The sequence below is a fragment of the Antedon mediterranea genome, chromosome 2, assembly GCF_964355755.1.
Source record: "Antedon mediterranea chromosome 2, ecAntMedi1.1, whole genome shotgun sequence".
In the NCBI taxonomy this organism is placed as follows: domain Eukaryota; kingdom Metazoa; phylum Echinodermata; class Crinoidea; order Comatulida; family Antedonidae; genus Antedon; species Antedon mediterranea.
The window spans coordinates 38,404,256-39,547,240 of record NC_092671.1 but is presented as its reverse complement, the minus strand read 5'-3'; the positions used below and the strand labels follow the sequence as shown (position 1 = coordinate 39,547,240).

The following is a 1,142,985-nucleotide window of genomic DNA, read 5'->3' as shown; positions in this document are numbered from 1 at the left end:
CGGGCTGTTACTACTTCCGTTACTCAACCGCCTTTCACCGTCTGTGGTGAAAATAGTCTGATTACAAGTCGTTAAAAAGTTAGTACCACCGTTGATAAGTATGTCTGGACATTGACTCAATAGCATAGGTCCTCTGGAAACATCCGAGCTTTCAGTGTCGTCACTTAATCTACCAATCGATGACGTTTCAACGTCCATACTCACATTTTCATAGTCGCTTTTCAACGAGTCTGACTTGTTTGGTGTTGGTGGTCTGGTGAGTGTTGTCCCGTCAGTAGCATTGTGGCATAACTCGTAAGGTGGCGGTTGACTTTTGTTAGACTTACATATTGGATCTATATCGTTATACTTGTCCTGTTTGTCAACGTCATTCGCAATCTTTTCTTTCTCTTTAGTTTTCTTCTTTATAACTCTTGCGTATGGTGGTTTGGTATATAATGCTGTCTGTATATGTGGTTGTATTTCTTCTTCTTGGCGTGAGGTCTGCTGATACTTTGAGATCTGCTGGTGTGGTGATGTCTGCTGGTGAGTCTGATAATGAGGCAAGTTGGTGTGTTGACTCGAGGTTTGTTGCTGTGAGGTCTTGTGTTGAGGCAAGTTGGTGTGTTGAGCCGATGTCTGATAATGAGGTAAAATTTGCTGGTGGTTTTGTGACGTCTGGTGTTGTGAAGATGTCTTGTGCTGATGTGAGGTCTGGTAAATTGGCGTCTGGTGTTGTGGAAAGTTCATGTGTTGAGTCGAGGAATGTTGCTGTGAGATCTTGTGTTGTGACGTTTTGTGTTGAGCCGATGTATGTTGCTGTGAGGTCTTGTGGTGATGAGGTGAGGTCTGATATTGTGACGGCTTGTGTTGAGCCGATGTATGTTGCTGTGAGGTCTTGTGGTGATGAGGTGAGATCTGATATTGTGACGGCTTGTGTTGAGCCGATGTATGTTGCTGTGAGATCTTGTGTTGAGACAAGTTCGCGTGTTGAGACGATGTCTGTTGCTGTGATGGTTTGTGGTGATGAGGTGAGGTCTGGTATTGTGAAATCTTGTGTTGGGGCAAATTGATATGTTGAGTCGAGGTCTGTTGATGTAAGTTCTTGTGTTGAGGTAAGTTCGTATGTTGATTCGAAATGTGTTGATGTGAGGTCTTCTGTTGAAGCAAATTCAGGTGTTGAGGCGAGGTTTGGTAATGCGGTAAAGTCTGATGCTGATGTGGAATCTGATGGTGTTTCTTTGGTGGTAGTGGCTGTGGCAAGGGAGCTTTCGTTTTGTTGATGAGCTGCTGGGATAGCACGCCATTACACGAGTTCTCTTTCATTTGCCGCAGTTTCCGTTCGATCGAAGACTGAGAAATATTTGGTGATGGGGCTGAAGTTTTTTTCGGTGCCAATGATCTTGTCAGAGTTCTTGAGCTAAAACTGGTATTTTCATAATTTTCTAAAAAAATAAATACAAATTTTAATATAATAAATATGATTGTTAATCTCCGTTAGTTATTAGTTTTCCATAAATAAATCTATCCACTGCTAGATCTATTTGAAATATTAGACCACCTAAAACACACATCGAATCGAACCAGACCAGTTTCCGATCGCGTGACTGGATTAATTTAGCTTAAAGCATTTACCTAAAGATTCACTTAAAATAGATAGTAATTATGTTAGTATATTATATTTAATTTTAAAAAGATGACTTTTAATGGAAAGTAAAATATTCTGACGTCCTGACGTCATGAAACCTGACTTGACCTTCTAGTTAATAAGATTTATTAAGTTATTAATAAAAGCAGAAATGGTTTAGCACTATGCGTGTCTTAGATACAAACGTTGACTTAAATATCTTTTGAAAGATTTAACAATCAAATCATCAGGTACTAATTCTGTCAATTCTAAACAGGTTTGTTAGACCCATCCCACATAGTTCCATGGCTTTCGATTTATCCCATGAAAGCAAACATCCACAAATTTAGAAACTTATCGTTTAATAGGAAGTCTAGGCTGTATCGGCTAGTTTTTATTTTCTAATTAAAGGTGATGTAATTGATCAGGTAGTCTGTGGTTTTGTTTTTAAAATGTGATATCAGGATTTTTGCTGTATCGTACCATCATACGGGAACTTGTTGAATTCCGCTTGCTCTGTGAAGTACGTACAGTGCCACTTCGTCGTCCTGGTGAAGAAAAGAAAAAAATTAATAAATTAAACAAATGTTGATGATTTTTTGTGTGTAAAAGTATTTAAGACTTTGTCTACACTATCAAATTTTATGTGACAAAAAATATGATGTGCCCATATACGATGATGTCATATCACTACAATATTTGACCATATCACTACAATATTTGAGCACATCACACTTTTTTTTTCCAAACTAGTTTGATAGTGTAGACAGAGCTTAACATCACATCAATCCGGTAAAAATTAGCCTACACCTTTTCTCGGAATGTTGCGATTTACACTGACTTTGCTATTGTGTAGGAAGTTTTAATGCGTTTTACACTGTCACAGTAGTAGTAGAGGAAAACTTAGAAGATCTTATTGTATGTTTCAAAGATTGTGTTAATAATTCTTATGTAGGTGCTCACAGGTTTAGCGGTCAGTTAGGTCATTTGTCAATGTCCGATACTCGGAAGTAATCTTGACCTTGTAAATTATGATTATGATTATGCCATATTTGACGTTGCTCTTATTGTTACGTCAATCTATCGGTTGTGAACTTTGTGAAGTTACGTCACTCTATCGGTTGTGAAGTTACGTCACTCGATTGGTTGTAAGTAGTATAAAATGTTTATACGTCACTACCGGTTAGGATTTAATTCAGTACTTCAGAAAATCTAAGGATGTTACGGTACTTAATATTACATACCCAGAACGACTAAGTCGCTTTCGTCTCTTTCGGCAACAGATACATATAATGAGAGACATCAAAGATATAATAACCAGACCAATCAGAGCCACGGTAGCTATTGCGATCTCGTTAATGTGTTTCTTCGGCAATTCTGTGTAAAATAAATGATTATTGTTAAGTAGTATCATTTTCTCGTACTACATGCATTAATATGAATAACGCTGTCTCTATTTTCAAAAGCATTATGAGCACGTTTCGTGGAGAAGTGAGCATTACAAATATTTATTGCGTAGAAATGCTGACTTAAGCTCTGTCTACACTATTAAACTAGTTTGACAAAAAAAGTGTGATGTGTCCAAATATTGTGGTGATGCCCAGATATGGTAATGGTATGACATCATCATGTCCATATATGGACACATCACATTTGTTTGGGATATAAAGTTTGATAGTGTAGACAGAGCTTTATGCAAACTGTTTGTCCAATGTGAAAGATTCATACATTGTAAAAGTGGAACGACTGTGTTCGTTTGTATAGAGTAGGACATTCCACTTAGTTTTTATCGACAATGCTACTGTACGTGTCGGAGTTTCTTTCGGAGATGAGTCGGGGAATTTTATAATTATATAACTTACGTATGTTGCAGAAACCCGTTTCATGGTCACAAGTTTCATTTAATGCACATGCGCATTTAGAAGCACAATTCAATCCATAAGTTCCAAGATCGCAAGGTTTGCGACAGTAGGGTGGTTTCCATCCATTCTTACATTGACAAAGACCTTTGATTGGTTCACAAGTGTACGAATTGGAACATTGGCATTGTAGTTCGCACTCTAACCCTTGTGATTTACCAGTCCCACTGGGGCAATTGCCGGGACAGATACGATCCTCGATTGTTTTGGTGGAACGTTCACAGCACCGACCATTACGTCGGTCGCATACAAGACCTCCATCACAAGAACATTTTGTAGCACAGGTCGGTCCATAATAACCATCCGGGCATTGTTTGCTACAGTCAAGCCCGCCCCATCCGGCAGGGCAAATGCATGTCCCGTTGATAGGGTTACAGCCTGCTCCGTTCCGGCACGGGCAGTCCTCGCGACACTGCATGCCGAATTTGCCGGATTCACATGGAGTCAGGCACTTCTGCCCGGTCCAGCCAGGCTTACAGAAACACTGTCCTTTGGTTGGTGTGCAAAAGTAATTCGAATTCTGAATACATTTACATTTTTTCTCACAATTCGTTCCGTAAGTTCCTTCAACACATTCTGAAAGAGTTAATATGAATGGTTTGATTTTACGTTTAGTAAACCGATTTAAATTTGGCTTTTTTAAATTATTCAACAAGTTGTTTAGCTTTGGCTTTATTATTTGTTTGTCTTACTTTTTGAGCAGCTGTTTCCATCCTTTTGCCATCCATCACAGCAGACCAGCTCCAATTGGAATATTGTTTTAGATGTTATTTCGGGTCTGCAAGAGAATTCACTAGTTTTTAGTAATATCCAACCATTTACTCTGAATGATAACATTCCTAAATGCGTTGACAATCTTAAATTGTTGGGGATTATTATCCAGGATAGTAGGAAATGGGACATGCATGTTGCTGGCATAGTCTCTTAAGCTTGGTTCCCACTAGAGACGCAACGCAAGTGATTTGACCAATCACAAATGATGGATTATTCGAAGGGTGGCTTGTCATTGGTCAACTCGCTTGCGTTGCACGTACGTCCTTGCGTTGCGTCTCTAGTGGGAACCACGCTTAAAGCATCTCGACATTCTGATGTTTATACAGAGGATTAAAACTTCTGATTTTTCCTGTGTGCACTTTTTTTTTCAAATTAATTACCGTACTTAATCTGTTACGTGTCTCAAATGAATATATTTATTACAAGGAAAGTAGACAACCCTATATCTGCTTTAAATTCTAATTAATTTCCTTTAGCATGGTTGTAAAAATAATATTAGATAGTGACCAGAGACATTTGAGTTGTTAATATTTAAAGTTTTTATGAATAAATATGTTGTAGTTTTTATAGAAGTCCCGTTATTATGAAGTGCTGTATCCAATTATCAATACCCGAATATAGAAATAATTAATTGTTCCTATCGAAACCTGTGTTGGGGTTCACTTGTCGTGTCGTATTAGGCCATAATGTTGTTTTAATGACTTCAACCTTCCTAACAGTTACAAGTACAAGTTTAAGTTAACGTTACAGAGAGGAAAGTTCTGTCTACATTATCAAATTGTGACCAAAAAAAGTATGATGTGGCCAAATATAGTAGTGATATGACGTCATCGTGTCCATCACATTTTTTTGTCACATAAAGTTTGATTTAACTCTTTCATGGTTTGATAGTTATAGACAGAGATTTAGAGTTACATTTATGCGTTGAGAAAATATTAACACGCGCGTTCAAATTCTGATAGTGTTGACAGAGCTTAAAAACTCGAACATCAAACCCCACCTCCACAAAATAACGTGAATAATTCATAATATCTATAATGGTAAAGAATATATCATGAAATAAGTAACTGTTATATACACTAATATACAATAATGTCTAGATTACATTTTAAAGATATAACAACATTAAACGTATATGATTATAACGTTGTTTCTTTCAAAAAGCATCCGCCCTCACAAAAACGTTATCTAAGCACACAACGCCGGGATGTGTGGGCATGGCTCAGATTACGCTTCGCATAACTTGTTTGATACTTCTGTCGGTATTTGTCCCGAGTGAATTTACAAAGGAAATTCGTTTCTCATGTTATAGGCCTAGAAGAAAATGTAAATAATAAACCGGTTGTTACATAAATTACGTACAATCAAGTAAATATTTTTTGTGGATTCCAGGTTTGTGTGACCATTCCTTTTTGTTTTGTTTTTTTTTCGTGGAAGACTAAAGCCTACACTATCAAACCTTGTGTGACGACAAGCTCACAACTCCCTGCTCACACAAACTCAGTACTGCTTTCATTAGTAACCATTGGTTTTGTCGTATCACAGTTTTAAGCTCTGTATACACTATCAAACTAGTTTGACAAAAAAAATGTGATGTGCCCATATATAGACATGATAATGTCATATCACTACCATATTAAAGCATATCACTATCCATATTTAGGCACATCACACTTTTTTTGTCAAACTAGTTTGATAGTGTGGACAGAGCCTTAAAAACCGTGATACGAAAAAACCAATGGTTACTAATGAAAGCAGTACTTAGTATTTGTAAGCTTGCATTTTGTAAAATTCACTTAATACAAATTTATACCGGAACAGTTTTCTTTTAGCTTTTCATATTTTATTTATTAGCGTTTTTACAAAATTCTGATAGTCACGCGAACAATGAAGGCTTAACGCAAATAGACTGCTGCTGACCAGAGTGTTTCGTTTCGTCATATCTGCGGTAGCTCAACGATTCGTAACACTTTGACCGATGATTGAAAACTAATAAGCTGTTTTGAATTAAGTGAAATTAAAATATTTAAACTTTCACCCTGAATACTTAAGTCAATCGCGTAGGATTGTTAAATTGAAAGGAGGTCTGTTGCACCAGTTCTAGATTTGATCCAAGTCTATATTTATTGTCTTTTCGCGCCGCGGCTTTAGTCAGCTAAAACCACAGCGGACATAATCAATAAGAAACTTTGTATCAACGCGAAAGCTATTTATTTACACCAGTTCTAGACTTGCCCTAAGTCTGTATTTATTGTCTTTTTTATATTTTCACGCTGCTGCTCTAGCCCGCTACGTCCCATAGGACTACTCAATCAGAAGCTAAATCAAGCAGCAGTTATAGTTCTAAGGACGACAGTTTTGCGAAAATGGAAAGTCCACTATAATTTATAGATTTCCAGCTGCTAGACCCAAAAACGTCTGGGAAAAGAGTCTATTAGGACATGTCGTGCTAAAATTACAAATCCCAAAGCATTTTTGGTATTTATGAGTCCCATTTGACTGTAATACTGACTTTTGACTGTAATTCACTGTCAGATATTCATTGAATTATTATCGAAACAGTCCATTAAAGTTTGTGTTTGTAATAGGATACTTCACACTTGAAATATCTAGGGTGATGAAGTGACCCCCAGACTTGACCTTAGCAATAAAATTAACTAAAGTGACAGAAATTGAGTATTCACTTCTGTAACAAAAAAATATTTTATTCACATATAAAATGAGAAAATAAACCCAAAAACCATTGTCTGACAGACAATTTAAGTATTTGTTGCTTTAAATTACATTTTTTCAGGTAAAATAACTATTAGGGCCTAGGCCTATGTGATTCAAAAACATTTAAAATAAAAAATATTTTTCAATAAGCGAGCAGCGTTTTTTGTAAGAAATATTTCTTGTTTAAATTTCGATTTATGTCTGAAATTACAAGCTCAAGTAGTATACGTATGAAACGCCATATGTGCCAAAATAGTGATCTTTTTTTTCAAACCTCCGTCTGAGACGCAGACTACAAAAAATCATAAGTAATCATCTGCTAAAATCATATTTTAACAGAATTCAAATGAATAAGGCAACAAATGTTTATGGTCGTGGCAGTTACCGGTATTCGAAAGGCGATAGGCCTACAATAGTAAATTCTAAATCAGTGTTGATACCACTGACGAGTTTTAAAGGCTGTTTTCCTGTCGACGTAACGTTACGTAAAAAGAATGTATGTAAAGAATACATTGTTGTTCACCAAGTAATCAATTCAACGGGTACTTATTGGTTGACTGCAATAACTTTTTTTCGTGTCGACATAAAAAAGGAAAAGCTATCCATTACGACGTCAATGCATTTTGTTTTGTGTAAAAGTGAAATAATTGAGGAAATCTAGATAAGACCTTTGCTGAAAGACATTGCAAACTGTTTATTATTATAATTATTATAATATTCACTGATGAAATATTTTCAAATTGATATTGAACAGAAACATGTGTAATCTGTGTTAGATTATTTCTAAAATATTGTGACATTTCGTTCTAGTATTCTTTACTGATTGGTAGGTTTGATGAGAGAGAAATTGATCTTTGCTTGTAGGCTTACTTTTTAGTATCGGTGTTTTCATAGACTTTGGTAGGCATATCGTTCAATTTCATGGGTATTGACAGTATTATGACGTTCCATCATACATTGGGTAACCATGAGTTCGGTTGCTATTTTGTGTTCGATAAATTTGTACACTAATAGTATCATAAGTAATTTGCCCTTTTGGCAAGTTTCATAAGACATTTGGTAACCAGTTGGTATTTGGTGTTCCATATATTGGTACACTAATATAGTATCAACAGTTAGTTGCCCTTTTGGCGTTTCATAAGACATTGTGTAACTAACAGTTTGGTTGCTCTTTTGTGTTCCATACATTTGTACAAAAATAGTATCATAAGTAAGTTGCCCTTTTGGCGTTCAATAAGATATTAGGTAACTAAGAGTGGTTGCTCTCTTGGCGTTCCATGGGACTTGGTAACACCATTACAAAATGTCGTTTTGGCACAAGAAACCCCGTTTAAAAACAATTTTTTTTAATACTGGAGCACAGCAATTATTGAAACAGAATTATCTTGAATTCAATCTAAGCTACACATTATAGGATTATTGAATGAATCAAAATAACTTAACCAGGGAAACTGTGGCGTATTATCAATCGTAACATATATTTTTCAGCCCATAGCAGTAATGGTTTACTTGATTATCTATATTTCCGCCAATTGATTAAACACGATTTAAAACGGAATCCCCCAGGCTTTGACCTCTAAGGCGAGTAAACACAACTGCGTTCGTAAGCCAGCAGTCTGTGTAAAAATAATTAACAACTAAAGTACACGATTAAGAATGTTTTGCTGGTGGTAAGCATGTGTGCTTACTCTTCGTAATGTGGTGTTAGTTAATTTTTCAGATATACAAGAAATTATTAAGCTCTGTCTACACTAACAAACTGTATGTGACAAAAAAAAATGTGATGTGCCAATATATGGAGATGGTGATGTCATATCACTACGATATTTGGATATATCACTACCATGTTTGGGCACATCACACTTTTTTGATAGTATAGACATAGCTTAACTGAACACGAAAAACAAGCTTTCATGAAAACCCTTGCCATACAATATTATCGAGTAATAATAATAAAAGGAGAAAGAGCATGAGTTTAAAAAAATGTTCAGTACTAAAACATAAAACATGAAAAGGAAAGGAGCTTCTCCACACGAATTCTACAAGACCTTTACACATTATTCAAATTCAATGTTCTAAATAAGTAGAATGTCTGTGTCCGTGCCGCCTGGCACCAGAGACAGACGCCTGTAAGGTAGCCTACTTTTGTTCAATCCAACAAGTGAACGTTTTTTGTTTAGCCTACTGCCAACACATTGTTAATGTAACTATAATTTAGGAGAAAACTCTACGAAGCTGTAAAAATGGCTGTGAACCTAACCATCTCATGATGTGGTGATGATGCTGCTAAATTTGAACTAAAAGTAGCATGTTAAATGTGGAATAGAAATAACAGACAGACTGACGCTTTCATAATTAGTCAGGTCACATTCGTAGAAATCTAAAATTGCATTTTAATCAACATAGAGGAAAAGGCTAAATTAAAACATAAGGCTTACCTGGTTTTCGTGCAGTAGACATAGCCTCTCCACTGATGCTTGCATCGTGAGAGGTATGATACGGTACGAGATGTGTACACTGTATAAGAGCGACGGTATCTGTAATAAAAAAACAAATATTAACATATTCATCCATTATTATTATTTTATTATAACGTTTATCTCTCTTTTCATTTCAATGTACAAAGTTTGTGATACATTAATTGTAAATAAGAGCGGCGAAACCCAAAAAGCGAAAAATTGGGAAGGGATGCCTAAAACAAAAAATAAGGTACAATTTTATTTATTTTTTTTAAAGTAAATAAATGAAACCCATTGAAAATATCAATGAAATTTGATTTAATATTATTTAGAATTCAGTGATTGTATGTGGATTGATAATAGATGCTTTTTTAGCTTAAATGAGAAATGTGTTATTGTTAGCGATTCGGTTATGTATTTGGGTAAGTTGGCCATACAAAGTAGCAACCAATTTTTCGTCCATTTATTTATTCATTCAGTTTAGGTCAAAGTTTTGATTACATAAAATAAACATACACAATAAATTCAGAGAAATTGTATTGGGTCGCATCCGAATATTTTTTTGGGTATCGCAACATCAATAAACTTGTTAAACTGAAACAATTACTGCTTTTGTATTTACTTTATTTAATATATTAATTCCTACTTTCGTATTTACTTTATTTTAATATATTAATTTATATTTTAAGTTTTAAATGCGGCAGGATCCACGCCCATGTTAAAATCATTGCTACTGCCAGGCACTGCTAAACCTCTTAAGTTCCTTATCTTGCATCACAGTTAGGCCTACACATACATTTCAGTTTTCACGTCTGAATTTAATTCCAAGTTTATATGCATTTCCCATTTTAATGCTGTCTCATTTAACAGCTTAAATGTGTTCATTAAATGATTTGATTACGTTTAAGGACACTCTCAAGAAACGGAAAGACTGAAACGTGATACGCGATTACTTAGTATTTATTTAGTATGTACTTATTACAAATGGTTTAATAATTAATAATACAACACTAACATGCTTACAAAGCATCGAGAATAAGACCTTTTTTTAAGTTGTTGGCATGATGTTTATTAGGATCATTTTTTGAGCCATCTAGTCGCGATGGTTTCACTTGACAATCTAGGCGAAACTGCTGACGTCATCAGCTCCCGTGTCGCATGCTTATGTCAACTTAGGTTAAGTAACTGAATGAAAGCTGAAGTGACTAGAATGACGTACATTTTACAGGTTTTGAGACAGCTTTTAAATAATGTTGGGTTTTTTTTTGGAATTGGATAATGATCCTAATCAATACAAGCTTATTGACGAATAAACTTTAGAGAAGCTTTTCCTTCCTCACAAACGTCTTCCTTTAAAAAAAATATATAATATTCAACTACCTTTTATTTACAAGTGTTTACGCCTATCAACTACGGTATAGAACTGTAATCTATTACGACATCTTTCACACCTAAATGCCGAACGGAGCCCGATGGAGCAGGCGTGAAAGAAAATGTACATAGATTATTAGTTATCTTTCTTTGAATTAACTTTTTTCCACACATTTCAAACAGAGATTCTTTACAAAAGATTGTATCATTATTTATTTTGTAGAACCTGGAACAACATTTACATATACACAGCAGTATCTTGTCGTGCTTAGGTGTATAAACTATCAATATATTAATTGTTATTAATTTCCTTTATTAATACGGTTCTTAATTGTACACGAGCTACCGGCTATACGTCGTTGATGTGTCACCAAGAACAGCAAACATCGACTCATCATTTTGATGAAACTTCTTTCTGATCAAAAGCGCGCCTCTTTTCAATAGAGATTGCATACAACGCTTCTTCTATACTCTCTGTTTTCTCTGTGTTTTGTTCAGTCCAATTAGGGAAGAGTGAATTCATTCATTCCTGGTCCAATCCGCTTCTTTATAATGTGCTTTCTTTCACCTTTCTAGTCTGGTACCTTGAGTCTTCTGTTTATAACTGTACTATTTATAAGCACACTATTTACTGTAGCCTAACATCTTCCGTACTGTCGTACACCATTTGAATTTGCTTATACTGTAAATAAGTATTTCAACATTTCGTACATTCTCTCTCCTGAGAGAGACAATACCGAAATTACATTTAACACTTAATCGTATACTTTAATACAAACTAGTTGGTATTACTAATACAAATGCTGTTTTTTCTTGCAAGATGAGAGGTACCTGGGGATACTGTCTGAGGTCCCTGGGGATACTGTCTGACAAGAGTGTCAAACATCAGTTCCCCTTTAGGATACGTATACCCTTACCAAATTAAATGACGATTCAATCTTTAATTCGTATAGGATTTAAGTTCAAAAGATAAACTTGTGTGAAGTGAGATATAGTGACAAATTCAAGGTCTATACGATAGTAGCTTATATACAGGAGCTAATTTGGCAGATTTTGGAGCCTTCAATGTTGCCACGATAATTCATATTATTTTAAAGCTGATAATATTGATGTAGGAATTAATCGACGCGCGCGTTCAATTTCTGCTTAAAATCGTACGGCTTTTGTGCGCGCGCGTAATAATTTGTTATTCTTATACTATTGCAATTAATGGATGATAAATGGAAATAAACCAATAATAGCTTAGAACTATAAGACTAACATCTTGTTCTGAATATTTGAAATACTTACAATTATTTTTAAAATCTATGAAAACAATTTCACAACGTTCATGAAATAAGTACTAAAAGGAAAGCAATTAATTGTAGATTCAGTTGTAGAGCAAGTTCGTTAGCAACAGTACTAATTATAGATTAGTGAACAAATTATAAGCCACACTTTTGTTAGTTAACTGCTACAGAGAATTTATGAAAATTGGCGAGAATCCACATCGACTGGTTTGACAGCCAGGGATCTTTGAGATCTTGGCCATTATCTTGCAAATGCTTAATTGACCTTAATTGACCTAACTGCTTCACAAACCAGAGAAAGGAAACTAGAAATGTCATCGAGATAAAGGTGTGAGATTTAGAAAGTTACTTGAGCTAGTTTATAAGCCTGCCAGACTTTTATTAGAAGCTATAATATGGTTTAATTGACCAATAGTTTAAAGTATTTATCACGAATTAGGCAAATATACGTAAAGCGAACATACTGTACAGAGTTAACATTCTTTAAATGATTTCTTTTGGATTTTCAGAAATATAGCCTTGTCTTTAACTTAGCCTAGGCCTATATCAAATGATAAACAAAATAAGACCATAAAAATATTACGAATAAAATCGAACCTATTTTAAAGTTACTTTTTTAGGATAGATTACGGCCTATATTATAATTATGGAGTATCTGGACAATTTTAAAATATAATTGTTTGCAAGGGGAGTACCATACTTTAGGTTGTTGTTTTAATTGTAATGTTTTCAGGAATATTGAAATTAATTAATTGTTTCCCTATATGTGTTAAACTGTCAACTAAGATATGCCGTCAATATTCACCAATACAGTAAATTTAAATAATAAACAGTGTTTATTAAATTAAAACAATTATGTTTATGCTTGGTTCCCACTAGAGACGCAACGCAAGTAAGAACGTAACGCAACGCAATTGATTTTAAGCGTGGTTCCCACTAGCGACGCAACGCAATGACGTAACGCAACGCAAGTGAATTGACCAATCACAAGCGATGGCTTATTCGCTTGTGATTGCTAACTGTCTATAACTTCGCTTTTCATTGGTTAACACGCTTGTGTTGCGTTTACGTCCTTGCGTTACGTTCTAGTGGGAACCAAGCTTTAGTGGGAACCACGCTTTAAGTACGGGAAAGCGCGTCTTGTTGTAAAAGTAAACTGTGTTAAATTGTGATATAGGAGTAAGTGACTACTAATTATAGGCACTATAGTGCCCTGTAAAGAGTAAAAGCAAGAATTAGGAGGAATACGTCACTGCCAATCAGAGGTACACGTAAATAAATGTGCCACACAAAAACGTTCTACTTACGGGCAAACATTCGGTCCATTTGGATCCAAAGAAGAACTCTGACAAGTGCCAATATTAAAATATCCACAACAACTTAGAATCAACAAAAGTCCTTTCAGTGAATCCATCATATGCAATAATGCTATTCATCCGATAATAATGCTATTCATCCAACAATAATGCTATTCATCCGACTATATTTAAAAAAAAATCTATGACTTATAAATATATAGCAATACGCGAATTGACATCATTAGTGCAACTTTTCTCTTAACTGATTTTGAAACAAATTTGACTACTTTTAGGAGGTTTTTACAATTTCCGTTTTTAATATCAAATCAATTGAGGGCGCCATACGGCCATTCATTTATTCACATGAGTACAGTACTTGTTTTACAGTGTTTCTTTTATATTTGCCCAAAAATAAATTATTAACATAAATAAAAACATACTAAATTATGGGAAGGGCTAAACAAATAGTCACAACTATTATATTTTATAGAGATTAAAAAATGTAATAAGGCTTATTTGATCGATCAATGCTACAATTTGGATAGAAAAAATGATACTGAAAATTAAATTAAATATGTTGTGACAGAACTAAGAATTCAAGAATTTCTTATAAGTGAATATTTTTATTATAGATGTATTATTAACTAAACAGTACAGTATAATATCTATAAATATATAAGATTATCAAACACCACAAAAAACCCAAACATGTTTAGTGTGCGTATCGGGAAATGTTTTATTTATGTTTTGTAAGGAAAATATTGTTTATGAGTGAATGAACAAAATATGAGAATAACAAGGAAAGAAATTTAAAATATAGATTATGCAAAAGGAAGTAAGCAGGTAGTTGTTTCAATAAGGAAATAAGCGCGCCTTCGTATTTTTTTAAACGTTAAGAATTCGGACAAAAAATCACCATCGTCGTTATCGGCAATACGAAATGATAATTGTTTGCAATATTTGTAATACAAATACTATAGTCCTTGTCGTATTATCGTCGGGACGGTACTAATGTTTATCGTCGTCGTTATCGGTCAATACGAATTCTGTAATCGCCGTTATCGGAATACGAACGAACATCGCCGTCGTTGTTATCGGCAAATAATGACCGTTCTTAGATCAATTAAAATATCGTCGTCGTTTCATAATCATCGTCGATTTTATCGGTTACCCTTTGACACACACCACCCATAGTATTCATCTTCTGTAATGTTGTCTTAAAGCTCTGTCTACACTATCAAGCGTGTGTGATATGCCCAAATACGGTAGTGATATGACATCACATTTTTTTGTCACATAAAGTTTGATAGTATAGACAGAGCTTTACACAAACACGTGACTCTCGATCTTGGCAAATAATTAATGTTTATTATTGTTTGAATAAGTTTAAAGACTGACTTAAGCTCTGTCTACACAATCAAACGTTATGTGACAAAAACAATGTGATGTGCCCATATATGGACATAATGATGTCATATTTATTTTTTTATTTTCAATCTTTCGACAATCACAAACAAAAAAGTTGAACGGGGCGGGGCACATCACACTTTTTTTTCGAATTAGTTTGATAATAGTGTAGACAGAGCTTTACACACATAACACGACCACCAATCTATTGTGTAATGATACTTTATTCTTCACAAAACAAAATATTAGCAACCATATATCACATGCATAGACATGGTACATAAATAAATATCTCAAATAAAATATAATTTAAATAAAATCAACTTAACACACATAATGCAATTGCTATGGATGGAAAAATAATACTAAAATCATTTGGAATAAATTGACACATAAAAGTAGAACTCGATTTAAATATATCATTAAAATCATTACATTACTAAGATTAGAGTAACACACTAAGATACTAACAAGTTCCTGTTTAGATTAAATATAAACCACATCTTTTATTCTTGGAAAATGCTGTCAGTTAAAAAAAAGGGTGTACTGTACTAACATTAAAAAGTAAAACAATTATTATTTTATACGAATAAATTACAACAAATGTTAATACAAATATTACTATATATTTATGTACTTTTTATACATAAATAATACTGTGTTAACAATAGAGTAGAAGGTGTCTATTGGTACACACCCATTGGTACACGCCTCCATTGGTAAACGCCCCCATTGGTACACGCCCCCATTGGTAAACGCCCCCATTGGTACACGTCCCCATTGGTACACGCCTCACATTGGACACGCCTTTTTGATACACCCCCATTGGTACACGCCTCCATTGATACACCACTTAGAACGCCTCTATTGGTACATCCTTATTGGTACATCCCCATTGGTACACCACTTAGAACGCCTCCATTGGTACACCCCCATTGGTACACCCCTATTTAGGAAACATCTCTTAATGGACACTTTCCTATGGAACAAACAAGGAGGAAGATATACACCCAAGCAAACCCCTTTTCGGGGGACACTTTGAAGGGTTCCGAAAGTGTTCCCTTATAGGTGTCCCTTTAATAGAAGGTGTACCCTTAAAGGTGTCCCCTTAATAGGCTGCTATATTAACTAATATATAAACTAATTCCATTTAAAGTTCACATTTATATTGTAAGACTACCAAAGTATAATAATATTGATAGTTTTTCTGTACATTAATATTTCAACACAGTGATGACTATCATATTAATTTTTAGAACATTTTTTATTTGTAACATTATAATATATTGATTAATTTATAGCATTCTTAGGACATTTCTAACCTTTTAATTCATTACTGCATATTAAATTTAGAAATTTTAATAAGCACCTTTATCATTGCCTTATATCTTGCTAATAAAATTTAGCTAAAAATAATTAATTCTTCAAAAGTAACAAGAACTGTCCAAAACAAGAGTGCGTTTTTGAAAACCACTTAGGATAGTCCAAGAGTATTACAATACATTGTGTTGTTATATAATATATTTTTACTATAGTATTAAATAGTAGTATAGTACAAATACAAAACAAAGATATCACTACTTAACTAACAATATGAAATTTGATTACTACATCCCAAAGAGTGGTACTAACTGTATATTTGCATAAGAGTTAGGTCAAAGGTCAGCACAACAATGGATAAATGTCCAATTACCATATTATTGTATTAATATACGGTTTCATTAAAATATTATTAAGTGAAAATGATTTCATGCCAACAGTCTATAGATGACTAATTCAGTCATGATTCATTAAAAATAATTAGTACATATATATTTATTATTTAGCTGTATATATCTGGTTAATTTGTCTGCTCTAGGCACAATATACTCAATTGTAAATTATCTTATTTAATTTATTGTATTTCAAGCTGATTTTTTGGGTTTAAATATTATACAGTGTCTTCAACAGACACCATGTTTTTAATCAAGCCCTGAACGCTCTCTATTCCTTCATCATTCTGGTTAACTTTCAGAAAATCATCGCTGGCTGGTTTGATAGGATCTGGAGTTTGCATCGCAAGAACTTCCTCAATACGTGCTGATAACTGAAAGCTCATGGCTACCATCTCATAATCAGCGTTTTTGAGGTCATCTACCGTGCGTTTGGTGAACATGCAGGCGCTCTTTATCGTGGACAATTGCAGATCAAGGTTGTTCAACTGTGCAGACAAAACACCGTTCTTTCGTTGAAATTGCGTGTTAAGCTGTTGAAAATAAACAGAAATATTAAAGCAGTGTCTAAGCCTGAATTCGAATTTGTGCATATTATAGTTCCAAAGAAACCAATTTTATATTAAACACACAGTGACGTCAGTCAAGTGTGAATAGGGCTAGGTTACAATAATTACGATGATGATGCTATTCAAATTTGACAAATGTAATATTACAGAACACCCCTGTAAAATAGAATTAGTAAAAAGATTCTTAAATAAAGAGAAAAAACAAATGTGTTACCTTTGTTAAACAAGCATTTTCTTGTTGCTGCAATACCAACCTAATGCTCTCAAATGCATCTTTTATTTGAGACTTGCTGGCAGAGTGTCGTTCTTTGAGACTTTGCAATTGTGCATGGACACCGTTGCAACCGTGCTCTAAGGGCGGGATTCTCAATTCTGCTTCAGAAAGTAAAGAATGAATAGCACGAAGACGGTCCTCGGCTGCGGAACTCAAATTCAATATTATGTGGCCATCTTCGTGTTCAAATCTTATGCATTTTTTGCAAACAATAATGTTGCACGTGCTACAATAGTATTTAAGTTCTTTCTCGGAATGGTATTGACAGTTCCGCCTTTTCTTTGACGAAAATTGCAGCTTCAGTCTAATTACAGCCCTTTGGAATATATTACCGCTTGCGTGGCGATCAATTTTTGGCTCGTTTGTACGAGCTCTAGGTCTTTGCGTTACACCGTACGATTCCGATGCTAGCGCCGTTGAGCTTACTCTCGGCCGATTCGGCTGTTCCGACAGAAAATCTGTTAGATCCCGAACGAAAATATTATTTGGTAAAGCATCAACCCCTCCTTGTTTAGGGACTTGTACCTCTCTTCGACAAACGGGACAAGCAAACTTACGCTTGTCCTGCGCAAGCTTTTGTATACAACCGCAGCAAAATGAATGCATGCACGGTAACAGCTTTGGTGTTTCATTATACGTTTCTAAACAGATTGTACACGTTAGAAAACGTTCACTAAATTCATCTTGATCACCAGCTGAAGCGCCCCCAAATAATCCACTCGCAGATGATGGTGTGGGTACAGATATTCGCCGATTGGATGGAGATACTGAATTTGATGACTGAGGCACATGGGAGGGAGAACGTCTTGGAGGTTGATTAGGTCGGACAGGTCTATTAGTTGGAGGAGTAGGAGTAGGCCTATTCTCTTGACTAGAATTGACATCTTCAAAAGGGTTGTTGTTCCCTACTACTTGCTGCTCTGCACTATCATCCACCACAAAAGGATTTCCCCCACAACTAGCCATCTTCTAACTTGTAATGTACCTATAATATTCTACAAGACAAAGTAAGTAGATATTGAGTGTTAAAACAAAACAAAATATTCAGTAACTAATGGCAAATTTAATTTAACAATAATTTTAAAACATTTTAATTAAATACATTTGAAGGTTTCCACAAAAACTTCATACAGACAGGCATAAATCTAGTACTGTATAAGTAGTACTAGGCCTAGGCTAGGTATGTTACTATGTTGGCTTCCTTTAGGCTTTTAGTTGTTGTTTGTGCTCCGAATAGTAGTAGTTAGTAGGCCTAGGCCGGCCCTAGTGTAGTAGAGTAGAGTGAAGGACTCCTGTGACTGATGAGTGCACTGAGAGTGAGGTTGAGAATGAGGAGGCCTGGCTGGCTGAGTACAGTAGTAGTAGTACATTACAAATAGGGCCAGGCTAGCTAAACACTTACTGTAATGTTGGTTTAGAATTAAATAAATATATAAATCAATGCCCCGAATTACATAATGTTAAAACATGAGAAAGAAAACCAATTCATCTGGTCAGAAACCGAGAGATATTTATTAAAAACAAACATCCTTCTCTGTTTTCTTCAACAACAAAAATCCAGCTGATTAATTTTTATAGAGGGCGGCATTCAAGTATAATTTTTTTAGAGCCTTATTTGAATGCCGCCCACTATAAAAATAATAATATTATAAACCCTGTGAGTAGCACCATGGAACTATTATAGTTCCGATAGTTCCATGGTAGCACTCATGAAAAGTAAGTGGCTAAATGATGGGCCGTACACAAAACCAAAAAAACAATACCAAACAGTCCCCTTTTTAAATCCTTTCCCGATCAATTCCCAAAGTATTCAATTGTTCTAAATTCTTGCCATTTATAAAACACAAATACTTTTTTTTATTTTACACTTAGTATGTTTCGTATTCAAGACTTTTTTATATATTTATAATTGTTTGAGCTTGTCAACAAAACAAATTTCCTTTTGGACCAATAATAGATTCTGTATTCTGTAAAAAAAATCAACCCACTCATAGGCTAATAACACATGCTTGCTTGTCAGACCAGGGAATAGTTTCACTCTAATACTTGTAATAGATCGATTAAAGTTATTAGATCCAACCTAGTTTAAAAACTAATTTAAATTCACTGTGTATTGTTTAGTTTGAATATTTTTCCTTATATTTAATGTGTGTATTTTGTATTTGTTATTTTTATAGTACACCTACCCATCAAGTTTATTCAAATTAAATACCTTTAATAGATCGATTAAATTTATTATATCCAATCATTAAACATCTTTGATCCAAAAATCAATGAATTGAGATTGGTAGTCTTACGATAAATCCATGAAATATAATAATTTATTGAAAAAAATATTGTACCAAAATTTAAAAATAGTAATATTAAAAACTCAAAATAAAAAGATCTCTATACCGCAACAAAACAAAAACATTACATGCTATCTGCGAGTTGTATAAGATTGTTTCGTATTTTCCATGATGTTGTTAGGTATACTTTACAAAATTTGTCAAGACTCAATAGAACATTATTACTGACGGGAAGTGTATCCGTCCCCAGAACATATAACATTTTTTCGTCATTATTACTGGTGCAGAATGTTTCACAAACATCTAACTCGTTATGAAAAATTAAGTCTTGTTTAAGTATATTTAGCTGTTCTTCTCTTACACATTGTAATGTATCACAACTAAATAAAAAGTGAGATATGTCCTCTATATTTCCAGAGTTACATAATGGACAGAGGCCATCATTATCCACGGTTCATTTACTTAATTTAAAATTTAAAGGGAGAGTATTGGAACGGGCTTGAAATTTAAGACGGGCACCATTAAAATTTGTTTTATCAAGTAAAATCTTTTCAAGATCCGGCTTTGATTTTAACTTTGCATAAAAAGATAGCGACGATGAAATAAATTGCTATACTAAATAATTGGTCTACTGCCCTCTAAAATTCCGGTTACGGGAATGATGTCACTTCCGGTATATACGACCGACGACATCGACTACCGGTTTGAACATTACGGTTGTACCCTGTGTTCGCCAATTTAAATTTTTGGAGCTACTGATAAATAAGTTTTATATTTTGAAGGTAAGATACTTTCTACTTTATCTAATGTACTCAGTTATCATCTTATATACCAGATTATATTTTAGGTGATGGAGAATGATATGATCCTGGAAAGATAACCCGCCCAGTCGACGTTGTTCTGATACTGATTTTTATTTTTTATTCGAGGAGTGGGTGACCTGCTGTTCAACAAGATAAGGAAATTCAAATTTGAATTCGGCAAACAGTTTTATTAATCAACGTATTACTGTAATATAAGAAGTAAAGATTTAGATAGGTCCATAAACTATGATCTATAATTTTTATGATGTATAAAAAGTAGTGATGTGCTATCTATGTTTAATGAATTATGTTGATTTGGTTGGACAATACATGATGAAATAGACCGGTCCTTCTTTCCAACCTCATCTTTCTGCCGGGTGCTCCTTTATGAATTGAATCCATTGATCCATGATGAATCTATTTTATTATTATATTCATATCATTACGTTTATTGAAGAAGTATTAATAAAAAATACGCCGTGGTTAGGATTCCGGCACCGGAACTCAACTGCCCACCGTTAGGGAATCCGACACGCTATTGCGCATGCTCATAGCTCTGGGAAGTGAATTATAGCTTGCACCAAAGAACTTATAACACAAGAATCTCCTGTTCGTCCGAAGCGCGTAACAATTTCGAAAGGCATTGTGGGATAGAATAGAGCTATGGGTGGCGCCATTGTGAGCCATGGAGTAGGGCGCCCGCATCAAATTAGAAAGTCAAAATCATAGAGGGGATCTGCTAATACTCTAGAGGGGTAGAGTAATTGACTTCCTAGTTTGGAGGGGGCGCTGCTCCATGCTGTGAAATGGCGTCGCCCAGTTTGACCTTTTAACCCTGTACTTCCGATACTGTGTTTTGAATGCAAATTGAAGAACAGGAGATTCTTGTGTTATAAGTTCTTTGCTTGCACTTATAGAATGCCACACACACCACACCACCGAGAGTCGGAGTGTTATAGGGATTTACTGTAGCCTAGATAGTCGTTGCGCGAGCGAGAGAGCGATGGATGAAACTTGGCCTATGCCATACATGAATTAATAATTAAAATACGACTACGCCACGCGTTAAAATAATTATAATGATATTAATAAGTATCAGTATCTATCTAAGAATCGTAATGCTGTTTTTAGCGTTGCGACCCTGACTTTCCGAACAGTTTTCACATCCACGCGGTGGCTGCCGTCAACAAATCAACTTGTGATTGCATGTTGTTATGTACAGTATAATGCGTTATGAAAAATCATAAAACTAGTCATATAATTATATAATTCATAATGATATGAAGTTTATATATGAATGAAGCAACCACTATTTAATTAAAAAATAAATAGGCCCACTGGTCACGTCTAACTGGTAACCCTAGCCTAGATTAGTGGATACCGTATTAGTAGGCATCTAGACTAGTTTGCCGTGTGTGGCGCAGCTATGAAATGATCCATCGCTGTTGTTGATAGGTGGTATAGAGTCGCCGATTACCTCGCTCTGGGCATGCGCAATAGCGTGTCGGATTCCCTAACGCTGGGCAGTTGAGTTCCGGTGCCGGAATCCTAACCACGGCGTAAAAAATATTATTCAGACCAAACCTATTGACAATTATTTGTTTTTCTACGACTAGGCCTAACTACAGTATGTGACTACATTTAAATATTGTAAATATAATGTAGGCCTACAGAATTTTTTACATTTGTGACACAAATATGTTATTGTAGGATTGTAATTTAATTGTATTACTACTAGAACTAGTAATTGGTCAAATTATGGTTGTTCTCCAGTAGGACTCGAACCCAAGACTTCTAGCTCACTAGCCTGCCATTCACACCGCTACCACATGCGCTAATAGTGTTATAATGATAAAGTAATTTTTCAAAATATTCCATTTTAACTGTGTCAGTGTTATCGTTTTTGGAATGTTCCTTCCTGATTCAGTTTCAGCTTTGTGGCTACATTTGGTAAAATAATTAAATCTAAATGATAGGAAGATCATAATCTCTTTATTCCTGTTCTAGATAGTAACCTTTATGATGGACATGTGGTCTCCTTAGATATACTAAGTAACCCAAGTAATACTGCCCACATAGCTAAATACTTTGTATTTGGTTGTTTTGATGCATTGTGAGGATATTATCGTAGCACGGGTACTACACCTAGTTGATAGTTAAAGATGCTTTTTCAGTTGACATTGGAACTGAAATACAGATATATTGAGTGCATTCAACAATTCAATTGCTCATCCCACACATTAATGCATGACAAAATTTTAGTAAAACGATATAAAATCCATGAAACAAATAACAATTTGACTATTGTTCAATGATTTATACCAAATGCAAAGTAGATAAAATCAATAATGGATGAGACTCCACCTGCTGGAATTTGATAATAAATGATGTCATCATTGTTTTAAAAACTACTACTGGTATTTATTGATAAGTACCTTCTAAATTCTGTGTAAAGTGACATTTTAAATAATGTTGATGTTGAAAATGTTTGTAGTTGGTCACTTTAATTGTAGTAATGTAATATTTTGTTTATTTCTGTGCACTGTTTTGGGTTGACCAACTAGCATAGCCTAGGTGTTTAGCACCCGTTTGGTCTTTCCTTGCCTTTTATATTTCATTTAATCTTATGTATTGTATGGCAGAAAATGAAATAAATAAAATAAATTTTAATTCACCCTAGTGTCTACTGCAAGCAACACCAAAATGTTTACAATGGAGAAAAGTAAATTATTCAGTTAATAATTATTCAAACTAAGTATAAACCTTGGCCTCTAGCTAGCTCCACTCGCACAATAGTTCATACCAGACTTAATAGTTGATGGAGTACTTTGTTTTCTCTATTAGTACGCTGGTGCTATACAAATGACCAGTCATTGTGTTGCAATACATGCTGGAATGGCCGTTGGCTCCTTTTGTTCGATAATATTTGAGATAGGATGTAAAGTTTAATATGAGTCAAGGATTGATACCAAGTACCAGTAAATGCCCAACAACTTCTTTAATCCAAAGCAAATATATTTATGTGCCCAATTAATTATAGCAAATTACAAACAATTAATTGCAAAAGAATCTAATTGACGGTAACAACATACATTTTAAATCCTTTATATTCACCACATTATTTGAGAAATTCCCAAGTAAATCCATAATACTGTACCCAAGATTACCATGTACAGAATTATTTTTCTTTATTAATATCGTGAATATTCATTAGTTATAAATGTTCATACATACTGTACTACTCTCATATGATAGAATACTGTAGTCTAGTACTAGTAGTAGCTAAAATAAATGTTTATGTTTTTATAATTGCTAATACTGTATACAGTTAATCAGAAAAGTAATTTAAAATATTGGAATATAAAATAATTATTTATCTACAGTTTTAGCCTAAAAAGGGTTTTAAAAAATCATTTCATTTGGGCTTAGCCTCCATTAAATGTAAACTATTAATAATTTACTTTTTTTGCTGTTGATAATCAGTGAGTCAATTAAAACTAATGAACATTTTGTTAACCTTGTCAACTGTAAAACAATTATTTAATTTAAAGACCTTTTTCTCAAGTTCATTTTAGTATTATTAAGACACAATAAAATAACAAATGTAGCAATGTGTTTGTCACATCTCATGGTCACCTTAGTCATTCTTTCCACACCCCTTAGTGTTGATAATAGCGTTTCTGTGTTGCATTTCAGTAAATAAGTTTTTAGTTAATACCACAGACAGCATAATATACTACACAATACAGTACTAGCGTTTACAAAGCAAACGACCGACCTTTACAGTATGAAGAAGCTACAGTATTCCAAATTCTCAGTGAAAATTGATATTTTTCAACTCTAGGTTTAAATCGCATTTTCTATGATCCAGTTTTCCATTTGTACACTAGATTTTAGAACATGCTAGACAGATGCATGTTGTGTAAATGAAAGGTCACACATAGGGCAGTACCAACATTTAAATAGTACTGAGTGTAACCGTGGAGGTTACTGTAAAAGATGTGGCGACATTGTATCTGTTACGACGTCATGTCAAAGGTCATTGAAAGTAAAATATCCTTTATCCTTCAGATCCCTTAGAAGAAGGAGAAAACAAAATAACAATTTTGGATATTTCTTTATTACCACTGAAATCTCCTTGTGGTCAGTCAGGTAGAAGTAGTGATTCCTTAAAGTGAGCCCGGAAAGTGAAATTATCACATTTTATTGAATTACTTTAAATTGACGACAACATTATTTGCATGCAGATGATGTGCGATAAACCCAACGCTCTTCTGTTGTAGATAGCAATGCATACAGTCACTTCTGGTTACTGTAAAATAAATTTAAATTAAAAATTACACTATCAAACTAGTATATGTGACCAAAAAAAATGTGACGTGCCCATATGGACATGATGATGTCATATCACTACCATATTTAAGTATATCACTACCATATTTGGGTACATCACACTTTTTGGTCAAACTAGTTTGATAGTGTAGACAGAGCTTTACAGTAACTACAATCAGTAAAGCTGCATATTTATTTATTTTTTCTTTGATGTACAATATTACAGTTTCATTCTGTTAATAATATCCTCATCGTATTACAAGATACATAAATCATACCACATGTGCAATAGTCTGTTAATAAATGGAAACAATATGCAATTAGTTCAGGTCTGTCCTTGAACTTGAACAAATTAACTATATATATAGTGTGCTGAACAGCAAAAATAAAATATTGTATGCTGTACAGCACTTGAGTAAAATGGAAGATCCTCCTCCAGAACAAGTTCAGGAAATACCCAATGGCTGTTACTGGTAATGTAAACAAAAACCAGCTAGGATTAAGATTTTACTTCACAGAGTTTGATTTCACTCTTCCCTTGTTTGATGGAGTACTTGTACTGTAGGTTTTTATCTTGTACAGAGTTTTGACAAAGAATATATAATACCGGTACTGTACTGTAAATAAACAAAGTACAGTATTGTTGTTTATAATGTACTGTAAATAAACAAAGTACAGTATTGTTGTTTATAATGTACTGTACATAAACAAAGTACAGTATTGTTGTTTATAATGTACTGTACATAAACAAAGTACAGTATTGTTGTTTATAATGTACTGTACATAAACAAAGTACAGTATTGTTGTTTATAATGTACTGTAAATAAACAAAGTACAGTATTGTTGTTTATAATGTACTGTACATAAACAAAGTACAGTATTGTTGTTTATAATGTACTGTACATAAACAAAGTACAGTATTGTTGTTTATAATGTACTGTAAATAAACAAAGTACAGTATTGTTGTTTATAATGTACTGTACATAAACAAAGTACAGTATTGTTGTTTATAATGTACTGTACATAAACAAAGTACAGTATTGTTGTTTATAATGTACTGTACATAAACAAAGTACAGTATTGTTGTTTATAATGTACTGTACATAAACAAAGTACAGTATTGTTGTTTATAATGTACTGTACATAAACAAAGTACAGTATTGTTGTTTATAATGTACTGTACATAAACAAAGTACAGTATTGTTGTTTATAATGTACTGTACATAAACAAAGTACAGTATTGTTGTTTATAATGTACTGTACATAAACAAAGTACAGTATTGTTGTTTATAATGTACTGTACATAAACAAAGTACAGTATTGTTGTTTATAATGTACTGTACATAAACAAAGTACAGTATTGTTGTTTATAATGTACTGTACATAAACAAAGTACAGTATTGTTGTTTATAATGTACTGTACATAAACAAAGTACAGTATTGTTGTTTATAATGTACTGTACATAAACAAAGTACAGTATTGTTGTTTATAATGTACTGTACATAAACAAAGTACAGTATTGTTGTTTATAATGTACTGTACATAAACAAAGTACAGTATTGTTGTTTATAATGTACTGTACATAAACAAAGTACAGTATTGTTGTTTATAATGTACTGTACATAAACAAAGTACAGTATTGTTGTTTATAATGTACTGTACATAAACAAAGTACAGTATTGTTGTTTATAATGTACTGTACATAAACAAAGTACAGTATTGTTGTTAATAATGTACTGTACATAAACAAAGTACAGTATTGTTGTTTATAATGTACTGTACATAAACAAAGTACAGTATTGTTGTTTATAATGTACTGTACATAAACAAAGTACAGTATTGTTGTTTATAATGTACTGTACATAAACAAAGTACAGTATTGTTGTTTATAATGTACTGTACATAAACAAAGTACAGTATTGTTGTTTATAATGTACTGTACATAAACAAAGTACAGTATTGTTGTTTATAATGTACTGTACATAAACAAAGTACAGTATTGTTGTTTATAATGTACTGTACATAAACAAAGTACAGTATTGTTGTTTATAATGTACTGTACATAAACAAAGTACAGTATTGTTGTTTATAATGTACTGTACATAAACAAAGTACAGTATTGTTGTTTATAATGTACATAAACAAAGTATTGTTTTCTTTGATACAAATACGGTCATTTCTACACTAATTGTTTTAGTTTCCTATTCACTTTCTGTCGTTGCTCACTAACAACTCAACTAATTGTCTGCTTACTGTTTCATATCACAAGCTTCTGATTAACATCACTTCTACTTGTGTGTGGTCTTTAATTAATGAATAATTGTCAGTTTTCCTGTGTAAATTACTAATCATGTTTTGAAACTCAAGCCTCAATTCATTTTTTTTAGACAAATTTAACTTGTTTAATTTCTTAATTAACACAGCACTGAGCAAAGATCGCCTTTGTGATGTCAAGAACAAAGTGATGTTTCGTCAAAATCTTGAAGATGGTTTCTGGTTGATTCGGTATGAAATGATGATCATGATAAAGATAAACCATTCTTCATGCTAAGTAATATAGATCATGCTTAAGTCTTGGTCCAAAAGGCACTATATATTTTGTCATTTCAGGTGACAATAGTTTCAACTCTTGGACATACAGTAGTTTAAACTGACGAATGTACTCCATTTTTTTGATCATTTTTAATACTCTACAGTATGCTTATAGCTGCTTGCTCTTTCAATTCCAGTAATGTTCTTCTTAGTGTGTCAAGAAATCCATATAAGTTTTTGATATGTTCAGTACATCATGCATTCTAGAATTTTGGACCTTAGAGTAAAAGTACATGGTGCTACAGCACAGGGTACTATTACCTTATTGTTTTTTAGTGGTCTTTTTAGTTCCCTTTTCCATAACTTTTTAATGACATCTTAGTTTAATAGAATAAATTGATTTTGATTGATTAAAACAAAAAAGAATAGATCGTTTTGATCATTCAAGAAAACACCTCAAAACAAAAAAGAATAGATTGTACAAACAATACTACTACATGCTTTGAATTAAGATTTCTGCAAGATATGGCTTTTGCACTGCACTTGTATTTTGTCCATTTTGGCATTTCATAGTTGAACACTACCACCTGATATGGACACTGGACCAGCTTTGAATTCCAGTCTGGTGTCCCACTGTGTCAGTGCATATTTCATAACTGACAAAATGATGTAATGTTAGCAATATTGATAATTGAAAAAGAAATAAATAGTTCTAGTTATTTTTAGTACTAATGATTCTCAAAGAGATTATATTATTGTTTGTTAAATAATAAAAACCTGGACAAGAGTATTAATTGATTAAACTGTTTGTTTCATTTGACAGCAATCGTGCTACAGTAGTGCAGTATGTCAAGTAACAGTCTCTTTACTGCAGCAGCTCAGTGGTTTTTAGTATCGGTCTCAGACCAGTCATTTTGACTTTACTCCCATCATACTGTAGCTCACGTACTGTATATACCATGCTAAACTTACTATGTCTACACTATCAAACTAGTTTGACAATGGACCTATACAGTAGGTCCATGGTTTGACAAAAAAAAAGTGTGATGTGCCCAAATATGGTAGTGATATACCCAAATATGGTAGTGATATACTCAAATATGGTAGTGATATGACATCATCATGTCAATATATGGGCACATCACATTTTTTTTATCACATAAAGTTTGATAGTGTAGACAGAGCTTAAGGATTTATTGAATATGATTTGACAAAACAACATGCCTTCAGGCAGAATGAAACTATATTTGACATATTAGTTGGTTTCCACTAATTATAAACAATTACATTTTAATTAGCAAACTAATTTGTTATTGTCATTGCTTCCTGTTTCATTGTCTTTATCAAATACATGGACATGCAAGCAAAAAAATAAAAATATTTAGTCAAAATTGCAAAAAAGTGAAGGTGGAACATATTTTTTTGTTGTACAGTAATACATGAAAATATAGTGATTCATCATCATTTTTTAATATACAGTATTGATAAATTATCAATATCACATCATCATAAAACAGAGGAAAAATTATAGTTATACTTGAAATCTTTAAAAATAATTTTTAAGTACAGTACAATTACACCTAAAATCTTTTGAGTGCAATATTTGCTAGAAAGGTTTATCATGAGCAGCAGCATACTGTAATAATCCGGTTGCTTCAGATGAATTTTATATCTCAGCTAGCTCAGGTAATGCTTTTTCAGCCAATTACTTTATTTCAAAGCAGGTCAGATGTATTGAGTAGAAAAATGTATTGCATGTTGCATTGACGGTGCATGGTACTTCTTACACCCAGCGGCTCTTTTGTGTCATGACATGCTCCTGATGTACATTGAGTGGTTACAGGTGTTTTTTTGAGATTTTTTTCTTACTTGCCTGTATTCCAAATTATGTTTTGACACTTTATTTTATCAGCTATTTGTACAATTATTTTTTAAAATAAATACAAAATGTAAACTAATCCAAATAGACAGGATACCAAGTTCTCTAACAGACAATACTGTTGTATTTTGTTGATAAATATATTGTCAATGTCATTGTACACTTTATTAATCATTGGTAGACTGGTCACTGATCACCAAACAATTATATTAGGAATTTATCTGTTCATCTTTTTACAATACCGCATTTATTCTAAAGACAGTTTAGTGTTGGATTTAAAATACACTCTTTTATTACTGCATTGTCATTTTAGTTAATACTAATAGCACTTCTGCTGTATAAAAAATGTTGATAAATTATTGACTTTAAATTTTAATAATACTATAGTTTATCAATAGTTTATCAATAAAGAAAGATATTACAGTATACTGACATTTATAGCTGTACATACAATATTGTTCCGTTGTGATAAAATAAATTCTATATTTTTCAAGGATTTTATTATTTTTGTCTCCACCTTCACGTTACAGTATATTGATTTATTTTAGGCCATCACCATGCGATTATCTTAAGCTGGTAATTTTTACATTGGGAGAATTCAGTAAAATTAAATAGGGTACTCGTACTATCATGCAATACTAGTGTACAATCGATCAATAGTAAGGGGGAAGTTGGCAAGGGATTCGCATGTTTTGATTGCCTCAAGTGCAAAATCCCTTGGTGTTATCTATCTATTCGTCTCTATTGATCTTGTCACGCGTTGATGTTGTTGAATATTTAGCATGCCAAGTCGCCAGCCAGCCACACCAACTTGTCCATCTGTGACTATGGCAAGTATTGTTTTAAAGAACTCTACTGGCTCTATTGTCTATAGTTTTACGTAAAAACTAGTGTAGCATTAATTTGGCGAGTTAATCAGTGTAAAAATGTACTTAAACAAGGACATTTTCTGTGGGAACATAAGAATCTTTTAATTTGATGATGTAATTTAACATTTCATTAGGAAACTAATTGTTAGTTTCTCAAATCAAAAAATAAATTAAAAAAATAAACGATCTTCCATCTCAGAAAATTGATGCCAAATGTGGAGTTGGGTTTGCAAATTTTGGCTTGTATAATGTACAGTTAGTAAGCGGTCATTCTCTAACTATAGAACAGCACTACTACTATATTCAGTAAGTGGTCAGGAGCGGATTTAGGCCCCTCTCCCCATCCCTCCCTAAAATTTAACACTAACAGCCATATCTTTTTTTTATAAAATAATTACTATTTTTATGCAACCTGGCGGATCGATTATGAATATTTAGCACCCCTCTCCACCCTTATTCTATAATTCTGGATCCGCTCATAGTGGTTACTTGACACCCCTCCCCACCCTTATTCTATAATGCTGGATCCGCTCCTAGTGGTTACTTGACACCCCTCCCCACCCTTATTCTATAATGCTGGATCCGCTCCTAGTGGTTACTTGACACCCCTCCCCACCCTTATTCTATAATGCTGGATCCGCTCCTAGTGGTTACTTGACACCCCTCCCCACCCTTATTCTATAATGCTGGATCCGCTCCTAGTGGTTACTTGACACCCCTCCCCACCCTTATTCTATAATGCTGGATCCGCTCCTAGTGGTTACTTGACACCCCTCCCCACCCTTATTCTATAATGCTGGATCCGCTCCTAGTGGTTACTTGACACCCCTCCCCACCCTTATTCTATAATGCTGGATCCGCTCCTAGTGGTTACTTGACACCCCTCCCCACCCTTATTCTATAATGCTGGATCCGCTCCTAGTGGTTACTTGACACCCCTCCCCACCCTTATTCTATAATGCTGGATCCGCTCCTAGTGGTTACTTGACACCCCTCCCCACCCTTATTCTATAATGCTGGATCCGCTCCTAGTGGTTACTTGACACCCCTTCCCACCCTTATTCTATAATGCTGGACCCGCTCCTAGTGGTTACTTGACACCCCTCCCCACCCTTATTCTATAATTCTGGATCCGCTCATAGTGGTTACTTGACCGTGGTTACTTGACCATGCCGTAGAGCTCCACACTATGCTTTGTTTAGATTTTATGTGTATTTCATTCTTCAAAATGTTATACCTTAAAATAGATAAAAAGCTAAATTTCCTAGTATTCTATAGATAAATTGAATCACTGTTTATTTCCAATAAACATACGTTAGTCATTTAAACAAGCGCCATCAAGCAAAAGTGTGCGTGTGTAATTTGCAGGAAATAGCCAATGTAGTCCACTGTCACAGCTCAGAGGAAGGAAACAAACTTGAGTGAGTTAGATGACGTTGTTTAATATAAAGCTGTTGTTTTTTTCTTGTCACATGCATTCTACAAGGGCACTCAATAGCTTTCGTTCATTTAGTAGCTTTGAAATATATTTATTAAAGAGACAATTTAGTTTAGTTTAATTCACGTGTTTTATGGTTTTTACCGTAACCATGGGGTACTCAAAATTTTCTGCCATGTTTAAGAAGAATAGGTATGTTTGCTTCTTTTTTTTATTATTTTATTTTCCATACACTACAGATACTTTTATTTGACATCATTATAGACTAATTTTTTAAAGAAAATTACTATTTTTCTTACTCTTTTCGTGACTTGACTAACAAAAGTTTATTTTACTTTGTTTTTATAAAAACCGTAAAACCTCAATGGCTGTATAAAAAAAAAGCGTTAAGTTATTTTTGACTGTATTATATAGTAATATTTTTTTTACTTATTTAATATAGTAGGTTTTTTTTTATTAGTCGATTTGTGATACTTTGTCATAGTACTTTATAGGATATGATTTGTTTGATTATGATGTCATCATGGCCTCCTCATAATGTACTTTATTGTCAAGGGCTTTATTAGTATGCTTTTGGGGTGACATTTGTACTGTCCTATGTTTTACTTTCATAATGTAAATTGACTCACAGTTCATAAACTTTTGAAACTTTCATTGTTTTATTATCTTGAAATTTTTTTGTAAATTTACTTTAAAAGAAAACAACTGACAACAATCTCCTGTTGTAAAGAATTTAACCGAATTCACAATTTAATATAATAATATTTATGGTATATTTATAGTTTTTGATTCTACCATCTTTTTGTGAAAGAGAGGTCGGTAGTATGCTTAGTCTAACCTTTATAATATTAATCTAGTCTGAGTCTAATCTAACTTCTAAGTAACTCTAATATTGATGAAACCCAAAGTTAATTTGGTGTTTCTTCTTTAGTTACACTACAGTAAAATGGGGTGAGGGGGATGGGGGGAAGAAGTGAGTACAGTACTGTATGTTATCTATATATAAATAAAAGTTCTATAAAATTGTAGTATTATTAAGGATTGCAGCATGCCTGCAGTACAACTTGCACATTGCTGTTATTATACAGACTTAGTACAAAAATGTTAGTGTAAAAAAAACAACATTCAAGTACTAGGCCTAGAGTGTTATTCACTAAAGCCGGAAATTTGTCAATGTGAAGTACAATCATACATGTTTGTAGATTTGTTACGTACTGTAGAACTGTAGGAGCGTAATTACATACTTCCTGTAGGTCCGGCGTGGGTCTGCTTATATTGATCGTTAAAGTAATGTACTTGACAGATTATAATTTGAAATGCCTCCATGTTAATTGAGGGCCTACTTAATTGAAGTCTATGTCTTGATTTAAAGTTTTAAGCCATTAACTAATCTAGTGTTAATTGGAATGCTGGAAATTGATTGTGGATGTATTGCCAGCAGAACGCAGGATGAAACCTAGCCGGTATTCACATATTTCCTCATAATATTTCTCATATGATTCCTCAGATTCCTTTTTCTTTTTTTTGACAAACTTAAACGATTAGTTCATATGCTTGTAAACAGGAAACGATGTGTTGATTTATATTTATAAATAACTATTAAATATTAAACCACATAGTGTGTGCTGAAAATTACATAACAGCCACTGATAATAACTGAGCCCTCTGAGAGACCAGTCTTCGACTGAAGAGGATGCCCAGTATAAATTAAATATTTCAATTTAATTCAATTTTTTAAAGATATTCTATAAAAATGAATGTCATGTCTTTTCAAATAAAAAAAAACACTGCAAATGTATGCATTTATAATTTATTAAATCCATATAATTTCTTCTTTAGGTTTATTGAAGGTCGTACTCAAGACCAGGTTAAACGCAATAAACAGCAAAGTGAAGTCGTTGGTCCCGTTACAGCGCCCCAAACTTGCAGTAAAGGAAGCACCGGTGCCGCAAGTAACCCAAGACTTACTCGTCGAGCTTATTCAATGAGCTCTAAAGTTACGCGCCAACTAAGCTTTGGCAAGTCCGGTCTGCCTGTCCCAAAAGCTCGTAATGTAAATGCTAATGAAAAGGACACTATATCGCCAACTGAAAATGGTCTTGCAGAGGAGAACAATGTTCCTTCTCTCCTAAGGCCTAGAAACCGTAATTCTAGCCCTGTTATGTCACCGAAAGACCTTGGGTCTAAAAGTGAATCTGTGCATGAGCGCTTAGCCACTCGCTCTAATAGTGCTTCTCGTAGAAGCTGTAGTGCTTGCAGTATGGACTATAAAGCTAATGGAAATAATACTGCTACAATTGATAAGGATAGCAAAAAAAGCATCAAATCTCCAACTTCGGGAAATATGTCTCGCCTCGCAGGGCAGAAATCAAACTCGCCTAGCCCCTCGCACGAGAAAAGGCTTATAAATGGCCATGCTGACGCGTCTGTGCGACCTAAGGTGAAAAAAAGCCCGACTCTGTCACCATATTCTACAAAGCCTTCCTTGCCACCAAAGCCACGTCGCAAAACTATGGACAATTCTCCGGTAATGAACCGTGAAGACCGATCAAAACAAAAAGAAAATATAAAAAGTGAATCAAACACAAGAATCGTATTAAATGGCGACGTGAAAGGTCGAAGTGGTAGCGGAATTAGTCCGATCTCAAACCGAAGGCACACGTTAGGTGGAAGTAAACCAGCAATAAGTGCTAAACCGTTATTAAGTCCAAACGATCGCAAATTAGAACGACCTTCTAGTCTTTACCAAAGAAGAGGGACACAATCTGGTGATGGCGAAAACAAGAAGGTAGCTAACTCAGAGAGATCTAGGAACCGACTATCTTCATTATCTTCTAAAAGTCCTAGTAGACTAGATTCCAGTCCTAGTAAAACATCATCAGTACGGCCTAAATCATCTTTTTCCCCTGGGTCAAATTTACGGAATTCTGGAAGGTTTACGGATCCTTCTCAAGATCGCACTCAAAGTGCTTCCTCCGGTCATGTACGCTTTAGAAGTGCTGGCCGAACTGGTGGGGAGAAGCGAGATCGAAGTCCGTCGCCAAAGTCAAGACGGAAGGATGTTAAACGAAGTCAGAGTTTAGGTCCGGCCGATCGTAAAGGCAAACGGTCCAGCATACCAGGATTTGTAGCCCGGTGTAGACAAGCATGGGAAGATAACGTCCTAAAACCTTTATCGAAAGAGAAAGGGGCTGAGGAGGTTAAACAGAAAGTTGTCAGTCCGGATAATTTACATCGTTCGGGTACAGGTCGTAGGTCATTAGTTGAAATTAGGAAAGCGATGCTATTTCATAGTGATACAGAGAGTGATACACCCACAAGGACTGCTGTAAAGCGCAAAGATGTCAAATCGAAATCTGCGAACGATGACAGTAAAACAAAGAGTCAAACGAAGAAAGAAAATATACGTGAATCTCGGATAGCACGTCCAGATTTTAGTACAAATAAAACAAACGAGTCTGATGCGTCTGAAAATATACCCGTTTCGACAATTAACAACTCTCAAAATGAAAATTGTGATCCTAAATCTGTAATACATACAGATGTGATAAACTGTGAAACAGAATCACAAAGTAAACCAGTAGTTTTACAAGAAAACCATTCAAATCAGAATGTACCAGCGGTCTTAGAAAGAAAAGTTAGTTTAATCGACGATAAAATAACATTAAACGAAAAAGAAAACATTGCGGTTGCGTCCGAGGGGAACAACAACGAATCCAAAAAATTACAGAAATTGGCGAATGAATTGGTGAACGAACAACTGGACAATAAAGAGAAAGATTGTTTAATAATTAAGCCACCACCAAAGAAAGCTGAACCTGGGCTTACAATTGAGCCAGGTCAGGTCAACACTGCTGCTGCTGTGGTAGAGGAAGTTAAAGATGGACATTACTTCTTGCGTGTTGTTAACAGCCAACAGTCACATATTGAGGATTTATGTCAAGGTGCGGAGAAAAATTTAGAAAAAGAACTCTCTGATGAAGGTAAGTGAATTGATTAATTTTATAAATTTAATTTGATGGTGGTATAAATAAGTACCAAAAGATAATAAAAGATAATTATGATCGATCGATCTTAATGCGCCTAATGCACAAAGCCTCTAAGCCCTTCACATTATCCCAGTCATTTTTTTGGATCAAACACGTCTGGAAACATAATGTTACGGCCATTAATCAGTGCAGTTGTGTTTTGACTGTACTATACCTGTACAGTATAACATGTACACATTTTTAAAATTGTACAGGCAATATTTTCATTTTGGTTGTTTACCCTGCATGCTTGAATATTCTGTTCAAACATTCATCAATCTCTCTCTCCATGATGAATTTGAGACTAGTATATTTACATTGATGATTAGTTAATGCTATACAATGTACATAGCATAAAATTGTGGATAACACCATAGCTATCACTTGAATATGTCCAAAGTACATGCATTCATAATGCGGAACAACAACAAAAATCCACAGTTTGTGTCAACAGTTTGATGTGCATCAACACGACAATAAACAGTATATACTCATCTATTATATTAAATTCAAAATAACAATTATTTTCTTCCTTTTAAGATTGAAACAATAATGGAATAAATAAAACATAACAATATACAAATAACAATTACAATAAATCTGGGAGGAAAAGGAAGAAGGCAGGATCCAAGAAAGATACAGGATCTTTACTCTATTCCTGTACACATAGAAATGATTCACTATAATATCTATGCTATACATAATTCACTATAAATACTCTACAAATTAATTAATTATTCTAGAAAAAGCTAGCACCCTATGAATGATATGAATTTAAAGCAGACACGTACAAAATGCCCTACTCGATCCGCTTCACTTGCACTCCCTATGGTATGAATTTATCTTAATTTCTTACTGCCGATCTAATTAATGTACAGTATAATTTAATTTATACATTTGGTGTTAAAGTGATTTCTTAATTCAGTATTGGAGGCAAGTTCATTTTTGGTAATTTGAAAATTGTTGGTAAAAATATATCATTATCAGTACCATACAATAGTCAGCAGTACAGTATATCAATACACTACTGTAGGTATGCCAATAATAGTAGGGCCTAATCACAATTCTGTCTGCTACTGTATAATTAAATTCTTTGGATTGTTATTAAAATTGATAATTTTGAAATAACAATGCATTGTAACTCCTATGTAAACATTTTGTGTTGAAATCCTTGTCAGAGGTGTCATTTCCCACCCTAAATATACCAGCACCCTGTCACTTGATTGATTCAAAGTGATGACTCATATTTGACCTAGCTTTAAATTGACCACGACCACGACGATAAATCATGAATATTCATGAGACGACCACGTCAACAAAATTAGCTATGTTTTCACTGTTTTGTCCAAAAACATTTGTCATCATCAGTTTTAATTTTATTTATAAAAGATTTTAAAATCTGCTTTATTCCTGAAAGAGATTGTGCAGTAGAAAGAGAAAAACAATTGATGCTTTAATTAAAGGAAGCGATTTTACCATTTGATTACAATGATTTTATCAAATTAAGACATTTTGTTATTTACAAATTGCATTTATCAATAAATAAATTAACATACAGTAGGTGTACTATTAGTATTACTGTATAGCATTCGATGTGAAATTGCAATTTTGCAGTCTTTTTTTAATTGAATTTTTTTTGACAAAGGACAGTCAGACATTTGGCTATAATAAAACAATTTTTACAATTCAGTAAATTATCATTTAGCAAACTGTCCAGATTTTAAAATTATAAAACTGCTCTCGACAATGAGTCATTTGTGATGACTGTACAATCTGCTAATTCTCTAAATTTAGAGGTAAATTTAGTCACAATATATACAGTCTACAGCTTTCCTTAACTTTCTTTAATGAAACTCCTGTGAATGTTGACTACAGCACTCCACTAACAAATTAAACATTTTTACAATAAAATCTTGTATCATTTCTTGTATACTGTACTAGTAGATTGTTATTTTAAATTAGTATTGTTTTATTTTTATTTTATATACAATTGCATACAGCTGTATAGCAGAAGCCGCTTCCGTTTTAAACCAAAGTTTGTTCTGCTTCTTTAAATCCAATTAAAACCTTTGACGTAATTATAGTAAAATCTGTCAAAACGCAATATGTTGATAATGGGCAACACTGTGATTTTAATTAATTAGCAGAAAATTTGTTGCCTCCCCGACAGAATGCATTGTTTCATTTTTTACAAGTTATAATTAAAGTTACAGGTCATGTAGTTTGACCTGTAATTTAGTGTAGGTCAGCATTAATAAAGTGATGTCACACGGTTGCTATGCAATGATGCATAGGAAAAAATATATAATAATATCCTGCAGATTCTTGCCTTCTTTAATTTACCATTAACGCATACAATACATGTGACCTATGTTATTTTTTAGGACCTGGGCATTAGATGTATTCGACTGGTCACTTCGCGTATTCGACTGGTCACTTCGCGTATTCGACTGGTCACTTACAGTACCGTATTCGACCGGTCACTCACATTCACAAACATCTTGCAGTTAATGAGTTATATCTACTGTACTCCCACTGCTTGCATCGCATAAATAAAATCTTCTGATTATCTTCTTGCCGCCCAGTCTAATAATATAGCTTAATTAATAAATCAGACTTATTAAATAGTGCCGGTATCCATTAAATAGTAAAAAAAATCTATTAATATTTATCAATAAATCAGATTTATATAGTAGTGCCAGTATCCATTAAATACTGTGTTTACTTAGAGTGCAATGTACAGTATTGTATGTATAAAAAAAAAATACTGTAGGTACAGAAAGATTTTCTCAATTCGTCTTGAACGTCTCAACATTATTTGTGAAATTGAGCATTCAAAGAACTCATAACATGTCCGTCATTCCGTCATACATATTTAAAGAGATTAAACCCTTGAGTGACTATCACCTAAAATAGAGTTAACATGCACGCTCGCTCGCATCAAACCATTCTGGCTAATAGTATTTTCAAAGAATTCATCCGTAATTAAATTATCTGTGGTTTCATACAGGCCCTCTAGGCTACAATAAGAGTATCATTATTTGTGACAAGTACTGTATACTGTACAGCACATGTGGCAAGAAGAAGCTTGAGTGGTACTAGCTTTCAAAGGACGATCTTGAGTCTATCCATGTGGTGGAGGTATAAAATAACCTTTATGGTCTATCCAGGACCATTTAGTAACATGAATATCTGACAAAAAAGAACATCAGTTTTAAAACTATACCTCAATTTTCTACGAAACCTATACTTTATTAAATCTATAGTGTAGTACTGTAGGCCAATGTATCATTTGCTAAAAATAGCAATTGAAACAAACAGGATTGAAACTAAGGTGGAAGTTAAATCATAAAAAATGAATTTTAGGGCGAAATTCTCTCCTCCCATCCAATTCACACAATTGCACATCCCCATTTATTTGTAGTTTTTGTTATCATGATTAATCATATCATGATACACTAAGTGACCGTAAATGCCCTCTGTTTTCCCCTTTTTCTCTAATTATCAAGTTAAGTGACAATTTCATGAGCCGATGATAGTAATCACGAAATAATTCTATGGGTTGTCATCCGTTGATGCAAATTTTCAAGTTGAAAACACAATATGTGGCTTTTCTTTTGAAGATTACCCCTTTAAATTAACGTTTCTTTCGGTTGCCGACACACATTGTTCACCCTTTTCCAAGTGCGTTAAAGTTATTGCATCAATTTGCTTTGATTACTCGGTCAGGTGCAAGAATTTAACCGTCTGTGCATTTGCCAAGTCGAATGGATCCGGAAATATGGTAGCTTAACTTCTTCAGTAACTTTCAAAACGTCAAACAAAATTGTGAAAATCATAATGCACACTGATGGGCAATATTTGTTGATTTAACTATTCTTTTTGCGATGTTTTTTCTGTAGTTCCTATCCAATACCTTTTTTCTGTATTAAATAATTTACAACGTACTGACTGACTGACTTTGCAAAGCTGAACCCTGCCTGACAATTTTCTGTTGCAAAAATGATTGTTTGTGGTGCTATTAGCCCATGTGACTGTTAAATTACTGTAAAAAATTAGGTCTCTGAACATATTAATAATGTGTATGGTATTCTGGTACAGTAATATAATAGATAATACAGTACTGTACATAACAACTTATTTGATAAAAGCAGCGCGTTGCTTTACTATGAGTATATGACTCATCAGAGTCTGTAGCTGGATACCTTGCACTTGAGACAATGTCATGTTTAGCATGTTGCTACGTGTCACGGATTCCTATGCAGTACATTGCTAAAATACACAATGATGTAGCATTTATTTTCATAATCATAATATTTTACTGATATTTATTCCATGTAAAGTTTATGTTGGAACATTTCTTAAGCTCTATCTACATAACATTATCAAACTTTATGTGACATATGAACATGGTGATGTCATATCACTACCATATTTGGGCATATCACACTTTTTTGTCAAACTAGTTTGATAGTGTAAACAGAGCTTTACAAAGTAACAACAAAATACACTATACTACTACTTAATAATAATGACTTTATCCAAATTCCCTCACTTGCACTGATGAAGGGCTAGTGTTGCCCGAAAGCTCTGCTAACTTTTCTGGCTGTTTTACTTCTCGCTTTGATTTAGCTTTTTGCTTTTTGTATCTCCATTGAGATCCAGCCACTGATGATACCCACAGAATTGTCATTTTTTTCAGTAATTTGCCTTTGGATTAATAAATAAAATGTGATGGGATGTTCTTCCATAATAATAATACTTATGTTTTGGCAATGTTATTTATTGATTTGTTTTTAAAGACCTTATTTACAGATCATCAATAGATCTTCTTTTCCTGTTTAATAATGACCTTTCCTAATTTAATTACCTGACACCTGTTGCGTCGTGTATAAAAAATTGTTTTTACTTCTGAAATACTACAATCAGCAATTTGTGGTTCTTGTGTTTAAAATTGTATCCGTCATAGACGTCCGTTTCAATGTTTAATGCTATGTTTTTAAGTACTTTATATTCACAATTTACAAGTTCCTGTATCCAACAGGTGGTATAGCATTTATTGCTAAAAGAATGTTCATTTGACAAGTTTATATAAAATTTGTTAAAGTTGTAGTTTATTGAATTTTAGAACAAATTCACTAGTTTGACAATTTAAAGTTTGAGACGTTTTTTAACATGATGACAGCAGTAACAACTGAAACGTCAGACACATTCTCAAAATTACTTCCTTTATGTAAACATATGGTGTACTCTGCAAACCTGACTTAAGCTCTGTCTACACTATCAAGCTAGTTTGACAAACAATGTGATGTACAGTACTATACCCAAATATGGTAGTGATGCCCAAATGGTAGTGATATGACATCATCATGTCCATATATGGACACATCACATTTTTTTGTCACATAAAGTTTGATAGTGTAGACAGAGCTTTACTGTTAAATCCCTATTCTTCAATCAAGAACAACTGAAATATGACAGATTCAACAATTTGTTCTATAGGACAAAAAATCTATACCAATGTCTAGTGACTCTCTGCAGAGGTCATGCCAAGGTCTATTTCAGATTTACAGTTTAATATTTAAATTAAAGAGATTATATTCAGTAATTATTCCGAGATTTTTATCAATAATATTATTGCAAAATTTAAATTCAACGTATTATATATTTCTTTAAAATAATACTAAAATATTATCTAGTCATTATTATTGCCCTGGTTGGCCTTGTACTCCGGTTGTTTGTCACATCGCGTAAATCCGTTATTAATTTATAAAAAATTGTCTAAAAAGCTCTTTCTACAGCAAACTAGTTTGATAAAAAGAAAGTGTGATTTGCCAAAATATGGTGGTGATATTCCCAAATATGGTTGTTGTGATATGACATCATCATGTCCATATATGGACACATCACATTTTGTTGTCACATAAAGTTTGATAGTGTAGACAGAGCTAGGCCAGTTTACTGTAGTAGTCATAATTTGTATTAAATATTTATACTTGTGTGTAGATATTTTAAATTTACGATAATCTGGTTTAAAATAAATCATAATGTATCATAAACTGTATTATTTTTAATCTACGGTATTTTCAATGCTGACTTCATGTTTTGGCAAAGGTTAGGCATACTGTATTCAGAACTAACTAATGTATTCATTTATAGTAGTGGATTTAGTTGACCAATTTATTATTTTCAGTTTGTGGTATAATTCGATCGGCCATAGGCAAGGCAAGTCTCTTAACAAACAAGAAGTTCAAACAATTCAGAGGGTTGTGTGAAAAGAATATTGTAAGTATATTATTTTATTTATTTAAGTAAATTCACAATTCATTCGTCCTCTCACTGTGGGGAATATGAAGTTGACACAGTGGTTTAAATAGTGCCAATGCTTTATTTGTTTAATAGGACACAGGCACATTGTCAACTTTTACTTGTATACCCAGGAGTACTACCAGATAGTTCTGAATGGCTACCATTTACTGTATTTTAAATTATTCTACAGTATATTATGTCTATTCTTAAGATACTGTAAATATTGTGCCTCTGCCTATCCTGGTGTTTTGTTTACGGTATATATATCATTTGTTTACGTCTTCAACAATTAGACTTTCTTGAATCTTCAAGGGGGGCGTTCTAAATTTCACAAATTGTAATGCAAAAGATAAGACATCAAATTAAGCTCAGCCGTTCATTTCACTAATTTAAAACCCTGCCCCCACCCCCCTCTATTTCAAAATCCTGGATCCGCCTCTAGCAATGATAAAGTGATGTCATTGCTTATCCATGTCGTGCTAATCAGGTTATGCTGCCCTCATGGGTTTGATATTTGAATCAAAGTTGATTAATGTTGAACTGGAGAATGTCATTATGTTTACTATGCACAGTACAACCCTTTCAATTTTAATTCTTGAAGCAGTGGAATTTATAAATAGTGTATATTCAGAAATATACACTATTTATTTATTTCTGAAGCAGTGGATTTATAAAAAAATTGTTTATATTTCTACATGTTTATCATGTGATTATAAATGTAAACTTAAAATCTAATAATCATATCTATTATTGTTTATAATATTTAAACAATTCTTTAATTTATAAATTAGGATAATTATCGTTAAATCATTTTCAATACATCTTTCTCCGTCTTCTTTATAAATGTATCTTATCTTATGACAAACAGCAGCCTTGCATAATTGATCTCATTGTCATACAAATTGCCTTATTTTGCAATTATAATAAATCCACCCTACTACTACTGTACGATTAACCTTTGGCATTAACCCACTTGACTAGCTTCCACGTCTTAATTTACACAATGCAAGTTTTTTGCATTTTTGTCTTATTTATACAGTAAATTCCCATAGATATTTGTTAATTAAAATGTCAATTTTGTATTAGATTACTGTACATGTACTGTAAATCTACCAAAATAAACACTGTGCTGGTTAGTAAACATCAACATATAGCATCGGAAGCCATCCCCCTTCCCTATAGCCTCCAACCCCCTCCCCCAACCCTACAGCCTCCAACCCCCTCCCCATGTATACGTTTTTCATATACTGTACAAATAGTGCAAAAGTATGGAGAACTACAGTATATTGTGTCAGATTCACTTATTTTTATTTGTTTTAAATATTATATAATCATATTTTTGTTTGCAACATTGCTACATTCCTTGATATAGTACAAATGTTATTGTGACATTTACATTTATGTAGGTACAGTAGATAATACAAACTTGTGAGGAATCCTTTTAAGGGTATTTGGGGAATCAGAATACAGGTCAACCCGTACCCATGCCAACTCGTACCCACCAACTCGTACCCAAATTTTGGCTTACTCGTACCCAAAATTTTGGCTGACCCGTACCCATCATTGGCTGACCCGTACCCATCATTGGCTGGCCCGTACCCAAGTTTAATGCTATTTAAAGTATATTTATATTACATTTAAACCCAGTTTTATTAAATTTTTAGATACCAATCATATGTTCGATATTATAATGGCAAAAACTATTGACCTAAAATGTATAATAATATGTACAGACTCGTACGTAAAAAGCACAGCTTTCATCGTATTTGCGTACGTCGTATTTGGTAAAGTTAATACTTGAGGGCGCTGTTTTATATGGCTCTGTGGAAGATGTCAGTGGTCGGCTGTGCTGCATTCTATTTTTTTTTCATTTATGAGTTATTAATCTATTATTTTCTACGAATAGTAGTACACGGAAATTGAAATACCCACTAGTCTGTGATGATGAAAACTTGAATTATTAAAAGTAAACATAAATATCTTTTATACATAATTTGTATTTTCATTTTATTTTACAGATAATGAAGTAATGTGCTTTTTGAAAATCGTTTTAAAACGAATGGTTTTTGTTGTTTTGTTTTGCAAGTTTTGGAAAATATTAAACTGTTTTAACATTTCGAAAATATTTAATACATTTTTAAATAGTCACTCGTATTTTAAAATCACGAAACTATTTAAGTGGATACCAGCCTCATTGCTGCTATGAGCATTTAGTAGTAGATTAGATTATTGCCGTTTATCTAGTATACAATGACGGATGTGAGAGTAATAATAAAAGGTAACTACTGTACTAACCTCCAATAATTTAACATTTAATTACAAACGACGACATTTGCTGTTATTACCTTTTCATTTTATAATGATTATTACTGTATTATTATGACTAAAAACCGAAATAAATACTACTAAAACTTAAAAAAATCATCTTATCGCTGACAGATACGTAAGAACTCAGACACGTGTAGGTAGGCCTTCAGAACGTTTATATTATTTTAGTAAATAAGACGACATCCGTTGCCATGGAAAAACGATCGTAGTTCATTTCATTTGTCTTATTTGACACATTATAGAATGCGTATTTTTTTTTAAAAAAGGGAATCCCTCGTCAGCAAAAACACGTAGCTGTAAGTTATTGAGGAAATATCTACCAAAAATGTTTAATTACCGTAAACAAACAGATAATTTTACTGAATTATTTAAGAAAAAAAATAAATAGAAAACGATCATACGCCACATTGAACCTTTTGGACACACTACAAATGGACCCGTACAAATGCGTTTTTTTTTTTAATAATAAAGAGGAATCCCCATTCAGCAAAAACATGTAGCTGTTATAGAAGAAAATCTGCCAAAATGTTTAATTGCCTTAGGCTACAGTACGACAGTACGTGTATATGATCATTTCACTGAATTATTAATAAATAAAATATATGGAAAATGATCATACGTCATTACTAAGTCGTCTCTTTGACGCCGGCCCTATAAATGCGTGTTTTTTATAATAAAAGGTTAATCCCGGTCAGAAAAAACACGTAACACGAAATCTACGAGTAATTCGACCCCATAGCCCGGCAGGCTTTTCGCTTAAAACAGGGTGTTGTTAAAATATTTTTTTATTAATTAATGTTCTCTTACGTAAATAAAAAAGACACACAATCAGAATTTTTAACTTTTATACAATCAGAATTTTTAACTTTTATACAATCAGAATTTAACTTTTATACAATCAGAATTTTTAACTTTTATACATTCATAATTTTTAACTTTTATTCAATCAGAATTTTTAACTTTTATACAATCAGAATTTTTAACTTTTACACAATCAGATTGTTCAGATAGCAATTGCATTTTTATAACACTTTTGTTAACATTTTATTATACCTTATTTTTCTATGTATTTTTCTAAATTTGTTAAATGTCGGTTTTATTGTATCGTTCAAGTTGACAGGGGCTGGTCAAGCACATCACAAGATGACAGTTTTACACTTTTGCTTTTCCGCTACTCTCCTGTTATACTTATATGTTTGTTTTTTTGCTATGTAGAAAGATTGAAAATAAAATAAATAAAATAAAATAAACATACGTTTATAAAACTATAATACTAGATTTAAATAAATGTTAACAAATATATGCCTAATTAAACGAAGTCTACAATCAAATCAATGGTCATTTTTATTAGCACACATTTCACCGAGACCTGTATGTAAAATAAAAAAACAATTTAAATATAAAAATATTCATACGGCAAAAGCATACCACTAGTTTTACGCCGATCAAATCATTACAAGTAATTATTCAAATTGGGTACGAGTAGGCCAAATAATGGGTACGAGTAAGCCAAAAATGGGTACGGGTAAGCCAAAAAATGGGTACGAGTAAGCCAAATACTTGGGTACGAGTAAGCCAAATATTTAGGTACGAGTTGGCATGGGTACGGGTTGGTTTGGGTACGGGTTAGCCAAAGTGGGTACGAGTTGACCAATTATTTGGGTACGGGTTAGCCAAGTTGGGTACGAGTTGGCATGGGTACGGGTTGGTTTGGGTACGGGTTGACCAGCACCCGGGGAATCATGCCACTTGGCACTTGGACAAACACGTACAGGAAGCTTCCTTGTGGATTCTTCACAGGAACAATACCCTTGACGGGAAGTGGCCTAAGCAAGCCTAATTTGATGAGCAGCTTACAACGTACATAGATTATCCAATTATTTGTAGTAGAAAAGCAACAATAGCCAATCTGTATCTGAAAATAAATATTGCAAAATAGGTTAAAAATGAAAAATATTATCTAAATGTTGGCTACGTATTTTGTGCTTTACTGATAAAATGCCAATATGCCTTAATTCTATAAAGAAAACGACTATGATGTTATGCCAAATATATTCCAACCTCTTTCCATTTCTTCTAATTTTTTATAAATTATTAAATTAATATCATTAAAGTCCTATGAATCTTCAGGCTTTATTTGACACAAGTACTTAATGAGTCACAAAATAAAGAATAAACGCCTTTTAATTTTTTTTCAACACTACAGGCTAACAATTGTATGAAATCCATATATGAGTAATCATAAATAATTGTATTGCTAATATCATGCAGAGCATTTTTCAATACGGTCAATAATAATTATATACTGTTGTATTGTTGCAAATTAATTCAAATTTCATTATTTAATATATTCAGATTATATTACTGTACTGTGTTGGTTGCTGTATGTAAACATTTTCTACTCTGTATTGTATTCAACATTTGTTGCATTTTGTAGATTGGTTTGTTGTTTACCAGTGTGAACACACTCTATGATGGTTTATTGTCTTCTTCCATATTTGTCTATTTTATTAAAATAAAGTTACTGTTTTAACCCTTTTTTAAACATTTTATCTTTTATAGAACCAAAGCGATGATGAACCATACAAGACCATGCCAATGGACTTGGTAGGATTTTGGGAGATGGTCATGCTACAAGTGGATGATGTTGAAAAGATGTTCCAAGAGGTTGACAGCATAGAGAAAAATGGTTGGGTTGTGCAACAACCTAAAGTTATCGCCCACAAGAAGGTACAGTACATAATTATTTTAAATACATTTACTACAGACATCTTCCTTATTCTGCACAAAGATAAACCAGAAGGCTTCAATTACTTCCTTCAATTGCCATTTTCCTCTTATCAGTTGCCGGCCTATTCATCCTTTCTAAGTCATGTTATTCATTCATTTTCAATCAAGATTAAGCCTACACTAATTCGCCATTAATTATATTGTATAAATTTACATATTCACAAGCTTCTTTAATAACAACAAGTCATGGTCATTGGATGAAGTACTGTGTAGGCTTAAAACTACATTTGTATGAATATGTTAACTAGGCCAGCATGAGAGAGACAAGACACTCGCCTTGTCTGAAATTTTCACCACCCACCCCAATTCCCCAGCAGAGATCCTCATATTTGATATTGATAATTATATTTAAAGCATCTTTGTCTTGTCTGTTTTTAACCTCTCGCTACGGCCTTGTGTTAATGAATAGAACCTCTGATAATAGAATGCTGAGCCCTGGATCAGGTTTCCTTTCATTCTTATTTAAATTATTCATTTTCATTAATATTTTTTTTATTCACAAAAATTAAGACTAAATAGGAGTATTATATTATATTGCATATGGTTACACATTTTTAAAGTAACCAATATTACTATATGAAATAACAAATTATATTTGTTGACATTCTAATAGGTCAAAGCAAAGGTGTCCAAAGGTAGTGATGCCAATAAGACTCAACACAACAGTAAGATGGAACAAGCAAGGAAGGCGAGAGAGGAAGCAAGACGCAAGTTGATAGCAGCGAAACGTGCCGCAGCAAAGAGGAACGCCCTTGCTGCCGTCGCCGCGGAACACCACACAGTTGTCGAAATCTTTACTCCAGAAAAGAAAAAGTAAACGGTTTCATTGTATGTGTTTAGCAGATGTGCTTAAAATGCTGTTGTTAGCTTATGTACATAGTGGAGATGACGGAACATATTGTTTGAATCTCTCAAAATCTTCAGTCATACAACACATGTATAATATTCCTGATTTTAGCCGGCTCCACTAAATAGAAACATGAATGATTTAAAAGTATGCAGCTACAGTAGTAGGATAAACATTAAAGATGTGTTGGCTTTCAACAAATACTTTATAAAGTACATTATGAAGCACATGCATGTTTTGCAAAAAAGAAAAGTTTCTCAAATACTGGCATCGCGGTATATGCTGCTCTCTTTGTCTTGTTAAAGGGTTGGCATGAAATTGGCGTGAATTTTGCATAGGATAAATCCAGGAACATTCAAAATTGGAAATCAGAATGATTGAACCATTGAAATTGTGTACTACAATGTGAATGGATATTGAGAAATGAAGATCTACTGAACAAGCATCATTGAGCAGGTGTACAATGTGAATGGACATTAAGAAATCAGGATCTACTGAACAAGCATCATTAAGAATGTGTACAATGTGAATGGACATTAAGAAATCATGATCTACTGAACAAGCATCATTGAGCATGTGTACAATGTGAATGGACATTAAGAAATCAGGATCTACTGAACAAGCATCATTAAGAATGTGTACAATGTGAATGGACATTAAGAAATCAAGATCTACTGAACAAGCATCATTGAGCATGTGTACAATGTGAATGGACATTAAGAAATCAGGATCTACTGAACAAGCATCATTAAGAATGTGTACAATGTGAATGGACATTAAGAAATCAAGATCTACTGAACAAGCATCATTGAGCATGTGTACAATGTGAATGGACATTAAGAAATCAGGATCTACTGAATAAGCATCATTAAGAATGTGTACAGTGTGAATGGACATTAAGGATGTACTGGCGATTTACCCTGCTGATCAAGCAGCACAGAATGTACAGTTCATTCTTAATGTGTACACATCAGGTTAACAACCAGCTAGGTACTACATCAACATTACATGATATCGCAAAGGAACCTGCAAGTTATGTATTTAAGCGTTATTTTCATTCATTTTTATAGAGAAAAATACATCTTTATAATATTTTTAACAAGCTATAATAAACAGGTGATTATTAAAAATGTCTTCCAGTACTTTTTGTACAAAAAAGTCATTTTTACAAGTTTTTGTATCTGAAAATTAAGGTACTAAGTTGCAAAATATGCAGTAATATCTGATAGTAGTAGCAAGGTGTTAGGAAGTGGAAACAATTTAAAAAATAAGTTCTGTCCAAAGTTGAGCTACAGTACATTTTCCAATGGTTTTTTGGGATATTGTAAACAAGTTAATTTTTCCTTGTTGAATGCTGTTTGAAGCTTATAAAAAGATATAGTGCATAACGGTGCATTCTTAATCAAATAAGCACTGACTAAATACCATACTTTGATTTGCCTGCTTACAGTATCCGTGGAAACATCCTCAGTAACTAATGGAGTATGTATTGTCAACTTGGTTGGATAAAATTTATCTGCAATCAACAGAAAAAACAGTAAAGTAATTGTGTTATGTAGTATGTCCAATAATGTAGATAGTTGATATGTAAAGCATTAAGAATGTTCAATGTTATAAATAAAACAGCTCACATATGTATGTATATTAAGTGTATATATGGTTATTTATTTAACACTACATTCATCATTGGTAAAGCTGAAATTTAGCTTTTACGTTTAAGGGTTAGATGGACATTTTATTTGATGTTATTGTATTGCTAAAGTTGTTTGTCTGATGATTTAAAGTAATAGGTACTTGGAATATATACAAATTACATAATTTTATCATACAATTCTGGTGGAAAATACAAATAAATAAGAATGTCTTCTGAAATTAAAGGGTTGGTTTATATTGTACCATGCTGAAAACAGATGCTAGCAACAGTGTAATCTTCAAATGTTAAGCTCTGTCTACACTATCAAACTTTATGGGGCAAAAAAATGTGATGTGCCTATATATGGACATGATGCACTTTTTTTTGTCAAACTAATTTGATAGTGTAGACAGAGCTTTAGTCAACTGACTAGCAAGTTGCTGTTGCATCGTGTTCATTTGCGGTTATAGGACAGATAAAAATACTGGGTTGTGGGAAAAAAACATGTTATGAATGCACATAGTGAAATCATGTTATTTATAGCAATGAATTAAATAATTAAATCAGTTGAGTAATTAATTGGTTGATTAGTGCGACGTTTGCTATTTCTTGCACGTTGAATGTAAAGACGTAAGGATGCTCATGGTACAGAACTAAAGTAGTTTATTAACCAGTCTCCCTGTAGATGCTGTAATCTTAACTTTCATAGTTCCTCTCACAAATTCGCAATCTTCATAGTGTCACAAGTTAATATACAAACTACGGGATGAGGTATTTAAGTTTGCCATCTTCGGGATAATACGATTTATACAAATCTTGACCGCTTTACTCCATTCTGGTGAAACATTCAACTTATTTCAACATAATGGGGGGGGGGGGTGTTGTAAAGATGAGGAGGGATAAGAGGAGCGGCTTCTATAACCATTTACAAATTTTGGTAAGCAGACGTTCTTGCTTTGCTTTGGTAAATTTAATAATAAATTAAAACATTAAGCATTTATTTTCATATGGCAAAAGTGTAATGAATAATAGCCTGTTGGAGTTTAGGTAAAAAATAACAAATATTAGTTCTGTTTTTTTTTCCTTTGTCATTTAATCAACTCTCTCAAAACTGAATACTATTGTGTTATTTGAAACATTAGGCAAGTATTAAGTCTCTCTTGAGATTCTAAGAGATTTTGCTGTTTTCAGAGAGTATGGTTTGGAATAGTTAACTGTTATACTTCAAAACATTCATCTTAATGATTTAAAATATTAGTATGGATGCATTTTACTTTGTCATCATAACGGTACGTTTTCCTTTACATTATTGTATTTAAAGCCCAGTTATTTAATATTTCTTGTTAAATATAAGACATGACTGTGTTAAACTACTCTGAATCCAAACTAGCATATATTTTGGGAATGCGACCTATAAATGTTCTTGCTGAAGTCGTTGGTTGTAAATTGCATAAACTGCCATATTTATAACTTGCCTTCTTTTAGCTGCTTTAATATTTTGTAAAGATATCAAGGTAGTTTTTCATTAGTTGAAAATTATTTAGAAAGTGGAGGGGGATAGAATTTCCTTACAAAACTTAATTAAACTGATTGTGGCAGTCACTCACTATAAGAAATGTAGTTATAGATTTTTTGTGTGTGTACTTAGGAGACTAGAAGTAGAACAAAGATGTCTCTACAACTTTCTTTCTCTTTTTTTTCATAGTAGTTTTTGATGTCAGCCAAATCATCTGTACATACTAAAATTAATATTTTTCTTTTACGTTAATAGTTATTAGCTATTGTATTTAAGAATTTCTTTTGGTTTTTCTTTTAAGCACTTGTTTTTCTTCTAATGTTGGTTATTACCTTCTGTTGTTTTCTTGGGGCTTGGTCTGCTACAAGAATTGAAATAAAGTGCACATGATTTATAAACTACATATATTGTCGTTTTTAAAAATCGTTTTTGCCCAAAATATTAACTTGTCTGTTTGTTTTGTGTACATTATAGGTTTGCTACTGTGTTACCACCATGACATTTCTTTCCTTTTCAACATATTTTATTGAGGAAAAAAATGGTTTGCCTTAATACGCACTAGTACAGGGATTTTTTCAATATATATATTGAGATTGAGGAATATTATGTGCATCTGCAGTAGTACTAGTAGCCAGTTACGTAAAAAAATAGAAAGGTCGAAATTTTGCCATTTAAAAAGAACCCTTTTCTTTTTCGACATAACTGTGTACAAACACTCTATAAGATGATGATAACGCAATATATGCATATATATAGCAATATTATCACATGCTAATTGAATTTTAGAAAGTGAATATTTTGCCCATTTTTTAAAAAATCCCTGAACTACTGTATAAGTATAGGGATTTTTTTCCAAAAATGACCAAATTTCAACCCTTTTTTTGTTCGACATAACTGGGTACAAACACTCTATAAGATGATCATAACGCAATATATGCACATATATAGCAATATTATCGCATTATAATTGAATTTTACAAAGTGAATATTTTGCCCATTTTTCAAAAATCACTTTTTTAGCTTTTTGGGCTATTTAGGGAATGATACACCTTGTGGTATATTCAGATATTCAAAATTTTAACTAGAAATATGAAATTTAAAAATCAAAATACCACTCAATTACAAGTGTGTTACTATTGTCACCAAAGACTAACTCAACTACAAATGCCATGAAAGACTCACTCAAATGAATAATTTGGTACTGCCCTACGAATAATTGTCATTTATTCAATACTCACTTAAACTTGTTTAGTTATTATTAGAGTATTAATTTTATTTCTGGAATATTTAGAATTAAATACCCCGGAGAGAGACTACACTTACTTACTTACTTACACACTGTAATGATATTATTATTGAATATTCTCCCTCTTAAATTAATACTTAAAACTAAAGTAAAAATACAAGAAACATGAAAAACAATTTTCAATAAAACTGGTTACTATAGCACAATTAACATGCGCAGAACCCATTAGTCGACTCTGCTCATGTTTATTATGCCATAGTAACCATTTATGTCAAAATTGGTTACTATAGTACAATTGACATGCGCAGAACCCATTATTTGCCTCTGCTCATGTTTATTATGCAATAGTAACCATTTATGTCAAAAAATAAAAGGGTTGAAAATCGGCCATTTTTCAAAAATTTCCCTGTACTATAGTACAGGGATTTTTCAAAAAATGGCAAATTTTCGACCTTTTTATTTTTCGATAAAACTGGTTACTATAGCACAATTGACATGCGCAGAACCCATTATTCGACTCTGCGCATGTTTATTATGCTATAGTAACCATTTATGTCAAATATGGTTATGATAGCACAATTGACATGCGCAGAACCCATTATTCGACCTTGCGCATGTTTATTATGCAATAGTAACCATTTATGTCAAAAATAAAAGGGTCGAAAATCGGCCATTTTTCGAAAATTTCCCTGCACTATAGTACAGGGATTTTTTAAAAAATGGCAAATTTTCGACCTTTTTATTTTTCGCTAAAACTGGTTACTATAGCACAATTGACATGCGCAGAACCCATTATTCGCCTCTGCTCATGTTTATTATGCTATAGTAACCATTTATGTAAAAACTGGTTACTATAGCACAATTGACATGCGCAGAACCCATTATTCGACTCTGCGCATGTTTATTATGCAATAGTAACCATTTACGTCCAAAAATAAAAGAGTCGAAAATCGGCCATTTTTCGAAAATTTCCCTGTACTATAGCAAAGGGATTTTTTTTTTTAAAATGGCAAATTTTCGACCTTTTTATTTTTCGATAAGACTGGTTACTATAGCACAATTAACATGCGCAGAACCCATTAGTCGACTCTGCGCATGTTTATTATGCTATAGTAACCATTTATGTCAAAACTGGTTACTATAGCACAATTGACATGCGCAGAACCCATTATTCGTCTCTGCGCATGTTTATTATGCAATAGTAACCATTTATGTCAAAAAATAAAAGGGTTGAAAATCAGCCATTTTTCAAAAATTTCCCTGTACTATAGTACAGGGATTTTTAAAAAAATGGCAAATTTTCGACCTTTTTATTTTTCGATAAAACTGGTTACTATAGCACAATTGACATGCGCAGAACCCATTATTCGACTCTGCGCATGTTTATTATGCAATAGTAACCATTTATGTCAAAAAATAAAAGGGTTGAAAATCGGCCATTTTTAAAAAATTTCCCTGTACTATAGTACAGGGATTTTTCAAAAAATGGCAAATTTTCGACCTTTTTATTTTTCGATAAAACTAGTTACTATAGCACAATTGACATGCGCAGAACCCATTATTCGACTCTGCGCATGTTTATTATGCTATAGTAACCATTTATGTCAAATATGGTTATGATAGCACAATTGACATGTGCAGAACCCATTATTCGTCTCTGCGCATGTTTATTATGAAATAGTAACCATTTATGTCAAAAAATAAAAGGGTCGAAAATCGGCCATTTTTCGAAAATTTCCCTGTACTATAGTACAGGGATTTTTAAAAAAATGGCAAATTTTCGACCTTTTTATTTTTCGATAAAACTGGTTACTATAGCACAATTAACATGCGCAGACCCCATTAGTCGACTCTGCGCATGTTTATTATGCAATAGTAACCATTTATGTCAAAAAATAAAAGGGTCGAAAATCGGCCATTTTTCGAAAATTTCCCTGTACTGTACAGGGATTTTTCAAAAAATGGCAAATTTTCGACCTTTTTATTTTTCGCTAAAACTAGTTACTATAGCACAATTGACATGCGCAGAACCCATTATTCGTCTCTGCGCATGTTTATTATGCAATAGTAACCATTTATGTCAAAAAATAAAAGGGTTGAAAATCGGCCATTTTTCAAAAATTGGAAATTTTCGACCTTTTTATTTTTCGATAAAACTGGTTACTATAGCACAATTGACATGCGCAGAACCCATTATTCGCCTCTGCTCATGTTTATTATGCTAATCAAAATAATATTATCTACACACGTGAAGAGCTAAAACAAGAACACGTTTTGTTTATTATCTCAAAACTTTGCTTTATGCAGTTGAGTCGTTCTTTCATGACGGGGCAGTATAGTACAAAGATTTTTTTCAAAAATGACCAAATTTCGACCCTTTTCTTTTTCGACATAACTGGGTATAAACACACTCTATAAGATGATGATAACGGAATATATGCGCATATATAGCAATATTATCGCATTATAATTTAATTTTAAAAAGTGGATATTTCGCCCATTTTTCGAAAAAATCCCTAAACTATAGTACAGGGATTTTTTTTCCAAAAATAACCAAATTTCAACCCTTTTCTTTTTCGACATAACTGGGTAAAAACACTCTATAAGATGATGATAACGCAATATATGCATATATAGCAATATTATCACATTTTTCAAAAAAATATCTGAATAGTCAATTTTCGACCCTTTAATTTTTAACATAACTGGTCAATATATCATTAACATACGAAAAGTTATGCATAACCAGTTATATAGAAAAATAGAAAGGTCGAAATTTGGATTAACTTTTTACAAATATATATTGAGGTGACCTGCACATAACACATTCGAGACAACCAAACAAAAAATTCTAGCAGGTAATTTTATGCAGTATATTTTTATTCAACGAAAAAAGAACAGATCTATTTATACAATACATTTCAATCAAGGATCAGGTATGAATATAATTTACAATAATACTGCAGCATAAAAGCACCTTTCCTATAAATGTGCAAAACATAATTTGGCTACCAACAATATGGATTGCAAGAGCAATAACACATCGTTGTTAAATTTACAATAAAAACTTAAATATATCAATTCATTTTTCCAATAAAACAACACTAAAAATCGTAATACCAATCATCTGCAAATACTCTATCATAACTGTATTTTATACTTTTAAACATAATGGTACAATTTGAAAAAAAACTATTATATAAAAAACACTGATGTCTATATTTGGCTTTAAGAGTTGCTTGAAGACTTTACTTTTGGAAAACAAGATAAGATGCGTTCCTATTTCAATAAGATAGTTTGGATGATGGCGAAGTTGGGATGATGGCGAAGTTGGGATGATGGCGTAGTTGGGATGATGGCGTAGTTGGGATGATGGCGTAGTTGGGATGATGACGTAGTGTGGATGATTGCGTAGACTTAGTGTCTAACTTCATGGTTCAAACTTTCTCTCAAGAACGTCTGGCCATCTGCAAGTGGCAGAATATTTGTATTGTACATTTGTATTGTACATTTAAAAGAATGACCGAAAATATTTCTTTTTTAATACTACAGTCAACTCTCCCAATACCAGACTCTCTGAAAACCGGAAACATTCCCAAAACCTGTCCAATAGGTCTCAAATTCATTTAAAAAATTTAAAACACATTCTGAATACTAAAATTTTCGGAGAGTCAGACATATTTTTTATTCCAATAGGTCTCAAATTCATTAAAAAAATTTAAAACACATTCTGAATACTAAAATTTTCGGAGAGTCAGACATATTTGGGCAACCCAAAGGTGTCCGGTATTGGGAGAGTTGACCGTTTTAAAATCTTTCCTATACCATAGAATATTTGAAAGTGTTTGCAAAAAATGAAATGATAATTATAATATAATAATTTCATTTGGATCACAATTAATAATCTAGGAGTACTTCTCTTTTTAAAATTCAATACAAAATTAAGTACAGAGCGTTTGCAAAACGTCGTACTTTTTTATTATACTGTATATAAGAAAGAAAATTTACTCGTAAGATATTAAATAATCTCAATTGTTCATTGGCCTCATTTTATGACACTTGAAGAGCAGCAAAAGAGACAATTGAAGTAAAAATTCATAACCTACAAAATGAGATCATTGTCCAATTGACGGAAGTGTGACTCAACCATTTCATCTGTTACTTCTTCAATTGTTTTTGGATTCCATTTTGGGTTATTATCTTTGTCGACAAGTAGAGCTCTTACACCCTCATAGAAATCATGTCCACGCTGAAATAAAAACATATTTCAAATTACAACTTTTTGATCTATTTGATTAATTTCAGTTAAGCTCTGTCTACTCTATCAAACGTTATGAACAAAAAATGTGATGTGCCCATATATGGACATGATGTCATATCACTATCATATTTGGGCATATCACTACCATATTTGGGCATATCACTACCATATTCGGGCACATCACACGTCTTGATAGTGTAGACAGAGCTTTAAACACTTGCCATTTGATTGGTCAATTATGTATTTGTGTTTTGCACGAATAGGTGAGGTGAGTCCCGTGTTCATTCTGAACGTAGGGGAATGAGCTGTTAGGAGCTCATTGTACTAAGCCTCTGCATTATGTGGTAGGGTGGCCAGTTCCTTTCCATGCCACCTTTTTTCTCCCTAGTATTTTAAACTAGGTACTCATTTACAGCTGAGTGAACTGCGAGTTGTCGGGAATGAATGAATGAATGAATGAATACAGTGTTATAAAACAAATAATGAATGTTTTGTATTTTGCATTGTTGAATAGACAACCAGTCCATCTTTCAAAACTACATTCTCTCATTATTCCACGCAAACATTTAGTATTTGTATAATGTAGTGAGCACTTCAAGAAGCTTATCAATATGAGCTATGAGAAACAACTTACTAAACACCCTTCTGCAATTCTGTACTCCATCATCAGGCAGTCTTGTAGACTGAGATCAGCGCCCTCTATGAGTTGTCGCAGCGTCACTTTCATTGATGTTGGAGACTTATGTTTTAAAATCTGTAGTAATAATTTAACATTTAAAATACATTATTATTTAAAACTCTAAAATGAAAGAAAACGTTTTTTCTAAAAATGTGAAAAGGATAAATTTGTTGGAAGGTTGACTGTACAGCAGTATTTCACAGAGCTCCACTGCATCCAATAGAACACGACATTTTTGTTATTTGTATAAAACACTGTCTCTGATTGATTGAAAGCAAGTAAAATATGTTTAGCAACACAAGTGTAAGGATTTTTCCTAATGACAAATAACAACTCCACTCACAAAGACTTGTAATAAGACTTTGTTTATGTATAGCATCCTGTGTATATGTTTGTCTTGTGAACAGGATTGCCACTTTTAAGAAGGATAGTGAATGAATTCGCTTATGGTTATCCTTGACAATTTGCCTAATTATATAAAACAAAAACGTATTTACCTGTAGTTGTTTATCTGCCCATTCTGATCCATCTTTCTCCAGATCTTTAAATATTTGTTCTAATGTATTGCCACCAAACAGCTTGTCTATTCTGTCCAAGTCTGCTTTTAAACTGAATCCTTTTTCTCTGCCAAGTTGACACTATAAAATAATTGAAATAAGGCTAATACTAAAGTAGGTTCTAGAATTCTATCAAAGTCTATAATTTATCATTTTTGTATCATCAAATCGAGACAAATTGCACATCTAGCAGATCAAGACAACTATGGTGTACTGCACACATCTGTGGATGCAATAATTTCAAACAAAATATTTAATATCCTTTTCTGCCAATTGTTTGCTATCTACTTATTTCGTTCATTATCATATATAACACAATGCAAGCATTTGCACATCATATATAACACAATGCAAGCATTTGCACATCATATATAACACAATGCAAGCATTTGCACATCATATATAACACAATGCAAGCATTTGCACATCATATATAACACAATGCAAGCATTTGCACATCATATATAACACAATGCAAGCATTTGCACATCATATATAACACAATGCAAGCATTTGCATATCATATATAACACAATGCAAGCATTTGCATATCATATATAACACAATGCAAGCATTTGCACATCATATATAACACAATGCAAGCATTTGCACATCATATATAACACAATGCAAGAATTTGCACATCATATATAACACAATGCAAGCATTTGCACATCATATATAACACAATGCAAGCATTTGCACATCATATATAACACAATGCAAGCATTTGCACATCATATATAACACAATGCAAGCATTTGCACATCATATATAACACAATGCAAGCATTTGCACATCATATATAAGACAATGCTGCAAGCATTTGCACATCATATATAACACAATGCAAGCATTTGCACATCATATATAACACAATGCAAGCATTTGCACATCATATATAACACAATGCAAGCATTTGCACATCATAAAAGTTTTGTATCACCTTGCAAAAGAATTTGGTATGCTACGTATACACAAGGTTTGTGTAAAATCCAGGGTTTTGCAAAGAGGTATAAAATGGTATTAGACTGCATATGAAAACAGTCTGCTGATTTAAAGGTCAGTATAATGATATAACAATGTACAGATCTGACATGATTAAAAAGGCTTGCCAGTATAAATGTTGTTATCATTTCTCCTATTATATTATCATTATGATACAGGATTTAGATAAAAGGGCTTGATATTTTATACTGTTTACATACATGTTTTATTTATTAGTGACAGGTCAAAGTTCAAAGTACTGATAATATTTATTCATACCTCTTTATGGTATCTGTCTAATACTGATGCTATGTCTTTCTCAACAGGATTATGTAACGCAAGCAATTCTTCTTCTAGTTGTGGTATCTAACAAAAAAAAACAAAGAACATGTTTAATTTAATTCAACTCTTCACTAAAACTATTCAAATTTTGGCCAAATGAAGTGAAATGATCCGCAGCTTAATAGTGGTCTGTATACTGGTCAACAGTAGTGGTCTGAATACTGGTCAGTAGTAGTGGTCTGAATACTGGTCAGTATTAGTGGTCTGAATACTGGTCAGTAGTAGTGGTCTGAATACTGGTCAGTATTAGTGGTCTGAATACTGGTCAGTAGTAGTGGTCTGAATACTGGTCAGTAGTAGTGGTCTGAATACTGGTCAGTAGTAGTGGTCTGAATACTGGTCAGTAGTAGTGGTCTGAATACTGGTCAGTAGTAGTGGTCTGAATACTGGTCAGTAGTAGTCGTCTGAATACTGGTCAGTAGTAGTCGTCTGAATACTGGTCAGTAGTAGTGGTCTGAATACTGGTCAGTAGTAGTCGTCTGAATACTGGTCAGTAGTAGTCGTCTGAATACTGGTCAGTAGTAGTGGTCTGAATACTGGTCAGTAGTAGTGGTCTGAATACTGGTCAGTAGTAGTGGTCTGAATACTGGTCAGTAGTAGTGGTCTGAATACTGGTCAGTATTAGTGGTCTGAATACTGGTCAGTAGTAGTGGTCTGAATACTGGTCAGTATTAGTGGTCTGAATACTGGTCAGTAGTAGTTGTCTGAATACTGGTCAGTAGTAGTCGTCTGAATACTGGTCAGTAGTAGTGGTCTGAATACTGGTCAGTAGTAGTGGTCTGAATACTGGTCAGTAGTAGTGGTCTGAATACTGGTCAGTAGTAGTGGTCTGAATACTGGTCAGTAGTAGTGGTCTGAATACTGGTCAGTAGTAGTGGTCTGAATACTGGTCAGTAGTAGTGGTCTGAATACTGGTCAGTAGTAGTGGTCTGAATACTGGTCAGTAGTAGTCATCTGAATACTGGTCAGTAGTAGTCATCTGAATACTGGTCAGTAGTAGTGGTCTGAATACTGGTCAGTATTAGTGGTCTGAATACTGGTCAGTATTAGTGGTCTGAATACTGGTCAGTATTAGTGGTCTGAATACTGGTCAGTATTAGTGGTCTGAATACTGGTCAGTAGTAGTGGTCTGAATACTGGTCAGTAGTAGTGGTCTGAATACTGGTCAGTAGTAGTGGTCTAAATACTGGTCAGTAGTGGTGGTCTGAATACTGGTCAGTAGTAGTGGTCTGAATACTGGTCAGTAGTAGTGGTCTGAATACTGGTCAGTAGTAGTGGTCTGAATACTGGTCAGTAGTAATGGTCTGGCTAACCTTTTTTACTCGCACAGATTTATAATTTACTTTACAAAGAGTCTTATGATTATGGTAGTTGGATCTGTCAACTTTGAATCTTAATTGAAATAAAAGTGAATTATTATTCAATTTTTCTATATTCCTTGTCTACCACTATCAAACTTTATGTGACAAAAAATGTGATGTGCCCATATATGGACATGATGATGTCATACCACCACCATATTTGGACACATCACACTTTCTTGTCAAACTAGTTTGATAGTGTAGACAGAGCTTTACCTTTTCTGATTCAACAAAGTGTGTTGCGACTCCAGCTTTGTAAACATCTCGTGCTTTTAACCTCATTCCAGTCAGAGAAAGAAAAATGCCTAGCCTCCCACCCAGCCTGGGCATGAAGTATCCACCTCCAACATCTGGAAAGAGACCAATACCTGTCTCTGGCATAGCAAATAACGTGCGTTCGGTCGCCACCCTGAAGCTACCATGTACCGACAGTCCTACACCCTATCATAAAGTCAAATAAAGAAATCATATTAAATCTAAAATAAAATAGACATTATATAGAAGTAAAACAATCAGTGATCTAAGCCTCCGTCTACACTATCAAACTCTATGTGACAAAAAACTGTAATGTGCCCAAAATATTATATGGGCACATCACATTTTGTTTGAGAGTTAGTTGAATAGAAAATTTGATAGTGTAGACAGAACTTAATACAAGCAGTGATCTTAGGCTCTATCTACACTATCATGTGACAAAAAAGTGTGATGTGCCCAAATATGTTAGTGATATGCACTTAATTATATGGTAGTCCAATGACATCAGCATGTCCATATATGGGCACATAACATTTTTTTGTCACATAAAGTTTGAACACAAGACAGCATATAACATATATTCATTTTTGTTAACGTGTTAGTTAAAAGAAAAACAAATTCAATCTATAACTACTTCTAGTTAGTAAACTCTAATTTGTTGACAATAGAATAATGCAAGTTGACATACTCACCCCTCCCATTGTAATACCGTCTATAAGAGCAATGTATGGTATATGTAATGTGCCAATTGCATTGTTTAAGATGTACTCTTCTCTAAAGAAAGAGCCTGCATTAGGCTCTCCTTTACTACCAGCATCTATCACAGCTGCCAGAAAAAAGAAATTTCTTTTAATAATATTAATTATGACACATGCTTGTCTCTGACGACAACAATTTTCTGAAGGTTAAAAGGCTTGAATTATTCTGTGGCCATTTAGCTGCTGTTGTATTGGGTACAAAATCAAAAATGTTTTCAAAATGATTGAACAGTGAACCATAAACAACAAACCTGTCTGGTCAATTAAAAACAGAAAACCTGACAATTGAATATTAATTACATTAACTTAATTGTTTGTTGCAAACCTTTGATATCACCACCAGCACAAAATGCCTTTTCTCCAGCACCTTTAATGATTACCATTGTAGACTTGGGATCCTCTTCCCATTCCTAAAATATAATCATTATCCAGTAGATACGAGTTAAATGTTTAGCACAGGGATACACATGGCCTGGAGTTTGCACACTAACAGTAGCCCAGTTAAACCGGTTCAGTTAAGATAAAGTAGTCCAGTTTGATATCCATATATTTTAAATGTATTAAAACATCGCTTGTGGGTAAAAAATACACAATCACTTTCAACATAATATATAATAGAGCTGCCGCCGGCGGCCTACTTTCAATTAGAGGTTCTGCACAGTATAGGAATATGATGATATAATTAATTATTATATGACATTCATTACCTTCAATTTGGGATACATCTTACGAACCATGGATAGATTGAGGGCGTTAAGTGCCTTTGGTCGGTTGAGGGTGATGATCCCTTTGCTACCTTTTTTCTCCAAGATCACTTCGTCCTCCGACGCCATTGAAGACATTTTAAGTTGGCTGCATATGATACGAGTTCGTCTAGTAGCAGACGACAGAATGTTTAACCTGCGAACAGAAAATTACATTAAAATATTTGTAAACATGAGAAAATGTACATCATCATTTATTGATTGCAGGTTTTATCACCACAGTTTAGTAAGATGTCACCCAACCTACTATTTAACTAGGCCTTCACTACACACAGTACATTTATATTTAGCCTAGATTATGAGGTCTACTGTAGGCGCTAATGATGCACCCACCACACTTTCACAAGCAGGGTTAGGCCTGGCCTAGTTGATACTACTACACTCACTCACTGAACCACCACCACCGCAGGCTTAAAGGCTTTTTTAGGCCTAGCTAGGCTAAAATAAGGCCTAGCTTAGGCCTAGCCTTATTATAGCCTAACTAACTCAGTCAGGCTAGCTAGAGAGAGGTTAAGAAAGTAGGGTGAAATTCGCCCCAAATATTTACCTTGTTAGTTGAATGAACGTCATGTTTAGAAATACATAAGTATTGTATTTTATTATACTTAATAATTGGCTTATTATGGCCTACCTACTAGGCATATTAATAATAGATAGGTAGTAAGCCTTCTGACGTTCAGTTCTCGGCTAGCCGCACACTACACTCTGTGTGTGGCACACGCACCACCACCACCGCAGCATGAGGGTCAGCCATGCAAATCACATCCGAGCATAATTCGACATACCAAAGTGGACTTCAGGTAATGTTCGAAAAACCCAAAACAGTTCGAAGATGCGGCATGGTGTATGTAGACCCTTTTGATGAAAACAAAATCGATGGAACGGTTCGGCTAAGATGAAACAATCTTGTCGCAAACACATCGTTGAAATTCGTAAGAAATGTGATGAAAAAATCCTGTCGTAAAATTGTGAAAAACACTTTCGAAATGCGTAGCCTAAAAAAATGGAAGTGATGAAAAAATCGAATTGTAAAATTATGGAAAACGCATTCGAAGAAATGCGTAAAGAAAAAAACGAATTAATAAAAAAAATCCAGTCGTAGAATTATGGAAAACTCATTCGAAGAAATGATGAAAACAAAATCGAAGTAGTGAAAAAATCCTGTCGTAGAATTAGGAAAAACTCATTCAAAGAAATGATAATGAAAAAATCGAAGTAGTGAAAAAATCCTGTCGTAGAATTAGGAAAAACTCATTCAAAGAAATGATAATGAAAAAATCGAAGTGATGAACAAATCCTGTCGTGAAATTTTAAAAAACTCATTCGAAGAAATGATGAAAACATCGAAGTGATAAACAAATCCTGTCGTAAAATTATAGAAAACTCATTCGAAGAAATGATGTAAAGAAAATCGAAGTGATGAAAAAATCCTGTCGTAAAATTATGGAAAACTCATTTAAAGAAATGATGAAAATAAAATCGAAGTAATGAACAAATCCTGTCGTAATTATGGAAAACTCAATCGAAGAAATGATAATGAAAAATCGAAGTGATGAAAAAATCTCGTCGTCGTAAAATTATAGAAAACTAATTTCGAAGCTAGAAATCATGAAAAGAAAATCGAAGTGATGAAAAAATTAATCCTGTCGTAAATTACAGATCGGTAACAATTCAAAGAAAATGTGTATAGGCCTATCGAAGTATGAAAAACAAATCGTAGAAAAAAAAACCCAAATATCACGTTATCGATGAAAACTTCTTTGTTAAAAAGATGAAGTCAAAATAAAGACTCGTTTAGAGATCGATGAAAACTAAATTTGAAGTGAGAGGTTTTTTTTTTTTATCAAACTTCGGTGTCAATCAATCAAAAGCAGAGCTTGATATTAAACTACAAAAATACGACTACGGCGTATTTCCAAAATGTATAATTTATTGAAGTGACAATTTTTAATAAATTCGCCGTGTTGATTTGTTTGTCCTAATGTATCGGTTACACGACTTTAAATACGTAATAAATGACGATCAAATGACAGGTACAGAATGTGAAATAAAACAGTGCGCTAAAAATATGAAAACGAAAATAAATCCTGCTGTGTTCTAATAAAAACAGCTGGTTGTATGTCCGCTGACTAAAGATTTTATTCTAATTCAAAAAAGTTTGGTGTGGGATTGTTATGTTCTTTAATGACTCGGATGACGCGAAATAGGCTGTTTATCAATACATGAGAAGTTGTGAATACTAATTTGCATAAAATATAATAAAGGGAAAAGTCAGAAAAAGGCCCAGGAATTTACAGTATAAAGTTTATCGAAGCTGGCGACCATCTTACGACATGTTAGTAGCCTAATTATGTGGTGTTAGTTCTTACTATGTTTGATGCTCCAAAGCTACGATGAACAAAAATATATAATATCCCAGAAATAATCCATGTGAGGAAACAACAAATCCAGTAAAATTGCAATAAGACTCATCATCAACAAGATGCGACAACAGGGCCACTCAAAATCAGCTTCCACTTGCTCGGTCACCCTCTTGAATTTTGAATAAATAAATAATAGCCTAAGCTTGTAAATTGCAATCCGGTTGAAATCAATACCTACAAAAAAATAAAAATATTAACAAATTGACAGTCTGAATTCACAAATTATTGACTAAATAATCCATAATAGTCCAGCCAGACTAACATCCAACCTCACCGACTCGCTTACCCAATTCAATCAACACGTACGAGATACGCGGTGTAATTTTATGGTAACAAAGAATAGATATGTGTTTAACCCACATGAGTCTGTAGCCTATTTAGGAGCCAATATTCTAGTATTTTAGCGTTACGACCATAAGAGAATGGAATAGCGTGGCATTAACACCACCTTTAATACCAAAAATGTCGCGCCATCTTTTTAACGTCAGAGAAAAATAAAACAACACCACCATGTGAATGGTTCGAGCTTATGCTGTTACGTAATATTTAGATTAGCATTCTATATAAACAATTTGATTGGCTACTAATATGCGAATTCATCAAATACCACATTTTGTCGCCCAGTTTTTTTACGGAATACTAATTTTAATATAATTATTATTCTATTATTAATCGTTTTATTTATTTTTCATTTTGTTATCACTAATCATAAAATATAGCTAGAATAAAAAACTTGCATTTTACACTTTTGCAAAGATATCGATGAGTCTCAAAGCCAGACACGACGATGTAGAAAAATCGAACATAAGTGAATTCCAATTTGGTATGCTAGACCATGGACTAGACAAGTACCTTTTTTCATTCGTTTGTTCGTAACGTTATCATTTTGTGTTCTATAATTTTATTATAGCTCAACGATGGGGGCGAAGTTTTTTTTTATTAAAAAATGGACTAAATGTAGCATGTCGCCCTCTTATTGTAAGAAATAGCAGCAGTAAGATCAAAGTCAGTAGAGCATAGAGATATTATGAGTAGAGAAAGGGACAAATTAAACGAAATACCTTTATTTGAAAAATCATGGGAAAAATTAATATGTTGCGCTTTGGTCACTTGGAAAAGCGCTATATAAATCCAAATTAAATAAAAAACAGTATTTAAATGTAGGTTCATTAAGTTTGATGGGGAAATAAGTAATTCATCGATCATTTGTCAAAATATTGTTCGTTTTTCAAAACAAGTTCAGGTATACCTCGATGGTTCAGGAATTGCTTGTTTGTCAAAATACGTTCATGTCTCTTTTGTCAAAAACAGTTGTTCATTGACTTACCCAGAGTGTGCCAAACACAAACTAATACATTTCATCTAAAAACACTCATTCATTTCAGAAAGATACTGTAATTTTATTTGACACAGAAACAATAATTACTGTACTGATAAATAGTGCTAAATTTAATTGTTTCATTTTTAATTAATAAACTAAATTGTGTCTTACACAAATATCATTTTGTTAATCACCCCAATTACAACCAATTGCCAATCGTTACAAAAACACTGTGAAATTTGTCTTGTTAAAAGAAGTCCTAAGAGGACAGATATAGATAACTATAATGTTAAATATACTATTAAGAGGAACTAATCTCAATTTATTACAATTTGATTAAATTTATGTTAAGATAAAAAATAGTTTTAAAAAAACCCCAAAAAGGTTTAATTTTAATGGCACTGACTCATATATTCAACTCCCCAAAACAAAACAAAAGAAGTTGAAAATTCAATAATAGCTAATAAGTGAAATACCAGGTTGTCAGATTTATCTTAACATTGTATTAAGTCAATTACTTTGCTTAGGCCTAAGTCAGTTTTCGAAATAATCTAAGCAAATATTGCATTGTGTTTCCTTAAATCTTAGTGCTGTGCTGCTTAAATATCTTCATTTAAATAAAAAAACTGATAACTGAAAATTTAAAACATAAACTTTCTCTGTAAGATCCCTGCAATATTGTATGTAACAATGTAAATATATATTGCTGAATAAATGTGAATTTGAATCCCATTAAAAACATAAATTAATATGCAACCATGTACCCTAAAATGAACCCTTTGACAATAAATAATAATAATATTTATGGATCCTCATAATCATGTAGTTTTCCAGTTTTTTGCGCCTGTGCTGACTTATATTCTTATTATTTATTTTTAATTCCAATATTTGTTTTTCTACTGCTTGGAGTCACTTCAGGACACACTGCCATCATACAACAAACAAACCGTAACAGAACTAAGCATAACATTTTTTGTTTGTTTCAATGATGCAGTGTCTCTTTAATTCTTTAAACTCTTTGTTAAATCAGACTGCCTGTGACGTATGTTATCTGCTATATTTTTCAACCACCACCATTTAAACTTTTTTTAATTTTAATTTTAACTGGTGGCCATGCCTTAAAGTTTGTTTAACAAACTTATTTTGGCCTCCATCCACACACCACCTTATCCTAATTTTGTTATTTCAGTTATCGAATACTATATTATTTAACATGTGATTGTATTTATTTGTGTGTGGAAAACCAATAAAACAAACAAACAAACAATATTTCAGTGTAGCAAAATATGTCGTATACTGTACAGTGCAGTAGTATTCACAGTAGTCCTGTGGTTTACACCTCAGTTCCCTTATAATAATGCGTATGTCGTATACATATATCTCTGATTAGTTTCTGTTCAATATCTTTCTTTTCTTTTTGTTCATCGTCACTAAGTAAAAGTTCTTTTTGTTCTTCTTTTGTCACCACGACAACTCTGTATCGTCTTTCGTGTAAAATGTTTGCAATCACGAGTTGATGACCATATTTGGTAAGAGCGCCAAGCGCTTTGTCCATTAATATAGCTTCGTCCGTTTCTAGTTTGAAAGTAACTACAAAAGCTTGAGGTGACCATTTAGTGACCAGAGCTCTTAGAAACTTGGGCACCTGATGTAAGGCCAGTTCAAGCGGCCCTGTGGATGACTGTATCTTGTGTTTTTGCTGAAAAGATAGGAAAAGAAATGCTGTTTTACTTGTACTCATCTACACGTCTAAAGCTCTGTCCACACTATCAAACTTTATGTGACAACAAAATTTGATATGCCCAAATATGGATGTTATATCACTATTATATTTGGACATATCACTACCATATTTGGGCACATCACACTTTTTTTGTCAAACTAGTTTGATAGTGTATACACAGCTTTAGAAAAGTATATGCATATGCGAAAATCTATCGATAGATAATATTCTTGTTGCTTGTGTTTGCAAACATATGCTCCATAACTTATGTATTGTAGATGGAGAAGTATTCTATATATTTAAGCTTAGAGTTTGCAGATTTTCTTTTTTTCCTTTTCTGTTTGTATATTGATGAAATATTTCCGAAATAAAAGAAATTTATTGATTCAAATATGAGCTTAAAACGAAGATGCCTCATATTTAAACCAATCTAAAAGTCAATCTGGCATACATAATCAGTGTACGCTAGCAACCATGTGATATACATGTGAATATTAAACCAACTGCATAAGCAGCAATATTGCATGCATAGTACACGTGTGTGTCATGATAGTCTTCAACCATCGTACACTTTTTTAGAACTGTCTATTAATAGTATTTTTCCAACAGCCTGTAGGCCCTATGTTAGTTTCTACAGGAAATTAGATAGTACTTTTTTCTAAATTATATTAAAATGTTTTTGCTAGTTAATATTTAATATTTTCCCCTTAAAAAAATAATTTCTAAACAATTTTTTGGTTAAATTAACACTTTAATGTCACACAATATCGGTTTTTTACCTTTTACCAAAAAAGTTATCGGAAATAAATATTTACCTGAAAAAACACAATTTAAAGAAAAGATTGTCAACAGGAATTTAAAAATAGCAACCGTATTCAACAAAACAGTGAATTAGTTCTTTAGAGCAATTTTTTAAATTTGACTTACTGTGTAAAGCTCTGTCTACACTATCAAACTAGTTTGACAAAAAAGCATGGCCCAAATATGGTAGTGACATCATCATGTCTATATATGATTATGCCGGCAATATCAAAGACTACATCGACACATCCAACAACAACAGGTGGCATACTAATGCTAAACAAAAACGGATTAGACGTGGTAACCGTAAAAATATTAACACTAATACTAACTCTAACATTGGCATAAATATTGCATTCAATAATGTTAACAGAATCAAAAACAAATTATATGAAATTAAGAATTTTTTAATTAATTGTAAAATTGACATATTTGGTATTGCCGAAACTTTTCTTAAATCAAATGAGTCTATAAGGATAAATGGTTTTAAATGGTATGGTAAAAATAGAGTAGGAAAAGGGTGAGGGGGTATTGGCCTACTTGTCTCAGATAAAGTAACTGTTTTAGATGATAATCTTTATGATTCGTTTTGTGATGACATTGAGAGATGTTGGATTCGTGTTAAAATTTGTGATAAATTGCTTAATATTGCTGTGGTATATTTTCCAGTAGAGGGGTCTAATCCTGACCTTGCTGATGAACTATATAACCAACTACTCTCTGAAATAATTCAAATTGAAAATGAAGTTGAAAATTGTGACCCACTTATCTTAATTGTAGGCGATTTTAATGGCAGAATAGGTAATAATGTAAGTAATGGTGATCCCATAATTAATTCTAATGGAGAGCGTTTGATAAATTTTAGTATTGACACAGGGCTAAATATTCTAAACTGCTCACAAAAATGTTTTGGAAAGATAACTTGGTTTAGACACCCACACTCAAGCTGCATTGATTATGTGCTTTCCTCGTGTAGTGTCGATAAATTTATACATTAAATGGTCATTGATGAGGAAAGAAACTACCACATGGGTAGTGACCATAATGTGCTACTAGCCTATCTTAAATTTGAATATAATACTAATGTAAAAAATTCGAATGATAATAAACGACAAGTTTGGAATATTAAAAGCGATCAAGACTGGTCTGCTTACAAAAATTCAATTATTGATAAATTTGACAACATTTGGTTTAATAATAACCTTGAGGATATTAGTGATATAAATTATGGTTGGGAAAAATGGAAAGATACTCTTTTTTCAGTTACTAATAATACAATTGGCTTTAAGGATGTTAAAATCAAAAGTAAACAATGGTGGAATAAGACAATAGACACTGCCATTCAAGAACGTAAACGTGCTTGTAAGGAGCATCGTGCATGGTCTAAACATAATAGGACAGATCTTGATAAGGGGGATGCTTTATGGAAGGATTATAAAATGAAAAAAACTCAAGCGAAAAATTTAATAAAAAATAAAATGATGCAATTGAAAGTTGACAAAAGTGTTGCCATAGCGAAAGCAGGTGGTCAGAGTTCTAAAGACTTTTGGAACGAATTAAGGGGTCCTAAGAAGGTAATTGTTCCTTCTAACCTAAAAATTCCCGACTCTACACAAGTTACCTCAGACAAACAGGTTATGGCTAACTTGATTAAAATTTATTGGAGTAACTTGGGTAATCAAACTGGTGTCAATACTTATAATGATATAGTTATCAATAGTCATGTTTCTGATGTTAGGGAAAATTATATAAATTATGTTAATGATGATCCACAAAAAGTACTGGATGATATAAGAATTTCATTTGAAGATGTTAAAAGTTCAATACTTCGTTCTAAAAACAATAAAGCACCTGGTGTTGATGGCATCACTAACGAATTGTTAAAGAACGGAGGTGACTGCCTTATTAGGTCACTTACATATCTTTTTAACTATTTTGTTAAATCAGAGAATATTCCCACCGAGTGTGGAATAAAGGGATCATTATACCTATCCATAAAAAAGGTAGCAAGAACGATTTAAATAACTATAGAGGTATCACATTATCATTATGTGTTGCTAAAATTTTCAATCGTATTATTTGTGATCGTATCTCAGAATTTCTTGAGAGTAATAGTATTCTTACGGAAATCTAGGGAGGCTTTAGGAAAAATCATAGATGTGAGGACCACATATTTACACTTAAAAGCATATTGGCTATGCGAAATGCGGAAAATAAGTTAACATACTTAGCCTTCCTGGATTTCCGTAAGGCTTTTGACACGGTTTGGCGTAATGGCCTTTTGTCAATAGCATGGAATACTGGTATCCGTGGTAAAGTCTGGAAAATTATTGATAAACTTTATACAAATGTCAAATGTAATGTTAAGTTTGGTGATATTGTAACTGATTATTTTGATGTCGATGAAGGGGTTAAGCAAGGCTGCGTATTATCACCGACCTTATTCTGTATTTTTATAAATGAACTCTCCAAAATGTTATATAATGAAAATGTCGGATGTCATACTTTAGGCACAAAAATTAGCTGTCTTTTTTGGGCTGACGACGTTGTCTTGATTGCTAAAGATGAAAATGATCTGGAGAAAATGTTATCTATCGCTGGAATTTTCTCCAAAAAATGGAAACTTAACTTTAATTATGACAAATCAAATGTTGTGGTTGTTGGTAAACGTACTAATAAAACTAAACAATGGCCTCTTGTAAACCACTTCATCAAAGAAGTAGATTGTTACAAATACTTGGGAGTGAATATTTCAAGAAACTTCTCCGAAAGTATACATGTTAATGATGTAGTTATTATATAATTGGATATATCAAGTCCATTATTAATGAGCAAGAAGATTTTAATAGGATTTATTTTGGTAATATCTTGTGGAAAACTATAGCACTACCTTCACTTGTGCAATATCAGCTTATTGTGCCAGTGATTACAAAAAAATCGAAAACATTCAGCTACAAATGGCTAAAACACTACTAAAAGCACCGAGGAACACGCCATCATTGGCTCTGTTGGGTGACTTAGGATGGGATAGCATTGAAAATACCCATAATGAAATAAAAATTAAATATTTTGACAGGCTTATCAACTTAGAAGCCCATCGTTGGCCAAAGCTGCTGTTGCATGCATTATTTACCTTGCATGACAATAATGTTAATACTAGAATTTAATTCGTCACTTTGACGAATTATAGGTGATCATTTTTATCATTTTAATAAAATTAACATTTGTTAAACATGCATGTACGTTAACATACGATCGTTAAAAGTTGATGTACGCCATCCTATGACATGATGCATATACACTTATAGTGCTGAGCTCTACCTATTATGTGTCATACAATATGTACAGTATATACTGTATATCTATATACAGTGTAGCATAGGTGAAATTACGGGACTCATATCGTGTTCTAATTTTTTGGTATGATGGAATTTTCAAAATAAACTCGAAGATGACGATTTCGAAAGATAATGAATTGAACAAATAAATATAAGGATTGGAAGAAAATTTGACACGTAGAAGCGCAATGCGCGGTCTTTGAAATTTGTATAACTTTGACTAAAGAAATTTAAAAACTACTTTTTAACTTCAACTGGCCATATGATAACATCACAACATCCGATAGGCTTAATTTTATATGAATTCATATCTACATTTCATCAGCTTTCATAATAAGTTATAATCTTCAAGGTCACCTTTAATTCTGAAGAGCTATAAGATATTCAAATGTATGGTGTAGCTGAAATTACACGACCTAGGTTATTCAAGTTTTTACGCGTGATGACGTCATCAAAATAAAAATGTTGACAACTCATTAGAAGAATAATTAATTGAGTAAGCACATACTAAAAGTTGTGCGAAAATCGGGCTCAAATAACGGAGATGCGCTCTATTGAATGTGATAACCCACACAAAAAGATAAAAATTCCTAATTTTTAAATTCAAGTGGCCATTTGATGACGTCATACCATTTTGTACGTCTAATGTGTATATACATTTGTATCTACAACTTATTGGCTTCCATAATAAGTTAAAAAAATTGGGGGTCATCTGCCATTCTGAAGAGTTATATTCATTTTAAAAAGTCCTTATTTTTTACCATTTTTAGCACTTTTGTACAATTAGTGTGCGCATTTTGTCATTTTTAACGTGCTCGTATAGCGTTATTTTAAGTCGGAATGGACTCAAAATTGGTGAATGTACTAAGGATTGTGAGTAGAATGTGATTTATACATCAAATTTTATTTTTTTACGCATTTTAAGAAACGTGCGCACAAAAACGCATTTTTGCGCAGTAATTTTTTGAAACGCGCAAATGGCCTAATTCATGCTCTAAATTGATCAAAACCTAATTTTGCGCGTTTTAAATTTTTAATGCGCGATTTCACGTGCATGACCTTGAAATGCGCAACTTTTTATTTGATAATATTTTTACCCTTGACCTGAAGTTTACCTGTAGTGAATTTCATTAATATGTCATAATGAGTTATGGAGATATGATTGATAATGTGATTTCACAAAATGGCGTATAAATGACGTCACGGATGAGTGATCACGCTGGAAAGCTGATTAGGATTAAGTTATATTATTTGAAAGATATTCTGAAATTTTGGTAATCATTGACATTAAAGCCCCATTCCCTACGTTTTTTAGATCTAATTTAAGATCACAAACTATATTTAATGTAAAAATAATACTATATGGTCCTATTGCGATAACTTTTTTCGTCTTTAAACGGTTAAAAATGTGAAAAATAAGTCGATTCTAATAATTATAGCGGCTCGCTATAAATCCCAAAATGCATTGCGCGCGGATTGATATTTTTGTTTTTCACCTGTAATTCGCCCACTTTTCGATCGATCGTGAGGCCAAAACAAATGGAAGACTCCTAACTTTTCAGCGAAAATACCGGGTTTTCCCCAATTTGTATCAACGGAGTCTTGCAAAAATAGAAAGACAATTAATGCAGCAACTATACAACGTCAGGCTAGGTATATAGCTCGCGTACGATGTTCGTACGTTACCGATGTTTACCAGCTAGGCCTACAAAACTAAGCCTAGCTAGGCTAGGCCTAAGACCGTCCACGAGAGGTCGATCGCCGCGAGCTACTTAGGTAGTGCATTGTTTCTCACTTTTTATCATAATTTACCATAAAACGTACATTTAAGACAAGGAATGACATGGTTTAATGTTTTTAAAGTGATATATATGTATTATTTTCCAAAAAACGTCCAAAATTGCAGGGAAGGGGTCTTTAAACTTTTTGAGATAATTGTTACACAAAATAGTGTACAGAAACAATAAAAAGAAAAAAAATAATAATAATAATAATAATAAAGATTTCATACAATAACAATAGGTGATCATTTTTTTCTAAATGATCACCTAATAAAATGGCGATGGTTAAACTCAATTAAAAGTATTCTGAATAATACTGGATTTAATCATGTATTTTCAAATAACATACCTATAGATTCAGCATGGTTTAAATCTTTTAAGTGTGTTAATCGTCAAATGTATGAATTGGATTGGTTTAATAAAAGCTGTACCAAACTATCATTATCACTTTATGTTAAATTTAAGTTAGAAAATTATCTTACTGTTAAAACTGATTTTCATGGTGCTCAATTGAAATTTAAGGCAAGGTCAAATACTCTTCAACTTGAAAGTAGATTAAGTAAATGGGATATGAATAATACTGGTAATTGTATGTTATGTAAGGATGAACCTGAAGATTTATATCATTTTATGTTAAATTGTAAAGTACTACAAGTGCGAATTTCAGAATTTGAATGCTTGGAACAAAACCTTAATGATTCTGGTCTTTCAGATCTATGGAATTCACCGTCTCCAGTTAAATAATTCAGAGGTTATCTTAATGATTATACTTGGTGGTGATTGTTCTGTTCTCATTCCAACAATGTCGATTAATGGTAAACAAAGCCCATGACATTCTTGATAAATTCTGCAAATCATATCTTAAGAAAGCATGGGCCTTTAGACAACGTATAAAGTCTAACATTATCGAATGATTTTTTATATTTTTTATTGTATGTAAGTTGGTTTAGTTATCTTACTTCTTTGTTCTATGTTCTTTTTCTTTTTTTTTTATATCAATTCTGTTTACAGTCATCAAATAATTCACCACAGCTGAAATAATTTAATCTATGCTTTCCTGTTTATTGATGTCCCTAATTTGGGTTCCTATTGTTCCTTATTATTTTTGCTGGTAGACACTGTGTATCAAGAATGTGTATATCTTAACATAGATTCTAAGTACTGTATATTCCTTTGTTCATATACTAATTGATATGCTAATTTAGTGTCCAAGCTTATGTATGTGGGTTGCATTTAATTGGTTTTAGTATTACAGTTTATTTTTAATTTGGTTTTATCGAACTTCCGTTTTATCTGAGTATTATCTGTTTTAATCTAGTCTATCTTTATTTTTATACTCATATATTTTTATATTGTATGTTTAATTGTTTTAAGGATGCACCATTATTATGTGTGCCGCTGTTCAAAAAGCGTTTTCCAAATAAATTATTATTATTATTATTATTATATGGGCAAATCACATTTTTTTGTCACATAAAGTTTGATAGTGTAGACAAGGCTTTAAACAAGGTTTTATACAACTAAAGTATATAAATCTGGGAATTTTATAAATTGTATAAGCTAAGTAACTAATATTAATAAATAAAAGATGTGTTTTTAATGATACATCTGGTTATCATAAGGTAGTGTGAATGACTGGTATTACTAATGAAAGGTGCTTGAGTTTAAACAACAATAGGACAATATTGACAGATCAGGAAATAAGCCTTATGGTGATCTTAAGAGGTAAACCTACGAGAAGAGCGGAGAAAATTGAATTTCCTCTGACAACAGACTGTTGATCATTACTACTCTACTGAGTAATGAGTATAAGCTGGGGTTGGGGCAGAGGACACCTAATCCTCAATTAATTGGGTCATGTCCTCTAAAAACCTACTATAGAATGACCATGGCCTTAAATTGTGTTAAGCTTATACTTATCATTAGCTGACCATTAATTATAAATTAATAGGGTCACTTGCATGTCCAGTATTCTAACTAAGGGTATGTTCAGACTCACAGAGTTACGGTGGAGTTATGTAAGCGGCGTACATATTTTTGTGTCTGAACCATGCCACGGATTAGCGTTAGGAAGCTGTTAATCCGCGCCAGTGGTGTTAATAACTCTAGCGGGAGAGGGTAGATTTCATAACGCTAATCCAGTGATGCATCAGTGATTTTAACCTTAACCAATGAAAATACATGACCACGATTAGCATGATACGACAGCGAAATAGCTATGTCAAATGTATTTTCAGGTTCAGATTTTAAAGAACAGTAAAGTTGGCGTCAGTAATATGATATTTTCATAAATTAAATCAATTAATCAGATAATTGTCCATGTAATAATTACGTTTTAAATTATTTTGAATTAAAATGCAATTCTACAAGTAGTAAGAACAAATCAGTATATTTGAAAGTAAACATTATATAAATAAAAATAAAAAAAACAATGTAAAGGATGTAAACTTTCATGCATTGTCATGAATGTATACATATAGTTCTATCTGCTTTGACCTGATCAGAGTGTTTTAAACGCAAGGCATTGGAATGTTGATCGTTGTCTGAACACCTTGGCTTTTAACGCCACGGATTACCGTACGCCTTGCGTAGATAACTCCACCGTAACTCCGTGAGTCTGAACATACCCTTATATAGGGTAGACCATGGAGTTACTCCATGGGTAGACCATCAATCAAAATATTATTATCAAAGCTAGTTTTACAAAAATGTGTGATATGCCCAAATATGGTATTGATAAGCTTAAATATGGTAGTGATATGACATCATCATGTCCATACATGGGCACATTTTTTTGTCACATTTTTTTAAAATTTCAGGGTCCTTATTCAGTGCATAAAATTGTGAAGAAATCAATGTAAGTCTGGAAGGAATTGGCATTAAAATGTCTCTTTTCTATCAAATTGCGATTTATTGGAAAAAAGAAATCGCAATTTCATGGTAAAAATTGTCAGTTTGACAAATACAAGTACATACAAGAAATAAACAGGATACATTTAAACACATAATTATGAAAATCAAATTAAAAAAAAAAGAATTAGTCTAAATCTGTTTACTCATAAGACTCACAGCCAAATGTTTATCTTTTTCTAAGAACAGTATGATGTATATAAACTCACGAGATAACGTCCTTAACAAGAATATTATTGAGGGGATGTAGACGGCTCAGGATTTGGTCATTGAATCGTGTTAATAACTTAAAACAAGAACATATTGAGAGGATGCCGCCTTAGTCTGTGCATTGCAGGATCTTATAATTGAGGTCAAGCTTAGCATCTAAACCACAAAACGAATTAAATTTAATCATTTTGGGATTTTTTTCAAAAGTAACAGGATAGCAACTTACTACATTTTAATTTGCATTTATTTTTTATTTCATAATCTAATTATTTATTATTCAAAAAAACTTTGAAAAATTAGATAAAAAAATCCCCAAATAATTTGAACGTGACTGCATACAGGTAGTTGAAATTAGCAATCCTACCTACAGTATATTACTATATGCAGCATTGTCTCAGGGGATTTTCGCAAATTTTCCCTCAAATTGTAATGCAAAAGATAGGACATCCAATTAAGCTCAGCCCTTCATTTCACCATTTTAATGCACCTCCCATCCCTATTTCAAAATCCTGGATCAGCCACTGTACTGTTCTATTGAACCATACACTGCTGTACACTAGGCACCCACTGTATCTTTTTAATATCAAAAACTGCTATGACATTTTCACGTTTACAAACACTCTCACATTTATTCCATACATTTATTAATATTCACAAACTAAAAATAAAATATGTTAAACCATATTTCATTTTCTTACCATATGAGTTAGTGGAATGTAGAAATCTGACACCGCAGCTGCAAGGTAGAACATAGCGGATGAACCCAGTACATGCACTGCTTCGCTAGATGCTTTCAACAAGGCAATGTAATCAACAAGACTATGATAGCTAACTTCTAGCAGCCTCCCTGCGTCCTTTGATGTGTGGTAGGCCTGAACAATGGTGGCCAGATCAGGCATCTTAGTCGAATCAACTGAAACATAAAATCAATATTTTCAAATCATTTGTCAGGAGTGCCCACTTATGAAATGATAGCAACCATAATGTTTATTGCAAATAGGTTAATTTCGCGAGGAACGTCATTGCGCAATGCATGATAAGAAGGGTTTCGGAGAAAACGTCACGGCGAGTACGTACAAACAACAAATCATGTACGAACACGTCATGACATTTGCTTCCAAATCCTTCCCACCATGCGTCATGCACGCTATTTGCGATAAACCTTATTTTTGTGAGACAGATAATATTGGTACTATTTTACTTTGTTGCCTATATCAACATTTGTCTTACCTTGTACAGTAGAGCCATTTCTGCATTCTTTACTAATTGTTAACAGATCCAAAACATTTCCTACTTTAAAGTGTCTACTATAGGGTCTCAGAGATCCCTGTCGGTATAAGAATATGACGCCATAGCCTTCTGATAAAAAATATCTGATAAATTTTGTTGAGGAATAATCTTTTGATAATATAAAATCTGATGGTATAAAGTTGTTAACTTTAAAACTATTTAACTTAAAAAATATAACCCCATAGCCTTCTGATAGAATGTATCTAAAGCTCTGTCCACACTATTAAACTTTATGAATGAAAAAAAAAATGTAATGTGCCCATATGGGCATGATGATGTCATATCACTACCGTATTTGGGCACATCAAACTTTTTTTCTTCAAACTAGTTTGATAGTGTGGACAGAGCTTTAAATATGTTGTTGAGAGGAATAATCTTTAAATATGAAGTTGTTAACCTCCTTAGAATAACCTGTAATTTAAAACAAAATTTCTGACAATTGTGGTTGGATAGGATGTCATCATATATCGACCGCAGTCGACCATCTTCATCAATCAGACATCAGCATAGCTAGAAGTTTTGCGGTCCTCCATGACACAAGCAAGTTCAGATATATTTCCTAAGCTGTTATCCTCAAGAAGGACCTTGACGTATGTTTTGTTTTGTGCACCTGATAATCCATGTTTGGGTTCCCGAGCAGAAATCTGCTTGCTGCGTTTTCTGTGTGACGATTAAATTGGCCGGCAGCACCCAATCTGCGGTGTCTTATTTTAAAGATGACTTTTGGAATACGATGTAAGAATGTTGGTTGGAAGAAATTTAAACTGTGATGACTCCACCAAACTTGCTGAGTACAGCAAGTATATCATACAATATATATGGAAATTGTATTATGGTATACTGCCTTATTTATTTATTTACTTATTTATTTATTTACTTATTTATTCACTGCTTTTATGTTTATTATTGCCTTATTTTCTAAGATTGTTTATTACAGTAATGGGCCGAATCGTCTAAGGGCCGAATCGTTCTGGAACCATTTATTACAGTAGCTTATTACAGATCTATGCTCTGCACAGATCTTATGTATCCTCCATTTCCTTGGTTGTAGTAGTTGTAGTATGTGGAAAATGAATTGAATTAAAGTATCTGTGTACTACTAATACAAGGATACTCGGCAGATGCAGCGCCACGGTGCCCACTACTAAAGTTCTCAATATACCGAACAGCTTGACTTTCCAATGGAATTGCTGTTCCTCCAGACTGTTGAGAAATTTAAAATATTTTGACATAATAAACAAAGAACTTGAGTTATTGCTTAGTTAGGTATGGGCCCTAGAGAGAATAAATTAAATAAATTATACCTTATTTTGAGATTGTCAATCATCATTACATTTTTGTAGACTAGATAGAGACGAAGAGTGTAAACATTTTCTTTGCAATAACAATATAATTAGCAAACCATTAATATAATTATATTTTGACATTGACCAGGAGTTTTAAATAAACAGAATTGCTATTCAGTTTAATATAGCCGGACGTGACATTAGACACAACAAATTTTTTTGGCTAGGCCCATCAGGTCTCTCTTGGTAACAACACTATCAGCAACCAGGCCGTTACCCCTCGCCACCCGTTCACCATGTGTACTGCTTGTATTATGTGGCCCCTAATACTAGCCTAGGCCTAGCTTAGAATCGGTAAAACTAACTTACAGTAACTAAAACAATCTTATTCTTTTGTGCATAATGCGTAGAAGCAAATGTTTGGATTTCACTTATATCTTTGGAATATTTATTTGGACAATAGCCATTGTCTTTAAAAAACGATTCTAAATTCATTCCATCGACGTTCGTCTCTGCTGCTGCTCTGCTGATTTTGTTTTTGTTGTTGGTTTCGTCCGGTTGCATTGCATGATGCCGATATCCTTTTTGCGGATATCTCTGCGCATGTTTCGTACCGTTTTTGGAACATTAAAGATGTATTGTCCCCCTCCCCCCACAGAAAAAAAAATTGTTTAATTTTTTTATTTTTTTTTAATAGGATGCCATTTCAATGTCACATAATAGTTATTCACTTTGACCAAAAATTGGACCAAAACTTTTACCTGAAAAAACTGTAAAGGAAAAACATAGTCAAATTGGCTGTCAGCCAATCAATGGGGTTTTGGATAACTGAAACGTTACTTTTTTCTGTTTTTTTTTAAACTTTGTTAAAACTAAAAATTGCCTATTCAAAGTCTGATTTTATTAATCTTCATTTTTTGTGTTTTTGGTGTACAATACCTTTAACTGAAGTACAAGCTACAGTATTTTCTCCCATAAATAGGAGATAATGAGATATGCGTTTAAAGAGAAACGTCACAAGAACAAGTGGTTAAATATATGGAATAGGCCTAGTCATAATCAATATCATCACCATGAATAATTTCTTCATTCAGTATCTTTCATCATCACCGATGAATCAATTATCCTTACAAGTCGGGAACGTAAACAAAATTAAAAACACACATAATATCTCATCTTTTGGTCTTTTTATTGTATAAATTATCATATACAGCAACACCTCGATACGAGATATATAAACACTGAATCAATCACTTTCAGTTAAGAACACTTTTTTTAGAATTAAAACATGCTTTCAGTCACAATCTGAATAACAACTTTTTTATATTATATGTATTTTTTTTATATTATCATCCATGTATTATACTAGCTATAATATTTTTTTTAAACCAAAAAAAGCTATATTTTTAACTATAGTAACTTAAACAACAGCTGAACTAATAATATTATATTAAAACCACGAGGAATTAATAATTACTACATTATTACATTTCCTCTATGAGCGTCAAACAACCACTCCCCCCCCCCCCACCCCCTACTTTTCCCACCCCAATCCCTTCTTCGACTACTTTATCAAAGGTAAAATACTGGACATAATAGGCACACGTAGTACTGTCAAGATTGGCAGCAAAATAGTTCCTGTGTAATAAACTATACTAATATTAATGCGCACGGACGGTTCTTACACACTACGTACCGTACTTTTGAAATACGCATGCTATGCGTTAAACGGATAAAAATGGTGATGCATTTCTATCGCGATAAAACAAAATCTATGGGTACGAAGAAAGAGAAGTTATAGTACGGTACAAGTCAACAACTGGCTCACAATCTTATCTTAAACATCTTTCTATAGTTCAGATAACAGCATGTATAAATCATTACGATATAAACAAAATGCAATAAAATATAGTAGGTCTATTCAGAATTCGCTAATTAAAAATCCCTTCAGATCATTAATTTTAAATTAAAACATAAATAAGTAACCTGAGTTAAGAATAAAATATTTGAGGCTAACACATAGTAATGTCTCAATATGTGTGTCACAAACATCAAACTAAAAAGATATAGCACATTAGGACATACCGGTAAGGCGGCTAAACCATTGTACCATTCAATGAAGTAACAGCAGCAGTATCGACTTGTTCTACGGGTGTATATGGACGTTGTTCATTTGTAAGAGTAGCAGTATCGACTCGTTCTACGGGTGCATATGGGCGTTGTTCGTTTATAGCCGGCCTACATGGACAACACCGTTTGAAAACCGATAACGACTTAGTAATAAGATTATCAATCGGTTGTAACGATCGCATCCATACCGGTAGGAAGTTCCAATTTTGTAGCAGTTTTGGAAGAACAGTTGGACATTTGCTTTGTAGTATATTAATAACGATTATTAGTGTTATTATTACAAGAAACGATATACCAAACCCAGCAAGGTACATAGGGCCGGCAAGGGTTAATCCGAAAACGGCCCCAGGTAGCATGAAAAACATCATCAACAGGTAGAATATGGCGAACCAACGATATTTTGCAGTTGTGTTACCGAGATGCTTGGCTAACTTAATCGGGGTTCTCCTCATAATAGGGACGGGGTACCAGACTAGAATACCACATATATTGAATAGTAGATGACAAAGAGCAATTTGTAATGCACTCTGGAATTTATCACTACCACTGGCCAACGCGGCTAATATACCAGTAGCGGTTGTACCAATATTGGCACCGAGTGTTAGAGGGTACATTCTATCGAGTGATATCAACCCCATACCCACAAGTGGCGTTATAGTTGAAGTAAATACGGAACTGCTTTGCACTAAGAAGGTCATCCCAGCCCCGACGATGATAGCCACGTAACCAGTAAGGAAGGCGAAAGGCTTCGGAAAGTCGGCGTTGATGTTTTTGCGGACGAGTTCGGCCATTTTACCCATCATCATTGACTGAAGAATCTTGACCAAGAGGATCAAACATGTGCATAGAAGAAATAAAGAAAATAGTAGCAAAATGGCGCCGACTGTCGAATCGGAAAGACTCGTGTCAGAGAACAAATGATGACCTACAAAAAAAAGAAGAAATATAACTTAGTTTTACATTCATAAACAGACGATACATCGTATTAAGTTGGGAAAGAAAGGATATATATTGGTCATTATTGTAGAAAATTAGTTCGTAGTCTATTTGAATTTGTCACAATAAGGTTTATCCATTATCCTTATTACAACTTTCTGGGTTTATCGCAAATAGCGTGCGCGCATGGTGGGAAGGGTTTGGGAGCAAACGTCACGATGCGTACGTACGTGATTTGTTGTTTGTACGTACGCATCGTGACGTTACTCCCAAACCATTCTCATCATGCATTGTACAATGACGTTCCTCGCGAAATCTATTTGCGATAACCTTATATCATAACGCAAATACTGTATGCCGTCTTGTGATTGCTAGCTACGGAGGATTGGGTTCAAATTAGGGGACAGGCGTTTTCAGAAACATTCAGAAACTTTTCAAAACATCACTTACACTTTGCCCCATCCACTAAGGTAACATTAACCATGCTAGTAACATTCCTGACGGCCGTGTCCCAGATTGTACCATTTTCAGCAACCGTAACGTTTTCAAGTGACGTCATAACGCTAGGGACTATTACCTCTTTCTTGTCGCATATCGATTTGATCATGCTCTCCGATACAGCATCTTCGTTGCCCTTCGCTAAGTCAGTAATTATATTTTTGTTTACCTGGGTGTAAAAATAAATTTTACTTTAAACCTCCAGTAAGGGGAACACACTTCTATTTATATGGTAACATATGTATAATCAAATAAATACACCCCCTAGACATGAAAAAATATAACACAATTAATATCGAGAAGTGACAGTAACAATCAATCAAAAAGCTTGGTAAATTGTAGATTATGTCAATCAATGAATTATACTATAAATAGAAAAGTGTGTATATAATGCAAGTAGCGGAGCGTTTATTTCAGGGGGCGTTTATTCAAAGCCGGGCGTTTATTCAAAGCCGGGCGTTTATTCAAAGCCGGGCGTTTATTCAAAGCCGGGCGTTTATTCGAATAAATACGGTATTAACAATAACAGTGGTAATAAACACAACCTGCATTAGGCCTAAGTGGTTCCTGTCTCACCTGAATAATCTTTTTAGTAATTGGTTTCGTCAGCACCTTTAACAACTCCACCTCCGCATTTTCATTGACTTGTACATTAAAACTATCGACGATCCAGCTCGAAATATGGAATAGAAAGTGAGTTATTGCCTCTAACGGTAGGAATATTATAACAGCTAACCAGTTGAACATGTCGTGGACGGTAGCACCACCAAACGCACGTCGGAACTCATCACGTTGTTTCGACTGAGCCATCGATACGATAGTGTTGGTGACTGACGTACCGATGTTAGCTCCCATCACGATGTAGATCGCAGGTTGGACACTCAACACTGAAAGAAGAACATACGTTGATTAGACCAATCCAATGATTAGACCAATCCAATGATTAGACCTACACATTGATTAGATCTACACCTTGATTAGACCGACCCATTGATTAGACCAACCCGTTGATTAGACCAACCCGTTGATTAGACCAAGCATTGATTACACCAAACCATTGATTAGAGTTTAGACCAACCCATTGATTAGACCAATCATTGGTTAGACCTACACATTGATTATAACCATTGATTAGACCTATACATTGATTAGACCAAAGCATTGATTATAACTATTGATTACACCTCATATCAATTCTCCATTTCCTTCGATTGTTATTAATATTACAGTAGTGTTTATTTTTAGATCAGAAATGTTTATTAAAATTAATCATCTACGTTCTCTCCCTAATTACAAATGCAAACAGAATAGCACACTGTGTATTATATGTTTATTCACAGGACAATCAAATCGTAATTAGGCCATTGCAGACGTCAATATATTAAGTCTGGCGTATACACGAATGCAGAACAAAAATTAGAAAAGCAATTTGGTTTACACGATACAATTGCGTGGGTTTGTGAACACTTATGTCAACTTACTGGAGGCTGATCATCATCTTTGATTAATGGTTTGAAATGGAGGAGGGATGTGTTATTTGCATGCGACGTTATGAAACAATTTCATATTAATCATAAGCATCAAACTTGCAATACGTCACAACACGATATCAACATGTGAACACTCTAGTTTTATTCATTCGTTATAACACCTGTTGTTCCATAAGGTTTATCGCAAATAGCGTGCCTGACGCATGATGGGAAGGGCTGGGGAGCAAACGTCACGACGCGTACGTACATGATTTGTTGTTTGTACGTACGCGTCGTCGTAACGTTTGCTCCCAAACCCTTCCCATCATGCATTGTGAAGTTCCTCGTGAATTCAAGCTATTTGCGATAAACCGTATTAGCCACTGGTTTATTATGGTAATGAAATTAATAGATTTATGGTTGATAACATCATTAGTAAAACATGTATACTTTTTTTTTAAATACTAAAGCAACATAATTACTTACGTCCAGCAGCTACCATGGTAACGACAACTGACGTTGATGTACTTGAACTTTGAACCAATACAGTCACCAATATTCCGATCATAAGCCCACAAATGGGGTTGTTAAGAAGTTCATTCTCGCTCAGGGCTTTCCCGGCAGTTTTCCCACCTAGGAGTTTGAAGGCATCTCCCATAATGCTTAGCGAACAGATGAACGTATATAGGAGAAATATTACGGCGATTGGCTTGAGGAAATATAGCGACACACGTTTTATTTTTCCGGATCTGTTCAACTCTGGAAAAAAAACACAAACAAATGAATGATTTTTTTGATTTTTAATAGAAATACATACGATAGGATTGTAATTTAAACAACTAGGTACAAATGAACTTTGATTGGTTGGTTTACATTTTGATTTACATACAATATGCAAAAAAAGGAAAAAAACATAGGCATGAACCATGAGAGAAAAAAAGAAGTGGGGATCGCTTTATTGCTGAAAAAAATTCAGCACTTTTTTCAACTATTTCACGTTAGTGGATTCGCCAACTTACGTATATTGAGTTTCTATAGCGATGCCAAACCCTATATTAAATATTTTTTTTTTTATTTTTTTTTTATAATACGGTACTGATGATATGCCAGTTTTTAAAATTTCAGTTTTTTTTTTAATGGACAAAATAAAGATAACATGACTATACTATGACTGTCGACCGAATGAACATAAGGAACGGACAAATTTGGACCCAACTGGTTGACAAGACACGAAAACCAGCTCAAACATCACTATTAAAATAATACGCTTATAAATATTATGGATAAATAACATGATACAGAATGTTTACAATGTTAAATAATGGTAATTTATCTATCATGGTAGTGCAACATAAATTGGAGTTGAATTAATTTCATCTACTAAGAAAACGCTGACGGCGAAACAGGTACGAGATGACGTCATTAAAACGTCTTCAAGTTTTATTCATTTCCGGTGAAAATCTCTTAATTTAACGTATTAAGTTTATCATCGCTTTATAATTTCCACCAATATTGCCATGTTGGTGAATTCAAAATCAACCAAAACATTTTAAAGAAACTACAAATAAGAGTTGAACCATCTTTAATCACCCTCGTTACAACTGCTCTTCGTTCATAACCTTACATCCGTCACAATAGGTATTTGCATGCACGATATTAAACGCCTTAAACACATAACAACATCTTACGTCACAGCTCCTCACTACATCTAATTCGTATACTGATGTACTATATCATGTGCCGAACATGTGAACATAATACGATAATTTATCAAAACATTTAAAAAAATATATAAAAAGGTTAACAAATTTAAATGAATCAATATGGTTTTTTATAGAAGGCACGGATTTGAATTTCTTTAGACTGTTAAATCGTCGAAACATGGTATATTTTTTGTTAATGACTATCGGATCGAATAAAAGGCTTTTTTAACAGAAATAACTTTTTTACAGGTAGGCCTATTCCTAAAAAAGATGTATTTATTCGTAAAAATCATAAATTTACACTATTTAAAGGACTTTAAGGTGGGCATAGACTTCAATACTTTCGAACATTTTAATGAAGCATAAACAGTGTGTGTGTTTTAAAATACTGGAGAAATAGAATCGGTTATTTTTTTTAATTAAATCTGTAGGGCCGAACACTGCCCGTTCATGACTTTCCAGGTAGCGCGCAAAACCCGGATGTCACAATTCACGCTACTTTCTTTTCTAAGAATCCAGGAAAATGCTACGGTTCAAACTAGTGACCTGTCCGCTGACCTGTCCGCTAGTTCACAATCAGTAAAGGGTATTATATACTCGGCTGTTATCGGCACAACACGATTTCTGTTCAAAACAACAGTGTGTGTTTTAAAATGGTAGTTATATGGATACTAGAGGAATCTAGAATTCTTGGGGTTTTATTTAAACAAAATCTGTAGTCGGGCCGTACACTGCCCGTTCATGACTTTCCAGGTAGCCAGCGATGCTATGACGTCATAATACATGCTACTTTCTTTTCTAAGAATCCAGGAAAATGCTACGGTTCAAACTAGTGACCTGTCCGCTAGTTCACAATCTAAATGGTATTGTATACTGCTCGGCTGTTTCGGGACAACACGATTTCTGTCATTATAATCTTATTACGCTGAAAAATGTAATTTCACTATTCCCTGGAAAAACTATGAAATGTTTACTCGACTGTTAAATCATATCCATTTATAATAAAACTGTTCATTCAATTATTGTATTAAATACATTTATCTGGTAGTAATTGTTTGGAATATTAATTCATAGTAATTCATCATTTTAGTAATAATTTTAATTACTACTTTTTGTCTTAAGCTTTATGTGACAAAACAAAAAAGTATGATGTGCCCATATATGGACATGAATGATGATGATGTCATATTACTACCATATTTGGATATATCACTAATATAAACTAGTTTGATAGTGTAGACAGAGCTTTAAAGTTCGTCTCCTTTTAAGTCTTTATTTAATCTAAACAAACATATTTTCTACAAGTTCTTAACATTATTGTTTTTTTTAAATTAATACTTTTAGAAATACTGTAATGTAATATACATAAATCGAAAAAATATGTATGGAAATTACGATTTAAAATAACGGCAAAGGGGTACAGTGAACAGTAAACATAAATTATACGGACTTTAGGTCTAACAATCATTTGTTATATAAATTTTAGTAATGATAATAATTTGTACAGCATTACATTTTTATTTTTACATTTTAAAACTAATCTCACTATGATTATATTGAAAATATTCTTTTTTCCAAACCAATAATTAGTAAAAACTAACCTTGACAGTTTCGCTGTCCTGATCGGACAGCTTCTTCAGAAATAATGATCGTCTGTCCGATCAGGACAGCGAAACTGTCAAGGTTAGTTTTTACTAATTATTGGTTTGGAAAAAAGAATATTTTCAATATAGGCCTACTTATACCTACAAACCAGATGAACATTTTTAATCATCTCACTATGATTAATAATGTTGTTAATTTAATTAGTAATGAATAATTATTTTATATGTACAGCATTGTTATTATTACATTTTAATTAATACTAATTATTCAATGATTACTTACGGTGCCATGGCGTCGTTTTGTTTTTGTATTCCAGTAGCTCCCATGGATCATCGTTTCGCGCGCATTTTTTCGTCACCTGGTCTTGAGGTACCTGTAGATAAAGAAGAGAAACACGGTTACTTAATATGGTTTTATAATCTCTATTGTGAGTGTGTAGTGTTTACTGTTAACATAATATTGTTCTCATCCTTTAACATTAATATTAATATTTTTGTTTTTTAATGTTTACAAAACTTTTATTTCCAGCAGATTATCCTTTTTTTGCATCTATAACTTCTTAAATTTTACTTTCTTCTCTTATGTGGATTCATTCCACTTTTTTTTTTACTTATTTTCTTTAAAAAAAAAAACTATTTCCATATATTATTTTGTTTATACATACATTATCATTTAACCACATTGATTACATAGTTTCCTCTTTTTATACATATTATCTATAACAAATTTTCTTTAACAAAGCTTATTTTTTCTTACATAGTTGTTTTTTTTTTTTTTCATCTACGTGCATATTTATTTCATACAATTATAATACGTTATGTTGAATAAATCCATCCCATGGGTTTGTCCCATTTTATTTTTCTTTGGATTTATCTATGCTAATTACTTACTAACTTTTTACTGTTAACATTATATTTTCCTCATCCTTTAACATTGACTTTTTTGATCTGTAAATGTTTACAAAATTTATTTCCAACAGATTATCCTTTTTTGCATCTACAGTATAACCCATCAAAGTTTCATTTAACTTTTTTTTTCTTATGTGGGTTCATTCAATTTTTTTTTTTTACTTACGGTATTATTTATTTATTATTAATATTAAGACAGGCCTATCCTAAATATACAAATTGAACTTTACACATCTTATACAATTATGTTTTTTGTATGTTTAATATACCGTGTAGGTTTATTCAGGAGGCAACAATTTATAATTTTATAATATATATTTATTTTTACCTCCATGATTTGCATATCTAGCCTAGGGCTAGGCCTACTATAGTACTAACTAGACATATATTATTAGATCTGGACCATCCCATATCTTGTTTTTAGCCCTTTTTGTATTACTTTTTTCTTCAATTCAATAATAGTATACCCTTCCAAAGTTCCTTACCGTAAAAAAAAGTACTCCTAAATTAAATGTCATCTTATGATGACAGATTTAGAAACTACTAATGACGTACTATAGCTACTACATAGCCGATAGCCTCATATATAACACTACTACTAAGGAGGCTAGCCGCTAGGAGGCCTAATAATCATCGGCGGCAGTGACACTGTGTTGACAGGCATTATTTTACGCGCGAATTCAAAATTGGCGCTCAATAATCCTACCTACTATCTCACTAGCCTAGTATAGGCTAGGCTAGACGGCCTACCTAGATTTCTGTGAAGGTCAATTCAAAGAATAATTGATGCAAAAGTAAGATACCTTGATGGGCAAAACCTCCAATATAACTTCATTTGTTTCTGTTGATTGCTGTTGAGATTCCATCCTGCTTTTTTACTGTTTATGTTTTGTCAAAACTATTACATCAATGCTGATCTTTTACACACAGTGAAGGTACGTATACACAACCAAAGTCATGCTTCACTTAACAATATGAATAAACATTATAAATAAAGACGTTTCATTGGATAAGAAAACATAAGTTCTTCCTTTGTGTCCTATAAAGTAGCGCGCAATCTGGAGGGGCGTGGCTAATTTGTTCATTCATAAAATTAATATATTATCACGCCAATTCACATGGTATTCACATGTTGTTTGTACAAAGAAAGGAGCCTTACACGGATGTTGAAACCGCAAGCAATATCAAATTAGGATAAATAGCAAAGAACTTACTTGACCTACCTTGAACAAATTATATAAGAACAATCTGTTTACTACACACATTGTATGAGAAATGTAGAACTACATTTGCGGACCTTTTTTTTAGTATGGTGTAAAAGGACAAGGAAATAGATGACGTCAGAAGGAATAAAAATTACTGATTTGACGTGGCGTCAGGTAGCATAATATAATAACCGATACTCACTTTTATTTAAATAAACAACGAATCCTCAACGTAACGTAACGTATTGTATATGAACCTTCACTTCAATTTTTTTCCTTTCTGTATTTATAATAAAAATAGTCTTGGAGCACTCCAATTACAGTTATATACTTTAAAGCTTGGTTCCCACTAGAACGTAAACGCAACGCAAGCGTTTTAACTAATGACAAGCGACAGTTAGCAATCACAAGCGAATAAGCCATCGCTTGTGATTGGTCAATTCACTTGCGTTGCGTTGCTAGTGGGAACCATGCTTAATATATCCCATATAATGCGTTGAAACCGTATACCACAATCCAATTTCATAGTGATGATTATACGTAAAATTTCCAGTGAAAGAAAAATAAACATCATCCGATATACTTTATAGGACCATAACAACAAAAGCTATCGGTCAAGTCAGTAAAACAATAACAGACACTGCACAAACGTATTAAATTTTTAGATTTTATTATCTAACAGTTTTTTTTTTTTCTGGTCAAACCAAACCAATGTACATAGTACATACTTCAAAACTTTAAATATTACAGTACTGCATTTTCTTACTGGTTCTGTAAAACATAAATACATAACGCTATAGTACCAAATATTATGTACGACTGGAAGGAAGTGCAAGGCAGTAACAGCAAATATACAAAATGTCATTTCTTCGAAAATGAAGAAAATTAAATATATACTATAATTTGTAAATAAATAGGGTTACCGTTATTGGTAATGAGTATGAACTGTTTGGCAGTGAGCTGCAGTATATAAATTAAGCCTACATTTACTACCTCAATAGTACGTGACCAAATATAGTCCCAGGCAGCCTGGGTAAGAAATTTGGTAGAAAGGGGTGGGATTCTGTGTTATTGCTTGATTATACAGTACTCCGATAAAGCATCTTGTTTGAAAATGAAACAGACTTTAGAGGGTGGGATTAATTTAAAATTTAGCATGGGATTATACTTGGTCATATATAATACATAGCAACAATACTGTTGAAAATTAATAATTAAGTAACCTAAAATAAATTATAAAAATCTATAAATATTGTTGTTATACATTAGTTATAGTAATATTTGTTAAATGATAGGTAGATTCACTTTTTGGGTGCTTCTCTTGTTTTTGTGAATTTTTAGAACACTTGTTTCTAAAAACGGACATTAATTTAGTGATAACTCTATCAATAGGTTCTAATGAATGCATGCACAGTGGTAACAAATTCCACGTCTTTAAACAATTTGGTAACCGATTATTGCATTTCTTCTGCATAATATTAATTATTAAAATGATTAAAATAAAAGTAATTATTATTGTTCCTATAATAGCAAACACTACAATACCTGCTAACGATAGTGCAAAGACAAATCCAGGCAGTAAGAAAAACATACAAATGAGATAAACTATAGCAAACCAACGATATACAGCTGTTGTGTTACCTAGGCCCTTGGCTAACTTAACTGGTATCTTACGCATGAAAGGTAGAGGGTACCAGATTAAAATACCAGAGATGTTAAATAATAAATGACACAAGGCGATTTGTAAAGAGCTTTCAAACTTGCCACTGGACGAGGCAAGTGCCGCCAGAATCCCAGTTGCAGTCGTGCCAATATTAGAGCCCAGGGTCAAAGGGTACATCCTCTCAAGCTTAATCACCCCCATCCCAACAAGTGGCGTCATCGCGGACGTGAATACTGAACTGCTCTGCACGATGAACGTCATCACGGCACCGATGATTATTGCTAAGTAACCAGTCAACCATGACAGCTTACCGGGTAGATTTGCGTTCAGGGTTTTCTTGATGACGCGAGCGACGTGTCCTTGTAACATCGAGTTCAGTGTTTTTACGAGAGCGATCAAACAGCCGCACAGAAGAACCAATGAGACGAACAGAAGAATCCCACCAATAGCAGTTTCAGATAGGTTTGTGTTGGAAAAGAGATAATGGCCTAAAAGAAAAATAAACAGTTTTATTATTCATTATGACAACTTACAATGAACTATTTATTACAACTATAACTACAACACACGAGTTGGACAGATAAGCAGATGATCCATCACTTCACGATTGTTCAAATTAAACTCTATGACATGTGGCAATTTTAATTGGTTACCTATTAACAAATTGTATCAAATACTTACATCGTTCAGTTCCAACTTCTTTGTACAATGTTTCGTTTGACTGCGTTCCATTCAAAGTAGAATTTACCACCACCATGGTCTTCTCGCACCAGTTCTTCAACAAGTTAGTATCGGCCGCACTCAGCTCGCCAGTCGAAATCTTATTCAGAACTTTGCTGTCAATCTACAATAAAATAAAACAATTATAGTATAAAGATCTATACATGTTTAAGACTTCCAACCGTATCAGTTTGATACAAGCGATGGGTTATCCAAACTGTCGATTGTCACTGTTCAATTCAGTTGCATTGCACTTACATGAGTCATAGTGGGAACCAAGCTTTAAAAAGTAAAATTAAGCTAGCAGGACCATGTATCGGGATGACTTTATTAAGTAGATTATTAAAGAAAAATTGAAGAAAGCTGGTAAATACCTGGATTATCTTTTTGGTGAAAGGCTTTGTTAAGACCTTCAGTAGCTCAATGTTAGCATCTTCATTGCTCTGAATGTTAAACTTATTTACTATCAAGCTTGTCAGGCGGTATAAGTACCCAGTTAGAGCTTCAATGGGAAGAAGTATGATGACTGCCAGCCAATTGAACATGTCGTGTACGGTAGCACCTCCAAAAGCTCTGCGGAATTCATTACGGTCGCCGGATTGAGCCAGAGAAACGATAGTGTTGGTGACCGACGTTCCAATGTTGGCGCCCATAATTATGAATATTGCAGGTTGTACTTGTAATACTGTAATTGTAGAAAAAATAAGAATATAAATCCTATTGCTAAAATTAAAATTTAATAATTCATTTATAAATAATATAATACTAAATATGTAATCATATTTAACACTTACATTCAGCTGCTACCATGGACACTATGATAGATGTTGATGTGCTGGAACTCTGTACCAACACCGTCACCATTATTCCAAGCATCAGGCCACAAATCGGGTTGCTCAACAGCTCGTTTTGAGCAAGCGCTTCTCCAGCAGACTTTCCTCCAAGCAGACGAAATGCGGTGCTCATCAGGTCAAGGGAACAGATAAACAAGTAAAGAAAAAACACGACAAATATGGGCTTCAGGAACCACAATGACACTCGCTTCACTTTACCACAATTTGTGAGTTCTATTGGACAAAAGAAAATTGTAATTGGTAGAGTATTTGCAAAGCTTAAAAGTTGTTGTTTAATTAATAAAATTAACCTAATAATACCAAATTATGATGTCAGGTCTCATAAGCACTTTTTACATCCCTTGTAATTGTATGTAAAGCGATTACAAGTTTTACTAATCTATTGAACAAGCCCTTGAAATGTATTTAAACTATAAATATAACAATTTACACTAGATAAGAAAGTGTACACCGATATTAAATCGGAAATTAAACATGGCAATATCTATCATTATCATATAGGCCTAGATTATACAGCAAATTGGAAGAATGTAACAAACCAAAATAGAAATGAATGCAACAAATGATGTTTACGGTGTGCGAGGAGGAGGAGGAGGAGGAGGAGGAGGAGGAGGAGGAGGAGGAGGAGGAGGAGGAGGAGGAGGAGGAGGAGGAGGAGGAGGAGGAGGAGGAGGAGGAGGGAGTATGGGGGAGGAGGGGTTATAAATTAATAAATGTCTACATACCATCCCATGGGGTCGCTGTATCTTCAATTTCAACAAGACTCCAGTGATCTACGCTATCTTCTTCCTCTGGACTCGGCAATTGCATGTGTTCGTCTGTATTTTTCAAATTCTAAATAGAAATTTAAAAAGTTATAAAAGGGGAAGTTGCTAGGCTTTAACCGATTCACCACGATAAGCGCTTAAAGCGCTCAAAAGGTTAAAAGTCAAGGTCATTGTAAACAAATTTTCAACAAAAAAAAAGTAAATCGAATTTACATGCGCAGTTTGCTGTGCATGAATCGTAACAACAAATTATACAAAATACTCACAACTTTTTTTTAAAAAATATGCTTCTAAATATATAAAAACAATTGTTGAAGTTAGTTTGAAAATAAAATTCGAAAATATAACCGTTTTTCGAAGCACGCTGTTCGAAACGCGACAGGCGCGTTGAATGAATCTAGGCCTAGACATACAAGGTAAAATCGTCTAAAATCCATCTTTATTTCTAATAATCACTATTTTGAAGCTTGTATACAATAAATGTATAATAAATAAAGATTATGTATCAGTTACAGTGTCTAAATCGTCATATTTCCATGTAAAAATGTGATTTTTCTACCGGAGAAAAGTCGTGAAGATGTCCTCACAAGGGCCGCGCCATATTGTTTACCTTTGATTGTAATATGAACCCTGACATGTCAGATGCATTATGGGCATGAAATATTTGTTCAAACTCTGCGCAAAGGTCAGTTTATTGAAGCATAACTTTTGACAAACATTTTGATACCAAACTTGTTTTAATTTCATAAGTTTTCGACGCATTTTCGTCAAATTTTCTGCAAGCTACACGTCTAAAACAGCGGACTAAGCTCCCGAGGGATGCCGGTGCGCGTGGGAATCGCGAATTCCAAGTTGCTTTCGGGATGTTTTTTTTAACATTCCCGGTGAACAAACAGCGGCGAGGACGCTCTCGGGGCGGCTCCCGATAGGCCTAGGCCCCATATGGTCATCGTCGGATGAGTCAGTCTACTAATTTCTTCATAATTTCGAAACCGGTCATTCATAATGGTCAAGTTTGGTCTTATTTTGAAGAGAAGAAATAGGTTCTGATGAAGAGATGAGTTTTATTATGAAATATTTATTAATTTTTGTGCATTTGGTAGTCAAAGATAAATTACAAATTTTTAATAATTTTCCTAAAATATTTCTAAAATTTGCATAATCCATACTCCGCCAAAATAAGTTGTAACACAAATTTGATAACATATTTGGAAATAAAATGTCCTTTGCATTATTTTTGTTTTTTAATTTTTTTAATGTCTGTGTTTAGAAAAAAAGTTAGGGTTAATTATATGACATATGCTTTTTGGGTCCCAGGGGAGCAAAATAAACTTAGGGGTCAATGGGTTAAAGGCCTATTTGTACAATTATGTAATTATTTGGAGTAAACAAAAAAAATGGTTTAATTACTTACAATGCCAACTAACATTTATTTATTTATTACCATATTTACTGAGGGTAGCCTATCCAGTTCCTAATAGTAATAGAACTGATCATTCAGGGGCCTCGATAAAACAAACATACAGTACAACTTGAACAACACATAAAAATTAAATATTAAATATTCAAATGACATAAAATATATTAAAGGCTTAAAAATTTACAATGATTATATAAAATTCATATAAAAGTTAAAATCGTTGACAGATAAATATATATATACATACGAACAATATTAACTGGAAATAAACATTCATAAATTAATTCAATCAAGGTCCTGTAGGCCTATATATTATTAGGCCTATGCCTAGCTATACACTGAATTAAAAAATCACTCGGCTCATTATAAATTTTATAATGAAATCCACAACGTGGCCATCCATGATGGTGGCACAAAGACAATGTAAAATAACACCGGTTTATCGATTTATTTTAATGACAAATAAATTAAATAACCATAAAATTGACTTTTAAATCCTAGGCCTAACATGTATTGATTTATCGTATATGTAGGCATAAATAATGTTTTGACTTACCATATCGTAAGTTGGGATGAAATGTGCGCCTTCTTGTGCTTTTGGATGAGAATCTGGATCGATATCGACAACAATCATCATCGGCTCTCTTTCATGATCAACATCATTTTGACTCGACGGCAAAGCTTCATATTTTGGAAATTCAACTTTAGTTGCAGATTCACTTAGTAAACTATCAGCACATGCTGAGTTTGAAATTTTACTTGGGTTTGTCTCTTCAGCGAAAACCATCTTGAACAAAAGTCAGCCATCAACTGAGCCGGTTACCGGTATGTCTTAAAAATCCACATGCCATACCCAAGTAAATTGACCAATCAGCAGCGGCGGTTGGTTAAAATGGTGTTCACATGCTCGAAGGTGAAGAGCGCGTGGACATATAGTTATTGGGTCGCCCACTTTATAATATACAGTAAAAATCCATTTTTACAATTATTAAAATAGAATTACCAATATTAAACAAATATAAATATATTTAGTAAACATTTATTCATTGAAAATATTAAGTAGAAAAAATTATTTATAGTTAATATTTGATCCTAATATTGTTATAGTATTTAGATAGGATGAGCTACCCCTGTATTGAACTAAACTTGACTTTATGAATGAATCGTCATTTTACTACGTACATAAAAACAACGTTGATGGCGGTGTAGTAGTAAAAAGCGGGAAAATTGAAATGTTATGTTATTGTTCAGAGTGTTTCTTTTATCAGTAACGATACAATAACATGCATACGTTTTTTTAAATAGAATAGATTTATAACCAACATTCAAAGTATTAATATAATGTTGAATTTTTGAGTTAGCGTTCTACCAATGATATTATCAAAACAAATGTAACGGATGTTCGCCAAGAACGGTAGTTGGCCGGGCCTAAAAAAGGCGCGTATTTTTCTTTGTTTTTTTATCCAGTGATAATCGTGTTTTGTCTCGCTATTATTCGATAGACCATTGTGCTGAATGCGGCTCAATTGTATTTGGTTTGTCAACTATACTACTAAAGTTGTCAGGTATTGTGTGTAGGTTTTGCTTGTGTTTTTCTGCAATCATTATACTATGTTTGAATGACTTAATAAATCGAATCTGAATCTGTGTGTGGAGAAAAGAGAAATTCTATTTATAGTCGGCCTATACGATTTCTTAAATTCTAAATTTTTTTAGAAGCGAGTGCTTTATTAATTAAGTAAGTGTTAAATCGGTTCTACTGGAAAACAAATAACCACTTGTCCACATTTTGATGCCGATTTTCCTCCGAATGAATACCTGTGATTTGGACCCTCTTCTAAAGAGATCAATTCCACAAAGCACACTCTGAACATTACATCTGATTACTTTTATTACCATTCTTTGGTTAACAATATTTAAAATCGAAAAAATATAAAAGTCAATTAAGTACGCGTAAGCATAGAGATATTATAGTTCACTATAATATCTCTATGGTAAGTTTCTATAAAAAATAAGCTGCTATAATACAATGATTCAGACTACAAGTCAACACAACTGAACAGGATTGTTTGATTCTTCCTCAGGCGGCATAGTTATATTTACAGGTTCGGTTTTTTGTTTTGTTTAAATACCTATTAATATTTTCACGCTGCTGCTCTAGCCCGCTACGTCCCATTAGGACTACTCAATCAGAAGCTAAAGCAAGCAGCAGTTATAGTTCTAAGGACAGACAGTTTTGTGAAAATGGAAACTCCACTATAATTTATTGATTCCAGCTGCTACAGTAGACCCAAAAAACGTCTGGGAAAGAGTCTATTAGGACATGTCATGCTAAAATTAAAAATCCCTAAGCATTTCTGGTATATTCACTGTCAGATATTCATTGAATTATTATCGAAACAGTCCATTAAAGTTTGTGTTTGTAATAGGATACTTCACAATTGAAATATCTAGGGTGATGAAGTGACCCCCAGATTTGACCTTAGCAATAAAATTAACTAAAGTGACAGAAATTGAGTATTCACTTCTGTAACAAAAAAATAATATTTATTCACATATAAAAAAAGAAAAGAAACCCAAAAACCATTGTCTGACAGACAATTTAAGTATTTGTTGCTTTAAATTACATTTTTTTCAGGTAAAACAATAAAATGACACATTCAAAAACATTTGAAATAAAAAATATTTTTCAATAAGCGAGCAGCGTTTTTTGTAAGAAATATTTCTTGTTTATCTATAACATTTTAACAAATAGAAACATCTGGTTTGTCCAGCAAAAGTTACTGAAATTAAATACTGTAAACGCCGAGTAGGCCTAATAATAAATCACCGAGACTCGACCTCGGGTTCTATCTCTTCTTAATAAGCAACTCCCTCTACATTTTACATAGACTTTAAGGAACGTTTGTCGCCCTCAGTACTCAGCACATAAGAAACTCAATAAGATTTTTAAGGGTCTATCTTTAGGTATTTGGAATTGGAATAGCCATTTTACCGCATTGAATATTATAGCTTTTTACAATAAAGAGAACAAGATTATCAGAGGAGGGAGCCCTCTACAGCCCAGTTAACATACAGCTAGTTGGATTGCATACAAAAATAATAAATTGTTTTTCTACTTCTTGTAGGTAAATCTGGTTCTGTTCTATTGTCGGCCCATTGTCGGTGAATTTGTAGGCCTAAACATCTATAGTATTACTATTATAATGCATCATTGCTAAATATACGTCCCACTACTTACGATATGTCATAACATTGTTACTGTACAAAAACAGCTGCGCTCGAAATAAACATAACCAACTTTGGACAATTGGTATCTATCATGAAGCTGTAGGTATTTACAATTCATTTATAGCGAAAAAAGTCAATTTAGTTTTTAAAATAAGTTCGTATCTGAATTGACAACGTCATCAATTACATAGTACGCGTTCGTTTCGCCTGTTTGGATGCTTTCTGGTTGGGAAGCGTCAGGTATGCTTTATTGGAGGCGCGATGGTAGCTAGCACGAATCATAGAATGCCTGTAAGACACAGGAGGGTTGGCGATCTTAGAAACATAATCACCCGTCACACATCGGCAGAAATGGCACATTGCAAATAGGCGTGATAGGATCGAATCTAACGGATCCAATGAACGCATAAACAACGGCAGGAACTCCCAATCTCGTAACTTTTCTGGTAAAAACCGTGGACACTTATCCTGCATGATGTTGATGATGACGATAACGGCAGCGAAAATTAACAGCGGTAATCCGATTCCGATGAATGCACCGGTTCCCGCCAGCGACAACAGGAACACAAAACCAGGCAAAATGAAGAACATTAATATGAGATAAAAAATGGCGAACCAGCGGTAATCCGCCGTTGTGTTTCCTAAACACTTTGCCATGTAAATCGGCAGTCTGCGCATGATCGGTATTGGATACCAGAGCAATATTGCAGAAATGTTAAACAGTAAATGACAGAGTGCGATCTGTAACGAGTTACTGAAATTGCCGCCTGTACTGGCTAACGCGGCAAGTAAACCGGTTGCCGTGGTACCAATGTTTGACCCTAAGGTCAATGGATACATCCTCTCCAGTGTTATCACTCCCATACCAACCAGTGGTGTCATGGCGGATGTAAACACAGAACTGCTTTGGACAATGAACGTCATACCAGCACCAACCAAAATTGTGAAGTAGCCCGTTAGAAAAGACAGTCGTCCTGGAAAATCTGCATTCAAGGTGTTTTTGATTACAGACGCCATTTTGCCTTGTAGTACAGAATTTAAGGTTTTGACGAGGATCACCAGGCAAATGCAAAGCATTAACAACGAAACACAGAGAAGAATTGCACCGATAGCTGTTTCTGATAGGCCAGTGTCAGCGAACAAGTATTTACCTAGAATAAAATAGAGTAAAACAGATCAGTCACATGCAAGCAGCGCAAGAAGAATTTGCAAGTGAGTGGCCGAGCGGTTAAGACAGTTAAGTGGAACCGCAATACGGCGTAACCATAACATCGGCAAGTTATCGAGACTCACTCGCTCCATGGTTCTGGTGTTAGAACGAGTCTTCTCGGATAAGGACTATAAACCATAAAGTCCAGTGTACACATCTAGCTCATGTGCACTTAAAAAAAACCAGTGCATCTTTCGAGAAACTGGGCCCTCTGGAAAACTGAAGAGGGGCTACCCAGTATAACGAATAAATAACAACTTCGCTTCCCACCCGAAAACAACATTTTTTTGCAAATATTCTCAACTTTCAAGTCAAGTTGTTGGCAGAAAAGTACTATCTAATAAAATAGAAATATTTATATAGCTGTTAACTGTCGATGACAACTTACATTTTTCAACTCCAACTTTCTCAAACGTTGTTTCAGACCGTGTTATGTTCACTTGGTAGGTCGAGTTCACCAGCTGTCCAAAATAGTTATAGTTGTTCTCCGTAACAGTCGCCAATTTGGTAACGTTTTTTAGTACAGCAACCTCTTCTTTCTTGCACCAGATTTTCAGGAGAGATGAGTTATCAGCCTGCACCTCACCGGTAGAGATTTTACTGATGACTTTGGTATCAACCTGCCAATAGAGAGTTATGTTTAACTGAATGTATTCAATTCCAGTTTCTTTTATTTCGGAAATTTCATCCCTATCCAACAAACGTACAAACAGAAAAAGAAAAAAGAAAATTCGCAAACTCTAAGCTTAAATATATAGGATACTTCTCTATCTACAATACATATTTTAGTTATGAAGCATATATGTTTGGAAACACAAGCAACAAGAATATTACAACTATTCAACATACGTTGCATAAAACCATGGATAGATTTTCGCATTACTCATTAAAGAAGGGACACCATGTTCAATAAACATCATACTGGCACTACTGCTTCTAGAGACATTCAGTATACGGCGTAGTATTACACCAGTATTTTATATCATCATCATTACTATAGTTTGTGTAAAACGTAATTTTTAAAGAATCTTCATAATTTGTATTATCACTATCATGATCAATATCTTCATCAATATCATCAGCTATTATTATTGACTCATTTGATCATTTTTATCACAGCATTACCATACATTTCGTCGTCATTATCTGATATTTTATCATTTGAAAATGAAGAAGAAAATGAAAATATAAACCTGTACTATCTTTTTTGCAAATGGTTTTGTAAGAACTTTCAACAGTTCGATTTTAGCATTTTCGTTGGAGTGTATATTGAAGGACTTGACAATAATACTAGTTAATCTATATAGGTATCCAGTGATGACTTCCAGGGGAAGTAAGATCCCTACAGCCAGCCAGTTGAACATATCGTGCACGGTGGCCCCGCCGAAGGCACGTCGGAACTGATTTCGGTCGCCCGATTGTGCGAGTGATACGATGGTATTGGTCACTGACGTTCCAATATTAGCACCCATAATAATGAAGATTGCTGGCTGCACCTGTAACACTGAACGGAAAACAATATGTAAACAGAATTTGTGTTATTACATTCTTTAACAAAATCTACGGTCGTTTTATCATAATCTACACTAGCAAACGTTACCAAACCTTCAAAGTTTACGACTGTTTGAAGACGATCGTTAAAACTAAAATTCTCTATTGCTAAAGGCTGTCATTTTTGCAGAAGCAATTGGCCTTACTTTTGAAAACTAGTTTTCTACAGTTTGTGGAAGTTTATCTAGCAAACTTTTGCTCAATTTTGCAAACTATAGTTTACTAGAGTAGGCTTATACCACGTTTATTCTTTTCAGTGTGCTCAGTGTGGTGTAGTGTTAACTTGAAGAGACAATGTTGAAGAGAAATAATAAAATATGTTGAAATGTTGAAATTTTCAAAGTGTTGAGAGTGTTAAGATTGAACAATGACGTGAAGGAGTGGAGATTGAGCCAGAATGTTTATTTTGTGTTATCGTATAGTACTTACATCCAGCAGCAACCATAGACACGGTAATAGACGTAGATGTTGATGAGCTCTGTACCAGTACAGTCACCAGAATACCTAACATGAGTCCACATACAGGGTTATTCAGAAGCTCGTTGTGAGACAAGGCTTCACCAGCAGCCTTGCCTCCAAGCAGTCTGAACGCAGAGCTCATAAGATCCAGGGAACAGATAAAGAAGTAAAGCAGGGTGATGATCAAGATCGGCTTAAGGAACCACAGTGTCACTCGTAGCGCTTTGCCTTTTCTATCCAACTCTGAAGAAAAAGAAATATTTAACTCTTTTTCTAAATTTATTGTCTCAAATGTGCTCCATTAAACTCTGTCTACACTATCAAACTTTATGTGACAAAAAAAATGTGCTCATATATGGACACGATGTCATATCTAACACATTTGGGCATATCACTGCCATATTTGACAACATCACACTTGTCTTGTCAAACTAGTTTAGCTTTACAAGCTAGAAATATTATAGTCGTAACATTCATATTTGAAATCAATATTAGTTCCCATGTTTACTGAATATAACGATAAACACTATTTCCCCCTCTAATCAGATTTTCACTGATTCACAAGGGATTGTGGGGAAACGACTAAGAGAAAACACCCCATTATAAATTGGCAACTTATTACTTATATTATCAGCAACTAGTTGAAATGATACATCTGTGTACATGAATAAAAAACTCCGACTCAAAGTCACGTGGTATGCCTACAAATCAATAATGTATGTTTGTATGCCAAAGGCTTATCTCTAACACATGGCATTATTCAACAATTTCTTAAATAATTTCAATATGAGAGATTGTTATATTTCAAATTCAACTCTATTTTTAAATCTTGTTATGTGCAAAAAATCGTGTGACAATATTAAACAGTGTGGAGCAGCGAGAATTAACCTGATATCGGAAATTGAAATTACCGTATTGAGAACTTATTACGACCTATTTTGGTTTCATAGATAGGTTAAAGATCTTTAGCATTCATTTTATACCTGACCATGGCGTGGTTGTATTTTCAATATCTGCAACTGTCCAGGGGTCAATGACTTCTTCCTCCACTGTGGTTAGATGTTCTTTCTCTTTTACTCCATCCTGTATTTTTTCACCACCATTCAGGTTTTCCATCGGGACCACAACATGCCTCGAGTGACCATTTCGCATAGGAACTTTCGTTCCATTTATGACCTGCGAAAGATTGAAAATAGATAGGTTTAACATTTTTTTCTTCGTTTTATGTAAATAATTGCAGGTTTTTGCATCATGATTCATCACTCTTTCTTGAGTTATCTTTAAAGTGTTGCTTGTTTCAATATTTAGGTTTATAAATGTATTGGCTGTAATTGATCTAAAATAAAGCCCAAGCGTAATGTGACTAATGGTTTGGAATAATTGTTCCGTTTGTCTCAGCACAGAGGAAAGACATAAATACATTTGTTTATATTTCTTATTTCTTAAGGACGTCCCCTTAATAATGAGTAAAACCTTGACAATAGCCAGCTTTTCAAAGAAAATAGTACCATAACGATTTCAAGGAGTTATCCGGCATGGTGCGGATAACTAATTAAGATACTGAACGAAGGACAATAATATTAGGCCTACTGTTAATAAATTGTCTACATGGGCATGCAAGTGTTTTCACGATGTTCAATTCGCCAATATTAAAATTGAACAAAAACGGCATGGGATGAAATCAAATAACTCCATGTAAAATAAAACATAACTACAAGTTTTGCCAATCAAAATAAAACTTATTGTTATTACGTTTCTTTTGTCTTGTAGTAATATTACGGAAATACAATTATTTATTGTTAATTGAAAGAAACCGTTTTTTTTTCTGATTAACGGAAATGCAACTTATCCTCTGCAGCAGCAATGGTTGAATATACTTGGCAAACACTACAATCAATTAAGCAAATTAGCCCTATCACCTTTTTCGTAACCGCTAGCAGGAAATACAATTAAAATGGATGATATCAATAAGAACTATCTTTGGCCTAAACTATACATTCAGCCACTGCTTTCATTTTATGCATTTTATTTAACAGATATCAAAATCAAAAATAGTTCTTAATATCTTGTTAATAAGTAACGTACGGCAGATTGCGAAAGACATTCTGCAAAATATTAGAGATTTTATAGATTAACATTAGCTAAATCGAAACCAGATGAAAAGGTTTTCACCACATTAGCTGTACAAAATTTTTGAATAAAAAGTAAAATAAGCATCATTACCGTGGGTAAATACGAATCCACGTGTCATTTTGTCAGACACATTTTGGCATTACATATCACTAGGCCTAATTATAGACAATTTTCATTTACATTTAACTTTGCATCTATAACTTTTTCGATTAAACCAATATAGGCCTCCTATTGACAAAAGTATAGCTTATGATAATTGAATGTTTAACTACTGTGGAGTTTTGCTTCTGGAGCAAAATATCTGACCAAATACTGACGGAAAAACATTACAGAGATAACGTACGGTACGAGCAATGAATTCATGCAGTTTACATCAAAAACATACCGTATTTCTGCCGTAACTTATAAGTGTTGTTCTTTTATGGACTTATTGCACATTTTCTGATCTGAAATTAAATAACAAAAAAAGAATTACCAAATTGAGCTCATCCTCCGATCTTGTTGTTGGCATCTTGTAAGTCCAAAAACGAAGCAATGTAAAGTTTAAAAAAATATGGAAGAAAAATATTACTCTGCCTGCAGAGATGTTACAACAGTCTAAGATGTATCCTGGCCAAACCAGCAATGTCAGGTTCTAAAACAACGCACGGAAACGTTCGTTATAGAGTCACGTGATAACGACGAGCAGTTTGCAGAAGTACTGTAGTGCCAAGAAATGTAGAAAAGTTGAGGTTGGAAAATAAAAAAAGTTAAAATTCATTTAAATTGACCCAGAAAAAATGTAGTTTTGTGATCATCAAGGTTCTTTAACTTGAAGAAATTTCGAACAATATACCTTACTAACATTTATTCATATGTTGATGAAAAAGAAATGTATTTTATTGTTTAGGTTCAGTAACAAAATAGAAGAAGAACATTAATTTCATAAATTATTTGATGTTTCACTTGCATACTGCAACAACACAACATTTGCTAAATAAAAAAAAATATAAACAAAAGTGTAACTTGTTAAAGCCTGTTGTTCTTTGTCTACACCTGCAATGTCTACACTACTGAAGTACAACTCTAGTGACGCAATTATTGCAAGTATTCAGGAATCAGATAATTATGAGGATTAACTTATGTCTAAAAATAACACCTAGGTTATGGATACTGAATGAGTATGCCTCGTGTATACATCCCTTGATTTTCACGGATTCACTGACCATTTTGCAGATTTTGTTTTATAATATTCTCAGGGTTAGGAGATCCTCCCGCGGCTGATGACTCATCGTCTGAGTGCGTTCCAATCCAACATCAGCAGTTTCCTGCCGGAACTTTACAAATTATAGTCTGACTAAGCATCACTTGTGTCACAGCAGAGAATAGAAGTCACGTGCTCGGAGAATTCTTCTCACAACAGTGACACCAAAAGAGCCGTATAATACTGCAGATTATCGTAACCAATACGCGACGAGTTAGATGTGTCCAAATCTTGTTTCCACATGCAGCAACGCATTGACGTACGCACGCATCCTAAAGCGTTGTTCACACTCTAGAGACGAAACACACGGACGAACGCACAACGCAAGCTATGTGACCATGACAAGCCACTGTTTGAATAGTCCATCGCTTGTGATTGGTCAAATCACTCACGTTTGCCTGACGCAAACGCATGAACGTATGTCGCACACCCAACGCAAGGAAGTTGACCAATTACAATTAAGCTACGGAACATTTGAACTTCAGTGTCACTGCTGACGAATGGAAACATATCATCAATGCTTACAAGGGACTAATACGATTCCATCGGGATTGGGTTCATATTTTGGTCAAAAAAACAATTAAAATGCTTGGGATATAACCTTAAATTAGAACAAATGAATGTTTTGTGTTAAAACTTTTTTAACAAGTTTAAATTGTTAGGTCAACAACCCGGTGACTTCTCGCTTAGTTAAAAAAAATCAAAAATTAAGTTTGAAATCACTGCTTGTACCGCGTGCTTTGCCTCCAAACACAGGAAGCTTAATTAACCCATTCTGTGTCTTAATTTTTAGCCGGAACCACGCCCCCAAAATTAAGTATCCGTCACATTAGCATGAGTGTTTCAAAGGCACCGATATTCGTCATTATTATTGTTCTTTTAAATTAGAAGATTACGCAATTTTAGTACAAAGGGAAATCAATGTATACCTTAATTTCCACCATGAGACATATTTACCCAAACATTCAGAATCTACCGACACTCTATTGTAACAAGAAAATAGTTAAAATGAAAGGAATAAAACATGGTAACAACAATATGACGGGAGGAATTCCATAACAGATAAAGAGAGTTGAAATCTGTAGCTATAGCTTGTGTATTGGCTGTCATACCATTTTCCCTCCATGGCCATTTCTTAAGCTCTGTCTACACTATCAAACTTTATGTTACATAAAGATGTGATGTGTCCATATTATGGACATGATGATGTCACTACCATATTTGGGCATGTCACTACCATATTTGGGCACATCACACTTTTTTGTCAAACTAGTTTGATAGTGTAGACAGAGCTTTGTCTACTTTGATGTTTCATGTGTACGAGTTTGTTTAAGGTTTCAACATGCACAAATATGAAGTATAGTGCCATTTGTAATATACGTATTAAACTAATGACCAGTACTAATTAAGTGTGCTTATAACTAATTAAGTGTTCCTTTTCAATTTTGTATATGAACACATCATTTTAGACAGCTCAGACATGTGCATTGTTAATAATAATTATGTACAGCCCTTAATACAATTAACACAAACAATACACTGTATTGTTATCGTGATTCAACCTACTACCATCAAAACAAAGTTGGTATTTAAAATATGATATACTGCAGCGTGACGTAGTATTTTGGATTTTAGACTTGCTGGTACGAAAACCTAATGTTAGCGACAATGATGCTATTATTTGCATGTAAACCGATGGTTATATTTTAAAGTTAAAAACAACGAAGATGTTTACGGTAACTGGATGGTGTTGTCTTAAAGGAAAATCACACTCAACAGAGGCTACACCTTTATTATAGTAAGTATACAGTTGGAAGACCCGTCTCCTGTTTAAAATCTGTTTTCCATCAAATGGACTCGCTAGGACTATTTTTAGTTGATATCAATACCACAGTATCGTTGCGTAAATGTCTGGTATAGGAGGCCTAATATATACTAGTAGGTCTAGTGTTTGTACATTTTCACTTTAATTAAAATCCTATATGTCTATTTAATCAATAATTTGTTTTATCGATAAGATGACTAACTACCCATTGTAAAAATGTACATAGGCCTTCCCATGGATAAGGTAATAACATTGTAACCATAATAATTATGTGTGTGTGTGTTTATTGATGCAGCTTTGCCACATATATCGCCGACTAACAACCTATCGTGTACATAGGCCTTCCCATAGATAAAGTAATAACATCGTAACCAAAATAATATTTGTGTGTTTATTTTGATGCAGCTTTGGTACATATAAACCGGATGAAACGAAAGTGCTACAACAGCCTACCAGTGAATTAGAAAACGAAATCAACATATGGAGTATCCCGGATGATTATACGCACATAGAGGCAGACGATGACAGAGAATTATACGAATTGATACAGCAACACTCTGGTTTGCCGCCAGGTTCACCGGTAAATATACCATATTGATGAAATGTCACGATACAGAGCTTGTCGCGAAGTGGTGACAAAATAAATCATCTATCATGCGTATAAGTAAACGTTACGCACATTAAAGCTCTGTCTACACTATCAAACTAGTTTCACAAAAAAGTGTAAAGTGCCAAAATATGGTAGTAATATGCTCAGATATGGTAGTGCTATGACATCATCATGTTCATATACATATATTTTGTCACATAAAGTTTGATAGTGTAGACTATTGCTTTTAAAATGCCACTTTCAAAGTAATAATTTCTTCGGCTTTGGTTTAAAATCATGCTCGGTATTCTGACGTATTTCTAAATATTCATACTATCACAGCAGCACGACTGTAGTAGGTCTATTGTATTTCCCGCCTACATCCGGGGCTTGACATACTACTGTGTTATGCTTATCTTACAATTTAATATATTATACTAAAGCTCTGTCTACACTACCAAACTAGTTTGACAAAAACGTGTGATGTGCCCGAATATGGTAGTGATATGCCCAAATATGATACCGTAGTGATATGACATTATCGTGTCCATGGGTAAACATCATCACAAGTTTGATAGTGTACACAGAGCTTAAGCCTATTAATAATATTGCTATGTTGGGTACGAACTTAACTATATTATATTATGATAGGGCCTATAAGCCTCAGTTAATGTATTTTAATGTTGCTGGTTGGAAAGCATGCTTGATAATATATAATATTAATACTGAATTACAATTATCTTTTTAGCAATATAGTGACGTAGAAGCAAAAATAAATTCAATTCGTGCCATCAGAAAAGAAACACAAAAACGATGGAAAGCAGTGCTGCAGTTATTAGGTATGTGCAGAGACGGTGACGTCATTGTTATGTAGGTAATTTGGGATAGGGATGAGTTCTACTGTCCTATCTACTAAATAACTACAATCATAGTCTTTTTATTGTTTATAAATATATGTTGTTGTTATATGTAAGTGTTTATAATGCAATACTCATTTTATTTAGATTAAAAAAGATCCTAATAGAAATAAGCTAATAAGCTGTTTGGGCTATCCTGGAAAATCTTTTATAAATGTATTTATTCGTAATGTCATTATTTTTATTTTTATTTTATATATTTAGGCAAATTGCCAAGGATAACCATAAGCAAATTCAATCACTATCCTTCTTAAAGGTGGCAATCCGTTCACGAGACAAACATATACACACAATGCTCTACATAAACAAAGTCTTTATTACAAGTCTTTGGGAGTGGAGTTGTAAATTGTCATTAGAAAAAATCCTGACATATGACAGGACTTGAACCCAGGACCCTTGGATTGGCAGCCAAGCATCATAACCACCAGGCCACAACTCCACTCCAACTCCAACTCTATTAAATTATGTCATCCTTTATATATATTTTATGATGATTTTCCAAATCAAATCAAGTAAAAATATGCAAAAATAAAAATATGCAAAAATAAAAATCATTGGATTAATGTACATATGGTGCTTTAACTAGTATATCTCACATTGTTATGAACAATTATTCACGAGTAACAATATGTAAAATAAGTCCTATTATATTAGTCAAGTGATTATGTTATGTGAATATTCCTTAATTCATCAGGCATTTTGCGTAACTTGAACTTGGCTATTCCATACAATAGGAGGGTACTTTACTGTGAACTTTATCCTTATTACAATAGAACATGTATAAAGAACAAACATAGAAATTAAGAGTGACTTTGTTGTGGAACTACTAACGTTATGAATACCTTATGAACGTTACTAACGTTACTAACGTTATGAATACCTTATGAACGTTACTAACGTTACTAACGTTATGAATACCTTGGTATAGTAATTATATGCGTACAGTTATTTCATCAAACGTTGCAGAATTGACATTCACATTACAAACAATGACGTAATCCATTTGAATTATCATTTTAGCGACATTGTGCATATATCATTCAATGTAATGAATAATACAGGTACAAGGCGTGTTAAGGGATCGTACATATAAATAAACACGGATTTATTTCACTATAATAATTTTAGGCAATAAATACAAGCATAGTTAACGTTAACAACACATTATTACCGTTTACAAATAGACTATCGTTGGCATACTCAATTCCCTACTCTTTGAGTCGGGACTTTATATTGTCTTTTTACTCGACAATATGTGTTTTAATCAGCTATTTTGGAGGAGAGGTGGTAAAATTTATTGTCTTTTTTAATGTCAGTCCAACAAACAGTCGACGTTTCGATTTTTGTCTCTAAGTAATATACGTATGAAACGGCATATGTGCCAAAACATTGTTACTAATATTAGGTCAAAAGTTTTGAGATGCAAAATTTCGTTACGATGCGATCGTTTATTTTGTTTAATGATAACCGTAGTGGCATATACCAATTTTAATGCAATCTATTTAACATTAATGTTAATTTTCTTCTAAACTTATAGGCTTCTCAAAAAGTGTTGAAGATTTGGTATCAGTAACCGGCCTGGCTACATCAGCCATGCGTGAGGGTATATCGCATGAGACATATATACTGTTCCATGAACTCGAAGACGAAACTGCAATATTTACTGAAGGAAATAGCCAACCGGATCGATACCTAATAGTAATGGTAAGTAAAAGCACTGATTGCGAACTTGGCTAATAGTACTGAGTAGTAAAACAATAAAGCTCTGTCTACACTATCAAACAAGTTTGATAAAAAAAAAAGGTGTGATGTGCCCAAATATGGTAGTGATATGCTTAAATATGGTAGTGACATGACATCATCATGTCCATATATGGGCACATCGCATTTTTTTTGTCACACATTAGTTAGTGTAGACAGAGCTTAAGTTTGGTTTACATTGGATGTTTGTCCGGTTATAGAGACGTTTGCCTTCTTTTAATGTGTCCATTTTGTGTTATCAAACTTTTTCGATTGTGATTTGTGATACACAAAAGCAACGATTGACTTTCAAACCAAGAATAATATAGGCTTATATTTCTAAATTTGCGCATACACAGTGCATATCTTTAAAATATAGTTCATTAGCTATGAGACAAAACTTCTAATTGAATGTTACTTTTTACAGAATCGTTTGGTAGATCTTGATATTGGCAAAGACTTTGTAAAAATGGCAAAAAGAAGTTTTCCAAGAAGGCATTTACCGAAGAAGTGATTTCATTACTATATTATATTACAAAAGGCTTTAAAATAACAAACTAAAATTTTCGCTACAAATCTTTAAGTATAGTATAGGCTAGGTACTGTAATTGTAATGTTATTGGATACGTTAGCTTACAATGGAATGCCTTCACTATATTTTTATTAAACATTTTGGAATGTATTCTTTTGTCAGCTGCCATTAACTGTGAGAAAAGTTGTTAAGCTTAGATCCCACTAGAGACCATAACGCAAGGACGTACGCGCAACGCAAGTTGATCAATGACAAGCCACTGTTCGAATAATCCATCGCTTGTAATTGGTCAAATCACTTACGTGCTTGCGTTGCTAGTGGACACCAATCTTTATCTGATAATACTAATGATGTAATGTTAATTATTGCGTAATTTATCAACAAGCCACAATTCAGTCTTCTTGAATCTTTCCACTTTGATATCGTGTCCAATCACCCAGTTATTGTGCACAACCACTGCTTCGTTCCTATATGCAATCCTCGAATCGTTGAAAAATAACTGTCCGTTTGGAAACTCATCAGAATTTAAAACCTTCCGTTTCAATGTACTTGAATACGATTTATAAAGTAATAAAGCATTTAGAATGGTCTGATCATTTTTGTTACTCTTTAAATTCTCTTTCAATGTCTGCTGAGTCCAATCCTTAACAAAATTGTTTACCAGGTTAGATGAGCGAAAGTACACCATTCCTGCGCAGTATGCAACGTGTTTCTTAAAGAACATATCTCGTTGTAGAATAATATCGTAGTCTCCAACGAAATATGGAAAAGGATCTTGTAACCAGACTGTGTCGACGTCACAGAAGAACACGTTTCTATCCTTTTCAAGCTCATCTAAAATGTACCGTGGCCGTCTGTAAACAAGCTTCTTATATTCTGGTGTGTCGTAGACTAATTTGTTCTTGTTGGTAGATTGAGCCAAAGTACCTTTACGAATAAACGTTGTTGAATCGTTATACGGTAGTAACGTATTATATGCTTCTTCATCCTCTGCCACCAGTATTATATTAGGATGTATACCAAGTTTTTTAATTGATTCCAACCAATTTATTGCTATGTCTAAAAATCCAGAGTTTGTTGAAGTTAAAACAACAGTTTTCTTCATGACTTCTTCATATTGTTTGGTCTGCTGTGATGGATTTCGGGGCACATTGCCTGGAAATGTATCATCTTTTGGCCTTAGTTTTACACTATTGTCCACTAAAAACATAAGTTGTATTAAAGTATTTAATAGGTACAATGTCTAATATCTATAATGTAACATGAATGAATGTGAATTTTAAATAATAACAAATAAATAAATCTCTCTTTTATTAACTGATGTTCTAACTGATTTATTAATAATACGGTTCACATAACAAATGTTAATGTCTAAAGCTCTGTCAATACTATCAAACTTTATGTGACAAAAAAATTTTATGTGCCCATGTGGACATGATGATCTCATATCACTTCCATATTTGAGCACATCACATTTTTTGTCACATAAAGTTTGATAGTGTAGACAGAGCTTTACTTTACTACTGAGGCATCCTCAAATTTTGTTTCCTTTTACAGTTTAGGAATTCAATGCTGTACCGTCAATTTTTAATAATAAGATCGACTTTGCTTCTTGAAATGCAAGTTTCAATGTAAATTTTTAAAGAAATATTGTAATACTTACAATCTAAATAAAAGAATACTATTATTGATAAAGTAATAATCCCCAGAATAGTGACGACACGCATCTTAAATCTGTAACAGAAAACAAAAACTTAATAATTTAAACTTGTGATTTTAAAAAGAGCATTTTACTGGTAGGCCTACTGGTCCTTGTAACCGTAATACTAGATCACATATTATGGTGGCTATTGACTGTACCGCTCATGGCCACTGCGTGTTGATGCTCCTGCATTCCACCAGACCACTCGTATATATGCATTTTTATGTTGTTGTGTTTTTTTAGCTGAACCCATCTCTGAGGATCTGCAGTCTGTCCACTTCACTTCTGCGTATTACACGTTGCAGGATGGAATTTATTTTCCTACCATTTCTCTCTGGTTTGGTAGAAATGGAAAGTGATAACAGAAATAGAAAGAAACTTACCGAAAAGATACCATTGTGTAGTTAATTCCAATTTCTAAAAGTAAAAGATGGAAATATGAAACATTGGATGAAGTTTAGAAATGCTCTCAATGAAAGTACAAGTTTACGTATATCGGTTCTTTTCTGTTAGTTGACTTAACTTCAGTGCAGTGTTAGGAATACAGTACAATAGGATATTTAAGCCTTTATTACAACCTTTATATACAATTCTAAAGAAGGCCACTGACGGCATTGTTTGCTAAGGTCTATGGTTTGCTGAACACTACAACACAATGTTAGTACAGCCGAGGAGAAACTAATGTAAATACAATTTGATTTTAAGGTAGTCTAGATTAACTTACCTAACTTCCTCTTCTATATTTTGACTGAAAAGTTATCCTAGGCCTAACTTAATGCATTGCTTTTAAGTTACAATATCAAGGAAATGTAAATTGACAAATATTCCGAATTGTAGGAAAGGACAGTTTTTTGACATGTCTTTCTCTCGGAATTTTAACTAAGACTGTATTTTGGCACACCTACTCACGATTTGCTTGGTGAAGCATGATATAGCGCACTATCTTTGAGTTCATATGCCAACATGTTTAGCTAGTATTGTCTCGTCCTGTGCTTCAATTATGTTTGTATTATGTATTAATTATTTTGTTAAGGTGGCCAAATACTGTACGAGCTTTGCTCTTTTTTGGTCATCCTTCCATTTTTGCTTATATTCATGACACTTGTTTATATTGGAAAATAAAAACTGAAACTGAAACTGAAAAGTAGAAGACACATTACGATTATTTAATCTAAGAAAGTAAAATAAAATATAACAATTAGAAGATGCTTACCTAATAAAATCTAAACAAAAATCAAATGTTGATAAGATAATCAGATAATTAACGGTGTCAATATTTTCTTGATGAACCCAATTTGGGTCTTTTTATATGTCTTGAGGGCGCGCTTTGTCGCGAAGGTGGAAATGCTATTAGGTAAGACTCGTAATCAAAATAATTAGGAGTTCTTTGCACTAATAGTGAAAATACATCGAAATGTGAACGTAACCAAATAGAATGATGTTTTATATCTATATTTCTGCATTAGTTACTATATGAGTATTTACATTGTGTTTACTTTATTTCAAGTAGAGATCTTTATTGATGTGATGATAATCATCCAATATAATGTGAAAACGAACCAAAACTCGGGTGTTTCTTCGTCTCGTATATTACAAATTTCTCTTAACATAATCAGAGTTTCATATTGGCCTACGCGGATTTATCAACACCGTATCGCTCTTTCACAATAACTTTCGATTAAAGTACAAGAAATAGTGGTGTTTTGTTTTCAACACTAACATCAGCAATGTTATAAAGGCACACAGTACATTTTAATACATAACTTCTATAGTGTTAAATTTATCGGTATGTTACACTGGCAATGATGTCACAAAGTGTCCAAATTACCTGATGTAACTAAGGTGAGTATAATAGTAGTGTTCAAAGTTCGTTGTAGCATGTGATATGTTGGCTATCACAAGCTCGTGATAGTGACAATATTTTGAACGACGATACACTTAAAGCGATTACGGTACATTTTGAAAAAAGGAAGTCATCAACAGGTATGTATTTTGAGGGAAAAGTGAAATTACACTCTTCCCTATCCACTGCCGATATATTTTACTACTTAAAAGGTGCCAACATTGTACACATCGACTTATAAAATAGGCCAAATTATTTTATCAACAACTTGTTGAACATTTTGAACAAACAGTGTTCGTGATTTTTAACCTTCGATCCGTAAACATTTACAGTAGGCCTATAGTATAGCTTGTTCGAACGTAAATTCATATAATAACAATGCATAATTATTATAATTTGCTGTTTTTAGTACTGATTCTAATTGATTACTAATTACCGATGAAGGTTAACATAAAGTGTGTTTTATGAAACGGAGGAGTGTCCATATATTAACCATTTAATCACATTAAAAGTTAAAGATAGAAAACTCTGTTGAGCTATTTATAAACTCGAGGAAATTCCAATCTTTATGAATTACCGGTACATACATCTAATTGTGTTGTTTTATTCTGCCTTATAGCATAAACTACTAGCTTTAATGTTTCATATAAACAGATACGGTAGTATAACTTAAATTAATTAATTTCCACCATTATTATGTAGCACTCGTACAAATGGATTTCTGTTGTTGTCCCAGTGACTATCAGCGGTCCGTGACGCCACCATATGAAGGCAGTAAAGAGGAAAGACGTGCCCTAATTTCGTGAGTAAGCCTCCTACAAACATTTTATTTGAAATTGATGTGTATGGTCTGACTAAGCATGTTGCATATGTTTATAATTCTGAAGCAGAGCGGCGTTTAAAGTCGCCATTATGGTGTCGCTCAAACGTTCGCCCATTATGATATCTGCGTCGCTGATACGCCCATACATTTCTGCGTAAAAACTTTTGTTTCTCACTTTTTGATGTTACGCAACGTCGTAGGCGAAACGCAAGAAGTGAGTTGCCAATCACAAGCAACAGTTCTGGTGATCCATCACGTCGTGATTGGTCAAATAATGGCCAACTCAGACAGCGTCGTGCGACGGGGCCCGACGAGTCATCAGGAGAAAGTTAAACATGTTTAATGTTCTCCCGACGACTTAAAAACTACGCCTGACGCTATTTCAAGACGTCTCGTCGGGATTCAACTCAGACAGTACCGACGAGTCAAGACGTTTCGTCAGGCCTCGTCGTACGACGATGTCTAAGTTGGCCTTTACTTGCGTTGCGTCCAAGTGGGAATCATTAAGCTTTAAATAAGTTTCTCTTTCCATTTAGGCCTGTTGCAACTCGTTATTACGATGAAACCATCACTCATACATCTAACGATGACGAGAATCTATGGAGTGAGCCAAATGACGTCACACACATGGAAGCAGACGACGACCGACAATTATATAATTTAATTCAAAGGAGAAAGGATGAAGAACCCGGGTCACAAGCAAGTTCCAATAATTTATCTATTTTTTTGTGTTATATTTTAACTCCTATCTAAATCAATAGCAGATTGATATACTATAGAATAGTGGGCCGGCCCGCGATATTTCTTTTGGTACATAAGTTGGGGACTCATGAAACGTCACAAAATACATAAATATTCATAGTCATAACCATAAGGTGTGGCGTAAGAATTGAGGTAACTACAAATTGCTAAATGCAAACGCTTTCCGTCGATTAGACTATGGACTTAGACATGTCGATGTATGGGGTTCGAATACCATGAGCAACTTCTTTTTACTTTATAGTGAGAGAGATTAAGAGAGATTATTTAGAGATTAGGAAGTAAATAGCGTGCGCGAAGCATGATGGAAAGGGTTTGGGAGCAGGTCACGACGTGTACGTACGTGATGTGTTGTTTGTACGTACGCGTCGTGACGTTTGCTGCCAACCCCCTCCCATCATGCATTGTGCCATGCAATGACGTTCCTCGTGAAATCAAGCTATTTGCGATAAACCTTAAAATTGATATATATTATTTTATTTGTATTATTGTGTTAGTAGGAATGGATGGATGTTGATATTGAGATAAGCAGAATACGATCTCGGAGACTAGCTGTTCAAGAGCGATGGAAGAAAGTCCTAGATCGCTTAGGTAGGCTACGTTTGTCTGCCATTCCCCTTAAATCATCTGGAATAACTAACCCATATAAGGTATAAAAATTAAGCAATTAAAACTAAACTAAATCATTGTTATTATTCATTTTGAAGGTTTCATTGAAGATGCTAAATCACTTCTCGTGGTCACCTCATCGTCTGCGTCAAAGACGTTAGGCTCTGCACAAAAGGCGCGACAACTACACGACAAGTTGGCCACGCAGACGTCAATCTTCTTAGAAGACGTCACGCAACCACAACGGTACACGATCATATTAGTAAGTTTCACCAAATAAATTACCGTAAGACCTATGGTTGTAATATTTAATTCTCGCCTTAAAGATGTATTGTCCCTTTGACTAATTCAACAACAACAATTTTTTTAATATTTCGAAACAAAGTTGGTCATTTTGAAGTATCATAATAGTTATTAACTTTCACCAAAAATTTGTCGAAAAAAAAATTATTTAACCGAAATACAGACGTTTTTTTGTTCGAAAAATAACTTCCAGTCAAAGTTTTTGATCAAAGCATATCTCATAATGCAACGCGCTTGTTTGACTACTCTGTATGCATAATCATAAAACTTCTTCGCGATCTGTGTGAAAACACCTTCTCAACCGCGATGAGTTGTAAACAATCCTAATTAGCATCATGCATAATGAATGCATACTAATGGTTTGAAATCTTTGTTTACTTTCGCTAGTGACAATTTTCCAGACGAAATGTAATCAAATTAATTTACCTGTTAATTACGTAAACTTCTTGTTTTTGGCTCGAATTTTCGACTTAAAGTGAATAACTTTATTACTTTGATATGGCCAATTTAAATTTAGAATATTTTGTTTTTCATTTTTTTGTGTTTCAAGGGACAATACATCTTTAAGCTCTGTCTACACTATCAAACTTTATGTGACAAAAAAATGTGATGCGCCCATGTATGGACTTGATGTCATATCACTATCATATTTGGGCATATCGCTACCATATTTGGACATATCGCTACCATATTTGGGCATATCGCTACCATATTTGGACATATCGCTACCATATTTGGGCATATCGCTACCATATTTGGGCATATCGCTACCATATTTGGGCATATCGCTACCATATTTGGTAGTGTAGACAGGGTTTTACACTATACTACCATAACCGAATTTATGAATAAATTCCAAGTGTTAATGTGTGAATAAAATAATAATTATAACATGCAAACATACAGATGTAACAAGTATTGTTTATTCAACTACAGGATCGTTTACTAGACCTGGATGCCGCAGACAATTTTATACGGATCGCAAAGGATATGTATCCACCAGAAGGAATGACGATGACGTCACAAATGACTCTGGGTTCCTGACAGACTGAAAACATGCCTAATATTTCCCCAGTGAAAATCATCAAGCATCATCAACTTGCAGGAAAACGAATATTTCCGTTCAAGTTTTGTTTTGTCTATGGATCCGTATCAAAAAGGACATGAAATGTACGGACATATATCCTCACCAGAAGGATAAACCAGACTTGTTCAATGCGAGCTGTACTTAGTTTTAAAGATTTTCTAGTTAGGTATTCAGTGGGTTAGCTGCGCATATCTCAAATGTGTGTTCTTTAATTACCGTTACCTATTGAACTGCCTATGTAAGTCCAGTTAAACCAAAGTTGCATATGCCTTAGAACTGCAGGAATTTTATTCATGTAATGAATATTTTTACCAGTTAGACTGCAATAATATATCACGTGGATCGAAGTATACCAGGACGCGATTTTCGTAGATAAGTTGGGTACGCCTTCCTAAATATAACTAAACCTAACCCTCAAAATAATCTCTCTTACTATGAAGTAAAAAGAGGTTGCTCATGGGATTCGAACTCCATACATCGACATGTAAAGTCCATAGTCTAATCCACAGAAGCGTTTACATTAGCGAATTGAAGTTTGCTCAATTCTTAGTCGTATCCATATTCATGTTTATTTTGTGACGTTTCACGAGGGGTCCACAACTTATGTACGAAAACAAATTTCGCTACCGGGACAATGGTCTCTTAAATTGTTGTGTTGTACATGTTTCATTTCGGAAATAAACTGAATCTATTCATCAACAAACGTGTAGTAATTATAATAGTAACAAATCACAAAACTACTAATTATTGAACAATGCAAAACATTTATTATAACAACTTACTAATATAATACAAAAATGTTCATTCATTTTACAAAATGCATTTGAACAGTATATAACAATTTAGACATTTATTACAGCATCAAATACATATCAATAATTTTTATCTAGCCCTTGTTTTATCATTTTGCTTTTTTAAACCTTATCTAATAAAAATAACCACCAATGAACAGTTGATTCAAGAAAATTGAATCAACTCATCCATGAGAAACTGACTTCCAACTACGGTTTAATAATGAAGTACATATATTAAGTGCACTTCATTAAAAGTGCATTTTATTCAAACTGTGTATTTGAAGGTAGATTAGAATATAAATACATTTGATCTTATACATAATATAATCTTATATAATCTTATATAAATACAATATAATATTTCACTATACACTCATTTTTAAATTTGGCGGGAATCGTCTTCGCCTGCTCGCTTTTTTTTAAGATGATAACCGTCTGCTCGTAAAGATCTACACTCTGAGGGCGCTGCACTGCATCCAAATTTACTGCTTGGCTGTCGAGCAGATTCGCTCAGTTTGTTTCCAGGTTTACGAAGAGGAACTGAAAATAAAATAAACAAATTAATAATAAATAAAAAAAAAATTGGTTGTTATAAGACGAAAAGACGTACGCGCAACACACGTTATTTGTCAAATTACGGGACGCGTTGCGTCCTAGATCCTCTGTAAAGCTTAGTTCCCACTAGGACGCACGCAAACGAGTTGACCATTGACAAGCGACAGTCGAAGAAATCCATCGCTTGTGATTGGTCAAATCCCTTACTTTGCCCTACGCATTGTGTTGCGTCTCTAGTGGGAACCAAGCTTAAGAACCAAATATTTAGTATAATATTGTTCACTTACGTGTAACCTTTATTCCAGTTCTTAGACTAGATGATCTTCCGGAAGCTTTCAAACTTCTTGTCGCCGGTGAATTCGTTGTTCTTTTGGCATTGATAGACTGATGAACCTTATTACCCAGAGTTCCCGTTGGAGACACAGACTTCCTCTTTGAATCTCTATGTGGTGGAAGAGAAGAAGAGAATTTGCCTTTTGACGATATCGTTGTTTGTTTTGTTGAAGATTTTATTCCTTTCTTGACGTTAGGTTTTGGGGAAATATTGTTTGTTTTCTGAATGCTCTGATAGGTTCCAAGGGGTGGTCCAGTTTCAACTGATATCTTACTTCCGGTTTGACCATTTTTCGGAGAGTATGTTGCCTTTCCATCGCTAGAGTCACTGGTTTCAAACGCCGAGTCCTTTTGCCCTTCACTACTATTACTTCCTGTGCCGTAAGGCGACAGTCCTGTTTGTCTCTGCTGATCAACAGTTTGCTTAAACCCCCTTGTATAGGGACTGATGACGTCAATCTCATCGCAAGTAGTCCGCACTTGATGCGTTTCCGAAGTATCGCATGAATTTTCAATCTCGGTGCTAATTTCGCATGTATCGTCAGTTTCGTTGGTTTTCGACATACAGTATCGAGCCTCATCCTCTTGTATAGAGTGGAATCCTACTGCCGTATGGGACGAATCACCCTCATCGTCAGAGCCTACGCTAGTGTTGCTTTCGTCAGCAGAACTTCTGTCGACGAGGATTGGTTTGTAATGAAACATCTTTTCATCATCGTAACTCATCCAGACGCTATGAAGATGTTGATCATGAGTAAATGTGGATTCATCAGATATTGCTTGATCGTCTTCGGAAGTTAACACGGTATCGTTTGGGTTCATCCTGCGAATCTTACAACCGTAATTCGAAAATGGCAACATCGGAGATGGAGGCCGATTTTTCGGAAGTGGTCGAATTTTAGGATCGCCGCAACTAACGTACAAAGTGTTTTCAAGAACCGCCTCCATGTCTGGGTTGTAGTTTAAGTAGCTGTAACTGTTGTCCAGTGAGATTGTTTTCATTAACTTCGTAGTCTCTTCAAGCGGAGTAGACGCAACGGCAGCCGTCGCAAAGTCTCTTGCGGTATCATTCGATTGCAACGTCACTTCATTCTGGTTTTCTTTGTTATTGTTGCCCGGATCTTTCTCGCTTTTCTAAAATAAAGCAAGAATGAAATAAGGTTAAAGGTGAACTGGCATATAAATGTATAGTCGATAGTATTATCTATATTAATGCGTGGTCCCACTAGAGTTGCAACACAATGTCGTACCGCAACGAAAGGGATTTGACCAATCACAAGCGATGGATTATTCGAACTGTCGCTTGTCATTGGTCAACATGCTTGCGTGCATCTACGTCCTTACGTTGTTGAGTCGAAGTAGGAACCAAGCTTAAGAGAAAGTGTGTGCGTTTGTTCATTGTACAGATTATCGTTGTGATGTCCATATGGGCACATTACATTTTTTTGTCACATAACGTTTATAGTGTAGACAGAGCTTAACAGTATACAGTGACGTACCTGGGATTCATTCTGATGTTTTACAGTATTTGAAGGCATTAACAACAACGTCGGAAGCATCGATGAAGATCCTTGAGTGCCACACAAGATATGAGCTGGAGTTTGAGGAGTATTGCCAACGAAGTGATTGTTAGGAACTAAGATCAACTGAGGTTGTTGCTGCTGGACAAGCTGCAATTGCTGACCGGGAGCAAACTGAGGATGCTGTAAAATATGGAACTGTTGGTTAGACGAACTGGACTGCTGCAGAAGTTGCAACTGTTGACCAATGTTGTTGTTATTTTGATGTAGATATAGAGTTTGGTACGGAAGCATTTGCTGGCCCGGCATCATCTGCTGGTTCGGTATCATGTGTTGACCCGGAATCATGTGTTGACCCGGAATCATTTGTTGGCCATGTATCATGTGTTGACCTAAAACATAAGTTATTTATATGACCATATAAAGCATGTGACGCATGGTTATTCTAAATATTTTCAGACTTATTTTATAAAGAAAACATGAAATACATTAGGATTTTGTCGAATCAATATCGACGATATAAATCCCTCTAAACAATAATTGTCGATGAAAAACAATCAATAATATGCTAAATTTTATTCATTTATTCCACATTTATTTAGTCCTTAATTACATCATAATTGCAATACAACTGATAACAAGAATCCTGCATAAAAAAGCTGTAGCTTCGTTTTTTTGTAAGACCCTTTTACATAAGAACAATACAAGTAAATAGAACTTAGATAAAACAGTCATTTCCCATAAATAATAAAACTATTAAGATGACAGTTAAATATGCGCATATTAACGCCATAATAGGCCTACAGATTGTATATCTAGCAATAGCATACATTAATATAACCGTTAAACATATAACTATGTTGTCCTACCTTGTAGAAGCTGCAGCTGTGGAAATTGCTGAAAGCCTGGAGTTGTTGGAGCAAGATGCGACATATTTGGCGTTGGTGCAATTTGCAACAATGTTAGCCCTGCTGTCGTACCCGGTAACCCCTGCTGCTGCTGGTGCTGGTGCTGGTGGTGGTCAGGCGGCGGGGCTGTATTAGCTGTTTGTTGATTAGCCATTTTGACTTGTAATTAGTTCTAAGAGTCGAGGCAAAAAAGTGTGATTTCGTCAAAGGTACTGGCTCAACGCGTGCCAAGAGATTACAAGTCTGAATGTAACGTTCTGTAAGAACTACACCTGTGTAACATTCCATCTATTAGTATGCTGCCCTCTTGTATACGCTAATTATCATTCCAGAAAAATCATGAATATTCAATACTTCTGTTTACAAAGCATACTATGCGACACAAAGATGGAAAGTAGCAGACAGCAACTTACAGCGCGCCCTCTATATCGACACACAATTCGGTTTTGTTTCTGTTCTTTCATTCAGTACGTATAAGACGGGAACTGCCTATAGGCCAATTCACACGGTAATAACATTATAGAATCTACGTTATTCCTTATGACCATTTACACATAACGCGGAGTGGACGGGCGGTTTCCGCTCAGGATAGATACAAATTATAATTCTATGTGGGACAAGCTACGTGGTTTTCCGCGTACCGTTACGGCTCGTCATATCAGGGGTGTATGATAAATGGTATAGTCCAGGGAGCTGCGTCCGGGGACGCATGTGAATTTAGGGTATATGTTGAAAAGCATACAGCGGGGAAATGTAAATGTAAATAATATGTGTTTTGTCAGTGTTTTGACCATTCGGCATTGTCACGGGTTCAAACCACTATTACAGTATTACTTTTTTTACACTTAAATACATATTATGATACATAATATTCAATAATAAAAATAATAATATTTAAGATATTAAATTATTAATTTATATTATTATTATTTCATTCAGTACATTGACCTGTTTAAAAAATGATTTAAATTTTAAAAACGTTTGTTTTGTCAAAACCTTTAAAACAAACAATATTACCGACACAAAACAAACTCGACAGAGTTTGATCAAAATCACAAAACAAATGGTGCGGCAGTTAATAATAGTGTTGATTCTTGTACGCATGAGCAGATAAGGGAAGCCGATTATGATTGATCATTCGCCAATGGTGTCAACACATAATTTTGCGGCTTAATTATGCGTCCACCCACCAATTCCATTTTGTATATTGAATTCGTTTACATAAATCTGACCAATCAGAGGGCCGTATTGTTATGTTGGATTATACGTGATATAATAATAGGAACTGTAGCAGATGATTAGTTGAAATAAAGTGATGGTATCATAGAAAGTCATAAAGGCTACGAGGAGGCCAAGTTCACATCACACATGTATTGGTTGGAGGAAATCTTTGTGTAATATACTCAATTGCTGCTAATGCCATTTAACGACGGACACTGAAGTTACATTCTCATTTTAGTGACAAATAATTCAATAAGTTTGGACTCTTTTAAAGCGATTTGACAAATTGATTTGAATATATTATATTAATCTATGAAATATTTAGAAAACTTTATTGTACTACAGAGGAACATGGATAAACCTTCGTTTTCTATCGACTCTTTGCTTTCAAGTAACGCAGCACCAAAGAAACAAACACCGTCACCGGTAAATTCACCAACACGACCGAATGCTACCTCACCAACGATCGGGGCACCGCAACACACTCCTAGTCCACGACAGCAGTCAACCTCACCGCCTAGGCCGTTAATATCAAGCAGTATTATACCTAAGCCTGGACTGTTGAATCTTCCAAGTGCGTCTTCGTCCGTTTTTAGCCAACAGGCATTGATGCCTGCTTTGTACGCCGCCCATCCAGCAGCAGCCTATGGACTCATGAACCCGCACCACCCGATGGCGCTCAATCCCTTCCATGAACACGTAATGAAAACGGCGCATGGCTTTCCAGCTTTCCATATTGATTGGATGCGAGGTGGGATGCTTATCCCAAGACTGGGAGACTTTACAAGTAAGCTGTTTTTACATTAAATTGTCAAAACTATAAACATCATCAAATTAAAGGCCTATAAATTGGTAGGCTACTTGTAATCAATCAGGGTTTTAAGCTCTGTCCACACTATCAAACTTTGTGACAAAGAATGTGATATGCTTAAATATGGTAGTGATATCATGTTCATATTTGGGCACCTCACATATAAAGTTTGACAGAAAGTAGACAGGGCTTTACATTCATAAAATACCGTGTATAGTATGAAAAGCTGCCACTTGCATCTATAAATGATAATAGTACGGTATACTTTCATGTTTACTGTTACTTATAAATTAATGTACCGTATAACGTCCACTGTAATGTCTTATGTTGTTTAAAATGTTGTACTTATCATGTTCATGTTACATGGGCTATTGCCAAACCACTCTTCCCCCCTCCCCCTACCCAAGCGACATGAATGTTCGGAGCTCACGTGTTTAAGCATATAGGGTAGTTCTCTGTGTCGAATATCTGCCTGTATTTTATACTATAACAACCAAAGCGATCTATGCAGTTATCTTAAACACTTATTTATTATTTACGTGTTCTATCCGACGTTTAGTTAGTGATTAATTATTTGCTATATTAAACTAATAATTATAATTGTGTATAACTAGACTAATTGAGGCAACAAATCTAAATGTATATTTGCTTATCTCAGGTGCAAAAACGATTAAAAAGAATAATCTGTTTAATACCACCATATCAATATGTAAAGAGTACAGCAACAAAATCAGAGCACGATAATCATGATAAGAAAACAATTAACCCGTAGTTATATCTTGGACCTGGTCAAGAGGTGCAGGACCCGGGACTGGACGTTTGTTGACCAAACAATTCCATTAGGCTGCTGCTGTATAAGAGAAGGCCCATCATAAAGCTAAATTAATATAACAACAATGATGTTGGTAACATCAGGGGTAGGTCTCTAAATTAAGATAAAAAGCTAAAAAGAAAAAGCATATGATATGATGAATGGCAAGCTTAGAAATTGTTCCCACTAGATCGCAACGCAAGGACGTACATACGCGCAACGCAAGCGAGTTGATCGATCACAAGCGACAGTTCGGATAATCGCGTGTGATTAGTTAAATTGCTTACGTTGCGCTTAAGTCGTGGCGTTAAGCCTAAGATTTGTTCCCATTAGCGACGTAGCGCAAGGACTTAACGCAACGTAAGTGATTTGACCAATCACAAGCGATGGATTATTCGAACAGTGGCTTATCATTGGTCAACTCACTTGCGTTGCGCGTACTTCCTTGCGTTGCGTCTCTAGTAATAACCATGCTTTAAACTTGAACTGCCATCAAACAAACGCCACCCATTACCATCAATCAAATTAATTTTCTAACTAGCTAAACTGAAATCTAATAAATACACTATGAAGCTAATTTGGAAGCAAATTGCTGGCTAAATGGCGTATAATTGCAGCCGATTGTCAATTAATTGTTTTCGAATTGAGTCTTTAATCAAACGTTCCAATCATGATCCAATCAGTGCTTTAATTTGTTCCGTTGGACGCAATTGCAGTAATTTGTTGACTTGCGGATAAACCAACGTCAATCAAATCATTATATACGTTCAATTTATATTACTTTACGTGAATAATCGCCTTTACGTTAAAGTCAAGGAAAGCCTTCTTTGCGTAATTCGTTGAGTGTCACTAAAATAGTGTCTTTTAGATGTTTTCTCTCGCAAACTTTAACCTGTTTTCATTGTATCTTAAGCTCTGTCTACCCTATCAAACTTAACGTGACAAAAATGTGAAGTGCCTATAATATGGACATGGTGATGTTATATCACTGCACTACCATTATAAGCATATTACTACCATATTTGAGCACATCACACTTTTTTTGTCAAACTAGTTTCATAGTGTAGACAGAGCTTTTGTAACACAGTACACACACATTCATATTTACCAGGAGCCACTACTCTGTCAAAACATACCACCTGAATGAATGGCGTTTTAAATAATTGCGCACATAATAGACATTCTCACTAAAACTAAATAGGCCTACTACACTCATTGACTATTGGACTTCAAAAGCGTCCATTGCTATGTTACATTAAAACTACAAACATTGAAATTAATGTTTCATGACAACGTTAAATGTACAGTTGTAATATTAAAAATAAAACTAATAAATCGAGTTGCTTGGAAATACAAACACGTACATTCTGATCGGTAAATTACACCTTACCAAGGAATTATTGACTACGCGGCAACTACCGTATACATTATAAACATCTTGTATGATGGCTCTCGAATACACGGTAATAACCAACCGTTAACGGACTATAAACAAGAAGAAAACTTGGTTTGATCTACGACTCAAGAGTTACAAATCGGTGTAAAATTAGAGATGATTATTAGATTGTTAAGTGGTTAGTAAGCCAGAACCTGGACAACGAATGAGTTATTTAATAATGAAATCATTTCAAGTATTGATATCACTAATCACGCTGATTATGCCAATTAGTCTGGCATGAATGTACACAATGATGCTTAAGTAACATACAATAAAACATAAATGATAATAACGTCATGTCAGTTGAAACTAATCTAAGAAAGCCATATTCAAACATAGTGTTTTATAAAGTATTTACTTTGCTAATTTGAGTTATATTAAACAATACCGCTGTTCGTGCATTTCCAATTATAACTCATCGTCAGTAGGACAATAAGTCCAATACTAAAGTATGCCTGTATAATTATGAAAATAGTATAAGGTTTATCGCAAATAGTACGCGACGCATGTTGGAAAGGGTTTGGGAGCAAACATCACGACGCGTACCTAGCAACAACAAAACACACACGTACGCGTCGTGACGTTTGCTCCCAAACAATTCCCAACATGCACTGCGCAATGACGTTCCTCGCGAAATCAAGCTATTTGCGATAAACCTTAATACCAGATTTATAACTGTCTACACATTACCCCAATGTCCTAAACTAAACACAAAAAGATTTCTTGTGGGGCCCGATATTAATTGATGTTTGTTCTTCGGCATTTCTGCGCGGTTTGCCTTTCAAATTATTATTTTTTTTCTATTTAATTTTGGCGTTCTTTGAATAAATCATGCTCTAATATTATATTCTAATATTATAATACATTTTTGATTCTGTACAAAATATTTCGGAAATCTAATTTTTAATGTACGCTATACATTGAACTACCGTACGTTTATTGTTGGCCTCCTACAAACTAACGCCTCACATTCTGACAAAACAACCGAGTAAAAGGGTTGAGCAATCATTATCATTGTTAATTATATTAAATGAGTTAATTTAGATTGTATAGTGAGCACTTCAATGGTACTCAAAACATGTGTTTTCTCTCAAATTATCGATGTTGTGGCTATCTTGAGCTATGTTTAGCGATCGCGATATTGTTGATATCGCCTGCTGTAAGCTGTGCCGCCACAGAGCGTTGTGTACAGTATACAAACACTTGAGGTAGACACCAATCTACACCAACTACACATTAAAAATCAATGACGATTCTGATTAGTAAAATAATGGGCCATTAAATAACCTCTTTGAGATAGTGTATCTGTAGTGCTAATAGAACACAACTATGCAATGTGAAGTGGATTGACTTGAGCCAAGTCCAAACTGATAGCAGACAACTGTGTCGATTTTGCATAACCCCCCAAAATGCAATGTGTTCAGACAGGGACATTAAAGCTCTGTCTATACTATCAAATATGGCAGTGATATGCCCAAAGTTTGATAGTGTAGACAAGACTTGATGTGAACACTATTTGACAGTTGGGGTGTGGGGGCTTTAAGTCCGTCGTGAGGTGGTTTCCCGAATGAATTATTAGAAACAAAATTGTCCTCATTCATCTACGAGGGAAAGGTTTGGAATAATCAGGTACGGATTGATATGAGTGTTACAAGTTTTGTTCTTTACAAAAACGAAAAAATGGGCCTAACGCCTACCCCATATAGGCCTAAAGCCTACCCCATATGGGCCTAACGCCTACCCCATATGGGCCTATAACGCCTACCCCATATGGGCCTAACGCCTACCACCCCATATGGGCCTAACGCCTACCCCATAGACCTAACGCCTACCCCATATGGGCCTAACACCTACCCCATAGGCCTAACGCCTACCCCATATGGGCCTAACGCCTACCCCATAGGCCTAACGCCTACCCCATAGACCTAACGCCTACCCCATAGGCCTAACGCCTACCCCATAGGCCTAACGCCTACCCCATAGGCCTAACGCCTACCCCATAGGCCTAACGCCTACCCCATATGGGCCTAACGCCTACCCCATAGGCTTAACGCCTACCCCATAGACCTAACGCCTACCCCATATGGGCCTAACGCCTACCCCATAGGCCTAACGCCTACCCCATATGGGCCTAACGCCTACCCCATAGGCCTAACGCCTACCCCATAAGCCTAACGCCTACCCCATAGGCCTAACGCCTACCCCATATGGGCCTAACGCCTACCCCATAGACCTAACGCCTACCCCATAGGCCTAACGCCTACCCCATATGGGCCTAACGCCTACCCCATATGGGCCTAACGCCTACGTGCACTCATGGCAATGGCTTTTGATTGCTGATTGATAGCTATTACATGACCCATTGATAACGATAAACAAGTCAATTAGTTTTTAATGATATTTTCAAACATTCCTGCGAAGTTTAGGAACCAAAACAGTCATTAAACATTCGACGTACCAACATTATCATTCTGATAACTTTATCTGTAAACTTTGCTTTGCAAAATTCAAATACGATGATACATATTGCAAATTGTAACTGCTTAATCTTTGTTTATCTACATTGTACCTGTTAACCTTACTATTTTAAACTTTATTGAGAATTAATAGGCAATATAATGAACTGTATGCCAAAATGAACTGGTAAGTCCCAGTGCATAGTCTACTTCTAGCTCTATACATTTATTAATTCTTATTTAGAAGGCGTCTCAACATCCCAAAGCACTGTACACAATTATAATATACGTACAATATTTTGACAAAAAAAGTGTGATGTGCCCAAATATGGTAGTGATATGACATCATCATGTCCATATATGGTAGTGATATGACATCATCATGCCCAAATACGGTAGTGATATGACATCATCATGTCCATATATGGGCACATGACATGTTATTGTCACATAAAGTTTAATACGGTAATGTAAAGCTTAACGTCCACGCCCACTTACGCCAAATCGGAGAACAATTTATCAAACACTGCTAGAACTAGTAAATGTACAATTAGTTATAACACAAAGTCAGACTAAAATCTTGAATATACTGTACATTCAATGCAAGGTCTGATTCTCAAACTAACCAAGCCACCAGGTCCTTAAGCTCTGTCTACACTATCAAAATTTATGTGATATGCCCATATAGGACATGATGATGTCATACCACTACCATATTTAAGCATATCACTACCATATTTATAAGGCACATCACACATTTTTTGTCAAACTAGTTTGACAGTGTAGACATGGCTTTTACGTTATCTCCAGCTGAAAATTAAATCATCTTATTATCTTGTGGGACAAATTATCCTACAACCGGCTGCCTTCACATTAGAGACCAAATATCCACCGCCAACATTATTTTCATTTTCAATTACGATGACAAATTAACAGAATGAGTTATAATCGAATTCTATTATCTGTAATTACATCTAAATAGCGATCATTCGGGTGTATCATTGACGAATTAAAAGGCCTTGCTGGCTCTTACATTCCCATTACGTTGATGACAGTCACATGACGCTCTATTTAACCTAAATTAACATCGATATAATAATACAAATTTATTGTTTGTGAGAGTCAACTAATAATTGAAGTGTGATGTGCCCAAATATGGTAGTGATATTCTTAAATATGGTAGTTATATGTCCATACATGAGCAGATCACATTTTTTTTCACCTAAAGTATGATAGTGTACACAGAGCTTTATTCTTGCTTATTATATTAAGTGTGGCTCATGTTATAAACTTGTTACCAGGAGATAGATCTATTGACTTGGTTAGGGCAACGTCTCCAAAATTACTAGAATTTGGAATTGTTTGTATGTGAATATTTCATAGCACTAGAAGTTAAGCTCCGGCTACACTATCAAACTTTATGTGACACCAAAAAATATGATGTGCCCATATAATTATGGACATGATGATTTCCTATCACTACCATATTTGGACACATCACACTTTTTTTTGTCAAACTAGTTTGTTAGTGTAAACAGAGCTTTACGTTTGTGGTGATTTATTTTAAATCATCCGTCAGAGGCTTTAATAATCATCCTCTGCATCTATAAATCGATATTATGTAACAGCATACAACTATTATAATGTGACTTTATCACATTATAGGCCTAACACCTTTCTCAAAACTAGAACAAAGCATAAAGAAATGTTCACAGGTTTGTCAACAAGAAATGCAGTCAACTCTTGAATGTTAAAAGTTTAAATATAGTTTAAGTATATTGTTTCGTAGATGAACAGTTTAATCGTGTATTAACTTGTAAACATCATGATGATTGTGCCCAAATATGGTAGTGATATTCAATTCAATTCAATTCAACTTTTATTTCAGACAATTGTCCATATGGTATAATACATTACACACAAAAAATATGAAGGAGAGAGGACCAACACTTTTATCTATTGGTATATAATGCCTCTCTCCATTTGTAGTACATGTTTGAATCCATCAACAAATATTTATATATACAAATTAACATTCTGTTTTCGCTTTTCATTATTCTTGTAAGAAATCGGTAAGTCGAAATCCTTAAATGTTCATAAAATGATGGAATATTGACATCATCATGTCAATATATGGGCACATCACATTTTTTTTGTCACAAAAAGTTGTCCGTATATTATGACCAGTTTAATCGTGTATTAACTATTAACAAACGCATTCTGATACCAAACTACCGTAGCTAATTCAAGTATCCATACTTATTATTTAAAATAATCAATTATAGCTTTTTTTTTTATTTCATCAAAAAACACAGCATGAGCACATCCTGATCAAAATAACGTAAATTAGTCATCGACGCCGTCGAGATGGAAAGAACGCGACGAAATCGATAAAGAACTCAATTTAGAAAATTGTTTTACACATGTTTATCGGTTGTGAGTAAATTACAGTCAGAGCAATTAGCTAATCTAATCAACATATAAACATTAAATTATCTGTTTTACCGTTCTTTGTGAGAGTGAAATGATTCGGGTTTTAGATGCTCATTCACTTATCGCCTGCCTTTTAAAGTTCGGACTACTTTGTAAGAAGAGCGTATTGACACATGTTGGTGATGAGTCGTCGAAGTAAGATCGCGAATGAAGCCCATACCACTTTTATTTAATGGTGGTCCCATACGATAAGCTGATCCCATACAATACGCAGAAGCCCATATCGCTTTTATTTAATGGAGGTCCCATACGATACTCCCCCACCTTATTCGCATCAGGGTCCCACGCTGCAGTAATTTCGTACGAACCCGCTTCTTTATGTCACAAAAGAACACGTTCTCCTTGACTTTTCAGCAATTTACCAATTAATTAAACTCGAAAAAGTGATTACCTATTAAGCCATGCATTTCATATGGAATTGCCGGCAGCGTGTGAGACGGTTAATTCTGCTGACGTACCTAACGACAAATTGACATGGGTTTGGGCTAGCAATCTTCATTAGGCCTACTACTAAACCTGTCAAAGAGCATGTCGTAGATTTACCTCACTCGCTGATGACGTGTGATAATTAGCCGTCATTGACTAATTACTTTCTGTTAATAACGCGCCGAGTAAACAATGCAATCTGTATAATTACTCTAAACAGATTTTCTCTCATATTCATTGAAATATCTAGACTTATAAAATGTTTGATTATGGCGTCATCGTCGTTTCAATTTACACAAGTCTTATTCGGTCGCTTTTATTTTATCAATCTGCTATCTCCTTGCGCCAGATTTTCTGTCTATTTACCGTAACTAGACATGATGATCATTGAGATACGAATATGACGATTTATTTTTGTACTAATTAATTGTTGATAGCAAGCATAAGTAGATATGATAGCTTACCAAGACCAAAGTATTTCTTTTGTTTTAACTCGATTCATCATCGGTCACGTCACAGCTGCGATTTGAGATCGTTCTAGATGAAAATGGGTTAAAAATGATAAATAAATTATAATACACAGTTCTATAACTATAAGAATTGATATCAATTAATTAATTTTTAAAGAAATATTATCGTTCGACTATCAGAACGTTGACAAAATAGTTGTGTACTAATATACCATTACTTTCAAATAACGCACGAGAAGGACTCGGACACCATCTATTCATTCATTCATTTTTAAAAGAAAAAATACCTACTAAAACCGACCCCTATTTTACGAAATTACTTGATTAACACACACTCAATTATATTTGTATATTAATAAATAAAAAAACCTATTAATTGATTATCCAAGCAATTAATCAAAATTATATATTTATTATCTGATTAAATTATTAATGGCATACGATATACCGGTGATAAATTACCATACTTTATTTTTAATTAATTGTGTAACTCTAAGCGGGTTTATTGTCATCCTGGCAAGCGTGCGTTTACAATAATCTGTTTGCAAAATTACAAAGTTTTATTAATAATTTTAGCCGACTAGTAATTCGATATACCCTTAAACAACACTAAACGATTTCAATCATCTTCGTTATTGACATTTAGTCTCATTTTAATTTCTTATAATTCGTCGTAAGTAGAACTTGTATTCTGAAATTCCACAATTGCGATTTAATACCTTTCTTGCGCTAAAATTATTTCCCGTTGTGGAAGTTAATTACCTGGTATTCTTGTTTTCACGCGCATTCTTGGTTTTTCCGGAGTAATATTGCGGCGGTTTCTGATTTATTCCAACGAGTAAAAGAAGCCAACTTCCGCTTTGGTCGTAGATCGTTTATTAAATTTTCAGACGAGGCAATTTAGTCACGTTTGTTTTATTTGCTAATTTTCTCTTTTGGAAACCATTCAACGGACATTTACATAACACTTTGAACAAAAACTCGTTTGTGTTGACGCGTAAATTGAAAAGATCAACCACTTTTAATAGAAATTAAAATACGCAATAGAGCCTAATTAATATCAGTTGGTGTATATAAATTTAGAAGGCTGGACATTTAGAAAGCTATAGATAGACGTAAACGAGAAAATAGAAAATGTATTTAACAAACGCGCTCGACGGTTCATTATACAATTTCATTATCGTTTTAACAAGCTAGCGAGTTTCGCTCTATCTTGGCTTTAACTGATGAAAAAAAAAACAATTACGGACGATTTCGGCATATACTTAAAGTTAGACTACAAAACATTTAATCAAACACAATTTAAAAGCATGCCAAATTATACTGTATATACACATTTTTTCTTTAATTCATCATCATTCATCATCCATTATACTTGCATAGGCATACCCAGCACAAGATTTCCTCATCTTCTCGGGATTATGCCTTCCTCCATAGCCAATTTTCTTAAATTCTCTTTTCTTTTGTATATCCAACAATCATCTATTTATCTATCTAAAAAACTTCAAATTCGTCATTTTTCTGTTTTGATTCATTTTACCTAACGATTTAACTTGTCATTGGTTTAATGACTCTAAATTAAATTGGCATCAACTACTTAATGGTGCTTTGTCCTTAATTTTCACCAAGTGATCGTGTCGTACCGGAAGGGTAAAATAAATTGATGTAATTGGTTTAGATTGGAGCGTAGATTCGTCAAATTGCTATGGGCCATCATTTCTAGTGATCGTATTTGTCGACAAGAAACTAAATTAATATTGCAGTTAAGTGCTGCTGGTTTTGCATTTCATCACCTATTTATTATTACTCAATATTGCTTTTCATGAGAACTTAGTCGAGTTAAATTGACAAACTGCCCGATTAAAGTTTTCATTTTCAGTTCTTTTTAATGTTTTTTTTCATGTTCATTTTCAGTTCATTTTCATGTTCTTTTTTATGTTCATTTTCATTTTCATTTATTTCATGTTCATTTTCATGTTCCTTTCATTTTTGACTGGATCACATTTTACTTGGATCGGATTTTGAGTTAGGGCGACACTACCGGGCATTTAAATAAACACAGATGACATACCGGTAATTTACATTAATTAAAAGCAATTATTAAATATTAATTTATTTTAGTGGATGCTACACTATTGTTAAAAGGTTGCGTTATTGGACAATTAGAGTCATACAAAAACGTTTGTCCCATCAGTTATTGCTGTTATCCTAATGTAATATTCTCTTATAGTTATCAGAAGTAGACACTCATTTATTACTTAACTCATCAGACCATATTTTACTAATTTTAGTTAGGGTATAAAAGAAAAACTGTGCACCACAATTTAAACCATTTCTATTTTTATCTCAAAATTGTTACTGACTTACTGGACCCACGGAACTATCAGAGAAATTACCCGAGCCGCTAAAGTTAACACCTTGTTGATTGATAGATGTTTGCACGGTATACGATAACCCTATATCACACAACATAACGTGTCTTACTGCTTGTAACAGTCAGGTTCAGCACGTGTTCCTTTAAATCTTCAGTCTGTCCTCATTTCTTATAAAAACATCCAAGTGGCAAAATACAATTAGTAAACTTATAAACGCATTATAGCTTTTAGATGGTTGATTAAGTTGTCCTGTTGTCGTGTTTTGTTTGTAAGCAATGCTGAACATCACCGAGGACTTATTAAATCTAACGCCGAGGCGGATCGCGCTGAAGGCGATACTCGTCACCGCGCCAAATCAAGCCAAACTAAAGAATTCTATTTAAATTCAAATCAAAATGCAAATTACTAGAAGCGAAAAAACAGCCTAGAGTGTTCTCTGGTCTGCCCTTATTTTTATTGACTAATAATTCAACAGATTAATTCGCGGTATAAACGATGCTAGACTTTTAATTAATCAAAATCATTACCCAATTGCTAATGGTATTTATTGTTTTTGTTTGAGAGTGCTATGCCATTGCTAAAGTCACCTACATAATAATCTCTTAACACTTTTCTTTGTCCTTGTTTGATTAGACGGTTTGGATATTATTAAGTAATCTGAAATTCGTCGTGTGAAAATGAATTCATAGATTAAATATTATTATTTGAAGTTAATTAGCTGATTTATAATATACATCTCATTTGATTCATTATTGACAGTTGAAGGTGGTATGTTAGGTTATTCAGTTTAGATAGTTTCTAGAATCTGTTTTGGCTTTTTTGTTGAGTGGCACACCTGATCGGCGGCATAAGCTTTTAACTATTTTTGGCTTTTTTGTTGAGTGGCACACCTGATCGGCGGCATAAGCTTTTAGCTATTTATGTATTGTTATGTTTTCATAAATGTGTTTGCCGAAAATAATAATAAAAAAATAAAAAATCTGAATCTGAAACAACGACGACTAAAATAAAACACACTGTATGCCTAAAGTACTTGTATTTACGTTGTGGTCCGAGTCAAGGAATTGCTCATGGAGAAAATACTCCTTCCTCTATAAATACATTAACATAATATCATACTTACGATTTATATGCATTTTGTTTTTAATGATTATTGTTGGAATTTAAACCAATAAATCCAAAGGTTGGCTAATTAATCTTCGTTTATGATGCATTATTAAATAAAGAGCTAAGTTATCTATGCTAAGCTTAGGCCTAAAAGAAACCATCTTGTTAAAATCAAGGGGCGTTAGACAGCCGATTCTCGGCACTGTATCAATTTCCAAAGTATAATAGGAATATTTGGTTATAATATTAATACATACATATACATCACATGTGTTTCACATGTATCAAGTAACCTTACATGATACAGGCACCACATGTGATACAAATTAGATGCTGTATTACTAAATATTCATATGATACTTCGGAAATAGATAGATGTGGAGATACCGCACTGGAAATTGGGTGCTTTACACTATTATAATACAAACATTATAAAGAATTTATACTGCAGTATTATAAACCTCCTTCATTTTATTTCTATTTTGTTCAATTAGGTAATTCTCAACACACGCTTCTTGGAAAGTCTCGTCGCCCCCGGACAGCTTTCACGAGTCAACAACTGCTTGAGTTAGAGAACCAATTCAAGAAAAACAAATATCTATCACGACCAAAAAGATTCGAAGTTGCAACTTCATTGATGCTTACTGAAACCCAGGTATGTTAGTCTGTACTAACTTGTATCAGTTTTCCTAATGAAGATGTTAAAGATGTATTGTCCCCCTGAAAATATAATTTGTTCTTGTTGAATATATGCCATTTTAGTTATTCACTTTGACCAAAAATTGAATTAAAAAAAATGATTTACCTAAAAAAACGGTAATTTAAAGCAAAAAATAATCAATTTAACTAGGTTGATGTCAATGAGTGTTTGATTGAATTTTATTATTTATCTTTTTATAAGTGGAAACATTATTTTTTTAAAGTTTTTCTACGAAAAATTGCGACATGGCCTATTTAAAGTATTATATAACGTTATGGTTATTTAATGTCTTTTTTCGATAAACTATCTAATTTATATTTTTCTTCAGGTTAAAATTTGGTTCCAAAACCGAAGAATGAAATGGAAGCGAAGCAAGAAAATTAAGGACACTCCCGATGGTCACTTGGTCAAGGATGACCACGTAGAAGATGATGTTATGGAAGATAGTTTATCGGAAGGAGATCCAGAACTAGGAGACGAAAACGCTGACAATTACGATCTTGAAAAAGCAAGTTTATGTTTTGAAGTGAAAGGTCTAAGTGCGGAGAAGATGGCAATAGACGCTTACATTGCGGGGAGGTGTCCTACCACGACGGACAGGGACAGGTTGACGTCATTTGAAACGGTTCGATAATATCCGATCACACCCTTTTTTCCTCTACATAGATCTTTCTTCAACCACATTTCAGGATTGGTTCGCGTATGACGAAACAAGGACAGGCAAACGCGCGCGTCTCAAAATGTTTGTTTGTACGCCGCGCCGGTTAGATCATATTTTGATTTCGCTTATCGTGTGTTCTAACATCACAGACAACTCACGAAAGAGACTAGAGACACATGTCGAGAAAATTGACTTGGAATGAGATCTATATTTTGTAATATTAATATTGTGAGTTTTTTAACCACCATTCAAATATACCAAAGTTTGTACGATATTAATGTACCGTAAAGTGTGTATTGATTAAGTGTGGCTGGATTTTTTTGTACAAAAATTGCCATTTTAAGTAAATTTTTAAGAAAAAATAAACATTTTTAATCAATATTTAAAATGATGTTTAAAATGATGCAATAATTAATGTTTTGATAATAAAAAAGCATTCCAAATACTTTTAACAATGGGCCAGCCCAACGCGGAGTTGAGGTTAAAGAAGCGGAGTTGTACGTTAAAACAATAGTAAGATTAATCTCACCTTAAAGATGTATTGTCCCCCAAAATCATAACAAATTTAAATTAATAAAATCAGACTTTTAATATGCCATTTTTCAGTTTTAATAACATGATTCACTTCTGTAGAACAAAAGACAAAATAAACTGTTAATTTTAACAAAAAACTCATTGTCTGACCACAGACAATTTTAAGTATTTTGCTGTAAATTAAATTTTTTAAGGTAAATAATTTTTGTTTGATCCAGTTTTTGCTCCAAGTGAATAACTATTATGTGACATTAAAATGACATATTCAACAAAAAATGTAAAAAAAAAATTATTTTTCAGGGGCCAATATATCTTTAACTATTTATATGAAAGGCATACGTTATGACGTACGTTTTTTGTATGTTCATGTTTGCTGCATACATTGTCGACCAAAGGATCTAATAGTGCCAAAGATATTAAGCTTTATAGGACATTTAATTGTATTTAATAAATAATATAAGATATTAAAATAACTGATTTATGGTGTTTAATTTTAGTGTTATTGGTTGTTGCAAATTGTTATATTGAGTTGCTTATCATAAAGGCCTAGACAATCTCTTAAGCTTGGTTCCCACTAGCGGCGCAACAAAAGGACGTAACGCAACGTAGTTGACAAGCGATGGATTATTCGAAAAGTCGCTTGTCATTGGTGAAACTCGCTTGCGTTGTGCGTACGTCCTTGCGTTGCGTCTCTAAAGCGTGGTTCCCACTAGCGACGCAACACAAGGACGTAACGCAACGCAAGTGAATTGACCAATCACAAGCGATGGCTTATTCGCTTGTGATTGCTAACTGTCTATAACTTCGCTTGTCATTGGTTAAAACGCTTGCGTTGCGTTTACGTCCTTGCGTTACGTTCTAGTGGGAACCAAACTTAATAGGAACCACGCTTTAGTACGTACATAAGCTTTTTTTTTTCTAAATTGACGTATAGCTTTTGAATTTAAAACCAATGTATACGGCCTAAAACAGTAATTATTTTTATTACAAATAAATACGTATAAATTCCACACTTTACGTTTAAAATACAGTGATTAATATGTAATCATTGTTGTGCTTGCCAAAAATGTAAATATTGTGTATATAATGATCCAGTATATAAATTGTGAATGGTGCCAAAGTATGTTGCTGTAATATATTATGATTGTCATTTTAAATAAACCATTATTAAACTGAATTGGTTATTGTGTCTTGTTTTATTATTTTAACGAAAAACAAAAATGTCGGGGGCGGGGTAATTTGTATAACATCTGCAGAAAATGTGAGAAATGAACATGGAATATGAAGCTATTAGAAAATCTCTAGTTTGTTTAAAGGCACTATTGTGTAATATTAAAGACATGCCAGAAAACAATAATCAATCGTACAACATAGTCAATTACCTCTAAGATTGATTAAATTAAACAAAACGTGTTAGTCTGATATCAACACCGTATTGATGCGAATCACGGCCTATTTCCAAAGCCTAATAACTCAATTAATTTGATAAAAATGTAAAAAGCTATTTTCTGTAATTGCTTGTGAAAAGAGAGTAGATACTCGGTGTAGTAGCATAAGAGACTGTCTTGATAACAAGCTAAATCAAATTAAAGTTTGTAAGACTATACCATGTAAATTGGAAATGAGATGAGATTTAATTCGTCGTAAAGGGAGACATAGGGTCGCTATCGGCGTTTCATACTTCGTCGATCTAATTGATACAATTTTGTGAGCACGTCCATCTTATTAATTACAGATAATGAAAGCATACATATTCCACTTAAAAGTTGTTTTAATCTATAATGTAGGTAAATAGTTTAGAGAGGTGTTCAAATGTTAAAAAACGCAAGCATTATAATAAACCTGATAAGACATAGATTCTGAAGAAAACGAAGGGAAGAGAGGGAACAACGAAGATGGTGTGGTCTAATTTAATCTACATTACGTTACGTTTTTTACATTACGTTACGTTTTTTTACATTACGTTACGTTTTTTTACATTACGTTACGCTTTTTACGTTACATTACAAAACGCGTTGACAATATCCAAAACGCGTTTATCAAACTTTTATTAAAAACGAGACTTGTAAATACGGTTCTTATTGACAATTGATTATGATTTAAGAATTGAAAGAAAAACGGTTGGTTCTCTGAACTTAACAATACAAATAACTTAAACAAGGGGCGTTGACATTTCATACGTATGAAATGAGTATTATGAACACGACCGATTCTTCTATTATTGACAATTGATTAAGCAGTAAGCGGATTCTTAACGCTACCACGTTCAATATAAATAAGCACGATTGGTTATTATAAGTTGAAAGAGTTAAATAGTTTGCAAACACGCTACAGTTTCTGCAAACATTGGTCGAAATTAAGTTTACTGATAATGTATGCGTTCAGATACACGGTAATTAATCGTCAATAACCACTAAGTTATTGCTTTAAATATTCAATTATGACAACGAATGCGGAGAGCTGATTTTTGTATTTGTAAATGATCCAAATGCTGTCAGTATCGGATATTGTATTTTCCGCCGTATTATTAAACGTTTAAACGGCAGCCGTGCGAATTTACTAACTTAAAGATATTGTCCCCCTAACAATTTTTTTTTCCAATTTTAATATGCCATTTTAATTTCTCATAATAGTTATTCACTTTGACCAAAAACCAGATCGAAAAAAAAAATTAAATTTAAAGCAAAAAATACTTAAATTTTCTGTCAGACAATGGTTTTTGGTTAAAATTATACGTCTCTTTTGTCATTTTATAAGTGAAGAAATTATTTTTTTATTTACAGAAGTGAATAACTTTATTAAAACTGCAAAATGGCCTATTATTTATATATATATTTAAAGTCCGATTTTTAAAATTTAATCTTCATTTTTCATGTTTTGGGGGACAATAAATCTTTAAAATTAACCATTAGGCCTATTGGTTTACAGAATAAACCATATTTCTATTTTCTAAGATAATATTATTATCTTCGTTAATATTCGCATCATAGGCCTATATTGAATGTATCATTTACAGTTTTAACCCGTTCTATCCATCTCTATCCCAATGTAATGCCATGTAAAGTGACAGTTGATACTTAGAGTGACGAGACGACTAAGTCTTATTTGATTAGTGGTATTAACTTCAAAGAGTCCGGCTGGTGACAACGTACATTTCGATAAGTGGTTATAATGAATTATCTGAATCAAATTATATGTCGTCTGCCTCTTACCGAGTGAATTTAGCCGGGTCTCTAACCCCATTCAATAGCGCGTCGTTCGCGCTTTCAACCCAATGCACGCCCAATCAACCTATTTCTATGAGTTTACATAACACATATGGCGTTAGGTTTAACAAGGAACGAGCCGGGTTAGCCGTGGCTAGGGATATTATCCCCACACTATACCATCGCCTTACCAAGGTAGTGTCTAATAAAATGTGTTACAATTATTTCCTTAAATTATTTCGTTAGGAATTTGACACGTACGATATTTCACTCAATCTATCAACAATATGTTTTTCTTGTTTCTTTATGCGTGGTGGCATTAATGGTATCGTCCAGATAGGACACTGCAAAATAATTTGAATTAATCGAAACAATCCAACATAATAAATAAATTTAACTAAAATACAATTTGTTATGAAGATTTTCTTATTCGTGTTGCTAAGGTAAGAAAAAAACTTATTGTCTCATCATGGGGTCACTAAAGAATATTATTAGTTTAACATGGGTATAAATATAAAAGTGACTTATTTCGATACGTTATTTAATAACAGCCGACTGACGCAGTGTCATGTCTTGCAACACTAAACAGAGGCACTCTAATGTGTCAGCAGACGCCATACAGTATCCCATGGAGAAATAAGTAAGAGAGTTAAGTTAACTTATTTATATCTCCATTAGCATCCCATGTGAGGACGGTTTGGTGTCTAAGACACGATACAGTATGTTTCTTTATAATCGCTAGACAAGATACAATAATAATAATAATAATAATAATAATAATAATAAGATTTTTATAGCGCACATACCACTCCAGAGTGCTCAAGGCGCATTTAAAAATAAAAAAGAAATAAATCATACAAATTACAGTACGGGTATCGGATGAATGAACATGACATTTTTATTACTAAATGTTGAAATATGAAATCATCATTGCCATATTTATAACGTTAAGTGTCGAAATACCAACATCAATGGAATTCCATATTAATTGACAAAGAGCAATTTTTCTCTGTTACAAATTTATCTCGTTTGAAATTAATTTAGACGTTGTTGATTAAATGAAACATCTTTACCAATTTACAACCAGAAAAAAAACCCCACTTGGACTTGTTATCAGTTAATTGGTTTCATCATCACGTGAGCATTTGAAACCTAGATGATTACTGCTCTCTTTTCAAGATTATAAGTAAATGACGATGAACTTTACGTTTAATTGCAATCAACTAAGTTGCTGATATTGTCATCTTATGCTGAGGCAAGTGGCGCTGTTTAGAAATCTTTGATTATTTCAGTTGCCTTTTACCGAAGTCATTTATATTTAGTTATCAAAATTATGAGGGAAATAGTAATAGGTCTAATGATGACAAATAGTAATAACAAAGTAATAGGCCTATTGAAACATTGCATTAATAAAGGTGGTGGTGAACCACAAAATATTTAAAAAAAGTAAAAGGTCTTTTGAAATTGAATGAGTCTTTGAGGCCTACTTTAGCTTTCTTTTAAATTTATATTTATTATTGCTGCTTTGTATAGCTATGGACTGTTTATGTTTTTAAACATTACATTAGCAATATACCATTATAACTGTAAAAATAATAATAATAAAGCTCTGTCGACACTAGGTATATCAATTATTATGTGCCCATATGGACACGATGATCATCACTACCATTTGAGCATATCACTACCATATTTGGGTACATCACGTGTTTTTGTCAAACTAGTTTGATAGTGTAGACAGAGCTCAATAAAATACTAATTGCTGGTGAATTATATAACAACAAATAATTATTGGATTAGAGCCGCACTATATCGCAACAACATATCGCAACAACATATCGCACTATATCGCAACATATCACAATGTATCGCAACATATCGCACTATATCGCAACATAACGCACTATATCGCAACATATCGCACTATATCGCAACATATCACAATGTATCACACTATATCGCACTGTATCGCAACATACCGCACTATATCGCAACATAAAGAAGAAAAACAAAATACTAATTTAAGAGAATTTGACATTAAACAATTAACACGAATTACGAAGTGATAATATATGTTATTATTTCAAATTCGAAAATATCTTGTGTGTGTATTAGTACTAACAGTGCACTATTTGAGATAACATAGATAAGGCTGTGTATAGTGGATGTAGATTTACCTGATACGAATGAGTAATTCGTCACGTTTAAGCCATTCTTATCGACTTTAATTAAGTCGCTTAACAATTAGATTAACCACCAGGTGAGATACGATAAAATATTCTCAAAGCTTCTCCGCGTTCGTTTAAACTATCTTCATTTCACCAACTGCATGTTATATTTTGTTATCTACAAATTGGTTTAAATTAACTAGTCGAGATAATAATGCCAACAAAATCTGGTGATTAAACATGATTACTACTCCATAAATTCAAACACTTGGATAAATAGAACAAGTTCACAAGTTGTTTAAACTGATTAATTCCTTTACATAATAATACGTATGCAATGAAACATACTGCGCCCTAAATTATTATAATACGTATGCAATGAAACATACTGCGCTAAATTATTATAATACGTATGCAATGAAACATACTGCGCTAAATTATTATAATACGTATGCAATGAAACATACTGCGCTAAATTATTATAATACGTATGCAATGAAACATACTGCGCTAAATTATTATAATATGTATGCAATGAAACATACTGCGCTAAATTATTATAATTGAAAGATCGAGAGAAGACTGTATAAATGCATAATAACAAATGAAACATTAAAGATGTATTGTCCTCCTGAAAAAATAATTATTAAAAATGGTTTTTTTAATATGTTATTTTAATGTCACATAATAGTTATCCACTTTGACCAGAAATTAGATCGAAAAAATGTATTTACCTGAAAAAAATGTAATTTAAAGCGAACATAATATAGTCAAATTGGCTGCCATCCAATGGATTTTAAGTTGAATTTAACCATTGATTTTGTCATTTTATAAAGCGAAAACATTCTTTTTGTTACGGTAAAGATTAACTTTATTAAACTATACAATAAGCTTATTAAAGTCACATCTTTATTTTTGTTTTATTTACTACTGTATATATGCCTATCTATGTTTATTTTGAAGAAAAAAAAAAGAAAAATATATATGATTGAAATATTGCCAGTCTTTTGTCTTGTGATCAGGATTCTTGCAACCTTATAGAATCTTCTGAATTGTCGGTTTCTCACATGTCAAATGAAACAACAATTACACTTAGGCCTATTATATCGGTACCTATAAGTTATTGTTTTATTATCAACGCTAAATGAACAATGTGTACTTGCCATACGAAATTCAATTAATGAAATAACTAATTAACTGCGATATTTCGAGTCAAACGCTAATGACGATTTTACTTCATATAGAATTCAATTGCGCTAAATTACAAACACATTCTAGTGTATTTTGCTCGGTCTTTTCCAGTGCCTTTTGTTTACATTAGTAATTCATTTTTCATAAGAAGTATATTAGTGGAGATATTGATAAATAAAATGTAAAGTGTCTTCTCAATCGTTACTCATATTCTCAATTAGAACAAATGGTTTGTAGTCACTAAAGACCCTAACAAAATCTGTTCTATTTCAGTCTACGCAATATAAAAATTGGCCGTAAATGGTAATAATTGATAAGCTAAGTGGCTCTTAGACGAATATCGTTTATTGTACGCGCGCGCCAAACGTTACATTATACAGCCCGACACGAGTGGAAAGAAAACTCGAGTTTATTTGGAATCGATTAATACAAGTAGAGTTTCCTTTCAAAGTTGTTAACGTTCAAGTGTTTCTATTTACTTTTGAATCAAGTCGAAATAACCTCAATTTAAATCTTATATATTTCTTGTTAATCGCTCCTCCTTCGTCATGGTGCAATTGACCGGATGCTGATTTTGAAAACATAATATCTGAAATTATTAGATGTGTTGACTTATGTTATTAGCAGCAAATCGCAATAATAAAAGCATATTGTGAAACAAAAACAATAATGAGTGTTTGTGACCCAAAAAGTTACAACGAAATCTGGAGAAAGAATCGGGGGTATTGTTTGACCCTGTGGTGTATTCGGGCGTGGCTTGTCTAGTCAGAGAGTAACGATAGCAGCGAAGCTCAACGAAAATAAATCCCGATAAAACGCTTAGTTCCCACTAGAAAGCAACGCAACAACGCAAGCGCAACGTTAGTGATTTGACGAATCACAAGCGATATATTATTTCAACTATCGCTTGTCATTTGTCAATTTGCTTCCGTTGCATCTACGTCCTTGCATTGCGTTCCTAGTGAGAACCACACTTAAAGCTATGTCTACACTATCAAACTTTATGTGGCAAAAATGTGTGATGTACATTTATTTTTTTAATGTGCGTGTGATGTGCCCAAATATGGTATTGGTATGCCCACATATGGTAGTGATATGACATCATCATGTCCATATATGGGGACATCACATTGTTGTCATATAAAGTTTGATAGTATAGACAGAGCTTTAGTTATGAATCGGGGTTTGTCATATTTACTATTTCTGTAGTCTGGACAGATATCAAGTACATCGATACAGAAGTCTCCTATCATACCATCCTACAGAAAATCGATTTAACCAACTTGGTAAATAAACGATGAAACGAACATAGAAAAACGATCTATTATTAATAATCTTTAGGGAAAATGTTAAAGAAATAATTTCTAAAATGCATTTCTCTTTATTGAAATATTTGTGAAATTGATCTAAGTGATACGGCAACAATTACCCCGCATCATTAAACTAATCACATTAAAACTATCAGCAAGAGTTTTGTTAACGAAATTTGATTCCAGCGTTCTCAAGAAATTAGTTATTGTTTCCGTCCATCGGGCAATGGTGTCGATAACAAAATGAAATCTACCCAATGAATTACTACACGGCCTACACGAATTGACAGATTGCGAACTAAAGAAAAACTGAGGTAATTCAATAGTTAGGAACAAAAGAGCAGCCTTAACCCCGATCGTACAACACAGCATATGACGACGAAAAACTGTATTGTTTTCGACAATTTCTTTTCATTTACTCACGAATTAATTGAAACGACAGCAGATTTGCATAAGCTGAGGTAAAGTTTCGGTTACATGTAACGAATATAAGTTACTCATAGGCTAATGGGCTACTGTAGGTTGGACTGGACGGGTTGGGGCAGGTGAGGGGCGTCCTGACAATTGATACCCGTGAGTGAGGTAATTAGTTCGATTACTGGATTAGTATCAGAATTTGTTTTTAAATTATTAATTCATTTCTGTTAGATGTAATCACTGAGATTGACTAAGGAATGAAAGAGATGTATTCCTTTCGCGTTGTTCACAACTTTAATATTGGATAATAAGTGACGTTGATGGACGCGTCGACATGACGTAACCGCGCTCTCATCTTTTTCTTCACTAGCATCTATAAAGCTCTGTCTACACTATCAAACTAGTTTGACAAAAAAAGTGTGATGTGCTCAAATATGGTAGTGGTATGCTCAAATATGGTAGTGATATGACATCATCATGTCCATATTTGGGCACATTACATTTTTTTGTCATATAAAGTTTGATAGTGTAGTCAAACAAAAAATAACCATTTAATATTAACCAAAATAAACGGAATCGTTTAATGGTTTATGGTTTGTTCAGGTGGTGGAAAGTTTTAATTATTAAAAGACGTCTTTTACTTTACTTAATATGAATTACCAGAGCTTAGTTTGTGGACACGCATAACGATAATCCATTCAAATATTTATTAGGATAAAATCTACTAATGTTCTTATCTTGTATACACAAAAACCTATTCTAATATACTGTGGGCTATGTTGTGTAATAATTCGGTATTTTGACGAGTTGTTTATAGAAGGCCTAACGTCTATTGTGAAACTTGTGTCCACCAAAATGAGGGTGTAAACAATTATCAGTTTATCATGTAATTTATCCACATCGGCTATATTAGCTAACATTTCATTCATTTCGTCAATTAAAACATGATACCTGTAATACAATACAAATAAACATAAGAAACCCATGACAGTGACAGGATTAAACAAACCTAAACTGATTTTCTGTCCAAATTTTTTCCGCCGTCACGAGTTACATAAATATAATGTTATCGAATGTATGTAGCCCTTTTAAGATTGTATCAGGCTTAAAATATAAGTTGAGGTTTCACGGCGCCCACGTGAACCGAAATTTAATTAATATCCGATCACTTCATTGTTTTGGCGTGTATGATAGACAGTATTGAAATGTTTTTTTGTTTTAATATTTATAACACGAATGAAAGAACGAATTTTCGTTTGTTTCTAAATTATCATTTTTGTCTGTGAAATTATTATTCAGGTGATTTTTTATTTGAACATAATTTTCTTCACACTTTATAATATTGAAGCATATTGTTAGAAGGCCAGCGTTGTTTTTACTTTCATAGGTACATTACGAATGAGTACAGATTGGTGGTGTAACCTCTTAATCTGAAAGTCAATTGACTTAGAGCCGAATAGCGATCGTCAGAGCATAATTACACCATTAAAAGAGCACTTGAAACAACTTGAAAAAGTGCGTACTGGTTAAACAAAGTAGAAAAGTGCGGCTATCGATTACTTTAGTGTCTCCTGTATAAGGTGCATCAACATTTACACATATTCTTGACACGTTTGAAGTGGGGTCGAGGGACAACTTTGCTTTCTAACAAGTAACAATACAGGTGTCATAATTACTGTTAAATTGCAATCATGTTTTACCTGTGGCTTTGATCTACCGCGTATAATCCCCAATTATACACTCTTTTATGACTAAATTACTAATAATTTAAAAGTTTATTTTGCACTTGAGGGTTTTACGCACTCGTAAAGACGGACGATTAGTTTGCAGTTGGCACCAATTACAACTCAACTATCCTGTCAGTCCAGACACAAGTTTCGTTTATAATAGCAACATTACTACTGATATTCTGAATAAACATCACAAAACGTCAGTCCGCATTGTTTTTAAAAAGATATGTATGTATGAATACATTAAAGTTGGCGCCAATTACAACTCAACTATCCTGTCAGTCCAGACACAAGTTTCGTTTATAATAGCAACATTACTACTGTATTCATTCTGAATAAACGTCAATTCGCACTGTTTTTAAACATGTATGTATGAATTAATTAATTAATTAAACCCTGTTAGAATCATTGAAATGGCTGACCATACGACGGTGTGATTTAACATTGACATTGATAATGATTGTATTTGGGGATTCATTTTAGAAATTGTCTTTTAAAACTACTTTATTGTCTCTGTTGAAGTCACAATTTGTGCTTAGGTCAATTACAAATTTTTTTTATTCCTTGTTGTATTTTCATGTAGGCCTATATATATTTTTTTGACTTTGTTTTGTTAATGTAGGCCTACTGTTTTAACAAGTTTTGTTTTGTGGCTTTTTGTTTGTTTGTGTTTTTGTTTGTTTTTTTATTTTATATAAACAGGACCATTATGTAAAACACGTGCTACATCTATACCTGATATATTTATCCTGTATAAATATGTTTTAAATAGATAAAAATAAATCAACATTAAAATGGACAGGATGTAGATCTAAGATTTCATTTAAAAACAAAAACAACCTGTGTATATAACACACATCAAAGAAACATACCGTCGTCAGTTAGCGGGGACAGACCGACAAACTGACTCGAAAAATGTTGGTACTGCACAACATTTCAAATCTCTCAGACGAACAGAAATTCATTAGTCTCATTGGAAGAAACACCTAATGGACATACTGATATATTACCCATTACATGAATATTTAGTCTGACAAAAACATAGGCACAAAGTTCAACAATTGTATTATTGTTTCAATTCTTTGTTCTTTTATCTTTGGGTGTTTAACTACGAATGGCCAGGGGCGAGTTATCGAAACCAGCAATCCCATATTTGAAACATTTTCAAACATATTGGTTATCTAAGGAACAGATGGGAATGTTGACACTGCTGTTATGGAATATGATTATTGAAACTACTGCAAAATGTGTAATGAGTTAATGTGTAAATATAATTGTAAGGGCGTGTGACGCAGTGTGTTGGATGCTGGGTTACCGATCGTAAGGTCGTGGTTCAAATCCAACTCTCGCCGCATTGCTTGTATCCTTAGACACTTCACTTACATTTTAACCTGGTTACCTGGTTATATCAAGACACAACTTTGTGCTGATTACTAGCTGCATTATGGGGGAAAATGTAAAGCGCATTTGAGAATGATTACTCATGGAAAGGGCGCTATAAAAATGTGGTATCATTTTATGATCAGGGAAGAGTTAATAAAAAAATTAAATTTAACTCTTATGATATGATTATGATATACTAAAAAGACATTTTCACGCAAGTAGTTATTTAGGAGAAACTTTGGCGGTTTTTTTATTGAGACTACATTAGAAACCCTATACAGGGAACACTTAATAGAGGTGTCCGCTTAAAGAACCCCACAAACATGAAAAATTATTTAAAAAAAATTAATTAAATCAGAATTTGAATAGGTTATTTTGTAGTTTTAATAAAGTTAATCAAATGATGTTTTCGCTTATAAAATGACAAAATAAATGGTTAAATTCAACCAAAAACCCATTGGCTGGCAGCTACTAGACAGTAAGTGGATGGGTAAAATAGTAACTGGAAAATGTAAATGCATTTAACTTGTTCTGGAAAATAAAGTGTTTATGCATTGTTGCAAGTGGTGCTGCTAGTTTTTGTGTATTTATGAGTGATTTTAACATTTTTTCGTTGATATTTTCTGATATATTTTATTGATACTATATATTATCTCTATGTGCTACTTGGTAAGAGGATTCACAGGCTCTTGTCATAGGGATTTAGTTCCCTTTGTGTTTCATGACACTTACTTTGTAGTTGGTTGTTTTTTTAATGTTTTTTTGGCAATAAAGAATAAGAATAAATATAATAACAATAATAATCTGTAAAATCATGTTTTACTATTAAAAAGTTAATTTATTTTTACACAATTATGCTACATTATTTTATATTGGTTTAAATTGATAAATTAAAAACACATTCTAATCACATTAGTTAAATCTACTTATAAAAGTTATTATATATAAATGTATCAAAGCTATTTCTTTTTTACAAACAAGAACAAATATTTGATTAGCACCAGAAGGTCGTTTTAAAATTGTTATCAAATTCATTCTAATTATTTGTGTAAATAATTAATTCAAATAAGCGGGCTTAGTAGGTCTTAGAGAAAACTATTACGGATTATTGTCAGCCTTGTTTTTGTGTGTGAGCAGGGAATACACTCAGCACAACTCCTTCAGAAAGCACAATCAGTTTTGTATAAACAACATTAAAAAGCAAAAAGCTTATTATAAATTAAGACTTTACGCACCAAGGTAAATTTTTTCTTAACATATACTATTATGTTATTACAGTATTATGTTTAATATTTTTGTCACATTTTTTTCCGTAGAATTTATACAATGCCTTAAATAGCAAGAACACAGACATGTTATGTCCAGAATGGAGAAATAAGTTAACTTATTTCTCCATGGTCCAAGTATTCATAATTTTGAATTGCGAGTACTTTAATGGACATGTTTTAGATTTGACATCGCGGTTCCTACACACTTCTTATGATAAACATTTTTACAGGGTTAAGACATTTGATGGAAGTAATACTTTAAGGGCGTACCCATGCAAGTATTTTCAATAGACGACATTTGGGGCATGCCTCAAATATTGCAATATGATACCAATAGAATGTTTTGGCAAGATTAATATTACCACAAGAGGGCGCTATATAGTATAATTTTAAAAACTAGTAATGATTCAATAACTAATTGTCATAAACTATGATATGCAGTAAGAAAAAAAGCATATCACTTAGATAAATCAGCTAGTGATCTAAGAATGGGTGAGAACATGCAAGGACAATAATGCTAAAAGAACAACCAGCTTTTTACTGGTTGGTTGAAATCAAGATGGGAGGAATCAAGGCTGAGTTCAGAAAATGACCCAGTCAACCTCCACACAGCACAGTATCTTATGAAACAATATAATAATTTATTATCTATTTGCACAATACTAAAACACAATGGAATATTCTTTATTTCATTGTGATAAACCTCATTACTGTTTGTAGGCTATTAGATGGCAGTTGGATGTGATTTAACATAGTACTAGAGTAGTACTATGGCGACAATGTACAGTATAAAAGAATCCAGGACATGGTGTGGGAAGGGGATACATGGGGTACAGAAGAGTACCACATCTGGCAAAACAGCTTCCAAAACAAGCGACCATAAGATCTGCAAAGCATATACGAACATCTCATAAACAGAAGCCTTCAATTCTGCCCTCTATCATTCAGTAAAAACGTGCTTACGATGTGTTATTCGTTTAGCTTTTCTAAATAACTTTACTAGTTCCATTTCCCCATGCCCAATCAGTGCATGCCCTTGAATAGCAGAAACAGAATGGTGCTATTCCACAATACCGACTCACACAGTCTTACACAAACACAATGTCTGTCGGAAAAAGTGAATAAAAACCGAGATATTAACCAAAATTATTGAAAAATAAAACGTGATGGATAATTAAGGCACATTCATTTCAACTTTAAGAGGGTAACTCTAATAACTAAACCTGCAGCTGATGTAGAGGGAAACACATGCACATGCACCAGAAACATTGAAAAACATTTCCACACATTATTATAACTTTATTCCTTGCAATATTATTCTTTATGTCTGTAGAATTTGTTGCATTATTGCAATTGTGAAGTTTTTGTATCGTATCTCATATACCTGATTAACTAATATCCAAAACCTTGGAAGGAACCCTGTTTTTTGCTGTTTTACTTAAATATCATTTTAATTTTTTTTACATTTCTGCTTTTTTTATTTGTATATTCGCCATTTGAAATACAGCCACTGATACCCACAGCATTGACATTTTTCAGTAGTAATTTGCCTTTGGATTTATATATGTAATGTAACTATTTTGTATATTTTTTGTGTGAGATAGCTTCTTCATTTTAAAGTTGAACCAATAAATAAATGGTATAAGTCAAATCTTGCATTGTTCAGGTAGCAGGGAAGGTAAGAAAGAAAACATGGTTTATTTTCCTAAATTTATTATTTGTTTTATATTACGCAATAAAATCATTTCAGTAAACTAAGTTTTCTTTAGCTTGAATTAGTATAAACTTGCAAAGTGAAACAAAAACATTATTATTATTATTATTATTAATTAACTATCAACAGAAACAAATTTTAAAAGGAATGATCAAACAAAACAATTATTGAAACAAGAATAATTTAAATCAACACTTACCTTAGATGGTGTTCTCACTTCTTGGCCCAAATTTCTCTTTTGCAGATCTTTTTACTTTTGTTAGCCTTCTTTGGAGGTGGAGCGGCACCTGCCTGCATGTGCCTGCCATATAAACTGTAAGATACAACAATATAATTGTAATGGTACGAAGTAGGTGAATACTGTCCAGGCGGGCCTTGCGCCTTAAATTGCAGGGGAACAGTGCGGTGGTATTTGAATCATCTTTGTTGTTTTATTTTTTTTATTGTCATTAACGGATTGTCTTTGGTTAGCCTTTTTCCTGTTCAGAGTCTAGAATAATTTTAATAATCAACAAACATTTAAAACGCTCTGATCTTTACAAAATAGCGCTATATAAATGTCACATTATATTATATTATTATATAGGTTTTAATGTTGGTCATCTATCCATTTCATACTGTAGTACAATAAGTATAAAATAATTTTTTAACTTACTATTTGTAGGTGTCTGATCTGATGTATTCAAAAACATGTGATATTCCAACTTGAAATTGATCGTTAATTGGAGGCACCCATGGGTTGTTGTCTGCCCTGAATACAGTCTGACCAGTGTACAGGTCAAGTTTACCTATAGGATAAAAATATCATAAATAATATATAATATTACGAAATAAGAATACGTAGAACAAGAGGACAAAAGGACACTTTGTAATGCTCTATCTACACTATCAAACTGGTTTGATGTGCCCAAATATGGTAGAGATATGGCCAAATATGGTAGTGATATGGCCAAATATGGTAGTGATATGGCCAAATATGGTAGTGATATGACATCATCATGTCCATATATGGACACATCACAGTTTGATAGTGTAGACAGAGCTTTAGGGATGTTCCCATAATATGGTTGTACTATATGAGGGATAGCATTATGTGAATGAGGACTCTAGGCACTATTTCTGGTGACTTTATTTCTTGTGTGTATTTCAATTTAATTTATTTCCACAATACACAATAACATACAGGATAATAAATACAATGAAGTAATCATGTGGAGGAGAGGGTCATATAAGAAATATTCATGTTAATAAATATAAATTCTCAAATAAACAAATAACATTCTTACCAAGCTCTGGCGGTAAAACTGTTAGTCTGTTTCCTTGAATGTGAAGTTCTCGTAAATATGATAGTTCACCAATTTCTTCCGGGAGGGATATAAGATCATTGTCTCGGATTGCAAACTATTTAATACAATAATCAGTATATATATATATATATATATTAGTAATTAATCTAAAATAATAAAATAAATAACAAACTAATTACAGATTGATGAAAATAGTAGTGTTGGCTTCCAATGCCAAGGTCCGGGGTTCAATCCTGACCTAGTGCCAGGGTTGTACAACTCTTTCAACTCCACTCCCTAAGTCTCAAATGAGATTTAGTTTATAAGCATGATAAATTATTAAATAGTTTATCTGTCCTGTAATTGGCGAGTTAATTGCATATACATATAAAAATTAATTTGTAAAAATAATTACATTATATTATTTCAAGAATTTTTACCTGTTTTAAATTTGTCAGCTTGCCAATCCCTTCTGGAATAACCTCAAAATCATTATCACTGATGTATAAAGAGCGTAACGTACCTGTAAAAAGGTAACCAATTTTGAATAACACATGACATTTTATCAAGTTTATAAAGCACTCATCATCAAGCAATTCTGGCACATATAATCACAAATCACAAACATACACAATAATATTAAAACGCCACAGAAGAGCTCTTCCCTGGCGTATTACAGATATGGTTTATTTGATTGGTCTGGTTTTAGCTCCTCAAACTATTCAAATCCCAAATATACTTATTCAAAACAAAAAATGCAATGTTTAAAGAATGAATTTGAGTCACTCACCTAAAAGAAAAAAGTTTTTACTTAAACTGTTTTCACTCAGGTTATTGTACGTTAAATCAAGAACTTCTAGCTTTGGAAAAGCACCAAACCCACGAGGGAGCTGATACAATCGATTCATCCTGAAAAAAACATTGAAAATAAAAAAATTAATAATGCAGTAGTCCATTATGTAAGGAAATGTTTTATGTTAAATGTGTAGTAGTACATTGGAATTAGTCAATGGAAGGAAGGCAAGGCCGTAGCGAGAGTTAAAAGCAGATGAGGCAAGATGCTTAATTATCAATATAAAATATGACGATCTCTGCTGGGGAATTGGGGTGGGTGGTGAAAATTGAAATTCAGACGATATGCTGGCTACGGCCCTGGAAGGAAGTAGATAAATTTGAAGAATTATTTTTTGGGGCATTGGCTTTAACTTTACCCTAGATTGAGTCTTTTCAAATTTTGCATCGAGCTGAAGTTGCTTGGTAACTCTTCGATGTGATTGTTGAATAAGTTTAAGACTTCCAATTTGTGAAGTTCTACGATTGCTGCAGGAACGCCTTGTTAAAAAAAAAGTTGAAAATGTTAACTACAGTATGAATAACAAATGTTATGGATTCTAAAATACAATTACAGTATGTTTTCATCATTTACAGTAATTCTCATTGGCTGATTTTCACACTTCAAGTTCAAGTTCAAATTTATTCACATAATGCAAACATATACAAAATATAAAAGATACAAGTGGTTGGAAATTAAGTAAAAAATAGTTGCATTATGCCTGGAGAATACCATTTAAACCCCAAGGGGCTTTAAGCCTGGATCCACCAGAAAGAATTAAAAAGTTAAAAATAATAATAATAAGCAAAGTGAAGGTACGCTACTGACAGACAGGGACGGACATGTACGACGATACAAACACGACAAGGACGACAGGAAGGACAAACTGTATTTATATGAGTTGCCTAATTAAATTTAATTATAAGTTATTAATATGATCAAAATAATTAATAATTAAACTTTTTTTTCATGATTTTTATTTGTTTGTGGAAATTTTGTTATAGTAGTAGAGTATGGTTTATCGCAAATAGCTTGATTTCACAAGATGGGAAGGGTTTGAGAGCAATTGTCACGACAACAATGTGACGTTTGCTCCCAAATCGTTCCCACCATGCGTTGTGCACGCTATTTGCGATATAGATTGTTTATTCATTGGTAGATTAGCCTATTATTCCTTAGTAAGTGTTGTGATTTTAACCTTTCTTGTTGGATGTTTGTCTGTTTTGTTGCCAACTTACTTTCTATCTTGTTGTGACTCAAAGTTAGTTTTGTCAAATGGTCTGCCAATGAAACTGAAAGAAAAAACAAACAAAATAAAGTAATTAACTTTGATATTTAATTTACAGTATAGACAAGAAGTGAATATTTATTATTATGTAAATGGGTGGTCCATGGAATTTGTAACTCCCTGGTGGAACTATATCATTATCAATGATTATCTAGGCCTAAACAGTATTCTAGGCCTATTTTCAGGCACATTTCAGGCAAGCAAACATAAGAATAAGATAGTCAAGTTAGCAATATCAATAAAAATAGTAACTTACAAAGAGATGGAATGTCCAATATTTTGCTGATACTTTTATCTGACAGGTCCAACTCGGGGCTTTTATGATTCTGTGCTTCATCAACTTGTTTCTTTACAGATTTAGACATATTTATAGAATTGAAAGAAAGAGAAAATTAAAGAAAAATAAACTGACAGCAGACGGTATTTAACAATCCAATGTTTTGGGGAGTGTGTATAGGAAGTACGCGTCACAACGATTTGTGTATGTGTATTCGAAATAAAATAGAATTCATTATTCTGAGTAAAGATATTTTATTACATTATAAATCCGTTTATATAATTTTTTAAAAATTTATAAAAGTATATTTGTAAATTTGACGTTTATTAATGCACACATTATTGTATAAATTGTAAATGCGGAATGATATTACGCCGTCGTCCAGAGTAATTTTACACATTTGAGTAACAAACATGGCGGCGTTTGGAGAGACAAGAAGAAGCGTGAACATTTTCCAAATTGTTCAAATACTTTTATTTAAATACAGTTGTCCCCTGGGTGAGAGTTCTGTTATATAAGTGACACATTTTCAATGTCTCCTCTTGTTGTTTGTCATGTATTGTGGTCCTAATCAGTCGATCAAAAACACGTTTATTTTGTTGATGAATTCTTAGGCCTGCAGAGTCTCACTCACTCAGTCCGAGTAGGCCCAACGGCATTTCAGCTGTCCTTTAGCCTAGTTTGTACGGACATCGTGAGGGTTGGGGATCTAGGCCTAGCTTAACATTGGGAACCAATAATATCGTCTAACACGTTTTATTTTTGTTGTATAGGCCTACATATCTTCACATTCCACCGGATTTGTAATGCAATTAACATTTTAATTTGTCTTTTGAATAAATAATATTTAGGCCTAGGCTAGCCTAGCTAGCTAGCTAGACAGGCCTAGGCTATTTAAAATAAAAACTTTTTAAAATTGATTTTTCTTTTAAAATTTTCGATTATAATGTATATAGGTTGTAGGCCCATACCATACTCGGTACCCTAACTAGCTGTAGGTTTAGCCTAAGCCTAGTTTAGATACTAGTACATGGATGGAGGTAAACTTCAGTCCATATGGTTGGTTATAGACTAGGAGTACTATAAGTTCCTAGTAGTAGTAGTAATTGATGAAGTAAAGTAGCAGTTTGGTTTAATAATTTAACTTTTTTGCATCCTAATTCATCCCCAGGCCAGTAAATTTCCATATTTATTGCTGTTACATTTTACTCTTTAGATTTTGAATATTAATTAAACCTACCTTTCCAAGGCACATCATGATTGTTGGCTAATTCTAATAAATTATTGGAGAAAGTTCTTGTTCAACAGTCCAATCCCAACTGCCTTTTAAAAATTAAGTATCTGTCCAAATGCAGCATACACTCTTAATTAGTTGTCGAGTTGTTTTGATTGGATTCATTACCGAAGGGCATTCCAGGACCCCTGGTGTTAGCCCGTTTAAGAACGATCGTCAGAGAGTGCTCAAGTATTGCAATTCAAACTGTCTGCGAGTGGAATTCTGGGCATTACCCAGCGATCAGTCCGTTTCCACGGTGATGAGCCGTGTTCTTTTATGTCAATATATACCTACCTAGTATTAAGTTACATAGTGTAAATGTTAATATAAAAACCTTTTGTATAGTTTTTCAATAGAATATTACACAGGAAAACAATGCCTAGTACTGTATGTTATTATATTTTTTCTTTTTACAGTGCTATGGACTTCAGTGTGATTGAGTACCAGTGCTCTAGAACCAACTATAATGCTTGCAGGAAAAGAAAATAATTATCTGTAAGTTGATTTAATAACATACTAATATTTTTAACAAAATTATGTATTGTTATAATTATTTACAATTTATATTTTACTTGAAAAAAAAAGAAATTGGTTTTATGCAAATGTCCAATGATGTAAAAAAGAATCTGAGACTAATGTATTGCAGAAGTTTAGATTTCATTCAAGCTCCATCTTCATTTATCATCATTATTAAACATTTCATTTTTCATCATTCATTCTTCATTTCATCCAAATCTTTACTGCTTGTAATATGTCTGTGACCAATGATTATGAGAGCTGAGGACAGTCATGTATTTAAAATTATTTATTAATACTAATTAAAACTATTTATAGTTTCATTAAATTTACCATTTATGCTAATTAAACTTGTTTGCTTGTTTTCATACAGGTTGCTGGCGCTCTTGAGTCGTCCAGGATGAAGCTTGTCCCCGCTTTGGGGTGAAGTGGGTCGACTAAGTACAAATGATATGCTATAGACTTGAGGCTACCAAGTCAATCAAGGTGTTTAGAATTTGTTTGATATTCCCTCCTTATTCATGCCATTATAATAAAGCAGTTAAATATACTTACTGTCCAATGATGTGAACAAGAATCTGAGACTAATGTATTGCAGAAGTTGAGATTTCATTCAAGCTTCATCTTCATTTATCATCATTTATATACATTTCATTTTTCATCTTTCATTCTTCATTTCATCCAAATCTTTACTGCTTGTAATATGTCTGTGACCAATGATTATGAGAGCTGAGGACAGTCATGTATTGCTAATTATAGTTGAATTACATTTAACATTTCTAATAATTAAACTTGATTTGCTGGTTTTCATACAGGTTGAAGGCGCTGTCGTCATCGCGGATGACGCCTGTCCTCGATTAGGGTGAAATAGACGAACTACGTATAATGCGGTAAAGGATACTCCCACCTGATTCATGGCCTGCAATAAGTACGACTGATTTTACGAGAGCAGGACAGCTATGGAACCCAGTGCTTCAATTCAAGAATAAATTTAAAAAAATATATATATACTGGACCGTGATGTTTTCAATATTGATGTACATTAATATAATAATAATATAAAAGATAAATATTTGTGCATTTAATTACTGTCTCAATTAAATATACAAAACCAGTCAATGATGGCCTGATTCTCTGAATAATGAAAAACAAGTAAAGTATTTACACAATCATTTAATAATCGCATTTCAATATTTATTTATTAGACTGTCTGATCATATGGAAATCATGGTTTTATTATGAACGATAAGAAAAATACATATTGTACAGTATAAATACCATTGCTGTAAACACCTCAAAGAGGACAAATATAATAAGATGATGGCATCTCATATCTAACAAGTAAATGCCAGATTTATCCCACAATTCCTTTGTCATTTCATACAACATACATTTGTTAATACAGTATTACATCTGCAAACCATGGTGAAGACTTGTTTTTGAGATGAGCTTCTTTTTCGAGTTTTACACTATAGCGAAATGTTCTTTACACACTTCAATATATGACAACAGATGATGTTTAAAGAAATGATTCCTTTTATCTTTGATATAATAGTTACACAAGTTTCACTGAGTAACTTCAACCAGGGAAGAGTTACTTTTCCCTGCTTCAACTATGATAAAGTATTCTATGACTGTCCTGTAAGCATCTATTTTCACTAAGTGCCTTTACTAAGATGAGAGTTTGCCTATGACTCTCATGTAAGCATCTATATGTTCCTGGTACCATTTCTCTAACATTTTAAATCTCTCATTTGTATCAACAGCCTGCATTGCTGCAGCAAGTTCTTCGGGTTTTAGAACTTTCTTCAGCTTTTCAAGCTCATTTTTCTGTTTCTGAATGTTAGAATAAAAGAGAAACATTTCAAAAAATTAATAATAATTGGTGTAGGCTGCAGGTCACTTCATGTCCTTGAAAACATGGGTTGAACATTCTCCCTAATTGTGAGCAAGATAAAAATCAATAACGATTATATGAGGGCGTGTGGGGCAGTGTGTTGGACGCTGGATTACTAATCGTGGTTCGAATCCAACTCTCGTTGCATTGTTTGTATCCTTAAGCAAGACACTTTACTTACATTTGCCTCTCTCCACCCAGGTGTATACGTGTTTGATCCAAAAAAATGACTGGGGTAATAATGTTCAGCGCTTGGAAAGCTTGCTTATATGCGCTATATAAGAATGAACTATTATATTATTAAGTCAAAAGTCATGCTGTAAAGCGCCTTCGAGCACTATATAAATGTGGTATTATTAAATTTGCAAACAAATTTTTACAATACCTGGAATGGAATATTCAGCCTTTGTTTGACCTCTATCCTATACGCTTTCACAGCCTCGGCATCGCTCATGTCGGTAGCACGTAACCGTAATATTTCATATACTCTACGAACTTGTTTCTGGGGAAAAAAACAAAAATCAATATTTGAATGAAAAGTACTTGTATTGGCAAAATATCAAAATCAGGGAATACTATATTCGGAGAAAGGGCTCCATAGTTGATATTTCGGTCAATGTTAAAACAATACAGAGAGTGTACTATTTGGTATGCTATAGCATACCAAAGGTTATATTTCACCTCATGCCATTATTTGTACCATTACACTCATAAACATTCATTATTTATATAATATCTCATCTGGAAGATGCATGTAAGTCAGATTTCAATATAATAAGCTTTTGTGACGTAACCAATAGCAATTTTCCTGAAAATCAAAAGGCATGTTCTGCAAGTATATACCTATTAACATGAGGGTGTTCTGTTAATCTACTTTACGTGAATGCATTAACAATACCTTGTGAATTTTTGATTTTTCCAGCGCTTCATTTTCCATAGTGTGTGTGAATCCCTTGTGTATCACATCAGCCTGGAATGACGGTAGATTCATACAAACCTTACAATCAACATAGTCTCTCAACCGCACAAAGTTGTCAGATGGATCTTCAACTATACAAAGAAGGAACAACATTTATTTGACGGAAAATATCAGCTACTATACTTTCATATAAAAAATCCATATTGTTGGTAAAGTTACATTATATACAGTATAATCCCTGGTTTAGGAAATCCCCATTAAGGCCAATTTACACAGACGAGCAGTGAGGGAAAACAATTATTTCTTATGACCATTTACACAAAACACGAAGTGGACAGGCAGTCGAAACTGCTCAGGATAGATATATATTCGACGCGGGAAAAGCTTTGTGGTTTTTCGCTTACCGTTACTGCTCGTCTATGTAAATTGAAATTTAAGGGGACACTATACTGTGAAACGAATGAGGAGTATTGAAATAGTTATAAAACTATGGCAAATTCAGGAGATCCTAAAGCTACATTGTCAAACTAGTTTGATTATGTAGACAGAGCTTAAGATAAGAATAAGTAAAACCTTACCTGTGAAATCAAGAACATTTATATCTGAAACAAAGTCCCTGTAAATAGCTTGAAGAATCTCTGCTCCATGTCCTTGTTTTTGATAAGGAGGAAGAATCAGCAATTGACTGAAATAAAATGGTAGTAAAAATTAATCACAAACATGAATGTGTCATTTATCTCTTTACTCAAACTGCATTATGTGCTATCATGATAATTTACCTTATCCTTAGTCTAATCTTGTCGGGGTATGCATAGTATCTGTACAGTGTCATGTATCCGACAAAATTATACCTTGTACTACTGCCCTCAACTTGTTTTTCAAAGCTGTTTAAGATGAATTAAAAAAAAGAATTTTTAATAATTATGACTTTCATGCATCATTATCATAATGAATTCTGCCCTACTATATAAATTGGACAAACAAATGTGTAAAGTTCTGCCTACACTATCAAACTTTGTGACAAAAACAATGTGATGTACCCAAATATGGAAATGATGATGTCATATCACTACCATATTTGGGCATATCACTACCATATTTGGGAACATCACACTGTTTTTGTCAAACTAGTTTGATAGTGTATACAGACTATGAGAAAAGGTTTAAATTAGTATTAGTCAGCATGTGATGGCAAGTGAAAAAACAAGCTGTTATCAATTATTAAAAACAAACACTTGTCTTGCATTTTGTGCGACTGTTGAATAGGTCTATGTGTAAACTATGTGGGCTAGGAAATTCAGGAACATATTTTTTATTATTTTCTTTTCATACGCATCCAACAGCGAGTAACTCACCAATTACAGGATGGATAAACTATTTTAAAAATAATTTATCATGCTTATAAAGTCATGCTTGAGTGGTGAGTTACAACCCTCATGTTAACCACCAAGCTACAGCTCCACTAATATATGGTTAAAAAATAAATGCTTACAATGTGTAATATAACCATTGATCATCATCAGTGTCAATATATGACGCGCCATCAATAAAAAACCATAGAAATGTCTGCATTCGGGAATGATACTCGCGGAAGCTATCCAGCGACATCCTGTCGTGTTTGTAGACTTGAAACTGTGATGTGCTACCCTCACGCTCCCTACTGTACGAGTGAATGAGGTTTCCGCTGGGTTTAAAGGTCGATTCCTTTGCAAGCTCCTTGATAAACTCATCCTTACTTGTGATTGGTTGAATTTCTAATGTGTCTACGATTGCTTTTATAACATTATCGGCCTGACGAATTATGAAAATAAAGTTGTGAAATCATTAGAGCTTGGCTTAGAGTATCTTTCTTTTGCATAGCATATAAAGTGACGTAATTTCCACCTAGTTCAAACCTTTTGGTCGTAGCGCTTCAAAGAAAATTACTTTGGTTAAGCGCGATACAAAAGACATTATCATTATTACTTCTTTAAACAGACATAAAATTTTAAAAAACATTTCTTTTTTTCCAAACTAAATTGGATTATGAATTTCTGTGGCATTGACTAGTAAAATAATCACAGTGCTATGAAAACAAAATAGGTTTGTGATGATATCTGAAAGTGATGCTTCCAATAAAAATGAAATATTTTATTGGACATCTAAATACACTACTAACCTTAACTCCTTCATACTGGTTTGGATTTATTTTCTCACTATAATTATGATTCAGATATACAGCTAGTCGTGTTGAACTGTAGTAAAGTTGAATTCGCAAGTCCTTGTACCCAAAGATGTTTTCTCTACAATTATAAAAACCAAAGTTTATAATGAAAAAAAAAACATATAATTCTAATCATGCGATTTTAGATACTACTAGTACTAGATTGATATTTAAATTTGCCTGTTTTATTTACTTATTTAATTTCTTAAATTAACAAGAATAAAATGACCTATTTTAAACATTTTTTAATTTACTTACGTTTGACCAAACAATTGGTGAGTCATCTCGGGTCTAAATACCTTTTTATTGTTGAAGAAATCATCTTCTGATTTTACTAAAAATAGAAATACTTTATCAATAAAGTACAATTCTAAAACTAAAAATGCAAACTTTAAAAAAAAATGTTTAAAACTAATTGTTTCGCATTACATTACCCAACTTCAATTCCACAACATCATTTCCAACGCAGATAAACTGTTCCAAATCACTTTTTAATGAATTCATATCTGAAAAATCTATGCATAAAAACCATATTAAAAATCTTCTATTAGTATTATAATAGGCCTATAATTAGTACAACTGAGGCAGTATCATAATTTATCTTTAAATAATATTTGAGTGTAAGTAATTAATCAATACAAATATTTTATTTTATATTTTTAGATCTGTCTCCACTACTCTATACTCCTAATTATAGCCGAGGCTAGGCCTATCTATCATTAGTACAGAACTGCCGGGTTCCTACTAAATAAAAAGGCCTAAGATAGCAACACGGTGTAGAGGGCTTATTAGCTCTAGCTGGTAGCTAGTATAAAATTAAAAAGGGTAAGGGAGGGCTAGCCTAGCAAATTCGTATTTAATATTTAAGAAAATTACAGCTACCTAGCTGGGCCTATTTTATTCAGGGTAACTATTTAACTATTCTAGTCCTTTACTAACTATTTTGTTGAATAAATCATTGCATAATATTAAAGGAAAACACTTGGTCCTTCTGCTATGCTGCTGGATTGAGGAGGATTGTTTTGTTGGGATCCAGTCAAGTCGCCCCATCGCAAAGTCGCCCCATACAAAGTCGCCCAATACAAAGTCGCCCCATCGCAAAGTCGCCCCAAAACAAAGTCGCCCCGGCACAGTCGCCCCATTACAAAGTCGCCCCATCGCAAAGTCGCCCCAACGCAAAGTCCCCCCAACGCAAAGTCGCCCCAACGCAAAGTCGCCCCATCGCAAAGTCGCCCACGGTTTTATTTCGGAAGTGCCGCCGCTAGTAGTACGCTGTTTTAATGATTGCGTTGTTACTTTGGTCGCGCTAAATGTCGTATACATTATAATGTTTATCCTATTATATACATAATTTGTGTTTTAATTTTTATTTTACAGGTTTTAATGGAGTGATGTGCTTTTTAAAAATCATTAAAAAATAGTCCCTTGTTTGAAAGTTCTAAAAAGATTTCGAAAAGATTATCCCTGATTTATAGTTTCGAAAATGTTAATTTAATATGATTTTAAAATTAGTTACCAGAGCCACAATTACGAATCTTTCTTCAACCTACTCGTGGATACCAGCTCATTTTTTAGGGATAATATAATAAGTGTATAAATAGTAGGCCTTCGTATATTTACAGTAGCCTAAAACAATAACAGCGTTGTAAGACAATAAATGTTATATAGGCTACTTAGGCCTATTGATCATTTTGCATTTATTGACAAGTTATGTGTCTATAGTTATTTAATTTTAATTATGACTTTTCAAAATGAAGAAATAAAAAAAAGGGGATTTCTTCGCCGATATGATCGTTTTACACATGCAGGTATTTTAGTAAAATTAAAACGCTACATTTTGACCATGGAAAAGCCATCGTACAGTATGATTATCGTGTGCGTGTTTTTTAAAAAGGGGAATCCCCGACGGGCAGCAGAAAGACGTAGCAGCTGTGAGAAGGAAACAGATACCAGCAGGAGCAGCTCCGATTGGTTTCAGAGAATGTTTCAGATTGCGAGTCGCTTTTTATTCAACAGCAGAATGATCATTTTATTGAAGAAATTCTTTTCAACCCTTTTGGTTATAGAACATTCTAATTATCATGCCTAATAAATATCCTCATATCGGGTGTTTATTTAATTTTAATAAACAAGACAGTGAAGAGGCACGGAATAATACGTACACGGACGTACGACGAATACACACATGCACGTCATCATTTACGACATATAGTGGCGATATGATGCAATTTTATAATGGATATAATGATGGGATTGCATTTCAAGGCTTATAATCAATGTTCATTGTAATACTATGTATATAATAGTAAACTGAATGTTTATAAATAAATTGTTTTACCTAATTTGTTGCATATAAAAAATAAAAGACACAGACGTACTAGCCTACGTTCCCTATAAAATATTTCACATTTAAATGTATGTACTGTTAAATGACATTATGCTGAATAATAGGCTTACTATAATCTTAAACTATGTTTACAAATTGTCATTTTTAAGGCACACATCTTTCTCTCATCATAGACCTCAGTGTAAAATAAAAACAAAAATCAATTATTAACATAGGTCTATAATAATAATATTCATCGACCAAAGTAAAAATAATCTATCGTATAACATCATTTTATCGCGACCAAAATTAAACGCCACCGATTTCGAACGCGACTGATATCATCGTAAAACTCCGACGGGGTTTCCCCATCTTCAGATGGTGCGTTGTAGTGCGACAACGGCGGAGTAATTACGGGGGTTTCCCTCTCTGGTGAGAGCTAGCACTTTAGTGCGACCGCGGAGTGATTAGTTGGGGGCTTCCTCTCTGATGATTGGGGAGCGTGCCGATCATGTGACCTGAGACTACATGGCGGGGCTTCCCCTTTTATTCCCGTGTTATTTTGTGTATCATTGCGACATTTTACGCACTTTTAAACTATTTTTTAACGTTTTGGGGCGACTTTGCGATGGGGCGACTTTGTGTTGGGGCGACTTTGCGATGGGGCGACTTTGCGTTGGGGCGACTTTGCGATGGGGCGACTTTGCAATGGGGCGACTGTGTCAGGGCGACTTTGTTTTGGGGCGACTTTGCGATGGGGCGACTGTGTATGGGGCGACTTTGTATGGGGCGACTTTGCGATGGGGCGACTTGACTAGCTTTGTTGTGTGTCGAGGAGGTGTATTCAGAACGTCATTTCGACGATCGAGCATTCTCTACTTCTACGGAGCGCCATTTATGCCTTTATTTACTTCCGAAATAGAAATAGTACTACGGTAACTGGTTCAGTGGACCAAATTTAGCACCAGTGGAGCACAGTGATAAAATAGAAATAAGTCACTAATTTTAATATCTTTTCGTATGTTAATACACTGTGCTAAAGTGGACCCAATTTGGCGTCAGTGGAGCACGGTGATATAAAATAGAAATAAGTCACTGAATTGTAATATCTTTTCGTATTTTAGTAAAATGTACTCAAGTGTACCCAATTTTGCACCAGGCGAGCACAGTGATATAAAATAGAAATAATTCACGGTATTTTAATATCTTTTCGTATGTTAATACACTGTGCTCGAGTGGACCCAACTTGGAGCCAGTGGAGCACAGTGATATAAAATAGAAATAAGTCACTGAATCTTTTCGTATTAAGCATATTTGAATACCTACCGGTATGGTACCATACATGTTCGACAATACAGTGTCACATATCTCTATTTAAAAAAAAAACAATATACAAAAAAAATAAAAATATCCGTCGAGGTTCGAACCCCAGCCGATAGCACTCAAAACTGAGCATTACCCGTTACGCCACCAAGTACATGACTGAAAAGCTGATAATAGTCTATTTATACGTGTACGTGCTGGTTGGTGGAATCATGGATTAAAGAATAGAAGGATATGCATCGACGGTGACATCAAACGATTTTACAACGCGCTTGCCTATACTAAAGCACTGCTGCCAATCAAACAAACACGTTCATTGAACTCCGTGTCTCTAACCGCGGCCCTCTGTAAAACGCTGCGAATCAACTGTTACATTTTTTGAGACCAAAACGTAACCATGTAGAAATCGTATGCGCAGTCTGAATGTTCTATTGACATGTCTGCGTCGATGATTAATTGATAACAAACATATATTGCTGAATAATTCTGTTTTAGTTTCATCACAATCGGACTACGAAAAGTTCACTTTCTTACGACTGGTAATTTTAGGTAGTTGGTAATATTAATAAAATATGCCATTTTTATATTTGAATTATCATTATTTGCCTGCCATCTTCTGTCATTAAAAATTGCGTTAATCTATAGAATATTAAATTATGCATTTGACCATGTATGTTGTTAGCGTGGCCGGTGTTCAGACATACAACAATCGTGTTTTTTAATATATGGCTAAGCAGTGGTTTCTTCATAAATCTCCTTAATTATCGATGTGATTATATTTAAACTGTAGTGCCTGGTGATTGGCTAGTGGTTATGTCATCCACATCACATCCAATCACCGGGCCTAATTGAATGAAAACAGCGATCCCTGATCCGGGATTGGCTGGCTATGTATAGTTGCGATTCGTTACCTAGCGGTCGTTTTGAAAAGTACACGCAGGGCAAACTTGATCACGAACAAACGAAGTAGGCCTACCTATTATTATTATTCACACAAGAAGTAAGACAACGGTGAGTATTTAAGATTAGCCTAGGCCTACCTAGGCAGTATCAATGTCGGCAAATCATAGGGTTTACTAGCCCAGTTTAGCCTAGTTAGTACAAGGCCTGGGCCTAGCTAGGCTAGCATTCTTGCTGATTTTGTAATTTTACAACAAATGAGACAACTAATAGTTATTGTCTCAGATGTAGGGCTACTACAGGTCATAAAATGCTACTTTAATCATCATAAAAAAATCATTAGCGTAGATCAATCGCGGCAGAAACCAACATAGTCAATAGTTGACCATCTACAAACATCATGCCACCAAAGAACGCGCGAAAGAAGCGTAGTAGCCAACAAGGTTAAATGTCGTTGCACATGTGCAGTAAACAATATATTAGGCACGCGACCGTTTCGTTGTTACCATGCGGTTAATTAAACTGTAACATTGTGGGCGGTCCGCGGTCTGTCGGCGAGAGTCAAGGAACCCTTGATCTCACGTCGATGCATATCCTTCTATTCTTTAATCCATGGTGGAATAGAGTTAAGGCTATGTGAGCCACTGTGTTTGGGGTTCACATATCATACGTCCCCCTTTCCTCCACACATCATGAGGCGACAACATCAATGCATCTGGTGATGTGGTGGAAACGACCCCAAAATGCTGTGGCAGGGCCTTAGTGCTGAGGCAGGGAGAGCACATTTACCATCTCTTTTTTTTTGGCTCTCGCAAACTGCTTTGGTGGTTTAAATTTTATGTTTAGCGCCCTCAATTTATTTTAATGTAAAAAAAGGGAATTAAATCTCTTCGTTACGTGTTTAAAAGAGAATTAATTTCGGTGGAATAGAGTTAAAGGTATGCGACCACTGTGTTTGGGGTTCATAGAATTCCACCACACATCTTGAGAAGGCACTAGCAATGCATCTGGTAATGATGTGGTGGAAACGAACCCAAGGCTACTGCAGGGGTGTCACGAAAGCTCAGACCACGAAAGCTCAGACCCCCTAAGACCTAAGATCACGAAAGCTAAGACCCAACACCTAAGATTACAAATATTTATCTTTCGCACCTGCCTTGTATTTTAACTCCCAACATTTATTCTGAATACCACACCTTAGAATTGGCACTTTCATGAAAAAGAATCACATAAAAAGTAACAAATACATTTTTAAATTGATGATTTTACAGACGTTTTTCTCGCACACAAAATGACTAGCCTACAGTACTACAGTAGGCCTACCCCATGTTCAATGTTTTTGTTTCTATGGAACGTCAAAAGAGCAAAAATTATATAGAGGGCTGAAAACTCTGTGGAGTCCATCTACAGTGTGGAGTGGATGGAACAGGGTGTCACGAAAGCTCAGACCACGAAAGCTCAGACCCCCTAAGACCTAAGATCACGAAAGCTAAGACCCAACACCTAAGATTACAAATACTAAGATATACTACAGCTTAAAAACAATACTTGTTTATCCATACATAATTTTAAACACAGTAGGTTTCATTTATTACCATAAATATAATTTAATACTACCGCAAAACATAGATAAACTCACATTATTTTCGCCCGTTGAGTAAATGTATATTTTTTCTTTACAACAAACAAACTTGACGGGTTGTTTGTTGGTATATATTTACTCCATTGTGTTGCTTCAGAGGATGTTTTTCTTACGCACCTGCCTTTCTTGTATTTTGACTCCAAATTTGTTGACTAACTTTATCCTGAACACACACTTTAAAATTAGGACTTATAAGTACTTTCAGAAGGAGAAACACATAATAACAAATAAATAAATCCTTTAAATTGATGATTTTACAGATGTGTTTCTTTGTATACTGTAATGACAATGTAACTCCTCGAGCTCCCCCCATGCTCAATGTTTTTGTTTCTATGGAGCGCCAAAAGAGCAACAATAATAGTACAAGTATAAAAACAGAAAGAAAACGAAACAAAAAAACTTATCATGATTTTTAAATTAAAATTTATTTGCCAGTATTTATTTCTTTGTACTTGCATGATTATACTATTATCATTACAATTTTAATTTTACATTGTTCCATCCACACTGTAGATGGACTCCACAGAGTTTTCAGCCCTCTATATAATTTTTGCTCTTTTTACGTTCCATAGAAACAAAAACATTCCGAACATGGCCCATGGGGTAGGCCTACTGTACTGTAGGCTAGTCATTTTGTGTGCGAGAAAAACGTCTGTAAAATCATCAATTTAAAAATGTATTTGTTACTTTTTATGTGATTCTTTTTCATGAAAGTGCCAATTCTAAGGTGTGGTATTCAGAATAAATGTTGGGAGTTAAAATACAAGGCAGGTGCGAAAGATAAATATTTGTAATCTTAGGTGTTGGGTCTTAGCTTTCGTGATCTTAGGTCTTAGGGGGTCTGAGCTTTCGTGGTCTGAGCTTTCGTGACACCCTGTATCGCTCATCATACTTTGGTATGCCGTTCGTTGTTATGCAAATGAGTTTGTGCAGGTGTAGTGGGAAAGATGGTATTGTTAGTCATTCGCGGTCAACGCGCCCCACTGTTAAATTTTGACTTTGTTAATCAATGGTGCAACATTGGTAGCGAAATGTCCGATAATAGTAGTTGGTGTGTATGGCCGCACCGTCACAGAAACATGTTTTAAACAGATAGTCTCTGATGGTTTTTGTATGGGGTTAATGGAGAGTAAAATAAGATCAAATATAGAACATTTGCAAAGATGCCGATTTCCAGACCAATTTCGAAGCTTAGACTAATTCCGCCGCCGGGCTAGGCCATAGGCATATACTTCAACTTCAACTTCAACTTTATTTTCCAATGTTGTTTTACAATGATAAATAATATTAAATTTTAAAACATAAGGAAGGAGCTAGAAAATAGTGTAAACACTAATCAAGTCCAGCCCCTTTTACATAAATTACTTAACTAAATTTTTACAACGAAGTCGAGTTTTTAAAGTAGAAAACCCCACCTAAAATGTTGAAGTCGCATCTGGATAGTTGAAATTTTAACATTATCATAATTATCATAGGTGACTATGTATAGTAATAAGTATAAGTAAGTGCATTTCTGGGCTCTATTTTCATTGCTCTGCCTCAACCATGGATGGGCTAGTACTGGAGACTTAATATTTAATTTTATATTTCAATGAATAGATGCACTTTCCGAGGACAAGCTCATATATTGTCCTGGTGAGTTTTATATAGTTTGTTTCATTCAAATAATGTAACGCCATTTTTTCGGACGGGGGGAACCTACTGTATACAGCTCTTTTTTTCAAAATTGTCTTTGCTCAGCCCCAAGCATGGTGGGGTACTCAAGATTCTTATACATGTTGTTTGAAAACATAATAGATGTCATTTTCGGGTACCTTGCAGCTCTATTTTAAACAGTTTGGTATGTGCGTGCGTTGTTATGCCATGAGTCTGTGCAGGTGTATTATGGTAAAGATGGTATGTTAGTCATTCGCGGTCAACACGCCACACTGTTAAATTTTGATGCTGTTAATTATTTACATTAGAAGATTGTTCAAATCATGTAAATAAAATATTTTCCGGGCGGGATGTTAGCAGTTCCCCTCGTTTAGTTTGCAAAAGTAATCTCAAAAAGAACTCCATGTGGAAAAGAAACCCACCCAAGAGTACTAAAAATGAAGGAGCACATGGGCTTCTTTTCGAGGTTTTATGGCAGTCTATTTAATGGAAAAATAATGCCATGCAACTTTGTTTCTGATTTAAAAAAAAGTTCCACTTGACATTTACAATCCTCAAAATATCTCTCTTTCAAAATAAAAGAAAAACAATATTCATTATTTTCCATTAAAAAAAAATCCACTGGCGCCAAATTGGGTCCACTTGAGCACAGTGTATTAACATACGAAAAGATTGAAACTTGAGTGACTTTATTTCTATTTTATATCACTGCTCCCCTGGTACCAAATTGTGTCCACTTGAGCACAGTTTTTTATACGAAAAGATATTAAAATTTAGTAACTTTATTTCTATTTTATATCACTGTGCTCCCACTGGGGCCAAATTGGGTCCACTTGAACACATTGTATTAACATACGAAAAGATATTATTATATTATTTTTTTATTAAACCTTATTTTGTGAGGGTGACCCTAAAAACGTTGAGTTTTTTCTTTTGGGATTATACCGCATTTCTTAGTTTGGTGGGTAGCATAGATGAAGCTGTTCTTAAAAGTTTCAGTTTTAGGGAAAGGGACGACAAATTTCCTCCCACTGACACTTCGGGTACATCGATGATTTGGAATTCTGGCAAGACGCAGGGCAAGGTATTCCGGAGCAAGACCATTTGCAGACCTGTAGGCAAGGCAGCTCAGTTGTAGATGTATATGAAATCTTGGACTGAATGAAGATTTAAGGTGTTGTAAATGTTGGTGTTAGGGTTAGGGTGTGAGAAGATGAGCTTTAAGGATAATGCGAAGTGCTCTATTTTGAATGGTCTGTATTCGGTCAATATTCGATCTGATTCCCCAAACACTACATCAATAGTCAATGTGTGGGAGGATTATAGTGTTATAGAGGAGTATGGATATGTGTTTATTTACATGAAAAGAAAAAGATAAATTTGAATCAATGTGAATACCAAGATGTTTCTGTTTGTCAGTTTGTGATATGGGTATATACGAAACGATATTAAAAGTAGTGACTTTTATTTCTATTTTATATCACTGTGCTACCCTGGTGCTAAATTGGGTCCACTTGAGCAGTTACCGTAGTACTATTTCTATTATTGAAGTTAATAAAGGCATAAATGGCGCGCCGTAGAGAAGTAGAGAATGCTCCAGTCGTCAGAATGATGCTCTGAATATACCTCGTGTGTCGCAGTCGTGTCGCGCGTTTTTTAGTTTTTGTAAAAAAAGTTCATTGGCCACAGAGCGCGCCACCACACACCAGATCGAGGCTGTGTGATATACGATTTATATTATAAACATCACCGATACAATTTTAATTTTAAAAAAAACTAATATATGGATAACAGTTAAACGTTAAACTAATATGCTACCCAAATACGATATTTAATATACAAGTCCACGTAAAAATATACATTTTAATAAAATTAAAAAGAATATTTTAGTTTTGACCCTGGTCCTAATATGTCATGCAACTTATTCTACTGACAACCAATGAAAACGTAGTAATCTCATGAGTTATCCTAATATGGGAATAATGTTTCCAAATAAGGAAAGTTCTTCCAGGGGATGCCGGGTTGTTTTTGGTCTTTCGATCGCGACGAGCGAAGTAAAGTGAAGAAGACATTTCGACTCGTCCTTGGTTGTTTTTGTAGCGTATTGTCTGTTAAAATACTCATTTTTTCCAATACTTAGAGTCATTTTTTCTATTAACATTGTGATTGTAAAGAGCAAATATGACGTTGCTAGGTTTCCGGCAAGCATCGTGTTCTCCAGCTGAAAATACGGTAAGTCTGTTTGCTGTTGACCTGATGGGGCCTGCCCTGCTGGGCTGAGGTTGTGATCATCAACGAGAAAAACAGCTACCGTCCCAATAGGCCTAGGCCTAGCTTAAATAATAAATGAATAAAATATATGTTATTGTTCAGAATAAATAGAAAATTTGTTTCTAAGCCTACCTAGGCCTAGCTAGCTAATGTCGAGACAGCCGCATCGGATCAACCAAGATATTTTATTTATTATTTTAAATATTAAATAAACATTTTTAAATTTTATTTAATATTATTATTATTTTTATTATTTTGAATTATTATTTAATATTAATTAATTCTAGTTAGTGGGCCTACTAGACCCCCTAACTAATATGCCACTACTGGGCCTTGTTTGCAGCCTATAATATTAAATTTTTTTAAAGTTCAATATTGTTATTAATATTATTTCACAGGGACTGCATCTAATAAAACGGGCAGATCCAACATTACTGCGGCAAATATTTCACAAGGTAAGACATTTAGAATAACATTACGACTGCAATAAATTGGCGACATCTTTTTAAACAAAAATAAGATTAATTAAAACTTATTTATTCAGCAAAATTCAGTTTAGGTTGAAGTAGGAAAGGAACCAATTTTTTGCACCAAAAGTCAATTTTCCTTTTCTTAGTATGCAAGTATTGAAAGTGAAACGGGTGAAAGATTTATGACACAAGAAGATCTTATCCGTAATTATTTAGGATTGCAGCCTGAAAGAAACTACAACCCCGTCACAATGAAGCTGTTGGCGTCAGTTGTGGACCAGACTAAAGACGGGTACATTTCATTTTATTTTCCTTTCAAGCTTAAATTTTTTTTTTTAAAGACGAAAGGGAAAGTTTCTGACACATTTTAAGTGGCATTATGCAATTTCTTGAAGATTAAATAACTTCAACTTTTATTTATAAACAAAAAAATTACTATAAAATGTCTAATTTCAAATTAATAATCTGTGTGTTGGACTTAATTTAGTTAATTAATTAATATATGTACATTACTATACAGTCAGGGGGGAAATGGCAAAAGGCTTCCTACTTTCTAGGAGTTTTATGGGAAAAGTTCTCAGATAATTTTGTTAATTGACAAACTTAACTCGCTTTGTAACATGACCACAGCCATTTCCCACTAACTGTCTTAATTAAATTGGCAACATTTTATTTGCGCACTAACTGTTTCATTCAGGTGATTCTGAGCTTAGTTATATCATTTCAAAATAATTTTCAACAAATTTCAAAAACCTTCAATGTACCTATTCAATTTCAAATTAATTACTTTTTAGTCATTTCCACAATACAAACGATTGCCATCATTTCATGATTAATAATCTAAATGAAAATGAAAGTTAGCATAAATTTCAATCTCTTTACTTTATTCTCTGACCATTGAAACAGATGTATATTAGATGCTAAATACCTATTTTTGTAATGTTGTCTTTTAATAGGAAGGTATCGTTCATAGAGTTCCAAGCCTTTGAGGCCTTGCTCTGTTCACCAGATGCCTTACACATGGTTGCCTTCCAATTGTTTGATACCAACGGATCTGGATTTGTATCATTTGGTTAGTAAATTCTTTAACGATGTATTGTCCCCTAAAAACATGAAAAATGAAGATTAAGAAAATCAGACTTTAAATACGTTTTAATCAAGTTATTCACTTCTGTAAAAAAAAAAAAAAAAAAAAAAAAAATTAATATTTTACTTAAGCCCCTTTCTCACAGAGCTGTGTGCCTGGAATATACCATTACCATGCCGGTATGGTTTTCTGTGTCGTCTTGGCATCATACCAGCATCATGCCGTCATCGACATGACCTGCTTTAGACCTAGTAATATTCTAGGGATATTCCCCTCAATGCCAGACGGGCATTCTGTGAGAACGTAACACCGCTATATTCCGGGGTTATATTTAATTCCCCGTCGAGGCTTTGACACCTTGCGCGGTCAAGTGTATCACTTTGGCGCCAATTCAATTAACAATAACAATAATAATGTCGAACTGGAGGGATAATGAGATAAGAGAGCTGCTTAAAATAAAATAAGGGGACAAGAAGAAATTTGTAGCATAATCTATAGACATAGGCCATTCATAGCTCTTTGTTTGTTGGTGCCTGACCCTTCGTCGCCTTGCCTTGTAAATTGTACAGCCTTCTAAGGTGTTTTACAGATTGCTGATGACGGCTAATTAATTGCTGTACCTGTATAATATATGCACAATATACTGTACATAGCATGTATTGCATAAATATGCTATAAAGAAAGATAATAATCTGTGACTTATAATTTGCCGCCATATATCGCTAGACAAAAATAATAATAAAGGACGCCCTCAATAATTATTTTGTCAGATACTTTTTATTGGCCGAATATGCCCGACTCCTTTCTCACAGAAAGCCGGTATATACCGGTTATATTTCCGGCACAATAGTCCGATGAGAATGGGTATATGCCGGTAACGATACCGGCACGACGCCAGCATAATACAGGTATATTGCAGGCACATCTGTGAGAAGGGGGCTTAATTAAAAAGACGAAAGAAATGGTTCATTTTAACCAAACCATTGTCTGACAGACAATTTTTTTTTCAGGTAAATATTTTTTTTTTCGATCCAGTTTTTGGTCAAAGCCAATAGCTATTATGTGACAATGGCATATTTGAAAAAAAAATAGAAAAAAAAAATATATCTTTACAAAAACTCATGCATTCAATAAATGAATATTTGTAAAGTAATTTTATTAAGGTCATAATATTAAACTTGTAGACCTTTATAATGGATAAATTATGCCATTACCAGAATATGCACTTAAATTGATTTTAATATTTAAATAATTATCGATGATTTATTTCAGATGAATTTAAGAACGTGTTCAGTCAAATGGAGATCCATCAACGAATACCTTTCAACTTTGACTGTCCATTTGTAACTTATCATTTTGGTTCTAACAGAAAGACTCAACTCTCTTACTCAGAGTTCTCACACTTTTTAGTTGTAAGTACATAATCACACATTTGTAGATATATTCATTCAATAGTCCATTGAATTGGCTTTCATTTGGCTTTTTTATATGGTAAATTGACAAAAAATTTGCTCTTTAACAAAAACTGCTATTTGAAATACATTCTGTAAACCAGATATTTTAGCCCAAAATGTTTGAGGAAGTTCACTGTATCATTTATGTGTCTATTTCGTGCATAGCTTACCTGGATAAACCGACAATAGCCCTCTCTATCTGCAAGGAGAGTATACATTTACAATATGTCTTCATTAATGTGATTGTATTATCAGTGATGCAATTCTTGTAGTGGATCACAATACAAATAATTGAGCCCTCTGGGAAACCAGTCTTTGACTAAAGAGGTCATCCAGTATAAATAATTAATAACAAACAAACAAACAAACAAACATAATGAACATTATTAACCAAAATATAAACAACTGTGTTGATTTGTTTAAAACAAATACAATGAACAATTTTTTCAATTTTATACCACGTTGTATCTGTGCCTAATTTAAAATGTTGCTTGGCCTATTATGCAAACTATTTTATACTAAAAATCTGAATAAATAATAAATCTTTTTAAATAATAAATCTGTTTATTTAATGAATATTGACAGATGCTATATTCCTCCTTATTAATTTTAGTATGGTTTTGCTCTTTATCTCAAAGGTTAATTAACATTTGAAATGAATACTAAAATAGTAATATTACCAGATGGAACTAAATGATATTACATTGATTTTCTACCATGATGAAAGTACCATGCAATTTATCATTAAATGTGTTCCAATTGAATAATAATCTTTTTAGCCTAAATCTCTTTAAAGTTAATGTGTTTGCTCGTTTAATTCTATTGATCTGTTACGCTTCCTTGCCAGAACCTTCAAGAAGTGCACGCAAATCAGGCATTTCAGAAACTTGACACCAAAAAACAGGGTGTCATCAACGCATTAGAATTCCAGAAGGTGATGACTACAATAAGACGCCATATGCTAACGCCATACGTTGAAGAAAATCTGGTTAATGTATGTATTCCATATTTAGAAATCAAGAATAACTTATTTTACAAAATTGTAACTAATTTTAAGTGGAAAAAGCATGCCTTTTCTGCATAAGTCTATTTTGTGCCTAGCTTAACTGTATGAACCGACAATAGCCCTTTCTCCTCGAAGAGCGTAAAGTATAAATTTACATTTAACACCCCTCTCCACAAATGGTATAGTCCATGATGAACTACTGTATGCCCCCAGGTGGGAGCCTCCCCACAAACCATGAATGAGTAAATCACTGGGAATTTAATGATATATTCATGTCCACATAGCAATAATCTTTTGACTCTCAACTTTATATAGTGGAACAATAATTTCAATAATAATTTCTGTTCAAAATTACTATAGAACAATAATTGTTTAAAGATATCTTTTTAGGTTGCTGGTGGAGAAACAAAGCATTTAGTTAGTTATCCATATTTTTTGGCGTTCAATTCAATGTTGAAAGATGTGGAACTTATGAGAAGAATATACAACTCAATAGCCAAGTATGATCCAACTGTAGCAGTAACAAAAGGTACGGGGATATATTGAACAATTTATTTGTAGTCAACTCTAATTCTTATTCTTTATTGCCAAAAAACAAAAAAGCCCATGAAGTAAGTTTGCTAAAGCTCTGTCTACACTATCAAATTAGATTGACAAAAAAAGTGTGATGTGCCCAGATATGGTAGTGATATGCCCAAATATGATAATGATATGCCCAAATATGATAGTGATATGACATCATTATTGTCCACATATGAATGAGTACATATTTTTAATGTTTATATATATATATATTTATATGTATTTTTTTTATAAATGTTGCATTTTTTATACTTTTTTAGAGGAGTTTCTTCATGCCTCTCAAGTATTTCCTCAAGTTTCACCCTTAGAAGTAGAAATATTATTCCATCTTTGTACACAGGATAAATCAACAGGGTATGCTACTTTCACCAGGGACTTTACGAAACAGGACGGAGATTCTGTGTTCGCTAGAGCGTCAAATCATAAAGCCGTTTTATTAGTTACACACCCTTGCGCGAAGACGATCATTATCTCTAGTCAAACTTAAACGTAAAAATGCCAAATTTTTCGACTTCAAAAAGTTAAGATGACAACATTTCATGCTAAGCTCCGCCGACTTTGTTAAAGCTCATGCATAAATTAATCATGAGCACCGTCCTGTGGCTTCTCGTCCTGTTGCGTAAAGTCTCTACTATCAATCATTCTAAGGACTGAAAAAAAAGCAACAGAGCATAAACAAACATATACCTCTAAATAAATCATTGTGATAGCTTGCATGACTACACCAATTTCTAAATTTTGGGTGGAAGCGGAAGCTATCACAATGCTGAATGTTTTGTAGACATATGTAGATTTTTGTTACACTCTATGGCCTTGTAGTTTTAGTGTTGCGGCATGTAATCAAGTTAATATAGTGTCATGTCTATGTGATTCTATTAGAAGGACCATGTCAACTCAATTTAATAAGATACATGGAATGTCTTAAGCTCTGTCTACACTATCAAACTAGTTTGACAAACAAAGTGATGGTAGTGATATGCTTAAATAGGGTAGTGAAATGACATCATCATGTCCATATTTTTTGTCACATATAAAGTTTGATAGTGTAGACAGAGCTTTACACTGTATGAATCTACTTCTTGTAACCGTAATAATAATACCAGCTTTAGACATCCACAACTATATAAGTAAGAATTTCCAGCCTGCATATATGACTCTTTGATGGTATGGTTTTAATGGTATCGTTTGTGTCTAGGCGTATAAGAATGGGAGACATAGACAAGATAGCGCCAGGAGCTGACTTAGTCCGTCAACAAACAGAACAGCCAAAAACAGAAGTAGACAGAACCGTATTGGTACAGGTGGCTGAGTCTGTCTATAGGTTTGCCTTGGGTTCTGTTGCTGGGGGTAAGTATTTGGGTTTTTTTTGTCTCATTAAAATTTATTTAGAAAAATAAACATATTTGGAAAACTTACAACTAAAAGAAAATTGAATAGAGCCAATAACGTTTTTTAATTCTCAAAGTTAAAAATCAATGTCCTTCTCTACAGCAAACATTACAAAGATATTAATAAATATCATTGTATTATATCTGCCTGATAAATTTATCAAATTCAAATGCCCCCTTTGTGCCAGTAATGTGACAACTTTAACAAAATGTCATTGTCACATTGTATTTTAGTTATTTATTTATTGAAAAATATATTTATACAGGATAAAAATAAATACAGGTATAGATATTTCACCTGTTTTACATATGGTCCTGTTTTTTTTTAGGGGAATAGATTAAAAAACGTTCATGAAAAGACATTAAAAAACTTACAAAAACCCTGTATTGTTCCAACAAGCAGACATATATTGTATAGTATTTTATAACTCTGTTATTGAGATTGTTCTCACCTTTTCTTTCATCTGCCAGTCTATAATCTGAGGGTCAAGGAAACAAATTCCTTACAAAAAATGTCCTTTAAAAAAATTGTTAACATAGTTTCAAAGTAAAACAGGTTGTAACCTACGTAATCTATCTTCTTTTGTGATAGACAAATATTTAAAAAAAGTATGGCAATTTTAACCACACTATTTATAAGGAATTTGAAGTTTTGCCCCATGCTGTCTCTCATTATGATTTCGATCCAAGTCGGCCCTAAACCGTCTCGGCCAAAGTCAAGTCGGCCCCAAGTCAAGTCGGCCCCAAGTCAACTCGGCCTCAAGTCAACTCGGCCTCACGTCAACTCGGCCAAAAAATAATCGGTCAACTCGGCCCCGTTAAAGTATGGAATGCAAAAGGTGCAAAGGAAGGGGATTGATAAAATAATATTTCTTCACATTTTTTTACCTATGAATAATTCTGACTTCTAATGAATATTAATATTTAGACAATAATATATTTAGCAAAAAAAATAAGGATTTCACCATCTTTCCTTTATTTACGTTTAATAAAATTAACAAACAATTGATTAATAAGCTTCATACTATTATTAATGATTACAATATGATCAATTGGAAAATAAATAGGAACACATTTTGTAGACCCAATAATGATGATGACGTACGTGGGCGCGTATGTTCGTTCGTGCGTCAAAATTCAATAAACATGTCCGATATGCGAGGACATTTATTAGGTGTAATTAGATTGTTTGGTTGAATCATTGAGGTATTAAATAATGTTAACTCCATGGCTGAATCAAGCGTAGATTTCTTCATTGTATGTATTTGATTAGGCGAAAACATCTGAAACCAATTCGTAGCTGCACATTTGGCAGCTATTTCGATATCTACAACTGCTACGTGTTTTCGCTGACCGGGTGATTCCCCTCTTTTAAAAACGCAAATCATGGACAAAAACGATATGTACGATCATTTTTCTATGGCCAAATGGTGGAACCATGGAGCTATAATAAGCTCCATGGTGGAACGTAGGCCTACGTCTTCGATTTACTGTAATGTGGTACCTGCAGGTGTTTTGTAACACGCGGGTAGGCCTACTTTTTCTATTCATATCGGCAATGAGATCATTTTTTTATATGAGTATTTTTCTTATTTTTTTTTTAAAGAGTGGATAGTAATAATCATAATAATATTAAGCACTTATTGCGTTCCATACTTTATTGTGGCCGAGTTGACCGATTACTTTTTGGCCGAGTTGACGTGAGGCCGAGTTGACTTGAGGCCGAATTGACTTGAGGCCGAGTTGACTTGGGGCCGACTTGACGTGGGGCCGACTTGACTTGGGCCGAGACGGTTTGGGGCCGACTTGACCTGCACCCCTCATTATAGGTGTAAAACTTGCAAAAATAATTAATTTGTGCCATCAGACTTTTCAATAAATAACATTTTATAAATTTTAACTTTTTATTGTATTAACTTAAACATTTTAAAATTCTTAAGAGTTTTTTATTTGATGTAATTTGTACTTTTGATTGTAAGATGATGTAATCCTTTTCTTTCATTTTGTTAATTGCCCCATGAGGGATTAATAAAGATATACTGATACATAAACAGTACTGTACATTGTTTTAAATAGCAGACATAGAAGGTAATTGTGGATGTCCTTGTTAGTCACTTTCAGCAGATACGTAATTATGCTTTGTCTTTTTTGCTTTCAGCTACCGGTGCTACGGCCGTTTACCCAATAGATTTGGTGAAAACAAGGATGCAGAACCAGCGTGGTGGCTCAGTGGTGGGAGAGCTGATGTACAAGAACAGTATTGACTGCTTCACAAAGGTAGTCAGGTTTGAAGGAATATTTGGATTGTACAGAGGTAATTAGTAGTTGCACTCCCAGAAGGCCCAGTTATGATCAGTGGCTGTGTGTGTACACCGGCGTAACGCATTACTCGTCTCGAAGGATGTACTAGGTTCTTTAAAGTGCACATAAGCCAGATGTGTACAGTGGACCTACGGTTTATAGTCCTTATCCTACTTGTTCTACCACCATAACCATGGAGTGAGTGAGCCTCAAACCCTTGATGATGTTATGGCTACGTAATCACGGTTCCACTGTCTTAACTGCTCGGCCACGCACTCACTGTTTTTCCTTCAAGGCTGGGGTTCAAATCTAGTAGTAATAAGATTTTTCTCGTAACCACTAAATTATATTGAAGTTTAAAGAGCAGTGTTTTAATTTATTCTACTGTCTACCATGTTTAATACTACAGGTACTGTATTTTTAAGAATTGTTTCAAATCCTTGTAAATTGTCATATATTTTTTTCTTTTTTCAGGTCTATTGCCACAAATTGTAGGTGTAGCCCCAGAGAAGGCCATAAAGCTAACAATGAACGATTTGGTACGAGATAAAGTGCGCAATAAAGATGGATCACTGCCCCTTTGGGGTGAAATCTTAGCTGGTGGTTGTGTAAGTACATGTTTCATCAATCTTTAACATTTTAATATTGTGTGCCTAAGAATTGTTGCCATGGTAAATCTTATAGATTTTAAAATATAAAAGAAATTAAAATGAATACATCTGATTTTTTTGTTTAAAATGTATATGCAAGATTGTACTGAAATCTACAAAATGTAATAATTTTATTTAATGTTAAATTTTATATGCATCTAACAGCGAGCAAAAACTTGCCAATTACAGGATGGATAAACTATTATATATTTTACCGTCATTATAAACTAAGTCTCATTTGAGGCTAAGGGAGTGGAGTTGAAAGAGTTGCGAGCTACAATCCTGACACTAGGTCAGGATTGAACCTTGACACTAGGTCAGGATTGAACCTTGACACTAGGTCAGGATTGAACCTTGACACTAGGTCAGGATTGAACCTTGGAAATTGGTATTGGAGAGCAAGCATGTTAACCACCAAGCTACAGCTCCAATTGTTACTGCAACCTCTATTATCTATTTCTTTTATCATAGGCTGGAGGCTCTCAAGTTATGTTCACTAACCCGCTAGAAATTGTTAAGATCCGATTGCAAGTAGCAGGTGAGATTGCTGGTGGCCCACGAGTGAGTGCAATCAACGTCATCAAAGATCTTGGCATATTTGGTCTTTACAAGGTAATATTAATTTTTTAATTATTTTCTGGTTGATTATTTAGGGAATTACATTTCTAAAGCTCTGTTTACACTATCAAACTAGTTTGACAAAAAAGTGTGATGTGCCCAAATATGGTAGTGATATGCCCAAATATGGTAGTGTCCAATGACATCATCATGTCAATGGGCACATCACATTGTTTTGTCACATAAAGTTTGATAGTGTAGACAGAGCTTTAGGGAGCCTGTGCTTGTTTATTTAACTCTGTTATATCTTTACTTGCCTTTCCTAGGGAGCTCGTGCTTGTTTTCTGCGTGATATACCTTTCTCTGCATTGTATTTTACCTCATATGCACATTTTAAAAAATACTTTGCTGATGAGAATGGTCACAATAGTCCTTTGTCATTGCTAACGGCAGCTACAATCTCAGGTAAGTTATAACAATCACATTATAATAATATTTGCATATGTTAAAGCTTTATCTACACTATCAAACTATAGTGTGATGTGCCCATATGGTAGTGATATGCCCAAATATGGTAGTCATATGATATCATCATGCCCATATATGGGCACATCACATTTTGTTGTCACATAAAGTTTGATAGTGTGGACAGGGCTTTAGAGATAGCCTTAATAGGAACATTTTCACTGTGTTTAATTCTGTTATTATTATATTATTAATACGAATGAGTGAGTGAGTGGCCGAGCATTTAAGACAGTGGAACCGTACTTACGTAGCCATTACATCGGCATGGGTTCGAGGCTCACTCACTCCATGGTTCTGGTAGTAGAACGAGTCTTCTCGGATAAGGACTATAAACCGTAGGTCCAGTGAACACATCTAGCTCGTGTGCACTTTAAAGAACCTAGTACATCTTTCGAGACAAGTAGGGGGTTACCCCGGTGTACTAGTACATCACAGCCACTGATCACCAACTGGGCCCTCTGGGAGACCAGTCTTTGACTGAAGAGGTTACCCAGTATAAATATATATTTCAATTCAATAATAATACTAATACATTTGTTTTAAAAATAAAGCTATTTTCATTAATATTAAATGTCATGTTACTTCTTTATGCAGGTGCACCAGCAGCTTCTCTTGTAACACCAGCAGATGTGATCAAGACGAGGCTGCAGGTGGTGGCACGTAGTGGCCAGACAACCTATGCCGGTGTCTTTGACTGTGCAAGAAAGATTTGGGCAGAAGAGGGTGGAACTGCATTCTGGAAAGGTGCCGGTGGTAAGTAATCCATGGGATAGTAAATGTATACTTAAGATTTGTTAACTTAATTAAAGCTCTGTCTACACTATCAAACTTTATGTGGCAAAAGAATGTGATGTGCCCATATATGGACATAATGATGTCATATCACTACCATATTTGGGCACATCACACTTTTTGTCAAACTAGTAGGACTAGTTATTGTTAACTATGAAAAAATATCATGTGACGATGTTCTTTTTTGTTGATCCAGTAAATTCAAATAAAAATAAAGACTTTTTTTTCATCTATTGAATCAACAGAAAAGCACGTCACTTGTAAACTATTATTCACTTTTTTTAAAAATTGTGCATTTTGTTTATTTTTGCAGCTCGTGTGTGTCGTTCATCACCTCAGTTTGGTGTGACTTTACTCACGTATGAATTACTGCAAAGATATCTTCCTGTTGACTTTGGTGGAAAGTAAGTACTACTAATTGATATACCTACAATATTGTTGAAATGTTTGAGGATAACCAGTGTGCAAGTGTGGATGATGTACACTATTCATGTCGTACCGCTGCCTTTAAAGTGTGGTTCCCACTAGTGACGCGGCGTAACGCAACCTACGAAAACTAAGAAACTGACCTTCCAATAATTGTTTGCCCCCGTCTGCGTGAAATCAAACCTGCCTATTATGAGTCAACATTAGTGAGTTAGTGACCTGGTGCACTCTGCGAACTTTTGAGTATGTACTGTACTATGTTTTCCAGTGTTCTTTTGCCTTGCGTTGTTGCATGAAATCAAACTGATTTTATTTCCCATAGCAATGTTTGCAGCACTGTTGCGTTGTCGGTTCGCACTTGTGATTATGCAATACAGCACTTTGTGTCGTTGCATTGCGTTCTAGTGGAAACCATGCTTTAATGACGCTTTTTTTAAAAAGAAAATTAGATAGTAAAATAATATTCGTGACAATATCAGACATAGCAAATAAACATTCGTTCTTTCTTTTTCTTTTCAGTCAACCAGAAGGCTCAAAAACATCAAAATCTATGCATCTTGCAGACCTTCCACCTGTTAACCCAGAACATATTGGTGGCTTAAGATTAGCTGTGGCAACATTTACTGGTGTAGAATCCAAATTTGGTCTATTTTTACCAAAATTTAGAAATCCAATCGCAAAAGTAGAAAGTTAGCCAAAAAATAAACCATAGAATTCTAAAATCTGAAATATGTTGCCTTTATACTGTTATAGGAAAAAAGTCTTTTAGTAAAACAACCATTTTAAAAATAGCAATATAGATACTAATGTGGTAGTCTGCTTAATACTCATCCAGCGTTAAAACAGAATGTAAAGCTCTGTCTACACTATCAAACTAGTTTGACAACAATTGTGATTTGCCCAAATATGGTAGTGATATGCTTAAATATGGTAGTGATATGACATCATCATATCCATATGGGCACATCACGTAAAGTTTGATAATGTAGACAGAGCTTAAGTAATAGATTAGTATTCCAACCGTATATTATCAAAGTACTTTCATACAATGTGTGTAAGTAAGCAACCGTTAAATTATTAGAGTAACCTCTTTGAATTGTTGTTACATTCTTAAGTAAATTATTTCAAAGCTAAAATATACTATATAAAGTACCTTAAAATGTTAGTACACTCTGAATATAAAGCTCTGTCAACACTATCAAACTTTAGGTGACAACAAAATGTGATGTGACAACAAAATGTGATGTGCCAATATATGGACATGATGATGTCATATCACTACCATATTTAGGCACATCACACTTTTTTTGTAGACAGAGATTTAGGTAAATTATTTCAAAGCTATTACAATATATGTACTATGTAAACATGGTACCTTAAAATGTTAGTACACCCTGAATATAAACTGTGCCTACACTATGAAAAAATTGTGATGTGCCCATATATGGACATGATGATGTCATATCACTACCATATTTAGGCACATCACACTTTTTTTGTAGACAGAGATTTAAGTAAATTATTTCAAAGCTATTACAATATATGTACTATGTAAACATGGTACCTTAAAATGTTAGTACACCCTGAATATAAACTGTGCCTACACTATGAAAAAATTGTGATGTGCCCATATATGGACATGATGATGTCATATCACTACCATATTTAGGCACATCACACTTTTTTTGTAGACAGAGATTTAAGTAAATTATTTCAAAGCTATTACAATATATGTACTATGTAAACATGGTACCTTAAAATGTTAGTACACCCTGAATATAAACTGTGCCTACACTATGAAAAAAATTGTGATGTGCCCATATATGGACATGATGATGTCATATTACTACCATATTTGGGCATATCACTACTATATTTGGGCATATCAAAATCTAACCATGCAAACAAACTATGAAGCATATAAAAATGTACAACTTTGCTGTTTGCTATTTGTGTGTGTAATAATATACCACCGATATTTGTATTAGGAAATAAATTAAACATTGGCATATTGTCATTGTGTGATGATATCTAGGTGTAATATGGATTGTTTCTATGCTGTGTGTATGCTGCATATAAATATAAATACATTGATATAAATCAAACGGTCATTTGTAGTGGTTTCTGTTTCCGGTCATTCTATTGGATACATTTTACTAATATGCACACAGTTGTATTAAACGACGTGACAAGGGTTGCTTCTGGGGTGCTTTTTTTTAACTTATGCAGCTAACATGTTCTTTTTGTTTTGTTTACTCTACAAATTAATAATTCAATTAAAAATGATTACTTAATGTTTAATCTTCAATATTCTATTTGTGGAAGAGGTATAATAAAATTAATATCTAATCCTAAACAAGGTTTAAACAATTATTGTTTATTCAGCAAGTTTCTTATGGGTCACCAAGCAATCTAAAAAGGTCATAAAAATATTTAAAAGATAATATTGTATTTATGTGATTTCGTCATATTTGATTGAATATAGGGAATTTTTATTGCATATGAAATTTAATTTGCAGTGAAAGATGTTTTTATTAAATTAGAATGAATGTTTCCACAACACAGTGATTATAAATTATTTAAATAAATCACTATTTTGAGAAAAAAATGCGTATTCAATGTTCTTTGATTGTTTTAGTGGTATTTTAAAACTTATTAATTTATTTCTTTATAAAAGTTATCCAAGATCATCAGAGATATATTTTCATCATAGAGGGCGCTAGACATGCAACTTCAAAACAAAAAAAAACAGTCATCGCCGCCACACACAAAAAACCCCACTTTATGATGTGTATCTTATAATGTAGGCCTATTCCTGCTTTATTGTCATTTAATATGTTGAATCATATAATAGTGAGTTGTTTTTATATATTAAATACTATAAAGCCAGCCCAGGCCCCTACTACGTACTAGGTAGGCCTAGTAAGTACAGCTGAGTTACGTAGCCCATCCCCCCACAGACAGTCTGAGTCAGCGATAGCTAGGCCTAGGCCCTTGTTAGGATAGTAGAAAGACTGTTCTACTTGGTTGAAGGAAGTAGGCCTACCCCGGCTGGGCGCTGCCCTCTATCGAGCTGCTAGGCTTGGCTCTTATTCCCTTTCCTCGGCCTCTATTTTAGTTAGCCTAGCTAGGCCTCTAGGCTCTGGTCATATACAAAGCCTACTAAAAAACTAGGCTAGACCTACATTCAGTATCATTTTACATACCTGGCAGGTAATACCATGATGGTCCATGATCATGCATGTGTATAGACTATAGTCGAATAAAATGATTATGATGTTATGGAATTTGCAATGATGCATGGTATTTTTTAATGATAAAACATATTTATTGTATATTTATTAAAATTGCGTAAAGACATTTTTGCGCCATGTAAAATTGAATTTACAAGTTGATAAATGTCTGCTATAAAAAGCTAAATCTCTGCAATGAATATTCATAACAGAATGTAATATGTGCATAAATTCACTATTTCTGCACTGAAAAGCTGCGACAGATATTAGAATATGATAATGGGAAGTAATATGCGTTCTTATTGGTTGTCATGTGATTTCCTTGATAATTGAGTCAGGCCACTTAAGCATTAGCAATGAAACCTGTATTTGTAATCGTGCAGGTTTCACAACATACTGTAGTTTTCATTGTACATGCTTTATGATGATTATTTAGGTAAGACTTGTATTTCATTTTTAAGTTCAATTATAATTCATTTTCTATTTTATTACAGTACACATAACATTGTTGTGTGTTTTGTTATTTTAGTATCTAAAACTTTATTTTGCAAATAAAATGCATAGCAAAACATACAGGTATAAAAAATGCATGAGTATTATAAAAATGTCAGACCAGCTGACATACAAATTTGAATCTGTACATAGAAAGACATACAAATTAGGGGAATGAAATTTAAATGCATTAAATTAGTAATAGTTACTTGTTTAGTATTATTATTTTTAGTATAATTATTTAAAAGATAAATCATGGAGTTTATAGCTCCATAGATAAATTAGTTGCTTTTGGTTTTTTTATTATTCAACTGACCAAATTTTGGCAGTGAATTTAATGATATTGTTAATAACATCAATTACATTATAAACCATTCCTAAATTGCACTAGAAACAAGAAGAAAGAAGAAGAGTAGAAAATATGACTGTATTGTTATATTTAAGTTTTGTCTACAAGTCCTATCAAACTTTATCTGACAAAAAAATGTGTGCCCATACAGTATATGGACATGATGATGTCATATTACTTCCATATTTGGGCACATCATGCACTTTTTTTGTTAAACTAGTTTGATAGTGTAGACAGAGCTTAGGAATAAAGTATCATTCAAACTAATTTGGGCATACTGTACAAGGTGATTATTTTAACAAATTGATTTTTTCACCTTTCAGTTGAGTTTTAGATGTTGGCAGTCACAATGCCACAGGGAGGTCTGGTGTGGCCTTTCCAGTGGTCATCGCTGATGACCAACAAGACATCACCAGTTGCTATGGATCTCACAAGTGGATCATCGGTGGATAATGAGAATGCAACATTGTCCCAACTGCTAGAAGCCGCCTTCCCAGAGGACGAATCAACCACCATGGCACCTCTGAGTGGAATCAGTAACACTGACACATTTATATCTCCTCCAATATTGAATATGGAAATGAACAATGACCTCTTGGATCTTACAAAACCACTAGAATGTCTGCAGCATGGCATCTCTAGTATGAGTCTTGATAGTCTTAATAATGAACACTTTGTTGATGCCGTGGAAGTAGTGCAGACAGAACCAGATGATTCTCCTATAAGTCGATTATCAGGACTTAACTCTTGTCCAGATACTGATGTTGAGAGTGTTGAAGAAAGTAAGAAGGAGATATCAAAAAATGAAGACGTTCTTGATAAGAACTCTGAAGAAAAAAGACAATTGATGTCAGATAGTATGCAAGAGACAACAGAATCTGATTCTGTCAAGGTGTCTGCCGTCTCTCAAAGTCCAGAAAGTTATTCAACGCTGTACAAAGCTTTTAAGATCGCCCAAGAAGAACCAATTGACACAGACGTCGGTAATAAACCTAGAGAATCTATGCTTGACATGTTGAACAGAACCTCACCTAAACTCCAAAGAGTTGCTTTACGGAAAGCAAACATTTCTCCAGATAAACATCAAACTAATGCAACAAATGAAAAAACTATCTTGACTACACTTTCAAAACATTCACCGTTGACAAATTCTTCTATAAAGTTAACTTGGAAAAAGTTTGGAACAGAAAACTATGATTCTGTCACAACTTTTGCTGATATTTTACAAAAAAAGGCCACCCCAAGTCCTAAAAATGAAAACTTTTTTAATATTCAAGAAACAAATGATATTATAGGTACACACTGGACAGAGTTGATGCAGAAGAAGAGTTTTTCTGAAATGGAGAACGGAATTGTTCAACGACGAGTACGAAAAACAAATCATATTTCTAGGCCTAAATCCTTGCCTATTCAACTACGACATATTCGTAGGCCGGCCTCCCGACCCCTTAAGACCCCAGAAGATAAAAAGAGCAAAACATTTGATGATTTCCAGTTTCAGAATAACCTTAACACCCTAGAAGAAGGACATTCAAGTAAGTTATAATCATTTTCAAGGTAAAAATTATTATTAAACAGCTATGTTCATGAAATTAATTTTGCACATTCATTCGATATAATGAGCCAATAGATTATTTCCTATTTTGTCTGCTTTCTTTTTCTTTTTGGCTTTTTGTATATATATTTATATTGTATCTGTGCTGTGTTCGTATGTGTGAGTATATCAAGAATTTTGATACAAATAAATGTTACAATTTTAACTGTATAAATGTTATTATAAACACAGACATGCATCAGAAAAATATAATAATCCTCCATATTTTGTTCAATAATTCTTTTATTTTTCAACAGTTGTAATGAAATTAAAGCCAGCATCAGTTATTGATTTTTACCACATTTCCTGCCAAAATAGAAATCAGTTCAAATGTGTTTGTTCATGAACTGTAAAATAATTTCACTTGGCTTAATGCTATCAGAAATCCCATTCAAAAGTCAATTTTTCTATTGTTGTGTCGATAAATTTGACTTTAATAAAATTCATGTTCATAGAAATGCAACAATGAAAAGATGTCAATGTTTAACTTTTATAGATACATGCATACACTGATCAAGAACATGTGGTCTGATAAAGTACTTACATTTTACAAACACTAATTTGATATGCTAATTATGTCATTTTTAATTTAATATCTTCCTTTTTAGAAGAGCATCATTTATAAATTCATTTCCAACTTTAAATGCAATTCTTTGCTTCGTTATGTCAATTTCCCTTTACCAATCAATCAGCTAACTGCAATATGACTGATACTGAGAAATGAAGCCGTTTTTCTACCGAGCGTGTCATTGCAAAACACTAGAGAAGTGATCAACTGTAAAAATAATAATACTGTTTGGGTGAAAACCGTACTTCATTTATTCACATGGTTTAAAAATCTTGCCATTTTTAATAGAAAATGCTTATATTTTTCAAACTGAATAAAATGGCTTTCTTTAATTTAATACAAATGTTGTTTTAGAATTAACTTTTAAAAACATGAGGTCTAAAATGTTATTGGCCATCTATTATTACTTTAATAAATACCATTGAAAGCTCTGTCCACATTATCAAACTAGTTTGAAAAAAAAAAATAAAAAAAGTGTGATGTACCTAAATATGGTAGTGATACTGTCAATCGCAGCATGGTCTCTGGAATTGTTAATAAGGACAATTTTGTTTGTGATGTAATGCCTTTAATGTTTTATTTTGATTATGGTGATTTAATGTTTTAAACAATTTGATTGTTTACACAAATTGTGAGTACAATTACTGAAACAATAATGCTTACTAATACTAGTCATTTCCTCACACTGTAGACATCTGTGCATTGTTTTAAACAACTCCAATCATTAAATAGAATTTTCATTAATTTGATTACAATACCCTTGACTTAGTTTTAAGTTAAAGTAAGTACATACATTGAGGTTCACAAGTTTCTGTGTTACTTTGTATAGTGGTTACACTAGATTGGATTCAGTATATTCATAAGTACCGTTGTCATAGCATGATTAATGTTTAGGAATTTTAAAAAGATAGTTGAAGTGGTAACTGGTTTGTTACTACACACACCAATCCATTTTTCGCGCCACACCTTTAGACAGTTCTATTTCTTAAATTATTGAGAAACAAACAATGAAGGAAACTATCAGGAAAGTAAAACGACCCGTAGGAAGACCAAGAAATAACTGGATGAACCAAATAAAGAAAGACTTACAAGGACATGTAGACACTAACACAATAACAAACCATCCTGCCATAAACAGAAAAAAATGGAAACAAATTGTGGAAAGCGTAATGTCGGAAGACGGAAAATGTTAACAACAACGTTAAATTATTAAGTAGAATATAATTTAATAAAGCATAATCCAAGGAATAATGTCGCCAGTGTTATTGCTACATATTTCTGATATTGTGTAGCAAAAAATACAATACAAAACTATGTTTCTCGACTAAAAAATCAGTTTGATTAATAGCAATATTGCTAAAGAAAATGTTAAGAGGTTTCACAACATTATGCATTATATAAATTCAGGATATTATTATAATATAATGAAGAAAGAACAATAATTACAACTGTTACGTCAAAAAGTCGAATTGCGTTTTTTTGTAAAAAATATTTATGTACCAATACATTTTTGTTCAGACAGAAGCACATCCCAACGAACAAATATTTTAAATAATATTTACACAACATCCCATTTAGACCTTTGAACCTACTGTAGTGTAAAAAATATTGTTTAAAAATAATAGTTAATAATTAATTATAAACTTTAATATTTATTTAATATTTTACCAATTTCCAAACTGAGTGTACTTAAATTCCAATTTTTATTAAAGCAACAATTATCATGGTTACTGTTTAATACACAAGAATAATTTTTCAAAAAAGGAGCATTATTTTGGTAGGTAATCATCCTTGTATTTAGTGTCAGCAGAGAGCCTCTTCAGAGCTGACAATGTTGATCTTGGTCCATTAAATTCTAGGCATATCAGGACATGTAGTTAAATTACTAAGTACGGTATATTGGGGCCTTCTATTAAATTACTAGGCATATCGGAGCATGTAGTTAAATCGCTGATAAACAACCTTTTCCAAATAGTTAAAGTTAGATGCCTTCCAGGTTTATCAAAGATCAGCTATTTTTACAGCGTACAGTAGTTAGATTTATAGTGTGATTCAGTCCTGCATGTGTATTAGCAATTCAGCCAGTAATAGTGAGCATATATTGATCAGCGTCAGTTGGTTTATGCTAATGCTGTGAGTGCTTAGAATAGAAAATTAATGCATATGGTACAACATATAATAGACTATTTTGGCAGGGCAAATAGTATTATTATAAATGAAACTACTTACTCATGGATATCCAAAACCAGATAAAAATTTTAATCATAAATGCAGTTTACCAAGAAATGATAATAGCTTTGAAAAGGATGTAAAAAATGTCAAGGAAAAAAAAAAGTCCACGATCATGGTTTATTTCATTAGCAACTTTCTATTTAATGTTTTACATAATTCTTCAAAATTATGATTGTCTTGTTTTTCTCAATTTTATGACATTAAATCAACAATTTTAATCTAATAATGAGCAAGATAAAGATCCGAGGTTGGAAATATTATATGATGGGTGAATGAATTCCAAAGACCCAGTATAACCATGCTAAACCATACCAGAGTCATGGCTGACATTATAATGTTTAATTATCTAAATTTTAAGATTAACACGTGTTTAATAAGCACTTGTAAATATTCTAATAGTCATCTTTTTTTTTCCTGATTGGTATTACAAGGCAGTTTTGGATTCAGTTTGTTCCACAGAATAAGATTATATTTTGATATAATCAACATTTTTTTTATTTAGAATTTTTACAAGATGCCATAGAGTAACTTTTCAATTGTTCAAAATATTCTTATTGATATTAAGCCTAACTTTTATTTAAAACACATTTTAGTTTTGAAGATAATTTTTCAGAACGAAAGTATTATTTCTCGTAATTTATGAAATTAAAGTATACTATTTTATTTCTCATCTGTTTTGGAAAATAATCATTTATGGCATTTGAAAACTGACATCAGTATGTATTTTAATGCTGCAATTCCCACATTTTTTATTTTCTATCTAATTCAAAATTTATGCATTAGCAAAAGGACAACATGTAAAGAAATACCGTATATTTTGTGATTTTTAACCAAATGTATAATTTGTGTAAATTTATGTTGATGTTTAGATGTTTTTTCATACAGTAAATAATTGTGTTGAAATGTGTACAGTAGCCATGATGAGACTGTGTTCTTGTTTTCTTATATTTTTTAATTTGCTATTAGTTGTAGTTAGTAGTAATAGTTCATTTTTTGTTGGTTTATATTATTATTGCTAATCATAAATTTCAATTCTTTCTAGACATTTTATAGTTTACTTGCTTTTATCCAAAATGAACTTTTTTTCTCCATCAGATTAATTTCAAATATTATTGGGGAAGGTGCCTTGATTTATTTCATCATTTTTTAAATTTGATCCATCCATTAAACAATAAAGTTTCATTTATACAACTTGTTTTAACACATTTCCATTTGTAGCTTTATCACGGAAAACACAATCGGCGCCAACACCAAAACAAACAAAATGGGAAGTATCTACCCCGATGGACACACGTACATCTCCATCTCCGTCTTCGTCCACTTTGCCATTTTACCTGAAAAGAGATTGTAGGAACGTTTCAGTATTGACCACTAATGTATATCTACAGAATAGCAACATTCCATTAGAGTTACATGACAGGGAAGCACCAGATGGGATCAGTGAGTCGCCAACAATATTGACGTCCAAAAACAAACATTTCATTATCAATGACGACAATTCAGATATTAACGCGAATGTGAACGTTAAAGAAGATATTATTAAGTCACCAATTGATTCCAAAATTGACGAAAATACTGATATTATTGCAGAAAGCGACATTGAAGTTGATTTTGATTCTGATATTTCTGACATTAAGGGTGCAATAGAGCCGATGCCTAACATGAATTACGAGGATTTTAGCCTGGAGTCTGTGTTAAGAGTACCTTTCTGCATGGATGCATCAACACAACAGCAAACATTCACCGAGCTGTATGAATCTTTTTTTGACAGAAATGGAAATTCCCTCGGTAAACATATGCTTAATAAAAACAGTAAAGATGAGATTATTGTAAGGTCGACTTTGGATGATGTGAATGACTTTGGTTTGCAAGATTTGATTAGTCCTGCTAAAACGTGGCCAAATATTTATACATATAACAGAAACATTGACAAATCCGAAAATAGGCAAACAAACTCCTGGAATACCTTTGATTATTTAGATGCAGAGGAGACCTTTCTACCATTAGAACCTCTACCAGATTATGCAGATAGTGAGACTTTTGAACCAGTACAGGTTCTTTCAAGAAGTTCTTCTACGACACTGTCATCTCCATCAGAGTTGAATGCAGAATGTAATGCTGACCATGAAAGCTTTTACCTGTCTCTTCCATCAGGACAAGGAACCCCAACCAAATTATCATACGGCCATTCCAAACGTTTAAATTCAAGAGGTGACACGTCAGAAGACTTATCGGATATTTCGTCATCTGTGTCATCTTTGTCAGAAGGCTGTAAACATTCTTCAAGTGCTTCTAATTCAATAAGGGAAATTCCAGTTGCAACAAAAACCAGCAATTCAATCACAAGTGACATTCAACAAGATTATATTTGCTACAGACCAATGAGAAAGATATCTGAAGCTGGATTTCTTCAACATAATTTACAAGATCCTGTAAAAGACAAAACTTGGTTGAAGAGTTTTACACCGAGTAAATCGATCTCACCAGCTCAGAAATCATCCGTAATCCCTAAATCCGAGACAAGATCAAGTAAAAAAAATCCAAGATTGATTCACGATTTGCTTGAAAAACTGAAAGAGCAAGCACTTGACTTGGAACTGAGACAATTGAAACGAACAACGTCTAAAGTTTCAACATCGGTTCCTGATGTTAAACAAAAGGAAGTAAATGATGTTAACTATCATACAAACAGATCTACAATCTACACGTCTTATAATCATCATCTAGAAGACACTGTTCAGTACATAGAACATCAACCGCTGAAACCTATACATGTCGTAGATGAGGAACATCGTTGGAGAAAAGGTTTGCATTTTTTGTCAAGTCTTTTTTATACAGTTAACTAATATGCATGGTTTTCTTCAGGATTTTTACTGTACATTTTGGTTCTGCATGAATAAGATCATGATAATAATAATAATTGATGGTGGTTTTATTTGGTTTTTGTTTTAACATTCTAAGCATGCTTTCTAATTTTACATTTAGCCATGGTATTTTGTTTGAATGTTATAATGTACTTTAAATCACTGTTGAACATCTGGTCGCCGTATGATATTGCCTGTTAGGTTTGCTACATTCCCAACTGATGTGTTGTCTGTGTTTTATTTTTAATATGAGCAAGGCATGACAGACATTCTAAAACTGTTTGTTGTAGTACACTCGTATAATTATATTTAAAATGTTCATTGTGTCATTTAAATATCTCGAGCTTTCAATTTTTGATGTAATTGTCATTTTTTCTCACATAATTTTCTCACATACACTGTAGGCCTACTAGCATTATGTAGAATAAACAAAAATGGAAATTTATTACCATGAAAAGACTCAATGGATACAATATTAACAGACAATTTTCAATTTATTTATAGATACTATTAATTGTTTACCTTTAATTGATCTATGCGCGCATTGTGTATAGATCATTCTATTGTTTATACATTTATCTATTATTTAATTGTATGCCCGCATCATGTTTTAGGTCTTTCATCTTTAATTAATCCATGCTCTAATATGATAAATCATTCTGTGGGTTTAATCATTCTTTACCTAAAGCCTCCATTCTTCATCACATTTATTACCAACAACAACTGGCCGACAGTTTATTTTTTTTTTAATCCAAATACAATTTAAAATATGACATGTTGTCATTTCTCACCACAATACAGGATGTAACTTTGTGGGTTTTCTGCTTAAACTCATCCTGTGGCTTTGTTAATTATGATGAATTTTAGTTTTTTTAGATTTCAACAAAAAAAATTATCAGGAAAAAAAATATAATTATTATAGTAATTTATATATTGTAATATATATAATTATTTAATTATATAATAATATATATAAACACATTAGGCATAGAACAGTATTAATTCTAAACTGCCTGGTGATATACTGGAATTTAATTAAATAATTTGAAATGATAAGATGGATGAATATGATTTTTTTTTTAAATAATATCTTTAAAAAAAGTGTGAAAACAGAACTTTTATTTTGTAATTCTTACTTATTTCTTTTCTATTTTTTCCATATTTGGATATTTACATACATAATTATCGGTAATTCAAAAACACCAACAAGGTTTGGAATATTTATTATTTCTTTCATTTTGATCACAACCACAATGTTCTGTCTTCAGTTCTAATGTCTGAATTACAATCATTTCAATCAATGCTGATATTTGTTCTGTTCTTATTTGTCGTTCTTGTATGTTATCACCACTGTACACTGGTTAGCGTAGGATGAGCAACGTTTGCGTCATTTTCCTGTTCATTATGAATATTCTCCCTCAGGATTTCAAATACGCTGTTGTGTAATATTATTTTTTGCTAAGAATTAAGGGATCAGGGATGTGCTCGATACAGCTGTCAGTCGTGACATTATAATACTTATGATTAACCTTCATAACATAGTTTTGTTTTCTTCTGCTGCTCTTTAAATATTTAAATAAATATTTAGCATAAAAATTAAGATTTTTTTTATCCCTTCTGGTAATTGTGATTCTCAAGCCAAATTGACCTTTCGGAAATATGTATTTGTTACTTATTTTTGTGGACTGTCATTTATTTTAAATTATAGTAGTGTAGCCATAGTTTCAATCTTTACCTAACATGTTGCTGATCATTCACATATTTCTGTAATAATAATATTCATTTAGGGTCAACAAATTAAATTTCTCTGCACCATTTTGGACACATATAAGGTCAAATATTGTAGTACCCAGTGAGTACCATACAGCCCCTTGATTGGCTAAACATCCAAACCAATTTGGGGGTAACTCGAAATGTCCGATCTGTAGGTAGAGGGTGCTTGTAGAGGCTTTTTAAACCCCAGTAAAATATTACGCCTGCTGGGAATTGACTAATAGTTAATTCTTACATCTGTTGATAATATCAATCGTAGAATACAGACATTTATTACAGTAGTAATGTTAATGCATAGGATGTGAGTAATTCAGGCTGGTTCAGATCTAACTAGGTTAAAATGGGTATTAATGGCTGTATAATATTAATATACAATTGAATATTATTCATGATTACAGATAGACACCGCCTAACTCAAATACGCAAGTATTCTTAGCACTTTGGGCGCTTCAATCTGATACGCTAAGTAAGTTTGTACTGCTTACAGGAGGCGCCTCACTCCAATACGCTAAGTACTCATGCTTACAAGTAGGCACCTCACTCCAATACGCTAAGTACTCATGCTTACAAGTAGGCACCTCATTCTAATATGCTGAAGTACAGTACTTGTACTGTATGTACAGTAGTGCTAACAGATAAAAGCCTCACTCCTATATGCTAAAGGAGCTGTAAGGCTTACAATATAGGCCTATCAGTTCGGTATGCGAGTTGTAGTGTAGAAATGAGCACCGTATTCTTCTCTAAGAAATGTCTTTTTGTGATGAAATAATAGATTGTGTTTTGTATAGTTCTACAATATTACAATATGTTATCTTTTTCCTATATTAAAATTTTTTTTTTCTGGGCCACTCTCTCCCTTCTTATTCTTCTAACTGTACAAATACTGCAGCGTCATATTACAAATATTAAAAACATTAACATGTCTAATTAACATCATCAATGTGCACATTGATTATAATTTTCATTTACATAAGGTCATGATCACCAAAATAATAATTATGATGGTATCTACATCCTGGCATTTTATCAGTAACATCCAAAAACAATTTCCCAAACTCATAATGTTTTGCAAAACCACAACGCCCGTTTTTATTATGATTTTATGATAGGAAAAAAGATACACCAACATTAAACCAAAGGAAATGCTTAATGTTGGGATTTTCTATGTTTAGTGGTTGTTTAATCTTATGCACATACTGTGAACTTTGATACCTTAAGCTCTGTCTACACTATCAAACTAGTTTGACAAAAAAGTGTGATGTGCCTAAATATTGTATTGATATCAAGTCAAGTATCATTTATTATCATTTGTTTTAAGAAAAAACATAGACATCATCATGTCCATATATGGGCACATCACATTTTTTTGTCACATAAAGTTTGATAGTGTAGACAAGTCTTTATACTACATTTATATCTTAATTTGGTTTTAAAATATAATGAATTTAATTATTATTGTTGTTGGCTTGATATTTTATAGGTGTGAATGTTGCCATGTTATACTGCGATGTTATTAAAAATAATCAATTGTGTTAAAGATGCATTGACTCCTTCAATGAAAAAAAAATGAAAATTAATATTTAAAATTGAGAACAAAAATATAAGAATAGAAATAGCAGTATTCACTGGAAGCTATTTCTTGACCAAATTGATTAGATGTGGTTTTTTTTCAAGCTAACTTAATAAGTACTTAATAAGTCAATGCATCTTTAATATTAATCATAATAAATGGATTTGATGTAGTTTGTTGATTGAAAGTATTTCCTTCAATATTTATATATTTTTTTTTTTCATTAGTAATTTGTTTGATCAGCCTGAATGTTTTAAGAACTAATTGCATTCACACATACAGAAATGGATTCTTTTCATAAAGTTGTAACTCTACCTTTTTTTATTATAGTTCAAAAGGATCTACATAAGAAGAAGGAGAGACGGGGATATTATGAGCCAACCTACATGACCCATGGATACCACACGCTACCCGCGGTCCTCAACTGGTACAAGAACCGTCAAGATATATATACTAACCAATCACAAACCAACGTTAAAAAACGATCACCAACCATAAACAGAATGGCAGATTGGAAATCTCCGAAAGGAAAAGAGAAGATAAAGAATATTATAAAAAGAGACGTTGGTAAAGTTGGCACAAGAGAGAAAAATATTGGTAGAAGTGTTGCTGATGACAAAAGAGATATCACTAGAGGGGGTTCAACAAAGAAAAGAGATGATGGCATCACCATGAAAGGTGTTGCAAGAAGTCTGCCATTGGGAGATGCTAGGAATGACGATGGATTTGATGATTGGCAGGATCTTCAGCCACAAGAGCTTCCGCCGCAAGACATTACTGTTTCACCAAGACCCAGAAAACAGCCAATGAACATTGACATGGTGGTTATGAAAGGTAAATGTTTTTCTAAACATCAATTTTAAACAAACTTTATTGTATTCATTTTCAATTCACCTTTATTTACTCATCCTTTATAAATACAGTTTCATAGCATAAATGACGGCAAGGATCCTGCATTGAGAAATTTACACTTCATTGTATTCATTATGTCTATTAAGCTCTGTTTATACTATCAAACTTTATGTGACAACAAAATGTGATATGCCCATAGACATGATGATGTCATATCACTACCATATTTGGGAATATCACTACAATATTTAGGCATATCACACTTTTTTGTCAAACTAGTTTGATAGTGTACACAGAGCTTTGCAACTGCAACTGTATTCAAGATAATCTCACAGTTTTCTCATGTAGCACATTCATCTTCATCACTTTTGTAGGTTTAGTTACAGCTGTTAGCTCTGCTGTGGATCTTATTCTCAATCATTTTTCAAGGACCTCAGAGATGGGACCACAGGATAAGGTAAGGGATATGAGTAATTTACAAGTAATTAATAAATGATACTATAAATTTAACCAGAACAAAAAAAAAACTGTTAACCATCCATTGATAATGCTGAATTAAATAAGATAAAATTAATAGTTAAAGACAAGAAAATATTTGATTGCAGAAAATGTCACCCCAGCCAAGCTACTAACTCTGACCCTCTGGTTCAAACAGTGGCGTAATGGCTATATAAGGCTTTCTGGCTAAACCCGGGAGCCCCAAAGCATAAGCAGTCCAATGCAACTACCCAGTGTTGGAGGGCCTGTTAGAAGTGCTAAACCTGGGGCCTTTGCCCTGTGCGTTATGCCCCTGGGCTCAAGCTTACACTGTATTATATTTCTTGTTCTTCTCTAAGCTTAGTCATATTTCAATAATGAAAGTATTAATTAAAATATTAACATTATATAATATCTAAGGTGTTTATATTACCCAGGTTAGTGTTCACTGACAGTTGAACTTGACAGACAAGGAAACTGGTTGGTTGGATAAAAACTGATGTGACCTTAAATTGACCTTGTTAATTAACATGCATGCTAGATTGGATATAGGGATGTACAGCACAATGATCACACATATTAATAATTATTATTTGATTAGTTCAAGTATGATGTTGATTAATAACAATAAAATGTGTAGGATGTTGTGGTTTTATTTATTCAACTATGTTATGTGTTTAATGAACCTGGCCATTTTTTTAGATGAAATAAGGTTAAAGATGTATTGTCCCCCAAAACATGAAAAATGAAGATTAATTAAATTGTACTTTGAATAGGTTATTTTTGTAGTTTTAATAGAGTAAATCTCTTCCATAGAAAAAAAACCAAAACAGAAATGTTTTCACTTTCAAAAAAACATCAAAAAAATTCACTAAGGCAAATAAAAATCTTTTGCAGCCAAAAAAGCTGGATTGAGAATACATAAAAAATGTCAAAAACAAACAATTTGCCTATGATTCAATTTCCAGGTCCTTGCTAAATTCTCCCTCCATGCATGTTTATTCTCAGTAATCTATTTTTAGGCTGACCTGGCAAAATACTTCAAAGAGTAGTTTGTCATCTATTATACATGGTTTACAGTATCAAGTCCAACTCACCATCAATCAATATTAAGTTTAAGTGACATTACCTAATTGAGGTGCTAAGATAATACAATTACCATTTTAATGTTCTTCCTTGAACCTGATCATGTTCTTTGCAATATTTTGAATGAATAATTTAATTATCAAGTATTTGCTTCATTAATCTATTTTTAACCTGACCTGGGAAAATGATTTTAAGATTTTAGCATCAAGTATGTGTGATTATAAAGTCTAAATTTGCTGTCATTAAAAAATTACTTGATGGGGACTGAGCACGATTAGATTTAAAAAAAGATAAAAACTAGCATTTTATATTGTTCCTTGAACCCCTTTGTTTTTTCTAAATCTAATTCTATCAGAGTTCTTTGTAAAAATTACCTAAAATAGATTTACATCATTTTCTGTTTATAAATAAAAAGCCACAAGTGGTTTTCGCAGGAAAAGAGAATCTCTGTTCAAACCACTGGGTTGCCAAAGACCTCTGTGAAAAAGTGGTCAGGTTGAACCCTGCTCTATCAATCTCATACATACACAAAATAATGTTGTTTTAAAAGAATGCTGATTGATACTGTATCTGTTTCAGACAATCCTAGGGGATACGTTGAGAACTCCAGTGATTGGCCTTCTGGTGTTGGATCATCTCTGTCCTGCCATCGCTAACATCTTAAAGGATGGCATGAAGCCGTACATCAGGAACTACATCATTGGCAGGGCTAAGAATTCTATTTGGCAGGTTGTTGAAGCCACTACTGAACTTGGTAAATTCATTCATATATATAGTCTAGATTCTATTAGTAAAAAGATAAATATTTTGACACACATGGCGTTTCATACGTATATTACTTGGGCTTGTAAAAATTGAAACGCTGGTGGGCTAACAAAAAGGAGACAATAAATACAGACTTGGGGCAAGTCTTATTGACATACTGTATAGTTTTTCATCTATAATGTAGTACTAGTATATTTTTTATGAAAGTGATACATGTTTACCGGAGGATAAGCCTGACACTTTCAACTTTATTTATCAACATATTGTACAGCTGATTACCTATTAATTAGGCCAAATCAAAAGTTGTTTTAGTTTCTCTTCGAAGCTTTGAAATTTACCATACTACTTACTATTAATTATTGTGCCGTATCAAATATGAGGATGATAGTCTAAGTGTCTAGTCACCGTCTACACACCTCAACAATACTTTTTTTTCCTAAATATGGCAATCTTTTTGCGAGGAAAAATTAATAGCTAATAGTAAAGAAGGCTTTAAAATTTGATGTAAAAAAAGATTATCTTGTCTTTTCTATCTGGCCATATGTTGATCCCAATGATGTGACTTTTAAATAGAACAAATGGTTTCTTGATCAACTTTATTCAGAATTGATAATTATAATCATAAAGACAATGCAAATTCTTCCATTTTCTAGGCCCAGGTACCAGATCCTTATATGAACTAGTCTGCCTCATTCAAGAACAGAAGTCTCTGTCAACAGACATGCTCAAGTTTAATGCATTTATATTTGGTCTGCTCAGGTGAGGTATTTCACACACTTTGAACCTTGCACAGGCCTGCCAGCTGTTCTTATTGCCTATAGCAAATTGAATATGTACACATGCATTACACCAATACATATACTATAAATAATCCTATCTAATATCATTATTATATACTGTATCTTATATTCTTTCTGGCTGTTTTACTTTATCATTTTGATTTAGATTTTGTTTTTAATTTATATCTAAATTGAGCATTTTTCAGTGTTTTTTTCGAAGTATACCTTTACACCAAAATACATTTGTATTTACTTTTGAACTATGTTTGCATATTGATACATGAAACCATAACATTCTCAAACCAAACATTAATATAAACACTGATGATTTTATTTCAATTTGGTTTTTATTTTATTTTCAAACATTTATAATTTGTGTATTTATTTATTTTCGTTATTAATCAGTGTCACAACATTATTTCATGGGAGGTAAGTTCTCATTCAAACTAAAATTCACATTCTGCTTGCTACACTTCAATATAAACAGGGTCACAAGCACAATTAATGCAATCACAGAAATACTGAATACACAGCAACCCCTGTCTACACTATCAAACGTTATGTGACAAAAAAATGTGATGTGGCCATATATTGACATGATTATGTCATATCACTACAATATTTAAGCATATCACTACCATATTTAAGCATATCACTACCTAATTTGGGCACATCACACCTTTTTTGTCAAACTAGTAATACTCTATGTAGACTTCTTAGCATACACAACAACTGTCAAAACTATCAGGTCATACTCTATTTAGAGTGACTTCTTAGCATACATAACAAGTACCATGCAATTTTATTCATTTCACGCATCTTCATCAATTTCTAATTATTAATAACCATCACACGGTGTCTGATACATTGAACAAATACAGAAATACTTGATAAACTAACTCGAGTTCAACATTTTGGGTTTTTGGTGAAATTAAAGACATAAAAATAATACATTTTGTGGATAATATTAATGGTTTGGGTGACTTCTACACAAGTACAGTTTCATTTTAGTTGATTAGTAATATTCAGAAATATATATTGTTAGTTAACTCATTTATTATCTTCTCATCTAAAGCTAAATGAAAGTTCTCTTTCCACATAACCTCATCCACTGAACCAACAAAAATACACAAACTTATTAAAACAAATAAAATTGTTATCTTTATTTTTGTATGTTCTGTTTGAATTGGAATATTTGAAAAGTTGTTTCTTTTTTTTATTTTGCAGCACAAAGTGTTTAGAAGTTTGGCTTAACCATATACGGCGGCATCCAGGTACGATGGGAATAGATATACATATAAACCAGAAATTAGAATTTAAAGATGTATTGTCGCCCAAAAACATGAAGAATGAAGATTAATTAAATCAGACTTTGAATAGGTTATTTTGTAGTTTTAATAAAGTTAATCACTTCCGTAGAAAAAAAAGGAGAAAAAAAGTTGTCACTTATAAAATAAATAAATGTTTAAAATCAACCAAAAATCTATTGGCTGGCAGCCAATTTGCTTTAAATTACAATTTTTTCAGGTAGTAACATTTTGTTTAGATATAATTTTTGGTCAAAAAAAATAAAAGTTATTTTTCAGGGGGACAATGCACCTTTAAGCTAAAACTTATACAGTATTTTTCACTGTGGTTTTAGGTACAAAATAGAGATTGTCATTTATTTTCTTTTTAAGTGCATTCACAATATATAACATCTCATTATTATGACTATAATCACTTTAATGTAAATTAATTGATTTCCTGAACATTTTTTATATTAATTAATAGGTAACCTTGAGTAATGAGAAATATGCTTCATTAAGTCATAAATTGTTATTTATATGTATTTATATATGTTATAAATTTTATTTACTTTTAAACTTATAACTGGACCATTTTGGAAAGCAGTACTGCGTTACTGAAAATGCAATCCAGTCAAAATAAAGAATAAATAAATAAATATAATGGTATTTTGTTTTGTGGAACAAAATATAATGTAATAATTATTATTTTCATTATGATAACTTCCTGATATTAATATTTCTGTTTCCAGGCTTTTTTTCTAGACAAATTGTCTTCAAAATGTTTCGGTTTTTTTTTCATTGATTGCACAATAGGCTATTTTACCAATCTAAATACATATGTATTATCAGTATTTTTTTCTTTTATTTATATATAGATATTGTGCGAACTTACTATGAGAAAAATGCGTTTTTATGTCAGTGCTCAACAAGTATGAACCAATTCTTCAATGACTTGATGGTAGCGGTACAACCATTATCGTTACTTCCTTTTAAACTAGCGTTAGACTTTGAATTGAAATACACACAGAGGCAAAGTTACAGAACTAGACAGGAATCGTTCACATCAACAGACTCTCAAGCATTCATGTCTCTTCCCTGGTTAGGCAGACGCAACTCACAAACGAAAACAAACGAAGAGCCTCCTGCTTCGTGGCAGAGTTGGGTTAAACCTTCCAGTATTCTTGGGTCACTTAGGTTATCTAAAGAACAATCCAGTAAAAGTGCTGTTGACCCAACAGAACTGCAAAAACCTGATGCCTCTTGGAGGAGATCAAAAGCACTTTTAAAGACTGCCATTGTCGGTAGAGATAAAGCAAGTTTGAAAAAAAGAAGTGATCAAGTATCGCAAAGTTTAACCCATGCTTCAAGGAAAACTGAAACAGAGGGAGTAACAGCAAAAGATAAAACATTCCAGACACAAGTGAATACTGTAAAGCATGATAGTATACCAAAAACTGAAAGAAACCAAATACAAGAGGGAGTAAGTACACAGGCAGGAAGTAACAGAGGGTGGTCAATAGGTTCGATGACTGGGGCTGTTAGCAAGAAGTTATATGGGGAAGATATGCATAAACAAGATGTAAGGTACCCTGTCGTTGGTGCTGATAAAGACAATTTAGAGGGATTACAAAGAAACAACCAATCAGAATACTCTGCTGATGAGGCTTATGCCTCAACCTCTATGATGAATAATATTGGCACAAAGTGAGTAGTAATAATGCAAGTGTAGTTTAACTACTATTGTTTTAGCCAAAAAAATGTTTGATTCACCTCATTTAAATCAAGTTTTAAGCTCTGTCTACACTATCAAACAAATGTGATGTGAGTGCCCATATATGGACATGATGTCATATCACTATCATATTTAAGCATATCACTACCATATTTGGGCACATCACGCTTTTTTTTGTTTGATAGTGTGGACAGAGCTTTAGTCAACGTTATCATTTGTCCCGTTGTTTGCTGTCTGTATTTACCTGGAGTTTTAACTTGACATGATTTGGTTTCTATAAACGTTTTCTTTACATCCACACAATCTTATTTCTTATTTCTTTATAGTGTCATTAAAGCATTTGATTATATGCTGCTTCCCAAACAAACTCCTAAAGAGTTCCAAATGGTAGATATGAGAAATACCAGACCACAACAAGAGTCAAGGCGGGATGCGATCTCACCAGGTGAAGCAAGGAAAGAATCCATGCTGCCATTTGAACAGACAATGTCCTTGTCAACTGAACCAGAACAACAGTGGACACCAATATCTGATTCTAAACAGTAAGATAGAAATTAGTTTGATATGTTTTGTGAAATAAATGAATTTTTAATGTGGTATTATTAAAATAGATAAAAAGAATGATTTTAAACTGCTATGCCACCTTCTAATTTATGTTAAATTCACACACTTGTAGACATACTTCATAACCAGACACCTTAAGCTCTGTCCACACTATGTGCCCAAATATGGTAGCGATATGACATCATCATGTCCATATAGGGACACATCACATTTTATTGTCACATAAAGTTTGATAGTGTAGACAGAGATTTATACTATACTATACTCAGTAATACAGTACATATGTATTAAAACTGGTTTAGTTTTCTAGAAAAATATTTCTAAATTGTTTTTTTTTTTTCATATAGAACTTCAGTTAAAACAAGGTGCCATAATGTGTCCATGCAACAGGGTTTCTTAAGCTTTTCTAAAGGTGAGGTGCTGCAACTGAAGGAAAGGATTGACAGTGAGCTATTGCTGTGTTGCAGAGGTCAAGAAACAGGGTTAGTCTATCGATCACATGTCAAGGAAACCAAACCAATACTGTAAAAGATTGTAGAACAAATGAATGTGATAAATATTATAATAATATTTTATTTATTATAATGCACTGCGATACAGAGATAAGTCGACATGGAAATGGTTAAATAGGGGCCATGCAAGATTATCTATTCTAATATAGGATTAACTAAGCTACACAATGTGTAAACTTACACTGTCATTTAGGTAAATACAACCATAGGAATACATAACAAGCAATAACCATTACATGTAATATTATTGTCTTCAGAATTTATAGATATAATTGAGAAGAAAAGAATATAGTAATTTACAGAACTATAACATACCAAAATAACTGTTTTCTTTTGTATGATTGTTGTATAAAATATTGATGAAGATTTAGAGAAAATGTTTTTATGAAGTAAGATACTATGGTGCAAGAAAGTGCTTAAAATGTGATGTTTGAAATGCATTCATGCAAGTATAGAGGCATGACATATTTTATTGTCAATTTTTCACACAAAACAAGATGGAGAACAGTAATAATATATATACATTAGATAGTGTGTGTTTTAATGTTAATATTTACTTCATAATATTTAATATTCATTGTAACAGTAAGGTAATGTCTTTAATCTTTACTATACAATTCTAAAGCTCTGTCTACACTATCAAACTTTATGTGACAAAAAAATGTGCCCATATATGGTAATGATAATGTAATATCACTACCATATTTGGGCATATCACACTTTTTTTGGTCAAGCTAATTTGATAGTGTAGACAGAGGTTTATATTTGTCCATAGCATATACGTACGTCTGATTGATTGTTGTCATGTTATTCTAATATCCCTATCAATTAAGTTGGCACCATCTTGTGTTAACATCAATATCAGGCCTTGTCTTTTAAGGCGAGCGAGTGCGAACACTCACTTAACACACTCCTAAACTGCCCTTTAAGGAGTACGATTTACAACACGCCTAATTTGGTATACTTCTACACACCAACATACAAACAGCACACCTACTGTACAGCATTCCTGAATGTATTGGGGAGTCCAATTTGTAGCACACCTATAATTTTCAAAAGACAAGGCCTGCAATATAATCATTTATTATACAATCAAATGACAAGAGGTATTCATAGTTCTATAAAAGTTTCAGAAGAGGTAGCGGCCATTTAGTCTTTCCATACTTCAATAACCATTATATATAAGAATAGTATATTTATGTTTTGAAATATTTTAATGTTTATTTGGATTGTATACTTTCTGATTTTGTTCCTAATGATATAAATTAAAAAATTAATACGAATAATAATTAAATAATACAATTTTTGAAAATTATTAATAAATTACACATTGCTATCATTATAGTATACAGTAGTCCCAGTGACTAAATAATTGGGAACATTTTAAAATTAAATTTGGTAAATAACTTTATACTTTAAATAATTTTTACTTGATAAACAGAGGTGTTATTGATTACAAACTGATAGATATCAAAACAAGGTATAGAACATTCATAAAATGTGTTTTTAAATGTCTAGATGTTTCATCTTCATCCATGTTATTCTTGTGTAAATGTAAAACATACTGAGATGACATCTAAAATATTAATATGTATTACAAACTAATGGAAATTTTTGTTTTAATTTTGTGCATATTTTTATGGAAAATACAATCACAAAATTACCTTTTTGGTAATTTTGAGTATTAATTGCATTATTTTTATTAAGATTTTAAACTTGGTTGGTTTTTTCTTAATCTACTGTATTTCTGTTCTATATATGTTTATTTAGTTATTTATTCTTATTCAACAAGTGTGTGATATTATTATTGTTACAGCATAGTCTGTTTTTTGTCACTATTTGGTGTATGTGCAATATGATATATGGTGAATTTTTAAACTGTGTAATGGAAAATAAAATATTTGAATCTTAAAAGAAGGTGGTGTAAGGTGTTGATTGTTTTCAATATTGTGATAGCTTATGCAAAAGCCACTATCCTCAATCGTAGTGGTAGCAATTAAGATCCAACTAAGTATCCACTTCATAGGGATTTCCCCTGAATAGAGGCGCTCCCTGAATAAGGTTTGGCTGTAGTGTTCCAACATACATTAACTATGTAGATATTGAAATAAAATACTAATGCTCTAAAATTTTAAAGTAAACAGTATGATTTAATTTGCCAAATATGGTTTCAAACAATGTGACATACATATTGATACTGACGTAGTACTGCATTTTGCACAATGTATTAATGTATATCACAACTAATTACATTACCTGTGAAACATATTCATGTTCAGCATCATGCTACACAAACCAGGTTGTAGTACTAATGTACTACTTATTTCATATTTCCATAATAAAATAATCAGATTTTGCACTTGTTAAATTTTATATACAATAGTTTACAAAGTCTGCATAATGTACATGTTACATAATTACATGTACATTAATGTACATGGTTACATATGTACATTAATGTATGTGGTTAAATCATTACATGTACATGGTTACAAATGTACATTAATGTATGTGGTTAAATCATTACATGTACATTAATGGACATGGTTACATATGTACATTAATGTATGTGGTTAAATCATTACATGTACATTAATGGACATGGTTACATATGTACATTAATGTATGTGGTTAAATCATTACATGTACATTAATGGACATGGTTACATATGTACATTAATGTATGTGGTTAAATCATTACATGTACATTAATGGACATGGTTACATATGTACATTAATGTATGTGGTTAAATCATTACATGTACATTAATGTACATGGTTACATATGTACATTAATGTATGTGGTTAAATCATTACATGTATATTAATGTACATGGTTACATCATTATCTTTGGAATAAAACATTGCACTACAATTTATTATCTTGTTCAAATACATTACTAGATAGATTCAGTCTTACTTGTCTAGAACTAGCACATATATATTATAATATAATAACAGAGTAACCACGTCTTTGGATAACAGTATCATCTTCTAATTTAAAATATTATGTATAATAACTTGTTTATCCTAAAGTAAATATTATATATTAAATAATAAGAACCCTACCCAACACTTGGTTGGTCCCAGCCCGTGTCCCTTTATTGGATGTTCTCGTTGGAATACTAATGATATGATTATACTAATAACCTGGTTATAAAACATGTTTGTATTAAATTAAACCCAGTTATACTAATAACCTGGTTATATCAAACCTGTTTATCGTAACAGTAGAACACAACCCCTTCCCCCACCCCTCTTAGTTTCGTCCCAGCCCCTTTATTGTAGGCTCTACTGCATTTGCATAGGAATACTAACAACCTATACTTATACTAATAACCTGGTTATATTCAGGTGTCCCAAGTCTACCGCTACTCGCGGTAGTCTACCGCTTTTAGTACCCATCTACCGCGCTACCGCTATCTCAACGTTTTCTACCGCATTTTGATTTTTTTACCGCATTTTCAAATTTCCCCATATTTTTGACCAAATTGATTTACGGTTACACCCAGGCTCAGCCCAGGTTCAACAATAGTCAATAACCAGACAAAAGTGAGGCAGGATGTTGAAACAATGTCTATTCATGCAGTCTCCGTGGTCTATTATTGTATTTATTATTTGTATGCACTGCCTTTGTTAAACCGTAACAATAATATAACGCCGCGATAAATATAAACATGCACGGTACTACACGCGGGCCGGGACGACATGTAAAAAAAAAAAGCGTGCAACCAACCGTGAATTAATCACGTGGGTAACCGGAATACGTGATTATCAATTTTGGGAGGATCCAAGTTTTAACTAAATAAACGCTTTGATTACACAGTGGTTCAGACACGTTTTTAATAGTTATTACATTTTTAAACACCTTCATAATTAATGGACTCTACCAATGTTGATCCTCTGCATGCAAAGAACAACAGATCGCACATTGCACGAGGTTGTTGAGGCGGTGTTTTATTTGGTTTTTGTAAAGGCATGGATTCGCCAAGCAAGTAGGCCTACGTTTAATAAAAATTTACCTAAGATTGTCGTAAGCTCTTTTGTTAAAACTTGTTATTTATATAGCAATAATCCACCTGTTCCGGCATGCACGCTTGGCCTCTCTAGCCTAGGCCTACTCTTCGATCGATCGATGTCGCTGGTGGGGAATTTCCCAGCGATAAGAAATCGGCGAAATAGCTCATAAAACGGCCTACATTTTAATGTGTAATTACGTATGGATAAAACAATATAAAACTCAATGTTTTTCATCTGAAATAATATGTTAACTCGCGTAATGTAGCATAAGACGGAATAAATAGTTATTTCGATTGTTTTTGGGTTTAAAAATGGTAGCTACCTAGGGCCTAGTAGAAGTAGAAGCCATATAGGCTAGGCCTAGGCCTGTGCCTAAAAAAATGAGTAAATTCTATTGGGCAATATACTATCATGCGTAAATATTGTACATTATGTAATTAAGTTAAATTATTTTATATACTGAATTTTAGTTAAAATACAGTATATATTTTTTAAATTCTTTGTACTAAGGATGTGTCCATAAAAAAATAAGAATGTAAAAATACTGATGGATAAACCTATGTAAAAATTAAGCCAACTTATGTGTAAATATTGTACTAGGCCTATATGTAACATATTTAGTTAATTAACAGACGTAAACGACGCTTGTTGATTTTCGATTCCCCGCGCGTTGACTTTCGACGAATTGAATGTGGTTCACGACAAAATCTCCTGCGAATGGACTTTCCGAAGTTGGGACCTCTGTATATTAAACCTGTTTATCGCCATATACTAACAACCTTGTTATACCATATAAACGTATTATGTATATTATTCTTCTATCAATATAATGAATTTACAGATTGTATAAAGTACGAACCTAAATGTTTTCTGAATTTCAATTTTCTGCGAAAGAATTTTAAAATGAATCTATCAAGTGGTGAAATAAATGTCAATGTGTACAAATTACACATCAATAACGCGCTTAAAATAAACCTATCTCTTCATTATGAAATGCCTATAAATAGTAACAAATACTTAATGCCAGTAATATGCATGTTCACCTTCAAACGAATGTGATTTTCCTGTATTTATATTACTTCTTACATCAGGTGCAGTTTCTGCGAAGGTTTTGTGGAACTGATCTCTTGTGCCGCTTTTGGTAAACGAATCTTGCATTTCCAACAGTTTAGTTTGATCCCGGCGGTAAATTGAGTCTGCAGTCCAATCAAAACGTCTGTCTCTTGCGCCTTCTGGGTTGATATGCCGCCCGTCAACCCGCGTGCTGCGGTACGCATCATAGTCTGAAGGGCCGCTTAATATTGCGTTATGAGTGTTATGGCCATACTCTTTTACATCTAGTGGTTCGTTACCACCACCAGTGGCCACCCGGACAGTACCATTTATTTGAACACTTTTGGCGGGTGACGGTGGTGATCGTCTGCTAGTATAGACAGACGGTAAACTAGCATTTAAATCAGTGAGGTTGATTTCTGCATTTCTAGCAGTCAGTGCAGACTTAATTCTGTCCGGATTATGACTGTGTACGTAGTTCGACTGCGCTACCGGTTTCTGTGCCACTGATTGTTCAAGGCGAGAAATCCCGTTTAATAGTTGGTTACCGGTATATTTTGGCATAACGTAGGATTTATTTCCTGGTGACCCTGCAAATTGGTACTTGTCCCAGTCAAATGGGTGAACCCTGGTTGCGTCATCAGTCTTAGGCAATTCTAAATTACCCTCTTTGGCGTACTGGTCAATAATTGCGTTTGTTTTATGGTAGTCCCACGGCCCAACATAATCGTATTCATACGGATTGTCACCATCGTAGTAATATGGAGGTTTCGTACTGTAGATGTTGTGAAGAGTGTCGTAGTAAACAGGAGGGCGTAAGAGTGGCGTTGTGTAATCCACCTTCCGTTTAAGAAGTCTCAGATCATCGTGATGTTCTTGTAACTCAGCCTGTCGCCATCTAGTATTACCGGTCAACTCCTTCAACTCGCTTGTATGTTTTTCTACTAGTTCTTTCATAGGATCTTTCTGTTTGAATTCTTTATCAGAGAGTGAGAGAGAATTCATTGCTTCATGTTGCTTTAATTCCGTTCCTGGATGTTGAGATGATTGTTGTAACTTCTTCCATTGTGCAAGTTTTGCGGGGTCCTGAAAACTGTCGTGGGTTTCGGATGGTAGGTTGGCATATTCCTTGGCCTAAATAAATAAAATAATATTAATAATTTATCAATAACAAGCCTCTAGGTAGAATTATTATCGCTGCCAAACCATAACTGGTTTCATCACGACCATTGTCATTCTAAAATCACCGTCACTGTTAACACATCTTCTTCAAGCATGTACCATCAACTACATATTTAAATCCAAAGCTCTGTCAACACTATCAAACTAGTTTGACAAAAAAAGTGTGATTTGCCCAGATATGGTAGTGTTATGCCTTAATATAGTATTGATACATCATCATGTCCATATATGGGCACATTACATTTTTTTGTCACATAAAGTTTGATAGTGTAGACCGAGCTCTAATTAATGCAACATCAATAACACTTTTTAATTTACAATCACGTCTTCGTCATTTTATCATAATCTTCTTAAGCTTCGTTCCCACTAGGACGCAGCGTACCTTATCCATTTCGATTTGTGTCTTTGGTGTGAACGGGACATACTTGATTCTGCCATCTTTTATAACACATCTTAACAATTGGTTAGGTCCCACCATCCGGGATATCCTTCCCTCGTACGGACGTGCTGGCGTGAAAGTTGGATAGCTACGTGGACGCTGAAAAAAGAAGAAAGAAAGAATTTATATTTATTGTTTATTATTTAAAATTAGCGACGCAACGCAAGGACGTAACGCAACGCAAGTGAATTGACCAATCACAAGCGATTGCTTATTCGCTTGTGATTGCTAACTGTCTATAACTTCGTTTGTCATTGGTTATTGCGTTGTATCTCTAGTGGGGGAACCACGCTTTAGAAAGAAATTGCCTGAGGTGATCTGAATTATTACGTGATGTTATTGACAACAACGATGATCTGTAAAAGGGAAAATAACAATGATTAGTTGAAATCCTAATTAAAGAAAATAAATTTGTTTAATTGTATTCCATTGATGACCTAGAAATACCAATATTTATTGTTAGTAGTATAGCCTGCTGAACTTAAAACTAGATCACTAAATTAATATTGGTTTAGAATAACACAAATGAGTATCAATGTTAACACAGACTCGAGATAGTCTTGTACTTGAGCTGTTTGTCGATGTTATGTTTCTTTCAAATTAAATTGCTTGAGTCGTAAGAATTCAACCAATTAGGATGGGACTGTAATATGGAAGGTTATAAAGATGATCATTTTGATTGTGATTTCGATTTAGTTATTTCTATATGGTTTTGTCAGTGATGGTCACAGTGAGTATGTATGGCGATATGTTATGTATGACGATACGTTTTGTATGACGATATCGTTCTGTAAGACGATACGTTTTGTATGACGATACGTTATGTATGACGATACGTTCTGTATGACGATATCGTTCTGTACGACGATACGTTTTGTATGACGATATACGTTATGTATGACGATACGTTCTGTATGACGATACGTTCTGTATGACGATACGTTCTGTATGACGATCCGTTCTGTATGACGATACGTTCTGTATGACGATACGTTCTGTATGACGATACGTTCTGTATGACGATACGTTCTGTATGACGTTACGTTCTGTATGACGTTACGTTCTGTATGACAATACGTTCTGAATGACGTTACGTTCTGTATGACGATACGATCTGTATGACGATACGTTTTTTATGACAATACGTATGTATGATACTTATGAATTATAGGTTTACTGAACAGCAATGATAATTACGAAAATTTTTTAATTGAATATCGGAGCAGTTGACAATTTGATCTAGATTTACTTGTCTAGTTGCTGCAAACTTCTCATAAATAGCGCATAGAAATGCTGCTATATTATCATCGTCTGGACGCACGCGTAGAACAGCTCTGTCGTCTGAACGCACAACGCGTAGAAAAGCCGCTATATCATCGTTTTATATGTGCGTATATTAGTAGTATTGATTGATTGTAAAATTGAAGAAAAAAATGTGTGCTATTCTTGCTAAGGCCTTTTCCTCTTCATTTTTTTCCTTCTTAATTTCAGTACAAAAGCGATATTTAATATTATGTCATGGTCGGTAGAAGTAAACAGTCTTTTTTTTCTTCTTTTTATGTTTATTAGTTTCAATTACTTGTTTGATATATAGTAATATATTGTTTGATTTTCTTGTAAGTATGTCTCTCGGTTCTCGACACAACAGTCTGTTGTATTGAAAATCGTTCAAAACCTTTTAATGTCTAAACGATTTGTTTTCATTCATTTACAACGGGATCGCTATACATCTCTACACATAAACACATTAATAGGCCTACTAATTTGAAAATATATTTGATTGCGTCAATCACAAATTTTAACAAGATCCATTTATTCACATCTATTCAATTCAATTAAATTTATTTATTGCTGCAAATGCCATCAAGGGCTAATATCCGCTTAAACACTACATCATACAAACATAATTATACATATTTACATTTAAAATTTAAACACATAACAATTATAGTCATTACTACTGTAGTAGTTATTTTTTTTTAATTAGTGTTATTATGATTATTGTTATTGTTATTATAATAATTACTATATTAGTGTAAACAATTATAGGTTACATCTTAAGGGCAGTTTTAATTTCAAGGACAGAAGAGGAAGACACGTTAAGATGAAAAGATTGAGCGAGTGAGAGTGAATGAGGTAGAGTAGAGTGAGAGTGAGTGAGCTAGAGTAGAGTGAAGAAAACGAGTAGTATCTACAGAATGTATAAACGTCTATATGCCTAGATCTGATTGATTGATATTTCTAAGACGAAATAATCAATTCCTAATAAATAAAAAGGTTTAGAACGTCGAGTAACTATCGGCCCACTCTGTGAATAAAAATAACCTCTATAAAAAATATTGTATGATATTGCATAGTATCGATAGGATATCATATAACATTTGAACATGTATTGACAAACTACACAAACAAACATATTCATGGACGTCTAAAAAAAATGGCATTTTATTACGCATCTTTATAAAAAAAAGTTAATACAAAAATTAGTAAGGATATATTGCGCATAAAAATATGTCTGTCATAATCTTTGACATTCTTAAGGGAAATATATATGGTTTAAAAATAATTACATTTTACAAACTTTTCGTTAAATTGAAATGAATGTAAAAATCAATAACATACACATTGACATAATGTCTTGAAATGTGTGAACTGCCTGCAGTGTGTCTGCAATGTATGAAATGCATGATGTTCTTAATGTTACATGATTTCACTCAAAATAACCTCACGGCAATTGTGTACAACATAAATACAATCATGTAACATGCAACTGACACGGTGCAACTGACGCAATTGAATTGAACGTGAAATTATGTATAAAACATCGTGTTGTTATAGCCATTCGTATCCATTGAAACGTCCGTTTTAGTTTGCGCGCGTGAGCGAGTCTACTCTGAAAATCCCCTCGTCATAAAAAATAACTTAATATCTGTATGTAGGCCTACTAAAATAGGTGTCCCCACAACAAGAATACCTCCTACTCCTTCCCTAACATCCTCTGCATGTTCAATTGTTACATTTGTAATATACGTCTTAAGCTCGTCCACACTATCACACTTTATGTGACAAAAATGTAATGTGCCCATATATGGACATTACTATGTCATATTGCTACCATATTTGGGCACATCACTACCATATTTGGGCACATCACACTAGTTTGATAGTGTAGACATAGCTGTGTAGCTTAAAATCATCAGTATGATTGTGAAATAAGATGTTTGCGATTGAGTGATGATCGCTGGGTACCGGTACGAAGATATGGCAACATAGGCTGAGGAAGAAAAATGTAAAAAAACTGCGTGAATAAAATTACGAAATTAAGGCCTACAAAGTACGGTAATCTAACAATCCTAAAATATGGCGATTTATTAATAATAGCTGTTAATTAAGAGAAGTGATTTTAATAAAAGATTTTCAAATATTCCGGGCTTACGGAGCGGATTTATGAAAAAAAATTTATGAAAATGTTTGGATTGATGAAAATGGTCATCTGTACGACCAGACAGGCCTACTGTAGGCCTACGACCGGACAGGCCTGTATACGACCGGACAGGTCTACTGCACGCCCGGACAGGCCTGTATACGACCGGGTTATACGTTCAAATCAACATAAGATGAATCTTTTGAATAGACTTTTCTGTAAAGGAAAACAAACGCTGAAATAGAACCGTTGACTTCGTTTAACCACCAAACCACCAGGCAGGTAATTCTGATCTGAGAACGACGAAAGAAGATGCTTGTTAGGCGTGTCAGCGCTGTGATTGATGGGAGAACGAAATGACGATGACTCAAAACAACCATCGATTCTCATCGAATGTGTTTAATGTGAACTTAATAAAGCATAAGAGTATTAGGTGAAAGTTGTGTATGTCTTAAGCACGTGTCTTAAGCATGGTTGAAAATGATAGAGACTACACCAAACTACCACGCTAAAATTATTAATAGAGATAATCAATTGTCATATACCATGTAAATACCTCTTGATAAATCCACTTTAAAACGAGTTTTTTAAATAAATGTACTTATTATTGAATTAATGACGTCATTTGCGTGTTTTCCATCTTCAAAATTGACTGTGAGACAGCGTAGGCGGAAAACCGGATTTGAAAAACTGAAAAGGTGTCAATTAAAAGATTTACCTGGCACTTTGAATCAAGGATATACTAAATAAACTAATAAGGAAAGAGACCAGAAATAAATCAATTGATATTGTTGGCGGGAAAGTAAAAAATGAATACCTACCAGACTATGATCTTCAATTCCAGTCTTTCTCTCCGCGTCGACCTTCTCGTCGTAATTATCGAGCGCGAGCGCGTTTGCTGGTCCGTAGCCTGTGTACTGTTTACTGTATGTTGTAACCCATTGCGAACGCTCTACGTTTCGTAACGCGTTCGCAGTTTTAGGGTTGATGGTATAATCTAGTTGTCTCGGGGCATGGTTTGGTAAAACTGCTTTCGGTGGTACTGGGTAAAATTGTTGCTGTCCAGAATGTGGTGTCTTACGTTGCTAAATAAAAAATCAAATAAATACAAATTATGAATAAGTATGTACTTATACGTATGAATAAGTATGTAGTTATTTCAATCGTCCTTTAAGCTTGGTCCCCGGTTGAACGCACTGCAAGTAATTTGACCAATCACGACGCAATCGATCATACGAATCACTTGTGATTGGTCAACTCACTTACATTGCACCTCTACGTCATTGCGTTGCGTCTTCCAAGTTTGAACAATGATTTACGTCAATCAACATATATGGTGTAGGCATACTATTATTTAGGCATAGAATTTAATCTTAATTTGTATTAATACACTTCCTAGGACTAACCTGGAAGAAAGTATCACCAGGCCACGAGAGTGCGCGCTTTAACGAATCAGGCGGTAGGTGCTGAATTTCCCATCGATGTGCTGCCCCTTTGGACTTGGTTCCTATGGTAACTGGATGCGGATTAGATGGGATTTCTTGATGTTTCGGCAATGCTTGTTTCTGAGCGTCACCGGTTTTGTAGTCATCTGGGGTGTTACTGAAACTTGGAAACACTGCGTATCTTGACATGTGAGAGCTGTACGGATGCTCCGCGGGAAACATTCGATCAATTTGAATTGCGCTTTCAAAAAAATAAAAATAAAAACATTAAGTTAATATCTATTTTGCGTTTTGACTGATTAAAATTAGGGCCTACTGCAAAATAGCATATTCTGTTATTAACGATTATGATTTTCCCTGTGAATCCAGATTGTCGATATATATCTTAAAGTCCACGTCCAACCTAGCATTTAGCAACTACTTGTTAACAGTCACCCTGTAGGTCCTGGCATGTATGGAACGCCAACTCAAGCCGAACTTATTTAGTTTTAGAGTGAATAGTTTGATGAAGTTGTTTCAGTTCAGAATTATTGGGCTTACTGTAAATGTATGTAAAGTAAGCCACTTACGTCATGTCGCATTTCTCTGGTCTTGGTAATCTAAAATAAAAAATACAATTAATATTACATGACAGCATAAGACATACATAACTGTATATCTCCGTATAGATCCTAGCTGTGAAGTGTAACGTCAACAACACAGCAGACTACGAATTAAGAGCGTACCGATTATAATCACGATCTACGACATTCCAATGTTTATACAAACCAATGCTTTATGGACAGACAATTAATACAATCGAAATATTTACATCAGGATTACTCTTTCTAATCATTGTTCAGTATTATATACAATCTATTAAAGTAAATACAATTTGCTAGTGAAATAAATCTTAAATAACGAACATAGCGCATATGACAGGTCGACGAATCATCGCCATCCCGGTATGGACTATAGATAATGTTTGAGCCTATATCTCGTGGTATATTTAAAGTTCAAATAAAATCAATCAGAACGTGTAAATATCTGCTTATTCTTGATATTAATATTGATACCAGTCATCGTACGACGTAAAGCCCTGTCTACCTTATCATAGTTTGACAAAACACATCCAGTGATGTGCCCAAATATGGTAGTGATATGCCCAAATACGGTAGTGATATGACATCATCATGTCCATATATGGGCACAGCTTAAAAGTCAGGTTAGCATTCAAACTTACAATTGGTCGTTAAGTCTCACATTGCTCTTCTTAAGACTGGTTAAATTGTAATATTGCTCAATTGGTAACCCTCTGAAAAGATAAACAAGATATCACGATTACTACAAATAAAGATAGGCGATGAAAGTTACGAAAAATGCTGTAAATACCACCAGTGTAAGTATAATTACATTATGTTAATACTACCTGTCCTTAATCTCTGGCATTACTGCAGTAATCCATCGAATATCGGTTACATTATTAGATGAGTTCTTTATACCTGTTTGGATTCGGGGAATCATTTATGAAGTAGGGCGGTGAAGCAAAGGTCACACAAATGTCATTAAATAAAGAGCATAAATTGACATTCAGAAATATAAATAATACGTATCAACGTGACGTAATTAATTTGTAAACCAAGTGCTTATTTTGTTTTAATTAACAGTTTCGACTGAATTGACTGTCAGTTCTAAAAAAAGCCATTAAAACTTAATACCACCGTCTTACGTGTAGTAGATAGGGTGCAGTTTCTTGTACAACTTGTATTTCTCGTCCCGTGGCTGGTAATTTGTCGGAATTTGAGGCAGTAAAGACGTCATTTCTGTAACTCTTAAACTTGAAATTTTCCAATCACGTACAAATTTGAAAAACTGAAGAAAACTGATTTCAATTCATCTCCACCGAGGCAGCAGCCTGCCTACCCACTCGCTATCGCCTGGCAAAGTGTAACCACGTTAACCTATCTACTAAGTTACCATGGTGTAGGTAAATAAAACGTATTGTCTCTCTCCGGTCACGTGATATAAGGGGGGCTTACCTATTGACTGGAAGAGGATTGTTATTGTATGGTCTAATAGAGTTGATACAATGACTCCGTTCGCACTCATTGGGTGACAAAAGAAAAGTTACAAAACTTCACGGACAGAAGATTTATTGCGGGTGTCTGAAAAGGTTACGTTCTATCACTTCCTGGTATAATTCGCCAATTTCAAGTCAATCTAGAATGTGATAAGTTCAACATCCACCACGGAACTTATTACGAAGTCGAGTACCAAAAATATAGTATTATTTTATTTTAACAGCACAGGACGCGTCTTCACTGACGAAGTTTAGGCCAATTAACTATCTATCATTCACAAGTGTGACGTATATATTTTAATTTGGAAAATCGTTTAAACAAGAAACGCCGCAGACTTTTTACAATCATTGTTCTTCTTTTTATTGATATTCTAATAAAATTTTAAGAAATAGTTACAACATTATAGATAGGCCTACGTACTTTGTTAGAAGATTTTCAGGGATAGCTTTGGGATATTTATTACAGATAATCCCGTATAGATATCCACTATATAATATGATAATAATATTAGGCCTACCTTGGATACGGGTCAGTTCCAGAGCCAAAGTGACGGTGTCCTTTTTCAACCAAAGGTGGTGGTTCACTGCGGGGGCGATGTTCATCTGGTAGGTTAATGGGCCCTTCTCCTGCATATTCTCGGTGCATACCCCATGGTACCCTCGGCGTTTTATCAAGATATTCGCGGTAGTGACGATACCTGAAAACAAAAATACAATTTTCCTTTATATTATGTAATTATTATCATGCTCGTCACTTGCAAGTTAAGCAAGTTTAAACTTGGAGGTAAGCAATAAATTATTTATTTTTTACCTCCTTAAATATAAAAAATTGTCTTTTTATATAGGTATTGTAAATTCTTTTATTATTGATTATTTTATTATTGATATATTTGGATATTTCTTAAATAATTTATATAATCTTTTTTTTTACATGTTTTTTTAGTTTTAAACATGTTAAACTTATGTGTTAGAGAAAAGATATTAGTTTAATTGTTGTTTGTTTTTTTGGAGTTTCTAATTGTGTTATTTTATTTATATTTTATTTTTAGTTTTTGTTTTGAGGAGCCTATTCACCACAAGCTTTGCTTTCTTTTAGGCTCCTCCACTTTATATTTATATATTTGTAAAGTGAAATAAATAAATGAAATGAAATGAATGAAAATGTATATTCATTCATTTATTCAATCTCTGGTCAAGAAAGTCCAAATTACGTATAAATAAAAAAAACTGTACTAATTACTACTACTCATCTCGGGATGGCATTTCACCTGGAGAGCATCTTTGACTTATATAAGACGTTGCCTATAATCGTTGAGACTAAAACATTTTCACTTGAATTAAGTCTACACATCAGGCCATACATCGATTTTCTTAAAAATTCATAGTAATTACCGATATTTAAACATCAAATAATTAAAACTATATAATTATCGTGAGGTGGTTTCCCGAATGATCGTAAAATCAAAACGGTACTGGTTATGACCAACTAGCGTTATTATCACCGGCTAGTCATCCATTCATAGAAGTACTAATGTAGTAGCCTACCTGTACGGTGACCATAGAATGTGACCCGAGGCATGACTAACTAAAATAATTTTGAGTTAATAAGAATAAGATATAAGGAAGAAAAGCAAAGAGACTATGAGCGGCTATTCCTGAATATACAATACTAAGTATCGTAGATTTAAATTATAAATTTTAGGCGATCTTGTCAAAGGTCAAGATTAAAATTATTTTTACTAACAAACATTTACTATTTGTATGCCTAGTGTGTAAACATTATTGACATAATTTCATAAACATCTTCATGTCGTACAACTACTCGTAACATTTTTCTCAACTTTCTATCATCTAAAAGTCGTAGTTAGTCATGCCTCGGGTCACATTCGATGGTCACCGTACAGGTAGGCTACTACATTAGTACTTCTATGAATGGATGACTAGCCGGTGACAATAACGCTAGTTGGTCATACCCAGTACCGTTTTGATTTTACGATCATTCGGGAAACCACCTCACGACGGTTATAATTTAACTTATGTATCATTTCCATAGTCTGCAATCATTGGATATGATCGCATGGTGGTTCTATGGTGTAATGGTTAGCACTCTTGATCCGAGTTCAAGTCTCGGTAGAACCTTTATATTTGTTAATTTTTTTAAGATTATTTTTCATTAAAATTAGAAAGTCGATATTGATTTAAAAATGTAGAATTTATAAATACCTATATTTCTTCAAGATATTTCTATAATTAAATTTATAATACACTTCATAAGAGCAAATAATTCACACTTATTACATGTATACATCTGACATTTGAATTAAGACTATAATACAATGAAACTGCAATTGTTTCTTTGTGTGTGCCCACATCTTTACATCTCTTTAGAATAATTAGCAATCACAAGCTTTATAGTGGTTCTATGGTGTAATGGTTAGCACTCTGGACTCTGAATCCAGCAATCCGAGTTCAAGTCTCGGTAGAACCTGATATTTTGATGGTCATGCCTTTTTGAACAAAATAATTTAGCATGATATTATTCTTTTTCAAAAGAATTACTACAAAATAAGTGGGACCAGTGGGACCAGTGGTGAACCAAATTATATTTCGTAACGCGTTTTGTCGAATTCAAATTTTGTCAAGTGTCGGTTCTATGGTGTAATGGTTAGCACTCTGGACTTTGAATCCAGCGATCCGAGTTCAAGTCTCGGTAGAACCTTTATATTCTTGTTAGTTTTTTATCGACTTAACTTAAGTCAATCTTAAACTTTTAATCACGGATATGGTTTGTGGATAGCTATTTTTTCTTGTGTAAAATTAGTAATTGACGTCACGGAACATTGAAGTTACAAACACACAATTATTTTAAAGACTAATAAAGATTCCAACAAATATAGTATTTATAGCCACAATCATGACTATACTACAGAGTTCATTAGTAAACAATCAGGTAGATAACATTGTGTTAACATATTTACAAATGTGTACGTAACAGGTTGATAATACATCATTCTTATCTATATATAAATTTACGTAAGGGCATCTATATAATTACATTAATCTTTTTTCTATTTTTTCTTCTTTGCTTCTTATGTTGTGCCTATTGCTTGTTAGCATGCTGTTTGGTCACCCTCAAACAAAATTAAAACAATTGTGAAATTGCGCTTAAAGCTTGGTTCCCACTAGAACGCAACACAAGGACATAACGCAACGTAAAGTGAGTTGACCAATCACACGCGATGGATTATTCCAACTGTTGCGTGTAATTGGTCAACTCGCTTACGCTGCGTTATGGATTCTATTCTTTAATCCATGGTTGCGTTGACGTCCTTGCGTTGCGTCCTAGTGGAAATCAAGCTTGAGTAACTTGACCAATCACAAGCGATGGCTTATTCGCTTGTGATTGCTAACTGTCTATAACTTCGCTTGTCATTGGTTAAAACGCTTGCGTTGCGTTTACGTCCTTGCGTTACGTTCTAGTGGGAACCAAGCTTAAGGGGTTAAACCCAAAATCCACTGTGACCGCAAGTTTAATTAGTAACATTAAATTTCAATATGAGATTAACAAATTCACTTTGACAATTATGATGTTGTATTTCAATCCCATTTTACGGTCATATTTTTGGCGCAATATACGCCGCCTATACAATCATCGAAATGTACGCTTCAATCCTTAAATGGGCCTTAAGCTTGGTTCCCACTGGCGACGCAACGTAACGCAACCTACGCAACGTAAGAAAATGCCCTTCCAATAATTGTGTTTGCCCGCGCCTGCGTGAAATCTGACCGATTTTTGCAGCATTATTGCGTCGTCGGTTCCCACTTGTGATTACACAATACATCACTTTGTGTCAATACGTTGCTGCGTTGCGTTCTAGTGGGAACCACGCTTTAACATGCAGTGTTAACAAAGTTATAAATACATTTTATAAAGATATCAATAAACAAAATGTCAACTTTATATTGCCACTGACACTGAGAAGGAACGAGTGTTGCTATGTTAGCACTGTGTGAAGCTCATTTGAATATACACCTGTACCGGTATATGCTATAAAGAGAACGTGTAATTCTTGAAGCTCAGTTTGTCGTATTCCACGAGCACAAACTCACCAATTACAGGATGGATAAACTATTTTTATAAAGTCTCATTTTAGGCTTAGGGAGTGAAGTTTAGCTTATAAACTAAGTCTCATTGAGGCTTAGGGAGTGGAGTTGAAAGAGTCGTGAGTTACAACCCTGGCACTAGGTCAGGATTGAACCCTGGACCTTGGGATTGGAAGGCAAGCATGTTAGCTACAGATTTTGATGATGATGATGTTTTTGTACGAATTCTTTTTATTGTAAAACTGTATTCCGAAAAAAAGGTAAGTACATTCAACAAGATTGATTTTATGTTAAAAGCGAAGCAATATTCATTAATTGATTTACTGTGCAAGTTGGATAAATTATTATATATAATACTCGGATATTAAAATTGTAGGCCCTATTATTTAATAGCAGTCATCGGCATATTATAATATAATTATAGCCTTCTATTGTGTTCTAATGAATAATTTCAATACTTTCTGATCTATAAAACTGTAAGTTTAGAACCATGTTTCCATAACAACGTAAATACAAACTCATATAATCTGAGATAACAACATTAAATGTTATACTATAATACCAGTAGCAAAATACAACATGACAATAATAATTGTGGTGTAGGCCTAAAAGCCTCGAGGATATCAAATAACCTCCGACGTGTGCCGGACAATAATATTATCATCCACGAAAATAAAGATTATTATAGGTCGTGCTCAGAACAAAACCTCTTAAAACTTAAGTGTTAAGTCTCTTTCTTTATACCACCTTAGAGGAATGATTGTTTGTAGGCCTACTAATAGATACCGTTGCTATGGTTTTAAAGTAAGGACTAAAGATCATATCGGGGGGAGACCGGAATGTTCTTCCGATGAGCACACTTTACATGACTTTAAACGAATAGGCCTACTGTAGGCCTACCATTATTTCATTTCAGAGAGCATGAGAGACGGTTATTGTGTAGGAAATCAGACAAGAGTCTGTACTGTATCTCTATCTTTCCAAAGTATTATAGGAGCATTTGGTAATACAACATCACATGTGTTTAACATGCATTACAAAAAAATGTTTATACCGGATTACACACTCGAGTAAAAGAAAACCTGTTTTTCATTGTGGTCCTGTTTAAATACAAAATAAATTGTAGATACAATTTTAGTTTAGGCCTAAAACGAAGCGATTGTTGGGGAATCAGTTGGTACAGCTATAGTTATCTAACCTAAAACCTTACATGATACGGGCATCACATGTGATATAAATTAGATACTGTATTAGCAAATATTCGCAATATACTAGCAATAAAACTTGGAAATGGGATGGAAGTGATGTGGAGACGGGGGGATGAGGGTCATTTAGGATGTTCAAGTCTGTAGGCCTACGATATCTTGCAAAACTTCGTACATTACCGTATTAGAGGAATGTACGGCGGCCCGGCCTGCAGTATGCAGTAGTGTATATAGTCGGTTAATTATGCATGGTTATATCGTTTATCAATAGATTTAAGTACGTTTAAAGATGTTATAAACTCGCCACTATGCACGTCGAACATTAATTCATTTGATGACAGTGGTCTTCTTTCAAACAAATGTCAATATTAGTTGAGCACGTGCTTACTCAATGATTTGTTTGTGTTACCAGTCAACTTAAACAACGTGTAAACTGCGACAACAATCAAAATGCGTGTTCTGTCTCGTCGGGGCATAGCATGCGAACACGAGACAAATTGGAGGAGAAAATGACGATATGATCCTGGTCCGCTGGCCTGTGGAATATGGTCTAAGTGAGCCTATATGTATAATATATATAGGCCTATATATATGCACTAAACACAGTGTAAGCCTTTATACAGAAATATTATGAAACACCTGATATACTACTACAGAGGAGAAAATGACGATATGAGCCATCACACTTAACTGAGATATTTCCCTTAAATATTAAGTATTTCACTTAATCAACTCAATAAATATTAAGGTATTTTCCCTAATTTGTATTCACTTTGACATGAGATTTTTTTTAAATTTTAATGGTAGGGCAAAGTGTTTCCCTAATAGCCTAAGTGTGATTGGTGAATACGGCCACTGGTCCGCTGACCTGTGGAATATGGGGGAATATAGTGCAGTGGGTTTATATAAATATGACCATTGCGCACTAAACACGATGTAAAGCTCTGTCTACACTATCAAACTATATGCGACAACAAAAAATATGATGTGCCCAAATATGGTAGTGATATGCCTAAAATATGATAGTGATATGACATCATCATGCCCATATATAGGCACATCAAATTTTTGTCACATAAAGTTTATGTTTTATACAGAGCTTAAGCCTTTATGTGCCGAAATATTATTTGATGAAACACCTGATTGCGTGGGCAAGACATATCTTGTTTGATTAATCTGGAATTATAATATTAAACTGTAAAATATTCCTGTCAGTTACCATTGATTCTTGATTATTATCCATGGTAATAAAGGATTGTTTGTTTAATTGTCAAGATAGTAAAAGTATATTATTTATTTATAACTCGTTTGTTTGTAAACAGTCAAAGGCCGGCCCCACCCAATGGAACAAGCTTCCTATTAATATAAAAGAAATCTATTTTTTTACAATTTAAGAAAGAATTAAAGAAATATCTTTTACATAAATATTAAACATTTCATTTATATACATATATTATTACTGATGCTTCATATTCTCACTTGTTCTTATTATTTTTTGTTACCATGTTAAAGTTTACTTTTAGGTTGGTCCTCATTTATGCTCTGTATTATTTTGTATGGCATTTGTTGAAATAAATAGATTTTGAATTTATAAAAAGGGTTGCTGTAATTAACAAATATGTTGACGATTGTTGTCATAACGTCAGTCGTTTTTTATTGACTTTCAGTAAAATTCGTACGATTATAATTAATAGTGCCAACCATGTTAAATTAAATACCAAATTTAATTTGACTTGAAGAAATAATATAGGTAGGTATGACCTCTGACAACTATGTGTCTGGGTAGGCGTACTAATCTGGTCCGGTCACATAGATAGGCACTGCACTTTATTATCCAATCATTTGTATAAAACAATGATATTATCGCATTCATTGATGAGCATTGGGTTAATGGCAAAATGATTATTGCCTTGTATTAGTCTTAACAAACTTACAGTAAGCAATGAAAACAACATTTCATGATACGTGATTTTGATGACTTGAAGCTCTGTCCACACTATCATAGTTTGACCAAAAAAAATGTGATGTGTCTAAATATGGCACAGATATGTCGCATAAAGTTTGATAGTGTAGAATGGGAGGGGTGCACCAGGCCCAAGTCATCCCCGCGTGTGCAGCGGCAATTTGACCATTTTTATGTTATGCTATGTTTCATATTCTTACCTGTTATTATTAACTGTAGACCTAAAACTAAAGTGGACGTTCATATGTTATATTGGCTCTCAGTGGCTTCCAAAACCTTAAACACTAAAAGATCAACAAATAATGTTTATTTACCTTGTATCAGAAACCGTTGATCTTTGTGGAACTTGAAATGGTGTAAATAATTCACTAGATTTAAAGTTTCTTGACAAGTTATCAACTCCTTGGTGTTCGCGATAAAAGTGGCCCACACCGCCACCCATGCCTCCTACCGGCGTTGACAAGTTGGGGGTTATAACGGATGTCATGTCGTATTAAATCCAGGTACAGTATGTTGAGAATAACTCCACTACAGTAATTCTTATTTTCATATATTTGCCGAGATCATGTCTTCATTGGTATTCCACTGCTTACACCTATGTAACTTATTTACATGTGAGTCCTAATGATTACAAAAATAGTGTAATGAGCGACCTAAACACTGTTGCTATGGGTAACGACGACGCTCTAAGACACTAAATATAAACACAATAGGATTATTCGTTATACAGTATTGATCGGTTGTGTAACAATACCAGCCTATGTGCTTATCTCTTTACTTAGTTTGTCAAGTCAGTCGGAACGACCATTTAGCGCTACTCGACAAAAAGGGATGTCATTTTAACTTTTTTGGAAGATGTGATCCAGACGCGGTTTTCTCGATCGTGTAAACGGTCCAACTTAACATTTTATGTTTAAATGTTTATATATCAGATACAGAAACTAATTGTTCTTTTGAAAAAAAAAATATTATACAGTATATACAAATACTAGAAAATTCGGTGTTGACACTATAAGTAGAACGAGTGGCACTCGACCAAATGGAAGGTGCATCCAAAAGAAATGTAAAAAAAAAATAAACAACAAGATATAGAAAGTAACAATTACAATAAAAAGTCTACGTAGGTCAAAATGTCAAAACAATTCAACTACAGTAACTACAATACCATTGATAACTACAGCAGCAGGAAACCCACTGACACCAAAAAATACAAAATTACAAGAAATAAACAATAATAGAATTGGTAGGAACTATGTCCATCACATTTTTTTTGTCACATAAAGTTCGATAGTGTAGACAGAAACATTTTGTGCGTTGGATAACCATCCTCATAAATAGTGGTATTAAAGTGCCCATCCTACTTTCCCCCACAATTTGCGAATAAAATAACTCTTTTCCTCTTTTTATTTTCATATAGACTGACCAGCAGTTCTCATAATATAATTAATGCGGCTTCAATGAAAAGGACATAATCATATGTATATTTGCAGCGACGATATCGATCGTATTCCGTGAGTAAAGAGGACACCGCTACGGTAATTAACCAAGCCATAATTTGTCATACAACCGAATATTCGATAGATTGATTGTGAAAACATCAATCATGAGAACGGTCTGTGTAGTAGCTTTGTATACGCTACATCAATCATGATCCAGCGTATGTTGTTATATACGTCATGATTACGTCACAGTAGCCGGATACCCAGTTTGTATGTATAGAATTTAAAAAAAAATGTTCATTGAGAAATGATTAAAATGCCAATTAAATCTAAACCCTTAGTTGATTAATTCTAGCGGCTAGTCGTCGTCTGATGGTATGTATAAACGAACAGAATTCGGCCTATTTCGTAGATACCGTATGCATTCTTACCCCGTTGCACTAATTTATCCATTTACTAATGTAAGCCTAATATTGAACATAAAGCGTGGTTCCCACTAAAGCGTAACGTAACGTAACGCAGCGACGTATCGACGCAGAGTGCTGTATTGCGTAATCACAAGTAGCGTGGTTCCCACTAGCGCATACGTAACGCAATCTACGCAACATAAGAAAATGCCCTTCTAATAATTGTGTTTGCCCCCGCCTGCGTGAAATCAAACCTGCGATGTTTGCAGCACTATTGCGTCGTCGGTTCCCACTTGTGATTATGCAATACAGCACTTTGCGTCGATACGTCGCTGTGTTGCGTTCTATAGTGGGAACCACGCTTACGGAAACACAATAGCTGTTTTGCGTCAAATGCGTGAACTCGTTGCACGAACTTTATTCTCTATACAGACAAAATTAGAGACAGGAATCAAAACAACAAAAGATGTTGGTGCAACCTAATATTTATGACGTAAGCATATTTATTACTAATGAAAAACGTTGTATTGATATTATAAAATCAAATTAAAGACAAAATTTGTGGCATAATTACAATTAATTGAGTCGTCTGGTAACGTACTGTCATAGCAAGTGGGTCGTCAGAGTCGCCATCTAAAGCTCTGTCCACACTATCAAACTAGTTTGAACAAAACGTCGTAGTAGGAGTAGGTCCTAGTAGAAGTTGAAGTAGTGTTTTCTAAAGCTCTGTTTACACTATCAAACTTTATGTGACAACAATGTGATGTGCCCATATATGGACATGACTATGTAATATCACTACCATATTTGAACATATCACTAACATATTTGAGCATATCACTCTTTTTTGTCAAACTAGTTTGATAGTGTATAGAGACCGAGCTTTATAGACGTTTTGAATAGTAACGAGCAAGTGATGTCATACGGACAGATTCAAAGAGATAAATTATCATGACGTGAGCGCCCCCAACCATCTCGTAAAAGTAGGCCATCCTGGAATAATAAAAAATATTTGCATGCTTGTATAGAAGAAAACGAATAAGCTTCTACATAGCTTTGCGTGCATTTATTGCCCACTGAGAGTACTTAAGCAATCGCTTTAATCATCTCTCCCTGCTTTAATGATTTTCATTGTTTTCATTCTTCTATTCTGCTCTCTTTCCATCTATTTCCAGGTCGTATAAAGCTAGCTATCAGCCGTTGATTTTAACACAAAAATCTAATCTTTCAATGGCGGATCAATCGCTGAAACGAAAAGAAATTGAATATCTATATTCCTTTGATAACTAAATTATCATTTTATTTGCAATTTTGGATAGATTATTGTGTGTACGTATCGTTGCCTTTTAAGCTTGGTTCCCACTAAAACGTAACGCAAGGACGTAAACGCAACGCAAGCGTTTTAACCAATGACAAGCGAAGTTATAGACAGTTAGCAATCACAAGCGAATAAGCCATCGCTTGTGATTGGTCAATTCACTTGCGTTGCGTTACGTCCTTGTGTTGCGTCGCTAGTGCAGGGAACCACGCTTTACAGGCGTAAAGCCTCGATATAAGTTCACAAACACCTCCTCCTTGCACATTATAATTTTGTTTTCAACATAACCTTTTCTTTAAGCGTGGTTCCCACTAGCGACGCAACACAAGGACGTAACGCAACGCAAGTGAATTGACTAATCACAAGCGATGGCTTAATTCGCTTGTGATTGCTAACTGTCTATAACTTCGCTTGTCATTGGTTAAAACGCTTGCGTTGCGTTTACGTCCTTGCGTTACATTCTAGTGGGAACCAAGCTTTAGTATGAATCGTGTTAAGATGAATATGATAATATAAATACACTACACACTATTCAACTAATAAAGCTCGGTTCCCACTAGCGACGCAACGCAGCGACGTATCGGTGCAAAGTGCTGTATTGCGTAATCACAAGTGGGAACCGACGACGCAATAGTGCTGCAAATATCGTAGGTTTGATTTCACGCAAGCGGGGCAAACACAATTATTAGAAGGGCATTTGCTTACGTTGCGTAGATTGCGTTACGTTGCGTTGCTAGTGGGAACCATGCTTTAAAGATAATCATGTTGAAGTACAGGTACATATTATAGTATCAAAAGCTTTACCTATCAAACTACAACAAAACATCACATTTTTTGGTAGTGTGAACAGAGCTTTAAGATGTATGTTTAAACATCTTCATCTGTTCAGGATGAATAATAAACGAAATCGTCATCACATTTCTTCCGCGGCTGTCAGAAATGTTTGAAACACTGGTTTTTACCGGTGCAGTCTTCCGTTCCGTAAAACTGGATAATTAAAGCGTGGTTCCCACTAGCGACGCAACGTAAGGCAATCTACGCAACGTAAGCAAAATGCTCTTCCAATAATTGTGTTTGTGCCCCGCCTGCGTGAAATCAAACCTGATTGCATCGTCGGTTCCCACTTGCGATTACGCAATATATCACTTCGCGTCGATACGTCGCTGCGTTACGTTGCGTTGCGTTCTAGTGGGAACCACGCTTTAGTGTGAATGTTGCTTTACTTAGAATAACTATTTTAATTTTGTAAATTATTGCAAGAGTATAAAATGGAAAGCGTGTGAAATTGTGTGGGGAAATTATGGGACTTCTGATGAGTACCCATTACTACCTGAATTGATGACGACGGGGAGTCTTGCCAAAGTATTGGTGACGAGAAACGGGAGCAATACGGGTAATTTTGTGTCCTTTTGAAGAAAGGTGAACCATTCCATCCGTTCAATAGGCCTATACATTTCCGGAATACCGGGCCATTGTATGTTTTGATAACTTCCTTGTTTTGCCTCTTTATTGGCTCGTATCTACGTCCGATCTACCTGGTACTTGTACAAACATTTGAAATGAGTTAATCGTTTTGAAGATATTGTCTGATAATGGACGAGTCCAAAACACAGACGGAAATTTGCCTGCGTTAAAAAGTGTCATTCCACGGCCGGTGTTTAATCTAAAACCACCAGGATAATACGCTGCGCGCAATGTTAATCAACTTTTATTGTAAGTATTTGGTTTTTATGTTTTTGTTATGCTTAGGGTAGAATAAAAACAACAATGATGTTTATCATATTGCTAAAATCCAACAGGTAATATTAGAATCCTATACAAAGACGGTAAGCCTCCAGGAGTCTCCTTTGAGTAGGCCTATTGTATTCTCCTTTGGCCTCTTCACTCGTACGTAGGTTATTTATAAACAACGTTAGATCCGTAAACAGATCATCCGCTGTACTATGAACTGAACTATTTTTGTTATTGTTCAATTTCTTATAAATAATTAAGTATGTGTAATATTTACGGGAATATTTACATTAACGTGAGTTACTCCATGGTTAACAATCGGAAGAAGACTAGGAAGTGGGGAATTGCTCCACTTTCTCTACTTACTGGCGATAAGCCTCCCATCAGATCACAGATATATCGGGGTTATCCTTCATCAACTTGATAGTGTTAAATAGTGTTTATTAATGTTTAGACCACCAGAGATCCGATGTCCTTTTGCTAATATTTGACATATTTATTTTAGGCACGGTGCTTTTGTCGTGGCGGCACGTATCAGTGACGTCATGTTACCGTTAGACTGATTCGTACACAAAGGATAAAGTAGAAGTGAAAAGAGATGCCATTAAGATCTATTAAACGATGAAGTGACTCAGTGATGGCCAGTTACTGATAATTCTAAGAACGAATTTAACATTTTCCTCATGGAGGAGATTTTCCAAGTAGGAATTTAATTGAATTTATCCTGTTTCTTTTCAGTGAAGTAGTTCAGCCTAATTGTCTACAATTGGTCGTCATGTGTTTAAAATATTCAGAAACGTGCTATTTCCGGTAATCTAAACTTGTGATCGGGATTTCATATCCGACGATTGAATATAATCAATCTATGACGTCATCTAGATTTTTTGAAAATACTTATTCATACGCGCGTACTAACGAGAAGCGCGTACATATTCGTGTGAATCCAAGGATTACAAAGGTCTCGGTTTTATGTTAGCGTTGAATGCTTTCCCATTAGGCCTGCGATACATGTCTACCGCACGTAGAGTTATTGGATTCCACGGTAATAGTTCTACTACTTTTAATATTAAGCACGATTTCCAAGTACGGGTATAGTTTCCGTATCGTTTTAGCGATATTCTACGACTGCTTAATGCATGTTAATTTATTGTCTGCTCTGTGAACACAATCTCCAGGTTATTTTAACCGATGGAAATTTAGAGTATTCACGCTTTGTGACACACTTAGCACTTGAGAAATATAGTTGAATAGTGTAGTAATCGAATACAAAACGGTTTGGATGTTTTCGTGTGTGCGCATATTATTGCTGAAACACCGATGATGTATCCGTTTTAGCATTGAGTTGTTGTAATCGGGTTGTTAATCATCATTTTTGCATCTTGTTATTTTATTCACTAAACATCACAAATGAAATAAATTTTACTTAGTGTTGTTTTTATACTATTATAAATGGATCAAAGTTTAATGCACTTGTTATTGGAATACTTTTGTCAATATTGTAATTAACGATTTGCTAGAATGGACCGCAGTGCTTCGCTACGTGTTCGGAAAGGCGGGAAAATATTTTCAAAGACGGAACAAGAAATTGAAGAATGGCTTGATTTTCATCAGGATTGGTTCGAGGAGTATTTTATGAGAAAAGGCGGGAGTACCACTTTGGTTCACCGGTGGAATGATGCACGCAAAGCAGAGAGGTTATTTCCTCTGAAGCGAGTAACAGCCGATTTAAACAACGATAAACAGGACGATATTATGCGCTCGGCCGCAAATGCACGACCGCGCTCCGGATCTCGACAATATCTGAGGCAAGATTTTGCTAAAGCCCGATCAAAAACAGTCTTCCATACATGGGCACCATCGACATCCGATACGGAAGATTATCCGGACGATAGCGACCGACCGGTTTCGCCACGCGAGTTGAGCGTCGAAGGACGGAACAGTCGGAAGCACTTTCGGCGGGCGTCAACAGTACCTCCTCCAAGCCCTGGGATGACGTTAAGTGCCCTCTTAGAGCCACAAGTACGTCTACCACATAATAAAAATTACGTTACGCATGAAAGAAAACTCTTTTTACGCTCAACAAACGAGCGCGACTTTTTCCTTGCGATCGTTAAAGATATTTCTCATGATTTAGATCTCAGTAGTTTGTGTGATAACATTGAGACTAATGTGAGCATATTAGTGGACGCTGAAAAGTCAGTGGTGTTATTATTAGAGGGTCCAAAAGGAAAAGAACAACTAGTTCAAAAAAGCCGCTCAGGTGAAATTCAAGGTGGATCGTCGGAAAACGAACGTGGTCCCACGTTTCCCCCAAATGTTGGATATTTTTCTCAAGTAATTGAAACCGGAAAAGCACTTCGTTTACACGGTCAATTAGAGGTAGGAAACTTTGGTTTGTATTAATAATTACCGTAATGGACTCACGAGTAAGTAAATTTTACCTGTTCTTATTAAAACACCAAATATTGATTTTAACACATCGTAGGCTAGACCACCAATGACGACACATATATAGGTCACTGACCTTTGCACTTATTATTAATGGATTAAACTATATTTACAGAGACATCCGTCCAAATTATACCTCCAATTAAAGACCAGTTTATCAGATAGTGCCTGCTATACGATCGATATGACCAAAAACGGCCTTTTAATCATTCATTTTGACCAAAACGAGGTAGCCTAAATTAACGCTTTAGGCGTGAAAATTAACTTTACTTTTCATGTACTTAATTATTTTAATATTTCGAAAAATGCTTACTGTATATACTTCCACGAATTTCATATAAACCACGCCCACTTCTCTAAGCTCGTAATTGTCAACAAAGCAATAATCTGTATTCCGATATCTTTCTAAAAATATTCTCTGATGATGATACCACTAAGAAGAATGAAATTTACTCTTGCTAGGTCTAGTCTATAGCTGGTTATACCAATATAATAAGGTGCTTTTAGCTGTAGTAGTTCGTTATCATTAATATCACGTGAACACAAAGGCTTTGAATGAGATTATAAATGAATTCTAAATTTGTAACAATTTGAAAAGTTTTAAGACGTCGTTTTTTTTAATGATTTCGTATAGGCAATAAATAATTCGGCTTTAAAATGTTAACGTTTAATTAAAGCCCTGTGTCTACACTATCAAACTTTATTTCACCAAAAAAATGGGAAGTGCCCATATATGGACATGATAATGTCATATCACTGCCATATTTGAGCATATCACTACCATATTTGGGCACATCACACTTTTTTGTTGCCAAACTAGTTTGATAGCGTAGACAGAGCTTTCGACATTTATTGAATGACAATCGTACAGTCATGATTATTGACATTTTATTATTAAAGAATTCATTAAATTATACTATTCGGTAATTTAAATCTCAAACGATTCTTAAGCGTAATTATTAAGCCATACTAACAATGCAATGGAATTCCATAACCATGGTATATTACTGTGGTTTCTATCTCCATACAAAGCATTTGATTGGGCTGTACGTTGTACATCAATAATACTTAATTCCCAAGCCCAAAGCAGTGTTAAGTACAAAGCGAGCGCTACCCGAAGCGATATTGAGAGATTTCGTTAACAAATCGAATCGTACGGTAACTTCTGACTCCAGATTCATTAAAATGAGTTTTGAAGAACTTGTAATATTTTTAAGGGGCGAGTGAGGGACTAACCAAGTATACAAAACCCCTTATGTGCGGGTCTGTCCATTAACGGTTCTAGTCATCGGAATTATATATTAAGTTCTCCATTAATCATTTTAATAAACTCTAGACTACTAAGAAGACTATATCAATAAACTTTGAGATATGCAGCCAAACCTTCTGTGGTCTCACTTTTATAACCCAATACGTTACAAAATCATTACAATACATTACAAAAGGACTCCATGCAATACAACTTGAATAATAGAGACTATTATATATGATATATCATTTTACTATAATTATTAGTTGAATGTAGGACTCGGTCTTCAGTTGAAACTTTTAAATGTTAGTCTCCTAGTCCGATCCTTCGCCCACGATTGCGACCAGTATTACTAAGCCTTCTCCAAGCTGATCTCTAAGTTTGACAAGCTCTCCCCTCCTTCAACCTCTATCTACACATTGATCAATACTCCATTTAGAGTTTTTCAATTACACAATCAAGATCAAGGTCAACAAATTACTAAACCAACATTAAAAAAAAAATAGATACAAAATAAAGATGCACCGTAACTTAAAATGTTCATCAACCATGTACGTCTTTGTTTTCTTTTTAAAAATAATTATCTTTCAAAGGTTTTCAAAATAATATCTAAACTTAAGCCTGTTTTCCAGAGAGAGAATATTTTCGAGCGAATCGGGCATTCAGCTCTTTTTCGCTTCACAATATCCAGCACTTATTATTCGTCCGACGAATACATTCACGCACCCACGTTGGAAACGATGTTTAGTCTAGAAGATGATTTTATATACAGCTTTCTCATAAAGAAGATAATATATGCAAATTAAAATCATAAAGAATTACCGATTACACATTGGACTTCATTAACCGCTCAAATCGAACTCACCAATTTCAATCAACCCGTTCGTAATCTAAAATCTTATGACTGACTTACTGAATATTAAAGAAAACATGAAAAATGAAGATTTTAATCAGACTTTAAATAGGCCATTTTGCAGTTTTAATAAAGTTATTCACTTCTGTAAAAAACAATTTTAATGAATGGTTTATTTTAACCAAAAACCATTGTTGGACAGACAATCTACGTATTTTTTGCTTTTAATAACATTTTTTTAGGTAAATCATTTTTTTCGATCCAGTTTTTGGTGAAATTAAAATAGCATATTCAACAAAAAATCTGAAAATTGTTTGGGGGGACAAATATCTTAAAATGACCGATTTTGAAATAATATATAAATTGTTTATAGGCCCAACCGCTCTGGTCTAATTTTATTTTTTTATATGCCCATTGTTCACATCGTTTAGTACTCTCGTATCCATGTGAAAATGATTACCTGCCAGTAAATGTAATATTATTCGACCCTTTGGATGCGGACCGCGTTGAAAAAATACTATGACGCGTTTGTATTTCGTTAGAAACACTATTCTTCGGATTAAGACGCAATCACTCATCAGAACACAAACACCATACTCAATCAAATCAATCAATTTGAACACGGTGCATGTGTGCCAAATATGATTTAAATTTTACTAGGCCTACAGTAGGCCTAAATAACAACTATTTGTGTTAGTGTAGGTGATCATTGTATAATATTGATAATAACGATGTAGAAATTGTAGGAACTGTATGTATAGGCTAGGCTAGGCCTAGCTAGTTAGTAGTAGGCCTAGTACTAGTAGTAGGCACGGCTGATATAATAGTTTTAGGCCGGGCCCAGCCAGGCCCTCTCTCCGGCCCCCTTAGTCTTGTCTCTATCCTATATCCTATATATCTCTATCCTCTATGTCTATATACTATCCAGCTATGTAAGTAGAGTAGAGTGTATTAGAGGGATGTAGGCTATAGGGCCTCAAACCCCTAATCACTGGCACTAACTGGCCTACTAGCTAGGTAGATCATGTGAAAACCCCACTCCTGTAGCCGAGTCACGGAGTGGAATGGTAAAAAATGTTTAATTTTTAGTAGTATAGTTAAAAAAATTAAATTTTATGCCATGGAAAAGTATGAAATTTAAGGTTTGACATTATTGCAGCGACCCAAGATGCCAGCAGAGAGTGGTTCCCTCATTAAATATTAGTCCCGATATTAGTCTTTCTTAATTTTAGAGTTTTTCTTCTTCAGGAGCTTGCGCAACAGGATGAACTGGAGAAACTTGTTGGGACGCCCCGTATCGGTAGCCTACTGTTGTTACCTGTTACAAACAGTGAGAATGATATCTTGGGTGTGGCTGTGGTCGTCAACAAAACAAACGGTACTATGTTTACAAAGGACAATGAAAAGGTAACCATCACACCAATGATAATTCACCAGTCAATCAATGTAAATGCAATGACATAACTTTTTTTTAAACTTTCTTTATGCCCAAATCTGTGATAGTGATATGCCCAAATATGGTAGTAGGAGTGATGTGACATCATCATGTCCATATATGGGCACATTACATTTTGTTGTACAACATAGAGTTTGATAGTGTAGACAGAGCTTTAGTCATATCCAATGACTTATGTTTTTTGTGCTATGTTTATTTGTAATTGAAAAATAACAAATGAATTATTTAATAGTTAATAATATTCTATCATAAAATACTGTCAATGCCTGTTAATTTTGGTATTATTTTGTCGACATCTTTTTCGTCATTTTTAAATATCTTACATTTTATAGTTTGCTATCTTAAAGACTGAATACTCATTTTAAATTCAATATCCTGAAGGAATCATATTACATATTTGATGAATGTTTATATGTGGATTTTTTCCCAAAGCATAAATAATACTATTAAAAGGTAATATAAAAATAAATGAAATACAGAGCTAGCTAGCTATTGCTGTATGAGCACCTTGAGATAAAAAATGCAAATATTTGCATGCAATCAAGAAAAAAATATATATATATAAAAATTATAATAAAAACTTAGTTATATGATCTAAATATTTTCTTATTATTTCACCTTTTTTTAATGTATGTCTGTTGTCGCTTATTAAATCTCAACCATAGGTGAGGGGATTTAAGTGGTGGTGGTCAGTATGTTTCATTTAGGTCAGATGATGTGTTGGTCACATGGTAATGGATTTTGTTTTACCTTAGGTCAGATGATGTTTAGGTCACATGGTAATGGATTTGTTTGACCTTAGGTCAGATGATGTGTAGGTCACATGGTAATGGATTTTGTTTGACCTTAGGTCAGATGATGTGGTGGTCGCATGGTAATGGATTTTGTTTGACCTTAGGTCAGATGATGTGTGGTGGTCATGGTAATGGATTTTGTTTGACCTTAGGTCAGATGATGTGTTGGTCACATGGTAATGGATTATGTTTGACCTTAGGTCAGATGATGTGGTGGTTACATGGTAATGGATTATGTTTGACCTTAGGTCAGATTATATGTGGTGGTCATGGTAATGGATTTTGTTTTACCTTAGGTCAGATGATGTGTGGTGGTCATGGTAATGGATTTTGTTTTACCTTAGGTCAGATGATGTGTGGTGGTCATGGTAATGGATTTTGTTTGCCCTTAGGTCAGATGATGTGTTGGTCACATTGTAGTGGATTATGTTTGACCTTTGGTCAGATGATGTGTTGGTCACATGGTAATGAATTTTGTTTTACCTTAGGTCAGATGATGTGTGGTGGTCATGGTTAATTAATTTTGTTTGCCCTTAGGTCAGATGATGTGGTGGTCACATGGTAGTGGATTATATTTGACCTTAGGTCATCCAACTACTCTAGAGAATTAATATCGGATTTCATTTAATTTAGCTGATTCTTCATCTTTTGTATTTAAATAAAACATTTGAAATTACCGTGTACAATGCAGCAGCAGTTTTGTGTGGGTGTAAGTTATATATTTTTTCCATTAAAAATGTAAACATGCGTAAAAAGGCATCGGTTCAAATACCATTATCTCTTTAGGCAATTTGATAAAATGGATGTAGAGAGATTAACGACAGAGCCTGTTCCATTGACAATGGTATGTTCATATGAATTGCCATTTCATAAATTATACACTTCTTTGAATGTTATTGTTAATGTTTACAGTTAAATTATTTACAAATCCTACTGTCAAAAGCTTGTAATGTGTATATACTGTTTTTGTACTACTTTGGTAATAGACTATACTTGTTCCTACACATGGTATTTGGTCAAATTGAACTTAGAAAGAAAAACGTCGTGGCTTAAGCACTGCCTACACTATCAAACATTATGTGACAAAAAAATGTGATGTGCACATACAGGTATATGGAAATGATGATGTAATATCACTACCATATTTGGTGATATCACTACCATATTTGGACACATCACACTTTTTTTTTCAAACTAGATTGATAGTGTAGACAGAGCTTTACTTTTATTTCACCTTCAATTTGTTTAATTTCGTTCAAAATTCTTATAAAAACAAAAGTGTATTGGGACTTTGAGAATAGCATTCATTATTATACTTTAAAATATTGATTATATTCCATTGAATAAGAGTGTTGACATTTTTTCCTTTGAGTTATTACATTTAATAATTGATTATGGTTCTAGATGTAGCGTCCCAGGAGAGGGTAACCCAAGTGCCATCCTAACATTTTTTTAGGTAAATAATGATGAGTTTACAATGACAGTTTATTATACTATTTTACACACTTAAAGTTCTCTTTTTAATTATAAAATACCTAAAATAATATCTTTGATTGAAATACAAAACCCATGAGAATTGTGAAATTAAAAAATGAGATATTTTGAGATGAGATGATTCTTATCATGTATTAGTACGTGTGCCAAATAATGATTAATTTTTTACATGTTTTTGAATCTTTTTTTTTTTTGTATTATATTTTAAAATGAATGAAGTATAATATTATTTTTCTAGATATTACAAAATCATTTTTAATTGTTGTTAAAATTAAAACTGTACTTTCAAAATTCTACATGAATTTCTTGATTAATATTAATATAAAAAAAACAGCATCTGTCTAACATTAATAAAATCTGTATAAATTTCCTGTCTTTTCATAGATAGTACGTTTAGTACCTTGTATTGTGTAGGACAATTTTATAACTGTACTGTGCTTCTAAAATCTTAATAATATATCATTTCTAAATAGATCGAAAAGGGTGCATCTTTCAATATGTTTTATTCAGATTGAGTAATGCGAAAAAATAAAAAATAACAAAACAAGAAGAATGGAGTAAAAGAATTAAACAAAAAAAGATTTAAATGGTATAGACACATAATTAGACTAATGGACGATACGCCAATTAAACAAACAATGAAGGAAACTAAGAAGAAAGTAAAAAGACCACAAGGAAGACCAAAAGAAAACTGGATAAACCAAATAAAAAAGATTTAAAAGGAAAAAATGTAGACTTTAGCACAATAACAAACCATCCTACCCAAAACAGAAAAATATGGAAAGAAATCGTGGAAAGCGTAATGTCAGAATGACGGAAAACATTTAAAGAGAGAGAGAGAGTATTCAACCCTGCTGCTAGCGTCTCTTGAATTGAATAATGTGGAAGTAATCTATACAGTAATTATAAACATTAATTATTTGTATACTACAGTATTATATACTATAATTACCCTGTAATTAACTAGTATCATTCTATAATATTTATTATAATTGATTCTAAGTAAACTTTAATTACGTAAAGTCAGTACGCTATTGACTTAAATCCCATGGTATACGTGATCAGAAGTGATCGCAATTATAGCGTTAATTAGAGACGTCCCCATTATGGAGTTGGTAGGCTTAACTTACCCTGGGTGTATCTTAAAGTACCCTAGGTGTATCTTAAAGTACCCTGGGTGTATCTTAATGAACCCTGGGTGTATCTTAATGAACCCTGGGTGTATCTTAATAAAGTACTGCGGGTGTATCTTAATAAAGTACCCTGGGTGTATCTTAAAGTACCCTGGGTGTATCTTAATGTACCCTGGGTGTTTCTTAATAAAGTACCCTGGGTGTTTCTTAATAAAGTACTGTGGGTGTATCTTAATGAACCCTGGGTGTATCTTAATGAACCCTGGGTGTATCTTAATTAACCCTGGGTGTATCTTTTGTCTGTTGAATCCTTTGATTATTATTTTTGTTCTATTTTCATTTTATTCTATTAATATTATCTGTAGGTACAGTAATTTTAACTAAATTTTTGGACACCGTTATAGTTTAATTTAGAAGAAAAAAATTCACTGAAAATCCTGAATAATTGCATTTCACTTCAATAGAGTAGGACTTAATTGCCAAGCTAACATTATCTTTTATTCAGAAGTAGAGAAATAAAACTATTGTCATTAATGTTTGCAGTTTTCAGACAGCAATTCTTGATTCTAACCAAAACCAATTATTCGCATCTGATTCTGAAACCCCAATTTATGAATATTTGTTCTTGGTCATGCATATTGAGGAGGTAAAGCAATTTGTTTTGGTTGTTAAAATGCCTAAGTGCCTATAAATTCTAATTTCAAAGGTTTAACCTTAGCATCCAAAACTGTACAGTAAAGGAGCAAAAAAAGTAAATTTTCAATGTAATATATGTTGTCACAAGATGTGGCTGTGATTTCACTCCCTGATAAAATATCACTCTCACAAAATGCCGTTCTGATATTTAAAATGTCATTCTCACAAAATGTTGCTCTGATAAAATGTCATTCTGATCAAATGTAACTCTCACAAAATGTCACTCTGATAAAATGAAATTCTCACAAAATGTCACTCAATGTCACTCACAAGATGTCACTCTTACACAATGTCAACTATTTCACTGACACAAAAAACTCTCACAAAATGTCACTCTCGCGAAAATTCACTCTCACAAAATGTCACTCACAATATGTCACTGATAAAATGTCACTCTCACAAAATGTTATTCTCACAAAATGTCACACTGACATGGTATCACTGGCAAGACATTGATGGATTATAACATGAATATAAAGCAAAGACCAGAATCGCATGTTGAATATCTTGTTTTTAGAAGAATACTTTCCACTTTAAAGCGTGGTTCCCACTAGCGACGCAACGCAAGGACGTAACGCAACACAAGTGAATTGACCAATCACAAGCGATGGCTTATTCGCTTGTGATTGCTAACTGTCTATAACTTCGCTTTTCATTGGTTAAAACGCTTCTTGCGTTGCGTTTACGTCCTTGCGTTACGTTCTAGTGGGAACCAAGCTTAAATAGTAGACCAGTAAAGAATTAGCAGTACATGTCATAATCATCAATAATAGTTTAATACACAATCGGAAAAAATGTTTTATAATCTGTGTCTAGTGCAAAGGAGTTCTTCAACCTTTCCATACACACATTTAGCATTAGTAGTAGTATCAATGTAAAATGTTCTATTACAGTTTAATTATCTTAATAAATTTGTAAATGATATATTATTGTCTGATTCTGTCTTTAAAAGTAAACTACTTTGCTCCTTTAGCCATTCTTTACCAATTACAACCTGTCATCATCTGTAATTAATCTTACTTCTTCATTCCAATTTCTAATTATGCTACTTAAAAATGTTTTCAAGACACTCAAGAATCCTTACCTGGATAATTTCAACCAAACATGTGACCTTTGACATTTAATAACATGTTTTCAGAACACGTACTTGCACGTAATGTATTTCCCTCGACGTGTTTAAACGCCTTTTTCCGTGTGTCTAAATTAGTAAAGCGAGCTGTGTAGAATATCTCAACTAATCGTGTATTCAAGTTAAAATCAGATTTTGTTTCTAGATTTCAATGGCTAGGTTTGCTTTGACAAGATAACATTATTTATTATCCTATTTTGCGGTGATAATTATTGCTTTAATGGTTTTTCTAAACCTTTCATTTATTTGAATATCGTAAACCTTTGCATTTTGCTGGCTTTGTGCCAAATTTAACTTATTATGTTGGATATATAAAAAGTTTCTTATGAATGTTTTCAGTAGTGGTTCTGTAGATGATTAACGCACTTAACCAAGTACGGTACATGCTCGTAGGTTGAAGTCACACATACCGTACCAGAATAATGATAGACTATGTTGTAAACAATTAAGTCATTTCCTCTACTTAGCTCTGTCTACACTATCAAACTTTATGTGACAAAAAAATGTGATGTGTCCATATATGGACATGAGGATGTCATATCACTACCATATTTGGACACATCACATTTTTTTCAAACTAGTTTATAGTGTAGACAGAGCTTAAGTCTCTTTGAGAAGTTGATTAGTATATGGATGGTTAAAGTATTTATAAGAAAGTTTAAAGTCATGTTTAATAATTTTAAATATTTTAATTGATGGCTAATTAAATGTACTGTACTTGCATCAATTTACAGACTATTGGTTACCTACTTAACATATAAGTACTTACTTCACAGCTATTGGTTACCTACTTAACATTTTGCGGAATTGGAATCTCAAATGCACAAGTTTTTGACAATTACAGGAAGGAATTTGACCGCAATCGTGTAAGATACAATCTTCTATTTTTTTCACGATTAAAAAGTAAATCAATTTCTAAAAGTTATTTAAAAAAAAATACATATGAATTTTTTGTTAAACAACACCAAGAATATCATGATCATTTTAGTGATATTTAAATTAATTTTTTTTTTGGAATGTAGCAACTTTAAGTTTTTACTGATTCTTTATTATATTCTGCATAGAAACTGTTGGAGGTGACCCATGACCTCTTCGAGGAACAGACATCTTTGGATAATGTTGTACAGAAGATTATGCAGAGGGCGCAATCCTTATTAAAATGCGAACGATGTTCGGTATTGCTAGTCAACGAGCAAGGACCTGACGTAAGTAGTATTATTATTATTTTGAGGATTAAACAATTCTTTTTTATTGACAGAACAAGTAAGAAACGAAAATAAAAAATTGGTTAATACGCAACTGGAAAGAAAAAAACAACTTCTTGATACATATTTATAATAAACCAAATTAAAATTGTATTGTAAACATATTTCTTTTTTAAAGATATATTTTCCTCCTGAAAAAATAATTTTAAATTAGTTTGATTACCTTATTGTTTATTACTATGATACCTGTTATCATTGGGCCTGTTCGTAGGGGTTGAAAATACCAGCTTATTCCCGATTTCCGTTCGCGTGATCCAATTAACTTTTGCCTCAGGCTACAACAAATTCGAGGCAAAATGTTCACCAAATTTGCAGGTTATTTCAGCGATAATCCAATTATACTCGGCCTTTGAGGATAATAAATCTCCGATAGAGGCAATGTGTCAAATTTTGACAAACGTTCGCTGCCTAGGCCCGTCATTTCTCCTACGAAGCTCTTCCATACACGCTTCGAGAGCGATCGTCAGCTGGTGCTGTCCTTGTTGGTGTAGACCGCTTAGTAGTAGGCCTAGCTGGTCGGTGGTGTTTCCGTCGTGTAACATTGGGCTCAAATTCTTCGTCAATGAGTAAAATAATGGTCATCAGGAGAAGGCATATTTCGGCAGGATTATCGGCGTTAAGAGGCATAAGGTTTGTCGCAAGGATAAGCAGTGTAAAAGGTAGCAAGTAATTGTTATTGTAAAGAAAGATCGCGAGTAAAAAATATACAACACGAAACTAGCGTGCGAAAATGGGGTCGTAGGTTGTAAAGACAACTGACCTTAAAACGTAATTTCCGGTTTGTGATTCGTCGATTAAGCATTTAAGCGGTTAAGTATTTCAAGTACGAACAACGCTCAATTTATAACCCGAGGCATGGGTGAAATTAAGCGCTTATTTCACATAACTTGTAAAAGAAAGAAAGAAAATTTGGTGAAAAGTAATTGGTGGGATTATATGAAAACAAAGGTGATTCTAATACTGATAAATATTGAATTGGCTTACAATGAAGGGTATGGTACAACATACCGTTATAAACATCTTTCAACTCATGAACATTTTATAGATATATAGCGAAAGTAGAAATATTGTGTGTAAAAGAAAGCGTTTGTTGCAATTTTGAATCATCTGTTTTTCTATTTATGTCCAATAAATTAATAATCTAGAACAAAGTGATGACAAGCATTCTTGTTTTTATTATTCAATAATACTTTATTGCACCAGATTCATGACTATTAATTTCTTTTCAATATTGATTTAATAAAAATATTAATCAAATATATACCATATTTTTTTTATTAGAAAGTTTAATTGAACTATCCAATAGTTTAGAACACATAAAAAACTAAAGCTTTAAAGAATGTATTTAGTTTTATTGCATTTTATGGTATTTCAGTCTATTAAAGCACAACTGTTTTCTATAAAATTTATTTTCATAAAAATCTTTTACTGTTGGATGAAATTATGGCAGCCAAAAACAGTTAAAATGCGATTGTAAAAAAAGATTGTAAAAATATAGAAATATGATCTTGTAAGCGAAGGTACTTTAACAAAATATAAATTGAAGTAATAATCATAACCTAAAAATAAACATCAAATTAAGGTAATAAGAAATGAAATTTCTTTTTATGACCTGTGGGCAATGATTTCAGCAAACAACTAATATCTAACACAGCTCATGAGTGCGCTGCTACCATCATCAATGCAATTACTGTAATGAACGCAAAGCATCACAAAACACCATCAACCTTAAGTTCTAAAAACACCGTTCTCATCAAAATAATGAAAATGCCACTCAGGATATTAAACCCAGATTATATTTACGAGATGTGCATCTTACAACCGGTATAAAATCCGCTCTTTTTGTATAATTATTGTTTTTAATGCTTTTGTTTTATCCTTTGACTGCTATTTTTACGCAGAGTAAACTAAAAACAAACTGGTATTTAAATGGTAAAGGTTAATATGTCAGCGTGTCTATCTTATAGTACAACTGGTATTTATGGCTAATTTTCAAATTAAAACAGATTGTGATTATTTTTGCACTTTGCAGACATTTATTATTATACAATACATTAATAATGGTAATGTGAATTGACACATTGTACATCATTCATCAGTGCCACTCAATACTATAAAAAATGTACTACTGTACTTTGCTATATGAAATGTACTACTGTACTGTGCTATATAAAATGTACTACTGTACTGTGCTATATAAAATGTACTACTGTACTGTGCTATATAAAATGTACTACTGTACTGTGCTATATAAAATGTACTACTGTACTGTGCTATATAAAATGTACTACTGTACTGTGCTATATAAAATGTACTACTGTACTGTGCTATATAAAATGTACTACTGTACTGTGCTATATAAAATGTACTACTGTACTGTGCTATATAAAATGTACTACTGTACTGTGCTATATAAAATGTACTACTGTACTGTGCTATATAAAATGTACTACTGTACTGTGCTATATGTATTTATTATTTATGTTTTCTATATATTAATGATTTTTTATATTTTTGTCTATGTTCGATGTTTATTCATATTTTAATAAGATACACTTGTTTTTTGTATTCCTGACTTTTTATATTTATACCGTACTGACGCGGGTGTAAGCCCACCCCCCTTGACCAGAAATCACGTCAAGTTTGGGGGGTGGGCTTATACCCGAGGATCCAAAAATGCAGATCGTCAAAAACAGCACATGTACACTGTGTATTCCACCATGCGAGCGAGCGCCCTCACGTGTACGACGTTGCCTCTAAATACACGAGGTGTAGAGTGTCGGAAAATTAAGCTTATATAGTTTGTGTAATTTATCGTAGAATATCTTATTTTAAACATCAATTGAACAAGAATTTATCAAGCCGAAAAGCAAGTATACAATGTTCGTTAAATAGAAATTTACCAAAGAAATTTAATAAGCTTGTTTATGGCAGCTGATACCAAATAGTGGTTTTCCGTTTTGGCGACTTATAGCGTCGTGTGTGAAGCGATCTTCGACCGCGATGGAGTATAAACAAGACCGGACCGCTAGGCCTCGTATGGCCTAGCGTATATTAGCCTAGCTTGGTTATGATCAAAGGCGTCGCCAAATACAAAATAATGTATTACGACACACACTGTAGATCTTCGAATTATTGGGTGGGCTTATACCCGAGTGCCTCATTTTTCATGAAAATTAGTCAAAAGTCGGGGGTGGGCTTATACCCGAGTATGGGCTTATACCCGCATCAGTACGGTAATTGTTTGAGCTTGTCAATTAAACAAATTTCCTTTTTTTTGGACGTAATAAAACTTTGTATTCTGTACTAAGAATGATACAAATTGTGTTGTTAAACAAACTTTCAGCACATATTCCACATACCTTGAATTTTCGACACATTTCACTAGTATGTATAAACTTTCATTTTTAATGATACAAATTATTAATTTATAATATGTATAATAGTATTTTAATTAATTTACAATATTACATTACAGTTCCTTCGTCTTATTCAGTGTTCTTTCATTTCTATTCATATTTTCTCTGAAAACTAAGAACCCAAACATGTTCTTCCAAACCTTATACAGTGATGATATTAAAACTAGTTAACACATTAAATCAAATTTTAAAATGTAAATCAAAAAACATAATACATTGTTACATACATTTGTTTTTCTGTTCTTTAAATCTGATCTAGAAATGTGCAAAATCAGTTTTTTACAAAAGTTTTAAAAAGCACAATATATACTATTTATTTTTTTGTTTATTTTTTGTTTAAATATTTATCTGTAAAATTTGTTTCATAGTGCAAAACCATTTTTCATTTCTTGATGAAGTTGATAAATTAGGTTAGTTACTTAAGAAGAAATAAATACTTCTAGATCAGGTTGAACAAATACAATTAGCTAGTAGTAATAACATAGTGTAGAAGGCATACACCACAGGGAAAGATCTACAGAATACCAGAAACAGGTATAGTTAGATTCTAGTGTGTTAGTATAGCAGTAGGCCTAACACTAAGAAAACAAATTTATGCATAAATCACTTCACTAATAACAAATGATTTATTCATAAGAAACAAACCAAGATGCATCCCAGCTTTGTTTATATAAACCTAATGAGTATGATGATATTACGTTTTCTAAGAAGTAAACGAAATATTAGTTCTGACTAGTTTAATTTTGCTATAAATAACAAATTACAAATTGCATAAAAGTCAGGTCACAGCAGATACAATGATGATTGTGATACAAAAACTAAAATTGATATAAATTAATATTAAGCAATTAGTTTAAAACAAAACAATAAACATTGCCATCTCATATAGTAGAGTTGACGAATACTAGAATCACTTGATTTAAAGAAACTATTGTCACTTAGATCAAAGCTCTGTCTACACTATCAAACTTTGTGAGACAAAACAATGTGATTGTACCCATATATGGAAATAATGATGTCATATCACTACCATATTTGGAACACAACTTTTTTTGTCAGACTAAGTGAATATACAGTTAATACTGAATAGCATACTGTATAGGATGTTGATTTGGCATATTTCTGAATACTGCTTGACTTTATGCCGTTAGCATTCATCAATGGAAAGCTGGCTGATGATGATGATGATGCAAATTAGGACAAAAGCTCATAACCAAGATATCATCTAGTTAACTAGCACTATGCATTGTCATTACATGCATTTACCTGTCACTTTTTATATTCTATCATATATATATCCTATTTCTTGAACACGGCATTGTATATCAGTTTTCAGTTTAATGCATAGTACTGTATTTCTTGTATTGTTGCTTGGTAATGGATTAAGTCTGCGCAATATGGAAAAGTATTTATTTAAGATTTTGTTTGGCCTGTACCAATTGAGGTATTGAGGTCAAAGTGCAAACAAATAACAATGATTTTTGTGTTCATGCTACTAGCTGATAATAATATAATAATAATATCCTGGATTTATATAGCTATTGTTGTGAAACCTCTAAGCACTAAACATTATTACCCCAGTCGTAAAAAACGTATGGAAACTAACTCCCATAATGCAGCTAGTAATCAGCGCAAAGTTGTGTCTTGATCTAACCAGGTACCCATTTATACACCTGGCTGGAGAGAGGCAAACGTAAGTAAAGTATCTTGCTTAAGGCTACAAGCAATGCGGCGTTGGATTCGAACCACAATCTCACGATCAGTAGTCCAACGTCCAACAAACTGCGCCATACGCCCTCACTTGATAGTCAGGGTTGTTCCATGAATCTACCAACTTTTAAAATTTGGTGTAGTTGCAGAAGTTATTACATTGCAGTTTCAGTTGTGAGCATGAGCAGCTTTCATTTTTATTTTGCTTTGTGATCTTTCTGTTGTTTAATCAGAAAGTGACTACTATAAAGCTCAGTCTACACTATCAAATTGTATGGATGTGAACAAATCTGATGTGCCCATATATGGACATGATGATGTCATATCACTACCATACAGTATGTGGGCATATCACTACCATATTTGGGCTCATCACACTTTTTAGTCAAGCAAGTTTGATAGTGTAGACAGAGCTAATAAGTAAACCTTGGGAATGCTTATAAAAGGTAAGGTAAAGTCGAAACCTAAGCTAATGCTAACGGCCGTGGTTCCCATCTCCATTTCTTTAGCGTTTGACTCCACTTAAGTGTGTATGTTTGTGGGCTACGCCACTCCTCCCGCACAAACGAGTCTGATTTACCTTCCCAGTACTTTTTACATACCGGTACCCATTTGTATCACCTGGGTGGGGAGGAACAATGTGGATAAAGAATCTTGCTCAAGGACTCAACACTGCAGTGACCAAGCCGGGGCTTGAACCGGCAACCTCTTGATTGAAAATCCAATACTCTAACCACTGCGCCACAGTGCTCCACAATGCTTATAAAAACTATATTATAAATGTCTGTTTAAATCAACTAGACACAAATTCTCTTAGTATAGAAAAGGGGAAGCTAATTATTATGGAAATATAAAAGATAGTTGTAAAGAATTGTAGTTGTTTAGCAGCTTAGAATGAGCCATTAACGCAATATACCTTCAGACCTCTGTCTCCTCATCTACAAATTAAACCAGATAAAAATGCGCAAAACAAGATTAATTGCAGTTGCAAATAATTATCATTCGTTTGTAATTAATATTATTTTTTTTCGGTTTGACGTCATGGTATTACAATTGTAGGCTATTTTAAACAAAATCCACAGAAGTATTTTTGTAATAATGGCCATATATTTTGTAGTTTTCTAAGCTCAAAATTAGTTCACACCACAGGGGAGTAGAGTTTATATTCCAGGTACTACCAACGACAACAAGATTCATTCTGATGACAATGTCACAACATAAGACTCTGTCTACACTATCAAACTTTATGTGACAAAAAAAATGTGATGTGCCCATATACTGTATGGACATGATGATGTCATATCACTATAATATTTGGGCATATCACTATAATATTTGGGCATATCAATACCATATTTGGGCACATCACAAAAGTGTTTGCACTCCATACTTCTAATAATACTGCATTGACACTTTTAGTACTCCTGCACATACTAATATTTACTCTCTAAGTTAACATGTGAGAACTACAATTTTGATAGTAATTACGTATTCGTTGATATCCAATCTAATTAAAAAATGTCTGTGTACACTGCATAGAAATTTAATAATTTTCTAAAAAAATCAAAATTAAGAATCAGATTGAATGTATTTTTACATAATTTATTTTATACCAGTATTTGATTTTGAATCTCAATGATGTTGAGTAAGTAGTCAATTAGTTAACATTAGTAAATAATGTTTGTGTCTTTCTTGTCTACCTCAATGTGAAAAGTGTTACAATGTAAGTCACAGGGTATGGTTGGTGGCAGGTAAATGTGAGGGATAACCTGTGTGTTGCATTCTACTGGGCTGAAATATGCACAAGTGTGGATGATGCAAACACATTTTTTTCTTTGCTAGGTGTCACTTCCTATAGTTGTAGGATTTCTGCATATCAGACAAAAGATTTTAAGTCAAAATAATGTTTATTCGAGGAAGGCGTTTATTCAAAGCGAGCTATTTATTGGAATAAATAGATATTTACTCTTTACGGTCTATTCTGTGTACTTTATATTTATTGACTGTATTTATCTTTCAAATCATTCTTAATGTTATCTAATAATGTTGTTGCTTAATTTAGATGGTCTTTATTGAAATGATCGATGATGTCATAATTGAAGTGTGAAGTGTTAAACATGTGAAAACACTACATACATTTACATTAATGTTAATAGCCAATTGCTAGTCGCATAGTGAATGTGAAGGTTGATACTTTAAACTGACAGAAATTGAGAGCTTTGCATGCAATATGTAATGTAGTATTTAGACAGTAATGAAAATTGAAATTGTTTTTTACCTTGATGGCTTCTATTACAAAAGAGTTATATATATATTAAATAATTAAATATCAGCATATATACTGGATTTTATGGCCACTTCTCTTAATCTCGGTCTGCTGCACTAATACTGTATGCACAAATATGGTTATTGATATACCCAAATATGACATCATCATGTCCATATATGGGCACATCACATGTTTTTGTCAAATAAAGTTTGACAGTGTAGACAAAGCTTCTACACTATCAAACTAGTTTGACAAAAAAGTGTGATGTGCCCAAATATGGTAATGATATGCCTAAATATGGTAGTGATATGACATCATTATATCCATATATTGGCACATCACATTTTTTGTCTCACAAAGTTTGATAGTGTGGACACATCTTTGATATGATAATTTTGAGTTATTCCATTTTATTTATCGATATCAAAAATTACAGGATACTGTATACTATAATAAAATATATCTAAACAAAAACATTTTAAACATTTTTAAATATTATTAGCAATAGTTTTTAACAAAACCATTCACTGACTATTACAACAATATAACCAATTATAGGATACCGTATATCTATATCTAAAACAAAAACATGCATACTGTAAACTTCAATTTTTACAATTATTTTTACAATATCAATAGTTTTTAACAAAACCATTCACTGACTATTTATTTCATATGTCTGCTAGTTTGTCTTCAGTTCTCTCTAACCATCGCAGTTAAATCATTTCAACGTTCAGACTGCATTAATAAAAGCAATAAAATTTGAACTAATGCATTGTATAGTAATTTAGGAAAAGCAGTAATATGTTTTCTTATGAGACGATCCACTTTTTAAGTAAAGAAAGGAAATCCTGATAAATCTCAATCAATATTGTAGCAAGCTGAGAACTACAAGTAAATGTAAAACATCTTAAGAAGAGTAGATATTAAAAACATAATGCATGAATGACATGCTGATCATGTGCCATTATCTATACTTAATTATTTCTTAGTGTGTATTCTGTGAATCAGATCATAACACTGTGTTTTAATTATTGATGAATAATTTGTGTTTATGAAACTATAATTATAATAAAATATGTATATACCAAAGAAAGGAAAACAACAAACTGTAAACTGCTTAATATAATGTCTCAACAGAAGAAAACTTGTTTCAGCTTAAAATTAGAACAATTTAATTATATTTTTAAATTCTTCAGTCTATGTCGTGCCTAGCTTACCTGGATAAACCGATAATAGCCCTTTCTCCTCAAAGAGCGAGATATAGCTCGAAAAGTATAAATTTTCATTGAACATCCTCTCCACATATGGTATAGTCCTCAATTTTAACTTATTTTTTTTTTATTTCATTCACAATCACATCCAACAGTGGGAAACCCATCTCTTACACAGAATGAAACATACAAAGAAGTACTGTAGCTCTTTCTACTAGTTTGGACCCATCACACTTTTTTGTCAAACTAGTTTAATAGTGTGGACAGAGCTTTAGGAAAAACGGGCCTCATTATTTAAAACAATATAAAGCATTCTTTTCATGATAAATACAAATGCTATTACACTATATACCTATATCTACTGTATACCTATACAGTATTCTAGACCTATTATTTATGCTACAGTATATTACCTACACTATATACCTATACCTACTGTATACCCATATACAGTATTCTAGACCTATTATTTATGCTAACATATTACCTACAGTAATCATTACATAAGGCTACACACTAATGTTTTGCGAAATGAAGCTGTGAATCGCTTGTTAAAAGGTTACACTTTATAAATTGCATTTAATTATTCCTATAATCTTAATAATATATGTTGTACAGCAGAGAACATTATTGCATATCTAGAGTGTGGCTTATATTGATTTTGCAAATAGTTTCACACAATTTTATCAAATTCAATTAAAACTGTGCAATTTTATGTGAGACCACAATCCTAGGCTTTTCATTAGTTTAATCATTATTTATTAACGTGTATTGAAATAACCAGGGAGTTGATGTCAGGCTTGGGCAGCCGAGAAAAGGGTTGAAACCTGTCTGATACTTTTGGGTGTTTAAGACCAGGTGTTTGATACCATGTGTTTACTTCCAGGTGTTTAATTCCAGGTGTTTAATTCCAGGTGTTTAGTTCCAGATGTTTAATTCTAGGTGTTTAATTCCAGGTGTTTAATTCCAGTTGTTTAATACCAATCTAAACGTGTTCTAAAAGAGTTACCCCCACACCTCCTTAACTCACTAGTACACATTATATATATACAGACGGTCCGAGTTTGAGTCTCGGTTGGGGCGACTTTTTCTAATTCTCACAGATTTCCTCATCTTTATCGTTTCAAATTAATTAATTAAAATTTCAGTATATCACCGGGCGGTTTAGAATTAATGTTCTTTGCCTACTGTGTGTATATATATATATATATATACAATTCTTTTCACCTGATGATGGGCTATGCCCGAAACATGTCGTTAAAATAAATCTATATTGAGGCAGTTTTAACTTATTTGATCTTGATTTTTTTCTATATCCTGCCTATGCAGCTCTTTGATTTATATATATATATATATATATATATATATATAAACACAACAGGCAAAGAACATTAATTCTAAACCGCCCGGTGATATACTGAAATTTAATTAATTAATTTGAAACGATAAAGATGAGGAAATCTGTGAGAATGAGAAAAAGTCGCCCCAACCGAGACTCGAACTCGGACCGCCTGCTTGATATGCAGATGTCCTAACCATTAGACCACTGGGGCTTTCATAGTATTGTTCGAACTCGATTGAATAGCGACTCTTTAACATTCTCGGCGTGGTACGGCGGAACAGCACTAGTCCTCAGTTGTACGCACACGCAACAGAGATCAAATTGATACATAAACAAATCAGGCAAAGAACATTAATGATATACTGAAATTTAATTAATTAATTTGAAACGATAAAGATGAGGAAATCTGTGAGAATGAGAAAAAGTCGTCCCAACCGAGACTCAAACTCGGACCGCCTGCTTGATATGCAGATGTTTATATTATAATCTAATTTTGTTTTTCTTTGCAGAAGGTTACATTTTCTAAAGTATTTGATATGACAAATTCTTTATGCAATGGTCACTCAAATCCAATATGCCACACTGGGGATGCCAAACTGACCAATGGGATTGTAGAACATGTAGCGATGACCGGTGAGAACGTGAACGTTATTGACGCAGAAACCGATACGCGCTTCAACATAGACCATTCGTCTGGATTTCGTACCAAGTCTATCCTCTGTCTGCCAATCAGGGACAATAATACAAAAATTATTGGTAAGAATTAAGAATCATTACTAACATCTATATAATAAGAGAGAGCGTTTGTTCTTTTTGCACACATACACATATCGAAATAACTGTGCTGTAATTGTACTACTGTAGGTAAAAGGGAAAAATTTAAAAAGAAATAAATTATTTTTGACCGACAGAATTAATTTTAAGTCTATTTCGTGCCTAGCTTACATGGATAAACCAACAATAGCCCTTTCTCCTTGAAGAGTGAAATATAACTCGAAAAGTAGAAAGTTTCATTGAACACCCCTCTCCACTAATGGTATAGTCCATGAACTATTCCGGTGGGAGCCTCCCCACAAACCGCCATCATCATTTCTTTTTCGGACATAAGAGTAAACATGAAAAAAAAAAAAAAGCTTAACCACGTTGGGTGCTGGTACCTTTCCTAGTAATTTAAAAATAAATATATTCATTCAATTAACATGACTGTTTAGTTCAAATTCTGTGGTGCTATATTAGCTACTGATTGTTTGTGGTTCAGGTGTAATCAATGCATTGACAATTAAGATAAGATAGTCAGTAGCAAACAATTCATTTAATCGCTGCAGTCATACTTTTTTTTTTAATGATTGTATTATTTTGCACATTACTTCAATTGCTCAGTTAAAGTCTAATTAACTACTGATTCACCCACCTGCCCTCGTCGTCCAATCACCAAATATAAGATTCAATTAGGTAGTTATTTTAATCAATTATTTTCATCATCTGTTTTGGTTTATTTTGTAAATTAAATAGATGAGTTTGTGGTGTGATTCTTTGACGTCATTGCAGTCACACATTCATTTTAGTATTTCTGAGTTATTTTGTAAAGCTCTGTCTACACTATCAAACTTTATGCGACAAACAAATGTGATGTGCCCATATATGGACATGATGATGTCATACTACTACCATATTTGGGCATATCAATATCATATATGGGCATATCACACCTTTTTTGTCAAACTAGTATGATAGTGTAAATAGAGCTTTAGTTTTGGTGAGACCTCCATTAAGGACAGTCATTTTTATATCAATTGCCACGATTTCTAACAGTAACACATGACAAAATTATGTATACATTAAATTTAATCTTATAAAGAGATGAGGACACTGTTGCCTCAAACTTCACTCTTTAAACCCACAATCCTAAGTGGGAACTACTTTTCTATCACCAAATTGTTCAAACAAACTGAAAACATTTAAAGTTTAAAAGATTCAAATTTTCAGGTTTCAGGAAAGTTTTTCACACATAAAATATAAACGGTATGAAAGAAAAATATCTATATATTATGAATAAATTATTTTAAACTTTCTAGGCTGCATGTGGAACAACTTGTTAAATTTAATTTAAGTAAAAATAAACTCAATAATACCACATTTATATAGAACCCTTTTCATGAGTAATCATAGTCAAAGGTGCTTTAGAAGCATTATTACCCCGGACAGTTTTTTGGATCAAAACGTATGGAAACATACTCCCATAATGCAGCTAGTAATCAGCGCAAAGTTGTGTCTTGATCTAATCAGTTTCCCATTTATACACCTGGGTGGAGAGAAGCAAAGTTAAGTAAAGTATCGTGCCTAAGGATACAAGCAATGCGGCGAGAGTTGGATTCGAACCACAACCTCACGATCTGTAATCTAGCGTCCAACAGAGTTGGATTCGAATCACAACCTCACGATCTGTAATCTAGCATCCAACAGAGTTGGATTCGAACCACAACCTCACGATCTGTAATCTAGCATCCAACAGAGTTGGATTCGAACCACAACCTCACGATCTGTAATCTACTTACTTACTGTTGGGATCAGACCTTTCTACTTACCGCGCGAATTTCCACAAATTTTTATTTTTATAGTATATATTCACCCAGGTGCAAATTATACTATCGCGTGTGAACACATTGCTGAGCAGGTCAATGATATTGAATCGCATTCCCCAGACGCTGTAAAAATCATTCTGGGAGATTTTAACCAATGTAACCTGAACACTGTTCTCCCTACGTTTAAACAATTTGTACAGCAACCAACACGAGAAAATGCAATTCTGGATCTGTGTTATTCAAACATCCCCAAGGCTTATAATGCTAAAACATGTGCCCCATTGGGAAACTCTGACCACAACATCGTGATTCTAAGACCACTCTACAAGCCAATCTTAAAAAGACAGAAGCCTGTAGTCAAAGAAAGGCAGATCTGGAGCACTGAGGCAATTGATATGCTAAAGGGTTGTTTTGAATCTACGGACTGGGGTGTTTTCTCAGAATCCGAAAATTCTATCGATGTTGAAGTGAATGCTGTTTGTTCATACATAAACTATTGTGCTGATACCATTATACCTATAAGGAAGACAAAAATGTATCCAAATTGCAAGCCATGGTTTTTACATGAAACGAAATGTCTCATAGTTAAAAAGAAAAAAGAATATGCAGCCGGTAAGAAAGATGAAGCGAAGCGAATTCAGAAGGAGATTGATGCTAGTATATTAAAAGCAAAACAAAAATATAAAGCTAAAATGGAAAAACATTTCAAGGATAAAGACACGCGTTCGGCCTGGAAGGCAATGTATATGCTCACTGACTACAAAGAAAAACCGAAAAAATACGTACCGTAGGTGAATGTGACAAGAAGTTTGTGGACTCCTTAAACAAATTTTTCTGCAGATTTGATGATGGTCAATATGAAACAGACATGTTGGCTACCAGTGAGAAACTTAACAATCTTAAAGATAATGAATATCTATATATAAATTTACGTAAGGGCAAAATTCGGTAAATCGCGCCTTACTTCTAGAATTTTCACTCGATGGTATGTAAAGTTGGTTCGTACTTTCGGTACTGATTTTAACCGCCTGATGTAACCCTGTTTACTAATTAAATTGAGTTAGATAATTAGTTATTGACGATTAAAACGAATTTAGGTTCAACGATTTGCCCCAAATAGGGGTGTTTTCCGATCGTGGTATACACTGTCTAATGGATGTCCATCTTGAAAAATACCCGCCAAAAAAATGCGAGGAGGCTTCGCATTTTTCTATCTCCTCCTACGATAATTGTTTTTAATAGCTGAAAACCGGTTGAACAGCTAGAGTACACCATCATAATGTTGAAGACAGGCCGATTTTCTTTAAAAAATACTATTTTGATAGATTTAATATACGATTATACAAATGTATTGATTTGCGATGAATGGAACATCCCAATCTCTCAGTCTGCCAGAGTTTGGTTTAACACAAGTACTGTAGGTAAATTTATGAGCCCTTGGTTTAACACATACGGTAGGTAAATATATGGGCCCTTTGAGAATAAACTTGCAATACTTTGACAATACTGTAAATACCTATTAACTATTTTTCATTTGAATCGAACATTTCTTACTGTGAATGTTCGTACTGTTAGATGTAATATAAAAATATATACAAATAAACTTTATTACTGAGACTGTGGATAGGCTCTACTGTTAGATATACAAATAAACTTTATACTGACAGTTCCTTCTCAACGTTTGTATTAATTAATAATTACCAAAAATATAAACGTCGTAGTGGTGTATCGTGACATGTACTTTAATATTTCAATCGATTATGACAGTGACAGTTTTAACAAAGTATTAAATCGCAAATGTTTTAGGCCTACTGTATTTAGAGGTATATTATTTATAGGCCTATAAAACATGAACAAAATATTTCGTTACTCAGTGGATAAAGAATATATTTAAAAATTGTTCCTCTTTGTACCTATCCGCTTTCCCATCCCTCAACCCTAATGTTACATAGCGAGGAGGCTTCGCATTTTCCTATCTCCTCCTACGATAATTGCTTTTTATAGCTGAAAACCGGTTGAACAGCTAGAGTACACCATCATAATGTTGAAGACAGGCCGATTTTCTTTAAAAAATACTATTTTGATAGATTGCTAGAGTACACCATCATAATGTTGAAGACAGGCCGATTTTCTTTAAAAAATACTATTTTGATAGATTTAATATACGATTATACAAATGTATTGATTTGCGATGAATGGAACATCCCAATCTCTCAGTCTGCCAGAGTTTGGTTTAACACAAGTACTGTAGGTAAATTTATGAGCCCTTGGTTTAACACATACGGTAGGTAAATATATGGGCCCTTTGAGAATAAACTTGCAATAGGTTCGGAAAATGTTAAAAACCAATTTCTATTATTTGAATCGGTAAACAGTTTCCATTTATTATACATTGATAATGAAACATGAAATATTCCTATTTATGTCCCTCGAGGTTCATTACAATTTATATTTTAGTAGTCCCACGGACTTCATCTTAGCCACTCCCCCGAGTGCTAAGGCCAAATTTATGATACCCTACTTTCTATGTAAGTTTATGTGCTTATAAATTAAGACTCATGTAAACAGCTTGATTACATCATTTTACAGACAAACGAAACTTTTTTAAACCTACTGTTTCAATAACTGAGTATAATACTGTATACGTTTTCATAAGTAAGCGCATATACATTTTCGTGTTTTCATTGACGAGATTGTAATAGTAACTTCAGTAACTATTACAGTACTTATTTATTATACGACACAAGACAATTGTATCTGACAGGTACGTACATTATTCTAAAAAATAAGTCTAGATAGATCCCTTAGGCGTCATAAATCACAGGCCAACAAATCAGTACTCATGACAGAAATTCGACCCAGTTTGGTTCACACAAATGTTTACAGGAATTTCAACACCACAACCGATGATTTTTTAGGTAGACTACAGTTTAATTTTTCACTGAATAGGAGCTTGCATTTCCGATTTCCATTTCGCAGAATGTCTAGGTCTATTTATTTAGTTTGGTTCTTATAATATATAAATACAATCAACTTTATTACTGCGGTTCCATCACCACCACCACATGCCGCCCAATTCCCGTACATACATTTCCATTTCTCCCTAATTTCTTTAATCCACATAAATTAATTGTCCTTTATGGAATCCAGTATTGGTTTTGTTGTCTCTATTTCTGAATACCCCAATTAGGGGGACACTTCCGTTTTTGTTTAGTGTCCCAAAAAAGTCCCCGTCCGTGGATTCTACTGTATTCGAGAACCATCTGTGAGCACCCCTAGATGGTACGCGAGCGAAGCGAGCGTGCCATCTAGTAATAATAATAACAATATTGGTTATGATGATAATACTAATGTTCTTGTTAATGAAGACGAGGTCTTAAGAGAATTTGCACGTGTAAAAGTCAATAAGGCAACTGGACCAGATGGGATTTCAAACAGAATTTTAAAAGTGTGCAATATCCAACTATGTCCAATTTTTACTCATATTTTTAATATTATTTTTAGAAATGGTACTGTTCCACGCATATGGAAAACTTCTATCATAAATCCATTGCCTAAAGTTAATAAACCTAGTGTACCAAAAGATTTTAGACCAATTGCAATTACTTCAAATTTAATGAAATGCTTAGAAAGGTTGATTGTTTCTAGACTTAAGGAAAATATTGGTAATGCAGATAAGAATCAATTTGCATACAAGAATAATAGAGGGGTTGACGATGCTGTTAATTCTTATCTCCATGATACATATCATCACCTTGATTCAAAAAGAAATTATGTACGGTCTATTTTTTTCGATTTCTCCAGTGCTTTTAATACTATTTTACCACATGTTTTAATTGATAGATTATTAAGTTTTAATGTCTCACCTCAGCTTGCCAAAGTTATATATAGTTTTTTGATTAATAGACCGCAGATGGTTAAGTGCAATGGTATCCTATCCAACAAAGAATCTATCAGTGTTGGAGCTCCTCAAGGATGTGTTATCTCTCCAATTTTGTTCTCTTTTTATTCTAGTAGTTTTAATATTTTAAGTAAAGATTGCAATATTGTAAAATACGCCGACGATACTGTAATTAGTGGTTTTCTTTGCGATAGTAAGCATAATGTAAATGAATTTGTTAATGAAGTTGGAAGATTTGTTAATTGGTGTGAAGATATGAACTTAATACTTAATATTACTAAAACCAAAGAGATGATAATAGATTTTCGTAAAACCGCAGTTGAACATAATGTAATAACTATTAAAGAAACCGAGGTTGAAAGAGTAACCCAATACAAATACTTAGGTACTATAATGGACAACAAATTAAAATGGGAGTCAAACTCTCTCATGATTTCCAAGAAGGCATCTCAAAGGCTCTACTTTCTCAGAAAACTCAAGCAAATTAGAGTTGATAACACTATTTTAATTCTATTTTATCAAAGTATTATTCAAAGTATTTTATCTTTTAGCATTGGATGTTTTTATGGTAACTTTACTGAAAATGATAAGAAAAATATTGAGAGACCACGTAAAATTGCACAACGTATTATTAAAGCTGATCTAACGCCTTGTTCATTTATCTATGAAAAGAGTATTCTAAAAAAAGTTAACAATATTATGAAAGACCCCACTCATCCGTTACATTACTGTTATAACTTAAATAGATCAGGCATTAGGCTACGACCTCCGAGAGCAAATCTTTGTAGAACTAGAAAATCCTTCGTTGTAAATAGCATTCATATTTTTAATTCTAATGTAAGACGTTAATGCAATTTTTAATAGTTTTACAATTTTAACAGTATTTTTAACTTTTTATCTTGTATTTTTAATCTGTTATCATACTGCACGTTTTTAAATTGTTGCTATACTGTTGTTTTAATCTACCAAGCAAAGTGAATTTCCATTTTATGGACAAATAAAATTTCTTGAATCTTGAATCTTGAATCTACCGTCCAACAGAGTTGGATTCGAACCACAACCTCACGATCTGTAATCTAGCGTCCAACAGAGTTGGATTCGAACCACAACCTCACGATCTGTAATCTATTGTCCTACACACTCTGCTACACGCACATGCAAATCTGCCCAATATAAACGCTGGGTTCTATTGCCTTTGTGTGTTCACATTCACATTTTATAGTACCTGTATGATTAAAGTTGATAATATAACAAATGGTACCAGTGTGTCATAACAAAATTTATATTTGATATGGAATATAATACATGCAATAAATTATACAGTGATCATAAAGATAAAGTTGTATACATAAAGTAGGTTAGATTGTGTACGATTACAAAGTGCTATTAGCAAACCATGTATCAATTCTGTCTCTGTCGTACAATGCATATATTATTATCTGCGTGGTATTTTTAAATGGACTGTAATATCATTACCATTCATTATACACTTAATAGCAGAAATAAAACAATGCAAAGTATTAGCCTAAACAAAATTGGTGATGGTTGTTGAAGCATTTTATGACCCTTTATTATGAGTGAAAAAATTGTCTCTAGAATAAACTGAACAAATCTCTGCCCACACAGTACAGCTGTATACATTTTCTGTCAATCTTAGAGTTCTGACCATTTTTGGAATAAATTTCATAACCTGTTCCGAATCCTTCCAGATTCACATTTCCCTATAGGATTAAGTTAAAATTAAATTGTGTAAAAATTTGCCAATGCCATACACAATATATGTTAAAATTGAAAAAATTCATCTCCTTCCAACAATATTATTTGAATCTAGATTTTCGTCACTACCTTGAAAAAATGCTGTGAAAACGCATCATGAAACATTTGGCAAGTTCAACAAAATGTTGTCCTTCAGTATAATTTAAAAAACGAAAATTTGGATTCACACAATATATGTTGGCGTAAAGCGTGTTTACATGAGTGTATTGTTATCTCTCATTATTGAGTGTACTTATGATTGTAACCAAGTAGTAATTACAACAATAAGCCGTTCAACTAGTTTATTCAATCTATTTTGCCATTTGCCAATTGATGTACACGACAGTGGTGTTAAAGATGAGTAAGCAAGCACTATACTAAGATACCTCAATCATGCTTTTAAGTACAGTATCTCTTCTTGGTTTTTGGTTATAATAATAGTTTTTTGTCAAGGTGGATAACTATTATGTGACATTTAAATGGCATATAAAAAAAAATGTAAACAATTATTTTTCAGGAAGACAATATATCTTTAAGGAACGATTCTATTAAAACATTTCACACAATATAGTATTTGACGTAGTCACAGGTACCAGAATTAAAATTGAAAAGTTGCGACCTTCCGTTACTGTCAAATAATAACAAATAATTGGATCAATGGTGATAAATGCATTCCAATAATATAAATACAAGCAGAAAATCTGCATTACAAAAACTAAAATGCAGTTTAACTGAATGAATTGCATTTCGTTTTTGCATACAATCCACGAACGGCTTTTAAACGTTTTTAATACGCTAATTGATGTGTATACGAAAATGCATAATGACAACTCATCAACAATCCAAAGGCTGCAACGTGATACTTAGCGTTGCTGACTATCTTTTGTTTAAATCACTTCTGGACATTTAAACGTATCTGCACATATCTACAGTTGTTTCTAGATTTTATAATAAGAAGGTTTAATTCTTTCTTTTATTGAAGATATATTGTCCCCCTAAAAAATATTTTGTTTACTTTAAGTTTTTAATATGCCATTTTAATGTCACATAAAGGGAACAATCTCTGTTCAAGCCACTACAGAGTTGTCAAAAATAGGCTACACTGTGAAAAAGTGGTCATGTTGAAACCTTACCAACCACACTGTTGGCTACGACACTGGTTATGTAATATTAAAGTATTGTAAAGTAAAGTATTAATGCGATTTTGTAGTACCTATAAAATTGTATTCCAAAATACCCTTGATGCATAATTTCTTAATAGTTATTCTTGTACAAGCTTCTTGTCAAGTTGTATCACCATTACTGTATATAACAAGCATTATCAACTTGATGTATTCTCTGCTAAATGTTATGTTAATCATTTTTCACACATTTCAACACAATTGTAAATTAAACTTAAATTGCAAATGATTCAATGCCTGTTTGCTTCGTCTCTTTCTAGGTGTTGCTCAGATTCTGAATCGAACTGATGGCTTTCCATTTGATGAGCACGATGAACGCTTATTTGAGGTATGATGGGAACATAAAAAAGAATGGTTTAGTCATAGTCATAGTATCTTATTTGTCCATTTATAAAATAACAAAAATTTGTTTTGAAAACCGGCATATCATGTATATGCCTGTTTCTGATAGGTTTAGTATAGTTATATATAAACTTTATTTATTCACGAGATTGAGTAAAGCATCCCTCATTCAATCAACATTGATTGTTTTTACAGAAGTTTGAGATATTATAAAATTAATAAAACACCATATATATACGAAAAAGAAGAAAAATTTCAAAAGAAAATTACAGCATAATCCCTTCCATCGGACACCCCCTATATTTAGGGGACATCATACATAATCTATCTATAGTCTCTTTATTTGTCCATTAACAAAATTATCAAATATTGTTTTTGAAAACTGGCATATCATAATGAAACAGTAAAAATTAAAGTTAGTTAATATTTTTTTTTATATAGATTTTTTACATTTACATAAATTTAGTCTTATGTACAGTAGGTAATTATCTCATATGATTTTGATTTTGTTACTGAATAATAGAATAATATTTACCCCATTGGTATACCATTATAAAGCTCTGTCTACACTGACAAAAAAAATTGGATGTGCCCAAGCTCAATGGACATGATGTCATATCACTACCATATTTAAGCATCACTACCATATTTGGCACATTTTTGTCAAGTTTGATAGTGTAGACAGAGCTTTAGAATTCCTAATTTTTTTCTCTAGGCATTCACGTTATTCTGTGGTCTTGGAATCAACAATACGTTGATGTTTAATGAAGTTTCCAAAGCTATGGCAACTCAGAAAGTTGCGCTGGAAGTTCTTTCTTATCACGCCTCGGCATCACAACAAGAAGTTGAGGTACTGAAGGTAAGTTGAAAAGTTTAAAGCTCGTGTCTAATTAGGTGTGTGTCAAAGTTTATCAACTGAAAAAAAACTCTCCAAAACAAGCTCTTTTATACACAAGTTCACAAATTGGTTAGCTTTCCTGGCTAGAGCTCTTTTATACACAAGTTCACAAATTGGTTAGCTTTCCTGGTTACAGCTCTTTTATACACAAGTTCACAAATTGCTTAGCGTTCCTGGTTAGAGCTCTTTTATACACGAGTTCACAAATTGGTGGTTAGAGCTCCATTGTACAATTCCCATGGTCACATGCCTTTCCATTTTGAATTCTGGTGGAGACCGCGAGCATGTTTGAAGCAAGAAAAATGAGGTGTTATGACGGTGCTCATTTACCCCTTCCCCTCACCAGTGAGTGCACTACAGTAAGTGGCCCCTAACATATTGACCCCTCCAAACACTCCCCTCACCAGTACCTGCATGAGTACACTACAGTAAGTGGCCCCTAACATATTGACCCCTCCAAACACTCCCCTCACCAGTACCTGCATGAGTACACTACAGTAAGTGGCCCCTAACATATTGACCCCTCCAAACACTCCCCTCACCAGTACCTGCATGAGTACACTACAGTAAGTGGCCCCTAACATATTGACCCCTCCAAACACTCCCCTCACCTGTACCTTAACCAGTTTACACTACAGTAAGTGGCCCCTAACATATGTATGAACTTTCTGATAAACAAGAGATAATTGTAAAAAATCTACTATAATGTTGCTCTTTATATATATCATTTTTTGCACACAGAATGAATCAAGTGCTTAACATTTGATGTATTTACTGAGACACTGGTCATTATTAGATACCATGAATTATCTCTCAATTCCTCTTTCTTTCCCCAGGGTGTATTTAGTGTCAACTGTAAGGCACATTTTTCTTTCTCAAAACCATTAAAATCGTAGGATTTTAACATACTACTAAGAAACTGTGTATATATCATGATATTATTAAGTTCAAAATGCCCATCTACGCCGTGTAATTCATCGGACGTGATGATTGCTGTACATTACAGGTGTTTATTGAAATGCAAGTTAATTTGCATAAACAATTGATCATTCAAAGCTATATCATTTTTATCACAAAACAAAATTTTAGTTTTTTTCCCTGATTTTGTTTTTTATTCAAGACAGGACCACAATGTAAAACAGGTTGACTTTAAAAATTAAAATAAATTAAAAACTTGTTCATTCAAGTGTTTGATTTTAATCAATCTTTTTAATAGATGACATTGTTGTACACCTTAGGTAACATAGAATATTATATGTGTTGATACCTTAAAGCATCATGTCAAGTAAGATGGTTTTAAGTGAAATAAAAATCTTGAAGATGGCAGGCAAAATTAGACTTTATAAACTGAAAGTTGATGATAATGAATTAGAATTACAAGTGACAACTTTGTTCTGTTCTCTAACATGCTAATTTAAAGTGAAAAAAAATATCTACATTAGCGGAGCAGCATTGCGGATTGTTTGTTACTGCACATGTGCAAATGATTAGGCACACATTTTTCTTTTACAGTTGTATAAATACATCTATTCATTTCATTTATTTTGTCAAGAAATAAAAACATAAAAAAAACAAAGTTCAAAATATCCACATGACGAGTTTACCAAAAAAAATCTAAATAAACCACTGTCAAGTTGCTTAATAAAGTAGAAAATAAAAGTGAAAACATCATTTTTTATTAAAATCTCTAATTTATGTATCATACTGAGGAAGAGCGAAATTACAATTTCCTTCTTCCCTGATCATACCAACAATCATCATCATCATCTTCATCATCATCTTCATCATCATCTTCATCATCATATCAATTGCTCTCCTAACGCCAGTCCATTGTTTTTAACAAGTCATTTTAAACATATTTATTTACATTACAGTTTTTTTTTTCCCCTTCTACTCGGGGGGAAAAAGAAAGAAAAAAGGTTTGGTGTATTAAGTCTGTTTAATTGGCGGATAACCCTTTTCTTTTTTTTTTTTTTCTATGTTCTTCTTTCTTTCCCAGAATTTTGTTGCGCGTGTATCTCTAAATCTTCTCAACATAACATTGTATAACTTTAGCAGAAGATTGACCTCTATCTGAAGATGTCGTAATAAGGTTTTCGGTCACGTCCGAGTTGCGCAGCGTAAGTTACGCGCTATTTTATGAATTTCAATGATTGATCATAGATTAAAAACTAAAAGTCATTTTGTATTGACACTTAGTGAAAATTTAAGTTATATCAAGGGCAAACTTTCTATGGATTAAAAATGGCATGTTTCACAAAAAGTTACGTGCGCACGCGCGTTTAAAATTTCAAAATGCGAAAAATCAATTTCTAATCAACTTTCTACTCGTTTCATGTCATTTTGAGCATTAAAAAAATTCCCAGGCGTGCGCAATTTTTTTACGCGCACGTAGCACAAAATCATCATTTTTTTGCTTGATTGTTGTTTTTCCTGTCTTTTTTAGTAAATTTACCAACTTTCAAACATTTTCGACTTAAAATCACGTCATACGAGCACGTAGAATTGAAAAATTTGCGCGCGTTTTTGATGAAAAAGTTCAAAATTTCGTGAAAATTATGCCTTTTTTTAAACTGTCATAGATTCTAAACTATATGTGGTGAACTTTTTTGAAATCACAGATTCTGGAAGGTGATAAGTTGTAGATATCGAATCATGAATCAATATCGCTAACCGGACATTGTGAGTCATCGTATGGCCACTCAAATATAAAATATAGGATTTTTGTCTCTTTCGTCATAGCGCATCACATTTAATAGAGCGCATCTACTTATCCGTATTCCATTTTCCACCATTTCTTTATATTGTCTAGGTCAATCAATTATCTTTCACATGATTTACCATTTTTAAAATTGTAATGACGTCATCATGGTCAAAAGCGTCATTAACTTTGATCACTTATTTTCACCTATTCTGAACTGTATGTAGTACGTATACAGTATATAGTGTATATATACTTTGACGTGATGCAAAATAGAGAGCGCACTAACAATAGCATAATCGTTTTTCTGTGCGTAATATTCTAACGTATGACGTGCACGTGGCTTTTGGGCTGCGGATAACCTAACTCGTCCGTAGTGACGAGTTCAAATCTAGTAAGTTATTTTGTTTTTATCTGTGTCTATTTTAATTGTTATTTTATATATTTGTTCAGTCATAAGCCAGAATTGGCTGATTTTGTTGTAAACAAGAGTTTGATTAAATAAATAAATAAAAAAATACAAGTCCAACAAGTGAAAAACATATAACTGGCTCATAACAATACATACACACTCCTTTTCCCTTTCTAATCATGAATCATGAGTTGTCACTCACGGACATTCACTCCTTTTCCGGTTCATGTTTCCTGGTTCCAGATATTTCATTGTTTTTATTCCTGGTAAGCCAGAGTACAGTATGCACCGTCTAAATAATATTTAAATTGTAATAAGAAAAAAATGTTGTTGCTTTAATTCTATAATTTCTATGCGATTTATTTTATTTTGTTATTGATTCCAACAATTCACTGCATTAAAAAATGTTTAAATAAAAATGTAATTCATACAAAAATAACACCTTGATATTAAATAGAGATGGACAAAATTGTACATTTTCCAATGAAAATAAGCTGCTTACGCTATCGGCGAAAATCTTCTATAAATATATTTATCTTTATGTCAGTGTAGAATGTTATTACAGTAATTTGAATGAATGAATGAATTCAAATTGTTTTTTTTGGTGAATGATTCAAAATAAACATTTTTCTATTCTATACCACCTTTAATTCATTAAATTGGGGAATTGTTATGACATTTCTAGGCATTAAGTAGTTTGGTGGCAGAATACATCATGTTGCTCTTTAAAATTTAATTTTTAAAATGGAAAAAAAAAGTATAATTGAAAAAATTGACCCAAGATCGATTCTTCTTCAGTACACTTACTGCTGATGTGTGTATACTATGATTTTCTTGAAAATAAAATTTTGATATTAAAATATCATAATAGCCTGTATTAACACACAGAAACATGGTTTAACATCACACTGTATAAAAGTATAATAATGAATAATACAGTAATAACTGTTTCTCATAGTAAAACAATCTGACACATGTTGTAAATTGTATTATTAGATAGTTGGTGAATCTGCTAAGTCTACAAATAGCTCTAGAGTATTAAGCAATCTAACACGGGTTACTTTGATGGTTCTGGTCATCAAAACTGACGTGTTATATTTTATGCGAATCTTCAAAGTAGTATGAAAATTGAGAATAAATTGCACGTTGATGCGAATATCTTAATGCAGCTATTTAGCATTCTATAAACAATTTGATTATGAAACGGAGGAGTAAGGTATTTTTACATGTTTTTGCAACGACCGATGTAAATTCAAAAAGACAAAATCGTAAATCAACCTTGAGGAAACCATGAGGCTCATTTCCGTGTCGGATTTAATGGAATAATGCGGCATGGAAACGAGTATGTTGATATTTGAAAATGTAGCAAATTGTTTGTCCATGCAATCTTCGATGGTATTTTAGCTAATCACAACTTATATGTACAAAAAAGGTCAATGGATTGATTGAGTGTGAACAATATTGATAGAGTAGGCTTGTTAACTGTTTTTTTAAACCTATCAAATATTTTAGTGCACTTCATGACAAAATAAAAATAAACTGATGAAATCAGAATAGAATAAATTACACTAAAAAGTGATGTGCCCAAATATGGTAGTGTTATGACATCATCATGTCCATATATGGACACATCACATTTTGTTGTTTAATAGTGTAGACAGAGATTTACAATCTGTGAATTGTCTTTTGTGACTATATTTTTATGGCAGTGCGATCAATTTAGTGAGATAGATATCATTTGTTGTACCAAACACCAGAATCAGCATTTTTTTTCATGCAATATTTTCTTGAAAATTCATTGCCGTCTCCAGTTTCTTCCTTTATTTTATCGTCGTCAACATGTGGCTCTCCTTTTTAGTCCCTCGTGATTTCAGCTTTGTCATTTAACTTTTACGGTACACTAATTATTCAAGCCTTCATCAGGTGATCTGTAGCTCAGATAAAGTCATGTTAGATTTTGTATGACACAGTTAAACTGGTCTATAGTTTTTATTTGATTATAATTATTATAAGCAAGGGTAGAGTTCACACTGTATTGCCTTTGCCCCATGGTTCTCTCTTAGGAAACTTGACAAATTGTTAATACATACAAATGTTTTCAGGTCAAAACTGATCATTCATCATGTCTTTCTACAACCCCATGTTCAACAAATACCTGTTAATTTTAAAGAATTGTAACAACCATCATTTAGAGAATGTAATTTAAGCAGTAATCTAACATTACTTCAAACTACCACCAAAGGTACAGTACATAGTGTGCACTATACGGTTACTTTTTTTTCTTTAACTACAGCTCTGTTAAGCCTTTACCAAATCCCAATTTAATTTACAATTGTCTTATTAAAGATTAATAAACTCTTTGTGATAAGGTTGCATTAATTATTGAGAATTCTTTAAATGTCAAACAATCAAGAAAACATAGCAAGTTAATTGTTTACTATTCTTTTAACACCTTTTATGCTAAAATGTGAAAGGTAACATTTTTTGTATATACCTTATCCAAAGATAGATTTGAAGATTTTAATTGTCAGGTAGACAAAAAAGAAGTATACAGTTAACACATTTCTTAATTTAAAAGAATATTTATTTAACACAATTTTTCCTTAAAGATATATCGTCCGCCTGAAAAAATCATTTTTGTTTGTTGTAATACGGTATGTCATTTTAATGTCACATATTAGTTATTCACTTTGACCAAAAACTGGATCGATTATTACCTGAATTACCGGAAAAAATGTAATTTAAAGCAAAAAATACTTAAATTGTCTGTCAGACAATGAGTTTTTGGTTAAAATTTACCGTTTATTTTGTCTTTTTATAAGTGAAATGATTGTTTTTTTCCTATAGAAGTGAATAACTTTATTAAAAATGCAATATGGCCTATTAAAAGTTTGATTTTATTAATCTTCATTTTTCATGTTTTTGGGGGACAAATACATCTTTAAATTTTGGAAAACTAATTATAATATTTTTGCACACTTCTATTTAGCCATATTGTTGCATTTACTAAATCATTATGTTTTAGTGTTATGCATCATTTTAAATAAAATGTATATATTGTATTCATTACTGTACAATCATCCTGCAATAGGTAGGTTTGTGTGAAATTGAATCTCCACTAGTAAAGAGGAGAAGCACATAAAAACAAATGTGTTTTAAATGAACCCATTACAGTTGAAATACGATACAAGAATTTGACTAAACAAGTTTACAAATGCAAGAAGTATGTTTATTTCTAATAGCAATGCTTTTCGACAAAACATCAATATTGCTTATGTTTGTTGATTGCCTGAGAGATTCGCTTAATGTTTTGTAAGCTTAAAGGAGACACGCAGGCTAGAGAGAGAGAGAAAGATCGAGTCTTGAAATACAATGATCAACTTGAAATATGAATATTGTCTCCAAGTAGAAAATACAAGAGCAATGTACTGCGATATAATTACTATTGGCCATTTGGATGATGAAAAATTATATGATTGAGAATTTACAACTAGCCAAGCATTCTTGGTGAAATAATGAAGGAGATTTCAACTAGATCCTTTGGCATACTGTTACCCATAATGCAGTTCTACTTCATAATTTACCTTTAATGTGATGATGAGTTTGATTAGGTGTAGTTTTATTTTCTATTTTCTGATGAAGAAGTAAGCAGATAAACCCATCCCCAAACCTATGATGTAAACCCACCCCGAAACCTATGATGGTTTCAGATTCTTAGAGTTTCGATTTAATTCCCATTTTTAGTAGAATATTATACTTCATGTAACCTGGCTGCATACATTTTTTTTTTCTAAAAAAATAATCTTAATAATCCAAGAGAAGGTGTCCAATTTATAGATCACATTATGAATATATAATATATTCATTTGCATGGACAAAATTTCAGGTGTTTTCTGCAAGCCAGTTTTTGGTTGAATTACATAGACTTGGTTTGCATCAACCGTACAGTATAAGGTTTTTTTTAATGTTACAAGAATATTTAGAGGGTTAGGTTAAGTTATATCTTGGTATTATCACCTATATTTCTGTATACCAGTATAGATACGTACATGTGCGACGTTTCGACTACTAATCTTCATCTGGCAATGACTATCTTGAAATCTCTCAGATTTTAAAAGAAATACTTTGGTAAAACACGGCCATATTTTAAGCTATAATTTGAAATAAATTAAATACAAAGTATAAAAGCCTCCTTCATTGATTTTTTTCCCTGAAACCTCAGACCATCAATTCGATTAATTTATTTTACTTAATTGTGAACTTGTTTTTTTTTTTTTTACAGTCAGCAAAGGTTCCTGATAAGCGTTCATTACGTCTTTCAAAGTTTGATTTCGATGACTTTTCATTGAAAGCTGATGAGATGACAAAGGCGTCTCTCAGGATTTTTCTCGATATGGGTTTGATACAAAGATTTAAGATGGACTATGAGGTAGAGTACATGAGCGTTTTGGAATATTATTAGCAATGATAGATTCTTGCACTGTATGTAACATACACAATTAAAAGTACTGTATTATTTATGTACACAAAATATTCTTTTTAACCTTTTCTCTGTAACTATTACTTATTACGTCAACACTTACTTTATCGAGTGCTAACCAATTTGAAAGGTTATATCCTTAGTATGAGTGGAGGTAATGTATGCATTCTGTTAGGCTAAGTGTCAGCAAACACACTATTCCCTGGGCAATGTTCTGGGTATTAACATATTGACATATGACTTGTGTGCTTGTGCTATCATAATGCATGATTCAGAATATATAGATATGAAGATATTGATGATAAAAAATAATAATGATAATTATTATATTGTTGAGTATTAGGTGCCAGTTTCAGCTGGTGGCCAGTGCAATTCTCAATTGCTGTTGCACCAGCTATCTCCAAGAAACTGTGTCTTCAATTTGAACATGAAAGCCCTGAAGGGAGATAATATATATTGAAACTGATTCAGTATATAATGTCAATAATGACTACAATAGTATTATGATGATGAAGATAAGATGAAGTACAATGGCATTTTTTGTCTCATCTAGGTTTTATGTCGTTGGTTGTTAACTGTTAGAAGGAACTACCGACCTGTTGCCTATCACAACTACAGACATGCATTTAATGTGATGCAAGTAATGTACACTGTACTTAAGGTAAGTCTATACTTATACTCTGTACTTCAGGCAAGTCTGTACTTAAGGCAAGTCTGTACTTAAGGCAAGTCTGTACTTAAGGCAATGTCTACCTAAGGCAAGTCTGTTCTTAAGGCAAAGTCTGTACTTAAAGGCAAAGTCTAGCTAAGGCAAGTCTGTACTTAAAGGCAATGTCTACCTAAGGCAAGTCTGTACTTAAGGCAAAGTCTACCTAAGGCAAGTCTGTACTTAAAGGCAATGTCTACCTAAGGCAAGTCTGTACTTAAGGCAAGTCTGTACTTAAAGACAATGTCTACCTAAGGCAAAGTCTGTACTTAAGGCAAGTCTGTACCTAAAGCAGTGTCTGTACTTAAGGCAAGTCTGCACTTAAGGCAAGTCTGTATTTAAGGTAAATCTGTACTTAAGGCATGTCTATACTTGAGGCAAGTCGGTACTTAATGTAATGTACACAGCTGTAAATATTTTATTTTGTTTTTCAAGATATCTACTTTAATTTTATAGTATTTTATAATTTTAATTCTTCTAAATGCTTTGATTTTTAAATTTGTCTTCAGTAATGACACTAATAATAATAATGAATATTTATTTATTTTATAATTTCTATTTATAAGTAATGAATTATTATTTGATATTTACTCATCACAGCATGCTTTAATGCTTAATTATTTCAGAATATTATTTTATGGTAAAAACATAACAAAAATGATGGTAATTCATGATAGCATTTGTTAAATCTTTTCAAGCATGAAACACAAGTTGCAAAAATCATTGAATGATTTAGCGCTCTCTTCGGAATTCATTTCACAATTCCCATCGAGCCAAACTTGTAAAACAAATGCAAAATTATGTCATTTTGAAAATAAAAAAAGTTTAAAACATTCATAAATTGAACATAATGTAAGTTTTTCAAATAGCTTGTAGACATAAATGAAATAATGTTTGTAAATTTTAATAATAATAATAATTATTTTGGCAGAGATTTGTCTACACTATCAAACGTTATGTGACAACAAATGTGATGTGCCCATATGTGGACATAATGTCATATCACTACCATATTTGGACACATCACATTTTGTTGTCACATAAAGTTTGATAGTGTAGACAGAGCTGGATATTATTAGCTTTTTTGTTTAAAGTGCAGTGATCATTTAATTCTCATTATCATCTGTTTACTGTCATTGTGAGTCAATAATATTATTACTGTTTATTTGTATTCAAATTTAATTTGTTGTTTTTAATTATATTTATTTATTATTTATATGACAGACAACAAACCTGGTATTAACAGATTTGGAGCAGTTATCGTTGTTAGTAGCGTGTCTATGTCATGATCTGGACCATAGGGGAACAAACAACGCATTTCAGGAAAAGTAAGTACAGTAAAAATAAACGTAGAGTAAAAGAAGATGTGGGCGGGAGATGGCGGGCATATGCCATTAATGCCAACATTTAAACCAACATCTAATAATAATCTATCAATTATACTAGTTTCAGTTTAAAACTTCTGAGTACAATTCCAAATTCCGGTCACGTTGCTACCCCATGTGTATGGATGGATACAACAATAGAAAAATAGGTTTAACAAAGAAAACGTACAATTGCTTTCTCTTATAATATACACAATGCAACATTTTAATATTTAAAAAATCTATACATAGTTGTTATAATTATTACACATCTATAAAAAAATTTAAAGCAATCATAGAATTTAATTGAACAACAGAAAACAAGCGTACTTGTCAAGTAAAATATAATTAACGAGCGTGTAGAATGTTAGGCGTTTTTTTTGTAATCTTTTTTCTGAACATATTGAATCAAGGATGCAACAGCGCTCATAAAATGTTGTTTGCTTCAACCAAATAATTTGCTGATCAATTAATCTTTATAAAATGAGCATTTATTATTTATTTCTCAACAAAATCAGAGCGAAACTCTAAAGCTCTACAGTGATATAAAGATAAGATAAGATAACTTTTATTGATCCTCAAAAAGGAAATTCATTGCTCGTCATAATAACAAGAAAACACAATAAAAACAAATATAGCATAAAACCAATCATATAAAAACATCAAAAAATCTTCTTGACTTTCTGTTGTACTGGATGATACCAAATACCAAAAGGAATTAATGTATAAGCGGTGAAGATGAGAAAGTTAATATTTGCAAAAAAATTGTACAAAATAAAGTCCTTATATATCAACATCATCTTTTAAAAATGTTGTTCCTTATCAACAAGAGTGTATCCTGCTTGTTCTATGATGCTATTCTGTGTCCCCACCTTTATTTTCAACAATGAATTAAAAATAAAAACATTTCAAACATTAGAGGCAATAGTACAGTAAATTAAGTTGTAGCCACATGCGCTATTAATCTTAATACAAGCATGTCAGATGTGCATGATGTATTACGATTTAAAGCAGTATATGTTACAGCCAAAAGGTACATCTAACCAGGGAGTTAACAACTCCCTGATCTAACCTTGAGGCTATTTTTATATTTCTGCAACCCGACGGATCGTTTTTTATCATTTATGAAATATTTAGCACCCCTCTAATCTATAATGCTGGATCCTGATTGGAATAAAAATGCTACCATTGGGCAAATTTCTGGTTTGCTCAAGTAACATGTTAATCAACTGCTTTATTTGTTTTCAAAACATTTTTGACGTCTTTAACATTCTGTGTCAGAATGTATTTATATCAATCTTGTCAATACGTTTATTTAAAGATTGTAAAATATGATTATTAAGCGGTAGCCTTGTAATGTCGGACTTAAATATTATTGATTTGGAAGCGGAAAAATTAGATAAATATTTGCCAGGAGCGTGAGCATTGAATTAAGTATCGGAAGATATAAATCAATGCTGTATAGAATTGGTTTTCAATAATCCTTTAAAAATGACTTCTTAAAGGAAGAAATTGTTTTAATTTTAAATAGTTGTGTATAAAAAATGTTCGGATCATACTAAAGCTACGTCACTATCAAACTTATGTGATTATTAAAGGTTTATCAAACAAGCTAAATATCTGGCAAAATGATAAAATAATTCTAATTTTTCCAGTATAAAGCTCTGTCTACAATATCAAACTTTATGTGACAAAAAAATGTCCCCATATATGGACATGATGATTTCATATCACTACCATATTTGGTCACATCACTTCCATATTTAGGCATATCGCATTTTTTTGTCACATAAAGTTTGATAGTGTGGACAGAGGTTTAGTGTTCTGCTAAAATGTGTTATTGTTTTCTTTGTTTAAAATTTGAATACACAAAATATTTGTTTTTTTCTTTCTGATAGGAGCCAATCACCATTATCAAAATTGTACGGGTCAAAGGCCACGATGGAATATCACCATTTTAACCATGCTGTTGTAATATTAAGTAGCCAGGTATGTTTAAATGTGGCTGGATGGGAGTCTAAATGCATTAAAGTAGCTGGACGGGAGTCTAAATTAAAGTGACTCTTCTTCAAACTTCATAGTTAAAGGCTAATTGCTATAGTTGCAATTCCACTTTTTTTTTCATACTTTGTGTATAAATTGAGTATTATAGCAAAAATAAAAGATTTAAAAAATTCATAAATGGACAAATTGATAGATTGTTTTTGTTTGAACCATTTCTATTTCAAATAAATGTGAATGAATAAATTTAAAAATGTTTATGTATGCTGCATGTTTAATGCGAAATTTGACTTGCTTTTCTGAATTTTTTCTAACAAACAAGAAATTATTCATGTCGCTGTTGTCAGTGCAAATTAATTACACCATCATTTTTACACGTCAAATTACAATTTTTTAACATATAGTCTTTGTGTGAAGCTGTAACGTTGATTATATTCATTAAAACTGTTCAATCGTGTCAAGTATGCATGCATTTATCTATCATTAAAGATAAATTCTCCCCTGAAAAAAAAAAATTCAAATGTTTTTGTTGAATATGCCGTTTTAATCTCAAATAATATTTGTTCACTTTGACCAAAAATTAGTTTAAAGTTTAGTAAAAATTGTTTACCTGAAAAAAACTGAATTCAAAGCAAAAAAATTGTCATATTGACAGGAAGTCAACTGTTTATTTTGTCTTTTTTATATAGAGTGAACACATTTTAGTAGTGTTTTTTTTTTCTACAGTAGTGGTTTTATTAAACTGCAAAATGGCCAAATCAAAGTATTTTTTCAATAATCTTAATTTTTCATGTTTTTTTGGGGACAATACATCTTTAATGTTTCTCACAAAGCAAATGGAAGATATGTATTTTTGAAATGGATGACTTAAGCTCTGTCTACACTATCAAACTAGTTTGGCAAAAAAGTATGATGTCTCCAAATATAGTACTGATATGCCTAAATATGGTAGTGATATGACATCATTATATATGGAAACATCAAATTTTGTTGTCACATAAAGTTTGATAGTGTAGACAGAGCTTTAAAGACAGCAAAGATGGAATATTAGAATCACTTTTTATTACCTTCATCTGTCACTGAAAGAATGTTTTTGTTTCTTGTAGGGTCATAACATTTTTTCAGGTCTTTCATCGCAGGAATATAGTGAAGTGATGAATATACTTAAACATGCAATTCTTTCTACTGACCTCACAACACATTTTAAGTAAGAATTCAGTTTCCTTCATTACATTTACCTCACCAACCATAATTATATTTAATTGATATTTAACTATAAATGTAACTACTGTTGTACTAATTTCCTAATAATTTTAATACATATATAAATATTTTTAAAATGTGTTTTTTGTTTGTTTTTTTTTTTTAGAGTTCGAGACCAGTTTTTTACATTAGTAGATTCCAAATCAGATTGGATTGTCCCACAGAACCGTGAATTGTTAAGGTAATGTACAAATTTATAATTCATTAAGACGATACCAATATTAACATTTTGTTGGAATAGGGCCAGGAAGCAATTTTTGTTTGTTTTTGCGAATATAAGTAAGGCGTCTCCTTATGTGAAAGGTAGCCGAACTACAGTACTTCCTAAATATAACTTAACCTAACTTTCTAAATAATCTCTGAAGTAAAAAGAAGTTGTTCATGGGATTCAAACCCCATACATCTACATTAAAAGTTCATAGTCTAATCCACTCAACTACATAGTCGGCTCAAAAGAAAACATAATGTTAGCGAATTGTAGTTCTCTCAATTCTTAGTCACACCTAATGGATATAAATAATGAATATTCATGTTTATTTTGTACGAAAAGAAATATTGGAATTTGATTGCTTTTTATCCAGCTTCGTGTACCTGCTTTAATTGTTAAGAAACAAGTGTAAAGCTCTGTCTACACTATCAAACTAGTTTGACAAAAAAAATGTACCCAAAATGGTAGTGATATTCTCAAATATGGTAGTGATATGACATCATCATGTCCATATATGGGCACATTACATATTGATACATTGTTTTTATAGGAGTATGCTGATGACAGCATGTGATGTTGCTGCTAGTACTAAAACCTGGAAAACACAGCAAAAAGTAAGTATTTAATTAGAATAGGTTCAATCAAATTGCATGTAATTTTTATGCAACTCTCCGCATAAGATACACCAATATATTTTTACCAAATTTTGTGTTTAAGAAACTTTTACCTTTATGTTAATTTAAATTTACCAGATCCTGTCCTCGATTTGAAATCCAAACCAGTAATTTCAATGTACAGTATATCATGTAATGGTGCAGACTCTGTAGTATACGCCTGTATTTTTTACTGTACTCGATTATTTTGTATGAGAGATTAAATTTGGCATGGCAATCCGTTTGAACGTCCATCTAGCTGGAAATAATATTACTTGTGACTAGACGACTTTAAATACTCAGCTCGATATTAAATCACTAATTAAAAGATTGTTTCTCGATACTCCGTAAATTATACTCTAAAAATATCTGCTATTCTTACCCACTGCACATGACTTTTTGAACTTAAATAAAATAGTCAATTTCTTATGATTATAATTATATTAGGCTAGTAGTGTTTAGTAAGATTTACCCTTCTCTAATCTTAAATTTTATAGACTAGATTTCAATTTAGACATAAAGGTTGCCGCTTTTGAATTCTCTTGGTTAATTTTACATTTGACTGAATAATTGGAATGCATAGAACACATAACTCATTAAAAAAAGCAAATTAAACGTCTGCGAAGAAACGTTTCTAAAATGCTTTGCCTCGCAACAAAATTTTTGAAAAAAGAGATTACTAAATGCTTGTAAAATTGTGGGGTCGATTGTGTATTACTGACACCACAACATTTTTTATTTTGTTGGCAGATTGCTGAGCTTGTAACCAGTGAGTTTTTTGATCAAGGTGATAAAGAGAGAACGGAATTAAATATTGAACCAGCTGTATGTACAAACTTTCTGTATAATTTCTGGTTTTTTTTCTAATTATTATCATTCTTCATTCTTGTGCATATAACTACATATCTTTTTATTGTCAAAATGTAAAATAATAATAATTACATTGCTAACTTATTTGACAAAAAGACCACAATAAAAAGCTTTCACTTGTCTGGATTTGGCCTTGTAAAGTAATTATTTAACAGACTCTAGATAGTTGTTAACTGAATATAGCATATAAATAAATACAAATAATAATATTACAAATAATTATAATAATTAAAATACATATTGGTTCTTTCGTTCTTCTTCAGTTGGCAATGTGCATTTTTCTGTAGATTGTAATTTTAATAGAAAAAACCAAAATACCTAGTAAATAATGAGGAAAAGTGATGTAAGATCTTGAAGTGAATATGACTTTATCCCTATAGTAATATATAATACAATAATAATCTAATAATGGTTTTCCAGTATAGCTAGGCCTAACGTTTGATGTTTTGTATTTTGTTTTGATTGTAATTTTGTTGGTAAACTTGCATTTTGAGTATCTATGAATAAATGAAAAAACAAAAATTGTTTAATAAAAAAAGTAAAATAATAATAAACATTATTTTTGATGTTGATAAAATGAAAGAAATATATGTGATTGAAATTAGGTGATGCATTATCACTACTGATTATACAATTATTCTTACCAGACAATGTTTGACCGTCGGCAAAAAGACCAGTTGCCAGAGATGCAGATGGGGTTCATTGATGGTGTCTGCTTCCCTCTTTATCAAGCACTATGCAACGTCAGTTCGAAGTTCCAGCCAATGCTGGATGGAGTCATTTCTAATAGGAATAAGTGGGCGGAGTTGGGAAGGCGACGAAAAACTTCAATAACTCGTTGAAATATCTACTACACCCAACGGGCAAAAATGCATATAATCGGCTGGAATTGTACAACTCTGGTGATAATGTCGTGCTAAACTACCTTGGTCCCTGATGCGGAATGGATTTTTAATTTATCCGGAGGTTTGTTTTTAGTTCGTCAGTGGAAAGGTTACTAGATAGCAAAAATGGACATCAAGGATGTGTTAACGAAGAAGTTTGGATGAATTTATATTCAAAGTGAAATGGGAAAATATCCTTTTTACACTAGATGTGAAGCACAAAAGAAGATATTCATAAATTGATACTATTATGTCATAATAAATTATTGCTTAAAATTCTTATGGAGTGGAGTAGAGACAGTCGCAATTAAATCCTAGACCTTGAGATTGGAAAGCAAGCATGTTAACCTTCGCTACCTGCAAAATATTCGTTTAAAAAGGTCTTCTCTTGCTCACCGACTCAAACAAAAGCAAATCTTCCCGAGGCATCAAAGTCTGCAGAAAAAGCAAAAACACAGAAATGCTCATTTTTTATATTGGGTTGTTACTATACATGTGTTAATATCTTAATACATGTACGACGAACATTGATTGATCATTATCAGATAAAATTTTCTAAGTGCCTGGGGAAGGATGTCTGATTTTCCTTATAAAATATTAATGCTACTGTTCGTCACAGTCTGAAAAAATGCCGGTAGCAGTAATTATCATTCATTTTTGGTGAAACACTTACAAAACATATAAGGATGTCTGTATCATGTCATTCAAAACACAGACGTTATCACAGCTTGACTGTATCTAATGAGACGAGACGTCGGAAATGTGTCGTGACGACACAAATGTCGGACGTTTCATTTATCTTTGCCATCAGTCATACAAGTTGTCATCCTTACATTTTAAACTTTTATAGATTTAAATGTATGTTGATGAATACACAAATCAAATTGCTGCTGCTTAGCAAGCGTATAATAATTGCGGTTACTGTTCCGTAATATTTATGTCCACTATATTGAAATAATAATGGGAAGTTTGCAATTTGATTACGTTTGTACTGAACTAAATATGATATATAAAGAAAAATAAAGTTCCAACCATCTGAAGACAACTCAGAGCCCATTCGGACGTAACAATTTACACATGTAATGGTCGCGTGTGGTGTAAATTTCTAGATAAACTAGCTGTTTCAAAAACCCACCTCATGAGGTGGATTTTTCAATTACAGATAGCTCATCAACCACAAGATAAAGAGGATTTGACTTTGCTAGTGAAAAGAGATGAAATATGACCTTGCTGGGTAAATTTTTTAGTTTACATGTGGAAATTTGTCATCGTCTGAACGATCACTGGTTTAGCTCTTTAGTGTATTCCACAGTTACACATGTAAACAGATTTTACTTCCGAACACGGCCTTAGTTTGTCACATGCTACTGTGTAAGAAAAAAAAAACCTGTTTAAACAAGCGAGAAATAAAGACTAACACACTTTTTGTGACCTGTAGTGTGTGGGCAACTTCCATGATGATGGTAACGTTAAGCACAAACTTGTTTACGGTATGTGAACGCTCATTTACATTTCAGTCCGTCATGCCAATTAACTAGAACTTCAGCTGAGTATTGCTTACACTACGCTAATAAGCATCATAGTCAAATAATGTTTTAAATCATTAATAAACACGATTAATTTTAAACGGCTTGGTTCTTGCAGCAAATTATGTTTGACAAACATTTTTAAATTTACCTTCGTGAGCTTTTTGATTGAATAAACTGAAATAAAATCATTTTTAGGTTTCTATATTTTGTGATTGTTGAATACTGTAAATATTTCTACAGTGTACAATTCAGATACATTTATTGAAATTTATTTAATTGCAAATTAAAATGAGCTAAAAATAAAATGTACTAGTATTATTTTAAAGATAATTATTTTAGTGAATAGTGTATGCTATCAATCCTTCATCCATTACATTGGACTATATCAAGTAGATTTAGAGAAGCTAGAGAAATAAGAATAATATCAAGTAAATAGACTATTTTGTTTCTTGCAGTTTATTTCTTCAGATATTAATCAATGTTTTTGTCTCTTGAGAGGATAACATTTGATTGAAACTGCATCACTTGTCTTGCTATTAATTACATCAGCTATTTTTGTATGCATTTAATCGTCATAGAGGGCATTAATCGGCCATTGTTTTTGTCGCTGTGTAATGGTTTATAGTTTGAAATTAACCCAGTCAAACACACAATATATTCAGCATACTTGCTATTAAACTATATTTCATTTTTTGAATCTATAGTTTATGAGTTAATAAATATATAAGGAAATATGTGAATGTTATATCTATACTGTAAGAGAGAGTTGTTACATTTGTTAGTTATACAAGTGTTTGCTATATATTACACACCTCCATGACTCAAAATGACCAATTATAGGGTAGTGAATGCCCAAATATGGTAGTGATATTCCCAAATATGGTAGTTATATGACATCATCATGTCTATATATGGGCACATCATATTGTTTGTCCCATAAAATTTGATAGACAGAGCTTAAGGGAAGTGTTTTTCCTAGGTACTACTGTAAATGTTATAAAATCATACTTAAACCAATCTACTACAACTTGGCAGTTTCAGGTACTGTCGGCCCAATTTCTTTCTTTTTGTACTTTTATTTCAAATTGAAATGATGGGAACAGTATTTTCAAACATCTAGTAAACCAAAATTTTCTATTGCATAAAGATGTTTTCTTTGCCACCAAGTTTCTCCTGATTTTCTATTCTAGACAAAATTTAGTCTTCCAAGTTTTATTTTTCAATTTTTTTCCCACAAATGCTCATGAACAAATAAAATAACCTTTAAAAAGATCAAGCTCGTTCAAATAACTAAAATAAATTGAAATATTTTTATTTGGTCAATTCAAATTTCCAAATAAATTAATAAATAAGAGCTGTGTTCACACACTAGAGTCTTATACCTCCATGTCGTTAACTACGATATAACGCTGTCTATGAGGGCGATAGAGTATTTATATAAATATGAGTATTTCTGCGTTTGAATGCTGAACTGCAAGATTTACTTTATTTAACTCCAATGTAGGAAAGAGCACAGTATTCATTCAAAGTTTATTCAAGATTAGCTCTAAAGCTCCATCTACACTATCAAACTAGTGTGATCTACCCAAATATGGTAGTGATCTACCCAAATATTGTAGTGATATGCCCAAATATAGTAGTGATATGACATCATGTCAAAATATGGGTACATCACATGTTTTGTCGCATAAAGTTTGATAGTGTAGACAGAGCTTTATACTGAATTGTCAATAGTGTAAATACACATGATACATATATTTATTTCCAATGTAAATATTACTAAATCAAATTCCATGATTTAATTACAACTTTCCATTCTTTTGTTGTCTTTTAAACGTCCATTCCATAATTCCACGTACAATTGATGTTTATGTAATAAAAAATGTTTCAATACACAATAATTTAAAATAGCTGTTATTATTTTTTTTATCAGGGATGGATATTATTAAGGACTTAGTATAATAATTAAATAGTGCATATTTTTTTTTATCAGGGATAGATATTATTAAGGACTTAGTATAGTATAATAATTCAATAGTGCATACTAAGCACTATGCACTATTTGTAAATATCATTATTGCATAACATGTAAGGGTAAAAAAACAATTGTTTTTTAATTTTATAGCACTTAACAGTAATGAGCTATAAATAGAATTGTTTAAGGTATCAGGAATATAATAGGAAATAATGCAAGTTAAAACAGTATGGTAGTGCTATGCTTAAATATGGTAGTGATATGACATCATGTCATCTCATTTTTTTGACACACAAAGTTTGATAGTGTAGACCAGGCCTATCAAATGACATAGCCTTGATATAAGACATGTTTTTTTATACTAGAAAGTGTGAAAAGGTATCTCAGATGGTATTACATCCACCTGCAACATATGGTAATCATGTAACTTGGTGTGCCTACATACAGAACATCTTATTTTATGTGGGTGGAGACTCATATTTTAATGCGTTTATTATGCATATTATACATGATTACTAGACTATTATTAAAATTTATTCAAATTAGGCATTTGAAATCAGCACTGCTGACTCTGATGGCATCCCCTGCATCTAGTATCTGCCTCAAACGTGGCTTATGCCTCTCCTCCGGATTAAGCTGGGCACTGGACGAGAAAATCTCACTTGGTCAATGATAGGACCAAAGTACTTGAAACAGTCCTGATTTCATTCATCATTCAGGTGAATGAAAGACTAATTGAGATTGAAAGTCAGCCATAAAAAAATTCAAAATGTGTTTCAGCTGTAAAAATGTAAACATAGTCAATTTAAATATTCATGTGACATATTAGAACAATTTGGTTCTGTTAAAGCCTAGAATTGTGATGAGTTGAATTAAACTTGTTTATATTAACATAATATTAAATTTGTTTTCTTTATGTATGTGAATTTTGCTAATTTTGTACAGTATTAATATTGATTGTGCATGTATCGCAAAAAAATACACTCTCGATTTATCTTTAAATCATTTTAGCCTTCACGGCCTACGGCAAAATTATTTTACAGCTGTTAAAACAGGGAGTTTTAAAATTGAATTTCTAGCATGCACTTGGCACTAGTTTGTACATCGAAGGCAGCAACGGCGTTCCATAGAGAGATTTTTTTTTTTAATTGGTGGGAATTTCCAAAAAAGGAGTGGCGCATATTTATAATCGTAGTTATCGTATTATTATATTTTCAACAAACGATCAGTTAGTAGTGAGCAATTCTAATTTGCAATCAGTAAGTTTTGGTCAATGGAATTGTTAATTTCATACTGTGCCGCTAGAAAGGCCTAGCTAGTAGTAGTACTGTAGTAACATTTATACCATCATGTACCATCACACTCTGACACTGAATGGATGGTTGTTAGGTTGGTACGTGTGGGTGATCCTGGCATCGTCATTTCCTCTAACATCATATTTTCTGACTGGCATCCAATAGAGAGGCTGCTGTATGGCAACACAAATCATTTTTGCACTTTTTTTCATCATCCTGAATCTGATAAATATAGTAACTAATAATTACTAATACGGTAGATTGGCCGTTCAATCCCATCATACTAGTACTTAATTCGCCCAGTGATGTGTAGGATGGTGTGCATGTCACTTTTAACATCATGTTTAATGTTATTTGAATATCTTAATTGTTTATTTTATGAAATTCCTGCCGAATATACCTACCTAGTTATTAATATTAGGTTTTTTCCAAAATCATTGCGCGATCCACAAGGCATGCTGCCAGAGGAATCAATTTAACGTCAACTGTGGTGTGTAACACGTTGCGACGAAGAAAAGTCAACTGATTTTATTTTACGCTGTGGCTAAAGATACGGTACCGTATTCTAACTTCTGTTTACTAAAGGTACGGTAATATTGCATTACGTCTTAATCAGCCAATGGGGTTCTGGTACGTGTGTGACGTCATCGTATAAGGACTTTGGATTTTTTTTCATATCGCGTCTGTTGAGAATTCCGTTGGATGTGTGTGCGCTGATGAGGGTTTTATTTTTATTCCAAATGGCCTTTAGGCCTATATTTTTTACTAAACTTTGTTTATAATGTTGACCATAAACAAAAAGCAAATGCGGACAATAAAGGGGCCCTCAAATACTATGATTTTTAGACAGTAGCCCCAGGGCTGAGTCACAGTAAATCAGCGCACACATGCAGCTGGCCCCAGCCTGGCATCGCTTTCCCTACACAAACAAACTCATATAATGAGGTTATAGTACGTAGTAAGTAGGCCTAGGCCTCTTTTGAAACGGTTTTCTGTATTCTAAATTAAAATCAACATGTTTTGGCTTTTCAATAATAATAACAGACGTAGGCTACATTTAGTTTTTGTCACACACGACGGCGATAATAGCGATAAATGAAGCATAAAGACAATGCGGTTGATCACTGTTTTCGCGATATGAAAAAAATCCAAAGTCCTTATACGATGACGTCACACACGTACCAGCACCCCATTGGCTGGTTATGACGTAATGCAATTTTACCGTACCTTTAGTAAAGAGAAGTTAGAATACGGTACCGTATCTTTAGCCACGGCGTTTATTTTATCATAAAGAGCCCTACAAGACATAGTAATTACGACCCTTTCAATCTAAATGTAGGCCCATATGGCCACTCTCGGGTCGGTTAAAACGCCTTATTTCTCCTTGTATTGTACGGTTTCACCTCATTTATAATTTTTCTTCGTAGACAAACAACAGTGCAATGGCTTTTGGTGGAACTTCACCTAGTAATTCCGAAATGGATGATCTGAAAGAACAATTTTTGTTCTGTAAAGTATGCACGAACCAATATACAATGCAAGAACGAAGACCAAAATTATTACCTTGTACTCACACATATTGTATGAGTTGTATTGCTAGTGTTAATCCACGCCACTGTCCTACGTGCTGTCAAGTATTTGACCTGACAGACGATGATGCAGCAAACCTTCCGGACAACTTAACTATCCAGGAACTGATGAGTTATTTGAAAGTGCCGGAAAAAATAGATGGTGAGTCAACGTGTGAAAAATGCCCACAAGGTCTCAAAACTGCTAGTTTGTGTTATCCATGGAGTAAAGAATACTCCATGTGTTATCACTGCCGACGCCAGATTTGTAAGAAGTGTGAGGAATGCCATTCAACAATGAGGTCTTTTGTGGATCACATTGTAGAATCGTTGAATTCTATCGATTTAAGCGAGGCAAAGGCAAAGAAAACATATTATTGTGAAGTTCACAAAACTAAGAAATTACAAAAATACTGTAAAGATTGTGAAGCAGTGATACGCTGTGTGTGTGCTGTCAATCACCAACATCATAAAGTTGTTGATGTAGATTCTGTAAATGAAGAAAATTACACAAAACTTAATAAGTTAGTTGATGATATTGTGTCGATTCAGAAGAGGGCAATTTTGAAGTCATCTCAAGCCAGCAGAAAAACAGACATGCTGGATAAAAACTATCAAGAATGCATTGATGATATTGACTTATTTTGTACAAATCTTCAATCAAAACTGATTGATACTATAGCACATCATAAGACAAAGCTGAAAGCAGAAGTAGCTTTCAAGTTATCTTCAATTGATCAGTACAAAAGGGAAACTGAAGAGGCAGAGATATTTCTTTCACACATCGGAAGTATTTATGAAACGATACAGCCAATTTTGGATCGTAAGTGTCCTTTTGAGGTGTCACAAGCACTTCATACTCGTAGAACCTCATTACAAGAACTTTTAGATCGATCTAAATCGATGGCAGAAACAGAACTGGGACCGAAGTTGGCATATAGCTTATTGACATTTACACCTCCCATTTTTTATAATTTTTCTGCTTTTATTAACAGTACCTCAATTCAAACATATAACATTGTCCCAGCTAACACTGAGGTAATATGCAATAATGGACTGGTTGGACACCCATGTCGCATCATCATTAGATTGCGAGACAGGAAGAACGAGCCTTGTTCTCATTATTCTAAACACATGGAACTTGAGGCATCTGTGTGCTTCAAAACTGAAAGTACATCCCGTTACATCCCGCACATACCGATACAACAAATTGCAAAGAAGCCAGGAGAGCATGAAGCAAGTTTTGTTCCTCCAGTTGTTGGTACCTACGATGTTGTAGTAAAAGTTATGGGAGAGTCTGTTCCATCACCTTTAATCATGGTATATAAACTAGATGTCCAATGTACCTATGTGAACAATGCGCTTTGTACAGGTGTTACATTGTTTGATGAAAATAACCAAATGGTTTCTGAGGAATTTGGTATTGTTGTTGATTGTATTGATCCCATAGAAGAGTCTATTAAGCCAACGGAAATGCACCATGGAGGTGTATTGAAATTTAAATTTGATGTAAAACATTTAGGTAAGCATTTAATACGAGTCATGTATCATGACATACTTATAGAAAGTAGATGTGTGTTAGTAAAACATGTGGTCATGAAAGCTGAGAAAGGTTTTGAAATTATTGATCTGGCTGTGCTTCCATCAAACGAAATTTTGTTTCTTACCACTTCTGTTGTCGGAATTCGCGAACTAGGTAGGCCTTTGAAATATCGTGCTGAATTGTTACCAAAAAAAAATAAAAGTCTCTGTTGCTATGTAGGTCTACCTGCATCAAATCAACTATCGATAGGGTACTCCATCCAAGGAACTCCAAGATTTGCTGTCAGTTCAATTGAACATAAAGGGTGTGTTTGGTCACTTAACTTCATGAAGCCATCACTCACCTTTTTCACACAACATTCACTTTCTATACTAAAAGAACATACAGTTGATTTGAAAGAACATATCATACCAGAAGCAATAGCTATGACTTCAACTGGAAACATTCTTGTTTGCACTTCGTCAAATATCAAAGTATTTCTTTCGGATGGTTCTCTTCAAAAGACACTTACCCAAGATCAAATAATGAAGCCGTCAAATATGTCAGTTGATTTCAAAGACAATGTCTTTATTTGTGATTCTGCAAGTCATTGTGTTCACATGTTAAATTCTGACTTTGAATTTGTTAAAATATTTGGAAGTGGAATTACGAACACTTAGTATAGCAGTCAGCAATTCAGAACAATTGTATTGGAAGAACACAACATGCTGGTTGTCAACATTGAGGATGGACGGTTGATCGGTAAAATTGCGTTGCCATGTTTACGAATCGGATCAAACAACAAAATAGTTTGCTCAAAAGATGAGCACATATATGTTTCAAATGCGTCTTTTGTAATAAAAATGCACCTCAAATTATCTCTAAATACCGATCACGAAAAATGAATTATATTTGGGCACTGAATGCTTGTTAGTTTACCGTACGAGAGTGATGTGACACTTTGTAAAAATCTGCCTCAAATTATCTCTAAATACCAACGAAAAAAGAATTCTATGTGAATCAATTAAGATTGATAAATCATGACGATTGTTGCTAATAATCTTTGACCATGGATTTGTAAAATTATTTATTTTTAACACTTGATGGTTAGAAATTGAGATTCAGATTATACTACATCAAAAGTATAATCATCATCATGTCTATATTTGGGCACATCACATTTTTTTGTCTAACTAGTTTGATAGTGTAGATAGAGCTTAGAAGAAGAATTATAACTGTACCATTCATGATAAGAGTTTTAGATGACACATATTGATCTGATTTCTGGTGACGTCCTTAAAATTCTTGCTTCCTTCAGTACAGCCAGACAAAATATATCAAAATTAATATTTATTTATTTGAATTTAAATTAAGAGAAAATATATTTTTTAGGTTAATTAATTCTTTAATTAAATGCTAACGTGAGAATAGTTAAAACCATTCCATACATGATCAAAGAGGGTGGGGTTGTGCAATAACTCATTTTAATAAAATACTAATTATGTATTGAATTATATATACTGCATTATGCTTTTAATTACAGTAGTCTTGGATGAATTATTTTTTAATAAAAGTAAATTATTTTGTATATTGTGTTTGCTTTTTTTAAAAGAAAAAAAACTATTATAAAAAAATATATACATTTTAAAATATTATATATACTGTATATATATTCCATACAATATACTGTATGAATACTACAGTAAGATGAACAGTGACATTGTAATTGTAAAAACACAGTTATTATTAAGTACAGGTATTAAGGAAACTCGGAGATACAAGCGCCGGGAGTTCAAAGTGGTTTGCCTATATAATAGGTGATAATGGTAAAACGGTATATTTTTTTGATCCCAGATAAAACAAAGGAACAAATGAATTATTTTTGTATGCCCAATATAGGAATTAGTCATGTGGCTCTTGACATGATTAACATCATTTTTCACAGATTAAATCCATTTTTACCCATTTGGTTTTCCCAGGTTAAATTTACAGTATACGACCCGACACTGCAATATTGATTATTGAATTGACTCTACATAATAATCAGGCCATCAAACCTTTTGTGGCTTTCTGATGAATAAACTCTCTGGGCGACCAATAGAGTGGTAAATTGCTTGATATTTTGTTAATTACGTCACTCGACGAAACCCGCGATGAATTGCTTTTCTTGTTTAGTGGGTTTTTCCAGAATGGGAGTGTCATTTAATTATTGACCAGAGGAATAGTTTGGGCCGGAGTTAATGAGAAGGTATATACAGTATATATATTTTCCGGGGACATTTTATATAGGGAAATTTTACAGTAGGCGGAGTACCCTCTAGTTAATTATATAATATAATACATAGGCCTTTGTACATTGCTGAGGAGTAATTTTAATGCAATCAAACATTATTGTATTTGGTCTATTCTGCGAAGATCGGTATGTGATCGTAGTAGATGAATTTCTTATATTACTTGCCTTATAGATAAGTGTATATCATGGCTACGTATGGAACGTCACTCGGATTGTCCGAAATCTACGATCTTAAAGAAGAATTTTTATTCTGTAAGGTATGTACTGGCCAATATACAATGCAAGAACGACGACCAAAAGAATTACCATGTGGTCACACATATTGCATGAGTTGTATCGCTACTGTTAATCCACGCCACTGTCCTACGTGCCGTCAAGTATTTGACCTGACAGATGATGATGCAGTAAGTCTTCAAGATAACTTAACTATTAAGAAACTGATGAGCTTTTTTAAAGCGCCAGTATCAGAAAGAACAGATGACGGAACAGCAACGTGTGAAGAATGCTCTCGTGGTCTCAAAACTGCCAGTTGGTGCTATCACTGTCGACGGCAGATTTGTAAAAGATGTGAGGAATGCCATTCAACGATGATGTCTTTTGCTGGTCACCTTGTAGAACCATTAAATTCTATCGATTTAAGCGAGGCAAAGAAAACATATTATTGTGAACTTCACAAAACCGAAAAATCGCAAAAATATTGTAAGAATTGCGAAGCAGTTATGTGTTGTGTGTGCACTGTTGCTAATCACCAACATCATAAAGTTGTTGATTTAGATTCTGTAAAGGAAGAAATTCACACCAAGCTTAATAAGTTAGTTGAAGATATTGTGTCGATTCAGGAGAGTGCAATTTTGAAGTCATGTCGAGCCAACAGGAAGTCAGACATGCTGGATAAAAACTATCAAGAATGCATTGATGATATGGACCTATTTTTTACAAACCTCCAATCACAACTGAATGATACTATTGCTCATCATAAGAAAACGCTGAAAGCAGAAGTAGATGCTTTCAAGTTATCTTCAATAGATCAATACAAAAAGGAAACTGAAGAAGCAGAAATATTTCTTTCACACATCGGAAGTACTTTTGAAACGATACAGCCAATTTTGGATCGCCAGTGTCCGGTTGAAGAGTCTCACACATTCCATACTCACAGAAGCTCATTACAAGAACTTTTAGATCGATCTAAATCTTTGACAGGAACAGAAACAGAACCGGGACCAAAGTTGGCGTATAGCTTATTGTCATTCACACATCCTGTTTGTGATCGTTTTACAACTTGTATTGTTAACAACACTTCAATACAAGCATACAACATTGTCCCAGCTCATACTGAGGTAATATGCAAGTATGGATTTGTTGGAACTCTGTGTCGATTCTTCATTAGTTTGCGAGACAGGAAGAATCAGCCTAGCTCTCATCATTCTAAACACATTAAAATAGAAGCATATGTGTGCCTCAAAACTGACAGTACGTCCCGCTTTGATTGCAAAGTACAAAGAATTGAAAATAAGCGTGGAGAACATGCAGCAAGTTTTGTTCCTCCAGTTGTTGGTACCTATAATGTTTTGGTAAAAGTTATGGGAGAGTCTGTTCCTTCACCTTCGATCGTGGTATATCGAGTGGATGTAAACTATACCATTGCATGCAATACTCTTTCTACGAGTGTTGCAGTGCTTGATGAAAATAAGCAAATGGTTTTTGAAAAAAGTGGTATTGCTGTTGAATGTATTGATCCCGTAAACCAATATATTAAGCCAGAGGAAAAGCACTATAAAAATGCATTGTATTCTAAATTCTATCTGAAACATTTTGGTAAACATGTGATACGAGTAGTGTCCCATGACATATTTGTAGAAGGTAGATCTGTGGTTGTGAAACACTTGGTCATGAAAAGTGGCCATGGCTTTGAAATTGTTGATCTGGCTGTGCTTCCATCGAATAATCTTATGTTTCTTACCACTTCTGCCGAAAGCCTTAGGAGATTATCTTCACAGATTCACGACTTTCAATCCAGCATCTGCTATGTTGGTCTATCTGCATCTACAACTCGACTAGCCATTGGTTATTTCAACACCAATGACCTTCTGAAATTTGCTGTCAGCTCGACTGACCATAAAGGATGTGTTTGTTCCAGTTCACTTTCTAGAACCATCACATCACTCACCTTTTTCACACAACATTCACTTTCTATACTAAAAGAACATACAGTTGATTTGAAAGAACATATCATACCAGAAGCAATAGCTATGACTTCAACTGGAAACATTCTTGTTTGCACTTCGTCAAATATCAAAGTATTTCTTTCGGATGGTTCTCTTCAAAAGACACTTACCCAAGATCAAATAAAGAAGCCGTCAAATATGTCAGTTGATTTCAAAGACAATGTCTTTATTTGTGATTCTGCAAGTCATTGTGTTCATATGTTAAATTCTGACTTTGAATTTGTTAAAACATTTGAAAGTGGAATTACAAACCCACTTAGTATAGCAGTCAGCAATTCAGAACATTTAATTGTATTGGAAAAACACAACATACTGGTTGTCAACATTGAGGATGGACAGTTGATCGGTAAAATTACGTTGCCATGTGAACTAAGCGGATCAAACAACAAAATAGTTTGCTCAAAAGATGAGCACATATACGTTTCAAATGCGTCTTTTGTAATAAAAATGCACCTCAAATTATCTCTAAATACCGACGAAAAATGAATTCTAATAGAATCAATTAAGATGAAATCATGAAAATTTGCTCATCATCTTTGAAATTGGATTTATAAAATTATTTATTTATAATATCTGTTATATTAGGCCATGGGAGGTATAAACTATACCTTCACGATTTATAGACCTGAAACAAATAAAGAAGATTGTCTAAATTTTTTAGTTTTTTAACTTTACAATAGGCCTACTTAGTGTTGTATATTCTGCCATACAGCCGCTCCATGATCTCTTTGCTTTTCTTCCTTATATCATATATATTATAACAGAACTGTTAACCATTCAAAAATCTCTCTCAGAATTGTTGACAGTCAAGAAGGGAAAGCGAGAACTAAGATCTAGTCATCAGGTGCTACTGGACATTCCGAGGAGCAAACATAGTTGGCGAGATCGGACTTTCAGTGTTGCTGGACCTAGGCTCTGGAACCACCTACCCTTGAACATTAAACACACATCATTATTGAGTCACTTTAAGTCACTACTCAAACTCACCTTTTCTGATTTTTTCTACAGCGCCATGAGCAATGAATGTTGGAATGGCGCTATATAAATCGAACGATTGATTGATTGATTCCATACATCACAGATCAAAGATCAGAGAGGAAAAGAGTGCAATAACTTACTTAATAAAATACTAATTATGTATTAATTTGTATATATGCCTAATATGCTTGTAACTATTCTTGGATGAATTATTTTTAATAAAAGTAAATAGTTTTGTATTTTGTGTTTGCTTTAAAAAAAATATATATATAAATTTATAAATATTATATTCCAAACAATATACTGTATGAATACTACACAGTAACATGAACATTGATACATTATAAATACAATTTTAGTTTAGTTCACAAAAGTGGTTTTGATAATGAAAAACAGGGTATTCTTTTTAAAACCTAGGCCTAGATGAAACAATTAAAGAACAAATTAATTTTGTAGCTCTTTATGAACGTACGCTAAAAATTACTGATAAAAACCCAATAATTCTATACACGCTTTATTCTTTCTGTTTGGTCTGTTTGCGTTTCATAATTGAGTCGACTTTTTTTTCTTGCAACATTAGGTTTAACCAATGAAAATGGTATATACAATATTTTTTAATCGATCGATCTCCACAAAATAATTAATTTTTACTTTAAATCAACAGGCCTACTGTGTGGTCATACGACTAAAAATAACTCATCTACAAAACCAATTTGGTAACCCCTACCATGTACCATGTAAAATCATGCAGATTCAAATTGAAACACAATCATATAAGATCGTGGCAGACCGCATAATTTCGTAGTTATAATCAGCCATGAAAAAAAACAATGATGTCGTCATGTTTATTTTCTGTCGCAGTCGCAATACACAGGAGGAAGATAAGGATAATTTCACATTCGTCGCACGTAAAATAACTGAAATATAGGTTTGTGGTAGATATTTAATAGTCTAATTATCTTACAAACTTGCTTTATATACTTGGTACAATTATAAAATGTATTTTTTGATAAAATAGACTGTAAATTTGAGTATTTCGGGATGGAAAAACAATCGAGTAAACTTGATTGTGGTGGGTGGCCAAACAAAAATGTCCACAGCCAGCCAGTTGCGTACAAGACAGGCCTCTAGGCCTACTGACACTTGACTTAAGTCAGGGAAATTGGCTAGCTAGTCCTACTGTACAGTACTGTACGTTTAATGTAATACAGTTGGCGTTACTATTATATACAGTGATATGTATACATTTATTTTTAATAGCAATTACGTCTAGGCCTAAAATAGGATATCTTTTTTTAATGAATTGCATTATTTTAGTATAAATTTAAAAAGTGAAGCTCTATTTTTATAAATTTATGAATAAGTTAATATTGTCTGTGTAGTGACCCTTTGTGTTTTGCTTATTATTACCGCTAGAACTTGGTAATAATTTAAAGCCATGGAACGGTCAGCGGAATACTGTACTGAAAAGGATTTGAACCAAACCATGGACTATGCGCAAGTTATATTTCACAATGTCGCTGAGAATTATCCACCAGGTTGGTAACCATGTTTTAATACTGTAGTACAGTCAACTCTCCCAATACCGCACTCTCTGAAAACCAGAAACTCTCCCAATACCAGACTTTTCTTCAGAACTAAAATGTCCCAAATGTCCCAAATGTCTTTTTAACATTAAAAACTCATTTAGAATATTAGACTTTCCGGAAAACCAGACTTATTTGGCCGGCCCAAAGGTGTTCGGTATTGAGATAGTTTACTGTCTGCATTTTAAAAATCAGATAGGCCTAGTCACAGTGGAAAAATCATAATTAATATGAATATTAATATAACTAGATTGAATGGTATTTTGAAACTTGAAAATGTACTAAATAACTTTATTTGAAATAAGATTTTTCTACAAAATAGACAGAATTAAAAAAGAAAACTTCTTTTGTTTATCCAGCTCTTCAATGACCCATGTTTCTTTGTTTGTGTTCTTGCGGTTTTATTCCCTTTTTTTACAGCCTTTACCTTTGTTTTCTTGCCTACAAAACAATCAATTTTTTATCTGAATAATAGTTTAATTTGTAATGAAAATAATTGTATTGTAATCAATGTATTTACAAATAGTGTATACTCAATACAAGTAATATTAATTGATAAATTACCACTCAGCTGTATTGTGAATTTTGTTTCAGATGCTCACATTCAATGTAGCTATACTTTAACTAAGTCTATTGAGCCAAATAAGAATGATTGGGTAGGTCTGTTTAAGATAGGTTGGAGTACTACCAGAGAGAAGATCACCTATGACTGGGCTCCCATGCCAAATGATTGGCAGACAGGCCAAGAGTACAAACTGAACATTCTTTTTAATTGTAAGTACATTATTGACAAAATTACTGTATTTGCATATATTATATTACAGCTTTATGCATAATATATATATTTTAATATCAAAACAACACAAGGTAGCTAAAGTACAGTAAAGTTGAAACTAAAGCTTATTTGCTAATGATTGTGGTGCCCATCTCTATTTCATTTAGACCCCACTGTATTCTGCAGGTTTGTGAATTACCTTCCAAGTATTTTCAATACCGGTACCCATTTTTTACCTCTAGGTGGGAAGGTAAATTAAAAAAAATCTTGCTCAAGGACTGCAGTGACCAAAGCTTGAACCCACTACCTTTGGATTGCGAGTCCAACTTAACCACTACACCACATGGCCCCAAAACAACACAAAGATTACAACAACATGATACAATATATAGATCATAAACCAGTAGCGGTTTTACTCAACTGTAAGGTATATTTACAAGGTCTGTATTGCAATTGAAGAATATAATCTTAATTTAATCTTTATTCTATTGACAGCGTACTATCTACCTAAAGATGATGGCGAATTCTACCAGTTCTGTTACATCGACAGACTAGGCAAGATGAGAGGTGCGAGTACACCTTTCCAGTTCCTTCACCTCACTGATGTTGAGTTCGTTGAGATTGATGATGAGTATGAAGACATGTTGATGATCCAGTCTAAGACCATCATCCAGGAAGAGAAGCTAAAACGCGCCATTGATGAAAAAGAGAAGATGGTAGAGAAGCAGAAAGAGCTGGAGAATGCTAAAGATGAACTGGAAAAACAGCTGGCAGAGACATCGAAGGATCTTACAGAGAGTAATGCTAGTATTGCTGAGCTAACTTCACTTAAACAGGTTAGTTTGACATTTATTAGCTTAATCAAGAATAATTCCTGGCCTCTTTCAAGAAATGCACACACTGTTTTAGTGCCTTATAAAGTATCAATTTATGCTATTGTCATTTTGTGTGGAATTTTTTTGTCTTAAGTAGACTCCACCTTAAATGTTCTCATCTCTCACAGGAATTGTCATTAGAGTTAAACAATCTGGAAAATCAAAGGAGCCTATTGGAGACAAACGTGGGTTTGGCGTCTGACAAAATCAAGAAACTAGAAGAGGAGAATGCACGCTACAAGACGATGCTGGAATCTACAGAAGCTGACTTACAAGAAGTGGTTGCAAACAACAATACATTGAGTTCAATCAGAGATCAACTAACAGCTGAACTTATGGATGTTAAGAAAGAGAAGGACCAATATAAGGTAGGCACAATCATTTTTTTTTTTTTCATACGCATCCAACAGCCAATTACAGGATGGATAAACTACTTAATAATGTATCGTGCTTTTTAAACTAAGTCTCATTTGAGGCTTAGGTAGTGGAGTTGAAAGAGTTGTGAGTTACAACCATGGCACTAGGACAGAATTGAACCCTGGACCTTGGGATTGGAGAGCAAGCATGTTAACCACCAAGATACAGCTCCACTTTTGTTATAAAAAGTCAGGGTCTAAAAATACTGAACTTAACATAACATTTATAGGCTGGGGTCTGATGGTCCCCCCTCTTGAATCCCCCTGACGCAACAGTATCCACAAACAAAAACAAAGCTTAAGCATTTATTTCTAGTGTTTGCATTATTTCTATTTCCTTGTAATATTTCAGGAACAGTTTCTCTCATCTGAACAGGAAGTAAAAGCTCTTGAAGTGCTGCTTCAAGATATGCGTAGGCGTTCAGAAAAATCATGTGAATTAAAACGTGAGCATGAGGACGAGAAGAAAAAGATTGAAAAAGAACTCCTGGTTGCCAGAGCTGATAGAGTATGTTGATTACTTTTATTTCACTTATGCCCTGTTCTCACTTCATAAATTTATACTACTTGTTAACATTTGACTTACAACATATTTTGATCTCCCATTTTATTTCACATTTTGATACACTTATTCTCAAACCCAGCAAAATTGTGGATTAAAGTATTGTTGTTGTATAGTTGGGAGAACTATTATTAGCATAATGTACTGTGATTGGTCAGTTAAATGCAAAAGAGTACTAAGCTGTGTTTACACTATCAAACTTTATGTGACAATGTGCCCATATATGGACATGATGATGTCATATCACTACCATATTTAAGCATATCACTACCATATATGGGCACATCACACCTTTTTTATCAAACTAGTTTGATAGTGTAAACAGAGCTTTACTTCAACCATCAACAAATGAAAGCTGTTAGTGAAGGCAGGTATTGACCTTGAAAATGACCCTGCGTAGTTTTAATCTTTATTTCCTGTCATAATAACAGGATTATATTTGTATTAAATAATTTATCTAATTTATCTATCATAGCATGGAGGTATCCTCCATGATCATAGTGATATCAGTGTTGTGTGTTTTATCACAATTATTATTGTTTTTATGTTTATAATAATATTGTATATCGGAAACCTACAAGCTGACCTGATTAGTCTGGTTTTCCAAACATTATATTATTCCGAATGTGTTTTCAATAGTAACAAATCTTTGTCCTTTTGGACCTTAAAGCTCTGTCTACACTATCAAACAAGTTTGACAAAAAAAAACTATATTACAGTTTATCCATATTGTATCAATAATTTTAGGACTATTTGAGAAGCAATGAAAATCGTTTGGAACAAGTAGAAAGTCAACTAGCAGCTACACAACAGACAAAGTCTATGCTAACAGAAGAGATTAGCACATTGAAAACAGTTCAACACAAATTATCTAAAGATCTGGAGGTAACCAAATGAATATTTAGAATATTATAAATTGTAAATGATATTTACAAGAACGTCCACAGAATATAAAATAGAATTTGTCATACCTTTAAAGACTAAATAAGCAGATAATAATGCTTAACAGTTTTACTTTAAAGCTTGTTTCTCACTTGCGACGCAAAGTACGCAATCTACGCATCGTAAGAAAATGCCCTTCCAATCATTGTGTTTGCCCCCACCTGCGTGAAAACAAACCTGCGATTTTTACAGCAATGGTGTGTCGTCGGTTCCCACTTGCGATTATGCAATGCATCACTTTGCGTCGATACGTCGCTGCGTTGAGTTCTAGTGGGAACCACGCTTAAATTAATATTTATTCTATAGTTCCAACAGGGCTGCAGCTTAGAAACAACAGGGCTGCAGCTTTAGCAACAACAGAGCTGCAGCAGACACTAGTGTTACTCCACAAACTTCCTGACCCTGGGTTACTTATGCCCAAATAAATATTTGAAATGAAAATGAAATGACTAAATATTATAAATAATAAGATTAATAATAGGAATTAAGAACTAATGTGTTTTGCTATTTGATACATTTTGCTAGAATGCATCAATTGAGAAGGACCATGTGAACGACAAACTATTGAAAACAAGAGAACAGTTCAGAAAGAAAGAAGCCACACTGCAACAAAAGATTATTCGACAAGAACACGCTTTTAGGGAGAAAGAGGGCCTCCTACAGGAACAGCTAGAGGTCATGCGGCAGAGTATGAATAAATTAGCCAAGGTAACAAACATTTAACCTTTCTCTTTTATTTCCTTAAAACGTCTCTCATTTTATATTTACTTTTTACATAATTAAATATATAAATGTTCTTACCCTCATTCTTATCTATAAAAAAAAGTTTCAATAAGTTTTATTTTTCTTGCATATTCACATTTTCTCAAATGATTATAGGTCTGTCTACAATATCAAACTAGTTTGACAAGAAAGTGTGATGTACCAAATAAGTAGTGATATGACATCATTATGTCCATATATGGGCACACCACATTTTTTTGTCATAATGTTTGCTAATGTAAACAGAACTTTATACTTATTAAAATTGAATTTCAACAGAGAAAGAAACATTGCATTCTGGTAATAATACTAATATACACTTTCATGACTTGAGATATACACTTTCATGACTTGAGATATACAACATAGAGGGCGCACCAAGATGGCTAGAGTGTTTCTGTTAATCTCCCGAAAAAATATATTGATTTTAATTTATTAGTTTTGTCAGTACATCCATTAATTCATCTTTTTTTTGGAACACCATAATGACATATATCCATAGCAAAAGAGAATGTATCAATTGATTATTAGTATACAAATAATAACTATATTGCACGCCATGTGACCCACAATCGTCCAATCAAATGACAGGAATTTACTTAGGTGTTATATAATAATAGATAATGTATGGATTCTATTTAGGATCATGAAAAACTACAGAAGAATGTGAAAGACACGGTGATAGGAGGGCCGTCTGAAGCATTGAGGGTGGCTCTAGACGATATCACAGCTAAACTAAAGAGGAGACAAATTTTATATGATCAGCTGTTTAAAGAAAAAGTTGAACTAGAGAAGAAATTGGTATGATATATTTTAATCATCTTTATCATAACAATCATCATTATTACTGACCACTCTTCCTTTTTTTTTCCTATATTTATTTATTTATATTTATTGTACAGTATTTTCATTGTAGTATTTTTTTCTATTTTGTTGTCGCTGCTTAAAGTCTATTTCTAGACTTATTTTGACCATCATTCACATTTATAAATAATTAATAATTTATTAAGAATATATATGTATTATTTGGGGAAAACCAATAAACAGCAACAAACATAACATCCAGTTTTGCCTAATATAGTCATTCTCAACATAACATAAATAATATTTTAAAACGTTAATGTACAGTTTTGTGAAAAAACATTATTTTTGTTAGATTGCCATTGAGCAAGAGAAAACGGATTTAGTTCAAGAAAGAAATGACTACAAAACGCGTCTTGGAATGGCAGCAGAGGAGTACAAAACCAAGTTTTTAGAATGTCATCAACTTCAGAGAAAACTGAACAAAGTTGACAAGAGGCAACCGAAGGAGGAGGAGACAGACGAGGCTGTCAGAAGTAAGCTATCTTAAGCTCTGTCTACACTATCAAACTTGTGATATGTTTGAATATGGTAGTGATATGCCCAAATATGGTAGTGATGATATGCCCAAATATGGTAGTGATATCATGTCCAAATGGTGGCGATTGCCAACATGATGGTGGTGATTGCCAATATTATATACGTGAACAGTTCTCTGTATGTGTTGAATGGCAAATGTTTATTTTCTCTTACTTACTTCCTCTTACAATTCCATATTGATATTTCAGAAGAAGCAAGCACAATGCTTCAACAGGCTTGTGAAGGAGCAGTAGACAAAGGCACTCAATCTGGTATACCTGCTGTTGCACTGAAAGACCTCCCAGATAAACAGCAAGACAGAGATAATACATTTGATATTAATGAAGTTAAACAACAACTACACACAATGGAAGAGGAACTCACCAAACGTGATAATAAAATCAAAAAGTACAAAAAATTATATCAGGTGCGTAACCTAAACCAAACCCAATACCGTTTTGATTACGGTTATTCGGGAAAGTACCTCCAAATGCAAAACCAATCACTCAGAATTTGTACTAAATGATACAGCTTGATTATTTTACACTACATTATTTTACACGTTCAACCTTTTGGGATAGTTAACTCTAGTTTTAGAATTACATGTACATAAAAAAATAAATTAACATCGAAACACACTTGCTGATTACAATTACTTACTTACTTTTTACTTGTTTGCATAGCTATCCCCATTGTTGGGGACATTTCGCCGTCATTGACATTATGTTGACATAGCACAACAATGAGAGTTTTAAATTTTGATGAGAAGGTCATGGAACACTAATTAATTAAAAAAAACTGAAAACCTGAGACTGTAACCCTAACGGGTACTCTCCCTCCGGGTCAGGGAGATCCCAAAACTCATCGGTGGGCAGGGGCGCTCATCTCCCTGTTCAGGACTATTCCTGATGATTACCCAGCCTATTAGTCTATAATTTAAATAACCTAGTGCCATCATTTAATTGTTTTTAACAATTTTACGTTGCCTTTAGCGTTTTTACAATCTGCATTTTTAATAGTTTTTTTAACATTATTTTACCATAAGCCTATAAATAGTATTTTAACATTACATTGTGATGTATTTTTCTTTGTAGTTTTATTGTCTTAATTATGCCAAGCAAAACAAATTTCCATCTTAAAGTGAACCAACAACATTTCTTGAATGTTGAATAACAGTTATATAAACCATCTTCTTGAATGCAATTAACCCTGAAAAGCTGTTATCATGAAATGTTTCTTATTTGATTGATTCACAGGAAGAGAAGATAAGAAATGAAGAGCAGTGCTCAATGTTTAGTAACCAGATGAAAGATCTTCACAATCGATTGATGGACGAAACACAAGTAAAAGAGGCAATGAAAAAAGATTTTGACAGGCTTTACCAAGAGAAAGAGGTAAGAACGCTGGAATTATTTTGAATTGGTATTATTTAACCAATAGAACATAATAATAACAATATGAATTATGTGATGTTCATTTGAAGATGACAAAAAAATTGATATTAATAATGTGAGGATAAGAATGATCGTATATTCGGTTTGGATCACAATTATACTCGCCTGAATTTTATTATTAAATTAAATGAGGCAACAAAGAAAAAAATCCATCATTGTGTCTTCTGTTGAAAATTATTACCACCTATCTGATAGCCCCTGTGTCAGGGGTATTACCACCTATATGATAGCCGTTGGAAATTATTACCACCTATCTGATAGCCCCTGTGTCAGGGGTATTACCACCTATATGATAGCCCTGGGTCAGGGGGATTACCACCTATCTGATAGCCACTGTGTCAGGGGGATTACCACCTATCTGATAGCCCCTGTGTCAGGGGTATTACCACCTATCTGATAGCCCCTGTGTCAGGGGTATTATCACCTATCTGATAGCCCCTGTGTCAGGGGTATTATCACCTATCTGATAGCCTCTGTGTCAGGGGGATTACCACCTATCTGATAGCCTCTGTGTCAGAGGGATTACCACCTATTTGATAGCCTCTGTGTTGAGGGGGATTACCACCTATCTGATAGCCCCCTGTTTCAGGGGGATTATCACCTATTTGATAGCCTCTGTGTCAGGGGGATTACCACCTATCTGATAGCCTCTGTGTTAGGGGGATTACCACCTATCTGATAGCCCCCTGTTTCAGGGGGATTATCACCTATTTGATAGCCTCTGTGTCAGGGGGATTATCACCTATCTGATAGCCTCTGTGTCAGGGGGATTACCACCTATCTGTAGTTGGTTTTCTGTACTGTATCTATTTCCGAAGTATCATAGGAATATTTGGTAATATAGCATCACATGTGTTTCACATGTATCTAGTAGTAACCTAACCCTCAACCTAACCTTACATGATACAGGCACCATATTTGATATAAATAAGATGCTGTATTACTAAACATTCCTTTGATACTTCGGAAATAGATAGATGTGGAGATACTGCCCTGGGAATCGGGTGCTATCTGATAGGATAGTAAAATACTGCACTGGGAATCGGGTGCTATCTGATAGGATAGTAAAATACTGCACTGGGAATCGGGTCCTATCTGATAGGATAGTAAATCAATTTACTATTGGTAATCCTTGGTTTTGTGCCTAAAAACATAAAATAAATACATAATAAATAAAAATGTTTTTTTTTTTTTCAGTTTATGATCCAACAACTGAAGGTAGAAGTTGAGGCTTTGAAGGCTGCAAACCAAGCTGCAAACCATTGCAGTAACTCAGCAGCAACACAAGAAGATCCAATAAGAAGAAAACCAAGTATCTACGTGAATCCATACGCTAAAGATACAACGGACCAAGTGTATGACAACCCTTATACCCCACGCCCAAAACACGTTGTTGTCTTTCAACCCAAAAGAGAAGCCAACAAATTAAATGTCAATGGATCCGAGGAAGTATCTCTTTTACCGCCACGGAATCCACCAGTAACGATGAACCTACCAGAACCATTGGAGCCTGTGATGACTCAAGGAGCAAAGATTGCTGCAATGAAAAATGTCATACAGAAAACCACTGTTACTATTGATGAGCTGGATCCTGTGCAAGTTAATCTACCTAATGCAACTCCACCCCCTGCTGCTGCTGCTGTTGCTCCTAACAGCTCTACCCAAGATGATGACAAGTATGATTTTCTTTTTTCTTATTAAATTACAAAAGATTTTAAAAATTACAATTTACCGACTTTTTTATTTGTGAAACATAAAAAAAAAAATTGAATTTGGATATTGTAGGTTTTATAATAATAACACTGTAATAAGATTTATTAAGCGCACATATCCACCCAACTGCTCAAGGCGCCTTTGAAAATCCTAATCTGTAATATTTCACAAACCTTTATATCTGATAGATATGTGACGTCTAGAAAAGACTGATAGACCTTCCTTTCAATTTATTTATTTCAACAATATTTTACGAAAGTGGTCCATCCAGTTGAAGCTGATCATTAAGGACCCTCACAAAAATACAACATGACATACAGACATAAACATATAACAATTAAATTTAAATTAATAGAATTTATAAAAATAATGCACAAAATAATTCTCAAAAGAGAAATATAAAAAAAAAATAAGAATTAATGTTTCATTAAATATTTTTTTAGGGAAGATGTGGCTGTAGAGTTCCATGATGCTCCTGAGTTTCCAGTCGAGACTCAAATAAGATGTCCCGAGTGTCAATTGGTGTTCCCTCCATCGATTCCACACCAATATTTTATCGACCATGTCACGTCGCACTCTGGAAAGCAGTGTCCTATGTGTGAATTTACCTGCACGCCAGAGAACAGTCAGGAAGAATTTGAGGCGCATGTACAACAGCACTTCAGGGATTAACTGAAAGCTTTTATCTAGATTTTATCTATATATTAGATATTATCTAGATTAGCTGAAAGATTTATCTAGATATTATTCCCGTAATAATATAATGTAATAAACCATTGCTTTGTACATAATCAGTTGAACATGCTTTCATTGATTTTAATGATTATTTTTTACTTGTTTCTTTTTATTAACTTTTACGAGGGAAGAGTGAAACCATCTTCCCTGCTTTTACGAGGGAAGAGTGAAACCCTCTCCCCTGCTTTTACGAGGGAAGAGTGAAACCCTCTCCCCTGCTTTTACGAGGGAAGAGTGAAACCCTCTCCCCTGCTTTTACCCATATTTTCCACCTACTTGTCGTGAGGTAACAAACACTATATTTTAGAATCACTTAATTTTACAAACATCTTTTACTATAGTTTTACTACTAATAATAAACATCTTAAAAGATTATGTTTATACTTAAAACATAGGTCCTAACCAAGCGGATGATTTATTTCTTGGCACTGGTGGTTCCGATAATAACCACGCCCTGAATTATGTTAAAAACAAACATAGCTGTACATAAATAAGAAAGTTTTAGTTCATAAAAATAATGTTTTTCTTCATGTTATTACGATTCATGCATAATATTATGTCACTCAATATAAAACATTATTTAAGTTGACTTACTGAGTTGTTGCTTAAAAGACATTGTTATAGAAATATAGTCACAGAAAAATCATAATAAAACTTTAGAGTAAGGATATTAATAAAATTAAAGTATATATATATAATATTAGTGGGTTTTCCCACAAATCTGATTAGAGTTTGTAAATGTTGACACACTGTTTCATTGAATTTAGCATAATATATTAAATTGAATTGTATTATCAATTACATTTTCAATGTTTTACATTTACAGAAATTAATTTAAAAAACAGTACAAAACTAAAAGTACAAAATGTTGCATTTGTTTATTTCAGTTTATCTTTGCACATGCTATTATTAAGTGTGCCGGTTTGTCTGTTGGTCCCATCATGTTTAACATACTAATTATCAATATGATTATGTACATGATTTATAGCTATCAAATTAATTGTAGAAACTTTAAGTTTGAGCAAGTGACATTTCATTTAATTGATTTAAGCTGTCTACACTATCAAACTGTATGTGACAACAAAATGTGATGTGCCCATATATGGACACGATGATGTCATATCACTACAATATTTGACACTTTTTTTTGTCAAACTAGTTTGATAGTGTAGACAGAGCTTAAGCCTTAAAAAAAATTGTATAAATTTGAGTAATCGTCCCTTTTTGCTAAACATTAAAGGTTGAAGCAAATCAGTTAGATATTATCAGTATAAAATACTCAATACAATGGTGGTATATGTTCTAACTGTATTTATAACATGCATTTCCTTCTCAAATCAGATTGTCATATATATATATTCTCAGATTAAACATAAGCTAATAGGCCTTTATGAAAATGTTTTAACTCATGACCTATCTATATACAATAATGCTAAAATTGTTTCAATGTGAAGAAAAGTTGCATGTCAAAATAGAAATCGAAATAAACATAAATTTGATATGAGCAGGACGTGACCTGCGAAACCGGCTTGAATCACGACGTGACCTGCGAAACCGGCTTGAATCACGACGTGACCTGCGAAACCGGCTTGAATCACCTGATTTATAATTGTATTATAATAGCAACAAATGTTAATGTTTAGCCAAATTATTTTGTTCATTTTTAGAAATTTAGACCTAAAAGCTATGTTCAATATTATATTGGGTTGAACGATTTTTCTGATAATAGATTTTTTTTTCTCCATCAATATCATGGATAAGAACAATTATTTTCATGATATTGTGTGAGACATCATTATCATTTATCCATCGGTTGATTTAAACTTTTTACGTGTATAGAAAGATATATAGACAGAGTTTACATGCAGAGAGAGTGTGTTGAAATGGATATTGACGGATTGTATGTGTGGACACACCGTGTTATTTATTGAATGGATGGATTGAATGTTTTTTGAAAGATTTAAATAAATATTAAAAGAAAGCTGTGTTGTTTGTGACTTAGTATTTTCTGTTCTACCTATGTTTTGTTACATATATAAATATGTGATATCACTGTAATTGCTTTCACTATGAATTGAGGTATGTGGCTGGCTAGAGACCATAGGCTGTTTTCAGTATTCTCCCGAGAAGGTAAAAATCATTATAATTCATGAGATTTAAAAAAATTTTATAAAAGGGTTAGGTCCAGTTATAATTAGGAAGTAGGTCATCTATCTTGTAATTATTTATCATTGAAAACAATTTGTATCTTGCATTATTCCTTATTTTGCCTTAACCTAATAGGAAATAAATAATGCGGGCGCTTACTCAACAATTATAATATTCAGAATCACTGTTATCAAGATGATAATTGGATTGCATCGCTACAATAAATAAGGCAACAACAGGACACTGAACTCACATTGCCAAGGCAGGAACTCGTAACAGGCTTTTGATCTTATGTTTGGCTACGAAAAATACCAAAAGTTCCACTTTTAAGCAAGGAAAAATGGCGTTCTTGTTTTCAGATGTCGGCTCAATTTCCATTCCGTCTCTTGCCTATAAACTACAATTCTTAAATAAATGTACCTAGAGTACAACGGCTTGTTCTTAATGTAATATTAGGCCTACATCTTATTTGGGATTCAGTTTTTACCGTCTTATTAATTTTCATTTGCTTATTAAAAATTTGAATGATCTTTACAGTAACAATTTGTCTCACGTGTGTATAGGCCTACCAGGGGAGAGGATATACTAATAATATTTTCTTTTTACATACATTTATTTTGATTAACTTCATTTAACAAAACATTTGTTGAGTTGCACATGGTGCATATATAGAAAGATTATTATCGGTCGTCAGAACGCAATCTGTGTAAAAGTTTGTTTATTATTGCATGTAAAAAGTTGCCGATTTGTGGGACTCAATTTCTACAATCAATGAATTTTATTTCATAAAAATTAAGTACAATCTATGATCATTAATTTGTAAATTAACTTAACTGTTACGCTTCTAAAAAAGATAAACACAAATAACATAACAATTAATATCAACTTCCGTGACAAAAAAAATGAAAATAAAATTGTTAAAAATGATTTTTTTGGAAGGATGACTAAATAAGTTTGAGAGAGAGAGATTTAATACTGAAAGAATGTTACATCATGGTATTCTATCGCTTGAATTTTGTTTAAAAGGGGTGCGGTACAACGTGAAAAGTTTGATAATTGGTAAAATAAATCATTCGACCATTACAATTCTCACGTTTCAACGAATGACCATGACCCCACGGGTCATATTAATCGAATCATGGCGTCGAAAAACGTTTTCATTTTAAACATTGCGGATTGTGGACGACTTTCATCACAGGATTTCAATAAAAGTGGTAAGCTTGGTCTAATCATAAGTACCTGTAGGCCTACTATGAGTTACTAACGTAAGGAAACATGTAACATGCTTGCTTCCGTACGAAACACGTTTACACTCTATACCTGCTAGTAGCTTGCAGTAGAGGCCTACTAAAAAGACTAGTCTAAGTAGATATATAGTGATCCTATTGTCGAATCGACCGCCTATCATAGAATCGGTCGCGGTCGAAAGTTTGTTTGCGATGAATATTAATATTACAAAATGACACCATGGCATACGTATTGATTTGTCGCTTGCCTTTAATTACTGGCACATATGCCTTTGTTAATAATACTATTATTAGTAGAAAAGGGAAAATAATGTAGTAGGCCTCCTAGGCCTAATCTGTGATTTGTAAAAAAAAATAACTTATTGTGGAATTAGTGTAGCCTACTGTAGGCCCGGTATACAAACAAAAATCAAAACAAGAAAGTACCAAGAGAAATGCATCGTCAAAGTTCAGTAATTTTTTTAAGTATTTAGAAGAAGAATTTATGCAAGTCGGGAAACAATAGTCAATACGCATAGGCCTATGTGTTCACCAGGCTAGATGAAAAAAGTTCGTATTTTCTGAGAATCAAGTTATGTTAAAGATGTACCAAACTGTAAATTTCATATTCTTGATTTAGGTTTCGTTCATCCATCTCGTCACCTGGTCTTCCATGAGCAGATCAGACATTCTGGTCTGGTTTTATCATTAGAGAAAGATGCCGACTCTGTTATCAAGTTGAACAGATTCTTTTTACGCCATGGACAATTATCTATAGATGTCAATATCACAACAGACATGGTATCACCATCACAACAATTATGTGGTGTGTTTACTGTTACATATGTCGGTAGAACCTCATTTGTATGCATGTCTCAACTGATTTTGAAAAACCAGCGAAAGTGTTTTAGTACGATGATTGCAAAAGGGGTTTGTGTGAGTCTTGAAACGAGAAGGCCTACTCCATTACCAGACAAACTCGTAAAAATGTATGCACCTCCTGTAGATGCCCTAGGAACCAAACCAAAGATCGAAGAGTTAGAAACTTTGCAATCTAAAGATCAAAAAATCTACGAGAAAACCATGGTTGTTGGTAAAGAAGATGTTGACTTGAACGGACATATCAATGCAGCTGTTTACGTTAAGTTTTGTGTTTTAGTTGCTAAAAACAGCATTAATGATAAAATATTTGGCAACATTACTCACGAGCTGTTAGAATGTAAATTAACAAAGCTTACGTGCGAGTATATTGGTGAAACCCTTGAAGGTGATGACGTCAGTTATACAATGTGCCAAGATTCACAAAATAAATATCTTTTCCACTTTGAAGCAAAGAAAGATGGGGTTCCTGTTTTCAGATGTCGGTTCAAACTACATTATCTAACCTCTAACCTATGATATATTTACTGTAGTCCTAAACTAAAGCTAGGGATCATATCTATGCACGGTATATAATATTTCGTATCTCAACGATTCAGTAAAATAAGATAAACACAATAACTTAACAATTAATATCAACTTCCGTGAAAAAAAAACTGAAAATAAAATTGTAAAAAATGATTTTGGGAAGGATGACTAAATAATTTTTTTTTGCCTAAAACAAGAAATATTTCTTACAAAAAACGCTGCTCGCTTATTGAAGTAACAGTTTTAAAGATATATTTTCCCTCTAGAAAAAATTTTTATTTAAAATTTGTTTTTGAATGTGTCATTTTATTTATCACATAGGCCTAATAGTTATTTTACCTAAAACAATGTAATTTAAAGCCAAAAAATACTTGAATTGATTGAACGAGTTGTACTGTCAGTAAATAAATAAAGTATCTAAATAAAGTTTATATATATATATATATATATTTCTTTTCTCTTTTTATACGTGAATAAATATTATTTTTTTGTTACAGAAGTGAATAACTTTGATATGAAACACAGACTCAATTTCTGTCACTTTAGTTTATTTTATTGCTATTATAAGGACAAGTCTGGCGGTCAATTCATCACGCCTAGATACTTCAAGTGTGAAGTATCATATTACAAACAAAAACTTTATTGGACTGTTTTTATAATAATTCAATGATTACCTGACAGCGAATTAATATCGGTCTAGATTGACAGTCAAATAGGACTCATAAATACCAGAAATGCTTTGGAATTTGTAATTTTAGCATGACGTGCAAAAAAAACCAAAAACGTCAGCCTCTAGTACTATAACTGACTGAAAAAAACAACGTGAAAAAAAAACCCAATTTAGTATGTTACATCACGGCATTCTATACAGTGAGTATGCTAATTTGTTTAGCCACTTGCATTTTGCTTCAACATGAAAAGTGGGGTGGGTGGAGCTTATTTTATTTTGTTGATCATTTTGATAAGTTGATAACTTAAATCATTCGACCATCACAAATCTCACGTCTCAGCGAATGACCATGTCCGTCCTCACATACGGGTTGTATTAATCGAATCATGGCGTCCAAAAACGTTTTCATTTTAAACATTGAGGATTGTGGACGTCTTTCATCGCAGGATTTCAATAAAAGTGGTAAGCTTTGTCTAATCATAGTACCTGTACGCCTATTGTAGGCCTACTCTAAGTTAATAACATAGGAAACATGCATCCGTACGAAACGCGTTACGTTACCACTCTATACTTGCTAGTTAGCTTGCAGTAGTAGAGGTCTACTAAGACTAGTCTAAGTATATTGTCGAACCGGCCGCCTACCATAACATCTGTCGCGGTAGAAATTGTGTTACGATGAATAATATTACGAAATGACACCATGCGTATTGATTTGTCGCATGCCTTCGTATCAATCAGTTGTTCATATAATATAATAATTACCGTAATATACTGTATCTGGGTTAGTGCCAAACACGTATGTAGTGTAATTTCTTTTTTTAAATATTGAAAAAAAAAAAAAGAATCTCAGACAAAAAAAACCAACTGAGTACTGTAATTTGTAAAAAAAATAGGAATTGTGGAAATAAAGTGTATACAAACAAATCAAAACGAGAAAGGCAACCAAGAGAAATGCATCGTCAAAGTTCAGTAATTTTTAAAAGTATTGAATAAAATAGTAAATTCCAAGCTGAACGGAAGAAGTATCAGGAAACAATACGGATGTGGATAACACCTGTGTCCACCAGGCTAGGTTTCCTTACTTCGAACAGTTCATTTTTCTTTCAAGTTATGGTAAAGATGTAGGCCTAACAGTACAGTAAACTGTAAAATTATTTTCATATTCTTGGTTTAGGTTTCGTTCATCCATCTCGTCACCTGGTCTTCCATGAACAGATCAGAAATACTGGTCTCGAGTTATCGTTAGAGGAAGATGCCGACTCTATTGCCAAGTTGAACAGATTCTTTTTACGCCATGGACAATTATCTATAGATGTCAACATCACAACAGACATGGTATCTGAACCAGTATGTGGTGTGTTTACTGTGACACATGTCGGTAGAACCTCAATTTTGTGCAAGTCTGAAGTGATTTTGAAAAACCAGAAAAAGTGTATTAGTACCATGATCCAACAAGGGGTTTGTGTTAATCTTGAAACGAGAAGACCCACCCCATTGCCAGAAAAACTGGTACAAATGTACGAGTCTGTTCTAAGAATCAAACCCAAGATCGAACAGTTAGAAACTTTGCAATCTAAAGATAAAAGAATCTACGAGAAAACAATGGTTGTTGGTAAAGAAGATGTTGACTTGAACGGACATATGAATGCAGCTGTTTACATGCAGTTTTGTGTTTTAGTTGCTAAAAACAGCATTAATGATAAAATATTTGGCAACATTACTCACGAGCTGTTAGAATGTAAATTAACAAAGCTTACGTGCGAGTATATTGGTGAAACTCTCGAAGGTGATGAGATCAGTTATACAATGTGGCAAGATTTTCTAAATAAATATCTTTTCCACTTTGAAGCAAAGAAAGATGGAGTTCCTGTTTTCAGATGTCGGTTCAAACTACATTATCTAACCTCTAACCTATGATATATTCACTGTAGTCCTAAACTAAAGCTTGGGATCATATCTATGCACGGTATATAATATTTCGACGATCCAGTAGCGTTACCCACATATTTGTTATGATAAATTTATTTAACTATTTTTTACAAGTCGTTTAATGCACATATGTAATTATAATATATGTTTTGTTCTTTTGTTTATATTAAATTTAATACAAAGTAGGTTTGTTTGTTTGTCATGTACGTATATTCAGTCACCACGTGTATTGTCAAAGCTAAAACACCAAACAATTAACCATTACCATTATACCATGTCATAATGTACAAGAAGAAAAGTCTTTAAATTATCCTGCACTTTTCGAATTTTATGCCAGAGATTTTCACCTTCCTTTATAAACAAAAATTGCTTGAATAAAGAGAAAATATTAATATATTTTTGGAATTTGCTTTGAAAAATGACTCGCCGATAGACGAGAGGATGAATTCGGGGACTAATGCGGTAGGCGGTTTGACGAAAGCTGGTGAAACGTCACTTTTATATTTAATATTGCTATTCAACAACATCCTGAAAAATGATTGAGCGATTATAACTTTTTATAAATATTAAACCATTATCTTAAAAACACTTAATTGTTGTATTCATTTTCAATAGGTAGGCCTAGTACTCTTGACTATTGAGAACCAGAACAGCCACTACTACGCATGCTCAAAACAAAATGTTTACCATAACAGCAATGCTTCAAAGGGTACAGCTGAAACGAGCTGGCTTAGGTATGTTAACAAGAATGGCATCGACAAACAGCACTAAAGTTGATATCGGCTGTAAAAACCTGAGAAAGGAGGACTTCAATGAAGCAGGTAGGAACCTATAGTTGTGTTGTAATCCGAACTTTCTATACCGTGATCTATACCGTGATCAAACGGATTCAGATCAGTTTCTATGTATACACATTGTACTATAGTGTGAGAGATAATTATATTCTTCTTTCCCCGCCCCTTTTAAGTTGCTTCATTTATATTCATTAAATTCACTTTAAGTGTCTTCTGAGTCCTATCCTTAAAAAATAAGGAATATTTTGACAATAATGAATATCCTACCAGTATTGTTAATATACTGTAGCACACAGAACCTATCCTTGTAATATTATGAGTTTCATTGTATTAAGCAATATAATTTACTCATAAATTGCTCAATTCAAAATAAGAATGGCTGTATTGTAGTGTTGTGGTTGGTTTAATGTTTTGTATACATTTTGTATTTTTTAAATATTTGTATTTCCATATATATATTTTTGTAAATAAACATTTTCAGCCTTCGCGCTGCATGTTTCTGATATGAGAAAAAAAAAACTAATAAGAGTATTTGAACTCATGACCTTGCGATCGCTAGTTATTTATATATTAATATTCAAAATGACAGCCAAAATTATTGTTTTCATATCAGCATGGTTTGTTAAGTTGACCTTACATTATACTTACTTAATGAACACTTTCCGAATTAAGTCGTTCATTATTAAGTTATTTATCTGTAGGTTTTATCCGTCCTTCAAGACATGCACTACTTCACGAAAAAGTTCGTATTTGCGGTTTGCAATCAGCATTGCCAGAGGACTACTATTCGTCTACAAAGAAAGAATCCTACTTTGTGCGTCACCAGCAAGGATTCGTTGACGAGAATGTCACCAGCGCTATGATATCAGAACCTATACACGGTACGTATAGCGTTTCGTATATTGGGACATCGTCGATTGTTTGCCGTAGTAAGCTAATATTAGAAAAACAGTGTATTAGTACATGTATTGCGCAAGTTATATGTGTTAATCTTGAGAGCAGACGACCTTGCCCAATACCAACATTATTCACAGATGCGCATTCATATGCTGCGCATGCGCAAAAGCCTAATTTCCCGGATCTATCTGAAACTCCAAAATCTTCAGATGAGATCTACAGCAAAAAGATAATCGTTGGCAATGACGATGTGGACGTGAACAAACACATGAATGAAGCAGCATATATCAAGTTTTGCATCGACGTTGCCCAATCATATTTTACGAGTAACACTGATAAAATACTCACATATGTTACATCAGATATTTTAAATGGTCAGTTCCGAGGATATATTGCTCAATACTTTAGCGAAACACTGAAAGGAGATGAATTACATTATACAATGTGGCAAGATTTTAAACAAGATTATCTTCTTAATTTCGAGGCAAAGAAACAGGAAAATGTTGTTTTTAGATGTCAACTAGATTTCAATTCAATTCCTAAAACAATTTGAATATTTCCATTATATATAATTATCAACAATAGAACTATTATTTATCGCTATATGTAAACGTCATTAGACTTAGAAAGGATGTCGTGATAAGTTATGTACCTCACTCTGAACGTAGAATGGATATCATTCCTTAATGCTCGGTTCACACTAGAGACGCAACGCAAGAACATAGACTCAACGCAAGTAAGTTGACCAATGACAAGCGACAGTTTGAATATTTTATCGCTTGTGATTGGTCATATCACTTACGTTAATGAAATCAGAAAATAACACGTAGAAGTTTTCATTTAAATATCTAAACACAAGCTGTAAAAGCAGCAGACAAATCAGTAATTTGTTTGATTTTAATACATACGTTAAGAAAAGCTTTTAAACTAAATCTAAGGTATTCTTCAGATGGTTAAAGAAGCTAACCAGTATAATATAACAACTTTACAATGTGGTACTGTATAAACGCGGGTTGAACATAAGTAATAAAGATAATTATAAGTAGTAAATATTTAAGAGTTTGTCCTTTTCACTGACTTAATTAAAAGTTTTAAAAAAATCCTTTACCGTCAGTCAGTCTTCAATCAACCTAAGAACCAACACTGCTCTTCATCTTTCATCATCCGAAATGTTTACCATAACACCAATACTTCAAAGGGTACAGCTGAAACGAGTTGGCATAAATATGTTAACAAGAATGGCATCGACAAACAGTACTAAAGTTGATATTTCCGGTAAAAAACTGAGAAAGGTGGACTTCAATGAAGCAGGTAGGAACGTTTAGTTGTTGTATTTTGTAAACGTATAATTAATGTTTTCTATCCCATGAACGAATAGATTTTTAAAAAATCCTAAACTTGTGTTCATTATCATATCGATTAGTACTAAAATAATTAAATAATACTCTCTTAATTAGACTAACAAATAATATTTATAATTGTATATTGCAGGTTATGTCCGTCCGTCAAGACATGCACAACTTCACGAAGAAGTTCTTAAAAATTCAAATAGAAACTTCTATTTGTCTAGGAAGAAAGAATGCTACTTTGTACGTCACCAGCAAGGATTTGTCGACGATAATATCACCAGCGATATGATATCAGAACCTATATACGGTACGTATAGCGTTACGTATATTGGGACATCTTCAATGTTTTTCCGTAGTAATCTCATATTGGAAAAACAGCAAAAGTGTATTAGTACATCTAATACACAAATTATATGTGTTAATGTTGAAAACAGACGACCGTGCCCAATACCAAAAGAATTGACAGATAGATATCCATATGCTGCACATGCGCAAAAACCTCATTTCACTGCTCTTTCTAAAACTCCAGGATCTTCAGATGAGATCTACAACAACAAAGTAATCGTTGGTGAAGAATATGTGGATGGAGATAAACACACGAATGAATCATCATATATCAAGTTTTGTATCGACGTTGCCCAATCACATTTTACGAGCAACACTGATAAAATACTCACATATGTTACACCAGATATTTTAAATGGTCAGTTACGAGGTTATATTGCTCAATACTTTGACGAAACACTGAAAGGAGATGAATTACATTATACAATGTGGCAAGATTTAAAACAGGATCATCTTCTTAATTTCGAGGCAAAGAAACAGGAAAATGTTGTTTTTAGAGGTCAACTAGATTTCAATTCAAATCCTAAAGCAATTTGAATAATAGGCCTATTGTTTAGTCTCCTCTATTACGATGTTGCTGCATGTAGGCCTATTATCTGAAAAAGTAATGTTTAACTGGGTATGGTTTTCAAAGGTGTTCTCTTGGTTCGCAATGATAAGTTATTTACACAGTTAGGCCGAATAAATATTAATTCGTCTTCTTCGGTCCGAATCACCGGATGTTCAGCGCGCCGCGCCTACCAGGTTACTACTGCGAGTATTGACCAATCACAGCCTCTAGGGGACAGTGTTGTTGATAGCAGGTTATCAAACTTGGCAAAAGATGTTATTATATAAGGTTGATTAGTAACCTAAAGTTGTTGACGATATTGAACTTCCAAAATAACCTAATAATTTCAATTCTCCATATAAAAAGCCTATAGTATGACCAACGCATATATATATTATAAGTTTGTTATCTTTTTGGGTCACGTCTACTATGAAAACACTGATTAAACAACACTTTTTTTTCCTTTTTTATAAACACTTTATTTAAAGCTTAGGTACAGGCATGAATTTAAATATAATATTTGGTTAATTGTACATAAATAAAATATTTGTATATGAATTTCCCTTAATATGGTCAAATACAAAATTTGGCAAAATTCTTCTATAAAAACCAAGAAGACTTTTTTTCAGTAGTTAGGTAGTTAACCTAATGCAATAACATGTCTGGTGACTCCCTAGAAGTTGAAAAAAGATGGTGGATATACGGTGGATAATTTTTGCTATAGCATGAAAATAAAAATCTAAAGTTGAATAAAAATATCAGAAATGTAATATTCAAGTTATATTACCTATATTTAGTCATCTGATAACATTTTTTACCACACCGTTTATTTTTTATAGCTTTTTAAAATTCCTCTCTATTTACAAAATTTGTGTACAAAAGAATAAAGATTTTACTGTGTAATAATGTGGCATTTAAATATTTGGCAGTATGCGCAATTGTTGGACGCTTTCTTTCTATACGCTCCACATCATCTATCATTCATGGTTTTATCTTCTCTCGTCTTGATTATTGCAATTTTCTGTTCTATGCCCTTTCGAATTTTCAAATTAATCGTCTTCAACGAATACAGAACTCGGCTGCTCGTATCATTACGTTAACTAACCGTCGCTTTTTAAAATTGCATTTTATTTGTCAGGAATTTGTATGATTTATTTCTTTTTTATTTTTAAATGCGCCTTGAGCACTCTGGAGTGGTATGTGCGCTATAAAAATCTTATTATTATTATTATTATTATTCACGTTTCACCTGTTCTTCGCTGGCTCCCCATTGACAATCGAATCAAATTTAAAATCTTGCTCCTTACTTTTAAAGCACTTTTTAACCAACCTGCTTACATCCGTCAATAAAATCACCTTTTATGTTCCTGGACGGACTCTTAGATCATCTGATGATTTCTTATTCTCTGTTCCACGCATAGCTAAACCTTTGGTCATAGATCGTTTTCTTTTGCAGCACCCACACTCTGGAATTCACTCCCCCCGCAAATTAAACACTGCTCTTCTGTTGCCTTATTTCAAAAATTGCTCAAAACGACAGTTTTTAAAAGTAAATATAACCCTGAGTTTGATTTAGCTATCCAAGAATCAATATGGGGTTGCCATGAATAGTCACATATAATTATTCCTAGGAGCTTAGTACGGCATACCTGGTTAACAATACATTTATTAATAATTGGACGATTAAATACCGACTTATTTTTCTTACAGCTCACAATTAATTCGCATGTTTTTTTTTAGCATTGAGGGTCATAATGGTTAAGCCGAGTCCATGCAAGGGCCGAGTTACTAGGGGTTTCATCAATATTTAATAGTGGATCTAGAGAAGGGAGGTGGTTAAATTCCGAGGTCAATGAGGTAAAAAATTGATAAATTTTATTGGAAAGCAAGGTATTGTCGCCGTTACACAGCAAATTTGACATTCCTACAAGAAAAGAATTATCTTTGCATCCTAGATTGAGAAACCTTTTGGTGTGCTTCTACCAGGATCGGAAATCGGCGAATTCAAGAGCTTAGCTACATTTTTTTGGTAAAAAGATTTACGTAGGGATTTTGACATCCGGTTAACTTTGTTTCTCAGTGAGCGGAACGTTTACGGTTAAGATTCTTATATTACGGTTAAGATTCTTATATTTGGAAGTAACCCAGGGTTTTTCAATCACATCAAATTATGGCTGCCATATGCCAATATACGTACATTGTCAAGGATTGAACACTGGGCATTATAGTGCATCCGGTTTACTTATTTGGTGCACTAACAGTAATGTAAAAGTGTATAAAATAGAGGAAAATAATTATTCTTACTATTATATATAAAAATGCAATGATAGGAGTGAGATATAAGATGTATTGAAATTTATTCAATGTCAGTTGTATTATAATATTACATTAATCAAGTGAAATGCATTGTAAATAAACATTTTATTGATGAAGAAATAAAGTAGGTCGAACCTACATAAGACAACAAAAAAATATTATGATAAATCAGTAATGGTACAATTTATAATAATAGCATATGACAGTCATAATTTGATGATTAAATATATAAATGCATACATTATATACGTTTTTAATGGCGGCCACCTTGGAATCCAATATGGTTGCCATATGCTATTTTTATAAATTGTACCATTGGACTGATTTATCATAATATTGTAAGATTTATCACACAAATTACGTTCGTACGTGGTTTAAAATAGGAGCTACTATCAGTTTCGAGTAAAAAATGGGGGCCATTTTGAAATCCAAGATGGCAGCCAAAATAGGGTCGGGAAAAATTGGTCCCCACTTGCAATGAATTCTACTAGTCCTAAGGATTCCAAAACTGCCAAGAACTCGAGAATTAAAATCTCACGGAATTACATTAGGTTCCCCACTATTTGATCTTGTCTGGCTGCGACAAAACAGGTACTGTGTGTACATAATTCTCCGCGACGCGCAGTGACGGGCGTGGAACTGATTGTGTCGCAGCCACAGATAAACCCCGTTGATTGCCGGCGCTCGACAGCACCCTGTTGTTAGTTTGCCTTGCTGCGATGAAGGAATACTAGATCAAGACCAATTTATCTGGTTTCTGGTCTGGTTTTAGGGATACGCGCGATTCAACGTAAAAAGTAGGTGAGAAAGTAAACTTTTATGAAAGTATAAACAGAGGGCGACGACAGTAAATACATTGATAACATTGATAAAATCATTCAACAATATATCCAGGCATTTTGACAAAAAAAAGACAGTTTTCAATACAATATAACGGACAACTTTCTTCGCAGGATTTCAATTAAAGTGGTAAGTTTCTTTTGGTATTTTTAATTGTGAAACTATAGGTAATAAACCACACCTAGCCAATTTAAGGTGTGCTGATACCGAGTTCTCACTACTGATAGCCTACTTATAGTTCAGGCAATCTGTGAATTGACCCAAAACAAAATGCAATAGTTTCAAAACTTTTTTTTCTGATTCTGTAGTTATTGGAGTGTTTTATTTTCAAAATCTACTAAAATCGGTTTAGTGGAACTTATATTTTGGAGGTCATTTGAGATCAAATATGTCTAAAATTGGAAATAATCAATATTTAACGATATAAACTAAGATGTATATATTATCTACTATTAGTACTATCATGTTTGGTACCACATGGTAGCTACTTCAATTATCTACCCAATGATATCAAATATATCACATTTACATGTGATTAAAGTATTTTTTGCAGTAAAAACTGTATTTTTAACACTTTTTTTGTGAAACAAAATATAATTTTCTTCTTAGTCAAGGACCTGAATAAGATATGTATGCAATTAATTTAGAAGAGAATATCTCAACTGTTATAGGTTAATTTGAAGAAAATGGCTAAAATCGGGGTCAAATGTTAAAGATGTGTGGTTATAATATATTGACAACCACTTGTCATAGAGATTTGTTTTTGGTGTTCAATTGTTCAGAATATACATATTTACATTTGCTCTAACACAACTTTTAGCCATAAAATGACCGGACATTCTTTTACTGACCTTTGACCCCAAAGAATGTTTTAAAATATAAAAAAATTCTTTAAAATGTAAATGGAAAAACTGTATCGTATCAAATTAAAGCTCATAAAATATGCTATCTACTGAAAAAAACATAGAACATACTAGTATTACTATTGACAAATTATAACACTATATTGAGAAGTCAGAATTTCTAGTGAGGCCTCTGTATTTTTAAAGATTTCTCGAAAATAGACAACACAAAATTGAAAATGTTTAATAAGAAAGCTATTAAAAATGTGCATAATTTAATTACACATAATTTTTTATTAAATTAAATTATTTATAAAATATTAAATAATTAGAGTGTTTGGAAGAACTGTTGTAATGAAGATCTGTGTTTTTTTTATAGAAATCTTGAAAACAGAAAATCTTTTCAAATGTCCCAATATTAATGTGTACGTGTGATTATCGATATTTCTCGAAAATAGAGATCGCAACTAAACTTTTCAATATTGTGTTCTTTAGGAAGGTCTTTGTTTTTTAAAATAAATTTCAAAAACAGATACCAAAAGACATTTCGAAACACAGACCCCACTAAAACTTCTCAATATTGTGTTCTATAGGGTGGTCTCTGTTTTTGAGATTTCATGAAACCTAACTGAGACTTCTCAATCTTATGTTCTAGGGTCCGTCCCAGAGATTTTTGTAACATAAGAGATCACCAATAAACATTTCGATATCATGTTCTTTAGCAAAGGTTTCTGGTTTTAAGAAATCCTGAAACCTTATAGAATAAAACATTGAAATATTTTGTATGGGTATATTAGTAAGATTGTCTCTGTTTTCAAGAAATCTCGAAAACAAAGACCCCCTCTAAAACTGGTCTCTATTTTCGAGAAATCTTTAAAACTACAGAGGCAATACTAGAAATTCTCAATATTGGGTTAAGCTCTGTCTATATTATCAAACTTTATGTGACAAAAAATGTGATGTGCCCAAATATGGTAGTGATATATTTAATTAGGGTAGTGGTGTGACATCATCATGTCCATATATAGGTACATCACATTTTTTCCTCACATAAAGTTTGATAGTGTAGACACAGCTTCAGATACAGATTCGATTTATTAAGTCATTCATACATAGTATAATGATAATTGTTTTCTTGGCAGAAAAACACAAGCAAAACAATACACACATAATATTTACATTTGTTATCAACTTGGAACTAACAACAACAACAACAACTGATCAAGCAATATAAAATACAACAGACCTAATGACCTATCTTTGTGCAGTCTAATAGCGGGGGTCGCTATTGTCAGGCTTCTTGAAGATCCCCACTAAAAATATTTTCAATATTGTATTCATAGTGGGTCTCTGTTGTGTGGTTTTCGAAAACAGAGACTGCCATTAAAAGTCTACAATATTAAGTTTTACGATTTTTTGTTGTTTTGTCGTAAAACACAGTAGGGGTTTTGAGAGACCTTGGAAACCAACCTAACACAATCATTGAAAACTTTTACCGTGAACAGAGATCTCTACTCAAAAATCTTCTCAATATTGTATTCTGTACCGGGTCTCTGTTTTCGGGATTTTGAAAATAGAGACCCCTCCCCAACAAAAATTTCACAATATTATGTTCATGAGGGTGGTGTTTCTGTTTCTGTGAGGCAATACTAGACATTCTCAATATTGCGTTAAGCTCTGCCTATACTATCAAACTTTATGTGACAAAAAAATGTGATGTGCCCAAATATTGTAGTGATATATTTAATTAGGGTAGTGGTGTGACATCATCATGTCCATATTTAGGTACATCACATTTTTTCCTCACATAAAGTTTGATAGTGTAGACACACCTTCAGATACAGATTCGATTTATTAAGTCATTTCATACATAGTATAATGATAATTGTTTTCTTGGCAGAAAAACACAAAGCAAAACAATACACACATAATATTTACATTTGTTATCAACATGGAACTAACAACAACAACAACTGATCAAGCAATATAAAATACAACAGACCTAATGACCTATCTTTGTGCAGTCTAATAGCGGGGGTCGCTATTGTCAGGACTTCTTGAAAACGAAGATCCCCACTAAAAATATTTTCAATATTGTATTCATAGTGGGTCTCTGTTGTGTGGTTTTCGAAAACAGAGACTGCCATTAAAAGTCTACAATATTAAGTTTTACGATTTTTTGTTGTTTTGTCGTAAAACACAGTAGGGGTTTTGAGAGACCTTGGAAACCAACCTAACACAATCATTGAAAACTTTTACCGTGAACAGAGATCTCTACTCAAAAATCTTCTCAATATTGTATTCTGTACCGGGTCTCTGTTTTCGGGATTTTGAAAATAGAGACCCCTCCCCAACAAAAATTTCACAATATTATGTTCATGAGGGTGGTGTTTCTGTTTCTGTGAGGCAATACTAGACATTCTCAATATTGCGTTAAGCTCTGCCTATACTATCAAACTTTATGTGACAAAAAAATGTGATGTGCCCAAATATTGTAGTGATATATTTAATTAGGGTAGTGGTGTGACATCATCATGTCCATATTTAGGTACATCACATTTTTTCCTCACATAAAGTTTGATAGTGTAGACACACCTTCAGATACAGATTCGATTTATTAAGTCATTTCATACATAGTATAATGATAATTGTTTTCTTGGCAGAAAAACACAAAGCAAAACAATACACACATAATATTTACATTTGTTATCAACATGGAACTAACAACAACAACAACTGATCAAGCAATATAAAATACAACAGACCTAATGACCTATCTTTGTGCAGTCTAATAGCGGGGGTCGCTATTGTCAGGACTTCTTGAAAACGAAGATCCCCACTAAAAATATTTTCAATATTGTATTCATAGTGGGTCTCTGTTGTGTGGTTTTCGAAAACAGAGACTGCCATTAAAAGTCTACAATATTAAGTTTTACGATTTTTGTTGTTTTGTCGTAAAACACAGTAGGGGTTTTGAGAGACCTTGAAAACATGGGGACCAACCTAACACAATCATTGAAAACTTTTACTGTGAACAGAGATCTCTACTAAAAATTCTTCTCAATATTGTATGCAGTACCGGGTCTCTGTTTTCGTTTTTTTTTTTTTAATAGAGACCCCTCCCCCACAAAAAGTTTACAATATTATGTTCAAGAGGATGGTGTTTGTTTCTGTGAAGTTATGAAAACAGAGATTCCTACTAACAATTCTCAATATTGTGTTTTAGGTGGAGCCTTTTGTTTTCAATATTACTTTAAAACATTGACCCCACTAAACTGTCAATATTATGTCATTTATACAGTACAGTAGGGGGAGCAGGCTGGTTTCAGCCTAGAACAGTACTGTAGGATAAGTCTCTGTTATCAAGATGTATTGAAAGCAAAGACGCCATTAACATTGTTCTAAGTGTGTTCTAGAGGAAGAGGTCTCGTCTCTGCTTGCAATGAATTGTAAAATCCCTACACAATATTGTGTTCTAGATGGTGGTCTCTGTTTTTTAAATAAATCTTGAATTGAAATGGGGACCTCCAACTACGTGGCCTCACTCAAACTTATCAATATTTAGTTTTATATTAGGTTGGTTTCTTGAAAATACTAGACTGACTCAATACAAATTCTCAATATGTTTGTTCTATAGAGTAGAGACCTCACCAACATTACTCAATATTTATGTTCTATAGGGTGGTCTCGGTTTTCGATAAAACTAGAAATAGATACCTTTATTAAGAATGTTAGTTGCTTCTTACCCCATACAATTCATGAATATGGTGGCCATTTGAAATTTGGTAGCCATTTTGGATTTTTGAGTCTCATGCTAATTTTAAGATACATGCCTAAGGATGACATAACCATCTAAATTGTTTAGAAAGGCTATTTAATAGGCAAAATTAAATGTTAAAAGTCAATTTAACAGCCATTTATAATGTTAGTGGCCATCTTGGATTTGGAAGGTCATCTTGGATTTTGAAGGACATCTTGGATTTGAACTTACATTCTAAATTAAAAGATACATTGTTGCTGAAGATGACATATCCACTTTAAAAAGTTGGGAAAGAACATTTTTTTTTTGGATGCCATCTTGGATTTGTAAAAAAAGAAGCGTGGCTCAAAAGACTATGGTATTTTTGATATAAATTCCGAGTGGAAAATATTATTGAGAAAACTTTGACAGGAAAAAATTGCAGTTTTGTCCTGGGTTGGACCAGTGTAACATTTTACCTCAAATGTTGAGTGTTTCTTTTTAAATTTATGTAATTCCGTACCAAATTGCGTTTCTCTTTTGATATTGTAATGTTAAATGACTATATTATAGGCAAAATATTGGTAAAACTTTGTTATAAAAAATATCTAATTAAATTTCATTTTTACAAACCAAAGATCGAATAGTTAGAAATTATGAAATCTAAAGATCAGAAAATGTACGAGAAAACAATGGTTGTTGGTAAAGAACATGTTGATATGATTGGACATATGAATGCAACTGTTTATGTTAAGTTCTGTAGTTGCTAAAAGTAGCGTTAATGATGCGGCATTTGGCAACACAAACAAAGTTTACGTGCGAGTATATTGGTGAAACTCTCGAAGGTGATGAGATCAGTTATACAATGTTGCAAGATTTTCTAAATAAACATCTTTTCCACTTTGAAGCAAAGAAAGATGGGGTTCATGTTTTCAGATGTCGGTTCAAACTACATTATCTAACCTCTAACCTATGATATATTCACTGTAGTCCTAAACTAAAGCTTGGGATCATATCTATGCACGGTATATAATATTTCGTATCTCAACGAATCAGTAGCGTTACTCACATAATTGTTGTTATAATACATTTACTTAACTATTTTTTACAGAAGTTGTTTGGTGCACAGGTGTAACTATAATATATGTTTTGTTGTTTTGTTCCGCAATAAATTTAATAAAAAAAAGTATGTACGCTGTCATGTACGTATATTCAATCACCTCGTGTATTGTCAAAGCTAAAACACCAACCAATTAACCAATCTATATATCATAATGTACAAGAAGAAAATCTTTAAATCATCCTGCACTTTTCGAATTTTATGCCAGAGATTTTCACCTTCCTTTATACACAAAAATTGTATGAATAAAGAGAACATATTAATATATTTTTGGAATTAATTACTCGATAGGCGGGAGGAAGAAATCGGGTCAAAGGTCAAGCGCCATATAGCCTGCCACGTTTCGATAGGCGGGAGGACGAAATCGGGAACTAATTGGATATGGCCAAAAGCGAGAATATAGTAATTCTTTAGGCGGTCGGTTGAAAAACTGGTGAAACGCCACGTTCTATATATTATATTTAATATTAGGGGCCTACTGTTACAGGGTATGCTATATATTAACAACATCTTGGAAAATGATTGATCGATAAAAACTATGCATAAACCATTATCTATGATTACACATAATTATTGTATTCATTTTCAATAGGTAGTACACTTGACCATTGTGAACCAAAACAGCCACTACTACGCATGCTCAAAACAAAATGTTTAAAATAACAGCAATGCTTCAAAGGGTACAGCTGAAGCGAGTTGGCTTAATAGATATGTTAACAAGAATGGCATCGACAAACAGCACTAAAGTTGATATTGGCGGTAAAAAACTGGGAAAGGAGGACTTCAATGAAGCAGGTAGGAACGTTTCGTTGTTTTCTTTTCCCCGCCCCTTTTTTAAGTTGCTTCATTTATATTCATTAAATTCAGTGTCTTCTGAGTTGTGATTTAAAATATCGTTTAAAAGAGAAGGCATATTTTAATAATAAAGAATACCCTACCCGCATTATGATATTGTTCATATGTATTTTTCATTGTATTAAATAGCAATAGAGTGTATTCATAAATTGCTCAATTCAAAAGCAATGGCTGTATTATTGTCTACTGCTGGTTTGCGTATGGGGTCAAAGACAAACATCATGCTCATTATGCTATAAACAAAGTTTTATTACAATTATTTTGGATGGAGTTGTTCTAACAAGAAAAAACAATGGGAGGATTTGAACCCATGACTTTGCGATCGGTACCGTAGTTATTCATATATTATTATTATTTAGAATGATAGCCAAAATTATTTTTTTCATATGGTTTGTTGAGCTCTGCCTACACTATTAAACTGTATTTGACAAACAAATGTGATCTGCCCATATATACATGATAATGTCATATCTCCACCATATTTGGGCATATCACCCCCATATTTGGGCACATCACACTTTTTTTGTTAAACTAGTTTGGTAGTGTAGAAAGAGCTTTAAGTCAACCTTTAAATTATACTTTTACCTAATGAACACTTTCAGAATTAAGTCGTTCATTATTAAGTTATTTATCTGTAGGTTTTATCCGTCCGTCAAGGCATGCACTACTTCACGAAAAGGTTCGTATTTGCGGTTCGCAATCAGCATTGCCAGAGGACTACTATTCGTCTACGAAGAAAGAATCTTACTTTGTGCGTCACCAGCAAGGATTCGTCGACGAGAATATCACCAGTGATATGATATCAGAACCTATATACGGTACGTATAGCATTACGTATATTGGGACATCTTCGATTGTTTGCCATAGTAAGCTGATATTGGAAAAACAGCAAAAGTGTATTAGTACATGTATTGTGCAAGTTATATGTGTTAATCTTGAGAGCAGACGACCGTGCCCAGTACCAAAATTGTTCACAGATGCGCATTCATATGCTGCGCATGCACAAAAGCCTAATTTCCCGGATCTATCTGAAACTCTAAAATCTTCAGATGAGATCTACAGCAAAAAGGTAATCGTTGGCGATGACGATGTGGACGTGAACAAACACATGAATCAAGCGTCATATTTCAAGTTTTGCATCGACGTTGCCCAATCATATTTTAGGAGTAGGCCTAACACTGATAAAATACTCACATATGTTACACCATATATTTTAAATGGTCAGTTACGAGGTTATATTGCTCAATATTTTGGCGAAACACAGAGAGGAGATGAATTACATTATACAATGTGGCAAGATTTAAAACAAGATCATCTTCTTAATTTCGAGGCAAAGAAACAGAACAATGTTGTTTTTAGAGGTCAACTAGATTTCAATTAAAATCCTGAAACAATTTGAATTATATTTCTATAATTGTGTTGTATGTGAACTATTATATCCTCCTATAGTAAACCTCATCAGACCAGATATATATGTCTTTTGTTTATTTATTTTTTACCTTTTGATGTTTTTACCTCATGTAAATTAGATCTCAATTCGGCATTTTTGCTGCTATTTTTTAGTTTAATATGTTGAATTTGAATAAATACCAATAAGTAAAATACGGCGACCATATTTGTGATAATAATAAAAAGACGAATCACTTTGTCATAACTTTACTGATTATGCGAAGAAGATTAAGAGACGTGATGTTATAACTTCTTACTAGATTTTTCAATCTAGTAATTTGGTCTGGTATTCATAGGTCAGTACACGATGTATTTTTGTGAGTTTGTTTCTCTCAGTCTGAGTGAACTTACTAATATTTTGGATAGATTGTGATTGTAGAGGATGTTCTTGAGAATAGACAATTTTCTGGTTTTTAATTAATTTAGTAATAATTTATTTTATATTTTATTTGATTGTAGTTTTCAAACAAGTCACCACGCATGCACAATTTGGAGTTCCTATAGCGAAAATAAGCTATACCTATCATACACATATTAGTAAGCTTTGCTCTAAACTTACTGACGACTTTTTCTTCTTGCGGACGAGGCCATTCATTCCAAAACTGCACTTCTTATTTACAAAACATTTTATACTCCCACTTATTGGTTTTCCTCATAAATCAAATCTCCGAAGTTGTAGTTCCATTGACTTACTTAAATTCAGAGATGCTATTTTAAATAATGATTTTATCATATACGTTTTGCTAAGCATTGGAACGCTTTATATATTGTTAGTTTTCTCACTGTTTCATGTATTTCAATTGACAGAGGACTCCTTAATATCAGTTCTGTTTAGTCTCTACAGCTCACTATGTCGGTCGGTTGGTCGGTAAACACTAACCCAGATTTGCGCACGCGACTGCAGCCATGTGAAAAAAATGGCCTAGTTTAATGAAGACCTGCACATAGTTAATAAAATAAACTATTTAAACTAAAGATAAGATGTTTATGATTTATAGTACAGTACTATAATTTGTTGTTTAGCCTATTTAGGTAATATCTGTTTAGAGGACTGAGATTTATCATAATGGTGACAATAATGAGCAGATTATACACGTAGGCCAGACGCCACTGCTTGCCAGACGCCACTGCTTGCCAGACAATACTGCTTGCCGGACGGTGACCATATTGGAAGGCGAATCACATTTACTCATTTATACGAACTAATCTAGTGAAAGTGTCTTTTTGTATTTTATTTGATTGTAGTTTTCAAACAACACACATAGTTTGAAAATAAAGCAAAACAAACAAACGATCTATACTTCCAAGTTTATAGACGAAACTCTTTGAACCAACACTGAACTTCATCTTTCATCATCCAAAATTCTTACAATAACAGCAATGCTCCAAAGGGTACAGCTGAAACGAGTTGGCTTAGATATGTTAACAAGAATGGCATCGACAAACAACACTAGAGTTGATATTGGCGGTAAAAACCTGAGAAAGGAGGACTTCAATGAAGCAGGTAGGAACGTTTAGTTGTTGTTCTTTGTCGGTGTCTAATTCTGGAATCCTATCTCATGATCAAATGGATTAAGGGAAGTAGTTCTACTTTAAATACTTTCCGAATATACAAATTATATTTATAATTTCGTATTGCAGGTTATGTCCGTCCGTCAAGACATGCAAAACTTCACGAAGAAGTTCTCAAAAATTCAAATAGAAAGTTCTATTTGTCAAGGAAGAAAGAATCCTACTTTGTGCGTTATCAACAAGGATTTGTCGACGATAATATCACCAGCGATATGATATCAGAACCTATACACGGTACGTATAGCATTACGTATATTGGGACATCTTCGATTGTTTGCCGTAGTGAGCTGATATTGGAAAAACAGCAAAAGTGTATTAGTACATCTAATACACAAATTATATGTGTTAATGTTGAAAGCAGACGACCGTGCCCAATACCAAAGGTGTTGACAGATAGATATTCATATGCTGCACATGCGCAAAAACCTCATTTCACTGCTCTTTCTGGAACTCCAGGATTTTCAGATGAGATCTACAACAACAAAGTAATCGTTGGCAATGAAGATGTGGATAGTGAAAAGCACACGAATGAATCATCATATATCAAGTTTTGTATCGACGTTGCTCAATCATATTTTAGGAGCAGCACTGATAAAAAACTCACATATGTTACACCAGATATTCTAAAGGGTCAGTTACGAGGTTATATTGCTCAATTCTTTGGCGAAACATTGAAAGGAGATGAATTACATTATACAATGTGGCAAGATTTAAAACAGGATCATCTTCTTAATTTTGAGGCAAAGAAACAGGAAAATGTTGTTTTTAGATGTCAACTAGATTTCAATTCAAATCCTAAAGCAATTTGAATAATAGGCCTATTGTTTAGTCTCCTCTATTACGATGTTGCTGCATGTAGGCCTATATCTGAAAAAGTAATGTTTAACTGGGTATGGTTTTCAAAGGTGTTCTCTTGGTTCGCAATGATAAGTTATTTACACAGTTAGGCCGAATAAATATTAATTCGTCTTCTTCGGTCCGAATCACCGGATGTTCAGCGCGCCGCGCCTACCAGGTTACTACTGCGAGTATTGACCAATCACAGCCTCTAGTGGACAGTGTTGTTGATAGCAGGTTATCAAACTTGGCAAAAGATGTTATTATATAAGGTTGATTAGTAACCTAAAGTTGTTGACGATATTCAACTTTCAAAATAATCTAATAATTTCAATTCTCCATATAAAAAGCCTATAGTATGACCAAAGCATATATATTATAAGTTTGTTATCTTTTTGGGTCACGTCTACTATGAAAACACTGATTAAACAACACTTTTTTTTCTTTTTTTATAAACACTTTATTTAAAGCTCAGGTACAGGCATGAATTTAAATATAATATTTGGTTAATTGTACATAAATAAAATATTTGTATATGAATTTCCCTTAATATGGTCAAATACAAAATTTGGCAAAATTCTTCTATAAAAACCAAGAAGACTTTTTTTCAGTAGTTAGGTAGTTAACCTAATGTAATAACATGTCTGGTGACTCCCTAGAAGGTGAAAAAAGATGGTGGATATACGGTGGATAATTTTTGCTATAGCATGAAAATTAAAATCTAAAGTTGAATAAAGATATCAGAAATGTAATATTCAAGTTTAGTCATCTGATAACATTTTTTACCACACCGTTTATTTTTTATAGCTTTTTAAAATTCCTCTCTATTTACAAAATTTGTGTACAAAAGAATAAAGATTTTACTGTGTAATAACTATCCCCCCACTGATAAAAAAAGTGCTTATTTTCAACAAGCTTGTGACGTGTAACATAAATAAAATTCCAAAAATTATGAAACATAGGGGAAACTATAGATCGACAATTATTGCAATGTATGATCAATAGAAATTTTTTGCCCGTACCTAGCCTTTAAGGGACGTTAACAACTTTTTTTAAAATAAATTATCGAATCGAAATTATAAGTTATTAAGTTGTGAAAGCAGACAAACAATCTATTTTTATTTACTTTCGATTATTAAATTATTAATACATAACTTAAGACGATCTAACTAATGATACCACTTTCTTCGTGACTCACACAATAGCATATAGTAAATCAAATAAAGGAGTAAGTTTAAGATTGTTCTGCCTGTAACTATAACTATGTCTGATTCTCCTTTGATTGTTAGCTCCAAAAATTCGAAAAGTATTTCTTTCGGGCAAGTTCTGGTCCAATTACTTCGAACCGGACGAAGAGGCAAAGATGATAAAGAAGACGGATTTTATGCATCGCTTCTTTTTTTCATTTGGTTGTCTTCTTTTGCAGCTGTCGTGATTTTTACAAGCATGACGAAACATCATCATCTATCTTATTCTATTCGGTTAATCTTCACGATAATTTATATAATATTTGTTATTATGGTCTTGTTAAAGTTTCTGAAATCAAAACGAAGATGGATTGAGACCGTGCCTTTCACTATATCGGATTGTCCACAAAGTAACAGCTCCAACAATCAACGCGAAGATGCTTCAGAAATGAATGGGTCATCTGAAACGAAGAACCAGAAGTCGAGTCTCTCTTTGATTGGCATTTACATATTTGGCAGTATTACTCTATTCATGTTTACGATTGATATGGTTGAAGTTGGAACATGCATTCCATTTTTTTTCTACGAATTTAACACAAGAACATACGTAACTGACGACATCTTGTACCTTCTCCTTCGTGGCGTTTATAACATTTTTTTCTGCAGTCAGATTGTATTTTTCGTTTATTTCAAAAACACTAAGTTTACAAGCAGTCCGTGGTTCTGTTATTCTTTCTTGCTATTCGTAAGTGTTAATTTTATTGCTTTACTAGAGGGTTTGGTCTATATTGGTGCTGTTCGACTTGCTGTTACACGACCATGGCAAAATCGTGAGGGTTGGAAGAAGAACACATCAGGAGATTACGATGAAGGATGCTATCACAGCAACCGGTCGTTTGACGAAAGTGTGTATGTCATACAAGACATATGCTACCCGTTTGCTATTGAGTTCTACATTCTGTCGATTGGAATATTTCTTCATCATTGGTTCAGCCTCGTTCCAAGTGAAAGTAAATCCACGACTAATGGTGAACATTATTATAATGACGAACTAGACTCTGGCCGCACTGATCATCATCACCAAGAAAGACATTGCTCATTTCCTATGCTATTTTCTGTCTTCGTTTCCTTGCTTTTGATCACATCTGCTGCTATGCTTCTGCTTCAGAGTACCGAGGTTGCTGTCATTTACATTTATCACACGTTTAGACTGGTGTATCAGGTACTGTTAATCATTCCTGTTATGTTTGGGGTCCGATATTTGTCACATTTTCGGTACGACAGAAAACAAGCCTTGGATGGAAGCGAGAAACTTCTCTTCAGTACCGTCACAGCTACATTTCTTGTCACCACTTTTACGACTATTACATCTGCGACATTATTGCACAAATTTAATTCTACCTCACCGGAAATCAAGATTGTTGATAATGATAACAAAACTGTTTTTAACGCCACAGTAACTGATTCTGCTCTCTGTTTTTCGTACTCCATCGTAAACTATGTTCAGATTATAATGCAGACATGCTTCTTTGTTTCCGCGCGTCGCCGAGTGCCGTCATTGCGTTCATCGGGTGTATCCTACCGTCTTTGTGATTGTTTCTTGTATCTTGCTGTTTGTAACGCGTTTATTTTGGCTACAGATACGTTTATCGCTCTTCATGCTGTTCTTGTGGACTCACCAACAAACGTCTGGTTTTTTGGTGAACTTAACTGGAACATCATCGAAAGTATTCTGTTTCCAGTTGCAGAATTGTATCATTTCCACTCAGTCCTGCTGTGCAGTGAATTATACTTAGCGTTTAGAACTAAATAGATCACTTCTACCAAATGTGTTATGGATAAGTATTGCTATGCCTGCGTTTGTAAAGAAATGATAATTTTCAACTCTATAGAAGTACAATTCTTTCACATTAATACACTTAAGTTGTTATAAGTAGATAAGGTAGCGTTAAGTAACTTCTGATATGTATCATGCATGTGCACTCAAAGATAATCTTTATTTTAATTTTTAATTTTAAATTTCCCAACATGAAGAAATTTACTTCTTATTCCGTGTAGGTGGACAAGCTTGCGAAATGTATATATATATATGTAGCGGAAACTATGATTATAAATAAATTATTTATTGAATAATAAATATTCACCATGTCAAATAAAGGATTTAGTAGAGAGAGTTCATATTTACGGTCATAACATACGAAAATATGTTAAATAATATTAATGTTATACAAGAGAAGTTATTATTATGCTAATTATCTTGCGCGCCTGGTTGATTCGAATAAAAGATTCGAATAAAAGATTCTTGCAAAAGTAGATTCAATTATTAGATATCTGAAACTGCAGTAAGTTTGTGATTAAATCTGTAATTTCGTTTAATTTGATGATGAATGAGTTTCGAATGATAAATTCAAGTTTCAATTACTCCTGGAAATGGCGTGTAAAGTGTACATACGTTTTAATAGTTTTTCCAAAAAAGAAAATGAACTATTTGTCAAGATCACGAGGATAATAATATTTTGAATTGCTTCGTACAACTTTATCATTTATTTTTAAAGAAATGTCTCTAATTTGCATAGAAACCACAGCTCCCCGCAGGTGGCTTGTTTTTAGTTTCTAAATTAGTGGAGTATTTCCTGCAGATCCTTTCAACTATGCCGATTGTGTTTTATTGATCTTCATGACAAATTAATATAAAAACATTTTAGACTATTAATAATAAAATTAACTTGCATATTCTTTCTTGGTTTTATCATTTATGACAAACATTCTTCGTCTTCTTCCCGCGCATGTCACAAATTATCAAACTCCACTTGTGTGTGACCTTTAACCTTGAAGAAGTATCAAAGGATAAGTGAAAGAAGAAACAAAAATGCTAACTCACTTTGAAGCGAATAATTATGTTGTTTATGAAACTTTATTATGAATTATTATATTATTAAAGGCCTAATTATTTATTTAAATTATCATTTAATTTGTGAAAACGAAAGCTATATAATTATGTTATTGCTTTCGATTATAAATAATAAACATAATATAACTCAGACTGAGCTAAATATGTCACTATCCTAACTAATCAGACAGAGGAATATTGTATCACAATCTAAAGATTTAAAGATTAGTTAAAAACTATCTACAACATGTCTGGCAACTCTCCACTGATGATGAACTTACAAAATCACAAAAGTATTTCTTTCGGGCAAGTACTGGTCCAATTACTTCGAACCGGACGAAGAGGAAAAGATGATAAAGAGGACGGATTTTATGCATCTCTTCTCCTTTCCATTTGGTTCGCTTCATTTGCATCAGTTGTGATTTTTACAAGCATAATGTCACCTCGTTCCTTTTGGACTGTAAGATTAATCTTCACGATTATGTTTGTAATATTTGTTATTATAATCCTGTTACAATTCCTGAAATCAAAACAAAGATGGATTGAGATGTCGTATATCGTGCCATTGAATACAGAAGGTGTGAACTGCATCAATGATCAACACGATGCATCAGACATTCTTCATGAATCACTTAAGAAAAGTCACCAGAAGTCAAGTCCTTCTTTGATTGGCATTTACATATTTGGCGGTATGACTTTATTCATGTTTTCAATTGATATGGTTCAAGTTGGTACATGCATTCCATTTTTTGTCAACGAATATGACACAAACAAATACGTAAAAGAAGACACCCTATATCTTGTCTTTCGAGGCGTTTGTAACATTTTTTTCTGCTGTCAGATTGTATTTTTCGTTTATTTCAAAAACATTAAGTTTAAAAGCAGTCCGTGGTTCTGTTATTCTTTCTTGCTATTCGTAAGTGCTAATGTCATTGCTTTACTAGAGGGTTTGGTCTATATCGGTTTAGTACGACTTGCTGTTACACAACCGTGGCAAAATCGTGATGGTTGGAAGAAGAACACGTCAGGAGATTACGATGTAGGATGTTATAACAGCAACCGGTCGTTTGACAAAAGTGTGTATGTCATACAAGACATATGCTACCCGTTTGCTATTGAGTTCTACATTCTCTCCATTGGAATATTTCTTCATCATTGGTTCAGCCTCGTTCCAAGTGAAAATAAATCCGCGACTAATGGTGAACATTATAATAATGACGAACTAGACTCTGGCCGCACTGATCATCATCACCAAGAAAGACATTGCTCATTTCCTATGCTATTTTCTGTCTTCGTTTCCTTGCTTTTGATCACATCTGCTGCTATGCTTATGCTTCAGAGTACCGATGTTGTTGTCATTTACATTTATCACACGTTTAGACTGGTGTATCAGGTACTGTTAATCATTCCTGTTATGTTTGGGGTCCGATATTTGTCACATTTTCGGTACGACAGAAGACAAGCCTTGGATGGAAGCGAAAAACTTCTCTTCAGTACCGTCACAGCTACATTTCTTGTCACCACTTTTACGACTATTACATCTGCGACATTATTGCACCACCTTAATTCTTCGTCACCGGAAATCAGGATTGTTGATAATGATAACAAAACTGTTTTTAACGCCACAGTAACTGATTCTGCTCTCTGTTTTTCGTACTCCATCGTAAACTATGTTCAGATTATAATGCAGACATGCTTCTTTGTTTCCGCGCGTCGCCGAGTGCCGTCATTGCGTTCATCGGTTGTATCCTACCGTCTTTGTGATTGTTTCTTGTATCTTGCTGTTTGTAATGCGTTTATTTTGGCTACAGACACGTTTATCGCTCTTCATGCTGTTCTTGTGGACTCACCAACAAACGTCTGGTTTTTTGGTGAACGTAACTGGAACATCATCGAAAGTGTTCTGTTTCCAGTGGCAGAATTGTATCATTTCCACTCAGTCCTGCTGTGCAGTGAATTATACTTAGCATTTAGAACTAAATAGATCACTAAATCTAGGTTCAATTTATTTAGGACGTAACGTAACGTAAGTGATTTGACCAATCAATGTCATCTACGTCTGTCTTTTGTACCAAATTCAACTCATATTTTTAACTAGCTCAAAGATTGTTAAATCATAATAGCGCATATGCAATATATATTTTAAAGTTTTACAGGTTTTTTAGTCGCGTGGACGCGACTCTATAGTTCACTATGTCGGTCGGTCGGTCGGTCTGTCGGTCTGTCGGTCCGGTATCACTATGCGTTTTATCGCTTTCTGACCTTATCAGTTTAATCTAGCTAGGTCAATTTTTCACAGTATATTCCTTATGGCCAGGAATCAATGTGGTTATGTTTTCACGGTGCGCAATAAAAAATTACGTGGTCTACGCAAGATTTAACGAAATCACGTTTGTAATCATATCTTCACAACCATGAATCACAATTGAATAAAATTTTGTACTCATAAATTTCAGGGCATAAATAATCATATGGCAATACAATTACGTGAGTAGCGCAGGTAACGCATGCGTACGTGCGCTTAAAATTTTCAAAATTAATTTCAGGCAATTTTAAGCGTTTACAAAATTGCCATGAGTGCGCAGATTTTTGCGCACGCGCTCCGCGTTAAATGTTGTTGCGCATTCTTTTTGCCAGATTTCTGTTTTCTTGACTTACTTTTCAACTCGAAATTACGTTATACGAGCACGTGTACATTTTAAAAATATAAATGTTTTTAAACATTTCAACATTTTTAAACATGTTCAGTAATTTTTATTTTTATTTTTTATTTATTTTTTTTTATTCCGGTATATAAAAACATTACAAAAAGCAGAATAAGTCTGAAATTATTGTAGTACATATAATAAAAAGTTACATTACAGAATAAAAAATACAAAACAATTTACAATATGCATAAAAAAATAAATATACTGTACATTAATCATTAAAATTTATCCAATAGAGCAAAAATGCAATGTCATAAAAAAATAGATCATTTCTTCATTCATTTTATCAGTACAAAGTATAATTTAGGTTCACTCGTATTTTAAATATATTTATCAATCGCGGCTGCAAGGATGGAAGATATGCAGGCAAGTTGTTTTGTTCCAGAGCAGGTAATTGGCAACAGACATCCTCAAAGTGCTGATTAATTGATTCAGCGGTTTCCTCTTCATTAAGACCTGGAATGCTAAATTTCGCTCAGTTGGTAGGTAGGTTGGTCGGTCGGTCGGTAAACACTAATGAGCACGCGACTGCAGCCATCTATATGGCCTTGTTTTTTCTTTCGTGGGTTTAGCCCACTTTTATTCATTATTCCATTCCTGACTATGATATACAAAGATTACATATTTTAAACTGTGTTTATAACATGTATGTACGTACAATTATAATATGGTTAAAAGAGATACCTTTTTTAAAACATAACATACTTGGATATCTTTTAAAACCTAAAGCTTTAAGCTTTGAACCTTTTAAGCGTTTTACAGTTGATGGATGTTTTGATTAATGTTTTTAAATTGTAAATTTGTTCTATGTATGATGTAATTGTGAATGTTTTACCCTATTTTTCTGTTCAATACCATTTTTAGGTAAATCTAAAGGGTCTTTGACAAGATCGCCTAAAAAATTTGCCGCAAACTGTGATCGCGTTCTATCGGACGCACACTAAACGCCTCCAGTACGCGATTTTCTGTGATGAGGCAAGTGTTACTCGTGGCAGTTGGCTCAGCCGGAAGCTCTAGTGTGCGCCGCCGGGCTTTAGAAAGAAATGGCCTTTGTAGTATGATAAATAAATAAATAAATTTAACTAAATTATCTTTGGATTATGCATACCTTTATGTCGAGATATATATGTCATCGATCATGTTTATACCTTGATGTATAATGATCTATACGTTTGTATTTTATTGTTTCACCAACTGAAATGTACGACAATATGAAAAGCATTAAGAAAACGTAGGTCTCAATCATCTTCTGGTTAATTGATTGATAAAAGATAAAAGCAAAAAGAGATTGTATAAGCTTTCTGAAACTGTAGTATATGTATCATTAAAACTGTAATTTCTTTTATTTTGATGCTGAACAAGTTTCAATGACATTGTAAATGTGATACTGACGAACACGTTTTAATAGTTTTGTAAAAAAAAAAAATGAATTATTCTCAGGATTACAAGAATAATATATTTATCAATACAACTTTTTGTACTAACTTCTGTTTCATGTTTATGATTTGACCGAGATAAATTGAACCGAATTTGACTGATTAGTTTATATCTGAAATCAGTATTTTTCAAGTCGAGAGTGTTTGGGCAAAACTTTTGCAGGCATTTGAGGGCGGTGTTCTTCTATGGTTAAGTTGTGTGAAAGTACAACTTTTTATTTCGCATTTTTATTTCAATATTAAATTATTATTTCGGCGGCCTACACATTATTTAGGGATCTTGTAACATTATATATAATAAAAACTTCAAAGTATAAGTTGTAAAATGTCTAGTTAGGCAGCAGTACTAACTCTCTAGCTAGCCCTAGCCTAGGCCTAGATTAGAGCTCTGGGCGTACGTAGGCGCGGCCTAGGCTATAGGCCTACTCGTCCTCGCGGTGCGAGACTTACCAACCTAATCTTGGCTCTAGAGTAGAGGCTACAGTAGTACTATATTAGTTAGCGTGCCTAATCTTATGATGAAGGTCGGTGGGCGGAAAACGTTACTTTCCGGTAGTGTTTATGCGAAAATTTAAGATTAATTATCAACTGACTGGAGAGTTGACAGACATATATTATTATTAATTATCCATAATAAAATTAGGTAGGCCTAAAATCTAAATTAAATTCTTTGAAGATTTAATTTTCTTGTTTAATTCAAATTTTTGCAAAATAAAAATAGGTTTTATTATTTCAAGGATCAACAAAAACACAATGACGTCGACAAGAATGAGCATATTGAAGAATTTTAAAGTTAATATTGGTCCTGGAAAACTACTACAGGAGGACTTTAACAAAAGAGGTAGTGAATGTCAACTTTTTCCTTTAAATTATTCATGTAAAATGCATTTCAGAGCCTGGTCAAATAAGCTTTGATTTTTAAGTAAATTGACCTAGATTACAATACAAGGGACTTCAATAATTAATTACACACATAATGTGGCCCCATATATTAGTATGTCAGATACCGTACTCTGTACAGTAAGTATGTGAAAAAAAAATCCCAAGTTGATCTCTAATGGGATTTGAACCCCCTCATTTTAGATTGCCTCTTTGGCCTACCACCAAACTTGATGAGTTTGATGACTTTAAAAGTTCAAGACCAAAATATTGTTCTTTTTTTTTTCAATCTATTTCAGGTTACATTCATCCATCCAGACTGGCTCTTCTTCACCAATATGCCCGTTTAGCTGGACTTCGAGCATCACTGGCAAATCATCATGATGTTTTTTTCAAAAACTCAACCCTTTACATACGACACCAAACTGCACATGTGAATACAAATCTCACGAGTGCTTTATCCTCTCAACCCATCCATGCAGATTTTACAGTAACTTATTTAGGTAGCTCTTCATTGTTATGTAACACGCGTCTTATTTTAGAGAATGAACAACAGTGCTACAGTACATGTACTGCTCAATGCATAGGCGTCGACAAACAAACTCGAAAACCTGCTGCGTTCGATGAAACCGTGAGGAATATTTATGCGTACGCTGTTAATGGGAAACGACCCGTACTTTCACCGTTATTAGAAACTCCACAATCTACAGGACAGGTTATTTATAACAAAAAAATAATAATCAGAGAGGAGCATGTTGATTCGAATGGGCATACCAACAATGCTGCATATATGAAATTATGTGATACTGTTTTTAGCAGTGCAATTACTGATGGAATTCTATGTCAAGAATTTTTAGAGAGTCCACTGAGAGATTATACTATACAGTATCTTGGTGAGAGTGTGAAAGGAGATGAAATATGTTTTGATATGTGGCAAGATTCACAAAACAAATATCTGATTCATTTTGAGGCAAAGAAAAGTGACAGCATCGTTATCAGATCTCAATTTCATTTAGATAATAAATTAATGTCTTCATTGTAATAAATATATTCTTCATTGTTAAAGTTTTAAAAAAATGTACACTTTTTTTTAAACAGTGGAAGCACCATTCCTACAATTACGGTACTAATAAAATTAATATTTTAAGAGAGATTGAACCAAGATGATGTCTGTTTGCATACTTGTTTTTTAATATCATTTCTTATAATACTTGTGATGTATTTTTTAAAGGAAAATGTATGACATTGTATATTTCAGCGCTTAGAGTTTGTTTCTGTCATATTGAAGCGCTTTATAAATTTAATTTATTATTATTTTATTATTTTGATCAGAATTCGACTGACTTCAGTTTGTGTGGAAAAATAAATATACATCACATTCGATCAGTAAAACCTATACATTTATAATATAATTTAAATATATAAATATACATCACATTCAATTAGTGAAGCCTATACATTTATAATATAATTTAAATATATAAATATACATCACATTCAATCAGTAAAGCCTATACATTTATAATATAATTTTCCAATAAATGTACAGTATGTTATAATATGTACTCATAATTTGTTGAAACTTATTGTTAAAAAAAAAGATATTAAAGAAAGTATTGAAATTCATTTGAAGTATAGAATTACTGTTACATCATGCATGAATAATGAATATTCATTAAACCATGCATAACTGTTATGTATTCCCATCGCGTGCTCTTGTTTTCGTTTTCACGCTTTACTGCACATGTTGCTGAAATTCATATATCTTTCGGAACGGTAACGGGTAAGTAAGTACTGCACAAATAATTAGGCCTAGGCCAGAGATAGACAATTGGGTTTGTTATTTAGCTAGAATTATATAATATTTGCATGTTGTTTTAGGTCTAGTATGGATAACCGAGTGTTGAGTTCATTCAGTTTGCTATGGAGGTAAAACATTATTACCTCCATGGTTTTAATGTACTGTACTGTATTATTTGTAGCCTACCAACCATACCAGCACCATTCATCTTCTTGGGCAGAACAGTGACTGACCTAACCCGCAGTGATGCGAGCTGACTAAAGCTGCTGCAGCCTACATAATTTATTTCTCTACTTTTGTATCTAAATCCTTGTGAGTTTGAAATTAATAATAATAATTAATACAGTAATATCTATACATGCATATATTATCTAAATCTACAGCACAGGCTTGTTTTTGTTGCAAATAGGGTCATCAACCTGCATTGGTTATGGCATCACCAGCTTCAGCTCCTGCTAACAAGACATTTGTAATTGATATTGGAACACATACAGCAGAAGAATTTGATGAACATGGTTAGTATTAAAGACCCCTTCCCTGCAATTTTGGACGTTTTTTGGAAAATAATACATATATATCACTTTAAAAACATTAAACCATGTCATTCCTTGTCTTAAATGTACGTTTTATGGTAAATTATGATAAAAAGTGAGAAACAATGCACTACCTAAGTAGCTCGCGGCGATCGACCTCTCGTGGACGGTCTTAGGCCTAGCCTAGCTAGGCTTAGTTTTGTAGGCCTAGCTGTTAAACATCGGTAACGTACGAACATCGTACGCTACCTATATACCTAGCCTGACATTGTATAGTTGCTGCATTAATTGTCTTTCTATTTTTGCCAGACTCCGTTGATACAAATTGGGGAAAACCCGGTATTTTCGCTGAAAAGTTAGGAGTCTTCCATTTGTTTTGGCCTCACGATCGATCGAAAAGTGGGCGAATTACAGGTGAAAAACAAAAATATCAATCCGCGCGCAATGCATTTTGGGATTTATAGCGGGCCGCTATAATTATTAGAATCGACTTATTTTTCACATTTTTAACCGTTTAAAGACGAAAAAAGTTATCGCAATAGGACCATATAGTATTATTTTTACATTAAATATAGTTTGTGATCTTAAATTAAATCTAAAAAACGTAGGGAATGGGGCTTTAAAACATAGTGCAATTCATACACTGTCTAACATGTATCTCTTCTCACCCAAGACATGATATAATAACAACACTCATAAATGTTGATATATATATTTTATTAGTTAGAGAATTGGGTGTAATGTTAGACATTTTAAAACAAAAGATATTTAGCATTACCAGTTTTAATCAGGATTCCAAGGTAAGACTTTCTAGGGAAGCCTGCTATAGCATTATTACCATTTTCGTTTTACTATTTGTTTTATAGGATATATTCTACCATGGAAAATTGCGTTTACTCATCAGTGTATACGAGCTATTGGCTTAAGACTAACGATGAAGGAGCAACACCCTCTGTTTTTCAATAATCACACTCTCTTTGTAAGACATTTGAAAGTGGATGTAGATGACAAATTAAACAGTAAAAGCATTCTATCAGTGCAACCAACACATGGGTTGTTCTCTGTGTTGTATTGCGGCAAGTCTTCAATGCTTTTTGAGTCCAAAATAATGGTGTCAGACGATTGCTTTAGCAAGTGCCATGTTCAGATGGTGTGTGTGAATCGAGCTACACGCAAATCTACACCATTCCCAGATACAATAAAGAATATATACTTCTATGCATCTGCAAACAAACCAGATATCCCACCAATGTTACAATTTAACAATAATTCCTCGGGAGTGAAGAGCTATTGTAAAAAGTTTATCATTTGTGAAGAGGATGTGGATCTTAATAAACATACAAATAACACAGCGTATTTAAAATTTTGTGTTCACTTAGCACGAGAGGCTGTAGCGGCAAAAACCTTTACAGTAATCACCCTGGATGTTGTAAGGTCAAAGTTGAAGGAATTTATTATTCAGTATCTTGGTGAAACATTAGAAGGAGATGAAGTTGTTTTTACAGTTTGGCAGAGTTCACAAAATGAACATTTACTACATTTTGAAGCTAAGTGTGGTGGCAATGTTGTTTGTAGATGCCAACTACATTTTAATTCCAAGCTATGTTCTTCCTTGTGATGTTAAAGATATATATAGAATTTATTATTAAATTGTATAATATATTACATGATATATTGTTTGTTTTATTTGCAAATTAATTACTATCTTTTTAAGGATCAGCATTTTTATAAATGGAATTAATTTTCCAAATTATAGTGAGTATTAAAAATGTTTTCATTGATGGTAAGAATATTTTTGATTTTCTTTCAACGAATGAAATCCTAATTTTACATAAAAAAATATTCTCCCAATTTATGTATAATTTGTATAATGAATATTTTGTATTCGTTGAATGGGGAGAATTAGTTATTATTATTGAACGTTAAATACAGTAGAACAGTGGTACTCTTCAACTCAAAAGAAATACAGTTATAGGCCTATTTTATTCTTTTGCCTGTGTTTGCCGTACACGTTTTCTTCGGTTACGTAATTCGGATGACGTCACATAAGTTTTGCATAATAATAATATAATAATGAAACACAACAGAGGGCGTAATTTAAGCAACGTAATTTGTGTCTTTCCGAAAAGTAGGCTATCAGCTTGTACACGTAAGCATAACATTTCGTTTATTTATTAGATAAATTAGTTATTTTAAGTGTAAATTTCTTCCGATATGAATGTTTAGTAGTCTTGCTATATGTTTTGTTATTATACTAAAGCTAGTAAGGCTTATATTAGTGCAATTAAGTCTTGTTATTGCGTGATTGTGTTTAAGCTTGAAACCGACGCTAGCTCACCGACTGCTGCTGCTGCTGTACGACATGACAATGGACATGGATAGATGACGTGGTTGATGCTAGCTAGGCCTAGAATAGACTGCTGAATTTATTTGATATTACTAGAACTATATTCTTTTTTGGTTGCACCCAGAGCCCATTAGACCTAACTGGTTCGATAGGCAATAGTATTAATTAATATTCTATGGCTTTATAAGTCTCAACATCAAGTAAATCAAGTAATAACTAGGGTAGATGTACCAGACCTCGGCAGGTTACAGGGAAATTCGTTATTTAAGTGTATTTTTTAAAAGCATCACAAAATATTTTTTGGTAAAGTTTTTAGTATTTATATAAGTAGTAAATACAGTGTGAATTATCAAATAAATATTTATAATTAACAAACAATAATAAAAAATGTGTTTTTTATTTATTTACCAAACCTCGGCATGTGTCTGCCAATCCTCGGCATACGCTGCCCAAGCAAGCCCTGGAATTACGCGCGAGCGATTGCGCAATCGATCGTCGATGAAATAGCAGGCCTAGCTAGGCTAGGCCTAGCCATGGCCAGATGTGAAATAAATGAGTCAAAAAACAGCAATATTAAATTTATTTTACCAACAATTATATTTTAAATAAAATTTAATAATAATTTAATTAGTTATTTCCGTTAGGTGCCGAAGTCTTGCACATATCATTAATTATCAACCAAACATCTTAACACCCCTCATAAACCCTATATTTTTTCATTGGTTTGAAAATGGAATATTCTGGAATGTTGATACACTACAGTAGGAGCCTATTTCAATCCCAGACGTGTCCCTTGTGTGTAATTTTTCATGCCCTGGAACTTTAAATGGAACAGTCACGTGTTAGCTCATTGGTCTATTTTGCTGAAATGTCACTTCCGGTTTTCAGGTTTCAGTTTTTATGGCTACTGGCAGACATGTTTCGCTGGTGTCTAGTAAACGATCGGTGGTTTATATTTACCACCTATAAATAAAGTATATTATACGTTAAGATAAACAAAAAATATCAATTATTTAATTAATTATAACTAATACAAATACAACAAACGAGGTTTGGCACATTGCCGAGGTCTGGTACATCTACCCTAGGCCTAATATATTACGCCGTGGTTAGGATTCCGGCACCGGAACTCAACTGCCCAGCGTTAGGGAATCCGACACGCTATTGCGCATGCCCAGAGCGAGGTAATCGGCGACTCATCCATACTATACCAATTCTTTGACAATACAGCGATGGATCATTTCATAGCTGCGCCACACGGCGAACTAGCCTATATGCCTACTAATACGGGATCCACTAATCTAGGCTAGGGCTACCAGTTAGACGTGACTAGTGGGCCTATTTATTTTGTAATTAAAAAGTGGTTGCTTGAACATTCATATATAAACTTCATATCATTATGAATTATATAATTACATGACTAGTTTTATGATTTTTCATAACGCATAATATACTGTACATAACATGCAATCACAAGTTGATTTGTTGACGGCAGCCACCGCGTGGATGTGAAAAAACTGTTCGGGAATTCGGGGTCGCAACGTTAAAAACAGCATTACGATTCTTAGATAGATACTGATTTTTTTTAATATCATTATAATTATTTTAACGCGTGGCGTAGTCGTATTTTAATTATTAAATTCATGTATGGCATAGGCCAAGTTTCATCCATCTCTCGCTCGCGCAACGACTCGACTATCTAGGCTACAGTAAATCCCTATAACACTCCGACTCTCGGTGGTGGTGTGGTGTGTGGCACTAGTATTTGTGCAAGCTATAATTCACTTCCCAGAGCTCTGGGCATGCGCAATATCGTGTCGGATTCCCTAACGGTGGGTAGTTGAGTTCCGGTGCCGGAATCCTAACCACGGCGAATATATTATCCTAGACTAGAGTTTTAAAATAGTTATTATTAAATACAGGTATAATAATAATTGTTAATTTGTTTCATGGTTATACAGTATTTAATTTCTAATATAAACTCATTTTTTTAGATTGTTTCATTATTTATCGCACACTGTAAGTCAACCTTTTTAAAATGGATCAAATTCAACAACTGATTGAACCAGCCAGACAGTTCTCTAAGGATTCACTAAGGTTGCTGAAACGATGCACAAAACCAGATAGAAAAGGTTAATATCATCATTATTATTTTGTATTTGATAACCATACAAAAAATGATATATTAATGCCCTGTCTACACTATCAAACTTTATGTGACAAATGTGATATTCCCATATATAGACATTTTTTTTGTGTCAATCTAGTCTGATAGTGTAGACATAGCTTTAAAATTATTGATAGAGACAATTCATGTGTTAACTTTACAATGTCACTAATGATGTGCTATTTTATTTTGCAGAATTTCAAAAGATTGCTATGGCCACAGCTATTGGCTTTGCCATTATGGGTTTCATTGGTTTCTTTGTCAAGCTTATTCATATTCCAATCAACAATATCATTGTGTAAGTACCGACAACTCTCCCAAAGTATGCACTGGCTCAAAATGTCTGTATTCCTTTTATGACAACAATTCAGTAACTTCTCTAAAGCTCTGTTTGCACTATAAAACTAATTTGACAAAAAAAGTTTGATGTGCACGAATACGGTAGTGATATAACCTCATCATGTCCATATATGGGCACATCACATTTTTTTGTCACATAAAGTTTGATAGTGTAGACAGAGCTTTATTCCCAGTCGTTTGGTTTCCTGTTATGTTTATTAATTGTATATTTTTAAAGTTAATTTTGTGTTTTTGTAAGTACGCCTACAGTTCATGTTTAATGATCCTAAAACATAAACTATAGTTTTTTCTCTAGCTAACATTTCTAAACCACATTATTTTATTTTTCACAGTGGCGCTTGATACATCCAGACAATATACTGCAAATTAACTGTACGAACTACAACAAATAAAATGACAATGGCCCGCTTTTTAGTAACACAACTTGTTTTTGATAAAAATGTAAAATCTAAGAGGATATGGTGACACTACAACTTAGGATGAATTGAAGATTTCTTCAACTGATTTTTCATTTAGAAATTGTACATAACAGCATTGTCAGATTTTGGTTATTTGCAAGACATTTTATAGAATGTTTGCAAATAATCACATTTTCAAATATATTAAATTTGGTAACATGTATTAATAAGAATTAACTAAAATATTTTGAGTGTTATTAAAGAGATATTAAAACTGAACAGGTCATTATTTGTCAGTTTCTTTGCTACAATGAGAGTCTGTGATATGCCCAAATATGGTAGTGATGTGCCCAAATATGGTAGTGATATACCCAAATATGGTAGTGATATACCCAAATATGGTAGTGATGTACCCAAATATGGTAGTGATATACCCAAATATGGTAGTGATCTACCCAAATATGGTAGTGATATACCCAAATATGGTAGTGATGTACCCAAATATGGTAGTGATGATGTTCATGTCCATATATGGGCACACATTTGTTTTTCACATACAGTTTGATAGTGTAGACTTCACATAGGCTTTACACACATGCAACATTTGATTTCGTCATGCAAACCTTCAAACAATAGACAATAAGCCGATTAATAAATATTAAATATAATTTATTACACCATATATAATACATTATCCCAATAAGTTACTTTAATACCCTGCACATTGTCTTAGCATTTTATTATTATTTTATTTAATAATAATAACTTTATTTGAAAACGGAAAACTTGATCACTTAATAATATAGTATTTTTAACCAGGCTGTTTTTAGTATACAAAACTATTTACAAGAAAAAAACACCAAAAAAAATTTGAAGTAAACTAAGTACAGTAACTAAAACAATACAAAAGTTGAAAAGTGTTAAAAAATACAAAGTTATACCCATAACAAACTTAAATTAATAAAAATGAGAATAATTAAATTATTGGCTTAATAATACGATTTGTTTTTTAAATAAAAAAAAACATTTAAATTCTACCGTTCCCATAACATTATTTCATCTTTATTCCCATCGTCCACAATAATGGTTCATCAGTTTATTTCATCTTTATTCCCATCGTCCACAATAATGGTTCATCAGTGTCAACAGTCACACATTTTTGTTCTTCTGTGAAAGTATTCGATGTGCTGATGCAACCTCCGAATTCAAGTTTTTGATTGGTCAGGTTCCATTTTAGACCTGTGGTAGTTACATCTTGGCAAGGTTGACCTACTGGTATTAGACCGCACCATTCGGCCTCATAGCCAGTGTTTACCTCAATGGTATGTTTACCCTGTAAGAGAACGTATTATTTACTGAGGAATTTTGGATTAGGCCCTCTACAAACACACATCAGCCAGAAGTACAGAGCCTTACCAGATTAGCACACCAGAGTTGAATAATGAATATAGTAAATAAAAAGAGATGTCATGATACAAAATTCTGATAGCCTCTTATTTTTGCAGCTGTCTGTTAAATTTTCTATCAAAGTACATTTTCATCTTTACGTGTTATCAATCATCATGTTGATTATCATAGAACTAGTCGGTGTGGTGGCATTATTCACAGCTGGTTTTGGGTTTAGTTTTGATTGGATTTTTTAAATTTCTTTATATTATTATTTTGTTATTTTTATTATTATTTTTATGCTTTTTATTTATTTTTACATCATTATTAAAATTGATGGACATACCGTATTGAGAAGCAGGGCAAGAGATTCCTGTCCTATGAGATATACCGGTGTAGAGGTTATTTGTGCTGCCGTGTACAATGTGTTTATGTTAGATAATGTATGGTCCAAGCGGCCACCTAAAGCACCCAATGCTACTATGTACTCAACCTGCATAGACAAAAACAAAAACCATCTGCTATTCTGTTGAGCTACTAATCATATTTGGTGATTAGCGCCTTGAGAACTTTAGTGGATATGTGCGCTTTATAAATTGTTATATTATTATTATTATGATATTTTATACCGCTGATCAGATGCTAACATACAAATTACTTTTGTCATTGGGCAGTGAAAACAAAAATGGTAAACAAAATGCTTCTAATAGCAATCAAAACTGAAATTCGCTGAGCTAATTTTTTTTTTTGTAGAACAAAATTATCCTCTGATTTGGAGTTAGTCAATGGGGGGGGGGGGGCGCCTGGTGTGTGTGGGGGGTTTTTGCGGGTCCCAAATTACAGGTTTTAACCATTTATTCAATTCTAGCGTGCAAAATCTTCCAGAATATTTACTTCAATTTTTTTTTCTTTAAGGCGATGCAGTACAAGGTTTAAGGCTTTTGTAAAATCTGTTTCATTCTGGTCTTCAGTTTCTACAATTTCACATCCCTACAGAAATAAAGAAAGACATTTTTATTGTTGTTGTTATTACTAGTGTTATATTTAATCAAACATATACATAGATACACATATTTAACTCACCATGTCTTTGTAGTGTTGCAGAACATCTTTATTTATTGAATCAAAATCTCCAGAAACCAAATCTGGAACGAAACTGAACAATAGAATGAGTATTACGAATATGTATAATATATTGGCAGATGATATTGAAAATAATGAAATAAACAATTTATATACTCTTTAAAATGTTGATCCTGAAATAGATAATTTGTAGCTCCATCAACTGATGCTTTGTATACAGCTTGCTTCCAAAGCCTTGGCACTAAATCATTCATTGGTTGGTTCAGCAGAATCAAACCATAGTTTGCGACTACATAAGAAAAAATAGAAATTGTAATTTTACCCAATTAAGTAAAACGCAAGCCACTGTACATAATAAATAACATCTTTCCATTCTTGGAAATAAATTGATTGCTAATCTACTTAATATCGTCCAATACAAAAGGGACAGTCCTAAAAATGTATGTACGCTCTACCTACCATCATCTTTTTCTAAAAAATTTAAAGGCCTAAATATGCTTGCTGCATGCGTTAAACTGGAAGACATTTCACAAAAACTATAGATCTAGATGGAGAGAAAAGTCATTTAAAAACACGAAACACTTGTTTTGCTTTGTGATAAAACACACAAATAATATAAATTTTAACAATAACAACAATCAAAAATGAATTTCAAAACAAACCTCTGCTGTACAATTACATGTGGAATAGCGCCACCTATTTCTCAAGACTGTTTGGCGTATGTCGTATTGTTTGATGATTGGTTGATTTTTTGTCGGGAAAGGTAAAATCACAATAGAGAAAAAAGGAAAGTAGCGATGCCGCGGCGGTGTGGTAGTTGATAAAACGATTAAAATGGAGCTAACTTTAATGCAATTTAAACAGATTTTGATCGCCTTGTTTGCAAGTTTAATCGTTAAACAATCTCAAGCAGATAGTAAGTATCACTCTCTTTCAATTTATTGTATTTGAAATCGGATCTGAGTATATGAAGTAGCCCGTTTCCGTTAGGCCTACCTTGCGATCTAGGCCTATAGGCCCTAGTTAGTCTGTCTAGTCTGAGCCAGGAAGCAGGTGAGAGGTTGCCCTACAGGTGGAATGTCAGGAAATGACTATTGTCAATTGAGAGGAAGTCCCGACTGGCCTAGATTTGTGACAATTGGGGTAGGTCTAGATAGATTAATGTAAATTCCACTAAACTTACAATTACGCCTATAATACTAAGCAAGTAAAACCAAAAACTTTACTCGTATTCATATAAATAAGAAGATCTAAAAAAAAAGAGGTTTGAATTTGATCTGTCATATTGATAACTTTAATCAAATAATTGTTCGAGGCCCGAAGTAGCTATGTAGCTTTTTTTTTATGCACAATTTAAAATTACGCAAGAATTTTCTTGGCCAGATTGAATCAAAAGACTCAAAAGAAAATTTGAAACTGAGCAGTAAAGTATTTCAGTAAAGTAAAGCTCGATAAAACCTTACTTAAGATATAATTATTAATATCCATTGCTACATTGATAAATAATGCAAGTAATATTAATAATAATTAATAATAATATTATTTATTAATAATAAAATGTTATATTATAAATATAAATAAAAAAGATTTATTTTTTTATAAAAAACCTAAATTAATAGACTGCAACATTAGTGATCCTCTCTTTCCTATTAATGTTATTTAAATTTTACTTTTAGTGGTACTGTAAATACATATTTAATTTAATTGAAAGAAATCCATAAAAGAGCACATTAGACTATGCAGCACCAGAGTACAGTTATTGATTTGTAAATTATTATAGCAAATTAAAATGATTATTCTGGATTATAATATTTGTTTTATAATTATTGATCTGTAACAAAGCGCTAAAAAGGCGCTTGATTCCCAGATAATCAATGTGAGTTGTGCTTACTGTGCTGAAACCAGCCAGGTTAAACTTGTGTGGGAGATATCTGTTTCCAATTAATCTAAATATAGCAATAACAGCTATTAGTATTCATTTCATTTGAGCTTGCTACTTACTAATCATTAAGTTTGTTCTTAACACATGGGACCAATAGAGTAACAGTGGGCGTTGGTTTATAATTAATCAACTTTTTTTATTTGCAGAAGAAAAAAAAGTTGGTTAATTTTCCTGGGTTAAACAATCAGTAATCGGCATAAGACATCAATTTTCATTCAATTTCATATCTTAATAATATCCCTGAGAAATTCTTATGAATTTTGCTTGAATAATGAAAGGAGCACTTTTTTATTTTAACCCAATTTTTTAGAATGTTGTTTTTAATATAAGGAATCATCTATAGCATTATAAATTTAGTTCATATATTAATTATTATATTCAAGAACATTTATTAATTTCAATGGCAAAATAAAAATACATAAAATATAATTAAGACATTTTTTTAAAAACTATTTTTGGAGATCCTGTATTAATCTCTGTCTACACTAATCAAACTAGTTTGACAAAATGTGTGATGTTCCCAAATATGGTAGTGATATCATATGGGCAAATATGTGTGATATGATCATGTCTATCACTAAAACGTTCTCCAAACTAATCTATGATTAGCTCTCCCCTCCTCAACCTCTACTCACACATTGAGTGATATTCCAGTTGGAGTTTATCAATTATTCAATCAAGATCAAGTATATGTGCACATTTTATGTCACATACAGTTTGATAGTGTAGACAGAGCTAGAAGAAAACAAGTGTCTTTTCACATGCAGGATCCCAAAAAAAATAATATTCTAGTAAGTCTTAATTTTAGCTGATAAAAGTAAAACCTTATTATTACAAATTTAAACTGTCTTTTTTCCAATGATTGATGATAATCAAACTCGGAGTGAAAGGATGTACTTTCAGTGAATTACATTTCTAGTTAATAGTCCATTTCCATCAAATATTTCTCATTTGAAATGTCAGATTAACATCAAAAACAAATTACTGTACTCCAGTACTGATCTCATATTAATCTAAGATAGGTAACGCATAATATTACCATAATATTCTTTAAGTTTTTTTAGTATTTTAAGAATATTCCGATTATTTGAACATTTTGAAAATTATTGTGATTTACTTCAATGTACACAGTACACAGCTTGACATGACGCACATCATACGCAAGCATTTAATTCTAATACGCACACGCATTTTTAACATTATCATACATTTGCAGTTTGATTACATTAACTGTATGCTTTCTTCGTTTGATTCATGTTTAATTTATCTTATCAAACTTATTTCAAATCTTTTAAATTTGTTATTACTACCTGTAACAACACTAGGGTATAATATTAAAGATGTATTGTCCCTCAAAAACATGAAAAATGAAGATTAATTAAATTAGACTTTGAATATGTTATTTTGTAGTTTTAATCAAGTTAATTACTTCAATAGAAAAAAAAACGAAAAAAAAAAATATGTTTTCACTTATAAAATGACAAAATAAATGTTAAAATTCAACCAAAAATCCATTGGCTGGCAGCCAATTTTACCATTTTTTTGCTTTAAATTACATTTTTTTTCAAGTAAATACATTTTTTTTCGATCCAATTTTTGGTCAAAGTGGATAACTATTATGTTACATTAAAATGAAATGGTCAACAAAAATGTTTTAAAGAACTATTTTTTCAGGAGGGACAATACTGTACATCTTTTAATGCTTCTGTACAGTATGACAGAATATAATATTATTATTATACAGGTGACTGTATCTTGGTTGGTGTACAGTACACCTACAGTACAGTACAAATATATTTTAATTTATTTTGATATATTATTTACTTTATGCCTTTTTAATGTTTTTACAAATGTTATTCTAAATGTTTTTTTATACAATCAATGCAATAGGAGACCTACTAGATAGTGATTAGGTTCGCTTTTTTTCTCTGCCTGGTTTTGTGTGATGTTTTCTTGTTGTTATCTACGTTTACTTGTATTTTTATGGAGACAAAAATGAATGAAATAAAAAATATACAGTGTACTCTAACGACTGTTTTATTGTTGATAAAAAGTTATTTTGTTCTGTATGAAAACATCTATGTATTTCAATAAATGCTGCTTTAATCATGAAATGAAACACAGATATGAAATTGATTTTCAATAATTTAAATGGAAAGATAGCAAAATGGCTGCAATGTGAAGAAAGCATCCATCCGTTACTAACTCTATTTGCCATGTCTGTCTGGTGCAGTGTACAGTACTGTATATTACTCTTACACCATGGGCTATACAGTAGCTCCATGCTCACACCATGCAAAATTAATTAATTCAAGCTTCTTTCAAATAACAAATAAATGTTGTTTTGATACATTTAAGATTTAAAGTAACATACTGTCAACATTTTTACAGTCCAGTACATTTAAATACCATGTGTTTGTTTTTTTCAAATTCAGAAAGGAATAGCTAAGACAGACAGTACAGTACTACTTGTAGACTTATACATTTTCATACAATTAACTGGCATTTTTTGTTAGTTAGTTTAAAAAAACATTATTCCTATTAATCCATTTCTACAATTTCAAATGATTTACTATAGAGACCCACACATCTATAAATTGTCATAAAATTTAACAAAGGCATCGTTTTATTCTTAAAACCAGACTCACTGAAAGTAGACATCAACTAATACACAAGAGAGTAGACCAATCAGTAAGGGCTCTGTTCTACCTTTGAATTATAGTGATGTGGTTTTCACAAGAAAATGGAACAATCACTGTTCAAGCCACGAATGGGTTGTCAAAGAAAGACCCCTCTGTAAAAAACTGGTCAGGTTGAAACCTTATCAACCGTACTGGTGGCTACTGCCCTGATATAGGTACCTGACTGAAGAAGGGGTTATGTACAGTACATCCATTTCAAAGTAGTGTTTCATTAAATAGTACTTTGCATAATATTCACCAGAATGTATTTAAATTCAAAAAAATAATAATTGTGTATGTACGCCAAATTTAATATCTTGTTCTATTCTGTAACTGGCAGGTTCCCTGCTGTTGGATATGAATGAAAATTGATAGAGTATTTTGAAAATAAATAATTTATGCAGTAGTATATCAATCTGTCTAAAGCTCTGTCTAAACTATGACATCATGAACATATTGGCACATCACATTTTTGTTACATAAATGTTGATAAGTGTAGACAGAGCTTTAGTATATTGTACAGAAAAGTATAGTCTAAGAGTATACAGTAAGTAGGTTAATTTTTTAAAATATTTCAATATTTTCTTTTAGCAACTTGCAATGCTCCACTTGGCATGCAAACTGGTGTTATATATCGTGACATGATCACCGCATCATCATCATTGTCATCGTTACGAGGGCCAGAGTATGCACGACTTCACTGGAAAGACGGTAAATGTACTTTCTAACTACTGACATAGTAAAAATTGATTATACATAAAATTTCTTATAGTCAGTTTTATATTGCTCTTTTCATTCAAATGTAAATTTCATTAAAAAAAAACTCTTATGATATAAAGAGTGGATACATCTAGTGACTAAAGCACTGTCTACGCTATCAAATTTTACTGTACGTGACAAAAAAATGTGATTTACTGTACCCATGGACATGATGATGTCATATCACTGCCATATTTAAACATACCACTACCATATTTGGGCACATCACACTTTTTTTGTCAAACTAGTTTTATATTGTAGACAGAGCTTTATATAATCTTTTATGAAGATACCAATTCTATGATCAGATGATTGTACTTGGTACAGTACTGTACTTATTCTTAGTTCACACTTAGGGCCCGTTCGGACGGGACTGAAACTACCGTGTACTTCCAACTGTGAGGTCGCGTGTGGCAATTAACTTACGCCTCTGGCTATAAAAAATTAGAAAACCATCTGGACGAAAAATCCACCAACTTTACTGGTTATTTCAATCCCATTCCAATTACACGCTGCCTCGGGGTATAATTAATCAAGCGTTAACGGGGTCATGTCAAATCGCGACCTCAAATAAGCTTTCTGATTGTTTAACAATTATTGTTTAAAATGTTCTTTTTCGTTAATGCGAATGTATATCTATTGTTTTGTAAAATTATATATAAATAATCAACTCGTTGGTTTTTTTTCCGGTGACCTGAACTTGCGAATCGGTGGCTTATAATGTACATGTAACGGCAGGGAGTTCTGTATTGTGGTAGCCTGGTGTCTGTGAATTACCACATCAACCGTTCGGCTCGCACGATAAGAGGGGTACAGTGCGTGTTAAATGGAATTTTTACAACAATAGTTCGGCTCGCACGATGAATACATGTGGTAATTTTTACAAGAGGGGTACAGTGCGTGTACATTAAATGGAATTTTCACAACAATAGTTCGGCTCGCACGATAAATACACGTGGTGATTTTTACAAGAGGGGTACAGTGCGTGTACATTAAATGGAATTTCCACAACAATAGTTCGGCTCGAACGATAAATACACGTGGTGATTTTTACAAGAGGGGTACAGTGCGTGTACATTAAATGGAATTTCCACAACAATAGTTCGGCTCGCACGATAAATACACGTGGTCAACAAACAACATACGTTAGCAGGATTTTCGATCATTATTTATTTAAAAAGTAAATTGTATTCGATGTATTATAAATATATAGGTCTGGTTGTCGATTGAAAAATAATAATCGAACGATTCGCGCGCGAAACGACATGCAATATCCAGTTGAATTTGTCAACACGCCATGTCAATTGATATGGGTCGACGCACAGAGGGCGCTTTTTGACCTAAGAATTCCGATCTTAATTGGTTTCGTGTCAGCTTACCGGTACTTTGTTTATTCGTACGAACGTCGTATGGGTTTTACCCTAAGGGTAAAAACCAAATAAACGTGTATTTCAATCGCCGTACGAACACGGTCTTAGACACACAAGATAGGCGCAAGTTGACCAATTACAGGCGAGACCTCGAATGATCTATTTTTTCATGATTGGTCAAATTACTTAAGCTTGGCCTACGTCCTTGCATTGCGTCCAAGTGGGACCCAATCTTTAATTAGTATCAGTATATAAGTAGTATAACTATAAGTATCATCTAAAAATTATCATCAAAGTCAGTTAAACAGTTTGAGACTTACAAATTGTATTTATTTTCAAAAATGTGTATGCTTTAATATATAGTTGCAATTATCTAACTATTAGTAACAAATTATGGTAATTGATTTATATCAGTTAGATTAAATAGTGCTATTTGTTAATACAGAACATAAATTTAATAAATGAAATTAATGTAATTATTCATTTGGGATTCAAACTCAATTAATATGCATTCATTTTGTCAATAATCCAAGTTATTGATTAACCTTCCATTATTGTATTATGATTTCATTCATTATTTTGCCATGAGTCACTGTGCCGCCGTTGTTAGTCCCTTTAAGATTTTTCCCACTCTAGTTAGAAAATAATTATATGACGGAGTTGTTCAATAGATTTTTGCACATGGCTCTAAAATTAAATTTGTCTATTAAGAAATAATAAATGTTAAACAATAGAGGCTGTATCCTTTTCTTTTTCAAAGAGCTATCCATAACATCGAAAACTGTAATATGCAATATGCTTTAAAGCTCTGTCTACACTATCAAATTTTATGTGACAACAAAATGTGATGTGCCCATATATGATGATGTCATCACTACCATGTTTGGGCATGATCACTACAATATTTTGTCATGATTTCACACTTTTTTTGTCAGACTAGTTTGATAGTGTAGACAGAGCTTAACAGAAATGCATGTACCCTGTATATATAATAGGCTCAAGCTTTCACTCAATCTCAAAATATAATTTTTATTTATTTATTCATCAGGAGAGGGAGGCTGGACTGCTGGCAGTGATGACAGCAACCAGTACTTGATGGTGGATCTTGGAGAAGTCAGTCGGATCACAGAAGTAGCTACGCAAGGACGGTATGACAGTGAGGAGTGGGTGACAGAGTACAAAATACTGTACAGCAACAGAACTGATGAGTCATCGTTTAAAACATATATACAAAATGGAGTTGAACGGGTAATTTTATTTGTTAACCTTTTTGTTTGTCAGTGTGAACTTGTACACAATGTGCTTTTTTGTAGTAACAACCCTATCTGTCATTCAGCTTTTCATTGATTGTATCTGTCATTTGTTCAATTGTTAAATACAGTCAACTCTCCCAATACCGGACTCCTTTGAGCTGACCAAATATATCTAGTTTTCCAGAAATTCTGGTATTACGGAATGTGTTTCTATAGTAAAAATGAATTTGGGAGTTTTTGGTAATTTAAAAAAGTCAGATATTGGAGAGTTTCCGGTTTTCAAAGAGCGCAGTATTGGGAGAGTCAACTGTATCAATTTTTTTTTGTAACTAAAGTTTTTAGAAATAAGTCTACATCCATCCATTTTATGAAATAATGACGTACAGTACACACTAAATCCTAAATTTAAAAAGACAATTTTCTATAGCTGATCTCTATCTCAACATACCCCCCCCCCCCTCCCCCCACCCTTTCTCCCCATTATAATAAAAAACATTTTATATTAAACTGTAGTAAAATAAATAGCACTTTAGGTACTTTAAACACAAGCACCTTTTTAGGTGCACACTATATTCCGTACCAACTGTTTTGTTACACACAGCACCCTAGTTCCTAATTATTCAAATATTACATAATTTATTCATAGATTTCAACAACAGAAATACAATTTCACAATCACTAATTCAAATGCAACGTCTCAAGGATAGCACTTTGACATTCACTCATTTATCACTTAAATGTTTTCAAATATAATAATCAATATTATTGACTATTTTGAGAATTATTAAAGTGATTAAGCATTGTTTAGTATGTCTGTGTTTTAGATTAATAGTTGTGAATAGTAAAAATGATCTTGTTAGGTGTACAGTACTATGAACTACTGTACCTGGTACGATCAAATCTCTTCACTAAATGGCAGAAAATCCTATTTTAGTGTGATTTTTGGTTTTTGTATTTGTTGTACTGTGTATAAATCAATCATTTCAATACTCGCAAAATAAAATTAGGTAAATAAAATATAACTTTTCAGCTTTGCCTTTAATTGGACTAAGATGAATTTGTTATCACAAATGATACAATAGCTTGGACCTGCCATAAATACAATGTAATAACTGTAAAGCTATTATTTGATAAAACAGATAAAATATCTAGTGTGTGTCTCTCTGACATGATTTTATAATACTCTTCAGACTAAAATTTGTAATGAATTTACATAAACAATGCGGTTTGCTTGCTCAAAAATGTACAGAGTAGCGAACAAACGTGACTAGCAATTAAGATGATGATGATGTTGATGATATTCAAAGTTAAAACTGCGCCAATATACAGATTACCACGATCACATGTCACATTATGTAATATCTTGAACAGTATACATAATGTTTCTAGGTAAAAAGTTTATGGTAATACTAATAGAAACTGATCCTACAGCTTTGTCTACACTATCAAACTTTATGTAAAAAAATGTGATGTGCCCATATATGGACATGCTGATGTCATATCACTACCATATTTAAGCATATCACTACCATATTTGGGCACATCACACCTTTTTTGTCTTGGACTAATGTGATAGTAGTGTGGACAGAGCTTTATACATTAACAAATCATTGGAAAGTGAAAGTGCCAATAAAGTATTACCCTTTGAAACTACAACTACAAGTAACAGTTGAATAGCTTAGGCCTAGTTTCTGATGCCTTGGAGGTAAATGGTCCATTCAGTAAACCAAATGTCATTACAGACTTAGAGGATTGCATTCATTCTCGGCAAAATTAACTGTCAGCTTTTCGTGAAGTCAATTATCTTTCGCAAATTGTCTTAGCAATTTAAATATCGGTTGATGTTTTCAACCTTGAACGTTTATTGAAAATCCATTATATTGTGCTATTAATAACAAGATACAGTATACTGTAGTATGTAATATACATAATACATATCTAAGGCGTACACGTAAGAAAGCACTTGCAGTACTGTACTACTATTAATTTACTCTACAGAGGCAGATCCAGGATGAGTATTAAGCTCTCTCTACTCTATCAAACTCTCCCCTTATGACAGCTAAAACAAAATTATGAAAAATGAATATAAGTAATATGAGTTCTTGTAAAGCACCAAATTCCAATGAATGGATCATTGCTCATGGCGATGTGGACTCTGACGTTATACTTTTTAACTACATGCTTTTCCCCTAAGGTCACGTCATGTCAGTGCAGCCATTTTAAGGCGCTGTCTCATCTATCCACGACACAGTGGCTGTGTGTGAACTAGTTCGGGGGTAACCCCTACAGACACGTCTTGAAAAAAGAAAAGATGTACTAGGTTTTTTAAAGTGAACAGGAACAATGTGTGTACACTGGACCTACGGTTTATAGTCCTTATCCGAGAAAACTTGTTCTACCGCCAGAGCAAGTGAGCCTCGAACCCTTGCTGATGTTGTGGCTGGATTACGGTTCCACTGTCTTAACTGCTTGGCCACTCACTCACTTTTTTATAACTATTTTGACAGACTAAGCGTTCTCTTGGTATATGAAGCTTGTAATGAAAAAGTATTTGACATTTTTGTGAAAGCTTATTAATTAAACAGCATCATTGGAATTTTCATCACCATTTTTATTACCATTCTTGTCAGCATTGTCAATCCCTTTTTTTTCTCCTCTCATTTCTTGAACTTTCAAATAATGATAAACTTGTTTATCTTTATAGAAATTTCATGGTAATTCTGATAGTGACAGCGTGAACAGGAACAAATTAAATCCAGACATTTTTGCTCGATATGTACGACTTAATCCAATATTAAAGAAGAACCGTTTCTCAATGCGTGTTGAATTTTATGGATGTTTAGCTGGTATAGTAACACTTTTTACAATTTTTATTTAATTTTTAATATTTTTTGTTTGTTTTTATGACATAAACAATTTCACTGTGTTAGCTATTTGTAGTGAGAGTAATGTGTTGAATTTTATGGATGTTTAGCTGGTAAAGTAACATATTTAAACATTTTTATTCACATTATTTAAAAATTTTTTGTTTAATGACATAAACAATTTCACTGCTGGTAGCTATTTTTAGAGAAAGTAATATGATCTGTAACTGTCTATTAAGAATGCATTGTGTAGGGAATAGTGTCTTTTTTTAGCAGATTTAATAAATATCAGTATCAAATATAAAGCAAGACATTTTATATTTTTTTCAGTTCTTCCTCTTTTGTGTTGAATTTTTCAATACATCATTCATTTTTTAAAGATGTATTATCCCCCAAAAACATGAAAAATAAAGATTAATAAAATCAGACTTTAATTAGGCTATTTTGCAGTTTAATAAAGTTATTCAATTCTGAAAAAAAACTTATAAAAAGACAAACGAAACCTAACCTAACCTAAAACACAGCCAATTTAAGTATTTGTTGCTTTAAATTACATTTTTTCAGTTAAATAATTTTTTTTTTCGATCCAGTTTTTTGGTCAAAGTGAATAACTATTACATGACATTAAAATGGCATATTCACCAACAAATTTGACAAAAGCTTTTTTTTTTTAGTGGGACAATATATCTTTAAATGAGATTGGAGAATATGTTTATATTGAAGATTGGTTTAATTTCATAGAGTTACTGTATAATCCCAAGCTATAGTATATTGTAATCCCACCACCTAATTTAATATTTATAGATCCAAGTGTTGCATCATTCGATGGATCAAATTATATATCGTACAACGTGGAGAAAGGAAGATATCGTATAGACAAGACCGAATGGCATGTTACGTTTCGCTTCCGAACCACTGAAGCGAACGGTGTGATCATGGCTGGGTATGGCACCCAGAGCGACTACCTCGTCTTCCAGCTTGTCAGAGGACAACTCATGGTTAATCTCAACCTAGGTAGGTTTTATTTATCCCATAGTGCTCAGCCAATTTTTAACATTTTCTATCACAAATGCTGTTTAGTTATTTAAATAATAATAATAAATAGATCATGCTTGCTGGCTCAATAATAAATTGAACATTTTATAAGATATTCATGTATATTTAGCCAACCTCTCTCTATTTCTGTTTAGACCGACCCCATATTCCAGTTTATGGTAACCACCCAGTTTCCAATTCCTATTTTTGCCGACCTCCCCATTCCTGTTTAAATGGTTGTTGTTTATTAATTTCAACAATTAATACATATAATTTTGTCAATAAATCTTTAAATATTTATAAATGTGAATGTGGTGCTAAACACCTATGCTAGTGGGTTAACCTAAAACAGAGCACAAAAATTAAAAAAAATTAAAAAGTTCATTTCACAAATCAATTAAAGCATCTACAAGAAAGCAACAAACACAACAAAACACATTTTCAACATCATATATATATACCAACAAATGTAACACTGTATCTAGTCATCTTAACATCATATATATACACTAACAAATGTAACACTGTATCTAGTCATCTTAACATCATAATACCAACAAATGTAACACTGTATCTAGTCATCTTAACATCATATATATACACCAACAAATGTAACACTGTATCTAGTCATCTTAACATCATATATATACCAACAAATGTAACACTGTATCTAGTCATCTTAACATCATATATATACACTAACAAATGTAACACTGTATCTAGTCATCTTAACATCATATATATACACTAACAAATGTAACACTGTATCTAGTCATCTTAACATCATAATACCAACAAATGTAACACTGTATCTAGTCATCTTAACATCATATATATACCAACAAATGTAACACTGTATCTAGTCATCTTAACATCATATATATACACTAACAAATGTAACACTGTATCTAGTCATCTTAACATCATATATACACTAACAAATGTAACACTGTATCTAGTCATCTTTGGTATTTCATACCTGTCATGCTTACATGTTTTACTATATAAAATGCTTCACATAGGTACATACCACATTCATTTGAATTGCGTCATTATGTCATCTTACAAACATCACACAATATCAGCAGCTCATTATTTCAGGCTCGTTAGTTTCATTATATGATGTCTATAAATAAGACAAGAGAAATGCATGTAAATTGTATTTCACAATATTTATGTATAAATCAACTATTGTCAGGAGAAAACGACTGAATTTATGAATTATTTTGCGCTGATATTCTATTAAAATTTAACTTTATCCTTCACAAAATATATGTAGATATAACTGAAGCAGGTCGTTGCAGTTAGTTTATTGTCAAGAGAAATAAACATTAATTCCAATAAGCTATCAGATAATTATCATTTTCTTTAGTTCTAATAATAATTATTGCTTTTGTAACCTGAACTTCATATAAAGCTCTGTCTACAATATCGAACCAGTTTGACAAAAAAAAGTGTGATGTGCCCAAATATGGTAGTAATATTCCTAAATATGGTAGTGATATGACATCATCATGTCCATAAAATAAAATGATTGGTCTGGAACTGCCTTCCTTTACCGATGTGCACCTAGAACACCTCCAGAAAGATTTCGAACGCATTGAGTCGGATGCCTCTCATCCTCTCCACAAAGTGATCATAGACCAACTTAATCCAAGTGGTAGATTGAGGCTCCTCAGTGTGAAAACAAATCGATTTGCTAAATCCTTTATTCCCTCCGGTATCATCCAGTACAACAGGAAGTCAAGAAGATAATTTTATCTTGTAATTTTTTAGATGTTTTTATATGAATGGTTTTATGCTATATTTGTTTTTATTGTGTTTTCTTGGTTATTATGACGAGCAATGAATTTCCTTGTTGAGGATCAATAAAAGTTATCTTATCTTATCTTATATGGGCACATCACATTTTTTTTTGTCAAACTGGTTCGATAGTGTAGACAGAGCTTTAGAAACAACACCATTACGTTCATCATGCTTAAAATTGTAAACAAAGTCATTCCTGTAACATTTTCATCTTTTAGGAAGTACGACTGACGAAGCGGGTGATACCACTTTATTAATAGGTGGACTACTTGATGATAATCAATGGCATCGCGTAAAGTATTACCGCAAAAGACGGGCCATTCAGGTTGATCTCGACTCCATTCACATCCATGGTCATAGTAATGGAATTTTCTCACGGATTGACCTAGATAGAGAGGTTTGAGTTTTTTTTTATGCAAGTTTTATAAATAACAAATTAAAACAACTAAACAGACATAGATAAACTAGCACTGAAAAAGTAAAATGTATTGCTAGCAACTGTATCTAGTCAAGAGATATAGCTGAAGACCGTAAGCAATGGTATAACCATTATTAAAGGACCCTGTTGACCTTCGTGTCGGACAGGCAATGTTTTTTCATACATGAACTAACAGAATCTGTTCCTATATAATATAACAATATGGATTTACAGTGTTTGGGAAGTTAATAATATTGCCAGCAATTTGTAAAATAAATTGAAAATAAAACTCAATCCTAATTTAGATAACATATAAATATAATCTACTGCTGAATATGAAATGTATTGCTAGCAATTTGTAAAATAAATTAAAATAAAACTCAAAAATCTAAATTTAGATAACATTCGGCGGTACACCAGACTTTTACAGACCTGGGATCTACCGAGAGGATGGCATGCCCGACCTGAACTTTAAGGGCTGTTTACAAAATATGAATTTCAATAGCGAATTTGATGTGATTAGCACAGTTGAAATGGAGCCAGGTAACCCACGTCTTAAAGTGCATAACGGACAGACCTTCTCATGTACCAGCGAGGTCATGGTACCAGCGTCGTTCCCAACTCATGAGTCAAGACTGGTTCTGGACAACGATGACGGCCTCACGTAAGTATATTACAGGATTTTGATAATTGAAATTCTTAATATACATTTTCCTGTTTATATTATTTATCAAAAACATAATGATAATACCAAGGAGTTTGTATTATCAAAAAATAGTTCATTGGCATCATTTTGTGCCTAGCTTACCTGGCTAAACCGAAATTGGCCTGTTCTCCGAGAAGAGAGCTACAACTTGAATATATAACATTTATGAAACACCCCTATCAGATAATGGTACATTCCATCTTTTGGTATTTATTGTTCTTTTTCAGTGTGAGTTTTAAGTTCAGGACATATGAAACAAGAGGAGTGCTGATGTACAATGAGTTGTTTACAGGAGAAGCATTCCAAGTTCTCATTCAAGAGGGTGTTCTCAAGATCCAAATTGGTGATGAAGCCAGCGGTATTCCAATATACAGCGATGGTCAGTTAAATACTCAAAAGCGTTGTTGAAACTAAAGCTCTGTCTACACTATCAAACTAGTTTGATTTATATTCTAGTTTGACAAAAAAAAGGTGTAATGTGCCCAAATATGGTAGTAATATACCCAAATATGATAGTGCTTATGACATCATCATGTCCATATATGGGCACATCACATTTTTTTTTGTCATAAAGTTTGATAGAGGTTTAGGTTACAAATAGTACACGTCCTGGCCCAATCACACCTTGTAACATTCAGTAAATCATTTAGGATGGTGTCACAATACATTGACTAATATTTTATTCTGTATTACCAGATATCAGTATTGATTGTCCCTATTGTTTAAAAATGGCAACCATATTATTCACATTTTATTGCCGTCGTGAACAAATTGTAAGGGAATCAAATTGATCGTGCCAAGCAAAATATACCACCAGAGCATACTGGCCAAGTGAGATAATCCAAGCCACTCCTCAATTACTGTTAGAAGGCTATCTGATGATCAGTTCGAATATAATATTATCTAATGCTTGGTTCCCACTAAAGACGCAAGGACGTAACACAACGTAAGTGAGTTGACCAATCACAAGCGATGGATTGTTCGAACTGTCGCTTGTCATTGGTCAGTATACTGTTATGTCCTAGTGGGAACCAAGGTTAAGACCTGACAGCTTTACAAGTAGAAGATCACAGTTTTAATATTGAACAAGTAAACGTGTATTTGTTTTTAGGTGCTGCTATTAATGATGGATTGTGGCACAGTGTTGAGGTGAAGATGGTAAATGACGATGTTCAATTTATGGTGGATGACTTCCGTAGCAGTACGCAAGTCTCTATAACACCCATGAATAGATATTATTTTGGAAGTGGTAAATATTTTCTATTATTTTTCTATATCATGCCTGAATTTTCATGAATTTTGTAAAAGTTAAGATTACTATAGTATTGTCAAAGCACATTAGATTGAGATTCATTGATGAAATTCTTCTTCTTCCATCTTATAAACAAAAATACCAAAAAACACCATACTAACAAATAGAATAAATAAGAATGTATGTTCAACTAATCAAATCAACTGTTCTTGCAGGCAAAGATGAAAATAGTCTTGGTTTCCTGGGCTGTATGTTGGATCTTATGATTGGTGGGAGCATGATTAACTTCCAAGCGTTGACATCTGTTCAGAATGAAGGGGTAGAGATCAACACATGTGGAATGGTTGACTGGTAAGTCTAAAACAAGTAACAACAAACTTTTAAGCTCAGTCTACACTATCAAACTATGTGTGATGTGCATACATATGAACATGATGATGTCATATCACTACCATATTTGGGCACATCACTACCATATTTGGGCACAAACTAGTTTGATAGTGTAAACAGAGGTTTAGAAGATTGATTATTGGTTAAGGGGACCCCTCTAAAAGATTTACAGGCCTATCCCTGGTAGTATGCAAATGATTACATTTGTTTTTGTCTGTGATTGTTCATCCTGTATGATATAAAAATAATTAAAATCAATTTCTGTTTACAGGTGTAGCCCTAATCCATGTGAGCATGGTGGTGTCTGCCAGGCATCATGGGCTGGATTCAGCTGTAATTGCCCCTCTGGTTATGTTGGGAGTACCTGTCACAGAGGTAAATTTATGGAATTTTATCTTTTTTGTCACTTTACTATAAAACATTCTGGCGTGTTTTCATGATTCAATGAATACAACTTTACAATTTATTGACAAGTTAAATAAGTTGTTTTGTAGTGTAAATTTTATAAATGTATTACAGCTCTTTGGAAGAGATCATGTGGAGAAGTTCAACGTACATCAGGCAGTAGTGGTACCCAGTTGATTGATGTTGACGGCAGTGGGCCTCTTGAACCTTTCTTGGTTACATGCATTTTTGAAGGTATATAGATATCATGACAATTACATTTATACACTTCTATAACTGACATAATAATAGTGAATTTTGCCAACCCTGACCTGTTTTATTTTATTGATTTCCACACATTATTAATAAAATAATTATATTGCAATAAACATTTTACATTTAAGAAAGATGTTTGTCTGGTGGGCAAATAAAGTTCAAAGACCTTAAGGCTTACCCACCAGAAAGATACATAAACATAATCTATGACAATTATTAGATGTACATTAGTATGGTAAAGAGAGTTCTAAAAATAATATATAAAAAAATTGTGTGTATAAACTTTAGCAATCAGCATTACCATTAATAATTCTTACCTTTAGTAAAGATAAGAGGCAATGAGTTTTTTAAAGAGAGATGTTTGTCTGGTGGGCAAATAAGTTCAAAGACCTTAAGGCTTACCCACCAGAAAGATACATAAACATAATCTATGACAATTAAGATGTACATATAGTATGGTAAAGAGAATTCTAATAATAATATATAAATAATTGTGCATATAAACTTTAGCAATCAGCATTACCATTAATAATTCTTACCTTTAGTAAAGATAAGAGGCAATGAGTTTTTAAAATCGTAAGGTGCCGCTTCTCTCATGTTTGTTTGCGTGTGTTTGTCAACTTTGTTTTTTAATGAGTTCAATAATAAGAATTAGAATTACTTTTGTTCATTACTTATACCTGATTACAATTGTTAATTTCTTCAGAAGACATGGTTTGGACAGAGTTGAACCACAATTCGGAAGCTGAGATCCAAGTAATGGGATCAGTGGAAGCCGGCTCGTACAAACGTGAAATAGACTACAACGGCGTGAGCATGGATCAGATACGACAGATGGTGTCCGAGGCTGAAGAGTGCGAACAGTATATTAAGTATCGATGTAAACGAGCAAGGTTGCTTAATTCCCCAAGTAAGTACAAGTGTGGAGTAAAACAATAGGCAGAACTGACATACCAGACTAAATATCCGTCTACACTATCAAACTTCATGTGAAAAAAAATGTGATGTGCCCATATATGGAGATGATGATATCATATCACTACCATATTTGGGCACATCACATTTTTTTTTGGTCAAACTAGTTTGATAGTGTAGACAGAGCTTAAATAAGTCAATACTGACAAACCAAACTTTTTATGACGCACTTGAAACATTCCATTAACAAACACACAAAAATTGCGATACGTCAAATTTATACCAGTAGCTGCATACTGCATATTTTTATCTTTCAAATTCAACAAACATTTATTTTATCAAATGCCATACAAATAATACAGAGCATAAAATGAGGACCAACCTAGAAGTAATCTTGTCTCTTATTTTAATTTGTTTTGTTCACATTTTCTCTCAGATGGACCTCAGTATGGTTGGTGGGTGTCTAGCACTGGAGAGAAGATGGACTATTGGGGAGGTGCTGGCCCAGGCACTAGGAAGGTATAATAAACCCACTGAAATCATTTTAAAATACTTTCTTTCTATAGCTACAATCCAATTGATTATTTTCACGTTGCTGTGTCTGTTATATCACTAACCATTCATTGTACCTTATTTAGATCATTATAAGGTTCTTTCACACACACACACTGTGAGATTGCCTTAGTGTGAAAAGGACTTAAGCAAATTTGAATACATTTTGTTTCAGTGCGCTTGTGGAATTGAAGGAAACTGTGACAACACTGATAAGTGGTGTAATTGTGACATTAATGATGCTAGCGAAAGAGAGGATTCCGGTCTTTTGACTCAGAAACCATTCCTACCTGTTGCACAGCTTAGGTTCGGTGGCTTGGAGGGTGATCAGTCTTTAGCTTTCCACACACTTGATCCTCTGCGTTGTAATGGTGAAAGTAAGAATTCTTTTGTTACTCAAGCTCTATCTACACTATCAAACTTTATGTGACAAAAAAAATGTGATATGCCCCAATATGGACATGATGATGTATTATCACTACCATATTTAAACATATCACTACCATATTTGTGCACATCACACTTTTTTGTCAAACTAGTTTGATAGTGTAAACAGAGCTTTAGATTTGCTACATAATACTCAAATTCAATGGGTAAATGGAAATATTGTATATTAACTAAAATAGTGTAAAGTTCCCTTTATGTCGAGTGTTGTACAGTAGATTTTGTCTAAACAATTTCAGTATATTTTTAAAACAAACTTTGTCTATATTATTTTTAAATATGGCAAATTAATTATTTTTTGGATATAAAATGCCTATGCATCATTTGTGTTTACTTTTGGTTTATGTCTTCTATATGTACTGTATATTATACTAATAATTACAAATTTTATAAATTGTGATGTAATGCTTTGTTTTGCCATTTTTCTTCAGTTCAAAGTGCTGTTTCATTTAGAGATCCACAAGCAAATCTAAAGTTTGAAATTGAACTCACCGTAGAAAGTGGATTTGACGTTTATCTTGAATTCAAGACCACAGTGTATCCCGTCGTCTTACTTCATGCAATTCACAAAGATAAGGTAGATTACTTAAAGTTGGAACTAACTAGCGACAGAGAGATGTTGTTTTCTCTCGACTACGGCGCGGGAATGAACTCCATACGGACCTCCACCGTTGAAGAACTGACGGATAATAAATGGCATCGTGTTTTTATTGAGATGGACCCGTTGGAGATGTTTATGGAAATTGATGGCGCTAATGGTAAAACGCAATCAATGCTGTATGATGATCGTAATGTACACTTTAATCTACATCGTAGTACTTTATTTGTAGGTATGTCAATTTCATTATTTAATCATTCATCGTCTTTTAAAACTAAATAATAATTTGCTTGTTTGTTTATTTATAATAATAAATATTGTTATATCTTCTTACCATATTTAAACATACCACATTTAAATACAACAATTAACAATAATCAAGTTAATCTATAACTATAGTGTATTTATTTGCATTCATTCAACCAAACATGAGGTCGTCTCCAAGTAACCCATAATGCATTGCATTCATCATAGTCTTACTATCCAGACATTTCATTTCACTTTACTAATAACTTTAAAAAATTGGAGCCTAAATAAAAGCACAGCTTGTAGTGAATAAAACATAAATATTACAAAACCTCCGCCTACTGTAAAATTCCCCCACATAAAATTCCCCCTGAATATATTTTTTTTTACATTTTTTTTTATTAGTTCTAAGTGTAAATATGTTAACTGCACACTACAAAGTTGTGGATGACAGTGTGGTGTAATGGTTATGTGTCCAGCCTCTCACAGTTGAGATCGCTGGTTCAAGTCCCACTGAGGGTTTTTTTTTTTTAATTATTTTTTTATTTCTTTTTTTTTTTTTTTTTTTGTGGACCTTGATCTTTGACCCTGACCCTTCAAAATTTAACCACAATTATATGATGTGTCATTGATCATTGTGGCTAAGTTTGGTGAGAATCGGATCAAAACTGTGGTATCTAGGCAGTAAAATAGTTTTTTGTTAGTTGTGACCTTGACCTATGACCTTTCTCCCTCAAATTCGAACTCGTCTGAGCTTTTTGGCCATAGATCATTGTGTCCAAATTTGGTTAGAATCGGATAAAAACTGTGGCCTCCAGGCTGTTCACAGACATACAGGGGTGAAAACATAACCTCCTTGGCGGAGGTAATTAGGAACTCCAAAAACAACAACAGACTTCATATAATATACAATTATCACTTTTTTTGTAGGTTCAACAGCCAGTCAGACCGAAGGCTATGTTGGATGCATGCGTACATTGCGTATGAACGGCAAAACAATGGACATGGTTGTAGCGTCCAGGAATGCGTATTACGTTGTGGAAGGATGCACTGGTCACTGTGATGCCAAACCTTGTATGAATGGTGGTGTGTGTATGGAGATGTATTCTACCTTTGAGTGTGACTGTGATAAGACTGCATATGCTGGAAAAATATGCACTCAAGGTATAGCTAAATAAGCTGTGAAATCTAATGAAAAGAAAAAAAATGTGATGTGCCCAAATATGGTAGTGATATACCTTAATACGGCAGTGCTATGCCTTAATATTGTAGTGATATGCCTTAATATGATAGTGATATACTTTAATATGGTAGTGATATGCCTTAATATGGTGATATGACATATCATATATGGACACATCATATTTTTTTGTCACTGTATATGTTTGTATAGGTTTTTGAACCTCACATTGTTTACTATGCAAACTTAAACTAAAGCTCTGTCTACACACAATAAAAACATTCATCTTTCAGAGGTTGGGGTTGACCTTGCCGATAACTCGGAGGTCAGTTACATGATACCAAGCCAAGAGTCGTTAGATACAGAGAAGGACGTCATCCAGGCTGGCTTCTCAACCACACAGAACACAGAGGGGCGTATCCTTCGTGTTGATTCAAGTACAGGCGAAAGTTACATGGAGATCAAACTCAATTCAGAAGGTATTTTAACTTGCTAATATCTTGAAATCAATGTAAATGTTAACATTCAAATTTTGATTTCTGGATTACCAAAACTTGAGGAATATTAAAAGATGCCATTGTTTTTACTGATGGACCAAATTACCCTGTTACGTGTGATTACAACAAATATATTTAGATTGTGTATTGTACTGATAAACAAGTCATAATCAATCAAAATCAATTTATTCTATAAAACTAAGGATATGTACAAATATGTCCTGAAATAGTTATGTACAGTAAAAGGGAACTCAAAGTAAGCAAGCTTTTAAGCCAAGACCCTTAAAATAACAATAAGGTAATAAGAAGTTATTAATATCAATAGCAAAAAGAGAAAAAACAAATATTTCAGATTCCATTCCTGAATGAAAAGAAAGATTAGAGAACCGGATTTGTCTAATTTAAGAAATACTACTGCATTTAAAAGTCCCTTCATTATATTCTATTTCTAATTCTGATTTATTATCTGATTTCCTTCCCTAGGTGCAATTCAGTTCAGCTTCGTTTCTGGCGTTGATTCATGGGAGATTACGGAAGATGTCGGAAGTTACGCAGATGGTAACCACCACGTAGTCATGGTAACACGAGAAGGCAATGAATTTTCAATGATGGTAAGTATCATTGCAAGAAGCGACCTCTTACAATGCGTTTAAATATAAATACAAAACACAACAAAAATGATGTATTTAAATAGAAACCTCAACTTGAGAACCTGTGTAATTGCGATGTACTTACTTAACTGTTTATTATTATTAATTCTGTATCTGTATTTAAAATGTAATTGTTCTTGTATGTCTTTCTATAATCTAAAACAACAACAAAATGTTTTGTATTCTTATGACTATTCACTGAGTATTATGCATGCATTTCTTTAATCATGGACCATTTGTAAGAACATTATTTTTAATGAAAATGTCATCCATGTAAAATAAGTTTATAAATAAATAAATAAATAAAATAAAAGTATTAAGGAAGAAGAGAAGTGGTATTAGGTCACTTGATCAGAATTATTAAGTCCGAGAAAATTGTCAGTAAAAGAAAACATGGATCCAAGACCCATACATTATGTTTATTATATTTATTTTCATATATTGTATTGCAGATTGATGAAACGTCACCACAGATGCAGACCTTCACACTCACAGACACCACATTCAGAAGTCCATCTATGATCTCTATTGGCAGCCCAGGTTAGTTCACTCATTTATTTGTTTGTTTATATATTTAGGCAAATTGCCAAGGATAACCATAAGCGAATTCATTCACTATCCTTCTTAAAGTTGGTAATCCTGTTCACAAGACAAACACATACACAAGATGCTCTACATAATAAACAAAGTCTTATTACATGACAAGTCATAATTTTCTATTTTCAATATTTGTTTTCTTGTTGCCGTTATGGTTGAATTCACATTTTTCCTTACAGATGGAATTGATAAATTCATAGGCTGCATCTCTAGGGTTCGTTTCAACAACTTCTATCCTCTGAAGATGTTCGACCCCGGTAACCAACCACCTGAAATAACCATGCGAGGTGTGGTGGTTGAGTCAAGTTGCGGAGTTGAAGGAGCAACACTGCCCCCAACTACTAGATTACCATACCCTGATGTTACTTACCAGATGTACAGTACACAAGAACCAGCTCAGCCTTCAGTAGCTGCAATCAAAACAACTGGAGATAAAGCATCTATAGCATGTAAGTTATTCTGTGATTTATTCAAGTATAGTCCCATGCTTGATTCAAGTATAGTCCCATGCTTGATTCAAGTATAGTCCCATGCTTGATTCAAGTATAGTCCCATGCTTGATTCAAGTATAGTCCCATGCTTGATTCAAGTATAGTCCCATGCTTGATTCAAGTATAGTCCCATGCTTGATTCAAGTATAGTCCATGCTTGATTCAAGTATAGTCCCATGCTTGATTCAAGTATAGTCCCATGCTTGATTCAAGTATAGTCCCATGCTTGATTCAAGTATAGTCCCATGCTTGATTCAAGTATAGTCCCATGCTTGATTCAAGTATAGTCCCATGCTTGATTCAAGTATAGTCCCATGCTTGATTCAAGTATAGTCCTATTCTCAACCCAGATATTTCTAGAGCCTATGTTAAACAAAACTGTCTTGAGATTTATATTCATGTTTTAAACATCTACTTCATTTTCTATATATTTGTACTAAACCTAAGCGCTCTCTACACTATATGGTAGTGATATGTGATCATCATGTCCATATATGGACACATCATATTTTTTTGTCACATAAAGTTTGATAGTGTAGACAGAGCTTTAGAGAAGTACTGTATATGTTTGTATAGGTTTTTGAACCTAACTACATGAAATAGGGTAATTCAAGAACATCACATTGTTTACTGTGAAAACTTATCTACATTATCAAACTTTGTGTGACAAAAAAATGTGATGTGCCCATATATGGACATGATGATGTCATATCACTGCCCTATATGAGCATATTTAAGCATATCACGCTTTTTTTTGTCAAACTAGTTTGATAGTGTAGACAGAGCTTTAGTTATGATTTAAAACTATTATGTAATATTATTACATTATATTATAATTAATTATATTTTTTTTTGTATTTTAGTTGTTATATTAGTATTATTCATCGCGCTGTTTGTAATGCTTTTTATCATTGGTCGTTACATGAACCGACACGGTGGAGAATATCACACGAATGAAGATAAAGGGGTAGCAGAAGCCGAGGACGCCGACGCTGCTGTGAGGGCGTCTGACCCAAACCACCAATCAGATCGCAAGGAATGGTACTTATAGAATTGGTAATACAGGGAATACTTAGGGAAAAAAATAGGGACAAGCTTTACGCTCTGTTTACACTATTAAACTAGTTTGACAAAAAAGTGTGATGTTCCAAAATATGGTAGTTATATGAAATCAACATGTCCATATATGGGAACATCACATTTTGTTGCCACATAAAGTTGGATAGTGTAGACAGAGCTTTATGCTTGGTAACAATAACAATATCATGGAGGAGAAGGCCAGTCATCAGGAACCATATTTCAGATACCCATAAAAAGTTTAATATTTTTTAATAATATGAGCACACTCATAGATAATTGTATATTTTTTTAAACTTTTTCTCATATGGGTTAGCGTTCCAACATCTGTATGCCTCAATACGCAATAAACTTGCTTATTAACAAATCTTACTTAAAATTTTAGCAATTTACTAATTTCTATTATTTATCTTATTTACAATATTTTATATCTATATTTTCATTCTTCCAAAAGACAATTATTTATATTGTATGTTCTAGTAAATACATGAATCTTTAAAATGTGGTTATTGATATACAGTGTTGGAATACAGTGTTGGAATACAGTGTTGCTTATAAGTTTTTATAGCTGTTTTATTCAGATGGACCAAACTATATACAAACATGTTTTCAATGTATTTGTAGTCTAGTAATCTATACTAAAGAGTGCTGAATTAGAAAAGAAAAATATGAAATTCCAGTTTAAAACAAAAATTAATTACACCATTATATAATTTTAATAAGAAATAAAACAAGAAAATTACATTAAAACATCTTAAGATTTGTTTACACATCAAACTTCTGAAATAAATTTTGCCAAAAGACTATTTTCTGCGCAAAATCGGCTTGACAGAAAATTCATAAAAATATAAAGTAAATATAGATTTTTAAGAATGTTTTTGTAAAAAAAAAAATTATGATAGACCTTTAAATGAGAATTTTACATTTTGACAATATTTTAAACAAAAAAAAGGATGACATTTGTCATTTAATCAAGAGGCTTTTATGATATTTGATTTGTAAAGATGTAAAATATTAAGAATGTATGTATTTGTACACATTTGCACTGAAATTTAAAAATGTAGATATTTGTTAGCAACCTTAAATAGTGGTTGAGTATCATCTATGCTGTACAGGTAGTAATAGCTTACTTCATTTTATATCACATTCTCAAGTCGCTTTCACACTGAGAATTTCTCTGCTGAAACATTATTAGCTAAATGAAAGTGAATTTTGGTTCTTTATTCTAGTGTTATTTTCTTTGTGTATATTATTGAGAACAAATTTTCCAAGAAAAGAAATTGGTGCAGAAATGACAATAACTGATTTGAACAATAAGATAAACTGATTATTATTTATTACAAAATGCAGTACTAAATAAAGAGACCACATTTTGTATACATTACCCAAACGGTTTTGTGGGCCTTTAACATTTCTGCTTTTTAAATAATAATTACCTATGTAGAATGTCTCTTAGTCTTAGTTTAAATGTAGTGAAAGAAATATAAAATCATTGCAATTTATTTATGAATGAGATTTTATTGACTTGGATTTTGTACATTTTTATGTCGCACTAATAACTTATTTGTATTTGCAATATGAACTTTGACCTTGATAATTACATGCAAATAATGTATTTCTATGCCTTGTGTAGTAGTTTCCTTCTGTAGTCTCGTACGTAAGCATGCTTAATATTTTTAACGGTATATTTTTTGTTTTCTACAATATTTATAATAAGATTGACAATATTGTTTGTAAAGTATAGTACTGTATAAGTATGCACAATTGTTTGTGATAGATATTCCATAATGGTTGCTTAAGCTCTGTCTACACTATCAAACTTTATGTTACAAATGTGATGTGCCCATATATGGACATGATGATGTCATATCACTAACATTATTATTTGGGCACACCACACTTTATTTGTCAAACTAGTTTGATAGTTTAGACAAACTAGCTTGAATGTACTTGGTTGCTTTTGATGATTGATGATCATGAAGTGACTCTGTGTTGAAACCTGTGTGTTAATTAGGTCAACGATTTCAATTTTACATTCTTATTCTTCAAGTAAAGATCATATTCATAGTCTATTTCGTTTATACAATTTGTATTTAATCCAGCAGCCGTCCCGACTATACCATTTATTGACGGGGTGGTTGTCTGTCGTTAACATTCACACTGTAAAGTATATTAGTGCAATTGAGTGGACACCTTAACTTGCTTTTGATTCCATAACAGTATTGTAAGATTAACCTGCTTTAAATGAATTTTTATATAATAATGGTGACTTGGGGAGTTTTGTATAGAAATGTAGATGAATAACTTGGGGAGTCTTGTACTGTATATGAATGTAGACTAAACTGTACATATACATCTTTTATTCTGCAACATGTTGATTGTTGCTATGAATATATATTTTCTTAATGTTGAGTGGTAGACTAGAATGCAGTTGTTGTAGCACATCCAGGGAGTTGTTCTTTTTAACATTAAACTTGATTTTTAATATATTGTCCTTATTGTCATTATTTCTAAATAAACAGCATCATACTTTATTTTGTACATCGATAGTCTCAGCCATCATTTTCAAAATGGAAATTTAGACCAAAGTGTGGTTCTATGATGAGTTCAGTTTCAACCCAGCAGTTGGTACAATAAACAATGTCACATCGTTAATAAAGTATCACCTTTTCTTGAAAACCAATAAGCATGGCCTGTTAGTACAGACGTACGTATATGATAGGTATACAATATTTGAGGAAAAAATTCCTATGATAATTTAAACTTGAAAATTGTAGACATTCGTTTGTGAACAAACAAGTATACAAAGTACTACACTAAGATATTGTCCTCCTGAAGAAATAATTTTTTTTGAAATTTTTTGTTGACTTGGCCATTTTATTCATATAATAGTTTAATAAAAACTTTGCCCAAAAATTGGATTGAAAACAAGTTTATGTTAACCGGATATAACTAATTGAAAAGAGGAAAATTGGTTTTTGGTAAATTAGCTGTATAAAATCATATAGTCTAATGTTCATGGTTTCAGGCTAAACAAGAAATATTTCTTACAAAAAACGCCGCGTAACTTTTTGACTGGACAGTTGTAAGAACAGTCTTCATTAATCTAATATAATAGGTCGGCCAATCAAAACGCAAGTGAACAATTGGGACTTTACTTGTGATTTATGTCATTGGCCTGTCAGCACAGTTGTTTCTTTCTAGAATTAAACGCACACACTTGTATTGGGAATAATGTATGTTTATGTGGTTATTACTATCGCATTTAGGTATTGATAATAATAATAATATGGCTTTTGAATATATAATTACTGTCTGTAGAATATCATTTATACATTTTTGGTTCGCGATGAAAAGTTATATGAATGGATTTGTAATAGGTATTTATAATAATAGTATATGGGTTGTATTATTGCTAAGCTATCACCAAATCGCGTTATAACATTATTTCTCAGGGTTTTTTGCACCATTGATCAATACCAAACGCGTATCGGTATTATAGTTTTTAATGAATCATTACATTAATAAAAATACCCAATTAAATCAATCGCGTCAGTCCAATTCCGACTTCAAAAAAAGTGTGATGTGCCCAAATATGGTAGTGATATGCCCGATTATCGTAGTGATATGACATCGTCATGTCTAAATAATATGGGCACATCATATTTAGTTTGATAGTATAGACAGAGCTTAAGGATTATATTTAAAAAATGTTTTCTTACATTTTGAACGGAAGTATTTATTTGTTTATAAGCCCAATTTTCCAGTCTTAATTTTACATTTTGAAAAAAAGTATTTATTTGTTTATAAGCCCAATTTTCCAGTCTTAATTTTACATTTTGAAAAAAAAAGTATTTTATTTGTTGATAAGCCCAATTGTGCAGTCTTATTTTACATTTTGAACGAAAGTATTTATTTGTTGATAAGCCCAATTTTGCAGTCTTATTTTACATTTTAAACGAAAGTATTTATTTGTTGATAAGCCGAATTTTCCAGTTTAATAACAATGACCCCTTCCAAAGTGCTTATACCATATACATTTTACATGATATTGACCGTGGGTTCTTTACGCCTCTGATGCATTTGTTTTTATTGTACCTTTTTAATAAATTTTTATATGTTTAGGCCTAATCACACCCAATTTAATGAAACGGTCAGATTCCGATTTCAATTGAACGAAAGTAGTACTGTATTTATTATTCATTGATAAGCCAAGGGTCCCATGGCGTTAGCCGATATCTTGAGCATTTGACTCTTGTGTCAACCTGTAACACAAATCATTCTTCAAAATCTAAAGAAAGAACCTCACACGTCTTTTTTGTGAGTGATACACTATGGATATGCCCAAGGAAATAATATGTGGACATTACAAACAATCATAGGCCTACAGTAACAAACATAACATGGCTAATAAGCATAACATTCAGACTTGCTTGTTTTCTAGTGGATTTTTATTTACTTTAGCATGTAGAATAAAACTAGTAACAGTGGCTATATTAATAATTATACTGATTATCCTTGATGTTATCGCGTCTAATAATAAAATATTTTGTTGTTGATAAGCCCAATTTTTCAGCCTTGATTTTACATTTTGAACGAAAGTATTTATTTGTTGATAAGCCCAATTTTGCAGTCTTAATAATGACCCTTCCACAGTGCATTTTACATGATATTGACCGAGGGTTTTTACGCCTCTACAGCCACTGATCAATACCATAATTAATGTACTTTTTTAAATGAATATTGAAATGTTTCAACATACCCAATTAAAAAAAACGGTCCGTTTTCGAGTTCAATCTTTTGATTAGAAAGGTTGGAGTTTCATTTTGAACGAAAGTATTTATTTGATTGATAAGCCAAATTTCTAGTCCTAATGATTTGAGATTCAACGGGTTTTGCTTTCAATTGTATAATAATATAATTATATATATATATATATATATATATATATATATATATATATATATATATATATATATATATATATATATATATATATATATATATATATATATATAAATATAATATTAAGTACAATTATGAATTCACCAACACTTTCAGGCCCGGGGCCGAGTTTGTGTAGACCAGACTTCCATGCACAGCCACATGTTAAGGAATATGAATCTCTTTATGATTTTAATATGGTTCGAAATGATATTACACAACAACGATTAAACAGCAACTGTGCAAGAGTCCAACCATAGAGATATTATAGTGAACTATAATATCTCTATGGTCCAACTAATAAAATCGGAATGATCAATTAATTGAACATTTACAGCATAAGGCCCATACACTAGGACGATAACGATCGACGATAAATAGACAAATGTGCATTTTTAATACATAAACCAAAAGAAATATAAACAATTCCTTTGATGAAAATTATATTTTCACACGTCCAATCAAATGACGTCATGATTAGTAAGACCAATAATATCGTGACAATACAGCGATTTTATTGTTTTTATTTATCATGACGTCATTTGATTGGAATTTGAAAAACATTATTTTTATCAAAGACAGCATAAATGATTATCCTATAGGTCTAGAACGAAAACCTTTCTAATTTCTTTTGGTTTATGTAAAAAAAATGCATGCTATATATTTATCGTCCGTCGTTATCGTCATAGTGTAATTGGGCCTTTATACAAAAAAAATAAATTGATTACGAAGTTACATGTCATTTTCACCTATCACCAAAAAACTAACCTTTTCAAAACTAATTAATTGTTACGAAGCCAATTTATATTATATGTTTCATTAAAACTGAACTTTACGGTAAATGAAGAGTAAGTATCAGTTAATATGAATAATATAACTAGTAGGTCTATGAACTTGCGTCCAGACACAGAACTGTGACATTTACTATCATAAATGTTGAAACCACTTATAAAACCTTTTTTTTAAAGAAAATATAATTGTGTTAGGAGAAAGCTAATAAACAAATAGATAATGTACAAACCTTTTTCTGGATTAATTAATGGAGCAGGCGTTCCTAATAATCTGCTGCTGCTACCTAGACTGATTGTTCACCTTCTGACGATAATTGATTGGACCCCCCACGGCATCTGATAACCAACAAAAAAATTTACGAGGACTGTTTCAATGATTTAATATCTGACGGCGTATTATTATAACATTGGCCTAGATTGACAGTCAAAGAAAGTCATTGTAAATATACCTCCCTTTATGTTGACAGAGCCAAAATAAAGTTTTGACCATTATCGAATGATTATTTGACAGTGACTTATTATAATACCGGCCTGGTTGACAGCAAAAACGAAGTTATTATTTATTGATCAAGATTTTACAGATTTCCGTCTACATCTCAATAATACTGTATTATCAGCAAAGGCTTTCATATAGACTCTCTTCTCCCAGACGTTTTTTGGATCCAGCAGCTACCTATAAATTATATTCGAGTTTCCAAATTCACAAAACTGTCAGCCTTAGATACTAAAGCTACCGCTATGAAACAGCTTATTAATGAATGTGTCCTCCTGGGACATAGCTGGCTAGAGCCGCGGCGCGAAAAAAGTGAATCTTTTTTTTTTTCGAATTTATTTTCATGTTTTGGGGGACAACACAATATTTATAAGTTAGTGAATAAATAGATTATTATTAGCTGAATATCATGATGATGTATGCCATCATCGAATCATGGAGGTATGAAAAAATTACTAATTGTATATAATACTGTCCAATCCAATCGTGTATGTAGATTCATTGTCCAAATAATATCTGTCACGTCAACATCATACACACACCACCACCCATCCTCGGGACATCACATGACCATGTCAGTACGCGAACCATATTATTGATGATGTTTATCTCGCGTCGAATTCAAAACATCCGATTTATGCTGTTTTCCTTCTACTAACCTTAAAAAATTACGTAAATATTATATCCGAAATTGTTTATTTACATTCATAAGTTAGTTAAACCATCAATTGTATCCATTAGGTGTAATTCATTAGTCCTAGGCCCATTTTAGTTTACACTTGGTCTGATGATGGATAATAATGCAGGCCCGCATCAGCCCACTAACACTAGCTAGGCTAGATCCAGGCCAAACCTGCCAAACCGGGCCTAAAGAATAGAGACCCAGCTGGGCTGATTCGAGGGATTTAACCAGGGAGGTGAAAAAATAATCACCTCCCTGATTTCACAGTGTAGGCAGCTTAGTGTTTGTGCTTAGCCTTATATAGTATTAGTAGGCTGCTTTTGATAGAATGATCCGAATATTCTGCAAAAACTAGGCCTCCTAGGGCATAGGCTATAGGCCTAGAGCCTTCTTTCTAGAGAGAGGTTAGTTAGTCTGTAGGATAATTAATATTTATAATATATATATGCATTTTTTTGTTTTCCTTCATCAATCAATCTCTCCATCATCATGATTTGTAAAGTGATGGTAAAAAATATTATTATGATGTTTAATGATTATTAGTTAATTATAATGTTCTTCTAATTATGATTTAAAGCTAGATGCGCTACATCAATACATTTTTAAAATTTATGTATATCGTTAATCATCTAATATTAAAATATGGGTAGGTGGGCATTTATTTATCATTTATGAAAGCATGGGTTGGCCATTTTTTCAGCATTAATTAATAATTTCAATATAAAATTTAATGACAAAAAGAGAGATCGACGTTTCGGTACCATCATAGAACCATTTTCAAGATCAAGTGAATACAAAACAATAATAATTATGTGCACTAAGCACCAAAGTTGGTGACAGGAAATGCTAATTTGGGGCTAATTAAGTAATTAGCTCCTCCTACTGAGTTAGATAAACAATTTAGCTTTGATGGAATCCGATTGTTTATTGAGTGTAGGTTTTATCTCTTTGATCCACAACATCTCCTTAATTAGGCAATCAAACTTATTGTTGCATTTAGATAAGACTCTAAAGTATTCTGAGATATCACCAGTTATGCCATGTTGTTTTAGGTGATCGCCTATAATACTTTTGTTATGTTCATTAATGCGTTTGTAAAGGTGTCATTAATAATTTATATTGAATCAGTGATAATGATATTGTTTGCATTAAAAGATGCTGGCTGGTAGAAGGTGTGTAGCAATCCACAAGTTGGTTTGTTAATAACGCTCTTTCTTAATTGATATAGGCCTGCAGAACAGAATGTGATTAGTGAAGAAAGTTTGATTGTCTCCTTTTTCCAAACTTGTTTCTAAAGAAGTAAAACAAAATGGCCGCACAGGACCACCAAGCACCAAAAGTAGTGCAGGATTTACAAAGTATGGAATCTAGTTTATAATTATTTAATTTGCACATTTAATAGAATTTTTATTTACTACTGAATAAAGTTTTTTCTTAAGCTAGTTTGACAAAAAAGTGCCCAAATACGATAGTGATATGACATCATCATGTCCATATTATAGGCACATTTTTTTGTGTCACATAAAGTTTGATAGTGTAGACAGAGCTTAAGTTTGATAGTATAGACAGAGCTTAAGTTTGGTAGTGTAGACAGAGCTTAAGTTTGATAGTGTAGACAGAGCTTAAGTTTGATAGTGTAGACAGAGCTTAAGTTTGATAGTGTAGACAGAGCTTAAGTTTGATAGTGTAGACAGAGCTTAAGTTTGATAGTGTAGACAGAGCTTAAGTTTGATAGTGTAGACAGAGCTTAAGTTTGATAGTGTGGACAGAGCTTAAGTTTGATAGTGTAGACAGAGCTTAAGTTTGATAGTGTGGACAGAGCTTAAGTTTGATAGTGTGGACAGAGCTTAAGTTTGATAGTGTAGACAGAGCTTAAGTTTGATAGTGTGGACAGAGCTTAAGTTTGATAGTGTGGACAGAGCTTAAGTTTGATAGTGTGGACAGAGCTTAAGTTTGATAGTGTGGACAGAGCTTAAGTTTGATAGTGTGGACAGAGCTTAAGTTTGATAGTGTGGACAGAGCTTAAGTTTGATAGTGTGGACAGAGCTTAAGTTTGATAGTGTGGACAAAGCTTTAGCTTATTATTAGCTTATATTTATAACTTTTGTTGCTTAAATATTGAAAATATTAAATTTAAGACCAGTGTTATAATTTAACTAAATTTGATTAATTTATTTAATAAATCAGCAACATTATTTTTAGTTATAATGATAATTTAATATACTGAATATTTTTTTGTTGTTATCTTAAAAATACAATAAAATGAATATTATATACTATAAATTCACAGGTTGTGTTAAAGAGTTAAAGAATGAGTTTGATGAAAATAGATATCCAATTACGGATGACTCGGTCACGCTACAAAAGTTTTGTTCACGTTTGGAGTATCTTATGCAGGGCGAATTTAAAAGTGAGTTTTAATTTAATAACAGTTTAAAATATTGGTTTGTGTACTTCTCCAGTTGAAAGTCCAAAGACTGCTACAGGATTTGAACCTAACACCAGCTGTTTTAATTTAACTATAACATAGTATATTTAATATTGTCCTTGAATTAGTTAGGAATAACAAAAAGCTGATAATTTGCAGTAAATTGTCATAGCGCCCTCTATTGACAAACTACTCCTATTGAATATTCATAAGTAGATAAAATTAAGTTTTCATTAAAATAATAGTAATATAAAATATTGATTTAGGATAAGATAACGTTGGTTAGTTAAGATTTTCATTGAATTTAAAATAATAATGATATTAAATAACCAATTATATGAGACAATAAGAATATGTTGTTGGTATGTTTTATGACACCAATGTGCAGAGAATGGTTCGGCAGTACATATTACACTTTCTTCAGGTTGTTAGGCATCTTTGCGCAGAGGCGATATCATAGCCAATGAGGTTTATCCGAGGCGTGATTATTGCTAGTTGAAAACTTATCCCAATACCCCGCACAGAAGATGTGAAATACCGTCCCTGTGCAATTTTTGATGGTCTCCACGGAGCCCATAATAAACTATGATAAAAGCAGAATTATTAATTACTAATATATTACTTTATGTTAATTATCTCATTGTTGTGTTGTGGTTTTGTGAAATATTAAAGATATACTGTCTCCCTGAAAAATTAATTTTTACAATTATTTTGTATAAATAGTTATTCACTTTGACCATGTCTTCACATTTTTTTTTATTGTGAGGATATTATTTGCGTTTAGTTTATTGATGATTACTTATTATTTTTCAGTTCGATATTCGTTAATGGGATCCAAAAAAGAATACTGGGATTATTATGTTGAATGTCTAAGCAAGACGAAAGGCTTGAATGATGGCATCAAGTTTGTTAAAGCAATGTCAGAGGTACTATCTACAATTTCCATTAAGATAACTATATGCAGGCTGTAGCCACCAGTATGGTCCGTAAGGTTTCAACCACTTTTTCACTGAGGGCCTATCTTTGACAACTCATTGGCTTGAACAAAGATTGTTAACATTTCTTGCAAAAACCACACCACTTTTTTGTGGCTACATCAATGGTAGGCTTTTGTTTATACAGGCTGCTATTTTGATATTTTAACTTTCTCCATTTCTGTAACAGGTTCGGACATCTCTTGGGAGAGGGCGTGCTTTTATTCGTTACTGCCTGGTACATCAACGACTAGCTGACACACTTCAACAATGTTTATCCAAGAGAAAAGTTACAAGGTATAATATTTAAAGATCTATATCATAAACCTCCATTATCTACTGTACTATGCGCTATATAAGAACAGACTATTATTATTATTATTATATAGTGAAGCTGTAGATAGGTGGTTAACATGCTTGGCTTCCAATCGCAAAGTCCAGGGTTCAATCCTAACCTAGTGCCAGGGTTGTAATTCACGACTCTTTCAACTCCACTCACTAAGCCTGAGACTTAGTTTATAAGCACGATAAATTATTAAATAGTTTATCCATTCTGTAAATGGCGAGTTACTCACTGTTGGATGTGTATGAAATTAAGAAATAAAATAAACAATATATGTATATATAATAATTATATTGAGTAAATTTAAGTTTTTTTAAATTAATTTTAAGTACTTTTTTTATATTTCTAGTGATTGGTACTCACCGAAATCACTTCTCATGAATCCAAAACTGTCATCATTGTTGATAAATGACTTTTATGATCTGAATGAGGTACAATTTGATTTGTCACCAACGGGAAATGACCTTGATGCTGCGTGGCCGACATTTGCCAGAAAGACTTTCAGCCACGGCTCTCAGATGTGGCAACTACCCAGTAGGACCACTAGCATGAACAGTCTCAGCTCTCAGGTTTGTTTTCTCAATCGAAATTAACCTAAATATAAATATATGAGAGATATTAATATTAGAGAAAATAATAATGTTTATGTGGCGGTATTCACCATTCACACTAAGGGAAACACTTCTAAATGAATACAATTGAAGGGGAATATTTATTGAGTTAAGTGAAATACTTAATATTTAAGGGTAATATCTCACTTAAGTGTGATTGGTGAATACAGAATACTGGGCTTTTGAATTTAGTTTAAATTTATTCTGGATTTCTTGGTGGCCTGTTTTGACTGTACTGATATATTCATGCTCATAGGTTTGCAACATTGCATCAAACGGATAGTAGTTTAATTATATTATTATATTTAACCAGAATATGAAGGTACCTAAAATACACATGATAGAGTACATGACCATTTTGTTTTTATTTTGTTTAGGCTACAAGTGAGATCATGAGCACCAGTGTCCCAGAGGACTCTTCTAAGGCAGATTATTATTCCCAACTTCATAAAGATTTTCAAGAATGTGAGGAAATAAACAGACAGCTTCGCCAACAAATCCTATCCATGGAAACTGAAAATGAAGATTTGCATAAACTCGCTTTGGAAACTGAAGAGAGGTTGAGCAGGTTTCAAGAAGACGCTGAACGATTTAAACAAGATACGTTGTACAAGCTAGAAAAATCAGAAATGGAATGTCAGAAAAAAGGTGAACAAATGAATCAAATTAATTTAGAATTTCAGACAAGATTAAAAGAAGCAGAACAGATTAAAACAGATTTATGTGACAGGATCGAATGTTTAAACAAACAGCATGAAAGTCGTGAGAAATATTTTTCTAAAAGTGAAGTTGAATTTCAGTCACAAATTGCAGAACAGGACGTGCTTATTGGTAGTCTGAGATTACAGGTGACCAGCCTGACACAAGATCAGGAATCTTTGAATACGTTGGTATCGAAAAAGAATGAAAACATCACAGATTTAGAATCAAAACTTGCAAATTTTGAAGTGAAAAATATTGGACTTTTATCAAAAATGGAAGGAATGGTTGAGGAAAAGAATGTGACGGTATCCAGCCATTTTGATTCTGCAACTAAGGTGCATGAACTTTTATCAAGAGTTAATGATGTAGAAACAGAAAATTTAAATTTAAAAGGCACAAAAGAAGAACTTTCTCGTAAAGTAGAACTTCTTGAACAAAGGTTATCAGAAGAATCTGCTTCTGTATCAAATCTAAAGGCAAAAAACAGTGATTTAGAATACAATTGTCGAAGACAAATAGAAAAGGTTGAAATCCTGGAAAACTCTAAAAAAGAATTGGAAATGAAACTTGAGGAAACAAAAAGTTCCCTGTCTATGAAGGAGACAACCATGTGTTCCTTGTCTGAAGATTTGAAAAATGTTAAACAGGAAAAGAAGACACTTTCGACTGAGAGATGTGAATTAAAAGCGTCAAAAGAGGATCTTGCCAGCAAAGTAATTCAAACAGAAATCCAAGTTAAAGAATTAAAAGAACAACTTCTAAATTTAAAAACAATTTTCAGTCAGATTGATTCAAATGTAGAGGATGGGATGTCAGAGGATGATAATAGGGATAGAGTAGATGGTAGAGAAGAACCAAAAGATATTGAAGAACGATTGCAGAACATTGTCTTAGAAAAGAAGACACTTAAAGACAACCTACAAGCAAGTAATAATGCTATCCTTGTTGAAAAATCGCAATGTTCTCACTTGGAAAAACTTCTAAAAAACAAAACTGAAGAAGTTGGACGCCTGTTAGACCAAGTTCAAGAATTTAACAAGAAGGTTGATTCTCAGGAAAGTGCAATTTCAAACTTGCAAAGTACAGTTGAAGTTCAGAAGAAAGAGTTGTGTCTTCAAGAAGAGGAACTGACAAAGTTACAAACAGAAAATATCATTCTTAGAAATGACTGCGATAATCTTGTTAAAAAAGAGGAAACTCTTTCATGCCATCTTCAAGAGAAGGATAAAGAGCTGCTGGATCAGACTGAATCTGAGACAAAAACTCAAAATGAACTAAAAGCCATTGCAGAAATGTTGAGTACAATTGAAGCAGAAAAACAAGAATTGGTGCAGACTTTAACTAATAGAGAACAATCAATTTCTAATCTTAAAGATCAAGTTCAAACCCTAATTCAAAAGAAAGATGAATTGGAAAAAAACTTAGAAGCGATGGAGAAGTCTCTGGAGAAGGAATCGGCAACTACGAGAGAAATCCAAGAGACATTAGAAGAAGTCATTCAAGTTCAAGAAGACACCGCAGGAAATCAAGACAAGTTTGAAATATGCAAAGAGACGTTACAAAAAGAACATGAAGATAAATTGGCCTTTCTTCGAGAACAGTTTGATATGTTACAAGCCCAGTTTATTTCCATCAGTGAAGAAAAAGAAAAAATGGATGGAGACATGATGGCATTAGAAAAGGAGAAAACTACTTTTGAGTCCGAACTAAAAGAGTTGAAAGAAAATTCAGAAAAAGAAATTAATGAATTAGCGGAGAAAACAGAAATGTTGGTAAAAGAGCGAAATGAAATAAAAGATAAAAATGATACATTAAATGCAGAAATATTGGAGCTTACACAACTTTTAGAAACAGCAAAAACTGAAAATAAAGAAGCATTGTTGAAGTGGAGTGATTCTGCTGTTGCAGACAGTAAAACTATCGACGAAAAAGCTGTCGAAATTAAAGGCTTGCATGATAGTCTTGAATTCTTTAGTCAAGAGAATGCAAACACAAAAACATCACTTGAAAGTGTTAGTAACGAACTTGCAGATAAAACATCTGAATGTACAAGTTTGAAAAGTGAACTAGAAAGTCTGACAGAGCAGCTAAGTGCCATCAGGTTCCAAGCCAGCACTGATGTCATGAAATTCGAAGACACCCTGAAGGTAAATGACACTTTTGATTATTTAGATTTGTATGCACTGAATTACCTAAGCTCTGTCCACACTATCAAACTTTACGTGACAAAAAAATGTGTGGTTTTTATAACATTAGGAACACAAAGAACAAGAAGAAATCATCATTAGATTGAAAGTAAAGGAACAAGAACAAGAAAAAGTTGTTATCAACCTTGAGACTGATCTAGAAACTGTTCGGAGACAGCTTGAAGAAGGACGTCTACAACAAGCAGAAGAGGTATAATAATCGGTAGATAATCACATAAAATAGTTGGCTCTACCTTTCTTTTTCTCCCCATTAACCATTAGTACCCACAATGCAATTGTCCTCTTTGCAAATTCACACTGTTATACATCAACAGTACCAGAGGCGGATTTAGGGGGGCCGGGCCGGCCCCGGTCCCCCCTTTTGTAATATATATATTATGCACCCATTTACATTTACATTACACACGATTTTACAGGAAAAGGGGGTACAAATCAACATTAAAAATCGTTGAAATCTTCAATTTTTTGTAAAAGTTAAACCTAGTTCAACGATAAGATCGGTAAAACTGACTGACCAATCAAATAGTTCATAAATTACGTCATCATTGTTTGTGAAAAAAACGTACGCGCTGACAATTCTTGATTTTTTTAAACGCGACAATGTTTTTTGTAGGCCCTATTCTTTTAAAGTCTGATATTTCAAAATAACAAGTGTAAGTAAAACTAAATTTTAATATAAAAACAATTTTTATTTAATGTTTGTCTTTAGTGTAAAGACTAGATTAAAATATCAGCAAAAACATGTCCTAGGCTGGCTGGGTTGAAGCATCAAAACCCATAACTTTTTCAATTTTCACACGGGCCCGGCTGCATGTGACCGATCTTGGTATTGCAAAACTTTACGTCCATGTGTCCCAGCAACGATCGCGTAAAAAATGTGTCAACATTCGCGACGGGAAAACAGGCTTTAGGCACAACAAAAAACCAATAAAACCCACTATATTCCAATAATTATATGACAAAAATCGACTGGCCAAAACGCCTCAGATGCTATCTCCGGACGTCTAGAAAAAAAATTTCCAGGGGAGCATGCCAGACCCCCCTAGACGATTATTTTCCCATATCGGCCCCTCTTTATCAAAATCCTAGATTCGCCCCTGAGTACCCACAATACAATTGTCCTCTTCTCTGCACATTCACACTGTTATACATCACCAGTACCCATAATGCAATTGTCCTCTTCTCTGCACAATCACACAATTTTCTTCTAATTTCTAAAATATTTCTTGACAATGACAGCTTACTGTTGCAAACCACAAGTTAGTGTGTTGTAAAGAAGAACTAGAGGTGACGGTTACCAAGTCTCAAGAGGTATGTTATGTAAACATTTCATTCTGTCATGCTATTTAGAATCATATACTGTGACTCCAGACTAGGGAAATCTGGAAGTGCATATGGACTTCTCCTAAATTGTTTTTGACAGAACATAAATTTTAATTGACAAATAAAATCTACTAACGTTAACTTTGTTTCTCCATAAACATAGTTAAGCCGATTACTGGAGCAAGAGAAATCTACTGCAGCAAACCTGCGGGTAAGTATCATATTATGGTTTTAATTGTATTTGTACATTTATTATCAAATATAAATGTTTTATAAGATGTATGAACTGTATACTTGTACTGTATAATAATATTTCGCAACTTTACAGCATGATTTTGAAGTTCTTCGTGATGACAAAACAGACAGGGAGGTGAAATTGGAAACAAACATAACGCAGCTCACCACTGATAATAGAGATTTGAAGAAAAGACTTATCAAGCTACTAAGGTCTCATATCTTTTATTATAACATTTATTTAAATATACCTACACCATAAAACCCAGTAATACAGTACATTCAACTTTCCCAATACCGTACTCTCTAAAAAAAACTGGAAACTCTTCCAATACCAGACTTTTCTTGAAGTCCAATCTGTCCCCAATTAATTTTTACCATTAAAAACACATTCTGAATACAAGACTTTCTAGAAAATCAGACATATTTGGCCAGTCCAAAGCTGTCTGGTATTGGGAGAGTTATCTGTAATAATTTCTCAGTTACTTTACTTGAGTAAACAAGCTTAAAGTTAGTGGCCAACTCTACAATTTTCAAGTTCAAATAAGTGAGCTGGCTTGGAATATTTTTATTCATTCATATGAAAATCCTTGTTTTGAAGTGATTTTGTAACAACATTTTTTTTTGTATTAGAGAAAAGGATACACTGTGGCAGAGAACAGAGAAACTAGATTACATGTTGAAACAAAAAGCATCTGAACGTTGGTTAGAAGACAAGGATGTAAGTTACTTAAGCTCTGTCTACACTATCAAACTTTATGTGACAAAATGTGATGTGCCCAAATATGGACATGATGATGTCATATCACTACCATATTTGAGCATATCACTACCATATTTGAGCACATCACACTTTTTTGTCACATAAAGTTTGATAGTGTAGTGACAGAGCTGTAAAAAAGTAATGCATGTGTTAATTCTGTAATAATCTGCCACTAGATGGGCTTACACATGAGCCAGCATGTTAATGAATATTCATTATGTTTTGCAGGTTCTTAATTGTATGCAATGTGATGCAGAGTTTGGTCTGACAGTACGGCGCCATCATTGCAGACTTTGTGGACGCATCTTTTGCAGCAAGTGCTCTAATCATTTTGTGATGTCATCTTCTAGCAAGTAAGGTTATATTATGAATCCATTGGCATTTTGTTTAGTTTTATATTTTGTTTCTGTAATATTTATTCTGCCAAAAATACAAATCAACTCATCAAATCAAAATAATAATGGAGCGAAATATCTACTATGTGCCCATATATGGACATGATGATGTCATATCACTACCATATTTTGGCATATCACTACCATATTTGGGCACATCACACTTTTTTGTCAAACTAGTTTGACAGTGTAGACAAAGCTTCCAAATGTATGTTTACTACTAGTAACAGAAATACAAAATTATTCCCAATATAATATTTGTTATATTTTTTTTATAGTAAAAAGGTTCGAGTTTGCGAGCTGTGTTTTATAAAGCATGAGCATAACAAAGAGACTGATGGGCCTAGGTCAAATAGCATATCCCTATTGGTCCAGAGCGACGACGATGACGATGGTGAAGACAATACAAAGACTTATAGTGAACAAGAAGTTTATCAAGATAATTTAGCCAGGTCTAACTATTCACCTCAGAACCAAGAACAGTCACCGACTGAGAGTGAGATTGGGGGCAGTCTTCTCACAAGGTGTGTGGCCAATACATACTGTACCCAACTATGTAATGGGACCTTTCAATTTCTTTTATTTTATTTATTTCATGGATTACTTTATTCTTATGTGAAGCACATAGAGGCTTTATGAATTATGCTCTTAAAAGTCAAAATTATTATTATTGCATCAGAAACAAAAGGAAAAAACAAATAAAGTGTAATGGAAACTTTATTAATTAATTATTAATTAATTAATTATTAATTATTATTATTAATTATTATATAAACTGGTTGAAAGTTGTGTATTGATAGAGGCATATCCAAGATTTGTTTAAGGGTGGTGGTACTTTGACATATAATATTAATAGTCTGTCAAAAATAGATTTATTTATTTTCAGTTGTCAAAAGGAGAGTGTGTGCTTCTAGGTCAACCATCACCCTTGATAATTATTTTTGAAATAATAATAATAAAAATATATATTTATACTGGGTAACCTCTTCAAAGACTGGTCTCCCAGAGGGCCCAGTTGGTGATCAGTGGCTGTGATGTACTAATACACCGGGGTAACCCCCTACTCGTCTTGAAAGATGTACTAGGTTCTTTAAAGTGCACACGAGCTAGATGTGTACACTGGACATACGGTTTATGGTCCTTATCCGAGAAGACTCTTTCTACCAACAGAACCATGAAGTGAATGAGCCTCGAACCCCTGCCAATGTTATGACTACGTAATTACGGTTCTTCTGTCTTAACCACTCGGCCACTCACTCACTAGAAATAATAATCAATATCTTCCAATTTTTATTTACAGTGATCAACACATTCAGAATGTTCCCAATTCACCATTGCTACAGAGGTCCCCAGCAGGCACTCCTACCAAGGCAGAAGGAGATGAGTTCTCAATCATAAGTGAGGATGAAATCAGCGTGATTAGAGTTATTGAGGATGATGACGAAACACAGACAAGAACAGTTAACGAAGAAAGGTAACTGCAGTAGAGCACCTACTATACAGTAGTTTGGGTTCCAGACGGAGTTTTTACTTAATATTAGTGAAAAGATAAATAAATTCATATGTATACTACTTGAGCAGACAAAAATTGAAACGTTAACTGGTGGACTAACATAAAAAAGACCATAAATACAGACTTGGGTCAAGTCTATAGATCACCTATTAAGGGGACACTATCCTGTGAAATGAATCAACGGCAATAATAATAATAATAATAATAAGATTTATAGCGCATACATATCCACAAAGTGCTCAAGGCGCTAGTGAAAGCCATGAGAAATGCAGCCATGAAACTAAAAACAACAACAAAATTTTGCAAAACGGAAAAAAAAAGGAGACCAATCGAACAGCTATTATAGGACACCCTATAAGGAGACGCTTTGTACAGTAGGTGTCCAAATTTGCCAAAGTTCTACTAAAATTCAACCAATTTGCATAAGAAGCAGATAAATAAGAAAAACCAGTATAATAATTAATATTTTTTTTCGTCAATTACAGGAAAGATAAACTATTTAGAATAATTTATCATGCTTATAAACTAAGTCTCATTTAAGGCTTAGGATTGGAGTTAAAAGAGTTGTGCGTTACAACGCTAATGTTGACTTTCTGTCTTACAGTTTGGTTATGTGGGATACAAAAACAGTAGCAAATATTGAGGAAAACTCTGATGAGTTCATTGAACTTGACATTGATGCCGGAGTTGGTCACGGAATCCCCATCATGGTGGACGAACCTGGAGTAAGCATTTTGTGGGAGTTTAAATCAAGTCCGAAGGTAAACAACTGATTATAATGCTTTTCAGTTAAAATAAAAATAATATCATACCAGCAATGGGAAATTTATTAAGGGTTTTTCACACCTAGGCTATGAGTGCTTACTTACTAAACGCAGGGGCCCCTGAGCAGTGTCCTGAGGAAAAAACAGGCATTTAAATATGTCGAAAACGCCCAAGGCCTACAGCAGTTCCTCACAAGGGGCCTTAGCCCTCTGTGTTACGCCACTGGGCGATAATATCACCCAGCTCGATTCACCGGACCAAAACCGTGCTGGAACAGGTGTGAAAGACACTTTAAGGTGTTGAAGTGCAGTATATGGAGAGCCATCTCGATAGTGCTTTGCACTCATGGCAATCCTCAGGGTGCTGCACCGCTGTCTTGTTGTTTTGTATTTTTGTGCCTGAAAATTGAATAAAATAAATAAAAATAAATAAAATAAGATATCGTGAGTCAACCTTTATCTCACTACCAAATTAGACAGAATCTGGTCCAATAATATACGACTACTGCTGAATTGAATGGTCTAGTTGAATTTTCACATTTGTTGTTTTTCAGAGTGTCGCTTTTGCTGTGCTGTTTCAAGGCATGTCAGAGGGTGCTGCTATAGAGGAGCTGATTCCACTATGTCGGTGCAATTCTCATCGTGAAGCTATTCAGGGTGAATTGACCACCAAACAGGCTGGAACGTACACTCTGGTCTTTGACAACTCCTTCTCACGGTTAGTAAAGTAATTGTATACAAGAAATAACTATAGACAACAATGTATACTGTATATGCATCTTTACTATGTCTTTCCTATAGACAAATATCATATCATTTATTGCACCAAATTTCAAAATACAGTGGAAAGTAAGAAATAACAAGGCCAACAGCCATAAGTCGCGTGCTAAAACGCATAGTGATACCGGACCAACAGACAGACCGACCGACCGACATAATGAACTATAGAGTCGCGTCCACGCGACTAAAAACAGTACAAAAGTAAATCAATGATGCAGGATCACCTGAAAGTTATAAATAAAAATAAACCATCGAGAGGCTCTCTACATCGAAATACTTACATAAAATGAATAACACACATAAAAAACATGAATTCCTATAATGTTGAGATAAAAAAGTAACATTCTGCAATCGCATTTATATAATACTATATACAAATACATAGCCTACTGTCTTGTAACCTATTCACAGTGGTTAAGTATTTTTATGTATGGTATAAAGTATCTTTATACAAATCTATCATACGTCCCATGCCGTGTTCCTTCCCTTTACCAGCTAACCCGTCATATATAAAGCTATAGCGGGTCGGCCAACCTCAATTTTCACTAGTGACAACTAACCTTGGTATCAAAGTAAAGAGCTGCGATTTACGAGAGCCAGTTGCAATAAATCACAGCTTGTGGTCCGACAGTGCAAGATAAACAGATACAGTGTATATAGCAAACAAAATAAAATAAATGTTTCCGTAAAGAAAAAAATAAAAGTATTCATACAGTTGTATTCATTATAAAAAAATATTGTTTTTACATGTTCGAATCGTGAAAATCGGTTAAGTTTACGTGGAGCTAGAAGAAAGTTAAAATACATTTCAATCATGTCAATGAGCGTAGTGATAGTAATTCCTCGATGATGCATGCACTAGGCCTACATAAGACGTAATGCTGTTTTAGTATATCTATTTGTAACACTTAAATCACGTTATTTTGCAGTAAATATTGTTATATTATAATGTCAATATTATGATTATATTAATTATTGAGAAAAAACGATTTAATTTATTTTGATGTAATAAAATTTCCGAACTATTTTTCTTGTGCGTAATTAAGTGACCGAGTCGCGCGGCTGCTAAGAAAAAATACAATTTGTGGTCGCTGCACAGTACACGTGGTCGAGAGCATGTAGATGGTTTACTTGATTGAATGGCGTATTAATTTTATATATAACAGGGCTCGAAATTCACGCTAGCAAACTAGCATTTTGCTAGTAGATTCTTGATAATTGGTAGTTGAAAATGTCAAAACTAGCAAATGTTTGCTAGTGTAAGTTTAGCTTAGCCGCCGATCGCTATGTCGACAACGGCTAAATAGTAATAGGAACCAATTTGGTAAAATCAATTGTTTCATTTACGCGCCAGCCAATTTACGCCAAGAAACGCGAATAGCACCGTGAATCATGTGGCAGCATAGATGTTAACGATGTGCATTATAAACAGCAAGCTTTTTCCCAACATATTAAATCATGTGCATTTAGTAGGTCGCTGAGAATTACATCATCAGTCATGTGATTACAGAATACGCAATTATCAATTTAGGGATTTAACAAAATCAATATTTTGCCTACACAGTGGTCGAAGCGCGTGTTTAATATGTTCGTAAATAGTAAACAACCCCATACTTAATGGACTCTACCAATTTTGTTTACGATGATCTTCCGCTCGAGAAGATAGTCTCTCCTCGGCACACCACGAGGTCCTGTGCGATTGGTTTCTTATGCCTATTTGTTTTACCTGTGGAATAATTACACACACTTTTCGCATCACAACTTTAATTACTGATTTACACAGCCTAGCAATGGGCAAAGGATTCATCAAGGAAGAATACGTTGAATAAAAAATCACTTAAGAAATGCCCTAAGCTGTTTTCAAACTAATAATCTAAGACTAATAATTGAGACCAACATCATGCTTCTCTCGCGGTAGGATAGATGAGTCGATCGAGAGACGGCGGACCATGGATGGCCGATGAGTGAGGCGGGCGTAGCTTGGACGGATTAGTTAGGGTCTAGCCTCAGCCTACACTACAATTTTGCTCGGTGGCAATTAAATTTATAATTTTAATTACGTCTGGATATAAACAATATAAAACACAGTTTTGTTATCGGCAATAAAATTTTATACATACAATTTTGTTCTGCTTAAAATTATAAAAGTTTGACGTTTCGACATAAAAAAAGTGGGCCGAAACGTCTCGGGACGAATCGTCCATAGGCCGAAACGCCCCTGATTTGGCTAGCATGAAAGCTAAAAAAAATGGATAGTACAATGTTTCAATTGGGTAGAAAATTGCAATTGGTAGAAAAATGTTTTAATTAGGAGTTGAAATACCTATAAATGACAATAACATATTCAATATTTTATTCACTTTTTCAAGACAATATTTTATCTCTGCCAAGGAGGTGTATGTAGTCCCATAAGATATTTACTTTGACCAAAAATTGGATAAAAAAAAAACAATTTATAGAAAAAAAAAATCAAATTGACTGAAAGTCAATGGTTTTTGATTGAATTTACCTTTTTATTAAAGAGAAAACATTTTTTGCATCTGCAAAATTGCGTATTTAAAAAATAAATAAAATATTCATTTTTCATGTTTTTGGGTGACAATACTGTACATATATATATATTATAATAAAGCACATATTATTATAGTAGAAAAAGAAATCCTATAATACAAACATAACACCAGAGCTAATGAATTTAGAAAGTAGTTCCAGCTTACTTGGTAGAGAGCACTAGCTGACCTTGCTTAAGCAATAAACTTCCTAATCTAAACAAGCTATTATCGTAATCCAATTAAAATGCAATTAACAGTCCTAGACCTTAATCCCTAAAATGATGGTCAGAAATCAGCAAAATTGGTAAAGGGAAGGAACACCTCATGCTCACCTTGAATATTGTTCCGCAATTTTCAATTCAATTTCTCCATGTCAGGCCCGTCGAATCGACACTGTTCAACGGAAGTTTGTTCGATTCCTGTCTTATAACTGTGTTAATTTTGCCTTTTCCATTGATTCTGTCAGCAATCGTCGAACGATATCTGATATGGTTTTTTTATATAATATTTTAAATTCTAAATATGACTGTTCATTAATTTCACTATTTAGTTTAAATGTTCCTGGTCGTACACGAAATAGACATTTATTGCATATTCCTTTTAGCCGTGTCGACTGTACTAAGAGGGGACTTTTTCATAGACTACCTTATACATTTAATAATCTAAATAGCAATCATATCGATATTTTTAATGATAGACTTGGTTATTTTAAGAGGACGATTATGTGTTCACTTCTTGAACAGCCTGCATAACCTGTTTTAATTGAAATTGTTTATGGCATGCCAATCTATGTTTTATATATATATATATATATTTTATCTGTATTTTATTGTTAACCGTTTTTTATGTTGTATTGTTTTATGTTTCAAACCTGTTAGTGGCGGTATTTATCGCTGTTGGTTTTGATTGAATAAAATAAAAAAATAAAAATAAAATAAAAATATGTATTGTTCTTATTTCATTTTTAAAAGTGACTTGGTTTATAGTGTGTTTATTCCTTTCTTCACAGATTTACAGGCAAGATTGTCAAGTATCGTTTGCAAGTTAAAACAAATGAAGCAACATACTAAACCTCACTCACTACAGGGCTGTAGCCAGCATGACTGCGCCTCGTCTTCAATTTCCAATTTTCATCACCCACCCTAATTAAATTCCTCAGCACACTGATCTGGCATCAATAATTTTATATTAATAATTATATTTAAAGCATCTTTGCCTCGTCAATTTTTACCTCTCTGTGGCCTTGCACTAGTCCAACACAACACATTTTTATTCAGTTGTCCAGTATTGATACCTAATGATTGTGTAACACTATGCGGCTTAAAATGCTTGCTTTTAAATCTCAGAATTTATACTTTATATTCATCCAATGCAGTGCACTGATTGGGTGTTCAACATCACATGACTTTATAAACAGACAGTAAATAAGTGACCATGTTTTAATTCAATAAACAAATCTGAATTAAGTTTTCTGATTTTCACATTTTTTCGGGGGTAGGCCGGTAGATAGTAAAATGGTTAAAAATCATTCAGTTAGTGCTGTATTTTTTTGTTCATAGCAAAATGAGGCTTATGGTTGGTTCCCACTAGAGACGCAACATAAGGGATTTAACCAATCACAAGCGATGGAATTATTAGACTATCGCTTGTGATTGGTCGACAGGTTTGCATTGCTTCTACGTCCTTGCTTTGCATCCTGAGAACCAAGCCCAAGAATGCAGAACAAAAGATTAAAATAGTTCTTTGATTAGAAACGGTAGCTCAAGTTATGTATTACCGTGTTGGTTCATTAAAGATGTATTGTCCCTTGAAACACAAAAAAGGAAAAAAAAAATATTCTAAATTTAAATTGGCCATACCAAAGTAATATTAAAGTTATTCACTTTAAGTCGAAAATTCGAGCCAAAAACAACAGTTTACGTAATTAACAGGTAAATTAATTAGATTACATTTCATCTGAGAAATCGTCGCAAGCGAAAGTAAACAAAGATTTCAAACCATGAGTATGCATTATGCATGATGCTAATTAGGATTGTTTACAACTCATCACGGTTGAGAAGGTGTTTTCACACAGATCGCGAGGAAGTTTTATGATTATGCAAACAGAGTAGCCAAACAAGTGCATTGCATTATGGGATATGTTTTGATTGAAAACTTTGACTGGAAGTCAAAGTTATTTTTTGAACAAAAAAACATCTGTATTTCGGTTAAATTATTTTTTTTTTTACTAATTTTATGTGAAAGTTAATAACTATTATGATACTTCAAAATGACCCACTTTTTTTCGAAATAAAAAAAAAAAAATTTTTTGGGAATTAGTCAAAGGGACAATACATCTTTAACGGTAGCTCAAGTTATGTATTACCGTGTTGGTTCATTAAGCAGGTTGATTGCCATTGATTATTGCCTTTCACTCTCAGGACTCAGGTTCTTCCAGTATAGTTTTAATTTTTAATGAATTTGGTATCCTAGCTATTATCTTTAAAAGGATTAAATAAATGACATTTTTTGTTTTCTAGTTTGTTCAACTTTCTGTAGGCCTGCAGTACTACTGTAAATATTAATGCAAAATTATTAAAATCTTACTTGGCATTTTGAAATGTTAACTATAGGCCAACAAGTTGTGCTATTCACGATTGAGCCCAGATTGTGTTCAGAAAATTGTAAAGTACTGTAATGAGTTTTTGTTGTATCATAATTTTGTAATGCTTCATGCATTCTCTTTATTCAAATTTAGCATTATTAAATTTAATATAATCAGGACATAAAATAAAAAGTTCTCAAATACTGTTTGTGTATTTACTTATTTCAATAAATAAATCAAAGAAATAAAAACTATTATATTTAGATTATTTAGAAATATTGTATATGCAGGTATATGTATATACTAAATTATTAAATACGGTAATTAAATCTGAAATATTTAAATATAAAGCTCGCCTCAGCAGCATTCATTTTTATTTATTCAAATTTAGCATTATTAAAATTAATATTAATCAGGACATAAAATAAAAAGTTCTCAAATACTGTTTGTGTATTTACTTATTTCAATAAATAAATCAAAGAAATGAAAACTATTATATTTAGGTTATGTAGAAATATTGTATATGTATATACCTAATTATTAAATACGGTAATTAAATCTGAAATATTTAAATATAAAGCTCGCCTCAGCAATTCATTTGTATTTATTGTTTCGGACCTCTACATTTTGTAACCGAGCTTTTTATAAGTTCTTTGGTTGAGTCACCAATTTTGGACCGCCGGTGTTTGATGCATTCCGTGTTTTAACATCGGCTTCAATGTTTCTTTGTTCAGTTTTTGTTGTCTAGGCCTGGAGAGGCCTATTTTTGGTCAGATTTTACACATTTATAAATTTTTTTTGAAGAGTTAAGCACTTTAAAACATGCATAGACGATCAGGTAATGTATTAGCTAATTTCTTGTTGATATTAAAGATTTTACATGAGTATAAAATGTGTATTCCTGGGATCTATTTTGGCCATCCTTCTCGCGCTTCAGACAAGGAATTACCGGCCTCACAGAAGGCACGGCTACGGCCGGCTAATGAGCCGTGCCTTCTGTTATTGATCGTTTGCATCTAGGCCTAGCTCGATAAGATTGTGCCTAGCCTAGCTATGATTTAATTAAGCCCAAAATTTAACAGTTGAATTAGATTTAAATTTCTTTTTCCTTTAATTTCTTGGAAGTCAATATTAATTAATGGATTAAAAAAAATGATATAATTAATGATATGATACTGATAGATAGGACAGTACAGTAGCTTGCCTATGCCTAGATTGATTTAATTTAAATAAATTAAAAGAGAATGATTATTGTTCTTCAAAAATTTAGTTATTTTAAATTAGTAAATTTTGTTTTGTTTTTAATTTTCAGTTGGGAGACAGGGAGGTCATGGCTCTCCTGGTTTGATTGGAACTCATCCAGCTGGTTCCCGATCAAAGGTATTTTAAATTTAAAACATCCATATAATTATGATATATCGTATATTTTATTATATTGCTATATTTATTATTATTATTATTAGTCCTTATTATGCTAATTGTTTCTATTCTTTTAAAAGGGATATGACAGTCGAATGCCAAAACAACCCAAACCGCCAGAGAAACCCCTTATGCCCTACATGCGATATAGTCGTAGTGTCTGGGATAAGGTAAAACAAGAAAACCCTGAGATGAAGCTCTGGGAGATTGGCAAAGTTATTGGACACATGTGGCGAGAACTATCTGAGGACGCAAAACAAGTTTATGTTGATGAATATGAAAGTGAAAAGGTTAACAAACATCATCATAAAATTAAATGTTATTTGTTTTTATCACAAAGGCTATAGTTCAGTATCAATGGGATGATTTATAAAATATATATTAAAATTTAATTTTTAAACAAACTTACAGCATAAAATTCAACATTTATATTTTTTACCAGCATATGAAATTTCATTCCCATATATTAATTATTATAGATTTTTATAATTTCAGGCTGATTATAACTTAGCAATAAAGGCTTATCATAACTCATCCGCCTACCAGGCTTGGGTCGTTGCCAAAACTAAAGGTAATAAAACACAATTTTTAATTGAAAAGTTACTAAAGAAAATATAGTTCTTCATAATTGTATACAGTACTATTTAAGTTTTTGTGCGGTATACAATTCAGTATACCGTAAATTCTATGAAATATAATGTACAGTACTAAAAAATATATATTTTGTGTCTTATTTTTAATTTTGTCTGCAGCTCAACATCAATCTGATGACCCAGTGCAGCAAAGACCTGAAGCAAGGATGAGTATACAGCCCGCTGAAGACGACGATGGTACTTGGCTTTTACTACTGCATCACATTTATCATCATTTGATTTATTTCGTCAACTAAAAACATGTTGATACAATACAAATAAACAGAACAAAACCCATTACAGTGACAGGATTAACAAACCTGACAGTGACAGGATTAACAAACCTGACAGTGACAGGATTAACAAACCTGACAGTGACAGGATTAACAAACCTGACAGTGACAGGATTAACAAACCTGACAGTGACAGGATTAACAAACCTGACAGTGACAGGATTAACAAACCTGACAGTGAAAGGATTAACAAACCTGACAGTGACAGGATTAAACAAACTGACAGTGACAGGATTAACAAACCTGACAGTGACAGGATTAAACAAACTGACAGTGACAGGATTAACAAACCTGACAGTGACAGGATTAACAAACCTGACAGTGACAGGATTAACAAACCTGACAGTGACAGGATTAACAAACCTGACAGTGACAGGATTAACAAACCTGACAGTGACAGGATTAACAAACCTGACAGTGACAGGATTAACAAACCTGACAGTGACAGGATTAACAAACCTGACAGTGACAGGATTAACAAACCTGACAGTGACAGGATTAAACAAACTGACAGTGACAGGATTAAACAAACTGACAGTGACAGGATTAACAAACCTGACAGTGACAGGATTAACAAACCTGACAGTGACAGGATTAAACAAACTGACAGTGACAGGATTAACAAACCTGACAGTGACAGGATTAACAAACCTGACAGTGACAGGATTAACAAACCTGACAGTGACAGGATTAAACAAACTGACAGTGACAGGATTAACAAACCTGACAGTGACAGGATTAACAAACCTGACAGTGACAGGATTAACAAACCTGACAGTGACAGGATTAACAAACCTGACAGTGACAGGATTAAACAAACCTGACAGTGACAGGATTAAACAAACTGACAGTGACAGGATTAAACAAACTGACAGTGACAGGATTAACAAACCTGACAGTGACAGGATTAACAAACTGACAGTGACAGGATTAACAAACCTGACAGTGACAGGATTAACAAACCTGACAGTGACAGGATTAAACAAACTGACAGTGACAGGATTAACAAACCTGACAGTGACAGGATTAACAAACCTGACAGTGACAGGATTAAACAAACTGACAGTGACAGGATTAACAAACCTGACAGTGACAGGATTAACAAACCTGACAGTGACAGGATTAACAAACCTGACAGTGACAGGATTAAACAAACTGACAGTGACAGGATTAACAAACCTGACAGTGACAGGATTAACAAACCTGACAGTGACAGGATTAACAAACCTGACAGTGACAGGATTAAACAACCTGACAGTGACAGGATTAACAAACCTGACAGTGACAGGATTAAACAAACTGACAGTGACAGGATTAACAAACCTGACAGTGACAGGATTAACAAACCTGACAGTGACAGGATTAAACAAACTGACAGTGACAGGATTAACAAACCTGACAGTGACAGGATTAACAAACCTGACAGTGACAGGATTAACAAACCTGACAGTGACAGGATTAAACAAACTGACAGTGACAGGATTAACAAACCTGACAGTGACAGGATTAACAAACCTGACAGTGACAGGATTAACAAACCTGACAGTGACAGGATTAAACAAACTGACAGTGACAGGATTAACAAACCTGACAGTGACAGGATTAACAAACCTGACAGTGACAGGATTAAACAAACTGACAGTGACAGGATTAACAAACCTGACAGTGACAGGATTAACAAACCTGACAGTGACAGGATTAACAAACCTGACAGTGACAGGATTAACAAACCTGACAGTGACAGGATTAACAAACCTGACAGTGACTGGATTAACAAACCTGACAGTGACAGGATTAACAAACCTGACAGTGACAGGATTAACAAACCTGACAGTGACAGGATTAACAAACCTGACAGTGACAGGATTAAACAAACTGACAGTGACAGGATTAACAAACCTGACAGTGACAGGATTAACAAACCTGACAGTGACAGGATTAAACAAACTGACAGTGACAGGATTAACAAACCTGACAGTGACAGGATTAACAAACCTGACAGTGACAGGATTAACAAACCTGACAGTGACAGGATTAAACAAACTGACAGTGACAGGATTAACAAACCTGACAGTGACAGGATTAACAAACCTGACAGTGACAGGATTAACAAACCTGACAGTGACAGGATTAAACAAACCTGACAGTGACAGGATTAAACAAACTGACAGTGACAGGATTAAACAAACTGACAGTGACAGGATTAACAAACCTGACAGTGACAGGATTAACAAACTGACAGTGACAGGATTAACAAACCTGACAGTGACAGGATTAACAAACCTGACAGTGACAGGATTAACAAACCTGACAGTGACAGGATTAACAAACCTGACAGTGACAGGATTAACAAACCTGACAGTGACAGGATTAACAAACCTGACAGTGACAGGATTAACAAACCTGACAGTGACAGGATTAAACAAACTGACAGTGACAGGATTAAACAAACTGACAGTGACAGGATTAAACAAACTGACAGTGACAGGATTAACAAACCTGACAGTGACAGGATTAACAAACCTGACAGTGACAGGATTAACAAACCTGACAGTGACAGGATTAACAAACCTGACAGTGACAGGATTAACAAACCTGACAGTGACAGGATTAACAAACCTGACAGTGACAGGATTAACAAACCTGACAGTGACAGGATTAACAAACCTGACAGTGACAGGATTAACAAACCTGACAGTGACAGGATTAACAAACCTGACAGTGACAGGATTAACAAACCTGACAGTGACAGGATTAACAAACCTGACAGTGACAGGATTAACAAACCTGACAGTGACAGGATTAACAAACCTGACAGTGACAGGATTAACAAACCTGACAGTGACAGGATTAAACAAACCTGACAGTGACAGGATTAACAAACCTGACAGTGACAGGATTAACAAACCTGACAGTGACAGGATTAACAAACCTGACAGTGACAGGATTAAACAAACCTGACAGTGACAGGATTAACAAACCTGACAGTGACAGGATTAACAAACCTGACAGTGACAGGATTAACAAACCTGACAGTGACAGGATTAACAAACCTGACAGTGACAGGATTAACAAACCTGACAGTGACAGGATTAACAAACCTGACAGTGACAGGATTAACAAACCTGACAGTGACAGGATTAACAAACCTGACAGTGACAGGATTAACAAACCTGACAGTGACAGGATTAACAAACCTGACAGTGACAGGATTAACAAACCTGACAGTGACAGGATTAACAAACCTGACAGTGACAGGATTAACAAACCTGACAGTGACAGGATTAACAAACCTGACAGTGACAGGATTAAAAACCTGACAGTGACAGGATTAACAAACCTGACAGTGACAGGATTAACAAACCTGACAGTGACAGGATTAAAAACCTGACAGTGACAGGATTAACAAACCTGACAGTGACAGGATTAACAAACCTGACAGTGACAGGATTAAAAACCTGACAGTGACAGGATTAACAAACCTGACAGTGACAGGATTAAAAACCTGACAGTGACAGGATTAACAAACCTGACAGTGACAGGATTAACAAACCTGACAGTGACAGGATTAACAAACCTGACAGTGACAGGATTAACAAACCTGACAGTGACAGGATTAAACAAACCTGACAGTGACAGGATTAACAAACCTGACAGTGACAGGATTAACAAACCTGACAGTGACAGGATTAAACAAACTGACAGTGACAGGATTAAACAAACGCAAAATGAAAGATTTGTTGGAATTCGGCGCTATACAAAAACTTGTATATTAAAAACATTGCATTTTAAAATTTCATTTTCCTATCTTAGATCAAGACGATGGTTTTTCTGTGAAACATGTAGCAACAGCACGTTATCAACGCAACCATCGACTCATTGGCGAAATATTCAGTGACATAGCTGTTCCCGATCCTAGGTCAGTGATCACAGAGAACAGGATGGATATTCTTAAAAAACAAGTCAAGTCTCTCATACTTCATCAGGTAATTGTCAAGATATTAAGGGTTAAGCTCTGTCTACACTATCAAACTTTATGCGACAAAAAAATGTGATGTGCCCATATATAGACATGATGATGTCATATATGTGGCATATCACTACCATATTTAGGGACAAACTAGTTTGATAGTGAACAGAGCTTAAGAGTGTTTTGCTTTTGAGATTACGATTTCTTGACAAATTTAATTTCCGCTGTGACCATATTTGGTCATAATACAGTATACAATATTGTTTAATAAGTTTAGTAATATCAGAGTATCAGAATTTTGCTCATCTTTTGTGTAAGTAATATTTGCTCATAATTTCTCATTCTATTTTTGATTTGTTTAGAAAAAACTTGAAGGCGAACTCCAGCAAATAGAAGAAAAGTTCCAAGAAAAGAAACGCAAATTTAAAGAGAATAGCGGTGAATGGCATGAATCAATAAAAAAGGTAAAAATGTCTTCAATTGATAAATTTTGCCATTTTCCCCTAATTGTTGATGTTTTATTAGGAATTACAAACCTTACAATACTAGTGTTTATTTTCTACATTAAAGCAATATTACTATGCTTTCAGTTGTGTGCAGAGAAGGTTGACATTAAGTGGGATGAAATTTATGCTGAAATGCCACCAACAATCTTTCCACTTATGAATCCGCGACCTGTAGTGACACAGCCAACTCCACAACTCCCTCCAGAGCCATCAACTTCTCAACCAACCACCAATAACGATCAGAGCACGTCAGAAGGAGCAGACACCACTAAAATTGTTGGCATGAGGACAGAGGAGGAGACAGGAGAACTTGAACGTGATCGTGATCTGGTATCAGAATCCACGGTTGAGAGTTCTGTCGAAGCTTCTAAAAACTCACCAGAAGCATCAAAAGAGACAGAGAAGAATGGAGATCAAGAACCGATGGAAGAGGGTTCGGAAATAACGCCTTCTAAAGTGGAGACTCCTCCACCAGCTTTGTGTTCTGAAATGGCAGACACAAAAGATCCACAAACGGGTAAGTAACCTTCACATGCTCCGCTCAGTCAACAACAGACTCTCTATAGTATTCATATCTAGATAAATCTATATTTACTAAATCTAGTTTGTTTTGGACACGAAAGCCAACTTTTGAACCAATTTTATTTTATTTTATTCAGTCAAAACCAACAGCGATAAATACCGCCACTAACAGGTTTGAAACATAAAACAATACAACATCAAAAACGTATAACAATAATATTAACAATATATATATATATAACATATATCGGCATGCCATAAACAATTTCGATTTAAAATTTATATTAATCAAACAGGTTATGCAGGCTGTTCAAGAAGTGAACACATAATCGTCCTCTTAAAATAACCAAGTCTATCATTAAAAATATCAATATGATTAAGCTCTTCTTAAGCTCTGTCTACACTATCAAACTTTATGTGACAAAAACATGTGATGTGCCCATATATGGACATGATGATGTCATATCACTACCATATTTTGGCATATCACCACCAACCCTAACCCTAACCCTAATATCACCACCAAATTTGGGCACATCATACTTTTTTGTCACATAAAGTTTGATAGTGTAGCCAGACCTTTAACAGAACAAACTACACATCCCATGTAATACTGATTTGTAGTTAAATAATTGTTTCTTTTTGTTTAGATTTGGAAAATGATGACAAACCACCTGTTCTGAGTCCTTCTGGAGAATTACCTTGCCAAGATGAAGATGGTATGAATGATGACACAACTAAACAAACCAGCTCAAGGGAAGAAGAACAGGAAAAGGATGATAAGAGCAGTAAGGAAGATTCTGAAAAGAGAGTTGGTGATGAGACAAAAGAAGATGAAGATGAGACTGTGAAAAAAACTGATGCTTATTGAGGAAAAAGATAAGATAGCTAAATCACAATCTGCCATTGGTGCCATGTCTATGACATATTCCCCTCCCTCCCAAAACACATGACACGCCTATCATGCAGCCATGTCACTAAAGCGTGGTTCCCACTAGCGACGCAACGCAAGGACGTAACGCAACGCAAGTGAATTGACCAATCACAAGTGATGGCTTATTCGCTTGTGATTGCTAACTGTCTATAACTTTGCTTGTCATTGGTTAAAACGCTTGCGTTGCGTTTACGTCCTTGCGTTACGTTCTAGTGGGAACCACGCTTTACATAACACGCCTATAATGCAGCCATATGTCACTTACATGACACACCTATCATGCAGCCATATGTCACTTACATGACACACCTATCATGCAACCATATGTCATGTGACACACCTATCATGCAGCTATGTCACTTACATGACATGCGTATCATACAGCCATATGTCACTTACATGACACGCCTATCATGCAGCTACATGACATGCCTATCATACAGCCATATGTCAATTGTTAAGTCACTATGTCTTTGTGTGATCCTTTTAACTGATAATAAGCAAAAATAAAACCGATGTGAATTTACACACTTCAAATTGTAAAAGCAAATATTAATTGCATTAAATAATTCTGCGAAAAAATGTTTATGTATGTTGTTTTGTATAATAATATTTGTACATTTTATGTAAGATTTGATGTAGATGTTCACTATCCAGTAACTCGCCAGTAACAGAATGGATAAACTATTTAATAATTTATAGTAATACTTTAAAGTCTCATTTGAGGCTTATGAAGTGAAGTTGAAAGAGTCGTGAGTTTATTTACAACCCTGGCACTAGGTCAGGATTGAACTCTGGACCTTGAGATAGGAAGCATGTTAACCACCAAGCTACATATCTACTAGATCTACAATTAATTTACAAATTATCTAGATATTCTCTTTTAAATGGAAGGAAGGAAGGATTTATGAAAGATAAGGATATCCTAGTTTTAATTTTATTTGCCTTTTATATTAAAGGTTTAGCATAACACGTGTCCTATTTGTACTTTTTTTGTACAGCAAATGGAAATCACTATATATAATGGTAAAAGTTTATTGAGTAATAAAGGTCAAATAATGAAAATTATCTTTATTTTAAAAGTTGGTCTGTCGCACTATTTTATAGAACATTCTACTAACCACATAATAATTTTGTAAGGCAATACCAAATATGGTGTGATGAAGAAATCAGGATTTCCTTACATTAAGGATTACCTCTGAACTAATTAATAGAGAAAACCCCGGTTATCAACTGGCACACCCTTGGAAACATGGTATAAATTGATGAGAATACTGTTGCTTGCATTAGTTGATTGTTCACTCAACGGGTAACTAGCATCACGCCGTAACTTGCATCATACCAGGTAACTTGCATCACACCAGGTAACTTGCATCACACCAGGTAACGTGCATCAAACTAGGTAACTTGCATCAAACCAGGTAACGTGCATCAAACCAGGTAACTTGCATCACTCCGTAACTTGCATCGGACCAGGTAACTTGCATCACAGCAGGTAACTTGCATCACTCTAGGTAACGGGCTAGTCACATCAGTAAATTGTCTCACCCAGTATTAGCTGTCTAACTATGTATTATCGGTGAGTACCTCATTATATTGTTTAATGGTCTGGGCTCCAGACGGAGTTTTGTCTTAATATTAGTAAAAAGATAAATATTTTTGCACATATGGCGTTTCATACGTGTATTACTTGAGTTTGGATAACAGTTAAGTACTATCAGAAATAAAACGACGACGTGTGGAATAACATAAAAAAGACAATAAATACAGACTTAGAGCAAGTCTAATAGTCTATTACCTTATCACCTGTAATCATAATTAATATTAAACAATAAAGTCTTTGTAAATTGCAACATTTAATCTCTGTCTACACTATAATGTGGTGACTCCATAGAAAATGAAAAAAAGGTGGGCATAAGGTTGATAATGTTTGCTATAGCACGAATAATCTGAAGTTGAATAAAAACATCAGAAACGTAAAGTTATACACTTATTATATTTAGTCATTATTTTTTTGTATTTACAACCTTTGTGTACAAAAGAATAAGGATTTTACTGTGTAATTTGTACCACCTCCAAATTATAGATCGATCATTTAAATTGGAATCAATGATCAATATAAATGTTTTTCCTAATTAACAGGGTAGGCCTTACGTTTTTTCGCGCCGTGGCTTTAGCCAGCTATGTCCCAAAAGGACATACTCATTCAGAAGCTATATTAGAGCGGTAGCTATAGTCCTAGAGGCTGAAGTTTTTGATAATTTGTAAACTAGGACGGGTCAAGCTCAAATTACAAACCCAAAGCCCGTCTGGGAGAAGAAAAAACATTTGCTGATAAATAAAATATTACTGTATATAGAAATATTTATTGTTTATATTTTTTTTTATAGAAACATGATATTGTTGTTTTGTATCGTTGCTGCTTTGGCCACAATGGGAGTTTCTGGAAACTCGACATGCCAATGCGATTTATTTTGGGTCCCGTTTCAACAAAGTTGTTACCGGGGCTTTGGACACCTAGTCACATGGTCGCAAGCCCGGGCCGAGTGTAAACGACATAGGGCTCATCTAGTCTCAATCGGCAGTGCATTCGAAAATTGGTTCGTGTACGAACTCTGGAAGTCCAGTACGGGTAACAAGATTGCAGCTACAGGCATCACATTTTGGACAGGACTTAACGACATAGATCAAGAGGGTATTTACAAATGGGCGGATTCAAGTGAATCTGTTGTTTGGTACAGGAATTGGAAACTGAATCAACCTGATAATTCAAGAAATGAGGACTGTGTGCATCTGGAGCCAACTTCCGGCCGATGGAATGATTTGAACTGTGGTGCACATGCGTACTACATGTGCGAAATGCGACAGTAATCAAGTCACTTTGGTTCCCACTGGAGACGTGACGCAAGGACGTAAGCGCAACGTAATGGTTGGTTCCCACTAGAACGTAACGCAAGGACGTAAACGCAATGCAAGCGAATTGACCAATCACAAGCGATTGCTTATTCGCTTGTGATTGCTAACTGTCTCTTCGCTTGTCATTGGTTAAAACGCTTGCCTTACGTTCTAGTGGGAACCAAGCTTAAGTGAGTTGACCAATCACAAGCGATGAATTATTCGAACTTTCGCTTGTCATTGGTCAACACACTTGCGCTGCGTCATAGTGGGAACCAAGCGTAAGTGCTTAAAATTAATAAATAATAATTTACCACCTACTTGTTTCGTGATCATCATCATCATCATCATGAACTATCATAATTTGTATGCTAGATTGAATGATGCAATCGAGTAGTCTTGATTTATATTACATTCACGAAATAAATGTAGTTATGATATGCACATATTGTTTTACTTATAGGTCTATTAATAAAATAATAATAATAACACAAAATGTATGGCCACAATTTAGTAGTTGACTTGACTCAATAATTTGTTGAGTTTTCAAATTTAAAGATGTATTGTCCCCTAAAAACATGAAAAATGAAGATTAATTAAATCAGAATTTGAATATGTTATTTTGTAGTTTTAATAAAAAGTAATCACTTCCATAGAACAAAATAAATAAATATTTAAATTCAACCAAAAAAATCCATTGGCTGGCAGCCAATTTAACCATTTTTTGCTTTAAATTATATTTTTTTCAGGTAGGCCTAAATACAGTTTTTAGTGGATAACTATTATGTTACATTAAAATGGAATATTCAACAATTGTTTTAAGAATTATTTTTTCAGGGGAACAATACATCTTTAAAGACAAGGCCATTATAAGATAAAGTATTGATATTTTCTTTGTTTATATAAAAATCAATGAAATAAAAAACCTTCCAGTCTTAATGTCTTCTTTATATGGTTTTTGTTTTTAGCTGAGTTTCTTGAAAGATATTAATATCATTATTACAATACATGACCTTCGAACTATTGCTATCGCCGCTTTGTCGTCCGTGAACTAGTGGGGTATCCAGGTGCCCACCTGGTGTGTCCAGACAACCACCGGATGGAGTGCCGACCACATAATTGATATACAATGTTTAAAACCGATAAACCGGAATTATTATAATATCTTTTGTGTTTCATCATACCACCTTAAAGTGCAGACAAGATGGTCACATGTTACGAGCGTCGATATTGCTCAAGTCCTCTGCGTCTGACTACCTACAGACAGGAATCATTGAAAAGTGTCCGGAAAAGAATAAATTAATGGTGTGGAATATCAATTTATTTTAAGCCCTAAAATTGTTTTCATAGGCCTACCATTTAAATTGCGTACTTGTTTCCGGAGCTCATCATTTGCTGGTCAACATCAACGGCGCAAAGTTTATAGGGTGGTAGGCCTACATGGAAAGTTTCCAGAAAAAGTGCAGACAAATATGATCGTCACATGTTACGAGCATGATTGGTCAATATTTGGGGTCCTAGATGAGTCTGACCTACACAGGATTCATTAAAAAGTGTCAGGGAAAGAATAAATTGATGTGGAAAATCCATTTATTTCAAGCCCTATAAAATTGGCTTCTTACTATACCCTTGAAATAGAAAATTGTATTTTGTTTTTAATTCTAGGAGACCTAACTGGAAAGTTGCAATCAATAAGCTGTTGAGTAGGCCTTCCAATTTTGTCATTATGTGTAGTTTGCTCAACCTGTATGCTTTTATTTTATATAGCAAAATTATGTACATACGCCTTGTGTTTTTTCTCTTCTAGTAGTAGGCCTAAAATAAAAGGTACAATTAATGATTTCCGAATTTTGCCCGGGTGTAATGGTGCTCAAATAGAGCAAAAAAGGGTCATCAGCCTGTATACTGCAGTTTTATTTATAGCAAATGTACACTTCTCGTCCATGTATCTCTAATTTTAAATTGTTTCCGCGACAAACGTGGCAATCTCCCGACGGAACGGAAGCCATTGGTCCAATCTTTATCTTCCACATGGAACGTACGACCCTGGTCAGGAGGAGATAAAAGACCTGTACAATAGGCCCATGGTCGTACGATCGATCATGAAAAAAATGTTTACGAAATATCAACGAACATGTGGTAAAATACTTATATATTCTGTATAAATGATCAGGTTCATGCTGCACTGCTACCAGTCTTACAGTTGATCAGTGCTGCTGCTACCAGTCTTAACAGTCGACCGAAACTAAACACTAAACCAACCGTAAGTACAATAATATTGGTATTCACAATTCTGCTATTTTACACCTCCGCTCGCAAACAAAACTGTAGTAGTAATGCGTATGCGTTGTTGGTCCGATCGACTACTTTAAAACTTGTATCCATTTTGCACACCGCACTAACTTTTTAACAATTAGAGCCGTGTGCAAAATAAATTGTCGCATCAGCAGTTCGTTGGTCAGAATTTGTTATTGCACCCCGCTCTAACCTTTAAACATTAGAGCCGTGTGCAAAACAAATTGTCGCGCGCGTGTTGGTGGTCAGAATTTTGTATTGCACTCATCTCTCTCTCTCTAACCTTTAAAAATTAGAGCGGGGTGCAAAACAAAATTGTGGAGCCAATAGCGTCAAACTTGGTCATTTTTCACCCAGCTAATATTTAAAAATTAGACAGGTGCAAATCAAATTGTGGGGCTGGTGCGTTGGCCCCTGACTTCTTTTTAGGCACTTTGTAATTTTATCGTCGACATGCGTATTTGCCACGCCGTGACGATGCATTTTCTAGTTTTATAACATTTTAACTTGTTTTCACTTTTTTGGCGCGTTAACCACTACTTGTATTCATTTTATTCTCAAATGATCAATACAGTGATTTTATATTCTTTCTAATATTCCATATTCTGATTGTTTTTCCCAGTTCATACGATTTGATCAAAACAATTCGATCAGTGGCCTCCTCCTAGTATAATGTTAGTAGCATTCTATACTTTATGTATATACTTTATGTAATAACTAAATAAAAGCATGGAATATTGGCTCTTTTTTAAGGGCCTTTTCACTTTTTTTTATTATCTACACACGAGCATCTATAAAGCTGCTAACTTTCAGTAGAGTCCGAACTTGGTGCCCAACTTTTTTATTTTTTTGTCTTACATGAGTTCGTCCCACTTTTATTTCCAAACAGTGGGCCTAAATTTCTTTTAACACTGTTATGTTGTGCATCTGTTTACATTTTTTTATTGATATTATAGGTTATATTTTATTTTTTAATAATAGTTCATTAACACATATATTTTCTTATTAATTAATATGTAAAAATAATTAAATATATTTTACCTACATGTTTTACTTATAGAAGATTGCCCACATAACTAAAGTAGAATAAAAATAGGGACAGCGACCTTTCAAATTATTTTTTTTTAAATGGTAATATAAACCTATACATTTTTTGTCTTTAGAAACATGAAATTGATTTTGAGTGTTATCGCTGCTTTAGCCGCAATTGAAGCTGTTTCGGCAGAGTCGGGTCACCCGGCATGCCACCCACCATGCCTACCACATTGGGTTCCATTTCAAGAAAGTTGTTATCGTGCCTTCGGAACCAAAAAAACCTATCATGAGGCCGAACACGCTTGCCACGAATTTTTCAATCATCATGACGTTGGTCATCTCGTCTCCATCCGAAGTGAAGCCGAAGACTTATTCGTATACGAACTTTGGAAGTCGACTACTGGTAATATGGTTGCAATCTATGACGTCACTTTCTGGCTTGGTCTTACGGATAGTGACGTTGAGGGCAATTGGACGTGGAAGGATTCCGGCGATGTTGCGACATATACCAATTGGAAAACAGGTCAACCTGATAATTCCGGCGGCGAGGACTGTGCGCATCAAAGCAGTGGTGATCCAGACAGCGGAACCTGGAATGACTGGGGATGCGAACAACAGATTTACTACGTGTGCGAGTTGCCGCAAGAAAAGTAGTGCCGCCGCCGACAAAAGCCGAATAAGAATGTTGAGACCCGAATAACACTTTTAATTGACATTATCATTCTACTTTAAACTTAAATTAGATTGATAAAGCAATTTAAACAGTTCATAGGCTAACTTTTTTTTACATTAAATTCTGTTTTAGCGTTTTAAACACGCAAAAAAAGTAACGAGTAGTGCCGGCCGCCGCCGACAAAAGCCGAATAAGAATGTTGAGAACCGAAAATAACATTTTTAATTGACATTATCATTCTACTGCACTGTGAAACTTAAATTAGATCGATAAAACAATTCATATTCTAACTTGTTTTACATTAAAATCTGTTTTAGTGTTTAAAACGCGTAACTATTTAAATTGATTCTGTACTGTAATTAAGTCTGTACCGTACTATTAATCGGGAATCAATCATATGTTGTTTTTAGTTGATTAATTTTAGAAAATAAAACACACACACATATTAATTTGTTCGATGTTTGTTCTTACAATTGTTGATACGACTATAATGCATATATGTTATATAATAATGTTGATGACAATTGACGATATACGACTGAGGAAATTTATGATAACTAGAATTGACAGCTTAACCAATCAATGGTGATGATATATGACATGTGATGCATACACTGCTGAAGCACTGCGCACCGAGCTGCCAAAGTCTTCTCACAATGAACACAAAATGAGTGTTTTGCTATCTCAAGTTCTTTCTTGCTTACACGAGACTAATTGTATGTGAGTATCTAAGGCCATGTTTCCATAGCCAAAATGAATCGATGATTTACCGATAATTTTGTTTATGTCTGCGGAAACACGGCCAAAGAGTTAGTTATAAAATCATGCAAAGAAGAAACTAATAATAACAGAATTACTGACTCTGATCTTTATTATTGTAATATAATGTTGGGTTGTTGAGGTACTAAAGAAGGACTCTGACTCGCTTGACTGTCGTAACACATATATTATTTATTCAGTATAATACTTCAGTACAATATACAACTATAAGTATAGATAAGGAACGGACATTCAATGATGCTGTCGGTGAGGTGTGAAGTGTGTAGGTCTGCTGTGAGGTGTGTGCTCCGTGAGGTGGCTGTAAGGTGTGTGCTCCGTGAGGTGGCTGTAAGGTGTGTCTGGGCCCTTCTGAAACTTGGGAGTATATTGGCTCAGTTCATTTGCATAATGTCACTACGTAATATTAGAGGGTAACGATTGGTCCTAAGTTGATCCAGGGGTGTTTAAGTGGGAGTGATTAACGGTATAATAAGGTATTTCTGTGATGGATGACACTGTCAAATCTGTACTTAAATAGTGTCGATCACTCCTGGTTTAACGATGGGAAAGTCACAAAATTAAGCTAAGTGTTTTCTTTAGGGATTCTATTATAAACTAAATGGTCATTAAAACATCTGGACAAACTCTCCTTTGGACTTTCTGGGTCAAGTTTGTGAACCTATTTAAATTCCGATACAAAGGTCAATTTCTTAAATATAAAAGTATATCTTTATATCACATCCCTCTATTTCCCTTTTTTTTTTTTCTAATCTATTTAACATATAAAAATGGTTATAATAGTGGCATGCAAAATTAAAGTTATATAAAAGAAAAAAACATTATTATACATATAAGCAAAAATTGAGTTAGCCAAAACCATTGACTCTGAAGTGTAACCTTATCACTTTCACTCTCTCTCTCTCTTCTCTCTCTTAAAAAAATGAAATTAAAAATGAATTTGGTATAAAAATTCCGGAATTTATATAAAATTTGAAACAAAAAATGTATATAAAAAAACAAAAGTGTTCTTCAAGATCGACATAATTGTGGGTCCGTTGCTTTGGATGCATGCTACACTCGGATTACCGAAATATAAACATCACAACGGTTGGGTTTCCCTAAAAAACATCGGTCAAGAAGTCGACTCTCGTTAATTATTTGAAATAGAAAAAAAATTTATAAAGGATAAATTGAAATCAATCATATAATAATCGATAATAATGGGATGTAGTCCACAGTGTGCCGTCGTCCAACATGTAGGTAGCAGTGTAAGGCATCTCATTCAAATATACCATACCGCAATTCAAGCATTGGTATTTCTTGTTTATTTGTTGGCAATTTTTGTGAAACAATGTTCCGCAGCATTTGTTGATTGTACAGTCAGTATGAAAGTTTTTAATTTCGGGGTTACATTGACAAATTTGGCAGGGGGTATCTTGGTATTTATTTTCCAGGTACTGCATGTTACGAATGTGCGAATATAGTTTTTTCTTATATTTAGTTACAACATATCCAAATGGTGAGTGTTCGCTAGGTTTTAATTCGTCTTGGGGTATGATGCCTGTTTGTTGTCGGACTCTTGAAAAAAATGTTGTGCATTGTGGGGCTTTGATGTCTTTTGTAATTGCTAAGAGCAGGAGGGTCATAGAATAAATATGTTGTCTGTGAAATTCATGTGTGTTTGGTATACAAGTGGCGATGCCGTCTAGATTAATGGAAAGGTCGATTGTGGAAAAGTCAAGTAGGGCTGGTTCACTCTTATGCTTCCAAATGTTGTCTATAATGGGGGAGGACATTTTGTCGAAACAACATAAATAACTGCCAATGTGTAAAAGGGTATTTAATTTGAGGTTTGTCAGTTGGTCTGCTGGACGGATGTCGCAAAGGAATAATAAAACTCTTTTCAAGGAATCTAAAGTAAATGGCATCGTTTTGGTAATATGGAGAATTACGTTTTGTTCGCTTTGGTAAAGGATTATCTTCTTTATAAGGGCACATTCTGTGGACAGGGGCGTCATTTGAATTTTGTGTTTTAAGCATAACTGTGTAACGTCAAGCTTTTCGGATTCCATTTTAGGGGGAAATTTGGAATTGACTAAAATTACGATAAATAAAATTAAAATGTATTTAAAAGAAACAATATTAAACTAAATAAACAATATAAAACTCAAACAATAAAATTTTAAGTTCAACTATTATAACAATCTCACAAAAGTAAATTAACTTATAATTCGACAGTAAATACTGTATATTTGATACGCTCGTGCGACTTATTTATAGTCTGCCCATCCGGTTGTTTATATATATAGCTCGTAATTGGCTCTACTCCTCCCTCGAGCGTTAATCAAACGTCAATTGGTCAAATTTAAAGAACTTAGAGAATATGTACAATGAATATATATCAAATAGCGCGACAACTTATCGCGTTCTAATGGCCTTCAAATATAAATCAATCAAATCAAAACGTAAAATTCAAGAAACTGTGGCTGATTAGCCTAAAATCAAATATCAAACTTAATCACTTAAAACTTTAAAAGAAACAAATGTGTTTGTCCCGTTGACACAAACTTATCCACAATATATCGTTATCGTCACAACTTTATCGATTTAAGCATTTATATTTACAGGTAATTACGATTTCAATCGGTCGGCAAATTCGACTTTTGTACTCAATGTTAAAAAAATTACAATTAAAAGTACTAAGAAAATCTCCTGTTATTGTATATCAATTAATTAATGCTTGAGATTAACGACTCAAAGGTTAAACAAAATATTTGTTACAAAATGATTGTCGTTCTTTTCAATATCTCAATATATCGATCATCAAAATTCAAAATTAATCATTATCAAACTCGTTACAAAATCAATACTTAAACATAAATTCAATTCTCTTTTAACTGAAATCACATCATTACTAAACAAATCTCATCAAATACGTAGACTATGCTATCAATGATTTAGCAAATGTCGTAATTTAAAAATAATTTTGCAAAAAATTAAATCAGTAACTTGTTGCATTATACAAACGTTTTATGAATCGTTTTGGCGATCCACTTATCAGTATCTGTTTATCATTAATGATCTCTTTAATTAATTTATCTGTATCGTTATATCTGTCAATATTCCACCAAAATTTGCGATCATTAGATTCTTGTTTTGTTTTATCGGTGTTGCGTTTGGCTGAAGTCGGTTTAGAATATGAAACTAAAACTTGGAAATGTCCTGCTTTAAATCTACCTCGGTTTAATGTCATACTTGAATCATTAGGTGCTGTCATAATTAAATTAGTTTGTTCCTTAATTTGTTCTTCTTTCATTTGGAATGGGGCTGCTAATCCCATGTTATTCTCTACACAGTCAATGTAAGGTTGCAAGTTAAGGGGTTCTATCTTAGTTGGATGTGTAAGGGTATCTGATTGCAATTGGGCTGGTGTCCTATCATGTTCGTCTACAAATTCAACATTGCTTTCGTCATTTACTACATTAATGGTGTTTTGGATTTTCTCGTTATTATCATCGGTTGGTTCATTCAACAATTGTTTAAGTTTTTGTAGATGTGTAAAATTTTTGCGTTCTTTAGGCGATCTCATAAAACAGGGTTTCAGTCTGTTATAATTGAATACGTCGCGAAGTATTTCTCCTTTAATCGTCGCTAGGATGTAGTGTGTTCTGTCTAGTACTTCATGAATTACTAATGGTCCGACCCATTCTGCGGCGATTTTCTTTGAATTTGCTGTTAGTGATGATGATGTTGGCTTGTATAAATATACGAGTTGTCCTACTGAGTAAATTGGACTTTTTTCTAATCGTTGGGAAATCTTTGAGTTTTGGACGTTTTGTTGTGTTCGCTGTAATTGTAGCATTGTCTGTGAAATGTTTTGAAATTTCTTCTTGAGATGTTCAAAGTATTCTTCATAGGAATGAGACAATCCTGAAATAGGGTTAAATGCTAATGAGGTCAAACTTGGAGGTTGGCGGCCAAAAACTAATTCGTAAGGGGAGTGGTTTCCTAGATGTGGGGATGAGAAAGAATTATAAGCATAACATGTTGTTGATACAAATCTAACCCAATCTGTTCCGAATTGGTTAAGGTTGACCTTTAACAGGTCCGATACGGTGCGGATATGACGTTCAACTTGTAAACTACCGTGATTGTGGACGCTGATGATTTTCCTATCAATATTAAGGGTGTTACATAATAGTGTTAATAATTTTCCTGTAAGGGAGGTTGCTGCATCTGAAATAAGACGAGATGGGGGTCCAAAAATACTGATGACCTTTTGAATTAGTGCTTCACAAATTGTTTCGGCATCAATGGATTTCAAAGGTACACAAATCAAAAATCTAGTTATCTCATCACATACTACCATTATATGTTTAAAACCTGAAGGTGATGTTGGCATACTCTTAAAATCTAGACTGAGTGTATGAAAGGGACGGTAAGTTGCTGGTACTCGATCGTGTAAAGGACGTAATTTATCGGTTTTGGGACGAAATTGTTGACATCTAAGACACGCTTGGGTATAATTGTTTACTTTCTCGAACATAAGAGGCATGTAAAATAATTTCCTAATAGTAAGGTAAGTACGCATCGTACCTTGGTGGCTACTTAACAAATTGTCGTGATACTGAGAAATAACAGTCTCTGCTAAGTTTTCAGGAACAGCTAATTGCAATACAAATTCTCCACCTTTATCTTGGAAAAATAAACGGAATAGTAAACCGTTGCACAATATGTACTGCTCTGACTTATTCTGAACTGCACGAGCTGCTTTCTTATCAGCTGGAAGGATATCATGAGCTAAATAATCGTAAACTGGCTTAAAAAATGGTGAAGTTTCTTGTTCAACACGTAATTGTTTAACGTCTACTGGGAGGTTATAATCTCTAATTATCTTTCTTTGAATAACATCCATTAATCTATCTAAGTCTTGTTGTTTTGGGATGTGTGCTGACTTAAATTCAGTTATGTTTGGTACTAGTGGTTTGGGCGATGTATATAATTCAACTGGTACGTTTCGATGTGTAGTATCTTTGCTTAGCTTATTTTTGTCTACTAGTCGTTCCTCTGGAGGTTGTCGAATGTTTTTATTACGTATTGGGGGTGGCGTTACGATAGGTGGCGTTATGATAGGCGGTGATCGATGTGCGTTTGTTTGTTGTCTCGTGATTATCTGTGGTGTAGCGGTAGGTTGAGGTGTAGGTCGCGTGTTTGTTGTCACTGGGTTTTGATTAATGACGGGCGTTTGTACTGGTTTGGGTTTATGTAGGTCAGGTATATTTATTCCCATTTGCTTGGCGTATGACCTTGTTACTGGTCTGCTAGTAGATGTGTTTGTAATCGGGTTAAGAGATTCAGTCTCTGTAATATTAAATGCAATGGGTACAACTTGATCAATTTCGGAATCATCATCACGAGGGGCTCGGGAGAGAAAATCTGCTAAAACTAATTCAGTTCCTTTCTTATAACCAATTTGGAAAATGTATCCGGACAATCGTAATATTAGTTTCTGTAAACGGGGTGTACATGGCTGATCTTTTGAATTCCAAATTTGTACAATTGCTGAGTGGTCTACGAATGCATCAAATTCGCAACCCTTTAGTAAGTGTCGAAATGCTGAAACGTTAATGTAAAGTCCAAATAACTCTAATTCTGTGACGCTATATCGTTGACAGGCTTGTGGTAAGATTTTGGAATAATAACCTATTATGTGTTCTTTACCGTTTACTGTTTGTGTTAAATATGAACCTGTCGCGGTTCTTGAAGTGTCGCTATATAGCGTAAATCTACCTTCTTTTCTAGGCATTTGAAGAGTTGGTGGTTTAACCATTAATTGTTTAATTTCGTCAAATGCTTTCTGGTGGTCAGTAGACCAAACAAATTTTCGGCGTTTGCTTGCGAGTGTGTGTAACGGACGTAAAATTGATTGTATTTGAGGGAAAAAATGGGATACATAATTTACTGCACCAATAAATCGTTTAGTTTCTTTATGGGTTCGTGGGACTGGCAAATTTCGGATAGCTGCACACCTGTCGCCTAATGGTGTGATACATGCGTGTCCTGAAGAATTAATCAGGATGGTGTGTCCCATATATTGCACTTTATTCTTGAATAACTTACATTTCTTTGGACAAATTCTAAAACCATTTAATTGTAGGGCTTGTAAAACGGAAACAAGGTGCTGCTTATGAGCAAATTTGTCTTGGCTAAATAAAATAATATCATCATGATGGGCGATACAGAATTCTCTAGAATTTGGGATTTCATTTAAAATTTCGTCAATCTTTGCTTGAAATATACCTGGTGAAACGTTTAATCCTTGTGCTAATCTCTTATAATAATAATGTTTTCCACCATGATATGAAGCTATACCTGTGTATTGTTGGGCATGTTCGGCTAATGGTACACAGTGGAACGCTGATTTCAAATCAATTACGCTAAGAATCTGTGCATTAGCGTTACCTATTGTTTTCAGAGTTTCGGCTAATAATGGGAATGGGTGATTAATACGTTTTATCCTGGAATTTAGATAGCGAAAGTCTGTGACAACTCTTTTATCTTTTGAATTTTTCTTTGAAACAAGAAGGACAGGGGAAGTATACGATTGGTGTCCTGCTGCTAAGATTCCTAATTTGACTAATTTGTTTAATTCGGCCTCAATAACATGTTTGTCTTTGTCTGTCGCGAAGTATGGTCGAATAAAAAATGGTTCATCGTTAGAGAGGTGTATGTCAGCTTTGAAGTTTGGGCAGCTAGATAGTTCACCATAAAGTGAAAATGCGTTTCTGTTTTGTTGTAAGGTTTTATACAAATCTTCTTTTTCTCTATGTGTTAAAACGCTGTCTGTTAAATCAACTTGTTTTCTAATTATTTCTTCCTCGGTTAAAGATAGCAATGGGTCTGTACGTTCTAAATGTGGGTACTTGTTTGCGTTGTCATTGGTCAACTTTATTCTATCAATTGGTAGGTCGTTAGTAACTGTTACAAGGTTGGTTAAGTGAAGGCTCGCGATAGGTTGATGTGTATTTAGAGATACGTTTCTGTTTGTGTTGTTAGTGATATCAATGTTGGTTTCTCCTCTATGTAATTTTACTAACATATCTGATGGACAAAGTTTTGAAATAGGGGTGGTTGCATGTAGAACAACATCAGAATTGCGTACAAAGGCGGGAACCCTTCCTTTTAATTTAACTGTTTTAGTATCATTGGGTTTAAGAAAAATCTTGTGTACTGGACGAAAGCTAAAAATCTTTGGTCTAATGCGAAATGTGTTTTCCTTAAAATTTAAAGTACCGTCGAGTTCAGACAATGTTTCGGTTCCAAGTATCAGGTCAATACCTGTCAAATTTTTAACGATTAATGCTGAAATTTTAAATTTGTGTCCTTGGATAAATAATTCGAATTGCACTAAGTGGTTGGCATATAAGAAGTCACCGTTACCTAATCGAAATTTAGTTGTGTTCACTTTAACTGGCTTTAAACGCGATAAATAAAGTGAGGAATTAACGTACGATTGTGAGATTATAGTTCTAGTTGAACCACTGTCAAATAAAGTTAAAACATTTCTACCATCTGGTAAATTTCCTTTAACGTAATTTCTGTCGTTAAGTAACAAATCAATATTATCTGAATTCCCTAAGTATTTTGCCTTAAAATTGTCGTATTTAGTATGGGGGGCCAGATTATAGGCGGCATCTAGTCCCCTTTTTAAAAATCCTGCTGGTGGCTAGGGTAGTAATTGTTTGACTGTTGGTATGGGTATGGCGGGGGATAGTTTCCGTAAGAGCGGTTTTGTTGTCGGCAGTGCCTTGCTATGTGGCCTGGTTTCCCGCAGTAATAACAGGTTGGGGGAGGTTGTCTATATCTTGGGGTCGGTGGGGTCTGGAATTGGGGTTTGTATGGGCTTGGGCTTCGGTTTCGTCTTGGGATATAATTTCGGGTGGGGGAACGTGAGCGTCGAGTATCATCATTAAGGGATCGTTTTGTTGTGGCCATGTCTAACTTGAGAGAATTTATCTCATGTTGGAGCGATTCGAGACTATTAGGCCTAGGCCTATCTGTTTCCTTATTGATATTGAATGAAACTTCCCGTGTGGCATCATCTACGGAAAGGTCAAGGTAATTTTGTGTGCTATTTACAATATTTTCAATAGTGGCATCGATTGGGGTGGACATGGCTACAGCTGCTCTACATTTTGGTGGAAGGGTCGAAATAAATTTATTCTTTATCTGCTGGTCAGCGTATCCAATTCTGTCTGCGGCTTGTTTGATTTTGGTTAAATGCTTTTCGGCGTTGTCGCCAGTGGTGTATGTAATTGAATCGTATTCTCTTATGTGCGCATAGATTGATTTGTTTTTACTAAACCTGTTGATGAATTGGGTTTTTAAGGATTCTAGTGAATCGAACTGCTTTCCCTCAATCCAGAGTCTAGCTTGGCCCTGAAGGCTACGTTTAAAAATACTTATTACATTAATTAATTGGGCATTGTTTACAGGGTTTTCTAACGTGTGGGCCTCAAGGTAGTCGGTAAACGATAAGTAGTGTGCACTACATTGGTCGTGATCGGTTATGGAACCGTCATATCTTTTGGGAAGGAAATCGGTTTGTCTTAGGTGGGGCACGGGGTGAGGATTGACGGGCTCATTTAAAATTACTTCGTTATCAACAATGTCGACCATACTTTATAATATTAATTATTAATCAAATATCAAAAACAATTTAGTGTATATGTAAACTCTCACTTTTCAATCAAGGTTACAAATCAAAAATCAAAATGGCTTTGACTTACCCCAAATGCTTCGGATCCAATTAAAAATGAATTAAAGGAATGCAAAAGTGTTCAAAAATGTTTAAATGTTCAAACAACGAATTCAAAAAAAAATGCGAAAGGTGTTCATCAATGTTCAAAAAAGTAAATGTTAAAAAAACGATCGAAAAAAAAACGGCGTGAAGTTGAAAGTCTCTAAACGAAACAGTTCTTGTCCGCTTGCTTCTGTTTTGATTCTTCTTGGGTCTTCCTCGATTATCTTCTTTGTCTTTATCCAATGGTTATAATTTCATAAAATTTCTGCTTGTCTCGATTTCATTCAAATATATAATTTCAGCTTGTCTTTTGTGTCTTCCTCGATTATCTTCTTTGTCTTCATCCAATGGTAATAATTTAATAAAATTTCTGCTTGTCTCGATCTCATTCAAATATAATTTCAGCTTGTCTTTTGAGTCAAAGTAAATTTCTCTCCTTTCAAACAAATGTGGTTATTTTTGTCTTTGTCTTCGTCTTCGTGTCTTGTTAAGTGTTTATTTCTTGTTTTCTCACTCCGTTCCTTATGAAATTTGGGTCTTCCACCATGTAATATATTGTTGCGGTTGTTGAGGTACTAATGAAAGACTCTGACTCGCTTGACTGTCGTAACACATATATTATTTATTCAGTATAATACTTCAGTACAATATACAACTATAAGTATAGATAAGGAACGGACATTCAATGATGCTGTCGGTGAGGTGTGAAGTGTGTAGGTCTGCTGTGAGGTGTGTGCTCCGTGAGGTGGCTGTAAGGTGTGTGCTCCGTGAGGTGGCTGTAAGGTGTGTCTGGGCCCTTCTGAAACTTGGGAGTATATTGGCTCAGTTCATTTGCATAATGTCACTACGTAATATTAGAGGGTAACGATTGGTCCTAAGTTGATCCAGGGGTGTTTAAGTGGGAGTGATTAACGGTATAATAAGGTATTTCTGTGATGGATGACACTGTCAAATCTGTACTTAAATAGTGTCGATCACTCCTGGTTTAACGATGGGAAAGTCACAAAATTAAGCTAAGTGTTTTCTTTAGGGATTCTATTATAAACTAAATGGTCATTAAAACATCTGGACAAACTCTCCTTTGGACTTTCTGGGTCAAGTTTGTGAACCTATTTAAATTCCGATACAAAGGTCAATTTCTTAAATATAAAAGTATATCTTTATATCACATTATTATGCCCACACAACATTACAAAGTTTTTAATATATAGAGGGCGCAAACTATTTAAAAATAAAAACTTGTTGGCGGTAAAAAGAGTTGTCTAGCTTGGCAGGTCAACAGCTAGTGAGTATGAGAAAGGTTTGACCGTCTTCTTGTTTAAATTAATCGGTTTTTAAAACCATTCCTTATATTTATATATGTTTGACATTGTTTTTAATATCGTACTCTACCTTTATTAGAGTATATGCTACTATTCTATCTAGAGGCCTACTAGGCCTAGGCCCTATACTATAGGCTATGCCTACTAGCTAGTAGGCAGTAGTGGTGTAGAGTGTAGGCCTACATATACATAGCTAGGCTAGGCTACTACTACTAGCCTAGCCTTTGTTGGTAGAGGAGAAAAGGGAATACCGGAGAAGGAGGTGCATAGGCCCAATTCTTTCTCACTGGCAGTAGGCCTAGCGTAACCGTAAGGGGTATGAGAGTAGAATTAAACCGGATTCGTGGCTAGCTAGCTAGCCTAGGAATAGGCCTAGCTAGGCCTATATGGCCTAGCCTAGTAATAATAGTAATACTAATAGCATGGAGGTATAATACCTCCATGCTAACAGTAGGTAGGTAGCCTAGGCTTTACACTCATTACAAAACCTTTTTATTTAGGCCTAGTTCATCATACTTTATAATTTTATGGATTTTTTGTCCTATCTTGTCACTTGTGGATCTGACGGAATTACTCCAAGCAATTCCCAATTAATGAACCACACACAATCACATTGAAACCAAGTGAATCATGTCGGGGTTCGCATTAGAAGTGTCTTGATTGAACCCTTCAAGTACAAGATTACTCATTTATATCATAGTTTTGATTATTTTCTAGAGTGTGATTGTCTGACAACTGGTATTTCATACAATCGGTCCTAACATAAAGAAATGATGATCGGTCCCAAACTAATACTAATAAAATAATAGTAAAAAAGTGTAAGACAACCAGGCCCAATCATTCATGGTCCAGTGGAACCGTAATCACGTAGCCATAACATCGGCAGGGAGGGGTTCGAGGCTCACTCACTCCATGGTTCTGGTGATAGAACGAGTCTTCTCGGATAAGGACTATAAACTGTAGGTCCAGTATACACATCTAGCTCGTGTGCACTTTAAAGAACCTAGTACATCTTTCGAGACGAGTAGGGGGTTACCCCGGTGTATTAGTATATCACAGCCACTGATCACCAACTGGGCCCTCTGGGAGATCAGTCTTTGACTGAAGAGGTTACCCAGTATAAAGATAAAACAAACAAACAAACCTGATTGTCTGTTCCTTAAAATTGATATCTATAAGCAGATGCTTAAAGTAATTATTACTTATTATCACCTTTCACACATTTTCCTCTTTGTATCTTTTTTTTTATTTCTAAAGTATAAATATCTGTTCTATTTTGTACAATGTGTGAAAAATAAATTAAATGAAATGAATCCCCTAGTCTACTTTCGATTTTAATGCCATGATTATGAATACATTGCTTTAAGGTGAATATACAAGCCAATCAAATTCATTCAAGTCCTACAGAATTTAATTCTGTGATAAAAGTAAATAAATCCTACATAGATTGCATTGTTTTAATAAGAATCTTTTTTTTTATAAATTGTAGGTAAATTTAATGATGCTGAATTGTTAAAATCGAAATGAGTATTCGATGTGTCAAATTGAACAAGGTTTCTGACAACCTTATGCAAGCCTCAAAGGTAAGAATATTTGTCACCATGTAGCCTACCAATTATTAATTTCATTTACTCTTTAGCAGAATGTTTCATGTACAACCAAGGCAATCTAACAACAGAACACTGAGCTCACCTTGCCAAGATAGGAACTTGTAACAGTCCTTTGATTTTATGTCTGGCTGCGATAAATACCATCCGTACTACATTCTCAGCAGCGTGCAGTGTCTTTTAAGGGGTGTGGAATTGATCTCCGGAGCTCAGCATTCTGCTGGATTGTTGCCTTGATAAAACCTTTTCAAAATTAACATTTTTTGTTTTGCCAACATTTTTGCTGTTCACATAAATTTGTGTATACTTTACTAATCTATGTACCATCATATATTTTTATTTTCAGGAAGTTGAAGGTGCCAAACTTTCAATTGAGTGGATTACTGAAGACAAAGCCACTCAGCTTGCTGAAAAAGACAACTGTATGTACATCTGTGATCCTTTTGAAGGTGCTGCTTTTGAACATATCCAGTCCCTTGGCTGCAGGTACAATATTCATCATCATGTAGTCTTATTAATATCCTGGATTTAAAGTGCCTATTATTACCCCAATCATTTTTTAATCAAAATAATAACATACTCCCATAATGCAGCTAATAATCAGCGCAGAGTTGTGTCTTGACCTTACCAGGTACCCATTGTACACCTGGGTGGGACGAGGGCAAATAAGTGTCTTGCCTACGGATACAAGCAATGTGACCAGCGTTGGATTCGAACCCAAGAACTCGCAGTCAATAGTCCAACGTTTTGTAATACAGTATGTTGAACATCCTTGGAAAAGACACTTTACTTTTGTTTGCCTCTCTCCAGCCAGTAGACAAATGGGTACCTGGCAGGGTCAAACACAACTGCGCTGATTACTACAACAATGTGAGCTGATGTTTTTAATCATTTATTATTACTAATCATAAAATTACATTCCAGTAGGAGCAGAATTTATTGGTTTTTTTTAAAAAGTTTTTGTTTTGTTTTGTTAGAATCATAGGACCACAATGTGTTCTCAGTTGTTTGTCACTCAAGATTCCGATTCCAAAAACAAAACATCCGATATACTCCATGGCAATGAAAGATATACAAGTGTGCTGTTCAAACATTGAAAGGAAAGCCAGGGTAAGCATTGCTGTGATATAGGTTATTAAATATTATAAGTTTACTGTATTCTAAATAAGCTAAATTGTAATCTTGTTGCGCTTGTCATTTTAATGATATTTTGTATTGAAGCTTCTTTTTTTTCGAGCATATATTCCGTTCTATGGCCACCACCAGGTAGGCTTACTTCATTAAAGCTTCTATGAATGGATGTACTGGTTGGGAGCAGAAAAACTAGTAGACCATACCCAGTACCGTTTTGATTACGATCAATCGGGAAATTACCTCACGACTTTATTGCATTGAATGGTTTTCTTGAAGTTGAAAATGTATATGCAGTTATTCATTTCTTTATGTGTGAAAGAGTCTGTGTCTACTTAATTCAAAATTTTAGAAAATATCCATTTCAATGGCCGCATTATAATATAGTACTTTAAAAGAGAAAAAAAATACCACCTCACCCCTGATATTGGCTGAAGCTTTTTTTTTAAATTTTTTTATTTCACCTTATTTATAGAGGGTGACCCTAAACAGCGTATGCATGATAAGTGTCTGTGTGTGACAGTAGCTGTGTGTGTATACTAGTAAACCGGGGTAACCCCCTGCTCGTCTCGAAAGATGTAATAGATAAATATATTTTGTTCTAATGCCTACATTGTTATTGTCTACAGGAACAGATTCACACAAAGGTTCAGTGGATGGGAGGTCATGTGACCAAGACTTTTAATGAGTTAGTTACGCATCTGGTGGTTGGCGAAGTAGGCTCCAAGAAATACCATGTAATTATATCTAATTGTTTTCAACTAGACTGTTTATGACTCTACCCATTGTTTCACTAAGTTCAAAGTTAAACTCCAGGTTTTAAATTTCTATTTTATTAATTTTGTTTATCACTAACAATAATTTTACTTTAATTCTACTGTAAAAAGACTAGAAAAGATTAAAAAAATTAAAACTGCAATTCCACTTCTGTTTGTGTATTTTTACTTCCAGTTTTTGTTTTCTAATATTACTGTTTTTCTACCTAATGTAATTTCTACTACTTTGGCAGGTGTGACTCCTTTAAAACAACAAGTTTACAAAAATGTAACTCCAGTTAAAAAAAATCACCTTGTGATTGAAACAAACAAAAAGTAATTTATTTTCGTTTTATAATTTTATTCACAGGTTGCAGCAAGCCTTAATAAAGCAATAGTGTTGCCAGAATGGGTGAATGCCGTATATGAAGCTTGCCAGCAACGGTAAGCATTTATTTATTTATTTGCATTTATTTAATCTAAAACAAAACAAACTATATTATATTAATAGTTAAGGCATTCTACCATAATAATAAAAACATTTATAACGTTGGCTGACGTCCCATCGGAAACGATTGAGTTTGCTGTTGGAGTCTTCTGGGTCTAGCATGTGTGATGTATGTCTTATTGTTTGTATTATCCAAAATAAATTGAATTGAATCGTACAATAAAATTGGCCATAGACACAGTACAATGGTAAAAATGATGTATTTAACTTTATTTGTAGCCATGTAGAGGCATCAGACCCAATGTTTGACTGTTACAAGTGTCCAGTGTTCAAAGGCTGTGTCATATGTGTTACAGGGCTAGAATCGGCAGACAGGAAAGATGTAAAAAGATTAACTGAGAAAAATGGTGAGAATATTTAAAATAATATATAACGAGTGTACACTAGAGTACAGTTTTGTTCCTCCCACTGATGCCAGTCGAATCCAAGAGGCAGTCTTCTCTAGCATCTAAATATATGCTGGGTCCGACTGTTGAAGGGCTTCCTTGACTGGGTTCGCTTCTTAGCTTGACTAGGATCGCACTGAAGAAGATTGCTTAATTTATTCCAGGGGTCACGATAGTATGGTTAGAATCCTTCCTTTGGGAGTATTTATAATTTAACATGCAAACAATGCAAAGGTCAAAATCTGCACCTGATCATAATATATATAACAGGGAATGTGTGAAATTCAGAAAAAAGTTAAACAAATTTGAATTGACATTTATTTATGGTCATAACATGTTAATGTTTATGATGTACCAATTTATTTTCGATTTTTTATTTTCAGGGGGACGATACATGGGTGAACTTAAATTCAATGAATGTACTCATCTTATAGTCAATACACCAAAAGGTTTGTATATTAATATTATGACCGGTTGGATTAGATTTGAAACCTAGGGTAGATAGTAGATCATGTAACTATCATGCTATCAACAGAACTATAATCTTGTGAACAAAAGTTTTCTGGAAAATTCATTGAATAGAAAGATTTCAGCACTTGTGCCTTTCTTGTTGATACTGTTCTTGTTTTGGTGTTTGTATAAACTTAATTGAATATAATTTTATATTTGTTTTCAAGGACAAAAATATGATTTTGCTCAACGATGGAAAATACATTGTATATCATTAAAGGTACTGATGTATGAAAGAAAACAAATTATTTTATGAATTGCATTCTATAGTATTTGTATGAGTCTTTCTATTTCTAGGCTTAAGCCACTCTCTAGGCCTTAAGTCACTCTCTAGGCCTTAAGTGACTCTCTAGGCATTAAGTGACTCTCTAGGCATTAAGCCACTCTAGGCATTAAGTCACTCTCTAGGCATTAAGTGACTCTCTAAGCCTTAAGTCACTCTCTAGGCATTAAGTCATTCTCTAGGCATTAAGTCACTCTCTAGGCATAAAGTGACTCCTTAGGCCTTAAGTGACTCTCAAGGCCTTAAGTCACTCTCTAGGCATTAAGTGACTCTCTATGCTTAAGCCACTCTCTAGGCATTAAGTGACTCTCTATGCTTAAGCCACTCTCTAGGCATTAAGTGACTCTCTAGGCATTACCCCACTCTCTAGGCATTAAGCCACTCTCTAGGCATTAAGCCACTCTCTAGGCATTAAGCGACTCTCTAGGCATTAAGTGACTCTCTAGGCATTAAGTGACTCTCTAGGCATTAAGTGACTCTCTAGGCCTTAAGCCACTCTCTAGGCCTTAAGTGACTCTCTAGACCTAAGTGACTCTATGCCTTAAGTCACTCTCTATGCCTAAGCCATTCTCTGGGCCTAAGCCATTGTCTAGGCCTTAAGTCACTCTCTAGGCCTCACTCTCTAGGCCTACGCCATTCTCTGGGCCTAAGCCACTCTCTGGGCCTAAGCCACTCTCTTTCTAAATATTATTAGTCGAATAGAGCTACTGCTTAAAATATTAGAAATTATCTTTTATGTATTTTTTATATTTTTATAATATATTAACTGATACTTATTAAAATAACTATCTTTTTTTTTTATTTTAAGTGGTTTAAAGATAGTGTAGAAATGGGAGCATGCCAGGATGAAAATCTTTACATTGTTGAAGTTGAATCCAATCAAGATGAAAGGACATCGACCCCTAATGGCACTACAACCAAAAGACTTAGCAGTAAGTGACATCACTTTAATTTATAATATATAAAACTAACAAGAAATGAAAACACCAAAATAAATTTTTAAATATATATAATGTTATACTGGTTTACAATCAATGGACTACATATCAAAGAACTTATAACACAAGAATCTCCTGTTCTTCAATTTGCATTCAAAACACAGTATCGGAAGTACAGGGTTAAAAGGTCAAACTGGGCGACGCCATTTCACAGCATGGAGCAGCGCCCCCTCCAAACTAGGAAGTCAATTACTCTACCCCAACTAGAGTATTAGCAGATCCCCTCTATGATTTTGACTTTCTAATTTGATGCGGGCGCCCTACTCCTCAGTCAATTACTCTATCCCCCCTAGAGCATTAGCAGATCCCCTCTATGATTTTGACTTTCTAATTTGATGCGGGCGCCCTACTCCATGGCTCACAATGGCGCCACCCATAACTCTATTCTATCCCACAATGCCTTTCGAAATTGTTACGCGCTTCGGACGAACAGGAGATTCTTGTGTTATAAGTTCTTTGCTACATATCAATATACTAATCAAAACCAGAGGAAAATGTTTTCACTAGATATAATGTTTATGTACAGTGTGTGAAAAATGTAAAGGTATGGAAGTGCAGAAGTTGCACAACGGTAGAAAGAACTTTGAATTGCATATGAAACATTCCTGTTTATCGTATCATGACGATTACAACTACTAATACCCTATATGAAAGGAAACTGTATCTCATCTGCTACGCCCCTAAATCCTCTAGACAACTATAACTAGAACAGTATGTAAAAAATGTTTAGACAAAGGTATGGACCTGCAGAAGTTTCGTGTTTCGGTAGAAAGAGACTTGAATTGCATCTGAAAAGTCATGGCTGTGTCTTGGATGTCCTTGATGTTTTAGTCTCATTTCCTCATCTTTTGAATGGGATGCTTAATCTGGTGTACATTAATCCCAGTTCTCAAATGGTAGGTCTGATCATGGTAGGTGCTGCATATCTGCTGTGATCTTGTGGAGGACCTGACTCAAATTTCTTGCATTTTAATTTCTCCTTCACTCATGGATAACAATATTTTCAAGAGTCAGCATGATTGTTTGTTTGTTTGTTTATGTAGCAGTCAGAATGTGTGCTATGCTTGTATGTTTCCACTAAGTATTGCACATTTTCTGGCCTCTGCATAACAAACCAATTCCATCATTTTGTAGCTGATCAGTGATCTTTCCCTAGGTGACATATCTAGCAGACTCATTATGCAATTCAGATTTTATCATTTACTTTGCAAATTAATAATGGTAATAGAGCTTAAATTTTGTGATTTATCCAACATTAAAATTCCACTCTTGACAGATTAAAAAATGCAATGCATAGCTAGACACGTATTACAAAAAGATCACTGAATTGAACACTATCTTTTAACATTCTTACGGCTGTCATTATTTGGCTTTCTCATCTGGAGTAACCCGCAGCATGTGTTTCCTCTTTATTTATTTATTATTTTATCATTGTTGAAACAAAATGTAACTTGTTTATTGCAGGTGTAGCAGATGTCAGTTCAATATCTTATGTAGATGTATCTAAAGTAGATGAAACTGTCAACTCAACTATGAACGTAACTACAGCCTTTAATGAGGTCAAAGTTCAAGATCCCTTGAACAGCCTGGATCTTTACAAACCACCAGATGAAGAATTTCTGGATTCTTGCAAAGTTTGTTTTGTTTTTTTGATTTTCTTCTTTCTTTTTCTTTTGCGTTATTAACCATGGCAGGTCTGAAGCTTTATTTATACTTTTAAGTTTGACACAAAAAAGTGTGATGTGCCTAAATATGATAGTAATATGCAAAATCTAGAATCTGCCAAACCTGCGTTGAAGAAATTGAATAAGGAAGCACATCCAATTGTCACAACATGCGCAAAAGGGATTTTGATGCAATTTGTTTCTAAAGCTCTGTCTACACTATGAAACTTTATGTGACAAAGAAATGTGATGTGCCCATATATGGACATGATGATGTTATATCACTACCATAATTTAAATCATTGTTTAAAGAACATTTATTATCATTTTACATTTAAATCATTGTTTAAAGAACATTTATTATCATTTTACAAATAATTTTAAAAATTATACTTGTTGCAGGATTTAGCTTTTTTATTATTTATGTTTTAGTTTTTTAGGCTAGTTAGGGACATAGGGGGACACAACTAATCAAGCTCTTTTGAGTTTTTATGTGTTTCCTTTTCATCTTTTTTATGTTCTCATATATTGTTGTTGTATATTTTCATGATAGTGAATTTGAAAATTATTTAAGCATATCACTACCACTTTGGGCACATCACACTTTTTTGTCAAACTAGTTTGATAGTGTAGACAGAGCTTAATCACAATTTTAAAACAAATATTATCCCAGACAGTCCTATCTGATTATTCTGAGTGGCTCTTGTAAATTTGCTTCAAGTTTAAAGGTATCATTTAGTTTTTAAGTGGGTTTTTTAGTTGGTATATTTGATATCATTACTCCGTCAATAGATATACCTTAGTGGATTCACTGGAAGTCGGTTGGAGAAGGTTCGCAAGATAATTAACACTGGTGGCGGTACACGATTCAGTCACTTTACAGAAAACGTTACGCATGTGGTAGTTGAAACAGGAACAGAGGACCATATAGAGTTGATCACATCATCGGATTATAAGTAAGTACAAATAGGTTCCTCAACAGTTTTATATCCAGTAGCCATTAGGGTACTAAATGTATGACTTTGGTTTCATGTTACAACATACATAGGGCCCGTTCGGACGGGACTGAAACTACCGTGTACTTCCAACTGTGAGGTCGCGTGTGGCAATTAACTTGCGCCTCTGGCTATAAAAAATTAGAAAACCATCTGGACGAAAAATCCACCAACTTTACTGGTTATTTCAATCCCATTCCAATTACACGCTGCCTCTGGGTATAATTAATCAAGCGTTAACGGGGTCATGTCAAATCGCGACCTCAAATAAGCTTTCTGATTGTTTAACAATTATTGTTTAAAATGTTCTTTTTTGTTAATGCGAATGTATATCTATTGTTTTGTAAAATTATATATAAATAATTAACTCGTTGGTTTTTTTCCGGTGACCTGAACTTGCGAATCGGTGGCTTATAATGTACATGTAACGGCAGGGAGTTCTGTATTGTGGTAGCCTGGTGTCTGTGAATTACCACATCAACCGTTCGGCTCGCACGATAAGAGGGGGAATTTTTACAACAATAGTTCGGCTCGCACGATGAATGCACGTGGTGATTTTTACAAGAGGGGTACAGTGCATGTACATTAAATGGAATTTTCACAACAATAGTTCGGCTCGCACGATAAATACATGTGGTGATTTTTACAAGAAGGGTACAGTGCGTGTACATTAAATGGAATTTCCACACCAATAGTTCGGCTCGCACGATAAATACACGTGGTGATTTTTACAAGAGGGGTACAGTGCGTGTACATTAAATGGAATTTCCACAACAATAGTTCGGCTCGCACGATAAATACACGTGGTCAACAAACAACATACGTTAGCAGGATTTTCGATCATTATTTATTTAAAAAGCAAATTGTATTCGATATATTATAAATATATAGGTCTGGTTGTCGATTGAAAAATAATAATTGAACGATTGGGTCGACGCACAGAGGGCGCTTTTTGACCTAAGAATTCCGATCTTAATTGGTTTCGTGTCAGCTTACCGGTACTTTGTTTATTCGTACGAACGTCGTATGGGTTTTACCCCAAGGGTAAAAACCAAATAAACGTGTATTTCAATCGCCGTACGAACACGGTCATCCATACATAGTTAATATTTCATCATGTTTGTAGTACACACACTTATAATGGTTATCTGTAGGCTATTAACTTAGCAGAATAACTGAAATAATAGACCATCAATAATATAATCAATATAATCAATAATAGACCATCAATCGATCGATCAATCAATATAAGGCAAGTAAGTGGCTAAACGGTTAAGACAGTGGAGCCGTAAATACGTAGCCATAACATCGGCAAGGCTATAAACCGTAGGTCCCGCGTACTTTAAAGAACCTAGTACATCTTTCGATGGAAGAACAGTCTTTGACTGAAGAAGCTACCCAGTATAAAGAATAAATAATATAATAAGATTGTATTTTTGTAATTATAATTGTACTTTTCACTGGTTTTTTTTGTACTGTATGTTGTCTCGAAGCAACAGCATTTTCTATGTATACCATGATGATATAATAATAATAATAAAATAATAATAATATTTCCAATGATGAATGCCAAACTATCAAAACTAATTATTCAGAATCGCCAATTAATATTTTAATAATGTATTAGGCCTGAAGTAGTGACTGTTGAATGGCTAGTGGAATGTTTTAAGCAGACAGCCATGGTATCAGAACAACCATACATCTGCCTAGATGTACCAACAACCTGTTTTGAAAACTTAAAGATACCGGTTGAAACGTAAGTAAATATCGTTTGATTTTGTTTTTGAATATAAAGTGTTTTGTACTATACGATCATATAATAAAAGTCCAATTTAGGCGAGATAACATTCAAATTCAAATACTGAATTACATCACTACTTTTTAGGTACGATCTACATATTTGGGGGTCAATTTAAGGTCAACATGGATTTTACAAATACCATGTTTTACTTACATCTTTCGTTTAAGAACCGTACAAAAAATCTATGTTCGACTGTATTAAGTAAGGCCTATGTTGAATTTTTTTATGATGATTTGTCTATTATTATTCTATACATGTTTTTATATGGCGCCCTACAAAGTACAGAGCGCCTAACTGATTGTCTCTGCACTATCCGAAATTGAACTATTATTAGTTGCCTCAAAAATGGAAATATTTCAATATTATCAACTGCGGTATTATCAAGGTACGGGGAAAAAAATAAATAAAAACATGCCACCAACATAATTTATAAAATAAAAAAATATATGAAAAAAAAACAGCATAATTTTGTGAAAACGTGAAAGAATGCATTTTTTTTTTTTGCATTGATTGTTAATTTTGTTTTAGTGTAAAGGATAAAAAGAAGCCAGCAAAGAAGGTTAGCAGTGTTAGCATAGAGGACCAAGAAGATGATGTCATGCTTCAGTACCTCGACAAATCAACTAGAGGTGGACTAAAATCATATCTACATATTTAATTATACATATAATTATCATACTATTTATATTTATATATATGAAATTAATATTTGTTACTCAGTTTTGTTGTTTACGTGATATAAATGAAATTAAAGCAATGAGCCTGAATGAATGAAATTGTGGTTTCCATTTTTAAAGAACATATGGGAACCAAAAGATAAAAGAGTAAGGAAGGATGGAGAGAGAGTTACTCTTTTGGCGATAACATAAATGGCTGATGGTATTGTTAACAAGACTACTAAAACCACTTTTTTTTCTAAAAAAGTATTTTTATAAGCTAAAGCTCTGTCTATACTATTAAACTTTGTGACAAAAAAATGTGATGTGCCCATATATGGACATGATGATGTTATACCACTAGCATATCACTACCATATTTGGGCACTTCACACTTTTTTTGTCAAACTAATTTGATAGTGTAGACAGAGCTTAAAAGTGAAATATTTTCTATAAACCAAGGTTTTGTCTGTACAGATTATGCAGGTAATAAGAAAAGTGAAGAAGAAGAGGAAGATGATGATGATGATGCTACACAAATTCAGCAAGATATTGGTAATTATTTTAAATCATTGTTAATTTTATAAATGTTTTAAATATATTTAAAATTGTTACTATGTAATGTTTTTAATATTAAAATTAGGAAGTTGCAATGTTTTCTGTTTGTATTTGGGGACCCCATTCAGTTAATATTGTTCAAATAAAATGAAACCTATCAAACTATTTTTATTCGCATATACTGTATATGTTGTGCTTATAAACCTAAACTAAGTCTCAAGAAGTGGAGTTACTTCCACTACATGAGAATTGAACCCAGGATCTTTGGATTGGAAGCACATTAATCACCAAGCTACAACACCATATTTCACCAGATACAGTGCATAAAATGTTTATAAATACTTCAATTCAAATGTTTTTTTAGAAGTAGATGTTCCAGATGAAGAGTTAGAAAATGGAATCTTCACAGGAAAGAAATTTACAATTCTTGAATTTCTTGAAGATGAAGAAGAAGAGATTACCAACATGATAAATGCAGAAGGAGGTGTTTACATTAAATTTGATTTCAAATTAGCTATTAAGCTCTGTCCACACTATCAAACTTTATGTGACAACAAAATGTTATGTGCCCATATATGGACATGATGATGTCATATCACTACCATATTTGGGCATATCACTACCATATTTGGGCATATCACTACCATATTTGGGCATATCACTACCATATTTGGGCATATCACTACCATATTTGGGCATATCACTACCATATTTGGGCATATCACTACCATATTTGGGCATATCACTACCATATTTGGGCATATCACTACCATATTTGGGCATATCACTACCATATTTGGGCATATCACTACCATATTTGGGCATATCACTACCATATTTGGGCATATCACTACCATATTTGGGCATATCACTACCATATTTGGGCATATCACTACCATATTTGGGCATATCACTACCATATTTGGGCACATCACTACCATATTTGGGCACATCACTACCATATTTGGGCACATCACTACCATATTTGGGCACATCACTACCATATTTGGGCACATCACTACCATATTTGGGCACATCACTACCATATTTGGGCACATCACTACCATATTTGGGCACATCACTACCATATTTGGGCACATCACTACCATATTTGGGCACATCACTACCATATTTGGGCACATCACTACCATATTTGGGCACATCACTACCATATTTGGGCACATCACTACCATATTTGGGCACATCACTACCATATTTGGGCACATCACTACCATATTTGGGCATATAGTGTTCCTTTTATTGCGACAATGTCCGAAAGGGGTTCTACTGTGCAGCTGTATTAATATATTAATAACATTTATTTAAATCCAAAATTAAGAATTGTTTGTAATTGGTTCTTGTGGACCTTGTTGATGTTTTTTTTGTCTTGTTTTTTTATGTATTCCAGTCTGTAAATGACGGGATCCCCCTGATCGCTAATTGAAATAAATAAAAAATAAATAAAAAATCCTTTTAAAGGTAATTATCGAGTAAAACAATCAAAATCACCCCTGGACATTGTGTAAAATATATCATCATATTTTATTATTTTAGGCATTGTGATATCGACAAGTGATAATTCTAAAGCTGATTACCAGATAGTGCCGAATGTAGTTACTAAGGCCGTTTCTAACATTTGCAATGTGGCCACCAATTGCTGGTTGCAGAAATGTATGGAGTTTCAAGAGGTTTATCAGGTTTCAAGTCATCCGCTCTATCTACCAATTCTGCTTGACCTCAATAAAAAACCTTTGAAAGATTGTGTTTTAACTGTCAGGTACTCAATTCTATATATATTCTATATATGTATTAGTTCATTCTTATATAGCGCATTCTGTATAAGCAAGCTCTCAATGCGCTGCACATTATTACCCCGGTCATTTTTTTGATCAAACGCGTATGGAAGCATACTCCCATAATGCAGCAAGTAATCAGAGCAAAGTTGTGTCTTAATCTAAGCGATACCTATTTTATACACCTGGGTGAAGAGAGGCAAATGTAAGTAAATTGTCTTGCCTAAGCAATGCGGCGAGAGTTGGATTTGAACCAAACTGCGCCACGTGCCCTCATCTACTGGTTTTACAGAGTGTAAACTACCACTTTTCCCCTTTATGTAACATACAAATTTTCTATTTTATTATTACTTTTTGATAAATTAAATTACTTGCTTTAAATGTTTTTTAACAATTTTATAAAATAAAATCTAAAGTTAGCTGTATCTTCATTTATGGGCCAAAATATTAAATGGCACGCTCTCTGTCACTCTGTATTTTTCCAAGAATTTTGCTCAGTTTTTTATTGAGGACATAATTTATTTTACTACTGTGTCAATGGTAATATTGAATATAGAGTCAAGCATTGTTTGAATGACAATACTGAATTAGTTTTTTCATCTTTTTTGATGACATAATTTATTTTACTACCATGTTTATGTTGCGTGATGTTTGGAATATCAATACTGAATTAGTTTTTCCTTTTATCAGTCAGTACATTGGTGTTGAGCGAGACTGCTTGTTACATATAGCTACTTTGTTGGGAGCCACCTGCCAAGAGTACTTAAGCCGTAAGGCTAAGAATAACGTAAAAGCTAACACTCATCTGTTACTAAAAGATCCTGAAGGAACGAAGTATGACGCCGCAAAGAAATGGAAAATTCCTGCAGTTGGTATTGGGTAAGAATATTTATTTTTTATTATTTAATATTACTGATAAGTGAAAATGATTGCGATAGACAATTAGGCAGTCATATAGTAGAGAAAAAGATATGTATGTAATACAGGTGGCCTATCATATTTACATAAATTATGTTTTCACTGCATAATTGTTACAGGTGGATTCTTGAGTGTGCTCAGCAATGTCGACATGCAGATGAAGATAATTATTTAATTGATAATCAAGAATGCACTGGTACAGTACAGTCAACAAATGGCATTAATCAACCTGATGGTAAAAGGGTTACACCTCAACAGAATCTGCAAGAAATGGAGGTTAGGATGAAGGAGGTTGTAGAACAGAATGTGGATGTTGAAGAAAAAGAAGAAATGATACACGTAGAAGAAAAGAAGCAGGAATTGTCAGAAGACGTAGTGGAAAAAAAAAATTGGCAAGTTCAAGAAATGGCAGAAGATGTAGTGGAAAATGAAAAGGAGGAAGTTCTAGAAATGGCAGAAGATGTAGCGGAAAATGAAAAGGAGGAAGTTCTAGAAATGGCAGAAGACGTAGAGGAAAATGAAAATCAGCACGTTCAAGAAATGGCAGAAGTGGAAAAAGAGAATCAGGATATTGAAGAAGAGATGGTTACAGAAGAGGAGAAAGAGGATGATGATGATGAGGTGGTGATACAAAATTTAAATAACGTCACAGACTTTCACGAAGAAAATGTGACTAAAGAACGTTTTGAAAAGTCAGATGAGCCAATAGAAACATGTGAAAGACTTCCTAACAAATCCACTACAACTGAAAGTGATGATCTAAAGACACCAAAGGCAGTGAACCGAAGGCATTCTGAGCTCCAAAGGACTGCTAGTACATCTTCTCCAAATAGAGAGAGTCCTTCTGTCTTCCTTGCTCCTGGATATCGCCCTAAGTTTATCATAAGTGAGGAACTTAAGAACTTCTTGAAAACCCCTCCAAATGAAAGAAAAAAATCAAGGAAAAGCAATATGGTAAGTTTGTATGTTGTTGTTAATTAGTTACAAATGAAAATTATTTGAAGAAAACAAATTTAAATACTACTCATAGTCATGATATCTTTATTTGTCCATTTAAAAATTGACAGAAATTTGTTTTGAAAACTGGCATATCATATATATATATAAATTAAACAAAAAAAAATCACGGAAAAATTGCTTCAACACAGATAAGCACTACAACAACACAAACATCTAATAAAAAATGGCTAAAAAACTTTCTTATTATAATAATAATTTAAAATTGCACATTTATGAAAAAAATTAATTTTTTGTTGTTGTCCCTAACCAACGTACTCGCGTAGTACACGATAACCAGAGATGGTGTACGTTACGGATACAGATAATTAAAGTTTATATATTAACAGGAGTACAGTCTGATGTAGAAAACTATTTTTGTTTAGACAGATGTTAATATATTAATCTTTGTTTTAGTCCATAGATGATTTTTTGAAGGGGCAGTTGCAAATTGCCCTGAAAAACTCTGTCATCGACCAACGTTCAGATGATGTATTTGAAGAGGTAATCTATATTTTTTTATTTGAGTTTGTTTATTATTTATTTATGTACTGGGTGACCTCTTTAGTGACCTCTTTAATCAAAGACTGGTCTCCCAGAGATCCCAATTATGATCAGTGGCTGTGATGTACTAGTACACCAAGGTAACCCCCTACTCGTCTTGAAAGATGTACTAGGTTCTTTAAAGTGCACATGAGCTAGATGTGTACATAGGACCTACGGTTTATAGTCCTTATCAGAGAAGACTTCTATTCTATTCTACTACTGATTTTTGTGTTTATTTTAACCCATAACCATAATGTTACAGTCACAGAATGATGATTTTTTTGTCTTGTGTGAGTTCTTCTCACGTTTATTTAAATTCTCATTGATGAATATATTATATACATATAAGTACATTTTTGACAATTAAAAGTAAGTGTTTAAAGTAGTTAAAATACAGGTATATTTACATAGTAAGATGCCAGAATTCAGTATTAACCATATATTTTCTCATTTAAAATTTTAGCTACGATATTAATTAAAATTTTGAAATGAAAAATGGCGGTAAAATACATTTTCTTGTTAAACTATCTTATTTGTGTTCTTATTAGTGTTCGAGTTCACAGAATGATGATGGCGTGTTAAAAGGTGTCATCATCTGTGTGAGCATGAAATTGAGTAAAAAGTTTACAGAGTACAACCGGATAGCTACAGAACTTGGAGCTGATTTTAGATGGACGTACGATGATGGATGCACGCATTTTATATATCAGGTATATAGTGCCTTGTATATGAAATCTTATTGTCTATTCCTTTGACAAATGATTCATTCCATGTTTTTTGGGTTTTTTTCCATTTTTTTACTGTTCACTCACATATTCATTTGTTGCATCCTCGCACCACTTGACAAACATTTACCCACTTTCTTTTATTTACCAAAAGATAAGTTTTAATATTTACAGGAGTTATTGTAAACATAAATAAAACATAATATATCGTGGAAAGGGATAAAATTGGTTCAAAATGTTAAACTTATTTAAAATATTTTTTTTCTAATTGTGCAATATAAACACATTAGGCACAGAACATTAATTCTAAACCACCCAGTGACATACTGAAATTTAATTAATTAATTTGAAACGATAAAATGAGGAAATCTGTGAGAATGAAAAAAAGTCGCCTCAGCCGAGATTCGAACCCAGATATGCAGATGTCCTAAACATTAGACCACTTCATTTCATGGTATAAAGTCGTACAATCAGTAGTTTTGTAAATACAAAAATAAGTAGCTTCTTCAAAATTGTTATGGAATATTTATTTTTTTTTTTAAATTAACATTTGGAAAAGAGCTGAAGAGGAAACCAGCATAGGTCAATGGCGGAACACAGAAGTGTGAATATGTTAACTTCAATTAGTTTATTTGTTAATTTTATAATTTTAATTTGTTCATTTAATTATTGTTTTTGAAGTGACTCTAATGTTTTTATTTTAGGGGAAAGCAAAAGACAGCAGTAAGGAACTAAAAATAGCAAGACAACAACAGAAGTACATTGTGTCACCCCATTGGCTCTTTGCTGTAGGCTAAGTTCTTTCTTATCAAACATTTGATTTGATTCCACCATCTTGCTGTTAAGTCTTTGTTTTATTTAAGATACAGACATCATTAAATGGATTCTGATTTATTCGCAGAAAGCGTCTCATGTCTCATTTATTTTGTCAGAATAGAACAAATATATATTTACTTAGTCAGGGATATACCTAAACTTATATGACTAGATTTCTCCATAACTTCCTATCTGCCATGGGACAAATACAGAACAGAACCAAAAAAGGAAAAAACAAGTTCCAAATCCAAAAGACTGGTTAACCCAGAAGCGAAATGAACCACTATCAAGTGGCTAACCAAAATGGAAATTAAAAAGAGTTATACAATTAGAATTAAAATACATTAAAATTCTTAATAAAACAAATTTAAAATCATTGAAATAGTTAAAATTTGAATATATGTCTTATATTTTGTTTTGTCTTTTTCTTTGTAGAAATTGAATAAATAAAAAAATTAATAAAACACTAAAAGTCTAGGAATATAAAGGCAAATTTATATTTGATGACTTGCATATACATATTTAATATGTTTATGAACATTTTATACAACATTTCATGCTGTTTGTAAATATAGTCTGTATCTTTGCAGTGTCAAGAGGAAAGAGTTAATGTTGATGTGTCCTTGTATCCTCACACTTACAACCCAAAGTTGAGCCTTGTAAGAACACTACTAATAGTTTACTGTTCAAATAATTAACGCTAATCACCAAATATTGTTAATTTTTTTTAATTTTTAAAAGCAATGTTTTACAAATTTTAAAGTGTACATATATTATTTAGCATAATACAGTATTGTACATGTATTCTGGAAATAAAAAAAAAAGTTAACACCTGTATAAAATACCATTGTACAGTCGGGTGTGTCAAATTATATTTAATTGTGCTATAGATAAGAAAGTGGGTGGTCAGAATCTTGAATGCTGTATTACGATTGAATAAAAGCCCACATAAAAAAATTAATCCTTTCAATTGGCACACCAATTATTATTCTGCCTCTAAAAATTGTTTACCCCAAAATAACTATTTACTTTGACATTTTCTATACACACCCTCTATATTTCTTAAGTACAACTTTTGTAAAGACCTTATGTATGACTCACTTTATGCCAGCAACTTAAACCACTAACATTTGAGATCTTGTTCTGCAGACGGTGTCAAAAACACCAGTGCGTTCTAATAGACGTTCAACACGTAAAACGATTCTGTCGTCCACTTCTACTACACCTGCTGTCAAAAAAGCAACAAAAGAAAAAGGAATAGATTTAGCACCCCCTGCTTCTAAAATGAAACAATCCGATTCAAAATCAACCAAAGACCAGGCAATAGAGTTAGCACCCCCTGCTTCTAAAATGGAACAATCCGTATCAGCATCAAAATCAACTGTGATGAGAGATACGATAACTGATGAAGAATTGCTGATGATTGATGCAATGGAGCAACAAGGAGAAGAAAAAGGAGTAGAAGAAAAGATCGGCGAATTAAAAGAAGAAAATAAAATGGAAAAGGAAGGATCATTAGAGGAGAGGGAGGACTTCCAGAAGCAGATCGAACAACTGATGACATCAACAATGTAAGTATGTCTGTGCAGATGTCAAGGTCAAATCCTGACAGAATCCTTGACAAAAATGTAACTTGACAAAAAAATGTAACTTAACAAAAAATGTAATGCGAAAAAAAAATGTAACTTGACAAAAAATGTAACTTCACAAAAATGTAACTTCACAAAAAATGTAACTTGACAACAAATGTAACTTGACAACAAATTTAATTGACAAGAAATTTAATTGACAAAAATGTAACTTGACAACAAATGTAACTTGACAATAAATGTAACTTGACAATAAATGTAACTTGACAAGAAATTTAATTGACAAAAAATGTAACTTGACAAAAAATGTAATTTGACAAACAATGTAACTTGGCAAACAATGTAACTTGACAAGAAATTTAATTGACAACAAATGTAACTTGACAAACAATATAACTTGACAAACAATGAAACTTGACAAAAAATGTAACTTGACAAACAATGTAACTTGACAAACAATGTAACTTGGCAAACAATGTAACTTGACAAGAAATTTAATTGACAACAAATGTAACTTGACAAACAATATAACTTGACAAACAATGAAACTTGACAAAAAATGTAACTTGACAAACAATGTAACTTGACAAACAATGTAACTTGACAAACAATGTAACTTGACAATAAATGTAACTTGACAAATTATACCGAGATTAAACACTGTTTTATTAAATTTTGAAGTAAGTTAAGTATTTTATTTTATAAAATGTGGGTAGTGATTTATTTGAGTTTTGTGAATGTTGTAGGTCAAACAAGGGTGGTAGTAAGCGCCGTAGTAGGAGGTTAAACACCACGTCATCAACTGGAAATGATTCTGATTCGGGATTAAACAACAGTGGATCGACCCGCCGACCTAGGTCAAAGATGATGACGACCATAACGGAGAAGAACGAATCCAAGTCGCTCAAAGGTAGACAATAATAATGTTCAATTTATTTATTGCAAAATGGAGGGTGCCCTCTAAGCAATCAAAAACAAACAGAAATTGTAAAAAACGAAAAGAGCAAAAAATTAATGTTGAAAGTGCAAATTAGAAAAGTGGGATTTGAGGAGTTTAAATGTGGCGAGTGATTCAGTTTTTGTGATTGAGTTTGGAAGGGTATTCCAAAGAACAACAGCTGACCAGGAAATGGTGTGCGTGTGTTGACCATCATATTTTGTTTAAGGCTGTGTAGGTATAGGCCTGAGTAAACACTCTGATGATGAATATTCTGCCATTCTAGCTAAGTTAGCCAAGTAATATAAAGTAATTTCTTCTTAAAAGATGTGTTTTAAAGTTTGTTTCTTGCTACACTGAATGCTTGACTGATTTTGTTTGTAGGGCATTCATCTGAAATTCCAATCGAAGCGTCTCAGAATATTCAAATCACCTGGGATGATCCGACTGGCCGTGAAGTGCGTAAAGAAATAATGGAACAACTCCAACGGTCAAGCAGTCCAACACGACCACAAAAGTCATCAGATGAGAGTGAAACCTCGGAGAATGTAAGTGTATTAGCACACACATGTCTCATTAACATACAAGTGTCTCCTTGCTTCCTTTTCCCACATTTTCTTTCCTCTTACTCTATTTAAAGCTCTGTCTACACTATCAAACTAGTTTGACCAAAAAAAGTGCGATGTGCCCAAATATGGTAGTGATATGCCCAAATAGGGTAGTAAATATGACATCATGTCCATATATGGGCACATCACTTTTTTTGTCACATAAAGTTTGATAGTGTAGACAGAGCTTAAGTCTTGTTGTCCTATGTGTGTTGTCGTTACACTGGTTATTCTTAAATGAACTTATTTTTTTGCGTTTTAGAACTCGAATACTACAGTGAGAGAATTAATGAAAGCTCAAGAGATGTTATCAAATGAAATGGACAATGAGGATAAGATGTTAGAAGAAGAAGCTTTAAGAGCACCACCAATCAGATTGCCCCATGCACAGCCACCTGTGGCCCCAGCACCACTATCAGAAGAACAAAAGAAACAAGTTTTGGTAAGTAATTGCCAATTAATAGAATAGAAAGAGATTCTAAAGCTCTATTATCAAACAAATGTGATGTGCCCATATATGCACATGATGATGTCATATTTCTACCATATTTTTGTATATCACTACCATATTTGGGCACATCACACTTTTTTCATTCATTCATCTTTTATTTCGGAAAAAAAAAATTAATTCTCCATAGCTCAAGAACAAAGGAAACAAAAATATATATATATAAATAAATATTTAAAAAAACCTACGCCAGATAGTCACGTGGTTACAACAATAGCTTCATTCATCTACCATGTAGATTGGATGTCAAACTAGGTTGATAGTGCTTATAGAGGGTGCTATTAAAGCCAGTCCTGGCAGGAAATTTGTTGAGGAAACACTTTTATTTTACAAACTAATGCTTAGTAGATAAATAATTATACATTTTTTTTCGATATAAAAAATAATTGGGAGAAATTACCCCTAAGCAGAAGGCAGGAGAATGACTCAAAATATTGGAAATCTCACGCGATTATCGGCAGGCTTGGGAGGTCAGCTGTATTATAATCATCATCATTATGATTTTAATTAAAGCAATACAGTACTGTATTTGATGATTTGTAACATTTATAATTCTTTTTCTTGAATTAAGCAGAAAGAAAAATCACCTCCGGTATTCATGATGTCGTCGCTAAGACCGCAGGAGAAGTTAGATTATGCTGCCCTCATTGAACAACTTGGTGGAATTGTAAAAGATGCAACATATTTTGACAAATCAACTACTCACCTTATAGTAGGCCAGCCATCTCGCAATGAGAAGTATCTGTCTGCACTGTCAACTGGCAGATGGATCCTTCACAAGTCGTACCTTGAAGCTTGTCGGGATGCTCAGCACTTTGTTGAGGTAATTTTGTTTTATTAATACAAATTTCACCTTCTGTTGAGTGAAGCAAAATTCACAAGTAGGTTACACATAATGAACAATTTAAAAGTTATTTAAATGTTATTGGAACCCTGTATATGTTTACACTGGTGTACTAATCCAAATAGCCTACCTGAGAAAAATGGGCTGCCAAACAGTACCAACGCTTAAGCTCTGTCTACACTACCAAATTTTTTGTGACAAAAATGTTATATACCCATATATATACACGGAGATATCATATTTGGGTATATCACATTTTTTTAATGAACTAGTTTGATAGTGTAGACAGAGCTTTATGATTAACGTGAATAAATACAATTTTATGGAACACACTAAGTTTTAGAGGGAAAATTACTTTTTGTATATTAATACATTTATTTAATAGGAAGATATTCATGAATGGGGTTCGCCATTGAACTCGTCAAGTTTACGTGATAAAAAGATTGCAAAGTTGGCCCTACCAGCATCAAGATGGAGGAAAACAATACAGGAGGATATAGATAAGGTAGGCCTAAAGAAACCCACACTGATGAGAGGCCTGTTTTTGTTCCGAGATGTTCCGAGTTCTTACTGCGTGTATTACCCTAGTATTAAATTGACCAATCATAGTAATCACATATCGCATAACTACGCTCTCTCATGGTTTGAATATGCGTGTATGAAAACGTTTAATAAATCAGGAGATCAAATCTGGTTACAAGTTGTACCAATTTATGCAGATGTGAAAAGGGTATATTAAGATACCAACTCGTTTTCTTCTTGTTATAATTGACAGGATGGTTATTCGGACGGTGCGTTTGGTAGTTGGCGTGTACTACTGTGCGTCAACAAAAGTAAAGAGGGAGGATTTAAACGACTACTTGAAACAGGTGGCGCTAAGATACTTGCAGCGTGCCCTCCGTTTAAGAGTAATCACTACGTTGATGCCACTCATGCCTTTATCACCACAGACCATGCCTCACAGGTATGTATACAATAATCAAGGCTATAGTTCAATAATAATAATAATAGTTTCTGCTGACCAGAGATGACATTTTTTTATTTTATAGTTTATTATGTTTAGATTCAACCTGTTAGTGGCGGTTTCAATGGTTGTTACTTTGGATATTGATTTTATTTTATGATAGTTTAAATGTATTTAAGGGTAAAATTGTTAAATCTCTATAATGTTCCAATCTTTGTTTATGTTTTTGTTGCTTATTTGAATACATTTTATACTTTATTATGTTTAGATTCAACCTGTTAGTGGCGGTTTCATCGCTGTTGGTTGACAACTGAATAAAATAAAATAAATTAATTAATTAAAAATCTCAACATAAGGCTTAAATATTAAAATATCATAATAATGATAATTTATTTAGCACACATAATCCACTGAAAGTGCTCAAGCCGCTAGCTAGCAGAGTTAGTATTCGATTTATTTTGTTTATCCATTAATATCATATGCCTTATAATAAACAGCATTTTCTATGAAAATTAATCTTTTTGTAGGCATTTTTGAGCAGCAATTGGTTACATCACATCATTATGCCTTCTATTCATTGGGTAGAGTATGTATGTGATCTAAAATAAAAAGTGAATTCATGAATTTCTAACTATTTTTATTTTGTTTTTAGGTGGACATCAAAGTACTTGTTGATCACAATATCATGTGTCTGAAGGCTGAGTACATTGCTGAATTTCTAATGCAGCATCCCGAACCAAATCCTTGCAATTATTTATGCAAAGGAGCAATTGAAATTATGAAAAGGTGAGGAGAACAACTATGACATCACATAAGCTACAAACAAAAACATATTCATTTCTCTAAAGATCAGTTTACACTGTCAAACTTATTTGTGCATATCACTACCATATTTGGGCACATCACACTTTTTTTGGGAAAATTAGTTTGATAGTGTAGACAGAGCTTCAATCAATTAACTTTAATCTAATAATAATAATAATTTTTGTAGAAATGACTTGGAATTCAGAAAGAGAAAAACAGACGAAGCAAGAGATTCCCCAAGCAAAAAAACCAGGCTAAACTAACATGTGTGATTGTTGATGATTTGTCACTGGTACAGCGGAGAGGAGTTCCTGTATATAGGCTGTATATTTGCAAATAACTTTCATTATTGTAATTTGAAAAAATATATTTATAAATTAATTATTTGTAATAAAATATCAAATGTGGGTCAAGAAAATCTATAGCCTATAACTTTAGTATTCCATTGTATAATGTAATTTGTTTTACAATTTTTTTTTCTGACCAGCGACGCAATTTCACACTATCGTATTAACATGGTACAGTGATATGTGTGCATGGTACATTGTTGAATTTAAAGTATATAGAACATTCCTTGGGTTGGTGTCGAAAGACATACAGAATAAATTAATTTCTTCACGCACAATAAACAAACAAAAGAGATGAACTAGAACAAAGTAGTTGTTAATTTAAATAAATAAATTTGAAAAAAATAAAATGAAATGTAAATAGACTGAAAAGATATAAAATCTTTAAATAAAAATAGAGATTTGTAGTGCGCCCTCACCATGTGTTTTTATTTCGCACCGTATACCACATGACAAAACAAGAAGATGAATTTTCCATCTAACTAGCTAGGCCTAGTTGGCAGTTTCTACTCTACCGACATAAAATGTATGGATTAGAGATTCCATGATATTTTGTAATAAGTGATGAGTTTAAGCTGTACGACATAGCATGCCTTCTGAAATGGTTGAATCAAAACAGCCTAGGCCTACTACTTCGGGGTCTCGCGAAGACAACGGTGGCCGTGTCGGACAACCCGCCGCGCCGGCTGCTGCTAGTGCAGCTGATGATGCAATGATCCCAAACAAGTGCAAAGCTAGGCCTGCGCCATTAAAACCATGGCAGCAAATGATATCGTCTTGTTCAGGTGCTATATTGACAAGTTTAACAAGTAAGTTTTCTGATCAGTGTAGCCTGTAGGTCTATCTAGCTAGGGTAGGCATTTATTAATATTTATGGAGAGTAAATACATTTTTGAATACTAGGGGGGCCTAGGCTACTATAAAAAAGTAAATAAATGGGTTTTTTTTTGTTTTCATTTAATAGAAGCAAGTCAAGTATTTTTATCTCTTCGTAGTTTTCTATGTCATTTTATATGATGTTGTTGTTTTCAAATAAATAAATTTAACGAATCTTTTTGACGTTTAATGTACCATGAATTTAGTCTAAATATTAGGTGATACAGTACAAGAAGATTTAAACTCAAAAGATTTGGGTTTATTTTGTAGCCTAGGTGAAATGGTCACAGTGCATTTCGGCCGCCAATCATTTCGGCCGCCGGTTATGGAACGCCCAAATTCATGAAACTCCAAAAAGGACAAAATATGGCACGATCATTTCGGCCGCCAGGTATGGCGCGCCAAATTGAAATAGCCAGAAATAACTCATTAACTGTACAGTATTACAGTGAAAAAAAATAACTTTATCAAGTCTATGGAACGCCACAGAGAACTATGGTCATTTAAACTAGAGATCAGTTGTGCAATGGGCTAAATACATTTGTTTTTTTGTGCTTTGTAAAAATGTGTTTCTTTTAATATGAATCAAGTCAAGTGTTTTTGACTGGCACATAAAAAAAACTTCAGCATCACCTCCTTCTTATTAAAAAAATATCATTAATATTCACTGTAGTGATGGCAATGTGCACGCTATAATATCGCTGCTGTTTCTGGAATTGAAGACCGCCGATTCGGCTTAATAATACAGTATTTAGTAAAATATTAACATTTTAACACACATGGCGTGTCATACATATTCAAGAATAATTACAATTCTGGCGGCCGAAATTAACAATACATATTTTGTCCTTTTTGGCGTTTCATGAATTTGGCAATTCCATAACCGGCGGCCGAAATGACTGGCGGCCGAAATGATCAGACACCGGTGAAATTACAGAACCAACACACGATCATCAAAATAAACTGGTGTTTTTATGTTAACAAGTTTTTTCGAAATGCTCAAAATGGTTTAAAAATATGGAGGAAAATTATTTGAGCAAAAACATAAATTTTAAACCAGAATCATGCAAGAAGACTAAACGAAATAATGTATTTTAATTTGTGTAAATAATCATTCTATTTTCAGTGACTCCAATGGATGTAGTGAAGATCAGACTACAAGCCCAGCAAAAACCAATGATTAATGGTGCGTCAACTTAAAGATATATTTTCCCCCTGAAAAATAATTTAATTTTAATGTCACATAATAGTTATTCACTTTTACCGAAAACTGGATTGGGAAAAAAATTATTTACCTGAAAAAAATGTAATTTAAAGCAAAAAATACTTAAATTGTTCAGTACTCCAGTTTTTGGTTAAAATTAACAGTTTATTTTGTTATTTTATAAGTGAAATGATTTTTCTACACATGGCCAAAATGGCCAATTAATAGTCTGATTTTATTAATCTTCATTTTTCATGTTTTTGGGGGGACAATAACAATTCTAGCCATTTATGGAAATGGTTTTGCTCATTATTAAAGGGAATGACTATACTGTACTGTAATTTATTTATGCTTTAATATAAAACAAATGTACTTTTCTCAGGTCAGTGTTTTTTGTACTGCAATGGATTAATGGACCATCTCTGTACGTGTATTAATGGTAACTCTGGTGTGCGTCCATGGTACAAGTTACCGGGCCAATATAATGGTACTATGGTAAGTGTGTGCTTTAAACATGGTGCTCATCCATGGTACAAGCTACCAGGCTAGTAGTATAAATGGTACTAAGTGTGTATTTTAACCTAGTGTTTGCCCATGGTATGTTTACCAAACCAGTAAAAATGGTAGTATGGTAATTGTGTGTTTTAACCGTGGTTTTCACCCATAGTACAAGTTACCAGGCCATGTACTACAGTATATTGTGAGCTCATTTGTGTGGCTGGATATATAAAAGAACAACCATAAGAAGTGTTATTGTTGTTGAATAAATAATACCGTGTTATCTTTTATTATTAGGATGCATTCCTGGGAATTGCCAGGAATGAAGGAATAACTGCATTATGGAGTGGCTTACCGCCAACATTGTAAGTGATTTAAAATTGAGAGACTCAAATTGAAAGATGTACGAAGTAACAAACAATTGGTATTTAGTTGATACTGTTATTAAGCTCTGTCTACACTATCAAACTAGTTTGACAAAAAAAAGTGTGATGTGCCCAAATAAGGTTGTGATATGCCCAAATATGGTAGTGATATGACATCATGTCCATATATGGGCACATCACATTTTTCTGTCACATAAAGTTTGATAGTGTAGACAGAGATTTAGAAACCTTCTTAGAAATATTCTGTATTAATTATATATAATCATTTTGTTGTGATTAGGTTAATGGCAGTTCCGCAGACTGTCATGTACTACACAGCGTATGATCAACTTAAGTACTGGATGGGCTTCCACGACGCTGATAGTAATAGTTTGTTTATACCAATGGTTGCAGGTGGAACTGCTAGAAGTAAGTAAAGACTTAAGTAAATTTGATTAATAATGATTCCATATTTGCTTCATAAAATACATTTGCAGTGCACTGATGAATAGCTAGTGTTACCAGAAAGCTCTGCAATTTTTTCTGTCTGTTTTACTTTATTGTTTTTATTTAGCTTTTTGCTTATTTTATTTTGTATCTCCATTGAGATCCAGCCACTGATACCCACAGCATTGTCATTTTGTATCTCCATTGAGATCCAGCCACTGATACCCACAGAATTGTCATTTTGTATCTCCATTGAGATCCAGCCACTGATACCCACAGAATTGTCATTTTGTATCTCCATTGAGATCCAGCCACTGATACCCACAGAATTGTCATTTTGTATCTCCATTGAGATCCAGCCACTGATACCCACAGCATTGTCATTTTGTATCTCCATTGAGAGATCAAGCCACTGATACGCACAGCATTGTTATTTTTTCAGTGCTTATTTTATTTTGTATCCATTGAGATCCAGCCACTGATACCCACAGCATTGTCATTTTTTCAGTGCTTATTTTATTTTGTACAGTATCTCCATTGAGATCCAGCCACTGATACCCACATCATTGTCATTTTTTCATTGCTTATTTTATTTTGTATCTCCATTGAGATCCAGCCACTGATACCAACAGAATTGTCATTTTTAAGTGCTTATTTTATATTGTATCTCCATTGAGATAAAGTCACTAATTTTTTCAGTAATTTGTCTTTGGATTTATAAATTCATTTAGTAATAATTATCATGCACCCAGCATAAAACACTGTAAAATACTTCCTATACCAGCGTAATAAATTAATGATTTTTTTATTCAATTTCAGTCGGCGTGGTCTCAATTATAAGTCCCCTTGAATTAATCAGAACTAAGATGCAGTCGCGAGTTCTAAGCTACAGTCAGTTGAAAGACTGCGTCAAGATGGCGGTAAAAGATGAGGGTATAGGCTCCTTGTGGAGAGGTCTACCACCAACTTTACTTAGGGATGTTCCATTTTCAAGTAAGGGGTGTTATTATTTAGGAAATTAAAAGTTGAGAAACATGTTTATTAAATAGTCAAATGGCATAATTGTTCCTACTTTCTAGGAGTTTTATCAGATAATCTATATTGTTTGACCACTCTTGTTTGACCACTCTTGTTTGACCACTCTTGTAACATGACCACAGTGCTGATTTTGCCATTTTGCCACTGTAAAGGTTTATAAAACAAGCTAAATATCTTGAAAAAGTATAAAATAATGCTGTCTACTTTTTCCAGTATTGTGAGGTCATAATAGTATTCAAATCTTTGCGTGTCTTTTTAAGTTCACCTTTTAAATTTGATTTAGTCTTTTATTCAGAATAGTATTTTCAAAATATATGCATATATTTTACAATTTTATTTAGCCTTTTACTTATTTATTTTCTAGTCTATTAATGATATTTGAAAGAAACTAGAATTTAATTCGTCACCTTGACGAATTATAGGGGATCATTGTGATAAAGATAATTTTATTGACATTTATTAAAAAAAAAAAAACATTTAAATTTATGTAAGATTTTTCTTGTCTAGTGATGTTATGGGTTTCTTACGAATATTTCCGGACACAATTATGTCATCTTTATCATATACCTGATCCAACGTTTGTTGTAAGCTTTACTGCTGGTGCAATTTCAGGCACGGTAAGTTACTTGTATCATTATTTGTTGTGTCAAATTTATCCTGTAAAGATGAGGTTGAAATCCTGCCTATCCTATAACAAATTAGGTTGTTATTGCCAATATGATTATGAGATCATTGTGATTATGAGATCATTGTGATTATGAGATCATTGTGCTTATGAGATCATTGTGCTTATGAGATCATTGTGATTATGAGATCACTGTGATTATGAAATTATTGTGATTATGAGATAATTGTGATTATGAGATCATTGTGATTATGAAGTCATTGTGATTATGAAATCATTGTGATTATGAAATCATTGTGATTATGAAATCATTGTGATTATGAAATCATTGTGATTATTAGATCATTGTGATAGCAAATCATTGTGATTATGAGTACATTATGATTATGAGATAATTTTGCAAAAATAAAACTGTTTCTATAAATTTTTGTTATACTTTTTTAATGCTTTTTTGTGGTCATTGCTAGATTGCTGGTGTACTTACGTTACCATTTGATGTTATAAAAACCCACAGACAAATTGAAATAGGTGAAAAAGAGGCGAAAGGTAATCAACTAACTCTATGAAACTTTGTCTTCACTTTTTGCAATGAATCACTGTGGATCATATAGTGTTGAAACGTAAACCTACTTAGAGAATTGTAAAGCTCTGTCTACACTTTAAACTTTATGTGACAAAAAATGTGATGTGCCCATATATGGACATGATCAGCATATCACTACCATATTTGGGCACATCAAACTTTTTTTCAAACTAGTTTGATAGTGTAGACAAAGCATAAGAGAAATAGATTTGTATGGTTGTTATATTATCCAAATTTGTCAATGAGTGGAATTGTACTGAGAGGGTTTTATACTAATCAACCTGGAGTGTAGGAAGATAGTTTAGTTATACACAGTATAAATCTCTGTCTACACTATCAAACTTTTAAGTGACAAAAAATGTAATGAACCCAAATATAAAAGTAATGTGTCCAAATATGGTACTGATATGACATCATTACCATATATGGGGAGACAAGATAAACTTGGAAACAGAGCAAAATACATTGTTTAATATTTCTTTTGTTATAAAAAGATATTTGGGACAAACATTTAAACATTCCTCTTAAACAAAGGTACAGCACTGAAATTTTTATTTTTTATTTTATAGGCTCTGGTTTTAAACTAACAAGTACCAAAGATATTGCACTTCGCATCTATCAAGAACGCGGCATTTCAGGCCTGTTTGCAGGTGAGCCTCCGAGCATCATTTCCTCACAACATCATTTTTGTCATTAAAAACTAGTTTGTGGTATATCTTTATTGGTTTTACGGTATTTCAAAAATTCAATATAGTCATACTGTATTCATTTTTATTTATCATGCAGAAATTACTTGAAAATTAGTCATTTTTCTGTTGTTTTTTTTTTGCATTTTAGGCATAACACCCCGAATACTGAAGGTGATGCCAGCTTGTGCTATAATGCTTGGAAGCTATGAATTTGGAAAATCATTTTTTAGGAAATATAACGCTGAAAGGACTATAAAAATAGATTGATTTATAATTTTAATTGTTTGATGTCAGAATGTAAATAGTAAATATTTAGTGAAATTATTTACTGAATCTATACATGATTTTTAATAGTGAAATGGTATAATTATTATAAATAGTTTATTGTAGATGGAATCATTTGCATCATGGGATTAGTCAACAATCGACATTAAGAAGGAGTTGCAATTCAAAATGTCATTTATTTACTTCAATAAAGAAGATAAACAAGATGAAGGGAAATAAAAATGAAAGGTAACAGTTGAAGAAGGCATGTTCAAAATTGACAAGAATATATAATTAGCCCTTCCAGATTTGTCTGACATTTTTTATTTTAAATTAAAGAAGAGGGAGATTTGATTTTAATTATTTAGGGATTTTTAGAGACCGGTTTCAATTTAAAACTGTTTATCAATTGAAATTACAATCATACAGGAAGTCTGATAATTATGTTAATACAATTGATTCTAGATAGAAATTGATTAAAGTATGATTAGAGTGAAAGGATTATCCAATAGGGATTACCCAATAGGGATTATCCAATTTTTTTGTGGATTGAAATATTTCAACAAATTCCAAAACAATACATAAGCTGAAATATTTATTAAAGTATCTTATTTAATTTTGTTTCTAATTTTGATATGTACATTTATTTTAATTAACATTTTACGAAAATTAACTAAGGATGATTTTTGTCTGTAAAATACATTAAAAACCTAAAACCAATTAAAATCAAACATTTGATTATGATTTGTCAGTGAAATTAGTATTATTTTATAATTTGAAGATGGTCATAGTGATTATGAAGATATTTATATAATGTAAGTTCATGGTAAGTTTTAATGAAAAGCACAATCATGACATTGACGAATTGCAGCCCTTTTGAATTTAGATCAAATTTAATGTTGAGTAACATAACCTGTTTGAGCCAAAATAATTTAAAATACAGTATTTTACTCTGTGTACAATCATAACTTTTCTGTTCACATATGTTTTATCTGTACTTGTGTGCTGCCACTAATTGGGTTCATTTGCGTATGTTCATCCAGGTGTGCTGGCTGCCCTGGCCTTTTTACTTCTTTTTTTTTGTTCAGTGTAAGCTATTCTGAGTAGCAAAGGAAAGCAGCTTTTTGTGTGTAGACACAGGTTTGGTAAGCTATACGTTGTGTTATAACTTTACTGCTATTAATGTAAGCATTGTGTTGTGTAACTTTCTTCTGTATTGCATAACCAATCAGAACGCTGTATTCATTTGTTGGTGTTTGTGCAATGAAGCATGACTGGTTCTCTTTTTTTTTATGAAGTTTGTTATTTGTATAGTTAGTTATACGTACACTATTGAGTGATATGTGCCACCGAAGCAAAATTTAATAAATACTTTTTTAAAAAAGAAGGTATTTGGAAGGTATTTGGAGAGAAGAACTTTTGGATTTTGAAATTGCAAAAAAGCAATGTGTAAGTAACTTCTTTTTCTCTATAATAACAGGAATCAAAATAATGTGCACATTTTATGTCCATGTGCTGGATGAATTAGATTTTGTTGTAGCAGATAACTTTTTTATCTAAGGTCCGGTAAATTTGTGCTCAATTTTTCCATTAGGCCTAGTCTTCAAAGTAAGGTATAGACCTCTTAGACAGGCATAGATGTCTTAAGCTCTGTCTACACTATCAAACATTATGTTACAAAAAAATGTGAATTTGTGTATTTGATATGAAGTACTATACATAACATTCAATTCTTTTAATGTGAAAACAATTCTGTTGCAGCTTGCTGCCCAGGACCTGGATACCGAACACCCCTGGATGCCATGAAAGGCCCCAGGGAAGAGTTGCTGTATATCCCCTGCATTTACAGAAACACTGAAATAGGTAGACCTGATTATTTGGCCACGGTGGATATTGATCCAAGATCATCTACATATTGCAAGGTAAGCACATTCAGCTTAATTTTGAAATAGTTCAATTTTTAATAAATTGAATTCATTTCTACGGACATTAAAAGCAATCAATCACAGATTTGAATCTCACTTTTTGTGTGTTCTCAATAAGAATCTAGTAAGGTAATCAACAGGCTACACAGCCATCCCCAACTAAAAAGTAAGCTAAACTGATTATAGATTATTTTCCAATACCAACATTCTTTTAATTTGTTTTCTTATTTCATCATCATCTTTGTATACTGTGCAGAATCTCATTTGAGTATAGTTTAACATGGTTGAATTGAATTGACCCAGAGGGCCCAGTTATGATCAGTGGCTGTGATGTAATAGTACACCGGGTAAACCCCTACTCGTCTCGAAAGATGTACTAGATTCTTTAAAGTAAACATTAGCTAGATGTGTACAGTGGACCTATGGTTTATAGTCCTTATCCGAGAAGACTCGTTCTACCATCAGAACCATCGAGCGAACGAGCCTTGAACCCTTGCCAATCTTATGACTACGTAATTACGGTTCCACTGTCTTAACCGCTCGGCCATCACCAAATTTCTACTGTTAAAATAATGAGCATGACTTTAATATAAAATATTGTAGGTAATTAGCCGTCTGCCAATGCCTTACTTAAATGATGAACTCCACCACACTGGTTGGAACGCCTGCAGTAGTTGCTGGAACGATGCAAGTAAAAAACGTTCAAAGCTGATCATGCCTTGTCTCCACTCTTCAAGAATATATGTCGTTGACGTCTCTACAAATCCTCGAAAACCTATCATGCATAAGGTAAGTGGTTTATAAACATTAAAAACACTCTTAAATTCTTAAAAATAAGGCATCAGACGTCCAGTTATAATATAAATGTTACTATGTTGTATAATCTAAAGCTCTTTCTACACTATTAAACTAGTTTTGATGTGCCCAAATATGTTAGAGATATTCTCAAATATGAGTGATATGACATGTCCATATATGGGCACATCACATTCTTTGTCACATAAAGTTTGGTAGTGTAGACACAGCTTTAGATTTTTTTTTCATAAAGAAATAAGTTTGTGTAGTTGTATTATACTTTATTACTAAGCTTTGAACATTCTTAACTCAAGGTAGTAGAATCGGAAGAAGTAAAAACAACTGGCTTAGCGTTACCTCACACATCGCATTGTCTTGCTAACGGTGTGGTTATGATTAGTGCCTTGGGTAAAGGACAAGATTCTATGGAAGGAAAAGGTATGTATATGAAAACCACAAATTATTAAAAGATGTGTACAAATGATTATTCCACTACTTTTACCTGTTTACTGTCAATCTTCAGATAAAATTATGTTCAAGTATAATTTCAACGATATTTTAATAATAAAGGTAAAGAGCTGTTAGGAGCTCATTGTACTAAGCCTCGGCATTATGTGGTAGGGTGGCCAGTTCCTTTCCACGCTGCCCTTTTTTCTCCCTAGTATTTTCAACCAGGTACTCATTTACAGCTGAGTGGACTGGGAGTTGTCGGGAATTGAACACGGGTCTATCTGTATGACAGTCAAGTGTCCTAACCACTCGGCTATCCAACTCCTAACAATGTATATACAGTATTAAAAAAAAGGTTTTATTGAAGTTTATGTTTAAACTGTATATTGAAAGATTCTTTAAAACAGCTAGTAATAAAAAATAATTTGTGGATGGGGAAACGATGATCCTTATTTTTTGTTAATGAAAGATATAATACATTAAAATACATTAGTATGTTTAGTAGGGCTAAAGTAGATTTACACACAAATTCTAGACTGTGTTTGTTCAACTTATTCATTTGCTAAGCCTAGCATAATGAATAATCAGAACAAATAAATCTTCACAGCTACTTTAGGATGGTCATTAATTTAAAAGTAATAGTGTTATTATACAGTTATCCCTGGATAGGAAGGGTTAATACTATTAAGCCTAGAATAACAATGGATAAATTGCAAGGTTAGAACAACAATTATTTTGCTACTTTACGATGGTCACCGATTATTTTCAAAATAAGAAAAAAGTGCTTCCTAACTGACAGTAAAAGTAAGATTAAATGAAAGTTGTAGATTGATTTACATTACTATTATTTGCGACAAATGACCTCTAAACCCCAATATTCCAGACAGTGGAATATACTTAATACTATAATAGTATTATACTCCTTGGATACAGTGATTACTAAGCCTTGCATAATCGAAACAACTAACTGTTGCCACAGCTACTTTCGGCACCTCTGTTTAAACGTCGACTTAAAACTTATCGTTTTAATTAATAATACTTAGTATTGTTATGCATAACAATGGATAATTTGCAAGGTTAGAAGATGGTCACTGATTTTTTTTTAAATAAGAAAAAAGTTCTTTCTAACTGACAGTAAAAGTAAGATTAATGAAAGTTGTAGATTTACATATTATTATGTCTATTATTTGCGACAAATGACCTCTAAACCCCAATATTCCAGACAGTGAAATATACTTAATACTATAATAGTATTATACTCCTTGGATACAGTGATTACTAAGCCTAGCATAATAGGAACAACTAACTGTTCACACAGCTACTTTCGGCACCTCTATTTAAACGTCAAGTTTAAACTTTTCTTTTTATTTATTTTTTTTTTTTTTAAATTTTATTCAGTTGTCAACCAACAGCGATGAAACCGCCACTAACAGGTTGAATCTAAACATAATATATATAAAATGTATTCATATAAACAACACAAACATAAACAAAGATAACAACATTAAAGAGATTTAACCATTTTACCCTTAAATACATTTAAACTATCATAAAATAAATCAATATCCAAACAAGTAACAAGTAACCTATTAAATGTGTTAGGTAACCGCTGAAAGATGCCTCGTTTTGTGCATTCAACATGACCACAAGGAACGTGAAGCAAACACTTGCTGCGAGTACGAATTGGTATATTCAATATTCATATTTTAATTTATAATACTATAGTATTGTTAGGCACTCTGTTCTTTTTAGGGTGCCATATAAAAACTTTTATAGAATAGGATGGTGGCCAAATTTAAAAACAGAAAAGTACAGTGAGTCGGTGTAAATAAAGGTTAAATACAGTTCTATTTGGTTTGTTATGGATGATGACGCTGTAGCCCCTATGTATCCTATGCTTATGGTCGAGTTAATGACACAATTAAAGGATGAATAAAAACATTCTAAACTAGTAACAACTGTATTTGAGAGTGCGGTTGACAGAGAGAGCGAGCGAGCATATGCGGGTGATATACCATAATTGAACAGCAATCATACAACACTAGGTAACATTTAACAGTGTCACATACTGTCACAGTGTCACATACTGTAACAGTGTCACATACTGTAACAGTGTCACATACTGTAACAGTGTCACATACTGTCACAGTGTCACATACTGTCACAGTGTCACATACTGTCACAGTGTCACATACTGTGATTGATGCTATCAGGACCATACATCAGTCCAACTTAAATTCCTGTCTATATTTGATATTTATTTTTCAGGTGGTTTCATCCTCCTTGATGGAGAAGATTTCCATGTTAAAGGCAAGTGGGAGGCTGATGGGCATAACCCTCCTTTTGGTTATGACTTTTGGTACCAACCGTTCCACAATGTGATGATAAGCACAGAATGGGGTGCTCCAAAGGCTTTTCTAAAAGGATTCAACCCTGACGACTACACCAACGGTAAATGGGTTTGTTGTATTTTTTAAGTGAACCTGTGAAGAAAAAATGTTGATTTATTAAACAAACTTTTGCTAATTTTAGATTTGTATTAATATATACTTTTACTGATTTTAGGTTTATATGGAAAAAGCCTTCATGTTTGGGATTGGGACAAGCATACCATAAAACAAACAATTGACATGGGCGATGAGGGCGCTGTTCCTCTAGAGATTCGCTTTCTTCACAACCCTATCGCAGCAGAAGGTTTTGTGGGATGTGCTTTGAGCAGTAATATTATGAGATTTTACATGAAAGAAGTGAGTTCATTAAATCCTCTGCTCATGCAATACTGTGTCTTATTTACTACATTTAATATTTGTCCTAAGTGTCCACGAAAATGAAATGATTTATGGTTACTCTCAATTAAAGTACAAAAGCAGTCTACTATAACTTGCAAAAGGCCATCATCACTACAAAAATGTCTAAAGCTCTGTCTATAATATCAAACCAGTTTGATAAAAAAAAAAATTGTGATGTGCTTAAATATGGTAGTTATATGCTTAAATATGGTAGTTGATATGACATCATCATGTCCATATACGAGAACATCAAATTTTTTGTCACATAAAGTTTGAAAGTGTAGACAGAACATAAAGAAGACGTAATATTGCTATAATCTTGAACCACTTAAAATCTAAAGAATATTATTGTCTAAAGTTCTGTCTACAATATCAAACCAGTTTGATAAAAATAGTTGTGATGTGCTTAAATATGGTAGTTATATGCTTATGTTTTCACATTACAGAATGGTACATGGGCTCACGAGAAGGTTATTGACGTAGCGAATAAAGAAGTTGAGGGCTGGGCTCTTCCTTCAATGCCAGGTATTTTGTTTTCTCATTTAATATCTGTTTTAAATGTCTGTTCTAAAGCAGAATACTAGTTTTTCTTGTATTCATAGATTATATTATTAATATATTGTGGCTTGGTGGTTATGATGCTTGGCTACCACTCCAAGGGTCCTGGGTTCAAGTCCCGTCACATGTCAGGATTTTTTCTAAGGGCAAAATTACAACTCCACTCCGAAGAAATTTGTAATAAGACTTTGTTTATGTAAAGCATCTTGTGTATATGTTTGTCTTGTGAACCTCTGAGGGTTCTTCTGAGAGTTCACAAGAACAAGAGGTTCTTGTGAACCTCTGAGTGTCCCTAATGACAGCAATTGCTGGATGGATCACCCTCATTAAAGATGGTAAAAAAAAAAACAACAAAAAAACCATCTTGTTTGTTTAAATATATGTTTGTTTTAACAGTTTTGGATAGATAATAAAAATGCCTAATACTCGCCCTAACACAATCATACATAATTATCAACATTTGTGTCCTACTAAAGCGTGGTTCCCACTGGCGACGCAACACAAGGACGTAACGCAACGCAAGTGAATTGACCAATCACAAGCGATGGCTTATTCGCTTGTCATTGCTAACTGTCTATAACTTCGCTTGTCATTGGTTAAAAAGCTTGCGTTGCGTTTACTTCCTTGCGTTACGTTCTAGTGGTAACCAAGCTTAATTGTGTTAATATAATATTCATTGCATGAACTTTTTGCATTGTAGTGAGTAAATAAAATTATAATGTAATTAGATTCAATTTTATAACCATGTTGTTTTTTACAACAGGTCTTATTACTGACATTCTAATCTCATTGGATGATAAGTTTCTGTACTTTAGTAACTGGCTACATGGAGATATTCGACAATATGATGTCACTGATACAAGTAACCCTAAACTTGTAGGACAGGTAAGTTTATCATTTAGAGGGCAGCAAACATGTTTAAGCATCCAAAACTTGTCAGACTTTTATTTTATTAGAGGGCGACATTACATATGCATTACCAGAGCCATATATATAAAGAGTTACGACATTGAAAATTAGAAGCCATTTTTGTGTCAAAGAATTCGCACGCTGAGGGCGCGCGCGTCTCTTTTGTATAGCGTTTTCCTATAGTTCATGCACTATTTTTAGATTTTGTTGTCTATAAAATAACGCTTAGATTCCGTTTTTATTTTAGTAATTAATTTTATTAATGGTATTGATTTGTTAAAATATATATATTTTTTATAATAACAAAAAAATAAATGCTAGGGCCTACATGGAAGTTAGGATACATCAAAGAATGAACCAATACAAAAAACATACACATTCACCTCTCTTTTTATGCAGTATATGGCTTTCTGTGTGTTTTTTACACGAACTGCGCCGCCAACGTTATTACCATTCAGAGACTCGTTCATCATTTCATTTGTAATAATTTGCCTTTATTATGTAAATATTGTTCATACCCTTTTCAGTATATTAACAAATATATCCACGACACTTTATTATTTTATTTAGTCATCAAAGCATGCATTATGAATTGAAAATATTACATAATTGTTATTAATAGGACGTAGTTATGGGATTTTTTGTTCCAAAATCAATCAATCGAACGTTATAATGTACTAGCACACGCGAGCGCAATATTCTTTGGCGCAAGTACTTCTGTACGCTGTGCACATCGATATTTCATCGTAAAATGTGCAATTACATTTTTTTTAATATAAGAAAAAATTGAAAGTATTTTTTTGCTCCTATACTTTACATGCATTAATGGAGACAAGTTTGACACATTTTGATCTGCATATCACGTGACTATAATTCAATGTCGTAACTCTTTATATATATGGCTCTGGTATTACATTACAAAACCATATACTGTATTATAAGCAGAAGGTAGATCTGTATTAAGCACACAAAATGTGATACTTTTAGATTTTCCTTGGTGGGTCTGTTTGCAAGAATGGACCTGTGAAAGTTATTAAAGATGTGGAGCTTGACGAACAACCAGAGCCGTTTTACTTTAATGGAAAACGCATCCATGGTGGACCTCAGATGATTCAGCTAAGTCTGGATGGTAAACGCCTTTTTGTGACAACCTCCCTCTACAGTCAATGGGATGTACAATTCTACCCAGACATGGTCAGGTAAGTGTGCAGAATTAATATCTAATAGTAATACTGATTAATATAAAAGTTCTTTACAGGATCATATATATTTGCTATATAAAGTCAAGTTTGGCTTCAACACTTAATTTCGAACAGTTACAAGACACATTCGAACTATGATAACTGGTTAACTGGAAGTTGAAAAGACACATTCAAACCATGTTAACTGGTTAATTGGAAGTTGACAAGACACATTCGAACTATGATAACTGGTTAACTGGAAGTTGAAAAGACACATCCAAACCATGTTAACTTGTTAACTGGAAGTTGATCAGACACATTCAAACCATGTTAACTGGTTAACTGGAAGTTGACAAGACACATCCAAACCATGTTAACTTGTTGACTGGAAGTTGACAAGACACATTCAAACCATTTAACTGGTTAACTGGAAGTTGGCAGGACACATTCAAACCATTTAACTGGTTAACTGGAAGTTGAAAAGACCATGCATTTGTATTTGAATGTATGCAAATACAGTCTTATTTTCCATTTTGAATATATTGTTTGTCATTTTCAACAGAGAGGGGTCTGTGATGCTGCAAATTGATGTGGACACTGACCAAGGAGGCCTGACCCTCAACAGGAATGTATTGATTGATTTTGGCAATGAACCAGGTGGACCAGCACTTGCCCACGAGATCCGATACCCTGGGGGTGACTGCAGCTCTGATATCTATGTTCACAACACATCTAGTAATTTGTAGATTTAAAATAAAATGATTTCCTATATATAGGACCAGAATGGTATTAAATTATTTTAAATACATATTTATAGCCTCAACCAGCTGTCTATTTTAAAAAATGTTATATTAATTACTCCTCCTAATATTCAGTAATGCATCTAAATTTGTCCAGTATCATACGAAAATACCATGATACAGGGTCACATGTGTTTCACATGTATCCCCTAGTAACATGTACACCATAACTTAACCCTTAACCTAACCTTACATGATACAGGCACCATGTTGTAGGAATTTGTTTGTGATTCTGTGCAAATATTGTCAAATGTTTATAGCACGGAGAATCAGGTGAATAATGTGGATTATTAAATAATAACATTGGTGGTAGAATAATTAATAAATGAGAATAAATAAAATGAGAAATATATTTTTTAGTGATTAATTTATTATTTTTATTTATTTAATTTGTCTCAAATATATACGGTATATATATAATATTTATTTATAAATCAAATATTTATTTACCAGTGTATAAAAGTAACTTTAACTAAGATTTTAATAAGAATGATAAAAATAATAATAAAAACCTACCAATTAAATTACAAAAACATTTTATTATGATTTTTCAGTGTACTATTATTTTACTTTTGTTCTGTTTGTTGCTGTTCAGTATTAATAATTTGTCAAAAATCAAGATGCTCTAGAAAAGTTCTCAAACAAGTGATGTACCCGTAATTGAAGAAAATGTGTCAATCCCAAATGAAGTTTTATTAGTTTTGTTTTGACCAGTAATATACAAAATTTCCCAAATTTTTCCATGACAGATTTCTCTGAAATGCATCTGTTTGAGTGATTGTATTTAAAGATATTCCATTGCCCCTGAAAACAATAATTTGTAACCAATTATTGGTTGAATTGACATTCACTTATTAGTTATTCACTTTGACCAAAATTGAGAATTGAGAAACGTGGCAAATAAACTTGATTCATGAAACAATTACTGTATTTGTTATTTGGAAAGTGATCAAAATTTATTAAAATTTACTTTATGATTTCTTTTAGATAGATTCAATGACCAATCAGCGCGCTTGAATCGAATTTGTTGATGACGTATGTGGTAGGAGGAGTAATTCTCACACCGCCGCGTGGGTACATACAGTGGGTGTGATCATGCGTGTCGATGGTTAAAACTACTGCAAACAATCTCCGTTTTTGTTCGCAAGGGAAGAGAGGAGAGAAAACTTCTTGAACTTTTTCGCTTAATTTTATTGGATTTTGTATTTGAAAAAAACTGCAATGTGTAAGTCTACTGCTTGTATTATTTATAGCAAGGGGTTACTCCATGTTTATAGGTATAATTATTTTGTTCTGAGTGTGTTTAGCATGTGGTGTCTCTCGTGCATAGGCCTCTAGCCTACATACATATGGCTGGTTTTTACCAGGGTCCTGTAATTGGAACCGAACCAACATCCAATCTTTCGATTTCTCAAAGGTGGCGACCTACTGTAGGAAAAGTGCGACCTAGGCATCGCCTGCGACGAGTAAAAAGGTCCACATTTTATAGGGCCTAAAATAAATTTGTAGAGTATTAAATTTATACTCTTTTGTGTTTTTATACTATGATTTTATATCAGAATAAAGAAATAAAAATAATAAATAAACTCTAGCCTAAAGGCCTAGTAGTAGACCAGTCTTGTTGTTTTTATGTAAATAAAATAATTACATTTATATTATTAATTATAAAGAAATCATAATAGTCATTCAGTAATTTTGTACCAACCAGTAGTATATAGTGAACAAATACCAAGAACCGTCGATATAGAATTTCATTAAATTAAAGAATAACTTATTTCATTTTGTTTATTATTGTTTACCATTTTTATGTCTCAACATTTTTAAACGTAGAAGAAATTTGCCGTATTTATATGCCTGGTAAACTTAATTTTTAATTAACCAACTTGCTTGTCAGTGTATTCAATATGAAAAACGAACTCAGACTAGGAAGCCACTCCGAGAGTGCATACCTCCGCCTACTGTAACATTCTCCAACATAAGATTTCTCCTGAAAAAAAAATATATATATTTTTGTGTGTCTTAATGCTGTTTCTGATTTAAGCTAATTTCACTACAAGCATGTGTATGCGAGTTTGGTGAAATAGTTATGTAACTCGCATAAAAAAATATGCACATTAAATCAAATTATGTTCTGAAATTACAAATTATAACTCTAGTCTCTTGTACAAAAATGAAGTTTTTTTAGACAAGTAGTTGTCGAGAAAATGCAATTTTAGTTTGATTGTCACACGTAAAGAGTAAGACTGCTTGCCGGCTTTTTGGAAAATTCTGTCCTATCTTTTAACACTAGCAGGTCTGAAAAGTATACTAAAAAGTGGTCCAGAATTGGGACCATGGTCCCAAATGGTCCCAAAATTTAATAGAATGGTCCTTGACCACATATCTATCTGTACATTCATTTTGGTAAAGATCTTGTAATTACTTTGAGTAATCCTGCTAACAAACAAACAGACAGACAAACGAAACACAGGCGATCGATTACATATACGTCCTTGGCGGAGGTAAATAAGATACTTAGTATATTCACTGTAGATAATATTTTTGTATTTAGCTGTGTTGTAACCTTTTTTCTAAATATTAAGTGTATTCTTTTTCGCAACAAGAAGACAAATTTCATACTGTACTATTTTTGTTTGTATGACAATAAAAGATCTGTATCTGCTTTAAAAGCCAAAACATGTATGGGCCTATATACCATACTATTTTTATTTGCATAGTTTAGGGAAAAATTTAATTTTAAAACAATAAATGTTGTTTTTACATACATTCAATTGGTGTAATATCATTATTCATACTATTTGTTAATGTGAATTTAAATGTGGAGCAAATTCTGTTGTAGCTTGCTGCCCAGGACCTGGATACCGAACACCCCTGGATGCCATGAAAGGCCCCAGGGAAGAGTTGCTGTATATCCCCTGCATTTACAGAAACACTGAAATAGGTAGACCTGATTATTTGGCCACGGTGGATATTGATCCAAGATCGTCTACATATTGCAAGGTAAGCATATTCAGCTTAATGTTTAAAGAGATATTGTCCCTTGAAAAAATAATTGGGAACAAAATTTTTGTTGAATATGCCATTTTAATGTAACGTAATAGTTATACACTTTGACCAAACATTGGATCGAAATAAAATGTATTTACCTGAAAAAACTGTAATTTAAAGCAAAAATGGTAAAATTGGCTGGCAGCCAATGGGTTTTTGGTTGAATCTAACCATTTATTTTTTCGTGTTTTTTTTTGGAAGTGATTAACTTTATTAAAACTACAATTTAGCATATTCAAAGTCTGATTTAATTAATCTTCATTTTTCATGTTTTTGGGGGACAATACATCTTTAATTAGAAGTTAAGTTTGAATCGGAAACCAATACTACTGTATGTTATGTTATTAATTATTTCAACAGTTTATGATTGCTTGTCCTGTTTCTACTTCTCCAACCCCAAAAATCAAGCACTATGATGATACTTTGTCTATACATTATAATAATAGGTGGTTTATATTACATGTAGATTATTTATTGAGTTTAAATTTAATATTTGTAGGTAATTAGCCGTCTGCCAATGCCTTACTTAAATGATGAACTCCACCATACTGGTTGGAATGCCTGCAGTAGTTGCTGGAACGATGCAAGTAAAAAACGTTCAAAGCTGATCATGCCTAGTCTCTACTCCTCCAGAATATATGTCATTGATGTTGCCACAAATCCACGGAGACCCATCATACATACGGTAAGTGGTTTATAGGGGTCTCCATTTTTTAACTAACCAAGAGGACCAGTAAAAATGTATCCACGTCTTTTACTGGCCACTAACTTTTGACCGTTCATAAAAATACTCTAAAACTCCAAATAATGGCACATGAGACCAAAAACTTGTTTGAAAATTATGGGTTTTTGTTTTTTTTGTGGTATGATCTTCGAAAATGAAATTCTTTCAAAAATGCATGATTTTTATCACTTATAATATTTGAGTTTGTGTAAAATTAACAGTTTTACAAAGCTGATGGGAGTGATTTATTGAAGAATTACCATAAGTTATATTGAGTTCCAGGAACAGGACCTGAACATTGAAATAATCGTCTCTGATGGTCTTCTCTCGTTTATATTATATTGTAAATTGCTTTTATATTTTCCTTTTTTATATTAAATATTATAAAGGCATATTTTTACCAAAGAAAAATTAAATTAGTATTATCAAATTTAACAAATTAGTATTCAAATCAAACCTTTTATCTGAATCATAAATTTATTTGCAAATTTACTCAGAAATTTAATGTAACTCTGCAGCCTGAGTACGTGTATACAATTGAAATAGTGCCCAGAATCACAACACAGCCTCCTGAGCCTAAACTCTGTTTTCTGTGAGAATGATATCGATCTCCCAGTGTGAATGACATGATTGTTAACCCCATGGTTCAGGGTGGAATAAAGTACAGAGGGTTTGGTACTACCAGCAGTAGTAGTTGTAGCAGCAGCAGTAATAGTTGTAGCAGCAGCAGTAGTTGTATCATTAGTAGTTGTATCATTAGTAGTTGTAGCAGTAGTAGTACTAGTAGTTGTAGCAGTAGCAGCAGTTGTAGTAGTTGTAGCAGCAGCAGTAGTTGTAGCAGCAGTAGCAGTTGTAGCAGCAGTAGCAACAGCAGTAGTTACAGCAGTAGTTGTAGCAGCAGCAGTAGCTGTAGCAGCAACAGTAGCTGTAGCAGCAGCAGTAGTTGTAACAGCAGCAGTAGTTGTAGCAGCAGCAGTAGCTGTAGCAGCAACAGTAGCTGTAGCAGCAGCAGTAGTTGTAACAGCAGCAGTAGTTGTAGCAGTCGTAGCAGTTGCGGTAGTTGTAGCATTTGCAGTAGTTGTAGCAGTTGCAGTAGTTAGAGCAGTTGCAGTAGTAGTAACAGTTGTAGCAGCAGCAGTAGTAGTTGTAGCAGTAGTTGTAGTTTATTTAGTAGTACTAGTAGTAGTACTGTAATTTTTTTAATTTTTTGTTTGTTTTTTTTTTGTTCGTCTGTACTTTATTTACTATATATTTAATTTAAGCTAAAGATCTGTCTACACTATCAAACTAGTTTGACAAAAAAAGTGTGATGTGCCCAAACATGGTAGTGATATGCCCATATATGATAGTGATATGACATCATCATGTCCATATTATGGGCATATCACATAAAGTTTAGTAGTGTAGACAGGGCTTTGGAAAGCTTCAATTTGATCATGCTTAACTTTCAGATAGTTGAACCAGAAGAAGTAAGAACAAAAAGTGGTTTAGCCATACCCCATACATCACATTGTCTTGCTAATGGCGAGGTTATGATTAGTGCCATGGGTAAAGGAGAAGATCCTATGGAAGGAAAAGGTATGCTTATTTAAAGACATCTTCACTACGTTTTTTAGATCTATTTTAAGATCACAAACTATATTTAATGTAAAAATAATACTATATGGTCCTATTGCGATAACTTTTTTTGTCTTTAAAGATGTATTGTCCCCTGAAAAACAATTTTTTATTTTTTTTTTGTTGAATATGCCATTTTAATGTCACATAATAGTTATTAACTTCGTCAAAAAATTGGATCGAAAAAAAAAATTATTTACCTGAAAAAATTGGAATTTAAAGCAAAAAATGGTCAAATTGGCTGCCAGCCAATGGATTTTTGGTTGAATTTAACCATTTATTATGTTATTTTTTTTCCGTTTTTTTTTTCTTTGGAAGTGATTAACTTAATATGGAAACTACAAAATAACCTATTCAAAGTCTGATTTAATTAATCTTCATTTTTCATGTTTTTGGGGGACAATACATCTTTAAATGGTTAAAAATGTGAAAAATAAGTCGATTCTAATAATTATAGCGGCCCGCTATAAATCCCAAAATGCATTGCACGCGGATTGATATTTCTGTTTTTCTTCTGTAATTCACCCACTTTTCGATCGATCGTGAGGCCAAAATAAATGGAAGACTCCTAACTTTTCAGCGAAAATACCAGGTTTTCCCCAATTTGTATTAACCGAGTCTGGAAAAAATAGAAAGACAATTAATGCAGCAACTATACAACGTCAGGCTAGGTATATAGCTAGCGTACGATGTTTACCAGCTAGGCCTACAAAACTAAGCCTAGCTAGGCTAGGCCTAAAGACTGTCCACGAGAGGTCAGTCGCCGCGAGCTACTTGGGAAGTGCATTGTTTCTCACTTTTTATCATAATTTACCATAAAACGTACATTTAAGACAAGGAATGACCTGGTTTAATGTTTTTAAAGTAATATATATGGATTATTTTTACAAAACATCACAAATTGTAGGGAAGGTGTCTTTAATAATTATTCAATGTGAATATTTGACTGACAGAACAAAGGGAGGGGTCAAACAATTACTAGAAGTACCCCAAATAAGTAAGTCAGGTTTCTTTAACCTTTCCTCACACCAGTATTAAAAGTCAATTGAACCTAAGTATTTGTTTAAACATACGTTTATTTTTTTTCCAAATAAAAATCATTTTTATTTTAAATTATTTGAAAACAAATACTTGGTGGACACCAACTCTTGTCAAAATGCTAGATACACCACTGACGTAGCATTTTTAAAAAATTGGTTTAATCGGGTTTAATTGGTTTTTTCTTTACAAAATTTTGAAAACTCTGAGTATAAAGAAATTAATTAATTGTTAAATAAATAAGTAGTAGATTTATGTGTACTATTAATTATTGTTTATGGAAGTGTTCCGTACAATAGGAATATAGCTTAATAGGGATATAGCTTAATAGGGATATAGTTAAATAGGGATATACCTTAATCCCTTAATATGGTGAGTACTAAGCCAACCAGCATAATAATGGATAAGTATTTAAGTCCAGTGATAATATATATAATTTGCTTAACATCCTGTAAAAAAAAAGAAAATATAGATAAATAATAAAGACAATACTAAATTTAATGGTTTGTAAGCACAGTGTTAAAACCTTCAGAAACCCTTTTAACTAAAAAAACAAAACCTATCTTGAAGGCTAGTTTGAAGTCCAGTTTTGAAGTCTGGTAGAATTGAGAACCTACAGTTTTATATTAAATTGAATATTTGATCAGTTACACCATTCAGAATGTACTGAGTCATGCTGACTGGTTTGTTCTGGCTGATACAAGTTGAAAGGGCAATCAGAGATCATTTCATGTGATGTGAAATTTAGAAATGTGACATATTTTTATGGAGTTGAGGTGCATGTTGGGTCACTCATCACAAATTTTCAATACCTTTATTCTAAAGCTTTCCACCATTTTCACCTACTGTAGCAGCCATCCTAGTGCAGGGTACCTACCATATTGGGATTTCAAAATGCTAAAGATCATGACATGATATGGTAGATATGATGATATGAAACTAAAATGCACAAGTGATATAGCCAAGAACAATACAATAATAATTTGTGCTGGGATGACTAAAAACCCGACCTCAACCTGTCAGGGAAAATTTTTTAAATTTTGTTTATTGCTAATCAAACTGATTTTTGAGTCGAGAAACATAGTTTTGTATTGTATTTTTTGCTACACAATTTTAGAAATGTGTAGCATTAGCAATAAGGTTTTTTTTGTATTGGCTGTTTGCTATGCTACACTGGCGAAATTATTCCCTGCCTGGGAGTCGCACTTCACTTGTAAAAACTAATGGATGTTATAATAAATGTACAGTAAATACACATTTATAATACTAGAGGGTTCGCTCGCGCACCCTCTGGTGGGTGTACCCGAATGGTCCTCGAAAACATAACCAACGCCTCTGGAAATCGAACTTGACAGCAATCGGTAATATCTAAAACAAATTAATTGCAGTAGGCCTAATTCACGATACGTTGAACCACTAAAAATAAAATTTTTGTATTTAATATTGAATGTCGCCACCAACGGCCATTTTGCCGGAAGTGACGGACTCGGAAGGCAGTTGAACAACAGAGCGCAAGTGTGAAAATAACCCTGTGAGATCCACAAATTTCGATAGGTAACACTAAATTTTGTCGTTGTAAAAGACAAAAATGGAACAATAGCGTCGAACTGAAAACTAATGTTATCAAATCTACGTTTCGCGGTACATCTAAGATAGATAAGGTAGGTATCGAAGGCGGAGATTTATACCGAAGTTTTTCCATTGTGCTCGCCTATGTCAGAATTAACCATAATTTATATAGATAAACGAAAGAGAGAAAACAAGAATAACTGAACCGGTAATACTTTATTTGTCAAATTACATGTTATCATCGGTGCAGAATATTTCCTAAATCTGCGTCTCTTATTGTATTGCATCAAAAATAAGTACAAAGATATGTCCTCATGCTTCCCACAGACCATCAGTATTAATATTATCCTTGATGCATTTTTAAAAAGGTTTAGTATTGGAGCGAACATTTTAATGGTAAATACGCTATAACCTAAGGGCAATGTTAACCCAGCCTTATGTCCTGAGAATGATGCAATGCAAAGTTCATTTGAACTTTATTATAATCAATATATTGAACTAGATAAATCGGTCAAAAGTTCAATGATAACTGAACTAGTTTCTAAATTAGTAGTTTAAAAAAGAAAAACTATATACCAGGTGAGCTCCCAGTTTCTGATTAGAACTTACTGGTTCAAATCCTTACACTTTTCAAACAAAAGGTGAAACAGTTGGTATAAAGCCGATTTTCCACTAGACAAATTTGTTTGCGCAAATCCAACGTTTTGAAGAGAGAAAATTGCCTCTCTACATAAGTGAATAGGAAATAGGAAAAATTAAAAATGTATGACAATTTGAACAGATGCATCTACTGGACTAGACATAATGAGATTCAAGGCCAGAGGAACATACTGTACTTCCAACCGCCTAGTTATTCATGTCATGTTGAGTTTATTTATTTTTCAGGTGGTTTTATCATTCTTGATGGAGAGGATTTCCATGTCAAAGGCAAGTGGGAGGCTGACGGCCATAACCCTCCTTTTGGTTATGACTTTTGGTACCAGCCTTTCCACAATGTGATGATAAGCACAGAATGGGGTGCTCCAAAGGCTTTTCTAAATGGATTCAACCCTGACGACTACACCAACGGTAAGTTTTTTGTCATATTTTTTAATGGAATCTGTATAGAAAAAAAATTGATTGAAACTTTTGCTAATTTTAGATTTGTATAATGAATACACTTTACTTGTTTTAGGTTTGTATGGAAAAAGCCTTCACGTTTGGGATTGGGACAAGCATACCATACAACAAACAATTAACATGGGCGATGAGGGCGCTGTTCCTCTAGAGATTCGCTTTCTTCACAACCCTATCGCAAAGGAAGGTTTTGTGGGATGTGCTTTGAGCAGTAATGTAATGAGATTTTACATGAAAGACGTGAGTTCATTTTTAATACAGTAATAATAGGGAGGTTTCGCAATCTTACGAATACGATAACGAAAACGGACACGTCACACATTTGTGAAACTTTTGAGCTGATCTCCATTTCATATTCGTAAAGCGTATTCGTGTTGACGAATATCACCAGTCATATTCGTAACTACAAAACGAGTATAGTTTTTGATCTATTTTGCACATTTTGCATTTGAATCAGGAATGATTCATGATTATAATATAATTATACTTTTATTGAAAGTAATTTACTAAAATGCCAGGTAAATTTTGATAAATAGCAATTTTTAAAGGCTTCACTCGCTTTGATGTTACGCTAGGCCAAGGCAGCCAAGCAACACGTACCTGCGCTTCCCTCACATTTACCGCAGTCATATTTTGGGAGGCGCCCTCAATATTTCGTTGCCATGCGAAACAGATTTTTACTGGCTTACGAAAAACGAATACGTGTGCGTGACGTATCCGTTTTCGTTATCGTATTCGTAAGATTGCGAAACCTCCCTAATAGTCTAGAATTTATCAGATTTCAAGTTAATTTGGATTTTGTGTAGAGGCTGGATGGGTAAATATAGGCCCTACTACTCCTCTTTTTTTCAACAAATATAATGGCATTGTTGAGGTTCAGTGCTCGTGCATTTGCTGAGTATAGGAAATCATTTTTTTTCAATTGTCTGTAGCACTTTGCCCTATGGTTTAACCTATTGTAAATATAGCTCTCTGGCCTTGAATACAGGTTGATATTGTATTGTATTGTATACACAATCGTTGAAAGTTGATATGATAAGTGGTGCATGATAAAAATGCTCACATTCAATTGTGTATGATTGAAATTGCTATTGTTTTTATCTCAACTAAAATGGAGTTAAAACAAAACTGTTTGAACTATAAGGGTGTTTAATTTTTACTTCTTAACTGTTTGTATTTCTTTTCTTTTTAATTCATTGTATATTGCATAAGTGACGTACGACTACGACAGCGATCGAGTCGGTGGTTGACTAGTTTTATTTTGTATCTGTTTTTATTAATTTGTATCTGTTGAATGTCTATCTGTATATAGAACGCACCGTGTATTGGTCTAGTTTCAATAAATTATTATTATAGAGAAATTATTGTATAAACACTCGCTATGTTTTTACATTACAGAATGGTACATGGGCTCACGAGAAGGTTATTGACGTAGCGAATAAAGAAGTTGAGGGCTGGGCTCTTCCTTCAATGCCAGGTATTTTCGTTTTCTCTTTTTAGATATTTGTTTTAAATTTCTGTTTTTAAATGATTTTTGTTTTTCGGTCATCTTTATATCCTATTAAAGATGTATTGTCCCACAAAAACATGAAAAAAAGAAGTTTAATTGAATCAGATTTTGAATAGATTATTTTGTAGTTTTATTAAAGTTAATCACTTCCATAGAAAGAAAACAAAAACAAAAATGTTTCACTTGCAGCCAATTCAACCTTTTTTGCTGTAAATTACAGTTTTTTTCAGGTAAATAAATTTTGTTTAGATCCAATTATTAGTCAAAGTCTAAAACTAAATTAATGCATATCACCAGAAAGCGTAACTTTGTTAAGCCGTTGTACTTTCTTAATGGTGAGACAATTGCGGTGGTGGATAGCCATAAACATTTAGGAGTACTACATATCGATTCTAAACTGAATTGGAATGTTCATATCGATAATCTAATATCTAAAGCTATTCGAATGTTAGGCTTTATTTTTTCTGTAGCCGGAAATTTTTCTCCAGACGCGATTTCGTGTCTGTACAAAACTTTGGTGCTACCTATTCTAGAGTATGGTTTGCCGGCGTGGGGCCCCAGAAATGGAGGACACGTAGAACGCCTCGAACAGGTTCAGCGACGGGCCTCTAGACGTATTCTGGGACCCCACTGAGGACATATATCATACGACGAACGTTTAATAACTTTGGGTTGGTTCTCCTTACGTGATAGACGTTTAATGATTTTAATTTCCTTTATATTTCGTTGTTTTTATAATGTAACTTTTTGTAGTACTGTAAATAATAATATCCATATCAATCAACGCCATCCTGAATTACTCACATTTGTCCACCCTTTTGCACGTACCGATACTTTAAAATATTCGTCTATCAACAATTTTCCTGTTATATGGTCATCACTACCCTCCATAATCAAAGATAAAGCAGTTACTCTTCCTTTGAAAAATTTCCTGTCGAAATCGAAAAAATATCTGCTTGATAAACGCTAACTTTATTTTAATTGTATAGGTGTATTTTAAATTGTGTAATACAGTAATACAAATTAATTAAATTTGTTATATATTCTGTATATTTTATATTCATTTTTAACTTGTATTAAGTTGTATGTTACAGGGGTTGCGGACACAATGTGTTATGGCGCTCTGTTGCTGTCGCAACCCCTCATTTGATAATGCCATGGGTATGCAAGGAAATCTAACAGCATGACACTGAGCGACATGTACCAACTGTACTGTACCATGTACATATTGTCCCCAACGTGCTGTGTCTGTTAAAGGACATGAACTGATCGTGTTGCAGCCACAGATAAACCCTTTGATCTCCGGAGCTCAACATCCTGTTGTTAGATTGTTGTTAGATTGTTGTTAGATTGTTGTTAGATTGTTGTTAGATTGTTGTTAGATTGTTGTTAGATTGTATAACAACTGTACAGACTGTCTCTTTTTATTTGTTACATTAAATTGTATGTAAATTATGAAATATTGTGAAAATAAAGATTATAGATTCAATTCTTGATCTCAATAACCATCAGTAACCATGTTGTTTTTTTTACGAAAGGTCTTATCACTGATATTCTACTCTCATTGGATGATCGGTTTCTGTACTTTAGTAACTGGCTACATGGAGATATTCGACAATATGATGTCACAGATACAAAAAACCCTAAACTTGTAGGACAGGTAAGTTTATCATTTAGAGGGCAGCAAACATATTCAAGCATCCAAAACTTGTCAGACTTTTATTTTATTAGAGGGCGACATTACATATGCATTACAAAACCATATACTGTATTATAAGCAGAAGGTAGATCTGTATTAAAAACACAAAATGTGATACTTTTAGATTTTCCTTGGTGGGTCTGTTTGCAAGAATGGACCTGTGAAAGTTATTAAAGATGTGGAGCTTGACGAACAACCAGAGCCGTTTTACTTTAATGGAAAACGCATCCATGGTGGACCTCAGATGATTCAGCTAAGTCTGGATGGTAAACGCCTTTTTGTGACAACCTCCCTCTACAGTCAATGGGATGTACAATTCTACCCAGACATGGTCAAGTAAGTGTTATACAGCATTAATTATTATATAATACTGATTGATATAAATCAATATAATCGTAAATCAAATAATGATTTAAACTCTGTCTACACTATCAAAATTTATGTGACAAAAAATGTGCTCATATTTAGACGATGTCAGATCACTACCATATTTGTGCATATCACTACCTTACGTTTCAATATGATGTTTGTCATTTTCAACAGAGAGGGGTCTGTGATGCTGCAAATTGATGTGGACACTGAACAAGGAGGCCTGACCCTCAACAAGGATGTGCTCATTGATTTTGGCAATGAACCAGGCGGACCAGTACTTGCCCACGAGATCCGATACCCTGGGGGTGACTGCAGCTCTGATATCTACGTTCACAACACACCTAGTAATTTGTAGAATTTCTTTGTGGAAATATTAAATACATATTTGTAGCCTTCATCAAGTATTATAATTGCTTAAAAAAACACAACTAATTATGAAAAATTGCAAAATATTAATAATCAGTGTGGAATGTGATAATTGAGATAAAAAATAAAGAAAAATGGGTGAAATAGGAAAGTATGAGGACAGATAAGTATATTGTTAATAATTACCATATTAGGATAAAAAGTACACAAAATCAATTTGGGAATAATGTATGAATAAAATTAATTATAGATTATAAATTTTTAATTTATATTTTTTTCATACCACAATAAAAAAAAGTAAACACTAGTTGGGGTTAGGGGTGAAGGAGGTTAATAGTGAGTTATTATCGAACATTCTGTTTTTGTGACCAAAACGGAGGACAGTAGGCATTGCCAATGTCCTATAAAAAATAGTTTTTTAAACATAACTTTAAAGACAAAAATGCTGCACACTTTGACATGCTAGTCCTTGACACATGTCAATCTATTTTTTAATGATATCGATTATCAGTTATTGATTATCTTCTAGGACAAAATACGTCCAGATTTGTGTAAAAACAGTACTGTGGTTTTGATATATTACTAGAATTTTTAACATACATTTGTTATATATCCAGTCTATTGGATTTTAATGCTAGTTGTTTTCAAACATAATATACCTTGTCTAGTTATTTTAATGATACCCACGAGGTATTAAAACAATTTCAGCTGAGAATAATAAAATAGTATAATTTTTTTTTTATTATGTTTTTTTTTACTATGAATCTTATTTTACTGTGATAACATTGGACATTAATAGCAAAATAATATCTTCTTGAAATTAAATTGATGATCAATTTAATTTTACAAATAATGAAAACTGCTGAGTCCAATACTTTTATAGCAATACAATAAGTAGATTTATACATTTATTTTGTTTAATTATAGAAAACTTGAATACTCAGATTTTAAAGTTGATTTTTATATAAAAAAAAATCATGGATTATTATTGTAGTGTTATTTTTGAAGTCAATAAAAATACTTGATTAGAAGAAAAATAGATCCATTTTTAAAGTTTTATTTTTACAAGCAGGGTTGATGTGGTTGTTGTTGGATTTTATCAAACTGTCCGAATTGAGGAATGCAATGAGAAGAATGATTCAAATGAATCATTAGGAATTATTAGACAATCTCAAAGTAATACTGTACTGTAATGGGCTACACATAATAATTATACCAACTTAAATATTAGTTTTAGTAGTAGAGTTTTGTTGCAACGACGGACCCATCATATCCATATAAGATGATGCTTCAGAATTCAGCACGGTAAAGGGTATAGCCAGGAGGGGTTTTTATGGTTAGCGCGAATCCCCTCCCCTTTACAGCGAACCTCCTTAATCAACTGCGAACCCCCATCTCCGACATGCCCAATATACCCTCATCTCATCTCTGAAAACCCTCCAAATACGACAGTACCAAAGTTTATTCGAAAATTGAAAAATTGATCAAGATTAACAGATAGATATTGTTTGAACTGACACGAATAAAAATAAAAATATTTAATACAATTTTTTGTTTTGAAGACAAAGAATTATGGTACAGTTGTAGTGTATACTAGCTAGTTATATTTTTGTGCTTTGGTTCATATTCAGTTTAAATATAGCGCGAATCCGGAAGTGTTGTTTTCTTTGACGAAATGGGGAGGAGTCTGCATTAATTACACCGACGCGGGGGAAATTCTTAAAATCTCGGCTTTTGATTGGATTTGACTTGTTATAGCAGCTTAGTGACGTCATCAATTGAAGTCGATTTGTCTTCGTAAAAGGACGGATGAAGAGAGCCCATAAAACCATCAACAATCTTCAAAAATCGAATACATCTTTGCAAAATGTAAGATTATTTTAATTAAAATAAAATCTAATTTATTAGTAATTTAAATTTCAATATGAATTCACTTTTTTTTTTTTTTATTTCATAATTTTTGTATTTTTGTTGACGTACGGTTTTACGATTTCGAAATCAACGTTCAAGGATAAACAAACCACAATACAGGCTAGGCCTATACCTTATACCATAGAGTAATATCTCTATGCTTATACTTTGATAAAAAAAAAAAGCAAACACGTACATTGTGTACAGACATAGTAAAATTCTTGTTTTATATGTTAAAACTATAAAACGCAAATGGACACCATGAGCTAAGCCCAGGCCTACAAAAGTACCATTCATGCTTCTCACAGCTCTGTACGTTTTTGTGATGCGTGTCAAATCTCTTTATATAGTAGTAGCCGTGAAGTAGTGCATATGAGTTGGTATAAATCATAGTTTTTATCCTCAATAGCCTCTCTCAAGATTTTAGAGGATGATTTATATTTAATAAAATGTCATTATAGTCTTAAATTTATTTAAATTTTTGGGATATCATAACTACTTACGTCAATTGAGTGGGGTTTTGAGATCATACACAACCAGAGCAGCAGCAGCACTCTGTGTGTAGGCTAGGCATACAGACAGTGTAGAGTAATGCCTATCCAACACACACACGATTTGTCGTTGCGGCATACCACTTGAAACAAACGTTAAATAAATTGATAAAATAGTTGAAATTATACATGACAATTTGAATAGGTAAAATCGGTTGATTTTTTTGTTTTACTCATTGACTTATAAATTAAAAGGTTGTTGTAAAGTGGCTGCTCTGGTCGTTTTTGTAATTGGTTATCCGCTCTTGGCGGATAACCTCTTGTTATTGTCAGGATCTTTTTTTTTTTGGTTATCCGCAACTTAGAAGTTGCGGATAACCCTTGTGATTGTAAATATCTTTTTTTTCATCTTCTTTGTTATTAGTTATCCGCTTAGTAGCGGATAACTCCTTGTAATCGTCCTGTTTCATCAAATTTTTTTTCTGTATTATACTTCTTTCTTTCTGTCATTTTTGTGCGTCGCGTTTCTCTAAAACGTGTAGACAGAACATATCGTAACTTTGTCAACATATCGACATTTACGTGAACTTGTGCACCTCCTATTTTTGAATGACGTCAGAGTTGCGCAACGTGACTTACGTGCGATTTTATGAATTTCAATGATTGATCATAGACTAAAAACCAAACATAATTTTGTTTTGAAACTTTGTGAAAATTTAAGTCATATCAAGCGCAAACTTTCTATGGATTAAAAATAGCATGTTTCACAAAAAGTTACGCGCGCACGCGCGTTTAAAATTTTAACGTGCGAAATATAAACTTCTAATCAACTTTCTATGCGTTTCATGTCATTTTGAGCATGTCAAAAATTCCCACTCGCGCGAACATTTTTACGCACGCGGTGCACACGTAGCGTTAAAAACATATTTTTTTCGCGTGATTTATGTTTTTTCAGCCTTTTCTAGTAATGTTACCAAATTTTAAACAATTTCGACTTAAAATTACGGCATACGAGCACGTCGAATTAGATAATTTGCACGCGTATTTGGTGAAAAAGTTCAAAAATTCGTCAAAATTATGCCTATTTTTAAACAGTCATAGATTCTAAACTACATGGAGAACTTTTTTTTAATTACATATTCTGGAAGTTGATGAGTTGTAGATATCGGATCATGCATTAATATGGCTAACCGGACATTGTGACGTCATCGTATGGCCACGCGAATATAAAATATAGGATTTTTGTCTCTTTCGTCATAGCTCATCACATTTAATAGAGCGCATCTCCACTTATTCGTTGTCCATTTTCATTCCGATTTTAATATATTCTAGATCTATCAACTATCTTTTGCATGAATTAAAAATTTTAAAATTTTTTTAACGTCATTATGCCTAAAAATTTAAATTACGTTGGTCATTAATTTCATCTTTACAGTAAATTTTAATCTGTTATGCCTCGTAAGAATAAAATGTGATAATCACAATTAAAACGTTTTCAGGAAGCTATTGTATTGTAGATACAAAATCATGTGTAAATTGTGCCAATTGAATGTTGTGACGTCATCATATGGCCAGTTAAATAAAAAAAGTCGTATTTTCATCTTTTGCATTATATTTCATTACATTTAAAAGAGCACGCATCAATATTTCACGTATTCAAATTTCTTCTACACATTAATACGTTGTTGCTGAGATAATTTCATTCAGAAATTTCTACTTTTACATTTCATTTTGAAACCGTCAAGATGTTAAAAATTACAATAAAATACGGGTCCCGTAATTTCACCTATTTTACACTGTTTGTGATATGTATACAGATTGTACTGTGTATACTATATGACACAAAATAACAGAATTCAGAAATAACAACATATCATATTCTTCAGTTCAGGTCATAATGCCTTAATATTTTTCTGTGTGCAATATTCTAACGTATGACGTGCACGTGGCGTTTGTCGAGCGGATAACTAACTCGTCAAAGTGACGAGTTTCATGTCTAGTTCTTCTTTCTTTCCCGGATTTTTGTGCGTCGCATATCTCTCATCCTTGTCAACATAAGATTGTATAACTTTGTCAAAAGATTGACCTGCAGCTGTAGATGTGCAAGAAACTTCGTTATATGACGTTAGAGTTGCGCAGCGTAAGTTACGCGCGATTTTATGAATTTCAATGTTTCGTCATAGATTATAAACCAAAAGTCGTTTTGTATTGACACTCGGTGAAAATTTAAGTCATATCAAGGGCAAACTTTCGATTGATTAAAAATGACATGTTTCACAAGAAGTTACGCGCGCACGCGCATTTAAAATTTAAAAATGCGCAAAATTAATTTCTAATCAACTTTCTGCGCTGATCATGACATTTTTAGCATGTCAAAAATTCCCACGCGCGCGAAAAAAATTACGCGTAAGGTGCGCACGGAGCATGAAAATCATGTGTTTTTTTCTTGAATTATGATTTTACAGCCTTTCTTAGTCATTTAAAAAAAGATTTACATCATTTCAAATTAAAATGACGTCATACGAACACGTTGATTTAGACAATTTGCGTGCCTTTTAGTTGCAAAAGTGACAAAATATTGTCAAAATTATGCCTACTTTGAATCTATTATAGCTCCTCAGGATCAACCGTTACCCCCAATTTTTTTAATTTAATATGTAAGCAGATATGTTGTAGATATGAATTCATGCAGAATCTTTACCCCTCGGATGTTATGACGTCATCGTATGGCCACACGAATGTAAAATATTGGATTTTTGACTGTTTCGCTATTGCTCATTACATTAAATAGAGCGCATATCGCTTATACGTATTCCATTTCCTAAGATATTTTAATACTGTCTAGGTCAACAACTATCTTTCGCATGAGTTAAAAATATTTTAATTTTTATGACGTCATCATGTCTAAAAATGTAAATAACGTGGGTCACCTATTTTCATCTTTACAGTAAATTTCAATCTGTTATAGCTCGTCAGAATAAAAAGTGATCATCATGATTAAAACGTTTTCTGGAAGCTATTGGATTGTAGATACAGATTCATGTGAATATTTTGCCAATCAGATGTTGTGACGTCATCATATGGCCAGTTGAATTTAAAAAGTCATATTTTCATCTCTTGCGTCAAAGTTCATTGCGTTTAAACGAGAGCGCATCTCACTTTTACGTTCCCAAAATTCTTCAAATTTGTTTTAATGTAATTATTTAGATAATTATCTTCTAAAGTGGTTATCTTTATATGTCAATTTGATGATGTCATCGTGTTAATAATTGGATTTAAAAGATGGGTCTCGTAATTCCGTCTATGCTACACTGTATATAACATATATACAGTTTATTCTGTAAAATACTGTAATATGGTGTATGCTACATAATAGGTACAATTCAGCACTGTAAACATTTTTATTTCATGTCAAAGGATTGCATAATAATTGTCGAGGTTCATATAGTTTAAAGTACGTGCATGTTGCGTATGCGCGGATAACCCGAACTCGTCAAAGTGACGAGTTCAAATCTAGTTTTTCTATGTTATTCTTCTTTCTTTCCCAAAATTTTGTGTCACGTGTATCTCAAATTCTGATCAACATTACATCGTATAACTTTGTCAGAAGATTAACCTCTATGTGTAGAAGTGCAGGACAGCTCGTTTTTTTACTTTAGAGTCGCGCAGCGTAAGCTACGCGCGATTTTATGAATTTCGCGTATTTAACATAGACTAAAAAGCAAAAGTCATTTTGTAATGACACTTGGTGAACATTTAAGTCATATCAAGGGCAAACTTTCTATGGATTAAAAATGGCATGTTTGACATAAAGTTACGCGCGCACGCGCGTTTAAAATTTCAAATTGCGAAAAATTCATTTCTAATCAACTTTCTACGCGTTTCAGGTCATTTTGAGCATTTCAAAAATTCCCAGGCGTGCGCATATTTTTTACGCGCGCGTGCGCACGTAGTGCAAAAACGTCTTTTTTTTGCTTGATTTTTGTTTTTTCAGCCTTTTCTAGTACATTTACCAATTTTCAATCAATTTCGACTTAAAATCACGTCATACGAGCACGTAGAATTGAACAATTTGCGCGCGTTTTTGATGAAAAAGTTCAAAAATTTGTGAAAATTATGCCTTTTTTTAAAAAGTCATAGATTCTAAACTCCGAGGTGAAAATATTTAAAATTTCAGATTCTGGAAGTAGATGAGTTGTTTTTCTCGAATCATGCATTGATATGGCTAACCAGACATTGTGACGTCATCGTATGGCCACCCGAATATAAAATATAGGATTTTTTTCTCTTTCGTCATAGCTCGTCAATTTAATAGAGCGCATCTCTACTTATCCTTATTCCATTTCACTCAATTTTTTTATATTGTCTAGATCAATCAATTACCTTTCGCATGATCCACCATTTTAAAAATTGTGATGACGTCATCATGTTCAAATGCGTCAATAACTTTGGTCTCTTATTTTCACCTATTCTGCACTGTATGTAGTACGTATACAGTATATAGTGTTATACCGTATATACTTAGACGCGACGCAACATAGAGAGCGCACTAACATTTTTCAATGCCATAATCGTTTTATTTTTTTGCGCGCACTATTCTAACGTATGACGTGCACGTGGCTTTTGCGCTGCGGATAACCTAACTCGTCCGTAGTGACGAGTTCAAATCTAGTGTTAAAATTGGTGTTTAGCGGGCTTCCTGGTTTTTGGTCGATTTTGTTTATAGGTTGATACCATTTTTCGTCGGGGGAACTATTTTCTATTAGTATATATATTCTATAAATATCATACATATAAATTATGAAATAAAATATTACGTCTTGTAAAATAAGCCGAAGGTATTTTTTAGATATTATTTAAATATATTTGCCTACGTTTTTAGAATGTTGGTACACAAAAATCTTAACTTACGTTTTTTAATACCCTATTGACGAAGTGGTTCATGTAACTGAATGGGTTAGTCGGCCATGTTTGAAAATATACCTCAGCTCGGTCTTGTTGTTCTTTGCACGAAGCAGCAAAGTTTACTTAATTGTCGTTTTTTATGCTAAACAGAACTGGTTTTTACACGTACTAAAACGGTATGTACTAGGGACAAAATGGGTGGGTTTTAGTAGCAATTGTAATTCTAGTTAGCTCTAAAAACGGTTTTGAAATCACGATGTGGTGTTTGAAAAACAACAGCCCCGTTTATTGTACACACACAACAGGCAACAGCAGCAGGGCATGTCTTCGGTTGTTTTAGTGGACGAAGATTGATATTGAACAATTTAGTTTGTTTAGGAAATAGAGTTGTCAATTTAATAAATTGCAGAAATCTTGCGTTCCCAAATGATTTTAGAATAGAGTGTGTTTGCTTCCATATAAAATGATCATAAATAAATGTCCGAAAATAATGGAAGAAGCCGAAAATGTATTGTTGTTTGCAGACTGTGCAACAACAGATACGATCGCCATAATTTATGCACTTTGAAAACGTGTGTAGGCTAGCTTACGTCCCAAACTCTGCATATTTCGCCCATATTTCTAGGTTAAACTAGACCTAGCCTAGGTTACTCTGTTATTTCCATCATTGATATTTGATTCTTGTTTTGAAATATCTATACTCTTTTTCTTTAATGAAGGAAGAAAAATATTTTCAATCAAGAAAAAAAAATTGATTGACCTTGTTGAGTAGGCTAGTAAAGTAAAAAATACAGTATGTTAATTCTCAATAATTTTACTATTAGGTAGTAGGCCTAGTAGGATATATTTTATAAAAATAGGCCTAATCATTGTAATTGCTGCATTTAGACAAGTTCGCCTGTTTAGTTTGTATTTTCATTAATTTGTGTAGATAATAATTAATATAGGCTGATTTTTTTTTTATTAATTGGGTCATTCCATGCCAAATCAACAAATCTGAACAAAATTTGGGCAGGTCACCTCTTAGATTTTACTGATTTTTTTTCCTAAGGTACCTCTATCTATATAATGAACATATGCAAAAAAATTAGCCCTCAATTCCAAGTGGTTTCGGAAATATGGCCGTTTTAAATGTGGGCGTCTCGCCCCATTTTTCGTTCAAAAATTGCGGAGTTTAATATTTTGTGTTTTTGGAGGCTTATATTTCCGCAACGGACAAATATATTAAGCTGAAAATTTCTACCTATGGATAATTCCCACTCAATAAACAGAATCTGGTGTCAAAAAAAAGTTATCTCTACTACTTTGGAAGATACAGCAGTCCGAAAACCTATTTTCGTTAAGCAAAATTAGCTTTTTTCGATTTTCGGCAGCCCTGTATACCCACAATAGCATTCATAGAGTGTTCAAACTTTTTAATTCTGTTATATAAGTACATATACATTTACTTTAAAACAATAATATAGTATTTTAAAGCTGAAATAACAAAATAACTAGTACCCAAAGTATGGTCCGGGGGAAAAAACCATGAAAATAGCCCATTTTCTCGTTGACCTTTGACCCCGTAGATGGATCTTAACAAACTTCAAAATTGCGTTAATTATTAAATACATACCAGATCTATATCTGATTCAAATTTGAAATTTGCAACTCCACTGCTTCATGGTTATCTAAATTTTATAAATAGTGCTACTTTTTCATTTTTATATACTTTTTTTATACTATAGCCATTTTTCGTACTTTTAGAGTTCTCTAAACTGATAATTAGAACTATTAACATTTTGAAATTAATCAGTCTTAGCTAACTTTTTGTGCTGATTCCAAAAATTTAAATAGATTTATCATTTCTTGTTTTATTCCTATTGATACTGGAGCCTAAAAATGATCGAAAATGAAATTTATAGGATTTCTTTGTTTATTGAAACCACTAACTACATGTCACTGGGTGATATCCTTCAACCATGGACATACCCATGTCTGCCAAAAACATCAAAATGTGAAGCTTCTTATTGCAGCTCTTCCTAATAAACAAGAATACAAAGACATGCTCGCAAGAATGGTATGCGACATAAGTAATCGGGACTGCATGATGCGGTCTTGTACCAACTGTCTGGTAAAGCAGCCCTCATGAGCTATTTGTCGATGTCGCAAGTGTGCTCAGACTACGAAGTTGACATGGAGGATTCTGTTAATTACAAGCAATGGATGCACACAGACAGAACACAACTTACAACTGTCAATTCAAGAACTCCTTCAGACACTATGCGATGCTTTAGATAAACTTTGTCAACACTATTTTGTAACAAAAGCCCAGGCTGCCTCCTACTTGCGAAACCTTAGAGCAGTTAGCAGCATGCAGGAGATGAAGTCATCGTACTGTTAGACTTTGCAGAAAACTATTCTATTGGGACAATAGCCAGGCGACACTCCACCCATTTGCTATATACTATAAGGAGAATGAAGATCTCAAGTGCATTAGTGTCTGTGTTATTTCAGACTGCCTTAAACATGCAACATCAACAGTTCATGCATTTATTAAATGTGTTGGCATCTTATTTAAAAGAAATCTTACCACATACAACTAAATTAATTTACTATAGTGATGGTGCAGCAAGCCAGTATAAAAATTACAAAAACCTCACAAACCTATGTCATCACCAATCTGATCATGCATTTTAATGCCCAGTGGCATTTTTTTGCCACTAGTCATGGAAAAAGCCCATGTGATGGTATCTGCGGTACAGTGAAGAGGCTTGTTGCACGAGCAAGTTTACAGGCAACAGAAGGAAACCAAATCCTCACGGCTCTTCTTTGACTGGGTCTCTAAAAATATTGCTGGCATCAAATTCTTCTTTGTAAGTGATAAGGATGTACAGAAAAATACAGAAGCTTACAAACTAGAGGAACGCTATTTATCATCAAAAACTATTATGGGTACTCGCTCTCCCATCATAGCTTTATTCCGGTATATCTGCAGGAAAGCTTGAAATGCGCAGATTGTCTGAAGATGACTTTTTTTTTACAGCACTGTGTGTTTAGTTAGGTAGTGAAGAAGAAAACATTTCAATTCCGAATGATGACTGGTAAATATATTGCTTGTATGTATGAAAGGAGTGGTACATTGGAACTATAGATGAACGTTCAGATGAAAACAGTGATGTACATGTTAAGTTCATGAAAAAATCAATACGCACAGGCAATCTTAACTGGCCACCAGATAATCCAGCTAACCAATGTTATGTGCCGCCGTTTCAGGATATTATCTGTGGTATTAATACTCCAGAGATACAAGGTCGGCAGTAATAATTATGGGAAGCGGACCACAAACGTATTATAGCACTGTTACCAAATTTTAAATAGCTGAACACTATTATTATACATACATATATCAAAATTGGCATGTGCATGGTTGAAATACAAAGTAATACCATCCAGTTTACATGTAAGTTGTGTTTCCAATATGTACAAAGAAATCCTATAAATGTCATTTTCGATCATTTTTAGGCTACAGTATCAATAGGAATAAAACAAGATATGGTAAATCTGTTTACATTTTTGGAATCAGCACAAAAAGTTAGCTAAAATTGATTAATTTTAAAATGTTAATAGTTCTAATTATCAATTTAGAGAACTCAAAAAGTACGAAAAACGGCTATAGTATAAAAAAAGTATATAAAAATGAAAAAGTAGCACTGTTTATAAAATTTAGATAACCATAAAGCAGTGGAGTTGCAAATTTCAAATTTGAATCGGATATAGATCTGATATGTATTTAATAATTAACGCAATTTTGAAGTATGTCAAGATTCATCTACGGGGTCAAAGGTCAACGAGAAAATTGGCTATTTTCATGGTTTTTTCCCCCGGACCATACTTTGGGTACTAGTTATTTTGTTATTTCAGCTTTAAAATATTATATTATGCTTTTAGAGTAAATGTATGTACTTATATAACAGAATTAAAAAGTTTGAACACTCTATGAATGCTATTGTGGGTATACAGGGCTGCCGAAAATCGAAAAAAGCTAATTTTGCTTAACGAAAATGGGTTTTCGGACTGCTGTATCTTCCAAAGTAGTAGAGATCAAATTTTTTTTTCACGAGATTCTGTTTATTGAGTGGGAATTATCCATGGGTAGTAATTTTCAGCTTAATATATTTGTCCGTTGTGGAAATATAAACCTCCAAAAACACAAAATATTAAACTCCGCGATTTTGGAACAAAAAATGGGGCGAGACGACCAAATTTAAAACGGCCATATTTCCGAAACCGCTTGGAATTGAGGGCTAATTTTTTGCATGTGTTCATTATATAGATAGAGATACCTTAGGAAAAAAAATCAGCAAAATCTAAGAGATTACCTGCCAACTGATTTGTTGATTTGGCATGGAATGACCCAATTATGCATTTTGTATCAAAACTTTTTTCTCAAAAAGGGAAACATTCTAATTTATTATTGATGCCCTTTCAGGGAATAATTTTGCCAGTGTAGCATAGCAAAAAGCTATACAAAACAACCTTATTGCTACACATTTCTAAAATTGTGTAGCAAAAAATACAATTCAAAACTATGTTTCTCGACTCAAAAATCAGTTTGATTAGCAATATTGCTAAACAAAATTTTAAAATGAAATTTTTCCCTGCCTTTCCATCCCCTATAACTTGAGAATATTGACTGACATTGCAAATTGGTTTAAATGCGGTAAAAAGTCAGGAAAACATTGAATTTTTTCAGGAACTTAATAATTAGGAGAGGGTAGGAAGTTGTCATTACTGTACATGGCGCTTACAGTAGGTGAAGAATGCATAACTAATAACATAGTGTTCTCTTAAATCATTTTTCAATTGAAGTTTAACGTTATATTAGTCCATATACTGGGGTATAGCGTTATATTACCACAACATGATTTAAAACAAAAATATACATCACTTTAGTTACTACAGTACAGATATTATTGTTGATGTGTTTTGCTTCACTGTCTATGAATTATGTTTCATGTACTGTAAGTAGTTTTGGCAAGCTGCCAATTGAATCAGCAGTTCGCCTTTTGTGATCCAAAATGGTTCAAAAGCTAGCGGCTTTAGAAAGTCTAATGCAATTTTCAGTTTATGAATTTAAATAGGAGAAGCAAGCAATTTTTCCAACATTTAACCATCATTATTTAAGACCAAGATTTAATATTAGTTTTATGTCCATGTTTAAATCGTGTTTATAAATATGAAGTAGAATTGTTTTTTTTATTGGCCTAAAAGATACTGTAATTCCTTGCATTTCATCAGTATAGTAAATACAAATTGAAATTAAACCATTGAACATAAAAATTCAGACAAAGAAAATGGAGTAATAACAATAACACAGCAACATGTTAAATTGTCTGTTTAAAGGAATAAATCATGTCAGTCAATTAAAGAAGATAGAAATAGCATTACACTGGTATCTAATTTATTGGTATTTTAAATGTCGATGTGCATACTATATTGTATTGTAGGTAATTGGTTTTATATGCATTGCATTGCATATTAGGATTTACAAACTTGAACTCTGAAATATCTACTGTACTTATTACAGAACATTTGTACTGTTTTTTGGTATTAATCAAACCTATACAATGAATATGTATTGCAACACTAAAAAAAAACATTTATTGTAATCAAAGTACCATTACTACAATCAACTAGAATTTTTTTTTAAATAATACAATTTTATGATCATATGGTTATTCAAATGCTTGGATTAAAATTAATCCAATTCCAACTGTTTGTTTCTTGAGCAGAATTTATTTATTTATTTATTTATAAAATATATGTTTTTTTTTTATACAGTAGCTACGAAGATTGATTCTCGGCTCCAGAATCAGCCACCTGTTTCGTAGATGACACTATGAAACGTGGCCTTGACGGACAAGAAGGGGTTTTCCAGCAGAGACGCGGACCGGAAAACTTCCCACCTCGAGTATTAGGAGGAACACCACAGAATTTTGATCAGATACCAGGGGAAACAATGGCTGGAGTGCAGTATCAGTATCCGTAAGTATTGTCTAGTTTAGTACAATGTGTTTTAGTATTTTTTCAAGAATATTGTAGATTCCTGGATTTAATTCTACTAAATTTGTCCAAATTTTGGAGGTGGGACTATACTCAAGATACAGTACTCTATTTGTGTATATGATGCTCTTGTGAATGGAGTCATCTGAAGCTCTGCCTACACTACCAAACTTTTATGTGAAACAAAAAATGTGATGTGCCCATATATGGACATGATGATGTCATATCACTACCATATTTAAGTACATCACACTTTTTCGGTCAAATTTGTTTATGGTGTAGACAGAGCTTTATACTAGCAATTGCTGTCAATGTACATAGATAAAATCATAAAATGGCCTAGGCGTAAATTAAACTTCTTTAGGCTTCCTTCCACATTTACAATGTTACTATCAAACTTGTTAAATATAATTATTATGGTTTTTTTTATATGTGTTGAGAATATTGAATAAACGAATAAAAATGACTATCTAGTATACGATTTTGAAAATTAAAAAGTTGCATTTTTTTAACATTTTAGTGTAAATTAATGAAATGTTTGTTTTGTGGCACATTTGATGTGCATATTCTCTTGATTTTCTTTCCAACAGACAACAGCCTGGACACCATGGTTCAATCCATCATCAGCCCCACGTTGCACCACCCCATCCTCACCAACAATCAGCTGTTCACTCTTCTCCTGCTCAGGTAAGCATACCAATTTGTTTGTCGGTATGATAATAATAATATCCAGGATTTATATAGCGCCTGATGTGAAACCTCTAAATGATGAACATTATTACCCCGGTCATTTTCTTTGATCAAACACGTATGGAAACATACTCCCATAATGCAGCTAATTATCAGTACAAAGTTGTGTCTTGATCTAACCAGTACCCATTTTGTACACCTGGGTGGAGAGAGGCAAACGTAAGTAAAGTATCTTGTCTAAGGATACAAGCAATGCGGCGAGAGTTGGATTCGAACCTCGATCTTATGATCAGTAGTTGAATGTCCAACACACTACGCCACACGCCCTTACAGTGAAGTCAAATATATTCTCCAGATATGTATTCTCCATTGAATTCTCCAAACAGTTGAAGCCAGTCTGTTGCATAATGTTGAAGGGATGCCCTTGTAATGGAGATGTAGGCAGGGTAGAAAGAAATTATTTTTACAGTTCTTGCCAAGTACATGCTGAACTGTAAACAAGGACATGTTGTTAAGCTCTGTCTACACTATCAAACTAGTTTAACAAAGAAAAGTGCGGTGCCCAAATATGGTAGTGATATGCCCAAATATGGTAGTGATATGCCCAAATATGGTAGTGATATACCTAAATATGGTAGTGATATGCCCAAATATGGTAGTGAAATATGGACATTATCATGTCCATATATGGGCACATCACATTTTTGTCACAAAGTTTGATAATATAGACAGAGCTTAAGTCAGTTAGATTTAGACTTTTCAGCTAATAATTCCATGGTAGTGTAGCTTAATCCATATTCACACAGTACTACAGTATTTGTAATCTTTGCAAAGTAAGCTACAATAGCCAACAACATTTGGCTGGTAAATAGTCATCAACCATCTTTTTATGTTCTTTCTATAAAAAAACAGGAATTCTTTTAAAAACAAGTTATATACCACATGATTCAACTGGACCAATTCTGTACTTGAGTATTTAAGTACACCGTATATTTAGCTAATTGAGATACTTGGAGTTTTCCCAATTTTACTATATTTGGGAATGATTTGATGTGATTAGTTTCAATAATTCTGATTTTTATTGCTCACACCAATCATCACTGGTTCTAGTTAATTCAGAGTAAATATAGCATATTTGAAATAAATGATATATTTTTTGTCTCTTTTTACAATATACACCATTTGTATTTTGACTAAACAATGCCAATTGGATGAGAAAAAAACTGAATGTTTAGCCATTTTGGTGACAGGAAATTTCACTTAGCATTAAGCCTAGGGTGGTAGCTATTAGCATTGTCTGGTAATTTTCATAATTTTATGAAAATATGAAGAACATTACATGTTATGTTGTTATCATAAATAAATATAAATGTGTCCCTTGGGATTTAGCCATGTGTATTATGATAACATCAACATACACTGTGAATTTTTAGCATTGTGTGTTAGTATGGGCACCTCCAATAAATGTTGACATCTGCAGTGATAAATTGATAACAAATTATTTTATGAACAGAACTTGGAACAATCATTTGTATATGAGATCTTGCAAACTGTTTTGCTTTCATCAAACTGCAGAAAACTCATGGCTGTATTCAGCTATCACAATGAGAACATCCCCTTAAATAACAAGTATTTCACTTTAGTATAAATTATATTCAATAACGTAACCATAGAAAGCCTGTTTACACTATCAAACTTTATGTGAGAAAAAAAAAATTGATGTGCCAATATATGGACATGATGATGTCATATCACTACCATATTCAAGCATATTACCACCATATTTGGGCACACCACACTTTTTTGTCAATCTATTTTGATAGTGTAGACAGAGCTTTAAAGTTGTATTCACTTAAGAATTTTAATATTTAAAAATACGGCAACAGATTCAATTCAGTTTTTTAGAAATTACAACAAGCAAATGTTGGCTAGTTTTGAAATTACCGATAGGAAACTAGCAATTAACACAAAAAAAAACTACTAGCAAATTGTTAGATTTTTCTAGGGTGAATTTTGAAGTAATAACTATTAAATCAGTATCATTTATAAATTGAATTGCAATCTTGACAGGCAAATCTGGGCCATGTGCAGGGCCAGCAGCAATTTCAGCGACTAAAAGTAGAAGACGCCCTATCTTACTTGGACCAAGTTAAACTTCAATTTGGAAACCAACCGCAAGTGTACAATGATTTCTTAGATATTATGAAAGAATTCAAGTCACAAAGGTAAGATAAATGCAGTCAATTATCCTGTGTTCATTCATGCCAGGGCTCGCAGAATCGCTTGCCCGACGTCCCGCGGCAACCAAATAAATACGTCGGGCAACTAAAATTTAACATGTCATGTCCCGACGGGCAACCTCTTAAAATCACCGAAAATGTCCACGATGTTTTACAGGGGTTGTGAAAAACTGTAACAATGAAAATAATAGTCGCGCACGAACGAATTATCTTGACGTCGAGACCAGTGTAGTGTTTGTTAAGTAAATGTATGGATCGGAATTCGGTGGTATGGAACGTTATCTCCAGGAGCCAAAACACGTGTTTCTATGCAGTCGGGCGTATCAAGTCGTTGCGTATAGAGTTTCCAGGTCTGTCATATAGCACGCGGTCTCTTGCGGCATCCATTGATCGCGAAATAGGAAGCGTTGAACTCTCGGCTCTTATTTGAAGTTATTATACCAGGGAGTTTCTAATTAACAACTCCCTAGTTATACTATAAACCAAATAAAATAGGGGCTAGTATGTTTTTGGTTTTTGTTTTTCTCAATTATCGACATCATTTTACGGTGGTAATAAAATCTGAATCTACTACTTAGTATTAATTATGTGGCCTACAGCCTGATAGTAGATTAGGCCTATGTTTAATTACATTCATGTTATGTATTTTGTGTGTAATAAATAATTTGCTGAATTACTGTAATTATTGTTCAAATGTACAATACAGTATATTATTAAATTATAATAGATACGTCATTTTAATTGTCTGTGCCAAATAGGCGGCGGCCGATGTTTTTAACACAGGCAAGTAGGCCTACCATTTTTTTAATAAATATTACAGAATATAAATTTAATAGGCCTAATAATTTATTTAATAAATACATTGAATACTTAAATAGTTACAGTATATTTTTTATTATCAACATTGAAAATAATACACTTCTTCGGGTATCGCCGAGAGTTGAACTTTCAAAAACTCCAACTTGGGGGAGCACGTGGTTTTCACCACAATTCGGCACAGTTCCCTTGTGTTGTTTTCAATCACCAACTTGTGCGAGCAGATGGTTGTTTTTATCCAACCTGTGCGAGCTTCTACTGAAACAACAAGTAAACCTCCACAATTCAAGCCCGCACTCTCCACACACCGTACCCATGTGCTCCTACTACGTACGGCAGCTGCTGTGAGGTTTTTTGCTATACGCATGCGTATTGTTACACGTCACGTAGACGGACGTCAGTTGATGTTTGTTTGTTTTTTTCTTCTCTATGATTTCAACTAGCTCATCACCTTCATAAGTACTTTGTTTAAACTTTTTAGGCCTAGGCCTACATTTCTATAGGCAATATTTTAGATATATCTATTAAATAATTGTAAGATAATTAGTGCCATGTCTAGGCCACTACATTTTAAATATCGCAAAATAGCTTGATTTCGGAATTTCATTGCACAATAGAAGCAAAACGTTTTTGCTCCCAAAGTAAACCCACGTGAATACGCCTTTTTCATTCACGAAACGGAACACATCTTCGATCGATGACAAACAATGCCGTGCAACGAAGCGTAACCAACAGAAATAACATAGCGTTTTCAAGGGATTTCAGGACACCATGTTAATTAAACAATCGCAACTCTTGTACGGAGGATCGTATGAGAAAATAAATTACTGTAAAATGTTCTTAAAAGATTGGCCTACATCACTGTGTAATTGAAAAAATTTGAAAAATTGTTTTCACTACTTTAAAATCCATCGAAAAAAACACCACAGTGTATTAAGCATAGGCGTTTTTCACCGACGTTTTTTTCGCGGTGCAGTCGCGGTATAAAACGTTAAAATTAAGTTAAAATAGTGGGCAAGTAAAAAAATGATGAGGGCAACCAAAATCTAAAACCTACTTGCCCGATGGGCAACCAAATATTTTAGGATTCTGCGAGCCCTGCATGCATGTCATTCTAGCATCAATTATCTTGCAGATGTCTTGCTCTGTCTCCACTATCAAACTTTTGTGACAACAAAATGTGATGTGCCCATATATGAACATGATTGTGTCATTTCACTACCCTATTTTGGCATACCACTACCATATTTGGACAGAGCTTTAGTTTGTTTTTTTAGATGTATATTTTAGGTGACAAAATAATAATATTAGTAGCACATATTCTAAATTTTATTGATTGGATTTTTGTTGTATCTGTAGATTTGAAAGAACAATGTGTTCGAGTTTAAAATGTCAGTCACAGAAATATGCTTTAAATTTTGTATTGTATACACAAATTTAACAAACAAATTTGTTTTAAAGCATGCTTCGTTCACAGTTATCACCCCGACTTTTACCTAAAGCTCTGTCTACACTATCAAACTAGTTTTACCAAAAAGTGTTAGGTGCCCAAATATGGTAGTGAAATGACATCATTATGTCCATATATGGGCACATCACATTTTGTTGTCACATAAAGTTTGATAGTGTAGACAAAGCTTTAAATCATTTTTTTACCCTTAGCATCGACACTCCTGGAGTTATCAACCGAGTGTCAAACCTCTTCAAGGGCCATCCTGACCTGATCGTTGGCTTTAATACTTTCCTTCCGCCTGGATACAAGATAGAAGTCCAAGTTAACGATCCAACGCAGATCAGTGTTACGCATCCTGGATTGCACGGGGCACCACCAACTACGCAGTCCATCTCAACTGGGTTGCCGCCTTTACCAACTGGTCCGTCTGGTGGACAGCAACTTCCTGCTGCTGCTCCTCCTGCACCGCAACAAGCTGATAAGGTAAAGTATAATAGTAATTTTAACTTATGAGTTTGTTTGTTTTGGTTGACATGCTTGCCTTCCAATCTCAAGGTTCAGGGTTCAATACTGGCCTAGTGCCAACCTCGTTCAACTCCACTCCCTGAGCCTAAAATGAGACTTAGTTCAAGCACAATAATATATAAAATAGTTAATCCATCCAGTAATACATATATATAAAACATATGACAATTTTTTTTAAATCCACTACAAAAAATATAAAAATTTCGGTTTTTTAAAGATGTATTGTTTTCTAACATTTTGTTTGTTTCCTTTCCAGCAGCCTTCAACACAACAGCCAGTGCAGTCATCACTACCCTCGTCAGGAGGAGGAGCTAGGCCTAGAGTTTATCAACAAGGCAACACGCCCACCACCATTGCAGGTCCGCCAATCCCTGCAGGCCATCCAGTACCTCCATCCTCCAACCAACCACCAACATCACAACACCAGTCCCAACCACAGCCACCATCCCAACAGCAGCAGCAGCAACAACCACCACCACCTCCTCAGCAATCACAGGGTCAAGGCAATCAGGCCAACCAACCAGTGGAATTCAACCATGCTATCAATTATGTTAATAAGATAAAGGTAATTCATTTATTTGATTAGAATTTTCTCATCATATTTGGTTTATACTGGTACAAAAACTGTTCTGTTCAAAAGAGAACATGTACGTACAACAATTACTTGATCATTGAGAAATATACGCGTCATCATGAAAATGTAATTGTTAATGAAACGGTAAGATCTATATGGAGACTGGATTTTCCAGTAGTAGAGAGAGCCTTCGTTGTGTGCATGTGGGGATATTGAGACTTGTTTTCCGCTCCATACCTCAACAAAGTTTTAATGGTTTCTAGACTGTCCAAGCACAGTGGGACAGCCAGTCGACAAATCGTGTCAAATTTCGACTCGGAGAGGGCGCCCTACTTTTCTAATTTAGTTCAAAATTGCTAAATTTTAGGGTGTTGGAAAAACACAATATTTGTAAATTTAGCTGATTATCGGAAAAATATTGTTAGTGAAATAAATTCATAAATGGTTTTAATATACTGTCATGTAAAATTAAATGTATTTGAACAAAACGATAATCTGTAATTTAACGGCAAAATCAACCAATGTCTTTTTTTCGAAATTGTACCCTAGAAAATCATTAAAATAAAATATTTAGAAAAATTGAACAGTCCTGAATTTAAAATCCCTGTTAGAAAAATTAATAATCTACAGAATACGATATTAAGATACAAAATTCGGTGGTTGGGATGCAGCTCCGACTATTCAAACTAAAGGTACCACTATTTGTTCCTTCGAAAACTAGCGAAACCGCCATTTTGTAAACACATCGTCATCGTGTTTATGAATTTATTTATATCGAACGATATACGCGATGTTTATAATTGTCCGCGTATAAGAATTCATATAAATAAATACATTCCAATACAACGTATATTATTACTTGTTTATTTATCACAGTATACATTTTAGTTGAGGAATATTTATCATAACTATTATAATAGCTTTTATACGAGTCCGAGGCCTACCCCTATTAGCGACCGATTGTTCCAGGGGCGGAAAGTCACTTAGTGACGTTGTGATCGGGCGCGTCGGGCCTAGCTAATATTAATAATATGACCTGAAATAAGCGGCTAACAAGAACTGGTATATACTTGCTTACAATGGTTTTGTTATTGATGAACAAACAAGCAATTAGATTGAATAACAAATTATTTATTTATTCATTTTTTTTGGGTAAAAACATGTACAAACTAGTGTAGTACTGTATAATATAAATTATAATAATATAATAGTAATATTAAACTAATACAGTATTATAAAATATAAAATAGGCCTAACATACAATAAATATTCAATTTTTAAGGTCTACCACATGACAATAACATAATTTACAGAGTATAGTAGTAGGTTTGCATTCAACATAAATATTTGTACTGTATTGTAATTCATCTAAATCCTCTGCAACATACATTTATATTTGTAATTCAACATTTTGTTTTAAATAATTAAATTATAGTTTGGGTATGACAATGTCGGTAGGTACCGGTGTCATCTTTTTATCCACTTCACTCTCAGTTTGAAGTCACAAAGACAAAGAACTCTGCGTCATCAACGATTCCTGAAAGTGTCAGAAAAAATAATAAATATTATTTTTAAAAAATGTTAATGTCTGGTTGTATATATAATTATAATATTATACGATGACATAAAAGTAAGGCAAATGGAAGCTGTATTTTATTATTATTAATTAAATTACAGTATTTACTATTATTATTTATATAATCTAGGCCTACTAGTACTAGTAGCCTGCTAGACTAGGCATCTATTGAGCCTAATAAATCAAATAATAAATGAAAAATAAAATAATAATATTAATACTGATTGAAAAAAAGTATTTTTTTTGCGGGGATCAGATCACCAGGCTAGGCCGGCCAGGACCAATGATACTCGTAATCAGTACAACTTAACGACTATCAGATCAGCATCAACACAGTACAACACACGTCTCGCTATCGCCTATACTGACACACGTGTCTCGCGTTGCCGAAACCACGCTCACAGCTAGAAAATGTACCTACCTTTCGAGGCCTGAGAATACACCAACAAATTTTGAACAGGATAGAAATATATCATACTCGATTAAACTAATATTATTCTTGATAAAACAATTGATTATAATTGTTTTAATTTGTTGGGATGCACCTCCGACTATTCAGAAAATGGACAACAAAACAGTAGTCAAATCGTACCACATTTATAAATTTCACGAGTCCCGACTTCAGTCGCCGAATGTATGGTATTAGCTTCGGTTTCTTTGAAGGAAACCGATTGGTTATTCAATAATACTTATTAGGAAATGCTTTTACCATAATAGGTAATGTTGGGCGGTTCTTAAATATTCATGAGAGCTTAAAATAAAACAGCACTTATTTGCTAGGCGACGAAAAATCGTGGTTTCAGTTTTCAACGATAGGTGGCGCTTCAAAATCGTCAATGCGGAAGTAAGTCGATTTTACACGATTTAACGGTCAAAACGCGAAGTGGCTTTCCCACTGAGCAATGTCGCTAATCAAAAGTTCTGTCTACACTGTCAAGCTAGTGTGATGTACTCAAATATGGTAGAGATATACATTTTTTGTTTCATACTGTAGACAGAACTTAACATAAGCTTGTGTTTGTATATCACAGAACCGATTTCAAGGGCAGCCAGAAATTTACAAGGCGTTCTTGGAGATCCTTCATACATACCAGAAGGAGCAGCGTGCTGTCAAAGAGTCACAGGGTGTGTATCAACCAACATTGACAGAATCACAAGTCTTTGAACAAGTTGCTAAGCTGTTCCAGAATCAAGAGGATTTGTTGCAGGAATTTGGACAGTTCTTACCAGACGCCAATGGTAGCGGAGGCACTGTAAGTTAAAGCTGAAGCCTTCCTATCCCAAGGTCCGGGGTTCTATCCTGACCCGTGCCAAGGTTGTAACTCGCAACTCTTTCAACTCCAATGAGACTTTTATAAGCCCAATAAATTATAAAATAGTGTATCCATCTTGTAATTGACGAGTTTGTGCTCGCTGTTGGATGAAAAAAACAAATTTAAAAAAAACATTCTCAATACTCTATTCCTTTCGAAAACTCATGGTGTACCACAAACCTCCTATTTGTTGACAATTGTTTACTTATTCACAAATTTTTGAAATAATTTTTTTTAGGATTTTAGTTCATTCTCTAAAGATGTAATACATGCTCGCTGTGCACCTGTTATAAATGACCACACATCAATCGTAAAAAAACCCTTGAGTCAGACGTCGAAGAAAAGCCACTTGAAAAGACCGGCAATCTCATCTGCCCCATCGTCTACAAAGAAAATCAAGATCAGCTCTGTTAAGGACATCTCATTGGCTGAAGCAGGCAAGCATGGCAGTCTTAGCGAGTTTGCTTTCTTTGATAAGGTAAGCTGTTATTCTTCTCTTAAGCTCTGTCTACACTATCAAACTAGTTTGACAAAAAAAATGTGATATTCTTAAATATGGTAGCGATATGCCCAAATATAGTAATGATCTGAGATTATCATGTCCATATATGGGCACATCACATTTTTTTGTCACATAAAGTTTGATAGTGTAGACAGAGCTTTATCCACGGTTATGGAAGAAAAAAATAAGAATAATAAATGTTGCCAGTATGTTGTTAAGGAAGAAAAGAGGATGTTTTTGTTTTTCAGTTTAGGTGGATTTAAAAATTTTGTTTGGATATACGTGTGTAAAAGAATAAAATAAAAATCCACAATCTCTATTATACTATAATGTCCAATTTTGTCTTCACTTAGGTCAGAAAGGCATTACGAAATCAAGAGGTTTACGAGAACTTTTTACGCTGTTTAGTCTTGTTTAACCAGGAGGTTGTATCCAGACCTGAGTTGGTCCAACTTGCTACACCATTTCTGGGGTAAGTCATCTATAAACAGACTGCCAATTTTTAAATTAATATGTTTTTTGTTTTTATGCATTTAGGCAAATTGCCAAGGATAACCATAAGCGAATTCATTCACTATCCTTCTTAAAAGTGGCAATCCTGTTCACAAGACAAACATATTTACAATATGCTCCACATAAACAAAGTCGTATTACAAGTCTTTGGGAGTGGAGTTATAATTTGTCATAAAAAATCCTGACAGGACTTGAACCCAGGACCCTTGGATTGGTAGCCAAGCATCATAACCACCAAGCCACACTCCATAATGAATAAAAGACTGAAAACAACCAAAATAAAAGATTTGTTAACATTTATTTATTTTAACAGTAAATTCCCTGAGCTGTTTAGATGGTTCAAAGAGTTTCTTGGATACAAAGAATCAGACAAAGTAGATCACATGGCACCAAAAGAACGGTCTCAAGGCGAGTTAGCAACCGAAATAAGTAAGTAGTTTTATCGTTGGTTTGTACACTCATTGTATATATAGAAACTTTATTTATTCACGAGACTGATGTACAGTACAAGTCGTTCAATCAACATTGATTGTTTTTACACAAGTTTGTAATATTACAAAATTAATAAAACGCCATATAAATACGAAAAAACATTTTGAAAAGAAAATTGCAGCAGAATCCCTTCTTTCAGACACCCCCTATTTAGGGGACACCATACCGTTTTAATAAACAACAATTTACATTTTAATTTACTTATTTACATTTTTTGATAGATTTCACACACTGCAAGCGATGCGGGCATAGTTACCGTGCGTTGCCCAAGACGTACCAACAACCACGTTGTACGGGAAGATCTAAACTTTGCGATGAAGTGCTAAATGACACGTGGGTGTCGTTTCCGTCTTGGTCCGAAGATTCAACTTTTGTGAATTCTCGGAAAACCCAATATGAAGAACATATTTATCGCTGTGAAGATGAGAGATATGAGGTAAGATATGGGCTCTTGTTTTTTGCTGGAATACTCTCACATGAGAGGTTGTCCATGACAAGGGATGCCCATTGCAAGGCATTAGTGACTAAGCTGTAATATGTGTGTAACCAATTTGTTTGTATTTTTTAATCTATGAATAATAAGTAAAATAACACTGATTAATTGGTCAGATGTTTGTCCTACTCTGATGTAATTTGTATTTCATACTAAGTACATTGAGAATACTTGTGAAAAAATATGCAGGTATTCCTTGGGTTGGACTTGAACTGACGACCTCCAGATCACTTGCCTGCCTGCCATTGATACCTCTAGACTGGCGAGCTTGCCCCAATGCCTAGGGTTAGATTCGAATTCAAGTAAGCACCGAGTACTGTAATTGTTTGTAACTATTGTGGAGTAGATAACATCTGACCAATTACCCTGACACATAGCTACTTCACAGTAGTTCCAAACAATTATAACACACTGGTTGTTTGTTATTAGGTATTGCTTAATGAATATCAAGTTATATTGTGCCCGTTTTGAAGTTACTAAACGGTATAATACTCCTATTGGTTCGTTTTTACAGCTTGATATTGTGATTGAAGTCAATATGGCTACGATACGAGTGCTTGAGAACGTTAACAAGAAATTACAACGAATGTCGTCCGAGGAACAATCCAAATTTCGAATGGACAATGCCTTAGGAGGCACATCAGAAACCATTCACAGGAAGGCCATTCAAAGGTATGCAGTATGACAAACTTGCTTCCTCTATAACTGTCTAGAGCTTTGTCTATACTATCAAACTTAATGTGACAAAAAATGGGATGTGCCTATATATGGACATGATGTCATACCACTACCATATGTGGGCATATTACTACCATATTTGGGCGTGATAGTGTGATTGTTCAGTTATTTTACTTTAATTTCACTTATTTTGATAGAATTTATGGAGATAAATCTCATGATATCATTGAGGGGTTAAAGAAAAACCCAGCTGTAGCGGTGCCGCTTGTCCTTCGTCGTCTCAAATCAAAAGACGAGGAGTGGAAAGATGCGCAACGAAGTTTCAACAAAATCTGGCGTGAACAGAATGAAAAATATTACCTCAAATCCTTGGATCATCAAGGCATCAATTTTAAACAAAACGACACAAGGAGTCTTCGCTCAAAGAGCTTACTGAATGAAATAGAAAGTATATTTGATGAGGTATGTTTTATACGTAATTATTTGTAACTACTGTGGAGTAGCTTTGCTCCCACCTGAGAATTACTTACACATTTTTTCACAAGTATTCTTCTCAATGTACTTAGTATGAAGTATGTTTTAATACAAATAATTTTGGTTAAAAACATTTAATGTTTTTTCTGTGTTTTTTTAATTAACCATTTTATAATGAGATCCGATTTAGTTTCAAGTGAATGTATATTTCTAATATCGTACATAATGGTTGACATTTGTATTATTTATATCCCTTTGGAAAACTAAATCTGATCTCAATGGTCACATGATTCTTTGCTAGCATGCTAAAGCTCTGTCTACACTCAAACTTTGTATGACAAAAAAATGTGATGGGCCCATTATACGAATAGAAATATGACATCATATTGCTACCATATTTGTGCACATCACACGTTTTTTGTCAAACTAGTTTGATAGTGTAGACATAACTTGACATTTTGGCCAAGCACAAAGATGGGTGTTTGTGAGAGTTTACAGTATTTGTGTTATTGTTACAGAGGCAGGAATCATCTGTAGAGGGCGGCAAAGATAATAATCACCCACACTTAATGTTAAAGCTGTACGACGTCCACATTATGGAAGATGTTGCAGCTCTTATTATTCATCATGTTAAAAGACAAACCAGTAAGTGTTACTTAAATCCAGTCATTCTTACTTACATATCAAAGATGTATTGTCCCTCTGAAAAAAATAACTTTTTTCACAATTTTTGGTTGGATATAATATAAAGGGCCAACTGAGACACATTTACTTCTAGGCTGGTCCTCATTTTAATGCTCTGTATTTTTATGGCATTTATATACAAAATAATAAATATTATTATACCTATATAGGTTACCTTTCACACATACTATGTTTTATTAATTTATATCGAACATGTTTGATATAACATATATCATATAATTATTTTATGTATTTTTAATATATGTGTGGAGTATATATATTGAATAAACAAATTAAATTTGTTATTCAAGTCTACGAATTGATATTTACAAAATGTTTTTTTCCATTTCTAGGTATTCAAAAGGAAGATAAACAACGTATCAAACAGTTGTTGAATCACTTTCTGCCAGATTTTGTGTTCCGAGAAAGAGGAGAGTTATCGGATGATGAGAATGAAGATGATGACGACGAGGATGAAGATGATGAGGGTAAGGATTATTTAAGAAATAGATTACCGTTTATTATATCCTTAATCACTCAGTAATCAGTAAAATGTATTTATCTCAGTAATTTTAAAATTAATTAATTAATTTTTAAAATCTTTAGGCACATGTGGCCAAGGATTACCAATAGTAAATTAATCACTGTCATATCAGATTTTGTGAACCAATTCATGGTAACTCCCAAATTGTCTGAAATAATGAGCTGGGTTCTTTAAAGTGCACACAGGTTATAACACATACGGTTTTAAGTCCTTATCCGAGAAGACTTGTCCTACCACCAGAACTAGGAGTAAGCCTCAAACCCATGCTGATATTGTTGGCTCTTTAGGTAAAGTAAATAACACCCCTGCCTTAACCGCTCAACCAATTGACAAATTCATTTGCTCAAATATTAACATCACACACATTAAAATCACTACCGTATTTTTCCAACATATTGGTGAAGGCATCTTTATTGCTTATTTTTTTAATCGGTTCGTAATCAGTAAAATGTTTTGTGGTTTTTTTTTTAAAGATATGGAAACTGATGATCCGTTAGAAAGATCATCAAAGAAAGAAAAAGCAGCAGATTTAAAAAAGAGCAGGAGAAGTCTATTATCTAATGGGCCAATCAACGGAGAGCAATGGCAAGCGGTATGTATTTGTAGTACCTTATATGTTGATATCATGTTTAAGGTACACCTTGTGTATTTAGTTCTGAAAAAACTGTTGAGTTTCAATATATATATATATACTCTTTAGTGGAACCTACCTTAAATTAGTACCACTACATCTGGAGATAATGGCTGGGTCCTGCAGTCTGATTGGAATCTATCCTGGTTTCCTGAGAGCCCATTTCATCATTGTACATACTATTTTATTGTGATTTGATGAATAAATGTATTTGTAAAGTGTGCTAGCCAACATTTAGGGAATCTAATGATTAGAATGTAATGCTAAAGCAAGTCTTATTCTTGTGCTTGTGGTGTTGTTAAAACATGATAAAAGCCTGCATGCCTGAGACAAGACCTTGACAGACAAGAATCAAACATGCGACAGCTCCTCTCTTAATTTACAATTTGTTGTTGCAATGTATTTTAATTTTATTAAAAAGGGTTCCCATGAATATCAGTTAACCCACTGGGTTATCCTCTTTAAACATAGTTTTAAAAAAGGAAATTAAATATATTTTAACTAACTGAACTTATTTCTTATTTGTAGAATGATGTATACCACTTATTCTTTGTCAACAACAATTGGTATTTATTCTTCCGATTACACAATATATTGTGTGAAAGGTTAAATAAAATGTACAAACGAGCTCGTATTATTGCTGAGACTGAGGGAGGCATACACAGGAAAGTCAGTAGAGAATCAACAGCATTTGCTCTTGGACTGAAACAACCATGTAAGATTAATTTTTTAAATATTTTATAGGATTTAATTTTCATTTTATTTTATATTATACTCCCCTTGGAGTATGATAATTATAATATGACATTTATCAAGTATAGGTACTGTATTAAGCTTCGTATACACTATCAAACTAGTTTGACAAAAAAAGTGTGATGTGCCCAAATATGGTAGTGATATGACATCATCATGTCCATATATGGACATTTTTGTCACATAAAGTTTTATAGTGTAGACAGAGCTTATGAGAAAAATCTGTTGGCATGCCACTTAATCATAAATTCAACTAATCATATACTTAATTTCTTCAACTACATCAGCTAGCATATGTAAACAAAATAACAATTTAAATATAAATAATTAAGAGGCAACACCCAGAAAGTAATAAAATTTGGAGTAATAACACTGACGGGTAGCCAGTTAAGAAATTGTAATCATCATTAAACAAACAGAAACAAAACAAGACAAACAAACATGTAAAGCAAGACAACGACAAATTAATAATAATAAAATACTATGGAAGCACAGAAAACCCAGAATAAACATGTTGTTTTATTATTATTAGTTATTTATGGAGTAGAATTTGTTTAAGTTTAAAAGAAAATGTATTTTTTGAAGGTGCCAATTTAATTTCGTCGGGGAGATCATTAAATAATTTGGTGCCACTATAACGGATATTATGTTGCATTAATGTTAATTTGGTAAGGAGAGGGTGGAGATTACAGGAGGATCTAGTTTTATGGGTATGAATGCTATTATTTTTTATAAAGCTGCAAGAAAGTTTGGTTGGAAGTAGACAGTTGACATGTTCATGAAATAGTTGTTTACAATTAGTAGTTTTTAATATGTTTCCATCATTTAAATCAGGACATTTGAAAACATTTCATTCTTGACTGATGATAGTATCCTTATGCACATGTTATATTTTTTTTGTAGTGGAAGTGGAACCTGAGGAATATTACCACACTTTACTTGAAATGGTTCGTAACCTTTTAGATGGTAACATGGAAAGTACACAGTTTGAAGATCAGCTTAGAGAAATGTTTGGCATTCATGCTTACGTAACGTTTACCTTGGATAAGGTCGTACAGAACCTTGTAAGACAGGTAAGCTCACTCAATATTCCATAGAAATAATATGAAATTATGATGTGCCCAAATATGGTAGTGATATGCTTAAATATGGTAGTGATATGACATCATCATGTCCATATATATGCACATCACATTTTTTAGTCACATAAAGTTTGATAGTGTAGACAGAGCTTTCCATGGTTTAATATAATATTTTCTTTTGTCTTTCAGCTTCAACACATTGTTGATGAGAACTGTTTACCAATCACAGAGTTGTATATTGATGAAGTAAAGACGGGTGGAGCAGGTGGCACTTGCGCATCCGCAGCGATGAGGGCAGGCTTGGAAAACGCATATCAAAAGAAAGCAGAACAGGTCATGTCTGACGAAAACTGTTTTAAACTTATTTATGTAAGTATTATGAATAGTTGTAACGGTTTATTAATAAACTTGTAACGGTTTATTAATAAATTTAGTTACAATGTCATAAATAAATCATCATTTCTTATCATTGTTGTTTGTATTGTTTTTTTGTTTTTTTCTTGTTTTTTTTATGTATTCCAGTCTGTAAATGGCGAGCTCCCAGTTGTTGATTGTGAATTCAAATAAAATTTAAAATAAAAATAACGTTTTTTATTAACAGAGTAAAGCTGATGATAAAATTACCATTGAATTGCTGGACACAGAAGAGGATCACAGTGAGGATCCAGTGGAGGTAGAAAAGTGGTCTGATTATGTCGAAAAATATGTGAACACCGAAACGACGTCCACAGAACTTCGGGAACAACTTGCCAAGAAGCCGGTCTTTCTTCCTCGGTATAAAATTTATACGTATTTATAAATACAATGTAAAAAATAACTTGATACGAAATTTGCTAAAATTATTAGTCTATTTCGTGCCTAGCTTACCTGGATAAACCAACTTTAGCCTCTCTCTCAGAAGAGAGGAATACATTGCAAAATGAAGAACATTAATATTAATGTGTTGAATTACAGAAACATCCGGCAGACAAGACAAACTGACGAGAATCTGCTAAAATCTGAAGACATCAGGTTAGCGCCGGAGAAACCACCACCACCTCCCATCAATGCCGACGGCGATGAGGCTCTTAAAGGAGTTGACATTATGAACAACATGGAGTGTCAATTTAACATTAATTCATATAAAATTGTGTATGTTGTGAATTCTGAAGACTACATGTACAGGAGAACAGCATTAAAGAAGGCCAAAGAGGTACGATTTTAATATTTTATTTTAAAGCTCTGTCTACACTATTTAGTTTGACAAAAAAAGTGTGATGTGCCCAAATATGGTATGTTTTGACATCATCATGTCTATATATGGGCACATCACATTTTTTTGTCACATAAAGTTTGATAGTGCAGACAGAGCTTAAAGATTAAAAGAATATAAACTAAACTTAAGTCATGACAGGTAAAATTTAAGTTTGTGTGTGGATTTAAATTGAGGATGAAGTTTATTGTTTTCTATCACAGTCCCACCAAGAAGTCAGCATAAAGCTTCACACGAAGTTCCGCAAATGGTTTAACAGCTGGGAAAGAAAAAACGTAAGCCGAGACCAAGAGAAGCAGGTAGAACGTTGGTTTATGGGCGACATCGACGATTTGGTACCGTGTCAAACGAAAAGCCGTAGAGTTGATACGGATGAGCACAAATACCGAAGGTTTACCGTTATTTACCCCAAAGAGGACTTGACAAGTTCAAAGTCATGAAATTAAATGTGAACTTTGCTCCTACTTTCTACAAATCAATTTGTGTTTTGTCCCAAATTTTGAGATAAATTTGTAAATAGTGTATGTACATTGGTTGTAGAGACGATGTTCGTTTGGGCGATTGTTTACTGCATTTGATTCGGGATATTCCGTCGTTGCATAGTATATGTATACACCTGAGTGATCGCCGGGCGGGTGTGTAAACGGCGGGACATTCTGGGACCAGCACACAGGTGTTATCCTGATGATGTTTTTAATGACAGACCATGTTTCTTTAAGTGTGATAAAGTAATTTGTATTTAACGAGACAATGTAGTGTTATGTAGATGAGACTAAGTATTATTCTTTTGCAGTCTTCTCATTCTAAATTATCTCTATTTTTCATCAATACTCCATTTATTTTATTTTAATGATGAGCAATCACAATATAGCATTATTGAGTGTTACAATAATTTATAGTTACATATCTTTTTTAATTTTTTTGTTAATTTGTGTTCTAAATTTAGGAAAAAAGCAAAAGGAATTTTGCACACAGATATGCTCTCTTTTTTTAAAAGCCTTTTAACTTATTTTGCAATGGAACCCTATTTGATAAAGTGTGATTACATTATCAGGAGGATTGGTGAATGATGAATTTTCATATTTTATTGAAATACACGTTCAAAGTAACCCACACAGGAGAGGGAAACATTAAGCCTTATTTAAAAGGCTAGTAAAGCAATAATGATGTAAAGCATAATAAGATTTTTCAAAATAATATACAGACAAACAAGGGAGAGATATTTTGATTATACATTTCGATTGATAATGTTTAAAAATGTGCTAATAGGTAATCAAGTTTATTACTGATCTTGTTCACCTAAATCTCTGTCTACACTAGTTTGACGAAAAAAAGTGCGATGTGCCCAAATATGGTAGTAATATGATGTCATCGCATCCATATATGTGCACATCACATTTTTCTGTCACATAAAGTTTGATAGTGTAGACAGAGATTTACATTCGTTCCAGGCTACATTTCCACAAAACCCCTTTATTCTGGTTTTTCCCCCATGAGACTATTTCAAACAAGTACTTGAGGTGTGTAATGAACATTTTCAGGGCTCTTACTTAGACTCTAATTGTCAAGCAGCTAATATTTGTCATATAAAGATGGAATAACGTTAGTTTGCAGTTGAGTAACTGTTGAAGGTTCATGACGACATGCAGTTGGCATCAATATTGATATTTATATATTTTTTGTATGGAAAGTTGGAAAAATGTTACAATAAGGGCTATTAATAATATATTCATAAAAATTATGAAGTTTTATATTGTTTTTTTCTTTTTTAATTATTTATTGTAAGAATTTTGTGTATTTTAAAAAAACGATGATTATTTGATAAAATCAATTGTTACAGGAACATATAATGTTGATCTGTCGCCCACTGCCAAAAAATATTGTAGTAGTAACACGTTTTACTTGAAATAATCAATTTGGTTCTTGTATATTTGTATTTAAAACTCTTCTCAGAATTCTTTACAGAGAATTGAGCATCATTTCTTGGCGATATCTTTTATATGCATCTGCAAACATTCCACCACAATATCAATACATTCAATTTTCTCCAAAAAATCAATAAAAAGCCTAAATTGGGAAATTGAGATGTCTGTTAGCTGGATGCTACCACACGTTGGCGGTAAATGTCAGCAACTATTGTGTTTGGTGGTAGTCTACATATATTCTTTATTGAAAACTCTGATTAAATTTGTACAGTTCAGTTGTGAATTATGAACTCCATTAAATTCCTTTTTCAGGTAATCCAGTTGTTTCTGTGTATTTTTTACCACTTGTATGAAGAACTTAAATTCCCTTTTTTGTGTAATCGCGTTATAAATAATCTTTCATGTTACAACTCAACAACTGTTAATTTGGTGCTACTGCGGTTTCGCACCTAAAAATGGGCATAAGACTATCACCACCACGCACTGAGTGAGTGATTCTATTGTGTAATCTAATTGGGTGAAAAGCAAATGTACAAAAAAAAAGCAATTGTTTGTGTTTTTAGTCATTTATCTTGTTCACCAACAAACTACGATACAAATACATGACTTTGTTACCCAAGGCACTTTTATAACAAAATATGTTAAATACAAATATACAAACTTTGTACACATCGACTGAAATTCTAGGTGAGTAGTGCACACACTAGTTAGCATACTACAATTAATATTCCCTTTCTGTTAGTACTGTTACTAAATTTAAAAACATTTTTTTTTATTTTTTATATATATAAACAGGCAAAGCGCCTGGTAATATACTGAAATTTAATTAATTTGCAACGATAAAGATGAGGAAATCTGTGAGAATGAGAAAAAGTCGGCCTAACTGAGATTCAAACATACGTATAATGTAAATATATAAAATATAATAATAGTGTTAATATACAGTATATAAAAAATTAAAACAAAATAAGTTTGATAAAAAAAATATAATATATATATGCCACTATAAAACTAAACAAATTAAAATCATTTTTACAATAATTAGCATATTTTCATTTAAATTCCCAACACTAACTTTACCGGCTAACAACTATTAGTTTACACAATTTCAATATGTATATTTTGTTGTATTAATTATTTTTCATGTAATATTGCAGATAATTGGTTGGTGCATAATAAAACACATGTACATTGAAAAGTGAATAAGTAAATCTTTAGTTATTTTATTACCTGTATTAGATAATTAGAGATTGTATGAGAACATTTGTATTAGTTAAATGAGGAGGTTTTTTGGCAAACATTCCACATGAAAAACAATTTGTTTTCTTCCGGTCGGTGTTTTTTGTTTTTTGTCTAAAAGAATTTCTAAAAGTTTGTTTTATAATTCTACTTTCTTTGCCTTGGCTTTCTTGGCTTTATTTGTTTTTGTTGATAACTCTTCATCATCTGGATTTATAAGGTTCTCATTCCGATCTTTAGTTTTCTTTATTTTATTTTCTTCAGACTTCTTTTCTTTTTTGTCTTTTTTCTTCTTTGCACTTTTATCTTCATCTTTTTTCTTTCCATCTTTCCCATCACTCTTTTTCTTATCTTTCTTTTTCTTGTCCTTCTTCTTATCTTTTTTCTTCTCTGCTTTCTTATTTGTCTTTCCTTCATATTTATCTGAACCTCTTCCAAAATATTCTTGTTGATCGATTGATACGGAGTAACATCTTTCTTGCTCAATAAGAAAGTTTTTGATGTCAAAGGCTGTACTGCCATCCGTTACCATAAATATTGCTCTTTCATCAGACACCATATACCTGTGTAAAACATTACAGAATAATTAATGGTAAATAAGCTGTATGTAAAACAAACAAAAAAGAGATAGGACCTAAGAAAATTATTGATGATGATGTACTGTAATTTATGTACTTGCCTTTGCAACTGAAAGTTAGCCTGGAAAAGTTGGTTTTGCCAGAGTTGTGTGATTTCCTCGGCTTCTTGTTTTTCTGGTTTACCAGAGACCGTAACAAACACCATGAGTGTCTTGCCCTTCTTTGTCATTTTAACCATGTTTTCTGGATTGGATGTATCAAGTTTGGAAAAATCCACCTTGGGCGGTTCCCTCAAGTGTTCTGGGAGATCATCCTCATCTGTATCTTCTTCTCCTTCCTAAAATTGATAAACATTAAAAATTGATAAAAAATGAATACATTTTTTTTAAATTTCATTTACAATATTATATTGGCTAATTAATATTATTTATATTGTTCAGGCTAAGTATATTTATGTTGCATAATTGTTAGGTCTGCATTTATAACTAGGGCCTAGCTAGCTATATAATATTATAATATAATAAATATGAGCTAGGCCTAGCTTAATTGATTTCCTAAGGATACGTGTCACTAAAATAGTGGCTCTCTGCCCTGATCGTAACTCAATGATGAGAGACCGAGGCTACCTACCTCCCATTCATCGAAAAGTCTTTCAATGTCTGCATCATTAAAATCGCGAATATCCTTTTTCTTTTTGGCTGGCTTACTTTCTTTATCGTTATTGGGATTTTCTTCAGCAGCAAATATGCCTGCTATTAGGCAAATAGCTAGCAAAACAGTGAAATAAAGTGCAAAGTTCCTCATCGCGATTGCTCTCCGCGCCGCGATCTACAAAAAACTACGATGTGTTGTCGATCAAGGATTTGATGAGTCTAGAAACTAACCAACCGGAACTCGCCACACGGTAATTAGTCACAGTGATTGGTTGATTTGCTAAGAATGAACCAATAGCCTTGGAATTATGAGCGCCCTCTATTCGCTGAAAATAGATGGAGAGAGAAAACAAGAGGGGAGAGATCCTAGCGCACATGTGAAAAAGAAATACGGCGTACATTGTGTCTGGAAATTGATCGATGGTGTGGTGGGCGTTCGCTAAAATAACGGACTTTGACTCCGTACTGAAAGACGCTGTCAGCTATTGTAACTGATAAATATATTGAGATTTAAAAGCTCTATCAAATAGCAGTGGTGAGTAGTTTTTATCTTTGCTCGTTTGGCCTGCCAAAGTGACCACACCCAACTGGGTGTACAGTTCATTCATCAACAAGGTTGGTTGCGAGTCCATTGTTAACGTGCTCGGTGTAGTAGCAGTCAGCTAACCATACAGGAAGATTCGGTACGTACCGACCGGATAGGCCTAAATTAAGTAACACTGACGAGGTGCTATCTTCCGTTTTGTGTCATATTTGTTGTTTAATAGATTTATGAATTTGTAAAGGTGATGTATTTTTTAATTTCGCTTTTTATCTTTTTTAAAAATGTGAATCATACACAGTAATAGTATGTTATTGTTGGTATATTTCGAGTTGAATTTTGGTGGTGCTTGTTTTTTTTTGGAAGCCACAATCCAGGGTGTATACAGTAATAACATTTTAATTGTTATTAAGAAAAAGAAATTTATAATTTTTACTTTCGCTATTCTTGTTTTATTTACTTACATCAACATGCTTTTTTATAGTCATAGTAATTTATTGTGAACATACATTTATAAATGCAATAAAAATTCATATAAATAAAATAAATATTTAATTTATCGTTTCAGATATTTTTTATTCATTCATTATTCTAAAGTAGTTTGTTAACTGCAAATAATGTCAACCAGGTGTCACATTATGACTTATGATTTTAATGTTTCTATTTCAGTCTTTTCGTTGTAACCATGTAGAAGACAATGAGATTACTCTACTCACTTGTAAATTTAATTATCAGACAATCATTTGAACAAATTCAATTTTCTAACTCATTACATTGACTCATGCCAGAAGATTTTTTATGCAACGAGGCATCATCATTGCTGGGCGTGTATTCCACCTGACCAGATTGAGAATGTATTGTACAGGCCACGTCGCGAATAGGACATGTAGCAGTAGCACCCAGTCCGATACGGATGTCCAAGAGGTATGGCCTCAAATGAGTTGTATAGTCCGGCGTTGCTGAGTGTTGACTGCGAGTTATGTGCAACCCGTATGCAAGCGGTCACTGACCTGTTATTACTTACTAGCGATCTGAGACCTGTTAACTCCGAGAGTTTGTCGGTGTTCGGTGAATCTTACTCAAAGTGTCGTGAGATTATCATTGCAAGGAGTATGGGTTTGACAGTTTTCACTCGTGATATTATGAACCAACTGCGTAGCAATCGGTTAAAAGATGTTTCAGACACTTTAAAAGATTTGACGGATGTAGTGATCAGAATCGTTGAATGTTCAAGTCACGCTGCTTACTTGGCAGCCATCACGGAACTCGGGTCGGTACCAGCGTTACCTGGTATCATAGACAAATATAAAGTGACTCGGGCCAAAGTGGACATTGAATTGGCCAGTAATCGTTTTCACCTCACACCACTTTCGGAACTATCGCCTCAAGTGCTAGTGAATATATCTGAGGAATTAATAAAGAATTTGGAAACGTTGACCCACGCTTGTAAACTTGCTAGTGACGCCAGTGAGGACCAATTTCACAAGGAACAATTCAGATTGTCACTTAAAAACGTGACAGCATGTACGAGCTCGTTATTGTCGTGCATTCGAAGATACAAGAGCACCCTCGACGAACAGAGTAGAGCACGTTGTATATCTTTTTCCAAACCTCTTGTGCAATCATGCATATCGTTAGTAGATTATGCCACCGAAGCCGAACACATTGGTTTACCAGCGGAATTGCCCGACAGCAGTAGAAGGATACAGACGGCCATTTTAGGAGGGTGTATGAGTATTGCGAGTTCGTGCGTAAGGCTTTGCGAAAGCGTACAGATGGCGTTGTACGATATTAAAAATCCAGAGTCAATGAAACGCTTATCGGTGTGCTGCACAGCTATTTTGGACGGTTCGCAACTGTTGTCTCAAGCTTTACGTGATAAGGCGTCTGTAAGAACGCTATCCTCAACGCCAAGCTCCAGTCCACGATCTCAATCTACGGAGACTTTATGACATAAGATGTCATCGGTGAGTATAGCATCTGGCTCGTCTGAAACGAACGACGCGTTAGCCAGTACGATCTAGACACGTTTTGCAAGCTATCTTACCGAAGAATTTACGACATGTACATTTATATCAAGTTCAGAGTGCTATACGTTTTCCCATAACTGATGCAAATGGTTGTAATTAGCTATTGAAATTTAGGTGTAAATTTACCCAGTAATAACTATGTTATATTATTAGAAATATTTATATTTTCACAAAAGTAGTTTTAGTGGATAATTGAACAAAACAATTTATATTAATGAAAAAACATGTTTAATGGGAAACACAAACCAGATTGTATTGTTTATTTTTATTTAATTTGTTAGAGATTCTATCAAAATTGTGATTTTTTACTAAACAATTATTACTGCAGTAGAATAACTTGGCATGTTCCCTTTTGCTTTACAATTTAATGTTTATTATAAACCACATTCATAAAAATTGATTTTTTTTTTCTTTTGGATTTTTTCCAGGATTCAGTAGGAAACAGACAATTTTTAATTATTTTAGAAGATTTCTTTCCAACATTCCCAATTGCTTAGTAACTGAATGGTTTCCCTCTAAATGAATAATATTGTTTGAATTTATGAGTAATTCCTCAAATTGTTGATATTTAATCTAGTAAGATTATAATCTTTTGTCAATTGTAATTAAAGTATTATCAGTAGAGACACTATAACTAAACTAACAAAGCTTTAAGTGTAGATACACCCGCCGCTGCCACAAAAATAAGAAATATGATTTGTCTTCAACCATAACTCTTAAGCTTAATACTTCTGTTTTTTTACATGACACATTTAAGTTTGTTTACACAGTATGATGTATATATACTTAATGTCCATAATATCACTGGTAAAGATCAGCGCAAACAATTATTGCAATCAATCAAATTACTGTACCAATGTATATGATAATATACATGATATAAAGCCTAATTAAAAAAAATTACCTTTCTCTTTTGTTATATAAAATATTTTAACCATAAGCGAATTAATTCACTATCCTTCTTAAAGGTGGCAATCCTGTTCACAAGACAAACATATACACAAGATGCTCTACATAAATAAAGTCTTATTAAAAGTCTTAGTTTATTGAGACGTTTTATATTTTAAAGATGTATTGTCCCTTTGTCAAATTGTCCCTTTGTCAAATTCCCCCCCAAAAAAATCATTTTGAAGTATCATAATAGTTATTAATTTTCACCAAAAATGAGTTTAAAAAAAATCATATAACTGAAATACAGACGTTTTTTGGTTTAAAAAATAACTTTGACTTCCAATCATAAAACTTCCTCGCGATCTGTGTGAGAACACCTTCTCAAAGCGTGACGAGTTGTAAACAATCCTAATTAGCATCATGAATAATGTATACTCATGGTTTGAAATCTTTGTTTACTTTCGCTCGTGACGATTATCCAGATGAAATGTAATCAAATTAATTTAACTGTTACGTAAAATTGTTGTTTTTGGCTCAAATTTTCGACTTAAAGTGAATAACTTTAATATTACTTTGATATGGCCAATTTAAATTTAGAATATTTTGACCATTTTTTTGTGTTTCAAGGGACAATACATCTTTAATTACTAGGAAACTTATATATCATTTTTACTTCTGTAGGCAATTGATCATAACCCATCATATTTAATGATAGAAAATTGTTTTTGGAATGTTTATTTATTTTGTATTCTATATTTTGAAAATGTTTAGGACCTACAGTACGGAACAGTAAATAATAATAAACCCATTATAGATGCTCACCAACGATCAGAATAAAAAAAACACAATCAAACTACTGTATTGATAATAGTGAAATATGGTGCTTTATAAAACCACCCCCCCCCCCCTTTTTTTTTTCTGCACCCCATCACCTTTATCACTGTATATTATAGATAAAAGTGAGAATTTGCCACCAATAATATATATCTAATAATCTTTGCAATTTAATATAATTATACTAAAATGTATAATGTGGTACAAATGTATGGTGCTAGACCTAGAGAACGTGTTTCCGAGTTCAAATCATGAAATTTAAATGTCACAGGACAATCACATCCAATCATTACATAGAAATTATTAATATTTTTATCTTACACCATCAAATTTATTTTATTTTGGGGTGATTGTAAGTTCAGAATAAGGAATTTACGGTCACTATTTATGAAAGAAATTTTGGATGAGTAATGGTTAAAAAATTGGACATTCACAAATATTTGGTGGATGGATTAAAGTAATCCTAAATACCATAAGCTATCGTATTATAGAATTATGTATGGTTTTAAGGATTAAAAATATAACATAGGGACTATAATATATTCAACCTTTGACCTTATATCCCAACATGCTTTGTGTAATAAGCTCCACCCACCAGTTATCACAGTTTCTCAAATAATGTTAAATTCAGCCAATTTTTTGTTAATCAAATCTCACAATTTATGCAAATGATGTTGTGTGCACAGTTTGTCTACAGAATGTGTTGGGAAGTCACGATTATTATTGTTTACCAGAATTTGTTTATTTTTATGGTTATTTAGATCAAAATATTCAATGTTTGTATTTAAATCATGTAGTTATAGGATTTTACTTGTTCTAGCTTCCACTGTTGTCATAGTTACAATGGAGTTTATTGTATAATAATTGTGTATACAGATTGATCATATTTGATATCAACCAAACGAACAAATAAACATTTTTATCAATAAAATATAGTGTTTTTGTTTACTTATTGAGTCACTGTACTCAGCCCTTAATAATCATAATGTATGTGATTTCATATATTACATTCAGGAAGAATCAGTTTTGTAGATACAGTAGACCATAGAGTCAACTCTCTCAGAAAAGTCTGGTATTGGGAGAGTTTCAGATTTTCAGAGAGTCCGGTATTGGGAGAGTTGACTATCAAAGCAGGCCGGTTTTCAGATGTATTTTAAAACCTTCCCAGGACCATTCCCAGTCATTTTGATACTTCTTGTACATACAGTAGATATATGTTTAGAATGGACAGATGTTTGTATATTTTTTTCTGTACAACATTTAATGGAAAAAACTCTTTCTTAAGCTCTGTCTACACTATAAAACTCTATGTGACAACAAAATGTGATGTGCACATATCCCATAGACATAGACATCGCTTTATTCAACCATAAATTTGGAAATTACAGTGTTCTTAGCTTTCTCTCTCAATAAATATAAAAAACAGAAACCATATTTGGGCAAATAAATAACATAATTTTGTCACATAAAGTTTGATAGTGTGGACAGAGCTTTATACAGATTTAAATTGTTTTTTTCTGGAAGCTCTGGAATAAAACAAATGTTGAAAGTTTGTGAAGTTGACATTGGCAGCACTGTCAACCTTATTTCACTAATAAATATGAATAACGCAAATTGCTATTATTCACTTGTGGATGATAAATGCGGACACGCCTTTGTTAATGAATTGTGAATTAATTCACCGGGTATTATAATGCAAACAAACTGAATTAATTAAAGTCATAAATATTCTGTTCCAAATGTCAAACTATTTACATCATTTCATATTTTTGTATTTAATAATTTACTACTGTACTATAGATGTTTTATCTAAACCTGTCAATTCTGTCCAGATATTATATATACAGGGCAGTGTACATTGTCCCTTACTACTGTATATAAATTAAGAAGCTCTCAAAATTAAAATAATTTCTAGAATCCTCGTCAAAACCCATAGTAAACACCATCAACGTACAGTAAAAGTGAGTTGGCTTATGAGTGAGTGAGTGACTTGGTATTATAAAGTGAGTTGGCTTATGAGTGAGTGAGTGACTTGGTATTAAAAAATTTTAACCAATTTATCTGTTTTTCTGTAAAACTATAGTACCAATTTGTGGTCAATTTTAAAGGCTTTTTAATAAATAAAAATTGGTAAAACCTGGTTACCATATAAATGCAACCTTACCTTTCTTGAAGCATCAAACAAATATATACTCATGCGGTATGAAAATATCTATTTTATACCGTATTTATTTTGAGCAGTTGCAGCAGGAACAGGCCCATGGTTTGAAAGTATAGGTAATGCAATAGTTCTATTAATATGATTAGAAAAAATAAGTACTGGTCTATATTTGGAGGTTTACCCTGTGGAACAAGTTAGACTGTATATTATTACCATGTATTATCACCCCCCCCCCCCCCCCCATGATATATAATGTTAATTATTAAATATAGGGTGTTGCCTCTACATTTGTGACAATACTGTAGGTTGATCTATCACCGCCATGTAAACAAACAATAGTATCTGAGTGTAATAATCATTTTGGTGCCTGCCACTTGAAACCAGTTTCTGCAATAATGGCCGACAATCGTTTTATTGAGTCGTATAACAATCAATATTGACTTTCTAATTTTTAAAATGATTGTATAACAATCTGAATGCAATGCATTTAAAGCTCTGTCTACACTATCAAACTTTATGTGACAAAAAAATGTGATGTGCACATGGACATGATGATATCATACCACTACCATATTTTGGCATATCACTACCATATTTGGGCACATCCCACTTTTTGTCAAACTAGTTTGATAGTATAGACAGAGCTTAGATACTGGGAAAGTGTTTTCAGTATAATTTCATTTAATAAGTTTAATTTTCAATATTAGCAATTATGTAGTAGATTTGTCAGGCATACAAGTTATTTTATGACTTGTGACTGAGTATTTTAATCATCAAAATTTCTATCTATAATATTAAAACTCAAAATAAAGTACATAAAAAAGAATTTATTAGTATTTAATACTTTAAAATCCAAGGGTAATTGAATATGTAGAAGTGCAATCTCAATGAAAATATGAATATAATATGCAGAAAGCTAAAATAAAAATGTAAAATGTAGAGTCTATTGTTGAAAACTATTGCTCTTCATGTCATAGAAAAGCAAATATTTTGATTAAGTTTCTGCAAAAATTACGTCATTTGCAGGAAAAACATTTAACATTTTTGGTTGTTCACCTTTTTTTAAGTATTGCCTCAAGATTTCACTAAGAAATAATAAATTGAGTAATTTACACAAGGGAGAACAATTTAAACAATCTCTCAAAGACAACTGCCAAATCTAAGGAACTGGTTTCAAATTTCTCATTTTTGTTTGTCGTCATTTGTTTCATCGCGTCTGTTGTATTGATTAGTGTGAAATTCAACTCTATGCTTACACAGTTTAAGAATATTTTGGCAACTGTGTACAATAATAAATTATAAATGAAAATGCTTCCTTAAATTTATTTAAATATGATTTTAAAAATTACTTTGTTTAGGTACGACATTAGGCATTAACAACATGTACAATGTTTTCTTTCGCTACACCACTTTTTTAAATGCATACTTAAATTTGTGAATTAAAAAAATTACTTTGTTTAGGTACAACATTATACATAGATAACATTTAAATGGTGGAATTAAATGTTTTTTTTACTAAACTATTTTTAGTATAAATAAATAGCCACAAAATTGTTTAACGCAAGACTTTCTACTCACATGTGTTTGACAAAAAAGTGTGATATGCCTAAATATGGTAGTGATGTGCCCAAATATGGTAGTGATATGACATCATCATGTCCATATATGGGCACATCTCATTTTTTGTCGCATAAAGCTTGATAGTGTGAACAGAGCTTAAGTAAGCACCAACCAACAGTGCCACTAAGCTTACATACACTAAATCGCATCCAAGTGTTATTTTAATATTACCTTAATAAGGAGGATACTCAGTCTATTAGATTATTTCATGCACTATTCATAATAATCAATAACAATATACGTGATGTGATTGTGACATTTACATACTCATGTTTTGAATGTTAAATAGACTTAAGCACATTGGTACAAATTAAGCGTTTCTGACTTACACACTTATTGAAACAAAAAAGTTACATTTACAATATTATTTTTTGTTTGTTTACCATTTTGAAGCCTGTAACAATATCCAATGTTAACAACTTTATTAAATGATAGAAAGGTAGAAATTGTCAACTATGTCAGAAAACTGAAAATATAATTTTCTCCACCCTTCTAAAATTCTTAAATTGTATTATTTTATATATTAATACCGTATGTCTGTTATTTTTTAGTTTCTATAAATAATAAATATCATTTTCTTAATAAATCATTATATAAATGTGTATGGTGGTCACAATAAGTCTAGAAATGTACTTAAAGCAGAGACCACCATTAACAGAATAGAAAAAAAATGAATGTATAAGTAAAACAAGTTGTAAATCCAAATGTTTGAAGTTACACACCCTGGTTCTTCACCACTAAAATCAATCTGGTTTCATTATAATATTTTAAACGTACAATTTTTATGTGATTAGAATGTGACCTGAATAAACAGAATTAATAAACAGAGTTGTAAACATCAAATGAACCCTGGACTTGATAGCTTGACATTTCAGCTAACCACACCCTTTTGTTCAACACAGCCAGCTTGTAAATAATACAGTACTTTTGTTTTATGGTAGTATAATAATAATAATAATAATTTATTGGAAACTTCACAGTGGCATACTTTGATGATAAAGGTGCATCCAATTAATAAATAAAAATAACTAAAACAAACAAAACAAATGCAAACAATTAAAATAAAAGGCATACACAAATAAATTATTAAATAAAATATTAACTATGAATCAAAATAAATGAAATAATATTAATTATTAAAGCCACCTTCTTGACAACATTATTATTTCATTTTTAATACAATTTATGTTAATTTATTTATTCTATGATGATCAGACTAACCTGATGTAAAAATGTTATGATGACGTCATTAGCATATTAATTAAATTAAATCATCCACCAGAGTACTGGAGGTCTAACCTATTTTACATCTATTGCAAACCCAATTAAAAGCTTGGTTCCCATTCGGACGCAACGCAAGAACGTAAGCGCAACGCAAACGAGTTGTCCATTGACAAGCGACTGTTCGAATAATCCATTGCTTGTGATTGGTCAAATCACTCTAGCTTGGTTCCCACTAAAGACGCAACGAAAGGACGTAAACGCGACGTAAGTGATTTGACCAATCACAGGCCATGGATTATTCGAACAGTGGGCTTGTCATTGGTCAACTCGCTTGCGTTGCGTTACGTCTTGCGTTGCGTTACGTCTTGCGTTGCGTTACGTTCTTGCGATGTGCCCCTAATGGGAACCAATACAGGGCCGTAGCCAGGATCTGTCAAGGAGGGGTTCGGACACTAAATATTTGGGTCAATGAGGGAACAAGGAGATTGCGTGCAATCCGAGGTCCAGGGGTGTGGTTGGAATATGGTTTAGGTGTGGTTGGAGTATGGTTCGGGTGTGGTTGGAGTATGACTGTGGTATGGTTGGAGTATTGTTGGGGTGTAGTTGAGGTGTGGTCGGGGAATCGTGGGGTATGGTTGGGGTATCGTGGGAGTATGATCGGGGTATGGTAGGAGTATCGTGGGGGTGTGGTTGGGGTGTGGTACGTATAGTTGTCGTGTGGTGTGGAGTATGATTGGGCGTGTAGTGTGGTTATCATCCCCATCCATTTCATTGTAAAATTTAAATTTGTATTATTTGTGAATGCTCTGTGTATTACTATATTTTATTATTACTTTTTGTTTTAAATGTTTGTTTGTTCATTTACAGGTCTAATTGCTTTTGATTAATCATGTGACAAAAAGGATGTTTTTTTTCTTATGAATTATATGTTATCCTCTGCTAAAAAGAAAGTAATATTATTCTTTCTTTTCTGAATTGAAGATGTGCGACGCATCGTACCGGTACATTGTCATCCTCGAGATGAGACACTCTTTCAAGAGTCTTCTAACAGTCGCTGTACACGATTATGTTAGGTACTTTATTATGACAACGTCACAATTTGCTTTCGTCACACATTGACGTTTATTGAGAGTTTTCGCATTAGTCATCCTATAGAAATACCTGTATGTTTGTCATTAGTATGGATACGTTACTGTCCAATATTGCCTGCAGCCAGGTTTACTGTGTGAGAATTTGTTATAATGACGACAGTACAAATTATGAATTTGTTATTAAAATATTAATAATGCTTACAAAATGTCAGTTGATCGTCCGAAATTAAATATTCAGTAATTTGTAAAATGTTGTTTAAATACCGTATTGTACGCGCAAATATGGAATACTACACCCGTATGTAAATAAACACAATTCAATGGTAATTTTCTTGATTTTATTAATTACATATTTTAAGCGACAGAAGTGTTTCTGTTTTAAATTTGTCACGTTTTACCATCGTATTGAGTGTCAATGATGTACAGTGCTTTAATTTAATATAAAATACATTACATTGTAATAATGTATTAGGCCTACTCCATCCTTATTGCTTCGACATCCATTTCATAAAATCCTGTGTAACCATTGAAATTAGCTGTGTAGAAACTAAAGCTCTGTCTACATTATTTTTCAAATTTTATGTGACAAACAAAAGTGATGTGCCCATATATGGACATGATGATGTCATATCACTACCATATTTAAGCATATCACTACCATATTTGGGCACATCACACAAACTAGTTTGATAGTGTAGACATAGCTTAAATCATGTACAATGATCAAATTCGTTTGAAAATGTTCTGTACCTGTACATCTGTTAATCGTATACGGTGTTGGCTCTCTGTGCAATAATAATTTGCTTCATTTAACATGCTATAAATTGATAATGACAGTGTTGCCATATGATGACAGTGTTGCCATATGATGTGATGTACGTTGTGCTCTAGAGTGTAACGTAATTATCTACTTGAGTGTTAACATATTCAAGTGTTGATTAATGACAACCTCAAGTAATTAAGTACGAGCTAAAATTATACAGAAATGGTAGAGCTACTATCTGTTATAAAGCTGGTAATAATTATTAATGAAACCAAAAAACATTCCAATGAGAGGGCTTTATTTAAGCTGAAGGTTTCACGTTTTCTACACATTTTCAATGTTGTCAGAGAGCTTTTTACACGCTCTGGATAACCTATCGGAGTTAAATTACGGTCTATCGAAACACAAAGTGTCTGATCACACGAGCACTACGTTGGATGCAACTCCGATACGATTCGTAAAGCTTGGTTGCAACGCAACGCAAATCACAAGCGCAACGCAAATCACAAGCGCAACGCAAGGACGTAAACGCAACGCAAGCGTGTTGACCAATGACAAGCGACAGTTCGAATTATCCATCAATTGTGATTGATCAACTTACTTAAGTTGCGTTACGTCATTGTGTTGCGTCTCTAGTGAGAACCAAGCATTATGACGCAACGAGAGAACGTAAACGTAACGCAAGCGTGTTGACCAATGACGAGCAACAGTTCGAATAATCTATCGCTTGTGATTGGTCAACTCACTTACGTTTGCGTTACGTCCTTGTGTTGCGTCTCTAGTGAGAACCAAGCTTCACGTTTAACGGATCCAGCGTGTGAACACAGTTTGATGGTGATTTTGTGTTCGCACTAGGCGTATCTCATCAATTCACTTTTGTCGTCGTCCAACCCCTAGGAGGCGTTGTCGATCTAATTGAGGAAATAAGCTGTAATCCCATTGAACATGCTATTCATTTCCACTCACTATTAATTGAATTAAATAAACCAATCAAAACAATAATGTTGAATGTTCAATTCCTGACCTAATTTGATTTTGTTTGTAATGTAATTTATTTTAAAAGGATGAATATACTTTGTGACTAAAGCAAATTTACAATACATTATAATTTGATTAAAATATTATTGATACATACACATATTGGTCACATAAAATCCACATTGACAAATAATACAACTATTTTATTATATATAGTCCTACTTTTTTCTACAACTATATGTATGTTATAATGTTATGTTCTTATAACATTGCCTTTTGCAATATTTGATGTATTTGTCTTTGTTGTTTTATTGTCTTAATTATGCCAAGAAAAACAAATTTCCATTTTAAAGTGGATCAATACAATTGCTTGAATCTTGTATACGACCGAAACTATTTCTAGCTAGCTTATACCGTATTTTTATTTATTTTTTTGGAAAAAAAATGTTTCAGAGAATGAATGAATCGTTATTTTGGAGAATCCGAATTTAAAAATTCCCAAACCTGGCCGAATTAAAAAATTCCCAAACCTGGCCTGCGTACGACTACGCGTAATTTGAACGGGGCAAATTGTTAATTTACTGGTGGTAGTCTGCCGTGACAGATTGCAGCTGTTTCCCGCCTAAATAACAGCCACGCCCATACTTAATTACCCTTCTGACATACACGTCACCAGGGACGTAACGTCCACGCTGTTTCCTATGAATAATACAATACTTTATTACTTGACATTATTTTTTGGTTAAGAATTGTAATCAGTCATTTTATTTGTTAGAAGTGTTGGTGTGGTGGTGGGGCGCGAACTTGTATGAGGATGCGTTGTTACCGATGTTTTATTACGAGATTCTCGTTTTAAAATTATAAATCATACTCAAACGTTATGATATTAATGATTCCGAATGATTTAAAGCTCTGTCTACACTATCAAACAAACTAAAAAAGTGTGATGTGCCCAAATATGGTAGCGATAAGCCCAAATATAGTAGTGATGTGACATCATGTCCATTGGGCACATCACATTTTTTTGTCACATAAAGTTTGATAGTGTAGACAGAGCTTAATATTGATTAGGCTAAATTGTATCACTTCAGTCAAAACCTCTCATCATGTAAATAAACTCCAACCAGTTCAATCTAAATTGTCAACTCTTGAATGTTGCTGGTCATCACAGCTCCGATTTAGTGGTGTCATGGTGGTACATGAAATTGAATAACTAAAACTAAATTTGCACACACGCCCAATGTTGATTATGGGTGTGGGTGCACGGTTGTCGCGCGCTCACTTGTGCGATTAACGCAGCGCAGATGTAAAATCAGAATGGCAATTTGGTTGTTATTTTCAGGTATTACACAGATATTAAATTATGAAAACGTAGCAGAATATTCAGAAGAAGGCCTGGACTGTGCTGCTGTCAAAACCACTGAAGCGTGTAATTTAAATTGCGTCGTTTTTACTGTCTGAATGCGATGAGTCATACATGTAGTCAACGCAGGCGCGCCTAGAGATGATAACATTGGGAAAATATCATTCCAACAAAATACGGGTATGCGGCCACCATCATTTGTAGTTTATGTCAAAAAATAAAAGGATAGAAATTATTTTAATTGGTAATTTGTTCAAAATTTCCCTTCAAAAAATTGCAAAAAATATCGAATTTTAAAAACTATGTTGAGGTAACATGATATATTATATTCTTTGGTACATAAAAGATAGTGTAGCCTACTACACACTATCTTTGGTTACATGCGCAGAACACATTATTTGATTGCGCATGTCACATGAAGTGTCGCATGAATAAATCCCTGTACAAATATGACCAATTTTCGACCCTTTTATTTTCCGACATAACTGGTTTCTATGGTACTATAAGATGATAATAACGGAATATATGATCATATAAATCAAATCGGCCAATTTCTCTGTACTATAGTACAGGGATTTTTTCAAAAAAATGGCCAATTTTCAACCTTTTTATTTTTCGATAAAAGTGGTTACTATAGCACAATTAAAATGCGCAGAACCCATTAGTCGACTCTGCGCATGTCTATTATGCTATAGTAACCATTTATGTCAAAGTGGTTACTATAGCACAATTGACATGCGCAGAACCCATTATTCGACTCTGCGCATGTTAATTGTGCTATAGTAACCACTTTTATCGCAAAAATAAAAAGGTCGAACATTTTTTGAAAACATCTCTGTACTAATAGTACAGGAGAATTGCGCATGTTTATTAAGCTATAACCATTTATGTCAAAAAATAAAAGGGTCGAAAATCGGCATTTTTCGAAAAATGGCCAATTTTCGACCTTTTTATTTTTCGATAAAACTGGTTACTATTGCACAATTGACATGCGCAGAACCCATTATTCGCCTCTGCGTATGTAAATTGTGCTATAGTAACCATTTATGTCAAAAATGGTTACTATAGCACAATTGACATGCGCAGAACCTATTATTCGACTCCGCGCATGTTTATTTGCTATAGTAACTATTTATGTCAAAACTGGTTACTATAGCACAATTGACATGCGCAGAACTCATTATTCGTTTCTGCGCATGTTTATTATGCAATAGTAACCATTTATGTCAAAAAATAAAAGGGTCGAAAATCAGCCATTTTTCGAAAATTTCTCTGTACTATAGTACAGGGATTTTTTCAAAAAAATTGGCAATTTTCGACCTTTTTATTTTTCGATAAAACTGGTTACTATAGCACAATTGACATGCGCAGAACTCATTATTCGACTCTGCGCATGTTTATTAAGCTATAGTAAGCATTTATGTCAAAAAATAAAAGAGTCGAAAATCGGCCATTTTTCGAAAATTTCCCTGTACTATAAGTACAGGGATTTTTTCAAAAAAATTGCCAATTTTCGACCTTTTTATTTTTCGATAAAACTGGTTACTATAGCACAATTAACATGCGCACAACCCATTCGTTTCTGCACATGTTTATTATGCAATAGTAACCATTTATGTCAAAACTGGTTACTATAGCACAATTGAAATGTGCAGAACCCATTATTCGTATTAGTAACCATTTATGTCAAAAGTAACCACTTTTGACATAAATGGTTACTATAGCATAATAAACAGTGATTGGGTTCGCTTTTGACAATCCTGTCTTTTTGTTTCATTATATATTTTTATGTATTCTGTTGAGCTGATATTGAATAAATCAATAAACATGCGCAGATTCGAATAATGGATTCTGCGCAAGTCAATTGTGCTATAGTAACCATTTATGTTGTTGTTGTTTCATAATTTCTTTATTTTAATAATCAATAAAAAGTAAAACCCTTTGTTATTTGGCAACAAAACAATTTTCTTTTATATACTTAGATTTCTATAACAGTTGAAATTTAAAAAAAACAATATTAAATTTCTATATTGCAGAATATATTATTTTATATTTTTATGAACCAAATACTAAACAGTTACTGTTATCAGTAATCTATTACATAACCTAATAATTTCATGACCTAAATAAAAATATAACAATTTTAAAGATTTAAAATTATATGGTTTAATATGAATACAGTTACATATTTAAATTGTTGCTTAACTAAAATTATAAAATTGCACAAATTGGAAGAATTTATTGCCAATCTTGTCTTATTGTAACAAATTTATTTTGAATATTAAAAAAGTAAAGTTTTAGTTTTTTAACATAATTCAAATAGTTTAATTTTACCAATAACATAACTTCATATTTAAAAATGTTTTAAGATCGAATAGGATAATAACAAACCTTTGAATTTCAACATATTTAAATGTTTTTAATTTACCAATAAAAAAAAAATAGTGGGTTAAACTGCTAATATCCACAAGATATTTTATACAATATAATTCATTTATTTTATATCTATATAATTTAATTTCTGTGTGTTGGTGTCACTAATATTGATATTTTAACTGTCATTGGCTCGGTTAACAACAGCTAAACAACGTTCATTTGGGTATAAGTTAACTGCAACATGTGACAGCAACGTGTTCGTATCTCGTAACGTGTGCGTAGGATCTTGAAGAAACTTCCTCGCAAAGAGGGCGGTGTCTCTGATGTTAAAATAAGCCTTATTATCTATTGTAGTTTCCAGAGTTTTGAATGTTTGTAATGCCAGAGCGCTAGGCCTAGAACCTTTAGGCCCAGTTGGTGATGAAAGCTTTGTGCCGGGCAGGATGGCTCCAGGTGAGTTGGGTTCTAATCTTAGGCCTGTGTCACCAGGTATTTGAACGGCTACGTACGCTGCAAGAACACGTGCTGCTAATCGGAATCTGAAAATGAATGCAAATAAATATAAAGCTCTGTCTACACTATTAAACTTTATGTGACAAACAAAATTTGATGTGCCCATATATGGACATGATGATGTCATATAACTACCATATTTGGGCATATTACTACCGTATTTGGGCACATCACATTTTTTTGTCAAAATAATTTGATAGTGTAGACAGAGCTTCATACAAGTAACTAATATTGTTATTTATGTGATTTGAATATAATAAGTATTATTAAATATTAAAGTAAATTTACAGTATTAATAGATTAGTAGTAATAGATAAAGATGATAGTGCTTTATTCTCTTTCCCCTGTCATCAAGCCCAAATAAATGTTGTAAGTAAATTCACTGACTTTATTGATAAATCCGATCGTTTTCCGAGACCAATTGCACCGAGAATTCCTCCAGATTTCTTGTCCTCTCCCAGAACAGCAATAGCGGGGATAAAGTTGTTGAGTGTGCGTACAATAAGTTCTTGTTTTGCTCCAAATTCCACCTGACGTAGACACAGTTCAATGATCTTGTTCCACCACAGCAGCAGCTTTACCTCGTTTTCTCGTCTGTAAGGAGATACATTATATATTATAAATCTAAAGGCAAATTACTGAAAAAATGACAATGCTGTGGGTATCAGTGGCTGGATCTCAATTGAGATACAAAAAAAAAAGCACTGAAAAAATGACAATGCTGTGGGTATCAGTGGCTGGATCTCAATTGAGATACAAAAAAAAAAAACACTGAAAAAATGACAATGCTGTGGGTATCAGTGGCTGGATCTCAATTGAGATACAAAAAAAAAGCACTGAAAAAATGACAATGCTGTGGGTATCAGTGGCTGGATCTCAATTGAGATACAAAAAAAAAAAACACTGAAAAAATGACAATGCTGTGGGTATCAGTGGCTGGATCTCAATTGAGATACAAAAAAAAAAGCACTGAAAAAATGACAATGCTGTGGGTATCAGTGGCTGGATCTCAATTGAGATACAAAAAAAAAAGCACTGAAAAAATGACAATGCTGTGGGTATCAGTGGCTGGATATAAATGGAGATACAAAATAAAATAAGCACTGAAAAAATGACAATGCTGTGGGTATCAGTGGCTGGATCTCAATGGAGATACAAAATAACAATGCTATGGGTATCAGTGGCTGGATCTCAATGGAGATACAAAATGACAATGCTGTGGGTATCAGTGGCTGGATCTCAATTGAGATACAAAAAAAAAAAGCACTGAAAAAATGACAATGCTGTGGGTATCAGTGGCTGGATCTCAATTGAGATACAAAAAAAAAACACTGAAAAAATGACAATGCTGTGGGTATCAGTGGCTGGATCTCAATGGAGATACAAAAAAAAAAAAAAACACTGAAAAAATGACAATGCTGTGGGTATCAGTGGCTGGATCTCAATGGAGATACAAAATGACAATGCTGTGGGTATCAGTGGCTGGATCTCAATTGAGATACAAAAAAAAAAATCACTGAAAAAATGACAATGCTGTGGGTATCAGTGGCTGGATCTCAATTGAGATACAAAAAAAAAAAACACTGAAAAAATGACAATGCTGTGATTATCAGTGGCTGGATCTCAATTGAGATACAAAAAAAAAAGCACTGAAAAAATGACAATGCTGTGGGTATCAGTGGCTGGATCTCAATTGAGATACAAAAAAAAAAGCACTGAAAAAATGACAATGCTGTGGGTATCAGTGGCTGGATATAAATGGAGATACAAAATAAAATAAGCACTGAAAAAATGACAAGCTGTGGGTATCAGTGGCTGGATCTCAATGGAGATACAAAATAACAATGCTGTGGGTATCAGTGGCTGGATCTCAATGGAGATACAAAATGACAATGCTGTGGGTATCAGTGGCTGGATCTCAATGGAGATACAAAATGACAATGCTGTGGGTATCAGTGGCTGGATCTCAATTGAGATACAAAAAAAAAGCGATAAGCTAAATCAAAACAATAAGTAAACAGCCAGAAAAGTTAGCAGAGCTTTCGGGCAACACTAGCCCTTCATCAGTGCAAGTGAAGGAATTTGGATAACGTCATAGTATAAGAGGTGGCAAGTGCTGCCTGGGTGGACAGGAATAAAAGAAATACAACAAAAGAGACAGGGTGGAGTCATTATATATATTATATTATTATATTTACTATATTTTTATTTTATTTACAATACTATATATTTGCATTGAGATCCAGCCACTGAAACTGATAGTATTTTCCAGTAATTTGCCTTTGGATTAATATATACATACAGTAATACCAACTTGAGTATGGTCTATGTTGTGGAATAGTGTGTACACTTTTAAAAAAGCAAGGGGCTAGTGATCGCTAAATTTTGCAAATTGTAATGCAAATTAATAATAATAATTAATAATTTCAGTTTGGCACCTAAAATTTGCCAATATTAGGCCCTCCATTTCAAAATCCTGGATCTGCCGCAGGTGATAACCCTTTTTATGCTCTGCCATACAGTGTATATGTCGTGGAAAGATCCTTAGGGACGGACCATTATCAAACATGCAACATTTAGTTATCTAATAATGAACATGGCTTAGAGCTTGTTCTTTTAAAAGAAGAATATTCAAGAACATGGACGTAGAGTGTGGCTTATAGTGGCTGCACTGACATGACGTGACTCTTAGGGGAGAAGCATATCAATGAAAAGTATAACATCCGAGTCCACAGCACATAGAGACCATATGTATTATGCGCCATACAGATTTAATTAAGATTATTATTATTAAAAACGGGGTGAAATTTAAAATGTAAAATATCTTTTTGTAACCTTGGTTTACAATGCATATTCCAGTTGATGAATGTTGTAAGTAACGCAAGCTCCTCTTCTAAGCTCTTACACTTTGGTAGGTTTTGCAGGATATACGCATACATAATAAGGTAACAGCTATTCATTTCACATTCCACAAGAAACTCTTGAGGAGATAGTTCTGGCACTTCCAACACTCCAAGCACTGGCCCCCAGCCAAACTTATTTTCTACACTCAAATCAGCTAAGAAATAATATCATGTATTTAATAATAATTATTTAACTATTAATTATATTTAATATTAATAATTAATCTATTATAAAGTGATAATGTTTTTTTTTATTTCACACGCGTGTAACTCCTCAATTACAGGATGGATAAACTGTTTAATCATTTACCGTGCTTATAAATTAAGTCTAATTTAGGCTTAGAAAGTGAAGAACACTGGCACTAGGTCAGAATTGAACCCAGGAAGATGTACTACAGTACTAGGTTATTTAAAGTGCACATAAGCTAAGATGTGTACACTGAACCTACGCATTGGTGTGTGTAGACTTCAGAGTTTTTGTAGGCGAAGTATGTCTAGTAGTCCCAATTGATTTAAAGGCTCCACACAATATACACAACATTTGTTATGCCAAAAAGCTATAGAAAACATGTTTATTTTAAACAATAACTTGAAAGGCTTTACCTGCTTTGAAATGAGTGTATATGCAGACCTCAATGAGCAGCGCCATCTCCTTAATTGACGCTAATGCCCGACAAGCAGCGGTTATGAACGGTAACACCATGCTACTGGACGTCACTGCAATCCACTTCAAAATACTTTCTTGAGCCACGGTCAAGAGTCCACCAATGGGATTGCAGTTATTAAGAAGACTTAGTACTGTGGTGATCAACGATACTAATTCAACATTCTGGTCCATGGTCAGTCCACCTTGAAATGAACAAAGATAACAATTTAAGTTGATGGGTGGCAAGTATGCTTCATTTCTATTCTAAATGTGAACTCCAAATTTTGTAATTTGTTGTTTTTTTATACCGGTCACTCATGTGGTGTGGTCGCTGGTATGATAATTTATTTGACAATAATGCAAATAAAATTGACGCCCGAATTAGTCAATGTTAAATATTAGATATATTTATTCTGGTCCTCAAGCGTAATTGAAAACTAAGGAAATTTGGATTAGGCCCTCTGGACCCACGACAGCCAACAGTGCAGCGCCTACAGATTAGCACACCGGGAGATGATCCCCTATTCTTTTGAAATAGTGTACCAAGTTCTTTAATGTACACTATATTATGTACACAGGACCAACAGCTTTACATCCCATCCGAAGTATGTATGCTACATTAATTATTAAATGACTAAAGCAACCCACCTGCAGTGCCAACAATCTCAATATCATTGAGAAGATTGTGGATGATGCTCTCAAACATATCCTGGTTCACATCTTTCATGTGTGACACCTTACACAGCAGACTAATCAAAAGGTTCACATAGGAGTGGCGTTTCAATGATCCCTCTGGCCAGTCTGCTGACTCGGAATTGAAACCAGCAATTGCACGTAGTAAGCTGTATAAAGAAAGAAATTAATATTCATATTGTAACAAGATTTTTAATTAAATTGATAATTGTTAAGCTCTGTCTACACTGTCAAACTTTATGTGACAAAAATGACGATATCATATCGCTACCTTTTTTCGGCATATCACTACCATATTTGGGTACATCACACTTTGTTTGTCAAACTAGTTTGATAGTGAAGACAGACATTAAGACAGAACACACTATATTTTTCACACGGTTCTTTAAAAAAAGACAGATCAGCTATATTACATATAATTAACAAAAAAGTAGTAGTAGTGTGTTACGAATGAGTAAGCAGAGTATAAAGCTCTGTCCACACTATCAAACAAGTGTGATGTGCCCAAATATGGTAGTGATATACTCAAATATAGTAGTGATATGAAATCACCATGTTCATATATGGGCACATAAGATTTTTTTGTCACATGAAGTTTGATAGTGTAAACAGAGCTTTAGGTTTACAGCAAAGTGCATTGAATTGAATCACAAACTGTGAAATAAGAATGACTTTTTAAGCAGGTACAGTAGCAGGTAATAGCTAGTGACAAACAATATATACAATTTATATCAAAATAAAAAAATTACTTTATGTTATTAAAACCTACATGCAGAAAAAAAAATATTAGCATTATATACAAAGCAGATAAAGTACAATAAACACTATAAAGAAGTTTAAGATTGCAAAGACATTTATTAGAAAGTGATTGTTAAAAACGAAGGATGGCAGCGACGGACAAGGTTGCACAAACAGCCTACCTCAAACCATACTGAACACGTGAATTCCTGATGATGATGCAATAAATTAATGAAAGAAATTTATAGAATTAAAAGTTTAATATACTGTAGGTTTTTCGTTTGTTTGGCTATTCAAAATGAAGTTTTTTTGTCATTGTGAAAAAAAAGGTTTTGGGTGAGATTATTTTATGACTGAGGATAAGGGCTTGCTTGAGTTGCACAATAAAGGCATTATACCTTTTGGCTTCCTAGACTAATTTTCAGATATTAGGTTTGAGAATAAAGCAAATGTATAGGCTGTATCTATTGGTTATAAAGACCAATTTACAGAGATAGCGATAACGGTAGTAAAAATATAGAATCTGGTTATATAAGTCTTCTTAATTGTTAAAGCTTATTGTTTGGAAGAACTCTGAATAACTTACTCTGTAATGTTGTTGTTGACGTATCCCCTGGCGCACAGAATGTCCCGAGGGTCCGAGTTTTCTATCTGCCACTGAGTGGCCGCTTCAAAGGATTGTGCGTCCAACCAATGCCAATCCAACGATTGAGCACTTGCAATGAAGGCTGGTACTTTACTGAGCTGAAAATAATATTTTGAATCATGTTAGAATGGAAACCCCTTTAAACAAATGGATCAGTCCAAGCAAAACATCTTCCACACATAACCATTTTAAAACTCTATCTACACTATAAAACTTTATGTGACAAAAATGTGTTGTGCCAAAATATGGCAGTGATATGACATCATCATGTCCCTATATAGACACATCACATATTTTGTTTCCATATTGGATGCATCAGTCGAGGCTAAGCATCTTCCACTCATATTTTAAATATATTCTAAAATTAAGCCTATATTTTATCATTGTTTACATAAGCTTGGATACCTACCGGCTTTGTCATGATATTTTTATTTGATGCTAACATAATCAGGATAGATAAAAAGTTTGAAGAGAATCGAGTGACGGTGGTCGGATGTTCTGTTTGGGTATAGTACTGAAGTATTGCTGGCCAATTCATCATAGGTAGGATGTTGCTAAGAAACACAAAGCAACCAGGTGGATTGGACTCATACATCTAAATGGATGAAAGGACGTACATATTAGATACAGGTGTACATTATAATCAACATACAGGTGCACATTATAATCAACATACAGGTGCACATTATAATCAACATACAGGTGCACATTATCAACATACAGGTGCACATTATAATCAACATACAGGTGCACATTATAATCAACATACAGGTGCACGTTATAATCAACATACAGGTGGACGTTATAATCAACATACAGGTGGACGTTATAATAAACATACAGGTGGACGTTATAATCAACATACAGGTACACATTATAATCAACATACAGGTGCACATTATAATCAACATACAGGTGCACATTATAATCAACATACAGGTGCACATTATAATCAACATACAGGTGCACATTATAATCAACATACAGGTGGAGGTTATAATCAACATACAGGTGTACATTATCAACACACAGGTGTACATTATAATCAACACACAGGTGTACATTATAATCAACACACAGGTGTACATTATCAGCATACAGGTGTACATTATAATCAACACACAGGTGGACATTATAATCAACATACAGGTGCACATTATCAACATACAGGTGTACATTATCAACACACAGGTGTACATTATAATCAACACACAGGTGTACATTATCAGCATACAGGTGTACATTATAATCAACACACAGGTGGACATTATAATCAACACACAGGTGGACATTATAATCAACACACAGGTGGACATTATAATCAACATACAGGTGGACGTTATAATCAACATACAGGTGCACATTATCAACATACAGGTGCACATTATCAACATACAGGTGCACATTATAATCAACATACAGGTGCACATTATAATCAACATACAGGTGCACATTATAATCAACATACAGGTGCACATTATAATCAACATACAGGTGCACATTATAATCAACATACAGGTGCACATTATAATCCACATACAGGTGGACGTTATAATCAACATACAGGTGCACATTATCAACATACAGGTGTACATTATAATCAACACACAGGTGCACATAATAATCCACACACAGGTGTACGTTATAATCAACACACAGGTGTACATTATAATCAACACACAGGTGTACATTATCAGCATACAGGTGCACATTATCAGCATACAGGTGTACATTATCAACATACAGGTGTACATTATCAACATACAGGTGTACATTATAATCAACATACAGGTGTACATTATCAACACACAGGTGTACATTATAATCAACACACAGGTGTACATTATAATCAACATACAGGTGCACATTATAATCAACATACAGGTGCACATTATCAACATACAGGTGTACATTATAATCAACACACAGGTGTACGTTATAATCAACACACAGGTGTACGTTATAATCAACACACAGGTGTACGTTATCAACACACAGGTGTACATTATCAACACACAGGTGTACATTATAATCAACATACAGGTGTACATTATCAGCATACAGGTGCACATTATCAACATACAGGTGCACATTATCAACATACAGGTGCCCCAAAAAACCAAACTTTTTAATAATAACTTTTTAATCAGATTTTTTAATTAACTCATTAACATTAATATTCTTAAAATGTTTAAGTTACCTTTAACATGAGGTCCATACAATGAATATCTGGATGATATTGATGCCATGGTAATGCCTGAAATCGTCGGTTGTAAATTTGAAGAGCGTCCTCTGTGACATCCTTCTTTGCTAGCGAGTTTGCGTAATAAAACAACAAAAGAGACATTGCATCTTTGCCAGAGGCTGCCAGATACGCTAGAAGGTTAAAAATTTATTTATATATTTAACATGTTGAAAAGAAATACATATAGCATACAATAATAATAATAATAATCTGTTGATAATCATATTTATGATTGTAATTAGCATAATTCCACTGCATAATTTCTCTTTTATCTTTTAACAATAACTTACGTTGAAACTGTATTGTCAAACTCCTAACCGCCTCAGCAAATATAGCCACTAGAATAGCTCCTAATGGCCAGTCTACCTCAACCCACGCAGGCAGAAAAATTGTTTTTGATGGGCTGAAATAAATAAAAACTTTAAATAATAATAAATAAAGTAAGTGAACTAAGTATAAACGGATGTGTGACAAGAGACATGACATCTTTAGATCACAATGTAGTCATAAATAATCCTTACTCAGATGGAGACGGTACTGGAACCGTGTCGATCCATGGAGCAAAAAGTCCACATATTACCATCCACTGACTTTGGATGCCTGGAAAGAAAATAAAAACCGATTGTTATCTATCTGTGTGAACGGATAATTATAATAATCACAAGCGTTGTAGTGGAGCTGTAGCTTGTAGGTTAATGTGCTTGCTTTCCAATCCCAAGGTCCGGCCTTCTTTCAACTCTATTCTTTAAGCCTAAACAATTTATAAGCACGTTAAATTATAAAATAATTTATCCATCCTGTAATTGGCGAGTTTGTTTGATAATTCAAATGAAAACAATACGACTCTATTACCTTGTTCAAGATTTTGTTGAAGTTCAACTATTCTAGCAGATTCATGCACAATGTACACTGTGATAAGAAACCTGAATAGGTTTGCTAACGGTTGGATGTACACTTTCCACTGTGAGTAGAGTCCAAACTTAGCTAGGTCTGGGTTAGTGTTCCTTAACTTGCTGAAAAATGTACTCAACCATGCTATTGTTTCTTGTACCTGAAGTTAACAAAATAATAAAGGGATTGCATTCAGCTCCCAACAAAATGATGTGTCCAAATATGGTAATTATATGACCAAATATAGTAGCGATGTGCCCAAATATGGTAGTGATATGACCATATATGGGTACCACACTTTTTTTTTTGTTACATAATGTTTGATAGTGTAGACAGAGCTTTAGATACCAGAAATAGACACAGGTCAATCTACTATACTTCACAATATTTTCTGGTTTGATGGAAAATGAGATGACAAATATAATAAACATAGCCTTAATTCATCTATCAATCAAAATGTACACATAAAAAAATCATAACATATTAACTAGATTATAGGTTATACATTGATTCAAATAAAAATAATATTTATTTATTGATTTTGTCAGATTATTATATTAATTATTTATAATATGAAAGATACGATCTTGGTAACGCAAATACAATAGCATATCAAGCCATTATACACTTGAACAAAACAACCCAATCAAAGATCCCTCCGCGTTTATGTCATAAACAACGAAAGAATAAATAAAGATTCTGACAAAATCAATAAGGTTATATTGCATGATAATGCATATAACCTAATAAAAGAATATCAAATAGCAGTAATAGTGCACTTACATGAACTAATGTAAGGGAGGATGAGGTTTGCATGACAACCTGAGTGAAGTCAACGTTGCTAAGGGATTCATCAAGGTGACTCACAGGGCATCCAATGGTGTTTAAAAAGTCATACCAAATATTAGGATGCAACGTTTCTGCTTGGCTACCTAAAAAAACAGATTTATTTGAATGTTTACTTCATTCTTTCATTATCAGTTAGTATTTTTTGTGCTAGTGTGACAGTGGTCACATGGTTACAATTAGAAATTGAATACTTTGCTGACATCAGATAAAAACCATACATTTCAGACAAAATAATAAATAAATAAAACAGTATACAATCATTGACTGGACATGATCAATGATTGACTGGACATGGTCAATGATTGACTGGACATGGTCAATCATTGACTGGACATGATCAATGATTGACTGGACATGGTCAATCATTGACTGGACATGGTCAATCATTGACTGGACATGGTCAATCATTGACTGGACATGATCAATCATTGACTGGACATGGTCAATCATTGGCTGGACATGGTCAACCATTGACTGGACATGGTCAATCATTGACTGGACATGGTCAATCATTGACTGGACATGGTCAATCATTGACTGGGCATGGTCAACCATTTACTGGGTTGAGGGGCATGGTTCAAATATGGAGAACACCTTTATGCTGATACATACTAGTATACCCTGTAGTCAGGAGATCAAAGACATTTGTAACTAATAAATAATAAAAAATAAGTTAAACCACATGTCGAAGTAACAAAGCAATTATTCTCAGTCATATCAATTAAAATTCATAAAATTACCTTTGAGTAGTAATTGTAAAACACTGTTAAAATTTTCGGGAAATTGGTGAGTTAACAAGACTTGAAGATGTGAGCGATACATCTCAAACTGAGTCAGTAGTTTGGAGTCGATCTCTTGTTTACACAGACTCAAAGCTTCACCGATGATCTCAATGAGATGGTGACACTTGTTGCGGTCAGGAGAACATTTTCTCAACCACATATTAATGTCAAACTAAAAGAAACAATGAAAAATGTTATTATTTTTTATGCATATGGTTTTTAGCATTGGCTCTTAATGATTGATTTGTACAATAAACACCTTTGGCTTGGCCTATATGTCTGGTTTTCTGGAAAGTCTGGTATTTGAAATGTGTTTTTAATGGTACAAATGAATTTGGGACTTGATGCAGGAATACATATGAACTTTTTATTATTTACTTAATCTTTAAAATGTTAAAATGTTAAAATGTTTCCCCGAAACATTTTTTCGTCATTGAATTGTGCATTGAAATTATATAGTAAACGTCTTTTAATACATATTTATGATACATTAAATTCAAATTATATTCTACATTATAAAAAAACAATTTTTATGAGAGGCACCTCTTCACTTTACTAAGGTAAGAATTACTATGCAGGTTGTTTTACTGTACCTTTGTTAGCAGCATAACTGCAAGGTCCTGACTACCATTGATAGTTACACTGACAACCTTAGAATACATGGATACAAACTCCTCAGCACAAGCACTAGGCCTAAAGTTAGGGGATAGAAGGTTAGCGAGGGCTAGGTTACTGATGATGAGGTCCAGCAGAGGCACAGCTTGGTCTGGGGTGTTGCGTATAAATTCCTAAAGGAAACAAGGTTATATTGTTAATGGTTTAAACTAAACATGTTAGATGAAGAGTATTACACTAGTAATGTTTTTGTGTTTTATATATAGTCTTTACAGGACAAATATTTTCTTTTATAATTCCAATTTCATATTACACATCTAGGCAATGGAATACATTCTTTTCGTAACATTTTAAATATTTTATTTTCTTTTTTTATTTCAACCATCGTTCAAGCTGTAACCCATCCAGTTTAGCCCAGTAAGTTAACTAATATTCAGGGATCCTCTTTAAATTGAATTATATATAAATTAATAATTCATATGAATTCAGGAGAATTACAATAAGAAATTTGCTGACCTGTCCCAATATTTCTATACAAGATGAGAAGAACTGTCGTGTAGGAGGGTAGTGGCGAACATCTTCAGTCGTGCGATTAGCAAAATAGTAGAACAAATCAATGCCGGTCTTCTTGCTTTTCTCATAATCCTCTCCTTCTGCTGTACGGTTGAAGTTTATCAAATCACTAAAAAGTAATAATGATCAAATTACTAGGGCCGTGTTTCCGCAGCCAAACAAAATTATCGGTAAATTACTGTATTTATCCAATAATTATTTGATTATAATGAGATAATTATCAGTAAATTTAAAAAGTGGAATCGGTTAAATGCTATTTTTTTGTTAAATGCTCATTTTATTTGTTATTTCATTGTTTGTTAAGTAAATTTAAAATTTCTCAGAAGTGTCAATAAAATTAGAAAGTATTGAACACAGGAAAGATCACTGCCTGGTTACTAAAGCTTGTTTCCCACTTGAGACAGAACGCAAAATAAGTGATTTGACCAATCACAAGCGATGGAATATTCAAATAATCGCTTGTGATTGGTCAACATGCTTGTGTTGCATCTCTAGTAGAAACCAAGCATTAAAAACAATAACATACGTGATTGTGTTTTCAACAAATACCGCTGCTGTTACGATATCATCCGCCGGCGGTGTCTGTGATTCTTCTAATAAACGCTGGAATTCATTTCGGTTTTCTTCCAACTTGCTGAATACAGTGTTGTTTACTTTTTTCTCTTGGTACTGTAAGCATCAAATAAATGTATTATCTAACAATAACTCTAAATTTATCTGGTGTACTTTGAGTAATTGGACATTAATACAATGTGAGCTATCTAAATCGGTCTAAATATTGTACTATTGATATACATGGACATTAATTTTATTTAAAAAAAGACAAAATTTTTAACAGTTTTACACCTTTTCCTAAAATTAAATTTTTTTTTCTGAAAATTCTGTATTGATATAAATGCAAACTTACTGTTACAGTGATGACTGCTGGGCCATCACAACGATGTGCTGGATTAAAGGCACTAGAACATGGAATGCGTAGTCGTTTCTAACAAAAAAAAAGAAGTAAAACTACATACAAGATATCTGTAATATTCAAAGAACCCTTAGACAATAAGAGAAGTACACAGCGAGGTATTAGAAGTCGAACATGGATAAAAATGTGTGACAGAAAGTCACGCCGGTGTTTAGTGTAACAGACTAAATCTCTGTCTACACTATCAAACTAGTTGGACAAATATGGTATTGGTATGGTAGTGATATGCCCAAATATGGTAGTGATATGACATCATCATGTCCATATATGGGCACATCACAGTTTTTTGTCGCATAAAGTAGACAGAGCTTAAAGTATAATGATGTTTAAAAAAAAATGCACTAACCTCAGTAGTTTCGTTGTATTGTAGTTTTGGAGACAGCTCTGCATAAGTACAATCTAAACTAACATGAATAGTTTCTCTTTTGGTAAAGCAGCTGAAAAAAATATATTAAAATTCTGAATAAATACTTAAATTGCTCTAAAACACTGTAGAGTAGAACACATACTAAGGGATAATTTTTAAAACATACAGTGTATTACCTTGTTTCATGGGAAAGTGTCCTCTTAATAAGTCACAAAGAAGTCATTATTTCTGAAGAAGCTGTCCGAACAGGACAGCGAAACTGTCAAGGTTAGCTTACTAATTATTAGTTTGAAAAAAAGAACATTTCCAAATAAAGTGTACTACACTAGTTTCATTATCTTAGCCTCTAAAGCACCGTCTACTACACTATCAAACTTTATGTGATAACAAATGTGATGTGCTTATATATGGACATGATGATGTCATATCACTACCATATTTGACCATATCACTGCCATATTTGGGCACATCACACTTTTTTTTGTCAAACTAGTTTGATAGTGTAGACAGAGCTTTATAGTTAAAACCCCATTATCTTGATTAACTTACCTTGCATATTCTACTAGTAATACAAAATGTTGATGTAAACTCGCTACGAGTTCATTTTCTGACGTTAACATTTCACGTTTTACTTCTGGGACTGGCGCTTCTGCTGACGTCACTTCTGGTGGGCCCTGAGATTTGTCGTAACTTTCAAGGTGGTTCAAGATCCTATTGGTAGCTGAAGGTAGACAAAATTAATTTTTTTTCTTCTTTTATTTGTTTTTTTCATTATGTATTTATTTATTATTTTTCTTGTTGTCTATTCTATATTCTAGCTGATGTTCATCAACAAAATAACATTTTTTTCTTTTTATTCTTTTATTTTTTTTATTTATGTATGTATTTTTTTGTCTCTTGAAAAACTTATAATTATATACATTTTGAGTAAGTTTCTCCAGAATAAGTGCATTTTAAACACTCATTTTTTATTTCATTGAAATGCATGCCTTCATACTCTTAAGAGCATATAATTGGACAAATAATGTCTATTTTATCTTGTTTGATTTTATCTTATATACAGACATAGTACTACAGGCTACACACTGACATTTTGTCAATTGAAAAATTGTAAAATTTGAAACTAATACCTTTTGAAAAAAAAAAACAAACTAACCCGTTTCATTGTGGTTGTTGATTGATGCATTGCCAATATCAGGCACGTCAGAACTGGACAGCTTCAGCCAGAACTTGACCTGATCAAGGATTTCAAAGTCAATTCGACCTGTATCTACGTATTCTAACCATGGCTGCTGATCGTTTGTGAATAAAAGTCTTAAATGATCAGCATTGTATTGTTCTGGTAGAGATGGAAGGTACATCTGTGGGTCATGTAATAATGGCTCTTCTATCCATAAAGCAAAGGTCTGGTAAAGGCTGTAAAGAAAGACAGAAAGCAGTCAATAATATAATAATTTATTTGGAAGCTACACTTTTGAAACAGTGGCGCTCTTCTTGAATGAAGGGGCGTCCAGAGAAAGTAAAATAAAAGTTAGAGAAAAAAATGTATCTGTATTATGGTAGTTATCTACAGCAATATGTTATTGAATCATTCATTCAGTCGTTTATTTCGAAATTTCTCTGGTCCATGGAAAGTAAAATTACGTATAAATTATTTAAAAACAAACATGACTGTATATGCATGTTTTAACTTGTAACTTGACAATTTTGAAAAGCAGTATTACGTTACTGAAAATGCAATCTAGTAAAAAAAACGAATAAAATAAATAAATAACATCAAACTGCTTATTCATCTCTTAAACATTCTCCACCTTAAACATTCTCCACCTTAAACATTCTCCACCTTAAACATTCTCCACCTTAAACATTCTCCACCTTAAACATTCTCCACCTTAAACATTCTCCACCTTAAACATTCTCCACCTTAAACATTCTCCACTTTACAGTATATTTCACAATTTGTATGGAACAAACAACAAATAAATAAATAAATTTTCTTGTAGAGTAATCTGGGATCTCTATCATACAAACCTTGTGGGTTTCTTGACACCCCATTTCATCATTTTCTTAAAACATTGTACATAGTAAATAATATCTTATTATTGTGATTTATGAATAAATGTATTTTTATTTGCCTATTCTTGCCATTCTCCAGTATTTTACATTTATAAACTTTATTCCAACTTACGTGACAAGTTTTTTATGAAACTGCGCTTCTGACTTGTACTCTTCTGTCAGCTCTGGTGGGGTCCCACTCCCGTCTTCGTCACCGTTACGATTTGACATACTCATGCGATTACTCAGGTTATGGTGGTAGTCTGCAGTGGCTGTTAGATGTTTCTTTAATCGTTTAAGCAATGACACATTCATGAGACTGGCAAAAAATTGCTGTCCAATGCTACCACGGGCTGGAAGCCTAGATACGAATTGAAATGTAATTATTAATTGCCCGACTTAAAGTTTAATGAACTTACTGTGACCTCTATCCACCCATATTATATACACTGTATACAATATAACTAAAACTGTTATTTGAAAAGTGGAAAATAAACGAAACGAAAATAACAAAATTAATTATATATATTATATTAAATCCAAAGGCAAAATACTGAAAAAAATGACAATGCTGTGGGTATCAGTGGCTGGATCTCAATGGAGATACAAAAATAAAAGCGAAAAGCTAAATCAAAACGATAAAGTAAACAGCCAGAAAAGTTAGCAGAGCTTTCGGGCAACACTAGCGCTTCATCAGTGCAAGTGCAATTATATTAATATATTAATTTATAGATAAAATTAATTCCACAGCATTAAGAATAAAGAAAAAGTTTCACAATACTATAATTTATTTATTGTCATTTTATCAACAAGGTAAAAATGAAATTTGGTTGGTTGCTTTACTAAGAGAATCTAAAGAGATCTTATGAACTTGCTATCACAAACCACTACCCACAAAAAGTATCAAAGAAGTATTTGTATAATAAGTTCCATTACATAAATTGAAGTTGAATGGAAGTTCTGACAACTAAGGTATAAATTGTGTCCAGTAACTGAAACCACAACATTCCTAACTTCTTGTTTCTATTGAAACTCAATCCAACGATCCATACTTACCCAGGCTGCGCTTCTAGCCTCATTAGGTACAAGCCAAAGAATCGTTGCCACATGATTGGTAGTAATGGGTGGTTCATGTCCATGTCAAGTACCTGTGAAGCCCATCTGTAAATTGGTAACCGCTGAATGGCTGGGGAGAAGCCTACCTTCAACTTATTAGCACCTTTCTGTAAACATTTTAAATTTAACAAAATTATTAATAATTCAAAATTATAGAAAATCAAATAAATATTAATTTATTAAGTTCTTTCTACACTTTTAAATTATATGTGACAAAAAAATGTGATGTGTCCATATATGGACATGCTGATGTCATAACACTACCATATTTGGGTATATCACTACCATATTTGGGCACATCACACTTTGTTTGTCACATATTTTTGTTGTTGACAGAGCTTTAGAAGTAGTAGTTGTTTTAAATAACTGTATAGTTATGGTAGACGGAGAATTAGGAGAAGATAGTTGAATTCTATAAATTGACTAAAAACAAGTTTAATCCAACTAAATTGATACCTTAAGAGCAGCTTCTGGGTTTGATTTAGAATTGTCATTAAGCTCTTTATAAACAAACTGATGCAGTTGAAGATCTTCCAAGTATCTACGTTCTGCCAACAAGATTGCGTAAGTTAGCCACACGTACTGACTGCTCTGAGCGTACAGGAATGTTGGCTGAGGGACGCTTGTTGTCACGTAACTTAACACCGATGAAAATAAACCTTGATTCTTGGAATTAATCAACGATGACTAGAAATTATGAAAACAAAACAGTATTATTTTTATATATTATTTCATTTATATTATTAATATTATTATTATTTAGCCACTAGCCTTAATGTGTATGTGGCTATTTGGGCTATCAGGAGACTTTTATTATAAAATAAAATTTAAAATTATTATTGTTAATCAAAAACAGCATTGCACTGAATTAAGATTCTGGCTTCAGTGTAAATTGATGTACAAATTTTAAAACAATTTATAGCCTACATAACTCACAGGCACATGTATCCATATGTATAAATGTAATCAAAAGAGTCAATTTAATATAGATTATAAAGCTCTGTCTACACTGTAAAACTAGTTCGCCCAAATATGGTAGTGATATACCCAAACACGGTGGTGATATGACATCATCATGTCCATATATGGGCACATCACATTATTTTGTCACATGAAATTTGATAGTGTAGACAGAGCTTTAAAATCTATCATAAATTTGCTTTTTAAATGTTTTTATTACATAATATAACAGCAGGCAAACAAACCTTGTAAAGGGCAAAGATGAGATCCACTGCCACCTTGATGCCATCTTTAATCCTGAAAGCAACTTGAAGCAGAGCATTCATAACATACTGCGTGTCCAAGTCCTCGTGCCAATCCTTGTTATGTGTCAACACATTCAACCAAAAAGCAACTATCACATCCGGTTGCTGCTCTGACGTTTGGAAATCTTGGAGAAGTTTCTTCAAAGAAATTAATTCAATATTTTTATTCTTAATACTATTATAATAATTATTATATATATAATACTTTTTTATACTAATATTCATCTGAATCTTCATTAATAAACTTAACTTAATGTTGGTAAGTAACAAATAAATTAAACAAAGCTCTTACAATGATCATACTGGAAAAACATTTGGTAGTCTCTCCTGGAAACGAAGTGTGAAAGAACCTCTGAGTGATTCTAGCATTGTTGGCGTCTGCGTGCAAGATGGACTGAATGATTTGAAGAAACCTGACAACAAAACACAAAATGTGAATAAGAAAATTACGAAGTCATTGTACTCGAGGACATATATATGATTTACGATCCTCGCAGCGGTAGTCATGTGATGCAGTTTCAACCAATTGTGTTCACATATTTGCATAGGCTATGTAATAAAATTGATTAACATCCATTGCAACAGTGACAATATATTTTTATTTATTTATTTTATTAAACCTTATTTAGTGAGGGTGACCCTAAACAGCATATGCTGACAATCAAGGGGCTCTCAAATATAGCTGAAGGATGTTAAACAACTGGTTCAATGGCATAACAGAAAAAAGTGGCAATGCCAGATAATCTCGATAATATAGTCCATCAAATATACATTAAAGTGTGGTTCCCACTAGAAAGCAACGTAGTGACGTATCGAAGCAAGGTGCTGTATTGCGTAATCACAAGTGGGAACCGACGAAGCAACAGTGCTGCAAACATCGCAGGTTGATTTCACGCAGGCGGGGGAAAACAAGATTTTTTACGTTGCTTCGCTAGTGGGAACCAAGCTTTAATATGCTAAAAAAAAGAAAAAGTTAGGTGAAATTCTTACTTATCATTAGTAACTAAGAACCTCTGCTTATTCTCCTTAAGGAATGTCTTCACCACCATTTCCAGCAGTGGAATACACATCTTTTGGTCACTGGCATCTATTAACACTTGCATGTACTTAAGACCATGCGTTATGAACTCCTCAACACTAAAGAAATAATCAAACTGTATGTAAGTCACATGGACACAGACTGGATGGATGATGGTTATGACGCTTGGCTACCAATCCAAGGGTCCTGGGTTCAAGTCCTCTCATGTCAGGATTTTTTCTAATGACAATTTACAACTCCACTTCCAAAGATATGTAATAAGACGTTGTTTATGTAGAGCATCTTGTGTATATGTTTGTCTTGTGAAGAGGATTGCCACCTTTAAGAAGGATAGTGAATGAATTCGCTTATGGTTATCCTTGGCAATTTGCCAAAATATATTAACAAAACAAAAAGAACAAGCAATTCAATTTAACGATAAATGTATTATCCTAAAACGAAAAAACTTTATTTTACAAACTATCATTCGAAAAAATTATAAAACAATAAATATTCACATCCAAAACAATATATACCGTAAAAAGGATGAAATTAATATTCATATAACTTACACATGACCTATCTTTGTCATCGCTATAGCAACATAACAAGCTATTGGTGTGTTATTCTTTACTCCCTTTTGAATGGCGTACAAAGCTGGATCCAAATGGATATCTGGATAATCTCCAAATCCGTCACGAGGACCGGTGTCACTTGCCGATGGCAGCAAAGCTTGTCGTGGTTGATTGTTAACGTGAAGGTGAAGCTTCATGAGAACTTCCCACGCCCACACGTCAAATGATTGCTCCGTCGTTAACATGGAACGAATATTGGAAGCTAGCTGCGATACCTTGACAACAAAGTATTAATTTTAAATGGTTATTGTCAGAAAATATTGTAAAAAATGTTTTTTTATTAATTTCAAATATTTATTAATTTATCAAATGTTCTGTATATTTTTTAAAAATTTATATTGTGTGAAACAATAAACTAAACACAAAATAATAATTATTATAATAACAATATTCAATACAAAAATGATAGGAATTTCATAGCTATTTATTTACCTTCAATATACCTCCCGCTATAAGACCGTCAGTTGCTGTCGTAGCAATGTGTTTACAGTGTGCATCAATAATAAGGATGGCAACATCGCGATGCAACTTGATGTTCAAAGCAAGAGCATTTTTCTAAAAAATTTAATTATTTTAGAGTTATTCAGGTGACAGTGTTACAAGGACACATGAAATTCTATGATATTTTTATAGAAATTTATTCAGTTATTAAGCTTTGTCATATCACTACTATATTTGGGCTTAACTACCACAATTGAGGCACATCACACTATTTTTTGTCAAACTAGTTTGATAGTGTACACAGATCTCTAACCTTGTGAATTATTCCTTTATTAATAAGATTATCCTGACATATAAATTATAAACATTGTAAAGCTTTGTCAACATTATAAAACTAGTTTGATAGTGTAGACAGAGCTCAAGATTATCATAATATAGGCCTATATTATTTAGTTTACCTGATCATTGTAACCCCAATTTAAATGATTCAAAATCAAGCGTGCCAATTGGTTTTCCACACTGCTTGGTGCAAAGTCAACCAACCAATGACGAACCAGCACCATGTCATCTGATGTTGGTTGCCATAGATGCAAGGGAAGCTCTCTAAACAGGTACATGGACATCTGAAAAAAAATATAGATATGTAAAAACAAATCAAAGGTTAAAGGTTAAAACTAAAGTGTTAAGGATGCATATCTATATTATATTATTATAATTACTGTATTTTTTTATCCATCACTACTAATTTGACAAAGAAAGAACCCAACTTTTTTAAACATTTTATTATTTATTTATTTTATTTATTTTTATATTTTCCTAACTTTATTAAACCCAACTTTTGATAAAAATATATCTAAATAAAAAGACTGTACTAGTTTGTATCTATTGATTTAAGATTAATTAAATAATGAACTTATTCCACATAATACAAGCAATACTAAAACCACAAAGTACAAACTTATTTGTTGATATACTTTAAATGAACTAATGATTTCATCCATAATAATTATTTTTTACATAGCCCAAGACAACAATCCACTAAAGTTGTTAGAATTTTAGCTTTGTTTTAAAAAAGTAAAAGATGATGACAATATTGATGACAATGATGTTGGTAATGTCACTTTGTTATGACAATGACAATAAAACATGACAATTGTGAATGTGCTGATAAAGATCAAATGCCAACATTCCAAAAGCTGCTCTCGTTCCAACAAAATGAGACAAAAATGCTAAAAATAAATTAACTTGTAGATGAAATATTATTAAAAATATTAGAACACCCAATAAATCTAAAAATGGCTTCATCTGACATCCAAAAATTGTAAAATGATATTTCTATTGCTTGAAAAAGTGGATCTAATGGTGAAAAATATGTATTGAACAAATGTTTGAAATAGCACCAAAAACCAAAAAAAAAGAAAAAAGTTCACTTATTAAACAATACATGGTAGTCAATTCCTAGTTAATAAAATTCATGCTAAGATACCCATATATTTAAACCTTCAAATAATTTGAATGACTTTAAGTTGTGTGAATAATTTTTAAATGTCTCCTATATGCTTTTTGTTACATATGTGCTATCTGAAAACGTGCTTGAAAACTACCTTAAACAAGTTAAAACCACCCTGATTTTTAAAAACTTCATCTGTTAGCGGTGACTGTAATAAAAAATGTTTCTAAATTCAATATGACATCACAAAAGAGATAAATTACTGTACTACCATAGATTCTATACCCAGAGGAATTGACAGAATTTTAACAATTAGTAGGTTATTGTAAAGAACAAAGAGGAAATATTTTTAGGTGTGGACACACAGTACAAGAATGTTAGGGTAAAACCACAAATACAAAATACTGTAGTTACACATTACATTAAGTTCTTTCTACACTATCAAACTTTATGTGACAAAAAAATATGATGTACCCATTTAATGGACATAATGATATATCATATTACTACCATATTTGGGTATATCACTACCATATTTGGGTATATCACTACCATATTTGAGCACATCACACTTTTTTTGTCAAACTAGTTTGATAGTGTAGACAGAGTTTAATACAAAAAAAACCAACAAGAAAAAAAAATGTAAAAGTACAGAGTACTCTACCTTCAGGTCTAGTCTAACATTAAATACCTTCATGTGGAAAAAACAATAAAACACAATTATCACAAATGGTACTCTGCTAGCAGGGTCCAAGAAAAAAATTGCTCTTAAAACGATGTTTATATATCAAACAATTTGAAATTAAATTTTGGATTTTGAATGAAATTATTTATTATTACTATTACTAAATTTTCTGGCTGTTATACTTCATTGTTTTGATTAAGCTTTTTGCTTATTTTATTTTGTATCTCAATTGAGATCCAGCCATTGATACCCACATCATTGTCATTTTTCAGTAATTTGCCTTTGGATTTAAAAACAATTTATTAGAAATATATTTACATTTTTTTAATAGAGCAATTTTTTTCTTGCGTAAAACATGGAAATGTTAGAAGCATGCTTGTGATAGTTACCGTGCCAATCGCCGGGAAAACGTCTTTTACCTGACACAACAATGAAGACATAATAAATGGATGAGTGGTTGCCAGGCTAGACAGTAATTCTCGTCCAATTTTACAGCAAAATGTCTTGGTATGATCCCTAACATATGAAAGCTGAAAAGAGATAGACAATTTTGCTTTATCCTAATATTGAATTCGAAAACAAGGCAATCCAACAACATGATGCTGAGCTCCGGAGATCAAAGGGTTTATCTGTGGCTGTGACACGATCAGTTCCACATCAAGTACAGACACCGTTCGCCGCAGAGAATGTGTACATAGTGCAGTACTGTTGGTATTTGTCGCAGCCAGACATAAGATCAAAGGACTGTTATGAGTTCCCATCTTGGCAAGACAAGCTTAGTGTACTGTTGTTAGATTGCCTTGATTATAACTAGAAAGAATCTGCTCTTACATATTCATATTCTGTAATAAAACCTTTGAAAAACTCTGTCTACACTATCAAACTAGTGTGTTGTGACCAAATATGGTAGTGATATGACATCATCACATGTCCATATATGGGAACATCACATCACATAAAGTTTGATAGTGTAGACAGAGCTTTACAAAATAAAAATATAAATAAAAACCTCAAAGATCTCAGTGGTAATGAAGTTAATAAACACAACGTCTGAAGCTGGTCGACTGCGTGCCATACTGTTAAACGTGGACAAGAGGTAGATCAGCTCCTGCATAGACATCTCAGCCAGTTTGTCATCAAATGCGCCACGATTACCAGGGTCTACAAAAGACAAGCAGAGAGCGTGCATATAAAAAATATTAATTGATGCCTATCTGTGTTTAGTGGAGAACATTATTATCATGTGAAAATTCTCACGCCTGAAGATGTTCAAAGCATATTGATCGAAACGTCGAGAAAAACTAATATACGTGGTGTACCGCAAACTTTATATCAACAGCCTAAAGCTTTTCAACACACAATTACTTTCTTCATTCATCAAAAGAATAATTCAGTCATTTTACAAGTGCTGTATTTGGATTTTTTATCACAGCACTGTATATATAAGTTCTGTCTACAATATCAAACTAGTTTGACAAAAAAAAGTATGATGTGCCCAAATATGGTAATAATATGACATCATCATGTCCATATATGAGCACATCACATTTTTTTGTCACATAAGTGTGATAGTGAAGACATGTTGTTGTGAGGGCACAGCTGTACAAGTTTATGTTGATCTCACCAGAGAGTCTCCACTTGTAGGCATCAATACCTGCTCCATGTAGAACCGCTTGCTCACTGTTTAGACCTGTGCCACTGTTATGCAGTAACCATAGTAACTTCCACATCATTAGTATTGATATGCTGTTATATGGCATTTCAGCCATAAACTGCCAAGTTCCCAGTCTGAAATAATAACATACAGTGTTACTATTATTTTATAATGAATGCTGCCATGCTTTTTTTTGTTGCACACTTTTTGCACTCCCATGCATGATAGTGAAAATATAAAGAGCGCACACATGACTCATTTCAGCATGTCTGATTGGCTACATCCTTGATCCCATGTTACAATCTATAGTATTCAAAGTAAAACTGTCCCAAATGTACCTTTTAGCTGATAAAATACTTGATGTGGCTCGGTAATAAAACTGATCAAGTTCTAACTGCAAACGCTTCAAAGAGAACTGCTCATCAATTGAAACGAGAGAAGGAATTGTGTCCTCCGTATCACCGCAAGACAGCCGCCAATCACGGTAGTTCAACCAATGATCCGAAACGTATTGTACAGTATGTCTACAATAAAAGGAATTAAATTAATTAAAAAGTTATTTTCTTAGATGATACTACAAAAAGATGTTAATCTTTTTTTACAGCAATTCTCACAAAATACAAAACAGTTGTTCATTGCTCTGCTAATTTTTTAGGGATATAGGTTGCATATTTCATACATTTTTGGCCTGGATGGCCTTCCATAGTCATAATTAAAACACATACCTGATCATTCGGCCAATTCTTTTCACAAACTGCCTATACCTTGATTTGTTGAATGTGGCCAGACCCTTCTTCAATATGTTAATAGTACACGTAGCAAATGATATCAACTTCATTATGTGTTGGCTGCTAACACGCTCTATGGCATACTCATCTGACAGAAATAGAAACAGACAATGAAGGCAGGTAACATTAAAGTCGTTTAAATATTTAAATGAAGGTTTATGAGGAGACTAGCCACCAAATTGAGGCTGTATGTGGTTGTATTGGAAGTTACTCTCTAGTTATGTATATAACCTTTGGTTATAATATAAAATCTAAGTCTAGTTACATGTAAAACAGCCTTATTGTTTCATATAGTACTCTCAATGTCAGTATGGTTGTTTTATGTTTTTTTTAAATTAGTAGTAGAAGTATTTTTATTAGTATTTTTACTGGGCGACCTCTTCAGTCAAAGATTGGTCTCCTAGAGGGCCCAGTTATGATCAGTGGCAGTGTGTAACCCCCTACCTGTCTCGAAAGATGTAATAGGTTCTTTAAAGTGCACATGAGCTAGATTTGTACACTGGACCTATGGTTTATAGACCTATCCGAGAAGACTCGTTCCAACAGAACCATGAAGTGAGTGAGCATCAAACCCTTGCCGATGTTATGCCTATGTAATTATGGTTCCATTGTCTTAACCGCTCGGCCACTCCCTCAGGAATATTTTATCGTTGGCTGAACTTTGAGACAAAGTATGTTTGCGACTATTCTGAATAATTTACCTGTGTTATCCATGACAAGAACATGCCTAAAACATTTGTCAAATGGAAACTGAGCAAGTAAACCAACCAAGTCATTCTCATTCAGCAACAACCAGTGACTATCAGCATCTTCATCCTAAATTAAAACAACAACGACATGATTCATTTGGATATGTGATGAAGGTAACTTTGTGTGCCATAGAGAGTTGTGACAAAAAATGTGATGTGCCCATATATGGACATGCTGATGTCATAGCAATACCATATTTGGGCGTATCACTACCATAATTGGGCACATCATACTTTTTTGTTAAACTAGTTATAGTGTAGACAGGGCTTAAAGCAAGGACGGACAATTTTTTAATTAAAAAGTAGAAATTATCTCCTGTGCTTTATTCGAATGCAAACAATTAAAACATTATTAGGGGGTCAGATTTTGTAGGGTTTCATTGTTGCTGGTGGTATGATTAAAACTGTTTTGTAATTCATTCATTCATTCTTTAATTTCAGATAAATATCTATAGAGAGAGAACATACTATAATACATAACATAAATAAATATATTCTGAGAAGTATCAGACTAAAAAAATTAAATTAATAAATGATTCTACACCATCTATGGTACAATGGTAATACAGTCAACTCTCTCTTTGGGCTGGCCTAATATGTCTGGTTTTACAACAAGTCTAGTATTCAGAATGTGATTCTAATGGTAAAACTGAATTTGGAATATTTTGAACGTCAAGAAAAGTCTGGTTTTGGGAGAGTTTCCGGTTCCGGTTCAGGGAGTCTTATATTGGGAAAGTTGACTGTACAGTATATGTGTTGGTATAAATGTTTGTGTAGGATCAAACATCATTGTTTATTGTTCCATTTACTCACCTCTTCACCGTCTTCATCTAGAATGGTCCAGGCAAATGGATTGGTTTCATTTGCTTTGCTTGTATCTGGCGTAAATACAACTTTCAACCGTGATAAAAACTCTTCACGATGTCTGCACAGAAAAACAAATTTATAAAGCATTATAGAATTACATAGAGGTCAATTTTTTTTTAAATATAATTAATATCCAATCTGCAGACAGTACTTATTCAATCTTATTAGATCTCATCAGTGCAGCTCAGGTTTTGAAATGAAATGTAACGCAGAACTGGCACAATATATAAGCTGAGCCAGTTATATTGGACATGGTACACTGATTATGAACATAATAATATACATATATATAACATTATAACATTATTAGGGAGGGCCAGTAAAATAATGCTTTTCTACATAAAAGTATGTTATTGTTTCTTGTACCATTATATATATGATATTAAATAATAATAATGATTTTTTTAAATAATAAAAAATATACTTACTTAACAGGTGTCATGAGATAGTCTAACATATCTACAAAATGATCAAGTATGGGGCTACCCCATGTTGCACCTCTTTCACTAATGTATCCCTGGGGTGGTGGATGCACTTGTAGGAAACTGGTTGCCCACTGGTCAAGTCCAGCTGGACATCGTAGAAGATGATTTAATATGAACAGATGGTCAGGTATGCTAGCAAGTCGTAGCAATATTGCAACCTACCAACACAAATGGAAAGTTGATCATCAACTATTTTACTTATCAAATTAATTTAACAAAATATAAAGCTCTGTCTACACTATCAAACTAGTTTGACAAAAAGGTATGATGTGCCCAAATATGGTAGTGATATTCTCCAAATATGGTAGTGATATGACATCATCATGTCCATATATGGGCACATCACATTTTTTTTGTCACATAAAGTTTATAGTGTAGACAGAGCTTTATACAGTACAGTATATGTTTTTTTGGAGGTCCAAACTTTACTTATCTTTAATACATGCAATTTGTATATTGAATGTGGTGTGAACTAATAAACTACCAGATATAATACACTGTTATGTTGAGTATTAAAAGCTCTGTCGACACTATCAAACTGTATGTGACAAAAAAAATGTGATGTGGCCATATAGACATGATGTCATATCACTACCATATTTGGGCATATCACTACCATATTTGGGCACATCAAACTAGTTTAAGGAATGTAAATGTAGACTCACTAGTCTCTTTAGCCAGCCTCTGGTTACGTCAATGAACACCTTGTCCTGAGTAGGTCGTCGTTGGAATGAAAATAAAACGGATATACATTGACGAAGTTGCTCAATCTGTCGTTGATCTTCCGAACTCATTTGACCAATCAGGTGAGCTTTCAAAAACAACAATAACATAATTTTTTTTTTAATGTTGACAATTGCATTACAATGACGATGATGACATTGATGATATACGATGAGGCAATGTGATGATACTAAAAGATGTTGATACTAAAAGATGTGAGCTGATTATTACTTGATAATTATTACGTCGACGTTTTTAAAGTAAATTTAACAATATTCAACCAACTACAGTATTACCTGCCTTTAATATTTTATTTATTTATTATTTGAATCTGGTGGCCATGACTTAAAGTTTGTTTTCAAACTTATTTTGGCCTCCTTCTGCACACTTTTTTTTTATTTGGCCTCCTTCTCCACCTTTTTTTCTCACTAGTGTAACTGTTTTTTTTTCATTGTAAATGTGTGTGTGTGTGTGCAGAGAAACAATAACAAACAAACCAACCTGTAACAGGAGAGTATTTAGTAACACTCTGTAACGTTGGATTCTTTTTAATCAACAAATACAAATAAGACTCAATCTGCAGCTGAGATAGTTGAGAGGTGTACAGGCACAGCGAGAGTGTGTCGTGAGCGAATGAACGTATCAGTTTCAACGTCCTCTCTACCTCGCGCAGCTTGGCAGGATTAAATTCTACCGTGGAATACGAGAATGTTTCGGAAACTTTAAATCTATCTGCACATTTACCCTGTAATTTAAAAGTTAAACATTATTATTATTATTAAGTAATTGGTGTATTGGGAGATAGAAAGTGGGTTAATGGGTAAGAGGTTTAACAAGATGTGTGTAGAGCATGATTTTTTAAATATTTATTTCACCTTATTTATAGAGGGTGACCCTAAACAGTTTATGCTGACAATCAAGGGGCCCTCTTGATGAGTTATGTTAAGTGTCTGTGTGTGAAAGTGGCTGTGTGTATACTAGTACACTGAGGTAACCCCCTACTCATCTCGAAAGATGTACTATACTAGGTTCTTTAAAGTGCACACGAGCTAGATTTGTACACTGGACCTATGGTTTATCGTTCTCGTTCTACCACCAGAACCATGGAGCGAGTGAGGCTCGCACCCTTGCCGATGTTAATATTGAAAGGTATTACCTTGTCTTTTATTTATAGATAATTTACCTGTGCAGTAATGTGTTTTTCTTCCGTTATCCACATTTCAGCAACAAACTTCTTGTAGTCCTTTCTGACACTTTCAATATCCGCAACAACAGCAAGAAGGTTTGTTCTTGATTTGAAGAAGTTTAACAACAATTCATATAGTTCATGACTAGATACGTTAGTTTGCTATGAAAGACAAGAAGTTTAATAACAATTCATATAGTTCATGACTAGATACGTTAGTTTGCTATGGAAGACAAGAAGTTTAATAACAATTCATATAGTTCATGACTACGGTCTTTCGCCAATGAGCTATGCGATTATAAGATCATGTTCGGAATATGAGCACTGTTTCTATAATTTAACAACAAGTTTAATAACAATTCATATAGTTCATGACTACGGTCTTTCGCCAATGAGCTATGCGATTATATAAGATCATGTTCGGAATATGAGCACTGCTTCTATAATTTGACAGTATGATGAGTTATATGACTAAAGGGCCTTTCACACCTGTTCCGGCACGGTTCCGGTCCGGCGAATCGAACGCCAATGTTTCGTTTTCACAACGCTCCACGCGGCCAAGCACCAATTGATATGCGCGTAGCCGCATAAAAACAAAACATTGACGTTTGATTGGATTTGCCGTCGCCGGACCGGAACCGTACCGGAGAAGGTGTGAAAGACCCTTTAATAAATTAGTTTGCTATTGAGGACAATAATAATCATATTTAATAATAATATTTATATTACTTTAAATACTACTGTAATCATTATCAGATGTATACAAATTCCTGTGTGCTGTACAGTAATTGTAAAATAAACAATAAAATACAACAAGGATCTAAAAGTCTAAAACAAAAATGTGTCACTGTCTAAAATAAACTTGTTTTGTAATAATTTACCAATATTTCACAATATCACTATCAAATAGTAACCATATGGGCTTTAAATAGTGTTTATATATGTTAAAAACAATGGTTATTGCCTTTATGTATTTAAGTGTTTTAAACACTCATCTTTTCAACAAATATTTTCACCCTCGATTTAACCATATAAATTCAGTTGTGATCTATTTATTTTATGGCCTGTCACCCTCATTTTTAATTGCTCTTTTTTATTTTACTTATTTCATGCATTACTTTTATTGTTATGTGAAGCATATGGAGGCTATTGGGATTATGCGCTTAAAAGTCCAAATTTATTATTATGCATGTATATAGTGTAAAGCTAAATGTTTATGTAGGGTTTATTTACATCTTTGTGAAAACAATCAGAAGATTAAAATTGTTTGAACTTTGTATTTTGTCAGTGTGAAAGGAAATTTAACCTTTGAATTCCTATATAATTGTTGAAAATGCTGGTACTGCAAGATCCTTACATGGTCATATGATTTCAATAAAATTGTCATTATTAATCTCTTTAAGCAAAAACAAAGAACATGACAACATACAATACATTGACATAAAAGAAATTATTACAAAATGTACAATTGAGCACTCTTGAGTGGTATGTGCGCTATAAAAATCCTGTTATTATTATTATTAATTACAAATTTAAAGAATTTCAATAAATGGTGTTTTCCACAGTTTATCACTTCTCTTATGGCTGTTTTCATTTAGCAATTTTTGTTTATTTATTTGTTTTTTTATATATTTTCAATATGTATTGCTTTTAAGGTAGATAGTATAATAAACACAATAGGTGATATTGATTAGGGCAGCGTCAAAATTGAAACTTTCACAAATAAATTTGTAGTAAATTCAGCAATTATTTACCTCCGTCAAGGAGGTATGTGTAATCGGTAGCGCGTGTTCGTTTGTTGGTTTGTTAGCAGGATTACTCAAAAAGTAATTACAAGATCTTTACCAAAATGAATATACAGATAGATATGTGGTCAAGGACCATTCCATTTAATTTTGGGACCATTGTCCCAATTCTGGACCACTTTTTAGTATACTTTTCAGACCTGCTAGTGTTAAAAGATAGGACAGAATTTTTCAAAAGCCGGCGAGCAGTCTTAAAGTAACAAGTATACTGAAATTGCATTTTCTCGAGAACTACTTGTCCAAAAAACTTCATTTTTGTACAAGAGGCAAGAGTTATAATTTGTGATTTGTAATTTTAAAACATAATTTGATTTAATGTGCACGTATTTTGATGCCAGTAGTTTAAAAAACCTATTTTCTTTTCAAATTCAATCGTTTGATTTTCACGTTGCTGTTCTATTGTTAATGTTAGTCAACTGAAGCTATTGTTAATGGAAAGGCTTGTTACATAACCATTATACCAAACTCGCATGCACATGCTTGCAGTGAAATTATTATTATTAATATTATTAAAAAATCACAAACAGCATTAAGACACACACAAATATATATATATATTTTTTTTTACGGGAGAAATAGAATTTTACAGTAGGTGGAGGTATGCACTCTCGGAGTGGCTTTCTAGTTCTTTTTGTTTTGGGACCACCAGGACTTACAGCCTTAAGCTTGGTTCCCACTAGAACGTAACGCAAGGACGTAAACGCAACGCAAGCGTTTTAACCAATGACAAGCGAAGTTATAGACAGTTGGCAATCAAAACCGAATAAGCCATCGCTTGTGATTGGTAAATTCACTTGCGTTGCGTTACGTCCTTGCGTTGCGTCGCTAGTGGGAACCACGCTTTACTATTTAAAACACTTATACAGTAAATGAATGGTTATTCACAGACATGACAAACAAAAAATCTTTACCTTAACAAAACTGTCAACATAGACATCGTGATGCTGCAGCATGGGGTTAAAATAATACTTTGTTAGTTCGTCATCAGTGAATGGCATCATGGTTAGGCTCCGTTGCCTCACCAGAGCAGGATACAACCGGCTGGATGCCCTCACTTCGTCATTCCTTTCTTGCGCAATAACTCTAATCTGCTCGGATGTTCTAACACTTTCAACTGTAGGATTTGAGACTGTTGCAGGAGGATCCATTACAACTGGATCTGTAACTTCTGGTAAAGGATCCAAGATCTCTTCAACTGGATGTGAGATTTCAACTGAAGGTTCTCTGATGACTTCTACTGGATGTTCAACATCCTCACTATTTCTAATGTCTAAACAATTAGTAGTACTCAGTACAGTATTATTATCAGTCTCTGGGGTAACCTCTTTCTCAAAGCTAACTGGTGGAGCAGAGGGCACCAGCTCATCCAGTACTACAAGATCAGTCTCTATTGATACAGGAGGAGCTGTGGCAGTTGTTTCAGGTACATTTTCTACGCTATCTACTTTTAATGTTTCTGATGGGATAGCAACATTTTCTTTCAATTTGTCTGGTTCAATCATTTCGTTTTCATTCTCCGCAATCTCTTTATCTCTTTTATGATCTAGTTCCTCTTTACCGATATCTTTATTTGAATGTGTAGCTCCTTCAGGTATTTGGCTAGTTCCTTCATTTGATTGTGTAACCCCCTCAGGTGTTTGGCTAGTCCCTTCTTGTAATTCTTCTAAGTTGTCAGCTTCTTCTGAAAGATTCTCTTGTTTATCTTCCTCCTCGACATCTTTAACAACTTCTTTTTTCTAAAAAAAGAAGGCAAAAGAGAATTTAAACACTTTGTTTCTTCCAACAATTTTCACTAGATCAATTATAATAATATTCAGAATTTTATCGCAACATACATTATATATTATTAAAAATATAAGAATTAATTTATTATTTTTTGTATACAAACAAGTAGATTGGATAGCAATTATGCATTGGTCCTACTGAGCATGTCCAAACCAAAGGACACGCATTCAGTAAGTGCTTTAGGGTGACAAGACAAATCACCCTGAAATCAGTTGCATTGAAATCGGTCCAAAATAAAATGTGAACACACTGAAAATATTTCAACAACCGCTATCATCATTAACCATTTTAAATCCGGATTTTAGGCTATAGCACACCAAAATCTGGGCATGTACAGAAGGCCAAGGGAAGGCTGCATTTCCTCAAAGACACATTCCACAAAATATATACCCTTAATAGTCCTACTAGATAGGCCTATCTATAGCTAGCCTAGCTAGGCCATATGAAATGTCAATTATTTATTAATTATAATTCATTGATTTCACACCTTATACAAGATATCAACTAGCTTAGGCGGCTTAGGCTAGGCTAGTCGTACACCCAGCAATACAAATATATATTAATCAATGCATGTGACCTAGGCTCTAGGTCTAGGCTGTCATCAGTGGTGTTACACAATATGTTGAGGGAAAATCCCAAAAGCAGCAGCCGATCACCACGGAACAGTCAGCTGACCTCTCATCCTTCGGAAAGTAGGCCTAGGCCTAGATACACCGATGATGCTTATTTTGTTGCTTATGCTTATTTCTTAAAATAACAAACAATAAATAAGAAAATAGCTAATTCACCATATCTAACATAAAGACTAATTTTTAGCAAAAATACCTTTTTTTTAGTTTTTCGTCGGGGCCTTACTGCCTCTGCCATGATAATTGCGATGAAAACTTGTTTGTTTTTGCAATCTATTCTACACTCTCTTGTTGAGGGCGTAAAACATCTCAATTTTTAACTTTAATTTGTATGCTTATTGTTTCGTTAAATAAAAAACGAAAATGTCGGAACTAATTTACAAAAGTTATATTTGTATGATTTATATTGAAGATTATTTTTATTTTTCAAATTACACTAAGTTTTCAAAAAACATTTAGTTTATTAAATAAATCAACAAGTTAAATACCGGTAACATTAGTAAATTTGATAGTACGAATAGACAAACCATGGAGGTAGGCCTATAATTTTACCTCCATGGACAAACCACATGATTTAAGGCAGGTAAATTAATATAATAGATAAATATGTACCTCAATTAATAAATTACAATAATTGCAATAAAATAATCAACAATTTATTTAGTAAATAAAGAACAACTTCCTGATTTCACAATACAAAACAAATTTCATATGCCCATCAGGGCCTACCCATACTACGTCAGTATACTATTTTTTCTACAGTGACTACATTGCAGAACTTCTCTTTTGTTGTCAGATAATAGCATGTTAACGGTTCAGTAGTTTTATTGCAATTTAAATAAATTCACGTGTGCAACATTTAAAATCATGGGTGTATATTAAGTTCCGGCCGATGATGAATGCAATAATAATCACGTGAATATTACCAATATAAATTACGTAAAATAACAACAACATAAATTTTGATCACACACATTTATTAATATTGATTTAGAGACACAGTTAAGCTCTGTCTACACTATCAAACTAGTTTGACAAAAAATGTGTGATATGCCCAAATATGGTAGTGATTATATGCCCAAATATGGTAGTGATTATGACATCATCGTGTCCATAAAATGGCCACATCACATTTTTTTTTGTCACATAAAGTTTGATAGTGTAGGCGGAGCTTTAGAAAAGTAAACAATTATAGGCCTACTCACAAAACTATAACATACAATACACACAATATAGTATAAGCGTATACTTTTATATTTTACATAAATATGATTAGGTTAAGAAATGAATTTGCAAATTAATTATGACCTATATGTTAAGAAAATGAATGTGTTGAGAAAGAATACGTTAAGAGAAAAATGAATACGCATGAACATGTAATGAATATGCTAAGATATCAAGATTATGAAATGTCATTATGAAATGAATATATTTTAGTAATAAAAGAAAAAAAATAAGCTACTTTTGTCTTTGTACGTATTTGTTCAATATGAAACTCAACGCCAATTAATAAAGGTAACTATAGCCTACAGTAATCTATTTAAATAGGTACTTCAATTTAATAATGAACATAGGCCTACTGTTATTTTATTTATGATACGATTCATTTCCAAAAAAAAAAAAGTCCCTTCACTTGATGGATAAACCATGGAGTTAAATTAATTAAACCTATGTGTATACCTCCATGGATAAACTTGTTTCTATAACTAAAATTATAGTCCTGATAACAGGCCTGGTCAAAATACTAGTTCAATCAATATTTCATATATGTCAGATTAGATTTAATGAATGAAAAATTAATAATAATTTGCTTGCATATTTGATATAGCAATTATTCACTACTGTAAATAAAACATTTTGTTTGACAAATCCAGTAAAGAATTTACTCACATTCTTAGCTTTCGCCATCTTGGCTGATGGCTTGATCACAATTGATCCGGTCCACTGCGACTTCCTGGAAATCTGTTGTAATTGTTTCTAGGTGAATGCTAAAAGCTAAAGAATGCGAGTAAATTCTTTACTGGATTTGTCAAATAAAATGATTTATTTAGTATCTAGGAAAATCCTACAAAATGCACTTATTCACGGATATTCACTACTCTGTATTCGATTTTAGTCATCGGACTCAAACTCCTTTACGCGCGTGCGATATCCTAACTTTATGTGACAAAAAAATGTGACGTGCTCATATATGGACATGACGATGTCATATCACTACCATATTTTGAGCACATGACTACCATATTTAGGCAATCAGGTTTTTTTTGTTCTTTAAACTAGTTTGATAGTGTAGACAGAGCTTTAGGCCTGTCTGACAATCATTTGCTACCATTATCCTAAATGCAATAATGCAATGTATACGTCATACTCGGTTTGTGCAAAAACTGATAGGCCTAGTACATGTTTTTTTATCTGCCTAATTATGGATTTTATCCATGGCCTAATCAAGTCTGTTGACATTTTACCCAATCAACATTCCAGTATAGGGCTACAGCAAATGTTTCACTGAAGGGGGTGCTGCATATGTCCAACGCCGTTGGCCTTTCTTATTATCAAGACTCATCTTCTTATCACGTCTCTTCACTGATGAAATGTTTGTGTTCTTTTTTGCAATATGACTTGTTATCATCTTAATACAGGCATTGTGTCCAAGTTTAATAAGATATTGTTTCAGTTCTTTCAAAGCATCAGATTGCTCCTTTCTACACTTAATTTCCCAATCGTCTAGCAGCAGAATTGTCGGACTACTACTTTTTTGACAATTTTTTGGAGCTCCAATCCATTCAATGAATTTTGCTGACATTCCCATCAACTCTGCAAGGCCTCGATAGTCACAACATCTGGGTTTAGATTCTCCTTTCCACTGTACTACTGTCAGCACGTCAAGTAGAATTGAAAGTTCCCGACGCATTTCTATAGTTAGAATTGGTCGGCTCAGGGGTGAACGTGTGAATTCTTTGAGTTCTTGAGACTCATCATACAATTCATCTTCATTCTATAAATATACAAAATTGTTAAATTCATTTAAAATTCTTATTTAATTTGCAATACAATGTTATTGTTTAACATGTTGTATAGTGTATTATACATTTTTCAAAAACATATTATTTTTTTAATGCGCCTTGAGCACTCTGGAGTGGTATGTGCGCTATAAAAATCTTATTATTATTATTATTATAATAAATAGTCGATGAACCGCAAATCGAACATTCTTAAAGCGGCTGGTAATAATCCTGTTTAATATTAATTGTATAGGTGACCCTGTTATAATTACTAGGAATTTATGGATTACGGATATACGGAGATACTAGATTGGGTAGTAGAAATCAGTCATACTATTAGTATTATACTGACCTCTGAGAATAATTGCAACTTCTTTGTAACTTTCACCCCTGCCATATGAACATTCTTGTCACTAACATTAATTTGACACTTCAGAAATGCCTCGACGTTATTTGAAAGTTCCAAAACAAATTGGCGGTGAATATGTTCAACATCTGCCACGACGTCACCGACACAGAAACTTTTAAAATACAATATTTTTAAAACATTATGTATTCATTGCTTTTCTCACAAAACACGACTTGTTATCGTGAAGAGGTGGGCCTATATCTTACTTGAATTAGAATTCTACATTTAAAGTGTGACAGTTAATACATTGTACACAATAGGAATTTACAATCAAAAACAATAACAATAGGCCTAAATGTATATTATTACATAATCAGATGGGTCCGCTTGACAACCTTCACAATCTTTGATTCTTAAAGTAACCTCGTCTTCTTGTGTTCGAAATGAACCAATTTTAACGGGATTCTCAATTTGTTTAGATCTGATTTCAATTTTGCTCAAATCCTAAAATATAATGGAGAAATAGAAAGGGCCTGTTGTTAGTACGGATCCAGCATCCTTCTTCCCGTTATACTTCAGAATTCTACCAATCTATAATATAAATCGATTTATATTATATTATCTTTCTATATTATATGGTTTATTTACCTTTAAAGCAGAATGTGTACTGCAGTATACCCTCAGCGAAAAGTAACGTTGGGTTTGCTGTTCCAAAAAAGTAGAAACAAAGATAGTTTTTCTTTTATCGGCGGTCTCTGCCTGAATAGCCTTAGCCTGTAGAGCGTTAGCTTGTATTCCTACTTTGATTCCGGTGAAATGATTCAAATGCAACATTATGTTACCATCGTCTTTAAAGAAGAAACCATCGTTTGGGGTGTCTAGAGACCTCCATTCCAACGGTTTGCCAAGTTTCTGAACACTGAGTTTTACTGAGCTGCTTTCATCATCTTGTGATTTTGGATTTGGGAATCTTAACAAAACTGAGTTATTAGATTGCAGACCAGGAGGGCCGCAAATGATAACATCATATTTAACCAAGTTATGATGGACTGAGTCTGCATACATAAATACATAACCTTCGGCGACGTCTGGCATTGCTCCTGGAGGAATATAAAGTTGAATGTCTCCATTTCTCAGTTCTAGATGACCACCTTCTTTACCAATAAGTCCAATTGTAAACTTTCCATCTCCCCTTAAATCTGAAAATGATTGTTCGCTTAAAGACACACATGGCCGGCTGCCCCGTTTCCATTTCATGTAGATTTCCTCACAACGTTTAGATATCATATTTTCTTGATACTCTACACCTTCACAATTAAATTGTTATTCATCACAATATCTGCTAAATAGTCGTTCTTCGTCACATGTCTCCTGCTGTGCAGCTGGGCCTACTTCTCCGTTCGAGTTCGAGGTGGTATTGCTGGAAACCTGTGAACTTGCCGAAACAGACATCTTAAATAGTGCTTACGATTCGAGTTGTCTGAATCTTTGAAGTGAACTATATATTGCAATCTAAGCAATCTCCTTCAGTGCGATCCTAGTCAAGCAAAGAAGCTAACCCAGTCAAGGAAGCCCTTTAACAGTCGGACCCAGCATATATTTGGATGCTAGAGAAGACTGCCTCTTGGATGCGACTGGCATCAGTTGGAGGAACGAAACTGTACTGTTGCAGCTTATGTTTAACTTCACTGGGAAAACACAGCGTATGACTTAGCTTTTCTGATGCTACAGTAGCTTATGACGTTTTCCACGGTTGTATGATTCTCTTTCCAAAAACAACAATACTTCTTTTGAATTCATGAAGACCATTCACATAATAGAACCACCAAAATAACTTGATATTACCTTATTTAGTGAAAAATATTATAGAGGACTATTTTTAGTGACTTTTGACTGTTTGGAAAGTACATTTATGGAGCTATAAATAATTGTATAGTCCAATGGTACACAATGACAATGTCAACAAAATGGATAAAATCGGTCCGGGCAGTAGGACTGTTTTGGCCGCAAAAATATGGTCCGGTCAAAAATTAGTCATAATGTATACTAAAAAAGCCATGATTAGCTGATTAGCCAGCATAGTCAATATTGACTATGATCTTCAGGCTGTAATCTGACTGAACACCAAGTCATGTATATATTTTAGGTAAAATACATTTATTTATATTTTCCGACAAGATAACTAATTGTAATGATCACAGAAACACCATGATAATACTATTAGAGACAAATACCTAACTTAAAGCTCTACACCATGCACTATCAAACTAGTTTGACAAAAAAGTGTGATGTGACTAAATATGAGTGAGTGATGTGACATCATCATGTCCATATATGGCCAAATCACGTTTTTTGTCACATAAAGTTTGATAATTTACATTAGAAAGAGCTTAATAAAAGCTACTAGGCATATATTTATATTTTGTTTAACGAGGCCTGATCGGCCTTGTGAAAGTAGTCCAATCATTTCAATCAATTAGTAGTTGCTTATAATTGTTTTATCTTAATTGAGACTCCAACCACTGATACCCACAGCATTTTTTCTGTAATTCGCATTTGGATTTATAAACAAATATATATACATAAAAAATAAAGAGGTAAAATACAATTACAAGAATAATATCCATGTTCGATTGTAGTCACAACTGGAAAAACTTTCGCCTGTGTACGGTAAAATCATTAATGTTTGCTATCATCGGTTTTAGCTCCCATGGACAAGATATTATTTCTGGAGCAAAATTTGCATATAGTCTAGTAATGTTTTTGTTTTACATTAAGCCTTACCACAACTCAACTTTCCAGTAGTAGTAGGCCTACAGCAAAAGCTTCACTGAAGATGGTGCTGAATATGTCCAACGACGTTTGTCTCTCTTCTCAGGACTAATCTTCTCACGCATCTTCACTGATGGCATGTACGTTTTCTTTTCCACAATATGACTTGTTATCTCAATGCAGGCACTGTGTCCAAGTTGAATAAGATATTTTTTTAATTCTTCCAAAGCATCAGATTTCACCATTTGCTTCTTCCTACACTTGATTTCCCAATTGTTTAGCAGCAGAATTGTTGGACTACTACTTTTTTGACAATTCTTTGGAGCTCCAATCCAGTCTATGAATTTTGTTGACATTCCCATCAACTCTGCAAGGCCTCGATAGTCACAACATCTGGCATTAGATTCTCCTTTCCACTGTACTATTCTCGGCATGTCAAGTTGCATCGAAAGTTCCCGACGCATTTTTGTTGTTAGAATTGGTCGACTCAGAGGTGAACGTGTGAATTCAGCTTCTTGATACTCTTCGTGACATTCGTCTATTTTATCCTAAGTATATTAAGCACAAATTGAATAAAATTTGATTCTTATATTTAATTTACATTCAGTTTGTGATTGTGTATGATATAGATGAAATCAGGATGATAAGACTACAATAAACATTGATCGTTGTTATCTAAGATCGTGTAGTTTTTAAAACTTTATGAAACCAATGGAGGTTTATACTTCCATGGTGAAACACTTTACGCTTGACATTATGTAGATTTTTTCTTTAAAAAGGACTATTATATTTATGTAGCGCGCATTACCAGTAGGCCTACATGTTGTATTATGTATTAATTATTATTAAAATGGCATAATTATGGACCTAAAATAAGTTTAAAAGCAAACTAAACAGGTTGATATTTCAAACTGACCTTTAAGTACAGTCTGTTATTTACAGCAGTCTGTGCTTTATTAGATTCAACTTTGACTCGTGCCATATGAACAGCCTTGTCACCAACATTAACTTGAAACTTCAGAAAAGCTAAGTTACTTTTACTTGAACATTCCAGCACAAATTGACGGTGGATATGATCATTAAAAGACACGACGTCACTGACACAGATGCTCTTAAAGTGTAAAGACATACGGTATTTAAAGACATGGGTTTTCTTATTTATTTCTGAGTCCCATGAAACAAAACAGACCTCAACCATACACACAGATAGAGAAGAAAATGTTAAACTATATTGAAAATCCTCGCTATAAAATAATAAGTTTAATCCATTGATCAAAAACAATTGTTTTTAACTCTGTTAGAATTATAGAAGTTTGTATGCTCATGGATAAAATGAAATACAGACACACGAGATTAAATGTTCATAGGATACGGTAGGGTTTGAAGTATTAAAGCGGTAGGGTTGCTAGTATTCCCAATTTCACGATGAATTGAAAATGAATCTATAATTGATAAAACCCAACGCTCTGAATGCATACAGCAATTGTTTCAACTGATGTTGAAAGTAGACCTACATAATAAATTAAAGGGAGAATTTATTGGCCTAGATTTCACTTTAGCATTAAGAGTTTATCCTGCTAAAAAAAAATATGTCAAAAAGTCCAACAGTAATAATAATTACATAGTCAGGTGGTTCCACTTTACAGTCTAAACAATTCATGATTGTAATTGTAATTTCGTCTTGTTTTCGAAAAGAACCCATTTTAACTGGCTTCCCAATTTGTTTTGAACCTAATTCATCTTTGTTCACATCCTGAAAATAACAAAGGCACAATTTAAACTTGCATTTTTTAAAACTTTTTACATTACACTGTTTGCTTATTATATGCCTAGTAAACTGATAGGATTGTCTTGCTGTACGCTATATTTACCTCCAAAGCATAGTAGGTACTACAGTGTACTCTAAATGAAAAGTAGCGTTCTTCTTCATGTTCCAAAAAAGCAGAAAGAAAGATAAGGTTTCCTTGATCTGGGGCCGTTGTTGGAATTTGCTCAGCTTGTACTCCTACGTCAACTTTGATTCCAGTGAAATGGTTCAAATGCAACAATATGTTACCATCTTCCAAAAAGAAGGAACCATCGGTTGTGGTATCAAGAGACCTCCACTCCAAAGGTTTGCCAAGTTCCTGGACACTGAGTTTCACTGAGCGTCTTTCAGGCAACGCATCATCCTGTGATTTTGGGTTTGGAAATCTTAGTAAAACTGAGTTATTAAATTTTAGACCAGGAGGACCACAAATAATAACATCATATTTAACCAAGTTATGATGGACTGAGTCTGCATATATAAATACATAACCTTCGGCGACGTCTGGCATTGCTCCTGGCGGAATATAAAGCTGAATGTCTCCATTTCTTAGCTTCAGGTGACCACCTTCTTTGCCAATAAATCCAATTGTAAACTTTCCATCTCTACTAATCTCCGAAAACGATTGGTCAAGCAGCCGATTTCTCATTTTGGGTCTCCACTTTTTGTACATTTTCTCACATCTATTGGAAATGATATTTTCTTGATATTCTGCATTGTTGCACTTAACATATCTATTCGAGTTTCTTATAAACCTTCGTTCTTTTGATACCCCATGTGTTTCCATATTGTGTTGATAACTATGCTGCTACGGTAATTTGAAATTCAAATCATTAGAAACCTGCGATGTTGAATCGGAAACATACAGTTTGATGTGTTGTATCTCTGCATGTTTTGACACAAACAGCATTTATACCACTTATTATTAGTTCATATTTTGCCTTGGGAAAATACATATTTAGTATAAATAGCATTATGTGTAAACCCAATACCCAACAATAACCCAAATATTTATTCAAACTACGTACCGAATATTATCATAACAATGGTACTGTATACCGCCCATCATGTGATTGGACTTTATACTACCAACTTTCTTCATTCCTATTGTTCGTTCCTTTCCCCAGTGCTCACGTAGGCCATCAAGAATAATAAGAATGGTTTAGGTCCAATGATTGATTAAAATACATGAGTTTTTATTTTGATTATGGAATAAAAATGTCGATGAATTGAATTGAAATTGAACCTTTTCTACATTTAAATTCACTGTACTTTTTTTTCGTTGTACACTCATGTTTGTAACTATAGGCTAATAAGGTATATAGGCCTAATGGTTGATTCAATAAAAATGAATCAAAATACATTACTTGCATGTTTAGTTATATTCCTAAATCTTGAGACATTTGAAGCTGCACCATGAGAAAAACCATTATCTTATTGAGTATTATAAGGTGAATACTTCAAGTGGTTAATAGTAACGGGATACAAATATTATATTTAAAAAAAAAAAAGACCTGTATATCAAGTAATCCTTGCCGAAAGAATAGAGTAAATCAAATAAACAGAAAATCAATATTTTAATTTTACTTGGACATCGCTTGGCATTCATTCATTCATTCATCTTTTTTTATTTCGGAATATCACGGTGACATAACATATCCATAGCAAAAGAAAGAAAAACAAATCTTAATCTAAGAGCTCATAGCAAAAAACAAAAATATATAAATATATAAAGTCAATGCAACAAGGCAATCCATTGTATGTGCATTCTTGACACATTAAGAAAGTGGCGATTGATGGCCATGATCAAGGAATTACCACTTGCGCGCGTTCACACGATTATTAAAACTAAAAACAGATTTTCTAATGAATTCATCAAAGGATGGGACGTCATTTAAGACAAACATCATGCTTGCACTACACTTTCTAGGCTGCTTCAGCAACAAACGTAATGCATTGTTATAAAATACTATCAGTGATCTCAGAGTGCTCTTATTATACCTACCCCATAATGTTGAACAGTACATGCTGACACAGTAACTCTTAAATAGATAACATTTAGTCGTAGTAGAACATTTTCCAAACTTTCTATTTAGGCATTGTCTTAAATAAATGTGGTTGTCCACTATTTGAAAACTGAGGATGTGTGTGGTCGTATTTTAACAATCACACCATTTCCTTTAATACGGTGTATATTAAGTGTTTCACCTACGTCATTATAATTTATACAAGCTGCATCTGAGAGACCTATCAAAATAACCGTACAAACTCACAGTAAGGAACCAATAAATGGTTCAACTGAAATTTAATTAAATTGTTAGTAAATTAGATTTCATACAATAATGACAAAATGTTCCAGACATATATATTCTGAGTACATTCTTCGATTTTCGATTCGATCCTCTTGTTCAATCGTAAAGAATTCCGCCGAGATCTAGACAGTAATTATTACTAATATAATTATTTACAGAAAATGTAGTGCCAAATAAATACGAAATCTACACAGTTATTAACAATAGTATAATTGATAGAAATAAGAATTAAGAGTATTAAGGATAGTTTATTAAATAAATCAGTCAAGGTTAAAAATATACTAGGCCTACCGGTAACATGAGTAAAGTATAGGGTATTTTAGAATTAAGTTTGGTGGTAAATATTTAGCCCTTAGCTCCACATGCAGCAATAGGCATAATACAATTACAATGGTAATGCAATAATAATAACAATAATATTACAGGATTTTTATAGCGCACATACCACTCAAGAGTGCTCAAGGCGCATGCAATGGCAATCAACAATTTCATAATACACTTCAAGAACGTGGCATTAAATCAATTCACGTGTGCAAAACCATGTGAATATTTAGATCCAATAAATGAAGTAAAATAAATCACATGATGTAAAATCCTGAATGTTGCCAATAGACGTATAGATCTGAATGACGTACAATTGTGATTAATACTGCAGTGTTTTATTGACACAGTTAGAATAGAAAATTGTCATAAAACTAATAATAAAAGAACGGTAACTTATACTAATATTGTCTTACCTAGTCAATAAAAAGCTAGATACTACTGTACTCATTGTGGTATTAAATCATTTATTATACAATATTTTATTTAATAAGTAAACATGATTACTACATTTGACTGTGAGTTAATTTTGTTTTAATTGCTACTTTATTAAACAAATTCAGTTCATAGATAAACTTTTATTTGTAAGGCAATGTTGTTAGACTGTCTTGACTTGTATGGCATACCCTGTTTGGAGCAAAAACGTTTTTTAGCTGCCTATTTAAATATGTTTAAATTTGAGCAAATCACCATTCCAGTGGACCTACAGCACTGCCGACCACCGACGTTGGGGTGGATTATTATCAGCAACAATCTCCTTGCGTCTTTTCGATGGCCGAAAGTTATACTTATTTCCTGGAATGTTACCTTCTATTATCTCAATACAGAAATGTTGTCCAAGTTTAATAAGATATTGTTTTAGTTCATTCAAAGCATCAGATGTCACCAATTGCCTCTTGCTACACTCGATTTCCCACTTGTTTAGCAACAGAATTGTCGGACTACTACTTTTTAGACAATTTTTTGGAGCTCTAATCCAGTCTATGAATTCTTTTGACATTCCCATCAACTCTGCAAGGCCTCGATAGTCACAATACCTGGCATTAGATTCTCCTTTCCACTGTACTATTCTCGGCATGTCAAGTTGCATTGACAGTTCCCGACGCATCTTTGTTGTTAGAATTGGTCGACTCAGGGGTGAAGGTGTGAATTCTGATTCTTGATACTCATCGTGAAATTCTTCGACTTCATCCTAAAGATATTAAACAATCAAAATATTTAATTCTTACCGAATTTGCTTTCAGTTTTGTATTTTAGTATGATGATTTGGATACAACGGTATTACGAATACAATCAAAATTGTAACTCAAATATTTATTATTTTCTTATATAAATATATATATATTTATTACTACTTTTTTTCTCTCTCTTATTTGGCCTAAACACCACTTTTATTCACATTAATATCATCTTACATGTAATCACATAAAATAATATTATTTATTATTTATTTTTGTTATTTTATTTTATTTTAAATTTTTTTTATTCATTTCGGCAAAAACATAAAATAATAATGTTAATTTCAAATGTCATTACAATTTGATAAACTTCATCATTAACTTTTTTTTAATCTTGTAAATTCACTTTGTATTCCGTATTACCTCCTTTTTTCATTAATCTTCTTATATTTTTCTATAATACACTTACAAAAGAAGTTTACAAAGCTAATACAAAGACGTTTGGTCTAAATAACCTTTTGTTTCCAAACATCGTTATAAAATATTTAATTTCCTTATACATGATCATTAATTACTACTCATTTTTAAAAAATTTGAGAATTTAAAAATCATTTTATGAAACACAATTCTTTTATGTTTAGTCATTGTCTAACGTTTTTCCCCGATGTAATGACTTGTTCTTTGCAAGTTTGAAAATTGAAAAAGGATTATTTTAATAAATGTTCTCTTTTAGTTAATAAATGCATAATTATGAACTGCGAATACGTCGATAAGAGCAAATAAACTATCAGAGAACAAGGTGATAATCTGTCCAATGTAGGCCATATACGGTAATTGTTAAAATAGGTTGATGGTTCGTATATAAACATTGGCAAGACGATGTAGATCACGGACACAATCTACTTCAAACTGACCTGTAAGTACAACTTGTTAACAGCCGTTGGTGCTTTATCAGGTTCAACTTTCACTCGTGCCATATGAACAGTCTTGCCACCAACATTAACTTGAAACTTCAGGAAAGCTAAGTTACTTGAACATTCCAGCACAAATTGACGGTGGATATGATTATCAACATCTGACACGACCTCACTGACACAGATGCTCTTAAAATTTAATAGAGTACGGTTAATTATTTTATTTAGTTTAAGTTCCAAGAAACAGACAAAAACGTAACCACACCCATAACAAATAGAGAAGAAACCATTATAAACGAAACCTATATTACGAAAAAAAAATCATAGCTCATGTTTCTTAACACAAAATAAAATATTAAGTCAGATTTATTCAACTGAATACTATGTTATACTACTAATTGTTGCTAAAATAAATAGGAAATGTATACCATGGATAAAATAAAAAATATAGAGATGAGAGATTCTATATTGGAAAGATTTTAGTGCAAACAATTTTGGAGTAGTCCTATGCAGTATTATAATGAAATTCCAAACACAATGATCGGCGGGAAAGACCTATATTAATATTAACCAACGTTGTGAATGTACCCATATAATGAATAAAATGCTAATCAAAGTGGAAGTTCATGTCCAAAAACATAATCTTTTAATAAGTATACAAATGTATAATTACATAGTCAGATGGTTCCACTTTACAGTCTACACAATTCATGATTGTAATGGTAATTTCATCTTGTTTTCGAAAAGAACCCATTTTAACTGGCTTCCCAATTTGTTTTGAACCTAATTCATCTTTGTTCACATCCTGAAAATAACAACATTGTAGATTAATAGAAAGTTACTGTTTATGCAATTGTTATATTATATGCTATAATACTGTTTTGTATAGTTATTATCGTTTTGCTGTTACGCCATATTTACCTCCAAAGCAGAATAGGTACTACAGTGTACTCTAAATGAAAAGTAGCGTCCATCTTCATGTTCCAAAAAAGTAGAAAGGAAGATAAGGTTTCCTTGATCTGGGGCCGTTGTTGGGATTTGCTCAGCTTGTACTCCTACGTCAACTTTGATTCCAGTGAAATGGTTCAAATGCAACAATATGTTACCATCTTCCAAAAAGAAGGAACCATCGGTTGTCGTGTCAAGAGACCGCCATTCCAAAGGTTTGCCAAGTTCCTGGACACTGAGTTTCACTGAGGGTCTTTCAGGCAACGCATCATCTTGTGATTTTGGGTTTGGAAATCTTAGTAAAACTGAGTTATTAAATTGCAGACCAGGAGGGCCGCAAATGATAACATCATATTTAACCAAGTTATAATGGACTGAGTCTGCATACATAAATACATAACCTTCGGCGACGTCTGCCATTGCTCCTGGCGGAATATAAAGCTGAATGTCTCCATTTCTTAGCTTCAGATGACCACCTTCTTTACCAATGTATCCAATTGTAAACTTTCCATCTCTACTTAAATCTGAAAACGATTTACCGCTTGAAGACATGCGTTTCCATTTTGTGTAGATTTTCTCACAATTTTTAGCTATCATATTCTCTTGATACTTTATACCCTCATACTTGAGTCGTTTTTCATCACAATATCTACTAAATAGTCGTTCTTCTGTACATGTTTTCTGTTGTGCAGCTACTTCTTCATTCAATGTATTTTTGGAAACTTGCGACGCGGTTGTCGAAACAAACATATTGCTTATGATCTGAGTTTAAATCCCTGTAAATGTCGTTATATTGAAACTTAATTTTAACTTCACTGAGAAAACACAGAATATGATGCTGTTTCCTTTCCAAAACAACAATAATTCTGTGAACTAACAACAATGAAGACAAACATAATAGAGCCACCGAGGTGAAAAGAACAAGTATTACTTTATTTGAACAGCAATGACCACTTATTATTTTTAGTTGATTTTTTACTTTTTGGAAAGTACAATATTGTGCTATAAATAATTGTATAGTTTAATGCTACTATAGATAGCATTATTTGTATCAATGTTTACTTATGATTCACTCAACCATTAGTATGAGCATGGAGGAAATAACACTTATTGCCTCTATGGTATAACAATGGTGTTACAGTAGGCCCATGTTATTAAACTTTACTCTCATCGAGTTTCTCCTGTTTTTTTTTTCTCTTTTGTGGTGTTCACCACTACTCGTACTCAAAGGACACTATATCAATATATCTTCCTATTCATTGCTATTCTGATTCCAAAGCGGCCCCCCCCCCCCCCACACTTTACCTCCTTTCTCTCCTGTTTACTGATCTTTCCTTTTGTACTGCAGAATACTACAACAGACATCAATGCAACAATCGAAAGGGGGAAAGATTGGACGCTGAGAGCAAAGTTTAATAACGTATGCCTACTATAACACCATTTGTTATACAAACAATACTAACTAAAGATTATTAGTAGCATTTAACTATTTATAACTCCAACTCCAAGCAATTTAACAACAGGATGCTGAATATCATAAAAATATCTAATAAGGAATGTTACGAGTTCTTCCATTGTCCTGTTGTGGTTAGATTGCCTTGGTTGAAAGCACAAAAACATGTTCACGCTTCAGTTAGTTATTAGTTCGGTCGCAGATAAAATCACACGATCACAAATTATGTAATATTACGAATGAGTAAAGCACATTAGTGGGAAAGTAAAACATCTTCGTAAACTTAATGTCAAATATCGTATTATGTTTATTGTCTTTTTATGCTACAAAACGTGCGCCAGTTAAAGATACTAATTATCGGTCTATCCTAGCTCTACAGTATTGTACAATATTTACATTCACTGTACATTCTTTTTTTAAATTTATATTTTACGTGTTAAGTCGAATTGAAAATGTTTTATAAAACGGTTGATTCAATCAAAATTACATTTAGCCTACATTCAAAGTAGGCCTATATTCCAATGTTCCTGGTGGTTCAAACTATTTTATTATTATAACAACCTACTAATCAACAAACTCCCCAATTATTAGGTCTAATTAATACCTATGCAACCATAGATATTCGACATAGTAATCGGTTGATATCTTTTTGACTTATCAAAAAAAATGTGATAAGTGAGCAAATGCAATTTCCAGTTTATTTGGACAATAAAAGTTATCTGTATCTGTATCTGTAAACAAATCAGCAATTATTAATATTAATTCACAGTAGGATAAGTATTTGAACACAATTGAGATATGCCTATACTTATACAAAACATCAATGTATCCTAGCATATAAGGAACAGTTAGTGCTTAATGTTTAAAGAATTTTTTTTTAAAGTATGGCAATTTCTATGAATTTCATAGATAATATAGTACTAATCTAAAATGATTGTATGGCCTACAATTTTATATTTGCTAGAGGCCTATAGAGAATCTACAAAACAAAACTCTACAGGAAATCTTACAGAGGTTAGACATTCGGATTGTCACAGAATTTTAAAGAACATCTTTGTAAGGGTTCACGCACATACTGGGTGGTGCAGAATAGACCCTAGGGCGATGTTTGAACTGTCTCATTCTTGCAATTTTGCCCCTTTGGGCAATTTCAATACAGGCGTTTTTCCCAAGTTTAATTAGCAGTATTTCCAGCTCTTTTAAAGCATTCGGTACCAATAATTGCCTCTTGCTACACTCGATTTCCCACGTGTTTAGCAGCAGAATTGTCGGACTACTACTTGTTCGACAATTTTTAGGAGCTTCAAGCCAATTTATATATCTTGCGGACATTCCCATTAATTCTGCCAAGCCTCGATAGTCACAAGGCCTCGGTTTAGGCTCTCCTTTTCTCTGAACTATTGTTAAAACATCAAGTTCCATTGACAGTTCCCTACGCATTTCAGGTGATAGAATGTGTGTTTTCAGCGGTGAACATGTAAATTCGGGTTCCTGGTAAATACGGTGATCAGGTACTTCAATCTATTGTAAACATAATACACGTACGAATACTAAAATATAATGTTTAATTGCTATTTGTATCAGAGTCAACAACATTTACTTGCTTGTATCATGGAGGTATATTGTTGTATGTTGTTGTGGTAGGCCACTCGTGGAGGTATAAACTAATTTATAACACCATGAGTCACTCGACTATTGAATGGTAAGAATAATAATAAGGGCCTACTCTGTGCCATTGCTACAAGTCACACACCAGGCTCATTCAATATCCTAAATATTTGAGCTGCTAGCTTGGTAGTTTGCTTGCCTTCCAATCCCAAGGCCCAGGATTCAGTCCGGACCTAGTGCCAGGGTTGTAACGGACACTTTAAACTCAACTCCATAAGACTCAAACGAGACTAAGTTTATAAGCACGATAAATGAGTTTATCCGTCCTGTAGGGCCTAATTGCCGATTTACTCGCTGTTGGATGCGTATGAAATTTTTAAAAAGGAAGAAAAAAATTGAATAATAACTGGTATAATTTTATGATAATTAAAAGCGAAACAAGAATATAATAAATATAAAACGATAATAATTATTTAGGCATGTACCGTATCGAAATATCATCGAAATAAATCTCCGAAACCAATAAAATAAAAATAGGTCTTACATTTAAGATATGGCGAGTAAGCATATTTATAGTGTAATTAAATACATAACGTACCTTATAAAACGTTTTACTGGGTGTGTTATGTGCCTTAGTGAAAGCTAGTTTAACTCGTTCAATATGAATAGTCTTGCTACCAACATCAACTTGGAACTTAAGGCAAGCTGTAGTACTTAAACTTTCCAACACAAATTGGCGATGGATATATCCCAAATCAGACAAGACGTCATCGACACAGATGCTCTTAAAAAAGAACATAAATGATTATAAAAATGTTTGGTTATCTTTGCAGTTGTCTTTATAGTTTTCAATGTACAGAAAAAACAAATAAATGAAATGTGTAGGTCTATCACCCATAGACTATCTATCTACTGATATACGCGGTACTTAGGGACAAAAAGTCACAAATCTACCACGATCTCCATAAACTTAGGAAAAGTAGGACTATCTAATAGTTATATAACAAAAATGTGTAATTACATAGTGAGTTGGTTCCGCTAGGCAGCCCACACAACCAAACATTTGTAAAGTGACCTCGTCTTGTGGTTGAAACAACCCCATTTTAACTGGGTTTCCCATTTTTCGAGATCCACGTTCGGATTCTTCTGTATTCACAAGCTGAAATAATTTTATAAGATTTATACATTTGTTAATTAAATTTAAACTTTAAATTTTGAAAATAGAGCAAAGATTGAGTTGTCTGTTTCCTCAAACATTACTTTAGCCTAAATGAGGACTATTTTATGGATGCAGAAGTTGGATGGCCTGTAGATAGCATAAAGTATTATTTACCTTTAAAGCACAATATGTACTGCAGAATACTCGAAACAAAAAGTAGTGTTGGTCTTGCTGTTCTAAAAACGCGGTAACGTAGACGGCTTTGCATTTTTCTTCCACTGTCTGCTGAATTGCGGGTACTACAGCATTAACTTTGATTCCGGTAAAGTGGTTCATATGCAGCATTATTTTGCCATCTTCCAAAAAGAAATAACCATCGGTTGTCGTGTCAAGCGACCTCCACTCCAAAGGTTTGCCAAGTTCCTGAACACTGAGTTTCACTAAGCTTCTTTCATCATCTTGTGATTTTGGGTTTGGGAATCTTAACAAAACTGAGTTATTAAATTGCAGACCAGGAGGGCCGCAAATGATAACATCATATTTAACCAAGTTATGATGGACTGAGTCTGCATACATAAATACATATTCTTCGTCAACGTCTGACAATGATCCTGGCGGAATATAAAGCTGAATGTCTCCATTTCTTATCTCAAGATGACCACCTTCTTTACCAATGAGTCCAATGGTAAACTTACCATCTGTACTTATTTCTGAAAGCGGGTCGTTCGAAGATACAAGGGGTCGACTGCTTCGTTTCCACTTAGTGTACATTTTCTCACACCTTTTAGATATCATATTTTCTTGATGTTCCACACAACTAATCGGTTTATGATCGGAGCTGCTAAATAGTCGACGTTCTTTAGATACAACATCGTCTAGGCCTATACATTCGGCACATGTCTCTTGTTGTGCAGCTGGTAGTGGTACTGCATTCGTTGCATTCTGTGAATCTTGCGATGAGGTTGTCGAAACAGACATCTTTATTCTTCTTTACTGATCTGGGTTGTGTCCGAAACAAGATCACATTTCATTACGTGAGAGCTATAAAGCCTACTATTATATAAGTAGTCTTTAATTTTAACTTTTTGGAAAACACAGATACCATCCAGGGCATGAACAAGGTAATCTTCTTATATCCGGTAGTTGGGTACTTATGACGTCTTCCCAGGGAAGTGTTCATAATGTTTTTCATTTTATGTAAAAGTAAATTGTTGCCAGAAATTTATTTCCTTTTTAAAACAATAACTCTTTTGTTGTTGCTTAGTCATGGTACACAAGTAATGCACTTTGAAATACCAATTTGCCCTTTTAAAATGTTCAATCAGGGAGTTGATAATAATGCTACTCCCTGGTTCAATAACATACTTTGTTTTTCTTAGAGCAAAGTTTCGATTTTTAATCATCGTACATGCATGTAATAAAGGTTAAAGGAAATTATTTCATTTTATTTTAAGTTTATGTTATCCGGTAGATGACTATTATGACCTCTTTTTTTAGGGCAGTGTTCCACCATCTACTTTCTTTTACATATAGCCAATATGTATTTCTTCTTTATATTATTAACAAATCTTCAAATGCTCATGAAGTGAACAAAATGAAAAAGTATATTTCAAAATTGAAAAAAATAAATAAATAAAAAATTTTTGACCATTATTTTATATTGTTTATTTAGATTATATTTATTTTAATTTAATTTCAATTGTTACATGTTTATGTCATATTGTATATTTGTGAGGGTCCCTAATGATCAGCTTCGGCTGGATGGACCAGGGAGGTATAAAAACAATTATTTGTATACCTCCCTGGATGTACAACCCTCGTAAAACATTGTAGAAATAAAAAAATTGTAAAAACATACACACTTTGAATTGTGTTCTTTTTTTACCTCTTCAAATCACATAATTGATACTAAAATCCAACATATACACAACACATGATATCATAAATATATTTGCTTGAAATGTTTTAATTCATTGGTTAACATTCCAACATAGAATTCATTACATTGTTCACATTTAAATTACATCATCAAACAATCATAATGTGACTATGAAATCGATTGAAATAGTTGTCTTGATGTAGAGTGTTTAAAAAACTGCTTTCTTTCGAGTTTAAGGTATATAATTCACTGCCATGTAAAATATAACCTGCCTCAAACTGTTTATCTGTTGAGTTTAAGGTATATAATTCACTGCCATGTAAAATATAACCTGCCGCAAACTGTTTATCTGTTGAGTTTAAGGTATATAATTCACTGCCATGTAAAATATAACCTGCCTCAAACTGTTTATCTGTTGAGTTTAAGGTATATAATGCACTGCCATGTAAAATATAACCTGCCTCAAACTGTTTATCTGTTGAGTTTAAGGTATATAATGCACTGCCATGTAAAATATAACCTGCCTCAAACTGTTTATCTGTTGAGTTTAAGGTATATAATGCACTGCCATGTAAAATATAGCCTGCCTCAAACTGTTTATCTGTTGAGTTTAAGGTATATAATGCACTGCCATGTAAAATATAACCTGCCGCAAACTGTTTATCTGTTGAGTTTAAGGTATATAATTCACTGCCATGTAAAATATAACTTGCCTCAAACTGTTTATCTGTTGAGTTTAAGGTATATAATGCACTGCCATGTAAAATATAACCTGCCGCAAACTGTTTATCTGTTGAGTTTAAGGTATATAATTCACTGCCATGTAAAATATAACTTGCCTCAAACTGTTTATCTGTTGAGTTTAAGGTATATAATGCACTGCCATGTAAAATATAACCTGCCTCAAACTGTTTATCTGTTGAGTTTAAGGTATATAATGCACTGCCATGTAAAATATAACCTGCCGCAAACTGTTTATCTGTTGAGTTTAAGGTATATAATGCACTGCCATGTAAAATATAACCTGCCGCAAACTGTTTATCTGTTGAGTTTAAGGTATATAATGCACTGCCATGTAAAATATAACCTGCCGCAAACTGTTTATCTGTTGAGTTTAAGGTATATAATGCACTGCCATGTAAAATATAACCTGCCTCAAACTGTTTATCTGTTGAGTTTAAGGTATATAATGCACTGCCATGTTAAATATAACCTGCTGCTAATAGATATATGGCCACGAAATACAAAAAGTCCTGCAACATTTACAAGAAGTACAATGTTTAGTTTTTGTACAACTTGTTCATATAGTACGTCATGCCATTACCAATATTAGTCTTTCTTTTTGAGGCAAGTATAAGCATTACCGAACCACCACCTCATTCAATGGTCGTGTTCCCTCAGTCTAATGCATCATACCCTTGCTGCGATGGAATTTGTATATGAAGAGGTGTTTTGGATTTAGTTTTTTTTCGTTGGGTTAATTTCGATGACTTTTTACGTTTCTTTGAACCACCACCGTCATTTGAATCTGTGGAGAAATTATTAAAACAAAACTACAAGCTGCAACAAATTCACTGTCAACAGAATATAAATATTACACTGATTAATATATGGATAATCAGTAAGCACTCATAGCATTAGGCTGTGGATGCACCATTCAGGGATTTGAGCATCCCTGCCCCTGATGAGCTCCGGGATCCCCTGACCTGAGGGGAAAGTACCTGTCAGGGTCCCCAGTTCACCAGTACAATTTAAATATTTTGATAAGTAACGTAGCTCTTATTCTCAATAATTAAAATGAAATAAAGTGTATAGCACGGTATAAATGTGAATCTCGAGTTCACCAGCAGTGAAGTCAACTGATACTAAGTATCCATCAATGATGGCCATTTGTTGTCAGAAGACGACGGCTACAAGAACAGTAACAGTAAATACTATAATCCACTATTTTGAAATCATCAGACTTACGTATTGTAGAAGTTGAGTCCGCGGGAGAAGGGTTTGTGGAGCCAGTGGGGGCAGCCTCATACTGTAATCTACTCAACGTATCCCGTAGTGCTTGTCCGTCACCATCTTCATAACTATCTATGTCAACTTGTATTTCATCCCCTTCTCCTGTTCCTCTGCAAAACAATTTTTAATAGCTTTTAACTTCAATACAGATCATTAAATAGCAGTTACTTGATAATAAAGTGTTGTGCCAGAATTTTTGTTATGAGAAAATCCTAGCGTGACAAAGGCAGGATTTGAACCAAAGACATTGGTAAGCAAGCAAGATAAAGACTACAACGTAATAATATTCATTTATTCAACTTTGTCTACAAAGGTAGCTCTAACAGCTGACGTGAAGAGCCCCTCTTAAAAACAATACAAAAATATACAAACAACATTCAAACATAAAGATGAATAAAGAAGATTATAAACAGTTTTAAATCTCAAACAGATTTAAAAAAAGTTAAAATTCATACATGTACAATAAATTAGAAAAATGTTAAAATTCTAGTTTTTTAATTTTGCATTTTCACGCTGCTGCTCTAGCCCGCTACGTCACACGAGATGACTCATTCATTAGATGAAATCAAGCAGCTTTATAGTACTACACTTTGACATTTTTGTTAAAATGGAAACTCCACTATAATTTATTGGTACCACCTGTTGAATCCAAAAACGGCTGAGAAAAGAGTCTAACGACAAATCCCAAAGCATTCTGGTATTTATGAGTCCCATGATATAATTCGCTGTCAGATAATCATTGAATTATTATCAAAACAGTCCATTGAAGTTTTTGTTTGTAATAGGATACTTGAAGTATCTAGGCGTGATGAAGTGACCCCCAGACTTGACCTTAGCAATAACAATAAGCGAGCAGCGTTTTTTGTAAGAAATATTCTTGTTTAAATATGCAATTGTAATTAATAATCTTTCTGGAAATATAATTAAGACCTTTATTCAACACTAATTTAAAATAACTGTACCAAACCACACATCTGAAGACAATCAAAGTATATTGATCGAAACGTCGAGAAACTCAACAGTTCTTTTCAGAACTAAATATACGTGATGTACTGCAAACTTTATATCAACATGCATCAAACCAAATAATAATTAAATTAAATCTTTAGAACGTATAATGACAGTTTTTACATTGAACTATAAATACTTTTCAATACAAAACAAATTAATAAATTTACTAATGTGAACATACCCTTCAAATCTTGTTCTAGCATCAGTATCGGGGGTCAATAACTGTTTGCGAACCCCCCTCCTCTGTTCATCTGTATGCTGGGGACATCTTAGTGACCTGTGTGGAAAGAAGGAAGATTTGATCTAAATGTTACCGTACAAATAAAAATTCTATAAATGGATGGACCACCATCGTTAAATATTGTTGAAATAAACAAATATTTAATTTTATATAATTCCACTTACAGATCTTCTATTCTTTTTTAAATGTTGCAATATTGTTTGTAACTTTTATAGTATTCTCAATGAATTTTAATATCTTATTTTGCCAAAGAAGACAATTTTCTAAATTATACATTTTTTACGAAATATGGTAAATCTTTGTCTAAAATTGCTGTTAACCACCCACTCATCGTTGTGCATATTATATATTTTATATGTATGTATTTGTATGTTTTATCAAGGCCCTTACTGAACATGAAAGGAAAACAAGGAGATAAAATTACAATTGAAACGGGAATTCATACATTTATACAAAAACTGAAGATTGAACATAGAACGACGAGAGACAAGCGAAGGAAGAGAGACAGACAAAGGAGGACAGTGACAAGTAGAATACACAAAACGAACAAAACGATCTTGGACTCTTTGAAGACGGGTACTATGAACAGACGAAAACGAATTAGACACAACACTACAGTATTCAAGATGGGGACGGACAAGAGAAACATATAAATTAATATATGTATATACAGTATAATATTAATCCAAAGGCAAATTACTGAAAAAAATGACAATGCTGTGGGTATCAGTGGCTGGATCTCAATGGAGATACAAAAAAAAAAGGCGAAAAGCTAAATCAAAACGATAAAGTAAATAGCCAGAAAAGTTAGCAGAGCTTTCGGGCAACACTAGCCCTTCATCAGTGCAAGTGAGGGAATTTGGATAAAGTCATAGCAGTATAATATTATGTATATTTCTTACTTTGTGCACATTTTTTTTGTGTGTTCTGAGATGACTCCGCACGTAGACATGAGTAACTGCTTACGCTCCTCAAGAGTCATTGTTTCTAGCCGGTAAGAATTTGACCCCTTGTATGCTATGACACCAGCAGCATCTATACCACTAGACATCTCATTATTATGCCCTGTAATTAAGATTCAGATTTATTTGATCCTTGCGTAAATTCATGTCAGGCACAATCGCTCACATAACATTTATGATAACATACAAATTTTATATAAGTAAAATAAATATAAATATAAAACAAGTAAAGAGTTGTAATAATGATACACTATACGAATAAATAAATATTGTTAAATATAATACAATTGTTGGTATTTTAATGTGTATTATTTCAGTGATGATTGGTTGATGTGTGTAAAGATCTGTCTACCCTGTCAAACGAGTTTGACAAAAAAATTGAATGTGCCCAAATATGGTATTAATATACCCAAATATGGTAGTGATATGACACCATTATGCCCATATATGGGCACGTCACATATTTTTGTCAAATAAAGTTTGATAGTGTAGACAGAGGTTTAGGGTTAATCAGGACTGTAGACATATGTTTAAATTAATATTTGAAATGAAAAAACTGTAGTGTGAATTTATAAAGCAAATTTTGTCATCTATGTGTTTTCAAGTGAAAAGAAAATAATAAATAAAGCGTTTCAATGTAAAAGAAATTTCAAGTCTAAAGCTCTGTCTAATATTTTGACAAAAAAAGTGTGATGTGCCCAAATATGGTAGTAATATGCCCAAATATGGTAGTGATATGACATCATCATGTCCATATATGCAATACACAAATGTTGACACAAGAATCTTACTGCTCATTCATTATACTCACCATTTCTACTATTTTTTGAAAACTTAGATTTTAGACGTGGAGAATTATTGCTTAGCTTTTCCCGTTTCTTTTTTGTATCTGTTAAAAAAAATAAACAACCTTTAGTTTACTGTTGAATAGTTGATAGGAAAAGCCAATGAAAAGAATTCTAATAACCAGGTGGTGTGTAAACTATTATTTTATTAGTTTGTTATGTTAACATTTTTACAATAATGCGTTTACTGTGTAATTGTGGTGTGGACGGAAGGTTAATAAACATAGGCAGATTCAACGTAAAAGATAGGACATTAAGTTAAGTTCAGCACATCATTTTACAATAAGGTTTATCGCAAATAGCTTGACTCCTTGCGAGGAACGTCATTGCACAATGCATGATGGGAAGAGTTTGGGCGCAAACATCACAACGCGTACATACAAACAAAAAATCACGTACGTACGCAGTGTGACGCTTGCTTCCAAATCCTTTCCACCATGCTTAGCGCACGCTATTTGCTATAAACCTTATTGTTAGGCCCTGAGCCCCGATTTCAAAATCCTGGATCAAGTGCTGACATAATATGTAAGGGTGAGTAGCCCTGGGAAGGTTTAGTTGTAAACACTTACTACGTCTGTCTGGATTGTATGATAGATCAGTTGATTCATCATCTTCATTATCACTTTCAACTTTATTTGCAATTCTAGAAAATAATTCATAAAATATAATAAGTAAAAAGGGTAAGAAATTACAATGATTATTGCTTTCATTACAAATCATTTCCACATGAAACATCTGTGTCAAACAATGTTATGGTGGTTTAATGCAAACAGCAACTGAATCTAGTGTTTAGTTAGCAAAGATTTAGCATACATGCTAATTAAGAAAATAAAAAACCAATGCTTTGCTGGTCATGTGAACAGAAGCTTTTGCAAAATTTAATGTTATAATACAGACAATACACTGCATGCATAATATAACACAGAGTCAATATTGCATAGGTTACTAACTATTCAGTGAGAATTAGCATACAGTATATGTTGCCCTGGTTATGCAAATTAGTCTTATGATTATGAAGCAATCAACTGACAATATACTTATAGCTTCTTGCTAAAGTTTGGCGCCCACTAGGAGGCAGCGCAAGGAAATAGATGCAATGCAAGCGAGTTGACCAATGACAAGCGGCAGTACGAATAATTCATCGCTTGTGATTGATCAAATCCCTTACTTTGCGTGACGTCGATGTGTTGTGTCTCTACTGGGAACTATATAATAATTGAAATAAAAGTTGAGATATTTAAATTACCTTCTACTAGCTATACGACTACTGTTTCTGCCCATTCCAAGACATTTTTCTAGATGTGGTGCAAATCTTGACGCAGCTAAGTTACGGTCACAGTTAGGACAAACACATTCCAACTGTTTCTTTTGTGGAGGGTTTCCAAATACATCCAAACCCTCTTGTTGTACTATTTCTGATAATGAAAAATAAGCAATGGCTAAACAAATTTAAAAAACAATTATTTTAAAAAATCCTTGTGCCGCTTGTTTTAGTAGTTTTTTTCTGGCGATAGTGTGGAATTTCTGTGAAATTGCTAAGATTTGAATATGAGTTTGACAAAATATGGTAGTGATATGACATCATTTTTCACCATATATGGGCAAATCACATTTTTTCGACACATAAGTTTGATAGTGTAGACAGAGCTTAAAAAGAAGGGACACTATTATTAAAGACCTCAGGGACACTATTATTGACATTAACAATTTATTATTGACACACATATTATAGATTCTGTCATACTTACCATAATCTTTCTGCGAGCTGCAAAAATTAATTAAAATAAAAATAATTATTATCATAGGTTTGATGTACAAGGCTATAAAAAAGTTTAGTTCTGAATTATATTGTATATGTGCATTATTATTCCCCTTTGTTTGAAGTTTGAAGACCGCGTGACACCTAGTCGTTGAATAAACCCGGACAGATTTGATTAATTATAGTAAGATTAAGGACAGAACATGATAAGCTAGGTCACAATACTTAATATTTAAACGTAAAAAGGTTAATAATAAAAAAGATAAAAGATTTCTTACTCCTCATCAACCTCGTCTAAGAAGAATGTTCCTATTTTGCATGATCGGTGAATTTCAAAACACAAGCCAAGTGTTACCTCATCAAGCACTTCATTGAACACATCTTCAGTGTATGGCTGTAAAAACGACAAATAACAAACATTAGTCTATATAGTAGGTGACAATTCAAACACTTTTATTAAAGAAGTCTGTGTAGACTTAAGCTCTATTTACACTATCAAACGAGTTTGACACGAAAGTGTGATGTGCCCATATATGGTGGTCATCATGTCTATATATTTTTTGTAATGGTTGAAATATTTTCCATTAAAGGGTACAGTGGCCCAGCCAAACACCATGATGGTCCAATGGTGAGTGAGATATATTTTCTATTTCTATTCAAAGATATATTTATGTTCAAACGGAAATGTTTAAAAAGAGCAAAGAAGAATTTGATATGGACAGTTAAGCTCTGTCCACACTATCAAACTTGGTGTGATGTGCCTATATATGGAAATGATGATGTCATGTCATGGGCACATCACATTTTTTTTGTCAAACTAGTTTGATCATAGTGTAGACAGAGCTTTAGTCGAAAAAGTTGAAAATTTAATAAATGAATGGAAGGCAGAATCCATATTTAATCTTGATTTTTGTTCCAGTAATGCCTACAAAAAAAAACAGAACGGTATTGAATTGATTATGTTTTATTTTTACAAAATGTTTATGTCGACCAGTATTCTTACAAGGAATGGGTTTTCTATGCTTTCACTACCATCGACGGAAACAGCAGTGAGCAGGCCTTCCATCAGAGACTGGGTTGAGAAGCACGCTGAAGTTACTAGTAACCCTTCCAGCTCTACTTTAATTATTTAGCAAATCCCACTAAAAATAGATCTTGTCATCACATCGTACGCATGTTGAAATCTATGAAAGAAAAAATACAAAGCAACTGAAATCATTTATGCAAATTTAAATAATTAATCATAGGAGCTGAGAAGATTAAATAAGTTTTTAATTCTAAATCTTTGAATCATCTAGTTTCAATCTAAAAGCATACACTGTACTCATGACTAATTTCCTTCAAAATTAAAATATGTAAATTATAATGAACAATGAATAAACAAAAACATTTATTAATGATTTTTTTGCTGAAATGAGAAATCTTATCAAGATTAAGAAGAGGTGTCATTTTACAGATTGTAGGCCACAAAGTTCTATTTTTTATGTAATGTCTAGACTAGGTGTGTCAAATAGGAACCTACTTCAAGGGGGCCAAGGCTACACACAGTCATCATATACCTGCATTTGCCACAACCTTTTATTATACAAATTTAGATCGGATCGTCGGCAACAAGAAAGGAAAAGTCCTTCTATGAACATGTACGTGAAATATATTTTTTAATTGTATATTATAAAGTCGCCTAATTTGTTTAATTACTAACCAACCTTATAAATCTATACTTTTTTGTTACAAATGTCTGTTTTCTTGATAATTCTTACGTTGTCCCATACAATAAAGTACTAAGATAATTATTTTAAACACCAGATCCATACAAACCACAATCAAAACATTGGTAATTCCTGCATAATGTCAAAGGCTATGAGTAGGCTCTGTCATAAACTTTAAATAAATAAATTGCGATCACACTCGATATTGAATATTCTCGGCCATTCATATATTACAAATTCCTGATCGAGGATCGGTATCCAATATACAATCGCATGCGCAGATCACTCATTCCACCGTCCATGAAAATAAACATCGGCGTAAACATGATGATTTAAGTTGATTTAAAACCTACGTTTGGTTAAAAACTATGCCTTCTGAAAGGGTTAGTTCATTTCATACATTATATTGTTACTCACAAGTGTTTAATATTAATAATGATGGACTTTAGCTAGCTAGGCCGGACGTAGTTTAGAGTAAGCCAGGCTGGCTCTAGCTAGGGCTAGGCTACTACTACTACTAGCCTAACTAAAGGCCTAGTAGTAGTAGTAGTATAATATTAGTAAAGTAGGCCTGCCTGCCACACGGACGGGCTGGAGAGAGCAGAGAGGAGGCCAGGCCATCAGGAACGGTTACCCCTAGCAGATGACAGAGTAACTAGGGTTGGGCCTAGCTAGGCTAGTACAAATGTTTGATTACTAGGCTAATAGTAATAATAATATACATATTATCCTAGCCTATATAATAATTTTGAATTTGCTACATTTTATTATGTTAAAACTGAATAATAATTAATATTTGTAATAATATTAAATATGTAATTAATAATCATAATAATAATATATTGATGTGTTTCAGGTACTAAACAGAAAATCAAAGATTTTGATTGTTTGAATTTCCTTACGCTACAAACAAAACTGATATATAATAGTTTTTCAAATTTGTATTCATATTGTATATATTATTTACTATATAGCATTAAACAAAATTCTATTCTTTCAGCGTAAAAAACTGGTAGATACATGGGGAGAAGATGAGTTAAAGAATTCTATGAAAGAGACCAGAAAAGAAAGATCTAAAGAGTCGAGAAGTAAACAAGATGGTGAAAGAGATGACCATGACAGGCGAAAAAGAAGAGACGAAAAGGGTGGAAGTAGAGGAAAAGACAGACATGAGACGACAAGAGATAATGAGAATAGAAGAGAGCACAGTGGAAAGGAAAGAGTAAGCGATAAATAATAAATACAGTAATTCCCATCTGGATCTGGATGAATACTGACAAAGGACCACATGGGTATATGCGCCAGGGGGCTGGTCTCTCGGTGTGCAAACATCATACTTAACTGAATTTGTTTTATAATTTTTTATTTTTTTAAAATTTATTAACTTCACAAAACTGACCAAACAATGACAAAAAAACAAACAAACCAACATCCATACATTAATATACATAAATCGATTGCTGCATTAAATTGAAGCCCATGACTTGGCAGTACATGCTATCAAGTGGTGCAATAGTGATTGTACAATCATCTAAGTTTGTCCAAAGTGTTGATTTAAAGGTTTGTAGTGATGATGCTTGTTTAATGCATTCTGGAAGTACATTCCATGCTCTTACAGTACGCGGAAAAAAAGAATATTTGTATTTGTCTATTGAATATCTCGCATTTGACAAGTTAAAATTATTGGAGTTTCGTAACACTCTTGTATGAATATTACTTGTGTATGGTGGTAGTATTATGGCTGTTTTTCCATGCCATGTTTTGTATAGAAGAGATTGTCCCATGCTGTGTTTATTCATATTTCCCGAGAAATAAAGTTTACTGTTACTGTGTACATGATAGCATATTTTTAAATACAATATTCTATGATTTTTTAGGATATTAAAGACCGAAGAAAACCTAAAGATGACGATGATGAAGAACGAAGACGACGGAATGAAAGGAGAAAGGAAGAAGAACGAACAAAATCAGGAAATCCTTCTGATGATAGGAAGAAAAAAGAAGATAAAGAAAGATCAAAACATGCAGATAATGAGGATGAAGTAGGGACTTCGGACAGGAAAAAAGAAAGAAGGCATCGTGATGAAGTATGTGATTTTGCTTGCCAGACTTTGTCCCATGGGCCTGACCTACAGTAGTCTGGTTAAATTCACAGTGGGGTAAAATGGCCTTATTGTGTCTAATTAAATTTTATGGAATCAGGGCTATCATCTAACTGTCATGAACAGCAGATATTTAAATTATCCAATAAAAATGTTTATTTAAATAAACGTACTATAATTTATTTACAGACTGAGGAAGAAAGAAGAAAGCGAAAAGAAAAAGAGCGTGAAAAGAGGCATAGAGATAGGGTAAGTAATGCTTAGGCTGTTTAAATGTCAGATGGATTATGTTTACTGTACTTGTGTACTTTAATATCAGATTTTAAATATTATGCTTTAAAATTATGTGATTGTTCTAAGTGAAATCGCTGAAAGCCATACTAAACATGGTGATGGAGATTATTCCCTGCTGAGGCTCAGAACATTGTTAATGATATTTCTGAAGTACATTGCTGGGACAGAGGTTTATAGAGCTATTATTGCAATGTTTTTGTTGTTATTTTTGTGCTTATGCTTGTGAATATGTCATATGTATACACAGGAAGCTGTAGAAAATGGTAGCAGTGATAAAGGTAAAAGAAGATCTGAGAGACGGAATAAAAATCATGAGGAGGGCAGTAGCAGGGATCGAGAAGAAAGAAAGCGAGATGAAAGAAAACGTAAAGATGAACAAGAAAAACATGAAAACACTGATGAAAAGCATAGAAGGCTTAAAGAGAATGAGGATGATAGAGAACCTAGTAAAAATAAAGAAGACAAAGACAAAAATAAAGATAGGAGAAGATATGAGAGGAAGGAGAAAGACATCGGTGAGAACGGTAGTAGAGAACGAGATGAAAGAAAACGAGATGAAAAACATAGACGGAGAGAACATGAAGATGATAAAGAACGTAAGAAAAATAAAGAAGAAAGAGAACATTCGGATACAAATAGGAAAAGAAAAGAGGTAAACATCTGGGAATTGAGTGACAACATCTTTAACAAAATCTAAAACATTTTATCGATATATATATATATATATATATATATATTTATAGTGTACACATAAAACATAATTATTTACACATGTTTACCTGTGACCAGTGTTTACATATTCTTTTTCGCAGTTGATGTAGTTCTGAATGGATTAAAATTATACCAAAATAAATGAGAAATCCACTTTAAAAAAAATATATAATTTATTTTTTTATTATCAAATTTGAAACAGAATATTGAATGTAAGGAAGTTAGCAGAATAGGCGAGAATTCCGATGACCATGAGATCTTTGGACAAACATTCATCATTCAGCAATCCCCCGTAAAATTTGCTTTATTTTGTTTGATTTCTGTTTGTTTTTCTTAAGCAAAATCATGAAATAATTAGCTTTGCTTCTATGTACATGTATATAACTAAAAATATTGTTTTTCTTATGTCAATATGCTATTGTTGTTCATGAGAAAAATATTCTATTTATGCCAGCTATATTTTTTGATACAGACAATTAAATTGTCCTGTTTTTCCAAAGTTTACCTTCTCCTCTTTTTACCTTACATTCTCCAATTTTCACATCATCAAATCATCTTAATTTATCAAATTTGGAACTTGCCAATAAACAGTTTTCTTTATTTTTCCTCAATTATAATACTAATGCAATAAGGTGATTGGGTGCTATTTAAAAGGTTTGTTTGATAGATAACCGAGTTACGCTCACTTGGGAGGTGATCTTTTATAAACTCACATTCATTTGTTGAGGTGATTGGGTGTCTTTTAAAGGTACTTGGTAACTCTCCACTTATTTGTTGAGGTGATTGAGTGATGTCAAAGTTGTTTTATAAACTCACATTCATTTGTTGAGGTGATTGGGTGTCTTTTAAAGGTACTTGGTAACTCTCCACTTATTTGTTGAGGTGATTGAGTGATGTCAAAGTTGTTTCACTCTCCATTGTTGAATTAATTTATTTTCACTTTTTGCGTAACTAGGATGATATCAAAGTTGAGAAAGAAACTGAAAAGAAAACTGAAAATTCAAAAGCAACAAATAATCATGTAGATAAAGATAATTATGAGGATGATGATTTTGAGGTAATTTTAATTGTTTTCATAGATTAATTTTAAATTATAGGATGACACATCTTGCTATAATTTCTTTTATCAAATTATGATTTATCATATTTGTTGTCATTTTTCAGGATTATGATGATGATGATTTTGAAGATGAGGATAATGATGATTCTGAAAAAACTACAGCTACAGTAAGTAATTTAAATAAGCCAACACAGACCACCTAAGTTCTTAATATATTATATGGGCACAACCCCTTTTTTTCTCACAAAAGTTTGATAGTGTAGACAGGACTTAAGACTTAAGAGTATCTATTTTGTTTTCAAGTACTGAGAGGTGGTGCTCAAATATTTTTAGCTTTTTGATAATATATTTGTTATTTATTCTTTCAGAGCTCTGAGTATGATGATCTACGTAGAGCAATAGCTGAAGAAAATGAAGCATCACTTAGAAGGAGCCTGGTAAGTTATAAATTGCAGTAAAATAATATAGTAAGCTTTTAAATGTATGATGATCAGGACTGTAAAGAGCTCTTGTAGATGATTTCAGCCGACATAAAGCTCTGTCTACACTATCAAATTTTATGTGACAAAAAAATGTTATGTGCCCATATATGGACACGATGATGTTATATCACTACCATATTTGGGCACTAAACACTTTTCTTGTCAAACTAGTTTGATAGTGTAGACAGACAGTGTATATTATTCAAAGAGCTAGATGCTATTTATCGATTTTTAGATCTTAAATTAATTTTACATAATGAAATTATTTCTTTTAGGAGCCATCGGTATCATCATCACCATCATGTAAGTTAAGTTTGAAATAAGTTGTTGCTTAATAATCTCTTGGTTGTCAAGTTGTGTTTTGTTGATGGTACTAACAACACAAAATTCACAATTTTAAATAATTTTTATTAAATTCACTTTTTAAAGCACGACCTACAACATCTAGATCATCTGGTCGTACATTTGTTAATTTTGTTGCTGCAAAACAACGTCAGATTAGCGATAAAGTTTCTCAGAAAACTCGTAAACGTGGTCAGGAGCTTATGGCTTTGCTTGACCTAGATGCAGTTGGCTTTGATGTACTGGACATGGCACCGGTCAATGAGTATGATCTTTATATTAGAAGCTTTGGACAGTCCAATACAAAACAGGTAAGTGCTGGGTAGTCCAATAAGATAATATGTTGTTGTCAGTGTCAGAGAAAGTAGTGCAACTTTATGTTAAATTGAAATAGAAATTTAATTCATAATTCATATACAGATATTAAGATAATGGTTTTGTTTTATAATTTGTTAATTAATTATTTTCTTTACATTTTCTAAAACTAAATTCTTGTGTTGCAACTAGTATTAAACTGTTAAATAAAAGTTCAAAATAAATTTTTTTCAAAGGCCATATTATGAATTATGTAAAGGTTGAATATGGATCTTATAGATTTAAGATGTGTGATTTCCCCACACAGGATGAATAAAGAATTGGAATTGAATTATGTAACACTCTGAAATATATTTAAATATTTGTTATACTATTTTTTTAGGCTTATGCACAATGTAACGAAGATAATTTAGAACGTGAAATCCAGACTGATGACATTGAAATGGAAACAAAATGGACGCAGCATCCTGCCAATGATTCAAAGGGCTGTGGCGGTAAAATAAGCAACTTTGTTTTGTTGAATATGATTGACTTTAAACTAAAAAATTGGAAGTCTTATTTCTAGATTATTAACCTCTATCATGTCTACACCATCAAACTAGTTTGACAAAAAAGTGTCATATGCCCAAATATTGTAGTGATGTGCCATCATCATGTCCATATATGGGCACATCACATTTTTATGTCACATAAAGTTTGCTAGTGTAGACAGAGCTTTAGATGATAAATTTGTTAATGTGTGAAATCTTGTTTTAATCTTTTTGTTGTCAATCAAACATGTATGAAAAATATATTTTAGGAGAGACGTTAAATGAAGATGAGAGGTCGATATTTAAAGGAGAAGATTCCATGCGCCTCGCACACTTCTTAGAGAAAGCATCACGTGTAGTGTGTACACTCTTGGAGGAGGAAGAAGCAGCCAATCACCTTAGTAGCCTGCAGTCAAGTAACTTCTGCTTCAGTCAGGGATTCACTCATTTAAATATGCAACATCCTTTTCTTGAAGGTATGGGTAGGTTAAAGGTTATCTTGGGAGCATAGAACAAATCCATAAATTACTCACTTCTTTTCTTTTATTTACCCACAAATATAAACATTGTAACATATATAAAAGATAATATATGAAGGGAAGTGCTAAAAAATAGTTAAATAAATCAACTTCTGATGAATGAACAGAATTCATACTTACAGTTCCATTTACACTATGAAGTGTTAATGATCGAGAAATAGACCTCAGCTCAATTGTGTGGTATCCAAATCCATAGCATCTCGCCTGCAGAAGAAGAAAAAATTACATTTTGAAAGGGTTTCTGGTTGTGTCTTCTATGGGGTCGTCCCACTTTTGTTTCATTTTGCTGTACACATTTTTACATATCAATATATAGTTCTCTATATAAACATCACAGGCACAGAATATGTATATTCCCTTGTATTATTAAAATTAAAAACATTGTCCATCTTTGCTTGTCACATGCAAGTTTTTAAAGTGCTTTTGTAATTTTCTTATCGTTTTTGTGTAATTGTTTAGGTCGTGATGTGTTACAAGTGCAGTTTCATCCAGTACAAACCAGTCTATTGCTGACAGCTCATACTTTACCTAGACTTGTAAGTAAAACTTAAAATGAGAGCAATAGTACAACAATATACAATAAAATAATAATAATAATAAATCAAAATGATGACAATAATATTTATATAAACACGCTCTATTCTTTGTTACAATCAATTTCCTCATGTGATTTTAATCATTTTTAACCCTCTGTGAAACCTCTGTTTAATTTTGAAGGAGGAGGATAACAAATTAAAAAAGGTACACTGTTGAATTTAATTAATATATACTGCATATATTGTAATAGTGTAATATTATCCAAAGTGTTATAAATACTGTAAATTGATGCTCATAAAACCCATTTTAACATTGTGTATGTCTAGTGCTTGCTGCTTTATAGTATATTAATAATATTGAATTTCAATTGTTGTTTTTTTTCAGTTATATTTGATGTTTTATTGATATTCTAATCAATATTGTCTTTAACCTTGTGCTTATTATATAGACTTGCTAAACAGGCTACCTTTAAAGCAGTAATCTTTTAATTTTACATTTTTCGCTCTTAAAATTGTATTTTTGCTGTGTTTTAATTATTATTGTTTATTAGCATTACTATATAACAATATAGTGAAATCATCAATTTTTTAAATTTTTTTTTTGTAGTCAAATTTAAAACATAACCTTAATGGAGCTGGTCTTATATGTTTATGGAATCTGAATATACCAAATAAACCCCAAAGGTATGAGATCATTTTGGTTTTTATTTTGTAACATTCTTATATTTAAATCATAGTTACTATTGACTACGATTATAGATCTAATGAAAATCAAGTATTGTATATATATTATATCCTATTTTCAGAGTGCTTTCATGTCAATCATCAATTACTTGCTGCTGTTTTAGCCCGACTAAAACGTCTTCTGTGTTTGCTGGAACAGTGAGTCAATTTGTATTATTTGTATATAACTAAAAACTCTCCAAGAGACCAGGTTTTTCTTGAGATCCAAAAGAAATGCCAGCCTTTCTAGAAAAGCAGATTATTAAGCCAGTCTAAAGCTCTGTCTACACTATCAAACTAGTTTGACAACAATTATGTGATGTGCCCAAGTATAGTAGTGATATGACCAAATATGGTAGTGATAATGACATCATCATATCCGTATATGGGCATATCACATAAAGTTTGATAGTGTAGACAGAGCTTAAGGGTGTTTGGTTGTAAGAGTCTTTAATCTTCTTGATATGCAAAACTTTGTCAATGTCAATGATTTAGTAGGCTTTCAAAGAAAAAAACATGTATTTTCTTCAGGTTGATGGCTCAGTAGTTGCATGGGATTTGAGGGAACCTTCCACAATGCACTCAACATTCCATCTTAGTACAAAAGCAAGTATTGTTGATATTCAGCCACCAACATACAGCACAGATGGAATATCTAATGAAGATAATCATCATAGTACAGTAGTCTCAATCCAGCCAGTAGTCTCCATAACAGACAGCGTTCAGTCTACTAAGGATGAAGGTGTAGCATTCCAGCTAGCCTCCATGGAACAGAGGGGACAAGTTGTTTTCTGGGTGAATAAACTGTACATTTATACTACAGTTGAAACCCCTATTAAGGGGGCACTTTTAGGACAAATAGTCCACTTAATAATATGTGCAGTAGTGTTAAGCTCAATTCTACACTATCAAACTAGTTTGATGTGCCCAAATATGCTATTGATGAGCCCAAATATTGTAGTGATATGCCCAAATATGGTAGTGATATGACATCATCATGTTCATATTATGGGCACATCACATTTTTTTGTAATATAAAGTTTGATAGTGTAGACAGAGCTTTTAAAGATTATTTGAATTGAATTTTAAACATATTATATTCCCCTCGTTTATTTCACAGGAAAGTCCCAAAGTAGAACAAATAAACGATTCTGAATTAGTACATGTTCTACATTTGATTTTTTGTAGGTTGTGATTGAGGTAGACAAAGTGGACATTGCAGGATCTCAATCTGATCTAGGTCGGTTTGTGAAATTCACTTATTGAATTAGAATTCTAGAATTATAATTTTTGTATGCGTTTCATTTTTCTGATAAAAATAATACAGTACATATCAAATCAAAATAACATTTATTTCCAAATAATGGTGGCGTCACCAAGAAAGCAAACGCTTGTGTCAGGGACGCCCTAACAAAACGGACAAAAGAAACAAAAAATATATAAAAATCACAGAAATGAAAATAACATATTATATCTCTGTTTCTTAGGCCTAGTTCCAGGAGGTAAAATCAAATTAATGAAGAGCTCATCTATATGTCTCAAAGACCCACGCAGGTAAGATAATTTATTTTATCTGACATTAAATAGCTACTGCATGTCAATCAAATAAAATAAAAATTTAAAAAAACTGCCTTTTTTTTAACCTTTAGAGATGTGAGCCATCTTTCTGTACGTCATTTACATTTCTCTCAAACAGACGCTAATCATTTTTATGTTGCCACCGATGCAGTGAGTTACTTATCATTTTGTATTATTTATATTGTCATATTATTATAAATGTTCGAATATATAAATTTATTTTAATTGTATCAATACAAAAAGCTTTTTGTAATAAGATAAATAGATTTAGAGGGCCTCTTCAAGTCAGCTGTACTGTTGGCGTGTTTTTTTTTTCCAGGACGAACGTGGGCAGAAATCATGAATAATTCATTACCTTAATTATTTTCTATTATAAAGAATTGCGAGATAGCTGATCTACTCCCTAAATATACTAAACCTAACCCTCTAAATAATCTCTCTCAACTATAAAAAAAAAACATGTTCATGAAAGACCTCGAACCGAGAGCTCCAGTGTAATAGGTTAAAGCCTTTACCACTAGACTAAACATTTCGGTTGGCAAACGCTGTTTACACTAATTATTTAATCTCTCTGCATGCTTATATAGCGCCCTCTATAATGTTCCCTATTATGTCATAATTATTCATGAATTATTCATGATTTCTGCCCACGTTCGTCCTGGAAAAAAAAATTACGCGTACTGTTGTAGTACAGCTGTTAGAGCTACCCTTTTGTAAAACAAAGTTGACTAAATAAATAGAATACCGTATTGTATAAGTCATATTTTGGAATCGCATAATATCGTTAAACTTAATGTGTTTTCTCTCTTCATTTTTACAGGGATACATTATGCACTGTACACGCAATGGCACAGCTGATATGCCCAGGTTATACCATACACAAATAGGTAATTTATACATATAATTTACTTTAAATGATGTGACAATACGATTCTCATGGTTATTCTCATACAATAAAACAAACATTTTTAATGATGCTAATTCTATTTGTCTAAAGCAGATAAAACCCAACTGAAACTAGAGAAACTTTAAGAAACATTTTGTCATCTTTGATTTTATTCACTGAAAAATGGATCTTCTTATTTCAGATTTTCCAGTAGATATCCTGGCAGTGGATTTTCATCCGTTTGGTTTACCCTTTTTCCTGGTAAGTTATAATTTTAAATATTCAATGAAAGATATTATATGAGAATTGGATATTTTGTTGTGTTGTCCCTTTTCTTTTTTACTAGTAATAGTAAATGTTAATGTTGTTTTAAGGTTGGGTGTAGAGATGGATGCATTCGTCTACATCACACTAAATCTGGTAAGTGTACAATGCATTGTCTAAAGCTCTGTCTACACTATCAAATTTGACGTGACAAAATGTGAAGATGTCATAGTACTACCTGTAGTTGGGAATATCACTACCATATTTGGGCATATCACACTCTTTTTGTCAAACTAGTTTGATAGTGTAGACAGAGCTTGCTGAATAGCTTTTATTTATGTATATTTTTCATGATTGAATCATAAAAATATGCTTTTCACTTAGTATTTCAGAATTACAGTATAGATCATATAATCTCATCCCTTAATCCACAGTAACAATAGTTGTCCTATGAAAGTAGGCATAAATCATTGTTTTGTTTATTTTACAGAGTTCCCTGTAGTCACATGGTCAAATTCAACCAATGGGATGGACCTGGTGTCTTTAGCATGGTCTCGTAGTCGACCAGCTGTTTTCTTCTCTGTTGACGTCACAGCAAAAATGTTTATATGGGATTTATTAAAGAGTGACAGCAACCCTATACGAACTGAACAGTTTAATAATAAAAGGTGATAATATTATTTAAGTAATAAAGGCCAATTTACACAGACAAACGAAAACCGCGAAGCTTGTCCCACTTAGAATGAATTATTTAAGTTGGAATCACCATTATTTGTTGTTGTTGTGATTATAGGTTAAAATGTTTATCATTGTCAAATGATCACAGCGCCACCAGGAGGGCAAGGTCTGAGAGAGAACCTGAGCTGGTAAGTTACATTCTTACGAATTTAAAAGTAAATAAATGTACGTTAATGTTTATAATACAAGAATACTTTAAAACTCTGTCTATACTATCAAACTTGACAAAAAAAGTGTGATGTGCCCAAATATGGTGGGGATATGCTTAAATATGGTAGTGATCTGACATCATCGTGTCCATATATGGGCACAACACATTTTTTTGTAACATAAAGTTTGATAGTGTAGACAGAGCTTAACATTTTGAATGTTCTTCTCAGGCTGTATCAAATGAAAAAGGAACCGTAGAAATTCATCGGCTAAATGAACAGTTTTCACGGGCAGAACAGGATGAGCTAACTCAGTGTAAGGAATTCCTGCAAGCATTGATGTGAATGTGAATTTTAAACTGAAACTCACATGTGCCATAACCCCAAGCCATGTGGACACAAATTAAATGATTCACCTTCTAGAACTTAAAATGAAGGAATCATTAGATTGTTTCCGCATACAGTGCCTTCTAGCTTAGAACTAAACAAGGAAACATATTAAAGCTCTGTCCACACTATCAAACTTTATGTTACCAAAAAATGTGATGGGCATGATGATGTCATATCACTACCATATTCACATCACACTTTTTTTGTCAAACTAGTGTGATAGTGTAGACAGATCTTAAGAAAAAGTGAGGTGCATAGTTTGTGTTAACGAATATGGCTAGCAGTGAACAATAAAATATTAGTAATAATATTAATAATAAATGTTATATAATCTATCATAAATCAGCTCATGTTGATTATTGGTACACCCTCTTGAAATGTTGTGAATTAAATACATTTTATTGCTTACATTCATCTGGTAGGTCTATGGCATCCCAAGTCCCATTCATTATTCTAGCTAGGCCCCCTGATACAGATCAATTTGAGATAGGCCTAGCTTTATAAACATACCTCCTGCTCCCTGTTTGCCAGAAATTGACTGCCTGGTTGTGGCCTTTGGTTCTTTGTTTTTGTGGTTTGGTCATTTCACATTCCAAAAACAAGTATTTTATACCAGTAATGACTTAAAAATTATCATTGTATGAACTGTCATACTCCATGATCTTGCAACACAGTTTTGAAAAATGCATGTGCTCTGATTGGTTGAATCTTTAGAAATTCAATAGACATGATAGGACATTAGTTTAATCATTACATTTGGTATTTCTGTCAAACAAATATTTGTTTTATTTCTGTCTTTAAGAGTTTCAGTATCAAAGTAGGGCCTAGCCACCCACTGATTTAAAAACTGAGTAGAATATGCCTCATATACTGAAATGAAATGTGTAGTTGTTAGTAATAATAGCGTTGGGGTATAAGGGATAACAACTTGCCTTTAGCTTCAACTCTATCAATTATGACTAACAATAAATGGAGATTGTTATATAATGTTTGAGATATATTTATCACCTTGAAATGTTTAAATGTTGTAATAGATATATTATTTATTTTGTATATTTCAACTTGGCAGCTTATTGCAATACAAAACACACAAATGACCCACGCTGTTTTGATATAAAACAGTTTTATTTTAACTGTAAAAAATTTTTTTTTAGTATTTTATTATTCCGTCCAAAACAGATGTACGAAATATTAGAATAATATATGGAATATATGTAAAATTTATTGTTTTATTCTATGCAAAAGCATATTGTAAGAAGTCCTCTTATAATTCAGGTACCGTATACAATTTTGCGATAGAAATCTGATTGTGTGGGTTGTAGATCCATGTATATGTTGGTGGTGATATGTACCTTTCCAGTTGAATACAGACACAATATGGAGTCCTATTTGTTTATTGACATCCAGACACATTATAAGTCCTATTTGTTTATTGACATCCAGACACATTATAAGTCCTATTTGTTTATTGAAAATAGTATTTATTTTGTATAAACATGGAGAACATTGCAAATGTAATACAGATATGTATATATTATGGAAACTCGGTTTGTATAACTAATATTTTGAATGAAATTAATGAATAAAGTAGAAAGATAAAATATTTAGTATTTGTAATCTTCATTCATTTTAACATATTTGAAGAAATAATGTTTTTCTCATCAAGAGACAAGATATGACAAGCCAGTATTTTTAATGCCCAAATAAGGAGCCTGTATTTAGTCATCCTCCTGCAGTACTTTGCTCTCTTACACCACTTATTCCAATTTAAATTCTCATTTCCCAACTCTCCCAATACTGGAATCTGGACCTCAAGAAAAGTCTGGTTTTGGGAGAGCGTCTGGTTGTCAACGGTTCTAAATTCATTTTTACCATTAAACACACATCCTGAATACAGTACCTGACATTTTTGGAAAACCAGGCATATTAGGCCAGCACTAAGATGTTCGATATTGGGAGAGTTGTACAGTAACAGTTACATTATGCCAGCCCAAAGGTGTCCGGTATTTGGTGAGTTGACTGTATATATATTTAGATCTTATCAGCAGTAAAGGATGAATTGTTCACAGAGTGTTCATGTCTAATAAGCCAATGAAATGCAGAGCCATTCTGTTTAATGTGGTCGTTTCTGGGTGAAAAAAGAAAAATTAAAATGCAGTTCCAAAGGTTTTTTTTAAAAACCATATTCAATGAGGGTGATCCATACAGCTATTGCTGATCATTAGGGACCCTCAGATGTTCACAAGACAAACATACACAAGATGCTCTACATAAACAAAGTCTTATTACAAGTCTTTGGGAGTTGAGTAGTAATTTGGTCCTTAGAAAAAATCCAGACATGTGACGGGACTTCAACCCTGGACCATTGGAGTGGTAGCCAAGCATCATAACCACCAAGCCACAACTCCACTCCGTTGTGGAAGAACCACGTCAACAACTGTAAATAAAGCACATCATTGATTCCAGGTCTTGAAATTGTCTTAACCTCTGTCTAAATATGACATGCCTAAATATGGCAGTGATATACCCAAATATGGTAGTGATATGCCCATATATGGTAGTGATATGACCTCATCATGTCCATATATGGGAACATCACATTGTTTTTATCGCATAAAGTTTGATAGTGTAGACAGAACTTCAGACTGAAGGGAGTACTGAATATAAATACAGAAATGAACCATGTCGTAAAAGCAAATGTACAAATTGTCAATATATCAAGTTTTATTGTTACACGCTACACATTCTGAGCAGCAACTTCTCAGTCTTTAAATAATCCATAAAAAAAGAAAAGTTTTCTAATTTCTTAGCAATATCTTAATACAGTAGTAGTTCACCATTGAATAAGAATCATTTTCAACAAAATAATGATTATAATTTACTTTGATAAAAACGTGTTTGGAACATTAATTTCTTTCATATCAAAGCTTTCACTGAAAAATACAAAACTATATTTAAATTATGAAGAAACTGAATACAATAAATTGCAAAAAAAATTATTAATCTATTCGTTTAGGTCGACGACAAAAGTAGTATATATTCCTGAAATGTTACTCAAACTTTAAAATTTTAAACCCATTGTACAGTTTTAATTTCACTGTACTCAAAACCTTCATATCTGATCTGGCAGTTATTAATAAAACTAAATATGAAAATAAACAATATTTAACAGTAAATTTATCTAAAAATTTTCCATTTTTTCTTAAGGCATTGATTGTAGTGTATATTAACTATTACTAAAGAATAAAAGCTTGAACGAATACTCATGTATGTCCAAGACTTCAAAATGAATGGCAATATAATATTATATATCTATGTATTTATACAAAGTAGAAAGTAATTTGTTTGAAATCATGTTGCAATCAAGCCGAGGTTCTTGTGTTTATATCAATCTGTTTTCTACTACACTATAAACGACTCATGCACAACAGTTAATGTTTGATACTGTACAGAACGTTTTTTCTTACAAGTAAATTTAAACCGAGCTTACTAGGTTAGTTTTAACTTAACCTAGTAAGTTAGCCTTAGCTTAGTTAACCTAGTAAGTTAGCCTTAGCTTAGTTAACCTAGTTAGTCTTGGCTTAGTTAACCTACTAAGTTAGCCTTAGCTTAGTTAACATACTAACTTTGCCTTAGCTTACTAAGTTAGCCTTAGCTTAGTTAACCTACTAAGTTAGCCTTAGCTTAGTTAACCTACTAACTTAGCCTTAGCTTAGTTAGCCTACTAACTTAGCCTTAACTTAAATAAACCATAGAGAAATATGTAAAGACTATTTCTCTATACCATTTATTAAGCTGGTTTACAGTACTAGCTTAATAAATCGGTTTAATTCACTTATATTAACCAACTTACAAATTATCTTGGCAAATACAAAATGCAAGAATGCTACCACAGCTGGTATTATCTCTAATTATGCACAATGATAAACTAATAAATCAATTACTGTATTTTTCATAAATTTTTTGTTTTATTAATTTTTTTTATATTCTTCTACCAATTTTGAAATACAGCATATATAGCCAAAAACATAGGTAAATGTTTAATTAAAATTACTTTACGTTATAAACACGTCACCAAAATCATATTAAATTGGTAATTTTAAAAGAACTATACAAATTTATTTTTTTCCATAATTAAATTGAATACACCAGGAAAACATTCTTTTTTTTTTACAATTTGTAAAGAGAAAGTAAAATTAAAAATTCTCTTTTTTTTCCATTTTCTTTTGTACATTAATCTGTACGTAACTTTCTTTATATCAAGCCATGATAATTTTGTCGGTAAAAGTTTTCTATAGATAAACTGTCAACTGTATCAATACACTTTTATAATTGCAATAGAGTCTTCTGGAATGGTTGTATACCCAAATGCAGCCACTGCCGCAACTTCTATTCTGTAACATCAATTAAAATTGTACACATTACTTGCAGGCGAGTCGCCATTGCTGTTACTTAAGGAATGCTTACTTTTCTTTTTTGGATCTGCTGGAGGCATCGGTAAACTGAGCAGTGAATTATGATGACTGCTGTTTGTAGCTCGTCGCTTTGCCGGTGATGCTGGAGGATCCACGGCGGAGCTCTCCAGAGGACTGTGAGATCTCTTATGGGACTTGTGTTTATGATGTCGCGAACTCTTATCCTTTTTCCGTTCCTTCTCATGTTTACCATCACGATCATGTTTTGATGAATGGATCTTTTTGAGGTCAATTTTCATGCTAAGAGGTGAGCTACCTGCAGATGGTGAAGCCTGTTTGTCAAAAGAGTTGCCAAATTTAATCTTTAGTTTAATTCCTCCAGATGTTGTTAGTACGCTGGTTGGCTGTTCATCGTGTACAGACGGTCCAGCCTCGGTGCCATTAGAATGTTCTTTACTTTCCGAGTGGTGGACTTCCTTGCTGCGACTTGACGACCTATCTTTACTTCGGTGTCGATCCCTATCTTTATCTTTCTTTTTCTTTTCACTAGAATGCTTGTGTTTTGAATGCCGCCTATGTTCTGAAGATCTGCGTTCATGATCTCGTTCTTTTGGTTCCGAGGTCTTCAGCGTAACCAGTTCTTCATTTCTAACACGTAAAAGAGCAGGATTCTCAATTTCTGTGTGATGTATAAGAGAGTCGTCACCAACTAATTCTCCATCTTCTGAAGGTTCTTTCGGTTGTGACGAAGCCTGCAGAGCAACAGACGCTAACAATTCAGCTGGATGAAGATCAAAATCTAGCTGGTTCGTTGGTGACGCTAATTCTTTTTTAACAGGTTTTGATTTCTTAACAGGAATATCATCCAATATTTCGGCAGGATGGACATCTTTAGGAATCGATTTTTGTTTACTTTGTTTTACTGGGCTTGCATGTTGTTTATTACTTTGCTTTACTGGACTTGTTTCTTTTCTTTTCACTCTTGTTTCAGATTTTTTAACAGCTTTGTCCTTTGTTAAATATGAAGTGTCTACTGTTGGCGTCAAAGCAACCAGTTGCTGTTCTAGTATATTAGAAGAATCATTCATACCAACAGGATTTGTAACTTCACTACTTGGAAAATCAAATAAACTTCCAGGAAGCAAACCAGTAGAGAAGTCATCCAGTTGTGACATGTCCTGCTTCATATTCATGAAGTCTGACCCATCTAGGATCTCTGCAGGGTGTATGATGTCTGACCAAGGTTCCACTGGATTACTGGTAGACATTGGTTGAGGTACTTGTTGATGAACTGCTTGATGTTGCGTCACCTTTTGCGGTAAAGCCGATTCGGTTTTATGTTGCCGAGATGGTTGCTGCACATGTTGGACAAAAGCTTGAGTCTTCTGTTGCTGAATTGAATGCGTTGTAGTTGTTGAATCTAATTTTGACATATCCGTTGTTGCTAGCATTTGTTCAGGTAGTACTTTTTGAGTGGTACGCTGCGTCGCATGTTGAGATGAATGGTGAGGCACACTTAAGTGTTCAGCGTCGAAATTAGATGGCTGAGATTGAGTTTGCATCATGTTCTTGATGCGCTTCTTCGGAGGTGCAACTGGTTCGCTTTTTCCTTTTTGAAGGACTGGTTTTGAGTAATTAAAATCTAATTTAACAGCAGTTTCTTTCTTGACCTCTTTTGTTTTTGTGGTTGTTGGATTTGGAGTAGTTTTGGACTGTTCCCTGTTTAGTTCTTTTCCAATGGACGACTCCGTGCGAGTTAATATACTGCTGATGCCGATACTGGAGAGATCCAATGTACTGGTTTCGGCCATTTTAATTGGCCTGGAAGAAACACGTTTCTTTGCTTTGTTTGGACTTTGAAGAACTCCTTTTCGATTTTTGACAGGGCTGGCATGATGCTCAGACTTCAATTTCATAGACTCATGGTTGACTTCTTTTTTAACTTTGACTGGACTAGACTTCATGGTTGGAACAGAGTGTTCAGGCTTCAATAACATAGATTCTTGTTGAAAATCTCTCCTCACTTTGACTGCCTTTTCAGCTTGTAAAGGATCCATATTCATCTTTACCGATTCTTTTTTTATTCTAGGCGAATCAGGTTTTGATATTACATGCTCAGACTTGACAGGAACATGCTCAGACTTGACAGGAACATGCTCAGACTTGACAGGAACATGCTCAGACTTAACATGAGTGTGTTCAGACTTCACATGGACTTGTTCCGGATGAACCTTAACTTCAGGTTTCCCCTTGGATGTTTTTGCTTCCGTTAAGTGCTCTGCAGACTTTTTCCTACGGTCTTTGGAAACTATTGGTTGAGTTGCCGATTCTTTTTTACTTATTCCTTGCATCGACTCTTGAATTAGCGACTGGTGGTTAGGAACTCTTTCCTGCTTAAACCACTCTCGTGAATCTTTTGCTATGGCAGCCTTATAATCCAATTGCGCTGTTGGTACAGGACTTGGTTTTTGTGAGCTTTGTATATATGGACTAGAACACTCCTCTTTTAGCGCTCCAAGTATGTCCATTTCAACTAGGCTTTCTGGTTTCATAAGTATATAATCTTGTTTTGTTTTATCTTGTATAGACAATGTTTCTCTCTGCTCAAAATCTGGCAATTTTTGGTCTACTGGTTTTTCATGTAAATGTTTATGTTTAGGTATGGCCACTTTTCCATCAGGATGTCTATGGTCAGTTCTGTGCCGCTGGTCAGAATGCGACCGGGGCTCTTCTACTGGCCTTTGATGTCTGTGATTCTCATTTGGTCTCTTCTCTTGGTGATGGTGACGATTACGAATATCTTTTTTATGATCTGGTGGTCTGACATCTTTACTGCTTGGTTTAACACTATGCGTTTTGTCGCTATGAGGTGGGGCATGCGGATTTTGCACATGATGGGAACGAGGTCGGTCATGCGTTCGACGTGCATCCCCATGTCCTTGGGACCTATCAATTACTTTTTCAGGGTTGTCAGTATGCAAACTAGACCATTTATGATCTCCATGTTTCACTTGATCAGTAATTGCCTTGTTACTGCTACTGTGACCCTGCATCTCATGCGACCTACTTTCACCATGTTTAGCTGCATTTTGCATTTGACTATTACTTTCTTTATGTTTTTCCTGTTCCATTAATCGTTTGTGATTTAAATGCTTTTGCTCTTCAAGTTTTTGAGCTTCTCTTATTCTTGATCTTTCTTTTTCCTTTTCACGTTTCACTTCTTTTTCTTTCATCATCTTGTATTCGTTCAGATTTAGGGTCGACTTTGAAGGAGCCACAGGAGGCATGTTCTTTCCATCTGTGTGATCACTCATACCCAGCATCAAAGCATCTGTTTGTAAAGAGCTTCCAGGATCGACATCAAATATTGAAGTACTACTGCTACTGGTTGATGCATTTTCATTTACTTTTGATTTTGAATCTGTTTCAGCTTGCGCCTGTTAAACAATAAAACCAATTTTAAAAATGTAAACATTAATAGCGAGTACATTCAATACAAAATAGTTTACAGTTAAGTGGAAAGATATGGTGTTGGAAGCATCAGAATTGATTCGAGATTAAAGAGAGATAATAAAAATATATACAGCGCACATATCCACTAAGTGCTGAATGCCATAGACACTATGGTGTTGAAACTTAGATGAGCCCAACTTTTTGACAGAGATAAATAAATAAATTACCTTTAATGTCAGCTTCCGTTTTAACCTATTTGGACTATTTTCTATAATTTTTATAAATTCCCTAGTTATATCTGTAAAAAAAAAAGAGAGAAGATTACAATATACACAATGCAATTATTTTTATAACGAATCAATAAAGTAGGGTGACCAAATATTAATAATTGGAAATTAACACGCCATGCACTTATCTGCATATAATACACCTGGCTACAAACAGTACAACCTCTATTTGAGGAAAGTGATTAATTAGGGGGTTCTACAATAATAACCATGAGGGGTAGGCGACTGTAGAGTAACAGCGATTTTTTTTGCTTAAGCTGACCCTGCCAAGCATTTTTTTATCTCTTTAAAAATACATATTATATATATTCATATTGTATTGATGTTATGCTAGTCGAATAAATAAACGTAACATTAAATTGCATATTGTTTATGAACCGTGTTATGCAGCCCACGAAATTCAGAAAAAAGAAGGTCGGCAAAAAATTGCCGACCTTAAATTCGCCAAGGTCGGCAGTCTCGGCAGTTCTAAAAATAGAAAATTCACCCCAAGGCCTAAACCTCTTGCTAACCTAAAGGCCTAGCTAGGCCTAGCCTCCCTAGCTATATGTTATGCAAAAAGAACTAGCAAAATTAACTAAAATATAAAAACCTAACACTAAAATCTACAAGATAAATTCTATTTGATAATTAATTGCTGAACATCATGGTTCTGGAGCTAGCCGTACACAGAGCATAGTTGCTTGCTTGGCATAACAGGGTATTCCCCTACACAGGTCTGTCGCGCACCGCGCTGTGCCCAGCCAGCTTGGTTGATAGGAGAAAGCATGCAGCTCACACACAAAATGATGTAATGGTTGAGTGAATTCAGGGATCATCTTAATTCCATGGTTTGTTAACTAAACACAACATGGTGGTGAATATGCCTGTTAAAATTTAAATGATACGATCCCTTAAAGTACCATGTTGTTGCTAGGAGGCTTGAAAGGAGGGATCTAGCCTAGTTTCTAGGTCGGCAATCTCTTGCCGTCCTCTGACAATTTAAGGTCGGCAATAAGGTCGGCAATTGCCGATTGCCGACGTGAAATTCGTGGGCTGGTTATGGTAAATGAAATAATTGCAGGAACTACAAAAGATGAGAAATTTACCATCTAAAACTGATACTGTTATATTTCTATCCACATACTCCCAGAAATTTTTACCATCACTTGACTTGGGTATCTGAAATAAAAAAAAAATTTTGGTTAAGAGAATTGAAATCAGGGATAACAATTGGCTCTATACAGGTCATTTGTCCTTTAAAATAGGCCTAGAATTTTGCTAGTAAAAAGAGTATTACTTAGGGCAGAGACTAGGTCACAAGGCGAGGATTGAACTATGACACAACAAAGGTAAAGCTCAACTTTGTTCCTTACATTAGAACATTTTGATAAAAGATAGTTACCTGCATCTTGGACCATTTTGCAGACAAATGTATACAAGCACATGCTACAGCAGTTGGTTTATAACGAAGGCAAAACGTCGTCAGATGAAGACTAGATTACAAACAATTATAAATAATATTTTTATTAGTGTTAGTAATATATTGCAGGAACTTATAATATATCTCTATATCTTAAAACTAGGAGTTGGTATGTTTATAGATATGATAACACAACATCCTATATATAAACATAGCAAACTTATTTACTTGTGGCAAGAATTAAAAAAAAAAAACTTTGTTTACAAAATTTAAAATTATGTTATCGTTTGTAGTATACCTTGTTAAGCATTGAATTTTTCTAATAATTTTAAAATAATGTATAGAACATTCAGGCTTTAAACTTCCTGAATATGTGTATCTTTCTGTACAGGGTATACTTCAAACCTAAAATTAAATTTAAATGTTAGGAACTCTATTCACTAAGAATCATAATTGCATAATAATACAAAAAATCTTAAAGCTTCATCTCTGGATATTTCTCCAACAATTTCATCAAGGTTTTTATTACAAAAACTGGATTTTAGATAAATTCTGCAGTTATTCTAATAAAAATAAAGAAGATAATAAATTAGTTTGGTGGCTTTCTTGCCTTAGCCTATTTTAATAGATTATCGAACCATTTGTGTGTTTTTTTTTCTTACCCGTACAGCTCATGACCGTTAAGGTCACCACCTCTGTGATCTCTGTTACGAGTCTAACCTTTGACCTCTATGTCTAGTCCTCATATTTAATACTGACATTGACTAGCTGTAACTTTTTGTTGCATCATCATTAGTTAACCAAAGGTGTTATTAGTGTCTAATAGTGCCATCAGTAAACATCAGGAACATTTTCAAACATGATAGTCCATGGTTATTGTCTTTTGCCAAGTTTTTGATATTAACCCCCAACGGTCCATTTAACGATGTGCACAAAAAATTACAACCAGTTTAAATATGTAGTCAGTTGGTAGGGAAACTGTAAACCATGGCAAAATGTACTTTGTCCAAAATATGAAACTTATTGTATTATTAAAGAAAATTATAAATTAGTAATATTTGCTACCAAAATTGGATCAGCAAATAATGCCATGGCTTTGAGTTTTCCAATTGAGAGACAAGACAAAAGGGCAGCCAACCTGTTGGTCGCCATGAAGTACGAGGTCTGGGATAGATCCTTGCTGGCTGGAAGTGGTCACACAGACAAGCCGACAGAGAAGAGGCAGCAACGAGTAAGTCAGCCAATCAGGTTTCAACGTCACCAAAGGAAGTGAAGTAAAAGTAACTTATTAGCAAATTAGCCTCAAGGAGAATAAACAACACTCAACACAATTGTGACTGCTACAAAGTCCGTAAATTGTCATGCATGTAACATCCTTATACAAACAGTAGAAAGCCTCAATTCTTAATGCAATTTGTGCATAAAGTTAATTTTCATAAAAATTTTAACTAGGTTTCATTGCTGTATGTAACATTTTATGAACGTAATCCAAATCAAAACATCAGATTATCTACAGCTTTATTTTTTATTTTGATATTGACCGGTACAAATTGTATGATTGAAAATTTCTACTGTAGACAAATTCTAAACATATCAATATTTAATAACAAACAATCGTAAAAGGACAATATATCCTTATAAAATATTCAAATAAATGTATGCTTGTTTTGCATGATTGGTTTTCCAACAGATTGAAAGATATCTTTATGTATTTTATTATAAAAAGGGTAATATTGGAAATGAGTGTATGAAATGTATTTTTTTTGGGGACAATGTTTAATTTTTTGCTAATTAACCAATTAATTAGCCACTTACCTCGTATTAATTGAGTACACTTAACAACATGGGTATGAGGATGGTCAACAGCAATTTCAAAACCTAACAAAAGATAACCAGCATGTCAATACCGAATCTTCTGATTGGTCAGAAAGAATTACATTCAATAGGAAACAAATAACAGCAATTTCAACCTAACAAACATGTTAGTACTGAATCTTCTGATTGGTCAGAAACAAAGGAGAAAGAATTACATTCAATAGGAAACAAATACAGCAATTTCAACCTAACAAACATGTTAGTACCAAATCTTCTGATTGGTCAGAAACAAAGGAGAAAGAATTACATTCAATAGGGAACAAATATAGCACTTTCAACCTAACAAAAATGTTAGTACCGAATCTTCTGATTGGTCAGAAACAAAGGAGAAAGAATTTACATTCAATAGGGAACAAATACAGCAATTTCAACCTAACAAACATGTTAGTACTGAATCTTCTGATTGGTCAGAAACAAAGGAGAAAGAATTTACATTCAATAGGGAACAAATACAGCAATTTCAACCTAACAAACATGTTAGTACTGAATCTTCTGATTGGTCAGAAACAAAGGAGAAAGAATTTACATTCAATTAGGGAACTAATACAGCAATTTCAACCTAACAAACATGTTAGTACTGAATCTTCTGATTGGTCAGAAACAAAGGAGAAAGAATTACATTCAATAGGGAACAAATACAGCAATTTCAAAACCTAACAAAAATGTTAGTACCGAATCTTCTGATTGGTCAGAAACAAAGGAGAAAGAATTTACATTCAATAGGGAACAAATACAGCAATTTCAAAACCTAACAAAAATGTTAGTACCGAATCTTCTGATTTGTCGGAAACAAAGGTACATACAATAAGGAAAAAATACAGCAATTAATCCATTAATTTGTCAGTAAAATATGAAAACAATGCATAGTCAATAGGCAAGCAGCTTTTATAGTAATTGAGTGACAATTATAAATGTCACACTTACCTAATGTCTGTAGTATAATGCTTTCGTTTATTACAAGTTCTTGGGCTAACTGCGAATACAGCTGTAAATAGATATAATATGGTTAAAAGCTTCAGATATTTAAATTTCAAACATTTTAAGATAACTATATTGTAAATTATATCTCCTTGTTGAAATCTGGTACCGCAGTGTTGTAAGATATTTAAGTAGTGCATGTTTTTTTATTCATGTCTGTTTTCTTAATCATGGTACGATATTCAATATTAATAGGATGGTTTTATTTTTTTATAGCTATTTTATCCTATTTTTATATATTTGTAGTGCAATTCATTTCAGTCCTTGACTGTTGTTTTGTAATTGGATGTATTTTTATTATACCGAATAAATAAAATAAATTATTTAAATTAAGTTTTCTAACATAAGCTACATTGTGCAAAATAGAACGTACCTCAGTTTTGGGGTTTAGTTGTTGCTGTGATTCACGATTTAAACAAGCATACGCAAATCTAACTACGTGTTCTAATTTGCGGGGTTGTTCTTCTACTTTTGCTCCTAAAAATAAACAGGCTGGCGCGATTACCTAAAAATAAAAACATTCGAATATTAGTAATCAGGACTATGTCCGTTAGCTATTGTGGTTTATTAATATTAGTTTCCACAAATAATACATATTATTTTCTTAATAAATCATTAAATATATATAAATGTGGATGGTGGTCACAATAAGTCTAGAAGTGTTATAAAGTTAATTACTATGATAGGAAGACCAGATCAATTATACTACTGCACTGCAAAAAGTAATTATCTATACAGTAGTCAATAAAAAAAAAATCAGACTTACATTGCGATGGAACTTTGTGAAGGAATGGACCATGTAGAACCTGTGCATGTATACTATAGCAGTATTGATACATAGTTGGTTACTGTTATTCAACATTAAGGAAAATGGAAAATACTTTCATTGATATAATGGTAAGACTAGGCCAAATACATGGATTTTTTTAAATCGTATAATATAAATAACATATTTGCCACCATGATTCAAACATTAACTGACATGACAAACAAAATAATTAAATTTAAATGATGTATTATGTTATTAAATTATTATTTATGTCTATTTTATATTTAATTTATGATTCTAAATAGTTGTTGTTTGTTTGTTTTATCTTTATAAATTATATTTATTTCAATTTAATTTTTATTGTTACATGTTTATGTCTTGTCATGCATGATGTATTTTTGTGGGGGTCCCTAATGATCAGCTTCGGCTGGATGAACCACTCTCGTAAAATATTGTTGAAATAAATATATCACCATATTTACATTTACTGTCAATCTCATTCTCCGTAATTATTTCTTGAAAAATTTGAGGGCCAAATTTAGGGTAGATGACTGGAACCACTGTATTGTATAATATTAATAAATAATAATAAAATAAATTTCCCATCCATTATCCAAATATTTAATATTATTTGACATGACAAACAAAATAATTAAATTTAAATGATTTCAATGTATTAACTATTATGTTAACATATTATTATTCATGTATATTTAATAAATCAATCAATTTAACTATAATTACTGTACGCAAGCTTTAAAATATAAAAAGTCTTGCTATTACAGACAGTACTGACACTGCAGTGTAGGTATATTCAAAGTATGACTCATCAACTTTCTAGGAAAACTGCTGCATGACCTCTCTCTGATGAACTTTGTGATAATGATATGAATTTCATGTTTATTATGCAATTAACTTCATTTAAAAAGACAGTATCTACAAAAATATAAAGTACATAATATTATAAAATATGATAACAGTACACTGTGACCTACTTATTAGAAAGTTAAGATAGCTAGGCCCACCACGATCACTTCATTTGCGACATTTGGCGGCTAACGATCCATCACACGCATGCTACTTGAACCCCATTCAATCATCATTCAAAATACGGTAAATTTTGCGATTAAAAATATATAATATTATACAAAATATATAAATGATTATATTTTAAAAACTGTAGACCCTACATTACTTATTTTTATAAGAAAAACAACCTGATTTAATGAGTAAAAATGACTATAAAATAAAAATTCCCCGTCAACATGGCGGAGAAAAAAAGACGCCATCCGAATCATGAAAAAGATACACTGTAAGACGTTGTCCCATATCTTGAATAAGGTTGGCAGCTTGTTGACGGTAGGACAACTCTTTTTCCTGGTCCACTCCATACTTGCGGGATGGAGAATTTTCGATTTGTTCCCGAGAATAATACCAATTTTCTGTGAAATTCTCGGACCGTACCGCCATGAGACCAGGAACGACGAACAGACAAGCTGTATACGCATGCTCCTTTCAATTTTACAAATAGGGTCATAGGTTACTGATAGCTTTTCTTGAAATATCAGCTTCTGCATGACGCAATTGGATAGCTTGCAATGCTTGATTGCACAACAAAAGCTATCTTTGTTGTTCCTGAACCAGAAAGGTCGGCGCCTAACCATCCTGAAATCTTGTAACAAAATCCGCCAAGTAGAGCAATAAATTTCTCCGTTCTCGATAAAAATCCGTAAGTATTTGCAAATCAATTTTGTAGGTAAACATTGTATCAATTTGTTGAGGCCGAGTTAGCAACATAAATATCAACAAAATCTGAAGATTAATGTCCGAAAACTCTGTATTTTTCTAGAGAACTGTTAAGTTCCTTCCTCGACTGGTTTCTTTCGTCGAGTGATTCGTTGCTGGCAGAGGGCACGTTTTTACTTCTTTCGTTCATGAAATGTGCGGGCGGGCTGCTATATTTTCTTTCATTAATAATGTAAACTGCAAGCCATGAAACATTAATGACGAATTTAAACATGATCAAATCCTAGTTTTATATACATACTAAATTATATACTAAAAATCTAAGGTTAAATTTATGTGGTCTTTGATCTGAAAGGACTGCTGTATTTGTGTGTTGGAGTCTCGTGGTTGAACCTGTGTGTGACCGCCAGCAGTACGTGTGAAAAAAAGCTTTTTATTGTGTAGTCGAGCCTAGCTTTGGTGTGACCTAGAATACAGTCAGCTAGAGAGAGGTCTAGGCGTGACTACTATTATTATAGGTTATGAGTAGACCTAAAGTTTAATTACTACCATATACCTATTTTGTGTAATTTAATTGTATGAACAAACAAATGTAATTTGTTGCCTCTATCACTCGGCAGCTGTTCTAATTTCATTGCATCACCATGATCCTTCAGATAGGATGTTAAGCCATTGATCATGTTTCATGGGCATACGCATGATAACTCATTATGACCAATGAATATGAATAATTAACGCTACTCTCTTTATCAACTACTGTAATACTATTGTATTTTATTTCAAGAAATATGTTTACATTTTTTCAGATTAAAATGAAAGGGCGATCCAATGCTAGCAGTCGACGAACATTGCGTTCTGAAAGTTTGTTTTGCAGCTACTCGCATCGTATATGTATGCAGAATCGACTTGACGGCTACGAGTACTGTATTCGACACATTCTTGAAGATAAGAATGCACCGTTTAAACAATGCAATTATATATCTACAAAGAATGGGAAACGCTGTCCTCATCCTGCACCTAAATCAGACAAAAAAGATGGGTATGAATTGTTTGTGTGTCAACACCTTATTACAAGTACCACATACATACCTACTTAGCACTAAAGCTCTATCTACACTATCAAACTTTATGTGACAAACAAATGTGATGTGCTCATATATGGACTTGATGATGTCATATCACTACCATATTTGGGCATATTATCACTACCATATTTAGGCACATCACACTTTTTTGTCAAACTAGTTTGATAGTGTAGATGATCTTAACATTGGCTTTCTCTCATCTTTCTGTTGGATGAACTGTTCATACTTTTTGAAGTCAATTTAAAAGTTTCAAAACTCTAGTAACTTGACTAAGTTAGGTGTAATAAGCTTTTCTAAGTAAATAATTTACTAATATTTAAACAATAAATTTGTAATCATTTTCAATGCAAATGCTATGTTTTCCTCCTTCCAGATTTTGTGTTGAACATTCAAGGAAAACCGCCATGCTTCGGCATAAAAATATTTTAAAGAGACGTCCGAGTAATCGCACAGAGACAATCCTTGCCGATCTTGATCCGTACAGAGCCAGCTCCTCTAAACAGCTTCCTGACAGTCTGCCATCAGAAGCTGCTAAAGTATTAGGTATTGAATTCAATTCACTTTATTCCAATCTTTTTACGTTTATTTAAATTAAATTCAAGTCAAACAATGTTCTAGATTTGGAATGAAGCTGCAGCTTGGTGGTTAACATGCTTGCCTTCCAATCCCAAGATCCAGGGTTTAATTCTGACCTAGTACCAGGGTTGTAACTCACAACTCTTTCAACTCCATTCGCTAAGCCTCAAATGAGACTTAGTTTTAAGCACGATAAATTATAAAATAGTCTATCCATCATGTAATTGGCGAGTTACTTGCTGTTGGATGCGTATGAAATAAAACAAAAAGAGAAGATCACCCACAAAGTAGATAATAAATCAACAGATGGCACCAAACAATGCTGAATTTAAAGAAAACAATATTTAACAATTTGCATCTTTTGGTAGAATATGGTAGTGACAGCAGCAGTGATGTGGAACCACTTCTTGTGGACCAATCATGGAGAGGAGACAATGAAAGTGATGCTGAAAGTGTGGACAGTGAGCAAGAGGATTTGCTCAAGTAAGTCATCATTAAGCTCTGATTACACTATCAAACTTTAGGTCACAAAAAAATGTGTCCAATGTGCCCATGGACATGATGATGTCATATCACTACCATATTTAAGTATATCACTATCATATTTGGGCACATCATATACTTTTTTTGTCAAACTAGTTTGATAGTGTAGACAGAGCTTTAGTCATTACAATTCCAAACCAATGTTTCAAATAGATATTATTACTATTTATTTACTACCAGTCATACATGATGACCCTTGACCCTTAAAAGTAATGACCCATCATCTGCCAGATAAATTAAATAAGCCACCTTACCAACACAGAATGTGTCCATTCTGACCATTGCCGTAAATGACAGAACCTTCTGTAATAATGGCTCCGGGCGCCGTATAGTGTCTGACACAACATATGTGCATAATTTCTATGTATATTTTATATGCAAATGACAATAAATGGAATTTTCAGTATCACACATTCAGGTAAATTTGTTATTGTTTACTAAACATCATTTTTACACTTGTAAATGACAACAATGTTTGAGCTTGATAATGTTATGAATGGTTTGATATTTGTTGCAGGCATGCAGGAGTGTACACAGCCGAAGAGGTTGCCTTGACAACAAAGGAGAAACTAATTCGACTGCAGTCACTTTATATAAACCAGTTCAAACGACTCCAGCACGTAATGCGAGAAAAACGCCGCAAGTACTTAGCTGAACGCAGCATTGAGGAGCAGACGATTGGTAAATTCTTAATTTTTAAATATTTAAACTGCAATTGTATTGTGTTTGTGATATGCTATGTATTGTATTATGGTATTTGTAATACAGAAAAGAGAATTATTTTATTATAAGTCAAAGTTATAAACATTTCAAAGAGCGCGCATTGCGCTTCTACGTGCCAAATTCTCTTCCAATTCTTATATTTATTTGCTCAATTCATTATCTTTCGAAATTGTCAACTTTGAGTTTATTTTGATAATTCCAACATACCAAAAAATTAGAAAATGATGCGTGTCCCGTAATTTCACCTATGCTACACTGTATGGTATGGCATATAATATGCACAACTCAGCACTATAAGCATATAATAGGATGGCATACATCAACATTTTCCGATCGTATGTTAACGTACGTACATGTTTAAAAAAAGTTTATTTTGGTAAAATGATAAAAATGATCACCTATAATTTGTCAAAGTGACGAATTAAATTCTAGTTATATAGTAATGTAGTGTTCTGGTTCCTTGACCTTTTAGGTTTGAATATTGGTAAGGTCACTGATCCTAGGGAGAAGAAAAAGTTAAAGAAACTTCAAGCTATGAAGCGGTACCGCAAGCGCAGAGGATGCGAAGCCTTGCTTGCGGACAAATCTAAAAAGAGACGAATACAGGTGACAGCGATGCGAGAAGGCGTTAAACCCGAACAACCGCTGATGGTATGTAAATACGAAGCTGACGGAAAGAACTGTTGTAACAACCGCTTACCAGCTATCGCGTATTGTCAACAACGTATCCTTTTGTCTATAAATAGAAACCACAGTAATGCCTTGTCTAAACTATCAAACTTTATGTGACAAAAAAACCATAATGTGACCATAATAAATGGATGTGATGATGTCATATCACTACCATATTTGGGCATATCACTACCATATTTGAGCATATCACACTTTTTTTGTCAACTAGTTTGATAGTGTAGACAGAGCTTTATAGTTAAAACCCCATTATCTTGATTAACTTACCTTGCATATTCTACTAGTAATACAAAATGTGAAACCAGTTTGATAGTGTAGACAGAGCTTAACAATGCTGAAATAATGTCTAAACAATCAAGACGAAAAAGTAAACATAAAAGTTGTCTCTAATTAAGATTAAACCACTGGTCTAGATTTGGACTCTTCCAATACATGTAGAAATCTCTCATGTTCTCATCTTTACCTTTTATAGACTTAATTACGTTTTATAAATTAAAGTGTGTCAGTAAGTTAGAAATATTATTGTAATGTCTAAACAATTTGAATAAAGCAACTTTCTCTAGAAATCTTTCTTTAACAAGTATAATTAGATATTCTGGAAGACCGTCACCAAGTGCTTTATGGGAAATGCGAGGGGGATGATGGGAGCTGTGATAGGCCAGTCTTGCTAGCGTCTGGTGAGATTGCATGTATCTTCCATGCATTAATGCCTGTAATGCATAGTCAGGGTAACCTGCCTGTCATCGCTAAATACGATAGAGTAAGTGAAATTATAAAATATCAGTACCAAAGCAGTATGTGATTGCCACATAGTATAAAGTCTACACTATCAAACTTTATGTGAAAATGTGCCCATACATGGACATGATGATGTCATATCACTACCATATTTGGGCATATCACTACCATATTTGGGCACATCACACTTTTTTTGTCAAACAATTGTTCGATGTAAAATTTCTAAATAATATAAATATGTACACCGTTTGTTTTCAAATTCAGGCTAAGCAGAAATTTGTCATGGACGATCATGATTACGGACAGAAGTCAGCCCAGCCTGAAGCAGCAAGCAGTAAGTCAGAACAGCCACCTTCTGAGGGCAAGACAAGTAAAAAGCCTCACACTATTAGTAAATTAAAAGAATATGATGATGAGGAGACTGAAACGGATGAAGAACAGAGAGACGTAAGCTAACATTAATTATATTTTTGTAGAGTTGAGAAAGTTTGTGGATAAATGAGTTTATATACAAGTTATCCAATTAGAATTTACCTATTTAGGGCTAATCTGTGTGAGTCTATTGTGGAAACTGAGGTGTAATGAGTGATTTCCATCTACATGCTATTTAATAATAATAATACGTCGATCTTATATAGCTCTTTGATGCACAAAGCCTCTAATCACTTCACCTTATTACCCCGGTTATGTTTTGGATCAAACACGTCTGGAAACATACTTCCATTACGTTGCAGCCAATCAGCACAGTTGTGTTTGGACCTATACCCTCAATAAAAACACACACAGCCACTGATCATAACTGGGCTTTGACTGAAGAGTTTACCCAGTATAAATAAATAACAAATTAAAATGTGATATGATAAAATCTTTTAAATTCACATTGATAATAGAATATTAAATTGTCCGCGTTTTGTTTTCTCCTAACAGCAAAAATTTGAAGAGATGTGGAAACAGCAGGAGGCTATTAGCGTATACTTCCATAATTTTGCAGCTAGTAGTAATCAGTGCAGTTGTATTTTAACCCTCAATAAAATGACATTGATAATAGAAATTTTTGTTTCTCCTAAATAACAGCAAAAATTTGAAGAGATGTGGAAACGGCAGGAGGCAATGAGTGTAGATGATTCTGATTCAACTGACTCAAGTGATGAGGTGTCGTCTTCATCTATGCCGTCCATCAAAGTGCTTCCACCGGTCAAGAAGTACATTTGTAAATGTGGCCAAAACCAGGACAATCCCGAAAGCTGCTCCTACAAGAAAGGCAAATACACAAGTCGATGTAAATGCTATCATGCTCAGGAGCCGTGCGCTCATTGGTGCAAGTGCAAAGGTTGCGTTAATCCGTACGGAAGCAGTAAACGAAAATCAAAGAAAAAGAAGAAAAGTTCCGAGAGGAATAAGAGTCGAGATAAGAGCGAGATCAAGTCTGTTAAAGAAGAAATAACAAGTTAAATAATTAAGTTTAGTTTTTAAAAATTAGACAAATATTTTGTACACTTATTAAGCTACAGTATTACTGATGTAGAATAAACAGTTTGTGTTATTTTTATATTGTGTCATATATTGTTGTTTGTGTCGATTACTATACTGTACTGATTTTGAAGAGTTCAGTCGCACAAAGTATGTATGACTCCAGTACATTCATGACACCCAAAACTTCCTTTCTGGAATCGAGTGCTATAGCTCTGTCTACACTATCAAACTAGTTTGACAAATATGGTGGTGCTATTCGCAAATATGGTAGTGATATGACATCATCATGTCCATGTATGGGCACATCACATAAAGTGGATAGTGGAGACAGAGCTCTAGATACCAGATATAGGAACAGGTATTCTACTATACTTCGCAAAACATAAGTGCATGTTAAAGAACTTGGTACACTATTCAAAAAGAGTAGATCGTCTCCCAGTATGCTGATTTGAGTAGGTGCTGTTTGCCGTATAGGTCTATAGAGGGCCTATCCAAATTTAATTTCCAGTTACTTCTTCTGTTGTCGTTCTACTCATAACTGAGTACTCGTGACCATAATTTCCAGTTAAGCTTGAGGACAATAAAAAATACCTTTTATAGCTTAAAATAATAATTCAATTTTCCTCAGTTTCCAGTTGAGCTCAAGAATGATAATACCTTTATAGCTTACAATAAGAAAATGTTATTGCTCAGTACCTGGCTGGTCTAAAGCTCTGTCTACACTATCAAACTTTACTGTATATGATAAAAAATGTAATGTGTCCATATATGGACATGATGATGTCATATCACTACCATATTTGGAATTTCACTACCATATTTGGGTACATCACACTTTTTTGTCAAACTAGTTCGACAGTGTAAACAGAGCTTAACTGTATAATTGCCTGAATAAAATGTATTCCTTTCATAAACTTTCACCTTTCAGCAAGCTGGATCCAACAATACATCAATAAAATCAGACACTTATTTTTGCATGCATGCAAAGAAAATTTTAATTTTTTATTCAATATTGTCAAATAAACTATGAAAATATAGATTGGCACTGAGCAAAGGCTACATTTCATTCTCTTCATAAACTAAGTACTGTAAAATAAACTTTTGTGACTACAATTTGTCACTATAATTTAAATTGTTAATTTTTCCTGGTATTTCTGCAAACACAAGAATGAAACAAAAATGAATTGTTTTAATTATAGTAGCTGTTGTATTTAAACAATATGAAATAGATTATGGGTTATTTATGACTACATCAAACGGATGTATTTTTGGTTTTTAAATTTTTAAATATTTCAAATTTAAATAATCTTGCATTTGATATTTTATTTTCATTTCACCTTATTTATAGAGGGTGAGCCTAAACAGCGTATACGGACAATCAAGGGGTTCTCTTAATGAGCTATGATAAGTGTCTGTGTGTGTACTAGTACACCGGGGTGACCCCCTACACGTCTCGAAAGATGTACTAGGTTCTTTAAAGTGCACATAAGCCAGATGTGTACACTGGACCTATAGTTTATAGTCCTTATCCAAGAAGAATTAAAACAAATATGGCACAGAAATATACCTCATGGACTTAACTAATTTAAGTACTATTTCTGCCCCCCCCCCCCCCCCCCCTAAAAAACACCCATGTTGACACAACAGCCAATATCTATGCTAATGAGTGCTCACTAATCATTAAGATCATAATTGCAGAGTAATTAACATCAACATGTAAAAGTGTACACAGCATTGTTAGCACATCAATGTTCATGTAACCACATATAAGCATAGAGATATTAAGTTCATTACAATATCTCTATGACATAGATACAAATGATAATCTATTATTATGTATAACATTTATAACACAATATATTCATTTAATAGACTAATTGAAATGTTATAATATAAGAACTGCTAATTATTATATACTTATATTAATATACTAATGATACATTAAAATATTTTTTAATATTGTAAGACAACTGCCAATTGTCAATATTTTGTTGAAAGACTTGACTAGTAAACTTGACCTTCTACTCCTGTTGCTCAGCTGCTAGATCTTGGAATGAAAATGGCTTAAATGGATGGCCCTCACCCTTGTAAAACTTACTCTGGAATTCAACCCTATAAAAAAAGAGAAAGAAAAATTATTTAAACATGAAATTATTCTTAAATTACTTTGTATCATATCAAGCGGACGCATCCAAAATAATTTTAATCATCACATCATTGGCTGTTATTCGAGGTCGCAACTCAGCCATTTCGACAGAGCTGTGATAGGGGTTAACAGTGATGTAGCAACCAGAAATAAAGGGAACAATCTGGGTTGTCAAAGGCCTCTGAAAAAGTGGTCAGGTTGAAACCTTATTGGTAGCTACATCCCTGGGTAATCACCCACTCTTTCAGAATGTGCAGAGTTCTTTTAAGTCTACCATCACAATTATGGTATGGTTGAGGAGTTTGATTCGATTTATTTCGATGGTAACAGGGATAGCCCTTTAAATTGCAAAGGGGAACTTAAATCCTGAGAATCCTGTGCCTTGAACCTATGTTACGGCTATGGTTTGTGGTGGTCTGCCTAATTCTCAGAATTGGCCTCCTCAGATCAAAGGCAAGCAAAACTTACCAATGCAAACGTAAAGTATGCAGGAAGGCAGATAGTGCCTCCATCATCAGTAAAATAGCTACAGTCATAATAGCCCAGAATGCAAACACACCAAATATCATAACACTGCCAAACAACGTGTTCTGCCCCAGACCCTGTTGCATTACCATGGTCCACAGCACCTCAGAAAGCTCTAAAATACAAATAAAAAAACAGTGTTAGTAGGTTATTTTTTATAGTTTTCTTTATTCGATGTGTTGATAGGGCTGTAGCCACCAATACGGTTAGTAAGGTTTCAACCTGACCACTTTTTCAAGAGGCCTTTGACAACCAAATGGCTTAAGTACAGATTGTTCCCTTTTCTTTTGAATACAGGACCACTTTATTTCTTGTGTACATCACTGGTTGAGAGCCATGATGTGCTCTGTACTGCAAGACTCTGGGATAACCTTAAAAACTTACCAGCATGAGCTAGGCTGAGAGCCCATAGACGTAGGTAGGATGCAGTGTGAGAGATGCAGCCTAGACAGTATTCTAGTTTACTGGATACTGAACTTACCAGCATGAGCTAGGCTGAGAGCCCATAGACGTAGGTAGGATGCAGTGTGGGAGATGCAGCCTTGACAGTATTCTACTTTACTGGATACTGAACTTACCAACATGAGCAAGGCTGAGAGCCCATAGACGTAGATAGGATGCAGTGTGGGAGATGCCTAGACAGTATTCTACTTTACTGGATACTGAATTTACCAGCATGAGCAAGGCTGAGAGCCCATAGACGTAGATAGGATGCAGTGTGGGAGATGCAGCCCAGACAGAATGCACTGGGTATTAGAACCCTTCAAACACTTACCAGCATGAGCAAGGCTGAGAGCCCATAGACGTAGATAGGATGCAGTGTGAGAGATGCAGCCTAGACAGTACTCAATGGTGTGAATTCCTTGATAGATCAAAGCTTCTCCAAATTCAAACTGAAAATAATAAATGTGGAAAACAAACTTTAAACTTTGTTTTTCTATTCTACTTCTACAAGACGGTACTATCGTGATCCATGGATTAAAATCTCTACTATCTTAGATTTAGGAATCAGGCAAGCCAAAGCCATTACACAAGTGGAAAAAATCTCAATGAACTCCTCAGTAGGCTATGTATTGCTGAATAGGTGCTCAACTCCAGATTTACAACATAGCAGAGGAGGTACTTAATAATTAAAGTAGTTAAAGATGTATTGTTGCCCTGAAAAAATATTTTTTTAAATTTTTTTGTTGAAATGTGCCATTTTATTGTCACATAATAATTATTCACTTTGACCAAAAGTTGGATCGAAAAAAAAATGTATTTATCTGAAAAAAATATCATTTAAACCAAAATAAAATTTGGCTGCCAGCCATTGGGTTTTGGTTGAACTTAACCATTTATTTTGTCATTTTATAAGTGAAAACATTTTTGTTTTCGTTTTTTTTCTATGGAAGCGATTAACTTTATTAAAACTACAAAATAATCCATTCCAAGTCTGATTTAATTAATTTTTATTTTTCATGTTTTCAGGGGGGACAATACATCTTCAAATAGTATATTGAAACAAAAACTTTACGCTTTCTTCAGCTTTCAAAGATCCATTTAAAACATCTCCCAACTCCTCATGATTAGCCTGTAACGCATCATCATTAATTATAACTTCTGCATCTTCATCACGTCCCCGACACTAAAAATCACATTTATTATCAGTATTATTATATATATAAAACAGTTATTGTATATGACAAAGTATAGTATGCATTGGGTACAAAATTTGGCGACAATTATGAGGTAGGATTCTAACCGTAAATTTGACCAAACTCTTGTGTCTAAATTTAGATTAAGGGGTGGGACTATTAATAAAGCATGGGATTATACTCGGTCATGTAACAAATACTGTACATGACTGATATATATATATATACTGTAGTATATGCCTTGAGCACTTTGTGGATATATGCGCATTTTAAAATATTATCATCTTATCTTATGAATTGGGTATGGAATTTTTGGACAATTAGGTAGTGACATTATAACAGTAATTTTTACCACTCTTATTACTTTATATTTAGATTAGGGGGTGGGACTATTACTCAGGCATGGGATTATACTTGGTTATATACAGTATTGATGGCACTTTATTTTGGTACTTGATTTATTGTTGTGATTTATTTTTATAAGCTTTTTGCCAATGTATGAAAGTTTATGCATTGTGTGTTACATCAATTGTAATCAAATGTATTTGCATGATATAGAAATTGCACTGCATTATGAATGTTGCGATGTTTTTCTCATGTTTTTACAATGATTGCATGATTTCAACTTTGACATGATAGAGTATATCTTTCTATAGGTTGTGTATGACCAGGGAAGAGTGAAATTATTAATTCCCTGGTATGACAATTAAAAGTTTATATGAGATTGTAATTGTAATACACCCTGTTTTGACATACAAAATAGTCTATAAGCTGTATACTGTGTGGTGTATAACACTTACAATTGTCTTAAATGAGAATTAATTTTTGAATTCTGGGTGTAATAGATGTGGAGGAACTACTACTATAATATACTAGGGGCCCCCCCCCCCCCCACTATGGTGTGATGAGATGAGTAAAATTGATAAAAGTGAGTGCTGACGAGCGATATAAAGGAATAAGAACAACAAAATTAAATATTCTTTCTGTACCTGTTCTATGTACTAAACTTATCTAAGAAGAAATAAGAATTTACAAAAAAAGATAACAAAAAATTAAAATAGAAGAAAAATGTTGCATTAAATTAATTTTTTTTTAATAACAAAATTAAAACATTTAAAGAAAACTAAAATGGAACAAAAATGTTGAATTAAATGAAAAAAGGATAACAAAATTTAAACATAGAACCAAAATGTTGCATTAAACAAATGTTTAATAACAAAAACAAAAGAATTGAATAAGAAATGAAACTCAAATATTATTACATTATTTAATATTAGGCATTCCAGATTTTATTTAATCAATAAGTTTTGGTTTTTTTTTATATAGATTATAAGAACATTGTATATTATATTTACATGGTGCCTAATATTACAATAACAAAATATTACAAATGGTATAATAAAAATTGTTTTATTATACCATTTCTTGTTTACTTACATGAGTGTGCGTTGAATACAAACATGAGATGTTTAAAATTTGAGAAACTTGTCAAATATTGTAACCATAACCTCACACCCAAAATTGAGTTATTTTTTCAAATCACTAGTAAATGTCTGCTAAAAGTGTTTTGATCAAGAATAATTTATTTCATTTTATTTGATAAAAACAGAAAATATAATGATCAGTGGACCAATGTATTTACTATTTTTAGTCAAAATTTTAAACCGTTAAAAAAGGATAAAATTAATAACAATAAACGATGATAATCATAAAAACACAAGTAAAGTTGTTAATACTTGTAGCATTATGCTAATTAATATTAGTACTTTAATAACATGCATCTAGTAAAAGGTGTTTTAATTGGATTGAAATTGCATAGTGAACTGCTCTACACAAAAAACACAATTTCTATTTTTTTCTTCTAATTTCTTGATAGCTAAAGCACAGCTTATTTGCTATTAAAAGCAGGTAATTTCATAACCCAAGCTTAAAATTTAATCTTGGTTACAAATTGACAAGCTTCTCACAAGCGTCCTGACGAAATTCGTCAGGAGCTTTTGTTGGTGCGTTGTTTGTTTTTTTTTTCTACTGGTGATGAAAGGTTAGATGCAGGAAACGAAAAAAGCAGCAGCCGCAAAGGCAAAACTTACGCTGATACTCACAGTAGATAAGCGTTGCCTCATCCGGCCACGATGGGCAATAAATTGCGAGACTGGTCTTGCAAGTAACATCCATGGGATACATAATACGGCAATAACAACCAGGGCTACTTGTACTTCATACTAAATTATGTTGCAGAATTGTGTTAAATATGATATACATATGAAGTGTAGAAAAAACCCAGTTTAACATACAACAGTTTTAGTAATAACAGTACAACAAAAAAAGTAATAATACCGTATATGACCAGAGTATAGTCCCAGGGGCCTGGGTATGGTATTTTGGGAAAAATTGGGCTTAAGTTTGTACTTAGATTGTACATATCAATGAATTTCAAGGCTTGTGTCTAAATTTAGCCCCAAATTATGGGTGGGATTATACTCTGTTATGGGATTAAACTCGATTATGGGATTACACTCGGTTATGGGATTACACTCGGTTATGGGATTAAACTTGGTTATGGGATTACACTCGGTTATAGGATTAAACTTGGTTATGGGATTACACTCAGTTATGGGATTAAACACGGTTATGGGATTACACTCGATTATGGGATTACACTCTGTTATTAGATTAAACTCGGTTATGGGATTAGACTTGGTTATGGGATTACACTTGATTATAGGATTAGACTCGGTTATGGGATTAAACTTGGTTATGGGATTACACTCGATTATGGGATTACACTCGGTTATGGGATTAGACTCGGTTATGGGATTCAACTCGGATATGGGATTACACTCGGTTATGGGATTAAATTAAATTTATTGGATTATACTTGGTCATATACAGTAATGAAATGTTAAAAAATCATCAGTTTGTTTTTTTTTTTTTTTTTAATGGGTTAATTTTCTTTAGTCGACACATTGAGCCGCCAGTGCTATGCAAATAGTAGTTAAACTAAAGTAAACCAAAGCTGATATTTATTGGAAGATGTGTACAGAATTTTCTGACTGTAAAACAAATACAAAATATTCAATAAATATTCAATTAAATATTAATAACATCAATAACAGTAACAATAGTAACATAAACCAAACAATTAACTTAATTGCAAAAATAAATAATAAACTCTTTACCTGGTTTGAGTACATCATGAGGTCTTCATCATTTGTCAGTAAAAACATATTGATAATGGTAATTATAAGGCTAGGCGCCTCCATTGAATTTTCAGCAGAATATTTGAACCATTTTATGACAATTAGGACAACCATGTAGCCAAAGATGAACAGCAGGAAAATGATTTGTGGGATGAAATCAAACAACAGGCTGGAATACTTCCTAAAATGTCTGAAAAAGAAAATAATTTGATGAGATAAGTACTGTAGGGGGGGGGGGGGGTCGGTGTGCCTATGATTCAGAATATCAACCCTATAGTTTCATTTATACAGTAGTATCATTATCATATCATTATCATATCATTGCCAAATCACTCGCCAAATTCAACTCCTCAAATCCCACCTTTTTAATTTTCACTTTCATCATTACTTATTTTTGTGCTTCTTTCATTTTCTGTTGTTTGTTCAGCGCTTAGAGGCGCCTTTCATTTTGCGCTATATAAATTGAACATTATTATTATTATTAGGCATTACGCATTTAAGCGCCTTGAGCACTATGTGGATATGTGCGCTTTATAAATCTTATTATCTTATCTTATCATGGCAGTACTTACACATAATTGAAGACACTCAAGATTACGCCAAACACCATCTGAGATATACCCACTATAATGGACATTTTCATCTTGTAAGAATTCAGCCAACTTATCTTGTTTCCAGATACTTGCCAAATCTAATAATAATAATCCTGTACATTTAGTATGTGTGAGCATCCATCAACAATTAATAACTAAATATGCACTTTTTAGACCCACGGCAGCTACAAAATATAGCACCTACCATGAACACCATAGAGAGAGATGATACCCCTCTTTTGAAAAAAATGTATTGAAATTGTCTACAAATTCATTTTGTGTTTTTGTTTTTTTTTTGTGAAGAACACAATGAGAGTACAGCATCTAGCCCACAGTAACAAAAAAGACATAGGAGGGTTATGAACTTTGACATTCTCATGAATCCCTAAATAATTTAATTCTTTGAAACATAAAAATGTGGCACTGGGGAGAGATAATTGCGGCCATTGACAACTATCGCTAAAGATTACAAAACAAGTATAAGTAAAAGACTAAAGCCCTGTCCACACTATCAAACTTTACGTGACAACAAATGTAATGTGCCCAAACATGGTTATGACATCATCATGCCCATATGGACATTTTTTTTGTCACATAAAATTTGATAGTGTAGATAGAGCTAAACTCACAGGGTCCATTCCAAACGGGTATGGAACGCCGTTAGTAGTGTTACATGGATCCAGAAAGTAGGAAGCATCAGCTTTTATCAAATCCTCATCTGAAAAATCCATACCGGACACATTCCAACTGGAATCAAAAAATTTGAGTGATTTGGAAAACACATCATTGTATATAAGGCCAGTGTAGATGGAAAACATGCCCATTAGAAAAATGATATAGCGCCCTCCGAGAATGATGCCAAACACCTAGAAAAATAATACAAACATTATCATCAATATACGCATGCTGAGGATAACACATAACTTAAGCTCTGTCCACACTATCAAACTTTATGTGACAAAAAAATGTAATGTGCCCATATATGTACATGATGATGTCATATCACTAACGTATTTAAACATATCACTACCATATTTTGGCACATCACACTTTTTTTTTATCAAACTAGTTTGATAGTGCAGACAGAGCTTTAGATCAGACCAGATTAATCAACAATTATTTTATAAATATTTTTAATATGTCAATTTATAAAGAATATATTACCTCATCGTTACCATAAGCTTGAATAAGCTTGCGTTCCTTGACCACCAAGAAAAGACCAAACAACGCCATGATTAGCCCATGTCCAGCATCGCCAAACATCACAGCAAAAAGAAATGGAAAAGTAATAATTGCGTACGGAGCTAGAAAAAAAGTCATATAATTAAATATTATATTGCAAAAAACATAGTATTCTTTTCCATGATTTAACAAGCACGAATGTGCAATACTCGGGGTACAGCGAAAGAAGCTGTATACAGACGTATACAGTTAGAAAGTAAAGAAAATAGGTTTCGCCAGGGCTCGAACCGGGACCTTCTGCGTGTTAAGCAGACTTGACAACCACTACACTACGAAACCTCTTACATTAAAAATGTGGGTTACAGAAAGTTTTTTAATCCATTTAAATTACAAATAAATGGTAATAAGCACAAAGCAAAATAAACATGTGTAAAAGTGATAATTACCGATTACACAAAATAAGTATTTTAAAAAATAATAAAAATAAGATATACTCTGTATAATTATCATATTGCGTACACAGTACTTTTCACCATAAATAAAAAAAAAAAAGGTTTCGTCCGGGCTCGAACCAGGTACCTTCTGCGTGTTAAGCAAACGTGATAACCACTACGCCAAGAATCCGCATATAACCATATAACTACATAACGCTGTGGTGTGTGTCACACATTGTGGCTTCTTAATTAAACAAATTAATTAACAAAAAATTAAAAATCCGGCTCTATAGCTTTGAGGACATGTCCCTGTAGTATGTTCATGCCAAATCCCAGCTCAATACTATAACGAATAAGGGAGGAGTAGTACTTTAAAAATCGCACTTTTTACTCAATAGTGTCCAGATGGAGGAAGAGAAGGAGAAAATGAGTAAGTACTAGACTCGGGTACCCCGAGTAAAAAGATTAGGTTAGATTTGTACTATACAGTCCACTATCCCAAAATCAGACTTTCTGAAAACCAGAAACTCTCCCAAAAGGTCCCAAATTCATTTTTACCATTAAAAACCAGACATATTTGGCCAGCCCAAAGGTGTCCGGTATTGGGAGAGTTCTACAGTACCAGTTATATTTGGCCCAAAGGTATTCGGTATTGATTTTAAAAGGGTTTGCTGACCTGGGTTGACCTCTCTATAACTAGCCACACCGTAGGCATCAATGATGTCTTGGAAAACGGCTGTAAACTTGTTTGTCTTGTTGCATGTAGGTGGCTGAAGTGGTGACTGTACACGATTCAGAATAGATGGAACACTTGCTCCACTACTCTCCTATACATTGGAATATTCATAAATCCATTTTAAGCTCTGTCTACACTATCAAACTTTGTGACCGTGAAAAAAATGTGATATGCCCATATATGGACATTGTATCATACCAATATCGCATCACTATTTGGGCACTTCACTTTTTTTGTAAGTTTGATAGTGTACACAAAGCTTAAGAATGTAGAAAGATATTATTGAGAATTTATACCTCGTGCTTTTATTCTAAGTCAATTTAATTGAACTTTATTTGTTCAATTTAAATACAAAAAAAAATGGAGATAAACAATGAACTTTGACAATTGGAAAAGGCAAAGACAAAGTGAACAGTTATAGTAAACAGAAAGCATTCTAACTGCAATTTAGTTTACATACTGTAGTTAGCTAACACCTCAGAGTTTATTCTAGACTCAACCTAGATACTGGGGAATATGTTGGTCTAATATTTAGAATTCTTCAAGATATGTTGTAAATTATACAACTGTATGACCACACATACCACATTTTGGCTAGTAGTGGAATGCATTATCAAAAAGAGCACTATTTGTATTTTATTTATTTCAAACTGACCGTTCCATGTCTCAATGCTCGCTGAATGGTCTCCAAATCATCGACAGGACACCAGCATTCGGCAATCAAACACTTCTGGGTTACATCCAAGTTGAACAGGTTAAGAGTGTGATATATGGCTTTCATTTTGTTAACTTTGATGAACCAAACTTGTAGAGTGGTGGCGGTCTCCACCAGCAGGCGCTGACGATGGTCATATGTCTTATTCAAAACCTATATTATAAGAATTGAATCATTCATTTATTTATTTATATTGCTCTGCTTATTATCAAGCATTTTTGTCTAACACGAAAAGATTATTATCAGATATAAATCTAATCAAACAATTTAACTATTCTGTAAAACAGAACTTTGTCATGTAAATAACTTTACATGACAAAGTTGAGATTCATATAGACTACATTATTTTTGATATAAACAATTTATAATATTTACACTACACTTCTACAAGCTTGCTATAGCAGTCCATTATACTATCATAAAACCTCGATGGGCTTCTTTTTTAGTACTCTTGGGTGGGCTCATTTTCTAGAGTTTAAACTATGTCTAAACTCTTAATTGTTTGTGAAAAGAACCTACCATTTGCAGGTCCTGGATTCGTGTACGAATGCCTGTTGTCAATTCCTGCCTTTCGTTGGCATCTTCAGGGCACGGATACAACGAAGCTCGGAAGCCTTCGCATATCTTGCGTGCTCTAATACCAAGCTGTTCTCCTTGGAAGAACAAAACAAAGACGCACTTGTATACGTCATCACCCTGAAAAAGAAATTGCATCGTTATAAACAGAAATGATAATCGATCATTCAAATAAAAATTTCAGACAATCGTTTTTGCTACATCACTTTCTGTATATAATTCTTTACGCTAAAGCATTAATACGTACGTGTATGACATTTCGACTTGTTGTCAACAATCTTCATCTGGAAATGACTTAATGGTTGCTAGGAGTAGCTTTGCTAGTTGTGGAGAAGCGCCTTCTATTAGTAACATTGGTTTCGTATTTGCCAGATGATGTTTTTTGACAACACATCAAAATGTCGCACACGTACATATTTAGTAATGGTTTAGCGTAACAATTATATACAGATAGTTAATAGTCAACTTTTATTTACAGTTACTGGATCTTGTAATGGACGCTCAATTTCGTTGCAACGAAGAAAGATGTTGCCTCGGGAAACTCTCCACAACATTTGCTCAAACGCCGGCAGTCTGTCTCGGTTAAGTACTCCAGACAAACACCTAGAAACGAAAAAAAATAAAAAGGTAAAGCTCTGTCTATACTATCAAATGTTATGTGACCAAAAAAATGTGATGTGCCCATATATGGACATGATGTCAGTGTAGAAAGAGCTTTAGGAATGAGGTGGTTCTATTGCTTTTTCATTTCTAAAGCTGTTTACACTATCAAACTAGTTTCACAAAAAAGTGTGATGTGCCCAAATATGGTAGTGATATGGCATCATCCTGTCGATATATGGGCACATCACATTTTTTTGTCACATAAAGTTTGATAGTGTAGACAAGGCTTAATAATATACTATGGAGTTATATTGACCTTATATTGACCTTATGCTCAGTGCTGATAGACTATGTATGACATAACACCATCGGTTCACTTAATACAATCAAGCACTGTGAAAACAAGTTACTTCTATATGATCCAATATTTAACAATCAAGCACTGGTTTACAGTTCACAAAAATGTCTAGAAATACAGCATGAGACTGATGACTTACCCCAAGGATTGGATGCCAACAGACTGTTGTTGAGGTAACGGGTTACCCTCGGCAAAAGGCGCATAGTGTTCACCCTGAAACAGAATATGTAAACAAAATGTAGCTGATATTGAGGCTGCTTATTCCATGTAAAATTAACATTAATGTTATTTGACAAAATAAAGAATATGGTACGGTTATTAATATTAGTTTATGTGGCATTATAATTAAACTGGTCTTGCTGTGAAAGCCAACATTATATACTAATTGTATCATCTTATTAATGTAGATATACTATACTCTATAATATATACAATTTTAAATTGACTATGAACTATGAATACACCATAGGCTAAACTAAGTTTAACTCTAGCAGAGGGAGTAAGTTTGTCATATTTAACCAACCTAGACCAACACAATATTAAATATTACATTGTTTGATAAATAATAAAAGCATATTAATATGTAGGACAATTTATTATTTATCTTTCCTTACACCTAAATGTCATTCTGATATTAGTATACATCAACCTAACAAAGCTATAGTATGACATTTATTATAAAAACTGTCTTTCTAAATCCCTAAAACAAATCTGTTCTACTTTGGGACTTTCCTTTGAAATAAACGAGGGGCAATATAAGTTTAAAATTCAATTCAAATAATCTTTAAAAGCTCTGTCTACACTATCAAACTTTATGTGACAAAAAAATGTGATGTGCACATATATGGACACGATGATGTCATAGCACTACCATATTTGGGCACATCACTAGCATATTTGGGCACAGCACACTTTTTTGTCAAACTAGTTTGATAGTGTAGCTTTAGGCTCTTCAGTATGACACAGCAAAATATTATCATTGACCTTCAGCCAACAATTATCAATAATAACCTACAATATGGAAAAATGTTTGTGTGTTGTGCAGAATGCTCATTTGTTCCTCCAGTTCAAGATAGTTCTGCTTCAGCGCCTCTTGATTCGAATTCACCTCACGTAGCTCACTTTCAAGCTTGTCCAATTTTGCCTTAAAAATACAAATATGATACAAAATATAAATATGCTTTTAGTGATTCAGTTTTTTGCAACAAAATAATTTTTTTTTTAAATGATTAAATATAGCTCATGGCAAACAAATCTCAATAAAAATCTCATTTTGTCTACACTATCAAACTAGTTTGACAAAAAAATGTGTTCAAATATGCTAGTGATAATCACAAATATGACAGTGATATGATATCATCATGTCCATATATGGGCAAATCACATAATCACATTTGATAAAGTTTGATAGTGTAGATTTGGCTTAAGATCTTGAAATCAATATCACGTAAATGATGTATTTACCTCCAGATCGACAAGTTCGCGTGGAGCGGGTGCTTTCACGTGCTCAGACACATCGTGGATCTTGATATTACTACTTGTCACCTCTTTTTCAATGTAACCTGCAATTGACACACAAAAATTAAAAGTTTCTATCAAAAAACATTTTTTATCTATTAAGCTCTGTCTACACTATTAAACTAATTTGATAAAAAAAGTGTGATGTTCTTATGTATGGTAGTGATATACTCAAATATGGTAGTGGGATGACATCATCATATGGGCACATCACATTTTTTTGTTTTTTTAGTGTAGACAGAGCTTTAATTATAAGGTGTTCTGAAACACATTATTGTGTGGGTTAACACATTATTGTGTTGGTTAACACATTATTGTGTGGGTTAGGCATGTGTTTGTCAGAGTGCATTTTTAGTATAAACAATAAACAAGTATAAACATTTAGTGAGCTGTGGGTGACAACTTTTATGCACATATGAACTTGGAAATCTAACTCTTGACTCACGCAGTTTTCTTTCCATTTCATCGCATCGTCTCACTTCATTTACAAATTTCCGCTGAAAAGCATTAACATCCGGGTTCAAATCTCTAAACTGCACCAATCCAAGTTCTCCCAGCTCCGCGACACATGCATAAGCTGCCTCTGATTGGAGGAACAGCTGTGCAAGGGTCATCTCCTCACTCCTGAACAACGACCCCATCTTCTTTATTTCAATGTTTTATGTCCTCTTCTTTTGTAACTGAAAAATCAAATGACGGCTAGATTGAAATGTTAAGTCTCGTCCTTATTTATTACAAGGAATATATTTAATATCAATTATTAGGAAAATTGGAGATTAGGTTTAATCCCGCCCTCTATAATACCACCCAGAGTAGGCCTACAGAAGTTCCAATTACAGTTTTGATAAACTAGCCTAGATAGAGGTACATTTCATTGAATATACCTCAAATAAAAATGACAATCATGCATGTTATACATGTATTTAAATAATTGATAGAAGAATAAGATAACTTTGGTGGTTACACACAAAACGGAATGAGAATGAACTTAATTAACAAACAAATCAAATTAAAAAGTTTTACATCTACCTTTTCGCCTTTGCATGAAATATGCAACCCCGGAAGCAAAGTCTTACTGTTCAATCATGTGATCATACAGTATAGGTAATTGATCACCAATCACATGATAAATAATATTGGCGTAGCGCCCTCTATATCTCACGTCGTAATTGGTAATTGACGGACCTTCCTGATGTGGCAGAATCAGCAGGAGGAAAACAGTTGAGGTAATTTTATCGTTTTTTGTGAATATAAAGAGGTTTATTGTCTTAGGTAACAATGATGAATTTTATAAATATATGAAGTAATTGTCAGAAATGTTTGAGTCTATTTTGATAGGTCGTTTGGTCGTTTCAATGATGAGAATATGTCTAGGCCCAGCCCCAGGCCTGGCCCTATCTATTATGGATGTACTTTTATGTTTGGCTGTCTTATTTTTATACTGTCCGTGTCTGTGTGTGTGAAGTACTTTCACTGTGTGTGAGAGTGGTCAATTCTTAATAATAGGGACTATCCCTATAAGCTAGGCATAGCCTAGGTAGTGAGGTGTATACCAAGCTTTTCAGTTTAGGATGAAATCAGGAATTTGCGTTTTATTTTGTTTGGTTGCGATACATTCAACTTAAAGTTACTGTATTTTGTATGGCGTGCTGTAGTTTGAGTTAAGAATAGAAAATTAAAAAAAACATCCATCTAGATGGGAAAAATTATGATAACAGCATCCCAACCGTTGTTTCTAAATTGTACTGTAAACGCAATGAAGACAATGTGGCGCTCCTTACAGAATACTGAAAATTACTTTGATCGCGACTGAGTTAAAGTACGACCGATTTTATCTGCCATCGTCTGTTCTCTGCTGGACAGAATTTTATAATTCTCATTAGAAATGCATTAAATAAATCTTAAACTAGGCCAATGTAGTAGTAATAGTATGTAGTAGAGTACGCAACCAAGACACAATTGATAAAGAAGACTGATTGGAACATGCCATACTGTACATGGAACAGCAAAGAATAAACGATGGTAATTTTGACATTAGTGGCGTGCCATGAAATTGGGTGTTCCCTACCCAGAAACAAAAATGATCAGAGTCTTTTAACTTATTGTTTTTTCCAACAGAAAACAAGTCTATTATAAATCAGTCAGGATGGGGTCGTTGTTCAGAAGTGAGGAGATGACCCTTGCACAGCTGTTCCTCCAATCAGAGGCAGCTTATGCATGTGTCGCAGAGCTTGGAGAGCTTGGATTGGTGCAGTTTAGAGATGTAAGTAAATACAAAAAGACACATTTTAATTTAAAATTGTATTTCCTATAAGTATAATTTATTTGTAATTTATCTCTGTGCTGTTTCTATTATTCTATGTATCCCAAATATTTAAGTCTTGGAAAAATGTTTGAATTTATATTACTAACTTTACAATTTGAATCTGAGCGTAAAACTATATAATTTATTAAACATTAATATTTTAAGTATTTTTGATTTGATTATTCTTCTAGCTTAATCCAGATGTAAATGCGTTCCAAAGGAAATTTGTGAATGAGGTTAGACGATGCGACGAGATGGAAAGAAAACTACGTATGTCAAACTAAAATTGTTATTTTTATTCTACAAATTCTTTCCAAAGATTGTGTCTTCGATCGAAAAGTGGGTGAATAACAGAAGAAAAACAAAAATATCAATCCGTGCGCAATGCGACCATATAATATTGTAGTTTGTGACCTTAAATTAGATCTAAAAAAGGTAGGGGTCTTTAAAGCTCTGTCTACACTATCAAACTTTATGTGAAAAAAAATGTGATGTGCCCATATATGGACATGATGATCACAACCATATTTAAGCATTTCACACTTTTTTGTTAAACTAGTTTGATAGTGTAGAAAGAGCTTTAGCCCTTGTCAACACCCCACACGCCTCCTCATAAATATGTAGTAAAAAGTACTGTAACCTATTGCACTGCTTTAGAGAATACAGTACTACTATAGTATATAATGTTGACAAATTTAATCTAGTCTTATCTGCATTTGCTAGCCTTCCTTTTATATCAGTATCATTCAAGTATTCATCTTATCTGTAACCAGGTCATACCAGCAAACTCAGTTGTAATTTTTGCTGGTGTCTGTATGAATAACATTGGTTTATCAGACCAAAGTTCATATTGTATACAGTATGCAGATATAACTAAAGTATATATAATAAAAATATAAATAATTTATTTAAATCACACTTTTAAGGTTTGAATTTCAATGCAATTGATTTACCAAGTAAAGGTATGCTGGTTTTATCAATGTGTATTAATTATAATCTTGAAATATATCCTTGCTGTCTAATATCCCACGCATTTAAAGTCAAAATCAATACTATGCTTTGCATAATATTAATGTGGGCTTATTCCATTCTTTCATAGGGGTGGCAATAATGAGGATTATTTAATTGAAATGAATCAGAAATAAATCAATGTGGTTACAACCGAAAGCAAATTACAATTAATAGTGTATAGTATATATCTCCCAAGACTAATACAATTTTGTTACAATACATATTAGTAATAAGCCTTGTATGATAATTCAAACATAGAGATATAGGGAAGTTCATAATATTAATATCCATGGTTTAAATAAATGAAGTCAAAGTTAGAAGTTCTCTGTTGGATTCCCCGGGAATGTGTATTTTATGTATGTTTTATTGTTCATGTAAAAAATGAAGAATGAATTGAATTGAAATAAATAATAAGTTCTTTTTTAACGTTTTTGTAATGTAAAAGATGTTAACATTACATATTATTTATAAATTTAAATATAATATCATCTTTTCAGGTTTCCTTGAAAAGGAAATCCAGCGTGCTGGTATACCAATAGTCATTCCCCCCTCTGTTCCAGACTCGCCAATCCCAAGAGAAATGATCGATTTAGAGGTAAGCCATAAAAATGTCGTTTAAACAATTATGTAACAACATTGATAATGATAATTATGATATTTCATGGTAGTTTTTTATAGCATGTAATTTGACTTACAAAAGATGTAGCTCACACAGCTTACAGATAGATAATTAAATAAGTCGTGGACTTTATAATACAATTAAAATTTCCAATCTGAACTTGAGATGCGACAAATACTAATTAGTAATTCTTACATAATAGTATTTGCACTCCATAAACAGTATAGTACTGTTGAATTAAAAATAAGGTTGAATGTAAAGCCTTTATGTGACAAAAATGTGATGTGCCCATATATGGACATGATGATGTCATATCACTACCACATTTGGGCATATCACTACCATATTTGGGCACATTACACTTTTTTGTCAAACTAGTTTGATATTGTAGACAGAGCTTTTAGAAAATTCATTACATCATTAATGTTATTTTGTAGGCATGCTTTGAGAAACTTGAGAATGAAATGAAAGAAGTGAACACGAATCAAGAAGCACTCAAGCGTAACTTCCTTGAGCTTACTGAATTGAAGCATATATTGCGCAAGACTCAGCATTTCTTTGATGAGGTGCGTGAACATTATTTATATCTAATTGTGCTATTTATTTTATAAAAGAAAACTTCATCAAAATATTTTTTTTAAATTTCATTTTTTGTTAGTAATTAAAATTATTTACAGGAATGAATGCAAAGATAAAACATCTCTAATTAGTCCATGTAGGTGTTATTTTATACTTACATTAGAAACCCCTCAATTTTGAGACACACCCTTTATTCCGGCAACACATCTATTAAAGGGACAGTTTCTTGTGAAACAAACAATGTGCTAAATGTATTCTAATGTCGACCCTTAATCAGCCAACATCACTACACCTATTCAGGGGACACTCCTATTAGGGACACTTTTTGGGTCCTGTTTGTATCCCCCAAATAGATGTTAACAACATTATCTAATACATAGCTCATAAATTTTGGATTTGTTTTTAGAGCAACTTAGATCAATTAATGTTTGATATTGTAACTGCTCATAGCTTCATGGTAGTATTTTTAAATGATTACGTTTTTAGTTTATTTCGTTCCTTTTCTTTAGATTTATTTTATTTGGTATCTTTTTTAACCATTTTAAATTGTTATTGGTTTTTTAGAAGTTTCTAAAGGTTTTTTTTAAAAAAGAATAATATTTTTGTTTGTTGAATTTTGATGGGGTTTTCTTTAATTATTGTAATCCATTGGACATGTGATATTTAAAAATTGAGGGCAAGATTTACGCCACATTTTTTGGAGTTTTATTTAAATTATATCCTTGGTAATAAACATCTTACATAAATTTTGGATTATAATAGATTTTAAAACCTTTTTGTTTTTTCACATATCCTTATTAGTTAATAAATCCCTTCGTTCCTTTTCCAATCCTTGCGTTTGATTTTAGTAATACTGTAGTTAGTTTTATTTTACTTCCGTCCCGAAGTTTGCATTTTAAGTTTTTTAAATAGTAAGCTTTTTTTCTCCAAACCTTCCGCTAACATTGTTGTTTAGTTATTATTTTATCAATCTATCGATATTTATTTAGAGTTTTTAATCGACCTTCGACCCAAATTTCACGTTTGAAAACACCATTTTCCTTCTGCCACCCACATTTCCCCTAACTTGTGTCCTTTGCTGCAATGCTTGTTGTACACTGTTGTTCCATACTGTACATGATTTTGTTGCTGTGTACTTAGTAGATTTCTTTCAAAAGGCACTACCTGTAGTTATTCCATCTCATACTCATGCAGTCATATGTTTTGTTAAAGATGTATTGTCCTCCAAAATCATGAAAAAATGAAGATTAATAAACTTTGAGTAGTCCATTTTGCAGCTTTGATTCAGATTAATCACTTTCTGGGGAAAAATGCACAAAATTATGTTTTCACTTATAAACTTATAAAAAGACAAAATAAATGGTTACATTTAACCAAAAACCAATGGCTGGCAGCCGATCTGACTATTTTTTGCTTTAAATTTAGTTTTTTAAGGTAAATATTTTTTTTTTCATACAATTTTTTATAAAAGTGAATAACTATTATGTAACATTAAAATTACATATTCAAAAAAAAAAAATTGTTACAAATAATTTTTTCGCGGGAAAACACATCTTTAATAACATTCCCAACAAACAATATGAAACAAATATTGAATGCTAAATGCTTCTAAGATTAAGAAGACTAAATCAAGTACCACTATTTTAGTGACAATGACTGGTAGTACTTAATGTTTTAAACCTACTAAACACCGCAATGAACAAGACTACATACTCTAAACATAATTCATCATGTTTGTTATAAATGATATCTGACATCTCACATAAATTACAACTGCTTGAAGGCCATTTGTTTTGTATGCAGCATATATATGAATTAATTTGACACTTACAGTAATGTACATTTATAGATGACAAATAAGAAAACTGAGAAGTATACAGTGCAAATTATTTGTAATAAATAATTTAAGTAGCTAAAATGATTACACAGTAACCTATCATTTGGAAATAAATTTATTTTTGAATTACAAAATCTACCTATGGTTTCATGCAATGTATGTTGAATAGTGGTAACATCCTTGTTGCTTGTGTTTGCAAACATGCTCCATAACTCCAAAATGTATTGTAGATGGAGAAGCATTCTTTATACTTAAGTTTTTAATTTTTCTTTTTCTGTTTATAAGTTTATTAATATGGAGGATACTTCCGAAATAAAAAGAAATTGAAATTTAATTTAATTTAATTGAAAAGCAATAACTTCCACCACCATGCTAACAATATTTAGAAATTTATTGTTGTTATAATAATTATAATTATGACTATGCAATATTTAGAAATTAGTTGTATAATTATCAAAAAATACAATAGTGTATTTTAATTAGTCTTAGGCAGTACAAATATTTTGCCTGTTATTACGCATGTTGCTGTTTATGTTATTTTTATCAACCAGTTATATTTATGTATTTATTTATTTATCACACTTTAATTATTGTTATGAAAATATAATATAATAATTTGCTTACTCTACTAATTTTAATGTTAATTTTGAGTATTAATGTGTTTGTATACAAATCTATTTTTTGTCTAAAATTTATAATATTTGTGATTGTACACACATTATTTCAAAAAGTGATAACATTTGAAGACTTCCTCGTTTTCCTTCTTTAGTCGTCCTTCTCAGCCCTTCTGTCCGTTCATGTAAGTGAGCATTTTTCAAAGTGATCGCATTTTAAAATGATTGTCACTTTGTATATTTAAAATTTATAAAAATCTCTAAAAAAAAAAAAGCAGATCATTTGCATGAAATCTATGTTTTACTTTATTTTTTAAAAGTCATGCTTTTTAGTTTATAATTTATATTTTCATATTAAATTCACTGTAATGATGAAGTTATTTATTAACATGAAATAATTGAAAAAAAGATTAAAACCGAAGAAAGAACTTATCACTTTCTCAGATTTATAGAACTAAATAAACCAATTTAATTTTGATTAAAAAAAATCTACTTTTTAGCAGATAGGAAACACATTGCTTACTACATTCTACTTTGCTTGTTATATAATCTATTCCCTGTATATTGTAGCACTATGTTGCTCATATTTGACTAATACTGTAGCCTCTTCTTTATCATACTTAATATTATAATTTATTTTCATAGATCTACATTATATTATTATTATACCATATTTACATGTAGATATATTTTTTAAATACATTTTTAACTAAATCATACATTGTTATGTAACTTTTGCAGTTTCAACCAACTTTCTATTGTTTAAAATTTTAATTGTTTATTGTTTTTTTTATACTTATTTTACATTTCTTTTAAACATATTTTAATGACAACAGTTTGATAAAGAATATAAAGAAAGATGTTTATGCCACTGAAAAATGCTACCATGCATTTTCTTCACTCAAATGAAATCAATCAATCAATAAATTAATAAATCAACAAATCATTCAATCATCAATCAATCAATAAAATCAATCATTCAAATCAATTAATCAATCAATCAATTATTCAATACAGAATATCCATCTTGAATCCATCCATGAATTTATATCATTTCATTTCTCCATAATGTTGTCAAATGTTAATTCTTCATAATTTATGTCTTCACTCCAGTGTGCTGTAATTACACTGTAGTATTTCCTTATTAGTGTACAGTAACCCATTATTATGATCATTAAACCAATGTAGCTCATCTAAATGTCTGTACTTTTATTGTAATATAATCCCACAATTCCTTACATATTGTCACATGATCATGCTAAACAGTGACGGCATATTGGCAAGAGAACACAATGTTTTAAAATTAATGTTGAGTCCGTTGTAACATGCAGAACATTAAAACTTACGCTACTGTTCTGTATAAAAACATAATCATAATTATTAAGCTCTGTCTACACTATCAAACTTTATGTGACAACAAAATGGGGTGTGCCCATATATGGACATGATGTCATCACTATGATACTTGGGCACATCACACTTTTTTTGTCAAACTAGTTTGATAGTGTAGACAGAGCTCTAAACAAATACAAATTTGGTTAAAATGAACACTAAACAAGTTCCATGCCAGAATGTTGTCACTGCATGTAAATATCGTAATTTGTAGTAGCTTTTGCATCTGCTTTTGTCACAGTAGTATGAAATAGTGTTGTGTTTTTATCTCTTTTTTTGCGCCCTATTTGTTTCGTGCATGCATGGTGGTGGTATGCACTCCTGTTGTTGTGGATCATTTGTTGTTCGTATGTACGATTCAACTTACTAGGCTGAATTGCATCACCAGCAGATGCATGACGCAGACCGGGAAGAAGAGAACCACAAGCTGCTGGGAGATGACGGGCCTAGGCAGGGTGTTCCAATGAGGCTTGGGTAAGAACTTAACAACAGATACGTAATACAATAATGATATTAGATAAATCATGAATGATTCCACCGAACTTTCGAGTTAAAATAACGATAGTGAGACATTTAATGAATAGGCAGACCTAATTACTTCCTCATTTACATACAACCTGTCCTATTGGTATATACGTACTCTAGGCATTGTTTTCTGTTCTGATGATGATGATAAGTTTCTCGAAACATGTCACATTTTAAGGCAGTTTGCCTTAAATGTTTCACTATCGTTATTTTAACTCAATAATGATATTCTTTTTTGAATGATAAACTCCATGCTTGTGCTGCCATTAGTTTGCTGGCTGTATCTTTGAAATCATGATTAGTATGTGTCTCCAAATTTCGCAGAGCAAGTGTCATGGTTGACACTAGGAGTAATGGCTTAATGGTTTTAAATTTGTATAGCACAAAATGCAAATAGTTGTAGCTGTATAACACAAGTGTAAAAAAAGTTTTAAATTGTTAAATAAACCAGGAAAAAGCCAAATAAACCGAACAAATTGATCAAGACAACCAATGTCCATTTTAAAATAAAGATTTTATTATTATATTATTATTATTACATGCGCTGCAAAAGATGGAGTTCTTAAAGAATTATTTGAAACCTTTTAAGCAATGCAAATACACAATAATGCAGATAATAAATACAAAATTATATTTTTATTTGTAGCTTCCTGGCAGGTGTAATCAACCGTGAGCGCATACCAGCCTTTGAGCAGATGTTGTGGAGAGTATGTCACGGTAACGTGTTCCTCCGACAGGCAGTAATAGACGCTCCATTAGAAGATCCAACTACGGTAAGTAGACACATGTTTTTAAATTCTGTAAACACAGTTGTTTTAAACAACATGAAATGTCGTGACTTCAGATAAAAATTAATATTTCACATTTCAATAAATATTTTTCTTCCTTTTTTTTTAGGGAGATCAAGTGCACAAATCTGTGTTCATTATTTTCTTCCAAGGTGAACAGCTCAAGAGCAGAGTCAAGAAAATCTGTGAAGGGTAATTATTGCCTTTTTGGATACGCTCCTATTCAGTAGAACCCCTTCTACTTTTATATACGGCCACCGTGGTTGTCAGACCACCGTGTCCCGTGTACATAGTGCACATTAAAGAACTTGGTACACTATTTGCAAAGAGTAGGGGATCGTCTCCCGGTGTGTTGATCTGGTAGGCGCTGCACTGCTGGCTGCTGTTGGTCCGTGGAGGGCCTAATCCGAATTTCTTCAGATTCCAGTTTAGCTTGAGGACAAATATTAATACCGTTACCGTTAATAGGGTTTTTTACAATACTAAACTGAGGTCAGGTTGTTGCTCATATAACATTTTGCGACTCATTAAAACCATTATATTTACACTATCACTGAATTTTCTGCATTAGATTCCGAGCAAGTCTGTACCCATGTCCAGAGATGCAAAGTGAACGCAGAGAGATGGCAATGGGTGTTATGACAAGGATCGAAGATCTTAACACAGTAAGCTATTCAAAATTGTCTTTTAGTAGGACCTCTCTTTTGGGACACCCCTATTAAGGAGACACTTTCCTGTGAATGTGCAATATATGTTTTAACAGCCAACCCCTATGCAGGGGATACACTTATTGAGAAGACACTTTTTTTTATTCCATACAAATCCAACAGCCAGTAACTCGTCAACTACAGGATGGATGAACTATTTAATAATTTATCATGATTATAAACTAAGTCTCATTTGAGGCTTAGAGAGTGGAGTTGAAAGAGTCATGTATTACAACCCTGGTACTAGGTCAGGATTGAACCCTGGACCTCGGGATTGGAAGGCAAACTAGTTAACCACCAAGCTACAGCTCCACTAAAAACTTTGTTGGATCCTAAATGTTTACTGTATAATTATTTAATATAGTAGCTCCAGTCAGAGTTCTATGAAGTGTAGTGCTTGGTACATTTTATGATCATATATTTCTTAAAGTTGAAACTACAATCAAATCAACATTTTCTTTTGTAGGTATTGGGACAAACCGAGGAGCATCGCCAACGAGTACTCCACTCCGCAGCCAGTAACATCCGGCTGTGGTTCATTAAAGTACGCAAACTTAAAGCGGTCTACCACACCCTTAACTTGTTCAATCTCGATGTTACTCAGAAGTGTCTGATTGGCGAGTGCTGGTGTCCCGTGGCAGATCTAGAACACATACAAGCTGCTCTAAGACGTGGAACTGTAAGTGTTGTGTTATTTTCAGTTTTGTTATCCATTTTTGGAATATAAAACATTATACGTAGTAGCTCTAAAGCGTGGTTATAGTACCAATGTATTGACGCAAGGTGGGAACCTACGACGCAACAGTGCTGCAAACATCGCAGGTTTGATTTCACGCAAGCGGAGGCAAACACAATTATTGAAAGGACATTTTCTTACATTCATAGGTTATGTTTCGTCGCTAGTGGGAACCGCAAAATAGAATTTTAATTAGATTGGCACCATGTTCTCCACTTTTCCTTACGTAGATTTTCAAATTGTTTTTTTTAGGAGAAAAGTGGTTCCAGTGTTCCATCGATTCTAAATAAAATGACCTCTAATGAGCAACCACCCACCTACAACAACACTAACAAGTTCACCGCTGTATTCCAGAGTATAGTAGATGCATACGGTGTTGCAAGTTACAGAGAAGTTAATCCAGGTAATTGCAGGAGTTTGATTTGATATTCTATCTAGCAAAGATAAATCTATCTGATAAATATATCTGGAGATGGCTTTAACAGCCTAAAGTCTTGTCTACACTATCAAAAGAAATGTGATATGCCCATATATGGACACACGCACACTTTTTTTGTCAAACTAGTTTGATAGTGTAGACAGAGTTTAACACTGAGATGCACAGAGCACATTCAAATGAAGGTGGGGAGATGTACTGTACACTCCGGTTTAATGTGTCTTTAAGAGAACAACATGTTAAAACCAATAGGCAACCCTGTATTGATTAAACCTCACATAAAAGAGAACCACGGTCCCTGCAGGGACCATTTTTTTTGTACATTTACTTTGTGATCTGTTTTTTTCTAAATTGTGAAACTTTTAAACATGTGTGTAAAATGAAATGAATATCACATTTCTAATTTGTGCATTTTTAATTGCCGGTAATACTTTTGTATAATTATGATTTAAATTCATCTTTATCCTCAGCTCCATATGCCATCATCACATTCCCGTTCCTTTTTGGTGTCATGTTTGGTGACCTGGGTCACGGCTTTATCATGTTTCTGATTGGCTTGTATCTTGTGTTGAATGAACGAAAACTACAGGAAGCATTCGGAAATGATGAGGTAACATTTGTAATTACTCACAATACCCCTTGGTTTAAATCCTATTAAATGCTAAAAAACCCTTGGTTTGTGGGTGGTTACCTTGGATCTGCCTATGGCTGAGTCTGAGAATATTTGACTGTTGAATGTCTCACCCAGATTGGTGTGTTGGGCCTATGGTGTGTCTCTCTGTTTAATTAAAGATTTTCATACTTTTAAGACTTAAGAAAACAATTGTAATATACTGTATAATTGTATTTTTATAGATTTTTAATTTTTAGCGTGTCCTATCGTTTTGGACATTTTATATACCGTATTAAAAATTTAAACTAAATCTCGCTAGAAATGAAAAATTAAAGATATTCAGTACTACTGTACTAGTAAGATTCTACTAAACACACATTGGTTTTTAATATTCTTAATTATTCTTTGACAGGTTTTTGGTATTTTTCTTGGTGGCCGTTACATCATCTTATTGATGGGTGCTTTTGCTATGTATTGTGGATTCATCTATAATGATATATTTTCAAAAGCTATAAATATATTTGGTTCCAAGTGGAATGTGTCGGCCATGTTTGATGAAACCGTTAAAGGAGAAGGCATGTATCAGTTGAATCCGAACGTTTCAGCCGAACCTTATCCCTTGGGATTAGATCCAGTAAGTATATTGGACACTTTTAAAGCTCTGTCTGCACTATCAAACTTTATTATGACAAAAAAAAGTGATATTAATGGAGATGATGATGTCATATCACTACCATCTTTGAGCATATCACTACCATATTTGAGCAAATCATACTTTTTTTTTTTTAAACTAGTTTGATGATGTAGACAGAGATTTATATATATTCCAAATTAATATACTGATTAACTGCATTATCCTAAAGAAGGCCTGTAGAGAAACAGAACGTACATAAAAACTTAAAATAATCTTCTCAGATAAGGACTATAAACCGTACAAAAACTGTACACATCTGGCTCTTGTGCACTTTAAAGAACCTAGTACATCATTCGAGACAAGTAGTGTGTTACCCCAGTGTACTAGTACACACACAGGCACTGATCATAATTGGGCCCTCTGGGAGACCAGTCTTTGACTGAAGAGGTCGCCCAGTATAAATAAAATATTTCAATAAAAAAGAAGCTCACAAACAACAATTTACTCACAAATCAAATATCATTTGTGAGTCTCTGTTTGAATGGGTCCACCTTTGTTTTTATATTAAATATCAATGGTGATTAAAACTTATGTTATGTTCAATGTTATATCTTGTTTGTTAGATTTGGCAAGTATCTAATAATAAGATCACCTTCCTCAACTCGTACAAGATGAAGATGTCTGTGATAGTTGGTGTTACACAAATGGTATTTGGTGTCATACTAGGTATATTCAACCATGTGTAAGTATACAAACACTTGTATTCATAAAGCTTGGTTCCCACTAGGACGCAACTCAAGGATTCATAAAGCTTGGTTCCCACTAGGACGCAACGCAAGGATGTAAATGCAAAGTAAGCGTGTTGTCCAATGACAAACAAGAGTTTGAATAATCCATCGCTTGTGATTGGTCAACTCACAAGCATTGTTGAAGTACTTACTGATTCCTTGGGCTCATATCTAACCCTAGCTATCAGCGCAAGCCAGTCTATTGATCTGAATGTACTGAGCATTCAATACAATTCTTTTAAGTAAAGCAAATTATCTAACTTACATCACTCCCTGAAACAATTGTCATATTCGATTTGTAAATTACCGTTGAGTACAGTTTTCCGTTGCGTACTTATTTATCCAAGTATTTTAAGCGTTGAGATTGTTCTTAACGAAAAAGCTTGCTTTGTTAATGTTTTCTATACAAATGATTTTCTGTTGAGCACAATTTGTTTACAATTTACCATTTGATAACAAAAAGTAAAACAAATCTTTATGATGACTACAAAAGTTCCCAATCGAATGACAAATGCTACTTAAGCAGTTAAAGTGAACATTCATTATGCTACATAACGAAAAATAAACTGTTTAATATTATAAAACATGTTTTATTTCTCTTTATCTCTTATAGTTACTTCAGAAAGTTCATCAACATTTGGTGTGAATTCATCCCACAGTTTATTTTCCTCACATTTATCTTTGGTTACATGTGTTTTCTCATTATCTTCAAATGGTTTAAATATGATGGTGATTCCTCTGCACAGGCTCCCAGCTTAATCATTACCATGATTAACATGTTCCTACTGACAGATGGAGACATGATGTACAGTGGACAGGTAAGGCGCTGTTATTAAAAACTGTTTATGAGTAAAGCTCTGTTTACACTATCAAACTAGTTTGACAAGAAAAAAGTGTGATGTGCCCAAATATGGTAGTGATATACTTAAATATTGTAGTGATATACTTAAATATTGTAGTGATGTGACATCATCATGTCCATATATGGGCACCACACATTTTTAGTCACATAAAGTTTGATAGTGTAGACAGAGCTTAAGTATAATCCCATACCATACATGATAATAATTTATATTTGAACCAAGAAAGCATATTAAAACTTATACCTCAATATTTATTATTATACAAAACAAATTAGTTGTTATTGTGTATCATAATAATAAATTTTGCATAAAATTTAAATTTAATGTAAAACTGAAAAACCTATAATATATTATTTTAAGCAATTTATTGTAAAAAAAATTTGATATTTATAAGAATTCATTTAAATTTGCCAAATTTTCTTATTTCACCCTGTGCACAACTTGTTTTTAAAATTGTGTTTACAAGATGTAATTTCCGGTGTTTCTATTTGGTATATGCAATATTATATTATCTACAGTAAAACAAAATGGTGACATATTGATTAACTATTGTATCGTTTTGGTTTAAATTATTATATATTTTTACAGGTTAGTCTTCAAAGCAATTATAATTATTTTCACCAATATATTATTTGACAAGTAATATATAATATTTTGTCTACAGTTCATCATAGTAGTTCTTGGTACTTAATTCGGTCATTTGGTACTTAATTCAGTCATTTGGTACCTAATGCGGTCATTTGGTACCTAATGCGGTCATTTGGTACCTAATGCGGTCATTTGGTACCTAATGCGGTCATTTGGTACCTAATGCGGTCATTTGGTACCTAATGCGGTCATTTGGTACCTAATGCGGTCATTTGGTACCTAATGCGGTCATTTGGTACCTAATGCAGTCATTTGGTACCTAATGCGGTCATTTGGTACCTAATGCGGTCATTCCTTTGCAGCTGAAACTAAGCTAACCGCAGGTGAAGCGTCAGAGCCAAAATGTGCAAAAAGAGTTTTCACAATTTCAAAGAGATTAACATTTAATTATTAATCTTTTTTCCTGAACAGTTTGGTCTTCAAATATTCATTCTTCTCGTAGCAGTTTTAGCGGTGCCCTGGATGTTGCTAGCTAAACCATTTATATCATATCGGGAACATCACTCACCTCACGGGAAGGTACATTTCATCACATTTATCATTTAAATTGTGGTTTGTTTACTTGAGACCGATTCTTGCTACTTAAGTTAATATGATGCTTAAGTAGTGGCACAGTATTGTGCAAGATTTGAAGCCACGAATTCGAAATAAGAGAGCATTTAGTGTAAACAATGGGGTGTATGGTTTGTTATGATTTTTAAGTTCTGTAGTGACACAGTCTTGGTACCGTGGAAGACTTGAACCCAGGAGGTAGAATGGCAGAATTTAGTTGAATTAATGGGTAGGCTACTGGTAGTAGACTTAAGTTAATAGATAGTATTATCTAGAGAAAGCATGCATATAATAAAGAATAAGGGAGGCTGTATACTCGGGTCAGAGGTCATTCTTGTACAGGTACAGTATTATGCATGCTTGCACCTTCTTTGGTAATTGGAATCACTTCATCTAACACTTCCTTGCACTACTATATGTTGCATGGTATATTGTGAAGCTAAAAAAAATGCACTCCTCACACTGAATGTTGTGAATTTATCTACACACTACATTTCACTTTTCTATTTTTTGCATTGGGTATTGTGAAATAATCAAACTTTTTCTTTGCATATTTGTTGTAGGTTTTTGATACAACTAATTGGCTGCTATCTTTAGCAGGTTTACTTTTAATTAAAATTTCTTCTTTTGCTAATTTATATTTAGAACGACACAACAACAAAATGAGATGACAAACCAAACAAACAAACAGCTAATATTACTAATAACACTAATCATTTTTGTATTTTAAATTGCCTTTTGTTTCTTCTTTGTGTAGTGAACTAGCAGTATAATTTGCTGATCTTTTTATGTGTATGTTTCTCTTCAAAATCTTGTGTCTAAAGCTCTGTCTACACTATCAAACTATAGTTTGCCAAAAAAAATGTGATGTGCCTAAATATGGTAGAGATATGCTAAATATGGTAGTGATACGACATCATCATGTCCATATATGGGCACGTCACATTTTTTTAAAGTGTAGGCATAGCTTTACTGTAGTATAGCTATACTTGTTTGCTTTAATAATATTAGTGCATGGTGTTCTAACGCTTTGTTCTAACCCTGTTGTCACATTAGTATTACGTTCAAGTCGGCTTGGTTGTCATAGCCGTTCTCGCCGTCCCCTGGCTGTTAGTAGCTAAACCTGGCGTCGAGTATTGGCGTTACAAACACCCTGTAAAGGTGAGGAATAGTTTACATTGATAAAAATTAAAGAAATATATTAACAAATGAAGAAAGACGTATAGCTGATGGATTGCGTAAGTTAGTAGATATAAATTTTGCGGTACACCACGTATATTAGTTCTGAATAGAATTGTTGAGTTTCTCAACATTTCGATCAATATGCTTTGATCGTCCTCAAGAGTGAAAATGCAGAAAGTCCAGGTCCAACTTGGAATATTAGTGGGAAAGGGTGGGACTGGTGTGAAAGCCAGAAACAATAGCAAGTAGATTTATGTTTGTATGTGAACAGGATTGCTACCTGGACAGGTGAATAAATTAACTTATATAGCTATTCTTGGCACTGCGCCTAAATATATATATATTTAAAACGTTGTAAATGTATTGATGTACTGTACTGACTCGTGGAAAGGTTTCATTAGATTTCAATTAAACTTATAATGATAATTAATTTTGTGGTAAAAAAACTTTAGTTACCAACCAAATTTTATATTTGTCTATGTTGTGACCATCAAAACAAGTTATCTCATCTGTCTATACTATCAAACTAGACGAAAAAGGGTGATGTGCCCAAATATGGTAGTGATATGACATCATATATGGGCACATCACATTGTTTTGTCACATAAAGTTTGATAGTGTAGACAGAGCTTTAAGTGTCCCTGGCAATAAGTTTTGAATAAAAATGCAAGTGAGTATTGCGACTTCAAAATTAACTAGCCTTATAAAGTATTGCACTTCAATTATATATTTTTTTTTGTTTGATGCTGAGCATTGTGCCTTTGCGTGGGTAAGTACAGACTATCACCTATATGTAAAATATAGAAATTAAATTAATAAATTACTTCATTTTACCGTAGACATCAAGATACCAGGGTGCAAGAATGACAAAGTCGCAGCAACTCGGCGATGACAGTGCCGAGATAATCCACCACGATGAACTGGATGAATCGCAGTCAACCAGCTCGGATGAATCTGAACAGGAAGAGTTTGAACTTGGCGAGGTTTTGATCTACCAAGGAATCCACACCATTGAATACTGTCTAGGCTGCATCTCCCACACTGCATCCTACCTACGTCTATGGGCTCTCAGCCTTGCTCATGCTGGTAGGTTTTTCAAGTACATTACCTAGCTAGGTTGTATCTCTCACACAGCAGCCTATCTACATCTATGGCCCATGCTGATGAGTTATTAGCCTAGCCCATACCATTGAATACGTTATGGCTGTATCGTTTACACATCCTACAGTACCTCCAGTATTCCTACATATCGGGGATCTCAGTTTTGCCACTGCTGAAAATGTTTGACCACATAAATAAATATTTTGTGATGGTAAAAAGTAGAGCTTCCATTTTTTTTAGGTAGAGGTTTCGAATCACAGATCATAACCCGATTGCTATATTTTTGTTTCACAGAATTGTCAGAGGTACTGTGGACGATGGTGTTGGCGTTGGGCTTTGGAATGGAAGGGTTCATAGGAGCTATTGCCACTTACCTGCTGTTTGCATTCTGGGCAGTGCTTACCATTGGTATTCTACTATTTATGGAAGGCTTGTCTGCCTTCTTGCATACTCTTCGTCTTCATTGGTAAGTCTTTACATTATCTTATTTCTTTGGAATAAAATGTGAATATCGGCTTTAGTATAATCTTTAATTGTTTTTTATAATCTTAAATAATCCTTGATAATCTTTTATAATCTGTATACTTCCAATATTAAACTACAATCCCAACTAAAAGGGTCATGACATCATCACATAACTGCACAACTTTAGTCGAGAACATTATTTTCATTTATTTCCATTATACATACAAATAATAATAATAATAGTACATATAATATATAAATTGTGTTCTAGACCAGTGTTGTAAAACAGTGGCCTGAGGTCCCTGGATTAGGAACCCCAAGCCCCCCCCCCCCCCCCCACCCCAATCCCCAATGCTGGAGGCGCCTGGGGCGTTTTTAGCCTTTTTCTACATGTTTTAATGCCTTTTTTCCCTCTGGGCACTGCTCATGGGCCCCCATAAGCTGCGGGCCCCTGGGTTTAGCCAGTGAGTGCTTAAAGCCGTTATGCCACTGCTCTAGACACAAATAAAACACAATATATGAATGAATATTTTTCTTTTAGGGTTGAGTTCCAGAGCAAATTCTACAAAGGAGAAGGCCATCCATTCCGTCCTTTCTCTTTTGAACCAATACTCAACACTGATGACGACGTCTAGCAATCAAGGAGTGTCCATCCACCTACTGTGAAGATATAATGATCCAACCTAGCATTCTATTATGTATAAACAACTTACGATGTATCAACTCAACCATGGAGTAATAGTTAGTAATCTATGACTCAACTATCTATCAAATTATGGAGTAATAGTTATTACTTCATGATTAAGTTTAAAGCTGTTAGTGTAGTACAGTCACCTTGTTATTTATAATTAAAGTATTATTTTAAGGTAATTAATTGGTAAGTTTATTGATTAATTGAATAATGATCAATTGTTATGACTCATTTAATATTGGTTACCAAACGTAAAGCATCTGAAATTACGTACAAAACTCTTACCAAAGTTAAAAGATACTCCTCTGACTGGAATCAATAGTAGTAATTGAATAACAGTAGACTTATACATTGCAAGATATATGATAATATAAAATAAAGTCTGAATAAAGTTAGTTAAGCCATTGTGGTAAATATTTAAAACTTGTTTTGTTCATTTCAGGAAAATCAAAATAACGAGTCATGATGTTTTACCTCACTTTATTTAGAATTTGTTTTCATATTTGAAATTAATTTTGTGGTTTTCGCAAGATATAATATATATATAGTGGTTTTATCTTCAGTAAAATGTTTTAAATGAAATGGTGCAAATTTATGGATAATTATTTATATATGTGATGTGATCTAATGTGAGGTTTTGTCAAAGTGAAGTATGTGTATCAGAAGTTGGGTGTTAATTATAAGAAAAATAAATGTAATTTATTTATTGTTTCGTGATATTAAATTATTATTAATTTATCATCGTTTTGATTAAATATAATTTATGTTTTTTAAGTATTTAACTTATGTAGTTAATACTTAATAAGAGTTTTTTTGTTTAAACTCATGTTTAATTAATTAACAAAAAATGAAATATGTATGTTCAGTTTAAATATTAATTACTATAATTCAAAACAAAGTTATTTTATTGAAATCCATGGATTACCACATATTGTTTATTTAGAGGCTAAAATTGAGTAAACAAATTCAGAAAAATGTAAAACTAAGATCAGATACAATGTCTCTAATTTAATGTTTATTAACTTTCGTAAGTTGTATCAAAGATAATAAAAGGAGAAGATACAACAGTTCCGTTGGCGGCGTAAACCACATCCTGGTTACTATTTGCCTACTATCTATAAAATGCAAACGATGATTATTTATCAAAATGATTATCAAAATATTAATAATATCAAAATTAGTAGAGCACAGACGCGAGAACACATCAGATCATCACGATCCATCCAAACGTGGAATTAGACGGGAACCATATCTAGAGCCCGCCGTTGTTCGGCTGCTGGATTCTTACGCGTCCATGAAAGCATGTCTGTGTTTCCTATCCTTCTATATATAACAGCGCGTACTGTTGATTCTTTACCTATACTACTAAAGAACAACTTACATGATACTGTATTAACATAGAAGCATAGTAGGTGTCAGTAATGAGTAAAATGTACTGTATGTGAATTGGTGTACAATATATAATATAGATATTATATATAATTAAAAGCAATACTTCTGATATAAAATATATTACATAATCAGTAAAGTAAGAGGGCACTATATAATAGTTTAAATGGGGGTTTGTTTTGATTTAGGGAGAAAGGGGATAGTAATATATGGTATCGTAAGGGAGGTTAAAGTTTAGAGGCATGATCTGAATTTGGCATGTTTTTCTATAACTGCATTTAATCTAACTTTGGTTGGGTTAATATTGGATGAATAACACGGGATAATTAGTTAGGTACAGTGTTATGTCTAAATGCAACGGTTAAATAAAAGTTATGTGATTTTAAACTGGTTTCTGAAAGTGTCTAGACGTTTAAGAGGCTCATACCATGGTACTAAGGAACTACCCTATCATATAACTAATAAGACACAAACATTTCAGGACACAAATATTTCAGGACACAAATATTTCAGTACACAAATATTTCAGTACACAAACATTTCAGTACATAAACATTTCAGTAGCAATGCCTTTTAAAGTTCTACTTTCAAAACATTGTATGTATCATTACTACTATTGTTTGTACGTTTGTGTTTAACTACTCCAAGTGTGTCGTATTCCTCGTCGCTTTCATTAAATTCTTCAACTTTTAATAACTTTCCATAATCGCCGCCGCTGTCTTCATCTGCAGTTGGACACATTTCTCTGTTAAGTTTGCTATAGTCATTTGGCGTTGATGGCGATTTTTGTTGTTGTAATGGTATTGGTATTGCGTACGACGTATCGCCAACTGTTTCGTAACATTCAGATAGCTCCTCATAATTCCCTGGTGTGCCACTCTCCAGATGAGGAAACGGGGTTGTAATGTCGTACTGTGTGGATGTGGTTTTATCATCAGCTAAGTCTGTACTCGTTTTAGGATTAAATCGGTCAACCTGTGGCTGCTGGTTTCCTCGGAGCATGTCATATTCTCCATCATCCTCAATACCATTGATCGCTTTTACTCTGTTGTCATTTTCGTAAGTATGTTGCGGTCGGTTACCAATGTCAACTTCGTAGTAGAGATTACCACCTGGTTGTTCTAGAGTATGGTACGTCGGTAAGGGTGATGGTGTAGCCGTATTGTCGGTACTTTGTGCAGATAAACCAATATCTAGAAATGGAATTAAAGAAGAATTTATTTATTAAGTTTAGAATACAATGGTAACTATCTAAGCAATTATGATTTTTCCGACATCAAGGTTGAGTCAGGGCCGTAGCCAGCATGAGGCTCGCATCGTCTGAAATTTTTAATTTTCACCACCGTCCCCAATTAACCAGCACAGATCGTCTTATTTTATAATAATAATTATATCTTAAAGCATCTTTGCCTCGTCTGTTTTTAACCTCTCACTACGGCCTTGCGAGTGAAAGTTTCCAACCATGACGATGTCATCAAGAGAGCTTTGAGGAACCAGATGGATACGATAAAGATTACTTTGACGACTACCTGGAGATTCTGATATCTCTGCTGCTGCTTCGCCGACGACAGATTTCGACGTACGTCCTTGTCTTCTCTTCCATAGCACCACCATGACACAGACCATGATAAGACATAAGAAGACTGCGGATACGCTGACGCCAATCGCTACTCCTTTGCTGGAGTCCTGGACGCTGGAATTGGCGTCTTTTAGTTCATCTACAAAGATTAACAATATTGAATATTAAAAAAGGAACTGTGGAAGAAACTGACTGTATCTCGTTTTTGTTGTTGAGAATGGTAACAGTATGAAATAACATGTTATGTGAAAATTGATGATGATGATGATGATGATGATGATGAGAAAACGATGCCAATGATGGCACAACTACCTCCTTCACAAGCACCAGTAACTGCGTCACAATCTTGACCGACGCTACAGAGGCAACCAGTTGAGCAGTTCTTGCCAAAAAATCCAGGTGGACAAACAGTTTGACACCTGTAAATTAAAAATAGAGATATAGTTGTGATACATTAATTAACAGTTTGTTGTAAGGAATACTTGGCAACAATAATAATCCAATTTGCATTAAGTATTATGCTTAATAAAAATAATAGAATCGAAATCAAAGTTACTTACTTATCACCATAAAATCCAGGTGGGCAATCACAGGTGCCAGTGACAGGATCGCACGAAGCAGAGTTAGAACAGTTACATGGTTGATCGCATTGATTACCATAGAAACCCGTAGTACACGTCATATTGCAGGTCGTACCAGACCATCCAGTTTCACATATACATTCACCGTCTATGTTGCTACACATACCGTTAACACAGTCACACGTCTGATTACAGTGTTGTCCGTAGGCACCTTCATCGCACGGCATATTACAATGCTCTCCTTGCCACCCGGGCATACACTCACATTTGGTGTCTCCATTACAGCGTTGGTAGGTGTTGCAGTGCATACACTGTGCCTTATTACCACACGACCCATCCACAGAGTTGCATACATCTTCTTCTTCACTGTCACATTCACAATCTTCCTCGCAATTGTAACCATGATGCCCTGATTCACACACTTTATAATGACAACATAATTAATTAAAAAAACATTATTTTGGTCCTTATTCAATTCAATTCAATTCAATTTTTTTAAATTTCTGAAATATCATCCATATTAATAAACAGAAAAAGACAACTCTAAACTTAAGTATATAGAATGCTTCTCCATCTCCATTCATTTAGGAGTTATGTAGCATATAATTATGTTTGCAAACACAAGCAACAATGATTTTACCACTATTCAACATACGTTGCATGAATCCATAGGTAGATTTTCGATCGCATGTACTCATCAGACGCATGATTAAATTAAAGTCAACTAGAAATCCCCAGGTAGGGAGAGGAGGGGGATGTGGTACACAAGTTGGCGCAGCTCGCAAGTCAATCGGTTGCAGCGTTATCAAGAAACGCCCACTTTTTTAGAAAAAAAACCGCTTCATATAAAACCCAGTATTCAGCCGTCTGAGCCTTAACATATTTTACTTGTTAACAAATTACCGTATCTTCTCCTTCAGTCTACATTTAAATGTATTTTAATATTATGGTCTATGACTGGAAGAGAACCTACCTTGCGTACAGTCTTTCCCTGTCCATCCACTACAGCATCCAATATACCTAAAATTAAAATATTATTTTCTCAAATACCGTATAATAACACGCGGTTTATGTTGCCAACTGAAAGACCGTTTTAATTATTTTTTTTTTTGTCTTCTGTGGGTTTTCCACTTTTATTTCATCATCATTGGCTCTTTTATCCAGTATGATAATTGAATTAAATAAATTATTAAATATTATTATTAATTATAATACACTCATTGTTTCTCACATCATTTTGTAGTGATCATGATATATTACATTCGCTATGTTAAAATATACAAATAATCTTACCAATAATCAACATCACAGCTATAATATCTTGTCAAAAAGTTCCAACATCTATCATAGCGGGTTACAACAGGAAAACTTAAAATAAGAAAAAAAAGTATCCAATTATCATCGGAATTGTGGGCCTATGGCATTGTGATTTCAAGTGTTGGCAGTCTAGCCCTTCCTGATCTGCTAATAATAATATCTGAGTGTAATGAGTGGGTTGAGTCTTGTATAATTGAGTTTATTTTAAATATAAAGTGGTACTTAATCGAGGGTATACTTTCAAATCTATGTGTCATACGACGATCTTAATCACCGTAATCCGTTTGCGATGGTTTTTGGTTGACAGTGAGGTACGATCATTAATTTGTATAAAGGAATTTCGGTGAGTCATTAATTTGTATACTCGCCTTTCAATGGGTGATACTGTGGTCATTATAAAGGTATACCCGGGGGTATACCACCTAAAATAATTAGTATTAAGAACTAAAACTGAATGATCTGACAACTTAAGAAAATCGAAAAACTTGGCTGACATGTGGCCTAATACAACCTTTTAAGAGATTAGAAATAATTCATTCATTCAATCTTTTATTTCGTAATCTCTGGTCCATAGATAAATTACATATAAATGAATTAAAAATAAACCGTAGACAAATAACTAATACTCATCTCAGGATAGCATTCCACCTAGAGAGCATTTTTGACTTATACAAGACTTGCCTATAATCGTTGAGACTAAAACATTTTCACTTGAATTGAGTCTGCATATCAGGTCATATAACGATTTTCTTAACAATTCTACATTGCGTTGACATCATTACCCCTATACCCTCCTTTATAAATAATATCATACACCCCTTTGGGGGTAGTATAGGCTTACTTAAAGTTGATGTCATTGATAGAACTATTCGATGTGTCAATATTAGACTCTTCCTGGACACATTCTTACACAGTATTGACAGTTGATCTGATCCTAAGGCCTCTGTCTCATTGACTTACCTACATAAGTGCTGTTCTTCTTCTTTGGACAAGACGACTGAATTTTTACATAAAAGTAAAATTGTCGTCACAATTAAACCAAACAAGTAAGTATCCATATTAATATGAAACTCGCCGAAAGGTAAAAAACACAATGTTCGTCTTTCCGGGTTTCGACACCTATTTCAATGCTGGGAAACGATTGCAGTTTCCGTTTTTGGCTATCACGTCACGCTGGGCAACTTTACAAATTTATAAGAACAATAATGAAACCTGAATAATCCGATCCGAATGAATGAAAAAAAATGGCAAAAAAAGTCTGAATACCAGGTATTAGCTAAATCACTGCACAGCAACGAAACAAAAGTGTATTATTATCGAAGTAATACCAAGGTGCTTTAAAAACAGTCCTGGCCTAGTCATCATTCAGATGAATGTGTAAGACTAAAATGACAGACGTCGTATGCATTATATTATGACGCACAGGCCAAACAAAAATACCAGGATTCGTGACAAATAATAACAAAGATTGCTATATTATTACGTAAATACCACAGAATTAGCCACTAAAGTAGGTACTAAATACATTATTATTCAGAGTATATGTGGTCAAATATGATAAATTCTGTTTGAAGTTTCGTAGCATGCCATCCCATATCGAGCCCAATGCTCAATTATGAATACAATTGTTATCGCGTGGGACTGTTCCACTTTGAATGGGTAGATAAAAACGATGTGGGATTGATTGAACTTACGTATATTCATTCATTCATTCATTCAAGGGTTTTATTAAATAAAACGAAAATTTACATTGTAGACAAAGGCTAAATTGTGTAAAATTTCCCAAAATATTTATTTATTTATTTAATTTTATTCCTTTCAGTAAAGACAATACAACCATAGGCTAACATAAAACGTGACAGTTTTATTTTGCACATATAAAAAAGTTATCACATTAAAAGAACATCTTATATTAAAATGGAATTAGATAAAGTACATAATATGAAAATGAGAAAAACATTGAAAAATCAAAGAAATTGTTACGAGTCATGGCCTAATAAAATATCTATATTAAAACTTATGTATTATTTGTTTATTATTTCACATTGGTTGATGACGGCAACTTTGGACTGTATAATGGTGAAAACGTCTGTTTTTGTTGGAAAATTGTGAGATTATCCTGTATTTACTCGTTTTACGTACTGTATTTTATTTTCTCGGTATGTAGGTATAACAAATGTTTGTTTTATAATGTGGTACACAAAACAATGGCAAATAATAAAACAACAATTTTCACCAAAAAAATAAAACTTCTTCTGGTGGTATATGGAGGTGAGCCCTCTATCAAACAAAGCACGCTGGTATTTTTATCCATCTCGCGCGGCGCGGCGGCGGTAGCATCATCATCCCGAAACAACACAACTGGCTGTATTTTGTGCATGCTTCTCCCTAGGAGCTTGAGCCTTGATTCACGAACAAAAGCTAGTATTATTAGCTGTATTTATACAAACAAGTTGTTGTATTCCATCTTTTAATCATGATGGAGGCTGGTAGGTTGTATTTTAGTGTAATTATATCAATTATTTCAAAATGTTTGTAATGTAGGCGGAGATCCATGTAGGCCTAGGCCTAGGCCTAGGCCTACTACTAGGCCTACTAAGCCTAATAAGGCCTTGCCTAGCTAGCCAGCCATATTTCATGTCAATGAGAAATTACCCTTCGGGGGGAGGAGGAGGCCTAGCTAGGTTAGTTTGTTAGCTAGGCCTAGACCGTCTGGTACTGTAGTTATGGTTGTTTTATGAACAGCAGAGCGGTAGTCTGTATGGAACTCCGTCTGTATGTAGACACACAAGTCTTTGGTTGTTTTATTGTGATGGTTGATCTGGCTGGGCAGCCATTTCATGAATGATGCATCATGCATTATGAATGGACCGGATGGATGATGGATGGAGGTAAAAATATCATGATTTTCTGTTGGTCCCAAGTAAGTACACTTCCTGCTGCAGGTATACATCCAGACGATTTTCTTAACATTGAAATAACCAAGTGCACCCACAAACAAGCAATCTTTTATCTTAACGAAGCTTACCAGATGTGAAATTGCGTAGGTAGAACTGTATGGAAATCTAAATCAAATTTCTTTACCCTGTAGCACCCCCATAATACTGTTAATAATCAGTATAGGTGGTTTTCATAGAACATTTAATTTATTTTATATTTTAAATTACTCTACCAGAGTTGAATACATTATAGGGCCCGTTCGTACGGGTTGAAATTTACCAGTTATTCCCGCTGTGAAGTCGCGTGCGGTAATTAAATTTTGCCTTTAGCTATTTAACAAACGAGGTAAAAAGTCCACCAAATTTAGAGGTAAATTCAGCCTACGGGCGTATAATAAATCTCCGATCAGCCTACGGCGTGTAATTAATCTCCGATAACAACGTTCGTGTTTGAGGCGGTGTTGTCCTTGTTGGTTTGCAGGGCTAGAACGTCGATCGTCAATATTTTGGTCTAAATCGTTGTTCAGGGTAGGCTCAAAATCATCGTCAAGTAACATAAAAATGGTCGTAAGGAGTAGGCATATCTTGGCAGGATTTTCAGCTTCAAAGTCAGGGAATAATTTCGCCAGTGTAGCATAGCAAAAAGCTATACAAAACAACCTTATTGCTACACATTTATAAAATTGTGTAGCAAAAAAGACAATACAAAACTATGTTTCTCGACTAAAAAATCAGTTTGATAAGCAATAATTGCTAAACAAAATTTTAAAATGAAATTGTTCCCTGAAAGTGCATTAAAGGTGGTCGTAAGAAAACAAGTTGTAGTTGGTAAAAATATTTAATAACAGTGAACGCCTTTTTCACAAAACAGAAGACATCTTCGATCGATGACAAACAAATTATGCCGTGCAACGAAGCGTAACCAACAGAAATAACATAGCGTTTTCACAGGATTTCAGGACACCATGTTAATTAAAAAATCGTAACTCTTGAACGGAGGATCGTATGAGAAAACAAATTACTGTGAAATGTTCTTAAAAGATTGGCCTACATCACTGTGTAATTGAAAAAAATTAGACATTTTTTTGTCACTACTTAAAATCCATCGAAAAACACCACAGTGTATAAGCATAGGCGTTTGTCACCGGCGTTTTTTCGCGGCAAAGTCGCAGGGCATATGCTTTACACCGTGGTGTTTTTTTCATGGCCATGAATCGTTCAAGCATGGGCATAAAACTGGTTATAATCGGTAAATAATCTGTACGTACGAACGGTGTCTGATGCATGCCTTGGGGCTAGGTTGAAAATAAACGCTTATTTTTTTATACGTACGAACACAACCATAGAGTTCAACAACCTTGCATTTATCTCTACATAGCAAGGTCGTTTAGGCAGTTACCAACTTTTTCCAGTAAAAGTAATAATAAGTATTAACTAGAATTTAATTCGTCACTTTGACGAATTATAGGTGATCATTTTTATCATTTTAATGAAATTAACATTTTTTAAACATGCATGTACGTTAACATACGATCGTAAAAAGTTGATGTACGCCATCCTATGACATGATGCATACGCTTATAGTGCCTATCATATGCCATATACAATATGTACAGTATATACTGTATATCTATATACAGTGTAGCGTAGGTGAAATTACGGGACCCACATCGTGTTCTAAATTGTTGGTATGATAGAATTATCAAAATAAACTCGAAGATGACAATTACGAAAGATAATGAATTGAGCAAATAAATATAAGGATTGGAAGAGAATTTGACACGTAGAAGCGCAATGCGCGCTCTTTGAAATTTGTATAACTTCAACTAAAGAAATTTAAAAACTACTTTTTAACTTCAACTGGCCATAAGATAACGTCACAACATCCGATAGGCTTAATTTTTATATGAATTCATATCTACATTTAATCAGCTTTCATAATAAGTTATAATCTTCAAGGTCACCTTTAATTCTGAAGAGCTGTAAGATATTCAAATGTATGGTGTAGCTGAAAATACACGACCTAGGTTATTCAAGTTTTTACGCATGATGACGTCATCAAAATGAAAATGTTGACAACTCATGAGAAAGATAATTAATTGAGCAAGCACATACTAAAAGTTGAGCAAAAATTTGGTTCAAATAACGGAGATGCGCTCTATTGAATGTGATAACCCACACAAAAAGATAAAAATTACTAATTTTTAAATTCAAGTGGCCATTTGATGACGTCATACCATTTTGTACGTCTAATGTGTATATACATTTATATCTGCAACTCATTGGCTTCCATATTAAGTTAAAAAAATTGGGGGTCATCTTCCATTCTGAAGAGTTATATTCATTTTAAAAGGGCCCTACTTTTTACCATTTTTAGCACTTTTGTTCAATTAATGTGCGCATTTTGTCATGTTTAACTTGCTCGTATACCGTTATTTTAAGTCGGACTGGACTCAAAATCGGAGAATGTACTAAGGATTGTGTGCAGAATGTGATGTACACATCAAATTTTATTTTCTACGCTTTTTAAGGATTGCGTGCGCAAAAACGTATTTTTGCGCAGTAATTTTTTGAAACACGCAAATGGCCTAATTCATGCTCTAAATTGATCAAAACTTAATTTTGACCTTTTTAAAATCTTTACGCGCGATTTCACGTGCATGACCTTGAGACGCGCGAGTTTTTATTTGCTAATATTTTTTACCTTGACCTGAAATTTACGTGTAGTGAATTTCATAAATATTTGATAATCAATTATGGACATATGATTGATAATGTGATTTCACAAAATCGCGTATACGTAACGTCACGGTTGAGTGATCCCGCTGAAAAGCTTATTATGGCTAAGTTAAAGTATTTGAAAGACATTGTGAAATTTGTGTGATCATTGTTATTCAAGTTTTTGAGATAATTGCTAAACAAAAAGTGTACAGAAAGAAGAATAATAACAATAACTAGACATGAAACTCGTCACTTTGACGAGTTAGTTATCCGCACCACGACAAACGCCACGTGCACGTCATACGTTGGAATGTTGCACACAGATAAAGATTATGGCATTATGAAAAGAACTGAAGAATATGATATGCTGTTAGTGCTGAATTCTGTCAATTTTGTGTCATATAGTATATACATGCAAACACTACAGTATAATCTGTATACATATTATATACAGTGTAGAATAGGTGAAATTACGGGATCCGCCATTTATTGCAATTTTTAACATGGCGACGGTATCAAAATGAAACACTTAGATAGCAATTTCAGAAGGAAATTATCTTAGGAACAACATATTAACGTGTAGAAGAAATTTGAATACGTAAAATATAGATGCGCACCCTTTTAAATGTGATGAACTATTACGCAAAATATGAAAATACAACTTTTTTTATTCAACTGGCCATATGATGACGTCACAACATCTGATTGGCAAAAAGTTCACATGATTTTGTATCTACAATACAATAGCTTCCTGAAAACGTTTTAATCGTGATTATCACATTTTATTCTTACGAGCTAAAACAGATTAAAATTTACTGTAAAGATGAAATTAATGACCAACGTAATTTAAATTTTTAGGCATGATGACGTTAAAAAAATAGAAAAAAATTTAATTCATGCAAAAGATAGTTGATTGACCAAGATTATATTAAAATCGGGGTGAAAATGGACAACGAATAAGTGGAGATGTGCTCTATTAAATGTGATGAGCAATAACGAAAGAGACAAAAATCCTATATTTTACATTCGTGTGGCCATACGATGACGTCACAATTTCCGGTTAGCCATATTAATGCATGATCCGATATCTACAACTCATCAACTTCCAGAATATGTAATTAAAAAAAAGTTCTCCACGTAGTTTAGAATCTATGACTGTTTAAAAATAGGCATAATTTTGACAAATTTTTGAACTTTTTCATCAAAAACGCACGTAAAGTATCCAATTCAACGTGCCCGTATGACGTAATTGTAAGTCGAAATTGTTTTAAAATTTGTAAAATTACTATAAAAGGCTGGAAAAACATAATTCAATAAAAAAAAAATACTTTTAGCGCTACGTGCGCACCACGCGCATAAAATTGTTCGCGCGCGTGGGAAATTTTGACATGGTCAAAATGTCATGATCAGCGTAGAAAGTTGATTAAAAATTAATTTTGCGCATTTTGAATTTTAAATGCGCGTGCGCGCGTAACTTTGTGTAAAACACGCAATTTTTTTCCACAAAAAGTTAGCGCATGATATAAATTAAAGTTTTGCTAAGTTTCAATTTAAATTGTTATATGGTTTTAAATCTATGTTAAATACGCGAAATTCATAAAATCGTGCGTAAGTCACGTTGCGCATTTCTGACGTCATTCACAATAGGAGGTGCACAACTTCACGTGAATGCCCATATGTTGACAAAGTTATTAAATGTTATGTTTACACGTTTTTGAGATACGCGAGATACAAAAATAGAGGAGAAATGCGCGTGCGCGCGTAACGTCTTGTAAAACATGGCATTTTTAATCCACAAAAAGTTTGCCCTTGATATGACTTAAATTTTCACAAAGTGTCAAAACAAATTTATGCTTGGTTTTTAGTCTATGATCAATCATAAAAAATCATAAAATCGCACGTAAGTCACGTTGCGCAACTCTGACGTCATTCAAAAATAGGAGGTGCACAACTTCATGTAAATGCCCATATGTTGACAAAGTTATGAAATGTTATGTTTACAAGTTTTTGAGATACGTGAGGCACAAAAATGAGGGAGAAAGAAATAAGAAAAACTAGACATGAAACTCGTCACTTTGACGAGTTAGTTATCCGCACCACGACAAACGCCACGTGCACGTCATACGTTGGAATATTGCACACAGATAAAGATTATGGCATTATGACAAGAACTGAAGAATATGATATGCTGTTAGTGCTGAATTCTGTCAATTTTGTGTCATATAGTATATACATGCAAACAGTATAATCTGTATACATATTACATACAGTGTAGAATAGGTGAAATTACGGGACCCGCCATTTATTCCAATTTTTAACATGGCGACGGTATCAAAATGAAACACTTAGATAGCAATTTCAGAAGGAAATTATCTTAGGAACAACATATTAACGTGTAGAAGAAATTTGAATACGTAAAATATAGATGCGCACCCTTTTAAATGTGATGAACTATTACGCAAAATATAAAAATACAACTTTTTTTATTCAACTGGCCATATGATGACGTCACAACATCCGATTGGCAAAATGTTTACATGAATTCGTATCTACAATCCAATTGCTTCCAGAAAACGTTTTAATCGTGATTATCACATTTTATTCTTACGAGCTATTACAGAATAAAATTTACTGTAAAGATGAAATTAATGACCCACGTAATTAAAATTTTTAGGCATGATGACGTCATAAAAATTAAAATATTTTTATCTCATGCTAAAGAAAGTTGATTGACCTACACAATGTATAAATGTAGGAGAAAAAGGAAAACAGATAAGCGTGATGCGCTCCATTGAATGTGATGAGCAATAACGAAAGAGACAAAAATCCTATATTTTACATTCGTGTGGCCATACGATGACGTCACAATGTTTTTTTAGCCTTATCGATGCATGATCCGATATCTACAACTCATCAACTTCTAGATTTTGTAATAAAAATAAACGGTTCACGGTTTACTTTAGAAACTATGACTGTTTAAAAAAAGACAAAATTTTGACGATTTTTTAAGCTTTTTCATAAAAAACGCGCATGAAATGTTTAATTCAACGTGTTCGTGTGGCGTTATTTAAATTGGAAAAGGTCTAAATTGTTTTCAAAATTACTAGGAAAGACTTGAAAAATATAATTCAAGAAAAAAAAAATGTTTTTAACGCTACGTGCGCACCGCGTGCGTAAAAAATTGCGCGCCCGTGGGAATTTTTGACATGCTCAAAATGACAAGAAACGCATAAAAAGTTGATTAGAAATTAATTTTGCGCATTTTGAAATTTTAAATGCGCGTGCGTGCGTAACTTCTTGTGAAACATGCCATTTCTAATCCGTAGAAAGTTTGCCCCTGATATGACTTAAATTTTGTCAAAGTGTCAATACTAAATGACTTTTGGTTTTTAATCTATGATCAATCATTGAAATTCATAAAATTGCGCGTAAGTCACGTTGCGCAACTATGACGTCATTCAAAAATAGGAGGTGCACAACTTCACGTAAATGCCCATATGTTGTCAAAGTTATGAAATGTTATGTTTACACATTTTAGAGAAACGCGATCCACAAAAAGGAAGGATGGAAAGAAGAATAATACAGAAAAAAAATGTTGATCTCATACAATAACAAGGAGTTATCCGCTTGGTATACCAAGCGGATAACTAAAAAAAAAAAAAAAAAAAAAAAGTAACAGGACGATTACAAGGAGTTATCCGCTACTAAGCGGATAACTAATAATAAAGATTTTGTACAATAACAATAGGTGATCATTTTATTCTAAATGATCACCTAATTAGCCCACAGTACACTAGTCTACATGTAGGAATGTGGTCACTCCCTATCCATATGATAAGGACATTATTATAATTCTTAATTCCTATTGGTCAAAGTATGTGACTGGTGAAACTCTTAATATCACTGGTATCTAAAGTTAAAACACACAGTAACATTCATCCTTACCTGATACACATCATTTCTAGCTTGTTGCAATCTTATCTATTGTTCATCGATTTGAATCTAATATGTTATTCACTTGGAAATAAATTATATAGCTTTTTTACATTATATTAGTAGTTGTTAATTATATACCGTTGTGTCTACAACAATTACTAAAACCCTTTTTTTCATCTACCTTAAAATCTATTTTTTAAGTATCCAATTTTAGTATTTCAACATTCACAATTCACCCACAACTTATCATTAATGCTAAAGTTATCTTAAATAGTGTACAATAGTATTGTACACATTGAATGTAACATCAACGCTGTAGCAAAAGGTTTAAAACAGACGAGGCAAAGATGCTTTGAATTAAAATATGACGATATCTGCTGGGGATTTGAGGTACAGTAGGTAGTGAAAATTGAAAGTTTCAGACAACCCTGAACATATTGCGCAATAGAAAATCATTTTCAATGTAAAAAATATTAATGTGAAATTATTAATTTCTCATGTGGTCTTCCTGTCTGTCTGAACAATCAATGAAAATCACTATTGGTTTTTAGCAAACACACTGTTTAAAAAGTTGTGGTATAGTAAAACCGTAGATTTCAGTTCTTGTTTGCAGCATGCTCATTTTAGGTTTACTTTTATAGGACACAAAGTAAAGGTCAGTAGATCTTCTACAAATTTGTTTTGTATTGTTATAGAGTTAACCTGTACAAACATAAATGTTAATTGTTGTCTGATTTTCAAATAATATTTTAATAATATTCTCTTTTGAAGACTTGCTATAGTAATTGGTTGATTTGTTAGGGTAGTTAATAATATACCACATTTATATACTGTAGCGCTCTTTTCACGAATAAACATTCTCAAAGGCGCTTTTAAAATACAGTAAGACAAACAATGCATCAAAACAGGTAGTTATACGCCCAAATATGGTAGTGATCATCATGTCCATATATGGGCACATGATCGCATTTTTTTTTATCAAATAAATTTTTTCATTAAAAAATTTGAAAACAATTTTTAGGGGGACAATCCTTAAAGATGTATCTTGATTTCCCTTTTTAAAAAAATATTTCGAAAAGAAGTGGGTAATTTTGAAGTATCATAATAGTTATTAACTTTCACCAAAATTTTGTAGAAAAAAACATAATTTAACCGAAATACAGACGTTTTTTGTTAAAAAAATAACTTTGTCAGTCAAAGTTTTCAGTCAAAACATATCTCATAATTCAACGCGCTTGTTTGGCTACTCTGTATACATAATCATAAAACTTCCTTGCGAACTGTGTGAAAACACCTCAACCGTGACTAGTTGTAAACAATCCTAATTAGCATAACGTATACTCGTGGTTTGAAATCTTTGTTTAGTTTTACTCGTGACTATTTTTCAAACGAAATGTAATCAAATTAATGTACCTGTTAATAAATTACGTAAACTTGTTGTTTTCTGCTCGACTTAAAGTGAATAACTTTAATATTACTTTGATATGGCCAAATATTTTTTTTTTTCATTTTTTGTAAATTATTGTAATTTGAAGTAAACCACAACAAATTAATGTTTCATTTGCTAAACCACAGTTTACTATCCAAAGTTTGTGAATTATAAGTAGCTACAGTATAGTACATTAAGTAAAATACTAATCTTATAATTATCAAGAGTCTAATCTGTTTTGTTGTTCCTTTGTGGTATTACTGTATATATCAAATGAAAACCTATTTGTGGACAGAAGACAGCCAGTGTCTCTATCCCCAAAGAGTTGATCTGTTTACTCATGACTTTACTCTAGTGGTTCATGTTTATTGAAACAGAGAGTAAAACTTGTTGAGATCAATTAATTCAAACAGCACCGAAGTGAGTACACTTCTGTACATTCCTCAAACTCTCAGCTTGGTTACCATAGCAGCAGGCAGTAGCCTAAGGTGATATGTTCACCCTTGTCCTGAAGTAGAAGCACACACACAAAAGATGTGTCATGTGATTATACTGTAGGATCAGCATAATGTTTATATTTGTTATCTATTCTTTATACTGGGTAGCCTCTTCAGTCAGAGACTGTTTTCCAAGAGGGCCCACTGTATACATAAGTTTGTGGCAGTGGCTGTGTGTGAACTAGTACATCAGGGTAACCCACTACCTGCTCGAAAGATGTACTACGGTAGCTCTTTCGAGTGCACATGAGCTAGATGTGTACACTGGATCTACGGTTTACTAGAACCATGGAGCGAGTGAGCCTTGAACCCTTGATGATGTTATGGCTACGTTTTTACGGTTCCACTGTCTTAACCACTCGGCCACTCATTCATACAGAATATTATTGTTTTGTAATTTTCATAATTTTGTAATTTACTTGTATTTTAAATAATACAGTAAGTAAATAAATTGGTGTATTCATTTTAATTTATTTTAAAGCAAATAGTTTTAAGATATTTTTATTTAAAAAATTCGTACTCTAGCCATAAGTGAATAATTTAAAAGTAAATAACGTTCAATTTTGTTTTTGTTTATAGGCAATATTAATGAAGACGTATTTGACATGAAAGAAAATGTGAACACAATGTTGGACACCATGTTAGACACCATGTTGCAGAACGAAGATTTTGGAGGCGACGTGAGCGAGGATTATCAAAAGGGGATAAAACGGAAGTTTGAAGGAGATGCCGACACGACGGATGATTCTACAGACGTAAATACCCCGAGACGACGAAGAAACAAAAAACGACCAAAAAAGATGAAACAGCCAGCCCTACCGAAAAACGCTCTTATGGAGTTGCACGAGATTAAGCCAGGTTTGAAATTCTCATTGGTCGCGCAAAAAGGCCCAATACACGCCCCGACATTTTGTATGTCTGTTACCGTTAACGAACAATCATTTGAGGGAGAAGGCACAACCAAGAAAAAGGCAAAACTGAATGCAGCTGAAAATGCGTTGCGTTCGTTTATCCAGTTTCCAAATCCAAACGAAGCTCATTTAGCGATGGGCCAGCGTATTTACAGTTGCGATTTCACATCAGATTGTGTGGACCCCTTTAACCCGCCTCCAAATGTTGAAACAAGTTCCGCAGTGGTTTCAACGAATCCCCCGGAGAACAATGGAAATTCTAAACTCACGCAACCTACACCGCCTGATCAACCAAGTGGAAAGAACCCAATTATGATTCTGAATGAGATGCGGCCCGGACTAGATTACGAGTTTATCTCCGAGTCGGGTGAAAGTCACGCAAAGAATTTTGTAATTAGTGTCAAGTTAGATGGTAAAACGTTTACGGGATCCGGTAGAAACAAAAAACAAGCGAAGGCGCGAGCCGCTCAGTTAGCCTTAGCTGAGATATTTGACGTGCAGCCGATGCATCCACCTGGTTTACAGCCAATACAGAGTGAAGACCCTTACATGGTTCCTGCTATGACGCTGGCGGATCACGTGCACACGCTCGTTCTTCAGAAATTTGGCGAGTTAACCGACAATTTTTCTTCGCAGTATGCAAAGCGTAAAGTCTTGGCCGGTATTGTGATGACGGTGGGAGACGACCTTTCAAAATCGCAAATTTTGTGTATCACAACTGGAACGAAATGCGTGAGCGGTGAATACATGTCTGAAAAGGGTTTAGCCGTTAACGATTGCCATGCAGAGATCGTAGCGCGCCGTTCGTTGTTGCGTTTCTTTTATTCACAACTTGAATTGCACAAAGACAGAGAAACCATTGAGCAATCCGTTTTTGAAAACTTAGGTAACGGATTCCAACTACGCGAAGGCCATCGCTTTCATCTGTACATTAGCACGTCTCCTTGCGGAGATGCTCGTATTTTTTCACCGCATGAAGCCACGGGTGAGGCGGATTTGAGTGATAAACACCCAAATCGCAAAGCACGAGGACAGCTTCGAACCAAGATTGAGTCTGGTGAAGGAACGATTCCTGTTAAGTCGGCATCAACTATTCAGACGTGGGATGGCGTACTCAGAGGTGAAAGGTTACTCACGATGTCATGTAGCGACAAACTAGCTAGGTAAGAAAAATATTTCAAATATTATTTTTATTATTTATCTGAGAAATCTGATTATTTATTTATTATAATAAGTAAGGAATCTATCATTACAGTTCATTACATTTCTCAAAAGGAACTTCTTTGAATTATAATTTCAAGCAAACACAATATTATATAATAATAATTCAATAAATAAAATGCATAACAAATCTACTGTAGATCCTATTACTGTATATCCTATATCGAAATCCAATCAATAATGCGCATACTGTACAATTAAATGTCATTCGTAATTTTGTAAATATTATATTCCTTTATCTGCATTTATTAATGTCAACATGCTAAAGGTCAATTTGTTGTTTTTAAGATGCTAAAGGTCAAAGTTCATTACATACAATTTTACAGTTTATCCAGATTCGGAACCAATATTTTTGTCCGGCCAGTAAATCTAATTCTTTTTACAAAATGCATTCTGATGATTAAACGACGGAATGTTTTATAAACTCTAATGTATCCCGGACATTTGGTTGACATTTAAAGAAATGATAATAATGGAATGTGTGTCTGCCTAGTCTTGTATATCTGAGCTAATGTCTTCCGCAATGTTTAATATTTCTTTGTATGCAGTATATTTTGGATGTACACATCCTACTTTATTTATATTATTATACAGAACTGTAGTCCTAAGAGGCCTGGGTGTTTCATTTAAAGACCCCTTCCCTGCAATTTTGGACGTTTTTTGGAAAATAATACATATTACTTTAAAAACATTAAACCATGTCATTCCTTGTCTTAAATTTACGTTTTATGGTAAATTATGATAAAAAGTGAGAAACAATGCACTACCTAAGTAGCTCGCGGCGATCGACCTCTCGTGGACGGTCTTAGGCCTAGCCTAGCTAGGCTTAGTTTTGTAGGCCTAGCTGGTAAACATCGGTAACGTACGAACATCATACGCTAGCTATATACCTAGCCTGACGTTGTATAGTTACTGCATTAATTGTCTTTCTATTTTTGCCAGACTCCGTTGATACAAATTGGGGAAAACCCGGTATTTTCGCTGAAAAGTTAGGAGTCTTCCATTTGTTTTGGCCTCACGATCGATCGAAAAGTGGGCGAATTACAGGTGAAAAACAAAAATATCAATCCGCGCGCAATGCATTTTGGGATTTATAGCGGGCCTCTATAATTATTAGAATCGACTTATTTTTCACATTTTTAACCGTTTAAAGACGAAAAAAGTTATCGCAATAGGACCATATAGTATTATTTTTACATTAAATATAGTTTGTGATCTTAATTTAGATCTAAAAAACGTAGGGAAGGGGGGCTTTAAGGGGTTTAATAAATTTTTGAAATTTACCAAATTGAACTGTCTCAATGTAGCCTGGGATTGTATTCGAGCATGGGACTATACATAAGCTTGGTCTACACTATCAAACTTTATGTGACAAAAATTGTGGTGTGCCCAAATATGGACATGTCATATCACTTTTTTTTGTCAAACTAGTTTGATAGTGCACACAGCTTTACTACTGTATAATAGGGTGCATACAATACGTTCCTATTTTTCATAATTTACTGTCTTGTTTGACTAACTAATTGTTGTCGTCATTGTTCTGTTATTATTACAAAGCTATTTATATCACAATTTATTATTCTCTAGTTTTATAACAACCGTTAATTTCCACCGATGATTTGCTCTAGAAAGCGTAGACCCTCTTCCACCTGCCAAATGAATGTGTAATTATACTATTTATTACATCCTATATCATTGAACATGCTCCACAACACTTTGAAATGTAAAAGTTATTAGAGAAAATGTAACTAAACACATTAACTGTTGAAAGAGGTTTAATGTTGTCTGTGTACACGCTTTATTACCACTCTGACATTCAAATTCCAAAGAGGTTTATTTCCAAAACATCAGCTAAGTCTGAGTTTAAAATTTGCTTAATGGTTGTGAAATGTGCAAAAACAAGTGAAAGATGGTCGAGGGAACGTGAGAATACGCCCTCGTCGTTTTGGACAATGACTTGCGGTTAACACCAGTTGAGTTTCTGCCGTGTAACACGCCTATCCGAGTACAAACTAAAAACTGGTGGCAGGCATAAACGAAACCAATGACTAGACTATTGGCAATACATTACAATATATTCTATTGTTTAACAGACAAAATCACTTTCAGAAGCCTATGTTTACTGATGTCAATAACCTATAGGGTTATTAATAGCAGGAAAACAATTGCATTTTAACATTTTTTTATTTCATACTGTACTCATCCAACAGAGAGTAACTCGCCAAAGGATAAACTATTTTTATAATTTATCTGTTTATCATACTTAATCACTGTAAAAACTAAGTCTCATTTGAGGCTTAAGGAGTGGAGTTGAAAGAGTTGTGAGTTACAGCCCTGGCACTAGGTCAGGATTGAACTTAAATAAAATACTGCTGGTATTATAACTACCCTGGTGTTAAGCTTGTGTTACTCCCAAATTGGTATTACTATACAGTGTGAGCTGAATATGTTAGTACAGTACTTCACTCAGTTCACTCAATAGTATTATGATTTATGTTACAATATCTGTGGCTTACACTCTCTGTGTTTTTTTTTCTGCATCATCAGTTTATAATTCATCATGTCTAATTTGCATAAATTCTATACTGTACTGTGGAGTATTTAAATACTGATCATGAATTAAAATTTTCTGTAATCATAATGTTATATATTATTTTGTTATTTCGAAATGTTTCCCTTAGTAAGTTGGTATACAAAACTGTACATATTAAAGACTTGCACTGAGGAAGGATTATTGTAATATTACCTGAAAGCTCTGCAATTTATTTTTAGCTGTTACTTTGTTTTGATTTAGCTTTTTGCTTATTTTATATGTACTGTGTCTCCATTGAGATCCAGCCATTGATATCCACAGAATTGTCAATTTTCAGGGCTTATTTTATTTTGTATCTCCATTCAGATCCAGCCATTGATATCCACAGAATTGTCATTTTTTCAGTGCATATTTTATTTTGTATCTCCATTGAGATCTAGCCACTGATACCCACAGCATTGTCATTTTTTTTTCAATGCTTATTTGATTTCAATCTATATTGAAATCCAGCCGCTGATACCCACAGCATTATCAATCCCCCTCCCCAGTAATTTTCCCTTTGTTTTTGGATATAATAAAAATCAAATTACAAATATTATATTATTGTTTTGTTAGATGGAATATACTGGGTGTACAAGGAGCTCTGTTATCACACTTCGTTAAGCCTATCTACCTAAGCAGTATCATATTAGGGTCACTGTACCATGCTGAGCATTTGCTGAGGGCTGTCCACACACGTATGAAGAATTCAGAAAATCTGCCAGGCCAGTACAAGTTAAACAAACCGATGCTAAGCGGAATCAGCAATGCAGAGTCTCGGCAGCCTGGGAAGGCGCCAAATTTTAGTATCAACTGGACGAGCGGGGACAGCGGAATCGAGGTAATCAACACGATGACCGGGAAAGATGAGAACGAACAGTATTCTAGATTATCGAAGTACGCTTTGTACTATTCGTTCAAACGATTGTACCGTTTACTCCCGAGTTACGTTGACCACCAGCAAGAGGTCAAGATGTATTGCGACGCAAAAGCCCAGGCTACCGAGTACCAAGAGACGAAGAGGCAACTAGTGAAAGGATTTGAAGAAGCTGGTTTAGGACTCTGGATCAAAAAGCCTATTGAACAGGATATGTTTGACCTTTGAACTATTTTGATATGGATGAGCGCTTTCATATTCCTTATACCACGCTACACTGTTTTTATCAAGATATGTGGAATTTTAAACTGAAAATTATGACTTTTATTTTAATATTTTAAGTTTAATACTTTCCTATTTCATGTACAAATGCATCATTTTATCGAGTTGGTTGTAAAAAAGTGACTCTGACTAAAATTATTCTGTGTTTTTTCAATTTCAATTTTTGAAATATTGAATAAATTGATTTATACTATTGATCCAAAGCTTTAAATTGTATAAATTCATTTATGCATCTGGAAATTTCTTGAATATTCTGGTTAAAATTAAAAGGTTTTTGATAATTTACTGAAAATAATGTACGTTTTACAAAATTCAACAAGCATATTGTGACCAAACACTGCAGTTGCTTATTTAACGTCGATAGTAATTTCATCTCATTATAGCTGTAGACTGTATAGTGTGTATTTAGGCATGTTATGTCAACCAACACATGGTTGTGGTTCATCCACAGTATAGGGCTTTTGTACTCATGTGGAAATGGCAAAGAAACCTGCAAAATTAGCACTATTTGCACACTACACTACAGTAGCAGGGCTGCTCTCAATTGAGGTCTTAGCAAGTTGTTTTTGCAATAGAAACGGTTATCTATTTCCAACAATTGAATTTGAATTGAAATTGAAATGGTTATCAATTTCAAACAAAAGTACAATTGTACTTTTGGTTACCCGCAGGTGCTGATAGTACTTTTGTTCTGTTTTATTGAATGATGCCGTACCTTGTTTATGATTTTTGTATGTTACCTGGAAATTGAATAAAATAAAATAAAATAAAAAAAATAAACTTTATTTACACAATAATTTTTTAATGAGATCTTCATCAAACAAAGCTATACTGTAATACTCAAATGATTCTTTCTGCAATTGTTTGTACAATGTAGTGTCTGTTGATCGTCGTTCCTCATCAAACTAAACAAAATTAAGAGTGTTTTATAATAGTGTACTTTGCACCAGTATATAGTCTCATGGAAGAATCCATTTAGTTCCTCAACTATTTATAATAACATTTTTTTTCAGTATTCATCCAGTACAAAATAAGTTAATTCAACCAAAGCAATCTAATAAAAGGATGCTGAGCTCCAGAGATCAAAGGGTTTATCTGTGGCTGCGACATTTCCATGGCCTTTAACAGACACTGCGCATCGCGGAGAATATGTACATAGTACAGTACTGTTGTGGTATTCGTTGCAGCCAGACATAAGATCAAAGTTCCTATCTTGGAAAGTGAGCTCAGCGTTCTGTTGTTAGATTGTCTTGACTCAACGTTGTTGATTCTAATTAAGTTAATTACTGTGACTTTATCTTTTGGTTTAGCTACATATATTTTCAGATGATTATCAAAACATCATTTTCCAAAAGAATTTTTATACCCACTATGTGTTTATCATTGATAAACCTATTGTATCCTCTACATATTATTTAAAAATGTGAGATAGTGTAGAGCTCCAAATCTATTGATTGTAGAATCCGTTAGTATTTGTGTTTGTATTAGTTTTGCACCTATGTAGGACCAAATAAGTGCATGTGAATTTTTTTAATCTATTCATGAATTTCATTAATTTTAGATTTGTAATGAATTTAATAGTTTTTAATTTGTATGTATGATTAAATGTGTGTAACTATTCAATTGTTAATTTTACGTCATCGTGTGATTACGTTGTCGTGTGATTACGTTGTCGTGTGATTACGTTGTCGTGTGATTACGTTGTCATGTGATTACAGTACGTCGTCATGTGATTAGTCATGTGTTTACATCGTCATGCGATTACATCGTCGTGTAATTATCCTTTTTGGATATGATACTATAGAGTACATGTTTTACTGCTGTTTTCTTGATGTAGCTCTTTATTCTTGTATACTACAATTTTGATATAATACAGTGATATACTGTTATGTTTGGTCCGACACCATCTATTATTGAAAAAGGGGGACAAAATTAACACTTACTATCGGAAACAACATAATTTTACACTATATTTCTTGTTGAATTCCTGTTAAATCACCTTTTTTTGTAGTACTGTAAATGCAACTGAAGTGAGTTACCATGTTGAAACCCATTAATTCACCATGGCTATGTAAATTACCACAGTTGTACTGTATAGCGGATGATGCCACATTAAGGTGGGGAGAGGGGGTATCCTAACCCCATGTATAATGTAGTTTTTTCCTAATGCTTGTTGCTCTATTGTATAACATACAAGGTTGCACTTGTGATCTTGTTAGTAGCCCATGTATGTTCAATTATGCTTTTGTCAATTGCAATAAAAACTATGAAGGTTTAGTCATTGCTTTATTTTGTTGTCAAAACACTAATATTCAGTTATGTTTTTCTTAAAAAATCGATACGAGCTAAAATGCTGTGGCCGTATTCACCATTCAAGCTTAGCCTAAAGGCCAATTTACACAGACAAGCGGTAACGGTAATAAAAATATAGAATCTATATTATTCCTTATGACCATTTACACGCAGCGTTAAGCGGACGGGCGGTTATATAGATAGACAAGCTACATGGTTTTCCACTTACATTTACCGCTCCTATTTGTAAATTGGCCCTTAGAGAAATAATTACCGTTATAATATCTCCTGGCTAAATTAATCTAAAGGAAGTGCTTATATACTTATTGTGAAATAATATTGAAGAGAAATATCTCACTTAAATGTGATTGACCCGTGATTGGTGAATATGGCTACTGAAATATATCCTTAGAATTTTTCAAAATATGCTGCTGAATGATGAAAGTAATTGTAGAATGTTTAAAACTGACGATGACGTAGTATTTGTCATATCACACAACAGACACTTCAAACAATAAGGACTAAAATAGACATTAACCTTTTAAAGTATTAATAATCATCTTGGTATTTTGTCAATGCTAATACCCACAGCATTAAATTCTTTAATTAGACACCTGTTATGAGAGATAAAATAATAAATAAATGTTATAAAAAAAAGATGTAAGCATAATACTACAATGATGGTTGTGTGATTGGTGAATAAGGCCTAGAAGATCCTAGTAGAGTCTAGACTACAGTCATACTGAATAGTGTAAAGCTTTATTTGTCCATTATCATATAAAACTAGAAAGCCACTCCGAGAGTGCATACCTCCGCCTAATGTAAAATAATGCTGTTTGTGATTTAGGCTAATTTCACTGCAAGCATGTGTATGCGAGTTTGGTGTAATGGTTATGTAACAAGCCTTTCAATTAACAATAGCTTCAGTTGACTAACAATAGAACAGCAACACGAAAATCAAACGAGTGAATTTGAAAAGAAATAGGTTTTTAAAACTCGCATCAAAAAACGTCCACATTAAATCAAATTATGTTTTAAAATCACAAATTATAACTCTTGCCTCTTGTACAAAAATGAAGTTTTTTGGACAAGTAGTTCTCGAGAAAATGCAATTTCAGTTTACTTGTTACTTTAAGACTGCTCGCCGGCTTTTGAAAAATTCTGTCCTATCTTTTAACACTAGCAGGTCTGAACAGTATACTCAAAATATGGTCCAGAATTGGGACCATGATCCCAAATGGTCCCTAAATTTAATGGTCCTTGACCACATATCTGTATATTTATTTTAGTAAAGATCTTGTAATTACTTTTTGAGTAATCCTGCAAACAAACAAACACATACATATACCTCCTTGGCGGAGGTAAACAACAGCCGAAATTCTTCTTAAAGATTGGCAAATATATTAGTACAATTAAAAACAGATATATATAAAATATAAGAAAAAAAAATTGAAAAATAAAATACACACACATTATTGCTCAAATCTTAAGTTTAAAAAGTATACACAATTTGGAAGTTAAAATACGATAAAATGCTTAAAAAGTTGTAGTTTAAAAGGTTTTATTTACATATTTTACAGTTTTTATCGATGGTGATGTGAGTTAATGATATGGATGGCATTTGCAACAAAGGCATATCATGTTCTGTTTGTCTTAGTTATTGGAGGAATTAACCCTTAACTATAATGACATTACTGTTAATAAACTCGAACCTACTCTTTGGAGTGAATGCTCCACAACACATTGCTTTGCTGTGTCACCTAGTAAATTAATGTTACTAAATATAGACAGAGGGCTATGTAAAAACGTCTCGTCATACTGGCTATCTGTTAATAGGTACCGTAATACTAAATGATTCGGAACATGAATTTTAGAAGAAATAATTGTTTAGTGTGCATAATCAATGATATATCCGAGCTTAAAACATATAAGTACGGACTGAAATTGGTGTTGTGAGCATGCTCTATTGGTCAAAGACCTTTAGGGTGTTTTGATACCGTTGGTTTAGGATGAGCTGTGTTATCACACAGTCAACTTCAATATTTAATGCCTTCAGTGCTGTGCTTCGCTTTATGATTTATTTCTAGCCGATAATTTCTTCACAGTTTTTTTAATGTATTGACATTTTTTTTGGATAATATAATTCAAATTTGTAATAATTATATTGGTAATTTAAATAGACATAAAAAATATAAATTTTAGAATTTAGAAATAATAGGAGGCAACTGTGATGTTGATAATAAATCCATAAAATAGGTCAGGGGTCATCAAGGGCATACAATTCAAGATCATAACCAGATCAAATGGCAAAAGAATGGAGTTTATGGTATGCAATTAATTGATTTCCAGCTATGATATAAATCTAATAATTAACTACCATATTAATGTTGGTGATTGGAATAATAACGATATCGGTTTGTACTCAATACTGTAGTGGGTGGGGAGGGGGGGGGGGGGGCGGTTGGAACAAAATTCCATCAGTCAAAGATTATGTTATATAATTATAATTGTGTGCAGAGTAAATGGAAGATGGACGGTATATGACACTGACAGAGAACAAGATGTGTATACTGTAGAAGTATCTATTCCTGTATCTCATATGTATTTTAATCAAAGAACTCGAAGATCCCAATTATTGGGAAAGCAAAATAAATTATTATTATTTATTAGAGACATTTCACTGATAATAATTGTTAGTACTGTATATTATTAGTTTTAATATTTTGTTTATCTATTTCGTATAGAGGGCAGCACACTCGTTTTCTAGTGTTTCAGAAAAACAATTATCACAAAAAAAAGTTAATGAGGTTTAGAATCGTTGAGGGAGCCATCTTTATCTAGAAAAACAAGGTTATGGTTGTTTTTTTGTGATATGACACACGACGATTTCATCTTCATCAAATCTATTTATTTATGATGGATGATGATGGAACAAGATCGTGATAAGTTGATTTAGGAACAGCACCTTTTCATATTCTTTTGTTTGATATAAATATTATATTCTAATCGTATTGCGTTTTGCGGCAGGCAAGTATCATTTTCTGCGGTTGTAACCCTTTTAAAGCTAGGCTAGGCTGCAGGCATATAGAGGGTGACCGCATAGAGACCTCCCTCTCATCAGTTCTAGGCACTAGCTAGGCTAGGCCTCCTAGTAAATCACAACATTTCAGTGTAGATAGGGCAGAAATGGAAATGTAGTTTTTTGCTAGACCACTATTGTTTTGGGGAAGTCTGTCAACTAAGTGTAAATCTATCTTTAATATTTATTAAGAATTATTAGACGTTATTATTAATTCCAGTGAGAGAAATTTGTTTTTTTATTTTTAAACAACCACAATGACAAAACAGATTCAGGCCTAGGTCTATATACTAATTTTTAGTCATTCAGACTTTCATTTTATTTAATAAACTTTAATTTCAACAGATTCGAAATGCCTACTGAAGGGAGCATGAAAAAGGCTAGCAAACAGCGGCTTTCAATCCGGCGTTCACACAGCTCCAGAGACGGAGGACTTCGACATCGTGTCTATGAAAATGACAGCATTCTACCAATTGAAATTCGCTCAAGACTTCAGAAGTTGTTCGAGCAAATCGAGCATGAATTTGAGGGGGTTTATGCAGAAAATTTAGCATGTAAGTTGTTGAAGAAAGGAATATTTGTCTGGTTGACTCTAAAAGATGTCCTTGTTGACTTGTTGGGCTCGTATTGAAATATATATTTATACTGGGTAACCTCTTCAGTCAAAGACTGGTCTCACAGGGGTCCCAGTTGTTGATCAGTGGCTGTGATGTACTAGTACACCGAGGTAACCCCCTACTCGTCTCGAAAGATGTACTAGGTTCTTTAAAGTGCACACAAGCTAGATGTGTACACTGGACCTACGGTTTATAGTCCTTATCCGAGAAGACTCGTTCTACCACCAGAACCATGGAGTGAGTGAGCCTCGAACCCCTGCCGATGTTATGGCTACGTAATTACGGTTCCACTGTCTTAACCGCTCGGCCTCTCACTCACTCTTCACTGTATTTAGAGGGTGGTATTAATTAAATGCGTTTGTTAAAGAGAGTCCTACTCTAAAGCTTTGTCTACACTATCAAACTAGTTGAGATGTGCCCAAATAATGGTAGTGATATGCTTAAATATGGCAGTGGTATGACATCATCATGTCCATATATGGGCACATCACATTTTCACCACCACCATGGGTCAGGAGGGTTATTGTTATTTCATTTACTGCATCAAATATGACACTAAGTAAGTTTTAAAAATGTACTGTTCTGAATTTTTTTTTTTTTCCTAATATTTAATTATTAATCTAATTTTAAAGAGATACATCGGCTATTTTCTTGTTCCCATTACTTTGATGTTGCCCAGTTCATTCTCTAGTTTTGTTTCCTCAAATAATTCTTATGTGTTGGATTGAGAATTCACTCCCCCCACAAATTAAACACTGCTCTTCTGTTGCCTTATTTAAAAAATTGCTCAAAACTCATTTTTTCGACCACTAACATGCCCAGCGCCTTTGATTTTGTGCCTCGGTCTTTGAATTGACGCTTTATAAATTTTGATATAATAATAATAATAATAATAATAATACAGCATTAACAGGCTCAATTATTTCTCAGTGATGAGTTTCCTTACTGTATCTTTGCACAATACTGTAATTTAAAATAAACATCTTCACCCTTTTCTGTTTAGATACTGACATAGTATAATATAAATTTTAAAAAAATAATATTGGCAACTAATCCTCATTATTTATGAGTGCTTTAAATAATTCTCTAAAACACATTACGCCATAAGTTATTCTTGATAAGGTGCCTATCTATGCAGTTTTGCAAAATGGTTTTTGATTATTAATGACAAATTATCGGTCTCCAATATTCTTCCAAGTGATGATGCACTCAATAATCACTCCATTATGGTTATTGATTTATTTGTTTTTAGTCGGATGATTTTTTAGAAACATTTTTAAATCCTGAAAAATATGATTGTGATTTTTACAATATGGTCATAATTGCAAATAAGCAGTGAACCTTAGCGTGGTAATATTTGTGTATAAGTAGAGTGAGTTAATGGCAAAATTCTAAAATAAAAATACATGTTTTGATGTATCAGTAATGTTAAATAAGCACATGCTCAGAATGTATGCACAACATATACCTCAATAATACAATATCAAGGGTAACTTCAAATTATAATAATATTCGTTCTTATATAGTGTTTTTTGCTTCTAAGTGCGTCACATTATTACCCGGTCTCGATATTTCTTTTTGTACATAAGTTGGGCACACCTTGTGTAAAACATAGCCGAACTACTTCCTAAATATAACTAAACCGCACCCCAGTCATTTTTTGGATTAAACACGTATGGAAAGATACTACAACTAGTTAATCAGTGCAAAGTTGTGTCTTGATCTACCCATTTTCAAGAACACATCGTAATATCAAATATAAGCACATGCTCAAATCGTAAGCACATACAGTACATCTAAAATGTAAAGTAGACATCCTAATGTTATAATACAGATATATGATGTGTACATACTAATGTTTTATTTCAATGTGCAAAGTCTAAAGCTTTGTTTACAGTACACTATCAAACTAGTTTGACAAAAAAAGTGTGATGTGTCCAAATAGTAGTAGTAGTGATATCCCCAAATATGGTAGTGATATGACATCATCATGTCCATATACGGGCACATCACATTGTTTTGTCACATAAAGTTTGATACTGTAGACAGAGCTTTACAGACATTAGTTTATTAATTGTTTTATAAGAAGATTTTTTTTTAAACGATTTTGTTTGTTTTGTTACAGTGCAAGATAAAGTTGAAGCATTGACTGAGAAACTAGAGGCTGCTCAGCTTGGACGTACAGACGGTGTCAGTACTGACGTGGATGGTAACACTAAGGTTAAGTCCAAAGGTACTGTAACTTGTTTGTTTTACAGCCCCATTCTGTATACAGTACCTTTTATTAAGCAAGATCTAGAAGCATAAGTATTTTCCTGTATGATTGATAAATCATATTTGTTACCAGTGGAGTTACAGAAGAAATATCAAACACTTTAACCAAAATCCATATACAGTATATATATTTTTAATTATTAAATCCAAAAGGAAAATTACTGAAAAAAATGATTAAAGATATATTGTCCCCCTGAAAAATAATTTTTTTTAAACTTTTTGTTGAATAAGTCATTTTAATGTCACATAATAGTTATTCACTTTGACCAAAAAGTGGATGGAAAAGAAATTTACCTAAAAAAATGTAAATTTAATTTTAAAGCAAAAAATAATGGTTTTTGGTTAATATTAACCGTTTGTCTTTTTATAAACTGTGAAATAATTATTTGTGGGGTTTTTTTTTTACAGAAGTGAATAACTTTATTAAAACTGCTGATTTATTAATCTTCATTTTTCATGTTTTTGGGGGACAATATTTTTAAATAATTATTTATATTTTATAATTAATTTGATTTGATTGTTTAAATATTAATAGTATGCAAACAGCATACTGGTCCCAGTATCTGAAACATCATAAACTCACATGATGTTAAGTTATTGTTATCTCTCTAAAGTTTACAGAAACAAATTGCATACACAATGGCCAACTATGTAAACATTTCAATAGTCTGTACTAACAATTAAACTTGTTTTTATTATAATCGTGTCTCCTAAATATTATATTTAATACATTTTGATTGATTGTAGCAATAGTGGATCACTGACTGACCTAGCTCATATATTTCATTCTCTAATCGATTTCTTGTGTAGGACAATTTCTACATGTTTATAATAAAAATTGTTTGTGTACATAATATATTTATTAATATTACATTATAACGCTGTATTGATTTTCATGATATTAATTTTGATAGCACTAACATGCAATCTGTTGCGTAGTGTATTCTATTACAACATGTTAAATTATAAATTACATATTGAATGTTTAGGTTCTGATTAAATTTTGTTATTGAAATCAATGGTAAATGCCAAATTATATTAAAATTTAATGATTTATTCTAGACTGTTAAATTAAATCTTTGATTGATACACTTTAAGTAGGTGTTGTCATTCATGCAGTAACATTATTAAATATTAGCCTGTAGTGTTGGCAGGTCTGATTGATAGATTAATAATTTAGGTCCAAAGTTAAATGTTGTTATTCAAATGTTTGTGTGTTGTGTTCAACAATGTTCTTATTTTATATTTTTCAGCATCCAATCAGATTAGTCAATTAATTCGTCCTAAATCGAGGGTTGCGTCTGGAAAGGTAACTAAACTTGTAAATCACCTGTTATGCTACTGACCTAGATATCACCATAGAAACCAGATTAAAAATCACTAGATTAAACCATTTCTAATTCTTTTTTTGTTGTTGTTTATTAATAGTAACAGTATGTATGAATTTAGGATTAAACTTGTTATGAAATTGTTGAAATAATATGTGAGTTTTGGAATAAATTTTGATAAATATATTCTTGTTTGTAGAATGTATTTAGCTTCAAAGGTCCAAGTAGTACGTCATTAGGTCAACTTGTAAGGTCATACAAAGGTCACCAAGATGGGGTATGGGAGGTGAGCGTGTCAAAGGGGGAGAATCCAGTTCTTGGAACAGCCTCGGCCGGTAGGTAGTTTAGGTTTCTTCTTTTTTTTATATTTCATTAAATTGTTTGAATATAAACATCTATAGAATAAAACACATTAATTTGTTCATTTTATTACAGACGTGTAAACAGAATAGAAAACATTATTTTTAATTTAAATTACCTCATCCATATCAATTTAATATTCTTGCAGTGTATTGCAGTTATAAATTGAACAAATATACGAATGAAATATATAATGAAAACTGACTTACTGACAATACAATTATTATCTTTGGTGTCTTTACACTTTTTTTGTATAATAATTTTAAAACTACATATATATATAGTACTGTATAAAAAATGTCTATATTAATATTTCCTATTAGATCGGTCAGCTCGCCTGTGGAGTATAGAAACGGGAACATGTTTGTTGCAATATGTTGGCCATAGTGGATCTGTAAATTCAATACGGTTTCATCCTAAAGAACCACTTGTCCTAACAGGTACGTAGGTGGTCAATATAGATATCATTAGTGGTCAGCTGTGTCCAGTGTTTGACCAACAACAGTATCACTGCTCAGACCTAATTTAGAAGTTAATTAATTAATCTGGGGTTAATCTTTTTCTTAAGAAGTAGTTTGTAAGTATAACAGATGACATATTGTCCCAGAAGCACCAAAAATGAATAGTACATGAGAAGCATACCAAGTTTTGGAGATATACTGTAGAGTGCTATCTCTACTACATTATGCTAAATATTGCATTTTAGTTATTGGCTGTGCTTCTTCTGTTGTTTAAAATATTAATTCATTCATCAGTGGAAAATTTAATTATACTTTATTTTAATTTATATTCATTTGCATATAAAATAAACAAATCAATTATGTTTGCTCTGAGCATGGACCTATAAATTATTTATAGGTCCATGCTCTGAGATACAAAAACAGATACAAACAAAAACAAAAAAACAAGTATAAATTCAGCACATGCTGATCTCCTTTTGTTTATAGCTTCTGGTGATAGCACAGCTCATGTATGGAAGTCTACAGTTAGCCTACCTGTTGCATCTCAAATATCAGAAGGAAATGTAAATATACCCAAGTAATCATTTTTTCTATGAACTAGGTGTTCTAGTTCTCTCATGTTACCTTTATTTATTATGTTCATTTCATTGCTATGTATTAATAATAATATAATATCTTGGATTTATATAGCGCCTAGTGTTATGAAACCTCTAAGCGCTGAACATTATTACCCCAGTCATTTTTTGGGATCAAACACATATGGAAACATACTCCCATAATGCAGCTAGTAATCTAAGTAAGACAAAGTTGTGTCTTGATCTAACCAGGTTCCCATTTATACACCTGGCTGGAGAGAGGCAAACGTAAGTAAAGTGTCTTGCCTAAGGGATACAAGCAATGGAGAGAGAGTTGGATTCAAACCCTCGAATTTCACGATCGGTAGTCGAACGTCCAACACACTGCGCCACATGCCCTTACAAAAATTTAAAAAGTATTTCTATTGCCATTGTTCTGTATACAATGTATTTATTAGTATGGGACAAACCCTTGATTAGCAAAAGCAATTTTTCTTTTCTCCAATCTGCCATTGGTGAATAAAGAATAATAATAACACATTTGTTTACAGAGGTCAAATCCATCGAGTGGAGATGACCTGGATGGGTCAGATAAAGAAGACCAAGATGGTATGTTATTATTCCGCAACAACTTATGATTTTGATGGACTTTATTTATATTCAATTGGTTTTCTTCTGGTCATGTTATAATAATTATTTAGAATGTGAGGTGGGTGGGGTGGTATTTTATTCTTTGTTTTATTGTTTTTGTATTGTTGTTTGTTTTAAATCATTTTGTAATTTTACTGTGATTTTGGGCTGGGCCCTCTGAGTTATTTTTACTAAAGAGGATACCCAATATAAAGAATTAAAAAAATGCACAGCAGTTTTATACTGTACCTTTAATTGATGCTTGCCTCTTTCTTATTACTACTGCAGTAAGTAGGTATATATAGGTACTGTACTACAGTACCTGAAGATGAAGATCGAGGCATTTCACATGAACCAGGCTGTAATATTAAATGTTTCGTTTTCCCGTCTCCATTTGACCGCTGTTGGAAGTAAATAATGTGAATAATTTCATATTTTAGGTGACAGTGAGAACATCATATATGTAAAGACAGCGCAGTGTGTCATCGGAGAGCACACTGGGGTTGTCATTGCAGCGGACTGGATAGCGGGAGGCAAACAGATCGTAACTGCATCATGGGATAGGTCAGCTAATATTTATGATGTTGAAAAATCAACCACAATACAATCACTAACAGGTAAATGTTAAAATCGTTTGAACCTCAAGAAAAGTTAAATTTTTTGAGTTATTATTTGTTATTTTTTATTGTTTATTTATACTGGGTGGCCTCCTCAGTTATGATCAGTGGCTGTGATGTATTTGTACACCGGAGTAACTCCCTACTTGTCTCGAAAGATCTACTAGGTTCTTAAAAGTGCACATGAGCTGGACCTATCAGAGAAGACTCGTTCTACCACAAGAACCATGAAGCGAGTGAGCCTCGAACCCTCTCCGATGTTTTGGCTATGTAATTACGTTTCCACTGTCTTAACCGCTCGACCACTTGCAAGTTTCCAGTTTTTTTATTTACAGATTTGTTATTAAATGATTGTTTTCAGGCCATGATCAAGACCTCACTCATTGTTCAACTCATCCAAGTCAGAGACTGGTCGTTACCTCGTCAACGGACACAACATTCCGATTGTGGGACTTTAGAGATCGCAGCATTCACTCTGTCAACGTGTTCCAAGGCCATACAGAGTGGGTTTTATTTGAATTTATTAATAAATTTACTTTTGCCATAAATTCAGTCATTAATTGAAATAGTTCAATATGGAATATGGTAGTGATATGATATCATCATGTCCATATATAGGCATATCACATTTTTTTGTCACATAAAGTTTGATATTACAGACAGAGCTTAAGACATTCCATTGCTTTGATAATTAAAACTTTTAGACCTATTAAGCATATTGCTAAAAATAATAAAATGCTTGTTTCTGTTCAGCGCTGTTACTTCAGCATCGTTTGCTCCAAATGATAAAGTAGTAAGTGGATCAGATGATAGATCTGTAAAAGTGTGGGATTTGAAAAATATGAGGACACCAATTGCCATGATAAGAACAGACTCTGCTGTCAATAAGTAAGTACTCACCATAGAGGTATAATTAAAATTCTAGAGAGGTATTGTATTGTACATTGGAGTTCACTCTCTAGCCAATTTTATAACGTCTTTGCTTGTCAATAAGTAAGTACTCATAGAGATGATAATTAAAAATTCTAGAGAGATAAATTGCTTTTTATGCTGTGATTGTGCATTGGAGTTCACTCTCTAGCCAATTAATATAACCTCTTTGCTTCTAACTCAGATCTTCTACATTAAGTATCAAAGTACAAAGTGTGTGTACAAATTGTATTTATTTTTTATTTCACGTTTTTTCTTAGATTATCAATTTCACCTACGAGTCATGTGATAGCAATTCCCCATGACAACCGACACATCCGATTGTACGATTTAAACGGCGTAAGGATTGGACGATTACCAAGAAGTAATAGACAGGTACAAGTATAATATCGCATTATGGCGTGCATAACCTTAGAGGTTAATGTTGTTCCCATACAGAGTTCAATCATATTCAAACTATAAAAGCACATTCTAGAGAATTACCTTCCATAAATAAAGTTTAAAGATATATTGTCCCCCTGAAAATAGATTATTTAAAAATATTTTTGTTGATTATGCCATTTTAATGTCGTGGAATAATTATTCACTTTGACCAAAAATTGAATCGAAAAAAAAAAATATTTACCCAAGAAACTGTAATTTAAAGCAAAAAAAAGTCAAATTATCTGTCAGACAATGGTCTTTGGTTAACAATAAAGATATATTGTCCCCCCTCAATTTTTTTTTTTTTTAATATGCCATTATAATGTCATATAATAGTTATTCACTTTTATTTGACCAAAAACTGGATTGAGAAAATACATCTTTAAACATTTTGTTTGTCTTTTTATAAGTGAAATAATTAATTTTTAATTTTTTTTCTTACAGAAGTGAATAATTTCATTAACACTGCAAAATGGCCTATTCAGAGTCTGATATAAATATTTATTTTTCATAACAATACATCTTTAAGATGATTACCCTCTATAATAAATTTGTTAATATATATTGTATGCTTTTGTCCACTGTAGGGTCATCACCGTATGGTGTCTTGTACAGCTTGGAATGAGGAAACATCTAACATAAACCTGTTTACATGTGGATTTGATAGACAAGTGTTAGGCTGGCATTTTAACCTACCAACGGACAAGTAGATTAAAATTATCCTATAAATAAAAACTATTCCTAATTTGGGTGCATTTTCTTTGTAATTTAGTTTTAGGGACGTTTATCTGTGTATTCTATGCGTTTCTTTCCAAAAATATACATTTATTTCTTCCTAGGCTTTGTAACCAATAAATTTAAACAAATGGTTTTGTATCAGCGGCACATGAATAATGCTAAAATGTTAAATGTTTTTGAGTGCTGTGTTTACTTTGAAACGGATTGCTACAATAAATATAACTTTGGCGATATTTGACCTCAATATTTGACCTCAATATTTGACCTTAATGTCTGACCTCAATCATGTTTATGGGCAGCACACTAAAAATTGTTTACAATGTAATTTAATGATGAATGTTTGTCTTTTAAAATGGTTTACTGATGTGACAATGGATTGATTTGTTTTCATATCATATTTTGTAATTCCAGCAATTTGATACCTAATGTACATAAATGATATAAAATTTAATTGAATGTTCTCTCCTTTGTATTTATGCACAATACCAGATACATGGTCCAGTCTGTCAAAGACACTGCTCTCCTTTTGGCCCTGGGTACAACATAATATTAATTACCGAGTAGTACAGTAGTACATACATAATTAATATTTTATTACAAATTACTGATTTTGTTTTATAGATTAGTAAAATTTTTATTTTTAATTATTTACATACAGTAATTACGTCTTATTTTATTAATAGTATGTTCAGACATATATTATTATATATGTCTCTGAGATGTTTTATAATTCTTGCCACAATATATTATTAAATATATTACTATTAAGATCTGTAGTGTCTACACTATCCAACTAGTTTGACAAAAAAAGTGTGATGTGCCCAAATATGGTAGTGATTCTTAAATATGGTAGTGATATGACATCATGTCCATGTATGGGCACATCATATTTTGTTGTCGCATAAAGTTTGATATTATACACAAGGCTTTAGAATAACTAATAAGTATAATCCAAATTATTAATTTAATTTTTTTTTTGAGGAGGGGGATATTTGTTATGCAAAGTACAATATGATAAAGGTTACTTTTTAATTTTTCTTCCTATAAATTGTTTCGATAATGTTTTTGATACCATTGTAGATTACAGTATTTTACAATTTTCATTTTTTATCCATTTTTGTTATTAATTATTAAAGATATATTGTCCTCCTAAAAACATTTTTTTTTTAATATGCCATTTTAATTTTACATAATAGTTATTCACTTTGACCAAAAAATAGATAAAAAAAAACAAATTATTATAACTGAATAAAATGTAATATAAAGAAAAAAATTCTGGTTTTTGGTTGAAATTACACGTTTATTTTGTCTGTTTATAAGTGAAATAATTATTTTTGGGTTTTTTTTATTACAGAAGTGAATAACTGTATTAAAACTGCAAAATGGCCTATTTAAAGTCTGATTTTATTAATCTTCATTTTTCATGGTTTTGGGGGACAATACATCTTTAATATTAAAATGTGCAAAAGGTGCAGATATTTAAAATGAATACTTTTATAATATATTTTGTTTCAAATATTTGGTTCAAATTAAAATGTTAAATCTTTGAATAAAGTGCAATGACCTATAATTATGGTTATTTTTAGACCTGAGTTTAAAAAATTGCAATTGTTTCCTTTGTGTTTTTTTTTCATATCAATCAATCAATTTTCCAAAATCAAATTAAAAACATACAAATATTTGCTTGCAAGCGCACAACACATGACACAAAGTTCAACCAACTGCTTTAAAGTTTGTAAATCTATACACTGAAATTGGGGTAGTTTAAGGAAGCTATCACAATTCGAGTGGCATGATGCAATACATGCTGACATTAATATTACTTTGTTTCTCACGGTGCAAAATTGCCATCAACTTAATTACTTCTTGGTGAAATAATTTTATTTTTTTTTCAATTGAAATTTGATATTCATTTATAATCTCAATGTAATTCCAACCCACAATAAACAACCTACAATATAGAAAATAAAATACTAAAATTCTACTAGGCCTTAACTATCAGTGTAAAATATCTTTTATCTTTTATGTTTGATGGTGAATAACAATATGAAAATTCAAAGCTTATAAACTGATAATTCCTACAAAAATAACTGTTTCTCAGTAATTTTCAACATGGGCACACTGGAAAAATAACTGGATTAAATAAACATCACGTTCAATGGCAAAAAAAGTTGTTTTTTAAATTTTTCTTTTACATCAAGCATGAAAAATACATAGACCACTACGTTTATTTATAAGACGGTTTATTATATTATGTATTTATAAAAGATTTTGGTAGAAAAAAAAATAGTGAAACGCATGCAAATGAGATATCACTGAGAGGAAACGAAGAAAACAATTGGATAATCTATCTGTCAATGCCAAACGTAAGTTTGTATACACTAGTAGTATAATCACATGGCTTCGGTTAGAGGTCTTTAAACCAATATCCAATGGGATCCATTCACACATATAAGACCCTCTTTACAATTGGCCGATTGAAAATTACAAGTATCTAAAGAATGCTTCTATTGGCTGAATACAAATACAGGGATCGTACTGTCAAATAAACACTGTACAAAACCAAAACAACATAATTTATCACTCAATAACTAATTAATAAAATACAATATTAAAAATATAATTTTAGAGTATGTCATAATATAGAATAATACTTCAGTTATGAAAGACTAACATGTATATGGTACGGGTATACAGTGTAAAACAATGTGCAAAGGTACCGCTGACTTCGTCGGTGTTCTCGTCCAAACAAGTTCGAACGATTCAAGTATGGCTTAGCGATTTTAAATGATGTATTTTGAAGAGTCTGTGCTGCCAAATTCATTTTCCATTATAGCATACCAAGGAAAATATATCTAAAAACACATTTACTGTAACGAAAAGCATATTTAATGCGTATAAATAATAATAATTTGATGTAAACTATATGGTACTCTCCCTCTCATATGCTTTCAAAATGGCACGCCTTCCCGCGTTGTAAAACCAGCTGCTTTGGGCAATGTCGAGTTTGCTCGCTCATGCCTTCGAACTACTTTATTTCGACTGTACTGAATATAGTTTAATGTATGATGAAAGAGAAATTAGCTAGGAACAGCACTAACATCATATTATTTAGACGATTTAATGAAAAACAATTAGGTCGATTAGTCATTTTGTTATTCCTAAAGCCTAAACACACCGTGGTAGGGCGGCTTCAGCGCGCTGCCGATAAAGGCCATGCGGTTGTCACACACCGCTAGAGAAAACGGGGCGTAGGAACAGCAATAACCTTTTATCACGCAAAACGGCAGCCATCTTTGATATGGATTTCATGGGATCATTTCCCTTTCGAATTTTGCGTTAATATTTGAGAATTCAAATAATCATAATACGGTAGGTGATTCTGGCATAGGTTAATGGATTTATATTTTTGGAAAATGTAATTACTTTGTAGAAAAATATACTTTACGAATGTTTTCAGGTTTGAATATTTTTGTAAATTGTTTGTTTTTTAAATTCTCTTTTATGGGTAATTTATTAAATCTTATAAAACACATTATGTATATTTTGTTTGATAGATGATTCAAGAAACTATATTTGTTGATATTTAGATTAGTAGGTATTAAAAAAACATAAAATAAGACAAAATCATCAGGCCTTCTTTCACGATCGACTCAAAATCGAAGCAACATAATTCGTGAGGCCCGCCCTCCTCGACGCGGTCTTTGACCGCGGGAGTTAGATTTTTGATCGTCGTGTGTTGTTTTGTAGGATACTGTAGGGCCTAAAAGGGTGTGTTTTAATAAAACTGAATTCAAACTTCTTAGTACACAATTTCTTATAGGACTGACAAATTTAGTTCTTTAAATAACCAGGATTATTTTGTGACAATACATTATGTTAGATACATTTATCTCGCAATTTGGCAGATACAATTTGTTGTTAAGCAACATGCAGCAGAAGCTTTTTTGGATAAAAAAATAATACAGAGTAATAGAAAAACTGGTTAACTTTCATTAAATACCTAATACAAATATTAATAAAATATAATATGTTATATAATTACATAATTATACTGTAGCTTCAGTGGTAGTTACTAGGTAGCATATATTTCTATTTTATGCCTACATTTTATAAATAAACTGCAGAGTATGCATTTTGCATCTTTTTAATTAAAAATCAGTTTTTATGAAATAATTTATGTTTTCATCAATTCTTGAATTTGTTAGGTTTTTGTTGAACCAAAACAAAGAAATTTAAATACCCTTAAATTTGAGTGCTCACCCAAGGTCTAGGCCTAGTGAAAACCTTAACCTAACTACTGTATTAGAACATTTGGAGCGTTTCCAGTCGATATTACACCAAGAAATTTTTAAAAATATGCATAAAATAATTATTTTTACTTGATCCAATGGCCCTTGAGATGAATTCATAAAATAGATATGGGAATCTGATTTAAATTAACATTTTGAAACAAGATTAATGATACGTCCTGTTTGGAATTCTGTAAATTCTGGTACTGTAAATGAATTATCATTATTAAATGCTAAATCGGGCCTTTTTTTAGACGTGGAAGTGCGATCACTTACCTGTACACATCTAAAACGCACCTGTGGTGTGCCATTTACGGGCCACTTAAATTTGGCAATTTTCTTCTACACACCAAGATACAGTACTTTAAACCTAATAAAAGCACCAAGGATATGAGAAGTGCAATTTGTAGAATTTCTGGTAAATTATGCACTTGTCAATTGTATGACCCACTATACATTATAGAGGTGCGTCATACCTTATGAATACCATGAAGCACTGACCGTGCGTAAAAAATGTGACTTAGCTTTAGGTGACCATGACACACCATTGTTCATTGATATGACGTACCATCTAGGTTTGTTGATGCACCCCTGCATCAGTAATTATTTGTAAATGACACACCCATGACGCACCTCTCCCAGGGGTTGTTTAGTGGGTCATACAATTGAAAAGTGCATTAGCTTTGATATTAACTTGTGTTTTTTACTGATAATTAGAAAAATTTGTTTGTTCTTCTTTAGCTAATGGTGGTGCTCCTTTAGAGAGTAATGTATGAGGGAAAGCACATACACTATTCCGACGTTGACAACAAGCCACTCTGCTCATACAGTAACAAATTATGTAAACAAAGACGATTAAAGGGCTTTGCCTTTTGCATACGCCATGTGTTAGAAGACAAGTCTGCGCCATTCAAGCAATGTGAATTTGTCGCCAAATACAACAATTTACGATGCACTAATCCTATACCAGAAGACCAAGAAAGAAAGTGAGTTATTGCCTTAATGCTTTATTTTATACCTTTTATATGTTTGGTGTATGGCTACATATGAATCCCATCCTAAAGCTCTGTCTACACTATCAAACTAGTTTGACAAAAAAAGTGTGATGTGCCCAAATATGATGGTGATATGCCCAACTATGGTAGTGATATGACATCATCATGTCCATATCACATCATGTCACATAAAGTTTGATGGTGTAGACAGAGATTTAAAGTGGAAATGTGGGTTGGACCTCCCTTTTGTACTGCAGGTAAATATGGTGACGAATGACAGACGAAATACACTGCCATTTTCAGTGTATAAAGTGTCACTGATTTTACAAATATGTGAAAAAAACATGCATTTGTGAACCATCTGTATGTACACTCCTATTCATTGTACTGTACAATGAATAAGGGATGGAGTAAACATACGGTATTTGTATGCTCATAGAGAGGTTGGTATCTTTTTTGTGATGATGTCAAAAAATGAAATGTCCTACTACAGTACCTGTAATGTGTGTTTGTTTGTGATTGTTCCATACAATGATTAGAGAATGAGATTACATGCATTCATGTTTGTGATGTTGTTACAAATGAAATAACGTATTATTGTAATCAGCAATCATTGATTTGATTTTGATTTGGTTTTATTTAATTTCTGCAGATACTGCAACAGTCACATGCAAGTTTTGGGACTTGTACCAAAACGAATAAAACAAAAGAAAAATACAGAATCAAATAGTAAACATGGAGACAATAAGGATACAAAAGATGAATTACCCTCTTTTCTCAACAACTCAGTTGCCAGCAACATTGGCGACATGGACCTTATTGAAAGCATCATTAACCAACAAAAGATGCAGGAGGAAAAAATTAACAATTTCTCATCGCCAGAAGCGGCTTCTCACGTTAACTCAATCGTAGCGCATCTTCTTTCGCTTCCTCCAAAGAAAATAATTGACCATCATGTTGATAATCATGCTGGCAGTAGCTCGGACACTCAGAGCAAACCAAAGTCAAAATCGAAAATTAGTAAATCGCTTGGACAAAGCAAAACTCGGGACAATTTTTATGATAAACTGGAACAGAATAAAGTCCGTCTGCATTTACAAAGGCAAAAACAGATTTTAGAGCGAGCGAAAAAATTAAAACAACCACCAAAATGTTTACCTTTCTCGGCAGTTCAGCTTGAAACTTTACCCCCATTTAGAACGTTTCAGGAAAATTCAAATTCTAACACAAGAACTAACGTTAGCAGCAGTTGCTCTACAGCAGATGGTAAAGCGCTTAATTCTAATACTAATAGTAAACCATTCCATATTCCACCTCCCTATCTGCCACCCAATGTGCCAATATTACAAGCAAGACCAAAACGACCAAGGCAGGTTTTTATTGAGAAAACGGACATTGAAGAAGTTGATAAATTAAAGGATTTATACCGAGCGGAAGAGCATCGGAATCTAGATCTATTTCCATTAGGTAAGATGAGTTCGTATACCAGAATAGAATCTGATGTCTGAGTAGGAAACATAGCTTTTTTTTTTCTAACTATAAATCATTTTATAAATGGTATAGATTAAAACTGAGTTTACATTTTAAGCTACACTATCAAACTTTATGGGACGAAAAAATGTGATCTGCCCATATATGGACATGATGATGTCATATCACTACCATATTTGGGCACATCGCACACTAGTTTGATAGTGTTAAACCAGGGAAAAACAGAGCTTTACACACTGTTAATGTGATATTAATATTATTTATTAAACAGTTTAATTTCTACTACAGTGAACAATAGGATATCCCATGCATGTTTTATGTGTGAACTTCCTGACTTTGTAAAGGAGCTACTTTCTATTGTTGTAGTTAATTAGTTTTGCATGTTTGAAACTACTTGTACAGACTCTGTCTATACTATCAAATGACAAAAGAAGTGTGATGTGCCCTAATAGAGTAGTGATATGACTTCATCATGTCCATATATGGGCACATCACATTTTATTTACATAAAGTTTGATAGTGTAGACAAGGTTATAGTTTTTAAAGTTATTATATCCATTGGAATATGTAGAATAATAATATCATAATTAAACACTTCCCAATACATAATCAAATCAAATCTTTATTTGTTCCATATATAAAAATGTGTACATGGAAAACTTGTTTTCCTCAACAGAAATATGGTAAAACAAAACATTCACAATTACATCATGCATTTGATAAAATTACAATTGTTTTTAAAATTATTTGTATCATCTTTGAATTGTATTTCTTTTGTACAGTTTTCTCCAATAACACTTAATTTTAAATTGTTTAGGTTTAGAAGACTCTGAAGATGAAGATAGTGATAAGGAAAGTAACCAAGTTCCTGTTTGTCATAGGACATCTTTCTCACCATCTGATGAAGAAACAAAAAAGTATGTAGCATCTAAGTCGTCTTATTATTTATATTTACTCTGATATCATATTATAATAATAGAATTCCAAATGACTGGCTTGTATTGACTCAAACTTCCTGTACAGTAAGTGTGATAATACTGGAGCAGAAAGGACAGTAGACCTTTGGTTGGTGGTAATTTTAGTATAAATAGTAATAATATATTACACACTATATATGTGCTTTATGATTGTGACCTTGAGTATTGTGTTATATACTGTATGCGAAGATGCTGTAATTAAATAGGAAAACAAATTGGAGATACAGTAGCAGATTGAATGTTTTGTACAGTATTTCATTTAGATACTGTACAACTCAGTTTGCCAATGTTTTGTTTATGTAATTTAAAAAAAATACTGATTGCCAAGAATTTATCTAACTCGCAAAAACAAGTTCCATAATAGGAAGCATCCTCTATTACACATAAATGAACAACACATTGAAAGAAAGGCTAAAACTACATAAATATTTTTATTTCTTTCTGTACCGCCATGGTTTCACAGTCACAATTATGATATATTTATCTATTTTAAACATTAACTAGTCATTTATGTACAGTACTATATAGTAGTAACACCATGTAGGTTGAACTTTTTTAATATACTCTCTAATTTATTGCATGTAACTCTTCTGTAACTGTTTTCCCTTTCAGAAGTAGCACTAAAATATCGCTTTTTGTGATTATTTAAATTTTTTTTTGTAACACACTCTAATTGATTGCATTTACCTCTTAATTTCCCTTTCAGAAGTAGCACTGAAATATCTCGTAGTGATTATTTAAAACAACTTAAATCTCATGTTCGTAAGAACTGTCTGTTAGCGTTGAGGTCAGAGTCGTCAAAGCGTGAACAAGCGTCGGAGCGTGCATCATGCTTAGCTCTATCAGAAGCCACCAGGCAACACGTAGCATCAACGACAAAGTTGCTTCTAGAAATTAAAAACCAATTACCCAGACGGTATGTTTTTAAAAATATTTGTAATGTAAGATCCTTGTTATTATTGGAACAAAAAGCTTAAAAAATATTAGATGAAGATGTACAATATTTAAAGCTCTATCTACACTATCAAACTTTATGTGACAACAAAATGTGTTGTGCCTATATATGGACATGATCACACTACCATATTTATTTATTTTATTTATATTTAGGCTTTGAATAAAGTATCTATGAATGATACAAATCTTTTAGCCTCACCTGATAGGGATATTAATTTAGTAATATTAACAATTACAATTTAAAAATATATTTATCAATAGAATACACCCCTACAATTCATTAATGAGTTAAGACATCATATTCCCAGGGAGATGTAAAATAAATAAATATTTTACATCTCCCTGATATTCCCAGTTCACTATACACTATACATGTTTAACTGTTTGTATATATATTTAATAATGAGTAAGTGTGGTTTTTTTTTTAAACAGAGAAAAGCATCGGAAAGTTTGTCACGCCCCTGATTGTTGTTTTAAAGATGAAGATGGCAAAGAGTGTGGAGCAAAAAGCATGCCTTTTGCAACACATTGTTTCAACCGTATCCTTTTTCTATTGTTTTTTATTATTTGATATATTGCAGACAAACAAATAGAATTTAACATTACATACATTGATGTATAGTAAACAAACCCTAAAGGCCAATTTACACAGACGAGTGGTAACGGTCTGAGTCACCATGTAGCTTGAACCACATAGTATCTGTATCTATCCTGAGCAGAAACCACCTGTCCGCTCCGTGTTGTGTGTAAATGGTCATAAGAAATAACACAGATTCTATATTTATTACTGCTCATCTGTGTGTAGATTGGCCGTAATTCTAATGCACTACTTGTGGATAGTAACTCGCTCTGAATTGAATGTAATGATCTATGTTAGTGACCTTATACTGCTATATCAAGATATTATAGAAAATGATCATCAACAGATTTTTTACCAATGTACAGGAATTCAGTCTGACTATACACAGTGTGCAAATACTGCCTTTATCATTGACAATGATAGAGTTCTCTGTGATTTTCATGCTAGTGTTTTGGTAAGAAGAATTACCACTTGAATTATCTAATGATTATTGTTAATGTGGAGTACTGTATTAGTGGAGAGCTGTAGCTTGGTGGTTAACATGCTTGCGTTCCAATCCCAAGGTTCAATCCTAACATAGTGCCAGGGTTGTATGTAACTCACAATTCTTTCAACTCCACTACCTAAGCCTCATATGAGACTTAATTGCACGAAAAAATTATAAAATAGTTTATCAATCCTGTAATTGATGGGTTACTCTCTGTTGGATGCCTACGAAATAAAACGAAAATAAAATGCTGAATAAGAGTTTATTATAGTGTTAAAACACATTTCCCCTATGTTTATTTTAAGGGAAATTATCCCTCAATATGATTGTCCTAAAGGAGGGAATCTACTTTATATTGTTTATTGTACACATCTAGCTCGTGTGCACTTTAAAGAACCTAGTACATCTTTCGAGACGAGTAGGGGGTTACCCCGATGTATTAGTACATCACAGCCACTGATCACCAACTGGGCCCTCTGGGAGACCAGTCTTTGACTGAAGAGGTTACCCAGTATAAATATATATTTCAATTCAATCAATCAACGTTTTATTGAACTTTTATGAAATTATCATCTTTTTAGAAATGCCAATCTAAACCACGTAGACCAAGAAAGAAGACAAAGCCTTCTGCCTTAACAAGACCTTTTAAGAAGAAGAAAAAGAAGCAACAGAAAGCAGCCCGTCCACAGAAACCTGTACCTCCATTAGGTTGGTGGCATAGCATTTAAACCCTTTTCACATCTGTGTAAATTGATTTGATTTAATCTCCCGATGTATTACATGCTTTCGAACTCTTGGGATAAAGTGTTGTCATTGCATAGTTAGGGTCGCTATTTAATTTTTAGTGTATTGTGATTGAGCAGTTAAATTGTAGGGCAACACACGTGCACAATACAAAAACAGGCCTCTCTGTGTTTCTCCTGAGATTTCACAGGGGACACCCCCCCCCCCCTGCTAAATCAAGGTCAAGGTTATGTGAGTGTGTCATAGTTTTGAGTGATTTGACTGTATATTAGTAGGACTGTAGTTCTGAGCTTGTTTCAAAATGGCATCATTTTTGTGCCTCATGAAGCATAATACTTTTTCTAATATTTTCTTGAATTTTCCTTTCAATAGAACCTTTAGGTTTTGAGATGCTATCATCTTTAAACCTTGGTATAGACACATCTCAACTAAGCCCAGCACCTGATGGTATCGATGGTATAGATGCGAGTGATATCTCTTTTAATCTTGATGCGCATGCTGGCTTACCGATCGATACGTCTGACCTTCAGATAGATGGAGATGACAAGGATGACGTGTTGGAAAACAACGATATTGCCAATTTGTTACCTCTTCAGGCGGATGATCTGACTGATATATTTGGAGTTAAAATGTTTGGAGGTTTGTAGATCTACTATATTATTTTAAAAGACATTTTTAATGACAAGTAGACTAGTAGTTAAGGCAGGTCGCTCCCTAGACCAAAATTCAAGGCTCTCGTCAACCCAGTCTTCTCCGATGAGGACTTAAAACTGGAAATCCTGTGTACATGTCTGTCTCATGTGCACTTCAAAGAACCCAGTGTATTCTTCAGAACAGTAGGGGGATAACCTGGTGTACTGGTCTATCTGCCCATGTCATTCATCCTGGTAACTTCTGGCTGCCGTGGGTGTGTAGAGGGCTAATCCGAGTTTCTTTAACCTGCTTGATGGTAATGAGTTGGTTGACAAGCTAGCTTATAAAATTATTTTTTTTTTTCTCAGGTAAAAATGGTGATTTTTTGCCAACCACAGAAGAACAAGAAGAACTGGAGCGTGCTCTTCTTCAAGCCTCCAACGACGTGAGCAATGCTAAAGCTTCACTTGATCAGTTCTCATTTGCTATGATGTCGGATCAGGATAGTAACTCAAGTCAAGAGGAATCAATGAATCAAGGTGACCCAAATGAACTACCTAGTGACCTACAGGCTGCTGCCACGAGATTAATGGAGGATACGTTGCGACAAAACTCCCTCAACGGACTCAATACTATGCAAATTGGAAACTCTTTTCCTACGAATTCTTTCAGCCCAAATACGCAAAGCACATTAGCTACAACGCAAGGGACGTTTAATGCAGGAATGATGACTGTGCCGCGGCCAATGATATCACCTGCAACACCAGGCAAAGATGGCTTGGTTGATACTTCATTACTAACCAATGGATTGAATCAAGCTAACGCCACAATGTTGAACTTACAACGACAATTTAGCGCTGACCAAACAATGTCACCCCATACGTCTGTACAACCCCACCAGCTTATTAATCAACATACTGCACAATTTGCAAATCAAATTTTGCAAGGTAGACCTCTAAATCAAGCACAGACTGGGCTTCTCCCAGGTCAGCAACAAATACCTGCCTCACAAATGGCTGCTACAGCCAACCAGCTATTAATGCAGAATTTTCGAATGCCATGGAATACAACGAACGCTGCATTAGTGCAACCTGCTTCAACGTTGCCCTTTATGATTCAACCTCGCGCCACTATGCACACGACGTTACCGGGCTTCTCGCCATCATTCCCGTCTAAGGTTACCTTACCGTTGTTGCGTGATATTCACGAACGCTTGTTTACACCGGCAGCTGTGCCCCAGAACACAGACCAGCCTCATGCAAACTATGTTAATCCGACCGCAATTCAAAATTCAACGCCTATGGTGGCGCTTTCTAGTCCGAGTACAGTTCCTCATGTCCGAACTCAAGAAAGTGGATCTTGACGTGGTATTTAGGTGTTTAATTCATGAGTTTATCTATTAAATCCAAATTTAAATGAATTATATTGTGGCATGTGATGCCATTTTAAATCGGTCGATCAGAATTACTCTACAACTTTATTACAGCACTTTTGACAATAGGTTATTTAAATTTTCTCTAGTATACCAGACAAATAGAGGGCGCTAGATTATTTTTGCATTATCAAAGTAGGTTTATGAACAGTAGAGGGTGCTATTTTGTTTTTCAAATATTTGTCTTTTAGAGATAATCAATGTCATTCAGTCTTACAAGAAATATTTGTTTTTGTTCTGACTTTTTGTTTACTTTTTATTGGCACACGTTCATCTGTAATCTTTATACTAGTTGTGGGTTGGTTTCAGTCATTTTTTGAATTGTAAATCTCTGAATAAATTTCAAACACATGCATTTAACAATAGAAATAGCTTACAATTGATAATGTTACTAGATGTGAAACGAACCTTAACTACAAACAGTTAAATCTGAATTTTACCAATTACTGTACAACACTAAACCTCACACTCTTTGCCTCAAGAATATATCTATTCCCCAAACCTATTAGATGTAGACTTAATTCTTTCCCCTCACGTAAAGTCTACAATAGACCTACCTGCAGCAGTGTGTATTTTCAATTTCATTCTGCTAAATTCTTGCCAGTATTTTAATCTATTTTTGAAATCGCACTTTAAAAATCTTTTATTTTTAAGTAAATAAAAAAAAAAATATGTTATATTATAAATAAAATACCTTGCAAAAATTATTGAGTATTAGTTTGAAGATAAATTTCTGGCAAACGTTTTTTATAGAAAATTTGATAATTTTACATTAGTAGTCCTATTGATTATTATTAATTTAAAGTATATTCATGAAACTTGTATATTTATTATTATTACCACATTTTTCACTGATAAATGATACCGATTGTCCAACTTGTAGAAAAACCATAGTGCCTAGGTAACGTGTTGCTTCTCTTTAAGTCACTTCTTTTATTCTTAATCTGATACTTTTGGTAATTTCCAAAATTAAAATTGTATACATTTCATGTGTTAACTAATAAATTTAATTTCGATTTTCTATTTCATATCAATATTAAACTTATCTCAAAATTTCAAAAGTAATTGGCTGTAGCAAGTTTGAAAATATACATACAAGATTATATAAAATTGGTGCATGCATTGTGGCTATACTGCACATGTTCAAACAAATATTTCCCAGAATGCATAGTTCTTAACATTTTGATTATCCCAAAAGTCATATTTATATTTCCTGATATTTAATTTTTCAATATTCGTAAATAAATAAAACCAATATAGGCCCATTTTTATTGTTATTACTCAAATAAAGAAATATGAAATTTATAATAGTTACCTTTTTCTAAGCAAACCAACATATCAATATAATAGACTAATAATTCATTTTGTAATCAAACTAAATATCATTATTTTTATAAGGTAAGATTTATGTTAACAATTTTGTTAACAGTTGTAAAAGCATACTATACAACTGTTTATTATTCTGTACATTTTTATAATTGTGTACATATGAAAAACAAAACTCAGGCACTTGAAAAGAAGAAATAGCTTAAAGCGTACTTTTTATTCATACACCTCGTAACAAGAAGATGGATGGATGAATTATTTTAATAATAATGATATTAAAATTACTTTACATAATTATTGTACTATTAAAACTGTATTACTCATCGTGTCCAATTTTTTCACTTTTTTTCTTGATTGATCAAGGTATAAGCTGGGTCAAAGGTTGGGTCAAAGGTTACCTTTGTTTGTAAAAATTAAATACTATTTTTGTACATACATGGCTGTCACTAAGGCTAGTGCAATTGTATATGTATATACATACACTGTACATTATGTTTTAATATTTGATAGAATTGTTAGCATCAAACACATTGACAAGTCGTTTATTTTTCATATAATTTATTGATAATTAGAATTAATTATACTATTATTGGTAATCTGCTATGAAATATTATTTGTAATAATATCGAAAAGAAAAATAACTTGTTTTTGTTTTTTATAATCATCATACGTAATATTCAACTATAAGTTAGGATGATTAGGGCAGGGAGATATCTTTGTTGAAAAGTACAATCTGTATATGATATCATACATACCAACCAAAAAACCAAAATGATACCTCCCCATCCTGGTTTTTATTTTGTTGTACTTTGTGAAAGGGCTTCAATTAATGTTCATTATGGAGAAATGATTTGTTATTTCAATATTAGAAGCATTATAGCTTGCTTTTTGTATCATTAACAGCTGCAGAATGGACTGTTTAAATTTAAGGAGTCTCTAAAATGTAGGAGGGGGTTCAAAACTAACATGGCCTTAGATACCACTCTTAAAACAAGCTTTCTGCCATGCGCCATAGTTAGAGCAAAAGCAGTCTTTTATTGGAAAATATGTTTCTGTTCATGAACTTTATTGTTGATAATGAGCAAATTTAGTAAAGAAAGTCAATGGACTAAAAAATGAATATGATATGATATAAATCTTATTGAATATTTAAGGCACATAATATTTCAAATTGTATATTGTCCTGGGCGGGAGTGGGGACACGAAGAGAGAAGTGATACGAACTTTGTCCACACAAGGTAACCTACCGTGCACTTGACAGCAATACTTTGCCCTCTATTAGGCCCACATATACATCTCATCTTTGTAATCAAGATTTAGCAGCTTATTGTTTCTTTTTGGGTGTAAATTATGTTTATTTTGTTGTAACATGCCTTCTCTGTTTATTTTAGTTTATATGTTTATTGGGAAAATCCAAAGTTGTTTGGAATTTCCCAATGGTTTTTGTAAAAGATTTAGAATGTTCTAATGCAATTGAATCTGAAACCATGGTGTCTACATTTATTGCATAAAATAATTTTGTACTTTATTAGCCCTATATAGTATATTGCTTATTCCTGAAAACGCTTGTAAACACGAGTGTGAATTTCTGGAATATATCTTGTATAAGCGCAGCTTTTATGGGGAATAAATGGTGTTTTTTGAGAAACATGATAATAAAGAAATTTAACAGTGTTTCACTGAAACAATACATACTTGTACAGTAGTACTGTTTTATGTTTCATGTTTATTGGTTTTATCTATTTTATTCAAGATGTATTTTCCCCCAAAAACACGAAAATCACTTTCATAGAAAAAAAAAAATTTTTAAATAAAGTTTTCACTTATAAAAAGACAAAATAAACTGTTAAATTCAACCAAAAACCTATTGGCTAGCAACCAATTTTTTTTTTTTTAATTTACAGTTTTTTCAGGTAAATAATTTTTTTAGATATAATTTTTGGTCAAACTATTATGTGATATTAAATGGAATAATTCAGCAAAATTAAAAAAAAAAATGTTCAGGGGGAAAATATATCTTTAAATACTTATAATTTAATTATAGATGGCGTCTTATGCCCTAGTGAAGCTCGAGCGTAAATTAAAAAACACCGGTGGCCGTGATATGGAACGTCAGGTGACACGCAAATTCACAAGGACAAGGTTAGTTAGGCCTAGCTAGGAAAGGCTACTTTATGTGTGGCTGTAGTATTTTATTGATGTTCCAAAACTTGAAAATGTGAGTTTAATGATTGTTTTGTTATTATATTATATCAATCAATTAGTTAGCACCAGCACAGACGCTATTCTTTTATTTTAGACCTCCTTAATAATTAAGATTCATTATGATTAGGCTGGACTTGATTGAGTCAGAGTGTCAGAAATATCTATCGATGAGTGGGGTTGTTTGGTGTTAAATGTTGGGCCTAGCATTTAGTAACTGTACTGAGACGTGATACTTCTATACTAGCCTATAAAAGGTGGCCTAGACTAGAGGCAGGCAGGTTGGTATTTTAAGGCCCTTACTCCTCTGTATGCGAACAATTTTATACAAGAAAACAAAACAAACAAGCTAACAACAACAAGAAACTTTTTTAATTAGGTTACTACTCTAGTACTAACTAGGCCCTAGTCTAGGCCTATTTATCTTTTGTAAAATTACAAAAGAGAAATGTCGGTTGATAGCAATTTTGACTAAAAAGATACATTGCAATAAATATGGTTTTATTGAAGTTGAAATGTCTGTACATGTAGCGATTCATTTAGCTTTTTGTTTCAAAAAGATTGATTTTTATAATTTTTTTCATTTCAGATTTAGTTTTATTTATGGATGATTTGATTACTTAAAAATCTGACAAGTGACTTCCTGGAATCATCATCGTCGCACAATGACTAACAATTTACCTCACCCTCTTTCAGGTACAGTAAAATTAAAAATAATTAAAATATATTTCTACATACATTGTCAATACTTTCTTTCTTTGTACATTAGACAAACAAATTTATATTTAAGCCATTATACTAAATGCACTATACGACCCCTGTCTGATGTGCGCCATTCGTCTGATGTGCGCCATTCGTCTGATGTGCGCCATTCGTCTGATGTGCGCCATTCGTCTGATGTGCGCCATTCGTCTGATGTGCGCCATTCGTCTGATGTGCGCCATTCGTCTGATGTGCGCCATTCGTCTGATGTGCGCCATTCGTCTGATGTGCGCCATTCGTCTGATGTGCGCCATTCGTCTGATGTGCGCCATTTGTCTGATGTGCGCCATTTGTCTGATGTGCGCCATTTGTCTGATGTGCGCCATTTGTCTGATGTGCGCCATTTGTCTGATGTGCACCGGACCATGCTCATGATTATGATGGGTGGTAAAGTGACGGACATTGACAAACCATTGTTTATTGATGTGACGTACCATCTACTATAAGTTTTTTCACGCACCAATGTAATAATTATTTGTGACGCATCCATGATACACCTCTCCCGGGGGTTATACAATTGAAAAGTGCATAATAAAACCATTTTTATAATTTATTTTCTGATTTGTTAAAATGTTTTGATATTTAGTCTTCAAGTTCATGTTTAAATGGTCTGGTCAAGATTAAAATATTCACATTTCAGAGTTTTAATGGTGAAAAATTGTGGAAACTGTAACTTTTTTTTCTGACTGGAATTAATAAAAATATGTGTAGTATGATAAAAACGTAAAGTGATTAGAATAATATTTAAGATGGTTTCTGTATAGTTTTGGAATTCTCATTCACTATACAAATATAAAAATCTTGTAAATTGCGTGCAGATTTCATGTCTTAAGAAGAAACAATCAAGATGACAGAAAATATACCACGCACAATTTTGACATGTACTGTATATTGTACTATACAACAACAACTTAAGTAGTAGACTTTTTAACAGGTACAGTATAAGAAAAATTCATAATTTAGGATATTTGACAGAAAATATAGCTCACACAATATTAACATTTATAAAACATAACACATTGTTTAAAAACGTGTTTAGTAAAGTTGTTACTGTAGAAGAAGCCTTTTTAACATGTACAGTATACTGTAAACATTCATAGTCTATTTCGTGCCTAGCTTACCTGGATAAACCGAAAAAAAGAATTGATGATGGTAGTTTGTGGTGAGGCTCTCACTTGAGGGCATAGTTCATGGACTATACCATTTGTGGAGAGGGGTGTTCAATGAAAATTTCTACTTTTCGAGGTATATCTTACTCTTCGAGGAGAAAGGCTATTGTCGGTTTATCCAGGTAAGCTAGCACTCACAGACTACCAACACCACTGTTGGTTTGTGTAACTTAGAACATTTGACAGAAAATATAGCTCGCACAATATTGACATTTAACATCAATAAATAAAATAGTTTAAAGTAGTTAGAAGCCTTTTTAACATACAGTAGTAAGTCTGTGAACATTCATAATTTAGAACATTAAACATGAACTACATTTCGTAGAATTTTCCATAAATGAGCACACTTCTGGTTGTTGCGTGAATTTCTAATAGCGAAATAATAAATTATCATTAGTAATTTAACACTTAATTATCCGTTCGTGGATTTGTAGTTACTCAACTGAATCACATATGGTCTGTAAATTGACAATTCATAAGCACAAATGTCGAATGTGTAATTATTTTAAAATGTCACAGGTCGATGATGTATTTCAGAAATGTGGAAATTAGGCTTCATTCTGATTCAGCTAAGAAATAACTAAAGCTCTGTTTACACTAATCAAAATTTATGTGAAAGGTTTGATGTGCCCAAATATGATAGTGATGCTTAATGGTAGTGATATGCCATCATCATGTCTATATATGGGCACATCACATTCTTTTTGTCACATAAAGTTTGATAGTGTAGACAGAGCTTTAAGTTTTCTTGAATTTTTGTGTAATGTATTAAATCTAGTGAATTGAGTTTGTGGCTGAAACCAAGATGGCTACAGCTATCAGTACAGATGAACAGGGTAATACTTTTGAAGAAATTATGAAAGTGCTTGAAACATATGGAAATGGTAGAAATGGTGAGGCATACCATCAAATTGACAATGTCGCATTTCAGCAATAGAGTAGTATTCCATTCCACCCATTGTTTTTCATTTGGTAATGTTAATTTTGTATGCTTTTTGTAAACATTAAGAATGTTATCAGAGAGTTTGGCAATGCTATCAGCCCTTTTGATTAAAGTAAAGAACTCAATTCGCTGCATTAATGGATTAAGCTACAGTATTTAATTTTGTTTACACATCACTGTACATTATACAATATTTGAAGGTATCAAAGTAGTACTTTTTTGTTTTTAATATTACTAGTATAACTGATATTGCCAGTTAATTGATGTGGATTAAGCTTGAAAATTGCAAAATGCAAATCCATAAATAGAAAATAAAACATATTTAATAATTAAAAATATGTATTATATTTCTCCATGACCGAAAAATGAAAACCTTTACAGTCCATCAAGTTAGTGAAAAACTAGTCTGATTGTTATGACCTAGATTATTCAAATGTAGGTCACAGCTACTTAGAATAGTAGGAGAGAATGTGTTTTGAAGAACGAATACAGTAGCAAGCACTTATGGTTATTTTGTTGATTAACTTCCACACAGGTATTATTCAATTATATTCATTAAATATTCAAATTTATTGATTTACTTTAGATTAGAAATAATAATAATAATTGTATAATCTTTGCCTGGAGAAATCAATAGCCATTGGGACTTAAATAAAGCAAAATCCATACACAACACATGGGAGTTCCTTTTGGTCTTTTTTCCCATAATTAGTTGTGATGATGTCATTTAATTACATTCTAATCAATATATTCATAATTAATAAATGTTGAAGTGTAGAGGTGGTGTTATGAGAATCTCATCACCTGATGGTTTTTAGTCAGACTCCTGCTAAATGCTTCAGGAAATTTTCACTTGTTACCAACTAGTAATTGCGTAAAACCAATGTTTGTCTTTTGCTATAAAAAGATGTGAAACTCAGCGTGTGGCTAATCTAGCTCAGCTTTGATGTAAAGTCAGTACTCGTAAATTCACTTCAGTTTTTTTGTTATTTCTTTGCTAAAGTCATTACGATCGCAAATTGTGTTGTTCTAAAAGCAGTTCAGCTTTACAAAATTGATCTTCATTTGAAGGTGTAAAAGCATTGTTCCAGCAATTGTAAATTCATCGTTGCTAGTTGCAGACAGTAATTGCACTGGATCATATTGCGTATTTGCAGGAGAATATTGGAATTTTAGTTCATCTTGTCTCTACTATATTATTATTAATTATTATTATTATTATCGTCATTATCATCATCATTATCATCATCAGCATTATTATTGTTATTATCATCAGGTCAGAAGTTTTTATTATTATAGTATCATCATCATCATCAAAGTACTAACTTGCTAAGGGCTTTTATTAGACGTTAGATAAAACTATTTATAAAATAATTATATAAAAATAAACCATACTGTACAATCAATTGGAATTATAATAATATATTTATTTGCTACAACTGTATGTATTATCGTCTCTTTATTTTTTTATAAAACTTTTTCTAGTATCTTTTCTACTTAAGTGCAGCTATTAAAATTTGTACTGTATTTCAGCAGCATTGTTTTTATGAGTATAGCTGGCAGCAGCCGTGTATTTTCTATAATGAATTCGCTTCTTAATTTATTTTTATCTTAAAGTATGTTACGCTCTTTAGAATATCTTGCTAACTGTAAATTTCATTACCTTGTGAATCTGCCCCATTTATTCAGCTCCAATTTATCCGCTTAATTTCAGTATTTTTCCTGAAAGCAGATTGTCTTTTGTTGCGATAGTCTTGCTATTATGTACAGTAGCTGAGGGATATTTCTGTGTCTTTCCAGTTTGGACTTAAATAAAAAAATTTTTATTTGTTCTTGGTTCAATTTAAGCTGTATTACTATTTATCAAAGAAGAAACTTAATCGTAGTACCTTGCTGAGTTTTTACTTGTACGATATGCTGTAATTACATTCATGTCAGCATCCTGATATATATCATATCATCATTTCATCTTCTTATTTCATTTGATATGAGTAACGCACTTCTATATTGAATCACTTTGATGCTGATATCAATATTGTAAGGACATCATTGTTGCTGCAGGAGTCAAATTTGAGTGGATAATTGTTTTATTATCTTGTTTTTGTAATGTTTGATAATCACCTGCTCACAAATTGAAATCTTTTTTTGTTTTCGCTTACTTCAAGGAACTGTACAAATGCTCGAATCAAATTATACGCTTTATTTTAATATCATTAGTGGACACTAGTTTTGATTCAAAGCGAGTTTCTTTTATTCACAGAATCTAGATTACTAAAATTAAACTATCAGGGGATTTTATTTGGAACTTTGCTAATTTTGTAATATCTTTATGCATTTTTGTATAGGTCAGTGAATACTGTACCTCAGGATTTTTTGGGACGACACACAATAGAAATAACCGCTATTTGGAGTGAATATAACTGGAATTAAAGAGCTATTTTTTATGAAGTGTAAACTAAAATACTTTTTAATGGCCCCTATTCAATCATAGCCTTTGAACCGGGTATCATTGTGTTTGCTAACAGTATGTTGGATATATAATCATTATAAAGACGGTTACTTTATATTTTGTGTTGATTAGAATACTGTACTTTAGTTGTGAAATCAGAAATAACATTAGAATTGTAAAGTTAATCTAAATGAACTGAAAGGTGCAAACAACTCTCTTCTACTGTGTCAATATCACCGTTGTACATCCACATAATTCTGTGACATGTAACAATATCCGACTTGACTCATCTTAAATTCTCACGTTGATAGAGTTTTTTCTATCAGTCCATAATGTTTATCAGTAGCTTACAGGCCGGCTTTAATGATGTGCGTACAATATTTCAACAAGGTAAAATAGAATGATTTTTTTTATATTTATAGTATATCTTTTGTTAAAATGAATATATATATATAATAGTATTTTTAGCGCATAAATACTCAACCAGTACAATACCGTATGCTACAGTAGTATTTAGTATACTTCTTTGGAAAAATCCAAAAAACATTTATTCATTGTATTAAACGCTCTGTCTACACCATCAAACTTCATGTGACAAAAAAAATGTGATGATTGTGCCCATATATGGACATGATGACGTCATATCACTACCATATTTGGCCATATCACTAGCATATTTGGGCACACAATATTTTTTTTGTCAAACTATTTTGATAGTGTAGACAGAGCTTTAAAACTAGAGTAGATTCATATGCTTTTCTCTGTCAATTAGTTGTTTATGCTTTTGCTGCACAATTTACGTAATGATAGCCTCTGCCTTGGTGGTCATATTCATAATTTCAATTGTGTAATTAATATTTTTGCATAATATGCACACTATACACTGTCTAACGGCATGGATTAAATTGATCCACTGAATAAAGACAATTTTTTACCACACACACAGATTTTCTTGATATGTTTTTTTAATTGTTATAACTAATAGTGATTATACAGTACATTATCATTGTATCATTTACTAATAACATCATCATTTTCATATTTAAAAGTAGAACAAATAATTATATAGATCTTTCTATATAGTGCTTATAGATAAATATTTCTATACTTAACAGTCTATATATATATATAGATATGCCCAAATATGGTAGTGATATGCCCAAATATGGTAGTGATATGCCCAAATATGGTAGTGATATGACATCATCGTATCCATATATTTTTTTGTCACATAAAATTTGATAGTGTAGACAGAGATTAAAGGTGTTCTCATGTTGAATCTTTCAGATCGTCTTGTGAGGGAGTATAGTCAACAAGATGCCTTGGTGGTAGAAGATGCAGTTGCCAATGGCAACGCTGATCCAGAAATAAGAAGTAGAAGTACTTCAACGTCTTACAAGTGAGTAAAGAATTACTTGAAAAAGTAATAAAAATAATGATAATTCAGTCTTATAATATATAGCCCATTATGCAAAAAAGCCAGAAAACTATTAGAGAAGAATGAGTTAAAAAGGTAAGTTTTCAAAGCAGTCTTGAAGAAGCCTGACAGATGGAGATGGGAATGTCTTCTCAATATGTACTTAAAGTACAAATTATGTCGGAGTAAGGCAAACATCTGATTAAAGTAATTTAAGTTACATTTATTTCAGTTGATGTAATTTGTGGTTTAATGCATAGAGGTCAAAGGTAAATACACTGTACAGTATAAATTAATTGCTATACAATACTAGTATTGTCTTGAAATATTTAATTTATATTTAGTGACCTCTTCAGTTAAAGACTGGTCTCTCCACAATTACCTCTGACTTGGTTCTGAGGTAAGAGCGAACAACTTGCTTCAGCATTTACCTGGCGCCATTGGCGGTCCAAATGCTATTATAAGCAGGCTATAAGGGTGGGTGTGTGAGAGAGTGGCTAGGACGACGTTGTGATCAATGGCTGTGATGTACTAATAATAATACACCGGGGTAACCCCCTACTCATCTCAAAAGATATACTAGGTTCTTTAAAGTGCACATGAGCTATGTGTGCACTGGACCTACGATTTATAGTCCTTATCCGAGAAGACTTGTTCTACCACCAGAACCATGGAGCTTGTGAGCCTCGAACCCTTGCCGATGTTATAGCTACGTAATTACGGTTGCACTGTCTTAACCGCTCGGCCATTCACTTGCTAAATATTAGTTTAATATAGTACTTTTAAAATTCTAATAATTGTATTTTTTAAATTAAAACTGTCATTCCTTCGAAGGGTTTGATAAGTAAATAAGTGATTTTTAAGATAATGTGCTCACATAAGCTCTCAATAACTTAGAAATTCATTGGATAGAAAAAGAGATGATGGATAGGAGTCATATTATATAGATGTATCATATAGATGGTAATAAATATGCTAACTTGGATAGCTGAAGGATGGGATGCTAAATTGATGAGAGTACAATTGCTACAATTCAAAGAAATACATTAACTTAAGTACCATTTGCAATATTTACAAAATTCTTCCATAATTTATCTACGGCTTCTTGAATTATTTCCATTTTTGATGAAATGAGAAATTAAAACGTTTTAAATTCCTCGTTTGCGATAAATGACACATTCTAACCTATGTTAATTTTTTTTTATGTAAGATATTTTTTTCAATGCTATATCTTATTCTTACTACTTTGCACTTTTATTCATAATTAAAATAATTTATCCATACTGACTTTTGGACATTATTTTTTATTAAAAATCAAAAAAAGAAATTAAAAATATTTATTAGAAAATGTAAGTCAATTTTTATTCTTTGTATAAACTACAACCATTTCACAAATGTCTTGATATTTTCTAAATACATTACATTTGACAATAAAGAGAAAAGTTGTTTTTAAAAGTAACATTTAAATGAATATTTATGTACAGTGAGTCTATTTTGGCCTTCCTGTGTTTTCTTGATATTTTCTTCCACTCTACAGTACAGACAGTTTTAATTTATTACATTACAAATTGTAAAATTCTGACTTATTTTTTGAAGATTTGTTTTAATAGAGGTTGTAATTGTATAATATAGTGTAAATTGTAAACATTAAAATCCAATTTCTTACAATATATTGACTGCTATTAGAAAAAAGATTTGCTAAAAAATTTTGTTTGCAAATCATTTTTATACCGTAATGTCAAATATTTTTACAAACCAGATACAAAATGTGTTCTTACAAATTGCATAGATCATAATGTTGACAATTAAATCGATCTGCGCCGTCAATTCTCGTAATCCCACATGTATATGCTGTGAAAAAATGTGATGACTATCACGTAATATGGACACGTTTCTGCAATCTGTTTTAACGGGTGTGATGCATGCTAATTTGTTTTGTCTCGGGGTAATCTTATGTGTCGTTATGCCATAACTTTTATACATAACGTGTGTTTCTTAGAATTTTTCCATTACCATTCATTGATTGAAGATATTTGTTGCATACTGTTACATGTTTTGTTATTCGTACTAAAATCAGTATTTCGCATGTTAACTGAATAATACAGTCAACTCTCCCAATACCGGACACCTTTGGGCTCACCATATGTCTGGTTAAGTTCTGTCTGATATTCGGAATGTGTTTTTAATGCTAAAAATAAATTGAGAACCAATCAAGGGTTTATTTATTTCAATTGTTTGTGTAAAAAAAAAACCTTGGGAAAAGTCTAGTATTAAGAGAGTTTCTGCTTTTTCGGTATTGGGAGAGTCAAATATATGGTTTCTTAAATTTCAACACGCATCAAACAGATTATTTTTTCACAACTGAATATGTCATGTGATTTTTATTTCCATAGCAATCATCTATGATGATATAGACTTCATCAGCAAAAAATTAAGTCCCAGAATGTATTGTATGAGAACTTTATATAAATTTAACTCCTGTGATTTGATGTTACTTTCGTTCTATAGATCCGTTATATGTAGTGTTTGGACGTATTGCCTCTCCTGTTGGGCTGGTAATGTTACCGGAGGGAATAAAGGACGCCTTGAAACTTTCATCCGTCGGGCTGGTAAAATGATTGGTCTGGAACTGCCTTCCTTTACCGATGTGCACCTAGAACACCTCCAGAAAGATTTCGAACGCATTGAGTCGGATGCCTCTCATCCTCTCCACAAAGTGATCATAGACCAACTTAATCCAAGTGGTAGATTGAGGCTCCTCAGTGTGAAAACAAATCGATTTGCTAAATCCTTTATTCCCTCCGGTATCATCCAGTACAACAGGAAGTCAAGAAGATAATTTTATATTGTAATTTTTTAGATGTTTTTATATGAATGGTTTTATGCTATATTTGTTTTTATAGTGTTTTCTTTGTTATTATGACGAGCAATGAATTTCCTTTTTGAGGATCAATAAAAGTTATCTTATCTTATCTTATCTTATCTTATTTTTACCAACATTATTTTGAAAACTTAGTCAAGGAATATTTAATAATTCATAAATTTTCAAAAAACTCTATTAATATTACCTTCTTGATATCTTTCAGAGAAGAGTGGCAGTGGTTATTTGAACGTGATGATTATTTAAGGGTGATACGATGCGAGGGAGTCCGGGGGCGATTGAGAAGCAGTCGGTTTAGAAGTGTATGTTGGAAGGTAAGTGTTTGTATTGAAAGTGCTAGTCAATATTAATCACCAATTAGCCTATTAAGGTGGTATCCCCTGAATAGGGATGGGCTGCAGTGTTAAAACATAATAGGATATTCGGAAATAGCACATTTGTCCATTAACCAGGATTATTCAAACAAGACAATCAATTTTAATCCTATGTAGTTATTTATTTCAACTTTATTTATAAACGGTAACCTATCCAGCTGGACAAATTAATGCCGGTTGATATTCAGGAGCCCTCTTAAATTCCAATAAATACATACAGTAGAAATGATAAATAACGTGATGATAAAATACATTATTACGAATAAATATAGGTTATAAAAATATAATATACACTTTAGATTATGATATGTGTAGTGTATTTATTTATTTTTGTTGGCAATGACAAACTATCTTTAAAAGTGTTTATTTAAACAATATGAAACTTTCACATTGAAAACACTTTCAAGGTGACAAGTACATTCACGGCAAAAAAAAATATATACATATAAAAATAAAAAAGTCTTTTTAATACTGATTTTATTAGCATGGAAGTACTAGCAAAGCCAGTGCATTGATGAGTGCAGATATTGTAGTGTACTTATGACTTATTTAAGAATAGCTTCTAGGCATGTGTGTTCTCCACAATAACTAGATAGAAACGATGCGATGTATTTAGTTCTTATTGTCAATGATAATTTCATACTGATAATGTCAAACTGTATCACTAACAACCAGATTACATAGTTAAAATGATCAATGTTTTATGCTGTAGCTTCCAGCTAGATATGTACAAATATCATTGCATGTGTTGTAGTCTAGCATTGAACTTTAATGAATACAGATGTCCTATCCACAGCAAGTTGCGTGATCTATCAATTTCCGTTCATATAATTTCTATAATAATAATAATAATATGCTTTATTTAAACTTGAAAACTTGGCTCAACTAGCAGTTGTTTTTCTGCAAGGCCGTGTATAAAAACAAAAAGTTCACAAACAAAAATCTTAACTACAATAGATTATACTGAAATATAAATACTAATAAACAATCTTAACTACTGTTTTGATGTTCATTTATGCTTAAAAATAACTACTGAATAGATTAAAAATAAAACTGGCAGAGATATAATGTTTCCATTAAAATACACATTATAACTTTACAAAGTTGTCATAATTTGTTTTTTAAATCAGAATGGAAAGTATGATAGAACAACATTTGAATGGTGAAACATAAAAATGCTTTCACACACAATCTGAAGATATAATCTTATTTGAACTTAGAGCCAAGTGAAATTAGAAACCTTGGCCCAAAATTAATTGATTGTCTTAGTAAAATATAAGTTTCATTCTCAGTTTTGTATTTGTTTTATTTATACTACAAGGTACTGTATAGAAAGTCAGTATTGTTTTCAAATGTCTGACAATGAGTTTGAAAACATTGCAACTAAAGCTCTGTCTACACATCAAATTTTATGTGACAAATGTGATGTGCCCATATATGGACATGATGAAGTCATATCACTACCATATTTGGGCACATCACAGTTTCTTTGTCAAACTAACTAGTATAGACAGAGCTTTATACTACTCCAAATCTAGTTTATACTAACTATCATAACATTTCTTCTAGACTTATCTTGAATGTCTCCCTAATGACAAGTCGCAATGGTTAGCAACGGTACGCAAATGGCGTGCAAAATATGAAGAGTTACGAGAGAAGCATATTACAAACCCACGCAACAAGGACAAGTTTAGCGTCTCGCCGGATCCAGTTTTACATCATCCATTATCACAAGAAAAAGATGTGAGTATCTCTTAAGCTCTGTGTACACTATCAAACTGTGTCCACTGTGTCCACTTTGCCCAAATATGATAGTTGTATTCCCAAATATGGTAGTGATAATAGTGATATTACATCATTATGTCCATATATGGGCACATCAAATTTTTTTGTCACATCAAGATTGATAGTGTAGACAAGGCTTTATTCATTTACAAATAAACTTTATTTAATTAATTTTTGGAATTAGCAGAGTTATATAATTTACATTTGTTGGCTGTAGAGACGTCAAACCACAAATACATCAAAATGACAAATATGCTTGTATTTGTAAACGTTTATATTTTTTTAAATTATGTAAATTTGTTTGTATTTTTGTGAGTGCCCTAATGATCAGCTTTGGCTGATTGTACCACCCCCGTAAAATATTGTTGGGAAAGAAAAGAAAAATGTAAATATTGTTATTGCTTAGCCTGACTCATAATCTTAAAATTGTTTTTATTATTAGTAATCTTACTTGTTTCATTTGCAGAGCCTTTGGAATAAATACTTTGAAGATACGGAACTACGTCAAATGATAAAACAAGATGTGACGAGGACATTTCCCGAAATTCAGTTCTTTCAATCGGAAGATGTGCGCACCATGATGATCGACATGCTATTCTGCTACGCAAGGGAACATCAGAGCATTTCATATAAACAGGTGACTTATTATATTTATTATTTGTTGTCAGGTGTTTTCCCAATTGATCGTACAATCAAAACGGTAGTATAACGAAAGCTCTGTGTATACTATCAAACTAGTTTGACAAAAAAAAAGTGTGATGTGCCCAAATATGGTAGTGATATGCTTAAATATGGTAGTGATATGCTCAAATATTATAGTGATACATGCCCAAATATGATAGTGATATGCCATATATGGTAGTGATATGCTTAAATATGGTAGTGATATGACATCATCATGTCCATATATGAGCAAATCACATTTTTTTTTCACATAAAGTTTGATAGTGTATACAGAGCTGTAGGTACAAATGATATTGATTTTTTTTATTGTAAAATGATTCTATTTCTTTTTTTAACAGGGCATGCATGAACTATTAGCTCCAATGATATTTGTGCTGCATTGTGACCACCAAGCCTTTATACATGCTCAAGAAATTGAATCACAACTGTAAGTGAACTTTGAACTCTGACTTTTATATGTTAAATAGGCTCATCATCAGTATAGTATTCCTGGAATAATATTAATTTCATCTATCATTCATTTGTACATTTGTTGTAACATACATCTGATATTATTGTTATCATATGAAATCTTACTATCTATCTATGATACCTACTTAAAGCTCTGTCTACATTATCAAACTAGTTTTACAAAAAAAGTGTGATGGGCCCAAATATGGTGGTGGTATGACATCATCATGTCCATTCATCACATTTTTTTTCACCAAGTTTGATAGTGTAGACAGAGCTTTAACAAAATGAATTAATAATTTGTCATTGTAATCAAGTTAAAGATGTTATCATTGATCAATGTGTAATTAATTTGTTTACAGAGTGTCTGGCTATTCCAAAAGGTTCGCTTAACATCTATTTTGTTTTATTTGTATCACTGATTTTATTGTTTTGGTTTTATTTCATAATTCATAAAAGGCATGAGCTATATCCATGGATTCTATAGATTAGATACTATTCATTATTTTGGGGGTTGCAAAATGTTATGGCGTTTTTTATTTGCACATATTGGTCATTTGTTCATCGTCCAGTAGAATCTCCCCAATTGTTTCCAGGAATCGATTAATGAAACACAACCAATTGTCACAAAAAAACACAATATAACTAGGTCATATGTCATCACAAATTTAAATTTTCCTTCAAACATGTGTGGTGTAAATTATAATTTCAAACCAAAGAATTGATTGAAATATATATTTATGCTGGGTAACCTCTTCAGTCAAAGACTGGTCTCCCAGAGGGCCCAGTTGGTGATCAGTGGCTGTGATGTACTAGTACACCGGGGTAACCCCCTACTCGTCTCGAAAGATGTACTAGGTTCTTTAAAGTGCACACGAGCTAGATGTGTACACTGGTGGACCTACGGTTTATAGTCCTTATCCGAGAATACTTGTTCTACCACCAGAACCATGGAGTGAATGAGCCTCGAACCCCTGCCGATGTTATGGCTACGTAATTACGGTTCCACTGTCTTAACCGCTCAGCCACTCACTCACAACCTTTCTGTCATTAAACATACATGTGTTTATATATTCCTTTCCTTAATACATATTACAGTAGAAACACTATTGGGACCCCAAAAAGATGTCCCTTAAGAGGGGTGTCCCTGATTAAGGGTTTCAACTGAGTAGGACTTGTCCGTAGAGTTAAGCTCTGTCTACACTATCTAATTAGTTTGACAAATAGGTGTAATGTGCCCAAATTTGGTAGTGATATGACATCATCATGTCAATGGACACATCACATTTCTTCTTCACATAAAGTTTTTTAGTGTAGACAGAGCTTTAATAAATATATTGCCCTCATTTTGTTCACAGGAAAGTATTCCCTGAGTCCCTAGGGTTCGACCATAGTCTTAATTATCTACTATTAAATAAAATACTAGGTAATAATTCTGTTGAAAGTTTACAATATGCATGATATTAATATAGCTCATGCCTTACATTTTCTATCGATTTTTTACATTTATTTACTACAAATATTTCTTATTTTTCAACTACTAACCCTATTTGTCTGATTACTTTTCTATCTAAAATCTCACAACATCCATTTTATAATTTGATAGTAATTTTCAGTGTGGGTTGTTATAAAGAATATTTTGTGTGACATGTATGTTTGTAGTGTTGTTTACTAGAGGGTGTTAAATCTATAAAACTGTACAAGTTCAGTTCACAAAATATACTAAAATTTACGATTGGTGTGTACTTCTTTGTAGCAGAAATAGGTCCTCCTATAAACTATAATAGATAGGTATAAGGTATAAGGTATAAGAGTATTATAAATTGTAGTTCAAAATATAGCTCAGTTTGATGTGTGATGTAATCATTTATGTAAAGCTACACTATCAAACTTTATGTGACAAAATGTGATGTTCCTATATATGGACAGGATGATGTCATATAACTACCATATTTGGTGATATCACTACCATATTTGGGTACATCACACTTTTTTTTTTATCAAACTAGTGTGATAGTGTAGACAGAGCTAAACAGAAATTTGTTTAAATAGAAATACTGGTAGGTATAGTGTATTAGTGTATAGTGAGCATTTCTCATTCTGTTGTTCCAATTAGATGACATAATATGAAAATGTTTTACAGAGAATGTACAGTATGTTTGTTAGGACAAGTGACAGACATTGACAATCCGCTGGCAAAATAATACTAATCATCAATTAACAAATTATACAATAAACAAGATTTATATTTTTTTTAATGAAATTGTTAACCATTGATTGATTTTACATTTTTCAAATTCTGTTATTTCTTTGCATAACTCACTAATATTTACACAAATAAAATTTTATAATATAAATAAAAAATATGTGATATTATTGTTGTTAGATAACCAGTTTTTTTTTTCTTATAGTGATTACGTCACTGAAGTATTAGATCCAACTTACTTAGAACATGATGCATAGTAAGTAATTAATGATCAGCATTGGTCAGCAGAATAATGATCGACACTGGTCAGCAGAACAATGATCGACATTGGTCAGCAGAATAATGATTGACATTGGTCAGCAGCATAATATTGCCATTGGTCAGCAGAATAATGATTGCCATTGGTCTGCAGAATAATGATTGACATTGGTCAGCAGAATAATATTGGCATTGGTCAGCAGAATAATGATTAGCATTGGTCAGCAGAATAATATTGCCATTGGTCAGCAGAATAATATTGCCATTGGTCAGCAGAATGTTTAATTATTGATTATTAAAAGAAAAGACGAGAAAAAAAATGTTTAAAAAATGTATAAAATATACTTTTTTATTTCAGTTGTATGTTTACACAATTAATGGAAACAATGGAGCCATGTTATCGCCATGGACGAGAAGATTATAGAAAATTTCTAGCTAGGGACAAGTTTGACAAGCCACTTTTCAAAACACCTGAAGAGTATGCACCGTCAACCCCTATTGTTCTACGTTTAACAAGAATACAGGAAGTGATCCTTAAGGGCCAAGATGTACAGTTGTATCAACATCTAAATCGACTTGATATTAAACCTCAGATATATGGCATGTAAGTAAAATAATATAATATAAAATAAAGCACTGCACTTGCACTGATGAAGGGCTAGTGTTGCCCGAAAGCTCTGCTAACTTTTCTGGCTGTTTTACTTCTCGCTTTGATTTAGCTTTTTGCTTTTATTTTGTATCTCCATTGAGATCCAGCCACTGATACCCACAGCATTGTCATTTTTTCAGTGCTTATTTTATTTTGTATCTCCATTGAGATCCAGCCACTGATACCCACAGCATTGTCATTTTTTCAGTAATTTGCATTTAGATTTAATAATATAAAATAAAGTATATAATTTATATATAAAAATCAATTGTGTTGTGTAGGACTGTGTAAATTATATATAAATCATACTGTCAAATTATTGAAACAGTGCTCATATTTGGAACATGATCTATATTTATATTAGCTTTTTGATGATATAGTGTACAAAAAACTTCAAAAAATGTACTGTATATATTGGAAAAAATTTAGTGGAAGCAGTAAATTTCATTTAATGAAGCTTTTCATAATACCAGATATATACATATTTAAACAATATATATAACTTGCTTACTTGATACTTCATAGCTGGACCCTTTATAGCTTGACCTTTCATAGCTTGACCCTTCATAGCTTGACCCTTCATAGCTTGACCCTTCATAGCTTGACCCTTCATAGCTCGACCCTTCATAGCTCGACCCTTCATAGCTCGACCCTTCGTAGCTCGACCCTTCGTAGCTGGACCCTTCGTAGCTGGACCCTTCGTAGCTTGGCCCTTCGTAGCTTGGCCCTTCGTAGCTTGGCCCTTCGTAGCTTGACCCTTCATAGCTTGACCCTTCGTAGCTCGACCCTTCGTAGCTCGACCCTTCGTAGCTCGACCCTTCGTAGCTCGACCCTTCGTAGCTCGGCCCTTCGTAGCTCGGCCCTTCGTAGCTTGGCCCTTTGTAGCTTGGACCTTTGTAGCTTGGCCCTTCGTAGCTTGGCCCTTCGTAGCTTGACCCTTCGTAGATTGACCCTACATAGCTTGACCGTTCATAGCTTTACCCATCATAGCTTGACCGCTCATAGCTTGGTCCTTCATAGCTTGATCCTACATAGCTTGACCCTTCATAGCTTGGCCCTTCATAGCTCGGCCTTTCATAGCTTGGCCCTTCATAGCTCGGCCCTTCATAGCTGCCTATGATTTAAGACCTAAACATTTCTTTCCAACAAAGAAATTAACTTTTTTGAACTTCTTGGAATATATTAACATATTTATTTATTTTATTTGGTAGACGGTGGGTACGGTTACTCTTTGGACGTGAGGTTATACTTCAAGACCTGTTAGTATTATGGGATGCCATTTTTAGTGATAGTGCAACATTAGATTTAGTTGATTATATATTTGTAGCTATGTTGGTGCTCGTACGAGAATTATGTGAGTATTCAATTTTAATTTTAATTTTTTCAATTTTAACCTTTTTTTTTTTCAGAATTAATGACATGAATAATAAGGTGTAATACAGTAAATGTGATTTCATTTTTTTTTGTGATAAATAAAATTTGTAGAAAATAGTAAAAAGGTCAATCAATGTGTCATCATTCGTCTGGACATAGAAACCATCAATCCTACTCATCTACACATGCGCACAATGAACTAGCATGATGTCTGTCATTGCAAAACGAAAGCTCCCAAATATCTTGTTCACAAACAGTATGTGTTCTTTCATGAGTTTTGTTCATTCATATTTATTTTGTATTTTTTATAGTAATTTCCAGTGATTATGCTAAATGTATGACGTTATTAATGAGGTTTCCACCAATCGGAGACGTACATTTTCTGATCAACAAAGCATTACATCTTCGCGATCCATCAGTGAGTTTTAAATTATTTTTATTTATTTTTCAATTTATTCTTTCTTACATTCCTTGTTATTGATTGACTATCATCATTTTCAGAAATATGCAAGGCCAGCCAACTACCAGTTTCAAATGCTTTCAAATCTTCAAACTTCAAGTCGTGCAGGGAACCAGAATTCAAGACAGATTCAAAATATCAAAAATAAGACAACAGCTGTTGTGACGTCAGGTTTTAATAGTTTAAAACGTATAACAGCTAAAGGCAGGGTGGGCGAGAAGAAAGTACCGAAGTCCACCAGTGACCCATCAGACATCTCTGAAGGTAAACATATTACACTTACTAAAAAGTAGAGTATTATTGTGGGAGAGGTGTGGGGGTCAGGGAGTGGTTTGGGGTCACGGAAGAGCGTGGGGGTCAGGGATGGGTGTGGGTTGTCAGGGTGGGTTGTGGTGACAGAGAGGGTTGTGGGGACCATGGAGGGTTGTTAGGGCCAGGGAGGGTTGGTGGGGCCAGGGAAGGTTGTAGGGGCCAGGGAGGGTTGTGGGGTCCAGGGAAGGTGTGTGGTTGGCACAGATTGCATTATTCAAGATCCTTATTGAAACCAAGGAGTTGCTAAATTATTTTAACACCCTGTTTAAACTTTCTCATATAGCAATTGTTTTTTTAAAATTGTTTTTATCTACACTAATTCAGGCACCACCTCACCTCACCCACTCGGTGGAGCATCTGATGGCATATCGGTCACTGTCAGACCGCTGCCCTCTGCTAAAACTGCATCTTCAAAAGGAGGAGCAGTTGTTAGCCGTGCTCCGACGCAAATGAGCACACTCACTCCTGACGGAACACCAGTTGATGAGAGCCCTGCACCTGTGGCTAAGTCCACACCACCATTGAAAACTAAGAACAAGAAGAACAACTCTCAGGATGTGAGTATGTTATGTAATACAATGTAGTTGCCAAACATCTTGTATTGGATATAATGACCATACTCTAAGCTCTATCAATCTACACTATCACATTTAATGTGCCTATATATGGACATGATGATGTTTGGGCATATCAATACCATATTTAAGCACATTTGTTTTTTTGACAAACTAGTTTGATAATGTAGGCAGGGCTTTAAAGGCATCTGTATAAACACATTAGAATACTATGACCCAGATCTTCATTTTCAGGCTTTTTTATGTCCTCAATCTTTATCTGTTTTATGAAGAAAAATAACGATTGATTAATTAAACAATATTATTTCATTTGAACTTTGACCTACAGGATTATAATCAACTGGAGCAGGAAGTACGACACCTTCAAGGACGATTAAATGACATGCAGGCGCTACGTAGATATTGCGCAACCAAGATGGAGGCTCACTTAAGTAAGTTTTTAACGAGTAATAATCATTTCTTTATTAGCAAATCAATTTTTTTTTATCTGACAAGAATGTTCTTGTGTAGAACTCGAATACAATGCAAATTTTTTTCTTTTATTTTCAAGTATTTATCGTGTATTTTATAAATGTTTTCAATTAACATTTGCCATTCTTATTTTCCATGTTGATCTTATCTATGATTATTGGTAATATTTATCATTTGTAGTGCAAATGCAAGAGGAACTACTTAAACATGACAAAGATGGCACAGAAGATGACCTGTTGTTGTCAATTGCTGGTCTTAAACAGGTAGGTAATATTTACATTGTTATATTTTTCAAATTTGGGTACAAATTTCACATTCGAATGTGCTTGATACTAGCACAATTCAAACTTTTTGAGTATTACATTTCTTCTATTTACAGGTTAAAGACATTTTAAATGGTACCCTGAAATTTTCACAAGGCCTCGCAGATGATGACGATAGGGAAATAAGCATAAATGAAAATCATTACGGAGGACCAACACCCAGAACGAATTCCGTGCGACATGAGGACGAATCTCGCGAAACATCGATAGAAAATAGCACCACCACAAGCGAGAACGATCTAGTTGCTTACGCGTCATCGAATACGGACGATCAGATGAGTTTTAATTCCAATCAAAATTCAAATTCGTGTTTTGATGACAATGGATTGGTTAGAGACGATAATGACGGTCAACCAGTAGATGTGGATGAATTTAGTGATGAAGGAGGTGTAGAAATTGTCGGAGGTATTTTATCATTTGAAGATGATATTGCTTCCATTAGAGATGATATACATACTGTTGACAGAACTAATGATTGGAACTGATCAGTTGTATCAATACAGTTGTTGTTTTTATTGTTGCTCTATTCAATTTGTGTATTGAGGATGAAGTGTACATCTGTTTTTCTTGAGGCTCTCCTTAACCAGTGTCATTGTCTGAAAAAAGAAGCCATCAACCTTCAGAAAAAATTGCACTGTCCGAACAATCAATGATTATGTTCTTCTTGAGGCTCTTAGTTACCAGTGTTTGAAAAAAGAAGTCCATCGATCTTGAGCAAAATAGTTCAGTGTCCGATCAAACAATGATTCTTGATTAACAGAAACAGTCTCACCAGTTCTAGAAAGAAATACAAATATTGTTCTCGGTTTAAGACATAAGCTTATAATCTTACTACATTATTTGTGTAAGATTGTAAGCCATGTTTATAAATTAATTAAATACCTTATGGTATAAATATATATATATATATTTTATTGTTTTAATTGTTTTGAATTGTTGTAAGTATAATCCAGATTTTAAGTATGTTGTTTGAGCACATAGAATGCAAATATGTTTATAAAATTATATTAATGTTTAAGTGTAATACATGATTATTTTTAATTCTATTGATAATTCAAGATTGTAGAAGAATGTCCTGCAAAATGCTTATTCTGAATATCTAAGTAAAGTAAATTCATGTCTGTATCTAGTTTAAATACAGCATATTTATAACATTAGAGTGTATATTATAGATATTGATAATACGTGATAAATTCTACTAAAGAATACCCACCAACTAGATTACCATAAGTTACTTGCTTGCCATTGGCCTTTTTGTAAACTTTAAAAATCCAGTAACTAACTTGACATAGAAAACATTATTTTTTAACCCATCATATTCCCCACCGTTACTTATGCCATTGTACAGTACTGTGTCTTGTCAAGATATAGTAACAATAATACTAGTAAAGTATTCAACTTTATTTTCTATTGTGTACCACAAGCTTAGCTTTACTAGTGTTTATACGCCATGCAAACTTTTAAACAATATTCAATACTGTAATGTCATGGTTCAGTAGGTTTGTTTGTTGGTTCGTATTAATATTCTATTGGTCTAAGCGTGGCCCTATAATAAAACACTGGCGTTAAGACATTGTAATCATAATCCTTATGGCACGGGTTTGAGGCTCACCCGCTCCATGGTTCTGGTGGTAGAACAAGTCTTTTCAGATTAGAACTATAAACCGTAGGTCCAGTATACACGGAATGCTGTGTACTTTACAGAACCTATTACATCTTTCGAGATAAGTAGGGGGTTACTGTCGTGGACAGAAGGAGTAGTGCTGTAGTTAACAGTACTGACATATGAGGATACCCTTAAGCTCTGTCTACACTATCAAACTTTATGTGATGTGCCCATATATGGACATGTCATATCACTACCATATTTGGGCACATCACACTATTTTTGTCAAAATAGTTTGATAGTGTAGACAGAGCTTTAGGGGAGAAGCATATTGTTGAAAAAGTGTAACCTAAGCCATAAGCGCTATTGTTGTTTTCTCCGTTCGTCCTCCATCCATTTTGTTCCTCGTTTTCAATATATTTTATTTTAAATGGAAATACCTTGTGTGCCTGCAGTTGGCGAGTTACTTACATTATGGTTAGGTCAGTGATTGTGAAGGTTTAATTTTCCTTCTTTAATTTATTATTTTGTTATTTTAACCATTTTTTTATATTGGTTTGAATTAAAAGGCTTTTTTAAAATCTTGTGTGTAAAGCTCTGTCTACACGATAAACCTTTATGTGACACTGTCAAACTAGTTTGACAAAAAATGTGATGTGCCCCTATATGGACATGATGATGTCATACAACTACAATATTTGTGAATATCACTACCATATTTGGTGTCATCACACCTTTTTTTGTCAAACTAGTTTGATAGTGTAGACAGAGCTTGAAAGCAAAATAGTCACACACATCTTGAAATATTTTCATTTGGATCATAATATTATAGAAGATCATCATTATCTTCTGTAAGTATCACACCCATAGTTTAAGTTAGGCATTGTTAGACATCAATTTCACTAAATTGATTAAAAGTTTAGTTTGTGTTTGTCTTTTACCTCAATATAAAATTAATTGTAATCTGAAAAACTGCATTTAAAAGGATGTTATTGAATGCTACATGAAGCAATATTTGTTTATATTTATTTAGTAAATGTACTAAATTGTTATATACCTGTATGTATTAAGACTATTTTAAAAACACGAATATACAAAATTGATTTTATTTTAGAAACAAATAAAATATATTATGTATATATAGTATGAATAAATATTAGGTGGAAATTCAATTGTAAAATGCTGATTTAAATTATGATAAATCATTGGTATTACCTTTAATTGAAATAACGTCAAAGTCACTAAATAGTTTTTCATTTTTTTAACTCCGCCTTCTTTTCTAACATTTGACCAATCAGAGAGGCCCAAAATTCTAACCAATCAAATGACACCGTAGGTCTAACTATTTTAACCAATCAGAGTAATGGTACCACGTGAAACGGTCGGACTGCCACAGCTAGCTGGCCTACTAACGAGCTGGCCTTCAAACCTCTCCTCATACAAACCTACCTAGGCTAGGCCTAGCATAGAACAAATTTACAACAAATGGCAAAACATAGCATTGACCCTGTTATTATCAATACTAGCCTAGCTGACTGTGATATCTTTAGGTGTTTACAAAAACAGTATAAAGTGAGACGTAAGTAAATAGAATGAATAGGCTAGGCTAGGTCTACTATACTAGAATAACTCTAATGATGTACTAGGCCTAGGCCTAGCCTCTAGCCTACCTAGGGCTAGGCCTACTTCTAGAGAGTTTAGGCCCTACTGTATGTAGCCTAGCGGATAAAATGAGTCCCTACTTATGATCTTTTATAGGCTAGCCTAGGCCTAAACACTACCTAGTACAACTAACTAGCCATATTGGAATGATGATGAAAGGCATTTATTGACCATTTGTATCTGTTAGGCCTTAGTTTAGGACATGGTTAGAGAGGAGGAGGCTTTCCCTTGCTTGGGCTGCCTATGCTATATGTCTGGTTAATTGGTGTTTTTAATGGTAAGAAATAATAGAGAGTTGATTGTGTTGGTAAATTATTTTACCAACATTGAATTTCTTATTTGAAGTTTCAGAAAGTACACCCAAGGATACTTGCATCTTTCCACTTTCAACTGTCACATTTTTACTTATAAGAGCTGATGATGCCAGCACTATCACTCAACAGCCTAATTCAGGTCAACAGGTTGACCTTTTACTTCAGATGATTGGCAGGTGAGATTTTGTTTAGCGGAGAAAATAAATGTGTGCAATCTGCAATCAAGAGCAATAACACCTTTTACACAAATGAAAATTAGTTAAACATAAAGACCCATTCAGGTTTAGTTAATTACTGGTGTAAGTTGGTGACATGACCTTTGACCTACTGATATCATGGCTGTGGCCTTTGACAACCCAGTGGCTTGAACAGAGCCGGAACACTGGAGACTGGAGATCAACAGAGGAAGGGCAGGGAAAAGCTTGTTGGGTGTGGGTATATATTACATAGGCTAATTTGCCTCTTGTGACCCACAGTCAGAATTATGCCTTGTAGCCCAGAATGGTATTAAAGTCCTTATTTGATCAATACTTTTGCTTCAAAAACTTTCACAGATGTTGCATTTGCTCAATCATATGGCAATGCGTTGAAGAGATAAGAGCTGGAACTAATATTTGTTTTGTTTTTGTTAACAGGCTGAAGCAATTACAAAGTGGTCATCAGAACTGCTACTTAATTCTGTCATCTGCTCTGCATGAACAGAGGGAATTGTCTATCATGTTTGCCTTACAAAACAGGTAAGTTTAAAGGTATAGTAATGTGCACAACCACTAATTACCCCTGTAATATAAAAAAAATCCACTTATGCGATAATATTGCAATATATGTGCATATATAATATAATAATAATAATATTGCGTTATCGTCATCTTATAGAGTGTTTGCAACTATTTATTTCGAAAAATAAAATGGTCGAAATTTGGTCATTTTTGGAAAAAATCCCTGTACTATAGTACAGGGATTTTGTTCGAAAATGGCCAAAATATCTACTTTTTAAAATAGTGTTATTATGCAATAATATTGCTATATATGCGCATATATTGCGTTATAATCATCTTATAGACGTATAGTAACCATTTTTGTCGAAAAATAAAAAGGTTGAAATTTGGCCATTTTCCAAAAAAATCCCTTACTAATAGTACAGGGATTTTTTCAAAAAATTGGCAAAATAAGCACTTTTTAAAATAGTGTTATTATGCAATAATATTGCTATATATGCGCATATATTGCGTTATAATCATCTTATAGACGTATAGTAACCATTTATGTCGAAAAATAAAAAGGTCGAAATTTGGCCATTTTCCGAAAAAAAATCCCTTGCTATATAGTACAGGAATTTTTTTTTTAAATGGCCAAAATATCCACTTTTTAAAATGCAATTATCATGTGATAATATTGCAATATATGCGCATATATTGCGTTATCATCATCTTATAGAGTGTTTGTAACCAGTTATTTATAACATATCATATGCACATATATTGCATTTCGCGATTTCTTGAAAAATATTTGAACTTTGTCTTTCCAGTGTTTTTGCTAGTAAGATGAAGATACTACCCTCACATAGTGATAGTGAAACAGCTAAAATAATGGCCATGATTGCAAAGGTTAGTTAGCATACAGCCAGGTTTAGTAAGTATTACTTTATTAGTACACCTCTCTTCAACAAGAAAGAGTGTAACTTAAAATGTTATTAAAAAGGCAAACAATGGCATTCTTGCAGGCCAAAGGAAAGCATGCATCAGGAATTTTTAAACAGAGGTTAGATACGCTTGCTACGAGACACGTAGATGATGCAATGATATTGAGAAGCCTCTCGGCCATTGGTCTCACGGATCATCATATCCTTTTTTAGCGCCTAGTTATACGTACAGCAATCGTATTTTTTCTTCTATGTACAACTGATGTACGTATATTCCATACATAATAAAGAGCCGGCAGATTGAGCGGAACATAAAACATTAAAATAGTATAGAGTAAACACATATTATGTATTTGTTCTTAACTGTCTGCTCACAGTGCTTTGTTCTACAGCAAGGTTGCGGTAGTCTTTTAAACATTGTGAATGCTACAAAACAACAACTGCTGGATCATACAAGTCTAGCATCAGAAACAGCCGAGAAAATTGTAAATTTCTTTAGTGCAGAAACATAATTGTTATTGTTGTATGTACTGTATTCTCATTGGAAAAAAACCCCAAGGAATACAATAATCAAACATTTCATCAACTTAACTCACTTTATTACTGTTAAATCATTCAATATGATTGTTTAGGGCAATTGGCACAATAGTTAGGTAAGTTGAATAAAGTATGCAATAGTTCTTCTGTAATACATTTTACATTCTCTCCTGCACACAAACATTTTGTTTTATTTGATGTTCAAAAATCCAATTCTATAATTAAGTTGTTGAAATATTTCATTTAATAAATCATCTATTATTCTGGAAAACACTTTTTCGATCACTGCAGTAACATTCCATCACTGCAGTAACATTTCCTCTGCTTTTTTTAATAAACATCGGCTTACTTCTAATATAAAGTTCTATTCAAATGGATTAGTTTCAAGAACTCTACCAAAAGAAGAAAAACTTGGAGCCAAGCTTTGAAGGAGGTAGGTTATCTGGTATCTCAATTTCAGGGGTGGGTTCTGGTTTTGGCCGTAACGTACGGACAGGCAGTGGACGATCGGTCTTGTGAACTGTTACCTATAAAACAGCGTAAATATAAATTAGAATTAGTCAACTCGTACAGATTAACCATTTCACATAACCCGTATATTCATGCGAATGTTTACTGAAGTGAAAACATTTACAAATGTAGCACAAACTAACCGTGTTTATTTCCCCAAGCTTAGGTCGAATCCAGCCAAGTTCATCTAATACACATTTATCAAACTCAGCTTGCTTTTGACGACATCTGAAAGAAACAGCAAATGACATTATTATTAGTAAATGATCAAATATTGTATTAATAAAGAAGAAAATATTATTATTAATAAATTATATATACATTATAATTAAGCCTATAATAATCTTGAAAAAAAGATATAGGCCTAGATATTCAAGCAGCAAAATTAAAGTTCAACATACTTGTAAAGTTTTTGTTGTCTGTAGTCAAGACACGTCCAGTATTCTGTGAACGAATCATTGCAATGTTTCCTTAACTGTTGGAAGAAGTCAAAAGCGCACACTGTCACATCCTTGCCTTCATTCAAGCATTTGCGGGGATCCATTTCTTCTGCTTTACATAATTTGAACTCCTGAAACAAAAATTGTAAAAACATGGAGGATGCATTGTGTGATTTTTCTATCGGCATGCCATGCATGGTCTATTTATTATTATTATTATATTTATTATACTTTATTTATAGATGATATAAACTAAAATAATTATAAATTTATCAATTTACCTATTCTAGGCTATAAAATAAACCTAGGCCTATATAAAGGCCTAGCCTAGTAGACAGGCTATTATAAATAAACAATAAAATAATGGACTAACTCAGGGGAGGGCCTTACTTGGGCCTGTCACACCAAAATCAGTCCGGGGGACCATTTATGGCTGCCAAAACCTGTCCGGCGGCCAAAATTGGTCCGACCTGGATAAAATCTGTCCGGGCAGTAGGACTGTTTTTGGCCGCCAAATATGGTCCGGTCTTACAAATATATGGTGCGCAAAATGAGTCATAATGTATATTAAAAAAAGGCCATGATTAGTCATTATATTGAAAACTACGGGGTTTTATTTGTTATTTTATTATTATAAATTAAGCCTGTTTTTTTTATTATCATTATTAGTAGTAACTCATCAATAATTAGTACTAATTGTTAGGCTTCTTGTATACAATATGTATCTCTGCCTGTTTTTAATCCATTTTGTTCTTTTTTAACATCTTCGTTTCCCCATGATGTTAAAAACAATTTAATTTATTAATTATTTATGGTTAATCAATCAATATATCAATTCAATACAATTATTATAAAACAATTATCCAATATTGATTAGGCTGAAGAAGGAAAAAGGCCTCAATCATAAATAAAATCTAGCTGGCAATATCAGCGTCTCATACCCGTTCGTGTGAGTGTGTGGCAGGCCGAAATATGAGTGAACACCTAAGTCATGTTTTTAGATAAAATACATTTATTTTATACTATAGTATTTATCCGACAAGATAACTTACTAATATATATCATGGGATATTTTTCTAGCCATAAACAACAGCATCATAGGCCTAGTAATTCAATTAAAATCGACAGAAGAAAAGCCCGGCCGATTTTGGCAGTGGCGGACTGCTTTTGGCCACAATTTTAGAGCCAAAACTGGTCCGGCCGGACCGATTTTGGCCCCGGACCATATTTATCGTGACAGGCCTACTGGCCTCTACCTAACCTGATCTAGCTAGAGGGTTACTAGCCTCTTATTTTTCAGACTTGTAGGTCTAACCCTCACAGCCTAGGCTGCTCTACCTACTAGCCAAGCCTAGGCCGGATTCAGGCCGGTCGAGTCACACCACCACGGCACGGTGAGTTTGAGTGAGCCCTAGCCTACCTTATTTTGTTTGTCACAATAGCGAGCATAATGGTGAGCTCCTGCTTTTAAAGCGGACGACGTTAATGGCACAACTGGAACATCTAAATCTTCATCACTTGGTAAATGAATAATATTTGGGGTAGACATTATAAACGCTAAACTAATGCAATTTTTTAAGAACAATTTTTTAGGCCAGTTTTTCGATCGACAGACCAAAAAAGCGCCCTCTAAAAAATTCCCAGGATTGCTTGAGGGCGCTCAACAAAACGAGATTGTCAACAAAAACGTAGACAAAACATGGAAGTGGAGGAAGAAGTTACAAGGTTGAGATGTGTTGCAAAATTTCTTCTTGAGGAGAATGTAGAAAGCCCGGTAGTTTTAAAAGACTGTGCCAAAAACTGGCCCTGCTCAAAATGGGGATTACATAAGTTTTGCGAGTCTTTAAAAGAAAAGTTGATCAAAATTAGAATAGGGTACAAAGATAAAGGTACTAAAACTGAGAGTGACACTATATCTATCTATAATTTATATTCACAATCACAGGGGACCCAATTAAGGGAGTTTCACTTTTATTTGATTTAAAAAACTAAAAAGGTATCTCTCCACCAAATAACAGAGATAGCAGTTAAGGCAAATGGGTGCACTAACAGTATCAACACATAACGAATTTGCAGATATTTGGTATGACTCGAGTCTGGTTCTCTCAAATTTTTTAAAGTCGGTGTACTCGTTGAACATGTTGCGCATTTCCTGTTTAATTTTAACCAATTTATGTTCTTGTTCTTCTTACAGCACAATGGGAAGGTGAATGCGTATATGAAATGGCAACCATGACAAACTTGATGGAATGGTGCGAATCGACTGAAAGTGCTGCATCAGCACCATCGTCCTCTCAAAACCAAACAAACAAAACATCGCGGGATGACAATCCACTGATGAAATACAACCCAGAGATCTACTGGTGTTATGCTGATTATAAGTATATGGCTGAGATGTTTTCAGAAAACCAAGATATTTTGAAAGTAAAACTAAATAATAGTTAAATAATCTAAAAATAATTGAACTATAAAGGCCTAGTACTAATATGCTTGTTGATTGTAAATGGTATAGACAATTGTAAATCATTGGTATTGTACCTAATTCTCAAAATTTGTTCCAAATAAAAAGTGTTTACTTTTTAAATATTCTACTTTACAGGAGGTTTGTTGGTCAACTCTTGGATTTGAGGGTCGTGATGGTTATGATAGCACCCTCTGGATCGGTAGTGAGGGCGCCAACACACCATGTCATTACGATTCGTATGGTTGCAACTTGGTGCTGCAAGTAGTTGGAAAGTGCGTTAACAAAATTGCCGTCTACGAATCACAATTCCTTAAATCTTCATGTAATCAATCAATCTCTTTATTCATCTCATCAAAACAATGCACATAACAAAAAGGAGTACAACAAATAACACTAGTCAGTTTTCTGTAATACCACATATTTACATAATACAGGTGTACATTGTACATTTTTTCAATTTTTTTTATCTAGAAAGAAATGGTATCTGTTCTCACCGGATCAAACCGAGTTCCTATACCCAACACGGATACCGTATGAAGAATCAAGTGTTTTTAGCGAAGTCAACATCATGAACCCTGACCTTGTGAAACACTCGTTATTCCAGTCAGCGACACCGTATATCGTGACGCTTCAGCCGGGTGACATCCTGGTTGTCCCGCACCATTGGTGGCATTACGTAGAGTCCTTAGAAACGAGTGTTAGTGTCAACTGCTGGATGAACTTAGTAAGTAACAATATTTGGTTTATTATTTTCACTATTAATCACTTTTGTAAATTGTGTTTCTGAATATTTTTTTTAAAGCCTGTTGACGATGAATGTCGTTTACAAGAAGCCATCACGAGGGCAGTGTTTAGCAGGTTTTATGAAAAAAATGATCAAGAAAGTGGAGACTGGCTTAATCCCACAGAGGTAGTAAAATATAACGTCGTAAATATTGTAATTGTAAATATGTTTTGATTAAAAAGACATGTTTTGAGTGTTTTTGTTTTGTGTATATATAATGGGCAAAAAATATGCAACAAATGCCAATGTTCTTAATTTACATTTCACTATAGATGAAAACTGAATACCATGTCTTCCAGCATGATTCAAAATGGCTGTTTATAGCACATGCAAATTCTGTTTTTATATTTAGTTTGCATTCAATTTTATAATACGTTTGTTTATTTGTTATATATTTATACAAATTGCCAAGGATAACCATAAACGAATTCATTCACTATCCTTCTTAAAGGTGGCAATCCTGTTCACAAGACAAACATATACACAAGATGCTGTACATAAACAAAGTCTTATTACAAGTCTATGGAAGTGGAGTTGTAAATCGTCATTAGAAAAAATCCTGACATGACAGGACTTGAACCCATGAATTGGCAGCCAAGCATCATAACCACCAAGCCACAACTCCATTCCACTTCAATAATACAATTTGTTTTTCCATTGTCTAGAGTATTGTTTCAATGGATGTCAACTTGGAATACATAAACGAAATAATGAACAATATTAAGAAGACAAAGGTAAAAAGGATATTACATGAAGATTCTGAAAATACAGATGTTGGCTACTCTCAAAGATGTCATGCAATGGACAACCCTGCTGTTGGACGGTCATTAGAAGATGACCAATCTGCAAAATGCCATCGTAAAAGAAAACTGATCCATAGTGATGAAGGCGATGTTTCGGAGGTAAAGACAAAAAGATATACTGCCTCCAGTAATAAACATTGTATGAATTTTTTCAGAGAGATCGGCGTAATTGCAGAAATTGTGCCACGTCAAATGTCCAAAGACATCAAGCAGGAAGTAATGGACATTGCTGGACATAATAACGAACAGAATGTCGATGTAAAGACGATTTTACAATGCGTGACACATCCAAAGATTATTAGTGAAATATCCAAGTTATTATTAAATAAGCTATAAGAAATATGAATTAAGATTAATTATTTTAACAAAAAATAAAAGAACATAACTTAAAAAAACTTTTTTGCATGTTCTTTATTTTCGATATCGGTGTTCACCCAAATAAATCAAATGTAATATAGGTGTTTAGTACTAGTAGTAGATTTTGTTTACTTTTGATAATAAAATTATTTACACATACTGGACCAACTTATTAAGTACTTTCTTCAATTTCAATCAAATGACAAAAAAAATATCCCAAATATGGAATTATCCCTGAATACAAAAATACACCGAAGACGTCCTAGCCATGCAAATATAGTTTTTGTATAAATATTCTTTAAAAAAATAATTTACATTTATTAAACTTAAAAGGCGTCTGTTTTAGCTAACAAATTGTTGGCTCTCTACCAGACATTTGCATTGCACAGTAAAATAGATTTAATTTAATACACTGTATTTATAAAACATTTATCTTTTATGTAAAGTAGAAAAAACATTTGAACCAAGTAAGTGGAATTAAATATACCCAATTCATATAAATTTAAATTAACCTTAAAATTTTCTTTTTTAAATACCGTATTTATTCGATAAATGCTCTGGGGCGATTATTGTTCAGGAAGTTTTAGGGAGCTGTTTATTTTGTATAATTAAATAAATACCCCTATATATGAAAAAAATATAACACAATTGATATCGAGGAGTGATGAAACACAGTACAAATTGTATCAAAATACTTGGTAAATTGTAGATCATGTCAATCAATGAATTCTACTACAAATAGAAGTGTGTAACACAATATTGTACATACATGCATGTCAGCCTAGCCTAGCCGGTGAGGCAAATAATCAAGGAAATGCATAAATGGGGTGTTTACTCCAAATAATGTTCTTAAGATGTTTAAATCGAGCGAGGCATTTATCCTAAGTGGGGCGTTTATTCAAATAAATACGGTAATAAAATTATAATAGAAATTATATTAATTTAAAGATAGCACTTCAAAGTTACCACATTCTAATTGAGGCAATTGAACTTGATGTCCAAGTATTGTTAACATATCTTTGTTATTTTATGTAATTATTTTTGTTGAATACATGTTCTTGTATTTTTATACCTGGCGGCAGTGATGAATAATAATGAATAAAATATTAATTGAACATGATTCATTAATTAATTAGTCTACCTCGTTTATTTTTAGAATCTACAAACAAACTTTTTTCTATATTTTCAAAGTTTTGATTATTTTGCTTGGTTTTATATATAATATATATAACATATTTGGTATATTGATTATTATTTTGGCTTTTAAATTTTGTTAAAACAAATGAATGCTCAATACTTAATAGTTAGCATGTTTGTGTGCGTGTAGAATTTGATCTGAATATTTCACCATTAAGCTCTGTCAACACTATCAAACTTTATGTGACAAAAAAATGTGATGTGCCCATATATAGACATGATGAAGTCATATCACTACCATATTTGGGCATATCACTACCATATTTGGGCACATCACACTTTTTTTGTCAAACTAGATAGTGTAGACAGAGCTTTAGTCTTGTTTTAAAGATGTGTATTGTATTGCATACAGTTTGACGTCAGTATTCTGAGAATGTTTTAAAGTTGAATTACAAGGGAGGAACCACATTTTGCTCACTGTGAACGACTGTATCTTCCGTAGCTTCGCTCGTGTACGATAAACGCTGCTCCGTCCATTGTTGGTAGGTCAAGCTTGGTGTCTTGCCAATAAGCAGTGTCAATTTATTCTGACAAAAGAAATATTTTTGATAATACAAGCACACATATACAGTAGAAACATTATTAAGATGGATGGAGGAAACAAATTGATAAATATTGTGATAGTCATGAACTCACCTGAAGAATAAAGGCAGCCTTTAGTCCTACAGCCTACAGTGTAAACAATAAACAAACAACAAAACAATTAAAGATAATAAATTGGTATGGTGTAAAATTTATATTATTATATACTTTTATTTAAAAAAAAACAATAAACATTACAACTTGTGGCCAATGGCCATATTGCGTGTAACCCTAAATACATGCTTTTGAAAATATTTAAAAAACACCAAAATATAAAATACATAAGAAGATGAAAAATGTAAAAAATACAATGGGATCAGGCATTAAGGGCCTTTCACACCTGCTCCGGCACGGTTCCGGCCCGGCGAATCGAACGCCAATGTTTCGTTTTCACGACGCTCCACGCGGCCAAGCACCAATCGATATGCGCGTAGCCGCGTAAAAACGAAACATTGACGTTCGATTAGATTTGCCGTCGCCGGACCGGAACCGTGCCGGAGCAGGTGTGAAAGGCCCTTTAAGCAGGTGGATGAAATAGGGGACTGGGCGGTTGCTAAAGTGGGCAGTTCTGGATGGTAATTGTGATATTTGGTTCCTATTTTTTGGTTCCTATTTTTTGGTTCCTAATAATTCTAGTTTGTTTAACAAAGAAATGTGGTGAACTGACCAAGTAGCCAACAAATCCCAGGTAGATGATGCTGATGACAGCCACAATGAAGTACACCCACCACGCTTGATGGTTCAACACCTGTAAAATAACAAATAGTGAAAATATCAGAAAATAGCATCAAAGAGTAGCAGTCTAATCTCTGGACACCTTGGGTTGGTCTAATGTCTGGTATCCTGAATGTGTGTAGTGATATGCTTAAATAAATATGGTAGTGATATGACATCATCATGTCCATATATGGGCACATCACATTTTGTTGTTACATAAAGTTTGATAGTGTAGACAGAGCTTAAGGATAACTAATGAATTTGGTACCTGTTGGAACTCCAGAAAACTCTGGATTTGAGAGAGTCTATTCATTTTATTTATTCATCGTAGGTGTATAATTAGGTAGAGTACTACATTTATTATTTTATTTTTCATTTATTTATTTGGTATATCAATAATAAAAAAAATGGAAAATAATGAAAAGAAATAACTTACAGAGAAGGCAAGGTAAAAGTTGATCACCATTATGACAACTGCTAAAACCCAAACCAATATTTTGATAAACCTAAAAATTAATTCAATTAAATAAGCTTTTTCCACACATATTAATCTTAATAGAATTTCAGTACAAACATTTAATGAACAAATGGTATCTGTTTGTCCTGGCAATGATATTCCCTAACAATGCACGTCCCCTGTTAATCCTGTCATGGTCTATTCGTCTATTTATTTACAGTATTTATATATAATGTATATATATTATATTATATTAGTTCAGTTCGAAACGGTGCATTTTGCAAAGCACGCTCGTTGAGCTTGTAGACTCTTTGTGTTCATAATCAGTGTACCATGTCCCGCATACCTGGCTCAGCCTATATATTGTGCCAGTTCTGCGGTACATTTCATTTTGAAACCTGAGCTGCACTGACGAGATCTAATAAGATCGAAACAGTACTGTCTGTAGATTGGATATATATATATATATATATATACTTTTTTTACGGGATCTTAATTAATGTAACTAGTTTTTAGTGAGTCTCCTATTACAAGCCCCTTTGGGGTTTCCTGGAGGTCCCTTTCATCTTAAAAAATATGTTTTACTCCTTGTTTTTTTTTTCGTTTTATGAGATGAATAAAAAGAACTTATTAATGTCATCAAAATACTTACAAACTGTTCTTGTAATTTCCCATAATCCTCTCACTGTTGGTGAAATGCAGGATGGGAAGTAATGCAAACGGCAGCTGTATACTCTGCAGAACGTTCAAACCGCTGTCCAAGACGTCCAACTCACTCTGAGCACTGACCGCCACAATGATGGTCGGCACCATAGCGATTGACCGGGTCAGCAAAACTCTCTTCCATTTGGGCCATTTGATATTTAAAAATCCCTGTACATTATAAATATGTTGTGGTGATTACAAAAATAGGAAAAATGAATGGTTTTTGGAAACCTTGCTTTTGTCATATACACACACACACAATTGTGAAAGTTATAAAAAGTTTATACGATTATTATTATTATTATTATTTTAATTTATGTATGATATATGTAAAACCAGAATCCTTGAGTAAAAATTAAAGACCATAAAACAAACAATTATTTCCTTAATCCAAAATAATCTAAAAGACATATTTTGTATAAATAATTATTCATATTTCTTTTTAATTTGTTATACGCTTCAGTATCTTTTCAAAACCTACCTCCATAACAAACTGGCCTGCATAAGTACCCTGAAATAAATAATTGTGTAACTGAATTATCGAAAATCTTCAATTTAAAATTGAATGGGGCAATTATTGGTCTCACTGGTCTAAATAAATCCTTTGTACCTGACTATAAATTCATTCATTCATAACATTTATTTACAAACTCTGACAAAAAAGGATAAAAAAGGAAATTTTGTGATATGTTGTGGTATAGTTTGAAAGTAAACAAAATGATTTACCAGTTATATATATAATATATTGTAATCATACTATGGTGTGACATGGCCTTTACCGACAATAATATTATCACTTACTGTCATTGTTGAACTTTGACCTGAGGCTAGCAAACCGATACCCCAAATGATGGACAGACCACGTCCATATTTTTCCCTGATCCATGGGCCCTGAGATTAAAGAAGCATTTAACTGTTAGTTAGATAATGTGCCCCATAATGTAGGATTGCTAACCATACTTTAATGCTAGGTAATCAAAAGCTTTATGCCCAGATAAATGTTTTGCCTTTAGAATTAATTCTCCTAAAATACAAAATTATTGTTTTTGCATTCCATACCTATTTTCACAAAGCCAGAAAATACTAACACTAATACATTAACAGTAATATACCATTTTTTTTTAATGCAACACCAAAACCAACATAATTATTATTTATTTCATACACATCTAACAGCGAGTAACTCGCAAATTACAGGATGGATAAACTACTTAATAATTTAAATTTAAATAAATTCTCATGTGAGGCTTTGGGAGTGGAGTTAAAAGAGTTGTGAGTTACAACCCTGGCTCTAGGTCAGGATTGAACCCTGGACCTTGGGATTGGATGGCAAGCACATTCTAAAATAGGCACGCAATTACGAATTAAACTAAAATTCATCAAATAATCGAATACGAGAATACTTACAGCATTTGCCAAGCTTGGGTCTTCTTTCAGATAAAATGCTTCAGCGAACACTGCCACGACAAACAAGTTGATAAGGAAAGAAATAAACAACGCTATCGCCGACTCAATCGCATAGTACATGTTTCCCTCTTCAACTTCTTGTTTCTGCTTTCTGTTGATTTTTCGTGACTAAAAAAAAAAAAACTTTTAATAGAATATCCACTTAATAAACAAGTAGAGTATCGGCTAACAGACATTGCTAAAATGAATTTGTGAAAATAACAAATATTTTAATTAAAAACTTTAAACAATATTTTTTGTTTTTTTTTTACTTACCAGTACTAAAGCCGAATGAAGATAAATGTTATGCGGCATAATGACAGCGCCCACTATACCAACAGCTTGTTGTATTGCCGCTGAACTACAGTCTGAACAGTACGGGAAAAACAAACCCTTCATGATTTCACCTTGGTCTGGTTCAATTTTAATGTACTAGTATTAAAAAGGAGAAAAACAACAACTAGTTAGTAAAGAAGCAGTTGATTGACCTGGTTCAATTTTATTTCATTTATTCGTCTCCAAACAATACAATACACAAACATAATAAATAACAGCCAAAAATGAGACAGGACACCCCAAAAATGAACTAAATGTGGGAACCCCTTAATGTACTTAGAAAAAAGTTTTGTGACACGTTTTTTCTTCTTTTAGAATCCACTATTAATGGTATGTATTACATTGTTATTTACCTCCGCCAAGGAGGTATATGTAATCGGTAGCGTGTGTTTGTTTGTTAGCAGGATTACTCAAAAAGTAATTACAAAATCTTTACCAAAATGAATAGACAGATAATGGACCATTCCATTAAATTTTGGGACCACAGTCCCAATTTTGGACCACTTTTTAGTATACTTTTTTAGACCTGCTAGTGTTAAAAGATAGGACAGAATTTTCAAAAGCCGGCGAGCAGTAACGAGTAAACTGAAATTGCATTTTCTCGAGAACTACTTGTCAAAAAAACTTCATTTTTTAACAAGAGGCAAGAGTTATAATTTGTGATTTGTAATTTTAAAACATAATTTGATTTAATGTGCACGTTTTTTGATGAGAGTAGTTTAAAAAACCTATTTCTTTTCAAATTCACTCGTTTGATTTTCGCGTTGCTGTTCTATTGTTAGTCAACTGAAGCTATTGTTAATTGAAAGGCTTGTTATATAACCATTACACCAAACTCGCATACACATGCTTGTAATGAAATTAGCCTAAATCACAAACAGACACACACAAATATATATATATATTTTTTTACCGGAGAAATCTTATGTAGGAGAATTTTACAGTAGGCGGAGGTATGCACTCTCGGAGTGGCTTTCTAGTTTTTCTATGCAGCCATTAATAGAAATAAATGTTACTAAATAAATGAAAGAAAGGGTATAAAATATAACAATAGTAATAAGTTATGGTTACGTTTCTGGTCTGAAAATAATATTACTTGTTATTCTAAAACTTTAGTAGTCTACCTCATTCAAACCAACAATAATATAAGGCAATGGCAAGAATTAAACCATTATGATATCACTGTACTATGTTCACACTTACCAAATACATAAAGCACACTCCCATTGTGGTTATCAACGAACCAAAGAACGATTCTAGAACTCGAAGTCCTAAAAATAAAACACAATTAATTAATTATTTGAACTTTTTATGAGTGCTAACATCAGTAAAAAGCATGGTAAACCAAAAACATAATTGTGCTAAATGTTTGTAATTTTATAAGGCTAAAGATTTGTTATTGTTTTTGCTAGATTTTACACCAAACCAGGGCTTTAAAATAACATTTTCTTAAGCTCTGTCTACACTATCAAACTAGTGTGACAAAAAAAAAAGGTGTAATATGGTATTGATATCTCCAAATATGGTAGTGATATGAGATCATCATGTCCATATATGGGCACATCACTTTTTTATGACATACAGTTTGATAGTGTAGACAGAGCTTATAGTAAGAATGTCCACTAGTCTTACCTCCTACATTCTCTAAAAACAAGAAAGTAAAAGTATCAAGTCCTGTAATAATACAACCAGCATAGATTGGTATGCTAGAAAAAAAAATACAAAAATATTTATTAAAATAATTATTTTTTTGGTTAGGCATTTCACACACAATTCATCCTCATATTCCTGAAAAGTATTAAGTTTAAATTAATTATTACCTCCGAACGCCAACAAAGGTCACTTTTTACGGTTTGTATACAAATAATATTGTAAAAAAAATCATCAACATGTTAAATACTCACTGCCCATTGCTAAGTAAATTGATTGCTATCGCAGAACCAATCACCTCCTGGATGTCAGAGCCTATGATTGCAATTTCCATCATTACCCACAATGCATATCGGGGTCCTTTCGGATATTCCTTACTGCAGACTTGAGCAAGGTCTTGACCTTTGATGAACAGGTATTAAAACATGATTAGAAAAAAAAATTACATTTATAAACCGTAATCCTCTGGTATAATCCCTCACCCTAGAACACAAAAATTGAGTGGTGGGACTGTACCTGGGGAAACCCTGGTTCGGGAAAAAAATGATTGGTAGGAATTTCATCTGAACTGGCTAGTGAGGCCTACATCCAGATCAAATATCAATACTGGGACTATACCCAGGGATATGCCTATTTGTGAAATCAGACATAAAGTAGGGGGTGGGATTAGACCAGAGGATATACGGTATATATATATAATATGGACAAATTAAGAATAAAATAAAATGTTTGTCTGTATTTTTCATACAGTAAGAACATGGGAATAAATTGATTTGAGTTAATGAAATTGTAAAATATCAAAATAAAGTTTAGTTCATAAAATGGAAAATAAATTTAAAATTAATTGAATTTACCTGTAACACACCCTAGTCTAGCAGATAGTAGTTGCAGCACAAGACCCATTACAGTTGACCACATTAACACCCATAGTAACTAACATAAGATAAAATACACATTTTGTTGAACATGATAAAAATATTAGCTGCAGTCCAGAATCACCTTGATACAACTATCACACTTAGAAGAGAGAGAAGAATATGTAACTGTAAAATACTGATAAAACCCCTTCTTTGGGACACCCTTAATGAGGGGACACTTTCCAATGGCACAAAGGAGAGACAATATTATGTTTTACAGCCAACTCCTATTCGGGGGACACCCTTAATGAGGGGACACTTTCCAATGGCACAAAGGAGAGACAATATTATGTTTTACAGCCAACCCCTATTCGGGGGACACCATTAATGAGGGGACACTTTCCAATGGCACAAAGGAGAGACAATATTATGTTTTACAGCCAACCCCTATTCGGGGGACACCCTTAATGAGGGGACACTTTCCAATGGCACAAAGGAGAGACAATATTATGTTTTACAGCCAACCCCTATTCAGGGGACACCCCTATTAAGAGGAAGCTTTGTTGGGTTTCTGTTTATAGGTTTAAAAAAAATATTATTTGGTATACTGGAGAGTACAATAAGGTTGAGATGATTATTGCAATATCAAAATAAGGTTGAATGAATTAGGATCATATTTAAGCTGCTCATTTGCCTTTACCTTGTATTCTGCAATGGCACCAGACTGCAGATCAGACTCAATGTTACCAGGATCTAAGTACGCTATACTCATAAGAAAACCTGGCCCTGTAAACGCCCATAATTTACGAAAACTGAATTTTTTCTGGAAAAAATAAAATAATTTGTTTACTTTTGCATAAATAAAACCATTGGTAAAATGTTATAATATAAATATATTTCTTAACACTGAAGTAAAACATTGAAAAGGCCCATGAGAAGGTCTTACATTTCCTTGTGGTACACTGACTGTAGCTTTAGTTGTAAGGTCTTCCTTTTCTTCCTCCTGTACATTTCCTGAAGCTGTTAAAACATCGTTGTTGTCATGGAAACTGTCAACTCCCTTGGTTCGGTCTGAACGGGGTATGAGCAATTCTTTGTCCTCTTCTATAAACACCATGTCGAACTAAAGAAAGTTTAAAGAAACAATTAAAAAAAACAATTGGTGGTTGTTTTTGTATTTTTTAATTATTATAAATTGCTATGTATTTTTGAACATGTATTTTTCAGTCCTTGTTGAAATTGCGTCATGCTGGATCAACAAAGAATTTGAAAATTGTACCGCCATCATTGATCAATCAGAAGAATAACCATCCCATGCTGCAATTAATGAATCTTAAATCCTCCACTTACCTATCTATTTAACAATGTAGGCCTAGTGTGCAGTAGAGTAGCACTAGGCCTAGCCTAACAAAAGATTATAATCTAGTCATGGAGTAAAGAATATTATTCTTATTCTTTACTCCATGAATCTAGTCTAGTAGTAGTACTACGGCGACTAGGGCATAATAGGCCTATATTATGCTCTCTCTAGGCCTAATAATAATACTAAATAGCCTATATAGTATCTATCGCTAGGCCATAGATAGCCCTACTAGCTAGCTAGGCCTCTACACTAGAGGCCTACTACCTACTAGGCTAGGGCCTACTACTAGGCCTAGGCTAGTAGCCTACTACTTCTAGCCTAGCTAGAGGTAGGCTAGTACTAGGGCCTATATAGTAGTTTAGTACTCAGATTAGTAGTACTAGGCTAGTATAGACTACTGCTAGGCCTAGCCTACATCGAACACTTTAGTTTACGATCTAAAATATCTAGTATCTAGTAAGTACGCTTATCATGTATAGCTACAAATTCTCTTAACTTATAAGTTATTACGGATATTATTACCTAGGCCTAATTAATTTGTTTTGGCCCTTTTTGACACAATTATCGACACCGACTGGAAACCTAATGACAACATCCACGCACATGCCACACGCGACGATCATGTGAGAATTGATAACAATAGAGAGAGGGCGTTTACCAACCAAATTATCTTTGAAAAATTCGCAATGTCATTCTCCGCACCGCTGATGTCAACAGTGCAGTTTATTTAGAACAATAACAACAAACTGAAATAAATGTTGATTAAACATACAGGTAATTGTATACTAGATTAAAGACTACTATTGGGCTAAAAATGAAAAAGAATAAGAAACAAAAGAGAGCATTTTGAAACGTATTCACACCAATAATTTAAGCTGAACCATAAAAAAGAACAAATGATAATTGACAGAAAAAGAGATAGAAACAATTTTTCCTACAGTCCTACACAATGGCAGTTCTTCCTAACGTAGCATCCGATTGCAGTTGTATTTAAATTAGAATTCGAACCTACACTAAATCGTTTTAGGTTTAGAGAGAGGGAGAGAGCATGTAAAGTAAGATGAAAAAAGTAGGGAAACATCATGTATGTAATAAATTGGTCTCACACAAAAACAAAATGCATATGTCAACTGAAATCAGTAAATGGTGGCCTGGTGTACTAAAAAACGAAGGTTAGCGAGACTATAGTAAGTAGGTGGCTAAAAGTTTTGTTTGCGCCCTCTAGCAAGCAAGCAAGTTGCGCTTGGGATTATTCCATTTCTATGGTAGGTAAACGTTACCTCAGTGACAACGAAAAAAAGTAACAACCTATTCGGCGTCATCAACCGTGTAAAGAAGCAAAAAGAGAGTTAAATATATACGCATTGCAGTGTAGCTCTGTTGTTTAGCTCTGTCTACACTACACTACACAAATAACACTTTACACAAATCAATAATCATAACAACAGCTCCAAAAGATTGCACCTTTATGTTTGTGTAAAAGTCTCATTTGCTCCAAGCATACAATATTAAACGTCGCTATCATTCCTAATTATGTAATGTCTATTACGTTAGTATCATAAAGAGATTTTTTATTAAGTCACGGTATTTTTTTGGTAAGTACTGTCAATACTTCATTTTGATATAGAGCATTCATTTGAAATGTGTGCCTGTGTGGTTCGCGCGCACTTACTGATGACTGTACACGTGTTGTTACGTGATAATAATAAGTAATTTGACGAACCAGACACGATGGATTATTTGAACTGTCGCTTGTCATTGGTCAGCTCGCTTGCGTTGCGCTTACGTCCTTGCGTTACGTCCTAGTGAGAACCAATCTTAACATCCATGCGTTGTGCTTAAACTTCCTTCCTTGCGTTACGCCCTAGTGGGAACCAAGCTTAAATATTGGTATTTTACATATTGTAGGCTTATTTTATTTTGCTAACATTACAGACTCTAAAGCACTGTATACACTATCAAACCTTATGTGAAAAAAAAATGTGATGTACCCATGGACATGATGATGTCATATCACTACCATATTTGGGCACATCACTACCATATTTGGGCACATCACTACCATATTTGGGCACATCACACCTAGTTTGATAGTGTAGACAGAGCTTTAGAAGAACTTGCCATAATTGTGAACGAGTTTCATGAAAATGTTTTCATGTGATAGCAGCATTGCGGTGTGAAGATAGGAATTTCTAAGGTTAGTCGATCTCATCTTTGGATCATAATTTAACGCATTTGTTTTTTCAGACACGATCTTTGCAATGGACTCCTTGGCGTGACATTTGACTGAAAGCCCTAAAATTCAAAATGAGAAAAATAATTCGATACTCGAAATACCTTATTGTTTTGGTTATATTCAAATTATTAATAGAAACAATGCTGGTACTAAACGAGAAACAAGAACAGAAATTCGACAGAAGTAGAAATTTGAATAAAATATCCGACGTGTTTGAAAGCAATTTTAACAGTTTAGAACTGCCTGGTGATTTCACGTTCCAGATTCATAAAGAAGTTGTGAGGGATTTGGAACAAAATGAAGTAAATGGCATTAATGTATCAAACATTAACACCACGCGAAGCAATAATGTAGACGTAAACACCACTAAAACGATCACAAAAAATAAAGCGATCACAGACAATAAAGCGATCTCGGAAAATAAAACGATCACAGAGAATAAAGCGATCACAAAAAATAAAGCGATCACAAAAAATAAAGCGAGCACAAAAAATAAAGCGATCACAGACAATAAAGCGATCTCGGAAAATAAAACGATCACAGAGAATAAAGCGATCACAGACAATAAAGCAATCTCAGAAAATAAAGAAATTAAAAAAAGTAAAACGATCACAGAAAACAAAAAAACTTTACCTGAAAATTTTGATGACATAGTTCGATTAATGGAACGTTTCAAAGAAAACACGGTGAGAGTTAGACGCGGCAGAAATGACCGGAACTAGTACATAATAAGACGTCAGGTCAATGGGTCAAAAATTACAAAAACAATCCCATTATACTCAGACAAGCCAGTTAATAATTACAATGTATCTTATATTATAGCAAACAAAAATGCTTGTAATGGCGATAAAGTATTTATTTTAACAATGGTCTTAGTTCAACATAAAGAGACAAAATGGCGGCGTATTCTTCGTGAATATTGGGGACAAGATACAGTCGTGAATGGTAAACGAATTCAGCATATCTTTCTCCTGGGAAAAATAAGAAATGAAACTCGTCAAAAGGAAACTGATAAAGAATCGCAAATATTTGGGGATATTGTGCAAGGAAAATTTGAAGATTCGTATCTCAATCTAACTTTAAAAACTTTGTTTGGATTTCAGTGGATCCGAGATTTCTGTCAAAATACAACATTTGTGTTGAAGATCGACAGCGATATACTCGTCAACTACCGTTCGTTGGTACCTCATCTCGTTGAATCTCCGACCACTTCGTTCGTCGAAGGTCGTAAAATAGTTTCTACGCTACCATTTCGACACAACACTAGTAAGTGGTACACACCGGAAGAATTGTTCCCCGAGCCAAGCTACGCGCCGTATGTTATTGGATCGTCATACCTAATGTCGTCTGACGTCAGCACAAACATTTTAAAAACAGCGCCATTTGTTCGTTTTATGCCCTGGGAAGATGTTTATATAGGACTAATACTGAATAGATTAACTCGACATATAAAAATAAAACACAGTAACAGTTATATATATAAGTTAACAGAAAAAAGTGAAATGTCAATTTGTAAAGTTCGAAAGCATTTTACATTTCTTGTAAAACGTGATATTAGTAAGGACCATCTGAAGACTATTATCAGTACGTGGAAGATGGAAAAGGATGTATGCGGTCCATCTTAATAACTTACGTTAGTCACCTTTAAGGCATATGCCTACGCCAGTGGCGTAACGGCTATGAGCGCTCACTGGCTAAACCCAGGGGCCCCTGAGCTCATGGGGCCCCTGAACAGTGCCCAGAGGAAAATTGGCATTAAAATATGTCGAAAAAGGCTAAAATAGCCCGAGGCCTCCGCGTTGGGAGGGCCACTACGGTTCCTAAACCAGAGGCCTCGGGTATCTACGTTACGCTACTGGCCTACGCCTGGACACAATCACAATATGTTTTGTCTATCTGACAAAAAATACATGCAAATTCTCAGAAGAACTTTCCACTTGTATGCAACGCAAAGAGGGTTGACCAATCACAAGCGACAGTTCGCGAATGAGCCATCGCGTCGTGATTGGTCCAAATAATTCGTTCTTGCGTTTGCATTAAAGTGGGAACTTAACCCTAATTCGGTTGTTTACATGCCTTCTATATTTACTAGATTTTATGATTAGACTGTTCCACATTATTTAGTAATATCAGCAATACATCACTGAGTTGTTGTTGAAAATGTTGTCATATGCCTAACTCTGTATACATTTAGTGGCTGGCATATGGTCTACGATTGTTCTATGTAAATTCTATCTAAATATGTCAACAACGAAAAAGAAAACACACTCAATGTTTCACTGGTCAACATGGTTCTACCAGAGCACACTGGTCCGGAAGCGATTTTTTTTTTCGTACATAAGTTGGGGACGCCATGTGAAAGATAGCCGAACTACTTCCTAAATATAACTAAATCTAAGCCTCTAAATAATCTCTCCTCACTATAAAGTAAAAGAAGTAGCTCATGTGATTCGAATCCCATACATCGACATGTAAACTCCATAGTCGTATCCACTCGACTACACAGACGGCTCGACAGAAATCGTTTGCATTAGCGAATTGTAGTTAGCTCAATTCTTACGTCAGACCTTATGGATATATGACTAATGAATATTCATGTTTATTTTCTGACGTTTCACGAGGGGTCCCCAACTTATGTACGAAAAGAAATATCGCGGTCCGGAAACCCTAGCACGTAGCATTGATATTCTATAGATTTTAGTGACATGATCAACTATAATAACATATCCGTATACAAAGAGATTTCACCTAAAATTGTTTTTGTAAAATATTTCTCTTAACTAAATTAATTTCGATCAATAAATATGGTCATATGTGATTAACGTGACAATTGTTTCAACGGCTATTAATTAGGATCAATAGCTTTAAGGTCATGTCCAACTAACGTGGCAATACATTTCAATAGGTATTTATTATTGAAGTAATTGTTTATTTGGTACCAGTACTGCAGAAAATAGGTTGACTTTATACTTGAGATGTAAACTCGAAGGTTAAGAAGAACGTTACCATGAGGTATGAGATTTAAGTATTGTAATGTAGTTCACTTAGATTTGATGTGTTAACGGCGGCCGGACAATTAGCTTATCGTTCTTTTTATTTAAATGTGTCCGTTCCGATCCAGAGCAATAGTGGGAACAACGCGTAACTGAACATTTGCGTTTTATATTGTGTTATCTGCGTTCAATAACGTGCGTTCCTTCTATTCCGGCATTTATTCATTATATATTTTCTCCTTAATGTTTTATAAGGAGTTTTGTTAATGTTCTCTTTAATGTATCTTTTCAATTGTAAATCTCATACCCGAAGAGGGTCATAAATCATAAATAAAATGGAAAAAGAATATCGGTTGTTATAGAGTTATTTTAAAGCCTTGTCTACACTATCGAACTTTATGTGATAAAAAGTGTGATGTGCCCATATATAGACATTATGATGTCACATCACTACCATATTTTAGCATATCACTACCATATTTGGGTACGTCACACTTTTCAAACTAGTTTGATAGTGTAGAGTTTTACACATTAATTATAAGGAGGTATATTTTCTTGTTTTACAGATGTCACTGAATTTTAAAAGATAGATAATTATTTAAACGCAAATCTAAAATGAGAAAGTTGTTTCGACACTCGAAATACATCGTTTTACTAGTAATATTAACATTCACTATAACAGAATTACTGAGACTGAACGAGAAATATTTATATAAAAAGAAAGTTGACTGGACTGGTAGAAAATTACCTAACATGGATAATTCTAACAGTTCAGAACTTGCAGCTTCTAATGGTTCCACGTTTAAAATGCATAAAGAAGTTGTCAGGGAAGTAGGACTACAATTAGAACGAAACGAACTTGAACATGTTAACATAGTAGAGAACACCAACAACAATCGAAGCAGTCTACATTTCAATAATAAACAAATCACAGAAAATGACACATTTGAAGTATTTGACAATTTACTGCAAGAAGTGGAACATTTCAAAGAAAGCGGTGTTAGAATTAAAAGGAGCAAAAACCATGTTTACATAATACGGCGCGTTGGTAAAGGAGTCAAAATTACCAAGACAATCCCAATATACTCAGACAAGCCAGTTAATAATTACAACGTATCTTATATTATAGCAAACAAAAATGCTTGTAATGGCGATAAAGTATTTATTTTAACAATGGTCTTAGTTCAACATAAAGAGACAAAATGGCGGCGTATTCTTCGCGAATATTGGGGGCAAGAAAAAGTTGTGAATGGTAAACGAATTCAGCATATTTTTCTTCTGGGAAAAATACGAAATGAAACTCGTCAACAAGAAACTGAAAAAGAATCGCAGATATTTGGAGATATTGTGCAAGGAAATTTTGAAGATTCGTATCTCAATCTAACTTTAAAAACTTTGTTCGGATTTCAGTGGATCCGAGATTTCTGTCAAAATACAACATTTGTGTTGAAGATCGACAGTGATATACTTGTCAACTACCGTTCGTTGGTACCTCATCTCGTTGAATCTCCGACCGCTTCGTTCGTCGAAGGGCATCACACGTCTGCGCAACCAGTACGGAACAAGTATAGACGTTGGTATACGCCTGAAGAATTGTACCCGGAGTCAACATACGCGCCGTACGCTGCAGGACCGTCATACCTCATGTCGTCTGACGTCAGCACAAACATTTTACAGACAGCGCCATTTGTTCGTTTTATGCCATGGGAAGACGTTTACGTGGGGTTAATACTATATAAGTTAAAGATAGAAATAAAACACAGTAACAGCTATATGTACAGTATAGAGAATATAGGTGTAATGAGTCGTATATGTCAAATACGAAAGCATTTTACATTTCTCGTAGAACGTAGAATTAGTGACGCAAGGATAAAATCTATTGTTAGTGCGTGGCGCATGAAAGAGAACTTCTGTAGTTACTTAGGCCTACACTAACATTATGTGTATTCAACATCATGCTGATCCATGTAAATCATATAGACTGTGCCTAATACATTAATACCATAGTTCTTCTCTTCCAACACACATTAGTTTACGGGACTTAATGCATTTTACTGTATATTATTAAAATACTTTTTTTTTTAAAGTCTTTCTTATCATAGTAATTTTATATTGATGGTGATAACTGTCGTATTCCGATTGAGAGTTTTACAGTTGAGTATAGTTTTTCCGTTTAGTATACCGTACTCACGGTATTTAACGGAGTATTTTGAGCGTTGAGATTGTTCTATCGAAAAAGCTTGCGTTGTTAACGTTTTCTATTCGAATAATTTACAAAAAGTGCTCAACAAATCTTTATGTTGATAACGAAAGTTCCTAAAATAGAATAAGACATACGAGTTGTCACATGCTAATTCAGTTTCAAGGTCATTACAATTCTATTAGCTTCGGTACTAATATAATTGCGCCCTCTAAATTGATAATGGCTTTTACTCTTAAGAAAAAAACCATCTATTTTGACTTTTATATTAAGAATATTATACTTGAAAGAGTCTCTGTTCACAAAGACCTTGGTATTTTTTTAGATAGTTCATTAACCTTCTGTAAACATATTGATTTTATAGTCTCTAAATGCAATAGACTTTTGGGTTTTCTTTGGAGACATTGCAGACATATTAACGATAAAAAGGCATTAGTTATTTTATACAAATCTTTAGTTAGGTCGAATCTTGAATTCTGCAGTGTTATTTTTAACTCTATTTCTCTTGCCCAGTCTTCTAGATTACAAAGTGTACAGAACAAGTTTTGTCGATTTTATGTGCGTAAATTTGGTTCTATTAGCAAAGACGTTCTTATTAATTTAGCGGGTAGGCGTAAGTTATTTGATTTAATTTTTCTTTTTAAGGCTGTGAACTCAATTTTCCATGGTAATTTTGAAGTGTACTTTCCTATTTCTGTTCCACAATATCAATTGCGTAATCCTGCTTTATTTTCTATATCAAGAGGGAGGGTAAATATTACTAAAAATGGTTTTGATAATCGTTTGCCTAAGTTATACCACTCACTATGTAAAATTGATGGATCTGTTGATATTTTTTTTGATTCCCTTGCTTGTTTCCGTCACAAGGTTTTGTCTAATGTCAGTAATATTTAAATGTTGTCTTGTTATCTATTGATTTTTGCTTGTATATAATATGTTATATTTTACGACTTTCAACCCTGTTAATGGTGACGTTTGGTCACTGTAGGGTGATGATGAAATAAAAAAAAATATAAAAAAAAATAAAACCTTTACGTTACTACGTTTGCGCTTGGGATTATTCCATTTTTATTTTAGGTAGATGAAAATTTATAGGGAGGGAAATTCACTGAAATAAAATAAAAATTATCAGATAAATAATTAAAGGAAATTAGCATTATATTTATAAAATAAACACTACTTACTAACTGCATCTATTGTATCTATCTATTTCGGAAATAAAAGACTTTTAGGAACACACAAATGAAAGTGATCACATAAATGGAAAAGTCCAAAATTAAATAAAACCAAAACATACATATACAGATTGTATGTGCATTTTTGTGCCTACTTTCATTAACTTTTAGTTTAAGTTTATTTGTATTATAAAAACTAAATGAAATCAATAAAGGGATTTGCCTATCATGACTTGTGAACAAGGATTGTTGTGTTAATCAATATGGCGTCAATGATAATAGAAATGTTATTACTAAAGGGCTAAGATAATAAAAACAAGGACATCTGGGGAAAATGGCAATATGATTGTTCAACAATTGCAATTTTAAAATAATTTTATAAATATATAATCTTCCCACTAGTCGACAGCTAAAGCTTGGTTCCCACTAGTTGACAGCTAAAGCTTGGTTCCCACTAATCGACAAAGCGAAAACAGTTAAAGCTCGGTTCCCACTAATCGACAAAGCGAAAACAGCTAAAGCTTGGTTCCCACTAGTCTAAGCTAAATGTTGGTTCCCACTTGTCTATAGCTAAACCCTGCTTCCCACTAGTCGATAGTTATAAAGCTTGGTTCCCACTAGTCGACGGGTAAAGCTTGGTTTCCACTAGTCGACTGCTAAAGCTTGGTTCCCACTAGTCGACTGCTAAAGCTTGGTTCCCACTAGTCGACTGATAAAGCTTGGTTCCCACTAGTCGACTGCTAAAGCTTGGTTCCCACTAGTCGACTGCTAAAGCTTGGTTTCCACTAGTCGACTGCTAAAGCTTGGTTCCCACTAGTCGACTGCTAAAGCTTGGTTCCCACTAGTCGACTGCTAAAGCTTGGTTCCCACTAGTCGACTGATAAAGCTTGGTTCCCACTAATCGACAGCTAAAAATCTTGGCTCCTTACTAGTCAACGCAGCGAAAAAAATAACAATTTGAGAAAATAAATTACGTTTAGCCTATGTGTACGTTTAAGTTACAATTTTCTGCATTATTTTTTTCCCCCCAAAAATGGAGTATTCAAACACTGGGTTACAATCCATGCGCAGTCATGTGGAAAAACAATTGATCGATTTTGTGCAATAATAACAAAAATACTATAGAATTGAGATTTAGAAAAGAGTATTACACCTATAATTGTTTTGTAACGTGTCCGCCATACTCAATAGAGTAGCCTAATCAATAAGTTGTATGCTAGTTATGCTAGTAATGGAGTGGCGAGTTTCATAGGACGGTTTTAGTTCGCTGAGAAATGATAGTTAAGTTATGACTCGATTTTGTAAGTTGTTTTTTTTTTAATTATTAGTAATCATAAACGCGTTTTAATTATTTCATATAGATTATATATTTGTTGTCAAGTGAATAGATAATTAAACCAAACATTGGTTGAGTGGGAGGAGGCCTATCAATGTCAGTTAGCGGCATAAACAATTGCTTAGATTTACTTTATCATATGATATATAGTTAATCTCAAACATCACAAAAGTTGCACTGATTTCATATAGATCATGGATTTGTTGTGAAATGAATAGATGATTGAACAAAAAACATCCTTAATGATTACTGACATTGATAGGCCTATGAGCGAGAAGGGGCGTATAGCGGCATAAACTGCTTTTTCACACACATACATTTTCTGATGAACAACATTGATTGTAAACTACTTCATAGATCGACCATTACACCATTCATGTTATTATATAAAGCTCTGTCTACACTAGTTTGACAAACAAAAAGTTTGACGCGCTCAAATATGGTAGTGATATGCCTGAATATGGTAGTGATATGACATCATCATGTCCATAATAATATATGGGCACATCACATTTTCTGTCCCATAAAGTTTGATAGTGTAGACAAGGCTTAAGGCCTACGTGATATGATCAATCAAGCCATGGATTAAAGAATAGAAGGATATGCATCGACGGTGACATCAAACGATTTTACAACGCGCTTGCCTATACTAAAGCACTGCTGCCAATCAAACAAACACGTTCATTGAACTCCGTGTCTCTAACCGCGGCCCTCTGTAAAACGCTGCGAATCAACTGTTACATTTTTTGAGACCAAAACGTAACCATGTAGAAATCGTATGCGCAGTCTGAATGTTCTATTGACATGTCTGCGTCGATGATTAATTGATAACAAACATATATTGCTGAATAATTCTGTTTTAGTTTCATCACAATCGGACTACGAAAAGTTCACTTTCTTACGACTGGTAATTTTAAGTAGTTGGTAATATTAATAAAATATGCAATTTTTATATTTGAATTATCATTATTTGCCTGCCATCTTCTGTCATTAAAAATTGCGTTAATCTATAGAATATTAAATTATGCATTTGACCATGTATGTTGTTAGCGTGGCCGGTGTTCAGACATACACCAATCGTGTTTTTTAATATATGGCTAAGCAGTGGTTTCTTCATAAATCTCCTTAATTATCGATGTGATTATATTTAAACTGTAGTGCCTGGTGATTGGCTAGTGGTTATGTCATCCACATCACCGGGCCTAATTGAATGAAAACAGCGATCCCTGATCCGGGATTGGCTGGCTATGTATAGTTGCGATTCGTTACCTAGCGGTCGTTTTGAAAAGTACACGCAGGGCAAACTTGATCACGAACAAACGAAGTAGGCCTACCTATTATTATTCACACAAGAAGTAAGACAACGGTGAGTATTTAAGATTAGCCTAGGCCTACCTAGGCAGTATCAATGTCGGCAAATCATAGGGTTTACTAGCCCAGTTTAGCCTAGTTAGTACAAGGCCTAGCTAGGCTAGCATTCTTGTAATTTTACAACAAATGAGACAACTAATAGTTATTGTCTCAGATGTAGGGCTACTACAGGTCATAAAATGCTACTTTAATCATCATAAAAAAATCATTAGCGTAGATCAATCACGGCAGAAACCAACATAGTCAATAGTTGACCATCTACAAACATCATGCAACCAAAGAACGCGCGAAAGAAGCGTAGCCAACAAGGTTAAATGTCGTTGCACATGTGCAGTAAACAATATATTAGGCACGCGACCGTTTCGTTGTTACCATGCGGTTAATTAAACTGTAACATTGTGGGCGGTCCGCAGTCTGTCGGCGAGAGTCAAGGAACCCTTGATCTCACGTCGATGCATATCCTTCTATTCTTTAATCCATGATCAAGCATAACATTTGGTGATCGTACTACTCGACTCTCGCGGTTTAGTTGTTCTATAGTTTGTCAAGAGAGACCACCCCATCAAACCTCCTCTTCTCTTCTCTTATGTAAATCATACTAATCGTGTTTATTTTTCTTTATACAGGTTCAGTATTCTGATTCTTTAACCATCATTATGAAAAGAAAACTGTTGAGAAATTTAAAGTTTATTATTTTGTTAATCATATTGACGATATGTATAACCTTCGTAAAACGATTACAAGAACCCAAAACAGAAAGACGTAATTTCTACCGTAGAAACGGCAAAATTGACACTTTGACATTTGGCACATGGCAACCTGAATCTGTATCTGTGGCCACAGGTGCACATCGAATCCAACAAGATAATGTTGAAGACGTAGATAGAATGCTTAAACAATGGAAACCTCACTTTGACAGATTTGAAGAAATTGAAAACCGTCAAAATGGCGTCGATTTAACTAACAAAAAAGAAAACGAAGTTCACGAAAATGAAGATCCTATTTTTATCATTAAAGCAGGTCAGGTAAAATACAACCAAACGGCAGAGGACGCTGCAGAACGTATCGAACGATTACTAAAAGAAACTGCTAAAGGTTTAAAGGAAGATTCAATTGTAAAAATCAGATCAAATGAACCAGGTGTGGCACGTGATGTATACGTCATAAGACGAAAAGATAACAAAATAAAAATAACTAAGACAAAACCGATGTATACATCTCATGAAGTCAATGATTTTAACATATCTTATATAATACCTAATAAATATGCCTGTGATGGCGATCGCAAAGTTTTTATTTTAACGATGATTTTTAACCAACATACAGAAGAAAGGTACCGACGAATTGTTCGACAATATTGGGGGAAAGCAAATGTTGTTAAAAATAAACGTATTCAACATATCTTTCTACTCGGAAAAACAGAAAATAAAGTTCTGCAACGCCGCACTCAGAGGGAATCGGAGAAATTTGGAGATATCGTGCAAGGAAACTTCCTAGATACATATAAGAATCTAACTCTCAAGACTTTACTAGGTTTCCAATGGGTTCGAGACTTTTGTCCAGAAGCAACGTTCGTGCTCAAAGTCGATAGCGATATCATTGTCAACTACCTTTCGCTGGTTCCTCACTTAGTTGCGTCTCCAACGACCGGCTTCGTAGAGGGCCATGTTCAGTCATCTTTGCAACCAAGTAGAAAAAAATATTCCAAGTGGTTTATTTCAGAAGAAGATTACCCAGAAGCAACGTTTGCTCCTTATGTTGTCGGTCCGTCATATCTTATGTCCACTGACGTCACAACTAAGGTTTTATACACGTCACCATTTGTACGTTTCCTACCGTGGGAAGATGCTTACGTGGGACTTATATTAAAAAAACTGAACATTACCAATGTTCACAGTAAAGGGTATATCGTAAAATTACAAGGAGAAAATATATGGCATAAGATTTGTGAAATTCAAAAATATTTTACATTTTATGTTGGACGTGAGCTCGACGAGAATAGGGTGAAATTTATAGTTGATGGGTGGCACCAAGAAATAAATTTCTGTAAAGGAAAATAATAGCATTAGTGTTATAGTAACACCCGAGTTCTAGTGTTGTGTATCTCAGTGTATGACAATATTTGTATAGTAGTTGGTATCATTACATTGTAGCCAGCGATGAAAATAAAATTTTGCATATATATAGGTGGCAGCACAAGATTATGTTAGATTATGCTAGGCACAATTGCACATAAACAATTTATCAGAGGGCGGTGCATGTATATGTTTTATATACCACAAAAGTGGGAAGCAAAAAAAAAAAAAGGTTGGGGCGGGGGGGGGGGGGACGACTCAGGTTTTCGGCCAAATTATGCTAGCTTGGGTAACTAGATTGAGCAAAAATTATGCTAGATTTTTTAGAAAATGTGCTAGAAAAAATGCTAGATCGTGGTAAATAAGCTGCAGAATTGGGTTTTTCAAATGATGCCAGATTATGCTAGATTTTCTAAAATGCTAGATGCTAGATGGGTCAATCAGTAGGCTTAATAATATAAAGTATCTCATCACTCTGATGCCTGTAGATTAGGGTTAGGTGTAGTTATGGACTATAATACTTGCAATACTTGCAATTTGACAAATTTAGACACAGTACCGGTACCGGGAATCGGCAGGGATAGCAGATAGTTTAGTTCAATAGATATGAGAAAATCTCTATTTCTACAGAAGACGAACGATAGTTTCCCAGTAATCCTACATTTTGACTTTAAAATAAATAGTTTTCACATGAACGAGTTTAAAATACTGGTTTATTGCAGACATTTTCGTATTAATTCTGATTAAAATAAAGTAATGAAGTTTATTTCTTTTCGTAACGTTATCGCAACTCAGTTTTGCAAAGTATGAAAATCAAATTTGACGCCGGGCCTGAAGACATTAAGTTTGTTAAGAGCCATAAATGATTTATATTTATTTAAATCCTGACATTGTTTGTCATTCACATTTTTCAAATATTCTTAAATAACTTATTTATTTATTTATGTATAATTATCAATCATCGATACTAGACGTATTTATTCGACAAAGTAGGTAAAAAAACATTATTTAATCCAAAACACTTCAATCACATTCTAGTTGCTAGTACTCTAAAATCATTCAATCATAAATGTGTACCAATATTTATTTTAAATTTCAGTTCAATAAAATATGAAATATAAAACACTAAAACAATGCTGCTGAATTCATTGGTTAAGATGGTTTCTACTTGGACGCAACACGCAACGTCGTACGCGCAACTCAGGCGATTGACCAATCACAAGCGTCAGTGGATGAGCCATCCATGGTCAAATTACTGTACTAGAGTTGCGCTTATGTCATTGTGTTGCGTCCAAGTGGAAAGCGAAGTTTAGCGGTATATAGTTTGCAGTGACGGAGTAGGTCAAAAGAAACCGTGTAAACGCAGATGAACTGAAGTCTTTAGTTCGTATGGACTATGCGAATACGTTATTGTGACGACCACAAACGGTCCTGTTTGTCACTAAATAAGAGGTAATTTATCATCAACATATTATCTCATAAGCGATGCTGTTGTTGGTTTGTGCGTTTCGTTGCGGTATATCATTTAATATGCAAATACGTATGCAATAACGTATGTTAGGCTAAATGCCACTGGTAAATTAAAAAACAGGTTGTATATAAATATAATTAAGATTCAAATTTGAAATTAAATTTGTCGTTGATAAAGAATAAACAATAACGATTGATTATTAAATTAAAAAGACACAATACAGTACAACTATGCAGCCAATAGTCTCGTAGAACCAGATTGTTAAGAAAAGGCACCATTATGCCAATTTTATAAGTAAATTACCGTTATACGTAAAGTTTTTTTCCCACAAGGAAACGCAACGCAACAAACGCAAGTGAGTTGACCAATAACACGCGACAGCTCACGTCATGAATGGCTTGCATTGCGCGCGCTTGCATCCTAGTGGGAACCAAGCTTAAACAACATAATAATTATAATATCTAATAACAATCTACGATCAATACGTATTTGGTACAAAAATGCATTTCCAAACTAAAAATGGAGTTTCATTTTGTACTTATTTAGAACATTTTCCTAGTAGACCTAGAACAAGTACAAATATACGCTACCATTATATAGAAGAATACTATTATTTTAGATACATATTTTAGTATATTGCATCGTTTTGTTATTGAAATAAATATCGTATTTAATATTTTAACGAACAATTAGGACCACAACTATAGAAATACATAAATTACTGAAACGTAGAATGCGCACCATAATGTTACTGAAATCTATCTACGCACGCTCACAACACCATTGTATGTTTTACAAATGGTGGCAAATGTTGACAACACCAGTGTAGTTGTTTCCGTTTGCCTGAGCCGTTGACCCCATTCGACCTTTGCTGACGAACTTCTTTTTATTTTTAATCTTCTTTGGACTTAAGCTTAAGCCTAAGTGTTTAATTTCACCGCATTTTCCTTCTGCGAGGTTTTTGAAGTCATCTCCCATGATATCTGACATTTCTGAGAAATCAGAATCAATATCAGAATCATCTGACATGCAAAGACCTCTTGAAAACTCTATTGTTGGCATGATTGGTTGTTGCTTCTCTGTCGTCGTGGAATCTATCACAATTTTGATGTCACTAGTTCCAGAAGTGATGTATTCTATACTCTTCTCCATCAAGAGTTCGCGTGCTGTGGTTCGTATGAACTGCCAATCTTTAACGATGTCAGATTCTTCGGTATATTGTGACGTAACGGTAAATCTAATTACATATCGACCTTTGACCGAAGCAGGGACGGCGTATAACTTGCCAGAGTTGTTGAGCCTGCGCAGAAGTTCTGCCGTCAATTCACAAGACTCCTATGGGTTTAGTCAAAGAACTTATAACACAAGAATCTCCTGTTCGTCCGAAGCGCGTAACAATTTCGAAAGGCATTGTGGGATAGAATAGAGCTAATGGGTGGCGCCATTGTGAGCCATGGAGTAGGGCGCCCGCATCAAATTAGAAAGTCAAAATCATAGAGGGGATCTGCTAATACTCTAGGGGGTAGAGTAATTGACTTCCTAGTTTGGAGGGGAGCTGCTCCATGCTGTGAAATGGCGTCGCCCAGTTTGACCTTTTAACCCTGTACTTCCGATACTTTGTTTTGAATGCAAATTGAATAACAGGAGATTCTTGTGTTATAAGTTCTTTGGTTTAGTAGTGTTAGTTTAGTTGTGGGTTATTTTATTATTGGGTGTAAACATCGACTTCTAGATATTAGAAGGAGAGCTTCAATTCGATCTGGACCTAGAAACGACTCAGTTAACTGTTAGAGAAATTGAGTGAGGGCGCACATATACAACTTCCCCATATAGTGAATCAACAAGACCGAACTTTTTCGTAAATGGCCGGAAATCGGAAAAGCTTTTTAATGGCTTAACCACATTCAGATATTTAGCTCGAAATAATTATCATCATTATCAAGTTTATTTTCGAATTATGTAAATGCTGTTGTAGCCGTTGAATAACCTACCTTTAATCGAATGACAACTAGCCCCAACACTCTCTTAGCAGCCAAAACAAAGTTGCAATCTTGTCTTACAAGATCTTCAAAGAATTTGGCAAGTTTTACACCCTATCATAAAAACAAAATAAGTTAGAATATGAGAATTTAATTCAGATTAGGTAAATGTACGTTATATCTATATAATTTCTAAACATTTTCAAATTGTTTTCATCATTTTCTGTTTTTCCCCTTATTAATATCATTTATAATTTAACCTTTAGTATCACACCATTTATACTTTGTGTTAAATCACAAATCTCTTTACACCAAAAAAAACCCCAAAAAACAAGAAAGTACGGTAAAGATTGGTGGCGGCAAACCACAAAGTCTGACGACAAACTATGTAACAGTTGAAAAGTGTTTACCTTTCGAATATGTTCCTGTAGGCCTTCAATTCCAAACGAACGCATCACAAACCATAACTTTATGGACCTGAACCGTCGACTAAGTGGAATCTGCCAATGCTGTCAATGTTTTCAAAATTTGTTTAAAAAGATATTAAATAGACCATTGTAATAATACTTATTAGACCATCATGATAATTAACCGTTTACTGTTTTATTGTTTAATTTTTTGCAAAAGTGAATAACTTTATTAAACCTGTTATACAAAATGCCCAATTCCAATTTTGATTTTATTCAAATTTTTATGTTGTTGAAGTCTTTAATGGAAATTGACTAAAATGTTGGTACTATGCAACTTTCGAATTCGCGAAATTAATTGTTAATAAAATGAGTTACCATGTAGTCGACTGAGTCGCCCTCATTGTCGTGTTGCAGGTATAGTGGGTTTACACAGAAGGTATTGTGGAGAAGTCTGCTGTCACTAACCCTGTAAACAAACAAACAAATATAACTTTCCAATGAATTCATAGATGTCTGGAGTTCGATATGATTTAAAAAAATGATCGTATTTGTAACTTATACGTATCAACGGTGACATCAAACCAATGCACTTCTGCTGCCAATCAAACAAACACGCTCTTTGAATACCATGTCTCTAACTAACCGCGGCCCTCTATAGAACGCTGCGAATTAACTGTTACATTTTTTGATCAGGATCAACAACAAAACGTATAAATCGTATGCGCAGTTTGTTTGTTTTATTGACATGTCTGCGTCGAGGATTATATTACTGAACATTTATAGTTTAATTTCATCGAAAGCGGACTAGGTAAAGTTCACTTTCTCACGACCGTAATTTTAAGTAGTTAGTAATATTAATAAAATATGCAATTTTTTAATTTGAATTATTACATTGTTCATGAAACCTCCGGAAATTAAAAATCCGCGACATGGAACCTTTGATCTTAAACTGATGGATATCCGTATATTTATTAATACATTATCTTATCTATATTCTTTGCTTGAATCTCTTCCGGAAGAGAACGTATTATTATTCTACAGCTGGAGAACAACTTGCACTGGGCGACGATAAAATAGAACAATGTGCACTGGGCGACGATAAATAGAACAATGTGCACTGGGCGACAAAAAATTAGAACAGTGTGCACTGGGCGGCAATAAAATCGAACAGTGTGCACAAGGCACGATGCACTGGGCGACGATAAAATAAGCTAATTTAATAACGACAAAATATTGGTGACTTTCAATTTACTAGAATGAGTCTAAAGTGTTTGTTGCAATATTATGTAGTGTATCATTAGTCTACACTTAGCAAGGAATCTAAAATTGTTCCCTCAATCTACAGTAATTGCCTTGTCGTTAAATGTACAATATGTATTTTATGTATAATTCAATAACTGTATTTAGCTGTTAACGATCCATAACTACTAATGGAGTATTGTTTACCTGCTGTCAGACAGCTAACGCATTGGAACAATTTTGAAACTTAACTTAAATGTACTTCTATGTAAAGCTGTTAAACTAAGTTGACTTTGAAACACAATGACAGATTGATCTTAAGCTCTGTATACACTATCAAACATTATGTGATGTTTCCACATATGAACATGATGATGTCATATCACTACATTATTTGGTAGGTACGTACATCACACTTTTTTGTAAAACTAGTTTGATAGTGTAGACTTTATATAATAATCAAAACCTAACAATACTGTTATATTTCACTGCACTTTATTGTCTGCTAAATTAAAGGTGTCCTATAAAAGGTTAAACTCTCTCGTTTCCTTTGAAATGTCCAGGCACGTTTTTTTACCATATTATCGGTAAATTAGGACAGGTTTATGGAAAATTCCATTATGTCCATATGTTATATAAATACTACTTCCGTTTTGGTATCTTTTGCTATCTATTTATCATTTATAGGCCTATATAAGGATTAAGGGTGGTTTGTCCTCTTTCCTGTTTTCATTCAATCCAGTGGGCCAATATTAACATATTTCCATAAATTTTAAGCTGTTTACTTCGCACTCTAATTTCATATTCATCAATCATTACAAGATATACTATTATATAATGTTACTCTTTATTATTATCTGTCTGATTTGAATATTACATTATCCGACATTAAACAAATATTTTGATTTTGGCGGTTTGTTTATTATTAGTATATATTTATAAATCAATAAAAATATGTAAAGTTTATTATGATGTAGTCAGGGTCTGAGTGCATATGTAATCTTCTGTGTCGGTGTATTTCCGATAAATCATAATTTTTAAAGAGACGTATGTTAATTTTAAGATAATGTTGTAATATGCAGCTGCAACTTGTTAAATATATTCATTAAAATATAATTTGGTGGAAAGGTCTACATCTGCACTGAGGGCAAAAGTAAACTGCAGATGAACCGTAAAGTACGACGAGTCACTTATTCAATAGAAACATTAATGCTTAAAGCTCTGTCTACACTATCAAACTAGTTTGACAAAAAGTAGATAGAGCTTAAAGCTTGGTTCCCACTAGAACGTAACGCAAGGTCGTAAACGCAACGCAAGCGTTTTAACCAATGACAAGCGAATTTATAGACAGTTAGCAATCACAAGCGAATAAGCCATCGCTTGTGATTGGTCAATTCACTTGTGTTGCGTTACGTCCTTGTGTTGCGTCGCTAGTGGGAACCACGCTTTAGTTTTATTTTCCATGTTAATAAATTCCACTGTGAACATTATTTATTGTTATTCTTTTTTTCTTTTCTCTATACCGCGAAGATAATAAATATTTCTCCAGAAGAATGTTGTAGCAAAAACAACCAAACATCGAGAAATTCTTTAATTTATTTCCTTTTGGCAAAATGTGGTGTACCGCAACTCTACCTTTACTAGTCTTTATTCGACATTTAAATAACATTTTTATCATTCATTCCTCAAAAGAGCAATTTAGATAGGCTGTTTGTCCTTCCATTTATATAAATAACATCATTCTATTTTTCTAGAAGAAGTTGTTTCTGAGCACAACACCCTTAAAAGAAGAAGTAACTTTTAAAACTATGCGTTATACTTAAAAGATGTTTATGATGTTCATACATCATCACAGTGTGGAAGCGATTTAAAATTTAATTAAAACATTACTAAAACTATGAAGCTATGTAGTCCTGTTTGTTTCATGTAGTTACATGCTGTAGAAGATTTGCATTTTGAAAAGAAGTAATACACTGTAAAAAAAAACAACCTTGTCACCCAAACCGGTTGGAGATTATTTATAAAAACGTATATTTACCACATTGCAGTGCAGTCAAAATTCACCATCATCCATTTACTAGGATTAAAAGCGAAGCTCTGCGCATGCTCAACACCCTTCATAAGGTGTTGGTACTCAGGGCAGATGAACGCCGTGCCAGCATACGCAGCATCTGTGTGAAGCCAAATATCTTCATCTGAACCTGCAACAGATTGAAACATTAATAATGCGTCGTTTTAAGTTCTGTCTACACTATCAAACTTTATGTGACAAAAATTGTGATGTTCCCATATATGGCACATGATGAGGTCATATCACTACCATATTTGGGTATATTACTACCACATTTGGGCACATTTTGTTGTCAAACTGGTTTGATAGTGTGTAGACAGAGTTTTAGATACGTGATTTTCAAAATGTTTATGTTCAACGTTTTGCCAGTCTTTCTTATGCAAAAGAAACCATTAGTTGTGCTTACAAATGAGCTATGCATTCTCTATACAAATAGAAGAATCGATTAGGCAACTTTGTCGTCCACTTTCAGACCAACTGTAACAGAACAGAATGTAGCAGTGCAATAGGTGAGCAAAGTGGTCAATTGATTTAAATGAGTATAAGAATAATACAGAAATCGTCTGCTTGTTACTTACATATTTTTCCCATCTCCTCCAGATTGTCGAAAGCACATGCACCAGTAGTACCAAGAGTAGCACAGATCTAATGGATTTGAAAAAAAATGACGTAAAAATGGTATATTTTACAAAAACAGGTCTGATGTGCCCAAATATGGTTTAGTGGCATGCCAAAATATGATAGTGATATGATATAATCATGGCCATATATGGGTACATCACATTTGTGTGTCACATAAAGTTTGATAGTGTAGAGAGAGCTTTAGATGATAGCCTACGTCATTGCAAACAAATTCTTTTAAAAGTGTTATACTTACAAAGAAAGGAATGAGTCCTTTGCTGCGGTCCTCGTCTATTGCTTTTTGTAATGTCGGACCGCGCAGACTCAGATTGTCGTCGGTTTCTAGGCTCCGTAGCTTCACCATCGTCAACAGGGCGTCCTTTTCCATCGATGAATGGGCCTGAAGTGCGTAATACGTGTATCTAGCTGTTATAACGCATTATGACGCCAAAATATTAGCTTTCTAACGCCTATTCTGCTGATAATTAGTAGCTTCAGATATCCCCCCACCCCTAAACAACTTTTTTCTTGAATGTGTCATTTTAATGTCACATACTAATAGTTATTCACTTTGACCAAAAACTGGATTTAAACAATTATTTTACCCGGAAAAATGTAATTGAAAGCAAAAAATACTTAAAATTGTCTGTCAGACAAAACTTTTTCTTTGTTTTAAATCGTAATTTGTCGCGCTTTTAATACATTAAATAATTATTATTTTAAAAGTAGCCTCGGGATAAAATACTAAAGTCAAGTATAATGTAAAAAAAATCCTGTGCAATACTTTTAAATTCACTATACCTGATCAGAGCAGTAAGCAACAAGCCGGGAACAGATCACCGCCTCTTCCATATCTTCGAATTCTGGTATTAGCTGACGTGCCTTTTTAATAGCACTTGCTCGAGCTGCTAACATTGCGACGAAAGTAGATTCGCTCAATGTTCCCTAAAATTATAAACAAATGTTTTCTGAAGTGCCAATATTGTTTAACTTTTCAAGTTTTATTGTAATGTATGTTATCTTAACAAATGAAGAAATGAAGAATTAAATTATATTAATGAAATGTATGAACTTACGAAAAGGAGGAAAGAATGATAAAAGGAGAAGGAAAAATTTAAATTAAATTTAAAAGAAAAATAGGGAGCAAAACCAGGATACTAATATGTCAGTTGGCTCACTCTGTATAAGGTTTTAGCTCTATTCACTTTTGACAAAGAATGTTGTTTCCAACAGTAGAAAAATTAAGTCAGATGTGATCGAGACGAGTTAGTTACCTGTATAACACCTCCTCCGAAAGAACCCGATGTCTTGTGAAGAAAATGAGCTGGTAGTCCAATAAGTTCTCCTAATGTGTACAATATTATATTTTCACTTAATTTCATTCGAATGTCAAATGCAGATAAAATTAACAGAATTATAAATTTAGTTTTTAAAAATGTACAATAAATAATGGAATAAAATGACGATAATAATGAAGAATTTGAAAATTATGCTTAAAATTAGGTTATTTAACTTCTTTATTTCTCAATAAATACTTTGTAGTGATGTAAAAACTCTAAAATCAAATGTAAATAACTTAACGATTCACACATTTGGTAATAAAGTGCTCAGATAAAGACTTTATCATTTATTTTATTATTTATTATTATTATTTAAAGATGTATTGTTGTATTTGAATAGGTTATTGTGCAGTTATTCACTTCTGTAGAAAAAAAAAATCATTTCACTTATAAAAAGAAAAATAAACTAAAAACTCATTCTCTGACAGACAATTTAAGTATTTTTTCCTTTAAATTACATTTTTTTAGGTACAGTAAATAGTTTCTGGTCAAAGTGAATAACTATTATATGACATTAAAATGACATATTCAACAACAATACGGTATATATCTTTAAAATAAGTCAGTGATTTTACATGAAGTATGTATCAATCACACACAAGGTAGAACACAGCATTAGCAAAGTATATAATATTCGTATGACTCACCTAACCAGTCCATAACATTCATTTCAAGTTCGGTGCATGCTGGGCTAGAAGCCTAAATTGGATAATCATCGAAAGCAAAGCATGCAGTTAATTGTAAGTGGAGATTGATGTCAAACTATAAAACTCAATTACTTAATGAAAGAAATACTGATCTATTTTAAAATGCTCTTAAGTTTGAAATTGAAGTATTTGCAATCTTTACATTGACAGTTTGTGTTTTAACTGCTGCCTTTCGTAATTTAATATCATGATCAAACACAGTCAGAGAAATTTGTTTAAATTCACATGACAAAATGTCAACTGCAGGTTAAGATCTTCAATCAGTGATAACAAATATATTGCCGTAGTTCTTCTATACTAAAAGCATGATTATGTTTAACAATATTATGGTATAACTTAAAATGTGTGTCTAAATTTGGTGTTACTCTCCAAAGACATTTGGTATTAATTTACGTTGAAATCCCGGTAGCATCTTATACGAAACTTATACTGCGAGATACGGTAACGTATTTGACGTAATAACGCTTTAAAGCTTGGTTCCCAATAGGACGCAACACAAGGACGTAGACGCAACGCAAACAAGTTGACAAATAAATCCATCACTTGTGATTGGTCAAACCCCTGACGTTACGTCGTTGTTACATCTCTAGTGGGAACCAAATTAGTGACGTAATAACGCTGTAACAGATACCGTACGCACGTGCTGGATGGCCACCCAAATAAAGCAATCTTATGTGACGTAATAACGGTGTAAGAGTAACGCACGTGCTGTTTTTTATACGTCATATTGGTTGTATCATCCGGATGGCCAACTAAATACATCAAATTAATTGTCTCTTACCCAGGTGAATCCTAAGCAATTGATAGCATCAGAAAGCATGTCTCCAAGAAGGGACGGAAAGGAATTCAAGGCCGGGAAGTAGGCGTGCATATGAGGACTTTGCCAGTGTACCACCTGTGGACATAATAGGCCTAGGTTAATATTTTAAATACTACCATGATAAAATTCAATTACATCATCTTTTTCGTCCAACTTTTATTGGAATACCATAAGCACCAACGGTGTATTTGATGCGAGTGTTGCACTTATATGTTTTTGTATGAAAAGTACCCGGATGTACATAATTGTACTGTATACACAAGTTCTCATTAAATGCTATAATACATTTACTATATATCTAAATGAAACTTCTGCATTTAACAGAATGTCTAGTTGAAGAAATTTCTTAAGAATAATGTCAGCGAAATATTTATTGAACAAATAATTTATTTTTGAGACAGGTAACTAATAATAAATTAGCTTGACTACTTTATAACTGTTTTAAAATATGTTTTCATCGTCCAAAAAAATTATTTAGATATTAAAATTTAGACATTCAGATTGATTTAATTTGTAGACAAAAAACATTGACGTCACAAATTCACGTATAGATTCTTCGTTGCTATAGCATACGGACTAAAACTCGGTCAAGTAAATGGGTAGTACTTACTACCTAGCATTAGTCTCACAGACATACAATACAATATTGATACTTAAGTACTTGTCCTTTAATAATAAAAAATGTACACCTACCCCTGGCATAATGACCCGTTCGATATCTTGAAATATTTCTTCCCAATTTTCCCCTTTCTGTGGCGGTTTATCGGCGATAATTTTCCTCATGTAGCCAGGCGCTACGTTTGGTATGACTTTACGTTGTCGGATGGTAGTTAGATATTCGTAAATATAATCCACCATCTCTTTGCCTTAAAATTATACAAAATTAATTTATTACAATAAACAGATATATTGTTGAAAGGTTTGAATGGCGAAATCAAATGTTGATATAAAGTTTGCGGTACACCACGTATATAAATAAACATATAATAAACAGATATGACATTAAACGTATTTGTTTGTGTTTGGTAATTTCATTTTTCATACTGTTTACTTATTGATATCATTACCTGTTTACACGGACCAATAAGAATTGATCAGGCTCACAGAAATCATTTTAAGAAATTTAGAATAGTAAATATAATCCACCATCTCTTTGCCTTACAATTATACAAAATACATTTACTACAATAAACAATAAAGCAATACATCAGTCACTTTCATACTGTTTACTTTAATTGATATCTTTAGGCCTACCTATTTACACGGACCAATCAGAACCTTTGATTGGGTTCCTAGAAATTATGTTAAGAAATTAAGGGTGAAATATATAAGTACCGTCTTACTGTGAAATTTCTTTGATTTTTCAATGTCTTTCTCATTTTCATATTATGTACTTTATATCCAATTCCATTTTAATATAAGATGTCCATTTTATGTGATAACTTTTTTTTTATATGTGCAAAAATTTTTACACAATTTAGCATTTTGCTACAATGTAAATTTTAGCTTTATTGAATAAAAAACTTGGAATTGAATTGAAATGCAAAGACCACATGATAATAAATGATTAATTAATCTTTTGATGTGAACAAATGAAAACATGTTTTGAATGTTTGACTCGTCACCCAAGTCCCAGTCCTTTTACGAGGAGCAACTCACAAAGTGGAAAGCCAAATATTTGATTTTGCAATGAACGCCCCCGTGAACGGATGAAGAATGAATGCATCTATCTTTTAACACATAGGCCTAATTCTATCAAATAACAACTAGTTGATGAATAACACCACTGTGACTTTGATGTCCATGTACCGCGAGATATTGTTCTAGGCGCCTTTCTCACATAACGCCGTTTGAAAAACCTTTGAAATCAATAAAAAGGAAATGAAGATGGCCGCCACAAAGGTAGTAATAGTTGACAAATGTCGGGGCATAAATATGTATATTGATTAATTTTAAGTGTTAACAAACTGTCTAACAACAATCTTGTAATGATAACACTGGTACTAACATACGGCCATTTGGTAATGGACGATCAATACCATCCTCAGTTTAAACTTAAATATTACAAACGCTCATAAACTTAAACAATATAAATGTAGTGTTTAGTTCAATAGATTATGACAAATAACTAAATTTACATTATAATAGAAATATATTTTGCGTTAGCTAATTCAATGTAAATAAATTTGATTATTCGATATATTTTATTCATAGTTTACCATTAAAAATACATACACATACAAATTGCTTGTACAATTCGTAGTCGTATAGTATAATTGTCGTTGTGATGGGAAAGGAAAGAAAGGGCTATTGACTAACAATATTGAAAGGAAAATTCGAAAACGGTGGCAGTGGTTAGCGTATTTGTCTGGGGTTTAATTGTAATCCTTCATAAAACATCCAATTCTCTGTTAATATTGCTTGCTTATTGCTTGTCATCAAACAACTTGCTTTGAATTTTTTAACCCTCAACAAACTTAACGTGAAATTGAATATTTCCTTGTGGTCAATATCAACCAATAGTTACGATTATCTCGTTAGTGACATCACGAAAACAAAAACAGCCGATGATTGGGTATAAAGACCAATCGGAGTGTGAGCCTGCACCACAGTTCGAGTACTGCTACAAATTTAAAATTGGCACGGTAGGCCTAAAAAGGATTATTACCAGTAGCCCAGTCCAAGTATACCTATACTGCATCAAATCAAAATCGCTGTTTTTCTGAGCATACAATTGAAGAGAAAAAAATACACCCAGGATGGTAAAGCATCTACATATAAATTATGTTTAATTCTGACATAGAATAAAAAAGCTTTTGGACAAATCTCCGCTTTGGATACCTACCTCATCTATCTCAGATGTACCGCGAAACGTAGATTTAATAACATTAGTTCCCACTATACGATACTGTTCTATATTTTTATCTTAGGAAGATATTATAAAGGGTTTTAAAGCATACGCTATAATGTATGTAAAATGAAAAGAATGAACTCTGACACGCAGGTTCATTAAAAGTGATCCACGATTTTCCAAAAGCCTAATGGTATATTTAGCGTATAATTAAAGTTCGATAAACTACACCAAAGTGAAGATTAAAAACAGCCCAATGATCATTATCAGATAGATGAAATCATCAACTGGTACACAGGATTGCTAGCAGTTTCTATACATGGTAATTACATATTAATGTAATGTTCACAAACGTACCACGTATTAATACTACACGTGTAGTGTACATTTGGAACTTTTCTTGTCTCTTGGCTATACCCAAGTCTCAAGTTCAACGCAATCATATCGGCTGGCAAAACTCGATTATAGCAAATCAGTGTTGGTCGATTCACTAACATACATATTAATATTACAGGAAAATCTATTTTTAGACGCCTTGTTCATAAAAAAACATTTTTCATTGGAAAAAAATTGATAAAATATTGAACCTTGGGCCTTGACATTTTGCTATGATGAATTGACATACTGTAATACATCGCTCCAATTCTTATGCATTATTCGATATTAATTTTATATTATAGTATTTTTATTAAATGTAATAAACAATTACTATTGTTTTGTCCTTTGTGGAAAAAAGTCAAGTTCCTATAAGCAGCTGTACATTGGTATTTAAAGGTTATTCATTTAGCTGTAAACACAATTGAATATAAAGGCAGTTTTAATTTATATTATATGATACATATTATTATGATCATAGTTTAAGTTAAATACTGTTATTAATTAATACATTAGTTAGGTAAAGATCTGTCATAAATGGTGTTGTTTACTTTGTACAGAGGCAAGAACAACATCAACTAAATGTCAAAATATATTATTAATTGTATAATTTTCTGTAAGTATCTTATATTTTTGGGTTTAAACTTACACATAAACAATCCGTACTTATTCCATACCTAACTTTCAAGACGATATTCCTTTTTTTTTTGCCAACTTTTAATGTTATATCATAGTAAAAATATTCAACATGAGGAAGGTTTGACAAGAAAAACATCAATCAACCAGGACACATTGTTTGTTTTCAATATGGTAAGCTTTAAATCACGTAAAGTTATATAGTAGATAGTACATCCATACACAAAACAAAAAGAGAAAACAAAATTTGCACCAGAAAATTAGCAATAGCATCTTCCACAAAACCAACCTAACATATTATCTTGCGCGAAACTACGAAAAACTCAAAAAGTGGGTTACTATTATTTTACTATTACGATCTACATATTGCGAAAATCGTTCTTGGTACCATTGTAAAGCTAAAATGTTTAATTATTTATTTATTTTAGTCTAAGTTACATATGAATCAGATCACACACATAGTTTCAATCAGCTTAATAAAAACATCGAATTGGGCTACAAAACGCTGGCGGTGGCAGTTTCTAACTGGAAAAACCTCTGGCAGTCAAAGTGTTAAAACATCAATTTGCACCAACGCTGATGCAAGTCGGATTGTGGAAGTACATTAAATATATAATAACAAAGATCCTTACTGAGTTATTAAGTTAATAATATTTAAAACAGTGATTAAATAAAATATAAAAACAAGCTCTCTGGCTGTCTACGTACGTGTGGACAATGTATACAGGATTTACAGGTGGGTCCTAGACAAACATTATGACCTGTGTAGGCCTATCTCTATTCACAGAAAAGCAAACAAGTTGGTGCTAACTAAACGAACACTTGAAAAACAACCTTGCCATGATCTAATATAACATAAAATATCAGGCTTTAGATGTACTTTTGACCTATCTTATATACTACTCTGTTTTTATTACGTTGGTCTATAATTAGAAGTATACCTCGTTCTCTATATTCCTCAGCGTCCATCCGGTTTTTTTGTGTTTCTTTTTCTCCCTTCTATCTTCTGACTCCGAAGCAGACGACAATAATCACACACAACCCTCAAGTGTTTCAGCACAAAAAGGAATACACGTTCCAGTTTTTATATTGATAAATAATATATAACTATTGTCGTAGATGGCGCTTTTAAAATTTAAATATTCATGAATATTCATAGTAAATTAAGTATATTTAATTCCAAATTAAAAATTACAAATAAGTCTACATACAGAAACTACATAATAGCCCGATTTATTTAACAAGGCCATATGCATGGCTGCAGTCGCGTGCTCAAGTTAGTGTTTACCGACCAACCGACCGACATAGTGAGCTGTAGAGTCGCGCTCCAATCGACTAAAAACGGGAGCTTTTCAAAAATGCATATGCCTTATAAATGCCTTTCTGTATGCCTTTAAATGCCTTAAAATTGAGGTTGTACTTTGGCCAGGTAGGCCTAAATATCTATCATCGATCTTGTGATATTTACAAGTACTAATGTTTTTTTATGTTAAAGATAGGACTAGGTGCTTTAAGTATGAACAAACTTTGATATTTTTTATACTAACCTTGGCCGTACAGATAGCGGATTGTACATTATCTTTTAAGTGTAATTAGTCTGAATTGTATCTTAAAGTATCCTGATATCAAAACTGCCCGGATATTGTTAGTTCACTCATAGGACAAATGTATTGCATAACGTATATTTGTGTTGCATAACGTATATTTGATTTCATAACGTATATTAGTTTTGCATAACTTATACTTGTGTTTCATAACGTATACTTGTGTTTCATAACGTATACTTGTTTTGCATAACGTATACTTGTGTTTCATAACGTATACTTGTTTTGCATAACGTATACTTGTGTTTCATAACGTATACTTGTGTTTCATAACGTATACTTGTGTTTCATAACGTATACTTGTGTTTCATAACGTATATTAGTTTTGCATAAAAATAAAAATACAATTAGGCCTAATGATGTTCCTGTCGATCAACACAAAGTAAAACATGATTCCAAAAGAAATGAACTAAAGGTTGTTGTATTACAGCCGTGTCTTCTTATATATCAAATTTGTCAAAAGTGTCGACACATTTTCAACTTAAAAATAGGATATTGCTCCCCAAAACAAAAGTTCAATAGGCCATTTTGTAGTTTTAATCAAGTTATTCACTTCCGTAGTAAAAAAAAAAGCTAGATAGGCCTATATATCAGAAATAAAAATAAAACTTGGTTACTTGATAGTACTTTATTACTCGACAAATTTGTTTTATGCTAACTGGACTAGCACACTTATCAGGTGACATAACTGGCACAGCTCTACAGGCGGGTCACATGACATGAATGGACAAGATATCTAAGATTTTGAAAAACATACCGTTGTGTACCTAAATCATTAGGCCCCTACTACCAGAACAATTTTATTGAAAACAAACACACAAAAACAATCAATATTTAACCTTGAAATTAATAAGTAGGAACAGATAATCATAATAAGCTTGACGGTCCACGTTAGTTATAAAATATAAGTTTACTTTAAAACTGTCGGAATCCTCCATCCGTCATTGATAGCTAGTAAACTGACAGCTATTGCCTTAAGTTGAATGAGTACCTGTATTGAATTTCAAACGAATGGTTCGACCGACAGCCAGACTTACATGTTTAAATTCAATATTCACCAATGTAACTAATTGTTGTATCTATATAATACATCTTTGTACAATGACGTCATTAATACGAATAGTTAGCGACAACGTTTAGTGCTTATAATTACTAATCAATAGTACTCTATAAATAAGCAATTTGCTACACCTTATCCAACTTACCATGTTCTTTTGATATGATTGTATATTCCTATTCGGTCGTCCACAATTCCGATACAAATTATACTGTATTTGCAAAGAAACATTATTGCAATGCATGTAGGGTAAAATATCGAAATGGCCTAGAAAGTTATCGGGTTAAGGAAATGTAAACAACCGTCACACATATAAAACCATGCTGCCCGTGACATAACAATAAAACAAATAGCGGAAAGCGTTATGTCGATGATGATTATAATGATGAACTGATGATGATGATGATAAGGATGAGGATGAATGATGATGATGAATGATGATGATAATGGTGATAGATGAAAATGATGATGATGAATGATGATGACGATGATGATGATGATAGATGATAATGATGTTGATGATAACGAATGATGATGAATGATGATGATGATGATGATAAATGATGATGATGATGATGATGATGTATGATGATGGATGATGATATATGATGATAATGATGTTGATGATGATGAATGATGATGTTGATGATGAATGATAATAATGATGTTGATGATGAATGATGATAATGATGTTGATGATGATAAATAATGATGAGGATGATAAATGATGATGATAGATGATGATGAGTGATGATAGATGATGATGATGATGAATGATGATGATGATGAATGATGATGATGATGAATGATGATGATGATAAATGATGATGATAAATGATGATGATAATGATGATGATAATGATGATGATGATAATGATGATGATAATGATGATGATCGTGATTATGATGGATGATGATAACGATGATGATGATGATGATGAACTGATGGTGATGTTGATGACGATGATGACGATGAACTGATGATGATGTTGATGATGATGAGAAATGATAATGATGTTGATGATGATGTGAAATGATAATGATAAATGATGATAATAAATGATGATGATGATAAATGATGATAATGCATGATGATGATGATTAAACATAGATGATGATTAATGATGATGATGATACATTGATTATGATGAATGATGATGATAATACATAGATGTGGTGATATATAGATGTGTTGATACTGTAGAAAGCGGTAGTTTTGGGCCGCGATGGGTAAGGCCATGGTGGGTGTGGCCGTAGACGTGACCGTGGTGGACGTGGAGTGGTCGTAGACGGTGTACGTTTGTGAGTGGTTTGCGAGGGATTGGAAATCATTTTATATGTGAAATACTTTACAGACATCGTTCTAAAAATAGTTGCACCAATGACGTCGTATTACACTATTACACGTCGTAAAGGTGACATATTCATAATACAATTTACAATAATTCGCCTCCTGTTTGGAAACCATTTAATACATTTCATTTGATGACGATTACATGTTTATTTTGAGCTAATCTTCACGCCGGTACTTTACATAGCGTATTACAGGTGATCGATTGACGAATAGTTCGGTGTCCTAGACGTACAAGTACCACCTGTGGAAGCTGTGTTACACGGAAATAAACTTGCTAAATAATACATCTGAATCGGAAGCTGTACTAACCGACAAAGTAAAAATCAGGAATTATTGATTCCAAGTACAAATAGAGATTTTGAAAATTTGACGTTAGAATCTTGTTTCCCAATCAAATCGTTTTTTTGTCGAGATCAATCTCCAAGAAGCTGATAATGACGTCATAATTGGAATGTTACGTTAAACACAACTGTTGTTTAACTATGAATAGACTGCTATTATTATTGGTTTAGTTTACATCACACTTGAGTCTTAAATAACCATAGATCAATTATGTGAATACATACACTCTACTTTAAAGAGTTCTTTTTGTGACCTGAATGTTGGATTACGCTAGGCCTACTTACAGATGCGTAACAGCCATGAAATCTACAGGCTTACATTGCACCTGTGCTATATTACAATTCTGCCTAAAATAGCTATTCTATATTAAAGAAGCTTTTCCCTACTGCAGGATATTATCAAAAACGGTGTTTTAGTTTCTTTGATAGAAAATGATTGAATGATAGAAACCAAACAAGGCTATCCTTATTATAATTTACTTACTTAATATCAAGACGGTGTTTGCAGACTCTTTTTAATTGTGGTATTTGTTTGGTCTAAATTTCTAGACTCTACCACTTTGTATAATTGTCCAGTCGTCAACTATGTTACGATAACTTATGAGTTTTAAATTGTCAACAAAAAGTGAAAATTAAATTATTTTTAATTGTCGAAATTTTAATTGAAGATTCTCGTTTCATATTTAGTACGGTAGCGGATTGATTCTTATAGCTTCATTATACTTAACACTATCTTATTATGATTTTAGAACACGCTTACTCTTTTGTTAGTGCTTGGTAGCTATTCCCTTTTTGATGCGATTGTTTTTTTCTAACAAAAATAATTTCAAATGTGATACATTCCTAACGAAAGCCTATTAAAGGTTGAGATATCATTATTGTTTTATAAACACTATTTTATAATGACCCCATGATGGAGTCGAAACGTCATTCTTTTTTAAGCGTTATTTTCCTATTAGGCCTGTACAAAAAACGTACCTTCATTTATAAATAATATATATACTTTTATTTCAAATTTTAAACAAAGGCTTACAGACATTGAACGACAGAAATTCTACGAAGATACTAGGCTACACTCTAAGCTCCAATATTACAAGCACGTTAAATATAAGTTTGGAATTGAAGAATATCTAACAAAAGTAACAAATTACAAACATAGACAAATTATGACTAAGATACGACTAGGAATTTTAGAATTAGAAATTGAAAAAGGAAGATGGAATTGTATAAATAGAAATGAAAGATTATGCAAATTATGTGCTTTACAATCAATTGAAGATGAATATCATTTCACTTTAGTTTGTCCATTTTATTCAGATATTAGAACTAAATATATGTTTTCCTTTTATACAAACAACCCAACTAAATTAAAATATATTTATCTTATGTCTGCCACAAATACTGATCTTATTGTTAAACTTGGAAAATATTTATTCTTTTCATTTAAACGTAGAAAAGAATTTCTAAACGCACTCAACTGATATTTATTTAATATTGTATTACATTGTATATTATTTGGGCCAAAGGCCATATATAATAAATGTTTCTTGGATCTCCAAGAAAGAATAAACATTGTTAGTGAGCTATAGGCCTAATAGTGAGCCGTAAAATTATACATATAATAGTAGGCCTATGTTACAGACAGTAAGCAAATACCAAACAATATGCCTAAGTGTTCCACATACAGTACTAACTTCGTATTTACTTTGACACCTTGAGCCATAATGGACTTACTTATTCGTCGACTAGCCTGTCATTGGCACTGTTTGCACTGACGGTGTATGGCTTGGCATTCTTTTTCTTCTGCTTCAACCTACTCGTCCACCTTCATTCAACATTTGCACATACCACGCGTTTCTTAACAATATAGACAAATAAGGTTTCAATTTTTCGTTTCAAACCTTTCGTTAACAATTTATGCTTCAAGCAAATTTTAAGCAAATATAATGTATAAAAATTGTGTGTATATAAGAAACGAAATTGTTTAATTTGACAATGGGCTTCATAAATAAAAAGAAAAAATAAACCAGTCGATAAACTGAGTGTTTATTCTCCATTTATTGCTAAAAACGGATGTATAATATTGCACAACAATAATTAGCCCTAACGATGTTCATTTTAATTAAACGAGCTCCGTCTTATATTATCACTCAAATCGAACTTTCAATAAATGAAATACATATTTTCATAATAATGAAATAGATTTTCAACGTTTATATACATTTATTTCCATGGATATTTTGTCAATTTGATCACAAATGATAACAATACTAGATAGATAGAATATATACTTTTCTAAATTCTTAAATATTGTATAAATGTTTCTAGGTTCCTCAAACCTATTGTATTATTTATATACTTATTATTTTCACGACGACAGCATGACGACAGGACTATAATACGTAAGTATGTACACTAAGTATCTATCTGATAAAGGGTTATTTATAACCATGGAATGTTGGTATACTGATTTGTATTGTATAATATTAGTAACAGGATAGTATAGATCTAACAAATTAAAGTATTTTTGTCTTCTTCGTACTTTGATAAATAAATTGTATATCTGTATTATTATTATTATTATGTTATGTGAACGAATAAACAAAGGACAGTAGTAGTAACAGTAGCAGTGAACATAAAGCTCTGTCTACACTATTAAACTTTATGTGACAAAAACAATGTGCCCATATATGGACATGATGATGTCATACCACTACCATATTTAAGCATATCACTACCATATTTGGGCACGTCACACCTTTTTTGTCAAACTAGTTGATAGTGTAGACAGAGCTTAAACAAATTAGTAAGAATTTATTTGTGTAGTGTAGTATGTGTACTAAGTGTTAGACCTAAGTAGTCACGTGGTAAATTCATTCACGATAAAAATAAGTGCATTTTGTTTGCCTACGTTCTATAATTTACCATGACCTATGACCCTGTCTAATGTTATTAGTGTATATCCTACAAAAATATTGATTATTATACAAGTTGTGTAGAGTAATATATATATATTATTATTATATACAATTATACAGTGTTGTTTAATTAGTAACTAATTCTATTACAATTTCATTATAATAGTTACTAATACATTTTAAAAAATTTCTTTTCATATTGTTTTTATATGTGGATCAAAGGTTGCCTACTAATTATTGTTTTCTTTTCATATTTTTTATTCAAAGTGCTAATTGCAATTGCCTAAGCGTGGTTCCCACTAGAACGCAACGCAGCGACGTATTGACGCAAAGTGATGTATTGCGTAATCACAAGTGGGACCGACGACGCAAAAATCGGTTTGATTTCACGCAGGCAGGGGAAAATGCAATTATTGGAAGGGCATTTTCTTACGTTGCGTAAGTTGCGTTACGTTGCGTCGCTAGTGAGAACCAAGCTCACAAAGACAAGCCACTTTGGCTTCTGTGTATCTTAACCCATAAACTTTGTAAAATATTGAATATTGAATAAATGTTGTTGTATAGTTATAGCTTTAAGCGTGGTTGCCACTAGCAACGCAAAATAACGCAACCTACGCAAGGTAAGAAAATGCCCTTCCGATAATTGCGTTTGCCCCCACTTGCGTGAAATCAAATCCGCGATGTTTGCAGCACTGTGCGTCGTCGGTTCCCACTTGTGATTATGCAATACATCACGTTGCGTCAATACGTCGCTGCGTTGCGTTCTAGTAGGAACCACGGTTTAAACGCAATTATCGGAAGGGAATTTTCTTACGTTGCGTAGGTTGCGTTATTTTGCGTCGCTAGTGGGAACCAAGCTTTACATACGACCTTACGACGACAGGATTCTCTTTTCAGACACAAGAGTACAACTTGATCACAATCAATTGTATTTCACTAAAACGTTATAGCGTTTTTATTATGTTATGTTATGTACAATTGTATGAATAAAGGCAATTACGTAAGCGCGCCGCAAATAAATTGACCAATCACGACACAATGGATCATCAGAATAGTTGTTTGTGATTAGTTACTCACTTGCGTTGGGCATACGTCATTGAGTGGGAACAACCAAGCTTTTAAAAATAGTTTCCTTAACAAAACCAAATAAGATCGATTAATATAATTCAACTCATAATTATGATATTTGTTGCATATTTTACAAATCTTTTCCCAATCGTTCAATCTCTTCGATCAGGAAATCAATGTCAGATTTGGTAGTAGCTGGGTTTGAAGTGATCATTCTGAAGAAGTTGACCTTTTCTCTGAGAGGCTGGTAACCCACCATGGTCGTGCCGTGTTCCATCATCCTGGCTTTGATAGCAGGGGCAACCTGTCAAAAGTAAAATAATTATATCATATCGTTCAGGTAGATTGTTAAAATGCCGAAATACTGATTGTTTTTTTGTATTGTAAACAAAAGACTAAGCGGATAATATTGACTAGATTCCGTAGGAGAGATTATAAACTTCTTTCTAGGCAGGACTCGGCATACCTTTATATTCAAACACAGTCATGGATATTGCGTCTCACTCTTCAGGCAGTAACGTACCGTAGTAGCCTACATTGATCTCTACTCAAGACGGAGGATCGAAGGGGTAACAGGTGAGATAATTTGGCTCAAAAGATACCAAATTACTCATTTTTGTAAATATATAAAGTGAATATTGTTAACCATTTGACGTCGTCGTATTATTGTTGTTTAATACACTGACATACGCCGACAACAATTTACCAAGGACACTTTGTGTAATTCATAATTATCTACCCACTTGAAATATAATGATTCTTCTAACAGGAAGCTTTGATTGAATTTAATTCTCGTAACATTATCGATCTTTAAATGGATAAAAATAGTAATAAAGCATGCGGCAATACCATGCGTGTTTTCTTTATATAATTTCGGTTCTTTAAGAAAATGCTTACGTTATGTAACCGTAATCAAGTTTAAGCTTGATTTTCATTTAGACGCAACACAAGGAAGTAAACACAACAAGTTTTGACCAATCACGGCACGTTAGATCATCATCTCTCGCGTCATGATTGGTCAAATCAATTCCGTTGCGCTTGTTCATTGCGTTGCGTCCAAGTTGGAATCATTGCTTTATACCTTGTGTAGTCTTAGTTGGTTTTCCCTCGTGTCTGGAAGTCCCCTCAGACTTGGAGGAACGTACCAAAAGCATACGTTACAGTATTCAGGCTGTTTAAAAATAAATTATAAAATATGTTTTTATAGAAAAAAGGAATAGTAATCAAACAATACAGGCACACCTCTCAAGATGTTTGTGATTCTATGTTTAGACTTTCTGCGGAAAAAATAATTAATTCATCATTATAAATTTTATTTTTGGCAGGATAAAAACAGATTTTGCAATCAAAATTCAAGAAGTCGTCATTCATTTTACCGACGACTCCAAATTGGATGATGGTCGAAGCGGCCGCCAACCAAAGCGGCTGCTATAGTTCAATAACGGTGATCTGTATGGAACGCCGTGTGCGCTTTGATTGTCATTGTTTTGTAATCTTTGATTGTCATTGTTTCGACAGGTTTTCTTTACCTCCTCGGACGTAAATAACAATCTACATTATTATGTAATTTATTCTATTTTTTTTACAGATTGAATGTAATACGTTCTTTTAAACGAAATGGCGAATCGATGATTACTTACTTTAACTGTTCTAAATGATATATATGTTTAATAAAGTCAATAAAATACATTGTGGTGTTTGTATTGTATATTAATATAATATATAATAAGCCAAGTATTAAGAATTATATATATTTTTTCAATAAAGTATATCAAAATATATAAATATATATTTGTTATTGTATATTAAATATGTATTGTCCCCCTGAAAAATAATTTTTTTTACATTTTTGTTGTTGAATATTCCATTTTAATGTCACATAATAGTTATTGACTTCAACCAAAAATTAGATCGAAACAAAAATGATTTACCTGAAAAAACTTGAATTTTAAAAAAATTGTCAAATTGGCTGCCAGCCAATGAATTTTTGGTTGAAACCATTTATCATGTTATTTTATAAGTGAAAACATTATTTTTTTCCATTTTTTTTCTACGGAAGTGATTAACTTTATTAAAACTACAAAATAACCTATTCAAGGTCTGATTTAAATAATCTTAATTTTTCATGTTTTTGGTGGACAATACATCTTTAATTATTTAGTAAAGTGACTAGTAGTGTTCCAATGATAATTTAATTACAATAACATGATGACAGCAATCATTTATTTAATATCCTACATTATTTTATACCTTCATATATATAAATATTGATCAATTTAAAATGAGTTTTAAATACTAAATTAAGATGAGAGTGTATGTATGGTACGGTAATTAATTACGCGAATTTCTGCTAATAACTCGACTGGCGGCCAGCAATAATGCTGCTGTATTAGGTGCGCGTCCCAAGTTGCTTTATTGAAAACACAAACAATTAAATGTATTACAATGGAATACCACTTAAATGTATAACACACCATATTACTAATAAAAAAAAAAAAGATTCGATAGTACAGTACGGTATGTAAATACGTTTTTACGTATGAAAAAGACATTGCAAAACACCAAGGTATTTCCAACTTAACTACCTTCAAATCTCATACAGTATTAAAAAACATTTTGAACGCAATATTTTATATTTAGAATAATTTAGATAACTGTAATGGTCTTGATAACGTGCACTTTTTCTCATTACTTGTTTGCTTTCTCTTTTAATTTTTCTGTTTTACTGGGTTTTATTTTAATGTATATATATATATATATTTTTTATAAATGTTGTATTTTCTCTTGTTTGTTATGTGCAATTTGGACCCCATTGGAAATGGGCTGGTTTTTCCGGCCTAATGGGTGTTCCTGATGCTCGTTATTTTGTCTTTTGTCTGTTTGTTATTTTAATGTTGAGCATCAAATAAATTCAATCAATCAATCAGTATATTAGGTAATAGAAACCATTGATTAAAGTATGATTTTTCATAGTTTTATTATTGTCGGCAATGTGGGTTTTCCGTGTGCCGACTATAGGCTATGTGATACACCATCCACATAGCCAGTCGGCAAATTGGGAGTCGGCAAACTGGAGTCGGCAAACTGGAGTCGGCAAACTGGAGTCGGCAAACTGGAGTCGGCAAACTGGAGTCGGCAAACTGGTCAGATACCAAATATTCGGCAATACCGTACGTAAATTATTATTGCAATACTGTATAAAGATTCGATAGTATGTAAATGAGATAAAGATTCGGCAATACCGTGCGTAAATTATTAATGCAATACTGTTTAAAGATTCGATAGTATCTAAATGAGATATAAAGATTCGGCAATACCGTACGTAAATTATTAATGCAATACTGTAGGCCTATAAAGATTCGATAGTATGTAAATGAGATATAAAGATTCGGCAATACCGTGCGTAAATTATTAATACAATACTGTAGGCCTATAAAGATTCGATAGTATGTAAATGAGATATAAAGATTCGGCAATACCGTGCGTAAATTATTAATGCAATACTGTAGGCCTATAAAGATTCGATAGTATGTAAATGAGATATAAAGATTCGGCAATACCGTGCGTAAATTATTAATGCAATACTGTAGGCCTATAAAGATTCGATAGTATCTAAATGAGATATAAAGATTCGGCAATACCGTACGTAAATTATTAATGCAATACTGTAGGCCTATAAAGATTCGATAGTATGTAAATGAGATATAAAGATTCGGCAATACCGTGCGTAAATTATTAATGCAATACTGTATAAAGATTCGATAGTATGTAAATGAGATATAAAGATTCGGGAATACTGTACGTAAATTATTAATGCAATACTGTATAAAGATTCGATAGTCTGTGAATGAGATATAAAGATTCGTCAATACCTAGTCTGAGCTCCAGACGGAGTTTTTACTTTAATATTAGTAAAAATATAAATATTTTTGCACATATGGCGTTTCATATGTGTATTACTTGAGTTTGGATATTTTCAGACAAAAATCGAAATAAAAACAAATAAAAAAAAAAGACAATGAATACAGTTTGACAAAAAAAGTGTGATGTGTCCAAATATGGCAGCAATATTCCCAAGGTAGTGATATGACATCATATGTCCATATATGGGCACATCACATTTTTTTGTCACACGCATTTTGATAGTGTAGACAGAGCTTTATTTTTTGCCAAATTCTCGAATTCGAGATAACTACTACAAAGCCAAAGTATGAATGAATGAAATCAAAAGGAGGAGGCGAAGTGTGAAAAGACGGATATAGGCTGAACCTGATGCTTCATTAGGCGACAAGAAAAAACACCTGTAAATGCGTCAATAAACGGAAATACTGACGTACAAGAAATCTAGATATCACTTTCAAAAAGTCTTCCGATACATTTCAACTATAAACTGATCCACAAGAACTTACGGTTTCTTGAAAGGTTTTCATATGTTGGGATGGGCGAACATTATTTCATTTTCAAGAAAACGAACCTAGCTTTAGTGTTTATATTTTGGAGATTTTTTTTATATAATCGGGGTTTTAAGAGAAATTAGTTCTCCATCCTTAAAACACATGTTTTTTTACATGGATAAAAAGAATAGAAAAGAATATTTATCATTAATAAAATAAAAATCTTCCTGGTAAACCATTCTTTGTCAACTATCAAAATGTAACAGACAGTTTAGAAGCCTATAGGCCTATATTCATGAGTTTTAAGAAACTGCGAACTTCTTCTTCTTCTTAAAAGTCATTATTTTGTAGATTTCTTTTATATCGGATTTTTAAGAGAAATGAGTTCTCCATCTATCTCCATGAACCGCATAGGCCTACAATTTACCCGTATGTTTACAGAAAATACGCATATGCCTAAATATAAATTTAACATAGCTAATCGGATTCTCTTCTTTCAAATTGTCTTTTCCAGGTTTGCAGCTGTTCTATTGTTAAGAAACTCATAAATTGTAATTAAATAATATTCAATGAAAGAAAGGAAAGATACGAGAAGTAAAATATTAAATTATGCGGCGTCAAAGTCCATGATTATTAAACATGATTCTATTGTTTACTTCAAACTGGTAAAGAATAATTCATACTGCGTGTCACCTATAATATCCAATAGCAAAGTAAAAACTAAACAGCGCACTCAAAATATTACTGAATGTTAACTTCTGAATTAGCTTCAAAACTATAGATTTACAACAATGTTTTGGCGGTCAAGTTAATATTATTATTCAAATGATTGTAAATCTAAACTCACCTTGTTGAACACCATTTGGAAACCAGGCCTTTCTAACAACTTGTCTTGCAAATATCTATCGAAAAAAAAACACGATAATAAACATAAAAAAGTCAAAGGAATATTAATCTTGATTCATTGTCACTATTTGTGAAAATGGTTATAATCGGTTCCTGTTTTTTAGCATAATATAATCATGGAGTTTTTTAGGTATACATAGAAGGTATTCATTAGAACTTATAGCATCAAAACAGTGAGAGTATGAGTATGAAGAGATGGATATCCGATGAGATGGATATCGGATGAGATGGATATCGGATGAGATGGATAACGAATGAGATAGATATCGGATATTATAAATAATTTTGCACTTGTGAATCTTAACATGATGGTAACACATGCCAGCTATACTAATATAGTCCATTGTGTACCGGTACCGTAGTATCGGCCTCAGAAACTTATTTTGGCAAGTTTATACAAACTTATCTTTTATTGATCCTTATTTTTAGACAATAACTATTAATTATTTGTTAAATAAATTTTGTTAAATGTAAATAATTGTTGCTACATACTGAGACAAGTCCATAAGTTTGTTGATTTGAGCTTCTAGACCTCTAGTTCCCTGCAAGAAAAAAAATTGAGGGCGTTTTAGTACTTTCTGTGAAACTCAAACATCATTTTCACGATTCATGCATTCATTCATCAGTGGAAAATTACTTCCATTTATTGTCATTTGCATATAAAATATATATAGAAATTATGTTTGCTCTGAGATATACAAAAACAGATAAATGAAAAACTAACAAAAACTATTACAAAGTGTCACATCACTCTCGTATCTACAATTAAAGCTTGGTTCCCACAAGAACGTAACGCAAGGACGTAAACGCAACGCAAGCGTTTTAACCAATGACAAGCAAAGTTATAGACAGTTAGCAATCAAAAGCGAAAGAGCCATCGCTTGTGATTGGTCAATTCACTTGCGTTGCGTTCTTGCGTTGCGTCGCTAGTAGGAACCAAGCTTTAAAGGAGTATTTGATATGAAGAACCTTACCTTGGCTCTCCACATAAGCCACAATTTAAACACGTCAAGATGTCGTCCGCATTGAATCGCTTTATCGCCTGTATCGTACTCCAAGTCGTAGTGCTTATCTTGTTGGAAAAGATAGTTCGCCTTCATTGAGTTTGTTTCCATCAAAATACCCTAAAACAAAAAAGGAAAGAAAAAATGTAAGAAATATAAAGACCAGCTGCATTATGTGACCAACCCATGTGTGACCAACCCATGTGTGACCATGTGTGACCATGTGTGACCAACCCATGTGTGACCATGTGTGACCATGTGTGACCAACCCATGTGTGACCAACCCATGTGTGACCATGTGTGACCAACCCATGTGTGACCAACCCATGTGTGACCATGTGTGACCAACCCATGTGTGACCATGTGTGACCATGTGTGACTAACCCATGTGTGACCAACCCATGTGTGACCATGTGTGACCAACCCATGTGTGACCATGTGTGACCAACCCATGTGTGACCATGTGTGACCATGTGTGACCAACCCATGTGTGACCATGTGTGACCATGTGTGACCAACCCATGTGTGACCATGTGTGACCAACCCATGTGTGACCATGTGTGACCAACCCATGTGTGACCATGTGTGACAATGTGTGACCAACCCATGTGTGACCATGTGTGACCATGTGTGACCAACCCATGTGTGACCATGTGTGACCAACCCATGTGTGACCAACCCATGTGTGACCATGTGTGACCAACCCATGTGTGACCATGTGTGACCAACCCATGTGTGACCATGTGTGACCAACCCATGTGTGACCATGTGTGACCAACCCATGTGTGACCATGTGTGACCAACCCATGTGTGACCATGTGTGACCAACCCATGTGTGACCATGTGTGACCAACCCATGTGTGACCATGTGTGACCATGTGTGACCATGTGTGACCAACCCATGTGTGACCATGTGTGACCAACCCATGTGTGACTACACTCAAATAAGGTTCTGCACACAATATAGGAAGAAGATGATGACAAAAGTATATATACATTTTTTTTAACTTTACTTTTAAATAAAAAGTTTGACAACAGTTTAGAAAACAAATTCCGGCGCGGCAGCATTAAGAAGGAATTAAAATTAACAAGATTTATTTCTTCGAACCGAAACCCTTTTCATCGTTTTCTATTTAAACATTGACAAACTTACATCCTCCTTGAGAAGAATCGCAGAACACTGCAACGTCACACCCATTATCTTGTGCGGGTTCCATGTCACCGAATCTGCCCTGTAAGTATCAAAAAATGTTCACATTATTTTTAAAAAATCGTTGTTTTGATCGTACGTAAGGCAAACAGTTCCTTCTTTATTTTAAACTGCATCTTAAGACGCATGCGTACTACGAAAGTGTTCGTTTGGAAAAAAGTTTTAGAAATAACTTGCCTTTCAATTCCATCCAGCAAGTGTCTATGTCGACGTGAAAGTAAGACGCCGCCTCCCCAAGCAGCCTGCATTAAAAAAAATAGAATGTTAAGCTCTGTTTACACTATCAAACAAAAGCAGACCACCGGACGATGAATGTTCAAATAATATATATAAACTTACATCAACATGCAACCATATATTGTATTTTTCACAAACATCAGCAATGGACTGAATAGGGTCAAATGACCCCCTTACGGTTGTCCCGCCAGTGGCATTGACTAAAAATGGAACATCACCCTGCAAAAGAAGCCAAGAAATACACAATATTAAACATTAAACTGTAAAATATATAACCAATTTCCATCTCTGGTAGGTGTAAGTTAACAACGTTTTTTACTAGCTACTAACTAAAGTTAGCTAACTAACAATTTAGCAAACGTTATCTCTGTATTTGAGCATTCTGCATTATATAATAAGTAAAGCGTGGTTCCCACTAGCGACGTAACACAAGGACGTAACGCAACGCAAGTGAATTGACCAATCACAAGCGATGGCTTATTCGCTTGTGATTGCTAACTGTCTATAACTTCGCTTGTCATTGGTTAAAACGCTTGTTTACGTTCTAGTGGGAACCAAGCTTTATGTTTTCAATTGAAAATTCAAATTCAATGAATAAAAGCGATCGTGTAACTTACACGGGCCGATGCCTGTTGAATTTTGTCATCAAGATCTGATACTAGCATTTTTCCTCTGAAAAAGAATCATAACTTGTGATATACTTTTATATATACTTATTATATACTTTTTGCATTACAACGCAAGGGCATACGGCCGGGCGATTAGGTAACGTTTAGTAGACACATGACTCTTAATGCTGCCAAAGTAATGGGCGGAAACTAAGATCTGACTTAGACGGAGGAATATTGCATATTTCGATACAGTATATATAAAATACAGCACAAGTACGCCCTCTTTCAATACAAAAAGTAAACGTCTTCAACCCGTGATTCCTATCTTTTCTAAAGCTTGTTGTTCTATACTAAGGGTGGCCGTTTCATTCCGATTCCATTTCCGAAACTTCCATTCACTATTGATTTAAGGCATACTTGTAATTAATGTCAAACCGTGATTCCTATCTTGTATAAGGCTTTTTGTTCTATGGTGGCCGTTTCGTTTCATTCCGATTCCGAAACTTCCACTCATTTCATTGAACTCGATTCTGGATGGAATGCATTACCATACAATTACTGTACCGACGTACCTTTCATCTGTATTCACTGCTATCACGTTGTCAGCTCCAATCCCACAAATGACGGCAGCCTTCATGAACGAGAAATGACTCTGAAATGTGACAAAAGATATACACTTTGAATTCAACATTAAATAATAGGAAAGAACTCGTTTCTGTCAACTCGCCGGACCTCGTCGTACGATGCTGTCTTATTTAGCCTTAAGAATCAATATAACAACCAAAAGAAAAAAAATCAGTACGGTAATGAATTGGTAGCTGTTTAATGAATTCCATCAATGAACTATTTGAACTCCGTTAGCAAAAAAGTTTCTACAAAATTATGACTCCGGTTTATCCTCTAAAATATATACAAATATTTAGCTTTATAAACATGAATACATTATTTTATCTTTTACATAGTTTAAAGCACTGTCTATGATTAGATTAATGACTCACGTCTACAGAAGTGATATGGTAGTTATAATGACATCATCATGTTTGTTGTTGATTTTACAGTAAAAAAACCTTGTATTAGTCAGTTTTACCTTTTTGGGCATAATTATTCAATGTTATTTTTTTTTTCTTATAATATATTTTTGTCAATATTTTAGAGTTATTGTATGTATTAAAGAAAGATTGAAAAAAAAATAATAAAATATTTTAGAATTATTACTTTTCTTGTCATGTCGACAACTAGTGGTCAATGCTTAAAGTAATTTTTACTTTTTTTTATCTCCTTTCACACCGGTCTTATTTTTTCTTATAGTTCATATCTGTTCTTTTTATTCAATGTGTGGAAAATAAATAAATGAAACAACAACAATGTCCATATATGGGCACATTTGTTTGTCACATACAGTTTGATAGTGTAGACAGGGTTTAAGGCTGGTTAGATTATGTTAGATTAATGACTTACGTCTACAGAAGTGATATGGTAGTGATATGACATCATCATGTCCATATATGGGCACATCACATTTGTTTGTCACATAACGTGTAAACAGAGGTTAATGCTTGTTAGATATAAAATTATATATATTATATAAGATTAATGACTTACGTCTACAGAAGTAAAGATGACAAGTTGCGGCATGCCTTTTAGTCCCATTCGTTTGCACTGTGGCAACCGATGTTGTCTAGCTGCTAGAACAGCATACAGATTAGAGATTGCGCCTCCTGTATAACAAGAATATATAAATTATAAGTGAGTGAATCTACAAAAGAAAAAAAAAGTGTTTCCCTGACTCTAGCGTGGTTTGCACTAGAGAGACACAACGCGAGAACGTAGACGCAACGCAACGCAACGCAAACGAGTGGACCAAGCGACAGTTTGAATATTTCATCGCTTGTGATTGGTCAAATCACTTACGTTGCGTCTCAGTGGGAACCAAGCTTACATGATGGCATCTCAACGTTATCTGTGTATGTATAGTCAGTTACCTGGCCCACAAGCTCACTCCGTCTTAAACAGATCAGAGCTTATGACTACCGAGTTTCACAAATAAAAATAGTAACTTTTAGTTACCTGGACAGAATATTCCTTCTCCATCTTTGTAACCGATAAATTCGCGCATTTTCTTCAACGTAGCTTTTTCAATCAAGGTGAAAACTGGAGCGATTTCATATGTAAACCTTTGAAACAAAAAAATATCAGTTTATAGTTTCAGTATGGTTTCGAAAAATATTTAACTATAAAGGTAAAATTATATTGATTAAAATGTAAATTAAAATGACGTACATATTTGTGTTAACAGCTGCGGTGACCCATTCGCCTGCAGTTGAAATGACGTCACAACCCTGAGATAATTGGTTGAAAAATCTTGGATGTCCTGTATGAAGATAGTACTTGTATTTATTTATTTTACAACATCTTTATACAGAATTACACAATCAGGTAAAAGAAAACCTGTTTTGCATTGTGGTCCTGTCTTAATACAAACAACCAGGGGGAAAAATGTTTAATTTTGTGAGGAAAAAAATGAGATCGATTATAATTTTTTTTTAAATTCTGATTCGGGTACTTCGCTCTGGTATTATTTGAAATAAAATTATTGTGATACAAAGTTTAAAGCGAAAATCAACGATACAGGCCCTCTTGTGGCTACCATGGGCATTTCTTTTAAATTTAGCAATTTTTCTGTAATTTAGAGATCAAAGTTTAACAAATACGCCCATTCAATGTTTCTTTTTCTAAAGTTCGGGTGTGCCTTATTTTTCTAATACACTGTACTACCATCAACTGTCGTACCTGTCTCTGATTCGTGATGCGTTTTATAAAAGATCGCATGATTGTACAAGATGGGTAATTGGCTGTTGAAAAAAATCTAGAGACAGCAGCAGACAAGCATGAGATTCAATACAATCTTATTCACTTGAATTAGAATAACACACAATTGTGAAAACATTTTGTTAAGTGTTATTAGATTGACATCGACTGATTTCACACTGTTAATCGATACAGGACAAACTGTACACAGTCGAGGTATCCGCCTTACATTGTTTGTATAACACGTTTAAGTCACCGCTTACCCTTAAAACGTTATCCGTTTTTCCATTACAAACAATTTCTCCTAAGGCAATTGCTACTTTAAGTAATTTATTTGTATATATTCGTAATAAAAATGGTTAATTTCTCTCCATTTAGAAACATTCCCTGAGGTATACAGGTCATTTTAGTCACTACAATCACTTTCTTAATGATTGTCATTATAATTGTTCTTGCTAATTTAAGTTTACAGTTATATTCAAAAGAGAATGTGTATGAAAACAATTTCAGGAGATTGTAAGATTAGGAGGCCGAACAATCAATTTAAAGATGTACTGTCCCCCCAAAAACAAATTAATAAAATTAGACTTTAAATAGACCATTTTTTCAGTTTTAATAAAGTTATTCACTTCTAAAAACAAAAAGTCAACAAAATGTATTATTTCCCTTACAAGACAAAATAAACAGTTAATTTTAATCAAAAACCATAGTCTGACAGACAATTTAAGTATTTTTTTGCTTTAAATTACATTAGGCCTATTCTTTTCAGATAAATAATTTTTTTTTCGATCCAGTTTTTCGTCAAAGTGAATAACTATTAGGTAACATTAAAATGGCATATTCAACAAAAATATATAAAAAAAAAAATTTATCTTTGAATTCTAACCGGTTATGACGCAATATCGTAGCGTGTTTTTTATGTCCAGAAGAATTTGATCCAGGTTTTCTGCCTTATCTGGCAGATCAAGATGAAGTTTTTCTTTTAGTTCTGACGGCTGCATGAAGTCAATAACTTTGTTCTTTCGTTCAAACGATCCTTGGATGTATTCGACCAGTTGCTCTGTGACTTCTTTCAGGAACTTTCCTGTCAGTTCTCCAGATTCTTTAGCTGGTAAAAGATCTAAAAACAAATCGATATAGTTTATTTATAATAGAATCTTATTAAGATATTATACTAGTTACACAAGTTAGCAATTGAAGTAGGCCTATTTCACCTCAAAATAAAATGTCTTTCAAATTAAAAACAGATGAAACTTTCCACAAGTATATTATTTCTTTTCCACTTTCTTTTAACAATCTCATAACACACGTCAAGTTGACATTAATATTATTTAATTTAATTTAAGTGTTAATATGAAATAACGAAATGAAAGTAATGCAGACAGCAACGTTTATGACTTGCTATAGTTTTTCAGATACCACCTATTAACAGTAGCAGAATCGGGTGCAGTAATTATAAAGAGTATTTAACGAACGTTTAATATACGGTGGAGACATTGCAGCAGGATGATGGAAAAAAGATCTATCTTCTTAAGTAGAGTATAATAACCGACTAAGCTCAGACAGTCAACAGCGGTTAATAAGAGTACATTGATGACATTAATAGGCAAAGATATATTGAATTAGCCCGAACATGAATGTAACATATCTGTTAAGTCAACAGTTGTTCTAAAGTGTGAAGCGACACAGGAAAGTCAAACTCTGTTATTCATACGGTCTCATTATAATAGTCATCAAGCATTGAACGAATATTGGTACTAATAAATAATAAGATAAATGCCCCTACATATGTTTGTGACGACCACGGAACCATCTAAAGAAACTAAACATTCATACGGTAATAAATTTATCATGCATTAAATCATTTTCAATACCGTATTACCAATATTGGTTTACTGATAATAATTCATAATGATAAAGGCCTATACATATGTTTTTAACTACCACGGTACCTTCAAAAGAAATTAAACATTCATACGGTAATAATTTGATCATGCATTAAATCATTTTCAATACCGTATTACCAATATTGGTTTACTGATAATAATTCATAATGATAAAGGCCTATACATATGTCTGTAACTACCACTACTTCCAAAGAAAAAACTAAACATTCATACGGTGATAAATTTATCATGCATTAAATCATTTCATTACCAATATTGGTGTACTAATAATAATTCATAATGAATGGGCGCGCCTATACAGCTGATGTTTGTAACACTTTCCACAGAAACTAAAGATTCTTACGGTGATATAAATATTCATTATTTATTTAATCACTTTTAACCGTATTACCAATATTGGTATATTATTTTTTATGTTCATACATATGTTTTTTTATTTTTATTCAGCCGATTCTCGATGCTGTATCTATTTCCGAAATATCATAACAATATTTGGTAAAAAGTCTTTCACATGTATCTAGTATTCTACATGATACAGGCACCACATGTGATATGAATGAGATGCTGTATTACCAAATATTCCTATGATAGTATATGTGAAGATACAGCATTGAGAATGGTGTGTTTTATTTGAGTTAAAACCCTGTAAAATGAAATTCAAACAATTGAATGGTATGGTTATTCGAGAATTCCATAGATATAGACAGATTCTTTGTTGACAACTGGGGATAACAGTGTCCAACATGGCACACAAATAGTAGGCGATACAAGCATAAAAATAGCAATAACAAACTTAGATAATATTTTCACAAACTTTAAGAACTTCGAAAACAAATTTTGACCGTAATAAAGGTTCCATAGAAAGTAAAAACATAATTGGCAATGGCAATGTATATTACTTAAAGGTCAGGTGCGGGCAAAAAATGTCTATTGATCATAAATTCCAATAATTATCGATCTATAGTTTCCCCTATGTTTCATAATTGTTGGGATTTTATTTGTGTTACACGAGCTTGTTAAAAATAAGCACTTTCTTATCAGTGGGGGATAGTTCAAATTACACAGTAAAATCTCTATTCTTTTATACACAAATTTTGTAAATAGAGAGGCATTTTAAAAAGCTATGAAAAATAAACGGTGTGGTAAAAAATGTTATCAGATGACTAAATATAGGTAATATAACTTGAATATTACATTTCTGATATTTTTATTCAACTTCAGATTTTCATTTTCATGCTATAGCAAAATTTATCCACCATATATCCACCACCTTTTTTCACTGTCTGGGGAGTCACCAGACATGTTATTACATTAGGTTAACTACCTAACTACTGAAAAAAATCTTCCTGGTTTTTATGGAAGAATTTTTCCAAATTTTGTATTTGACCATATTAAGGGAAATTCATGTTTTTTCGTCTTGATTTCTGTTACAAATATTTGATTTATGTACAATTAACCAAATATTATATTTAAAATTCATGCCTGTACCTGAGCTTTAAGTTAAGCGTATGCGTGCAGTAAATGGGTATTCACATAATGCGTGAAGCTCGGTCTGCACTTTGCCGCATTCACAAAGATTGGGGTGGAGTGCGAGACCACCGACCGGTTTCTATATTAAGGTTATGCGATATAAGTCGTAACGTATGCTATTTTGTGCAGTCATTTGAAACTACAACATAGCAAGTGCAACGTTCGTTTGTAGATTATACCCGTGTCATCCGGGGATATGGTTGCCATAAAATATTAATCATGTCGAGGACGATACCCCCGTGGTTTACCTAGGGAAATAATGCTAATAATATCTAATAAACTAGTTTATATCATTAGATATTTCTGTAATTTTATTTCGAAAATATAAATCAATATTTATATTGCAATGCTTTTTAGATTAGTTTTAAAAATTATCAATATACTAATAATGTAATAATAATGTAGGAACCTAACGATTGTAGCTGAACGATAGTTTGGAGTATAACATTATATGATTTTATACAATTTATTGGGTTGATGAAATAAAAATGATGAGCAAAAGATAACAATTATTCACAGGCCTACTACTGATGTAACTTGTAAACGACCATGGAATAATTTCCGTAAGTTTCGTAACATTGTTTGTAGTTTAGTTTAATGTTATTATATATGTTTTGTGTTTGTCTGTGTTCCTCCTGTAAGTGGTGAACCATGAGTTCACTGTTGGTTGGAAAATGAATAAATAAATAAATAACGTTCAAAAGAAATAAACAAATTAAGACAAGTAAAGATTAATTTGAGGTAAATCTTTATTTGTAATAATATACTTGATAGGATTAAATTAATTATTAAGTCCGATAAAGGTTTCCACAAATGTTTATATTTTATTATTTTAAAGAGTGCCCCTGTACAGTATCAGCTGGCCAGGGGATTCAGTTGGAATGGGTACCTTCTTCATAGTATAAAGTTGCAATGAAATAAATAAATAAAGATAGCAAGGCCTACGAACAAGTTCTGTAAAACAATGTTATTAAACAATGTTCGCCAAGAACACTTTGAGTGACTTTTGAAGTACATTTAAGAGAGAACCAGAAATGATGTACAATGTTGAAGAGCTTCTTCTGTCTAATATAATGCATGTTGTACATAGTTTAAACACGGAGTAAATTGAATTATTTTACGAAGATACATATCAGGTGTGCAACAAACATGCCCTTTGTTTATTAAAAGTATTCCTATTATAAAATGTAATAGAATTAGTAGAAAATTGTAATAACAACAAAAGTTGTGTCTTGTTCTAACCGGTACCCTATACATCTGAAGAGAGGCAAATGTAAGTAAAGTGTCTTGCCTAGGATACAAGCAATGTGGCGAGAGTAGGATTCGAACCACGATCTCACGATCAGTAATCCAACGACCAGCACTCTGGGCCACACGCACTCACAACTCCGTAATTTACGTTAATTAAAAGCTTAATTAGACTTCATCTTCTTTCTACATACAAAATCTAAAAATAGTATTTTTCTTGTGTATTTCTACACAAGTTTAGCTTGAATTGAAACATTTTCTATTGATACCACTTGAACAAACCTTAATACAGTTTGAGGTTAACCGTTATGGTCACTTTCTGATTGAAGTGTACCAGTACAATGGTCAAGGATTACTTTGCCAGGATCCGATGGTCAATATTGTAAGGTAACTTACGGATATGTTGTCTCTAATAATTGGACCGTAACAATTATCATTGAGAATTTTAAAATGACAATTATTAGATCACAGATTAGTTTATTGATTCAAGACATTTTAATTGCAATTCTGCTTCAAAACGACGATTAAAAGTACATTAAACAAAAATACAATAAGCAATTAAAAAAAAATCATTCATTTTCCAGCACAGTGAAAATAAAACACAATGGTGGAATATATTCATATTTCACAGTAGCTATAGCCTGCAAACTAATAGTAATAATGTATAGAGTGAAGTTTGGAGTGGAGAATTGTGCGCTGTTTTCTAATCGAATTTGGGATTTTAAAAGAAACTCTTAAAAATAAATGAAAAAGCTAACCTCATGCATTTTTTAATCGAATTTGGCATTGTAAAATAAACTCTTTAAAAAAATGAAAAAGCTAACCTCGTGCATAGAGCTCAAAATAGTCAGGTTGGAGCTCTTCTTGTGGAGGCTGAGTAATCAACGCGTCATCCACGGACATAGTCCGCCTCAGTCGTTCATTATCACGTTCTCGCAAATCTTTTTTCGAGCCGTTTAATCCAAGCGAACCGATTCGTTCCGTAACTCCCGCCATTCGGTTAGAATCTGAAATAACTTCTGCACTCATGAGCCTACGTCGAGACATATTTAACGTCGGTTTTTAGTAACAGTACAGTCGTAAAAAAACAAAATCACGTCAATAAATATATAAATTGAAAAGTTCAGATATATTTCCCGCTGAGTTAATTCGCGCACGGCAGACGATTCTTCCTAACTGAATGGTAGATACGTTGGTGAGAAGTAAATAATAACTTCAACTATCTGAGTAATTGCAATCACACGCCTGTGCTCATTCAAGTAGAAAGCTTCTTCTTATACTATCTATCAGATCTTCGATCGAACCTGATGTTCGTGAAATCGTAGACCACAGATGGGAGTCAAAATAATTCACTGTAGATAGATTTGATATCTGTGAGTTTGCATCATTTATTTATGTAATCGAAGTGAATATTGACAAGGATCTAAAAAATTAATTAAACGTCCTCGTGTAATTACTCTGGTTACGTAAATGGCCGTTAAATTTGAATTACAAGAACCAATCAATTCAAGTACAACTAATGTTAGTTAAGTTCAACACTCAAATACCACATTTTAATTATATTCATTAAATCAATTCTGGGGATAAGGTTGTTATCGTCCCAAATAGCATGCGCGACGCATGGTGGGAGGGGTTTGGGCGCAAACGTCACGACGCGTACGTACAAACAACAAATCACGTCATCATCATGAATTCAACAGAATTAGTTTACTATTATCATTGGCCTTACGCCATGTAAGGAAATGGTTAGCCGCGCATGCTCGATTTATTTATTCGTTTGATCTTATTTGGATAAATAACATATTTATAGGCCTACAGGATTTCACAATCGAGTAAAAATATACCTGGTTTAGCTTGTGGTCCTGTCTGAGATATAAAATTGCAATACGTTTAGTTTATAAAAAGAAATGGTATTGATATTAATCATTATGATAAATAGAAAAATCATTACTATACAAATTTATTCGGCAATTATTTTCGTATTAGAAAAACATAAATTATGTCTCCACTTATATAGGCCTACACAATCAGCCTATTTAAAATATACGCTTTTTAAAATAATTTTACTCATGTGTTGTGCTTTCATACTTTTATAACTATTTTAAATAATCTAAAGTATAGCAAATCATACGATTATGTATATTTTTTGATTTTTTATATTTCTGACGTCACGGAAAGTCTGTGCGTCGTTCGCTCCGATGCCCCAGCATCATAACCGCGTGGCAGCAGCGACGACGAATATTGAAATAAAATATTTGCTAGATTGAAATTGTTAATTGAACGGTGCTTTAATTCCCACACATACCATTATATAACATGTCTATAGTGTCTCGTAATTTTTCAATTCATTTTTTCTCAATCCTTCTTGAATACAAACGATGTAGATTGATCTGTGATTGGCTAGCAAGATCAAGTGTGATCCACAGTATCAACTTGAAGAGAATTGATTTAAGAAATGTGTGAAATATTTGAAATATGTCAGTTTAGGAGTGAAAATCTGAGTATTTTCATCGAGTACTTTATGATATCTGTAATAGGTCTTACACTTAAATTGTTTGTTCTTGAATATCATATAACAGGTTCGGATATAGTGGGGGATCGTGACGTCACCAAGAACATTTTGTCAAGTCTCCGATTCATGAAGTGTAAAGGAAAATCTAAAGCTATGTCTACAATATCAAACCACAAAGTTTGGTAGTGATATTCCCAAATATGGTAGTGCTATATGGTGTGACATCATCGTGTCCATATATGGGCACATCACTTTTTTTTTGTCACATAAAGTGTGATAGTGAGATGAGCTTAAAACTGTTAGGTTAAATTATAGGTTTACGCGCGCTCGCAATCTGTATTTGGGAAATCTTTCGCGTCCCCCTGACATGTTCGCTTTCGTCATCATTACAATTTTATTCTCGGAAAAAAAATTGTGTAAATTGAAGTTAGGTCTAATAAAATGAATATATAGAACCAATTTTCATACCATTTTACGGACTAAACAGATTTTATTTAAATTTTGGAAAATATGGGTAATAAATAGTAAACCAATCAATGATAACGAGTTTCTTATTATCTGTCTGTTTCCAGCAATCATATAAAATTATCCCACTGCGCTCATAATGATAGATCGCTTACGTATCTAGGTTTTATAAGTACCGTTGATTGGTTGAAAGGCTACTATGTACCTTTATTTATTTTGTAGGTTTGAAATAAAGATTAAATATGTTTCATTGAAAAGATTATTAAAGTTTTACGTTTTATTTGATAGCGATATTTAATATTGGTCGAAAATAACGTTAGTGTACCACGTAAAGAGTGTGCATCAGAGTTGAGCAACGGAAGTGTGTGACGAGTGTGTGACAAGTGTATGACGAGTGTGTGACAAGTGTATGACGAGTGTGTGACAAGTGTATGACGAGTGTGTGACAAGTGTATGACGAGTGTGTGACAAGTGTATAACGAGTGTGTGACAAGTGTATAACGAGTGTGTGACAAGTGTATAACGAGTGTGTGACAAGTGTATGACGAGTGTGTGACAAGTGTATGACGAGTGTGTGACAAGTGTATGACGAGTGTGACGAATGTAACGAGTGTGACCCAATATGCGTTTGGGTATGTTTATATGCAGATACTTGTACAACTTATAAAGACCGGTGTGTGCACACCGAACAATTTACGCGCGAAGCTTCACGCGACTCTCTTTCGTTTGAACGCCGCCTGACGCGCGCGTGTCGCTTCTCGTGTGACGTGTTTATTCAGAGCGCACCATGCCAACCTTTAGTTTATCCTTTGCGTTCAACAGGATGACCGAGATCTGTCGAGTAAAACGTGAATGCCCGACTGCCACTTTACCAAACTACATCAGGTTGTTGATTAGTAGTTTTTGATGGTATCTATTGTTTCATAAAATAATCAATACGTAAGAAGTGACGAAATGCTGGCATACCATTCTCATTCGCTTCATCCTATATCGACGTTCTGTCTACGTTAATTTGGCGCCGCCGTTTATCATGTAACGTTCTAATCGTAATTGATGCGAATGCTCATCGATCGATTTCCTAGTTTAATCAGCGTTTTTCAATCAAAGTTGTTGCATGCTTCGTCATGCCCCGCTTCAGCTGGTCCAAGTTAACATCCAACACTTGATATTTTGAAAGGTAAAGATTTCGGACTTGTAAACATGCGTGCGAATGGATACTGGGTGTACTACGTAATCGAAGAAACTGCGCGCAGACCTAAATGTAGGTCTGAGTAATAATTGACGAATATTTAATAATTTCTCTAAATTTGATAAGGGGAGATTTCGATTATTAGTGTTATTATGACCAGGGAACTAGATACGTCATGGTAAATTAATTGCGCATGCGTAGACATTTTGGACGTGCTCTTCCTCACGAGTCGATTGAAAAAAAGAATACTTATTGTAATTGTACTATTGGTGAATAAATGAACTTGATTACTCGACGACAGTTTTTACGGATTTTGTTCGGCGAAGAAACGTCACAATATGCATAGTCGTACTCCGTAGCAAATTGAGATGCTCAATGCTAATTAATACGGTACAACAAAAAACCTTGCGCACGCACAATTACAGGTTTGTGAAGAACCTTCGTGTGCCAATGACAAATGGATTTGGCTTAGTATAAAACTCTATAATAACAATTCAATGGTATGAACTGAGATTTCGCGAAGGCTGAGGTCCGCCGCCAATGACAATGTCGGCAGTATCTCCCTGAAGCGAGTCGACCAATGACAAGCCACTGTTCGAATAATCCATCGCTTGTGATTGGTCAAATCAATTACGTTGCGTCACGTCCTTGTGTTGCGTCGCTTGTGGGAACCAAGCTTACTTACGTATTCTAGCGGGAGTTTAAAATTCATTGAACTTATTCCACAATGTTACTGTACATATTTATAAACATAATGAGATGTGCTGGATATTCCCAATGATTTTATTATAAACTATTTTATAAATGGCCGTTGAATAACCCACACGAGATCCACAAAAAAAGAAAGTAACAAAAACTACACTAAAAACTAACAGATATTAGAAGGGCATGGAGAAATAATATCTTAATCCCAAAATACAGTGTTTTCAATCAATGTTATTCATTATGCACTGTTTAAGCATGCATGCAAAAAAACAGTTTTCATAGTTTTCCACAATTGGTATTTATCAGTCGCAACCAAATTACGGTAATAAAATTAAATCTAGTAAGTCTCCTGATGATCTTGTGTTAATAGAATTAAAACTGGACAATTGCAAGACACATGGTGTGCTATATACACAAATTTATTTAACTTATTACATCATCCCATGGATGAATACTTCTGCACTCATACAATAGCTAATATCTAGTCTTCACTTATTGGTTCTGTAGGTAATTTTTCACTATTAGCTTTTGTCCCGTCTTTGCTATCTGGCTCGGCCTCTTCAACAATTCTTGACAGCGGACCAGTACGATCAATATTGACATCTGCAGTCTCAGCCGCGACACTTTCAGGATTTTCCTCCGTGACAGGTTTCGATTCACTGGTCTCTGTGGTGCCAAACACTTGAGGTTCACCAGTATTCACTGGTGATGGTGCTGGAGTGTTGGTATGTGAAGGTGGAAATATGACTTCTTTCTCGGAAATTAGTTCTTTTGCGATACTCTCTAGAGTCCGTTTGTCGTCATCGTTGATATCAAGATCTTGGACAACTTCGTAACTGCCTTTGTGGAACTTGACAGGAAGAGAGAATATGATGTCAGACGGAAGATCATACCAACCTAGAGGAGAAAAATGAAAATAAGGAGAAAAATGAAAATAAGAAGAAAAATGAAAATAAGGATCATGAAACAATCACACAAATCAAGAATGGATCTTAAGCTCTGTCTACACTATCCAACTTTATGTAACAAAAAAAGTGTGATGTGCCCAAATATAGTAGTTACATGACATCATCATGTCCATATATGGGCACATCACATAAAGTTTGATAGTGTAGACAGAGCTTAAGATTGCCTAACATCAAGGACAGATGTAATAATAAATAAATTTGTGTATATACAGTAGCACAGCATGTGTCTTGCAATTGTCCAGTTTTAATTCTATTAACACACTATCATCAGGGGCCCGTTCGGACGGGACTGAAACTACCGTGTACTTCCAACTGTGAGGTCGCGTGTGGCAATTAACTTACGCCTCTGGCTATAAAAAATTAAAAAACCATCTGGACGAAAAATCCACCAACTTTACTGGTTATTTCAATCCCATTCCAATTACACGCTGCCTCGGGGTATAATTAATCAAGCGTTAACGGGGTCATGTCAAATCGCGACCTCAAATAAGCTTTCTGATTGTTTAACAATTATTGTTTAAAATGTTCTTTTTCGTTAATGCGAATGTATATCTATTGTTTTGTAAAATTATATATAAATAATCAACTCGTTGGTTTTTTTCCGGTGACCTGAACTTGCGAATCGGTGGCTTATAATGTACATGTAACGGCAGGGAGTTCTGTATTGTGGTAGCCTGGTGTCTGTGAATTACCACATCAACCGTTCGGCTCGCACGATTTAAAGAGGGGTACAGTGCGTGTTAAATGGAATTTTTACAACAATAGTTCGGCTCGCACGATGAATACACATGGTGATTTTTACAAGAGGGGTACAGTGCGTGTACATTAAAGGGAATTTTCACAACAATAGTTCGGCTCGCACGATAAATACACGTGGTCAACAAACAACATACGTTAGCAGGATTTTCGATCATTATTTATTTAAAAAGTAAATTGTATTCGATGTACAGTATTATAAATATATAGGTCTGGTTGTCGATTGAAAAATAATAATTGAACAATTCGCGCGCGAAACGACATGCAATATCCAGTTGAATTTGTCAACACGCCATGTCAATTGATATGGGTCGACGCACAGAGGGCGCTTTTTGACCTAAGAATTCCGATCTTAATTGGTTTCGTGTCAGCTTACCGGTACTTTGTTTATTCGTACGAACGTCGTATGGGTTTTACCCCAAGGGTAAAAACCAAATAAACGTATATTTCAATCGCCGTACGAACACGGTCTTACTAGATTTAATAAAGCCTTGTCTACACTATCAAACTGTATGTGACAAAAAAATATGATGTGCCCATATATGGACATGATGATGTCATATCACTACCATATTTGGGTACATCACTACCATATTTGGGCACATCACACTTTTTTGTCACATGAAGTTTGATAATGTAGACAGAGCATTACTGATATAATTTGTCTGCGCTTGTTTGCACAATTACATAACAAAAATAAAATACCTTCTGAAAAGACACCTAACGATAACATTGTTCCATTCTCCGAACCATTCCACCAATCTCTCAAGACACCAATAACTGCAGAAGCTGCTGAAAGCATGGCACAATGTCCAATAGTCTTTGTAAGAGTACTTTCATGGTTTTTTATGCTGTCAAAGAATTCAGTAGACAGCCATTTGTCATCATGAACCATTTCTTTGACAGGTCTTGAGTACCAATCAGGTCCTACTATCGCTCCGTCATACTGATGTACAGATGCTTTATTGACGTCAGTCAGACTGGTTCCACTAATATTTCCCCAGGTAATTAAGTCTACAACGAATGCCGAGTTGACATTTAGCTTCCTTGCAATCGCTGCCTTGGCTCTGTTCTCAAGTAACCGCGCCATAGCCACAATGTTTTGTCGAGCCACTGCTGGCGCTGTGGTTCCGAGCATGTAGGCATTGAAATTTAAAGGACCATCACCAGCAATTAACACCTTGACATCATTGGCAGCGATAGCGTTCAGGGTCCTGCCATATTCTCTGAACAGATTACCATTTAATTTTAACCAATCTTCACGAGATTCTTCTGGTTTAAGGGAAGAGCCATCTAAGAAGACAACAGCACTGACACCGTCAAACGCTTCCTTGACGTCACTTGTGATGGTGAGTTTTCTCAAAAGTGTACAAGCCAGATCTTGTGCCTCCATTTCAAGACCTTTAATTGCACCACTGTCTTTGTCATCTACCAATAAAGTCAAATTTATTTCTGTGGTTGTCCCAAAGACATCACCTCTTGCGATTTCATACACCATGTAGTAAGCCATGGGTTTAGAAGCATTCGTGATACAAACTTTCAATGGATTACTAAGGCTCTTTAGATATTCATCCTCCTGAATGGTCGTAATCTTTGTACACAGATTTTCTTCACTAACTTTATTCATATCTAAGCTTTTCATGTCTGATTTAATGCCGTAGTAACCGTGAGCATATTCTTGGAATTCATTACAACCACCTATCAGAACTCCCTTGCCGCCTCGGTCAATAAGCTCTCTCCAAACAATAGGAGACTTTTTATGGCACCAACCATTCTTGCTGCATGTGGTATTTAACCATTCCTTAAAAACAAAAAAGAAGACATTTATTAAATAATTAGGCCTAATAATAGTAATGATGATACCAAACAAAACACAGATGCCATGCAAATTGTTTCATTATTAATATAATGTTAAAGTAAAAACAGATATGATTAATCAAAAATAAAAAAACACCAAGTAAATATAAGTCTACTTATCATAATATACAAAAAGTATTAAAGTAAGAATAGATAAATTAAATAAAAAATAAGAATGGTCTTTGTTTTACTAACCTCCCATTCTCCAGATGTTTTCACGATCTTATGTATCTTAAAGTCAGCTAGATTTGTTTGGAGATTATCTGCCAATAATTCAGTCTTGGCATAATACGGACAATCCGCATGACCTAAAAAATAATCAGTTTCCATTTATTGATTGTATTATTTTTTACATTCTCTTTACAATTTCGAGTGTTGTAATTTGTTTGTATACAATTCAATTCTTCATAGCCTAGGCATATTATCGTTTACATATTAGGTAGGCTAGGCATAGGCCTACATCCAGGTTAAAGTAGGCTCCTAGGCTTATTAATTTCCTAGCTGCTGCTCGGCCTCAGTCTGGGCCTACCTACTCTAGGCTAGGCCTCCAAGCCTAGCCTATCTTTATATCATATATCTGCGGGCTTTATAAACAGATTGTGAAATTTAAATTAAAGAAGAGTAAATAAAGGCACAAACCTGCAATTACAAACTTAGCCATTATGGCCAATTAAAGCATTGTTCATTTAGTTGTTTTATCTACAATAAAACTATAAATCTTGTTCATTTCTCTGTACGTGTTTGTGTGAAACACAACCAATCAATCAATTAAAAAATCACACTGTGATCCAATCCTCACACACTTTATTTGTGTACATCGGTTTCCTATAGCAACCGCGATGTATGTTTTTAAAGTTCACATAAAATTAATTTTAAAAATGTTGTAACAACCATTATTTTCGTAATAAAAAAATTCAACACTATAAAATTATTTTAAATGTATGATTACAAGTATTTTAATTCAAATCCTGAATTAGGAATTATTAATTATAAGCATGGTTTACAAAGGTTAAAGGTTATAAAATGAAAGTACACATTTTCATCTTGGTGGCGCGCATGCGCATCATCCGCCTCTCTCAAAATGTACATGTGTGATTCGTTTTTTGTCGTCTGCGCTTGATAAAAAGTTAGATAAAAACAAATTTATAAGATGGAAGGTCAACATATTGCTCTTAATAGTGAAATGCAAAAGGAGTTCGAAGAAAAAGTGAAGCAGTTAAAACCAAGGGTATATCATTTTCAGTGTTTTAATTGGTTTTTAAAATCTTTTTAGTTAGGCCTAGCTAGGCCTAGCCTAGCTAGGCCCGGCGGCGGGCAGGTTAGACTTTCAAGTTCTATCCATCCGGTATGTTTCGGCCCGGGATGTTTCGCTCCAAGACGCTTCGGCCCAGAACGATTCGTTTTTTTATTAAATGCCTTAATAATTTTTTTGTAAGGTACATTTTGACCCTTACTAGGAGGTCTAGCCTACTGTAATGACTAAATTTTTTAAAAGGGATTTGAACAACAATTATGATTTTAATTAATTCAATATTATTATTAAATGAATGAAAAAATGATTGATTTTGAATTTACTACAAAAAAAAGTGAGGCCTGGGAGGGCACATTGAACAAAGTTTCTCATTTTTAGAGTTTAACAGTTTATAAATTAATTTTCAGTAATACTGAGTTTTTATTTTAAAGTTTCTAGTAGGCCCATACCTATAATAAATACTATTTATAAAAACTAAAATATATTTCTTACTTTCTTTCGATACTATCGTCACCATTCTTCGTATCATCACCATATTTTTTGTTGTTAGAGCACGAATATTGAACCAGGTGTTTTGTACGTTGGACACATTCCTCATGGATTTTTCGAGCCACAAATGCGCCACTTCTTTTCACAATTTGGCACAGTTACAAGATTGAAACTCAGTAGGTCAACAAAGGTTAGTATCAGTTGTTGTTAAACCAGTCATGATTCCCAAATTAACGCACTTGACCTTAATAATAGTGCATTGATTTACGATAATTCAAAGGGTCTTACAGGCTCCATATTTTGTTCTTTTTAATGACTTTCTGAACATAACTATATTTTGTTTTTACTATTTCATTAGAGTGGACGCTCTAAAGGCTATGGATTTGTAGAGTTTGAGTTTGACGAGGTAGCAAAGATTGCAGCTGAAACCATGAACAACTACCTCACTTACAACAAACTATTAAAATGTGAGTACTTGTATGTACAATATTTAAATTGAAAACAATTATTTTCAACTTATGTAGCATTGGTTTGTGGTACAGGACAAAAAAAACCATAATATTATTTTTCTATTACAGGTCATGTCATCGCAAAAGAAAAGATACACCCAGACATGTTTAAAGGCTGTGACCGGCGCTTCTTCAATCCTTCTGTTATAAAAAGAAAAGCAATTTCAAAACACAACAGTGCCCTCACTGCTGATGGAAGCAGAGTACTTAAGCTGCTGACAAAAAGAGCAAAGCAAAGTAAACGAAGACAGAAGAAAATAGCGAAAGCTGGAATAGATTATGAATTTGATGGTTGTGTAAGTAACAAGTTTAGGCAGGGGGTTTACCCATTCAGCCCCTGTTATTGTGGACAGATGAACTGGCACTGTTTGGTGGCAGCACTCGACGCAAACAGACTTTTAGGGGAAAAGAAAGTTAAGTGTCGTCCACACCTGTGCGCGATTCAGCCCAGTAGGCTGTATGTCACAGGTTGTTACCCCATTTACGTCTTAAATAGTTTGTGAAATTGGTAAAATAACTAAAGAACCAAAACAGTGTTGTATGTAACCACAGCCATCTTTAAAACAAATGCACATTTTTTTTTTAACATTACACAATAATATCTTACTTACATTTTTATAGATGCTCTAAATTTCTTGTTTTTTATCTACAGAGTGAGCAATGGGAAAAGCTGAAGAATTCCGGGTTACTTTCTATTGAAAAGAGTAAAGAAACAAATAAAACACCAAAAACGAGGCAATCAAAAAGTGGAGAAACTATGAAAGAATTTCTAGCATCCGCTCCAGTAACCCCAGACGATGAAATCAGTTTCAAAACGACGGACCTACCTGATGATGACGCAAAAGACGAGTGTATTGCAACGAAGGGGAGCGGGAAAAACAAGAAATCTGTGAAAAAGGGATCATCAAAAGTATTACAAAAAGTTCAAGCAAAATTGATGAAGAAAAAAAATAAAAAATAAAGAGGACTATAAATGAAATAAAGTTGGTTTTGTGAAGAACAAGAGCTTCTGTAAACTAAACAGTATCTAGCTGTTGGACAGAATGTTTGATCAATTCTTATATTCAATACCATTAATATTACATTTTTAATTTACAGTGTATATTGCATAAAATAAATTAGAAAAATGCATGAATTCAGATTTGAGTTTTTTAAATTATGAAGCCATTGAACCTGACAGAGGGCAGCAGATTGTTTTGCAGACTGTACATGAAAATTAAAAAAAATTAAATTTTAAATCATTCGTACCTCCCGGTTTCTTATGGAAAATAATAATTCCCTCTATTTGTAAGCTAAGCTACACGGCAAATAAGTGTCCATTGTTTACGTACCTGCATGTGCCTTGACAATTTTTGGAAACAACTTTAGCTTTTATGATAAAAAGTCAACTTTTCTGATGGTATCTGATTTGGCCTACTGATAAAAGTGGGCCTATAAAACTTCTCCACGTTTCTTATTTGTATATATAACACATAATACCGCTTTTACAATTCAATTTTGTTGTTTTAATGTCTTTAGAAGGTACCTTCTATTGCTGGTTAGATTTTAAGAAAAAGAAATCCTGCCAGAAATTCATGCACATTCCTTGATTAAATGCTACAATATTAGTACAATGAATTTGTTGCTTAAACACTAACTACACAAATACTATAGAGGGTGGAAACACTTGATTATTTACATTTCAACATTTAGGCTGCAAGTTTTAGTCTAAAAAATCAGTTTCATTTTTAGAAACCCGCATAAAAAGCACATACAGTAGTACATGAAGATTGTTTTTACCAGTGGAATAAGGTGCATACATATTATACCAATATTTAACAGTGCCTTAATTACTAGCAGTCTGACAAAAAAAGGTGACCCGTCTTCGAACCAAGTTTAAAGACTCCAGAAAGTATTTTTAGAATGCTAAACCACAATTCTTTAGCAATTTTAAAATCCAATAATTAATGACAGTACCTACTACAAATATTTAGCCCCAAGAAGTTTTAATATTGTGAGTGTGTAAATGGAGATGCAAGTGTGTTTAGCACCATCATTTAAGCTGTCTACACTATCAAACTAGTTTGATCAACTGACCGACATAGTGAGCTGTAGATTCGCATTGCACGCGACAAAAAAGTGCGATGTTCCCAAATATGGTAGTGGTATGACATCATTTCCATATATATGCACATCAAATTTTTTGTTCACATAAAGTTTGATAGTGTGGACAGGGCTTTATATTTCAGCAATTTAATAGTTAAAAGGTAAACAAATTTAGAAATCAAAATCAACTTTTATAATGCTGATATGTGTACCTCTATCTTCCAATTTTTATATATTCAAAATATTAATAAAATAAAATAAGGTACCCATCTTATCGTCTACTTACATCTGTAAGCATTTTATAAAATACTGATTCACTAAACTTGTAAAAAATAGGGAATAATTAAAAGTACACCTCTCATTCCAAACACACTCTCTTAAAAATATATAATACAACATTTACATAATTTTATCGTTTGAGAAGAAACAATACTTAAACAATCATTTCATGATGTATAAACATAGAATTTACAATTTGTAGCAATTCTTGGCACTGTATCTACATTAGTAGCCAGTATCATAGGAAAATTCTAGATACAGTGTCATACATATATCATACATGTATCACATAGGCCTAACTTTAAAATAATGGTCAAGCTAAAACATTACATATTGTTATATGGAAAGTAGTTGAGGCAGAACCTTTTCACAATTTTAGTTACAGTGGAATGACTCAACCACTACCAGTTGTAGCTTAGCCATCTCTATGTTCAAAGTCAATATACAGCATATATACATACATCGTAATCATGAATTATTATAATTGATAATATTGTAATTAATTGTGTAAATGAGCTGTTTTTGTACACTCGCATTTTGCACCCAAGTGTGTTTATTATCTTTGTGGTGGTAAGGGCGATGTTTAAAATCCTTTTAAGTATAATAATATATCTAAACAAATACTGTTAATTGTAAAAGTTGCAATTCCACGTTTACAATAAATGGGTTGTTAATAAATAATATATATTATGTGTTTAAAAAACCCTGATTTTAATTATCGTTACCTGTATTTCATTATGATACAATCAAGGTTTAAGTCAATTAAAGGGGATGTACCTCTGATTCAAATCATTTCTAACATAAAAAAATCAAAACATCAGAATTGGGATAGGAGTAATCAAATTCAAAAAAATGTATTTAAAATTAAATTACTGTACTAACTAGGGTATTTACTTCCAATTCCATCAATCATTTTACATCCATGATCTATGTCTTATTCAGAAATAATTTATACATTAAACAACATAATTTAATTTATATATTGTAGCATCACGGTCATCCTCAAATTTAATTCATTCGCAATTTTTACTTGAAAATGTAAAATTCAAGATTTATTTTCTTTCTCAAGGAACATGAATTATTCACATTCCAAAAATAGACAAAATCAAAATAATGAATGATTTTTATATATAAAAACGGATATAAAAAAACATTGTAAACTAATCAAACGCATTATGTTATTATACACAAGGATCAAAGACCTAATTTAAATACAATAACAATGGTATTTCCAATTTCCTAATCTGTTTCAGTCTGCACTTTTCAAACTGCTCGAACTCAATGTTTCATCAATTTCCTGCGATACAACAAATGGAACAGATGGAAGTGTCCACGCCCATAAACATAATGCAACATTTTAACATTTAATTTAGAAGGTCTATTGTAATTTTATAGGCAAGAAATGCACATTATTCTAAGTATACAGGCCATTTTAACGACTGACCACCAAGGAACAAGATTATTTGATATATTGTCGGTCGTTGTCTGGACCTAGAAACCATAAACCATGTCATTGTAGGAAGCGAGGAAGTATGTCCCATAATGAATTGAAATGACCTAGTTAGGTCGTCGCAGGTCATCATCGTTGCATGGTCACTTGTTGTTTTTAATTTTTGTAGAATAGTCTGCCGACTCACAAATCCTTTCAATGTCATCAGCTTACGCTCGATTCCCACTAGAACATATCTGTCGCTTGTGATTGGTTAACTCACTTGCGTTTCACCTATGTCGCTGCAACACGTTGCAAGCTCTATGGTATTGTATTCATAGCTAAATCGCCTTAACAACCAAGTTCATTTAATTTTCAACAAGTTTTTTTTCCAGCATACACATTTCCAAAAGCATTCAAATGTGATCACATACACTGAATAATCAGGTTTACAACAGGCTACACCATTCATTTTATTTACAAACAGGACACTTTATATTTTCCAATGTTACTTATTAGAGGATCACAAGCCCTACTGTCATTGGTCAGTAGTGGTTCGCTACTCTCCGATGATTCTGATTGGCCACCACTTGCCTCTCCGAGGCGATTGTAAGGTACTTTGCTAACTCCGCCGCTCGTATTACTGCTTTGCGAGTGCAACTTATCTTGTTGGTCAATCTGACAAAATTGTCCGTTTGGCACACGACTTGACGGATGCATTTCATGCGAGTTGTACAGAAGCGGTGGCATCATTTTTTGATTAGCGTTCTCAGACTCCATGTCGTGCACCGCCATTTTACTTTGCTTTATGCGGAATGGTGTAGCCTTACGCTTACCGTTGTCATGACGAGCAGCATAACACCGCAGAGCTCTGTCCAAATCGAGCGAATATCGCTGCTCATCTTTATTGGCTAATTGCGCATCTGAATACGAGAGGATACGATCTTCGTGGCTCAAAGCTGTTCCATTCTCGTTGTCCGCTTGCAAATTGCCATTACTGTCGTGCTCTCCGGTAATAGGACTGACCGACGGTAGTGACCCGGTATTTGGACAACGAGTTAAGCTGTTGCCATTGGTAGCAACTCTGACTGGATGACAGCGTCCATTTGTCATGTCTAGTTTTGCGATTCCTGTTTGAATTTTGGTTGTTGGACCTGATCCTGGTACATAAACCGCTACTAGCTTTTTCTTTGTGCCATTTTGAACTTGCGGAACTACGGGTAAATACGAAGGGCGCGGTTTGGGGCTTCCATGAATAATTTCCTCGGGTTCATCAGTGCTATTATCCATTGAAACAGGACTGTTTCTGAACGATCTTGAAGGAGTATTTGATGCAGAGTTCATACCATTGGCAACAGAAGCACCTTCATTGGTGTGCTCATGGGGTCTTGCTTGGGCGCACTGTTGCTGCTCTCTGTGTTTGTTTGTATCAGACTTACCAGACTGGCTCAAGGGCCTAGCTTGATTAATCGTCATATTTTCTGGAAGAATATTACCAGTTCGGTAAAATTGCTGTCGCGGTCTGTTACTGCAGTTGTATCCCGTATTGTCGTACATATCTGATGTCTGCGCTGTATTTACATCTGAATGACTTGGAGAGATACTTTCGCTGTAGCTGAACATTTCGGCAAGCGCCTCGTTTCCTCCGACCCGAGGCGCGTATTTCAAATCAGTTGTAAACCTTTCAATGCTTTCATCGGAATGATGAAGATTTTTTGGATCGGGTTGGGAAAAAGTAAAATCCATGAGATTAATGTCCGAATGAGTGGATATCGTCGTGCTGCAGGTTTCCGGCGAGAAAGCTTGACGCTCATTTTTCTCTAGAGGTACAGATCGTGAACCAGATGATACGTCAGCTTCCTCGGACACTGACTGCGTTACACCTGGCACACGACTGGAAGGCATTTCTCTACGTACAATTTGTCCATTTGGCCGGATCTTTACAGCGGAATCCGTACTGTCCATAGAAGATTGTGAACCACCATTCCTGACAATGTCAGTCTGTGTTGGGTTGACTGTTGAGTGAACCACTTTATTTTTATCCCACATCACCATAAGCTCAATTATACGCTCTTCAATACAAAGAGCTGTCAGCCTCGCCTCCGCATCATGATCCCAACTATCATCCATTATTTCTTTCAGTGAACGTAGTGCCTGAAAATAGATAATATTTATAAATTCAATAATCATCCAAAAAACTAGTTTAAGCTTTAAGCTTTATTAAACAGCCTTATAAAGATATAATAATTCATGGTTTATGTACCTACTAATGGTATACCTGCCAACTTTTTCAGTTGCCCAATGCATGAGACATTAAATAAAAAAAATTATACATAGTGCCCCCTATTTTATTATAACTTAAAACAATCGCGACATACGCCCTATATGTTTAATTTGTCGACGTATTGAGTAGGCTTTCCTGTACTACATCAACCATAAAATAGAAATAAACATAGGGCTAATTATGCTCAAATTAATTAAATAATGTGCAGTCCAAAGCCATTTCCTCCAAAATAAGCAAGTTAATTTCAAAATAATGTTTTTTCTGAATATTTTTAATGGATGCTTGAGAAATAGCCACGTATGAGCGAGGCATAAAAAAACGGCCCTCATGCACAGAATCACGCATTATGTGTGAAATTTGGGAGGTATATAATGGTGTATACAGAGTTAATTACTAGCACTAATACACCTATGAATATTCAATTTTATATATGTAGGCCCTACAGTGACAAACCACAAAAAGGAAGTACATATCTTTCATATTGATTATTCATAATATAATATTGTTATTATGGGAACCATGGGTGATCTTATACCCCTTTCTTATACACTCCTACTGTAGCAAAACTTTAGGGTTTACACACATTAAAGCGTCAGCTCCATCCAGTTTTACACGTGGTAAAGTGAAAACATACTATGTCCAAGCAAAACCTATTTCATTTTGAAAAAATAAAATAATTCCGATGAGAATTATGGATAATTTACTACAAATATAGAACATAGCAGCAATTTGTGTGCATTTAACATTTGTTCCGAAAATTCTACTTTGATTGAAACTTTAAATATTGAAATTGATGAATAGTCTTGCGTCATTAAGTGAGAAAGATTGATTGTACTAGTCACACATAGACGTTAAACACAAGATGGATTATTAACAATTCATTCTGGTGTAACTTATTATTCAAGACACTTCTCAATCGTCAAGAAAATGGATGAATGAGATGTTATAATATCTACAATTTCACGATTTATTTTTCTTAAACCTATCAACACAATCAGCCACCACTGTAAGTTTAAAATTCCTCATGACTGTACTTAACATAAATTAATATTAATGTTAAATTAGGATATCAATAATATTTTAAAGATACTTTGATATATATCTGATACAAAGGGCACTGATCCTAAAGCCTGTTTAGCCCCGCCTAAATCTGCTCCTGACACCATTGATGAATTGTTTAAAATATATACTAATGTATATACACCTAATGACATGAATGTTAATGTTAATGTTAATGATCTATTCTTAATGAACTAGTGGATAGTACCAGCTAAATGGAACATTGCGCCATTCAATTCAATTTAGATGTGCTTAATTTAAAGGTGTTCTTAGTGAGCCGCTGTGATGCCTAAAGCCATCTCTTCATATGTACGACTTCACTTTAATAATAATCAATATCGCATTCTTAGATTTCTTCCTATCGTTGTCTTAAATGTTAATATATTGTATAAAAACACCTGCTAGAAATTTATAAGAAAAATTAAATAAAAATTGCATTTGTAATAAAAATGTAGGCGGGAGTAAAAACAAGGAAATTATGGTTAATAGTGCACTGCATACTAAAGTTATATGCCCAAATATGGTTGTGATATGCCCAAATATGTGGTGATATGCCCAAATATGTGGTGATATGCCCACATATTGTGGTGATATGACATCATCATGTCTATATATGGGCACATCACACATTTTTTGTCACAGACAGGGCTTACAGTAAGTGGGCATTATTTTAAATAAATCTACTCTAGCAAAGTAGAACCACATTTAAGGGACACCTTTTGGATCCAGCAAAGTTCCCCCTTAAAAGGGTATCCCTGAATAGGGGTGTCCTACTGTAACTAGTTCAATCATAAATTAACTGAATTATCTATTTGTTAGTAGTGCTTTGCTACTTATTTCAAATTTTTAAAAATGTCTAAAAAACAATAAATCATAAAGTGATATCAGTTCTACAATACTGAAGGTGTATTCACAATAAAGACATGATAGTACAGTAATAATAGGAAACATGAACACTAGCTTCGCAACTGTTTAGATAACTATTGATCGCTAAGTGGGTAGAGCTGTGCATTAACGCAGTCAATAAATACATTTGGATGAAGGTAATCAGTAGGATAGATATATATAGATACAGAAAACAGTGAAAATAATCAAACCTGATTGTTTTCCTTCCAGGCATCTGGAAACTTGGGTCGAGTCTTATTGACCGACACTAGTAATTGCATATCCTCGTAGCTAGGTCGCTGACCAACCTCGGCTTCATAAGGTAACATGTATGGAGGCACACCAGCTAGAAAAGATACATAAAAAATAAATTCACAATATGCAATTAATGTAAGTTCATTATAGTTAGTTTGTAATGTTAATCAAAAAAATGCTAAATTACATTAATTTAATTGAAATATTGTATTATATTGGGCGATCTCTTCAGTCAAAGACTGGTCTCCCAGAAGCCCAGTTACAGTATAATCAGTGGCTGTGATGTATTAGTATGTACCGGGGTAACCCCCTACAGTTCTTGTCTCGAAAGATGTACTAGGTTCCTTAAAGTGAACATGAGCTAGATGTTACACTGGACCTACGATTTATATTCCTTATCTGAGAAGACTCGTTCTACCACCAGAACCATGGAGCGTAATATTTTACACAAATCCACCAAACGAACTAGTCTAAACCTTACACTATAAACGCATTGGAAATACGTCCCAAAGCACTGGAAATATGCCCAAGGCTATGGCAACACACAGTGACAACCCAACATATTGGCAACACACCTCAACATCTTGGCAGCATGCTCGCTCAAACATACCTCAATACATTGATAACCATAATACATTAGCAACATACATAATGTATAAAACAGAAGCGGCATTTGTTACATATTGAAATAACATAGCTTAAGTTACTAATATCAATCTAGTGCTTAGACTTGTCGTTTAAATTTCTTTTTATAGATTGTCTAGGTTTTATGTAATGTGTGGCCATCGGCCTTGTGCAGACATGCTTAACATTACACATTTTGTATATAGAAAAATGCTATGTATAATCTGGATGAATACTGACGAAGGACCACATGGGTATATGCGCCAGGGGGTGCGTCTCTCGGTGTGCAAACATCATAATGTTCTATAGAATGTCATAAATAATCTATGTCTACACTATCAAACTTTATGTGGCAAAAATGCGATGTGTCCAGGGCATGATGATGTCATATCACTACCATATTTAACCCTATTTTTGTCATAACTAGTTTGATAATGTAGACCGCTCTTTAGAAGATTGTTTTAATCATAACTTTAAATATGTTTGCTTTTATGTTCAATCATACAAAGTTCTTGCGCTTTGTCGGCCCAGCAGCCAACCTGCCTCCTATTGTTTCCCCGACATCTAGGAGAGCAAGACAGGACTTGCACTTCCTGTATAAATGTCTTACTTCTAAGTTTGATTGTGATCTTGTTTCGTTGTTTTATTTTAATGTTCCTGTTCGTAATCTTCGTAGTAAACCCTTTCTTCATGTTAAATTTTCTCGTGTCAATGTTTGTAAAAATGGTATTTTCTGTAGACTCTCGTCATTGTACAATTCTTGTATTTTAAAAAATAATTCTTTAGATATTTTTAACTGTAATTTTTCTCAATTTAAATGTATTATTAATGAAATTATTTAAATTTTCTTTTTCATTTGTATATATTTATATTGGCTCATATTTTATAGTTTAGCTTTTATTTTCAACCTGTTATTGGTGTTTTACACTGTTGGTTTGATATAAAGAATAAAAAAAATAAAATAAAATAAGTCTATAGTATGTTAAAGTTTAGTGTTTGTTAATCTGTATATATAAAGTATATAAGTTTATAACACTAACAGCATTATTTCCTAGATATTCAGAACACAAAAGGTTGGAAGTAGGCTTCCAAGTTGGCAGGAACTCTTTATGTAGGTATATAATAGATGTAGGTATATAATAGGTGTAGGAAACCGAAATACCCTGTATAAACAGGAGGTCACCTAGATTTAACCTGTGTTTTCCAGGATAGCAACAGAACACTACATTGGGCTCAGTCTATTATACTACAGTATATTTACAGTAGTATCATTGTCTTACATTTTACCATGTTTAACTACTGTATGTGCCTGTATAGCAATGGAAACACTGTATCAGGTATTCTACTGAAATCCATACAAAGCCTAAAGCTATTTCTACACTATCAAACTTTGTGACAAATGTGATGTGCCCATATATGGACATGGTGATGTCATATAAACACCATATTTGGGCATATCACTAACATATTTTGGCACATCACGCTTTTTTGTCAAACAAGTTTGATAGTGCAGACAAAGCTTAAAGCTATCAAACTTTATGTGACAAAAAATGTGATGTACCCGTATATAGACATGATGAGATGTCATAACCACCATATTTGAGCATATCACTACCATATTTGGGCACATCACGCTTTTTTGTCAAACTAGTTTGATAGTGTACACAAAGCTTAGAGCTATCAACGTTTATGTGACAAAACAATTGTATGTGCACATATATGGACATGATAATGTCATATAACCACCATATTTGAGCATATAACCACCATATTTGGCCATATAACTACCATATTTGGGCACATCACACTTTTTTTTGTCAAACTAGTTTGATAGTGTAGAGACAGAGCTTTACAGGGTTTGTTACAAGGCAATTGATGCTTTCCAATCATATTCTACATGGCCTGTTCTAAGGTGTGTACTTTTAAAATGTTATTTTAGACATCTATTGTTGTACAGTATGTCAATGTTGATGTATAACAAAAAAACAAGGGATATTTATTATTATTTTTGAGTTCAAAATACAACAGTAGGTAGCAAGACTGGATTAAATAGGAGATAAAATCTAGTTTTTAAAGCAAATTTCTAGTAATATTAATCTATAGAGTGGAAATAGCTCAAGCAGTTAAAATACTACTAGCTTATAGTTTATTATGGACATATTATTTAACCTAATTTAAATCGTTTACTTGTCCATGAAAACACTGGTACACATGGACTGTATATAAATATATATGTACTGTATATATAAACATCACAGGCACAGAACATGAATTCTAAACTGCTGTGATATACTGACATTTAATTAATTTGAAACAATAAAGATGAGGAATCTGTGAGAATGAGAAAAAGTCACCACAACCGAGATTGGACCCGGAACCCTCTACTTGATATGCAGATATTTTAACCATTAGACCACTTGGGCTTTCATGGTATTGTTCAATCGATTGGATAGCCTCTCTTTTAACACTCTCGGCGTGTATATGTATATGTATATGTACTATATATATATATTTAAACTGTTGAGGAATGTTATTGAAGAGTCCACTTGACAAAATATAAAGTATATGCAATCAGAAATACCATATGGTTTAAATGCAACTATAATAAAGGTCAAACTTGAATGATGTCTAATCTATGGATTAAATGTATTCCATTAATGTTCACAATGTATGTAAAAGAAAACCATAGTTGAAACACGATTACTATGTTTGATTATTGGACACATTCTTTTTAATGGCTGCTATACATCTAATGATAATGTTTAGCTCTGTGACAGCAGGGCATAAACACTGTTGGAGCGTTAGACAAATGCAATTTAAAGCTCTGTCTACACTATCAAACTTTGTGTGACAAAAAAATGTGATGTGCCCTTATATGGACATGATGATGTCATATCAGTACCATATTTGGGCACACTTTATTTTATCAAACTATTTTGATAGTGTAGACAGAGCTTTAGGCAGGATAAGATATTGATGTTTTATGTTGAAATCCATTCTAATGTTTCACAAATAGTTCATAATTCTGATATAACCTTTTTTTTAATCAATTATTGAAGACTAGTGTTGGTGTTGTAACCATTTTGAACACTGTCATTGGTGTTGTAACCATTTTGAACACTTTCATTGGTGTTGTAACCATTTTGAACACTGTCATTGGTGTTGTAACCATTTTGAACACTTTCATTGGTGTTGTAAGCATTTGAACATTGTCATTGGTTGTAAGCATTTTGAACACTGCCATTGCTGTTGTACTCATTTTGAACACTGTCATTGCTGTTGTACGCATTTTGAACATTGTCATTGGTGTTGTAAGCATTTGAACACAGTCACTGGTGTTGTAAGCATTTTGAACACTGGCATTGGGGTTGTAAGCATTTTGAACATTGTCATTGGTTGTAAGCATTTTGAACACTGCCATTGCTGTTGTACTCATTTTGAACACTGTCATTGCTGTTGTACGCATTTTGAACATTGTCATTGGTGTTGTAAGCATTTGAACACAGTCACTGGTGTTGTAAGCATTTTGAACACTGGCATTGGGGTTGTAAGCATTTTGAACACTGTCATTGGTGTTGTAAGCATTTTGAACACTGGCATTGGTGTTGTACGCATTTTGAACACTGTCATTGGTGTTGTACGCATTTTGAACACTGGCATTGGGGTTGTAAGCATTTTGAACATTGTCACTGGTGTTGTAAGCATTTTGAACACTGGCATTGGTGTTGTAAGCATTTTGAACACAGTCACTGGTGTTGTAAGCTTTTTGAACACTGTCATTGGTGTTGTAAGCTTTTTGAACACTGTCATTGGTGTTGTACGCATTTTGAACACTGTCATTGGGGTTGTACGCATTTTGAACACTGGCATTGGGGTTGTAAGCATTTTGAACATTTTCACTGGTGTTGTAAGCATTTTGAACACTGGCATTGGTGTTGTAAGCATTTTGAACAAAGTCACTGGTGTTGTAAGCATTTTTAACACTGTCACTGGTGTTGTAAGCATTTTGAACACTGTCACTGGTGTTGTAAGCATTTTGAATACTGGCATTGGTGTTGTAAGCATTTTGAACACAGTCATTGGTGTTGTAAGCATTTTGAACACAGTCATTGGTGTTGTAAGCATTTTGAACACTGTCATTGGTGTTTTAAGCTTTTTGAACACTATCAATGATATGTTCCTTAATGATTATCTTTTGTTTAAGGAACCTCCTCACAAAATTCAGTTTAAAATAAAAACAACTAAAACCTATTATGACCTACTTATAAAACTGCCTTGTTGTGTAAAATTAAATCACAAGATCTTTGTTGTTGCTGGAATAATGCCAACTTAATAATGCTATTTGGCTTGATCGTCTTAACAAAACCTAAAGCGTGACAAGACCAAAAGTCAAGTTTGACATTAAAATAATGAGTTGAGTTTGATATCTAGGCCTATTACATCCTCCTCATTGGCAACAGTATTAACAAATATGTTTAGCCATCAGCACATCCTGCCAAAGTATTTAATTACATATGCTGTTACAATATAATTTACAGGAAAGTTTTTGCTGATTATAGCAGCACCCAGCGACTACAGTATACCAGGGAAAAGAGAATTTCACTCTTCACTGAGTATACCAATTTAAACAATAACAAATGCTTTATGATTAAAATCAAGAGATGTTTACATTTAAAGTTAACTAATTGAACACCCATTATCATTCAAATTTAAAGTAATAATTCAACAAAAAAAGGCAGCATTTCAACAGATATGATAGTTACGTTCTTTTCGTAGTTAATTATAAAATGTGTTTTGGATTGTATTTGCACAAAGTCACAATAATATTAAAACCAATTATAATTGCACAATAATAAAAACAATACCACGTTTTGTAGGACAGAAGAGCTAGTCACACTATGTTTTTTTCACTTTTTTACTATTTTATTGCTCTCTTAATATTTAATGATCTGAATGTTTTAAAAAATAAAACTCACCGGGAAACAGATCGGAGCATCTGTTTGATATTTCCCATATGACAAGCCCTAAAGCATAAATGTCAACCTGTTTCAGTGCCGATTCACAATCGCGTAAATTGACAGCGCCCTCTAGAGCCTCTGGTGACATATAACGAACAGTGCCAACCTAATACACAGATTGTTAAAAAATAAATCAGTGAAATAAAAAAGATTTGAAAAGACCTTTTAAAATTATTTTTAAATGTCAAATATGAACAACTACTACAGTAAATCAGTATTATGAGATTTATAGAAAGTTTTTGATTGAAGGTATGATAGTTCATAAATAATGTATTGTAAATTTATTTATTAACCGTTTTTTTGTGATTACACAAACCAAAAGTGGTGTTAGTAGTCTATAAGTGCTAGCTTACCTGGATAAACCGACATTGGCCTATTTTCTCCGAGAAGAGAGCTACAACTCGAATATATACACATTTTTTGAAAAACCCCTGTCAGATAATGGTACATTCCATGAACCCTGCCCTCAAGTGGGAACATCCCAACACACCACCATAGTCAATACCAATTACCTTCTATTTAATATTTTATTAATAATATAATATTCATTCATAACAGGACCGTACCAAATTATTATTCTTCTTCACGACGAGTCATACATTTTATAAGCATTTATTTGATACCTTTGCCACACATCTGACACTTTGTATTGACAGTGTTGATTAAAAGGTTCTATATGATGTCAATAAATGCTTTACTCAGAGTGTGTAGATTCGCAGTACAATCAATACATTTTTTTTAAATGCTTAAAAACAGTCATTATCATCTTTAACCTTTTATAAGTAGAGCTGCATCCATTTTAAAGCTCTGTCTACACTATCAAACTAGTTTGACAAAACAAGTGTGATGTGTTAAAATATGGTAGTGATATGCCCAAATATGATAGTGCTATGACATCATCATGTCCATATATGGGCACATCACATTTTTATGTCACATAAACTTTGATAGTGTTGAACAGAGCTTTACTCTTACTAACTGTATACAAATACTTAATAAACCAGATATAAAATGACAGTTTGTGATGAACTTACATCAGTAAGAGAGCTGGTGTCATCATCCTCACCCACTAGCCTGGAGCCCGACACCTTCATTGCAAAGCCTAGGTCACCTATCACACATGCCCCATTAGGCCGAACAAGAATGTTACGAGAGTTAATATCACGGTGAACAATCGCAGGTTTCACTACATCTAAACACGTAGAAGTTTGAGAAAACAAATATTACTATGTGAGTAATGCAGTGGCTAAATGTAACGTAGGAGCCTTAAGTGGCCCTCCAACGGGCGTTGTTAGTTTTTCTACATATTTGAATGCATCTTGGAGCCCCCATATGCCCCGGGTTAAGTCAGAAAGCGCTCATAGCCATTATGCCAATGGAGATCTGTAACAACCAGACAGACTGCCAATGGCAAATTTACAAACAAAATTACCAAAAAATTACTTTTTATTTACATTTTATAAATTAAAAAACAAAATGCAAACCTCCATTTTTTATTTCTTGATGGATATATGCAATTCCTGCAGCAGTTGTTTGTGCAAGTCTACACATTCCAAACCAGTCAAAGACATTGTCTTTAAGGTACCCCATCAAAGATCCTCCTGATATGTATTCCACTATCAATAAGTACTCCATCCAGCCATCTTCACCTAACCTCTCGGCTGTACCGTAAAATTTCAAAACATTTGCATGATCCAGTGTACCTATGCTGTAGATCTCGCGCTCATTTAAGAAGCAGTTTCTCGACGAACCGGCAAATAGTTTTACAGCGACCTCTTGTTCGCTGAGTGTGCCGCGGTAACAGTTGCAATACCGTCCCTGACCGACTAAATTAAAAAGTTTCATTTGATCAAGATCAAACGTTGGTTCTAAATTCCCAGATTCTATCGATGGCAGCTCCGACAGACTTTCTTTGTACGCCATTAAACGGAGACGACAAATAAGGAAGATTGATACCATGACGATGCTGAGGCAGAATATTGGCAGTATTGCCATGATTATTGTCCTTTTATTGTTTGTCTTACTAGGAACAGGTGGTTCTGCAATTGAAACAAAAAAATAATAATTTAAGTATTACGAAGTGCTTTACGCCATCAAGCTAAGTAAGTCAGATTTATTTTCCTACTCTTAAGGGTCTCCTTCACACTTGTTCCGGCATGGTTCCGGTCCAGCGGCAAATCAAATCGAACATCAATATTTTGTTTTCACGATGCTCCACGTGGCTATGCGCCAATCGGTATGCACGTAGTCGCGTGGAAACAAAACATTGACGTCCAATTTGATTTAGCGGCGTCGGACCGGAACCGTGCCGGAACAGGTGTGAAAGATCAACTCATTACTGTTGTTAGAGTAAGACAAAACCTGGTATATTACTGGTTTTATTTAATTCAAAATCCAATGAAATAAACTTCATGAATCCAGTTGCTTCAAGTATTTAAGTTTTTAACTAATTTTAATTTTTACTTAGTTTTAGGTTAACTTTATGTTGTACTGATTTTTGTTACAAAAAAAAAATCTACTAACTATATAAACTATATAGTTTCAAGTTCTTGAGGATGTTTAAAATGGAAAGCACATTATATATTACATGTCATGTATTGTCAAGTGATAGTAAGTTTAATCTTAAACAGGTACTACTTAACATAGTATTAGTAAGTGGTAAAAAGAAGAACTAGTGTCCATCAATAAGACTCAGCCCAAAGAGAGTGTAAGTCTCATTTGAAGCTTGGAGAGTGGAATAAAAACATTTGTTCGTTAAAACCCTTGGAAGACAGACATGATAAACACCAATGACACTTATCTGGCAATGTACATATTAATTAATCAACACCAATTATCACATCGCTTAAGATTAGTGTTAACTTGTTTAATCATAATTATTTTATCCCATTTAAAATTCTGTAAAGAGCACTTTAGTTCATGTAAATGGTGTTTTTTAAGATCATCCCTTTGAGGCTGTCAAACTCTCTAGAGGAAATAATTTTAAATGACATTTTAGCAATCCACCTAAGCATATCCCTACTTGAAAACTGTCCAACTGAGGTAGGAATAGTAATTATTACTTATTAATAAATAATACAGTCGATTGCAACATCAATGCTGGTTAAGTTTGTTCATAGCGTGTTCTTTCTGGTTTTCTCATACTACTGTACTACAGCAACTTGCATAGAAAATCAGTAGTATTATATAGCTACAGTAATTTCTAAAGCTCTGTTTACACTATCAAACTTGTTTGACAAAAAAAGTGTGATGTCCCTAAATCATGGTAGTGATATGACGTCATCATGTCCATATATAGGCACATCACATTTTTTGTCAAATAAAGTTTGATAGTGTAGACAGAGCTTAAGGGAGGCTATGTGAAACTAAAGTTTGTCTGTCTTTATACTGTAAATACCCATAGCAAACAATAAGACTCCTATTAGAGAAATCAAATTCCTTGTAATTTACTTTTACATGCAGAAATGAGAATAGGCGAGTCTTTCAGGGAACAAAAGTAACTTTAAGGCATTACTGTTATTTTTATATTTTAGTTTAAAATGTACTATTGTACCCAGGGCCCCAAGGGAGACCAGTCTTTTTGACTGATTGGGCCACCCTGGTTAAATATTGTTAATAAATAAATAAATAACAGTTTAAGTGTAGACGATAATGAACATTACTGTATGTGTTTGTATTTTTTTTTAAACAGAAATAAAAGATATTACATTTAAAAAAGAGATGTTACATTTATACAAAGGTGAAAACCTTAAATTCTATAACACAGTGTGAATGCCTTTTTACAAGAAACCATTAACATTAGCAAAATGGTTTTTTTTTTACTGGCTTTTATAGGACGATAGAATATCTCCTCTTACATGCATTACGACTGGTCATACAGTACTTTAAGCAGTTTGTATTAGAGATTTAAATCATAAATTGATCAGTAATTGGTCGATTACATATTTCTGATTAAATTTCACATATTTTAAATATCAAACTACAGTAGATAACATTTTACAAAGATTATTATAATTTGAAATTCATGAGAATGATGACTCACTATTTCATATGGAATAAATATTTTGTAACTGGTTTTTATTTTTTCTTAATCTGACATCTGTACAAAATTCACATTCTGAAAACACATACCGGTACTAACCAGGAATACGCGATTATTAAAAAGAAATTATTGATTTATTACTCGGGGGCGGTATAGTAAGCGGGTAGTCGAGCTACTGTACAGGCACATGTTCTCTCTTTGAAAGCTGTAAAATGGAATTACACATATTAACTACTTTTTTTTTATCTTTTATATTGAATACTGAAAAGCTTTATTTGTCCGTTATCATAATAAAATAACAACAGAATTTCTTCTTAAAGATTAGCTATTATTAGTCTGATAAAAAACAGATAAATAGAAATTATAAACAAAAATTAATACACACAAATTATTGCACAAAAATCTAAAAATGTAGTTACAATTTGTAAGTTAAAATATTAATATTAATGTTACAGTGAGTATGTTGTTGGCACTTCCCTTTTGAAAAATCCTGGATCTAGCCGTGATATTCTACAATTTTTTAGTATCAACAGATTTCAGCTTATAACAAAAGAGTAGTGAAGCTGTAGCTTTGTAGTTAACATGCTTGCCTTCCAATCCCAAGGTCCGGGGTTCAATCCTGACCTAGTGCCAGGGTTGTAACTATTTCAACTCCACTCCTTAAGCCTCAAATGAGACTTGGTTTATAACCATGATAAATTATAAAATATTTTTTCCATTCAGTAATTGGCGAGTTTGTGTTCGCTGTTAGATGCGTACAGTATAAAATTAAAAAAAAGAGACAGTAGGCCTACCTGGGACACCGGGGACAAAAGGAGGATGCAGCGTAGGGACGTAGACATCAGACACATTTGCATTACACATGCTAGTGGTACAACAACAGTAATGTACAGTCTTGTTGCCCTCTTTTAGCTGTGCAGGGGCATCTACAGCCCTGCAACCTTCTTCACAGGATATTGCCCACTGTTCGTTAAAACATCCTACAAGAAAATTATTTTTAAAATGTGAAAAATAGTGATACTTTTCTACTTCTTTTCTGGACATTGGATGATTTATAAAATAAAATAATTACATATCGTTTTGTCATCGGCCACCTTGCTCTTGCCACCTAGCCTGTCCCCTAGCCACATAACCTCATGCAAAAGTCATGTGGCCATATATGGACATGATGATGTCATATCACTACCATATTTAGGCATATCACTACCATATTTAGGCATATCACTACCATTTTTAGGCAGTACAGTACATCACACTTCTTTTGTCAAACTAGTTGATAGTGTAGACAGAGCTTAAACATCTAGATTCAGGTGGGAGACAACTCCTAATTCTAATATCCCTATTTCTATCTTTTCAAGAGTTACAGTAGGTCCTGGTTCATCACTCAGCATCACCTGTCACACTCTTCACTGCCACCATTGCTCCTTGCTGTCACTTATGACAAACCAAATCTTAACAACTGACATACAGTACATTGTCCAGTTGTAGAAAATGAACATAGACCACACCTGTTAGTACAGTATTAAACTATGTCTTTAAAATTTATAAATCTGATATTATTCAAATTTGAAGAATTGGTATTTTAGACATATTTCCTTGTGGAATATTGTAAATCTAATAACTGTACCGGTATATCTTTGGGGATAATCCCACTTCTGGTCAGTCTAATCCCACCCCCTACTTTATGTCTGGTTTCACAAACAGGCAAACCAGGTATAGTCTTAGTATTGACCGTTGGCGTGGATGTAGGCCCTAGCCAATTCAGATGAGTTTTTAAAGGTACAAGAAATGCTTACCAATCATTTTTTTTCCATAAACAGGGTTTCCCCGGGTATAGTCCAGCCCCCAAAGTCGACCCAGTTTCGTATTCTAGTGGGGTTGGATTATACCAGAGGATACTGTATATGGTAAATGTGAGTAACTATTATGTGACATTAAAATTGACATTTTGACAATTGTTTTTTACAGGTGAAAAGTACCAATCTGACTAAATTGCTAAAAATAAAAATAAGAATTCAATATGCATTTAACTCAATTGCAAAAAGTACACTACACTCCACGTAAACCTGCATTAATTGTTTATTGAGAACAATGCAGTTAAGCATAAAGTGTGTTCTTATCAAAGATTATTGTATGAAATTATATGATCAATTTTTAATGTTATCCAGCAACATGCGATAGAAAAGCCAATGTTTGAGAGTTAACTTTGATGACATCAATAACCAGTAGTTTAATAAATAGTTAATCTCCCAGTGGGTTTGCTATGATTTACTGTAAGACAACGTTATGTCGCTCGCTACAATTTATGTACCATGTCTGAAAAATGTTTATTATAATTCATAATTACAACTATTAATATTATGAATAATTTCCCTCAATCTTTTCCTTTTTTTATATCTACTCTATGTTTCAAGAATAATATTTTAGAAAAATTGTTATCACTATTTTTATTCTTTTTATTATTCATTTTTATTTATTTTTTATTATGTAGGCCTCTGTATAATAATAAATACTATTTGAAGCAACCTTAAAAAAACAAAAAAATTAGCCTATTGAGCACGATTATTTAAAAAAAGAATACACTGAGTCTTGAATGAAGAATAACTATTGAAAAAAATATCAACATTTACATTGAACTCACTTAAATAGTTATACAACGATGGTAAGCGTGTCTGAAACCCCTTTTTCAAGACATTTACTCTGTTAAATGGAACATAAAATGTGGATTTATGATTTGAATCATAAAATTGAAATGAAAATAATGATGCTACTAATTAATGATGTTAATTAACCAATCAATTAGTATTTCCTGTCACCCATTGGTATTTGTTGTCTTGTGTAATTTGATCACTTGATCTTGAAAAATTGTTCCATGATGGTTTCGAAACGTCGATTTTCTTGTTTTTTGTCATTAAATTGTATTGTAAAGATGCTACTAATGTATAGTATCCTACTATAGTACATTTCTATTATACTCCTCCTTATGGTAATTATATTAGTAACATACTGTTAAGTCAATAACCTGATGTAGTACTGCGTTAACCTGATTGATATTTATCAACCAAAAACATAGTGTTGTTGGCCTTTAATACATTATACAGGGATTTGCCACAAAGCCTCAAAGAAAATTAATTTGTACTCAATAAGAAAAAAGGGTATGTCTGTTTCCTGCTATTTCTAGCAATGCACATCGCTAAAACTACAACATATTTCTCATTAAAGCTTTGTCTACGCTATCAAACTAGTTTGACAAAAAAAAAAGTGTGATGTGCCTAAATATGGTAGTGATATGCCCAAATATTGTAGTGATATGACATCATCATGTCCATATATGGGCACAACACATTTTTTTTTTCACATAAAGTTTGATAATGTAGACAGAGCTTTAAGTATGCACATTTTAATAATCAAATGTTCGTATAAAATCAATATAAAAAATTCATTTTTTCTTTCAATCTGTAATATTTACATATTTTAATCTTTTTTTATGTTCTGTACTTATAATTCCTAATAAAATACTTTAATATTTAAAGTATAGATTTTGCGTTAACTGTCCATTCTTTATAAATCAGTAATCGAGAATAATTTGTGAATTACTCTACAAAATGTCAGCATGGCGTAGAGGTATTTTAGTTCTTTTTTCAATATGTCAGATTTAGTTAATTACATCCAAGACAATGTTTCAAAAAAATGTAAGGTGCCTATATATGGACATGATGATGTCATCACTACTAGCTACCATATTTGAGCATATCACTACCATATTTGAGTGTATCACTACCATATTTGGGCACATCACACTAGTTTGATAGTGTAGACAAGGCTTAAGACAAGGAATGGAAAAATAAATTAGATACAAATAAAAAGCATGGTACATAAAAATGGATAAATTGTTTATAATATTTGAATCAACTTAACATTATAATTGATTTGTCTATTACTTTCCTAGCTTATGTTGATTGACAATCAACATACAGTACAGTAGGTATATCAGGGCCGTAGCCAGCATGAGGCAGATTTCTATTTTCACCACCCACCCAAATTCCTCAGCACAGATCATCATATTTTATATTAATATTTATATTTGCCTTGTCTGTTTTTAACATCGCTACGGGACTTGTTTACGGTAGAACACCTTGAAAAATATTAATAAAAACTTCAAGTGCCCCTCCAAGATAGTGGTATTGTCATAATACTAAATTAATATGTGGAATTTGTGTGGATTAATGGAATATTAATTAAACAAATATCTATTGCAATTTGTTATAAAATAAATTATGAATTTGTCTGTATTATCATTAATTTATATTTAAAATCAAATATATAATTAAATTTGTCCAAATATTGTATTTTATACAGAATATTGTTAAAATGTTAATTTACAATTAGATTGTTTGAAATACTGAACTAATCTAGCTTAAATACTTAGCGTACTCGCATCAATCATTCCCACAATTCTTTGGTGCTGCGGACATTTAAATCAGGTCTAATGCTCATTAGTATATCATCACTCATTTTGAATTCAATAAAAGCTGACAGTTGGGTTAAAGTGTGTTACTTTGTCGTGTTGAGTTTATTGTCAAGTAGCTTGAGGCAGTTCATTACATATTAACATATTAATGAGCTGCAAATCTACTTCCCACTCACTTCCATGTTAAACATAAAATGCTATTTTATGTTTTAATCATTTAAATATTCAGAAATACAGTTGGTTTGAATTCCTCGTGTAACATCAAAACAGTTACGCATATTTTTATTTTTCTTGAATCAAATGCTGCCTTGCTGGTTTATGTTATAATAATTTTAATATTCAGAAATATATGTGGTTTGAATTCCTTGTGTAACATCAATATATATATATGCATATTTTAATTTTTCTTGAATCAATTGAAATACTACAGAATATTGCTAAACCTCACAAACCCCACTGTTTTTTTGTTTGTCACATAAAGTTTGATGGTGTAGACAGAGCTTTAGTCATATCTAAACTAAAATATTGTGACAGAGACTTAAGCATCCTAGTTAAGCCAAGGTAGACAACTAGATTAGAATTTTCTATATTACATATGTATCCACAAATTGGATGTTGTTTTTAACTGACCGATCGAGCGTATTGAGAATTATCAGAGAGTTCACAACATGACTGGTTATTTCTAAATGACAAAGTTCATGTGAAAATATGTTAGTTTGAAAACAGGAGTTTTCACACATATTATACTAACAGCTAATACATTTAATACTTTGAGTCATTAAATTTATCTTAGATGAGGAGGATCTTAACATTAGCAATAATGCTGAATTACAATAAAACATGTCAAATAGAATTATGTTCTTAATTTTCATGTAGTTCGTTCACTTGCTTTTTCCAGAAACCACTTCTCTCTTTAAACTAAACTGCTGTTTGAGTTAACTAACTGCTGTTTGAGTGAACTAACTGCTGTTTGAGTGAACTAACTGCTGTTTGAGTTAACTAATTGCTGTTTGAGTTAACTAACTGCTGTTTGAGTTAACTAACTGCATGTTGCTATTTTCGGGTAGAAATTTCAATGATAATGTACAGTACTAAATAGACTTCATTCAGTTACAGTTATGTAGTCACAAGAGATAAAGTGGTCTGGTTTTTGAAAGAGGAAAAGGGAAAAATCTCTGTTCAAGCCACTTGGTTGTCAAAGGCCTCTGTGAAAAAGTGGTCAGGTTGAAACCTTACCAACCGTACTGGTGGCTAAGGCCTTGGTTAATCCATAACAAAATGATGTTGATTATAATTATTTACATACATGAAAATAAAAACTGAAGACCTTATCTAGGTATCGTATTATACACTGTGCAGGGGTCCCAAGTCTACCGCTACTCGCGGTAGTCTACCGCTTTTAGTACCCATCTACCGCGCTACCGCTATCTCGACGTTTTCTACCGCATTTTGATTTTTTTACCGCATTTTCAAATTTCCCCATATTTTTGGCCAAATTGATTTACGGTTACACCCAGGCTCAGCCCAGGTCAACAATAGTCAATAAATAACCAGACAAAAGTGAGGCAGGATGTTGAAACAATGTCTATTCATGCAGTCTCCGTGGTCTATTATTGTATTTTTATTTGTATGCACAGTGCCTTTGTTAAACCGTAACAATAATATTATAAACATGCACGGTAGCACGGTACTACACGCCGGACGTAGAAAAAAAAAAGAAGCGTGCAACCAACCGTGAATCAATCACGTGGTCACCGGAATACGCGATTATCAATTTTGGGAGGATCCAAGTTTTAACTAAATAAACGCTTTGATTACACAGTGGTTGAGACACGTTTTTAATAGTTATTACATTTTTAAACACCCTCATAATTAATGGACTCTACCAATGTTGATCCGCTGCAAAAAGAACAACAGATCGCACATCGCACGAGGTTGTTGAGGCGGTGTTTTATTTGGTTTTACTGTACGATCCGATAATACGAACATGTTAAAATGATTTAAAAGGCATGGATTCGCCAAGGAAGTAGGCCTAGGTTTAATAACAATACCTGTCGTAAGCTCTTTTGTTCAAACTTGTTATTTATATAGCAATAATCCACCCGTTCCGGCATACACGCTAGGTCTATTCCTCGGACCTCGATCGATGTGGATGGTGAGGAATTTCCTAGCGATAAGAAATCGGCGAAATACCTCAAAAACGGCCTACATTTTAATGTTATATCTTTAATGCCAGTGTAATTAGTATGGATAAAACAATATAAAACTCAATGTTTTTCATCTGAAATAATATGTTAACTCGCGTAATGTAGCATAAGATGGATTCGGAATAGTTATTTCTTTTTATTATAATAATTAATATTATTTTTTTTTTTGGGGTTTTAAAATGGTAGCTAGCTAGGGCCTAGTAGAAGCCCTAGGCTAGGCCTGTGCCTAAAAAAAAAAGAGTAAATTCTATTGGGCAATACTATCATGTGTTTATTGTACATTATGTAATTAAGTTAAATTATTTTATATACTGAATTTTAGTTAAAATACAGTATATATTTTTAAAATTCTTTGTACTGAGGATGTGTCCATAAAAAAAAATAAAATGTAAAAATACTGATGGATAAACCTATGTAAAAATTAAGCCAACTTATGTGTAAATATTGTATATACTGAATATTATGCAACATATTTAGTTAATTAATTAAGAGACGTAAACGACACGCGTGTGGATTTTCGATTCCCCGCGCGTTGACTTTCGACGCCCCGACAAATTGAATGTGGTTCACGACAAAATCTCCTGCGAATGGACTTTCCCAAGTTGGGACCTCTGCAGTCACTGTATGTGAAATGCGTTGTATAATGGTCAACATGAACAACTTTAAAGGGTCAATTGAACTTAATATTTAATCGTATATTCAGTAAATTTAATCAGCAAACTGATTTAATTGTTTTACTAAATAAACTTACTGTATTTACATTTATTAAGTAGCTGCTTCAACTGAATTTAACCTGACTGACACTACAACCATAGAGCAAGGTCTACTGTTATGAGGGTTATAGAGTTGTTCTAGGTGTTAATTGGAATTTGAACGTTTCGTTTCGTGTTGAGTGAGTAGCATAAGAATGTAGACGCTTGCATTCAGAGTACTGTAGCTATATTAGTCACAGATACAGTATATATAAACCTTTTCTACACTATTAAATGCGATGTGTCCATATATGGGCATGATGATGTCATACCACTACCATATTTGGGCATATCACAACAATTTTTCGTCAAACTAGTACAGTAATTTAGACAGAGAGACACTTTTGCAATGCAAAAAATGACTGCAAATTAGTTCAAAGTGTGCGGGTATATTGTACTATAACTGCTAATGTTTTCTATAATATTATCTAAACATCGATGAAATTAATTCAAAGCGACAATAATTATTCCGGAAAAAATGTGAATAAATTGAAACAAGCATACTGTACGCTAGAAGCTGCTGCAGTGCAGTTAAATTTGCTATTAATTAAGGCTGATGGGATAGATTTTACCCGGTGGACTCGGTACTGTAATTACACCAAGATCCTGAACCACTAGGAAGTATAGACATGCATACAGGATTAAGCATTAATATATACTATTCCCGCCAAACGTAATGAGCTTGTGGACAGCTCACTTATCCCATAATTTGACTTCGCCGTGCATATATTACAGTACTACTAATAATATACTTTCTTTGAATACAGATTATATGTTTATACAGTAAATTATTTTTAGAACTTTTGTAGTGTTATACTTTAGAATACAGGATTGTATTTTAAGAAAATAGAATATTGTTTTTTGAGAAAACAATGGTTATATGAATTAAGTAGATTTTCTAGAAAAGAAGGCAATTCAATTTAAGAGATGTTTTCTTATGTACCGCATACTCACAACATGCGGTACATGTTTTTGTCCTGTTTCCGGTTCCCGTGTTGTCCTGTTTTTTTTTTTCATTTTCTATGGGCTGCCTTATACAAGCTTTGCTTTTAGGAATGTTGCCCCTCTTATTTTAATAATTTTTACTGTTAATTTTTATTTTCTATGAAAGACAAGAGAAATAAATGTTACTTTGATTGATTGATTGATTGATTGAACATTGTATTGTTTGTGATACTGCAGTTCTTGCACTCACAACATGGTATTGTTTGTGATACTGCAGTTGCACTCACAACATGGTATTGTTTGTGATACTGCAGTTCTTGCACTCACAACATTGTATTGTTTGTGATACTGCAGTTCTTGCACTCACAACATTGTATTGTTTGTGATACTGCAGTTCTTGCACTCACAACATTGTATTGTTTGTGATACTGTAGTTGCATTGGTCAAGATCATAATGTAAAAAGTATGCAGTGTCAAAAAACAATAGAAACAACATCCCCTCCCCCTCCCAAATACAGATACAGAACCCTGCAAGAACCGAGGTTTCTATTTCCACGTTCAAAGTTCAAAGTTGAAATAATTAAGCGGAAAAAATGAATTCCATTGATGTATTCTCATCATTAGATACAGTAATGGAAAAGGAAGATTTTCAATCATACTGTAATTTGTATATTCTTTGGGAATTGAAATTTTTTATAGCATATTGAGATTTATTGAGAAATAGAAATTTATACAAAATATCGATTCGTTTCAGATCATGTTAAGACTTGGAATCATTTGACCTTAATTTGTGTCATGCCTGGCGCTACTTCAAATTTTTTCTAGTTTATCACAAATGATAGCAAAAACCAAGTTAGTACTTAAATTAAGCAGTTAAAGATAATGTTTCCAAACAGGAATATAGGCCCATTTAATAAGGGATATCTGTGGGTCATGGTAGAATGAGTTAGGGTTATACAAACAACATTTATTTTTCTTATTTTGAGTTATTTATTCATAATTCTGATATGACAGCTCCTCTGGCACAGTACTATATGAGGAACTAGATATAATATTAGTAATGTGTACAGTTCTTATTTTATGTTACCATTTTAAGTTATTGTAATTAATGTATGCAGTTTTTATTTCATTAACTGTTTCTAAGTAAATGTTGTTGATACAACGACGATGTACTGTACAAAATATGTACTGTACTATAATTATGAAATCTGTCAAGTGAAATGTAGTTAACACAAACATCCAGGATATTGAACGATATTAAATTACTGTACATGCATCATCTGTCTGTTTTTCCCATTTATGAATAAAACATTCAAGAAAAACATTATTCAGTTATTGTATCATTACAGTATTTGTTACAGTACTGTATATTGCTGTCCATCCTAAAGCTTTGTCTACACTATCAAACTTTATGTGACAAACAAATATTATGTGCCCATATGGACATGATGCTGTTATACTGCATCACTACCATATTTGGGCATATCACTACCATATATGGGGACATCACAATATAGTATAGACAGACTTAATGTATGACTGTATGTTAGTATCCATGAAAAAAGGTTAGAATTCTTGGCAGAAACATGAGGTCAGAATAGGGTCAGCTCCAAAACAGATAAATCATAAGGGGCACATAAAAGGTATAAAACCCAGGGTTGCAGCTTGGTATAAGCCATCATCTTCTACGAAATGCAATGGTTTTTGCATGCTAATGTAGAGTATAAATTGTCTATAAACTGTGGATATGTTTACTGCACATGTTATCTATCACAGTTGAATTATGGTCTATCAGTGATTACATAATTGTGGTTTAGCTAATGTTCTGCATTGCACTTATGTATATCAAAATGTAAACCAAATTTTATTTGCACCTTGTTGTTCAAATGACAAATAATATCATATCGTTCAAAAATACAGAAGTTTTTAAACAACTGATATATTATAAAAGCAATATCTAATAATATTCAATCAGACTCAGAGATAACTGCAATTGTTTTGCTATTAATATTATTATCTATTACGCTATTCATCTTAGATAGATATTATTTTATTCTTTATATAGTATTTTTATATTTATACTGTTCATAATGCTTTATACATAGCATATTTTCTTATATATTATCTTATCCATTGTATATTGTATGTTTTTAACTGTTATTTTAATTGCAATTTGAACTTTGGAAGGCAAATTTCATTTACTTTGTATTTGACAATAAATTTTAACTTGAACTTCAATTACGTTCGTTATTATTAACCTTACAATTGATGTTTCCTTTTTTTGAGTTTTTTGATTATATTGTTTTTAAATTTATAAGAGGGTTGACTTTATTAAACCAACAAAAATTTGAATCCTTTGGATCGTTATTTATTTGGTGTTGGAAAAACTTTTTGTTTGATGTTTTTATCCAGGTGTTTATTTTAATTTCTATATTTGTTTAAAATAAATAAAATTAATAAATAAATAAATACTAAACATAAGAATGATAGTATGAATTTACATTTATATAATTTTATGTCAATAACATTTATATAGCTATATTCGCATCATGTTTACACAATAATGATTATCATAAATTCTCTTTGTAGACATCATCATTCAATTCAATTCCCAGCAGCTGGTGCCTCATACAATGTGGTTCCAATAAACTCTGATCAGCAGTACTATAGGGGTCATGTTTAATATGTACAGTACTATAGGGCTTTCACAATTTACATAAAAATACTAACTTAAGGTTTATAGTCAGCCTATAACACTTAGCATTCAACAATGGAATATTGAATAAAAAGACTTCAAGTAGCCTGCTTGTACATGTTACATACATGTATTAAACAGTATAATGACTGTGGAAACAAACAAAATACTTTCTCTATGAAAGTGACTTACAGTAATTGTTGTACAGTCAACTCTCCCAATACCGGACACCCTTGGGCGGGCATATATTTTCCGGTTTTTCGAAAGTCCGGTTTCCTGAAAACATATTTTTAAAGTCATCACGTTGTCACCGAATGCTGCCCGGTACGGTCTCCTAGCGTAGGGAAGGCCTAGGCTAGGCTATGATTGTGTCAATCTAGTTTTAATTAAATAAATACTGATAGGCCTAGGCCTACTTTATTAATATTAAGCTACAGTAATTCAATTTACCTTTTTTAAAAGTTACATTATTTACTGTACCAATAAAACATGTTACAATAGTAAATTATTGTTTCTCAATGTGTTTTTAACGGCAAAAAGGCCTACGTACGTACGTACGGTGAACATAATTTCGGTCTGTTTATTGTTTTTCGTGAGCTAGCTAGCAGCAGCAGCATGGGTGAAGGGCTTTGATTGATGCGCATGTGCAGAGGTGTCATAATAAAATAAAAACGCCCACACCTAGACCACATGTTTTTTAAGCTCCTTTATTTTGACGTAATTTGATAGCAATGATGAAAATTGATTAGGTAAACGAGCCAAGCAATAATGACACAATAATTAATTGGTAACATTTCAAAGTTTATTAACACTAGTTAAGTCAAGTTCATTCCGTTTACGTTTTGCCATAATGATTTCCAAATTTATAATGATGCACATTTTTAGTCCCGTTTTTAGTGAAACATTTAAAGTCCTATTGCAATTGTGAATTTAACAATAATTTAAACAAAACAAAGACACAGGAATGTAAATTTAACTTTATTAAAAAACAATTCATATGCTAAAAAACAGGGAGTTGTTAACAACTCCCTGCTAAATACAATAGAGACATAGCGCTTCGATGTGAAAACCCACCGCAGTTCGATACGCAACAAAGCAATTGCCGCCTCGTGGTGGGTTAACAATGAACTGACCTGTCAATCACAGTGTAGTGCTCCATGGCAACATTATTTGATCGTACCGCGAAACGTCGCGCACTTCATGCATGGTGAGGGTATGGTTAAAAAGCTTTTGTACATTGTGAATGTAGTGAATCCGAGTCAGCGACGACGATGTTGCGTTGTTTTCGTAAATATTTGGAGTTTTTTAACCGTCAGTCCGGTTTTCAGACGCTAATTTTCGTGTTTTGTACTTCATAAATTGTCCGGATTCCGGAATTGGGTATTCCGGTGTTCATAATAAATTACAGTACATTTAGAATAGGGACAAATTGGGCCCTCCAAAAAAGTCCGGTTTTTCGTGAATTCCGGTTTTGGGAGAGTCCGGTATTGGGAGAGTTGACTGTATATATAAAAATGTGAATCTATTTTCATTTTTTTGTTTTCAGGGGCAGATCCAGCATTATAAATATTTCATAAATTATAAAAACGATCCGTTGGGTTGCAGAAAACTAAAAATAGTAATTATTTTATTTTAAAACGACATGGCTGTTAAATTTTAGGGGTGAGAGGGAGCTAAAGCCTGGTTATCCCCTGCCGAAGTCCGTTTTTTTTTAGTGGCACGCCTAATTGGCAACATAAGCTGTTGGCTTCATTTGCCACTCCTTGGTGTAATTCTTTCTTGTATGCATGTTTGTACAAATGACATTTATGTGTTTGCCGAAATTAATAGATTAATAAAAAAACAATAAAAATGATGGCGCTTTAGCATGGCTAGTGAATTTACTAACGATCTGCTAAAAATAAAAACAAAATAAAACTAATTAAAACATCATATCATGATGCTTTACATTATGTTGTACGTTAATTTTGAAACTAGTCAATCTCTCCATGTTTTAGTTCTAGTTTCAATGAACTTTCTATTAAACTAATATTACTGATTGATAGGTTGTGTTGATTGACTATCTTCTTTGAAAGTGGGTGGGGTCATCGGTCAATTTCTTGTTTGTACTGTGAGGAAATAACTGGATGAATAAATTACCATTTTCTTTTTTAAATGTTAAATAATATTCTTAAAATAAAGGTTAAGTTGGAGAGCAAAGTTCAATTAAACATTTAGGACATTATGTTTAATAAATTGATTATGAGTAGCATTTTTTTTCACTATAGTATAACCACAGTTATGAGTGCATATACCATAGAAATCATGTTTCATGAGTGGACGCAGAAAACCTGACTAAATGGTAACATTAATATTTTCTTTTTTTGGCTGTTGATTGTTCAGCACTTAGAGGCATTCTGCACGACATTAAATTGGACATTTAATTATTTTATTAAAATGTTTTAAAGATGCATTGTCCACCAAAAACTTGAAAATTAAGATTAATAAAATCAAACTTTAAATAGGTCATTTTGCAGTTTTAATATATTTATTACATGACATTAAAATGGCATATTCTACAAAAAAAATTGAAAAAAAAACATTTTTTTGTGGACAATATATCTTTTAAGAAAAAAGTAGCATGTTCTTATTACCTTGAAACATCATTTCAATTTGCACAACGCCATCTATAGTTTCATTATGCCACACCGCAGCGCAAGTCTCCTCTTCATTGGTGCATATCACTGTCTTATTGTCAGCTTGTATCAGCCCAGTATCCATATCGTCTATCTCAATATAATCGGCGTGATTCTTGTAAAATGTGCAATATTTCTCTGCTGCTGATGTTTCTATATTTGCTGTTAATGAAATATTGTTTATTTTAGAAATCTAGAATTTAATTTTATGTTGTAAGTTTCCATTTATTATAGAAATTCTCATAAAAATATCTGGTAACAATCAGACAACATCAATAAAAAAAGATAACTTTCTAAACTATGAAGTTTGTTGATGAAATAATATTTATTTTAGAAATTTAGATTTTATTACGTAACTATATACTAAGTTTCGATATTATTTATTATAGAAATTCAACAAAAACAATAAAACATTGATAACAATGAGAAAAAAATCAGGAAAACTCTTTACAGTATAAAGTTTGTTTATAAAGTTTATCCTATTGTAGTTTTACAAGAAGGAATTATGATAAGGACTGTGTGTGGATTTATTATTTCTTTGTAGTTAATTTTACAGAATTTTTACTCTATAAATCAAATTTTGTATCATTTTGAAAAAAGCTTTCCTTTCTGGTTACAAATGAAATATTGAAAGAATCTTTTCCTCTTCACACATTGATAGACACTGATATATTGGCGTGTTTTTTTGTACATTCTGAGTATGTGCATTTAGTATGTTTTTAAGGTGGTCTTTACCCATAATAATTGGCAATAGAATCCACATCAGAAGATGCAATTTTATTTGACCTGCCATGTTGTATAAATCCCACTGATTGTCTTTCAAGTTATCGCTTCTTTCTCAGATTTCTAAAAGTAATAACAATTGGCATAATTAGAGATAGTGAAGAATGGTACAAAGTACAAAATGACATTATATAATTATTAGTAAACAGCCAACAAGTTAAATATATTCAATTCGTGAGGAAAGGGCAGTTTATCCAGGTACCGTAAGCAGGCACGAAATAGACTCATCTTTATTCACTGGTTCCAGACATCTTTCTAATTATCACTGTCATGCACACTTAAAATGTAATCATTTTCGAACAAAAAACTATAAAATTATGATACAATTTCAACATTTGATCATCGCAAGCATGCATCCCATGAACAATTAGTTAAATTCAAAATGGTAGCATAAAATGGCAATGACCATGTTAAAATAAAGTACTTTGAAAAAAAATTATTTTTAAAAAACGCCCTCATACCCATCCTCCTGTCAGTGAAGTGTTTGTATTTTTTTGCCGAAAAAATGGATTTACAAACATTTGTATTGTCAGATAAGCTCATACTTAAACTAAATCAAATTAATTGAATCCCATCAATATGACATGTTCTAATATTAATACTATTTACGTTAGCCCTCGGCCCGTAAGTGACCAATTTGCTAGGCTCACAGCAGCAAACCTAAGTCACTCGCTCTATTCAGTCTTAGATCTTCTAACAAAAACATATCTAGGCCTCAGACTCAGTGGTGGAGGCACCACACAAAAATACAATACAGAATACCTTCATAATTATTTGTTTATATCATAGATGCTATTACAACTCACCTCATTATATAAACCTATTATATTCAATGTATCCCGTACATTAATTTGCCAGCCACTATTCGAATAAAAATCAAAATATACCATTAACAAAACTCACTGAGTACGTACTCAATAGTTGAGCTAGGCCAGACGAGCATACTGAAATTAAAGGTGCCAGACAGCCACACACTACCGTTTGCTTGCGCGGATCTCTTTTAATTATTAACACATATTCACAATAAATATCGATTTTATCACCACACTAAAATACCAAATAGCAAAGTAAATAATTTATGAAATATATTATAACTATTAATTCTGTAATATTTATAATCGTGTTATATTTATATCAATTTATTTGTATACAAAATTCATCCACGTTGTAATACGGTTCCTGTAATAGACTGTCTGTCGACCCAGACATGAAGTACGCCACCAATGTTTAAACAATCAAACTTTGTGGAATCAAGGCATTAGCTTCTTGCCTTCTTAACGGAATTAATTAAATTGTCATAAACCGGAGAATTAAATACCAATTAATTATCAATGACAATAAAACACAAAGCCTATTCCATGCATATTCATTATGTTTGCAGTGTAACTATAAAATGCAGCAAATACTGGCATTTTTAATTGAATAAAGTAAAAAGAGACAAAACAAGAATACTTTCATTTTTTCTAATATTAATTAGGCAATACTTTTTTGCCCTAATTATTAAGACACATTTGTACCGCATAAAAGTTTTTAACAAAAGGTATAATGGTTTATTTACCTTTTATAACTTGTGGACAAAAGGGTAGCTCTACCCAGATTAAAAGTATAGAGGCATACGTGTCTGTCTTGGCAGTGTGTGGGGAGGGAATGAGTTTAGCTTGATAAAAACACATATATTTATAACATAGGGTTAAATGATTATAGCTAAATTTGAAAACATAAACATTTAATTAAATATCTTCTGTTTATTTCAATTTTTATTCATCAATATAGTATACATTAATGCATTAAAACATTACATTATGTTGTCAGACATTCAAACTAAAGAAATAAAATGTGCTAATCATCATTTGATTAATTATTTCATGGACAAATTTATTAAAAAATGATTTATTACATCATTTTCTTTTTTTTATACATTAACAAATTTGCATTATATGTGCTTTATTATAAAATGAAATCACGGAAACGCCTGCATTTATAACATTCTGATTAAAATACGTTTTTAAAAACAGACTATCATCTTAAGCCTCTTTTAGTTTCTTCTTGCTGAACGTCATTGACAGAAGCCAGTAAACAATGGAGCCAGCATGAACCCCATTCCGTATGGAAGGGGAGATGGATGCCAATTCATGATCACTACCCTCCGTAAGGAAGACCATATCTAGCCACAGCAACAGAAGACATCTTGGAATCTCTATCAATGGAACAAACCATCTGCAAAAAAACAGTCATTTATTCAGGTCAAAGTGAATAACTCTTATGTGACATTAAAATGGCATATTCAACAACAAAATTTACAAAAATTAATTTTTTAGGGGGACCATATGTCTTTAAGATGGTACTTTCATTTATGGATTTTAATAATAATAATAACATTATGTTTTTAACCTAACCTTAGACTTAAGAAATAAGACAGTAAGAATTTGACTTTTATATTATCGTGACCTGTGACCTAATTCTTCATTATTAAATAATAAATTTTTCTTTTTGACGGTAATACTTTCACTTACTTGTTGTCACAAATGCTACCAATGCAAGTAAATGCATAGATGATGTAAATAATGCAGACAAGGCTGGTTAGGTAATCCATTTGCTAAATAATAGAGAAAATCTTTTTAATTTTATTTTCTACAAATGTACAAATAGCATTAAAACAAAATGTTTTTTTATTTGTTAAGCTAAATTTAGAGTCAGGTGCCTGGAAATTGAGGTACCCCATTATGTAGTTTCTAACCCAGCTCTTTGATAACTTATTTGTTTACCTTGCCCATGGAGCTATCCCTTGCCCTACTTTCATGTTGTGATTTTATCTATGATCATGTTTACACCAAAAAAAAACCAAATAAATCACTCTGACATGCTTATACCACAAAGTACATTAAAACTATTTGTGGTATTAACAACCATCTTGTAAGCTTTCACCATTTATAGTCAAATTGTTTATTTTAGTTACCTGATGGTTGTCCATGAATAGTTGGAACAAAACATGATTGACCAAGTAGTGTAACAGCACGTACAACTGAGTAGGAATCGACATTGATGGGTTGTACACATCCACTGGCGCACTCACCTGAATAAAACATACAGTAATAAAAGCATATGCTACCTGCCATGCGCACAAAGCACAGTACAAAGTGGAAATGGGCTGCCTTATACAAGCTTCGCTTTTTTGGAATGTTGCCCCTCTTATTTTAATCATATTTACTGTTAATTTTATCTACTATGAAATTAGAGAAATAAATGTTACATTGATTGATCGATTGAAAAAGGAAGAATTGTTTTGAAAAATCTATTTAATAAAATCTTTACAAATAAATTATTTGTCTTCTTCTTTAATCCTTCACAAAAATGAATGAATGTGAGCCTGGTTCTCCTACCTTTGGAATATCTTCTGGGTTGCCCAGTCGAGGAGTGCCAGGCATCCAACCAGGTCCATTAAAGATTACAGATAACTTGTTTTTAAATCCAGAAGTAGTCCAAACAGTCTTCATAATGTGGTGTAAATGACAAACCTATGAGTATTAAAACCATTAAAAGTTATATAATGTATTCCAATGTTAAGAACATCAGTTGTCTGTTGGATGCAAATACAAATCGTTTACATGATTGAAAAGAGGTCCGAGAAGAGAGCACTTGAATACAAGGGTAAAAATTGGAGATTAGTACATTGGTCACGGTTGGAAATATATAGCTTTTAAAAAGCTTATTTCCAGGTCCTTTTTCTTTTAAAAAGTCAATCATTTTGGTGGCTTTCAATAATATTTTTACCTGAATCCAAACAGGGTTCCAAGAATTTATTGGATGTGTTAGTCCATAAACCACCTTCTCCTCTTCAGCCTGGAATGTTCCTAATCAAAAAGAAAAAAAAAAAAATCTTTTTTCTTACATTTTTACGAATTTGTATCACCAAATTCTATTTTTGACCAGAAATAATTGTTAAGGTGAATTTCTTTTTATAAAAATTATTTTGTACGCATCCAACAGCGAGTAACTCGCCAATTACAGGCTGGAGAAACTATTTATAATTTATCCTGCTTATAAAATCTAATTTGAGGCTTAGGAGTTGAAAGAGTTGTGAGTTACAACCCTGGCACTAGGATTGAACCCTGGACCTTGGGATTGGAAGGCAAGCACATTAACCACCAAGCTACAGTTCCACTATTTATAGTAGTTTTTTAACCAGACATCAATCAAGTAGAATGAACATTGTGAAATAAGTTGTTGGGATGAGAATGTGTTTATGAGCAGTTTTTAATAATTGTAAAAAGAGTAATAACCTTGTATACTTACCAAACATTCTGTCCCAGATAATGAATGTACCAGCATAGTTCTTGTCAATGCAATAAGGATTACGACCTACAAGATTTGTTTTTATAAAACTCTATTACAAATTATTAAGTGCATTTATTCATTAGGTAAAAGAAATAGAACCCATCCTTGGATCATCCCTTTTTAAAATTTATATTAAGGATACCATAAGCGAATTCATTCACTATCCTTCTTAAAGGTGGCAATCCTGTTGACAAGACAAACATATACTACATAAACAAAGTCTTATTACAAGTCTTTGAGAGTGGAGTTGTGATTTGTCATTAGAAAAAATCCTGACATTTGACAGGACTTGAACCCAGGACCCTTGGATTGGTAGCCAACTATCATAACCACCAAGCCACAACTCCACTTTATTAAGGGAAAACTTTTCTGTGAAATGATTGAGAACAAAATATGCTCTATTCAAGAGACAACACTATTAACGTGTATAACCAGAGGGGAAAGGAAAAAAACACAAGATGAAGAATTTATAGATTAAAATATGCTGTTGTATCAGCAATATGTTTAAGAATAAACATTTAAACTTGACTTAACTTACCATGATGTACTCTGTGATGACTTGGTGTGTTAAGAATGTACTCAAGAGGTCCAAGAGATGTCACTATCTACAAATCACAAAAAAGAATCAAAATAATTATATTCCATTTATGGTTATTTTAGTAATAATCAAAATATACTTTTTTGTTTTCTGTGTTTTTATTTATTATTTTTTATTTTCAACAAAGGGGAGCCCCACAAAAATACAATATGACGAGACATAAACATGTAACAATAAAAATGAAATTAAAATAAATAAAGCACAAAAAATAAAAAAATTTTAAAAAATGTAAGTTTTCATGTTGATTTGCAACTGTTACTCCATCCAGTCAGTGTACACCAATCAAAGTTGATATTGTTCAATTTCATTATTCATTTTGGTATATTTCATTGGCTTTTTGACACTCGAACCTACTGTATTAACATTTGTTTTGGTTAGTGGAGACACTGTTGGGTCTCGAAGTTAATGATACTTTACATGGCCTAAGGTAAAAAAGACATTAATGAAGAAAACATACCTCAGTGTGAATCCAGAATTGGTAAAGTAGATTGAACTGGCCGTGTACAAGCATAACAGGTAAAGGAATCGCAAGTGCCATGGGGAGGTAGAAAACCTGGAAATAACAATTTCCATATCGTACTTAAAAGGTAAATTATCGAAAAAGCAAAGGAAAATTTCTTTAATAAGGTAATTATTCTGATTTACAGGATTCAATGCTGCATTCAATTTAATTTAGGCATATAAGTCAATTAAAAGTGAACTTGACTGTGTAAAGCTCTGTCTCTATCAAACTACAAAAAGTGTGATGTGCCCAAATATGGTAGTGATATGCCAAAATATGGTAGTGATATGACATCATCATGTCCATATATGGGCACATCACATTTTTTTTGTCACATAATGTTTGATAGTGTTGACATAAATTCAAGAAAGCAAAAGAGTTGAGAAGTACAAAAACATCCAATCTTACCCATGACGTATAGTGTTGATATATGGACTGCCTGAGGGCGGTAGATAGGTTGTACTCTTCTGAGCTATGGTGCACTTGATGAGCTGACCATAAGATATTTACCTCTATCAGAAAACAAATACAAGTTGTAATTGATTGTCATTAAATGATTTCAGCAGATATTATAAACTATTTCTTACATGGACAACATATTATCTACCTGAAAGAGTTATTGATTAGGACCACGGATGTATATTATATACCTCCATGGTTAGGAAAGTCAGGCAAAAAAATATTTCTATAAATTTTTTTATTTGTTCCTTTCAGTGAAACATAAAAAGAGAGCACTGAGGAGAGACAAGAGCTGTCAATGACAACTATCACCAAAAAGGCGTGTCTCTCCAACAAGGGCATGTCTCTCCAACAAGGGTGTGTTTCTCCAACAAGGGCGTGTCTCTCCAACAAAGAGAGATGATAGATTGCACAATCCAAAAATGCGACTTACCATGAGCAGCACGATGAAACCAGTAATAGCCACAATCAAACGTTACCATACAAAGAAACCAGGTCCAAGCGCTGTTCCAAGGTAGTTCTACAATCCGGCAATTCTCATAAACCCAACTGTAAGCAAACACTTCTAACCCTCTGAAAAGACCCCTAAAACATACAAAATAAAATGTCATTTAAGTATTAGTACACATATATATATTTGTTAATGATTTTTCAACTTTGACACTACACAATTTTTCAATTTGTTATATCTTATGTATATTTATTGTTTTACTTGTATATGTTTGAAGTGCAGTATGGAGCTAGTGAGAGATAGTGCTTAGCACTCATGGCAATCCCCAGGGTTCTGCATGTCATGTATTAAATGTTGTTGTTTGTGCCTGATAATTGAATAAAATAAATAAATTTAAAAAAGTTCTTTTTTCATTACTTGATAGTATTAAGTTCTCTATTAATAATTGATTGATTGATAATTGATTAAATATATTTAAAATATCATCATCGCTCTCAGTTTCAGAAGAGGCCCTCTACAGAGGTAAGTAAATAGAAGAAAAAAATATGACATAAGATTTTCATAATTATTATTAAGTAAAAAAATAAACAACTAATTACTTAATCATTGTCATGAGAAGTCCTGCTGAAGTTGAGCTGATTGCGTCGTTTATACGGAGCCATTTTTTGTCTCGAATTCCAATAATAATCGCCTCCAACAAAATTGTAATGACAAAGTAGGGCACTGCCTAGAGGTCAACAAATTTAAATATACAATAACAACAAAATAGAGAGAATCATCATAAAGGATAAAGTACAGGACAAAAGAAAAGTTTTTGTAAAGGGGCTACTACTACTAAGTCTATTTCTATTGTTTTAAATTGCCGAGGCTTACCAGCAAACACCTCCCTCCCTCATCAGTTTTGAGCTGGTGATAGGGTGATAATAATAATTTTGTTATGGGGCCTTAGAATAGAAAGTGCACTATATTATATTATGATATGATATTTTAAAACTTTAAAAAACCAAATAAAATGATGTTAAGTTCATAATAATTGCAATTTGTGAGATTTTTGGAATCACATATAGTGACAACAAGTAGTACCTCTACTAGATAGTCAGGAACCTCTTCAGCTGTTTCAAAAGATGACTCATTCGGAGATATTAGATAAGCAAATCTCCGCAACTGAGTCACTGGGTCAACCTGGAAAACTTCCTTCATTATTATGCTTTAAAAAAAAAAACAATTTGTCAAAGTAAAAAAAACACAATATTTAAAAAAATGTATATATTCTTTTGCATAATTTTTCAACTTTATTATAATTTATGTACAAAATCATGTTGTTAAACAGATGGATCTCTATGTGGCCTTTCATTTGCAAATTTGTAATAATCAATAATAAAATGCTGGTACAGTGTATGTATAATTCATAATTATTATTTTAGTATTCTGGTATATCATTTATGTTAAAAAATAATGCAGCTCAACTGAAACCGGTTTACAAAAATGTAATACATTTAAAATATAAAAACATTAAAACATGCATCCTTTCTTTCATTCATCCAATAGCAATCACCTCTACTAGTTACTACTACTACTACTACTACTAGTTACTGTACTAGCCTATCCACCATGCAAAATGATTGAATGTTATGAATAATATTAATATATGAAGATGAATGATGATGCTGGTTTTCCAGTTACAACAGTGACACTCACTCACTGAACTGCAGTTTCACTTTCACTTCAGAGATGTCAACATTACTACAGTAATAATAAAAAACAACAATGTTCTGTAATACTTAATTAAAAGGCCTCTTCTTCCGAATCTTAGAATTTAATGGAGATTGAGTGACACCATCCAGTACCTCCCCTCTTGCTGTTTACTTTTGTTGATGTTTTGTTGCGCAATGATGCGTCACAAAAAGGTCATGAAGGGCAAAGGTATCAATGTCACTGCGCATGTCTATTTTTTACCCTTCCATTTTGTAAATTCATGTGCATGTTGCGCACAGTCACCGTACTACCGGTGATTTTCAATCAGTAAATTTTAGTTGATTAAATTACACTGAGGCTAATTTGTAAAGAGAATTATTTTTTTGCTTCTCAAAATCATTAACAACAATATATTTCATGACTTTTACTGAAGATATGGCGTCTAAAATTGTAAAAGAAGAGGAGATGATGGACACATCAAACGGCGATGTTGTTCCCGACGACCCGAAGAAAGACAGTGAAGAATCAGAGAAAGAAAAGAAGCAGAAACAGGCACTTGAGAAAGATGCTGTAACTTTAGAAGGTACACTGCAGTATTAGAAATCTATTTCATATTATCATATAAACGTACATTTATATACATCAAAATATTTACGGCAAAAGTAAAGTAACCACGCCTAGCACCCTAGCTAGGCCTAGATTGTACTGCTGTGTACTGTTGAAAAGATCCGAGTTAAGAAGAAAGTTATCCTTTTTTTTTTACCTTATGACTTTTTGTTGGCTGTATTACTATTATACTATACTATTCTATTGTTTTAATTTTCACACCCTCTCCCTAGAAACAGCATCAAACAGTATGATAATAATTACATAAAGATGTGGATTAGTCCCCTTCCTACTACTCTAGCTAGGCCCTACGTACTCATTTCCATCTAATTTATAAAGTTGTTTGTCATTAAGAATAAATTTTAAAATTTAAATTTGAAAAAGGAAATGAAATATATACATTTGAATGAATTTTTTTTTTACAGATTTCAAAGAACATGTTAAGCAAATTGAAAAGGCTGTTTCAACAAAAGAGAAAAACTATCTTACTCGTGTTTTACGAGCTTTGACCTCAACGCGAAGAAAACTAAATCACCGTGTTCTACGCAAGTTTATCGTCGCCTTTTTCCCAGCTGTTTCCCCCACAAAAGATTTGTTACTAGAATATTTAGATGAGGTGCGTCAATATGATAAGAATTTTTTTTAAATGACCACAATGATTTCCACTAAAATGAAAGAAATTATTATGAGTTAAATTCTTATATTTTAAACATCACCTATACCAGTGGCAATCTACACTATCTGCATGTATTGGTGTATGTATTCTGTCCATTGTTTATGTATTGTCAGAGCTAGAAAACTAGCCAACAAAATCTAACTAACAAAATGTGCAATTCAACTAGCAATTAAAAAAAGATTATAATTTTCAACTAGAAGTTATGAAAAATCCAAGCTAATTCCAAGTCCTGGTTATGTTTACCTCATTCCTTTTCTAAGGATATCATTTTCATGAAAATATCTACTTAATGTTTTGTTGTTTGTTTTCTTAGCCAATGGAACCAGACACAAGCTCAGTATTCAAACTACGCTCGGCAAAAACTGCGAATGGGCCTGCAACGCCAGAGATTGATGTTTATATACACCTGTTAGTCCTTATCCACCTTCTTGATACCAAAAGGAATACTGACGTAAGATTGTTTACCTTTTTTTAAATGTTTTGATGTATTTCACTTAATTGTATTTTATTTATACTAGGCGACCTCTTCAGTCAAGGCCCAGTTATGATCCGTGGCTGTGATGTACTAGTACACCAGGGTAACCCCACAAAAGATGTACTAGGTTCTTTAAAGTGATATAGTAGATATGTACACTGGACCTACTGTACGGTTTATAGTCCTTATCCAAGAAGACTTGTTCTACCACCAGAACAATGGAGCGACTGAGCCTTGAATTCTTACCGATGTTATGGCTAGATTACGGTTCCACTGTCTTAACCGCTCAGCCACACTCATTTGAAAGAGAAAACAGTCATAGATATTTTGACAATAATATTTGTTTGTCGTTTAGGCTGTTAAGTGCTCGGACCAGATGATGTTAAAACTAGATACCTTTAATCGTAGAACTTTAGATCAGTTATCGGCAAAAGCTTACTATTTTCATGGTAGAGCTTATGAACTTACTGGCCAGGAAGTCAGTATTAGAAGGTAAATGATGAAACCTATTTTGAAGCTTGGTTCCCACTAGGGACGCAACACAAGTGAGTTGACCAATCACACGAATAATATATCGCTTTTGATTGGTCAAATCACTTTGCATCCTAGTGGGAACCAAGCTTTAGTAGACAAACGTTTATGTGACAACATAATTTGTAGAATTTACATCCCTTTATGTAAATGAAATCAACTAATTTAAAGCCCTGTCTACACTATTAAACTTTATGGGGTAAAAAAATGTGATGTGCCCATATATGGACATGATGTCATATCACTACCATATCTGGGCACATCAAACTTTTTTGTCAAACTAGTTTGATAGTGTAGACAGATTTATGAATTCTGTTTTCTAGTTTTTTGCATGCCAAATTACGCACAGCAACCTTACGACACAACGACGAAGGTCAAGCTACAATTCTAAACCTTCTACTGAGGAACTACCTCTTGCATAACCTGTATGATCAAGCTGATAAACTCGTGGCCAAGTCATCTTTTCCGGAGTCTGCCTCCAACAATGAATGGGCTAGATTTCTCTACTACATGGGTTAGTAAATGCGCAATTAAAACTGCTGTATGTACAGGGTGCTTGCTTAAGTAATAATCTAAGTGTGCAAAGATTGCCATGCTGTGATGTAGTTTCATTGACCATCATGTTTATTTTTCTGTTACTAAATAATACTTGTCTATTTTGTGCCTAGCTTACCTGGATGAACTGACAATAGCCTATTCTCTACAGAGTGAGGGCTTAGATATGAAAGTTTTAAAAAAAAATCCTAGAACATATTAGGCAACGATGTTATTTTTAGATTTATTGCATTATTATGAATAAAGTGATTTGTGCTATGGTTTTATTACATTATGGCTAGATTTTTCGGTGGATAAAACATTTGTACCATAAATTGCTGGATATTAGGATATTACTTGGCTGGACAGTACAGTATTAATTTGGTTTAAAAAATTAATCATTAAAAATGGGTATTTAAAAAAAAGAATACATTTTAATTTATTGTCTTCTATTCTACTTTAACTACACTACACATGTTTATATATGGAGAAAATTGCTTTATTCAATACATACTTTTCTGAGAATTATTGTCCAGCCTCATTTAATTTGTTTGTTTTTTGATTTATATTCATTGCAATATTTTTGTGTTTTTTTAGGAAGAATAAAAGCTATACAATTGGAGTATTCAGAATCAAATAAAAATCTACTACAAGCTGTAAGAAAAGCGCCACAGCACTCTGCAGTAGGATTCAAACAAGCAGTATGTATTATAGTCACTTTACCTGTTTTATATATATATACTAATGAATACAATGTGTAATGCATGGCATGCAATAGTATGCACCATTGAACGGTTGTTCAATAGTACTTTTTTTTTGTGTACGAGAAAAAAAACTTTTCGCGTTTGGAAGATATTTTTTTATACTATTGCTTTTGAAAAACAACAGCGCCTCCTATTTTGTACTTCCACCTCGAAGATTCAGTGTGATGACTTTAATAGTTTCGTAATGGTATTGCTGCCTTTCTAGCCAAGCTAGTCCTCCTTCAGGTTAAATCTATTTATATTAATAATTGTTTATATTTTCTTCAGGTACATAAATTAGCCATCACGGTGCAGTTACTTATTGGGGAATTACCCGATAGAGCATTGTTTAGACAGAAACCATACAGAAAAGCACTCTTTCCCTACCTCCAATTAACTCAAGGTAAGGACACATTTTTGCTTCTAGGCTGGCTAATGTAACACACCTGAGTATATACATGCCATTGATTTTGTTCAACTCATTTAGCTTGTATTTGTATGGCGTGTGACGTAATGCAAACCTCTTTGATTATTGATCTTGAGATCGTGGTTTGTATCCAACTCTCGCCGCATTGCTTGTATCCTTAGGCAAGACACTTCACTTACACCCAGGTGTATGAAATGGGTACCCGGTTTGCGCTGATTGCTAGCTGCATTATTATGGGAGTACGTTTCCAGTGTTTGATCCATAAAATGACTGGGGTAATAATGTGCAACGCATTGAGAGCTTGCTTATATGCGCTATATAAGAATGAACTATGTAAATATATATTTTTATACTATAAATTCTGAAAATTAATTTGTATGTTTATTTTGTAAAAGCTGTTAGGACGGGTAACCTGTCTCTGTTCAACCAGACACTAGAGACGTTCAGTAGTAAATTCCAATCGGAGGGAACGTACACGTTGATCATCCGGTTACATCACAATGTGATCAAGACGGGAGTGCGTATGATCAGCTTATCGTATTCACGTATATCGTTAGTAGACGTGGCAAAGAAGTTGGAATTGGACAGTCCAGAAGATGCCGAGTTTATTGTCGCTAAGGTAATCATTCAGTTCTTGATGCTAATAGTGATTGGTCACATTTAAGCTCTGTCTATACTATCAAACTTTATGTGACAAAAAAAAATGTGATGTGCCAATATATGGACATGATGATGTCATATCACTACCATATTTGGGCACATCACATTTTTATAATATTCATCAACATTTTGATGATTAGACCCTCTATAGATCCATGACAACCATGTTGAGTATTTATTTGGAATTGTTTTTAAGTTGATCATACTATCAGAATTTTATTGTAATGTAATATACAATGCAATCCAATGTCAAAAAGGTGTTGCAGGCACTTGGCAAAACCGTATAAGCTCTGTCTGCACCATCAAACTATTTTGACCAAAAAAAAGTGTGATATGCCCAAATATGGTAGTAATATGCCCAAATATGGTAGTAATATGACATCATGTCCATATATGGGCACATGACACTTTTGTTGTCAAACTAGTTTTATAGTGTAGACAGTGCTTTAGTTTTAGACCTATCAATCACTGATTCTGTTGCATCTTAAAATGATTATTAATAATTAAGTGGCTTTGACTTTATTTATTTTCAGGCTATCCGAGATGGTGTTATAGAAGCAAGTATAGACCATGAGAAAGGCTATGTAAAGTCCAAGGAAAAGGTTGATGTCTACTCTACCAGGGAGCCTACAGCAGCCTTCCATCAACGTATCACATTCTGTTTAGACATTCATAATCAATCTATCAAGGTAACATATGTAGAATTATATAACACCTAAATAAATTCCTGTCGTTTGATTGGACGATTGTGGGTCAAATGGTGGCAATAGTATGCACTATTGAACGGTCAAATATTTTCTTTATAACATCTAAATAAATTCCTGTCATTTGATTGGACGATTGTAGGTCACATGGCATGCAATAGTACGCACTATTGAACGCTCATATGTTTTATATAACACAAAAATAAATTCCTGTCGTTGGATTGGACGATTGTGGGTCACATGGCATGCAATAGTAGTACTATTGAACATTCGTATAATGTTATATATTAATGATGTTGAAGTGAGCATTATACAAATTTGTTTTACCAATCCATTTCTGTATTTGATATGCGTGTCTGCTGACTAGGACATCCATGCAAATTGGTTTAGTGCGCCGTTAGAGCATGTGTTACTGTCCGGTAGAAATTTAATATTTAATTGAATAAATTGTAAAATACATCATCTAACCTTTTAAATGAATATTAAAAATGTACAGTAAAACACCTATTAAGGGTACACCTTACGGATCCAACAAAGTGTCACTGATTAGGGGTGTAATTTTTAGTTGGAAATAATCTCCATAATGTTTCTTCATAGGCAATGCGGTTCCCACCAAAATCTTACAACAAGGATTTGGAATCTGCTGAGGTAAGTAGTGTAGTATTATTCGTTTTTTTTAAAATAGATGAAAGCAATCATTTAAATTAACATATGTTTTTTAATTACTTTTAACATTAGAATTAATTATGTAACATAAATTATTGTTTCACTTTATCATGTGAAAATACAAAAATAAATTTTTGTATTATTAAATTACAACTACAAACAAAATTATTTATCTTTCCCTGACAGGAAAGAAAGGAGCGTGAACAACAAGACTTGGAACTGGCCAAAGAAATGGCAGAAGATGATGAAGACTTTCCATGAAAATATTGCACCAAACGTCAAGCTCTGTCTACACTATCAAACTTTATATGACAAAAAAAATGTGATGTGCCCATATATGGATATGATGATGTCATATCACTACCATATTTGGGCATATCACTACCATATTTGGGCACATCACACTTTTTTTTATCAAACTAGTTTGATAGAGTAGACAGAGCTTTATACTATCAATTCATATAGTGAAATTACTAGTTTAATAATAATAATAACATAAAATAAAAACCACATACTGTTTATGGTTTTTACTTTCTGTTGCTTATCGCTACAAAGCTGTTTCAATTCTGTGGATTTTTCTTCAGTTTTTGTTGATTTTTCTTCAGTTTTTACACAAATTATTTAGGCTATTGATGCATGTATATATACAGAATTTGAGAGAATGTGAGGGTTTTTCAAATAAAAAAATGTTTAATACGATTTAATTATATTGATTGGGGATGTATATGAACAACAATGATTAGTATACCCCTTTTGCATCGCTGAGTAAATCACTGATGTTTACACTCAACTGCGTTGGTGGGGTGTGTGCCCTCTATGTGTGATATCTGGAGTTAGGTGTTGTGAAAGGGGTATCTGTCTTCTGAGATGATAATGATATTGTTGATGAAAATTGTGTTACTTGGTACTTGATAAATGTTGATGAGCCGTGTAGATTATATTGTTGATAATGTTTTGTTGTCTTAAGCTCTGTCTACACTATCAAACATGTGACAACAAATGTGATGTGCCCATATATGGACATAATGATGTCATATCACTACCATATTTGGGCTTTTTTTGTCAAAGTAGTTTGATCGTGTAGACAGAGCTTTATGTTGGATGACAATGATAAAATGTTGATTTTTTTAACTATATTACATTCTTGAAATGAGACCCTCCTCTCTATACTGAAGGTGTGCATTTTTTATATTGTGTTGTCCTTGTGTGCTGAATGACGGTGTGTTAGTGAGAAGGAGTGACTGCTTATTATTAGACAACAATATTCTATTTAAGAACAGTGTAGCTTGTTGGCTCTCCGAAATTGCACACAAAGCTATGTTAAACATTTCGAAATTTCCTTGGCAATAAAACATGTTATGAATATTAAAAGCTCCCCAGGGTATTAGTAATGCACATTTGTAATTTGTACCCCTTTCACATTGCTTAGGGGAACAACATTACAAACAAATTGTGTTGACTGCGTGTACACCTTTTCTAGGCAATGTGTGAAAGGGGTATAAAGCTCTGTTTACACTATCAAACTACTTTGAAAAAAAAAGTACGATGTGCCTAATATGGTAGTGATATGACATCATCGTCTCCATATGGCCACATCACTTTTTTTTTGTCGCATAAAGTTTGATTATGTAGACAGAGCTTAAGTGTGTATTATCCAGGGCTGTTTCTCAGGGTAGTGTTCTTTACCCACTAGTTTAAAGATTCTTATTCCAATCCCACTGAAGTGTTTTTAATCCTGTATTTTAAGGTAGAACATTTTGCCAAGGGAACAAGTAATGATTTACTCGTGCTATTCTAAAAGATTGGATGGAATTTCAGGTTCTAAAAACATTTTCATGTTTTTTAATATTTTACTGCCAAGCTTCTTCTCAACCTGAATAAATATTAATGTAGGCCTAATATTGAGTTTTTTTCCCCTCAATTTTTAAACTCTCAATAAAACAAGTGAGCACAAGTTTAATATAGTATGTGTGGTGGGAGACTAAATGTAGAGCCACATGTGTTGTCCGATTTGTACAGAGCCTAAATTGAATTAAACATTCTAGAAAGATAAAGTAATAAAGTTGGTTCTTGTCACATGTTTGTCACATGTTTTTTGTGAATTGTTTCATTCTTGTACAGTATTGCCTTTAGTTAAATAAATTCAATAATAATATTATAATATTATGGAAATAATTCTCTGGGCAGTAAAATTAAAAGACCGCGCCTCCGGCTAATATTCAATTGAGTATTCGTGTGGTTTCTGCAGAGTTTCTGCAAGGCAATCTATTTGGTTTCAGTTTCACTGGTTTTTCAGGGACATTTTTTCTTTTCTCCCTGGATCCCTTTCTCTCAGATTAGTTCTATGTTTATACTCCCTTTCCTTCTCGACTGTTCCTGCTCTATCGAGTAGTTTATAATAGAAAACTCCACTCAAAAATAAATGGAGATTATGACGATAAAATCCGCAACCGATTCTCGTACGTGCGGTATCACGAAAGCGACGTTGTTAAAGATTGTACAGTATCGTGTCGGCTGACAGGAAACATGCCGTAACAGCATTTACCTCTTAAATAATAACTAACCCTCTAGAATATCTTGATATAGTATCCTATGAAATAAAAGGTTTCTGTTAGAAGATGCGATTCATACTGCATGATCTTTTCGCTAGACGTGATACCGCTCGCGTGTTACGGGTAAAAATCGAGTTAGTGTGATGTGCCTGACATGCTTAAATATGACTTCATCATGTCCATGTACGTATGGGACACATCACATTTGTTACGTCACATAAAGTTTGATAAAGTGTAGACAAAGCTTTATACAGCAGCTTAATTATTAATAAATATGCATATTTGCTTTATTCTGGGAAAACTAGTTTTAAATATTAATTAACAAGTATTTGGTGACTGTTCCGGTCCATTTCAATATTATCTATCTCTGATAATCATTTCAACGAAACGAAATATGTTGGCCTTATGCAAGCGATACCGAAATTGAATTTTATGAAAATATATAGCGTTAGTTTTGAGTCATTTGTAGAGTTTAAAGTACATTATAAACTACGTGATGTTGTTAGTGAAATAATACAAAATAAACACCGAAAGCTAAAGCAAATAACATTATCTGCTTGGATACTGTGTTTTACGGCGATGGTACAGTCCTGTTCAGACTAACGGTGACATTAGCACACTTTGCGTATTTGTCTGATCTCTGGAGGAACGCACGCACTGTAAACATGAGTTGCGTACCCTGCGCACGGTGTAAGAAGCTGGTATATCCTGTTGAGAAATTAGGAGCTTTGGACAAGGTGAGTGGGTCAGCCTTGGTGCTATGAAGTTGACCAAAAAAAAAAGAAACATTTTTGGGAAATCTTCACAACTGACAGTTAAAAGAAGAAAGATTACGTTTGAGCAAATCATATTCGTGTCTTTGCTAGTTCTTAACTTAACTCTTTAATTTGAGTGTATGGAGTCGATCGTTAAAGTGAGTGTAGGTTTTGATGCTAGGTTTTAGTCCACTGGCTAAACAAATGCTTATTGTATAATAATAATAATTTATTTGGAGATTACACTTTTACAACAGTGGCACTCGACCAAATGGAAGGTGCATCCAAAAGAAATATACGCCAAAAAAAAACATGATATAGAAAAAAACAATTACAATAAAAAGTCGACGTAGGTCAACATGTCAAAACAATTCAACTACAGTAACTACAATACCATTGATAATTAACACTACAGCAGCAGGAAACCCACTGACACCTAAAAATACTAAATTACAAGAAATAAACATATATAGAATAGGTAGGAACATATATTAAGGTCTATTTTTTTTTCATTGATGCAAAATTAGCCTCCAAACACAATTCATGATTTTACGGTTTGTTTTACACTTTATTTTTCATACTCTGTAGGCCTACGTGAATATGTATATTAAGGGAGACTTTAATGACGAATATTTTAAAGTTCGTCTATTTAGTAGGGCCTGCCGACAACACTGTATGTACTCAACTTATTTTTTTTTTTTCTTTCGATAAAAAACCCGTGTTTAATCATATTATCTGTTATGGACAATAATTTCAACAGTTATAGCGATATGTCTTTTCCTAGAAGATTTTTTTCAGGCCGTCTTTTATTTTTACAGAACAGGACATAACCTACTTTATATTATTATATAATTATACTACAGTACCGGTACCTTAATTTAAATATATATATATATAAATTTTACATTGATCATAGAGATATTATAGTGATAATATCTCTATGCATTGATATTTTAATAACAGATTTCTGGTGAATTTTACGTTCAGTTTGTCGCCCTCTCAGTGAAGTTAGTTGGTATTTTTGTTTGCATCTTTTATGCGTTGTGTGTACGTGTGTCAATCTCCGTCGGAGGTTGCGAGTTGTGTGTGAAAATTAAAACAAGTTTGGACTAAATTTCATAAGATAACGCTAGTTATTTATCTGTTGAGTTTTACATTCAAAGTTCATCAATACAAATAAAATCATTATGAGTGGTAAACCATGTGCAAGATGCACTCGTATTGTTTACTCGATGGAACAGCTCAAATGCCTGGATCAGGTACGTAAGCGTGATCGACATCTCTCGGATTCCTCAATTCAGGCCTCCTCTCGATTGTTGGATGTGGTATTGGTAGGTAGGTGGGCGGTGTAGATGAAGGAATTGCGGCGGCTGTTCTGGATAGATGATGAGGAAAGATTAACCAAGGCTATGATATGAATATAGGGGATGATACATGATATATTTTCATAAGACTATTAAACAATTATGTATGATTAGTTAATTATTAATTGTTCATTTGAATCACCAGTCGAACACAAAACACTACAGAGTTTATAAAATATAAACTAAAACTGGCCCTAATTAATTAATCATTCATCCTAATTAATAATAATATTGTTAAAAATGAATGTTGGACCCATTTTCTTTATTTTTTTATGTTTTCGGCATCTCTGTGATAAATTGTGCAAGGATTTCTTAACTCCAACTACTTGCGCGCTATTGGCCTAGGCCTATACTTTTACTTCCAAAAATTGAAGTCTACTTTTTATCAGCCAGTGGAGTGCAGAGTGAATTTACGACGGGGATTCTGCCTTTAAAATAACAGTAAACTCAAACACTGACAGTAGACTTTTCTTGCAATTTAAAGTTCTTTTTAAAATTGCGTAACAAATTGCAAAAAAAATAAACAGAAAATCTGTTTCTCTGGTCGGTATTTAAATGAGACAAGATAAAATAAAATGCATTTTTGTGATTCTCTTTCTTCAGATCTGGCACAAGGGATGTTTTAGCTGTGAAATTTGTAACACAAAACTGACAATGAAAAATTATAAAGGATATAGCAAAAAGCCATATTGCAACGCGTAAGTCTTTTTATGTATTCATTCACTGTATTCAGGTATCATTATATGTTGTAGATATTCAAAGATTGTATACTTGACCTAGGATAGGTCATTTAATGTATGTTATTACATTTCAGCTCTGTCTACACTATCAAACTTTATGTGACATACAAATGTGATGTGCCCATATATGGACATGATGATGTCATATCACTACCACCATATTAGGACATAGTCACACTAGTTTGATAGTGTAAACTAAATCTCTGTCTACACTATAAAACTATTTCAACAAAAAAGTGTTATGTGCCCAAATTTGATAGTGATATGCTAAAATATGGTAGTGATATGACATCATCATGTCCATATATAGGCACATCACATTTTTTTTTGTCACATAAAGTTTGATATAATTATAGATAGTTTTAATTGATTCTTTTAAAAAACATTCAGTAATAACTAATAAATTGGACCATTTATTTTTAACACTTGACTAAGTTCAGGCAAGTACGTGCATATTAAAATGTATTTGATATGCCCTATTAATATCCATCAGGATTCGTATAGCGTTAATTATTATGATCAAATTACCCGTTTGAATTCTATGTATGTTGGGTGTAAGATCCAATGTATCTGTGATCCGCTGTAAAAAATACTGATTTATTTGAATTTTAACCTATTCTTAAATTTGTACCGGTTCCCTTTCTACCTTTAGCTTTAAATTTATATTGTTTTTATCCCATAAATTATGTATTGAGATGTTATGTATCCTTGTCATACAATTTTATAACTTGTCTGTTCATTTTATACCATGTAAAATTCAATCTCTGTTTACTTATTACAATAAAGATTATTTGAATCCTGTATAAACGGTGCTAACTAACTATACGCAAAGTTTGAGATTTAAATGATTACACAGTAGTTTTTGAAATGCATATATCTACATTTCTAATTCTAGTTGACTGTTATTCAATGGATTAATTTGACAGCTAGTGACGTTGATGTATGCACCTATCACTAATTGTAATCCTTCGCATATGTTTGATAGCATCCGTTGATGATACTTGTATTTACAGTATTAAATAAATATATAAGAATGCTTTTGTTAATATAAAAAATACTAATACTAATTTTAATGTATCAATTTCTTGAAACTTAATTGTAAAGCTCAGTCTACACTATCAAACTTTATGTGACAACAAATGTGATGTGCCCATGGACATGATGATGTCATATCACTCTACCATATTTGGGCACATCACTACCATATTTGTGCCAACACCTTTTTTGTCAAACTAGTTTGATAGTGCAGACAGAGCTTAAGACTATTTGATTATGAAATTTCTATTTTGTAGAATAAAGTAAAATACACTTAATTTAAACACATCAGTTCAAAGATTGAACTTTGTCCTATTGCCAATCAATTGTTTTATTTCACAGTCATTATCCAACCACTAAGTTCACTCAAGTAGCTGATACTCCAGAAAACAGAAGAGTGAAAGCAAATACTAAAACAATCAGTAATGTGAGTTTAATTGTCTTTATTTACAATTAAAGATCATCTCTGATTTATAAAGTTGTAAGTGAAACCATTCAATGAATTCAATCAGCCTATAATAAGAAATTTATCCTTTAGCTCTGTCTACACTATCAAACTTCATGACAGAATGTGATGTGCCCATATTTCAACTCTATGACGTCAAATCACTACCATATTTGGGCACATCACATTTTTTTGTCACGTAAAGTTTGATAGTGTGGACAGAGCTTTAAACTTTTATTTTAAAAAGAACTATAGAATGAGAGGTGAGAAAATGTTCTTGCCATTCGGTAAAAATCAATAACAACTTCTCCCCTCCAATAAAAAACTACCCAATTCTCAATTCTATGTTTTAGAGGTTTGATCTTGTAAGTCCACCCCTCTCTAAAGACATTTATCTTTAAACTATGATTAAAAATTAAATTATAAAAAAAAAACTGTATCGTTGGTTCTTAATTAGAATTACTTGAACAATGAATTCATTTACTTGAAAAATTAATTTGATTTGATTTGATTATATTTGTGTTACTAATTCACAATACACAAACATATAATTCCCAATAATTGAACTACATTTATTACAGTAACTGAGGTAATCATTTTGATTATTAACAGGTTCAATATCACAAAGATTTGGAGGAACAAAAGGGTAAAAAGATATCAGTGGAAAGTGACCCATTAACAGACAAAGCTATGAAAAATACAAAGATACAGAGTAACTTGGTTTACCATGGTCATGCTGAAACGAGGGAGATTGAAAATGCTCACAGGCCTCAAGAGAAGCCGAAAAACCAACAAAAAGGTAAACATACATTTTTTGTTATTTATTATAGTCCTATAAATTATTAAGCTCAAATGTTCTTGATAGTTAACAAAATTATTTATTACTCTAAATTTATACCTTTTAATTTTTTTTGTTCATTCAATGCTATTTAAACAAGGAAAAAAACTTCCCTATAATTATTATTAATATTACAATATTGTAAGTATTGTTATTTTTTATAATTTATTTTATATAAGAAGAAAAAAAGAAAAGAAATTAATTTGTATTTGAATAAAGTGGATGTTACTAAATTGTTTTAGATAATCAATGCCTGATCCATTGATGGGACAGATCCTAACCTGGCGTCAATTAAGACACCAAATTAAGTTATTAAAATTAATCATTTTTATTATAAGTACAGTATAGCATTGTTATTACTATTATTCTTTTTTTGTAAACAATTAAATTTTAATATATTTTTTTTTAAATTTTATGTTTAACTATTAGACGTTATTAAAATTAACAAAGGTAATGAATAGCTCCTGTGTATTATTTGTTAATAATAATATAGGTTAAACAATAATTTATATTGAACTTGATACAGTATGATATTATGCTAGAGGCAATAACGTATTTAATTAAGTATTAGTGGATAGATTATTAAGTGTATCACAGTAGTGTCAATACTTGTCATCTCTAAATCCAAGTTATGATGGAAAACACACCCCTTGCAGCTCAGCCAATCACAGCTCAGTACTGTGTTTGCCAGTATCATTGCCATATAAGGTAGTTGACCTCCAAGTAAGTGATGAATGACATTATTAGGCTGTAATGAAATTCAATAAAACGCTTTGAAATTGCAAGATGATCTTTAGTGAGAGAAAAGAAAGCTAATTTAGATTTATTATATCATTTATTACCTACAAATTTAAATTATTATTTTCACTTTTTAGTATGCCATCTTTTAAAAGAGATATTTATCTTTATTTAGTATAATGATGAAATAGTAATTTTTTTTTTTTGTAAAATTTAGTCATCTGTATTAATCAATTTATATAACAATCTGTTGTAATTTGTTATATCCTAAATTGTAGGGACACCTGCATTTAAATATAAAAAAATAATAAAGAAAATATTAATTAATTTTTGTTGTCATTTTGTTTGAACATAATTTAAATTTATATGTGCTGTTCTAACAATATTATTCATTATTTTCATTTTATTTCTTTGTCCATCTGTTCCGGTTTCAAATTATGGTAAGAAATTTGTTAAAAATAATTGATGAATAAATGTACTTGTTTATATATAATTATTAATCTGAGCATGAGTGTATTAAATCCTATGTTTGTGGAGTATAGCATGTTTCACCTTTGACTCTGACTCTCCTTCCCTCCCTTCCTCTTTGTTTCTCCAACTATTACTAATGGTTTCTGTACTAGTTGCAAACTTGTGTGGATTTTGCTATACTATTATATAATATTGTACTAACATTATATCACTGATTATATACTAAATTTATATATTAAAGATGTATTGTCCCCCAAAATCATTGGGGATTTTTAAAATCGGACTTTGAATAGGCCATTTTGCAGTTTTAATGAAGTTGTTCACCTTCATAAGAAAAAAAAACGTGGGAAAAAAATTATTTCACCTCTAAAAAGACAAATTAACAGTTAAATTACCCAAAAACTCATTGTCTTCCAGACAATTTGACCATTTTTTTCTTTAAATTACATTTTTCTCAGGTAAATACATTTTTACTGTGAGTTTGAACACAATATATTATAACAACACTAGGTGGTGTTGGATAAATAATAGAATTAAAATATATTATGTTTACAAAAAGTTATTTTTGGTTTCCAGAAAGAGAGTTTAGTTTTCAGGCTATTCTTCCAAAGTCTTTGTCCATACAGCTGGAAATAGCATCAATAAAAATAGCTGGCTGTCGACAGGAAATGCTATAACATTAAAGTTGTAAAGATCAACCAAGTAACTGCCAAGCACATTACATATTCATGTTGTATCATCATATGTTTAAATAGCTACTTATCCTAGTATGATAACTCAGCTGTGCCAAGATTGGAAGGCTGTCAGAGGGGGTGATTGTAATATGACACTGCTGGGTGGGGAGGTGCAGTATGTAAGCTCATGGGTTCAGATATCGAAAATGGGTCCTAGAGGTTTTGATTTTCACTCACAGAACTCACTCTTTGTCACATTTGGCTGTAAAACTAAAGACAAATTTACACAGATGAGCGGTGATGGTAATAAAAATATAGAATCTATGTTATTCATTATGACCATTTACACACAATGCCGAGCGGAAAGGCGGTTTCCGCACAGGATAGATACAGATTCTATGTTGGACAATCTACGCAGTTTTCCGCGTACCGTTACCGCTCTTCTGTGTAAATTGGCCTTAAAACTTGCTTCAATAAATTGAAACATTTTTTGTAATTGTGCACATTTTCGAAGTACTATACTTGGTCTATACCGGTATCTCCTTTTTATTTTTAGTTTTGAATTTTAAAGATATCAGCCTGAAATTTGTATCAAAATGGAGACCTTTTAATGTTAGCACTACTAATCGGCAATAGATGGTGAAAAGGCGGAGGTGTTGACTGATTTCAGTTTACTTACATCTCATTTAACGCATGATGTATCATCAATTTCTAGACGTTAGTAGCTCACAACAATCATAATTACAGTTGTCTAAACACCAGTACTTCCACTTATGAGTCATTTCGATTGATTTGCGATTCATGCCGTCTACGCTCGGTCCATAGCTTCTATGGTTTCTATCATTTTTTTGTTATTTGTTTTTTCCAAAACTTATAATGTCCCTTGTTTGTTTCAGTAGTGTCCTGTTTTTGGGGTATTTAGAAACTCGGACTGGGCATGCTCAAACTCTAAAGCACGTCTGGGAGAACAGAATCTATGAGACAGTAATCTGGCTGTCAACGTAGGCATTTATCATTGAATAATGGTCAAATCCTTCCTCTATGCTAAATAGTTTTGGCGAATGGTGTGTATTAGAGAAGCTTCCCTGTACGGCGAAGGTTCTGAGGAATTAGAAATGTTGTTTTTATACCATTAATAAAAAAAGCATCACTTAATGAACAAAGAACAATAATTAAAACTGTTTTTTGTAAGAAATATTTCTTATAAAGAATGTATTGGTATACAGTTTGGCCTCAGCTGTGCAATATGTTGTTATTGTTACTAAAGTCAGCATAGAACACAATTGGTTTTCCACTTGCAGATTATGATGTTAAATATAACTTTATTATTTCCTACCCAATTTCACAATGATATCCATTTCCTGATGTGTAGAAAGTTTTTGCAACTTGTTATCTTTTGCTTTTCCTCTGAAAACAAATATCGTGATAACTGTATATAATGAAAGCCCTTTGGAATATTGGGGAAGGGATCAAAAGTGTGCTGCGAAAAAGTGGTGACCTCCCCGATAATTATTTGACTTTTATTAAGATTTTTGTTTAATTTTAAGGACCAAATATTTTCCTATTTTTTTAGATATTTTACTTTTCCTTTTGAATTGCTGTAGTTCAATGTACTGTACTAGTCTAGGTTCTAAATAACGATTCTGGTAAAAAGATATACATTTTGGCACACATGGCATGTCATACATATACTTGAGTAGCTGGCATTCTACTGATTTGCACTATACTAGTCTAGGTTCTAAATAACGATTCTGGTAAAAAGATATACATTTTGGCACACATGGCATGTCATACATATACTTGAGTAGCTGGCATTCTACTGATTTGCACTATCTAGTCTAGGTTTTAATTAACGATTTTGGTAAAAAGATTTACATTTTGGCACACATGGCATGTCATACATATACTTGAGTAGCTGGTATTCTACTGATTTGCACTACACTAGTCTAGGTTCTAAATAATGATTCAGTAAACAGATAAACTTAAATTTTGGCACACAAGGCATGTCATACGTATACTTAGCAGTTGGCATCTACTGAGGAACAAACATTAAAGGAATACATTATTACAACATAAGACAATAACCAGAGACTTGGTCAAGTCTTTGTACTATGCATACTAGCAGTATGAAAATGATATCACCAAAATGACACTAATTTATTGCTTTATTGGTCTTAATTTTATTAATTTTTTTAATTCATCATTTCCCATTATCCTTCAGAACAAAATAAATATGTTGAATGATAAATGTCTAAAGCTCTGTCTACACTATCAAACTAGTTTGACAAAAAAATGTGTGATGTGCCCAAATATGGTAGTGATATTACATCATCATGTCCATAGTGCACATCACATTTTTGTATCACATAAAATTTGATAGTGTAGACAATGCTCTAGTCTTTGATTAAAAAACAAGAAATGAGAGTGTCATATATTGGCAGCTATTTCTGTATTTGCATGATACATGTGATTTGCAATGCCAAGGGTTGATTTTAACCGATTGCTCCATTTATTATGCATGACTATCTAGTATTCTGTGTAAATTGTGTATTTTAATCATTTTGTGCGTTTATTCTGTAGTTATAGCTACTCTGCATGCAGTCTTAATACACAACTTTCTTTAAGGTTTTATCCATTACTAGGTCAAAGTTCAGTTACGTTATTTAAATATGGTATATTCATTTGTGTAGTGGTTTGTTTTGTATAGTAACTTTACAATAGTGCAATTTACTTGTTTTATTAAAACGTCTACATTAATCCCTCTCACCAGGAAAACTACCAAATATGTTAATACTGTATTTATCTATACTAAATCTAGGTTATGTGTTTATATTTAAAGAATTTCAAAATTTATTTTATGGCTGTTTGTGCATCTTTGCTGGAGGTTCCTTCATTTGACATTTATGACTTTCATAATGTCACAAATTGTACATTTTTTATTAGAAACCTAATCTGGCCTCTGTAACACTTCTGATACACTGTGTCTGATTTTTCAATGATAACCTTCCTAAAAACTGATTTGTGTGCATAGTGCATGAACACTAACAGTTTCATCATATTTCTTCCTGTGTACCAGCATCATAGGTGAGTGTTGTGATACTGGCCAAATTGTAGATATCAAATACTCTACTAAGAATTTGCTCAATGTCCAAATTCATGTTTATTTTACCAGAATAACAATGGGAAATTCTAGTGAAGAGATTAGTATTAGTAGACCGGCTCATTTTCTCCCAATATTATATCTTTTAAATTTTGTATTAATCTCCCTACTACTATTTCATTATTGAGATGGCTGTTGGAAATATGTTGTGTATTATTTATTCATTGTTTTATCTTTCATAACAGTTCATCTTAAAACTCTACCTCTCGAACAACCTGATTCCTCTACTATTACACCCACGCCTGTGATTTCTGATGAACCAACACCTGTGATTTCTGATGAACCAACACCTGTGATTTCTGATGAACCAACACCTGTGATTTCTGTCGAACAAACACCTGTGATTTCTGATGAACCAACACCTGTGATTTCTGATGAACCAACACCTGTGATCTCTGATGAACCAACAACTGTGATTTCTGATGAACCAACAACTGTGATTTCTGATGAACCAACAACTGTGATTTCTGATGAACCAACACCTGTGATTTCTGATGAATCAACAACTGTGATTTCTGATGAACCAACACCTGTGATTTCTGATGAACCAACAACTGTGATTTCTGATGAACCAACAACTGTGATTTCTGATGAACCAACACCTGTGATTTCTGATGAACCGACACCTGTTATTTCTGTTGAATCTCGCACTGATACAAATCCTGCTGAACCAGCTGAGTATAATCCAATGCGAGACCTCCAAGAAGGTTAGTCAGAAAACATTTTAATTTTGAATTCCTTTTTTAAAAATTCAAATTCTAAAATATATATATCATTTACCGTACAAATCATTCATTTACATTATTGTTTAATTTTTTTTAACAATTAATATTTTGTGTATTTTTATATAATTTTATTACAGTTTTTTAAATATTAAAATGAAATGGGATATGAAGTATAACTCTTATTTTATTCAAAATTTGTTTCAATATTGTCAACAAGTTTATTTTGGGTAGCATTAAAGCATTTATGTTTTCTTTGGTTTTTTTTTTTAATCTTGATTGTTTTCTTGGCACCTAGCAATTGGCAATGAATGGGGTAAGTGTAAAGGATTGAAGAGCCAGTTGCTAGAATGACCTGATGAATATTCATAACCTATTTAGAATAGATTTTAGCCAAAACATCCATTTCAGCATCACATGGCTTTTGATCACATGATAAAAATAAACACAGAAAGGGTTTGTGGGTATTCAAATGCATTTGGAGTTTTAAATTTTAAAGAAACCTTTCAGTTGCCCTATTTAAAAAATGATATGCATGTGTCTATTTTAGTGAAACCAGTTCAATACTTAGTGTATGCTATGTGCACCACCAGAAGCAAGCTGGGTACCACTCGCCAGATGATAAAAGCTTATGATATTATCATTGCTAATATTATTGACCAAAAATAAAGTATTTAATGGAGATTAAGATATCAAATTTTAAATTTCCTATATCAAAAGCTATGTGTTTGTATCGGTGATAAAGATATAGATTGCAATGTCGGCATGGAGTGATCATTTTCATGACAATTGCATGAATTGATATTGAAATGAATGGCAACCACTCTTCCCTAAGACTACTATCTCCAACAGCTATGTAGTGGACTTTGTCAGAATTTAATTATAAGCGTGTTTTAGTATGTAAGTCGTCGAAACAATATTAATATTGGTTTTAAACTTTCTTTTAATACGCTACCAGACTACTAGTACAGTATGTTTATATTAACTTGATAAATAATGTTTTAATCAAATTAATTTCATGTTGTTGTAATAAATACTAAATAACATACTGTAAATATAATTGTATAATAGAGTGTGGAATTTAAAATTGAGTATTGTTATGTTTGAGAGTTTGTAAATTATTTGTCCTTAAAACTAATATAGGTCATTTAGATTATAGTTAGCTATTTAAGGTAGCTTATTTTTAAGTGTTTATGTATTTATATCTTGGTCAGTATTTGCCCTATTGACCCAGATTTGGCAACCTCTATATCTCACTCACACAAGTAATATTTATGAATTATGATACTACAACCTTTAAACTCCTTCATTTAACCCCCATAACAATTCTGAATAGATTGATTTTTGACAGTCAAAGTGGGGCTAGGTGTGAATGAATTGTTGCTTATTTTTTAATTTTTTGGGGGAAAATATTTAAAGTGGTTGACAGAAAAAAGAATGTATAACATTGTCTTAGTACTGTAGTGTATAACATTGTCTTAGTACTGTAGTGTATAACATTGTCTTAGTACTGTAGTGTTATTGTTTGAGAAATTTATGAGAAATATTGTTTAATAACATTACATTACATTCATTATAGAAATCATATCATTAAAAACATGTTTTTATGTTAACATACATGTTTGTTTGTTTACATACATGTTTGTTTGTATGTTTACATACATGTTTGTTTGTTTACATACATGTTTGTTTGTATGTTAACATACTTGTTTGTTTACATACATGTTTGTTTGTATGTTTACATACATGTTTGTTTGTTTGTATGTTAACATACATGTTTGTTTACATACATGTTTGTTTGTTTACAAACATGTTTGTTTACAAACATGTTTGTTTGTTTTGTTTGTTTGTTTACAAACATGTTTGTTTGTTTACAAACATGTTTGTTTGTTTACAAACATGTTTGTTTGTTTACAAACATGTTTGTTTGTTTGTTTACAAACATGTTTGTTTGTTTGTTTGTTAACATACATGTTTGTTTACATACGTGTTTGTTTGTTTACAAACATGTTTGTTTCTTTGTTAACATACTTGTTTGTTTACATACATGTTTGTTTGTTAACATACATGTTTGTTTCTTTACATACATGTTTGTTTGTTTACATACTTGTTTGTTGACATACATGTTTGTTTGTTTGTTTGTTTACATACATGTTTGTTTACATACATGTTTGTTTGTTTGTTTACATACATACATGTTTGTTTGTTTACATACATGTTTGTTTGTTTGTTAACATACCTGTTTGTTTACATACATGTTTGTTTACATACATGTTTGTTTGTTTGTTAACATACTTGTTTGTTTACATACGTGTTTGTTTGTTTACAAACATGTTTGTTTGTTAACATGCTTGTTTGTTTACATACATGTTTGTTTGTTTACATACTTGTTTGTTGACATACATGTTTGTTTGTTTGTTTACAAACATGTTTGTTTGTTTGTTTACATACATGTTTGTTTGTTTGTTTACATACTTGTTTGTTTACATACATGTTTGTTTCTTTGTTTACATAATTGTTTGTTTACATACATGTTTGTTTGTTTGTTTACATACTTGTTTGTTTGCATGCATGTTTGTTTGTTTACAAACATGTTTGTTTGTTTGTTTGTTTACATACTTGTTTGTTTACATACATGTTTGTTTGTTTACATACATGTTTATTTCTTTGTTGACATACTTGTTTGTTAACATACTTGTTTGTTGACATACTTGTTTGTTGACATACTTGTTTGTTGACATACTTGTTTGTTTACATACTTGTTTGTTGACATACTTGTTCTATTAAATCTGTTTATTATGTTAGTTGAATGTATACACCATCCGTAGGTATTATAATAATAAGAAATAGTTTAATAATTTTATTGGTTTTCTTTTGATGTTTACATAATACATATTATTTTTTCTGTAGATACATTATTAATTTCTGTTTTATTTTTTTTCATTAAAATAATTCATTGTTCTATTATGTTTTATCCCAGTGGTATCTTTTGTAAATAATATTTACTTTATTATCAAATTTGATATTTCAACTAATTTTTTAAATAAAAGCATGGGTGAATATCAATTTAGTTTTTTTTGTGTACCGGTATGTGTTTTGAATTGCAATAACTATGTCCAAAATTAGATTTGTTGAAAAAATGATATGGTTGGTCTATAGACTCTGCTGATACAGGCTGTATTGAGAATGTGGAATGGTTGCTGTCTAGACTCTGCCAATACAGGCTGTATTGAGAATGTGGAATGGTTGCTGTCTAGACTCTGGCAATACAGGCTGTATTGAGAATGTGGAATGGTTGCTGTCTAGACTCTGCCAATACAGGCTGTATTGAGAATGTGGAATGGTTGCTCTCTAGACTCTGCCAATACAGGCTGTATTGATAATGTTGGAATGGTTAGCTTCTCGAATGGTTGACTTTATGGAGTGTTCCAAGATATTCTTTAATGTGGAATGATTTGATTTTTTTTTAAAAAGCATGTCCCATTTTGTTGTCGTCCTATTAATAGTTTCGTTTGTCTGATGTATTAACTAAAATATATTTAATTTTTTTTATTGAACACAGTATTTTGATTTAATTAAAATAACAAAATATTTGTTCAATTAATTTTAAGTCTAATTTAATTAACTAACACATATTAAAGATAGAAAATCACATTTTAACAAATTTATTTTGTGTAATTCTTTTGTTAATCCAATTTTTAGATCGAATTGAATTTGTATTTTTTTTAAAAGGATTGTTATATATTCTGTTTATAGCACACCAACCTGCAGTAGTATATCCACAGGCTGGAGGTCATGCTCCTGTACAGGTAAGAATACAATCTGCCAACATTTCCCTCCCTCAATGGGCATCCCTCAATGGGCCTGTAGGTGACCTACCCACCAGCGAAGCCAAATCCTAGGGGTAGAGTTAGTTAATTATTTATTTATACTGGGTAACCTCTTCAGTCAAAGACTGGTCTCCCAGAGGGCCCAATTATGATCAGTGGCTGTGATGTAATAGTACACCGGCGTAACCCCCTACTAATCTCAAAAGATGTACTAGGTTCTTTAAAGTGCACATAAGCCAGATGTGTACACTGGACCTACGGTTTTTAGTCCCTATCCGAGAAGACTCGTTCTACCACCAGAACTAGGAGCGAGTGAGACTTGAACCCTTGTCAATTTTATCTACGTAATTATGGTTCCACTTTCTTAACCGCTCGGCCACTCACTATAAATAAATAATTGAGCGTGAACAAACCTCATGGGTATAACTCAATTTTATACAGATAATAAACCATGTTTGTAAAGTGAGAAAAACTTTTTGTGAAATTTTTTTTTTTTTTATTTTATTCAATCGAAACCAACAGCGATAATTACCGCCACTAACAGGTTTGATACAAACAAAGCCAGGACTATTTAAAGCACCTTGATTGGTCCTAACATTGATCAAGAGCCCACCTTGACCAGAGGAAAGGCATAAGCCAATACGTCTGAGGCAGATACTAGATCCAGGGGCTGCTATAAGAGTCAGCAGTGCTGATTTCAAATGCCTAATGGAACCCCAGCTCCATATACAGCACCCGGTATTCCCAGATGGTCTCCCATCCAAGCTCTAACCAGGCTCAACGTTGCTTAACTTTGGTGATCTGACGAGAACCGGTGTTTCAACGTGGTAAAGCCGTATTAACCATTTGCAATCTCATCAACCATTTACAACACTATTTATAGGCTACAACTTTTTTCTCCACATTTTGTTATTTTTGCAGGGAAGTACGAGGTACGTTGCGCTTTACGACTACGCTGCTGCAGACCATGATGAAGTATCATTTTCCGAGGGCGATTTCATCATCAACCCCGAGATCATAGACGATGGATGGATGACGGGAACGGTCGAGAGTACAGGTCGAACAGGAATGCTGCCCTCAAACTATGTTGAGAAAGTTTAGATAGCCTTAGTAATCCAGCGATTTTTGTGCAGAGCGTAAATTTAGATGATTTTTTTAAAAATAGGTCTGTGTTACGGGAAAAGAATTAAAACTAAAACATCATGTTACTCTGAGGTACTATCTATACTCAAATTGTAAATAACATAAAATTTTAATTCCTTTTCTCTTTGATTTTATCAAATTATAAAATAATACATACTTCATAGTTTTTTGTTTAAATTATGATGTTTATATACATTGCATTTTGATATTACTGTAATTGTTTAGTATATTTAGCTCATATGATGTTTAGAATGTGTTAGCTTCCAAGTCTTGTAGCTAGCTATTCAACATACTAAACTTTGTAGTTAACTGGATAATAGTAGAGAGGTTTCGCAATCTTACGAATACGATAACGAAAACGGATACGTCACGCACACGTATTCGTTTTCGTAAGCCATAAAAAAATCTGTTTCGCATGGCAACAAAATATTGAGGCGCGTCGAAAATATGACTGCGGTAAATTTGAGCGAAGCGCGGGTACGTGTTGCTTGGTGCTTGGCTGCCTAGGCCTAGCGTAACATCAAAGCGAGTGAGGACTTTAAAAACTGCTATTTATCAAAATTGACTTGCATTTTAGTAAATTACTTTAGTAAATTACTTTCAATAAATCTATAATTATATTATAATCATGAATCATTCATGATTCAAATGCAAAATGTGCAAAATAGATCAAAAACTATACTCGTTTTGTAGTTACGAATATGACTGGTGATATTCGTCAACACAAAAACGCTTTACGAATATGAAATGGGGATCACCTCAAAAGTTTCACAAATGTATGACGTATCCGTTTTCGTTATCGTATTCGTAAGGTTGCAAAACCTCCCTATTGTCCTGATCTGTGGCGGCCATATTGCATAACTTATTTTATTGTTTTTGTATTAAGTGAAAACTTGCCTAAAATTGAAAGCAACTCATTTAGTAATTGCCAATGAATCCAAAACAAATTAAGGCAGCATGATCTACATAGCAACCATATAGCTAACATTGAATTGTATTTTCATTTTAAATATAAAGGTATCTTTATTAAAACAATCAGAGACGTCCAGAAATTGCTAAGTTTTCTTAAAAACAAAATAGTTAAAGAATTGATTTAAAAAGTATCAAAGGCATGACAAATTGTCATTGCTTTGGATTTTATATTTTCCTTTAAATTAAAATATTTTTTTTAATGACTTGTATACAGGTTATTCCTGTAATGTAAAGACGTTTGTAGTACCCTTACTAAACAAGTGTGCCTAATTATAAAAAGTTTATTCTGAAATATTAATATAGTAAATAATTATAATATATGGACATTGATATATATCTTTGATATAAAACACCTGTCCTTGATTAATGTGGAAAACTGATTCTTTAGTGTGAAATATTTCATTTGGTATTTAACTTTCCCAGCTCACCCATTTAACCCCCACCCCTCTAAACCCTGTTGATAAATATACATGGGATACTAGGGTTCAAAATTGAGACCACTGTCTAAACACTCCCTCCCCCTCCCCCCGCCAAACCCCACCAAACCCTGTTGATAAATATACATAGGGATACTAGGGTTCAAAATTGAGACCACTGTCTAAACACTCCCTCCCCCTCCCCCCGCCAAACCCCACCAAACCCTGTTGATAAATATACATAGGGATACTAGGGTTCAAAATTGAGGTCGTTCGCTAATTAAACAAGTGCGTGGCAGACTGCGTGGGTTAGTTGAATTACCGAGTCACTCAAATGTAACTTAAATTTAACGCATGAAAGTATTATTTTTAACCAATTTCTTAAATTGGTTTTCTATTATATAATATTGTAGTGATATTTGCAAACAAAATTGCCTATAAATTTTGTCAAAATGTTTTCTATGCAAATTACATTATTTAATTTTAAATATTTCCAAATTCAGGTACCCGAGAATTGTGTGCTATTAACATATTTACTAAAAGTATGTACAGGTAGTAATCCTTGCAAATTTTTTTTTTTTAAGCCATTTATTTTTTGTGAAGCGCCCTCTATTTATGAGTTACAACGCACCACACTCTTAGTACAGAGTTGTAAGTACCCCGTGGTCCCTGCATTATTACTATATTTAATAGACACAAACTACCATAGTATCAAATCGGAACCTCTGTAACTAATTTTAAGTTCATACAAATTGAAAAATTAAATTCCAATAGGTAAAAATAACATTACAAAAATATTTCCTGAAAAAAAAAATTAAAGTTTTCAAAATCAAAAACCGTCCTTAAGATAGCCTATATATATATATTAGTATTAATAAAATAAACATATTTTACATTCTTATGTAATTGGTGCTGTAAAGTAATTTATGCAGAAATATCTTAAAAGCTGATAAATGATGATGTAACATTAACTCCATATTGCAAGGGGCTATTCCTGTGTTCGCATAGAAACAAATAAAACCACCCATCTTCTAATAGAAATTCTGGGTCACCCTCTTGTGTTAGAAAACTCTGGTCACACTCATATTGTAATGCCATGTAACGCAATGAACTGGCCAATAGGAGAGGCTTGTTATTTACTGTGTGCTAAAACTAGGGAAGAGGGTGATCTTCCCTGGCGGCTAAAACCATACATTATATTTTTGAAACAAACTTCAAAAGTATTCCAATACTTGTAAATTGCATAATTACGGTACTATTTTTGTGAATTTGGTAAGAATTTATTAATAAAAGAAGCAATTCACTCTTTAATAATATTCAAATATTTGGATTCGTTTACAAAAGTAATATTGCATGTTAGGTATGAAATAATAATTTTAAAATGTACATTAAAACATTTTTTAGGTAAAGTGCACCCTCTATAGTTAAAATATGTGCCCTTTCCATATGAGTTTGTTTACAACATTTTGACTTTGTTGACCCAAATAGCTGGTGACCTCTCAAGGTCAAAGGGTATTGATTGACCTTTGCTTTTAATGTCATTTATATTATTCCTGTAAAATGATTGTGTTAGTTTCATTCCAACAAGCTTTAAATTTAATTATGTAGCACATTGATATTCTATTAAAGTTGAATTGGTCAAGAAATTGTTAAAGTGTCATATTTAATTTAGATGTACAAAGATGGTCCTTCAGATGGGATGTAAAGCTGTTATTCTCATGTAAATACAATGCGCATGTACACTATTTAAAGAGAGTAGAGGATCATCTCCCGGTGTGATGATCATGGTAGAACTTGTCGCTATCATACAGTACTGTATGTCTGTAAAGAGCATGAGCTGAATTTCCTTAACTGTTGACTAATAAAATCATGATTTTTATGATGAATGTTAGTCTGGGTTCCAGACAGAGTTTTGTCCTAATATTAGTAAAAAGATAAATATTTTGGCACATATGGCGTTTCATACGTATACTACTTGATTTTGGATTTTTTTCAGACAAAAATCGCGGTCAAAATGAAAACAAATAAATTTTAAAAATACAGACTTGGGGCAAGTCTAGATGAATGTATATACCAATACACATATAAAAGAAATATACAACATATTTAGTCAATTGCACAAAAAGTCTGGGTTTTGTGCAGTTTTATTGAATGTTACAGATACATTCAAAAAAGTAAAAAAATCATGCATAAAGCTTGGACATTCCAGTGAATTGACCAATCACGATTGACAGTTCAAATGTTCCATTGTGTCATGATTGGTCAAATTACTTGGGAAGTTTAATCCAAGTGGAAACGAAGCTTAAATCAAATAATGTAAAGTTATTGCATTAAATCACATCCATTTGCTGTAACTGTTTTTGTCTTTTCGCGAGTTAAAATGTTTGAAAATAAATATAAACTGTATATAAAATGCACTTCGGTATCTATGGATATAATACACAATGAATATTTAAAAACACATAGTTGCAATAATTCATATATACCGTACATACTTAAGTAAAGCCGATTTTCCACTAGGCGAATTTGTTCGCGCGAATCGAAAGCGTCATGCTATGCGCATGCGAGTTTCCGTCTGGTATACTTCCTTCTGCGATGAATTCTAGTTCCTCTGATTTTTCGCTGCAGCGAAATTTACTAGTTTGAATTGTTTCTCCCTTGTGCTAACCGAAATATTGCACAACCAATCAGAGCTCAGGAAATGAGCTACGACACTTTCATCATGAGCACTCATGCGAATCGAAAAGCTCAGCAGCCACGCGAGGAACATGAACCATGCAGCTATTGTAGTGGAAAGAGAATAGGGGATTTTTATGGATTTGCGCGAACAAATACGCCTAGTGGAAAAATCGGGGTAAAAGGATGACCATCCTTTAAATATATGTATGATCAGTATTTGTAAACTCATACTAAAAGGACTATTTTTTTTTACGTCTTTGGCAACATTATTTTATCGGGTATAAATTTACCAAAAAAATTAGCATTTTTAAAAACTCACAATTTTATCATGATTTCTTTAGGGCTTGGTGTGTAAAGGCCGATTTACACAGATGAGCGGTAACAGTAATAGAAGTATTGAATCTATGTTATTTGTTATGACCATTTACACACAACGTGGAGCGGACGGGCGGATTCCTCTCAGGATACAGATTCTACTTACAGATTCTACTTGGGACAAGCTAAAAGGTTTTCTGCTTACTGTTACCACTCGACTGTGTAAATTGGCTTTAAGGATAACAAGTCAAGTTGCTTTACTGTACCCTTTCACATAGCTTATCAAAAATTGGGACTTTACACACACTGGGGTACACACTATGCAAACCACAGGCTATGCAATGGTACAGTATACGATGGTTTTGAGAGAGGAATATAAAGCTCTGTCCACACTATCAAACTAGTTTCACAAAAAAAGTGTGATGTGCCCAAATATGTTAGTGATATGATGTCATTGTATCCATATATGAGCACATCACATTTTTCATCACATAAAGTTTGAGAGTGTAGACAGAGCATTATATAATGTTCTTAAATTAAGATCTCCAAGAAGCTAAGACAGCCAAGAAGAACAAGACACTAACACCAAGCAGAGACAGGGTGGAAGTAGCAGTAAAGAGGTGTCTATATTCTAACCTGACATACCATACTAAACCTAAGAGGACCGCAAACATTGGAATCATAATTTGACCTATATCTAGTTCGGAGTTATTGACAATGGGTGCAGCATTTGTCGTTGTACGCGCCTCTAGAATTTGGCAGTGTATAACACAGTTATTGTTGATGTTAAGTTGAGAGAGAGTCCTTTGGTCTTCCTGTAATATGTGGCCATTTAATATCAGACGTAATGTTAATCCTTGACTAATCTCTTCAACAAATGCATCTCTGTAAAGAAAAGAAAATTATCATTTAAAGCTCTGTCTACACTATCAAACTTTATGTGTGACAAAAAAATGTGATGTACCCATATATGGACATGATTATGTCATATCACTACAATATTTGAGCATATCACTACCATATTTGGGCCCATCACACTTTTTTTTGTCAAACTAGTTTGATAGTGTGGACAGAGCTTTAGAGCAAAATCAGTGAAGCACTCAACAAAAGCTGCAAGTAATACTAAATAGAAAGAAAGTTTTTACCTTTTGAATTGTGATAGTGTGACATTCGGATTAACATTAACAGTTCGTTCACTTTCATTTAAAAATTTCAATCTAATACGAATCTCTTCAACGACGTCATTATCAATTGATATATTATTAGGTTCTGATAAAGTTAAATCTATGTGTTCAGATGGTATATCCTTCTCCTGTTTAATTTCAGATTGATTACTAGCTGAATCAGCCTTGTTACATTCTTCAGTTTTATTTGAATCGTTTGTGTCTTTTTCACAACTGCTGTCCATACTTGGCAGTACCTCGTCATTGTCATTACTTTCTAATGTTTCTTCAGAGTTTTGATTATTAATACGGTTTGTGTCCTGCGGAATATCAGGCAATGATGTCATATCAGGGTCATTTAAGACATCAGATTCTGTGACCTCTTCACTAGGGGCAATATTTTCAACCTCATGGTCGATGTCTGTAGCATTGTCTGTAGCATTGTCTGTTGCATTGTTGTCAATTTCATTATAAACTTCTTCTGGCAGTTCATCCTCTTGAATGAGGTCTTGATCAAGATACTCATTTCGTGTGAAGGTCAACGAGGTTGTAGGACGTTCCGATACCAATGTTGAGATCCATGCTATGGTCATCGTGATGACCAGAAGGAGGATGGACATGACTATTGTCACCTCGTCGCCAATTCCTTCTATGAGAGGCATCTTTAATTCCTGTGTAATGGAAAACAAACAGTAACGTTGCGTTTAATATAATGATATGGCGCGTTATGAAGTAGACTTACTTACACGTCTGTATGTAATGTACATTGTCATTGGGTTTAATTATTGGCCACTTTCATTAAATTTCATGCCTGCATGTTCAGAGTTTGTATGCCAAAAATATTTAATAAATTTGTTCAAAAAAATGGCTGGGGGAAAACATCCTAATTTAACAGTTATTAACTAATCACATTTATTAATGTTATTAATAATAATTAATATTATAATTAGATTTAGAAGTGAAAAGGACCAGCAATATACAGTATATTCACTAAGTCTCCAAGCTAGTCAGTCCAGTTGACAGGCTAAACTGCTTAGAGAAGAATCTGTAGAGGATGCGGGATGTTGACAGCTGGTGGTACGAGAGAGTGGGTAGACCATTTTGTGTTGTGGAGAAGTTAACGCTGGCCAATATTGAAAAATGTTTCTGGAGGAGGAAAATGAGAGAATGAATGGAGAGTTAAAACAATTGCATCAATTTTATTCATTATTTTCGAAAATAAATACTTACCCAAGGCAGGATTTCATAGAAAAATAATGTATTTTAATTATCTTTTACCAGTACATTTGTTGGAAGGTAAGCTGAAATAACCTGATTCATTTGATTTCTAAAAAGTTATGTTAGCAGACGACCCGGAAGTGTAAAAAACATAAATTGTATTCTTCGATTTAGGTTTATTATAACAGCGAATAGAGAACATAGCACTCAATTTTGGCAATTTAAATAATATTTTAGCATTTCAATTAAATTAAACATTTTTATTGTAGAATAATTAAATTGTTTAGTTATTTTTATTAATGTGTGTTTTAATTCATATTATAATTATATTCACGTGATATATTGTGATCGTTGGTGGGGTGGTGACGAAAAAAAATACATTTGCACTAGCCTAGGCCTCCTAAAAACACAAATAATGGCGCATTCATCACAAAAAGGACGTTTACTTGCCGTAATTGGAGATGAAGTAAGCGTTATATATTGTACCACATATTTCCTAATGTTATATCAGTACTAGATGCTTTGGATTTTTATTATTGACTAGAAACCTAGGCCCACGACGACGACGTACCCGTAACTTTTCTCCACGCCAGCAGAAAGGAGAGGGTGCCAGCAGGTCTCTCGTACCTGGGCCCTGCAGTTTGTTCGCTAGGCCTAGACTAACATGCAGTTTTGTTTTTTTAAATAAAAAACTAAATGTATATTAAATATTAATTATAAACGTTGAAATAAAGGCTAAAATATGTTTTTAATGATATTATTAATATTATTTAGATAATTTTTTTATATTTTAAAATATTATTAAATATTACTAAATATTTAATACTGGGAACTTAGTAAGTTAGTTTCTTTTTCAATAATTTGATGATGTACTATTTTTTTCAAATGTATTTAGTTAATTTGATATTTAATTAAATTTATCAAAATAAATATTTACTTTCAGGACACCTGCACTGGTTTTCTACTTGGTGGAATTGGTGAAATGAACAAAAGCAGACAACCAAATTTCAAAGTCATTGAAAAGGGTACGTGAATGTCTTTTTTTATTATTGATTGTTTGTTTGAAGTTGAATAATAATTATAATAATAATAATAAATTTCAATTACTTTCAGATACAAGTGTAAGTGAAATTGAAGACTGTTTCAAGACGTTTCTTGCCCGTCAGGACATAGCAATTATCTTAATAAATCAGAATTTTGCTGAGCTAATACGACATGCAATTGACAACCACACAGAACCAATTCCAGCAGTACTTGAGATACCTTCTAAAGATAGTCCATATGATCCAAGTAAAGACTCCATTTTAAGAAGGGCTAAGGTAAATTATATTTTAAAGTAATGTATTATCTCCCAAAAAACATGAAAAATAAAGATTAATTAAATCAGGCTTTGAATAGGTTATTTTGTAGTTTAAATCAAGTTAATCACATCCGTTAAAAAAAAAAATGAACTGTTTTCTGTTATAAAATGACAAAATAAATGGTTTCATTCAACCAAAAAACAATTGGCTGGCAGCCAATTTGACTATTTTTTGCTTTAATTTACATTTTTGCAGGTAAATACAGTTTTTTTTTTTTTCTATCCACTTTTTAACTATTATGTGATATTGAAATGGCATATTCATCCAAAAAGAATTTGAAGAATTATTTTTTCAGGGGGACAATACATCTTTAAATCTTGCGTTTTGTTTTGCCACTTTTTGCCCTTAATAATCCATACAAAAGATAAGTTTCAAAACAATATTCATAACCTTTAAATTGTTTTTTTTTTGTAGGGTATGTTTAGTAGCGATGATTTCAGGTAATCTTACAGAATGTAAGGTTGCTGTATCAACAATCAACAGTGGATGTGACACCTATCACCCAATATGTTCGATTATGAGAATGTATAGGCCTACTTAGTGGTGTTAATTATTGTGTTCTTTAAAGCTCTGTCTACACTATCAAACTAGTTTGACAAAAAAGTGTGATGTGCCCAAATATGGTAGTTATATGCCCAAACACGGAAGTGATAGGACATCATGATGTCCATATATGGGCACATTACTTAAAGTTTGATAGTGTAGACAGAGCTTAAGGGTACAAATGTGATAGAAGGTTAATATAATATATATTTATATTGTTATACTGTAATTGTTTATTAAAATTATTAAGAAATTGAATATTTATGTTATCATGGGTAACTATTATTATGGGGAAAATTATTTTTTTGAAACACCGTTTCAATGAATTTATTGAAGATGACGTCTGTTTTTATTTGTTGGTAACAAAATACTGTTTGTTTGGATGGCTGGTGCAAATTATGTTAGTAGTAAGAAGTAGTATTAATATTACATATTTATGTGTAATAAATTGTTAAACTATATGCCCATTATATAGGGCTTATGGAATGCTATAAAGCTCTGTCTACACTATCAAACTTTATGTAATATGCCCATATATGGACATCATGATGTCATATCACTACCATATTTGGGCACATCACACTTTTTTTATTTAATAATGTAGACGGAGTTTTTAGAATATTAGAAGCTTTGGAACCTTGTACACCAAATATTAGGTTATCATCCTAAAATGTATTTTTACTGAACCTATTGGATATTTAGAAATAAATATACTCCAAAATGATGTATAATAATGTTTATATGTTATGTGATTGTTCCACGAGTCCATATATTGTTTATAGAAAAAGGATCGTCAAAATCGCTACTGCATTTCTCACATTTAATCAACATATTCAATCTTGTTTCATTATAAAATACAATACAACTTGTTAAAGCATAATATCACCGATAATAATGGTATCCCAGCATAAATTATCTTGATTGACTTAATTTAATTGTCTCTAGTAAACGTTAAACGTGCAAGTTCTCTCCTATTTATTGTTAATTATTAACATAGTTTCAGTTCAGTTCAGTGAACTTATTTCAACAAACGTACTTTGCACTGATTGGCCCTTAAATCGATTACTAAGTACTTTGCACTGATTGGATCTTAAATCAATTACTAATAACATTGCACTGGTTTTGAAATTGATTATTAAAGTGATCCCAAACTGTTATACATAACACTTAGCAGTGGTTTATTGGCTTGCATAACATAACCTGTAGTTTAAATTGCACTAAATTATAAAATGCACTAATTCTGTTTATTGGCTAATTTGTTCTTCTTGTGCTCCTGGTACGGCACATGCGTACCACAAATCCTGTCCCACCAGGTAAACGTCGGTGCGTAGTTACCATGGAAATTCATGTGATGGAAATCATGATACTCGGCTCCTATTGGACAACAAACAAATCATGGTTAAATACAGTAGATAACAATTCGTTGGCTGAAAAAAAATGAACATTTTTTTTATATTTTGAAGTACCTCCATAAAATGGCAACAAATGAAGAGGGTTCCATTTAAAGTTATAGCCACTGTGAACGTCGATGGTTTCCAATAGACGAACTCCGACCCACGTCCAGAGTAAGATGAGATGAGTACAGAACAGTAGCGGTCCGATGAAAAAGCCAAATCCAAGAACTTTAAAGGGAAAAAATATCAAATTTCTTATATCAATTCATTCACAAGGCACAACGGGGACACATACCTCTTTCTCTCTCTTTTATTTCGACAAAAAACGTCTGGGTCTACTACAAAGACAATGAAGCTCTAGGCCTCACAAGCCAGGAGTCCCAGCTTAAAATTTACAGAGAGAAACACATTAATTGTTTGTATAGAGTACAAGTTAAAATTTATAAAACAAATAAAAAACTATACATAATAATAATATAAATATCAAACAAATCCCCATAATACATGATGCTGAGAATAAAAAAGACATGACTTAAATGTCTTTCCCTCACGCTGCTCTGATTTCAATACCTACCTACAGTCTCAACAGGATGGGCATATTCAGCAACCATTCCAAACGGAGCCTACAAAATAAACAATTACAGAAAACATTAATTGGTGTAATGGTATATCTTCATTGTGTTACGGACAAAGTTTTCAGTCACGTATCAACTGTAGACCTACTGCGTTAGCCCAATGATAGCCTCTTTCTTTTGTTGAAATTAGTCTTTGAATCATAAAACTTACCTGGAAATTGTGATGAACTTTGTGTACGTGTTTGTAAACGGATTTGTGATGGAGCGCACGATGTAAGAAGTAATGCCAAGTATCTTCCAGGATCAGACATGCATACAACTGGAGAAGCAGAGAGTACCTAAAAAGAGAATTAATTATAGGCCGAACGGAAGTTGAAATAATTTTGTTCCGTCCCTCATAAAGCATAATAAAAGAACTTTCGTCTATTGATTGTTAAACTATACATAAGAATGCTTGAGGCAAAAGTTCCACGAAAGTTATTCTGACGTTTGAGAGAAATTATTTAAAAACAATAACACTTAAAGATATATTGTCCCCCTAAAAATTTTTTTTTTTACAATTTTTTTTTAATATGCCATTTTAATGTCACCTAATAGTTATTCACTTTGACCAAAAACTAGAGAAAAAAAAATAAATGCCTGAATAAAATGTAATTTAAGACAAAAAATATTTAAATTATCTGTCAGAGAACGTTTTTTTAACCGTTCCTTTTGTCTTTATATAAGTGAAATGATTTTGATTTTATTGTGGGACATATATCTTTTAAAGCAGTTTTGAAGGATCATAACTCTTTATTTAATTGTTTATTTTACATGCACATGCGGCATAATAAAGTATTTAACTATTTTATATGCTGATTGGAAAAAATAAAAATAAAAAATAGAAAAATTATATAATAACTATACCATGTTGGCATTGACTGGTAATCGTATCCGATGTCAAACACCATGGTGTATATATGAATAGCAAAAATGAGGGGTGCTTGAATGACAAAATGGTTGAACATTAGAAGTTTGAAACACCTCCATTGTGAATCAAACCCTTCTGGTCTCTGGGTAGAAAGAAATAGAAAATATGCAAATCAAACATGAAAATGACAATAGTAGTAAATGATACTTTTGACTTTATCCGATTTGATGAGCAAACCCCTCTACACAATCAAACTTTGTGTGACAAAAAAATGTGCCCATTAATGGACATGATCACTACTATATTTAGGCATATCACTACCATGGGCACATATCACACTTTTGTTTTCAAATAATTAAGTTTGGATAGCGTAGACAGAGCTAGAAGGTTTTGTACGCAGGGTCGCGCCTTTCGTAAAAACCAGAGACATTATAATTACCACCTAGCTTGCAGCGCAGTCACCAACATCATAATAAACATGTTAAACATTGAACCAATCAGTACCATATTGGGGCATATCACTACCATAATTGGGCACATCACACTAACTTTTATTGTCAAAAGTGTAGACAGAGCTAGGTTTTGTACGAGGATCGCGCCTTTTGTAAGAACCAGACACATTATAATTACCACCTTGCAGCGCAATCACCGACATCATAATAAACATGTTAAACATTGAACCAATCACCCAGCAAACACATAACGTTATGACAACATTCGCGAACGTTATAGTTTGGTTTTCGATAATAACGTTACAAAAGTACATTGTCACAACGTCATTAAAACGTTACATAATGTGAATAAAATTACGTTATTACAAAAACGTTTTCACAACGTTTTATTTACGTAATTGAGAAACGTTTGATTATTGTTGTATAGTAACGTAACATATTCACGTTTTAATAACGTTTACATGTGACAATTATATTACGTTCAGACCTAACGTTTGAAAAATACGTTATAAAAACGTAAAATACAAACTATAAAATAACGTTAACTTAAGATGTAATAATAATGTTATAAAAACGTATTATAATAACGTAGTTTTTATGTTATTCATTAACGTAACATTTTTACGTCTTGATAACGTACCAATATAACATTTAAACAACGTTCAAGAGAAACGTTCAGAAATACGTTATACGAACGTAAAATACAAACTATAAACTAACGTTAATTTAAGATGTAATAATAATGTTATAAAAACGTATTATAATAACGTAGTTTATATGTTATTCATTAACGTAACATTTTTACGTCTTGATAACGTATCAATATAACATTTATACAACGTTCTAGACAAACGTTCAGAAATACGTTATACGAACGTAAAATACAAACTATAAACTAACGTTAATTTAAGATGTAATAATAAAGTTATAAAAACGTATTATAATAACGTAGTTTATATGTTATTCATTAACGTAACATTTTTACGTCTTGATAACGTACCAATATAACACAGTACTCGCTTACCTGTGATAGCATGTTGCAAGGATAAGCTACTAACTGCATGAGACCTGTATACCTACCTGGATAGTGAACGTATCGGTTGCATTAAATATAGGTACACTTTTGTTATTTATTCTAACTAAACATCTACAATGGCCAACGTGGAAAACAAAGAGCCAAATATTTCTAATTTAAATATTAGCGCCGCTGAACCGAACACCTGGCTGTCGACTCTCATCAAGTCAATCATGGGCTGCAAAACCATTGCTGATATTAAATCTACATTATGCGACGCAGTCACCAAGATTGTCTCCTTGGAAAAAGACATTACCATCCTCAATCTTGAAATCACCGGTTTACAAAAAGAACTGAGGAATTTGCACGCCGATATGCAGGAAAATTCTGATTTCATGGATGTTAAGCTGAAGGATATTGCCGAGGATACGCAGCAATCCACTACGGAATGCATAGAAGAGATACGCGACAAAATCGACAACCTAGAAGGACGTCAACGCCGTAACAATCTGAGGTTTACTGGCATACCCGAACAAGCGGAGGATAGTGAAGGTACTGTTAATTTCCTTTCCTCATTTATTTCCAATACCACCGGCATCAAAATCGCTAATGATGATATACAACGAGCCCATCGAGTTGGACCACGTAATACCACCAGGGATAAACCGAGACCACTTGTTGCATACTTTCTCAGATATTCCACCAAAGAAAGAGTACGCAAGGCAGCTCCAAAAGTGAGACCTAAATTTAAAGATAATAACATCTACGTAAATAATGATTTTACCAGCAGAGTGATAAGTAGAAGAAAGGCATTATACTCATCGATGAAATACCTGCATTCCAACAAAGTAAAGGCCTGGCTCCACCTTGACAAATTGCGTTACATAGATGCAAATGGTTATGTTCGCACATTCATCGACATGGATCATCTTGCCAAATACTACCCGAACCTCAAGGAAGCACATGCCCCCGTAGCTACTGAGTAATTCTAGTCGTCGCAATAATTTAACTTTACTTTGACTCTACTTACCGTCAACCGAAATATTACCTATAATATATTTTTATTTCAAGAATTGTTTATTTTGCTTCTCATTAATTATGTATTAATGTATACAGTCTCATGCATGCTTATTGCTGTATTTCTTTTTTAGATAACGCTATACGCAGCTATTGTTAATGAATGTTAATTATCTTCACTTACTTCCTTTTTATGACTTTAATGTGAACTCTGAACTTACTAACAACAATGATATTTCTAACATAACCTTTAATCCAGTTAATTACAATGAAAATGACAAATATGATGAATCTTTTGATCAACTAATTAATAATCTCAATTCACAGTCAGTTACCCTAGATGAATGCAGCTTTTATGATTATTCACAATTTAATTCTAAGTTTAATACATCCTTTAATACTAAACTATCTCTCCTGCATCTTAATATTAGAAGTATTACGCATAAAGTTAATGATCTCGAATGCCTTTTGAATTCAATTAATAACAAATTTTCCATAATCGGTATCAGTGAAACATGGCTTAATGAAAACTCCCCTATTCCTTTCATTAATAACTACTCCTTCTTTGCAAGCAATAGAAGCAATAATCAAATTGGCGGAGGAGTTGCATTTTTTATACGTAATGATATTAGCATTACAATTCGAAATGACTTAAAATTACCAGACGACTTTTCCGAATCACTTTTTGTTGAGATTGAAAATTCAAAGACAAAAAATGATATTATAGGCATTATTTACAGAGCCCCCTGTGGAGGGCTAGATTCTTTTACTAAATCCGTCGATAATGTATTAACCCAAATTAACAATGAAAACAAAAATTGTCATCTCATGGGAGACTTCAATATTGATTTATTAAAATTCCATAACCATAAATTAACAAACACCTACCTAAATACCTTAATTTCCCATTCTTTTTTTCCAACTATTTCAAAACCAACTAGGATTACCTCAACTTCGGCCACCTTGATTGATCATTTTTATTCCAAACAATCTAACTATAAAATAGTTGCTGGTGTTTTACTTAATGATATCTCCGACCACCTTCCTATATTTCAGTTCATTGATCAAGAAATTAATGATCAAAACCTTGATGATAATAGCGCCAACTATTCATTTCGTATAAACGACCTAAATGCCTTATCGATTGATTTAGAAGGTGAAGACTGGTCTATGATATTTGATTGTGACCCAAGATTGAGTTTTGATATATTTATTGAAAAATTTACAAATATCCACTCCAGACACTTGGTTAAAAGTAGTATAAAATCAAATAAAACGTTTAAACAACCATGGATGTCATCTGCTCTCTTAAAATGTAGTTCTCGGAAACATAAACTTTATAACAAATATATGCACACACGTAGTAATAATGACAAATTAAACTATACAAAATATAATAATATTTTCACTAATCTTTGTCGCACTGCTAAAAAGAATTATTATACTTCCCAGTTTGATAGATATAAAGGTAATCTGAAGAACACATGGCTTGTAATAAATTCTGTTTTAAATAAAGGTAATAATAATAACAAGCACCCGAATCTAATTAAAGACGGTGATAATATTTACAAAACTCAAAAAGAGATATGTGAATCGTTTAACAACTATTTTTCTACAATTGGTCCTAATCTTATTAATAGTATGCCAACTAATATAACTGATCCATTATCTTATCTTCATTCTGCGTTTGCCAACTCATTTTATATTAGCCCAGTTTCAATTGATGATGTTAACCTAACTATATACAATCTAAATTCTAATAAAGGGTCTGGATCTGACGGTATTACTGCTCGTGTCTTAAAATCTATATCTCCCTTAATCATCCACCAACTTACCCATTGTATAAATTCATCTTTTTTATCTGGCACTTTTCCAACACACTTAAAACTAGCTAAAGTTGTGCCCATTTTCAAGAAAGGTGAACGAAGTCAATTATCTAATTACCGGCCAATATCACTACTTTCAGTGTTTTCCAAAATTATTGAAAAACTCATGTATTCTAAACTTTCTGATTATCTCACAAAATTTGATATACTTAATAAACGCCAATATGGTTTTCGAAAAAATCACTCTACATCCCATGCCGTTTTAGATCTTATTAATAATATTACAAATTCATTTGAATCAAAAGAAAATTTATTAAGTTTATTTATTGATCTTTCAAAGGCCTTCGATGTTATTAATCACGATAATTTAATTAAAAAACTTGAGTGCTATGGAATTAGAGGTATTTCATTGAATTGGTTTAATAGTTATTTGAAAGATAGAAAACAATATGTTGCATTAGGATCTTGTACATCGTCGACGATGGATATTACTTGCGGAGTGCCACAGGGATCTGTGCTTGGGCCATTGCTCTTCCTTATTTATGTTAATGATCTGGCTAATGTCAGTAACAAATTGCAAGTAATATCCTTCGCCGACGACACCACCTTATTTTACTCTAATTCCAATATTGATTTATTATTTACTACATTCAATGATGAATTAACAAAATTTTGTGACTGGTTTATTTCAAACAAATTACTTATTAATACTCTTAAAACAAATTATTTAATTTTTCACAATTCTCAACGTAAACTAAAAGTTGATGACCTAAATATACTTCTTGGCGGAATTCAAATTGAACGCAAAACTGAAACACTTTTTTTAGGTGTATATATTCATGAAAACCTCAAATGGACCAGTCATCAAAATTACGTTTCGAAAAAAATATCAAGATCTATTAGTATTATTAACAGACTTAAGCACTTCTTCCCTCTAAATATTTTAATTTCTCTTTATAACACACTTGTACTTCCTTATTTCCAGTATTGTAACATTATTTGGGCTGCAGATTACTCTTCTAATATTGCTAGATTAACTAAATTACAAAAACGTGCAGCTAGAATTATTACTTTTTCACCATATAGAACCTCATCTGAACCCCTTTTTAAACGTCTTGGTATATTAAAATTAACGGATATCCACAATGTTCAAGTTGCCAGTTTTATGTTTAATTATTTTAAAAACCAACTTCCTATTTCTATGATTGATATGCTCTGTAAACGTACCAAATTTCACAATTACAATTTAAGAACTTCTCATTTAAACATTCCTTTTGCTAGACTTACAAAAACTAAATTTTTTATAACTATATCAGGTCCTAATTTGTGGAATCATATCCCACCAAATATCAAAACGTCAATATCATTATTTACTTTCCGAAAAAAGTTAAAGAATCATTATATATCTAAATATTATACTGCTTAGTTAATATGCTTATTATCATTATTTATACTCATATACTATTTATGTCTTACACAAAATATTAGTTGTTGTTTATTATTGCAATCTTTAATCTATACTATATATAATGTATATATAGTATATACTATATATATACTGGAATTATAATTTATGTATACATATTTTTTTTTCATTTACCAATATCGGTAGTTATTTCATTTATAATTATCATGAAACTATTGAAATATAATTTAAATAATTTTTATAAAGAAGATGTTAGTTATGTTATTATACTGTAATTTTTTATCCTAAATTATATAATTATATATTCTAGGTTATTTTTATTTTTTTAGTAATGTGTTTTGTTATGGGTCCCTACGAGACAAGTTTTTAACTTCTAGAAGGGATCCATGATAATAATGACTACCAATTACTGCTTTATCTATGTTCACTTTAATATCTTTTTTCTATTTTGTATATATTCATTCATTATTATCTAAATAAATATTATCTGAATCTGAATCTGAATTTATACAACGTTCAAGACAAACGTTCAGAAATACGTTATACGAACGTAAAATACAAACTATAAACTAACGTTAGTTTAAGATGTAATAATAATGTTATAAAAACGTATTATAATAACGTAGTTTATATGTTATTCATTAACGTAACATGTTTACGTCTTGATAACGTACCAATATAACATTTATACAACGTTCAAGACAAACGTTCAGAAATACGTTATACGAACGTAAAATACAAACTATAAACTAACGTTAATTTAAGATGTAATAATAATGTTATAAAAACGTATTATAATAACGTAGTTTATATGTTATTCATTAACGTAACATTTTTTCGTTTTGATAACGTATCAATATAACATTTATACAACGTTCTAGACAAACGTTCAGAAATACGTTATACGAACGTAAAATACAAACTATAAACTAACGTTAATTTAAGATGTAATAATAATGTTATAAAAACGTATTATAATAACGTAGTTTATATGTTATTCATTAACGTAACATTTTTACGTCTTGATAACGTACCAACATAATATTTATACAACGTTCAAGACAAACATTCAGAAATACGTTATACGAACGTAAAATACAAACTATAAACTAACGTTAACTTAAGATGTAATAATAATGTTATAAAAACGTATTATAATAACGTAGTTTATATGTTATTCATTAACGTAACATGTTTACGACTTGATAACGTATCAATATAACATTTATACAACGTTCAAGACAAACGTTCAGAAATACGTTATACGAACGTAAAAAACAAACTATAAACTAACGTTAATTTAAGATGTAACAATAATGTTATAAAAACGTTTTTTAATAACTTAGTTTTAATGTTATTTATTAACGTAACGTATAACACTTATACAACGTTTAAGACAAACTTTGTGAAATACGTTGTACAAATGTAAAATGCAAACTATAACATAACGTTAATTTAAGATGTAATAATAATGTTATAAAAACGTATTATAATAACGTATATTTTATGTTACTTATTAACATAACATGTTAAAGTCTTGATTAACTCCAAATATAACATTTATACAACGTTCAAAGCAAACGTTCGGCAAACACGTTGTAAAAACGTAAAGTACAAACTATAAAATAACGTTATTTTAAGATGTAATAATAATGTTATAAAAACGTATTATAATAACGTAGTTTTTATGTTATTTATTAACGTAACATATTGTGTTTTGATTATTATTTAGATTAGTATTTTTTATATTAAATAATGTTTTTGAACACATTTACGGCCGGCATCTTGTTGGTTCCCCCTCCTGTTGGAATCACTTTTTAGTCTGGAGTACGCCCTCTCTGGATAATTTAACGGGTTTGTCGATCGCGCCCTCAATTTAAGAGTTATTTTGAACAACAATCTTAATAACAATTACTTAAATTATACGCTATTAAAAGCGCAAACAAATGACTATTTTTATAAATGTCTCCTTCAATCTGTGCGCGCGTCTTACAAAAAACAAACTTACATTAAATTAGGTTTTTTTACTATATTTAGGCCTATTTATATTTTTATAGAATAATTTGTGTTTATAAACTATGTATTTTATTTCCGAACAAAAATTTATTTAAATATAGGCCTAGGCCTACTAATACTACTAGCCTGTTAGGCCCCAGCCCCTCCCCCCCCCCCCCCCCCACACCCTAAAAATCCCGTTCCCATAAAAGAAAGAAGAATAAAACAGATCTGTCATGCCTACCCTAGTAGGCCTCTTATTATCAAAATTACATGATTGTATTGCAACCACGTCTTTAGAAAAAAAACAATTTGTATCCAAATCTAATTTGATACGAAAACATCCTTCCACATTCCAAAAAAACTAGCTCCTACTACTAGCTATTCTATACAGTACAATTTCTACAATACAACATCAATCAAATTTCCCCACGCAAAAGAGGCCTACACTTTTTGAGACTCGTCAACTTATTGTTTAAGAATGGAGATATTTTTTGCTCCGTCGATAAATATTTTCCCGTCGAAGTAATTCTTAGTTCATTACTAGGTAGTATAAGTAGGTATAGGCCTAGGCTTTGATAAATCATTTAATACAAATAAAAAAGTAGAACCACCAGAAATTTTTTCCGCTATAGTAGGCCTAAATGGCATGGTCTAACTTAACCTTCTACCTACTAGGGAACGTAGGTTGGCCGAGGCACTCTCTACTTGACTTGCTAGGCCCCCCACACTACAAGTCCTAGGCCTACCCGTTAGGCCAATTTCTATCGCGGAGTGGTGATAAGGATACGCAGCTAAAGTGAATTTCCTCCGCTACACTGAACCACGAGCTAAGCCTACATATTTACCGAGACTCGTCAATTTATTTTTTATGGCATCAATGCTACACATTTTGCCCATTGGTAATATATTTTATTGTACTAAAAGTACTTATTAATTTAATTAATTATGTCTATACTTTATTTATTTAGATATTTAGTTTTCGTTTCTTGTTGAATAAACTACAAATAAATAAAAGCTATTGTATTTCTAAAGGTTCCTTTAGCAAAATGGAATTACCTTTCCTATAGTATAAGAATACAAAAATATTTATGATCTCGCTATCTAAACGATGTAGCCTGTGGGGTTAAAGAATACTCGAGCGGAAGAATAGAACACACAATAACCATATCTATTACCAGTAAAACAGCGTCCTCTCATATTATTTCGCGTAGGTTTCAATTAACGGGAAAAAAAGTCAAATAATATCTAATTAATGACTAATAATTACATTACATTTAATATTTAATAGCATAAGTGTGTTCCACTCATAAAAGAGTATTTAATTCCAAAATGTTAATACAATATATCGGAAAGTTAGATATTTATTAGTAATAGATATTTAGTATTATTTGGATAAAATAAAACTGTAAAAACATAATTAAAAAACCATCGCGGAAAAATACTTAACCAATTTCAATTTTGTTCAAATTTGGTACAATGATTTTATATGTATTTATTTATCTTTAGTATAAAAATTGGGCACTTTACTAGAATTTTAGATGATTTGGACATTTTTATTTTTTCAAAATATGATGCCTATGGTTCTAAAATACATTTACAACATTTTTTTACTAAAAGTGCGCCTAAGTTAATTTTTAAAAAAACTTGACACTAGTATTTTTCTTTTACATTATAACATTTGTGTAGTACATATAAATAATACAAATAAAAAAAAGTAGGCGCACCTATGATATTTTCTTGGGTTTGACAGTAATTTTCATTGGTGAAACGTTGGCTGCTAGTTAAATTTTCTTAATCAAAAGATCAATTATTGTTCATTTTGGTATATTAGTGGAGAGTGAGATCAAAGCAGTCGTGAATTAAAATTTCCATAATTTCATATTATTACATTCGTCATTTACATCGCATTATAAATAGTATTTTATAGTGGATTTGGAATAGCTAACATCATGTGTGTAGTTTAAACCATGGAGGTATAAACTAACTACACTATATCAGGAGATAATGCAAAGATTAAAGGAATTAATTGTAAGTCCCCCATGCATTTGGCAATTCGCATTAATGAATACAACAACAGGAAACAACATATCATTGCATATTTACTTTAAAATCTTATCTAAATGTCTAATAAAGGAAATAATATTGATCAAAGTATTTAACTACACTCAACAAACAATCGAATTCTATAAAGCAAAATTGTTTATCTAAATTAGGATGAATACAATTACATAAGTAGTCATCAGTGTAGCTCATTTCCTTTAATAACAAACGTTGGTTCTTAGAACAGTGTATTTTTCACTTTTTCATTAAATTGTGTATTCAAAATAAGTATACACTCATTAAAGAGCGTTATTAAACACAAACGATTGTATTGTATTTAAAAATTTGAAAGTTAACATTTAAAAAGTATAATACACGGCCGATGTACATAATATTTAATCCGAGTTCTACACTGTAACTTGTGCAGATATCCTATTACAAGAGGGTATGTCGTTAATTACCATGGTAACTTATATAAATCAACCTTCTAGAATGGAATTTAAAGTATAGGTCAACATTAACCGTTGGCAAACAGATCTTAAATTAAAAACCATTTAAAGACAAAACAGTATTGACCGATATATATGTTTGTTTTTGTTCTTTCTGATTACAATTTTATTACCAACTATCATACTTTTCTGCTTAACTGTGTTTTTATATTATTATATAGCTACATTTATTCATTCATATTTTGTATTTCACCTAATATGTTATCACATTTATTTCCGCCCTTTAGATACAATCTTTAATTTCAAAATATAATCCTGTGTTCTTATTTTGTTGTGTTTTGTATAATGTAATTAATGTGTAATTAAACTATCCCCTGCTATTACTTCATCAATAACGATTGCACGGGACCATATTAATTATTAGTATAAAGACGGGAAAGGCACAAGAATTACAGTTTTTTATGGCCGTTTGACTACAAAATAGACGGCTGAGAGACCCATATTTCTAAATAAAACTCACTTCACTTTCCAAATCCTGAGTTTGAGAATGCAAATTGAAAAAAAGGAAGATTAGGCCTATTGAGGGGGCCTATTGGTAAATTGAAAGCATGAAATGTTCCTTAAATTAAATCCTCCGAATTAATTTGTATGGCGTAATTATGCTTAGTTTATTTCTAAATTCTGAAGAATACGTTCTTATTGAACATAATATGGTGCAGCTTGCTAGACTCCCAACTTGTACCGATCATATTACAAGAAGGTAGTCATTAATTTCCATGGTAACTGGTCTTAAATGTATAGAATAAGGTCAACTCCATCAATTCATTAATATAAAGAAACAGAATCGTACGTCCAGTTATGATAGTTAATGATTACAGTTTATATTATACAGTTTCATTATTTATTCGGTCTATTTCAGTATATACATATACAAATTTGGGAGACCAGTCAACCTAAGTGAACCTAATCACTGTAGCTGAGCCGGTTATTTTAAAAACTATTGTATCTTTAGAAACTAAAGTTTCACATATAAAATATACTAACAAATGGTAGGATAGTCTAGTCATAGTATTTAAACTTTTTAAGCGCAATAATGCTGAATAGGGCTTACAATGTAATCAACATGAAATATTACTTAATAATAATATGTTTAAACGTTTGCAGAATTATTCTGTTGAATTAATTATTAGTATAGTACTAGTAGGTATATTATTAATTAGGTGAATCTAGTACTTATTTGTGACTTTTATGAATAATATAACCAATGATCTCAGGGAATCGGTTAACCATGAAGGAAATAATATTGATCAAAGTATTTAAATCTACTCTCAACAAACAATCGAATTCTATAAAGCAACATTATTTATCTAAATTAGGATGAATACAATTACATAAGTAGTCATCAGTGTAGCTCATTTCCTTTAACAAACGTTGGTTCTTAGAACAGTGTATTTTTCACTTTTTCATTAAATTGTGTATTCAAAATAAGTATACACTCATTAAAGAGCGTTATTAAACACAAACGATTGTATTGTATTTAAAAATTTGAAAGTTAACATTTAAAAAGTATAATACACGGCCGATGTACATAATATTTAATCCGAGTTCTACACTGTAACTTGTGCAGATATCCTATTACAAGAGGGTATGTCGTTAATTACCATGGTAACTTATATAAATCAACCTCCTAGAATGGAATTTAAAGTATAGGTCAACATTAACCGCTTGGCAAACAGATCTTAAATTTAAAACCATTTAAAGACAAAACAGTATTGACCGATATTATGTTTGTTTTTGTTCTTTCTGATTACAATTTTATTACCAACTATCATACTTTTCTGCTTAACTGTGTTTTTATATTATTATATAGCTACATTTATTCATTCATATTTTGTATTTCACCTAATATGTTATCACATTTATTTCCGCCCTTTAGATACAATCTTTAATTTCAAAATGTAATCCTGTGTTCTTATTTTGTTGTGTTTTGTATAATGTAATTAATGTGTAATTAAACTACCCCCTGCTATTACTTCATCAATAACGATTCACGGGACCATATTTATTAGTATAAAGACGGGAAAGGCATAAGAATTACAGTTTTTATGGCCGTTTGACTACAAAATAGCTGGCTGAGAGACCCATATTTTAAAATAAAACTCACTTCACTTTCCAAATCCTGAGTTTGAGAATGCAAATTGAAAAAAAGGAAGACAGGAAAGCTGACAACGAATAAGTTGTCAATGTATTTTAAGCAAATGAGTGGGCCTATTGGTAAATTGAAAGCATGAAATGTCCCTTAAATTAAATCCTCCGAATTAATTTGTATGGTGTAATTATGCTTAATTTATTTCTAAATTCTGAAGAATACGTTCTTATTGAACATAATGGTGCGGCTTGCTAGACTCCCAACTTGTACCGATCATATTACAAGAAGGTATTCGTTAATTTCCATGGTAACTGGTCTTAAATGTATAGGTCAACTCCATCAATTCATTATATAAAGAAACAGAATCGTACGTCCAGTTATGATAGTTAATTATTACAGTTTATATTATACAGTTTCATTATTTCGTCGTCGGCATCACGAAGTGACACTAACCTAAAAATCTGGAATTTTTGAAAAAAATTTTTCTTCCATATTTTGATTATGTATATCGAACTCTATGTTTTCACAAAATTTACACATTCAAATATCATTAATTAACTAATTACATTAATTAGACAATATCAAAAAACACCATCATATGGAATTTGCGTTTTTACGAAGTGACACTATTTATTAAATACCCGTATGTGCTGCTTGCGAGCGCCACACTGGTAATGAATTTTGCGCGTTTGTTTACTGTTTGGGCCTAGCCTACAGCCTAGCTAGGAGGATCTGGACGCACACTCCACAACATTGCATTTCATTAAGAAAGACGGTAAGTTAATTAGTTTATTTAAAGAATTTTAGTCTGCTCATGTATTCCTCATGTCGAGGCCTATTATATATTTATTTTATAATTAATATAAAACAGTAATTTGACACACTTTAGCCTACTACTAGCTAGGCATAGTAGGTAGGCCTAGCCTAGACCTATACTTTACTGTGACGTTTAGGCAAAGCTAGCTTGCCCAGATCTACCTAGGTTAGCATCTGGCCTGGCGTACATTATTCGGTTAGTAGGCCTAGTTAGTTAGGTCCTCTAAGCCTAGCCTAGGCCTAACAAACTAGAGTATGCGTATGCCCAGGGAATAGTAGTAGTAGTAGTAGTACTACTACTTGGCTAGAGTAGACTCTTTAATATAATAGCTAGGCTAAACTACTCTGCTTGATTTTTAACAATAAGAATTAAATCACTGTTATTTTTAAAATGTGTTTTTTTTTTCAGAACAGTTTCAAGAAAATAAGATAAGGGGGAACAACCGAAATTCGATCAACAAGCAATCTATCTACATCAATTTAAGGGAGAAGGTATCAAGTTCAAGGTTTAAAAATGGGGGAGGTGTATGTAGGCAGCCTGTAGCAAGTGTTTATGTATATGAGCATTTTAGATGATGTGTACATCACAGAACAATGGATTGAATAAATTAAAAAGCATACTGGTAATAGAAAAAAAATAATGTAACGACATTGATTAAGTATTTAATGATTTATAACAATAGAGAATAATTTTTGATATAAATTAATACTGGCTGAAATACCAATTGTATTACTGAATTATTAATCGTTCAATGTTGAAAAAATAAATAATATTTAATAATATGGAAAAAAAATATGAATATGTACATTATGCTTACTGTACATTCCAGATAGGCCTATTTATATGTCTATGTAATTTGATGTTTTTATTAAAAGTGTTAAAGTAGGTCAAACTATGTTTTTAGATTTATTTGATGTGGTTGTTTCATTTATAAATAACCTAACCCTTTCTGCACTATCAAACTAGTTTGACAAAAAAAGTTTGATGTGCCCAAATATGGAGTGATATTATGCCATTGTGTCCATATAAGCACATCAAATTAATGTTGGTCACATTAAGTTTGATTTTATTTATTTCAACAATATTTTACTAGGGTGGTCCTTCCAGTCGAAGGTGATCATTAGATAGAGAGAACCTCACAAAAATGCAATTTGATAAGACAATAACATACAAAAATTTAATAAAAATAAATAGAATTTATGAAAACTAACAAACTAAAATAATGGAAAAATGAATAGAATCAAAAGGGAAATCAATGAAAACAATACATTAAATGGCCATCTCCGAGGAGATGGCCATGTAATAAATAAGGAAGAGATGGTTCTTGAGCAAAAATTTGATGGAAATGGAAGATGAAGCAAGTCGGATAGTGCAGGCAGGGCTTAAAGGAGACATGCATGTTTGTAATGTATATATAATAGTGTTCACTTATCAAGGACCATACTTAATTGTTATGATGTAGGATCATTGCATTGGAAAGCTATGAATTACACAGTAGTGTCACTTCCAACGCACTAGAAATACGCGGTGAAATCGAATTTGCGGTTTCACGAAGTGACACTAACTGCGTTAGTGTCACTTCGTAAGCGTAAACTACGTAGGGAAATGAATTTTTCGGTTTCACGAAGTGACACTAAAGTTTAACTTTAATTTACTTGGTAATTAATTAATATGATTAAAATTAAATTAAAGTAACGGGTAGCTGGATTGTCTAACTTTGTATGTATGTAAATTAAAAATCTTAGTGACATTTTTTTGAGGACGAAATCGTGTGTTTTGTGAAGCTCGTTTCTTCAATCGCGTTTTTCTCGAAACGCTGTTTTTATCAATTACGCGGTTAGTGTCACTTCGTGGTGTCGACGACGATTTATTCGGTCTATTTCAGTATATACATATACAAATTTGGGAGACCAGGGTCAACCTAAGTGAACCTAATCACTGTAGCTGAGCCGGTTATTTTAAAAACTATTGTATCTTCAGAAACTAAAGTTTCACATATAAAATATACTAAAGTAACAAAGATGGTAGGATAGTCTAGTCATAGTATTTAAACTTAAGCGCAATAATGCTGAATAGGGCTTACAATGTCATCAACATGAAATATTACTTAATAATAATATGTTTAAATGTTTGCAGAATTATTCTGTTGAATTAATTAGTAGTATAGTAGGTATAAATATTATTAATTTTATCTAAATTAGGATGAATACAATTACATAATTAGTCATCAGTGTAGCTCATTTCCTTTAACAAACGTTGGTTCTTAGAACAGTGTATTTTTCATCTTGAAAATAGTTCCATTGATAATTCCGTAAGATAATTCAGAAATGTTGATCTCACTTTTTCATTAAATTGTGTATTCAAAATAAATAAAATTATAAAACAAAACATAGTCATTGTCATACACTCATTAAACACAAACGATTACAAATTTGAATGTTAACATTTAAAAAGTACACGGCCGATGCGGTGTACATTATAATATTTAACCCGAGTTCTACTCTGCAACTTGTACTATCCTATTACAAGAGGGTACGTCGTTAATTACCATGGTAACTTAATGGAAGTTAATTTATAGGTCAACATTAACGCATTGGCAAACAGATCTTAGAATACAATTTAAAAACTTTAAAGACAAAACAGTATTGACCGATATATATGTTTGTTTTTGTTCCTTCTGATTACATTTTTATTACCAACTATCATAATTCTCTGCTTAACTGTGTTTTTATTTAATATACAGCTATACATTTATTCATTCATATTTTGTATTTCACCTTATAATTTGACTTGTATGACACATATGTCACATATCAAATTTATTTCCGTTCTTTAGATAAAAAGTTTGCAAATGTAACGAGGTTGAAATGAATATCACTTTGTTTGAGTATGTCCAAACTACAAAGAAATTAGTCACTGCTTTTTGAAAAATGAGAAAAGTTTATATTTTTACTAATGAATAACAAAAATAAAAAAGTATCAATAACCTGGTATAATTTGCCCTTTTCGCATATAAAAAGAAAACTAACTATTATGCTTTTACTGCTACTTACATTTAATTTTATGTAGGCCTATTATCTTATATTATGGTACTTGGGCCAGTGGCCTACTGTTGAATAATGCATAGTTAACCTGTTGATCAGCTTATTGCTAATGTCGGTAACTTGATCATACATTACAAGAATGTAAGGTCGTTAATTTCCAGAAAGCCAACAATTACAGAATAAAGTATAAGGTCAACGTTATTAACTTGTACAAGTAAATCTAAAGATAAAAGCTCTTTATGGGATGTTCTATCCAATAAATAAGTAAATTTAAATTTACGAATAAAAAGAAATTCAATTATTAGGCTCTAGGAATGGTGATAAATATCTATATGTAGCGATATTCTAAAAGCAGTATTGTTTGTTATCTTATTGTATTTAAGTTCATATTTACTTAGTAGCTTGTATATCCTCAATGATAGTTTGATTTTACACATTCCACACTCTGAATTAATTAAGATTGTACCTCCTTTATCTAGGTTTCCATAACAACTGGTCAATTTTGTGGGTTTTGTGGTGGGGAATAAGAAAGTTTTATAGCCTGTGTTATCATGGAATACTGTGAAATTGGATATATGAGTCAGATCTCTGTGTAGTTAGTATTGAGTTTTAAAAGTAAGCAGTTGTGTTATAATTAAAAAAAGCATTTTCTATTTTATTGGAATTCTGTGTTTCATCGATTTTGTAGCTAAAATTGAGAACCTGGGTTTAAGTTATTATTGTTATTATTTTGTGAAGAGCTACATATAGAGTATAGACTAAAGTTTCACATAATATAAAATCTACTAATAAAGGGTTATGATAATCATAAATGAAGCGCAATAATGCTAAATAGGGAATGCTAAAATAGGGCTAAATAGTCTACAATAATACTGGGTTGATCAAACCATGGATCTATAAAGTATAGGTTCAAACTATAGAAGTCTAGTCAATTTGTTTTAGAGCTACAAACATTATTTGTTCAAAATAAATAATTGTATTCGTGGAGGTGAAACGTCGCCATTGAAAAAGCTTGCTTGAGTCATCGGCACTGCGCCTTCTTAAATAATTTATCAGGGTATCAACCAATCACAGACGGAGCTCAGAATAATAAATTCGACACGGCGCGGGATTTAAATTCTAAATACATACGTGTCACTTGCATTCTGCTGCGGAAAAAGAGAAGCTCGTTCAAAAAATCAAGTAAACTATCCTAATTATTATCAACAACAACTTCTATCAAGCCAATATATTTGCGGTGAGTTATTGTTTCATTAATCGTTATATATTGAGGCTTTTTAATTTTTGGTTAATCGACGATGCTTTGTATCTTTTCCTACAGAAAACAATGCAATGTAGGTTGCTTATCATGTAATTACTAGCATAGAGATATTATAGTGTATAATAGATAATAGATATTATAATATCTCTATGTTACTAGATATTAAAAAATCCGTGAATATTTATTTAACATAACATGGTTTATTTATTTATTGTTTGGAATACATTATCAATAAATAATACAATTTTGCGATGTTACATTTATACTACCTTTTTAGAAAACCAAATCTAATTAGGCTTACTACTAGGCCTAGCCTAGACCTGGTTATAAACTGTTACAGTTTTACAGTGATCACATTTGACGTTTAATTACCGTACTTATTAAACTATTTAGTATTTACAAAGGATGGGCCTATAGACTAGGTTTCGTTTATTATTATTATCATTACTTACTAATGTTATAAAGTTGTAAATTAACTAATAGTTATAAATGGTCATGATGATGGAGTGAGATCCATTAAATATAACATGCATATGTTTTTTTGCTAAATGAATAGTACAGTAGTTTCTAAACCATGTAAATTGTTCACTGTTAGCACGACCTTAATGACTAGCTTTGACCAGAGCCATATATATATAAAGAGTTACGACATTGAAAATAAGAAGCCATTTTTGTGTCAAAGAATTCGCACGCTGAGGGCGCGCCCGTCTATTTTGTATCAAGAGCCATATATATCACAGAAATAGAAAGGTATAAATATCTTGGTGTAATAATATCACGTTCATATACAGATTCTGACAATATCAATGAAGTAATCAAAAAGGGAAATAGGATAATAGCCTATATTACCTCTATTATAAACAATCAGAATGATTTCAATAGGGTATACTATGGTGATCTTTTATGGAGAACGATAGGATTACCAACAATTAATTACGCCTCTGCAATATGGTTATGTAACTCTAAAGGTTCACTAAATAAGTTAGAAAATTTACAATACCAAATGGCTAGAATTATTTTGAAGGCACCAAGAAACGTCGCGAAAGCGGCATTGATTGGTGACCTAGGATGGGAGACACTCTACACCATCCAAAATAAATCTAGGATGTCCTATTTTAACAGAATTAAAAATATGGATGACCAAAGGTGGCAAAAACTACTATGTAGATCTATAATGGATGTAGAAGATAAGGTGAAATGGAAGTGGATTAACCATATCAAAGATTTATTATGTAAATTTGATTTAGGAAATAAGTTTAATTTAAATCCGGAAAGTCAATGGTTCAAGAGTTTTACACATGCCAACTCTCTAGAAAATATCAAGGAATGGTTAGAAGGTGCAAAAACAAAGTCAACCCTCTCCGAATATTTGAAATATAAACATGAACCTAAAGCAGAGACATACATGTTTGATATGGTGAATTTTGATTCCATTAGTTTAAAGTTTAAAGCGAGGTCTAACTCTCTTGATTTAGAAGGTAGAAAAAATACATGGTCAGAAAATGAGACTGGTTTTTGCAAGCTATGCAACAATCAGTTAATTGAAACTACAGACCATTTTCTACTTGAATGTTCAAACCTTAAAAATGTAAGAGAAACACATTTTAACTTACTAAAAATGGATTTATTGTATTGTGGTTATGATACATTCTGGGAGAATTTTAGAAGTGGTACAATCGAATACCAACATCATATTTTACTTGATGACCTTTATTTAGAATTTCCATTTGAGAGAATCGGTGAAATTGTAGACTATCACTGTAAACAATACTTAACTGCTGCATGGAGACATAGAAAGACTACACTTAATATATAATATATAAATATTTACCGCCCACCATATTATCTACTAACATTATTTTACCATTTATCTAATTCAATAATATATTATATTTTTATATATATTTTTTTTTTTTTTTTTTTTTTTTTTTTTTTTCAAAATTATATAATGTAACCTAAATCTAAATAAAATAAATAAATAATACAGTACTAAAAATAAGACTAAATAGTATAATAAAAATTGTATCACATTTAATTAAATTACAAATAACTATTAATATTAAATATAATAAGAACAAATAATCATATAAAAGTGGCATTTATTTTAATAATAACAGTATAATAAATCAATTAGCAATTATATATATATATATATATATATATATATTTTTTTTTTTTTTTTTTTTTTTTTTTTTTTTTAGTAATAATAATGATAATATATTCGCTTAAAACTTGAAAATATTAATAATACTGATAATAAATAGATAATAACATTAACTCCATCATATAGGTTAAGTATTGTTCGATATGTAAGATTACCTTGTTTTTACTAATTTCATTTTACTTGTATAATTCGCTTCTTAGTTAAGACTTAAATGTTATTTTTTGATACTTTTCTTTTTGTTTTTACATTGCCTTGTAAATGAACGCACCGTCTTATAAACGTGTGCCGCTGATACAAAAGCGTTCGTTCAATAAATTTATCTTATCTTATCTAGAGCATTTTCCTGTAGTTCATGCATTATTTTTAGATTTTTTTGTCTATGAAATAACGCTTATATTCCGTTTTTATTTTAGTAATTAATTTTATTAATGGTATTAACGGAGACAAGTTTGACATAAAATTGATCTACATATCACGTGACTACAGTATAATCCAATGTCGTAACTCTTTATATATCAGGCTTTGGCTAGATTAATTCGGCACCCGATAAATTCATCATTAAAAACATTCTTGAAATATGAAATAACTCAAGACCTTTACTAATTTGAAAAGGTGACTATGACTATCAACATTTTTTGTACAGATTTTAGAAGACTGCATAGCCTAAAATAACTCAATCAAAACCAAATCATCATCAACTTCTATTTTATAGACACATTTTCGGTGAGTTATTTTTATTTATCATTCACAAAATTGCACTTGTTTGTTGTTTTAAATATGCTACAGTACTAACTTAACATGCTGACAATTTACTGTTTTTTTTGTGCTAAAACATTATGTCATTTTTATGTTATATGATTTATTCAGTTTAAAATGAGTCCGGCTCCCTTTTGTAGATGAATATTTAAAAATAAAAAAGTCGCTTACTTGCCAACTCTTCCATGCATTTCCTTAATTAAACAATCAAATGTATTTCTCCATTTAAAAAAGATTTCAATATATTTAATTTAAATATTCATTTAAACATTTCAGTTAAAAGTATTTTTACAACAATTTAATATTTTGTTTTCTCTTTTTACCCCCAAAATAAGTAGTTAACAGTAGAAATTTAATTTTTTTTTTACATGGATATACCCAGTGGGTCGTACAGTACATGATTCAATCACTTTTATATTAGTTCAGTGGGGTTTGCTATGTTTTTTGGGAGGTTTGCGGGGTTTAGCAAAACCCATACTGTCATGTTTTCTCTTTCTCATCTTGGGAATACTTTTGGAAAAAATGGAACCAAAAAGTAATTAAGTTAAGCGTTTAAAAGAAAATCAATTTAAACAAAGACTTATGTTAAATTAATAATGTGTTATTTTTAATTTAATTATAGAGATAGTGAAAGTGATGACAGCATGGCTCAAGAGTCGGTATCAATACATAGTAAGTCATAGTTGCTCTAATTTAAACATTGAGTTACCTTCATTATTACAGTACTTGCGAAATAATGTTGTCAAGTATACAGTAGTAGTTGCTAATATTTATACTTTGTTTTTTGGCAAGTTATAGACCAGGGGGCTAACAGGTATATTCTCACAGACTATGCCTATTGAAATATTTCTTTTTATTATCGTAGCAAATGACAAGATAGAAGAAATAACAGAAACATCGGTCGCTTCTCTGTAGGACTCTATGATTGGTAATATACCCCTTTTTTAAGTAGCCGTTAACAATTTGTATTTGAAGTTCAATTTTTCTTTTCTTTTATTCAATTTTTTTCACACACAAGTTATGTGAAACAATGATAACAGGTATCATAGTAATAAACAATAAGGTAATCAAACTAATTTGAAAAAAATATATAGGGATACTTGTACTTTAAAAAAAAACAAAGAAGTGTGAAAGGAGGTCAAATAAGACAAATAATACTAGACGCTTAAAACCAAATGTGCTCATGCACATTAGTACTTATGTGTTCGGCGCGCGCATAATGTAAAAGTACTGAACTTTCTAAATTATAAGTCGTTTATTTACTAACAACAATTTATGTCATAATGGCATTAATGTTTACTGCTAATACAGAATTTTAAAGTTTTAAATGTGTACATTGTGACTAATAACTCTCATTCAAATTGTTCATCTTTAGAATCGTGTATGCGAGCTCACCCACAAAAAATTGAAGCAATGTGAGATAGAGATTGCTGAAACACTGAAGCACGCTCCCAACTGACCAGGTGGCTCAAGATACAAGGTAAGAATAAATTTAATTTGATTTATCATTTATTTATTTTTTACCATGGCGAAATAACTTATTCCTCCATGCTTTTACGTATCACTCATATTGTAATGATGAAGTTTACTATAGTCCGCATCAGTTTAAAGACTAAATAGTTTACAAACTAAAAGATACTAGTCATTATTGTTCAGTTTCACCAAGTGGTATATAAAGCAATAAAACACATTCGTACAATCGCCCTCAAACGAATAATTAATGTAAAGTTACGGGATACAAATGTTGGAATAAAGTAAATTACAACTAACGTCTGGTACAATACTGATAGGGCTTGGTATTTAGACCCAACAACACTATCCAATTACAACTAACGTCTGGTACTATACTGATAGGGCTTGGTATTTAGACCCAACAACACTATCCAATACGAAATAAACATAACAACTACATACTGTAATGTAAATTTAATAGGGAATGTGCAACCACATAAAAAACACCAAATAGTCAATAGCCAAAATCATTTATAATTTAAACGTGGGGAAAATTCGATTAGAATGACAATAATAAAATTTTGTAAACAAGTAACACTTAACATTTTTTTTAAAGACTTGCTGCTAAGAGATAATTTTATTTACCTAGTTTTACAATTTGTTATCTTTTCAGGAACGGAATGTGCCAGACAGCAGAGAGGAGGACGACTTATAGGCAAATTTGCTCATTCTCGTTTAAGAACAATGTTTCTCATTATCGATCTCCGTATCATCGAGAACGGGTAATTACTGCTGGTTCTCGTTCCTGATCAAAAATAGCGAAAGCTCTCTAATAATAATCAAGTTCCTACCTCTTAAGCTATTTGCAATACATTATGTCTTTTTTAATCAGATAATAGAATAAATCAAAAACAATATTTCATTTTAAATTGCTTGTTTTTATATGTCTTATACAGTACTAACTACATGTTTTAACAAATAACGAGCTATGTAACGCGTATATCTGCAGAACACTATATATAATATGTGGTAACGTTAGCCAAATCGTTGTATATAACTAAGTACAGTATTACATTTTCAGGACGTCAAATATGGACGTTATAAATACGTCGTCAGTGGTAAAAAGTTTACGATGTAACATTATCAAACTACGATTTGAAAATGTATCTGGTACGTTATAATGAACGTTACTAGTTCGTATGTGCGAAAGTCATAATTACGCCTTACATACGTTATTTAAAAACATTGAGAACGTTAAAAACACGTAGCAAATACGTCATTTACAAACGTAGAAGGCACGTTCCTAACACGTTAATTGTGAACATTTTTAGGACGTTATAAAAACGCGTTGCATACGTTATGTATGAATGTTATTTTGGACGTTAAAAACATGTTGCAAACACGTCATTTACAAACATTACATAAAACGTTAAAAAAACGTTTAGGACACGTTTTTTATCAACGTTATTGCAGAAGTTGTATATACGTTTTGAATACGTTATTTATGAACATTATTGATGACGTTCAAAAGACGTTATAAACACGTTATTTTGAATGTTATTTTGGACGTTATAAAGTCGTATAAAAAGGTCGACATTTTCTCGTTCGTGCAACGTTATTGTAGAAGTTATAAATACGTATTTAACACGTTATTTCTGAACATTATTGAGGACGTTCAAAAAACGTTATAAACACGTTATTTTGAACGTTATTTTGGACGTTAAAAAGTCGTATAAAAAGGTCGACATTTTCTCGTTCGTGCAACGTTATTGTAGAAGTTATAAATACGTATTTAACACGTTATTTATGAACATTATTGAGGACGTTCAAAAAACGTTATAAACACGTTATTTTGAACGTTATTTTGGACGTTAAAAAGTCGTATAAAAAGGTCGACATTTTTGCGTTCGTACAACGTTATTAGAAAACGTTTTTATAACCAAAAAATAACGTAATTATAACGTTACCAAAACGTAAAATTGTTTGCTGGGCAGTACCATATTGGGGCATATCACTACCATAATTGGGCACATCACACTTTTATTGTCAAAAGTGTAGACAGAGCTAGGTTTTGTACGAGGATCGCGCCTTTTGTAAAAACCAGACACATTATAATTACCACCTTGCAGCGCAGTCACCAACATCATAATAAACATGTTAAACATTGAACCAATCAGATAACTTGTGGTTTGGGACCCTGATGGGCACGTGCGCCGCCATGATAACACAGTATATTCCTAACATAAATAAATACTACCTTTTGTATCTTGTACTTCTGCATATATGGTATGAATTGGAATACGAATCCAGGAAGGCATATTAACAGATACAGCATCTATTAAATAGAATAACAAATGTAGTTATTAAAATGACACGACGTTGCTAAGTAATGAATTAAATTCTGGGATCACCTAAAAAATACCACTTTAATTGACACCTCTACCAAAACGATGAGCACCGTATCACCACCACAGGGAGGTATACAGTATATTCGTGAATATTGATAATATGTATAAAATTAATACATGTATATGCAATACTGCTTCTGATACCTCATGGAGGATAAGAGATCCTGGTCCTGCAATCTGCCAGGTCGTGTATCTATCCGTCATCGTCGTCCATGCCTGCTCGAACCCCAACATCTTTAACAATTTCCCTCCTCCGTTTGCTGCTGATCCACTGTCGCTTTTATCATAAACCACCAGTACTGTTATTTATTTTGTTGCCTAATATATTATACAATATCAACCTTTGTCCTTTGATATTTTATGGCACGACTTGCGGTCAACCAATCAACGTTGAATAATCGTGTGTACTATTTACCTTTCAGTATAATATTGACATCATCATTCGGTACCCTGGTTAATCGAACGCCGTGAAAAAGCGCCGATGCAGTCAGTTTCCCCATAATATCTTTATGGTTTCCCCATTAATTTTTGATTGATTCATTCTCCATACAGATATATTATTTATATTTAAATTCTGGTTTCACTCAAAAGTAAAGATATGGCCTCCCATTCCTATATATAGTTTTTTGGCGAAAAAAAAGAACCAGGAGAATAATAGCTTTATTATTGATTGAAAGGCCTTTTTTAAAAAACACAAATGTATTATGTTTAATATCATATACTGTATAAATTAAATCGTATTTATTAAAATTATTGAAAAATTGAATATTTATGTTACCTAGCTTGGGTAACTATTATTATGGGGAAAACTATATTTTTTAAATACCGCTTCAATTAATTTTTGAAGATGATGGAATTTATTTGTTGGTAACAAAATATTATTTGTTTGGATGGCTGGTGCAAATTATGATGTTAGTAGTAAGAAGTAGTATTAATATTATATATTTATGTGTAATAAATTGTTAAACTATATGCCCATTATATAGGGCTTATGGAATGCTATAAAGCTCTGTCTACACTATCAAACTTTATGTGACAACAAAATGTGATGTGCTCATATATGAACATGATGGTGTCATATCATATCACTACCATATGTGGGCACATCACTACCATATTTGGGCACATCACACTTTTTTTATTTGATAGTGTAGACAGAGCTTTAGAATATTAGAAGCTATCATCCTAAAATGTATTATTATTATTATTTATTCAGGCAAAAGATACATTTTACAAAATATAATAATCAACAAATTAAACAAACACAACGCAAGAAGAAAATATAAAATCATAGTCACTAGCTGCCAGGAAAGCAGGAAAGCACAAAAGCAGTCTAAGCCACTGTCGCCAATTAGGTGTATATTGTTCCAGAGCCTATTGGATATTGAGGAATAAATACACTTTGTATCCAAAATGATGTATAATAATGTTTATATGTTATGTGATTGTTCCACGAGTATTGTTTATAGAAAAAGGATCGTCAAAATCGCTACTGTATTTCTCACATTTAATCAACATATTCAATCTTGTTTCATTATAAAATACAACACAACTTTTTAAAACATAATATATACTAGGGAGTTGTAATATAAATAATGTATCATCCAGCAGAGATTATCTCTTGATCGACTTAATTTAATTGTCTCTAGTAAACGTTACGTTTGCACTGATTGGCCCTTAAATCGATTACTAAGTACTTTGCACTGATTGGATTTTAAATTGATTACTAATAACATTGCACTGATTTTGAAATTGATTATTAAAGTGATCCCAAATTGTTATACATAAAACTTAGCAGTGGTTTATTGGCTTGCATAACATAACCTGTAGTTTAAATTGCACTAAATTATATAATGCACTAATTCTGTTTATTGGCTAATTTGTTCTTCTTGTGCTCCTGGTACGGCACATGCGTACCACAAATCCTGTCCCACCAGGTAAACGTCGGTGCGTAGTTACCATGGAAATTCATGTGATGGAAATCATGATACTCGGCTCCTATTGGACAACAAACAAATCATGGTTAAATATAGTAGATAACAATTAGTTGGCCGAAATAAAATGAATCGTGTACTGAACAATTTTTCTATATTTTAAATTACCTCCATAAAATGGCAGCAAATGAAGAGGATTCCATTTCAAATTATAGCCACTGTGAACGTCGATGACTTCCAATAGACGAACTCCGACCCACGTCCAGAGTAAGATGAGATGAGTACAGAACAGTAGCGGTCCGATGAAAAAGCCAACTCCAAGAACTTTAAAGGCAAACAAAAATTCAAATGTTTTAAATCAATTCATTCACAAGGCACACCGGGAACACACCTCTTTCTTTTTTATCTAGGCAAAAAACATCTGGGCTTCTAAAGAGACATTGAAGTCCCAGCTTAAAATTTACGGAATTACACACAGTACACAGTGGCGCACAGGCCTGAGGCCCATGGTTTAGGAAGCCTAAAATGGTCGTCCGTCCAACGCTGGAGGCTTCGGGTGTTTTAGCCTTTTCCAACATATTTTAATGCCTGTTTTTTCCTATGGGCATTGCTCAGGGGCCCCCATAAGCTCCGGGACGGTTCAGCCAGTGAGTGCTCATAGCCGTTACGCCACTGACAGTACAAGTTAAAATTTCTAAAAACGCTACATAATAATAAAAATATAAATCGTGGTAAATTTAACGCAGATCATGAAAGCGAAAGTGCTCAATACAAAATGTAGAGCCAAATATAAATAAATGATAAAGACGCTAGTAAATTACCAACTGAACATTTTATTGCACTACAGGCTGTTTCATGAGTATGAACTCAATCTTCAGGTGCTTATAATAATAATAAAAATATACATACAAAACAACCAAGTTTGACCAATCACTTGCCTCATGATGTGTGGTGGAAAGGGGGACGTTTGAATCTGTGAATCCAAAACACAGAAGCTCGCATAGCTTTAACTCTTTTCCACCGACCGGCATGGGGTTTGAACCCACGACGCTCTACCAACTGAGCTATCCGGGTGTTTATTCACATGAGTCATACATATGAAAACAATGATTTGAAAATCCCCATAATATACATGTTAAGAATAAAGAAGATATGACTGAAATGGACATCACGTCTCTCTTTCCCTCGCGCTGCTTTGATTTCAATAACCTACCTACAGTCTCAACGGGATGGACACATTCAGCAACCATTCCAAACGGAGCCTACAAAATAAACAAGAAATATTTCTTACAAAAACGCCGCTCGACATTTTAAAATTAATCATTGTTCTTTTGATTAATTTATGATTAATTATTAAAAAGATGTCCTCTAATCGCAAAGATACATACAAATCACAGATAGTTCTTTAATTATGAATCACATGCCCATTTTTGCACAAGTTAATTCATTTCAAATAATATTATTATTTTAGACGATGATGTATTTAAGTGTAAAGATGACGATTTTGAAAGGCTATGGGTTAAAGTTAAATTCAATGATTGTGGTACTTTATTTATATCTGTTGTTTATTTCCCAGTAGATGGGGCTGATACTGATAAGTCTAATGAATTATATAACCAGCTTTTATCAGAAGTTATTCAACTAGAAAACAAAGACAGTGACTCATCCATTATAATAATGGGCGATTTCAATGGTCACATTGGTCATAATATACCTAATGGTGACCCTGATGTTAATAACAATGGAAAAGGTTTACTAAATTTCAGAGATGATTCAAATATGACAATCTTGAATTGTACTATATTTTGTGAGGGTACAATAACTTGGTGTAGGGGTTATCAGAAAAGTACGATCGATTACATGTTGTGTTCAAGAAATATTATTAGTTATGTTGCTAAATTTATTATAGATGAAGATAGAAAACTTGGCACAGGAAGTGACCATAATAAATTATTATTAGAACTAGAACCCAATATGAGCCAATCTAAAATTAGAAAAAATGAAACAAAAAACCATATATGGAACATAAAAAGCTTACAGGACTACTCAAATTATCAGCAAAATCTCCAAGAAGCTTTTGCAAATTGGGACATAGAAAAATTTAATGACGTAGATATTCTGTGGGATTCTTGGAAGAAAATTGTAATAGACGCAGCAAAGAAAGGCATAGGAACTAAACAAATAAACAAAAAACAAAAACATTGGTTTGATAATGAAATAAAATCCGCAATTTTGGAGAGAAGAAAAGCTGCAAGAGAACATAGATACAGTACTAAAACTGGTTCGAATAAAAACCACAATGAAACATTATGGCAAACGTACCAGGAAAAAAGAATCTACGTAAAAAATTTGATTGCTAGGAAAATTATAGAGAGTAGAGTTAATAAATCTGTTGAAATTGCAAATAAAGGGGGGCCTTCCTGCAGGGACTTCTGGAATATCTTAAAAAGTGCTGATGGAAAACACAAATCAGGTATCACTTGTATTAAATCTTTAGATTCAGGGGAAATTATTACAGACAAAAAAGAAATTTTGGACAATGCTAAAAAATACTGGGAAAATCTTGGTGAGCCTAACACAGATAAAGATTGCTTTTCCTATCTAATAAACAGAGAAGTTAATGAATTGTACAATAGATCTTACAATACTCATGACAATAACAATGATAATCAAAACCTGTTAACAGATATAATAATGGATCTACAGATAATACGGGAAGCATTGTTGGCTGCAAAAAATAATAAAGCACCAGGAGTTGACAATATTACGAACGAACTTCTTAAAAATGGTGGTAATGCAATTGTAATGTCTCTAATGCAGTTATTTAACAAATTGATTCAAATTGAAAAGATCCCAAGTGAATGGAACTTGAGTATAATTGTTCCAATCTTTAAAAAAGGGGACAAAGCAGATTTAAACAACTATAGAGGTATTTCACTAACTTCATGTATATCAAAAATATTTAACAGAGTTATTTCTATGCATATCTCTAGTTTCATTGAAAAAGAAGATCTGCTCTCGGAAGTCCAGGGAGGCTTTAGATCACAACATAGATGTGAAGATCATATTTTTACCCTTAAAAGTATTCTAACATGTCGAACAAAAGAAGGGAAAAATACATATCTAGCCTTCCTGGACTTCCGAAAAGCTTTTGACAGTGTGTGGCGGGAAGGCCTATTAAAATCAGCGTGGGATGTCTGAATAAGGGGAAAGGTTTGGCGAATCATTAAGTGTTTGTATAGTAATGTCAAAGCAAAGGTTAGAATGGGGAATGATCTTACAGATCAATTTAATGTAAATAAGGGTGTAAAACAGAGATGCGTTTTATCCCCAATATTATTTTGTATCTTCATAAATGAATTTGTTAAAATGCTCCGTAGTAATGATTTAGGAGTTAGAATGAATGGTTCATGGATGGGTGGCCTCTTTTGGGCCGATGATGTTGTTTTGCTAGCTAATAATGAATTTGAAATGTTAAAAATGCTGGATATTGCAGGGAAATATGCAAAGGAGTGGAAGTTAAGCTTCAATTATGACAAATCTAATGTAATGGTTACTGGGAAACGTGTCAATCGTGATAAAAAATAGAAAATTGGAGATGAATTTATAACTGAGGTAAACAATTATAAATATCTAGGTGTAATAATTTGTGCAAATCAAAAAGAGCATGGTCACTACCAACATGTTATACAAAAAGGAAATCGTTTAATCGCATATATTAAAGGTATAATAGGAAATCTTGATGATTTCAATAGGGTCTATTTCGGGAATATCCTATGGAAAACAATTGCACTTCCCTCGATTAACTATGCATGTGGTGTATGGCACTGTAATTCAAAAAGCGATATTTACAATTTAGAAAAATTACAGCTACAAATGGCCAATTCCTGCCAAATAATTCCTGGTGATTTAGGATGGAGTCCATTATCAAAAACACATGAAATTACTAAAGTCAAATACCTCAAACGTGTTATAAATATGAATGTAAATAGATGGCCTAATATTTCACTCCATTGCATGTTTCAACTCAACAGTGATTTTGATTCATTAAAATACAACTTTTTAGCTTTATGTAAAGAAACTTTAGATAAATGCCAAGACTTAAATATGTTTGAACAAGTTTTTGATACTGAAAATTATACTTTTAATTCATTCTCTGTTAAAACCATAGATGACCATGTTGCAGATGCATACACTTTGGATTGGTTAAATAATATAAACCAAAAGTCATCCCTTGAAGATTACTCCAAACTAAAAGAAAGTCCTAGCCTTGAGAGTTATCTTCTTGATAAAACCAATTTCACAGGTGCAAGCTTAAAATTTAAATTAAGATCCAACACTTTACCTCTAGATGGACGAACCTGTAAATGGTCTAAAGAAATATCTGGCCACTGCACTATATGTCTGAGTGGTGAAATAGAAAATGTACAACATTTTTTATTTAATTGCCAAGCTTTTAATGCTATAAGGGAGATCCAATTAGTGAAGCTAAATAATGACCTTGAAAATTTGGATGAGTCTGGAACATGGGAACATTTTATAAATGCTGATGTTAATGAAAAAACTACTATAGTTTTAGGGGGAGATATTAACTTGGATCCTAGTAAAGCTGTCTTGACAGCATTTGACAAATACTGTAAGAATTTTCTTAAAGTTGCCTGGAAAAAAAGATCCGAGTTAAAAAAGAGCTAATTTGCATTGTTGCTTTATAATTTTGTTTATTAATTTTCACTGTATTGTATTTAATGTTGCAGAGAAAGACTGGTGTACATCTCTGTAAATCTTTTTTTTAAATTACTATTTGTGTTTACTGTATTCGTTGATCTTAAAGTTTATTTTCATACTTTAATTTGTTAATTAACTATTGTATAATTCATTTCCTTTTCTTTTTCTTTAAACTTATGAACGCACCGTCATAAAACGTGTGCCGCTGTTCTAAAAGCGTCTGTTCAAATAAAGTTATTATTAATTGTATACACAGCATTTGAAAGAAGACATGTGTAGGCCTACCTTTTCAACAATGTATTATTTGCCAACAAATATTAATCTACTAATTCAAAAATGGCATTTAAAAATTATGGTCAATTTTGAACTTTAATGTGCTGTAGCCTGTTTGTCTGTGACCTCAACCTTAACTGTAGGCATGCAACCCAAAATCGTTCAACCGTGAGCCCTCATAGACTTTTTTCCCAGACGTTTTTTGGGTCCAGCAGCTGGGACCTACAGATTATAGTCGAGTATGCATTTTAGCAAAAAGTCAGTCTCTAGTACTATAACTGCTGCTTGCTTTCAGCTTATAAAAAATTACAGAATACATTAATTGGTGTAATGGTATATCCCCATTGTGTTACAGACAAAGTTCTCAGTCACGTATCAATTGTATCGCTATGTTCTTTCGAACTACGTTAGCCCAATGTGATGGCCATATACTTTTGCTGATGAAACAATTATTAAAATTTTCTTTGAATTATAAAACTTACCTTGTAATTGTGATGAACTTTGTGTACGTATTTGTAAACAGATTTGTGATGGAGCGCACGATGTAAGAAATAGTGCCATGTATCTTCCAGGATAAGACAAGCATACAACTGGAGAAGCAGAGAGTACCTAAAAAAAGAATTAATTATACGGTGAAGCTGAAAATATTTGGTCCCCCCTCATTAACCATATTATAAGAATTCTAGAGCCAAAATAAATAAATATTGATTTAAAAACGATAGCACTTACCTTATCAGACTGTAAACTTTTTATTTAATCTTTTTAATAATTTTTTTTCGAAATTTAAAGCAAAAAATATTAAAATTGTTTGTCAAACAATAGTTTTTGGTTAAAATTACCCGTTCCTTTTGCCTATTAATAAGCGAAGATTACTTTTTTTTAAACAGATGTGAATAACTGCAAAATGGCCTATTTTAAAGTCTGAAATTTTTAATCTTCATTTTTCATTTTTGAGGGACCATGCATCTTTTAAAGGAGTTTTGAAGGATCATAACTTTTTATTTAATTGTTTATTTTACATGCACATGCAGCATAATATAGTATTTAACTATTATGCTGATTGGAAAAAATAAAAATAAAAAATAGAAAAATTATATAACTATACCATGTTGGCATTGACTGGTAATCGTATCCGATGTCAAACGCTCTGGTGTATATGTGAGTAGCAAAAATGAGGGGTGCTTGAATGAAAAAATGGTTGAACATTAGAAGTTTGAAACACCTCCATTGTGAATCAAACCCTTCTGGTATCTGGGGAAAAAGAAACAGAAAGTATGCAAACAAAACATGAAAATGACAATAGATAGAAATGATACTTTTGACTTTATCCGATTTGATGAGCAACCATTTCTACACTATCAAACTTTCTGTGACAAAAAAAATGTGATGTGCCCATGGACATGATAATGTCATATCACTAACATATTTTGGTATATCACAACCATGGGCACATCACACTTTTGTTTTCAAACAATTAAGTTTGGATAATGTAGACAGAGCTAGGTTTTGTACGAGGATCGCGCCTTTTGTAAAAAAAACAGACACATTATAATTACCACCTTGCAGTGCAGTCACCGACATCATAATAAACTGTTAAGCATTGAACCAATCAGTACCATATTTGGGCATATCACTACCATAATTGGGCACATTACACTTTTATTGTCAAAAGTGTAGACAGAGCTAGGTTTTGTACGAGGATCACGCCTTTTGTAAAAACCAGAGACATTATAATTACCACCTTGCAGCGCAGTCACCGACATCGTAATAAACATGTTAAACATTGAACCAATCAGATAGCTTGTGGTTTGGGACCCTGATGGGCACGTGCGCCGCCATGATAACACAGTATATTCCTAACATAAATAAATACTACCTTTTGTATCTTGTACTTCTGCATATATGGTATAAATTGGAATACGAATCCAGGAAGGCATATTAACAGATACAGCATCTATTAAATAGAATAACAAATGTAGTTATTAAAATGACACGACGTTGCTAAGAAAATCATTAAATAATTAATGAATTAAATTCTGGGATCACCTAAAAAAATACCGCTTGACACCTCCAAACGATGAGCACGTACCGTATCACCACCACAGCACGGGAGGTATACAGTATATTCGTGAATATTAATATGTATAAAATTAATATAGGCCTATGCAATAACTGCTGCTGATACCTCATGGAGGATAAGAGATCCTGGTCCTGCAATCTGCCAGGTCGTGTACCTGTCCGTCATCGTCGTCCATGCCTGCTCGAACCCCAACATCTTTCAATTCCCCTCCTCCGTTGCTGCAACCAAGTGTCGCTTTTATGCCACTAGTTATGCTACTGTTATTTATTGTGTTGCCTAATATATTATACAATATCATATCAACCACCTTTGTCCTTTGATATAAATTTATGGCACGACTTGCGATCAACCAATCAACGTTGAATAATCATGTGTTCTATTTACCTATCATTATTATAATGTTGACATCATCATTCGGTACCCTGGTTAATTGAACGCCGTGAAAAGGCGCCCTGTCATGATATGCAGTCAGTTACTCCATTAAATAAAGCGTGGTTCCTACTCTCTAGCGACACAACACAAGCCTAGGACGTAACGCAACGCAAGTGAATTGACCAATCACAAGCGATGGCTTATTCGCTTGTAATTGCTAACTGTCTATAGTATAACTTCGCTTGTCATTGGTTAAAACGCTTGCGATGCGTTTTTACGTCCTTGCGTTACGTTCTAGTGGGAACCAAGCTTTATGGTTTCCCCGTGACCCCATTATACATTTTTGATTATTTTCATTCTCAATAGAGATATTTATTTTCATATTCTGGTTTCACACTCAAAAGTGACATGCGAGCCGATTCTTATTAGGCCTATATAAATGTAGGCCTAATCATGAATAAATCAAGAAGTCGTATTATTTTATCCTCTGTTATACCATGGAGTAACTGATTTCTCCATGGTTATACTATCTTTGGTTATATGTGTGAACATGCTCCATGGTCTGAATTTAGCCAAAAGTGACGTCACAGCACCGAAAAGAAATGACGTAATAAAAATAGCGCGTCTTGAATATTTGCAATTAGAATTCGATGCTCATTTGTTTTAGTTCGACCATTCGGTAATTCATTCGGAAAAAATCGGGTCACATGTGTCTTTTGTATATTTAAAAAGCGTGCGTTTTGCATAATCGGCGTCAGTCTTTCTCTCTTTCTCCAGTCTTTGTCGTTCAAGTTGCTGTATATTAGAAAATACATACATCCATAATCATGCCAAAAGACGTAAGTATTCTTATAAAAATTGTAACTGAAATGTTAAATTTGATTCTATATGTATTAAAGTTTTTGGTAGTATTGTTTTTATCATATGGTTGATTATTAAAAACAATGAATTATTACAATTGTTTGGGACCGGTAAATTCCGTTTTAACACACATGTGTGTACTGTGTCTTTTGTGTCTGTAGTAAACGCGGCCTGAATAAAGTACAGTCCGGTTTGTAGTAAAGTAATGGGCGGTGAGGATAGGCCTAGGTGTAGTAATAGTATTCATGTAGTAGTTCTACTACTAAATTTATGTGAAAGAGTTTGTTCATTTTCAGGCCCACTCAATCTGCGCCCAATCTGCTTCTTAAATTTAATTAAATTAGCCTAAAACTTTTTTTACATATAAAATTTAAATATTTGTAATAATATAATATATATTATTACTGGTAGGCCTAGTATTATTAAGTTAATATTAATAAAGCTAAATAAGTATGTAACTAACTGGATCCTCTGTGTATATTGCGTCAATGCTTAAATTACTTTTTTTTTAAACCAGGAAATAGAAGAAAATGAACAACTCCGAAAGATATTTATCGGAGGGCTTGATTATGACACTAGCGATGAGACCTTACGGGAGTATTTTAGCTCCTACGGCGAGTTAACAGATTGTGTCGTAATCCGGCACACGGATACCAAACGATCTCGCGGATTTGGTTTTGCTACCTTCAAAAAAGGTAGCATGGTGGACAAGTGCATTGAGGATTTTCAAACAACAGGTCACTCAATAGATAACAGGGATGTTGAAGTCAAAAGAGCCGTGTCAAGAGAGGTAATTTTTTTTAATATAAATCTCGCACACCATTCGTTTATAATCAATCCATAAACCTATTCTCATTGTCCTGATGTACTAAATTTTGATACTCAAATGTGTTTGCGAATCTATAATTTATAAGAATATATATTTATGATGTAGAATAGTTAATGCATAGAACTGGAAAATATCACATTTCAAGTTTATTGTTTCACACAATACAATACAATACAATAGAACAGTAACATAAATTAATAAAAACAATTGTGTGAGGAGGACGCATTAAGCCAAGGCTTTAAGTTTGGTCCTCCAAATTTAATAGTCTTTGTTAACTTTAACAATTATAACTTTGTTTACAGGAATGTAGCGTAGACCCAAGGAAAAAAAGGCCATGCAAGAAGATCTTCCTTGGCGGTATGCATCAAGAAATTACAGAAGACAAATTAAAGGAATATTTCGAGACAAATTACGGGACCGTCGAGTCAGTGGACATTCCACTTGAGCAGAAATCTGGAAAGAAACGTGGGTTCGCTTTCTTGACATTTGAGCAAGACCAGGTTGTTGACAAAATCTGTAGTAAGTTGTTGTGATACATTTCAGAAGAGTACTAGTTTAAGACTTGTAATTGATAAAATATAGCAGAATTTATTATAAGATTATATTTAAAAATCCTATTTATTTTTTTCAGTTAAGAAATTTCACACAGTTTGCGACAAACGATTAGAGGCAAAGAAAGCCATCCCCAGAGACGAAATGGATAAAAGAGGAGGTGGTGGTGGAGGAGGAGGAGGAGATTATGGAGGTCGTGGTGGCGGTGGAAGAGGTGGTGGTGGTGGTGGCGGCGGAGGAGGAGGAGGAGGAGGTACATTTAAAGCTAACTATTTATAAATAAACTTAATTATTCTCGGTTTTTTAAATTGGTGCACTCTTCTCACCTTTAGCTTAGTCTTGACAAATCTTATTGAGTATTTTGGCGGTTTTTCTCCTACTGTTCTTGGTTCTCACTGCCATGTCAAGAGTGGCAATTGGCAATCCTCCGCGAACTTGGCAGATAAGGGTGGTTATAACCTGTGCTGTAAAACTGGTGTGTGCGTGTTTAACTGAGTGTGTATTGAGTAGGCAAACTACCTTTCTTTTAGGAGCAGTTGCACCCACCTATCTTGATCTCCTTGAGGAAGGTAACCATAAAGGAAATGTTGTTTTAAAATAATTTAATACTTTATTCATCTTTCAAGAATCTTGCATTTCATCTACTAAATAGTCTGTTTAATAAATATTTTTATTTTGTTACCTTTTTAGACTCGCTCTTACCCCATCTTGTTTTATTTGATAAAAAAAAAAGCATAGGTCAAAGATCTATTGATGTTGTAATATATTGCTGTTTTAATAAATTCTGTCTACACTATCAAACTTTATTTGATGTCCCCAAATACGAGTGATATGCCTAAATATGGTAGTGATATTCCTAAATATGGTAGTGATATGACATTGTGTATTATACACATTATTTTGTCACATAAAGTTTGATAGTGTAGACAGAACTTAATTAGCTTTTCGGAATAGCATTTGTCACTCATTGTGAGTTATTGTCATTCTAAATACCACCCTCTAATTTCACTTGCTGAAAAAATACAATACTCTTTATCTAATATGGTTCTTTGTTGTATTGCTATAGAACTAACATAGCAAGACAATGCTTTTATCTTTCTTTGTTGTTTAAGTCATCAAAAAGCAACACTTTTTTTTGTTAGGGTTTCCAGGAAAGTTTCGGCATCGAGGTATAAATATACCTCCATGGTTTCTTCAGCATATTAACTTATGTTCAATTTTACAGTGTAAAATTGCCGTTTAAAATAATTACTGTTTGTTTTTGAAAAATTTCATCTGGTTTCAAATTAATATTTTATTAATACATTTATTAACTTTTTGGTAAACCAATTGTCAAGTACTTACTTGCTACATTTTGGCTATTTTCAGTAGCCCCGAGCATTCAGAGGGCGACGCCAGCAGAAAGGTGAAAGGTGATTGACAATCGGTTTACAATATAAAGTTTATAAAATATTATCATTGTTTATTTTCATTATTGTTTTTGTAAGTCTGTAAACACATGCATTTGAATATAAACTAGTAGATAGCTTTTTACATGAACAAGTCCTTTAGTTTTTTAATTATATATTTTTTAAATTTTTTGTAGATGGCTATGGATACAATGGGTTCAATCAAGGAAACTTCGGAAATGGGTTTAACCAAGGTGGTGGAAGTTAGTTTTTTTTTATAATTTTTTTAGAACTTATTAGGAAAAAGTTTAGAGCATTGTACTACAATAAGAGCCATGTTGCATATGGTTACAAAAGACCTAGATTTTAATTACTGATAGTAGTTCATGCTAGAGCTTTTTACCTTTTAGATATTTGGGCTTGCCATTCTCATGTCCTCTTCATCACAAAAACTCTAATATTTCTCTTTAGATTGGGGAGGTCGTGGTAATATGGGAGGTGGGAATTTCGGTGGAAACTTTGGAGGCGGCGGGGGAAACTTCGGAGGTGGGAATTTTGGCGGTGGCGGCAACTTTGGAAATAACGGAAACTTCGGCAACTATGGTAATTATGGTGGTGGATACGGTAATTTCAACCAGGGAGGTGGTAATTTTGGTGGCAACTTCAACCAAGGTATGTTACAAACAAGCTTATTTTATTTGTAATGAGTATACTATTACAATGTTCTCTCATGTGTGTGATAATGCAACTCTTTTGTGAAATAATTTATAAACTGTTTACTCTTCAGGAAATGCAGGTATGTCTGGTGGGAACTTTGGCGGAGGTGGTGGAGGCAACTTCAGTAATTTTGGTCAAAATTACCAGGGATCTCAATCAGGATTCGGACCAATGAAAGGTGGTCAACAGTATATGAATAGGGGTGGTACACCATACAATACCGGTAAGTAACCCTGGGTCACTATTTACCAGCGAGTAAGTGGTTAAGACGGTGGAACCATAACATCGGCAAGGGTTTGAGGCTCACTCGTTCCATGGTTCTGGTGGTAGAACGAGTCTTTTAAGATAGGTTCAGTGTACACTTCTAGCTCATGTGCACTTTAAAAAGTACATCTATCGAGACAAGTTGGGGTGATCCTGGTGTACTACACACAGCCACTGATCATAACTGGGCCCTCTGGGAGAATAGTTTTTTACTGAAGAGGTTGACCAGTATAAATAACAAATTCAAAAACTGAAATTGTGTAGGACTGTTTCAATTTACAAAGTAATTAATATATTACAATGATTCTTAAAAAGGAAATTTCTTTTTTTTTTTCTTTAGCAGGTGGATATGGAAACAATACTGGTGGGGCAATGGCTGTTACGGGAGGTGGAGGAGGATATGGTAGTGGTGGAGCTGGAGGAAATTACGGAGCTGGTGGTGGACAGCAAGGGTATGGTGGGCAGACTGCAGGATATGGTGGTGGCCAAGGAGGCGGCGGATATGGAGGAAACATGGCTGGCGGAAACATGGCTGGCGGAAACATGGCAGGAAATATGGCTGGAAACATGGGAAGTGGTTTTGGTGGTGCTGGAGGCGCCGCAGCTGGAGGTACCGGACAAGTTAGTGGAGGAGGAGGTGGTGGTGGAGGAGGAGGTGCCATGGGTGGAGGAGGACGAAGATATTGAGATGTCGAAGTAAGTAATTCTCTCTAGTTTTATAAATAATGTACCCAAATCAAGATTTTAGGAGAATTTACTATTTATGCAGTTTGTAGTTTTAGCATAAAGCAAAGGAAACTAGTTTCTATTTTGATATTGTTAGTTAATCTAAAGTTTACATGATAATTTATGATTTAATTTCATCAGTCTGAACAGAGAAATAAGCAGTTGTTAATAGCTTGTAATGTATTTTATGTTTTGCTCTGGTTTCACCATCTTATCACAGGTTTTTAGCAAGTCAGATTCTTCTACAAGACAAGGATATTTTTAAAAAGCAGTCAGGAAATATTTCAGGATGATAGAATGGATTAAAAAACACTAGTAGTTCAGCTGGCCAAAAGAACTTTTTAGACAGAACCTTGGATTTTCAACATGCTTAGCAAGAACACTACTTATTTAGCTACTACTACTAGTCTTAGTTGCAAATATATGGACTACTACTACCGTGTCAAAATAGAATAAACATAAGGTAGAACTAGTCAGTGAGTTACACAATATTTCTTCAATGGTTCCACTAGAAATATCTAGTAGAGGGAGAGACATACACAAGAACTAGAAATATCTAGTAGAGGGAGAATTGAATTTTTATTTTCTTAATTTTAGTTTAGTATCTAAAATGAATTTTGTTTTGTGATAAAATATCATGATTCAGAACATAATTTAAATGTTTCTATTTGTACATATAACGAGGATAAACAAATCATGCCATTTTTTTTAAATGTTTGGTGCATACATGTTGATAAATGTTTGTCTTAGAAATTAGAACATTTAATGATTTTAATCATTGTTTATGATTAGTTGTAAAAAGCTTTCTGTAACCAGTTCAGAATAAATAGGACAGATAGGAAACCTAGTCAGGTGTTTTGTTTTATTATTAGCAGGTCTATTATTAGGGGAGAGGTGGGAGGTCTATTTTTAGGGTTGGGCTGGGGTTTTATATAACATGATCATGATTACGATTACCTAAAATAAATTTTATCTGCCTCTTGATTAGTGTGGTGTGACCTTTCCAATTAATTGTATATTTATCCGCTATATTTTGGTATCTATTAAATTGATTAAACCTGTACTTTTGTACTAATACGTTTTCCTTTCTTTTTAACTTGTATATTGAAGACTAAACAATATTATATTTGGTCTAATTGCTAATTAGAAGTGTTTCATATTTTGTTCAGTTACATGTAATAATTGGGCCTTCACTAGAAGCATTAAGCTTTTTTCATGAGGAGCCAAAAGTATAATACACTATTGTAATTTTATTTCTATACATAAAATTGGATTTTAAGCAGTATGCGAATGCAGCGTAAAGTTTATTAGTTGCATTGGACTTGGACTTTTTTCTTGAAATTGACTTGTTATAGACTAGAATATGTTTTAATGCTTATATGCTTATTTAGTGTTCAGTGTTATTTTTTTAGTTTTACTCTATAGTAAGAAATTCTAAAATTAAAATTGCGTGTTCACAAGATTTGAATATAGAAGAGTTCCAGTTTGATAAAGTATAGTACAAAGAAAGACATTGATAGACAGGTTACTAGTTGGCAAGAAGACACAAGATTTAGAAATGCAGACTAGAGCCTCTTTGTAGCAACTAGCTCAGTGGATGCCGTACGCAACAGATACTAAATTGTGTAGAAAATATGATGAATTTAGTGACAGTTGAAATAGACATTGTTAGCATCATCAGCTAGATGTTAGCCTAGAAGGTTAGCTACTCCACAGGCTGATCAGCAGTACTACAGGTAGTGTTAGAAAGAGGAAGGTAACTGCCACACAGTTTTTAGCATTTAACTTGTGATACAACTCAAGCTTTATATCCATATTTAGCATTTTACTGATGAGGTTCAATTTTAGCCGTTGGTAATCTTAACCCTTTAAATACACCCCCCCCCCCCCCCCCAAAAAAAAACGACTAAATAGTGAATTTTCACTAGTGCAGAATATATTAGTACAGTAGTTCAAATTTATGTTAATAAAAATTGTCAAATTTTTCAGCTGAAAAAAATACTGAGCGAGTACACTAGTTACAAATTGAAATGTCTAAATAGGAAGACTTACATCGAAGCTCCAAATTTCATGTTTCTTTAAATTCATAATTTTAGTATTTACTTTATACTGTACCGTCAAATTTAAAATGTCTAAGTCTACAAAGATTCCTGGTGCAAATTAGTTGAAAACATTTGGTACAGAAAATGGTTCGAATAGAATTTGTAAGCTACTGTATATTGTGCAATGCAAAAAAGGTTCACAAAATTACCCATTTTGGTTTTAAAAAAATGTTCATTGCAAAGCGTGTATTGTTGTAATGTGATTGTGTTGTCTTTATAACAAAATCTATGCATTTATAAAAACGCATTCTAATTAATTTTTTATTACATTTCAGAACAAAACATGGTGCTTCTTGGATTACTACTGTAAAGTTACTCAACAGTAAATGTTAAACGGTGATGCAGCTGATACAATCCTTATTACGACGATAGTGCAATAATTAAATCTAACAACTTCCATCAAACAGTACTAAATAGTAAATCTTAACCTTGTAATATAACTACAGAAACTGTTTATATTTTTTAAAATATGTTTTTTAATAAACTATGAAAATATTATCTTTTCTCATGCGTTTTCTGTTTTTACGTTGACACTTGTGACGTCATCGCGTAACGCGTTTAATCGTACAACAAACAACTGACCAATCAGAAGCCACATTCGGCGCCATTGATATTAACACTTGTAAGTAAAGGGACAACGATTAATGTTTTAAATGCTGTATATATAAACTCTCCATAAACCTTGTTGATATAAAACCTCATTTCATTCAAAAGTTTACAAATAAACATGTTTTTATAGTTATTTTAATGTGGTCTGTATCATCAACACTGAAAATAATGTCGGCCAAACAGAATAGCCTTCGCTCTCATTCGGGCTTCAAAGTCCCTACGACGGCACATCCGCTTGACCTGACCCTAGATTCTGCAATCAGTTGATGAAAGAGGCCGTTCATTCGATAATTAATATAGGCCTAATTAACCACATGACTTAAGCCGTGAACTTTGGTCAAAGTAGGCTTGAAGTGGAAAAACATTAGTAGCTGCCGCTACAGATTTATGGCAGTTTAACAACTTCTCTGTGGACACAGTGCGCGTATTTAAACCTCGTGACCTCAGTAATGCACATTACCAGAAGTGTAATTAAAGATAAGCCTTAAAGTATACGACCATTTGGTATCATTATTTATAATGAGTTAGATAAACGATTATACACAATGGGCTGATAACAATCTTTATGGATGTATCCAATAATATTCATACTTCAAACCTCCAAAAAATAACGCACTATTAATTGTCTATTAAAGCGAGACAACAAGGGTACAAAATAAAATGAGCTCGATTTTTAGCGATCAGCAGCTCTATAGAAGAGCTAAAAACTTTGGTATCGAAGAATCAAAAGTTCTTATAAATATCTGGGGAGCTGCAGAAATTCAAAACCAATTTCTTAGGTCAACTCGTCACAATAAAATATGGAGTGACATTGGTTATAGAATGGTAAGCCGAGGATACAACCGACCAGACATCGAGTTAAAAAGACGTGTGTTAAATCTCAAAGCACATTACTTTAAATACAAAAAGGAGTTCCTGTCTACTGGTGCAACGCCAAATTGGACGTACTGGACAAAGATGCACGACATTTTTTCGCGACCAGACACATGTGCGTTTTCCGTCAATGACGCGTCCCATGATAGTTTCTACAACGGATTTGCTTTATACATAGACGAAGAACAAAAGTTTCCCATTCCGCTTATTAAAAAGAAAAAAACATCGGAAAACACTGAACAGTAAGTATGCGTACTTTTTTCTTTCAGGTGGTACAAGGACTTTATATAAACTATTGATTATCTATTTTTAATTAAACGTTACTACTTCACTTCAGTCCCGGCTTCAGTCTAGCACCAACTCTTCCTCCTCCTCCCATCCCAAACTTAGCCCACACTCTCCCCCCCCCCCCCCGTACCAGCTGTCTACACTACACTATCAGCTTTATGTTACAACAAAAGGTGATGTGCCCATATATGGACATGATGATGTCATATCGCCACCATATTTAAGCATATCAACTGCCATATTTGGGCACGTCACACTTTTTTGTCAAACTAGTTTGAAAGTGTAACAAGAGTCGAGATAATGTGTAGAGAGAAAAGTACAAGTGTACGTGTGAATATTTTTTCGCCGGGTGGTGGCGCTATAAATGTTTTCTTGAGCAGCTAGCTCTGAGTGGTGAGGAGCTGTTGCTGCATGCATGAATGGGATGAAAGAATCTGACGTTCTTGAAACATTTTTATTTGTATCCTTGTTACCTTTTTTTTTGACATTTTTACTAAAGGGTTTTACAATAATAATCTAGGACTAGGAATTGTGTGTAAGCTCGTCTAGATAGGAATGATAATACTGTATTGTATTTAACTTAAATAGCTTGTTTAACTAGCCAAGGCTAGGCCTTGCCCTTTTTGTTTTTTAAACTTTCAATGAAATAGTACGGCGAGGAAAATAACCTCTGCTAGTGGTGCGAAGTCGGTTGGTCCTCTCTCTAGTTTGGTGTATATTTATATTCAACCTATATCATTTCCACTATTTTCTTAACATAACATCAGTTCTGCTACACAACTTAATGTAGACAGACAATAGGAGTCATTTTAATACCTTTCATCATGGCTGAGCAAGAAGAAATGACATCAAGCCTAGAATTGGAAAATACAAAAGCAACGGAAGAGCATGAAAAACAAAGAAGGAAGATATTCCACAGAGATGAAGTACAAACTCTGATAAGAATATGGGGATTGGATGAATTCCAAGAAAAATTTGAGTCAACATTTTGCCATCATAGTATCTGGGAAGGAATAGCAGAAAAAATGAAAGCATTGGGGTATAAGAACCGGACAGGAGCGGATTACAAAAGCAAAATGGCAAATGTTAAGACAGCTTACTTTAAACATAAGAAAGCGTTAAAGAGCGATGATGCACCGATGACGGATAGAAATGCTCGTGATTATTTCCCCGAGGTTGAAGCGGTATTGGAATCTCATCCGTCAACTCGAAATGCAAATGTTTTGGACTCGATGTCAAGTTTTTGTTCTCATCAAGATTTGGAAGATGAGAGTTTACTGGATGCTGCTGAAATCATCTTTAAAAGGTCCTTTGATGATGTTGTTTATCGCAAATTTGATGTCCTAAAATCTTTATTTTGGGTGACAAGGAACTTAAGTGGGATACTTACAGACTTTCCGATTTATTCCTGATAAGAAGTTGTCCGCTTTTCCAACTATTTCTCCTGATTTCTCATGATTTCATATCCCCGAAACCTCGACTAAGAAATACTGGAATGGTGTCCGGCGGGGGATAGTTTATTACCATTAGTTAAGGTCCTATGTAAAGCACCTAGAGGGGTCAGTGATCTATTAGGCGCTATATAAATACTGTTTATTATTATTATTATGATTGCTTTAAATCTATACAAAAAAAAAGCTCCTTTAACTAAAGGCAAAAAAATATGTTTTTGACGCAATTAAGTGACAATGTCACAATCATAAATGATAAAAATGATACGTCTGGTTGCATTAAAATAAAAGTAGTCATTATTTTATTTTTTAAAAACCTGTCTTAAATTTTGTGGGTGGGGGCCACTAAAGCCTGTTTATCCCCCGCTTAAATCCATATAAAGTGACTGACATGCCAAATCATTTCCTGAAAACCGTATCCTAACAAATACAGTATAGAGTATCGCGATGCTGACGTCACGACGGTAGGTGGCGCTGCCAACCAAAAATGTGTTCAACCTGACTCCAAGGTCAGCAATAGTTTAGAATAGTCATTTTAAAACTTAGTAATTTTCAATAAAAACAAACTAAAATTTCAAAAGATCACTAAATATTTGTTTTTTAATAAATCTATTTATTCAGATACATAATTTGATAGAAATACAAATCTTTACAGTTTATCAACATAGTAGCGTTGAACACATTTTTTGGTTGGCTAGCAACCATGCAGCGCCCTCTATCGTTGTGATGTCACACCGTGATACTCTATACAGTAGACTTTACCAAAAGTGAATTTCCACCTATTTGTATTAAACTCCTTAGCTTAGGTTATGATTTAAAAGTTTGAGAAGTTCATTTGTTGTACTTTCTGGATGCCAAACCTAATAATAAAATAGATTTATATTTTTATTTTCAGTGGACTTGAGAATGGTAGTCCAACCAACAACCAACTAAGTCCAACACCTGAAGACACTTGCAACAGTAATGGTGTTGAAACTAATATTGACGACGTCACCACTAACGAATACTTGCCCGCAGCAGAAGTCCAACAACAGAAACCACTGCCAGATGTTCAAGAAGTCAATAAGAGGAAGTCGTGTAACCCAAGAAAACGAAAATTGGCGGAAAGTAACGAAGCTAATAAGCAAAAAGAAAAACTCACCGATCTATTTGAGACTATGGTTGATCTTGAAAGACAAAGTGTTGCATTAGAAAAACAACGCATAGATTCTGAACGACAATTCTTCCACGGAATGCTGACAATGATGTCGCAGATTATTGGTCACATGACCCAACAGAACTCTGTAGGCCTACTCTGATCATTTTTCATGACACTGTATATTTTTTCTCCCAATAGAACAACAATAATTTTGCATGAACTGAGTTTATATAACACTTTAGGTAGCATATCATTGCGATAATAATAGCCATGTAAATAAAACATTACTCGGATGCAATTAATACTGTATAAAATTTATATAATATGCTCAAAATACTGTAATAATACATGTAATTTAAGTAATAATACGAATGGTTTTACCCAAGTGACGACTAAGCTACAATCTACTGTAGGGTTGTACCAGGGAGGGGAGGTATACAACCTTCCTGGTTACTTGTACATAGCAATGCATTTTTAATTTTTGTGTAGCATCGTGCTAACTAAAACATTACTTCATTTTTCAAATTGAAGCATGCTTTAATCAATCATATTTTCAAACTCAATCAAATAAAGTTTTATTAATGAATTAACAAACTCAGTCTTTCTTTATTGAAGTGTTTATTGTGTTGTAACAGTCACTGAACATTAATGTTTAATGCGGTCATCAAATCGATGCAACATTCCAGATATTTAAGTATTTTACTGATAAATATTTGCACCATAATCGTGTGGAAAAGTGCTTTTCACAACTCTATAAAACAATGTGCTATTGCATCCAATTCATCCATTGCCGACAAATGTTTGTATGCTGTGAGGAGCAACTTATATTACCACCAACAATAATTAATCAGAGATCATTCCAGAGAGGGCGCTCATAAGAAAATAAATAACCCAGAATAGCTGCAGCTCACAACATCAGAACACGTACAGTACTTTAAATTGTTGTTTTGAGAATCCCTGCTTACTCAACCAAAGTAAGAGATGTGATTTCTTCTTGAAATAAATAATCATCGATTCTGCTGTGAGCAAGAGATATATTTGTGTATGATCATGTCTAACCTTGTCGTAATGCCTTAGTTAGGCCAATTGTATTACGTATTATAGCCTAGCTACTCAAACCTGGCTAAGCATGGAGGTATCTATTTTTATACCTCCATAGGCTAAGTAAGGCGGCTGCCAGAGACTGGCACACAGACAGAGGTCTCCTTGAAGAACAAACTTCATTATTCATTCAGAGCATACAAATATTTGTGGTGTGAGAGGTCAATATTTCCGTGTGACCTTATTAGTTAAACTACCTTAAAAACTATGATCATATTATACTGTACTATATTTTTTTTTAATACAGTAAAAATAGGATGTATGAACTTTAAATCTTTCCCTGGACACCAGTTGTTAAAAAATAATAATGAATATAAACATCTCTCCCCTATTTATTATTTACATATTATTATATAATTTATTTTTAGGTTTTATTCTGTTTGAGGAAAGGATTTATTTGTAGGTAAATATGTCCCTTCCATATTTTCTCGAAAATGGAGAGGCAGGTCCTGATGACGAAGTACTGAACTCTGACCTGCCAGACCCAGAGGACGAGGATTCTGAGGAACGGGCTGCAGAAATGCGAGCTGCAAATGCAGCCGTCAATAAGATCATTCATCGGAGCAAGGGAAAGAAAAAGCGTGGGCCGTATGTTATTTATAATCCAGAAATTAGAGCTCGTATCGGGCAGCACGCTACAGACCACGGCATCACAAGCGCCTGCAGGAAATTTAGTTCTGAACTTGGAAAGAAAATGAATGAAAGTACAGTGAGAGCTTTTAAAGAAGCGTACCAAAAGCAATTAGCTGTTTGCAAAGACGGAGATACAATTACAAACTTACCGATTGGTAACCGAGGAAGACCCCCTCTCCTTGGTAGCGAGCTTGATCAACGTATTCAAGACTATATACGAAGACTTCAGACAAACGGAGTACCCATCACCCGAAGAATTGTTCTTGGAGCAGCCCGTGGAATGGTAGAACAACACGATTCTTCTGTCATGCGGGAAAATGGAGGAAATATTGATTTAACAGAAAAATGGGCGCAGTCATTTATGGCAAGAATGAGCATCACACCAAGAAAGAGTAAAAAGAGAAAGTTAGAAGGGCAAGTACTGTTTTTTAATCAGTGCATCAATATTTTTGAAAATAATTGGAACTGGATATTCATCTTTTTAAACTTAAAATGCTTTTATTCAAAGATTATCCATGCTTTACTATCAATATTTTTTTTGACAGTTTGTCAATTTTTAGATCTAAAGTTCTTTATTAAAGCTATTTAATTTTGCCATTTCTTGTATGTTTCCTATTGTTTTTATGTATATATTTATATCTAAATATTTTGAAGGCATCCTATAATAGTTGAAATAAAATAAAATAAATATAAAAAAGATTTTTGTTTCTCTTTTTTAGATCAACTGATACACCTCAATTGCAAAGTGAGTTTGCCCCACCCTCTCAACAACCAAATTCAAATGCGAGAAGCCAAAATCATCAACAACAACCAACAACTGCACCAGGTCCAGAAATACGGAAAGAAAATGACAATAATAACATTGAAATAATAAAGGATTCGTTAAAAAAAATAGTAGAAAATCAAATGCAAGCGTTGGAAATAGACTGTAAGCGGATGGAGATTGACAGGCGGCGGGCCGAGAACGAACACCAGTTTTTTCAAAACATGCTTGGGATGATGGCGCAGGTTGTAGGACAAATGTGCCAACAACAGCCAACGTTTTAAAAACAAATTATAGCTTTCATTTGGAAACAATCAAATGTATTTTAATATTTTATTTTTTTTTTTTATATGAGGGCCCCTTGATTATCAGTTTAGGATCACATTCTATAAATATTAGGTTAAATAAATGAATGAATTGATTGGCAAACCCATCTTTTTCTAACACATGTAGTCTCATATGAGGCTTAGATAGGTGCTGAATTTTCCCACCATCATAAAAATCTTGGGACTGGATATGAACCAATGAACTCTGTAATTGGTAAGCAAGCATGTCAACCATCAATCAGCAGTGATGTAGCCACGAGAAATAAAGTGGTCCGGTTTTCGCAAGAAAAGGGAACAATCTCTATTCAAGCCGCTGGGTTGTCAAACGCCTCTGTGAAAAAATGGTCAGGTTGAAACCTTACCAACCAACGGCCGTGATCGGTATTATTAATTTAAGCATCTTTGATTTATTTTTATATTATTACATGATATTCAATTCAATGCAACTATGATTTTCTCTGTTGTAAATCCATTTAAAAACATGATTTTTTATTTATTGTCAAAATAATAATTATTTATTTTGAATATTCTGTCAAAGTTTTCAAAATTTATCTATATTTATAGATATAGTAGTATGTCGAGAATAATAACAATTATTAAATTTCAACAAAAGATTCATGAGAATCTATTTAGAATTTTAAATATCAATATTTAATTTTACATATAATTAAATGATCTGCGCGCAACCAGCCATTAAAATAACATTCGCATGTGTAAATATAGAATTATTAATTTCATCATGTGAGCACTGTAACTGAAAATTATTCAGTGATTTTGGTTTAAATTGTATAAATTATACATTTTCATGACCTACCCACCTAACACCCCATCTTCTACCTACTTCCACACCCTTACCCACAGATCCTACCTACCTAGACCCATGTCCCCTGCTTAACGCATTGAGTCGGATGCCTCTCATCCTCTCCACAAAGTAATCATAGACCAACTTAATCCAAGTGGTAGATTGAGGCTCCTCAGTGTGAAAACAAATCGATATGCCAAATCCTTTATTCCCTCCGGTATCATCCAGTACAACAGGAAGTCAAGAAGATAATATTATTTTGTATTTTTTAGATGTTTTTATATGAATGGTTTTATGCTATATTTGTATTGTGTCTTTGTTATTATGACGAGCAATGAATTTCCTTTTTGAGGATCAATAAAAGTTATCTTATCTTATCTTATCTTAGAGAAGTCACGTTTCCAAACTTAATCCAAGTCAAAATATTAATTGTAAAAGGGTTTTATTTATTATTTTATCATTGTTGATACTGTATAGTTTGTACAAAATAAAATTAAACACAATATTTCCGTAACTTTTTTTTATTTACATTGAATAAACAAGAAATACTGTACTTGTTTGTACAATAAGCGTGTAAATACATAAGCTTGATAAATATTATTTTTGTAATGGGTCGTTACATTTGTTTGCATAATGCATCACAATTGCAGCATTTTAGGCCAAATAAACAAAAAATAAGTTTCATGTCTGAAATGTTAAAAATGTATTGTCCCCCAAAAACATTAAAATCAAAGATTAATAAAATTGGACTTGGAGTTTGGAGTATATTTTGCTTTAAATTAAATTTTTTTCAGGGAAATTATTATTTTTTTTTTTTGATCCAGTTTTTGGTCGAAGTGATTAACTATTATGTTACATTAAAATGGCATATTCAAGAACAATAAAGAAAAAATTTTTTTTAGAGGGACAATATATCTTTAACCATCATTCATTTTGGTACCTTGCTTAATGATGATTAAAAACATGCAATTCTGATGGCACTGAAATTAAATGTTTTAAACATATTTTACAAAATATGTCTGTTCAACCATGGACCTTTAAATTTTATTTAATATAAATAAAATCTAATTTATAGGTCCATTAATTGGCCTGATAGCATATGTTGATTAATATGGAAGGAATATTGACACAGGAAGTGTCGCACCTTTGCTACTTTAAGCTATGTCTACACTATCAAACTAGTTTGACAAAAAAAGTGTGATGTACCCAAATATGGTAGTGATATGCTTAAATATGGTAGTGATATGACATCATGTCCATATATGGGCACATCACATTTTTTGTAACATAAAGTTTGATAGTGTAGACAGGGCTTTAGGATTACAGTTTCCAAATAACTATAATATAGCATATCACTTTGACAACATTTTTAGTGCACAATTATATAAAAACTGATTATCAAAACTGAAAATAATTTTTTTTAACAATCATTTATAAAAATTGTTAAATAAAAACTGATTATTAAAAGTGAAAACAAATCATTTTTTTTAGAACAGATTAATTTTTTCCTGGGATTAACAGTTTATGGCTGGTTCATTTCCATCTCTATGTTCATGTCTACTATTCCTAGAGTCTGCAAGTTGTAGGCAACTTCATTCCGTTTCACCAACGCATCCGTTGAACAATCGTCCGCAAACGGAACCCCAATTGGCTGTTGAGGTGCTGCTGCATCGGCTAGTCTCACTTCGTTCATCCAACTGTCAAGAAATCCGTCGCCATGTTCCTCACATATGTTATGCAAAATACAACAGGTTATGAAGATGTTTGCCGCTCTGTCAAGTTTCTTGTTGCATTTGTTTAAAAGGAACCCCCAACGTCCTTTAAGTTTCTCCATTGCTGTCTGTGAGAAATCAAGTACAGAATGCAGTCTTTTATTATACAGTCTCTGAACCTCGTTTAAGCTACCATCATCCACAAATGGTGTTAAAAGCCAATTTTGTAATGGCATATCGACATCCGCCACCAAATGTACATCCTGACTTTCTGGTACAATCTTTCCATCGGTAGCGAGTTGATTTAAACTGCTTTCTTTGAATATACCCAAATTGTCCAACTTGCCCGGGAAACCGCTTTTAACGTAAGTAAATCGATTTTGATGATCGGTCACACACATCAAGATCATGGAATACCAGCCATTTTCGTTCAAGTAGTCCGTCGGTAGACTTGAACCTAATGGCGTAAAAAGAGGTATGTGGATAAAGTTAAGTGCACCGATGCAATCTGGAAACCCGACGGCAGAGTTGAATCCTTTTCCAATGTCGCTCATTGATTCTTCTGAGGGAAATCTGATCAATGGCAGAAGACGTTTGCAGACTGCTTTAGTGAAGTCATACAATGTACCACCAATAGTGCTCTTCCCCATGGAGAACAAATCAGCAATGTTCCTGTAGGTGCACGCTTTTGACTTCCCCAACATGTATAAACTTACAGCAACACGCTTCTCCACGCTGATTGCTTGCCGCATGTTCGTGTGAGCTTTGGTGAGATCGCTTTGAAGATGGTCGCAAATGAGTTTAAAAGTTTTCCGACTGACATGAAAGTGCTCGAGGAATTCCAAATCTGTGAATTGCGGAACATCATTCTCAAACCAGTGATTTTCTTTTGTTAAAGTCCAAGCTCTTGGCTTAGGATTTATGCCATCAATACTTTCTGGAGTAACTTGTTTTTTCTTTGTTGCTCTTTTCTTATACTTTCTCTTACTCGACTCCTGTGGTGATGATGTTTCTGCCTCTTCGACTTCCTCATCAGTTGGTGGTGGTGGGTACATTTTTTCAATCATAGTTTTCAACTGGCAAGCAACTCTTCTTCTTCTTCGTCTGAGAAGTAACAGCCTAGCATCTATTTGTCTTTGTTGCATCTGCCATTGAGTAACAAATTCCATAATTGCAAGAGAAATATTTAAAGTTTCAAGTTGACTTGCCATTGTAAATTGTTTACTTTAAAAGCCGGTTGTTTTTTTATGCAATACTGTGACGATCACAAACTCGAGCGTAAAACTTGCAACACACTGTTCATTTGGCCAGGCTTGTGCGATAGCTGATTACCGCATTCACACGACGCAGCAGGAACAGTCTATTGTGTGTACACGGTCATCAAGCTAGGCCGCTTTTACACTGAGCGAATTTGAGCAATTTTTTACACCAGTTTGAAAACATTCACCGATGGTTCTTGCAAAAGTGTTATTATAATTACAGAAGTAACTTCATTGTTTTCAACAAAGTTATTGCATTTTCAAATGGAAGACACGGCAAAAACTCAACAAAATGTTTCAAACAAAGTCCAACAATTCCAAAATCCTGTTCAAACTGAGGTTTGTTGACAGGCTGCATGAACACACAGGCAGACGATATCTCGTTTTTACACGCTATGAAGCGTGTTAAACAGATCACGTTACTTCTATGTCCTTCTCAGTAGTCGTTCACACAGACACACGAAGGTCGTTTCTACGGTAACGAAATCGCTTGTGAGCATGTTTCACCCAATAGCAAATTTATGTCTAGACGGATTTATAGAGATATTATATGAAATTATAAAATGTATTAAAAAAATTATGTATATGAACTTTATTTAGTTCGCATTAGAATATTATAGCCATTGCCGCCCATCATTATAAATGGAAACCTTAATTTGTACATGTGGACCTTTCGAGCAAAGATGAGTTTGTTTGCATGTTACTAATTATTAAATTTGGTAATAAATCATCAAAGTTATGATGCGCGCGTCCACCACACTCATGCGCCGTTGAAATGCAGTGTGAAACCGGGTCTACAAAATGGCACGTGTTGTAAATTCATTTCTCACATAAATATACACATTGTGACGTGACATTAAAATCGTTAAAACAATTTTCAGTATTAGGTTGTCCTCATTAGTTAGCAGGATCGGAAACAAAAAAAAACAACATAATTTTGGCTATACACATTCATAAAATTGTATAGCGACTAATTCAAATTGAGGCTATTACACTTTATCTCTATTACTTGATTCGTATAATAGTATAAATGAATGTGAAATGAATAAACGTAGAAAAAGAGAAAATTTCCGACTATGTTTCCCCCATTATTCAGACTTCATATATCGATATAATTATATAATAATTATATCGATATTATATTTTTTCTAATCAAACTTTTCAAATGATAATCAAATTTTACGTCACTGCTATTGAAATCATAGAGATATTCTATGATTAGATTTAAATGTCAGTCCGTCCGATGTATCGGACGTGATATGATTGACTCGAATGATTTTGCATCAACATCGACTTGAACAGCCATATGATCAGAGACTTCTTCGGCTAAAAATGATGGACTTAAACTCCCTCAGAGATTTTTTTAGCATATTATTTGTATGTAAAGCATTAAATATGAACAATGAATACTTAAATGAACTGATTAATATTAACCATTGAATATTATTCAACTTCTGTTTCCAATAATAGTCAATGTAAACAATTAATTTTTATTTTTATCATTACTGTAAATAATCATTGTATATATTTTATAATTTATATTTATATTGGTCTTGTTTTTTTTGTTTGTAAAAATCTACTGTAATATTATACCTTATTGTGGTTACCATTATAACAAATGTACGATTGATTGAATAAAGTTCACATATAAAAAAAAAAACCATCGTCATCAGGAAATATTAACATTTATCGGACTGATAGTGCACTGCATTGCTTACCTGTACGGTTTTGTAGACTTTGGGATGCATTACCCATGGATTTAAGAATGCTTTTATCTTATCAAAATGGAGTACATTTAAAAGTAACCTAAGGGAACATTACTTACCCGTTGATAAAGTTAATAAACAATTGGGATAAACAATTGGGATGAAATATTACAGTACTTTGTACTCAATTTAGTATTAACATTTAAAACATATTTTAATGTAAATTAAAAAATAATTTTATTTTATAGTTGTTTATTTATAATTTAATTTAGCATATACATATATAAACTATAGGCTTAATATAATTTCATTTATTTTTTTTTTTTAAGATATTAACTTTATCATTATCTATTATTACTATTATTTGTATTAGTCACTGGTTGGAGGAGGTACACACCTAATTGGTGACAGTGGCTTAGGCTGCTTTTGTGCTTTCCTGACAGCTAGTGACTTATATTTCTTTTGCGTTGTGTTTGTTTAATTTGTTGATTTGTATTATATTTTGTAAAATGTATCTTTTGCCTGAATAAATAATAATAATATCGTTCGCGACTTTCCGTGTCTCTTTTCTTCTTTTCTCTTATTTTTAACCCCTATGGAATAATGGACGATTCCGGATGTAGAGCTGATAATAAAAGAGATAGGGGATGTAAAGTTGTTGTGTAATAAATCTCATCACACCACCGTGAGCTACTTTTTGGTTTATTTTAAGACAATAATAAGTTAAGACAAGAGAGGTAAGTGGAATCCATCCGGGGTTAGGCCTAGTTAAGCGTAAAAGGTAGAATTAGAATAAAAGTAGTTAGTACCACCTACCTAGCTAGCTAGCTAGATAGGCCTAGCTAGTATAGACTCACTGGATGGCCTAGGCTAGGCCTCTAAAGCAATATATCAGGCCGGTTGGTGATTCCTAGCCTAGCCTAGTTATAAGCATGGTTCCCACTAGCGACGCAACACAAGGACGTAACGCAACGCAAGTGAATTGACCAATCACAAGCGATGGCTTATTCGCTTGTGATTGCTAACTGTCTATAACTTCGCTTGTCATTGGTTAAAACGCTTGCATTGCGTTTACGTCCTTGCGTTACGTTCTAGTGGGAACCAAGCTTTAGGAGCTGAGATGGGCCCCCTCTCTATAGCTAAGAAAGCCTAGCCGGCCTAGCCTAGCCATAGTCAATATTGGTCGAAGCGGCCGCCAACCAAAACGGCCGCCTGTTTAATATCGTCATTTGTATGGAACGCCATGTGCGCTTTAATCTTTGATTGTCATTGTCAACACCATGGCCTATGGCGAGTTGAGTTACAGCTGTATGTATGGTCAAACCAATAAATAAAGCTAAATCATGTACTATCGAATCTTTATGATTCTATAATAATTATTAAGTTTGCCTGCCGATAAATCAATGTATATTTTATTTGTATTTTAATATTAACTAACTAAATATATTTACATACTATCGAATCATTAATAATTTACGTTTGCATCATAATCTACAGTACTATTGAACCTTTATATCTCTTTTAAAAAAAAAATACATTGGCAGTGAAGGGAAAAAATAATGTTGAACTGACCCGACGTTTCTTGAGCACTCTCCTATCGAATCTTTATACAGTATTGCATTAATAATTTACGTACGGTATTGCCGAATCCTTATATCTCTTTTACATACTATCGAATCTTCATACAGTATTGCAATAATAATTTACGTACGGTTTTGCCGAATCTTTATATCTCATTTACATACTATCGAATCTTCATACAGTATTGCATTAATAATTTACGTACGGTATTGCCGAATATTTATATCTCATTTACTACTATCGAATCTTTATACAGTATTGCATTAATAATTTACGTACGGCATTGCCGAATCCTTATATCTCATTTACATACTATCAAATCTTTATACAGTATTGCATTAACAATTTACGTATGGTATTGCCGAATATTAATATCCCATTTACATACTATCGAATCTTTATACAGTATTGCACTATTTACGTACGTAATATTTTTATCTCATTTACATACGATCGAATCTTCATACAGTATTGCAATAATAATTTAAGTACGGTATTGCCGAATATTTATATCTCATTTTACATACGATCGAATCTTTATACAGTATGGCATTAATAATTTACGTACGGTATTGCCGAATATTTATATTTCATTTACACTGTACTATCGAATCTTGGTTTTTATTATTAGTAATAGGGTGTGTTATATTCCATTGTAATACATTGTTTGTGTTTTCAATAAAGCAACGTGAGACGAAAACGTGACCTTTTACAGCACTGTTCCTGGCCGGCCGCCAGTCGAGTTATTAGCAGAAATTCGCGTAATTAATTACCGTACCGTACAAACACTTGCATCTTATTTTATTATTTAAAACTCATTTTAAATTGATCAATATTTTTATATCTGAAGGTATAAAACAATTTAGGATATTATATTAAATAATTAAATTGATGTCATCATGTTATTGTAATTAAATTATGATTGCGAACACGTACTACAGTAGTTACTTTACTAATTAATTAATATACAATAACAAATATATATATTTTGATACTTTATTGAAAAAATATATACACTATTCTTAATAATTGGCTTATTATATATTATATTAATATACAATACAAACACCACAGTGTATTTTAATATTGACTTCATTAAACATATATTGTATATCATTTAGAACAGTTAAAGTAAGTAATCATCAATTCGCCATTTCGTTTAAAAGAACGTATCACATTCAATCTGTAAAAAAAGAGAATATATTACATAATAATGTAGATTGTTATTTACGTCTGAGAAAAAGAAAACCTGTCGAAACAATGACAATCAAAGATTACAAAACAACGACAATCAAAGCGCACACGGCGTTCCATACAAATTACCGTTATTGAACAAGCGGCCGTAATCCATATTGACTATGGCCTAGCCTATCTATCATACCATGGCTAGATTAGATCATGGATTAAGGAATTAATCCATGATTAGATGTTATCCTCTCCCTGCCCCAATCAACGTCATGATATACACATGAAAAAAGGACAACAAAAAAATAAAGTGGAATCTCTTTTTTTATATAGAATGATTGAATAGGCATTTTAGTAGCAGTTGATTGGTTCAAAGATTGACAGGATGGATTCAATCTACCTTGTTGCTCTGGCAATTATTCTGTACATTTTAATGAAGATTTTAAATCTGAACACAAGGGCTGTACCTCCAACAGTAAAGTTCAAAGAAACAAAGTTCAACTGTGAAGTAAAGAAAGCATGTCCGATATTAAATGAAATGTAAGTAGTTAACACTTTTATAATTGATAAAATGTAGGCCAAGTAACAATCACAGTGGCATAACGCACAGGATTAGAGGCCTTCCTTCCAATGCTGAGTAGTTACATTGGACTGCTCATGCTCTGGGGCCCCGAGCTTAAGGGACCCCTGGGTTTAGCCAGTGAGCACTCATAGCTGTTACACCACTGAAAATCATAAATGTAAGCAATTATTGTAACATATTGTAGCTCGTGTGCTCAATGCTTATCACCAGTTCCTCTGAGAGTAACTATTTCTAAACTTAGTTTAATTTCCATAACTTTTCCACAGATATCAACCAACTTTACTATGGGGGAAAAGTGGGCATTTACAGACGTTTATATACGCCAAACATGGTCGTTTTAAAAAGCATTCTATAAAAAAAAGAACCAGAAGCAGAACCAGAAAGATTGTTGTTTTACCTGATAAGACGACATTTACTTTTGATATTTTTGAGCCAGAAAAAACTCATTCAAGTAACGGTAAGCAAGGGTGGTTTATTCTTTTTTAAATGTTTTTGTAAATTTACTTAAAATGAGTTTGTGTTGAGCAGGTAGTGAAAAGTACTGACAAATGTGGTTATGTAATATAATAATACAATCATTTTTTTGTTATCTTTTCAGATGATTATACAATTTGCATAGCACCTGGTATTGCTAACACAAGTGATAATTCCTACATAGAAACTTTTGCATGGTATGGTCAACAAAATGGCTACCGAATGGTAGTGCTCAACCATCTAGGTGTGCTAAAGTCACACAAACTTACAACTCCAAGGATCTTTACTTATGGCAAGTTGATAATGCTACAGACCTCCCAAAGATGCTGTGGCCATATTCACTATTCACACTTAGGCTAATTCACCATTTAAAACCCTTAAAATTAAAAAAATCTCCTATCTAAGTGAATACAATTTAAAGGAAATACTTAAATATTTATTGAGTTAAGTAAAATACTTAATATGATACTTAAGTGTGATTGGTGATATTCTCATTTTAGGCAAATTGCCAAGGATAACCACAAGTGAAATTCATTCACTATCCTTCTCAAAGGTGGCAATCCCATTCACAAGACAAACATATACACAAGATGCTCTACATAAACAAAGACTTTTTTTTTTTTAATTTTTTATTTATTTTTTATTCTATCATATGGCCTATCCTATTCTATGATATGGCCACTGGTGCTAGAATTATTTTAATAGCACCCTCTAAGTATGGATATATTTTGTAAAAATGATAGCCCTCTATGTGTTGCTCCCAATATTTCATTTTTTCCAAGAGTCTCTGATGCTATATGAGGTAGATAATCCACCGCATTTGTGAGAAAGTCTGCATATACAATCTGTTTTTCCATTTTGTTGCTGTGACCCTTTGTTCTATATACAAATCCCACTCACTTTGTAAAGCTCTGTCTACACTATCAAACTCTATGTGACAACAAAATGTGATGTGCCCATATATGGACATGATGATGTCATATCACTACCATATTTTGGCACATCACACTTTTTTTGTCAAACTAGTTTTTGATAGTGTAGACAGAGCTTAAGATACATTTTCAGTTAGCTTATTAATAAGTGCATTATAATACTGCTTAATATTGGTTTTTTTTCCAGGTGGTACTGAGGAATATGCAGGAATGGTTGACTATGTTTTGAAGAACTTTGCGTCATCTAAACTGATAGCTGTTGGCTTCAGCATGGGAGCTAACATCGTTGTCAAGTATCTAGGTGAAAAACCTCAGCGCCAGAAACACTTTGAGTGTGCCTTATCTATATGCCAAGGATATGACATTACATTGTAAGTTTTTATTAATTTTGTAATATTGAAATCATAATTTGATCTTTAAAATCTAACATCAAGAGATAATTTGTGTAACCTCAATTTGTCTAAAAAATATACAAGTAATGAATGTTTATGAGTGTAATGGTACAAATAATGGCATGAGGTGAATGATGAAAGGTTATATTTCATAACATTCAAGTTTCACTGCGAAAGTACAAAATAGGTGGTGCTGTTGTATTTCTAAAGCAATAGTATTAAAAAAAATGTTGCGAAAAGATTTTTTTTTCGTACACGAAAAAATATACTATTGAATGCCTGTTCAATTGTGCGTACTATTGCACACCATCTGACCCACAATCGTCCAATCAAATTACAGGAATTTGTTTAGATGTTATATAATAAAAACTATTTACTGAATATTTCAGGGCAAAGGATGTTCTGCACGAGTGGGACGGATTCCGTCGTTTATACTGCTTCATGATGGCAGAAAACCTAAAGAAATACATCCGCCGCAACAGCCATATGTTATTTGGCGAGGGCGCTACAGCTTTCAGGAAGAAAAATGGTTGTGCCGATGTTTCGTATGATGTAGAAGAAATTTTTAAGTCTACCAGCTTAGTACATATAGATGAGCATTTAAACAGGTAAGCTAATGTACTCTCCACTGGTGTAAAACACTGTGAAAAAAGGATACTATTCACTCTATGGTTAAAAACAAGGATTTTGTAATGCAAGCTTATGCAAAAATGTGGGGTTTATTTTTCGTGTGGGTGGGGGCGGGGGGAAGTTGTTCCGGGATAAAAAACAGTAGGTGCAATGTCATAATGAATTCTATATTTTAATTTTCATATAGTTTTTTGGGACACTGCAAACTATAATGAATTTGTTTTACTTTTTTTTAGAAAAATGCTTGGATTTGATAATTTGGATGATTTCTATTCTTGGTGTAGTTCTAGTAATCACATTCACAAGGTAATTTTATGTACTTACTTTCAAGTTTTGAGAAGGTCAATAAGGTCAATATTAAGTAACAGTTACCACACCCCCCCCCCCCCCCCCCTCTTTTAGTGGGTCCCTAGGTGTCTGCTGTAGTATTTTTCAAAGGTTCTCTAGTCAAATAGATAGTAGCCCTAATATATTGAAATATACAGTTGTGTGTAATTCCATCTATTTATTGGGTTTGAAATATATTTTGATTGTCATAGCGCCCTCGCTTTTTTTATCATGGCTGTAAAAAAGTTTTAAAATTTATCTGTTTATATAATATTATTTGATAATTAGATTAGATTTATTTATGCCTTATTTTATAATAATTTGTTTTTAAAGGTGACTATACCAATGTTGATGCTAAATTCTGAAGATGATGCCATTATTCCACCAAAGTACAACACAACGCCTGATTCCTACATAAAAACAGCAGACAAGGCGATGTACGTAACAACCAAACATGGCGGCCATCTTGGTTTCTACGAAGGTGGTTACATAAAACCCAACACTGTCACTTGGATGGAGAGAGTCAGCTTTCAATATATTAACGCAGTTTTAGATACAAACAGTAACATGCAGTAATAAGGGAAGTAGATTCTTATATGCTTTTACAACTGTTTGAATTCCTGAGCAGCTTTTTTTTATCCAAAATAACACAATGAAGAAGGGGAAAGTATGGCTACAGATCAAAAGTAACAACTAACTTTAAAGATGTATTGTCCCCCAAAAACATGAAAAATGAAGATTAATTAAATCAGACTTTGAATAGGTTATTTTGTAGTAAATCTCTTCCATAGAAAAACAAATTATAAAATGACAAAATAAATGATTAAATTCAACCAAAAACCCTTGGCTGGCATTAAAATGGCATATTAAAAAAAAATATTGTAGGAATTATTTTTTTCAGGGAGACAATACATCTTTATGGCAATTAATGTACCACTTTGTATGGTATTATTTAATAAAGGGTGAAATAATTAATTTTTTTGATATCCAATCAAACAAATTAATACAGAATTTTGAATACACTATCACAACTATACTAATAAGTCACATTACTGTACCAATTATTTTGGTTATTTGTATTATTGTATTTCAACATTGTTTCTTTTGTAATGTATTTATATTCAATCAAGCAGACTCTAGAACGTAACGCAAGGACGTTAACGCAACGCAAGCGTTTTAACCAATGACAAGCGAATAAGCCATCGCTTGTGATTGGTCAATTCACTTGCGTTGCGTTACGTCCTTGCGTCGCTAGTGGGAACCACGCTTTATATAGCTCATTGTTTTTACTCAGATAACCTAACTAGTCTAGTTATTATTGGTACTTATGTATTTGGTGACATTTATAACAAAATGAGGATGTATTAATTTATTGTATTATTTATGTATGGCTAAATGATGGTTTTCTTCCAATGTGTGTGTTGTCTTTTCTCCAGTCATGCTATTGTTGTTATTTATCACTCATTCCCTAACACACTCCTTCCATCATCATATAGATGTTGTTTTTGCTTTGTCTATTACAATGAGATTGAAAGAATTTAAAACCTAAATCATTATACCAGTTGATTAACAATGTGCAATTTATTCTTTTTATATATATATAATTTGTAGAGCAATAATAGGTCATAGTTCAAGCAGCATGTAGCGTAAGCTTTCATTATGGTGCAATGTAAGGGAATTGCTAGATTTTACCAATAAGAACACTTTCTGATGATGTGGTGCGTTTTGTTATCGCAAGGTGAACACATTTCTTCATTGTAGAAATGTCAAGCTACATCATAGCGATGTAAACGCATTTTAAGGTTTGACCAATTAAAACACATTCCTGATTGTAGCATGCCACAATAGTAATTTAAATTTTAACATACTACCTCATCATAGGTTTCTGAATCCATATACTAGTGTGTGAACATAATCATAGCAATGTGAATAGATTTGACGAGTGTGAACATGCTTCCTCACAATATCAATTTGAACACACTTCACTATAGATTTGACCAGTGTGAACATGATTCCTCACAATATCAATGTGAACACTCTTCACTATAGATTTGACCAGTGTGAACATGATTCCTCACAATATCAATGTGAACACTCTTCACTATAGATTTGACGAGTGTGAACATGATTCCTCACAATATCAATGTGAACACACTTCACTATAGATTTGACGAGTGTGAACATGATTCCTCACAATATCAATGTGAACACACTTCACTATAGATTTGACGAGTGTGAACATGATTCCGCACAATATCAATGTTAACACACTTCACTATAGATTTTACCAGTGTGAACATGCTTCTTCACAATAGCAATGTGAACACACTTCACTATAGATTTGACCAGTGTGAACATGCTTCCTCACAATATCAATGTGAACACACTTCACTATAGATTTGACCAGTGTGAACATGCTTCCTCACAATAGCAATGTGAACACACTTCACTATAGATTGGACCTGGTCCAGTGTGAACATGCTTCCTTACAATAGCAATGTAAACACACTTTACTATAGATGGAAGTTCCATTCCAGATTTTACCAGTGTGAACATGCTTTTGCATCATACCAATACTATCATGCTTCCGAATTTTACCCGAGTGCTTCTTATATGTGAATGCACTTCATAATTTGTTTAATTTACAATTTCCTATTTATCATGTACATACGAATGTATCAATAGGAAATTCATATTGTGCCTTATTTACATCAGTAAAGTGATTGGCCAGTGATTTACGCGTGGTTCCCACTAGGGGCGCAACGCGAGGACGCACGCTCAACGCAAGCGAGTTGACCAATGACAAGCCACTATTCGAATAATCCATCGCTTGTGATTGGTCAAATCACTTACGTTGCGTTACGTCGCTAGTGGGAACTAAGCTTTACGTTTTGTTCGTTAAAATGCTTGTAAAGCCTTGAGCACCTACAGATTAATTGTAATTAATTAATTACTATGCAATATATATATTATATATATTTAATAATATTATTAGTTTTATATATTTGTAACATATTTATGATATGTTTGCAAACATTTATATTTAGTTGTTTGGTTTGTAAAATGGAAAGTGACATTTTGTTGAATTAAACTTTCTGCTATCATGCACCTAAAGTTGGTGAATAGGATATATAATAGTGTTATTAAAATCATAAATGCCGAATAAAAATCACTGTTTTAAAAGCATTATCTTTTGCTTAGTGTCTGTTTAACACAATAGCTTGTACGAAAGCGTCTAAGTGACTTCCACTTCGTGACTTTTCAGGATAATTTATCTCGAAATGTCGACATGTATTAGGAAGTCAACTTGGCAAGATAAACTATCTCGTCATGTCGACATGCAATTTTTGTGAAGTCAAATTGGTAAGATAATGTAACTCGCCATGACGACATATAATGGTCACTATGTCGATATAATATTCATATACAAGTGGATTACAAATTGAACGCATCGCGTGTGTTAAACCATGGACAGACTAATAACATTGTGATTGACTATTGTAGGTTTAATGATAATGATCGATATATAGGTCTGTATTTGTGCACAAATGAATCGAGGTGACCAATACCACGGGGTTATTCGTCTGTCACTATATTGACACTCTGTCACGTCAGATACACCCAAGGCACTGTCACTATATTGACACTCTGTCACGTCAGATACACCCAAGGCACTGTCGCTATATTGACACTCTTGTCACGTCAGATACACCCAAGGCATTATGTAATAAAACTGTTTTCCACTTTCGAATCTAAACGATTATTTACTTTGTTTTTCGCAAACACGAAGAAGACAAACTTGAGGTGATAATGTTACTATTATTAGTGTTTTGACTGTTCGTGAACTATCTTCAATGTTTAATGTGTCTACAACATTGATGTTCTGTACTCAGTCATACATGCTATAACCAAGACAATGCTTAGTTTGCCTAGGTTTAACAATCAAGTTATAATCCATTTTCAAATTTACATTTACTGTGTTTATTCGCTACTGTTGTTAAATTACAACCAACCCGTCAATTCGCTTCATATCAATATTTTGGTTTTTCGGTAGCCGGCTTTCTTTAGGCAATAATTCTCGTGAAGTTTGACATTTAATCGATTTTTTGATTGTATTTAATGTAATTATCAAACACGTTCGTATAATAATGTTTGAGCATTTAGACATTTATTTTAGTTGAAACTGTTCCTTTATGTCATACAAAGTGGATTTTATTTTAAACTTTTGTAGAAAATCGGGTTGAGAAACATTTAACAGACTTCAATTATAAATTTTAAAGGAAATTTATAAAAAGTTCGAGATAAAAGTTACATCATCTATGATTTGACGATATGAATACGTTCAGAAAGAGCTTTCTGACGTCATTGGGAGAAGAGATGGAGGTCGCAACCCCCGGTGGTAGTGCACTGTCCAAAAAGACGTCCCTTGCCAGCACAGAATATTTGTATAAATATGTTCGGTCCTATCGCATGGAACCTCTCAGAAAATTCCGTCCGATTGAAGTACAGCATCACGTTGAAGGTATTATCAAAGATTACCTGAAAGATGAAGTTTACGACCCTGACAGATGTAAACAACTTTGTAAGGACTTATCAGCGAAGATTATGGAACGACTGAAATTGATGACAATGCCACGTTACAAGTTCGTAGTTGTTGTGAATATTGGTAGCACCGTTCAGAAAGCAGGGGTTAGGATTGGCAGTCGATGTCTTTGGGATGAAAACACTGACAACTTTATTAATCTTGAGTTTTGTAATGGCTCGCTCTTTGCTGCTGTCGAGATTTATGGCCTTTACTTTGAATGATGCGGGTTTTTTTTGTAATTAAATTTTGTATTTTTGTGTGCTGTTAAGATTGAGCCTAACTGTTGGATGTTGTGTATTTAAATTCTTGTGACGACGAAGGCTTCAACTGCACTTTTTACGAATCGCTGTTTAGAACGTATCTGGGAAGAAACGTTTTCAAAGCTGTGTCACTATCAAACTTTATGTGACCACAATTATGATTCGCCTATATAATGGACATGATGATGTCATATCACTACCATATTTGGGCATAACACTACCATATTTTGGCACATCACACTTTATTTGTCAAACTGATAGTGTAGACAGAGCTGAATAGACAATATTGAACAATATTGAGTGTGTAAATTGAACAATATAAACCATATTTTTATTTTATTTATCGTTTTTTTCCGATTGTTTATATAGTTTCCTTCAAGTTATGAAATTAAGATATAAGACTGCAACTTTTGATCTAAAACATTCCAATTGCTGCTCTGATAAGTTATCAACAATTATTGTTTTCTTTGTGATTATTAAACTCTGTTTTCCAGTTAGCAAAATCATCTTCTTTCCATATGTTGTAGTTTTCACTCCAGTCTTCTTGCAGATTGTTAAGATCATCTAACAAACATTAAAATAGAAAAATATGTTATGGTTTAACTTTTTTATACTGTGAAATTAGTAGCCCTAAAGCTCTGTCTACACTATCAAAATTTATGTGAAAAAAAATGTGATGTGCCCATATATGGACATGATGATGTCATATATCACTACCATATTTGGGCTCATCACACCTTTTTATGTAAAACTAGTTGTATGGTGTAGATAGAGCTTAACCCTATATATCTAACTATTGTCAACGTATTGTTTATCTACAAATGTAATGCAATGTGCTTTACATACCGACATACGTGTTTAGTTTGGTGACACCATTTCGCCAAAAGCTACAGCTTTCAGCTCTTAGTGCTCGTTTATTTTCCATCTTTGTTGTCAATTCTTTATATTCCAAGTTTGGTATAGTAAATAGTGGCCATTCGGGGTACTTTCCATTTGATAAATCATTTGGATCACTATAGAAAGAAATCAGATGATACATCAGTCAAAGGGAAACGTTTCAGATGTTGTATAGCATTGTAATTTATTTGGTAGGGAAACTGTTTGCATATCGTCGTATTGTTTCTAAAATTAGGATATACATAAGGTAGATATTACCGTAGCTTACCCATATTTGGCGAAGTTTGTCCAATAACGCATAAACTGAACTGACATTTCTATTTCCTCATCTGTCTGTTGATAACGTCGATCATGTGCAGGATTAAAATTCCAACCAAACACATACTGAAGCTCTTCACAATGTGTGGCACCAAGCCACTTCGGACCTCTTTTCTTATTTATCGTAAATACGGACATAGACGGTATATGTGTCATTTCGTATTGGAACACTCGATCTCCCCGCTGCGCATGCGCTCTAGAGACTTCTATCGCCGGACACGCGAAATCCTGATCGGTCGTCATCTGAACAAAATCGTCCAGGTGGCTGGCTGTAGGATCGTCTGCAGTTGTCCAGTCCAGATACTGATATTCAATGGCATCCAAAATCTGTGCACTATTGTACTCACGAACGTACTTTGGTAACATGGTTTGAAAATCCTCGAGGGGCATTTCAGGAGGATTTGTCCTTAGAACATAGTCTGGGTATTCACTGAGAACAAAAGCTGTTCCTTCGTCATGGTTAGTTCCTATCAGTATATCTGTAGGCTGGTATTCTACGTTTTTAATTAAATCTTCTGGAGATTTTGGAAGAAAATAATCATCCACCATTGGTCGGAATTGAACGAACTGTAGCATCAACTGAAACAAGAACAAAGAGGGTGGAAATGAGAGGATAAATGCTTGCTCTTGTTGGCTTTAGGAAGGTCTTCCCAAAACTATGGAGAAGAAGCTATAACTGACAGTGATCGTCACGTCTTTATTGATGTTTAATTCGACTGGATTAAAGCAGAAGAATCCTGAAGTTTAAAATATGAATGTCATGGCATAGGATGTTAATTTAATGTCATCATAATTAAATGTCATTTGCTGTTAAATTTTCGTCTGCACCAGAAGGAGAGTACTCACATAGTGACTTCGTCACTTTTCTACAATCCGCCAGACCGGTGTCAGTTTTTTCCCTTTTTGCAGTGTTTGTATTTTTGATTGTATTATATGTCTTCTGGAAAATAAATGAATTGAATTATTTATAGATGTGACATCTATCTCAGACATTTTACCTGTAGCTGAACTGCTGTGATTGCAGTAGTAGACTTTTGTTGAAGGCATGTTATGAATTCAGCAGAGTTCTCTTGTGTGCAGTTGAGAAGGTTTCCAACTCTCCTTCCAGTAGATACAGCGTTGTCTTGATCCAACTCCACGGCCCAAGCACACAAAGCTGTCCCACTCTACACAAACAATGAACAAACTCGATTATTTTAAACTTAAGAAACTATAAATATCTTCAAAAGAAGCAACATTTTCGATTTTTTTAAGTTACTCACTTACTTCCATTATAGCTCGTTGAAACAATCCACGACTTAAAGGAGACAGAATATGCAAATGAACACTTGCTCCTCCCGCACTTTGGCCGAATAGTGTTATATTGTTTGGGTCACCATTGAATGCTGTAGGTATACACATATGTGTTATTATTTCAGCAGTTTAATTGTACATATTCCACAGGTCGGTTAAGGTAGACTTTTCCAACTTTTCTCGTCATGAAGTTCAATATCCTTACCTGCAATGTTATTTTGAATCCATTTTAATGCGAGAACTTGATCAAGCATCCCATAGTTTCCTGGTGCTTCATCATCACCTAAAAATATATTGCATATTATATATTTTTTTATTTCTATTAATAGGCCTAAGTATTGAAGATTATATTTACGTTCATTGAAAAGTCATTTATTTTGAAAACGTCGCGTTGCATCACATTAGTCAATAGAAATGTGTAGAAAACAGTAGGCCTATAATTAAATTTACGCAATTAGGCCTAAAGGGTCTTCAATGAAATGGTATGAAGCACACACAAATTACTGAAAAATGGTTCATTTCGGAAGTTTTCTAACCAGGTACCAACAATGTTCAGTAGGCCTACCAGTAGTTAAGAAACCATAGACTCCTAAACGGTAGTTGACTGTAACTACAATGACGCCACCAACGGCTACTAATGCTCTGGGGTCGTATTCTGGTTCAGATCCACCTCCCACAAGAAAAGCCCCACCATAGATCCAAACCATTACTGCTGTTCCAGGCTATAAATAGTAACATAACATAAGACATAATAATTAGGCCCTTCTCCTAAGTGTTAATAGTTTTAACAATGAATGTAACGTTTGGTTAATTCTAGCATTACGCATATTCTCTTTAAGAACTTAACGATGTCATAATTACAATCTAAAATAATGTATTAGTTTGGTAAGTAACACATAGTCTTTAGTTTTATATGATAATTGACGCTTGCAACTTAAAATTTCCTGTAATGACGTCAACATTTTCCAATATTGTAAAACAAATATTTGTGCTGCTCTTTAATGGTTTACTGTACTTTGCTACTGATTGATGATATCAATTGAAAACACCTCAGCTGAGATCAGTTATCATAATTAGGTGACCTTTACAACTATTATCCATTTTGATGAATATAATATTATGTCCTACACAACACTACAATGGTGGAGTAACATACTAATTGTTTCTTCTTCATCATATCAGAGAATGAGACTATTCGAAAGTTGATTTCTTTCTAAAATAGTACCTCAGATGGAAAGCAGATGCAGGGCTTAAAATTAACCTATAATGCTTTATCAATTTTTGTATTGTTTTTGTCGAAAATAGTTTGAGAAACACCACCCCTTGTATCCGCCTACGTACGCTTTCATTACATACAGATGGGTTCAGTTTGGCTTCTTAGCACAAACGAAAGAAGATGTCTTTCTCGCATAACGTAAAAGCCTTATAAAGTATCACTTGAGTTTTCTTAAGTGCTTAGAGCGTCTATATCCCGATACTTGGAATAACCTTTTTAAAAAATTACAATTCCACAGCACTGTAATGTAGGCTATTTGTTTGAGTTTCACCAAGTTAAGTGTAAAAGAACACATAAAGAAGGTTTTGCTTGTATCATTTGTTAATGATTAAACTCAACTTGTTAATATTTCATCTCCATAGCAACATTAACGTCGGACAGAAGCAGCAACCTGCAAAAAAAACCTCTCACTGATCTTCCAAACAGATCTACGGTATAGATCTATTCAGAAGATGAGTGATGGTAAACCTAAATTGCAATCTGTCTTTTGTATAGGCCTACTTGTTTCAGTATTTCTTACCATTTTATAGCAACAAGTTAAGAACAATGAATGAAACATATGTTGTTTGTGAATTTGCAGTGTTTTTCTACGTTATACAGAACATTACTACTTTATTTATTCTTGTTGGAAACGTTGCTGTTGTATACGCCGTATATTCAACAACTGAACTTCAAAAGCCCTGTTACCTATTCCTTGCCAGTTTATCATTAGTTGATATTTTGACAGCGTTTGCTGGTATGTTTGTTTCTTATGTTTGGGCGTCGACTGGTCAACTGTTTGATTTTGATTCAGACATTGGATTTTTAACATACAAAACAATGTTTGTACCATTTGCAATGACTATGATCCATCACGTTAATTTAGCAGTTGAGCGGTATATAGCAGTTTTCTACCCGTTTTATTATACCAGTAAAGTTAATAATAGATCTGTTAAATGGTTCCTTATTTGGTCGTGGATTGTATCAATTATATCTTTTTCTGTAATATCATACGTTCCATGGTATTCATCATCGAATGGTTTACTTCTCATTACAGTAAGTTTGGTCATTCTCTACACTATCGTCATCAGCTTTCATGTTCGGATTTGTATTGAAGCTAGAAAATCAGCGCGTCGAATTGCGTCAGTTGAAGAAGTGTCATGCAAAGCAACCCGTGTAACATCTATTATTCTGATAACGTTTAGTATTTGTGTTCTACCTTTAATATTTTACTATGGCACACATGTGGGAACACCTTATAATAATATTCGTTGTAAGATTTTGTATTACGTAACGACAGATCTATTTTACGCGAATGCAGCAACGAACCCAGTTATTTACGGAATATCGCAAGCAAGTTTCCGTAAAGCATTTAAACGGATTGCTTTAAAGATTATCCGAAAAAATGAAATGCAATGAAATCGAATTCCATTTCTACCTCGCCGACAATACAGACTTTTTGCAAAGTTTAAAATGGTTTGTTAAATATGCTTACCAGTGCTGTTTCGGGAACAAATATATTCAAGTATAAACAATCTTCAGAAGTGTCCGCCGACACAATATTAGGATTAGCTTGTTCGCAAACATCTCTGTTGTAAGTAGCGTTCCATACTTCTGGACTCCATGGATGCCGTTCCACAGGCCTCTTGAAACGGAGCTCTCCGACAGGGGGCTCAGCAAATGGCACTCCACGATACACGTCTATACTTTCACTCTTGTTAATATATGTATTCTCTTCGAATATTATACTAGTGCCAGTGATCCTTCCTGAGTTTGTAGTGACAGTTTTTGACGTCACTGTTGTTAGAATTGTCGAAATGAGAATCAAAACACTCCATTTAACATTCATTGTAATTACTTTGTATTTGATTTTGTTTTTCAGTTTATGTATGTTATCGATCACATACAACAGAAATTTGTACAATGATCCTGATGATAATGTTTTTACAGTTCTACCCAATGACATTTACTAAAACTATCTGAACAGATAGTTAATGACTATCTAGTTCAGATAGCATTATATACATCTATTTATATTTTGTAGACTTTAAGTATCACGTTTCTACAATTAGTACCGTTATAACTACGTCACATAATCTAATAATAGTCGATATACCACTCACAATTCATCGTGTTACTTTAGAGTTTCCTACTAGTTTGGCTTTACTCAACTTTCTGAATTTTGTAAAATCTCATTGTCAGTTCTTAATTTACATAAACAAACATTATTGCGTTCCTCTAAATTCATGGCTGAAATAATTTTTAAAATCTTGGTCAGAGTAATATTTAAATGATCGATAGCATATTTGATATGATCGATCATCATAATATGACAGCAAAAAAGTAATAAAGATATAGATGCTCATCATCGATCGATACTCATCCCTCACATTCGGTTCATTCGCGTCACTTTTAATCATCTTTAAGTAATTATGTAAGATGTATTAATGAAAAGATATTAAAGAAAAAATCCCACTGTTGTATCATATTTCACACTATACTTATTAGTTTTAATGCTGGTCTGTCACCTAATAAAGCCACAGCTTCAGAGTTACCGACATCAGATCAGAAACTACAACTTGTCTTCAATACTTGATTTGACATAAAGCTGCTAACTGCGTGACACGGTGTGTGAACGAAATACAAACGTTTGTCAAGAGTTACCTAAAAACTGCAAAAGCAGTGGCCAAAGAAAATTGACCAATCGAAAGTGGATGTTGGTACTGACTTTTCCAAACGAAATTGTGGCGAATACTGGTGAAACTTGTTCTTCTCTAGTGGAAACTTGTTCTTGTTGTCTGGTGAAAACTTGATATTCTCTGGTAAAAACTTGTTCTTCTTTGGTGAAACTTGTTCTTTTCTGGTGCAGAACTGGTAAAACCTTGATATTCTCCGGTGAAAACTTTTTCTTTTCTGGTGAAAACTTGTTCTTCTCTGGTGAGGACTTGTTCTTTTCTGGTAGGACTGACCGCTTAAATACAGAGAAATGAGCAACGAAACACATATTCTTTGTGAATTTTCCGTATTTTTCTACGTGATACAGAATACTATTACAGTATTTACTTTAATAGGAAATGTAGCTGTTGTATATGCCGTATATTCAACAACTGAACTTCAGAAGCCATGTTACCTTTTCCTTGCCAGTTTATCATTAGTTGATATTTCGACAGCTTTTACTGCAATATGGGTGTCGTATGTTTGGGTGACAACTGGTCAGATATTTGATTTGAATTCACGAAGTGGAACGTTAACATACTATACTGTTTTGATTCCGTATTCATTTACTATGTTTCATCACATTGCATTGGCTAGTGAAAGGTACTTTGCTATATTCTATCCATTTCACTACGCAAGAAAAGTTGATAGGAACTTTGTTAGAATGTCATTCGTTTGTTTTTGGACGGTGTCAATTGTAATTTCTTGTACACTTATGTACATTTCTTTATATGCATATGCAAGTGATTATTTGTTGGTTATTACAATTGTTATAATAACCATATATACAATAGTGATCATCTGCCATGTTCGTATATGTCTTGAAGCTAGAAGATCAGAACGTCGAATTGCGTCAGTTGCAGGGGTCAAAGGTCACAACAGTAAAGCTACGCGGATGACTGCTATAATTCTTGTGTCCTTTTCAATTTGCATTTTACCAGTAGGAATATTCTATTCTTTACATCTTAAAACTTACAAAGAACATCGTTGTACAACTATGTATTACTTAACGACACTTTTGTTTTATTTGAACTCAGCAACAAACCCAGTTATTTACGGAATAATACATTCAACTTTTCGTAAAGCCTTTAAACGATTGGCGTACAAGATAATCAAAAAATAAAGTAACAGAAACGAAGAAGTTAAAAAGACGGCAGCAAAAATGTGGCTTATTGATGATGATTTATACAGGCCCTATAAGTGAGAAAAAACTTCCGTTGATCTGAATTACAGACAGTACCGTACTGATTACAGGCCTATAACGGACACAGACGCAATACCCAGACGCTCAAGTAGATCTTGGCCCCTCCACTGAACATGTTTTTGTGTAGAAAAATTAAACTAAAGATTGATATATTACACTCTTCTTAATATGTATTCTTTTCGAATATTATACTTAAATACTAGTCCCAGTGATTCTTCCTGAGTTTGTGATAACAGGTTTTGACGTCACTGTTGTTAGAATTGTAGAAATGAGAATCAAAACACACAATTGACATTCATTGTTTTTCAGTTTATGTATGTTATCACATTTAACAGCAATTTGTACAATGACCCTAATAATAATAGTTTTACCCAATAACAATACTAATATACTATCTGAACAGATAGCTAATGACTACCGTATTTGTTCAGATAGAATTATACCCCATCTATTTTTATTTTAGGGCTTGACTTATATCGAGTTTACCTTCATAGACGTTTATATACTTTCGAGTTTCCCACTAGTTTTGCCTGTTGTAAAATCTAATTTAAATTATTATTAAATCACTTGTGTTCCTCTTGAACTCATAGCTGAACTAATTAAAGATCTTCTTCAGAGTAACATACTGTCGATCATTTAAAAACAAACAAAAGTAATAAAGCACTCCATGTGCTCATCGATGGATTCATTCTTCCGAGTCACATTCGGTTCAATCGTGTCAGGTGTTACTACCTCTAAGTAGTTATGAGACGTTTTAATCAAATGAAATTAAAGAAACAGTCCCACTGTTTTCATACTATCATTATATAGATTTAATGCTTGTTTGTCAGCTAATCGTTTGCAGAGTTTACCGACCGACAAATCAGACACTACAACATGTACTATTTGATTTGATAAACAAAGGCTGCTCATTTTGAATCAGAGGTGGAAGACATACATAAAACGTTTTTCGAGAGTTACCGACGAAACTGCAAAAGTGATGGTCAACGTGACCAATAGAAACTGAATGTTGAAACTGTTTTTTCTGGTGAAAACTTGTTCTCCTCTGGTGAAAACTTGCTCTTCTCTGGTGAAAACTTGTTCTTCTCTGGTAGGACTGACTGCTTATAATACAGAAAATGAGTAACGAAACACATGTTCTTTGTGAATTTTCCGTATTTTTCTACGTGATACAGAATACTATTACAGTATTTACTTTAATAGGAAATGTAGCTGTTGTATATGCCGTATATTCAACAACTGAACTTCAGAAGCCATGTTACCTTTTCCTTACGAGTTTGTCATTAGTTGATATTTCGACAGCTGTTACTGCAATATGGGTGTCGTATGTTTGGGTGACAACTGGTCAGATATTTGATTTAGATTCAAGAATTGGAATGTTAACATACCGTACTGTTTTTATACAAAATTCATTTACTCTGTATCATCATATTGCATTGGCTAGTGAAAGGTACTTTGCTATATTCTATCCATTTCACTACGCTAGAAAAATGGATAGTAATTTTGTTAGAATCTCATTAATTTGTTTTTGGACAGTGTCAATTGTAATTTCTTGTACACTTATGTACATTTCTTTGTATGCATATGAAAGTGAAAGGTTGTTGGCTACTACAATTGGTATATTAACCATTTACACAATACTGCTCATCTGCCATGTTCGTATATTTCTTGAAGCTAGAAGATCAGAACGTCGAATTGCGTCAGTTCGAGCGGTCAAAAGTCACAACAGTAAAGCTACGCGGATGACTGCTATAATTCTTGTGTCCTTTACAATTTGCATTTTACCAGTAGGAATATTCTATGCTTTACATGTTAAAACTTACAAAGAACATCGTTGTACAACTATGTATTACTTAACGATACTTTTGTTTTATTTGAATGCAGCAACGAACCCAGTTATTTACGGAATAATACATTCAACTTTTCGCAAAGCCTTTAAAAGATTAGCGTTCAAGATCATCCAAAAATAAATTACATGAACAGAAACGAAGAAGTCAAAAAGACGGAAGTAATAATCTTTCATTCGGAATCTCTGGTTTACTGAAAGTAACATATGTATAAATTAACAGAAATATACTGTACTGCCTAATTACTACAAGACAACGCAATCTCATCTCAGGATAGCATTTCACCTAAATGTGATGACGATTTCTTATTTCTTTCTGAAATGCCGCAGAAAAGCACAACAACTTCTCCTCTGTAAATGTTTTGTGTTGAAAAATAAAACTAAACTGAATGATAGTACCAAAATATCAATCTTCGATTAATATTAACAGTGCCCATTATTTCGCTTGCTACTTTCAAACTCTGTCTGCCAATCAGCTATGTCTTCATATTTCCATTGGTTGTATGATTCAATCCAATCCTTTTGCAGTTTATCAATTTCCGCTAATAATGAAAACAAAAAGAACTGTTAGAAGTATTATAATTGTGTTGGTATATGTTTTGGGAAAGACACTAGTTTTCAACATTCCGTCATAAACCTTCCACATCCCGTCACCAAAATACTACATTTACGTCTCCAACCTACGGTACTACATCCCGTTACAAACCTATGGCATCCCGTCACAACCCTTCCGCATCCCGTCACCAACCTACCGCATCCCGTCACCAACTTACTACATCCCATCACGAACCTATTACATCCCATCACCAACCTACATCTCGTCACCAACCTTCCACCCCGTCACGTCCAACCTACCGCAACCCGTCATCAACCTTCCACATCCCCTAAACAACCTCCTACACCCCCCCCCCCCCCCCACCAAATTGCTGTGTATATAATCTACCGAAATAAGTGTCCAGTCGTGGGGAATTATTCCTCCAAAAGCTGCAATCAGTTGCTCTCATGGCCCGATTATTGTCCATTTCAAGAGCCAGTTGCTTGTATTTTAAGTTAGGAATTGTAAATAAAGGCCATTCGGGGTACGCTGAAGTTGCATTCGCTAAACCATTCGGGTCTCTGAAAAAAAACAAGACTGTATAGCTCAAACTCAAATAAGACTTATTATTGTTTATATAGAGCATCTTGTGTATATATTTGTAATGATCAGTAATTGCTGGATGGATCACCCTCATTAAATATTGTAACAAAAAAAATGACAATTTTGAAAATGATGGTCGAGTAAATATAAATATTTGAATCTTACCCATATTTAGCAAAGTTTGTCCAATAACGCATGAACTGAACTGACATTTCTATTTCCTCATCTGTCTGATGGTAACGTCGTTCAAGTGCTGGATTAAAATTCCAACCAAACACATATTGAAGTTCCTCACAATGTGTGGCACCAAGCCACTTCGGACCTCTTCTTTTATTTATAGTATAGACTGACATAGACGGTATATGTGTCATTTCGTATAGAAATACCCGATCTCCCCGCTGCGCATGCGCTCTAGCGACTTCTATCGCCGGACACGCGAAATCTTGATCAGTCGTCATCTGAACAAAGCCTTCCAGTTGACTGACTGTAGGATCGTCTGCGGTTGTCCAGTCCAGATACTGATATTCAACTGCATTTAATACATACGGGTCATTGTAATTATAAACATAATCTGGAAAGGTAGATCGAAAAACGTCCAGGGGCATTTCAGGAGGGTCATTCCTAGTGACGTAATCAATGTTTTCTTTGAGAGCCCATAGTGAACCGTCGTCATGGTTTGAACCTATGAGGATGTCAGTCGACTGGTATTCCGTCTTGGCAATTAGAGTTGCTGGAGCACCAGGTAGAAAGAAGTTATCCACTACTGGTACGAATGGAAACGTGTTTGAGATACCTAAAACCAACTAAAAATTGTATTTATTATTAGCCTATTATATACTCATGTAAACTTATATTAATTTTAAATAAATAAATAATTTTACACCATGTTTTCATGACTTTACCTGGCGTTGTGCAGCAGTGATTTCTCTGGTTGGTCTTGACTGAAGACATTCTACAAAGTCAGCAGATGTTTTATTTGTACAGTTTACGGCTCTACCAACATATCTTCCATTAGCAACACTCTTACTTTTATCCAACTCGACAGACCAACCAGCTATTGCTGTACCACTCTGTGTAAATGCAATATAAAAAAATAAGCATTTGTATTTAATATAGCCGGCAACTTATATCTGCAGGCATATGCGCATGCGTAATTATATTCTTAAAGTTTGTGTTTCGTAATGAGGGCAGACAACTAAATTGAACTACTGACCAATCAGAAACATCGTTATAATTCGGCGCGTGAATTGATTACTCGATGAGTTTGATACAACCATCGAATCATCCACGGTGGCGGCGGCGATTACAACGCAATAAAATGGAAATGTCAAAACTCAAACTGTACGTATAAGCATCAATACATTAGTTTTCTGTTATGTTACGATAGTTTAAACTGTTTAGTTTCAGTTTAAGTTAATGTTTTCATCAATCTAAACTCAGGCTAAGTAAAGTAGCTAGCCTACATCTACGGTATAGGCCTAGGCTTATACGCTAGGATCAGCCTCAGTGGCTTGAATATTCCGCATAAGCTCTCGCGCTTAGAATATAGGCCTAACCCTAGGCCCACATCACATCATTCTTTCGTCAGCCTTTGAAGAGGCCTAGCCTACCATTCTGTCATCAATTCGGACTATCAGTGTTATTTGGATAGTTGAAGTTTTACATTACCTTGTAATGATAATATGCATTATAATATACACGATAGGCCTAAATTATATTCTACGTCATTTTGTATATTAAGTCTATAGGCCTATGGCTATATGACAGTTAATGTGAGTTTTCTCGATTGTTTTCTGTTGATAGTAAAACCAAATAACATACGTATTTGTCTACATACTTGCATAAGACCTCGTTTAAACAACCCTTTACTCAAGGGTGACAAAATATGAAAATGGACACTCGCTGCTCCCGCACTTTGACCAAAAATTGTTATACGGTCTGGGTCACCATTGAATTCTGTAAAATAAGTGTGTTGTAAATACAGAGAGCCCCTACTTTGGGACGACCCCTATTCAGAGGACATTTAAAGGGAGACTTTCCCATGTCAAATTGGCTGCCAGCCAATGTATTTTTAATTGAATTTAACCATTTATTTTGTCCTTTTACAAGTGAATACATTATTTGTTTTCGTTTTTTTCCTATGGAAGTGATTAAGTCTATTAAAACACAAAATAACATATTCAAAGTCTGATTTTATTAATCTTCATTTTTGTTTTGGGGGAATAATACATCTTTAAATGGTAAACGATTGAATAAACGTATTACCTGCAATGTTATCTTGAATCCATTTCAACGCCATAACTTGATCAAGCATCCCATAATTCCCAGGTGCTACATCGTCATCTTATAAATGAGAATACAAATTGTCATCTCTCTTGGAAATTATATAATTATGTATTTTACAATTAAATTGTTATTTAAAAAAAGAATTTTGTTTATAATTATACCAGTTGTTAGAAAACCATAGATTCCCAAACGGTAGTTCACTGTAACTACGATGACGTCACCAACGGCTACTAACGCTTTGGGGTCGTATTCTGGTTCCGATCCACCTCCTAACACAAAAGCTCCACCATAAAACCACACCATTACTGCAGTTCCTCCAACCTGAAAAATCGAATCAGCAATTTTATAGATATAAGGTGAATGTGCCTTCTGCCACATACGACTAATGTAAAGTTAGCACATCTCGTGTGATGTTTCTAAACTCCTGTCTACACTATCAAATTTTATATGACAAACAAAAATGTGATGTGCACATATGGACTTGATGATGTCATAACACTGCCATATTTAAGCATATCACTATCATATTTAGGAACATATCATGCATTTTTTTCAAACTAGTTTGAAAGTGTGGACAACATAGCAGCAACCGATTGGATTAAAGAAAAACTTAGTATGGTGCTGAAATTTCTAATATTTTGATGACCACCTCGGACTCGGTGTTACAATCATTTATTTTTTACCATGCATACAACAAACGTTGACATACTTACAGGAACAGTCTCAAGATATGGAACGAATATATTTAAATATAAACAATCTTCTGTTGTGTCCGCTGATACAATATTAGGATTCGTTTGTTCGCAAACGTTTCTGTTGTATGTAGCGTCCCATACTTGTGGTTGCCATGGCTGTTTTTCGACAGGCCTCTTGAATCTGAGTTCTTCTAGAGGTGGTTCGGCAAATGGAATCCCTCGGTACACATCAATACTTACATTCTTATTAATGTATTTACTTTCCTCAAACAGTATATTTGTTCCGTTGACATAACCTAAATTTGTTAAGATCGTTTTTGACGTTACTAAAGTAAGAAAACTGGCAACAATAGTGAAAACAGTCCAATAATTCATATTTTTGGATATCTTTTGTGAAGTAGCTTGAATAAAAGATCAGACCATACGCTCTCTCTCTAAGCTTCTGAATGATAATAATCAGAGAGTGCTTACAATTTAGCTTACCTAGTACCGATAACATTAATTTGTCTACAAGTCTGAAGAGTACCATGCACTAATGACGACTGGGTTATCATTTAATTTTGGGTCGTGCAATTAACCATTGTACCCATTTGAGGTCATGCCAGATTATGGTATAAGTAGTCCCAATGTAGATGGGTGTTATATACTTTATATACTATTTTTATAGGCTTTATATAGATATTTTCTAGAATATTAATTAGCCAGATATTTTATGTAGGGCCTACGTTTGAAGAAATAACAATAGGCATACATTCATATTTTGCTTTATAAAATTTGTACCCATACTAGAAACACGTCTACACTTCTTTTCAATTCATATTCGCTTCAAAGACATTATCTGAAGCTCTGTCTACACTAGTTTGATAAAAAAAAAAGTGTGATGTGCCCAAATATGGTAGTGATATGACATCATCATGTCCATATATGGGCATATCATAGTATCTTAAACTATTTTTTTACTATTCTGTTTATTCAGATTTAACAAATACAGATAGGCTAGCAGTATGTTGTACCGTATATTGTTTAATATTTTGTAAGAGACAAATACCTGCTCATTTTGTACATAAAATATATTTATTTGTGTATACTGTATTACAACCAAACTATTGCGTTAGTACATTTATTCTCTACTGATTAAACGGTGGAAAACAAAGTTTAGAAATCTAAATTTTATATTAGATTTTTTAATAGCAAACGCCAATGTTTGCGCGTACAGAAATTGATCGTTTCATGGTTTAGTACATTCATTCTGGTTTTTGTAATCATTAAAGTTTGTTGTCCATTCAGGCATGTCGTCATACTTCCAGGAATAGTAACTGTTCCGCCAATCTTTTTCTAAGTCAGACAATTTACCTTAAAAAAACAATTTTTAAAAATCAAATTGATGATGCTATAATACAAAACAGTGAAATATATGTGGATTGTTATCTAGTATCTGCCTCAGACGTATTGACCCATGGTTTTCCTCTTAAGAAGGTGGGCACTGGACGAGAGAAGACCTTGATCAATGTTAGGACCAAACAAAGTGCTTTAACCGTCCTGGCTTGGTTTCATCTATCATTTAGATGAATGAAATTAAGTGATTTACGGCCATCATACCTGTAAAAGCAGACAATCTTGGTACATAGTTTCTCCAAAAGCTGCAACCGTCTGCTCGAAGAGCCCGCCCATTTTCCATTTCTATTGAAAGTTCTTTGTATTCTAATTCTGGGACGGTAAACTTTGGCCAACTAGGATACGTTGATGTTAAATTTGAAACTCCATTTGGATCGCTGAAAAAGAAATAGTATGTTAACACTTGGAACTTGATACAAGTTGAAATGTGCATTTCATATCCAACGGTATTTTTACGCATTTTTAAAAACATTTGATTAAATTGTGATATTGAGATTATTGCTCTTCTTATACCGTCCTTTGAGAAATGGATATAAAATAATTGTTAAAATGTATATATTTACCCATAATTTGCAAAGTTTGCCCAATACTTCATAAATTGAACCGACATTGTCTTTTCTTCGTCGTTCTGTATGTTTCCATATCGGGATTTAAATGCGTCATTAAAACCCCATCCAAACATGTATTGCAAATCCTCCCCGTGTGTCGCACCCAACCATTTGGGACCTAGTCTTCTACTCAGGGTATACACAGATTTAGAAGGTACATGAGTCATTTCATATCGATAAACATTGTCTCCTTTCAAGACATGCGCTCTTGCGACATCACTAGCAGGACAGGCAAACGTCTGATCGGTTGTCATCTCAACAAATGACTGGAAGTGATCAGCAGATGCGTCATCCACTTTAGTCCAGTCTAAGTACTGTTGCTCAATTGCGTCAGTGGTATGTGGGTCTTTATACCAGTACACATACTCAGGAAAGACTTCTTGAAATTCTGGTAGCAACATTTCTGGTGCTTCAGGTAGTGGTACGTATAACGGGTATGCTCGCATTGCCCACAGTGTACCTTCATCTTTGTTGTTACCAATCAAAATGTTTGCTGATTTAAAGTTACCATGTTCGACAAGTGTTGCGGGTTTGTCTGTGAGGAAGTCGCCATCGACGATTGGTACGAAAGGAATGACGTTTATGGCTTGAGTAATGATCTGCGGATCAACGTTGCATTATTATTACCGTATTATTTTTTCTTGATAACGTAACAGAATAATAATCAAATATGAATAAGAATATCATTAAAGTTGCACTTCTAACTGGTCTTTCACACTTGTTGCGGCACAGTTCTGGTCCGGCGAATCAAACGTCAATGTTTCGTTTTTCCGCGCGGCTACGCGTATATCGATTATAGAGCGTCGTGAAAACGATTTGATTTGCCGGCGCCGGACCGGAACCGTGTCGGAACAGGTGTGAAAGACCCTTTAGTTGTCTGAAAACTTTCATTTCAATTGAAGTTTGAATACTTTCTAAGTTAAGTCACTCTACCTGTCTTTGGACTTCTAATAACTCAGCAGTTGTCTTAGTTCGTAGACAGGTTAGCAATTCTTTTGAAGATTGATATGAACAATTTAAGTTGCGGCCAACACTCATTGCATCTTCGATTGCTTTCTCAGTGTCCAGTTCAACTGCCCATCCACAGAGTCCAGACCCACTCTGATAAAGAAAACCAATACTTTAACGCTTTGTTAGTTCTTTCTTTTATTTTGGCAAAATATTAAACTTACAACAAACAGTTAGGATGACGAAGAAAAAAACACAAAGATTTTGTTTGGAATATATTGAGCCAACTTCGAATAAGAGTATACGAGAGCATACAAAGCTGATTATAGTTTTCAGGCTGGGATGTTTAAAATTAAGTGTACTTAGGTTTTCATATTTACATTTTACTAAACAAAAGAATACATTGATTTAGTTCATTGACATTATCCATGTCATACGTTTCAAGAGACACGTGACATTATGAAACAGACACATACTTGCATTATGCCTTGTGAAAATAGGTTGCGGCTGAGTGGCGATAGCAAGTGGAGATGCACGCTGGCTGCACCAGCACTTTCACCAAATATGGTAACTTTTGAACTATCACCGCCGAATGCTGTTAATAAAAAGAAAGTTAACTTATAAATCAAGTTCAACGTAAACATTTATTTTCTTTCTTTCAATAATTTCTTTCTATTATAATAATATAAATTAATTCATAATAATTAATAATAAATAAACACCCCTTGTTCAATAGCTAGCTGTACTTCCTCAAAAAGTTTCTTTGGTTCATTTTCGATTGTCAAAGAAAGTTGACAAATTACTAATTGGATTGAATACTATAATTGGTGGATATCTTGAACAAGGTTGCGTGTATTAAACTGCTACATCTATCCTGTACTGATGTACTGATGGAAGTGAAGCCTGGTCAATAACAACTGACCTCAGAAAAAGATTGGAAAGCTGTGACATGTGGTTTCTAAGGAGAATGTTGAGAATTATATGGACAGATAGAGTTAGTAATGAAGATGTGTTGATCGGAGCTGGAGTGTTCAGGAAACTACTGAAGGATATTAGAATTAGACAGATGAGATTCATGGGACATGTGTTGAGGAAGGGAGGTCTGGAGAACTTGGCATTAACTGGACAGATAGAAGGAAGAAGGAGCAGGGAAAGAACAAGAGTCACTTGACCGGGCCAGCATAGCTGAATGGATTCGGAATAGAGGTGAGAATGCCAAAGAAGTGGAGTTGCTGAACATGGCAATAGAAAGAGAATTGTGGCACAACATGATCGCAAAATTCTCATGATACGGCACTTCGAGAGAGAGGGGAGGAGAGAGAGAGAGAGAGAGAGAGAGAGAGAGAGAGAGAGAGAGAGAGACTATAATTGGATTTCTTTCTTTTTACACTTGTTTTTTAGACTATTTGTATTTTGCGCTATACAAATTTAAAACCATTAACAATTAAGTTTAAACAATATTGTGGACCTACCTTTGATATTTTTATTAATCCATTCTAATGCCAGCACTTGATCTAACATCCCATAGTTTCCCTTGCCTTCATCATCACCACCTATGAAACAATATATAGTGTTTAATCATACAATCCTAAGGTATCTTAATTTTAAGAAGTTTCCACCAGGTACTTGTTATCCGATCCTTTAATTATTTTCCACTATGCCTATCTGAAATTTCATTTCAATGCGTTTCTGTTTTGTTGTTAAATTGACATGAGTAAAAACGATTAAATATAGATATATTGTTAAAGATTACCAGTAGTAAGGAACCCGAAAACTCCCAATCGATAATTGACATTTACAATAATGACATCTCCTACAACTGCCAACACCATTGGGTCGAATTCTGATTGGGAGGCGGTGCCGAGGATGTAAGCACCTCCGTGAAACCACACCATTACTGGACGTAATCCAGTCTGAAAAAAAAGAAACATGGTCGAGAAATAACAAAGAAATTATTCAATTTTTTTTTCTTTCTATTGTCTTTGAGGTTTTTTTTCTACAGTATATTGATGTTAACAGAGAGCCGAGTCTCACGTTTTATATTTATTTTTGTGGCAATAACATCTATCCATGTCAGTGTAATAAGAAGATTCTGCGTACACCAATTTTTGCCGATAAAAGAATAAAGCTATGCCGACACTATCAAACTTTATGTGACAAAAAATGTGATGTGTCAATATATAGACATGATGATGTCATATCATTATACCATATTTGGAGATATCACTACCATATTTGGGAACATCACACTTTTTTTGTCAAACTAATTCGATAGTTTTCAAGTAAGTTACGTAAGATAGACACAATAACCTATATAGACCTTACTGGTGTGAAGGAACTTTTGATAGCAATGTTTAAATACGAACACTTTTGATAATACAACAGATTAGACAATCACATGAGTGTTATTCTATCATTATGTGTAAATATTCATATCAATAGTATTGTTTTATTGACAGTTTCTTTATTATCAATGTTTACACACATGGACAGTCAACTTTATTTGTCAAAATTCATGTGCCAATCTGAACAACACCCACCAAAGTGTTCAAGGTTTCTTGATACACCCCTTTCTGTCGTGATGATCCTGCCATGGACGAATTAAAAATAATTTATCCATGATCGTAAGCTCTGTCTACACTATCAAACTAGTTTGACAACAATTGTGATATGTCCAAATATGGTAGTGATATTTTTTAATGTATTTCATCCAACAGCGAAAAATCGCCAATTATAGAATGCCTTAAAAATATTTATATATAAATATATATACTAAATAATATATACACTTGCACTGATGAATGGCTAGTGTTGCCGGAAAGCTCTGCTAACTTTTCTGGCTGTTTACTTTATCGTTTTGATTTAGCTTTTCGCTTTTTTTGTATCTCCATTGAGATCCAGCCACTGATACCCACAGCATTGTCATTTTTTTCAGTAATTTGCCTTTGGATTTATATAAAATATATACGTTAACACACAGAAAAATACAACATGAAACATACAAAAAGGTAAAATTAAATAGATTTAAAAACTTTAGATTTAAAAATTGACAAACTTCTTAAATAAGGTAGTGATCATCATGTCACATAAAGTTTGATATGTAGACAGAACTTACGAATATTTCAATCCTGTTAGTTTAATTTAAAGAAACAATTTTGCGATTTCCTAATACACTATATTCTTTTTAAATTAATCAAATGAGGCAAAAATCAATTTCCAACTTTCGAAAGTAAGGGATGCCAATTTTTAACGTATAAATGTATTGATTCATTCTTTTATTTCGGAATCGCTGGTCCATAGTAAAATTACATATAAATGAATTGAAAATAAACAAGACTGCACTAATTACTACTACTCATCTCAGGATGACATTCCACCTGGAGAGCATCTTTGATTAAAAGACATTTCCTATAATCATTGAGACTAAACATTTTCACTAGGATTATTTACCGTTTCATTTGCAACAGGAACAAATATATTCAAGTATAGACAGTCCTCATCTTTTTCAACAGTCTGGATGTTGGGATTTGACTGGGGACAAGCGTTTCTAAACACTGTTCCATTCCATACGTTTGGTTTCCAAGACAATCTTGCTTCAGGTGGAGAGAACCGTCTTTCACCCGTCGGAGGTGCAGCGTATGGAACGCCTCTGTAAACATCTACTTCTCTCTCTAAGTTGAGCTCATTATCATCTTTAAAGAGTAATCTAGTTCCAATTATGTCACCTTCTTCTACCGTGACGGTAGCGCATACTGCATGAAGGCCACAAAAAGCCAAAAGTCCAGCAAATACTCCAGTTATCCACATTTTCTTTTACAACAACAACAACTTTTGCACTCCGACTTTAAATGCGCACAGTAGTGGTTTAATTTAGAAATCGCTGATATATGGGTTATTTATTGGTATGGACTTTGACTGATAAAACGGTAAGATCACAGAGTTATCAAAGTATTATGTTAATGATTTGGTATAAAGATTACCTTAAGATAACAACCGTTTCATTTTGTTTGCTTAAAATACACTTACGCAGCAGGCCTGTACTTACTAATTCAATTCAACTTTATTTCAGACAAACTGTCCATATGAAACACATAAAGTTTACAAAAACAACACATTATTATGGCTATACTGATACTAGTTAACACACGTAAAAGTATACATGAGATTAAATATACAAAAGTTCTGTCCATTTTCTATGCAACTTTGAATCTTTTAGAATACGAGAAAAAATACATGTAATTAAAGTATTACAGCTTTTTTCAATTTTTGTTTTGAAACAAAAAATTGATTTCCGAATGTACTCATAGAAGGAGGGAACATGGTTATCAACAAACATAGCACTAGCACTACAGCTCCTTGAGCGTCTTAAAATCTTTCTAAGTGCGTTATTATAACAGACCTGTAATGACTTTATAGTTTTTACATTAAAATCGCACCATAATGGATTATGCTGGTGATTATATATATTATTATTTCTTTCTTTGTCCAATTAACACAGCAAACATTGTTACATTCAATCAAATATCTATACTGACATGGGTAAAAAGGAACAAGATGTATTGTCCCCCAAAAACATGAAAAATAAAGATTAATAATCAGACTTTAAATAGGCCATTTTGCAGTTTTAATAAAGTTAGTCACTTCTGTAAAAAAAAAAAAAAAATTAGTTCACTTATAAAAAGACAAAAAGAAACTTTAATTTTAACCAAAAACCTTTGTCAGACAATTTAAATATTTTTTCAGGTAAATAATTTTTTTTTTCGATCCAGTTTTTGGTCAAAGTAAATTATTATTATTATTACTATTATGTGATATTAAAATGGTATATTAAAAAAAAATTGAAAAAAAAAATTGTTTAGGAAGACACAATGCCTTTAACCAATGATATGAATTACAGACAGCTTACTATATATAAGATTTAAGACGAATAGAATATTTATATGTTGTTGTTTGGTTACTTATGTTGAACACACTAAATCAAGCATTAGTATTTATATGCGTGTCATGTTTGGGGTAAAGGCCCAACTGAGACAAGTTTAATCCTAGGTTGGTCCTCATTTTATGCTCTGTATTGTTTGTATAGCATTTGATGAAATAAATATTTTTAAATTTGTTTAATTGTGTTACTAAATTAAAATAACTTACAAAACGTCACTGGATCGTATATCAGTACTTTATTTTCTTTGTCCGTCGTATTTGTATCATAACTTCTGTGTTTCTTAAACTTAGTCGCATTCATTTATAAAGCAGTAAAAATGAATATATATTTTTTGCATAAATAAACAGATTGAAATATATTCATAAGCAGTGCATAAATAGAAATTCATAATCCAAACATTTTATAAAAAAAATATTGGTCATTGTAATTACATGATTACATAACATCCAAAATAGTATTGGGCTTAAATTACCCATAAGCCAGAATAGCAAATCTAAAGCTCTGTCCACACTATCAAACTTTATGTGACAAAAAAAGTATGACGTGCCAGTATATGGACATGATGTCATAGCACTACCATATTTGTGCATATCACTTCCATATTTGGGCACATCACATTTATTTGTCACATAAAGTTTGATAGTGTAGACAGAGCTTTAATCCATTTATTTCATAAAAAAATATTGTTCATTGAAATTAAACTGACATCCAAAATAGTATTGGTCTTAAATTACCCATAAGCAGTGCATAAATAATCCATTCACTTCATAAAAAAATATTGGTCTTTGAAATTAGATTTGACATTGTCTCATAAATTGGCATTATATTCATCATTACATCATCATCATAAATAGTATTGGTCTTAAATTACCTTCAATTTCAAGGGCTAACAATTATTGTCGTAATAACCCGGGTCATAGAAAGAGTGTGTCTAAGTAAAAGCTTACATTTTATACTGAAATTCAGATACACTGTATCAGCAAAATTGAATGAGTAACTACAACAGAAGATTGCAAAACTTACAAAATAAGATACTTACAAGAATACAAGTTCAAAATTAAATTTCTGTATATGATATTGCACAGTGTACCACTATACTAATTCATTATTTCATTACTGATTATAATAATAGTTGTTATATTACAAATTTCACCAAGATGTATTACTTAAAAAAACAGATTTAATTAAACATTTGGAAGCATTCAGTTCATAATAAACAGAAATATTAAAAGATCATCAGAAAAAGTATACATATTTATATATAAATCAATCAAGATGCAATGTTAATAAATATAATAAATAGTATTCATACATTGTAATTACTAATATGGGCATAGAATTATTCCATACACGAAAATGGGTATACATTTTCAGAGAAGAAATAAAATTGGCTATTTAATTGATGTCCCATAGATTAATCTTTAAACATTATTAGTAATGTGAATTGTTTTTATACTTAACTCCACTCCAATATATATACCCTATTGAAGTAATATATAAAATAAAAATATAAAATATTTGAATGCTTATCACTAACTACTTGTTTTCAATTTGTTTTCTCAAAAAGAGCAAAAGCCTCAGTGTTGCTTATTCGATAGATAATGAGTAAAATCTGTGTCTACACTATCAAACTAATTTGACAAAAATAAAGTGTGACGTTCCAAATATGGTAGTGATATGGCCAAATATGGTAGTGATATACCCAAATATGGTAGAAATATGATTCATTGTGTCCATATTGTGGACACATCACTTTCACATTTCACATTTCTTTGTCACATTAACTTTGATAGTGTAGTGATAGGAAGTCATAGAAAAACATACATAATTTTAACTAAATTTAACAATTAACAAATATTTATTCTTTTCTTAATACTTATTAATAATTTAGTCTGTTTAACCAAATTCAGTGGTTTTCTATAATTTATTTAGATTATTGAATTGATAAAAATAGTAAATATTTTGTTGTAATAATCGTGTACAGTTTATAGGTCAGAGATTATGATGTATATTATGTTTAAAATCATTCATATTGGCAATATTAAGAATACCCTTATTTCCCTATTTCAAGTAAAACTTACAATATTAGTTGGTGCATATTAAAAAACCCTTAGTTTCTCAATATACCACAAATATTTATAGCTTGAAAAATTAATTTGTAAAGTTGTTTTTGTGTTATTTCAAAGCTCAGAATATGTAAATCGGTTGTACTCATCGTATACACTGCTATGGTACCAACGTTTTTGGAAATATTCCCATATCTACATAATCTTTCACAATCTGAAAACAAGAATCAAAATAGATATTTGATACACAACATAAATTAAAGCCTATTTGACAAATTCAGTTATATTCAGTGTTATTGCTTATAGTCACGCAGCATTACAATAGAGGGGTATAACAATATTTCCATTTGCTCAATGGCCCCCCCTGATTTCGTGTACGTCGGCACATCATCGCGTTCATCGGAAAATTAAGGTGCCGGGGAAAAAAATAAACTATTTTTCCGACAATAATTGAACTGTAAACATAATTCTTTTGAGTGTTTGTTTATTTACATATCATATCATTGATCCCTTCAGATCAACTATTTTTTATTTTCATTACATCTAACGAAACACGTAAAAAATGTGGTAAAAATATCGTACTACCTAGCACGTACGTACGGCCGTACGCGGTAGATTGTTTACTCAAAAGTCTTTGACCTTACCCTATTCAACCTTGTTTTTGCAGTTGAGCCTCTCATGACCTGGGATTTGTATGTCTTCCTACGCTAAGATTAAATAGTTCCACATGCCATGTGCTTTTTTGTCTAAGATATATTTATTATAAGTGCCAAAAACCCGTTTTTTTTTTCTCAATATGAGCCTTTATTATTCAAAATTTTTAAAGAAAAAGCACACATACCATAAAAAATATCCATGTATTTCATTTTTGGAACAGAATATTCCGTGAGGCTCAACCATTTTGTGATATAACGTCAATCAAAGCTGAGCTTTCTCGCGATTGGCATTGCTCACGGTTGAATGATTTTGGATTCTAGCTGATTTGATTGGTGGATGCGAATCACCCGCAGCGGAATGTTTTCTCTCGCGCGTGTACCATGATCGTTACTACACAAAGTTAGAGCAATGAATTTGCCCGAATTTCGTTAAGTAAACAACTTTATATATTTTATAAGCATTTAATAACATGTTTTATTGATATTTCCAATGGTGATATATAAAATAAATTACTAAAAAACGTAATTATATGTAATTATTTTAACCAAAAATGGCGTAGTTAATAGGATTGTCGACTAAGGCCGCAAATTGTTTTACTTCTTTCGTGGCTAAAAACGATCATTTTCGGCGATGTTTTAGACCCTATATTTCGAAAACTACAAGTCAGATTTTCCTAATTCTTTCTTTATTGTAATATGAATACAACATACTAACAGATAATGTTGGTTTGGTTTTTTTTTGCATCGTTATCCATATAAGACAATATGACTATGCAATCCTAGAACATATATTGATCAGGTGTATGTAGGCCTACAGATAATGACACCAATTTTGTCGGCAAATTGGCAATTCCCGGCCCCCCAACTTCAAAATCCTGGATACGCCACTGGCTGTGTCTACACTATCAAACTAGTTTGATAAAACAAGTGTAATGATCCCAAATATGGTAGTGATATGCCCAAATATGGTAGTGATATGACATCATCATGCCCATATATGGGCACATCACATTCACATTTTAGCTTATCAACCCAAAATCCTAGGTTACCCACAGCTAACTTAAGACTCATTAAGTTGCTTTATTCATGTCAATATTCACATCACCCAAATTCAACTCTTCACTCAAATCAATACATATGCCCCTATCAGTGGCATAATGCAGAGGCCCTAGGCCCCTTGTTTAGAGAGGGTAAGTGGCCCTCTGCTGGAGGCTTTTGGAGTTTTTAGCCTTTTTTTTTACATATTTTAATGCCTTTTTATTCCTCCAGACCCTGCTCAGGGGGCCCCTGGGTTAGCCAGTTATGCCACTGATCTCTATTTTCTTGCAAACTTAATATTCATATATTTATCATTATAAAGTATTATCATAAATAGCATTGTAAAATGTATATTAAAATTTGTGAATAAATATGTAATATTATTACCTCTCTTAATGTTTCAATTGTCAAGTTAGGGTGTTTATATTGAAATCCAAGTCCTTCTATTTTACTGCTATCCACATATAAATGTTTGTTGTAGAGCAATTCCTGCATTATAAAACATAATTTACTTTATCATACCACAACCACCATAATAAAGTCAAATAGCTGAGCGGTTAAGGCAGGGGCACCATTTACTGTACCTAAAAGCCAACAATATCGGCATGGCTTCAAGGCCGACTCGCTCCTACTTCTGGTGGTGGAACAAGTCTTCTCGGATAAGGACTATAAACCATAGGTCCAGTGTACACAGTCATAACCTGTGTTCACTTTAAAGAACCAAGGTTATCATTTGAAACGAGTAGGGGTTACCCCAGTGAACTGGTTCACAAAATAGACTCTGTATCAGGGTCTAATAGGACAGTGAGAAAATTTACTATTGGTAATCCTTGCCCATTTGTGCCTCAAGACATAAAATAAAATAAAAACAAATTCAATATGCTAGTAATAATAACATCTTTGTTCAATAGTATTATGAATATAAAATAAAAAAAAAAATTAAAACTAACTCTACCTGATCTAAGTACGGACTCAGTGGTGTGTTCTCAATTCCGTTTTCTTTACAAGCATCAGACCACGGTGCTAAATGTTTGTCATTAGAATCTTCAACAATGTCAGTCATATTCATCTGGCAAAAAAAACAAAATCTTTCAAACTCTTAAGCTCTGTTTACACCATCAAACTAATTTGACCAAAAAGTGTGATGTGCTCAAATGGTAGTGATATGCATCATCATGTTCATATATTAGCAATTTTTTTTATCACATAAAGTTTGATAGTATAGACATGGCTTTATATTTTGCTATTTAAATCATCATATGTATTTAACTTTTAAGCATTAAGCATGTAAATCTGACAGGAAATAAACTTTAAATCATGTACCTGTATGGTAAAAAAAAACTCACCCTTGCAAAATTTGACATTACGGTTCCAAAGTAGTCATGTTGAATTCCAAAAAGGCGACAGACCAAATCTGTAATCGTTCCCTGAGCTTTTTGATAAAAAAATAAAACATTTTAGTTAAAAACAAGCAAAGAATCATGGTTAGAAAATAATGAAACATTTTTAAATATCATTATCAAATAAGTTACAAAGCAAGCCTTTACAAACATGTATAAAGCTTTGTCTACATTAACAAACTAGTTTAACAAAAAAGTGTGATGACGTGCCCAAATATGATAGTGATATGACATCATCATGTCCATATATGGGCACATCACATTTTTTATCACATAAAGTTTGATAGTGTAGACAGAGCTTAAGACTCACTTGTGTCTGACTTATCCACCATGTTATACACTTGACCAATCTCTCCGTTCTCAACAAGATGCCAGAGACCACGGCAGACATCTTCAACATACACTGTGTTCATTTTTAAATCTTTGCTCCAGAGTAGCTTCATCTTTTCTTGCAGCTGTTTGTATACCGCACCGATTATCAATCTTGGAGTCAATCCTATCTTATCCGCAATCCCATACACAATAGCCGGTCTTACTATTATGCAGTTTAACCTAAACAATTAAAATCAGAATTATAATCCTGTTGGTGCATGCAGTACCGACTGCTTACTTGGGCTCAAATCTAACTCCTAGCCATCAGCGCTGGCTCGGACATCTAGAGGTATGAATGATAGGCCAGCAATCTGTAGGTCCTGGGTTCGAGCCCCACACAAGAGTTATTCTCAATGTACTTAGTATAAAGTACCAATTACGTCAGAAAAAATGCAAAACATCTGACCAATAATAATTACTGTAGGCCTATCATTAGAGGAAATGTTAGAAAATGAGATTTCAATACCGATAGTCTTGAAAAATTCTCCACGTTGAGTTAAGTATTGGCTGTAATTCTATTTATATGTATTTACATTTACTTGCTGACTGTTTTTATTAAGTTAAATTTTTTTTTTTTAGTTTTTATTAAATTTATTTTTGTAACTGTATTGTTTATGTTAGAACGCACCATTTTATAAACGTGTGCCGCTGATCCAACAGCGTTGTTTTATTAGTTTTGAGAGTGCAGGTACAGTACATCAAATTAATCTATGCTGCATGCGTTATCAATAACTAGGGCTACTCCAAATCCAACATGCCATGTTGAGGGTTAAAGATCACAATTACAATCCGAAACCATGCTTTTTAATAAATATAGGGTGTGTTGTCTTATTATGTATTGGCCATGGGATCAATTGAAACTTGGTAAACTACTTAAGTGCTACTACAATCACATTCCAATATTGAGCATGTATTAAACTAATCTATTTATATATTTTAAAAAACATTTACTATCACAATTCACAAATGAAATGTTGTAATACCGTGTTTGTGTTTCACATATATTGCCTATTGTCATAGACCATAACCTTCTTGAAGCTCTGTCCACACTATCAAACTAGTCAAAAAGTGTGATGTGCCCAAATATGGTAGTGATATGCCCAAATATAGTAGTGATATGACATCATTCATGTCCATATATGGGCACATCACATTTCGTTGTCACATAAAGTTTGATAGTGTAGACAGAGCATTACATGATACAGGAGCTGTGTTACCGAATATTTCTACTGTACTACTTAATTGGAGATACATACTCAGGTAAATTTAATCAATCTCCAATATTATCATTTTCATGTAGGATGCTTTACATAATTTTAACAATGGAAATTTGTATGTATTTTTATGATGGTTTTCCTAATAAATCCAAATCATATCATTATGTTCTTAAAATGTGAATGTACAGTACCCTTTTATTTTGCGTAGTTCCTCTTCCACCATCAGCTTGTACCTAGACACACCGGTCCAAGGTGCTGTCTTGGAATCCTCATTGCTGGCTTTCTATCAATAAAAATCAACAAAATAAATCGCTTTATTAAGGTCTATCTACACTATAAAACTAGTGTCCTAAATATGGTACTGATATGCCCAAATATGGTAGTGATGTGACATCATCATGTCCATATATGGGCACATCACATTTTTTTGTCACATAAAATTTGATAGTGTAGACATAGCTTTATAATAATAATAATAATCAAATCATACAGTTTTAATATAAATAGATTTATTTTTTTATTTGTAGCTTATTGCTTATTAAGGGCAAAATAGAAAGTACTAGCGTCAAGGCAATTTCCTCAATACTAGCAACTATTAGTTTCTAAATTCCTTTATGTCCAGAATTTTAACAATAAGAAGCTTTCGCTTTGCGACAACTAAAGGTCTGTCTACATTATCAAACTTTATGTAACAAGAAAATGTGTCCATATATAGACATGATGATGTCATAATACTACCATATTTAGGCAAATCACAACCATATTTGGGCACATCACACTTTTTTGTCAAACAATTTTGATAGTGTACACAGAGCTTTAGGAACTAGAAAAAAGTTACGTCATATGATAATTAATTGTGCACAGGGTTAAGAGGTAATTCCTTGAAACACTTTTGCCATATTTTAGGTCAGATATGCATACGTTCTTCACATCAAATTTCCCTAAACCGCTTTCCAATATTTTAAGACATTCCAAGCTTCCTTCAAAGTATTTTATTAATTTTTAATTAATAAGTCATAAGTTGTTACATACAGTCAACTCTCTCAATTTTGGTCTTTCTGAAAACCGGAAACTCTACCAATACCAGACTTTTCTTGAGGTCCAAAAGGTCCCCAATTCATTTTTACCATTAAAAACACATTTAGAGTATCAGACTTTACAGAAAAGCAGACATATTTGGCCAAAGCTGTCCGGTATTGGTAGAATTGACTGTACTGTAAAATCCATCACAATTGTTTCTCTACAATATTTCTGAAAACAGGTCTGACAAAAAAAGTTCAAATGCCATCATTAAAGAAAAGTGAAAAGAAGCTTATGTTAATTATTATGGTGAATAAAGCCTTTCAACATTTTGTATACTACATTTCGGAAACACACCGAACGTTCTACAAAGTAGCTTATATCAACTCTTGAAAAAATCTGTAAAAGCAGCAGCTGGTAACTTATAAAAATAGTAGTATTCTACTTTGTCTACATCAATTCAATTCAATTCAATAATACATTTATTTAAGATGGTCACAATATATAACAAACAATATTACAATAAACAATCATAAACAATTAATATAAGACCATCTTAGGGATCAAAATTAGAAGTAGAACTTGTCTCACATTGACCCCTAAAATAATAATAATAATTCAAACAAAAATAAGAACGGTACCGTATAAATATACAAATACAACGCATACAATTAAATAAATTATACAGTGCGCAACATATTTAGTAGGTTTGGTAACAAGATAAATAAAGGATTTTTATATGCTTTCTAAATGAATTTACAGTATATAAATGATTGATGGCAGTTGAATCTAGATTATTCCAATACGTTGGTCCTAAATAAATACATCCATAGCTTTATTTCTAATCTTAGCAATGTATTCCATGAACTCTGTAATTGTGAACCCATTCATTTGGGTTTGGTCTCCTTTACTCTACCAACTATAGACGAATTATATATACATTATTTCCTTATCTTTTCATCACACACACACCTTTAATAATTGAACAATGACTACTTGTAATTTCAACTTTGTATGCATGCATTTTAGTGTAATGATATCAGTCAATTTTGTTTTTAAGGCCTTCTACACAAGTTTCCTTTCATTAAACTTTAAAGCCTTATCTACACTATAGTATATCAAACTTTATGTGTCAAATAATGTGATGTGTCTATATATGGACATGATGATGTCATATCACTACCATATTTGGGCATATCACTACCATATTTGGGCACATCACACTTTTTTTGGTCAAACTAAAGTAGTTTGATAGTGTAGACAGAGCTTAATATATTGTTACCCAATTTGGTATCCACCCTAAGCTCTAACCATACACATTCATTTATGAATTTATTTACTAACTATTTACAGTATTTTTATTTATTAATATTTTATCTATAATAATATTATTTAACTTTACTGAAAATGATTAATTTGCACCGTAAATAGTTGACTATTATTAACATAACCTGGATTATAGAACAGTTAGAGCGTAATACCAACCAGCAGTTATATTAATTAATAAGCGAAGCCTTCTCATTGGTTAATTCTACAGGTAATATTCATAGAACTATATTTGATTCAATTATTCAATATGTCCTTGACCGTATTACTGTACATATAGAATTATGAAACCAGTGAAATATGATCCAGAACAGATATTATCACTTTGGTACTAGAAATTATCTTGTGAAATGCTCTTAATTTAGTATCATACATTGTAACGAATTCTTAAAGTACTAATATATTTTAAGCAGGAAGAGTGGAATTACACCTGATTTTTTCTACACTATCAAACTAGTTTGACAAAAAAAGTGTGATGTGCCCAAATATGGTAGTGATATGCCCACATATGGTAGTGATATGACATCTTTATGTCCATATATGGGCACATCACATTTTTTTGTCACATAAAGTTTGATAGTGTAGACATAGCTTTAGGTTTACTAACTCCACAGTATAAAAAAAGTTAAACATTAGTTATATATTTTTCTATTTTAATGTTTTAGATGATCTTTTTTTGTCACATAAAGTTTGATAGTGTAGACAGAGCGTAAGTTTAGTTTAGTATACTTACTTTTCATGGAACTAGAGGTCATGAATACAAGTTATATAAAAACAAGTTTAGGCTTAATTCCAGGAAGTTTTCCTTCAGTTGTAGAGTTGTGGACTCGTGGAATAGCTTACCATCTAATGTTGTAAAAGCTCCAAATTTAAATCTATTCAAGTCACTCCTCAATGATCATTGGAAGTCCCTTGACTGCAAGTTTACTTTTTCACATTTATAAACACTTTGGAAAATTATGTGTACACCCGGAGCCCTAAGCACCTATATTTTGGTCATAAGAAGACAGGAAGGGTCATATAAGCTATATTTAGCTTTCTAACCGACCCATACCATCAAGCAAGTATCAAGCAAGTAAGACTTGCTATAAAGAGTGATGCAATAAAACGTAAATCATAATCACCTTATCACTGTTGTACACCTGTGCTGTGGACACCTCTATGTACATTTTAATAGCTCTTTTTGCTGCTTCTTTGGCACAGTTCAAACTTAAATTCTTAATGCCTTCTTCATAAATCTATGATGAAGATAAGTTTCTTTTTAAACGTCTCTTATTTATATTTCAACAGTACTTTGTTATATAATTATTATATTTAAATTATTAAAGGTACTGTAAATCGATCAATCAATTATTATTATAGTTAAATTATTAAAACTAATGTAAATCGATCAATCAATTATTATAGTTAAATTATTAAAACTAATGTAAATCAATCAATCAATTATTATATTTAAATTATTAAAACTAATGTAAATCAATCAATCAATTATTATAGTTAAATTATTAAAACTAATGTAAATCGATCAATCAATTATTATATTTAAATTATTAAAACTAATTTAAATCAATCAATCAATTATTATAGTTAAATTATTAAAACTAATGTAAATCGATCAATCAATTATTATATTTAAATTATTAAAACTAATGTAAATCAATCAATCAATTATTATAGTTAAATTATTAAAACTAATGTAAATCAATCAATCAATTATTATATTTAAATTATTAAAACTAATGTAAATCAATCAATCAATTATTATAGTTAAATTATTAAAACTAATGTAAATCGATCAATCAATTATTATATTTAAATTATTAAAACTAATTTAAATCAATCAATCAATTATTATATTTAAATTATTAAAACTAATGTAAATCGATCAATCAATTATTATATTTAAATTATTAAAACTAATGTAAATCGATCAATCAATTATTATATTTAAATTATTAAAACTAATGTAAATCGATCAATCAATTATTATATTTAAATTATTAAAACTAATTTAAATCGATCAATCAATTATTATAGTTAAATTATTAAAACTAATGTAAATCGATCAATCAATTATTATAGTTAAATTATTAAAACTAATGTAAATCGATCAATCAATTATTATATTTAAATTATTAAAACTAATGTAAATCGATCAATCAATTATTATATTTAAATTATTAAAACTAATGTAAATCAATCAATCAAAACATTTATTGTATTTATAAATGTTATTTACCTCATCTGTCTGCCCATATTTGGTTTCAGCTGCTAAATTAATGACGACATCGAATTCAGTACCGTCACCTATTTCAAATGCTTTAGTTGTGGATGCTAAGTTTAAGAGAATTCATGAAGAAGAATTATCATTTTTATCCATATACCTATCATCAAATTTAGACAAACCCCATCTCCTCTCTCCAGAAGTATTTTAATCTCAATTCCCTACATTCAAATCACCCTAATTAAAAAATGCTGTGCCAATTAAGGGTATGTTCAGATCCATGAGTTATGCTTTTGTTTGGCAAGCAATGTCATATTAAAATTAGCATCGTAACAGCAAAGTGTTCAGATTTGCTTAACTGACGCTTTCGTTAGAAAGTGAAGTGTAACCGATTTGAGTGAACATCTGGTATGCAGGAGTAAATTTGGTTGGAGGTCAAAATCGTTGATGCATGACTTTCGTATCATAAGCGGCTTCACAAATTTTGTACCTTGAGCTGTCGTAACGAATGAAATATCAGTGTTGTACGAGGTGGCTTCCACTAATCTTTTCCTGGTTAAGACATGAAATAGTACGCCGCGTACGGTACAAAAGCATAACTCTGTAGGTCTGAATAAGCCCTAAGACAAATCAATTGTTACATTTCTGTTGTCATTGTAAAATATATACAGTAACACAATCAAATATTTACCTGTACTGATCAAGTTACAGGAAACAAACTCAACTTTGGCAAAAACTTCCTGGAAAAGAAACAAACAATAACAATGAAAAACAGAACTTTCTAAAAATATAATTGGGTTCATTTGTTTGATATTTTATGTTTAGAATTCAAGCAGGCAGTGGGCCAAACAAAATGACAATGTCTGACTTCTACAAACTAAAATGTGTTTTTTATATCATAAAAATAAGTGTACTTCCCTGTACGAGCTCCTTAATTAGATAAAACACTGATAAACACATCAATGTGAGCTAATTTCAAAGTACACTAATTTCTCGTAGTAATTATAAAATCATGTTACACATGAATAGACTAAAAATATTTTAAATCTGATTATGAATTGAAGCTAACATTATGTTGTCTATTAGGCATTAGCAAATTATGTTCCATATGTTGAACGTAATGCAAACAAAATACTTTTTACAATATGATGACAAAATGTACAATATGCATAGCTTATGCTCTGTCTACAAACTAATGTGTCAGAAAAATGTGATTTGCCAATATGTGGACATGATGATGTTAATAACAATATGTGGACACCCCATTACAATGTTTGGGAACATCACAGTTTTTTTTATCAAACTAGTTTGATAGTGTAAACAGAGCTTAAGTTAATTATAATGTGTATCCAAATAATAGATATACTCATCATAAATCCATTCAAAATAGTCTTATCTTAATTTATCAAATATTGTGAACATTAATTAAATGTACTTTTTTCACTCTCACCTTTAATGTTTTTGTTTTATTAGATTATCATTTATTTTAGATAGTAACGCCCGTATTCTTAAACCGGACTTTAGTCGTAGTTCGAAGTTCGACTTGGAAAAGTCGTAGTTCGAGCTATTACTTCAAATTCGATTCAAAAACGAAGTAGTCGAAGTTTGCAGTTCGACTTAATGAAGTCGAGCTTTTAGTCGAGTTGCACACGTCTGGGTAACAAAGGCTATACATTGGCCAATGACAAGAGAGTATTTGAGGAGCAGACGAAATTTTGCGCATTGATATCACTTTCCATTTCTTACAACACTTTTTACGCATCAGGACTATATACATGAAAAATAATTTTAATCGTTAATTATTAGAACAATATCAGTATTAATTTAACAGTGAAGTATATTTGATTAACAACAAATAAAATCTTAAAAATATATTTAGGAACCATGGCGGTACGGTAACTTTTATATTTTCTAGGACCCCAACAAAGTATGATCGCCACGAACCACGCACTTCATAGCGTGACAAGAAAGCGCTAGGCCCCCTAAATATTCCATCGCGTGGTGAATTGCCGCATCTCCCATTGTCGCTATGGCGTGACGTAGCTCAAGTCGGACTTGCGCGAAGAAAATAATGTAATTTGTATACAGTTGTAAATAAAGATGATTTTCATTATTATAATTTATACCAATGTATATTTAATTAAGCTAATATAAATATAGATATTTCATTCTTCAATATCTGGCCAATATAACAACTCAATGACTGTTACGTTTTTTATAAACATCGTTTAAAAACCATTTAGTCGACCATTTAGTCTGCCCCCTCCAGGACTAAAAAAATCGATCAAAATCCGTCTCGATTTAGTCGAGGTTGGCCTGATTTAGTCGGTGATTTAGTTGAAGTTCGGTTTATGAATTAAAATGACGTCATTTTTTTAGTTTTAGCTCGAACTACGACTAAAGTCCGGTTTAAGAATACGGGCGTTAGTATCAGTGTAGATAAAAATCTCTCATTGGAAACTATTTATAGCTAATAACTATTATACAAATAGTTATGTGGTTTTATACACAAATAGTTGAAAACGATAAAAATGAATTCAAGCATTTAAGTGTCAACTTATTAATAAACAAGAAATATTTCTTACAAAAAACGCCTCTCAACTTTTTGACGGAACAGTTTCAATTATTGTTCTTTCTTCAGAAATAATGATTTATAATCATTTTTTTTTGTTTAACAATCAGTAGTAAACATTTTGTGTAACGTAAATATAATCTTAATCTGACTGTACAGAAAAAAAAAATATAATCATAAACTAAATTATTAGTACTTTTACATATTCCAGGTTAGCTCCATAAAAGGTAAAAAAATAAACAGGCTTGGTCATCTTGGTTTATTACTTTAGTAATACAAATCTATATTTTATTTCTGTACAAATAAGATTGATTAATGATTTAAATGAGGTAAACACATTTTAATAACGTGACACATAAGATGGTAAGAAATGTCAATTCTAATATTAACAAATGATTTATTAAATCAACATAGGGAACATTACCAAGAATTTTGCATATTATGAGCTTACCTCGGCAAAACAATTCAACCATGAAATCAACAATACCAATACAGTACTGTATATTATGATTTCTGCAAATTTACTCATAATGGAAATCAGTCAACCATGCATATTAACAATACATATTGGCAGTAGGATTTTAATACAATTTTGGCTGATTTAATTACCTTATGGAAATCGTTCAACCATGCAATCTGCGGCGGCACCTTATCAGCAACACGCACCTAAAGTATAACAACAACAAAATTAAATCAACTAGATTTGATTAAATTGAATGAAACTATATTTATTGTCTTCTAAATATAATTATAAGACATTTTCTGAGAAACAAAATTCCATCAATTCTGCTGGTTGTTTTGTCTCCAGCATTAAAACCTAATATTTCAAAACATAATAAAGTTTGCATTATGTAGTAAATATGACAATTATATCTTTAACAAGTTCTCATATATCTTATTTAAGTATCGTTTTTTTTAGATTTTCATTTTCACTTTCTATAGGATATTAATATCTTATCTCCGCTGGGCGGTTTAGTGTTCTGCCCTTTCCTTTAAATTACTTTTGTATCATTAGGTATAAAAGTGCAGTGTTAACAACATTTTTTAAACAACTTAATTCAAATTTGACTTCATAAAATAAATAAAAATGTTAAACAACCAGTCGGCCCAGGCCCCCTCTAAATTTCACAAATTGTAATGCAAAAGAAAAGACATCGAATTAAGTTCAGCACTTCATTTCACTCTTTAGGTCCTGGGGCCCCCCCCCCCCCCCCTATTTCAAAATCCTGGATCCGTCACTGACAACTGAAGAGTAATTATTATAATAATTTAAAAAAAAATTAGTTATACTGGTATTTGTCACTGGACACCGATTAGATACAGAACATGAAATATTTTGCATTTCTTTTTAAAATCAAAATAGAGAGTTCTCAATTCTTTTGATTTCACCGACTTACCTCAGCAAGATCATTTGATGTAAGATAATGAACCAAATGTCTGCCAATGAACCCGCAACCTGGATGGACGAAGAAAAAGAAACATGATTGAATGTGAAGCTTGAATATGATTGGTCTTTTGGGAAAGATAAGTATTTAGAATCTTACTTAAAGTCTAAAGGTTAGAAAGTGTAAACTTGAAATTCAAAAGCTCAGGGGATAGGAAATAGTTGAACAAAGACTTAATAAAAGCTTTAAAGGAAATGATATGAAGAAAAGAAAGTTTTGATGTCGTCAGAATAAGCATCGAAAATTGGATAATAACTGATCTGAGATGCAAAAAAAGTGCAATTATAATTATTATAAACCGGGAAAATTATAACAAAGGTCACTATTATAGTAGGCATACCTGGAATAAATGAGAAAGAATATATTTAGTTTCGAATCAAAGTCAGGAGAGTTTGACTGCAACACAGTTCAAAATTCATATTCCATTTAATTTAAGTAAAATAAAAACATTGTTTTGAATATTTTAATAAATAATTAACAATAACACAGACAGCACTGAACACTGCGAGCCATCTGTCTTGAAAAGCACGTACAGTTAACGACATAGCACTTGGTTTACTGTGTATGCGTACAGTGTAACGACAACTTATGTTTTTATACAGTGATTATACTTACAATACAATTTAAATACAGAGAGTTTTTTAATGTATTATCGCTCAAACTAAAGTATACTACATACTTTCAGTATCAATCATTTTATCAACCTGTAAACGTTTAATTTATTGGTTAATCATAGTTAATTCATAAACAAAATAGATAGTTAACACATAATAATACAATAAATAAATAATGAGGTATAAAATAAAAATTAATTGAGACAAAGATATTTTAGCTCTATCTATTTTATGGTGAATACTGGTAACTCAAGCCTTTTGTTCCCATCATCAGCAAGTTAGTTGATCATCACACACACAGGTCCCGAGTCAGTGACAGTGTCACTGATAACTCAGGAATGTACAAGAATCGGTGCATGGGCCTACATTCTCTTTGATTTGAAAAGAAAATACACTAACTATGAAAATAAAGTTCACTTCTTTACCTCCAAGTATTAAAACTTTCATGGTACCACAACTGCTTATTGACAATGCCTAACAAGTTCTTCTACACACACACTGCTGCAGTTTATTCGGCTACTCGGCTTGCCTCCTTTTTTTCAATGTTTTGAAATACTGCCCTCAATACACGGAGGTATAATTATGGGTCCAGAAATGGCCCTAGAACATGTTCTACTAAAGTAGCAGTTTGGATATGTTTGGCGCCCCCAGTTAGTCAACCTAGTAGAAACTCTCTCATGCGTGGAGAAAGTTTTATTTCATCAACAAACCGTGTTTGCACGTCTAAAAAGTCTTGGCCTAGCGCAATATTTGAGTAATTATCGATGAATTAACTTTGTTTTCTTGTAAAGGAAAGTTGCAGGATGATATAATAGCTGTATTTGATATTAAAACTATATGGTAAGCACATTTTAATCAATTATTTAACGTGAGTGTAGTGAGAGATAGTGTACCATGCACCATCCGTGCACACCACCACTGGCACTATCCATCCATCATCATCATGTGCACACCATTCTTTCCACTCTTCTAGGCTAAACTACTACTTACCTAATCTATTATTACTCTAGTTTAGCCTCTGTTGGCCCCATAGGTATTTCTGGTAGTAGGGTGTATGGTGTGAGTTTTATGGGTTTTATTTATATTATTTTATTGCTTTTACTAAATCTAATGACGTCATTTGATTGGACGTGTGAAAATATCTTATATAGTTTAGGAAATTATAGTTTATAATTTTTTTTTTCTAATTTATGTAAGAAAAATATATTTTAATTATCTATTTAATATCATCAATCATTATCGTCCTATTGTAATATTATGGGCCTTTATTACAAGTATACTAGCTACTAGCTAGATGTAAATGTGACATAAAATAAATAAAACATTTGAATAACAGACATATTATAACTAGAAGGGCACTGAGAGAGTGCAAACCTTAATTTAATGACAGATGTGTTACCATATAATACAGCTTTAAAACAATCCTTTAAAATATTACGAAAATCGAGCAATAATTTTGAGTAGAAAGCAAACAACACAGGCAATTGGTCACATAACCTTTCGTCATCCTGGCGGAGGTAACCATGTTATGGTAACACCGTTTAGTTTACTTACTGAGTACTGCTACTTAAGCATAGTTTATGTCTTTATTTCTATTGTGAATCTAGATTAAATAATTCTATCCCTCTTCATGTTCAAAGGATTTCGATCCAAGTCGGCCCTAAACCGTCTGGGCCAAAGTCAAGTCGGCCCCAAGTCAACTCGGCCTCAAGTCAACTCGGCCTCAAGTCAACTCGGCCTCACGTCAACTCGGCCAAAAAATAATCGGTCAACTCGGCCCCTTTAAAGTATGGAACGCAAAAAGTGCAAATGAAGGGGATTGATAGAATAATATTTCTTCACCATTTTTTAACTATGAATAATTCTGACTTTTAATGAATATTAATATTTAGACAATAATATATAGCAAAAAACATATGAATGATTTCACCAACTTTCCTTTATTTACGTTTAATAAAATTTCAAATTGCACAATTGAAAACAATTCGTAGCTGCGCCTCCCCCTGCGCGTTTGGCAGCTTTTTCGATATCTACATACAACTGCTGTGTTTTCGCTGACCAGGGGATTCCCCTTTTTTAAAAACGCAAATCAAGGACAAAAACGTTGTACAATCATTTTTTCTATGGCCAAATGGTGGAACGTAGGTCTCCGTCTTCGATTTACTAAAATGCAGTACCTGCACGTGTTTTTGTAACACGCGGGTACATTTTTTTATATGATATTATTTAATTATATTATATTTTTTATTTCTTCATTTTTTTTTAAAGAGTGGATAGTAATTAAATCATAATAATATTAAGTACTTTTTGCGTTCCATACTTTATTGTGGCCGAGTTGACTTGAGGCCGAGTTGACTTGGGGCCGACTTGACGTGGGGCCGACTTGACTTTGGCCGAGACGGTTTGGGGCCGACTTGACCTAGTCTAGACATTTATGTCCTGTCAAGATCCTAAACATTGCTATTAAATCCTCTTTATTTAAGCAGCTTCAATGATATGATTATTCTCAATTGGTGATAAGTATGAACCTCATTACACTAATGAGCCCTAATTCTTTGTGCAATTAAGGCTTTAAATTGATAATGGTTTTGTATAGTATTTGATCTGATTTGCTAAGCTCTTAATTTGAAGTTACTTAAAATGTGTAAGTAACTGCTAACTGAATAAGAATTGAAAGATGTATAGTCCCCCAAAAACATGAAAAATGAAGATTAATAAAAACATTTTATTAAATAGGTCATTTTGCAGTTTTAATAAAGTTAATCCCTTCCGTAAAAAAAAAATGTTTTCTCATATAAAATGACAAACTAAATGGTTAAATTCAACCAAAAACCGATTGGCTGGCAGCTAATTTGACTATTTTTTGTTTTTTGTTGAATTACAGTTTCTTCAGGTAAATAAATTTTTGTTCGATTCAATTTTTGTTCAAAATGTTAATGAATAAATATAATGTGACATTAAAATGGCATATTCAGCCAACAAAATTTAACAAATCATTTTTTTCAGGGGGACAATCAATAAACAATTATTGAAACCACAAAACACAATAGAATGACAGACACCGGGTAATTTAATCGATATAATAAAAAAAAAACAGAAGGGAGCATATTAATTATTGGTAGTTAAGTAAATGCTAATGATCAGCCCATACTGTACCTGGTTGTCATTCATGTTAGGTTTTCTTCTTCCATACCCACAAGTTATTCATTATTTTACCAAGTTATGTTGCTACTGTTACAACTTACACATTTAACCTTGATTGGTTTATCATGCCAATTACCAGAAGCAAAGACTGTTTGAAATAAAACACACCATTATTATCCCATATTAACTTAATGCATAGGAGATTTCTAGTACTAATTGTGATTGTATCATTTTGTGCCCACATTCATTTATCATTAATGACTAACAGAATGTACAGTAAAGTGATTTTAAAAATGTCTAACTGAATGTAAAGTGATTAAAAAAAATGTGTTTTTTCACTTATAATTTATATGATTAAAAAAGTTAAAAAAGAAATATTTTGTTAGTACAGTAGTAATAGTTAGTTGAAAATAGTAATTTCATATTATTTATTAAACTGTGACAGTTCAGTTCAGCAAAAGATAGGGACAACAAATTAAGATCAGCCCTTCATTTCACCACTTTTAGGCCCTGGGCCCTCATCCTTCCTCTATCTCAAAATCCTGGATCCACCACTGCAGTTCATCTTTTTCTTAATTTTTAAAAATAATTGAATTTTGTATGTGGTATTGTTAAACAAAATAAAAAACAACCTTTCAATTTAGTTTTATTATAAATTAAAAGATAAGAATCTATTTACTTTTATATTTATAAAATTGTCATTATGTCAACAATGATATTATAAGGTACAAACATTTAAGCTCTGTCTACACTATCAAACTTTATGTGACAAAAAAATGTGATGTGCCAATATATGGACATGAACCATATTTGGGCATATCACTACCATATTTGGGAACATCACACTTTTTGTCAAACTAGTTTGATAGTGTAGACAGACCAGAGCTTTATACTGTAGTTGTTTAATGGTTTGTCCACTCTGTTTCTTAATCATTTATGAGTGCCATGACACATTATTTGCAAAAGAACTGTGAATGTAGCTGTGATTTAGAAACTTGATATTTTATAAAATTCACTTCCTGCTGTTACAGATGGAATAGGAGCTAGTGAATTTTGGTTTGCACATCCCAAACTGCCTGAGGGAAACAATCATTAAAGCTATTGCCCCATCAACAGGGTAGTAGCTAGCCACTGGTAATAGAATACTGCTAACCAAGGTTGACAACTGCTTTTGGTTTAGGTAGCCAGTTAGCGGCTCAGCTTATTCAGGACACAGGATAATAAAGACCATTGCTGGGAATGCATCCTATACCTAAACAATCAGTTTAACATTTGGATTTTAATGTTTGATATTTATTTGTTTTGAAGGAATTAGATAAACATAACAGTAAGTATTTCATTTTCAATTGCTTCATCACGACTTTGTTAGTATACAATACAACCATACCAAATCCTGTTTTTACTTGGGGTACCCGAGTCTAGCACTCTCTCATCTTCTCCTCCATCCGACACTATTGAGTAAAAAGTGCGATTTATAAAGTACTACTCCTCCCTTATTCGTTGTAGTATTGAGCTGGAATTTGGCATGAATATACTACAGGGACATATCACGTCTCCAAGATGGTACCGTATAGCCGTATTTGGTAGCGATTAGTATGTGATTGTGACGTTACATCCGGTCTTATGACGTCATTACAGCTTCGTTTGCTGCTGTACCCCGAGTATCGCACATTCGTGCTTGTTTTGTTACTGTGTATCTACAATTCAAATTGATATGTTTACAAATATTTATAGTGTATGAGAAATTTGTTTACTACATTTTTTCAGCACTGTACAGGGAATAATTTCGTCAGTGTAGCATTGCAAAAAGCTATACAAAACAACCTTTTTGCTACAAATTTCTAAATTTGTGTAGCAAAAAATACAATAAAAAACTATGTTTCTCGACTAAAAAATAAGTTTGATTTGCAATATTGCTAAACAAAATTTTAAAGTGAAATTTTCCCCTGCTGTATTATTATTTATTTATTTAATGTGTGAACTGTAATGATATAATCATTGATATATTTTAGTAGTAATTATATTATATAATTCTTAGTTGTGATAAAATTAAAAATATGTATTGACAGCAATTAATTATATTATATTATTAACCTGACGTGGGAATAGGCAAATCCCAAAACAGATTTTGCAATCTCTTAAGCTCTGTCTACACTATCAAACTAGTTTAACAAAAAAAGTGTGATATGCCCAAATATGGTAGTGATATGACATATATCACATTTTTTGTCACATAAAGTTTGATAATGTAGAGAGAGCTTTACACAAATGAATTGTTAAGTAAAGTATTATAATTCAAAGTTGAACTTTGTCCTACATTGTTGAATTAATTACTCGATTATTTTTTTATCATTCTCCAGTTCTGTAATTAGATCATACAGTTTTGATAATTTAATTAAAATAAAATTGATATAGTGTGCATAAGGATGGGTTATATAATCTAGTAGTTAGTACTGTGAGTATTCCAGCTACTGTAAATTACACACTGTTTCTGCTGCCAATCCCAAATATACCGTATAAATATACCGTATATTAAATATACCGTATATGAAATTTGTGCACCGTTTCCGCTGCACATACTTCGTGGTTAGGCTGTAAAAAAGTTGGCTTTCATTACCCAAAATGCATTTCGTGAGACGGAAGTATGGATTGACCTAGAGTCTCGTGTAGTGAGGTTACATGACAAAAACAAAACAATGATGGTTTCTCAAAACGTCGTAGCATTGCTGTCTATTTTAAATCTAATGAGCAGAAGTGGCAACGAATTTACACCGCACAAACAATCTAGAAATGTAGAATGGGCATTGACTAGATTTATGCAAAGAAGACGACGGCGTTTGCCGATAACTTTGGCGTTATTAAGTCTACCACAAATTCTGCTTTTATTTTGTTTGAGATACTTTTGTAAATCTCGGTATCTTTTCTGTTACCATGCAGTCTCCCCCCAACCTTCGCTTCTCCCCACAATTGAATTTCAAAAATAGTTATTTCTTCAGTCCACAGTGATATTTTGATCTGTTGCTTGCTTATACACGTGTGTGTCAATGCAGCAGAAAACCAAACAAACGCGTTACGCTCTGTTAGTTTTTGACCTCGTGTCATGGGCCGGGTCACATATACGGTATATTTTGAGTGCAGCAGAAACGGGGTACGAAATATACGGTATATTTTGGAATATACCGTATAATATCCACAAACGATGGGGATATTTATGCGGTATATATACCCCATATATATATACGGTATATTTTTTATGAGACCCATTTCTGCTGCCAAAAAATATACCGTATATAAAATATACCGTATATATACGGTATATTTTTGGCAGCAGCCACTGATATACAGGTTAATTTGTTTTTCTTAAAATGTGTACAAAAGTGATTCCAGTCTTCCAGTTATTCCAAAATGTGTATTTTACATTGTAACTCCATCAGTCATGCCTTAATAGCCAAACCATATGGACTTTTGTTAAACAGCTGTGGCTGTGCCTTCAAACTTAATGAAAATTGTTCTTGTAAACTTTACTACATAAATCAAAATATTTGCACAATTGCCATCTTGTAAGTCTATGCTTTAATAATTAAAGACATACAGTACTACCATTTATAGGATATCATGTTTTTATCATTGTAGTTCATATTGAATACCATGACATAATTATTAAATATTTGATTTATTATTAATATATTACTGTATATACAAAGATAATTCATTCATTCATTCTTTCTGATAAATATCCATAGAAACAGAACAACATTTTTTCTGAGAAGTACCAAACTAAGAAAATAAAATGAATACATTATGTGCTCAAATATTTTTTTCATATTTCTATAAATATATTTTTGTGAATATAATGGAATCACCTGATATTGTCAAGAAGCAAATTATATCTGTGCATTGTGCTTTTCTCCAGAGGGGAGCTGATGATGTCATGATTGAAATGTAACCGAACACTCCTTAACTTTGTTTCTAAATACAACATCACAGAGTTTAATAAGGATGCCGACATGGCGCACCTACACAGATAATTACACTCCGGTATCACTTTGACATTTTATTACTGACCTTCGACCTCGACAGCAGCGCAATGTAGATCGTTTTTCGTTATAATTGAATAAGTTAGACATTTTGTCTGCTACATACTGGTACAGGTATTACAAGTAAAAAGTTGTGGTTTGTCTGAAACTTATTTTGAACATGTTTTGTTCATACACTGCTGTTGGCAGATTTATAGTGGATTGAATTAATAATACAGGTTAAAGTTTAAATACAATAGATGTATTTGATTTATTAGAAAGAACCCCTATTTAGGGACACCTTCGGGACCCCCATGAATATGAGTTGGCAGTATGGTATATATATATATTTTCACTTGTTCATTTCATATTCATATTCATATTCATTTATTATCCAGAAAAAATAAAACAAAAATAATACAAAAAGCATAAATTACATAGAACAACAACAAGCAGAGAAAAAGCGCAGAACACTATCCTGGCTATCATTTCACTGTATCCCCATAATAAAATGTCCCCTGAATAGGGGTTCTGCACTAAACTGACATGATATTTTAATAATAATATTAGTTCAAGCGTTATTACAGTTCACGTAGGATTTTATAAAAAAAATAAACTTAACTATTTTTTTAAAACTGAAAACTAAAAAATAAAAATGTAGGTTTTTGTACTTTTTTTTAAATCACTAGAAAATAAATTTGTACAGTATGTCTGGTTATATTATAATATATCAGTTATCGTCTTATGAATTGTATTATGAATGGATAGAATGGAATGGATAATGGATAGTAATTCACATACAACAACCATCAACAAACCCAATTTTTCCTCAGGAGTGTCAAAAGCGGAAGTGAATATAAATATTGAGTAGAGTAGTAGTAAACAAATTATGAATGGATGAAGCATTTATTTCCAATGTTATTGGTGATTGTTGATGATTGTCCATAAATTCACATACAACCACCATCAACAAACCCAACAATTTTTCTCAGGAGTGTAAAAAGCGGAAGTGAATATAAATATTGAATACTAACAAGAGTGTGTCATTGCCCCATGCTATGAATCTGCTCCCACCAACCTGTTTTGGTATGATTGATGACCACTCTTGACTGCTGCTACTCTGGAGACAAATAAAACATTGCATTTGTATGGAACGCAATGCAGGACAAAATACAAATTAAAATATTTTCTAACAATTAAGATACTTTTAAAATGAATAATGAAAGTTATAAAAAGTAATTAAAATGCCTATACAGTACAACATACTGTATTTGTTTTCGTAAAAAAAACAAAGAAATGTCGGTTGTCAGCAAATCCAATTAAAAAGATACATAAATATGTCAAAAAAGACAACAGTTACATTTCAAAATCTAAAAAGTTAAAATCGTATTATTACACTTTCAGAATAGTAGTCTTACAGCTTTAAACTATTGTTTGTTGAATGTTGTTTTGTTGTAAAATTGTACATTTTTTCTTAAAAACCATGGAGAAATATATTCTTAAATCAACTCTATGTTTGTACACTCTCGTGGCAGCTATGTTTTATTCGGAGGAGGAATGGGATTGTCAGAATAATCCCTGTATTGCGTTCTCCTAGTTTGCCATTTCTCATTCCTGCCATAAAGTGCATTTTAACAACCAAACACATCTTACAAATTACATTGTGTACATATTCACAAACAGGTTTGTGAATTGAATTTTATTAAAAATATTCACCTTTAGTGTCACATTTTGATATTCATTGTGTGACACCTGGGATATTAACTCAGCCAACTTTTAACAACCTACTTGCATTATAACACAAATTTATGTGTGCACTTATTGTACATTTTATTACTCTACCTTATTTGAACTAGACTTGCCCCAAGTCTGTATTTATTGTCTTTTTTATGTTATTCCACCAGTGGGATAATTTTGTCTGGAAAAGTGTCACACTCACACAGCATCCTTTTAAACTTTTTAAAGTGGGCCCTCTAGAGTATGCTTTACTTTTTCATCACATTCCTATCCTATATTACCGTTCTCTCTACACACAAATTTGTAAGAACACTTGAAACAAATCGGCGCAAAACAAAAATTCAAAAAATATAATAAATAAATATAAGAACAAACATTTTGTTTAATAAATTAGAAACTTTAGGTCAATTTTATTAGGTCCAATTTGAGGCTACTGAAACTGGTAACTCTAAAGCTCTGTCTACACTATCAAACTGACAAAAAATGTGTGATGTGCCCAAATATGGCAGCAATATACCCAAATATGGTAGTGATATGACATATATGGACACATCACATTTTTTGTTACATAAAGTTTGATAGTGTAGACAGAGCTTAACCCAAAATACTGAACTAAAGTAACTAGATTTTTGCTGTTAATATAAATGCTCACCAGTCGTAACAGTGTAGGCCTGTTTTATTATGCCAATCACATGTTCTTATTTTACTCACAGCAGCCAGAACATTATCCTGATTTACATTAACTTTAATTGGGCAAATAGCTTTCACTTGGCTAATAAATATTTTCCAATAGTGCAGAAGAACTTCTGCTTTATATAGGTAATTTTCAAGGATTTTCTAATCTGAAACAGTCTTAAAAGAAACTTAAAACAGGTTCTATAGAAAATAAAATGGTTTAACAGTTTAATATTTCCAATTGATAATCAATTCAAACTGCTGTACTATACTTTTTGTGTATTTAATGTTTTATCTGCTACAGTGTACTGTATTAACAAAGATTGTCTGATTTAATATTGAATTAGACCAATAGAAGATGAATTTAATGAAACAAACTTTTCTTCTTTTTTTTGTTAACACAGCATCAACATTTATAGGAAATAAAAACTCCATACTGTATAAAACATTTTTATAACCCTAATTACTGTAGTGATTCAAAATCTGAGGTGTGGATAAACATGAAATATTTCTTACAAAAAACGCAGCGATAACTACTGTCTACATGCATCTCAATATTTATTTATCAGCAAATGTTTTCATAGATTGTTTTCATAGATTCTCCTTTCCCAGACATGTTTTGGGGTGTGTGCATGCCCAGTCCGAGTTTCCAAAACCCATTTTTTCAGCCATATTAAGTATAAGCTCCTGCGTGATACAGTTTCCTAATGCCTTCGTTCTCTTGAACGCTCTAAAGGAGCGGCACGACTGTACTGTTACTATTAGTAGTTATTTAATGAAGGTAATAATAAATTGAATGGAACATGTATGTAGCTAATAATATTTCTACTTTTCAAAAATGGAAGCAAGTTGCTTATATTTTAGTATAGTTGAAAACAACATGTTTTTTTTATTGCAGCCTGATTGTCAGAATGGCTTAGCTTACTAACTCATCATGACTTCACATTCCCCAATCAAGCTAGAGACTGAATGCCGAGAGAAGCAGCTCTTCTGTGGCTCCAAGATCACCGAGTTGCCACCACGTACCACAGGTAAGCATCTGTGAATTTAAGTTTTATTTTAGAAACCCAGAAACGTTATAACAATTATATTTAGAAACTTTTGGCGCAACAGAAAATCTGTACAAGTCTTTGTACAAGATACAAGTCAACTTTATTGTAAAATCTTTGATATTATACAAAGTAAATTCTCTTATTCACCTTAGTAAGGAGTTTGTTAGATTTGCTTTCCCAGTTTAGTTCATTATCATCAATCCCAAATACTTGTGTCTATCTACAGTATCTTTGTGCTAAAAAATGTACTTCTTTCATTTGATAGTAAACATTAACTAACTTTTTCGTTGAAAACTCAACTCTCAAATACTCAGTTAAATAAATGCTCATGAAAAACATAACGATTATTAAGTCCCAATTGTCTCTTCTGTTCTCATTACTGTATGTACTGTAGCCCTACTTTTCTTTTACTTTATTCTTTTGGTTTTTTTTTTCTTTTTTTTTATTCATTTTTTATTTATTTGTTGACTAATTGAAATATTTATTTATATATATCTTTTTTAATTCTTTTTTTTTTCTGGTGGAACTAGCCTTAAGCCATTGGAAGTTTTTCCAGCATAAGTGCATTCTACTTTAAAAAAATAAAATGAAATCAATTATATATTTTGTTTCCTTTATATCATTAGTTTTTGATGGGCTTGTTTGCTATTGTAACTGAGTGTTAAAATAAATTAGTTTTGTGTGCCAAAGATTATTATTAGATCTCTGGTTTAAGTATGCACACATACCAAAAGATTAACTTGTCTGCTGAGATTAGATTTCCAGATGTACTGTATAGAACAATGTATTGTGGCATTTAATGTTTTTGTCTAGCCAACATTTATCCACAGAATCTTTTTATGTTCAACCTCCAATCATGAAGGAACGATCTAAATTATTACTCCACGCTCTATTTGCTACCTTTAAATTATAATCTATTAGATTAGTGCTAATTGGTTTTCAAATATAAACAATGATTACATAATGATCATTGATTTGGAAGCTACATTTTAAAACAGTGGCACACTTCTTGAATAAAGGTGCATCCAGTAAGTAAAATAAAAGTTAAAAGGAAAAAAAAATGATTTTTAACAATAGGTCTATTTAGTAAACCTAAACAATTATATACAAAATATAACAAATAACAAAAGTAATACAATATTTTAAAAAACAGAAAGAAATAAGCATTTTCGTTGTTGCTTTAGGCTATGTTTCTGCTGCAAAATAAATACCATACTTTATATAGTATTTTCAAATTTATACTGTATTTTCTGTAACCATTTCTGCTGCCAATAAAAATAACGGTTTTTTTTTTACCTGCTAGACCTGACCTGTTAAAAACAATTGTGCAAGCAAAACAATAGCAATAGGTTAAAAAAATGTGAAAAAGTAATTAACTTCAATAAACAAATACTGTACATATAAACAGTCAGCTATTCTAACACAGTATTAGCAAAACTCAAATTATTACTAAGTTTATAGAGAGTACTTGATTCCAATCAAATTGTTTACAGAATGTTGTTGTCTTTTCTATTTTATTAAATGCACAGGACTTGTGGGTTCTTCGTTTGTGTTCTTGCGACCCACATGCTGAACATTTTTTGCCATCAGAATTTATAGTCACATTCGATAACCTCCCATCTTCTGGAATAGCAGATCCACTATCTTTCATCATCTCCATAGGTGTGGTTGACTTTTTGTCTCTTATTCCAGGCTTTTCTTGCCTCTTGCTCCTCCACTCTTGCAACCTTCAGAGCAATCCTTCTCTGCTTGTACTCATTCGATTTCTTCCTCTTTACATTGTAATCTCTTTCTTGATTTGATTTGAGGAATTTTTCTGCTATCCCATCAAAAATTGGAAGGTTTAATCGCTTATATAAATCAAGGATCCAGTGGTATGCCATACCTTTGGTCTTGTTTAAATAGGTCATGCAGCTTTGTATCAGTCCAAGATTGGTTGACACTATGTAGTGCAGCCTATTTAATGAGAGATGTTTTCCACGAAATCGGATCAAAACATTGTGACTGGTTTCAACGAGATTTGAATTTCCTCACCCCATTTCTGTATGTATAAAGCCTGGTTTCCATTAAAATCGCTACAGCTCTGTCGTGTAGCGATTTTATGGAAACCAGGCTTTACATGTGCAGCATCTTTTGCTCTTACGCTGCACTCAATCTCATAACCTAGTGCATGTAATGGGGAGGTAAGAGACTTGGATTTGCCTTTGTATGGCGTGCCCTCACATTCAACATCATCTCCCTTACATTTGCCACATGAACATGTTTTTTCTGGGTGGAATGAGCACTTTCCACCTTCCCAGACATGTTCGCCACGTGCATGATGCTGCCCAAGATCATTCAATGTTTGGCCATATTTACGGGGATTGTTCCCAGCCTGTATGGCAGCACACCGGTGATTAATTCTGGCTTGCCGGATGAATACATCGCCAATGCATCCGCATGTTTTATGATTTTCGTTTGCATAAACACAAGTGACTGTGTCAACTGCTGGAAAGCTCTGCCGATGTTTGGCTTTAAATTGTTTACTAAACAACTTCTTTTTCTGAAGTTCTTTTAGTTGATTGAAGTGCGCTCTACCAACATGACCTAAGCACTTCATTCGGTCAGAATTTGGAAAATGTTGTTCTATCACTGACATTGATGATGAATCGGCATCTTGCCAGTGTACGGCAATGTTCATTCCCTCCTCTTTTGCTTGTTTAAAAACAAATTCTGCACCATACCCCTCTGCCCCATACCCCTCTGCCCCTTTTGATGTGCCTTCATAAAGAGGCTCTTTCACAATGGTGTCTTTGCCTTTCTGGCACATGTGGGCAACATATAGTAAAGAATTATCCATGTAATTTCGTACAGTGTACGTAGAATTCTTACTATATGCGCCCCTTGTTTGCCACACTCCATCACTTGTTGTGACCGTTCTTTTCCATGATCCTAATTGATCATCTGGAAGTGCCACTAATAAAATTTCCTATGTCACTTGTCAATAACAGTGCTAGTTTATTGTGCGGAAGAATTTCTTTGACTTCAACTTTATTTTTGCGGAAGAATTTCTTTGACTTCAACTTTATTTTGCGGTAGAGTTTCGACAAGTTCAACTTCATTGCCAATAATTTCTGCCTGATTTTGATCTTCAACAATCGTCATATTCTGTTGAATATCCTGTCTATCACCATCATGTTGTTTAAGCTCGTGTTCTCGCAGACATTTTTTGGCTTCAGGTCCGCCATCGAAATGTTCACTACTTGTACTTGCTGGCTGATCGTCTTCATGTGGTGTAGAGTTGCGATTTAATCTTCTGGAGGCTTGTGCTAATTTAAAAGAATATAGTTGAACAAAATCTAAAGGCAATATGATATCATGGAGAGTACCGTATAATAACTGAAAAGGAAAGTTTTTATATAATTATTATAAAATCATTACAAATAATGGACCAGTCCAAGCTATTACAAATAATGGACCAGTCCAAGCTATTCTGAATTGACCAATCATGTGTTACTTTGAATTGTTGTAGCAACTTGAGTTTGGTGATGTAGTCTGTAGATAACAGTCAGAACAAGTAGATGAGCTTGATATGCTGCCTAATGGCCTGTTTCTGCTGAGCAGAAATAATCGATTATTTTTGGGCAGCAGAAACGGTGCAAAATGAAATAACCAATTAAAAACACTCAATGCATTGCATGTTTTAACCGATTATTTCTTGTTTTAAATGATTATTGCGGAGCAGTTTTGAGCTGCAACACAAATATTGATTGTTGACCACACTTTGACCTCTAGAGTATGGCAACCCTCTTTCACAAAGCATGCTGTTTATTTGCGCGATCGACGACAATCAGCAAAACAATGATGTGAACTGATGAGATAATAAAAATCAAATATTAAACATTTGATTTTTATTATTTTGTGGGGGAGAATTATATTGAGGGATTCCAGGATTCTGCGTTTTAATTAGGTACGGTAATAATATTAATTGTAACCTAAAGATGACTTTATTCTTCAGAAAGGCAGAAAGATGTATATACTTTTAAATATTATACTAACACAATTTTTTTTTTAAATGTTAATTTTTTTTTTTTTAAATAAAAATCAATTAATTGTTTTTGTATAAATTTAAAATTATTCTTAACATGTTGCATACCATATGAAAGTGCATGAAAATTTTCTTTTGCGTTGTGTTTGTTTAAATTTGTTGATTCGTATTATATTTTGTAAAATGTATCTTTTGCCTGAATAAATATAACATAAATCAGCTCAATAGGCCTATGTTCAGGTGTTTTATGAGCAAAAGAAAGCCATCATAAAAATGGAATTGAAGAGAGTCTTGTGTGCATATGAGCAAAAGAAAGCCAACTTGGAATTGAAGAGAGTCTTGTGTGCATATGAGCAAAAGAAAGCCATCTTAACAATGGAATTGAAGAGAGTCTTGTGTGCATATTTAGCATAAATTAAGAGAAGGGATTATACTTGGGAATGAAATTTTAGCCAAAAGGTATGAAAAACAAATAAAAATTGGTTTAATTTACTACTTGATGGATATTACCTCAGGTCAGACCAAACTATAATTCATGGCAAAAAATATTTGTCCAAAATTTTACAATGGACTGAAGTAGAAATAGACTAATTAAAGTTTATTCTGACCTGCATTATCAAGGATGTTGGAATGTGGTTGAATTTTATGGAGATCAGTAGGCCTAAAACATCAAAACAAAATTGACATGTTTGTCTTAACTAGTGACCACAGCCACTCCCATATTTACAGTAAATACTGTAAAGGTAAGACTTCACTTTATTTTAGGTGTACTTTCACTGTATAAATATAGGCCTACAGACACGTCACTAGAATAAGGTTTTACAGAATGACAAGAAAGAAAAAAAAATTATAAAAAAATAATCTTACAATTTTAAAGATGTATTGTCCCCAAATTCATGAAAAATAAAGATTTATAAAATCCGATTTTTTTGTATTTATTAATGAATTTATTCACTTATATAGGAAAAAATGTGATTTCACTTATAATAAGACAACATAAACAGTTAAAATTTAACCAAAAAGTAATTGTCTGACAGACAATTTTACTATTTTTTGCTTTCAATTACAGTTTTCTCAGGTAAATGATTTTTGTAACCCAATTTTTGGTCAAAGTAAATATACTGTTATGTGACATTAAAATATACAAATTATTTTTTCAGTGGACAATATATCTTTAAGAACTTTATTTTATACTTAACTTTTAAAATGATTTATATCATATTAATTGGCAACATACTAATCATTCTTTAAATACAATTATTGATGACAGATTATACATCTTGCTGTGTGGTCTCAAAGTGTAATACTGTAGTGCATTTCATCCATTTTGTATTTGATTAGATACCAAGAAAATAGGCCATCTTTTACTAATACACTCACCCATGGGAGCATTGGACTAGTCTATTATCCAACTGGTGCAATTAGTTTAAGATTTCTGAAAGTAAATTTTAAAAAAAATGTAACTTACATACCTAACTAATTTATAAATTTGGAATTTGTATATTTCAATTCTAAACTAATAACAAATCCAAAAGATTTGGTTATTATTTGTGCTATACTTAATTTTTTTAAAGTTTGTGAATCCCCATTAGAAAATAAAATGCGATGGTTATTCAGCATGCAATTTATCCCTAGACTCTACCATTTCACTCCAGAGGGAGGATTTCAATTAAGATATTTTAAAGCAAAAAAGAATTTCAAAAATGAATGATGAAAAACTAGATATTGATGATAATGGTGAATTTGTAAATTGTTATTTTTGATAATTAATAAAAGAATTAATGAGCAAATGAAGGGATGAAAAGTTGTTGAGAGTGTGTTATTTGTAGGCCCTACTTGACTGGAAGATGGAAAGACATCATTTGAGGGCTGTAGGGTAAAAGTCAGAGAGCCTGGTTGAGTGATGATGAAGGTGATTGCCTTCTAAATTACCAAATGAAGTTGAAATAAAACATCATTGTGTGGCTTTTTAAAACAAAGCAAAGTTTATTGCAGGAAGACTTGTAAATTGTAGGTGAAGTAAAGGTGATTTTGTAACTAAAAAGGTGAACTAACTAGAAGAAGAAAGTGAAACATTTGGAGTTTGTTCAAAAAGGATGTTATTGTACACTTTTGTTGGAATTTAATATATCTGTTGTCACTTGCTTTCTTCCTGTTGTTGTCTGTGGAATGTATACTTGGTGGTGATATTAATAATTATAATATTTATTATTTCTGTGACTTAATACTATAGTATATTGCGGTAAGTCAATACATTAGTAAATTTGTTTTCAATTTAATAATTGTATAAATTGAAACTACTGTATGTAGTAGCTAACTTCACAGCAGAATTATTTTCATAGAATTATAATGCATTGTCATAACATACTTACATGCTGGACTAAAAAAAAGATTTGGATCTGTATATCAACGCCAGTCTATCATTCATGTACTGTTTGTTTTGATTGGTATGAAGGTTTTATTATTCATTTCAACAACACAGGGCTCACACTATTCCATGGTCAAGTTACAGATGTTTGAAGATACATAAAGCTCTTTTTAATTTATAAATGTTTTATCTAAAAATGTCATGTACAGTAAATTTAACTTCTGATATGGAGTGTTAGTTTGCTTCTCACATCACCATAATTTTTTAATTTTTTTTATTTATTCGACTTCTCACTAACTCAGTTAGTAAACACCTCTAAAACGGTCCAGTCCCAATTTGCACAGTGGCTGTGTGTGACAGTGGCTGTGTTTGTGTGGACTAGTACACCGGGGTAGCCCCCTACTCGTCTCGAAAGATGTACTAGGTTCTTTAAAGTGCGCATGAGCTATGTGTACACTGGACCTACGGTTTATAGTCCTTATCCGAGAAGACTCGTTCTACCTCCAGAACCATGGAGTGAGTGAGCCTCGAACCCTTGCCGATGTTATGGCTACGTAATTACGGTTGCACTGTCTTAACCGCTCGGCCACTCATTCACATAAGCAACAAGCATAACGCCTATATATTAACATATTCTACTTCTTATTCTTAATTTACTCTAAAAGATAAAGTACCTATAAGACATTTCAATATTTTGGGTTGTCATTGGAATGAAAATGTTATTTTGCTCTAGCAGATCAAACTTTAATGTTACTTTACTCTAGCAGACCAAACTTAAAATGTTACTGTACTCTTGCAGACCAAACTTAAAATGTTACTGTGCTCTATCAGACCAAACTTAAAATGTTACTGTGCTCTATCAGACCAAACTTAAAATGTTACTGTGCTCTATCAGATCAAACTTGAATGTTACTGTGCTCTATCAGACCAAACTTAAAATGTTACTGTGCTCTATCAGACCAAACTTAAAATGTTACTGTGCTCTATCAGATCAAACTTAAAATGTTACTGTGCTCTATTGGACCAAACTTAAAATGTTACTGTGCTCTATCAGACCAAACTTAAAATGTTACTGTGCTCTATCAGATCAAACTTAAAATGTTACTGTGCTCTATCAGATCAAACTTAAAATGTTACTGTGCTCTATCAGACCAAACTCTCTATCAGACCAAACTTAAAATGTTAACTGTGCTCTAGCTAGTAGCAGACCAAACTTAAAATGTTACTGTGCTACTAAACTCAAAATGGAACCTAGCAGCGTTTTGCTAAACATATCATCTTCTAAAGACTTGAATGTTTATTATTGTTCAAGCTAGATCACTTGAATAGCCATTTCTCATAGTTGAACCCTAGCAGCTTGTTTATTTCAATCTGTCACAAGCAAAGCATATCAGTTTGGTTTATCTCTTTCTTCATTCTAAATAGCCATTTGAGTTGTTTTTTTGTAGCTATACTGTAGATACTACAGTATTCTAATTAAACAGAATATTACTTGCGTATCATTTTGTAAGTATTCTCAATGTACTTACTATAAAGTACAAATTACGTCAGAGTAGGGCAAAACATCTGTCAAATTACACAAACTGGCGCAAAGCTACTCCACAGTAGTTACAAACAATTACAATCCAAAATAATATACCGTATATTTCGGTGTATAAGTCGCACTTTTGACACGCAAATTTGACCTCCAAATTAAGGGTGCGTCTTATACACCGAACATAAATGCCTCACCACACAGATTGTACATAGGCCTAGGCTATCGTCACCTCGTTTGCTAGGCCTGAGTAGGCTAGGCCTAGCTACAGTAACTAACTAACGTAACGGCAACCTGCTTCTGCCTAGGCCTAGTTTTCAAGTCATTTTAGCATGATGTTATACTAAATATGATGAAAAGATTTGTTCATTATGGCGCTCCGATAAAATTTCATTTGTAAACGTTTACGTCGTACGATTGGAATAGTATTTATTTATACAGTAGTTATACGCACGATCGCCGTACCCCAAGCGCAAGCCCTTCTTTTGGTGGCACATGGTGTGCGGTATTCGACTAGTATATTCTCCAGGTGATTATAGCATGGACCTAGCGTACACACTTCTCGGATACATAGATACTAATCGAATACGATTGTCTGTGAAAACGTGCGCCCTCTCGAAATGATCGAGCGAGGCTAGCCCACACACGTGCGTGTTACACACACGGTCATGCACTCGATGTTGCGGCGAAACTCATGAATAACAAGTGAGAAAGAACTTGTTGAGGCTGGGCGCGGCCGAGCCTAGGTAAGAAAAAACCTAAATAAAGGACGCCGTTGTAGATATAACAAAATATATTATCACAATAATATTGATTACAAACATTGTTTTGATGAAATATAAGGTGCGTCTTATACATCGACGATATAAAAAATACCGATATTTTACTCTCAGTTGGGGGTGCGTCTTATACACAGGTGCGACTTATACACCGAAATATACGGTAGTTTATTAAACCAAAAACAGTTACACTAATTTAAAAAATATATTTGGTCTATTCTTTTAAACAGAGGACAAAGTTTTAACCTGTACACGAAATTTACAAAATGATGTAGAACATTTTTAAAAATATCAAATTCATTTAAATTTAAATGATCTTGCTACAAATGATAATTGTCCATAAAAAAAATGCTTTATTTAGTTTTAAATGGGCAAATGGTAAATATCTGTTTTGTTGTATCCTTTAATCGTTATAGGTCCATCCTTTAAAGTTTAACTGTATTATCAGTTTGATTGCATCATTCAATCTATTGCTTCCTCCAATAGTAGATAATAGGAGCTAATATGGGAATGAATTGCTTGGTGATTGTTACCTATTGATGTACTGTACAGCCAATTATATCAGACACCTTTCTGCTAGCCCAATAATATGTTTTACCAGAAATTGTTTTATTCCAAATCATCAATATTAGTATAAATAGAATTTGGAACAGGTTTTCAGAGTCCGATATTTGGAAAATTTGAAATATCACATTTGTTCTAATATCGCATGTAGTAACTAATATGTTCTTTATTGTCCTAAAAAAATATAAAAAATTTTTGTTGAATATGCAATTTTAATGTCACATCGGGGAAAAAATATATTTATCTGAAAAAAATGTAATTTAAGGCAAAAAATACTTAAATTGTCTGTCAGACAATGGGTTTTGGTTAAAATTAACCGTTTAAGTTGTCTTTTACAGGTGAAATAATTATTTTTGTTTGGTTATTTTCTAAAAACGTGAATAACTTTTAATAAAACTGCAAAATGGCCTATTAAACGTCTGATTTTTATTTTAAAATCTTCATTTTTCATATTTTTGGGGACAATGCATCTTAAACATAGTGTATCCTTATTCAATCTGAAATCTTCCATTTAATTAGCCTTTCGTAAAAACTTTTATTTGTGACTAAAGATAATATAGTTTCATGTCCAGGATTTTCTTTTTCTTGATGAATGTCTTTACTTTCATCTACTTTGTTTTTACTAATTCTATTGTTTGTATTTTGGTTTAAATAATAAAAGTTGTTTTTCACCAGGATATTTAGGTCTTTGACCTCTAAACAACACCCATGCATTTCACTTTAATATTGGTGATGAGTGTACCATGAAAAACATAAATCTCAAGTCTACCAAACCACTAAAAGGTGTCCTTGCTAAGTTTACACTTATCTGTAAACCATGCATCAAGGGTCATTGAACTTAAAGTTAATTTATATTATTTACGACTAATTAATTAAAGCAAATTAATTAAGAACATTTTTCTATTGAAGTGACAAATCTAAATTGTACAATATAAAATATATTTTATTAGATTTACATTAATTACAATACAATAAGTATATTAACTAATGTAGAAATTCAAAATGTTATTCCACAGTTTCCACAAAATGTACTTTTCTATCCAATGTGATAACAATCTTTTTGATATAGTTTTTTTAACATTTTATTATTTTTGAAATAATAAGATATACTAATGTATTTTGTATTATTATTATTTGGCTATATCTGTTACAGAAATAATGTATTTAGTTAGAAATATTGGTAATAATTTTATAGATATAAAAAAACTAATTTCTCCATGCTTTTGCAGAGCTAACAGAATTACCAAGTCCAACAACCAAGCTGCCTGTAGAGGACTCCGCACCATCATCCTCTGACGATGTAGCCTCAGCTGCTGTACCCAGAGGAACCAGAGAGAAGACATCGCAGCGACAGTGCCATAGTAGTAGGTCTCCACCTCCCCTTCACTCGTCGTCAAGACCTAATAGAGATTCAAGTCCTGTGCGGTATCATCCTCATATTACTCACTATGGACAGCCAACGTACATCCTTGACACTCGCAATGGATTGACTATGGACCGCCGCTATGGTCTGTATATATCAATGCTTTTGAAATTGGTTTATTAATGTGTCGTTAATTATTCGTTAATGTCGGTAATAATAACTATTGTGTTCACACATGTTAAACAAGTTAAACCAGAAAATGAAGAACAAGTTTAAATGCAAAATTGACTTAAATATAGAGAAAAGGGTGTAAACACAGCAATTGTTTAGATTTTAATTTACTCCTTTACTTGAAATGAAAATTCATTTCATTTATTCCACATTTATTTAGTCATCAATTACATCATAATTTCAATACAACTGATAACAAGGATCCTGCAGAAAAAAGCCGTAGCTTCGTTTTTTTGTAGGACACTTTTACATAAGAACAATATAACTTATAAGTAAATAGAACATTTCACGTCACTTTCAACATATTACTGTGAAATGTTACAACTGTATTATTCAGTTATAGTGGGTTTCTATTAAGTATTATAAATGCTAAATAAATTCTTCTTAGAAAGAGTGAAGCTAAAATTGATCAATTCTAAAATAAAAATCTTTGAGTGCAGGCAACTTTTTCTGAATGTATGTAGTATATTAAGCTACTAGTTCTACACTGTCAAACTTTATGAAACAAAAACAAAATGTTATATGTCCATATATGGACATGATGATGTCATATCACTACCATATTAGGCCATATCACTACCATATTAAGGCACATCACAATTTTTTTCACTAGTTTGATAGTGTAGACAGAGCTTTAGATTGGTATGTGAGGGTTATGTTGTTTATGATGATGGATTAAACTTAAACTGTGATTGGACCAACTTAACAACATCAACCTGGAAATTGTCAAACATAAGAATTTAATGCACAACACAACTTGAAAGAATAGAAAGTATTTATCGTCATTATAGCCAGTATAAACTAGAACAAAGGCAACCATCCTTCCTCATAGGGGATTAGTAATTGCTTAGGATTTAAAGGGATTAAGGGAGATTTAAATATGCGGATATACATGCATCTCAGAGAATGAGAATAGTTTTTGTATACTTTGATAAGAAGAAGACAGAAATGAATTGAGAGTTTGTTCTCATTCATTGTTTTTGGATTTTGCAACTTTTGCTTTGTTTACACTTACACAAACTTTATGTGATGTGCCTATATACAGTATATGGACATGATGTTATATCACTACCATTTAAGCACATCACTACCATATTTGGGCACATCACACTTTTTTGTAACATAAAGTTTGATAGTGTAGACAAAGCTTTAGTTTAGTTTATTCAAATACTTTTATGGCTTTGATTTTTTTTAATATTGTGAATTATTTTTAGTGCTGTCAGAATTTTGTGGGTTAACAACTTAATTCAATTTAAAAGATTTCTTCATATGGTTGACAAAAGTCAGCTATGCATCCTGAGTTTATTAGGTAAGTTGCAGGAAAGAGAAGAGAATCTTTTTTTATTTACAAGTTTATCAATATATTTTGTCTTTTTCGTGTGTTATAGGTGTTCCTGCAGCTGCTATAGAAGGACACTACGCTTATCATCCCCCAATACCAGTGGATTCAAGGACCCACGAAGGAAGGTACCATTTGGAGCCTCATATGCACCATCCCATACCAGGGTAAGAACATCATTACAGTTGACTTGATTTCCATCGTACTAACATTATCTTCCCAACCTACTCCAGGCGGTTTTCAAGTTTAAAACCTGCCCGGTACATTTTCAGTCAATTTGATGACCCATTATGTATGCATTCAATTGCAATGTGTACAACAATAACAAACTTTCATGCATAATGTATTTGAGGTGTTGCGTAGCGCTAGTAGCATCATCTCTTGTAAAAATAGGTTTTGTAACAGCTTTTATCCAGCTGCCATTCTGGCACTCAATGCTTGTCAGTATACTGTACAAGAGTGATGTGACACTTTGTAATTATTTTTTGTTTTTATCTGTTTTTGTATATCTCAGAGGAAACATAATTTCTATGTATATTTTATATGCAAATGACAATAAATGGAATATTTTTCCACTGATGAATGAATGAATAAATGCATGAAACCCAAATACTGAAGATCATATTGATCAGTGTTTAAAAACTTTTGCAGAGTAGATGGTAAATTGTTGTGACACAAAAACCACAAAAATTCCTTTTTAGTGAGGTGTACCACTGTGAGTTATCTTTTTCAAGAAATCAAGTAGGGTCCGATTTCAATTAGAAGGCAGTGGGTTAAAGGTCATTTTGTTTTTGTTTTTTCCATGTGTAGTGTGATAATATTAATGAAAGAAATTCTCAAACTCAAAAGCCTGGTCAGATTTATATAAATGCTGATGCTTTCAGCTTTTTTTAATCTGAGTAATACAGTCAACTCTCACAATATCGGACTCTCTGAATTTTCCCAAATTTCTTTTTATTTACCATTAAGATTAAAAAACATATTTCACACAAGACACTTTTCAGAACCCCAGACATGGTTAGCCCAAGTGTGTCTTGGGTATTAGCAGAGTTTATTTTTATTTTATTTATTTTTATTTATTTTATTTCAACCACATCCAACAACGAAAAATCGCCAATTACAGTATAGTCGTTATCTCGGGACCGTTCTATGGCCACCACCAGGTAGGCTTACTTCATTAAGGCTTCTATGAATGGATGTACTGGTTGGGAGCAGGAACGCTAGTAGACCAAACCCAGTACCGTTTTGATTACGATCAATCGGGAAATTACCTCATGACATTAAAACTCTTTAGATATATATATGTATATAGAATCATATTTTAAATTTTCATTTTACAAGAAATAGTTGCAAATCACTTTCCCTGGAAAAATGTAGAACAGAGTGCTATACGCATTCAATTAAATGGAAAGGTGCTGATCTTTTTAACACATTAATTGAAGAAACTAAATCATCAAGTAATTTAATTGTTTTCAAAAGTAACTTTAAGGCATTACTGTAGTTTAGTTCTATTGTCTTACTGTTATTTTTATATTTTAGTTTAAAATGTACTATTGCAGGGAAAAATTTCATCTTAAAATTTCGTTTAGCAATATTGCTAATAAAACTGATGTTTGAGTCGAGAAACATAGTTTTCTATAGTATATTTTGCTACACAATTGTAGAATTGTGTAGCAAGAAGGTTGTTTTGTATAGCTTTTTGCTATGCTACACTGGCGAAATTATTCCCTGTTGTACCCAGGGTCTCAAGGGAGACCAGTCCTTTTGACTGATTGGGCCACCCTGGTTAAATATTGTTAATAAATAAAATAAATTAATTAATTAAAAGCACATAAAAATTTAAATCGATTTAAGAATTTTAGACTTTAATTTGGACAGATATAGTATACAAATAATGAATGTTTATGAGTGTAATGGTACAAATAATGGCACGAGGTGAATGATGAAAGGTTATATTTCAACGAGGCGATGAGCCGAGTTGAAATATAACCTTTCATCATTCACCAAGTGCCATTATTTGTACCATTACACGAATACAAAACATTCATTATTTGTTTTATATAACATCTAAATAAATTCTAGTTATTTGAATCAAATAAAAGGTAGCCCTAGCCAAAGTTTACTACATTTCATTCACACACATTGATTAAAAACAGTAACATTTCGTTTTAAATAATTTTATATTAAATGTTATATTTATATGGATTTCGTAAACACACCTACTTTTGTGTTAATTATGTCAACAAACGACCAAACAATCCTAGGCCTAGCAAGGCTAAAACGCCTAGGCTAGGCCTAGCCTAATACTAGCATGGCCTAGGCTAGACCTAGTAGCCTAGTACTAGCTTGGCTGAAAGGCAAAACTTCGACAGACAATTGGAACTTATCTAAGCTAATTATGGTTTTTCCAACAATTCCACGTCCTGTAGGGATGTCCCCATTAATTAATCAAAATTCTAAAAACGATCTAAAGCTAATTTAAATGCCTTTTTGAATGAAATTAGTACATAATGTCCAAATCGTACACAAATATCTGCTGCTGTTGCATATCTCGCGGTGGTGTTTACAAATGAAACTCAGACCAGACGACAGGTGGCGCTGTTGTATTTCACAGTACATAGCCATATCATAGGATAATTTGTGTACTAGATTTTTTTTCATCCGCGAGACGTTTTTTTTTTCGTACACAAAAATGTTTCAAAAAGTACTATTTAACGATCGTTGAATAGTGCGTACTATTGCACGCCATGTGACCCACATTCGTCCAATCAAATGACAGGAATTTATTTAGGTGTTATATAATAGTAGATATATACTTATTTCTTGAAATAAAAACATATTAAACATGTTAATAATGTATATTTTGATCATTGATATCAAGTTGTTTGCTTGTTTTTGTACATCTTTCCATAAAAAGAGATGATATACCATTTTGCTTTAATACTGACATAAATTTAAAATAAAATTTTGAATTTGTTATGTTTATTGAAATGAGTTATTCAATTAAATCATTTGGTTAGGCAGAGGTTATCATATATTTTTCCATGTATTCTGTGCCTTATTTGCAGCTGTGATATTAAATTCAACAAATGAAACAAGGATCTCTGTAACTAACTAACACTTCACCTTTTCCTAAGGTAAAACTATCAGCACTCCATGTGCTCCTCAACATCAAAAACCAGCCGCTTTAATTCCTAGCATTTATAAGATATTATCTGGCTCAGAAGCCTAAAGTTATTTTGATATTAAAAATTACCACAAAATGCTACTGAGTGTTGTATGCAAATTAGAGGGTGAAACCATGGTAACCGCACTCAATACTTAGGAGAACTTGTTACCCAAAAGAATGTCATGTAATTCAAGACATCTTGCCTCTTAATCTTTTGACCAATCAGAATGCTTGCCACGAATGGATGCCCTGCTAACCTGTTCAGGGATCCTCCACAAAAAGTTGTTTTGGGACTAAATTTGTTTAGATTTGGTAGCCATTTTTTTTTTAAAGAATTTTATACTTTTTCGATACTATTTGCCATTGTATTGTATTTTTGTCTTTATATTACTACAAGTCAACATTAGATAAGATAGATATGGTAGTCTGTCGTATTTAAAATTCTACCTTTTTTTTTGAAAGTATTTTAAAATATATCTTTTATTTATTTATTTTTTAAAAATCTTTACAATACTTATACACTGTAATAGCAACTTAATATAATGCAAAATGTGCCCATCAAATGTTATGTTTGGCATAAAAGTTCCTAAAATGTTCTTATAAAGTGTTTTCTTAGTAAACAAAACTAGCAGTTATCAAAATGTATTCTTTTATACATGACTTTACACAACGCAAAATGCAATATGTGTCCATCAAATTTTATGTTGAGCACAAAAGTTCATAATCAAATATGAAAAATGTTTTTTAGTTTCCATTTCCATTGTTTTTGTATAGTTTTTGCGTAATTTTGTTGTTCAGATTTTGTAATTGTGTGGAAGCACCATCTACACATGTGTGCCTCGATCCAAATAAATATTATTATAACTATTCACAAATAGGGTTTTATATTCATGAGTTACTCACTTACGTGAGTGAACTTAGTGGACTTACACCTAATTAACACACTATCAATTCCATGAAATTCAATGTGCATGAAATTATATAGAGATATGATATCAGCTAGATGGCATATCAGGTTATCAGAAAGACTGGTTTTACACATTTGTTAAGTTAAAACTCAGTAGGAACCCAACTTTAAGAAAGGATATACAGTACATTGTACTGAAAAATAAATTCTAATGAAATTGTTCTATATACCAGGCATAAGGTACTTTTAAAACTTAAAATGTTCCACTGTCTATCCTGTATTTAAATAGTGACTATAAAAAAGATCCGAGATCAGACCAGCTTTTACTTTAGTTGATGAAGAGATAATGTTAGAAATAGAGTTATCATTGTTAGTACTGTACTAATAAATATATAAATAATAATAATAGTTCATTCTTTTATAAGCGTGTTCTCAGTGCGCTGAACAATATTACCTTGTTCATTTTTGTCACATATGAAAACATACAATGCAGCTAATAATCAATAATTGTGTCTTGATCTAACCATGGAGGAAAAAATAATTTTATTTTTTTTTTTTATTTTTTCCTCCATGATCTCACCCAGTGATTTTATACACCTAGGTGGAGAGAAGCAAATGTAAGTGTCTTGCCTAAGGATACCAGCAAATAAATACATATACTATAGCCTATTGCAAAATTGCAAAATCAAAATAATGTTAACAATAGAGTTATATTAATTAAATAAGTTTGTGGTATTTTTAGATCTGAAAAGAACTGTTAGGTTCTTGACGTTCCGATCAATATTCTTTGACCGTCCTCAGGAGTGAGTTAGTTATATTGTTAGTAATATTAATAATATTAATGCATAAATTAAAGCCTAAAATATCGTAAAAATAAAAATTAGATTTCCTACAAATTTGTCAACAATGTTTAGAGTTCAATAGGTGTAGATTAATATACTGTAGTTAATTTTGCTCTTTCATCATATTGACCCTGCTGAACAATGCCACTTATTGACCTCATCAAGTTTCTCCAGATGTTTACCCAGAAATTCTTCAATGACCTTTTTACACCTCATAACATTTTCATATGATTTACACTGTGGTTCCCATTAAACAATATCGCCCCTTGTTTCTCTATTAAGTTCAGTAATTGCAATATTGGAGCTGAAACTATTTATATACTGATTACAAATCATGTTATCAATTTAAAATTATAAATCATTTTATCAATTTAAAATTACAAAATATGTTACAAATTTGCTTTGAAAATGTTAAAGAGTGTTTAACATCTATACAGTATTATAGTTTTGTTGCATAAAAAGATAGATATAAGCTATTTAGCTTGTTAACCGACCCATTAACATCAAGCAAGTATCTATCAATCAAATTATAAATCATTTTATCAATTTAAAATTACAAATATGTTACAAATTTGGTATGAAAATGTATGTTTGAATATTGTTACATTAATAACTATTTCTTTTTTACTTTGTAGACATACACACGGAACAAGTCCGGTACTTTCAGATATATCGTTTATAAGACTTCCACCTCACAGGAGTGGTAGTTCCCATCCGGAGTCTCCAATCTATCCATATTATCCATACATGGATAGCCCAACGATCTCAGTACTATCCCATGCCAGGGGACTAAGTCCTGCTGCAGGGCCACACCATGGTAAGCAGCAAATTATGTTTATTGTATAATCATGGACCTAGTCCATTGTATATAATGTATTAGTATTCTTATGAAACGCCATATGTGCCAAATTATTTATCTTTTTACTAATATTAAGTCAAAACTGTGTCTGGAACCCACACTAAAGTCTTATACCTTATCATTTTTTTTAATATAGGGCATCCAGGTTACTTGCCCCACATGGTTGCTTTCCCGCCTCATGGATCTGAGATTACTGGTCCACCAAGCACTGCAGGAAGCATTGAACATCCATCACTTGAATTTTCATCAGTTGAAGGTGCGTTGTTTTATTTTTACTTAGACCTGCTTCTATTCTTAAGCTCTCTCTATACTATCAAACTGTATGTGAAATAATAATAATAATAAAAATGATGTGCCCATATATGGACATGATGATGTCATATCACTACTATATTTGGGCATATCACTACCATATTTGAGCACATCACACTTTTTTTACAAAAGTGTATGGAAAAATGATCATGTTTAAGATATATATTTAGTTTGGATTTTAATGCATTCACCATTCTTCATTAATGATAAATTGTGAATAAATTATCTTTGTTTAGGTTCAAGATTTTCAAGTCCGAAACCATCGGCTCGACTCAGCAGAAAGCGACAACTATCAGTCTCGCCATTCTCTGAAACAATTGATATTAACGCTATGATACGTACATCGCCTAACTCTCTTGTTGCATACATTAACAACTCTCGCAGCTCGTCGGCAAGCGGTTCATACGGTCATCTATCAGCTGGTACAATTAGCCCTATGAACTGGCACCATCCGGTCACTCCTATAGCGCATCTACAACAACTCCAACAACAGCTGATGCGACATCGAAACGGTAACCCGTACTTACCAGCTACGAGTCCGGCTCAGCATATTTCAAGCCATGGTTATCCGCATCCAGGCATGACGGCGTTGTTTGCACATGGTCATAATCATTCTGCTAGCCTACACGAGCAGGCATGCAAGGCTGCGCATCACCACCAACATCACTCTCACCATGACAGATACTCGGCTGCAGAGGTTAGTCTTTATCTGTAACCTTCAATGATATACAGTGAATATGAGGAAATATGTTAGAATGAAAAAAGCCATCCCAACTGAGATTCGATCCCAGAATCTTCTGCTTGTTATGCAGACATCCTACCATTAGACCACTAGGGCTTTCATGGTATGTTTCAAATTTGATGGAATAGTGATTCTTCAACATCCTCTATGTGGTACAGGGGAACAACAATAGTCCTCAATTGCATGCATACAATATTTGCTATTTATAGTTGGATTGTATTTCATTAATTTTCATTTATTTCACAGGTAAATCTAAGTGAAACAAACAACAACGTAGTAAGTAGTACAGTTGACCCGGATGCCAAACGTATCCGCATAAAAGAAGAACCTTTTAAATCACCAGCGAGTATCGTGTCTTCCACGTCCGCGGAGAAGATGGCGATATCGATAAAAGAAGAAGATTTGAAACAAGAAGATGAAGTACCACCTGTGACAGACTGTGAATGGCTAGAATGCACCATGAACTGTAATACATTAGATGAACTCGTACATGTAAGTAGTAAGCAGTCATTAACAAAATCAATTTGAAAACTTTTTTTTTAAATGTCAAAATATGTTTAAGCATACTTAGTAAAGTTTGTAGATCACTGTATATTGATTGAAACGTCAGAACTATATGTACATTTGGAGTATCACAAACCATGAGTCCAATTTACATAGACAGTGAGCGATAGCAGTAAACAAGTCACAAGTTAATTTATTTGATCCAGAAAAAAAAAATCATAACATTATTAGCAAACAATGCAATAGGCTGCATGATTGAAAGCCACCAAATAATTAAAAGCCTGTCCCACGTAGAATCTGTATCTATCTTGAGCGGTAACAAGCCGTCAGCTCCATGTTTTGTGTAGATGGTCACAGGAATAACATAAATACCGCTTGTCTGTGTAAATTGGCCTTTATATCAGCATATTGATTTTGCCATGAAAACCTTAAAACAATTAAATTGGTTTTTTTTTTCTTTCTTTTTTTTTCTCCTTTTTTAATTATCTGCCACCTTTATTATTCTCATTTCCATTATATTCATATAAAACATTTTCTTTTTATTGTATTTTTTTTATCAATATGGTTCCTTAACATAATTAATGTCATTGAAAGACTGTATATAAATAATAATTTATAAAAAATATATATATATATATTTCAGATAATTAAAGACTTTATATAAATTACTTGTCTTTCTTTCCAACAGCATATAAATAATGATCATATTCATAATGAAAAGAAGGAATTCATTTGCCATTGGCGTGATTGTATACGAGAGGAGAAGCCTTTTAAAGCACAGTACATGTTGGTGGTACACATGAGGAGACATACAGGAGAAAAACCACACAAGTGCACTGTAAGTTGTTCAATTTCTCTAAAATCATTTCCACCATTGAGCTACAGTTCACCTCACAAGTCCCCAGTGGTATTTTTAGTTGATCTCCAGCTGAAATGTGCAATTTCATCAGATTGTTTTGCTGTTGATGTTAGAAAAAGTAACTGCACCATCTATAACTCATGTACTCCACCGCATTGTGGCCAATATCAGAGCTCTGACCTACCTCACTCACTCACTCACTGTCCTATTTAGCTCAGTCAAAGTCAATCTTTCACATATTGTACCCATACAACTCATAAACATTCATTATACATATCATGGGGGAAAATCTGATAACTTAACCACACAAACTCCTAGAAAGTAGGAAGCCTTTTGCCATTTTTCATGGGATCATTTACATTATGTACAGTATAGAAATTGTACCAACTCCTGAAAATAGAATTGAAAAAAATATGTTGTGTACAATATCAGAATATCTAACTGATAAGTAGTAGTAGTATAAATTGATATATGTTACTACTGTTAGATTGCTTGTTCAACCTTATAATTGCCTAAATGGCCATTGGATATATTGGTTATAATTGTGGAATACAGTCACGCTGTATTTGGAATACATGCTGTTGCCATAGTTATTTATGTGATTCGATCTAAGAAAATAGCAAATAGGGACATTAAGATAAGAACAGTAGACCCCCTGGATTATTAATCTTGATCTCAAATTTGATTAGTCAGTAAAATGTGACATTTATGAACATGAAATATTGACCCTTATATTTATTGAAATGACTTTTAGACTTTTACATTCCTAAGAATCCTTTGCACATCTTTTTTTAATTTCATACACATCCAACAACGAGCATAAACTTGCCAAATACAGGATGGATAAACTATTTTATAATTTATCGTGCTTATAAACTAAAGCTCTTTCTACACTATAAACTAGTAATATGCCCAAATATGGTAGTAATATGCCCAAATATGGTAGTGATATACCCAAATATGGTACTGATATGACATCATGTCCATATATATGGGCACATCGCATTTTGTTGTCACATAAAGTTTGATAGTGTAGACAGAACTTAAGTCTTATTTGAGGATTAGGGAGTGGAGTTGAAAGAATCGTGAGTTACAACCCTGGCACTAGGTTAGGATTGAACCCTGGACCTTGGGATTAGAAGGCAAGCACCAAGCTACAGCTCCACTTCATCTAACCATTGTAAAATGTTGGCAATAAAAAAAACCTGTAACTAAATCCAACGTACAATGTAATATACTGTTTTCAGGTAATATTACAGGCACTGTATTTCTTCATTTGGTGGTTGTATAATGTGTGAATTATGCAATCAAATTTTAAATTGAATAACACTCAATAAATTTGCTTACTTTTTCTTAGATTATTCTTAGATGAATATTCATAATTCTTTAATATTTATAGTTATTTTTACAGAATGTTTTTATCCGAATCTGTATGTAGTTTGTATACAATATTCACATGATGTGACAATAAATGACAATATCTTGATTGAAGTGACAATACTTTAATGTGGATCTTTGACTTTAAAAGAAACTTCGACATTTTGACAACTAATTCATATATTTACTTTCAGTTTGAAGGATGCAACAAAGCATATTCCAGGTTAGAGAATCTCAAGACTCATTTGAGATCTCACACAGGAGAACGTCCGTACGTCTGCGAATTCCAAGGGTGTACAAAAGCTTTTTCAAATGCGTCAGACAGAGCTAAACATCAAAACAGAACACATTCCAATGCAGTGAGTCAAATGTTATATTGTGTTTATTTTATTTTTTTTCAATTAACAAATCTATTTTGATGGAGCAGAGCCAATTGCAATTATAGGTGTCACATGAAATGTGTTGGATGAATCTAAAGCTACACCATCAAACTTTATACCTCTCACAGTCTAGTCTTAAATTTGTTTTATTTGTTCCCACACAGAACACATGAATTATGAAAGCTGACAAAAAAATGTGATGTACCCATATATAGACATGATGATGTCATATCACTACCATATTTGGGCACATCACACTTTTTTTGTCAAACTAGTTTGATAGTGTACACAGAGCTTTAAACCGTTTTTGTTTTCATTCTGTTGTAAATATAGTACTTAGTATCTAATTTATGTCCGTCATCATGTCCATATATGGGCACTTTACATTTTTTTGTCACATAACGTTTGATAGTGTAGACAGAGCTTTAGAACAAAGTTAGGGTATTAGTTTCACACTTTGTCTTCTCAAATTCATCAAACTCATTAGAGTATCGAGACGATGTTCAGTTTCTTAGCAATAATCAATCAGATTTCCATGGCAATGCCTGTACACAGAGCTTTAATATCATTGCTAAAATAATTATAACAGTTCATCAACATTATCCTGTTTTAGACTGATAATTATTTTTTATTCACCACCTGAATATCTGAAAATATAACTATTTTGTTTGTGCAAAGGAAAGTTTTTTAAATTAAATTAAAAATAGTTTTGCTGATTATATGAACTATTTCTGTCATCACTTCTCTAATAAGAACATTCAGCTGGTGTGTGTACTAACAGCAATTAATCATAGCTAGCTAATGATAGATGGCTGCCACCAATTAACCAACTCAACATGTATCAGTTTTCTATTTAAGACTCTGTTATCATTTTATTACATTGAGTCATCTTCATTAAAATGTTTTGTTTTTAAAAGTTTGATTTACTAATACCTGTAACTTATTTACTTCCTTGTGTACGTACCTTTTTTTTTTATTGGTTAAACCTTGTTTCCATAGGCAGTTTATCGGTTAATAATTGGTTAATATTTGGCTGTGGAAACACTTCCTTATTGTCTATTTTCTGGCCTCTTTCTGTGCCATAAGTTAATAAGTTCCAAGTTGTCATAATTTATGTGTTTTGTGTGGGAACAAATATAAACAAATATAAGACTAGACTGTGAGGGAGGTATAAACAAAACGAAACATTAAAACAATGGTTGTTTTTAAGTGACGATTGTGAGGGAACAAAAAAAGAAAAAAAACATTTAAATTCTGGGTTTTTTAAGATTATAACTAAAAAAAAGTGTAAACAAATTAAACAAAAAACGTAAATCATAATGTCCTTTCTGTAAAATAATTGATATATTATTATTACTTGTCATTTATGTTATTTACCCTTCCATGAGTTTAGAGTTAAAAAAAAAAAAAACACTTTTTTTTAATGAACTATTATTTTGTTATTCCTAGAAACCTTATGTATGTAAAATTCCTGGTTGCACTAAAAGATACACCGACCCAAGCTCTTTACGCAAACACGTAAAAACCGTCCACGGTCCAGATGCTCACGTCACAAAGAAGCACCGTAGCGACAAGAAAGACCCAACATGCGACAAAGGCAACGACGGTAACAACAACTTTGGAAATGAAAAAAGCATCGTGAACGGTGGAAGTATTGGAAAGGATGTAGATAGTGGAAGAAGACGAGAAAGTTCAGATACGATTGATAGAAGTCCGCAGGGACACGATACAGCCACCCATGATATTAAACCATTGAGCGTAGAAAGTAATGACTCTCAAAATGTAAGTATAGTTTTCAAAAGTAACACACAAGTTCATAAATAGATATCTATATGTACTTATTTCCAGGGATTTCATAAATAATAAATATATTCTCTCCCTAAAAAATGTTTTTGTTGTTGTTGAATATGCTGTTTTAATAGTTATTTACTTTGACCTAAAATTGGATCGATAACAAAAATGGTTTACCTTTTAAAAAAAAGCTATAATTTTAAGCAAAAATTAGTCAAATTGACTGCCAGCAAATGGGTTTTTGGTTGAATTTAACCGTTCATTTTGTCTTTTTATAAATGAAAACATTATTTTGGGGGTTTTTTTCTACGGAAGTGATTAACTTAATTAAAACTACAAAATGACTTATTGAAATGTATATGATTTTATTAATTTCATTTTTCATGTTTTTGAGGGATATTACATAAATGATTATTTTTGTTATTATATATTCATTATTTTTCTCTCAGTATGGATGGTCAAATACAGAGATACAAGGGGTTATCCCAGAAGGAGGCTCTTCCCCTCACAATGACAGCGGCGTTGAGATGACGATGATGACAGAGGATGACAAGATTCAAGACAACCACATCTCATCAAACATGGATGCCATCAGTGGTCCTTCTGGTCGAGGAGGAACGTCAACGGCTCACACCGTGAGGATTGGGAACGGCGTATCAATCAAGAGTGGACGCAAGAAGGTCAAGTCCACTACCACAAGCAGTAGGATGGCTAGGGTCAAGAAGACTGTACCAACGTTGCCAACACTGCCTACCATTGTAACAGCTCGTATGTATTTTTGTTTAATATACAGTATACATCAAATGGTATCAGAATTCAAATGGAATAATGATTTTGCCAAATATCATCTATATTATAATAGCCAAAATTTGTTCCTCTATCTCTTCCTAAACCGCAAGTCCGATACTATACGATACGCCGTTCGAGCTGGGGCACCTTTTAATTCCCCTTTATCCGTTAAGCTATATTAGAACGGAAAATTGTCTTTTTGTTTTGCTGTGTTGTGTAAAATTAATTTTTTATTTTTGTAGGTTCTCCAAAACCTCATGATCGAAATATTGAACGGATACAATTTGAAGAAGGTTGTGATAGTAGCCAAACATTTGTCAGTACAGCTGACATCGCCAGCCGCCGTGGTAGTAACATCAGTAATGGCAGCTCTTACTTCAGCAGTAGTCGGCGCTCTTCTGAAGCCTCTCCGTTCCCGATCAGTCAGTTCTCAAGCCGTAGATCGAGTGAAGCAAGTACGTACATGTCCTCAAGAAGGACGTCCGGTGCGTCGATGATGTCTAACCGCATGAGTGTGCTCGGTTCTCCGTATGACCCCATCTCCGTTGGATCTTCGCGTAGATCCAGTGGAACTAGCATGATGAGTGGTCCGACCGGACTACCAGGACTTTCGGTCCAACAACAGCGTAGGTTACAAGCTAAATATGATCATGTCATGAAAATGCAAGATCAGTGGAGCGAAGACCGGTATAGTCCGTCCCCTATGCCGATGTCAGCACGTCGATGCGAGAGTGCTGGTGTATGCGGGCCTCCACACACACCGTTGCCTCATGAAGTTCCAAATACTGGTATCCGTCGGGCAAGTGATCCAGTTAACGGTGGTCGAAGAAATGCGCTTCCAATCCCGCCGAACATGCGATCTATGATGGGTAATAAATTAGGCGTGCAGGGCATAAGAAACATGTGCTTTACATCACCACCACCAAATTGCATCCCGGAAAACGTTGCGATGGAAACTGAAGAGATGATATCCGAGGAGACAATCCCATCTTATATAAACAATTCCAATCAAAATTCAATGAACTATGGTAGTATGAATGAGGTCAGAGGTCATGATGAGAGCAGGGTCCCTCAGTACAATCAAATGGTGATGACGCAACAACAAAGTTACATGCAATATAGACAAGAATCTCAGATGTTAGATAACACTGGAATGAGTAGTTTGAACAATGAAATGAACGTGCCACAACAGAACTACAACATTCAGATGAGGTCAAATCCAGTTGCTATGGAGATGTCACCAGATTGTAACCAGGTCACGAGCACCGTCGATATCGGTCCTCAGCAAAATAACCTGAGTAGAAACTGCAATGACCTGATGGTGGAAGGTCTTGCGTCACTGAGCACTGACGGCATGGACCATGTGGAGCAGCTTGTGCCAGAGAATGAATACAATCCAGTTGAGAAGTTGTTATCAGAGGTTGCACCAATACAGCAGCAGCAGACGTACGTCAGACCAAGAGCTATGCAAGGATCAAACATGAATACCAACATGAACATGCCACCTCCATTGCACCCAGCACCAGTTAGCCTAGCAAGACAAATGAATATGCAAACTCATATGTCAAATATGAATATACAACAAGGAGATATGAATATGCAACAAGCTGAATTAGATATGCAAAGAGGAGAATTGAATATGCATAATGGCGGTATGAATATGCAACAGCCAGGTATGACCAACTCAGGTATGTCTACTCCAAACAGAATGATGACCCCATCATCAAACATGGTGGTAAATGATATGTCTTCCATGTTGTCGACTTTGGCAGAAGAGAATAAATACCTCAATTTGATGTCATAGTTGATGTTGTACACCAGTATGCAATCTATTGATCACTCATGGCTGCAAATGTTGTGATAGCTACTGAAACTACACCAATCTCCAAATCATTAATCAATATATTTTCAAGCGTTAGTACAGTGTTTATTGAAGAACATAAATTGTTTTTGTCTTTTTTGTCCATTGTACACAATTTTCCAATACTTTTATATATTCATGACTGCAGACCAGTCTATATTATGATAACTACTGAAACTACACCAATCTCCAAATGAATATATTTTCAAGTGTTAGTACAGTTTATTGAAAAACTTGCTTGTTTTTGTCTGTTCCGTCCAGTGTCCACTATTTGCCAATATTTTTATATATTAATGTATATGCCATTGTCATGAGGTAAGTTTTGTCAGGTTAGGAATTATTAGGAGTCATCCAGGGACTGATCCAGTATTACAGACTAGGAGGGGGGGGGGGAGGGTCCTAAATATTTCATAAATTATAAAAAATGATCTGTAGGGTTGCAGAAAAATAAGTTTTTATTTTTTAAAAAGATGGGTGTTAAATTTTAGTGGGGGGCTAAAGCCTATTTAGCCTCCCCGTCTAAATCCGCGTTTACTATGTTGGGCTTTAATTATAATTAATAACTAATAAATATATTTTACATATTGTACTCCAGACCACATAGTGGAATTCGATAAACTTGCTAATAGAACCGTGGTCTCTAATTGAAGGGTGGTCAGTGTTTGTCAGTATACTTGCATTGTTGTGCTATTCAATTCCAATAATATATTATGTTTATTTTATTTAAAAAGTAAAGTATTTCTGTAACGGTGCTTAATTTTATAAAGTACAGTATTTCTGTAAATGGTGCTTTATTTTAAAACGGTGCTAAGTTGTAGTTAAGATCTTCTTTTGTTTAATTCTTGATACATTTTCCTGAGGAGGTTAGGAGTTTAGTTTAAGATTAAAATACCTTGAAAATCTTGTGCTAAAATATTATGTAACATAGCCAAACAACTCAGAATTTGTCTATGATCTATTCATCGATAATGTACAGTATTTTATTATAAAATTAATTACTTTTTGTTCAAAGTATTTTATCATCATGAAGTATGATGTTTTAATTTTAAAATGAAAATCTGAGGCAAAGTAATGTGTTTCATGTATAGTTATAAAATTTAATTATTTATGCAAAAATATTACCAAATATGGGAATATGCCTGCCCTTCATTATTCCGTCCAGAAATTTACTTCTTTTCTTAGAAAGCTATGCATATTGTATTTTACCAACAGTATTTTTGCTAGTAAATCACACATTTGTGTGGTATTTGTAAATAAAACTTGTTAGCCTTTTTCAATTGCTAAATTTTACCGTATAGTATTTTATATAATTATTATATTGTTAGATAGTACAGTAGTTAATAGAATGTAACTTTAGTTAAATGCAGACTGAACATCAATTGTGCTATATGAATTTTATTATTTTTAATTTTATATTTTTATTTCTACAGAGTACACCTGCTAATTGGTGCTTTGTGTGCTAATTTTTGTTTTAGCTATTTTATTTCAAAAGTACTTAAAATATCTTACTTTTTAATCTGACGCCGTAAACAATGAAGCGTTGTTAAAGCGATTTTAGCTCTTACAATTACAATTTGTAGAAAGACATCACTGATACCTTGAGAGTGAATAAATCATGTACAGATCTGTAACTATTTCTTGAATTCTTCCTTTTTCAATTCTTCCCTTCTTTCAGTAATTTACTGTAACACTTTATATACATCAATCAGTACTTTTCCACACCAAAGTCAGTAGCATTTGTAAAGCTCTGTCTACACTATCAAATATTATGCGACAAAAAAATATATGGACATGATAGTACCATATTTGGGCACATCACACTTTTTTTTGTCAAACTAGTTTGATAGTGTAGACAGAGCTTTACAACAGCATGTGTATGGGAAATGTCTTGTATGCTCACTCTTTCAACTTTCATCAATGTTTCCTTGGCAGCTCTTTAAAGCTCTGTCTACACTATCAAACTACTGTAGTTTGATAAACAAAATGTGATGTGCCCAAATATGGTAGTGATATATCATCATGTCCATATATGGGTACATCACATTTTTTGTCACATAAAGTTTGATAGTGTAGACAGAGCTTAAGTCAATTCCACTTAATATCTGCATTTTCTGAAGCATTTTATCATCTTATTTTAAACTCCCAAGCTTTGATGATCTATCTCATAATACTGTACACAAGAGAACAAATACACTTCGATGGTTTGTCGTGTACCATTTATTTACTCTTTCGTTTATCTGTTCACAATATACTTTACAAACATAAAACACACTTTATGACATAACATATTCTTGATCTTAATAACAGCTTTTTAAGTCGGTCCCACTTAATATCTGAATCCTGAACCATTCCATCTTATTTTAAACTCCCAAGCCTTTTTGATTGTCTATTTACAACCATTGTTTCACAAATATACTTTATCAATTTTATTCTTTTGCCTGGTTTTTACCATTTACAGTATTGACTCTTTTATCTGTTCACAATATATTTTACAAACATAAATACACACACACTTATAATAACATTTCTTTTTAAAATAATTTATTACTATCATTCCAAATCTTGTAAATTAATAGTGCTTTGAGTAAAGTCCGAAACTCGCGAACCAGCATTTAGAAAAGATTTCCGATCATCTTGTGATTGAGTAAGATTTGACATAGAAAGCTGGTCAGGTGATATAGCTGTAAGCTGATTGGCTAGACTTGAGTTGCTATGCGATACTGCTGAAAGTTGATTGGCTAGGCTTGTAGGTGATACAGTAGTGGTTGGAAGTTGGAAGGAAACATCACTTTCTACTGGAGGATCATCCTACATAGCAAGAAAGGCATGTTTAAAATAGTTAAGTTATACAGATATTATAATATGTATGCCACATATCTATTGAATGTTCTTTCAGAGTTTTATCTACTAGGAAACACAAATGTATGACTGACCTGTAAGAGCTGTGTTTGCACATACGGCGTTCCTGTTGATGGGTCACGCAGGGTCAAACCTGTAGTTGACACTGAACTCATGGGAAACATAGACGATGAAAATGATACTTTTACTGAAAATAGAACATCATTATATTATTATTTAATTTGATGATAAAGCATGTGTGTGCATGTGTCTTTCATTTATTTAGGCACATAGTCAAGAATGAACAAATACTGTCTCCTAACAGGTGACAATCCAATTCACAGGCCAACAATCACAAGATGTATTTGAATAAGCTGATTGGGTTCAGATTTCAGGTTAGTGTACATTTTGAAACAATTCCGGATAGGTGAATCAATGTAATCAACATAGGGAAGCGGCCCGAGAAACGCGCTGAATCTGAATTCACTCGACTCGACAGGCTGTCCTGCGTCTGTTCATCTATCACAAACAGGCACGATGCATCACATTGCCGACCCTCGGACAGACGTGAACAATTCCAGATAGGTGAATCAATGTAATCAACATAGGAGGGAAGCGGCCTGAGAAGCGCGCTGCATCTGAATTCACCTGGCTCGACAGGCTGTCCTGCAGCTGCCGGTCCGCATCTGTCACAAATATGCATTTCCAATGTGAAAAATTCAGGACAAAATACTAACCTGTATCTGATGTAACAAGTTCTACTTGGCCATCAAATTCTTTTCTAATTTCTTTAGGCAATGCAATAAAATCCGTCCTTGCCGACCCACTCTGGTTCTCTTGAATGATCTTTGACTTGTGTCGACCAGCAACAACATCCTCCGTCAGCTCAGCCACTTCCGGTACGCCAAGGTTGCTCTCCAGATGAGATGTAAAGTTGGTAGCCATTGAGGGCTCCGTTGCCTGAGTTAGTACACTGACAGGTAAGGCTGGTAATAACAACTGTTTGTCTATTTCTCCCGCATTGTTGATTAGTTCTGTTATATCGACTGTGCCTTGGGATAGCGATGTCACATGGGATAAATCAACCGATGACTGAGGCAATATTATTGGCCCTGTTTGTACCCGAGGACTTGCCAATACTGTATGATCAAACAAAATTCAAATATTAATAACAATATTTATTATAGAATAAATAATGACCGTACATGACTATGAGTATAATCCAATCTCCACTTAAGAAAAACTCGGACATAAGACTATTAAGATCCATTGTTAATTAATTTTGAGCAGGATCCTAATTGTAACCCCATGGGACTATATACTCGGTCATACTGTATATGGTATTTAGTTTTAAATGTCAAATTTATTGAATATACTAGTATTGGGATATTTGTTAAATCAAATCAATTCAAATCCATTTATTGCAACAAAGTAATTTACAATTCAAAAATAAATAAGATAAAACACGAGTAAAAATTACAATATAAAATTACATTAAATATGAAACAACTTGTACGATAAAATGTTATAAAACTATATATATATATATATATATAAAAGGAATAAAAAATGTATTCATTTGATACGTGTACAATCAATAATAATCAATATTATTGAATATAACTAATATTCCCAATATTTAAATTTATCATTGAAAACATTATTACCAACAGATTTGTATATAAGATTTACCTGAATCTATCTGTCCCTGATCCCTTCCTTTATCCAACTTGACAAATATCATTTCATTATCAACTAGAAATTCAGAAAATATAAAAATGTAAGAATACACAAGACGACATTATTTGGACAAAAGCCAACCTGCTGTATATCTGTGATTTCTCCCCCTATAAGTAGCTAACATTAAAAAGGAATTAAACAAAGCTCTGTCTACACTATCAAGCTTTATGTAACAAAAAAATGTGCTGTGCTCATATATGGACATGATGATGGCATATCACTACCATATTTCAGAATATCACTACCATATTTCAGAATATCACTACCATATTTGGGCACATCACACATTTTTTGTCAAACTAGTTTGATAGTGTGGAAAGAACTAAAGACTTACATGCCACTGGTGCACCATGGGTTTTGATCACATGGTTCTTAACGCCCATCCTCGACGAAAACATCTTTTCGCAATTGTCCCAAGAACAACAGAATGTGTACTTCTCTTTGATTGGTTTACCCATTTTGTGGCGTTTCACGTGCATGTAGTGAGAGCTTCTCGCTGAAAAACTTGCATTGCAGCCTAAAAGTTGAAACTTAATTAGAGACTACTCAGTTTTCCTGTTAAGATCACTCATTTTTTGGATTATTGATTTATACTGGGTAACTTCTTCAGTCAAAGACTGGTCTCCCAGAGGGCCTAGTTATGATCAGTGGCTGCGATGCACTAGTACACCAGGGTAACCCCTACTAGTCTCAAAAGATGTACTTGGTTCTTGAAAGTGAACATGAGCTAGATGTGTACATTGGACCTACTATTTATAGTCCTTATCAGAGAAGACTTCCACCAGAATCATGGAGCGAGTGAGCCTTGAACCTTTGATGATGTTATGGCTATGTAATTACGGTTCCATTGCTTAACCGCTGTCTTTCTTATAAACTGATTAAGAAGTCATTGAAAAAAAAGAATATTTACCTTCAACAGAGCATTTGTAAGGCTTTTCACCAGAATGTGACACCAAGTGACCTTTGAGGTGTTCCAGTCGAGTGAACATCTTGTTACATCCTTCTTGGTTACACATGTACTTGCGCTCTCCTGTGTGCCGTACTAAATGTCTCTTAAGTTTCTGGATACATGTAAATGCCCACTGACAACCCTGTCAAAAATAATATTAATATAACGCATATAAATAAAAGCAATTATGTACTTTGCGTTTCACCTTAGTATAGACAGTTTGTGATAATCAAGTATTTTGTATTCCTTTACTGGCTTTCAACCGCTAGAAGAATATGTCTACAAGCAACAATTCAACTGGATCGGACATGTAATTAGAAAAGAAAATGAAGATCCTACAAAAATTCTTACTTTTCACACAACACAAAGTAAACAAAGAGGCCGGAAGATACCATCAGTACAACAAAGTCAACTTACTAGATGCAACTTCATTGAAGCCTGCTTCAACAGAAATTTATAATTCCCAGCAATGTTTCAACTGTATATATGAACTGTTTTATAAGTTGTTTTGTGACTGTGCAATTTTGTAGTAGTCACTCTCATACTGTACATTTAAAAGTAACACATCCAAATGCCAACTTTAAGTCAATGACTACCAGATGTCTCTGTGAGACGGTTATTTGAACCAGTACCAGTACTACCAGTTAGCTTTGTCTACACTATGTGACAAAAAAAATGTGATATAACTTACATCAAATGTACATTTGTAGGGTCTTTCACCAGTGTGTGACATCATGTGAAGCCTAAGTCTACAGCTCTTTTCATACACCTTTCCACATCCCTCAACAAGGCAAGGAAATGAATGATCATCTCGTTCATGTATGCGTTGATGAGAGCCTAAAGCACTGGTTGTTGTAAACGTTTTATCACAGCCTGGGTGTGTGCACCTTAAAATTTAAAAAAAAAACAATATTTAATATCGAACATTTATAAAGCGCTCTTTTTTTTCTCTCTCTTTTGTGGCATAAACACAACTTTTATACACATTAATATCATCTTTCCTGTCATAATATGACCATAATTTTTCTATTTACCAGAGATTTAACAGCACAATATGAAAAGAATAACTATTGAAATAGGTGAGTTTTGAGGATAACTTTGAATTGAAAAAGAGATCATCGGATCATCGAGCACATTATTTTACATTAATAAATGGGTTTTAAAGTTGTGGGAAGGTTTGTTTCATAATGGGACATTTGTTTTTAACATTTTTGTAATCAAATTAAATAAAAGAAAAAATGAAGAAATAAATAAAGTATTTTATCAACATATTATAGTATCAAATTAAAATACAGTGAATAGACATTAATTACACTATAACGAAAACAAATGAACTTGATGCCACTTACTGTAATTGTTGATCTAAGAAGTGTTTTCGTTGATGGATTTTAAGCTTAGCTTTAGAACTGAATACTTCTTCACATCCCTCCACGTCACATACTTCTATGTTTTGCCTAAAGTGCGTGTTCATGTGTATCTTGAGGTTGTATATAGTGGTAAATGGTTTTGCACAATTCTCCACAGTACACTACATAAAGTAAAATAAACAAGATTAATTGAATTTATTGTTTATTAAAACTCTAATTTGTAATCTTTTTTACTTATTTGACCTCCTTTCACACTTCTTTGTTTTTTCTAAAGTACAAGTATCTATAAATTTTTACTCGGGGTACCAGAGTCTAGGACTTACTCATTTTCTCCTCCATCTCCATCTGGACACTATTGAGTAAAAAGTGTGATTTATAAAGTACTACTCCCTTATTCGTGGGATTTGGCATGAATATACTACAGGGACATGTCCACAAAGCTATAGAGCCGGATTTTTAAATTTCAAACCGACCGGATGCAGCCATTTTGAGTCTCGAAGATTGTACCGTATAGCCATATTTGGTAGCAAGGTTATTGATGTGTATGTGCTGTTACATCCGGTCTTATGACGTCATTACAGCTTCTTTTGCTGTACCCCGAGTATCGCACATTCGTGTTGGTTTTTTTATTAGTTTGATTACCTTATTGTTTATTACTATGATACCTGTTATCATTGTTTCACATAACTTGTATTATTTTTCAAGTGTGAAAAATTTAATCAAAGAAAGAAAAAAAATCTATTGTGCACGAACTAGGCCAGTAAATGAGAACTCGGCGGAGGTAGTAATACTAATAGATAATAACTTACGACAAATGGTTTATTGCCGTTATGTCCCAGCTTGTGTCGTTTTAATTTATATAACGTTTGAAATGACCAGCCACAATCTTCTACATCGCACTAAGAAAAAAATAAAAAAATAAAATTACATTATAATGAATGCGATTAAAACGCTGTCTACACTATCAAACTTTATGTGACAACAAAGTGTGATGTACCCATATATGAACATGATGATGTTATATTATCACTACGATATTTGGGCACACATTTTGATAGTGTAGACAGAGCTTTAGAACAAAACTAGTTAGAGATTTGCAAGAGTATGTATTATTTACCTTGAAAGGCCTATCCGTCTTGTGTGATAACATATGCACTTTTAGCCTGGCTTTGTTTGGTAACAATTCTCCACATTCTACACACTTCTGCTCCGGTTCATCTTCCTAAAATATAACAAGAAATATTTCTTACAAAAAACGCTGCTCGCTTATTGAAAAATATTTTTTATTTCAAATGTTTTTGAATGTGTCATTTTATTGTCACATACTAGATAGTTATTTTACCTGAAAAAAAGTAATTTAAAGCAACAAATACTTAAATTGTCTGTCAGACAATGGTTTTTGGGTTTCTTTTCATTTTTTATATTTGAATAAATATTACTTTTTTGTTACAGAAGTGAATACTCAATTTCTGTCACTTTAGTTAATTTTATTGCTAAGGTCAAATCTGGGGGTCACTTCATCACCCTAGATATTTCAATTGTGAAGTATCCTATTACAAACACAAACTTTAATGGACTGTTTCGATAATAATTCAATGAATATCTGACACTGACAGTGAATATAGGGATTTGTAATTTTAGCATGACATGTCCTAATAGACTCTTTCCCAGCCGTTTTTTGGGTCTACTGTAGCAGCTGGAATCAATAAATCATAGTGGAATTTCCATTTTCACAAAACTGTCTGTCCTTAGAACTATAACTGCTGCTTGCTTTAGCTTCTGATTGAGTAGTCCTAATGGGACGTAGCGGGCTAGAGCAGCAGCGTGAAAAAAAACTATTGGTTTAAAAACAACAAAGTTTATGAAAAGGAAAACGGTTGTTTAAAAAACAACTTCCATGTACATTAAATATTAAAAGTGAGTGTGGTATTTAGTTAGCAATGATGTATTTCCAAGTTTTTATATCTTGCCTTGATTTTCTTTTTCTTCTTCTTGGTTTCTTTTTTTAATTTGACATTTGGTTGCTCAACAGGTGCACTAACACTGCTAGTAGTGGCATTACCTGTAAACAAGATCAAAAGGATTATTAAATTAATGTGTGTCTGCAAATAATAACAGCAATACTAATAATTACAATAAAAATAAACACAGAAAAACCGAATGGTATGTCAGTACCTGTGCCATCAAGGACAAATGCTTGGTTTCCATCACTGAGTTGTATAACATCAAGAACTGACAACATTGGCACATTTTCTCCATCAGTGTCCAGCTGCGTACTGGTTTCCATTGGCTCTTGATCGTTTTTCCCTTCTTCTATGTGCGTCAACAATTTATTAGCTTCTAACGGTGTACTGGCATCGACAGAATCCGCCATTTCTAACTGAAGATCACCAACGGTTGCTGGAGAGGTCGGATCCATGGCGACCTGAAACCTCTGAACTGCGCCAGTTTTCTCTTGACTGGTAAAAAAATAAATCAGAGGTTGATTCTGTCCATTACCAACGAGTGAAGCAAGCGAAACTGGTGAAATACTACTGAGGTTTAGTTGCAGTACATTAGAATTGATTGTTGTCGCACCGGTCGATGTATCAATGGCAGAACCATTTAATGATTCAACAGCGACTGCCAGCTGATTTGCATCAATTAGAACCTGATCAATATTCGCCGTGCTGACATCCGTTCCAGTCGAGGATTTTCCATCGACCTCATCATATTCTTTTCCACCGGCGTCACCGGGATCAATGTTTACAAGCCCATTTACTAGTTCTCCAGTATCGGTTAAAATGGGAGCCAGCCCAGTCCCACCATCTTGTGTCAATCCTAAATTTGTCATATCTAGGTCAAAACTGTTTGCTCGGATTGCGTTGTTGGCATTTAATGTTTTGTTTACATTTGGGAGTTTGAAATTTGCCGCCGCCGCATCCTCCACAGAAACAATACAACTGCCTCCAGGCATCGCAGAATGCACTTCCGGGTTTTCTTTCATCTCAACCGGCTTATTTATTATTAATTTCGCGTGAGTTTGCTCACCAGTTAACGTAAATGTATTATCATCTCCGGCTGATAATATTCCTGAGTCTTGACTATTTAGCATATCAGCAATATCTAAGGTGGATTGACCCGTTGCTTCGCACAGAATGATGCTTGTTGGTTCAGCAACAGCCACAATTGAATCATCCGTTGTTGTCGGAGGAAGTAAAAATGTTTCTTCGTTAGCCCTTTGATCGAATGCACCCGCTCCGCCATCTTGAATTCGAAATTGAGATCTATCACTATCTTCAAATGACACATTCTCAATCCAGCTGCTGTTTTTTGATTGTTTTCTTGTGGTTTTTGGTGTTATAATGCCTCCTAAATTCAATGGTGAACTTCCCACATCAGAAGCCTCTTCTGCTTCTGTTGTTATGGGCCCCTGAGTTTCCGAAAGGAGGGGCCCGTCCATACCTTTTCAATGGGTCTTTCAAAGAATATTTTTCAGGGCTAGGTTAACACGTGATATAGATAGAGGGCGATATACTAATTTATACTGAATACACAGCATTTCAAAATTAATACTACAGTATATCATGGAGAACTCCATGAGTATATCAATCTAAATTTATTTGGAAAGCAGCGGCTACATATTTCACTTACACAAACCAACAAAAAAGCGTGTTAAAAATTTGAAAAATTAATAAATAAAAAGTTTCGTTTGATGGATTGTATTTGCTTATTTTATTGCCAGCCACATACCCAGTACAGACGTACGTTCAGGCATTGGGAAATACTATATATATATATACTGTATATATATAAAATAAAAAAACAACAAATACGATTTTATAGATTATTATCAAAAAGGATTTAAGTTTGAGGAGAGAATTACGATTTCGATAAATTAAAATAATAAAAAGTGTAAAATAAATAAAAAACAATAATTTATATTATTTAAAAATGATATAGTGGGTTTCACTAACAAGCTTGACAAGATTGAGTAGAGTTCTGAACTAAGGAAATTTTGAAGGGAATTCCCCTTTTGAGATGAAAATGAGCGTATTTCTCTCTAGCGCGCGTCGATGTTACGCGCTCGATACTAACACGTGTGACAGTGAAACAATACACAAGAGACAGATGGAATACATTATGAACAGTGTTCAATTTTAAAGGACCACCTTTCCCGGTTTATTTTTTCCGGTTGCATCAGCAACAACTGTTGTTTTAGTTTCTTTAAAATGATATTTTCGCAATAATGTTAACATAAAACTATCCTATTATAATTTAATAATGTAAAGAGTTTACATTATCAACTTCGACAAAACAATTGTTTCATACATTATAATTGACAAAAGTGCAATCAACAAGTTCTTTGCTACAATTTATTTATTTAGTTTATATAGTAAAGGAATATCGCGTTCGTTTCAATGAGTTTAAGAGTGGGGAGTTGGGTCGAATAAATAATTCCAGAACCTCGATCCCCGCATAGTATTGTTTTCAGAAACAAGACATTGCGAGGGGGCCGAGGTTTTTTTGAGTCGCTGGCTAAAAAACAGTATTATACGTCTAAAAATGTGTGTTTGTTTACGTTGAGGAAAAAGTGTATTTTTATGATGTTATATACCATCATCATCATCATCCGTTACGCTATTCGCCTTGGGTAGACATTGCGTACGCTAATCGTTTCCATGACTCTCTTTCGGTGGTCTGAGGGTCTGTCATTAACTTTGCTATCGATGTATTTGAGTTCTTTGTTTATGTTTCCTATCCAGGTAGTTTTTGGTCTGCCAACTGGTCTTTTAACTTTTCTAATTATATACCATGCTACAGTATTATTATAGGAGTTAAAAAAAAATAATCAGCTTTTGATTTTGGAAATGATTTCCAGCTTCTTGTGTGTGAACAATAAAATTTAAAACTCGTTTTGCTATGAAATCTTGTTTAATTCACATTTTGAAATACAAACATCATGAAATTTAAAAAAAATACACTATTGATTGTCTGCTGCAGTATCCGGGATAGTTCTGCTGTTTCGCCGTCGATTCCTGCGTACCCATTGCCAGATCCGTCGAAGCCACGGAACACGAATTCGCCAACGGCGGCGGTGAGGTTGGGTAGGAATACCTTCCTGTTGATTACTGCCTACTGTTGCGTTATCACCATCGATGGCTGGCGTCATGGTCTCGTCACCATGTGCCATTACATCTCCTTGGTGTTGGTTCGTTGCTCCATCACCAGCACTATGATCCATTACTCTATTCCTATCTTCGTTCCCAACTAACTGTCGTCTAGTCAGTAACGCCTGTGATTCCTCATTTTGGCGGGAATGTCCTACTTCTTGAACATCGTCTATACTATTAGCACGATTAAATTTACGTTGTCTGATTTCAACTATGTGTTCGCATAGCTGTGCAAATTCTTCCTCCGCTTCGCGTTTCATTTTCATCCTCATTTCTTTTCTCCGAAAATATCTCTCTCTAAAATCGTCATCTGGGAAAATCTGTAAATTCTTCGCATTTTCATCACGTTTTCTTGATTTCAAACTCATTTCGTATGCGTGTGCACACCTCAGACGTCTGTTTTCATAATATTGTATTTTTTCATCTATCGTTCCTCCGGGGAAAGCATCAGCCGGTGGTTCTTGTATGTTTGTAACTCGTCTATCGGCTAAGTCGACGTAATCGGACATCAGATCAGTAAACCGTTGAATCTCAGAACGGGCACTTGCTAGCAAGTTTCTGTTTGTTCCAACATCACAATCATTTGTTGAATTTACTGGGACTTGTTTAGATCTTCTAAACGATAGCGGTAATTCGAGAGAGCGCTCTCGGTTGTCCGGTTCATGTCTACGGTGCGTCCCAGACTTATGCACAGGACCTTAATAAAAAAAAAGATGAATTGTTGTACAGTATAGGCCAAATCAATTTAATAATCAATGAAATTACAGTATTATATAATACAAATATTACATAAATAAACTATCTTACCATTTGGCATATCCATTTATTAATTCTCTTAGATTTCTAGCAGATGTGGTCAGTATGTTTTAGCGTTTCGATTGAATGTTTATTATTGCCGTTTCCATAGTACAGTTTGACCCGCATTCACTAGTAAAACGCGCGCGTACCAACACAAATCGGAAACGATGTGCACGCGAACCCAAAATGCGCAGACGGAAAGTGACACCGATGAAATACATCTTGCTGAAATTGCAAAGGACCTAAGCAAATCATTCGCTATCTTATGTACGAATAATACCACTACATTTTTTGTTTTTGGACAGCCAGGCAAGTAAAATAATGTGAAGAACCTTACTAATTAATTAAGTATGATCTCAGGTACTAATTAATATTCAAAAAATGTTCATGTACGCAGACTTTGCTGAGGGCGCTTGTCATAAAGGAAAGGAAGCACCAGTTCGTATTTTAAAACAACAGAACAACACCTGGTTGCTGGTAGTGTCACTGTCACGGTTATAAATCCTTTCACAGCGGAAAAGGAAGTCAAAAAGGTGATTATTATCGTGTAGTATCTGTTAATTTTGTATAGAAAGTAAATACAGTAAGTATGGTGTATTTGGGGTTTGTTAAATTGTTTTTAAATGATGGACAGGTAACGTTACGTAATAATAATCTAGGCTAAGAAATGAACGGAGTTGTAGGCCTACTAAAAACATTGGACCATGCAACAACCGCCGGTCTATAAATCATTGACGGTAGATGTTTAGTTAGCCTCCGTAATCCCAATCGGACTAGGCTTCTAAAATAGATGATTAGGAAGCCTAGATTACTGTCTAATCATCTCTTCTTCCATACCGTACCGCTGTGGTGCTACCTACTGAATATGCCAGCAGAGTGTTAAATGGGTTTTTCATGTTTACTTATGAATTAAAGATGATTTGTAGAGGGATACGGTAATAAATAAGGCTAAATACTTTTTAGCAAGCAGCATAGCATTCCACACAAAATACTAAAAGTTGATTTTATCATGAAAAAAATAATATACAACTGATTTCAAATGTGACTGGTATCATCGTAAACACTTGTTTTCAACTAAGCGCCACAGTCCAGTGGTGTCAATCACGTTGGTGTGCCAAATATAGTAGATTGACACCTGGTATTGATTATTGATTAGGATTGATTATAATAATAATTAAACCATCGAACAACAAACTTGTGTAGGCTTACTACTACTACTAAAATTTTAATCATAATTTTTAAATTTTTAGTTTACACTAGTAGCTGCTAATTAAATTATTGAACATAAAATATTAAAATTTAGCTAAACCATCCTGACTGATCATAAATTATCAATATTAATTAATTTGTGGTGACTTGGATACAGTAGTCCAGTATTCTTCCAGCCAGCCAGATATATTGGCTTAAATAAGCTAATCTACAATGTAATAATTGTTTTACAACTTCCTTATATAGTGTTACAAGACTCTAAAGCTCCAATAAAACAGTTTATATGGATATAATAGTTAGCTTACAGTAGTAGTAGCTGACTCATTGTGAGCCATACTTTGTGACAATGCTTAACACAATTGTTAGAAACCACAAGTAGTCAAGCATGTACAAATAGTATTGTGGTGATAAATTATCATAGGGCCTGTTTCTTTTGTTTTTTTCTCTTTTGTGGCACAAACACCACTTTTATTCACATTCATGTTATCTCATATTACATAAAATCGTATTATTTAATTTGTAAATGTCGTTACAGTTCATAAGTAACATTTTTACATATATGAATTCTGTATTACTCCTTTTTTCATTAATTTTCTTATATTTTGTTATACACTTGACAGGATCATCATTATCATCTATCCCGTTTTAAAATAGTTCACACATTTTCATTTGTTTGTTTTCATTTTACAACCCGGATTATACAATATATTTATATACATGATAAAAAAAAAACAATAATAGCTCAGTACCACCAGTAACCCGTATCACTGTAATTCTTTTTCGGTTGATCGTATCAAATTAGAAATTATATTATCATAATCTTATTTCTTAAAGCTACCCATTTTTCTATACTTGTTTCTTTATTGTTATATGTTTCACATTCAATATTATATAACATATTGCTTTTAAATGAATTCCATAAAGATTTACCCACTGGCTTATTAAGGGCCTGTTTCTGCTGCATAGAAAATAACCGGTTAAAATCGGTGTGAATAAATTAAAATCAGTGTGAATAAATTAACTCCATTTTCTTGGCAGCAGAAACAGGACACATTTGTGGTAACCGGTTAAAAGGCAGCGCAAAATAACCGGTTAAAAACACCAATTTAAATCGGTGTTAGAACGCCGTTTAACCGGTTATCGCTGAGCAATTCTTAGCTGCAACACGAAATAACGGTTATTTGATTGACAGTTGTGACCCCGGGTCAGATACCGTCGCATACGATGTGTGTTTTCCTCGTGGTTTTGACAGTCGAACGAAGAAGTGAACATGTATGTGGATGAATGAAATCACAAGATATGTTATTCAGTTGTGGGGGGAGAGAAAGTACGGGGAAGGATGGCAGGGAATAGAAAAGAATCACAGATAATAAATAAGAGCATTTTTGCGAAAGTAAAAGAGGAGTTTGGGGTGGAGTTCCGGGGACTACCCAAGCTAAGCAATTTGAGGCGTTAGTACACGCTCGCGAAGGGTATGGATGGTCCCCTATATAAACACCAAAACGGAAACAAAAGGAACTCAGAATGTTGCAAATACCTACCAAATGATAGTAGATAATGGTTAATTAATTATGAAAACCCAAATTTTATAGCAAAAATCATCCGAATTTATGTTATAAACGATGAATTTAGCAACAAAAACTTAATCCAAACGAGCGTATTTATGGCATGCCCTTAGTGCCTTTAATAGGAGAACAATGAACATTCTTACTTTGATCGTTTTACATAATATAATTCTTTAGAAAAACATCACATCGACCGAAAACAAAGGTAATCAGAGCCTTTGATAATATATTAAATATGATTTTATTAAGCATAGAAATGTGTTATTATTTATGTTAGTACATAAATATACGAAATAATGTTCAATACTCATTATTTTATTAAAGGCACTATATGCGTGCGATATTCTATGACTTGGATACTCTCGTTTGATTTAAGTTTTTGTGGCTAAACTCATCGTTTTTAACATAAATTCGGACGATTTTTGCTATAAAAGTTGGGTTTTCATAATTAATTAACAATTATCTACTCTCGTTTGGTAAGTATTGCAACATTCTGAGTCTCGTTTTTGTTTCCGTTTGGTGTTTTGTAGGACCGCGCTCGCGAAAGACAACAGTCGTTCACGTGGGAAGGGCCGTATGTCATCGCCTTTGTTGAGGATAAAAATTATCCTAGTTTAGGCGATCGGGCGCTGCACGGCCCTCCCTATCATGTTATTGAAGGCGCCATGAGAATTAATTTTATTAGCGATGTAAGTAGGCTTTACAAAAAACAAAACTTGTAGACCTGGAGACAACATTTTATTTTTTTTACATGTTTGAGTGAGATGTTCGGCGATATAATACACACGTGTGTACTCACGACGTCGATGTAAACAAACAGCCAACTTCTACTTCCGTCTGAGTGTATTGCATTTTGGGTAATGATGACGTTTTGCTCGACAACCACCCATAGATTTAACCGGTTATTTCGGAGCACAAATTGAGCAGAAACGCGGTCTTGTTATTGTTATCTATTTTTAATCTATTTTAAAATAACCGGTTAAATTGCGTTATGCAGCAGAAACAGACCCTTAGTGCAGATAACATTTTTATTCTATAAATAGTAAATGCTGCAAAAGTGTAAATATAATCTATTAGCTTATCTCCCGTTCCTAGTATTAATTGTTTAAATGATATATTATTGTGATTTTTTAAACTTACAAAGATACTAAGCATTTTCCTCCAATATTTCTGAATAAATCTACAACTAAAAAACAAATGATTTTCATTTTCAATTTCTCCACATTTGTCACACGTTTGTGTTTCCTTAACTTTCCACTGATACAGCCGTTTGTTGGTAGGCAGTATTCTATGTAACATCTTATAATTGAATTGTGCTAGTTTCTTATCTTCCATTTTACATACTTTCCGTAACCAAGAAGTTTTCCAATCAATGTTGTTATCATTGAAGTACTCTTCCCATTTTAGTTGTGACATTGGAGTAATGAAATATTCTTTCACAAACCATGAGTATATGAGTTTGGTAGTATTAATCTCATACTTGGTCCCAACTAATTCATCATTATCATCACAATTGAAAATATCTACCTCCTTAATAATACGTTTCCATTGAATTGGTATTGCCTTAATAATGCACAAATACTCATTTAACCAGTTTGTTTTACATTGTAGTTTCACCAGTATTTCGTTTGATGTTAAAAAAGTGTTCTTATTAACAATGTCTTTAATACTGATAATGCCACTGTCAATCCAATGCTTGTAGAAAAGCGATTTTTTTTTTAGTTTAACGTAGTGGTTTCCCCACAGTTGCTCATTCATTATATCGTTATAAGTTTCAGGTTTTTTTTTAGAGATTCTGTTATAATTTATGTAGGCTTTTATCATATTTTTGTAAAACAGTGGAATTTTATCAGAATTAACATCAATAATGTTATAACATGACATATTAAGTAAAACATTAACATCACATATTTTTTTAATATAATACATTGGAATATTTTTCCATTTAGCACCATCATCATTCATAATTCTTTTTAGCCAGCCACACATGAGTGCGTTAACATGAAGAGTAAAATCAGGCATTTTAATGCCTCCCATCTCAACATCACCAATTAGAGTTTTTCTTTTTATCTTTTCCCTTTTATTGTTCCAAATAAAATTATATATTAGGGCCTGTTTCTTCTGCATAAAAAATAACTGGTTAAAATCGGTGTGAATAAATTAATTCCATCTTCTTGGCAGCAGAAACAGGACAAATTTGTGGTAACCGGTTAAAAGGCAGCGCAAAATAACCGGTTAAAAACACCAATTTAAATCGGTGTTAGAACTCCGTTTAACCGGTTATCGCTGAGCAATTCTTAGCTGCAACACGAAATAACGGTTATATGATTGACAGTTGTGACCCCGGGTCAGATACCGTTGCATACGATGTGTGTTTTCCTCGTGGTTTTGACAGTCGAACGAAGAAGTGAACATGTATGTGGATGAATGAAATCACAAGATATGTTATTCAGTTGTGGGGGGAGAGAAAGTACGGGGAAGGATGGCAGGCAATAGAAAAGAATCAGATAATAAATAAGAGCATTTTTGTGAAAGTAAAAGAGGAATTTGGGGTGGAGTTCCGGGGACTACCCAAGCTAAGCAATTTGAGGCGTTAGTACACGCTCGCGAAGGGTATGGATGGTCCTATATAAACACCAAAACGGAAACAAAAGGGACTCAGAATGTTGCAAATACCTACCAAACAAGAGTAGATAATGGTTAATTAATTATGAAAACCCAAATTTTGTAGCAAAAATCATCCGAATTTATGTTATAAACGATGAATTTAGCAACAAAAACTTAATCCAAACGAGCGTATTTTTATGGCACGCCCTTAGTGCCTTTAATAGGAGAACAATGAACAATCTTACTTTGATCGTTTTACATATAATTTTTTTAGAAAAACATCACATCGACCGAAAACAAAGGTTATCAGAGCTTTTGATAATATATTAAATATGATTTTATTAAGCATATAAATGTGTTATTATTTATTGTTAGTACATAAATATACGAAACAATGTTTAATACTCATTATTCTATTAAAGGCACTATGACGTGCGTGCGATATTCTATGACTTGGATACTCTCGTTTGATTTAAGTTTTTGTGGCTAAACTCTTCGTTTTTAACATAAATTCGGACGATTTTTGCTATAAAAGTTGGGTTTTCATAATTAATTAACAATTATCTACTCTCGTTTGGTAAGTATTGCAACATTCTGAGTCTCGTTTTTGTTTCCGTTTGGTGTTTTGTAGGACCGCGCTCGCGAAAGACAACAGTCGTTCACGTAGGGGAAGGGCCGTGTGTCATCGCCTTTGTTGAGGAATTAGGCTAGGCCTAGATAAAAATTATCCTAGGCGATCGGGCGCTGCACGACCCTCCCCATTTTATTGAAGGCGCCATAAGAATTAATTTTATTAACGATGGTAAGTAGGCTTTACAAAAAACAAAACTTGTAGACCTGGAGACAACATTTTATTATTTTAACATGTTTGAGATGTTCGGCGATATACACACGTGTGTATTGACGACGTCGATGACACAAACAGCCAACGTACTACTTCCGTCTGAGTGTATTGCATTTTGGGTAATGATGACGTTTTGCTCGACGACCACCCATAGATTTAACCGGTTATTTCGGAGCACAAATTGAGCAGAAACGCGGTCTTGTTATTGTTATCTATTTTTAATCTATTTTAAAATAACCGGTTAAATTGCGTTATGCAGCAGAAACAGACCCATATTTAGGCATTTCCTTGATTACACCATTATTACTAGGAAGACCTATTATATTTGTTAAGTCCATGTTATTACCCCCAAGTCCTATTTAGTTAAATTTTAGTTTAATATGTGTGTGTATCCATAGTGACGTGTAATATGTTACATGTACAGTAAAAATCAGTTTAAAATAAAACAATGTTTAAAAAACTATTAAAAAATATAAAACAAGTAGAGTGAGATAAGTATTGTATAAACAATAAATATATCTTACAAAAAACACTGCTCGACTTTTTGACGTAACAGTTTAATTATTGTTCTATGATACTATAAGCAACTTGACTTTATCAAAATGGGAGTACTGTAGACAATGATATTACTTACAATGACATACAAATTGTATTGCTTGTTCTGCTGAGTTAATCAGTCCCCATTTGGTTTATTATTTTCCTATTCAATGACAAGAACATGGTTAATGTATACTCATATTGTATGCAGAGTTGATTTACATCTTTTATTTGAATAACCCATTAAATTATTTATTAACAACTTAATGACAAATAAAGTAGAATGACTTGTTAGCTTAGTGTTACTTTATCTGTTCTTATCAGCTGTAATCTCTTATAATAGTAGTAAATCAAATATGATTGGTGATAAATATTTGTGTACTGATATCCATAATAAACAAGTGAAACTTCCTAGCACTGTAGCAGGGAGTTGTTATTATTACCTCCGCCAAGGAGGTTATGTTTTCACCCCTGTATGTTTATTATTATTAACATTATTATAATAACAACTCCCTGTTCCTAGTATAGTGTAGGCTCTCATTCTTCACCCTTATCCACCCTATAATCTCCTATCCACACCTACACCTACAGTATTATCCCCTACCCACACCTACAGTATAATCCCCTATCCACACCTACACCTACAGTATTATCCCCTATCCACCCCTACAGTATCATCCGCTATTCAGCCCTACATAATTAAATCATAATTCCCTATCCACCCCAATAATCCCTATCTGCCCCTACTGTCAGTATAATCCCCTATCATCCCATATCCACCACTACCATCCCCTATCCATCCCTATAATCCTCTATCTGCCCATATAATCTCCTATCCAACTCATTCATCCCCTATCCACCTGCATCATTTTGATCCACCCCTACAATCCCCTATCTACAGTACCCCTATAATCTCCTATCCACACCTATAATAATATCCTATCCACCATAATCCCTTATCTTCCCCTATAATCCCATATCCACCCCTATCATCCCCTATCCACCATTATCATCCCCTATCCATCCCCACTATGTCATCTCCTATTATACCCTATCATCCCATATACATAATCTGTTATAATTTGATTACTGTATTACAGTATATTGGTAATGTTTTACTGTATTTTTTATTGAGTTTTTTTTTTACATTCCAGTCGTTAATTTCCAAACATTTGTTGAGTTGCCAAAAAGAGGTTGCATAGGTTGCAATACTGTAACAGTACTTTAAGTGTTTAGTAGATCAGGAAATTTATAATGCCATTGTGTTTATACAATAACATCCAGATGGTTCTCACCGAAACAAGCCATCAAATGAAAGAAAAAACAGTATGTTAACCTACATACTGTAAAGTTAACTTAAATAAATCATTTAGTTACCAATCTGAGAGATTTGAAATGTGTGACAGACTACACCATTCTACCTCATTTGGGTGGGTGGGTGGGTGGGTGGGGGGAGGTGTTCGGACACAAAGTATCTGAGCCCTTCGTAATTTTTTCCTGTTCTTACAGATTTGTAGTGTTTATTTTAACAAATACTGTACTCGCATAACTGTTTATACTTTTAAAGTATACCATTTAATTTTAATGCATTTTCCTCTCAAATGGTGATAAAAAATGATCATGCATATAAATGCGTGACAAATACAGTGTGTGGTAACCCATGTGTTTGTTCAAAATGCGTGTTTCTTTAAAAATTACTTTAAAATGCGGGACGATGCGAGAGTGTTGGTAACTATTATAAATAAATAAAGCTTGGTTCCCACTAGACTCACCACAGGGATGCAAATTGTGCTAAGTGGAAAACAAGCTTTAAAATGCTATCGTGCAAAATTAAATGCTGTACTAAATTATTTTTATCTGTTTGTTTTTGTAGGTTTATATGCCAAGTCTTCATAAATGGTAAATGACATTTATAAAATATTGAAGTGAATTACGTTAGCAATGAATAGCAGATGGGGGAGCAGTAAAAACTCACACGGTAAGGTCGAAGGTCATAGGTCATTTTAACTTGATTAAAATATGTATACATATTATTGTCAATGTCATTACACACTTTTGACCTCAACATAACATTTGAAGATTTAAAGCAGTACTGTGTAGGTTCTATATACTGTACCTTGATACAGAAACCATCTTTAAGCTCTGTCTACACTATAATACTTTATGTGACTGTACAAAAAAATGTGAAGTGCCCATACAGTATACACCATATTTGGTCATATCACTAGTACCATATTTGGTCATATCACACTGTTTTTGTCTTGAAAACTAGTTTTCATAATGTAGACAGAGCTTTACTTTACTGCTACTGTACTGTAATTTTCGTGAAAGCTTCTTATTTTCACAATTTAACCCCATTTATTTAAACTAAACCTAAATACAATGCAAATTTATCTACAGTACACAGTAAGTGTTTGTATGAGAATCTTATATTATACTGTATACACACCAAAGAGGCCATAAAGGAAACACTGGTCTCAACATCGTTAGGGTCAAAGGTTGTTGTAGTGAGAGCCACATTAACTTCCTCTAGTACAAGCATTACTTTCGAAGATTTAGGAATTTTTATGAAATGTTAATAAACTTGGAAATGTTCAAGCCAAATAACAAATTTATATTTTACTATTAGTCTTAATTGAAAAAAATAAAATTAGGGTATATATGGTGATATAGTAAATAGTGCCTAATATTACTATCAGTATTAATATATATCTTGTTTAGTAGGTGTATATAATTATTGGTCCAACATTATAGTATACCAAAGGTAAGTATCATATCCAGGGTTTTATTTAACCTTGGCCATAAAAATCACCATTAAATCGCCACTTATAAAGTATCATGTTACAAGTGATACTTTGACCCTAACCCTGTGACAGCCTCCAACCAGAGTGAACCAAATCAACCGTGGCTTAACTGAATGTGATTTTAATGCTTGAAGGATCAGCTGATATAGGCCTCCTTCTAAGCCACTAAAGTCCATTCTATCGCAAAACATTATAAGAGTCAACATCATATAACTTGGTATAACACTGTTCATATACAGTTTTACCACAGCTCGTCACCGTCATTTCCAAAAAAAAACTCCCTTTAATTCTGTGTTATTATGGAGAGACTAACTAACGAAAGCAGCGATGAAGAAATGGATGAGCCCTATATTAATACTGCTGCTTTTGGTATCCAAAATATTGATATCGGTAAAGTACCGGAAAAGCATAATGAATCGCAAAAGAAGAAAGATAAAGCGGAGGAGTCAACAGAGTCAGGTGGTAGCATATTAGAGAATGTCATTGGTCGGTTTAAATCATTAGAAGAAGGTAAAATGGTTTGTGATATGACATGTGTTTTATAAATGCTACAGTACAATTGTTCTTCCAATTCAAAAATGCATTTTATTTTTTGTTGCAGGGAGCAAAACATGGCCCCATGCTGCAGATGCCCTATTAAAGGGACATGTTGTCTACAATGTTAAGGTAAGTACTGTATATTAATCCTTGGTAAACACATGAGACGCATAAGAAAGTAAGCGCAAAACAGTAAGCGCAAAAAAAATCACAATCAATGGATCATCCGAACTGTCGCTATAAACTAGCTTGTGTTGCATCTACGTCCTTGCGTTGCATCTCTCGTATAGGAACAAAGCTTACAATTTTGTAGCTGGAAATATACTAATGCTTGGTTCCCACGTTAGACGCAAGAATGTAAGCGCGTAAGCGCAAGATTTGGAAAATCACAACCACAATCATCCAAAATGTCGCTTGTTTGTAATTGGTTTATTTTTATTTATTTATTTTATTTTAACTATATTTAATGAGGGTGGTCCATCCAGCATTTGCTGATCATTTGGGAGCCTCAGATAAAGGTAAACTTGCTTAAAACTCAAAACTACGTCCTTAAGTTGCATCTGTTGTGGAACCCAAGCTTACAATTTTGAAAATTTAAAATTTGACAGTTGAAAATATACTACTGTACACTTTATTGTATGATGTATACTAGTGACCTTGTTCATCCTATGAAATTAGTAAATGTATTATGATAGTTTGTTTAATCACAATATGTTTCTATTTAGAATTCATTTTAGTTTCAATTATTTATATTTTCTTGTAAAACCTACTGTAGGGCTCAGGTTTCTGCTGACAAAATTTAAAAAAAACAAACTATTGTACTGTTTATGATATTAAAAAAAAACATTTGAATGTTTTTGCAGATTTATTTAAGTAAATAAATAAAGTGATTTTCAATGCTGTTTCTAAGTATTTTTCAATCTGTTAGTACACCAATCTTTGGCAATATCCCATTTCTGGTAGTTAATTCTCCTTTGAGGAGGTTGAAAATAAAATTTAAAACTTCTTGGATTGACCTTCCTCAAGAGGTCGTAACTCACAGTTCAAAACATTGTTATGAGAAAAACAATAGTCTTATTGGTTGAACTTCAAATCTCTTATGAATGTTGCCATAGTGATGACGGATTTAGCAAGACAGAGGAAAGAACTAGATGTGTTCGTGTTGTTATTGTTCTATCCTCTTGTGAATCTTAAAGCATAAGTTTGACCATGGTCACATTAATGATTGTACTGTACACTTAATTTTACCCTCCTGTTGATGTTGATTTCTTTTGCTGTTGGTTGAGTTTGGAAATAAAATAAAATTAAAATAACATTTATACATTTTATTTCACTGATCTTGTTTATAGACAGACATTTTAATAGAAACTCATTTTGATTGGCAAACACATTTAAAGCCACAAATAAAGAAGCTTTACTATATAGTCAAATGTACAGTATGTTTACAAACTTTGTTTAAACAGGGAGTTTAAATATTCTAATATGTGCAGTATTAAACAAGAAATATTTCTTACAAAAAACACCGCTCATCTCACAAATAAACTACTGTCTACCAGATGCATTTAAATATTTATCAGCAAATGTTTTCATAGATTCTCTTTTCCCAGACGTACTTTGGGTGTGCACATGCCCAGTCTGAGTTTCCAAATACCCATTTTTTTCAGCCGTAGTAAACTATAAGCTACAGAATGGTAACTGTTTCCTAATGCTTCCGTTTTCTTGAATATAACTGCATAAAGGAGCAACGTAAAAAATCCAATTAAAAATATTTTTGGCTTACACAGTACATATACAAATTAATATTTAATGTTATTTTCAGTTTTAGTTTTATCTTGAGATTAAAAAAACATTTGTTTGCACTATCTACTGTAGAGAATAGATTTCTGAAATAATGACACAAACAGATGTTTAATTTAATCTGATATAAATGACATTTGGTATTTACTGTACTGTAATCCAAATAATAATCTATTTTGTTGTACTGTATATATTAAAGCCATGTCTATTTCGTGCCTAGCTTACCTGGATAAACCGACAATAGCCCTTTCTCATCAAAAAGCGAGATATAATATAACTCCAAAAGTATAAATTGTCATTAAAGCCAAATCTTGTGATTATTTTTAATGTTTGTATAAGGAAAAGTACATATTTTTCATCTGTTTATATCTTCAATAAACAAAGATCACATATAATTTGTCAAAATGAATGAAATGTATTAAAAAATCTAATTTTTTCTATAGTAAATTTATATCCGAAACAAAATTATTAAGTAAATCAAAGACTGAATTTATTTTTATTGTCCATTGCTTTTATAATCCTATGATCTCTTCAATGTTTATAAGCTATTAAGTATTAGCACTATATCTACTGTCTACACTATCAAACTAGTTTGACAACAAAAAGTGTGATTGTGCAAATATGGTAGTGATATACCCAAATATGGTAGTGGTATGACATCATCATGTCCACACTGTAGGCACATCACATTTTTTTGTCACATAAAGTTTGATAGTGTAGAAAGACCTTAAGTATTTTAGTCTCCTGGCGACCATATTGTTAACTTAAATTTGTATGTTTTAGCTTTTAGGAAATACAGAAGTTGACAGAGCTAAAGGGGCTGATCTGGTTAAAGAATCTGTTAAGAAATTAAAGGTATGTATCTCTTTCACATTCAACGTTTGGTAGGGCCATATTCACCAGTATGATTGGCAAGGTATCAACCTCATCACTGTTTGACAAAGGCCTTTGACAACCCTGTGGCCCGCATATGAGATTGCTCCCTCTTGTTGCGAGAACTGCTCCACAATAATTCTTGTAGCTACAGCACTGTCTATGCAAAAGTAATTACAAGTTGGATCACAATTATGATTCAAGCAAAACTAAAAACTGTTAATGACAATAAGAATTAAATTCCCAATTTGTATTTATTTGGCTTTAAGTTTAAAAGTGTCAATTTATTTATAAATTTGAACTTTCTATCAGTGTCTGCATTGCATTCACTTTCTATTGACCTCTTGACCTCTATATTGACCTCATAAATATTCCGATAACCTCATGTCAACCAGTTTTACTCAAACATGAAATTTATTCATAGGGTTCTGATAAGACATTATTTAAACCTGTCTCAGTGTTTAGAAATGTGAGATAAACATGAATTGAATTTATAGATATAACAGGTGTTACAACATATTAGAATGCTTAGTTGTAATGTTGGAATGTGAAGGTCATTATGCTGCCCTTTATAAATTCATTATTTATACCTCATACTTAGGGTATTTTCAGACTTACGGAATTACGGTTGAGTTATGTAAGCGACGTACATATTTTTGTGTCTGAACCATGCCGCGGATTAGCGTTACGGAGTTGTAACTCCGCTCCACCGTAACTCCGTGAGTCTGAACATACCCTTACCCTTGTAGAAATGGTACCTATCAGTCTGCTTTTCATGCCACTAATTTTGTTAATAAAATGTAAGCCATTTAGATTTCTGATATATTCCAAGATGTGGTTTTAATGTTCTATAAATTGATCAATTTCCACCATATCAAATTCCTTTTAAACCCTATCATAATTTAAAATATATTTAAAAGATATTTTTATCTTTTCTTTATATTTTTTAGTTCTTTTGATATAAATTCTCCAAGGTGTGGTTTAGTTTCTCCTCAATAAAACTAACAATTGATCAATTTCCACCATATCAAATTCCTTTTAAACCCTATCATAATTTAAAATATATTTAAAAGATATTTTTATCTTTTCTTTATATTTTTTAGTTCTTTTGATATAAATTCTCCAAGGTGTGGTTTAGTTTCTCCTCAATAAAACTAACAATTGATCAATTTCCACCATATCAAATTCCTTTTAAACCCTATCATAATTTAAAATATATTTAAAAGATATTTTTATCTTTTCTTTATATTTTTTAGTTCTTTTGATATAAATTCTCCAAGGTGTGGTTTAGTTTCTCCTCAATAAAACTAACAATTGATCAATTTCCACCATTATATCAAATCCTTCTAAAACCATAATTTAAAATGATATTTTTATCTTTTCTTTATATTTTTTAGTTCTTCTGATATATCAATTTTCCCAAGGTGATATGTTCTCTTCAATAAAACTCATAATTGATCAATTTATATCATCAAATCCTTTTAAAACCATAATTCAAAAAATGATATTTGTATCTTTTAAAAAATATTTTTTAGTTCAATCGTCATTTGAAACGATCGGAGGGTGTAAAACCGCGCAAAGTTGAGCTCACCATCTCTGCTAATGGAGTTGCCCTTCAAGATAGGGCTAGTCATGTAAGTGTTCAGTCAACAATTTAGTGCTCTTCAAGATTGGGCTAGCCATGTAATTGTCCGTTCAAGCGTCACTATTTAGTGCCCTTCAAGATTGGGGTGGTCATGTAAGTGTCCATTCAAGCGTAACAATTTATAGTGTCCTTCAAGATTGGGCTAGTCCTGTAAGTGTTCATTGAAGCGTAAATGGGTGTTGCATTTGTGTTCATTGATGCGTAGAAGGCAAACCCACATAGTGTACTACTGTAAGGTTAAAAGTTTTAAATGGCCAAATACAAAATTTGACTATAAAATTCTGTTATAAAAGCCAGGCATAATTTTTTTTCAGTAATTAGGTAGTTTAATCAATGTAATGCCATACCTTTTGACTCCCTAGAAAGTAAAAGAAAGTTCCAAAAAAAATTTGTGGGTATGCAGTGGATAATTTTAAATAAAAATCTGAAGTTGAATAAAAACACCAGAAACGTAACATTCAAGTTTTATTACTATATTTAGTCATCTGATAATTGTTATCCTATCGGTTTTTTTTCCTATTTTTTATATATTTAGAACATTTGTGTACAAAAGAATAGAATATTTGTAATCTTAGGTCTTGGGTCTTAGCTTTCGTGATCTTAGGTCTTAGGGGGTCTTAGCTTTCGTGGTCTTAGGTTTCGTGACACCCGGTTTTACTGTGTAATTTGAACTATCCCCCCCCCCCCCCCCTGATAAGAAAGTGTATGAAATAGAAATGTATGATCAATAGCAATTGTTTGCCCACACCTGGCTTTCATCTGACAATTGTTGTATCAGCATTAATTCCATCAAATTATTTTATTACTTTGAACTACTGAACCAATAGAAGAATACCTCACTGCTTATACACAGTTTGAAAACCATTTAATGTTATTAAATTAATATAATGTAACCACTGTGTAAAGTATAACGTTCCATTTAAATTGTTTTTGTAGGAGAAGCTTTACACATTTCCACTACATAGGATATCGTACTGCGCAGACGACAAGTCAGACAAACGAATATGCGCATTTATAGCGAAAGAAGTGGGAACAGACAAACACATTTGTTTTGTTCTTGATAGTGAAAAGTGTGTAAGTTACAAATCTATGTCGAAGATGCTTAGTAGGGTAATCTCAAGCCCTGTCTACACTATCAAACCAGTGTTATGTGCCCAAATATGGTAGTGATATGCCCACATGTGGTAGTGGTGTATGATATAATCATGTCCATATATGGGCACTCATCACATAAAGTTTGATAGTGTGGACAGGAAAAAAAACACATTCCAAATACCATACTTTCCGGGAAAACTAAACATATTAGGCCAGCCCAAAGGTGTCCAGTATTGGGAAAGTTGACTATATTATTAACATACTGTATTTGTTTTGTAGGCTGAAGAAATTACTTTGACTGTGGGTCAAGCTTTTGATCTTGCCTATAAGAAATTCCTGGATACCTCAACAAAAGAGACTGATATGAAAAAACAGATTACCAACTTGCAAAGAAAGGTACGTGTTGAGCTTGAACTTTTGTTTCATCAAATCAATATTAAAAGAGAAATGGTAACAGCAAAATTAACATTTCTGTTCAAACAGCTTTTTCAAAAGATTGATGATTTGTAACTAAACAGACCTCTAGAGGACCACTATGAATATATAGTGATACTGAATACATACTAATATTTATAGAGGGTGACCCTAAACAGCAATCAAGGGGCCCCTCACATAAACATAAAACAAACATATATGAAAAACAAACAAAAACAAACAAAGACTTACTCAAAAATATAGTATACAACTATACTGTCGTAGAAATCTTTCTTTCGGTCCCAAATATTTTTTAAGAACAGACTTCAAATAATTTAGTGAAACCACGTTTTTCTCAGTTTGGAGGGTAGCATATTTAGATTGGTGCTCTGTAAATTAAACGGTTCCTGAGAGTTTCTGTTCTAGGAAAAGGGATGAAAAATACATAATGGTGTTTCTTGGTTAATGTTATGTAACATAAAACAAACATATGAAAAACAAAAAACAAAGACGTATACAAAAATATAGTATAGAACTATACTATCATAGCAATTTTTCATTTGGTCCCAAATAATTTAGTGACACCACGTTTTTCTCAGTTTGGAGGGAAGCACATTTAGATAGGTTGGTGCTCTGTAAATAAAACTGAAAGTTTCTGTTCTAGGAAAAGGGATAACAAATACATAATGGTGTTTCTTGGTTAATGTTTTAGTAATGATATTTGAGAGATTATTTTTTTCTATCAGTGTTCACTCCATAATGTATATATAAATATGAATTTGTTTTATGCTCCAGATCCAGGAATTAGAAATAGAAAATTCAAAGCTAAAGTTGAGGATAACGGAACTGGAAGGTTTACCTGGTCTACCGCCCTCATACCATGAATCAAATGCACAAGTTTCAGAACCGGTTAGTTTTACCATATTACCTCCATGATCCTGATACACATTGCCATTTTGATTTATTATTAAATTTTACTATTACTAATAATTTGTTTATTTGAATTGAATAATTTACAATAGTTTTAGTATAATTTACCTTATTTGTGTTTAATAGAAAGTGTTTTTTTACTAGGCCACATCTGGTGATCTGTTTGTGATGGACCCCTTCAACCCATCAGGAAATGTCAATGGTACCTCTGTGACGAATGGACAGGCACCAAGTTTATTTGAAGCCCAGCCTAGCATTGGTAATGGCCACAGTGTTGATCACGGTGCTATTACGAATAATTCCAACAATGGTATTCCAGGTAATAATTGAAACTTTAGTTACCAGTTTAAAGAAATATTTTGACTACGGTAACTATTAATTATTAATGAATCATTATTTTATCTTCATCATATCATCCATCATTGTTAATTTTCAAGATTCAAGAAATGTTAATTGTTTGTATAAATAAAACATACAGAAATTCATGATACTCGGCAATTCAAGTTATATCTTATTATTATCATCATCAACATCATCTTTATCATCATCACCATCATTATCATCATCATTATTATCATCTATATCACCATCATATTTATCATCATCATCATCATCATCTTTTTAATTATCATCATCTTTATCATCATCATAATGAACATCATTATCATAATCATCATCATATCACCATCATCATTATCATCGTCATCATCCCTCATCTTTTTTATCATCACTAGTATAATCATCTTTATCATCATCATCTTTATCATCATCATTAATCATCATCATCTTTATTATCTTCATCATCATCTTCATCATCATCTCTATCATCTTTACCTTCATTATCATCATCTTTGTCATCATCTTTATCATTATCCTTCATCATCATCTTTATCCATCATCTTTTTTATCAACAATACCACATTAACAAGACTAGCTCAACAACATCATTTTGTTTTGCATCATTTTAATCTTTTTATGTATATTATGTTTGTTTATCTTCATTGTCTTCCACCTTTTGATGTATTCCCATCCGTCATGTTCTTGTTATCTCCTTCATCTATAGTTTTACCAGCTCCACCTGATAAAAAAACTCGAACTCGTTCTCAAGTTCGGTCTCCCACTCTTACCTGTTGAGTATAACCTGTTTATTGTTGCTTCATTTATCTAATCTCATTACAATCAACTAAGCATTAACCAACACATGAAAGAGAGAATATTGAAGAGCTATTATAACATTATCATAGTAAATAGTTAAGCTCTAACTAGTTTGATAAAAAAAAAGTGTGATATGCCCAAATATGGTAGGGATATTCCCAAATATGGTAGTAATATGACATCATCGTGTCAATATGGGCACATCACATTTTTTGTCACATAAAGTTTGATAGTGTGGACAGGGCTTTATATTTGTATACGCTGTAAATCATGATATGAATATAGCATTTTACTATGATAAACATTTTTCATTTTGAACTGTATGGCACAATAGGAAAAATGTTTTTTCCATTTTTTGTGTATCAATGGATAATCTTCCAATATAATTAAGCTTGAGGACAAATATGAATACCTTTACCTTTAATTTGGCTTGTGTACATGTACTTATTTTATTTCTGTACTTATCGGTAGACTTATACCCACTAAAGTACAGTTTATTTTTTTGCAGTATACAAATTGGGAAACTCCTTATTAAGAACTGGTCACTGTTGATAAATTACCTTATAATAAATATGATCATAAACATATTTTGATCTTTAATGACATAGCACATGCAACTTCCATGTGCTTTACATTATAAATGAAAATTAATCGTCAAAATAGATGATGCCATACAGAAAAATATGAGTGTGATTTGGTGACGTATGCATATATTTTGTATGAAATAACATTTTGTCACATGCATGTGATTTAATATAGAAGTTTACAATAACATAATTGTTTGTGTACAGTACTTATTTTTAACATTAAACATCTTAATCATGTGTATACTGTAGGAATGAATAATAGATTATTAACCAATTATTATTATTTAAAACTAACTAAAGAAATATAGTAATTTATCCTAAAAAGCTCATGAGAGGTGTATAAAAGTATTTAATAAAGCTGTATCATGGAGCTATAAAAATAACAGCTCCATGGTTTAATATACTGTTTTTTTTATATAACCATATAATCATAAATTGGTGGTGAACTTTAACTTGTATTGGTGATCAATAATTTATTGATCAAATAGCTTCAACTGGTTTTGAGTACTAAACAGTAATATGTATGAATATTAAATTCTTGAAAAATAATTTGTGTTTATGAGAACTTTACCTCAGGTGAAAAGATTTACTTAAACATTCATAATGAATGTGGTATGCTGTGTGATAGTTTGCTAAACACTTTTATATCCACTGTTGGTACACATTTTTCTACAGCAAGCTCGCACCCACTTCTTCCTATGAAAATGTGTGTTATTGACAATAAAAAGTTGTTTTTAATTTTAAGGCCGTTTCGAGAGGTTAAAACAGACAGGGCGAAGATGCTTTAAATATAATTATTAATATAAAATTTGACGATCTGTGCTGGGGAATTGGGGTGGATGGTGAAAATTGAATATTTTAGATGAGGCAAGCGCCTCGTCTGCCTCATGCTGGCTGCGGCCCTGAATTTTATTCCTGAAATATAACATTTTATCATTTTTCATTTCAGCAATTCCGCCTCCACTTGCAACCAGAAGACCTAGGCCACAAGGACGCCCTCAAGCAGGTAAGCTATAATGTTGTCTGCTGCTTGTTGCTTTTATTTGTGATATTTGGAAGTACATTTATAGATGAAAATTATTATTGAGAAAAATTGTTATCATAAAGCTTGCATTCCAACCCATTTATGGTACATGATTTGATAGGCCTATCCGATTGGTCTGTTTTGAGGAGATCTAGCTCCTCGGACTGTTTGTATATGAGCAGCGTGAATAGATCTTTTGGAAGCAGTTTGAGGAGCATGTAAGCAACCAGTCAAACACACCTAAAATGTTTGTTTTAAATGATGCTATTAACGTGTATATCTTCTCTTAATTAAGGTTCAATGTTTCGATCTTAGCATCATCTTCTTTCAGCGTGTCATAATTTGAATTTTAAGCTCGTTCTACACTATCAAACTAGTTTAACAAAAAAAAAGTGTGAGGTGCTGAAATAGGGTGGTGATATTCCCAAATATGGTAGTGATGTGCCCAAATATGGTAGTGATATAACCTCATCATGTCCATATATGGGCACATCAATTTTGTTGTCGATTAAAGTTTGATAGTGCAGAAAGAGCTTTACTTTAAACCCATCAATGTATCTGTTAGTTATTGCATGTGTATCTTGTAGTGTAGACTGCATTACCTCTTTTTAACCTGGTGAACTATATTTTGTATACTAATGTCTGTTTTAATTGCATAGCATATATGTTGTGTTGCTTTTGTACTCTTTTCCTAGGGCTAGGCCTTGTACCCCCTCCTGGAAAACCAAGCTCACCCAACCCTTTTCAAGCACCTACCAAGCCTACCATTCTAGATCTCTCTGCAGGAGGTGATTGTTCAATATTTTCTACTTTTTTTGTGTCTGCTGCCCTCTATTATTGTTTTTGTATTGTCTTTAAAGATATATTGTCCCCCCTCAAAAAAAATGTTTTTCAATTTTTTTTTTGAATTTGCCATTTTATTGTCACATATTAGTTATCCACCTTGACCAAAAATTGGATCGGGAAAAAAAACATTGATTTACCTGAAAAAAACTGTAATTTAAAGCAAAAAAATCAAATTGGCTGGCAGTCAATGGGATTTTGATTGAATTTAACCATTTATTTTGTCATTTTATAAGTGACTACGAAAGTGATTAACTTTATTTAAAACCTTTTCAAAGTCTGATTTATTCTTCATGTTTTTGGGGGACAATACATCTTTAAAGTTATGATGGGTAAAGGTGAACTAGACAAGATTATTTATTTCTCTCGTCCATTGAATGAAATGAAACTTGACAAGTAACAACCTAGTATGGAAGAAAAGAAAGCATCAATATTTTTAAGTTTTTCATAACATTACATTTAAAAATAATGAATTTCTAGTATCAGTGTGCAGTTTAGAATATTTGTTTTCCTGTCAAATTTATATTTAAGTTGTCACTGTTTCCATAATTTGACAATGACAGTATTATTTATATATAATTTACACAATGCTACGCAACACAATTGATTTACTTATACACAATATTATTGTAAGTAGTTTACATGCTGACTTAAATATGCATTACTTTTGGCTATAGGTGGCGCTGCTCCAGTTTACCCGACTGCTGCATTTAATCCTTTTGAAGTGCTGTCCCCAGGCACCGGTTTTGATAGTCCAGCGGACCAGCAAATGAGGGAGATGCAGGTAAATATTATTTTTAAAATTTAAAAATGGATAAATATTATTACATCATGTATCAATTGTTACTTATGAATATTTAAAAAAAACCTCTTATAACTTAAAATATGTCTACTGCCCTCAAGTAGAGTTGTAACAATATTTTTGTAGATCTTTCATATAATATAATAGTTCAATCATTTTATTTTTTTATTACGGCTTAAAATTTCCAAAATTTTCTATCTACGATCTATAAGGTGTTTATTAAATTTTCACTCTCTAATATTATTTTCACTCCTATAATATTATTTATTTTCACTTAACACTTTCTCACAGCTCAATCAGACTGACCTTTTGGGGTCAATAGAACTTCCTGATTAAATTAAGGTAACTGTACAGTCACCTGTATTGTTGATGTGTCATGACTTCTTCACAAACCTTCGTGAATTGCACCTGTGCTGCTTTTAGTGTCATGGCTTCTTCACAGACCTGTGTGGAACACCACTTGTTGTGTTTTCAGTGTGGTGTAGCTTCTTCACAGACCTACATGAATAGCACCTACAATCTATTTATGTTCGCTATTCACAGACCTGTGTAGACGCACTGTGATTCGTTGATTGAGCATGTTTATGTATCATGGCTTTTTCGCATAACAAATTAAAAAATTAAAAATGTTTACGTCGGATTTGTTCAGTCATAGCCTCCTCACAGAAACCTTTTTATGTTTGGTTCCCGTTCACACAGCAGTTTAGTGTTACCTGTGTTGTATTGGTTGAATCTAAAGCTCTGTCCACACTATCAAATTAGTTTTACAAAAAAAAGTGTAATGTACCCAAATATGGTAGTGATATGACATCATCATGTCCATATATGAGCACATCACATCTTTATGTCACATAAAGTTTGATAGTGTGGACAGAGCTTTAGTTGTTTGTGTTATTTCTACAGTAGAAAACTGTATAAAGTTAGTTTTGTCTGTTTCGTGTAATATGCATGGTTTCATGCAAGAAAGACAAAAACAGAATCGTTTTGAGTTTCCTTAGGTTTTGTTCGCTTGTGTTTTATTTCAATTGTATCTAAACTCTAAAAAAAAAAAAACCAAACTAACTACAAGATGGTTTTCAAATTGTTAAATTCTCATAGTAACAATTATGAGAACCTACAATTTATAAAATATTGTTACTTATTTTATACCTGATATTAAGTTTTCAGCATTGAAAATATGATCCGGCATTTCCATATATAGCAGACAATTTCAGATTAATTCATTTTTTATCAATTTCCTTATCCGACTGTTTCCAATTCCCTTTCCTTGCTTCAGACACTAGTGCATGTTCTATTTTATTCCCTTGTTTCATTTAAATGTTATTCCCGGATATTCAATTCCTAATTCCATTTTTTAGATTCTTATTTATCCAGTTTTAACACACTATTTAATTTACCCTACCATTCCCTGATTCCACTGCTATTTATACTAGCTTTTGCCTTAAAGCTCTGTCTACACTATTAAACTAGTTTGACAAAAAAGTGTGTGATATGCCAAAATATGGTAGTGATATGCCCAAATATGGTAGTAATATGACATCATCATGTCCATACAGTTTATGAGCATATCACATTTTGTTTTCACATAAAGTTTGATAGTGTAGACAGAGCTATAAATCTCCAACATTTAATTTATTTCCTAAACTTTGCTCATTCCAACATCCATTAATCCTATGAAAAAGTATCAGTCTCTTTCTACCAATCCCTTGGTAGTTAACAAGATGCTATTGTTTACTATTGATAGCTTACCAAGGAACCAGTTGTAGGAGATAATGTCCTAATTTGGAAATCTTGTTTTCTATTGTTATTGTAAATAATTATTGACTCAAGCTACCCCTACCTCCTAATTTATTTTGTTTGACATTAGATTAAGTTCAACACTGTATTTCACAATTTTTATACCCTGGGCCCATTATTTCAAACTTCTGGATCCGCCACTGTGGTGGTATCAATGTGAAAAATTGTTAATTTGCATGCATGTGTGAGAAAATCTTGCCAGCTTAGGGACAACCACTCTTCTGAGAATAATAATCTAACGTAGGTAGTATGTTTAGTGTTTACTAATAAACTGTAAATTGATCATTTTGTCATATTTTTCAGGAGGGTTTTGCAACTGGATTGACACTGAGTAACGATGATTTCTCATTAGCTGACCTTGACCCCCTTAACAAGTAGACTCCAACTCCAGAAACAAGTAGATTCCAACTCCAGAAACAAGTAGACTCCAACTCCAGCAACAAGTAGAATCCTCACCCCAGTAACAAGTAGACACCTTACCCAAGCAACAAGTTTACTCCAACTCCAGCAACAAGTAGACTCCGACCCAGCAACAAGTAGACTCGTCACCCCAGCAATCTACACATGAAGGTGATTCAGTTATTCCTGTTGATGTTATTGTTCACGTTTTTTGAATTTTAATTCATTTCCTTAACACTACCACCATGAAATGGGTCATCATGCGTTTTAACTTAACTTATTGCGCAATCAATCAATCACGGGGCGTTGGATTTCAAAGAACAATGACTGCGATAACCAGAATATTTTACCGTAAGACATTTCCTCAACGAGGTCCGGATAAACATTGCTAATTTTATTTCAAGTTTTATTAATTTTTCAACTGTTATTACTAATCCATCACGTCATTTGTTAGTACTAATATAATATTTCAGTTTTTAAACTTTTTTTATGTACAAATCACATAAAATATGCAAAAAGGACTTCTTAAATATGGATCGCGTTACAAAGAAATCATGCCTTTGAAATTAAAGTTGAACGCAGAAAATTGGATATCACCGTTTTACTATGCACTTGACTTTTTATAATTATTATTACGGTGAAACCATTGACAAGCCAAAGATGTTACGATTTGTGGGATCAAGAAATATATTTAAATAATAATGGGAGGCTATAACAAGGAGAAATGGTATGGAAGATGGAGTAAGCATACCATCTACACCCACAACCAAATTTGGAGCACAGAGGACATTTCTATTGGGAGACACTTATATTGGTTCTTAAAGTTTGCCATTACTTGTTTGTTGATTTGATTTATAGAGGGCGTACTGTACTATAGTTGACAACATTTCTGTTTGACTTCCTTTACCTTCTTCTTTCCGTTATCCATGCACATGCATGATTTTATTTATTTTTTTATAGTTAGAAATAGTTATGTGAGATTATGTAACATGTGGTGCTCGCTGTAGAATATAAAAAGCTCTATAAATAATTATGTATTTCCTCTTCCTTTTAAATTAGTATTTCAAATGAAATTTCAATTGAATTTAGTCGTATATAAGTTGTTTTGTATTTGGATGTTACTGCACATTCAACCATATATCTGCCTTCTCTTCTTACCTATCCCATTTACTGGTCCATTTTCAACCACCCTTTTCTTTATGGTTTTAAACATCTTTTTTGGTAGCAAGTTTAGATGTTCGCTCTGTTACTTTGTAGACATTTTTCTAGTATTTTGGACAAGAAGGATAATGCATATTTATATCTTTCTAATTTAGGGTTCATGAATTTTATACTATACATTTCATATATTGTAGGAGTCTTGTGAAATTTTGGAATTAATGATCGAATTATTTATAACAAAAAATATATAAATGTATATAATTTTGATCATTAAAAATAGTAAATTTCTTTTAATCTGAGAATCTTTGTATCTCTAATTGAAGTACCCCATTTGTACAACTTACAGTATCATCTATCTAGACACACTGGGATAATGTACTATATATTTAGTGTACAGTAAACAAAATGCATTTAAATTTACTATTTATGATAACAGCAAAAACTAAGATAAAATGTGCCTTTATTTTGTAGTAATATTACTAACATATTATGAGTAATCTGTGACTGGTTAACCACGGCTAATAAACTATACTAAACTATAGAGGGTGTATGTTAAACAATGTATTTATTATACTACACACATAAATGTATACCTTTATCTAATTGACTTTCAATTATATCAATTTTAAAATATTAGATTTTATAAATATATACACACACGGTTTTATTTTTAGAAATATCAGAAAGATAATTTTCCAAATACTCAATACATTCAATAGGATAACATTACCAATTTTGTTTGATTTTTGACCTTTTTATTATAACTAGTATAATTATTCCACATATTTGGTTAAATGTTATGTTGTATATAAAAGTTAATATCAATAATAATTCTAAAAATACTTATTAAAGATGAAGTAAAATTTAACTGCAAAAATATTGTGCAGCAATTCCATTTCTGCTTACAGGTAAACAAACCTCAAAAATAGTTAAAAAAAAGTAAAATCAGAAAATACACACTGATGCTATTTTAATAATGAAATACAGATGGGTTTGAAATGAAGCGGATGTCTAACATTTTAATTTCTATTTTAAGTTTCTAAGCCTAGACAGAATAAAAGCCTTGCATTAAGTGTACTTATATCAAATGCTTACTACATATAAAGTTCTTACATTCACATTTTAAACTGTAAATTTAATAATTATGATTTATCAATTCTATTATTATTAACTGAAAAATTTTAATTATTTTTATTTTGGTAGAGTTTTCTTATTTTTTATACTAATTTATTATTATTTTTCATTTCACAAAGTATATATTTTCTTCACTAGATTTCAATACTTTTCAAAAAACTTTTGTATTACGGTACATATTAAACTGAATTTATTTCAGTAAATATGGTTGATTTTGAAAAAAATAACTATGGTTGGTTGGCAGAATAAAAATTCCTGACAAAATGGATGTTTATAAGTGTTCAACATATTCTGGATTTCGGACAATATACTGTATGTGATTGATAAATGTAGCAGAGTTTTCTTTGGCCACCAGATTGGATCCGGCTGTAATAAATATTAGTAACATTCCTTTTTTGTCCAAAATAATAACAATATAAATGTTCTTTTTCAAGTAGGTTATACCATAAATATAGTTATTCTATAAAATAACAAATTTAAAAAAACAATGTTAGAAGGTATAATAGTGTATTACTTGTGAAATACTGTATTTATTATAAATGATATAATTTTTTTAGGATTAATGTGAATTTACTTAATAGATTTCTTTCTATATACAACTAACAGCTGAATTCTTTCAAATAATGTAAAAATAAAAGGCCTGTTATTTAATAAAATTATCTATCTGTGAAATTCAAATATAATTTAGTTTTGTTGTTTGTTGTGTTGAATACATTAAGTCCAAGTGTCTATGTTAAAATCCCTCTTATCACTCAAAACTGGCAATAATATATTTAAATAGAGGCAGATTCATGTTTAGTATCATGATACATTCTGCCATACAGTGTTACATGCCATAAGGCTAACATAACATTCAGGTGTCACATGTGATATGTATGTGACCCAGTGTTACAGAATTTGTCTGTGATACAGTAATACCAAGTTGATAATAGAGATACAGAGCAAGAAAGACTGTCAACCAGTCTGTCTCTCAACTCCTACAACTTAAAAAAACCTACATTTTTTTATTTCTTTAAGGGCTTATAAGTTATATTGTAGAATGCATAAATAAATTCTGTAGTTTTGTATCCATAAATATATTATTATTTTTTAAAAGAAATGCATTAATCTGCATTATTTTGCTATAAGAAAACCAGCTTTTGATCTTTGACCTTAAGTTCTAGATGTCTGTGATTAGTTGGAAGGAAACATGTGACATATTTAAGACACACCCCTTCACACATGGCTAATATCAACAGTAAACACACATGATAGATTAATGCTCAAAATCCATTAACTGCATCACATTAACGTCGTTATCAATTATTAAAGGTAAAAAGAGAAGAAAGCTAAATGACGAGTGCTGAATTCAAAAAGGCACTAAAATATTTGTTATTAGGTAAAAACTTACCAATTACCTAAATTGAATAATAAACAAGAAATATTTCTTACAAAAAACGCTGCTCGCTTATTGAAAAATATTTTTTATTTCAAATATTTTTGAATGTGTCATTTTATTGTCACATAATAGTTATTTTACCTGAAAAAAATGTCATTTAAAGCAACAAATACTTAAATTGTCTGTCAGACAATGGTTTTTGGGTTTATTTTCTCTTTTTTATACTGAATAAATATAATTTTTTTGTTACAGAAGTGAATACTCAATTTCTATCACTTTAGTTAATTTTATTGCTAAGGTAAAGTCTGGGAGTCACTTCATCACCCTAGATATTTCAAGTGTGAAGTATCCTATTACAAACACAAATTTAATGGACTGTTTCGATAATAATTCAATGAATATCTGACAGTAAGTCAAAAGTCATAAATACCAGAAATGCTTTGGGATTTGTAATTTTAGCATGACATGTCCTAATTCTTTACTCCATGTCCTAATAGACTCTTTTCCCAGACGTTTTTTGGGTCTACAGTAGGAGCTGGAAATCTATAAATTATAGTGGAGTTTCCATTTTCGCAAAACTGTCGCCCTTAGAACTATAACTGCTGTAGCCGTAGCGGGCTAGAGCAGCAGCGTGAAAAAATTAATTGATATATATATTGTCCCCCTGAAAAAAAACATTTTTTTTAATTGTTTTGTTGAATATGGCCTTTAAGTGTCACATAATAGCTATTTACTTTGACAAAAAATGTTTACCAGAAAAAACTGTAATTTAACACAAAAAAATAGATTGACTGGAAGTCAATGGGGTTTTTTGATTGAAATTTAGTGAAAACATTATTAATTTTTTTCTATGGAAGTGATTAACTTTATTGAAACTGAAAGTCTTTTTTTATTAACCTTCATCAAAATACATCTTTAATTAATATTGAAATTTATGGTATTCGTTTAGATTTTTTGGTGTGCAACTAAAGCGGCAAAAATATTTTTAGAAGTGTAAGTAGAGGATGAAATGAATAAGCTTCCAAACAATTTGTTTTGCCTTAAGCCTTGTGTCCGTTCCTGCTTAATATTGCTTAAGAAGACAAGGAGGGGGTTGTCTATAGAGCGTCCAGTAGGAAGGACGATTGATCTTTAACGCTCCAAGATATCACTTGACCTTGATTCCGTGCTGGTACACAAGGTCAATGATTCATTCGTTCGCCATATTAAAGATGCAAGCATTTAGTGGACAGGAAATCAGATGTAGTCTGCGTGTTACACAGAAGTGATAGAGTAGCTATCTAGAAATTGAAACTGACTAAGCAAAACCTGCTTAAGATAGTTAAATAATAAAAAAAAAAGAATTAAATTTGTATTAAATGCAATGTGATACTGAAAGTTTGACAAAAATATCTCCTACCTAAAAACTCTGTCTACACTATCAAACTAATTTGACAAAAAAAAGGTGTGATGTTCCCAAATATGGTAGTGATATGTCAAAATATGGTAGTAATATGACATCATGATGTCCATATATGGGTACATAAAGTTTGATAGTGTAGACAGAGCTTAAAGTAAGCCTCTCAATCGCCTCTTTATAGCTGAATATAAAAAGTAAATATATTTTTCGTAATGCGAACTCCATAGATTTGATGTATTAAATTGGGAAAATTAGTTGAAACTGATACAAACAGTGTTATATTATGTAACCTATAAATTTAGGGGCCTCCCAGGTCCTTGTTTTCTGTGTTCCTGTGCTCAGGTCCCTGTTCTTGGATGTCTATGTGGCTTGGTGGTTATGATGCTTGGCTACCACTCCAAGGGTCCTGGGTTCAAGTCCCGTCACATGTCAGGATTTTTTCCAAGGACCAAATTACTCCACTCCCAAAGACTTGTAATAAGACTTAGAGCATCTTGTGTATATGTTTGTCTTGTGAACCTCTGAGGGTCCCCAATGATCAGCAATAGCTGGATGGATCACTAAATCAAATCATTAAATATGATTTAAAAAAAAAAAAAAAAAACTTTCTTTAAAGATGTATTTTTCCCCAAAAACATGAAAAATTGAAATTAAGAATAACTAAATCAGACTTTTGAATTTTACTATTTTTTGCGTTAAGTTTTTTCAGGTAAATACATTTTTTTCCGATCCAATTTCAAAGTCAAAGTGGATAATTATTATGTGACATTAAATTGGCATATTCAACAAAACTTGTTGAATTATTTATTTATTATTATTATTATTATTATTTTTTTTTTTTTTTTTCTTAAGCTGCTCTCCCTGATTCCAAGGAATATTAGTCTTATTTTTTGGGTCAATATATATTAGCACGCTTTATCGTCGTTAGACATAGCGCATTCTACTATTTTGTGCCATTTATTCCTATCGTGAAATAATGTAATATAAATATTTAAAATTACTTATTGCAATATTACTGCTAAAGCCCAGTTTCCTGATAGACTAGTTAACTTTGTAACACATAACCATTTATGATTCATACGTGTGTAGCTATTAAAAGGGCAACTTGTAACATATGATGGAAATAGATAAAGATAGTTATATTATTTGTTTTATTAGAAACCATATAAGGTCATTCAGGTGATACTTGACATGACCTAAGGTCATACAAAATTGACAGAATAATATTATGAGTGACATTTTGTTACTAAGGTTAATTATGCTAATGATTGTTTAAATTAAAAATAAAGTGCAGAATCCTCCTTGGGTGTTGCATTTAATCTTTACTCCAGTTAAGCTTCCTCATCTTATCAAATTTGCTCCGAATAAACTATATATCTTGTTGATTTAAATTCCATGTGGTATTGAATGAAAATGGTTTGCAATCAAATTTAAATGCAGTGCTCCTATTTGCAATGATCCAATATAGTTTGTACAGGACGCCCTCTATGTTGAGCTATTTTACAACACCAATAATACATCGGATTATCTACTATGGCAATTTGGAAAACAAATTTTCATTTTATTTCTGTTCATTCAATTTTAGGAACAGACACAAATTTTTTAAAAAAAGAGAAGGTACAGGAAACAATATTTCCTGAATGAACTGAGGATAACCCAAAAAACTTATTTTCATTGGAGTCCCCAAATATAAAAGGAAACATAACTAAGGTAGAAGTTGTGTGTTATGTTTCAATCAATCAATACAATTAGAGTAATAATACATTATAATGTTTGATATAAAGTTACATCTGTTAAATTCAATCAATTCAACATTTTTTACAACAGTTTAATTTCTATCCCTTTCATACAACTTTTTCACGCATATTTTGAGGCTTATAATCCTTTCAGTTGCAAATGCCAGACACTATCCACCTCCAAAGTTTCGGTTCTAGATATTTATGTCGATAAGATAAATTAACCAACTAAGTTGGAGACATTCCATCGCCTCCCACACATGCCTCTTAGTCAATATGTCCCTGGGAGCTACTTTCTTCATTCCCCCTCCCAGATTTGGTTCACATTGACGTCAAATTCATTGGAAAATATCCAGAAGAAGATTTATTTAAAGATAGTTAGTATTCCCCACACAGTCTTCCAGACAGTATACCCTTTGGCCCCTTCCTCACTTTCTATAGTTATTGAAGATAAGATTCTACTAACTGGCTTTTGATATTAATATCTGTTTTGTTCAGTGTAATCAAACTTTATGTGATGTCATGTGCCCATATATGAACATGATGTGCCCATATATGGACATGATGTGCCCATATATGGACATGATGTGCCCATATATGGACATGATGGTGTCATATCACTACCATATTTAAGAGTATCACTACCATATTTAGTCACATCACACTTCTTTTGTAGACAGAGCTTAAGTAAATTGTACACGTTTTTATCTCAAATGTTTTTGTTCCTTTTAGGTTTGCCTTTCTGTTGTATCTCCTAGGTTCGCCCCTAAGATTTCCATCCCAGGTTCTACTCTCTGATGTGCCATCCAGGTCCCCCTCCCAGGTGTCACTGACTCCCAGGTTTACGTCCCAGATTTCCTTCCCAGGGTCCTCTCCCAGGTGTCACTGTCTCCCAGGTTTACGTCCCAGATGTCCGTCCCAGGTTCCTCTTCTCCGCTGTTTTGTATGATAAGATACCAATCTGTTTAGACTGTGCCAGAAATGATTACTCAAGACACAGTTTTTCCTCTATTGAGTATTTACAACATTGTTGTGTTGATCATTATCGCTTATTTGTACTTAAGTGCTTATATTAATCATCATCGTTTAATCCTGGTGTATTTAAAATTCTTTTTTTTTCTTCAAATGTATGCACTGTTTCATAATGAATGTGAATCTCAAATATTGCCCTGAAATATATGTTAAATGTGGGAATAACTTGCGACTTGCAGCCTACTGGGCTGAATTGTACAGATGTGGACAACACATTATGACAACTTTCTTCTTCCCTAGAGGGCCGCTGTTTGGCTGCCACCAAACTGAGCCCGTTCGTCTTTCCACAATGTCAGTGGCTGAATAGACCAGTACACTTGGGTAACCCCCTACTGTTCCAAAAACTGGGTACTGGGTTCTTTAAAGTACACACAAGCCAGATGTGTACACTGGACGTCCAGTTTTAAGTCCCTAAGTCCAAGAAGACCACCAGAACAATGGTCGAGGAGTGTCTTGATACTGATAGAGCAGGAACCTTTATTTCATTCTTGTTTTTATTTAACCATATTTTCCAGGTAACATGATTAACTCGCATCATAGAGAAGGCCTTTTTCAAAGGTCTAATTCATAGCACCATCGGTAGCATAGCAATACACCTTCGGTAGCATAGCAACTAGATAGTTGCCATCTTATTCTATTTTCTCACTAAATAAATCAAATTATTATAAATTTAATGTATTTTTCAAGACAGTGATGATGCATTTTTAAAGATTTAGGAAAAGCTTTGAATGTATCTTCTTTCAGATTGTTGCTGTTGTCTGGCACGCTGATACTTCTTCAACTTCTTTCCCACTGGGAGATGGTATAATAAATTTGATTAATCATTTTTCAAATCCAGTATGTTTTTTCTGATTCCAAGTAAACAATCGTCTGAATTCAGATTCTATTACTGTTGCAAATAGTGTTGTATTCATTATTAAATAATAGTTTTCTGTTCTATAATAGTTTTATTTTAGCAATAAACTTCTTTTAATGTTGTCAAAAATCGAGTTCAAACGGTGGTAAAATATTGTGAAATCAAAGACTTTAGAAAAGATTTACAACAAAATGTAATGTAAAAATGGTAGTTTAACATGCAACGTTGATGTATGTGTTGGCGTGCATTTAAGATTTACGACAAGGTTTAGGGTCAATTGTAAGGTCAAAAGATGTTGTAAATTATATTTAAACAAGCAACAACAGTTTGATCATTTGTTGAAGGATAAATCCAGTAAAATTTTTTTTTATTTTGAAAATCCATAAACCATACAACAAATTAGTTACAGCTGATAACTTCACAAAGTTTAAAGGATCGCCTTCAGACATAATGAAGGAGGTATAATTAAATTAGAAAATAAAAGTGTAATTAACAATTAAACAATCCTCTGCATTTAATAAAGGTTGTCATATTTTAAAACACCCCCACATTTAATTGGCATTTTGTTTGTCTTTTTATTTAGCCAAATGTGTAGGCTTAGCCCTTGAGGGAGTTGGCAAATGACACCGGTATGTCCTGTCTGCAACATCACCTGTGTTACTGCTGCGGAGGAAGTAGCACTCCCAACTGTTTATACTTCAAATGGATATTCTTATAACAAGCCAAAGTAGTACAGGTTGTAAATGTTTTTTTTAATTTTTTATTTTATTTGCAAACCCAACCAACAGCAAAGGAAATTTGCCAATAACTGAAGGGTATACACAAAATGGATACAAAAACAAAAACAAATGGCAAAGTAGTATACATTATAATAACAGGGAGTTGTAAAACAACTCCCTGATAATAAGGCAGCATTTGAACATTATAATAAACTTAACACTTTGCCATTATCTTAACTAAAAGAGAATTATATAAATTTTATAATTTTATAGTCTACAAAACAATTCATTTTGACAGACATTCACCGTCCTAAAGAGAACATAGGGCAAGTGTTTATTTAATGTTACTGTAGCTTGGTAACTTTCTTGCTTAGCCTACCAAACACATGGTTGTGGGTTCACATCCAGTCATAGTCCCAAGACAACACTTAGTTTTGAAAAGTATTGGTTTAGGATATCCTAGATATAAATTTTGGATGTGGTTAAAATCAGAACACAAAAATAGATTACAAAAATAGATGAAATATTAATCATTTTAATATTATTGATCTTTAATTGAAGTAAAATTTTAACAAGATAATTTCTTTAATTTAAAAAATACTATAGTTCTAGAAATAAGTTGTGGAATCTAGTTGAGATCTATTGTAAGTGATTAATACTATTTGATGGTTTTATTTAAACTCTTACGTACTTGACTCCTTCTTTAATAGTCCCATGAATATAACAAATAAAAAATATGACTGCATAATAATGAAATACTAGACAAATATTAGGATATGGATTGTTGACGAATAAAATCCAACACTAAAAACAGGAAATACAAGTTTAGAGAGAAGTGCATGTTTAAATTTGATGTTAAATACTTTTTGCTGAATATATTCTACAAGTAGAAACTAGGAAGTAAGGAAAGTGAAGCATGTAAGAAAGTTTCAGTCAGCACGTAGCGTACACCGTGTTTGAAATCAGCTGAGAAATACATTTTCATACATAAAATGATTTGTTGTTTGTTCTTTATGATAGTTAAATTACAAAATTTAAAAAAACAAATGCCAATTTGACTCCTTAGTTCAGTGTAAATTAAGTTACATTTCTAATTTTTCCAGCTGTGCTTTACTGAAATAAATTTCACCTATTTCACCCTCCTTCCTATATTACATACCCAGCCAAACAATTTTATCGGTTCTGTCTTCACAGATATTACATACCCAACCAAACATTTTATGTTTTGTATACTCTTTTTCCCCTCTTCAAAAAAATACTTTATAAGAAGTAAACACTTGCCCTTAGTTCCAAACCTGACGCCACTGATTATTTAAATGTACTTTATGATAAATACTCGTCCTCCAGTGTTTGTTGGAACCCCTAGCCAAACATTTCATGATTGTCTACTCTTTCTTTCCCTCTTTTTTAAAACATACTTATAAGAGTAAACACTTCTCTGTCGCAAAGCCTTCTTGCGCCACTGTTCTTTCTAAAAATGTGTTTTGAACACCTCCTCTCCGTTCCCCCATTTTTTTTTATTCCAGTCATCCTGCACTTCCCCCTCCAAGCCTCATGGCGCCGATATTCTTAACTTATGTTTAAGAAAATCCGATAGTGTCTGTGATTCTAAATTAAGTTTAGGCTATTAATGACTCAATGAGAAACATTAACACTCTTTTTTATTATCTTAAAAAAACAAGTCTACTAATATAATATTGTGACATTAAATTGAATTAAACCTGACATTACATTTCAGGTAGTCTGTTCACATTTATGGCCTACTGAGCATCTATCTGCACATTCAGTTACTAATACATCAATATACTGGCCTAATAGTGTATCTTATCTCAGTAGTAGTTGTTGTAAGTAATTCGTCTGATATTCATGTGATTCTGCATCTAATTAAGTTCTGTTTAATATTGCTTTTAAAATGTTATAGTAATTCTGTAATTCATGGCAAATGTCCAGGATGAATCGTAAAGTTCATTCCAGGAATGTAAATCAGCTGAGAACATGTTGATTTTATCTTGTTTTGCTGAGTTGCACTTTTAATACTTTTTTGTTATGTAATCCGTTTTTTATTATGAAATCTTGTCTAGTCTGATTATAATTGTGTTAAAGAAATTCAATAGGGATTAGTTAAAATATCATATATATTGGCATTGAAATTTCTTTTTAGTATTTTTGAATTGATATTGAATGGATCCTAGCTAACTATGTTACCAGTTTAAGAGTGTTTATTATTCAAAGTTCTTATTAATCGTATCACATTTAATTACTTTAGTAATTGTTTCAATATCTTGCAATCTCGTGTAATCTACACTGCTGATCATGTTTTGTTTCCATGCCCTGTGAATGTGCATTTTTTCATTTTATTATTTATTAATTTTTTAAATGTATTACTGTATATGTAATTCTGTAAAAAGTGCCCCACTATGCAATCCTTTATCTTTGGGTGAGTCTCCCTGACTTTGATTTTGCCATTTAAAAAAAGGAAAAAAAAACACAGACAAGAGCAAAAAGTAAATATTAGTGTTGTATTTATTTGTCAGTCAAACTAAGTTGTGTTACAAATTGATTGTATTTATAAGTTTTCCTAATCTAATTCCTGTATTTTGTATATTTTACAGGAAAACATGTGAAGAAGTTGCAGTGTCCCTATAGCAGGTTTTAAAAAATCATATCTTCCTTCACATTCTTGCATTTATTTATGATAGTTTCATCAATTAATAGACATTTTTTTCAACAGAACTCAACTAATTCATTGCTGTGCCATCAATGGTGAATCAATCAGTACCTAAAATACAGTTATACAATAGGGTGATTATGAGCATGTGAATTTGATGTTTCTGGTTTTATTATTTATTTATATTAGCTAAAACTTTAAAGCCTCATTCGCACTGGACTTAATCCGGTCAAACTAACAGAGAGTCAAACGATTTGACCGGAAGTGCGAACAGCCCAGGAAGTCTCACTCCGTAAAACTTACCGTCGCGGCTGGCCAATCCTCCGGAGTGAGATTGTCTCAGGAAGACTGAAAGAGTGAGAGTTACCGGCCTAGAAAGTCCAGCTTGATCACAATTGGGTATCCTTTATCGCTCTTCAAAGTCTTCAATATTTTATGAAAAGGTAATAATGTTTGATTCTTCACATATGAAAGATTTTGTATTCTAAGAAATTGTTCTAAAGAAAGCAAGACATGAAATACATCCTTTTCAATTTAGTTGAATTTTCTGTGTAAAGCTTTGTCTACACTATCAAACTAGTTTGACAAAAAAGTGTGATGTGCCCAAATATGGTAGTGTTCTGCTTAAATATGGTAGTGATATGACATCATCATGTCCATGTTTGGGCACATCACATTTTTTGTCAAACTAGTTTGATAGTGTAGACATAGCTTAACAGTTGTTTTACTCTCTACCTTCTACAGATTGTTGGCAATCCACAAAAAACAAGAAGACAACAAGAGAATGTCATTTTAAAATCTGTAGAAGATTCTTACGACCACATGGGGAATCTTTTGACAGACATTGTTCAAGTAGATTTATTTTGTTTTTTCCAAAATGTAAGTTATTGGACATTTTTGGCAAAGTAGCCTGGCTTGTTTAGCCAAATCTTGTTTGTTAGGAATCAAGATAAAGGAGGCCAGTAGAAATATAGGAGGGACCATTTAGTACGTGTAGTAAAAGTAGTAGTAAAACAATGCCGAAATCAAAATTGCCACATAAATGTATTTGCGAATCTGCTTTAACAAAAACCCTGATGAACTATTTTTTGCTGTAAATATTGAAATTATATTTACTGTATAAGGTCAAGTAAAACAATAATTAAATAGTTAAAATTAGGAAGCCCTACAAAAATGATTTATGTAGCATAATACATATACTAAATGTAAGAAAATCTCTTTTTCTAAATTCAAACTACCAGAAGACACTGGGTAAGTCTCTCCCCCAATTTTTAATAATAATAATACTGTAGTTCATTCGTATATAGTGCATAATTATAACCAAGCTCTCAATGCGCTGCACATTATTACCACGGTCATTTTTTGAAGCATACACGTATGGAAACATACTCCCATAATGGAGTAATCAGCGCAAAGTTGTGTCTTGATCTAACCGGTACCCATTTATACACCTGGGTGGAGAGAGGCACATGTAAGTAAAGTGCCTTGCCTAAGGATACAAGTAATGCGGCGAGAGTTAGATTTGAACCACAATCAGTTATCCAACGTCCACACACTGCCCCACAGGCCCTTACTAACATTATCAAGAACACATAACCTAACATTCATATATTTTTTTTTTAATATAGTGGTTAGTTTAAGCTTGATTATCATAAAATTTTATCTAGAATTCACGGTACATTGGGGGATAAGAAATGACTGAACAGAATTGTACCTGTCAAAGGCACTCTGTCGGGGGAGGATGATTCACAAATAGAAATAGCAGTTTTATCGCTGCCTCCCAGGGTCCCTCTTAATCAGCACGTTCTTTACCACATCTTGTTTTGAGATGTCAATCATGGCAATGTGGTTTTACATCCTTAGTAATTATTTTCTTTCCAAAGTTTAGTGTGATGTTTAAGGTTTTGATTCGTTTTTCCAGGGCAGTGGTTTTTAAAAACTTTTAAAAAGGAAGAGCACTGGTTGTGGTTTACATGTTTGCTTTCCTGTCAAAGGCTGTGGTTCAAATCTTGGTTGAGTACTAGATGATAAATATTGTATATATATCCAAACTTCAGAAGTTTATTTAAAAACACAAACAAATATTTTAAAACTTCCTTGTCCAAATAGTGTAAGTTAAAATTGTCTATAAAGGATATATTTTATTTTATGCTCTATCTACACTATCAAACTAGTTTGACAAAAAAAGTGTGATGTGCCCAAATATGGTAGTGATATGCTTAAATATGGTAGTGATATTACATCATCATTTCTATATATGGGCACATTACATTTCTTGTCACATAAAGTTTGATAGTATAGACAGAGCTTTACAATTGTATATGTCTTATAAATGTAATTTTGTATTTTTGGTAATGATTTTTTTTTTCTTTTCAATCAGTATGTGATATTGACCAAAAGTTCTATCAATTTCCCTAGTTGAAAATAACTTGTAATTTACTTTCATTTTATGCAACATTCTGTGACTAATTTTCTTAATTGATCATAAATTAATAATGCACACATTTTTAATTTTTTAAAAAGCCCAGAATATCAGCTCAACTTTTAATCTGAGGAAATAGGCTGGTTTTTGTAGAGTCGGCAATAAAGACCGATCACTCATCATGTATAATTACTGGTAAGCTATGTATGATTGCGATGCTGGAGTCAAGAGGTGTTAAGCTCTGTCTACACTATCAAATTTTATGTGATACAAAAATGTGATGTGGACATGATGATGTCATATCGCTACAATATTTTGGCATATTACTACCTTATTTGGGCATATCACACTTTTTTTGTCAAACTAGTTTGATAGTGTAGACAGAGCTTTAGAGAGGGACTTGTACTTGGGGATGATGAGGGATTTGAATTATGTAAAAAGTCTCCAAGTGTAATTTTTTCAAGTTGACATTCATTTCTGTTGTATTAATCCTTATTTAAAACTTCATAAAAATGCACACTTTATAAATAATAATATGTTACCAATATTATAAAAAAATTACCTAAAATCAATGTGTAAAATATGAAAAATTGAAGTCTATAGTCTTAATTCACATGAGGGCGTGTGGCGCAGGGTGTTAGACGTTGGACTACTGATTGTGATGCCGAGGTTCGAGTCCAACGCTCGCCGCATTGCTTGTATCCTTAGACAAGATACTTTATTTACGTTTGCCTCTCTCCACCCAGGTGTATAAATGGGTACCCGGTTAGATCAAGACACAACTTTGCGCTGATTACTAGCTGCACTATGGGAGTATGTTTCCATACGTGTTTGATCCAAAAAATATAAGAATGAACTATTATTATTAATTCATAATATTAATCCTTTTTTTCTTTTTTCACCTTTTAGTGTTATTTTAAAAATGATTCATAAATAAATAAAAATTGTTAGATAATAATTTACTTATATATACTTAATTTGCAATTAATTTATAAATGGAAATTATGAAGTTTGTGAGAATGAAATTTATTATATTACAGTAGTATATTATTATACTCTTATTTTATCTCTGCCTGTTAGTGGAGGTTTTTATCTCTGTTGGTTTGAATAGAATACAATAATAGAAAACAATTGGATAAAATAAAAAATAAAATAAAAATATTTATTATATTAGTATATTATATTGAAAAAATTATTTAAAAAATTGAACTTCCAAATTTATATTTTTGACTTGACCTTTCATAATAATTAACTGAGATGTATACTACTACTATCAGTAATATCAGGCTATTATTCACAATGTGTAAAGTAAAGGGCCACCTCCCAAATGAATTACACATTCGTTTATTTATATTAAAATCAAACCTAAATATAAATGGAAAAAAATCTAGTAAAAAAAAAGCCAAAGTGTGTTTAAAAAACATCCACCACTCGGTTGAACATAACTTTAGTTAAAGTTTTAGTTTCTTTATCGTAATTACTTAATTAACGTTTACATAATGCATAACAAAATTCTTGTTCAAATGTTTTTGAAACCCCAAGACTCATGTTTTATTTCTGTAACAATTATTATATACATTCATTACAATATATATTAAATTCAGTAGAACTTCTCCCTATTAAAAAAATAAAGCGATAATATGGATAAAGCAAAATAGATACATAACTTAAATAAAATGATGCGGGCAAAAATTTCTATTGATCATACATTCCAATAATTATCGATCTATAGTTTCGCCTATGTTTCATAATTTTTGGGATTTTATTTGTGTTACACGAGCTTGTTGAAAATAAGCACTTTCTTATCAGTGGGGGGATAGTTCAAATTACACAGTAAAATCTCTATTCTTTTGTTCACAAATTTTGTAAATAGAGAGGCATTTTAAAAAGCTATGAAAAATAAACGGTGTGGTAAAAAATGTTATCAGATGACTAAATATAGGTAATATAAATTGAATTTTACATTTCTGGTATTTTTATTCAACTTAAGATTTTTATTTTCATGCTATAGCAAAAATTATCCACCGTATATCCACCATCTTTTTTCACCTTCTAGGGAGTCACCAGACATGCTATTACATTAGGTTGAACTACCTAACTACTGAAAAAAAGTCTTCCTGGTTTTTTTTTGTCAAATTTTGCATTTGACCATATTAAGGGAAATTCATGTTTTTTCGTCTTGATTTCTGTTACAAATACTTGATTTAGGTACAATTAACCAGATATTATATTTAAAATTCATGCCTCTACCTGAGCTTTAAGTTATGTGTTATAAGAGTTAATAATGAAAAGAATAAAAAAAATTAAGGAAAAAAATAGCATGTACGAATGATTAAAATCAAATTCAGTGTTAATTAATTATTTTTAAAAAACAATGTAGGCCTATGTAAACACATTTAAACATAATGTCTATAGATAAATTTAAAATATGTAAAGAGTTGTACTACATAACATGTTAAAGCTTGGTTCCCACAAGAACGTAACGCAAGGACGTAAACGCAACGCAAGCGTTTTAACCAATGACAAGCAAAGTTATAGACAGTTAGCAATCACAAGCGAATAAGCCATCTCTTGTGATTGGTCAATTCACTTGCGTTGCGTTACATCCTTATGTTGCGTCGCTAGTGGGAACCACGCTTTAGAGAAACATACTGTGGAAACAAAAGTGGGACAAACCCACTCTGGACAAAAAAAGAACTCCTCATTTTGGAAGCCAACTATGATATGTTACAAGTAGAACTTGTTCTATAGAATTGTAGAATTGCTCTCAGTATTTTAAAAGAATACAATCAATGTCTTAATCATTAATGATCAAATTAACTGATTAAATCTTAATCAAATGTTTGTTCAAGTAATTTATTTCTTGCAATGTTTTTTCCTGTGTCTTTGCAATTGAGTAGTCTGTCGTTTTCTGTGCTGTCTCACTAAACTGCAGGTGCAGAATCCTGCAGGAATAGAGGACACATTGTTTTAATTATGTTAAAATTGTTGTGACATTTTGCTGTCATAGATTATGGTACGCTGTGTGTGAAGAGGAAGTTTCACTCGAAGGTGAAGTACCCCCTCTATTTCGAAATATAATTCAATATCTGAGCATTTCAAGATCAGGTACAGGGATGAATTTTAAATATAATATCTGGTTAAATTTTCATTAACAAATATAACAGAAATCATGACAACAAAAAGACATGAATTTGATGATCATTATAAACTTGAAGGAAATTTAAAATTTTATTTTTAGTGAATGGAAGTTTATTTAAAGTCTATTGTTGTTTTATGTACCCCCTAAAAATATATTACCGTATATATAAAAATATATGATATAAATGCACAATTATGTTATTCTTTTGGAACAAACTGTATGATATTATATTCATCTGTCATAGCCCAAATAATCGTCAAATTTTTTCCCTTAAATATGGCATAAATAATACATGGTTTGTAGTCACTAAAAAACTTTATTACTGCTTTTTTAAAATAAATGTAGCTCCCAAATAAGAAAAAATAATCAAAATAATAACTTTGTATAAAACAAAACTATATGAAAACTAATATTTTGTAATTTTGCTTTTAGGTATTTTGGAGAATCAAGGCCTCTTTAAAAATGTCATTTTGCAAAAATGTTTATGCTGTCAACTCTTCAAAAACTCAAAATAAGGTAACAAAGTTCCTGAAATGACTACTTTGGATACATTCATTTATGCTATAATATGTGAGGGCATGTGGTGCTGTGTGTTGGACGTTGGTCGTGGTTCAAATCCAACTCTCGCCTCATTGCTTGTATCCTTTGTCAAGACACTTTACTTACATTTGCCTCTCTCTACTCAGGTGTATAAAATTGATACCGGGTTTGATTAAAACACAACTTTGTGCTGATTACTAGCTTTATTATTATTATAAGAGTATGTTTCCAGTGTTTGATCCAAAAAATGACCGGGTTAATAATATGCAGCGTATTGAGAGCTTGCTTCATTCGCTATATAACAACGAACTATTATAATAAACTGCTATATTGAGTGACCATATATTTGTTTTGAACGCTTCACAGCACCTGCTTTAAACAAGATAACATTTGGATCCCCAAAAATAAGATGTTTTTGTGGAACCAAAACAACCCACACATCTTGCATCATAATAAATAGTTTCTATTTAATGAGAGCCTTTCACCTAGCATCTGTGTCATTTTCAAATTCTTCTGTTTCTCATGATTTGCATACCAAAATAGATTTTCTCCTTATGAATAAGAACACCCTTACGCAGACCATGATTTAAAATTGTAATTTCAAGTGTAAAATTTATGATTTAATTTAGCACCTGTTCAAACTTGCAGTCATCCAAAAATCGCTTACGATCTTTTAATGTGCAAAGTTAATATTTGCATCTAATGTGATTGCATAGATTACTGTAAACTGTACTGTTACTAAAAAAAAACCCATTTTAATGTTACATTGACCATGGTTCCTAGGGCGACGATCGGACATGACAGGATGTTCCCAATTTGTGGATATTCAAATCAAATTTCCTTTAATAATGTTGTACAACATGAAAAAATTATGTGTTTGAAACATGTAGAGTAAAAGACTAATATTAAAACTGAAAATTTAAAAGAAAAATGCTTTAGAAAATAAATTTCTTCTTGCCACCTTCCCTGATAATAATATAATAATAATTTTCTTTCTTTAAACACTATGATTTTTTCAATCACTTAACACCTTACTCTCCGCCCCCTCCCCCAACTCACCGCAAAAAGCCATGCTCAAAGATCGCACTTTCCCATGTTAAATTGCACTCCTCTACATTGTAGTTTATGATATTTATAATTATTGTTATATTTGACATGATACAAAGAAAAAATATTTTTAAAAAAATTGAATGATGGAAAATGGCTCCTTAATGTACTTATAATAGATAACAATTAACAATAGTTCGATGAGAAAATCATTTTAACTACAGTTATCACCTCATACTCTATTAATATTTCTGTAGACTTAAGTCTGACCCAGTTTAGGTAACCCTGTATTAACTTATGAAGAATACAGGAAGATGCTGTGAAATATCATCAGCTCAAATACCTAATTTTGCCCTTTTAATTTACCTTCATGATTCCACTCTTTTATAACCATTTCCTGAGTTGTCTGTATGTTGTTCTTTTCAATGGGAAAGTAATATTGTAGATATCATTTTTTTTTAGGTGGAGGTTTGATCAGAGTAATTTCTGTAGGAGGTGAATGGGATAGCCAGGACCACACCATTAAAGAACTTTTTTTTGTACACAAATGCTTTTTTAAGATGTGTGTAAAAAACATCTTATTTTGGTGCCTATTTATGTTTTTTAATCAATTTCTTTTGCAAAAAGATATCATAGGACAACATCTAAGAAATCATGATATCAGTCCTACTAATACAGTCAATTATTTCAAAGTATTGTGCAATCTAAATTTGATTGCTTAATTAATTAAATACTTTGGATAAAAGAGTTGAGACCGTCTCTTAACAAACAAAATGACTCAATCAAAATTGTTTAATAATTAACGAGAGGAGGAGCTTATCTTATTCAGCTTTTCAACTTTTTTTCTAATTGTTTAAATTTCCTGTCACCTTTTGGTGCTTTGTATTTTGTTTGGTTGTTAATTTTACTCATTTCTTCTTGAGAATGGTTCCATAACGTCAATATTTTTTTTAATTAAATTTTATTTAAAAAGAAATATTGGGATTGTTGCAATTTACCGTTAACCTAACCTTGTTAATTTTTTTTAATATTTCTAAATCATAATTGAGAAAACACAATAGGGTAGTCTTTTGTTTGAATTTCCTTATTAATGCCATGATAAGGCACCTTCTTTGTCTTACTGCCGATTAGGTATGCTCACTCGTCACTGTGACTTAGCACCTTCTAAATGATGTTATTCTATTTTTGATACTTTGAAAATGAATGCAACAAACCTGAATTAAATGCTTATTTTGAGATATAAATTCATTTTTTCTTGTTTTCATGATAAACCATTGATAGTTCAATAAATATTTATTTCTGAGAGAAATCACTAGAAATTTCCTTGCTGGATTACATAATAATTATGTAATATACCAACAAATTTATGGAGATTATTGTTTCTTGGTTTTAGTGATAATAAAAAGTTTATCATAAAATATAACAGCCCCTGTATCAGGGGGATTACCACCTATCTGATAGGACAGTGATTAATTCACTATTGGTAATTCAATTCAATTCATTTATTTTCCAGAAGACATATAACACAATCAGATATAATCCTTGGCCACATTGCCTAAAGACATAAAATAAAAATAAATAAAATAAATATGCTTACTTTACTGTTTAAATTCTGTTACAGAAAACATTTATTGAAGTAGATTACATAATTAAACACAGTATATAAATTATAACTCATTCAAATTACCATTAATTTATACATTTGGCAGATAGGTAAATAACACATTTCATAATGTTTATTTTTAATATGTTGAAATGTTCTAAAGCCTAGTAATACAGGCAGCACTTCAGACAAGCACTAGAGACCAGTTGTCAGGCCATACAAGATGGCATTTAAAGAGGTTATGAATCTAATAAAATCCCCTTGACAAATGTCTACTGAGCCCCTTAGGGAACACTCCAGGCCAAGTTGTATGTGCTAAATGCTATTACAGGTAGCCTATATTTCAGCAGTGTACAAACTACATTTGTAACTATAACATCCACACATTTTACGGCACTTTTTTTGGATTCATACCAACTTTTATCGATGTCTAGAAAATGCACTTTCAAGTCATGTTGTGGATTTCATAGAAATATGATTAACTATATAAAGAGTACATTAATGAGTTGCGCTTGCTTTCCTCTTCATGAACATGCAAATATGGTCAATTCTAAGGTTAGAAAGTTACAGAAACTATACACAGAGTTTTATTAGACAGTAATACAGGTTTCTTTTACCTTTGGAAGTAGCCATTTTGTTTTGGCCATTTTCAACTTGATGGTCACAATCATAACAATGTGTTATATACACACTATAATTTTTCAGCTCTTGGAAAAAGCAAATAATTAATCATTAACCCTAAATTGTAGGACACAATTTTAACTTGAAATAATTTCAGCACGTAATGTTGGAATTATTCAAATATTTTTAGCATTATATATTATTAAAAATATAATGGACTTTCTTGAAAAACATGATTTCATTAATGTCACCTCGTGCTCCAACATCAATAAATGACATTCTGGGGCCATAATAAAGATGAATAGTTTTTATGTTACCTCCACATTACTGGTAAAGCTATAAATGTTGTCACATAGTCAACCTACATATTGGGACATGATAGTATTTTTGCTTTTTTTGTTGTTATATTGATCCTCAACTGAGGCAATTTGGATTAGGTTCTCTAAGATGGACCAGATGGACTAACTTTGGACTTACACTCATTTCATTTAAATATGTATGCTCAGAGAATACTTTGGAATGGATTGATTCTGATCCCTGCCATATATATTAACTATGGTATGGTATGATTTCCACAAGCGCCTTGAGCACTTTGTGGATATGTGCGCTCTATAAATCTTATTATTATTATGGTCATAACTTTTGAATATAAATGTTAACAAGTTTTTTTGCCACCGCAGTGAAATGTCGGTCTGTTGTGCACCTATGCAAATGGCAGTCTTAACCTGTTCAGATGGAGAAAACCATCAATCAATCAAAAAGAGTTATTATGCTCTCTTGTTATACCCAGGTGTAAGTTTTATTTCATGCGAACCATTCCCATGTTACGATAACATTTGAAATAAATCTAGAGTAAAAAATAAGAGGAAACAGGCTAAACCACTGAAAAACCGAATTTTCTCACATACTGTATGTTTGATATATTAGTGACATAAAAATTAAATTTAGTATTGCCCCTTTGAAGGTCACATGTCGCCTGGGATTGGGGTTAGGTGGATTCATGTACAGCGTGTAAATTAACTGTATAAGTGAATAAAATAAAATATATCTCAACCTTAGTCTAGTTTCACCTTGTTCATATTCTTCTGATTTCATGATCAGAGGTGTAGACTGGTTGCTGTCTGGATGGGGAAGCGGCAATTTGAGAACTTTTTGAAAACTAGAGCTGCGGGTCTTTATAAGGACATTTTTGTTTGTGTTTGCTGATCTTAACTATTATTTGTACATTCTGTTATATTTTTTGTTGGATCTTCCTCCTTTTCTTATTCATTTTTGTTAAATAAACTGTTGACACTCTTTGGCGCTCAAGAATGTTCGCACCTGTAGTTTATTTATTATTCTTTTTTGTTAATGTTTTGTTAACTGAAAGAAAAGAATACATTATGATAGGTAATTAATATTGTTATTGAAGTCATTTGCTAAATTTAGTATGTTCCCATCAGTATAAGACACCTGACGATTATCAAAGCATTGCGCAATACCATCATACATGCTTTGAATTATTAATTTCAATACGAAACGTGCAGATTATATTATAAAGCAGAAATTAAACATATTATTTATTAATATAATTGACCATGTTATACTGCTTAAATTTTTACTTTATCCCCATTTATAAAGATTATAAACTACTAAACAAAGAGTAAAGTTAACTATATTTTATTAACAGTATTCTTTTATTTCTTATTTATTATTATTATTTATTTATTTCTTGTAAATTATACTAAAAATAACTGCCGCAACAAGAGGTTTCTAAAATAGAAGTTTTAAGAACTTTAGAAAAAGTTTTATAAATGTCTATACACTTGAGGGCAGTGTTTCATTGTCAAGTCAACAACAGTTGATGTTATCAGTGACATTTTCAATTTGCTGACCATTGAATGTATGATTATACTTTACTGCAGTATTTATATTGGAGAATGGAGATATTGTTATCAGATGTTGTAGCCTGTAGAGAAATGTGTGTATTTAACAAATGTTGTATACAAAGGTTAAAATCAGGTCCAGATTTTAGTCCAGTCCAGTGATACTTTCAACTCAAATAAAGAGCCTTATTAAGCTAAGTACCAGCTGTTCTCGTTAAAAGATTAAAGTCACCCCTGGACTGGACAAAGATTAGCATGCATTTGTCATCTAAACTGGTAAATGATTTAAAGTTTCTATTCTTAAAATATGATTGGATAAGCATGGTGGAAAAAGTTTTAAAGTAATTGTTTTTTAAGTGTGATCATTTGTGTAAAACCTTCATCAAAAGATAATCAGGGTGTTTAAACAGAAGCAATATAATAATTAATGATCTTTAGATAGGTTGTTTTCCACAAAAAGGACAAAATCGCTAGACTAACCTACCTAGGCCTTTATTACTGCTGGTCTCTTAGGACAAAAGGACATTTCATGCAATAATTAGGTTCTGACTACGGATCTCTACCAAAGATAAATAGCGTATAACATATGACAAACAACATAAATGTTCCCAAAACGAGGCCCAAAACTTAAGATTACAAAATAAAGATCAGTGTTTCATGTGACCAATGGCTTAACGCAGGTGGCAAAGGCCCCTGGTTTAGCACTCCTAAGGGCCCTCCAACACTGGGTAGTTACATTGAGACTGCTCATGCTCTGGGACCCCTAAAGCTCTGGGACCCCTGGGTTTAGCCAGTGAGTGTTCATAGCCGTTAAATCACTGCTTGTGACTAGAATAAACAAAGCCACATCCTAATTGGTCAATTTAATCATTTTAATTATTTATATCTTGAAACAAATGTTTGTGGTAACACGGCTCAGCGATTATCTTTATTTTCAACACTTGAAAAGTAATACTAGTCTGTTTTACGGTAATCCTCACTATTTTCCGCTTATTAGTAGATTGTTTGAAGTTACTGTGGCTGAATAAACAATCAATTTTGATAGGTTAAAAGGAAGTATACATGGTGCATTGTGCAATTATCCTTAATTACTTTTATTGAATTTTATTTTGTATAAAAATAACCACTTTTTTCTTTGCCGCTGATATCCTTAGATAAACATGCTGTTTTGTCACAAAATAGCCTTTGTTTCACCCGAAAAAAGATTATTATTACAGAAGAAGATCATATTTTTATATATCTCTCATAGACATGTTAATCCCTTTAACTGTGTGTAAAAACTCCTTAACTGAAATCCACAAAACAGATAATGTGAATCATTTTTTGAGTATACAAGTGGTGATAGATTAAAGTTAAAGTTTTAAGAATTGATCCTATTTACTGTAATTATAGAACACAAATACAACTCAAATTTAGATGCATATGTTTTAATAATAATAATAACAATAATAATTTTAAATTTCATCTTGCCAAGAGCAAGTAATAGGCATGAGCCCAAACAGAAAACTGCTCTTACTCCAAAAAAAAAAATATATCCGTAGAGGTTCGAACCCACTCTAGAGAAAGCCGAGAGCACTCAAGCATTACCTGTTAAGCCACAAAGTAGTACATAGTCGTAGTTTTTGCCTTTGCCAACCTAACCCCCTTCCCATTATTTATTTTCCTGTCATTGTCATGTTTTTATTTTCATATAAAAACGGCTTTGCTCTTTTGGTTGTTGTTGTTGTTAACTATTTAAATCAAATAATCTTGTGAAATTTTGAAAATAAATTGAAATCTGAAATCTTTAGTTGAGCAGACCCATCAGTTTTTTTAACCGTTTGAGAACGACATTTTAACCAGTTATTTGACAATTTTCCTCATGTTCTATGTACTGCCAAGAAAATGAGAATAAATTATTCCCACTAACTAGTTACTTCCTCACAGCAGAAACAAGACCAACTATAGAAGTTAATAGTAGAATGAAGCGAGGTTAAACAACAGGTTTAACAACAGATGTAAACAAGTAAAAATAAGGTTAATCATACTGCTTTATTCACTCTTAACAGTATAATAGTTTTTCTGTAACTCCCTGTTTCTTTCCAAACTTTATATTTGTAAGATAAGATAAGATAAATCTTTATTATTGTCATGATAACAACCAGGTGAACATGAAATTGGTTGTCCTTAGATGCTTAAAAACACCTACAATATATAAAACATTAAAAATCAATACAATACATTAAAACTATATACAGTAGTAAACAAGCTATCTTTGAAATGTTGAGTTGGAAACATGAATAGAGTTGTGGACAAATTATTTCCTACATAGACTGGTATTGCACATTAAAGGACGAATTCTACCTGATTTTTAATTACAACATATTTATCATTCAATGGGTGTGAGTTATCTCCCATTATTTTCTTAACTTGGCTAGTAACCGCGCCTGTAAACTGCGTCTACAAGTTTTAAATCTGGCAAATTATTAAGAAAGAGATACAATTTGTGATGTACTGTGATCCATGGATAAACTAATTGTTTAGTGTTAACCTTATGGCCTTTTATCCACTGTGTTGTGATCTTTAATAATCTCACTGTTAGTGGGCGATGACAATTTCTTTCCCTGGTGATTTTTACAATCAAATTGTATCCAGTGACCCTATTACTTTTGACCAATCAGAAACCTTAGAATAGAAACTAATTTGCATAGCTAGGGACTTCATGCTTGTGTCAGTCTGTGATTGGTTGGAATTCTGCTGAGGCCAGCAATAATTGGTAATTGAGGAACATCTGGTTTTTACAATCATGGTCAATGAATTTTAGTAAAACTTTTTTTGGAAGGCCAGACAAATTAATTATTTATGATAAAAATACTACTGTTACAAATATGTTTGAATTCATAGATAGAAAGAATATCCTTTTTTTTAGAGGAGATTCTAAATTTTTAATCAAATTTGTTTTAAGTTTCATACAGACTTGCATACAGAAGGTTTATAACCTCAGCCTTTTGGAGTTAGGTAGGAATTTTGTAGGTGGTCCCTAGGAGACACCCTATGAATTTAGACATTGAAATCAAGGCTGACTGATTAAGTTAAAGCCTCATTTAAGTCTCATCCTAAAAACATATTCTCATAACATATACCTTTAATGTTATTTTCTTTCAGCCCCATTAGATAATTTCCTGAACTTTATTCACAACATCTTTTGCTTTTAGTAACTGCTATTAACTTCCTGTCTGTTGAAGCCAGGGCCATGTGTTTTCCGTGCTTGTTACATTTTATTCATTTGGAGGTTGAACATGAATAAAATTAATAATAAAAAAACAGAAATAAATGCCTTATACTTTAATGGTTTTTGTTCTTTTTCTTATGCCTCTTTTGGAATTGTTTACCCAATCTCTACCTATCTGGCAACTTTTCAATTCAATTTCTTTTTTAAGGCAGCTTGAAAAACTCTCCTTTTCAACTCATTCTTCTTGATTTTTTTGGCATTTTTATTTTGTTTTAAGCACATTGAGGCTTTTGAATAATGTGCTATACATGCCTAAATTATTATTATTATTTTTACATTACTACAGTATAGATCTTTTTAATGTTCATTTGCTGTTTAGAAAGAACAAGAGATGTAGTGTCTGTCCTAAGTGGTCTTCAGAGAACTATATTTATTAATATTAAAAGTTGTTTTCAAATACCTTGGCACCAAGCAATGAGCAATATGTAATGTGTAACGTCTAATAATTAAGTAATCGTCTTATTATTAGGAAGTTACGTCATTGCAGTGCTTACAAGATGCGAATCTACACAATACTCTAGTGGTCGTTGATATAATTATATAAGTTTCCGAACTTCATTGAGAAAATCGTTGTTTAATACAATACTTGATTGTCCTTTTGTGTCGATGTTTGGAATGATTCCAGGCCGTAATTACAGAACATTGGAAATACATGTTCTCATTATGGTTTATATGATCACCTGCTGGCATTTCAGTCTATCAACCAGCTTAGGACAATTGTTTGAATTCCAGAGGGAGGTTATAAGGCTGTACCAACAGGTCTATCATCATTCCACTGATTGATCTTTCTCTATTTCATTTATATTCTTTATTAGTTCACAGACAGAAGTCATGAATTATTTTACTTACAGGAAAGAAACCAAAATCACAGTTGATTTAGAAAAACGAATCCTGAGACAAAAACAAATTAAATCTTTTTTTTTCACATAATTTCCTAATTATTAGTGATATATTTTGTAGTGAAGCTGTGGCTTGGTGTTTTCATCTAGTTTTTATATTAACTATCTGTATATAATTCTTTATGTTAAACTATTCATGAATATGTATGTGTGCAACGTTTCGACTTGTTTTCAACAAATCTGCAACTGGAAATAATTAGATGTTTGTGGTTGCTAAGAGTACTGTAGCTTGTTGTAGAGCAGCACCCTCCTATTCGTAACCTTAGTCTGCGATTTGCTGAAGTTCTTCAGTTTTTGGTGGCTAAAAATTCCGATCCCATGGTCCACGGTTCAATTCTAACCTAGTGCCAAAGTTTAAACTGATTCTACTTCACTTCACTTTCAAAGCCTTGAGCGAGAAATTGCTTATAAGCACGATATCATTATCCATGCTGTAATTGGTGACTTATTTGCTGTTATTGGATGTGTATGAAATGTGTGGTTTTTGTTCGATTCTAACAATTTATTGTTAAAACAGAAGACGTGACAATTCTTGTCTGCATCAGAATGTGTCTATACTACTTCTCTCAATCACTATGGGCCTGTTTCTGCTACAACGGCTCAAAATACGGTATAAAAATATGGTATTTTTTATACCGTATTTTTTAGTACCCCGTTTCTGCTAACAATACTTCTTGGGTGGTCGTGTTAAATTTCATCTTTTTTACCCAAATTGCCAATCATTTATTTTGTCGATAATTAAAAGTCGTAATAAAGGAAGTTTAAGTTCAAAGCCCTAGTGATAGAGATGTTATGAGAGCACAGAAAACATCGTAATGGGGACAAGTAATTCGTTGCCTCCCCGAGTTGTTGTCTTTTGCAATGTTGTACGTCTGCTTTCGCAGGCTCTTCAGCTTTGAGTTTACTTGCTTTGGAGACAAGTCTATTCCGTACTCCTGCTTTACTTTTTTAGAAATGTCTTTATAAATGTGGTTGTCCCTTTCATTACCTTTTAGTTTGCCGGACATTTTAGCTTCCCCACCCCCTCCTTCTCAACCCCCTCCTTCCCCACCCCTGCTTCCCCACACAGATTTAAATAGTAAATACAGTGACATCTTCGCTCCACATTTTCGCCGAATATATCTATACACGTGTGTAAACAGCTGACAGCGACAAAAAATAAAAACACGATGTTGACCTCATGTCGCAGGTAAAAAACATACAGTATTTTTTATTGGCAGCAGAAAAAAGTAAAAAAATACGGTATAAAATTTGTAAATGCCTATTTTATCCACAAATTTTGTGGGGAAAATACGGTATTTTTTTATGACCGCAGTTTCTGCTGCAAAAAAAATATGGTATATATACGGTATTCAAAAAATACCGTATAAAATACGGTATTTTCTTGGCAGCAGAAACAGGGCCTATGTCGGGGTGTGACCTTCCTATCACTGAGTGCCCCCTTTCCTGATCTACCATATACTTGTCACTTTTTACAGTGACAGCTCATTGATTTAATTTCTTGATTTGTATAAATTCTAAGTACTTTCCTTTCATCAAATGATTGTAAATAATGATATATAACTTTCACCTGTTTTGTGTTTTCATTCATTGCTGGTAGTATGTCAAATAAGATGACATTCAGAGGCTCAGTTGTGGTACAGGAGAAAACCTTTTGGTGGATGACACCTGTAAATAATGTTCTTTAATTCATGTGCTTGTTATGTTAGAAAACATTCTTTAGTTTGATAGAAAGCATTGTACGCAGTTGTAGAAAGAAGCAGCTTTCGACAAAACTACTGCTCTAGGCCTTTTAACTTTATGAATAAATAAAGCTCAGAGTTGAATCAAAGTTAAAAACGTAGATAGATCAAAAACAAAGATAGATAAAAAACAACAGATTTTTAACTCATAGAATAGAATATATTTCATTATGGCAGAACCGTTAAATAAATAAAACCGTTTTAATAACACAGTACACCTTCGAAATTGAAATTGAAATATGAAACTGAATATGAATTGGCCGTAGTTAAAATATATATATTATTAATCATCCGTTTCACAGTAAAATATCTTCTTAGTAGGAGTGTCCCTTGAATGGGGATATCCCATGAATAGGAGTGTCCCGAAGGAAGATTTCCACTGAGTAGTAGTAATGATTTATATTACAAGAGTTTGTACAATTTATTTAGTAGAAAACAAATAAGCTAAAAACTACTTCTGTCAGATTACGATGTATGAATCCACTGCTGGATATGTCTCCATTGAAAGCTTTGTTCGATTGGGTCAGTTAAGTTTTTGAGTTGTCACGCTGAGTTTCGGTGTAACCTTACATTATATTTAGTTGATGCAGATTGCTAAGAGGCAAATTCATGGAGTAACGCAGCTTTACACAAGCCACACTTACTGAATTATTAATCGCTTTGAAATTATATCACAAAAAATAACTCTTATGAAGCCAAGTATAAAACTGAATTCAAGTAACTAGAGGCAAAGCCATGAATCAATGTTTTGATCTTTATTTGTTCATTCCTGATGACGATCAAATATAGATCGAAACATTGATTCATGGCTTGCCTCCCGTTATTTGAATTCAGTTTTATACTCGGCTTCATAAGAATTATAAGTACATTTTTTGTGATATAATTTCAAAGCTGTTAATTCCGTAAGTGTGGCTTGTGGAAAGCTGCGTATTCCATGAAATTGCCAGTTTTGTACTATGAAGTATAATAAAACATGCAACATATATTATATTTATTTAATTTTGAATATTCATGAACTACAAAATTTAATATACAGTTCAATTTATGTGAGAAATTAATGACCTTGGGAGTGTTAACCGCAAACTGTTTCTAGGGATTTGGAACAAGGGAAGCAAGAGAAGAGGTTCTGTCAAAATTAGTAATTTTCGGATGTCATTTTCCTTACAAATCCTTGGCCTTTCAATGTTATTAAGCCTTAATGAACTAGTACAATTTGTTAAAGAAGACCTACTTTATTTATTTATTTTATTCAGTTCACAACGAACAGCGATGAAACCGCCAATAACAGGTTGAATCTAAACATAATAAACTATAATAATAAATTAAAATAAGCAACAATAACATAAACAAAGATTGGAACATTACAGAGATTTAACAATTTTACCCTTAAATACATTTAAACTATCATAAAATAAATCAATCAATACTTAATATGTACCCTGCATATTATTCTTCTCAATTCATCATCAAAATTTTCTTGTTCATATTTTGTTACTTCAGACATTCACATATTTCCACGTGAGTGAATCTAAAGTTTTGTCAAGAAAAAATATTGTTGTACTAATATAAAAGAAGAAGTGATGTAAGCAATTAAATTATAATAAACAAAATATTATTATCTAGACATTGTAATGTGCATGTTGAGTTACATTCTCTCAAGTGAAAACATGTTTAACATTTGATATTAGTAGTTGGTCATTAGAGGTCAACGGAAATTAATGTAATTTACAGCCTCACATTATTCTATCCTGTTATGTACAACATGACATTACTGGTAAATGTGATAATACACGAGGAAAAAAAACAATCAATTTGAAATTACATGGATTAAATTTACATTATGTCATGTTTGATGAGAGTTTCTTGTTTGATATTTTCCGGAAATGTTGAATTTACCAATAGTCATATTACTATTGATAAATATATTGATGCATACAGTAGAAACACCCCTATTCAGAGAACACCTCTATTAAAGGGACATCCATATTTATTAAGGGGACAACACTATTCTCAGAACATCCCTATTAAAGGGACACCCCAATTAAGAGGACATCCCTATTCACAGAATACCCCTATTAAAGCATGGGCACTACTATTCAGAGAACCCCTCTATTAAAGGGACATCCCTATTTATTAAGGGGACAACACTATTCTCAGAAAATCCCTATTAAAGGGACACCCCAATTAAGAGGACATCCCTATTCACAGAATACCCCTATTAAAGCATGGGCACTACTATTCAGAGAACCCCTCTATTAAAAGGGACACCCCTATTATTTAAGAGGACATCCCTATTCACAGAATACCCCTATTAAAGCATGGGCACTACTATTCAGAGAACCCCTCTATTAAAGGGACATCCCTATTTATTAAGGGGACAACACTATTCTCAGAACATCCCTATTAAAGGGACACCCCAATTGAGAGGACATCCCTATTCACAGAATATCCCTATTAAAGCTTGGGCACTACTATTCAGAGAACCCCTCTATTAAAAGGGACACCCCTATTATTTAAGAGGACATCCCTATTCACAGAATACCCCTATTAAAGCATGGGCACTACTATTCAGAGAACCCCTCTATTAAAGGGACATCCCTATTATTTAAGAGGACATCCCTATTCACAGAATACCCCTATTAAAGCATGGGCACTACTATTCAGAGAACCCCTCTATTAAAAGGGACACCCCCTATTATTTAAGAGGACATCCCTATTCACAGAATACCCCTATTAAAGCATGGGCACTACTATTCAGAGAACCCCTCTATTAAAAGGGACACCCCCTATTATTTAAGAGGGCATCCCTATTCACAGAATACCCCTATTATAGCATGGGCACTACTATTCAGAGAACCCCTCTATTAAAGGGACACCCCTATTAAGAGGACACCTCTATTCACAAAACACCCCATGACTATTTTTTGAAATTTATTTTTTGAAATTGATTTAAAACATTTATACAGGATAAAACATAACAGATATTAGATGTAGCACCTATTTTACATAATAATGGTCCTGTTTTTAGTAAATAAAAGTTTTAAAATATGGATAAAAACCCAATAAAACTTGCTAGATAATAAAATGATAAATTAAAATATTAAAAACAGTAATACTGCAAGGCATGAAACCAACATTGTTTGTATTTGTCCTTAGACATTTAATTGACATGTGTTTTAATGTTTATACCCACATTAATGTACTGTAGTTCCATTTATAAATTAATGTGGTTTCATTACAAGATTTCTTTGTTCTTTTACTTCCAACCTTGTACTTTCTTTAAATTGAAATTAAATTAGGATATCAACAAGGGTGAAAAACAAAAACTGACCATCAATCAGGTCAATCATCCCAACCAATCATTACAATTGTCCTTGTACAAGATAGATCGCCTATTGTACAAAGGTTTTATTCTGTTCTGTAAAGTGAGTTGACCAATCGCAAGCGACAGTACGTATGAGCTATCGTGTCGTGATTGGTTAAATTACTTAAGATGCGCTTATTTCCTTGCTTTGTGTCTAAGTGGGAACCATTTTTTAAACATTAATATTAATTTCGGTTCAGTGCGCATGTAGTCATATTTCTTTACTATCCCATTGATAAAGTTTGAAACAATATACCTGTACAGTATATAGTTTCTGTTTTATTTTGTTAACTGCTTTCACTGCATAGTGTTGTAGTATTGGAAAGAATAATTTAAAACTGCAGGATATTTTATGAAGAATATTGTAGATTTAATGTTCATTGGGTTTCTGATTTCTCAATCATTTTTCTAAGTCAAATATTTATTTATTCATCATCATACTGTTTTTTAAATAAATATTTGACTTAGAAAAATGATTCAGAAATCAGAAACCCAATGAACATTAAATCTACCAACATTTTTAATATTAAAAATTAATCATTTTTATGCATTTGTCAACATTACAGGATGTTATAAATATGTGCTGTCTCACTGGTAGAATATTTTTTTTTTTTTAATTTAATTTCTTTTTGATCTGGCATATGTCTGGTATTCTTTCATTAACGTTATATCCGACAACACTTAACATCAATTAGCAAACTTAACTATTTTATGTCTCATTATCATGACTTTAACTAATTAAAGACTTTATCTTCTTCTTTCACATTCTTTTCCTCTCAGGCATGTTGGCATTTTGAAGTGATACCCTTCACTTTATAATATCACCATTAAACTGTCATAAATTAAATAAAAACTTAAATGAGACCTGGAGAAAATATTTGACCAATGAAATTCTCTCTATTATTAGATCAAGTTAACTTGTGTTGTCAAGGTTGATGGTCACTTTTACTTTTGTTGCTATGGTAGTTGACCTTCCACAATGTCTGTTCATTTAAGTAGATAATGTGTTGATAATTCTTACAGGAAGTCAAGTATTTTGTAGAGGTAGTAAAGCATATAGAAGTACTGTAGTACACAAAGTTCTAATATCAACCCCCCTGCTTGAACCTTTCCTGCTAACCTATCAATAAACGATTATTTATTCATTATTATTATTCTTGAAAGGCAAAGGCAAACTACTGAAAAAATGACAATGCTGTGTGTATCAATGGCTGGATCTCAATGGAGAAAAAAAAGCAAAAAGCTAAATCAAAATGATAAAGTAAAACAGCCAGAACAATTAGCAGAGCTTTCACTCGCCCTAATAATCCCAAGTGCAAGTGATTATTTTTTATCGTGTATATAAAAAATAATGATCCATAATTAAAAGATGATCTGAACTGTGTTCATACTGTGTAACATACCATGTACAATATCAAACTAGTTTGACAAAAAAGTATGATGTGCCCAAATATGGTAGTGATATGCTTAAATATGGTAGTGATATGCTTAAATATGGTTGTGATATGACATCATCATGTCCATATATGAGCGTATCACAATTTTTTTGTCGCATAAAGTTTGATAGTGTAAACAGAGCTTTAAAGTTTGTTTCAAATGTTGTTTTTTAAAACCACATCCACCAGACAGAATTTTGTAATGTAAATATATTTTGTCATATATGTGTTCACAAACGTAGTAGGGTTTTCATATTTGTTAGTATGTTTGTACACGATAGATGCAACCAACCGATTTTGAAAATTATTTGAGTAGGCTCTAGATTTCAACAGCCTTACTCAGTTGCCTTCATATTTGTTTTAATCTATCTTGTCACGGGAGGCATACAGACCCATTACCGTGGCTTCCTCTCTCTTGATGTGTGGATGCTGCAGTCAGGCTTTTTAATTTCCTTTTCTATATGTTATCAATATGTTTGGTGGCTTGTGTCTATCCTGTCTTCAGACAGACAACTGTTAAAAAAAAAAAATTAAATTTGTTTTTGAGATTCCCTTTGTTACTATACAACGTCAGGCTAGGTATATAGCTAGCGTATGATGTTCGTACGTTACCGATGTTTACCAGCTAGGCCTACAAAACTAAGCCTAGCTAGGCTAGGTCCAAGACCGTCCACGAGAGGTCGATTGCCGCGAGCTACTTAGGTAGTGCATTGTTTCTCACTTTTTATCATAATTTACCATAAAACATACATTTAAGACAAGGAATGACATGGTTTAATGTTTTTAAAGTGATATATATGTATTATTTTCCAAAAAACGTCCAAAATTGCAGGGAAGAGGTCTTTAAACCGTATTCTATACTGAGCAAATAACAGTTGGTCTATATATTTATCACCCTAATTTACACTTTAGCCTATCATATTTAGGCTTCTGCACCCTTAAGGTCATGTGCATGAAAGGTATGCATCGCCCTCTTGACCCTATGTTTCGCTTTCGGTGTGACTGTCTACCTCGTTATTAATGTTGTGTATTATTTACTGTCAAGCTATAATATGCTCTCAAATTTCTGTAGGCTGTTCTTGATAATTGGCTCTTTCAGAGCAATTATGTTGGATAGATGGTGAACCCTAAGATAGCTAAAACTTTAGAAAAATAAAAATGCGTAGGCCTATGTCTAATTCAGTTTAAATGCTGAATAAACAGTGCTACCTCGGTGTGACTACAATCGAAGATTATAGATATCAGCTATCATTACTAATTTATGTTAGCTTTCTAAAGCTCAGTCTGTCTACACTATCAAACTAGTTTGACAAAAAAAGTGTGATATGTCCAAATATGGTAGTGATATAATCAAATTTATGATAGTGATATGGGCACATCACATTTTTTTTCACATAAAGTTTGTTAGTGTAGTGTTTACAGTCATAGCAGTACCACTACCATGATAGAATGCGTTTATTTATACGAAAAGAAAGTGGTAAATTTGTATTCGCGCAAAATACATCTTTTGAATTCATTGTGCATTCTAATTCACCTGTTGCTGGTGGAGTAAAAACATATTTGCACTTTCTTCCTAAAGATTTTATTCAAAAGCACAACTTTGCTAAAGTTTGTAGTTATCTCGGCTGTTGCACAATTCTGCTAGTATTATGCACTGGTTTGAGAGAATAGATTACATCAGTTACAGTCATAAAACAAACTAATACATTGTATTTAGTATTAATTACATTAAATTACAACAATCTTCTTCATTCATAGATATTGTAAACATCTGAATTGATTGAAACTTCTTGTTAATGATGAAAAGAACATTTGTGTTTCACAAAATAGTTCTTAACCTCAGGAAATTAAGCAACTATCAGTTTTGTCGGGCTTCTCACATGCCAATTTGTCTTTATCAATAGAAACACAGATAACATGTATATCCCAAATACTCACACAATTAAATTATTTGATGTTTAGATTTTGATGTTTTGTTTTGTCAATTCTCGGAAAGAAATGTGAAAGTATCGAAATTTCTTGAGGATCGGGAAGCGGATCCGTCACAGGATTGGCTAAAGACGTTTTAAACTGTATGTGCAGAGATCCCCGGAGGGAACATTGAGCATGTGCAAACAGAATATGAGCCTGAGCCCAAGGGAAACCTTAAGCATATGCAGAAAAAAGGTTCCCTCGGGAAAAAGTGTCAGACATTTATATTGTAAGGTTCCAAAACTTAAATTGACGAGGAGTTTCACCTCTTGTGTTATGTGCATTTATATTGTGGGCTAGTGTATCCCATTACAAAAAGTATTTCATAGACCTATCAATAATATAATAAATAAGAGTGTGTATAACCACTAAACCAAGCTTCATTCAAAGTTCACCGTGAGAATATGAATATTACATGGTTACTGTTCTGCATCTAAATTCACAGTAGGAGCAGAACAGAATGTTAACATAAACTATATAGTGCTATTTCTCAAGATAGCTGTCAGACACAGGCTGTGCTCTCCACACTCATTCACGGGTGAACAAATGTTATACATACCAATGCCAGCAGTAGGCTTTAATGTGCTTCTTGGCCTTCAATATTTATCAAATTAAATCTACAAATTGTACAGCCATTCATAGATGAACTTATTAATTGTCACAAATATTTCATGGAGTGAGCTTTGATTTATATAGCAACTAATTTCATTACTACTTTTTGGCTGGTTTTCGTTGTTATTTGTCATTTTTACCAACAACAGTATTGTCACCCTGGCCTAGAGTAGTAGTACTGTAAGTGGTATGACTCCTGATTCTGTGTAATAATTGTCATTTTTACCAACAACAGTATTGTCACCCTGGCCTAGAGTAGTAGTACTGTAAGTGGTATGACTCCTGATTCTGTGTAATAATTGTCATTTTTACCAACAACAGTATTGTCGCCCTGGCCTAGAGTAGTAGTACTGTAAGTGGTATGACTCCTGATTCTGTGTAATAATTGTCATTTTTACCAACAACAGTATTGTCGCCCTGGCCTAGAGTAGTAGTACTGTAAGTGGTATGACTCCTGATTCTGTGTAATAATTGTCATTTTTACCAACAACAGTATTGTCACCCTGGCCTAGAGTAGTAGTACTGTAAGTGGTATGACTCCTGATTCTGTGTAATAATTGTCATTTTTACCAACAACAGTATTGTCACCCTGGCCTAGAGTAGTAGTACTGTAAGTGGTATGACTCCTGATTCTGTGTAATAATTGTCATTTTTACCAACAACAGTATTGTCACCCTGGCCTAGAGTAGTAGTACTGTAAGTGGTATGACTCCTGATTCTGTGTAATAATTGTCATTTTTACCAACAACAGTATTGTCGCCCTGGCCTAGAGTAGTAGTACTGTAAGTGGTATGACTCCTGATTCTGTGTAATAATTGTCATTTTTACCAACAACAGTATTGTCGCCCTGGCCTAGAGTAGTAGTACTGTAAGTGGTATGACTCCTGATTCTGTGTAATAATTGTCATTTTTACCAACAACAGTATTGTCACCCTGGCCTAGAGTAGTAGTACTGTAAGTGGTATGACTCCTGATTCTGTGTAATAATTGTCATTTTTACCAACAACAGTATTGTCACCCTGGCCTAGAGTAGTAGTACTGTAAGTGGTATGACTCCTGATTCTGTGTAATAATTGTCATTTTTACCAACAACAGTATTGTCACCCTGGCCTAGAGTAGTAGTACTGTAAGTGGTATGACTCCTGATTCTGTGTAATAATTGTCATTTTTACCAACAACAGTATTGTCACCCTGGCCTAGAGTAGTAGTACTGTAAGTGGTATGACTCCTGATTCTGTGTAATAATTGTCATTTTTACCAACAACAGTATTGTCACCCTGGCCTAGAGTAGTAGTACTGTAAGTGGTATGACTCCTGATTCTGTGTAATAATTGTCATTTTTACCAACAACAGTATTGTCACCCTGGCCTAGAGTAGTAGTACTGTAAGTGGTATGACTCCTGATTCTGTGTAATAATTGTCATTTTTACCAACAACAGTATTGTCACCCTGGCCTAGAGTAGTAGTACTGTAAGTGGTATGACTCCTGATTCTGTGTAATAATTGTCATTTTTACCAACAACAGTATTGTCACCCTGGCCTAGAGTAGTAGTACTGTAAGTGGTATGACTCCTGATTCTGTGTAATAATTGTCATTTTTACCAACAACAGTATTGTCACCCTGGCCTAGAGTAGTAGTACTGTAAGTGGTATGACTCCTGATTCTGTGTAATAATTGTCATTTTTACCAACAACAGTATTGTCACCCTGGCCTAGAGTAGTAGTACTGTAAGTGGTATGACTCCTGATTCTGTGTAATAATTGTCATTTTTACCCAACAGTATTGTCGCCCTGACCTTGAGTAGTAGTATTAGTAGTAGTAGTAGTGGTATGGCTCCAATATAAAATTTAAACTAATAATCTAATCTTTTCGTGATTTATTTTGGACTCACTTAAATGTGAGTCAATGAACTGATTTATATCTGGCCATCCTGGCTAATTTGAGGCAGATAACTGGCTCCTACACCCACACATTAGATCACTTCTAGTTACACTTTCTATTGCTGCTAAATTGGGTGTTAAAAAATATCTACACATTCATTCATGGATTTTATAATACTACATATACATTCATCTGTATTTAATATGCTATTAATCATGTTGAATTAGAAATTATATGTATTCTAAAATGTTAAAAGAATGGAGTGAGGAATTAATTTTTATACTTAAAGTAAGATATATGAACTGATTCTGGTGATCTCTTTAGATTCATTGGTTAAACACTTTTTTAATATCCATTGTATATTGTATGTAAATCAAAATGTCAACCAACCAACCATATTGTTGTTAAAATGACAATAATAATATTGTATCGTATCGTGACCATGACCTCATTTATCCAGTGAATACGATATTAAATGTATTTTGCCCATGACTACCATGTAATGGTGAAAAGTTAGATTTTGGCTCCTCCCTTAAAGTTAAACCCACCAATGATATTACAGTACTTGCCACACCCGTTGGATATACCAATGAACTTGTTTTTTTTTTTCATGTTAAAATCAATTTAATTCAATTTTTCGCAAGAACGATGATTACGTTAACACCCCAATCCATTCACCAAATTATTTTCCGGTATTGGCGAAAAAAAGTACACATTACATGAAACATACCTGACTTAACACAAAAACTGTATATTAGTATAACAGACTACTAAATGTTATATGTGTCCTTGTTGGCATGGGTACATGGATGTTATTTTAACAACATCAACAGACAACAGGTGATATATGAGAAAGCTGTCTTGCTGTAAAGTAGACCTTGGAAGTATCAATGTAAACAGACGTTTATATATTAAAGTCAAGACACAATGTTTTTAACTTCATCATTTTCTTATAACAATGTATTATATTGTAATTATTTTCTTCAGATCAGATTTTGACTTTAAAAAAAGGATGAAAACAGCACAATTGAAAAAACCAGCCTCAAAGAAACAACAACCTTGTAAGTATAAGAAAAGTAAGAAAAGAAAAAAAGAAGATATTTTAATTTTTACTTGTGTGCAAATGCGACTCTACAACTCACTATGTCAGGTGGTCTGTTGGTCGGTCAGTTGGTTGGTCGGTAAAGACTAACTCAAATTTGTGCACGCGACTGCAGCCATGTATATACAGTAGCCTTGTTTTTTAAATGTTTGAAACAATTTCAGCTTTACTGTTGTCTAGAATAAAAGATGTTGTCATGTTTTAAATCTATGACATCATCAAAGTAAATTGTTATATAAACAAAGTTTACGCTCTAGAAAAGTTTACAATAGTTAGTTTAAAGGTGAACATTCATCATTTTTATGATATTTAGAAAAAGTAATAATATATATATTGATGATAGTTCATGGACAGAGCAGATTTAAAGTCCTTTTGAGTTTAAATTATTGTCTGTCTAAAGTCAAAGTTGTGGTTACAATTTGACGTGAATTGATATCCAATATTAGAGTTGTCTGATCATCAGGAAAACCACATTTAACACTTTCACATGCCATTGTTTTCTTAACTGTTGTTTTGAATATATAATAGTAACAAATATAACAACAAATATGTTACAAAGCACTTGCTGTATTAATGAAATTAATTAAAAATATTTAAATTATGAATAAAAGCTGATACTAAGAAGCAATAAATGAACCAAAATAAAGCTTGGTTCCCACTAGAACGTAACGCAAGGACGTAAACGCAACGCAAGCGTGTTAACCAATGACAAGTGAAGTTATAGACAGTTAGCAATCACAAGCGAATAAGCCATCGCTTGTGATTGGTCAATTCACTTGCGTTGCATTACGTCCTTGCGTTGCGTCGCCAGTGGGAACCACGCTTCAGGGACATAATTATATACAAACAATTATTAAAACCATCACGAGGAGAGAGAGACGCCAAAACAATGAAAAACCCTATACACATTTCTATGGTTAAAAAAAAGAAAAACATTACAAGTCCCACATTGCATATATAACCATGTTTAAATTCTTTAAGTGGAACAAAAGCTAATAATAAACAATAAATGAAACAAAATAAGGGGAAAATTTTTCACAAAAAACATATGTATTGATTATTGATGACCTTTCTAGCGCCCCTGGATATATCCATTGGTCAAAAATATCTTTTTATTGATGATCCAGCTGTTTTAAAAGCCATAACTGGAGGGGCTAAAATTAAGTAGTTGGACAATAATTATAATTCAGGTCATCCTATTGGTGGTGTTAATAAAAATCTGAATCAACATTTCCTCATAGCTGTTTAATTACAAGGTTTTGCACAAATATGATTGTATTATCTTCTTATTGTCAGCAGACAACCCTTTTTTGTCCTCCCTTAAGTCGCCAATTGCTTTATCCAACCTTGTTCAGTTAAAGCCACTACCTGGTTTAACCATTCCACATAGGAAGTGTTATCAAATAAGGCACTAAATGGTGCTTATAGTGCCATATTTTAACTCGTTGGGACGGGTTCAAATTGAGTTCTAACCTTGATGATCGCTGTCTGCTAATTCAGCCATGTTAAAGTTTGCGTGTGAGAGTTTAATCTTATTTTTCTTTTTTACAGATTAGACTAAAACATCAAAACGTATTAGGACTATTCAAGTTTAAAAAACATTTATTTATTCAACAATGGCATTATACAGTATAATATAATTATAGGTGTGTACATAAATGAAAACATAGTAATAAGCCATCATTTGGGGTCTTCTCTAGAAGAAAACAAGTTTCTTGTCTCGAGAAAGACCCCAGAAACAATACACATACATTTAAACTAATACAATTTACTACATAAAATAATAAATAAAAACAAAAACGATGAAATAAAAATAGATACTTTCAGTGTACTACAATCATAATAATATTAAAATTAGTATTAAGAAATAAGATATTTTTTAAAATTTTTACGAAAAGTATAAAGAGATTTAAAATGCTTTAGTTTATCATCAAGATCATTCCAGATTCGCGGTCCTGAAACAGAAATAAAATATTCGGAAATTTTCAGTCTAAAAGGAGGTACATCAAGATGCTGAAATTTATTGTCGATACGTAAATAGTACTTGTGTGATTTTGTATGATGACTTAATAGATTAGACATTGTCACAGGGAGTTTGGTATTAAAGAATTGAAAAATAAAGGAAGCAATTTGTGTTGTAATAAATAGATCATGTAGACTAAGAATATTGAGTTTTTTAAGTAAAGGTTGGGAAGGGGCGAGATAGTGAGAGAAAGTAATAATACGGGCAGCACGTTTAATTTGTTTATTAAGTTTTTCTAAATTTGATGGGTAGTCGGCTGCCCAAATAATGTTGCAATAAAGAAGATGAGGTTGTATAAGGGTGTTATATAACAAGAGTAAGATATGTTGTGGAAAAAAGTGTCTTAATTTACAAAGGATGCCAATTACTTTAAATATCTTTTTAGATACATACGCTTGATGACTGGTATTGCCCTGTAACAACACAATGTTCTATGGAATTACTGCGTTTTACAATCTTTGAATTATATCTGATTTGTAACTTAATTTAGTGAAGTACAATGAAGTCTTTATGTTTTCCACAGAAGGCAATCAATTCAATTTTGTGCGTAAAAACATGACATTTAATTGAATAATAATCTTTTTTTTTTGTCTTGTTGAATAATAATCTTTAAAATTAAATGAAACTTTATGCAATATTGACATATTTTATACTTTTATTTCCCTCCGGTTGTCTTCCTAACAATGTGTTGCCATGGAATTATAAACGTAACAATAAAAACATAATCATTCTACCATTTAATGTAATTTAAAACTGATTTACGACTCTTTTTTCCAATGCCAAAAATAATCATCATTATCATCTAGTCTGTGTAACCATGGACGAGTCATAATGGTGTGTACCACGCCCAGTACCTTTGCCCATACAGTATATGAACATGATGATGTCACTACCATACTTGGGCATATCACTACCATATTTGGGCATATCACACTTCTTTGTCACTTAAAGTTTGTGTAGACAGAGCTTAACACGCCCAATACCTTGCCCATATTATTGACATCATGATGTTATTGTTATATCACTACCACCATACTTGTGTATATCACTACCATATTTGGGCACATCACTACCATATTTGAGCAAATCACTACCATGTTTTGGCACATCACACATTTTTGTCATAAAGTTTGAAAGTGTAGTACCTTTGCGAGGGAACTGTGTCAAAGTATTTTACTGTATTCATAGGAAATAATACTTGTGGAGCATTCTAATGGAAAGTGCTGTAAAACTAATTGCGACGTTGTATTGGACGGCGGTTGATTGGCTCAGGATGCCCAAATAATGGTTCAAGACTTTAGATAAGATACATTGAAGAGGCATTGAACTTTACTTAATTGTCTGTGAAAAGTTAATCCAACTTTTTTTATCTATATATTGACCTGAAACAATTTTCAGATTTCTAAAAATAAAATTGAATTTGTAGTAAGTTTAATTAAAATATTAAAATGGTTTTCTTCATCAATATCATCAATGAGAGCACATTGTCTTGTAGTAATTAGTCAGTACAGTTACATTTTTTTCATTAATTTATATGTAATTTTACTGTCTATGGACCAGAGGTTCTGAAATAAAACATTGAATGAATGAACATCTTTATCAATAATTCTCCTCACTATAAAGCATTAACGTATCACTATGGTCCTGTTTCTGCTGCAAAAAACTAACCCCAATTTCTGGGCAGCAGGGACAAGACAACTTGTTCTAACCAATTACTACTGTGCAACTTTGAAATAAGCAAAATAATGGTTATTTGATTGACAGCTGTAGTATCTTGGATGATTGACCGCCTGATTGCATTGCATTTTTGGTAATGTTAACATTTTTTGTTGACAACCAACACAAATGTAATTGTTATTTTAGAGCAGAAATACAGGTCAGCCTAAAAAATGAAATTTAAAAAAATATACAACATAAACAGGCTCTATATGTCACTCTTTTACCAAATACAAAGAGATTTATGGTAATAAATGTGAAATTAAACCAAAAATATTATTAATATGACAGGTAGCCTCTGTGGGAGGAGTTCAAGGCAAAACAGTCAAAGACAAGAAAGTTACTAAACAAAAGTTGAGAGGTGAAAGGTTACCTAGCCTTGGCCATATTCTGGTTTTGCAACCAGATGTTTTTTCTATTTTAACATCTGTTTGTTTCAGTCCCTATCTAGTGCATTGATTCTGGTCTAGCCTTCCTGTTCCCATACATCCAGGTCATATATGTTCCATTATTATTATTTACGGTACTCCAAATTATCATCATTTCAACTGTTTAAGACTTTTTATTTACTCATTCAGAAGATCAAGTGGATCAATAAAGGATAAAAACACAGAAAAGTACAAAAAGCAACTTATTGCCACTGTGGTCCCTAAATGAAACACCTTAAATAATTAACTACAGAATTGTAAAAAAAACATATAAAAAATGTAAAACAATTATGCAACAAGAATTGATACTTAATAAATAAAGCATCAACATTATCGATTTCATATTCCTTTGTACCATTTATAATGAATTTATTTTAATTCCTTATGTCATACCTTTCATAATAATTTTATAATAAAATGAATGGAGATACAATTTAACAAAAGGCACGAGCTGCGAAACAAAATGTTTTAATCCTTATACAATATTTTATTTTCTTTTTCATATTCTATCGTAATATAATATATCTATTTATACATTTTGGTAATCAATTTAATTTTCATTTCTAAAATTAAACCATATGTGAAACAGCATCTGAGGTGGTCTCTCGTAAATGTGACATTTTTAACGTAAATTTGACCTTTTTGGAAGAGTGGAACTATTGATTTACTGTATTGATTTAATTACGCAAAACTTGAGATGGAATGTCATTTATTCTACGCAATCCGTGTCGTCATTTTTCAATATAGATCAGACACACAACTAACAAAAATATATGTTTATTAATTAGATTGCTTTCCTAAAAAGATTAAAGAAAAATTGGTGTCAAGGTACCTAAAGAATCATCATAATAAATACGTTCAGAAATGTAACAATTTATTTACCGCAAACCTAACCTAACCTTTGAAAAAATCATTAAAATAAAGTAGGGAAATGATAATGTAGACTAAAAAGATTAAAGACAAATTGGTGTCAAGTACTTTGAGCATCTTCATAATAAATACGTTTTACAATTTTACAATGTATGTTTCACAAACCTAACTTTACTAACATTTATTCGCCATGTAAACCTTTTGAAAAAATCATAAAAATAAAATAGAGAAATGATAATGTAGACTAAAAAGATTAAAAACAAATTGGTGTCAAGTACTTTGAGCATCTTCATAATAAATACGTTTTACAATTTTACAATGTATGTTTCACAAACCTAACTTTACTAACATTTATTTGCCATGTAAACCTTTGAAAAAATCTTTAAAATAAAGTAGGGAAATGATAATGTAGACTAAAAAGATTAAAGACAAATTGGTGTCAAGTACTTTGAGCATCTTCATAATAAATACGTTTTACAATTTTACAATGTATGTTTCACAAACCTAACTTTACTAACATTTATTCGCCATGTAAACCTTTTGAAAAAATCATAAAAATAAAATAGGGAAATGATAATGTAGACTAAAAATATTAAAAACAAATTGGTGTCAAGTACTTTGAGCATCTTTATAATAAATACGTTTTACAATTTAACAATGTATAATTTTGTAATGTAGTTTAACTAGTGTTTATTGGCCATGTAAACCTTTTGAAAAAATCATTAACATAAAGTAGGGGAATGATAAATAGACCTAGATATAAAATATGTTGTTTCAATCTAAGATCATCTCAAGGTTTTTCCTTCTGTGACTTTTGCTACCTAAAGAAAATGAAGGAAAGAGGGTAGAAGCATTATTACTTTATTCCAAGAACGTTCTATTTAGATTATACTTCACATAAATGTAAAACAATAACATTAATCCTCATGAGAGCAGCTTTTTAATGCGAGGAAAGAAAAATAATTGGTAATATAACAATGTCACACATAAGTTGATTTGTCATTAGTGACATTATTATAGTACCACCTGAGGGTTGTTTGGCGATTGTTTATGACACCCTAGGGCCTAAAATTATCCCAAAAGATGCAATTATTGAAACAAATAATGTACTATCATGTAATAAATCAAAGTAGCTTTGTAAAGGACATATTAGGTCTTTCATTCATGTGATATGTTTCGGATGTTACTCATAATGTTCAATCACACTATTAAATAAGGTATCAACTATATTCTCTTCATTCCGTGACAATAAAAGATTACATGAAAACATTTTTTCTCATTGACACATCATATAGTACAAATATTATTTAAAATTTATGCAAAGATTTATACAGAGATATGTCTAATTTTTATTTTTATATAAATTAGATCGATAAAGGATGAATTGACTTTTACAGATTTTATATGATTACAATTTTAGTTTTGCTAATATGATCCTATCTATGGGAAAGAAATTTGATGTCTCTTTTGATTGGCTAGTATTAAATTATTTTTATATTATGACAATTGTCCATTTGACCTCGGTTATACTTTTTAACACTTGAGCCTAGGGGGAAATGTACTGGCTATATCAAAAAGTACAAGAAATACATTCCCTTATATAAAAAAAAAGAATTCACAACAATTGTATAAATTATATCAAATAACTTTTTTTTCATAGAAGAAATGATTTCTGTTTATTTTAATTCTGTCTGAATGTTGATGGTAATCTCATAAAACACCTGTGAATTATATATTGTCAAATTATCATAAAATATATGTCTGATTTTCAGCCTATGGGGACATTTTGAAAACACAATGTTCAACCAGGAAGCTTCACAAACAGTAAAATCTCAGTTTTATATTTTATCGATCAGAAACATATGAACATTAATTTCCTTAAATAGTTATTATTTGTCAATCGTAATTTTGGGGCTTCAACCAGTTTGTTTTGAAAAAAATAGGTATACTCAAGTGCAGCTCAACTTAGGAGTAAAGACTTATGAGTAAGAACTGATGACTCAGTTGCTGTTACGATAGTGCAGAGAATTATAGTTTATTTATTCAATTTAAAAAATGAAAGTAAAAATAAATTAACATATGTTAGTTGACCAAAAAGGTGTAATTACATAGGGTTATTTGTTAAATCCACTTAGAATCAAATTCTAATTTTTTTATTCACATATTTATAAATATATTCCACATATAGTCTTGCAACTTTCCGCAAGTTGTACCACACGTGATCCCTACATCGCCACACATTGAATGCGATGCGATGCGATGCGATGCGATGCATTGTAGGACCAAAGTGTATGAAACAAGCAGGACAATAAAGGATAGTTGATGATTTTGTAACAACTCATTCAAATCAAACCTCACCAAAAAATATCTATAAAAAAATGTATAAATGTTTTTATTTTAAAAGCTATGCATTGAAATTATTTTTTTCTTGTTTTTCTGAAGATTTTTGTACAAAAACAAAATGTTCACCTTTTCAATTAAGTGTGTCATTATAACAAGCATAATATGTGCCATTTCACAGATGCAAAATGTATACAATTTTTCTGTCAATAATTTGATTTAAAACCTAAGGTTTCAAATTAATTCTTTTTTCTTTTTTTTTTTTCAAATTGTTGGTTGTACAAAAAAAAATCATATTATTATTATTGAGAAAAAGTAAAAGTCTATTAAAAGGACATGCAGTTTTTGTTATCAATCATTGGTTGCTATAATCAGGAAGTAGGACTTAATTGTGATTGGTCAATTGTTTTGCTAAAAGCCAGGAAGTTGAACTTAATTGTGATTGGTCAATTGTTTTTGCTACCCTGGTAAAATACATGCAGGCTGAATGGAATATCCCGGTACCAAGTATACCAGTAGTTGCAATTTTATATTTATTCTGTTTTAATTGAATAACATCATTAATATCTTTATTTTAGAATGTTTCCAATTCTGTTTTTCTTCTTATGAGATGCTCTTTCCACTGCCTAAACTTAGGACTAGCTTCTATTATTGGTTGGTGGTGACACTGAATTCTGGGATATTAATTTGACCTTACCTTGGTTGATTTCCTTGCTTCAATCATAACCTTCATTAAATTATATTAAATATTTTCCTGTATTCTTTTTTGATTTTATATTTTCTACTATCTATCTGTCTGCAGTCAGTTGTCTGTACTTTTTTTTAACCATATTTAATGAGGGTGATCCATCCAGCTATTGCTGATCATTAGAGACCCTCAGAGGTTCACAAGACAAACATATACACAAGATGCTCTACATAAACAAAGTCTTATTACAAGTCTTTGGGAGTGGAGTAATTTGGTCCTTAGAAAAAATCCTGACATGTGACGGGACTTGAACCCAGGACCCTTAGAGTGGTAGCCAAGCATCATAACCACCAAGCCACAACTCCACTCTTTATTAGTTGTTAACTGTCTGCCTTACTAGCAATTATGTTCTTGCCCCTTTTGAACGTATAAATCCAGGATATGCATAAAATTTATGGTAGGAAGTATTTTGATTTAGTTGTCTACAACCCCAACCACAAATGGCAAAATATGCAGAATTACTAAAACAAAAAGTACCATGCAAATAGGATGTAGCACATTGTTTTAAGCCCTGATACTCCTCCCCCCCCCCCTCGTATTTAAAAATCCACCACTTATAAATTTAAAGAAATTGGCATTTTAATAATAAAAACAAAATGTCTATCACCTTAGACTGAAAAGCAATGTCTAAAACACATTTTTGCTGTCTTTTAACAGGAATTGAAAATTTTCAGCTTTATCAATTTTTCAAATGTTGTTTTCAATATGGTTGCAGATTTAAAACAATAGGATTGAGGGATAATTTTCATCCAGATGTTGGAGAAATAAATGACTTATTATGTAAGGATCAGCTGATGTAGGTTCTTTAGTGGCTTAGGCAAACCAATCCCAAGGGATTCTGCTAATCCTTTGACTTTATCCCGTTGATCAGCATACTTCAGTGTCAAGGCTAACGTACCTAATCCTACATCGATAAAATAATGATTTGCTCTTTGTAGACTCATCCAAATATCTTTCCTGAATGATCGATCGAAAACTCTTGAGGTCTTTTGCTGACTCTAGAGGTTTTTCTCAATCCTTGTTGCTACTATCCTGACAGATGCTTTTGCATATAACAATGTTTTTCTAGATATAAATAGATAATGTAGACCTATATTTCTTTTAAACAATGAGGACATATATTCAATATTAATCCTTGCCTAAATTGTAATAACATACTACACATATTGTTTTGAGACAATTTGTAGTACCATTTTGCTAAAGTTTAACTACCACAACGAAAGAAATACTGTACAAGTCGTAGAGAGATATGATCAGCTCTTCTACTGTTGGTTGTCATGTTTACTATAATTAAGTTATTTACTTATTTACATTTTTTAAAACAATTTTTATTTTAATGGTATTCCTCAAACTGGATTTCTAAATTCTAGTTTACTCTTTTTTCCACAAACTTATCTTTGCCTTCTTTCTTCTGCACTTTTTCTTGTACTTTTTTTGGGTTAACTTTTCTAGTTTTATTTTTATCTAATATTCACTGAAAAATGTTGTTAAATTGTGTTGTAAAACAATAACAACAAAACAATATGGTGAAGATAGATGACAAGGATTGGTTCAAATGTATTTTTATGTTTTTATATTATTTTTGATTGATAAATTGAACTAAACTTCCATGAAAGCTTGTACTGTCAGGAAATTTCTTAGACGGTTAGTCGAGACGAAACTTTAGATTTTTGCAACATCATCAAAACTTATACTAAACACATCTGGGAATAACATTCCAATTACATTCACACTTGAACTTTATTAGAATCATAAATTATGTGATACAACCTTTATATTCTGTCAATTTTTTTAGTTCATAGATTTGGTCACATTTAATTTATTTTTTTTCTTAAAAAAATTTGTTAGGTTTCAGAAAGAATTTGTTTGTGAACAGCTCTTGATTTAGTGTGAAAATTATAATACAATTTTCTATAAATATGTTTTTTAAGCTCTGTCTACACTATCAAAATAGTTTGACAAAAAATGTTTTATGTGCCTAAATATGGTAGTGAAATGACATCATCATGTCCATATATGGGCACATCACATGTTTTTGTCGCATAAAGTTTGATAGTGTAGACAGAGCTTTAGAAATATTTGTTATATACAGTTTTATAATTTTGACATGTAGGATAAGAATTATGTTGACATCAGATGTCAGACTTAAGACTGGACTTAAGCTACAGGTGGCGTCTTTAAATGTGCTTATTGAAAGATTTAAAGCCCGGTTACAGTTAATGGAGTCTAGTTACCTCAATTTAGTAGCTGTATTTATATCAACAGGTACTTTCAACAAATCAACAAATGTGTTTGCTCTTTTATTTTTCTGAAAAAGATACAGGAGTGTAATTGCATGTTTAGTTTCTGGATTAGGAGACTCCTTTTCTAGTTGTTCTGACAAAACACAAAATGAATTACGTTTTAAGTTCCTCTCCCATGTAATTTATAATAAATATACTGTATCCTTTTAAATGTAAAAAGATTAAATAATAATAAAAGTTGTTTCATGGTTAAATTGTTTAAGGTTTTTATCTAGGTAAGCTGTTCCAGGTCTTGCAAACTATTTACCAAACACCCTCTTGTGGATTCCTTCATATCAAGGCACTTCATTCCTACTAATTCCCTATGCTTATATTGATAATGTGATAAACCCATGCCAATAGTTTGATAATATGCAAGATATGTTAAATGTTGATATTATCGAAGAATCATAATTTCCAAGCAAATGTTACTCCTTTCCCAATGTTGGTCCAAGATTGCTTGACAGGGTTCAGGTTGTTTTTCACTGACGTTGGCAGGTTTCTTTAAGTGAGAGCTCTATTTGTCATATCCATAGAGCAAAAACAATTTTCATTCTGCTTTTTTTGATCCCAAATGCTTTCTATAGTCCTACTTTTCAGAGAAATGCTTATTGCTAAGTTGAAAAAATTGTATGCAAATTATCTACTTTCAACATTGCTTTAAAAAAATGTATTTTTTACTCATCTTCCCAATCATAATGTATTCTCCCATTCTGATACAAATGTCTCTGATATCCTAACCACACGACTCAAATAAAACATATTTAAGTAGTTAGTCTCGATTTCTTGGTTCTTTCAGTTTGGAAAAAACATTTTTTATACCCTATTATTGTAGTTTTTGTTATTTCTTTATTGTCCTCTTGTTTTTAGATCTAGGCCCGTTTAAGTAGTTTGGTAAGTCTGTAGAAACAAGACCACACAGCACTTTTCCCATGATTTCTTGGTTCTTTCAATTTTGGAAAAAAGTGTATCATACCATATTATATTTTATTTCCTTGTTGTTCTCTTGTTTTTGCCAAAGATTAATTGTATGTACATACATTGCGTGAATGTATGGATTTGAGTGAATAAGTGTAATTTTGGGCTAAAATGTCAGATAACATGCAGAGAGTCTGTAATATTATTTTAAAACCAAACTGTTAGTATACTTGTCAATCGTTAAATTCATGAATTGTATCTGACAGTTTTAACATAAACTGAATCTAAACATAGTATCTGTTAACTAATATTAATAATAGACTTGAGCAAAGTTCCATACATTCCAAAACAATACAAATTATTATTGGATTTATAGTAATACATTTTATATAAAAAGGCTGTGTCCACCAAAAGCATTATTTAATAATAAAGGTAATTTTGTAGAAAATCTTCTTGAATGAATGAATAACCTTTCAGCACTTTCAATCATAGGTAATCATTATCATGTAAACACATTAAACAGACAACAACAAATAAATTTACTTCAAAGATAAATTAATTATAATTTTTTAATTTATGTTTGATATATATTTTTTTATATTACAATATTAAAAACTATTTGTAAAACATGTTCATTGATTTATTATGCTCAATAATTTGTTTTGGTAGAAATGGACTTCAACACAAAAGCAATAAAACTTGAAAACTTGATTGATGATCTCACCTTTCTTTCTGTGGGTCAGTGCTGGCCTGGATGGTGGACACATTTTGTTAGGCTCTTGTTGGTGCCAATGGGCCTGTTTCTGCTGCATCAAAAATAACCGGTTAAAATCGGTGTGAATAAATCAAAATCGGTGTGAATAAATTAACTCCATTTTCTTGGCAGCAGAAACAGGACAAATTTGTGGTAACCGGTTAAAAGGCAGCGCAAAATAACCGGTTAAAAACACCAATTTAAATCGGTGTTAGAATGCCGTTTAACCGGTTATCGCTGAGCAATTCTTAGCTGCAACACGAAATAACGGTTATTTGATTGACAGTTGTGACCCCGGGTCAGATACCATCGCATACGATGTGTGTTTTCCTCGTGGTTTTGACAGTCGAACGAAGAAGTGAACATGTATGTGGATGAATGAAATCACAAGATATGTTATTCAGTTGTGGGGGGAGAGAAAGTACGGGGAAGGATGGCAGGCAATAGAAAAGAATCACAGATAATAAATAAGAGCATTTTTGCGAAAGTAAAAGAGGAGTTTGGGGTGGAGTTCCGGGGACTACCCAAGCTAAGCAATTTGAGGCGTTAGTACACGCTCGCGAACGAAGGGTATGGATGGTCCTATATAAACACCAAAACTGAAACAAAAAAGGGACTCAGAATGTTGCAAATACCTACCAAACGATAGTAGATAATGGTTAATTAATTATGAAAACCCAAATTTTATAGCAAAAATCATCCGAATTTATGTTATAAACGATGAATTTAGCAACAAAAACTTAATCCAAACGAGCGTATTTATGGCACGCCCTTAGTGCCTTTAATAGGAGAACAATGAACATTCTTACTTTGATCGTTTTACATAATATAATTTTTTAGAAAAACATCACATCGACCGAAAACAAAGGTAATCAGAGCCTTTGATAATATATTAAATATGATTTTATTAAGCATAGAAATGTGTTATTATTTATGTTAGTACATAAATATACGAAATAATGTTCAATACTCATTACTTTATTAAAGGCACTATGTGCGTGCGATATTCTATGACTTGGATACTCTCGTTTTATTTAAGTTTTTGTGGCTAAACTCATCGTTTTTAACATAAATTCGGACGATTTTTGCTATAAAAGTTGGGTTTTCATAATTAATTAACAATTGTCTACTCTCGTTTGGTAAGTATTGCAACAATCTGAGTCTCGTTTTTGTTTCCGTTTGGTGTTTTGTAGGACCGCGCTCGCGAAAGAAAACAGTCGTTCACGTGTTGAGGATAAAAATTATCCTAGGCGATCGGGCGCTGCACGACCCTCCCCATCATGTTATTGAAGGCGCCATGAGAATTAATTTTATTAGCGATGTAAGTAGGCTTTACAAAAAACAAAACTTGTAGACCTGAGTGTATTGCATTTTGGGTAATAATGACGTTTTGCTCGACGACCACCCATAGATTTAACCGGTTATTTCGGAGCACAAATTGTCTTGTTATTGTTATCTATTTTTAATCTATTTAAAAATAACCGGTTAAATTGCGTTATGCAGCAGAAACAGACCCAATGTAACACTATTATCTCTTCTTTCTTTCAGTTTTACCAAAGATTTATGCAATTCTGGTTGTTGTGGTTTAAATTCCTTTAATGAGGAAATGACTTTTAGAAGTCTCATTCTGGCTTTTTACTCAATAAGTTTTACTTATTATTTCTCTTAAAAGGGAAAAATTCTTATCCTCACTGTAGTGAAACAAACAAATATATAACACTGTAGATACTTTAAATATATACAGGCAATACATCTTTATATTACATAGCCTATGTAAATACGCGAACGTGATTGGTTGAAACTGCATCACATGACTACCGCTGCGAGGATCGTAAATCGTATATATCCTCGAGAACGATGATATTGACTGTGTAATTTTCGCGTAATTATCGTGTCTCCTGTCATTAAACATATAGATTCTCGAGTACGATGATATTGACTGTGTAATTTTCGTGTACCAACACTCGCGTTGCCGATAAATAAACAAAAGTCATCTACTCGATCTTGAACTCGGGTGGAATTGTCACTCCATCGCAAGACAACGCTCCAACCGCTGCGCCATGTAGCTTGCTTGAAGAAATTAATCATCTAAACTATTTAAACTATGCATACATAGCGCCCTCATTTGTTATTAGTCCACCCTAAATGTGATGAAACACCGTTTGTGATTGGTCAATACTCACGGTAGTAACTTAGCAACTAGTACGCGCTGAACATCCGGTGATTCGGCTCCTCGAAGATCGAGAAGAAGACGAATTGTTTATTCGGCCTAGGCCTACCTGATTATAATATTATTATTTTTAATAGGCTTATTGATGGAAATTCTTCTGTTAATTTCAACGACCTAGGCCTAAGTGAATATTTTATTTCCAAGGAATCATTAATTAGTAATTATCTGTATATTATTCTTCGCAAGGTAAGGTGTCTAGGCAGGCTTGTTTAAATACAATACAAATACTATAGGAAGGAGGCCTAGGCCTAGGCTAGCTTCACCCAACCCAGCAGACTTGTTGTTGGCTATATAATATAACAGATATTGCCTTTTATATCGGTTAAATATAAGATTTGACATCCCCGAGGGAATGATATTAAGTTCGAGGGAATATATATTTCCCGAAGCGCCAGCTGAGGGAAATATATATTCCCTCGAACTTAATATCATTCCCTCGGGGATGTCAAATCTTATATTTAACCTCTAAGCAGTCAATATCTGTATAATATTTAACCTCTAAGCAGTCAATATCTGTATAATATTTAAGGTAGTAAAGGTTCGGTTGTTGTACCAGCAGCTGGGGTTGGTAAATTTGAGCCTTGTGTTTAACGTACTCAATCAACAACTTCTAAAAACCAACAGAAGGGATATGACACACTGATGGTATGCACTAAAAATAAATAGAATTTAGAAAGTTTGAGGTAGAATATATTAAACAACTTAAGCTTATGATTTCTGCTGCAAAGAAAAAGCTGGTTCGACATGTAATGTCCCATATTTTCAGCAGAATCAGGACCATCCAGTTAAACACCAACACCAAAGCAATAGTTGCTTTAAGTAAGTTAGGTTTAAAAAGACTTTTAACCCAATGCGCATGATATACCATTTTTTTGGGAACAGACGTCCATAGAAATTGTTGGTTAGCAAAACAAGCAAACACTGAAAAGTAAAAGTAATTAGTAGTAACTGTACAGAAATATATGATGGGCCAAACTGTCATTTAATCATTAAAAAGATATCTTAGTTTTTAATAGAGATATCTTAGTTTTTAATAGAGATATCTTAGTTTTGGATAGAGATATCTTAGTTTTAAATAGAGATATCTTAGTTTTGGATAGAGATATCTTAGTTTTAAATAGAGATATCTTAGTTTTGAATAGAGATATCTTAGTTTTGGATAGAGATATCTTAGTTTTAAATAGAGATATCTTAGTTTTAAATAGAGATATCTTAGTTTTGAATAGAGATATCTTAGTTTAATGACAGTTTGGCCCACCATAGAAATACTCTTTAACTTGGTGGCACTGGTCATGGGTACTTTTGTCCATTTTCCACTCTTTTTATTTTTCAGTTCTGCTAGTTTTACCAATGCTTTTACCAAGATGTAACAGTATGGTTTAAGTTTTAACCAGACCATGGTAACTTCTACCGGGCAGGCAGTGGTCGCTTAAACTAAGCTTTTTCTGAAAGAACTGCACCAGTGTTCGTTTAATGAAATTAAAATGTCTGATGCGATCAATCGGCGATGAAAACTAAAGCCATAGAATCGCGCTGTGTATATAACACCTTTCATTGAATGTGACAATAATATAATAAATATTTCTTATCGCCTGATTCAGTATACATATTGTGTATTGGGAGCAGCCCTTACTTTTGAACTATGATGTGACACAACCTTAAAAGTGCATTCTTGTGTGGTGTCTCGACAAATGCTGATTAACATGCTATATATCTTTTTTTGTAATTCTCCCTTGAGAAGAGTGTTCTGTATGTCTCAGTTAAATTGGGTCTGGTAAACTTTGTACTTGGCAGTTGATATATTTAACAAATGTGAATTTGCTAAATATTAAGATACTTGACAATTATCTTTGATATGGGTTCAATTTGTTCAAATACACAGTCTTGTTTTTTTTTTAATGTTGGCAGAGTTTCCATATTTCACTAATTTGACAACAACTGCTGTACTACCATGCATTCCTTCTCATCTTTTACATAGCATGCAGTTCCAAAGAGAATGTGGGCCCCTGTTAAATTAGGAAAAAAAAATTGCAAATGATAGATCATCAGCACTTCATTTTACAATTTTTAGGCCCTATACTCTCCCTATTTCAAAATCCTAGATTTGCCAAACATATTTATTCTCCCTTTTACAACATAATAGTATGTTTACTTGTGTGTAGATGTAGTTTAGAGAATGTGGGCCACAACTGAATTGGAAAAAAAAACAATCCAAATGATAGATCATCAGCACTTCATTTTACAATTTTTCCTTCCCTATTTCAAAATCCTAGATCCACCAAACTTATGTAATTTTCCCTTTTATTATTACAACATATGAGTTTGTTCACTTGTACGTAGATGTAGTTCCAAGGAGAATATGAGCACATATTACATTTGGAAAAAATATAGGTCATCAGCACTTCATTTTACAATTTTTAGGCTCTATACTCTCCCTATTTCAAAATCCTAGATTCACCAAACTTAGTTATTCTCCCTTTTACAACATATGAGTATATTCACTTGTGTGTAGACATTTGACTCAGGGCCGTAGCCAGGATCTGTCAAGGGGGGGTTCGGACACTAAATATTTGGGTCAACCTCCCCCAGCCTGATGCGAAGCGAATTTTGTTAAATGACACGCCTAGATGGCCGGAAAAGACACTCTCGTGCAGCATGCTTAACCAATGAGCAAAAAGATCGTACTTTTTTCCTCCTCCTCAAACACGTCGATAATTTAAATGACGATAACTATTTGTTGCCGTATGTTAGATGCGCGTGCTCTGTGCGGAACCGCCGATTGTTTGATCATTTACTCCGTATTTTGTTTTGCGTTCAAGTTCAATGCGAACGTATATCTAGGAGCAGCCCCGAAAAAAGCACACTGGGTGAAGGCAAATGCTATTTGCTAGCTCTATCTATAATATTTATTTACAGCAATTTGTTGAGGAATATAAATATGTAAATAGGTGATATTGATACATTTTAGTACGTATCGGCTGGTGGTCTAGAAAAAAATAATCGGATGCCATAATGTGAACTACAGTACTTGATACCATAGATATTATAGTGTAAAATATTAATATTCACTATAATCCTCTATGATACATTATACTTCATAGTCACACATAAATACTGATGTACGTCGGAAGGCTATATACTTTATGCATGCTGCCTGACTGCCAGTGATCTAAACAATTATAGGTACGCAGTTGTCTGGCGGTGTCCTTTGTACGAATCGTTCGTGCGCCAGCTCGCTATGAGACGCGTCAATATCATGTTACATGCAGGGACCAAACATTTATTTTTCAGGTTAAAATCGGCAATTCATTTGGAGCTTTTAGAAATTTACAGACACGTATCACTAGTTGACGCTCATACAGAGAAGAAGGTTCACGAACAAGTTTACGAATTTTTCAATTTACAAACAACTTTTTGTACTGTGGGGCACGTATTTGGAGGATTTTTGGAGATGAGGGTGAGGTATTGGGCATGTCGGGGATGGGGGTTCGCAGTTGGTTAAGGGGGGTTCGCTGTAAAGGGGGGTTCGCCCGAACCATAAAAACCCCCCCTGGCTACGGGCCTGTGACTGATACATAGGTTTATTATGTTATGATGGAAAACACAAATATATTGGATTAGATCGTAGGTGTGTTTTCTTACAAAACTGAAAAATTAAATCCAAAACAATTGTGATAATTTTAAAATAATTAAGATTAATTTAAATCAATTATTGTCACTCACAAAGAATTATAAAATACAAAAAACAGCATAAGCTATAATTATCATTATTTGTTCATGTTTTATGATTTCCTCTAACTTATAAATTTATAATTATTTAATTTTTTTACAGACTTGTTGGGAGCATGATGAATGTTGTCCAGTCTGACAAATTATTAACTTTACATGTTTTAGTTTGCATAATTCACATTTTAGACAATTTTTATGATGTTTTCTAACAAGGTAATTGTAAACAGAAAAACAACAACCTAAAATATGAGCTTTAAAACATTTAACATTATTTCATGATTTTCTTTGTGATTTTTTTTTTTATTCAAATGGTGTTACGATGGACAATTACTTGTCTCTGTAAGATCCATGCAATATTGTGACAATGTAAATATATATACTGCTGAATAAATCTGAATATTCATTCATTCATACATTAATTTAAATTAAAGATCATACTTTCTGTTGAAGTTTTGTATTTTTTAGGTTGTTGAATTTTGACTTCACAAAAGTTTTATTTATTTTTTTTATTTTACTTTCATTTTTAAATTTTATCTTGACAAGTCACTCCCCATTTAATAGTTCTGTCATTTTTAAATTTCATAGATAAATTTGTATTTATTCAAAAGGTTCATAATTGATAATGTTGACAGCATTGTTTCACCAGTCATAATAGTGTAAGACAGTCCACTCTCCAGTTAGCTTTAGGACTTTAGTTATGTTTTACTATCTTGTATGGTACTCACGTTATAACATAGAGGTCGCAGGTTCAACTCTTTCCATAAACATATTTTAATGCAAATAACACAATGTTAGAATTTCCAATAATGTGCTATGTTTGACCCAACTATCCATAGTAGCAGCTGTTTGCCACAGGAGCCTTAGGAAAGTTGTATGTAGCAACTAGTCCACGGCGCTTGTACTTTTTTTTTTATAAAGTGAATTATCAATATAAATCTTATATTGTTCCATTTTTATTGACCCTTTTTGATAATTGTCTTGTCATTATTTCTTTAAAATGATGATTTTAGAAAAATTTAAAGACAGTTTTATACGCAAATAACATTTTGGGTTTATTAAATTGTTTTGTACTTTCTACAATTTGCATTGAATTTCATTAAAAAACGACAAAATAATAACTTTACTCCCATTGAATATGAATAACACGTTTATACCACAAAAAGTGCAATAACTATCATTAATTGTAATGGTATATTTGATTACAACTAAATTTTTAAATTATTTCTGTGGGTGGACAGTTTATGGTTTGCAGGCATGATTTGATGATCAGCATTTAGGCATGATTAATCGGATTCCCGATTAATCTTGTTCATTTCATGGCTAGTATACTCACTCCATCATCCAAAAAATCAGCAGGATATGAGTAAAGCTGTTAGTGAGATAGTGAGGGTCGTCGCGTTTATTTTGAGTATGAAACTGTTGCCTCTGATGTTTTTTTAAAATTTTTTATTTGTTTTATTTTATTTTTTATATTAACCATCTTTAAGATGTGTCTACAGACAAAAAAAAGTTTGATTTGTCCAAATATGGTAGTGATATGCCCAAATATAGTAGTGATATGACATCATTGTGTTCATATATGGGCACATCACATCTTTAAAGGGGAAAATGCTTCTGGTTTAGCCCAGTGGTCTGATATTCAGGGATCCCTTTTTTCAATCTTCCAATAAAAAAAAATAATATTTTAATAATAATTAGTCCAATTTACCAACTTATTCTGCTGAATTTGTGGAAAAATAAACTGTACCATGATAAAAATATACATTCTACGGTGGCTGATTTCTGCCAAAAAAAAAATTATTTTATAATAATATGAAGGGCGTTATAATGCCGTATCAGGGCGTTATAACGGCCGTAATTACGGCGTTATAACAATACGGATTATACAATCCGTTCACACATACATGCGCATGCGTAGTACATCAACAAACCCAGAGCCACAAAGAGTTGCGACTTTGAATGGATTGAATCAATTTGTTTAAAGGATTTTGTTAAAATAATAATATTATTTTGATGATTTTAAACAAAAAAATTAACTTTAATCCATTTAATTTAAATGCATTTTACATTTTGTTGTTTAAAATCATCTTCGCAGTAACATTATGATTGCGTTATCTTAACAAAAACCTTAAAGACCCCTTCCCTGCAATTTTGGACTTTTTTTGGAAAATAATACATATATATCACTTTAAAAACATTAAACCATGTCATTCCTTGTCTTAAATGTACGTTTTATGGTAAATTATGATAAAAAGTGAGAAACAATGCACTACCTAAGTAGCTCGCGGCGATCGACCTCTCATGGACGGTCTTAGGCCTAGCCTAGCTAGGCTTAGTTTTGTAGGCCTAGCTGGTAAACATCGGTAACGTACGAACATCGTACGCGAGCTATATACCTAGCCTGACGTTGTATAGTTGCTGCATTAATTGTCTTTCTATTTTTGCCAGACTCCGTTGATACAAATTGGGGAAAACTCGGTATTTTCGCTGAAAAGTTAGGAGTCTTCCATTTGTTTTGGCCTCACGATCGATCGAAAAGTGGGCGAATTACAGGTGAAAAACAAAAATATCAATCCGCGCGCAATGCATTTTGGGATTTATAGCGGGCCGCTATAATTATTAGAATCGACTTATTTTTCACATTTTTAACCGTTTAAAGACGAAAAAAGTTATCGCAATAGGACCATATAGTATTATTTTTACATTAAATATAGTTTGTGATTTTAAATTAGATCTAAAAAACGTAGGGAATGGGGCTTTAATTATAACGCCCATATTATTATACAAATTTTATTTCTTTGGCGGAAATCAGCCACCGTAACATTCACTGTATTATTCAAAAACTAAATGTGAATCTAAATCTAAGTTTTCTAATAACAACTGTTCTTAAAGCGCTATTAAACCAATATGAAAATTTAAAATAATATTTACTGTAAATACTATCTGAATCAACAGTCTTTTTAGAAAATATGGAAAACAACAACAGTTTTTAAACAAATCCATTTATTTTAACGATGACAGTTTATGAGAAACTATTAAATTAAAAAATGAATTTTAGCACTTGAGACATTGTGGTTTGGATCCTACTTCATTGTGGTTTGGACTCTCTTCCTCTTGCCCTCGCATTAACCAAATTGACAGTTTGGCACACTGGCAGGTGATGCCTCCAGTTACTTTATCCAAATCTTCCATTAAATATATATTAATTTTTTTGTTTAGTTAATGTTTAAGTTAAGCGAGTGAGTGGCTGAGGGGTTAAGACAGTGGAACCGTAATTACGTAATAATATCGACAAGGGTTCGAGGCTCACTTGCTCCATTGTTCTGATGGTAGAACAAGTCTTCTCAGATAAGGACTATAAACTGTAGGTCCAGTGTACATATCTAGCTCATGTGCACTTTAAAAAACCTAGTACATATTTTAAAACGAGTAGAGAATTACTAGTACATCACAGCCACTGATCATAACTGGGCCCTCTGAGAAACCAGTTTTTGATTTAAGAGGTCACCCAGTATAAATGAATAAATTAAAAAAATTGTTTAAACTATATTTACAGGGTTATTTTTTAGTTTTTGTTTGCTGACAGTTTAGGTCTGTTTCTGTTAAATATTTATACAAAGACAAGGAAATGAAAGAGTTTGAAAAAAAAGGGGGATAATGGGTTGTTGACCCTCCATGACTAAGTGCTAATTGGCTTTACATAATTATTATAGGCCTATTTTAAATAAATAATTATATAAAGTCATTTGAAATTGTTGAGAACTGATTGCTGAAAATTATTCCTCTGTGTCATTTTCAATTTGTTTTGGGGTTATTTCGTGAAAATCCATGTACTTTTTGTGTGTAAAGTAGTCATAGTTTGTTTAAGTTTGTTGTGAATATATTGGTTACTACGAATCCATGTCGAAGGTTACACTTGTGTCAGAAGAATTTGTAAACTGCACGTTTTTACTTGGAAACAATATAATTTGGGCATCTTCCAAAAGTTTCATTAGCTCCAGTAGTGAACATACTGTACACCCACACTCATTAAAGTGAATGGCTACAATGCTAGTGTAACAAAATAGTTAATTTATGTTTTATTTTGTTTTACTGTACTTTGAACACCCACCATATACATACCAAAGAGACTGTACTAGAAAATAATAAAATATAACCATTAATTTATCTAAACCGTAGGTGTAACAAACAAAAATATTTTATTTACCTGAAGCCAACTGATAGTTGGCAAAACGTCAGTTAAATAAAGTAGTTTTTATTTATCGTTGAGATATAATTTATAACTTTTATTCGAAAATGAAAAGCGTGACCTAAATAGAATAGTCAAGACCGCATCGCGTATAATTGTATCTGCACAACTGCCTTTGGAGAACATATTTTCGGATCGTCTTCTGAAAAAGGCAGTGGCTATCAAAGATGATCAATTTCATCCGGCCTCTAGTATGTTCCAGTTGATGCGCAGCGGTCGGCGATTTCGTTCTATTAAGGCCAATAAGGCACGATTTACAAATAGTTTCTTTCCAGCAGCTATTAGAGCCTTAAACATAATGTAGACACTTTTTTGTAATGTTTTTGTTTTTGAGTTCGTGTTGTGTCCGTTGGATATTGTGCTCCGCCAACAGAGCAAACAGAATTTCTATGTTTTTTTCTTAAAACAAATGATAATAAATAAATGATACTTGACTTGACTTGACTTGTATTACCAACTGAATGAATCTTTTCAAGGATAGAAAATAACATTTGTCTATACTCTATACCCTGCTTTGTGTTTTTCTTCATTTTTTTCTTTTTGAATGACAAATATTGATATACTCATCAGTATTTAATTGAACATTATTTAAACAAAAAAAAAGACTGTTATATTTAAACATTCTAAATTTAACAATAAATATTCATCTATGCAACAAAATGCAATAGTTTTGGATAAATATTAACAACAGCTTGCTAACTCATTCAAGCAGTTTAAAATCTATAGTACATTTTATTAAATTGTATTTTGATCTTTCATTCACAATTAAAGACATCCTACTCGTTTGAAGAGTTGCCAAAATATTAAATTAGTATTGTCATTGTCTGCCAAGAACATTCTATTTATCTCCCACACTCTTCTCGCGAATTTTTTTAGAGGCGTGAGTTACGTTCTTATCTAATCTTACTGTTACATATAGTTTAATGAATATTGTTTAGGTCTATGATGTCATTTTATCTGCCCTTGAAATCTCTCTTTGTCAATTGCTAAGTTGATAAATGACATTCAAACATTAAATGTTTTCTTCAATGCCAATGATTGTATTTAATTCAAGTTTGTATGAATCATACAGAAATGTGTGATTTTAGAGTCTCCTGGCTTCTATAAAATTGTAAATCAAAGTCTTTGTGAATCAAATAATTTTTGGAATAAACAAGCCATTTTTTCCTGAAGTGCCTTTTTCAATGTAAAAGACCAGAAGCAGAAATAATTATAAATAAGTCTAACTAGCCTAGCTTATGGCGATTTTTACCCCTTTTGTGAAAAAAAAAACCCTATACAAATCCTGGCTGCAGACAAACAAACAGCATAGTATTACAGGGCCGTAACCACCAGTATGGTTGGTAAGGTTTCAACTTCACCACTTTTTTTTACAGAGGCCTTTGACAACCCAGTGGCTTGAACAGAGATTGTTCCCTTTTCTTGCGAAAACCAGACCACTTTATTTCTCATGGCTACATCGCTGATTAATTTAGTTTGCATGCTAACTTTGGATCATGAAATGAAAGAGCTACAAATAAGGAAACATGTTAAAAATGTTTGATATTCATGTATTGGGAGAAACTTCCTCAACTATAACATCCGTACCAATCCATTCCTTATAGATTCAAGGACCATATAATATCTATTAAATTATATGAACTTTAATAACGTATAACAGTCAAAGCTTTATATGCAATTTACTGATTTTATGTATATTTTTAGTTTTTTATAATTACCATTCAACCGTGACAGTCCATGCAAATTAGTGTATACCCTTCATCATAGTTAGCATGCACCCTGTTTAATAGTACAGAACTGTCATTGAACCATACAGGTACGGTAGGCCTATATAGGACAAATTTAGACACAAACTTTCATTGAACCGTACAGGAAGAATGGGCACAATTTCCTTCCCAACCTACACAACTCAAAAACCACTGTACTGAAAACAAAATTTACCATTAGGTAGGTAAAAACAACATTAAACCTGACAAAATAATGTTACACGCTAATTCATACACCCACACATTAAACTCACAATAACATAACTAGGAAAACCTTATAAAAAGTGGTTGTAAAGTTACCACAATCAAAAATCGTACTGGTGATCGCAACCAAAAGCACTGTCTACACTATCAAACATTATGCGACAACAAAATGTGCCCATATATGGACATGATGATGTCATATCCCTACCATATTTAAGCATATCACTAACATATTTAGGCACATCACACTTTTTTTGTCAAACTAGTTTAATAGTGTAGACAGAGCTTAAGTACACTAAATAACATAATTTATTTATAATTTGTTTGTCATTTTCTTTATATTTGATTGCTCTCACAAATTTATGCCAAATCATCTTTATTATTAAAGTGAAATTGAAATTCCAAATGTCCAACAGCTTTATCCAAAGATTATTGCCAGCTTCATAGGGGACAAGAGAAAGTAGATGACAAATTGTTCACAAATCAAATAATTTACTTCTTATAATAAGCAATATTGAGAAATTAATCAATCAAATGTGTCAACTTTTTTCAAATGTTAATTAAAAAGGAGAAAAAAGGAATTTTTGTGCACTCCAATTGTTTTTAGGTTAAGTTCATGCAGGAATTGTACTTTTTTCATAAAAATTATTGAAACCAAACCCCACACCTTAAATCTATAGATCAATGAGTCACAGGAATGAAATCTTTTTTTTTAATAGTACATCATTCATTCAGAACCTGATGACTCTCTACGTTTTACTCAAATCCGCCCTCACCACTTCCTTGAAAATCATTTTATGTATCCTATAGTTCTGTTAAAATTTTTTTTATTAGTTTAGAAGATGGAAGAGTACATAGTATAATATCATGGGTGTTCTACACCTGCCATGACCTCAATGACCTCTATGCATCACTAATCACAAAGATATGGATGAATAACATCAATTATTCTTACTACCCTGGGGCTGCATAAACTTATAACCAATCACAATCCAGTAAATTGCCAAGCCTGATGACCTGATGTTTAAATGAATTACCAGTGTTTTTAAGCTCTGTGATGGTAGGCCTAGGCTCTGTCTACATTATCAAACTTTATGTGACAAAAAAATGTGGTGTGCCCATATATGGACATGATGATGTCATATCACTACCATATTTGAGCATATCACTACATATTTGGGCACATCACAATTTGTTGTCACATACACTTTGATAGTGTAGACAAAGTGTAAGACCTAAAGATTAAGAATCTTTCAGTGTTATAACTGGCATAACATGAAAACAAGTAATTAGAGGGTCATTACACAGTTCGTTTCAGTTATATTTAGCAAATAAAACCCCAGACACGCCCCAACAAAGGTTGAGTGTCCCTTTAATGACCAATAGTGACGCCCACTCAAAGACCTTGATTGTCCACCTCTAGGTTGTTATCCTAGCGACCCCAGAGATCTGATATACAAAACGCTTTTTCTCCTTGAACCCTTGAAAATTTAGTACTTTAATATCGCAGAAGGAAAATATGAAAGGATATAACTTGATTACCAATTGCTGTAAATGGGTACAAACAAGCAACCAAAAATTTTGATTTTTTGAAGTAGAATTTTTCATCATAGTTTGTCTTTTTCATCATCATGGTTGTCATAGAAACATTAAAATTGATAGTAAATATTGTGATGACATTCTTACCATAGTGAAGTTAAGGAGAAAACCGGACATAAAAATAGTTTTGATGTATCTGAAAAACAGATTATACAGACTGACTGTACATGATGGGAAAAATATTGAATTATTTGATTTCAGAATTCACATGTTATTTTGGTAATAAAGGAACCATCTTGGAAAGAAAAAAAGTGAGACTGTCTGTTGTATATGTACATGTACTTTGTGAGCTGTTCTTCCTTTGTTGAGACGTCTAAAATCCAGATGCACTTTTCTATAGTTATAACATTTGAACTTTTAATGCAATCAGGTTTTATAAACTGCCAAGTATTTCATATTTTCTATTTGTATTGTAGATGTACTATTCAAATAACATGCAATTAGTATTATTTCACCCTCGAATCTATCTGGAATAAGTTACTCCAAACTGAAAGTTTCTTTGATCAATTATCTAATTAAAATATAACTTCCAGTACATTAAAAATACAATTGACAGCTGGTGGTGTTGTCGTTTAGGTGCCAGGCAGCTCTTGCTGAAATGATCCAACGTGTATATATAACATAATATTCTCTGGCAAAATGATAGGCAATATTTAAAATTAATTTTGACATTTGAAAAAGAACAGAAGTTTGTTATTCATATAGAAGAAGAAGATTGTATAAAACTTAATTATTTAATTTCTTTTAACATCTAACATAATATCTTATTATTTAATCTTTAATTATTAAATACTAATAGATAGATTAAATATTATTGAAGCTGTTAATTTAAAAAGTTGAAACTTAAATTGTTGAAAAACAAATCAAAATGACTGCAACCATGATTAAACAAATTGATGATGATTTTACTTCAACCGTAATTATTCTAGAGGATAAAAATAATTTGTTTGCAAACCAGTTCTTCACATTTTGGAAACTGTATCAAGATCCTTAAAAATTGTACTATACACCAGTAAAACTGATTTGTATGTGGTAATAAGTTACCTAATTTCTCTAGGTTGTAGACTGTGATTCAGGTTTAAGATGTTTTTAAAAAATGATAACCAATTTCGTACAGATGATGGGTTTTATTACTGGAACCAAAATATCAAAACTCCCGCTGTTCTGTTACGTAGTAAAAAGAAATAATAACTGTCCTAGAGGCTTTCGACAAGTCACGGTACTAACCTTACAATCCTGATTTGAATATGAACATGTTCTTTAGTTTCTCTTTCCCATGATTGAAACCATAATATAAATAAAAACAGTAAAAATAAATCCAAAACAAAACAAAAGAGAAACAGAGTTTCTTATGTTGTTGAAATATAGGATATATAAACCAGATATCCAATGGTTATTTCCTTGTGAATCTGGTAACAACTATAATTCCCATTTTCATCATCTTTTCTATCAATAAACATTGGAAAATTTGTCAATTTCTTTCAGAAATATTTTTTTAAAGGGATGAAGAGTGTACACAGGGACAGGCTCACACATCCCCCCTCCCCAGACTATAAATATAATAAGCTAGTGCTCTTCTGTTCAAGATCTACCCCTCGATACACCTCTGGTAATATTTTTGTTTTTGTAGAAAGTTATGCATAAATTTCATACTAAGAATTGTTTTTTTAAATGCCAACCCAAAATATGATAAAGGATGAGACATTTTTTATTAGGCCTTAAATGACCATACTCTCCAAAGAACTTCTTGAAATGACCATGTAATTTGACCATTGAAAGTGGACGTTGCCTTGAACATGTTTTCTACAGTACAGGAATCTTCAGTAAATTGGATATTAAATTAGTGAAGGAAAAACAAGATTACTGGTGTAATTTATGTGATTGACAGGCTGAAGTGACATTGTTATTGCCTGTGCTGAAAGGGCCTTGTGCGAAGCCATATCTGCCTTTAATTTTATTTTCTGACTCATAATTTAAAAGGCTGAAACTTCTTTAATATTCCCAAAAGTCCCACAACTTCCTGGCCACTAACTGCAGGTAGTGCTCTGTCTTCTAGACCTACACACAAAATCAATGGTACATCTATCCAATTTGAATCCTATGAATATACCATTCCTTCTATTGTCTTCAGAAAATGTTTACAGGAACTTTGATGATTGAGTGGTCAACAATGGTCAGTGTCTGGCAATTTATTATTATGGTGCAACCATTACTCTCATGACAGATAGGTATAAATCAGCATTAATAATGAATGGAAAACTCAAGTTGCTCGGTTGGTTCGAATCCGATATTTTTGAGACAATTTATCCAGAAATTCAATCCATTTTATCCAGAAATACAATCCAATTTATCCAATGATTTATTGTGAAATTTGTTTGGTTGATATAAGGAAAAGAGTACATTGTGTTTGTAGGGAGCTCAGATGTCCTAGCCAATCCTCCTGTCAACTGAAACCTGTTGTATATGATTCAGGTGTCATTAAACAGGCAGGAAACTGAGGCAGTGGTGGATCAAACGTTTCACACAGGAGGTGTAGGCCTAAAAGAAAAAGTCTGAATATTAATGCATCATCATCATAATCAGTTCCGTCTCTCGTCTCGCAACGGTTTCCATTATTCTATGCCACCGTTATGGGCAGGATGGTTTATGTTGTGTCTATGTTAATGTTCAATTTCCTTTTTGGCTTTTTGTGATCCATGTTGATTTTGTCTTCCTCTTGGTCTTCTTACTTTTTCTGTTAAGTTTGTTTTGTTCGATTTTTTGCAAGAAATAATTAACACTCATATTAATAATAATAATGTATTTAATATTAAATTTTACACTTTGAATTGAAGGAATTATGTATAAAATTAATAATAATTTTTTGTTATTATACAATAGAACACTTATAAGAACGGAACAAAGTAATCAAGAACAAAGTATTACAAGTGTACCCTCCCCTGAGTAGATATTGACCTTAGTTAATAAGCGTCGCTGGTCATTCATCAAGAGTGTCCTCTTAATGGGAGCGTACCCTTCCCTGAGTAGATATTGACCTTAGTTAATAAGCGTCGCTGGTCATTCATCAAGAGTGTCCTCTTAATGGGAGCGTACCCTTCCCTGAGTAGATATTGACCTTAGTTAATAAGCGTCCCTGGTCATTCATCAAGAGTGTCCTCTTAATGGGAGCGTACCCTTCCCTGAGTAGATATTGACCTTAGTTAATAAGCGTCGCTGGTCATTCATCAAGAGTGTCCTCTTAATGGGAGCGTACCCTTCCCTGAGTAGATATTGACCTTAGTTAATAAGCGTCCCTGGTCATTCATCAAGAGTGTCCTCTTAATGGGAGCGTACCCTCCCCTGAGTAGATATTGACCTTAGTTAATAAGCGTCGCTGGTCATTCATCAAGAGTGTCCTCTTAATGGGAGCGTACCCTTCCCTGAGTAGATATTGACCTTAGTTAATAAGCGTCGCTGGTCATTCATCAAGTGTGTCCTCTTAATGGGAGCGTACCCTTCCCTGAGTAGATATTGACCTTAGTTAATAAGCGTCGCTGGTCATTCATCAAGAGTGTCCTCTTAATGGGAGCGTACCCTTCCCTGAGTAGATATTGACCTTAGTTAATAAGCGTCCCTGGTCATTCATCAAGAGTGTCCTCTTAATGGGAGCGTACCCTCCCCTGAGTAGATATTGACCTTAGTTAATAAGCGTCGCTGGTCATTCATCAAGAGTGTCCTCTTAATGGGAGCGTACCCTCCCCTGAGTAGATATTGACCTTAGTTAATAAGCGTCGCTGGTCATTCATCAAGAGTGTCCTCTTAATGGGAGCGTACCCTTCCCTGAATTTGGCATTGACTTTACTTAATAAGTGTCCCTCATTGTTCATCAGGAGTGTACCCTCCCTTGAACAGACGTTAACCTTAGATAATAAGTGTCTCTTGTCGTTCATCAGGAGTGTTTCCTTGATAGGAGTGTCTCCTCCCATGAGTAGTTAATAAGTGTCCATTGTCGTTTATCAGCAGTGTCCCCTTGGTAAGAGTGTCCCCTTAATAGGAGTGTACCCTCCCCTGAATAGGCATTGACCGTAGTTAAATAAGTGTCCCTCATCGTTCATCAGGAGGATCTACGTCAGTATTTTGATTTAGACATACTTACTTTGATCATAAATAATTGAAAAAGTTAGGCATTAAAATATCCCTCAACATGGCATTGCCTGACTTCAATTGTACACAACAGACAAGACACTCATGCCAAGGAATCACGGATGCGGTTTGCGCCGTGTTATCTCTCAGTATCCTTCGGTGAAGTGTCCCATGCGATCGACGATGATGAACCGAATCACTTTACAAGGACAAAGCTTTAATAGACTTATCCAATTTATAATTTACAAAAAAAACACTTCGTATGAATGTGCTGAAAAAAATGATTTCAGATCTGCAAGGTCATACGTGAAATAACGGTTATAAATCCATCATTTAGATTTTTAGATTTTTTGAATTTTTGAAATACTCAATTGTGATACAGACAAGCCACTTGTATTGATGCATATTGGCAAAAACATGGCTTCTTTCATTCAAAAGATTACTTTACAGAACAAACATTAATCTTGATTACTGTATATTATCATGTTTTTCTTGGCAAAAATGTAACAATTAGTTTCACAAAAAAATTTTAAATAAAGTGATGTTGTGACAGGTTTGTTTTATTTATTATTTTTTAAAGTTTTGATTTCTGAATGAGCATTATGAATACCAAGTTTATGCTTTGTAGAACATTTTACCAAAGTAGGCCTACTTTAGTAGAGGATCTAAGATTTTGAAAAATAACTGGGGGTTGGAAAGGGCCTAAACTTGTGAAATTACATTCCGAACTTGTCTCATCTATTGCATTGTAATTTCTTTTGATGCTCCATGTTACCACAGTGCACATTTGCCTAGAGATATTAGCTAAAACATGTAAGTACATTCCAGTCATCCCCAAATATGGTTTGCCTGTCATTTTTAACCCACCTTACACCTGGCACCTGTTGTTTAACCTACAGGTATGTATGTCTGTATTATGTTAAACAACTTCTCCCAAATGTTTTATATGAATCAACAGTATTCTGTCTCAGTCTGTATATATAATATAAAATATTAGTAGACTTGTTCAATACATCATTTTTTTTTTAGCTAAACATTTTTCATTTTCTAGAAACTGAAATTGTATACATTCTGTTTTAAATCAAATTATTATTTATTTATTTGTTTTTTTATTAACTTATCCCAATAAACAATAAGCAGTTAACATAAAAGTTACGACAATTTTTGTTAATAATTTAAGATTTTGTTTAACTATTAACTTTGTTATAGTTTCATTAAATGCTTTACGATTTTGATTCTCACTCACATTTTGGTGGTATTATACATGATAACTTATAAAATATTGAAACAAAAAATTATTTGAAAGAATCATTCTGAAAATTATTACACATTTTGAGAGGTTTATTCACAATATTAAACTGATATCTGATGATATCAATATCATATTTATCGCTTGAAATATATTACTAGACAGGAATACACATTTACCCCAGTGATCTTTAGGCTACTTGGTCAATGTGACCCTAGGATACGAATGCACCTTATTACAATTTAGCTGCATCAGCGCCAGTTATTCACGCTATGATTAGAGAAATGAGAAGACATTTGTGGTTGTAAGATATTAGTCGGTTTTGATTTTTATTATATCGTCACATTTTTACTATATTTAGAATACTGGAGGTGGAGGATTATGACAATTAATTTTCTTGTAACTTTCACTTTTACTAATATTTTACACACAAAAAAAGAAACAATTTAAAAACACTATCTTAAATTAATTTACTTGTAATTATAATATTTTACATTATAATAGTACTGTATATTCAACAGTTTATTGTAACAAGTTAAAACAACTTAATAACTTTCACTTTTACTAATATTACACACAAAAAAAAAACAATTTTAGAAATCCACTCAAACTTCAATTAATTTACTTGTAATTAATTATAATATTTTATTATAATAGGCTATTCAATAGTTTATAGAAACAGGTTAATATAACTTAATAAAAACTGGCTACCTGTTTTTTCAAAAAGTACAGACAATGTACGAAAAAAAACCAGAGAAGCGGTATTAGGTAATCCGAAGATTAGCTATCTAGGTTACAAAAGTAAGTGGATTAAGCTACCAATTGACTCAACAAGCTTCTAAATCTTACATAAGTTATGGTCACTACTGGTCTGACCAGTATCTAGGTTAAGACATTCTGATTTAGTTAAGTGTGTCAAATACCTTATCAAGTAGGCCCTACTTACAAAGTTACAGATAACTAATACAGTAATGCTTACTGTAAGTACTTTAGGAAAAAAAACAATCAACACTTTTGTATAATTTTAGGCGCTAAAAAAGTTTTAGAAACTTTGCAGGTGGGTTGTGTGGTCCATATATTGTGATGGGCCATGGGTTTAGCCAGTAAGTGCTCATAGCCGGTATGCCACTGCTTTTCTTTAGTACGGAGTTGATCATGTATACTGAGACAATAAACATAGGATTCTCTACAATTCATGCACAAATTTAAACACTTATTCGTTGGCGTTTTTCTTTTTCGGCTAACTTGATTTTTACTCCATGCTTGATTGCAATAAATAATGATAGTGTTATGACATCATCAGGTCCATATATGGACACATAACATTTTGTTTGTCACATAAAGTGTGATAGTGTAGACAGAGCATTAGTTCATACAAATCCAGTAGCTATGACAAATTCCCAGGGCATGACATCCACTGATGACAGCTCAGATCTTTATGTTTTGTATTTGCGTGCAAATAGCTAGGAAATATTTGTATAGCCATAAGACACTGATTAATTGGACATTTGTCATGCTACAGACCTGACATTATTTACAGAAGAATTGTGTAACAAATAGAAATGACACTGAGATGCTACATCTTTTAAAATTGGAGAGACATGCGCTATGTGATAGTTTTCTTTCAGTCACTGAAAGCAATAAATGAAATATGATGACGCCACAAGTGAATTTACTCTTTATATTAATTTACAGAGCATAAAGAAACTGTAAACCTTCAACATACTTAAAATTAATTAATTGAATTTAGATTAAAAAATCTCTGAGGTTGAAAAAAAGCTGCTGAAACTATAAAGATTTAAACTCGGTACCTTCTGCGTGATGTTCAGAGATCCTAACCATTAGACTACTAAGGCTTTCTTGGTCACGGTCCTCGGCGTTGTACAGCGGAACAGCGCTGGATCTCAATTGTATGCACGTACAACAGAGATCAAATTGATATATTGTATAATATATTCTTTCAGTACCAGATTACTGTTCTGTTATATAATAATAATAATAATAATAATAATAATAATAATGATAATAATAATAATAAATAGCAAAGTAAAAGTGTAGTAGCGTTTTAGATCATGTAATATATATTATATTAATGAATATAATTGTTTTATCTGCTTAGTAACACTTTAAAAGCAATATGTTGGAAAGAGATAACATAAGAAATAACAGTTAAAGTTTAACATGGCTTTAGAGTAAGCCACAATAGGAAAAACATGATTAACACTCTTAGAATATATTTAATACATCTTGAATATGAAACTATAATATAAAATTGATAGTTTTGCTACTATTTACCAATTTTGAAATATAATTTATATATCTTTCGTGAATTGCGTTTACATTTTATTTAAAACATGTGCAAGAAAATGATATAAAACAAAATTTGTAATTGAGCTTTTTACTATCTAAAAGAAAGAATAAAGAACATGACAAGTTTCAATCTGCTGAGCCAAGAACTACAATATACAAAGTAAACAAACAAGTAACAATTAATGTATTGACATTTGGGAATATGTACTATGTAACAAAATCACAGTAAACAGACTGAAATTAGACACAGTCTTCCTAAAAGCATATACCTGTATCCATATCCATGACATAAGCATCACTCCCATCCCCTAAGATATATATCCACATAACATAAGTCTCTCCCTCCAGAAAGTATATATCTACATGACATACAGTAAGCATCCCCCTTCCCTGAAGGTATATATCCACATGACATAACCCTCCTCCTCCCTGAAAGCATATATCAACTTTTAATATAAGCATCCCCCTCCCCGAAAGTATATATCCACATGACATAAGCATCCCCTCCCTGAAAGTATATATCCACATGACATAAGCATCCCCTCCCCGAAAGTATATATCCACATGACATAAGCATCCCCTCCCTGAAAGTATATATCCACATGACATAAGCATCCCCTCCCCGAAAGTATATATCCACATGACATAAGCATCCCCTCCCTGAAAGTATATATCCACATGACATAAGCATCCCCTCCCTGAAAGTATATATCCACATGACATAAGCATCCCCCTCCCTGAAGATATATATCCACATGACATAAGCATCCCCCTCCCTGAAAGTATATATCCACATGACATAAGCATCCCCTCCCTGAAAGTATATATCCACATGACATAAGCATCTCCCTCCCTGAAAGTATATATCCACATGACATAAGCATCCCCTCCCTGAAAGTATATATCCACATGACATAAGCATCCCCCTCCCTGAAGATATATATCCACATGACATAAGCATCCCCCTCCCTGAAAGTATATATCCACATGACATAAGCATCCCCTCCCTGAAAGTATATATCCACATGACATAAGCATCCCCCTCCCTGAAGATATATATCCACATGACATAAGCATCCCCCTCCCTGAAAGTATATATCCACATGACTAAGCCCCCCCCCCCCTCCCTGAGGATATATATCCACATGACATATGCATCCCCCTCCCTAAAGTGCAATGTAAAGGTTTAGCACCTCATTTTACAATTTTTAGGCCCTGATCTCCGAGATCTCCTGGATCTGCCGCTGATGTAAGTCTATTTTTTAATTTTCTCAGATAGCCTTTTGCACCTCATTCCCTGCTTCTCTGACAAACCTCTTTTTAATTTCAGTTTTCTATAAAAAAGCAGCATAATAAAATGCGAAACAGAAAAGGCATGACCGCAATTTAACCCGGTGATAAAGTTTTTAGTCATAAAACATGTTTTTAGGTCATGTTATCATTTTGACATCCTGTTCCAAATGAGTCTAACTTGTTTTACATACTACTAGCATTTTTAAACAATTTAACTATATAGCTATATTTACACGCCCTTTTCTGTATCGGAGTTAAATTGCGGTCTATCGGAGTTAAATTGCAGTCTATTGGAGTTAAATTGCAGTTTAATTGCAGTTTAATGTGTTCTACATTTAAAAATCTGATACAGTAATATTTCGAAAGAAAGCACGAAAAGCTTGTCTAAAAGTACATCTTGAAATTCTAACTTAAAGATATATCAGAGTTATATCAGAGTTAAGCAAGGACACAGAGTATATATTAATTAAGAGAGTTCACTAATTCCTGATTCAAATTAAAACGGAGTCCACTGTAGTGTATGTAATATTGTAGCAACCACACCCACTTAAGTCACTGTAAAAGTTTGGGTGTATTCTCGTAAAATCGAGTCTTATTTCCCTCCTCAACAATATGACTTTTTACTTCCCAAGTTTCTGTTCTTGTAGAAAATTGTTGTCAACTAATCAGAAACCCAGCAGTGAACCAGCAATTTATTTCATGGTCAAACTAATTTTCTCCAGGTCAGTCTTGTAGATTAGGAAGGTCAGCAAGAGTTGATGTCCCTTGAAAAAAACAACCAAGCAGATTTTTTTTTCTCTTATCTTAGAATCTGACTAATTTCATAAATTACCTAAATTATTTTAAATAATTTTTATAATTGAAGAAAATACTGTATATAGACAGAAAAATGTTTATTTTATTACTTTCAGATATATGCCTTGTTTATTATAGATTTCATCTAACTCATGTTTGTTATTCAAACATATATTTATAGTTTTACTTTGTTTTAACACACTTTATTCAACAATAGAAAAGTATCACAATAAAATGGCATGCCAGAAATGAATACATATTTATATTATTAGATAGAATATTTATTTAATTTAAATCATTTATTTTATCTCTCACTTGGAGAAGAGAGCATTGTAATATTATGTATGCGATTTTCGAAGTGCAAAATGTATAAATTTAGCATAACTCTATTGCTTCCCTGTACCTCTTATCATTATTTCAATGATAAATTTAAACAATTCTTTTCCTTTGGTTGACCTCCCTGAGTATTTCCTGACTTAGCTTTTGTGACAAATTTGGGTGAAGGATCGATATTTACTATCCTAATTCAAAATACTTCTCTTTTTTACACTTTTCATTTTATAAGTATTTATATTTCTAAATCCTTATATCCTTGCCCTGACGCCCTGACCTGGGGTAGAGTTTTTTTCTGACCTGCAGGAAACACCTTAATTTTGTTCATATTGAAACTTTAAATATTTTTTTGCAACTTTATTTCCTAAGTTTGCAGGATAAAGAGACATGATATTTTTGATTGTGTTTATTTTTTTCATTAAATAAAACACATTTAGATCTATCACACCAAATTCAGTCTAGACCAAAAAAAGGTCCTAAAGTGTGTTTTAGACAGAAAAGAACCAATTTTTGGCAGTGGCGGATTATTTTTGACCCCCATTTTAGAGCCACACGTTTAAAAAAAGCAGAAACAAACGCGGAAAGAAAAAACACATCAGCAGTGATGTGTTGTATGACGTAAAACAAGCAATCATTAATATTAAATGTGTTGTGAATGCATGGATGTGTTTGTAATCACTATTAATATTTAGTCCTATAATCTCTATTAAATAAACAAAGTTTACCTAATTTAAATCAAGGATTAAATGTCTCATGAATCACCTTATTACTTTTACTACAAAGCTATCATACCTCCATGAAAAGTTTTAACTTATTTTTGTCTTCGATTTTTAATATCTTATCATCCGCATTTATATAGTTTTCTATAATATATGTGTATAATAATATTATTATACTTTTATTTTACAATTAATACCTAAATATTGAGATTTCATTTTAGCATTATTTTATGAGGATGGTCCATTAAGCCACTGCTCATGACCAATCTATCAATTTACTTAGACGAGTGGTAACGTTAAGCAGAAAACTGTGTAGCTTTTCCCACATAGAATCTGTGTCTATCCTCAATAGAAACCGCCTGTTGCTCCACGTTTTATGTAAATGGTCATAAGGAATAACATAGCTTCTATATTTGTATTACTGTTACCGCTGTACCGTCTGCAAATTGGCAATAGGGACCCTCAGAACAATACACAGTATGCCAGCTAATGACATTGTTGAAATATAGCAACAGTTGACAGTTAAACAGTTGGCAGTTAAACAGTTGCAGTTAAACAGTTGACAGTTGACAGTTAAACAGTTGACAGTTAAAGACCCCTTCCCTGCAATTTTGGACGTTTTTTGGAAAATAATACATATATATCACTTTAAAAACATTAAACCATGTCATTCCTTGTCTTAAATGTACGTTTTATAGTAAATTATGATAAAAAGTGAGAAACAATGCACTACCTAAGTAGCTCGCGGCGATCAACCTCTCGTGGACGGTCTTAGGCCTAGCCTAGCTAGGCTTAGTTTTGTAGGCCTAGCTGGTAAACATCGATAACGTACGAACATCGTATGCTAGCTATATACCTAGCCTGACGTTGTATAGTTGCTGCATTAATTGTCTTTCTATTTTTGCCAGACTCCGTTGATACAATTTGTGGAAAACCCGGTATTTTCGCTGAAAAGTTAGGAGTCTTCCATTTGTTTTGGCTTCACGATCGATCGAAAAGTGGGCGAATTACAGGTGAAAAACAAAAATATCAATCCGCGCGCAATGCATTTTGGGATTTATAGCGGGCCGCTATAATTATTTGAATCGATTTATTTTTCACATTTTTAACCGTTTAAAGACGAAAAAAGTTATCGCAATAGGACCATATAGTATTATTTTTACATTAATTATAGTTTGTGATCTTAAATTAGATCTAAAAAACGTAGGGAATGGGGCTTTAAACAACAATAAAATATTACATTTTTTATACTGTATATAATTTATAATGAATAATATAAATATTTAAAAATAATTAATAATAAAAAAGATGGGAGAAATCTTATTTAACATACTTTGTAACATTTTCACTTTATAAATGAGTATCTTTCGTCTTTTAATTTCTTATTTACAAAGTTTAGACATTTTTTTATAGAAATTTTATTTACATACTTTGTAACATTTTTACTTTATAACTAGAGTATCTTTTGTGTTTTTAATTTTCTTATTTACAAATTTAATAAATCCTTCATCAGATTCATTGAAACAAAACGTTGAAGAAAAACAATAATCTTAGAATAATAAAGACGTAATTCTTTGTATATGACATTAAACAATAAAAATAATAATTTGAATTAAACATTATAATGCCGTTTATTTATTTCTCTCAGGTAAAATGTGCAATGAGTCCTGTGGCATACGGCGCTGTCTCCACTACATCCTATAATAACATTTTAATTGATCGTAAGTAATGTTGTTATTGCCTTATAGATTATGTCTAATAAATCTTTAATTGATTTCTATTTGAGAGTGAAGATTGATTTCTCCCCAATTCTCAGCAGGGAAAAATTCTTAAAGTTACGCAAATTTTTTTTTTACGAAACCCAGTTACATTTTTCATCAAGCCATGTTCTTTATTTTTGTTTTATGTTGTTTCTATATCACACTCAAATGTTTTTTTTTTCAAGAAGTTCTCATTTTGTTTTGTCAATTCAGTGTTCGAGTGTACTCAATTAAGTACAGAGTATTCTTAATCTGCCTGGTCATTTAAAAAAGTAAAACAAAAACTTTCCGTATATAAATTGACCTGAATGTTAAATGTGTTTTTTAAAGTAAAATTCTCTATCATCTACTAAAACGCTTTTTAAGACCGAGTCATCATTTAGTTCTGTCTATCAATGTCTGTTTAAAGGAACTCGTTGCTGTACACTGATAGCAGCAAGTGCTATTCCAATTGGGACCTATATTCAATTTAAATACTTGCGTATAATTAACTTGAGACTCGACATTCTGTCGTGTTCTGTTAAATTTCATGCCTTTCAATATTCTTCATCTGTCTATATTTATTGCTATATAACTACTAATAATCGTGAGTATTATATTGTAATTCAATAATATTGTATTTAATCAAGAACATTCAGCATATTATGCTACCTGTCTTTTAGAAGATGATTGGGTATTTGCAATCAAAGACAGTATAAGCTTGTTTAACAAGTGAACATCCTTGCTGCTGCACAATGTAAATGTATTTATGAAGTTAGATTTATAGGAAGAAATTTCAATATCCAATCATCATCATCATCATCATCATTCTTTTATTTGTTTTATCTTTCCCGATTCCTTCTTCTTTTCCCCTTTCTTAATTTTTTTCTATATCCCTTCTTTATCTGATTCTTATCTGTTTTCCTTCACCCTGTCCTTTTTCTTCATTCATTCCTTCTCTTCCTTCTTGTTTTTCTGCCGTCTTCCTCTTTATCCTAAGCCTCAATGTTCGTCTCCTTTTCCTCTTCCTTCTCCCACTTTCTCACTATTCTACTTAAAACGAATATCATCATCGTCTCTACGTTACAAAATCTATATCGTGTAATATTCTGAATGAATTTCTATTAAGTGATTCTATACTAATTTTCACTATGCATTTTACATAATAAAAATCAAATTCTGAAATGTTTCTAGAAGTCTAGTGTTTGTATACTCCATTTTTCCCCATTTTCTGAAGAATTTAGTGTAATACTATATGGTGGTATTATTTCAGTTTTGATCGTATGCCCTTTATATTAACTGAAACCAAATGTTAACTGCATAAATGTCAAATAAATAAATAAAAAATAACATTAATATCAATTTTATT

At 33.0% G+C, this 1,142,985-nt stretch overlaps 84 protein-coding genes, 3 long non-coding RNA genes, 3 other non-coding genes and 2 pseudogenes across 137 annotated transcripts; 53 read left to right on the top strand and 39 right to left on the bottom strand.

The window, feature by feature from the left end:
* Positions 1-15,091: 15,091 nt before the first annotated feature.
* On the bottom strand, positions 15,092-18,939 carry LOC140041088 (tripartite motif-containing protein 2-like). Of its 2 annotated transcripts, none has more exons than XM_072087475.1 (3): positions 18,796-18,939; positions 17,334-18,388; positions 15,092-17,083 (listed from the first exon to the last, which is right to left on the bottom strand). In XM_072087475.1, exons 2-3 carry the CDS (start codon positions 18,357-18,359, stop codon positions 16,769-16,771), a joined length of 1,341 nt encoding a protein of 446 aa, XP_071943576.1. In that variant the 5' UTR covers positions 18,360-18,388; positions 18,796-18,939; the 3' UTR covers positions 15,092-16,768. The 2 variants fall into 2 exon arrangements, with proteins under 2 accessions (XP_071943576.1, XP_071943577.1); XM_072087476.1 differs by having other exon boundaries at positions 18,848-18,939.
* A 1,435-nt stretch (positions 18,940-20,374) lies between these two features.
* On the top strand, positions 20,375-48,738 carry LOC140041086 (uncharacterized). Of its 2 annotated transcripts, none has more exons than XM_072087473.1 (5): positions 20,375-20,463; positions 33,375-35,518; positions 41,757-41,848; positions 46,763-46,930; positions 47,604-48,738. In XM_072087473.1, the coding sequence occupies exons 2-5, from the start codon at positions 33,520-33,522 to the stop codon at positions 47,805-47,807; spliced, it is 2,463 nt and encodes an 820-aa protein (XP_071943574.1). In that variant the 5' UTR covers positions 20,375-20,463; positions 33,375-33,519; the 3' UTR covers positions 47,808-48,738. The 2 variants fall into 2 exon arrangements, with proteins under 2 accessions (XP_071943574.1, XP_071943573.1); XM_072087472.1 differs by lacking the exon at positions 20,375-20,463 and adding an exon at positions 31,454-31,727.
* Positions 48,739-55,091: 6,353 nt separating this feature from the next.
* LOC140039916 (3-hydroxyisobutyryl-CoA hydrolase, mitochondrial-like) lies at positions 55,092-62,931 on the bottom strand. The gene is made up of 10 exons (XM_072085509.1): positions 62,744-62,931; positions 62,140-62,332; positions 61,758-61,842; positions 61,367-61,500; positions 60,636-60,860; positions 58,996-59,082; positions 57,670-57,810; positions 57,128-57,247; positions 56,339-56,481; positions 55,092-55,699 (listed from the first exon to the last, which is right to left on the bottom strand). The coding sequence occupies exons 1-10, from the start codon at positions 62,764-62,766 to the stop codon at positions 55,663-55,665; spliced, it is 1,188 nt and encodes a 395-aa protein (XP_071941610.1). The 5' UTR covers positions 62,767-62,931; the 3' UTR covers positions 55,092-55,662.
* A 3,102-nt stretch (positions 62,932-66,033) lies between these two features.
* LOC140041085 (phosphopantothenate--cysteine ligase-like) lies at positions 66,034-79,795 on the bottom strand. Its single transcript, XM_072087471.1, has 5 exons — positions 79,649-79,795; positions 79,108-79,196; positions 77,934-78,076; positions 77,402-77,616; positions 66,034-67,639 (listed from the first exon to the last, which is right to left on the bottom strand). Exons 1-5 carry the CDS (start codon positions 79,772-79,774, stop codon positions 67,274-67,276), a joined length of 939 nt encoding a protein of 312 aa, XP_071943572.1. The 5' UTR covers positions 79,775-79,795; the 3' UTR covers positions 66,034-67,273.
* Positions 79,796-80,842: 1,047 nt separating this feature from the next.
* On the bottom strand, positions 80,843-89,421 carry LOC140039915 (sodium-dependent phosphate transport protein 2B-like). Its single transcript, XM_072085508.1, has 6 exons — positions 89,332-89,421; positions 87,903-87,993; positions 84,799-85,071; positions 83,420-83,730; positions 82,796-83,012; positions 80,843-82,334 (listed from the first exon to the last, which is right to left on the bottom strand). The coding sequence occupies exons 1-6, from the start codon at positions 89,392-89,394 to the stop codon at positions 81,376-81,378; spliced, it is 1,914 nt and encodes a 637-aa protein (XP_071941609.1). The 5' UTR covers positions 89,395-89,421; the 3' UTR covers positions 80,843-81,375.
* A 1,044-nt stretch (positions 89,422-90,465) lies between these two features.
* On the bottom strand, positions 90,466-95,978 carry LOC140039914 (sodium-dependent phosphate transport protein 2B-like). The gene is made up of 6 exons (XM_072085507.1): positions 95,714-95,978; positions 93,696-93,804; positions 92,911-93,183; positions 92,491-92,801; positions 92,078-92,240; positions 90,466-91,884 (listed from the first exon to the last, which is right to left on the bottom strand). The coding sequence occupies exons 1-6, from the start codon at positions 95,942-95,944 to the stop codon at positions 90,992-90,994; spliced, it is 1,980 nt and encodes a 659-aa protein (XP_071941608.1). The 5' UTR covers positions 95,945-95,978; the 3' UTR covers positions 90,466-90,991.
* Positions 95,979-97,050: 1,072 nt separating this feature from the next.
* Positions 97,051-104,349, bottom strand: LOC140041084 (sodium-dependent phosphate transport protein 2B-like). Its single transcript, XM_072087469.1, has 6 exons — positions 104,217-104,349; positions 102,592-102,784; positions 101,579-101,851; positions 100,792-101,102; positions 99,987-100,218; positions 97,051-99,539 (listed from the first exon to the last, which is right to left on the bottom strand). Exons 1-6 carry the CDS (start codon positions 104,250-104,252, stop codon positions 98,572-98,574), a joined length of 2,013 nt encoding a protein of 670 aa, XP_071943570.1. The 5' UTR covers positions 104,253-104,349; the 3' UTR covers positions 97,051-98,571.
* A 2,287-nt stretch (positions 104,350-106,636) lies between these two features.
* Positions 106,637-110,613, top strand: LOC140041083 (melanoregulin-like). Its single transcript, XM_072087468.1, has 5 exons — positions 106,637-106,782; positions 107,215-107,389; positions 108,147-108,237; positions 109,853-110,019; positions 110,483-110,613. Exons 1-5 carry the CDS (start codon positions 106,712-106,714, stop codon positions 110,567-110,569), a joined length of 591 nt encoding a protein of 196 aa, XP_071943569.1. The 5' UTR covers positions 106,637-106,711; the 3' UTR covers positions 110,570-110,613.
* Positions 110,614-110,945: 332 nt separating this feature from the next.
* LOC140041080 (uncharacterized) lies at positions 110,946-131,960 on the bottom strand. 2 transcript variants are annotated; one of them, XM_072087466.1, is made up of 4 exons: positions 131,944-131,960; positions 112,673-112,706; positions 112,251-112,321; positions 110,946-111,787 (listed from the first exon to the last, which is right to left on the bottom strand). In XM_072087466.1, exons 2-4 carry the CDS (start codon positions 112,684-112,686, stop codon positions 110,946-110,948), a joined length of 927 nt encoding a protein of 308 aa, XP_071943567.1. In that variant the 5' UTR covers positions 112,687-112,706; positions 131,944-131,960. The 2 variants fall into 2 exon arrangements, with proteins under 2 accessions (XP_071943567.1, XP_071943566.1); XM_072087465.1 differs by lacking the exon at positions 131,944-131,960 and adding an exon at positions 113,014-113,438.
* On the top strand, positions 114,147-118,384 carry LOC140041082 (melanoregulin-like). The gene is made up of 6 exons (XM_072087467.1): positions 114,147-114,272; positions 114,835-114,934; positions 115,492-115,654; positions 116,215-116,305; positions 116,422-116,585; positions 117,563-118,384. The coding sequence occupies exons 2-6, from the start codon at positions 114,846-114,848 to the stop codon at positions 117,668-117,670; spliced, it is 615 nt and encodes a 204-aa protein (XP_071943568.1). The 5' UTR covers positions 114,147-114,272; positions 114,835-114,845; the 3' UTR covers positions 117,671-118,384.
* LOC140039913 (uncharacterized) lies at positions 118,574-122,243 on the bottom strand. The gene is made up of 4 exons (XM_072085506.1): positions 121,785-122,243; positions 120,895-121,307; positions 119,350-120,529; positions 118,574-119,047 (listed from the first exon to the last, which is right to left on the bottom strand). The coding sequence occupies exons 1-4, from the start codon at positions 121,975-121,977 to the stop codon at positions 118,887-118,889; spliced, it is 1,947 nt and encodes a 648-aa protein (XP_071941607.1). The 5' UTR covers positions 121,978-122,243; the 3' UTR covers positions 118,574-118,886.
* LOC140041079 (uncharacterized) lies at positions 122,923-138,551 on the top strand. The gene is made up of 3 exons (XM_072087464.1): positions 122,923-123,831; positions 135,926-136,086; positions 136,460-138,551. Exons 1-3 carry the CDS (start codon positions 123,357-123,359, stop codon positions 136,763-136,765), a joined length of 942 nt encoding a protein of 313 aa, XP_071943565.1. The 5' UTR covers positions 122,923-123,356; the 3' UTR covers positions 136,766-138,551.
* Positions 138,552-149,518: 10,967 nt separating this feature from the next.
* On the bottom strand, positions 149,519-155,575 carry LOC140039912 (ras suppressor protein 1-like). Its single transcript, XM_072085504.1, has 9 exons — positions 155,376-155,575; positions 155,070-155,123; positions 154,211-154,331; positions 153,790-153,908; positions 153,440-153,522; positions 153,000-153,114; positions 152,369-152,501; positions 151,913-152,026; positions 149,519-151,104 (listed from the first exon to the last, which is right to left on the bottom strand). Exons 1-8 carry the CDS (start codon positions 155,482-155,484, stop codon positions 151,927-151,929), a joined length of 834 nt encoding a protein of 277 aa, XP_071941605.1. The 5' UTR covers positions 155,485-155,575; the 3' UTR covers positions 149,519-151,104; positions 151,913-151,926.
* Positions 155,576-155,799: 224 nt separating this feature from the next.
* Positions 155,800-158,290, top strand: LOC140041078 (uncharacterized). The gene is made up of 4 exons (XR_011842812.1): positions 155,800-155,894; positions 157,089-157,167; positions 157,562-157,674; positions 158,004-158,290. It is a non-coding gene; the product is annotated as an uncharacterized lncRNA (long non-coding RNA).
* Positions 158,291-158,370: 80 nt separating this feature from the next.
* On the bottom strand, positions 158,371-163,274 carry LOC140041077 (histone acetyltransferase type B catalytic subunit-like). Of its 4 annotated transcripts, none has more exons than XM_072087460.1 (10): positions 163,147-163,274; positions 162,642-162,722; positions 162,466-162,541; positions 162,163-162,286; positions 161,497-161,795; positions 160,784-160,888; positions 160,583-160,689; positions 159,984-160,135; positions 159,471-159,587; positions 158,371-159,024 (listed from the first exon to the last, which is right to left on the bottom strand). In XM_072087460.1, exons 2-10 carry the CDS (start codon positions 162,709-162,711, stop codon positions 158,860-158,862), a joined length of 1,215 nt encoding a protein of 404 aa, XP_071943561.1. In that variant the 5' UTR covers positions 162,712-162,722; positions 163,147-163,274; the 3' UTR covers positions 158,371-158,859. The 4 variants fall into 4 exon arrangements, with proteins under 4 accessions (XP_071943561.1, XP_071943563.1, XP_071943564.1 ...); XM_072087462.1 differs by having other exon boundaries at positions 162,637-162,722; positions 163,147-163,176; XM_072087463.1 differs by lacking the exon at positions 162,642-162,722 and having other exon boundaries at positions 163,147-163,204.
* Positions 163,275-171,972: 8,698 nt separating this feature from the next.
* LOC140041076 (electrogenic aspartate/glutamate antiporter SLC25A12, mitochondrial-like) lies at positions 171,973-186,081 on the top strand. Its single transcript, XM_072087458.1, has 16 exons — positions 171,973-172,286; positions 172,724-172,780; positions 172,942-173,087; positions 173,752-173,867; positions 175,155-175,294; positions 176,184-176,330; positions 176,733-176,871; positions 177,185-177,278; positions 178,120-178,271; positions 180,471-180,626; positions 181,088-181,221; positions 181,735-181,875; positions 182,148-182,286; positions 182,941-183,099; positions 183,452-183,542; positions 184,084-186,081. Exons 1-16 carry the CDS (start codon positions 172,236-172,238, stop codon positions 184,256-184,258), a joined length of 2,037 nt encoding a protein of 678 aa, XP_071943559.1. The 5' UTR covers positions 171,973-172,235; the 3' UTR covers positions 184,259-186,081.
* A 259-nt stretch (positions 186,082-186,340) lies between these two features.
* Positions 186,341-208,434, top strand: LOC140041075 (uncharacterized). The gene is made up of 11 exons (XM_072087457.1): positions 186,341-186,417; positions 187,962-189,173; positions 193,251-194,837; positions 198,570-199,073; positions 199,466-199,548; positions 201,234-201,408; positions 202,073-202,178; positions 203,426-203,472; positions 204,363-205,191; positions 205,546-205,761; positions 206,131-208,434. Exons 2-11 carry the CDS (start codon positions 187,973-187,975, stop codon positions 206,309-206,311), a joined length of 4,929 nt encoding a protein of 1,642 aa, XP_071943558.1. The 5' UTR covers positions 186,341-186,417; positions 187,962-187,972; the 3' UTR covers positions 206,312-208,434.
* Positions 208,435-211,239: 2,805 nt separating this feature from the next.
* On the bottom strand, positions 211,240-227,822 carry LOC140041074 (uncharacterized). Its single transcript, XM_072087456.1, has 8 exons — positions 227,504-227,822; positions 220,436-220,615; positions 219,081-219,152; positions 218,428-218,457; positions 217,820-218,099; positions 217,235-217,498; positions 212,933-213,088; positions 211,240-212,502 (listed from the first exon to the last, which is right to left on the bottom strand). Exons 1-8 carry the CDS (start codon positions 227,674-227,676, stop codon positions 211,333-211,335), a joined length of 2,325 nt encoding a protein of 774 aa, XP_071943557.1. The 5' UTR covers positions 227,677-227,822; the 3' UTR covers positions 211,240-211,332.
* On the top strand, positions 222,334-222,405 carry Trnaq-cug (transfer RNA glutamine (anticodon CUG)). The gene has a single exon. It is a non-coding gene; the product is annotated as a tRNA-Gln (tRNA).
* Positions 222,565-222,636, top strand: Trnaq-uug (transfer RNA glutamine (anticodon UUG)). The gene has a single exon. It is a non-coding gene; the product is annotated as a tRNA-Gln (tRNA).
* Positions 227,823-232,004: 4,182 nt separating the features above from the next.
* LOC140041072 (dual 3',5'-cyclic-AMP and -GMP phosphodiesterase 11A-like) lies at positions 232,005-280,969 on the top strand. Its single transcript, XM_072087455.1, has 17 exons — positions 232,005-232,066; positions 232,590-234,463; positions 237,883-238,041; positions 244,113-244,202; positions 244,401-244,541; positions 255,065-255,311; positions 264,235-264,302; positions 265,032-265,175; positions 272,610-272,756; positions 273,361-273,468; positions 274,738-274,841; positions 276,776-276,866; positions 277,985-278,085; positions 278,248-278,322; positions 278,900-278,963; positions 279,753-279,827; positions 280,520-280,969. Exons 2-17 carry the CDS (start codon positions 233,603-233,605, stop codon positions 280,712-280,714), a joined length of 2,670 nt encoding a protein of 889 aa, XP_071943556.1. The 5' UTR covers positions 232,005-232,066; positions 232,590-233,602; the 3' UTR covers positions 280,715-280,969.
* Positions 280,970-286,837: 5,868 nt separating this feature from the next.
* On the top strand, positions 286,838-290,193 carry LOC140039911 (uncharacterized). Its single transcript, XM_072085503.1, has one exon. It carries the CDS (start codon positions 286,998-287,000, stop codon positions 289,323-289,325), a length of 2,328 nt encoding a protein of 775 aa, XP_071941604.1. The 5' UTR covers positions 286,838-286,997; the 3' UTR covers positions 289,326-290,193.
* A 4,808-nt stretch (positions 290,194-295,001) lies between these two features.
* On the top strand, positions 295,002-307,350 carry LOC140041064 (tax1-binding protein 1 homolog). Its single transcript, XM_072087444.1, has 14 exons — positions 295,002-295,069; positions 295,558-295,679; positions 296,322-296,501; positions 296,998-297,338; positions 297,506-297,745; positions 298,146-298,301; positions 299,103-299,240; positions 299,823-300,005; positions 300,702-300,860; positions 301,216-301,396; positions 301,649-301,866; positions 302,696-302,833; positions 304,091-304,569; positions 305,050-307,350. Exons 2-14 carry the CDS (start codon positions 295,580-295,582, stop codon positions 305,276-305,278), a joined length of 2,742 nt encoding a protein of 913 aa, XP_071943545.1. The 5' UTR covers positions 295,002-295,069; positions 295,558-295,579; the 3' UTR covers positions 305,279-307,350.
* Positions 307,351-313,375: 6,025 nt separating this feature from the next.
* Positions 313,376-316,794, top strand: LOC140041066 (uncharacterized). Of its 3 annotated transcripts, XM_072087446.1 has the most exons (4): positions 313,376-313,542; positions 314,217-314,396; positions 315,531-315,723; positions 315,904-316,794. In XM_072087446.1, exons 3-4 carry the CDS (start codon positions 315,582-315,584, stop codon positions 316,641-316,643), a joined length of 882 nt encoding a protein of 293 aa, XP_071943547.1. In that variant the 5' UTR covers positions 313,376-313,542; positions 314,217-314,396; positions 315,531-315,581; the 3' UTR covers positions 316,644-316,794. The 3 variants fall into 3 exon arrangements, 2 of the variants coding, with proteins under 2 accessions (XP_071943547.1, XP_071943546.1); XR_011842809.1 differs by having other exon boundaries at positions 314,217-315,723; positions 315,904-315,990; XM_072087445.1 differs by having other exon boundaries at positions 314,217-315,723.
* Positions 316,795-326,152: 9,358 nt separating this feature from the next.
* LOC140041067 (uncharacterized) lies at positions 326,153-327,830 on the top strand. 2 transcript variants are annotated; one of them, XM_072087447.1, is made up of 2 exons: positions 326,153-326,308; positions 327,007-327,830. In XM_072087447.1, exons 1-2 carry the CDS (start codon positions 326,164-326,166, stop codon positions 327,747-327,749), a joined length of 888 nt encoding a protein of 295 aa, XP_071943548.1. In that variant the 5' UTR covers positions 326,153-326,163; the 3' UTR covers positions 327,750-327,830. The 2 variants fall into 2 exon arrangements, 1 of the variants encoding a protein (XP_071943548.1); XR_011842810.1 differs by lacking the exon at positions 326,153-326,308 and adding an exon at positions 326,637-326,693 and having other exon boundaries at positions 327,007-327,100.
* Positions 327,831-338,584: 10,754 nt separating this feature from the next.
* Positions 338,585-340,821, top strand: LOC140041069 (uncharacterized). 2 transcript variants are annotated; one of them, XM_072087453.1, is made up of 3 exons: positions 338,625-338,652; positions 339,185-339,288; positions 339,626-340,821. In XM_072087453.1, the coding sequence occupies exons 2-3, from the start codon at positions 339,201-339,203 to the stop codon at positions 340,366-340,368; spliced, it is 831 nt and encodes a 276-aa protein (XP_071943554.1). In that variant the 5' UTR covers positions 338,625-338,652; positions 339,185-339,200; the 3' UTR covers positions 340,369-340,821. The 2 variants fall into 2 exon arrangements, with proteins under 2 accessions (XP_071943553.1, XP_071943554.1); XM_072087452.1 differs by having other exon boundaries at positions 338,585-339,288.
* A 336-nt stretch (positions 340,822-341,157) lies between these two features.
* LOC140041068 (uncharacterized) lies at positions 341,158-343,325 on the top strand. 3 transcript variants are annotated; one of them, XM_072087450.1, is made up of 3 exons: positions 341,158-341,161; positions 341,537-341,642; positions 342,527-343,325. In XM_072087450.1, the coding sequence occupies exons 2-3, from the start codon at positions 341,558-341,560 to the stop codon at positions 343,276-343,278; spliced, it is 837 nt and encodes a 278-aa protein (XP_071943551.1). In that variant the 5' UTR covers positions 341,158-341,161; positions 341,537-341,557; the 3' UTR covers positions 343,279-343,325. The 3 variants fall into 3 exon arrangements, with proteins under 3 accessions (XP_071943551.1, XP_071943552.1, XP_071943550.1); XM_072087451.1 differs by lacking the exon at positions 341,158-341,161 and adding an exon at positions 341,216-341,439; XM_072087449.1 differs by lacking the exon at positions 341,158-341,161 and adding an exon at positions 341,216-341,439 and having other exon boundaries at positions 341,516-341,642.
* A 2,774-nt stretch (positions 343,326-346,099) lies between these two features.
* LOC140041071 (uncharacterized) lies at positions 346,100-347,008 on the top strand. Its single transcript, XR_011842811.1, has 3 exons — positions 346,100-346,139; positions 346,370-346,472; positions 346,867-347,008. It is a non-coding gene; the product is annotated as an uncharacterized lncRNA (long non-coding RNA).
* Positions 347,009-347,854: 846 nt separating this feature from the next.
* LOC140041070 (thiamine pyrophosphokinase 1-like) lies at positions 347,855-350,098 on the bottom strand. Its single transcript, XM_072087454.1, has 7 exons — positions 350,064-350,098; positions 349,861-349,945; positions 349,558-349,690; positions 349,402-349,474; positions 349,213-349,308; positions 348,665-348,811; positions 347,855-348,265 (listed from the first exon to the last, which is right to left on the bottom strand). Exons 2-7 carry the CDS (start codon positions 349,925-349,927, stop codon positions 348,029-348,031), a joined length of 753 nt encoding a protein of 250 aa, XP_071943555.1. The 5' UTR covers positions 349,928-349,945; positions 350,064-350,098; the 3' UTR covers positions 347,855-348,028.
* A 90-nt stretch (positions 350,099-350,188) lies between these two features.
* Positions 350,189-376,271, top strand: LOC140041063 (neurexin-4-like). The gene is made up of 22 exons (XM_072087443.1): positions 350,189-350,317; positions 354,616-354,735; positions 357,202-357,401; positions 360,111-360,252; positions 361,075-361,284; positions 363,330-363,508; positions 363,928-364,193; positions 364,463-364,614; positions 365,347-365,484; positions 365,703-365,838; positions 366,149-366,252; positions 366,397-366,516; positions 367,244-367,447; positions 367,889-367,971; positions 368,180-368,381; positions 368,880-369,278; positions 370,223-370,456; positions 370,766-370,951; positions 371,453-371,580; positions 372,072-372,159; positions 372,396-372,665; positions 373,571-376,271. The coding sequence occupies exons 1-22, from the start codon at positions 350,236-350,238 to the stop codon at positions 373,756-373,758; spliced, it is 3,831 nt and encodes a 1,276-aa protein (XP_071943544.1). The 5' UTR covers positions 350,189-350,235; the 3' UTR covers positions 373,759-376,271.
* Positions 376,272-380,596: 4,325 nt separating this feature from the next.
* LOC140041062 (FYVE and coiled-coil domain-containing protein 1-like) lies at positions 380,597-399,280 on the top strand. The gene is made up of 18 exons (XM_072087442.1): positions 380,597-380,684; positions 381,923-382,052; positions 382,985-383,104; positions 383,936-384,048; positions 384,287-384,393; positions 384,789-385,008; positions 385,428-387,899; positions 388,009-388,149; positions 389,199-389,270; positions 389,446-389,493; positions 389,611-389,729; positions 390,150-390,237; positions 390,508-390,632; positions 390,953-391,198; positions 391,975-392,148; positions 392,792-392,948; positions 393,506-393,669; positions 397,293-399,280. Exons 2-18 carry the CDS (start codon positions 382,004-382,006, stop codon positions 397,351-397,353), a joined length of 4,476 nt encoding a protein of 1,491 aa, XP_071943543.1. The 5' UTR covers positions 380,597-380,684; positions 381,923-382,003; the 3' UTR covers positions 397,354-399,280.
* On the top strand, positions 383,557-383,695 carry LOC140041271 (U4 spliceosomal RNA). Its single transcript, XR_011842879.1, has one exon. It is a non-coding gene; the product is annotated as a U4 spliceosomal RNA (small nuclear RNA).
* A 275-nt stretch (positions 399,281-399,555) lies between the features above and the next one.
* Positions 399,556-408,191, top strand: LOC140041061 (uncharacterized). Of its 2 annotated transcripts, XR_011842808.1 has the most exons (10): positions 399,556-399,705; positions 400,180-400,247; positions 400,367-400,576; positions 400,782-400,857; positions 401,039-401,116; positions 405,025-405,197; positions 405,544-405,645; positions 405,772-406,204; positions 406,860-407,167; positions 407,369-408,191. XR_011842808.1 is itself a non-coding variant. In XM_072087441.1 (9 exons), exons 1-9 carry the CDS (start codon positions 399,690-399,692, stop codon positions 407,078-407,080), a joined length of 1,377 nt encoding a protein of 458 aa, XP_071943542.1. In that variant the 5' UTR covers positions 399,556-399,689; the 3' UTR covers positions 407,081-408,191. The 2 variants fall into 2 exon arrangements, 1 of the variants encoding a protein (XP_071943542.1); XM_072087441.1 differs by having other exon boundaries at positions 406,860-408,191.
* A 1,385-nt stretch (positions 408,192-409,576) lies between these two features.
* LOC140039457 (alpha-N-acetylgalactosamine-specific lectin-like) lies at positions 409,577-410,014 on the top strand. The gene has a single exon (XM_072085060.1). It carries the CDS (start codon positions 409,577-409,579, stop codon positions 410,012-410,014), a length of 438 nt encoding a protein of 145 aa, XP_071941161.1.
* A 3,486-nt stretch (positions 410,015-413,500) lies between these two features.
* On the top strand, positions 413,501-414,022 carry LOC140039456 (alpha-N-acetylgalactosamine-specific lectin-like). The gene has a single exon (XM_072085059.1). The coding sequence runs from the start codon at positions 413,501-413,503 to the stop codon at positions 414,020-414,022; it is 522 nt and encodes a 173-aa protein (XP_071941160.1).
* A 10,854-nt stretch (positions 414,023-424,876) lies between these two features.
* Positions 424,877-449,563, top strand: LOC140041059 (DNA topoisomerase 2-binding protein 1-like). Of its 3 annotated transcripts, none has more exons than XM_072087438.1 (32): positions 424,877-424,888; positions 426,415-426,508; positions 426,879-427,018; positions 427,510-427,642; positions 428,293-428,400; positions 428,789-428,862; positions 429,146-429,273; positions 429,696-429,761; positions 429,990-430,042; positions 430,914-431,037; positions 432,568-432,737; positions 433,560-433,723; positions 435,390-435,518; positions 436,092-436,192; positions 436,697-436,774; positions 437,142-437,261; positions 438,332-438,554; positions 439,261-439,449; positions 439,608-440,442; positions 440,902-440,988; positions 441,579-441,740; positions 442,460-442,543; positions 443,162-443,230; positions 443,721-444,142; positions 444,907-445,070; positions 445,482-445,645; positions 445,968-446,147; positions 446,785-447,036; positions 447,443-447,562; positions 447,833-448,021; positions 448,674-448,807; positions 449,013-449,563. In XM_072087438.1, exons 2-32 carry the CDS (start codon positions 426,449-426,451, stop codon positions 449,086-449,088), a joined length of 4,998 nt encoding a protein of 1,665 aa, XP_071943539.1. In that variant the 5' UTR covers positions 424,877-424,888; positions 426,415-426,448; the 3' UTR covers positions 449,089-449,563. The 3 variants fall into 3 exon arrangements, with proteins under 3 accessions (XP_071943539.1, XP_071943540.1, XP_071943537.1); XM_072087439.1 differs by having other exon boundaries at positions 424,883-424,903; positions 446,788-447,036; XM_072087436.1 differs by having other exon boundaries at positions 424,883-424,903.
* Positions 449,564-449,616: 53 nt separating this feature from the next.
* On the top strand, positions 449,617-457,170 carry LOC140041060 (mitochondrial glutathione transporter SLC25A40-like). Its single transcript, XM_072087440.1, has 10 exons — positions 449,617-449,981; positions 451,175-451,234; positions 451,635-451,747; positions 452,048-452,115; positions 452,417-452,544; positions 453,382-453,555; positions 454,108-454,217; positions 454,693-454,771; positions 455,378-455,458; positions 455,646-457,170. The coding sequence occupies exons 1-10, from the start codon at positions 449,762-449,764 to the stop codon at positions 455,762-455,764; spliced, it is 1,152 nt and encodes a 383-aa protein (XP_071943541.1). The 5' UTR covers positions 449,617-449,761; the 3' UTR covers positions 455,765-457,170.
* A 330-nt stretch (positions 457,171-457,500) lies between these two features.
* LOC140039455 (methanethiol oxidase-like) lies at positions 457,501-465,569 on the top strand (the record flags this gene model as incomplete). Its single annotated transcript, XM_072085057.1, has 9 exons — positions 457,501-457,683; positions 458,290-458,475; positions 458,796-458,919; positions 461,200-461,382; positions 461,497-461,678; positions 462,167-462,245; positions 463,042-463,163; positions 464,175-464,386; positions 464,931-465,569. Coding segments are annotated over 9 exons (1,455 nt in total), but the record flags the coding sequence as incomplete, so codon positions are not given.
* A 695-nt stretch (positions 465,570-466,264) lies between these two features.
* LOC140041058 (methanethiol oxidase-like) lies at positions 466,265-479,166 on the top strand. The gene is made up of 10 exons (XM_072087435.1): positions 466,265-466,393; positions 468,008-468,168; positions 468,716-468,901; positions 470,392-470,518; positions 474,050-474,232; positions 474,339-474,520; positions 475,679-475,757; positions 477,329-477,450; positions 477,614-477,825; positions 478,033-479,166. Exons 1-10 carry the CDS (start codon positions 466,390-466,392, stop codon positions 478,214-478,216), a joined length of 1,440 nt encoding a protein of 479 aa, XP_071943536.1. The 5' UTR covers positions 466,265-466,389; the 3' UTR covers positions 478,217-479,166.
* A 762-nt stretch (positions 479,167-479,928) lies between these two features.
* Positions 479,929-511,105, top strand: LOC140041054 (paired amphipathic helix protein Sin3a-like). Of its 3 annotated transcripts, none has more exons than XM_072087430.1 (22): positions 479,929-480,096; positions 491,358-491,561; positions 492,170-492,266; positions 494,340-494,494; positions 496,988-497,261; positions 497,560-497,868; positions 500,485-500,706; positions 501,005-501,244; positions 501,622-501,740; positions 502,095-502,210; positions 502,495-502,709; positions 503,281-503,438; positions 503,642-503,906; positions 504,437-504,563; positions 504,956-505,090; positions 505,620-505,738; positions 506,306-506,492; positions 507,434-507,603; positions 507,802-507,981; positions 508,214-508,386; positions 508,567-508,804; positions 509,068-511,105. In XM_072087430.1, the coding sequence occupies exons 2-22, from the start codon at positions 491,416-491,418 to the stop codon at positions 509,302-509,304; spliced, it is 3,882 nt and encodes a 1,293-aa protein (XP_071943531.1). In that variant the 5' UTR covers positions 479,929-480,096; positions 491,358-491,415; the 3' UTR covers positions 509,305-511,105. The 3 variants fall into 3 exon arrangements, with proteins under 3 accessions (XP_071943531.1, XP_071943532.1, XP_071943530.1); XM_072087431.1 differs by lacking the exon at positions 479,929-480,096 and adding an exon at positions 485,412-485,710 and having other exon boundaries at positions 497,563-497,868; XM_072087429.1 differs by lacking the exon at positions 479,929-480,096 and adding an exon at positions 485,412-485,710.
* Positions 511,106-511,531: 426 nt separating this feature from the next.
* Positions 511,532-513,437, bottom strand: LOC140041057 (LDLR chaperone boca-like). Its single transcript, XM_072087434.1, has 3 exons — positions 513,237-513,437; positions 512,708-512,943; positions 511,532-512,591 (listed from the first exon to the last, which is right to left on the bottom strand). Exons 1-3 carry the CDS (start codon positions 513,408-513,410, stop codon positions 512,168-512,170), a joined length of 834 nt encoding a protein of 277 aa, XP_071943535.1. The 5' UTR covers positions 513,411-513,437; the 3' UTR covers positions 511,532-512,167.
* A 2-nt stretch (positions 513,438-513,439) lies between these two features.
* Positions 513,440-516,184, top strand: LOC140041055 (talin rod domain-containing protein 1-like). Of its 2 annotated transcripts, none has more exons than XM_072087432.1 (2): positions 513,440-513,794; positions 514,470-516,184. In XM_072087432.1, exon 2 carries the CDS (start codon positions 514,727-514,729, stop codon positions 515,750-515,752), a length of 1,026 nt encoding a protein of 341 aa, XP_071943533.1. In that variant the 5' UTR covers positions 513,440-513,794; positions 514,470-514,726; the 3' UTR covers positions 515,753-516,184. The 2 variants fall into 2 exon arrangements, with proteins under 2 accessions (XP_071943533.1, XP_071943534.1); XM_072087433.1 differs by lacking the exon at positions 513,440-513,794 and adding an exon at positions 513,811-513,942.
* A 12,532-nt stretch (positions 516,185-528,716) lies between these two features.
* Positions 528,717-562,153, bottom strand: LOC140041053 (ectopic P granules protein 5 homolog). 4 transcript variants are annotated; one of them, XM_072087425.1, is made up of 44 exons: positions 562,098-562,153; positions 560,399-561,223; positions 557,680-557,844; positions 556,998-557,241; positions 556,439-556,584; positions 555,717-555,931; positions 555,235-555,346; positions 554,374-554,488; positions 553,610-553,760; positions 553,223-553,408; positions 552,855-553,018; positions 552,240-552,391; positions 551,620-551,760; positions 550,700-550,753; positions 549,554-549,718; positions 549,087-549,209; positions 548,592-548,869; positions 547,992-548,138; positions 547,294-547,414; positions 546,942-547,139; positions 546,193-546,423; positions 545,677-545,843; positions 544,754-544,981; positions 543,722-543,981; positions 543,115-543,286; positions 542,545-542,635; positions 542,133-542,210; positions 541,752-541,894; positions 541,169-541,334; positions 540,631-540,825; positions 539,996-540,209; positions 539,190-539,338; positions 538,368-538,566; positions 538,037-538,115; positions 537,806-537,918; positions 537,471-537,646; positions 535,680-535,865; positions 535,211-535,368; positions 534,807-534,833; positions 533,842-534,035; positions 533,151-533,396; positions 532,480-532,702; positions 530,032-530,238; positions 528,717-529,670 (listed from the first exon to the last, which is right to left on the bottom strand). In XM_072087425.1, the coding sequence occupies exons 1-44, from the start codon at positions 562,137-562,139 to the stop codon at positions 529,307-529,309; spliced, it is 8,010 nt and encodes a 2,669-aa protein (XP_071943526.1). In that variant the 5' UTR covers positions 562,140-562,153; the 3' UTR covers positions 528,717-529,306. The 4 variants fall into 4 exon arrangements, with proteins under 4 accessions (XP_071943526.1, XP_071943527.1, XP_071943528.1 ...); XM_072087426.1 differs by lacking the exon at positions 534,807-534,833; XM_072087427.1 differs by lacking the exon at positions 550,700-550,753 and having other exon boundaries at positions 528,718-529,670.
* A 207-nt stretch (positions 562,154-562,360) lies between these two features.
* On the bottom strand, positions 562,361-570,712 carry LOC140041052 (uncharacterized). 2 transcript variants are annotated; one of them, XR_011842807.1, is made up of 7 exons: positions 569,896-570,712; positions 569,646-569,777; positions 568,941-569,135; positions 568,037-568,572; positions 565,901-567,097; positions 565,256-565,424; positions 562,361-564,896 (listed from the first exon to the last, which is right to left on the bottom strand). XR_011842807.1 is itself a non-coding variant. In XM_072087423.1 (4 exons), exons 1-4 carry the CDS (start codon positions 570,616-570,618, stop codon positions 568,066-568,068), a joined length of 1,557 nt encoding a protein of 518 aa, XP_071943524.1. In that variant the 5' UTR covers positions 570,619-570,712; the 3' UTR covers positions 567,139-568,065. The 2 variants fall into 2 exon arrangements, 1 of the variants encoding a protein (XP_071943524.1); XM_072087423.1 differs by lacking the exons at positions 562,361-564,896; positions 565,256-565,424; positions 565,901-567,097 and having other exon boundaries at positions 567,139-568,572.
* A 677-nt stretch (positions 570,713-571,389) lies between these two features.
* LOC140039910 (uncharacterized) lies at positions 571,390-576,354 on the bottom strand. Its single transcript, XM_072085502.1, has 4 exons — positions 575,478-576,354; positions 575,230-575,361; positions 574,557-574,745; positions 571,390-573,656 (listed from the first exon to the last, which is right to left on the bottom strand). Exons 1-4 carry the CDS (start codon positions 576,252-576,254, stop codon positions 573,168-573,170), a joined length of 1,587 nt encoding a protein of 528 aa, XP_071941603.1. The 5' UTR covers positions 576,255-576,354; the 3' UTR covers positions 571,390-573,167.
* Positions 576,355-576,509: 155 nt separating this feature from the next.
* LOC140041050 (uncharacterized) lies at positions 576,510-580,857 on the bottom strand. The gene is made up of 4 exons (XM_072087421.1): positions 579,899-580,857; positions 579,587-579,724; positions 579,164-579,349; positions 576,510-578,478 (listed from the first exon to the last, which is right to left on the bottom strand). The coding sequence occupies exons 1-4, from the start codon at positions 580,700-580,702 to the stop codon at positions 577,999-578,001; spliced, it is 1,608 nt and encodes a 535-aa protein (XP_071943522.1). The 5' UTR covers positions 580,703-580,857; the 3' UTR covers positions 576,510-577,998.
* Positions 580,858-582,790: 1,933 nt separating this feature from the next.
* LOC140041051 (ataxin-7-like protein 3) lies at positions 582,791-590,253 on the bottom strand. The gene is made up of 11 exons (XM_072087422.1): positions 590,141-590,253; positions 589,438-589,618; positions 588,713-588,828; positions 588,424-588,440; positions 587,922-588,090; positions 587,245-587,318; positions 586,642-586,719; positions 585,771-585,933; positions 584,809-584,904; positions 583,572-583,726; positions 582,791-583,131 (listed from the first exon to the last, which is right to left on the bottom strand). The coding sequence occupies exons 2-11, from the start codon at positions 589,498-589,500 to the stop codon at positions 583,001-583,003; spliced, it is 1,062 nt and encodes a 353-aa protein (XP_071943523.1). The 5' UTR covers positions 589,501-589,618; positions 590,141-590,253; the 3' UTR covers positions 582,791-583,000.
* A 175-nt stretch (positions 590,254-590,428) lies between these two features.
* Positions 590,429-603,351, top strand: LOC140041048 (cytoplasmic dynein 2 intermediate chain 1-like). Of its 3 annotated transcripts, XM_072087418.1 has the most exons (27): positions 590,429-590,526; positions 591,144-591,365; positions 592,021-592,230; positions 592,435-592,494; positions 592,787-593,191; positions 593,453-593,542; positions 594,206-594,307; positions 594,415-594,477; positions 594,679-594,747; positions 595,068-595,095; positions 595,222-595,445; positions 595,832-595,943; positions 596,249-596,455; positions 596,978-597,054; positions 597,236-597,259; positions 597,662-597,738; positions 597,861-597,936; positions 598,309-598,572; positions 598,966-599,017; positions 599,265-599,331; positions 599,427-599,505; positions 600,176-600,242; positions 600,444-600,502; positions 600,616-600,661; positions 600,996-601,173; positions 601,299-601,371; positions 601,624-603,351. In XM_072087418.1, exons 1-27 carry the CDS (start codon positions 590,512-590,514, stop codon positions 601,735-601,737), a joined length of 3,060 nt encoding a protein of 1,019 aa, XP_071943519.1. In that variant the 5' UTR covers positions 590,429-590,511; the 3' UTR covers positions 601,738-603,351. The 3 variants fall into 3 exon arrangements, with proteins under 3 accessions (XP_071943519.1, XP_071943521.1, XP_071943520.1); XM_072087420.1 differs by lacking the exon at positions 593,453-593,542; XM_072087419.1 differs by lacking the exon at positions 597,236-597,259.
* Positions 603,352-604,482: 1,131 nt separating this feature from the next.
* LOC140041046 (uncharacterized) lies at positions 604,483-616,527 on the bottom strand. The gene is made up of 10 exons (XM_072087416.1): positions 616,271-616,527; positions 614,959-615,040; positions 614,566-614,697; positions 614,139-614,199; positions 613,155-613,217; positions 612,478-612,523; positions 611,322-611,412; positions 611,026-611,098; positions 609,878-609,948; positions 604,483-609,634 (listed from the first exon to the last, which is right to left on the bottom strand). The coding sequence occupies exons 1-10, from the start codon at positions 616,429-616,431 to the stop codon at positions 606,185-606,187; spliced, it is 4,230 nt and encodes a 1,409-aa protein (XP_071943517.1). The 5' UTR covers positions 616,432-616,527; the 3' UTR covers positions 604,483-606,184.
* Positions 616,528-616,579: 52 nt separating this feature from the next.
* Positions 616,580-622,586, top strand: LOC140041047 (KAT8 regulatory NSL complex subunit 2-like). The gene is made up of 9 exons (XM_072087417.1): positions 616,580-616,690; positions 617,514-617,746; positions 618,166-618,335; positions 618,737-618,851; positions 619,429-619,592; positions 620,107-620,358; positions 620,915-621,084; positions 621,327-621,509; positions 622,137-622,586. The coding sequence occupies exons 2-9, from the start codon at positions 617,520-617,522 to the stop codon at positions 622,512-622,514; spliced, it is 1,659 nt and encodes a 552-aa protein (XP_071943518.1). The 5' UTR covers positions 616,580-616,690; positions 617,514-617,519; the 3' UTR covers positions 622,515-622,586.
* A 1,555-nt stretch (positions 622,587-624,141) lies between these two features.
* Positions 624,142-637,838, bottom strand: LOC140041045 (V-type proton ATPase 116 kDa subunit a 1-like). Of its 2 annotated transcripts, none has more exons than XM_072087414.1 (18): positions 637,788-637,838; positions 637,204-637,438; positions 636,705-636,802; positions 636,256-636,384; positions 635,380-635,453; positions 634,756-634,882; positions 634,223-634,399; positions 633,644-633,856; positions 632,929-633,079; positions 631,801-631,940; positions 631,266-631,502; positions 630,616-630,734; positions 630,023-630,233; positions 628,934-629,065; positions 626,723-626,833; positions 625,982-626,099; positions 625,150-625,321; positions 624,142-624,647 (listed from the first exon to the last, which is right to left on the bottom strand). In XM_072087414.1, exons 2-18 carry the CDS (start codon positions 637,397-637,399, stop codon positions 624,557-624,559), a joined length of 2,496 nt encoding a protein of 831 aa, XP_071943515.1. In that variant the 5' UTR covers positions 637,400-637,438; positions 637,788-637,838; the 3' UTR covers positions 624,142-624,556. The 2 variants fall into 2 exon arrangements, with proteins under 2 accessions (XP_071943515.1, XP_071943516.1); XM_072087415.1 differs by having other exon boundaries at positions 628,946-629,065.
* Positions 637,839-637,919: 81 nt separating this feature from the next.
* LOC140041044 (V-type proton ATPase 116 kDa subunit a 1-like) lies at positions 637,920-657,620 on the top strand. 4 transcript variants are annotated; one of them, XM_072087409.1, is made up of 20 exons: positions 637,920-637,984; positions 638,877-639,021; positions 639,255-639,333; positions 640,572-640,669; positions 641,131-641,259; positions 643,879-643,908; positions 645,486-645,589; positions 646,287-646,413; positions 646,538-646,620; positions 647,000-647,093; positions 647,602-647,814; positions 648,124-648,274; positions 648,778-648,917; positions 649,333-649,554; positions 650,178-650,296; positions 650,956-651,160; positions 652,265-652,372; positions 654,427-654,673; positions 654,983-655,154; positions 655,695-657,620. In XM_072087409.1, exons 2-20 carry the CDS (start codon positions 638,905-638,907, stop codon positions 655,786-655,788), a joined length of 2,532 nt encoding a protein of 843 aa, XP_071943510.1. In that variant the 5' UTR covers positions 637,920-637,984; positions 638,877-638,904; the 3' UTR covers positions 655,789-657,620. The 4 variants fall into 4 exon arrangements, with proteins under 4 accessions (XP_071943510.1, XP_071943512.1, XP_071943511.1 ...); XM_072087411.1 differs by lacking the exon at positions 643,879-643,908 and having other exon boundaries at positions 637,921-637,984; positions 645,507-645,589; XM_072087410.1 differs by lacking the exon at positions 643,879-643,908 and having other exon boundaries at positions 637,921-637,984.
* On the bottom strand, positions 656,847-661,881 carry LOC140039454 (uncharacterized). Its single transcript, XM_072085056.1, has 7 exons — positions 661,671-661,881; positions 660,687-660,761; positions 660,367-660,413; positions 659,373-659,814; positions 659,125-659,231; positions 658,763-658,951; positions 656,847-658,426 (listed from the first exon to the last, which is right to left on the bottom strand). The coding sequence occupies exons 1-7, from the start codon at positions 661,766-661,768 to the stop codon at positions 657,807-657,809; spliced, it is 1,578 nt and encodes a 525-aa protein (XP_071941157.1). The 5' UTR covers positions 661,769-661,881; the 3' UTR covers positions 656,847-657,806.
* Positions 661,882-663,055: 1,174 nt separating this feature from the next.
* Positions 663,056-680,372, top strand: LOC140041043 (double-stranded RNA-specific editase 1-like). The gene is made up of 3 exons (XM_072087408.1): positions 663,056-663,199; positions 672,812-674,306; positions 677,513-680,372. The coding sequence occupies exons 1-3, from the start codon at positions 663,187-663,189 to the stop codon at positions 678,039-678,041; spliced, it is 2,037 nt and encodes a 678-aa protein (XP_071943509.1). The 5' UTR covers positions 663,056-663,186; the 3' UTR covers positions 678,042-680,372.
* Positions 680,373-683,240: 2,868 nt separating this feature from the next.
* Positions 683,241-693,978, top strand: LOC140039909 (WD repeat-containing protein 37-like). The gene is made up of 13 exons (XM_072085501.1): positions 683,241-683,414; positions 683,812-684,020; positions 686,209-686,316; positions 687,611-687,666; positions 687,885-688,020; positions 688,369-688,485; positions 688,993-689,069; positions 689,633-689,690; positions 690,152-690,328; positions 690,690-690,831; positions 691,082-691,216; positions 691,519-691,633; positions 692,269-693,978. The coding sequence occupies exons 2-13, from the start codon at positions 683,819-683,821 to the stop codon at positions 692,389-692,391; spliced, it is 1,446 nt and encodes a 481-aa protein (XP_071941602.1). The 5' UTR covers positions 683,241-683,414; positions 683,812-683,818; the 3' UTR covers positions 692,392-693,978.
* Positions 693,979-695,681: 1,703 nt separating this feature from the next.
* On the top strand, positions 695,682-708,018 carry LOC140041041 (INO80 complex subunit D-like). Its single transcript, XM_072087406.1, has 10 exons — positions 695,682-695,791; positions 697,453-697,697; positions 698,359-699,173; positions 700,015-700,114; positions 700,881-701,090; positions 701,564-701,670; positions 702,032-702,165; positions 702,780-702,906; positions 703,315-703,581; positions 703,944-708,018. The coding sequence occupies exons 2-10, from the start codon at positions 697,480-697,482 to the stop codon at positions 704,936-704,938; spliced, it is 2,973 nt and encodes a 990-aa protein (XP_071943507.1). The 5' UTR covers positions 695,682-695,791; positions 697,453-697,479; the 3' UTR covers positions 704,939-708,018.
* A 451-nt stretch (positions 708,019-708,469) lies between these two features.
* On the top strand, positions 708,470-730,510 carry LOC140041040 (TBC1 domain family member 5-like). 2 transcript variants are annotated; one of them, XM_072087405.1, is made up of 17 exons: positions 708,470-708,551; positions 709,125-709,231; positions 715,146-715,257; positions 718,362-718,470; positions 720,100-720,273; positions 720,782-720,952; positions 721,338-721,426; positions 721,812-721,832; positions 723,861-723,911; positions 724,272-724,517; positions 725,774-725,916; positions 726,248-726,354; positions 726,438-726,660; positions 727,033-727,265; positions 727,612-727,714; positions 727,935-728,017; positions 728,134-730,510. In XM_072087405.1, exons 2-17 carry the CDS (start codon positions 709,201-709,203, stop codon positions 728,560-728,562), a joined length of 2,325 nt encoding a protein of 774 aa, XP_071943506.1. In that variant the 5' UTR covers positions 708,470-708,551; positions 709,125-709,200; the 3' UTR covers positions 728,563-730,510. The 2 variants fall into 2 exon arrangements, with proteins under 2 accessions (XP_071943506.1, XP_071943505.1); XM_072087404.1 differs by lacking the exons at positions 708,470-708,551; positions 709,125-709,231 and adding an exon at positions 714,165-714,248.
* Positions 730,511-731,061: 551 nt separating this feature from the next.
* LOC140041038 (protein SPO16 homolog) lies at positions 731,062-734,169 on the top strand. The gene is made up of 6 exons (XM_072087402.1): positions 731,062-731,262; positions 731,691-731,835; positions 732,295-732,396; positions 733,188-733,266; positions 733,383-733,501; positions 733,678-734,169. The coding sequence occupies exons 1-6, from the start codon at positions 731,169-731,171 to the stop codon at positions 733,811-733,813; spliced, it is 675 nt and encodes a 224-aa protein (XP_071943503.1). The 5' UTR covers positions 731,062-731,168; the 3' UTR covers positions 733,814-734,169.
* Positions 733,852-736,407, bottom strand: LOC140041039 (NADH dehydrogenase [ubiquinone] 1 alpha subcomplex subunit 8-like). The gene is made up of 4 exons (XM_072087403.1): positions 736,209-736,407; positions 734,750-734,919; positions 734,492-734,576; positions 733,852-734,365 (listed from the first exon to the last, which is right to left on the bottom strand). The coding sequence occupies exons 1-4, from the start codon at positions 736,335-736,337 to the stop codon at positions 734,231-734,233; spliced, it is 519 nt and encodes a 172-aa protein (XP_071943504.1). The 5' UTR covers positions 736,338-736,407; the 3' UTR covers positions 733,852-734,230.
* Positions 736,408-736,452: 45 nt separating this feature from the next.
* On the top strand, positions 736,453-739,250 carry LOC140041037 (HSPB1-associated protein 1-like). Of its 3 annotated transcripts, none has more exons than XM_072087399.1 (6): positions 736,453-736,677; positions 736,983-737,212; positions 737,388-737,524; positions 737,724-737,976; positions 738,055-738,162; positions 738,702-739,250. In XM_072087399.1, the coding sequence occupies exons 1-6, from the start codon at positions 736,488-736,490 to the stop codon at positions 739,173-739,175; spliced, it is 1,392 nt and encodes a 463-aa protein (XP_071943500.1). In that variant the 5' UTR covers positions 736,453-736,487; the 3' UTR covers positions 739,176-739,250. The 3 variants fall into 3 exon arrangements, with proteins under 3 accessions (XP_071943500.1, XP_071943502.1, XP_071943501.1); XM_072087401.1 differs by having other exon boundaries at positions 738,488-738,727; XM_072087400.1 differs by having other exon boundaries at positions 736,499-736,562.
* A 1,009-nt stretch (positions 739,251-740,259) lies between these two features.
* On the bottom strand, positions 740,260-749,128 carry LOC140041036 (uncharacterized). Its single transcript, XM_072087397.1, has 16 exons — positions 749,029-749,128; positions 748,090-748,266; positions 747,844-747,966; positions 747,141-747,219; positions 746,541-746,688; positions 746,269-746,342; positions 745,840-745,907; positions 744,577-744,732; positions 744,262-744,429; positions 743,656-743,745; positions 743,336-743,365; positions 742,802-743,022; positions 742,129-742,198; positions 741,643-741,723; positions 741,030-741,062; positions 740,260-740,920 (listed from the first exon to the last, which is right to left on the bottom strand). Exons 2-16 carry the CDS (start codon positions 748,258-748,260, stop codon positions 740,783-740,785), a joined length of 1,650 nt encoding a protein of 549 aa, XP_071943498.1. The 5' UTR covers positions 748,261-748,266; positions 749,029-749,128; the 3' UTR covers positions 740,260-740,782.
* Positions 749,129-750,882: 1,754 nt separating this feature from the next.
* LOC140039453 (beta-1,3-galactosyltransferase 5-like) lies at positions 750,883-752,482 on the top strand. The gene is made up of 2 exons (XM_072085055.1): positions 750,883-751,342; positions 751,565-752,482. The coding sequence occupies exons 1-2, from the start codon at positions 750,883-750,885 to the stop codon at positions 752,365-752,367; spliced, it is 1,263 nt and encodes a 420-aa protein (XP_071941156.1). The 3' UTR covers positions 752,368-752,482.
* A 2,006-nt stretch (positions 752,483-754,488) lies between these two features.
* On the top strand, positions 754,489-755,670 carry LOC140039452 (beta-1,3-galactosyltransferase 1-like). Its single transcript, XM_072085054.1, has one exon. It carries the CDS (start codon positions 754,489-754,491, stop codon positions 755,668-755,670), a length of 1,182 nt encoding a protein of 393 aa, XP_071941155.1.
* A 2,668-nt stretch (positions 755,671-758,338) lies between these two features.
* LOC140039908 (beta-1,3-galactosyltransferase 1-like) lies at positions 758,339-762,104 on the top strand. The gene is made up of 2 exons (XM_072085500.1): positions 758,339-758,411; positions 760,444-762,104. Exon 2 carries the CDS (start codon positions 760,474-760,476, stop codon positions 761,875-761,877), a length of 1,404 nt encoding a protein of 467 aa, XP_071941601.1. The 5' UTR covers positions 758,339-758,411; positions 760,444-760,473; the 3' UTR covers positions 761,878-762,104.
* Positions 762,105-762,814: 710 nt separating this feature from the next.
* On the bottom strand, positions 762,815-777,461 carry LOC140039907 (aromatic-L-amino-acid decarboxylase-like). The gene is made up of 13 exons (XM_072085499.1): positions 777,354-777,461; positions 773,244-773,416; positions 772,512-772,625; positions 771,671-771,722; positions 770,958-771,028; positions 770,485-770,628; positions 769,940-770,083; positions 769,641-769,707; positions 769,030-769,192; positions 766,128-766,218; positions 765,753-765,851; positions 765,355-765,456; positions 762,815-764,698 (listed from the first exon to the last, which is right to left on the bottom strand). The coding sequence occupies exons 1-13, from the start codon at positions 777,379-777,381 to the stop codon at positions 764,156-764,158; spliced, it is 1,791 nt and encodes a 596-aa protein (XP_071941600.1). The 5' UTR covers positions 777,382-777,461; the 3' UTR covers positions 762,815-764,155.
* Positions 777,462-784,324: 6,863 nt separating this feature from the next.
* On the bottom strand, positions 784,325-801,804 carry LOC140039906 (glutamate decarboxylase 1-like). The gene is made up of 15 exons (XM_072085498.1): positions 801,434-801,804; positions 796,811-797,044; positions 795,397-795,487; positions 795,184-795,290; positions 794,719-794,834; positions 793,689-793,768; positions 793,123-793,177; positions 792,608-792,724; positions 792,446-792,510; positions 792,212-792,290; positions 791,029-791,178; positions 790,547-790,596; positions 789,996-790,050; positions 785,836-785,925; positions 784,325-785,058 (listed from the first exon to the last, which is right to left on the bottom strand). Exons 1-15 carry the CDS (start codon positions 801,654-801,656, stop codon positions 784,885-784,887), a joined length of 1,686 nt encoding a protein of 561 aa, XP_071941599.1. The 5' UTR covers positions 801,657-801,804; the 3' UTR covers positions 784,325-784,884.
* A 3,767-nt stretch (positions 801,805-805,571) lies between these two features.
* On the bottom strand, positions 805,572-809,855 carry LOC140039905 (putative malate dehydrogenase 1B). The gene is made up of 4 exons (XM_072085496.1): positions 809,701-809,855; positions 809,257-809,369; positions 807,910-809,005; positions 805,572-806,377 (listed from the first exon to the last, which is right to left on the bottom strand). Exons 1-4 carry the CDS (start codon positions 809,720-809,722, stop codon positions 805,962-805,964), a joined length of 1,647 nt encoding a protein of 548 aa, XP_071941597.1. The 5' UTR covers positions 809,723-809,855; the 3' UTR covers positions 805,572-805,961.
* A 286-nt stretch (positions 809,856-810,141) lies between these two features.
* LOC140041035 (MKI67 FHA domain-interacting nucleolar phosphoprotein-like) lies at positions 810,142-812,900 on the top strand. The gene is made up of 5 exons (XM_072087396.1): positions 810,142-810,289; positions 810,864-810,992; positions 811,161-811,269; positions 811,381-811,607; positions 811,964-812,900. Exons 1-5 carry the CDS (start codon positions 810,212-810,214, stop codon positions 812,270-812,272), a joined length of 852 nt encoding a protein of 283 aa, XP_071943497.1. The 5' UTR covers positions 810,142-810,211; the 3' UTR covers positions 812,273-812,900.
* On the bottom strand, positions 812,806-844,724 carry LOC140041034 (uncharacterized). Its single transcript, XM_072087395.1, has 9 exons — positions 844,606-844,724; positions 843,752-843,862; positions 842,975-843,178; positions 830,066-830,251; positions 826,714-827,268; positions 826,264-826,421; positions 825,188-825,335; positions 819,545-819,678; positions 812,806-817,258 (listed from the first exon to the last, which is right to left on the bottom strand). The coding sequence occupies exons 2-9, from the start codon at positions 843,807-843,809 to the stop codon at positions 815,582-815,584; spliced, it is 3,120 nt and encodes a 1,039-aa protein (XP_071943496.1). The 5' UTR covers positions 843,810-843,862; positions 844,606-844,724; the 3' UTR covers positions 812,806-815,581.
* Positions 844,725-845,295: 571 nt separating this feature from the next.
* On the bottom strand, positions 845,296-852,019 carry LOC140039904 (alkylglycerol monooxygenase-like). Of its 3 annotated transcripts, none has more exons than XM_072085493.1 (13): positions 851,926-852,019; positions 851,228-851,351; positions 850,744-850,871; positions 850,127-850,278; positions 849,643-849,746; positions 849,190-849,285; positions 848,673-848,739; positions 848,093-848,158; positions 847,571-847,650; positions 847,180-847,314; positions 846,756-846,872; positions 846,313-846,395; positions 845,296-846,016 (listed from the first exon to the last, which is right to left on the bottom strand). In XM_072085493.1, exons 2-13 carry the CDS (start codon positions 851,342-851,344, stop codon positions 845,824-845,826), a joined length of 1,338 nt encoding a protein of 445 aa, XP_071941594.1. In that variant the 5' UTR covers positions 851,345-851,351; positions 851,926-852,019; the 3' UTR covers positions 845,296-845,823. The 3 variants fall into 3 exon arrangements, with proteins under 3 accessions (XP_071941594.1, XP_071941595.1, XP_071941596.1); XM_072085494.1 differs by having other exon boundaries at positions 851,847-852,009; XM_072085495.1 differs by lacking the exon at positions 851,926-852,019 and adding an exon at positions 851,843-851,907.
* Positions 852,020-852,126: 107 nt separating this feature from the next.
* LOC140041032 (26S proteasome non-ATPase regulatory subunit 3-like) lies at positions 852,127-859,937 on the top strand. The gene is made up of 11 exons (XM_072087394.1): positions 852,127-852,422; positions 852,871-853,061; positions 853,435-853,572; positions 853,952-854,088; positions 854,451-854,641; positions 855,259-855,362; positions 855,693-855,807; positions 856,227-856,450; positions 857,025-857,180; positions 857,793-857,843; positions 858,048-859,937. The coding sequence occupies exons 1-11, from the start codon at positions 852,257-852,259 to the stop codon at positions 858,120-858,122; spliced, it is 1,548 nt and encodes a 515-aa protein (XP_071943495.1). The 5' UTR covers positions 852,127-852,256; the 3' UTR covers positions 858,123-859,937.
* Positions 859,938-861,018: 1,081 nt separating this feature from the next.
* Positions 861,019-879,362, top strand: LOC140041030 (LIM and SH3 domain protein 1-like). Of its 3 annotated transcripts, none has more exons than XM_072087391.1 (8): positions 861,019-861,150; positions 863,136-863,230; positions 864,650-864,734; positions 865,365-865,551; positions 870,819-871,340; positions 871,654-871,671; positions 875,112-875,164; positions 876,107-879,362. In XM_072087391.1, the coding sequence occupies exons 1-8, from the start codon at positions 861,079-861,081 to the stop codon at positions 876,284-876,286; spliced, it is 1,212 nt and encodes a 403-aa protein (XP_071943492.1). In that variant the 5' UTR covers positions 861,019-861,078; the 3' UTR covers positions 876,287-879,362. The 3 variants fall into 3 exon arrangements, with proteins under 3 accessions (XP_071943492.1, XP_071943491.1, XP_071943493.1); XM_072087390.1 differs by lacking the exon at positions 861,019-861,150 and adding an exon at positions 862,221-862,427; XM_072087392.1 differs by lacking the exons at positions 861,019-861,150; positions 871,654-871,671 and adding an exon at positions 862,221-862,427.
* On the bottom strand, positions 875,909-876,026 carry LOC140041915 (5S ribosomal RNA; annotated as a pseudogene).
* Positions 879,363-879,811: 449 nt separating the features above from the next.
* On the bottom strand, positions 879,812-883,213 carry LOC140041031 (uncharacterized). The gene is made up of 3 exons (XM_072087393.1): positions 883,104-883,213; positions 881,856-882,544; positions 879,812-881,595 (listed from the first exon to the last, which is right to left on the bottom strand). Exons 2-3 carry the CDS (start codon positions 882,533-882,535, stop codon positions 881,247-881,249), a joined length of 1,029 nt encoding a protein of 342 aa, XP_071943494.1. The 5' UTR covers positions 882,536-882,544; positions 883,104-883,213; the 3' UTR covers positions 879,812-881,246.
* A 233-nt stretch (positions 883,214-883,446) lies between these two features.
* Positions 883,447-885,729, top strand: LOC140041028 (V-type proton ATPase subunit F-like). The gene is made up of 4 exons (XM_072087389.1): positions 883,447-883,557; positions 884,035-884,116; positions 884,205-884,410; positions 884,867-885,729. Exons 1-4 carry the CDS (start codon positions 883,507-883,509, stop codon positions 884,894-884,896), a joined length of 369 nt encoding a protein of 122 aa, XP_071943490.1. The 5' UTR covers positions 883,447-883,506; the 3' UTR covers positions 884,897-885,729.
* Positions 885,730-885,846: 117 nt separating this feature from the next.
* On the bottom strand, positions 885,847-912,471 carry LOC140041027 (methylsterol monooxygenase 1-like). Its single transcript, XM_072087388.1, has 7 exons — positions 912,293-912,471; positions 911,998-912,075; positions 887,871-888,016; positions 887,176-887,302; positions 886,964-887,012; positions 886,462-886,617; positions 885,847-886,369 (listed from the first exon to the last, which is right to left on the bottom strand). Exons 1-7 carry the CDS (start codon positions 912,380-912,382, stop codon positions 886,230-886,232), a joined length of 786 nt encoding a protein of 261 aa, XP_071943489.1. The 5' UTR covers positions 912,383-912,471; the 3' UTR covers positions 885,847-886,229.
* On the top strand, positions 904,181-911,604 carry LOC140041029 (uncharacterized). 2 transcript variants are annotated; one of them, XR_011842806.1, is made up of 6 exons: positions 904,181-905,344; positions 908,176-908,255; positions 908,911-908,960; positions 909,154-909,216; positions 909,664-909,768; positions 910,414-911,604. It is a non-coding gene; the product is annotated as an uncharacterized lncRNA (long non-coding RNA). The 2 variants fall into 2 exon arrangements; XR_011842805.1 differs by lacking the exon at positions 904,181-905,344 and having other exon boundaries at positions 907,912-908,255.
* A 1,007-nt stretch (positions 912,472-913,478) lies between the features above and the next one.
* On the bottom strand, positions 913,479-921,687 carry LOC140041022 (methylsterol monooxygenase 1-like). Of its 2 annotated transcripts, none has more exons than XM_072087384.1 (7): positions 921,545-921,687; positions 920,957-921,034; positions 920,186-920,331; positions 919,563-919,689; positions 915,296-915,344; positions 914,251-914,406; positions 913,479-914,146 (listed from the first exon to the last, which is right to left on the bottom strand). In XM_072087384.1, exons 2-7 carry the CDS (start codon positions 921,032-921,034, stop codon positions 914,007-914,009), a joined length of 696 nt encoding a protein of 231 aa, XP_071943485.1. In that variant the 5' UTR covers positions 921,545-921,687; the 3' UTR covers positions 913,479-914,006. The 2 variants fall into 2 exon arrangements, with proteins under 2 accessions (XP_071943485.1, XP_071943484.1); XM_072087383.1 differs by lacking the exon at positions 921,545-921,687 and adding an exon at positions 921,266-921,537 and having other exon boundaries at positions 913,480-914,146.
* Positions 921,688-922,127: 440 nt separating this feature from the next.
* LOC140039451 (uncharacterized) lies at positions 922,128-927,712 on the top strand. Its single transcript, XM_072085053.1, has 10 exons — positions 922,128-922,371; positions 922,911-923,183; positions 923,525-923,741; positions 923,854-924,027; positions 924,125-924,343; positions 925,360-925,425; positions 925,634-925,834; positions 925,950-926,102; positions 926,484-926,839; positions 927,090-927,712. Exons 1-9 carry the CDS (start codon positions 922,360-922,362, stop codon positions 926,828-926,830), a joined length of 1,662 nt encoding a protein of 553 aa, XP_071941154.1. The 5' UTR covers positions 922,128-922,359; the 3' UTR covers positions 926,831-926,839; positions 927,090-927,712.
* Positions 927,713-931,125: 3,413 nt separating this feature from the next.
* Positions 931,126-933,917, top strand: LOC140041020 (uncharacterized). Its single transcript, XM_072087381.1, has 3 exons — positions 931,126-931,201; positions 931,509-932,047; positions 933,088-933,917. Exons 2-3 carry the CDS (start codon positions 931,566-931,568, stop codon positions 933,488-933,490), a joined length of 885 nt encoding a protein of 294 aa, XP_071943482.1. The 5' UTR covers positions 931,126-931,201; positions 931,509-931,565; the 3' UTR covers positions 933,491-933,917.
* Positions 933,918-934,055: 138 nt separating this feature from the next.
* On the top strand, positions 934,056-937,441 carry LOC140041017 (uncharacterized). Of its 4 annotated transcripts, none has more exons than XM_072087375.1 (3): positions 934,056-934,372; positions 934,800-935,478; positions 935,784-937,441. In XM_072087375.1, exons 2-3 carry the CDS (start codon positions 934,841-934,843, stop codon positions 936,109-936,111), a joined length of 966 nt encoding a protein of 321 aa, XP_071943476.1. In that variant the 5' UTR covers positions 934,056-934,372; positions 934,800-934,840; the 3' UTR covers positions 936,112-937,441. The 4 variants fall into 4 exon arrangements, with proteins under 4 accessions (XP_071943476.1, XP_071943475.1, XP_071943478.1 ...); XM_072087374.1 differs by having other exon boundaries at positions 934,057-934,304; positions 935,784-937,440; XM_072087377.1 differs by lacking the exon at positions 934,056-934,372 and adding an exon at positions 934,518-934,530.
* Positions 937,395-940,267, bottom strand: LOC140041011 (uncharacterized). Its single transcript, XM_072087365.1, has one exon. It carries the CDS (start codon positions 939,876-939,878, stop codon positions 938,478-938,480), a length of 1,401 nt encoding a protein of 466 aa, XP_071943466.1. The 5' UTR covers positions 939,879-940,267; the 3' UTR covers positions 937,395-938,477.
* Positions 940,268-942,282: 2,015 nt separating this feature from the next.
* LOC140041014 (monoacylglycerol lipase ABHD2-like) lies at positions 942,283-950,922 on the top strand. The gene is made up of 8 exons (XM_072087372.1): positions 942,283-942,369; positions 944,732-944,938; positions 945,248-945,438; positions 945,580-945,747; positions 946,575-946,758; positions 947,169-947,387; positions 947,646-947,715; positions 948,070-950,922. The coding sequence occupies exons 2-8, from the start codon at positions 944,784-944,786 to the stop codon at positions 948,310-948,312; spliced, it is 1,230 nt and encodes a 409-aa protein (XP_071943473.1). The 5' UTR covers positions 942,283-942,369; positions 944,732-944,783; the 3' UTR covers positions 948,313-950,922.
* Positions 950,923-952,068: 1,146 nt separating this feature from the next.
* Positions 952,069-952,542, top strand: LOC140039450 (dynein light chain Tctex-type 5 pseudogene; annotated as a pseudogene).
* Positions 952,543-953,029: 487 nt separating this feature from the next.
* LOC140039449 (cholinesterase-like) lies at positions 953,030-958,194 on the bottom strand. Its single transcript, XM_072085052.1, has 8 exons — positions 957,840-958,194; positions 955,655-955,811; positions 955,295-955,372; positions 955,063-955,181; positions 954,795-954,962; positions 953,747-954,375; positions 953,428-953,594; positions 953,030-953,145 (listed from the first exon to the last, which is right to left on the bottom strand). Exons 1-8 carry the CDS (start codon positions 958,191-958,193, stop codon positions 953,030-953,032), a joined length of 1,788 nt encoding a protein of 595 aa, XP_071941153.1. The 5' UTR covers position 958,194.
* Positions 958,195-961,246: 3,052 nt separating this feature from the next.
* LOC140039448 (acetylcholinesterase-like) lies at positions 961,247-965,836 on the bottom strand. Its single transcript, XM_072085050.1, has 9 exons — positions 965,695-965,836; positions 965,513-965,590; positions 965,085-965,203; positions 964,150-964,317; positions 963,413-964,050; positions 963,053-963,270; positions 962,562-962,651; positions 962,239-962,303; positions 961,247-961,363 (listed from the first exon to the last, which is right to left on the bottom strand). Exons 1-9 carry the CDS (start codon positions 965,834-965,836, stop codon positions 961,247-961,249), a joined length of 1,635 nt encoding a protein of 544 aa, XP_071941151.1.
* A 1,620-nt stretch (positions 965,837-967,456) lies between these two features.
* Positions 967,457-971,074, bottom strand: LOC140039447 (cholinesterase-like). Its single transcript, XM_072085049.1, has 7 exons — positions 970,933-971,074; positions 970,652-970,732; positions 969,656-969,774; positions 969,165-969,332; positions 968,187-968,830; positions 967,828-968,000; positions 967,457-967,581 (listed from the first exon to the last, which is right to left on the bottom strand). The coding sequence occupies exons 1-7, from the start codon at positions 971,072-971,074 to the stop codon at positions 967,457-967,459; spliced, it is 1,452 nt and encodes a 483-aa protein (XP_071941150.1).
* A 3,260-nt stretch (positions 971,075-974,334) lies between these two features.
* Positions 974,335-990,645, bottom strand: LOC140041016 (GDP-D-glycero-alpha-D-manno-heptose dehydrogenase-like). The gene is made up of 12 exons (XM_072087373.1): positions 990,494-990,645; positions 989,407-989,465; positions 988,619-988,675; positions 986,129-986,177; positions 985,453-985,547; positions 984,338-984,451; positions 981,059-981,150; positions 979,589-979,830; positions 979,225-979,310; positions 978,834-978,947; positions 978,266-978,367; positions 974,335-976,398 (listed from the first exon to the last, which is right to left on the bottom strand). The coding sequence occupies exons 1-12, from the start codon at positions 990,513-990,515 to the stop codon at positions 976,345-976,347; spliced, it is 1,086 nt and encodes a 361-aa protein (XP_071943474.1). The 5' UTR covers positions 990,516-990,645; the 3' UTR covers positions 974,335-976,344.
* A 115-nt stretch (positions 990,646-990,760) lies between these two features.
* On the top strand, positions 990,761-1,028,920 carry LOC140041006 (zinc finger protein GLI3-like). The gene is made up of 13 exons (XM_072087358.1): positions 990,761-990,908; positions 1,000,539-1,000,671; positions 1,011,194-1,011,472; positions 1,012,947-1,013,064; positions 1,018,451-1,018,632; positions 1,018,811-1,018,930; positions 1,019,223-1,019,683; positions 1,019,975-1,020,220; positions 1,020,921-1,021,070; positions 1,022,663-1,022,827; positions 1,024,298-1,024,630; positions 1,025,089-1,025,407; positions 1,025,671-1,028,920. Exons 2-13 carry the CDS (start codon positions 1,000,575-1,000,577, stop codon positions 1,027,230-1,027,232), a joined length of 4,032 nt encoding a protein of 1,343 aa, XP_071943459.1. The 5' UTR covers positions 990,761-990,908; positions 1,000,539-1,000,574; the 3' UTR covers positions 1,027,233-1,028,920.
* A 556-nt stretch (positions 1,028,921-1,029,476) lies between these two features.
* On the bottom strand, positions 1,029,477-1,037,631 carry LOC140041009 (uncharacterized). The gene is made up of 12 exons (XM_072087361.1): positions 1,036,359-1,037,631; positions 1,036,154-1,036,245; positions 1,035,301-1,035,405; positions 1,034,993-1,035,082; positions 1,034,166-1,034,344; positions 1,033,508-1,033,703; positions 1,032,778-1,032,958; positions 1,032,202-1,032,384; positions 1,031,820-1,031,882; positions 1,030,865-1,031,266; positions 1,030,223-1,030,335; positions 1,029,477-1,030,097 (listed from the first exon to the last, which is right to left on the bottom strand). The coding sequence occupies exons 1-12, from the start codon at positions 1,037,623-1,037,625 to the stop codon at positions 1,029,840-1,029,842; spliced, it is 3,129 nt and encodes a 1,042-aa protein (XP_071943462.1). The 5' UTR covers positions 1,037,626-1,037,631; the 3' UTR covers positions 1,029,477-1,029,839.
* Positions 1,037,632-1,039,110: 1,479 nt separating this feature from the next.
* LOC140041019 (uncharacterized) lies at positions 1,039,111-1,040,208 on the bottom strand. The gene is made up of 2 exons (XM_072087380.1): positions 1,040,144-1,040,208; positions 1,039,111-1,040,033 (listed from the first exon to the last, which is right to left on the bottom strand). Exons 1-2 carry the CDS (start codon positions 1,040,157-1,040,159, stop codon positions 1,039,147-1,039,149), a joined length of 903 nt encoding a protein of 300 aa, XP_071943481.1. The 5' UTR covers positions 1,040,160-1,040,208; the 3' UTR covers positions 1,039,111-1,039,146.
* Positions 1,040,209-1,040,597: 389 nt separating this feature from the next.
* Positions 1,040,598-1,076,460, top strand: LOC140041012 (PTB domain-containing engulfment adapter protein 1-like). Of its 8 annotated transcripts, none has more exons than XR_011842802.1 (15): positions 1,049,656-1,050,210; positions 1,050,302-1,050,366; positions 1,052,818-1,052,889; positions 1,054,443-1,054,541; positions 1,055,489-1,055,626; positions 1,055,927-1,056,043; positions 1,056,857-1,056,970; positions 1,057,136-1,057,310; positions 1,058,055-1,058,120; positions 1,059,683-1,059,739; positions 1,060,453-1,060,545; positions 1,061,278-1,061,384; positions 1,063,503-1,063,769; positions 1,075,871-1,076,124; positions 1,076,426-1,076,460. XR_011842802.1 is itself a non-coding variant. In XM_072087370.1 (14 exons), the coding sequence occupies exons 2-14, from the start codon at positions 1,048,838-1,048,840 to the stop codon at positions 1,063,575-1,063,577; spliced, it is 1,215 nt and encodes a 404-aa protein (XP_071943471.1). In that variant the 5' UTR covers positions 1,040,598-1,040,667; positions 1,048,770-1,048,837; the 3' UTR covers positions 1,063,578-1,066,869. The 8 variants fall into 8 exon arrangements, 6 of the variants coding, with proteins under 6 accessions (XP_071943471.1, XP_071943472.1, XP_071943467.1 ...); XR_011842803.1 differs by lacking the exons at positions 1,075,871-1,076,124; positions 1,076,426-1,076,460 and adding an exon at positions 1,061,694-1,061,744 and having other exon boundaries at positions 1,063,503-1,063,579; positions 1,063,673-1,066,869; XM_072087370.1 differs by lacking the exons at positions 1,049,656-1,050,210; positions 1,075,871-1,076,124; positions 1,076,426-1,076,460 and adding exons at positions 1,040,598-1,040,667; positions 1,048,770-1,048,874 and having other exon boundaries at positions 1,063,503-1,066,869.
* The last annotated feature ends 66,525 nt before the right edge of the window (positions 1,076,461-1,142,985 follow it).

Excerpts from the sequence above, each read along its gene's own strand:
- LOC140041028 (XM_072087389.1), top strand. The coding sequence starts at position 883,507 with ATGGCGCATTCATCACAAAAAGGACGTTTACTTGCCGTAATTGGAGAT. Across the intron at positions 883,558-884,034 it reads TTGCCGTAATTGGAGATGAA|GACACCTGCACTGGTTTTCT; the intron begins GTAAGCGTTATA and ends ATTTACTTTCAG. Across the intron at positions 884,117-884,204 it reads TTTCAAAGTCATTGAAAAGG|ATACAAGTGTAAGTGAAATT; the intron begins GTACGTGAATGT and ends AATTACTTTCAG.
- LOC140041020 (XM_072087381.1), top strand. The coding sequence starts at position 931,566 with ATGGCTGAGCAAGAAGAAATGACATCAAGCCTAGAATTGGAAAATACA. Across the intron at positions 932,048-933,087 it reads GCTGAAATCATCTTTAAAAG|TGGACTTGAGAATGGTAGTC; the intron begins GTCCTTTGATGA and ends TTTTATTTTCAG.
- LOC140039914 (XM_072085507.1), bottom strand. The coding sequence starts at position 95,944 with ATGGTTTTCGCTGAAGAGACAAACCCAAGTAAAATTTCAAACTCAGCA. Across the intron at positions 93,805-95,713 it reads TCATCCCAACTTACGATATG|AATTTGAAAAATACAGACGA; the intron begins GTAAGTCAAAAC and ends ATTTCTATTTAG. Across the intron at positions 91,885-92,077 it reads AGAAGTTGGAACTGAACGAT|GCCATTATCTCTTTTCCAAC; the intron begins GTAAGTATTTGA and ends TTTTTCTTTTAG.
- LOC140039904 (XM_072085493.1), bottom strand. The coding sequence starts at position 851,344 with ATGAAGGAAGTTTTCCAGGTTGACCCAGTGACTCAGTTGCGGAGATTT. Across the intron at positions 849,286-849,642 it reads ATCAACACTATACGTCATGG|GTTTTCTACCTCCCCATGGC; the intron begins GTAAGATTGGAT and ends TGTTATTTCCAG. Across the intron at positions 848,740-849,189 it reads AATTCTGGATTCACACTGAG|ATAGTGACATCTCTTGGACC; the intron begins GTATGTTTTCTT and ends TGTGATTTGTAG.
- LOC140041080 (XM_072087466.1), bottom strand. Across the intron at positions 111,788-112,250 it reads AGTATTCTTTTATTTAGATT|TGGACAATAGTGTAAAACTA; the intron begins GTAAGTATTACA and ends TTATGTTTTTAG.
- LOC140041016 (XM_072087373.1), bottom strand. The coding sequence starts at position 990,515 with ATGAAAGTTTTAATACTTGGAG. Across the intron at positions 979,831-981,058 it reads GAACTACGCAAAATAAAAGG|GTTAAACTGCATAATAGTAA; the intron begins GTACTGTACATT and ends TTAATTGTTTAG. Across the intron at positions 978,948-979,224 it reads TAATGTCAAATTTTGCAAGG|ATGAATATGACTGACATTGT; the intron begins GTGAGTTTTTTT and ends TTTTTTTGCCAG.
- LOC140039909 (XM_072085501.1), top strand. The coding sequence starts at position 683,819 with ATGCCTACTGAAGGGAGCATGAAAAAGGCTAGCAAACAGCGGCTTTCA. Across the intron at positions 686,317-687,610 it reads CACTAAGGTTAAGTCCAAAG|CATCCAATCAGATTAGTCAA; the intron begins GTACTGTAACTT and ends TATATTTTTCAG. Across the intron at positions 687,667-687,884 it reads CGAGGGTTGCGTCTGGAAAG|AATGTATTTAGCTTCAAAGG; the intron begins GTAACTAAACTT and ends TCTTGTTTGTAG.
- LOC140041066 (XM_072087446.1), top strand. The coding sequence starts at position 315,582 with ATGTTTACCATAACACCAATACTTCAAAGGGTACAGCTGAAACGAGTT. Across the intron at positions 315,724-315,903 it reads GGTGGACTTCAATGAAGCAG|GTTATGTCCGTCCGTCAAGA; the intron begins GTAGGAACGTTT and ends TGTATATTGCAG.
- LOC140041058 (XM_072087435.1), top strand. Across the intron at positions 468,902-470,391 it reads GGAGACCCATCATACATACG|ATAGTTGAACCAGAAGAAGT; the intron begins GTAAGTGGTTTA and ends CTTAACTTTCAG. Across the intron at positions 470,519-474,049 it reads AGATCCTATGGAAGGAAAAG|GTGGTTTTATCATTCTTGAT; the intron begins GTATGCTTATTT and ends TTTATTTTTCAG.
- LOC140041031 (XM_072087393.1), bottom strand. The coding sequence starts at position 882,535 with ATGCCTCTCATAGAAGGAATTGGCGACGAGGTGACAATAGTCATGTCC. Across the intron at positions 881,596-881,855 it reads ACACTATCACAATTCAAAAG|AGATGCATTTGTTGAAGAGA; the intron begins GTAAAAACTTTC and ends TTTTCTTTACAG.
- LOC140041041 (XM_072087406.1), top strand. The coding sequence starts at position 697,480 with ATGTATGAGGGAAAGCACATACACTATTCCGACGTTGACAACAAGCCA. Across the intron at positions 700,115-700,880 it reads TCTGATGAAGAAACAAAAAA|AAGTAGCACTGAAATATCTC; the intron begins GTATGTAGCATC and ends TTTCCCTTTCAG. Across the intron at positions 701,091-701,563 it reads AAAAACCAATTACCCAGACG|AGAAAAGCATCGGAAAGTTT; the intron begins GTATGTTTTTAA and ends TTTTTTAAACAG.
- LOC140041084 (XM_072087469.1), bottom strand. The coding sequence starts at position 104,252 with ATGCCAACAACAAGATCGGAGGATGAGCTCAATTTG. Across the intron at positions 101,103-101,578 it reads GTCTATGGTTGCTGCTGGAT|TGTTACAGGTGCAGCCAGCA; the intron begins GTAAGTACTATA and ends TTTTCCGTTCAG. Across the intron at positions 99,540-99,986 it reads GAAAGTTGGAGTTGAAAAAT|GTAAATACTTGTTCGCTGAC; the intron begins GTAAGTTGTCAT and ends ATTTTATTCTAG.
- LOC140041036 (XM_072087397.1), bottom strand. The coding sequence starts at position 748,260 with ATGGTGTTTATAGAAGAGGACAAAGAATTGCTCATACCCCGTTCAGAC. Across the intron at positions 747,967-748,089 it reads TCAGTGTACCACAAGGAAAT|AAAAAATTCAGTTTTCGTAA; the intron begins GTAAGACCTTCT and ends TATTTTTTCCAG. Across the intron at positions 742,199-742,801 it reads GGAAATTACAAGAACAGTTT|GTTTATCAAAATATTGGTTT; the intron begins GTAAGTATTTTG and ends ATTAATTTTTAG.
- LOC140041038 (XM_072087402.1), top strand. The coding sequence starts at position 731,169 with ATGGCAAAACATAGCATTGACCCTGTTATTATCAATACTAGCCTAGCT. Across the intron at positions 731,836-732,294 it reads TTACTTCAGATGATTGGCAG|GCTGAAGCAATTACAAAGTG; the intron begins GTGAGATTTTGT and ends TTTTGTTAACAG. Across the intron at positions 732,397-733,187 it reads ATGTTTGCCTTACAAAACAG|TGTTTTTGCTAGTAAGATGA; the intron begins GTAAGTTTAAAG and ends TTGTCTTTCCAG.
- LOC140039905 (XM_072085496.1), bottom strand. The coding sequence starts at position 809,722 with ATGGCTAAGTTTGTAATTGCAG. Across the intron at positions 809,006-809,256 it reads AAACATCTGGAGAATGGGAG|GAATGGTTAAATACCACATG; the intron begins GTTAGTAAAACA and ends TTTGTTTTTAAG. Across the intron at positions 806,378-807,909 it reads GTTAGGTGTCTTTTCAGAAG|GTTGGTATGATCTTCCGTCT; the intron begins GTATTTTATTTT and ends TTTCTCCTCTAG.
- LOC140039453 (XM_072085055.1), top strand. The coding sequence starts at position 750,883 with ATGCTGGTACTAAACGAGAAACAAGAACAGAAATTCGACAGAAGTAGA. Across the intron at positions 751,343-751,564 it reads AAATAAAGAAATTAAAAAAA|CAAACAAAAATGCTTGTAAT; the intron begins GTAAAACGATCA and ends CTTATATTATAG.
- LOC140041070 (XM_072087454.1), bottom strand. The coding sequence starts at position 349,927 with ATGTCTTCCAGTTTAACGCATGCAGCAAGCATATTTAGGCCTTTAAAT. Across the intron at positions 349,309-349,401 it reads TGCAACACTACAAAGACATG|GGATGTGAAATTGTAGAAAC; the intron begins GTGAGTTAAATA and ends TTATTTCTGTAG. Across the intron at positions 348,266-348,664 it reads TTGCCCTGCTTCTCAATACG|GGTAAACATACCATTGAGGT; the intron begins GTATGTCCATCA and ends GTTCTCTTACAG.
- LOC140041034 (XM_072087395.1), bottom strand. The coding sequence starts at position 843,809 with ATGGCAGGTCAAATAAAATTGCATCTTCTGATGTGGATTCTATTGCCA. Across the intron at positions 819,679-825,187 it reads ATGCTCCGATCTGTTTCCCG|CTGGTGTGCCTCCATACATG; the intron begins GTGAGTTTTATT and ends TATCTTTTCTAG. Across the intron at positions 817,259-819,544 it reads CCTGGAAGGAAAACAATCAG|GCACTACGTTCACTGAAAGA; the intron begins GTTTGATTATTT and ends ATCTATTTTCAG.
- LOC140039448 (XM_072085050.1), bottom strand. The coding sequence starts at position 965,836 with ATGGTGTGGTTTTATGGTGGAGCTTTTGTGTTAGGAGGTGGATCGGAA. Across the intron at positions 964,318-965,084 it reads TTAAACGAGGTCTTATGCAA|AGTGGTACAGCAATAGCTGG; the intron begins GTATGTAGACAA and ends GCATTTACACAG. Across the intron at positions 962,304-962,561 it reads TTGGCAGACAGAGTTTGAAA|TAAACCAGAGATTCCGAATG; the intron begins GTAGCAAGCGAA and ends TGTTACTTTCAG.
- LOC140041011 (XM_072087365.1), bottom strand. The coding sequence starts at position 939,878 with ATGGCAAGTCAACTTGAAACTTTAAATATTTCTCTTGCAATTATGGAA.
- LOC140041047 (XM_072087417.1), top strand. The coding sequence starts at position 617,520 with ATGAAAGGGCGATCCAATGCTAGCAGTCGACGAACATTGCGTTCTGAA. Across the intron at positions 617,747-618,165 it reads AAATCAGACAAAAAAGATGG|ATTTTGTGTTGAACATTCAA; the intron begins GTATGAATTGTT and ends TCCTCCTTCCAG. Across the intron at positions 621,510-622,136 it reads CGGATGAAGAACAGAGAGAC|CAAAAATTTGAAGAGATGTG; the intron begins GTAAGCTAACAT and ends CCTAAATAACAG.
- LOC140041082 (XM_072087467.1), top strand. The coding sequence starts at position 114,846 with ATGGATTTCTGTTGTTGTCCCAGTGACTATCAGCGGTCCGTGACGCCA. Across the intron at positions 114,935-115,491 it reads GAAAGACGTGCCCTAATTTC|GCCTGTTGCAACTCGTTATT; the intron begins GTGAGTAAGCCT and ends CTTTCCATTTAG. Across the intron at positions 116,306-116,421 it reads GAAAGTCCTAGATCGCTTAG|GTTTCATTGAAGATGCTAAA; the intron begins GTAGGCTACGTT and ends TTCATTTTGAAG.
- LOC140039910 (XM_072085502.1), bottom strand. The coding sequence starts at position 576,254 with ATGTTTGTTTCGACAACCGCGTCGCAAGTTTCCAAAAATACATTGAAT. Across the intron at positions 574,746-575,229 it reads AAGTGGAACCATCTGACTAT|AGCATCTGTGTCAGTGAGGT; the intron begins GTAATTATACAT and ends TTAAATTTTAAG. Across the intron at positions 573,657-574,556 it reads TTAACAAGTTGTACTTACAG|GATGAAGTCGAAGAATTTCA; the intron begins GTCAGTTTGAAG and ends TAATATCTTTAG.
- LOC140041014 (XM_072087372.1), top strand. The coding sequence starts at position 944,784 with ATGGATTCAATCTACCTTGTTGCTCTGGCAATTATTCTGTACATTTTA. Across the intron at positions 946,759-947,168 it reads CAAGGATATGACATTACATT|GGCAAAGGATGTTCTGCACG; the intron begins GTAAGTTTTTAT and ends TGAATATTTCAG. Across the intron at positions 947,388-947,645 it reads ATAGATGAGCATTTAAACAG|AAAAATGCTTGGATTTGATA; the intron begins GTAAGCTAATGT and ends ACTTTTTTTTAG.
- LOC140041022 (XM_072087383.1), bottom strand. The coding sequence starts at position 921,355 with ATGTTGGGGTTCGAGCAGGCATGGACGACGATGACGGACAGGTACACG. Across the intron at positions 914,407-915,295 it reads CCATCCCGTTGAGACTGTAG|TTCTTGGAGTTGGCTTTTTC; the intron begins GTAGGTTATTGA and ends TTGCCTTTAAAG. Across the intron at positions 914,147-914,250 it reads TTTGCTGCCATTTTATGGAG|GAGCCGAGTATCATGATTTC; the intron begins GTAATTTAAAAT and ends GTTGTCCAATAG.
- LOC140041057 (XM_072087434.1), bottom strand. The coding sequence starts at position 513,410 with ATGAGGAACTTTGCACTTTATTTCACTGTTTTGCTAGCTATTTGCCTA. Across the intron at positions 512,944-513,236 it reads GACTTTTCGATGAATGGGAG|GAAGGAGAAGAAGATACAGA; the intron begins GTAGGTAGCCTC and ends TATCAATTTTAG. Across the intron at positions 512,592-512,707 it reads GCTAACTTTCAGTTGCAAAG|GTATATGGTGTCTGATGAAA; the intron begins GCAAGTACATAA and ends TGTTTTACACAG.
- LOC140041060 (XM_072087440.1), top strand. The coding sequence starts at position 449,762 with ATGCCTTCTGAAATGGTTGAATCAAAACAGCCTAGGCCTACTACTTCG. Across the intron at positions 451,235-451,634 it reads GCAAAAACCAATGATTAATG|GTCAGTGTTTTTTGTACTGC; the intron begins GTGCGTCAACTT and ends TACTTTTCTCAG. Across the intron at positions 454,772-455,377 it reads AGGTGAAAAAGAGGCGAAAG|GCTCTGGTTTTAAACTAACA; the intron begins GTAATCAACTAA and ends TTTATTTTATAG.
- LOC140041052 (XM_072087423.1), bottom strand. The coding sequence starts at position 570,618 with ATGGAAACACATGGGGTATCAAAAGAACGAAGGTTTATAAGAAACTCG. Across the intron at positions 569,778-569,895 it reads GTACCTACTATGCTTTGGAG|GATGTGAACAAAGATGAATT; the intron begins GTAAATATAGCG and ends TGTTATTTTCAG. Across the intron at positions 568,573-568,940 it reads ATAACAGACTGTACTTAAAG|GATAAAATAGACGAATGTCA; the intron begins GTCAGTTTGAAA and ends TAATATACTTAG.
- LOC140041035 (XM_072087396.1), top strand. The coding sequence starts at position 810,212 with ATGGAAGGTCAACATATTGCTCTTAATAGTGAAATGCAAAAGGAGTTC. Across the intron at positions 810,993-811,160 it reads AACTCAGTAGGTCAACAAAG|AGTGGACGCTCTAAAGGCTA; the intron begins GTTAGTATCAGT and ends CTATTTCATTAG. Across the intron at positions 811,608-811,963 it reads ATTATGAATTTGATGGTTGT|AGTGAGCAATGGGAAAAGCT; the intron begins GTAAGTAACAAG and ends TTTTATCTACAG.
- LOC140039454 (XM_072085056.1), bottom strand. The coding sequence starts at position 661,768 with ATGGATACTTACTTGTTTGGTTTAATTGTGACGACAATTTTACTTTTA. Across the intron at positions 659,815-660,366 it reads AGGGAAAGACTGTACGCAAG|TGTGTGAATCAGGGCATCAT; the intron begins GTAGGTTCTCTT and ends GTCATTATAAAG. Across the intron at positions 659,232-659,372 it reads CCTGGATTTTATGGTGATAA|GTGTCAAACTGTTTGTCCAC; the intron begins GTAAGTAACTTT and ends TTTAATTTACAG.
- LOC140039915 (XM_072085508.1), bottom strand. The coding sequence starts at position 89,394 with ATGGAATCTCAACAGCAATCAACAGAAACAAATGAAGTTATATTGGAG. Across the intron at positions 83,731-84,798 it reads TACCATGGTAGCTGCTGGAC|TGTTGAGTGTCCAACCTGCG; the intron begins GTAAGTAATTAT and ends TTCTTCTTTCAG. Across the intron at positions 82,335-82,795 it reads CTTAGTGGATGGGGCAAAGT|GTCATCATTTGTTCTCTGAC; the intron begins GTAAGTGATGTT and ends TTTTTTTTGTAG.
- LOC140039457 (XM_072085060.1), top strand. The coding sequence starts at position 409,577 with ATGGGAGTTTCTGGAAACTCGACATGCCAATGCGATTTATTTTGGGTC.
- LOC140041048 (XM_072087418.1), top strand. Across the intron at positions 598,573-598,965 it reads GGGGACAAGTTGTTTTCTGG|GTTGTGATTGAGGTAGACAA; the intron begins GTGAATAAACTG and ends GATTTTTTGTAG. Across the intron at positions 599,506-600,175 it reads TTTATGTTGCCACCGATGCA|GGATACATTATGCACTGTAC; the intron begins GTGAGTTACTTA and ends TCATTTTTACAG.
- LOC140041088 (XM_072087475.1), bottom strand. The coding sequence starts at position 18,359 with ATGGCTAGTTGTGGGGGAAATCCTTTTGTGGTGGATGATAGTGCAGAG. Across the intron at positions 17,084-17,333 it reads AAAATGCTTGTTTAACAAAG|CTTAACACGCAATTTCAACG; the intron begins GTAACACATTTG and ends TATTTTCAACAG.
- LOC140041062 (XM_072087442.1), top strand. The coding sequence starts at position 382,004 with ATGGCCGCACAGGACCACCAAGCACCAAAAGTAGTGCAGGATTTACAA. Across the intron at positions 385,009-385,427 it reads TGAACAGTCTCAGCTCTCAG|GCTACAAGTGAGATCATGAG; the intron begins GTTTGTTTTCTC and ends TATTTTGTTTAG. Across the intron at positions 389,730-390,149 it reads AGACTTATCAAGCTACTAAG|AGAAAAGGATACACTGTGGC; the intron begins GTCTCATATCTT and ends TTTTTGTATTAG.
- LOC140041067 (XM_072087447.1), top strand. The coding sequence starts at position 326,164 with ATGTTTAAAATAACAGCAATGCTTCAAAGGGTACAGCTGAAGCGAGTT. Across the intron at positions 326,309-327,006 it reads GGAGGACTTCAATGAAGCAG|GTTTTATCCGTCCGTCAAGG; the intron begins GTAGGAACGTTT and ends ATTTATCTGTAG.
- LOC140039451 (XM_072085053.1), top strand. Across the intron at positions 924,028-924,124 it reads CGGAGGAGGAGGAGGAGGAG|TATTGAGTATTTTGGCGGTT; the intron begins GTACATTTAAAG and ends CTTGACAAATCT. Across the intron at positions 925,426-925,633 it reads GTTTAACCAAGGTGGTGGAA|ATTGGGGAGGTCGTGGTAAT; the intron begins GTTAGTTTTTTT and ends ATTTCTCTTTAG.
- LOC140041027 (XM_072087388.1), bottom strand. The coding sequence starts at position 912,382 with ATGTTGGGGTTCGAGCAGGCATGGACGACGATGACGGATAGATACACG. Across the intron at positions 886,618-886,963 it reads CCATCCTGTTGAGACTGTAG|TTCTTGGATTTGGCTTTTTC; the intron begins GTAGGTATTGAA and ends TTCCCTTTAAAG. Across the intron at positions 886,370-886,461 it reads TTTGTTGCCATTTTATGGAG|GAGCCGAGTATCATGATTTC; the intron begins GTACTTCAAAAT and ends GTTGTCCAATAG.
- LOC140041055 (XM_072087432.1), top strand. The coding sequence starts at position 514,727 with ATGGCCTCAAATGAGTTGTATAGTCCGGCGTTGCTGAGTGTTGACTGC.
- LOC140041077 (XM_072087460.1), bottom strand. The coding sequence starts at position 162,711 with ATGAATTCATTAAAAAGTGATTTGGAACAGTTTATCTGCGTTGGAAAT. Across the intron at positions 162,287-162,465 it reads CACCAATTGTTTGGTCAAAC|AGAAAACATCTTTGGGTACA; the intron begins GTAAGTAAATTA and ends TTATAATTGTAG. Across the intron at positions 160,889-161,496 it reads CAATGGTTATATTACACATT|CTTTGAAAAACAAGTTGAGG; the intron begins GTAAGCATTTAT and ends CATCTTAAACAG.
- LOC140041075 (XM_072087457.1), top strand. The coding sequence starts at position 187,973 with ATGTTGGCAGTCACAATGCCACAGGGAGGTCTGGTGTGGCCTTTCCAG. Across the intron at positions 194,838-198,569 it reads GGAACATCGTTGGAGAAAAG|TTCAAAAGGATCTACATAAG; the intron begins GTTTGCATTTTT and ends TTTTTATTATAG. Across the intron at positions 199,074-199,465 it reads TGACATGGTGGTTATGAAAG|GTTTAGTTACAGCTGTTAGC; the intron begins GTAAATGTTTTT and ends TCACTTTTGTAG.
- LOC140041043 (XM_072087408.1), top strand. Across the intron at positions 674,307-677,512 it reads TGTAGCGACAAACTAGCTAG|ATGGAATATACTGGGTGTAC; the intron begins GTAAGAAAAATA and ends TTGTTTTGTTAG.
- LOC140041051 (XM_072087422.1), bottom strand. The coding sequence starts at position 589,500 with ATGGAAGGCCTGCTCACTGCTGTTTCCGTCGATGGTAGTGAAAGCATA. Across the intron at positions 588,829-589,437 it reads GCATAGAAAACCCATTCCTT|CCATACACTGAAGATGTGTT; the intron begins GTAAGAATACTG and ends TCGTTTTTACAG. Across the intron at positions 583,727-584,808 it reads GCTAGAACAAGATTTGAAGG|AGGAACAGGAGAAGGGGATG; the intron begins GTATGTTCACAT and ends ATTGTTTTGCAG.
- LOC140039449 (XM_072085052.1), bottom strand. The coding sequence starts at position 958,193 with ATGAATGTTAAATGGAGTGTTTTGATTCTCATTTCGACAATTCTAACA. Across the intron at positions 955,373-955,654 it reads CTATGGTTTCTTAACTACTG|GTGATGATGAAGCACCAGGA; the intron begins GTAGGCCTACTG and ends ATATATTTTTAG. Across the intron at positions 953,595-953,746 it reads ACAAACTTCGCCAAATATGG|TGATCCAAATGATTTATCAA; the intron begins GTAAGCTACGGT and ends TTCTTTCTATAG.
- LOC140041030 (XM_072087391.1), top strand. The coding sequence starts at position 861,079 with ATGAGTTGCGTACCCTGCGCACGGTGTAAGAAGCTGGTATATCCTGTT. Across the intron at positions 864,735-865,364 it reads ATACTAAAACAATCAGTAAT|GTTCAATATCACAAAGATTT; the intron begins GTGAGTTTAATT and ends GATTATTAACAG. Across the intron at positions 865,552-870,818 it reads GCCGAAAAACCAACAAAAAG|TTCATCTTAAAACTCTACCT; the intron begins GTAAACATACAT and ends CTTTCATAACAG.
- LOC140041012 (XM_072087366.1), top strand. The coding sequence starts at position 1,050,000 with ATGGAGAGACTAACTAACGAAAGCAGCGATGAAGAAATGGATGAGCCC. Across the intron at positions 1,057,311-1,058,054 it reads TTCCAACAATGGTATTCCAG|TTTTACCAGCTCCACCTGAT; the intron begins GTAATAATTGAA and ends CTTCATCTATAG. Across the intron at positions 1,060,546-1,061,277 it reads TCTAGATCTCTCTGCAGGAG|GTGGCGCTGCTCCAGTTTAC; the intron begins GTGATTGTTCAA and ends TTTTGGCTATAG.
- LOC140039906 (XM_072085498.1), bottom strand. The coding sequence starts at position 801,656 with ATGTCTCGACGTAGGCTCATGAGTGCAGAAGTTATTTCAGATTCTAAC. Across the intron at positions 790,597-791,028 it reads GGCTTATGTGGAGAGCCAAG|GGAACTAGAGGTCTAGAAGC; the intron begins GTAAGGTTCTTC and ends TTTTTCTTGCAG. Across the intron at positions 790,051-790,546 it reads AAACTTATGGACTTGTCTCA|ATATTTGCAAGACAAGTTGT; the intron begins GTATGTAGCAAC and ends TTTTTTCGATAG.
- LOC140039447 (XM_072085049.1), bottom strand. The coding sequence starts at position 971,074 with ATGGTGTGGTTTCACGGAGGTGCTTACATCCTCGGCACCGCCTCCCAA. Across the intron at positions 968,001-968,186 it reads GCAAACTTTGCAAATTATGG|CGATCCAAATGGAGTTTCAA; the intron begins GTAAATATATAC and ends TTTCTTTTTCAG. Across the intron at positions 967,582-967,827 it reads AAGATTGTCTGCTTTTACAG|GTAAATTGTCTGACTTAGAA; the intron begins GTATGATGGCCG and ends TGTTTTTTTAAG.
- LOC140041050 (XM_072087421.1), bottom strand. The coding sequence starts at position 580,702 with ATGTCTGTTTCGACAACCTCATCGCAAGATTCACAGAATGCAACGAAT. Across the intron at positions 579,350-579,586 it reads TAGCGGAACCAACTCACTAT|AGCATCTGTGTCGATGACGT; the intron begins GTAATTACACAT and ends TTCTTTTTTAAG. Across the intron at positions 578,479-579,163 it reads CCAGTAAAACGTTTTATAAG|ATTGAAGTACCTGATCACCG; the intron begins GTACGTTATGTA and ends TGTTTACAATAG.
- LOC140041069 (XM_072087452.1), top strand. The coding sequence starts at position 339,201 with ATGACGTCGACAAGAATGAGCATATTGAAGAATTTTAAAGTTAATATT. Across the intron at positions 339,289-339,625 it reads GGAGGACTTTAACAAAAGAG|GTTACATTCATCCATCCAGA; the intron begins GTAGTGAATGTC and ends AATCTATTTCAG.
- LOC140041037 (XM_072087399.1), top strand. The coding sequence starts at position 736,488 with ATGGAAGTGGAGGAAGAAGTTACAAGGTTGAGATGTGTTGCAAAATTT. Across the intron at positions 737,213-737,387 it reads AAAACCAAGATATTTTGAAA|GAGGTTTGTTGGTCAACTCT; the intron begins GTAAAACTAAAT and ends TCTACTTTACAG. Across the intron at positions 737,977-738,054 it reads TCAACTGCTGGATGAACTTA|CCTGTTGACGATGAATGTCG; the intron begins GTAAGTAACAAT and ends TTTTTTTTAAAG.
- LOC140039456 (XM_072085059.1), top strand. The coding sequence starts at position 413,501 with ATGAAATTGATTTTGAGTGTTATCGCTGCTTTAGCCGCAATTGAAGCT.
- LOC140039452 (XM_072085054.1), top strand. The coding sequence starts at position 754,489 with ATGGATAATTCTAACAGTTCAGAACTTGCAGCTTCTAATGGTTCCACG.
- LOC140041032 (XM_072087394.1), top strand. The coding sequence starts at position 852,257 with ATGACTTTTACTGAAGATATGGCGTCTAAAATTGTAAAAGAAGAGGAG. Across the intron at positions 853,062-853,434 it reads TACTAGAATATTTAGATGAG|CCAATGGAACCAGACACAAG; the intron begins GTGCGTCAATAT and ends TTGTTTTCTTAG. Across the intron at positions 857,181-857,792 it reads TTCATAATCAATCTATCAAG|GCAATGCGGTTCCCACCAAA; the intron begins GTAACATATGTA and ends GTTTCTTCATAG.
- LOC140041040 (XM_072087404.1), top strand. The coding sequence starts at position 714,191 with ATGTTTATCAGTAGCTTACAGGCCGGCTTTAATGATGTGCGTACAATA. Across the intron at positions 718,471-720,099 it reads TTAGAAGTGTATGTTGGAAG|ACTTATCTTGAATGTCTCCC; the intron begins GTAAGTGTTTGT and ends CATTTCTTCTAG. Across the intron at positions 721,427-721,811 it reads CAAGAAATTGAATCACAACT|AGTGTCTGGCTATTCCAAAA; the intron begins GTAAGTGAACTT and ends ATTTGTTTACAG.
- LOC140041079 (XM_072087464.1), top strand. The coding sequence starts at position 123,357 with ATGAAATATTTAGAAAACTTTATTGTACTACAGAGGAACATGGATAAA. Across the intron at positions 123,832-135,925 it reads AAGACTGGGAGACTTTACAA|GTAATTCTCAACACACGCTT; the intron begins GTAAGCTGTTTT and ends TTGTTCAATTAG. Across the intron at positions 136,087-136,459 it reads TGATGCTTACTGAAACCCAG|GTTAAAATTTGGTTCCAAAA; the intron begins GTATGTTAGTCT and ends ATTTTTCTTCAG.
- LOC140039907 (XM_072085499.1), bottom strand. The coding sequence starts at position 777,381 with ATGGACGCTGAGGAATATAGAGAACGAG. Across the intron at positions 772,626-773,243 it reads AACGGGTCATTATGCCAGGG|GTGGTACACTGGCAAAGTCC; the intron begins GTAGGTGTACAT and ends TTATGTCCACAG. Across the intron at positions 766,219-769,029 it reads TTTGACTGCACTGCAATGTG|GGTTAGTGACAGCAGACTTC; the intron begins GTAAATATACGT and ends GTTTGTTTACAG.
- LOC140041074 (XM_072087456.1), bottom strand. The coding sequence starts at position 227,676 with ATGACATCCGTTATAACCCCCAACTTGTCAACGCCGGTAGGAGGCATG. Across the intron at positions 219,153-220,435 it reads GGAACTGACCCGTATCCAAG|AGGGTTACCAATTGAGCAAT; the intron begins GTAGGCCTAATA and ends TTATCTTTTCAG. Across the intron at positions 218,100-218,427 it reads CCAGAGAAATGCGACATGAC|CGCAATTCAAATTGATCGAA; the intron begins GTAAGTGGCTTA and ends TTTTTTTGAAAG.
- LOC140041083 (XM_072087468.1), top strand. The coding sequence starts at position 106,712 with ATGTTTACGGTAACTGGATGGTGTTGTCTTAAAGGAAAATCACACTCA. Across the intron at positions 106,783-107,214 it reads GAGGCTACACCTTTATTATA|CTTTGGTACATATAAACCGG; the intron begins GTAAGTATACAG and ends ATTTTGATGCAG. Across the intron at positions 107,390-108,146 it reads GTTTGCCGCCAGGTTCACCG|CAATATAGTGACGTAGAAGC; the intron begins GTAAATATACCA and ends TTATCTTTTTAG.
- LOC140041046 (XM_072087416.1), bottom strand. The coding sequence starts at position 616,431 with ATGGCGGTACGGTCCGAGAATTTCACAGAAAATTGGTATTATTCTCGG. Across the intron at positions 611,413-612,477 it reads TACTTCATGGCGACCAACAG|TCTTCATCTGACGACGTTTT; the intron begins GTTGGCTGCCCT and ends TTTGTAATCTAG. Across the intron at positions 611,099-611,321 it reads CAAAATGGTCCAAGATGCAG|ATACCCAAGTCAAGTGATGG; the intron begins GTAACTATCTTT and ends TTTTTATTTCAG.
- LOC140041061 (XM_072087441.1), top strand. Across the intron at positions 400,248-400,366 it reads CAGCTGGTTCCCGATCAAAG|GGATATGACAGTCGAATGCC; the intron begins GTATTTTAAATT and ends TTCTTTTAAAAG. Across the intron at positions 405,198-405,543 it reads AGTCTCTCATACTTCATCAG|AAAAAACTTGAAGGCGAACT; the intron begins GTAATTGTCAAG and ends TGATTTGTTTAG.
- LOC140041059 (XM_072087438.1), top strand. The coding sequence starts at position 426,449 with ATGAGTATTCGATGTGTCAAATTGAACAAGGTTTCTGACAACCTTATG. Across the intron at positions 429,762-429,989 it reads TATAGTCAATACACCAAAAG|GACAAAAATATGATTTTGCT; the intron begins GTTTGTATATTA and ends TTTGTTTTCAAG. Across the intron at positions 442,544-443,161 it reads CACCCCATTGGCTCTTTGCT|TGTCAAGAGGAAAGAGTTAA; the intron begins GTAGGCTAAGTT and ends GTATCTTTGCAG.
- LOC140039916 (XM_072085509.1), bottom strand. The coding sequence starts at position 62,766 with ATGACGTTCATTCAACTAACAAG. Across the intron at positions 62,333-62,743 it reads ACGTTCATTCAACTAACAAG|GTTAAACATTCTGTCGTCTG; the intron begins GTAAATATTTGG and ends TTCTGTTCGCAG. Across the intron at positions 61,843-62,139 it reads AGATGTATCCCAAATTGAAG|GAATGGGAAGAGGATCCCAA; the intron begins GTAATGAATGTC and ends ATTATATTTTAG.
- LOC140041039 (XM_072087403.1), bottom strand. The coding sequence starts at position 736,337 with ATGTCTACCCCAAATATTATTCATTTACCAAGTGATGAAGATTTAGAT. Across the intron at positions 734,920-736,208 it reads ATTGTGACAAACAAAATAAG|GAGTTCAAATTATGTAAAGC; the intron begins GTAGGCTAGGGC and ends TTTTTGTTTCAG. Across the intron at positions 734,366-734,491 it reads AGCTTGGGGAAATAAACACG|GTAACAGTTCACAAGACCGA; the intron begins GTTAGTTTGTGC and ends GCTGTTTTATAG.
- LOC140041054 (XM_072087430.1), top strand. The coding sequence starts at position 491,416 with ATGAAACGTGGCCTTGACGGACAAGAAGGGGTTTTCCAGCAGAGACGC. Across the intron at positions 497,869-500,484 it reads ATTATGTTAATAAGATAAAG|AACCGATTTCAAGGGCAGCC; the intron begins GTAATTCATTTA and ends TGTATATCACAG. Across the intron at positions 508,387-508,566 it reads AAGCCGGTCTTTCTTCCTCG|AAACATCCGGCAGACAAGAC; the intron begins GTATAAAATTTA and ends GTTGAATTACAG.
- LOC140041017 (XM_072087375.1), top strand. The coding sequence starts at position 934,841 with ATGTCCCTTCCATATTTTCTCGAAAATGGAGAGGCAGGTCCTGATGAC. Across the intron at positions 935,479-935,783 it reads AAAAAGAGAAAGTTAGAAGG|ATCAACTGATACACCTCAAT; the intron begins GCAAGTACTGTT and ends TCTCTTTTTTAG.
- LOC140039913 (XM_072085506.1), bottom strand. The coding sequence starts at position 121,977 with ATGGCTAATCAACAAACAGCTAATACAGCCCCGCCGCCTGACCACCAC. Across the intron at positions 121,308-121,784 it reads ACAGCTGCAGCTTCTACAAG|GTCAACACATGATACATGGC; the intron begins GTAGGACAACAT and ends CTTATGTTTTAG. Across the intron at positions 120,530-120,894 it reads AACATCAGAATGAATCCCAG|AAAAGCGAGAAAGATCCGGG; the intron begins GTACGTCACTGT and ends GCTTTATTTTAG.
- LOC140041064 (XM_072087444.1), top strand. The coding sequence starts at position 295,580 with ATGGAACGGTCAGCGGAATACTGTACTGAAAAGGATTTGAACCAAACC. Across the intron at positions 299,241-299,822 it reads AATTATCTAAAGATCTGGAG|AATGCATCAATTGAGAAGGA; the intron begins GTAACCAAATGA and ends ACATTTTGCTAG. Across the intron at positions 300,006-300,701 it reads GTATGAATAAATTAGCCAAG|GATCATGAAAAACTACAGAA; the intron begins GTAACAAACATT and ends GATTCTATTTAG.
- LOC140041044 (XM_072087409.1), top strand. The coding sequence starts at position 638,905 with ATGGGGTCGTTGTTCAGAAGTGAGGAGATGACCCTTGCACAGCTGTTC. Across the intron at positions 640,670-641,130 it reads GAGAAATGATCGATTTAGAG|GCATGCTTTGAGAAACTTGA; the intron begins GTAAGCCATAAA and ends GTTATTTTGTAG. Across the intron at positions 650,297-650,955 it reads CTAGGTATATTCAACCATGT|TTACTTCAGAAAGTTCATCA; the intron begins GTAAGTATACAA and ends TATCTCTTATAG.
- LOC140041068 (XM_072087450.1), top strand. The coding sequence starts at position 341,558 with ATGGCATCACCAGCTTCAGCTCCTGCTAACAAGACATTTGTAATTGAT. Across the intron at positions 341,643-342,526 it reads AGAAGAATTTGATGAACATG|GATATATTCTACCATGGAAA; the intron begins GTTAGTATTAAA and ends TTTGTTTTATAG.
- LOC140039912 (XM_072085504.1), bottom strand. The coding sequence starts at position 155,484 with ATGTCTAAATCTGTAAAGAAACAAGTTGATGAAGCACAGAATCATAAA. Across the intron at positions 155,124-155,375 it reads ATTGGACATTCCATCTCTTT|TTTCATTGGCAGACCATTTG; the intron begins GTAAGTTACTAT and ends TTTTTCTTTCAG. Across the intron at positions 153,909-154,210 it reads TTGAAAAGACTCAATCTAGG|GATGAATCGATTGTATCAGC; the intron begins GTAAAGTTAAAG and ends TGTTTTTTTCAG.
- LOC140041063 (XM_072087443.1), top strand. The coding sequence starts at position 350,236 with ATGGAGCTAACTTTAATGCAATTTAAACAGATTTTGATCGCCTTGTTT. Across the intron at positions 361,285-363,329 it reads CATGGTTAATCTCAACCTAG|GAAGTACGACTGACGAAGCG; the intron begins GTAGGTTTTATT and ends TTCATCTTTTAG. Across the intron at positions 368,382-368,879 it reads TCTGCGTTGTAATGGTGAAA|TTCAAAGTGCTGTTTCATTT; the intron begins GTAAGAATTCTT and ends ATTTTTCTTCAG.
- LOC140041045 (XM_072087414.1), bottom strand. The coding sequence starts at position 637,399 with ATGGGGTCGTTGTTCAGGAGTGAGGAGATGACCCTTGCACAGCTGTTC. Across the intron at positions 635,454-636,255 it reads CACAAACATTTTTCCATATT|GGTGAACACTATGCGCCTTT; the intron begins GTAGGTTATTAT and ends ATTCTGTTTCAG. Across the intron at positions 631,503-631,800 it reads AAGCTTATGGTAACGATGAG|GTGTTTGGCATCATTCTCGG; the intron begins GTAATATATTCT and ends TTATTTTTCTAG.
- LOC140041076 (XM_072087458.1), top strand. The coding sequence starts at position 172,236 with ATGACGTTGCTAGGTTTCCGGCAAGCATCGTGTTCTCCAGCTGAAAAT. Across the intron at positions 180,627-181,087 it reads AATATTTGGATTGTACAGAG|GTCTATTGCCACAAATTGTA; the intron begins GTAATTAGTAGT and ends TTCTTTTTTCAG. Across the intron at positions 181,222-181,734 it reads AAATCTTAGCTGGTGGTTGT|GCTGGAGGCTCTCAAGTTAT; the intron begins GTAAGTACATGT and ends CTTTTATCATAG.
- LOC140041009 (XM_072087361.1), bottom strand. The coding sequence starts at position 1,037,625 with ATGGACGGGCCCCTCCTTTCGGAAACTCAGGGGCCCATAACAACAGAA. Across the intron at positions 1,036,246-1,036,358 it reads ATTTGTCCTTGATGGCACAG|GTAATGCCACTACTAGCAGT; the intron begins GTACTGACATAC and ends TCTTGTTTACAG. Across the intron at positions 1,031,883-1,032,201 it reads CCATGGTGCACCAGTGGCAT|TTGATAATGAAATGATATTT; the intron begins GTAAGTCTTTAG and ends CTGAATTTCTAG.
- LOC140041086 (XM_072087472.1), top strand. The coding sequence starts at position 31,669 with ATGGTTTTTACCGTAACCATGGGGTACTCAAAATTTTCTGCCATGTTT. Across the intron at positions 41,849-46,762 it reads GGTTGTGTGAAAAGAATATT|AACCAAAGCGATGATGAACC; the intron begins GTAAGTATATTA and ends TATCTTTTATAG. Across the intron at positions 46,931-47,603 it reads AAGTTATCGCCCACAAGAAG|GTCAAAGCAAAGGTGTCCAA; the intron begins GTACAGTACATA and ends ACATTCTAATAG.
- LOC140039911 (XM_072085503.1), top strand. The coding sequence starts at position 286,998 with ATGGCTTTTGGTGGAACTTCACCTAGTAATTCCGAAATGGATGATCTG.
- LOC140039908 (XM_072085500.1), top strand. The coding sequence starts at position 760,474 with ATGAAAAGAAAACTGTTGAGAAATTTAAAGTTTATTATTTTGTTAATC.
- LOC140041085 (XM_072087471.1), bottom strand. The coding sequence starts at position 79,774 with ATGAATTTAGAATCGTTTTTTAAAGACAATGGCTATTGTCCAAATAAA. Across the intron at positions 79,197-79,648 it reads ATAAGATTGTTTTAGTTACT|TCTGGAGGAACAGCAATTCC; the intron begins GTAAGTTAGTTT and ends ATTTCTCAACAG. Across the intron at positions 77,617-77,933 it reads AAATGGCTCTACTGTACAAG|TTGATTCGACTAAGATGCCT; the intron begins GTAAGACAAATG and ends TTTATGTTTCAG.
- LOC140041006 (XM_072087358.1), top strand. The coding sequence starts at position 1,000,575 with ATGACTTCACATTCCCCAATCAAGCTAGAGACTGAATGCCGAGAGAAG. Across the intron at positions 1,019,684-1,019,974 it reads ACAGATACTCGGCTGCAGAG|GTAAATCTAAGTGAAACAAA; the intron begins GTTAGTCTTTAT and ends TTTATTTCACAG. Across the intron at positions 1,020,221-1,020,920 it reads CATTAGATGAACTCGTACAT|CATATAAATAATGATCATAT; the intron begins GTAAGTAGTAAG and ends TCTTTCCAACAG.
- LOC140041072 (XM_072087455.1), top strand. The coding sequence starts at position 233,603 with ATGGACCGCAGTGCTTCGCTACGTGTTCGGAAAGGCGGGAAAATATTT. Across the intron at positions 238,042-244,112 it reads TTACAAAGGACAATGAAAAG|CTATTGGTTACCTACTTAAC; the intron begins GTAACCATCACA and ends CTTACTTCACAG. Across the intron at positions 278,964-279,752 it reads CCTGGAAAACACAGCAAAAA|ATTGCTGAGCTTGTAACCAG; the intron begins GTAAGTATTTAA and ends TTTTGTTGGCAG.
- LOC140041053 (XM_072087425.1), bottom strand. The coding sequence starts at position 562,139 with ATGGCAGAGGCAGTAAGGCCCCGACGAAAAACTAAAAAAAAG. Across the intron at positions 554,489-555,234 it reads TAGATGAAGACGGTGAAGAG|GATGAAGATGCTGATAGTCA; the intron begins GTGAGTAAATGG and ends GTTTTAATTTAG. Across the intron at positions 547,415-547,991 it reads TTCTTAGTTACTAATGATAA|GTTTCTTCAAATCATTCAGT; the intron begins GTAAGAATTTCA and ends TTTTGTTGTCAG.